This window comes from Pithys albifrons, chromosome 9 (assembly GCF_047495875.1).
Source record: "Pithys albifrons albifrons isolate INPA30051 chromosome 9, PitAlb_v1, whole genome shotgun sequence".
In the NCBI taxonomy this organism is placed as follows: domain Eukaryota; kingdom Metazoa; phylum Chordata; class Aves; order Passeriformes; family Thamnophilidae; genus Pithys; species Pithys albifrons.
Window position 1 is genome coordinate 28447101 of NC_092466.1, and position 1100068 is coordinate 29547168.

General features: G+C 39.1%; 8 protein-coding genes across 29 annotated transcripts; 3 read left to right on the forward strand and 5 right to left on the reverse strand.

Moving 5' to 3' along the window:
- Nucleotides 1–1871: 1871 nt before the first annotated feature.
- On the reverse strand, nt 1872–22376 carry SNCG (synuclein gamma). Of its 2 annotated transcripts, XM_071563737.1 has the most exons (6): nt 22332–22376; nt 17717–17871; nt 12637–12678; nt 11619–11746; nt 3344–3418; nt 1872–2237 (listed from the first exon to the last, which is right to left on the reverse strand). In XM_071563737.1, the coding sequence occupies exons 2-6, from the start codon at nt 17835–17837 to the stop codon at nt 2208–2210; spliced, it is 396 nt and encodes a 131-aa protein (XP_071419838.1). In that variant the 5' UTR covers nt 17838–17871; nt 22332–22376; the 3' UTR covers nt 1872–2207. The 2 variants fall into 2 exon arrangements, with proteins under 2 accessions (XP_071419838.1, XP_071419836.1); XM_071563735.1 differs by lacking the exon at nt 22332–22376 and having other exon boundaries at nt 17717–17985.
- Nucleotides 22377–25156: 2780 nt separating this feature from the next.
- MMRN2 (multimerin 2) lies at nt 25157–46707 on the forward strand. Of its 2 annotated transcripts, XM_071564206.1 has the most exons (7): nt 25157–25719; nt 36204–36326; nt 37057–37163; nt 38332–38397; nt 39638–39811; nt 40818–42722; nt 43709–46707. In XM_071564206.1, exons 1-7 carry the CDS (start codon nt 25439–25441, stop codon nt 44095–44097), a joined length of 3045 nt encoding a protein of 1014 aa, XP_071420307.1. In that variant the 5' UTR covers nt 25157–25438; the 3' UTR covers nt 44098–46707. The 2 variants fall into 2 exon arrangements, with proteins under 2 accessions (XP_071420307.1, XP_071420308.1); XM_071564207.1 differs by lacking the exon at nt 39638–39811.
- A 1900-nt stretch (nt 46708–48607) lies between these two features.
- On the reverse strand, nt 48608–120933 carry BMPR1A (bone morphogenetic protein receptor type 1A). The gene is made up of 13 exons (XM_071564208.1): nt 120758–120933; nt 83913–84034; nt 69735–69936; nt 62954–63113; nt 61030–61132; nt 59708–59807; nt 58824–58923; nt 57915–58059; nt 56625–56817; nt 56078–56375; nt 55090–55265; nt 54218–54348; nt 48608–53234 (listed from the first exon to the last, which is right to left on the reverse strand). Exons 3-13 carry the CDS (start codon nt 69799–69801, stop codon nt 53109–53111), a joined length of 1599 nt encoding a protein of 532 aa, XP_071420309.1. The 5' UTR covers nt 69802–69936; nt 83913–84034; nt 120758–120933; the 3' UTR covers nt 48608–53108.
- A 9202-nt stretch (nt 120934–130135) lies between these two features.
- LDB3 (LIM domain binding 3) lies at nt 130136–251547 on the reverse strand. 7 transcript variants are annotated; one of them, XM_071563394.1, is made up of 18 exons: nt 251460–251547; nt 245228–245353; nt 213148–213299; nt 199892–199967; nt 186352–186374; nt 182741–182944; nt 178098–178267; nt 177096–177132; nt 162644–162679; nt 157139–157300; nt 155445–155552; nt 150835–150882; nt 148066–148193; nt 142023–142323; nt 140655–140835; nt 138358–138478; nt 136925–137040; nt 130136–135031 (listed from the first exon to the last, which is right to left on the reverse strand). In XM_071563394.1, the coding sequence occupies exons 2-18, from the start codon at nt 245318–245320 to the stop codon at nt 134942–134944; spliced, it is 2046 nt and encodes a 681-aa protein (XP_071419495.1). In that variant the 5' UTR covers nt 245321–245353; nt 251460–251547; the 3' UTR covers nt 130136–134941. The 7 variants fall into 7 exon arrangements, with proteins under 7 accessions (XP_071419495.1, XP_071419491.1, XP_071419492.1 ...); XM_071563390.1 differs by lacking the exons at nt 182741–182944; nt 186352–186374 and adding an exon at nt 192272–192678; XM_071563391.1 differs by lacking the exons at nt 162644–162679; nt 182741–182944; nt 186352–186374 and adding an exon at nt 192272–192678.
- Nucleotides 251548–251985: 438 nt separating this feature from the next.
- WAPL (WAPL cohesin release factor) lies at nt 251986–394408 on the forward strand. 5 transcript variants are annotated; one of them, XM_071563907.1, is made up of 20 exons: nt 251986–252076; nt 260218–260345; nt 330458–330981; nt 344798–345844; nt 351626–351741; nt 366817–366912; nt 370086–370238; nt 370483–370619; nt 372609–372720; nt 377873–378100; nt 382534–382645; nt 383620–383717; nt 385261–385337; nt 386501–386676; nt 386962–387077; nt 387757–387918; nt 389038–389245; nt 390362–390450; nt 391489–391584; nt 391933–394408. In XM_071563907.1, the coding sequence occupies exons 3-20, from the start codon at nt 330480–330482 to the stop codon at nt 391996–391998; spliced, it is 3591 nt and encodes a 1196-aa protein (XP_071420008.1). In that variant the 5' UTR covers nt 251986–252076; nt 260218–260345; nt 330458–330479; the 3' UTR covers nt 391999–394408. The 5 variants fall into 5 exon arrangements, with proteins under 5 accessions (XP_071420008.1, XP_071420010.1, XP_071420012.1 ...); XM_071563909.1 differs by lacking the exons at nt 251986–252076; nt 260218–260345 and adding an exon at nt 326377–326395; XM_071563911.1 differs by lacking the exons at nt 251986–252076; nt 260218–260345 and adding an exon at nt 327041–327245.
- OPN4 (opsin 4) lies at nt 258836–307639 on the reverse strand. Of its 9 annotated transcripts, none has more exons than XM_071563912.1 (16): nt 307386–307639; nt 298540–298732; nt 289999–290116; nt 289257–289397; nt 288393–288801; nt 280846–280988; nt 278873–279006; nt 277460–277663; nt 275468–275639; nt 274483–274647; nt 271869–271976; nt 270868–271048; nt 267808–267960; nt 267233–267301; nt 266769–266804; nt 258836–265939 (listed from the first exon to the last, which is right to left on the reverse strand). In XM_071563912.1, the coding sequence occupies exons 5-16, from the start codon at nt 288417–288419 to the stop codon at nt 265754–265756; spliced, it is 1578 nt and encodes a 525-aa protein (XP_071420013.1). In that variant the 5' UTR covers nt 288420–288801; nt 289257–289397; nt 289999–290116; nt 298540–298732; nt 307386–307639; the 3' UTR covers nt 258836–265753. The 9 variants fall into 9 exon arrangements, with proteins under 9 accessions (XP_071420013.1, XP_071420015.1, XP_071420017.1 ...); XM_071563914.1 differs by lacking the exon at nt 307386–307639 and adding an exon at nt 303002–303106; XM_071563916.1 differs by lacking the exons at nt 289999–290116; nt 298540–298732 and having other exon boundaries at nt 288393–288515; nt 288600–288801.
- Nucleotides 326508–327497, reverse strand: LOC139675457 (proline-rich protein HaeIII subfamily 1-like). The gene has a single exon (XM_071563097.1). The coding sequence runs from the start codon at nt 327495–327497 to the stop codon at nt 326508–326510; it is 990 nt and encodes a 329-aa protein (XP_071419198.1).
- A 74563-nt stretch (nt 394409–468971) lies between the features above and the next one.
- GRID1 (glutamate ionotropic receptor delta type subunit 1) lies at nt 468972–961209 on the forward strand. 2 transcript variants are annotated; one of them, XM_071563483.1, is made up of 17 exons: nt 468972–469329; nt 471496–471651; nt 668706–668990; nt 741942–742147; nt 846098–846151; nt 858527–858700; nt 871813–871974; nt 873186–873305; nt 906759–906860; nt 908367–908564; nt 910509–910833; nt 912226–912364; nt 932984–933179; nt 941228–941394; nt 942719–942959; nt 943221–943307; nt 960228–961209. In XM_071563483.1, the coding sequence occupies exons 1-17, from the start codon at nt 469251–469253 to the stop codon at nt 960654–960656; spliced, it is 3120 nt and encodes a 1039-aa protein (XP_071419584.1). In that variant the 5' UTR covers nt 468972–469250; the 3' UTR covers nt 960657–961209. The 2 variants fall into 2 exon arrangements, with proteins under 2 accessions (XP_071419584.1, XP_071419583.1); XM_071563482.1 differs by lacking the exon at nt 943221–943307.
- Nucleotides 961210–1100068: the final 138859 nt, after the last annotated feature.

The following is a 1100068-nucleotide window of genomic DNA, read 5'->3' on the forward strand; positions in this document are numbered from 1 at the left end:
CAGCAAAGTTTAGTTGAATAATAATAGATAATCTTTTGTCTCTTTTATGACAGACCTTTCTGCTTCAGGAGCAAGTGTTCACCTTTCTTTTAGCTCTGACAAAGGTGGCTCAGACTGGCACTTCTGCTGTCCCTGGCTGGGTGACAGCTGGACTGGGGAAGGGAGGGGGAGGAAACAGAGGGTCACTGAGCCATTGCATGGGCACAGCACTACCCGGTCCCCTCTCACTGATGCAGTGCAGTCATGGGAGGAAACTGCATGTCCTGGGCTCTCTCTTCAAGACTTGTGGTTGTCTGAACAAGAAGCATAAACCCTCCTCTGGCTTCTGACTGCAACAGGACTAGATCAGACCTGTGCAGGGGCTACAGCAGGGCAGTGGTGAATGCCAGCCCAGCCCAGACATAGGGCAGTGCTCACTCACTCCCATCCAGGTACGTAGCTCAGTATGGCAGAGCAGTGTCCTGGCACTCTTAGCTCAGCAATTAGTGTTCTCTCCTGGTTTAAGCACAGGGAAGCAGGGGCAAAGCCAGCTTGGGAGAGAGACCTTTGTGGAGCAGCTTACTCGTCCTTTGAGCTACAGCCTGGTCCAGCTGCTACCAATCCTTGCCTTCCACACATGCTGCAGCTCGTGAAGGCATTCACCTCCTGTTTCCCTCTGCCTGGCAAAACACAATTCTTTTTGTATCCCCATAAAGCAAAGCTTTGGAGCAAAGGGCTTTATCTTTTTCTGTCTCTGATGAGCACTAAGAACAGACTCCAGCCTCCTGCTGCTGGGCGTGAATATCTCTTTATGCCCTCTTACCTTAGCCTCAGTTTTAGTTATTCTGTTTAACTGGCAGATGTTTTGCAGGACATCAGAAAAGAGCATATCAGATGCAATTTCCTTTGAGGGGCCCTTGTTACTGGGCCCTTGTTTGCTAGGGCTTTTCTACTCTCTTTCTGTGTTGAGATCAAACACCCACTCAGATGAAAATTCTGTGTTCTCTGCAAGGCAATGCTTTACATGCAATAATGCAGGAGAGAGGCTGCTAACACACTTGCTAGATCCTTCCACGCTACAGCAAGTCTCTCCTGTAGCCACCATCATAATGCAGCTTAATGAAGAATAATGATCTGATTCTGAAGCAGTTTAAATCTCAACAGTTTACACTGGCTTCTCCTGGATTCATGGGTGTTCTGTCTGCAGATAAATAAAAGAACACACCATTAGACCCATATCTACTGGCATGCTTTAAACTCATTTCCATTATTTACAGCAATGAGCTTTGTAGCAACACTCTCCTGTCTCTACATCTGCTGCTCTCACTCAGCAGCTTATCTGCAGCCCATACCAGCCCCATGTTCATAGTGCACCACTAAATTCTCCTTTGGCACCTGCTCTTGCACTCCTGCATTTCACAGCAAACCTGCCCCTGCCAACAATAATTCAGTTCTGCGCTAACATTTTGGGTGGTGCCCATCACATCTCTTTAGTTATATTCTAGCAGCTTGTTACATTCAGGTGTCAGGATAGAGTTTTCAAGCTTTGCAGTAAGCAGGATACACTGAACTCAACATCACTTTCACATTCCTTTAAAAGCTTCCTCTTGTCCAATATCCACCCTCCCTGTTCTGACTCTCTCTTAAACATGGGAAGTATTTAAACAGTGAAACACCTGTTTCGGAGCCCTGAAAGACAGGAAGTTGGCCTACCCTACTGTATTGACTTCAGAAATACAATTTTTTGTGATTCTCCATCTTTTACAGCACAACTTAGGGCCCTTATAGTTTTGAGATCCTTCTAGCTTGATATGGCACTTCTACAGGAAGAGTGCATCAGTTCAGAAGTATCCAGATCTAAAATGATGTAAATAAAACTGACAAAACAAAAACCTTGTTCTAACACTTTATTAGTTAAAAAAAATATTTCCACAATACCTAGAGATCCCAAGTGCCAGTGCAGATGGATGCAAGGTACAGAGCAGTGAGCCCAACCAAAAGATGCAAAGCAAGTAGGTCGGGAAGCCAGAAGGGAGATGGGAAAGGACACATCTTTACTTACAATCAGAGGAGTCTGACACACATATATTGTACAACTGTTTAGGAGACAAGTGAAAGACTACAGAGCTGAATGTAGTTAGTCTATGGACGATGTGATTTTCCTGTTGTAGTGTCAGCTAATATTTCCATGTATGCCCTTGGAATTGTCTCTTTTGAGCTAGAATTCCCTAACTTGATGGATTGGCTTCGATTTCACCCTGTGAGAGAAGACAGATAGGAAAACAGTTAAATATTTCCAGTGAAAAACATATATAAATAAAATTAAGAGAAAAATCAGTGCTGATAGTCACCACACAAAACCTAATAAACAGCTACAAAACAATGAGGACCATAATGTGCAGAAAATAAATATCCATTCTTTCTGGAAACCAGACACTCCCAGTGTAACTCAGACCTCCGGGGAAAATGAGGGTGTGAGTTCACAGATGGTGGAAGTCAAGCTAATTGGGGCCAGGCTGGCACTGGCAGGAGTGTCCTGCTTTTTGCTGCTGGGTCTGCTCCTGCTCCAGCCTGACATCAGCATTGGTGGAGCCATGGAGTCAGTTGGATTAGCAGGGCTCATTTCTGGGACTGGCAGCAGGAGGTGATGCCTGGCAGAGGGTGTAGGTGCAAGCTGAGGCTTTTGGGAGCTTCAGGCACCATGAAAACACTCTGAGCTTCAGAAAAGCTGAAAAATGTGGGGTTTGGGTGCATGCAGTACTTGTGGAGTGGGCAGACAAAGGCCTAGGGACTGAAATCATAAAGGAAATACCATGCAAGAAGCATTTGCCCATTTAAAGTATCCTTGTTGGACAATAAGTTATCCTTGGTCAAGAGCTGGAATTGGCCCAAAGATTGACATCTAACCCAGGGCTTCAAAAGGACACTGCAGGTAGAACAGATCAAAAACTGAAAGAACTAATTTAAATGTAGAAAAAGCTATATAAAAATCTAACTTGTTATCTAAAGCATGGCTGCAATCAGGAAAAACTTATCCCATGTGATGGCAAAACCAAAAAGCATTAAGTATTATATGTGCATCTACACCCTAAAATCAGCCCAAATCAGGCAGCAGTTTACACTCTGTCCAGTCTGTCTCTTATGGAAAATTGTTGGTCCCTAAAAAAGGAAGTGGCAAAAGCAAGAACTGATGAGCTCAGATTTTTGTCAAGTAACCCAGGGAGGTGGGAACACCGAAGGGTTTCACCTTGTGGCAGATCTGTAACCACAGGATGCAAAGGGGAGACTCTCCTGGGGTGGATCCAGTAACCCAGAACCCCCCCGAGTGGTCCCACGAGTCTGCGGGGCCCTGGCACACCCTTACCTCTGTGCCTGGCGCTGGGGCCCCCTCTCCGGCCACCCTGGGCTGCTCCGGTGGCTGCGGCACTGCCAGGTCCTCCTGCCAAGTCACAAGCAAGATGTTTGTCCTTGCTGCCACATGCAGAGTCATTGCCCTAATCTTAGACAGACTATTCGAGCAGACTGTGAGAGGAATTGAGCATTACACACCCTAATGAAATACCAGCTTTAATGTTGCTTGAAATCTATTTTTGTTGTGCAGCTTGTTAGAGCAGATACCTCTGTAAAAGCAATTCAATTTCTTACAGCCTGGTTTAGGGTCTTTTTCATATAGAAACTCAGGGTTTTTCCTGTAATTGAGACCAGAGTTTTGACTCTTTCAGTGTGAACAAATCTGGGAGGAAGAAATAAATTTACTTACAATAAGACTACTCCAAGCCTTTACCCACATTATCTTGCTTGCCCTAAGCATTCATTGCAGAGACTAAAACTAATTTAAGGTACAGTAGTACTGTGGTGGTGTTAATGTCATGCTTCAGATAAAATGTCATTATCAGAGGATTTGTGCTTGAGTCCAAGCATTTACATAAGCACTTTTGGCTCTTTTAGCTACCTGTCTGCATCTTTCAGCTTCCTTCATATCCCAAAAGGAAGAGAAAAGGTGGTATTACCAGGCAATTACTTTAAGCACAATTTGGCCACATGGGAAGGGAAGATAAAATCCTGACCATACTGGATGTGCACAGGAGATGGACAGAAAGCAGTAATGTGTGGATTCAGTCAGTGAGAGCAAGGGGAAGCAGAAATAGCAGGACCTCTATAGCCCAGCCCCAAATCACCAGGGAACTCAATTAAAATTACAAAGCTTCTCTGTTCCTTTTGAGCACACATGCCCAGCAGGTTCCCAGAATTACTCTCTTTTCCCGCATGAAGTCAGGGCCACCACAGAAGGAACTGGAGGTATATATATTATGTCAAGGCAAAGTCAATAATGCATGGAAGGCAGAGTTATCATTTGAATTTTAACATTTTGGAAACAAAAAGCCACCACTTTGCCCAGTGCTGCTGTTGATGCAGTGCAAATCAAATGTTCCTGCCAAACCTACTGTAAACAGGACTTCATGCTCCACTGTGTTTGGGTAACTCCACTCTTAATTTTGACGTGTCTTTACTTTCCTGTTCAGTCACAACCGTTCTTGTCAGTATGAGAACACCCCTGCTGCTTTTGGAACTGAATTAGGGAAGAAGATGTGATGTGAAATAAAAAGGCAAAAATAGACAGAGTTACATAGATACAAGGTAGAGTCCATGACAATTCAAGCAGGATATTGGACTTCAGGTCCATTTGTGACAGGAAGGGGAGCCTGGTGATAGAAGCACTGCAACCTGCTTGTCCTACCTATGGGCTTCCTGCTCTCCTGGCAGGCTACCATAAGATCAATCCACCAGACAGCTGCAGCCCAGTGCTGATGCCTGTCACAGCTGCAGGCATTCCCTTCACCTCCTTGCAGAGAGAGTTGATTAGTTTGTTTTTGGGGAGCACCATGCACTGGGGGTGTCTCCAGATGAGAAGCACAATGTCATGATCTTTTCCTGAGGAACATGCCCTTAATTTGCACTGCATTGTTGGCTGAAATGATTCTTGCTAGTACCAGCCTGAGCTGTGTTAAGTAAGCCCAGGTAAGCTCATTACAGCAAATTGTGCACATCATGAAAGCCAGTTTTGACCAGCACAGCAGGGACTGAGTCTGCTGGGGGAGGTCACTGCTCCGACGGAGCCACTCAGCCACAGCCTTTCCAAAATGAGTCAACTCTCCTGCTGTCAGCAAACAGCTCGCTACTCTCCATTCATGGAGACTCATTCAGCCTCAGGATCCAAGCTGAGGCTTTAAAAGACTTTACAAGCATGTAGGGCCATACAAAAAGGACTACACCTTATAACGCAACAGCGCACATTACACTAAAGCAAGTAAAAAGCCTCAAACTGGACTCTGAAGCTTTACAAGCAGGTTTTTTGCCTGTTAGGTGGAAAGGAAAAAAATCTGCAACACAAGCCACTGACAATAGGTGCAACAGAAGGTGTTTTGTCGGTGTTTTGCAGGTCGAGTTACCAGCTGCTGTGTGAAATCCTGAAGGTTAATCAAAGGTGATTGCCTAAGGTGCTGAGCTGTGGTGGGAAAACTGAGGGACAGCTCACAGAAACCCAAGGACAAGTGCAGGGTGAGCACCTACTCTTCCTGTGGGCAGGGAGCTTGGCTCTTGTAGATGTGGAAAGAGTCATGGGAAAGGATACCTTTCTCAGGACCACCCTCAGGACACTGTATCCAAGAGCAACGGATGGGCTGAAAAATCCCTGTTCAGCTATTGTGCTGCTTTTCATATCCCTTAAATCGTGCTCTCATGCCAAGACTGCTCCAGAAGGATAAAAATCAACACCTATTTTTAGAAAGGGAAGCAACCATGTTTCTGGAGACTGTTTCTAAACTTTGGTGGAGGAACCAGCACAATTGCAGGATGAAGAGGTGTCAGGCCGTGTTAGGGATGTCGCCTCACAGCCTTTTTCTCACGCGCTTCCCACCCTGTCCAGAATAGTGATCATGAGATGAGGAAGGGCTGCATTCTTCAGCTGGGTGTTAGCTGGCTGGGGATTGCAGTGACTGCTCAGGAAAACACAGGAGGAGCATGTGATGGAAGGGTCTTCACTTTGGATGAAGAATGGAGATCCCTGGGTAGGAGCTCCAGCTATAATGCTGACTCACAGCACAATGCTGGGCAAGAAAGTAAGGTTGAACATCCACCTTCCCTGGGCCACAGCAAGAGTTCTGCCATTCCTTTCAGTGTTCATCTCCTCATTAAAAGGGATAAGATTTTCTAAGGGAAAGGCATGCTGAAACCATGAAGCAATTAGTAATGGTCCTGCTCTTAAAGAGAAAGCAGATTTTGTCCCCTTAGAAATTAAGTATTGTCTTAGAAAAAGTATTTTAAATGAAAAGAAAAAAATTCCAGTTTTTGCTATGAGTTGTTTTCTTCTATTTTTGGGGGGAAGTTGAATTTTTTTTGTAGTGAAGAAAGAAAAATTAAGTACTTTATTGTAACAGTTAACTGAAATACAAGACCTTAGAATTTCTTCCAGGAGTACCACACAAGTTTTTAAATATTTTATATATATATAAATATTTTTTTATATAGAATGTATACACTACAGAAGATTTTTATCTATAAAACCAATATTTCACAAAGGTTATGATTAAGCTATCACTAATGAAAAACTCAACACACTAGGATCTGCCATTTATAAAAATATTCCAGCACAATGTTAAGAAATCTTAAGTAGACTGTAGTACATGCTTATGGTTTCAGATATTTTAATATGGTTCTTTTTTTGAACTGATTTGAAAAGCCCAGAAACATTGAAAAAATAATTATAATCCAATTTCTCAGATTTCTTTTTCCCCCAGATTTTATGAAATTCCCTTTTTCTGCTCAGCAATTGAGTTTTATGTTCTGCTGGCTGAGTCCATATATCAAATGGAATTTACACTTATATCTATATTATGTATAGGCCAGTGAGGCATTTTGCTGTCCCCAAAAATTTGGACAAAGACAACCTTCTTAGTATTATTTCCTTAGAGAAAGCAGTCCAAATATTGGATGCTAGAATATGACTCATCAAAATCTCCAAAAAATCAGTGGCAAGCAAGATTTCATCATTATTATTATTGTAGTTGTTGTTATTATTATTATTAAGGCTGTAAGGCCAGAGAAGTTCACTTGGCAGCCTCATCTGCTACAAATTTAACAGCCCTCAATGGGACATCAATTGCATAAGGTGGAGAGGTTCGGCCTCCTGTAGAACTCTTGACCCTGGGTCTTGGAGCAAACACAATGGAACTTGGCCATATCCCCAGACCACTCCCTTGTAAACCCTCAGGCAACCTGACAGCTCCTATGGACGGGCTGTCCTGTGTAGGTTTCAGGCTGAACGTGCTCAGAGTGAGGCTGACAGCTCTAAGAGGTCAACCCGCGACCAAAGTGAGTGGACCCACCAACACGACAGACAGACAGACATGCAGGATTCCTGTCTTACCCCTACAAATCCAGGTGGACTCTTGGGGTGGCTGTGTTTTCATCCAGCTCACAGGCAGACTTCTCTGAGAGTTTCTTGGGTCTCTTTATACAAATAATACAAATTTAACAACGTATCCTACAGGATTGCTGGGGCAAAGCCTTGAGCCATGAAGCATACACAGAGTCTTGTAGATTTTAAGGCTTCAGCAGGGCCACTAACTCAGCTATTTTTCATGGGAAAGTGTATGCCTGGATACACTAATGAGACTGAGAGCAAAGCAGAGAAGAAGTGCCTGTAGGCAGAATACCCTGTTCCACACTGCTTTTGCAGTATCCCCTGCTCCTTGAGAGCTGGAAGGATACCACTGGGTTGCACCACTGCATCAACAAAGTACAGAGAAGCTTAAATACAAAGGGGAAGACTTGCAACTATTTATTCTACTTAATTGTAAGGTTAGCTGCTGGTTTCCCTGCTCCTCCAGCTCAGCAGCTTTGACCTCACTGGCCTCTCAGACGCCCTTGGTTGCTCTTCCTAGTGGCATTGCCCAGCCCAAACTAACTTGAACAGGGAGGTCACTGAATTTCTGCTTCTAATTCCTTCAGTGCAACTGTCCTGGCCTCAGTGGTGTTGCAGGGTATAAGTGAACAGGAACAAGGCCACGAATGTCAGCTGTTCACATCCAGAATGTGCAGTGGTTATGAGAGCGATGAGCCACGGTTTGGGTGCGGCTCATGCAGGCGAGATCAGGCGCACAGGGAAACGCCAAGATCCAGCGAACGCGCCCAGTGGATGCACATAACTGACAACTGCTCCAGTAATTAATGGAGCAAAATAAAAAGAAGATCAAACCCAATTCAAAGTGACAGTCATGAGCTGACAACTAAATCATAAAAACTGACAGGACAAATAGATCTAAGAGAAAGATCTAGGTGGAGGGTGTGGGGAAGCATCAACTACTGGGAAAATTGTTCCAGTCCCTGAGGGACATTTTGTGAGCGTGTGTATGTACACGTGCTTGTTCCCAACCACATGGTGTCTGCATTGCAGCAAGCTCTGTGCTGTGTCATGCAGGCGAAGAATTAATCCTCTTCTAAGGCAAGGATACGTAGTGGGTGATTATTTCACTGAAATCTCTTAATGTCCACCCCAGGGACAGGGATGGGTGCAGAGCCACAGACAGAATACATTCCAGATGGGCTTCATTCTTTTGTGTACGAGAAAAATTGTGAAGGGTTTATAATTTCTTAATTTACATGTTTTTAGTTAATACTTAAAAACTCCCCCAAATCAGTCAATACTTTCCTGTACTCAGTGAACAGTGATCAGGCCAGAGCCAAAGCCCTATCCAGAAATGCCAACACCACTACTCAAGGTTGTTCTCATTTGGAGCTTGGCACCTCTCCATAGGTGGGGGGTTACTCCAGTCTCATTTCCTTCTGCATCGCATTGAGTGCTCCCACCAAGGCCAGCAAGGAGCAGCAAGTTGCTGACCACCCCATGGATGTCCACATTTCAGTGCCTACCATGATCCAAGAGAGGGCTGAATTCTTTTCCCTGGTCCAAGTCACCATGTGATACACCCACAGAACTCAACCAACGCACGCCTGCTGTCTTGAGCAAAACTTAAGTCAGGATCCTTAGAGTTCCCTCCTCCTGCCAGTGATGCCAGCTGTCAAACGCACAGATTAAATGTCAACAAGCTCTCTGTAATTGATATTAATACTGGGAACGCTCAGCTGGGGACATGCCTCCTAGGCCACTTGACTCCCCAGACTCAAGTCACCCCGCAGCACTGCTCAGTGCCAGGCATTCACACAGCTCCCCAGTGCTTTGAACAGCCCCTCCATAAAGTCAGCAGGACACAACACTGGAGATAGTTGAAAACTGAAGACGCTAGCAACTGCGAGGAGGACAGGATGGAGCACAAGCCAGTCTCAGGACTGGATGTAACAGCTCTCTCAAACTTCAGGGGCTGACAGGCTTGTGTATGGCTCCAGCATTGCAAGATTGTAACAATAGATATTCACTGTCAAGATGTCTGAAAGCTACAACTTATCACTCAGTGTATCTCCAGTGGGTCTCCCGCATGCATTACAGTGCCTGGTGCTGCTCTTGGCAGACTCCGGATATACTTCCATTAGCAAACTGCGCAGCACAATAAGAGCAGATCTGGAGAAAAAACAGCCAGCACAACCCCTTATACTCCTTTCAGAGCTCTCCCTCTGGAGCAGCTTTGGCTCCGTGGCAATTAACCATTAGCAGTTGGGATGCACTCACTGTACCCATGGAGCTCAATCTTCAATGTCTAGCTCAATGCTGAAGTATGGTGAGTGAGTATGAACAGAAGATTTGCAAGCCTAAGCTGAGCTAAACCAGTGGAACAGATGACCCTTCTTTCACAGAAACAAGTATTTTTCCTGAATTTCTCTCTCCAATAATTTTGTCTTGTTTTTCTCCTCCTGTTTTCATTCTGCTGCCCACCTCTGCTGTTTGGCATGACACCATGATGCTGTGTCCAAAGCAGTTTCCTGGCTCCATTTAGTCTGCTCTTGGCCTTGTGACACATCCTAATTTTTTATTTCTCGATCAATCTCCATGTTAACTCTATGCTGTCAGACATCAGTGGAAAATGCCAGAATGACAATTCAGATGCTCAATACTTTAATGCTTCAAAACCTCACAGCTCTGTATATTGCCTGCAGTCTGCATAACCCAGAACCCTAGGGTGAAGGAATCACTGACTTTCTAAGGGACCACTTTCACAAGGCTGGAAACAGAAAACATTGACTGGTTTGAACTCTGAAATAATCTGTAAACTGTAACTGTCAGCCTTTGAGGTGGGGCATTCCCTTAGGAGGAAAGGGGAAGTGGATTGCTGCTGTTCAGGCCTTTGTCAGCAAATTCCTCCTCTTCTGGATCAATCACACCATGCCCTGTCAGCCCAAATGTCCGAGGGGGTATTCTAGCCCCATGGAATTAGGAATCACTGTTTGCACTTCTGCAGCCTAACTGCTATTCCCTATGGGAATAGAGATTAACCTTATCCCAAGGGTTTAGCAGAACTCCTGTATCTGCCCTTTTCACATGCTTTCAGGAGGACATTCTGCGTCACTTGTAGCTGCTGTTCTCCTCTTTTGTTGGGCTATTCTCCCAGGATTTATATGCTATGTAGAAGTTTTGTTTCACATCACAATGTGTTTACGTGCAGGTCAGGAAATTAATCAGCAGACTATCTGAACAATCAAAACAATTTTGGCCAGCCTGGCTTTGCTTTGCTTTGATTCTGGGTTTGGGTTTGTTGTGACTCATCTAGCTCATGTGGCTACCCACAGCATTGATCACAGCTCTCTGAAAAGGAGAGCCAGGCTTACCAAGAGCCAGGCTTACCAAAGAGCTGCCAAATATTAGCCTCATGTGCTGTACAAATGGTTGCTGTTTGTTACCACTGGGCAAAGCATCTTCTCCAATGACCAACACTGCCTTCATCCCGGGAGCTGTTCTGCTCCTTCACGTGCCCCTTAATCCCCTCACTTGTAGCAGTCCAGTTTGCCAAATCAAGCTGGAGGACAGAAGATGCCTTGTTGTGAAAAGCAGCACGAAGCAGAGCAGCAGGGCCAGGCTTTCCGTCGGACCGGGCTGTGCCTGAATTGCTGCTGCCCTCTGCTGCCTCTGGAGCTGCCGGAGCCAAGGCTGTGTATCCCACCAGCAAGGCACAGGTGTGACGACAAGTGGTCACCCTGTGCATTCCCACAATGCTGCAGCCCAGCCACATTTCTGCTGAAGTCCCTGGGAAAAATGCTTTTCTACATTTGCAAGAAAATGAAAGGCCAGACTCTTGCCAGCAGTGCCCACTGATGGGACAGATCATGGGCACAAATCAATTAACATGTCCATCTAAACAGAAGAAAACACTCCTCTCTCTTCCTGTGAGGGTGGTCTAACACTGGCACAAGTTGTCCAGGGATATTGTGAAGATATTCAAAACTCAGCTCAGCACAGTCCTCTCTCATTGACCCTAAGGGGGTTGGACTAGATGATCTCAAGCAGTCCCTTCCAAACTAAATGATTCTGTGACTACGTTAGGCATTATAAGATAATAAGAAGTTTTATATAAAACCAAATATTGCTGAAAACCTTTCATTAAATAAGTAAAGCCATCAACTGCAGGTATTTTAAATGTAATCCAATGGCAACTCTTCTGTCCTCCACATCTCCAAAGAAATAAATATACCTTTTTTACAACTCCAGCAGTGGTTGCGATGGTCTCTGCTCCCTCTACAGTCTTGTTTGCCACTGTGTTCACGCTGGCTACTACGGCTTCTCCCACCACATTGGCCTGTTCTTTGGTCTTCTCAGCAACTGGGATTTCAACAAAAGCAGAAAGTCAGTGAGCTAGACACTGCCAAAAGGCTGCCAAATGCCCTGGGACAATAAAGTGATTGCATTGAGGTAAAAGAAGAAATTGGCCCTGGTACAATCCTTGTTTGGATTTTTTTAGATGAGGTCATGTCTGAATTTGGATCTTGTACGTGAGGGTTTTTGTCTGACTCAAAATGCTGTTCAGAGAGCAGCACTGCAGCCTGTCAGTCTTTGTGGGCAACTGCAGAATGAAAAATTCACTGACAGAATGAAAAATTCACTGTCAGATATTAAGAGACAAAAGTGCAAATAAGGTATTTTGCATTGCAGACTGCACAGGACCTCTTTCTGGGTACCTACTGTTTGATTTAAGACTCCTGAGTAGAAAAAAAGTAATAATTATGAAATTCTCCAGGGAAAGGATCCCTTTGTCTCCCTGCAAGGCAGTCCATATGGCTGCTCTGCCTTGGAGTTTGGGTCGTAGAAGGAACCCTTTGGGCCCCTGACTCTTTGACAGGAGTCTCCCAAAGACCACAGTTTTGGCCTGACAGGACCTGATGCAAGTAAATCCTTTCTGCATGCTGGGCAGCACACTTGACACTGTGAAATATATATCTTGCTGTGAGTCATCCCAGTCTGCCAAGTAACCTTTATTGGATTTTTTTTTACCTGCTCTACTGATTAAATATTTTCTCCCATCTGTCTCCACTGCAAATGCCAGACCCTGAACCATTGCTCCTGGCAAGCACCCTTCATTCATCAGCTGGAAGGTCACACAGATCAGCGGTGTGAGAGAGAGACACCTCCCATTTGGCAGGGGCAACAGCTTTAGCAAGAGGTCTAGCAAATCACCACAGATTTCCACATCTGTCCCAGCACTGTGCTCTTACCTGAGGTCACGCTTTGCACTACACCTTCCTTGGTTTTGGTGCCTGTGAAAGGAAACACAGTCCATCAGTGCTACCTGGCAAAGAATCCCCTGGCTTTCTGTTCTTACAGAGTGTAGTAGGGAGCTATCTTGCTCCTGGTACCTCCTGCTCAGACACAAGACAGCAAAAGGGACCAGCTTCCCTTCCCAATAAAGTCAGTAAATACCTTTGTGTTGAGAGTTGGAGAACTTCAACAGCAAATTCTCTGGAGGTGCCTAGACCTGAAAAATCTTGATTACACCATGCTGGAGTGTGAAAAATTGTCCCTGGAATATTTCCAAAATGAAAAGAACAGTTGAGCAGTGGTAAATCAATGTTAATTGTAAAAATGACTGTATATTAAGTCACCTGGTAAAATCTCACCTACTTCAATTTTACAAGACAAGGAGTCACATCCATGACTCTCTCTTGCATTTCAGCAGAGTAATTGGCAGCAGTCATTTCAAATCTCATTCTATACCACCAGTAAAGACTGGAGAAACTTGAGGCTGAATTTACAGAACAACCACTCACTTATTACATACCTACTTACTAGATTCCCATTTCAGTGCCTCAGCCTAGGCTGTAAGTGCCTGCTTGGAGCAATACACAGAATGCAGATGGTTTTATCTCAGATTATGAAAGTACACCATATTGTACACTTATATTGTAATTTATCTCGCTGTTCTCAAGGCAAAAAAGTTAACAGGATGTGAAGGCATTCAGCTTGCAACACAAATAGCCCTAAGGAATAACTAATCTCTGTGATTTTCCTCCACGCTTCAAGTGACTAGCTATATACCCCTTCTACATTTATACTGCAGCAGATAAGCTAAATCATATGGTAGATGGGCAGCCCTTGTAACTAGGTGCTTTACACATGTTAAAAATAAAGGATCAAATTTAAGTCTCTTACAATTTAAATAAACACATGCCAAAATGCTCCACTGGTCCCATTTTACAGTATTTTGTAAATTATGTGCACCTATACAGGTTCTCTTCAAATTTCCCATACTAATACAACAAAAGGATTTCTACAGCCAACTGTCAAAAATCTAGAAATAGAGAACCAGGCAGATCTTTGACTCCATGGTAGTGGAGCATCTATGGGTATGGTGGAAGAAACCAGCTACAAATCACCTCATTTTCATTAACAGCCTGAAAAGCAAAACAGGTGCAGTGCCCTGATAACAACAGAGCCAGCCCAGCTCTGCTGTGCCTGATGCATGTTATGTGTTATCAAATGTAATTCTTGATTGTTGATTTATTTTGGTGGTTGTGATTGTTGCCTGCAGCAGAACAAAACTGTTCTACTACAATATGCCTTCAATATTTCACTCCACCCTCCTCAACTGTGTTAAAACTGAAGAGATGAAATCTCTGTACTTTATTACACTTGTTACTGCTGTAAACTGCAGTTCCTAGAGATGCACGTGATACTTGTGCACTGCTGTGAACTGGATTTAATAATGATGCCCATGATACACAAATGTGTGCAGAAGCACAGCTGGGAGCAGAGCAGGTGCAAGTCTCAAGCCATGAATGTGAGCTGAGCGGGACAGACAGAGTTCAATTCAGACACCATCCTGCTTTGGTTTCCCTCTCAGTGCCACTCTAATCAGAGTGCCACAATATTGACTAGACACAAAAGATTGCCTCATATCAGACACAGATGTTCAGGCTCGGCCCTTTGCTGCTTTTTGGTCAAAGAGCAGTTGCAAGGTAAGCAAAGTAGATGATTTGCTGTAGTTGCCTTCCATGGGTTTCAGTGTTGCAGTAAACATACTTAGTGAGACTTCTGTCTCCTATACATATGTTTTTACCAGACTTCTAAGGTGACTAACTGGGATCAATTTTTGCAGAGGGAGGGGAGTGGGGCAGGGTGCTATATTTGCTGATGGAAAATAATTCCAGACAGGAAGGATGCAGATAGAAGAAAAACATCCGAATCCATTTCGTGACAGAAGCAAAGTCATTGGGAAGAGCAGCTGCTGCAGCCTGGGGAGAGCTCGCCTGATGCTCCCGGCCCAGCCACACCCGATGACTCAGGCTCATATCCATATGCACCGCAAGAAACCTGACCTTCCGGCGCACGCTCCTGCCAGCCACCCGCATCTGTTGAATCAGAAAGCAATCACCTGATGCTCAATCTCATTTCACTCATTAGTTCTCGCCTGCAGCTTCTGTACACAGAATTAAAAGTTCATGCATCTTGCCTCTTCTGAGTGCTCTGAGTCATCTGTAAGAGCTTTGGTATGGGAAGGGTGGGACTGAGGTGGTGGAGTGTTCTCAGTGGGAGAAAGTTTAGAGCAGAAAGGGATATTATGATGGGCATTAAGTCCCGCAGGAGTCATTTAGTTTAAGCAGTGCTTGGTGCGTTTGGGCTTTCTGTGACACACATGATGGAAAAGCATTCTGGGTGCACTCTTTGTTGAGGCTTTCTGAATTACAGCATTAAACAGTGCTAATGACCTTATACTCAATACTCTGATGCAGCTTTGCATTAAATTCATTAATTAACTTCAGCATCACTTATCTCCCTTTTTAAACCAACTACGAAAAGATAGTCCACTGAACCAACTGCTGGATCAACACTAACTGTGCAGGGGTCCCCTGCCACTTTGGTACACCCAGAGGCTGTTACAAGTTGGAGAGCACTGTGATTTCACCAAGTGCAAAGGTGACCCATGCTATAGGATTTCTCTCTCTTTTCAAGCCCCCTTTCTCTACCCTGCCCGTTCAGGAAGCCGCGTGGTGGGGCAGGAGCACCCCATGCACTGACTCCCCCAGCCATGGCATCACCTCAGGCTGTGAACCACCTCAGGCTGGCCTGGCTGTGAACCGCATTGCAGTGCCAGCACAGGGCAGAGGCATCTCTTTCCTGCCATGGGCTGTGGGAGCTGAACCTGCGTGGACCAGAGGAGAGGGATGAGCTGGCCACAGTGCCCCAGGGACACTGTTCAATCTGGGCAGATGCCTCTGAACAAGCATTATTTTCTTCTCATGGGCATCAGCAAGTGACTTGACAGATATGGTGGTTGTGCCCAGACACTTGGAATCCTCCTTGGAGAGTCAGCAAGAAGTTAACACAAACCTGAATAAAAGTAAGGGATCCACTCTATCCATCCTAGGCCACGGAGCTTTTCCTCCCTTTCCTGATGTTCTGAAAAGATCCTCCAGGTTTGATACAGTATTATTTTTGCCTAGCATCCAAAAATTCAATTTTGTCCCCTAATGCTCTGGATGAAGCTGCTGGGATAGGACTCTGCAAAGGAAAGTGCAGGGAAGGAACAGTTCAGGTCTCTGATTTACCCTTTATGTGGCACAGAGTGGTAAAAGGCAGCATGAACTACATAGTAATCATTCCAGTTTTAATCAATATACTGTGCCTCCACCTTTTTTGGTTATTAAAAAAACTAATTTTCTGAGCTAATCAGCCTCTGGCCTTTACTTTTCCTGCCTGTGAAAGACTGAATTTTCCCCAAAGGGTTGAGCTTCCCCCAAGTGTGCAACAGGAACTGAATCAGCCCAAGGCAAAGCACTGGGCAGTGCATGACAGGGCAGGAACTGGCAGTATACCAAGAAACCAAACCAAATCAATAAAAGGAGAGTGCACTTAATCTTCACCTTGATCCTTATCGTCATTCAGAGATTAAGGTTTTAAGGCTTTTTAGTTCTGGGCTTGTAGAAAACTTTATTGAAAGGTTAGAATCTCATAAAAAGACACTGCACCTCATGGCTGTACAACAAAGAAAACCAGGTCACAGTATGGAGGTGTGCAACGTGACTGAACAGAGACATGAGGAATTACATATAAAAATTCTGAACAACCCTGACATGACTCAAATCTGGAAGCAGGTGGAGCAGTAGTGATGCCACAATGTGACACCAATATGTGACATTTTGCAGGTTGGTGTTTCAGTTACTGTAGTTAGTTTAATTGCTCACAGGGATGCTGCTTACCTTTTTTTTATTGTGAGTCAGCTTCAAATTGAAATGTGAACTCTTACATCCATTCATTTCCAGCATGACAATAGTTAAGTATTTAAAAATTCCAGATGAAAACATTACCAGAACTGCCACATCCAAATTTTATATTAATTGATAATGTACAAATATATATTTATAGCCACTGTCAATATAGCTGTTCTAAATATAGTAGCTAAGTATAGCTGTGGATGTTGCAGTAGGAGAGCAGGAAGATCCTGCATGTAAACTTTCTTACTAAAAGAAACCCTGTCTTCCACATCTAGCAAAAATAAAAAAACCTGTGAAACACAGTAATCAGCAGCGAGGTCATCAGTCTTGGGAACCTAAGACTCTGTAGATTTTGTATTATCTGGAATATCTGACCATCCAGCCATATAATTGCATGTGCTAGATAGTGGAGATAGTGGGTTTCAAGGGTGACCTTGAAAGGAGAGCTTTCTGAAACAGTCCATGAACTGCGAGAGAGATCTTTAGACAGGACATCAGGCATGCAGTTTCCCAGATCCTATTCTTTGGGCAAAAGGAATTTGGGCGTCTCTTGTAAGGCAAGATTAATGTGTGCACAGGCAATGAAATAGGCTGGTGAACAAGAGAAGGATTTCAGGATAAAACAGTTTGTTTGTGGGGAAACAGATGCATCCTGCAATCCCCTCTTACTAACACTGCTGGCTCCTCTCAGGGACCTCCTCAGCATGTCTCGCAGTGTGAGGTGAGGCGGAGACCAGCAGTGCTCAGATGCTCTGAGAGTGTCTGACTCACCCTGCAAACAATCAGTGAATAATCTAACAGAGACCTTACACCTGAGCATCTACTCCTTAGCATTGCATTCCTTCTGCCTCCCCTGAAGTAGTGATCATTTCTACACCTAATTTACAGTTGGGGAAACTGAGGCAGGGGGAGGCTGTGCCACCCCAGGTTTACACAGCGACTCTGTGTAGAGCTGAGGATGTTATCCAGACTTCCTTGCTATTCACTCCCAAGCCCCAGGCACAAAATAGTTTCCCCAGACTTTCTCAGAGACAGTCTATGCAAGTCCATGCTCAAATGTAGATTCAAACTAGTTCTCTCTTACCTACATACATTACCCCTTCTTTAGTCTTCTCAGCAGCCTCCGTCACTCCCTGCTTGGTCTTTTCTGCAGCAGCCACCACACCTTCTTTAGCAATGGAGAAACCTTTCTTAAAGACATCCATTCTTGCTGCTTGTTAAGGTGTTATCTGGGATGATCTGAATGAGGGACAGCAATAAAAAGCACCTCAAGGCTGGGGCTGTGAGCTGCAGCCTTACCCTCGGCAGATACTCGGTTTCTCTGCCAGGCTCTGCCTTTGCTCTTGCTCCTCCGCTGGATGAAGGCAGTGTGGCAAACCTCACAGCCCTCGCTGGCTCTTATTGATGAAGTGTGCTGCAGTGTAGCCAATGCCTGTGTGCAGCCGATACTGAAATATTAATGATATGGATCTGCTTGGGAAGGTTTAAGAAGGGAGGGGGAGAGAAGGACAACAGCAGTAGGTAAGGGACTGACTGGAAAATTTCCAGACAGATAGAGCTTTTAAAATATGCTGCAATGCTCTCACTCAAGGATGCTCTCATGTGAAGAAGGAGACTTTTTATCTGGAGAGCTGAGTTCTTGAAAGGGCATCTTCCCGAGGCTGCAGCAGGAGCCAAACATCAGCTCTCCAGGGTTCCCAGAGGATGGAGAGCAGGTAAAGCTGCTAGCATTTGTAGCAAACAAATAGAGTCAAAGTTTTTTGGTCTGGCAGTTACCAGAACATACCCTGCACAAAATGGTAACAAGAACATTATTTCTACTAAATACTAAGAGAAAAAGTGAACCAGCTACAGGTTGGTGGTTCAGCTGAAGGGAGCTAGAGGTCCCATTGGCTGTGCTTGTCAAGTCTGAAGGCATTCAGGATAAGCTATGGGCTTTGCTTAGCTGTATATCCCATTACAATGGTCCATTTCTGAAAAATCAGATGCCTGTTGAGGGAAATCCTGTTTCCTATTTGTTTCTGCGAGTTGCTGTAGACAGAGCTCTGCTCTGCCACCACAGAGTGAGGTGTCATTTCTCACTGAGGCCATCACTCACTCAGAGGGCTGTGCTGCAGAGCACAGCAGGGCAGGAACTCACCCAGCACAAAACTGACTGGGAAATCTCACAGTTTGCAAGCAGGGTCCAGCCAGCCCCAGGGCCTTGCTAGGGAGAGATAAAAAACACAAATCACTATCCTACTGTGCTTGCAGTAAAACTCTAGCTAAACTGTTTTCTGAAGTAGATCCTGGGTGGCCCAAACCAGCTATTGCCCCACTAGCAAACTGAAATTCAGTGCTACCACATGTGAAAACAGTTGCTGGTGCAGCAAGGTGATTTTTAACTAATTTATTTTTAATAGTGCCATATGTGAAACTACAGAAGCCATGAATCATCAGCTATGAGCCCAAACCCTGACCAGCTTTGGTTGCTTTTCCTCACCAAGCAAACAGAATACAAAACTCAGAGGCTGAGCTACATTATGAGAGGGTAGCACACTGTAATGTCATGGAGTGCAGTGGTCTCTAAGCCACTGCTGCCACGAGGTTTCAGCCTGGAAGTTTCAAATGGGGAATGACTACACAGAAAAGTCTGAATGAAAAATGGCACATCTGTACATACGTGCAGACATGTACACAACGATGGTTCTTAACGTGGCACTAAGACTAGTTCTTCCATTTTTGGGAGTGTGTTTTTTTACCCCTTACTGAAATGACTGAAAAACTGTGGAGCTGGAAGATAACGCATAGAGTTCTTAATCTTTTTCTCACAAATAAGTCTCCTTATAAATGAAGAACAATTTTCCACTTGAATGTAGAGGAGCCAAAACTCTGACAGACTAATGAATTTATCAATTGTTAATTAAAAGAAGTGCAAGATCCAGAGAAAGGCCAGCACAGCATACCAATTATTGTGGGAGCTTACATAGTTGGAGATTGTTGCAGCAGAGAGTGAAGAAAAGACTTTTGTTACCTGATCTATCAAAATTCCCCTTAGGTGGCTGATGCTCTTTTCTGCTCCCAGGGTACTCACAAATTGAAAATATCTGCATCTTTTTTTGGGCCATACAACCAGTGGTTTAGATGAGCTGCACTTGGAGCAGTTGCTAAAATGCCATTGATTCCATCAAGCACAGGGCAGGAATCCTGCTTTAACTACATTTGTTAAAAAAAATGAGTTTACCCTCTTTGGGAATTGCTACAGGGCCTGTTTACTTTTTCACCAGACTTTCAAAGATTGTTAAAGCAGAGCTTTTTCCCAGGGTTATGGGTTTTACTGGTATTTTCAGGAGAATGCCAAGGCTGATAAGGTTCTGTGAGAAGTGCATTTTGATTTCGTTCAGCTATTGTTCTGTCATTGTGATTTGTATAATTGAATTCTACATATTTTGCACTGCTATAAAAGGTAACAAATACATGAAATATCAAGGCATCCTGGGATATGAAACATGAATCATCACCAGATTGAATTAGCCAATACTCAAGTGGGATACTCCTTTCCTGCCTTCTCCTCTGCCGATGACCTTCAGAAAGGGTTCACAGGAGGTGTTTAAATGCTGTTGGATCTCTCCCAAGGAAGCAGGCAGTTTGCACAGGCATTGTTTTACCTTGAAACCTTTTTAGGAAAGCTCTGGACTCAAGACAACATCATAGATGATCTATATAGGGCAAGCATCCACAGCAGCTCCTGAATGTTTGCCACCTCAAGGCAACTGCATAATCCTATTTATACTCTAAGCAGAGGATTCAGTCCCAGCTTGTTGTCAATCCTGCCTCAGGTAGATCTAACTACAGGACTTAATGTAAGCAACCTGGGCTTTAAGGTTTTGTTAGGTTCTCAACTTAGTGTCTGTAAGTTTTCCCTTTGTATTAGAATAATGTAATCAGCAGCTAAAGAGAAGATCCTCCAGCAGGCAATTCAGAGACTCTAAGTTCCTATCTCACCTGGCAGCTACCTCTTTTTGTCTGTTATCTGTGTTACAACACTGGGGAGAAGCCAGTTAAGTGATACATTAAGCTCCCTTTTTTATTACTATTAATTCATATCTCTGTAAATCAATTAATCTCTCAAAAAACATTTGGCTGATGTGCATAACACCAAAGGAAAGCCTCATCATGACTTGTGCAATGACAAACCATCCAACTGCTCTTCATTTAAAGTCTGAATTCTGACTGCTCAGGCTTGGCCATTGAGCCTCTTGCTGCATTACACCAGTTTCCTGAAGGTCTCTGCAAGGAGCAGTTCTCCACCTCTCACACATCCACACCTCTCAGGTGTCTGGAAAGCAGGTTTGTGCAACACCTGCCAGCAATTCTGGAATATGGGCAAGAGAATTCTAACTTGTCTACTTATTCTCAAAGCACTGATGCAAGGGAAAGAAAAGAATGCAAAGTAGAAATCAAGATTTCCTGCTCTCTACTATCTTTTTCTTTATGTCTACAATGAAGTAAACAGGATTTTACTTAATTTTTGTCTTTCCCTTCTTGAATTTTCCCAGTTGTAAGCTACTCTGCACACAAAACCTTAACCTTGTCCTTTAATGATGAACTTATGCTGGAGTCTTAACAGCTGACAAAGTCATTTTGCTGGATGAAAGGAGTGTGATTTGATCATATTTCCATTGAAGTATTTAAATGGTGTATGACGTTTGAAAGACAGGTAAGGAAAGACAGACTGCTTTTGTGGCTGGTAAATATCCTTTGTTCAGGAAGTTTTAGTAGGAAGAATATTAACATTAACAAACCTTGCTCTACATAAACAGAACTCCTTCCTCTCTCAATTTATAAAAACTTCAAAATGCAGAAAGAACTGTCTCAGATCATTCATTTTCATGCCCTAACGAAAACAAGCAATTGTCTGACGTGCTCTTGGCAAACATTTTAGGACTTGAATCTCTGCATGTACGTCTGCATAGTTAATGAGTTAATTTCCTCTGCCAGGGAATGAATAGGCCAGGGATGAGCCATTTTTCAGGCACACATACAGACTGCAGAAAGCTGCCTGTGCAGCAGTATTTCATGACTGATCTCTGCTGTTGAATACCACTGATAGCTTTTGAGCAAACTATTAAAAATATAGGCAACAAGAATTCATCTTCTTCCTCTGATGGATAGAGCAGTGAAAGGAATTGCTCCGTAGCCCAGCAGCCTCCCTCCCAACACTCCTCTCCCTTCCCCAGAGCAGCTGCACACGCACCAGCAGCAGGCAAGGAATGAGACAGCATTTTGCAGATCTAAAACCCAGTGCCTAATGAGAAGTTACCCCCTTGCTGTGCAGCTATCAACAAAAAATGTCCTACTCATCTTCCTAGACATAAATCCTTTCAGTTATTCAGTATGCTTCAGAGATTTGGAGCTGGGCTATAAGTACCTAAAGTAACACTTGCTGATTAAAATAATTCCATCTTTGCTTGGCTTTTTAAAACATTTCCCTCCCCTTCCCCCCCCCCCCCGCCCTTTCTTTTTGCTTCTAAATACACAGATTCAGAATTTAAGTCTACAATAAAGAGCATTACAGAGTAGGCAGTAAATCTGGAAAGACACAAAAGAAACAAACAAAATCATCTGAATGTATAAATTGAAAATTAAATTTCTAAGGGCTCTTTCTCCAGAGACACACTGACTGGAACAGCCAGTGAGTTTGCTTTCCAAGTACGTACCAGCCATTTATCGTAGGAGCCATTTATCAGCCGCATTGTTTGGCACCGTGTATTGTGTGGTCACCCACCTCCGATCCAGCTGGAGCTCCAGGGCTCCGACTCTGAACAAACAGAAAAGGGCCAACATGAGATTTTGTATCTTAAGCAGATTATCTGGAAGAGGGTGCTGGCATTTGACAACTTGATTCAGTGGAATTGCAAACAGGACATTGAACTCTTGGGGCAGACAACATCAGCAGGGGTTAAGAGCTATGTTTAATGGAAACAGCTTTAACTACCACACAAGGCAACAGCAATCCCTACCATTACCAGTAAGATCCCAAGGCATTCTGACCAATCTGCTGTAATTGGCAATATCAAGTCCTTAAAGATTAGTTTGAACACTTTGAGGAAGTACTTCCCAGAAATACTTGGGGGAAAAGTATTTTCATGAATAAGGACACATCAAAAAAAAAGCCACTAGTGCCTGGGGATCAAGAGTGGAGTGACAGTATCTTTTTGGATAACTGTTCTGGGAACTGCTAGAAACTTCTGAGGAATATCAGGGCAGCTCCAAATATCTCCACACCACTATGATTATCACTCCATCACTCACTGATAGGGCTTCAACTATACCTTTGGAGTAACACTTATTTCCAAATTATGTTTTAAATGTGATTTATCTCACCTATTTCTTTCATTCTAGCAGTAGTACCCAGCTGTGTAAGGTACACCAACACTAAACCAGGCAACTGAAAAGTGACTAGACATCTATTGATGTTAGTTGGTACAGGGTTGTCTTTCTCACCTAGGAAGTACCTCCTAGAAGAGACTGAACTCAGAAAGCAATGAGCAAATTGTTGCAGCAAAATGACCTTGTATGTCTGTTTTTTCTGGTTCCATGCTGAGGCACCAGCTGCAAAAAATTGAGGCAAAGTTGTGGTGTATCTCATTCCTGAGTAGGTACACTCCTCATACCTGTTGCTCTACAGATGTAAAAGAAAGAAAAGTTACAGCTCAGTCTGCCAACAAATCTAATGTTATGAGCCAACAGCATTACCTGAACATGATATTCAGATACCCTAAATCAGAAGAGCTATTAGACAAAAACCTGACCTAGTGTTCAGTAGGGAAGATCCTTTGAATAATTCACACCTTCCATGTGTTCATAGCAGCATCCTATGCTACTCCTATCACAAAGAAAGAGATGTCATCCTCTGACATGCTCCATATTTTAACTTCTTTCATAACTGCTACCAAAAACTCACCCTAAATTATTAACTTGTAAATCTGTGCCTGCTGCACCCATAAGGAAGCACCATTACAAAGGCACAGAGAACAGGTTCTTGCTCCTGAAGAAGCAGCAGGTGTTCTGAGCCAGGAGGACAGAGAAACATTGCCCCACCACTGAGAGGAGTCCTATCCATGGAAAGATATATATTGAAAGACAAGTCCAAAGGGTTTGGAATTAGGTCACAAATGGGAGAACTTCAATATCTGTGGCACAAACCCACTTCTTTGCAAGCCAGGATCTCACCCCAGCTCAGGTTATAAGACTGTTGCTTGTTTTGTCTCATGTTTGTTTCAGTTCCTTCCTGATAATGGTCTTATTACATAAACAAACATAAGGCTTAGGTCACATCCAGTTACTTATAAGAAAAGCACATTTGTATGTGAAACATGGCACATGAAATATTCACACACTGACAGGTATTATAGCAGGATGCACCCAATTCTGAAATAAAAGCAGCAGGAAGGAACACAGGGAAGTTGCTAAGTTCTTTCAGTCTTCAGTCCAGACCTTGTGATTTCATCTCCCTGGAGAAGTGACAGTAAGAGCAGGTTTTGTTATTACAATTATAAAAATCTCTCTCTACTTGGGCCCCTGTGCTTCTGTCACTGCCCTGATGCTCAACTGCTCTTACACAGCAGTGTGTGTCACAGGTCAGTAAGGGCGTTTCTGCCTTTCTCTGGGTTCTTCCATTAAGCATAAAATGGGGGTGATCAGAAAGAGAGAGTTGCAGACCCAGAGAGTGACAAAGAGATGCAAACTCACTGCCCTTAATAAGAAGGTCTTAAAAAATCCTGGAGAGATTTTATCCTCCAGTTTCATCTGGTATTGGAACAAATCCATAAAAGCTTTGCATTTCGTGCTCCATAGGACATACTGAACTTTGGGCTGTGCATCTCATCATTCAAACCAAGAGATGATCCAGCAGTAACTACATCCAACCTCTACAGCCCTCTTTTTTTTTTTTTTTAATTTATTACTAGGATGCGGTGACAGAGGTAGCTCTTGACAGCAGATCTTGGCAAGTGGGTTTTTTTGTAACACTAATCAAATACGCACAAAAAATTAGGCCTGAGATCCAGAGATGACAATCTAAACAGAAGTTCTCAAAAATGCCCAGTTCTCCTGACTTCTCTGAAGGACAACTTCATGAAAATCTTACACTTTGATGGGAACAGAGTATGGTTCACAGAGCTACCTTGCAAAGGTCACACAAGAATGTACATTTGTAAACTTTTCTTTACTGTGTATTTGCTCTGAGTCCCTCAATGTTCGTAATTTCTCATACACACCATGAATATTCTGCTGCTAAAGCCATGATATTTCAGTCTAAATATTGTAGAAAAAACCCCATGTGCAGCACTGGAGCAAGCAGGTCTGTAACATTTTCTGGCACTGTAATGAGAGCCTGTTACACCACTCAGTATTTTCTTTCCTTTCTTTTTCTCTTCCTTTCCTTTAAGCTAACATCCTTTTCCTGTGCCTGGGGGAGAAGGCAGTTGATAAAAGCCGAGTTCCTGTTCACAGATAAGTTTAGAAGGCAGCCGAGCTCAGAGGTTCCCTGAATAAGCCATATTCCTACCACCTTTTTTCCCCCCCTGTCAGAGACGCCCGAGCCCCACACAGGAACCAGGCTCACATTGTTCCACAGCCACGGACGTTTCCACAGTGCTGGGAGGGTCGAAAGCTCTTTCCGCTCTTTGTTACCATTTTTTTTTCCTTCCTTCTTCCAGCTTTCCAGTTAAAGAATATCGTCGGAGCATTTCTCAATTAATTCAGGCTAAGCTTCAGAGCAAAGAACAAGAGACAGGTGTAACTGGGTGGGAAAAACCCCAGGATGCTGGTGAGGCTTTTGCTGCTCTGTAATACAATAGCATTGGCCAAGCTGGTCGAGCGCCCAGACCATCAAGGATATCATGATGGTTCAGTGCACAGCTCAGAGCCACAAATTTATGAGACCTCTGCATACCCCCAGAGGACTCCTCTGTCACACCAAGGAGGTTACTGGCAGGCAGAAGGGCTCAAGGAGGATACTCAAGATTACCCTTCAAGTGTGATCTCTTCACATCAGGAAGAGAGAGGGGATTTTGAAGGTGCGAGCACACAGTCCCGAAATGGGTAAGTACCCCAATGTGTCTGTCTGTGCAATCCTCTGTGATACCTTTATATCCTGTTCATACAGGACCATTTTCAACAGAAGTTCCTCATTAAAATACATTACATTTTAGGGATCAATCTATATCCAAATGGGAGTGGTTTAAATGTTTTAGCTACACAAACAGAAAGCTGAATCACTTGTGGAGGATGAAACTATGGATAGGAACAGGCTCTTTGCTTACCCTGAGACAGCAGAATGGGGTGAAGGCTCTGGACACACCCAGCAGATGTGAAGCCTTCCAGCTCCACTGCAGCACCACAAAACAAAATGCTGCTTCTGGCAAAGCAGAACGAGAGGAAGTTAATTTACTGATTTCTTTCTTATCACAAACCAATGCTGATTATTTTTGCTGATCGTGGCAACCTTTGCCCATCAGCAGAATGTGCCTGCCTGCAGACTTGGGCCTTGGAAAAGGAGAGGGAAAGAGAATGGCAGGATGTAGCAAAATAAAAATAGTGAGGAGTAAATAGAATGAAGTAAGGAATAATAAATAAGCATGGAAATGACTACAATTTCCACCCCTCCTTCCCCACCAAAGGTTTTCATACCAGTGAAATTCTTATCATGGTAATCTGTAGCAGAAGAGTAGCCATCCTGAGTGTAAAAGGCACATATTTAATTAGAAACATCCCCAAACCTTATGATTTGTGTAAGGTTTTACAGGGCACCTAAGTAGGTCTCTAAATGTTTAAAACAGATGAAAACCAAGCAGGACAGTGAATGAATCTTTCATAACCCTGATGGATGGGTACTGCAGAGCCCTGTTTGGGAGAGCTGAAACAGCAGCACACTGAGTGCTGTTCACAGCTCAGTGCTTTATGATGCCCTGTATTTTTCCCTTTAAATGCTCTTGAGGAAAGGAACAAAGGGAGATGAAAAGAGACTATAAAACCTTGCCCATGTCATGCTTCCCTTTCAAGCAAACTAAACTCTGCAATCTTGTTTCTAATCTCATCTACATGTAAAATTAAGGTCTCCCTTCTGCATGTAACATGGTGAGTGTATTAAAACCCTGTCTTTCATACTACATCTTCCCACAAATCTGTACCTCCCACCAATAACCCTAACTCACTTTCTAAAGCCTGTAAGTGTTCACTTCCAGTTTCCTGATGGGTAGTGTTCGATAATGACCTGCTCTGTTAATTAACCATCTCCTGCTTAATGCATCTCAGACACTGTCAAAGGAAGGAAACAAAGCCTAAGTGGTACTCTGGGCTTCTAAGTTACACTGCAAGGTGGTGATCATTTGCTTGCTGGTTAAAATGCTGAAAGCATTTTGCAAACTCCACGTGCTATGAAAATTCAATGGTATAAAAGGTGTATCATAGGTCAGCAGGATGATATAATATACTGTCCTAATCAGGACTTCTTCCTTTGCTGTGTGGCTGTTCGGCACCACCTTGTCTAATCCAGTTCAACCCCAGCTATGACTCATCCTAATTTCCTCCTAAGGAGAGAAATACTTCCTTCTTTTATGGGGATGGTTGCCTTATGAGTCAAATCATAACATTCTTCCCAATTGTGAAGCTGTGTCCATGACTACAGGCAATCCAAATCCAGTCCAGCAGGACCTGCCAGGTATTTGTTCTTTTGCAGAGCTATCACACTTACAGCACACACGAGCCCAGGCAGCTGGTAGGTCTTATGAAAGAAATTCAAGGCTTTGCGAGGAATTATGTCCAAAAGTGAGGGGAAAGAGCATGAGTAAGAAGGGACAACACAGTTCTCCCTGTAAAGAGTCTAGATTCTAAAAGTCATTGCAAATGGTTGAAGCAATAGACCTTCAGAGTGTGAATTCTCAAGTGCAGGTCAGGTGCTGTGGCTGCACTACCCTGCTATGCACAGACAAGATGTTGTCATGAATCTGGTATTTCCTCCCTACAAGTGTGACACATTCCCTGGAAAAAAAACGTCGAGGAGCTCCAGGTGGAGAACAAGAAGAAAAGTATCAGGAGTTACACAGGAATTAAGAGATATAGGGAGATAAAGACATGCCAAAAAAAAAGCCCAGGATGGTGGAGAATAATTTTCTGCCATGATTATGTCTCACATCTAGTTTGCTTTTCAAATAAGAAAATACTTTCTTTTCAAAACTAGGAAAAAACCAAAACCTACAGTAACTTTGTGACAAAGTTTTGACTCTCATTATTTTTAAAAAACAAAAATGTGTTTGTTCAACCTCTTATTATTTTCCCTGCTTATTAGGAATAGTGGTTGTTAGAAAATATTCTTACCTATTAAAAAATGCATAGTATTGCTTTTCATATTGCAGTTATTTAAATAATTGAGACCATCACAACTAATCAGCCCAAGGTATCAGTCAGAGAGAGTCCTCTGGTTTATGTTGCAATATGTAAGATGAAATTACTTCAACAGATAACAGTCAAGGGCTTGGATATGTTATTTGCTAATTAATTCCTCTCAGAATAACAAGATTATTAATATAAGAGTTTTGAAATATAAAAATCAGTAAAGAAGTCACCAGCCTTTAGGTGACTTTTTTAGAGAAAGAAATGTGTGGCTAATAATCCTCTTATTTCAACTACTCTTTGGAGGAATGGCTATATAACAGTTTAGTATCTCAGCTGTTCCTGGTGTCTGAGCCAACAGGAGCTGCTCTACATGGACTAGTGCTTGTACGTGTTACAAAATCAAAGCTATAAAAAGAGGCCATTTTCCCCAAAGAAATCACCTTTTCATTCTGCTTTTCTCCCCAGCAGCGGTGTCTCATATGAGCTGATTGGTTTGACTTCAGATACTTTATTCTGTAGCTGAGGTAAATGGACCCACACACTCCCAAACTTTCAGCAGGATTAAAAAGGGAAATTAGATATGTACTCTGAAATTGCTGGACTCCATTAACATTTGCTTTAGCAATGTAAGGTGAAGAGTAAGAACAGAAAAAACAGGTTCTGAATTTCATAAATACTCAATACATAATAACCAAAATAGATAATAAGTATATTTTAATTCTTCATTTCTCTTACATAGATGCCTAAAGTAGAACTTCATAGGGACACTGCTGTTACTGGTGGCTTTCCTGTGTGTGGATACAGGCAGCTAAACTGAGGCTTGAAAAGCTGCCTGGGATATGACCAGATACGACGAAGTACTAAAAGTGACCCAGTAAATACCAAATAAGAGCTTGCATGAGCTCATCACCCACTCTCATTCCTACCATTAGGTGTAACCAATTCAACTGCTACCTGATCAGGTCATACTGAAAGGAATAGCAAAGTCACCAGTAAGAACACACCACTATTGTTATCCTGACAACTGTTATGTGGCTGACACACCTGACAGCTTGTGAACACTCACCACAAGCTGACAAGCCACCTTGGAGATCTTTCCTTCTCTAGAGCCACTGCCTTCAAATACTTGGTGATGACACCTGTCTGAGCTGACCTCAGGGGAACTGATGGTGAAGGGCAGGGTTACAGAAGTGTCCAGCTATGTGCCTTTCCTTAGGCTGTACTGTTCAGCCCTGGGCACACAAGTCCTTCTCCAGGTGGCCATATGTGGGCCCGGAATATGGTGACACAACCTTTGAAAGGAAAGGTTCCCTGACCCTGGGAAGAACATGCCATCTTATCTATGCCCTTGCCATAAACTTACCTCTTCTAATCAGAGATCCATGGGAAGACCCCCTATTGTAATTACCCTCAGAAGGGTTTGTTTTCTCTCCCTACAAACAGATTCGCAGATCAAGCAATGCTCCAAAGCACCATTAGTGCTCCTGGCTTTTCTCAACACTGAGCACAATCCTTCTAATCCACCTGCCTGCAACACCAAGAACAGTCAGGCTCACAACTCAGATTTCATGCACTTAGTGTTCCTATTTCATTAAAAACCCCAAGACAAATGAAGCATGTAAAAGGCACACACACCAGCTCCTGACAGCAAAGCCCAGAGCTGCCTGTACCCTCAGTTAACTTGACCTGCCTGTCAAGTAACACTGTAAACCAGATCACTTAAGTATTCCAGGTTAAAAATAATCTTAGGAAAAAGTAGAGGTTATTTTTAACCTTCCCCCTCTGCTGATGGAGCTGGTTCCCAAACAGCTGGCTCACCCAGTAAGAGAGAAATGGACCGTAGTGATAAAATGGGAAGGAGCAGAGCAACTACAGCTGTTTTCCCCACCTATGACAAAGTCTCACAGAACTTCTCTGTCTTCCCAAAAGTGTAATCATTACCAAGTGGCCCCTGTTTTGGATTTGCCCTGCATCTGGGTAGGTGGTTTATTTTTCCTTCTTTCTCTTTAATCCACAAATGCACACTCAATGTCATCTCCTGGGATTTTTCCTCAATATATGTGCAAAAATGGAAAAAAAAACAAAAGGAAAAAAACCCCAACCCCTACTACCTGATCTATTGGAAAGGCAGAAATCTTCATCTTAAGTAAATCCTTAATTGCATTGTCGTATTTTAAGTTTTGGACACACAATTCTGTGAAGTCACTCTTGATTAGAGGAAGGTTTCCTGATGTCAGTGAGGTGAATTTTCTCACCAAAACACTCATTTCTTCATGTAATTCAGCATCTAGAAGCCACAAAGAAGCAGGCCTCTTCTTGTGATTACCCAGTGTGTCAAAAATAGAACTATCCTCCCAAGTTCAGACAAGCAGAGAAAATCCAAAACAGTCTTATTCTAATGAAAGACAGAACAATGTTCAGTCTTAATAGCTTATTTTTGTCCATTTTTACAGGAAGAATCCATTGGTTTAATTAAGACCAGTATCACACTGACTTATCTACTTCAAAACAAGGCAGGGACTTTCATAGGAAGCTCATGGGATACTGGAATTTCCCACCAAAGGGGCAGAGAACATACACTTAAAATAAAACAGTTTGGATGAAATGCAGCTAAATGTATTCTTCAGCCCCTCACATCCTGCAAAGAAGTGTAACAGCCTTTGTTGAGTGCTCAACAATAGCTATCACAGTGCCAAGTACATCAACAGAAGCAATGGCTTCCTATCAAAGTTAGGCACTTGGCTCCTTTCAGGACTTCAGGGAATCTCCGATATTTGGCTGTCATTGAGCTGCCCAGTTCAGGTGGAATAGATCCCACTAGCCTGTTTGATGCCAACAACAGCTTCACTGCACACAGTACAGGAATTATCGAACCCTCTGTGCCCAAGGGATTGATTTATTTCACAGCTCATTACTCCAGGCTGCAGCAATTAATTTCTTCAGCAGATAGCAAGGGATCCCTTGTTTCAGCATCACCACAGAACCACCATCCACTATTACATGGATCCAACACTTTCCTTGTGCAGGTCAGTACCCCTTGAATGAGTATCCAGTGGCCAACCCTGAACCAAACTACACTCCTGCCCAAAACATGACCAGGGCAAACCTTGGCACACACTGTCTGCACCCGGAGCATGTGCCATCTGGGAACTGTCTTCCTGCACATTTTTTACTCACTGGCATCAGCACTGCCTGCAACTCCTGCTTCCAGACAAGGTCTGACAAAAGGAGGGATCAGGTTGCACTAGGGGTGAACTTCAGTTTGCAGGAACTGAAGGATGAAATCCAAGTGTGAACTGCCCTCCAAATGGGCTGCAGAGCTTCTCTTGCAGGGAGGATAATAGAAATGAGGTAATGGCTGTGGGTGCTTTTGAAGAGGAAAAGCCTCTTGCATTTACTTCTCTGAAATAGTTTGTACAAGAGTTGGATTTGGCTTAAAACCAGCTCCCAGCCAAGCCTGCTGTCTCTTGAACTCTTGCTCCCAGTGAGGCTCCAGGTTCAGGACTGAATTTGCTCTGAAAGCTGTCACTGCACTAAGTTCTCAGGACATTCTGCAGGACAAGACTATCCCAAGTGATAACAGACTATCTGGCACTACTGTTGGAGTGAAAGTTGCATTCAATCAGCAATACTCAGGGTTCTGGAAGATTTCCAGCACTGTATGGAAAGCCACGTGTTTGAAACTGCCGTTGACACTCTTTTGAGCCCCGTTTGTTAATGTGAACTGCAAATCAATCAGTCTGTTCTAACCCCAGTGAAAACAAGGGCGGTTCAAGATCCCAGACCCTACCTGAGAGGGAGCTCTACTCATCCTAAGGGAAACATGGAAAATTATGGGAGTTTCTCCTGCCTGATTCTAATACAGGGCTGCTGGCTGCTTGGAAAGAGCTGAAAAATTCACTGACAGACAACCAGCCATCACTTGCTCTCTGCTAATTAAAAACGCAGTGGCACACCGCGCTGCTTTGGAGAGCCAGCAGCTTTTCCAACAGCTGAACAACTTCTGCATTCCATGACAAATAAAAAGATACATCTATCTTAATACTGACATGCACAGTCATAGTTTAGACTAATGTAAATGTAGGACTTTACCTCTGTTTTACTGAGGCTGTTTTTATTTGTCAGTGAGAACTTTCAAATTCCACAGATAAAGCCTCATACTTTTATTCTACTTCAACTGCTATAAATTCAGAAGTCATCCTGCACAAGTCAAAGGAAAATCACATGTTTAAATTGAAATAACACAGTCCTCTACTGTCTTCTTGTAGCACATTTAAGCAGCAATAATTGCTTATCTGGTGCCTTTTGTGCTGTATAGGGAAGTGTTACCATCCTGCAAAGTTTTGCACACTGTCAGTGGCAGACACAGGAATGGCTAGACAGGAGTTTTCAAAGTAATTATAGAAACTGGTTTCCTTGAGAATAGAAAACTAGGGAAACTGATGTGTGAAGGACAACTCAGTTGTACTAGTACAGACAAAGGAATAACAAAACTTATAAAAAAATCCAACATCCTGAAGTCCTGAAGCTTTTGTTCAGGAAAAAATTCCACTGACCTAGGAAGGATCTAAAATTATGCATTGCAGTGCCAATCAAGAAAATATGTAACTAAGAAAAATAAAAGTATATAAGGATCTAGCTGAGCTGGAGAGCATTACTCATACTCACTAATGTGCTCCAATTGTCTGTGTATGAAGAAAAGAGACTACCCTGTATTCATCTGAGCAGAGCACTAATTACTGCAAAACAGCCATCTAACTTTATCTCCTGGCTCTGTGGGTTTTATTTTGTTTGCTATGATATAAGGTGGCCCAGCCTAATCCTAAAATCAAAGAAAGAACTACCAGCACTTTTCTGTTTCAGTAAAAGCAGTATTATCCAATGGAAAGAAAAAAAAATCATTTTAGTACTTTAAACATCTGAAAGTTTAAAATAAGAAGAGCTAACCTAAATTTGTTGAAACTTATTTCAAAACAGAATGCTTTGTCATCAGATATATTTAACTTCAGACGTGGGAATACAGTTGTTGCAAAATAAGGCAGAAGGGGATAGATGCATTTGAAGACTCTATTCAATAAGATTAATTCATAATTATAATGAAGCCTAGGAAAAAACCCACCTAGTCTAGCGAAGAAAATTATTCACAGACTGTTTTCCTGGTTTAAAAAAAGGGATTCATTTGCTTGGAATGTAAACCAGGAAAAGCTACTGAACAAATGAAACATCTGTAGCCCTGAATTTGTGAGGGCTCCCTCAAGTGTTGCTCTAACGTGCAGCATTGTGATAAACTTTACCAGACTGGAGAGAAAGCTCTTCTCACATGAGCAGCTTCTTTCTGTTCCTCTCTCTCCTTGGCAGCAGAAGCTTGCATCAAAAGGAACTGTATTAAAGAGAATAAAAACAGAGGGTGTTAAGGCAGTTATATATTCAGTGACTGAAGCAACATAGTTACAAAGAGGAGAAAAAACCACAGCAGCAGAACACAAAGCTGCTGTGTTCCAGAAACCAGCTGAAGAAAGAAAGTGCTATTTGTGAAGGAGCAGCTCTTTGAAACTCCATAGCCTGATTCAGAGCCTTTGGTGCCAGCAGAAGCCTTGCTAGCCTCCCTGAACTTTAGATCAAGCCCTTCTCAGTCTCTTACATTGTTGCATTTAACATTAAAGAATGACATATTTTCCCTGAAGGTTAATACAGGTAAGGAGTATTTTTAGTTACAGATAGCAAAGTTTCCTTTAAGGAAGTATGTGATAAGATGTGCAAAAAATACTGCAATAAAATTTTCATCTTTGGGCACGTGAATCTATATTGCAGCTCATTACAGGCCTTATCTACTTATTTGAGGAAAGAATAAATTTTGATAAGCTTTATGGAACTCAAAACCACTAGCACTTTTTGTTATTAAACCCAAAACATTGTATTATGCAGCCCTTCAGCTCCTTAAGCTTTTAAGATCAGATGAGAAAGAACTACTGAACAGATAGTAAAGAAAATTATAAAGAAACAATGACCAGCATTAAAAGAAGTTTTTATCCAGTCTATTGAATTTCCCTCTCCCCATTTTTTTTTTTCAATGCTATTCATTCTGCATATTGCTGCTAACTATCCAAAGCAGGCATCAAGTTGGGATCAACCACTGATTCAATTTCTGGTAGAACATATCCCCTTTCTACAAGGGAGAATTTCCAACACATCAACATGTTTTGAAAAGAAGTGCTTGTGTTTTGCGTTCCACGTGTGTGCACATCTGCATGTGCAATACAGCACAGGCAGTCCCAGTCCCACGGAGCCTCTTTCTTGCTCACACATGTTGATGCTTGTGAACAGCTGGCTTAGCTTTGTATGGCTCACATGACACAACGACCTGCTTGGGAGCTGCATATGGTGGGGAAAAAACCCAGCCCAGATGATTCATGGGGTGTGGATTGTTTTCACTGGGGCAGAATAAAACCCCTAAGCCAAAGAATCCTGTTTTAAAAAGAGATTTCCAAACTGAATGCAGACTCCTGTCTGGATCTGGCAGGCATTCTGCTGGCAGAGCCAGGAATCCTGCACCCAGCAACGATACCAAGGAGCTCCAGCAACAGTGCCTGGGCACTTTATTTCCCCAGGAAAAAAGCAGAGAGGATTTGAGGGGGAAAAGCCTCTCCCAGCTATGCCTGGCCAAACACATGAGAGAGGACAGCCCAAAACCAAGCACAAACCAGGTCTCTGTTACAGAGTTATTTAACATTAATCACCGAAAAGCACTACAGCCTTGCAAAGGCTGGTAAACTTAGGCACACCTTGGAGGCAGATGTTACCAGAACATGTGTGCAGTTCTGCTGGCTTTTACTGAGTGGCCCAGTGACATAAGCAAAGTGTTTGACTCTGGAAAAGTAATATTTTAATAAAAATTTGAGGATTTGTCTTCTGTCTCAGTCCCATAAGAACAGAGATCATAGGCACAACTCCTCCAGTCACATGCAAAGGCCTTAATGCTACAGCTCATCAAATAAGTTATTTTGGCTTGAAATCACCACAAAGGCAGCAGCCTTCTTTCTTTCCCCAGTGCTGCAGGCTTTGCCAGATTCCTACCCTTGCTTCTAAGGGAGGAAGTGTTTTGCTTGTGTCAGTGCTTGCTGGAATCTCAAATCACAATCTCCTTAAGAAACAGGGGAGCAAAACATGTCCCAGCAAACCTGGTGAACCGTTCCCAGCTAGCCTGGCTGTTTGCCCTTTCATCCTGATGTTTCCAGCTTCCTTGTAGCTTCCTCCCCTTCTCCTGGCCCTGTGGTCTCAGCTTCTGCTTTCACACAGGACTCGGTTCCCCATTGTTTCAGCAGGCAAACTTTTCCATATATGCTGATTGTCGGAGATTTGGTTCCTGTATTCCCACTTAAAAATACACTGCCTGAAGTTCAGCTGTTTCCATTATAGTTACTACTCCTCACTTCCTGTCCCTTCTGGTCTTGGATTTTAACCATCAAACTTCAGCCAACAGTACTCTTCCAAGTCTTGACTTTAAACGCTTTAAAGTGAAGAGGCTCACTTACACTCTGAGATTAATAGCTGCCTATATAATTCGGACTTGGAAAATTAACCAGACTATTAAAACTCACTTGTCCTGGGTAGAAGCATAAAACTAAACCCCAAGAAAACAAGCCTCTTTTTTCCAATATCATTTTCCTGCAGGTGATGGGAGAAATTATTTCAAAGCTAGCCTAATGAAAAAAATCCAATCACTTACTATATAATCTTGAAGAAGTAATACTTGGGAGGACATTATTAATGGAGTTTATGTCAGATTAAGTTTTCAGTCTGCCTCAGCCTGATGAGTCAGTCATTAGGCATCTGAAATGGCAACATGCCTAGAAAGGCAATTCGACATTTAAAGTGACATTAACCTGTAGGTTATCATGGGTTGGAAATTTCTCCTGCTAAATGAAAGGACTGGAAATGGAATTAATGCATCAAAGTTCAGACAATCAGCCTTTTCGTAACAAACTCAGATAAACATCTCAAATGAAAACACATGAACTGGGAGTGGAGGGAGAAACCAGGAAGCATTTTCCACTTTCCTCATCATGCAGCTGGGAAATATAAAAAAAAAAAATAGCAGGCCCTTCTGCATTTCATTCTTCCTTGGCACTGTTACAACTAGAGACTTAAAAAAATCTACTTCAAACTCTTTTCCCATGTCTTTCTTCCACCAGCAACTGGTGTTCCTTCATGCAGTCCCGGCTAGTAACGTACATAGAAGCCTGCATGAAGGAGAAGTACATTGTCAACTCCCAACAGCCCTGTCCAAATGGAACCCCAGACTGCCAGAAGATCATGTAAGTATCCTAAATAAAACCACTGCAGAAAACGGGATTTTCTCTGAAGTATGTAAGTGATGTTTACAATAGTATTGAATGGCGCATTTTAAGAAGAACTAAAGGATCAATGCAGTTTAACACCAAAGCGATGTAGGGTCTGATTTATGTACCTAAGGTGATCAGGCATTTCAGTAAGCCAGGAGAACAACTGCCTTTCCAAGCCACCAACTATGGGACTAGAAGGTCATTAAAATTTCACATCTTCCCACATGTTCAGAAAACATACAGAGCCCATACCTTTTCCATGATTCTCAGGTCATAAGGTACACGCATAACTTGAACCTCTCTGCCTGTGGCCATCAGTGAGACCATTTACATGGCAGGAGTCAGAGAACTGCAGTTGCCCAGATGCTCACTCTTCTTTCACAAGGACTGGCTGCCCAGAGTACCGGTGAAAGCCAGTACTGCATCTTAAGATACATTTTTAAAGCTGGGAACAGCAGTTCTATTGTGATTGCACGAAAGAATGTGCACACAACTCCTGTTGTAGACAGTAATCCTGAAAAACAATCTTATGTAAGGAAAAAATTGTTGTGGACTGCCTATGTGTTTTGCTAAGGAGCAGCAATACAGATTATGACACCTTTGTTAACTGCATTCTGCATTAGACACCTCTGACACGCTTGGCACCTGAGTGCCACCAGCTGACAATAACTTCCAGTCTAATGCCCAGATCTTTACTCCACAGGTACAGGACAGCTCTGAAGCCAGTCTACCAAGTGAAACAGAAGGTTCTGAAATCTCTGCAGTGGAAATGCTGCCCTGGATATATTGGCAAGGACTGTGAAGAGCGTGGTAAGGAAAGCTAAAGAACAAGTGTGAGAATGAATGACTATATGCCAGGCACAACGACAAGAACTAAGGGACTGTTCACAAGGGCATGTAGTGACAGGACAAGGGATAAGGGCTTTAAACTGAAATAGAGCAGGTTTAGATTAGGTATTAGGAAGAAATTCCTTATATGAGGGTGATGAGGCACTGGAACAGGTTGCCCAGAGAAGCTGTGGATATCCCATCCCTGGAAGTGTCCATGGCCAGGCTGGATGGGGCGTTGAGCAACGTGGTCCAGTGGAAGGTTCCCTGCTATGGTGAGAGAGTTGGAGCTGAATGGTCTTTAAGGTCTCTTCCAAATCAAACCATTCAATGACTCTATGATAGTGCAGTTGCTGAATAAAAGAGAAGTGAGACAGTGTGGTTCAAAAACTGAATGGTGGTTTAAAAATAGCATTGGCAGGATTTAGCAAATAATACTTGAAATGCAGAATTTAAATGGATTTAAGGATTTAAATGGAATTAAGGGAGTTTAAATGGATAAAAGTTAATTCCCCCTAGCAATTAAGACAACCATAACAAAAAAGGCAAACGTGAAAATTTTCAGTCTATGTCTAACTCACCTATAGACTCTGTAGGCTTTGCTTTTCTTCCCAGATAGCTTTTATTTATAGATTTATCCCTAGATGGTGCCCCAGATTGACCTTTATTTATAATGTTGGAAAGATATTACCAAATGCAGTGCTTCCAGTTTAGCTTATCTTTAGTTACATTCACTGACCACAACCAGCTCCTTCATCATCATCTGCTCGTTTATATGGCATCATTCACTGTTGGTGCCACCAGAATGGTCAGGTAACTGTGGAACAAGAAGGAGGAATTTGCAGACCTTTAGATGGCACTCCCAGAGAAGAAAAGAAAAAAAAGTATCTATTTGCAATTGACTCATTTGTTAGGAGCAATAACTTGGCATGAGTTAAAAAATCCCCATGCTACTGCACAGTGTTCCCATGTGTGCAATGCTGTATGTCAGTGCAAGGAAAGAACACTCTCCAGACAAGATGCTCTTCCCCAGGAAGCCTGTCTCTATGTCACTTATACTACACATGAAATTCCTCTGTATTGCCTTGTTAAACTGTAGTGGTTTCTGCATCTAAAACATTTTCACAGCTATATCACATCTCAATTGCAGATCCCAATTTTATTCTGGTGCCAGGAACTGAAACTCAAGGACGAGAGGAAGAATTCTCAAACCACAGTATGTGCTTGAAGTTATTTCGTCATCCTTTTACCTCTTAGTCACTTCTCAGAAAAAAAAAAAATTAATCATTTTAACATGATAAGCTCTGTACAGTCTCCCTAGTGAAAGCATAATTCATGAAAGATTTGAAACAATACATTTATTGGCATAAATGAGGGCTTTTGCTATAACACTACAGGGATGCTCACAACAAAGCAGCCAGAAGTTTCAAAGCTGTCTGCTGGCTGGTGATCAGTGATACCTACAGAGAATGCCAGCTGGTCCAGAGCTTTACACCTCTCAGTGCCAGGGATGTTAACCCTTTGCTCTGCTCACAGGAAAGCACACCATGCTTAAAAGTCTACCAGAAACACAATCCTCTTAAAATGCTGTTTTAGAACAGCCCCCCAGTAGCTTTGAGATTACTGTTATGGGGTACTGTAGATTTGTATCTCAGACACTCCATCCTACCAATCTGAGTACCAAGAAGGACTTTCCCTTACTGCCTGGGAAATGGTGTGGCTTGGAGCACTATTAAGTAACTTTTAGCAATCAGCTTCAGGGTAGTATTGCAGCTCAGAGTTGTCTACACATTATGCTCTCAGCACTGAATGAATAAGCCGTTGGCTTGCATAACTGAATGATATAAAATGAGAGATTTAGAGGTCAAAGGTAACCCTGGAGGGTAAGAGGCCCTTGGGATGGCACAGTTTGAATATACCAGTTTCAGCAGCTCTCAGTGTATACTTTGAAATCTAATCTACAGCTCAAATTCACAGGTATTTACTTAGAATAACATCAGTTCAAGGGCCCCTCCGTGAGTTAGCTCTGACAATTACACACTGTGCCTCTGATTCCTCAGTGGAATGCCTCAATCACTCTTTCATCCTCTCCTTTTATTCTGGGTTGTTAAACCTTGCTATCCTTTCAGTCAATGGCTTGAAAGGAGTTAGTATTCCAAAACACTTTTATGGCATGGGGAGGTTTCTAATTAAAGAGTATTTTATTGCCATCATGGCTATTATGGCTGAAGTTGTCTGCAAATATTTAAATATATTAGGTTTTTATCACTGTTGAAAAAATATCTTTGCAAAGAAGCAGTAATTTAAGGTGCCATACACCAAAAAACCTCCTAAATGTCAGTGCAAAATTTTTAGAGCAAAAAGTAGACAGGTGTTCTCAGAGGTCTTGTATGAATACCTGTCAGCTGGTCGCTGCACTCCGTTGCATGACTTTGTTTTTTCAATCTTGTGACTAGTGTCAACATCAGTGGATTCAAGAGAGTTGTTGGAAGTCATTCAAAATCATGAGGCTTTACTGGATGATCTTCAAAGTGATATTCATCAAGCAGTCAGCAACTTAGGTGACTTACAGAGACTATCTGAGAGCAACGGTACAAGCATGGTGTTAGAAGTGAACCAGAGCAATGCAGGTGAGAGGTCTGATGCAGAACTACCAGCCTGTGAGAGGCCCAGTGAAACCACACAGACCAGGCAGACAACATGGGAGCAAAGATACCCTGATATTCCTTGGTCTGCTGGTTGCTTCTAAAGAGAAAAAAACAGGTGCAATCCCCATGTAAATGAAGGAACCAAAGAAGAACTTGAAATGGGAAATGGGATGAAAGGCAAATTTCAGAATATGCCTTAAACATAGAATAAAGAGGTTGCCTATATTTAAAATTTTTTAAGCTTACTATTTTTCTGTGGCTTCTCTTCTAGGAGGATGCAGATTTGAGATTTGGCTTTTGTTCTTTTTCTGTACTCATGCTATATATTCTCATGTATGGAATACCAGACTAGTGTATGGGAAAAAGTAGAACACTTCACCCTTCTCAGGAACATTATTTCTGCAATATATAGGAGTGGAGAAAAAAAGAACTTCCCAATTTGACATGCTATTGTGAGCCACTGGCTTGCAGAAACATTTTTGAATGGTACAGACTATTGTATTCGGTGAACTTCAAGGCATTCAAGTTTGAATTTTAAAGTTAGAATCAAGCCTGTCACACCTAGTACAGATACTTCACAGATTTTTCAAGTTATTTACTCCTGGCCTGGAATATTCAGCTGTTAAGATGCTGTATAACTTTGTGAAGTAGAAAGCATCAGAAAAAGAAGAACATTATGACACAGTCAAAAAAGGAAGAGCTCACCAAATAAGAACTGTTGGGAAAATGGACAGTAACAGGCACTTGCAAAACTGCCTGTCTAGGGGTTTCAAAAAGCATAATTTTTAAGACTTAAATGGGGAAGTCAATACAAGTCTAAGTTATTGTCTGCAGACTCACAGACACCTTGTGCTTTATAGTAATCTTGATTCAAAACTAGACTGTTTTTGCCTTTGTCAAAATTGGTCATGAGGTCAGAAACTGGGGAGTGTGTTCCAAAAGCAGAATTTAAATCTAATTAAATTATTGTTTTCAATTGTGTTAACAGATCTACAGGAAAGGCTTCTGCAGCGAGTTTTGTTTCCCCATGTGGAGAACTTTCTCAGGGAACATTTCAAGCCAGTGTGGGCAAGCTTCAACAGAAGCTTACAGAACCTTTCCAACATAGTAAGAAACCTGTCCCATGATGTGGCAGCCAACAAAAAAAGCATAGAAAGATTCCAGGAGAGCGCTGTGCCCAAGAAGGAATTCCAGGAGCTGGGAACTAAATTTGAATCAAAAGTCCAGGAAAACATAGTGAGAGCTGATCAGGTGAAAAGAGATATAGAGAACCAACTGCACATGCAGCAGGCCAGTATTCACTATAATCTCAGCATGCTCAAGGCAGACACCGACACAAAGCTCAAGAAGCTTCATAAGACACAGCAGTCTCATTTCTTAGCTTTGAACAACAGCATAGCAAACATGAAACAAGAGCAAAATAATCTTGAAAATAAATTGGAGACTTTGGAAAAAAATTTAACAGAACTTTTTTCACATAATGGTCCCAAAGATGAAAATAGCCAGTTAACCATCAGACAAATAAATGACATTCTGTCAGGGCATGCAAAGCAGCTTAAAGAACTTTACATGGAGTCAGATGTGGCCTTTCAGAATATTGCAGTTTTAGAGAAGTGGTTTAAGGAGTTAAAAAAGAATATCTCAAAGTATAGGCCAGAAGATCTTACAATAACTTTAACTGAAAAATCAATTATAATGGAAGAAAACAATGCAGCAATGGAAAGGCAAATATCAGAGTTGAACTACACTCTCTCAAACCTTCAGGAAAACTATTCAGAACTATTGAGGTACATGGAGGAATGTAATTGCCAGAGAATATCTTCTGACACTGACATACTAGAGGAAGATGCAAAGAATATCACTTACTCCCTTGAAGACACCCAGTCAAATTTAAAGGATATGAAGCATTTAGAGTCAGTTTTCAGAGATCTCCTGAGGAATGAAATCGAAGAGCTCTCCTCAGCTATTTCATCTATCCATCTGTCTCTTAATCTCCGTCAAGAAGAAAACAGACAGCTTCAGTCACAAGTCACGGCTTTTTCAGAAGATATAGGCTTGATGAAGAAGAAAGATGAAGAGATTCATCGACACATCAAGTATCTCAACAGTTCTTTTGGCTCCCTTTTGGAAGACGCAATGCGGCATGAAGTAGCACTGGAGGCTTTACTGAAAGAAGAATTTATGGATGTCTTGTTTGAAGATGATTTTAGTGTTCTAATACCATCAGTATTTCAGCTGCAAGAATCTCTCAGACATATCTCAGATAAACTCCAAGAACAAAATGTGACTTTAGAGTCTCTTATAAGGAGCCTTCCTCTCTCAGAGAGAGGTCAACAGAACAATCATGATGCTCACACATCTTCAGAGCACCCCAAAGAAGAAACACAGACATCCTCTACTCTAGAAGTCAGTAGTCAGCGCAGCATCATAGAACACATGGAGCCTAACTACGAGGCTGCCAAGGATGACTCCTTGGAGAGCTCAGCTTATAACGATATCATGACTCTGAAGAATGATATCAAACACCTGAGCCTGGCAATCAAGAGTCATGAATCCAGAAGTGACACGAATCTCTGCTGCAATCAGACAATAGCAAATGTAATCGAGCCACTCAATAGCTCTGTGGGAATTCTCTCCGCAGAGTTAGCAACCCTCAAGCGGCACCTGCATGAACATCTGCGGATTTTTAAAAAGCTATTTGGAAGTAATGAAGAATTAGTTGCCTCCAAGATAAGTCTGGATGTTACAAAGATTCAGTCAATGCTGAACAGAAAAGACAGAAGGCAACAGAAAGGTCAAGACAAGCAAAGAGACAAGAAAAGGCCTGAGAAGCACAGAGAAAATACACAAATAAGTGGAAGAAACACAGTGCAGACAGAACTTATGGAAAAAGGTATGTTCTTTTACTTGCTCATGTGCAGGTCTGGCTTCTTCCTGGACCCTGCTGCAAATTCCACACACAGCATATTAGTTAAAAGACCTGTGAATTATCTTGTAGGATGCTGCAGGGAGAAATTTGGACATTAGTTATGTCCTCTGCCTCCATCAAAAAAAGTGGTTTGAGTAGAAAACTCAGTTGAGGCGAATAAAATTACACCCATTACAGTTGCTGGGAAATTGTCCTTGAACTAATTCAACTATAGATGTTTAGAACACAAATTTTGTTTGCAGATGCTCATGTTAACCCAGGAGCATCTTTGGAAGCTGATGTGGAGCGTCAGGCTTTCTGGTCTTGCTTCTTTTTCCTGTTATTTGGATCTGGAAGGAGTGTACTCAAAGCACCAAATCCTTCTCAAGGTGGACAGACTCATTAAATGAGCTGTTGTAACTTGCTCAAGTGGACAAGGCACACTAACCAGACAGCACTCACTCTCTCTTACTACTAAGCTTCAGAGACACGTTTTCAGCTTCTGCTTCACTGGGACTGGCCAGTTTCCTTTCCCTGTAAACATGTGACCATAAGCACCTGGTAATTACAACCACCACAGCTTTAGCATTGGCTTTTATGATTGTAACCCTTGTTATGGACAAAGAGCGAAACCATCCCCTTCAGGCATCTGTGCTGAAAAACTTTAGGTAAGACTGAATAACCAGAGAACATACTTTTAACTGATTTATTTTTAGGGCAGCAAAAAATGCTACTTTTTTTTTTACCCTGGGTGGTCTCAGTCTTACACTTTTTTCCAAGTGTGGTGGTTCAGGTATTGCCAGGGAACCATTTGATCTAATCCCAGGAACATACCATTTCAAGCACTTTGCTCTGCAAAGAGGCATGCAAAACTCAGGCCTAACAGGGCTTCACCTTATCTTGCATCCTGATGATCCTGGGGCAGAGAATGCTCGCTTGCTGCTTAAATCCTGCTCTTCTTTCTTTTTCAGACTCCTTAGTGGCATTCCATGTGGGATTCTCAGAAGGAAAGGATAAAGAAAAAACCGTGAGGTTTAACGAAACGTACTTCAATTATGGGAACAGCTATTTCCCTGAACACGGCCACTTCAAAGCGCCACATAAAGGTGTCTACCTGTTTGTCATCTCTGTGGAGTTCAGTTCAGGACCAGCACTGGGACAACTCTCCTTTAGCCGTGGGTACAAAAGAACTCTCTCAAGTAGTCAGAGGAAAACACCAAATGGAAACACTATGACTACTTTTGCTATGGCAGAAATGGAGAAGGGGGAGACAGTAAGCTTTGAACTGCTGCAGGGCTCTGTAGTGAAAAGAAGTCCACCTGGAACAACTCTGGGTGGATTCCTAATATCTAAAACTTGAATAGTGACATTTATGTTTAAGTGATCTCTTTCCATAGATGCAATGGATCCATTCACTGTTGCTTCATCTGTGATGTATTAAACCCTACTGCATGTGTTTAAACATAGCACTACCCTAGGTTTGTCTTCATGCTTCTTTTCTGGAAGTGTTTGGCTTTTGATCAGTTGCTTATGAGCAGCAATGGGATTTTCTTTCAAGGGAAAAGCTGATGGTTTGAACTCCAAATGTATTAGCACAAACATGCCCAAATCCTTCCACTGTGAGAATCGCACCTAAGCATTTTGTGGGACCTTCTTCACTTACAATACAAATAATTTCTCCTTTCCTTTGGCAAATAACCCCACTACAGGCAAGGAAAACATTTTAGGGAGGACTGAATAGAGCAACCCTTGTATCCTGTGAATGGTACCTCAAAATCCCAAGGCCAGGGCAATTTTACCTTTTAGTTCTCTGTGGACCACAGGTAGTCACAGACTATCCTGGAAACTTCTGCAACTCACTCCAGTATTTCAGTCTGTGCACAACAGGAACACTAGTAGAGATCAGTCAAAATCCAGTAAGATTCACTCCGTGTTAGTATTTTGCAAGCAAGAATCTCCTGAATGGCCCAGTCTTTGTTTCTGGACCTGGGTTGTATTTCAACTACACTGAAAAAATTTAATAGTAATATAACACTGTTAAGATGAATTACATCTACATTTAGAGACTAAGAAAATGTGAACAGTATTTTAAAACTACTGGTGAAAATGCAGCCCAGAGTTCTGCATTTAGTAAGCATTTTAAAACCAAGCAAATAAAAAGGAAAGGCAAAAAGGAAAAAGGAAAGGTAAGCTGATTGATCTGCTCTCATTGTTGAATATAATTTTATAATAAGTAAACCAATGGGGTAGAATTTTTTAATATTTGAAGTTGTTTGTTTTTTTTTTTAATTTCCAAAATTTCAAGATGACCATGTCTGGTAATGTCCTAAACTTTGCTTCTGACAAAGCATCCCAAAGACCTCCATTTTAAAGAAGTTCAAGTACTGTGGTATTTTTGTCTACTCCAATACCTTAAAAAAAATATTAAAACAATTAGGTTTGCCAAATTGAAATGCACTTTGAAATTCCCAACATTTTTTTGATGAAGAGGTAAATCCTTATGATGCAATTTGTGTCCTTTTAAGGTAGCATTTTCTAACAGAAATCTATACTACTGTTAAGGAGCTTTCTCCCCACCTACTTGCACCTAAGCAATCCTGAACTACAAAATTATTAAAAAAAGCCCCAACACATCCATACCAACACATATTGCACTTAAGGCAACAGTTCGACAAGCAGACAATATGTATCTTTTGAAACAAAGTTGCAAAACAGTTTCAGCTACTGACTTGGTGAGAAAATTGCTATTCTCCATCATGAAAAATCCAACAAAGCAAACAATGAAAAATGCTCCCTCATCTCCTTGAGGCCAATGCTGATTTCCATACCAGAGGAACAGGCCAAGTGCCCCTGTCCATCTGACACAGAGCCACATTGCACACAGCACAAACTACCTGCAAGCTCAGGCTCATCTTTCGTCCTACAGATTGCTCAAGGATCTCAGGGAAGGAAGTTAAAAATGGAAGAGGTGAAACACCACAAATTAAGAGCAGCATCAAAATGTATGATGGGGTTCTTTCAGTACAAAGCTACTACCCTGGAATGGCCCAGATGGTTTCTTACCAGTGCACCTCCAATTCCAGACTTGGTGGTGGCAGCCAGGCCAAGCGTGCTGCTGCGGTCAGGGAGATCACAGAACACCTACCTCCAGTGCCCATCAACGCTGCAGCCACCAGCTGTGCTCCACAGCCAAATACAGACAGGGGATATGTAGATATTTAAAACACTGCTTCAATAGAAAGTTTCATCTGAATGAAAACCACACCATAGCTACTTGGAAAAGGGCCTGGTAGATAGTAGACAGGACTTCCAAGGTTTGGTGTCCCTGTACATACCAGAGTTCACTTCTGTTGAAGAATACACCAGGCAAGTTCAGAGATCACTGACTCCAGAGTGAACAAAATGTTAATATAAAGATCTTTTCGTATTTGTATGCTTCAAATATGTGCTTAAGTTAGCCACCTGCATATAGAAAAAAAGATTCATTTTTAGACTCTGAAGCAAAAAATTAATGAAAGACAATCCATTGACAGGAAGCCAGGCAGCTTGACTTACTTCTCAGGCAACAAGATGATTAAGCTACTGTGCTGTGGTTGTGTTGTTGTTTTTTTTTTTTCAAAAAAATATACCAGCTTTTTCATAACCTCCATCTAAACCACTTCTTGTGGTTTTTTTTGGGGGGATGGTTGTGTTCTCAATCCAAGATAGATGTATTGTCAATCTGAGATTTGTATTTAAAAATGAAAGCTTCCAATTGCTCTTAATACCTCCTAGAAACCTGCCAGAAAACATTGCCAATACTTCAAGTTTCTGGATTTCCAGATCAAGCCACCAAGCTTTATAGTAAGATAGAAAGTTGTGCATCTTAATGCCTTAATGGAATTATTTTGTTACTGAAATTTTTGTTGCTTTATGAATGTCAGTATCTTACAGTACTTCACATTTTAAAATTAAAGTCTCCCAATGTTTTTTCTTTTGCATTACTAAGATGATCCTCTTACTTTACTCGAAATCCAAGTACCATTTTACTGTATATAAGCAGTTTTCCTTCCCACAGATCTAGCAATGCCTGAGTTCTGCAGTCAGAATGATGTGAACTTACTCAGATGTCCACATAGGCCAGTCTCTGAAGCCCATGGAGGCCATCCCTCCAGAACCAGACCCAGGAGGTGGGCAGCCCACAGCTGTGGTACTCTCAAAGCTCAGATTCACAGCTGGTATTGATTTACTGCATTAACATCAGGGACAGAGACCAAAGGGGTGTTTTGGGGAAAGGTGAAGATAAAACTGCAAAAGGGATTAAGGAAATTAATGGAATTAAATCTGATCCTTTATGAAATTAGTGATACTTCTGCAATTTATTTTATAGCCTGTGTGATTCAATTCACTCTGCTACTCTGCTTTTGGCTTGCACACAAAACATCCATGGGGGTGTTTAGACACGACACTGGATAGAGCTGTTTCAGTTCTTATATACCGATGAAAGCTCATCAGTAACATACTTTTATAGAGAGGTCAAACATACCTACACATAAAGGATAAACTTTGGTATTTATTATTAGCAGGCAATAGAACTTATTTCTACTTATCAGAACGCTTCAATTTTTTCCAAAGGCTCCTCCTGTCTTTAGGATACAGCACCACCCTGTGGTCGTTTCACGAAACAACACCAGGAAGGAAAAACTGCTCTATAAAACAAAACAGGTGCAGTTATTCCCCAGTGTTTTCATTATGTCCTCTTGTATCATGAATATAAAATCCCAGTTTTAAATCCAACCACGATCAGTGTAATCAGTGAAGACATTCCACAAGCTACGTAATTGCCACAACTATAGGAAAAAATTTACTTTGCCAAGATACTAATTGTAAGAAGACCAAATCTTCGTGCAGTCTCATTTCCTGGTATTATGCATTAGAGGAAAAAAAGGTTTGAAACTATATAGGCTAGTCTTCCACTGTGCTTTCCAGAACTCTATTGCAAGAATTTAACACTGGATTGTACAGGGGGAACAAATAAAGGTTTATAATTATCTTTATAATATATTGATACCAGTTTATATGATGTTCAGATATAAAAACTTCATAGCTACTGTAAAAAAATACATTTAAATCTAAGATTATTGCTGATTAAAGGCAAAAAGAGAACAGAAATTGATCTTAATTCTTCCTTCTCAAACTAAAAGTGAACTCTACAGATAGTAGAAGATGATACATTTCCATAATGAGAAAACAAATTCCATGACTTTATATAATTGTGTACTCACAGATGAGACATTCCCTTGACTGGTCTTCATTTGCTGAGTCATAAAAACCAGAGTAAATTTAACAGGCTATAAAGAGGCACCTGAATAATTCTGCAATGACCATTAAACTCAAATCTCTTAATTTGGATATTACTACACAAAAAAGAATGTTGTATGCAGAGGCAACAAAAGCAATTAAAAAATCCCCCACCCCTTTATTTTTTCTCTTTTTACTTGATGAGCTTGAGGCAAATTTATACGGATAAAACCAACACGTAGTGAACTTGCATATATGTTCAAATAAAAGTACCATTTAATCTTGACTTGCTTCTGGCTTTTCTGTAGAACAGGGATAAAAACCAGGAGAAGGAAACACTGGGTTTAGTGTTGTGCCCAAATTTAGTGCAAGGAATAACCAGCCTGAACTTAGAAAGCAGCAAATAATTCTGAACACCATGGACCAATAAAAGTGATCATTTGCATCTTATACAAAGACTGTGGGGTGAAAAAAACCAACCATAAACGAGGTGTTAAAAAGTAGGGAATTATTTAGTTACAATATTATGATTTCAAAGTCATTACATTTTAAGGCAAAATCTTATAGTAACAAAACACATTACTAATGTGTACTAAAATAAGGTTATTTACTTAAAAATGATACATTGGACATAATCTGTGTACAGAACAAGCAATTCATAGTAAACTCAATAAGGCACCTTCTAAAGCAGATGCTGTACAAAATACATTAGTGTGTTACATTTTTATAGTATTCTACACTTCTGGCATATAACACACAAGAGTGTGACCATTTGTCTCGTTCCACTCTTCTTTTATATTTTATTTACATCTTCTCTAGGTTAACTACAATGTTATTTATTCTTCTGTATACAATATAGTACATTTCATTTTGGGCATGTCATGTCAGAGCACAAATGTCACTACATGATGTGGACTTCTATGATTGCATTCAATGGTAAAATATTACAAAGCAACAATGACATTACATTTGTCAAAAAATCAGAAGTTCTGTGCACCCCACTTCTGCTGTACAACCAAGGCTAATGCACCACAGGTCCATAAAGCACCATATCGTGCAGCACTGCCAGCTATTCTCAGACATCACCCCTTCTTGGGATAAAAACTGTGGGCACAGGATAAAGGCTTTTGACTCAGAGGCACTGTCAGAAGGAGGAAGGGCTGAATCATTCCAGTAATTCACAGAAGATGTGCATGTGAGTTCCCTTTAAAAATATCTGCAATAGCAAAAGGTGTTTTTTAACTTTAGAGCTCTGCTTTTCAATTTTTAGACCATTAATATCCAGTCTGTGAAGGCAGAGTAGATTAAATGTATCCAAATGATTTGTATTATAAACACATTCAAGTGGTCACTTAGATCAAGATCTAAAATTTGATTGTAGACTACTATGGTAATGTAAAATATTGATTTTACAGTTTATTCAAGACCTCACAGAAGACCAATTAAGAAAATAATTAGGGAAAGGTGATGGATATTCGGAAAACTACGATTCTTGAGGAAAAATTACATTAAGTAAAACTCAGAATAAACTGAAAATGTAAGGCTACATTTTTCTGTAGGAATTTCATGTTTCTTGTGTTCATTTACAAGTCAACTAGGAACATAAAACGTTTCCTTTCAGTTACTGTAACAGTAGGAATTATATGAGTGATTCAAAACCTTTTCCATCTAACTCAAATTACATGGAGCGGGTTAAACAGACACACAAAATCCCTCCATTACGAGTGTTTAAGAACTTCCAAGGCACAGTCTTGATAGTCCTCAAGTATTTTCCACACACTTAATTTTTGCATTAAAAAAAGAAAGAAAACACAGCCAATTTTGGATGACATTCTTCAGGATGACAAATGCTTAAAATTCTGACCAACAAAGTAAGATTAATCACAGCGCAACAGAAGAATCCTGTTATCCTCCCTGACCTTAAAGGCTTCTAACTTTACAGCACTGCATAAAGCAACAATTTACCTTCAGAGTCTGCACTAAATGTGCTTAATTGTGTAAAAATTGTTGAGCAAGCTTTGAGCATATTTTTTTCCCCAATGATTTTTAAAATATCAGTATGGACACACTCAGGCTGCAATCAGTGACTGACTTTGCACAAACATAGATATGTTTCCAGTGCTTTATGCAACCACATACTTTAGTGATAACAGTTTGTTGGGTGTCAGGGAATCAAGGAAGCTCCTGTTCAGGACCATAAAAACTACATATGCACGATACATTCGAGTATGAACCTAGTAACTGAAGTGCTGAGAAATTGTGTTTAAGGCAAAAAGATTTTTTTTCTCTCAAAAATCATCTTTGCAAGCAGTTGGCTCACTGGAAATCAGTGTGTAAATCAATTTAGGTCCTAAGATGTCTAATCAAAGATAATCAGCCTTGCAAATGCCTAAACAACGGAAAAGAAAAGAAGAAAAAAATCACAAATTGTTGAAATTCATACTTCTAGCAGGGGTTTCCTGAAGACTTGGGAAAAATTAAGAAAAATATTCACAAAATAAGTTTACAGCTAATAATGATGTGGCAACTCCTAGAAGAAGTAACAAAATATTTTAAGTAGGAATGGGTTAAATTAAACAGACCTCCATACTTTGAAAGTTTAAGCTAGCAGGGTACCTACAGAAACATTTTTTCCTCCTCAGTGATAAAAATCCTAGAGAAGGAAAAAAAAGCTTATCCCTTACTTTTTTTGGCTTATACCAAACTTTTTTTAACTATCTGTGCAAAAATTACGCGTGAAGACATGATTCACAATTTCAAAATCATCCTGTATTTCTTGGCAGTGGACGGAGAACCTTTTTTTTTTATAAAAGCCCTTTATCATGAGGATTGTGGCACATTATCATGTATCTCTTGCTGTTTTCAAATAAGTTAAAACCGTAGTTGACACACTTATGAACTTCTCAGCCAGAATACATACTAATACTTAAAGGCATTACTAAACAAAAGTAATGACTTTATTTAAAAAAAAAGTCCCTCGAAATAGCTAGTTTTCTATAAAATACGTAGAACTGTTAAATAAAGTCTGTACATCACAATAGAAAATAAAAATACTGCAATCTTTTGCCTGACCATTTACATTATGGGAACTACAGAATTAAAACAAAAAAGTAACAAGTTAGAAGGTTGCAATTGTTCACAAATCACATCAGTTCTGCGTTACATTGTTTTCTAGAAGTTGTATTTTCAAGGGAAATTTAAACATAACAAAACAATCTCCATGTACATATTTAAAAAAAAATAATCTGGCATAAATCAATCTCAAGTTTTAACATTTTTTCATCAATTTCAGTATTATTCTTTGTCCGTTAAATCTCAACTATGGTGTGTGTGTGCATGTATCTAATTGTACACATGTACCTAGGACTAGGTGTTTGTTGGCTTTTCTTTTCTTACTAAAGCACAAAACACGCTGCATAACTTCCCTTTTTAAAGTCGTCAAGAACAAGACTTACAGTACAAAGTTCTAGGCACTTAAATTATCAAATAGATTCAATGGTTCCAATACTGTGTGTTCATTCTTCAGATGATTCAAGCTTCAGCATGAGTTATGGTATTACTTTCTAACTTCAAAGTAGAAGTGCCAAAAGAGTTACAAATCAGTAATTCTGCCTTACAGTGACCTCATGGAGGGTTCTGGCTTTTTAGCAACTTGTGTGAGTCAGTGATGAAAAGCAAGAAACTACAGTAGCTTCCTGTGCAGGCCAGAGAGTTGGCACAAGATGACCAAATTACACTTACTGTATCTTCATGAATTAATTTCAATGCCATTCCTCCCAAACGCGCTTAACCAGAACTTAAAACACCCACTGATTTAACTTGTCTCAAATCTTGAGTTTTGTAACTGTTCACTAAGTGGCCCATAGATGTGGCCTCCTCTGCGTTTACCTCAGGGCAACCCAGCTCAAACTTCTGCACGTTGTGGATCTTCAACCGTTCACATATTCAGTTCTCCTGGTCTTGATCTTTACTGTATTCTCTAACTTTATGAGCACCCAGTGCTTCCTGCCTTTCCTCTTTTGCGTCTGCAAAACTTGTTCACAAGCCTTTCAAAACTTATCTCCTGCCTTGTTTTGTCAATGAAAAAGCATGCTTGTCCAGCTGACAAATCCCCCCCTTTATGGAGGAGTTCAGAGTATGGCAGACACCTGTCAGTGAGTCCCAACAGAGCAGAAAAGCAAAAGACACCATCAGTGGTTTTTCTGCTACGGCAAAAATGCTGGTTGCATGTGGCATTTTGAAAAAAATGCCAAATTTCATAGTCATCCAATTAAGGAGCTCACTAGACTAAAAGTGAGATGACCAAGGCAGCCTCCTCCTCAAGAGAGATTGTTTCAAGCTCTTTACAGACTTAGGTAGGCATTCCTTAATTGATTGATGGTTCACATTTTTGCAGTTCTCCTTTTGTTTCTCCAAAACAAAAACAGAAATAAAACTGAGATTTCAGAGGATAACTCAATGGCAAAGATTCTGTAGCAAATCTCTGATTGTAGAGCCACAAAATGCATGGAGCCCTGATCACAGAACTTTGTTCATTTTTAAATGGTTTCTTATATATTCCAAATGACAGCAAAATAATCCTGGCACACACATGAAGGCATAAGGAACTGTTAAACTGAGTAGTATCACAAACAGATTCAGAACCTACAGGCTGTTTCACAAAAACTTGGTATGGACTGACTAGGGTTTATCAGGTAGAAGGCAAAAAAAAAAGCTTATATTCTCCATCTCTGTTGAATCCATATAGCTTGTTAGGCTTTCACAGAAAGCACTGTAATCTGAACATTCAATTCAGTACCCAGAGTTTTACTGGAGACTCACTAAGTATGACTGAAGTCCCAATGCAGCTCAAACCAAACCAAACCGTGTATTTTATCAAGGCTGTCCATGTACGTAGCATGTAGTGTATAGAGGCTCTCAGCATCCCAGTCCATGAAGTACTGAAAGATTTGATTAGCAGCCTGTAGAAGTGTGCTGAGAAAATACACTGAATCTCAGTTATTTCCTCTTTCCTATTTCTATCTTCCTCCCCCACGTTGGAGTGAGAAGATCTCGGAGTCCAGCTTTGCTCTCCAAAGCCAATTTCCTATGTCAAATCTTTACATCTTGTGATTCCACCATCTTGGCAAGTGTCTTCTTGATCCTCAAGGCAGTGAGCCTTGAGGCAGGATTATGAGCCCAGCATTCAGACATCAGCTTCAGTATTGCTCTTAAACACTGTAAAAAGAAAACCAAAAGAACTGTATTGTAACAACTGCTTGATCTGAGGTACACAATTTTGGTTCACTATCAAACCCAAATTATAGAACTCTTAAGTTCAAACGCACAACTGCCACATGTTCTGCAAAAATGTTGGTAGAAAACTATTATAGACAGATCTACTTAAAAAAACCCAAACCCAAGATCCACATCCCAATCCTTCTTTTCCCTCCCCTCGCAGCCCAGTATTACAGCAGCTGGAACTAACTGAATTGTTGATCTAATTTCCCAAAAATGCATTACCATAACTTCTCATTACAACTCAAAAACAGCGGTACAAAAATGACAGCAATGAACAGAAAAATCTCCACTTTTATGTTAGGAAAACTGTAGAGAATTTTTTCACTGAAAATGAACATGTGACAACAGTTCTTTCAGCAGTCAAAAAAAAAAAAGAACACTAAGAAATCAAGGACTTTGCCATTGCATATTGAACTTGCTACATGAAATAGTTATGTGTATGTTATGTGATGCCCTAGAACATAACAGTATAAAAGGAAGACAAAAAAAAAAAAGAAAAAGAAATAAAAAAAAAGAAAAACGGGATATCCCCAAAGGAATCGCTTCATATTCCATGGAATGCCTTATGCCACAAACCAATATGCTATATACATGGAGAATAATAAATTCATTTAAGTTTTAGTTCCAATCAAAACTCTGAATACATTCCACTATCTAAAAGAAGAGATCTCAAGCAGAGCAGTATTTCTACACTTGGATGCTGCTTAAGGGTACCTTCCCCTCAGATCACTGAAAAGATACATAAAAAATACCATATTTTGAATTAATTTCAAGCATGTCTTTCTCCTGTTGGTGCTCTGAGGTTTTCAAAATATCAGAATGTTTGAGTGCAGCCCTTATTTTACAATGCTATTTATTAAAATAAAATACCCCTGCACATTAATGAACAAACTGCAGTGGCTTTCCCTTTCAGCACTCACTTCATCGCTGTTCCATCTGTTGGACACGACCGGGCGCAGGCGCTTCACACACACCACTTCTCTCATGTCCTCGTAGGAGGGATCGTTTGGCACCATGTCGTAATATGGCAACTGATACTCTTCAACAATACCTGCAGATAATGGTGAAAGATCCAAAACCATTAAAATAAATCTATAATAAACCTACTCTCAAGTATCCTCAGCCTGGAGCAAAAATTAACTCAGCTTTATGCCAAGTCAAACCCACCACACTGTTTTGTTTTACTGGGATAAAAATCTGAAATTTTCACAACAATCAGACATTGACCATAAAAGCTCCAATATTATGTTTATTAACTTTAACAGATGCAATAATTCCTTGCAGTGCCTTCAATTTTGATACCCAGTATAGCATTTGGCTTCTAATGCCCTGCACACTACAAAGAAGCACAGAGAAAGTGTAAGTTGGAAGAAGAATACAGGTTAAGATGTCTAAGGATACAAAATAAGAGTGAAAACAAAAGCCAGAATGAGTCACAAAAGTACACGTAAGGAGAAAACTGAATGACACCAAAATGCAAGAAATAATTCTGTATTATCAATTACATTTTAGAAGTTTTACTAACAGCACAGGGGTGAAATACATCTGCATCCCAACATTTCTCCCAAATCAGACGCTCTGCTTTTTCAGCAAGGAAAAAACCTACTAAGATGTTTAACACTAACAACCAAAAAGGGTTAGTTCAGTGACTTGCAAGCCGTTCTCTGGACAGACCGTTACTACTGCGTTTAAAGAACACAAGCCTCATGATATAACAAGCCTGTGATATTATTTCCTGTTGAAGCATTGTGAAGGTGAGGCAAGATTTTATGCAGAATATTTCAAAGTTTACCTCCTGTGACACAGCGCCGAGCCATTTCCCAAATGATCAGCCCAAAACTGTAGATGTCAGCCATGATGTACGGCTGGAAATGGTTTTTATTCAGGCTTTCATCTAGGACTTCTGGAGCCATGTAACGTTTTGTTCCCACTCTTGTATTCAAGGGAACATCAACTTCATTTGTGTCACTGTATGGAAACATTAGGAAGTTAGTGAATTGTGGATTATTACAAGACAAGGTATGAAATCCTGTATAATGTAATCATCACTCTGCTAAGCTCCCATTTACAAATTAAATTCTTTCTTTCTTTCTCAATACTATACTTACAAGACATTGTACTTCCCTGGAAAAGGTTATCTACAAAAATCATAGCGACTATGGTAGTTGACAGTTTACTGTTTCTTTTGTAAGACATTGAAAACATATAGAAAAAAATCATTAAAAGCCGCTATAAAGATACATTATTTGGTAACAGCTCAGAAAATTATTTGCAAAGGGTTATGCCTTCTTTCAGGCTCTGTTGGAATAAAAGACAATTCTCTGGCTTCATAAAACTTAAAATTTGAAATACTTAAAAATACTATTATAATATCACTTCTTGAATTAAATTTCAACTCCCTTTACACTATATTACTATATTATTATACTATAATAATATTATAATAATAATATTATATAATATTATAATATTATACTATATTATTATATTAGATTAATATAAAAGGACAGTTTTGAATAACAAATTAAATGATCTCCTCTTCCTTCTCTCTACAAAACTTTCATTTTCCATAAGAAGAGTATTTTCAATGTTCTCTTAACAATCTATTTTCATCATGGTGTCTACCAGGATTCAAGAAACAACACTTCACTGTCAAAACAGAAAATAAAATTAAAGCATGCAAACAAATAATTTCCTCTTCATTTCAAACTGGGTATCTGGTGCATTAACTAAACAAGTGGCACAAAATTTTTCCCATTACAGAGGATTTGTCCATTTACCTGTTAAACTTGACTGCAAGACCCAAGTCTGCAATGCAGCAGGTTCCATTTTTCTTTATCAAGATGTTTTTGCTCTTCAGGTCCCTGTGTGCAATGGCAGGCTTGCCTTGTGTCCCATAAATTTCTGTGTGCAGATGGCACAGCCCACAGGCAGCAGAATAGGCCAGTTTGAGGAGAGCCCTGTTGTCCAGCGTTGTGCATTTCAGGAAATCATACAATGATCCATTTTCATGATAATCTGTAATCAAGTAGAGCTGTGTCCACGAGCCAGTGCCTTTAATATCTGCAGCTATGAAACCTATGAAATATGTAAACAAAATTACTATTTATTTGTACATAAACTTTCTATGCAGCAGATATACATGTTTCCAAACAAGAGCAGCAAGAATCTGCTCTTTTCGTACCTTTTTATTAGCACACCTTGAGGAATACCCAACTGGTTATTCTCCAGAAGCTGCCACAGACCCCTCAAGCAACCCACTACGAGCTCCTCCTCCTCCCTCCCTCACCCAAGCCCTCCAGTAGCCAAACAATGATACTTCCTTACCAAGGATGTTTTCGTGACGCATTAAAACAGTTTGGTAAATCTCTGTTTCTCGGAACCAACTGGCTTCTTCTGTGGTGAAAAACACTTTGACTGCCACTTTTTCACCCCTCCATTTGCCCATCCACACTTCACCATACCGCCCTTTTCCAACCTGCCTCACCATCTGAATTTGTTTGGCAATAGTGCGCTGAACCTAATGGAGATTAAAAAAATGACAGAAGAAAGAAGAGGGTATAAGGTGGAGGAGAGAAACCCAGCAGTGAACACAAAGTACCTGACCAAGCCAATTTTATAGCTTGGATTGCTTTGAATTTTGATACTATTACAAAATTTGTTCTATGCAATTTTCCACTATTCTGATTTTGTCCTCATTATTGCTGCCTCCAAAGTAGAATTGTATAACAAACCCTGCAAGATTTAAATCAGCTCGACTTTGAATTGACTTTTTGTATGTTCTCTTGTATTCTGTTTCCTTCTATTTTATTTATTTAGTTTCATTGGCTGGTTTTTATGTGGGTATTATATAGGAGAGTGAATCAAAAATTATGAACAACTATCACAAATTATTTGGGTTGGAAGGGATATTAAAGATCACTTTGTTCCAGCCTCCTGCCATGGGCAGGGACACCTTTCACTAGACCAGGTTGCTCAAAACCCCATCCAACCTGTCCTTGAACACTTAAAGGGATGGGGCATCACAACTTCTCTGAGCAATCTGTTCCAGTGCCTCACCACACTCATAGAGAACGAACTTCTTCCTAATAGCCAATCTAAACTACCCTTTTTTAGTTTAAAGCCATTTCCCCTTGTCCTATCACAACATGCCCTTGTAAAATGTTCCTCTTGGGGTTTCTTGTAGGTCTCTTTAGGTACTGAAAGGCTCCTATAAGATCTCTTTGAAGACTTCTATCAGCCAATAAAAAACAAATCTATTTTATTGGTCAGTGGACACTAATAAAATAAAATCTTTGAGTTTCCTCAATTTGATACTTGCATTAGCCATTCCTTGTATTTTTATCTTAATGTCTGTAGGCCTCAAGTTTCCTTTAAATTTTGCTGATGCCAACAGATTTCACAACCTATTATCTAATTCTGCACTTCATTTTAGTTAACTATGGGAAGATGGGCTTTAAACATGTTCAGTTTGTACTTCATCTTTGATAATAATTGCATATAAACCACTAACATTCTGTATGGATAAACTGCTTTGTTCTAGGCATTAGGTACAAACCAAACTCTGTATGTAATGGAGACAAATTCAGTGAAGAAAAATCTTAGTTTATGATTTACCAGCAATGGTAGTCCTGATCCACTCCCAGAACTCTGTGACTGGTCAATAAGGTCTTTTAATGACTCCCCAGCTGGAATAAATGCCTCATCTTGTTCCAGATCACGATTATAGCAGTGCCTTTTTGCCATCGACTTACAGTAATGCCTGCAAAAGTAACAGGAGTTACACTCTTCAAAATATGGAACAAATTGATCTGGGGAAGGAGCTACTCAAATGCAGAGGTTTCTTACAAGAGAAAAGTGATGATTAGATTTTGCTGTATGTTTTTTCCCCCTAAAATGTAACTTAAATAGCTTTTTCACATTAAGAAGTTGTTGCAATGCATGTACAGGTACATCACTTGACTATGAGTCAGGTGGAAAACCAGCACTGGAATACTCAGCTCACAGCCAGTGTTCCCAGCATAACATCCCTTGATTCTGGTTTAAACAGGCTGGATCTTGAATCACAGCAGATGAGGCTGACACATGAACCCTTTCTCTGAAACTGCTGGAACAATGAGCACCTCCAGCACAGGGCAGGAGCTGACAGAACCACCTGAATGAATTGCCATAGCTCAGCTGGTCAACTATTTTGTTTTGAAACAGCAGAAAAAGGAAAATCTCCAAAGTAGGTGGAATTTAACTGTCAAAAGTGGCTGAAGTTATGTGTAGCTTAGAATACTCTAAATACATTGGAGCCAGAAAAAAGGATCAAATTCACTTAAATTCTCTGCTGTAAACATTTTGCTTTACCCAGCAATCCAAACTGCCACACACAGAAATGTGAAATTAAATTACAATGGCTTCCAACCCACACATGAGAAAGTGATTCCATGAGAAACTGATTACTTTCACAAAATAACTGTTCTGTTAACACTGGATTTGCAAAATTAAAAACACTGCCAAAAAAGAAGGTGCTTTTCTTACTTGTAACAAAAGCAACTCAATAAAATGACCATGACAATTATGCAGACTGCCATAGAAATCAGCACTGCCATCCAACGAATGCTGCCATCGAAAAGTCCATCTATTGATAAAAAAGAGAGAAAGAAAAAAGAAAGGGAAAGTTTACAAAGTCTATAAATTAAACATATACTGTAAACAGTTTACATGGGTACATTTTCATATACTGTGTATTGAAGTAAGTATTCATAACAGAAAAGCAGAGAATTTCATTTGGATGACAACAGAAAGGAAAAAAAAGGATTTAACTTGAGATTTTGAGTTACTGGTTTTGGTTGACTCTTGTTAGTTTGTTCTTAGAAATACAAATGAAGGATTTCCAGCAGTAAGATTCTGAGAAGGTATAAAGCAATAGCTAAACTAAAGCAGCTTGCCAAGCAATGAATAAGTAAGCACATGAAAACAAACTATTTTCACCAGGAATAACAGAAAGAAGAGAATGAATTTACAGTAGAGAGCACTTAATAATGCCAGAACACTTTTTTATGATATATTCATAATGACAAAAGCACCGCAGAGATTAAGAAGAGCATTTTAAAAAAAGAACAGACTGTGGAAACAAAATAAAAACAGATCAAAATATGAGTACACTGAGGAAGAGAATACAAATACCATGAATGACTGATGAAGGAAAAGATTAACTTGAAAGGGGCAGAAAAGGCAAACTGACAATAGAGGATAAAATGTAGTACAGAACTTGATATAAAAACTACTTAGTTCAGAAAAAAGCAGAACTGTGCAATACTGTAATTACATTTTCTCCTTATCTTTAGCTGTTGATCAAGAAGAATAGAAACTGCATGGATACCATACATGAGCAGCAGTGTGAACATACAGGAGTTGTTTACCTGTACTATCAAGAGGTGGTAGCGTTGGCTGTAAATCCTGATTGCAGAAATCAGTACGACAGCACTCGATCGTCCGACGCGACTGTGCTTTGGGCGAGTCCTGCGGATGGAGAATTGAATAAACATTCAGATTCTGAAGCTAAAACAGGGACAGGTGATGCTACAGCTGCAACATAGCACAGACAAGAGTTGAAGCTATTTTATTTACAAACACTTCAACCACACCACTGCATGCATGAGGAACACTTTGCAGTGGCAGACAGGCTTCAGGTAATCTCTGAGTGGCACACATTCAATGTTACATTTTTTTATATTTCACGGAACTCTTTCTACTTGGTGAACAAAAAGAAATGGTTTCAACTTAAGTTGTTGTAAATTTTTTAAGCTTACTCAAGTCCCATTAACAATATGTTAAATAAATACTGCTCTAAATACAAATAAACCTCAACCACTTTAGAAACTTTTCTCTTGTACTCATCATACCAGCACTGTTTCCTTTAAAAACATATTCAGAACACCATTTAAAAATGCAGGGGCATGAAAATTAAATCAAAAGTAAGGTATTAATATAAAAAAACAAGAACAGTTTCAAGAGGTCATCATGACACTTCAGGTCTGATTTGCACTAACCCTAAGCACTCACAGCAATGACTGAAGCCAACAGTGCTGCTAAAAAGCAGTGCCAGTGACAGCTGTGGTACATAGAAACTCAGGTGCTGGGAATTTAACAGTGAGTACTTGAAACGGTGATAGCATTGAGGTGGGCAGGGGGAGTGGCTCAGTGAGCTCTGCTGCCAGCTCCATTAGTATCCTCAGGTGAATCCCACCTGGCCCCATCTCAATCCTTCTGGATTGCAGGGGCTCTCTTCTGCTCCACAGCCCTGGCTACCGGCTCAGGGGGCTGGTTGCCCTGAAGATACTGTTGACAACTGAAGGAAAAAAAGCATTAAGTACCTCAGCCTCTTCCTCATCCTTGGTTACAATGTTCCCCTCTGCATTTGATAAAGGATGGAGATTTTCCTAGGCCCTATTTTTATTGTTGATGTATTTATAAAAATACTTTTATTATCTTACAATGAGTTTCTCTTGCAGAGAACTCCAACAAGCTAAGATTCTATTCCCATCTTTGCTCAAACACCATCAAGTGTTCTTTTGCCACTACTCACTCATGACTGCTGGGTCTCATCCTTCTCAGCTGCAAATGGCAACATGTAAACTTCTACAGTTGCAGTGGTAACCCACATTAGCTTAAATTACTCATGCAGCTTCCCTACATGATCTCCACAGAGATCTTAAGTTCTAATGGCAACTCCCTTTTTTACCTTGCACTGGAAGTCTGAACCTTCATACTTCATGCAGCCAGAAGCAAGTGTGGGTTCTCCATGTTCATCTTCCTCAACGATAGCAAAGCAGTGCCCATTAGTTCTGAAATAAATATATCACTTGTGCTTTACCTGCATGTTTGCTGTTTAATATGCAGCATTTGTTGACCATGAAGCCATTAAGAACACTAGAATGAAAACATCTAGAAAAATTCTTTAACACAGTGGCTACCATCCAGTTTGAGAACAAAAGACCCACACAGGATTCTCAAACAGAACACAGAAGGATGCTTTCTCACAAATATTCTGTCTTCTACTTCCTCACTCCACTTCAAGACTGCTCATACCCAACCACAGACTCCCAGCTGTTTAGAAACAACCAAGGGGATGGAAAAGCAGACATCTAACTAAAAAAAGTTTACTGATACAGTTTTATAGGTGAAAAAAAATAAAAATCACTCGTGTCTGTTCATGAAATTGCAACAATAAACTCTCAAACAGAAGTGATAGAGTGTTTCAAGGTCTGAAGCTCACATAGCCTTTTCCCACATAAACTCTCTCAAATATTCAGCCTTTAGGGCAAAACAAACAAACCTCCAAACCCACTTTCTAAAATTGATTACATTTTTTTAAAGGGGCCTCCAAATTCCTCACTATCTGTTTATAAAATTGCTTTGATTCCTATACTACATGAAAATGTCAACAATATTTGTAAGGAATGCCAAATCAAATTGTAATGGTAGGCCTTTGATTTCAACACCTGTAAAACTAAGATTTTATTAAGAAAATCAAAACTGATTCATTTTCTCAGCACAGATACTAATGGAAACAAATCTAAGAATAATTTTGCTTACCCAAATCTATTTAAATGAATATAAAGAAATGCAAATTCGGGAAGCAAAATGCCATGAAATACCCTGCACATGGACACTGCATAAGTGTTATTAATTAACAGCTTTATCATCAGAATAATGGCCTATGTAGTCACTAGCTCAGACAAAAAATTAGCAAGGCCTATACTGACTGCACACACTAGGGGGCAATAAAAGCCAATAAAAATATCACAGGACTAGAAAGACAAAACCCTGGAACATTTTCTCAGTGCAAAACTGTGTTTGTAAGACACTACCTGTGCTTACGTTTAAAAAGACAGCAGTGTTTATTCTGTCTCCTTGTGTTCCATAAAAACTGCCTTATATACCAAGTGACAGCTTCAGAGAGACTGAACACTATGTGTTAAATGTGAAGACTCAAATTACCATAGAAAGTGGTATGTTTTCTACTATGTATATTAATTCTTATGGCAGAAAACAAAAGGCCCTCAAACATGAACTACAAATGAAAAGGAAAACCAAGGACATTTTATGACATGAAAAAACACCTTAAGAAAGCACAAAATCAGAACACGACTCTGTTAGGATTCTTACATCTACCAAAGATAAAAATCCCCTCCTGTCCATACATGTTCACAGACTTCTCTTTTTTCCCCCTGCCTTCCTTCCTAGTCTGTAACTAATGAATACTAAACAAGAATTCTCAGTGTGTGGCTATGTTGGTAACATCACCTTTTTGATTACTAGGTGAAGAAATAACCAAACAGGTGGTTGTATCAGAAGACTTGGATTTGGGTCACTTAATACTCAAATATGAAATTCTACAGGTTACTTAAAATCTCAGTCTTTGAAAGTAGTTTTTGGAGGTAAAGGGGTTGCAAATGGTTCTAAGTTATGATGAAAACCGTATTGTTTACATAGAAATGAGGACGGGTTTAGCACTTGGCTCTTCACAGAACCAGTGAGTGTCTAACCAGCTATGGCCAAATCACCCGACAGAACCTCCTCAGCACTGCACAGGGAACTCTGTTCTCTCAAAAGCCAAAATGAGCCTCTTCAAAGAGCCCTTCTAGCCTCAGTGCAATACTTACATGCATGTGTTATTAATAGCATCATCTGGACAATGTCCCGAGCAGTAGCACTTTAGAAAAGGTAAAGTGTCCTCTGGAGCGAGTGTTACTCCATTTCCTTGTTTCTTTGGATCAGAATTTGTCTTCATTCCTGTGCCATGAAGCATGTCTAGATTTTGACCTGGACAATAAAAAAAAAAAAATTGCATCTCTCTGGTAACTGTTCAAGAGCTTCACAGGCAAAACATGACAACAGAATAATTATATTAATAAATAATTGAACTATACAAGACATAACAACTTCCTCTCACAAGACTACAGAAAAAAATTTGAGTTAATCCTTTTATTCTAGAAATACCCAGTTCAAATATTTTTACCTTAACAGTAGATTTTCCAACCCTAATAAGTATAATCAGAAAGATATTTTCCCTTTCTAAGGTGGGGCAGAAAAGTAGTGATGTAACTGGTTAGAATTTTCTGAAGAAAGCCCCTTTCATTCATGTGTTTAGAAAACCAAAATGCTGACTGCTTGATAACCACAACAAGAATAATTTTATGCATGACTGAACATACTTAATATGCAATTTTCTAATTTACTGAACTGAAGTAATTTTTTATGGATTCACAGTCTCACAGAAGAGCAGTAATAACTCCAAAATCTCTTGGGTTTTTTTGATCTCTGTATGCATTAGTACTTCAAAACACAGCTAAAGTAAATCTGGTTGGCAAATTAAATTTTGGTAAATGACATGAACATCCTTACAAACGAGCTTTCACAGAATAGAAACAAGGCTACATTATGTTTCAAGCAGCCCTCAGCTTCTCAAGAGTAGGAGAGTTAAGCATCATTTGTTCTTGTTCATATAATTATTAAAGTGCTTTGGCAAATGCAGGCATTCAGAAGAAAACATCCACCTATTTTCTTCTTCATGAAGAAGATCCAGAAAAAAAATTTTGGAACATTATCTGCCTCATTTGGAATATGCTTTGTGATCACTGTATTAGATGAGGACATCTTTACCCATCTCCTCCAGCTTTACCATCCACAGTTTTACCAACAGAAAATCTCTTTCTGTCCTCACCTAACAGTACTGTTGGCTCTGAGGCCTCAGGGTATGAGTCAAATACAGCAAGAAGGGTTGTGAACAAACTACCACCACAGCAATGCAGTTTACAGCAAGTGTCTGTGCTAGGCTCCTGTGCAAAGAAAGACATCACCACTTAGCACCAACAGAAGCTTTTACAAATTAAGTTTTTAGCAAAATATTGAGGTACCTCAATACTTCTCAAAAATAATTTAGTCACAATGAAAATTTTGATTTATCTAAGGAAAAAGTAAGTGAAAGACGACAAATACAAAAGCCAAAGTATGCCTACAATTTGTTAGTTAACTTCATTCCCTCTTCCTCCACAAATCCAGTTGCAATGTGGCAGTTGCAAGTTGTTTGAGATCTTTCTGAATTCTTAATATAGATGTTGCCCACACAAATATTTCTGTTCCAGAGTACATTATCCTTAGGAGGGATTTATCCTAGCAGAACTACAGTGCTAGCGGCATTTCTTTGTAGCTATTCTGATCTACGCTTGTAAACTCCAATAAATTAATTATCTAATTAAGAAGCATTCCTATCAGAAGGCCACCTTCACCTGCCTTCCTGCTGGTGCCATCACTGCTGGCTGGGGCCAGCTCAGGGCTCACCCACACCGGGCTCTTCTCAAAGATGAAAGTTGCACCAACGCCCTTTATGTCAGATACACCTCCCTTATGAAAAAAGACATACCCTGACACTAATATGTTGTAGTTTTAAATTACTTTTTCTTGCTTTAGGATGCAGATACTGCAAAATTATCCACTCCATATTCTCCTTTCTGTCCATCACAACCTTCCATAATGATTTCATATGTTCTGGTATGTAAATTAAACCTCGATACAACTGGTACAGACTGAGGACAGAACTAGCACTTGCTCTTGGAAGATAAAATATTTTTGAAAAAAATCAGAAGAACTGTATGAGTGCAAAAAAGTATCTTAAATGCTTCTATGAGCTTTGTGTCTAGCATTTTAACCATAATTCTCCCTATAGTACTTTTTTTTTTATATATCAAGGCACTGATCTCCAAAGACGGGTGTGTTAGAGGTAGCTCCTCTAGCAGAACTGGTTCCTAAAAATCACAGCACATTCCCAGACTACTTGTTTAAAACCTCTCTCCTTCCCTCCAGCTCTCCCAGGAGCTACATCAGTGCTCAACACAGACAGGCAGCCCCTGCCTTACCTTCCCAACCAGCCATCTCCAGCCTTGGCTCCCACTTCCCTTCCCCAAAAAAGGAATTTCTGAAGACTACTCTGCTCTTACGCATTCAATATAAAAGCCAGAGACACAAAAATGTTGTGCTTTTTACGTTCTAATCTAAATTAGATGGACTTGTAAAGAATAAAGTTCCTTAAAACTAAACATGAAATTTTAATAAAGAAATAGATCAACTTTTAATAATCCCTTAGAAGAAACTTAATGAGACAAATGTTGGAGAACACATTTGCTGCCCATGTTTTAAAGGCAGACGCAGCCATTAATTGCGGAAATCGCCAGTAAACAGAACTGTACTGCCTTCAAGTGATGAATCACCTACTGACAACTTTAAGCTCCTTCTACAGATTTTGGAAGAATCTTTTATTTCAGATTAGTTTATATTTAAATTCAGTAACTATTTCACCTGAAATTGAGAAAGTGCATAAAGGTTTTAAAATGTAATATCCTTATCTAAACCAAATATTTGAATAGAAGATATTAGAGCAGTGAAATCAAACTTCAACAGATTTTTTTATTTCAGTCCTCTAATGAACAGTGGCAACTTTAAATCCATTTTAATATTTAATAGCAACACTAATTATTTTTAAATTTAACTTTTAATAAATCTTTCTACATATTGAATGCTATTAATGCATTTTTAGTCAACAAATTTATAAGGATTAAAACATGGGTCTTCTGTGGTGTCGCTGAAGAAGATGTGATGACCTACACATAAAGTCAACTGCCAGCAACAAAGTACAAAATTTCCGAGAACATGTTTGAGTTTACATTAAACACTTTACTACTCTTACATGTATTGATCAGATATGCTCATCAATGTACTGTAACAACCAAGAAAGGACTTTACTCAGAAGTAAAACTGGTTCTCAACAAACCCCTGCACTATGGGGAAGACAAGCCTGCTGCCTGCAGTGCTCAGCTGCAACTGACACTGTAACCTCTTGCCTTAGGTCAGAAAAAGGAGGTGGATGAAGATGTAGAGCAAGTCACAGATTTAAAGATACTGCAAAGGCCATTCACAGCAAGAAAGGAAATACAAAGTTGTAATTGAAAACGTTGCTACTAAATTCAACCATCTGCAAACCAGGCCTATTTTTGACCATTTCTAAACATAAGTGAAGTCCCACAAGCCATAAAGATAAAACACAAAGGGTAATCATTGGGTCCCCCTGCTCCATAGTACTGACCTGAGAAATTGCAGCTGTTCACCAATAATGTCATGGAATTGCCTCTGTTTTCTGCTGTTATTTTAAGAATATTTTCACATTAATCAACACATGCAGCCACTTGCTTTTTCAAGTTACTTGCTGAGGAATCTGGTATGTATAAATACATGCAGGTTTACAGACAAACTTGCTATTATTGTTCTCTCAGGTCTTGATAAGCCCTCAAATTCCCACCATTCTGAAGAAGCCTCCAAAAAAAGCAAGGGAGCAAAGCATTAAGCTGCATGCCAAACACACACTGGGTGTTTTTGCTTTCTTTGCTTTCCCTTCCTCTTCCTGTAAATCACACAAAATCTCTTCCAAGTTCATAATCAATCTTCTTCACCTCTGCTGGTTACTTGATGATGCATTTTTGTAACATCCTGCATACACTTTCCTCGTTGAAACTATTTTTTTCACTTTTTAATAGACTTTTCACTTTAGATTGTCTCTTTCCTATAAAAATTTAAAATACTTGATGACTTATCAACTTAATTCTTTCCTCTGTGAATCTAGGGACAAGCAGAGAGAGTTCACTGGTTTTTAATCACCATCCCTGGAAAACAAACATATTTTATGTTCGAAGAAAAGCCTTTAGGCAATTTGCAAAGAACCAACAACATTTCAGTAAGCTCAACTCTTCCAGAGCTTTCAGGACTCCTTCAGTATTGATTTCAAAGTCAGGCATATTTCTAAGATAAGACAATTCCTTCTTTAGAAGTTGAAAAAAACCTCTTCAGCCTTGAAGCTTAATTTAGCTATAACACTTACTAGAAGTTATTTATTGAACCATTATTAATCAACGTGGTCATGGAAGGAGTTAATGCAATTTAAATTTAAGTCACTAGAAGGCCTGTATATTTGTATTATTATTTCTATTTGTATTTAAAGAGGAAAAAATAATCTTTCAGTTGCTATTGCCTATGAGTAAAATGCTAAATATTGACTTCAGCAAAAAGAACAAAGTGTATCACTCCCAGCCTCCTCAAGGGAACAAGGGAAGAAGCTGCTTGAATACAAGTAGAACAAGCTCCACTGCAAAACACTGTCTGAGAGGCTTCAGAGTAGAAGAGACTTCTACAACTCAGCTGGTACCACCACCTAGTCAAAGCAGGACCAACTTCTATGCCAGACCATGTTGTTCAGTCATTCCAGTGAAGTTCTGACTATCTCTAAGGATGGATATTGCAAAACCTCTCCATGAAGCCTGTTCTAATACTTAAACACAACCACAGTGAAAATTTTTTTCCTAATTTCTCATCAAAATTTCCTTTATTTTAGATTGAGCCCATTACCACTCTAAGCACCTTAGAGCTATCTGCAAATATTTGTAAATCTGTACTACAAACTTGAACATGCCCAAACCCAGGTTAGTTCTGCCCAACAGCCATTTCTTGAAAATTAAAAACTTTATACCCACACCGGGAGGAGTGACAGGTCTTAAACACTTTCCTCTTCCAACTTAACTAACATGACAACGATGGAAGAAGCCTGGATTTACGTTTGTATTGTTGCTTTCAACCTTGGAATCTTGGCTGCAATGGCAAAGTATCACACTAAGGCCCATGCTTTTCCCCACTCCTGGAATACACGTGTGCATGTACACACACAGACTGAATCAAGCCAAACATCAGAGCTTAAAGCAAATGTCTAGAAGTTTGGGGACAAATTCTGAGCCCCTCTGGGTTAAGGAGATGAAAATGCTCAAGTAACTTGGCAATTACACAGAAACACCTGACAGTTTTGGAAGAAAAGTGTTTACAATTCCATAGGCTGTACTCAACTATACAGAGCCCTCAGTGTGCTTGTGGCTGCCTCGTGCACTAAACCTCACAGGAAACTTAGAAGGAAGAATGGCATTTTCAAATACTTTAAGTTAAAGTGCAATTCTGCACAGATCCAGAGAGGACATCTATTCCATAAAAGCTTGGCTGTGAATGTATGTGTGGTAGTACTTGAAAAGAGCTTAAAGATACCTGCTTTGAGATGCTATTCATTTAAATACGAGTACATGGGAAGAGGTGGGATCAAGTGGCTTGGAAGGGTCAGGTCCATTACATATTGGATGCAAGTCTGCTCTTCAAAACAGTTGTCAAGCTATGGATCAAGCAGAGTCTTGAAAGAGACAGCTCTGCTACATCCTTTAATCTAAAATTGCAGATACACCCCAGAAAGAGAACAGAAAAACTGTCATTTGGGTACTTACCAGGTGTCCTCCTCTCCCCATTTTAATGGGTTCATTGAATTGTTATTCTTGAAAGTAAATAGCACACATAGTATCACAAAATAAAATCAAGCACTAAGCAGCAATTGCTCTAAGTATGGAAAGACAACATGAAACCTTTCTATTCAAGTATTGAAATGGCAGTGCCAAAGTAGTCTTCTCTATTTCCCCGAAAACATATGGAAAGCTCTGTGTGCCATGATTGGTGCATCGCTGGGAGAACAAGTATTTTACACAGAGATTGATGAGGGGTGAGTGGACAGGCAGAGCACCACTGCTCAAGTGCCAGCCACAGGAATGCAGTACCACCACAGCTCAAATACCATTATGCCACTTCTCTAAACTACAAGCAATTACAGTATCAGATCTGCCAGGTACAGCTGCTCATAAGGAGTAAGGAAATAATCATAAAATGGAGTTTCTCATGAACTAGTTATAACCTTTATACTTAAGCTTCAATTCCTAATAGAGCACAAGACAGTAACACTGGTCTGTTCCATATACTTTTTTTTTTTTAATTCAAGCCAATTTGACACGGGATTTAAAGTTCTAATAACTGAATTTTCAAAGTTGTTGATGACTGGTGGTTGGAAAGACAACAGACATACAAATGAGCATCTTCACTAACTAAAAAGCAGACTATTTGCAAACACTCCATAGCCTCACCTTGGCCCACCAAGTAGGCACAACAACCTGATTTAGATTAGTTATGCCACACTATCTTGTGCCTGCTGGCAGCATCAGATGGAACCACACACTGCAATCTCTACAGTGGGTCACGTTTAAAGGTTTCAAGTACGCACACATAGAGAGAATTGAAATTCAGAAGTCAAACCTTCAATTCTGCTGGTCATATAACTTGCTTCACGGTGTACTATGCATTTTTGGTATTGTCTGTATTTAAGCATTTGCTGAAATAGATCTAATCTACCCTATAATACATGCCCACTAGAATGTCCTTCGTTTTAGGGAAGTGTCCATATGGCAAAAGAAACTACAAATTAAAAAAATCCCACTTCAACCACTGGAAAACACAAACTTATTTCAACTAGTACATATTTACCTTGAACATGGAGAATGATAAGCAGGTAGGCTCCAAGCAATTGCTCAGGAACTCTCAATCGAGTCATTGTTCACTTTTAATCCTTCCTGTGCAAGGCGACTGCCCCTTCTGCTTGACAATGTTAAGCTCAGTCTGTTCGGTGAAGCCTAAGAACTGGTGCTTGACTGCAAAGATGCTTTTGTAACTTTTCCACCTTTGTTTCCTGAAACAATACAATAAAACAAAGTGTTAAGAAACATCTTGTAGTTCATAAGAAAGAAAAAACACTCAAGATTTTTCATCACACTGATTATAATCATGTGGTTGAAAAAAAAGAAAAAAGGCACATGCTTATTAAGATTCATTAAGAAAACATTAGCCATGTTTACTATCTTAACTGAATAGCAGCATTCTTTTGAAATATACACTTTTGGTAACAATCCACCAGGATGTTTTTTACATTTCTACAAATAATATTAGACATGTCAACTCGGTAGTCATAGTTGTATAACTTTAGACTTGCATACAGCTATTACACATAGTATTCAACAGACTAACACAGATCAAATCTGTTTGAAAACTATTTTCTTTACAGAAATGAAAATGAAAACGAATTATCATTATTTTTCTTAGAAATGAAACTCAGTGGTGACTGTCCACAACACTGCAAGGGTAAAAACCAACACTGTCAGGCCACCAGTTGAAAAATGCTTGTAGAGAAACTTTATTGCAAAAAAAACCCAAACCAGCATCTCTACTGTATGAAAACTAAATTTGTATTAACAGTTAGTTTAGTTACCTAATATACTTACCATGTTACTTCTGTCTCATAAAATAGTACTACATATTTAACAACAACAAAAAGACAACAGTAACTCAAATCTAAAATTGTGACATCCTTCTGGATTCCCAAGTTGTGTGCAAATTAATCCCTCCTGAAAAATTACGCTACTATAGGCACATGTCATTTACTCCACAACTAAAATATAACTCTTTTATATACAGTGGATGAACACAGAGCTAAGACAGCCAAACTGAGTAAGAAGTTACTTTTTCACACTGCAAAAGCTGTGGTTACATTCTGCTTAAAGAACTTTTCAGTGGTGATTCACAAGGGAAGTGTAATTGGGCCTCAAAGGAGTTTGGAGCAGCTCAAACACCTCAACAGTTCATGGCGCCATCAGCGATGCTGCACAGGGATGAACAGAGGGCTGATTTTGCCTTGGCTCGGCCTCTTGTTTCGGTGGGGCTGACCCCCTGACCCCTGTCAGCCTGGCGCTGCTCACGAATGCCCAAACTGGCGTTCGCTCGGGGCCGGGCTGCAATTACTGTTGGTGGCCGCTTCCAGCATCAATAACTCAATCTGTCTGTCGGCGAGACCCAAGAACTTTTCATTTTAATTAGTCTTCGGAGGCATTTAACATGGAGGCAAATTAGCGGCTGAACCGGGAGGTGTCCGTCACTTCCAATTTGGATGGGGCACGGCAGCCGCCCCGACCCCTGCCCTACTTTTCACACGTCTCTGACTTCTCCCCAGCACAGCGACAAAGCGCCTCCGTGTCAGGGGGAGCAGGGACAAGCTCCAGCCACGGGCTGTGCTCCCTGAACTCCACGGCAGCCCCAGCCTTTGCCAGGATTACTGCCAGGTTACAGTGGGATGGACGTGAAACCACGGATTTGTAGGCACCTCGTAACTTCAAGTGGCCTTCCTGGACAGGCAGAGGTAATAGGTATGTGACAGCAAAATATTCACTCTTTAGTGCTCCCTATCCACAGGAAACAGGACCAATTCTGACAGCTGATAAGGAATATCCTTCTGGCTATAAAACATCAGGCCAGCAACTTAAGTCCGTAAGTATTACTGCTTTATTCTGTGTTTCAATGGCAATGAACTTCCAATCCCCAATAAAACATGTAGAAAGTGAAAACTGTCAACAGCTAGTATGTAGCAATGCAACAAAAGATTTACAGTACTACATCAAAAAACCACAACCCATAACAACCCGTTTAAAGTATATTTAAAAATACTTTCTGTCCCTCTTGTCCATGCCATGCAAGTTTCAGGAACGAACACAGATTCACACTCGTACATTGCAAGAGCAGAAATGTTTTAAACTTTCAGAAAATTGGGGATCTCAGTCTCCAGTTCAGTAAGGTCAGAAAGCACTCTGGCACAGGAACACAGATTTGCCACTGTGTCACAGAATACGTCACCAAAAAAATAAAAAAAAGGGGGGGGGGGAATAGAACATTTCTACATAACTCAGTTCAATTTCATGTTGATTTTTGTTCAGTGAGGCAATCTAAGGTAGTTCCAAAAATGCTGTTTAAGCTTATTCACAAAACAATACTCTCCACTTAGGACCAGTATTTTGCACTGAGTCTTCCTTCCATTAATATTTCTCTTTTCATACATATAAAAATTAAAATGTAAATATGTATAAAAACATATATGAAACCATATAATAAAATGAAACAGAGAACAAATGCTGCTCTAACTTCCCATTTTAAAAGCACTCCAATTTGAGAATGACTATCAGCATTTAAAAGAATACCTCAAACATGCAAAGAAATACTCCTATGCAGATACAACACCATCACTTGGACTTTCTGCTGCTGCTGCTACAGTCAGTGCCAAGTTCCCCCTTAGGCAGGAAATCCCCATTGCAGGTTGCAAGGCTTGGGCACACAAGCACTGCTGGGCATTGCTGCACCAATGGCAACACTTCACTGCAGGGCAGGTGAGATTAAGCCTCCAACAAAAAGCTAGAGATTTACAGCAGCATGTCCCAGAACTGTGTGGACCGCAGTGTAGACACACATCCTATTCTACTGCCCATAAAGCTGTGATGTGGATGGGTTGAGGCAGTTTTTCCAGTCACCACAGTAAAATTCCACAGAGCTTTTCTGACGAAGCTATCAGAAGAGATTTCAGGCATTTTGATCCATCCTTTGCCTCTTGTAGGTTTCTGAGCAAAACATGCTAAGACAACTAGTTCTCTAATAGTCTATGTTGCTCTTTTGGAGAAAGAAAACAGTTTGAAAACATTTCATTCCAAAACTCACCTGGCACTCAAATACAGCTATGTAGTTTAACAGCTTAAAAACCTGTAAGCAGACTAGTGTTTTAGTGCTTCTAACAAATGCCACACCCTGAAAAGACATAGTTATGACCTTCCTAGGAGAAAATCTTTCACTAAAACCAAAACAACTCACAACAACAACAGAAACATTTCTGGATTCCCATTAAAGAGGAAGCTGGCAGCCCTGCTAAGGCACACTATTTAAAGTGAGCAACAGCTGAATTTTTCCAAAACCTGTCTGATATAACAGTGTAGAATGACACAACTAAATAACCACTTCAAGTGTGTTAAAGCACCAATTAACACCTGGAATGCTACTCTGCCAACAGGTTCATGCTGAAGAAATTCAAACCCATAAGCCAATAAGTTGATTTTGAAGTTCTCAGGCTTTCTTTTTTACTGTTGTAGCCATGAAGAAGCATTCAACTATGATCCATTAAAACGGTAATATATTCATCAATTGTAACACCCAATTTGTCTGCATTATATTTTATCATTCTTCCTACGAACAGTTTATGGAAGAAAATCTTTTGTTATTAAAATAGTTTCTTTTTTTCTGAACTGGAACTTGGCAGTGAATTCACCGCACTATCATGGCAGTCTAGTCCTGTTCTCTGTATGACTCCAAATATATGAAGCTGAAGGGTGTAAGATCTGTCATATGGTCCAAAATGACTCTTAGTTCAGTGGTTACTGTTCTTTAGATGTGGCTATGTAATATTTTTAACAGCATGATCCCCAAACCAAATAAGCCGTGCCATTCCAAATTTTAATAAAGAATGATATTGCTGAATGCAACAACAAAGACAGTATTGTAAAAGGGGAACACATGGAAAAATGTCACACTCAGACTTCACAAGAATTAGAACATATAATCCATTTCAACAGAAAAAATATTTCAAAACATTTGCACCAGTACATATAATTCCAAGTTAATGTATTTGCCAAAACAAAACTAAAACATGTTAAATGTTTCTCCTGTGTGTAACTGGTGCAAGAATGACTGAAGTAACTGTAAGCATCTTACCTCAATCATAGGTACAGTTTAGAACAGAACTTTGAGTGGGAACACCATGTCAGAGATAAAATGGACTGTCAGTCTAAACTAGTGTGCAACAATTTTTCTGTTACATTATAGAAAAACCTGATAAGGTGCCACAAAGAAAATTACTGATTTGGATGAAGGAGAGAGGGATAGCAAGAACAGTAAAGAATTCACTACAGGAAACACAAGTATTTGCAAGACGAAAGATTAGTAGTCTAGTGTAAATGGCATTCAAGGACCTTGATTCTTGATTCAGTGTGATTGAAGAATACTCACCCTTTTCATTAATGAACTAGGCACAAAAAGCAAGCCTTTATGACAAACTTTGCTGACAAACATGAATTGCCAGTTCAGCTGAGTATTATTGTTATACAAGAAGATCTATATCACATGAAGAACTGAAGTAACAGAAATGGAATGAAGTACAACAGCATGAAATTGGTAAAATCATGCAAATTGGTAACTGAAGAACTTCTGCTTCACGTAGACTAGAAGCTCACACCTGGCAGCCAGCTATGCCCAAGGACTCAAGGACATTCACTGATTACAGGACATCAGACACATCCACGTGATGGTTCTGGGAGAAAGACATAAACACTATTCTAGTATTTCCTAGGAAAATTTTCCAGGGGAAACAGTAAGGCATGAATAACACAGAGACAAATATGATTGATGACTTCAACATAGGCCTAGAAGGATAGATACTACCTCAAGTACAGGAAATAAAGACATTTGGAGATGTATTTGGTTTCTGTGGCCAGGTTTTGGTAGTAAGGAGGCTGCAGGGGTGGCCTCTGTGAGAAGGTGCTGGAAGCTTCCCCCATGTCTGGCAGAGCCAATGCCAGTGGCTCCAGGGTGGATCTGCTGCTGGCCAATGCTGAGACAATCGAGAATGACAGCAACATCTCTGTCATATTTAAGAAGGAGAAAATGTTATTATGCAGATGAAAACTGTGGCCAGAGAAGAGCACAGTAGGAACATGTGAACAACTCTGCAGATACCAAGGTCAGTGGAGAAGGAGGTGCAGGAGATGCTCCAGGCACAGGAGCCAAGGTTCCCCTACAGCCCACAGTGCAGACCATGATGTGGTAGCTGTGCCCCTGCAGCCCATGGAGGACCATTGGATGCAGAGAGATCCACCTACAGCCTGGGGAAGAGCCCACATGGAGCAGGAGGCTGTGACCCAGTGGGAGGGCCATGCTGGAGCAGGGATCTGGCAGTACCTGCTGACCTGTGAAGTGAGGAGTCCACACTGGAGCAGGTTTTCCTGGTAGAACCTGTGGCCTTGTGGGGCACCCACATGGGAGCAGCCTGTGCCTGAAGGACTGAGACCCATGGAAAAGTGACCCATGTTGCAGCAGTTTGTGAAGAACTGTTACCCACTGGATGGGCTCATGGTGGAGAAGCTTGTGGAACACTGTCTCCCATGGAGGAACCTCACAGGGAGCAGGGGAAGGATTTCTCTCCCTCAGCAGCAACAAGAATAACTTGTGATAAACTGAACATAACCCCCACTCCCACTCCACTGTGCCACTGTGGGGAAGGAGGTAGAACCTGACAAGGAAGGAGGGGTGGGGAAAGGCGTTTTTAAGATTTACATAACTTCTCATTCTCCTGCTCTGATTCTGTTAATAATAAATTTAATTACTATCCCCACTTTGAGTCTATTTTGCCCATGATGGTGATTGGTTAAGTGATCCCTCCCAGTTCTTATCTCAACTCATGAACCCTTCATTCTATTTTCTCTCCTCTGTCCAGTTGCAGCAGGCAGTGAGGGAGCAGCTTTAGTGGGTGCCTGGCGTCCAGCCAGAGTCAACCCACTACAGGAGACAAAAGAAAAAAACATGATTAAGACAAAGTTGGTGGGGAAATTATTACACTTTGAAAATGTAACAGGAATTATCACAAGGAAAGACAAACAGCTATTTAACCTGAAGAAAATTACTGGTTCAACAACCACCAGGTATGGATCGGCCATTAAAATGTATTTAGATCAGAAATTAGAAGACAATTTCTAACCACTGGTTACAAGGTTTTAGGGCAGACTTTCAAACTAAATAGAGTTCAAAAAATTAATTAGTCTTTAGTTTACAAAGGCCACCACCTCATGTAGCTGCAGGTGACAGGATGGAAACAGGCTCTTACAACTTCATTTTTCTACTCACAATACAAAAAGAACTACAGTTAGCTTTAGTTTATCCAAAAATCACACAGTAAAATTTAACCAAGTCCATAACATGAAGAAAGTTTCAGATTCTGTACTGTATCATTCTGTCAAATACCTGCACAAGCCTACTTTTTAAATGTGTTACTATTATTCTGCTGCATGGCATGCCCACAGTGTCACACTGAAACACTCAAACTACCTATGCTTAAGTGCTGTCAAATATGTTAAATGAAAAACAACAAGGTAAACCCACCACCAAAATCTGCCAAGCCATCCTACAGCTGCTGGAAGAGACTGCTGGCTATTGCAAACTAATTGGCTTCCTGGTCATCAACAAAGCCCACTTCAAATAAGGCCCTATTTGTTTAGGCATTAATCTGTTCAAGCTCACAGAAATAATTCCATTAAACTATGGGGTGTATTAGAATTACTTAAAACTATTCCCAATTGCATAAATTTAAAAGCCAAGAGACTGTGTAAATTATATCAACATTTTTTCTCCCTCTACAAATGGCATCAATCTGAAATGTTAAACAAGCACATTTGTGTATGTGTGTACTAATATACTTCTCAAATAATTCTCTGAAATAAAAATTGTATCTCAGTTCTCTTTGTCGGACATTTAGAACCATGTGTTTAGAACACATGTACTGCAACATGTTTGGTCATTAAAAAGACAAGCCCTTAAAAAGTGCTTTCTGCAGCAAGAGAGTTCACAGTGCTAGAAAAGGGCTCCTCACTTCTGACAAGTGGGAAAAGTAACCAAAATTCACCTCGGATACTCAAATAGAAGTCTTTCGAAAGTGCTTGCAAATATCAAATGTGCCAAAGTACTAAATGATGACATATCTGTGTCTCATAAACAAAGTTGTTACCCGTGAAGAAATCAAAGCCCAGCCGCTTTTTACCATGCCCAGCACAATTAGGTAATTGGGGACGCCACTTATTGGACTCCTGAATACCCATCTTACTGTTACTCTGCTAACTAACTGCTACAAAGTTTCTGTCATTAAATTAACTGTAATGAAATTCTGCAAAATTGTTTTCCCAGTGCTCTCAGATATTCAGACATATCCTGGTCTGTTACAAACATGACACATTCTCCGATTTGAGAAAACAAAAAAGATTTTGCTACACAATTTTTATTCATCTTGATTAATTTCCTTTTTCATCACTTTGGTGATTAGGTGACTGAGACCTACCATTAAGACAATTTGCAAATGGACACCCATGCTCTTTCTATCATAAATGACATCAACTTCTACTATTCTACCCAGAAGCTATCACATACTGAAATGTTTTTATCTCTTTATCATATTTTTGCCAGTTACTTATTGTCATACCAGTCAATGTGAACAAGGAGAAAAGTCTCCACAAGTAATACATTCCATCTCTGTATTTAATAAATAAAAACAGAGAATCATAACTTAAGCCTTTGAAATGTCATGTGCAAACCCCCCAACACTTAAGAGGATGGCTTTTACTCACTAAACATAACCAGCAGGAGGAAAACTCATCAAAATTTCAGAAATTTTCCATGTCACTATTGAAAATATTATGGTAATACTATAGTGCCTACAAGACTTATCACACATGTTGTCTCTGAATTACAGCAATTTTATACAAACAATACAACTAGGCTGAGGAAGGGGAAAAGCTGGGCCTCAATCCTGAATCTAGTTACTTCTTTAGATGTGAAAAATGGACTCTAAAATCAGTGTCAGTGCCTTCAAAAGTGTGTTTTAATAGAAAGGGTTTCTAAAATGCAACATCTCTTTCAGCACTATAAAGACGACTAATGAATGTTTTCACAACCTTACAGTAATTTTTCTGTAATTTAAGGACAGTTTTTCATTAATCTATGTCAAAAAAAGTCCCAGACTGAAAAACTGACAGGGTAAGCATTTATTATACTCAGATCCCGTGATCTTGGCTTATTTTTGTTACACCTACAACCTCTGCACAATCTAGAAGAAATTCACAACTAGGTTTTGTCTCCAAAGCAAAGGCGCTCATGTGAATTCTGGAACTCATGAAGAGTTCTCCAGAAACTGGGGTTCTGTTTGTTAGAGAGCGTATTTTTTATTTCATGATGCCTAAGGAAAACAGCCTCTTTTTTTTTTTTTTGGTCACTCAATAACAAAGCATGGCAGACAAGCCCATGTTTTTCCCCCATGTCCCTGACATCAGTTTCTCCTACAAGAGGAGAGGGGACCACAAAACCACCCCTAGGAGAGCCTGCAGCTCCGGCTCGCACTCGCTTCCCAATCCCAGCACTTCACCCACAGGAGGGTAGTGCGAGCTCATTTCCGAGCAGGGGCACGTTGCTAAAACCTACATCTCTGACGCAGAACATACAGAAGTGGTTGATATTTAACAGACACATCACTTGAGTTCTAAGAAGAAAACAGCAGCGACAAAGCTGAGACGATCCAATACGGCTTTTCGGGTTTGCTTTTTTTTAACATAAAAAAAAAAGACTGCAGAAGACTTCTCTCGCTCTCCCTCTCAGTTCCCCGGTTAGTTTTTGCTTTGTAGGTAGGGCTGTTCCGAGGCGCTGGCGGGCGGCCAGCACAGCCCCGCGCAGGGAGCGCTGCCCGCGGCCCCTCCCGGCAGCCCAAGGCGCCCGGCCTGACATGCTTCTCTTCTCAAGGCGTGCGAGACTGCAGCGCAGACTTTCTGGCTCCACTTCCATTGTTTGCACGGCTGCTTTGCTCCTTATCCAGAGCGCGGATTAGCATAAGAATACTGTCTTCCCCCTCTGCAAGCCAGCTCCCCTCTAGAAGACCTCCACCCCTTAAGAATAAACATGCGGTTGGGTTTCTTTTTTTCTTTTTTTTTTCCCCTCGGATTTTCTCTTTAAATCCTCTTCTCCTATTCAGGACTTGTGGAAACCAATAAAATAAATAAAACGCTAAAGAAGTAAGGCTGACAGGGCTCAGAAAAACCTGATTGCAAAGATTGGTAATTATCAAGGTCAAAAGAGTCAACCTGATAATGCTGTTCCCGGAGCCCTCACTTCTCACACACACGTCGTGGGCATGAAAGTTACTAATAAAGGATACACTTTCCAAACAGAGATGAGAATAATTCAGGAAGGAATAACAGAAGGGAGACCTTAAAACCCCCCCTCCTTTTAAATTACACGTAGAAGATGGACTTTCAAATTATTGAGAACTGACAGGAAACGTAACTTATGAAGAAAATCCTCAGCCAAAAATACAAACCCCTCAAAACTGCGAGAGGTGACGCCTTACACAGGGGAGTCACTGCTGCCTACTTAGACATCTGCAAGCCCTTTCCCTTTGCTGTTGCTTTTAGAGCAAGTGACATGTGATCTAGTATTAAAAAAGGCCAACAGAAAAGCATTTCACAAGAAGCAAACTGTTTGCTCTCAGAACACTTAACACTGTCAACAAGGACATATTTTTTCGTTCTGCTAGCCAGAAGGTACCTGCTGTCCAAATAAATTTGTACATCATTTCATGAACAAGATAAAACCACACTCGCAAATGTTACTTCATAAGCAAGCCACATAATTTTTAAATCATCAGATTCAGCACTCTCCTTTGCAATGGGCAAGAGACAAGCTTTCTTTAACAGTATGTGCTCAATACAAACAGTGGAGACAAGAATGGCAAGTTCAACACCACGACGATTTGCCAATACAAAACGCTGCTTGGCAAGGTAAGCCTTAATCCGCCTTTTCCTCACCTGCTTGCCATTCCCACAGAAGCACTGCCCCTTGCTGAGAGGGGAAACTCCCTCTCTAGCTGTTCCCACAAACCACCGTAAGTAACACACAGATATTCTCAAAAGGGTGGTCTCCATCAGTCTTCCAAAGAAGCATTTTAATAGCTGGATAGGATAAATAAATGAAATAGTAGATGCTGCTCCTTTATACTCCTCTAAAACTTCAATGTGCAGGAGAAAAATACTCCACAAACTGAATTTTAGATAAATGTGATTTGCTTAACTCTTAAGTTTGTTCTTCATGTCTCTTATGTATATTGCCGTGACTATGAAACTTGTTTTCTTCAGAAGTTTGTATATGTAACACACAAATGCAGGCAGCAGATGTGTAATTTTTTTCCTATGCAACTTGTATAATCCAGATGATTATTCTTTTTTAATAGATGTTAAACACTATCCCACCCAAGTTTTCACTGACAGGTCAGAACTCAAGAGAACTATGTAATCAAGTATTTGGTCCTAAACAGGGTGTCTTTCTGATCTGTCCATTCCTAGAGTTGCAGAGGATGGGGACACTCATTTCATTACCTTCATGAATGCACTGCAAGTGCTAATAACGAGGTTATCAAGAACAGATGGGTATCACCCAGATTCCAGAAGGTTTCTGTTCAGATGACACAGTCTCATGTTTCTAAAACTTCATCCTAATGTTACCTTGCTATTCAGTTTTATTAGTAAATACAACTAAAACATTACTACTTTTTGGCATATAGCTGCCTAACCTGTCTTTTTTTGTTTCTTTTTCAAACCATTCCACTGTGAAATTAGCATATTCTTACTCTGCTTACTAATTTTCTAAGCAACTTCTCCTTATTTCCAACTATAAACAAGAAACTTACCAGCAGCCTAAGAAATGCTGCACACACTTTCAGACTTTTTGCACTTGCATACAGTGGTTTACATCTCTTCTTCCCTATACATACAAAGCACATCATTTTAATACTTGCATTATGTTAAAGAAATAGTTACTGCTACTATCACATCAAATCAGTTAATGACAAAGTGCATGGAAGAAAAAATCTGAAATTTAAATTAATTGTACTATCAAGAAGTTATGTTTCATTCTGTGTATTAATAGATTCCTCTTTTTTCCCCAAAGTGGCAAAATATTTAAATTTATTGTCATATGACTAACCAGTTAATTAAAATGTATTGCCTAATTATTTTTCACCACAGGTAGTTGCGCAAAGTAACAGAACTTAATATTTTAGTTTTAACAGATTCAAATTATTATTCAAGATCCTGAAATTCCTGTATTTGCTGTAAACTCAAAACATACATATTTTAAGGACATGATAAAAGTATTCCTTCTTTACCCAGACTTGGCTATGGTACACAGTTCATTCTAGTCAAGAATAATACATATCTGGTTTAGAAACAAAAAAAAAATAGCAAGTTCCTATTACACTGCTTTAATAAATACTAAGGATATTATAAAAGGACCCGTATTTAAATCAATCTTAGATTTTGGCAAGTTAACAAGTAGCTGTTTATTATTTTAAAATACATTTTAACTGGACCTCTAGATTTATTTTAATGAAATTCTGTATTAACTACAACACTTTAGAAACACTTCATCTAACATTTCATGAAACTTCTTATAACATCATAACCTTGGAACCTCTGGAGAAGGACATTCTTGACTTTTAACCCAGCTCAGAGTACTGAGTACTTAGGACTGCTTCAAAATTAGAAAAGCACATTTACCTGCTTTGCCTCAAGGGAAAAAATAGGGAAAGAAAAGGGGAAAGAATTCTTGAAGACAAAAATAATCCCAGTATTAATGTTTAGTAGAAAACCACATTTTACCATTCTTAATCTAAACACTAAATTAAAAAAAATAAGCAGAAAGGGGAAATCTGGTGTGTTTCTAATTACATATCCATGCTCCAAAAATCTGGTTGCAAAATACATTCCTATCAATAGAAACATTTCAGACTGTACTGTGAAGCAAGCAAAATCTGTTAGGAGATGCCAAAGTACGAGCAAAATGTGTGACAGCACCTTGCAGAGCAGAGCAGAGCAGAGCAGCTCCCGAGTGGAACCACTGGCACTTCTTGTTTTGATCAACTGATTCACAAGATGACATGGACTTCTGGTTAGTCCACTCCTGGAAAACGCTTTGAGCACACTGACCTGCATTTCCCATTTGTGGTTTGAGTCTGAAGTGGTTCAGCCTGTTTGTTATGGAATTAACTCCGAGCAAATAGTTTGCCACCAAGAAAATTCAATGGCAGCTAATCCAACCTTACACAATAATTGTTTCCTAACTGAACAAAGAAAATCTTAGGCAGTCTTGATGATTAATAAGAAAATCATTGCAGGAACACCACCTTGTCACTGGCACCCTTCATTCAGAAACACCTGGCACATGTTCCTGGCTACTGAATGAACAAGCTTCACCGGATGAGAAAAGATGGTCCTTCCACCACTGGCTTGGGAGGAGACAAAAATGACAACTCTATGTACACGAGAAGCTGAAAAGTAGTAAGTTATTCCTAAATTGTCAACTGATATCATTGGTTCAGCAGTTGTACATGAGAAGTCTTTATTCTCCTCCTAATTCTCACCTTGCTGCAGGCAAGTCAAACCAAGGGAGTATTTTACATTTTAATGGGTGGTGGTGGGAAGTCATCCAAATCCAGTTTACAGCTTCCCGAAGAAACAAAGTAATCATACAAGCAAACCCTTTATATTAAATAAAGTGACAATACTACACATAGGAGACACCAGGTGCAGGAGGGAATTAAGCCCTACTGATGAGGTACAATATACTAGTCTGAATTTCTCCAGTTACGTTGCACTAGAAATGCTTGCACAAATTCACATGTGCAATTAAAAGACAGACCTATTTACCCTACTAAGTAAGAGGTAAGAACATTTTAAACTATTTCAAAACATTGAGTAGAAATAGCAAAAGTACAATAAAGGGCTGTATTTCAGAGATTCCGTAATAAAAAAAAGATAAAATAAACCATCTTGGAACTATCAGAGAGACACATAATACTCTTTATTGAACCTTACGATGGAGAAGACAACCAAGAGATTTAATCCCAATTTCTGTCTGCAAACCAACTAGGAACTAACAAATTATCAAGCAGAAGTTTCAAATGCAAACAAAAGACATCTTTTGTACAGAACAAGTATTTAAAACTAAAACACTCACTTCCACTGTTTCTTGTGGGCGTCCAAAGTCACAAAAGGGCTTAAAGTTATATCTGAAAGCAGGTCAGGCTGTGAAATACAATACCGCTGATCTCTCACTCAGGGAGCACATAAAGTGTCTGATCAACACCTGGGACACTACTCCGTTCACATCTGGTATTCATAGCATGTTCTGCTTTTGGCCTTAATGATGTTATTTTTGGTCTTTTTGTCCCCTTTAAGTATAAAAGGTATGAAAACAAGAGGCAGTACATGAGAGCGGAAATAATTAGCAAAAGGACTAGTTTTTATTTGGTTTTGATAAGCTCCCTAGTTGCCATTTGTGTTGTTGACTTACAAGGCACAAAGAGAACAAGATAGGGAACTTCCATGATGGGAGTGGTTGTTGCCATTTTATTTTTTTGCCAGATCAGCTATTTACATACAGGGAAAGTGTAAAACAACCTCCCTTTCTCATCTGTTGCTAATGCCACTACTCTTCAAAAAGACAGTGGATCAGAAGGCAAAAAGAGTAACTTGTGAAGGTGGTTGGGTGTGTGTATTTTGTGTTTCCCTTCTTAAAATAGTATTGTCGTGGAGTTTTTAACCCAACTGCACATGCTCATGCCTTGCCACTTGCCACTGTAAAGCTTCTTCCCAGTCATACAGCAAAATAATAAACCAAAATAAACTAATAATCAACTACTAAAACATTAGTAATATTGATGAACAGGCAGATTGTACCAAATAAAATTTGTCTGATACTGTAACATGTTTCCAACGTGTGTTTGTACAACAGATGTCTCCGTAGTTGATGCTGCTTTGCCTTTATTTGTAACTGAGACATGGACAGAGATCAGATCAAACAGCTGTTGCAATAAAGGCTGTCAGTAGCATACAAAAACGTGGCTCAGAGGTTTTTTCTAAGAAAGATATGGTGGCTGCTTATCATATGGTTTTTATCCCTGAAATACTTGAAATAAAATTTTGCATGTGTTCACCTTACCTCACAATTAGGAAACTGAATGAAACTGTATTGTACTTCAAGCTTCCTCCAGACTGTTTTCATCTGTACTTCCACTTCATCAGTTCAAAGGTGATATTATGGAAATGCATATTTCTACTGATCTGCAAAATATGAAGAAAATTTGATTAAAAGAGATATCTGAAGAAATTGTGTTGACAGTTTATGGTATATGACATGAACTGCACATTGCAGATAGTTGTATCTGGAATTACAGAAGCATCTGCTGTTATGAGCTGCTCCCAGCTAAACAAAAACTTCTTAGGACTCAGGCATTGCCAAAAGTTGCACAGTTGCACTATATTTGTAAAATACTGACAAGACAAATAAGTTTCAAATAATTTTATTTATATTATTAGTCACTCATATATTAAAAAAACTCCAACCAAACCATTTCTATCCTTTAGATTAAATACATGTTTGTCTTAGACAAACAGAGACATCAGGGAGGAAGGGTGTTAAAAATCTCCATAGAAAGTTTTCCTGTGAAAATGAGCCTTTCCAGTCTCTCCTAATAACTCTCAGATTCATGTGGTCTATACCAACCAGATCTGAAAGACTCCAGGTATCAGGATCCCAGTTTTTATTTTTTCTTCTAAGAAGTCAGCGACCAGAGAGAGGACATATTGTTGGTGACACCAACAGAGAAAACAAACAATGCACAAGTCAATTAAACACAGAGAGTCTGTAACACTGCAGCTTCACACAAAAATCCACTGGTGTCACCCCATTAGTTCCAGTACACAAGAAACTGCAATATTCTGAGAAATAATCAAGAGGGTTATTGTAATTGCACACCAGCACGATCACTCCTGAGAAGAAAAAAGCAAGCCAAGAATTTGGACAGAAGTACTGGCCATGGGGTGGGTTTGATTTTTTGTTTGTGTCTTTGAACTGGTGGACATTCAGGCATCAGAGGAAAGCACAGCACAGGCTCTTACGCAGCACTCCAACAACTGTGAGCAAATCTGCTTCGTGTCAAGCCCCAGCACTTTCAGGCGCACTGTGGAGAGCTAAGAGGGACTTATATTTGTTAGTTTGATTCCACGATGAGCAGGTGCCACCTATTGCCAACTTTTCCCATTTTATCACTGCCACAATTTTTAAATGTTTCCTATAAGAATTTTATCATTTACAAGTCCCAGTCTCATGATTGTGATCTTAACCTCGAAAATAAAACAAAGGCTCAAACACCACTAATCTGGCTATACTGTTAAAAAACATGGACTCAATCTTGTGGTGTAGAGATGTAATGACTTATTTTTGAATACCAAAGCCAACAGTGTGGATACAGATGGACAAACCATCTGCCTGCATGACTGCCAGCAGAGGGAGAGTTTCAGTACCCACTCTTCTCCCCTTTTCCTTTCTAAGCAGCATAAAGACCTTTACCATTACAAGAAGGTCAGAATACTTCTGTCTCCATGTGCATTTATAAGCACTGTTCCTCACACACTGAGGTTTAATAGTCTTGGTAATAAATAATAAATTTGTGTTAAATGGTAACCTGAAACCATCCTGAATATCGGATAGCACCAATTCTTAAAGACAACTGTCTCCTCCAAGCAGACCAGCTGACACTTCACTTATTTATTCCATGGTAAACCTAAAAAAACATTCTGGCCACGAAATAGTGTTTGTAGGGATTGTTTTTCCTACTTTACAGTAAGTAAAGACTCTGCAAAATATATACAGCTTCTCCTCTCCTCAACAAGGAACTTGAGTTAATTTTCCGTTGGACTCCAAAAGAACAATAGAAAGAGGAAAAAGTTGGTGTGTTTCTGTTTTTACACCTCCAATCTCCCCATATCCAGTACCTGATTTATGCAAAGTCCACTCTGAATTATTTAAAGAGGCCACTTCACCAGACTAAGGACATTTCTAACAATGCTGCTCGGGTTTGTTTTGTTTTTAAAACCATGTCTGCCTAATATTTTTCCAAACTCCCAAACAGATGAAGCAACTGTTCAATTCTGTAAGCATTCTCTGCCTTTCCTGATCCCAATCCCACGTATAAGATACCCAAGCTCTCTTACCAAACAAAATTATTTTGGTGAACTTCCTGATATGCACGACTCTAGGTGTATCTACATTAGCATTTAATTCAAATCAGGACTGCACTTTGGAAGTCCATGTCCTAAACAACCCTATTGCTTTGTATTACATTGCAGCAGCCACGAGGTACATGAACCAGATTTCTTTTGAATACAATTAGATCACAGAATGAGCTTCAGGTGAACATTGCACACACTCCGACCACCAACAGGAATTCATTCAGCCACAGAATCGGACCAGACCAGGCTGAAACAGAACTCTCACCACCTGTGGGCACGGGTTCTCAGCACCTGACAGATCTGATCCCATTACACCACACTGCCTGGTAACGTGGACACAGACCCTTTTATGACTGACTGAATTTTTGTGTCAGTTCCAAACTCATCTCTCCCTTTTGTAAAAGGGAAACTATAAAACCTGTGTCAGAAATGGGACTAAAGTTAATGATAATTATTAAATTATGTGAGAGACCTCACTGTGTTACTATTTCTTCCACTTCTTCACTGGCTCGAAATGCTACTCGAGAACATACCTAATTTTATAAAAATCAGTTTACTTTAGTACTTATTTTCACACTGTTATCCGAACTGCTTAATTATTAACAGGTAAGTTTTTCAAAATGTTTAGTCCATTCTTGATGGCACTTTCCAGGCAAGCGCTATCAAGAACCAAATAAAACCGGTGAATAAATTATTTGCACAGCTCCACCTTCAATTTATCAGAACTTGGTATACTACGACAAGCATCAGAGGCACAAATTCAAAAGTACAGAGCTTAACAGTGCTTGTCAGTAGTGACATATTAAATCCAGACTTATCTAGACATTTTTCTAAGTGCTAAGATTAAATTTGAGATCTTCATATAACTATTAACTTAAAAATATCAGCTCTCAATCTGGGAAAAGAAAAATCTGAATTATATGAATATATAGCAACCCAAGTAACTCAGAAAATGTGGATTTTCTGCCATTGGCAGGTCCCAGGTAACAGCTGGAATACCTTAACTGAGTTGATTTAAACCTCATTCAGGGCAGGGACGGCTTGTGGGGGTAAGGGGTGGCTTGCCCTGCTAGCACAGATTGCAGGCACAAACAGCTCTAAGTAGGACAGAGACAGCAGGGACTCACAGTGGCAAAGCTCCAGTCAGACTGGCTTTGAAGAGCAAACTCTCCTTAGGCTGTGGATTCCTTTTTTCTTGTCTTACCACTTATCTGCAGCTCCTGCTCCCCTTCTCAGTAGTTCCAGTTTCTACAGTTTCAGGGCCACATTCAACTCATTCCTTCACCTGTCTCTGCTTTTGATGCCAAAACCTTTCCTGAAACGTGACTTTCCCTGCACTCTACTCGTCTGATTCACACCCACTTCACCCCAGCTGCCTCACCAGTTTTCAGCTGAATTACTTTACTGAAATTATCTCTTGCTCCTGGAAGGACCCTGTTACTTGTTAAATATAGTATGAACTTAAGGAATGTAAGTTTGGAATAAAGTAACGTAACAGTTAAAGTAATTCAATTGCAATTAAGTACCTGATCATACAAGGACTCACCAGTACACTCTGTGGGTTAAATACCTGACCATTCACTCCAGATTCCAGTTACTTCTTTCCTGCTCTTTCACTTCTTCCAGCCATCAGTACATCACTGCTGCAGGGTGGCTGTTCAGCTAATCATACCTTTACTTCAATTTATGAAACAGAACGTGTTTTACAGTTCAGAACATGGCAGAGACATGGCCTAGGCTGATATCAGACAAACAGTTCAAGGAAAAAACAAACCCCAGGGGCAATAACCTTCAGCATCTGAGATGGGGGGTGGGAGCAAAGGGGAAAGGGGGAAAAGCATGTGGTGTTCACAACATGTCTCTGTGTGCAGCGTCAGGAGTTTGAGGCAGCTGATGGCTCTGTTAACCAGAGACGGGAGAGGTTTCAGAAGCAGAGTTACTCCTTTTCAGGTAAACTATATCCTAAACAATAGGCTTTTTGTTAGAAATCTCTGCACAGTGAAAATACACTGCAGCTGCAGCCCCAAACCACAGCCTGGAGATGCCTCAGTTGGCATCTAATGAATTCCACCAGCAAACCTGGCCAAAGTTGGTGTAACCTCGAGAGACTCTGAGAAACTGTGAATATATTGCTTTTACAGGACTACTACAGCTGTGAAATATAAATAGACTTGTAAAGGGAAAGCAGCCATACCAAATTTCCAAATCCTACTTCAAAGTTCATGTCCGAAGATAGGAATTTATTAAGGAAACTGTTCAACAACTTCACATCTGAGAAACCCCCCCCAGCACACTGGGACATGCAAACATCACCCTGCCTGTGGCAACTGTGGGGCCAGGGGGGTTGTCTGTGGAACAGAAGGTGTATGAGCAAGAATATCCCACTGAACACACCCCCCTTCCAAACTCAATGAGACCAACAGTTGAAACAAAATGAACTGGCTAAAAAAGCACATCAATTTCTAGTTTCTGGACATCAAGTTTTCCATGTAGCAAGAGGGCAAATAAGAGTCTGAGATGTAGTTCAAGCACATTTGTCCAATCTCTCTGGCAAGGTGGCTCAAAATTGTTCAAAATCACTTACAAAAAATATACCTATATGAAAGCTAACTTTTAAAATTCATTTTATGACTGCATTCCCTCGTATTTTAATAAACAATAAGTTATTCTTGCAAGTTATTAAAATTGCCAAGAATGATGTAACATTCAAGCACTGCATGTCATAGTTATTCACCTCAGTATTACAGTGGTTTGGCATCCCTATACATGTGGTCAAAATTCTCCAGTTAGTTCAGGATACCACTGATCTTTCCAGCACTTCCAGGTTGTTCTTGGAAAGCCTAGATTTTGTTGTCTTTATTGATTAATGCATGGATCCTTGACGGCAAAAACAATTCTTAGTAATTTGTGAGGAAGTTTACAGAACTTCAGAAATATTACCTTGAAATAGTTTTAAGGAAACAAGACATCACACAGAAATGATACAGACTGAAACATCCACTAGTTAAATTCAGGACTAATCTAACCTGGCTGGTTGGGCTGTGTAGGCAGTAAAATAACAAATGAGTGATGTTCCAGTAATGGAAAAAACCCTTGATTAACCTTCCATTTCCAGTCTGATAGAAAATATAAGACAAATCTGTACAATTTTAAAAAAAACCCACCCAACAACCTAAAACCCTACAACTGCTTTGCTTTAAGTCAAGTCACCCTCTTTTTTTGAGGAAAAAATTTCTCTATCAGAGCCATACAATCTTCCTCTTAATGACACTGAATTTTTATTTCACAAACATTACTAGCTGGAAGTTAAATAAAAGGACTAGGCCAAGCACAGCAATATAATTTTTTTCAGAACAGAGACAGCTCCTCTTCCAGGTCCTTAAACAAGGTGTCTCCTCAAGAGGTATCAGAGGACTCTTCACATCATTTGGCCCTTTTACATAAGAAGGGAGAATCTGTGCCCTAGAACAACGTGAGCTTTCCCTGAACAGGTGGTATATGAAGGACCAGCACACTGTTTCACAGCTAAGCACTCTCCTTGCCTTGTTGCACATTTCTGTTTTCATCATCTTCAGTTTCCTGCTGTGATATAAAACAAAATGTTCTACACAATCAAGCTCCTGAAAAATCATTGCCCCAGGGCATATCTAGAAGTATTAGAGCACAAATAAATTCCTGAGTGAGGTGGGACTGTGCAGCCCCAGACAGACAGAATGCATTTTCCAGAATGACACAAGTCTGCATAAATCACAATGCACCTACTCTCCACAGCATCTAGTGACACAAGGAATTCATTACCGGGGCCATGAGAATCCAGGCATAAGCCTCAGCAGTAGGGCCAGAAAATTCCACCAGGCTTTTACTTTGCCCTAGCAGATACAATTTCCTATAGTCAAAAGAGGGTAAGCCTCCTGATTTCTTAGAGGGCATCTTCAGTATTTGATTTTGGCATGTGTAGCTGCATCATCTGAGCCACCCCCAGCACTCCACAGCCTGCTGGGCTGCAGGAGCAGACTCTGCACTCTGCCGAAGCCACAGCAATCCTCCCAGTCATCTTAAATGTTCTTCTCCCAGTGAGCTGAAAAATCAGCTCTCTCTCCAAACTTTGGAGCTAAAAGGGATCTGACAACAGCTGGCTGTTAGAAGAAAAGCAGTTATATAGCAGCCCACTCTCAAAAGAAAGCCCTCAGCCTGCAGCACTGGGGCAGAATCAAAGCCACCAGTTCATTCAGCTCAGAGTGGCTGAGTCAGAATTCGACTTGTCAAGGTTTGTCAAGTAACAACTGGGCTAAAGCCCTCGCTGCTCAACTCCTTCTTTCATCACATCCCACAGCTCTCCAAGTATCCAAAACAATTTCTCTAACAAATACCTTTGCTTTTCAAGACAGATGTGGGAGTCTGTTACAGACCGCCCAACCAGGATGATGAAGGAGATGAATTGTTCTACAAGCAGCTGGCAGATGTCTCAAAATCTCCAGCCCTTGTTCTTGGGGGTGATTTTAACCTGCCAGATATCTGCTGGGAGCTTCATACTGCAGAGAAGAGGCAGTCAAGGAGGTTCCTGGAGTGTATAGAGGACAATTTCCTTTCCACCATTAAAACCTCTACTTTGGACTTCCAGAGAGCAGATTTTGGCCTATTCACAAAACTGATTCAGAGCATACCCTGGGAAACAACCCTTAAAGGCAAGGGGGTCCAGGAGGGATGGACATGTTTTAAGAAGGAAATTCTGAGTGCACAGCAACAGGCTATACCAGTGTGCCGAAAGGCCAGCCGGAGGGGGAAGACGGCCAGCTTGGTTAAATAGGGATATTCTGAAAGAAATCAGGGATAAAAAGAAAGTTTACAGACTATGGAAAAAAGGGCTGGCTACTTACGAAGAATTTACAGATAGAGCTAGGACATGCAGGAAAAAATTAGGGAAAGAAAAGTGGAATTTGAAGTAAATTTGGCTATTTCAGTTAGGGATAACAAAAAGTCCTTTTATAAATACATTAATAACAAAAGGAGGGGCAAGGAAAACCTCCATTCTCTGTGGGACTTGGAGGGAAATATAGTTAAGGAAGATCCTCGAGGAGAAGGCTGAGGTACTTAACACCTACTTTGCCTCAGTTTTCACCAGTAAGACAGATGGCCCTCAAGACAACTGGCCTCGGGAGCTGGTAGACAGGGAGAGGGAGCTGAATAGCCCTCCTGTATTCCAGGAGCAAATAGTTACTGACTTACCGAGCCAGCTGGATCCTAACAAGTCTATGGGACCAGACGGGATCCATCCCAGGGTGATGAAGGAGCCGGCAGAAGAGCTTGCCAAGCCACTCTCCATCATCTTCCAACAGTCCTGGCTCTCTGGGGAGGTCCCAGATGATTGGAGGTTGGCCAATGTCACCCCAATCCACAAAAAGGGCTGCAAGCAGGACCCTGGCAACTACAGGCCTATCAGCCTGACTTCCATGCCTGGCAGGGTTATGGAGCAGTTCATCCTGAGTGCAATCACACAGCACCTTCAGGGTGGACAAGGGATTAGACCCAGCCAGCATGGGTTTAGGAGGGGCAGGTCCTGTCTGACCAACCTGATCTCTTTTTACGATCAGGTGACCCACCTGGTGGATGAGGGGAAGGCTGTGGATGTGGTCTATCTGGACTTCAGCAAGGCCTTTGACACTGTCTCCCACTGTCTTCCCTGGAAAAGCTGGTAGCCCATGGCCTGGACAAGTGTACCCTCTCCTGGATTAAGAGCTGGCTGGAGGGTCGGGCCCAGAGAGTGCTGGTGAACGGAGCTGCATCCAGCTGGCGGCCAGTCACCAGTGGTGTTCCCCAGGGGTCTGTGTTGGGTCCAGTCCTGTTTAACATCTTTATTGATGATTTAGATGAGGGGATTGAGTCCATCATCAGCAAATTTGCTGATGACACCAAGCTGGGAGGGAGTGTCGACCTGCTGGAAGACAGGAGGGCTCTGCAGAGGGATCTGGATAGACTTGAGAGATGGGCTGATTCCAATGGGATGAAGTTCAATAAGGCCAAGTGCCGGGTCCTGCACTTTGGCCACAACAACTCCCTGCAGCGCTACAGGCTGGGCACAGAGTGGCTGGAGAGCAGCCAGGCAGAAAGGGACCTTGGAGTACTAATTGACAGGAAGCTCAACATGAGCCAACAGTGTGCCCAGGGGGCCAAGAAAGCCAATGGAATCCTGTCCTGTATCAAAAATAGCATGACCAGCAGGACCAGGGAAGTGATCCTTCCCCTGTACTCTGCGTTGGTGAGGCCACACCTTGAGTACTGTGTTCAGTTCCGGGCCCCTCAGTTCAGAAAGGATATTGAGGTGCTGAAGAAGAGCAACAAGGCTGGTGAAGGGACTGGAGCACAAGCCCCATGGGGAGAGGCTGAGGGAGCTGGGGTTGTTTAGCCTGGCTCAGAGGTGACCTCATCACTGTCTACAACTACCTGAAGGGAAGTTATAGCCAGGTGGGGGCTGGTCTCTTCCCCCAGGCACTCAGCAATAGGACAAGGGGGCACGGGCTTAAGCTCTGCCAGGGGAAATTTAAGTTGGATATCAGAAAAAAATTCTTTCCAGAGAGTAATCAGGCATTGGAATGGGCTGCCCAGAGAGGTGGTGGATTCACCATCCCTAGAGATTTTTAAATGCAGATTGGACGTGGTGCTGAGTGCCATGATCTAGTAAATGGACTAGAGTTGGACCAAGGGTTGGACTCTATGATCTCTGAGGTCTTTTCCAACTCAATCGATTCTATGATAATTCAACTGGTTTAGCTCAACTTTAGAGGTACCCAACTCAAAGCTCCTCCAACCACAACCTTAGCTTCCTCTTGGGATGCTGGGACTGGCCCTACAATTAACAGTCTCCCGCTGCATTTGACATCCCTGAAAGCATAAGGCTACTTGTGATACCAATGACTACATAAGCCTTCCTCAGTTGGAAAAATTTATAAAAAAACCCCACACTTGTCTCTGTGCTGTTCAGCCATCAGGCAAATTTCACAGTCCCCTTTCCCAGCATGCTGCAGAGCCTCGCTGGGCCACACTTGCCACCTGGCTAACAGGTTGCCTCTCGTGGATGGAAGCAACAATAAAATTTGATCACTTGGCACACAGACTCCGAGGCGCGCATTCTTATCATAACACTGATCCTGGGAATGTTGCCCAGACTGCAATTTCTCTCTGACAAAAGAGCCAATGAAATTTAGCTTCTGCCTGTCCCGCAGGACATATTAGACCACATTCTGATAGGTGATCCTCTTCTCCCTCCCCCTAAGATTCCTGCAAAAGGTCAAGTATTTCTCCAATTTGTCTTTTTTACAGAGTAATTCAAATGGTGAGAAACATTTTCAGGAACGCTTTGATTAAAAAAACCCCAAACATTCTGCTAAAACTGAGATTGGCTGTGGCACTGAGTGCCATGATCTGGTAAAGGGACTGGAGTTGGACCAAGGGTTGTACTTGATGATCTCGGAGGTCTTTTCCAACCCAATCGATTTTATGAGTCTATGATTAACTTTAAAATCTCATGGTCTTGTGCATTATCAAAATACTACAGAGCAAACAATCTCAAAACCACACTAATTTTCTATTACGTTGCCTTACACCTCTATGTGTGTAGAATTAATATTTGTTTTCTTTCCTTTCTAAATTTAAATATTACATTAAAAAAATTTAAAATTTTTAATAGTGTGGTGGTGCCCACCCCCAAGCTGCTCTGTCACTGCCCTCCTCAGCTAAACAGGGGAAGGAAATATAAAAAAGACTTATGGGTTGAGATCAGGACAGGGAGACACCACTCACTGATTAATGTCAAAGGCAAAATAGACTCAACTGGGGAAAATCAGTTTACTGTGATACCAATCAAACTGGAGTAGGATAACAAGAAACAGAATCAAATCTTGAAAACACCTTGACTCTGCTCTCCCACTGCCCCTCTTCTTGGGCTCAACTTTACTCCCCAGCTCTTCACCTTCTCTTCTCCCTCCAAGTGGCACAGGGGACAGAATGGGGATTGCAGTCAGTTCATCAGGCACTGTCTCTCCCAATCCTTCACTCCACACTTCCCCTGCTCTAGTATGGGATTCCTCTCACAGGAAAATAGTTCCTCCATGTAGCTCCCCCCACCAAAACCTTGCTGTGCAAACCACACACACCCAGCCAGGCAGAATCACATCACACACAAGTTACAGGGCCACTAACTTCTGACAAGGAACACATAGGTGGGAATGAGAAAACTTTCCAAGGAGATCACTGCCTTCAGAGCCATCATTTCAACAGCTCTAAACATATGGAGGCATGACAGATTCTTTAAAGAAATCAGGAGCCATCTCAGACACCACTCCCCATCACCAAATGGTTAAAGGCCTAAACCATAAGCAGACCTATCAGGTAAATAAGTTTTCCTCCATGAAAGTACATGGACTACACTCTAACACTCAAGAGAGTAAAATAATACTCCTGGGGGAACCAACACAACATGTGCTGGAGCTAAAAGGACTACATTTTAATTCAAAAATGAAAGTATAAACTTATTGAGACATTTTTGGCAGTTTAAACAGACTTTAAGCACTAAGAGTCCTTATAATTAATATTCTTCTGAAAATGATAAAAACACTTCTTTATTAGCTCAAAAGTGTTTCTCTCCACAAGCAAAATAAAACACCTACGACTCTGTCCTAGCTTGGTCTTTCACAACATTACACTGAAAGTATGAATGCCTTCCCCTACTGGGTCTGACAGACAGGACACAGCTGAAAGTCATCATGCATTTTACCTGTCAGCAGTGAGAACTATTCCAAAAGAGTATGGACACCTTCAGATCCAGAAGTTAGCAGCTGGCACAGACACCAAGTTGAACATTTTTCCCCCAGAGTCATAGAAGCATATATATTCTATTAAATGGCCTCTACTGAAACCAAAATCCTACTGGCATTAAAAGCACAAAAGCACAGAATACTTGTCTCACTCAATAAAATCTGTTGAAGTTTTGCTGAAATATATAAACTGTAAAATTTGCATTTGTTTCCACCATTGTAAAATAAAATGAAAGAATCAGCTACCTATTATTAAACCTTAAAACTGGCAGTGACTGCAAAAGCAAAGAGGTACATTTAGAGGAAATCCATGCAATGTGCATCATATGAAGAATACAGTGTTTGTACTCATACACTAAACTGTAAATTGAGGCTCCTGTTGACATAATCCTTAGTGATAAAAATGACAGTGTATGTTTTATCTTCTGTAACTGATTAGTCATACTTTAACCAACACTAGAATTTTATTAAAGTGTACTCTGAAGTGTTTTCCTTCGGACTAGTTATAACTTATCAACACTACTTTGCCAGTCCAAGCCCAGGCACCACGGCCTCAGCACCTGGCCCAGCTGAGGGTTTGAGTCAGGCAATGCTGCATCATGTAGCAAGAAATACACATCGAGTAATTCAGTGTAGAGACTTAGGTGCTCAAAATCCTCAGCCATTTAACCTACTAAGTCTAAAAAATATTCATTTAGAGCACTAGAATGTTATACTGCCTGTAATTCTTTGGCCACCAAATCATGGACCCTTTCAACTTGACCTAAGATTTCTAAAGACGGATTCCTAAAATACTACATGGAGAATAGACCTGCAGGGCACAGATGAACAAAGGGCAGAGAAACTCAACACTAAGTTCTTGGGACATGCTGTACTCTTACCTAGTATCTAATCCAGCCTCTTGCACTTCCTACCAATTTATATATGCAGAAGAAATGGTAAACAATTCCAGTTCATCTCATCTCAAATTCTCTTATCCAAATGGACAGGAGTTCTGGTGCCCTCACCAAGGATTTGGAAGAAAACTAAGCTGTTTTTTTTTTCCTCCCCCCTAGCAAAGCCATAATAAAAAGCTCTGTGGTAAAAAGCAGTGACAGGCCACTTGCAGAGAACAATGCAGATCTCCTGCCTGGGAACAGGTTCCTTTCATACAGCAACACCACCTGCTATGAACAAATACTGAAAAACATGGGCTGTATCCTGAAAAAAAAAAAAAAAAAGGTCTCTACAAAGAACGGCTCCATTAAATCCATGGCTTCTTCAGTCAGGGAGAGGTTTTTATCAACAAAGCTCTACAGGCACCAAAGGTGTGCTACCACCCACCTGCCTGAGCTGAGAACTACGACACACCTGGTATTCTGCATAAACTTTACCTGCTCTAACAACACTGGCCCACAAACCTGAGAGCTGCTTCCCTCAGACACATTGCAATGCATTAATTTAGAAGTTAAGGCATCATCCTACAGGCTGTGGATGAACATCCCAAGAGGGACCTGGTGACTGATCATTCTCTGCTGCACTTGTCACTGCACAGAGATAAGCATGTGGAAGAAGGGGCAAAAGGGAGAAAAGAGGCACAATTTACTTTTTAGCCAATTAAACACACTTGGGGTTAAGACTCCTGCAATATGAGCAGGGTTTTAATACATGCTTTATAGCCAAGTACATTCCAAAGAAGTTGCCTTATTCTTGTGAGGTAGAGAAAGTAACTTTGCCTTCACTGTCTGTGTTCCAGACTGGCATGAAAAATAACATAAAAGCTTTTCCATCAACATCGAGAGACACCATCAGAGAACTATGAGCGAGCATTTGTAATAGTTATTGTTCAATAATGTTTTTGAAAAATTAACGTTTTAGTTCTGGAAAGCTTGCCCTGCTGCAAGAAACTTAGGATACTTGACAATGTTGCTTTAATGTGACTTCTAACAAAAAAAGAATGAAAACAGACCCAGAAAAAAACAAACCCCTCTGTCTTTAACAGCTTTTTCTATTTACTGAAGGCACAAGAGCCAGCAGCTGACATTTGAATCTCATCTAAATTCAAACAGGAAATACACTTTAAAGAGTTATCAGTTACAGGCTGATTCACCCACGATGCAGGGGACTGTCCATCCTGAGAAGATTTCTAAAGCCACAGTTCAGTGTATTTAGGCACAGTGGGCTGGGCATTTATGCGGGTTTCCTTTTGCCCTGAAGTCCGTGAATAGAAAACAATCCTAAGCAGAATTCATCAAACCTGAAAACAACACACACACCGCTCAGCCCAGTCAAGCAGAGCTCCCCACAGACACTTGGAAATTAGGGGAGACAAAGTTTCAGTGAAAATCTCTTATCTTTCAGTAACCTTCCCATTTTTGGCTAATTAAAAATAATTAAACTTTTTAAAAATACCTCTGAAAAAAGATGAAAGTAGAGCTATTTCAGATGTATAAATTATTACACCATGTAATATATATCTTTCAATAAAAGCTAAAACAAGTTTTACAGATACACTTTAAATTATTAATTACCCCAAGTAATTGCTGCTCCATTTTTTTCTAGCAGAAAGGAACACAGTCTATGTTCCCTTAACATAGCTATTTTCTACTCAAATAAGTGAATAAAATTACTATCTTCGCCAATTAAAAATGAAAAAAGGAGTTCAGGATGAAATGATCTTCCACTTTTTTTATAAGCAGCTCTGAAAATAACTAGACTTGACACAGAATTCCATAGCCATGCAGCAGCAGGCTCTGTTAACAGGAGTCTCTCCCACACTGCCCCATTGAAGCAAAGCTTTCCAAACCATCAGCCCAACCAACTCAGCCCAGCAGCAAAAATGGGCTACTCTCTGCATTAACAGTGGAAGAGTCTGCAAAAGGAAGAATGTACCTCAGGTATGTCCCTGCATTTCCCTCAAGTGATTTACTCAAGTATATGTGACTGCAAGTCAGGAAACAGCTTTCAAGCATACAAGGAAGTTTGGAAAGTCTGACTTGGTTCTGCTGTCTCTAGGAGAGTAACAAGATAAAACAGTAAGAGTTACTAAAGTGAGCAGAAATAAATGAATATGTTTATAGAGAAGTTCTGCTGAATAAATGCAGTACTCTTGCACATTCCTTCTAACATTAGTGTATTCTCAAAACTAAAATAGAACAAATATTTGAGTATATTTAAACAGAACCACACAACTCACAACAAGCTTACAGCTCTTTATATTTAAAAAGAAAACAGACCTTGAAAGATCTAAGCAACGCAACTAAATCTTGATCAAAGCAGCATGCAATCATATTCTGGCAGTCACTAGAGCAGATGCCTGCCATTAGTGTAATATAAGCATCTCCATAACCTAACTCATCCTTATTTAGAAAGAATCTCTGGGGTAAGAACAAAAAAAAAGTTTGGAATTACAGGAAACACAGGAAAGGGCAAGCTCAAGATGCTGTAATATATTTGCTTGTGCATGTATGTCTGGAAATCAGGTGAGACCCAGAAATTCTGAAGTTCTTTAAAATCCAGGATGTCTGTCTCTAATAAACCAGAATGTTACATAATAATTCAGTGACTTGATTAAGTGAATTTTAGACTGTCAAATTGCCAAAACCCCATGTAGATCAGACTATGTGGACCTTGACCTTTCCTAAAACCAGAGAAGGGAGTGAGGAACATTGGGAGGAAACAAGGATGACAGGGCACACAGATATGTACAACCCAAAACAAAAACTCCTAACAGTGTCCTTGGACAGGACTGCTCACTCTTGCCAAGGCTTGCAAAATGGCCTTGGGTTATTTTGTGTTTCCTGACCTAATCTAGGAGGGAGAGGGGGCAACTCTCCAATAGACATTCTTCAAAATACAGCTCAAAATTCAAGTATTCAAGAATTCACCTGATGAAGGAAGAGCCTCTGGGTTTTCCTTGTACACAGACTCCCTCAGGGGTAACGTTTATCTCTTTGTCAACAGACCCTGATGTTTTGCAATTTGTACAGTGACAGTATCATCAGTTCCATGCAGTGTCCAGCAAACTGGTTTGGCAGAGGTGGGGTCTTCCTGGCTGGCTGTGCGGGAGTGGGTGTTTCCTTCTGTTCAATAAGCTGAGAGCTGTTCATAGTTCCTTTGTTAGAAGCTGCAAAATACTTTAGGCTATCTCAAGAGCAGCATTCTTAGATACTGAAAAATAGCATCAGTTTGGGTATGTAATTCTCATCACACAACATGTAACATGATCCTAGAATTGACAAACTGAAAAAGCAGCTCCAGAATTCTGTATTTGCCTCCAGGAGGGGGAGGACAGTTTAAAAAGAAAAAAAAAAGGCATTTGATAACTTGAAAACTGCATGATGGAGACACTCTTAAAGATACAGACTGTGTTACACCAAATACAGAGAGAACAGCAGCAGGATGAAGTGAGACCCTTCTGGTCCAGCTGACAGATAAGACTTTCAAAGGTGTATCAGGAAGAGAAGGAAGAACATGAATTCACCCTCCATCAGCTTCAAAGGTCATGACAAAGGAAGGTTTATCAGCAATGTATATAGCAAGATGTCTTCCAAAAATTAAATACGAATATTTATAGTTTGAACCGGGTGAAGAGCAGGGAGATTGTTTAGGGTAATGAAAAGATATGGAGAAGGACCAACTTTTTTTTTGGCTACTGCTCCTCTCCAGACAGAAGTTAAACTACTCCAGAATTCAGCCTACCCTTCCAGCAAGGAGAGGGCTCATCCCTGGGCTCCTCAGCCCCACCATGGTGCTTCAGGCACACTGACCCCAAAGAGCAGCAACCCAAAACCCAAACCCTCTACTGCATGTGAGGTGATGCCAAACAATTTTTTCACTATTGCACAGTATTACTACATTATTTTCTTACATGTTTTTCAGCTCCTCAGTTATTTTTAGATGTATTTTCTACATTAGAAAAAAAATAAGTTTAGACTTTTACAATTTTTAAACTCCTTAGTCAACTGCAAATGATAGAAGTTTTCACAGCTTAAGCTCTAATTTTGGATCTAAAGTTTGATGTATTCTGATGAGCTATAAGGGCTTATTTTTTCTTAGAACTATGGCAGGATATGACCCTGAACAAGCAGACAAGCCCATTTAACACTTCAGACCGTTCTCATGTTATGTTTTTAGGACAAATAATTGTGTGAAACACCAATTATACAGCACTACTGGGAGACACAGCTACCACTGAAAAGCAGATAAAGAGCTTTCCAAGCCACTGTCAGCAAGTGGAACTAAAATAGTTTATGGAGAACCCAAGAAATGCTAAATTTCAGCTACTGCAGTACTAAGAAACACCACACAACAATTATAATGGGAAGTTGCCTACAACCTACTCTTATCTTTACTACATTTATCGTACTATCTTTATTTCATCCTCCTTAAAAAGGCTTCCTTGGATGCTACCAAAAAAATAAAAAAGCCACTTTTTATATGAGAAAATTTTCCAACACAGCTGTTACAAAGAATGTGTCAGTGGAGGAACAATTTTCATTTTTTCTTTAGCTAATTCTCTGCAAGATCACTGTTCTTTTCTGACAGTAACGATATGCAAATTGATCAAACTTGAATGGCACACAAAAACAAAACCAAAAGACATGGAAGAAAGACCAAAATTCCAAGGAAATGGACTGGTTTTTTAAAGCCCAAGTTAATGCATGAAAAACACAACAGCAAAAAAAAAATCTAGTGAAAATACACAGTTGTGTTCCCATGATATTTTCTAAAGTCTTTGCTAAAACTACAGCCATGTTTGAGAAAGGTTTCTAGTTCACAGATACATCCTGTTTCTCCTTGATGTTGCAGTAAATCCTAATTAAAAACAGTAACAAAAAGGAAGACATGAAACGTGCAGTTTTAAATAAAAGCCAAGAAACAGACTAAATGCTTAGATTTCCACCTTCTAATGACGTTTGGAAGTTAAAAAAACAAGCCTCAGAAAAGAAGTAACAGTTGCAAGACTGTAATGAATGCACAAGGTAAACAAAAAGAGGGACATGGGTACAAATGTTTTTGCAGGTCCCTACAGGGCAATGGGCAACAGTTTTAAACCAACAAAAGGGGTAGATTCGGACTAGATACAAGGAATAATTTGTTACACTGAGGCTGGTGAAACACTTGCCCAAAGTGGATGCCCCATTCCTGGAAACATTCCCGGTCAGGCTGGACATGGCTCTGAGCAGCCCGATCCAGTTGATGTCCCTGCTCATCCCAGGGGGCTGCACTAGATGAGCTTTGGAGGCCCCTTCCTACACAAAGCATTCTACAATTCCATGAATGTTCTGGTCTTGGGCTTAATTTAGTCACCACGAGCCTTGGAAGTTAGGACTATCCTCTGAAGTTATCTTCATACATTTATACGCATTTCAGTCACAACTGAAAGAAGGAGCAAAAACCAATAGGAAAAGAGACCTTAATGCCAGTACACAGCTGATACCTGAAAAAATACAAAGAACAGGGGAAAAAGAATCTTGCCTTTAGTATTTGGGGAATTTTCTCTTGTTTAGTATCTGCCTTAAGGCTTCTCCTCTACCAAGTTCCAACAATGTTTATTTAACAATTTGATTTTAAAAATTTAACACAATAGGGATTCTGTGGAGTTGAATGGTAACATTCACATTTGGTAACATAGCCAAGAAAAACACAATTGGAAAAATAACCTAATTATTTAGTTGTACAAGACTTGCAGTTAGCCAGAACACCAATACAAAACCTGTCAGAGGTTATTACATACTATTACAGAAATGATACCATTCTCTTCTCTTGAGTGTGAAAACTTGATATGCACAAACTTATGCTGAAAAAAATTACTGTCAGTTTATATCTACATTAAAATTTAACTGCTTACAGGCCAACAGTTCTATCTGTAGCCATTTCACATCCTACCTTGCAAAAGGAAAAAAGAACTTATAATCCACTTTGAAATAAGGTCCCCCTTTCCAAGTCCTACAATAGGATTTTAACACTTGCAGAAAACATCAGGGGACTCATGAGAAGCACGTTGAGAGTTACCCCTTTGCTGGCAAATTGTTTGTCATGTTTGCAAACCACTGCCAAACCTAACACTGACAGAAGAAACACTTCAAAACTTCAACATTTTTTAAAGTCTTTCCATTGTTTCAAATATGCTCTTCAAAACAAATAACATTTCACATCCAACCCATGATGTTATCTCTCCCAGGTCACAAACACCCTTAATTTTGTTGTACCACAAGACTGTACAGTTACTTTTGCTAATACCAATGCTAAGATTCAAAATAAAATAGGAGCCCAAATCTATTTAGACAACCAAGTGGTCAGAGTGAATAAAAAAGGAAATAAAATGCCAGGCATCCACCCAATAGTTCCCACTGACAAAATACTCAGATTGAGATTTTCAGAGAGCCTGTAGCTCTAAAACATTTGGCAGCTCTCCTGGCTCAGTTCTCTCTATATAGACAGACTTAGAAGACTATTACAAACAAGGGATAAACAGAAAAAAACAGTCTACAGTTTTTCATTCCCCAGCCTAGACCTTTAGAAAACAGAACACAGGCCATCTGACATAAACAACCTTAGTTACAAGTGACTAATTTTAGAAGTGAAGTAAAAAAAAAATTTAAGTCTCCTTCAAAAGAAAGACCTACTAGAAAAGTTCACCAATCTGACCCTAAAAAAGGGCCTGCACTCAGTGTTAAAGGTCTTCCCTCCCCTGAAGCAGAAGGAAGATGGTGGCACACTTGCAAACTACACACTCAAGTTCCAGTTTTCATTTTCATCCCCTGATATACAAATCAAAATTTAACCACTGTAGCCAGACAAACTAACATGGCTGGTGTTAAACAAGGTCAAGCAATTTTTGCTCCAGTACTTCATTCACTAACTTTAACCCTACTAGCCTAGGTTAGAAATCAAGTGTAAATACAATCTTTAGGAGCTCCAGAGAAAAACAAGTTGACTTCTTCACATGAATTGCCAGTCCCACAGACCCACGTTGCTATAAGACAGAACCATCAACTCTCAACAGGATGGAAGAGACTTCTAGAAGTTGCTTAGTCCAACCTCCTGCCCATCACAAAGCCAAATCCAATGATCTGTTAAGTTGCTCAGGACTTTGACAAGTAATATCTTAAACATGGCCAAGAGAGGCAGTTCTGCAGCCTCTCACAGCAACGTGTCCCAGTACCTCACCATTCTAATTATATTTTTTAATCCAGTCCGAAATTACTTTGCTGTAACTTGCAACCACTAATTTACCATCCTTTCAAGGTGCACTCCTAGGAAGACTCTAGCTCCACCTTCTCTAGAACACAACAAACATCATCCCTCAGCCTCCTGCAGGCTGAGCAAACACACCTGGTGCTGGGCAGCCCGCCCCTCTGCTGAAGGCCATCAATGCACCAGTCTCCCTGTGGTACTGGGGGACCCAGACCTGGAAGGCCGAGCCTGCACCCTGCTGGTTGTGATTTCTGTTCCACTGCAGCACAACAGTGAACTAACACCAAAAGGTTTGATGTTGATCCCATTACTATTCCCCTAGTTGGAGACTACAGCTATTACCCCACGTTACCAAAGGATGAGGTTCCTCAAATAACCAATGTGATGGGATTTATGTTATTTGGGTTTTTCTGGTTTTTGGCAGGGTTGGATTTCTAATATCAGGACAATGAAATTACTAAACCTGGTCACATCCTGCTAGATGAATAAAACAGAAGTGAAAGGCGCAGACCCATCCCTTATCTCACTGCTCTATCAGACAGGTGAACAAATAACAGCTTCACAGCAAGAACAACACTAGACATACACCATATCCTCCATTTGCCAGGCTGTTAGCTCAAATACCACATTATTTCAGTGCCAAAATAATTTTGTTGCTTGCCACAGCAGATTAAGGGAAGTGTTTTTATGAAGATCTATGCAAACATTTTGCAAGGTAAGCATGCGTGGGCAGGAGCAGCATAACTCAGATATGTGCCTTGCTCCCTCAGTGTCTCCAGCAGCTGAGCTCTCCTTCAGCTAAGGCAGACATTGGGGGATGCTGATAAACTTTTACCCAGAGCTGTGCATCTGATTTGCCCTGAATCTCAGCACAGGGGCTTCACCATCACAGACTGCCTGAAGTTTCTGAACTGGCAGGAGGACCCAAGTAAAATACATTATAAGTGCATTTATGGTTCTCTCATTTCCAAGGCACTGCACACACTGAGAAGTCAGTATGAAAATGATGAAACTCTATGAACTGCACTGAAAGCCATTACAGATGTACACACTGGAACAGAAACAAAAAGGTGTGACGATTTTTTATATCAATTACCTTTATATATTCAAAACAGTAGCTGCATCTACTGCATCCTGCTTTTTGTGAATCAACTCAATCTTACTAATAAGTTTATGTTCAGATTTTAAACTTGTGGTGTGGGCAGAATTCAGTCAAGACCAGACTTGTCACGTTCAGGCTGAGGAGAAGAAAAAATCTGCAACCTGTACCAGAGACACTTTTACTGGTGGTAGAGACACAAAAGACTCCTTGCAGTGAAACAAAAAGTCTCAGTTTAATCCTTTCAGTTTGGGGGAGCTCAGGGATGAAGCAGCAGCAACTCTCAAAGAATTTTCATCAGAACAAGATACTCTTTTTGAGTGTTTCACTGTAACTAAAACAACTGCAGAGCACTCCTCATTTCAGCGGGTGATTGCTTTTATTTGTGGGAGGAGGGAGGGGAATAAAAGGAATTCCTTTGACAAGAGAGCTGCATTGCTAACCACAACCAGGATCATTTTACCTCTTCTACTACAAAGAGGTTACATGCCATGAACAAAAATCCCATGATCTAACAGCTTTAAGTTATTTTACAAATAATTTGACTCCAACCAGTTGCCAGTGAAGATATTTTTGCAGCTGATTTGCTTTGTATTCATCATTTAAGCTCTGATGAATGTGGTATCTCATGCCCTTGCCGCACCTTCCCACAAACAAAGCTGTACATAGCTCTTGAACCAAATCTAGAGTCATTATTTATCTCATGTTAGTGATAACATACAGAAGGTAGAGGAAAAAAAGGTCAACAGTTACAGACACCTGATTGGCAGAACTATTTACAACCTGAATTAAAAGCAGGGGTAAGGACACAACATGTTCAGAGTTTCAAAATGAGACTTCTTTCTGAGGTATCTTTTACCTGAAAATCTTTATGCAGCCCCAAAGCAGCACACAAGATATGCTAATGGCCCTGCAGGAACAGCAGGTATAAGCTGATGTTGCTGTATCTTTGCCCTGTAACAACTACAATAAATATTACACAAAACATTCTGTTCCAAAGTCAACTTTAAATACTAACAGAGTTCTTTTATAAAAAGCCTTAATTATATTCTCTGGCAGGTTGAGGTTTTTTCACGGTGAAAGGCCTTAAGAAGTGTGCACTAAGTACACAACTATTGTTCCCCCATGAACAACTGAGTACTGTTGCAGTGCAAACATAACATGGAAATTACAAGATCTTTAAAACACATTACTTCATATCGCTATTTTGTATCCATGGGAAGAGAAGGGAAAACAAGCAAAATACTTAAACCTACATCACCACGAAAAAGTAGGTATTTACCTTTAATTTACATAGTACTGTAAATACAGGTAACAGCCTGAAAAATGAGAAGGCAATAAATGCATCAGACAATTAACTCTGCAGTTGTTAAGGAAATACTTGAAGCACAATAGTCCGTTTCCAGAAAGTCCTTATAACCACTGTTACAGCTAAGCAAAATTAAACAGAGCCACAAGGATTTCTGATCTCCAAAAACAGTTCAAAAGCAAGTTCTCTCCTTAATTCTGGTGCTGCTCGGAGTCTCCCCAGCCCCGCAGCGCTCCCGCAGCGCCGGGCGGAGCGGCCGCATCTGGCGCGGCCCCTTCCCGAGCGCTCCCGGCCGGGACGGCGCTGGAATGCGGAGCCGTAACCCGATCCCTGCCCCTCCTCCCGCTCCTCAGCGCTTGGAAAGGCATTTAACCTCAAAATGGCATCTCGGCACTGCCTCCCCGAGAACTGAGCTGCTCGGGCCTCTCCTGGAATAGGAAACAGCCATTTCTGCGGCGTGCGGCGCTCCCCCCGCGGGCAGAGCGTGCCCAGCCGTGCCCCCTCGCTCGGCAAGCCAAGGGGAACCCGCGCCGGGATCCACCGTGCCCGGATAGCCCCGCCGGGATCCACCCGTGCCCGGACAGCCCCGCCGGGATCCCCCTTCCCTCCTTCAGGCCGTCCCTGCCCGGACTCAGAACTCACCTGGACGGCACTTTCCCTAGAAACGAACCCCTCTTATTCACAAGCGAGCAATCAGTAAGAATAGCTCCTTTCCATCGAAAAGAACCAAAGCATTCAAGTACATCCAGTAAGACAGATTTCTAGAATGACACTTCCTAATACAGATGAAATGGACAACGTTGTTATGAATTCACTTAATTTTTCAAACTATAGGCACATAGTTTATGTAGGACACAAACCCACTACAATGTCTTGTAAGCTTTCAGGTCAGCTACACACACACACACACAGAAATTAACAGTCAAGTTACCCCTCAACAGAACATGATAATCTTACAGATAAACTGTTTCCATCTATTTTCTCTAAAGGCAAGTACTTCTGTACCATGAAAAGAGGCTGTTGCAATTTGGACTAAGTAAGCCTTTTGGTGTAAACAAAACAGACAAGATTTTTACCATTCTTAACATATTGAAATTACTAGGATGCCATTATACTACCAGATAAGAGACTGAGACCTGGGGAGAAAAAAAAAAAAAATCAATCATTCCAGTGACAGCACAGTGTAAGAAGAGAAATAATCTGAAAAACATTTTTTTCAGCAGTAGCAACTTTACTCATTAAACATGCTACCAAATATTATTCTATCAGAACAGAGAAAAAAAGCCCCTAAACTATCTCAAGAGGGTGCAAGGCTTTAGGCCATCAGTGTGGAACCAGGAGCTCACAGACTCTCTTGTATGACTTGCACAGGAGTGGTTTGTACTTTTGTTGGGTTAACTAAATTTGAGACTAAAAAACACTGGTGGGGGTAGTAATTCTTCTGCAATTCTACCAAGAGGAGACCTTTGGCCACTGTACACTGTTCATGTAAAAGAAAAATCTTACCAACCATAAAGGCTGCCAAAAACTCTTCACTGTCATCAAGTTTTGAGCCTGGATCTTTAGATAAACTTAGGAAGTCAAAACCAGAAATTCAGAGCTGAGGGACCTTTAGACACCTGATCCTTTCACTCACAGTTTCCCCTGTATTGGTTCACAGCTACAAAATCGGAACAAATTCTAAATGCCAAGAGATGCTGAACTGAGGCACTGCTTTCATGCTAAACCCCTAGAATCTATGTCAAATACTACTGCAATGGGAGCTTCCAAAAGACTTTTAATCTGAAAAAAAACCCAAAACCTCCAAAAACTGAGTAGGCAGGATGATGAAAATAATCACTTTTGTAGATAAATACACATGAAAAAACTTCCACTATGAACATTTCTTAACCTTGGTTATTTCAGGTCAAGGATCAGAAGTGATATCAACTGGCAACTTTACCTCTGTAATTCTATGCAAAGTAAGCACAGGACTCATTTTTTTTCTTTTTGTGATGTATCAGAATAAAAACCCTATTCAGATGCCTCTCTTATCTAGGGAATATGAGCACTTTAAACAACTTTTTATTTACTGCAAATACACTTAAATTTCCTATACTTCACTTTGGAGAAGGCAAAATATAGTCATTTTGCTTCTATGGATCATATATGATAATATTTTGTCTTTCAGATTACACAAAACTCAGACACTTAAATTTTCCCCCAAAGGAACCTCATTTATCTGTCTACAGAATTTTATTTCAAACTTGTAATCTGTGTCAAATAATCAAAATTTAAATCAAGTATTTTCTGTGTTACTCAGCCTTTGTCTATTAACTTTAAGGTAACAGAAACTGTCGGACATATTCCAGCAAACCTACAGCTATTTTTCTTTTAGAATATATTTAATAACGCTTAGTCATTGGAATAAAATTTATTCAAATTGTCATTTAGAAGTGGAAGAGCAAGTATGTTTATACATTAAAACTGAAGCTCAGAACACCATAACATGATTACCTGACAGCTATTAAATGGCCTGCAAGAAGTTATTAGTGTTGATTCTCCTTCAGAAGGCCAATGTAACAGTTCCACCCTTGGCATCCTCCCTATGGTTTTACTTTGTTGTGTCTTTTTTTAACATAAACTTCCCTGGTCACTCCCCCAGGTCGTGTTTTGGTCTCAAGACCTATTATTGGGATATTTCACACAACAACGACACACAAAGAAAATTAAGACAGTCCTAAAACTACAAAGTAATCCCAAAGGCTTTAACAGGAGTTAAACCCAGTGTGCTAAAAATAACAAGTTGTATACATATTTTACTGAGGATTGTTTTCCAAAAGAGCAGATAGAAGACATCACTGTAATGTTTTATAAGGACATTCACAATATCTTTAGTAGTTCAGCTCAGCACAAGTTTCACGCCAGCAAAGATTACAACCAGTCACAGTGGGGCAGAGGAAAGGCCAACAAAAAACCACAAACCAAAACCAACCCAAAAGTTCAACCACCCCAAACTCACATTGCTGTTACAAACTAATTTTAAGAAATGAAAAGCAGTGCCAGGAAATATACCTGCTTAGAACAATTTTAATGTTTTCACAATCACCAACTTGTTTGAAAACTACAGCCCGCATATCACAAAAACATACACATACAGCAAAACAATGATACAGAATTGACACAAAACAGATCACATAAAGTACTGCTAAAAACGAGTATTGAAATGGAAAATGTCTCCAACTTCTTATGTACTACTCTTGGGTATATGAGCAACACAGAGCCTGACAGGTGTCATTCCAAACAAACTGTGCTTTAGAACACACTTGATTTTCTATGAGAAATGTGACTGAACATCACTAACTGCTTTAGCAAGTGCCAGTTTAGACACTGATCACTGACATACCCCTGGATAAGCAGTCCCACCGAGCTGTGCCTCTGTTACTGCTTCCACAAGAGAATCTTCTGAAAGGTGTACCAAAATTACTGGTTATTTTTAATGTATACTTTTAGAAACCTGAAACCAAAATTAAAAACTCAACAGTATTGGCAAATTTCTTTGCACAACAATAAAGTATTTCCCAATACACCTTCCAAAAGCAGAGATTCTGGATGATAATACTTCCTTTTGAACAGAAAACCCAGTGCAGAAGACTAGCATTCATCAAGCCCAACATTTTCAAAAACAAGTGAATTTGCAACAAGCAGTTTGTACAGAATCTGATTTCTGTTACAGTGTAATGGGTTCAGTAGGTGGAAGGAGGAGTGTGGACTGCAAACACACTGGTGTACAAACATGTGACTGCATTGGGTACTCCTCTGAGCTGCTCAGGCATTTCAACACTGTATTTTTAGATTATTCTCTCATACCAACTGCACTGTTATGATGGCATTTAATTCCATTATGCCCATTGTCAAAAAGCTAATCTTCTGCTTCAGCTGCAGCAGTTCTTTGAAAAATACATTTTTAAAGGCTGTATTTAATTCTCAAACATACTTCCCCATTTATAGCCAGGAGCCAGTTTAGTGTAGTACAGAGAAAGGAGCATCCACATTTCACTTGCTGGATGCTTTGTCCCTTCATGCTCCTTTTGACCAACTGTAACAATCCTTGGATTTGGGAATAGCACACCTGTTGTTATATCTGTCCCTGCTATATAAAGATTTCTTTGTGCCTTCTCTGTTCCACTAAAGCCAAGGTTACATGAGGAAAACAGAAGGAAAAACTTGGCTGAATTGATCCCTTCTGCCCTGTCAGTGGTGCCAAACACACACCTATGGTATTTCTGGTTCTTAAAACTCAAGTGATTCTTTCATCTCAGAATTTCCTCTCCATTCAGGGTAAAAAAAGAAAGTCATTGCACATCAAACAAATTGCACTACGAGCAGCAGATGTAGGGAGGCCTCGTTTCCTACAGATTTATGTTCTATTTTGGTCTGTATTTTTCCCAATGTAATTGCCCTAGCTCACTCTATATATCCTGTATGATTTCACTCTCCCTGTCCTTAGCAATATATCCATTTCCCCACTCTCACACATATTCTTCTGACCACAGTTCTCTCTGCCTTTCCCTCCCACATCCTCTGCTGTCAAACATCATGTCTTGCTGGCTGGACAGCACATGCGTATTGACTTTCCCCTTATCAGGCATAACAAGTTTACTGAACACTTCTGATTCTAACATGGAAGGATGTTACCATCTGGGGACATGAACACAGTTCAAGACCTTTGAAACTGAAACAGTGTGACATCCACTCCATAATCTTAGCAGACATCTCATCTTCACACCTACTGATACATGAAGCTTGTCTTTGATGTTTTAGGTATTAGAAATGTGTCAACATCCAAAACTTTACCTACTACATCAGAACCACTTAATGAAACCATAAAACAAAGGACTCAACTGCAAAAGAAGAGCAAAGAGGAATGTGGGGATGAAAAAGCAAGGATTCTGACCAATTCATGTTTCCTTTGTGGTCAGAGGATATACATGATACACACTACAAAGTTACATGGGATCACCAACATTCAAGCCAATTAAAAAAAAAAAAGAGTTTCAAAACAGGTAACATTTCCAAACAGCAGCCTTACCCACTACACCACAACTAAGCTGAACCTGGAAGGGGCACTCTTGTCCTGCGTGCCAACACCAACACTTGGTCTGCCCCCACAACTGCAGCTACTCTTGCAAGAAGTGAAGCATAATGGGGAAAAAATGGCAAAAAAGGGTAACTGCCTCTCAGCCAGTTTCAATTCCTACAGCATCAGAGGAGTGCCAGTCAGTGCTGCTGCAAAGGAAACGACAGGGACGCACCAAGGTGGCGTGAACAAGGAGTAGAACTGGCCCTTCGAGTGCACCCGGCTGCTTGGCTGCTTATCTGTAGCACAGAACTGCCCTCTTCATCTGGCAGCTCATTATTCATCCAGCAGACATCAATGGAAGTCTACCTGGCTGTGCTGCTCCAGTCCTTAGGAAATTATATTATCAATCTTTCCACACTAAGTAAAATAAAGTACCTGAACAGAAAATGTTCAAGATAAGGCAGATACAAAAAAACATGTTACTTCACGTTTGATGGCAGCATCATTAAAGCAAACCCAATGAATGTGTCAACGAAGGCAGCTCGGTGCCAGTGCAATATTAAAAAAGAAAAGCTGTAGGCGTTACAGACACTACCAAATGCAACAGCAGAGGAGCTGACGTGCCTGGGTGCGTGTGGGTGTCATAAAAGGCCTATGAATTAACCTGCTGCACTGTGGCAGATGTCTAGCCAAGCACTCTGCTTGTGACACCACCTGCTATCAGACCAGTTGGGGAGGAAGGAGGAACAGAGTTCTCCCTTGCTCCATCCAGAAGCCTGTGTAGTTCCCGACCTACAGCCAGACCCAAGTGACTGTGCTATTGCCACCAGCACACACATCTGTCAGCAAATCTGGGTGCTCACAAATCTGCACAGGCCTTTCATCCCCAGCTACATATTCTGGCAGCGACTCTTAGACTGAAGTATTTGCTGTGAGGAAGGAAAGAAACGCCCCACTTTACACTCCTTGTAAACCTGCCATTCCCTTACACTGTGGAGGGAAAAAACCAGTGGTGAGAACCATTCATCAGTTTCTTAATTTCATTTAAGGTTTGATAGATTACTATCATCATTTCCCTCTCTGCTGTTTCTCCTTCCCTAACTGAAGAAGCCCAAGTTTATTTGGTGCTGCTGAGGGAAAAGAAAAATCAAACCAGAACAAAAAAATTACCTTCTAGTTTTAATGGGACTGTTGAAATTATGTTACCAGAAGGACATAACATACATGTCCATATATAATGAATGTGTACAGCTGCATAATCACATTTTAAAAAAACCTTACAATTACTTCATAGAATGCTGCTTCAAAATGGGCTTAAATTCACTTAAGCCTGTGCTGATTGCAAGAAGCGAAGTGCTGGCCCTCCTCCCTCCTTACTCCTCATAGGGTACTACAGTGAGCTGGAACTACTGAAAACCCCAGGGGATTTTTTTTAGGGTTAGTTTACAGCTAACTTAGCAAACATATCCAACCTCCTACATGGCCACAACTACAAAAGTGACAGTGGAAACACACAAGCAAAAAGATGAGAGATAAAAATAATTTCAATACCATAAGCAGATAGGTTCAATCTCAAGTCAGAGCTTCAAAGTAAAGAGCTGTTTGGAAAATTATTCAGGATATCTACAAGTGTTAATACCTAATTTAGAGCCTATTACTGTTTTTCCTCTGTTTGAATTAAATTACATTGCACTTACTGCACCTCATCCGGTATTTTATCATCTGGGCATTCAATACTGCTACAGCCAATTTACAATACCTGTATCAGCCACAACTTTCATCACCTCACAATCCACTCCCCCTTCCATACTATTTCCAAACACACAGAATAGAACATGCTTCGTTGACTTGCTTCCAGTAAGGCTGTCAGCACCTCTCTGCCACAGGGGTACCTGCTGAGCTTTTCCTGGCAGCCCAAAACTGGCCAGAGCCTTCTGGATGTGTCTTACTACTGCTGAACTGAAGGGCATCATCACCTTCCTCAGCCCGCCCACAATACCCATCCTAACACAGCCCAGGAGGCTCCTCCCCAGGTGCAGGGCTTTGCATTTCCCTTTGTTGGGCTTTATGAGATTCCTCTCTGCTCCCTCCAGTCCATCCAGGTCACTGTAAGGGGCTGCACAACCACCTGACCTGCCAAACACTCCTCCCAGTTCTGTACGGCCTTAGAGTGTAGTCTGTCCCCTCATCCAGGTCAGTTATGAAGATGTTGCACTGCACTGGAAACCCACCATGGACCCCTGGGGCACACTGATGGTGACTGGTCTCCAACTGCATTTCATGCTGCTGATCACAACTCTTTGAACATGGTAACCCATCCAGTTTTCAGTCTCTCTCACTGTCCATTTGTGTAGTCTGTCCTTTCATCAGTTGGCTGATGAGGATGTTACAAGCAGCATTGCCGCTACCCAAGATAAAAAATATCACTGCTCTGCACCGATTCACTGAGATGGTCATTCCACCACAAAACACCATCAGACACCCACCAACATCACCCATGTTGACCTGCTGCTAATCCTGACCCACAGCTTTCAACTGACTCCTCATTCACCCAAAAGGAAGAGCTTCATGGATTCCCCCTGTGCTCTCATAAAAAAAGGCAACACCCTGCATCTACCATCCCCCCAACCTGTCCTTCCTGGGGAGCCCAGAACCAGCCCCTGCAGCCCTCCAGCCATGCCAGCTGTCTCACCCCTCTGATTTCAACACAACTGCAGCCATGGCACTGCACACAGACCTCCGAGTTCTCCTGCTTGTGCCTAGCCTGCTCCACAACCTATGGAAAACAGAGTGAAATCCAAATAAGGTGTTTGATTTAGTCTGTTCAGATAGAACCTTTGCAATGGCTACACTTTAATAGCTTGAAACCTCATTTCACACCATGACAAAGTTACAGACACTGAAAGGAAAAACCAGCAGTGACAATGGAATAACAACTTACGGATGGATAGATATGCAAAGAGGTGCAATGCAGGTATATACAAACAGTTCTGTTGCTCCTATCCCAGGTAAGAAACCCTGTTAGAAGAGAGCTCTGGGCTCCTCTCCAGGACTCAAACCCAGCAAGCCTTTCTCACCATGCCACTGCTCCTCTACCCACATTCCCTGTTACCTGAGCCCCAGCCCCACTCCTGCTCTTTCAAATCCTCAGGAGACCCCATGATCTGTATTTATAGCCCGCTCGCAGCTTCTCTTCTCAGTGAAAGTAACCTGAAGGAGATTTATTTTCTTTTCAGTTGTTCTAAGCACACATAGTAAAAAAAATATGTTTCTGTAAACAATTACTTCTTCCAAAAGCAGAAACAGTTTGAAAACAATATACAAAATTTCTGAAAACCCTGACATTTATCTTACATAACCTCAAACTTTTTAATTTTGTCTAAAATTCTTTGAAGCAAAAGCCTTCTTGGTTCTTTCTACAGAGCAAGAAAACGTTTCATGCTCTTATATGAGCTAAATCACTCTTTACAATTCAAACTAACCCATTCTCAAAGACCTCCTTTAACATAGTAACTCTTAGTACTAAGTGGTAACTGATGAACACCAACATTGTCAAAACAGTAAAAAGAGGAAAAGAACATAAAGAAAATTTGCAATTACACATTTTTATAACCTGCTTAGTAGCTTACACTTTCTACCTGAAATGGTTTAATGTGCTGTGGATATCTACTTAAACATATTTCATGTGCACTGCAGTCCCAGGTAGCTCCTGGTGATTGGGATGCAGGAAGGAGCTTGCACAGAGCCCGGTAAACCCACAGCTCCCTGCTAGGCTGTCTCATCCATTCCTCTGGAGCAACACTGCTGGCCTTGGTTGGGAGCAAAACACTCGAAGCATTTGCAACAAACACTTCTCTCATCAGGGCATCCTCATTTCATATAGTTTTATTTGGTTATTTTTTGTGTAACCAACATCACTTCTGAAACTTAGTCAGTGGAAATTAAGATGCTTATAAAGAACAACCAAGAAAGAAAATCATAGATATTCTCTGTAGCAAACAAGGATACACATGATAGGTGCTTTAAGACAAAGAAATTCTTTTATCACCTCTTCCCTCCACTTCTATTCTCCCTGCTCCATCCCAGGCTAAGACTATTACTGACAGAATTAGAGAGATGCAAATATTATACAACAGCATTTGAAACTTTGAGAAAAACTCGAGTAATGCCATTTCTGCAGCGGAACCTCTGGCTGAGGAATGCACAGCTGCTGAGCAGATGTATAATTTCAGCATTTAGATTCCATTATTTCAAGGCAGTTTTTTTTTACTAGATGTTTTTAGATTTTCTATTTCCATCTGGTTTTTGACCTCCCTCAGTTTAGTCCCCTCTTCTCTGTTTTAGTTCATTACACCAAAATAATTTTGTAAATTAGAAACATCTTGACATTTAAAAACTTGTGAATTTGAAGATAGGTGGGGGAGTGAAACAGGGCCAGGGGCGGAACAAAAACAGACAGTTCAACAGAGGCTTGGGTTTGAATAAAAACTGTGTTGTCTGGGTTGGGTTTGATTTTGCAGTTCCTGGTTTAACCCAAATTGGCGAGTCCCTAACTGCATTCCTTCCATGAAATTTTACGAGCAGAAAACTGAAGAATATCAGCTATATGAGAATGTTTCTACACTTCGCCAGAGCCCTCAGCCATAAACTTCTGAGTAAAACAACATTCCAGGTTTTGATTCTTTTTAGACTCATAATAAATTAATGATCATTTAAGCTTAAAAAATCCCAACCCTCACCACGTACTAAGAGAACTTCACAAAACATACCAAGATTAGTGTAAATCAGTATCAGTGGCTGTCAAACCAATTCAGTAGAGAATTTATTAATGTAAAAGGAGTAAAATATTAAAAAAAAAATAAGGACTTTGCATTGATTAAAAAAATTTCCATTCATGTGACAGACTGGCCACAAAACCTACACGATTTTTAATTTCATTTTAGGCTCACAATAATAATTTGCCTGAGTGGGAAAGGGCATAATCCTCAATATTAATGAATGGCATACGAGTCAAAATACTACTATGGAAAATTTTCTATAGGACATTTTCACAAAAAAAAAAGGATGAAATGATTGTGAACTATAAACGTGGAAGATAAAATTAGAAAAATACATCTACACATTAAAACAAAAAAGACACATTTTTGTTCTGGGAGATTTATTGTTTGCTTTGTCTCCAAGAGAGGAGACATTCAAAACAAGTTTTAAAAAATTCTTTAAAGCAAAACTTCTCATGTCCTCTAACACCAGGGACATTTCTGTCCAACACTCAGTGCCACTACTGAATTTTTCATTACTGCTAAAATCCCTTCAATAATCTGGACAGAAGATAGTCCATGTTTTGGGCCCTGAGTCCAAGAAGGGCTGCACCTCCTAAACTGGCAGAGCCTTCCGGTGCCCTGTCCCAATCCAATCCCTCTTGAAATTAACTCTCAGTTGTCCAAACCAGTATCTGACAACTGCAAGGCCTGTTCCTCAGACAACACAGAGAGGGCTACAGGTGGGTTTCAGAAACCTTCTCCAAGGCACTCAGTAAAAGATTAATTTCCCTTCCACAAAGAAGGATATGCAGCCAGTAGGAGCACATTTTACACAGCTTTCTGGTTTTCTCATCACGTTTCTTGTCACTGAGGTTCATTCTGTCTTCTTCTGATAAATCACTCTTGTTCTCATACTACTCTCTAAGTTCTTTCATTCCCAAACATATGGGACAAGGAGATGACACAGTTTTTCATATTTCCAGTATCCATTTTTCCTGCTGAACAATTCCTCACAACTTGCCTGTTCATATTTCCTTTTTAAACCCTGTATACCCCTGCACAGAAACTGCACTGTGAATTTCCAACTGAACACTGAATAGCAAAAAGAATGATTAATATAGAAAATTATATTTGAGCTTATTCACCACTCCCATATCCTTAAAATTCTGACTCTGAGCACATAATGTACTAATTTGCACAACAAATCTTATGAGCAGAGTATTGATTCTCTGCATAAGTGAAATCTCTGATCACTTCAATCCTCCTAAGTCGTTTGAGCTCTGCCCACTGATTTCCAGTCAAGTTTGGGATCAGGCTCTCACAGAGGATGTATTAAGGCCTATAAATGGGTAAATGGTTTTATATGGTTTTTTTTTTCAAATAAAAAAACCCCAGTTCTTAGTAACTAACACTATGAAGACAAGAGAAAAGCAAATTGCTTCCATGAACCAGGTTTACATACCTTCTGAGGCTTTGATACTCCTCTAACTTATTGCTGCTATATATGCTTGTATTTTTATCAACCAAAACACGGGTAGACTGACAGTTTCCTCCTTAAGATGGCAAACTGAGGGAATACAGACTCTCAAAGAATTATTCGTTGCTTCCACACTTCATGCTAATAAAGTTGACTGAAGCCACCATGAAATGTAATGCAATTATCTGAGGACACACTGTGAAAACAAGGGATCTTAAATTTTTTAAAAAGCACTACTGCTGTTATAATAAATAATGTGAATTATGCTACAATACTGCAAAGCTGAATGCACAGATAACTCATCACATACTAAAACCTACTGTATTTTGGGAAATTCTACGTGGGGGAAAAAACGAGCATCATGCTTCAGGTATGCACCCTGTGAACTACTACACAGATTTTTGTCTTATCGAAACCTTTTGCAACATCTGAAGTTCACACCCTTCATGCTATTCGGGGCACTTTCCCCCCTCCCCAGTGAACAGGCACCCCTGAGTTTGGTACAGAACACAAGTACCAGCCCGGCTGGTGACTCACAGGAAAAGCTCCATCAGGCCAATCACTTTCACTGGAAAAACACGTGTCACTCACAGTCTGAAGTGGGGACACAACACCTGACCTTCAGTAACGACTCGTTGTGGCTTCTCCTTTCACAGTGCCCGTACAATCTGGAGATACCACCACAACCATGAACTAGAGGCTATTTGCCTACTCTAATACTTGTTCTGAATTTTGCTACCCAGACCATCATGAAACAGTAGTAAACATGACTGAAATGCTCAGAATTCAAATGAAATGGGGTAGCAACTCCAAGACACTCGTTAGAAAAACGGCAAGAAATCAAACTATCCGGATTATAAACCTGAAACAGAATGACCATATTCCTCACATCATTTGTGTACAGCTGAAACAACGGGGTGGTAACCAGAAACCCATGCACTTTATCACTACCACAATATAAAATTCTTCTCAATATATCAAATACACAACAACCTAAAGTGCTTCAGTGTCCTGAACCTACAACAATTAATTGAAAAATATATATTGAAGACTAGTAGAATAACTGCTGTGTTTTGCTTTGGGGGGGGGGAAATGGACATCAAATGCACCTAATACACTTTGTAAACATACCCAGCAAGGTGCTGGGAAGCCAATTCACAACAAAGGCCATCCTGACAAGTTGGCAGCTTGTCCCCCAGCTGATTGCCCAGTCAGTGGTGGGGCAGCTACTTGTTTCATCAAACTAAACCTCTTGGGGATTTACACACCCAGAGTACAACGTCCTGCACAAATGTTTCTGGACTGAATCCCTCACAAAATAGCTATTCCATAGATCTTCTCAAGAAGAATATTCAGAATGCTAAAATTATGTTTTCTCTACAATGAAGAAAAATGAGATGACTTTCAACTTTTTACCCAATTCCAAGGATCACCCAGCCTACTCTTCACACTACTGCTAAAGGACATAATACAGCCTGTTAAGGTTTACATTCATTGTCAGTTTTAAACACTTTCAGGTGTAAGTCAAACTACTTTTTGCTTGAGACTAGTGAGCCCTCCTCAACAGACTTCACAGCAACTCTTAAGGGATTGCAAAAAAAAACAAGCACCACAAAAACCAGACCAATCCTGTTTTCCTCTTAAAGCAATAACCATTGAGGAAGGCATGGAAGACATCATTGCAACTGGGAACCATCAGCACAAGTGTGGTGGGGAAACTGCAGAGGATTCTGCAGATCTTGCCCAAGAAAGAAAAAGCAGCAGTGAAACAACAAATTTGTTGTCAGGCACACTCTTTGCCCACCCCCAAGTCCCACATTTTGGGAACACCAGCAAATGAAACAAGGCTTCAAGTCCTCCATCTGTACCCACATACAACTGATACTTTAAAATTGCTGAGTTCCTCCAGTCATTTATTTACAGATGACAGTAAGATAACATATCTTACAGTAAGTTAAGTGAAGATAACAAACAGAAAATCAGTGAAGAAATCCCAGACACTCCACCTATGCCCTCTTTTTACTGAGGAACTAAGAAATACCTCATGCTTTCCCAGATTATCAGACAGATGTTCAACTGATGCTTGACATAAGCAGGGAGAAATAAACATAAAACTTTTCCTGCCACATACTGACTGGTCTCATTGGTCCATCTGTGCTTTTCAGCAATTTACCAGAGAAGTTCCTGCAGCTCCGTGTGTCAGACCTTCACCTACTCTTGGAAATTGACACTGTCCTCATCATAAAAGTTACCAGCCACAATGATCGACAAAAAAAAAAAGGAGGCACTCTTTTCGTTTTGTTTGTTTGTTTGTTTGCTTTTAAGGGCTTTGGGGAAGATGGGTTTGTTTCTCTTAGAAAGCCTGGTTATAGCAACATTAGTGCAAGCACCAATATCTGTTCTTAGCTCCCACCTGTGAAGGGAATGTGCTCAGATCCTCCTATCTACATGTTTATTCCCCTTCTCAGTTACACCGACTAGTTCACAATTTAGGAGAGATTCCAGTAATTAGGACATATTTAAGATCACTCTTTTTGTTTTTAAATACTTAGAGACATGGTTTAGTGATGGTCGAACTTGATAATCTTCAAGGTCTTTTCCAATACAAATGATTCTGTGATTCTATGAAAATAGCCTGGACTGATTTTTTGTTATAAAAAATATAAGTTAGTAAACATTTAGTAAGTCCTTCCCTACTTCTTTCACATTCCACAGCCACAGAGCAGCCAGCAGGGCAGTCTAAGGATTGGCAGTTGAATCTTGCAGGTACGTGAGAAGACCCTGCATAAAATTTCAAACCAGAACTCAAAGCCTACCAGGTTGTATGTCTCCATACAAATACATATAAAATACACAACTCCTCCTCCCAAAATGTGGTGCATCACCTAAGAAAAAGTTACAAAAGGAACAAAAGTACAAGAACAAAAGACAAATACATTGCCAGCAAGAGTTTTATCCAGACTGCTACAAATGCCACAATATGGGGCATTTCTGGCTATGGACTGGACAAAGTCTCTGAATGCAAATGGCTCTCATGCTTTTTATTCCATGACAAGATTCTACTACAAATCAGGCAAGTCTTCCTTATCGACAAAAGCAGCTTCTCTACCCCTGCAGGTAACAGGCAAGTTAGTGCACTAACTTGATAAAAGAGCTCAAAGATAATTAGCTATAGGCAGAGAACACAATGGGTAAATTCGGAGGGAATCAATTTACTGGGAAGAACCATCACACAACTTTTGTCACAAATTAAAAGGCAACTGCTGAAAGGAAATACCACAACTTACTACCATTCCCTGCTGCTGAATACACTCTTAATTTTACCAAAACAGCATCAGAGGGTCGTTGATTGAGAGGCAGTAAAAAGCTATTTATGCTTTAGAACCCCGCTCAATAGATTCTGTAATCAGTTATGAAAACAGCGTTGTTAATCGCTCCTCAACAGCACCATCTTTCACTACGAAGGCACAGGAGAAAATGTGGGGTTTTGATTTCTTCAGAAGGCTTTTTGTTGCGCGTCGCTATGCGGCAAAAACCGATTGGGAAAGCGGGCGCCCAGCTCCGCTCACGGCTCGCACAAAGGGGAGGCGAAAGCACCTCGTTCCTCATACCCTTCCCACGACGGCGGGCGCTGCCGCCCGGTCGGGCCGGGGCCGCTCGGCAGCGGGCCCGGGATTACAACACCGGGAAGGGAGGGAAGGATCGCCGGGCCGGGAGCGCTGCGCCGGCGCTGCCCACGCAGGACCCGCCGGGCCGAGCAGCCCCCGCGGCGCCCCCGGCCCGACCCCGGCAGCGGCCGCAGCGCCCCCAGCGCTTTGGCGGGGCAGGGCCGGCGGGCTGGGGCACCCACCGGACCCGGGGCAGCCAGGCCGGGCCGGCGGGACCGCCGCGGGGGGCCGCGATCGACCGCAGCCCCCGCCGGGCCCCGCCCGGGCAGGGGTAGGGGCAGGGGCAGCGCGGCGGCGGGAGCGCCCCCGGCCGGGACAGGCAGCGGCAGCGGGGCCGGCGCGGCGCTGCCCGGGGCGCCCCGGCGCTCCCGCACGGCCAAGGCCTCCGCGGCCCGGCCCGCACTCACCGGCCGTGGGGGCTCCTCATCCTCCGCACGGGCAGGGAAGGCGAAGGGGGGCCCGCTCCCCGCCGCGCTCCGCGGGCCGCTCCCGGGGCCCCGACGGCTGCGCTCGGACGGGGGCGAAGGCGGGTGCGTGTCGGGCGGGGGAGGGCGGGTCGGGACGGGACGGCGCGGGCTCGGCGCAGGCTCCGTGTCCCGGCGGGCGCTCCCGGCGCGTCCCCGCGGGGCGGGGCGGGAACGAGCCGGATTCCAATCACTGCAGCCGGGCGCGCGCGCGGCGGGGGCTCGCGGAGAGGCGGGAGCACGCGCGCGGCGGGGGCTCGCGGGGAGGCGGGAACGCGCGCGCCGCCCCCGCGCCAGTGTCCGTCAGCACGTGCTGGGGGCGGGCGGCGGGTCCCGGCCGGGAAAGGTGGCCCGGAGGAACCGGCCGGGCCTGCTCCTCCTCCCCCGCAGCCCCAGCGAGCCCGTCCTTATCCTGCCCCGCCGCCCAGCAGGGCTTTCCCGGGGAAGGAGCTCCTCTAGGAAAGGGCAGGAAGGTGTGAGAGTAGGAAGTGGCCAGGTCGGTGTCATGGAAGCACTGCTGGCCGAGAAGAGGGATCGAGACAGGAGAGGCGGCTGCGGCTGGGTTGGCTGCAGGGCCGGGAAGCTCCATCCAGATGCTGGTGGAGTTGGCGCCATGGAAAACGGAGGAGCTGCCAGGATTCGCAGAGTAGGTGGGATGGAGGATTAGCGGAGCAGCTTTGATGTGAATTCAAGGGGGCCTGTATGTGAGCTGGGGTGAGCGAGGAGCAGCCCAGGGAGACAGCAGAGTAGGGAAAACTGAGGGACTCCAGTGGGCCTTTTGGCTTCATGGAAAAGTAGTTCTGAGAAGGCTGACACTGCAGTGCCGCACGAGGGATACAGAGCCATGGCAAAGGACAGCATTGTTTGTTTGCTTTTTCCATTTCCTGTGGCCCTAAGTAAATAAGCCCAGTTAGTCAGAATGGAATACATTATAACTTCTGCAACGAGCTGCTCTACTTGCTGATAAGGATGCTGAAGGCCATGATTTGCATTGCAGTACCAAGCACCTTATCATTAGGACAAATGGGAAAAGTAATAATTTGTCTGTCTGTCTTCAAGTGAGGTCTCCCATCAGCAGTGCAGAAGGAACTTCAGTGACAGCATGTCATGTTGTCACATGAGACCACGCAGGTCCCACCTGGGCTGCTGGTTTCCATCCTGCATTCAACAAAGTGACAGCAGTTGTACTGGTGACATCGTGCCTGTCATTTGTCCCATCCCCTGGTTATTCTGCATCAAGAACTTTGCACACAAAGCCAACTGTAGGGGGAAAGGAAGATCATATGGATCATACAGACCTGCTCAGTTTCCCTTTGCTGCAGACCAAAACACTCTTCAGGCCTTCAGGACACACCAGCAATTGCTCATGTAGAGGTGCCTGCCCAGATAAACTGTTTCTAGAGAATAACCAGTTGGGAAGCAATTTGGCTTATCGGTGCCAAATGGCCACATGTGCATATATTGTGGGAACCACGGGCTTGCTTATTTTGTTGACCTCTCCAGTCTAGCTCCATTTTTGCATGCTAATATCAGATAGGACTTGTAAATGTTGTGTACTCCACTCCTGAGTTGTCCCCTCTGCATGTAAATGAAAGCACTGGTACTGCAGCCTGGTTCACATGAGTTGTACCCACAGACCGTTAGGGGAGTGCTGAGTTTGTGTACTGTCCTATACAGCAAAACAAAAGAGGAAGTATAATTTCAAACCTTTCAACTTTACAGACTCCTTTAAAATGCAGGCAGGTAAAGGCACACCTAGCAATTGTATGTGGCCAGATACTATGGTAATAAGCATTTAAAAATACAGCTCTTGCCTTACTAGACTTACAGAAAATTTTTTCCGATCACCATCATCCAGAAAAATCTCTCAGTGTCCAAAACAAAGCCAGCCTACAAGAGAGACAAAATCACAGCTTCCATGCCAAGCAATACAGAACTCCTATGCTTATGTTTATAATTTCAAAGGAAAATATGAGTCTGCTGTTCTTCCACTCTGCCTACTATCAGATTATAGCAGCAGAATAGACACTCAATATGGAAGAAGAATGCACCATGCGTGTGTGTGCTTCCAGCCAGAACCAAAGCTGTCAGTGCTAGCATCTCTTCAGTAATATTGCATGCTAATACAGCCCCATGCTTTTCAGATGTTAGATACTGATTTCAATCCAGTATGCTTGAATTTGGCAAAATCTACTAGCCTTGAAATGTATTTGATCCATTCTGTGAAATGGATCAACTCCATCCAATTCCTGGTGTGTAGATTTGCACATTGCAGAAATTGCCATCCCAGCTGGTACATTTCAAGGCTCTTGGGCACTGAAGATACCCACAACTGACAGTCCCTACCAGGTCAGGAACAGTGCTGCTGAGGATGGTTTGTATTGCTGTGGCAAATAATGCCCATCCCCTACATTAATGAGCGCTATGTACCTCTTCATCTTACTCACAAAGTCTGCAAAACTAAACTACATTATAATAATATTAGGGCTGCAGGAGAACAAACTGAATCTAAAATGCTGAGTCATAACCACCTTAAAAAGTATTTAGATTGTGATGGATGTCTGATGAAAGATCACACAGAAGGTACTGGTGTTTTTCTAAACAGCTGAGTACTTAAAATATGATTCCACTATCTCTACCAGGATAGGTGGAAATACCTGTTTAAACCAGAAAACGCTTTAGGTGATAGGCTCTGAGAGACACAGTGTTCCAGTGACCTTGTTATCATTAACAGATATCTGACCTAGTGAAGATTTTAGGAATCTGCAAAAACTCAGACAACCAGGTTTTGGTAACACCAAGTATTTATTTTGTTAATTGAGCAACACTCAAAAGACACTGAAGTCTGAAAATCTGAAAATAAACATACGTTCATTTGGCCAGCATGGGACGTGGAAGTCTAATATGAGATGCAGAAGTCACAGTTCAAGACTGACTGTCATGAGGAAGGGAGCTGTATTAAAAAAAATTAAAATCAAGAATTGGATAGTCATCCAGCTGCTTTCATTGTTATCTCCTCTCCAGGAATTTCTTATTAGTTCTTGGAATCACTTGGGAAGTACAGACTTGAATACCAAAAGAACAAAGAGGTATATATAGGGAGAAGGTCAGCCATGTGATAGGACCTTATCTTTGTAGATCCTTCTTCCCTTCACTCTCTGGAATTCATATGGCTTAAATCTGTGGTCCATATATATTTTCAAAAACTGTTAGCAATTAGATGAGTATTTCTCTGTTGCTGTTACCAAAATAAATATTCCATGTTACATATTAAATGAATATTGCCCTTCAGCCAGGGACACAATTATTTCACTTAAAATGACACGAATTTGGCTTAGTCTCTTTTTCAGTGTTATTTTTCTTGAAAGCATATTCTTTTAATTATAAATTTATTCAGCTGTTTGTTACTTAGAAATGTCATGGATTTTATTAAGTGCTTTAAATTTAAGCACAAATAATCAACAAGGCAGAATAAAATCTGTGAAGAAAGGTGGTGTTTTTTTACAAAATTCTGCTAGTGGAGTGCTGGTAGTAAAAAGTCAAGCCCCAGCCAAGCTTTGGTCAAAGCAGAGTGATGTAGAACTGAGCACAGCGCAGCACTGGGGAGGAACAGCTCAGTGTGCAGAGAACGGGTACCAGGAAACTCTGGAGGTGTTTTGGGTTTATTTGGGCTCCTGCAGAGCGGATTGTTCTTCAGTCTTGTGCAGGTGGCCGGGGAGGAAGGAGCAGAGAGTGGCTGTACCTGTCCCTGCAGAGCAGATTGTTCTTCAGCCTTGTGCAGGTGGCCGGGGAGGAAGGAGAAGAGAGTGGCTGTACCTGTCCCGTGCTGGCTGTCCCTGTCCCTGCCTCAGGCAGCCGCTGCAGGGTGAGAACTGATTCCTTACTGAGCTGTGCAGGTGGAACCCCACTGCATCCTGCAAAGGCCTGGAGTCATGGGACAACTTGCTCTAGGAGATACTTTGCTGGTCAAGAACCAAACCTCCTGTTGCTTTTTCTGATTCTTCTTCCTGAGCCTAGTTGAGCTGTTTTGTTTTTATGGATTCCCAGGTACAAACTCTATATTGCAGTCTTTTCATCAGACTGTAATAAACCCGGAGATAACTCTCCTTATAAGTACAAAGAAACATTTCAAATTATTTTGTTTTACTTAAAAGCACTGTCGGGTAGTAAGAACATTAAAAGTCTTATCACAGAAAATAAATATTTGTAGGCTCAGCAGAGGCTTCACCAGAGTACCTCCCTCACATCAGTTTGTTTGGAGAATTAGTAACATGTTTTCCCCTAGATGCATGCACACAAAATCCCAAAAGTCTTCACTTTCTTAGAGAAGATTAAGTATTTAGAGTTAGATTGTAGTGGTGATTTTAAAATTTATGTTCTGAATTATCAGTCAGCAGTGCCAAATGATCTACAAGGAAGTTTTAATTATACTCAGAGAGAAACTAATAACTCAGCTATGTTTGTGTTCCTCCACCTTTTATTTTAAGAGGTGTTTGTTAGTTTCTTTTATGAGTTTGAATAATCATTAGCTCCAAGCCCACATTGTATTAATAGTTCCTCTCTTGATGCTCAGGCTTTGTCCTGAAACTGAACCAATGCTGAAAGAAGAAAGATTTTTAAAATCTACTGTTACACAAGGCAAATTCTTTTCAATACAGAAAATTTCTGTCCTGATGTGTATGACAACTTTGTCTTCAAGAGGCACAGATTCAAGTGGTTGTTTTTCTGGCAGCTGTAGGAGTGGGTACTGTAGAGATTTACAAAGATGGACATTTATGAGACTGAAAATGCTATGTTCTTCCAATCTTGTTAGATTAAAAGAGATCTGAATCTTATGCAAAATGAATGAAATAATTTCATCACATCCTTATTTTTTTCTCAGTCTAAACATATCTTTAAGCATGAATACGTTGCTGTTAAATAAGAACAAATGCAGCAAAATACTCTCATTCTATTTTTTCATATTCTAGCAAAACAGATGATATTGGTCTACTAAATAATAAAAAGATATACTTGTATTTCAATCACAGCAGTCAGCTAAAATGCCTGAAAAATATATAATGAAGTTGAAGGCATAGCCATGAAGCTTTTCTCTCTTCGTCTGTGAGATACTTGAATATGTACTGAAATTGGGACTTGAACAAGTTAAAGAAACATATACAACTAAAAGCAAATCCTGAGAAACAGTCTATAATTCCCTTTTCTTCCAATGAGAAATTGGCCTGTGTCTGCAAATCTCTGCTTTTGGCAGCTGTACCTAATACAGTTTAAACTCTCACTACATCAGCAAAAAATTACCTGATTAGGGATGCAGGATTGGATCTAAGATAATAGCATATTAATAATCCACTATGCATTCAAAAGCTACTAATGGAAATTAAATCCCCTGAAAAAACCAGCTGAACAGTTTTCACTGCACATACTCAAAATGCTAAACAATAGTAGCTATTGCTTGTGTGACCATCAGGAAACACAGCTGGGCTTCTTTGTGTTGCAATTAATTACTTCCGTTGTATATAAAATTGAAAGTATTGGTACTCTGGGGCGGAAAAAGGATATCCTGATACACTGCTCCTATTTCCTTACCAAGGCTTATTACTGAATGTTTCACCATTAATTCAGTTACAATGAATTATCCTGAAGTGAATAAAGGAAGGATAGATGGGGTGGGTAATTGTTACACTAAAAGCTATTTTTTCCTTGCATTTTCACTCTCCTACATTTTTATCTCATTTTACTTACTTTCAAGTGTGCCCTCTTTGATAGTAATTATTCACTTTTAAGTAGTTGCACTTAATAATGTAAGTCTAAAATAAATATTTACTTAACTATTCTTTGACTTAAAGATTGTTCTATCAATATTTTTTATGTTACAAGATCAGAGCAAGCAAAAACTTCGTCACTGTCTTTTAAAGGAATGAATAAAATAGTCTTATGTATTTGTGGCCAGGTTCTCTGCAGCTGGCACAGAGAGATGTAATTTATACCTTTCTGTGCCAGTGAATTTCCCTAAGCTGGAGGGGAATGAGGATTCTTACCCAGAGTTAGGGAGGAGTAGTAACAGCTCTCTGTTATGCATTCTTTAATTTTTTTTTTTGTAAGAATTGCATAGCAGCAAAAACTGTTTGAGGTTGTACTAAATAGGCAAATATGGACCCTAAGGATATACACTACCCCAGACTTTAATATCTACTTTTTAATAACACTGACTCTTTCTTTTTAGAGAACTTCTGAACAGGGAGCAGCTTCTGTGACTGCTTAGGAGGTCAATGAAATCAACAACCACTAGCCAGGAAAGTCTGTAAAAGGTGGATAATGTGTTATGGATTGAGAATTTAATCTCTCAGGATGTGCCTCCTAAGCCAGAAGTCTGTGGTTGTGTGCATAGGTGTAATTACCACCACCAGACTGTTTCCAGTCCATTCTAGGATGTGTAACAAAGCTGGATAAGTGACACAAGGAAAATCCCAGAATCCCAGACTATTCTGAGTTGGAAGGGACCCACAAGGATCATCAAGTCCAACTCTTAAGTCAATGGCCCACACAGGGGATTGAACCCATGACCTTGGCATTATTACAGCCAATGTGGAGTCCTTCAATGTAAGAACAAGTAAATTCTGCCAAATGAACTGAAATCTGCAAGTTTGAATTCAGACTGGTCTCACAATGCAGTAACAGAAGAATGGCAGCTCAGAAGAGCTCACATTCCAAAAACTGGTTTGCATAATGCAGATGGCAGAATATCTCCATCCACAATACATTACAGCCCTGTTCTCCTTTTGCTGCAGCAGCTGGCACTAGGAATACAATCTCAAAGGAAAACTATGCTCTGTCATTATTCTGTAATAACACAGTTTAGATATAGGTATGCTCTATTTGGTGCCATAGCTAGAACCTGTATCTCTGGCTCGCGCTCTCACATTTCTTGCAAGGATTTTTTGGCCAGAAGTAGATGCCGTGCAGTGTACATGCAATAAAGCAGAAACTTTCAATTAGTGTCATATATATTGTGTATCCACAATAAATCTCAGTATGCCTGGTATTTGCAGGAGGCTGAATACACTCACACTGGCAGCTCAGCCCATTCTATTACTTTTTACCCCGCAGTTTACAAGCCTGTATAAGTAACAGTAACTCTGGTCAAGCTTCTGTCTGTGTGTTAATCACAATCTACAATGGCCACAGAATCACTACAGAGAAAAATCTGCAGGAAGAAAATGTGTCAAGGAATGTGCTGGTTACAACAGAAGAACATTTGGTTGTGAAAGAACATATCTGGTCTTTCTTCATAATTCAAAAATAAAAATTTTATTCCTGAATCCTTGTTTTTTATATGAAGGTAGATTTTGGAAAGTGTGCCCTTTTTTCTATTCCTACATCTCCTAAGGTATCAGAAGTTTAGAGATGTTACCTTGTAAAGCACAAATGCCTAACAGATAATAAAAACTAGGTCTGTAAGTGCACTCAGTTCCATGCATTATTCTTAAGTTATATCTAATAAATGGACTGTATGACAACAGTTTAGGCTCAAATACCACAGGTATGAAACAAATCCACTTAGAGGAAATCAGAGGCTCAGTTCTGAGTGTTTAATCCCCATATATGTTCCATACATGCATATAGGAATGCTTGCATTAATCAACATTGAAATTCCTTTAAATAAAACTAAACCTCAATCCCAACACTATTTTCCAGTCTACGTATGATTACATCTTACAATAATTTAAACTCTGCAAATAATTCTTTTATTCTGAAATGAGATCTTTAATTATGGTTATAGATATTTATTAAATTTCCTAAAAATCCCAAACGCCTTCTTTAATGCACCGTAAGAATAAAACAATCTAGAAGAACAGCAGGTTTCCTGGCTTTAGTGTAGCCAGCACTACTCATTTCACAAGCACCAGAAGAACCATCACCTTTTTTCAGTTCAAAGTTGTATTTTATCTGTATCTTCTAATTGAAAGAAAAATAAGTCATTAATTCAATTTCAGAAAGACCTTAACTCTTTTTCAGTAACACTGCACATAGTAAAACTAAATGGAAGCAGAAGAATTTCCACAACATCTTTGTCATTAATGAAAATAATCTGATTTCTGAAGTAGTAAGATTAGAAAACACTTCTGTAGTAGAGGAAAATTTATCAATAATACCTTATGCATACTAATTTATTATCCCCTAACCATTAAAATCCAGAAACTTTTAAAGGAAAAGTGTTCTGTTCAAAAAAATTCCTTCTGCTTGTCCTTACTGCATGAGAAGTCTTGTGACTCAACCTTGTCAGTCCTTATTAGTACAACATACATTTGTTACTGGGTTTTTTTATGTAATCTTCCTAAGAGGAGGAGGAACTGTATTTTAACAGCTATCCAAGGGCATGTTTTATAGGCACACAGCACAGAATTTATGCCTGAATTTAATCTGAATCTCATCCATAACTCTGATTTGGCTGGGAGAACAAAGCATTTCATTGTGTATTCCAAAAGTGGTTTCAGCAATCTTATTCACACATTCCTTCCTTTCTTAATCAACAGAAACTGGCTGAATTCAAGATGCGTGATTGGGGCGGGGGGAAGTGCCAAAGCCTATGGTTTTGAAATCACTGATTTTCTTCAGAGCCAATAAAAATCTCTCTTCTGTTAAGAATCTATTAACGCAACACTTGTTGGGCTATTTTGCACCATGTCCTTTCCTAACGAACTTTGCTCTGTTCCCTCTTTGCACCCTGTTCCCTGGTGTGGTGCTCTGCCTGTGCCTCTGCTGCTTCCACTTCCCGCAACTGAACTCTGCAGGGATCACAGTGCACAGTTTAGGAACCACTGTCTTGTGCAAAGGTTAAAGGTCTCAGCAGACAATCTGAAAACCAGCCATTTTGACCTGGCAAGATACTGCATACGATCTGGTCCTTCTTTTGAATTGTTTTTCCCTATGCATGTCGTAAACAGAAATTAGGGTTGTAAAAATTGAAGTGCACAAAGCTGTGATTCCTGATGCTGTACTTTGCAATGCCATCTAAAGCCAAGTCTGTCCATTTATGATCTAACTTCTTAATTACGTTTAAAACACCTACTTGTATCTCTAAAACGTGTGCATTCCTGAGCATGATTCAGGAATGCACAAAATGGCTCTTTTTATATAACACAGCGTTGTATGAAGATATCCTTTCATTTGGAAATATTTCTTGGCACTAGAGCTCACTGAGGTTCTTTAAAACAATTTATGTATTATTTAAAATAACTTTTGTAAAGCAATGGAAGGACACCTACCTGAACTTACGCAGTCAAACTTTGTTTGCAGCTGCATCACTGTAACTTAAGACAGAATTTGCCCATTCCTTGCAAAGTTACCGTAAACAGTGTTTGTTGACACAATAAGGTCTGGGATTGTACAGGTCTTGCTAAGTTACAACATGTACTGTTAGTACACTACATCTTTTAAGCATACTAATACTTGTTTGTTTAGAACAGCAGGATTTGGTTAATAAAGACTGATAAACAACAACGCTGTGACCAATGGTTTTATGTTTTATTTTCAGGTCTGAAATAGAGAGTACAAGCTTATATATGTGTGTTCTTATCAGTGTTAAATGGCTGAAAGCTGTCAGCTGTTCATATGCCATACTAATAAATATGCCCAAATCATAAAGCTTTAACTGTATTTGCACATTGTTTTTATTACTAGACTGTTACTCATCTTGGCATAGATAATCCATGCAAGGTAGTTACTCACACCTTATAAACCACACTACATTCTGTTCTGAAATAACTAGGAACTTAGGAAAAAATATATATCTAAAAGCAAGGGCACTTGTGGCATCAATATGTCAATATATTATAAAACCTAGACTTCTAATACATGATCACTGCAGGCAATAAATCACTCAGTTTCAAATTCTGATGTTTATAAATACTAAACATTAATATCTGCTACCAGGAGACAAGTATTGCAAACAAACATTAGTGTGCCCAGCATTAGACACTAATGAGTGTGTTCAGTGCTGTGGACATTCACATTATTAAACATAAATACAAATAATATTTAACAAAACATTTCACCCAAAATACTGACCACTGAAGGACCAAAGAAAAAGTATTTTTCCTTCTTTTGAATTGATTTTAGAATTGTGTAATGTGTGAATCCAGTACAGTACAAACTAACTTCTAAAAAAAGTCCTAAGACTCATTTTTTTCCCCAGATAAGAAAAACAGTCTTTTTTTGGAAACATTTAATTTACCATGTTCTGCAGAAAGAACACAAAAACCAGAGAAAAGTATTAAGATAATTTTTGAAGCCTTTGACTGAAAAGTTATTGAATATTTTTTAGTTAGATAAAAGACTGGCCTTTTTAATTGATCATTCAGAGGTACAGTATCTTTGCTTTATTAGGTAAAATCCCATGTTAATTAGAATGAAAAGAAATATTCAGAGGAACTTAGAACTTATCCCAGGAATCTATTACAAGACATAGAACATAAACAAGCACACATTATTAATCTTGCCTATTTTTGTACAATATTATGTTCAGTTATAATTGAAAGGCCATTATTTTGAATTTTAGATATATATATATTATATATATGCATTTCACACTCTCCATGTCACAAAGGTGACATGTGGCAGAAGAGTATCAGCAGTTATGTGGTATCCTACCCCTGCAAAAGTTAAAATGCTACATTAGTATTTGAAAATTTCTGGTTCAGATATGTGCAAAAACTATATCTTAATATAGGTATCAAGGGCAGGTACGTGGATTCCCTATTTTTGGACCACATTATGAAGCAGCACAAGTCATAACAGGAAATTTTTATTACATGGTAATCCTCAGGGTATCTCTGTTCTTCATTCAGAGATACTACTGCACCTCCTATAGTGATATGTAAACTAGCTTTAATCTCACTTGCTCAGATACCAGCTGGAGCCAGGGCATGTGCTACAGTGCAGGTTATCTGCCCAAGGAAATTTTCAAGACTCTCAAGTTAGTACAGCTCCCACTGAGAAGGAAATTTTCAGGACTCTCAAGCTTGGACACCTCTCACTGAGGTCTGTGCTGCTGCATTTTCACTGCTGCCACCCCACAAGCTCAGCTCAGCTCTGCGCTGGGTACGGATGGTGCGTTCACTCTTCTGCAGCACTGACTTCAGATTTGCTCGACTGGATCCTGCTCACCTCTTCTGTACATATTCACAGTATCTCCCTGGACTATTGTGAGCTACTTGTACTCTAATTTCTTACTTCAAGCCCTTCCCCTGACTGTAGTGAGTCATCCTGGCTATCCCCCCACCTCTGTTCCTGCTCTGCCCCACCCCAACTACCTAAGGTGTCAACTTGGCAAAACTGGCCTTACCTGGTTTTTCCGCCTCCTCCGATCCCACCTTCAGGAAGGGCTTCCCTTATATTTTTTTACACTCAAGCAGAGGTCCCCAGACCTCCTACATTCTGGCTGCCACAGGAGCTCTCCCTTCTCTGATCCAAGCCTCCCTCCCCCTGCCCACACTGAAAGCCCTGTTTCCCACATCCCTGGCCAAGCCAGGCTGCACTGTGTTGCTCCAGCACTGTGTTGCTCCAGCTCCCAGTCTGGGCTCCTTAGTGGACTTGAAGAAAGGGAAGTCTCAGCCATCCTGCATCTACCAACATCTCACGGTCTGCACCCCTGCCTAAGCTGTAGCCCTCCACCTCTGGCCATACCCTAGAATGCTTTATCCTTCACACTGTCAGGGAAGAGTGAGTTTTTGAGGACATTGAGGGGGAAGGTGGAGGGAGAATGAGACACACAGATATACAGACATGCACAGCAGAGGTGAAGGACCTCCTGAAACTCTCCTGTGGCTTCCATCACAAGCTCTACCATTTTGTGTCTTCCCATGGAGCCTGACTCCCTGTTTTGATATTGCAGTCAGTGGGTGACACAAAGTTGTCCAAAGAATGTCTTCAATGCAGTCTCAATGTATAGTATGCTGATATGAATTCTCTCAAATAACAGATAATAACATCATTTTGTTGAATGACACTGAAAAATGAAAAGGAAATCTAGAATTTTCTCACTGTTGTGAAAATGTATTTAATGAAATAAAATAGGAGTGGAAAAATATTTAACTTCCACATTTAGTTTCTTTCCTCTGGAGAATATTGTGAGCCAGATCTTTGGATTTTGTAATCTGTGGAACCATATTCATACCAGCCCAGCACCGACTGTTAACAGAAAATTTGCTTGCTTATAGAAAAAAAAAAGGCTTTGCATATAATGTACTAGTATTTTAGACTAATTCACACATACAAAAATCTGACCCTGGAGCACTCAGATCAAATCACTGCTGAGATCAATAAAAACTAAGATACCTACTGAATAAATACAAGTCATACATGTCAAAACTGCCACAGGCAGTTCAGGTTGTTATTTTTGTCCAAGATGCAAACTGCCTGCAGCTAACTTAACTCTCATATTAGAACTCCAAATTTCTTTTTTTTCTCTCCCACACTTTAGATAGTTTTTCATTCCTTAAAAGACATATAAATATCTTAAAATGGGCAGGACAAGGCAGATATTATGTAATTTTTGTTACTCAAAGCACAAGGCAAAATAGGTGCAGATGGCACCAGCAGGTGGCCCACAGAATGCATCCTCAGCCTCAGAAATACTAATTCCAAACTGTCAGTACTGCAAGCTGTCAACACACACATCATAATTCTCACTTAAACGAGTTAATAAAACTTGAATAGTGATCAGACTTTCCATCTTAACTCCATCAGACAGAACCGCTGTCTCCAATATAAAAGTAATTGCTATTTAAATATTAAAAAGTACTATCAGTACTACAAGTATTGCTCATTTGAAAAAAAAAGAAACAAGAAACCCCATTTTATAAATGACTGTTTGAACAACTTGAAAGTTGTTCTTAAAATATGAGATGAAAGACGACTGTGGTTCTTAGAAAAGATGACTATATGGTTATCCTGTCAGAACCTAGCTACTGCTCTACAATGGCAAATACAATTCATGATGTGTTGGATTTAAGCTAAGGAAAGTAATACAGAGTATGTGTCTGCTGCCTTTTGAATTTTCAATCAATGTTAATTTACTATAGGAAAAAAGATGTTTTTTTCCTAATTACGTGGGATAGTGTAGGGAATTTTTGCAAGCTTTCTTCCACTTTCTGGCTTTGCAGGATGGTTGTATTTTGTCTGTGTTCATCAGTGTGAAGGTCCAGATATAGATTCCTACCTCCCTGTGATATCAATGGGAATTAGAAACTACAGCAACTTTAATTTTTTTTTCCCACAAGAGGAAAGGAAAACTGACTTTGAATTAAAAGTTGGCCTTTCAAGCTACTTCCATTGGATTCAATGTAAGGGCAATTTGGAGAAAGCCAGTTGTACCTTTCCATTAGGATTTGAAAGTGAACTGATCTACTGTGCACATATAAGCCAAGTGCATTGGCAAGGCTGACCCAGCATGCTTTTCTCAATCTTACTGGGTTATGAAAGGCCTTATTCTGTTTCCACTTCATTTTCAAACTGTTACGGATTTTCATCTGGGTTTTCCAGTTACATATTAATTCAAGGCAGACCTCTTATTTGGAAAGAATCTAAAATATCTGATGCTATGAGGTAGCACCACAACATAAGGGAATAGCACTCACTTTCAGCTCTAATCTATTTATTTCCCTTTGAAAGCTATGGCCTTTGGTTCTACAGATGACTGTACATATGGCACTTACTCATTCTTGCTGTGAAAGAAAATGACTTACTACAAAAGGATTTTTTCAGTTGTTTTTAAACACCAGTGAGTGGTCTAAGCAGTAAAACTGCAACGGGTAGTTCATTTGAAACTGTATTTGCACATTACTTTTTGTATTAAGGTTTTTAGTTAATTTCAAGATTTCTCCCAACTGTTGCTCTAATAATGGACTAGTCCATTAAGTCATTTGGTGTTGACTGTTCATTCAGTAGGTTTCTGTATGAGCCTTGCAAAAAGCACGTTCTGCATTTACGAAAGAGGATAAAGTTAAACTTCTGAAGTACCAACTTCCTAGCTTTTACCAAGGGAAATGCTAGCCATGGTTATCAACTTTATGATTGCCCACTTAATCGTCTGTTTTACCCCAGCATTACTGACTACCAGCTCTTCTTTTAAACATTGATGGCATGGGCATGCTTCTTGCACAGTGGCTTATCCTTCTTGGAGTAGAATGGCTGACCTTCCAAATTCACATGGCATACCTAGAATTGATAATAAATACAATCAGGAATAATTAAGGGGGGGAAAAAAGAGTGAGAAAGATGTGACTATCCATTTCAACTGTATTTCTCTTCTGCCCATGCATTTCTTTGATAAAACTGCATCTGATTTCCTGGATCAAAGTTCACGCCTTGGTAGTTTTCTTCTACTCCATGCTGAGTCTGCATCAGCTCTTCTATCTGTACTTTCCTGATACCCTTGCCCACTAAGTTCACTGGTACATGATCACCTGGACAGCCTTGGCATATCCCAGCAGTGTTTGTGTCGACCAACATGATATTGGCACACTCAAGCACATGCTCTTACTCTTGAGATCTCGATTGTGATCCTTTAACATGGGACTTCACAAAGGCTCTGGTGGGACCAGGGCACCAGCCTCTCATAGGACCATTAGGTACTAATTTCTACTGCTGCTTTTTCTTGGTACAGGGCAGAGTCATTTAGGTAACTGGTAACACTGAATACTAATTACTTATTCTTCCCAGGTTACTCTTCAACCCACGAAGTTCTCTGCCTGGCTGCCTTAAGTGTCGGTGTTGACATAACAAAGCACGTGAGAATGCACAGCTGAGGCAGGGCAGCTCAGGTTTAGGTCAGCTTAAACTGCCCTGGAATTGCACAGGTACACACAGGGTAGTGCAACACCGCTTGCAAGGTCAGAGTTAACTAGAACCACTTAAGGAAGTCAACACATCAGAAATAAGAATAAACAGTGTGCCTAATGCTTATGGCACTCAAAGTCAGTGATGTGCTATTGCAAGTGGGAGGATATGAGGATAGCAACTTAGAAATCAAAAGAGTCATGTATTGATTTGCATTTGACTTAACTCACTGAAAGAAATGAAGTTGGTCCTTAAAAAACACCCACACTGTGAGATACAATAAAACTGTCACCTCCACAGAGAATTGGGTAGCTAAGGTAAATGAACAAGCAAAAAAGAACATGAAATCTTCAGAGAAAGTGTCTTTTAGAAGGGATGACTATTTATAAGTGAATAATAGCTGTCAGTTTGTTAAGTAAACTCTCTATGTTAAAATTTCCAAAAGACTTCAGTTTCCGCAAGACACTTTGTGTCACTCACATCCATGTGCCTTTGAGAGACCAGTAGCTGGTTTAGCTTTGGATATTTAAAAACATTTCTATACTTTCAACTCTTCAGCCTAAATTTCAGAGTTAAACAAACATTAGAAATTGTCAATGTAGGTTTGGCGTGGCCAATATACTATTTTTAGCTAATGAGAGGTTCTAGATATTATTACTTTAGGCATACTATGTTGTAGAGCTGCACAGTGGTATTAGAACCAGATGAAAGTCCTGTTTATCATATGGATTTTTCTGCTTTGTGTGCAGAGTGTGGGAATATGGCCACATTCTATAGCTGTGTGCACACCACAGATTGATGAGTTTGACCAACTTCTATGCTAGCTACTATTCATTCTCTCTAAACAGACTCCTTTCTGCAAGTTTCAACAAGCATTCTGCATGGAAATACAAACTTTGCTGCTTTGTGAGTAAGATTATGGTTATACTGCTCAGTATGGTGTTAATTTATTTTCAATCTTGCTCTATCTTTACTTGGTCAACACTGGAAAGAGTAAAAGCAGTAATGGTATGTGTTGCTGTATGTACTCTCTAAAATTGAGTGTTTTATTAGAAAACACTCACTTGTGATGGTCAAATTTTTAATTCTAGGAAAAGTTTATGGAGAAGAAGAGAAATTACTCCCACCCTTCTCCATCTGCAAGTGAAAAATGAAATTCTATCCCTCCACATCCTTAGGCATATGCTAGTCATTCCTGCTTTCAAGTTTTCTGATGTTACTACACAATTTAGGAGGATTAAGGAACAAGACAGTATTTGGTATAGAACCTACAGCACAAATGAAGCAGGTATCATGCCAAGTGTGTCCAAGAGCTTCAATGAATTTATCTCCAGCTTCAACAGGATAATCACAGCCATGGCATTTTGTGCTGAACAACGCAATATAATCTAAAACAAAACAAAAAGCAAATTTAGAACAAACTCTTAATGTAATTGTATTAAATCCAAGAGAAACAGAAAGTTTCCAGACAATAATTTTTTTTCCCTGTTTCCTACTGCATTCACTGAAACACTCACACTGAAATTTGCTTCTTTTCTTTCATTATTTAAATACAAACTCAGTTCAAAACACCACGTCAGAATGACATTTGTCACCACAAATGTAGAAGACAAAAAAATTAATGGAATTTGAAGTTATGTTTCTCACATTACTTTTAAATTACCTTTAATGTACATGGAATCTATTAATAAGGGCAAATACAGTGATACAAAAGAGTTTAATGGCCAGGGAATGTTACAAGTTTTCATCACTGGATTTATGCACTTTTTGCATTAAGAGAGAATATTATGGAAACCCCATAGTGGCTGATTAACACATCTTCACTTTTATTATCAATTGCAATTTGGAAAGGCCTGACATTGAAAAAAATTAGTGAAAATTCATGAGGGTCATTTGATGTGATGACAAAAACCTCGAGTTTTAAAGGGTAGGTACCCAGTCAGTTCAGTTGTATAGTTTTTACCCTTCCCTGGGAGTTACTCTGATTTGTAACATATGAATTGCATAACCATAAGGAAGGAGAACAGTAAGCCAGAAGCTCTTTAAATGGACAAGGGGCATACAGAGGGAATACCATTTAAACCTCAACGTCCTTCCTGACCATGTCAGGCAGGTCATTTGCTTGGCAAGTACCATTTATTAAACTGTGTTACCCTTTCCACAGTTTGGGAAAACATGGCCTTTTTCTTTCTTAGTTGGCAAGAAGCAGTTCATTTGTTGCAACAGCCAGAAAACAAAATCTGCACGTCTGTGCAGAGCTATCTTTGCATAGGTGTTGGTTGAACAGTTTTAGAGTGAGGCAGCAGCATCAAAGGCCATAACTCAAGCAACTCAGTAAAGAGATTGTGGGCAGTCCTAAGAGAGTGATTTTTTCACTTCTAGTGAGCAGACTCTACCAAGGAAGGTAGTGGGACAGGGGAAAAGTTGTAGGAAGAGAAATGCAAAGTAAGTATCATAATACCTAAGGGAGAGAAGGGAAGTAAAGCATTCCGGGACATTGAGACAAAGATCAGCTCTCTGCCATTCTATCATATAAACTGGAGAAAAATATGGAGACAGAAACACTTGTATATGTGGAGAGTGGAAACTAATCCAAGCTGGATGGGCAACTGATTTTATTATGTGCATCAGCTGCTTTATTCTTGTGTTTCTTCCACGATCATGAAACACATGATCACTGAGCAGAACTTTTCAGTTTGCCATACCTTTCTCACAGTAAGGTTCCCCATCCTCCATGTGAAACAGGCTATTCCCAAATGGCATCTTACAAGCAGCACAGACAAAGCAACTTGTGTGCCAAGTCTGTCTTAGGGCATGCATCACTTCCTGTAAAACAAACAAACAAAAATCTCCAGCAGAAGAGTGAACCCCACAACTACCTACTGGAGAAAAAACACACAGCAGAGATGCTCCTAATTATTTCCTTTTCCATCAGCCAATTCCTTTCCTCAAGAGAAAGAATTATGACAGAAATTGGGCTCTTTTTAGAAAGAAAGAGGAAATAGGACTGCAGACTTTCTAGAACAATGTATTTGCCAAAATGAAACAACATGGTTCAGCCAGCTGTTTGTATCAACATGCCCAGTCACTGTTGCTGGAGAAATTCTGCACAAAGATTCTGATTGTTTTCTCCTTTGTTTTGCCATGTCTAGTGTGAACTCTTCAGTGCAAGAGTATGATTTACTAAATAAATTTTAAAGAGTTATTTTCTCTGTAAGACCAAGAATAAGTGTTTTAAGTCTGTTGTTTCAAAACAATTTAGATTACATAGCAATTTTTTTATGCTTCTTACAAGTCATAAACTAATGTAAAAATCTAAAAAAAATAAAGTTCTTAGATTTTAACTTATGTAATTAGTAAAAATGAGTCTATGTCTGTTCCTAGGCCATGTGTTTAGCACAAAACTCCCTTATTCTGTGCAACTGATGTTCTCTTAAACTGAGCATCGAGATTTTATCAACTTCTTACTTCTGTATAGAGTAACCTTTATTAGTGCTTCATTCTTTCATCATGCAGAAGTCTTCCAAGTCCCAAAGCTGCTGTACTGAGCTCTGGTGCATGGTTACCTGCTAATTTGTCAACCTTACACTGCTGAACATCGTCCTGGGCACATGTATCTGTGTCAAACAGCCCAGATTTCAAAGGGCCAGCTGCATAACTGGTGTAAATTAACTTTGTTAACTTCAGTGAAACAGCACTGATTTATCCCAGCTGAGAATCTCAATCCTATTTTATGTTGCTTCCAATTATATACATAGACTCTGATTCTCTTTTAAAGATTATTTTTCATGTCAATTGATTATGACAAAATGGATTGAAGTCCTCTTCCATGCTTTCAATCCAGTGAATAGGCAAAATAGTCTAATTTAGGTTTGCCATATATCTTATTAGAGAATCACCATTTGAGATTCATTAACTTCTGTTACTGTCTGCAAAACAACTATAACTGATAAATAGGTTTGGATCCATTTATGAACCTCAGTGAAGTAAGTAGCAAAAAATAGCTTGAGAAATCTTATTAATATAAATAGAGGCAGCTGGCATCTTTGCTGTTTTCCTGATGAAAATCCATAATGGGGAACTGATTTGTGCCAGCATTCATTAGGTAAGTTAAGTCAGTACTCTGCTGTAAAATTACTCCTATTGCTGCAGTAGCAAACGAGACTTGGTTGGAGCCACGGCTTCACCATAGATGTCTGATGCTGCCATCCCTAATGGGCAATTGCAGAGAAGAGCATCTAGTCTGTCAATGCCAACATTTAGACAGATGTCAAAAGGTGACAGCTAAGGCAGAATAACCAGTGTAGTGCTCCTTGCTTCCTCATTTGAGAGGATCATGTTGTATATTCACTACAACGGCATGCATAAATACACAGCTAATTTATGTCATGGTAGTCCAAACTCATCACCATCTAACGTACATGGAGAGCAAATTTAACTGTACATTTACTGCATGAGCACTTTAATGCAAAAGTGCCATGTGTTTTTGCTTTTTTGGAATTCAATCTTTGTATTTATCTGTATTTTCTTAACTATAAGAAGTCAGCTGTGCTGCTAATTACTAGTGAGATGCAGCAAAAGCAACGGGCCTCTTCCTACCACCACTGACTTCTCCATTGGAATTCTGACTAAGTCCTATGTAAGAAATAAAATCCCAGTTCAAGCCTCTTGCTATAAATATAAGGAACAGAGAGACAAAAGAAATACAGTATCGGGCAGCAAAAAACTACCCGGAAATTGTTACTTATTTTACACTCAGTGAGCTGGTAACTGAATTACATATTTTATGCGTTGCATAAGATATAGAAATATCCAAGACTTTGGCTATATAAAAATTATTATAAAATAATATGTTTTTCATTCTGCAATAATCAGTGAGCTGGGAAATAATTCTTGAAAAGAAGGAAATAGTAAAATATCTACATTCTTTCTTACAGTCTAAACTCTTTGACTATTTCAGTGATCCATGCAGCTGTTGAAAGGGTTAACCTTGTTCTCTTACCCCCATGATCTTCGTGTGGCATCTGGCACAGGTTGGCGCAAAGAACTGCTCATAGCAGCGCTCACAGTACACACTGTTCTGCTCCTCCACAAAGCACATATCAGCCAAGGATGTCTTGCAGTAAGCACAATTGAATTCTTCTGGGTGCCAAGAGCGACCCATGGCTACCAGGAAAGGACCTCTGCAAACAATCATAATTATCTTACTTGTATTGCAGAAAGATTGAAGACCCTGAGTGCAAACCCATTTTGTGAGTCTAAGAAGCATTCTACTTGAACCATGAGGTGCATGTTAAACACATCCATAAGCCTAACCAGAAATGGTCTTTTTCCAGATCATTACTCAAATATACTGCTAAATTTCATTATTGTTTGGTCACATACACTGGATTTACAGACAACTGTTGGAAAAATCATCAGTTGTTTTCCCATTCTGCATAGCTATAACTGGTCTTTGTAAGCAGCTGCAAAGACAACATGAAAAGGCCAAGGACTGCAACACCAAAGATAATGCTACTATTTGAAAGCATCAAATAACAAGCAAATTTCCAGACCTAACACCCACACCTCACAGTAGCTCCTACAGTGTCCCGCCTTCTTTTCCTCTGACAGCACTGCACATAGCGTGTTCTAGAAATGTCAGACTGTCAGATGACAACTTGCTGTTTCATTATGAGGAAGACACATTAAACTCGTTTTGGTGATTGACTCATGATTGTTGTTAGATATAGAGATTATTATTTCCATTTCAGAATACATAAAGGGCAATAATCAGCAGTTCCACATTACCAAGCTAGCTCTTCTTAGTGGGGAAGAGTGTCATTAAACATGGATTACTAAAGTTGGATAGCAGTCCACAGGGTAACAGTGGGCACTGGTCCAGCAGAATGAATTGGGAGAGAAGGGAGAGGCAGGCTATGAATCACTGGTAATAGAGTGTGGGCATTATCTTTCTCCAGACACAAAAGCAACAAATGCATTTGGCTGTGGTTTCAAAATGATGCCTCATTCCTTTTTTCTCCACTATCCCCTCTCTCCACCCCAACCCCCCAACTCTCCCAATGAAGTTGCATGAACCTCCTTCAAAGGGTTACCTTAGGACCAGAAACTTCTTTAAAAAATAAACACTGCTTTGCCACAGCATCCAAGAGACAAACAACTATCATGTATAACTTTGCAGTGATAAAAAGCGAACCACACAATAACAAAATGAGCTCTGGAAATGTTAAATTAATGAAGCAGACAACAGACATCCCTGCTGGGTAATTTAACAGAGTCTTAGGCTCTGGTCCTGTATATTAATGTACAATAACCAGTCTCTCTGATTTTTTTTTCTGCTTCATGCCTCTTGAAACCCTCCTGACCTTACCGAATGATGCTGTTACAGTGGCCGCAGAGAGGAGTTCGGCTGCTGGCTGGGAAACGCTCAGCCCTCTGCACTGTTCCCCGTGCTATTGCAGGAGGCTGGGAAGAACTTGAAACTGGAGATGGGTAAGCAGGAGTTGAGGCAGGAGATGGCACTGGAGCACCCCTTGGTAGGATGTGCTTTGTGACAGTGGTGGTGGATTTTCCAGGTGCAAATTTCTGGGAAAAGGAGTCATCTGTTACCCAGGGAGGGCGACTTGCAGGCTCCGTGTTGGCAGGGGTGTAGGAATGAACTGGTGCTGGTGCTGTTTTAAGTATTCCAAGAAAAACCAAGAAGTATTTTAAAGTCTTTTTCTTCTGATGGCAACACAGCAACACTTACCAAAGGGTACTCCACAACACACAAAAAAATAAAAGCTTCAGATGATACTTAATTATGGCCTGTCCCTTTATTGCTCATTTATTCTTGACTGAAGCCCAGGATATCATGAAAATTGCTGACTTTTAATCCATGTGCATTGCAGGAGTCACTGCCTACTGGCTTTTACAGATTTTATGGAGACCATTTTCAAGGTCATCTCTTAATTTTCTAGTAGGAATGGATATGACAATTTCTAATTTCAAAGACTGCCATATAATCTAAGACAGGTTAAAACAGGCCAGATTATAAAATAAAGTTTTAGATGGAATTCCCTACAATTTCCATAAGTTGTGCTTAATTTTTGATCTCATAACAGCCATTCAGATGCAACATTTCCTACAGATACCACTGTTATCTATAATTTGTAGATTTATTCCAAGGTTTCTGAAGAAAAACAGGCTCACACAGCGAACAGAGAGATAAAGAGCACTGGAAGCAATGTTGAGGGAGCCAATTCAGCTCACATGACCAGAAAGACAAAGCCAACAGCACTTAGAGGAAGGCCAGACTAGTGGTTATGACTGATTTCAGTTCAGTTCTTGGCTCTGCCACAGACTTCCTGTATAACTTTGAGCAAAGCGTAGTATCTCTGTGCCTCAGTTCCTGTGTATAAAATAGAATATTACACTTTCTTTTTTCCACCCTTTGACTATCACATAAAATCTTCAGCGCAGACTCTGTGTTTCTGTGCACCACGCTCTGATCTTGGGTGGAGCTTCATCACATGAAAATAAACAGGAGCTACAGCCTGCACATGCTGACAAGTTTTCCCATTGCCCTGCTCAGTTCAAAATGCCAGATCTTGCATCATGTAGGACTGAAGTTACTGCCCAAGAAACAGCCTCACTTTGCCAAGTACAGGAGCACTAAAAACAGTTTTCCTTTGCAAGGAAAACAAAGTGAATGATTGAAAAGAAACTTGGAGAGTTGAAGTGTTTTGTCCAAATGAGAGAGCACAGATTTGGGAACAGAAGCCAGTTTTCCAGCAGTCTAGGCAAACATTCTGCATAGTAAATCCCAGCACCAATAAAATGATGACCAAATACAACATGTACAGTTTTAAGGGGCTTGCAGTTAGAAAGATGTTTGAAATGTGTCATGGATCTTTCTGAATAATTAAGTAGTGAGATTATGTTCTACTTAACACTCCTCCCTCAGCCCACACTCTGCCACACAGAATAACTTACACTGACTATTGGCAATTTGCAGGTGCTTAAATTGCATATATATCAATCCACTGTGATCACCCTTGTGATCTTCTTTTAATCGAGGTCAGAGTTCAATCTAATGCATTTTCTTGATAAAACTTTCCTATGCTACAGTATCAACAATGTGTCTGCTTCATAAAACTGTATCCCACCTTAGCTTGAGGCTTTTTTTTTTTTAAGCTGGAAATGGTAAACAGTGTTTAAAGATTTTAGAGCAGAGTAATGTGCAATCTTTTTAGATCCTGCGGCTGTTGCTATTTATGTATTATGGTATTAAGATAGGCAAAATTACAAGGTAATATTTCATCTCTAACTGGTGAGTTCAAAAGGCTCCCACCTATGAGACTCTCTAATGAAATGAGGTTGACTTCTAGCACACTTCACTGTGTGAAAGGGTTCTCCCTCCCTCCCCCAGGAGCCAGTCCTTGTTCATGCAGAGTGCAGCCCCCACAGAGGGCCCAAAAACATGGGCAGATACTCCAGCCCAGAGTTCCAGAAAGGAAGAACAAATGCAGTCCAGGTACCATTTTTAGCATGTCTTTTTTCATTATTGTCTTTACTAAATGCAGTTTACAGACTTTTTGTTTGTCATTTTGTCTTCCTTAATCTCACAATGTTGGTGTTCTTTTTTTCCAGTTTGTTAATTCCAACCAATATAGACCAAATATGATTTATCTGGGTTCAGATTAATCTAGATCCCTTTGAAGGATAAACACTGGGAAAGGCCTTTATCTTTCATTCTCTCTACCTTATATTTCTTTTTACTTTATCTTTTCTATTTGCTGCAGTAAAATAAAGCAACAAAACAGGACTTTTTCCTCAGCTACTGAAAGGACCAGAGGAATAATTGCAAAATGACAAATGCTGTGTGTTTGCAACTGCTCTTTCCCTTTTTAGCTCTTGTAATTTTACAGGCTTGATTTCTTACAATACATTTTCTCCCCATGAACAATCTGCAACTTCTACTGATTTGAAATAATGTCATTGCAATGCATTGGAAAGATTTCACTAACTTTGAGATTTTGGCAATTGTTATTAAGAAGGCATTATTATCTTATTATCTTGGAACTGTATCCCTAATCTTGTATGAACAACTCTTTTGTCTTAGTAGCTACTGCCATACACATTCACCTTGCATGTTTATGTATTTCAAAGTCTTCCAGCATACATGCAGCAGAGAAACAGGGGCTGTGTGCTGCTAAATAAGTACTAACATTCAGTATATCAGAGATTATATTCTCAAAATATCAGTATTGTATGAGCTGACCATTAATGGTTAAAAATTAATACTTTGAATAATTCAGTCACGTAACCTCTGTCACCTTGTTTCTCTCATCCCTCAGATTCTTAGAGAAGAAAAGAATGAATGGGATTATTTTTAAAAGAATGAATGGCAGGAGAAGATGTCTCTATTAACAGCAGTAGAAACAAGCCAATTCCTTGCTTTTGAGGAATTTGGAATTCTCCCCATGAGCTCTTCATTTATGGTCAATGGCTATTTTCCCTCCAGTCAAAAAGGTATGTTACCAAAGACTCATTTAGTGTGTGTGTGTGCTCAGCTTCGCGAACGAAGATTTGGGAAGGGCTCTCCCCACGTGGGTGTGCCCTTCCAGCCTGCGCAGTGGATTTTTCAGGTGAGGCTCAGCTTGCGCAGAACTGGCCCCACCATTTAAGTCCTGAGGTTCATCTGCCATGGCCGAGCGAGCTTGGACAGTGACATTGAAGTCCTCAGGACTAGAACCTACAGCACCCGGCATTTCCCAGGAGGTCTCCCATCCAAGTACTAATCCGGGGCTGACCCTGCTTAGCTTCCGAGATCTGATGTCAGGGAGGCATTTAACTGCCTTCTCATTTAGTAAAGACTTATATTGTCTCAAATGCTTTAGTCATAGACTAGCTCCCACTGGGAACACAATTCTTTTTTTTTTTCTTTGTTAGTAGGTAACATGAGTTATTCTCTATTATTTTCAGTAACAAATGAAATTCATAATCACAACTGATTTGGCTTGTTCAAATCTTAGTGGCCACATCCTTGAAGCTCAAAAGTTTTCCCATATACTGTTACAGTATATAGTACAGTAGATGACAGACAAAGCAGATGATGCCTTTGTAAGGAGACTCTATTCTTATTCAGAAGAATTAAAAATGAAAGGTGGTTTGTAGGCTGCTGTTTTAATAATGAAGGTGCTTAGTCTTCAATGTAAACGTCATAAGGTCTGTGGGAATCTCCCTACCAATTTCTAAAAGAGCAGATCGTGCCTTTCTGATTGACCACTTTTGCATACACGAGTAGCCCTGTTTGGACGCAGGGATTTCAAAGGCAAGATCTGCGTTCTTACATTTGGATATTAGGTTACTTCGCAGTACAACACTGGCGTTGGAGTTCCTTGGAATATGTGAAAGCTCTATCCCAGTGGGAGAGCCTATAGGAAAGGAATACACAGGGGTGTTCTGCCATCTAGCGGACCTTGTTCAGAAGAGACGTCTATGCTCCTTTTAAAAATGGGTTATAAAATTTAGGGCAAAGATTTCAGGGTTCACAGCTTTCCCTACAGGAAGAAACCAGATTTTTCACAGCAGAAAATCCCCACCAGATTTAAGTTAGTCAAAGTTGTAGACCTCCTGATTACTCCTATCGAGTCAGATACTCAACAAATCAGTTTCATTTGGAGATTTGTTTCAGTGCAAACAAGATTTAGCCCTTTTTTTCTTTGAGTTTTTGGTGTTTTGTTTTGGGGTGTTTTTTTTCCCAATCTGAGATAGATTAAAATATTCTTTTAAATCCTTTTAGTGATTAAATCAGGTTTCTTAATATATGGGAATATATGAGGCTGTTGGTGGGTGTTTTATTGGGGAAGTTGATGTCCCACATTTTTAAGGAAAGCTGCTCATGTCATTCCCATGGAACTCACTGCTGGCATAAACACATTCTGCTTCCAAATTCTACATTGAAAATTCTCCCAGCAACCTTCACTATTTCAGCCTTTCCACAAAATGGATTTACAAAAGTAGATGTCTAAGAAATTATTTGCTGAAGTGTGAGTGCAGTTACTGCAAAGATGATGCCCAACACAGGGGAAAAAAAGCCTTGCCTCTTATTTCAAGTTGATTACAGCCACCTCTTACTTTAACATACAGTTAATAATTGCAAATAGCTGCAGATTTATTTCTGTAGCAGGTTTGTACATCAAGGATCAGAGTTCAGACTTCCCCCAGATGATCATGGAGCTTAGTACAAATCAGTGGATTTAGGAGATATTTTGACTTGCTACAGTTTACTCTCTTCTGCATAATAGAAATAAATCCTCCATCTTCATCTTTCCTTTTACAAGTATAGAATAGTAACATTTGCCTTCAGTGAGAACTTGGTAGATGCTGACACACTTAACCAAAAGCAAATGAGGAGAAGCTGAATGTTTACTTACTCTGAGACCCTTAAACAGCTCTGACTTGGCTTTTTCCACCTTTATGCCTTAAATATAAGGATCAGTCAATTGATTTGTCTGCTTTATTCTAAGTAAAATTTCTACAATTGTTTAATTTCATGAGATCCGGAGATAGACCATTACAAAAGACAGAGTTTAAGACTGTTAAAATTCTTGGCTTTTTTATATTTATTTGACTGTCAGGATATAAATCACCTTTTTAATTCTATTGCTAAGATCAGAAAAACCTTAATTTGAAACAGAACTGCACTTAGTCTTATATCACTGCCTCATTTAATTTATTCATTTTGAATGTTCACATTTTGACCATCAATGGTTCTAGAAGTTCACTCCATTTGTAACACATTAATACAAAGGGAATTTAAATAATATCAAGGAGCATATTTTCCACATGAATGACTAACCAAATATATTCCTTCAGTTACTAAATATCTGGGAAATGAAGTCAGCATTATGAAGTGCATTAATACCACATTCTTTATTTCAAATATAAGCCTGAGTTTGAGAAGTTCAATATATGGCCTTATATATTTTGCAAATATATTCTACTCAACTAACTCCACTTATTTTATCTCATTCCCAAACTGTGCAGTCTTAAGCAATTCTATCAATTCTGTAGCATCACTGGGCTCCTAACTGGGCATGCTGTATTATTTTCTAAATGTATTTCTTCTGGCAAATCAGGCTACACATTTTTTATTACAGACTTTTCCCTTGCTTATACTCTTTTTCCTACATTTGTTCCACATTTTAACTCTGAAGCAGAATATAAATGCAACAAAATCCTCAATATTTAGATAATTTGAACCCAAACTAGCAACTGGAAGCATTTAGTTCCATGGGTATAAATGTTTTTTGATATGTCTATATCCTGTTGCAAAATATGCATTCTTTCCATTTTCTTTTTCTGAAAGAAACATGTGTGTGTTCATCTTTTTTCTGAACCCTTTCAGTACTTTGAAGGCACCTTACCTGGCTGGTAGACAGAGGGCTTTATGCTGGCAGTAGTAACAACTCTCATTTTTGAAGTACCAGAAGCAGCAGGACTTTCACCGTAGTTTCCAGAAACTGGCAGTGGTGTATATGACTGGCTTGTGTTTCTAAAAGTAAAATTGTAGGTGTGAACAACTTTATAAACAGTGAAAGTTACTGATAATGAAGTAACAGATCTGGCAGCTTCCAAAGCATTCCAAGAGGAACTGTCCGTGAGAGCTACAGAGAGAACATTGGGAGATTTATCAGTCTTTATCATTGCTAGGAAAGGCTGGGCCAATGCTCTGGAAAGAAAATAAAGCTGAGTAAGGATTTTAAGTAGTGCCAAGTTTGCTCTAGTTGTCACATAAAATAGCTTACTGAGAGAATATGAAAAATTTGGAACTCTCACAAGGGATCAGACTTCAGGAACCTGAACACCAAGCTTGTATTTTCTGTTTCTCTACAAACAAAAAGGCCTGGTCTTGTCTAAGGTGAGTCAATGAGAGATATCTTGACTTAAAAATATACTGGTTCAGCATAATTACTACTACTACTACTAGAAATGCTAACTACTGTTTATATGCATTGTAGTCTTTCCAAAAAAAAACCATCTCTAAAACTAACTCTTTTCCCCATTTAGACTGAAAGCACAATTTACGTTAATTTTCCTAATGTTCAGATTCAGCCTACCCAAAAACCACAATAGGCAATATTATGATGCGATTTCTGCATTCCTGGATTAAAAACATTGGTTCAGAATTCCAAAGATGAGTAAGAAACAGTTCTGCTCTATTTTGTGGCTTGGACGGTGATTCTCAGTTTGATTACAGTAACACATTGAAATATGTCCCTCTTCTGTTTGCCTGTTATTTGGGATGGTTCTGTTTGTAATATCTGAGCTTCACAGACCATTAAAAGAGCATCACAGTCAAAGCAAGAGAGAATAAAGTACAAGGCAGGGAAACAACAGATACTGTTGTATCTGTGTTACTAAGAAGAACCATTCACTACAGAACATCGTTCCGACTCACCCTGAAAACATACTTTTACCTTTTTTCCCTTCAGTCTCACACTCTGTGTGAACCACCTCCTGGTCCATTTGTGCTGACACTTTAGGAGTTATTTACATAGTGGCTTTGTCTATAGGAAAAAATTGGTCAGCACGTGAAGCGTCCAGCTTTGTCAGACTGTTGATCCATCTTGACTTTTACTTTTTTTATCGGTGGAAAAAGATGCTGGCTGGAGAAAACACCTTATAAATTTATGTGGCAAACCCAGCAAACTTCTTCCAGTACAGATAAGAAACACTCTGACAAATGGAAACTTCTGATTTTTAATTTTGAACAAAATAAACCTATGCTCATGATGTAGCTTTTTGCTGCTCTGAGAGAGTTTCTATTGTAGATCTAGTTTGCATAGCATTGCTGCCTCAGGCTAATTTATTTTGTCTATTTAGCAAGACCTACAAACTTAGCTATTGCTACAATGGCTACAGCTAATTATTTCTGTACCTACTCCAGGGCTTAGGCCTGGATTTAGGTCCACCATACCATGAGTGAACAGGACTCTCCAAGATAAACTATTTTAGTGGGTTTGTATTCACTGTAAATTCTGCTGTGAACTGCACTGTGATTTTGTAACAGCCAAAGCTGTTCTAAGCACAGTAAAACTTTTCATTTTTCGTTCTTACCATCTATTTCCTGTTGATACCTCCCCACTGTAGTGCCTAAGAAGACACAGTACTTGAGGTTAGTGGACAGAGGGTGATTGTTCCTACCATGGCACAGACAGGGAGATGTACACTGGTTGCACATATATCTTTCAAAATGCCATTAGCTAAACACACCATCTACCTTGTTTTAAAATCTACTATTCAAGGTAAACTAGACAGATCAGTGCCCAGTATTTACAATGTGGATTAAAAGATTCTAGATGATGTGTCATGCAGCCTTAATCTGAAAGTGTCATACGGTCAGGAAAGTCTATTCCCACATGCACAGGACCAGGGGTTGGAAAGACGCATTTGAATCTCTCTAATTGCACAAAATACATAAAGAAGTTCTGAGACAGATTCGTGATACTTTGACTGTCATGAAGAAAAGTGGTTACTCAAAATTCAAGTGTTTCCCAAATGTAATAGCATAGTGAAACCACACCACTGGATTTCCTTCTGTGGTCAGGGAAGTGAAGGTGCCAAAATCCCAAAACCACACACAAACCTCCACGCAATCACAGCACCAAAATCACAGCAAAATTAAAAGAAGAACTGAACTCTTTTACATGTTTATGATGCATATTAAATACAGTAAGGAAGATAAAAAGGCTTGTCAAAGAGAAATAAAGTGTTACACTACATCATTAAGGGTTTTAGTGAAGTTAAAAGATTTATCAGAATTTTTGCTGAAGAAAAAGAAATAGCGTGTGATTAAAAGAAAGGGAACACAGAAAATAGAAAGAAAGAAGGAAACTAAGAAAGAATAAAAAGATGTCCTAAGGATCAAAGGCGCTTTAATGGATAAGGAAGCACGGGCATCTCAAAAAGCAGTGAAAGCAACCTTACTGAATTTATCTGTAGCAGTCAATGGCATGTGACAGACAGCGAATTAAATACCGGCTCTGAAAACTATTAGTTGTCAGAAAAAGAGGAGTAAATATTCCTAAGCAGATCATTTTTATGTTAACGCTTTACTAGATGATTACTAGCAGCAATAAACTGGCTTGTTAAGTGCTTTTAAGGTAGAGTAGCTGCATAAAACATTTGTATACCTCTTCTGTGCCTGGTAGCTGATGGAGGTGGAAGAATGCCGGTTGAAACTAAAATGAGACAAAAGTTGTATTTGAAAAAATATACAAAAAAGGTTGGAGTATCTTGTCCTACCATAAATTTCCTATGAATAAGAGGTGCTCTTAAGTGCTAAAGTAAACAACATGTAAATATTTATATGAATAAGAGGTGCTGTTAAGTGCTAAAGAAACGAACATATACAAATTTATAATCATATGAGATCAGTATTACAGTAGATTTTGTTTTAAGGTAGGAATCACAGTGAAACCTGAATAATGGTAACATAAGTAAATGAGCTGAGTATATTGCTCCTCAAGTCACTCTCATCCAGGTTTGCTTGTTATTTGCTTATGGAGTTTCAATTCAGCCACTGTACTTTTAGTTTTGACATTCACCATTTATTTGTATTAGCACAAAAAAAAAAGTATGAGGGTTTTTTTGCCGGTGTCATAAGCTTAAATTGCCTCAAATCTTAAAAGCAAACCTTGAATGAATCCAAGGCCAAAGATCAGGGAGGTTTCCAACTTATGAGGTAGTTGGGACAATCCCATGGATGGGACAGGTGAGAGTACTTGAAGCAAAAACATCATGTTCAACTTTTCCCTTGCAGAACCATTCTACTGTTATAGTCTTGGGTAAACAGGTAAATTTTTTTTTCTTGGGGACCCAGCATCATTTCAGAACATAAATGAGACATGCAAATACAGGAAGTCCTTAAAAGCCTGCAGAATGTGTGGTCTAAGAAACAAGAGGATTCAAAATGAACACGGTTCTTGTGTAAGTACAGAGCAGTGCAGGGCTCATGGCATCAATCGCATCCCACAGGAGCACAGCCCACATTTGCCAGAATTACCAGAGGCCTTTCATATGCCAGTTATTTCCATAACTTCTGGAGAAGTTTTTCTTCCCTTTACCACAGACACAGTGCTTGGATTAAAATTCCAGGAGCAGAAGCTACATCTTCCTTTTAAAACCATAATCATAACTCCACTGTTTCTCCTGGTTTTGCATTCCCAGAGTGCTGTCTCACAGCGTGCCCTGCTTCTGCTCTCCAGATGGAACAACAGATGCATAAAGAGCTTCAAGTTTATTTAAAAGTCTCCTGCTATACTTTGTTCTTTGTAAGTAAGATCATAAGTGAAACAGTCAGGTAACATTTCAGATGAAAAAGTAACAGTAACACAGTCAGTTAAGGATTAATGACTTCAAACATTCCTCTTTAGGAGCATTAAAAAGATGTTACTCAGGTTAGGTGTTATGCATATGGCCTGGTTCACAGAAGCAAAATTACTATGGAACTGGATCTACCAAAGTTTTATTCAGATTAAAATAGTTAATGATATTTAGATATCAAGAAATCCTTCTGCATTTTCTTGGTGGATCTTTTTAAGCCATCTGGAAGTTAAAAACCAACCCAAACACTAGAATAATGGTGGCAAAATCTCAACCTTATCTACCTGAGAATGTTTTACAGGATGGGGACAGTGTTGTAACCAAAGTCATCCATATTTTATTCTGAAATAAAATTATATGAAATGCTCAGTGCTTCTCTGGTGTACGACAACCTGAAAGTGGATTTTTAAGGCTGTATTTTGGCATGCTAAAATGTTTCTTAATTTCTAAATGAAAACTATCAGATGCTCAAAAATTTGATTTATAATTTAGAAGCCAGTTTTGGTCCCTTATGTTTGAATACACCAGTTATAACATGCAACAGTTATTAAAACAAACATGGAAGTAGTGCACAAAGATAAAGAACCTATTTCAGCTGCAACACAGCCCTCCAAAACCAACCAATCAAACTAAATTTTCTTCTTGTACCTGATTATCAGAGAACCAAATTTTTACTGGCCCTACAAGTTCCTGATTTGCCTTTATGTCCCAAGGCTTGCTGAAGCTCAGACAGTAACATCTGTCTGTTGGTAACAGCTTAAAGTGTAAGTCAGCATCAAAGCTTGCGTCATCCATTGGCAGCATGTTTAGGGCAGCAGAAGCTAAAGCTGATGTGCTGTAGGGATTGAGTGTTTGACTTAAATTGTTGCGGGGTATGAGAAGAGGTTGTAGTGTCCATTTAATGCACTGCTTTTTCAAAAGGACAGCTGTTTTTCATAGATTCACAGAGTCTTCCAGGTTGGAAGAGACCTCAGAAAGAATCTTAACCTCCTGCTGAAAGCAACGCCAGATCCATGTTTTATCCAGTGATGTCCTGAAAACCTCCAAGAATGGAGACACAGCCTTCCCAGACAGTCTTTTTCCCTTCAGAGAGAAAGGGGAAAACAGTCCATGCCAATCTAATGCAGGAAATGTACTTCCAATTAAAATGTCTGAATATCGCAAGGTGACCTTTCTGTCCTCATTACTCATTAAAATTGTGTTTCACACTAATTAGTCCCTGTTGATACGTAACCACAAATTAATTTATAGTTTTCTGGCCTCACACATCTTCCCTTTTCCCCATTAAATGAATATGAAATTGAAGGAAAATAGGAAAAAGCTCAATAAAGAAATAGTATTACATTAGCTCTAAGATAGCCATGCAAGAACTGTCAGCAAATACCGGCTATCTTTATACTAATTTATTAACTGTTTACATATAAATTATATATAATTGTTTCCTAACTTGTACCTGCCCATAGCAAGGGTTTGGAACTAGATAATCTTTTAGGTGCCTCCCAGCCCAAACCATTCTCTGATTCTATGGTTTCCAAGACAGCAATGAAAACATAGCTCATATGGAAGATTTACAGAGGTCCGAAGATGCAGAGTGGTGAAACATGAATAGATGTGATCTGTCTGGCCATAGCAGTCACCAAAGTTTCTATTTAGTTTCATCTTCTGACTGATGGGCAGATTTCAGTCTTCAGCTAAAATCAAGTGTTTTCTGTAGCTCAGAAGAAATAATAGGTTTTGCATGCCATTTGAAGCTCAAATATGCATAGTTATTATTGCTTAGAAAGAGACTTTACCTGAGTATAAGAGGCTTTTAACTGCCTTCTACAACTATGTAGAACCCCTTTCTGACAGATATGTGATCATTTCAACTGACTAAAAGAGATTTGTTAGTAAAACAAACAGTGGATTAAATAGTACTGTTGAAATTTAAGAGTCTAATTGTCCTAAAATATTGAACAAAAAAGCAGTGCTATTACTTCTGAAAAGCAGAGCACTCTCCTTCAGGACAAGCAACATGACAAGAGCAAATGGCCTCAAGTTGGCCAGGGGAGGCTTAGTTTGCGTATTAGGACAAATTCCTTCACCAAAATATTGTCAAGCAGTGGAAGAGGCTGCCCAGGGAAGTGGTGGAATCATTGGCACTGGAGGTATTTAAAAGAGGTGTAGGTGGGGCACTTAGGGATGTGGTTTACTGGGGGATGGCAGTGCTGGGATAGCAGCTGGACTTGATCTTAGGGTTCTTAAACAATTCCATGATTCTCACAGTGTGAAAATTAGGTTCTTATAATTGATACCCAAAAGTAATGAATTCTCTAAATAACTCATGACTGGAATTTTGGAAGTTCATACATAAAACTAGAAGTCAATGGCAGTAAACACTCCTTCCTCTGTTTTTACCTTCTACTCCTGGTAACATTCTGGTGACATTCACCATCTTCTAGAAACTGTAGTCATGATTAGTTTATTTCCACTCAAATAAATAGAATTACATCAGCAGTTAATTTTATTTATGTTTTATTAGCTCCATACTGGAATTACTCCCCCTATGCAATTCGCATGGCTGTAACAGACACATCTACATTCTAAAACTGGAAACCCTTCTGATGTTCTGTTCTGTAGCTATTTCATTTTTGCCCTGGTTTCAGTGATGAGAAGCCAACCAAACCGCTTTCAAGTACGACCTATGCACAGCATTTAAATGCCATTTTCTGTGATTCTCCTGAGAAAGACTATTTTACTTCCTGATGTGAAGCCTTGAGCACTTTGTGCATTTCAAACATCACCTTTGGGTGACTCCTAACTACCTTTTTGTATAGAGATAAGAGGAACATGGATAATTACAGTCTCAAATGTACTGCTAGTTTTTTGCTATTTCGGAATACTGTTCAAGTCAATCTTAAAATCTTCTGCTTTCTCCTCTGTTAGTGTTGTCAAAGTGTTAATGAAAGCAGTGAAAAGGCTTAGAAGTGAGGCAGTATAGCAGCATTCTCTCTTTCTAGTGACAGAAACTACCTTACCCTATCACTGGTCTTTCACTAGTCATGATTAAGAGTACAATAAAAGGTTTGTGACTCCTGTGATCCCATATTTTCACCAAGAAAAAAAAAAACAAGCCCATCATTCTCACCCAGTGTCACTAGACAAATATTTTCATTTTAGGATGGCAAATGCATCACAAACCAAGCAACTGAAATACCTTTGTTCCAAAAGGACCTTTTGGTCACATATCCTACATCTAAAACTCAGCTGTTTCCTAGCTCAGTTTTCGTGTGAAAGATAAGGAAGAAAGCTATTCCTTTAAAAACATCATTTCCAACAGACTCTGCCAAGTCAATCTCTTAAGAAACTGAAAACTTTAAATCAGAGAGCATAACACAAAATCAAAACAAATTAGGTTAAGAGAGCTTTACAGATATACCTAGACTGAGATGAGATAGCAGATGAAATAGTGGAAGCTGCTAATGACATGTTCTTGGATCCAGGGAAGGGCTTAGGCTGTGAAAGAGAGCTGGGGGCTGCAAGAACTCTGCAGAAGACACAGTAAAAGCATGAAAGCATGAACAAAATGATTTGACAGGGACAAAACCCATGACATCAGAACCAAGCTCTGTCGGAGTTCAGAGGCAGGAGAACTGCTGCATAGTTCCCAGGAAGAGGTTTTCTGTAGCATACATCTGCAGACTTACAGAATAGCACAACCAAGCACATTCCTACAGAACACAAGACAAAATGCACACATTATGGAAAAATCTGAAAACCAAACCACTGATAAAGACAATATTACAGGACAGGACTTTGTCAATGATACATGCTTTTATCTGCAAGATCTGAAGATGTTTGAATCTGAGTACAAGTTAGAAATTTTAATGTGCAAACAGTACCAGACAGAAGATTCTCCTGTTTAAAACAGAAGTCATTGGAATGAATAGTTTTGTAGAGGAACTTTTTTGTTTGAAGCATATACTAGTTAATTCTTTTTTTTTTTTCATGTTAAAAGGGGTAAAAGTTACTTAAATCTTATCATTATTTCATATGAAAGTGCCTTAGAGCCCAGTTCTGAATTACAGCATAATACCTTATTCAAACCTCCTCTGCTGGCTGGCTGGTTGATTTTCTTGCACTGAAATAAAAATACTGAATTCTGGTAGGTCACAATTAGGTAAAAACTGACTAAAGTGAGAAACTAAGTAGTTGGTATGCATACGTAATGCAAGTTAACTAGCAAAAATGAATCAAGAAGTAGAACCAAGAGAACATTTCTAATTCCATTTACACACATCTAAGATGACTGCCTACAGCTGAGGTCTCGATTAAAGAAGTTTACATTACTCAGATTTACATTTCCTTGGATTTTTAAAGCATGCTAAAATGCACATCTTTTCAGAATATTCATGTAGCAAAAACCAAAGATAAAAGAGTAATATGCACCAAAGGAATTCACTTTTACTATCTCCAAAGTTACTGTAATGTAAGTGGCAGCTGTATAAATCCTACCCACATCCTCACATGATGTCTGACAGCTTTTAATATACAGGTGTAAATCCCACTATACTACACGTGTTACAAAGGTATGTCCTCTGAAACTCATTTTAGCTCTAAGGCTAAATCTCATTAGAGAAAAAAATGAAATAAATCTAATAGAAATTACTTACAGAGCAAGTCAGTCATCAAATGTCCACCATGTTTTACTGACATCTGCTATGACATGGTGAGCTCCATCACATGAGTAAATGACATATTTTAATTTTCCTTTTGATGTCCTACTGCAGAAACTCTGTTAAAAGGACTTTAATTCACACTATTAAAAGAACCTCCATTTACTGTAACTATTATGAAGAGTTGTTTCGGTTTTAGTACAAGTTGTCAAAAACCTTTTTTAGTTTTAACCCTGGACTTGCTTTCTGAAAACAAATGACATTTTTGGGGCAGTTTTATTTTGCTAATTCTTTGCAAACATGAACAACGTACCTCAAAATAATAAAAAAAAAACCCAGCAAAAAAATATAAAAGCATATAAACCAGGTTACAGCTTTTCACACCACATTCTTAAATGAAGAATGTGTGTGCAGCATTTCCAAAGCTGCTTGGGGGGCTAAAGCAATGAAGCATTACCTTTGGAAGGAGGACGAGAAGGACTCTTGCACTACTGAGGCGGTGGCTGGTGGTGTCATCAGGCTGGCTGGGCTGGGAGTAGCAGGAGCAGGCTGAGGTGCTGAAGCAGGTGGGGCAGGAGCAGCAGAACTGGTACACACCGGGGCATGCTCAACAGGGGTACTAATTAGAGTTAAATTAAATAAAACAAGAAGCATCTTAAGAAGGCGCACATTTAAATGTAGAACAAAAAACTACTATGTTTGAACCTGCAAACATAGTAGCAGGCTGGGTTACTGAGGGAAAAGCACAATTATGCAAAGGAAAAAAAGACATTTGTTCAGCATTTTCCATTGTGCAGGTAAGACTGTAATGCAGTTTTGGTCCTGCATGACTGACATTGACCCCAGATGTTACTCAGCACTTTAGTCCTGCTCCCACTGCACCAGTGGTAGGAAATGTGGCAAGCTGGACTTGAATGGTTGCAAAGAGCCTGTCACAAATATTTTGAGCTCAGATAAATTTCATCCAGTATTTACTCCTGGAACTGAAGATAATGTTAGAGTAAACTTTTTGATTAGATGAACAAAAGCAATTTAATAAATATTGTCATGGTCCTGTATCAGCAGGTTTCCTGCAAATTCTGATAGTCTAGAAATCCAGTCAGCACAGTTTTGTGTTGGGTTCAATCAGTTTCATGCGACACAGGTGATGAAAAGATGTTTAAAAGGAGACCCCCCTTCATCTCTGACTTAAACTCACCTTACATTACTCACTGGCCAACCCAAAACCAGTAAGATGTGCTTTGAAACACAGAACAATATACAAAATACAAGGGCAGGATGTAGCATAAAATTTTACTACACTAGTTTTAAAACCACTTGGGTGATGAGCCTGAGTTGTTATCCTTGTGGCTCTCTTGTACTATTGTGGCACAGATAATATGGAACAAAGGAATATTAATGTTTCATTCATTTTTTCTTTATTTGACTGCAAATAAATTAATTGAAATGAATAATGATAATCTGTGTCTATTGTATCCTGTGGCCATTTTAGTAACCTATTGAACTACCAGTGCCTTTCATCACTTATTAACATACTTTAGCCTGAATTCCTCATCTCTTACAGACACACAAATGGGGCAAAGTTATCAGACAGTTTTGCAACATAGTTTAGTGCAAGTCATCCACTGCTAAGAAAAGAACCAATCTTTTGGGAGGTTCAGTTTATTGTCTTCCATTAGCTCGTACATGAAATGTAAAAAACAATATAAAATCATTGAAAACACTCAAGTTCTTTGATTACTCTTTCAATGAAGTTAATATCAACTTTTTTTTTTAAATTAGAGTATTACTGTATGTAGTTGTCTTGCCCACGAGCAGTGGCCTAAGAACATAATGGATATATTTGTACTTCTTTAGATCTAACCCCTAAGTATATTGCCACATCTCTGTGTTCTTACAAATTACTCCTATCAGGGTGATGGAATTCTGTGCTTCTCTTACACAAGATACAAAGAACGCCCAAAATACTTCTACCTAAGCACAGAAAGTACCAAATAACAAAGGAAAGTTTACAGTTCCACAACCATCTCTCAGCCAACCTTGGCACTCAAACATTCTCTCAGCATATTTTCCTTAGCAGATTTACCATCCGTTGTGCAAATTTTCTCTGTTTCAGCCATTCTATCTCATAGTTTCTTTTCCTTCTCTCAGCAGCACTGACTTGGCCAGTTATACTCCTTGGGACCTACAGTGAGTGCTTGGTACCAGAATTTGAGATACTCCTTGTTCTTCAAGGGTCTGTCCCATTTCCCCACCCTTCTCCTCTTCTTGTATGGTGCAGTTGTCTAAATGATATTGTCTTAATTGTTTTCTGTTTGACTAGCTGAAATGGAAACATGGTTGTTATACCCACAAATTTCAGAGTTCAATGCAACCCCCCAACAAATGCAGAAAATCAGTATTTTCTCCCTTATGAATTTCATCTGCAACTATATACATAATAAGTGAGTTCCTGAAAATACCCAGTTTGCAATTCTGGGTTTCAAAGCATTACACCAAGTTGTCCATCATAATATGCATTTGAAATTCAGATCAGTTTTTCCATCTTGATGCATTTTATGATGTAAGTTCTTTTAATTAACAAACAGACTGTAAATTACAAAGCCTGTGCAGCAGAGCAGCCGTACATTACCCATCACAGCTCTGGGTTACAGGAGAGTGTTACTGAGTTTCAATCCTTGCAGGATTTTTTTTCCCCTGTCAAACAGTAGGTACTGGAATTATCACATTAAAAGGTGTGGAGTCACAATTTAGTACTTACATATCTTTAATTTGGCAAACAGGAAAGAAGTGAAACTATGCTGTACATAAAAACAAACTCTTAAAACCAAACACAGATTAGGATTCCACCTGTTTTGTCTATTTGCACTGATGTCAAAGGGCATTTGCTACAGATTTCAAAAGATTCAAGACTTTCTACCTTGACGAATACAGTGAACTTACTTAATTGTAACAATCTCCAAAACATTAACCAAAATTCATTCTCAGTGATATATATTGAAAAGAAAGCAAAATAACCCTAAAGGACCCTTACATATGGACATGGACCTGTGTGGAAACAGATTTGAATGGAACAACGTATGTAAATAAAATAAATGCAAATATGCTGAAATACCTTTTAAAGTGTAAAGGAAATACAAGAAAAATTTATCTTGCATAGTGTTTGTAATTTTTATGTGATTAAAATGTTAGAGGCTTGATTGCCTTCCTTCATGGTAGAATATATAAATTAACAAAACAAGGAATTAAATAAATAAAAATGAAGCAGAGATCTTAAAAATCAGGGTGATTTGGTTACATAAATTATACGCAGTTGGTAACATTCTCAATACAGTTTTATATAAAGATCTCAAGACTAACTTGACTGGTTTTAGTTTAACAACTATTTAAAATAATTTTATTTAGATAGTCAAATAAAATAACCTAAACTTTATTAACCCCCTCAAGATTGCCTATTTTCTAGATTTTCAGTCGGTTTTTTTTTTAGTTCTTCAAGTGCAGCAGAATTTTAAGAACTGATAAATGTAAGTGCTGCTTTATAAAAGAGATCAGCTGTTGCAATGCCTTCATTATTATATGTGTCAGAGATATTTTTGTTTGGTTTTTAAATGCAATAATTCTGCAGACTATAAATGTTCACAGTACTTTCTGTTTTAAGTAAAATCAAAGGAAATTGAAAAAAATCAAACATCTTCATATTTGTGATAACAAACATAAAAGTAAGTTAGCTGGATGAATACAAACACACATCTCAGCTGGTTTTCACTCATGAAAAGGAACACAGATCAGTAAAGGTTAAGAGGATAATAATGGTTAACACCCATAATGAGAAAACACAGCAACAAATGCACTCTTAGATTTAAAAAAAATAAGTGCAGATTATGCTTATTTCTCTCAATAAAGTCCCAAGGTATGAGACTTTCTGTCTAAATAACAATGAAGTGGATTATTGAAGCAGTACTTAGTCTCCTTTATGTAAGGTATGAAGGTTTTTTTGTTTCTGATCCTCCAATGTATCATTTGTAAAAAATTGAAAATATAGGAAACAAAAATTAAAAAGTATAGAGAAAAAACTACCTCTTGTAGTAGCATTTGTAGGAAAAAAGTGCCAGAAAATATGTTTAGAGAAAATCCTAACATGGAAGAGTTTGGCATTTGAATATGGGAATTTTTGTAGAAATACAGAGAAAATAGAGAAGTATCAGCTGCTGCTTGTCTGCTGACGATACTTAATGACTGTTGTCTCAATATTTTATGTGTGATCCTTAAGAGAGCCACTGAAAATATAAACACCCACATGAACTAGAAGTTGCTGGAATTTGTAGAACTTGGACACCTTCCTTTTAGGCACTTGGCATTTCCATCTGAAGGAGTTAGAGGTTGTTATTCCCAAACCATTCCAAAGCTCCAAACCAGGTCAGTTATGCAGTTCCACATCACAGTGTACCTTTGGTTACTGGATGAAGTAAGAGGGACTTTCTGGCCAGCAGTGGTGGAGCTGGCCTCCCTCTGACTTGTACCCGCTCCAAGCCTCACAGAGCCCCTGGAGGCCACTGGCTTGGCACTGTCAGTGTTGGCATCCCTGGTGGGTGGTTTAGGAGGATGCCAAATACTGGAGGTCACACACTGGGGCGCATGCGCAGTAGCCGTAGGCCTGGGTGACAAAGATCACAAGGGGGTTGTGAATGAGGCATTTCCTAGGGAATGAGGTATTTGAGGAGGAGATGGAATTCCAGCCACAGTAGAAGCTGGAGATTATCAGGGTATTGCAGATGAAGTAATGACAAATCTTGATAGTTCATTAGTTTATTATGCTTAAGACCAGGAAAGGCTTGAAGAATTAAAAAGGTACCTTGTGTTAAATCTGGATACCAAAATAAGGCACATAGCAAGGCTGTGCTGATAACGGAGTTGGAAAAAACTATGGTATGACAAATCACACAAGATTAAGGCAATGCAGTATGGCACTAACACCAGTCATATATCGGAAATTGCTCCTGGTAAAATATAATAATAATTAAAAGTAAAGGAGATATCAGTGGAGCAGCTGCATAGTCCTGTACATGACTTTACACAAGTGAAAGTGCTGGTGAAAAGCTAACATGTGTTGCTTGCTTTATACACTTTAATTTATATACAGGAGTCAAGGTGCTTATTTTCTTCTATATTCATAATTAATTCAAAAATAAAAATCAATTTCCCCTAGTATTTCAAGTGGCAGTTGCCATTGCTTGTATCACTAGTAAAAAATAATACTTGCACTCAGATTTTAACTCTGTGCAACCTTTGTTAAAACATGAGCAGTAAAAGAAAAAAATATAACAAGTAGTTGCACATTCTGAGGCAGGAATCAATCATACAGAAGAAAGCAGTAAAAGAGAATTCTTTTTTGTGACAAACTAGTAAGAGGCATTTCTTTGCTCCATGAAACTCTTGGTCAGATTCACTCAAGAAGTACCTGTGTATCAGTACTTGTGTGGATTAGTACATGAACTAATAGAAAAAACTACATCTCTATATGGAACTGCAAAATGTGCCATCCTTTGGGAGAAAACTATTTGACATGAAAAGACTTACTTAGAAAGAGACTATATTTTGAGAATCAATCAAGATATGCAAGAATCTGACATATAAATGTTCTTAAAATACCAACAAGATAATCTTATTTAGATTTTAAAAATATCTTGAACAACCTTGTCAAAGCTTAAAATGGAAATGGTTCTCGAAACTCCATCACAAATTGACAATACTCCGTTTAAGGAATATTTGATAAAAACTTATTATTTTTCAGGTTTGTAAGATCTGAGAAACATGAACCCCACCTGTCCAGTGTCACAGTATTTCTTGAAGTTAATCAACTCACTTAGCTGAAGCCTCCACACTCATCACCTGTTCAAATAGTAATATGGGAAATTTGGAAAAAACTCTTAGTAGGAAGTAAGTGAAACACAGCAAACGTTACCTGTTTTCTGATGCTGCTGCAACATTTTCCTTGTCTCTGTGAAAGGAGGGATACAGTATGAATGAAGTAAATGCAATTGCCAGCAGTGGCAAGAAAATCCACTCAAAAACAACCAGGGAGAAAGAAAATGGGTTGAGGAGAAATGTTTGGTTGCAAAAAGCATCCTAGAGTGGTTGCTTATTAATATAATTGCGAGAAGTCTCTTCAGCTTTTCAGGTGAAACCCACCAAATGTACGAGTTTACTGTATGCTTCTTATCAGTTGCACACAACTTTGTTTCAATGATAAAGTAAAAGGAAAATTAACAGTTACAAATTGACATTGTATGTGTATGTGTAATTTCAGGAGTAGTTTTGACTTTAGTAAGTTCCCTTAAAAAATCAATAATATTCCAGCAGAACATACTTTGATGCCAAATCCAAGCAGTAAAAATAATCAGACTTGGGCAATCCTCAAGGATCTGGCATTTTAAGTGATAAGTAGTTAAATGGGTAACAAAGGCACACAGAAGAAGGACTTCTTATGCTTGGTATGATCTACAAATTCTCAGTTCTATTCAAGTATTATTCTTCTCAATGCAAATCAGATCAGAACCAATTCCTTCACTGACAATTCCTTCAATTAGCAATCATTCCTTCACTGAGGTGAGCAGTACATCAGCTTCAATTTCTCTGAGAGAACAGGGCTGTTACTCTGTGCACACGCTTACAAAAGTAACTGGTCAGTTTAAGTGCAAGCAATTGTGTATCTGTAAGAAGTTAAGACAAGTATTTTCATAAGGAATAGAATCTATTAACCTTAAACTCCTAAGTTTGGAATCCAGTTAGTTAAATAATTGAGATAGTATCAATATTTAGCACCTTAGTGGGTGGTTGCACCCTTCCCATTTGATGAATTGTGCTGAAATTTCAACAGGTTTAAAGTTGAAATACACAAAATGAGGACGTTTTTCTTGACTGGGAACTAAAATTACAAAACACAAAGCAAATGTCCTCATTCACCCAACTGAACCTTCTTTGTGAAGCATCCTTTGAAAAAGAGAAAATAAATACATGTATTTATATGGATTTGCTGGGCACCAATCATTAACTTACATTATGTTTGGAAGGCTATTTTTAAAATTTTCCCAATTATTAGTAGTATTGTACATATTTCTCTGTATTTGTGTACTTACAGATACATATATATGTACAGTCACATACTCTTTCCTTAGGTCAGTTCCAATAAAGTTATAAAATTGAATCCAGTTTAGATCAGCAAAGGTTTGGGCATAGGTGCTCTCTACAGATTTTTAAAATCTCTAACTAAAATGTAACATCTAAAATATATGAATCGAAGGCAGATTTTCAAACCCAGAAGTGGATCTGAAATGCCCCTCAGAAATGACTGCCTAAAAATGTTCCTGTGGTCGATATGAAAGAGCCTCTCTTAAAACCAGGTACCCCAATGAGATCAACCAGCTCACCACTCTGAAGCAATGAGGAACCAAACACTGTCTTTATGTAACCAAGTTGAGAGTTCATTGCAACGTCAGGTATAGGAAAGCCAGGATGAAACAAGGTAGAGGAGGATGGATTAGAGACTGTGTGGGAAGTGTTAGTACACCCAGAGCCACAGTCATGCGAGAATGTTAAAAACCACAGTCACAGCCTGAGAGAAATAAAGCATTGTTAATTTCCAGCATTACCAAATACTCTACAAGAAGTTACAGCCAAGACCACAAGGCAGGCAGTTGGGGGCAGACTGAAGCAGCGTTAAGCCTCTGTTGTTATTATTAATATCATCCAACCTTTTCTGCTCCACTAGCTGTGGCCACATTGAAGAAGGGGAAAAAAAAGTGACTTGACTTTGAGGTCAGGATTTTACAAAAGTTTTTTCCCCAAGTGTACAAAATAGGATGATGTCACATGATGATGGCAGGGGAGTTGTGAAGGTGAAAAAGAGAGAGAGAAGTATAGTAAAATATTTCCAGAGAATAAAGCAAAGGAAAAGGCAGAGAGTAAAGGGAAAGATGAGTTCAGAGGCACACAGTACTTCATGGTTTTGCTTCCAGGAACTATTTCTCTTCCCAGTCAACAGGCATAATGCCCATTTGGTCAACAGTAAGAAAGGTTCAAGATCAGTTGCGCCTCTTATTGGCAATACTTGCATTTTGAGGAACAGGCTATTGGATTTCTGACCTTTATAATCAAATACTTTTTCTAACTAAATGCAGAAATAATTTTACTCAAGAGTCAATTATATCCCTGGGGCAGACTCAGAAAGGTCAATGCCTTTGCCACATGAAACAATTTTGCTCACAATATTATGAGCAGTTTGTATCTCTGTGGCTACACAATCTGCTCCAATAACTGACAGTAGTGGACAATAGTTTTGAGCTATCTGAGGGAGATTTAAAATTAATGTCTGGGGATTTTTTGGTTGTTTTTTGTTGTTGTTGTTGTTTTATTTTTGTTGGGGTTTTTTTTGTTTTTTTTTTTTTTTTTTTTTTAATCTGCAACCCTTTTATTCCCCACTGAAATGGCTTTTGACAGAAGGGCCTTAGTCAATGACTGCTCTGAGAAAACAGTGCAGCTCCCACAGATTTCCTTCAATGTTGGACATACATCTCAAGCAAGAATTATTTATGCAATATACTGTCTTCCCAGTTACATGGTATATTATATACAGTGGAAATCATGAAATGTTTCCTTCTCATAAAAACCTGCTACATGATATGGTCACAGAGACAGAGTGAATGACAATATAGAAGTAGAGTCTTTCCCCCCACACACCAGCAAAAACTGGTGTAACAGAACACAAAACTCTTTTGCAAGCCAAGCTTGTGTGTGCTGCTGTTGGATCCTAAAAAGAGCCTGGAAAAACTTTGAAGATTTTTCCAATGAGTATATTAAATCTGAACTGTATGAACTGGACATTGGAATACTTTCCCATTCTACTTTGTTTTTGGAAACCAAATATAAAAGATTCCCAAACACAAACATGTAACAAGCAAGCCAAAATATGGAGGTTGTGCACCCTTCCATCTGCCTTCTCTTTAGGTAGTACCAGATGTGTATGAGGACCTGATGACATAAGAAACATGAGGCATCCCAAGAACCACATGGTCCTTCAACTACTTTCTTTCAGTTCTGAAGCAGTAAGTGAATACTGTAATTGAGATTTTTCTCTGTAGTCTCATAGAGCAAGACTCTTTTTTCTCATTTTACAAATAAGAAATTAAACTTAATAAAATTGTTCATGGTCAAAAAGAAAGTCCACAGCAGGGCAAAGACCTGAATCCCAGCTGAGTATTTAAGATATCAGCTCACCCTCTTTAATGACAGATTAGAGATTTGTTAATAAATATGTCTATTGAGTTTATCAGTATTTTCCTGTATTGGTTATCCAGTAGTCTTCTATAGAGCCTGACAGATATATACTGGCCTTTTTTAAAAGGGGAAATCAATGTACAGATTCTTAGGGTCTATATCTATTGAAATTAAAAATTCTGTTTTTCTAGTAGTATGGTGTGGATTGGTAGGATTTAAACTTACCATAGCTTTCACCCTAACATGTAGTTATACTTACATAAGCATATTTGCCTACAAATAAAATTTCCTTTTAAGAAGTAGAAGTTACAAAATAACTTTAAAAGAAATTCTTATAGAGTGTCTGCGAGTAAAGTTGTGTGAAAGTTATTCTGTAATTGCCTTTCAAACTTTTTTTGGTCTTAAAGGCATGAGACACTGACACTGTTGAAAACTGCACACTGAGCTAGACTAACTGGTGTTCTGATTCAATGAGGCTACTTCTACCTTTCTGTGTTTGCAGGTGAGAACTTTTCCATGGTCAGAGGACCATGGAACTATTGAGGATGTTTATCTTTTCCCCTCCCTACTATATTTTTGTTATTTTAACACAGACACTGTAAGACACACAAAGAAATCATAGGCAGTTAACTGGAGAGAACAGAAGACAATTATCATGCTGGTTTAGTTAAAACTTTAGCTTAGGATCAGGAGAAAGGGATAGAAGAGCTAGTCTCTCTTTTTCAGCCACTGTAGTTAAGAATGTCAGCAGCCCACGCCAAAACAGTTGCAATATATCCTACTAGTGTGTCTGCTTTCCAAAACAGGGAAATACATTTCTCCCAGAAGGTATCCTGGCTTGTGCAGACAGTGCCACAGAATGGGAAAAGCATTATCATAGATTCAGTGGAAAACAACCAGCAGCTCATTCTCAACAAGTAGTATGGAACTCAGTCAAAGCAGCTTACTAAAGTCAAAGCAAAATGAATGCGTTTTAGTGGCAGCTGCAGGTTTGCTGTTAAATGTAACAGCCACATAATAAAGGCAGCTGGGCACACAGCAGCATCAGTGCTGGGGAAAGGTAAGAGAACACTTTTCCAACATTTGCAGAGTGGTATTTGGCATGCAAGCACACATACTCCCATTTTAAATTTGATCACCAACTACTGCAAAATTCTGAGCATGTGTAGCAATTTGAGCTGGGACTTAATGCACGTGATTATTCTCTATCTTGGCCTTAAGTGTGCAACTGGATTTAACTGAATGATTTGCTCTTGCTTTTTATAGCCCCACTGGCAAGGTGCAGGTATCTGCCACCAGGCACTTCAGCATGGGATCTGGACTTTCAGTCTGTGTTTGTGACCATTACAGACAAAACCAGTGCACAACAGGTTTAGGTTTTGTATGCCAGAAAACAATTCCCCTTTAACTGAAATGTTCTTTCTCATTATGACTTCACTTTTCTCCAGGGAAGCTGAGAATAGAACAGGAACCCAGAGATCTCAATTTCAGCTGGTAGTTCTTTTAGACCTACTCTTTAGTTTGTGTGCATAGATAAGAAAATTCATACTTCCTCTACATGACATTATGCTAAGTTTGAGGCTGCCTTTGAATTACAGCAATGTGCCTGTGCTGTTCTGTTCCTTAAGTAACTAACTGGTATGAATTAGAACAGTTGTCATTCTCTCAGAATGTGCATTACATTTCATCTCAAACTCTCAGGGATTTTCTTACCTTCCCTCTCTCTCATTTGTAATCATTTAACATTCTGGGTCGGCTACAACAAATGCTTACATGGAAATGAACTATTAGGAAGTTATTAGTACTTAGGGTAATTTTGCTGACATTAATGCAATTTAGAAGCAGAATAAAAGGAAGCAGTGCCACTGCTATGCACCAGCACACCCTAAACAAGGCTCTGTGAGCCAGGCTGAGGATCCACAGACCACAAGTGAGTGCCTCTGAGTTACAACACTTGTTGGAAAGCCTGCTGTGTGTTAAAACTGCTTCTCCCTTGTTGGACTGAAGGCAATGCAAGGGACTAATCAGAGAGAAAGGCAACACCATGCACTTGTGTCTTGGTTAAACACCTGCATCAGCTGCAGGAGGCATGTGAGAATTTTAGAGGTTGCACAGTAGGAATGAAAGTTAATGGTAATTCCTGCTCATGCAAAAGTTACGTGGAGGACAGGCACATGCAGGACACTGAGATGGTAAAGACAAGATGTTACATATAGGTCAGTACACCCACTCCCAAAATTGAATCTTGAGCTTTAACAAGCTCTGTTATCTCATGCATTACTTTCTCTATGAACTATTTTGAGAAAAGCTTCCTGTTATTTTCTAATTGCATTTTGAATCCTCACTCTTTCAATTTTAAGTGGGTACATTCAAGTGGATGCACTGTACCCTACAGCCTTTGATCAACTTGTTCTACAGGGAACTGTCTTGAAAACAAGAAATTTATGATCTCTAAATAACCTTTTTCCCCCACACAGAACCTCCAGAAGTATTTTGAGGAAGAAAGACTTTATATTTGACTAATTTTCCCTTCTGATTTCACTCAGAATTCCATGGAGACAATGGAATTATTTCACTATGTCTATGCTTTCATTGCTCTTTAGGTGCTGATAGGCAAGCAGGGATCAGAATGTGTTAAGTTGATGTGCTTATTATCCTTTATTGCAGTTATGTTCCTTACGTGAGAAATCTACCTAGAGAAGTCTGTATTTTATTGGCTGCTGGGGAAAGATAGGGTATGTCTTTCAAAAGGGTTTTGGTAATCTGAGAGGCATATAAATATGAGAGTTTTGGCAACTGGGAGGTCAGCAGTGCTAATCACTGGAAATTTTGGCCAACCAAGAAAGGGAATCAAGGTACCTGAGCTTGTCTTGGTGAAGTCAGATGGCTTTGATAAGCAGCAATAGAACAAAGGGCTTGAGAGCAAATTTTAGTCAATTAATTTTCATGTATACTGCAGAAAGCTGTTAACTAAAGGGAAATGGATTAAAGGAAGCGATTATCTGGCAATACCATGCAACAAAATTCTCATTTTTTAAACTTTGCAGACTAAGATTTGTGTAAGTATCCAGGCATTTTCTGGTACCCATAACGATAGTCCCAGTCACTGAAACTCAGGGCAGACACTGCTAAAGAAGTCATAAAATCAACTTAATTCCTGTGGGAACCTGACTGCACAAGTGAAAAATTGATGTCACCTCATCTACCCCTGAGGAAGGATTCAAAAAGGCTCTGTGATATGCAAGAGTTGGACTTTGCAAAAGTGATAAAGCAGTCCCTCAAGTACTTATTCCTTGCTATAGAAGATACACTCCATCCAGCTGTGGATGATGAGACAGAAAGTGCAATGAATTGACCTCTGTATTTATTGCTTAGCAAAAACATCCTGCCCTTCCTGTGCAGGCAGCATGAGAAGAGGGTGACAAGGGAAAGAGCCACAGAACCTTTCTCCTTTTGTCATTTTGCCATGCAGGAAAGGAAGACAGGTCAAGTTCTCATACAGACACTCCTAAAGTCACACTCTAGCCATGTTCCATCAGCACACACCACATGCAGTCAGTAGTTCTGCTGCAGATTAAGCACTGCAGGAAGTGAGCAAGGCAGGGCAGCAGGATTCAGGAAACAGATTAGTTTAGATCAAACAGTCTTGTACCACAGCAGAAAATGAGCATGTCCCTGTGCCATAACCAGACAAGCAGATTTACCTGGAAGGCGTTTTGGTTTTGATTTTCTACTGGCATCAGCTTTGCTGTATCTTCATTAAGTGCTTATAAGACTATGCTTCACTGGCACTATTGGGAAGGGCAGGGGGTGAATATCACTACCCACATCCTGCATTTTACTTTATTTTTGGCATGGAGGTTATTTATAAGACAATATTGTCACTGACCCTTGTCCTCTGCTCAGCACAGCACTCACAGATCAAAATATATTCAGCATGGGGCAGGTACACCTGCCTATCATCAGTTCTGTTTTAAAGAATTACAGGACTCATTGAGGCTTCAATCAGGAACCTATTTTAAGCCTCACTGTCATTAATTGTGAATAATCTTCCTAGGGAAAACAGCAGATTCCTGCAAATGGTCAGGAAACACTGCAAGATGGGGTTGGTCTGTCAGAAGGCACATACAGTGAGATAAGCCTGAACATACTAAAAATAGAGTAAAATCAGGCCAGACTTGATCTTTTGCTAGAACAAAGCTACTGTTTCTTCAAAGCTGTTAATGCTTTCTTATCAGACCTAAGTCTGTTACAGTCTTTAGCAATGGTATGTAGTGGAATGAAAAATCCAGTCCAATTCCTCGACTTTCCAAAGTCTGCCTCCTACTCGGGAAGCCAAACTGAGGCTTCTTCATAGCTACATGGAAAAAACTCCGTAACATTCACTTTATGTACTTGAAGATTGCCACGACAACATAAAGGAAGATATTTGAGGAGTAAGGGCTGAGTAATAACTAGTCCAAATATAAACAAGAAATGGCATATAGATATTTGACTCACAGTTAATACACTTGGAAGATTTTTTAAAAGGGGCTGGATTAAGCAGTAGAAATATACTGTAGTGAAAATCTTTCCAGAGGGATTAATGAAAACACCTTCACAAAAGGTCTTTAACATTGCATGTTTCAAAAGCCACCAAATCAAGATTTTTTTTTTCTTCTATTACTTTTTTCTGTGACTACATAAAGAATAGAAACTCTATAAGCTTGGAGAGTGTTTATATTCCTCTTTGTATACTCCAGAAAAGAGGATTAAACTATTTCTCTACATGATTACATGGTTTATAGGCACAAATTTTTATCATTAAATCCACTGAAACAGAGCTAAGGGGAAGGGGTTCCTTAACTACATTTCCATTAATTTCTGATCAAACTATTATTAAAAATACCTTTCAAAATACCATTAAGTGTAAGCATTGAGATATAATCTAGACTTTTTTTTCATTATAACACAAGGTACTATTTGAAACAAATAGTGTATGTACTATGTTCATAAAACATTAAGGATACACAATTCCTATTTAAGTGAAGAGATTGTGTTACTGCTCATTCAGAAAAAAACATCTAATTTGGCTGAAAATTAGAACAGGAAAATTTTTTTACTTAGGTACATTTAGTGTTTATGCAAAAACTGAACTGCCTATCGATAACCTTTAATTCTATTGAAATTTCCCATATATAAATAAAATTCACCACCACTTTGGTTCACCAAAGTTTGATCTTGGCAACATTCAAGGAAAGTTAAAATGTTGCTCTTATTTCATGCAGTGCTGTTGATTTTCCCCAGGCACAAGTATGATGGCATGATCAGAATCTGTCTGTGTTCCCTTAAGGAAAGTATAAACGTATGTTGTGTATTGAGTAGCATGTTTACTGAATTGCTATGGTACTTAGCTAAGAAAAGTAAAATGCTTTTCAAAAGGAACTAGTTCTCATGTACTCTTTAATAATACTCAAGAATTGCTTTTTTAAAAATATGTATGGTAGCCCTTTAAGTACTCCAATATTTGGTTGATTCATGCAAAATTCTCCATAAACAGTAGCTTTTCCTTACTTCTATAACACAGAAAAAACAATGGGAGCTTGAATGAACTTGGTTCCTGTATGGACTGCTGATACAGATTTGGAAGCAGTGAAAAGTGCAAGAGTTTCAATCTGATCTCATGCACTAATTAATCCCTTTGATCAGAACTACTGCTACCAGATAAAGGTATCTAATTTGCAGTTTATAGAAGTTAGTGAAAAAAATAATACTGAGGGCTGTCAGCAGGCCTGTGGCAGAGTCAGTCACTGCAGAGACCAAGCAATGTCTCAGCACAGAAACTTCTGCCTCAGTCAGTGCTAAGGACTCCTAACGCAGCCTGTGGAGGGATTACATCAAATGTTCCTATGGAAACCACAAAGTGTTTAATGTAGTTGCATTTTTTGTTTCATTTGATGATCAGAGTACAAACTAGAAAGGAAAGTGACATTGCTCTTGATGTACTTCAGAGGGAAAAGACTATTTGGGAGCCTTTGCTAGAGGTTCGCTATGTCTCAACTGACACAACTTGTAAAAGGAAAGAATTGTAATGTTGAAATAAAAAGATGTCATTCTAAGCACCAGCAATGTCTCAAGTGCCTTTGCTGTGAAGACGAAGTAATATTTACTGCCACAAAATGCTAATTATTTAAATGGAAATACTAAACAATATTATCAATAGGTTGCCTTCTAACATCTATATTCTGTTTACATTCAAACATAGTAAAATATTTTGTTCATTTCTGTTGTTATTTCAACTGCTGTGTCAGGCTTATTCTAATCTGTACAACTTAAAGGTCAATCATAATTAGAGCTAATAATGGAAAGCTTTTTAACCAAATTTTCTATGTGGGAACGAAAAGTTCTCCTTTCAATAATCAGCTGAAGCAGTTACTGTTTTAAAATAGAGTAAAATACTATGTAAAAGAGGCACATAATTATTTTAGTTTTAAAACCTTTTATTTCAGATAAAGCATGCTGCTATATACAGAAAAAATGTGGGTCAAAGCAAGAGCAATACAGAATGGACAACATACTCCTTAAAACTTAAAAGATGCTTTTAAAAGCTTCAGTGCACCAGTAGTATGATATATTCTTCTCACTCCTAAATCACCTCTAGCAAAATGTCATTTCCTTGGAGATCCTGAGCAATCCCAGCTATCTCTCACTTTTATATAATGATAAATTCAAGTTTCCAACACAAAACTTGGAGCAATGGTTTCAGCAAATGCCTTGTACCAGTATAATATATTGAAGAAATATAACTTCACATTGCTAATAATTTATTTCAAACAGTATCATTCAACTATGCAAACTAAGTATGTTGTACATTTAACAAAGTCTAGGCCAGTCAGTTTTCCTTTTCAACTTTCTTTCTCCTACTTCATTATCTTTACAACAGTAAAACTCCATAAAATTCTCATTCTTCTTCCTCCTAAAGAAATACTATCAGGAACTTTCCTCCATTTTCTTCTAGAATTAAAGCCAAAAGACTACAATAGTGATGTTTTCTTGTATACTGAAGGCTGAGATAGTAAAGGAATAAAGCTAAACTACCTTATAGCGAAGAATATGAACTGGGCTGTATCACTATTTTGAGTTGTGGCAACAGTGAATGGCTACCAGGCTAACAACAGAAACCTACAGAGTGAGGCCCAGCAGTGTGTGTGACACGCTCAGGCTCCAGCTCAGCACAGCAGTGAATGTTGGACTCTAACCCTGTCTGTGTTTGCCCACTGAGCTGGGCCTTTAACTTTTGACATTAAGGAGCTGCGCGGACAGGCCGTGATGCCAGTTGCGCAATTTGGCAAAGCGTGGGCTGTTACGTTCCGTTTCAAACCTCTCCCTGTGGCATGAAGAAAGTGAGAGAGAGAGAGAGAGAGACAGAGAAAGACAGAGAGAGACACACACAGAAGAAAGAAAGGAGGGAGAAATAAAGGGGTTAGGGACCATGGCTACCACTCCCCTGCCTTATAACTAGGGCAATGGCAATTTATTTGGATTTTCTCCTCCGCTTTCAAATCAGCACAGTGGGCTGGGTGATGCTTTTGGGACCATGTATGAAAGGTTTTGCAGTTGTTGAGTTCTGAGAAGTAACTTGATACAACTTCTTATTCTTTGACTTGTGCTTGGTATTACAGGGCTGCTTTTGCCAAAAATGCAGTGTAATCCCATTGTTTTCCTGCCAGCAGTTTCTCTTGGCTTGCCCCTCCCTCCCCACCAGCTGAGCAGTCAGTGGAAGTTAACTCATACAAGTGCAAAATGAATGCAGATATTTGCCATTCAGTAGCACCTATACATACATTACAGCCCATATACAACCTGCTGTCCTTCCTGCAAGGACCATCACCCTCAAATTTCAGCAATTTTTTCCACAGCTTTTCTCAGCATTAGTGAGTATTAGTGTTGACATTTGCATAGAAATTTCTGGTCTTTGGTGTTACAAAGCAGAATGACATGGCATTTTCAAAGCAGAGTCCTGTGAAATACTGGTCCCCTCCTGCCACCCCCAGCTACCTCTGACTGCACACTGAGGCTGTCAAGCCATGTTGAGCACCTCTCAGGTTTGAATCTCTTCTAGGCACTGTATTGTTTAAATTCAGGTTTTGTAAATAAAAAGGGGAAGAAGGAGGATGTGAGATGAGAGCACAGTCAAGGAGAAGTATATCAAACAGAATGGAAAATAAAACATTCTTGTTATTTGCAAAATGGATTTGAGTCATTGCAAACAAGGTAATTTTTTCCTCATTATTTACACTCAAAACACAAGATAATTAATTGTGTTTATGCAGTGGAACTTGAGAGTGAAACCAGCCAAACAGAAATGAGCAGACTGGGCTGGGTTTACTCCTCAGGCTGAAGAAAGCACTAAACAATAAACAGAGTAAATGCCAACAAATTCATTGATATTTCTAAGTGTTCTGTTCTTAATAACACAATGCCATGCAAGCAACACTACTAAAGGAGCCTTGATATATGACTTTTCAAACTATCTTTTATGCTTTTATGTAATTGAAAGATATAAAGTATTCTTAGCTGCAACTTCATGATGGCATGTTTTTTTTCAGTTACACCAGAGGGTACCAGCTACAGTGCTTCTGACATGTAATTTAAGAATTCCCTTACTGCTTTCAAGGAAAAGGGATTCAGAGACATGTGCTTGGCTTGAAATGGATTCCATCTTTCCAGAAAATATTCCACAACAATCATCACACCAGCAATGGAAAGTTTTCATAGCAAGTTATAATCACATGTGTGCCTTCAAAGTAGCAGCAACCTGAGCAAGGGACAGTCATGCAATGAACTCATTAATATTAACTGAAAGGAACAATCTGACACCCAAAAATGTCCATGGGTTCCTGTCAGAGGATAAGTCACAAAGTTAGAAGCAACAATCTAGAAGTGACTATTTTTATATAAAACAGTTCTGCCAAAAATAAGCTGCAAGTATCCCCCTCTCTGCCCCCCAGGTGTTTGGGAGAAACCTGATCACCATTTCATGCAGTTCTTGCTGACTACACTGAAGAGCTGACACAATGAGACAGGAGAAGGCACTGGAGAGAGATTGCTCACAGCATGCCCTGAGACCAAAATTTCATACCCTCCAAAATCTCTGGTAGTTTAATTTTTGGAATGTGAAGGATTTTTCCAGAACAGCAGTACAGCATGGGATTAATGCAACCCTGATCCTGGCAAGACTCAGGTTCCACAGTTCCATGGAAACCTTTTGCTTTCAGGAACCCAGGAAACCTTCCAGATGATCCCAAACTGTGGGCATGGAGGAAGGTGCAGTTGTACAGGCTGTCTGGAGTAGATACTGAAGTGGACTTTCTACTCCATTATTGTTCTGGAACAGCAAAGTTCAAGCATGGAGTCTGTGCATCTGGCACAGGTCCGTCCATTATTTACAAGGCCACAAGTGGCAGGAATCTTCCCCAGAGATGAAGCAGAAGGGGTCCAGTGGGCCCCAAAGAGCAGTGTATGATGGATGCATGCACAACCAGGGCTTTTGCTACCACATCTCCAGTGGGGTGTGTGCAATGTTTGAGGCAGGTACCAACACACCCACGTGGGGCAGGCACTGCCAGGGAGGTAGGAAGGAGACTCCATTTTATTCCTTGCACCGGAGCTCACACCAGTTGCACTGCACCATATAACTACCTAGTATGTGTTCCCTTCATCTCTTACCAATGAATGCCTTTAAGCTTGTTCAACTGTGCCTAAACACAGCCAGAACTGTTCTTGGGGAAAAAAGGGATAACACAGTGAAACCTCAGGACTGCAGAGAACATGCAAGGCCCAGTGTATATAGTCACATACTTCAAGAGAGAACGTTTAATTTACGTGTTAATGGGTTACTTACTAATAATTATTGTCAAAATATCTGATACCACCTAAAGTTTCCAGTATCTAGTATTTTCCAAAGCCACAGACTACACCTAGAAAGGTTATTTCTTTAAAACCATATATTACTGTCAGATGTGAATGGGGGACTCCTAAGTTCAGCACAATGCTTTAAATCCCATCATAGTACGGATTTGGATGTGTGCTATTACATCAAAACAGATAACGCACAATACATTTAATGAGAATTAGGCCTGCACATTTGAGGGAAGAAATAAATCCCTGACAAGCCTGATGTTTGGGCACTCAGCCATGAACTTGAGTGAACTGCAATGAAAGGTTTATAGCAGACATCAGCTGAAAGCACACTTGTATTCTCCTAGGGAAGATAGCAGATTTCTTTCTCACTGATTCCACATTTGTAACTTGCACTGTGATCAAAAGCTCAGAACCTTTAAAGAAGCCATATGGCAGTAAAAAGAAAAAAGGTAAGAAAAAGAAAAGGAGGTGGATTAGAGTAACTCATGTGAAACAGGGATTTGAAGTATGCAAACAGAATATAAGGCTTACATGCAGAATGCTCTAGATTCAACTGCAATTTTTAAGCTCAGCATAAGAATCTCTAATACATCTATTTCCTGGCTATGCAGGATGATGACAAATCTTTAATTCCATATTATGTCTCTGAACATATCCACTGTTTAAGTGGTTTTGATACAACACATGAAACAAATACATTTATCCGTTAGCAAAAGCAGTCCTGTGCTTCCATATTCTACAAATTTGGGTCATATTTATTAAAAAAACCATAAGCTAATGATTATGGGTATGGATGGAAACAACTCCCTTACTGTACCCTTTAAGGAGAATCAATTGTCAGTCAGAGGGTCATCCAAATAAATTGCTCACAAATTTCAGCGCTATCATGACACGTATTTTCATCCAGTTACACAATCAAGTAGTTACACAGAGCTGAGAATTCATCACATTCACACATCCAGAAAAGTACAGGAAAGTTGCATGAGCAGAGAGCCTTCAGATTTGAACACACACTCCAAGAATTTTGCACTGTCTTTACTAAAAACATGCTAATTTGTTATCCTTCTCATTCAAATGCCTCTCACTGATAGCATTTTAATATTAGTCATTTTAAAGTAAATGTATTAGAATATTTTAGGACTAAAATATCATAAAGAAGGTTGATATTAATGCCATTTCAAAGCATTATTAGGTTATCAGGAAGGATAAAGCCATATTTTTCACAGGAAGTTGCCTACCTTGACCTCCTCAGGGCTTCTTCATCTGGATCTTGCACTGTAGACAAAAAATGTTTCAGTTAAAGAAATAAAGAAAGCAAGCAACTGGCTTTATGATGAAATTATAAATTTCTTTAAAACATATTAAAAGCCTATCTAAGGTGCATTCACGCTGACTTTGCAGCAGTGGAATTTTTAAGAGCATCATGAGGAGGAGCAGTTCCCTGGAGATAGGAAGGAGGATGTCAGGAGGAAAATAGCTATTACAACTACTTGTCATTCATTTGTTAGCAGTGTTTCACAGCTGTAGGCAATGATTCTACAGAGACCTCCTGCTGTTTGGCAGGAAAGCATAAGAGGCATCAGCAGCAGATTCGCAGGAGGAGGAAATACTATTTTCCCCTGATGTGGGAAAGGGCCTTGAACTTCCTTATCTCTAGATCAGATCCAGCTGTGAGATTAGCACCAGGTGGTCAGAAAAACATTTCCATAGGCAACAAGCAACAAAATTCAAGATCCTGTGACCTTCATAGCAGATCTAGGTCTAGATAACAGGGCTGATAGAACCATAGAGTCAGTACAAATGGTGATCCATGATTTAATTTTTTTTGACCTCCAGAACTCACTTCTGTAAAAGACTGTTACAGGCAACATGACTTATTTTTTTCATTTTTTTCTAATAAATCTATAGCTTTGTATGTCCAGGCTGCTATAGAACAAAAAATGGCACTACAGAGATTTGATTTGTAAGTAGAAAGAACTATGGGGTCCCAAATGCTCTTTTACTGTACATACTGTGATACCCCAGGCAGAACAAAGAATTTTCTTCACAAAGCATGAAGTGAGACTGTACACTTTGATTTCCTAGTTGTCTTAAGTTACATCCAGGGTCTTATCCCTCACTGACAATTACATGAATCTGAACATGAGTCTTCCTTGAGTATCAGTGGCCAATACAGGGCCAATACACAAAGGCATGAATCTTCGATCAGGATGAGAAGGATGTTTTGTTATTCAACTTACTGTACTCGGTTCCAGTCATTTGGGCCAGGATGCGGAAGGACTTGGACTGCAGGTTGGCTGAGCGGCGACTCCAGTCCTCACTCTCATCTTCAGGCTTGTTCTGAGTTTTAAGCACAGCCTGATACACTGGGGAGGCACTGTCTACGTGAGGGTCTTTAAGAGGAAGGGTACTGCAATTCAGAAAGTGAAACGTTGTGAAACAGCACATGGTGCCTTTCCTCCCAACCTCCCTGGTCTCAGCTTATCCCCCAGAATAACAGCAATCCACAACAAGGCTTTGAAAGTACCACTTCTTAAAAAAACGCATAGATCAATTTTATGTTATGGCTCATTCTGTCTTTGAAATGGCCTGTTTATCATCCAATCTGCATATTCAAAACAGCATAAAAATGCTTGGAAATATCTGCTCATGATTCCTCAACCAGTGAAGCCACAAGCCTACAGTGGTTAGAATAACATGTGGTGATAAAGGAGAGTATGCCAGGCAAAAACATTTATTTCTCTGAGCATTCTTGTCCCATATTATTTCTTATAAAAATGACTGCATGTTGATACTGTTTTATGTTATGTCTTTAAATTACAGTGTTGGGACACTGTACTTTATGGTTGTAATTAGAAATAAAAACCATATTTCATTATAAAAGTAATGTGGTAGGCTTTTATAGCTTTTTCTAGAGATGATTATTTGTCAAACTCTGAATTAAATTTCCATCTTCCATAACTCTGAATTCACTGTCTACTAAACCTGCGAAGCAAAAGAAGTCTAGACTTGTACTTAAGACTTGCATATATATACTGTACCTGAAATCTTTAAAAACAGAATGTATCTCAGAGTCTTACAACATGTCTAATTATCTGGCAAAGTGATATATCCAGGAAAACACTTTCAATTGTGCACACCTAAAATCAATGTCCCAAGGGTCTGTAGCACAAGTGAGGTATCCTCTCTGATTTATGATGCAAGATAGAAACAGGCTTAGTAACTTAATAGTGCTTTTTCCCCCTGTGAAAATAACTTCTGCATAGCATACAGTTAAAACACTCTTAACTGAGCTGCAGAAATATACACTGAGGGAATGATGTGTGCTTGGAGTAACTTGGCTCCATGGCTTTTCTACATATAAGGTCTATTTTTGAAGCAAGTGATTTACTGTAACAGCTTTAACTTGCTATTACGTACAGAGCTTTGCAAGCAGCAAGCTCAACTTCAGGAAAACTGAGAAATGGTTCTGTTAAAATTAAGGGCCATTTGGTCCAACTAAGTCACTGCTATAAAGTTCCAGGAGTAGTCCCTTCCTATAAAAGTTTCTTCCTTGGTTCACGCTCAAAGTTTGAGTTCTCTAAGATACCATTGTGCAGAGAAACTCTACAGAGAAGTTGGGTCTGTGATTTGAAAGCCTGAGAGGAATAATGAAAAAGCCAAGAAGCATGTCTGACATTCTACATACAGCAATAACATACACTGGGATGAAAAATATTGCCAGGTAGTGCTTTAAATATCAGTATTTTCCTGCTGGCACAGTCCTCTTCTTCAACACTGTGTAAAAGACAGTTTCAATGGATTTGGACATAACGGCATGGGATGTGTTCCTCAGGTCAGACCACAAGGGGCTCAGAAACATGATGGGTGCTTATATGGAACCCAAACAGCCCATCTCTTTGGGAATTTTCTTTATTGGAGGAGTATTTATGTTCTTCATAACCCCCAATATAAGCAAACTTGCCACTTTCTTGAGGACCCAGCACAGTACAAACCCCAGTTAATTTATTTTGCCTGTGTTAGCACAATCATCAATGTGATGGAGCCCAGCTTGGAAAAAAGAGGAATTTAGAAAACACCTTGACTCTTCAGATCAAGCTCTGCCACAAAACATACAAGTTATGTAAAAAAGCTTCTCAGTGTGGAAGATGCTCTGTAGGAGGAAGCAGCATTTTCCAGCTTCTCTTTCAGCTCACATTTCCTAGGCCACTATCCTTACAATATCTAAACACCAGCAAGTACATCAAGCATAATGTAGACTTGTTTATTTAGGGAAGGGTGTGCCATCAGTGGCTTCCACTGGTGTTGCTCCTGTGTGCACCAATGGACATATTGGTGCCATAGAGAGAGCAGTATTCTTCCTCTTCTGGCCTATCACATGTGGCTGAAGGGCTTGCTGAGGCAGGGAAGGAAGCATGGGAGCAAGTTCTGCCTTCTGCTGCTCTCATGCAGGAATACCCTTTACCCAGAAAAGAGACTCCCTGTAATATCAACAGTAACTCAGCAACCTACTCAGGGCTGTTCTACTGCTGCCTCTGACACTTGGCTACACTGAAAAGTTCTGTCACTGTAAAAGGTCTTGTTAATGTTCCCCACAAGGTGACTGCATTTTCAAGTCCTCAGAGGTGCTTCACGGTGTTTTGCACCCAGGACCTTGCCCTGTATGACTGCTGTAGGTGACTGCCTGAACCGGGCCAACAGTTAACTTTATATTCCCAGACTGACTTTTTAATCTTGCTGAAGCTTCAAAACATGCTGCACATGACAGCAAATTTCCCACCTGCAGACTGTTGTAGAGTGGTTAGGAAACCTCAGCTGATTTCATCGGGGACCACTGTGGTAACAGCAGTGCACAAGTTCAATTCCTTTAAATCCTCTTGCTGCAATGCTTTGTTCTTGTATTATGACCGATATATAAAAAAGCAGTTTAAGGCTTTATGTATAGATATGCCATTAACTCAAGGGTAGTTAAAAAACTAGAGCTAAAGGCTGGACTACAATTTTCACAGTAGCAATGTGTGGCATTCATAAGACATATTAATATCCTTATGGTAGATGATTAAGGCAGGAAATGGAGCTTGGTGAATTAACCTTCCCTAGCAGAGTGAAACATGCTCATGTAAATTGAACTAAATTAATGCAATACATTGGAATATTTCCAATCCTGCCTTTAATTCAACAGGCCTTTTTTTTTTTTACAATCATAATTATATTGTAGATGAGTCACTAGGACATCTGAGCCACTCAGCATGGAAGTGTAAAATAGAGCGCATCACTGATTACGAGCATTTCATAAACCTAAATGTGACAGTTGATTCTTACAAACAGCCTAAGGATGCACATAACTATGTTAATACCTCTGTTATACCTCTCTGTAATTTAATTTCTTTCCATCTGGGTGTGGATGTGCAGAAATATCATACATCTTTAAGCATGTTACTTTAAATTGATGTTACTAAAAAAAAATTCTTCTCAAATGGGTTAGAGCTTTTGAGGGTTTTCGTACTACAGCCTAAGGTATTTCAGTAGGAGTCAATAAAAAATGATGCCCCTTTTTGAAATCATCATACTACTCTCACATTATTAACATTAAAACAAGCTTTAAAGAGAGTGAGACCACTTTGAATAAGTAGCTGTGGGGTATTTTTCTTGGAGACTTTATAATCCTCTGATCACTTAAATAGGCAATTTTAAAAAACATTACTATTTGCATCATATAACACTGCAGCATTTATTAGAAAATGCCAATATGTCATGAAACATCTCATATAATCCATGCCTATGAAAGATACGAACAATTATAAAGAACGCAGAATGAATGAACTTCTTTTTTTGTACTTGGCTAATTAGAAATATGAGTCTAATCAACACCTGTGTAGATTCACTGAGTTATGGTCAAAAACAACTAAAGGTATTGTTTGGGATCCATCATTAGGGAGAGTTGTGATGAACAATATTGATGCAAAAAGTTGGGGAGGAAGTAATATAAAAAAGAGAGGAAAAAATGGCTAGTAAAAGGGAGCACAAATGAATACATAAATCACCTTAATTTTGAATAAGCCTGGAGCTAACATATTGAGAAAAACTACGTTAAATTGTGTTACTATACATTTATTTTGGTGTCAGATGAAAAGAAGGCAAGTTCTATTTTGGGTAGAAAAACACCTTGTCAGACAAACCTGTCTATATTCACTGCACGTGTAATTTCAGTTAAGTTGTAACAACTCTGGATAAGTTAATCAGATAGATTCCCAGAAACATGCATTGGAAAAGCAGAGTTATTACAGATCAGTAGATTTCGCCATAGTCCAAAGGATATGTGTAAAACATATGTACTGTATGTAAAGTAGGGACAGAGAAAATACAGCAAACCATTCCATTCTTAAGAATAAAACAGTAGCCAGTACTAAATAAATATTTTGCATTCTTTATGTATCAATAAAAATTCCACACCCCTTTCCTGTTATTTCCAAGCTATGCATATAACACAGGGGTTATTAGAAAGCATTGTCATCAGAAATGAAAAGCCATCCAATAACATATACAGAGCACTAGATGTAATTTTGTGGGGTTTACCAGTTTTAGGAGGAATACCAAAAAGAAAGGCTAACTTAAAGTACACCTGACCAAGGCAGGGGATTGGAACTATATGATCCTTAATGTCCCTTCCAACACAAACCATGCTATGACTTTCTAGCTATCCACCCTTTTAACTTCAAAATATGGGAGTGCTTTCAAACATTTTCTAGTATTGATATGTATTCTTTATGTGTAATAGATCCCAGAAAAAAAGAGCCCAGGAAGAGCAACCGTGTCATGCAGGCAGGGACTGTTACACGTACCATGCAGAGAAAGAGCATTCCACACAAGGAAATGACCTTACCCAGCAAATTCTCCACCCTGGGCTTGTGCCTGGCCTGCAATTGCATCCATGATAGCATCCTGGGAATACATGCTGATCGGGGTGTTATACTGGGCGTGAATTATAGTGGCCTTGCCACCAAGGCCCTTCACCTCAATGGGTTTGTGTGTAGACAGGGCAGAGTCCTTCAGGACATTGGGGTTGAAACGCTCCGTGAACTCCGGACTGGGTTATGCAAGAGTGAGGTTCCACAGGGAAGGGAGGGGAAGAAAGGAGAGAGGCGTGAAAGTTAAGTGAGAGAAGCATCACCAGCAGAGGATCGTGCATGTCTGTCCATGGCATCTCACCACCAAAGCTTCTGATCAGAGAATAGGAGACAACCCAAGTGCCAAGCACAGGTAAAAGCTGGCTGTGCTAATGGATGACCTTTTTGTGTTGGCTCACAGATATATAAAGAGAAAAACAAAGGTGAAATAGCTGTATGTGTATTAAAATGTCATGACAAACCCCCAAGTATTTATGTGATACATATATGAAAATTCTGTTGTTACATGCATATCACTTATTTCTGTAAGAGCATACAAACCTACAGATACATGTACATGCCCATGGGATGTACATACATACTGCAGAGAATTCCCACTTTATTCACTGCATCCATTCATGCTCTCAGAAGGGTCTTACGAAGTGCTAGAAAATGCAGTGAGGTGAATAGACATCAGGTCCTCTATTATTTAGAAGGTTCCAGTACTTTCAGTCTGGATTATTAATCATAGTGAAATTTAGTACTTTCACCATTTAATCTTCAAAGCTTTCCTCACAAAGACTAAATCTTCCCAAAATTTGGTACAGCCAGCCCCAAGTGCTGCTACAGCATGATAAATGCTCAGCCTCAGATCGAAATATCCTACACTGTAACCAGTGGAACAACTGCATTTGGAAGAGTAGCTGCCATAGTTTTCAGTGGTTCCATTTATGAGGAAGGACTTTTATTTGAGAGACTGAGCCCCAGGCAAGTTAACTGAAGCTCCCATTACATCAGAATGAGCCAGTCTAATGTCAGGCTGCAGCCAAGGAGCATCTGACTTCCTTGTAGTTCCTAGTTGTGCATTTTACTAGTCCTAGAGCTAGGACTGAGCACTGCCCAGAGTTTCCATGAGCAAGCTAAACCTCAGCTGTCAGACACTGAAGTAGCTGCCCTTCTCTAACCTACAGAGATCAGATGAATCTCTAGTCTGCTCCTCATGCCCTGCCAGCAGCAGCGGGATGAGGGCATGATAGATTCTGTACGCTCACTAAACTGGACAAAACTGGAAATTCTGTCCTTTGGGAAATAATGGGTAATTCATAAATGTTTAATTTAGAACCAAATCCAAAAGCTGGAAATGGATGTATCTCCCCCTGTAAAAAAATTCTGAAAAACGTAATCCCATTTGATCGGAAAAAATTTCCTTTTTGGTTTAAGACATTACACTGTAAGTTTATTGGCTCATGTTAAGTTTTTCTCTTTACACACAAAATAATGTGCCTGTTTGCTATGGGTTAGGCCCAGAGGGGGAGAGCTAAAACTGAACCCTCAGCCCAAGGTGGAGGAAGAGGTAAAATCAAGTGAAGATGGCAGCCACTTGACTTAATCTTCCAGAGATTATCACAGGTGATGTGCCACCTCTGAACCCAGCCAGGTTCCACTATGTTTTCAGCCTTTTGTTTGGTGGGATGCCCTGACTGAAGATGGACAGAGAGATACAGTCACACAATTCCAAATACTTGGCAGAACATTGACAGCCACATGCTCAAGGAACAGAGACACATCAATGCACATGCTGCATCACAGCCCCAGCCTTTAGTTACACACACCAACATTTTAACGGAGGAAAACCAGGAAGCTGCATTATGCATTCAAAAAGTGAAAATCATCTTTTTACAAAGACATTTTCACATTTAAAATCTATGTCCATTAACTGTTCATCAACCATGACAATTTCATTATTATCTTTGAATGTGCAGAGACATGCAGGCTGCTATACAGAGCATGAGGATGCCTTACTTCAGCAACAACATCTCTTCTCTTTGTAATACCCTAAATGATCCCACGATAATTACAAACACACAGGTCCCTCAAGATCTTGATTTTAGTGTTCTCTTTCCTCCACGCTATTGGAAGTATTGAAGAGATTCTAAACCCAAGATCTGAGAAGATTGTGTGAATGAAAGGACAGAGGTTAGATACACCACCTTTAAAGATTAAAGCTCTAAGTAATTGGTTTCCACAACTATGGAAGTCAAAGCCAGTAATGTCAGAACAGCCTAAACTTCCTTAACAGTAACAGCAGGAGTGATTTGGACTTTCACTTGTGGTCTTTAAACAGTTTTAGTGATGCCTTTCAAGAGGTTTTAGACACATTACACAACAGCAAAACTTGAACTGAAGTTAACAGGATTCCCATAAAACTAACAGAAAAAGGGACAGAATTTCGACTGCAGAGTTTTCTTTTTAACTCTGGAGGTAAACAGAAGATTTTAGTGTGGGTGAGGGGTGCTGTGCTCTAGGACAAAGGGTCAGAGTTGAGGCTGCAGAGACAGCTAAAGCACCACTGCAAAATAAATGGGATCTTTCTCCTAAGCTGGAAAAGAATCAGGAAAAATAAATACCAAAGCAACTAAGATTTAAAACACCGATATAATGTGACTTTTGCTTTCTAAGACAATTATGCCAGAATAAGTATCATTGTAAATTGGCTAGAGCTTATCACGCCAGGGCAGTTACAGCATTTGCATGACATCCCACCCACACCTCATTAAAATCAACTGAGAATGCCAGATCAGTGTAAATTATGTGCATTAAATATTATTTCAACTCCATATATTCTACTCCTAACTTTGCATTGCTAGTTTCAATCTGGCATTTAACTATTAGAATTATTTGTTTATGCTGAATTTAATCCAGTCTCCAGAAATTTCTGGACAACACTCAGTTCAGGGACAGAAAGCAAGAGTCTAGAGACAATCTTTTGCCCTTAGAAAACTAAAGATCAAACCCAAGGACTCTGTGAACTTTCCTAAATAAAGCAGATTGATCACATTTTAAAATCAATAGTTATTTCTTGTTTGGGCAATACATTTACTAAGGTAAATGACTATGTAGATTTTTTCCATATCAGTATCTCACACCAACCTAAATTTGAATTTCAGCAGGGAGGGCATTTGGAAATTAATTTAGTGTTAAAGCTCAAAGTACATCACTAATAATACACTACCAAAAGCTCAGATAGTGCTCACCAAACTCTGAAGGCATGAAGACTACTTAAAGGTTTAAGAGGACTTAAATCTGGACTGTAGAAACAAAAACTTCTGAAAGCCTTAACAAGAACTGAGCAGTCTCAGGTGCCAACTCCATTCACAGCATTAGAGCATCACCAGGAAATGCCAACACAGGGTGTGCTCGGGAGGGAGCACTGCTGGACACCAGCGGCAGCACATGATGCTGGCCATACCAAGCAGGGAATTAGAAAAACACTTCCACTTGCAAGCAGGCACAGCAGGAACACAGGGGGTCATGCTACCCCAGAAAACACATCTTCACATACACAGCGAAACACAAACATTTGGCACTACATAGAAGTGATACTAACTTGGCAGCGGTGTTGGCTATGACCTAAAAGAAGAGAAAGAGAACAAACAACATCAAAACCAACCACACAGAAAAAGTCAATAGTTTTTAGAGTGCAAAGGGCAAAAAAGTATTTAGGAAAGCTTGCTACAGCTCTTTTCAGACCATTTACTAGTAAGAACAAAAATGTAAAAACCCCAGCATGATTAAGAAAGGAAAAAATGTAGGGATTATAGTTGATCCACTAGGATTTAGTGGGGTACTATGGCATTTTGGCTGACCCTTGAACATGATTTTATTGCTGTACATCCCTAAAAGTACTAGTACCAAAGTGTATGGGGGAGGGAGCAGAGGGAAGAAAAGGAAGATTTGCTGAGTATATTCTCATCTGAAAACAACGTATGAGTGATAGAAATTATATTTTTTCCCTCAGATACTAAATATTCAGGGATGAAATCCACTCTCCTCAGGTCACCCTCAGAGCTGGTTTTGCTGATTATTTTGTCTTTACATGCTGGAGAATAACCAGAAAGTATACTGGTAGATGTTTTAAATCTAAAACAAAGGAAAAAGCCTTTGTATTTAACAAAGCACTGGCCTAAATCTGACTGTACCTACCTTATGCCAACAGTGGTTTAAGCCTATTAACTTCAGAATAGTCATTCCTAATTTTATTCCGTGTGAGATGAAGCAAGCCGTGCATAATATGTTTTTTGGATATTAGTATCAGGATATTTTATTCCATCCAGTACATATACAGTGTGAAAAAAACATGTCCATGCTACATTCCTGCTTTGCTGCAAAACAAGTGACAGTGGATTGCACAGTAATTCTAAAGCAGCATAAACCAGGCCCAAGCAGGGAGTGGTGAACAGTGTGCTCAGACTGTACTGTGGTGTATTTGCTAATAACTCTTCCTGGTGGTTACACAAACAGCAGTAATGGGCTATGACATTTATTTTAACTTAGTTTTTTGAAAGCTTAAAATACCCACATTTTGCTCTTTTCTTGGTTGAAGACTAATCCATCATATTTTGTGCAAAATAAAGAGGAACAGATCCAGGATTACTTAATAAAAGTTTTCTTCTTACTTAGCTACAGAATGCTGTTGACAGAACTGATCACTGAACCTTCTGATTTGCCACTGTGACATTTCTGTATCTGGGACTGATACAAAATACTGGACAGCAAAGTTATGCTGATAGACTGACAATCCAAGTGGATTTGTCTCCTGATTTTGCCTTGCAAAACCTTTGATTTTAAGACTTCTTTCTACATACAGTCCTTTTTCCTTGGCTCATCCAACAGTCTTTTTCATGATCAAAAACATTCTAACAAGCCAAAGCTGCAGTAAAGGCTTTGCACTTCTGTATTTCCATGGTAAAGAAATCACAGATCACCTTCTGCAGCTACTGGTCAGACTCCTGGATAAAACCAGTACATTAAGCCAAATATATCAGTCTCTTACAGGAACAGTCAAGACAAGCTGTCTGGGTTTTCCCCCATTCCATTTTCTGACTGTGATCCGGTCCGGGTTTTCCCCTGTGCCAGTTTTCAGCAGAAATTAGGTCCAGGTTTTCCTTCATTCCAGTTTTTGGCCAAAATCCAGTCCGGCGTTTTCCTTCATTGCAGTTTTTGGCCAAAATCCAGTCCGGCTTTTCCCCCATTCCAGTTTTTGGCCAAAATCCAGTCCGGCTTTTCCCCCATTCCAGTTTTTGGCCAAAATCCAGTCCGGCTTTTCCCCCATTCCAGTTTTTGGCCAAAATCCAGTCCAAATTTCCCCCCATTCCAGTTTTTGGCCAAAATCCAGTCCAAATTTCCCCCCATTCCAGTTTTTGACTGAAATCCTATAAGCACATCAGTGATTCTGTATCAATTTTTGGTGTATACAGGACAGCTGGGCATTCATTTACAATGAAAAATAGTGTAATAGTTTCTAACCTAGGCCTCTATCTTACACAAAAAATATTATTTTAAAGGCAGAACTACCATCCCTAAAATACAACTTTATTAGAAGAACATGCTTCCACGTAAAAATACATTCAAAGATTAAAATAGTTTTGTGCACCCACTAAAAACAGCTCAACAGTCATATCTCAGTCAAGATTTTTGAGATGTGAAGAGGCTACTACAGCCTCCTTCAAAACCAGTAAAGGTTTGCTTCTCCTTATGTTTACAGAATCACAGAATCAACTGGGTTGGAAAGGACCTCGAAGATCATCAAGTCCAACCCTTGGTCCAAGTCCAGTCCCTTTACCAGATCATGGCACTCAGTGCCATATCCAATCTCAGTTCAAAAACCTCCAGGGATGCTGAATCCACCACCTCTCTGGGCAGGCCATTCCAATGCCTGATTACTCTCTCTGTGAAGAATTTTTTTCTGATAACCAACTTAAATGTCCCCTGGCAGAGCTTGAGCCCGTGTCCCCTTGTCCTATTGCTGAGTGCCTGGGAGAAGAGACCAACCCCCACCTGGCCAGAACTTCCCTTTAGTATACAATGAGAAAATTCCCCCCAGTTTAGAGCCACACATTACTTTAGTTTGATGCCAAATATGGATATGTATGAAAGACCCAAGTTGCTGCTCACAGAGGTCACAGGATAAGAAGCCAGTAACCCAAACCACCTGGCACTTACTTGTGGGTCAGGTATTTACTGCCCTTGACCTACAATGTGAAAAATAACTTATGCTGGAATGAAAAAGATCCATATGTTACAAACTATGACTCACTCTTCATATTTATTAAGACACTCCAGAGCTTCCAGCATATCACATTCCACGCTCTTAACAGGCCACCACTTTTTCACCCTGGGCCAAGGTGATAAAGCTTTGATGTGAAATGTATCAGAGACAGATGCTTCACAGATCAAGGAAATAATCTCAAAATTAATTTTAGCTGTTTGACAGAATTTTCTAAAGGGTTTAGCTAAACCTCTAGCAGCAATTCACACAAGTTTAAATTATTTGGTGAAAAGGACATGTGCTCTAGTTTGGCAGCCAAGACCAGTTTATCTCTGTATGGGTGTGACCAAAGTTGTGTATTCTCCACCCTCTACATCATTCCTCATGAACAGTTAACAATGGGCCATTTGCAGCAGCTGCCCAGGGCACACGTGACCCCTCAGGATGTGAGCTAGGTGTTAAAGAAGCCTGTGAGATAGAAGCTGTGATACCTCCCCTCCAGGGAGTCATTAGGGCCTTCACACCCAGCCTGAAGGAGCATGTCTGCTAATGGGCCAGCAACGATTCCAAGAACACCCCCTGACTCACAGAGTCAGATCACCCATTGTGGAACTCCCTGCCCTGGGGGAGGTACTGGGTGTTTCCACCTGAACCTGAGGGTATATAATTTGGGGTTTAGGGACTTCTGGGACCACTTGTTGGAATCAGAGGAGAACCAGAACCTCAACAGAAGGAGACCACCACTCTCGACCAGATTGTGACTGTCATCTGCACCGACATGGTTTTCACTTCCTTTTACTCTGAACTCGGAAGAACCACAGGGTGTCTCAGCACAGGGGCTGACAAACACCATTCTGTTTGTGTCCCAGGGTGCTGGGTTATACTTCTGGGATCTGTGGGTTAAAACCAATTTATTTTTGTATAATTGCATTTATTGTAATATGCTTCTTAAATTGTAACTGACTTATCTTGTTTGTGTTGGGTTCACTTCTTCTGCCAGTTAACCTTTAAACCAGCACAATGTGGAACTGAAATATGAAACATACGTTAAGATCACCCCCCACAACTGAATTTTTCTAATAGCTTTTACCATGCTAACCATGTGTTCATGAATTCACAATGAATTCAGAGTTTTGGAGCACCATAATATCACAATCTTTACACAGCACCTCCTGTTGTAGTATATGATAAGAATGTCCCCACAAAGTCCAGAACTGATCTTGCAGAGCTCACAGTGCTTTTCTTGTCCTTCTTTCCCATATATCCCCTATGAGACAGACTATGAATGATATCAAGTTCCAAGGCAATTACAGGTTCTTTGTGTTATTCTCCAGAGAGCAGAAGAGATGCCTCTTACTTCATGGGTAACAGTCAAGTGGGAGTGGGAAAGACAGCATGCTTGAGCTCTGAATTTCCTCTGCCTGTAAACAGAGATCTCAGAGAACAAACATTTATTTAGTGCCTCTGGGCTCTTTCATATTTTCAGAATGTTCCTGGGCTGCAGAATAGACTGATTTAAAAAAATTTCTTGTTTATTCATCAGTAATACAGATATTGCAGGCAGGTAAAGAGTAATTCTCTAAAATTTTGCTCAAACTGAAAAAAACCAAAACAAACCAAAACAGAAACCTCAGATGATTGTTCTAATGTACAACTTTGTCATTCAGGGCACTGCCACAGGCATGCACTAAAACGTGCAGATATCAAGGGACAAGCAGCAGAGTGAAGACAAGGAAGTGTTTCCACAAGAACACCTTTTTGTACCTGATAATCACTGTCATATCATACAGTCCTATTGCAGTGCCCTCTGGCATGAAGAGAAAGGCTCACATTGACTTTGGTGAGTGATGGATGCAGCTGTGTCGTAGTTCTACTGAGAAATAGGCACAATGCTGAGCCATCCAAAATACAACCACTTCACCCTCACCCTTGCAAATGTTAAGGATGGTTCTGAGGATGATGGGAAAAAGATACCAAGATATACTCCCATGAAACTTTGCATATTGAAATAAGATAAGGATTGGTATTCTTCAAGAAAACCATAAATTCAGAGAAAAGCATTCTGATATTTATTTTGCTGATCTTGCTAACTGAGATTATTTACTTTTAAACAGTAATTGCTTTTCTTAATTATCCTGTATGAAAAGGGAAGGTAGGATTTTTGCAGTTAGCTTAATTAGGACTGTTAATGCCGAGTCCTCAAGAGAGTTGCAATGAATCATTTAAACTGCCTGAATCATCTAGAACACGTATTTATGCTCTTTTATAAGGATAAAATATCCCTACTTTGCTACAACTTAAACCTCCTTGGTTTTACTCTTGCAAAGAGCTCCTGAAAAGGGATATAAAATAGTTGAAGATATGCATTTGCTATCAGACCTCGAGTGGATTGCCTGAATTTTCTGTTTTTTGTTATATAGCCAAGCCCCTAGTGTCAAAAATACACTTTCCCCCATATTCAGAGTAAGAAATTTATCCTCATAAAAAACCAAAACATAAATTACATCTGTTTGCCAAACAATACATGAAGGCAGAAAAATTAGAAAAACCTGTTTCTCATTACTCTTTCTCATGTATTATAGTCCAAGCTCCTCACTTCACAAACCTACTGACAGAGCAGTTGATCTGCAATAGTGCAATATGTAAAACCTTGATAGCAAAGGATCAAACTATCTGGGCAGCATCTAGAGATCATTTCTTGTTACATACAAGTTAACAGCAAAGCTAATGGATGCAAAACAGACAATATTCAAACCAGAGGATTCAAAATATTGCAATTTTGACTCATTTGCATAGGAAAGCCAATTCATTAAGGCAGGAATTACTGCAGGACACTCCAGTATCCAAGCATGTCAGATTTGTTGGTCAAATCCATTTCTCTTTAGCAAAGTACCAAAGATCAGATCTGGGTTTTGGCAGCTACTGTAATGGCTAACAGCAAAAGTGGGTTCTATAAGAGTAGAGGCGTTAGTTAAAACTGCTGAGTGCCAAAACCCCGAGATGATCACAGTTATCGCAGTCCTAGCGTTTCTCCTCATGCTCTGGTGACAATTGCCAAACCCTGTTGCACTTCAGATACCAAAGACCAAGAGTTGTTCTGTAACGATAATGGGGATATGTCTTGAGGACTACTGGAAAATTTCATGATTCTGCCAGACCCTAATCATGATTACCAGACAAATGCACAATAGAGTGGGTACTTTTACATTCATTTTTCAGCAAACTCAACACTTATTGAAATATTAAATATGTTACCTACCCTCTAGGAAGTCCACCTTCTGAAGCCCTTCGGTTGAGACCTAATTTATGCATCTCAGCCATTTCCCTGAGAGTCTGTGCTGAGTAAAGACCAATGGGGTTGTTATACTGCCTTGCAGGGCTCAGCTGGTGTGCAGGGCTACTGCCACCAGCCAGCACAGGGCTCAGTTTGGAACCTAGAGTGCCCTTTACAGGTGAAATGTCAGGAGTCACAGACTGAGAGGACATGGAAGATCTAACTGTGGTAGTCTTTGAGTAGGAAGAACTATTTGAGAAGCTGATCTCTTGCTGGTTGAGGTAGCCTGAAAACGTTCCATTTGTTGCTAAAACACTACCCACAGGCCCAGTCGCCGTGTTAGTTAGAGTGTTGAAGGTTGTTCTGTTGCCATTGATTTCCCAAGCAGGTTCCTGTAGTAGCAAACATGCAGGCCAAGAAAAGAAAAAAGAAAAGAGCAATCATAGAACACATGCAAAAATAACATCTGCAATTACTGCTTTAAACATAATGATAAACTTGCAATAAATAGACTGGGGCCAAAGCATTCAAAATTTCAGGAAATATTTTCAACAAAAAAATGCATTCTTTCCAAATAACAGGAGCAAAACATACTCAGGCATTTTATTACTGGGTTTTAGTTGAAATTAACAGATAAAGCTCAACATTAAAAGAGCATTTGCTACTAGTCAACCTCACAGTAAAAATTTTATATAAACACAACACTGTCCATTATTTTCTAGTATAATTAAAAATCTTTAAAATATCTTTATGTCAGAATCCTTTTATATAATATACAACCAAAAAGTCAATGCCATTATTTTAAATACATAATGATTCTAAAGCATACTGTTGTATTTCCCATGAGTCCACTTCAAGTTATGGAAGCTCACACACTGCACTACTTTCCTGGGCTCTGGTTCATGCTAATTAGGCCATGCAGCAGGGTTAGCAGACACACCAACAGGACTCGAGGGCAGGGATTGCCCCACAGAGAAGATCCCTCTGTGCGGATCATTCCTGCATAACTTCCACTTGAAGGAATGTGTGCATGAGTATGTAGCTGATGTGTGTAGGATCCTACAGTCATGTCCCAGATAATATTCCTAACCAGGACAGCAGGGTGCAAGTCACAGGAATGTCTCCTGCAGTAGCTATATCCACAGAAATCTGTGCTGGTGCCCAAATTAGAAACAATCTACCAAAAACTCATCCTGGAAAAATGCAGTCCTGCACTTTACTTTCATAAACAATTCACTACTAGTGCATCTTAGGGAAACCAAAATAAAAGCTAATATCAAAAAAGAAAAATCATGCTTTCTCAGCAGCAAAATGCAGGAGTTGAGGCACATTCCTGTAAAACTTCTGTGCTCATGTTGGCTAAAAACACACCTTATCACTGCTTCAGGCTCCTTCTGGTGCAGCACATGGGCCTGAAGGGTATTTGGCACCTTGCAGAAAGCACAGAGCACCACTGGGGTTAAACTGCCTCATTTCCTTCCAGCTTCTGGCAGCATGTAGTGACCACAGCTCTAGATTTCTGGAAGTCTGCCTACCTGCACTATGGGCAATTTGATTATAAAGAAACACAAAATTCACTTTCAGGTGGGCATTTTATACCTTTACTCTCAGTTTTCTTATTCCTTCTCTTCTAAAGGCTTGGTGACTGGAACACAAATAGCTGGATTCTGATATCATTTGTCTTTACTTATCTCTTTAATGTTTGCCTTTTTGTCAACCTGAATGCTGGAAATCATAGCACCTTTTAAAATAATGAATTATATAGCTTCAAAAACTGTTTTATTCTTCACTTCTCTTCCTCTGTAATTATGCACTTTGCATTAAAAATAAAGGTCCCTAGATGAGGTATCCAACAGTTTGAATGCTTGGCAATTTATAGGAGTTAGGATATTCTAGTTTATTTCAGAAGCTTCTGGATCCAGCTTAACTTGGGCTATTTCGCTTTTCTTACAGGAAAAGGATCGCTTCAGCCTCTCCCTCTGGACCTGGATATGCTGCAGCCATAAGAGGACCCAGATGCTCACAGTTGCGAGGCTCACCAGCAGTTCTGGCTACTGCAGCCCAGCTCAGGGGACAGGGACAGGCAGGGGACACTAACCCAAAGAGGAGAGGGAGCCCACAATCTGGCCTTAATGAAATCCAGTTCAAGCACAGGTGGTGGCTTGCAGGGACATTTTGCTTCATTTGGGCTGGCACTTATATTGCTGTCTTTAACATCTTACACTCACCTTCCTCACAGCCTGGCATAAAACATCAGCCTGAGAATAATTTGGCCTCTGATCTTATACATTTGCTAGTAATTTACTAATTTTGATACTAGAGTTCACTAGAAAAACATTTATATTGTTCTCTTGGATTTTTCTATATTGAATGTTTAGGGAGCATATATTTGAAAAAAAAATCAAGATAATATGGCCTGATTAATTAAAATTTATTGGAAAAAATCCCTAAATGTCTAAGGATATAATTAATCATAACATTAAACACATTTAAGACATTTTGAATCAAAAATGTAAGGCAGACAAAAGGAACCAAGATAATTTTTCTTTGTAATAAGCAGGAAGAGATTTTAGCTGGCATTAATAGCTGCCTGAGGCTGTAGAAACAGATAATCCTAAAAGCATTTTTCAGATTATGCCTTTTTAAATAAATACACTTGAAATACATACTTTGGTCACTATACACTGACACGCTCTCAGTGCCCTGTTGCAAACTTCCAGGTATAATTAAACAAACAGAAAACAGAGGCACTCTCTAAAAATGTGTTGAAAAAGGACAAATGCACAAGGCCATGTTCAAAAATTAAGTCACCACTTGTGCAAACAATTTTTACATGGCAACAGAGAGGGACAAAATAATTATTAAACAAAAAATAAATATAGACACAAGAAAGAAGAAAAAGGATATGCCAGAGTTATATTTGTTTGTTACACTGAAAACTCTGTTGCTTTTAGTTAACTGTGGGCTTCCTCCCTAAACCCCAGGGTAAAAAGGGCATGCCAGGAGAGCTGATCAAAAAGCATCACTTTCAACTGCTAATGAGAAATGCCAGACATTTGGTTTTTGTGGGTTTTTTCTTTTGTTAGTTTTTTAATTCTAATGCATTTTCAAAGGTTTGATGTTGCTCAACAGTAACAGTAGGCAAAGGGAAAATTATAGGACAGCCATAAGAAGGGATGGTTGACGATTTTCTCACCTTCATTACATGACCAGAGTTTGTGTTTCACTCCTCAAACAATTTCTAGCTGGAATACCAGCCTGCTGGTAACTCAGCACTAGAATTCCTAAGAACCCAGGCATGCCAGCTTAGCATTCTCCATTTTGAGTTGATATTCTTGGTAGTTTTAGGGTGGTGGTTTTCCCTTTTGGGCTGGGGGAAGGGGAGTGCTGGGAAAGGGATGAAAGAGGAAGTGTCTAAGAGAGCAGCTGTAGAACTTCTGAGGAATTACTGCCCAGTCACCAGCATATTTAGCTCTTTCATTTTGTGACTGACAAAGAGTCTCTACTTCAGTTTATTCCTATAGAATATTTTAGAATTTTTTTTTCTCCTCTTCAGTGGCACACCCACATCAATGCAGGCTTTCTGACACCATTTCTGTCAGCGAGGGGCAAATTTCTAATACTGAGCAGCAGCACAGCTTTCGGCATTGCATCACATGGATTGCAGCCAACAGCAACAAACGCTCCCCTGTTTCCGGTGGCTCATCCCATTCTGTCTCAGTGTCTGCGGCTGGAAAAGCAAGCTGGCATTTCCAGGCATGGGAGTCCTGCAGCCGACCAGAAGAGGAGGCTCTGACACAGCAATGGGCTTCCCTCGAGAACGATGCCGGGATCGGACAGCAATCCCTCACCGCAACAGGAAAACTGCGCTCTCATTTCCCAGCGTAATGTCAGCGAATGAGCTTAAACCTGATAAATGTAGAGGAATTTCATTCTGAAACATTATTTGTCTTTTCTTTATAAACATCCAGTTTTGTGAAAGGCAAGAGCTCCTTATGACTCAGAGAAGTGAGAAACAAATTTATATTGGAAGACAATACCAAGTTTGGCAGGTCCTCTTCCTTTGACATGTCATTTTCTATTTATCTACTGCTTTGACCCTACAGTTAATACTCACCTTTTGCACTTCTGGGAGAACAATTTTAACAGCATACTAATGAATTTGACTACATGCCCAAGAAGCAGTTGTTGCTTTTGAACGTTTTATAGAAAGCAGGTAATGGAGGCACCATGGCACTAAATGACTCTGTTCAAAGACATCCAACAAAGTGCTTTTGGCTAAGCCAGTTCTTCCATCCTATTTTTTTACTTAAAAAGACAATCCTCTCTTCATCTATTTTCTCTTAGCCACATAGGTTCCCAAATTTGGCAGAAACAAATCACAAGTATTACAAGATCCTCACTGGGACTCCAAAATAAGTGTGTTCAGTACTATTTCATAAACAGCACATCATGTAGTCACACTATTAAAACTAAAGAGGCTGTCAATACCTTCACACAAAGGGACAAGTGTTAAAACTATGTTTAACCTTAAAGCTCCAGCTTGAATGTTTCGAACTGCACTGAGCTGAATCTTCATCTGTGTTGTGCCATCCCTGAAGAGCTGCAGGACCTCACAGACTCATGATGGCTTAGTTTCAGTTCCTGGACTCAGGTTTATTCTTACAATTACTTGAATGCTTTCAACATTAGCTATGCCCTTTCTTCTATCTATGCCACACCTGTGCAGAAGACTCGACTAAATCTTTTGACTAAATCAGAAAGATTGGCTAAACTAAAGGAATATGGTTTACAATTTTAAATTAATGTCAGATAAGGATAGAGTGAAACTGCAAACCAATCAACCTTGTACTTCCAGTAACAGCCCTGCAGCTCAGTTGATGTCATACTTATGGCTGCAGAACCTCTATCATCCGTAACATTGACCAGCTCTGTGAAAGAATGACTGACCTTTGTGAAAGAAGGCATGCTTGTTTCCCTAAAAGACAAAGAAATCATGGCCATAGCAGTCAAAGAAGAAATGCATGCTTGAAAATTAGTGGAAGCTGCAATCAGATCAGCAATAATGTACAAGAGAATTTAGGGTTTAAACTAGACATTGAACTTGCACATGCAGATTGTTTAGCTAACACTGACATGCCTTAAACTTAACCAGAGAAGGGTGAGAAAAACTTCTCTTGATGTTTGAGGATGATGCTGTCACAACTGTCTTGTAATGCAGTTTTTTTGATGGTTTTTTTGAAATACAATCAAATTCACTTCATGTGAGCCATCAGTCTAAACACTATCAAGCAGTGATGTGAAGGTGACAGCTTCTGACTATGTGCCACAGAATTCTTCATTTCTACAGTGATACTGTTACTAGAAATAACAAAGGGACAGGCAAAGAAACCTTGATTTTTATTTACTGACCATACCTTACTGCAACATCACCATCCCACTGTTTATCAGGAAAGAATTTTTATTCTGTATTTTGAGACTTCTCTGATGGTGCAATGCCTTCATTCCCTTCCAAACTATCCTCAGAGAAGAGGAATTCTTCACTTAAAAATTACTCTAGTCTATTAATGTAGACTAGTGACAAATATCCCTCCTCTTGACCTGCAAAGGGTCCCCCACTCCAGCACACTGCCGCCTCTTCCCTCTGGGCCAAAGACACAACACCTACGATACTTCTGAATAGACTGCTAGATTCCCCGTTTCCCACCATACCTTCTCCTGGATGCCACCCTTTTCCTCCAGAAAGGTTCCAGTAGTTCTGTTTTTCAGCTCCAGTACTGCCTGCAGCCCATACAGAATAACCTGCCTCCAATGGCTTCTACAAACCTTTCTGAAGTACCGATGCACAGAATTCTCAAAATGTGAGACAGCAAGCTCCTGAAAATGGGTTGAGTGCTTTGATCCTCACCTCTCTGAAGGGTTAGAATAGGGCATGTAAAGTGTCTTTATAGCTTTTATGCCAAAGGCTCTTTTACAACCTTCAAGAAAACCCTACAGTGCAAAGAGTTAACTTTTCTGTACAGTAGGTAGTTAAGGGAGAAAAATGTTTTGTGTGGTAAACAGCTTCCAATATTTATGGCAGTAGTTTTAAAAATGACACTTGACAAGAAAGAAATGCATCTCATACAGAGTCATGAAAATCCAATATATTAAAGCTCAGTGTGCCTGGTGGAAGTAGAGAAAGGTTTCATACCTGTGCATGTGCTATAGAGAGTCCCAAAAGGTAGTTGCCTTGTGTTGGTAAATAACTCTGAAGAGACATATCTGCTTGCTGCCTTGAAAACTAACAGCAGTCTGTGTAATTCTTGAGGGAAAATAAGTACTCTCTCCCCTTCCTGTCCCTATTGCTTTGCTGGTGCAGTCAAACACCAGTCTAACTAAAAAAAAATGATCCATTGCTTTTGTTCTAGGAATTTCAAAGTACTGTTTGGTGGCTCTTCCAATAACTTTTTCCAAGATAACTTTTATAAAATCATGATATAAGCAGAAACAACTCTGAGCAAGATAAATTCCTAACTTCATCTTCTCTGCCAAAACATTTACAAAATCCAGTCTGAAATAACATTTTTGTCTCAATGGCCACTCATGTTAATTTAAAATTTCATAAAATAAAATTGAATCAAATGATTCTCCCCATGTGCATTCTCTTCTGTTAGTTTGAAGCTATTTGCAGCAGTTTCAGGGATGATGTTACCTTCTGTGCTCTGAATTTGGAAGCCATAGTGTTTATAAAAATTACTGAAAATCAATCTATGGACATCAGAACTGCCAAAACCAGTAGAACATAATCTAATTCCCCATGTGTTTTGATCTTCAGTGTTTCTAATTTTTACTGCATGCTAGGGATGGAACTGGCACTGACAGAAGGGATAAGCTGCAGCAGTGGGGACTGTTCCTACTCTCCATTTATCTAATGAAACGTGTCAGCAATACAAACATCTCACCCAGTGCCTGAGCCTAAGGATAAATACCATCTTTCAGGTACCCCTGCTCCTCAGTGCCTCCAAAGATACAGAAGATGAGTTGCCAGGTACAGTCAATGAATGCTGGTTATTCTAAAATGAACATTTATTTTATGAAAGATGATGAGCTCTGACAAGAGAAACCAAGCCATCCATTGCCTCATCACTTGCTGTTATTTATTAAATTGACATATCCTCATTTTTTAATCTCGTTTCTTCTGAATATGGTGACAAGAGTGCAATATGATGCAAGCTTTCAAAAGCCCTTATATCCTTTTTCCAAATCAAGAGTATTTTCAGTTGTAGTCAGGATTTGGATACACTGAGGTACAGTCTAATGGTTTTTTCCCAATAATCTACAAAAGCAAACGTATGTTTTGAGAAGCTTTAGTAGCCTCTTGTAGCCTAGATGAAAACAGGTGTTCAGAAGGGCTTAGACAAAAATCACACCAGAGGCTGGCTGGATGTGTTGGTCACGCTAATCAGAAATTAGCAAAATACAGATCCCTTACACATTGTGTTGCAGCAGTTTTGCTGACTGTGCATTCATTCAGTGTTTATTTGGAGCAGGCAGTAGTAGGTATTTACCTTCACCTCAATAGATAAAAATTGTACTAATTTTGGCTGAGAACGTGTCACTTACCTTCTGATGGGGAATTACTGCCCTGGGAGAGTCAATTCTGGGAGCTGTGGTTGAAACAGGCACTGGACGTTTAGATCTGGAGATCAAAAAAAAAAAAAGGGGAAAAAAAGATGAGCAATGTGGACTCCTGTTTTTCAGCTCTAATTTCTTGCCAAAATGCAGCTTCACCAGGAGTGAAACTTCAGCATGGCCTCAACTTTTTCTACCAATCATCGTGTTTTCTCTAACTTCTCATTTACAAAGATGTTATGTGAGAAAGTTTGAAAAAGTTTCTCTACGTGATGAAAACCCACCAGTTATGGAAGCAGCCTCTCACTGGGGAGATCATCTGTTTTCCAATACCTTGTGACAAACTGCATATTCAGAGATGAGAATCAGCCACAACTAGATAAATTCAGGTTTAGGCAGCACTCTAGGAAAGGGACTTAGTGGTGTCTTAAAATGCAGAGGCTAAACTTCAGTGCTGAGGTATCTCAAGATCAACTTCTCAAAACATTATTATTTAATAGTTTAAACTGTAAAGCAACTGCAATTATTTAAATCTCTGCAGGAAGAAATGGGCTTCATTTCAGACCATTTAGTTTCACAAGGAGCAGAATACTATTGAATTAGCTACCCCAAATGCCTGAATTTGACAAATATACTTGATCATTTAAAAAGCAAACCACACTAAAATGCTTTCAAAACACACAGTTTGCCCTTTCATTGGTAAACAAGCAAGAAAGCACAGTGATAAATGTTAACTGAAGCACTTCTGGGATGCTCAGGTAAGTGAACGTGTTTGTGGGGCGTGTTGTGGGAATTTGCATAGTGCTGAACATTCCACTGAAATCTTTGCAGTGCAAACAGTCACCAGAGAAAATTAAACAAACCCCACAAAAACAGTGAAAAGAATCAGAATTACACAAGTGATATCCCATTGCCTCCCATTGCCAACCTCCAGATCAGGACTATGCCTCAAATTCTAATCTTTAAAAAGTGCATTTCAAAATTAGGGCAGGTGCAAAAATGAAATAAAAATACTTCAAATCTTACACATCAAGTACAAGTGACTGAGACATTTGGAATTGTTTGCTTTAGACTGAAGATGAATAAGGAAAGACATGACAGAGGCTTAGAAAAGAATGAAAGGTAGAGGAAGGGAAATAAAGCTACACTCATGGACATTAAATTAAATTGAAAAGACAACACATATAAAATTGATAAAGGCAAACATCTTTTTCTAGAGCACTTGATTAACCTGAGGTGAAACTCATTGTTACAAGATATTACTGAGACTATCAGAACAGCAGGATATCAGAAAGGATGATATAGTTATACTTTCAACAAACCCCCCAAGAGCTGCTTTAGACTGGGTGTAATAAATAAACATACAGATTCTCATTTTTCAGGGCACAGCTTAAAAGCCTGAGAGGGAAAAACCTTCTGTGTCAGGTTCATTATTTCCTTCCTAAGGGCTATATTGCACTTTCCTCTGAAACACTTCCCAGTGGCACCTCTTGGGGAGGAAAAGCTGAGCTAGACTGGGCTCATCCACAGTGGCAATCCCTGCATCAGTACCGAGCTTTACACTGCGCTCGGGTTTAGCTTTCGTTGCCAGAGTTTTTCCATAAACAGCAGTAAACAAACAAAAGAAGACCACAGAGGAGAAAAGATCAACCCTTACAGAAACTAGATTTCCACACAGAAAGTATGGGAATTTTGCTACTTTGAGAGCTGAAAACAAAGCTGATGTAATAGATGCCTAACACACAACCAGCTACTGTGAAAATGAACAGTCTGAGGAGACAGCAAAAACTGGCATTTTGTTAAACAGTGTGTAATTAACCTGTGAAATTCACTGACAAAGTATTCCTGAAACAACAGGCTAGAAAATTGTTAAAGACACTAACATGCATACTCACAGTTGAAATATATCACAATATACTCCCTAAGACAATTATCTGAGAAAGATATACCTTCAAGTTCTAGGAACTAGAGCTAATCACCAACTGCCTCGAACAAACTTTCCTCAGGCAAATTACTGACTGCTCTTCCCTCAGGAATAAGCACTGTACCCTTCCTCCAGCCATTTCAGCTTAAAAAGAGAAACAATAAATCATATTCATGAGACATGCACTTGTATCATTAAAGACAGCAAAAAGAACAGAGGGAAAAAAACCCCAACTGCAATTCATAATACAAGAGTTGTTGAAGACTGACAGTGACAATTTACAAACAGATCAAGATTTAGGGAAAGATCCTGATCTTCTCTCCAATGGTGTCACTTCAAAGTACACCCAGTTATTTCTGTCAACTGCCCACCTGCTCTGGCCACTGATCATGAATTTTAGTGCTAGAGTTGCACAACACTAAATGTGGAGTGTCATGTACAGAGGTGGAGCAAACACCACCCCAATGCATGTTTGATGTGTAACTGGAAAATAGTTGTATTGCAGCAAAGGAATTTATTTACCAGGCTATTCCATCACTTCTGATGCTTACAGTATGTGTTAAAAAGCTGCTGATAAACATTATGGATAAACTACATCTGTCTTTCATAGTGCTATCCAACCAAGACTTTTATTTGACATCAACTTAGAGGTTTCAAGATATTACTTGAAAACAATGAGGTTCCTACATAACTCTGCCCTGGATGTTTATAGCTTTGATATTTAAAATCAGAATAATAAGGCTTGATAGATTTAGCAGAGGCTTTCACCAGAGAAAAGGGCAGAAGAGGTGAAATCAATTTGTGGAATGAAAGTGTATGCACTTACAGAATAAAGTGATTGTTTACATAAGAGTCATTACTCCTCTGGGAAAAACATTTGCAAGTTCAGTATATATTTTTCTTCCCTCTTTTGCTAGATGTATTGAATCTGCAGCAACAAAAGTTTGTTTTTCAAGTGATGATAGTGCTGTGGTAAACACATATGTCCAGGTTTACATTTTAACCCATGGATTGCAAAATTATTTTATTTCAACCACTTGAGGAGTGTTCCTGCTCAGTAGGGCTATGAGAAGGATGAAAGCCAATTTCAGAAATAACTGTCATAATTTTAGGTTTAATGTTGAAATTTTCCATCAAGATTCTTTTTCTTAGGCAATTAATTTGATGTCAACTTTTAGACATTTTCTTCTGTATTTTCCAAGTTAAAAGTGGAAGCAAAAACCTTATTTCAAAATGAAAACTCAGAACAGTTCTAATGATGAATAAATACGTCACTGGTATTTTTTTAACTTTTCTCCTTTCCTCAGATATACCTCTCCTCTCCCTCAACACTGGTTCTCTTTTTTAATGCGGTTCAAAACCAAGATGAACATACTTTTGCAAAGTGCTTCCATTTTGATAGCACTGCTGAAATGGCTGTCAAAATTTCTACTTGTTCCCACCTACCTAAATATATCTTTAATTGAAGAGTACTTGACTTCAATCCTGGTGCTTTTGCACTCACAACAAAGGTTCATTAGGAGTCAAGTGCACTGAGGAGCTGCCTGCCTAAGGAAGGGCTGCAAAGGAATTCTGTGATTCACTATCAGCTTAAATTGCATCCTCAGAGTAGCACAATATTGTACTTGCTGGGAGGTGACATGATCTAAGAGATAATAGCTCTTTTTCATCTTCATGGGGCTTTTTTCTATTATATCTTCACCAGTCAATGCCTACCTTTTCTAATTCTCAGGACAGCTAAAATGAAAATTTCTTCCTTACAGTAAGCTTTTGCTTTCATTTTATGACACAAGCACTTATTTATACCTTGCTGAGCATCTTAATAACTGAGCATTGCACAGTACTTCAAATATAACTGTGCCCACTTTGGGGCCAGGATGAGACCTGCTTTCCCTCCCTCAGCATATCATCTGTGCCTGCAGTAAAATTGAAAAATATTTCCATCAGTGGTTCTTCTCTCTATATATCAATGGCAAATGCAAATATTAGCATTTGGTGGATAACTGATTTGTTAATTATTGCCCTGCCTTATGCTGCGCTCGGGTTGCAAGCTGGGCAATTACACTCTCCAGATCTCCTGTTCACATCCACAGCAATGTATGGACAGAAACCTTCCATGCATAAATGGCATCAGCTAAAAAGGAAGCAGCTCTCCAGTAAAAAAAAGCCATTTGTAAGTATGTAGTACCCATTTTCCCTTAGAGGGGATGTGAGCCAGAGGAAACCCCAAACACTGTGGGATAGAACACAAAAGGGAAGAAGACTTGGAGGTTTTTGTGAATGGAAGGAAAGAACAGGAACTGAAGCCAGTATGTGTAAAGATGAGATTTTTTTCAAGGCTTCTCCTGGTCCCTCTTCGACCCTTTCTACTTCTGTGGCATCTGCACAGTGCCTGTTGCATCTTCCTAACTCCCACCCTCTCTCCTGCAAAATCCCTTCTTGCTTGAACTGCCCCACATTCTGTACTCCAGCCTGTCCTCTCCTGAACAGAGCAACTGGCTGTTAATGCCTCCCTCTCCTCTTAGTTAACTTGGTACCAGCTCTAAAATTCCTCCATCCCAGCAACAACTGTGGGCAAAAGGGGAGGCTCTGACAATATTCCTGCAGCTCTGCCCTTTGTGAGACAGTTTTCCATAGAGCACTAAGATGCCCAGCACATGCCTGGTACTCACCCAACACACACAGCAAGCTCCACATTTAACCTCCATGTAGCATGAAACACATTTATTCAGGCAAGTTATTTCTTTCTGTCTCTTTCTTGTCTTTGCATTATTTCTAAAGCATTTCCAAAAATGTCCTCTCTACATCACTACAAAAACCTCAGATAACCCATAAAGAAATGTGGATTAATTCTAAGGAAATTTCATTCAGTTACAGAACTTGTGCTTTTATGGATTGAATTTGTATGTAGACATGTATTGCCATCAACACTGTTGAAGAAATACATTAATTTATATAAAAAATGTAATTTTGTTTCTAACTAAGAATCAGATAATAAGAATTTGAAAGTGAGCTTGCTTTAGTCATGAGTTACCGAACAGATCACTCAGTCATACAGTGATAGCAACAGCCTTGTTGACATCAGAATACCATCACTCCAATCTCTCACAGAGCTAAAGTGCTACATTTTAAGCTCAAATAAGGTATTTTACTAGTTTTGCTTAGGCCATTCATCCATAGATTACCATCACAATGCTACTTACCTGAATTTTTTATGTTAACACAATGAAAATTCATGCTTAATTTGAGATTGCATTGCAGGACTTTTGCACAGCTTTTCTATTAATCCACATTTGAATAGCATGGGATTCACAAGTAAAATACACTTCAACTAGGCTGAAACAGGATTCTGTTGAAGGGAGGATATAAGTTCTTTCTACTTTTCTTTTGCATGTTTTCTATGGATATTACTGATCAGAGAAAAGCACTGAATGTTCCTCCCAAAGCTTGTTTTAGAATAACAGCAGAAACATTAAGATGAAGAGAAGGGGTACTTTCAGCCTAGCACGGGAAAACCCAGAAATACTCAGAAATATATAAATAGGTGTTGATTATAAATTGGAAGCCACTACTCTCACCTCAACAATAAATTGGCTAACTACAGAATTTCGATTGTCTAGCTAGAGAATGTCAGTTCAGAGTCAAAAACAAGAGGCTGAAATGTAATCAAATGTATGAGAGAGGGATCAAAGCTTATTGGTATATAACCTTCAGGTAGAGTGTGTCACTTGAAATCTTAAATTTTGACATAATTATTTATTATTAATGATTTAATTATTAGATGATTATTACTTAGAGATGCTAAAAATCTATTTAAAGTAAACATACAAATTATGAAAATATCAGAATAAACATTTAGGTTATGAAAAGATCTGGCAGCGTAAAGCAAAGAACTACCTATTATTAATAAGGAGCAGAAGAGGCACTGAATAAAGATTCAGTGCTTGGATGCAGCCCACCACACTCTGGACACAACTCTCTGTAATAAGCATAATACATGACAATTTTGAAGAATTGAATATCCAACATTTACGTAAGTTCCTTAGTTGAAAAATACCTGAAGTGAACCACAGTGACTTACTCTGTTTATTTTTCACCTCCCATGCAAATAGTGTATCTGAGACTTAGACTACTCCCCATTCCAGTACCATCAGGTTCCCCTGCAGTCCTGTAACTCATGGCTTCTTAACAGCTTCCTGAAGGTGAAAGTCATTCAGGTACAGGTTTCAGAGCAGCACTGGGGCCTGCTGCAGAGCATTAGCCAGAAGAGCCAGTACCAGAATGAGGAAATTGCAGCCAAACTTCAAAGATATGATGATTAACAAAATAATAACATAAGGCTTTGTAGCTGCCTTCTGTTCAGTCAGAGGAGTTCAAGTGTTGTCCAATTCCAAACAGTTTGCTAACACTACACAGGAAAAGTCCCCTTACCATTCAACATTTTCTAAAAACAAAAGCCTAACTGAATACTTCGGGCATCCTGACCACAAATTACTTTTGTTAGTCTCCTAAAGCTATTGTGAGGTGCATTTCCTTAGCTGATTTTCCTGTAATTCCTCTTTGTTGGATATGGACCTTAGAGTCTGCCTCATGGCATTTACAGCATTTCTAATTGACATATGTGGAAGAGAAAAATTAGTGAACATGGATAATTAGATCTTAACTACAGTCTGCCTCATTCAGGCCTTCACTTTCTCTGTTTCCAAGTTAAGACACTTCAGTAGCTTTCCATGAAGGGCTATATCTGAGAGGCTTTGACTGAAAACATAACTCTGTGTCTTCAGAATGCTAAGTCGAGAAGGGTAGCCAGGATTTGTCAAAAGAATTTGTTTCCTTTGGAGGTGTTTGAGTGCTGTTTGGAGCTATCATTACATTAATGCAGTAACACCCCAAGGAGAGCTGCAGCACCACCAGCAAGGGAGAGCGCAGACCCCAAGAGATGGCCAAGTGCCAGGCAAAATGGACCTGGTGTATCACTGCTCTTGTTTTAAGAAACAGCAGGTCACCAATGATTAAGACTTTGTGAAAACAGAATGAGGCCAGATAGCTTCTATAGTGGCTGGTGGTCAAGAAACAGCACCATAGAAAGGATTCCGACAGCCTCACATACACAAAGAATTGTATGACAAGATTGATCTAGTAAAGCCTTAGTATTTTACCTCATTGAACAATTCCGCATTCCATTTCTAAAAAATACTCTATCATCCATTCCAATTAGCTTCAAGTGTGTAATTTACATCTTTCCATGACCATGCTTAAACCAATCAACATTAATCAATAAGAAAAGGTCCCAGACTTCTTACACTGTGATATTTTAGCTAATGTATCTGCTTCCTCATTGTAGAATGCAACCAGTTTATCTGAAAGGGTGTATTTAGTAAGTTGTGTTAGCCCTTTGACTTCAGTGAGATATGCCCATGGTACCCATCTTGACCTTTCCATGGTGAGTGCAATATAATAAGTGAAAGAATTCACATGGAGATTATGTGAATATTTCTCAAAGAAAGAAAATAATGAATTTTAACCTTGTGTCTAAGGTGGTATTTGGGGGAAAAAAAAAGTGATGTGCACTCTGAGAACAGTTCTAATCCCTAAGCAGAATCTTGTTGCAATGAAAACTTCACTGCCCTTTTAAAGCCTTGGCATATATCCACAGTTTCCAGGCTCTTTTCTAAAACTAACAAGGACACTTCATGCAGTGGGTGTAAATAGCAGTCCACTCAATTAAACTGCTCATATAAGGAATATATTTGTATATATTTCAGTGACTGACACTGATATTTTATTTAATTTTCCGTGGAAGAAGTTGATCATTAATTTTAACAGCAGTAAATGTTACTGCTCAAAGACAGTACCTCACATCCCTGTCCAAATGATAGCTTGATATCCATAAACAATTCCCACTGTCCTCTCATACCTGCACACAGAGACAACTGGACTCACCCGTAAGTCAAAGGGAGTGAGGGAGAACCACCTCTCTCAACTCACAGTAATACCATGGAGTTTCCTTAATCCACTAGGAGGATATGCCAGTAATGCTTGAAGCAAACAGCATCACCAGAAGGAAGGGGGAAACCTTGGGCACTGGAGGCAGATGACACTCAAGAGTTCTGGAGGCTCATGTCTAAGCAAACTAACTAGTATCACACATCACATCCACCATTAGTGTTCCTCTCCTTTTTTGTACTAATCTCCTTAAAATTTTGAATAGTCCAAGTATGACTAGTTAAGACTATGCTTTGATCAATCTTGTTTATATAGTTCCAATTTACTCTCAAACCGGGAGAGACACCCTCTTCTAATTCTTCTGAGCATAAATGCAGCCTAAATCTGGTTCTGATTTAAACATGCCCATCAGCAGACCTAAAACATGCACAGAATTGGTTACTATTCAGAGCCTCAGACAAAAGAAAGCAGTTTACAATAACCACTGAATTCCCCTTGCTTGCAGTTTGCTGTCACCACATGCTTTATTTATAGTAGGCCTGAAATAAATACTGCAGGATCAGCCATCTTTTGGTGTTGCACAAAAAAGGAAAGCCATTAAATATTTACCGTAAGTCTCTCATGGCTTTGCCTCTGATACTTTCCCTTTCAGGAGAGAAAAGAATTATTTAGCTCATGTTTTTTTAGCGAAAGACAGTCAGTTGTGAATGTCTGGAAGTGAATGGCAGCATTGCTGGCATGCCCTGGGAAGGGGAGGTTCTGTCAGTGCCCACCAGGCAGAGAGGAGCTCCAGCTCCCCTGCTCCTCTCCAGAGCACCAAGTGACGCCAAAGCAAGAGTCTCAGAGTGACACAGGAATGTTTGTGCCAGCAGAATGAGCTGCACTCATGTTACAGCACTTTCTAAAACCAAGCCAGTACATTTGGTGAATCCTTTCCAAGGAGGCTGATCAGATTACTTAAGATCAAATGAATGTTGTGGATGCTCCAGTGTAACATGTTGACAAATAATACTGCTCTCTTGTGCATTGCAACTACTGTGCATTTAAAAGAGAAACCCTTTTGTATGAAATAAAAATAGATTTGATATGCATTTTGTTTTTCACCTGTGAACTGAATACTGCAGGACAAAAAGTTGTGGCCTAATATGTATCTGTGGGCCAGCCAGCCACTTAAAGATGAACTTTGACTGGCCTAGAATTAAAATGCCTGAGGGCAGCTGTGTAGCTCAAGTAACTGATTAGAAACTGATACTAAAAAATGACTGAGAACTAAACTCCAGGAGGTCACAAAATAACTAAAAGCAAGGCAATGTCTTTTTCCACCACGATCCAGGCCATTGTAGAGTATGATCCCAGCCTTCCATAGCATGTGCAGCAGAACTATCACCAATCCCCCTTCGGCACTCTTAGAACAATGCACGTGTTGAAGGAACAAGCTGCACCTTTATATCCAACACTTTAGAATATCAGTCTGGTTTGTCTGAATACTATCATGCCTCATGGAATTCTACTGGGCACACTGTGACAAAGACATTTCTTTCCTTCTCCCCTCTCTCTGTTCTCTTTTCTTCAGCAGAAAAGAATTTGCTCCCTAGATGTATTTTGTCCTCTAAACTGAAGGAAGCAGAGCTGCTCTGGAGGGTCCAATACATTCCCACATTACTGGATCACTGGTCTCTTTTTTCAGAAATGGTCCAAATACTGACACTTGCCTGTCTGCATCCTTTAACTTCCCAAAAGCAGCACAGAGAGGCAACTGCAGGCTCTGGAGAAACAGGCAACGAAACAACACCATGTTGCACTCAAACCACTAACAAGTTCAGGCTTCCTGATCAAACCTCCGGCATTGCCAGTGAGACTTCCGGTATAATTTTGTGGTTTCATGTGAAAGCATAGCATGGCTGAGGTGATAAGAACAAATTTAAGAGGGAGTTTAGGGAAGGAAGTTGTCAGTAAAGGCAGCCAAGTATGAATGGGCCCTCTTAACACTTTTCTTCTACATTTGATGTCTTGCAATTTGATGTCCTGCACAAGTGCTGACACCATGTACAGATTTTCTTGACAGCCAAATAAAAAAAATAAACAGTTCCACACCCTGAAAAAATCCTACAGGGAACTGAAGTGTGATAATAAAAGTGAGTAGCAGCAAACACTGTCTGAACTGTCAGGTTATAAACAATACTCATGAAACCTTCACGTCCAGGATCAATAAAAGGAAAGGCCACTGCTCTTGAGAGCCAAGAGACATTAGGAAAATAAAAAGCTTTCTATCTCAGATCATTTATGTCTAGATTTCACATTCCTCTGCTTCTTCCATGGATTAAGCAAGCCAGTTCACATCTACTTGCAGTAAAACCAAGCCATGGATTGCCTGGTAAGGCCTCCATGACCTTGAAGCGTATTCTGTAGAGCCATGCGACTATTTCACCTAATATCCAATATCACCACAGCTTAGGGCTTAAGATTTCCTATCACAACAGTCTGTTTCCTCATACACATATATGCCTTTTCTGTCTGAAAGGATTTTCAATGTTTCCAAATTGTATACAAATAGGCGAGCATTTCCATCTCTGTGCTCTTTATGGCAACTAGAGTTGTTTTTCCATAGTAGTAGAACACTCCACTCCAGTTTTGTCGCTGCAAGCTATGTCTAAAAATGTCAAAGTGATCTCTTAGCACGGTCATTTTCCTGGTAACCACGTCCCAGGAGAGTCTGCCTGTCTTCTCTTATGTTCTTATTTGGTTGGAAGTTACTGTCGCTTGTCATTGCTACCATATTTTTCATGTTAACTGTTATTCTTCTCGCTAATACAATATCTGTAAATATTTTTTTGTTGAAAAAATTGTATTGCATTGTAAATTTTAGGAAGATGACTAAACTGACAATCTTTTCACCTGTAGGTAAATTAACCCCTTTGTGTCCTGGAAAAAAAAAAGATTTTTCAAGGCAAGATTAATATAAGTTCATGAATATTGTGGAGATTGCCTTTTGTTCAAGACATTGGGATACTGGATTTTTAATAGGGTTCTATGCATATGTCAGTTTCCTGATATCACATACTGATAACATTTGTGTAAGTACTGAATTGTGAAAGCTTAATGCATCTAAGCACAATTCTTTTTGAATAGCCTCTAAACATGGTGAAAAAAATTACTTTTCTGTTCTTGTCACTGTTTTTTCCCATATAGCTCCAGTGAGGCTGAATGTGCCACCAAGGTGAATTAATACCTCATATCATAAAGCAGCTGAAGAGGAGATTCTATGAATTGTGCAAGTTCAGAGCAAAAGTATGATCTGTGAAAGTTCTCACTTGCTAAAAAAGCACATTTCTGACCCATTTGTGCTTCTTGGTATTTCATTTTCCTTTAGGCCATTTTTCTTCTTTTCAAAATGGATTTTTAGCTCACCTACATCTATTCTCTATGTAAGCATATCTCAGTCTGTGGAACGCTCTGTTACTGCTTTCTTTGGCCATTATCCCAATACTTGATTCTCTTAATTATATACTATTCTTTTGGAACCAAGAGACAGGACAAGACTTAAAAAACAAAGCACCAAACAATAAATAGAGCATGAAAACAATTAATAAAGGTACTTCTACTAGTTTTCTTGGGGTTTTTAGTCACAGTTTTGGAAACGCTTCTTCTGTGTGGAAGGAGAGCTGTTGGTTTGTAGTTTTAACTGCCAGGCCAATAGAGGCAGACACTGGATCACTTTTGAAGTCCAGTATTGAAGAAAATTAATTCCAAATGTACATCAACCGAAAGCACTATAAGAAATATTTTCTCTCAATGTAAAAACACAAGGATCCAACAGAAAATCAGACAGAAGCTCTAAAATAATCAGAAATTATTTTCCTTAACTTTCAAATACAAAATAATCTCAATGTACATATTTGTAAAAAAGTTATCATATGTATATTTATTTATAATAACACTAGCATGCATTAAAGTGGAGAAAAAGGAAGCTGGAATGTGATATAGCATCAAGATAATGCCCCATCTTCCCTCAACAGGTCTGGAAGACTATTTTCTTCTGACTTCTGATATAATGCCATTTCAGGATTAGGCCCCTGATTTCTCATCAATTCTGATTAAAAGTGTTGTCTAAGCACACTGGAGGCACATGTGCACACCATGTGAGGTGGCAGAAATTACTCCATGCATCTCCTTCTTGCCTCCCCTGCATTCAATGAAACAGGTAGGCCACACCGAGAAAAATCTCAAACCTGAAACATACAAAAGTCTCCAGTGCTTTAATTTAAACTCTTTTCCAGAAAATACACAAGTTCTAAATTTCCAGGAAATATACAAGTCTACACAGTATTTTCAAATATGCTAACACATATGCTGCAGTGTTGTTAGCATCTTTCTATGTTTTGTGCTGTTTTTATGCATTCTACCTGGAATACTCAAAGACAAACTTGAAAGTTAAAGTTATGAGGAAAATTCAGCCACACAGTTTGCTTTAGAATACCCTGTTCTGTCTTGGAAACTTCAGCTAAGTATCTTAATGCCTTAGGTATTAGCTCTACTGTACCTTCATGTATGAGATTTCTTGGTATATTCTCAGAAATTGTACATTACAACCTCATTACAACCTGGTTTCTGCACCAGACATAGCCCACCCTATGTAAAAATTATCTTCTTTACAATGCAGTAAAATTAGCAGCTACTTTGCCTTCTGTAATTATGGAGCTTTAAATATTAATGCATTTATTACAGAAATTTTCTGTGCAAGTTTACCTGACTTGAGAATAAGTTTCCTTGGAAGCAACATTAACCAGGAAAAGTTAAAAGACCTATTAACTGCTTTCTTAACAGCAAGACAACTTTTACCACATCTCTATGAGAAAACCTGCCCTCTCCATGTTCTACTGACTCCCTCTGCTGTGCTTGGGCTACACCTTTCTTGCTCTGCCAGATGCAAAGTGGACACTTTCAAACTCACAGGTGCCAGACTTTTAGCACAAATTCTCAGGCTGCTGTGACTATTCTTCCTGTGAGTGGCAGGTTCCCCCCATGCACTCAAAGCATTTGTTACACTGCTTATTTCTAAAACATTCATTTATAAATTGACCAAACAAAACTGTGTTGTCCGCTCTGGAATAAACACGAGAAACATCACTGTTGGATTTATTTAACATAAGCTTGAGTGGATGTGGGATTTCACCTGTACTCAATAGGCTAAATTCCACACAGATACACTCAACATAATGACCATCTAATTTGTACAAGAATCAAAGCAGATTTTGGCTTTCCGTCTCATATCTGTGCCATGAGCACTTCAAATAAATCCAACAGACAGAGATAAAACACACGACACAAGATTCATAGGATGCCCTTAGGAAAGAAAGGCTCACTTATACCAACATACTTCTGAAGAGTGAGGCTCAGGTTGTGGCTGGCTGACTTGATCTTGTTCTGGGCCTCGAGGTGGGTCATGCTGTCAGTGTTGACTCCATCAATGGCCACCACAAGGTCCCCCTGGTTCATCTGTGACTGTGCTGCCTTGCTGCCAGGGGTGATCTGTGTGGGCAAAGAAAAAAGGTCTTATCAGGATAAGTTATTCTGTAAACAGAACAGTTGGAGAACTCACCCAGAATTATAATACGGAATAGATAGAGCGATAAATACACTAACAGATACAACATGAGCTGTATTTACTATTGTACTGGTGAAACAAAAAAATTTGTGGCAAGCAAACAAATCAAAGTTAACTCATTTCTGCAAAGGTCCAGGACAACATCTACTTGTTATTACTTTCATTTTGAGAGGTTAAGCCCAATTTAATGGTTTCCTCACCACCTATTATCTCTTCCTCAAGGGGATAATTACCACTATTTGTATTACAGTAGTATACAAAGACATTACTCGCAAGCAGAAAACTAATGAACCACTATCTACTGAATGATTTTATTGTATTTTTCCTTCTAAAAGGCATTTTCCCCAAATTAATTCATTTTATTGAGCAGACAGAAAATGGATGTGTGATGGGCCTTGGGCATGCTTTGATTCTTTTGTTGCAAGCTTTATAGGATAACCTTACGTACATACAACCACAGCTCCATTACCAAGACAGATTTCTACATGCCCAAGATGATCTCAACCTGTTGGAGCTGACACTCCAAAGACAGACCAGCACTGGTAGACATTGGAAGCCACAATGCTTCAACTACAAGCACAATTACTGACACAGCAGTTCAGAGAATCTGGTCATTCCCTACAGCAACACATTTTGTTAATTCCAGGTCCCTTGTGAACTGCATCTGAACAGGCAGCACCCTGAACTCAGTTTCACACAACCCTCTCAGCTTCCATAAGGATGACACCAACACACCTTCTTATGAAACTTGACACCACTAGGGAACTCCAGCTAAAACTGAGGAGCCTTTACACACCGTCAGTCAGACAAATTTTAGTGAACACATCAGAGTTGTTCTCTGCTTTCAGCACTCAGTATTTAAAGCAAATGGACATAAGCTATATTTGCTCTCATTTTTAGACACTCGCTTCCTTACATTCCTTGCTTCTAAGGAAGCCCAAGGATAAGCTAAGTACTACAACAAAGGCTGCATTCAAAAATTCTGTTCCTTCAGTACAGTGGACATAAAAAATAACGTGTGATTATGAGCCAAAAATTCCCCTGTGGATTCAGCCAGGCTGAAACTGTGAAGTTAAATTCCTAGGGAAATCAAGACCCAACACAAATTCAAACACTTCTAAGTGTGAAGTGAAATTCCTTAACTCGCCTTTCCTAATATGACCTCAATACACTTATAAATATGTACATACTCGAAACAAAAAATTCTTTCCAAAACAATTCCCTAGACTGCTTACTTACGCTCTTCCCTGGCAAAGAAACATAAGCCAACAGAACGGGGGAAAAGCCAATCCTTTCGTAACATCACATTACAGGTGTGCAGTGCTGAGGTGGGCAGTCCAACTGACTGCGAAGTCTGACAACCAGAGCTGTGAATTCACCAGAACACAAGTTTGTTCTACCTTGTGTGCTAGAAACACAGCATCCTGGATACTCAGATATAACTCAAAAACAAAGATTACTTTTGAATTAGGCACTGTAAGAAATGTACCAGAACTGATCCGATTGCAAGAGACAAATTTTTATACCTTTTCATTATAGATAAAAGGAAAAGGAATTCTACGTGTTCTGAGAGAAAGACAGCCACAGATGTAATGTTCTCCTGCAAGTAGAATTCACTGATAATGGCAGCACCATTTCCTGATGCATTTTTCTGGTGTTAAGAAATTAAGGAGTGGGGAAAATACTTTGTGGTATTTTCAAAGATGGAGTTTTATTCTGCAGTCTAATGTCCCCTCATAGAAAGAGATTAATGGAAACAAGAGGTTCATGTTACAAGCATAGTTTTCCTAACCTATTATACAAACATTAACTTCTGTGCATTGTATTGACTTGCATTGGGCCAAGTACACAGAATCCAGGAGCATATAAAGAATACAGATTATTGGCATACACACATGTACTTGAACCTGCTAAGTCCCCCAAATATGTCAAGAAACAGAAACTGCAACAAAATAAGAGGTGAGGAAAGGGCAAAATATGAGCCATAGCCAAACTCAAGACAAACAAGTCAGTAAGACATGAATTCATCAAGTGGGACACTGCAGTCAGTTTATCTTTTTTCTCTATTAACATGAACCATTTGCCAGTCAGGCAGACACCAAGGCTTGAACCTGCTTGATAGAGGGTTTTTAATAAATTATTATACACATCACTTTTCTGCTTTTGACTTCCTCATGAAACATGCAAGTTCTTGCCACAAAACATTAGCTGTGTGATGCTGGTATTTCCAGTAGCCAGACAGCTGGTCTGAAATTCTGGGACACCCCTCCCCCCTAATTTTTTTTTCTCATCAAAACAAAGATGAGTTTTTGAACTTCAACCCAGTTACTGAAAGTCAAATGTCTGCCCTAACTTGGGAATTCTTACTTAACCCATGTATCTCCCCTTCCACTGCTCAGTGACAGTTCAAAGAAAATAAGCCCACAGAAACAGAGTTTCCACAGAAAGAATAAAGCAGGCTAGATCTGGGACTAGTTTAACATAACTGTAACACACTGACTTCCCTCTCACTTTAATGTTATATCTCAAAATAAAGATACAGCAGGTAATGACAATTGTCCTAGAATTACAGTCAATTCAGAGGGAGGGGATGGTTGTACCTAGTGACATATTTTATGCCTAACACTTTTAGAAAACACTACCAAAATGAAAAAATACATTCATCAGAAGAATTTCTCAAAGAAAAAAGTCCCGAGTAACTCTGAATTTGTGATTTACATGAATTTGTCACTATGGGCATTGCAACACCCTTTCTGAGGCAAAGAGCTCGGAGGGAATCATACTGGGAAAGACAAGGAAAGTCTCAGGCTTGGCTTTCCAGCCAGAGTTCCTTTATTTGAAAAGGAAATGAAAGGGATTTTCAGCCATCTCTCACACTAAGTATAACAGTAGTAAATTCTATGCTGGATCCCTCCCTGCAATTCTGGCTTTCCAATTCCCATTTCAGGGGCCTGCACTCCACTGATGTCACTTCACCTCTAAAATCCAGCTTATCCTAACTTCATAGACAGTAAGATTCACAAGTATAAAAGACGGATCTAATTCATTATATCTGTAATTCAGAAAAATATTAAGTATCAGGAAATAATTACTTCTTCCCCCAGTATCCCCACTGCTCCAAAGCATGCTAGGTTATTTGGCCCTGGAAAGCTTTATATAGAAGGCATTATTAAAGACTGGATGCAGAATCTGTATAAAACATTCAAACTGAAGTACAAAGTAATAACTATTTTAGTTAGAAGCTGAGAGGCATTTCTGTGAGAGTTTCAAATGAAGCTACAGCAGGCATTTACAGCAGACATTGAGAACAGTCAGTAATTGTTGGGGACAAAATACCAGTGTACAGATGGAGATATAGGGAAGCCAGATCTGAAGTGTCAAGGCACTTTCAAGACTATCTTGTTCCCATTTTTAAAGGCCCAGCTGAAAGGAATGGAATGCAAAGTGTTTATCTTTTATCTGTTGGCATTTTCTTCTGAAAATTCAGCTCTGATCTACTAAAAAATTTTCTAAATAAAATCACAAACAGAGAAGAACTCCGTGTCTTTGTGAGATCTTTAGGGAATATTTTCTATTCAAAAACAGTTTTTAAAAACATTTTTGAAGGACAAATGTTAATTAACCCTTGCAATTAGAATGCAAATCCAGATCTGTCTACATAGCAAGTTCTTGTTTGCTCTCATCTCAGCCTCTCTTCTATGAACAGAAGTGACAAACAAAGAAATACAGTACTGTCTGGGCCAAATACGCATTTTTCAATTGGACCATGACTTTTACTTCTTATAAAATCTAGACTATTTCAGAAAATCTTTGTAATAGTCTTAGCTCACTTGCTCTGGATTCCAAAGCAGCTTTCAGTTGCTAGGTGCTGCAAAAGCCTTTATTTAAGACTACAGTAACATGTTCACCAGAGATTCAAGGCACAGCTAGTTCTGTCAATTGATTTACAAAATCCAAGGTACCACTGACAGATCTAATTTTAAAAATATTTCTTTACTGCCTCAAGCTCAAGCACAGACTTCATCTTGGCAAGCCAAACATCTTTCACCCCTCTCAGAAAAGCAGAGGAACACGTGCTGCTTCAGAGCTGGAAATTTTCAGCCCTCACAAATTTCCTACAAGGCAGACATCTGACTTCCAATATCCCTGGCTTAAAGCAAGTGGGCAGGCTGGAAGTATCACATGTTACTCTCAATGCACTACAGAGAATTCTTACTACTCTCTGTTGTGAGCAGATCTGTATTCTGGGTGAATATACAGTACCGCAGTGACAGCTGGGTCCTAAAAAAATCTGTCTGCACTGGGTTCAGAGTAAATACTGCTTAGCAGGGGCTCTGGGAGGCAGTGTACAAAGTGCAGCTGCTGTGCCACCTTGAGATCTGCACATGTTCCCATCCAAGCCCTCTCAGCTCCACTCCAAAGGGGAGAGATAGGGATCAGGCAGCATTTGAGTGGATGAGTGTTAAAATACTAACGAGAATACTTGTATAAACAGATGGATGGACACAGCTTTCCTGCCTCCAAGGAACTCCTAATTTACAAGGCAGACAAAAATATATAGGAAAGCCTATACAACTGAGCTGGTGTCAATGTAGTAACCTGCAGCATTAGCCAGGGCCTCTTTTTTCAGCACTTCAGCTATGCCTGACCTCAATGCCCAAATCAACAAGTTACATTTTCTGCTTCTCATTTAAAAATTTTGTTTCAGAGAATCAAATAATCACTAGCACTAGAAATATACAAAAGCACACAGAATGACTATCCTCTCCTCTTCAAGGCCTCTGGAATAGAAGAGGCTATTAAAAGAAACTATTCCTTTCCATAATCAGAAAATCAGAGACAGGACATTAACTATCCATGACCAGAGTCTATATTATGCTCTTACATGAAAAGGATTGAACAGAGACTAAGAATGACCAGAAAATATAGAATGTTTCCTTCATAGAGAAAACAGCATTTAAATCTCTCTCCTTTATGCAAGTGTTTTTTTGCACAGATACTGCCAACAAACCTTCATAGACTTTCTAAGCTCTGAGGCTCTCAGTGCCTGGGAGTGGTTATTCCTTACTTTATACACAGGAACATGACCTCTTGAAAGGAGTGATTTGCTTTGAAACCCCACTTCAGAATAGTTGCTGAATGTCCATATGAATCCATAAGTTATATCTGGACTGGAGACATCAGTTCCCCCCCATTGTGAACAAGTCAATCGAAGAAATTTAGATTATTGTTTCCTAAATGAGTCACTTTCCATCCCTGTCACCACAACAAAGGTGTAACAGCTTTAAAGGGAAATCATGGATCTTCTCAGAAAATAGTCAGGTTTGGTCCAGAAAAAACAGCAAAGAAAATTAATAAAACCCACTGGGATAAGTCATCAGGCAGAAATTCATCGTTTCATTCAATGAACTGTCAGAAGGCATAAAACAGAAACAAGGAAAGAAACAGCCGAGATAAGCTACACCATAGAGCAAGCGATCCCCTATTTTTGATAATGGCTTTTATAGCATTCTGTGTTAGATGGGAGAACTGAGAAAGTCTGATTAAATTTAAAGACAGGACTGTAGAAACCTGAAACTGAAGTCTTTGCATGTATCACTAGCCAAACATAAAGAAGGTCCCGTTTTTGCAGCTACTATTTGCCAGAACAATATGTCTCATTTCTTAAAATTCACTCTTGAGCTTTACTGTTTTTTTCCTTTCTGGTTTTTTTCTTGTTGTTTATTTGTTTGTTTTAATGAGACAACAAAACCTGCCTTAAATGAACACTCCTGGAATCTGCAAAATATGCCCCTGACACCTTGAAGAGCTTCCATTTATACTAAACAGAGCTGAGCTGGCAAGCTGCAAAGACACTCTGAAGTGGCCTCTCAGGCACTGCTTCATCTGTAACTAGGAAGGGAGATTACAATACATGTGAGAATACCCAAAATAGCTCTAATCTTCCTCTCTTGGGTACCAGGAGCCACAGGGCCACAGCAGCACAGAGATTTTGTGGATGGCCAGTCAGGCACTTAAGATTCAGGACACCCTGTGCCAAAATCCACACTGCAACAGCAGAAGGGCCCTTGGCAGCCCATCTGCCCCAGCTTACCTCAGCCTCAGGTGTGCCAAGCCATGCTGGAATGATGCTGCCCTGATGAACAGAGACTTCCACATAATACCTTCACAAGGCTGCTTTTCATGCACAATATATAGGCTCTTCAAGGGAGGAGACAGGCAGATAGCTCTTCTTGCCAAGCTAACGAGACCCAGGTGATGAAAATAAGCCAAATGTAAAAGATTTTCAGCTGGGAAATGAAAGGAAGCATATGGGCAGTGCTTAGAGGATTGCCATAGGCAAGGCTTTGGGGGATTTTTTTGACAGTCGGTGTCAATATTCCTGTTCCTTGCTGGAAGATCATTTAACTCTCTGCCTCACCTCCACATTATCTGATTGACAAATTTTCAAACTTTTGTTAAAAAAAAAAAGGGAAATATTGTGGACTTCACAGATTAGCTTGTTAGAAACCTGAGTACTATATATACACCAACCATGTAGATGATAGTAAAAGTGTGGTTGTGGCTTTTTAATAGGCTGTGATAGTGTAACTAGATGGTTAAGCAGCTCTTTAAATTTTGCATGCTATGACTAATAGTAATATCTCTTCTCCCAATCTTTATCTAAATATAGCTGTTAAAAGTGTTCAGTCTGTTCTCACTCAGCATCACGTACTATGCCAAGGTAGTGTGTGCTGTGCATCTCGTAGAAATTAAATGGAAGCAGAGAGGTGAGTCATATAATAATAAATGTTGATTGTTTCATTATGACAGCAGGTTTTAAGGAACAAGTGACAAAGTTCTTACTTGGCATCAAAAAGTTTAATAACCTGAATGCAAATCAAAACTGAGAAAAAAACAGAGGCACTGATCCTTAGTATTCTGGCAGCCCCCATGTGTGTGAGCAACTCTGTCAACTTCCCCAGGACACCCCTGCAGCAAACAGACACTCACTTTCCCAGTGCTTGCTGCCACGTTTCTTCAAAGGTTCCCAATCCTCTTCCCTGTTTCTCTTTTTCAGATCTAATGCATTTCAAAGCAGTTGTATAAGGTGGGATGTTTCTTTGTGTTTCCAGCAGACAGATCTCAGTTAGCAATTCTAGCTCTTACATTTTCACAGTTATCAGCTTCTTGAATTCTACATTCTGTGCAGTTTTTTGACCTGCCCACAGAAACACAGTTTGTCTTGTCTCCCCCTACAAGGATTAGCAATAAACTGAGGGGTTTATGTCTTTTCCTATTGGCCACTATGGTAAGATTTTATTTTTTTTCAAGTTCATTCTGCTTAATGCATCTCATGGTATGTAACTAAGACCACAATGCTTTATAACTTTGAAGGGCTTTTGTTTGGTTCAGCTACAATAAGGCCTGACTAAAAGGACATTTGAGACAATACTGAGAGTTTCAGTTTGGCAGTTAGTGGCCTGCAGCCACTTCTGATATTAAGCAACTTAAAATACCTTTGACTTTGAGTAAGTCCTGAGGTTCCAATACAGATCTGACTGATGTATGAATAACTCTTCTGCTCCTGTGTGTGTGTAGGGTACTTATTACACTGATGCAGGTTTGCATTTAACTGTTCTCTAACTGTGAATTTGTTTGTGTTCTTGTTGTTTCTGACCACCAGAATACCAATGGAGTAATTCTTTCTCTAATCACTGAAATATGAGCTGCCAGTTTGACACAGCAAATAACAATCCTGTCTCTAAACCAGAAGTACTTAGCACTCAACTCTGTGTTTTGCCTACAGATGGTAGAACAGTGCAGTACACACAGAAAGGCATCTGCATGAAAGGAGATGAAATGGAGCAAATGCCCACAGCGACAGAGATGTTGGATCAGAACTGATATTGCAGGAACTGCACTTGGCATCGTGGCTTTACTTTTGCACCTGAGGTTTTAGGAGACTGTCTTGCCAAATGTGAATCTGTTCCAATTGGAAGGCCCAGCATTAACCTGCCAGCATATATCAGCAATTACTCATTAAACACTCTGTTTATCCACAAGAATAACTGTTCTGTACCTGTAGCATACATCCATGCTCTGTGAGAGAATAAACAAAAGCACAGGCTTCAAACTTCAGAGACTGAAGAATTCTTTTTAAGATCAAAGTGAATAAAAAATAATAGAAGAAAAGTCCTGCTGAGAAAGTGCAATGCCAATTTCTTCTGTAATATGCTGTATCACATTTAATGCATAACATGACATTCTGCCAAGTATCCCAGCAGGAACCTTGGGAATTTAAATTTGGTGCAAGTAAAATACAATCTTGATGGTACCTGCACTGCTGGATGTTTCAGGAAGCTGGGGAAGGTGTAGAGACTGAGGATAGTTCTTTTACCTGTTAAAAGGTAATGGCTTAAACTTTGTTTTCCTAGCTTTCCATTTTACCACAGAGAGGCTACTTCTGTTAGGATGCCACAGGAACCACACCTGGTCAAGAGGAAGTAATCTGAACATATTGATATAATCTCAAATCTAAAAGGGAAATCCTGTGATGTTGAAGATTATGTTGAAGCAGCACAACCTGAATTTTGAAAAAGGAAGGGTCTTTTTTTTAATTAAATCCTTTAAAAAGGAAAGCATCCCTGGGAAGGTTCTGAGGATTGAACTTCCTTGATAGTATGATGATGCCAATGTTGGTTTTGGGTGTTGCAACCCATCAAAGTAGTGGCTACAGCAACCTCCAAAGATTTCCCACTGAAAGCTTGCAGAGTATAACAACACACACACACACGTGATTTTACTTGATAAAGTACATGCCACATGGTTTTATCAAAGTAAAATCATCTCTCTAACCAAATTTTACATCCATTAGCTTTATAACCCCATATTGCATAAATGCAGTATCTTCCCACACATCTCTCAGTGGCTTCGAGGCATGCAGCAGTATTAAGCTGACAAGTTTTCAAAATGTGTGTGGGTTTTTTTGTTGTTTTTTTTTTTTTCAAATGCTGGAGTATTTTCAACAACTCTAAAATAACAAGTTTTTATATGACTTCAGAATGGCTTCCCATTTACAGACAAAATAAAATAGAAATGAAATGTTGTAGCATACTGGTAATACCTATAGCTAAAGGCTATTTCAGACTCAAAAAAAAAAAAAAAGGCCAAATTATTAAGATGGGAAAAGAATAATTTATTGAGAAATTTCTTCTTTAATTTCTGGTAAAAAAGAAGTCAGACCAGAGGGGTGTGCTGTACACAAAGGTAACCTGGACTAACAGTCTTCTTTCCCAATAGAGTCCTGCTTCATCAGCTCCCCTTCCCAACCTGCACCATTTCCTGGGGGGAATCTGAAGTAAAAATCTTTTGAAAAGAATTATGCCAAAGACAATGATATTATGTTCTGAAAATTTACAGGAAGTCTTCATTAAACATCACTCTTGTATATGAGCCAACACATCCTGAAAGTTACAATGGAAAATACTACTCAGTTAAGAAGGGTGTATTGAAATAAGGTTTTAACATGAATGCTCCATAAACTTGAGAAGCCAGAGGTAGATTTAGAAGGTTACTTAAAAAGGTTGTCAAGAAATGAAAGATCTCAGCCAGTTAATATTTGCCTGTGGTGAATGGCTTTTCATTTAGAATCCGTTTGAAGATCCAAACACCACTTACCTTCATTGCACCACATCTTCTACTTTGATGCAAAAGTTTGGGGCTGAAACTTGATTCAAAAATTCCCAGCAACTACAAGGAAAGCAGTTCTTGGGGAATTCTCATTCCAGACAAGGGCACAAGTCTGTCATCTTGGGATTCTTAATTCAGCAGAGCGCATAGTTTGAGCATCCTCAATTATCTTTGGATAAGCTACTGGGTTTTTATTTTTATTTTTTTGCAGTGTTGTTTCTACTGACATGTTTTGAATTCCACAAGGATTACCCAGCTCAGGTGTGTGTGGAGAGGGGTTTCAATATGCAAAGACTATGATGAGTATTAAGGCAGGAGGAGAAGCCTGGTCAGTATTTCCTAAGCAGCTGATGTGCTGCTTTTGCACCTTCTGTGCTGCCCACCCTGGTGATCAACAGGTAAGGGTTAGAGACCTTTCAGTTGCATGGGGAATGCTAAGATGTATCTCATCTTAATACATTCTTCAAATTTATTTTGTGCTACATTCCAGAGGCTTCAACCAAAAAACCTCCATTGTTTCAATTACAGAGGGTAAAGGGGGCACCAATGAATTGTGAATGAACAATTCCCAACAAATCAAAATGGCCCTACAAAACAGAGCCTGCAGACCTGCCTGATATTGCTGGTTAGTGATACTTTTACCTCCTAACTTGGGGAGCAATGCTTCCCCAATTCCTTTTTGGGAACTCTGCTTTCCTGTTTGATCTCATCTAGATTTGGTGTTCACTTTTTACTGGTATAAACAGCACCAAGAGAAAGGCAGGATTTTTCTTCCAGAGCATGCAGGTTTTAATGGAGTGCTTCAGATCAGGTTCCACAGTCTGCTGTCTACATGTACTCCTCCAACCCTCTCTACATTCCTACTTCTTTGAAGTGATTAACTATACTTGGAAATAGCAGCGAATCAAAGATTTCTACTGGTCTGGCATCATGCTCACTGGTTTAAGAACTGGGTGTGGATTTTTCACAATGGCCTAGACATTCATATCTAATAAACATTCTCAGGTAACAAAGGTTTGGTGCATAAATTTTGTGAAAATCATCATTAGCCTGCTTGTTGGCTAGGCTTTATAGGGCTGAATGTGGTTCTGATTCTTAGTTTAAAATACTTATTCATCCTCAGTTCAGAGCATTGCTCCTTATGGATCATCAGGCTGTGTAATTTATGAGGAAGTAACAGAATTAGTTTCAGGAAGTGCTTCACTTCCATTTCAGAGCTGTACTTTTATCTTTAATTTCTTGCCTATAACTGCAGACATTTTTCTCTGCACTGCAAGCAGAGGCTGTAATGAGCTACACATCAAAATTTGTTTCTAAACTCTGCATGTCCAAATTAGGAATTTTCCTCTTCTGATCCAGGGTAAATATGCTAATTATGATAATCTGGTTGCATATTTTGTTAAGGAATAAATATTCACAGGGCATCTATTTAAGTCCTTGGAAGGAATGCAATCAAGTTCCGAATTTGCGTTAACAGTGTTTTCCTTGGCTGCATTAGACAGTAAATTCAGCAATGGAGCATGTCAAAATAATTGGTTTGGAAGAGGCAGCAGGAAAGTTGTTGTTTGACCAAGAAAGAATGTCAGAAGGTCTAAGGTAGCCTGCCTTTCTGTGTCCAGTTTGTCTTTTTCCCTTCATCTGGCACTGAATGAATTGCTAAACAATGGATTGTATAGATGAGAAAATATGACAGTTACTTTAATAAGGATTCCTGCTGCTGCTGAAAACATTATTTGCCTGATACAAATGAGGAATGAAAGGAACACAGAAAAAAAGTTAACCCTCCACTTTGATCTCAAATGAGGACTTAGTTAAACTGCAGGACAATGAGTTTCATCACTGTATTTTGTGATCAAGGAAGTATCTGAATGGCTAAATTAAAGTGACATTTTGGACTGCATAAAGAAAAAATGTCTTTAAAGAAGATGGATATATTCCCTAATACCAGCATGCAAATCTCAGATCTAGCCAGAATTATGGCTGATGGAATTATTAAAGTTCTCTGTTCTAGGCAGTTATATTTACAGTGACATTTCTCAGAGCTGTACACCCACGTGCAAACAAAAATTGTAGACATTCTGGAATTTTAATATGTTGTCAAAGCTTGATCTTGGCCAAGTTTCTCTAAACCCTCTTCAATCAGGAGATTATAAAGTGGATGACTGGCTCCCACCCTCCCTAGGTTTATTTTTCATCTCTTTCCTTCTTCTTACATCCTTTCTCCTCTCACAGCATTGTTCAGTAACATTGCTTAATCTCATTAATCATGTTTGCAGAGAAAATATTTAAAACTGTCAGTAATGGAGCTTTGATGTGATCAATATCAACACTGTAACAACTACAATGGCAGCACCAAACATTTCTCAGAGTGAATACACACCTATTTACCAAACAGGAGGCTTTTACTTCAGATACCAGGAAGCGGAAATAAATGAAAATTAGGAATGTCTGGCTGATTATTTGGCAGCTGGTGAGATTCCTGGGGCAGAAAGAAGTGCCAAATGGAGCCATGTCAGTAATCTCTCTCTATCCTAGGATGGGTCTTCTATTTATAGAACTATGCAGCCCTTGAAAAGACTATAAGGTTGCACATGTGTATGATTTGGGAGCAGCATATGCATTTTACATGAAACAGCCTGATAAAATCCAAAGATGATCCCAAAATTTTAGTGGACCTGTTTTAAACAGTACCACATATTATGTCCATCTGGTTTGCTCAGCTGGTGACAGGCATTTTCTTCTGAATGACCTTCCCCTCTTGCCTTCCTGTTACGATTAAAAGAAATTCACCCTCTACCTTCTGCTTCCATTTCCTGTGTATCTCCTACTTAAAATCCTTAGAAAAAAAGCTCTTTCATAAATCCAGATCATACCAATGAGTCTTCTGGGTCATAGCCAGTCCAGTATACATTGTAAAAGTAATTTCTATTCCACACAGTGACATTAACCTCCTATTCTATATCTAGAAAGCAATTATTTCATAATGATGCTATTCTTCAACAGCTATCCAAAGTAAGAATTAGAAAAAGACCTATTACTCAGTCTTAACATTGAGTCCCTGCTGGAAATAACACTCTACCAGAAAAATTTTATTGTCAAATTGGAGACATTCACAAGGCTGCGGAGGAAAATATTAAGCATAAACAGTAGCTTATACTAAGGCTATATGAATCAATTACACAGAGAAAATGTGAAAGTTAGCCTTGATTCATCTAGCTATATGTCTTCTCTGATGAAGGGACACCAGAGATTTGAGGGATTCTCTGCTTTGAAACAGCAAGGCATCGAAGCCTCCTCCACACATGTCCAGTGCTGAGCATAACAGGGCTTAGACCCTCCCTGTCTCTGTACCTCAGGGTAATACAAGTATTACAAATAAAGAATCAGCTTGTTTCATAGTGACAAACAAGACACCAAGCAATATTTTGGTCAAATGACACAGAAGACTGGTATAAATAAGTCATCCAGGCATTAAAATGAGTTCCTAATGAAAAATACAAATAGAAGGGAAAAAAACCCACACACACAAAAAAGGAGAAACCGAGACATAAGAAAAAGAGAAAACTTATTTTACAAGTTTCTGGCTATGTCAAAACATCCAAAATCACCTCATCTCATCTCATCTGCTGCTCTGTGTGAATAACAAAGACAAACAGAGGTGACATGAAAGCATGGATTGCAAGCTCTATGCTACCTGCCCTTCAGTCTAGGCGGTAATTGCAGCATCTGCTGCAGCCTCTGTGAAGAGCTGTGCAGTGACAGTGCAGAGGTAAAAGCTCTACTGACAATAAGGTGTTGGACTCATCTCTTTGAAGGCCCCTTATCCTTTTTTATCATGCATGACCCTGTAAGAATGTGCAATGCAATCATCCAGAGGGAAAAAACCCACTAGGCTTTCAAGCTAAGCTTTTGCTGGCTGCAACTCAGATATGACACCAAGTCATGCCCATCTTATGTAAAAACTGATAAGAAGGCTGGAAACTGTTTATGGTATATCAACATGTAATTAGAAAGTCTTGTGCCTGTGTTAGTATGTACACTGATAATCAACTCTCAGAAAAAAACAAAACAAAACAAAACAACAAAGAGAAAGAGAATGGAGAAATGAATGTCTAAACATCAAAAGTGGTTAAATCCTTCTAAAAAAGCAATCACAAAGAACAGAACTGTTCTAAGACTAACAGCTTTTGAAACAGCATCATTACAAGTACCTTCCCCAAGTAAGGTGTGAATCAAGCTGTTAGTGACTGTAAGTTAGTGACTCAAGGATAATTCCATTGTACATATTCTTCCTGTGAGCCCAGCCTGTTTGCCTTGGAGAACCAGCAGACTTCTGTCTCCTGGGATTTTATTTTTCTGTCCTGTCAACATGTTAGAAATAAAGCTTCCGCACAGCAAAACTATTATGGTTCCTATTCCCCATTACTTTGCACAAGTTTATTCTCTTCAGTGCAAATGCAAGTGTTTCAGTTTCTCTTTTAACTGCTTTGTACCACAAATGCCTTCATAACTGCTTGGCAATGGTAAATCAGAGTTTTCATTTTCACCTCAGGCCAAACAGCTATGATTTCTTCTCAAATAAAATTCAGAAAACATACCTTTAATTTACAATAAGATTCTAAAAGCTCTTTTATTCTCTTTACAATTTTATGAGTATGGAAGTGAATTAAGAATGGCAGGCAGCCTGGTGATGTCCCAAAGAGCAACCTCCCTTCTCTTCCTATCAAAAGTAACAACTCATAAGTCCACGTCACCCTTACATTTGGGAAACCCTCTCCAATGACTGGGCCACAGAAAACGCTGCACAAAGGACAGTTGTCAGGACTCACATGTAACTTGCCATCTTGCAAAGCCAATGTGTAGCTCACCTTCCTCTTCATACCAGAGTCCTTTTTTGCTCCATTATGCAAACACCCAAAGCACACACCATTTTTGCAATCTTTTGAATGAGAAATAAGCTTAAATCACAGAAATTAAAGTTTGAAGATGCCTGTATTGGCAGAATGCAGATAACAAGCCCATGTTAGTGGGGAAAGAGAAGTCCAGGAAAGCCAGGAGAAGGTCCACAGAATCAATAGAATACATCTAAATTTAACTGTAGTTTAATCATCTACAAAGCATGCATATCCATTACAAAAACAAAAAAAGTACACATAATGGATTTAGGAAAGGCTGGATTTCAGAGTTGTACATTTATCTCAAAGGGCAGAAAGGATGATTATAGAAACTTCTGAGGTAAACACAAGTCAATAGTAAGAATAATTTTTCCCCCTGTTAAACATTTTTGTTTCCCTTTCTAGCTTTGTGTAAGAGATATAACAATCAATTGGGAAACACCATCCATGTGTAGGTAATGCACACTCTCAAATCCAGTCATTATACGTTTATACACCAAAGAGTTTTAGAGATCTGTATGGTTTTATGTTTTTGCATAAGCTATAGTCAAAGTATCAGTCCATGGCATAGTGGATAGCAATATTACAATATACCATTTTGTTAAACCATCATTTGAACGGTGTTAATATCAGTAAAGGAAAATTTTTTAATCTGTTTTAAACAGAAACATGTAACTTAAGTTATGATAGTATCTTCAGTATTTAGTAATACAGATCAATGTTGCTAAAGCTTGACTTAAGAGTATTCAGTGCAACAGCACTTGTCAACATATTGAGTTAATATGTTTTTAAAAGTGGAGATTATTTGTAGCAGAAATTGTTTTGCCATGCTAAAAATGCAAGTACTCCTCTAGGAGGCTTCTACTTTTATACAATGCACTGTTCATGAAGGGCACTAATCCATAGTATTACAAGGACTAAATGCCAATTAATTCTCCCTTATGAGTTGTGATAAATGATTATTTTAGGGTGAAGCTATACATTTTCCAAAGGGTCTTTATCACAACCATGTTGACAGGACTTTAAGTATGATGGTATGCTTAGTACTACCCTAAAGTAGCTGAAGTATGTGCCGCAGCAGGTGCCACAGGCAGCACATAGATTTGCCTTGACATTAGAACACAGGGTATAGAATGAGTGCAGGATTGTTTGATGGATTTAAAAAGAGCATATGTTGGGAATGGTTTGGAGAAGTGGAGCCTTCAGGGTACAGCATTAGAGTCAAAGCTAACTAACTTTGAGGAAATCCTGCCTCATCATGGCAACAGTTCTTTGAACTTCACAATCATCAGGTATCCGTCATTAAAGAAACATTTCAACACCTCTAAGGGAAAAGCTCACTGAAGTGTAACCTTTGGGGCAAAGTAAGACCAAACTATTAATACATGCTGTATGAGCCTTAAGGGATACATTTCTGCCAAAGAACTGTAAATATTATACTTGCATCTGTTTTACAAAATGTAAGCACAGTTTACAATTATTTAACATCCTTGACAATGCCCTCTTTGTAAAAACTTCAATTTTTGCACAGAAGGTGACAGCTTTTACAGGATCTCTCTGCATCTGTGAATTTGTGTGTCCAAGCTAGACTGACCAATTCTCTCTACCCAAGCAGGAGATGCAAAGCCTTGCTGGCCACAGCTGTGCTTCTCCTCCAGCACACACACACCTCTCTCACACACAATCATGCATGTGCACAGTCAGTGTGGTGGGGATCTCTGCAAGGATTTTCCTACAAATATTTCTTCACAGCCCTTAATGGTTCTGGCCTTTGCAATGCCATTCTACAAAGATGTTGATTATTCCTTTACCAATATCCCAGCGGTGGTAAACAGCATCAAGTTTTCATTTTCTTGATCCATCTGCAAAATCAATTTGTGCTTTCTCTGTTAATGAAAGTCATAGATAACTTGTCAAAATGAAGTGAAATATCTAACCAGTTCACTTGATAGTCAGTTTATGGACTTGAGGAGTGCCAAAAATGTAGCCAAAATTAAAGATCTGTGAAAAATAATGGAATCATCCCAAATGCCACTAGGAAAGCACCTAAGCAGTGTTCACCTTTTCTAGATTAGCCCTAAAATATTTACACAGCCAGAAACCCTCAACCTCATCTGCAATTAAAAATATAGAGCTACATTCTCTGATATTAGAAAAAGTACTACATTCTATGGTTATCAGTCTCCTTAATAGAGTTATACTGGTTTGTACCAGCTGAAAACATTACTCTTGTCTTAGGAAGAGTAGAGTTTTTCTTACAGAAGGAATTTTAATGTTACATGAAATAGTATTTTTTCCAAGCTCCTTTTATACACAAGTGATTGAGAACAGCAGCATTATCCTTCCACTCATAAGGCTCTCTTGACAAATATGTTTCCCCTGTAGCTTCATAGAACTAGTGGAATTATACCAGGAATAAATCTGTTCCAGTATCTTCAGTTACTCTATTTGGAAACTAGTCATTTGCCTGACCTTCAGTGCAATGCTAAAAACAGAGTTTGTCTGTCATCAAGAGCCAGTGAGATTTCAGATAAAACAGAAGTCATGGCTCCTGCAATGAAATTCCAGGAGTGTCCATCAAAGGCTTGCCAACAATAGCATCTCACTCAGTCAAGACTTTCATACTTTGATAAAACTGGGGGAAGGGGGGGGGAGAAGATGAGATTTGGCATTGGGAACTGGGCATGCCGCACAAATTAGTACTCAGCTGAAATATGCAAAACCAAAAGGATTACATTCTATCTAAACTTTTATGACTTGAATAGCTTTAGTTCTATACAGGTCCAATAATTTGTCAGAGAATTAGGAACTCATTTTCTACATTCATTGTGGGACTTTTTACCCCAACTGGGGAACATTCCTTCCAGCTGCCAGCACTAGAATGTATTTAACATACCATATAGATCAACACAAAATAAATTATATTTATTTTAAACACCAACATAAATATTGTGGACAAGCACTGGAGTGGAAGCAGGAGTATTTATTCTCCAACTTCCTTGTTTAAATTACAATAGAATAATCTTGTGTTCTTTTGAACAAGAGGATTGTTATAGAAGGACAATTGCCAGGCAAGACTTCAAACTTCTTCCCCATGGTCCCACGCCAGTGCTTTCCCTTCTGTCAGACCAGACCCTGGCCTTTCTCTTCACATTACTTAATCCAAACTTAAATCTCAAAATACCATTCCAATCCTAGCCGAATATTGTCAAATGATTTGATAGTGAGAGATGGTGATAGAAAAAATTACCAGTCATTTCCACATGCATCCCAGATAGCCAACCATACATACAATGCTTCCCAACAGCCTCGCTATCTTCAAATATAGTCTTACATTCCTGGGATTTGAGCAGTTTGTTCAGTCTTATAGCTACTTTGCTTTCTCCTGAGAGGACATAAGCAGTTATATAGATGCTGAGACTATGGGTAACAGTGGGTAGGGATGAGCCAACAAAAAGGATACTTTGTAACATGGTCTTCTCATATCACAAGGTAAACTCCTGTCCTGGTCTCTCTCATGAGCCTTTGCATTGAAAATTAACCATAAAAGGCAGATGATCAAGGTGTCAGAGGTAAGAATAAAAAGGAAAAAACCAGTACACTTCAAAACAATGTCACCGACTACAGGAAGTAAAAGATGAATTTTAAAGCTAAACAGAGGTTAAAATTCATATTATCAATTTTTAAGTGCAGCTTACAGGCAGCTCTCCTTAAACATGAGGCCATGGCACTCTCTCTGTTGTGTTATCTAATTAAATTGAGGACTGTCACAGTGCAAGCTACTTGCACCACAAAGTGATACAAGTCATCAGAGGAAAAGAGGAAAGTGTCAAGAGGCACAGCCAAACCAAAGGCTACTTGTCCCTGGTGTCCCAGGAGTGCCCACAGGTTGGAGATGCTGAGCCTGTTGGACAAGTTTTGCAAATTCATCAAAAAAAAAAAATATCACCAGCCATCAAAAGAGTTGCCCAAATAGGCAAGGCATGTGAAAACGGCAAAAAGAAACAAAGCACTGCAAGTGGGAGGAAAGTTCAAGTCTCCATGTCCTTGAATACTAAAGGAATGAAAAAAAATCTGGACAAAAAGTGAAAACATACCACCAAAAACCTTTAGATTTTACTTATTCTGGTACCAAAGCAAGATAAACTGGGCAAAATGCAAATCATGGTGTATCAAATGACAGCAAAAAGCTACATATATTATTATATACATATATATAATCAAGAGTACCTGTTCATCACAGATGTATTAAAAAATTTAAAAGCATGAGAGATTTTTCTATAGGCCATTTGTACCCAAAGATAAATGCACAGGTCACAGGCAGTGAGGGAAAATCTCACTAATGAGGGAAAATAGGGAGACCATTTCTTGTATTCCAAACAAAAATGTAAAATTAAGCTCAACTAAAAATGGATTAAGGACACTGCAAGTCACCACCTTTTTCATCAGTTCTCAGGATCTTATATCTTTGTAAAAAAAATGCTTTTAGTATTTTTTGTTACTGTTGCTAACAGAAATAAACATAGGGATTTGGAGCTTTTAATAGTGTAACTACTCAATAAATATATGAATATATTCAAGTAACTATTAAATAATTAGATGTTTCAAGTTCACCATTTCAAAGTGGTCTCATCACCAATTTTAGGCTGCTATAATTGAGCCACAAAAATGTTTTTTTTTCTTTTATGGCACATTGAGACATGGTATGTACCCTCCATTTTCAGAAAGATTTTGGCAATTTGGGGGCTTTTTTCTATAATTCCTGATCCATACTTTGCTATGGTAAAATTGGGTTGTCTGCAACGGAAAGGAAAAAGCTAATATTTTAGAGAGTACTTTCTAAATATCTTTTTATAGCATTAGTATATCCAAGGGCATTCTCACACTAATGTGGATGTGTGGCCAGATAGTCTCTCCTCAGACAGGAGGCAAGAGCCGATACTTTATGGGAAGATTAAAACTAAAGCCTTGTGGCATCCAGGCCAGAACATTCACTGTGGATGTTCTAAAATTAAGTGCCAACAAGAAAAGTTTATTCCTAAACTCCTTATTTACACATTGAAAAAAGAGGCTTAACAATCAACTACACAGCAAGAGCTCTTCCCTGGCCTCCTGAGCTTGGAGATGCATCTAATATTGGAACACAATCCCATCTCTGCCAGACCAGTGTAGGAGGATTGAGACTTAATGGAGACAAAAGAAGTAACGTTATTTACCAGTCCTCCTAGTGATGATTTCCTCAGATATAACTCATCAAACGTCCAGTTAATAAGGCAAATATGTGTTAAATTATAATAAAACTACTTTTGTTGTGTTGTTTTCTGGTCTATAAAGAGTTTTAATAAACCAAAAATGATAGAGACCAAATTAAGTGTTTGAACTAAATACTCAGAGTGGCAGAAGACATCTACCCATATCATCAAATGGCATGAAACTCAGATGCAGCTTAGAATTCTTTCCCCATGAGAAGGATCAGAATCTCACACTGTACTTATAAAATATAATACTGTACAAGAGAATGTCCTGCCTCCTTTCCAGGTTGCCTTTAGGACACATGAACTCCAGGGAATTGTGGGTGGAATGTACAAAAGATCTTATTGCAGCTGCTTGCACTGCATCTGTTCAAGGGATAAATAAAGCAGCTAAATTCTAGTTTTGGTTTCATTCGTTGCCAGTTCCTTGACATGCAAAGAAATTATATACCACCTCCTCATCCTGTCAATCATACTGCAAATATGTCTTCAATATTGTGGAAGTGATGATCACTTTTTTTTTAGGCCAGGAATGTTCCCACAAGCTGGGATAACCTCCATGACAAGTCACACACACTGGGGAAAAACCACAACTGCTTCATATTCTTCCAGAGAGCAACCCTGTTCATGTAAATCAGAAATCCTTACACTTCTTCCCATCCTTCCTAGAACAGGAATTAGAATTGGATTTAGATGAAACTGATTTTAAATTAAAACTGAATTAATTCACAAATTCTCTAGACCTTACAGAAGGTTTACTCTACCTTTTTTCCCCCCTCAACTTTTTTCACCTCTGATTCCCAATGCTAAAAACATAGAATCATGTTGTATAAAAGAAGGAATACAGGATCTATGCGAGTTGAAGGTCCAGACCCTTTTGATGTGAGTCACTGGGGCTCTCTCCATTACCATTTAGGACAGACATGCACATCTTCACAAGGCACATTTTCCACAAAAGCTTGTTGTGTCTGTTACTCTGCAGGACAGATTTTTTTTAACCCTTTCATCCACTTGCATATTTCTTTAGGTCATCTAAAGAATGTTTCCTAGTAATTTAATCAAGTAAGTGCTGTTAGCCTCAGAAGATACAACCTGGGCTTAGAAATGATGCACAGATTCCCACTTTTTGCCATGAAGAACTTATGGAAATGCTCACCATCACTATCCACTTTTTTTTTTAGAAGAAGAAGAAGAAGTAATATGTCTTACTATGTTAGCGTATTTTCTTCAGAGAAAAAGCTGGATATTACCTTCTAAAATTACAGTCTTCAGGGTGAGGAAGCAAAGCTCTGCAGAAATTTAAGTATAGATACATAGGGAAAGAGAATTGCTGATGTGCAGGAGAGAACCATCCTTTTGTGGACCATAGGATGTGTGATTGTAATGGGAAGAAAGTGTCTTTCAGGAATGCTCAGAGGAGATATACTGTATTGTCAACACAGAAGTTATATTGATATTAGTTGCAGCTTGAGTTCCTCAACACAGGCTAAAGAAGACTATTTAATACAGCAATACATGTAATTAGAGAATCAGGAAACTGCATAGCTTCAGATAGAGCAGTTGTGAACTTCCATGAGGTACCACATTTAGCCAGCCCCTTGCTGCACATGTACATCCTGCATATTCTTTCTTTCCCTTTACTGTTCTAAAAGAAATTTTAACACCCTGTGGAAGAGTCTATAACTTTCCCTTTCCAAATGCCTCCTTCATCTCTTTGCTCCTCCACTCCCAGAGCACTTAATCTGAACACCATCAAAAGGTGGGAGCAAAGAAAGGATAGCAGACTTTGATGAAGGAGGATGTGTGGGAGTAGCGCAAGGAAAGGCAGGCAGGGGAGGAAGGCCACATCCCAGGCATATGGAAGGAGGAGAGAGCAGAGAACCATCCCACATGGAGTGAGGATGAACGCCAAGAGCCAACATTAGAGGTCTTCCACGTGATCACAGCAGTATCAGTACTTGTCCTTGCAGCCGGCTGTGACAACCAAGGCACAAAGTTCTCAAGGGTGAGATAATGCCTCCCTGAAAAGAGAGGAGAGCTTTGCTTTGCCTCAGGGATAAAACAACCAAGCAATTCTGGCACCCCAATAATCTGCTCACTCTTTCTGCCAGGTATCAACAGTGTGCTACCCACAACTCTGCACACTCGCCCTGAGCTACTGACAACTAAGTGACAAAGCAGCACATACTGCATTTTCAGAGGTGTTACATTGAAAAGAAGCAGGGCCAAGCAGCAGGCAATAAAACTGAGAAGACATTGCTGTTCAAATAGGTTTGGTTTGTTGTTCACACAATCTATGATGCCTACAGACTGCTGACCACTTCTTGTCATCAAGAAAGCAAAGCACACATGTAATAGAGAGATCCTCACCCACCCCGCCCCATACAGTTGGCAAAAGGATTTAATCTTTAATAACTTCTTAGGTAATTTAAGCAAACAAGTGAGATAAGAATCTTTTATACAGGAAAGAAATTTTGACACCAGGTCAGTAAAGTACTTGTGTTTTGCAGCTCCTGTCAAAAAATTAGCAAAAAGACTGTCCATTTATTTCCTACAATCGCTAATCTTAGCCAGTGCTGATGAAAAAGAACATCTTGTTTTGGCTGCCCATTTCTTTTTGAAACACCTGCCGCAGTACCAACTGCCCTTGGCCATTTTTGAACCAGCCATGACTAGGTAAGGAGAGAATGCTGACATTCTCAAATAGAGCAGGAGGGTTGCAGTGACCCTCAGGATCAAGAAAAGGCAACCCAAATTCACCCTAATACCAGAGCATTCCGATTTGGCACTATGTACCAGAATCTGGGGTTACACGTAGTATTTTTGGCGTTTTGGATACGATGTCCCATTCCAGAAGCTTGAGGTAAATGTAGCATTGGTTCCAATTCAAAATAGCTTCCTAAGTTACAGGATGCTTTAAATATAGCATGAGAGTCCCACAGAGGCTTCTCAAGAGTGTGCATGGCACCCTAACCAGGTATAGTAAGTACTACAATGCATTACAAGTATTTTTATTCATCTCACAAAGACTAATTGTCCCTAATGCTGGTGTTAAACTGAGAACCCATGAGTTGTTTATAGCAAGTGTGTGCCCTTAAGCCTGTTACTTTTAATAAGAATACGGGTTTATATCTGTATTAACAAATATGGCAAGAGAGGCAAGGGGGCCAAAATAACCCAGCAGCTGGAATTTGGACTCTGAGCAAGGGAAAGGTGGGAATACAGTGGGAGCGTGTGAAAGGCTGTGTTCCTCATAATCCTCAGCTGCCATTGCTACAAATCAAGTGTATTTGGAAGTATTCTGGAGAAAGGTTAAAACCTATTTATGCAGTGTCCAGGCACTGAACACCTGTGGCACAGATGATCACAACACCAGCTACGCATGTGGGAGGTGCAGAAAGAAACTCTACCCTTCCCAGGGGATTTGCATGCCGAGAAGACATTTGACCCATTACATCTTCCTAAAAGAAGAGCAAGATCTCATTGACTTTTTGGGAAAATGGCTGCTAGCCACCACTAACAGAAAGAGGAGTCACCTTGTATGAAGCCCATTCAGGATGTCATCTGGAGCCATTTGTAAGCTGAAAATGAACTTTTCCAGGGTATTTAATTCCAGGTACTTCGTTCCACCTATTTATTGGGTTCTCTTTTTGCTGAAAATCTCTCAGAAAAACACAAACAGCTTTACATTTAGGGGAATTATTATACTCTTAATTGATCTGAAAAATGGAAGTATTTAGAACAGTTTCCAAAGGATTTCCAACAGTAAGGCTGAACCAAGCTTCAGGCCCAACTTCATATGGTTAAATTTTATTTCTTTTAGGACCTAAGGGTATAATAGCAGCTAGAGTAAAATAAACTTTTTTTATCATCATTTATGCAATACATTTTGACAGGTAATCCCTGTTTGCTTTTAAATATATAAGGTAAATTATGGGTCAACACAATGTGCCTGAACAGCAGGCGTTATCCTCACACCATTTCTTATATATCATGATATAATTTTATCAAATTGGGATTTAGGAATTTAGACAACTGTAACAAAAAGCCTATTCTGAGATTTTGTTCTCAGGTAAGCTTTTTATTAAGGCTTTAATTACACTAGAAAAGAAGAAACAGCCCTTTAATAACATGCTGCATATAAGCCACTTTTTTCAATTAGCGTTACTCATTTCAAAGCATACTACTGCTGACATTGCCAGACAATGTCTTAATTAATTTCTTTCCTCAAGGTTTGTAGTTGCAATTGAGTTTTACCATGTCCAGCAAAATTTCCCTCCTTCCTCTCCCCTTCTTGTGATCTTTCACTCAGGATTAATAATTTACCTGCACATTGATCATCTCGCCAATCTTGCAATAAAACAGTGAAAAAAAGAAGAGTAGTATCTCATATTGTACTGGACACTATTTAATGCTCTATTATACATTAAAATTGTGGCACTCAGGTACTCATGTACAGAAATTTCTAGTTACACACAATCAGCAGCATGAAATTGTGCTCTCAGCTACCTCCAGTCCACTATGAAATCTAGATTATAGTAAAGACCATTCCATTTTGTACAGCATTTTCATACTTTCACAGTGCTGCTCAAGGTTTGTGGTGTTATGTTGTTTTCAAATATCCAGATTTTAGATAGTTATAAAATCACAGACAGTTTATGCTACTAATTAGAGAACAAGAGTGATAAGGTGGGAACTGCTGCTGCTAGAACAGAAACTTAATGTTAATGTATTGGCAGAGCTAATTTCTCTTTGTGTTCCACTGGCTGGAGAACATTTGGCAATAATGTATTCAGAATGGAGCTAATGACAGTTATCTGCTATGTTATTAAGACAGTCATTTACTGAGTTCGGACATCGGACACTAATGAAAAGTTCTACCTGAAAAAAAGCTTATTGTGCATTTTAATTACAAAGCAGTAACAGTTCAGCAGCTTTAAATTCAGAATTTAATGGTTACCTCCTGATGTGTTTACTGGTTCTAAAGGATCGGCAAAATTATTAACTTTAATAATAATTATGAAAATCTGAAGACTTCCTGAAGTACTCCATGACCTATATTCTCAAATAAATAAACTCTAGGTCAAAGGCTCAGCAATTTATCAGAACAGATTATCCAGTTGCCAGGGAACACTCTTAAATATTAAAACAAGAGAAAAAGGAATATAACTCATTTGAGTGGATCTGTTTCCTTAGGTTAAGAAACCTCCTCCTCCTCCATAAAACCACAATAACTATTGTTACTCCCACTTATGAACTTCTCATTTTCTCCCCAGCCTTGGGCCCAAGTTTTGCACAGCTAACATTATATGCCTCCTGTGCAAGGGAAGGGTTATGTTCCCCCTCCTTTTGCAGGAAACAGAGCGGCAAAGTCACTTTATAACTGGCAGTTGCATAGTTGCCATTCATCCCAGTTATTTCATACACTGAGCTCTTTTCATGGATAATGCCACACGAGGATTGATGATTCAGATACAATCTCACCCCCCAAAAAAGAGCTGCATTTAGCAGGTGAAATAAAGGGCTCCAAACCCCCAGGTTATTGTGTCAGAGCAGTTGGAGCAGCAGGTTTGGTGATGAAACATCATTTAAGCCAGTACTTCAGTTACTACAGACCATTGCTCATATTAATCTGGTCTATATTCTAACAGGGCTAAATGTTTCTCCTGAAACTCAAAACGGATGCAACTGCAGAACACAACCTTAAACAGGTGATTTGTGCACAGATACTGTGCAGAGTACATAATACTCCTGATATACCCCTGACCTTCAGCAGTGGACTTAGTATTTAGTGATTACTTTAATCACACAAACAGATAAGAGGGGCTGCCTTTCTGTTCCAAGTACATACTAGATTTAAAAGAGAAATCATTTGACCAAGAGCTTTAGTTAGCTCCTGAAAGCCATTTGGTCGAGTACAATACATACATTTGAATCCCATTGCATTATGATGCTATGGTTTAAGCAAAAATTATAATAAAAGGACCATTCTAGAAAAAAATCCTGAATTTAAAGTTACAACAATAAACTGCATGGATTTTTCAGAATTTTTTCTGCAAGGGAAGAAAACAAAAGCTTCTTACTTATATTATGACTGTTTTCCCAAGAGGGAAAAAAAACCCATCATGTGCTGGAACTGCTTTGAATAACCAAATTGGATATTTGTTGAAGGCACATCGCCTCTTAAAAGTGTTACTGGCTCAGGTGAAACATCCATTGGGATTACTCCTCAGACATGATACAGTATTTTTGATCAAGATAGGAAACGTTGTCTACCTCAATAACTGATGCCTTACCTCTTGAAGGACCTGCACAGCATGTTTAAACCTCTGTTCTGTTTTATTCAGAGCAGAGACTTGAACTGACTCCCCAGTATCCAGGGATTTTGTGATGCCCATATGCTAGAAACCATTTCTTTCTCTGGTCCAACAAATATTATTTAAATGGAATGCCACTATAGAATTTGGTCCCTCTCTCCTTGTCTGACATACACATGACACTTGTGTTTGATGAGACATGCAACCTGAGCATACAAACGCCCTGTACACTGGACTGCCATTTATAGTACAGATGCTGACTACTGGAACATCTCAAATAAACAATACTAAATTGGGAGGTTGAGGAGTTACTTGTAGGGTTCAGGCTCACAGAAATACAATAATTTCTGACAAATGTAGCTGTAAACATGCCAGAATTGGCTTGTAAATTAGTTTGAAAGCAAACATACCACCTAAAGTAACTAGCATTTGCACATAATACTGACATTTACACATATAACAAATAGTTGGAGGTAAGAGAATTCAGAATGCTGTAACTTCAGATGGGGTGACTGCAGCTCAAGATGTGATCTACAGATTAAATAATTATCCCAAAGAAATTGTGATGCTCACAGAATACTTGTTTTATCAGAAATCAATAGGAAAGTTTTGGAGTGTTCTTAAAAGTTGGCTTGGAAGTACTGAATTTTCCTCTCACAAGGAACTATTTTGAGTTAAAGTGTAACAAGACTGGAAGAATGTGAAACTGTTCAGGCATAAGAAATTACTACTTATCTAGACATAAGACAGTCATTATATTAATAGCTCACTCCTTTCTCAGAAGTTGAGTCAGTCATTTGAACTTCGGAGAAAAAGGAAACATCTCTACTGCATAGTAGTTAAAGAGGAAGACTTTTAGAGGACATGAGACTTACCTGTTAGTTTAGTAGAATATGAACAATTACAAATAATAATCTGTGACTTTTGGTATTGTGAAGGACTTTCTCTTTGGAAGTGAAAAAAACACCTCTCAAAGTTGCAGTGGTAGCTGTAGGACAACTGCTCAGCAGTTCCATTCACCAGAGGTGGATGCTTAACAGGTGATGTGTTTCAGCATTTCAAGTGAACTTGTTAAACTGCTTCAGTTCAGTCAATAGAGATAAACTGCATCCTTCTGATTATAATTTATGTACAACACCACATGGTCATTCAAATGACAGTTACAGAATGCACAGAGCCTGACCCAGATCATTTGAGGTTTTCCTCCTTTCAAGGATAGAAAAAAAAAGTGAAGAGGGACTGCCTTCCCCCATCACTGGTAAGGCACTGATATGCAATGGCCCACAGGAAATGAGTACTCTCACACAGCTCCTCTAAAGCAAAGGAAGGCACTGCCAGAGGCTGACATATGCATGCTAGGGAGGGGAGGAGGGACAGGAAGCAATCAGGAAGAGATGCTGATTAAAAAAAAAAAAGAGCCAAACAACTGTGAGAAAAACCTTCCTGCTCCTGCAGAGACAGACTGCAAAATTCTTGACCAGCCTCAAAGAGCTGTTTCAGGCTGCTTGCATTAGAATAAGCATACAGATGAGCTATTTTAATTTTTTCATAGTAGTGTTAGCTGTTTGCCCTCACTGCACCTACATCCTTATATTTCAACTTTTCCCTCATTTAATCAAATAAAGAAAAACAGTTCTTGAGTGCTTTTGTTTTGTTGAAACTTTATCTCCTTCTGCTTCAGACTCTGGCTTTTGATTTGGAACCCAAGCAAGTAAAAATCCTCTCTATTAGGAAATACAAAACTGTATGGATAATCACAGAAAGAATATACCGGTCATGAGTTATCACAGTGTTCTAGATAATATTTCCACTACCTCAGATGATGATAGTTCCTGCACACCTTTCAGCTCATTGCATCCCCTGCAAGCCAGTCTGCCCCACTAGAAAAGTTTACTGTTCAGCAATAAACATTCAGAAATATATGAAGACGTTCTGCTACTGCGCCCAAACATGTACAATTGCACCATCTTAGGTAACATGGCAACAGAGCACTTAGATAATTAACCTAGTCCAAAAGCCTTCTTACAGAGGATTAAGTCTATAAAATTAATGAATTCTGCTTGCTTCCAGACAGTTCATGCAAGCAGTAGGAGAAAATAAACGGCTTTGCTGCCCACGTCAATTTGGAAAGACCAGATTTATGCATATGACCATGCCACTGATGACAGCCCTTAGCTTTGCCAATAACCTGCAAGTCTCATTCATTTCAGTAGGGCTGGCAGATGCTCAGCATTACTAAAAGTCTGTCAATACTGTTTTCTTATCCCTGCTACCTGCCCATGACATCTCATGACAGAATCTGAGACCTCAAGATAGATTTTTTCTAGAGTGTAGAATGGTATGTAGGGTGGGGACTGGAAAAATAGTTGTAAAATCTTCACAGATTATTTTCCAATGCTATTGTTGAAGGAGTGTGAAAGTTTCAGAATGACCTTAAATCTCCCATACTTGTTTTTGCCTCCTCTTTTCTTGTCCCCACCCTCTATGTTAGTCAGGCATTTATTTTTAGATAAAGAACAGATAAGCAGAACAATCCATTTCAGAGAAACACATCTTCACCTGTCACCCAGCTGACTGACTGTGACTCCTGTGTTTTATGCTGTTGACTATTCAGCAGTGAGCTGATCACCTGGATCTACCCGAAGGCAAGAAAATACAGGTCTCAGACACCATTTTAAAGATTCCTTTAAAAGTGAACTGTTGTGCCAAACAGTTCTGAGTAATTTCCTTCCTTGTCCACTGTTTTAAGAGCATGTTTCCTGAGCAGCAGTACTAGCAATGCCACGATCTTGTATAGTGCTTTTGCCACTAGGCTTCAAAGACCTTCAGGATTTCTCTCCTGCTCCTCAGGTAAAGTGCAAGATGGGTGGGAATCGTATAGACCTGGCTAACAGAGTGGAGGTCAACAGACAGCTAAGCCACAGCTCTACTTCCCAAGTCCACGGTGCCCACTTTGTCTATGCCTGGGCCAGTTTCACTGTGGCACAATATTAGCATCCTGTTTTGGGAAGGTCCTTGCAAACATGCAGGCACAATACAGTGGGTGGGATGAACAATGCCGGTGTGTTGCCATCATCTTTCTCAGGAGCTCAGGCTCAACTCCCTTGCAGCATGATAGAGAAGCACAGAGCCTTCATGAAAAAGGATGAATCTTTTTGTTCTCTGTGGCCCACCCACAGACAGTCTAATTGCTCAGGGGCAGATGGAGTATAATGAGGATGTCTGCATGCAAACCCTGTCTGCACGCAGGGAGGGACACTACACATACTTAGGCAAAAGGGCCATGGCACATCTGGCAGTAAAAGCAATTACAAGACACTTTCATTTGAAGTGTTTGGGGTTTAGGACTCATCTTGCTCATAGAAAACCTTATCTCAGGGCAGCTGTGGCTCAAAACCAGTCCATAGATAAATGTACAGCATCCACTGGCAACATTAAGAATTGTGTGCCTTTTCCTCCTTTATTCTTCCCCTGCACTGTCCTCCAATATCTTGAGAATTTAAGTACAGATTTCCTCTCCCCCTCATGACAAAATTGCAGTTATGGCTAAGTTTACAGCTCAACTCACTTATGACTGCAAATTTCTGATTAAGGAGAATATCTCATCTATTTGGAGATACATTTATGTGAAAGATACTACAGAAAAGAATACACTATTACCATCAAAAGCCATGTATTACAGTGTAATACAGTTAAAAACATCACAACCAGCAGGCATTACTATCCCAGTTCCCCCTGAAAGAGGCTGTGTTCATTCCCATGAACATGCTTTTCCCCTTGTAAGGCAGGATACAAAATCCAATCCCATCCCAAATCAATAGACCCAACTGAAAACTGGGCCTCTCTGGGAAAGAGTTCAAAACATTTAACAGTGCTTTCTGACACTGCTATTGCTGAAAAGGCAGTCAGCTGTGTGAAAAGGTAATTCCTCCACACCTCTGGGAATTCAGCCATTGCAGTTTAACTCCTGCTCCTCATATGCTTTCAAAAGCCCCATGAGAATCAGGCAGCCTTTGGGCATAGTGTTTACACTTTAATAAATTACACTGTGAGACAACTGGCTTTTCATTACTGATTGTGTCATACATAGTGCAAGTGCCACAGTCCTTGTCCTTGACTGAGAGCCTCCAGGTATGACTGAGTGACTTATAAAACAATCATCAAGACTGTACAGTGCAGGCTGCAAAGTGTCATGAAAATTCCTATGGAAATATGCTGACACCTCTCTGTACTTACCTTGGGTGGGATAAGAAAAGAAATACCAACACTATTTACAGAAGCGAAATTAATCTGAGTTTATGAAGTGAGGTTATTTTTGTGAGCAGGGGATATTTTAGGTTGTCCTTTACTTGTTTGCTTTTACCAATACTTACTGAACATCCTTCTTTGCAGTTACTGTACTGTTTCTCCACCAGGAGTTATGAAAAGTTCCTTTCATCATCACAGGGTAATTACTAAGGTAAATGCAGCTCTGTTTACCAAGAAAGGGCTAATGTGCATATGAACAAGGGAGATCAAATGATACAAAACTGCACAGGATGAATATGAAATAGTATAGTTAAGATTTCAGAATCTCGTTGATTGACTCTGAATCACAATTGTTGCAGAGGTATCAATTTTGTACCCACAACTTAACAGACTGTATTTTTTCACTACAAAAAAAACCCCAACACAGTTTTAAAAGTAGTGTAGGTGGCTTTTTTTTTTCTTTTTTCCCCAGTGGAGCAGACCTTTTGTTTGCATTCTACTTTTTTGTCTGATTAAATCATTCTGGCATTCCTTTTAAACACTGTTATGTAAGTAACATCTCTTGTCACTGTATTGCAAATAACCCTTCTGTAGGTGATTTGTGGAGGAACCAAGACTTCTCTAAAAAGCTCTGAACATTCTGGAGTAGATTTGCCACTGTCAGAAAGAAAAAGAGAAGGGAGCTACCAGAAGTTACAGAGAACTATCTGGTAAGAGAAGGGTAGGTAAGGGAAAATCAAGTTTCCTAAAAATATTCCAATGTTAAAGACTTAAGAAATGGAGCTAACTCAAATAATAATAGTGCTCAACTGCAACACTTTAAAATAATGCTTTAAGGGGAAGGGAAAAATAAAGCAGCTAGGAAATAAATGGAATCATCTGCAATCGACAGATACACCAGGTAATTAATTATTAAATCACATGCTGTTTGTCAGCTGCAAATGGAAGACTTCTGCATAATTTAAGACTGTATTTTAAGCACTATTGAGTCTTCTGCTCAACATGCCTAATTTTTATCCTGTTATTGCACCCCCTCAGAAGAGGGGATACATATCTCTGTCTTTGTCCATTTTCAACACCTGATTTCACATATTTACAAGCAGTCACATGTTTATTCTCTAGAATAAATTCTATATTCTCATTCACAGTTGTTCTGCTCCCCTCCCCTCAAACAGTCAACACCAGTGAGGCCCCTATCAGCAGCAGAAGAGAATACTGTACACAATAGAACGCAAAGCTCCTTTAAAAGAGACATTATCACCATTCATAAAAATATACAAGCCATAACACTCTTCCTGAGGCATTATCCATGTCAGATTGTACTTTGAACTAGTATATTTAAAGTGCATATTATATTCTCTTTTTTCACATCTAGGTGCAAAGGTCTTCTATTTTGCTAGTCAGAATGTGCATATGACTGCTATTTTCCAACCTAAACAAGCTCAACAAGGTTTTGTCACACACTTACTCTGGAGATGGTCAAGGGCATGTTGAAGTCCTTGCCCCCCTGCAGTCGGAAGCCCCACGGTCCAGGTCCATTCAGAGTCACGCTGTAAGCCATTGTGTCCCAGTCTCACCAGAACACAACAAGGCACTGCAGAACACAAGGACAGGGTAGACAGAGAAAAGTGTGAAAAAACAGAATGAGAGGAGGGAAGAGTTTTACATAACGAAAGCAATTCTCTTTCTGCCTTGCCTGTTAAGTCGTGCTCTGATACCACCTAAGAATAGATGGGAGCTATAATGCAGATGCTGATATCCCAGCTGAGCAGGGCCCATAAAAGGTTTGTAACCAGACACCTACTATGCAAAGACTTCATGACTCAGAGGTCTAATATAGTCCTCAGGGAAGGGGACAGATCTTTCTAGGCTACTCAAGCCCCTTGTCCTGCTCAGTTACTTTATGGACAAGACACATTTAATAAAACAAGAAAAAAAAATTGAATCGCAAACACCCAAATCTCTTCACTAACCTGTTAACAAGTACATAGCCATTTTTAAATTCTTCTTCAGAATGTATGTTTATTGCATTGTAACATATAATATACTATAAACAAGGTTTTTTACATAGCTCTTATCATATGTAGGAAGAAAGGCACCACATAGCTCTTATCATATGTAGGAAGAAAGGCACCAAAAAAGTGTTTGCCTTCTTCTGCAACGGTTAAACTCAAGAAACTTTTAGCATCACTGAAAGCCCCACAGCTTTGCGTTTGGCTCTTTGTTCCGCAGCTCTTGCTTTCTCAAGGGAAAATTAAAATTTATTCTCTCTGAATACAGAAAGATGTATCATGAGATACTTCTAATCAGCATTTAATTTCTGTGGCAAAAGCATAGTTTCACTATATACCTGTCTCGTCATTTCCATACAAGTCTTCTAAAGGCATGAGTCTTGAATGAAAGTCTAAGAATACAGTTACCCAACTACTTTCTTGATTTATTCCTTGATTTTTTCATAGTTTATATTCCAGTTCTGAGGCATTCCATAAAACCATAACCCTTGCTCAGTAATGCTAGATAACATTTCTGCCTTAGATTGGAAATTGCTAAAATACAGAGGACATGAGGGAAGGGGAGAGGCTGTTGCCAGAACTACAGATAAAAAGAAAAAAATTCTGTTCTCAGGGTAAAGCTATAAACACTAATTAATGCTCACCCCTTTCAAGTCATTAATATGTGCAGGACCTGTATCTCCACAGCATTTACCCTCTGGTTAGAAAAACATTGTCATTATGTTAAGGTAGGGAGGAAAATAATATAGAGGTTCTACTCTGATAACCAAAAAGACAACTAAAACCACACAATGCACTAGAGTGAGGCAGCTCAGTTTGAATGTTGATAACGGGTCACTCTGCCACTATGCCTGCCTTAAAACACAATAAATATCTGATGGCGAAATGGCCAGGAATTCAGTCTATCTGAGGTGATGGTCAATAATTTTCCAAAATCATTAAGCAGTAAAACTGTCTGTTTAGTATTCACAGTGTCAGAAAAGCAGCTTTTACAAGGGAATAATTAATCTCTGCATAAATTAAACCATATAACCATATCTTTTAGCCAGAGGTCCACATTAAACCACAACAATTCACACGGATTTCAATGAAAGTTACACTAAGCCAGTAGAACTGGCCCAAACTGAAATGAAAGCAAATAGCAAGACACAGCTTAAAAAGGAAATGGGTTTTGATGTCTCATACATACCTCTAAGGCACATTTACATTAAAATAATTTATAACCTATCCTCTATGAGTCCAGAACCAGTGACGTTTGGATGATGGCTTTGAGGAGAGACAGACAAAACTGACTTGTTGGACTTCATATTGCAAGAGTTTCCAGGCCTGCCAGTTTACCTAGTACTAAATTTATTAATTTTTTAGAGAGTCACATGCACAAACAAGTTTGAAGGTAAATTCTCATTGCACTATTACTTTCCTTTTCCTAGGAATTCACTGCTGGTTTAGTGCCCTTTCTTGGCTCCGTTTCGAAGGTTCAGGAGAACACAACTCCTTACCAGAAGTAAGATAAACATAGCAAGTCACGGCTTCACTAGTAAAGACAGTATCACATAAATAAATATTAGAAGAAAGGTTACAGTTTTATGGACTGTAAATTCTGTCCGTGTTACCTTTCAATACCTAAACCTTTAGTCATTTGTGTAAAAAAAAAAATAGAATGGGGGGACAACACTAAACCTGGAACAGAATAAAACTGTACAGCAAGCTGAACAGAGCTAAGCCTTAAAAAACAGACATGCTGTTTAATCAAACACTATGTGCTTCTGTCCTACTTTCACATCTCTAACATGCCATTCACTTATCAGCTGAGGGCATCTGAAAGGATCTGAGAGATCCTTCAGGCTGGGTGGTGTGCTAAGAAACTAGAGTGGGAATCTCATTAGGGGCTCTGTCATTTGAATGAAATGTTAAACTAAGGTCACTTGTTCCTACTCCTTTGGTTTCTGTCTTTGTCTCCATGAATGTTCAGCATAGCTTGCCACTTTCAAAAGGAAAGTGGAAGGAATATGCCAGAGTGCTGCCCAACATTCTCCTTCAATACAACAGGACCACAGCTCTTTTATGTGTCTGCACTATCACTACCAGGTGCAATTTGAAGAAAAAGAATATTCCACAGTTTTCTTTCTCCAGGTTTCCTTAAGTCCTTTTTCTCCAGTGTCTGTGTCTGTCCCCTCTGCCTGCCTGGGGAAAAACTCCATGCCTAATAATTAAGTTAGAACACTACAGAAGCTCATGCTGAAGTCACAGCTCCATTTGTTAGGGACACTCTTAGCACAGCTCTCATCTTCTACAGACTTTCAATACTATCAACCTCTAAATAAGAAAGCTGGTGGTCCACCAGATGGTTGTTTCAACCCCACCCTGTTCTCAAAGGTGCAGCAGGTACAGTGCCATCACAGCTACCAGCACAAACCTCAGCAAAACCTTCTGGGAAACCTGAGGTTGCAATAAACTGTGTGTACATAACAGACAATCTCCTTGTTTTTTAGAGGCTTGTGATGTTTAGATTAGGTTTTAGTTGCTTTACATGAGTGCCTGTTAGACTGTTGCAAAACTCATTTTTGTTTGCTCAGATAACAGTACTTTGTTTCTCTTGGTGTGCCTTCTGCCCTACCTTCTCCTGCTATGCCAAAATCTCTGATTTGCTTATAGCTCCCTTCCTGCAGAGAGGAGCTATGCTGAGTCAGATGAGGTCACTGATGTAAGGAGTGACATTTAAACAAAACACATATTCCAAGAGCAGGGTGACATTTTCTCTACACGTATCAAACCAGAGAATTGTCCAGAGCTCACCAGGTGCCCCTCCCGCCCTGAGCTATTCCCAGCTGACTGATGGGAACAGTTGGGAGGGAGCTGGATGGGTACCAGGCTCTATGGCAGAGGACAGTGCCACCACCTCCAGCAAATGCCTCTGAGCCTGAGCAGAGCTGTCCTTCCACAACGGCATCAGAGATGTTACACTAGCGGAAACAATCCCCACGTGCTGGGAGACTGTGCTGTACGTATTACAGTGGACTGACTTCAGCAAAGCTACGACTGCATGCTTGGGAGTGCATAGCCATGAAGTGAATGAAATAAAACCCATGAGTGTGAATGCTAAATAAAGGTGGGAGGAAACAAGTAATGGAAATTCCAGTTGTTAAAGTTGCTACTACTGGACGCATTACTCGTGGGTTATATTTTAGCTTCAGTGGTAGACCTGTACACAGAGGAGCCTTGAATTACTATTACTGCAACAATACAGTTGTATCTTTTGTATCATTAAGGATTTCAGAAGCAGGTTGCTAAAGAGTTTGACTTCTGGTCTGCAATAGACTATGCATCTCTGGCTCATAAAAAGATTCATACAAGGTCATGGTTTATGTTTTCCTTTACACAAGTGAAAGACTTGTGCCACACAGGAACAAACTATCATTTCCTCTTTGATAGAAAGATCTTCAACAAGCTGGATAGACATTCCTTTAGGGAAATAACAAAACCAAACCAAACCAAGACAACAAACAACCTGCCTCCCCATCCCTCACAAAAAACCTCAAACCAAAACAAACAACTCAAAAAACCAACCCAAAACCAAAACAACAACAACAGCAAAACAGACAGAAAGATTGTGTGCCTTTATTTCAGACTCCTTCACCTGACAGAGCTGCAGTATGAAAAGGCAGCATTCAGTTTTATAACAAACATGTCCTTTCTGTTCCATGGATGTCTGCACTATCCCCAGTATAACTATCTATAGTCTTTCAGAAAGGTGGAAAAGCAAAGAGAATAGAGCCTTTGAAGAAACTACTCACTAGACACACATATGAAGAAAATCCAAGCTTTGAACTGGTTGTCCAATACATGCAATAGTAGAGTTCCCCAAAATTTGTAATTAACTCAGTGTTAATTATATTTCATGTGGAATCAACAGCTGTAGTTGGGGAAAGATCTTCATTGTGATCCACAGGACAAAACAGCACATATTTACTATATATTGGCTAAGCAGTGCTAAAGAATTTGAAACTGACACTTTAGAAATGTAAAAAGATTTTAGCTCTGAATTCCTACCTTGCCAATGTCAAGCTGAATATAAAAGTAATTAGCAAGAGCAAAGATTTTTTCCCACAAGTTCAACACAAGTTCAATATTGCTTCCAAAGTACAACTATTCTACAATGCAAAAAGAGCTCATTGCAATCTCCTTTCCTTCACTGCTGAGCTCTGAACTAAGTTGAGCTAATCCTACTTTTACTTCCATGTACAGCTTTGTTTCACTTACTAAATCAAAATCCTTCAATTCTCACAGAAATTAGTATTTCTGAGTTCCCTTTAGTCCCTTTATCAAGTTATCCTAAGTCCTGTATTTTGATCTTTCTTAAGAAGCTAAATTTTCTATCACACTTTGCTTCATCACATTCTGCTTTCTCAAAACATTTCTAATAATGTGCTTTGAGGGTTCCAATGAAAGCCAGGACTGCTGGAGAGATATACTAGAGGAATATAATGACAGAATACTATCACCCTTCTCTGTAATACAATGCCTTCAGAAATGCAGCTCAAGAGTTTCCTCTTTGGCTGTTTGCTCCTGCCATTATCACTTTACCAGTTACTCAAATTTGCTATTTCCTCTCCATCTAGATCCTTCACCATGACTACTTTCACCTTTACAAAAACATTGTATTTCCCACATTTTCTCCTACTAAATGGACTTTTTTTCCTGCACCCACGTCTTTACCACAGAAGATTTGTATACAACCCAGTGTAGTCAGAATTATCTTCAAAAGTTTGGAAACATTTTTAGTAACTATGTTAAACTGGAAACCCGTGGAGAGCCACACTCCCAAGGGAAGTTAATAGGAAAATAACTGTCCAGACTGTTTGCAAAGACTTATGTGTTTGTTACTAAACTCACCTTACCAGCTTTTCAGTCACTGTTTATAAAGGCACTCACTACACCATGTAATACTGAACACTTCTGTGGCACCTACCTTCCCAAGATCATAACATTTCTCTCTTTTTTTTTAAGAAACACCTGTTGCTTTAACCATGCCCTGTTTCCACAGTGCTTAGGTTACTAATTTTTGGGACAAAATGAGTCAACAGCAGCAACTGGATTAAAATGCAGGGCTCAGTTTCCAATACAGATACTTGAAGCAGAAAAAAAGTAGTTTGCAAAATACATTGCCATTCAGTTTTCATTGTTTTTTTTCCAACTCTGGGCTGAAACCAAGAAAGTTTACAGCAATTCTGTGACTACTGTAATTTGTGCCTTGCTGCAGGGGATCCGAAATTTTTTCCCCTTGAAAGGGGAAAACAGCGAATGAAAAAAAACCAAATGACCCCCAACAGACCCAAGAACAGCTAAAGAAACTGTGTGCAGATCACACAGACCAAGGCCTGAGCTTTGACATTGAGGTGACAGCACCTCTGACAGCGCTGGCTCGTCTCCAGACAGCCGAGGTCTGGCACAGCGCAGAGAGCGTCCAGCAGGGCTTAGGAGAAGGATCCTGTGCCATCAGTGTCACTTGGCCACGGCAGATTCCTCAGGGATCACCACAGCACACTGATGTAGCGGTGTGCCCACGGGCACAGGAGTAGAGTGCGCGATAATCAGGCAGCGTCCCAACGCCTCGCCCGCGCACTTCTGCAAAGGCTCCGCGTGGCAACATTTTCCACCACAGAAACTCCGTAGTCGCGGCGCACCCACCTTGCCCACCTGCAGCGTCCCGAGCAACCAGCCGGTGCCTCCGGGCCGCCCCCCTCACCTCCGCCGACACCGCTGCCCGCGCCGCCGCCGCGCTGCGTGGGTCGGGGCCGGGACCCGCCCCCGCGGAGCTGCGGGGCCGCACCCACGGGCATCGCTCCCGCAGCCGCAGGGCGGCCCCGGCCGGGCAGAGGCACCGAGGGCGGCGGGACCGAGGGCAGCGGGACCGGGAGCAGCGGGACCGGGGGCAGCGGGACCGGGGGCAGCGGGACCGAGGGCAGCGGAACCGGGGGCAGAGGGACCGGGGGCAGAGGGACCGGGGGCAGCGGGACCGGGGGCAGCGGGACCGAGGGCAGCGCTGCCCTCTCCGGCCCCGGCGGGGCAGTGGAAGCGCCGGGTCCGCAGGGACCGCAGGCGGCGATGCCGCGGGGTGCCGCGAGGGGGCGCAACGGGCGGCTTGTGCCGCCGCGGGCGGGAGCGCGGGGGCCGCAGCGTGAAAGCGCTGCCGGCCGTGGGTAAATGTCCGTGTGCGAGCCCAGATCCGCTCGGGGCCGCGGTGGCGGAGCGGGAAGGTGACACAGAGCCGGGGGAGCGGCTCGGCCGGGCGGCCGGGGCAGCAGGTACCACCCCGGGGGTGGGCGGGCGTCCCGCGTCTGAGCGCCCTCGGGGGAGGATGCGAGGGATGAAATGGCGGCGGGAGCGGGGGGGCTGCGCCAGCGGGAGGGACCCGCAGCACTCGGCAAGGCGGCGCTGGGGGGCAGGAGGGGCTGCGGTTCTGCCCAACTTCAGCACAAGCTCTCCATCATGTTAGAGTTGTGCGGCCTTGGAGCCCGCAGCCTCCAGTCCCTTCGCTCAACGTCGGAACACGAGTGAAATCGGTGGTTTCCTTCATTGTCTCACAAGAAAAGTGTAAGTGAGATTGTTTTCCCCTACTGATTCACTGGTGTTGATAGGTGACGGTCACTTTAATCGAGTGGAAAAGTTAAAAACACTGCCCGAGAGGACACAAAGGGTTTGGCAGACAAAAAATATAGAACGAGCAACGTAATTGCCCATCAGGACATTGACACTGAGGTCATTTAAGATATTGAGCCTTGCGGTGCCCACACATGGCTGCTGAGTGCTGCCAAGGACCAGACATCCCACTCCACACATTGCTCTATTCAGCAGCGCTGTGTGGTGGTTTGTTTTTTTGTTTTTTTTTTTAATGTTACGCTTCCCAAAGTATGCTCCAGAAACTCAGCTGTTTTCTCAGTGCAACGACGGAGCCACTGCTTTATGACTTTGTTAAAAATGAAAAAAGGGAAAGACTGTTCTCAAGCGTCAAAGCACTGGAAACACGGGCGGTGCCCGCCTGAGCCACATGGAACGTGCACGGGAGCGAGAATTCTCCGGGCTGGGAAGCTCCTGGCGCAGTGGCACGGCCCTGGGCTCCGCCGGGAATGCCAGCTGGCCGCCCGGGAGCGGGCTGTGCCCGCGACGGGCTGTGCCGTGCCGGGCTTTGCTGTGCCGGGCTGTGCTGTGCTCTGCCGGGCTGTGCTGTGCTCTGCCGGGCTTTGCTGTGCCGGGCCGTGCCGGGCCGTGCCGTTCCGGGCTGTGCAGTGCCGGGCAATGCTGCGCTGTTTCGAGCTGTGCTGTTCAGGTCTGTGCAGTGCCGGGCTGTGCTGTTTCGGTCTGTGCCGTGCCGGGCTGTGCCCTGCCGGCTGTGCTGTGCCCGGCTGTGCTGGGCTGTTCCGGACTGTCCAGTGCCGGGCTGTGCTGTGCTGTGCCGTGCCGTGCCGGGCTGTGCTGCTCCGGTCAGCACCAGGGACAGGGCGGAGCCGTGCAGGGCCGGGCCCGCAGCGGCTCGAGCCCGAAAGCGCCTCACAGTCCGTAAATCCAGCAATGGCACCTCTGGAATACACAACTGTTCTGAGCACTTTCTCAGCTCCGGTCTCCTGAAAATAATTCAAGTTTAGTGTTTCTTGTCTTATGGAACCTAGAGTCTCTTTGCTCTTTAAGTACTGACTGGGGTACCTATTAAGTGGTCTCTTTTACACAGGGTGCACAGACCAGGCCAGGAAACATGGGAATCTGTATTTATATGTGGCCAAAATTCATATTTATATGGATTATAACTTAATGATAGTTGCAAAAATATTCCACTGACAAGCTGGCTTACAACCCCTAAAGAAAACATTTTGCCTCTTGTCAGATGCCTGAAGTTATTGCTTTCCATGGAGGATAAAGTTTCAGTAATTACCACAAGACAATGCAGTTTGTGTGAAGGCAACATGCAAATAGAGCAGATCAGTTTTACCACGGATTATGAAAGCAAAATCCTTGCAATTTACACACTCCCCCCCACCCCCAAAAATATGACAAAACAGAAATAATGGGATGGTTGCTGTGGAAGGAAGAAAAGCATCCCACAGCATTGTGGGCAGTCAGTTTTTTAGATCACTTACTTTTCAACAGCATATTAGATATCACTTTTTCCAAAATCTGTTCATAGCTAAAATTATACATTCCATTAAGAAAAAAAGTCATCGTCTAATAAATAAAGGAATTTAAAAATTGATTTTAAAATGGATGTTTGCAGCTACTGACACTTCAAGCCATGGAAATACCGAAATATTTTTTTAGAGTTGCTTGTTATTACAGTTGTCAAAATTTTTTAGAGTTGCTTCTTATTACAGTTGTCAAAACTATGAACCATTGCCTGTTAGATTAGTCTTGAGACACCAGTGAAACTGTATGTTAAAATAGAAGAAATCAATTTATTTAAACTTTGTGTCTCTTCATTCACAAATGATGATACTAATGACCTCCAATGATAATAGATATTTCTGTATCTACCAAGTAACCAATATAGTGAATATTTGCAGGGACTAACTGTGCAATGAGATGATTTTCAAGTAAGAGATTATTTGGTGTTGAAGTTGGTATAAAAAGAAGACCTAAATATCTTCTCGTCTGGTTAAAAGGTTTTGAACTTCAAGAGGTATTGTATTTTTAAGCTATGAGTAGTTTTTTTACTGTAATGTACACATTCCTTTTTGTGCAAGTTCAAACCCTGTTTGCATAAAGGCTGCTTGATTCTCTTTAGGAAGATTAGTTGGAAACAAATGTGATTTGACTTTCTATGGTACATGTCTACACACCCCTTCTGTGTGCTCTTGATAATTGCATCATATGCTGTATGCACATGCATTTAAAACTCTCCTCAGACACTCAGTAGGGTGTTTTAAGGGGTAGGAAATTTGATTGTCAGCGATTTTTTGCAGTGGGATTCAAGTTAGCAAACATGAGGATGAAAATACATAGAATCATAGAATCAGTTGGGTTGGAAGAGACCTCCGAGATCATCAAGTCCAACCCTTAATCCAACCCCACTTGGATTACTACATGCTTTCTTATCCTTAAAAAAGGAAGCAAAATTACTACAAATAGTTCTCCTGCAGGTGAGCAACCTTGTAAAGTAGCAGACTTGATGACTTAGGCTGGAGAACATGATCCAGATGGTGGGAAATTATTTTATGATCTGTTAGATTATTCCATTCTACATGTGCTAGAAAAAACAATCATACTTCTATTGTAGGGCTTATATCAGAATATTTCCAAGGTCTTCAGCAACCTGTTTTTCTGCTCTGTGGTAAATGCATGAGCAAGAATGACTGGAAATGGACCCACAATCCTGTTCTGATAAGCAGTAGATCAGTTTTGCTCAGAATTTGTTTTTGTTTGAAACAGGATGAAATACATAAGCATGTATTACTCATGAAGTCACTCAAAGCAAGGAAATTTGTATATATGGGAACTCTACCTGCTCATCACTCTCTAAGAGTCTGCAAACTTGTTTCCAGAAACTTGTGCCTCTCTGTTGAAGGGATAAAATCCTCTGTCCTATTTTTCTAGAAAGCACTAGTTACAGTATCAAAACTCGTATTTTAAATAATGCTTCTCCAATACATTGCTTATCTACCAATGGCCTTGGAATAGTTCAGTGAAACATCTCTTAGTAGGAAAAGCTGAAGTCTGAGACTACAGTGGCCAGGCCTGTGCAAACAGTCCTATTTGCTTTCTGGAAAGTAGCTTACTGAAGGTTTAGCTGTCCATGTTCCTCAGCGACTCACTCAGTGTGATTTGCTTCTGACCATGGGTTTCATTCCAGTCTGAGCAATTTCCTTTCTTGGGAAATTCATATGCTTCTGCCAAGTGCTAATTCTGGGGTTTCCATATGTGTTTCTCCTAGTTTTTTGTCCTTTCTTCTAATCACAGTCCGATATCTCCAGCTGTTCCATTAGCTGTCAGCCTCAGATCAGTCATAAAAACCAGTGGTTTCCTTCCAAATAAGCCCAAAAATTTTCATGAATTTCTGCAATAAGGTTATGAGGATTTTAGGAAGCTGCCTGCACAGTTTATTTGCAATATCTTTAAACTGAAGGAACAACCACCACAGGTGGAAACTTAAAAGAATGATTGCTGCCCAACATATTTGGCCTCCTTGGCTACCTAGGGGTTCCTCATCAGTGATGGTGTAAGGAAAATTAAGCATGTAAGTGGTACATCACTGCAGCACAGGGTATGGATGTGCTTTCTCCTGGGACAATGCTTTTGACATCTGATCTCACTCCCTGCCCAGCTGAAGGGGCTACAGTTCTGAGCTCAAAAATAAACTAGTGATGAGAGTGGCTTTCTGAGAGCTACTAAGTAAAAAGTAACCAGTAACACAATAATACCTTTGGTTTGGAAGGGCTGAGTAGGTGTTGTTTCTCTGTGGTGATGCTGATGTGACTGTTCAGACAAAAGTGCTGTCATTTAGAGGAGAGCAGATCTGGGCTGCATTTGCACTGGCATTTACCCAAACTGTAGCAGCTCTAGTAAATGAGACTATTCCAATTTTTGGCTCCTTTTGCCCAGCAGTTCTGATTTTCACAGCCCTTTACATGTGCTGTGAGAGGGGACAGGAGATTCAGGGTCTGTTCCTTCTGTCATTGGTGAATGAATGGGCAATTTGCAAAACAACTCACAATTTTCACTTCACTTCTGACAAAAGACTGGAAGAAATTTCTTTAAAACTAAGACTATAGATATATCCACTTAGCAGTCTGATTCACATGGGATTGTGTTCTGGCATTGGCAAAAAAGCTGCCAAAGGAATCTAATACTTTGGATCTCTGAAGTTATTTTCTTTTACAGAAAATCTTAGGAAATTGTAACAAGCACAGCTCAGATGAGAATCATATTTTTAGACTGAATACTTTAGTAATTTTACCCTTGAAATACAGAGATTTTCTGTTCCCGTTTTCAGTCTTAGTAGTTTTGCAGAGTTCCTAAATTTGCCCATATATGAGCAAACAAACATGCAAACAATCAAAACAGCAACACAGAGTTTGATAAAACATTGTGAATTGCAACTCTAGAGTGTTGCTCAAACATAAAAAAGAAGGCTGTCTGTGTGGTAAACTCCTTAGACTGTTTCTGTAACTTTCCTGGGTGTATTATTACCATAACATTCCCAGTACAGGGTGAAAACAGAGTTATGGCAGTAGGTAATTCAAGATGAACTGTCAACAGGATGAGCCCCAGCAATGCCACTTAACTTATAACCCTCGCTGCTTTCATGTTTGGGACCAGTCCAGCCTCAAAGTGCACCCATTTTATACAGAAGAAAAGCTGGAATTCTCTTAAAGTTTAGTATTTTCACTTAGTTTGTCTAAATAAATGTTAGCCTTTTAATTCCAGCTCACTGTTCAACTGTAAATATTTGGTTTAAGATGTTTGCTCTTAATCTGAAGGGAAAGGTGTATCTTTTCCCACCTGTTTCCCTTCATGTCACTCCGCATCTCTCAGCTGAAGGCTGACTAATCCATTATTACATCTTAGAACAGCACTGCTGATTTTCTGAGTGTGGAAAAAGGCTACAGGTTGCAACCTTGATGCAAAACTTTCCTAATTTTGCCTTGCAGCATTCCAAGAGTAAATGATATGCCCTTTTACAGAGAAACTTGGGCACTGCATGAAATTAGATTGCCAAGGTCACAGAGAGAGTCAATGCCATACTCTCGCTCAGAACTGACTATCTGATACTTACCACGAGCAATGTCCACTGAGTATCAGCCTTGTTCAGTTTGATTACTTGGTGCCTTGATCTGATGATTTGTTCAGGTGAGCCTATTGATCTACTGAAACAGTTTTAAATGTGACATCTGAAGACCAGGATAAACTTTGCTGAGAAAACTGTGAGCCCGTTGGCTCTTCCAAATAAGGGCTCAACTCAAGCACCACTTTTCCTTGAACACTAAAATACTGTGTGAGCATTAAAATATGCATTCATGGAATCTTTTAAAAGAGGTATTACAAAGGGATATATTTTTAGACTATCTAATGAAGAAGGATTGCCCACCTCACCCACTTAAACCAGAATTATTTTGCTCTGCTGATGATACATTCACTGCATCAAAGCAGTAAAGGAGGAGCAAAATGACCCACACTTTTCTAAGAACTTTTAATTTAGTTGTAAATACAACACCTCAACTTGCTCAGTGGAATTTTTCACAATGGCCTACAAGTTATATTTTGGTCCCTTTTTTGCTGCAGGTAAAGATAGTTATTTTAAAATTAACTTAGCAGCTGCTGGAGAATGACTTCTCAAAGGGTTGCGTCTTGGTGCCTCACCTTTCAACATCCCACAGAATTTTTTCTGCCTGTTCAAGCATAAAGTAGATTTGTTTAACACCACCACTTCAATAGATAACTAGAGTAAACTATTATTGTAGCAGTGTGTATGTTAAAAAGGAACTAGAACAAAGTAGACTAAAACCTAGCACAACAGTTTTCTTTTAGTACATTCATGCTATCATTCTGTCCTGCCAGTTACAGAAATCTACAGAAGAGAATATGCGCAAAAGCAAACATCTGCTACTCAACAGTAGTTAGGAGACAGTAGCCAAATGCTCCAACAAAATACAGTGTCAGAACTGCTTCAGATGAGGGCTTGGCTTTTTAACAATGATTTAACTATGGTCATCTTAGTTTCCATCCACACATTTCTTGCTGAAAATAAGCAAGGAACTGAACTCCAAGCAAGAAGGGCAGGATTAGCGAGTGTGCTGGCTGACTTCCCTTGATTCTCTCAAGTGGTATTTTTGTGCTCTTTGAAAGGTGTGAGGGAGAGTTGTTTCTCCATTGAGATAAAGGAAGATCAAAATGTCTTGATGATCAGGTGTGAAATGTACAAGTGGTAAGACAGGATTTGTACTTGTAAAATGTCTCCATGCAGGGAGAGGAATGAAGGACTAGTAGAGAAAGGCACACCACGTCAAAAAATGTTCTTGACCACCTCTGTTCAATCACAGCAAGTAAAATAAATTAATTTAATATGTAGCTTTATTGGCAATTTGAGTAATTAAAAGTTTGTTTAGGGTCAACCAAGCTTTCCAACTGAGTCTCAATGGCTTAGGGGAGGACAAGTGGGATACAAATTCAGGATCCTATTATATAAGTAACCCAATTCCCCCATCTTTTAAAGTAGTGCATGATGTAACAAGAACAGAGCTTCCAGACAAGAAAACAGGAATGTCTTATTCTTTATTCCACTCATTTTGTTACTCAGCCCTTTCCTTTACCTGCTGGGTATCAGTTGCAGAGGGAATGGAATAAAAGTTCCAATGATGAGCTTTTTTCTTTTTATGAGCTCTTTCAAATTAAGATCAAGTAAATTAGTAACAGTTAAATTATACTGAATTCAAATATTTCTACTGGAACTGAGCCACTGGCTTTTGGAAGGAGGAAGCACAGAAAGACAAGTGCCTACAAGTTAGTCACATGTAGAAATAGAAACATTATGGGATCTTCTTGACTTGTCAAGTCAATGAAGATTTTGAGTGTAATGTGGTGTAATTTGCACTGTAGATGTTAATAACTGGGAGTGTTGCATTAGTACTTAGGCTGGGTCTTCCAAAGATTTTCAGTTGCTGAAATTCAATTGAATGTCCTTTGCACTAGAAGAATCGCTTTTCAAAAACTTTCTCCAGTCCTGAGACATATTAAACTGCACAAGAAATACTAGTATTGTGAAAATCTTAAGCAAATAGTCACAAAGACACAAAGTGCTTTAATAAGCAATTGCCTTTGTGCTGTGACCCAGTAAAAATGGAGCAGGTTCAGCTGTGATGGGGACTTTATTTCAGGAAACAGCACAATGAAGGGAAACTGCAAAGAACAGCTCTCTAATGTGTGCTGTGGCCTCCTTAGCCCTGTCTCTCAAGTCACCATGACCTGGCTCCTGCACACGAAAAAAAAACAGGGATGGCTGAGTCAGTGAAAGGAGCAAGGAGAATTCTGACAGAAGGTGGTGACTCTGAGTGCCTTTTCTGGTAATGGCCCAAAATGAGAAAGAGAAGAGTCCTGTTTCATATGAAATCTCTGTGTTTTACAACAGTTTAGGGTTTCCTGGTTTATTTGGGGTCACTTCATTTTGATGCAGTGTTAATGGGTATCCCAAATTGCGTTTTCTTATTTGCTTCCTTTGCCTTTGGCCATACTTGACTGTGACAATTTGGGGTAAAGCAAGAATTAAAGTGAGTGTGATTTATTGCAATAGAGTTTAATATGATGTTTACATCATATTTTTACATGTTTTTAATTCCTTCAGGTCAAATAAATGGTATCTACAGTGCCCAAAGAGGGCAGTTTTTACTGTGTGAAACCTATTTCTCATCTAACTGAACATAATGATCCTGAACCTGAATGACTGGTGTGGCTTTTTCTTTTTCAGAGGAATGATTTTCAAAAGGAATCTACACAGTGACTGTGATGAACCACCGAGCTGCCTGATGCTACTACCTCAACTCTGTCCTTCATCAGATTACATTCTCTTCTTACTTTACTGAACAGCAGCAGAAAGTGAGTTTTAAAAAGCGCATCTGGAAAATAGCACTTCGAATAAGATCTATCAATACACATTAAGGGTTCTGCCATGTGTTTCTGTTAGTCAGACACTTGAGCTGAGGACAGCAGTAACTAAAGGATTCGTATTTTAAAATCATTGTTGGAGGGTATTATAAACCCAGAACCCATCTGTTCATAGGTTAAGGTGGCATTGTACATTCAAAGTCCAGGAGGGGGCTCTGTTTAATTAATGCTGGATTTGGTACCTGAGGGCATTGGGGACTGCTTGGAATAGGGTACTGGAATTGTGAACTAGTGAAAACTAAAAGATGGAGATACTGAAAGCAGGGCTGTCTCTGGGGCAAGTGCCAAGGAATGCTTGACTGCAGGACCTGCCTGATAGAAGAGAGCTGAGTCCTGGGCTTATGGGCACTCAGGAGATCAGGGTTTCTTAAGGGAAGTGGGGTGAGAAACAGCTATTCCACAGTAGGCCCATGGAAAGGGTAAGTGAAGGCCTGCCCTCTGGCCCTGTGTATTAACTGTGAAGAGTTGACTAGTCCCACATTCCTGGGAGTAGGGAAAATGAGAAGGAGCTGAGCAGGATTTCCACAGTCTGCACAACAGGATGAAGGTGAGCACTGATATTGGGAAGGGACTTCTAAATTCAGATTTGAAACTTTTGGTCAAAAAGAGAAAAATTACACACGATTAACATTGGGCATCTGAAAAACCTAATGAAAAGCAGTTATAACAATCCAAAGGGTGCAACTGGGTATGTGTAATACATTTCTGAAGTACTGGGGCTTATGAAGGAAATTGTGTTACATTACAGGTAGAGTCACTTTTTGTATCCCTTTGGGCATGGCACTGTGTGGAAGGGTATGGATTTTTCTTTCTATTTTTCCAGTCAGTGGAAAACATGGGAGTTGTAATTATGCCTGTAAGTGTCCCACAGCCTATTCAGGAAATGTCCTTTATGAAACTTTACATTAGGGAGCTCGTGCTGTGCAATGATGTAGTCTCAGATTTTTGTATCTGTTTCCAAACTATCTTCTTGTACATTTGGAGAAGTCACAGTGAAGTCTAAATGTTGAGGGAAACAAACACTGGCTTTGCCTTTACATTACAGGAAAAATATGCCCCTCAGGAGTTGTCCTTAGGAGGGAGGAAAAATTCAGTGTAAGAGGGGTGAATCCCTTTCCATTTTTCTCAGCCACTGGGGTGGTCCTACTATTTACCCTCAGTTTCAGGTGAATGTTAATCTTGAGAACCAATTTCATTGCCAGAAGTATTTGTAGGCAATATGTGAACCAACCACCAGGAGTCCATCTCTGCAGTCTAGTCTGAGATTCTGACACGTCTATACATAGTGAGGTGAGCATTCTCCTACACTGACATGACTTTTGCAGCATTTGCTTTGCCTTTGAGCCAGGTATATAGAATTCCTGTGCTGTGTCTCCAGCAGAGCTCTGCTACTGCCAGAACTGCTGGAACTAAAAGAAGTATTTTCCTACAGAAGAGAAAAACAATCTTATTATAGTTTGTGGTTTGTATCAGACTGTTAAGGCTGGATTTGCTGTGGAGAAAATTTTCTGGCTTTATTAAGATTACACTGATGATCTACTCAATCTGTCAGTAGAAGGGAAGTGAATAGATGAGCTTATAAATCTTGACAACTGTAAAGTTTGCATAAGGTTGAAAATTAATATTTAGGTTATAAATTCAATGGGGTAAGGTAATCATTTAGTGTACAGGATTGTGACCCGTGTTGCTAGGAATTACAGTATTAATAATTTATTTGTTTTTAGACTAGTCTTATATAAATCTATGTATAACATAGGACTCCTCACATTAACAACTGCAAGGCTACAAATACATGTTTGAACTGAGATACCTGTTGCTCAGCCACTGATACGCCATTGTCTGATACAAGCATTGTGTTGCAGATAAGGGCCCTCACCCAATAAAGCCCTGTGGAAATAGTGGTTTCAGCAGCAGAGACAGACAGGTGTCCACTCAGAGGTACTAAGGTGGCAATGTCAGAGTTACTGAGGAATCACAGAATGAGGCCCACATGGCAGCACTTCTTGGAATGGCCTGAGTAAAAAACGGTACCAGCCACACCGACAAAAAGAGGTACTCATGGGAATGGTGATTTACTCATGTTTTACCCTAGAGCTGTACACCCAAAAAGCATCAGAGGTGTCAGTTTAATTTCTGAATGTGAAGCTTGCTATTGGTTTTGCATATGACTTCAAGAAAAGTACTCTTTGCTACTCTTACCTGGGAATGTGTGAAATGTCAATACTCAATGTCACATGCTATGATGACACTTTTTAGTTCAGTGGTAGATGTAAAAAAGTTTCCACAAGTATGGAAAATGAGACTGTAAGCTGCAAAACCTATGGACTAGGATTCCTGGCTGTATGTGGAAGTTGGAAAGATTGGCACCTTGTGGCTGCTGCCTTATGCAGTCCTTCAGTCCTGACTTGGAGCAGTCATTTATTACACTGGCTTTTGGCACCTTCTTTGCAGACCTAGCAACAGTGACCAATTGCTCAGCAGTTCTGCAGAGCTGCTTGAATGGTCAGCCCAAACATTTTCTGTTGTGACCCAAGCCCGAGTTTGTGCCCCTTGGAGGGGCACTGCTCGCTGTGCCTTTGCCAGCAGGCTGCCCTGGGAACAACTGCTGTGGTACAAAAGGCCAAAGGGAAGAGCCTCAATTTTGACCTACTCCTGTCACACCTCCAAGTCACTGGAACATATCCAAGTGCATGGTAAACTACAGGCAGCCTCTCCACTGCAGAACAGGCTGTGCAGTTGACTGAAACGTGAATCATCTCAGTCCTAAATTATTTTAATCCAATCAGTCATCTGTGTTAAAGGGTGTAAAGAGACAGCAAAGCAAAGCAGAGTGGCTGCCAAGCAGAGGATACAGGACACAAATAAATCTGCTAAGATGAGATGAAATATGAACTAATAATGATTTATTCCAAATGCCGCAGGAGTTACAGTGTGAGCCACTTGTAGAGATATTCAGGTGAGATGAATTTTGTAGGCTTTCCCCTGGATGATTTTTATAGTCTCAGCAGAGGCAAAGGGAAGGCAAAGCTGGTAGTTACACAGGGAGTACACACAAGGGTTTTGAAGTGCTCACAAACAAATTCTCCCTAATTAATATATACTTTACAAGTCTCTTGTAAGTAGATGAGCACGAACAGCTGTAGTTCTTTTTATAGATACAAACTAATCTCTAATACATGTTGGAGTTGAAGGATGCAGAGAAAAACATGCTGTGGATTTATAAAGCTTTTCTAGCCATGGAAGTATTCTTTTTATACCCTCTAAAAGTGGAAGGGAATGTAGAGGAGTGCAGAGTATAGTCTTTAAGAATACTGCTTGGAACAAAATCATGACAGGAGCAAAGGATCTAACTATTAATGACACATACCATGCACTCCTTGTTAACACACGAAACAGCATGTGTGAGGTTTGACCTATTTTCTTGACAGGTTCAGGATTTTGTGACCCGTATGAAATAGGCAGCATTTGCTAATGTTTCTTCCCATTCTTCACTAGTGTCAAGGGCCTTCATGACAGGGGAAGAATTACATGCTTCATGTTTTTAAATAATTCTAAAAGCCTAAGCAATAAATCATAATAGAATTCCTTAGACTTGATGCATATCTTTGGACATACTTCCTGTTGGAAGATGTTTTTTCTCTTCTTTCTCCTTATTGCTGGCTGTGTGTATTATCAGTTTAATATTGTCCTCTGCTGGGAGACAATATCCGGTTGTGGTAGGTGAAGGGAGAAACTGTAATAGCTCCTTTCCATCTTTAATGCCTAGGATTTTATTTACCTAACATTGTGGATTTTGAACAGCACATTTCTTTTGGCAGTTTATTACCAGCCTGAACAGCCCACTTTTTCCTGATCTAACATTGGTCTGCTGCAGAAGTCATCTCCTTCATTTTTAGTTTTAATAACCTTTCTTTTAATATACCTCAGCTTGAAGTTAGTTTCCAAAAATATGCTTCAAAACAATGCCCCAAATCTTCTGGAACACACTGATTTACCATTTTTTCCCCTCAAAGTAATAAACTGGTTACATTTTTATTGTTACTATGGCTTTTTCTGAAGTGACATAACGAAGAATTGATTCACTTAGGACAAAATACCTTGCTGGGTTCCCTCCATTATTGCAACCTAAAGGAGAATTGCTGGAGGGCCTATGGGGAAGAACTATTTCAGCAACTCTGTGCACTGTTCTTTTGGACTCAGAAAGTCAATATCCCCACTTAGGACTGACTGTTTCTCATAGTTCTTGTGACATAGACTGCTATGAATTGTGAATGAATTTATTTTTATGGACTAGAAGAAACACCAGGAGAAAGCTGGAAACCACTGTTTGATAAAACTCTTTCCTTTCAGGGGAAATAAGTACAATCTCATGGATTCAGTCACTGTGGAAAAAAGCCCCTCAGCTATGTGAATGCTGCTGTTTAGAGAAGGGAAAAGTGAAACTGCCAAAGTGGGGATGGTGTGGATTCCACACATCTCTAGAACAACTATTTTTAGGGAACTAACCCTTCTTCTCTCCCAAGACTTACTTCAGAAAAGCACATCTAAACGTAAACCGCTTTGAAGTATCAGAAGGCAGATATCAGAGTCTCTGGGGAGATTAGCTAAGACTGGGTTAAACTGGTCTCTTAAGCTACTGTTGGAAAAAGAAGCCAAGGACAGAAAGGACCATTGCCTCATCCTCAGGTGTTATTCCTTTCTCTTTCCCCAGAGTCTCAAAAATTAAAATAAAGATGAGACTTCAAATTACCACTCAAGTGCATTGCCTTTCTGTTGGACTGTAGAAGAAAATCAGGTATGGGGTAAACATGTCATTAGCGAGAGAAGGGAGCACTTACTGTGTGATTAAGCTTTCATTTGGTTGAGAAACTTCAAAATAATGAGGAAAAAATCTTCAGGAAGTAATGTACAGTTTCCCCCAAATCTCTCAGCTTTACTTCTGTAATAGCTTTGAAGTTAAACTGCACTAAGTGAGCAAAGGTAAGCTTTTAACATTGTATTTCCCTTTCCTCTCAAGTTAATCCTAGGAGGCTTGTAGGTAAGGTCTGTGTAGTGGTGGAATATACCTGAGCAGAGTAAAATGCAAAGGAAAGAAATTGTTTCATGAGCTGCGTAGAGAAGAAATAATAAAATACAGTGTGACTCAAATCAAGATGTGAACCACTGGAGAGAGTTCTGATGCTGAAAAGATCATTCCTCATGCTTTTATCCATGCTTGTCTTGTGTTGTGTCTTTGTAGGGGCATTTCAGAACAATGTAGGAAAGTATTCTGGATTCAGCCAGTCCATAGCTGTCCCAGAGCTATGGGCTAGGTTGATATTCTGTCTTGCACCACTCAGTTAACTGTTGGACTTCTTGTTCTGCTGGTTGGTCTTAGGGTACAGCAACCCAGAGTTGTATCTAGAAGGCAGCTCTACTCCTTGGATGTTGCTGCATGTTATTGTAATGGTGGGTATCTGAGCTGCCAATGATCCATAGTGAGATTCTCCTTTCCTTTGTTGAATACTGTTCAGGCTCTCGCCTTCCTAAAGGATGCAAATATTTAAAAGAGATGGAAAGAACAAGGAGATCACATTGCATCATCTATGAAAAAGGGGCATATTAGATAAGCACTCTGCTGATCCCCATGACTACCTCAAAACCAACTTAAGTGATGGAGGAAGAAGTTAGACCTGAAAATTTATTTTTTTAAATTTCATTAATAACTTATAAGGAAAAACCTGTTAAGTTAATGTACTAAGATTTTGCATTTGCTACCTAAGAGTTAGTCTACTTTGAAGAAAGACCAGGCTCATGAAAGCACATTCAATTATGAACAAAAGTGCTAAGAATGTGCTCAGAGAGCCTATGAATTCAATCGAGTAAGGAGTTCCCCCACAAAGAGGGGCTGTTTAGGTTCACTGGAACAAGAGGCAATGTAAAGTGTAGTGATAACAGTATGGATAGTCTGAAGGGGGAAGCAAACTGTATAACAAGGTGAAAACAGGAATTGAGGGAAAAATTAATTAGCATTTTTTGACAATAAGCAGAGGTAGCTCTTGCTTGCACAGCACCAGGAAATCAGTTAGGATGAGGCTAGCAATAGTTCTTCAAGATCACTGCTAACAATAGAGAGATAATTTAAGATGATTGTATTACATTGGGGTCAATACTGCAGATAAAACTGCCATGTTATCACCTGTCAGCTCTTTGCTCTTACTTTCCTATCTGTTAAGAATTAAGGCAAGTTGGCTCCCTTATGATAGATGTCAAATTTTTTTACACATGTACCATAGCTGTGTTAGATGGAAGATGAAACAGACACTAGAACAATATCTTACTGAATAGATGACATGGCATGTTTCAAAAACTGACCTTGATTTCCTCCAAGTTGCATATTTTAGATGTTTTCTGCAACCCAAACCAAAAAAACATTAAATAGTTAACTTTGTACAGCAATACTTGCCACAGGACTATGGCTGTCTCAGACGTACAGCCATCAATATGGCTAACTCAGCTTAGTGTGCATATTATTCATAGAAAGGTGGCATGAAATAAATGCTTCTATGCTCCACCAAAGAAATCACAGACCCCATCAGAGCACTTACTAAGTGCAAGAAAATATTCAGATTCCTTCAAGAAGGATCCTGTAGTACATGTGCTCTGCTTAGTTTCAGCAATGATCTACCCTTTGTGGTGATGTTTTCTGCATTCTGCTGGAAGTATTTTGTGATATTCGCATCTCAAAAAATAGCTTAATTTGTGCTCAGGGACTGTCATTAGTTTTTATTCCCTCAGTTAGTTAGATGCATGCCAGATATTAAAATAATAGTTCTTACAGTAGGTGTAGCCATGTACTCTGTGACATTCAGTTCCACCATAAGTATGTCATCAGCATCTACTGCTATCTGAAAAATAAGCACAGGTAAGAAAGACATAAATGGCATATAGTTATGTCTCAATATTTTATATATGGAAAATTTAAAGTATAGGGGGAAAAGGAGAGCAGAAGTCTGACTGAAAATATGTTAAATAGCCTATTTTTATATCTTACTGTAAGTGCTCATTTGATTGCAAATAGTGAGACAACAGAAAGACTGGCCAAATAATTTGGACAGTGAAAGATCTATATTACTAAATACGCACTTAAAACCAAACACAAGCCAACACACCCATTCAGATGGTTCTATAACACAGCACCAGAAATGCAACAAAGACTGCTGAATAATGAACAAGGATGGGAATAAAAAGCTGATGACCTTTTACAACCTCTAAGTCATTATTTATTGTGGTAACTCATAGGTTATCAGCCTCTTCATGGCAGGAACCTTCATGATTAATTGTGGTACAATATGTAGATTTGTTAACTTACAGGTTGTCAGAGAATGTAGGTATTATGTAGGCAGCATATTACCTTGTCACAAATCCCAGAATCCTGGCTTTTCAGTTTGGGTTTGGCTCTTATGTCACTAATTTGAGTCACGTCTTTACCCGTTTCACAGGAAATCCGTCTGCCGGCGAGTCTGGAAACCATACTGGGGGTATCAGTTTCTGTTTCAGTACAGGCCTAAAATTAATACAGCAAAAACAATCACTCTGGGTTCCTTAGATTTTCCTCCAATTTGCCCCACCAGAGTCTGTGTTACCTAGACAGAAATCATAAAAGAGTCAGGCATTGCATAACAGATGTTTCACAAAAGTTCTGCCGTATATGACTTCATTAAATGTTTGGTTATAAGAAGTACAAACAAAACTATCAAGCCTGTTGTGTCTAAAATTGGGCTTACTTTTTTTTTCTCCACAGGATGCACTGCAAAATTTCAAAGAAAATAGTGTTTCATTACAATCTGTTGTTGAAAGTTCTCTGATGCATCTTGTAGCTCCAAGGACACAGTGTTGCCACCATAGCACCCAATTAGGAAGCACAGGTGTTTGGAGGAATTAGGACCAAAGTTCCAAAAGTGGCTTGAGTGGAAGCAGAAATAATTACAAGGAAAGGTCTCAGAACTGCAGAATCAGTTCTTTAGAAACAGTCTGTTTCATGAAAGAGCCCTGGTTTTATAAACTTTGTTCCAATTAATGGGAAAACAAAGAAATACAAGGACAAAAGCCCCAACCCACCAGAATTTCCTACAAGTCAAAACTTCTATTAATTTTCCTCACTTTGTCAGCCTTTTCACTACAGTGATCAAGAATCACAGAATTTCACAGATGATAATAAAACAATGAAACAGTTAATGGGAGTGGCGAGCAGACCATGGCATGCCAGTCTGTTTTCTGTTGGACAGTGCACTTTGCCTTAAAATGGGTGAACATAACAGTGTGATATAATTTCAATTTTTTCATTCCACAAAGGTTTTTTATAAGCAATCTATGTGCTTTGGCTATAGCTTCCGTGAGATGGGAGTATATGATTGCTTGAAAATACCCAAAGCAATTATTGATACTTTCAATATTGGATAATTTCAATTACTGATACTTTGATAAAATTTCCCCAGGGAAGAAAATAAAAATAAGATGTGTAGAAAAACATGAACTGTGATGGAACTGACTAAAGAGGCCTAAGGAGTTTGTTACTACAGAGAGCAAATCCAAATTGGTGATGCCATAGCAGAGTTTTAATACATAACAGATTGATTGCTCGGAGAAGGATCAGGACAATTTTTTTCTGTGTAACTGCAGGGAAGGATAAAGGAGACACAGAAGAAAGGGAAGGGAAAATTAATTGATTTGGAGCAGTGACAATCTAGATTGTATTTTCAGAAGCAGCTTTCTCACTATTGGGGAAGCAATGATGAAAATGAATTTACACACTGAAGTCTTTCCAGACTGAAATGTCTTCATGGAAGACTTTTTAGTAGAGTTTAGCAAACTATCCAGGAGGACAATCTAAATATATGTTTTCCTGCTGAAGCAGGAGAGGTTGGGCTAAACTATTTCCTAGAGTCCAACATTTTAAAAATTGTGTATTGTGCTTTCCATTCTATGTCTAAAAGCAAGCATAATTTATCAACTTTCAGTTTGATGATCAGCTTTGACATAAAACACATGGCAGCATATGTACTGCCTTGTGAGTGTATGTCTAGAAATTTTAGAACTTAATTGAGACACATATGGTGCAAAAAACCCCCCCAAAAATAATTATCAGTGAGCATTGAAGCAATATTGTTTGCTCAAACTTGAGCCCTTCTTTCTGCTCTGTACTTCAGCTAAGCTGATATTACTAATAAATTATTTTATGGCCAAATCAAATATTTAGGGGAACATACATTCTTGTCAGAAAATCTCATCTCTGTCATTGTTCCAAACAAGATTCAGACTTATTCGAGGCTTATAGAAAATTCCAGAGTGAAGCATGCCAATTGCTTGGAATTTTTTACTCTGGGGAATTTTTGTTCTCCATTCCATTGGTTTACTTCAAGTATTAAGAGTTGCTTTCCTGATCAAATTGAATTGTTTTTGTGGTTCCCCTTCCCCAGCACTGATGGTAGTACAAGAACACACAGTCTGACTGAAGGAGTGCATAATTTTTTATGAATCAGGATTCAGAGTTCAGGAGATGCAGTAAAAAAGAAAATTCCTTTTCTATTAGACAGCTTGAAAACTTTCCACCTGAATGGTGGCTACGAGGCAGAAGAATTTCATTTCAGTTGGACCAATAAGTCAAAAGAATAGAGAGTGCAAAGAAATTGAGATGTCACTGTTGGAAATAACTGTCAGAAATCAGCGCTTGTCTGGATGAGATACAATTATTATCTTGCTGTGAAAAAGAATCACAAAAAAATCATGTATTTGCATATATTTGGAAATTTTGTTTAAAACAGTTGCAATGAACTTATGAATGTGATTAGTTCCTTAGTAATGTAACTTTGGGTTGCAGGACAGAGCCTGGATGCCAAACACTTGCCCTGTTCTCAGCTGCTGTACAAAACATTTGGTTTCACTTACACTGGCAGCAGCAAACTGTTGAGGTCTGCTATGAGAAAGATTCTGTAATGGATTGACTGATTTGTCTCCATCTGATGATGAATATGTTTCCAAATATACTGCACTTTCAGAAAGCAGCATCTGTTTCATTACAACCTTGTTTTCACTAGAGAACTATCCAGTGAGTAGCAGTTTCTTTTTTGTGTGTCCCGTCTGCAAATCTGTGGTCAGACCAGCACAGCCTGGAACTGTGGTCAGGCTTTCAAGGTGCTCTGGCTCTAAGCTTGCCTCACTTTCTAAAATTCCTATTGTTCCATCTTTCCACTCTTCCTTCAGTGTCACCAACCATCAAGAAAACAGCGATCTACATTCTTTTACACTTCATCACACTGTCTTTTATTTCACTTTGTCCCTCCATTTTCTCTGGAGCTCTTGTAGTGAGCAGTGTGATGCATTTCATCTGGAGGATCTACCACTTAGAAGGACTCTATATGAAAATGAATTACTTTGAAGTTAAAAATGGGTGTATGGGAAGTGTGTCCCTTACTGATTCACTGTCAGAGAGAGAAGACGGTCTCCTTTTTCCTTTGTGCAGCCCACTTGTCTCAGAAGACTGGCTGGTGATGGTGGCTCGTCTGGAGGAGTAATAACTGCTGAAAGACCGCGAGTCTCTACGAGAAACTCTCAGTAGGGATCCAAGGCAAGGAACATGTGTTGCAATTGCTCTTCTAATGGATAAGAGGTAGAATCAGTCAGATTTTTTCTGTTAGCACAAAATTGCAGTCATCATAAACAATGCATTTATTCAGAAAGATGAACTAATGTTGCATGGATTGGAAAATTACTGGGTACAAAAAGAGTTTTCCAGATATCAGTTATTTTATCTACAATCACCCTGCAAGATCACTTATTCACAGTGTTCTCTTCTGCAGAACTCAAATTTATTGCTTGGCAGGGATAAGGGCATTAAAATATAGCTCTTGGAACTGAAGGAAGCTATTAAAATCATGTTTTATCTGCTTTCGGCTTAATCAGGGCAAAAAAATAAAATTCTGTGCCTTTAAACTGAACCTTGCAGAAGTACCACATAATGAATTATTTTAATCTTCCCCTAAGCAGCTATTCTAGTTTCCTCTTACACATCTGTTTACTGGCTATCTCTGGAGTTGTACAAAACATGTAGCTGTATTACAGTATTACTTTGCTCATATGCAGCGTAAGACGATTCTTGCCTACCTTTCCTCTTTCTGTCTGCCTCTCTCATGAAGACAGTTTAAAAATTTACAATGCTTTCCTTTGTAGTGGAATAAGTAAACACAGATCAGTATCCATAAACATCTCTTAACTCCCATCTGCATAGTAATTTGTTCCAAGTACAAATTCCACTACCATATATACGACATTGAGAAGTTTCCCTGGGGAGGGAGAGGCTATCCTGCAGAGTTAAGGTGAGCAGGTGAGGGAGAGACCAGGTACTAGTCCTAAAAGTGACAAAGTTACTCAGAGTTTCTTTGCTATATTCAACATAGCTTCTAAGCCTGAACTTACCTGTATTTGGGGTGAGTGATTGCATAAATGATGGGGTTATGGATGACGGAAGCTTTGGCAATTACGGCTGGTATGGAGTTCATAAAGGGTGTTAGGGCATGGGAATACCTAGAGTAATGCAAATACATTATATATTTAGTGTTGAGTTCTGTATTGTCTATGCAGTTATACATGGACAAGACAATGCTTTATTAATATTATAGAGAAAGTAAAAGGAGAGTTCTGTTCCCACACAGTAAGAGAACAAATTTCACCTCCTTTGCCTGTAAAGATCAACATCAGTCTAATTGCATTTCTGAGAAATATCATTTTCTTGGGGCTTCTCTTGCAGCACTTCACCACGGTGACTCAGGGTGATGGTAATTCCCATGTTATTTAGCCCAGGGACAATGTCAGCCTTCAAGAAGTGAATGTGCATTCATCAGCCTTGTATTCCTATAATGTTCCAAACTCAACAGATAAACTTGCTGAGCAATATGGTCACTAGAGAAGTGTGCAAATTGAGGCACTATAGGGAAAGATAACTGATAAATCTATTTCTAGAAAAATTCACTATTTGCCTGATAGTGAGCTAAAAAGGGAAGGGAAAATATTTTTCTGAACTAAAGAGTGAAAGGAAATGATTGCCAGGTGTCCTATGTTAACACTCATCTGTTACTGTGACCAGGCATATATACCTGTTATCTGAAGGATAACAGAATTATGATTGTTGTCTGTTGGCCATGCTGCTCTCAGCCACTTAATTTCTGAATATAGCTTGAGGTCATCCTTAAGTCTTGGTCAGATAAAAGTCAATAGAACAGCTCAGACCAAAACAACAGTAACATTTCATAGGCAGTTTCTACCAGGTAAATCCTTCATAGACCTTAGAGGCTATGAAAGCCTCTTCCTGCATTGGTAGAGTGAACTCTAAACGAAGAATATGTTGCATTGTCAGATGAGTTGTCTTTAGTCTGAGACTGAAGCCACAGACTCCATGTCTGCCTCCCAGATGCAGCCTGCAGTGATTTTATCTCAGTTTACTGTAATACAAGTTCACAGGAGGCATCCAGGCTCCATCTATTAACCTCTAAAAAATCCCAGAAGGATTGCCCAAGAGGCATAGTTAAGAAATAGAAAAAAAAAAGCTGGATGAAGCTATGTTGCTCCCTGGATATCTTCATGAGCAAAATTTGCAAGTGCTCATTTGTGACATGCTGAAGAGTTATAAAATTGTCCATTTGTTCAGATTTTTGTGAACAAAAATGGAACAGAAGTCAAGTTCAGCAGGCACTTGATCCCCTAAGGCAGATTTGATCCTCCTAAGATAGAAGCTGAATCATACAGGACAGCCTGACAGTTCTATGTAGCTAAAATTGTTAGCTTAAAGCATCTCCTAATTTATTTTTTTTAGGTCTCTTAGAGTCCTGCAAGGTATTTGTGCTGCATTTCTGGCTCCTTGCTCTTCCTCTGTGTCTCACTGGTCACATACCAGTAGTGGTGGATGCCCAGTACTTAAGTCCCTCTTTGACAGGAAATGGGACACTCAGACACATTTGCATTTCTGAGTGGATTTGCATTTCTAAGTGAGGAGCATGTTTACCTTCAGTTTGCTGCTGCTTGGAATTACCCTTCTGCATATAAAGGGAGAGAATCCTCTTCTCTCAGTATTTTTTCTTCTTAAGCATAAGATTTTAAGAAGATTTTAGAAGTGCTATGTTTAGAAAACCACCTTCCTAAGCTATTTTAGTCAATTTTAGGCAAACCTACTTTTTGTTTCTGACTCAAAAAATACAAAGAGAAGTGTTTGGTACTGTCATAGGAATCTTCCACTTGAGGTTTTGCAGGTGACAAGCTTTCCTAAAGCAGATAGTCACACACATTTTACAAAAGCTAAATTGAAGCATGGGAAAATTCACATGTTAACGTGGGAGAAATAACCACATAGAGCCAAGGCATCCAGATTCCCAATCTATTACTTGTGCCTGGATTATATCAACTATAGTCTGGTGTCAAGCTCTGTGCAGATACTGTTTAAATACTGTCATGTTTCTGTTGAAATTACTGCATAAAATGCTGACAATTAAATAGATGAAGAACATCCTTTGATGATGTATATTTAGGATCTTTTATATCCGACATCGAAAAGCTCCCAATGCAAGTATGTACTAATTTTGAACTTGCTTATACATGTAGGGTAGTTTGATGTAACATGAAAAAATAAATAAACTTTTGTAAGTAAAAGAGGTGGAGAAAGAAAAGAGAATAAATCCCTGGGTGCATCTTTTGGGGACCCTCTATTTAGCACTGTGGTGCTAAATAAAGTTCAAATAGTTCAAATATCCTAGTACAGAGAATCTGTATTCAGAAGTCTTCAGCATGGTAGTTTATGTTGCCAGTCATAATAGTACTTTTTTCTTTCTCTTTTTTTTTTAACTATTTTTAAAGTCAAACTAAGAAAAAAATCACAGTCAGCATGTGCCCCATTTGTTAAATATCACTCCTAAATATGTGAACATTTTGGACACACTTCAGAGATTAAACTTGACAAGTATCTTTGACTTTCATCTTTCTTTTACAACTCTATATCTTTTGATTTCACTGAATAGTCCTTTGCTGATACATTTATAATTACCCAGCAAAAGCTACCAGAGCAACAACAGAGTATGGTGACCAGGAAATGACAAAAAGTAAGATGACAATCAGTGCAATTTTGGCCATCTTCCACTCATTTTTCATCCTCTGATACTGTTTCTGGAACTCTTTATTTCCATGTTTGCATCCAAATGTCTGAACAGACCTAGAGGAAATAAACATATAACAGCAAAAAACAAAGGTAGGGAACTGAGCAAGTAGCTTCATAAAGTGGGACAACAATTACTCTTCTGCTGTTTTAGGATAAAACTCATGCACTTTTAATGCGTGCTAATGTATGTCACTAGTCCACAATTCAGTGCACTTCCATTGCACTAATCAGTGGCAGAATTCACCTGTGCTTCAGTGAAGAAAAGTCTGTACCAGAAGAATTTCCACATAAAACAGGTGTTCAGTTGAATAACGCTATGTTAAAGACAGAGCAGTCTCTGCTTCCCTGGGTCTGATTTTGCTCCTTGGCTGTCACTTTGTACTTCTGAGCTAAGTGACCAGATATGTTGGTGCAGATTCCTACAGGCTGCACAGGTAGTGCCTGCCTGGCCTTCATTTTTACAGCTCAAGTGTTTTTGTTTCAGAGATGTGATTAAATGTTGTATATCCTTGTCACCCTTTGTCAAGCATAGTTCAATTCCATCTGTTTTTCTATGAAATAGTTATTGATACACTGTTGTTAGGTGTCTCTCTTTTGTATTTCTTATGGTTAATTCATTTCTGTACCCTTTTGGGTATCATTAGATAACATACTGAACAGCTCTGGCTTAAATTCAGCAATAGCACTTCCAAAGATCATACTTCTTACCATGTTGACTATTGACAGAATTCCTGTTTGGTTTCCTGTCTCAGTTGTGCATACAAAACAAAAGTGAAAAACTTGCCATTTTAATTCTGTTCTTTCTTTGTTGTTTTAAGAAAATAAACCGTCACTTAAACAGAAGGACAGACATTGAAGACTGTTGGCTACTTACTTGTTGGCCTTCTTGATAGCCTCAAATATAAAGACATAGCTGCATATGATAGCAATCAATGGAATGAAAAAGACAAAGCAGAAAAGCAGCATCGTGTAGGCACGGACTGATGGTGTGAAAGTCATGTAGTCCCAGGAGCAGGAAGTCAGCAGACCCTCAGGAACATATGCACCTAGAAAGAAAGGCAGGAGAAAGCATAAACTGGGAAGTCCTTCTTATTCTGAGTGCTGAATTTAGAAAAAAATATTCAGAATATCATGGGATTTAGTCCTACTCTCTGAAAGGCAAAGAGAGTTTTAAAGAATGAACAATTCCTCATGTAAAGCACCTTTATATTTCCTTGTTCTCTGTTGTCCTATTGTATTCATGTTTAGCAGTCTAAGGCTCCCAAAAACTGAATAATTTTGCATCAGTTCTGGAATATTGTTTAAAGCTTACCATATTCAAAGGGCATCTCTCCAAGTACTTACTGGGCCAGACCTGTGTTTGTTTTCAACTAATCGCCATTTCCTGTCAAATTGCTGTTTTCCCAAGGAGTGGAATCAATTGCTCTATAGCTACCACTTTTTTAAGCTCATGCAAGTAGGAGAAATTTACTGAGCAAAGGAGGAAGATTTATTGTGTAGATCAAATGAATTTTGTCATGAAGTAAAGACAAGTACAAGTAAAAAAAAATCATACATACCTAATGTTCTGCATGAAATAAAATGCAATATATTTAAAAGAACTGCGTTGAACTGTTAAGTAAATAAATTGTCAATAGCCATACTCTTACCATTGAATTTTAATTTTCACGGTTTACACTGCTATTTTCTCTTCAACTCTTAAAAATATTGCACCAGATGTTCTCAAATGCATCTAATTACAGTGTGAGAGTTCATACTGTGGGCACTATTAGAATCTAATTAAAAGATAACAACACCTTTCAAGCAATTATTCCACCTTCTCCAGTTAAGAATCTAGCATCTAAGACTGTATTGTCACTTTGTTGTTCTAACAGCTCCTCACTCTGCTAAAGGCTCCTTCTGCCTGTACTGCAGTTTGCCTGCTTAAATACGCTTCATGTTTAGGGGGACAGAATGACAATAGTGTGACAATAAAATTCTGCTGAAATTCTGCTCAGTAACTGAGTTGGTTGCAAGATCCTTAGTAAAGTCACACATGCCTATGTTCTCATCTCATCTGAGAGACACATTTTCTTCTGGAAATAGGGAGCATAATAATGGACTGGGCTTTTGAATGATGAGTTCATTGCAATTTATGACTGTAACTGGTGACTCAGAGGAAATAAGTGGTAGTGAGGCAGGTTTAAATGAGGAAGAGTAACAAACTCTCTTCACTACTTGTTGCAAGGAGTAAGGTGCTGTATGAGTGTTCCAATTTGCAGGTGTAAAATTCAAATTTACAAAAGCATTTTAGTTATTACTAAATGCCATCCTTATTGGAAACCTTAGTGACAACACCAATCACTGAATGGAGAAGGTGGACAATACAGTGCAATTTGTCACTCTGGAACATAGTCAAGACTTACTAAAGATGTACTTGCACAAAATGCTCAGATTATATTCCTCTTTAATGTGAATAAAGAAAATTGGAATGAGACTACTGTCTTATGTAGCAACTTTGGGGAAAAAAGTAATCAGAAATTACATAAATACATTTATTTTACTTTTATATTGTTGACTTTAGTTCAGTGGAAGTAGGCATGGGCTAACAGGGAGGCACATTGCTCATAAATCTTGGCTGTGAATTTACCTGCTGTTCTTTATATGCCTGAGGGAAGGTGCTGTTGTCATATAATATGCTGTAATACACACTGGATTTATTTTCTTATTAGAGATCTTCAGTTTCAGCATGTATTTCATCAGGGTTTTTTCCAATTGATTTATTTAAGTCTAATATGCAAGCCACTAATTAACCCTCTTCTATAACTGTACCCAGTCATTAATCCAATACTATGAGGGCAAAAAAGTTTTATTCCATTTCACTTACTCCATCCAAAGAAGGGTGGGAGACTCCAAGCCAAAGAGTACAGCCAGACTCCTACCAGGATTAACAGGGCCTTCTTCTTAGATGTCACTCCAACAGAAGCCAGAGGTTTTGTGATGACAAAATATCTGTCCAAGGCAATCACCATCAAAGTGATCATAGATGTAATGCCAAAAAGAGCTCCGCAGAAGGCATACAGCTCACAGCCTTGCAATGAAGATGACAGAAGTAGCAGTGAAATTAATCTACCCACACTAATTAATTTCTGGGAGAGTTCAAGTCTGTGTTTCTTATGTACTAATGCCTTCTGGAATTTGTAAAGGAAGGAAACTTCAGTTTTCCTGCAGTTATAATGCTATTTCAAAGCTGCTGTCTGTCTTGCTAATTACTTTATCCATGGAGATAAACTTCAAAGATTTTGTTTGCTTTGATTGCTGGAGACAGTGATACTTAATATATTTTCACTCATGATTTCTGATGTTTCTAGTGGGATCATTTCAGCTATTGGCTAATATCTTGTTTAACTCCAGTTCTACTGCATCTCCCATAGAGACAACTGTTTTGCTCAACAATGGGTTATAGTTCCTTTTGTGTCATGGAACGATTCCTATCTCAAGGTCAGCATAACTGAAGTAAATATGCAGACTATGAATATATTAATGAATAATTTTGCTGAAGTAAATATTCAGACTATGAATATATTGAGTGAATTTAATCACTCAAACAACCTAATGATTAAAAGCAGTGGTTTAGACTGGGTTTTCATTTTAAAATGTATGCAAATGAACACTTAATGGAACAACAAAAATATGGTTTTGGTCATCAGAGATCAAAATAGTAATTTTGCTTCTCTGACTTCTCTTTCTGTCAGTACCTGTTCAAGAGGGAAAGACTAGAACTCCTCTAACAACAGTTACATAGGAAGAATGAAAGAACCTTCATTCCACATTTTATTACTACACAAGAAGTGTTTGTTTAATATTTCTATTGTGAAAACTCATATTTTTCTAGGCTTTTTTGCCTCATTTTGCCAGGTGCAAGTCCTAGAACAGGTTATTTAGAAGAGCTTTTAAGCTGGTGTGCTGAGGGGTGTTGCTTCTTTGTCATAGGACTCTGACTAAGTAACTAAGTCATGAGATGATTGGGAAGGAATGCTGACATGAAGACTAGTGTTGTGCCTCACACTGCCAGTGTTGCCTTTGTATCTGTCTTATGTATGTAATTTTCCTCTCCTGGTGGAAGTGTATTTATTAAACACAGACAAAATTGTTCAAAGAACTATTCATATCAACATTGAAACAATGGTGATAAGTGTTCTCAACACTGCAAGAGTACCTGAGGATAAGGAGGCAGTAGATTAACTGCCACAATAGTAAGAACATACATAGTGATATCTTAGAAAGAATAAATACAAACCTTTCTCACCAAAAATCCAGCGTTTGTGGAGGCTGTTGGTGAAAAAAACTGGAGACTGTGTGATGGACATCAGGAAGTCACTAATAGCTAGATTGATGATGAACACATTGGCTGGAGTCTGAAGGCTCCTAGTCCTGCAGAGATCAAAAGAAATGTTGGCAAACACTGCTGCACTGTTAATTATGCTGTTACTCTTTTCTGTGAGCTTTGGCATCTTCACAAATACCAAGAAACACCATACAGTAAGCTAGAGCAGAGTGTTTCTCATTTCCTTCATGAGAGAACACAAGCTAGGCTCAGTTTTACACCCTTATACTCATGTGCCCTTTAAAGGATTGTTTTGATAACCAGCTCAGCGATAGGGATAAATCGTATTGTTCTGCATGGCCATGATTAACAGGAAATTAAAGCTGATGTACAGTATGGATTTCTGGATCTGGGTCGTGTTCCGCAGAAAGGCAGCACATTTTCCACTGCTGATAAGCTCAACAGTGACTTCTGAATACAAGGATTAAGCAAATTCACTATGTACCACATCGTGCATTTAGTTTTACATTAGTTCTTCTCTGTGACACTCACTTCACTGGCCTCACTTCACTTTAAAGAGAGCAATAGCCAGCTTTTAGTGCATCCTGTGTATGTCATTCACAATATTTCAGCACAGTGTTTTAAAGAGTATGCATAAAAACTCAATGGAGACCTCCTCAGGTTGGGGCTCAATGTGACTTTTCAGCTTCTTTCTCAAATTTCTAGTCTTAGACACCACTGAATATGGCCCAAGTAAATGATGGTTCTTTGCACTAGTCCAGAATCAATCACTAGAACTACTGTCTCCTCTGCCAATTAAGGAGTAAGGAGATTATATTATTAGTAGGTGCCAATGGGCTCTGTATTTGTTCAGTATTCTGCAAAGTTACTGAATGTATTTTTGTTTCAGGCAGGTGTTTTACTATTTGCCATTACTTGAGACTGCTTTGTAAGCACCTGAATTACTTGTTACTTTGCTATCAATATTCCTTTCTGTCTTTATAACATCTTTAAATGAAGACAAGCTGAGTCCCCCAGTGAAACTGCAGCCGCTGTGACTACAATTCCTGTGTGGAACCAGCCAAAATGCTGGTCATGCATTTCCTCACACACCCGACCTTCAGGCCAACACCTTTCTTGTTCTTAAGGCCATTGTCATTCGCACTTAAGTGTTGGTAGGTACTTTGAATGCCCATGTTGAAACCTACTGTTTAATGCACCGCATAAATAGAGACTTGACACCCAGACTACTTTCCTCCACAGTCCAGTGATCTAAATTAACCCAGCCAAATTATCATATAATTGCTATTATTTTGGTTTATTATATTAGTGCCTCAAGACCAGTCACCCAGTAAAAGCTCACTGGCCTGGACATGAAGCCAATGCTCTGTCTCAGTACGACAAAGCAGACACAGGTGGACATATCACATTGTTGTTAGAGATCCAGTTGCCTTTAGATATGAGTTGGAATGTGGCTTTAGTTAAAAGGAAATGAGCCAAGTGTTAGAAAATGTGAAAAAATGAAACATGGCTACTAAGGGACAGAGAGAGAAAAGAAACCGAGTAGTAAGAAGCAGTAGGAAGGAAACATTAAAAATAGAGATTTGTGCTATACAGAGGTGCAAACCAGCCCATCAGTCCAGTGCAGACACAGTTCGGCCAGTAGAAAAAATGAAAATTTCTGCTTTGGCTGCTTTTCTATTGCTTGGCATATTTGGGTGATTCTTTGGAGTTTTGCTAACAGTTTTGCTATGGCTGTGGTTAATGGGAGGAAGTCAGAGGGAAATGGCAGGCTGCCACCCCTCTTCTTACAGCAATGTCTCTTGGTAGATTTTATGTGCCTACACAGTAGTCTGATAGTCTGTCTGCACTGAGTTTGCAGAGCACAAGCTACAGTTAGAGTTCTTATATTTGAATATTTAAAAAGACATTCAAAAGAAGAATACCTGCAGAAAGCATAGAAGACCAGGAAATTACCCAGAGTTCCTGTGATCCCCACTATAAGAATGACTACTCCAATGGTGTAATGGGCATGATCTGGGACATCCACTGTAGGAAAGGCACCAGGAACATCTCGCACTGTCATCTTCTATGGAGCAAACAAGAGGTCATAGGTATATTGCCAGACTTTCCAGAATGTGCTGGCATGTACTTCTCTAGAAGAGGAAGTGGTCAAGAATGCAAAAAGACAGCAAGCAAAAAAAAAAGTCAGAATAAGCTTATGGCTTTCAAAATACATGTCCTGTTGGTAATCTTCAGTGGATAAATATGCCATCATCCAGGTAAAGGACATTTTATAGGTTTACTGTTTATTTAGAATTTTGATGCAGAAAAGCAACCTGTTCTTTTCCAAAAGAAAGATAAGGATATAGAGGAGAAAAAAAGAGATAGGAAGGGACCCATTTCATTGCGTCTGACTTCAAGTAATGCAGTATTTAACAACAAGTAAGCTTTCCATAGTTTTCATTTCAGGGAGGTTTCTGTACCTGTGAAGTATGATTTCTGTTGTCCTCTGATGTTACTGGATAGGCTTCTCTAACTAAGTAGAAATGATCTATGGATAAATAAGCATTCAAACCTTTAGCAGTATGGCTATTTCATTTTTCGCACTGAATAAAATTGAATTGCAGGCTGCCCTCAAGAGCTGATTAGCAAAAGCCTGACAGTGATAAACAAAAGTCTTTTGGAAACTAAATTAAGGGTAACAAAAACTAAACCACAAATCCTGTATATCTCATGCCTGGTCTCCACACCTCTTCTGGTTTTGCTGTGCACTGAATCAAAGTATTTTGCACTCTATGAAGTATTTCATAAAACACTCTGATCAAAACATTTGTGTCTTAATCAATCAATAACTCAGAGTAATGTTCAGTAGCCAAGTCTGAAGACTACAGTATTTTAAATAATATTTTTTAAAACTTTTTTTAGTTAAGTATGAAGAGTCACAAAAACATTTTAGGCCAAGTTTCAAACAAATGAAGCAAATGATAAGGCTACACCCAAGAAGCAGGATCAAACCAGCTGTTCAAACCATCACTATTCTGCTGCCTTTTGACATAAGGTCAGGCAAAGAGACTTAAACACTCACCTCTCTGCAACTGCCAGTGTCCTAAATATCTTTTGGCATCAGCTCCAACCAGCTAATGGAGTCATGAAAAAACACCAGGTCACATCCCCATTCATCTGCATCTTCTTCATAGCCAGCTTTTCTCATCAAGAGTTGCCACTCACTCTGGAATGGCATTCCATGACCACTGCTCGCAGCGTAAGCCTGCAAGCTGCAGCCATGGCATCCCTCAGTTTCTGAGCTACCAGAATCACACCAGGGTTGTGAAAAGACCAGGAAATACTTTGAATCTTTTGTAGCCTACCTCCTGTGAATGCCATCAACTTGGCTGTGTGGCCTGGGGACCTAGGACGAGGGAATTGCCTGTACCAAGATCCATACCTGTAGCAAACTTCAGTAGTGCTGCGTGGCTGGGTATGTTCTTTCCAATCACAGCTACTGGCAGGTACAGCTGTAATATACAGTCATTCCTTTTCAGGAAAAGAAAGGTTGCTGGCAGGAAAGGAGGAAAGTGCACAGAGGTAGATATGAAGCTCAGCCTTTTATGCTACAGCTGTGTAGTAATTGACATTCACTGTTAAGAGTGAAACCCAGAAATGTCTTTGACAAAACCCCAGTTTTGAAAGAAAATGGGTATTTGTAGACAACAGATACAGACATTACTTTTGAATGAGTCTGTGAGGTTGGGCTGAGGTTATTAGAGACAGCGTGGTTTTAAAACCAATGTGCCAGTAGCAAGAAGTGAAGCCCAGGAGTGTCTGGAGTTCTGGAAGAAATTGTCTTTGCTTTGTGGGCCGAAGATTTGCCCGCAGCAATCCTCAACAACCAGAGTGCACTCCCTGGGTTCCTACATTAGCAGCAATGAAATGCTGGACAAGTACTCTGGTTTTAGAGAGAGAAAACACAGCTCTGGCTGTTATTGTAATTGGAGAAGAATATTAAGGTTAATACATGAACAGAATGACAGTATCAAGGCTTTTATTGTTCAGACTCCTGCAGCAAAGTGCAAGTTGGCATCACATCATCAACATCAATGGGCACCTTGCCTAGGCAGAAATTGTTGTGCTCAACACACTGCAGTAAACTAACAAAAACAATCCCATACCAATAGTAAGTGGATAGGGAGAGTCTGAGGTAAAACTGTTTTAAGTAAATGAGCCCAGGTGTTCTTTGTTTTGGGTTGGTTTAATTTCTCCCTAGCCTTGTGGCTAAAAAATGTTTAAACTGCTGTTCTACACAGAGTTAATTATGATTATTAATGGAATGGAAATTCCTGATTTTTTTTCCCATAGCTATCCATTTAATCAGAACTGGATGAATGTAACAAAAATGAAGCAACTAAAGGAGCTGGTTTTGGCTACAAAGAACAGATTAAAACAGCTTTAATTTGAATTCTATGTTGGAGGTCTGAGGACAAGGGAAAATTTAAAAGATGAATATAAATACACAGAAAAATCACAAGAGAGGCAAGGTTATTTAAGGGAAAGTAGCAGACTTTAAAATGTCAAGTATGAGAAAAATAAAAGAGTAATATTTATACCAGAGCAGTTATAGGACATAGACTACACTAAATATATGAGCAAAAAAAAGGTCTGTGGCAAAAAGAATAAATTAGCATTTTAGTGTGCTTGTAGACCTTGGATTTTTACCAGGGAGTACAACCCTGGCTGTTCTCTAAGAATTAAAAAACAATTGTTAAAAAATTAATTTCACTGTTTTTAATGGAAATACAGATGGGATTTTATGATTCTTTAAGTCAAAGAAAGGTACTATTTGACAAAGAAGGCATTAGATCAGGCCTAAGCACTACAAATTCATCACTAAATTGCATATCTACAGCTTCCTTACTAGAAGACAAAAACGTGCCTGTATCAAGTTAAGCTCTATAACTACTACTGGAATTGGATGTCAAAAAAAGGGCGGCAGAAAAAGATAATGCTTAAGAAAATCAGGTCAGAAGGATAATCAAGAAATCAGATAATTCACAAAGCTTTCCTCTATTCACTTTCTCCAGCACATTAGCCTTGTTTATTTTGTCTTCTGTTGTCATCCCACAGTATGAGTACCTGGCTGGAAGGGAAGAATAAAAATCCTGCTTTTGTAATACATATTGTTGCAATTGTCCTGTGAGAATTGTCAAGTGCAATGATAATACAGAGCATTGTTGCCTTGCATGTTTTTCTGTTCAGCTTTCTTCCTACAAACACCTCATAATGAAGATGACAGTACTGGGACCAGTGCTGTTTCATATCTTTTTCAGCAACTTGGACTGTGGGATCAGTGCAACCTCAGTAGGTTTGATGATGACACCAAGCTGTGTCATGTGCTTGATACACTGGAGGGAAGGGATGCCATCCAGAGGGACCTGGACAGGCTGGAAAGGTGGGCTGTGCAAAGCTCTTGTTCAACAAGGCCAAGACAAGGCCCTGAGTGTGGGTCAGGGCATTCGCAAGCACAAATACAGGCTGGGTGGAGAAGGGATTGAGAGCAGTCCTGAAGGTCTTGGGGGTGTTCATAGAATCACAGAATGGTTTAGGTTGGAAGGGACCTTAAAGAACATCCAGTTCCACCCCCTGCCATGGGCAGGGACACCTTCCACTAGACCAGATTGCTCAGCCCCATCCAGCCTGGACTTGAACACTTTCAGGGATGGACATCCACAGCTTCTCTGGGCAGCCTGTTTCAGTGCCTCATCACCCTCACAATAAGGAATTTCTTCTGAATGTCTAATCTAAATCTGGTCTCTCTCAGTTTGAAGCCATTGCTGCTTATTCTATCTCTATGTCCTTGTAAAAATTCCCTTCCAGCTTTCTTGTAGACCCTCTTTAGGTACTTAAAGGCTGCTCTAAGGTCTCCTCAAAGCCTTCTCTTCTCCAGATTCAACAAACACAACTCTCTCAACCTGTAGTCAAGGTCAAAAGCAGGTTCTGTGATTTTGTTTGGCTGTGTATTAAAACATACCTTTCACTAGAGCTGTGTAAGAATTTTTGTTTTTAATATCTGAAAGGCATGTAATTTATTATTTATTTAGACTATAGTCTTGCAGAATTAATAAATAATTTGGCTCTGGTTAACAGATTCAAACAAGCATTCCTGACAACACTAACCTGCCTTTAGCCATGACTGGGTGCTTCATAGGGATGCAAAACATGCAAAATGAACAGTGATGTGGGAATTTAATTTTAAGTAGAGTCTTAATAATTAGTTTGTACAGTAAAACAGGGTTATTAACCCTTTGAGAGGATAATCTTAGTGTAGGATATTTTTATCCTCCATATATGTGTGTAATCCTTTGTTGACTCCTACTCTATCATTTGCCTCAATAGATGCAGTGTCAAGAATAAAAAGCTGCTCTACATTAGTGTTTCCTTCCAGCAGGTTTAAGAGTGTCCTTGTGGAAACACCAGAGTAGAGGGAAACAGCTAGGTTTAATGCAGTTTGTCTTCCTAAAATGCTCACTGTTTTCCCTAAAGGAACATTTGTCTGCTGCCTGCAACAAAACAGCTGAAATGGAACTGTGTTTTCAGTTGTCTTTCAGTAAAATTGACTGAGACTTATAATACTGAAGTTCTTTGGGGGAGTTTGGAGAAAAACAAATGTGTTATAGATAAACATATCTAAATTCTTGCCGTTCTGGCCTTGTCTGTCGAGGCTGCAGCACAATATGGAGCCTCATTATTCTGTATTTATGGCCTGCTGCCACAGCTACTTATGAGGAAGGGAGAATTCTTCCTGGAGGGCCAATCTGAGGAGCCAGCCTCCTTTTCTAGGAAGAGAGCAGAACACAGGCCCTTCTGCTAAGGCTCAGTGCAAGGGATAAAAATGGATCACCCACAGGGCAGATTCACTAGGACACATAGGGCAGAACTTGTATTTCACCATGAAGTTTGTCAAGACCCTGCAAGACAATGGATAAAGGAATTCCTTTGCAGTCCAGGACAAAATCACGATTCCTAAGAGGTTTGTCCAGGTTACAAGAAGGTCTAGATCAAACATAAATCCCAGGAATATTTGATTCCTGCGTCTATTTTGTCTTGAGAATCTGTTTATTATACAAAGTTTCCTAAAGAGAGGGTCTTCTAGTTATTTCATAACTGATTAAAGAACCCCCACAAACCCACTAAACCAGCTCAGCTCTCAAATAAATGCTAGTAGAAGATGCACAGTTTTTGCATGTTCAACACCACCCCAATAGCACAAGATAAGTATTTTTTGTATAAGTCATAAAAAGACAACATGCAAAGAATACAGTTCAACTGTTACTGAAGAAACACATCTATTCTTTTACAAAGTAAGAAATAAAATATCACTTAATTACTGGTCACTTGGAGATATTTATTACTAAAGTCCTACCACAGCTAATAATGATGATGGCAGGAGCAAGACCATGCATGTAAATACTCATACTGAATATAAATCATATTTGATATAGCCCATTCCTCACATTCTCACAATGGCAAGAGTATAGGACAAGGTTTAGTTCTAGTTACAGGGAAAGAAGAAATCCTCATAAGATCATTCGGGCATTTGAACATATTTCAGTACTGATTCTGACTGACTGATTTGTTTGTGTAACATAGTTCCAAAGTCAGGAACAGAAAAGACTATGACAAGAACATTTTTTTAGCTACTTCTCCCTGAACATGGCAGATGGATTGTGTCTAATTAGGTGTAAAACAAGACAAGGGAAAAGCAAAAGGAAATAAGGACTGCTATGCCATTGCTTTTATGAATTCATCTGACTTCAAACTGTAGGCATTGCTTTTGCAGAACTATGTTTTAATAGAATAGAGCCCTGTTCCAAAACACTGCAAGTTTTGGCAGTCTGACATTGACTTTGGCACTATAACAGGTTCCTTTGTTCTTAATTTTCCTACAAATACAGGTAAGGAAGGCATTTATTTACACAGTATGAATTAAAAAAAACAATGTGTCAGGCCTCTTACCTTACAACAAATTATATAGTTTAGAAAAATTATCAGAACACAAATACTGTCATTTCCTGGGATTTCTTGTGTGGTGCTTGTACTCCCTACCTGCAAGAGGCCTCAAACAACTGAGAGCACTCATTTTTCTTTACAGGCCCTTGCTCTGATTTCTGAGCTTGCCTCTGTAGGCACTTGCTCTGTGATGACAGGCAGCACAGACAGGAGTGTAATCCCACCTCAATTACGGGTTCAGCAGGGTGACGCTCACTGCTAAGCCCTCGTTCCAGTGGACAGCAGGGCTTTCCCTAGATGATGTTTGTCCTGTTGAACAATTTGGATAGCAGATTTTGTATCCTATCTTCCAGATTTAATCTCAGCCACCAGCAGCACATACTGCTTTCAGTCCTGAAACTCTCAAACTGTTTTTCTGTCAAATTAAAATGCAAAAGTTTGGAAATACAGGCACTTGACCTAGGGAGAGGAAACAGACAACTAATTAGATCTTTCAGCAGAATAAGATCAATTTTTAATTTTCCAATGTAAATCCTCTGTCCCCAGAATCCTTTCCATTTTGCCATGTGCTCTCCAATCCCTTTTCTCACCCCCTGCTGTGTTCTGGTATCCTTTGCCATGTGTTATCCATCTAATTTAGTTTTAAAGTGCCTTGGCTCAGGACACTTCTCTGTTCATTTTTCCATAATGCACTGCACACATCCATGTTTTATTAAAAATAGATTTAAAAAACTTTTAAGATTAGGCTGGGTCACATTTTTGTGATATACTTTAAAACAGACTTTTGTGTAAACAGCAGGTGAAAAAACCTTTGTAGTCCTAATAGCATGCTGAGACAAAAACAGGCAGAGGACCTCTGAACTCCTCTTGTTCAGGCTTGTGGGGGTGGATGAAGAATGTTTTAAGCAAACCCAAAAAATTCCAACCTGAAGTGGCATCACAGCAGATTCTTACCTTCACAATTCCAAGGAAACTTTCTGTCTTTTTAGTGTTTAAAAACTGAGAAAGATTTTTGATAGGACTTACCTGGGAAAGCGTTCTGCACAACTTTCTTGGGTAACTGCACATAACTCTTTTAACATTTACATAAGCACTCCACTGCACTTACAGATTATTACAGAAATAATTGGGATTTCCATTCTGAATAATAACACAAGAGAGCATTGTGTTTGAACTGCTAAACAGCTGTTTAATGTATAAAGACATTTTGATAGTTTGCAATATATTTAATGCACTTTGCCATTAGCCATTCCTCTGTCTTCTACCCATGTAACTCTGCTGAAAAACATTGCTTGTACAGTCTTTTCTGCATTAAATAAATAGTTAAAGGAATAAAAAGAAGATTTTAAAGTTTTCATTATGTTGTTCATTATTGCATTACAGCACTAAATGGGCACATGTTCCTTAAATGCCCGTTTACAGTCCTATAAATACCACCCTTGCCAGAGATCTATATGCTGCAGCCCTAGTGACAGAAAACACTTACTGTTGGGGCTCTAACAGGCAGATCCATCCCTGTGTAGGCATTGGATTCCGAGTCATTCCATGCATTGAAGGCCTCCACAATTTTGGTGTTGTTGGCTTCCTCAGAGGGGCAAAAGATCCCCCTCTGAATAGGCTGATTATTCAGGTGAATGAAGTCTAAGCAAAAACCAAGAAGAGCTGTCCTCTGAATTTAAGTCAGCCAGTTTACCTTTGTGTGTGTGTGAAGCAGGTTGTTAGATTCTTTGGAACAGTGTGAGATCCAGCGCAGAGTTTCTCACTAGAGCTCCAGATGCCTTCAGTCCATCTCCAGCTTAGCAAAGGGCAGCAGCAGCGGCTCCATTTAAATACAGGAGAGGGCAGAGCCCGCACATGCCCAGTTTGATGCCTGTTCCATCCTGATTCCAGATGCCCTACAATGACAGTATAAAACTGATGCTCACTTAAAAGTGCTGTTATCTTTTGTTTCACCTTTGACATATTTATGTCTGAATTTTAATGTTATTTGCACATTATCTGTGTATGATAACATATAAGTTAAAAGGCTGAGGCCACTCTCTGTCTTAAATATTAGACCTTACAGTTCACTTTCACTGTATTGGTGAATTAGTTTTTTGCAGTCTGCTTTTAAAGAAGATATATGTGTACAATTCTGCTGAAATTGTCAGAACTCAAATACATTCTGATATTTAACGATGTGCTTGTGTGCACTTCTGTCTTGTAGAATTTAGGTCATGGTTGTTTGTTGGTCCACTTCTAAAAATAAACAAACCATAGGGATAAAACCCACTGACATCATCCTTTTCTGCTCTTTCCTTAAAAAAAAAAAAGAGGGGGACACATACCTTAGAAAACAAAAAATACCCACCTCTTTCAAGAGTTGCCTGTTCTCTTTTTCAGTTGTGTTTGGGTAGAGCATGCATGAGCAGATTCTTAGTCACACAAATCTTGCTTTACACTGCACTCTGCAGAGATACGAATTGCTGTAGCCCCAGCTGAAGGTCCATTGCTGTGGTAAAGTGAAATTTAATTGCAATAGGGAATTAGGTACAATGTGTGATAAAGCTCTTCTAGGAAATACTGCAGACTAAATACCACAGAGTTTAGGCCTTCCACCCACTGTTAAAATGACCCTGATGCAAACTATTAGCCTTATTGCAGCTGGTGATAAAAATAGATGGTATGAACTGTTACTGCAAAGCCTTTGTGAGAAGGCTGTGATAGAAATGGTGAGATCTGTATTCCCTCAGCTCTGCACACATTCCTCTTCTCATGTACCTTTCCTTAAATTAGCACTTGCAGTACCTGACCATAAATTGAAGGAAAAGAGATTGCATTTCTTTCTGTGAATGAGAACTGTACCACTAATGAAAGGCACTCACCTGTAGTGCTACAGACCCCCTTTCCTTGATAGTCATTTAAGGCAGTCAGTGATAACCTTGTGCCACCAGGCCTCTGAACATTAACCAGAGGAGGCATTTCTTAGACCTTAAAGGCTCACAAACTGCGAGACCTTAATAATAACTGTTGACAGGCCTGTTGTGAAAGGCAGAGATACTTCATGGAATATCCCTGTCCTGCAGCTTTGGTAGACACAACCAAGCCAGTACCTAAATCAGCTGCGGTAGAACTGCATCCAGAGGTGGCTATTGACAAAGTTATAACTTGTCAGTCCAATGTCTGCGACTCCACGGTCATTTTCTAGAGCATGCTCTTCCCCTCTTCTCTCTGTGTGACATCAGACATGTGAAAATCAAGGCAGTGGTGGATGTGACATTAATGGCATGAACTCCAAAAGACATTGCTGTGAACTCCAAATCCACGAGTCCGTGTTCCTGCATACATGGTGCTTTGCACACAGCAAGCTGTAAGTATGAGGCAGCAAAGAACGGTGTTGGACATTTTGAGAGACAGGATGTTTTGGGAAGACAATTTTCCATTTTACTCCTAAAGAGGCATAGGTGTCATTAGAGAAAGCCACAATGTCAAACTGCAAAAGGCTCATACTGTCTTCAAAGAAAGCTTACCAAGGGAGTGGAGCAGAAAGTACATTGAAATGATTGATGTGCAGAGAAAGGAGACAATGGGAGATCTCCCATTTTTGTGAACTTTATGGTCAAAGGAGTTGCATACAGTTACCTCCCGATCTTGTCAAACTGATAAGACAAAGTTTGAGTCATGCAATATTCAAGACAAGCATAACCAGTAGTTTAGATGTGATCTTTGACTCGACATTCTCATTTTCTTTGCTTAGATCCTCTTAGTCTTCTTCTTTATGTCTTAATTTTGGACAATGCCAATACTCAATCTGTTTACATACAGCTTGCACATGAAGTTTTCCTTATCCCTGAGTCACAAATGACATTTTTCTTCCTTATTTCTTCTCATCTTAACAAGAAGCCATTGTACTGAAAATACTTCCTTTCCAGTTAGCCTGGAATGCTAGTATTTTGGCATTTTTTGGGGACCTCATTTTGTTGGGCAGAGTAATCAAATCATGGAATAAATGTAGTCTTTTTAAATTAGACCTTATAGAAGCTATGTGTCTCCTTGCTTCATTAGATTTGGCATTGCTGTACATGCCTTTCCAGACAGATTAATTTGATTAGCTCAACAGCTCCTGAGAGTGTATGATGAAAGAATATGCAGTGTAAAGGAGAGAAAAAGTTTTATTGTAGCCATTTGCTAGAGGCAATTCAGCCGCCCCTCTGTACATGAGATGCCTCAACTTCTATGGAAGGAGAGGAGACATCCTAGAACTGCACAAGGTGTGCATTCTCTGTGCCTAGGGTTCAAGAAGTCAGAAAGATACAGAAAATCATTCCCAAAACCTTTTTCTCTCATGTTTGCTTTGTTTTATATGCAGTATTAAACCAGAGAGAACAGTTCAAAGTATTTCAATGAGGAATAATTGTTTTTCTTTATAAGTAAGGCTATTTCACTTAAAGTTATCAAACCATTAGACTTGTGGATCTGGAGGGAAATTTGGCCTCCCTCTCTCCCTTGTTTATTCTCTACCAAAAGCTTACCTCTCCTGTATTCCTGGGAAGCCTAATGGAGAAAACATTAGTTTGTGACTCCAGGTGCTTTCCAAAGTCATCTGGCTCATCCTAAAGCTTTCGAACATTCCTGCCACAGTTCTGTGTGTGAAACACACTGAAGTTCATCTTGTTTATGGCAAGGTCTGAACTGCCCTCCAGTCACTTCTGAAGAAAAGAAAACCTGTCCAGAAATAATCTGACAGAATTCTGTCACATTGAACTATGGTGAGAATGGCTTTCACCATTTTGGAGAGCTGACTTCAGCTGGACACCAGGTGCCCATCAAGCTACTCTACTGCTCCCCTTCACAGCATTGGCAGGGGGAAAGGAAAAATAAGATGGAAAAAAAATTGTGGCTCAAGATAAAGGCAGTTTAATAAAACAAAAACAAAGGCTATGTTCAGAAGCATAGGAAAGGAAAAGACTTATACTCTACTTCCCGTCAGCAGGTGATGCCCAGTCAGTTCCCAGGAAGCAGGGGTCCAGTAGGCATAGAGGTTATCCCAGAAGACAAACACTAATAACAAATGCTCCCTGCCTCCTCCTTTCTCTTAGCCTTTTTTGATAAGCAGACGTATGGAATATCTCTTTGGTCAGCTGGATCAGCTGTCCTGGCTGTGTGCCATCCCAAGATCATGCCCACCCCCAGCTGGCTGGTGAGAGGGGAGTGTTGGAGAGGCAGCCTTGGTGCTGCACCAACACTGCTCAGCTGTGGCCAAAACACCCTTGTGTGAGCAATACCTTTCTAGCTACCAGTGCAGCTCTGTGAGGGCTGTGATTGGGAGCATTAACTCCATCTCAGCCAGACCCGATGCAACCTCTTTCTGCTGTTAACTTACTTCTGTTCACAGTTCTTTCATAAATTACAGGCAAAAATAGCAGTAAGACCATGGATTCTGGGACCTTTCCATGAAACTGCGTAAACTGACTAATAGAAAAAGAGAAAGATAATGCCTGGATAAAATTTAATTAAAGACCAAATGAGCATAGGACTTGTTTCACAATGAGTGAAAAAGAACTCATTGTCCTCTTTGGCTGACAGCTCTGTGCAGAATTAGATTTTAGCTTATCTGCAGGAATACAGAGTGGACTGAAAGAACAGGTACTCTGCTGCTTAGAAGACAGACAAGCTGCTGCTGGGAAATGCCAGGAGAGTTAAAAGACATGGGGTATGGTCAGCTAGGCAGGAATGACCTTGAGACATCTTTACAAAGGCTCACCTGAGCTTCCCTAAATTTTCTGAAAGATCACCTAGGTTTCTAAGACCACCATGAGGAGAGAGGAATAGACTACTCAGAAATGGGAAAGGTCAAGTCCCACTCTTCTTTGAGTGCAAATATAGGTCCAGGGATTTGACTTGCCACAAATGAGGAATGCACAAAGCAAAGTTATCAGGTATTTCAAATAAGTTGAGTGATTTTATTTTTCCCCATTGTGATATGGAGAATGATAGTGATAATTCCTGAAAACATCTCAGAGAATACAATGCTATGCTCAAAATATGCTCTGCTTGTCTTCTAGACATGCCAGGCCTTTCTGTAAGTGATGGTGTACAGGGAGGAACTATTGATTTCTCACTTGAGAGCCTGTCCATTTGCAGTATCTGCCTTTAAAAAGACAATATCACACTAAAAAAAAAATCTGAGTCCATAGCAGCCTTCCTGACACAGTCCCTGCTGTACAAGGTGAGCCCTGGCTATCCAGTGTGGCGGTGCTTGTCAGTGGCTGCAACTGAAAACATATTTCTCTCGGAAGCGTTTTTGAGGCCATACTTTTGTACTGGTACCTGAAACAAACTTACCTGCTTAGATATGCAGGTGAAAACTGGTTGCTCATTTTATTTAAAAAAATTATTTCAACTATCTGTGTTCTTTTTGCCTTTTAACAGCCAAGATCTGTCAGGTGGGAGCTCTCCCACTTCTTAGCTGTTTGCAGACACTGTACTGCAATTTTGGCATCCCAAATAAAGCAGGGAGAGAGTTGTGTAATATATATATCTATCTTCTTGTGCTCTATTAATCATAGAAATTAAATTTAGTTCTTCATGCCAGGAGCAACTTGGCAAGGGGACATGGAGGTAAGGAGACCCTTTGTAAATAAAATTGTTAGACTGAGTACCAAGTTCTGTGTGGACTGTCATGGGACCATACTCCTGGGACTACTCAAAAATCAATAGACAAAATAGAAAACAGTAAATCAAGTCAGCATGGTTTCTGCTCTGCTGTAGAAGTGAATAATTCACCCCACGGGTAGTTCTCATTTTGTAGGGTAGCCAAGATCTATGGTGAACAACAAAAGCACAAACTGCAGGGTGCAGCCAGCAAACATTAACACTGGGCTGTTTAGCCCTACAGCAGGAAGGGGAGAATCCCAGGCCTGGACCAAATACAGAAGGGCCAGACCAGAAAGGATGGTTTAGGAAAGTCCTTTCAAACACAAGGGTTTTTTTATAAGACTTACTAAAAAAAAATCTTTGACACTGAGATGAAGAGATTATATTAGTGATCTCTCCAACACTTGGAATGTAACTCTGTAAATGGCATTAGGCTGCCACTCTATGGCAAGGCACAATCCAGCAGATGCTCTGCCTTAGTTTCCTCAGCTGTATTTCCAGCCTACTCTAGTGGCTTATGGCTTCAAGGGCAGGTAGGTCAAAAAGGTTAACCCACCTCTGTCCCTCTTGTCCATTCCCACAGAGTCTGAAGGCAAAGCAGTCACACAAAGAGCTCTTCAGACCCACCAAGTTGCATTGGGAGTGCCTCCAAAAAAAAGCCTCTTACCTTGATTTGTGGACTGAGCTTTCAGATTCATCCTTTCCTGTCTCCTATGCCTTAATTTCTGTGCAAAGCTTACCCTTCTCCAGGGAACCCTGGGTAGCCAAACTCCTTTCAAATAATTTCAGCTGGAAGCTTCCCTACTTCCAGTTCCCAAATAAGACTTCTTACCTTCTCACACATGTGAACTGATAGTGCTGGTGCAGTTTAGTGCCTACTTCAGGCAGGGACAAGTCATACTTTAAAAACGATTGAATTGTGTGTTTCCCTGCTGTGACAGGATTCCAGTAAGAGAAGGATTATTGGTAGAGAAGGGGTTAGAAGTAAAATTGCAGAGAAATTGTATTCAGCATTCCCTCCCCCCCCCGTCCCCAGTCAATTACTGACTGCCACTAGAGGCACACGCAGTAGCCACTGACAGGCAGCAGTGCCAGGTTTGGGGCAGCATTAATAGAGCACTTGTACTGCTTACAGGAAGAACTATTGGTACCATTTGGGTTTGATTGTTTGCTCTTTAATCTGATTGTGTAGTGGTTACTTCTGAAACAGAACAAACTCAGTGACTAGAACCTCTCATGGGAAGGGCTGCAGAAATATCTTACTAGGTAAGACAGAGGAAAGTAATAGAAAGAGCCTGATGAAAAGATTAAGCAAGAGGAATAATATGAAGCAATTTGTACCCACACACAGCAATCAAAATGAAAACCCTGACATATGAGAAATAATAGTTCATCATAACCAGAAGGTAAACAAAGGGAGGTGTCATTTCATGATAAAGAATGATCACCTTTCTCCTCAGATTCTAGGACTTATGTCCACAAATAATCCACAGAGACTACATCTACTGCCCTGATGGTTATATAATTACATTTCCTGGCACATACTGTCTTGTCTTACAACATCCTTGCGAAAAATCCTATTGTTTATAGAAATACCATCAGTGATTCTGTGGGGAGAAAAACCAAAACAAAACCTCAAACCCAACAAACCATGATTGTCAAGCCACTGGTGGGAGAAAATTTTGTTGCTGCAGTAATAGGGAGGCAGTTTTATAACTGACTGCAGCTTAAGTCTCAGCAACTCACAGTTATTGCAGGTGCTTTTTTGCTGTTCTAGACTACACTGTGCCCAGTGCTTTCAGAAATTTGAGCAGGATGAGGAGGAAGAAACAGACCACTCACTAACACTGAATTTTCAAGATCTTGTATTTTAATTTCTTCTGAAAACAGCCTGAAGAGTGAGTGGCAATTAAAAATGCTGTAGGATATTTTAACTGAGTCCATAAGATATGTCAGTGAAGAGTGTCCTACCCAAGGCAAAGGGGCCAGTCATTGAAGCAGAAGAAGGACTTGGTGCAGACTACAAGAACATTCAGGATTTGGGCAGGATTCTGTAATGACCACTGAGAACAAAGACATTATGAGGAGTTTGTCCCTGCTGCAACTTGAAATTCTTCCCACAAAGACCAAAATCAAACAGACCTAATGCTTGAGCAGAATCCATTGCCATTCTGTAATCAGAGCTTCTCACTGTGCAGAAGAGCAAAGCCATAGATGTATGTCATTTCTTTATAAACTCTTCTGCTCAGGTTATCATCCAGCCTGTTACCACCTTGGACTCTGATTTCCCAAGTGTTCACGTGAGGCCTCTAAATGAACAGATCCTTTTTTTGTTTAACTCTGCAGTGTGGCCTTTATTAATATCTACTCTGCTAAACGACTCCTCTGGATCCTCACTGACTTCTGTTTCAGTTGCTATGACATCCTTTTGCTCCAGCCTTAATTAATGGAATGCACAGGGCAATTACCACAAGGTTGCAGACAAGGATGCATGTGTGCCAGCAGGGCTATGTCCAGCTTAGTTTAAGCCCTTTTCATCTCAATCCTGTCCCCTCCCAGCCCATTTCTTTAACTGTAATTGCCCTGCATCCTTTTCTTTGACAACCCCCCATCATTCTTTTCTCTTAAATCAGATATATATTGCTGGTTTTCACTTCCCAAAGCCTAGATGGATTCTCTGTCTCCAGGTTACCTATCATCTTTCAGACAGCCTTGGCTTGCCATCTCTCCCATCCTGTCAGCCTGTGATGCTCATTTCCATCATTCACTGAGCAGTTTCCACCATGCATGGTTTGCTTGTCTCCAGGCAGTCCTGCACACTGGTGGCAGTGAGTGGCAACAGGGGACATTGGCAATAGCCAGGCTGCAGGCATACACAGCCTGCTGGCCCCATGGCAGCACTGAGCTATATTGTCTGACTTCACCTGATCCTTTCCTGCCTGTACACCTCCATTTCTCATCTCCCTGTACTTTGATAACAAGTTCTTTGGAGCAGAGACTGTGTTGCTACAATGCTTTGACTTGCCCAAGCATGACAGTACTGCAATCGTGGTGGGCTTCCCTTCTCTGCTAGTGCCATGAATTAGCTTAAAAAATACACTGGGCTTAATTTTTTTGGTGATGAATTGGCAAGTATTTCAGTATGACTACAACAAAAACTGGTTTGTTTTAATAAAAATGGGAACATCTGAAGACTGTTCTCAGTTTAAAAAGCAATACAGTAAGCCTTCTGAACAAACAAACATCTCAAAAGCAAACTTACATAAACTGAAGTGATAAAAATCACTGGCACTGATCCTCAAAGTCAAAATACTATTTCTCACTTCACTCTAGTTTTATAATTCTGCCCACTCCCTACAGAACTGGCATTGCTTTTCATGACTTGCAGATGATGTTGTAAACCATAAAAACATAGTTGGGTGGTGATTTTGCTGCACAGTGGATAAACCTAGACAAACATGCCATCTCTACTTACTGTAACAATTTTTCACTGGAAGAATACCCTGAAATTAATGTGTGAGATTGGTAGGGCTGGGAACTGCACTCTCTTTGCTCCTTGGAGATGGCTACGGATGTACTCCAAACACCAAAACACATTAACAACATGCATCCTCAAATACAGACTTAATTTCTGGGCCTGATTCCCCCCAAGGCACTAAAGCTATTCTGCACACCAGTTTCCTTCTTGTACAAACTGAAAGTTAAGAATGTCACCAGCAGGGAGTGACTCACCTCTCTCTGTGTAATAAACAAGTGGATCTCATGATAAGGAGCATCAGATTTAGACAGGCCTTATCACACTTGCAAGTGAATGATCCAGTTACTGCTTTTCCTAGTGAGAAAAATCAATCTGCCCTTTTCTAAGCAGAGTTTCAGTAATAAGACTTCAGACTGCAGAACACCTCAAAAATGGACAAACAAAATGGACATTTAGAAGCACATTCCCTGATTACAAAAATATTTTCTTTGTGTGTCTTTACCCTATTTTGGAGGTTCATTCACAAAATGTAATTTACTAACTATCCTCTGTTGTTCTCCCCAGCAAAACAAAACTCTATCCAGCCAAAAAGTTAAGCCTTTGCCCTTACTACATATTATTTAAATAATATCTTACTAAACAAATGCATTGCATGAGTTGAAAATGCTACATTTTTTTCTATGGTTATTTATAGTAACCGTTTGCCAGGGAGAAGTAGTAAAGAGAAATACAATCACTTCTGTCTTCACAAAAGTGAAGATAAGTTCAAAAAATCCTAACCATAAAAGTAGTAAAAACTATTACTATTGTAATAATAGTAATATACTTAATACTCTATTAAGTCTCTCTGTTTTCAAACTAATTGACTTGTGGCACAGTTTGGTTTTTTTCTAATTTCCCTTAGAGTGAGAGAACAGGCTGTTTATTTTGCAGTTGACAGGGAAATGTCCTTGGGCAGCAACTGGAGCTGGTTATCATCATCAGACAACTGCAGTGATCTCAGGGTGCTCCAGTAAGTCAACAATGATCATGGGTGGTTACCCCATCAGAAAAAAAACCCCAAAAACAACAAACAAAAAACCCCAAAACAAACAACCAAACAACAAACATAAACAAACAAAGAAAAAGAAGAATCTCATGGCTACAGCCTTAAGTTAGACACCAGAGAAACTCAAATCTACTTTCTCAGCACAAACATCTCACATTTAAGGAACAGTACACCTGTTAGGACTCTGCTTTAGAGCTGACCAAAATAGGTATTCCACAGAGCATAATAAGCTTCCAGGTCTAATCCCCCTTATGGTATTAAGCAGTTTTGTACTTTACCATGGATCTCCTCAGATGGTACAAGCCAGCATGACTGTACTGACTCAGCTCCTGCTGCTGGAGCATCCAGGCTCCCCACATCACAGCAACTGTAAAGCCAGTATAAATCACCCAAGGGGGATTCTGACACAGAAGGAGTTTCCAAGTGCTATACAAACACCAAAGCACGTTCCTTCCTAGCAACATCTCTTACCTGACAGGATCGAGTTTCTGGACAAGCCTTCCAGAGCTCCCTTACAGTGGGAAAGCAGTAGAGGTATTTTCCCATTCACTCTGCTGGGTTGATCACTACAAGATCTCATTCTCCAGAGGAAATTCTTAACAGTTTATCAAGTGACTTGGTTCTGCTGCAACTCCAGTGGAACAGAAAGAGTAGCATTTCTTCTCTGCTGGGGATTTTTTGAAAAGGTTTAACAGTCAGGTGTTTGAACACTAAAGTAGGCAAATTAATAATAAACAAAAGAAAGAATTTAAGAATAGGAGGCCAGCAGCTCTGTAGGGGCCAGGAAGACAATAATTCAGCAGGAGGGCAGAAGCCTCTGCAGCCAGGGCACTGTCCCACAGCACATGAGCGAGGTGACCCAAGAGCAGGGACAGTCTGGGCTAGCAGGCAAGTCCAAGCCAGCAAAGCAGGCCTGAGGCAAACCTGAGAGCAAAGGGCAGCAATTTGGAAGCAGTGACTGTACCAGGGCCAGATCAGCGAGACCCACAGCTGGGCAAGGCAGAGCTGAGACAGGCTCAGCAAGGCCTGAGCCCAAATGCAGCCCCAGCCCCAGGGCAGAGAGGGTTTGAAAGGGTTGTCAGGTGAGGCTGGCCAGGGCAATGAAGTCATTTTATTGCACTTGGGCTCCTGGCAGACCCTGAGTCTCAGATCCTTATTGAATTATCATTACTAAAGTCTTCCTGCTAAGTAATTTCTTAAATTCACACATTTTCTCAAATACAGAGACTTACTACCTTGCACAGTTGTGACCCTAAATACCTATCTACCACCTCAACATTTACTTAAGATCTTAAATTTGGATTTAGAATCTTGCAACATTTTGGAAGTTTAGAGTAAGAGATCTTGAGGAATTTTTTTTTTAATTTATTATTTTAAATATCCTGTTGTATTAGAGAAAGATGGTGGTATTTAACAAGTATTTCTAAGAATGCAGAATAGGAGAATGGCCATTCTGAGTCAGTTCAAGGATTTGTCTAATCCCACATCCAGTGACTAAAAGCAGCATGCCAGGAAAGAGTGCATGAACATGGTGAGATTTCTCTAAAATGCTCTTTCAGCTTCACAGAGTATGCAGCTCAGCAAGTCTGTGCCTCTCAAACCATATTTCAGTGATCTAAATCAAACATTCATGGGGCTTTTGTGGGTTTGTAAAAGGATTCAGGATGTAAGTAAGAATGTATTTTCAAGTTGTCATCCTAAAAGTCCGGGAAAAGAAAGGCCACAGTCTGAACCATGAAATTATTTTGGTCCAAGCCAAATTGCTCTTTAGCAGAAGCACAGAAACCTGAAAGCTAGCACAGCCTCTCTTGGAAAGCTTTGTATAATTTAAAACACAGTTATAGTACAAAAACCCAGTTCTCAGCTCCACTTAGCAATTCTCTTCATGATATGCAAGTGGCTTTTAAAAAGTTGCCAGAATGAACTGGCTGAGGCACCAGTTCCCTTTCCTTCTTTTCTCCTAATGATTGGAAGAGAAATTATTCCTCTTAAAATGAATTCTTGCTTCACTGATTGTAATGCAAAATCTTTTTTTAAAATATCCTAAATAGCCTTATTAAAAGTTCTGTTTTTCAAGGCTTGATAATCAAAACTCTGAGATTCCCATTCCACAGAAGTACCTGCAACTGAAGCACCAAGAATGACTAGCTGAAGATTTAGGAACATGGTTTTCATATAAGAATTAGACTTTAGAACTGAGAAGTTGAATAGAACTAGAAATGTAACACAGTAACACAGCATTAACAGTCACTGTGCTGGGAATAATTCATAATCACAGCTGTTTCTCAGGCTTTTCTTGTACTTTCATGGTGCTTCTGAATTTCTTACTTTTGCTTATGCAGTAAAAGGCTCTTCATGATTCACCGAGCATAGAAAAATAATGGAGAGACTTAAAAAGGAGTAACTATTTTTCATCCTCCAGCCATTCCACTGGGTCCAGGTTCTTAATTTTTCATAGCCAGTAGAGTTATGAATATATATGTTCCCAAACTGAAAGGTGTGTTGCAAGCTTTGCTTAATGAGAGGTTGTATTAGAGATCATTCTGCAAGAAACACTCAGGGAGATGAGTATTTCAGTCCTTTAAGGATCACCTGTGCACTTCGGAGCACTGGCTCTGGAACTGCACCTATATATTTATTGTGAGGTCACTTGGTGCACTTTTCTGAAAGTACATACATAGGAGTCAAAGGTACCAATAGCCTTTGGTGCAGGGTAATTATCTAACTAAACACTGAGGAACTATTGGAAATTTGGGGTTTTTTAATAATGTATGAGGTAGAGGACTGACATGGTTAAAATTCAGAATACAACTTCACACTGACTGATTTATTTATTGAATGAGAGAAACAAGTCATGTATTTAAATTAATTTCAATCCTTTCCTTCACAGGAAGGAAAACTTTTTTGAACTACCTTTCCCCACCTGAGGAACTTCCTGTTCCAGTGCTTCACTCTGTCTTCTTGAAGAAAAGTAATGGCTATTAGGTGACAGGTCTAACAGAAAAACACCACCCAGATACATGAAACCAGGTACATCTAAAACATCTATCCTGTAAAACTCTTCTTTCACAACCACTTGCACTAACTTTGATATAAAAGTCCCCAAATCCCTTAATTTACATAGCCATGTGGTCTTTGCATTTCTGTCCCACAGCTGATGGAGGCAGCGCATTCTCAGAAATAGGAATTAACTTGAGTGACTTAATCCAATGGACAGTTGATAACCTGGTATTGAGTAAGATTTCTCAAAAACACCTTTCAAGTACTTAAAAAAGGCTGACTTTGAAATATGGTGAAGATTATCAGTGCTGACAGCCTAATGTGAAGTGTAATTATTATAGATGCGAAATGGAAATAGTAAGAGACTTAGAAGTGCAGGTGATGAGTTATGTAGTGTATTAAAGAGCAAAACATCTGTGGTCTATAGGAACATAAGCCATCAGACAGCTGTAGAATAAGTTGCAGAAAACAACCAAAGATACATAACCTGTACTGAACAGAGGTGCTGATGACTAAAGGTTAAGTATTCAACATATAAACTAATTCAAAAATGCAGAACAGATGATAGCCTGAAGAACACATATAATGTAATAAGTTACTAGTTAAAAAGATAAAAGGAACTGACATTTTTAATCTTTGATTTCAAGAGATTGAAGAGCTGGATCTGGTTTTATGGGGCTTGGCCACAAACCCAAAGTGCACTGTGCTGCTTTGAATGAAACATGAGAAATCAGGCATTGAGTAATCCCACATAACTGGGCAGTGCAAAGAATGTGGAATTGGAAGTGGTGGGATGAGGAGCTGCTGCAATGACTGAGGAGCCTCCACAGTGCCAACAGCAGCAACAGCAGCCAGGGACAGAGCAGCTTGTGACCAGTGGCAGGGACAGGCTCTGGAAGGAGCACTGAACATGAAACACCACCTTGTTAACTTTGGAAAAACACTGCTGCATATGCATGAATTTTCCATTTCTGTACTATTTTATACTTCCCAAAGATCAGTGCAAATTCCTTACATAGAAGGTACATGGAAAGCATATAACATTTAACCAAGTATTAGGAAAACATAGTGAAGGAAACAACAGTACAATGTCCCAGGGAACAGACAGGAAACAGCAAGGAATTGACTAAAGCAAGCAGTAACACTCCATCCATCTAACAGAGGTGCCAATCCTTGACTCTCTAGGAACAGAAATAAACCTACTGACAGCATTAATCAGTAATGCTTGAAATCAATAATACATAACAGACTAATGGAACTGAAAAGTCATTAGTGGTGTGGGAAGCTTACTTACTAAAAGCAATCTGCATGAACATTGACACTAGTGCTAATCAGAGAATCCTGCCTGTGTGAAACCCAATATTATATCTTCAAGTGATATGAAAAGCATAAATTCTGATTTTTTGCATGAAAAGGACCATCAAGATAAGTCTCTTGACAGGACCCTTTCAGTATTTTTTTTTTTCATGAAGCATCTAAACTAAAAATATCTTCATTTCAAAAAGGTTGTGAAAGAATGCAGATATTCAGTTTTTTCGGGATTACATCAGTAAAAAATATCTAGTTGAACTGCCTTTTTCTAAGGACAACAATATAGAAAGTAAAAAATATCTAGTTGAAGCCTTTTTCTAAGGACAACAATATAGAAACTTTTTAGTAAAGCACTGACCAGAAATTAATGTGGGAAATAATGAAATACAGTGACTGTGCCATCTTGCTACTTTTCCCTTTAGCTTTAATACTTTTAAATACTTTCATCTGTTGTATCTAGACAACAAAGGAGTCTTCCATTATAGGAATGTTTTGTGGCAGATTTTTTCTTATTCTTTAGACAGAAGGAAGAAAGCTGCAAGGGTTGTGATAGGACTAATAAATCAAATCAAATGTATCTCTTACAAGGAATATCTATTGACAGAAAAAACGTTGTTCTTACTAATTGTTCTGGCATAACATTTGTGTGAGAGGATTACAAATTTGCAAAGCGAGTCTGTCACAGCAATCATCTCTTCAAAGAAGGGACTCCTCTGGAAGAGCAGCTGTTCTCAGACAAGAATGGCCTTTGAATGTCCAAAGCAGATGAAAAAGGTCTCTTCCAGGCCTTGCTCACCCTAAGACAGATATCCCTATTAATGCATAGCATACAAAGAGAATGTGAAGAGGTATCTTTCTCATTCCCACCACCCACAAAAGAGTAAAATCTTCTGGGATACTTTCCCGGAAAAAGTAAATTCTGCATCAAGTATTTTTAAACAACCAGCAGAGAGTTCCAGAAGTTAACACAAATGCTGATCATATTACTTCCCTCCCTCGTTCTGAAGATATAATAACTTCAGGGCCCATAAATAGTTTGTTTTCTTTTGTTTTATCCCTTTGGTTCCTTTCTTTTTGTGCCTGTAAGTTGTCATTTCCTTGAAAGGCAACTGAAAAGCTAAACTAACTGGAAATAGCAAATTAGGTTAAATTCACTGCTAATGCAAATTCTATTAAGAAAACTGGTTTCAAAAACTGGGCAAGTTTCCAGATATAGATAAAAAGGTGTAAAATAAGACTGCAGGAGGTCTGTAAGAACCTGTGTGATAACAATATAACTGGGATCACTTAACCTCTATCAAGCCTAATAAGGATATAAAGCTTATGGTAACTAAAACTAAAGCCTATGCTAAGTCCTATTGATTTTATTGGTGTTTATGAATGTGGTAGATTAAGGCATGGCTAGTTTAAACAGCCCCCTTGTTGGCTAGGAAGGTAAATATTGATATGCTCATTTCACTGCTGAATATAGATCCTTACTAAACAAGTGAATAATTAACAGCACTCCATCTCAAGAGATCTGGCTGCAGGCCACTGAGTTGGACTGAAGCAGACTCTGATAAAAGCAAAACTCCCAGGTGAGTCCTCAGTCCTAAGGGCTCCAGCCACCCTTGGACACACATAATGGCAGGCACTGGTGTGGGGCTGTGTTCTTTCAAGAGTTTGTATATGAAGAGAAGAATAACTTTAGAGAGAGAGTATTGTACACACTACTCTACTAGTGCAGAGGATGTGAGCCTAGGATCCTGCTGCAAAGAAATTGTGAGTATAATTGGAAGAAATTAACAGTAAGAGTGCCTCCTAATAACACACTTAGAACTATTTCAATAGCCTCGTTTGAAAGCTTAGGAGTTCAAACAGTAGTTTGTTTACCCAGCTTATGCTGTTCTTGTTGCACTATAAATATTGCCTTCATGATGAAGTAATTTCTTTTGTCATCCTTTTCACCTTACTCAGTTCTTTCTCACTCCAATTAACTTACTTTGCTTTTCCTCCCACCTTTCATTTCTTTCCATTTTCAAAGTTGTATCTCTCATTCCTTTCTCTTACTTTTGTCTTTTCAATATCTTTCAGTCTCTGATGAAGAATAAATAATTAGTTTTGTAGGAAAATGGAAAAGGCCAAAGTAAGTTATTTTCCTTCACAGGGAATTTGTGGATTATACCTACAGCAAAATAACCTGGGCGCCTAACAGTCATTCCTTGGAATAATTCAGAGTTTCAGGTCTGCCAGTCCCACTCTAATTTTGTGTTCAAGAACTCTGCACATTCAGCAAACCAACAAATACACAAGGCTTTTGAAAGCTTTCACAGCAATATTTGGTACAGACTTAAGGGGCTTTGTTTTTAGGCAATGAAGGAAGCCTCTGTGGAAAATGATGACACTACTTAATGATAAGATGAAAACAGGAAAGATGTTTTTTCCCCACAGAGTAAAATTACATTACTGCATGTTGCTGCATAAAATGCAGTAGTTTAATTAATATAATTTGGAAGGGCCTATGCTTATTCTGAAAAATAATCAACAGTTTAAAAAAAGTTCCATGCCCAGTGCTATAAGAATATCACTATATAGAAGATATTTCATAGATACGGCTGTTTTGTTAAATAGATGTTGACCTGGTTATTTGTAAATTAGGTCAAAACCAGCATCATGCTGGTTTCAGTAGCTAAAGGAGAATGGAGATATTTTCTTTAAACATATAGCATTAAGAGGAGATTTGTGAACAATTTAGTTAACTACTACAGAATCTGATTTACAATCCAATACAATCTATCGAACAATGAAACTAAGTTTTGTTCCTTCATTTGATTACACAGTTCCAGCAAATGCAATCACAATAAGATTAACTACCTTCTGAGATAAGACAGAGGCACCTGTTGAAGTTTTGTATCAATTAACTGTTTCCAAGTAAGCAGTACCTTAGACAGAAGAGCTGCTTGTTCTGCATGAAGATGGCAAGTTTTGATTTCTTTTAATCCAGTTTTATTTGAATAGCTATTTATTTTTATTTTGACACATTGACAGGCACAATACTTGCAGCCTATTTCATCATATGACAAAGCTACAGTGCCTTGTCTCCTTTTCTGCAGCAGGACATCCAGTATATATTTGTTATATTATAGAAACATCTTTTTTTAAGTGAAATAATAGCTCCAACTTAGAAAGACTTTCTGATTAGCACAGAAAAAAGTGTTTTAGCAAAGAGTCCAAGTCTTTAGAAAGACTTCTTTCTTAGCTATCAGCTGTGATGAAAGACATATAAGAGCCCTCTGCATCTATAGAAAAGTAATCTTTTCTGGTTACACTTGTCCTTTTCCTTAATGGAACCTATCCATGTTTCTCAAATTCCCTACCCTGGTTCTGCTTTGGAAGTAATGTTTGATATAATCTCGGTTCTGTACCAGTTTAGTCCTATGTTACTATCACTTGGTCTAGGCAATTCTCACTGCTTGAAAAGTAAGTTACACTTACACCATGACTTACCTACTATTCTTTAATATGATTATATTACCTGTCAGATTTTGATTAATCACTAAGTAGTCAATTTTAAGGAAAGCACATACTGTTTGTGTTACTTCAAGCCTCATGCTGTAGAATGACTGTATCTGGTACAACTATTAAAAAACAATGTCATATGATCACACATGCTTTTCTTAGCCAGTTTATCAATTTCATTACAGCAAGAGGGAAAAGCAGCAGCAGCAAAATAATTTCTTAATTGTTGGACAAAAGATTCACTATTCTGAAAGTACTGATCAGGATTGTTAGGACATAAAACATCTGAAACATGAACCACCAGCAACGAACTCTTGGTCTGTAAGGAAGTTTCTCAGCTGGGAGTTGCACTAAGGTTTGTGGCACCTTTATGGGCAGTCTGGTTCATCAGAGAAAGGCTGAGAACCACTGGTATAACCCACAGTAAGCATCAACTATTGTTTCTATTCCTGCTCATAATATGCTGCAATATTGCCCAATTTAATCTGTAAATTAGCAAAGAGGGCAGCAGTTTGTTTGTCAAGGATCCTGGGGCACTGCCACAAGACTAGAGCTACAGGAGAGTAATTCGTGAAAAATTAAGTTTGAACATGAACAGCCTTCCCTAAGCAAGGCTTCATTGCAAGGGCTCTCACTTCAGCTTAAACAGTAGAAGTACTTCTCAGTTGCAATTGCCAGAAGCAATTTTTAGGTGTAATAAATCAACACAGGATGACACACATCAGTGGTTCCTACTCCATATTTGTCACTTAAGATTATAAATTGTGAACAGTTGTACATACTTAGTGAGCCCTATTAACCTTCATCTGAACCCTGAAATTCAGGGTGTTTGACTAACTCAGAGAAAGCTTAGTTCTTCCAGTCTTGAAAAGTTTAAGGATCACAAGAGATGCTGAGAATTTTACTTTGGTGCATACCAGGAAGGATTTATTTATTTATTTATCACTTAATAGCTAACACCCTTGCTTTAAGCTATCACAGAATTAATACTTTATCCGTAGATAAAAGATTAACAACAATTTGAGTTGCATATAAGGATCACTGCAGTTTATACAACAGTGTTTCCTTATATAAATGAGAACTTCACAGATATAAATAGAAGAATGCTTTACTAATGTATTATTAACAGGATAGAGTACAAGGCTTTAAATGAAAACTGAGGTGGTATTTCCAACAAAGCTGACTGCAATAGTCTGAATTAGTCTTCAAAGGACCCTTAGAGAAAGAACCAAGCTCTTTTCACACAGAATGTTTTTACACATGGATCACCAGTGGAAGCATTATTGAATTAAATGCATTCATAGAAGTCTTATCAAGTTAGTACCACTCATTTACAAAAGTAAGAAGTACTTAAAGTATGATTTCCAGCAAATAAAACTGGTGGAAAAAAAAACTCTGCATCAAAAAACACCAAGAGCCAGCAGCTCCCTAAGGGGCTGGAAACCAGACCCAGCAGCACAACCAAGAGAACAGTGACCTGCACCAGTCAGGGCCCAGCCCCACTGTACCTGAGAAAGGAGCTGCCACATTGGGGACGAGCAGCTGGGAGCCCACATCTTCATTCATGCTCCTGAAGACAGCAAAGCAGAGCCAACATTAAGTTGAAAAGGCATGTTAAGAAATTGCTCAGGATAACAAGAGCAAGGCACCTTAAATAGTATGTCTAAAATCAAAGTAAAAAGCCAGAACTATGACCAGAAAGACACAGCAGGGCTGGAGCTGCAGTCCACAAAGTGCCTGCAGACAAAAAAAGAAGGGAGTATCGAGGCTGAGTTAAATAGAGCTCCTCGGCAGAAGGGGTGGGTGGAGGCAACAGGTGAGGCTGCTCAGGGGAATTAAGGCCTGTTAGTCTGCCTAAGGCTCTGATAGTTTTAAAGAAATCTTGCTTCTCCTGAGAGTAGCTGGTTTGCTCATATTTATATAGCTGTTCTTTTACCTTTTCTTGCCAGACTTGCCAAGGTAAAAAGTTGAAAAGAAAACATCTATTTCAAGATTACAACTTGATCACACAAGCTTAAATTACATGCCCAAGTATTTCTCTCCTTGCATTTAAATTCAATGTGGTTTCTCTTCAAGTTCCTGAGGCAAATGATACTTAACTGATTTTTAGTTTCTCTTTTATTCTCTATAACTTGGTCTTTAACAAGCTGTCAGATCAAATAGACATGAGGCTGTTGGTTCATGCATCCCCTTCATTTTATCAACAGAGCAAATGAGTACTCTGAATGAGGGAGAGAACAGAGAGCATGTCAACATCATACAATGAGCACCATGCAGGGATGCTAGTTTGGATTGAGGGAGCAGAATGGAGAGTTCAGTACAACACTTTTCCCCAGCTGGGTACTCCTGCTGAGCAGTCCTTTTCAGTTAATGTTAACTATTCTAATTGTAATGCTGTGCTAACTTCCTTCCATGACTTCTTGTACCACTTGTGTTTTGCACAGCAGAATAGAATATGGTATAGGCACACTGAAAATAAATTAAAAATAATAAAAAAGAAAAAGAAAATAGGTGGGGATAATAGTTGAGAAACTACACCACCTTGTGCTCTTGGATATCTCAGTGATGAATACACAAAGACCCCCAGCATGGGGAAGGTATACATGTAGCATGTTCTGCAAGGCACTTTAGGATATTATGTACAATAGAAGTTGGAGGGAAGGAGAACTGGTCACATTGATTCAAGGCACATACTGTGGGTCCTGCCATTTTCCAGACAGGAAACCAAATGGATTCCAGTGAGTTCAGGCAGAGAAAAGTGTTTTGAGCTGTCACAAGGCTGTGAGGAATGTGATCACATGCTGTGTAGGCATAAGTCATATGCAGTGCCAGCTGTGCCAATAATCATTAAAAAATTAAATTGTAAGAGTAATGGGGCCTGTGTAGTCCTGTGATGAGATGGTAGAATTCCTCAAAAATATTCTTGGTCTGTGCAAATACAGTGTTTGTGTAGCTGTGAATTCTCTGAAGAACTGTGTTGCATTCTTTTTCTGCTTGATAAATGAATTAAATGTATCACGCCTGAGTGAAAAGGCCTTAATGACCCTAATTGACCTCATCTGAGACCCTCCACCCACACACAAGTCCTATAGGCCCAGGAGTGCTACTTAAATTCAGGTCTGAGGCTCCTGTGCCTAAGCTCTACTGTAGAAGTGCTGATACTTAGCCTTGTGATAATCTTGTCTGCATATTGATTCTAGTCTTGATGTGTAAATTGCCTTAACAGCTTCATATCTGGTTTGTCTTGTCTTATCTCTGGGTGGTCAGCTAACTGCTTAATAAGCAATGTCTGACCCTGGCTGTTTTTATTGGACCAAACCTGATCTGTAGGTTGACTTTCCATTTTGACCTTGGACCTGCACTGTTGGCATAACTTGCTGGATAACCTGGGTAGCTGATCCAGTCTGTCTGCTCTCTTCAGGTCAGTCTGGTTTAGTTGCTGTGGGCACTGCTAACTCTGTTATTGTGCCTGGCTCCTTGTCCACTAAGGAACAGCACCCTGACAAAGCAAAGTTTGGGAGCTCTAGGACTGCTCTGTGTGGCTTTCAGGCATTTTTAGTGACTGCATTTCTATGTAATGAAAACTTTTTTCCTAATTCTACAGCTAGAAATGCTTTACAGCTGCAGAAATCTCTTTGCTTGTTCTATTCAATTGCCCTTCAGGCTGTTCCTACAATTTGTCCCTTATGTAAGGTATTATCATATTGCTTCTTAAAGGTATGGTCTTTCCTGTGCACTGAGCTAGTTCAGAGAATTGAATGTGAAATGCAGCAAAAGTGAATACAGAAAGCTGATGGGGGCTGAGCATGGGTGATGATACAGCTCTATTCTGGTTTCTTTAGATCTGCCTCTTGAATTGCTTGAAGATTTCTTTCTAGCTGTTCAGGAGTCAGAGTGGCTTTGGTTGCTTTTACTGCTTCAGAAAGCAATTACAGGGCAATTGTTTTAGCAAGCATTTCTACTTTGTTGATGTAGCCCCTGTTGTCAAATCCCAGGAGGATAATAATGACAGGACAATCCATGTGGTGCAGGATTACTGCAGGAGCATTCTAACTCTGTCTTATCTTAAAAATGTGAGAAAGTAAAGGTTTGTTATGGTGCACCATGGGCCAAACTACAATTCAAATGTGACCACCCCGGTCAAGTCCTACCACATTTTATGAGGGAGGCCTGCCATGCCAGATGCTGTTCTCATAAAGCAGGCTACTGAGGAAAGGGAAGTAATAACATTCCCTTTTCCCCAGTGCCACATTTCTCACCACAGAATGAGCTCTTTTTAGTAGGAAGTTATAAAAGACTGCAAGGGTTAGCAGGTTTGTATTCTAAGAGTGTCAAAAAAGGGGGTTTCCTTCCATCCAAAACCACACAGAAGAAAGACAAAAAAGGCAGGAAGGCAAAAGTAGTGTCTTCTTCTTGTAGCTCAGAAGTCAGACATGAATTAAGAGTTACGTTAAGCTATTCAGAAAGTCCCCAGAAAAAGCAGGCTGCCCGAGTCCAAGCATTAACTAGAGGGCCCCGTCTGTCCTTGCTTGCACAAAAGGCCATGTTATTCTAGGAAGAAATTTACTCTGCCTCATGGCCACTACTAAAGAGAAAGTCAGTAGTAAATTCTGTGTTTGTGGGTATGAATTGGCTGAAGGCAGAGCTGTAACTGCTGGTGTGTGGTGCAGTGGTTGTAGCAGGTACAGCCTTGTCAGGTGGGGACTATGGCACCAGAAGCTGCCTCAGCAGTATAATTATGCAAAGCAGACCAGATGCTTACGGTGTGTGGAAACTATTAGCAGTCAGAGATACTAATAATGATCATCATAGGTGTTGTTATAGAAAATATTGAAAGTGATTTAGTCAACCCTGTCTGACTATACCAGCTACTCCAGAAAAGACAAGGAAGGACAATTATATCCTCTTCTTGAGGGGGAAGAATCTTTTTTTCAGTCCTGTAGTCAGTTAGGATTTATGTATCAAGTATGTTTCTTTTGTATCACTATAGAGGAAGACCCTGCCACTAGGCATGAAAATCACTTTATTTTTTCCCCCCTCACTTCTGCAGCTTTCATGGCCTTAACATTTTTCTACCTTGCTCTTATAGGTTGTCTATAGTTTGTTGTTAAATCACTTTTGCCCCACAAGACACTGATTTTTTTTAACAGTGTTCTATATACTGTTCATATGATGTGTAATCTGTCAGGGAACCATGGTCATGGGAATTAATGCTCAACCTAAATCACTGCTTTTAGTAGTATGTCAGGCTAGTGTATCTCCAAGGATACTGCTTTGCACTTAGCCTTTATGCTCTTCTCTAGCTTCCTTAGAGACTGACTTTAACCATTGCAACCCTTTAAAGGCAAGAGCCTCAGGAGCATCAGTGGTCCTTGGCATTCCCCTTAGGGAGGCAGTGCCAAAGTCTGTAAATGATCTGCTTGCCTGGTCTCAAAAAGCTTTAAAGTACTTCTGCTTTGTGGGAAGTGCTTTTGTGGTCTCTTCTGCAACACTAACAGCCTCTGGCAGAGCAGAACCCTGCCTTCTCCTCTTATGCTTTCAGGCCCCAATAATGCTCTGTGTAAATTAATGTGTGTAGCTTTGTCATAAGTGTCAGAAACAACAGTCCTGCACTGACAGAGGAAAAGATCATGCATGGGAGAGATGAGACTTCTTTATCTTGGAGAACTTTAGCTTACAGATTGCCATGTTCAGGATTTTTCCCCAAGGAAAGGCGACAAAAATAGAAGATAATAAAATACCTGTGAAGGAATTACAAATGGGCTATTAGCTTTGGGTAGGAGCTTTTATTTCAAGTGTGTAGGAAAACCGAGGCCAAAAGCAAGTCTTGTTTGTTTTCATAGCTATTGTAATTTGGATTAAAAACATTTCTCTTTTGTGTGTAGAAAAACCTTTAGATTCATGTCCATCTTAAATGATCCTTAATGACTGATGCATTGTAAGCTATCAAGTAAATATTAAAAAGATGTAGGCTTTTATATAAGGACAGACACTTGCAAGCAGTGGAAGTGGTGATACTCTGGCACATCAAGGCTAGTGTAACTCTTAGGCACACTTATATAACAAGCAGAGCCATTCAAACCAGTAATTCACACCAATATTTGGAACTGTTATGGTTTTATGACAGGACCTACATGGACCTTTTTAAATTAACATAGAAATGTATTGTTGCAAAATTTATATATTTTTAAAGTGTAAAGTAACATTTGAGTAAGCTGTGGTCACCTGGTGATGAATGCCTTCCCTAAAGGCTGTTGGAAAGGTGTAAGCTTGATTTGATTTGCTGGCTTGTATGAAGTAAAGCCATCTGATGATGTGCATTGGGCTAGTCTTATGCTACTGGGCATTTGCCTGTGAGTAGGGAACAAAGCTCTTAGTTTAGTTTAGTTATTCACTGGTTTGTGTTTGTGTCTCTTTAGAGGAACTAAATTCCAGTGCTTTAGACAAACCCAAACTGGGCCTAGTGACTTGGACAAAGAGCAAAATTATATCGAGCTGGATGAAAGCTAAGTACAGTGATGGAGATGTTGCACAGCTGCATTGCTGTGCCATCCATTCTCCTCTTAAATGTGTCAGAAAAGCCACGACAGAAAATACAGGAGATTTAGGAAAGGGAGAGAAGGAATGTGGTAAGGAGAGACGGATGTGGATGTGAAATGCCAGAGGAATAGTGAGCAGATGAAACAGACTGAATGAGAAATGATGATGGGAATGACTGCATACTTTATGTAAGAGTAATGGAGAAGTGTCTGCTTTGCGAGTTTTCACCTCCTGTCTCCATGATAGTTACAGCCATGACTGTGCAGAAGGACTAATGTTTTACTAGATCCTGAATGACCTGCCTTCTATACCTGCAACTCAGTGAAAACAAGGATGCTTGGCTGACCTGGAAGCCTGTAGAAAGTGTCTGTAGTTGCTGTATTTGATAACTGATGCTCTTGAACCTGTGGAACTGCAGATGGACTTTGTCATGCAGTCTGAGGAATGTCTGTGTCAGCTGGACTCTGAAGTCTCAAGTAGGACCACCTAATATATTGAGTGGCAATCCTACTCCAGGGCAAGCACTGAGTCCCTGCTTACTAGGTGTAGTTTTTGTCTTTGTAGCAAGGGACTGGCTATTGGACAGCCAGGTCTGACATAAGGAACAATGCATCCCATGTTGTTAAAGAACAGCAAAACCAGAATGTTCTCAACAAGGCAAAATCTGGAGTATGCCTTCCACAGTTCATTGCAGAACTACATCACCTTTATGATAAAATTTTCAGAGTTTTGAAAAGACAAACCATTGCACATGAAAAGGTGAGCATAGGTGGAAAATGATCATGTACTGCTCTGGACTTGCTGCTTTTACCAATCTTTCTATATCTGGTAGTCTTTTTGCATGATGTGAGAGCTGCACATTAAGTGATGTCATGTTGGATTGGTGTATGGTGTGTTGGCAAACTCTGCGGTGAAGTGGGACCAACAGTGCGAGTGCAGCTATTCCCAGTGAAGTTCTATTTGCATTCCCTGTAAAGTGCTACTGCAGCCTTTGCAGGATTCAATTTCCTTTCTATTTTTATATCATTTTCCAAGTCTGTAGTTAATATTGACTGACAGGGCCAGCTGAGAATCTTGGGATTTCCTATTACAGATAATTAAGGAAAATACTAATTCATGAAGAGACAGATGCCTTGTTGTAAATTGCACGGCATGAATATCATTGCCTTCACTGCTAATTCTGTTTCCTACTGATTACTGAATCTGACTTCTCATATAAGGTGCCAGAGGTGTGCAGCAGATTTCCAGCCAGTAGATGTGTAAAGAAGGCTGCAGAGAAGGTTTATTTTCCTTTTTTTGTTCAAATGTTGCTTTTTATGGGCTGGTTGTCCTGAACCTGGAGTATATGAGAGCTTGCATTTTATACTTTCTTAGTGGAGCATGAAGAAGGACCTGGGAGAGGGAATTGCATTCATCAAGGACTTTTCCATTTCACCTTAATTATTGCCAAATTGGTTGTTGGTTTTATATTAGGTTAGATTTAACCTTCTTGCTTTATTTCAAAGAGAGATTGCCATGAGGGAGCAGCAAGCATGGGCTGCTCTGCAAGGTGGGCAAGCCAAGAGCTGGGCATGACAGCAAGGCAGGTATAGGAAATGAATAATCTCACAAAACTTCTGAGAAGGTCCAGTGGCAGGCCACAATCATCTCTAGGCAAGACCATAGCAATGACATGTGTCCAAGGTCTAGGAGGAAAGCTGGGTCCAGGTCCAGATCAGCAGGGCACATCATACATAGTAAGGCTTACCTACAACCTACTTCAGGATTGAGTGGTACAATTCAGACCTGCTCAGCCAAGCCAGCATGAGGGTCTGAACTAAAATAAAGTGTGAATTGCAATAGAGGAAGCCCTGATGTCTTGCAGGTGAGCCTGACCCAAGGTTGCAACTGCACTGTATTGAAGCTGCACTGTATTGAGGACAGGGCACTCAGATGTGGGGTTGGGAGGTTGCAGTGCCTGTTGGTGCTCTCCTGAATGTGTTGTAAGCTACTACACACTTGCCTTGTTCTTCAGCTGTTTCCTAGGCAGGATATTGCATTAAGGGGATGTGTAGTCTAATGTGGTGCAGCCATTGTTATGCTAACATATAAAATCTTTCTGGGTGCAGAATATTCTTAATTTGGACATAGAAGAACTGGACTTCAAAATTCAACTGAATGAACTGCCTCAGACTGAGCAGGTTTGAGTGCAATACTTCTGTAAAATTGAGTTTTCTTATTAGTTTTCAGCATAAACATATAACCAAGTATTTGAACAAGCAGGTAACTGTGATCAGAAGTACAAAGGTGTTTTCTTTAACATCTTGTGGAATAGATCTGTGTCCTGGGAGACTGGCTGTTTATCTTGTCAGTGAAAAGACCTGATAGTTTAATCCCTTTTCTCTAGGAAGGAATGTACTGAAGTCTCCTGACTCATAACTTACCAACAAGCCGAACAGTAAATGTTGTTTGTGAAGTGCAATGAAACCTGAGCAGAGAGGAAGGAGATCTGTGCTTGCCTTGCACCTTCTGACATGTCTCCTGTGGAGGGATACAAGAGCAGGTTTGCTGGAGTCACACCAGTTTGCTTTCATCCGCCCACACTGGGTGTCAGCAGCAGGGACACTGTGGCAGTTCTGGCTTTTCAGAGTCCTCCACCTGATGGTGAGCAGGTTTGAGTGTGCAAGCTCAGGCCACAGACACCTTGCTTTTGCAGTACAGGTGTGGCCACCAGCTAGGTCACAGTTGCTGCTTTGGGAGGGTAGAGGGAAGGACTTGCTGCTTTTAACAGATCAGACTTCATCTGGCATTGGGGAAACAGACAAGTATGGCCTGAAGCAAATAAAAGGTCACACTTCGAACCTGCTTAACCTGGGGCAGTTCATCCAGTCGGATTTTGAAGTCCTGGTCTTTTTTATGTCCAAGTTACCAATCTGAGGGCACTTTGGATGAATCAACGCTACTAGAAGGCATCGTGCTGTAGAGGAAAATACATATTAGATTTCTGGAGTTTAGCATGAAAGATGGGAAACTGGTATAAATAAACAGGACATAAATTTAATATAACATGAATGTACTCAGCTGAGTTTGCTGAGTGCCCATAAAAGCATGACTAAGCTTGGCAACTGGATTTTGACAGACTCCATTGCAAGAGCTTGCTTTTCTAGCTCTGTTGTGCCTCTACTTTTATCTAACTTTGTAAGTTCATATCTCAGCATGGCTAACTCTGATTATGGCCATTCTGATATCTACTCAATGAGCTGCTTTTTAAAACCAAGCTTTTCTTCCAAGACTTAAAACTCCCTAAATGCTAGGGTCTGCTAATAACTAGTGGAAAACAAAGGCAATCTGTGCACCTCCAAATTGCTATTAATTCTTTGTCGTCTCCCTTGGAATACTGCAAAAACATCTAACTATGCACACTTACTCTACTGAGTTGAATAACCCAGTGAAGGCTGAGACTTGTGCTTTCTATTCACACACTGCAGCCATCCTAACCTACAGCACTGATATTACAAAGAACAAGGTATGCTGTGGGCTCTAATTTAGGCTCTTAAAATCATAGAGAGTTGAAGTTAGTATATTTTAATGTATAGGTATTTGTGTGTGTGTGTATATGGGGTCTATTTCTACTAGCACATAGATCACTTGACACTTACTTGATATGTAGTTTTACACAGAATTGTAAAATAGTCCTGGTCAGAATGGATCTCAGGAGGTCTGTCATCTGACCTCCTGCTCAGAGCAGGGTCAGCTCTAAGGTCAGACCCAACTGCTCAGGGCTGTATCCAGTTAGGTTTGAAAACCTTCCAGGATTGCAACTACACAGCCTCTCTGGGCACCTTGTTCCCCTGGCTGCCTGAAAAGGTTTTTTGGTATCTGCAGCTGGAATTTCTCTTATTATTATTGCATTCATATTGTAAAACAAGTTTGTTGGATTGTAGTTCAGGAGTAATGTCAGATGCAGAACACAGTGATGAGAACCTAAGTGGGTGACAGGTGAAGTGCTGCTGACAGGGACAGAGGCCAAAGTCTGTAGAATCTGTTCCAGTATGGACACAGGGGCCCTACTCACATGGTATTTAATTGCACATGGACCTCAAGGTCTGTAACTCTCCCCAGAATATACGCTGTTAAAAAAGCAGTGCACCAGAAGTACTCTGAAGTAAGAGATGTATTTGTAAAAGTTGTATTCTTGATTAAATCTTCTAGACCTTGTTTTCCTACGGACTTTGAGACATCTTCCTTCCCTGCAATCTAGGCATGATTCATTTCTGCATCTCCTGCTCATATCTTTGTAGAGCAGCAAAACCAGCATGAAATTGATGTGACCTTCTTTCATTGCTGCCCAAAAGGTTCTGAATAGCAGCCCTGGAACAGAGTGGGCTTGTTGACTGCATTCTGCAGCTGCAGAAAAAATCTGTCTCTAAGCCTGCAGCTTCAAGAAGACAGTGCAGCATCTGTTCACATAAAAGATATCTTTGGGCTTGTCTTTTTTGAAATAGTGAGAAATTTAAACTACTGGTTTTAAATTGAAACTTATAAACAGGTTGTTTGGGCTTCCCTCCTTTGCCAAGAAAACCTTCCCATTAATCTTTGACTGGATGGATTTTTCTGCCATTTCATTTAAATATTTTTGCTCTACATGTGGAAAAATTACTATCTAATTTATGACAAGCATTAATCCTGGTTTAATAATTATATTCTATTATATGCATCTCTGATTAGTCGAGGTATGAATACAAACTCTCTTTGATATTTGTGGGCTTGTTCTTCCTATATGCACCTCTTTATTTGCATTTGTTTGTCACCTTGACGACTTCCAATCAGTTTGACTGACACTGCCCTTCACAGAAGTTGTGGTTAACCCAGGGCCTGAGTGCAGAGGGCCAGGGAGTAACAGCTGGGTATCTGATTTCCATGGGATTGTGCATAGTTCTGTGCTGATAAAGTTTAATGCATTAAAAACAAAGAATTATGTTCTCTGATTAGATGTTCAATCTGCAATTTCTCTAATACCTTCTTTTTCTAATTATGTACACAGGTTTGTGAAGTCATTATTATGGACATGTTTGTAAAAATCAATGTTGAACTATCGCTTAACAGATTTATAGCCTGACTTCTAAAAATGACTCTACGTTTCCTTTAAAAATTGTTTTCTTTATACTCTAATTTAGAAATTCTTTGTTATTGAGTACTGGAATCAGCATTTAATTGGAAAGTATTCTACCACGGAACTAAGCTGCCTTGCTCCTGTTTGTGGCTGCTCTCCAGTAACCTATAACAATATTCCTGCCTATGCAAATCTGGCTGATGTGTTCTGTCAGGAGTGATTTTTCTACTTAAAGTTTGGTACTCAAAAAGTCTGTGTGTTCTTTGCTCTGAGATGCCTGGACTGATCCTTTGGGATCTGTGCTGTTTGGTGGTGGATGCTCATTGCCCTGCTGCTTCACCTCCCCACACAGCGTTTTTCTTCGCTTGGGACAGTTTGCACTGGAGACTGGCAGACTTCACCAAAATAGGCTTTTGGACAGGAAGATTAAGTTCCTTGAAGGGAGGATTTGCAGGACAAAGAGATTAAAACTTTGTGGGTTTTTTTCAGCCATATATGAAACTATGACTGTGTTAGGGATGAAAATGAGACAACTCCAAGCCTGCCAGAGATAGTAAACGCAAGGTTTCCTGAAGCAGTGTGAGTGGCTAGACCTCCATCAGTGAGGGTTGTTGCCAACTCTTTGGCAAGACTGTGGTTTGAAAATCTTGCATGTGTTGTTTCCCTGTCAATCTCAAAAGAAATCCCTCAGTCACAGATTGTCTTAAATGGAAATGTTCATGCCCATACTCTGAACTAGTTTACATAGTGGTGCCTAATGTAGATCATAGAATCAGTTGGGTTGGAAGAGATCTCTGAGATCATCAAGTCCAACCCTTAATCCAACTTCACTTTGATTACCAGATCATGGCACTCAGTGCCACGTCCAGTCTCACCTTAAAAACCTCCAGGGTGGGAGAATCCACCACCTCCCTGGGCAGGCCATTCCAGTGGGGAGATGAGTGTGGCGCACAGAGCAGTAGCACTGCTTTTGCTAGTTCTGTTGCTTCTGCATGTTCCAGCTGGCAGCTGTGGTGTCTCTGAATGCACAGCATGCATATTGCATTCATTTTCTGTGGGTAAAGCCTTACAGCATGTGTTCTTTTCATTTTTTTTTCAAGAACTGTAGTGAATAATATTTTATTTTTCTAAAACAAAACAAAATTCCAGTGTCTAAGAGGAAATTGGTTACCCTTGGCTGCATTTTCTGATCAAATGGCATGTAGAAATGTGACAACTGTATTTCCAACATAGACAGAGCTGCTTGTTTCAATTTTTGCTAAAAGGCCACTGGAAATATCTTATTTGACTAATGACCCCCAACTGTCACTTAGGGAGTTTTTTAGTATTTATTCTTTTACAAGTGCTGGCTGAAGTTACATTCAGAAATATGTGTGGCCTACCAGGCTAACTCAGCTGTGACAAACCAGTTCAGCACTACAGACAGCAAGGATGTGTCGGAAGCAAAGCCATGAGCTCAGTCAGTTGTGCTACTGATGAGACCTCCATTTTTGGAATCCATGTAGAAAGGCATACAGTTGAAAGCAAATGGAGATGTATTAATTATTATTATTATTAATTATTTACTTTTTGACTATAGTTATATTAATGCAATTACCAGGAAAATCACTGGAAACATGTCCCACTGTAGTATAGTGAGCCAAAAATCCACTGGCACTGTTGTCGGTAATAAATGAAAATATCTTTACAGTTTCAAGGAGTTAATCTGATGGAGTCAAAATCCTGTTTTGAAAACTAAACTTTATTTCATTAACTCTAACACTCGATTGTAATACAGTTCATAGCCTGAGCTGCCAAAAAAATTTAACAGTGATCGTAGGGGCAGGTACATGAATTAACGCTGCTACATTCTCAACAAATGTTGGGTAACGTCTTTATTTACCAGTAGGTGTCACTGGAGCCCAGCAGAGCGCTATTTTTACTTTAAAACATCTTTTCTGCTTAATTGAACATTTATTTTGTAAACATTCAGTAGTTGTACATGCTGAGGTACATCCAGTAGAAATGAAGAAAAGTGATCAGTGCTCTTTCAAATATGCTTTCTCCCGTCTCAGCTACTGATGACTGTTGCTGGATAATTCAGTGGATTGAGAAAGAATTTGGCTTCTTTTTTTTTCTCTACAGCATGTCTGAATCTGGTCCAAGCTGATAATGACCAAAGTGATTATTTTATGCAAAGATGAAACCAGTTAAAAGTCCTGTATGATTCTCAGACCTCTCCCAAATCTTGCATTTGGTGGTGGAAAAGCAAGCCAAACAACCTGAATACTCTTTTCTTCTCCCCTTTTTTTTTTTTTTGGAAGGGGGGGCTATCTGTGTTGAAAATTAGTCTGGGAACTGAATGGAACAGGAAGGACCTGTTAGCTGCTGAGCAGCTTTCTGCAAGACAGACAAGCATTTAGGGAACAAAATTTCCTATATGTTGCATTAGAAGACACAGCGCTGTGCTGAAGAAGTCTGCCTAGGATTGACCTGAAGTAGCCCATGGAATATATTTGCTTTTTTAATGAACCGCTTTTCTTGTCTGCTGTGTTTGCTTAACAGGAGGTCGGCAAAGGTATTTTGATTGAAATGAGTTTTCAAGTATGCTGAAGTATTTACTATCTGAAAAACCCCAGAAAGCACCAAGTAGATACCTGTGGTTATTGCATATTTTTCAAGCCACTGAGTATCACACATCAGAACATAAAAGGGGTTAGGTTTTGTTTTCCTCCAGGTATGGTACAAGGTTTATGCTTTAGGAAAACCACTAAGGAGGCATTTTGAGTTTAGCTGAAGCATCTAAGTTTGAGCCTAAGCTCTTGCATCAATATGTTCTTCAAATTTCTTTCAATTGTTGACAAAAAAAAGAGTTGGCTGCATGGTAAACATTTATCTCAGCATGTCAAGGTCACAGATCCAGCAGAGAAGTATAACATAAGGAGGCTGCCTGCAGGCCAGTGTATTATTAGAATAATAATGTGTCTTTGGACAGTAAATGCACTGCCTGCTCTGTTGCCCTTAGATGTGGCTGGATCCAGTAATGAGTCATTTCTTTGATATGTCTAAAGAACCAGGCAGCGCACAGGTTGTTTTTAGCCTTTTGTTATCATCTTTAAATACATTTCTGAATGTACTCTGCCAGCACTTGTTAAGAGGCCCACTGTTGATGCTGCAGAGGGATCTTTGACTATTTAATGCGCCATGGTGACATTGTATGCAGTGAGCCTCAAGTGTGAACAGGTTTGCAGAACCAACACAATGCATGGCCCTGGATGCGCAAGAAGGATTGCTGCTTTTTCTCGTGGGGCTGCATTGTAATCTGAGTAAAGGTGAATGTAACTTGTTCAGGGCTGTATTCTAGGGGGAAAGTAGTGATGTCACTAACTGGTATTTTGTTGCCTCCTACATTCCCATGAGAATTTTTTTTCTTAAATTTTCATTTCATCAGTTTAATTTCCTAGATAACACATTAACTCTATCATGACATTCAGGGACATGTCTGTCCAGACCTCACTAGTCTCACAGGTTTTTATTCTCTGTGGATTTTCTTTTCTGGTTGTAGTTTGTCCCTGTTTTTTGTAGCATTGCACACAACCTGAATAGCCACACATACTGGTCTCTGTGCACTAACACAGGTGTTGATCTGCTGTTGCTGGGACTTAATGTTTTGTAACTGCTGTAGGAGTGTTTAGTTACTGAGCAAGTTCTACTCTTCCTAAAAAGTAGAAATGAGTATTTGAGAAATAGAAAGGTGAAAACAAAAATCTTGTAAATGAAAACTCAAAAGGTAATGTTGTAGGTTACAGAATCCACACCTAAGAGGACAAAGGAACATAAAATGTTGGTCACATACTTGCCCTTTTTAAGAGATGAAGGAAACAAAGTAAGTAACAGAAATGGCTGCTCCCCTATTGCTAGAGGAAGAATAGAACAGGACAATGACAGTTCCACCAATGACGTTGTAATAACAATTGAAAACACCGGTTTCTTGCTGTGTTGTCGTGTTCCTCTTTGCCCAACAAACACTATGTTGGTGCACTGTGGTAGTTTTCCTTAAGGGCTGCTGCTGTAAAGGGAGACAGAAATTCATTAAGAATGTAAAACAATAAGATCTTAAAAGGAGTCCAAAAAATTCAGAGATGGCAAAAAGGTGGTACTCAATCTGCTCCTCCTAGAAGACTGCAACAGATTTCAGGCATTTGAGAGAGTCAGCCCACTTCTATTCCTTAGGAAAACAATGGGAACTTATCTGTTCAAAGGACCCAAGGAACCCAGACTTTCCTTGAGGCTTTTTAAGATAGGCTGCATCCTTAGTACAAATGACTTTTTTTTTTCCTGAAACATGTTGGCACATTGTAAGAGCTTCAGTGGGAAAAAATGCACGTGGTTACTTTCTCAGCAGAGCTTGCTGGGATAAACTTCATGGCAGAATAAAGTTCTGACCTTGATGATTATAACAAGGTGAAGCTACTTTGTGCTTTTCCCACTAGTGTTTCACCACAGGTTTTTCCAGTAGACTTGTAGGCTGATGACCTAGGGGAAAAAACTGCACAGAAAACCACTGAGAATTTACCCGTAGGTGAATGACTACTGTTGGCTCATCGAGTAAAACTAGTCTTTCCAGAGGCTCTCACATTTCAGAGACGGTGCTGCCTCTTGTGATTGCAACACATGGGTGTGCAGGCCCCAGACAAGGAGTAGCACAACTTTTTCTGCTGGCTGCCTGGGCCTGGCTCAGTAATGTCATGAATCCAGGGGACTCTTTTCACTTAATTATTTATTGATCATTGAGAACTGGCCTTTTGCACTCATATAAGCACTCATTTGTTCTGTCCAGTAGTGCTTGTTTTAACCTTTCTGTTGCTAAAATTAATGCCTTGGCTTGACCACCTCATATGAGGAGATAGCTACATTATGATGCAAATACTGAAAAATTTGATCAAAACTGTATAAGGATCCCCTGTTTGAATGCCTTTCAGTCTTTTTTCTCAGGCTTCAGTGTCAGAAATAAGCAGTACAATGTACATTATTCCTGAGAGGAATAATGCTTTGCTGTACTCTAGGTTGTAGATCTCCCTCTCCTTTCCTGCCCCTGTACATTCTGCTTTATGTTGGCTGTGTTGGGTTTGTGTGGCAAGGTTTTAGTAGCAGGGGGGCCACAGGGGCAGCTTATATGAGAATTGCCACAAGCTTCCCTCGTGTCCAATAGGGCCAATGTCATCTGGCTCCACCACTGGCCAAAGCTGAGCCCATCAGCAACGGTGGCAGCATCACTGCAATGATGGATTTAAGAAGTGGAAGAAGAAAGCTACACAACTGCAGCTGGAGAGATTAGTGAGAACATGTGAGAGAGTGGAGGAGGTAGAGAAAATTGGGAGCAAAGTTAAGCCTGGGAAGAGGGGGATGTGGGAGGAAGGTGTTTTAAGCTTTAGTTTTATTTCTCATGATCCTACTCTGACTTGATTGGTAAGAAATTAAACTAATTTTTCCAAGTCAGTTTTGTTTTGCCTGTGCTAGGAATTGCTGAGTGATCTCTCCTTGCCCTTACATCAATGCATGAGGCTTTGGTTATATTTTCTCTCCTCTGTACAGCTGAGGAGTGCAGTGGCAGAGTGGCTTTGGTGGGCATTGGGTGGGTGTCCAGCCCAGGTGAACCCCCTACACCTGTGCTACTGCAGCAGCTGCAGCTCTCAGTGCAGCTGCTCCTGCCCAGTCCCTGGGGAGCTGCTGCGGGTGGTGTTGCTGCACTTCCTCCAGTGACTGTTAATAGTGATACTACCCGTAAATGACTATTTTTTGAGAAGTTGACTAAAGTATGGTAACTAGTTACTTAATGTGGCTCCTTGCCCTCCCTTCACCTTTGCTATGCAAATAGCAAGGGGGAAATTCTAGCCCCAGCGAATCAAAATGGTGAGGGCCTGTGTGCTCTCACCCCTCTGTGCCCTGTGACATTTGAAGGACAGGAACAGGAGATTGACATTTCACAAAGAAAAAGCAAAAAAACCACTATGTCTAGCATTTGAACTGGTCCTAGTTGGGACAGGAAAGCACTACAGCAGCTGGGAGTGCAGCGGGACATCCTCTTTGCCTCCATCCCTTTCACCTGGACAAGAGACAAGGAAGAAAGTACTAGAGGAAGATGGAGAGGACTTGGGAGACAAATAGTGACTAGGCTGAGACACAGAAGAACAGAGAAGAGGCAAAGGAGAAGATGATGAGTGGACTGAGAGGCTTTCACAGTTGTGAGGGGAGCAGTGTGGGCATGAGGGGTAACAGGGAGAGCCCTCCTGGTGGGAGCTGCTGTTCACTTCCTGGGCAGCACCTGGCAATGGCTTATTGAGCTTACTGTCTTTTTGTGGGAAAAGAGGCGGAGCAGGGATGTATTGTATTGTTAATTCATGGGCTTGATATGAAGGATACCTAGTGCTATGGTCTTTAAAGCCTTTAGCCTCAGTTACGCTGATATTCCTGTCAAATGGTAGGGTTTGTTCCTAGGGCAGCACTGAGAAACCTTCTTGACAGCTTCTGGAAGGACAGGACTGTCTTCATCTGCACCAAGGGTATCTGCTGCATGGGAAGCCTTCCATTTTCCTACTGCATTGCCTACTTTTTCTTTTGGAAGAAACTGAAACAATTTAAAATGTTTCAATGGCTGCCTCAAGACTGAATTATGTGAAAGGCTCTGTAGTAGATTACAGCTCATTTTGAAAAGTCTGTTTGGTTCTCTCCACAGAGAACTTGGCCTGGAATCTCAAAAAGAGAACTGGGATGGTTCTACAGTATTAAGATGTGATGTATCCTAATAACTGTTTGGTCCCTCTTATATGTTCCTTCTACTGTTATACTTTTATCTCATGTCTAGCTTTGATGTATTTGAGTGTTTTTCAGGGCTTTCTGACTTTATTATAAATAGCAGAGATGATAGTTTCTCTTGTTGTGGGGCAGTAATGGGAAGCTGTAGGACTTACTTACGGCTATCCCAGAAAGGTGTTAAGGTGGAAAAGCTGTTGTAAGATGGCTGCTTATCTCCCAGTGCTGTTCTTGTGGAGGCAAGTGCCAAACTGCAGTATTTCATGTCTTGTTTTATTTGTAAAAGGTTTTGTGTGGGTAAGTTTTGGTGAGGGGGGTTTTGTTTTGTTGTGGTTTTATTTGAGGTTTTTGTTTGGTTAAGTTTTGGGGGTTTTTGTGTTTGTGAAGGAAGATGGCAATTATCAGTAACAGAATTTCACAAAAAGCAAAAGATGCCTGTTAAATTCCACTGTCTCAGAATTAAACTTACCTACTGCCAAACACAGATGGGATTGGGCTTTTGTTTGCTCTGCCTTGGTACTTGCATATTTGAGGTAAGCCAGACAAAAATAGCAAAGCTGAACATGTTAACTGCCAAGGTGTGAAAATTTCAAAAGCATGTAAACTGTTAGGGACAGTAAAACTGGCCCCTTTCTGCTGTTCTTGAACACAGCAATGCTTTCCATCATGATCCTAGTAAAAGGCTTTATTAGACTTACAGACTTCTCCTGATAGCCAGGACATAAATGAGTTTAATTTATCCTCTGTTAGTCATGGGAAATTCCATCATGACCATGAATCCCCTGTGGTTTAGATTACTCTGTACAGGGAGTCTGCAAAGACTGGAAATACTGCTGAAAATATGCACCTATCCCAGGGGTATGAGGTGTGTGAGAGCTTTCAAATGGCATCCAATTACTAGCATTAGACTGCAAAATTCTCTAAATTAGAGTGAGTTAGGTAGCCCAGGTTTTACATTAGAAACAGATTTAATTTAATTCAAACTTTTAGCTTCATATCAAAATACAAACTATTTCCTAACAGTTTCTTGGTGCCATTTCCTCACTCTGACCATGTTCTTCACTTTTTGATTCTCAGGACAAACTTTTATGTCGTCAAGAACTTCACAGAGCCTCCAAGTGTTTTGAGCTCTCACAGTGTCCCTGGTTTTCTTTGTCCAACAGATCAGTTAGTCACCAAGTAAGACTATGCAAAACTCAAACTGGTTTAACTCTCCATTTTACTCTTCAGGTTTAAATATGCTCATTAGTAGCTCTGATCAAGAGTACTCACAGGAAAACAATGTTCTCACTTTTTGTATTCAAATTATGAATTTTAAAGTTTGTAACCTGTTTTCAGAGGCTCCTCAATAACTGAGTCAGGTGGTGAGATACAGATGAGCTTGTGAGCCTCCTCTGAAACACAACACAAACTCCAACCATTTTTCAGATGAAGCTTGTACATCTCCTCATTAGGCCCAGTCAGTTTGATTTTCACTTTCTCTGGCAGCACCCATTGTACACTGGCTTTAGAGAGCATATGTAGAGCGTGTTTTATCTTTAGAAGTAATACCTAAAAGGTGCCAACACATTGGTAGGTATCAAGTAAAGACCAGATTTACTCACAGGATCACTAAACAAATCCACAGTCTTGCATCTAATTGAAAGCCTATCATTTTTCCATTGAGTAAAGTAAATATAAAATTAAGAAACAAGTAATGTTTCTTAACTAGAAGTATTGAGACAACTCTAACCTCTTCTGTGCAGTGAAATCAGCCTCTTAGACTTTTTAATGTTTTACATTTGGGATCCAATGATGGATGGCTATTACGAGTACATGTTGTGAAGCCCTTTTAGGCCTCAGGTTGTAGAGGGGGTTTTGTTCCATTTTTTTTTCTTTTTGAGTTCCTCACCCCCCTGAAAAACTACCAAACTACATCTGCGAGTGTGATGTTCTTCTTTTAATATATTGCTTCTCTAGTCGCACATCCTCGGTTTTCTATTCCACAAGCATTTTGTGAAATGCTGCCTATGAAGTGATGGATTTGGGGGCTGTTTGATACTTGTATCTGCTGCTCGACACAACCTCCGTGGAGCGTCTTTTCCGTGCTGCACGGTGAGTACCACTAATTACAGCCTCAAAGGTGTGCATGTGTTTAAGGCACGTGGGTGGCGGCCCAGCCTGTGGCGGTGGGAGGTGCGGACCGGGCCGGGCCGGGGCTCCGCCGTTAAGTTCCGCGGGGTCTGCCCCGCCCGGCCGAAACACGGCAAACTTTAGCGAAGTCCGCGCAGGGCGGGCTCGCCGCCCTCCGCAGCTCCCGGGGAGGGCCCTGCCCTGGTTCCGGGCTGTGGATGCCCCGAGCCCCCCGAGCCCCGCCCGGGGTGGGGCTGCTCCGCGCTGCCTGCGGCGGGACGCCCTGACCCCTCCTCCAGCACGTTCGAGCGGAGGCGGTGGCGGGTGCTGCCGGGCCGTGCCCTTCTATGCGGCCCAGGCGCGGGCCGTCTGTGCCGCGGGACCCGCCCGGCGGCTGCGGGGCCGCGCTGGGGCCTGGCTGGGCCCGCGGCGCGCCGCGAACTACAGCTCCCGGCGTGCCCCGCGCGCGGGGGCGCAGGCGCGGAGGCGGCGCGGGCGGGCGGGCGAGGCGCTCGGCGATTGGCGGCGGCGCGGGCGGGCGGGGCGCGCGCGGTGACGGCAGGAAGGAGCGGGGGCAAATGGCGGAGAGATGGTCCCGGGGCCCGTCCCGAGCGCGGCGATAATCCCGGCACGGAGGAAGCGCCGCCGGAGGAGGCGGCGCCGGGCGCCCTGACGCCCGCGACACCCCGGGAGGGTCCCGCTGCCGGAGCGGCGGAGGCGCCCCGCCGGCCGAGCGCCTTTTCGCAGGCGGCACCTCGGCCGCCCGAACCCGCGGCCGGAGCCGCATCGGCCGGGCCCGTGCCCGGGCCCCGCCGCCACCGCTGACGCCGAGGTGGGTCCGAGCGCGGGGCGGGCGAGGCCCGTGTGCTTCCCCGCAGGCCGCAGCTGCGGCCGCTGTCCCGGCCGGAGGGGCGAGCGGGGCCGCCCCGGCCCGCGGGGAAGTTGCGGGGCGGGAGTTGAGCCGAGGCGGGGGCGGCCCCGCGTTTGTGCCCCCGGCCGGGCCGCGCTGCCCCGGGCACTTGTGTAATGGGGCCGGTGGAGCGGCGGGGCGGGGGAGGCGGCCGGGCGGGAAGGGAAATGACATCAGGGATCGGGGGGGTGACCCGGTTCCGCTCGCACCCCCCGCCGCAAGGGGAGGGAGGAAAAAAGAAACTGTCACCGTGGGATTTCATCAGCTCCTTCTGCCTTCGTGCATTTAACCTATTTTTCTTTCCTTTGATTATGTAAGAGGAGCGGTGTGGAGAGGAGCGATGAGGAGGGGCGGCTGATGGGCTTCCTGGGGAATTACCCGGGTTTTTGTGTCCAGCTGGCCCTCTGAGTTCACTCTGAGAAATGCGGGACAACTGCCCTTCGGGTTTTTCCATGTATTTACGTTGCTTGCCCTACTCCAAACGTTGCAGCATAATGCAGGAGAGGGTGGCAGGGAGTGGAAACAGAGTGCAGTTGGCCAAGTTTTTTTCTTTCACTCTGACTGAAAAGCAAGAGGAAATTGTAAGTAAATAGTAAAAATCCTGTTCTCTTGATAGTCTGATGTAAGGAGGCACCGATGTATTTCCTTATCTTTAATCCCAGTCTAAGATATGAGTTTATAGCATAGCATTTTTGTGTTTTCCTGATACTCATCTTTTAACCTGTTTACATCATATTGAATATTAGTTTGGGTCTTGATATTTTTATTCAAGCTTCTTAGAAGATGATCTTAATTTCAAAATTTATAAGTTACAAAATGTGGCTCTACTTTTTGAAAATGAAATCCTCTTAACTACAGGAATTTTCTATTTTTTACTCGTGGTTTGCAGTTATTAATTTTATTCTGTTATTGGTTTTGCATAAGCTGGAAATGTAGTGTTGAAACTACTTATTTAAGTACTTTTTATTATATTTGGATTTTGAGGGTTTAGAGGAGGAAAACGTGCTGATAGTGAGTGATTTGGTTTTTTTTCCTGGAGAGTTGTGTAGAAACTTACATACTAATAAATATTTCCCCTTAGCTTCTATAGCTCTAGAAGGTGGCCTTTCTGGTCTAAAATATTTTGGTAGCTGTTATAAATATTTTCAAGCATCAGGAAAATAAAACTGATGATTTACGTTTGTTTTGGTAATTGTTTTCTAAAGTATGGATGGATAGAAAATAGAAAACCAGAGCTACGTGTAGGGGAGAAAAAGAAGAAGTTTGGCAGTGATGTGTTTGGAGCAGCACTGAGTGGGCTGGTGACACTGTGGGGAAAAGGAAGAGATGGGGTTAAAGAGCACTCTGTGCTGGGAGCAGCCAGGAGCGCTCTGCTGAGTGGGGGTTCCCGGCAGAACTCTGATCCGTAGATAAGCACGTGCCTTTGCCAGCCCCCTGCTGAGCCGCTGGGCAGAGGAGCCTTTCCCAAAGGGGTTGTTCCCGTATCTCCTCGACATTGCAACACCGTCTACCTGGTGAACTTCTGAAGTTCAAATTTGATCTTTTTACTTGACTTTACATTTTCTCCCCATGAATTTTCTCCCTGGGAGTTGCTTGGTTTGTATAATAAGTGGTATTTGGCCTGGTCTGATAAAAGGAGACTCTTTATTAGTAAGACTGTTCAGCTGGAGTGAAGTGATAGAGGAACATTTCTGGAAACATTTTTGGCAGCAGCTGGACTGGCACTTTGGGGTGAGAAACTGCAAGTGTTAGGGCTGAATGCTGAAATATGGAAAAGAGACAGTGCACCACAGAAAGACAGTGTACCACAAGTTTATTCAAATATATCACAAGGAGTTATGCTGAACAAATAGATCACGTGATGAGTTTACTAATGCTTACTCTAAATGTTATTTTTCATATACTTTAATATACGAAGGTAGCTCACACTTTAGAAGTTGTACTACTTTGGTTCTGTGGCATAAATAGCTGCCTGCATTTCTTAACGGACTTTTTTTAATGTTATGGGGAAGATTTCAGAGAGAAAGATGGACTTGATTAGATTCAGACTGAGTATAAAAAATTGTAGTTTCCTATCCAAGTTTGGGCCAAAAAGAGAGAAATAGTGGTTTACAAACCAGATAGGGTAGTTTCGGGTTTATGTTATTTGTCCCGTAGTTCAAGTATATTCTTGGGGGGGGGGGCGGGGGGGAACAAAAACCTAGTGGCCTCTTTTTCTTCTTTAGTTAAACAAAAATAGAGATAGAACACACACAAGGAGCACTTCAATGTATTCCTCTTTCATCTGTTCATGCTTAAATGTGAATTGACTGCGGTTGCAAAAGCCAGTAAATAGTAATGCTTTATGCTGGTCTGCTTGGGGTGTTCTCCATGTTCTTAGAAAGGGATTGAGAAGTGTCTTTGTTCCTGTCCCTTCATCAGTCAGGTTTACTCGGGGGAAGAATAGAATGCTGCGTACCAGCCCTGACCAGGACTGGTGCTGGTGGCATAAACCACGTGGTATTACCCAGTAATGCACTTGCTAAATAAGTGTGAGCATGAGAGAAGAACACGGGATGGAGTTGTCATTGTTATTTCTGATTAATTAGTACTTAAAATATCTACAGCAATTCGAAATATTCTGTCAGTTTTTGTATTTAACTGTGAAGAGTTTTTTTAAGCTGAGCTGTACTATTGGGCTCTAGTGGGGAGCTGCATGTTCAGGTGTGGTGAAAATATTGTTCGGTTGTTTCATAATAGCAGTGCCTTTAATACTTGAAAATATAAAATTAGAGCAAAGCAGTAGCAAAAATAATGTCTTAGTAGCCTTTTCTTAAGGATCTGTTGTGCCATTGTTTTATAAATGTGCAAGCAACTGAATAGGGGTTGGGCTCATGACCCTGATGGGTCCCTTCCAGCTCAGCATATTCTGTGGTTCTTTGAATTTCGAGTTACTTTGGTAGAGACTTAAGCAGGAACTTTTGATAAAATGACATTCACATGTGAACAGGTGAGTCTGTAGAAAGAAGCAGATGATGTGTCTGCTCATGTGAAATGTCTGTGCCTGGTGCTTGTAGGCCCAGTAAAGGGTGGAAGTAACAATCAGTTGTACTAAAAGGTTGGTGAACTGATGTTTCTTCTTTCTTTTCCGTCAGAGAATATGAAACAAGAGCCAAAATGACATCCCGATTTGGAAAGACCTACAGCCGAAAAGGGGGAAATGGCAGTTCCAAGTTTGATGAAGTGTTTTCCAACAAACGGACCACCCTTAGTACAAAATGGGGAGAAACCACCTTCATGGCCAAATTAGGACAGAAGAGGCCCAGTGTCAAACCAGATATTTCCGAAGTTCCTAAAAAACCCAAAGCTGAAGACGAGGTAACAGAGGATCCATTTGGATTTGACAGCGATGAAGAATCTCTTCCTGTGTCTTCAAAGAATGTGTCACAGGCTAAAAACTCCTCCCAGCTGGAACCTGGTGAAGCTGCTCAGTCTGAGGACTTCACTCCTCTACTTGAACCCAACAGCAGAATTAATCAGCCAGACAGTGGAGAAAATGTTGCATCCAGCAAGTGCATACCCTTTGACAACACTGTTCCTCTCTTAAGAGAAAAGAGCACAAGCAAAAATGTCGAAGATGGAGAATGCAAGGGCAGCAGTGCTAAACTTGTAACTGCAGGTACGTTTGCTCAGCTGTCCAGGTACTTGTGTTTTCCTCTGATTTTTGCTGATCTACCTTTAGACTTGGTGTTTTTAGGGGATGGTTAAATACTCTGATAAAATTGTGGGACAATCAATTCCTAATTGTAAACAAATGGTAAAGGATACACTAAAAACAGGAGGAAGCATTCTGCATTTTGCACGTTGGTGTGAGATCCCTGGCACTCTGATCCTTGTGTCTGCAGATGGAGATACAGGGCTTTAGATTCAATGCGGTATGTCAGTCCACCTTGAAAAAAATGGAATAATTGTCTTCCTTTTTTAAAATTGACCAGTGCACTTGTAGTTTTTAAATATATATTTTGAAAAGGGATGAGTTGGTGGTAATAGAAGGATTTATTATTAAGTTGCTGGCTTGAATTTAGTACAGGTGCATGGTTACTACCAGGCAGGTACAGATTATAAGATGTCCTATTTCATTATTTGGATGGAAAAAGTAGTTTTCTAAACTTCAGTTGCACAAAGGGTGTTTGTTTGTAATTAACACATCTTTGTCAGTGGTGGGTAAAAAGCTTCCTGCCTATGGAACTGAATTCTTTCAGATGTCTTAGGGACTGTTTTTGGGCTGAGTGTTTGTAAGGTACCTTAATGCTTCTGAGAGGGAATTCACAAAGTCCATGGAGCTGAACATCTCTGTAATTTTATCAAAGTTGGTTTTGGAATGTCTCATGAGAGGTTTTTGTATAATGGGGTGATTAAAGCACCGCTTCTATAATTGGGCAGAAGATCCCATTAGCTGAACCTTGATGAAGATGACACCCACTGACTTGCTCTGGTTATCGAAACAACTTTAATGAGAAGGACTTATGTAACTTTGATTTCTCAGATATAGTTAACCCTAGGATCAGAAATCCGAGTGGACTTGTTCAGTTGTAGTAAATGTACGAGAAGGTACCGAACAGTAAAACATACACATGCTCAGCTATTTGCAATAAAATTCTATTAGTGACCTAATTGAAGAAAAGAAAAATGTTGTTTGAACTGTAGTTGCACAGACGTGTTGGTGGGATGTGTAACTGTCTTTTGATCGTGCCCTTATTTTTGCTGCTGAAGTATTTCTTATTTTCCTGTGGTTTTCAGCAGTTTATCTGTAAGTACGATTCACCTCTAGCCTGCAAATGAAATTTGTGGGGGGTTTAAGTTTGAATATAGTTTTCTTAAGTGATTAAATAAGTTCATCCCACAGTATTTACAAGAAGAAATAATAATGAGTTTCCTTGGTTGTTAATGAGCCATTGAGGCAGAACAGGTTTTGCAGTGAAATAGTTTCCTCATAGAAAAGCTTTGTTAGAACAGTATTTTTCAGGCTGGAAAAGAAAGCGAGAGACCAATGAGCAGAAAATGCTAATTGAGCTCTGAGCATTTACAGGTGCATGAGAGGCCAGGAGGAGCAGATTTCAGCAGTTGCAGTGGGGCTTCCTAGTTCCAGTCTTGTGGAAAACATTAAAATACAGTATTTAGCACAGAAAAACTTTCTAATTTGATGCTTATTTAAATTCTAGAACTCTGTGTTAGACAATATTATGTATGCTATAAATACACAGCTCTAAGTGGGAGGAAGCTGTCGAATCTTGCTGGGTAAGTTCATCAGTGGCTGCTGAGTGTGGTGGCAGCAGTCTGAATGCAGAGGGAGGTTACTCAACAATTTACTGAAGGAATTCTGTTCCTGCATGCTTTTCTGAAATATTTGTTAATGCCTGCAGTTCAGCCAGCAGTAGTGAAGAACGTGGTGGATCATGATCTGATGATTCTGTTCTTTCTGAACCTGTTGCGTTTTGTTGACACCTGGTCAAATGAAGAAAACCCATTTTATATCTACAGAAATGAAATTCAACTGAGAATTAATCTTTGCAGAACATCCTAGGAAGGTCTTTCATTTCCTTGCTCTTATTTGAAGGCTGTAGTCTTGGTGATAGTGTTTCTTTTTGACAGTCAGTGTAAATGAAACTTGGATGGTTTAAGCTGCCATTATGCTTGTGTGTAAACTGATCCAAAACAAATAAAAAATTTCTCTGCCGATGTTGTTCAGAACAAGGAGCAATTAGAGATAGTGGTACAGTCAGCCAGTCTAAAGGTAGGTACTTCAAAGGCTTCTTTGTTGTAGTGACTGGTAAGTTTGCTGGGGAGGCTCTTTCAGAATGGCAGAGTTAATTTGATTGTTTTGGGTTGGGGTTCTGGAGGAGGAGGGACCTTGGAGGAGTGTGCAGGTGTAGTGTATCTACTTCGATATGTCCTCACCCTCCCCATAATTATTTTCCCCTTCCTCATGACCTGCACCAAATTCAACCACGTGGGAGATGGGGAAAGCAAGCAGGAGGAAGAATATTAATATTCCAGTGTAAGAGACTGCAATGTGAGCTCAACCTTAACCCACATGCAGCAGGGTATCTCTGGGTGTGGGAAACTGGGCTATGGTGGTACTGATGTTCAAGAAAAGGCTTGCTAACTTTTTAAACTGCAGTCTGCTGGTCCTTGTCATCACACTGACTGGACAGTGCATGAACAGAGGTCTCCTGCCTTCCTGAGACCGCCTACCATCATTGTATCTTCATGCTTAACCTGCATGGAATAAGGTTAAGAATTAGGGTAAGTTGAAAACTGTGACCTAATGTGGCTGTGCCCAAACTGAGAGGTAGTTAATTCTCTTCCAGTTCAGCCTGCGTGTGCATTCCTTTGGACATTAAAATGAAGGTGATGCAATGTCAGTTAAATGTAACTAATGTTTGATAATGAAAAGCAGTTGATTTTAGAGGGTAGTTTTAGTAGTTTTGCAGCCATGTAACACAGTTGCAGGTTTCTGTCTTTATTTAAAATGCTAGAACTTACTGGTCTCTCTTTTTTTTTTAATAGCCTTCAGCTATGCTTGTAACAATCTCATTTTAAAGGCTTTGAGAAGCTCTTAATGTGGAAAGCTTCTCTTAATCTTACCCTAATGTTGCTTGATCAAGACTTAGTACTGTCTGAAGAAGGTCCATGAGTAATCCTGTACATAACAGGTAATTTACAGATGGGAGTCCAGGTAATGTGAACCAATGAAAGACTGTTTGGCATTAATAGCTACTGCTGGGGCATCTTTGTGAGGCCTGGAGGACTTGGTATGTAGAGAATAAATTGGAAAAAGACCACGCTGGTAATTAACGAGCAAAAATTTAGCAACTTAGAAAGTGAGGTTTTTATGAGAGTCTTAGAGCAGGATAAGGTGAAAACCTGCAAAGAAGACTTACTTGGAACTTTGGAACATTTTTTTAACTTTTGGAAATTGTAACTGTTAAGCTTGTTCTGTAAGGCATAAACCACATCGTATTCCTTGCTGCATTCACCTGCACACAAGCTTTGATATAAAAACACTTAGGTCCTGCAAAGCAAATTTTGAGGTCTTAGTTTTAAAAAAAATTTTGTGGCTTTTGCCTTTTAGAATGTTTGTTAGTTTGTATGTTGAAATTATTGTAGTACAGTTTTTTAGATGAAAATTTCTCACATCTCTTATCTTTACATACCTCGTATTCCTGTTTATGAACTATGAAATATATTCCTTTTTTACCTTATTCTAAGTGAAAATATTAGATATATAATCGGGCTGTTAACAGAGAAGTATTTTAATTGGACATGGATTAAGTCTGGTTTGTTTTAAAGCCTGTGAGTTTATTTCCTGAAAATGTGTTTGCTTGCTGTGGAGAAATAGAAAATAGAATGGCTCAAAATGTTTTTCCAGACTACAGAACAACATAGGAATAGTGTCCTTTCCTGCTGTGTTGGGATTCTAAGTACAGGTTTTATGATTGTTGTCTGGACAGTGCCCTTTGAGGGTTTTTAAGATTAAAAGAACAAATTATTGCATGTAATGTATTTGTGATAACCTCTGCCCCCCCAGCATTTAGAGTAATAATGAAGATCACTCTTCATCATCTTGTCATTTGTTGCTGGGTACTGGTATTCAAACAGGGCTTTGTTCTGGCAGTAGTTTTGCTCTTGGTGCTTTCAAGGAGACATTTGTCTGTTGTATTGGTTTCTTTTGTTTTTCTATGTAGTTCTTAATGGCCTCGGTTTTCACTTGGGGTCTGTGTGGGCGTTGGAATCAAATCAAAATGGCAAATGCAACCCTTGTTAATACCTTGTGCTTGTGCAGTGCAGGATGGGACTGTGCTGAGCTGCTCCCTGGCCCAGGATGAAGGATCTGGTTGTGCTGAGTTGCTGGAGGAGCAGAGAGCGAGCACAGAGTGATGTTGCTGTTGAGATGGAGGTGGTTTAAGTCATCTGGTCTGTTCCTGACAGACTGTCCTGATAGTACCTTGGTGACTGTGTGTGCAAAGCCTCTGCATCCTGATTGTGTGGGTGGGGAGCCCTATCTTTAGAGTGAAGTCTCAACTTCTCAGATGCAGGTTTCTTACATAATTGCATTTGACAACGAGATTGGCCAGGGTGTTCCTTCGAAATTGTTTCAGAGCTTCTGGGGTTTTTTAATGGTGATGTGGACATTTAAGATAATAGTTAGGTTGGAGTATATTGTCTTTCTTCCTCTGCAGAGTTGTTGAATGCCAGTTGTTATTGAAGAAGAATTTCAGTTTAGTCATTTTTCTGTCCAAAAATGGAACAAAAAGTTGGGGAAAACTGAATGAGGTCTGAGCATTTGGCTGTCCTAGGAGACAGCTGGCAGCAACCATGGTTAAAAAGAACTGCAGCTGTGCTGTGGCTGGGTCAAACTGATAGCATGAGAAGGGGAAAGGTCTGCCAGAAAATATGTATGCCCATAGAATTTCAGTGTTATGAAGTTTGTTTGGATGGCAGTAGTTATGATGGGTATGTAGATGGCTGTATCCACAAGTCCTCTCTTCTTTACTTGCCTGTTTTTATGTTTTCCCTTTTTGAAGATATTTGTTGTCCTTCTTTTGCACAGAATTGTTTTGCTGTGTCAGTAGCCCATGTTCAAACTGATGTGATAATTGTTCTCAAATTTTTTTTGTCTTACACCACTTTGATGGTGGCTTGCTAGCATTTTTTCTGGGGTGTTTTTCAGAAGTCTGAAATGACTGAAATTGTGTTTAAATCTCAATGTTTATACTGATTTGCTAAAATAACAATACAGAAAAAAAGACTCCTATATTTAGGAAAGATTCTGATATCCGCAACGTATTTTTCCTGTTGACAGGGAAAGTCATACTATGTATGTCCATGTACAGAGAACATGCAGCTTCTTTACCCTCTATCTGTACCTCCCCTTTCCCATAGAACAGTGAATTTTCCATTCCATACTTTTAAAATCATTCTTTCTTTATGGACTTGTGCAATGATCGGTGAGTTTTTAAAAGATGATACTTTTGACTGCAGCTTAACTTTCACGTTTAAAAAGTTTTAAAATAACTCTGTATTCAAAACAGTCATTCAGTGCTTATAGAAAAAACAAACCCCTGTTAACATGCATATGTCTTAAGTGGACCAAAGTGTGTAGGAGAGCAGAAAGCAGGCAAGGAAGCCATTTCAGGGTTGAATTGCCAAGATCTTATTACCTGTATGGAAAATGTTCTTCAAACTTAGCTCATATATTCTTTTAAGAAACTGCTCTTGTATTCACTAAAGGGTTTCAATGTATAAATATATTTCAACATATAAATATGTTGAATACTGTGTGAATTCAGACTGACTTAGCCTAAGTATACATTTGTTTTAATAGTTATTAGTGCTGTTATGTTATTATATATCCTTTTTTTTTCAGAGAGGCTCACTCTAGAAAAGTTGGTGAAAACAAAAGTTTTTGGCATGTGCTAGCCCCTTGTGTTCATGACACTTAGTTGTGGTTAACTTCCTGTGTCAGCTTCCTCCTGCTGCTCTGAACAACAGATACTCTTTTGAGCTCCCAGTGAGGAAAACGTGTCTGCTTCCTTGGGCTTCCAATCAGGGGTGCAGACATGAAACTGCTCCTTCAGGCCCTGACAACTCTTGTGCTACAAAGTGTAGCAGCTCTTCTGACCGTTGCACTTGAGGTTGTACCAATTCCCGTCTCTTCATGACCATTTTATTTCTAGATTTTTGACCAGATAGTCTTGCTGTGGTGATGTGGAGTTCTTCAAAGCCTAATTTTTTGCTGAAGGAGAAAAGTGTTTTTTCTGTGGAAAGGGGCCTTAGCATTGTTTGCTGAAACTGGAGTTTGTCTTTCATTTGAGGGAGTTGTGCACTTGGCCTGCAGGTTGGGGTGGGCATTGGTACCACACTGCATGTGTGTCTGTAGAGTCACATTATAATTTATATTCTATTGAATGTAGATGGATACAGAAGCAATGTTAAAAAAGTGATGTCTGGTAAGTATGTACTCACCAGAAGAAATACAGCCTTCAAATGAGATTTTCAGAGTGTTGCAGAAGAGTTTTAAGCAAGATTAGAGAGAAGAGTGAGGTAGGAGTGATAGTTGCTCCATCTGTGAAAGACAAGCTGTAAGACTACAGGTGCAACTTGGGAAAAAATACTTACTGGGAAAGCAAAAAGTTTCATTACTGTAAATACACCAGTGTGTCATCAGTCATGATAGGAGAACATGCCAGTTGGAGCTGTCTAAAAATTCTCTGAGGAACCTGTGAAGTTGTCCAGGCAAAAAGGTAAGTAGCTCTAGTATGACAAAACAGAGCAGCTCTGACAAGCTGTGTCACAAATCCTGGAGAAACACTTCTGGCTCCTGGGACCTCTTGTGCAACCTCTTGGGTTCCTGTCCTGGCCATGGGCCCCTGTTCTTGCCCTGTTATGTGCTTATTTTATGGAATAAAATTGTGGGGGAAAAAAAAGAAAAGGTAATTTTTTTCTTTTCACTCTGTCAGTTTCTGAAACCTTTGCAATTTTTAGACTTTTCACTCTCTCAACAAGTCTGTAACTATATGGTGTCTGTTATTATTATTGTGATCAAACTAAATACTCTGTGGGTGAGGAGATATTCCTTCCTTTTCTCATGTAATATACAGAAGAAATAGTAGTGTTTCTGAGGGCTATTTGGGAATGCTTTTTCAGGCATTTTTTCTTAAGGAAAACGTTTTTAAAAAAAGATGAGGTGTGTTACAGGTACTTAAAGGAAAAATGAAGTTGAAATGTGAGACATTTTAATGTCAGAATTGTCAGAGATGTCGAGCTGAAGGATGTAGGTGTCTTACCTCTAAAAAATGTAATTTCTCCTTTTTAAAAATGTTGGGTTTTTTTTAACTCTAGAATTGCATTCTTTTTTTTGTACATGATCTTAAAAATGAAAAGGAAGGAAGTGGTACCACTGTGGCTAATTTTGCTTGTTGCAAGGCATTTTACTGTTTTTGTTTGATGCATAGTATACCATTTGTTCCATCAAATAAGTGAGTGCTTATATTAAGTATGTGTTTTTTAAAAAAAGTTATGAACAGGATGTTATTTTTATAGCCTTTAGTCTGATACAGGTGTAGATACATATTTGTTAAATGTTTAAAGGTTTCTTATTGAAAAAGCAGTGAGATTTTGCCAGCTGTTGCATTCCTGCTGTTTGAATGTGTTCATATATCTAGAGGAATATAAACTCTATTACCTTAGTTGAATTGAATCTCTCGTGTTATCTGAACTTGAAATTTTGTCTCTAGTGGTCATTTTATAAAGGTTACTTGGAACAATAATTATAATCCCTTAACTATTGTTTGACATGTTTGGCAATGTGCATCTGTGTGAAAAAATCTCAGTGTGTTTGGTGGGAAAAAGTAGAAGCTTCACTTTTTTTTAATTTATCAGCAACACTAAAGACATCTGTCTTGTTAAGTGGCATAAACTAGAGCATAACATAAAGTGAGAGGTGTGTATACAGAGGTATGGGAGTGTTTATCAGCTCATGTTCCATTTAGACCTGCCAGTCATGTAGATTGGTTCTCTTATACTCTGGTAATTAAGTTTTAGAGGCTTAAACAGAAAACAAATCACGATTACCACAGAACATTGTTATGGTTCCTGGGGACATTGTGTTTGTACCTGGGCAGGGCTGTGGGGGTGGTGGAAGTTACACTATTGCTGAATTGAAATTACTTGGGAGACTTATTCTGGTATTTGAACCCCAAAAGAGCCTAATTACAATTAAAAATGGGAGGAGAAATTACATGCCTCTCTTGGACTACAGAATATCTTAATAATTCACAATTAGTTCATTTTTTTTCCTAAAGTCATATTAACTTCTGCTGTAATAGTTACTGCTAATAAAAACCATAACTTCTAAAATCAAGGTTATTGGAATTGCTGTTATTGCACACCTTTGGGCAATTATCAAGTAATTTGCAGTAATTTCTGGTATAGAAGCTTCAGTCTGACAGTTACTGACCCACTGATGAGATGAGAACACCGCCTTGACAAAGTATCCTTTGAGGGAGCATTCCTCTAAATGTCCTTGCTTAGTTTGCCACTAATGCATTATGGTGATCCAGTTTAAAAACCAAACTTTGTACCTGGTGTGCACTAAGTTACATATAGTGGTTATGTTTTCCACCAGCCATGCATAATATGGGAGGTGGGTAAACCTCCCTGGTGCAGTTAGTAAGACTTTTGAAGTACTGTGTGTTTAAAATTTTGTTCCCTCAAAATGAAGGGGGAGTTACTGCCACTTGTTTGCTGTTTCAGGGTAACTTGGTATGCTGTATTAAATTACTCACTGAAAGTGAAAAATGAGATGCATCACTTTGTTGGTACTTCTGGAGTCTTCTCAGACACCTCAAGATTCTAAGTTGCTTATGCACGGTGTGTACAAAGGCAACAAAGATGTGCTGCACACACAAAATGTTGCTAGTGGTGTTTGCCTTTTAAGATCATTTCTTGGGAGTGAGGCAGACCAAGCATTGGTAAGGCCATTTGACTGCGATAGAATGGATTTCTTATTTATTAGTCAGCTGAGCTGACCTGAGAAAGTGATCTCACTCACATTTCCAGATGAAGGGAAACAAGGAATTCCAGACTGGAAGCACCACATGTGAGGTGCTACACCTTTAACTCAGTCTGATCAGGTGTTACTGATTGTCAGGTGTACTAATGTCATGAAGTACCTCTGTATTTTTGGTGGTTCTCATAAAGGTGGTGGAGACTGGCATTGAGGAATTAACAACTGACAGAGAGCACTCTGGACTCTGAATCCCAACAACCTGAGTTCGAGTCTCAGTGGGGATTGTCCCCTGGCAGTTAAAGCCTCCCTGCCATCCCATCAGATCTCAGATGCTCAGTAGGGTCAGCCCTGGTCAGTACCGGGTGCTGTGACGGTCCGGAGGACTTCACTGTCCAAGCTCACGTGGCTGTGGCAAGTGGACCTTAGGACTGAAACAGTGGGGCCAGTTCTGTGCATGCTGTGCCTCACCTAAAACATCCACTGCACAGGCTGGAAGGGCATGTGGGGAGAGCCCTGCCCAGACCTTTGTTTGAAAAGTCTGGCCATACATACATACAGTTTCCTTGGGTTTGATTTTGAGTTGTTGCAAACAAGCATGAGAAGAAGGGCAGGTGGGTTGGGCAGGTGTGAAATTAGAGATGGGAATAGGAGCTACTCAGGGAAGAAAAAAAGTGACAACCTCAGTACAGTAAGTACAAAAAAAAAGCATAGTAAGTAGATGGGAAGTGGGATTGTTCTTGTCATGATGCGTCTCTCAGCTGATGTTTTAGTTTGTCCAAATGAGGCTGCTGCAATCAGAGTAGAATGTTTTGTTCCCTTAATAGGTCACAGACAGCTAGATGGGACTGTGTTGCTTGCTCAGACTCCTACAAATATTGGCTAATTTTAGCACCTTCTAAATTATTCTAGTACAATTTGTAGAATACTTTTTAATCAAAATTAACTAAAATTTTTAACTTTTTAATCAAAATTAACTAAAATTCACTCTTAATGAAAATATCTGTTTGACTTTATTATTCCATGGTGAAATATCTAATGCATGTTGGAAAAACGTTTTAAAATAAAAGCATCATCTTAGTTGATGTGTCACAAGAATCATGTTTCTTACAGCGGCCTAGTAGATGATGGCTTTAGCTCTTGGCTGTTGACAGAGGTAACTTCCTGGCAAGGGGATGAAAAAACAAAGTGGCTTCAACTGCTGAACATTGTCAGAACTGATGAATGGGCAGAAGAATTTAGGGAGTGTTTTAGATGAACTGGTCTAATGTGAAAGAGTTAAAGATGTACTACTCCCTGAATATCTTTTTTTTGCAAGATAAAAACCCTGGAGTTTTAAGAGAATATATGTGGAATTATTTATTGTGGGGTAATCATGATTTTTGTGATCTGTTAGCAGCAGAGTGTAAAAAAACCCCAATAAACTAAACTTCTTTAGAGTAGTTGATTAGTGTTTCTTTGGAGGCAGATTCCTTGATAATTTTTTCCATTAAATTTTTATCAATGCTACTGATATGTATCTGCTTTGACCTCTTCAGATGCTTTTCAAGGCTTGATGTGTTGATCATCTTTCCTGCTTGACAGAACAGACTGTAGCTGAGAGCATAAGGATTCAAACAAAGGCAATGTAGAATAAAATCCTTTTTTTTTCATCTCAAAACAGATTCCTGAGTTATTTGACCCTTGGGTTGTTGAATTGCATGTATGCACACATATATTCTATTCCTTTTCTGGGAAGATGAGATTTGATTCGGTACTGGTATGAAATGCAGCTGTTTTAAGATCCTGGACTTTCTTAGGATGGGAAAACTATTCCTTTTGCAGATGTGCATACTGGCACTGCTTCCTAACAATTCAGCATTGTTCAGTGAGCCAAGACAGCCAAATATTAAATATTCTTATGTTAATGTTGCTTAGACATTATTAACTCAAGTAAATATGCACTCAGATATGGAACAGTAATGGAACAGAGGCTGCAAAGTAGTGTATTTTAGCAAGAAAGTCTAAAATTACTTCAATTAGCTATTTTTCATGCCTGAGTGTTATGGTAGTCTTCAGCTGCACAGTAACATTAAACATATGGGGGAAAAGGTACACTGTCAAACTCACTCCTTGATTACAGAAATTCGTTTTGGTTGGACCTCTTGGATTATCAGAAGCATTGGGTTGAAGTGGAACTAACAGGTTTTCTTGTCTAACATACTGATACTGAAAAAAATTAACCAAGATTCCATCACTGAGATGACATGGGAGGATTTCCTTGTTCTTTGAGGAATTTAGTTTTGCATTTCATATATTCTGTAAGGAGCTTTTTTATCACTAGCTCAGCACGTGTACTTCTGTGACAGAGCTCAGCTGGACTCCAGAAAACTTAGATGCCATTTGTGAGATACTACTTGCCCTGGCTCCCTGAGGAAATTTATCTAGGATTAAACCAATTTCCTGCAAAACTGGATTTGGTAGTCATTTCTTTTACTAGAATTTTCAGCTTGTACTTTGAAGTTCTTCCATAAACTGTATTTGCAAGTATGGCATTTGGATGCTGCTGTTTTAATTTGAAAACAAATGAGCAAAAGTCAGTCCCTGGTACACTGCTGATACCTCACTTCCCTCTTCAGGCACTGCTGTGAAACTTCTGAGCCACTTGGGTGAGTGGAAGCTGATGCAGTTTAGTGCAGTCAGGACTAGTGCTAAAGGGATGCTCAAGCATTTGTGTTACTGGCGAGTTTAGGAAACATTTGCTGCCTACCTAATGTGAACCTTGGGTGGTCCCATGGTGTAATGGAGAGCACTCTGGACTCTGAACCCTGCCAGGGTCCTGAGTTCGAGTCTCAGTGGGGACTGTCCCTGGCAGTTAAAGCCTCCCTGCCATCCTGTCAGATCTCAGATGCTCAGCAGGGTCAGCCCTGGTCATACCGGGTTCTGTGACAGTCCCAAGGACTTCCCTATCACTGTCCAAGCTCGCTCGACTGTGGCAAATGGACCTTAGGACTTAAATGGTGGGGCCAGTTCTGTGCAAGCTGTGCCTTACCTAAAACATCCACTGTGCAGGCTCCCAGGTGGGGAGAGCCCTGTCCAAACCTTTGTTTGTGAAGTCTGGCCATACAATGTGAACCTTTGGGGTTGCATTCTGCCAGTGGAGCCTCTTTTACCGCTGTAGAATTCTGCACATGTGTAAGCATGTTTGCTTTTAGCCTCTTTGTGTTCACTTATCCCTGTCCCAGTTGTTTCTGTTTCTCCAGTTTATCATGTCACGTGCACCACAGTCTTCTGTATTCCAGTCAGACTTACCTTGCTTCTCCTGGCCCAGGCAGCCAACTCAGTGAGTACCAGTAGTAATGGCAGACAAGTTTGGCTCCAGCCAATTTCTGTCTCAGAAATTTCCAAGAAATTCTTATTTCCTGAAGAAACATACTTGTATTACTGGGTATCTTTGTGTATGTGTGAGGTCTACAACAGAGTATGGCAGGTGCAGTCATCCTGAAACTGTCACCAAATCCAGCCAAGCTTTTGTTATTCAGGGAAAACAAAGGGAATGACTTCTCTGCCAGTTTAGGGGGCAACAGGTGGAACATTTAGTACTGGCATTACTATTGCATGGATGCTGGTTGGCTGGAAACAAACTTTACACAGACTGCCTTCTTACAAAGGAATTTGTTCTTTTGGACAGTGTAAGGTTAGAGAGGTGCAAGACTAATTTTGGTAGCAGCTCTTCAGAGATGCAGAAATAAATTCAGAGTTGGTTGCATTTCAGAGTTGGAACAGTGTGAAATTGATGAGAATTGCATTTTCTGTATTTCATCTGAAAGTCCAAGTATTTTCATTTGAAGCAGCAAAATGAAGTAACAGTTGCTGAAATTGTGTGCCGTTGTATTCAGGATACAGGGATCAAAACTTAGGATACAGTTCGTACCAGGGACTGTAGCATTGTTGTACAGATATATTAGTGGATTACTTAGGTGTGTTTTAGCAGCTGTGCAGTTACTGTGTTTAGCAGGGAATTATTGGGTAATTTTCAGCAAATTTGTTTAACTTCATCTGTAGGTTCTGTGGCCCATGCTTTTCACTTCTTCCATTTCTTTCCATTTTCCTTTCTTTCCATTTCTTCCTCACTGCTTTCTAATTCTTGTGCCAGGAATATGTGAGGTAGCAGCTGTAAACTGCCTGTGCATTTCCTTTCCTGACTACAGTGGGCTACTCAAATGCTTCTCGTACTGTTAAAAATGAATATGCAGGTACAGCTAAGTCATTGATTGATAGATGTTTTTTGTCTGTAATGATATTACCTGTTTTTTCAAGTTCTGTGCAAAAGTTAAAAGCAGTTAAAGTACATCTGAAGTAAGTAGACACTAAAATCTATATATCACAAAACTTGCATTTGAAACAAGTGTAGCTGAAATAGTTTGTTGTAAATAAGGATTTTGGGGGAGTATGTTTACATAAGAATAAAATAAAATAGTCTTGTAACCTGTGTACAGGAAGGAAATAATTTTCTTATATGATTAGAAAATACTTTGTAGTTTCTTTATCTCTAGTTTTTCCCTGTAAGTCACTTATGTGTAAAACATTGGTAATTGTCTTCTCTGAAAATTTCACTGCAGACTTTCTCCTTTTTTGTGTAGCTGGCCTAGGTAAATAAGTGGTTGTGTTTAGGCTTTACCACTGTCTTTTTTATGATGTGTATGTTTTCAAAGTGATGCTTATTTTGAGTACTTGTTTGCTAGAACTTGTGAGAAAACTTTATTATAGCAAAAACTTTCAACTGGAGGGGTTAAAAGATATAAACCAGGTGGATAAAAACCTCCCAAATGTTTTTCTCATTGATCACTGAATATTTGTTCTTATACTGTGACTTTTCCAAGTTGCCCACAAGTGACTATTTCTTGATACTGCATTTTAGTAATAAGTTTATCTTTCCTTGTAGATAAAATCCAGAATTTGAATGAAGATAATGGGAACAGTCATTTCATCTATGCGAACACTGAAGACAGTAACAAAACCAACGCTGAGACTACAGACACGTCTGGATGCAGCGTTGAAGTCAAGGACTTTCCTGATTCTTGGGACTCCCACATCGGAAAAGCAACAGACTCTCCATCAGAAACATCTCAGACAAAGGGGCCATTAAGAACTCACTTGTATGAATGGGAGGATGAAACTGAAGACACCAGAACTGGAGAGTATATATTAGCTTTTGACAATGAACATCTCTCAGAGATGAAGAGCAAGGATGAGGAGGGTGATAAAGAAGATACTGAAAATCCAAAGGAAGCCATTAGCGAAGAACTTGTGCAAACTATTCCTAGGCCAAGCAACTGTAGGACATATTGTCGATCCAACAAAGCGAAACTGCAGGGGACAACAAATTTTGACAAGCTGATGGATGGCACTAGTCAGTCTTTATCCAAAGCAAACAATGAGTCTAATAATGATGGTCTGAACGCAGGAAAAAAAGTTTCTTTAAGTAGTGGGACCAGTTTTAGAGGGACGGTTGGACGGACTAGAGACTACACTGTTCTCCATCCATCTTGCTTGTCAGTTTGTAACGTCACAATACAGGACACCATGGAGCGCATCGATGAGTTCACCACGGCAGCCCCGACTGACCTGGGAGAAGCCGGGCGCCTACGGAAGAAAGCAGACATGGCTACCGCAAAAACCACAACCAGGTTCCGACCAAGCAATACCAAATCCAAAAAGGATGTCAAATTAGAGTTTTTTGGGTTTGATGATCAAGATGAGGGAGGGGGAGATGAAGGCGCCTCTAGAAGTTCTGGGAGTTCCAATTACAAAATCAAGTACTTTGGGTTTGATGACTTAAGTGAAAGCGAGGACGAAGATGAAGAGTGGCAGGTAGCGGAAAGGAAGGCTAACAAAAAAAGAAGTAGAACTGTCCCATCTTCTTCACTACAGTCAACCTCTGATGGCAATGAAAACTGTTCCCAGGACAGCCAGCTCAGTACTAATGCAGGTAAGTAGAACTGTTACAGAAGGCATATTTACCACTTAGTTTTAATTGACTGTAATATTTTGTTCTTTCTGCAGTATACCCAGGAGTTTGTTGAGCAGCACTGCTGATTTGGAAAGCTAACAGTTAAATTCACTTATTTCTGCTGTGGTCCTGTCTGCTCTTTCATATCTGTCTTGAAGTATACATTATACCCCTTGATCTCTTGCCAGAGGTAGAGGGCTTTTTCTTTTTGAACAGAAGGTTCTTACTTACTGGTGTCTTGAGCATACAGTGTCTGTGCCTGGAAGGCAAATATCATCCCAAAGAAGCTCCACATCAACCCGGAATTATGGAGCCAAGTGCAGAAATTTAAGTAGCTCTGAGGAGATGTGAAATGTGTCTGTGCATTTGTCTGTGTTGGTAAGCAGCTGGGATCTTTCTTGAGTTCCATCTTACCTGAAGATGCACAGCTTGGGAGAGGCTATGGGGACCCATAGAGAGTGCCAGTGAGATAACTGGCTTTGGGAGACCCTCTGCCTATTCATGTGTTTCTGCTCTTGTTTTCAGTTTCCAGGTATCTCCAAACTCTGCACATGTGGGGTGTGTGTGGGGGGGGTGGGATGTGTGTGAACTCACACACAGGAGTAAAATCGTGCACATGACATTTGCTGGGCAAGTTCTGGTGTTTGAGATACTTTGAAAAATTAGACTTGCTTGGTGGTTGGTTGGGTCCTGTGTAATGCCTTAGATCAAGGGTGAGGTATGTTGGTGAAGAACAGAAGGAATAACTTTGGTGAAAGATTGCTTTTAGCTTTTTCATTTTAAAGTCTAATGCCAACAAATCACACATGTTGGAATAAGTATTTCAAAATGCTGCCACTGTTCCATAGAACTTTTTGATTCTCCATTTTGGAGCATGAAGCATGAGAAGTTTCTATCCGTTCACTGAATGGTTACATTTTTAAGACTTTGGCAAGATGTATTTCATTGTGATGGGGAGAGGGGGGAACTCAAATCTCGCCTTGCAAATGTTGGAGAAGCTGGTTTTTCCCCCCCTTACAAATAGCTTCTGCTAATATAATCCAGAAATAAAATTTAATAGGAAAAAATGTTCATTTCTCTGTTCTTATTATAGCTGTTTCTAAAACCAGAATTCTTTGTAAGCCTTTTAATCAAAGGGTAAATGTCACTGCTAGGGTTTTTTTGTAGATTTGAAAAGAAGCAAATGGATACTGATGTTGTATGAGAAGATGGTGTTTTCAAACAAAAAAACCCTTGATTTGTTTTCATAAAATTTACTTATGATGAGGCACTTGTATTCCAGCCTCTTTGGAAAATGGGCTTAACTTACAGGACCTCTTAAGAAATACTCAGAGTCCCTGTCTCTGATGAGTCTTTCTTCAGCCATTTATTCCAAGGGGGGGAAATTGCTTGTACAGTTAATGCAGCTAAGATGCTGACCCATCAAATAATCCTTTCAGCTGCTGTCCTCAGGAGTCTCAAAATATCTACAGTTTGCTTTCAGCACTACATTCACCAAGCAGGCCTTTATACTCTGAGGTCTAGTAGATTATTTCTCTGAAATATTTTCCTAAAGGATTTCCATGACACAAATTGATGTAAATTTATGTTTTGTTAGTTCTTAATACATTTCTCCACTTCTCAGGTAAGAGCTGCCTTTCACTTCCTCTGCTGAGAGATGCTTCCCCTTTATTTTGCATCTCCTTTGCTCATTTGATTTCTGTTTTGTGCTGCCGTGAGATTTGACTTGCAGTTTTTCTTTTGAAATTTGAAAGGGTGATGTCCTGTAGTACAGGTTATAAAAGTAATGAGTCTGGTGCTGCCCTAAAATTTGCAGGACGTCTCAATAAAGTTCCTGCTGTCTTCTCTCAAACCTTTGCATATTTTGAGCATCGTGATCACTGGGTACAACCATGTTAAGGTCCTTAAATATTGTGATGCTGAGTCTGAGAATTCTGGACTTGTGGAACTAAACCTGAAGTTGCAGTAAAATGGTGACATTGCTCTGAGGTGTCACTTTTACATAATGAAGAAAGTGACTTCTTCATCCATGAAAAATGCCAGCTTGACTCCAAGCCTCAGAAGAAGCTTTTGGAACATCTTGTGCAATAAAACTCTTTATTGAACAAACAGTACTGAAAGTTTCTAATGTCACCTGAGTTCTGCATGTGCTGGTCATTTTTTGTACTAATGAACAAATCCACAGATAAAAATCCAGTATTCCCATTCCAGGTTGACAGGTGAGATGCCAAATTGCCTCTGAATTTCAGCCCTGGAAATTCCCAAGAGTGGCTTTGGTGTTCTGCCCATAAAGGATGTTATGTGGCATGATCAGCTGTGCAGCAAAACTTGTTGTTTTCGGTGCTCTCTGTTACAGCCCTGCTTTGCCATAACACTGGTTTGGTTACTTACTGTAATCCAGCTGTGTTGTTATGATCTGTATCTCAGAATCTTAGTTCCAAATATCTTACCAATACTTTTAATGAAACAGGAAGTGGACTATTCCTTCCAGTCTAGTAGTTCCCAGTTGAGGGAAAGTAAGTTTAACAAAACATATTTAACTGTTTCTACAAGTGAAATTTATGAAAGCACAAAGACTACAGGGGCAATATTGTTAGTGCATGAAAAATTATAAAATAGATAAATTCAATTTTGGTTACACTGGCTTTTGCTAAAATGTCTTTTCTGTTGTTCATTTGTGAAAGGCTTTCCTGCTCAAGTGGTTAAAAAATGCCAAAAAAGCCAAATAAATAAAACCCCCAACTCAAAAAAAAAGCTTCAGATTTTAAATTCCTAGATTCTGTTCACAAGCTTTTCTTTTTAATGAAAATATTTCATAACTTTATTAGCCTTAGATTTTTGCTGAAGCTTTGAGTTCTAGTTTGTTTACTTTTTATTTTGCTGTTGCAGCCTAAAATTCTCTCATTAGTCAGTGCAGCAGCCCTTGAAGCAAGGGCCCCTTTGACTCATGAGCTTCCCACCTATATTCTGCCAGAATACCAGGGGCTGAAAGTGCTGGTGAGACTTTCCTACATCGGAAACACCACCTGTCATCTCTGGAGCCAGAGCACGGGGTGACTATCGTGAAGAGAAGCCTTTAATACTGGAAGAAAATGACTGACTTGACTGTAGTAATCAATGGGGAGTTGTATCCCAGAGAAATCTGTACTGGAGCTTGTCTTTTGCTTTGTAAATCAGTTGTGATATACAGCTTAACCTTGGTGTCGTGCACTCATTGTTGCTTTCAGTGATCAAGATGAGTTTCCCATAATCTTTTTGTGTAATACAGCTTCTGTGCATCAGCATCTTGCACTCAGTTCACTTCTGGTTAGCCAACTTGCCCTGGTTTTCTGTTTTGTTTTTGGGGTTTATTTTAATTCCTTTGCATCTTCTCAAAAACTGAATCACTTTAATTGAGTAAATATTTTAAGGCAGTTAAAACTACATCAAAGGCCTCAAAGGCTGAGTCCTGTTTGGACTTCAAAACCTTCTGCAGAATTGCTCTGAGATACTAAAACAAAACTACCTGGTTGTTCCCCAGGAAATTTACTGTGGTTTGTTGCCTTCTAGTTGGTCTTTGAACATTTTTCCAATTCTTGCCAAGACAGGCAAATTATCTCAAAGATTATAAATGCCTTGAAAGTGGTTGTGTAGAGGAGCAAAGACCTTACTTGCTTCCATATTGAGAGAAAGGTCAATATGCCCAACTTGTCCATGAAGGGGCAAAAACCCCCCATATATGAGAGCCTGTGGAAGACAGGGGTTACTGCTTACCAAACTATTAGTGTTTGCCTCAGTTAATGTTAGCAAGAGACTTCTCTGCTAAACCCTTTTTAATTTAGATTTGAAAATCTGCTACAGTAATGAATGCAGAGTGCTTTTAGGGTGCCTAGAAGGCCTCCAAAGGTACTGCTCAAGTAAAAGCATTTGCAATAATCTTACAAGGTGTTTGATGTGCTAGCAACATCAGAAAATTCAGGATTATCCTATTGTAAGTAGGAGTTGAAATATTTTTATCAAGAAGTTTCTTTGAATTTAAAATTACATAATTTAAATGGGATAGTTCAGAATCATGTAAGAGTGGAATTCAAACAAAGAAACTTAGATGATTTTAAAATTTTGGCTTAGTTGATCCAGAGCACTGTTCATCATTATTGAAGACAATGCCAGCTGCAAGTCTTAGCACAGGGCACAGATTGCTGTGCTGATTTGGTGAAACACATCTTGCTTTTCTAGAGTGACTCGCATGTTTATAGTTGCTGTAGTCAAGTAGGTTACTTTTTAGCTTTTAATCTACACTTGGATGGTCTGGTTCTGTTGGTTTGGCTTTCTTTGGTAATTACATTCAGGGCCTGACTTCTTTAAAAGTATTAGAGGATTTGCAAGGATGTGTATTAAAGGAATTTCATTTTACTCCTTAAATTGGCAAGTTTCAGCAAGGACTAAGTTGGCTTTTTTTTTTCAAATACAGATTTGGAAGTAGTTCTGCTTTATTTAAGTTAATGAAAATTGGTCTGTAATGTTTTCCACTGTTAGACTAATTTTATCAAAACATCTTTTGAAGTCAGTCATTTTCAGAGGGACTTTTTCATTCTGTGTTTTCAAGCTCTTGTGCTCACATGACACAACTGAACTGGAAACCAGTGGGCTGGGATGCAAGAGGCTGGTTCCAGTAGGTGCCTTGCAGTCCTGCCTGCCCTGGTGCTGCCAGACCTGTTGATGTTTAGTACAATTTCAGAAAATTTTGGGCCTTATTTAAGACTTAATTTATGTCCTTTGGACAAGTATTGTATGCTCGAGAATGCCATTATGAATTTGCTTGCCTGATTTGCCTTTGCTTGCCCCCTTACCCAGACTTGGCCAGTCCGGTTTACTGGAGTGGGTGCACTTGGGATTAGAGTAGCTGATCCAACCTGCTTGGGCTTTTGATGGGCAGTTTTCAGATGCTCTCTGGAACAGATGGGTTTTTTAAACAGTTTATCAGATGGAACAGTGCCTCTCTGTGCCTGTCTTTGTTTCCATCTTGAAATTTATGGTAACCTGTGGTTTGTGCCAAGTAAACCCTTGTCCCTTGTGTCCAAGGGGTAATGCTTCAAATGCAACACCATTTTAAAGAAAAAATGAGGACAAGAATTTAATTAGAGGAGTGAACTGCAGATTCACAGTCCAAGACTGAGTACTGGAATTACTGGTAAGGCAAGTATTGAATGCATTGAAAGGCCATTTCAGCAATTCCTTCTAGCTGACTCCTTCCTGAGCTAATGACCATATTTTTTTCTGTTTACAGCAGAATAAGCAAATATAAACAGGCTGCCTTCATAAGAAGTGAAGTAAAATCAATTCTTCAGTCCTGTAATTGTAGCGTGAAGCATTCTCCTTCTAAATCTCTTAATCTCATACTTTTGATGAACCCAATCGACTGTTTTATTCATCTGCTGCTCAGAGTTTTATCAGTTAGCCCTAAGTCAGCACTTGTGAAAGGTAACCTGGGATTCACAGGAGTGTGGAATGGGAAGCAGTAGCTTGAAGCTTGGCCAGTGGACAAGGGGGGTGGTCGTGACTGTACCTTGTCATGTTTCTGTGTGTTACAGCGGTCCAGTCAGTAAACCTGAGCTCCACCCAGAGCTGTGTGTGGCTTTAAAGCAGGTTTTTTTTTATGAGGACTGACTGTTCATTATATAATTTCAGAAGCTGTGCGTGTGGAATTGTCAGATAGATGCAAAAAATGCTTTAGCAGTACAATAACTTTTGATATGGTTGTTTCATGTCTATGTTTAACAGATCTGGAGTTTTCAGAGGATGCATCTGGTGTGCTTGAAGGCAATAAGAAATCCACAAATAAACAAGGTGATAAATCTAAGGAAAACACCAGGAAGATTTTTAGTGGGCCAAAGCGGGTGAGTAATAATACTGAGTCCAAAACTAAGTCCTTATTTTAACAAGCTTTTCAGTATTGATGTGTCATCTTATATATGTAACAGGGCTTTTATCCCAGTTTGTATCTGCACTTGAGATAACTTGTTGACTTCTAATGTTATTTCTGGAAAAGTAAAACCTTCAAGTGCGAAATTTGTAAATGTATTACTGGAAGATTCACTTCTCAAGTTCACATTACCATTGCAGAACAGCAGACCTTGGACCTGCATGGAGATGATCATTGTGATGATTTGGGTGTAGATGATCTTGAAAGCAAAGCATTGGTAAATGCTGCGTGGTTTATTTTGTGGCTTGTTGGTGTTTGGGGGGAATTTTTCAGGTATCTTTGCTCTCCCAAGAAACATCTATCATATTATGGGATTGAACTTTTCTGGAAGCTTCAAATTGGACATTGGTATAGTCTTTATAAGGGCAAGTGCCTTTATAGCATGTGGAATATTGAGATTTTCTTCAAGTTAAAAAAAAGGTAACCCTTGATCCCACCCCAGTATTCCCAAATTATGTAGCATTGAGTGTGACTTTGCCCTTTCATACTGCAAAAAGAGCTTATTCATGCTGTTGATGCTGGCTGTGGTTTATCTTACTTGGTATTACAGGTTACTCGGTGCTTTGAGGCTTTTAAAAATGTGCATTGAGTGAAAATTGTGTTTACTGTCAGGTGAAAGTTTGCAATAGAGGGATCCAGGTAATCAACATTAAATGGAACTTCTATGGCCTGAATGTCCAGGACAGCCATTTCCAGTGTTTAAGAACTTTTCATGTGTTCTTCGTCTAACTTGTTACCTGGTGAGGGCAGTACCTGTGTCACCCTCCTGGCAATCCAGAATTGCTGCAGTAAGAGAAAGAGGGAAAGGAACTTGTGTATCCCCTTTCTCTTTGACTCCTCTAGGTTGTGGAAGACCCAACAGTTGCATGTTATTATAGAAACTCTCTTCTACATGTATTCAAATTTTGTTCGTCAGTCCTACAGTTCGAAGACAATTTTTTAAAATTATTTCCTTGTTATTTTTCCAAAAGAATTCTAATAAGTAAGTCACTCTACTATTTCTCATGAAGGTACCTAATTACTTGTATTATATGACAGTTTCACTGGAAGTAATTTTTCAAGGTGCTTTTTTTGGATCTTTCAGAACCAGAAGATTCGTTGTTGTCCCAGCTGTGTTGATACATAATGTTTTTTCATTTAAAAATGTGGTTTTATGGGTAGAGAAAGGATGACAAATTTGTTTCATTTCTCAAAACGTGCAAGGAAATACTGTCATATGGAGGATAAATGAGCAGTAAGTCCTGTCAGTTGTGATGCCCTTTGCACAGAAGTGGTTTTGCTTTTTAACTTTGGGCAGAATGGGAAGCTCTTGCCTCCAGAGCCAGATAAGTGAGGAGGGTCTTCTCAGAACTGAAATCACTTTCTTGAAGAATTCCTCAGCTTCTGTTGATTAAAGAATCAATTTTTAATAATAAGCTTATGAGAGAACATGTAACAGTAGACAGAAAAACAGAAGTACAGGAAGTATAAATTTAACTGAACCTTTTCATGCTGTATTTTTAACAGCATAAAACAGCTGTGGGTGTTCTGGTAAATGCAGAATATATTTTTAACATTTAAATATTTATATGCTTCAAATCTTACTCTATAATAGCATTTCATGTGTTTCTTGTTTAATTTTTATTCCCCAAATACTTGAGGGTTTATGTGAAAATATTTTTAATTAATTTTGAATGTATGTATCTGAAGTTATGGGAGGGGGAAAAGGAGTGTCATACTGTATAAGAGAAAATTATTTTAAATCTAGAAAATTCTCAGTTGGGAATAAACTTAATTCAAGTGGGAAAGGTGAGAATTAAACAGCCTTTTGACCCTGTAACGATATAATGGACCTAGAAGTAGAAATTACTGTAATTTGGGTTCAGATTTTAAACTTACTTGTTCTCTAATCATACAGCTGTTACATGGAGTTACTAAAAAAGCTTGTGAAGCTTGTTCTGATGGTAATTAGAGGTGCTATAATTATCTTCCTAAACTATAGATATAAACTCTTAATCTCAGTTGTATCTTAAGGGAATTTTCATTTGGGGAATGATGAAAAAAACCCTGAAAGTATCAGTCTGACCATAATAACTAAAAGATCTTAAAAAAAAAAATCTCTGGAACTTCTTTGCTGTCCCAGCACTATTTTTTTTCTTGTAGGAACCAGCAGATACAGCATTAGTTACTTTCTTCTGGGTGGTTTTGTTAGAGGTGTGACACTTTGCATCAGACTTGGCTGCCAAGTAAACAGCTCTGTTACTCAGGAAGCAACAAGGAGTATTGTTAAACTTCAGTAGGTGCAGAAAGCTCAACTATTTTTTCCATTTCATGGTCAGTAGGACTGTCACCAGTATTTTGTGCTTTTGAAACCTGACTGTTGTCCTCTAATGCAAAGTTCAGTTCTTGAAACTTGAAGCATCTGTGTAATGAAATATTACAGACATTATTGACTCAGTGAATAACAGTGTTTTCAGACCTTGCTTTTACCGTAAAGAGACTCACTGAAATCACTGACTGGTTGCAGAAGCCACACATTATGGTAGGTATGTAAAGCCTTAACCAGAGTCGTGCTTTTAAGTGAATTAAACCTCTTTATCCTGAGCCTGAGTTACAGGAGAGTGTTGGGTTCGATAGCAACATAATTATGTATTTACAGTACATAAATAGTGGCATTACTTGACTTGCAAATGATGGGTGGGAAGAATACATGAGTAACATCTGCAAAAGTTTGTTTGCAGCTGGTTACAATTTTAATTCAACTGGTTGGGTGACTCTTGCTCTGGCATGTAAGTTTGGGAGCTCTGGATACACCCACCTGCTGGCCCCTTGGAGCTTAGTTCCTCTTCTACAGATGAAACTAATTCTCTATTCAGGCAAAATTCTGTAAGGTAGTCAAGAAATTTTTTGTTGCTATGGTCCAAATCTACTTAGACTAAAGCCTTAAAAATGGAGACCATAGAAATGATGAGATTTCTTGCTCCTGCTCCTCTCACAGCAGATTTTAGCTAGAGTCAGGAAATGAGGACAGTCAGTTTTTGTAGCAATACTCTGAAGTGGTTTCCAGTGATCTTATACAAAATGCTGTCTCTAAATAGGAACCTGGAAAAACACAACTTTAAAAAAAGATAGAGAACTAGTCTATCACAAAACTTAATGTTTTGATGGATCAGCTCTAGAAACTGGTGATTGTACTTAGTGTTTTGTGTCAGTTCAGTGTGTGTGTGTTGTCCAGGGTGTCATTAAGGACCACCAAGTCCTCTGAACAGCAAATTTTCTGGGATGGCCTGTCTGCTGCTAAACTCACAGTGTATAATGAGTCACCTGCAGCTCTGTGCTCATCTTAGTTCTGCCTGGGGCTGTAGGAAGCCAACCTAGACATGGTGAATACTGATTACCCTGGAATATTTCAAGGTAAGAATTTAGATAGAGTTGCAAATCAGCGTTAAAAGGTGTGGGAACATTTTAGCCAGGGAAGGGAGGGAACTATAATCCTTCTGTTACTGCTCTTCAGGGCTGCTGAGGCAGATGGGAAGACTTACGGAGTTACATGGAGTGGGACAAAGGAGGTATAAGAGGAAGAAGAGCACTGATTCTCTCAAGTAGGCACAACCAGAAGCAGTCTTCTGTTTTCTCAAAGCAGCATGAAATTTTAATTAGATGAATACTGTGTCAGGATTTTTTCCCTATGCCTTAGAGCAGGTGAACTTTAGAAACTAGTCTTTTGGAATTAGATGTTGATTTATGTTTTTCACTGAATATGTCTCATGAACCTGCCATGGTGTTATTGACAGAATACAATTTAGCACCTATAAAATACCTGAATTTTTTTGAGAGTATGAAATATACTTTTTACAATTGGTTAATTGAAGAAGAAAGTGCTCACTGCATGGTCAGCCTACACTGTGATTGATGGACTACAGTTCAAAGTAAAAACTAACCTGAATGCTAATTCCTTGTTTAATGACTTCTGACTTCAGTTAAAATATGTGGATTTCCTGTAACTATTCACTTCTGGAATGAGAATTGAATGCTAATAAATGAATGTAAGCTAGCTTAAGGTTTTTTCTTAATCTCTTGTATTTCTATGCTTGGAGCAATTTTTCCTAAATTCCCTTGTTGAAGTCTTAGCTCTAGAAAACCTGTCTGGTTTGTGATTCTGTATTCCCACATGTACACAGTGAATGGGAATAATAGTGAGTGTGCTTTTTTTCTTCCTCTTGTGCACACATTGGGTTGTACAGGAAAAAGTACGGAAAAATCTCTTTGCTGCTAGCTTGATTATTATGGTGTTTTCTTTGGGCCCCTCAGGTTTCCTGTGTCCTGGTTTGAGCTGGGATGTAGTTAATTTTCTTCAGAGTAGCTGTTATGAGGATGTTTTGGATTTGTGCTGAAAGCAATATTGCTGAAAGCAGGGGTGTTTTTCTTACTGCTGAGCAGGACTTACACTCAGCCAAGGCCTTTTCTGCTCCTCACCCCATCCCACCAATGAGGAGATTGAGGGTGCAGAAGGAGTTGAGAGGGAACACAGCCAGAACAGCTGACCCCAACTGACCTAAGGGATGTTGCATACCATATGACAGCAATATAAAAAGCTGGGGAAGAAGAGGGGGGGACACGTTTGGAGTGATGATGTTTGTCTTCCCCAGTAACTGCCAGGTGTGACGTGGCCCTGCTTTCTTGGTGATGGCTGAACACCTGCCTGCCCCTGGGAAGTGGTGAATGAATTCCTTGTTTTGTTTTACGCGAGTTCACGGCTTTTGCTTTCCCCATTAAACTGCCTTTTATCTCATCCCATGAGTTTTCTCACTTTTACCCTTGCAATTCTCTCCCCATCCCACTGTGGGGGTGAGCAAGGGTAGGGCTTAGTCACTGGCTGAGGTTAAACCATGACAGTCCCTTTGGGCACCCAGCGCAGGGCTCGGAGTGTTTGAGATGATGCCAGGTTTTAGTGGGATATGCTAAATCAAATTTTTAGCCGTTACTGCTTGTTAGCTGTAAACTGACAGGTGTCTGTGCTTACCTTACTGTGTCAGAGCCCAGTGCTCCTTAGTGGCTGCTTTTTGCTTTTGCTACTTCATGTGGCTGTCTTACTCTGCTGTGCTTGAGAACATTTTGATAGCAGTTCTTTTAACAGCGACATTGCTTGAAAGTTACTCCACTAGTGTGGAATGCATTTGTCAGGAAAAGCTGAGATCTTGGATAATGCATTAAAAAGCAACCACCAAAAAAACCCACCAAACCTAACAAAACCCCACCCACTATAAGGGCTGGTTTTGCATGAAACAGAAAAAATAGTGACAGAAGCATTTGATGTTGCTGCTTTTGCTCTCCTTTTGCTCCACCTGCTTGTTTCTGTTTTCTTGCTCCTTCAGTTTCCCAACCTTGTTGTATTACTATAAAAATAACTCCCTAAAAAGGAAACATTTAACATAAATCTCAGTCCAGTTCACTGGGAGACTATAAATGATTGTGTCTACTCAGTTAAGGAACTCAAGAAGAGAGATTAAGTCGTCTTAACCTGGTTAAGTCAACATTGCAACTGAGAAATGCTCACTAAACACAGCCGGTGTTAGCAGGATTACATGCACTGCTTTGATCAAGTGACATTAGTAGAGTTAGTCATGACAGTAGTGTCGAATCCATGAATGAAATCAGTGCTGAATTGAGACATGGCTTAACCAACAAATGTTGCTGAACTCAGTATCCAGGATAAAAAGTTGATCTAGTAATAACTCCATAACTATGTATTGCTTTTCATGTTTTCTTCAAGTTTTAAGAATAATTTCTGTACTCAACGAAGTACAGAAATGTGTGCAAGATTTCCTAGTGCAGTTTTTGGGCAGGTCAGTTGGAAAGAAGTTTTAAATCACCACTCTATAAAGAGCACTTATTTCCAGTTACCAAGAAATGTGGGTTTTTTCTTAAGTCTGATCTGCAGCCAGTCCATAATTTGTTATTTAATTGCATCTTTCTTGTCCTATAGGCAGGGGTTTTTTCCATGAGTAGGTTATTTGCCTTCAGTTGCCATACTCCTGTTACAAATTTCAGGCACTGTGAGAAACTGTCAATACTTGAAAAGGATCACTTATATGTGATCCTGTTGTTCCTAATAGGATTTGCTGTATTGCAAATGTAACATGCAGTAATGCGTGTTTTAGGGTATAAACGAGATCTTTTATAGGTTGATGGAAACCTTTTCCACTGGTGTTTCATGCTGACTGGAAGGAGCTATAAATATCAGTCCCACTTAACTTGAACCACAGCATTTGTTTGGAAGTTCAAGATGAAATGCTTATACCTGATCTTTGAAGGTGTTTTGAAATTGGGCTGGATTGGCTGAGTAGTCTCAGGGCTGATGTGACACTGAGGTGTGTGTGGGAGGGCACAGAAACCCGGCTGAGCCCTGGTCTGTAGTTTTCCACTTAGCTTGTGTTACACTTTACAGGAGATGTTTATCAAAGACATCCTGCAAGTAACATTTCTTTTTGCTGGCCTGCAAATGAATCAGCATTTCCCTGAATTAAATTTTTAAAGGTTTTTCTTAATTTTTTTTTGTCTTTATAGATTTAAAGTATGTGAAGATTAATCTCTAAGTGCACAGCCCTATATAGTTTTGCTTAATAATTTTTCCATAGCTTATTTTAAGTGAGTAGTCCTGAAAAAACAGCAGTGGAATCATGATTCCGGAGTTTTGCTCTTATCAGTCAAAGCCCTGTCCAGACATTTAATGATGGGATCAGAGTAGACTGGCCAGAGCTAACTGGAGAAAGATCTGCTTGTCTTTATCTTGCATAACTTTTAGGAAAAGTGTCCCGCTGAAAGAATGAGCAGTTGTAATAAAGCATTCTTTTCAATGATACTAAACTGCTGATAACTAAGCTGCTATTTGCATCCTAATTTAGAAAGTCAAAATTGCATGTTTTTAATAGTAAAGGTTATTAGTTGGCATGTGCTGTTTTGACTATTGGGGAGCCAAGCTGAATGTTGACAGTGGAAATAATCTGTGGAATCTCTGGCTGGTGTCAGTTCAGCGCTGAGCCCGTGGTCGGTCTGTCAGCAGCTGACAAACAGTGCTGGGCAGAGCTGACAACCTGTGACTGCACGTTGTTGCTTCTGCAGTACATTCCTTTCACTTGCTGGTTGGTGCTTCTGGCAGATTGTTTGCCCAGAAGTGGGTTTTGTGGATTTTTTTGTACAAATACTGTTTCTTGGAGTGATGCACGAGAGATGAGCTGTTTTAAGTGCCAGCCAGTTAGAAACAACTTGTGTATTGTGAGCAACTTTTGTATTGCTGGAATAAAAATCAACTTTAAAAAATGATAAATTAAGACAAAAGTTATTAATAAATCTCTTTATTAAATAGTTTTATTTGTCGAAAAACACAACTTCATATTGATACTATTATTTCATTTAACCTTTGCAAAACCAAATTCTTCTGTAAGCATATTTATTTAGTACTGGCTTTTGAGTGCTTACCATTTAGGGATTTTTTTTTAATTAATGTAAGTAGACCAAAACCAATTCGTAATGTCTAAGCTAGTAAGCAGGATACTAATCAGGACTGGCAGGATTTTAGATCAGTCACCTGAATTGAAGAGTGAAGTGGCCACTGCAGTTTTACTGAATTCAGTTGCGATGTAACGAATGCCAGGAGTTGGTCTCTTAACTTCAAGATAGTCATTTGATTTATTCAGAATTACTTTCTTCCCACTCCTCTGTATTAAACTGTGGGAAGAGGGTGTGTTCTGGTAGATGCTGAGCTGAGATCCTTCGGCAAAAGGATCCTTCCTCCTGTGTCCTCCATATGCAACTGTTAGGCAGAACTGTGGTAGCAACGTTTTCAGAAGTGTCTTCTCCTCTGCAGTGCCAGCAGCAGCTTTGTCTGAGAAGGAGGGATGCAAAGTGCTGCAACACGGAGGTAACAGGCTTAGTCCTCACAGAGGCAAGAGGAATAAATGGAAAATAAGTGTGGAAATCCTTCTCTCTCTGTGCATAATTAGGCTTTTCAGGAAGTAGAAGAATCAAGTTGAATGAAAAATATTTAATGTCACAGTGGAAACTTGGCATCTTATACTTCCAGCTCCTACTGGTATTAGCTCTTAGGCAAGAAGCAAAGATACATTAAAATATTTTTGAAACTAGATTCTCTCTTGCATCCTCATATTCCCTGCGCTCACCCCCCCCCCCCCCCCCGAGTTTTGCAGTTCCCAGTAATTAACTCGGTGTTTTAGTAATTTGGCAGTGCAGGAAAACTGTGTAGGATAAATGTTACATTGCACAAGGCCCCACTAATGTAGGAAGTTCTAAAATGGGAAAAATGCTCTAAGAGATTAAAATATACCAATGTCATTTGCCAGTGGAAACTTAATTTATATGCAGATGAATATGCAAAATTGTCTTTGCAGCTCCCATGTATTGTATGAGCATGGTTGGTTCACTCAGCTCTGTGATTTGATGTACATTAGATAATTGCACAGTGCAACCTGAGCACATCTTGGGGTGAGGGCCCAGTGTCCTCATTACACACGCTGCAAAGTTTTTCCTTTGAGTTAGCTTTATTCTGAGCTGATTTAGGCAATGCCCAGTAACAGCTGGCATGAGGTAGGTGCTCTAAGGAGAAGATACAAAGTTTATTTGCATGGGATAGGAATCAGGTAAGTATGATGCAAACCCCAGTGTTGCAGCTGAGGACATCTGGGGGATTTATTTGGACAGTGTTCTACTGATCCAAATGGAAACGCTTCTGTGTGGGTGTACACACACACCAGCCACATGACCTCTGGAATTTCATTGCAGTTACAATTTTGGAGGGCTTTCCTCTTGGGAGAGTGATACACTTTGGGGAGGTTAGAATTATTGGGGCGGGGGAAACGTGTGGCTGTGTCTGTGGTGTCTCTGCCCTTAGCACCCAAGAGGGCAGGAATTTTGTCTGAATGATTTGTACTAGGATGTGTTTTTGCCAGTGCAGTTTCTTGCAGGTGGACATAGATTTTTTTTTTTTGTCTTGATGGAGTTGTGATGTTTCTGGTGTTGTGCTGATGTCCCTGAACTGTGGTAGCTTGTCCCTTTCAATTAGGCTTCACGTAGTTTTCAGGCCACGTTAGTGACTGTCACCACATGGCTTCTGCTTCCGAGCTGACCAGGTCTGAGTATATTCAGTGCAAGCAGCATACAGAACACCATCAACTATTTCTGTTAAAGAATTAATCTCATTTTTATCAAACCATCCTGTTTCTTCAAGTTCAGTTTTCATGTTTTACTTGGGTATTTAACCCACTGTCCTGTGACCTGTGGGCCTCCTTTTGAGCCTTGAGGGAAAAAAAAGTATTTTGCAGTTTATTCATAAGTTTGATGCAAGAAGAGCTGCACTGACATCTTTTCCACTGTTCATTGTGTTTGCTGCTGATACTCTTCAATCTTGTCAGACAACAGCTTGTAGTTGTTTGGCTATGTGTGTGCATAATGTGTTTTGTGTTTAAATGGTGTATCATCTCATAGTTAAATGACCCATGGCACCTAGAGGTGATTTATTTGCACTAATCTGCTACTGTGGTCCAAATAATGGAAATTTGGTTCACGTTTTCAGCTCTGGAAGAATTACTTGGTCCAGGTTTGCTTCTGGTTTTAAACTGCTGTTGGAAACCACTCTATTACTGGAATCCAACTTAACTTCTTTTTCTGTTCTAGACACATGGCTCAGCCTATGGTGGATTGATACTCCATCTTCCTGTTTTGAAGTGTACTTTCTCTTTCATTGCCCTGAATGATGTTCATTCCTTTTGCTTTCCAAAAGAAACAGCCCATTATGAATAGTTCTGTGCTGCATAACATGCTTGTTACCTTTTTCCTGTTAAAAGTGAGACATACAGAACAGAGTAGTACTCTTAAGGATTATGAATACTGAGTGGTAAATCATGTTTTCTTTATTGGTTTCTTTTGGAACTTGTAAATTTTGACAAGCATCTGGCATACAGTGTTACTGAACGCACTTCAGATACAAATACTGCATTCATCAGTATATCTGTTAAAAATGTTGTTGGGTTTTCTTTTGCCATTGTCTTCCACCTTGGAAAGCGTTCTTGCCTGCAAATAGATGCTGTCTTTCTTGTTTTGCTCGTATTATTTGTGTGACTCACATCCCTGGCTCTTTTCTGCTATTCTTACATCTATGAATGGCAGGCAGTGCTGCATCAGTATGTGCTGAGTGCCAGCTCTTGAAAATTTCAGCTTTGAGGCTTTCAAGGTTGATGCCATTTGCAGATGATCTTATAAAAGTGACAGCTCTGTGCATTTTGTGATATCCCTGGCATTAGTTCTGGTTTTGCATCTCCACTCACCCCCAGAGAACCACATGCAGAGTCCCACAGTGCCATATGCTTTATACCCTCCCTGCAATATTTGCACTCCTTCAGACGTGTATCTGTGTAAGCAGCTGTCAGTTCTACACATATGGAAAAAGGAAACGGTTCTGCTATTCAGCAGAAGCTCTTATAGTTGATTAATGTTGCAGAATTTATTTGCCTTAAGAACACAGAATTCAAAGGAGTGATGTACTTCCACTTGCATCTATTGTCAGTTAATCTTGAGAGAAAGAATTATTAAAGAAAAATCTGCATTATTTGAATAATTGCAAGGTTTTCTTGTCTTTAAGAGAAGTTAAGTCCATTTCTTAAATTACTGTGCTTAAATATCAGTGTTGCTTCTTCAGGGAAGCTTGTTATCACGAGCATTTGAGTGGCCTTAAAGAAAACCCACCACCACAACCAAACAAACCAACTTCTTTGCTTTTGCGATCAAGCACTTCTGAAAAGTCTTTCTTCACTGGCGTTCATACAATCTTTGATGCTTTTCTTGCCTTCAGTCCTGTCATACAGTAAACCAGAGCAAGTCTACACAGTGCTTACTGGGTGATCAGTATTGGCACAGCTTCTTTGCAATTGTTTGGGAAATTCATCGCGAATTTTGTGTTGCAAGGGAAAATTTGAAGGTTACTTTAAAAGGTGGTTGTAAAGGAGGGATATATTTGCCATGTCGAAGTCCATGTGAGTTGTAATAGAAGCTCCAAAGTCTCTGTATAACATCTGGGAACTGATTAGAACATCTCTTCAGAAGGCAGTGTTGGATTTGTGCAGGTGTGTTTGGTGGTAGAGCTGGGTGCTGTCAGTGTGAGGCTGACCAAATATCGGGAGGCAGAGATGCTGCAGAGCAGTGTCTCTGTCTCAGGAAATAGTACTGGGAAGACATGGAATCACAGGCCTAATCAATTTTTAGATCAATTCTGATCTAAAAATGGAAGATACTACAAGGGATGATGGCTACAACTAATCTTCCATAGGTATTTTATTATTAAAATTATTGCCATTACCAGATACTGTGATTCTGTTACAAGAGGAGTATTAAATGAAGATGTCCTTGTTTCTCAGAGCGGGCATTTTTTGGTGGCATTACTTGTTTTCTTACATAAACTGTAGCAATTTTTTCTGTACTGCATTATAATGCTGAAGCAAGCTGTAAAGTGCCATGTCACAAAACACTTTGAGATGCCCTAGCTTTTGATTTAGTAAGGGATTAAGGAAAATCAGGGAAGAAAAGCCCAGTTTTGAGTGTTAAATAAAAACGTATGCCATATTTGGAAGCCTCTGAGCCGTGAGTATTTAGAAAGAATTTGTTTTTATCTGTTTGCCCTCTTGAACTCTTCCCTACGCATCAGCTGTTGCTCTCTGCTGAAGAAAACACTGATGCTGTGTGGCCCTTTTGGTTATGCTGGCACAGCTGTTTGTGTGCTTTGTTCTTACTATGTACCAAAGCACTGAATTTGCTTTCTGTGGCTGTGCCTCCTCTCCATGTACACGTGTGCAGCAGAGGTGCTAGACTTAGAAATCTGAGACTGCAGGAGCTCCTGTTGCATGGTCAGCAAGGGCACAGCCCAGCCACTGCCTTGCTAAGACAAGCTCATGTGTGTCTGCTCTCCATGTGCCTGCCAGGGGCTGTGCTTGGCTCATCATGGAGCACAGGGCCTGAAGAACAGGGAATGTGCAGGTGGGGCACAAGCAGAGGCTTTGTGTCCCAAGCGTGGTGTGCTTTTCCCCAGAACTTCCATTTTGATGGGCATCTTGCAGCAGGGCAGGCCTGCGTGGGCCTGTGCCCCCATTGTTTCTGCACGGAGCTAAAAGAATCCCACAGCTGTAGGACCCCTTTGTGTGGGTCGCATCTCCCACTGCATCTTGCTGCTGGATGTGCTGAGCCTGACACTGCTGTTGCAGAAACCTGAAAAGCTTCTGTGCAGCATGGAGCTCCCAGACAAGAAATTCAGGAATATTAATATGTTAGTATCCTTTAAGCAGGGATGGAACACTATTTGAGACTATAACTGAGATTTGGGACTATTAATAAAGAATATCCTATGCTAACAGGACTTCTGGCAGCTGTAATGCAGTGCACTGCTGTCAGAATTTTAGTAGTTAAGCTTGCCTGCAAGATTAAGAATTATTATGCATCAGCTGAGACTGATATTAAATATACAGGCTGGATGGGAAATGGATTGAGAGCAGCCCTGAGAAGAACTTGGAAAGCTTGACATGAGCTGGCAATGTGCACTTGCAGCCCAGAAAGCCAGCTGTGTCCTGGCTGCATAATTGTGGCCAGCAGGTCAAAGAAGTTGCTTCTCCCCCTCCTCTCTGCTGTCATGACCCCAAGTGGAGTCCTGCATCCAGCTTCGCCCCCCCACCCAACATAAGAAGGATATGGATCTGTTGGAATGAGTCCAGAGGAGGCCACAAAGATGAAGAGAGGGCTGGGGTAGCTCAAGTATGAAGGTAGGCTAAGAGTGCTGTGGTTGTTGATCCTGGAGAACAGAAGACTCAAAGGAGACCTTAGAGCAGCTTTCCAGTAACTAAAGAAGACTGCAAGAAAAGTGGGGAGGGAATTTTTACAACCACATGCAGTAACTGGTCAGGGGGTAATGGCTTCAAACTGAAAAACAGCAGGTTTAGAATAGGTATTAGGAAGAAATTCTTTGTCAAGAGAGTGATGAGACACTGGAACAGGTTGCCCATAGAAATTGTGGATGCCCCATCTCTGGGAGTGTTCAAGGCCACTCTTTGAACATCTTTAAACGTTGAGACATCTTTGAGCCACCTGGTCTAGTGGAAGGTGTCTCTGCCCATGGCAGGGGAGTTGGAACTAGAGGATCTTTAAGGTCCCTTCCAACCTAAACTGGTCTGTGATTCTGTGATATGCTGAACTTCTTGCAGGTTACTTGACAGAGTGTGAGATTTACTTGAATTATCCCATATACCAGGATAGAGCACCCAGAAACTTACACCCTCTCTTCCCATGTTAAGTATGTACTGAGATAAATTGCAGAACAGTTGTGAATAATTCAAGAAAAAAAAAGTACCTAAAATACTGTGGTTTTTTCATTACAGACATCTGTGAAAGGTTGCATCTTTATTAAAAAAAATAAGTATTTGTTACTAAGTTGTCCTTCCTTTGTTCATTGCAGACCCCAAGTAAGATTCTGAGTAAAAATTTGCTGCCCTGAAACATATAGGAGAAAAGAGAGTTAACCATTTTTCATCAGTTAACTTTCTTCAAATAAGATCTATATGACATAGTCTTCATACTTTTGAGCCCAGGTGTCCTCTTGTAACTGTAGCAGTGTGAGGCTTCTCAGTTTGACTTTTTGAGCTGAACCTGTATTGTTTAAAAGAGCTTCCTTGGAAAAATGGATGGAACTTAAAATGATAACTACTGTAGCATGTTGCTGAATGGTACATGAGCACTGCTTTAAAAGTGTAATTTTACAATCCATCTAAGTGGTTTCTCATGACCATGTCAAAGCACACTGTAGGAGGGAAAGAGGATTTTCTCGTGTCTGGAAACTGGAATGACTGAGTGCTTGGCGGCTGTTTCAGGCCCTTAAAACTCATAGCAGTTTTCATTCTGCTTATATTCCTTGAAATTTTCTTAGTCAGGGCTTTCTCTTGTGAAGAATGAAAGGATGCAGCACAGTGGAGTTTTACTCTACAGTAATACAGACACCCATGACTTAGAAAATCTGCTTTCTAGGTTTTAACATGCCAAACCCTAGTTATGCTTCATGGAATGGCATTCAGTTCCTGGCGGGTGCTGCTGGGCTTGTCTCACGTAGCCCCTCTGGGGGCTGTGCTGGAGCTCTGTTTGGGCTAAATAGTTGAAACGTAGTATGTTGTCAGAAAAATATTTTAACTGCCCAACCTCTTCTTAAATTATTTTTTCATGATTAAAATGCTATATACATGCTGTGAAGATGCAGGTGATTATACAGTTTATTCCATACATGGCTTGTTGGGTTATTGTGAAAATTGTAGTGGTTTATTAGTCTGGAATATTATTATGCAAATAGATTGGTAAACTCAAATGCTAGAAATACAGCTCTGTCGTTGCTTTCTCTAACAATTATATTATGTTTAGCAGAAATTCAAGGACAGTAAATTTTGATGCATTTTGATTTGCCTTGACACATTTTTGAGCAAAAAGAAAAGGCTTCTTAATTTATTAATATAGATTAAAGCATTTCATTTGAGTGTTTCTATTCCTCAATGTATCAAAGTCTGTATCAGCTCTGCATTTTGATTCTAAACTAGTCATATTTCTACTGACACTGTTTGCTAACATGCTTTTTTCCCCTGAGAGCTGTCTGATTTTGTCTATAGGAAGGTTGCAGACCTTTTGCCTTTGAATAAATTTAAAAGATAGAACAACTGAAAAATTCTTTAAATATATACATATCATGTCTTCTGTCTTTTGAGTGGGTTTGTATGTCTTTAAAATCTCCAGATACTTCAAAGTCTGCCTGGTTTTCTGATATATATCATGTTGAGAACTTGTCTTTCTGGCAATACAGAAGGGGGAAAATTGAAGGTCATTTTTCTTGTTTGACTATATTATTGTTACAGTAGGTTATGAAATGTATAGTGGCTATCGGTAATTTACTTAAAAAATAACTTTTATTTTTATATTTTAGTCTCCCACCAAAGCTGTGTATAATGCTAGACACTGGAACCAGCCAGAATCAGAGGCTCTGCCAGCACCACCAGCTTTGAAAACTCCCAGTGTCCCAGTAAGTAGACTGTTGGTTTTTTATCAAGTTTACTGAATCTCCTTCTAAGATTCACTGATTTTTACTTTTTTAGAAGCAAATTCTTGCTATCTGGTAATGTCACAGTAATTCAGAAAGAAGTCCACTTTGTGATGTGAGCCATTGGGTATTTGATAGAAGAGAAATGTCATTTAAAATGCCATAGCGTGGAATCTTCCATATCACTTCAATATGCAGTTACAAAAAAATACTGCAAGTTATGTTCCCTCATCTGCCAAAGTTAAGCTTTAACCATGGAATCCATTTTGTCTCCTGAGAGAATCCTTAGCATTAACTTGCTAGTGACCACAGAAATCAGCAAAATGCAGATCAAAAAGTTAAAACTTAAAAAGAGATGGTTCATTTATTTTTGCCTTTCTAATGGAGTGGTGTCATTGCTGACTTGAGTCTTTAGATGCTGTGGAAGAAACAACATTTTTTGTGTAGTCAGAAATGCTGATAGGAACATACTGCATATAAACATGTGTACAAAAATAGATGAGAGGTGAAAACTGTTCTAGAAGTGCTTTGCTCAAAAGTCAGTGATTGTTTCAAGGCTCAAGGTAATTTTTTTTAATTCTTTTGAGACCTTGAGAATCCAGGTCTTGGGCTTGTGTGTGTAGAAGTTGTTACTGGTTATGCTAAGAGAGCACTGTACATTGTCAGTAACCTTCATTTCTTTTCATGCCTTGCTGACAGTACTTACCTGAGAACAGAATATCATACAGTCGATATTTTTGTAGGGATAATCCTTCAGCTTTTGTTATTGTCACCAGTTTGTGGAGGGTTTTTTTGTTTGTTTCTTTTGATGATTTTTTTTCTTTTTTTTTTAAATTCTGCCTCTCTGTGTGCTGTTCTGATACTACCTCTTTGATCTCTGGTGGGTTGAAGTTGCCTCTTCACAGTGCTCTGAACAGCCTTTCTTGGATGTTAAGCCTGGAAAATGCAGATGACCCATTTGAAAATAACCATTTCTAGTAGAGTTTGAGAGAGCAGAAATTCCAGCTCTGTATTTTTCTTAAACCCCTTTCTCAATTTAAATTACTTACATTTGAACTGAAGCTTTTGTTGCTTACTGATTTTTGTGAAGTACTTTGATAGCTGACTTAAAGGCAGATTTTGTCTGAGTCTTCTCAGACAGACTTTGCATATAACTTCTTCAGGCTAGGAAAATGACTGGATCATTCATTCATTCAGGCACTTTTTGTCTTCTCTCAGACTTCCACTTTGTAAATGGAACCATAAAAATATTAATTCAGGAATAGGGCAGAGGTTTGGCTGAACAAACCAGTCAGGGGAATTTGTATCTGCTCCTCATGTTAAGATGTATGTCTGGAGTTACTTCAGTCACTTTTTTTAACCTTGATTTACATGTATGTAAATTACATGTGTTAAAAATTACAAGGTAAATGAGCCTTATCCAAATGTTCAGTGATAATTCCTGTGCAGATGATCCTGCCTCTTTAATTTCTGTAGACATTTATTACCTGAAGATTGGGATAAATTTGTCTCAGGGTTATGGTGAGAAAAACACAGCATGCCAACTTCTTTTGCCAACTACTTTCCCTTATGGCCAATCCAAGCTTCCTGGGAGTTGACTTTGTAGGGGCAGCCATTAACCAAGACTTAGGTGAGATACTTCGGTGGATCTCCTGTGTTCACAGACTAAGATCAGAGTCCTCCAGTGTATGCTCCAAACAAGCTTTCCAGAGTGGTTTATTAGCATTTTGCCACTGGTGCTTAAGTGAGCCAATACTGAAATGTCACACAGTAATAGAGGCAGAACGTAAAGATTGTTCCACTAATATAGCAGCTTGATTGGGCTTACGTTTTAATTTTGACTCAGTGTACAAGAGGGCTTCCTCTCCAGCTGCCCCCTGGAGAGAGTAACACTTCATGCATCCTCTATGCCTGCATATTAATTCTATTTTTTCAGTCACATTTTAAAAATATTCTCATTTTCTATGTAAGGAAATTAAGGACATGATGTTACTGAGAGATTGAGGGTAAGTAAATGACCACTGGCATTGGCACGTGTACATTTAGAATTTGCCATTTGGAGGTCTTTTTCCTGTATGCCTCGTTTTCTGTAGCTTGTCTTCATATCTGAATTTGTGCACAAGAAGTAATTTGAAGATAAGCTGACACTTAAGCTTACAGTAGCCTCAAACTAATACAGCAAAGGAGGTTTAGGAGAAACCTGTAATACTTGCCTGAGATGTCTGGAAACCTGTCAGACCTTATTCTAGACCTAATCTCAAGTTCTTTCCTGCCTGTTACAGGTTTTGCTGTATTGTGTGCTATGATAGGTTGTTCCTAAAATATTTACCAGCACAAATAGGAGTAAGGCCTGTGTACAGAGAGTGCCATGAATTTACAAGGCCCTGCTGTACCTGTTTGAGGCTGGCACCGTGCCTCTCACTTCTTTGTGTGGCATTTTTGTTATGGTACTACCCAGGCTTGCAGGGCGGTCCCATGGCATAAAGGAGAGCACTCGACTCTGAATCCCAAGGACCTGAGTTTGAGTCTCAGTGGGGACTGTCCCCTGGCAGTTCAAGCCTCCCTGCCATCCCATCCTGTCAGATCTCAGATGCTCAGCAGGGTCAGCCCCGGTCAGTACCAGGTGCTGTGACAGTCCCAAGGACTTTCCTGTCACTGTCCAAGCTCGCTTGGCCGTGGCAAATGGACCTCAGGACTTAAACGGCGGGGCCAGTTCTGCGCACGCTGAGCCTCACCTAAAACATCCACTGTGCAGGCTGGAAGGGCACACCCATGTGGGGAGAGCCCTGCCCAAACCTTTGATCCGGAAATGTGGCCATACAAGCTTGAACTGTTTTTAAACACTGAATTTGTTTGTTTTACTTACCCTAAAGTTTAAGGAACCAGTATAAAAGACTTTTTTGGTTGTTGTCATTTTTGAGTTTCAGAATTCTGCTGGAGCTTTTGTGATGCTAAGAAATGTGTTTGGTTTATTTTTTATTTAAGCGTAGGTCCATTATCACACAGCTTAGGTACATCTTGGTAGTGTAAGGCAAGGACTAAACAGTTCCAAAATGTGAGTTTGACAATTGCACAGCTGTACTGTTTCCTGATGTATTTAGTGTATGTTTACATGCTCAAAACATCTGCCCATTTTAGCACTTTCTTATTAATAGGTAAGGCTATCTTCAAAGGAGGCAATTCATAAAGATGATGGAGTTTTTAAGGCTCCTGCACCACCTCCCAAAGTGATAAAAACTGTGACAATACCTACTCAGCCCTATCAAGAGATAGTAACTGCATTGAAATGTAGGAAAGAAGACAAAGAAGTAAGTATTCTTAACAAATTTTTAAGATAAAGAATTATCAGTAACCCTAAATACTGAAGGAACAGTGTCAAAATGAAATTTGGCTTTCCTATTAAAAATATTTTTATCTAAATAGTTGAATGGCCTTCATTAACTTCTTAATGCTTCCTTGCACTTAAAACTGAATAGATTTTTTAAACTGTTCTTAAGATTATAATCAATCCCAAGGGCAACTTACCTAGGTCAAAATATTTGTCTTTTCCAGTTATACACTGTTGTTCAGCATGTAAAGCACTTCAATGATGTAGTGGAATTTGGTGAAAATCAAGAGTTCACAGATGATATTGAGTACTTGCTAAGTGGATTGAAGAGCAATCAGCCCCTAAACACACGTTGCCTTAGGTAAGATATCTTAATATGAAACACTGGACTTGTATTTAAGTGATACTGAATTAAATATTCATCAGAGAAGAGACCATTCTTTAGAATGTCATTGCCATTTACCTGGCACTTCTGCTATGAAGAATAAAATTTGAAAATAACAATCCAGATGGTATCTTGTGAATAATCAAAAGCAATATGTATATGAAGATGGAATAGAAAATTGTACAATAAGAGATATCTTCAAGTCCCTTGTTATCCTTGCTATAAATGAACAAAATATTTTCTGATAACTTTTCTTTGTTTAGTGCAATCTTATGTGTGGTTTGTTCTGCTTTTAATGCAAAATTCTATTCTAAAATAAAATCCCTGGAAAATTTGCTGATTGATATTCTAGAACTAATGTAATACTGAGATGTTGTTTAAATCCAACTGTTTGATCTTTATCTTCTGGTGAGAAATAATGTGGCACCCACTGGAAGTACTGAGGCCTCAATGTAATTGGAAGCTTCCTTCAGTTGTCTTTGACTACTCATTGCACTCTTAATATTTAAGTTACACATTACTGTGAAGTTAGTATGAAAAATGTTAGTCTTGCTTTGAAAAAGTTTGTGAATTAATATTGGTGTCCATGCCCTGGACATAAAAATAGCTATGTTTAATATAATAACTATGTAATAATATTTTTGTGTACTTGTAAATTTCCCTCTCTGTTCAGTAAAACTGAAATAAGAGAAAAGGTACAATTTGAATCCATAGAGACAGGTGATGGGAATGCTTTATTTGTGGTTTGAGTGTGGCTGAGAAAAAGTTTTATATGCCTTTAAGAGAGTTATTTTTAAAATATATTCTTTGTTCTTCAGAAACTAGCACTGAATATTGTTTCTGCAGTATAAATACAAGAACTCTATTATCCAGTTTTTATATACATTATGATAAGACTGAATTACTAAATGAATTACTACTATAACGACAGTTTAGGGTGTTTTTTGTATTGAATGCTCTTAATTTCCTCATATGGCAGATTTATTAAGATCTTAAACTGAATTCTTTACTTTCCAAGTTTATATAGTGGAATGTGATTTATATAAACACAATAAAAATCTTTTCTTTCAGTTAACAAATTAAAAGAAAAGTGTTTTTCCAAAGGAAATCAGTGTGTAAGGATAGGAATAGAGGTAAACGAATCAGAAACTGGTAGGTAAGCTCTAACTGGTGCTGTTGTGATTGGAGGCAGAAAGGCCCCTTGTTTAAACACCTTACTGTATGAATCTCTTACAATCAGATTCTTCAGTAGTCATGGAAAACTCAATTGCAGAATCACTTCCACATTACTGCACATTTAGAAGCAGTATATTTTTAATAGCTAGTACATTGCACTGTGCTGGAAATAACAACTGGCTGATAAGGCCAGGGTAAGGGTTCCATTTCTAAATTGAACAGTTATGGTGGTCACTGATTAGACCAACATATTTGTCAGATTTTTTTTTGAGATCTATAGTGTTTCCATCAATTATAAATGCAGCAATAAAGAGAAAAAAAATTAATGTTAAATCAATATCAGGCATAAGCAGGACTAGTCAGTCAATTAGATAACCATCAGATGGCTGGGGAAGTTGACAGTTACAAGTGCTGATAATGTCCATAGTAAGCTCTCCCATCTCTCTAAATCAGAGCTTCCTGCTTAATCCATGAGTGGTTTACTTTCAGTTTAACTATTGGAAATTTTCAGCTTGTTTGTTTGTTTTTCATCTAAGAAGCAAGTTCGGGTGCCCTTTCAAATCCTGTTTTTATCCCAACTTAAAATAAAGCAGATGTCGTTTAGTGCTGGTGAGCATCTGTTAAGCCGAAACACTTCTCTGTTCACCAACTGCAAACTTGCCTTGTACAAATTTTAGAAGACAGAGTTTGTCAGGGCATATGGTCTGTCCTGTGTTGTGAACTTGTTTATTTGTCTTTTTTTGAGTGTGATCGTTTCAGTTGTTCTAATACAGAATTCACTTCCTGCAGTGTAATCAGCTTGGCGACAAAGTGCGCCATGCCCAGCTTCCGAATGCATCTGAGAGCACACGGGATGGTAGCCATGGTTTTCAAAACACTGGATGATTCCCAACACCACCAGGTATGGATACATTTCTTATTTCATGAGAGTTTGTTGATCCCACTCTGCTGTGTGTGGCTCTTGTGTACGTGTAGTTCAGGGCCAAGCATCCAGCATCGTGTGCATCTGGGATCAGTGGCTCCGTTTGAGAACGTCCCAGTGGAATGAAAAATTGCAGCATCTGTGTTCCAATGACACATTCCTCCCTTCTGCTGTTATGTACTTCTGGGTTTGGAAATTCATTGTTGTAAAGAAGCATTAAAAAAAACGTGACTGTGCTTTGGATTGCTATTTTATGTCATCTCTTAAACTTTTTTTCAAAGTTTTATTGGTTTTTTTTGTAATTTCTTTCAAATGCAATACATTTGAAAGGAATTCTTTCTCATATTTAAAGGTGGTTCTGAGTGCTCATCTTCAGACTTGCTTGTATGTGAATCATCACCTTTTCTGTAGCTGTTGTGTGGACATTTTAATGTCTTGTGCCTGTCTCCTTAAGCACTGCTGTAACTGCAGTTGTAGGGTGGCTTGAGTGTGTGCAGTGTCTACGTGAACTCTAGAAAGGTAAATTTTAACTACTTATGATGACATGACCTGAGAGTTAAACTGAAGCAATTGGGGTTTTTCTTCTTATCAGTGGGGTATTCCTTGAGATATTTTTACAAAAATTGGACATACGAGAGATGTTATTTGAAATGGGTAGTAGATCTGTATATCCAGTCAGGTTTATTATTTTCTATAGTAGCCCCCAAAGAACAGCATGCAATGCAGAATGAAACTTTACACCCACAGAAATAAACATTTCAGAAATGCTATTGGACATCTCACTGTACGTGGGGGGGAAAAGCTGTAGAGTCTTAAATAGACAATTTAGAATAATAGCTTATTTTCCATCTCACCCAAAAATTAGCAATAGCTAACTGTAAAACATAGGCACCAGGTTCAATGAATTCATTATTTCGTGAGCTGTCAAAATAGTGCCAAGTGATACTAGAAATAAATAAAGTGCAGTCAGGCTATTTAGGACAGTTGCCACCTCTGAGTTGCAGGAGATGGGCAGAGGACAGCTACAGTTCCTTGGAAAGTGTACAAGCTTGCTGGGTGTATTTTTGGCTGTCTTTTAACCGTTACCATTATTCCTCCATTTTCCAAAGAACTAGCACATACAGTTCAAAAGGAAATTGCATGCTATTATTAGTCTGCAGTAGCAAAAAGCATTGATTATATTCACTATTTCCAGTATATTTGATGAAATTCTCCCTTTTGACAAGGAAAAAAATGGTAGCTGATGTTTTAATTTAGTTACAGTGTGTTCTTGGTACAGATTTTACAGTATTATGAAAATACTGATTTATTAAACTGCTCTTGATAAATGCTAATATATATGCCCTAACTACTGACAGTATGTGCTTCAACATGATTTTCTCTGTATAATCACACTGTCTTTCTAGACTACCCTTTCATTCACTAATTATTTCACTAAAATTTTATATTTTTCAAAAGGAATAGAATTTCTCCACTAAATCTCAGTTCAAAGTAACACAAGAATAATAAATCACACCAGGCTTTGCAAACACAGCTCAAATCCATTGCAGTGAATAAGAACCAAGGGGAAAAACACAAAATTATTTGATTAATATTTCCTTCAAGTATTTTGGAGATGGGAAAACTGCCACAATGACATTGCTAATAGAAACAAATATGAACTTATACTGCATTCATTGTTTCTATACAATGGAATAGACTGAGGGTGGGGGGACTCTTTAACAGTTCCATAAGGAGTATAAAATAGCAGTTACATATTGGCAGTTGGCATTTCTTGAACCAGCAAGGAAAACAAAATAACCAGCTATTTTACTCAGCTATGCCCAAAAATAATCCCATGAAAATTACTTGTTCCTCCAAATTTTTCTTGTAAACTTGTGTTTAAGCTTAAGTTTTTATTAGACTTTGTCTCTTCAGTGTTGCTCTCTAAAGGTTTTGAAGTCTTACTAATTTTTTAAAATAAAAACTATATTTTCCTAATAGCTGTTAGTATTAAAAACCCACAGAAGTGTGGTTTTATAGTGTCTTCAGCATGTGAATTACTTAAAAAAAATAAAAGTGCATTAAATGTAGTGCTGAACCCTAGAAAATAACCATCTGTTCCCACAAGCTGGAGTATAAATAGAACAAGTAAGTGAAGACAAGGATGAGAGTGGGTGTAAATGGTCTGCTGTTTCTGGAGTGTATGTTCCAATAGGATGTTTTCCTGAGTTCTGTAGAAGTATGGAGTGCAAATCCATAGTTAGATATGCTATAAAGTTCCTGTCTGGAGCAAATACTATTCATTTTAATTTTTTTCTTCTCTCTACATTTATTTGGAAGCAGAATGTGTTTTAAGCATCTTGAGGAATAGAATGGGATGGGGGAAGCTCACCCGAAAAAACCACACTCTGCAATCTGTAAGGGAGGGATTTTGAGGGATTGATTGGATTCTTTGGCTGCTTTGTTTTCTTGGGATACTGCTCAAAAATGAGTTGTACTAACAATTTTACCCTCTTCCTCAGCTCAGAATTCTGTGTATTGTATCTTAGGGCATGAGATGGCTTTTAGGCAGGGTGGTAAATTTAATGTTTGCAGATCAGTGCAAAATGTGGGGGTGTTCTACTCAGCATGAAACCAACTTGCGTATTGGAACTAAGAGAAACCAGATTTGAAAAACCTGTATCATAGGAATGAAGCTAAAGCAGGTTTGTTCCATGTTATAAGCACCATCCACATCTGAAGTCCTTACTTTTACAACATCGCTCTTTTCCTGTTGCACCATCAGCATTTGGAGACCTATTTGCTTCAGTCCCTCCTGTACCTGTGCTGTGGCAGGAACCTGGTTCTTGTTCCATAGGGATACTCCTCTCCTTTTTGCTTTTCCAACAGTCCTGCAGCCCAACACCTTCTGCATCATGTCTTGGTCCCTTCTGATCACATTTAAGTGTTTCAAAACCTGGGTGACAGGTCTGGAGAAGTGTTGGCAGAGCTGATAGAGAGGGAGAGCGATTTCTCCCTGCATAATGCAAAGCTGGATGGGTTGAAAAGAAGGGATCCTAGGACAGGCAAGGGCTTGGTACAGAGCTTTACAAAATTAGTGGTTGCCCTTATTAGACTTTGGAGTATCTGTAAAGTATTTCTGAGTAGTGTTCTAAGAACAGTCTCTTGGCTTCTTGAAATGCCTGAATATTAGCACCCAGATTACAAATTTTCCCCCTGTTAACTGCTACATAGTTTCTAGTTGATAGGAACTCCTTTAGGAGGTTTGGGCTTTTTTTTTGTTAACAGGAAACTCAACTAGATAATGCTGGTAATTAGAAAATAATTCTTCATAGGTGCTGGTTCCTTATGTCCCACATTGGCTGGAGAATGGTTAGCAGAGTAACCTTTGGTTTCTCTGAAATGCATGTGTTCCTGTGTCCTGTTTAATCACTGTCATTCTGAAAGAACCAAATCTTGCAGAGTCTTCCAGAAACATGACGTTTCTTAGAGTATAAGCCAGCTACAACTAAATCACAGTAAACAGTTTCTGTAATTAAAATATAGAATTGCAAGGTTTATTGGAGGAAGTTAATAAGAACTAAAGGAGAACAATGTATCCCCTATCTATATAGACAAATTACATAGATTGCTTTCTGCCTTACATCTGGTAAGGCTGGAGTAGCAATAAAAGGCTGGAATAGTGATGTTCACAGCAACAACCCTGTCTCAAGGTTGTATTCATAAAAGGAGATGTAGATTTGGAAACTCATGCTTCATTCCTTCAGTACTTCAAATGTATCTTTGGTAGCTGATCAGATTAAAGTCTTTATTCACCTGAGGATTTCCTTGACTCAGACAGGAAGGAGTTTTAACATAGTTTTGATAGACTGTCATCTGCCTAATCCTATCTTGAAAATGCTGATACTGCTTAGTATGACCAAGTGTGATCATTTCTTCCTTCTAAAATAAACAGCAGTTAATGATTGCTTAGGTGGTTGGCTGAACTCTAAACAAGATATTAATCAGCTATGACACAGAAATTCTGCTCTTTCCTGTTGAGCTGTACAACACTCACATCCCAGAATTAGTTTGTTTCCATTTTTAATGTACCTTATTCAGAAACAATTGCAATGGATCAATGCAGCATCTTGACTCTTGAGAGCTGAACTCTGTGGGACACACATACCCCCAACACTCCCAGCTATCATCTCCTCCAGTTGTGGTCAAAGGATTCTAAAAGTTTTGTGCCCAGCACAACTGAGTTCCCTGGGACATTTCTCCTCTTTACTGTAACTTGGAGCTCAGTGCTCTTGTTGCAAGTGCTGTACTTACAACACTGGGGATGGATACCTTTTCTCTATTCTCTTCACTGTCTTCTGTGTCCCTTCCTCATAGTCAACTTCTGCCTTTGCTTTTCTGAATCCTCATGAAGATAAAATTTAATTCCTTCTTGCAGGAGGATTAAGTGTTCTTTAGCCAGTAAAAGCTCCCTCTGCACCAATTCTGTGTAAGGTAGAGATGGTCAGGATAACAACATTTACACATTAAGGACTGAGGGCAGCGGTGCAGGGGGGAAGCTGGTTTATGCTCTGCTACTTCCAAAAAGCAAAATTCCCCTGGAACTGAAATGTGTTTATGCTCTAAAGGTTTGGATAAACTCTTGACTGACAGACCTGTTTTGCAGAATTGTTAATTTATGGCACCAAGCTGTGGCCCCTGCTCCCTTCAGACACTGTCCCTGTGATCTGTGTATTTTCGGGTGCTGTCACCAGTTCATCCCCTCAAACCAGAATGTTCACCCAACTTGCTGTGTACCCTGTACTTTTCCACTTTGTTCCCCTGCCATCTGTCTCTTCTGTAATGCAGTTACTGGAGGTACTGTTTCTTATTCTGTCTGCAGCAATGAGTCCCTCAAAAGTAGAAACCTCTGCTTTTCTGTTAGAATTTTGTAAATATATTGAGTACTTTATGTCCCAATTTTATTTGTTAGGAGAAGGCATTAGTGACTTGGTTGAAGGAATCTCTGTACAGTGAGTGCTCGTGTAGATTGGGATTTGTCTGGCATTTTCTTTCTTAAATCTTCAGCTTGTTTATTAAAAATGGTAAAAGATCTGCTGAAAATGATTAGTAAAAACTAACTTTTTCTTTCTTTCTCTCCCACCCAAAGAATTTGTCCCTTTGTACAGCAGCTCTGATGTACATCCTGAGTAGAGATCGTTTGAACATGGATTTAGACAGAGCTAGTCTAGACCTGATGATACGACTTTTGGAATTGGAACAAGATGCTTCTTCTGCCAAGCTGCTGAATGAAAAAGACATGAATAAAATTAAGGAGAAAATACGGAGACTCTGTGAAACTGTTCACAACAAACATCTTGATCTCGAAAACATCACGGTGGGTAACATGCTTTTATTGGAAAGCCTTGACAGTTGTGGAATGCTTAATAAAATGGAACTTGTAAGCATCATCCTTAATTTCATATTCCCAGCAAAGTTGTTGTGACAGTTTGTCTGCCTTCGATGTATACATGACTGCACTGCAAGTATTTTCTTCTTGCAATTTGAAATTTCCTTTTTAAAAGGCTCTTAGTAGGATCAAGTTATGGTGTTCTTCAGCTGTCTGAGTGTCCACTGCCTCTGCTAAGGGCAGCGAGTCACAGGGAGCAACTACCAAGCAAGTAACACTTTAAATAACTATGTGTTTAAAGACCATGCTTAGATGATTTGATTTCATTTCTTTGCCTAAATTTTATATGTACTTTCACAAAAAAATAGGGGTTTGTGCATGGGAATAAGAGTGTTTCGTGTTAAATCAAAAATGTGGTGCAGGTTTTCCCATTTAAAAAAACTCCAACAGTCTGTCCTACAGAAACCGATTATTCTCTGCCCAAAGTGTAGTGGCTGCTCTGTTGATTACCATAGATGTGGATGAATATTTTTCTTCCCTTTCTCAAACATACTTGCTTTTTGTGAAAATACCTTCAGCTGCAGCAGAGTGAACTGTTTCTGTTTAAAATTAGATTTAGCTGTGGTTTGATCAAGCTAGCTTAGAAAATAAGGGGCAAGTTACAAGGCTTTTTAAAGGAGTATACTTAAAGAATTGATTGACAGATTGACGAGATGAGTGGTGATAAATGACAAAAATTAGTAATGTGTCTTGGTGTTCACCACATTTCAGTATAGTAGATACTGGTTTGATCTTAATGTACTACAGGATGATAAAAAATTCTTTTGATTTAAGAATCTTACTAGGTTTCTGCCATTTTTCATGTATGCTTACACCCAGCAGGGGAAGCTTCTGATTTATTGTTTATGAAGGGAGCTTTTTAGAGCTTTATCTCTGAAAGTAATGTTCCAACTCCTGCCAGTAATCTGCACTTAAGATGGTGTTTCATATTTGGTTGACTAAAGGATGATGTGCCTTGTTGAGCTGGCATTTTCTTTTGTAGCTGATGTGACTTTTGTGTCACTTTAGGAAGGGTTTACCTTGGGGGTTTTTGCTTCAAATTCTGGCTGTTCAACAGATAGCTGAGTTGGCATGACAAGTCAGTATTATATATCAATAGCAAGAGCTGAATTTGGGGTGAGGAAGATAATATTGATGACGTTATTCTTAATCTTGGTAATCAGTTTGTGATGACAATGCAGAATTATTTACAAGTTTCAGTTTGAGGCTTGTTTCAGGTAGGAGGCTCATTGATTTTCTGACCTTGGAAGTCTACTAAGGAAGAATGAATTTGAGATTATATTCTCCACTTTCAGCTTGGAGTCTGAAGCTATCACCACAGAATGAAATTTGTTCTCTAGTTGGTGATCAACTAGGAATTGGTATAATCAGAGTGTTATTTAGGGCTGTTTCGGCACTGAAGGGAGCTCACATAGCACACGGTTTGTCAGTGCCAGGATATCTCTTGCACTGTAAAATGTAAGGCAGCTCCCTTTATTAACATGGAACAGCTGGTACAGGTTCCTCATTGCTAAAGCATCCAGCCACAAAGACTACTGTCTCCTGCTTGAGCTTTTCTCATATTCATAATCTGATCTAGCCTCATGCTTTTTTATGAACTGTAGTTCTCTTCTTGTGTTTTCTTAGGCATGGGTTTTAAAGGGAGAGGGTTTATCAGAAAGGACTCTGTGTTATGAGGAAGCCGTTTATGAGTGAAGAGTAATAATATCCTGGCCCATCAGTTTCAGCTGTCTTGTGTGTTCGGGTTTGTTCTGAGGCAGCTCTATTTCTTAAATTTATTTCGAGCTGTTACTGTACATGCACTGAATACTGTAGGATGTCGCAGATGGAAACTGGTTTCCTCCCAGCTGCACCATCTAGAAGCAGAGACTGTATAGTGTTTAGAGAATATTTGCAAGCCAAATGAGATGATTAGGTTCTCTTCCAATTTAACATAGTAGCAGTGGTAAGTTGAGACAACAATGAACTTCATATGTAGAAGATCAAGCTGCTTTCATGCTCCGTCATGACATACAATAAGTCATCTCTATTCTTAACAGAAGACAGGCAGAAGATGCTGACAAAATTGCAAATCTTCTGGGGGTAAAGAGAAGATCTTTGCCTTTTCAGACTCAGACATACCCACTGAGAAACAGGAGAATTACAGCAGATGTACTCCAGTTTGTGCCTAACCAGTTACATCTTCACTTTTTCAAACCTCACACAGATCAAGCTAAGATGATCAGTACTGACTTTCTCCACAGAGCGTGTTGTTTGTGTGACTGACTGTCTGGAATAGGTTGGGCTAATTTTTAAGTACTCAAACAGTATTCAAACAGTTCTGCTCTTAAAATTAAAATCATAAACCCAGAAATTGAAAAGGAGTTTTCTGTGTGTTGAATTTGTTCCAGGTTTTTTGAGCTGTCTTACAGAAGATGATAAAACCTGAAGAACTGAGCCTTCATGTTAGGAAATGGCTCTTGCCTCAGTCAGCACAGCCTTCTGTAGCTCCTTCTTGTAGCCAACTCCTCCCTGTTGCACCATAACAAAAACCTTCAGAAGTGACTTCTCTTTCCAGATGATGAAAGAGCTTTTTCTGGTTTTCACTCTTAGCATGAGGCTGAAAGCTTAAGGAAACCATGTTTTGAACCTTTGGTGTTAAAATTTTGTGGTAATTGGCATAAAAATTGGATGTAATGGATTACTTTATTCAAAAGCAAAAGGTTTGCAAGGTTTCGTTGCTTTTATTAAAAAAAAAAAAGTTCTGCCCAGTAGTACAAATATCAGATTATATTCTCCGGGGGGTTTTTGAAAGTTTTACCACCCTTTGGCCGAAAGCTAATCACCATATTTCAAATACTGTGTGGCCTTTGAGCTTTTACAGTGAAGGTATTTAGGAAGCTAACTAAATCTTTTGTAGCTGTAAAGATTTCCAAGGAGACTTTTTAATCTGCTTCTATCAGTCAGGTTTAGATTATGCATGATTTCAGGTATCTGTGTTACAATGTTTTCAAGCTTAAGCTATAAAGTGAGGGGAATCACCTGAACTCAAGCCTGGTGAGTCCTGTTATTCCCAGGATGTGCTGAGGTTTGAACTGGTGTATCAGAACATGCTGCACAGCTCAGAGTAAGCCCAGCCCTCCTTCCAAGCACTGCAAATTTACCGTTCCATGAGGGAAGGTAACTTGAGAGTGGTGAAACTCAGCTGGTTTTAATGAGATCTTATGGCTTTTTGAGCTTTCATTGTTGTATTTATGTACCATATATGAATTTATTGAGCTTATACTCATTCACATTTGCCTGTGTGTTCTCCAGGTGTTACAGAAATCTCTACTAGTTGCTTTTGCATCACTGTAAATCTATATGTATACAAATGTTTTATTGTTAATATATGCCTTTTATTAGAGACCTTTGGAAAAACAAGTTATAGTCTTGCCTTAACAAATGGTGTTGGTTTTGGTTAAAGACATTGCAGGGGATTAATTAAGATAGTCATCTAAAATCTCTTCTGCTTCCTTTTGCAGGGAGTGAACTTATCTTTGCTATAGTTCAATTTCTATATGTGTTCCTCTTTTTAAAAGAAAAGTGAATCAGTAAATAGAATAAGATTTTCTTCAGTGTTTCAGTTTATTTGCTTTATTACTTGGGTTTAAAATGAAAACACTCAATACCTATGTTGGAAGCAAATGTGTTCTACAAGCAGCAGAGCCAGTGTATTTGGGAGACAGAGGAGCTGTGTTCACTCTGGCTTTTCTTGTGTTGTTTTTCCTGCCTGGATGATTTCTCTATTTCTTTCCTCCACAAAAGAAACATGGAGACTGCTTGGGTTTTCTAAGTTATTAATAAGGAAAATTTGAAAATGCAAAGTACCTTTTTTAAGTGCCATCTTTATTTTTAAGATACACTTATTTTTCAGTCTGTTCTTGCTCCCTCTGGTGGTTCTTCTACACAGAATCTATACTTCTGTTTTTTATGGTTTTTATATGACGTGTATTTGTATGCCCTTGGTAAAACCCTGACACCTGATCCTGTCAGATCTCGGAAGCTGAGCAAGGTCAGCCCTGGTCAGTACTTGGATAGGAGACCTCCTGGCAATACCAGGGGCTGTAGGCTCTAATCCTGAGGACTTCCCTGTCACTGTCCAAGCTCACTCGGCCATGGCAGATAAACCTCAGGAGTTAAAGGGTGGGGCCAGTTCTGCGCAGGCTGTGCCTCACCTAAAATCCACTGCGCAGGCTGGAAGGGCACACCCACGTGGGGAGAGCCCTGCCCAAAGCTTCCTTCCCGAAGTCTGGCCATCGTCATAATTTGTATGATTTGATGTATTGGCTACAGCTGCCTGTGATGATGTCACTAATTCCAGAACCTCCTCACTCTTTCAGACTGGGCATTTGGCAATGGAGACGTTACTGTCTCTCACCTCAAAGCGAGCTGGGGACTGGTTTAAAGAAGAACTGCGACTTCTGGGTGGTCTGGATCATATTGTAGATAAAGGTACATTGAAGATACTGCTTTGATGTTGTAAAAAAATAGTGAATCGTAATCAGATGTTTGCTTTCAGTAATGTTCATTTTCTGTGGTTAAAAGCAGAAAAATTCTTAGTTGTGTTAAACTGCACAATTCAATATCAAGCTATTGAGAAATATTAGTGATTTTAATCTGTTGCATGAGGAGTTAAAAGTAGTTTTAATGTTAAACAGCAGGTGTATAATGTTGCATGTAATGTGCGAGATTCAAAAGGGCTTAAACTTAGAACAGCAATTACTGTGCTACACATGTTTATTTGGCACACAAATACAGCACACTTATTCTAGAGTAGAATCTCCTTTCCAATCTTCTAGAATTATATTCAGACCTAGTATTTTTTAACTAAATATCCCAGAGGAAGTCAGCCCTTCAAGAAAAAATGGTGGAGGTTTTGCTTTCGTTATTTTTTCAAAGAGATGCCTCAGGTTTTATTGAGCATCTCACAGGAGGAAAAGGGACATTTCTAAAATGAATTCTTGAGCTGAATAAAGCTTGGTCTTAAGTAAGCAGAGGAAGAACATGACTGGAGGCATGAAGTAGTTCAACTTGCACACAATTTCAGGTTATGGCTTTAGATTGGTGAAGTGCGGGGAGTGTGTGTTTACTGTATCTTTTTGCTGAAAAACAGTCCATTACAGTTAAGGAATATACTCATGTGCTAGACAATCTTTTCCTTGTCAGGAGAAAATAAAATATAAAGTTAGGCAATTTGTAGCAACAATCACAAATTTGTAAAGCCAAAATTTTAAGGATCGTTTTTTAAATTTACTTGGAGAAATGAAAAATGCTGATCGTGTCTTCATGATTGTTTGCTGGCATTCATTGCAGGTGGTAAAGTGTAAAACAACGTTGATAGCAGCTCTGAATAGCTGGTTAGTTTGTATACTTGGCTTTTGCAGACCTCTTTCTGATAGTGGAAAACAACTTCTTTTTCTATTTAGTTAAAGAATGTGTGGATCACCTAAGCAGTGATGAAAATGAAGAGAAGTTGGTTGCTTCGTTGTGGGGTGCAGAAAGATGTTTACGGGTCTTAGAAAGTGTGAGTATGAGCAGATACATTGCATTTCTAAAAACCCTTAAACAGATCTTTTCAGTGTAACATTTAGTATATCATTGCATTATAACACTATAATGCTGGGTTTTTCACAGACTGTACTAACTTTCTGATGTTTATCAGTGTTTCTGGAATATTTGAAAATTTGTTTTACTATTCTATGTGTGTGTACTGCATTCCAAGTTTATTTTTGATAAGAATAACTAAATGTAACGTGGTGCTTTTTCTTAAGTTTCCACAAAAAGCTGCTGTTTATGGATGTTGCTCTCATGGCATGAGTTTGACTCTTCAGTGTGTGTTTAGTAATAGCTGATCGTTACAGAGACAGTGTTTTCTTAGAAGCAAGAAGTCAATGCATATTTTAAGAATTGCTACTTTGAACCATCTGTGCTGAAAGAGAAAACTGCCCTGAAAGGCAAAGTAGTCCTGTCTTCAGTTAAGCATGTAAATTATGATGGTAAAACTTCTTTGAGAACTTTGAACAGAATCAAAATACGTGATACTTTTGTAGAGTTTCACTGACAGGAATGGTGAGTGTGTGCCTCTCTGCAATGCCTTGTTCTGCTGAGTTTGGTGTTTGTTACTAGTGTTACTCTGTTTTTACTGGGATACTGTAAGCAAACAGAAGAGCATTATTATGTTCTAGAAACACATCTTCACATATCAGAAAGTGACATTTGGGATCAGAGTACAGGTCACTGGGTCTCACAACACCTTAAACCCAAGTTACAGGGCAAATAGCTGCAGGGGTAACTTCTTTTCTTCACTAAAATAAAAGGACAGACTCAAAGATAGTATAAATGGAAGCTAAAAACTGAGAAAGGCAAACAATTGTTGAAGGGTGTCTGCTTAAAATTTCTCATTACGTGCCTTCCTAAGGGAAGAACTTTCAGGTCCATTTTCTGCTTTTATATGTGATAGATGGAACTACCAAGCAATAGTAGAAGAGACTTGTTTAGTGATAGAATATTCAAATTTGAACTTAAGGATGGTTTGTGTTGTAGTAAGATCCTTAGAAACTTGGGAGAGATGACAAAAATCAAAACACACTAAACCATGCAAGTCTAAGAGAAGAACTTGTTGTTTCTGAAAATTGATTCTAAATTTCAGTCAAGGAAATCCAGGGCACTTGTGAGCTATGGTTGGATGCATGATAAGCTCATTTGATGTCAAGGCCTAAAAGTAATATCACATGTATAATTGTATTTTCTGTACACACCTGTGATACTGTAGTTCCAGGATGTAGATTCAAGGTTCTGCTGTGGCAAAACATTCTTTCCCATGGTTTCTGTACTTACTCTGTCGGGTAAGGGGGTTGTATCTTTAGTGCCACAATTTTGTGTGAGTAATTACTAAAGATGATCACTCCAAGGAAATACTGCACAATGAGAAGTTAAAGTTTACACTGGATAGTAACCAAGAAATGAGGAACTGAATAAAGTGTGATAGTAGTGAAAGGGAATGCTTCTCTTTCAGGGGGATAAAGGCCCCTCCTATTTTTAATATTACTTTCTCTTTCTCTTTTTAGGTAACTGTGCATAATCCAGAAAATCAGAGCTATCTGATAGCATACAAAGACTCGCAACTCATAGTCTCCTCAGCTAAGTAAGTCTAAAAAAAGAAAGAACAAATTGGCGCAACCTTTCATGTGATAGGGGAAAAAATAAATAAAAGGTTATGCCAGAAGATTCTAGGGGGGAATAACCCCACGATTTCCACTGTTGCTTTCCATTAAGTAATGCTGAACTTAATTAAGGTGAAGGTATCTGCAGACTACCAGTGTGTAGTGCTGCTGCTGTTGGTTCTGTAGAAGCTGTAAACTGTGGGTTCAGCTCCATCTGCACTAAGTCAGTAGGAACACAGGGCAGTTTGTGAAGCTGCATTTATTTACTGTGTTTTCATTATGCTTATATGTTTACTGAAGGGGAGCATAACAGAACTGACAGTGTAAGTAAAAACTGAAATACTGAAATTTTGTTCTTGGCTGTTCTACCTGGCAGAGATTCTTGTACAAACACCTCTAACCCATTTATGAATCTGGGTGAGGTCTCAGTTGGCTGGTGCAGACTGTCTGTCCCTTGTATTGCTCTTCATAACAGAACAAATGAAGCTGAAAATTTGACTTCCCAGACCTCATTGGAAAGATAATTTAATGGTTGTAGCTTAGATATCTGTAGTATTTTTTTGAATTCAAAACAAACAAACTTAAGTTTAGTATGCTATTTAGACCAGTATATATTTTTGACATTTCTAGTTTTATTTGTAATTGAAATCAGTGTGGGGGTTTAACATGAAACTAATGTCGTGCAGTAGAATCGTGCCTACTAGGAAGTCCTGTGTCATTTCTTACAGCATGGACATAGCTCTGAGAAGAGAACAAGAGAACATTTAGATAACACTGTCAGAATTATATTGTGCCTTGATGACCAGAGGATATGAGAGGCTGGGTTTGTAGGAAGAGAAGATATCTTTTGTTAGACCAAATGTTGAAGCTGGGAAGGAAAATTAACTGTTGCTCTTTGAAATACCAGGCTGATAAGGCTCAAAGCCACAAAGCTTTCCTGGTTTTTGTTTTCACAATTTCAGTTGAACTTATAGAAGATTTTATAGGGGATAAGTTCATTGTCTCTGTCTACAGACTGGGCATCTGGATATCAGAAAAACTCTACATAAACTCTGTTTGAGCTTTTTTCCTGCTGAAGCAAGTATTCAGGTGGAATGTTCTGTATGTTCTGAAGACAATTTTGTTTTGCATCTTCTCCCTGCAGAGCCCTGCAGCATTGTGAGGAGTTAATCCAGCGATATAATCGTGCTGAAGACAGTATCTGTTTGCCAGACAATAAGTCTCTGCCTCACCAGAATGTAACTAACCATGTGGGCAAAGCAGTGGAAGACTGTATGAGAGCCATCATTGGGGTCTTACTCAACCTGACAAATGATAATGGTAAAACAACAAATAAAACATTAATGTTAACTTTTTATTGTACTGATTAGGGTTTTTCCATGTACAGTGCAATTAAGCAGTTATGTATGGTAGCTGCTTGCTTAGAGCCACTAGTAATTTGTCTTTGCAAGCTGGGTGGGTAATTGCAGGTGTAGTGTTCGAGGTGTGTACTTAGGCTGAGAGAGGCTGGTTTGTCCTTAGAACCAAAAGGCTTTTATCAATCTGCTTACTATTATGAACATGAGTATTTTCAAAATTGACCTTCTGAACTCTCTTTGTTTACAGAATGGGGTAGTACAAAAACAGGTGAACAAGATGGTCTGATAGGCACAGCAATGAATTGTGTGCTTCAGGTTCCAAAGTTCCTACCTCAAGAACAGAGATTTGATATTCGGGTGCTGGTAAGTCATTGTGTTTGTTGCAGTAACAGGAAATGATTTGCTCCCCTCTTGTGCATTGAGCTACACTGATTCCAAATTAAGCAGTAGTTTCCTCTACAGTTTTCATTGACCATATATGTGTATGCTTCATGAGCTACTTAAAGTTTCTGCAAGGATTTGGTGGGTTTGAGGGTTTTTTCCTGTGTTTGATGGGGAAAAAAGTGCACTGCTTGGTGAACAACTACTTTTCAAACATCTTAATATCTTTTCAACTTTGGAAATATGATGTTATTGTTTAGATAAAGGTTTTGTCAGATTTACCTCACCTTACGTAAAATGGATCAGTGTGGCCTAAACAGCAACAGTGAAATTGTGTATGTGAAGGATCTCTTAAGAACATAATCGAAAGGCTGGATGCATGAAACCCTAACCTGTAAATGAATTTTCAGCTCCAAAGATGTTTTGATGTTCAGAATTGGAAAAACAGATGCCTGCATAAAAGTTCTCATGTACAGGCACCTCTGTTTTGCCAGATATTCCTTTAAATCCTGTTCCCTTCATTTCATAAGGGTGTGTTAGTAAGTTATGTATCCTCAGAAACATAAGGCCTAAAGAAGACATTTATCTGGTATGGGGTTTTTTTTGCTAAAATGTCTTTTTTCGACATGTGCAATCCTTTTTGACTCTCCAATTCTTGCAGGGCCTGGGTCTGTTGATCAATTTAGTGGAATACAGTGCCCGGAACAGGCACTGTCTGGTCAATATGGAGACATCGTGTTCTTTCGACTCCTTGTGCACAGGCGAAGGAGACGAGAGCCTGAAGATAACGGGGCAGATTGATGCTGTCCAGGCTTTAGTGCAGGTAAGAACTATTTGTCCTGTAATAGCTACAATTCTCAGTATCAGAGTGTCCAGGGGGAAAGGAGAACTCGGCAATGAAGATGTGTCAGGATTTTTGTTTAATATTGAGTAATACAGCACAGTGCTGCTTACAATTTTGACTTTAGCAGTGCTATTACAGAAACAGCTTTCCCAGTAAAAGACAGTGGTATCATTATTACAGATGTCCAAAGGCTGCTCTTATGTCCTTAAGCTTTTTTGTTCCTATACAATTTATTTCTAGTTTTATTGTTCCTAAATGGTTTAACTCAACTTTTGTTTCAAACCTGTAAGCTACTTTTCTCTTACATACAGATGTAATGACTGTGGATGTGAAACAGCGTTCTTAAATACTGAATTGACTAGCTTATTAAAGAGAAGAAATCCACCAATAATTTTGGTGAATGAGTTCCACTAAAATTAAAAACTTGAAAGGAAATTACAGACTTTTTATTTGAGTTAATTTTATGGATGCTGTTTAACAGTTTTATTTAACAATGTGGAATAACTGTCCAGCAGCAGACCAGAAAAATTAGCAATAAAAATAATAATATTAAATATCTTAATGTATAGAGCTCAGCAGTATTTGGAAGTGGTGGTTGTATGATTTGGAAAATAATTCACAAGATATAAATGCACAATATGAGATGATTGGTTCATTCACATTCTTGCCAAGTCCTTTTAAATTCTTTCTTCATATTCTTTCTTTTTACATACCAAGGTAAAAGCAAAGAAATACAAGACCATTGTAGCTAGCATGAAAAGAAAATGAAAATTGGTAGAGAACAAAGTTGGGCAGGAAATTATGGCAAATTTTATTCTTCAAGCCATGTCTCAAAGAAAGCCATTAATTTACAGAGCCCAAGAGAAGCCTGGCAACTGGCTCAGCACTGGGGAGGGAAGTCTTGCTGTGGAGCACAGCATTGGTGTTGGGACAAATTATATTTTCCTTTGAAGAAGAAAAGGCTATTGTAAAGAAAAGTATTGAAGACTTACTGTATTAAGGGGTGAATTGTGGAGGGGAAATAAACTTTCCAATATTCATTCAGCATGTTTAGGATATAATTTATAATGGAAATTATCCTGAAATTCTCTCCATTAGCTATTCCTGGAGTGTGAGCGGGCGGCACAGCTGGCCGAGAGCCAGACAGATGAGTTGATTAAAGAAGCTCCTACTGCTCAGCATGATAAGAGTGGGGAATGGCAGGAGACAAGTGGGGAGATACAGTGGGTCTCCACAGAAAAGCCAGATAGTACTGAAGAGAAGGATAAGAAGGAAGAAGATGACGAAGAACTTGATCTTAATAAAGGTACGTTGTCTGGCTGTGATGAGCTCAGAAAAGGCAAAGAACTGTGTGATTGCATGAAGTCCTACCTTGTCCTCTGCTTCCTATCTACACACAGTCTCTTGGGGTGAGATTTCCAGGTGAAACTGCTGCAGACTTCAGAGCTGAAGTACGAGAAGTGGCAGAAGTTATGCTACTTTTTTTTTTAATAGTACCTTTTATCAGTTTCTTAAAAAAATCCAAAATAAACAAAAACCCCAAAAAAATAAGAGACCCACAAAACCCAAAACCTTTTTAGGGACCTTGTCTTCTGAAACAGTCCTTGTAAGTTAGGTTTTTTTCCCAGGATTCTTGTTTCAAGCTACTTTCAGGGTTTGGGTTTTTTTCCCCTTCTCTCTCTATTTGCATGTGTGCCCCTCCTCTGTCCCCACCTTCTTTGTGTCCACATCCTCTCACTCCATCACTGGTATGTCAGGTATCTGTGTAATGCCTTGATGTGCTGCATCTGTGGTAGCTTGTTCCAGGAATTGAGTATCTCCAAGCTGTGATGTAGTTTGTCTCTGGAAAATGTGTCAGGTCTGAAAGACCAGTTCATGTTGAATCTTCTAATAGTAGTTGCAGTGTATTACTTTTAATAGTGTTTTAATTTTCTGTTCATAGGTGTGCTATATTATTTGCTCCAACCTTGCTTTCTATCCTTCATCCTTTTTGTAGCTCCAGTAACTGGTGTCTGCAGTTATTAGTAGTTTGCAAAAAAATGCTGTCATCAGCAAAAAAAGTGCTATGTCTGCTGTCCTTAACACTGTAAACTGTTTTGGGGGAATTCTTCCCGGCCTATAGTACCACGTGCAACATTTACATTGGTCGTTTGGTGTGTTCAGCATAAAGTTTGCACATTGAAATGGCCAATAATAAAATACTATCCAGCAGAATGAGTTGAACATTTTGTTTGTCGAGAATGTGCTGCTGAGTCAGTAAGTAGAGTCCTTCCCGATTCCTGCCTCTGAAATCTCAGTCCAAAAGCTCGTTTTGTTTGAGAAAAAAGATTTCTGGAAAGCGATAATGAAAGATTGTATTTGAAGCAGTAAAAGGCAGCAGCTGCTTAGAGAATACAATACACTCGGTTGTCTCTTTTTACAGCTCTTCAGCATGCTGGGAAGCACATGGAAGACTGCATTGTGGCCTCATACACAGCTCTGCTTCTAGGCTGTCTCTGTCAGGAGAGTCCAGTAAGGGAATAAATTGCTCTTAAATCTAGTATAACTTTTAGTGAAATAACAATTTGCTGTATTGAAAAGGGGGTTATTAAATTCGGCCTCGGTGTGAACAAGTACATTGATGAAGCTACACTGATGTGTGCAGCTTTGTGAAAAGTTGCCAGAGGTATTCTATCCAAAACAAATTTTCTGAACATCAGTGTGTTTCAAAAACAGTTGGAATTGAATATTTAACCTCTTTCACCTCTCTCTCCTTATTTGTAGCCAGAAAAGAATTTCAGAAAGGCAAAGGAAAATTGGCACGCCTGTGCTTTCTCAGTGGTTTTAATAACCAAGTTACCATCAGTCTTGTTTATTCTTTATCAGTCTGCTTTATTTTTTTCCTCCCTTGAAATTACATGAAATTGTGTGTCTCCATATTAGTTCAAGATGATTGCCTCAGATTGGAAATGCATATCAGAAAGCTGAAGTTGAAAATATGGAACTCTAATGACTGAGAACTTCATGAAGTCTCCTGTCAAATAAATGCTCAAATGAAAATGAGGTTCAGACCTGCCCTCCAGCCTTGTCTAAATGTACTGCGGTGGCAGAAATGGTCTTTAAGGTGCTTTCTGTGCCTTTGGACTGAGTAGTGTCCATACAATTTTAGTATTTGGAGTGAGATTGTCAATAAGTTCAGTAATTCTCAACTCTTAACAGTTGTAAATGGACAGTCTCTCCATGTCAGAGCAGTGATCTGGTTGCATTTTTAGTTCTTGATAATCTTGTGGGTCCTGGGGAGGCCTGATAGTCCATTATTTTTTCCTATTTTTTAAGGAAAAAAACCAAAACCAACAAATTAACAACAAAAATATTTTAGCAATTACTGTTTTCTAGAAACATAAAACTGTAAACATGAATAGTGCTTGAGAGACTTAAATCATAATGACAGGAAAAGCCATTTTAATAATTTTGTGAATATACTTGTCTTATTGCATGTCACATGCAGAGTACTATAGTTCTGTGTTGGAAAATATTTCCCCAGTGTAAAAAGATTCTTTTATTTCTTAGATCAATGTGACTACTGTGAGGGAGTACTTACCTGAAGGGGACTTCTCAATAATGACTGAAATGCTCAAAAAATTTCTCAGTTTTATGAACCTTACTGTAAGTAATATATATTTTAAAGTGATTTATATAGATATTTTTGTAATTGTGTTTTCTGTTAATATTTCATACATTTTTAGAAACATTAACATTTTTCAGTTTGTGTCTTCATAAGAGCACACGATAACTCTGTTTTTAAATACTCAAAACCCATTTGTCTGTCAGAATTTTCTGTCATTATATTGTGTTTTTTCAGGAAAATACTTTTGAATGTCTGCCTGAAACTAGTTCCTTTTACTGATACGTAAATTTAAATACGAAAATTCTGACATTAGAGTAGCACTCAAGTTTTTTAACAAGGTGTTACAAATGTGTGTTTGTTACTTCTGTTTTCTGTTCCATTTCCAGTGTGCTGTTGGAACTACAGGCCAGAAATCTATCTCTAGGGTGATTGAATACTTGGAACACTGCTAGATACTGAACTTCCGCTGCAGGCACTCTAATGCTGGAGCTACCCTTAGACAAAAGAAGAAGTCATGAAAGACGTCCTTGAAGGATATACCAAGAGCATTCATCTGTGTCATTCGTGTTCGGATTTTTAAGGCTACCTGGTCTCTTAACCACGCAGTCAGCATTTTCTAAAAGACAGTTACTACATCAATCTGCAACTATCAAAAATGAGGGGAAAAAGGTTCTGAGGAAAGTAAATAAAGAAACCTTGCTGTTTATGATGCAGTGCAGTATTTAAATATTTTCGGCAGGGTTTACCCTCCCTATCTTTTTTTCTTGCTTTGTTCGTGACAAGTTTCAAGGGGAAGAACTTGCTGCTGATAGTACAACTGCTGTTTACTGTTGAGCCACTGTTTCATGCCAGCCAGGTGCAAAGGCAGCTTAGCTACTGAGGTATCAAACAAATGTTCTAATAAAGAAGTTCTGGACAGCAGCACCGCTCCTATTTGAGTTTAATTTGCTCCTGCTTTTTTATTACTAGATAATTCCAAAATCATAAGATATAAATTTTTAAATACTTTTGTGATTTTAACTACTGTCTATATTTAAAATTTGTTGGAATCCAAAGAGGCGAGGATTGGATAGTTTATTTTTTATACTGTTTTGATTGAAATTAGGTCGTTGAACTATTTCTCAGTTCTAAAACTACCGTGGCCCATGTACTGTAACCTGCTAGACCATAATGCTTTGTAGTTCCAAGAAGCATGCAGCCCATAAACACACAAAGCCATTTGAGGGTATGTTATCCACAACAGAAATAGGAACTGTAAAAAGTTGTGCCCTGTTTAAAAATTAAATGAAATAAATAAAGAAAAAAAAATTTAAAAAAAGATACTTAATCCCAGGGTAGTTTACACTTCTAATAAGCAAAAACTTTTAAATGCTGATTTAATTTGTTTCAAGGAATAACTCAAGGTGTGTTTTATAATGTTCAATGCAAGGAATTTGGATGCTTTAGGGGGGAAGAATTTTAAAGAAGCTAAAACACCAATGGGGATTAATGTTTCCAGCTGACATAATCTTTCTATTTCATTCTTCTGTAGTATGACAAAGTTGAAATGCATACAACACAAAGCCTTAAACTGCTGATATAGCTAAGATTTTGTTCAGTCTGAGGTCTAGTTCACAGCAAAGCATTGTGTTTGAAGACTGAAGTGGAACAAAGAATCCCAGAAAATACATGACTTTTTTTAGCAATTTTTTTCTTGCACTCACTATTCAGACCAACAGAATTGGTAATTATTTTTATTAAGGTGGTCTTGAATATTTGCAGACTGTTCTGAGATCTGCTTCGCTGACATTTTTAAATACCTGTATAGGTAGTTACATCATGTTACTCCATTGAATTTGTAAAACTTGAAGCCATAAGAATATTAGTTCTGTGTATAATGAGGGGGAAATAACAGGAAATCTAACCTGCTTTTAGATCTTGTGTTATCTCCGTGTATAAAGTTAAGAACTTGTGCTTTTGTATCAGTGCCAGCTGTAAATTTTTTACATACAGTGGCTGCCTTCTATGTCTTCCTATTTTTGATAATGCAGATTGTTGAGAATTCTGTAAGGAAGTAACTGATTAGCGGCAAAAATCTTATATTGGTCATACTTTTTTGCATTTTCTCTCATCACCTTCTAAAACTTAGTGTATCAGTGTAACTTAGAAAAGTTTTTGAGGTTGTATTCCCCTTAGTGTAAAAAAAAACCCAAACCAACAAAAACAGTATTGAGAGAGAGGGAGAAGCTCTATATGAATTATATATATCAGGAGGAAATTATTAAATATTTTGCCCATCTAGTTTTCTGATGTTAGAGATTTTCACTTATAATGGGATTTCAATTTGGTTATATAGTTTTCCGTGGAGAGATGGTAAGAGAAAAGAAAAAAATCCAAATGTGATGATGGGGAAAGCAGGGACAACTACCTTTCTTTGTTACACTGGTAATTGTTTGGGAATTGATTTACCTCAGTGTTTAACAGTTTTTTTAAAATGTAACTAATTGTCAAGCACTGACAAATGCAGATACTTTTTTTTGAGGGTGGGGGGAGAAATCACCCTGTGAACTGCAGTGCATTTTTGTGTGTTAGACCCTCAAATAACTCTGCATTAAAGGGTACTTGAGGCCAACTTGCAAATTAAAGTTTTAAAGTAACTTTTTTCCATTGTAAATATTTGTGTAAATACTCTCAATTGGAAATTAGAACAGTAGAGTACTTTTCTGAATCCAATCCTATTTTTATTTTATACAGTATTTCTCAGCTGTGATCTTTGGAGCAAAAGCCAACGGCAGGAAAAATAGTTTGTACCAGTTTCATGAAGTATGTCTTTGGGTTTTTGTAAATAATTTTAACTCAAATAAAATTGCTACTTTCAATACATATCTTGTCTTTTAACATGCAATAAAACACTCGTCTGAGTGATTGCAGCAAGAAGGCAGTGTCAGGTAAATTCCTAAAAAGAAATAATAATAGTGGAGCATCCTGAACGTGGTGCTTTGCTTTTCACTTACGTGTTGGAACTACGAAATTCAGTGCCTGGACTTGAGGCTGTGGTCAGTCAAAGCAGCCAAGCGTGGAAATTGTCTGGAGATGGTGTGCTGTGTCTCTTGATGCATTTTGGAGTTTTCTACAGAAGTTGCCACTGATCTTTCAGTCACAACTCTCAGGAGCTGTAGTCAGAATAACAAAAATGTGGCAGAGCATGGGGGAAATGTGGTGTTTTTCACATTAAGGTGGATGTTAATGGCTTCTTTCTGCAGTGAAAAATGAGGAAATTACCATGAGTGTTGCTCTGTTTCTCAATTAATATGAATGATGCTTTAATTTCAGGATGGATTTTTTTTCCCATGGATTTTTCCTTAATTGGTACAACTAGATACGGGTACAATATGCAATAATTCATGAGCTGTAAAGTGAGTTGAATGTGATGTGTCCTCTCATTGCCACTTCAACAAGCTTCAGCATAATGTAACTATTTCTGTGCTGTAAAGGAATGTTACTGGAGTCTGAAATACGGAGCAGTATGTTGTTAGTATATGATTTGTGGTACTGTAAGAGGCAAATGCAGCTTTATGTAAGCAAATGTTTAAAAAAAAAGTCCAGCAAAAATATTTCCTCTTGGTTTTTTTTTTTGGTAGTTATGTAATGGAAGCATTGTGTGTGGATGCTTTGAGATGACATCAGCATGGTCAGATTAACAGGATAATTGTGGAGCTTCTTGGGAAGATTTGGGAGTAATAGCTTGTCACATAAATTATTTCCTTTTCGGACTGTCTTGAAAGACTGTCTTGAAATGCTTGATTTGCATTATAGCAAAGTGATCTGGCACAATGTGAGGGCACTGATTGATCAGGAGCTTAACACAAGAGCTGGTAGTAGTGCTGGAGGTGATTTCTTAAGCTGGCCTGATTGAGCTGGTTTTGTGCTGTCAGTAGAAGGTGTTCACAAAGGTTTAAAAGCTTCGTTCGTTCTTCCCTTCAGGCCAAGTATCCGTGCCAGGCACACAGCTGGAGTGGTGCAGTTCTGCAGGGGGCCGAGGATGCTGCACGGCCCCTTCTGGGTGGGCGGCAAGGGGACAATGGGATTCTCTTCCCGGCTCTGTATTCTGAGTTCACAGAGTTCACAGCTGAGCTAAGCTCAGTGCTCTGGGGTGTTAACGTTGTTTTAAGTGTTTCTGTTAAAGAATGTTCTAACAGGAGTTCTTTCCCTGAAATGTGTTTTTGGGCTCAAGTACTTCACTGAATTGATAAAGATGTTTTAGGTGTCAGATGCACTTCTGAGTGTTCTGTCTTCCCTCACTTGTCCTATCTGGAAGTCACTAATGCCTGCTTTGAGTAAGCAGAAGTCAAAGCATGCTTGTTTAGCTGGGGCTACTACTGAGCAAACCCATGTGGCTTTTCCAGTAAAGTTTCTTTTCATGAATATGGTACTTCTTTTGTTTAAAGGGTATGGAAAACAAAAATGTGTGTTAGAGTTGAAAAGGTAAAGAGGGCTTAGGTATCTGCATTAAGCCCATCTTTATAGGATGGCCCATTAATTGTGGTTTTCAAGATAATGAGATTGGAATTTGCCCTGAATTCTGCTAGCCACGTGCTTTCAAAAACAGGCCAGTGTAATTCTTGATACTGCTGCTTCCCTGCCTCTGTGTAGTATGTTAATTTGTCTTTGGGTAAAGGACACTACTGGATTCTTTTAGCTACATGGAACAGAAGCCTTTCATACGTATTCTTTTTTACTTGCCCTAAAGGTCCCCTGTCTAAGGGACTGTAATTTATTAAGATGTTTGCAGCATCACTAGGTTCAGATAGTCTTACTGTAAATAAAAGTGAAACCATTATAAATAATGCAACTGCCAGAAGTCCTTACCCAAGGATGGATTGGTTTACTTCATGCCACAGGATCTTTGTTCCAGCTGTGAAAACTGAACTTCACCTGCAGTTCAAGGTTAGGCCCTGGGTTGCCATACTTGGTGTGATACCTCTGGCCCTGACAACAGGCATTCTGGGGATGAGAGCATGGAGTAAGGAGCCCCTGGCAAAAGCGGTCCGTGTTGTGAGGGAAGTGACCTGCACTGGAGACAGCTGACATTTGAGACAGACATGTCACATCTATAACCTCCTGTCTTCAAAGTGTATCTCTGAGTCTCCTAACCCACAACTCGAACTTTGTGTCACCAGTTTGGAGAAGTAATGGCCAAGGAATTTATTTCTATGTGGAAAGTTAGACTGCTAAATAATGAAGAGTTGTGCAGACAGCAGTACCTATTTCCTTTTATGCCACCTTGTAGACTCAAAGGGGGATCAGAATTATTTAGAGGAAGGTTCACTGAATTTTTGCAGAGTAAAATTAGGTGATAAAGAAAAGAGGACTTTGCTTGGAGTAAAGGAAAGAATAATACAAGTTTTATTTTATTTAGATCTGCTGTTTTGTGTGGAAGTCCTTCTAAGTTTCCTGTATTATAAGAGAAGATATAGTTGTGTGTCTGCCTTTAGTTTTTTAAAAGTGGGGAGGAAGAATGTTAGACTGGAGTGTGAAGTGGATGATTTTTATTCCACCTCTAAAGCTGACCTTGTGATTGTGTCCTAGAACAACAGTTCTGCGTTGGTCAGATGAGTGAATAATAATAACTTATGTGTGTGTTTTTCTCTCCGCTGAACTTTCTAGCTGTGTCGTTTCATCCATTTAAGGTGAATAAGTGAATTCTCACCACTGAAAACATGGATGAGAGACACTGAAAAGAGAATGTTGTTCCAGGGGAAATATTGAAGTCAAAGGTGCACCAGAGTGTTAATGTTTAATTGGGGAGATGAATATTTACCACTTGGATAATTACTTCTGTTAAAGACCCAAACCAGACTCCTTCAATGGATTCTTAACTTGCATTGTTTTCTCCTTTAAATATTTAATCAGTAGGAACCAAAACCTGAGAAAAACTGCAAGGGCTACAATTTGAAGTTAAAAAAACAAACACACACACAGGTGCTGTAAATAATTTTACTTTTTCCCAGCCAGTAACTGACACGTATTGAAATGTGTTTTAAGTAACCTGTTAGATGGGAGAAAGGCTTGTGAATGTGGCTGTGGTGTGTCCTAGTGCAGTTCCTGCTGTTTGGTGTCCTCCTGCATTTCAGTGGTCACTGGGTGGGAAGGAAGCCTTGAGGGAGAAATGTGGGTATGTATGTTCGTGCACACGCACGCACATTATATTTAGTTATTTTGTTTCTCACTGTTACCAGTACATAAGGCATGAAAATCAAGGTGCAGGGCATTACTGCAGAGGTTTGAATGAGAAAGGAAAGGAAGTTTGTGTCAAATGACACCATTCAGGAGCCATGTACACACCTTAATGCCTCTGGGAATGATGCCAAAGATGTAGAACTATGGGATTTTAATCTTGGATGTGTTGTTGGCCTCTTATCCCAAACCTATGGCTGTCAAAAGCATTTTTGAGGCAATAAGTTTTAAAATATCCAGCCTAAGTTGTTTTCTGATACGCTGTTAAATTTATCGTCTGTTGGAAAAGAAAACTTGCAGTAAGATCAGTTTGTGTCAGAGCTTTACTCTGAGGCATGAATTTAGGTTCAAAGGGTTGATATTCAGGCTACTTAGCCTCAAAAAGTAGTCCAGTGATGTGTTATACAAACTGCTGTAAAACATCTGGTGTCATTTGGTTGGCTCATATTTTAAATTTTATCTTCATTTCACATGGAATCTCAAGGCAAACATTTGTTACTCAAAAATGTCTAGGTTAAAGTGCTGTAATGAAATTATACTTCAGCAGCAGAAATGGAGCATTTTAAATTAAACAGAACTGATGCAATTATTGTTTCTAGTTTCCTTTGCCCTAACTAGTTTTAAAACCTGGTGATAAATTTTTAGTAAGAAAACATTTAATCTTTCTAATGGAAAAATCCAGTTGGAATTTGTGTGCTGAGTACATTCATGCATTTCATGCATATCATACATCCAGTTTTAATATTAAGCTTCATCTTGCAAAACAATGTTTTTTGTTTGTGATGCCTTAGATCACAGTGAGAGTCTTAGTGAGGATTTTCCAAGAACAAGTTTGTAGCTGTTTGATCCTGAGTAATCATAAAGTTCCTTTCTCCTTGTGTAGTGTAGGTTATAATGGCTATTCAGTTATCATTTTAAATGTGAGACAAAAGCAGGCATACAGAACTTCAAGCCATTTCATGTGTTCTTGTACAACATGAGATTGTTGGGGCAAACCAGTGCTGTAGAATGATTTGTTAGTCTAGTATAAATCCAGTCAAGGACTGTAAGTAAAACTAAAATCATTGTGTTGAGAGAGCTAAATCAGTTTTGATCCTCCTCACAAGAAGACATGACTGTACAGCTGTCCTGGTGGTGTTGTGCAGTGTTAAGAGATTTATACAAAGACGAAATATATGCTAATTCTATGTAACACTGGTGATTAGCCTTCAGAAGTTCCAGGAGAACTGGTTTGTGCTGTTTGATTAACATACATAATGTAGCTTCAGCTTTTTTCAAACCTGAAAATCACTTGGAATGTGCTTTGTTTTTTGAACTTTGCTGCCTGGAACCAAGTGAAGTGGCTCCTTAACCACAGGTATCTTCATAATCCTACCCTTCTCTGTGCAGATTTTACCTGGAGACAGTTTTCAGAATGCTCAGCTCAAAAACTGATGTTGCCAGCTTTAGTCTGTCCTACGTGATGCTCCTGTTCTCTAATGCTGAGCTCATCGTGGGTACCTTTTCCTGGGAGAAACCTTCAGCAGATGCTACATGCTCAGCCAGACCCGCAGTACACTGGCCTCAGCCTGAGGATGAGGTCAGAGCTCGGGTAGCTTGGCCTGTGGCCAGACCTGTGTTCTTGGAATCCTCTGAGCAGGGGCTCGGGGCCAAACACATCTGAAGGAGCTGGCGCGGTCAGAAGGGGTTTGCTGAGGTCTCTGGACGTGTCTGTCTCAGGCTGTGGCTGTTCACAAAGGAGGAGTCTGAGGTGGAAGTGGGGGAGGGCACCTGCTCCGGCTTTTTGCACTAACTGCTGTCATATGTGAGATGCTGCCTAGTCTTGGTACGTGGCTTGACTTCCCAAACGAGTTGTATGCTTAGAGAGGTGGAGATTCTCTCTCTCTCTCTCTTTCAAACAGGATTTTAGGTATATGTGAGACAAGGATATCTGGAAGAGCAGGACTGTTCTGCACATTTTAGTCACTCTTAATTGATGAAGCTTCCTCAACACCAGTAAGTGTCAGATTATTTCAGAAGCATGTGGAATTGTTGATGTCCTGGAGATAAAATAAGAATTCTAGAGATTCAGACTTGTGAAAGAAAAGGATATTTCAACACTGCCATGCTAAAAACTTGTCATCTGCCTGTGGCCAACAGAGGGGATGGAGAATACCCTTCGTTAACAAGCTTTCCCTGGAGATGAAATCTGAGGCGAGGTCTGACAGGGCGAAGAGGAACCATCATCCAAGTTATGACATCAGAAGCCACATCAACCTCTGGGTCTGGCATGTGGTTTCACAGCACTTCCTGGTCTGAAGTGTCAAGTATTTCTTCAAAAGACAAGGTGCTACTTAAGGCTTTGAGGGTCTCCAAATGGGAGCAATTAGCCTGTGAGTGTCTCACTTCCCAAATGACATTCCAGGGGTACTGCTTGCTCTTTAGGATTAGGTTGCTGCCTCCCAACATACTGCAAAGCCTATCACCTGCAAGCCATTGCCATGGAGATTGCATTCACTCCTGCACCATAAGCAACTTGTTGCAACACTGAAAACTTGGCAAAATAAGCCTAAATTTGTGTTCTGTTCTAAGTTAGGTGGTGCAGTGTGTAACATCTGCAAACATGATGTCAGGCTCCAGGTCAACACTGGCACTAAGCTGCCAGGGGCTTTCCTTGGAAGCTGCTTTGCTTTCTTCCGCTGAATGCAGGTAAAAATTATAGTACATGGCTAAGCAATCTCTTTACATCATTGCCTACTAATCTTCCCGTATCTTACTTCAATAGCAGCACTGAAGTAAGGTTTTACAAGAGAGTAGTCCTTTGTAGGAGTACCTCAGAGTTGTTTAGCACCAGGAGGAAACATTCTAGAATTTCTCTTCTTGTCTGAGGGAGAGTGGGAAGGAAGGGGTGGAAATCATCCTGATCTACTGAAAAGACTGTTAAAATTACTAAGTTTCAGGATGTTGAGGTCTGTGTCCATCAGTCTAAAGTCCAGGCTGCTTAATAGCACCTGGTTTATTGCCCACCTTTCCAGGGCCAGTTCCACGGAAATGCTGAGAAGACATGAAATTATGAATCCTGAACTTTCACACCACAGGAAGGACCAGCACTGATTGCACAGTACCATGCAGTGGTAGTAGAAAATAAAAGGTGATTTACTCAGAACTGAACTCACCAGCCATGATGTGCAGTTGTAAGAAAAGATACTTCCTAAGTTATAACTCTAGTTGTTGGAGATGCCATGAAAAGTGTGAAATGCATAATCTCTTGCTGTCAGTGTTTCAGAATAACCATCATAAACATCAAACTGCAAGGAGCAAAAGAAAGGTTACATGTGTTTTGCTTTTTACTTGCATAGGGAGAAAACCTGTAGGTCCAGCAATATTAGCAACACAGTTTCAAATACATCTTGCTGAATCAAGAGCAACAAGTGTTCCTCTAGCATGTTTCATTCTGACTCTTTCATCCTTTTAGAAGCACAATAACTGTTGGATCCATGTTCTGCTGTCTCCTCTGACCACCCCCCTGCAGTTGGTAAGAGCCCCCAGGAATTATCTTGCTGGGTTCCTGTGGCTCTCAGTGCACTGGAAGGGCTGTTGAACTATGTCCTGTCTCTGCGATGCTCTGCCCCATTGCCCTGGGGGAGAGCTGAGCTCTGCCCTGCTGAGCATGTAAGGGCAGAGGAGGTGAGTGAGTGTATTCTTGCTTCCAGAATGCTTTATTTATGCAAGGAGCTCTGAATGCCCTGGAGCCCTTCCTGCGGATGCAGCACAGGGAGAGTGGAGGAGCTCATTGCTGCTCAAAGCTGTTGTACTGGTCTGTGCTGTTCTGGTCACACTGCCTGAGAACTCCTGTTACTGCATAACAGGTACCACAGTCTGGTCAGACTGCAGGAGTGTTCAAAGATCTGAACATATGGATTGTTGGAAGTAATGTGGGATTTGGGATGGGAACATGACGTTTTATGAATGGCAAAGTCTTAAATTGTGTCTTGCAGAGGGTTAAACAGATCATGAAATATGAGAAAAGCCACCACACTTGCTGGAGTTAACAAATGACTTTATGAAAAAGATGGTGCATGAATGTAGGGTGTGTGTGGTGCTTCCCTGCAGCACTGCTACTTAAACACTGGATTTACTAAGGAGACATCACCACCAGTGTCTGCCAGATGTGCAGTTCTCTATTCTCTTACTGTTTGTCACTATTTGCAGAGGATCTGAAGACAGAGAGCACATTGACTAAAAATAGACTTCTTGGAAACTTGGTGGAGGGAGAAGTGTCGATGAGGTGCCAGAGTCAAAGGAAGAACTGTGTAGATGTGAAAAGAGCTGACTGTCAATGACTGTCAGGCCCTGCTGGTGTGGACCAAGAGCCCTAAAGCAGCTCAGCAAGTGGCTGTGGTTTATTACATGTCACTTAGAGTTGGAACTAAAGGAGAGACTGTGACCACAAGCTTTCAAAAGGGCTTCAGAAATAGTCCTACTAACCACAGGCTTGCAAGTTTAGCTTCATTCCAAAAGAATTTGTTGAAAGTTATACAGTATAATAAAACAGAGGCAGCTGATTAAGTACTTGACTAAATGTTGGGGGAACAAGAGATTGCTCTTAAAAACACCAAAGGAACTTGTAAATAAGCACAGACGGGTGTGACACAGTTTAATGTAAAACTATGCAAGTGTTCGTTGAAAGAAACTCAGGAGATCATCTAGTCCACACTTGTGCTCGTTCAAGCTTCTTCAAAGCGTTTGTCTAGCCAAGTCTTGAAAACATCTAATGATGGAGATTTCACAGCCTCTGAGTAATACACACCAGGGCTGTGGCACTCTTCTAGTGGAAAAAAAAAAGCAAGAGTATACTTGTCAAGTTAAACAAATAATAAAAAATCAAGAGTTTTCACTAAAGCTTCCTACAGTCCCTAAGCTATGGACAGAGCAACAAGTACTCTGTTGGACTCATGACCTTCAATCCAAGGGCTTAGGAGAGCTGAGCAGAAATAGCAATCTCATCCCTGCAGGAAAGGAGGACGTGCTGAGTCCCCAAGGGCCATGGGCTGAGTGCTGTGCTGGTTTAGTGGTTCATGATTGACTTGATAAGAGGAGTGTGGTGGGTGGGAGGGGTGATGGACTGCAGGCCTTGGGGGTGTTTGGGTGTTCCTGAGAGTCAGATACAGCCTGATGAAAAGCTCAATGAAGCTTGTCACTGATAAACATGAAATAATGCACATGAGGAAAAATAGTTCTATACTTTCTGCAGGTTAAACTGCAAACTACCTGTTCCTTGGAGGATGGGAGTCTGACTATTCAATTTCATCAGAGGGCACAAAGACAATTGTCAAGTTAGGTGTTATTAGGAAACAAATAGAAGAAAATCTTTGTATCACAGGATGCATCCATGATGTTGCCTTGTTTTGACCTCAGCATGGATTTCAGGAAACAGCAAGACAGGCAGATACAAAGCTCAGCCTCTTTATCTTCCTTTCTTCTGCTTTATACCCTGAATAACCAGCAATGTAGAATAGCCAGAAGAGGTTAAATAGTCCTAAATTTTTCACCTTGAAGATGAAATAATGACTGAAGATACAGGACTGGCAACAGCAACAACAACAAGAAAAGTCAAACATGATTTGAAAAATGTAAACAGGAAGTGACTGTTTCTCCCAGAACTCCCCTTTGTTCTTATAACAGGGAGCCCAGTGCAATTGCCAGGTAACAGATTTTAAAATAAGCCAAACACTTTAACACTTGCTCCCCCACAATCCTGGGAACAATTCACTCTGAATTTTTGCTGCTCAACAGTAGCCTTTGCAAACCATACAGCTGAAATGCACAGCAATGATCTGTCTCCAAGAACTGGACTGTCCTTTCAAATCTTGCAGCAGCCCCCCCCATACACACACACTGTGCCCTTCATTGGTGGCAGCACATGTGCTCTCCAGGGTGCACATGCTGCAGGAGCAGCTTTACTGGGAGCCTAATTCCTCAGTTACCCAGAAGTGTCCCAGACACCACTATGGATTATCTGGGTTTAAAGGGTCATGTCCCTGTCTGACAGTCCTGGAGTGGCAGACTGGCCGGGTCCAGCCTCCCTCATGGAGCAGCGAGAGGATTTCCACCCCTACTGCCAAAGCACTCTGCGCCCTACAGAAGGATTTCCTTGCTACTGCTTGGGTAGCAGCATGGGTCTATTCCCATTTCTTCCATAGTTTTGCTATGTATTTTCCAGACCTCACTGTATATGCATTCATCCACTTTCTGGTTCTGTTCCATCTCTAATTTCTCCTCACCTCTCTGCTTTCTCCCAGCCTCCACATGCCTACCAACCCCTGTATAAATAATTTGTATTCTTTTCAAAAATAACCCAAGTCCCTTCTGTATAATCTGCTACACTCAGATTGCATTTCCAAAAATACTGAACAAATGCCACAGACATGCTGTGGCAGCAGATCTTGCTCCCACTTTGACCCGGGGTAGAGTTCCAGCTACTGCTGGCTGGAGATGGCTTCAATTCAGTGGTCACACATATACCCTTGAGCGCTTCGGGTCACATGAAACCAGGCTGGGGAGAAACCTCCTTATCCAGCCTTTGTGCTGCTCCCTGCTTGGTTCATCACACATGCTTTTCAGAGGAGCTCAGCTTTTTCTTTAATGCTGTTTTCCCTGCAGCTTCCTTGGAGTGACAGGGAGGGAGCTGGGAGATGCATGTCCAGCCACAGGAATCAGTGAGGGGGCAGCCAGAGCAGCTGGCACGCTGCCATTCCCACTGCCAAGTACGGGGCTTGGGGCAGTCAGTGCTGGGAACAGCATTTCAGAGCCCCATGAAGTGCCCACACTGAGCTCAACCCCTGCACTGCCACGTGCTGCTTGTTCTCAGCCTGTCCAAGGATGTGTGAGGCCTTCAGCATAGTTAGGAAAGCCGGGCTTTGAATGACACTCCCTAAATTTCATTGGATATGGAAGTGTCACAGATTCAAAGAGCTGCTCACAGAAATGTATACAGCTCTGGTGTGAGTCCAGCTCTGTGTTAATTATTAAAGAGTGGTGTTTTTAGTCAGTAGATTCCACCTGTCTGAAACCTTGTTCCTATGAAAGTTCATCACCATGTCAAGTATTTCATTAATTTTCACCTCTATTTTAAAGGTGTTGCTGCAATTGGTAGAAATGTTTCTAAAACCCTCCTTGATTCCTTTCCTGTCCCCTCCCCATGGCAAAGGCTGAAGAATGGTTGTGTGAGTTTTAGCCAAGCTTTCTAACATCACAGAGTGAGTGGCAAGTTTGCCCGGGATATAAATATAAATCCTTAGAAGGGGGAGGCAGGAACAGTTGGTTTACAAGAAGATGGAGATTCTCTCAAACAAATGTATAAATGTCTTAGGTACAACAGTAATCTGTTGTTCTGCCAGTGTATACTTTTAAAAACAAATTAAAAAATAATTGCAACACTTGCAATTTTTCCTACAAAATATATAAAAATCCTTAAACAGTTGGCAGCTCTTAGTATCATTACCACGACAACTTTTAAATCTTGCTAACTTCTCTTCTTACTACCTCGATTTTTTTTTTCCTTGCTATTCTTTCTCCAAGAAAAGTGACCTGTTGACTGGAATTCTATGTAGTCTGGAATTTTCTCCACACACAAGGACCTCCGTCATCCATTTCTAACTCTGAGTGCACTTTGGGCTGGACTGTGACAAAGTAGAGTGGGCTTAAAGCAGGTTACCCTCAAAATCTTGTTTATGAAGAAAGAGAAAACCAATCACATATACAAAGCCAAGAATTTATTGTTAATGTAGTTGAAATCTCAAGTTTAATCTAAGAATCATTGTTAACCCAGACTTAATTGTTATAGAAAAAAACCCCACTTCTATACACAAAGAATTGCAGTAATGATGAGAACACCAAAACAGCTGAAACTGTTATACTGACCCTGCCACTACTTCTCAGCGACCTGAGGTTGCTGCCTTTAGTGAGATGGTCGGGGTGCTATGGCTGGTCAGCAGCAAGTGGGGTCTCGTGGCTGGGAAGGATGTGATGATGGCTGCATCTTTCTCATTCCAGGATTCACTTGGGGTCTTTGTTATGTTTGCCAACAGGGTTTCCCACCTTGTTGCTTCCTCACTGGTTTGCAACCCACATTTAATCCACATTGACTATACATTATGTATCTTGCGTATGCGAGAAACTTTTTCTTCATTCTGCTACATGTGAAAAGGTGGTTTTGTCTAACTCTTGGCCTGTATTTTTTTAATGGAAAACAATTGTTTTGTTCACAGCCATGGGGTTTCCAGTGGCAAGCCTGTCCCCCATCTTTTGTCATCTTATGCCTGTGTTCCTCCTCACTGTATTGTGTCTCCACCTCTCAAGGCCTCTGCTGTCAGCCCAGGTCTGTGTTTCTCCATGCCACATCATTATGTTGGTTGTATCTTGTTCTGCAGAGAGCACAACTTGCTATTCCTGTCTGTACACAACTGTGGCGGTGCCATACAAGGATAAGCAAAGGTAAAAACAAATCACCCATGACCATGTGGTCAGAAGGAACAATGCAGGTACAGCTAAGCCAAGTTAAAAGCAAACTTGCAGGCAGGTCAGCAAATTCTCTGCCAAAGCAGGCAGGGCGTGACTCAGTGCTGAGGCCTTGCAAATTCAGTGCAGAGCATGTGGGCTGGCCCTGACAGTGGCAGTACCTGACCCAGGGCTGCAGGCAGGAACTGCAGCCTCAGCAGGATGCAGGGAGTGCTGCTGTAATGCTACTGTGTCACATTCCAGCTTCAATGGCAGCAGTGCCTGCCCTGCTGACAGAAACAAGGCTGTACAGGTGCAAGGCAGCAACATCTGAGATTTGATTAGTGCTTACAATAAAAGAACCCAGCCTGGCATTATGGTCTCGCTCCAAGTTGCCCGGGCAGATGCTTGAGTGGAAAAATAGCTTTCTGGTTAGATCAGCCTGTTCAACCCAGGGAATTGAGAAGAGCCCTCATTATTAAAATAGAAGGCAAAATGAGGCAATTCCTCTGTCTGTCAAATTACTGGGTAAATTTTCTCAGAGTCTTTGCTCCCTATACTTTTTTAGATTTTGTTACCTCTGTCCTGTGAGAGTAAAATATTCTTGGCAGAGGAAATGCTGTTTTTCACAAGAACCAAGTGCCAAGCTTTTAAAAATTAATACAATGTAGAAAACTTGCTTTGTTTTTGTAAAAAGGTTGTCAAAACAACCCTCATTTCAGATAGATTTTTTTAAAGTAATACTTGGCTTATTTTCAGAAGCTATGCCTGGTTTTCACTGGAAGCATCGAGAGGCTGGGAATTTCCCTGTGGCTACAGTCGGACTGTGAATCCAGGGGTGGGAAGCATAGTCCTGGTGTGCCTCCAGCCAGGAGGGGCTGGTGGCTCAGCTTGGCAAGTGGGAGATGGTGGTTTGTGCTTGGCCAGAGGCCTCTCAAGCAACTTGGACCAAGTGTCCTTTGACGTTCCCCACCCTGGGGCACTCCAGAAAGTCCATCTAAGTTAATGAAAGGCAAGTCTGCACCAGCTAGAACTTCATTAAACCTGCAGCACGGCTGCTAAGCCCATGCTTTAGTTAAATTCACAAATGGGATTGAGTTTACCAGCTCTCCCTGACCCCAATCCCCAAAGGCTTGCTGTGTTCGAGCTGTGAGCTTAAATGTCCCTGCAATCCTGCTTCTAGGCCAGGCTGGAAAACCAGGACACACACATTTCCCGTGGCAGTGGCTGGGCGCCTACAGGAGGCAAAAGCTGTTTGGGGTGGCAGTGAGTCTGTGTCCTGGATTCAGCTGGGATGGAGTTAATTTCTTCTCAGTAGCTGTTACAGTGCTGTGATTTGCATTCAGAATGAGAGCGGTGTTGATAACACACCGATGTTTTGGGTTTTGCTAAGCTGTATTTATCCCAAGTCAAGGCCTGTTTTTGTGTCTCATGCTCTGCCAGTGAGGAAACAGCAAAAGAAAACGGGAGGGGGCACAGCCAGGACAAGCGACTCCAGCTGGTCAGAGGAGTATTCCACAGTACAGAATGTCATGCACAGAGTGTAAACTGGGGGGTTACCCAGAAGGGAAAGATCTGGGTTTGGGAAGGGGGTCTGGCATTGGTCAGTGAGTGGTGAGCAATTTCACTGTGTATTACTTGTTTGGGTTTTCTTTCCTTTGCCTTTTAATTATCATTATTATTATTATCATTTACCATTATTACCATATTTTACTTTGTTTTAAGTTTTTAAAATGTTCTTATCTCAATGCACAAGTTTACTTTGATTCTCCCCCCATTCCACCAGGGTTGGACGAGGTGCTGTGCGGTGCTTCATTTCCCACCGGGCGTAAACCAGGACAGCCTTTTATGGCGGCCTGTGGGGCAGCCCTCATACCCCCGGGCATTCTGCCTTCCCCCAGCCTGGCAGCTGCTTTCTGTGGCCCATGGGGTGGGCAGAAGGTGCCCACGCTCTCCCTTCCCTCCCCTCATGCTGTGCCTCAGCAGTGAGCAGCTTCTCAGAGAGGAATGGAGCCGTCAGGGAGGGAGGAAGGGAAATGTGTGGAATACATTTGTTCACTTTAGGTTGGTTTCTGGCTGTTGCTGCCCTGGGTGGGCTCTGGAAGTTGGAGGTGGGATGTGACACCATAGCCTGAGGTGCCACCTGAGCCCTGGGGACTCCTCGCCAGCTGCTGCCATTTCTGGTCACAAGCCTTCCAGAAAGTTCCTCAGGCAGGTGACTGGACAGGGCACTCACCACGCTTGCAGGTGCTGGGCAGCGGTTTCTCCCCCTGGGTTTTAGGGAGAGGGGCAGCTCCCCACCAGCACACAAGGAGGAAGGATCCCTGCACTCTTGGGCTTGGCTGTTCCCCTGAAGAACGGCTTGCTAAGCTCATCCTGTGTGACCTCAAGAGCCTTAAAATCATCCAGGTGTTTCGCTACTTTTGCCTTCAGCAGCCACCAGAGGGTGACATGCTGAAATTTTAACTTCCGAAGTACAGAAGTGAGGCGTCTGATTCGTTAAAGGTCAGAACTCACGATAAAACTGCAGATAAAGAAGACGTTTTCTTTCATGAGCTATCCATGAACTTGTCTGCTGCCCTCTTGGGCTGTGTTTGGGGCAGACCAGCCACAACTAGCTGTGAATTTCCTGTGGAAATCTCTTCCCTTGTGGAAAAATAGTGATCTGTTAGAGATGAAACTGTGGGAAAATAATTGTGAATTCTGTGTTTCCTGATGTGAGGGGGAAAAAGAATTAGTTTGTATATAGTTGATATATCCAGTTTCACTAATATTTACAGAAATATATTTGTTTTACTTTTCTGTTTGGAAATTTGCATTCTCCTTTTTCTTTAAGAGACTAGACAAAAGGAGTAAAACATGTTTCTACATGTTAACATTGGCATTCTGAGGGTGTTTTGTGTTTCCTCCTCCCCAGAGCAAGACTGTGATCCCCCCCAAACTGCTCCTGCCTTTCCTTCCAGCCATGCCTGCTGAGCCATTATCCTCCCCCTCCCATGGCAGCAGTGTTTGCTGCCACACAGTCCACCTCTCCCCACCCTGCACTACACAGTTCTTTCATCCTGGTCCGTGTCCCTTGTGCTGGCTCATGATCTGCTTTCACTTCATGCAAAGCCTGAGGGTTATGTGTACACAGTATGTAGTAGCATCAGTATGACTGTGGAAAAGCTGAATGTGGGAAGTTAAGCATGAACAGTGCCAATGGTTTGCTGGAATTTATATATTTACAGGCGGTGCTGATGTGAAATGGGCCATATTTTGAGGGACTGATGCTGAAGACTCATATTTCTGTGGAGATAGAAGAGCTTATGTGGTAATTTTGGACCTTGTTTGCTACTGATCGTCATCATCATCATAGCAGACAGCTGCGAAAGCTACTTGGTGTCACACATTCCTTGGGAGCCTACCAACAAGTGGATCCATGCTTAATGACATGATCCATTCACTTCCATTTACTTCAAGTGAAACACTGTTGTTCCTGCAGGTGGGAATTCTGTGTGAAAGGACATAAGCGTCAAACTAAACATGAAATAGACCTTGGGCCCTAGGAATGCACCAGGGCTGAGGAAGGCATAGTCCTCACTTTGATGAAAAGGAAACAATAAAATGAAGGCTGAAATGTTACTATTTGGGCCTCTAAAGAGATTCTTCACCCTACATGTGCAAATAAAATGACGGGGTACACAAAAAACCCAGTTAGTTGCTTTGACTAGTGATCATGATGATTATGCTATTTAAGATCTTTACATAAAACAAAAAATGGCCTAATTTAATGCAGTGGGAGCTAAGGAGGTGATGGCTGGAGCTTAATAAATTAATAATTAAGAAGCAGGAGATAGAAGAGACTACTTGAGAAGACTACTTGTTATGTAATGTAGAAGGGAGAGCTGCAGTGCAGACACAGTGAAGATGGGGCTTGGATACTTTGGTTCTGGGCAGCACTTTGTCAAAATACAGTTGCATCACAGATTTAAGACTCCAGTGGAATATATAAATGAATAGAAAGGGATCACTCTTTTAACTGTACTCTTTACTCAGTTCTGGAAGCTTAGGATGTTTATTACTTCAGGAGTGTCACTCCCAAAATCTCTTTCTAATTTCCATGGTTAGAAAACAACTTCGAAGGAATATATACCTTGTTTTGAGTGAGTTTTTTCCTTCTCCTGTCCATTACACAAGGAATGAAAAGGGCTGTAAGCAGTTCCTTGCTAAAATCCAGACATGAACTTTCTATTTTAAAATTCAAGTTTTTGTTTTTGTGCTACAATATTGCTGACTTTGCTATAGCTATGCATAGTTCCTTGCCCTCTGTCCAACACATTTTTAACTCCCCTGTTCTGTTTTAAAGAGAACTGAATTGGAGAAACATGCTTCTAATTCAGCCTTTTTTAAATCTTCATTGAAGACGGAAATTGATGTTGTTCTTGAGGGAAGAGTAGTAGATGGACCAGAACTACTTAATGTCAGAGTCATAATTCATGCTGCTCACATCTTGTTATAGAAGTACAAACTGTACTGTTCTTGAAATGTCAGTGCTTTTTTTCCTCATTTAAACAGGAATTCAATCTCTTCATTTTGGAAAAAGAACTTGGTGTCTTCATTGATTTCACAGTGTAAAATCTTCATGCAGAGCCTAAGTTCTTAAAGGACTATGAGGTAAATATTAGCTAGACAGCAATAATTTAAGTAAGAAGTTTTGTTTCTGCTGAGTCACTTCTCTTTTATCCTAAATGTTTTTTGATAATAAAACTGTCACTAACTTGTCATATGTATTTACATGTATAGGAAGGTTTGTGAGCAGACTGCATTTGTGAAATTCAGCTGCAGCTGAGCCAGGTTCCTAATTATAACAATTTAATTGTTATAATCATGGCTCATCCCAGTAGCTGCATGAACTTTAGCTAGACCTTGCCCAGTGGCAGATCCTCAATAGTCTACTGATTTCAGTAGGAGTTTCTCTTCTAGTGAAAATTATGAATATGATGAAAAAGGAGGAGGTCATCCTCTTCTGTATCCATGTGTGCTAATTGTACTGGTTCCAACTGTTCATCATTGCTCCCTGGCTGTACTCTCTTGCCTTCACAGCTTGTTTTTCATTCATAGCCAACTGAGCAGTCCCTGTACAGCTCTAGTTTTGCTTCAGAAAAAAATATCAGAATCTCTGGGACCTCGACAAGGAGCGATTTCATCAGCTCTGTCCATCATAGCTAAGATCCTGTAGCCATGCTCTTCTCCCTGATTCTGACTGACATGATTGTGCTGTCAAAATGTGTAAATCAGGCTCCAGTGTGTTTGCAACACCAGTGCTAGCAAGACTGGTCTAACACTTCCTTCTAATTACAAGGTGCTTATTTGCAACAGTTGGCTGAGCTGCAGGAGGTGGTGAGAAGGATGAGTAACATCAGGGAGACTGGGAAGGAGTCAGAGAGCTGGTTCCAAGTGCAGTCTGCAGTGGACCCACAGCTAGACAAGAACCCTCCTACCAGACACACAGAAGGGAGGGAAGGAGGGAAAGAGGGCAAGTGAGACAGGCAGCTCGGAGTGGGTGAGTGCTGTGAGTTCTGGAATGGAAGGACAGGCAGTGAAAATGAGCAAGAGGGTTACCCTCTATGTCAATGACCAGCTGGAGTGCATGGAGCTTTGCCAGAGAATTGATGAGGAGCTGACCAAGAGCTTATGGATCAGGATTAAAGAGAGGGCAGGAGCACGTGAGATTATGGTGCTACAGGCCGTGCACCCAGGAAGACTGAATGGAAGAGGCCCTCTATAGAGAGATAGGAGTGATCTCATGTTCACAAACCCTGGTCCTCACATGATACTTCAACCATCCCAATGTCTGTTGGAGGGGCACCACACAGGGCATAAGAAATCCGAGAAGTTTCTGGAATGCAATGATGATCACATCCTTCTCTAAGTGACAGGAGAGGCACTGAAGAGAGGACCTTGCTCTCACCAACAAGAAGGGACTGGTGGGGAATGTAAAGTTCCAGGGCAGCCCTGGCTGCTATGACCATGAAATGGTGGAATTCAAGGTCCTTAGAGCAGTGAACAGGGCGCACAGTAAACTCACTACCCCAGACTTGAGGAGAGCAGACTTTGGCCTTATCAGGGATCTGCTTGGTAGAGTGCCATGGGATAAAGCCATAGAGGGAAGAGGGCCGCAAGAAAGCTGGTTAATATTCAAGGGTCACCTCCTTCCAGCTGATTTGACAGAACATGGAACCCTGTGACAGAGGCAGTGCAGTTTCTTAGCTGCTCTCTTACTTGGCTACAGAGATCCCACAGAAAACTAAAAAGGCCTCTAGAGCAGATTATATTAATGACTGTGTTCTGAGATCTGTACTTCAGCAGTACCTGAAAATTTGATGCAGTACAATACACAAAAAAACCACTTCATCTGACATAGCAGTCATCAAAGAGACTCTTTGGGAGTGGTAGTGAAGGGAAGATGTAAATACTTGCCCAGAGAAGCTTTACAATGTCTTTTGTCACATGTAGTGCACGGCAAAAACAGGAACCAGACATTTTTGTGTGATAACCATAGATTCTGAAATGAGAAACAGCAGACATGAAAATTCAGCCAATAAAAGATAGGTATATCTAGTTGCTCTAGCCTTTCAGAGCTATGTCTTCATAACTAAAGTGTTCTTTAGCAAAGACGTAACTCAAAGAGTTTTTCACTTTGATGACCCAGACTGATGTTTTGCAACAGGGAATGCTGGAGTAGGGAATACTGACTTTGATTCCTTTCTGCTTAGCTCTCGAAAATCTGCAAAAGTTTTATGTTGTTAAGTGACTCTCTAAATAGCAAGCCTCAGTATCAGATTCCACAGCAGACTTGTTTCTCCTTTCCTAAGACCCTCTGAATTTCCAGCATAATTGTTATAACTCCTATGTCTAGATCTTTATCAATGCTCAGTTGGGGAACTTGGCACATGGCCATTACCTGCACCTCTAAATGCTGTTGTTCTGTTGAAAAGAAATACCTCAGTTCTTCCCTCCCCATCCCACCCTCCCACCCTCAACCAAAAAATGCAATATACAGCTTTTATGGCGAATATAAATTACAATGTCCTTTTTTGGAGGTAAGTTGCTGAGAAGAAGCTGCAAATACACATTTCCTGTAGCATAAATGCTGTGTGGCCTACAAGTCCCAGAGCAGTGGGAGCTGCCTTTGTCTCCAGCTGAGGCCTGGACAGGTCCTTGTGAGCCCACTTGGCTTCTCACCTTCCCTGTACAGACCTGCTCCTTGGCAATTCAGGCAGATGTTCCCTAATAAGATCTATTGAAATAAGAATGGAGGTGATGCAGATGTATTTTTGTATGTCTGTTCCTCTCCTACCTTTCATCTCCTGTCTCTGAATTGCCAGCACCAGAGCTTAAAAACAAGTGATTGTAGAGAGAAAATGGGATACAGAAATGCTAAATGAGAAGCTCACTGGTAACCTGTTTCTTTGGAGCAGACTTTGCAGGACTAATTGTCAAAGAAGTATGAGCAGAACTGACTGGCAGGGTGTCCCACAATGCCCTGCACTGTACCCCTTTCTGCCTTGCTTGGAAGAAAACATGGTAACTCACATCCACAGCCTTGAAATTAATCCTATTAGACACCCTTTTGAAAAATACCAAGAGGCACACAGCTTTCCACTTTGATAAATCCGATGTGAATCTATTGTTAAGTCAACCCCTCCAATCATGCTTTGTATTTCCACATGGTCTCAAATAGAAATGAGCTCAAGACTGTCCCAGGCTTCAAGTGTTTCAGAAATCTGGGGAGATAGGAAGACAACGTGACAGCCAGGTCTGTTTTCCTTATTCAATTAACAGATCATACAGGGAATAGAAGAGTCATGAAAGATCAAAAAGCAGCTGTCACAGTTCCTGATGACACCTGATGGCTTTCAGGTTTTCATAAGAACAAGCCATCCACTTGTGTGGTGAGGAGGGACCGTTCTGTAACTGAAACATCACAGCTGCTCTTTCCAGGCCTGTCCTCTTCCTCAGACCCATCTTAAAGCATGTGGAGATTCATGGGGATCTCTTCTCAGGTACTGATCCCTCCAGGATGGACACCAGTCTTGCACTGATTTACTTCTCTTTTCTGCATTCAAACAGAAAAGCAAAGGGCGAAGAAAAAAGGTTTGATTCCACTCAGTGGACTGGGAAGGGGTGAAGCTTTTCTTAAAAAACTTCCTGGGATACTGGTTGGAGCTTGAGTAAGGGATGTGTGTGTTATTGCACTGAGCTATCTGTAAAAACCATAGGAGCTCATGGCTCAAAAAAGAGGTAAAATATCCCAATGGGTTGTTTCACAGAGGGAAATACTAACTGATTTCAGGTTGTCTGTATTCTCAATTTAGCAGGCAGCACAGCTTTAGTTCTGTGTTGGCAGTCCCTTCCTGTGGAGTTACCACAAGAAAAGATGGAGCTGTGGCTGCTCCAGCTAACACTGAGAATAGTGAGGGTGACCCCAGGTCCAAAGAGCACAAGATGTTGCTGATTCCAGTATTCTTGCTGTTTCTAACCGAGCAATAATCTGTTTTGAGCTACTTGATTTGAGAATCAGAAGTACCTTTACATTAGCCATGCTATCAACTTGTATGTCTTCCCTGGGTAACTCTCCAGCACTCAGAGCCTTTGGGAATTTCAGTCCATTTGTTTTCCCCAACTAATTTTGTCTATTATGTATGGCTGTTATGTAAGTGTTTGGTTAAAAATAATATGAGAATAACATGAGTGAAACAAGCACCTTTGAAACATACTTCTAAGTTTGAGAATGCCTTGCAACAGGAGAAAATACTAAAGACTAAGGAAAATAATGAGATTAGGAGGGGAAATGTTACTTCTACACTTCTGTACTGAATATTAGTAGTGAGAATTGCAGAATCCAATTGTAGCAAACTCACAGACAAACTCCGCATTTGCAAGAAAGTGAAAAGAAATTATTTCAGGTCAAGAAAATGGATCATAGCCCCTGCTATATCTGGTAGGTTTACTGGCAGCAGAAAAATGGTGGTTCTTTATGCGTGCAGCAGAAGTGATAAGAAGTGGGTGTATCTGCTGGATTTCAGTCCATCCTCATTAGCTCTGCTCCTTTTAGAGTCCCAGAAATGTAGGATTGCGGAGGCAGTGTTTGTGTTTCCTAATGCCCTCTACAGGGTCTAAGAAGTAATACACCAGCTTAAAAATACAGAAATATGTTGTATTAAACATTATGTAACAGTAATTTGCACATATAAGGAAAAAAGCTGAAAATAAGTTAGTAAGTGTCATTTAACTCTAAACAATATCCTGCCACCTTTCTGTGGCTAAGCTGGAAAATTGCACATGTAAGTAACTTACTGATTAAAACAGCCTTTAAACAACCACAAAACCCCACAGTGATCTCTACCACTTTCTGTTATCACTGGATGTGTTGCAAGCCCAGCAATACTCTATGTTTTGTGAGCCTGGAACAGGCTCAGATTGCTATTCCCCTCTCTCCCCTGGCCTGAAAACAGAATTCTTGTTTTTATAACACTGCTATTTAAATCTACACAGTTTTGGGGAAATCAGCATATTCCTATCTGTTAAACAGTGCTTTTTAGTGAGAATTTGGCTCCACTTCTGAAGAATCAATAAGATTTGAATGCATTCCAGTTTCCATTGTAATTCACTCTTAGGAGTTCAGCCAGGCTGGAAATCTGCAGAATAGTTTGGGTTACATGAAAACAAACATTGCAGAGCTGGACCCGAGGCCCTTGAAAGCAGTGGGAGACTTTTCCTATTGCCTGCCTGAGGTCTGGAGTCTGACCCTGATTTGCTCCCTCTTTGGACAAAGGTTTCAGGCAACTACTTGGACATTCCCATTTGTGTCATGTTCAATGAGTCTCTGCTGGGCAGTTACAAGGGTAGGACATGATTCAGCTCTGCCTCAGCATTCTTATAGGCTGGATCTTTCCCCCAATATACTGATATTACTTAGTATCACACCAGTTTCTGAGAGCATCTGTTTAGTGGTTTATAGCTCAAATAAGACATTCAGTCAAGATTTTTTCATACCAATGATATTTTTTTCCTGGAATAAAAACATAGATTTTCTTTTTATTATCATCTGGGTAGTAATCTCTTATTTTGGAACAGAGACTTACGATACAGTAAGAGTGATACTTCATATCAGGAAAAACCTTTTTACACTACACCAAACTTTGAAGGAAATTTCCATTATCAAAACACTGGAAATTTATATCTATTTTAGCAAAGACTGGATAGAGCTTAACAGGTAAAATTTCTCCCCACACTGAGACTTAGTTTGGAAAGTAGCTAATGAGCTGTAAATTTACACCTCCCATTTTTGTACTTATGCCCTATCTAATCAAGAGGTGACTCATATTGGTTATGAAAAGAGAGGTAAGAAAATAAAAATTAGAAAAATAAACAAATGGGAAGCTCTTGGCAATATGATGAAATGTGATGTGTCTGTGGGCACAGGGCATTTTCCTGCTAGGTATTGCTATAACATCAGAAGACCATTGAAAATCGATGCTGAAATTGGACCTGATGCCTACCTGTATGTTCTTTTATGTTTTGGACTTGACTGTTTTCAAAATGAAAATTGGTTGGTTGGTGGCTTGCTTAAGGCAGAGTTTTCTTTTCTCACAAAGATGAGTAATTAAATATGTATGTGCTTGTTTTTGAACCTCTCCGAGCAACTCTGTAATACTTCCTGTGTTTGTGGCAAAACTCTCTCTTAGCATATGGGCAAAAAGGAAAAGTGCCCTTCAAAATAACTATATCTATCACGTAGCATCATTAAGAGAACAGGCTGATAAAATGTGTCAGTCTTGTATGAGACAGCTATGTAGAGAAACTGCTCTTGACCTTCTATCCTTTTAGGAAAGTGGGTAGGTGCAATTTTTCTTTACAGAAATATTTAATGCTACAACAGGTAGGCAAAGTGTGAACCAGTTTGTTGCTATTTATTCCCTAACCAGTTTCAATCCTTAGGTCGCTCTGTATTGGCTTTGCTGTACCTGTTGCTGCCAGATGTTTATCACAGGATTTATTTTTCCCTTTCTGTTTGTGAAACTGTGATAATTTTACAACTTAAAGTCTTCAGAACACAAGTTTAGAATTTACAATTATTTAGTTCAGGTTAATTTTAGAAGAGTGATTAAATTTTTATTTTGGAAGACAGAATTATTGTGTATATTTTTCTTATAGTGTAATAAGCAAATGTGACACAAATCTTCATTTCCATGTCATAAATGTTGCGAGAGTGATATTGCAAATAGCATTTAAATCAAAGTAGTCTGTAATGCTAAAGTTCAAATCTTAGATGTCAGCTATGATGTCAAACTTTTACCTTTACCCTGTAGGCTGAATTCCTCAATCTACCCCAATTTCAGTGTGGCGCTTTTTTTTTTTTGTTTGACCTTTACTGGTGAAACGAGCTGCTAAATCGGTTTTTTCTATGGAATAAGTGACTCAGAAAGTTCTGTTACATTTTGTTCCTTTTATTGACACACTCCTTACTGCAGTTAGCATACAGTGAGAGCCATTCTCAGCTCCTGCCCTCACCTCTAATCAGGAAGATAATAAGATAGCTTTAAATTTAGTTCTTTACCCTTCTTCAAGATAAAAATGAATCAATAGAGAATTCTACATCAAGCTCAGCTGGTTTTGTAATTATAATGGCTACCAGTTGAATCAGGTAAACTTAATTCACTCCGATTGCTTATCTATTGTTATTTTTTACACAAAATGTCTCTTCACATGAACACATTTTAAAGCAAGTATCACAAAAGCATTTTGTAGCATATTATGGGTTCCTTTGGCACGTGGGTGACAGCTGAATGCCACAATGGAACATTCGGTAATTGCTCACAATTGGGGAAACCCTGGTGGTCCCTGTGGGATCAGTGCCGGAGTTCGGGGCATTGGCAGCTGAGCAGCTCAGTGGGTCGTTAATCAGGCAGGGCCGCTCATAATGGAAGAGCTCTGCCTCTTACGGAACACTCAGGGCATGGAGTGAGTCTTCTCCCACTTGAGTAGTTCCTCCATTAAACCTGCGACAGCTGTATTACCAATTAGACTTCTCTAAGCTTGTTTTCTCTTACATCAATATCAATTGGGTGCCCCTTGTCTTTTAACGACCTTACTAATGATGTATTCTCTCTTTGATCACGAGTAGCTGACCAGGGGCAAGGGCGGGAGTAGGGCGGGGGAATTCAGTTTTCCATTGCAGTCACGTACTTGTTGGGTTTGCTTGATGATAATTTCCTTAGATTTATTATTACTAATTTCCATTAAATTGTTTTAAATTAGGAGGTCAGAAGAAGAGTTGAGTGTCAATTTTTTACCAGTAATTAGAAAAAAGATGGTAAAAAGAAGAATCAAGTTGATCTCATACGAGTTGTAAAAGGTAATATACAAATTGTGACCCTAAAGTAAGACGCGTCGTGGGTTTTGTTTTTGTTTTGTTTTTGTTTGTTTGTTTTGTTGAGGTTTTTTGTTTGTTGCTTGTTTTCTTTTTGTTTTGGTTTGGGGTTTTTTTCAAAAAGATAGTCAGCACAAGTCGACATTTCAGACTTCATATTATTTTTGATGCTGCCATATGAAATTGTTTCCCAGACTATTCAGAGATGCTGAATTAATTCTGTTTAGCCTACAGAAAATTTAGGCTTTAAAAGAAAGTAACTGATTTGATCATCCAGTTATTCACTCCATAGGGCAGGTAATGATGTAGGTGTGCACTCCTGGTGATTCACTTTGTAATTATAGCCTCTCGAGACCCAGGTACTGGAATATTTTTTTTACCTGCAGTCTTTTGTCATCTGTGTTTCTTTCACCTACCCCACCTACAATTTTAACTGACTTAGGGCATAACAATTCTTTAATAAAAAACCTCTTAAAATCTTCCTCTTGAAAACTAGTTTACTTTAGGTTTGCATATTGTTCTATTGCCTAAAATATTATGGGCAAGGGTTACTGGCCATTGTTTGCAATAGCTGTATAGCTTGCTGAGTCAAGATTTTCTAGGCTCAAATAACTGTTGCTTCAGCAGGTCTATTTCTGTATTTCTTTTTTTCTTTTTCTTTTTTTTTTTTTTTTTTAATTTTAACCCTCTTGAGTTAAATTAATAATTTGGTCAGTTTGTTCTGTTTTTCTCAAAAAGTACTTTCAAACATTCACAAATGTACAGACTCTGCTAGAAGATGATATTTTGTTGGAGAAATACAGTCATGTCCCAAGAAGGGAAAAATTTTAACCTTTGTAGATCAAATCATGAACCTGAATATGGCAGTTGAATGGAGATCAGTGAGTCTGGGCTGAACTCTGTCAATCAACTTAATTTTTCAACTTGAGACACACAGGAATGAAAGGTTTCTTCATGTTCTACACTGAGCATGCTCTGCAGATGATCCAGCTGACATCTTTCAGGCTTTCGACCCCACCACACCTGGCCACTCTTTCACCTTGTGCACTGATGCCATTGATGCCTTGGTGAGCACTGTCATGTGGGAAAGCTGAAAGGTACGTACAATGATTTGATCTTTTATGATTCACCTTCTCCTGCCTCCTCTGTTTTATTATTCTGAAATGCCCAGTAGAGCTGAGGAATTCAGTATGTTCACTAGGGTAAATTTGATCCAAAATGCTGCCCTGATGCGGCAGGGAATAAGTTGAAAGTAGCTAATAGTCTGTTCCAAACAGTTTAGAGTTTCCTGAAGTGGAGATTTAAAACTACCCAATGAAACATTTCTCCTACACACCCTTGGCTTCTGCTGATCCCTCAGGGTCAGTCCCCTGAATTCAGGTGTACTTACATGTGAGCTGGGGCAGAATAGGACACATAAACATTGTGTTGTTGGGGTTGTGATTACCTTACAGGAGACAGGGAATTTTATGTGTGTTCTCTGGGATTCCCTACAATGTGCTGATCAGCAAATATGCATGGCCTGTAAGCCTGTTCAGTAGAACAATTTTGAAACAAAAACACAATAGAACACCAAGCAGACTTGTAGGACTGGGGTTTTAGGGTTTTCTAAAGCCTCTAGAGAATTTTGGAAAACAAATCCCATTGAGAGTTAAAGAGATTTGTAAAGTTAAATTCTTCAGCCACTTTGGAAAACCTTCTCATAAATGAATAAATACAGGGAAACTGTACAGCAAATCAGCGTATGCACTCCAAAAGGAAGAAAACAAGTTTAGGAAATATACAGACTTCATATGAAAGCAGGCAAAGCAACCTGAAAAATTATAGATGATATAAGAAATAAACCCTCCCAAATTTTATCTATTATATTTTTTAATATGTATTTTAGATGTTTGGATTTGCTTTAAGAATACTTACCATAACCAAAGGCTAAATGCTGGACTGAGCCAAAGTGTAACTGCTGTGACTTCAGAGGTTAAAATTTTACTCCCAGTATTCTAGGGAAACAGATTTGGAGCTGACTGGAGTATGTAATTCTGTGTTATTCTGCAGTGGGTGTGGTCTTCTTCACTGCTGCCTTTCATTTAAAGACTCTAATACACCGTGGTATACCCAGCACATCCATTTAAACTGCTTACTTGGGAAGATGATGTTTGCATAGGCTGTGTTTGCCTGCAATCTGCCAAGCAAAGTCTAACTTGGATCATTTGTAGTCTGATACAACTGGACCTTAAATCCAAGGGTGTGGGGTGGAGCCCTAAAGTCCAGCAGAAGCTCAGTGAGTGACAGGTGAGGACACAGCTGCTATATTTTTCAAAAGTGCTTTCTGTCGAGATAGAGTTTCTGTTCCTGTGCTCAGAGCTGAAGAACTGGGATGATCATCGTGGAGTTCAAATGCTGATGGTCATCCATCTTTTATATGTTGTTACCAAAGTGCTGGTAATTCTTCTGCAGTTCATATGGCTAAACCCATGGAAGCAGATTGTACATGTTCTTGGATAATTTTTAAAAGAAAACATTGATTTTTATTGCTTGTATTCCAAGAAAGTTCTGAAGCAAATCCGAACTTTACATATGTACCTTAGTTTTTCTTTCTGTGCTTTCTGAACGTGTGCAATGTGATTGCTTCATATGTTCAAATTTTGTCTCAAATGCAAGGGCTTTCATTTATTTTTAAATAAAGGGCAAGATTTCTAATGGATAAAGATCTAGAGAGAAAACAAAGGTAAGAAGATGAGAATTCAGGATAAACTTGCCATTCTCTCTGCACAGAAAAGAAATGTTTGGACTTATTTTCTTCCCTCAGCACAAACATTGCCCTTGTAGTTGTGGTAGTAAACCAGATGTTAGTTTGGTTGGAAGCAAGTCCATTCAAAATGATACTAAAAGTATACATGTCCTCAGAGTATTATCTTTTTTCATGGGGTATGATGTGGCAACATAGGAGATAAAAATAATTATTATCATGACAACTAAGTATTAGCAAAGTTTGAGAGGTATTTTATGCTCTTCCTTCCTCCTCACTGGTGTTTGAATTATTTCTGTCATCTTATTCTAGTATAAGGGACTGTTTAGTCTTGTACTCTGATACTTTCACAATTATTTAGATAATTTAACAGAAAAATAAAAGGAACACACCCCAACTTTAATTAAATTAGCCCCCTGCAGCAGTCCCTGAGTCCTAAATACCTACAGTACCAAGTGAAGAAATACTCTGAAACAGAAGACAGGTTATTCCAGTCCATAAGGTAGAAGGAGATATAGTGTATGGAAGAGACCACTCAACTTAACCAAAAATAAGAATAGTTTTTTATAAATTAAAAATATCTTATTCCTTACCTCCAGAATAAATAAACCCAGTAGCATTATTTCCAATATTGCCACATCTAGCAGTGTCCTGACTGGGGAGCTGTGACACTCTGCAGGCCTCCCATACTGCCAAACAAAGGAGGTGACAGTACCTTCCCAGGCATTTACTGCTGAGAAGGTTATTCACCACCTCTTTTGAATTTAAAGAGAGGATACCTGGCTGTAAAACATGAAATAAAATAGGACAGCTGCTGTCAAAGTCCAGTGATAATTGGGAGAAAGAAAACTTTTGAGAAAAAAGTGATGAAAGGAAAAGGGGAAGGCACTTTTAACTCTTGAAATCAGGATGTTATAATGAAATAGCGAAGTTAAGACTAGTTGTAGTTATGTCAGCCTGGACTTGAGATATTTTGTGGACTGGAGTTTATAAGAAGTCTGTAGGAATTGCAGGCAGCAATAAAAATGGAGGTTAAAAAAAGCAGAGATGAAAATGCACCACATTGCCTATCTGAGGACTAAAGCTGAGAAAAGAATATTTGAGTGAGAAAGACAGACTAGGACTGCAGAAGGATGTTTCAGTCTCTAGCTCAAAGGGCTAATTCACTCTGAGTGAAGGACCAGAGGGAGGAAATTGTGTCTGAGTGATTGGTTGTGAACTTTTAGGAAGTGAGGAGACAACAGGAACAGAAATAGTCTGTTGGGAAAAGAGCATCTGCCTTGAAGGTCTGTGAGCTTCATTTGTGACTTAAAGAAAGAATATAGAAGTTTCTGTGCCAAGTCAGAATACATGGAATTGGTAGTTTGGGAACAGTCAGAACTGGTCAGGGATGAAAGCCACAGGACTGAGCCACCTGAGTATCACAGAAGTATCTCTGCATGTGCTCCAAAATTTTCATTCTAACAGAATATAGCCTATGCAAGAAAAAAGTTTCTTTAGGATGTGCAGAAGTATAAATCTGTGAAGTCTCATTTTCCTACACTGAGACACTTACCAAGAGCAAGGAGACTAAGGGAAATCACCGATTTTTATGTTACTGGAGACAGATATGGCTGTGGAGCAAAATTCTGCATGTGGCTGCCTAACTCCATTGTAGGACAAATCTAGAATACAACTTTTCATTGAGGAGATGGAGAAGTTTGAATTTGCAAAAGGAAAAGGCTTAAAATGTGTTCTAGGTAATTAATTTGGGTGTCACTTTCTTGAAATGAGCTGTTTACTCACATGATAGAGACAACAAAGGCATTATCGGTACAAAGTACCCTGCCTGCATGTACCAGTATCCCCTTACATTACTGTAGAAAGTGAGAATTTTTCTGGAAGCATGAGAGCAGTGTCTTCAGTTGCCTCTGCCACTGGCAGCTTGTCTGAGACTGACAGAAAGTTCCAGACTAGTGCCAGCTGTTAGTTCTGAGAGGCTCTTCAGAGCAGGCACCCTACAGCCAACATAAGGGGACTGCTTTGTTTCCACAGCAGTAGTTCTTGATGTGTTTTCATTCATGTAGAGGGGGTAAAACTGCCTTAGTTATGCCAATTAAAAAGGGGGCAAGGAGTTATTTATTTAAAATTCAAGGGGAAGATTATCTGATAATGGAGGCACACAGAATTAAAGGTAGACACCTGTGTATGTCAGACCTTTGACTTTCTAATCCTGCCCAGTTGCTGCAGTCAGGATCATAAAGATTATATTTTTTGAGCTATTGCTCAGCAAAAGCAAAACAGATCAACCATAGTTTGTAGAATTACATCAGCCCTGTCCTGAGGCATCCAGCACAAAACACAAAGCTTCTGGCAAAAACAGAGAGAAATATAACCAGCTTGCCCTCCTTAAATCTAAGTGAGGAAAGTGCATCTGGTATAGCCATAAAATCAGAAGTGACTTGTTTTCAAAGGAAAAAAAAAGCATTAATTTGTCATTCTGGAGCTATGTCGGTTTTTTTTTTTTGCAGTGCAGAATTGCTGTAGGGATCAGAGCAGTTAGGGATAGAGAAAGACTATTAAATGAGTCCGCTCCCCTGCACTGATGGACATAATCCCTTGATGCAAATACATGGTTTATTAAGGTTGCAGTGTACTTATTATGGGAATCAGACCTCTAATAACATCATCCCTGGAGCTCTGGAGGAATAATGCTTCTTCTCTTTAGATGTGTGCTGTGGATGGTTTTGCACCAATGCTATACACTGGTAAAAGAAAAAACATTTGAAAGGAACTATGAATGTTCAGGTTATCTGCAGGCATTAATTTTTTTTCAGATAGGTCAGTATTTGGTGAGAAACTGAGATATGTTTTCTTGAGACATGCTTAAATTCTCCCAGCAGATGCTGAATTTCAGATTCTATTCTAGTAAACTTCAGCCTAGAAGGGAAAGTTCTGCTGGATGACACAGGAAGTCTGAAGAATATGTGTGAGACAAAGACTAAAAAACTCTGGTGCTCTTGGAGTCTCCACCAAATAACTAAATAAAAGACTGAAAGAAAAGTTCTAGCAAACCAGACTGAAGGCAGGGAAGAAACTTAAAGGACCAAGTAGCTTTGAATTTATTATGGCTCATATTTCAGGAAAGACTTTTGCTGAGTTCTCTGTCCTCCTTTCTCCCCTCTGTGGGATGTAGTTTTTGGTCTACATCTTAGCTGCCAGCAGCAGAGTTGGAAACACAGCCATGTTGTACAGATGTCTGTGGTTGTGTCTGGCCCAGAATTTCCTTCCTCCTCCTCCCCCTGGTCCAGGCTTTTGCAGCTGCTGGGATTGTCTCATTTATAGCAGACACACAATGGTAGGGGCACTGGGATACATCAAATGAAGGGTTTAAGCTGCAGTGTTTGTGTATTACAGTGCACATAGAGAGCCTAAGCTCCAAAACCTGGAAATAACACAATACCTAACTAGTAACAGCACAGTAAGCTTGTGCTACATCCTTCATTTTTGACCCAGATGATGGTTTTTTATCACAAGAGATTCAGTTCATTATAATAAAAGTAATTCATCCTTCACTTGCCTGCCAGATCCTTAGGCTGCTTCACTTTTTTCTATTGTGGGGCATGATGTTTTTGCAAAGACAAATGAAATGCTGCTGAGAATAGTAATTCTGTTTACTACCTGTTGCTTTACAAGCTCAGTGTAGCATAGAGCAATATAGAAGAGAAGCCCTGAAATTGAGACTACTGGTTTTCCTTGTATTTTGGTTGAAGTTTCTGCAAGTTATAATTCTTTCTGGGTTTCAGTTTGACTTGCTGCCAGGATCCATAATCCAGGGAAGAAAGCCCTAACCCTCAGAAAACAGTTGCTTGTGAGGGTATTAAGTTGGTAATTCAAAAATCAAGACATTCAATTGATCATTATTTTTTAAAATATCAATCTTGTTATGAAGCCTGCTGCTAATTGTTTACCCATGCACATACACACAGTTTTAGAAATTTTGGATCTGAAATAGCATCACTTCAAAGCTTTGATGTTCACCTTTTAGAAAACTAGTTAGAATAATTTTTCCCCTTCCTAAAATAAATGTGAGAGGAAACATCAAATTAATCATAGGTACAAAGACTGCCTGTAGTGAGGTAGCTTATTAGGCTTCCTTTTCCCGAGCTCCATGTTTCTTTCAGAATATTCATTTCCATAGTTTTTTTTTCCATTGGAGTGTGTGCAGTATTATGCAACAATGAAAAGCTTCACTGAGTCATTTATCATCCTTTGCCTTGAAGAAAGTCTGTATAATTATCTCTGTGCTTGAGTTAAACTCTAAAATTCAGAACCCAAATGTGTAGGTGTCTGCTGGCTTTTAGAATTTGTGCTGTGGAAGATGCACATTAGAGAAGATGCATTGCTGCTTCTGAAAGCCCATCCTTAGAAGGGACATAGTCACCACCCCTTACATGAGGTAAACTGTTTATTCTCCCATTGCTGTTCTCTGGCTTATAACAATACCTACAAGAGACTTTCCAACTACAGATACAGGCTGATATCTCACATTTTTGAGCACCCTCTTCCATGATGGAGCTGCAGGTACCCACCCTTCTGCAGCCTCCTGAGAGCATCAACCACTTCAGCAACAGCAACTTGCTGCTGGTAAGGAGACTGTGGTTCAGGGGTTTTCTCTGTCTCAGGAACCACTGAACTTGACCCATTTCTACTGGTCAGCATGGTCCCTGCCTCCCATTTATTCCTCAGATCTGGATTTTAATTACTGAGGGAGGAGGAGCCATGGAAGGGAGTCTTTGTTGGCACATAGGACAAACCATATGCCAAAACTTAGTATATTAGTGTGAAAGGCAATGATCAGGCCCAAGTATAGTCACTACGGGCAACCAAAAGCAACCTTACTGTTCCTTCATCAGGTGGAGCTTCATGCCAGACCGCTGGGGTTTTTTACTTCCAGCTCAAACCCTTGCCAGTTTTACAAGTTTGATTACTTAGGTTTTGTAAGAGTCAAATTAGTCATGATCTAACAGGGATACTGAGGGAACTGAGCTGCACACACCAAACATTAGTGAATTATTTCAGTGGCTGTAATGGCTTTGGTGAAGTTTTTTCTTGCCTATCTTTCTCAGGGCACAATATTCCTCATGTACTTTTATGGCACTATGTGCAGTTGAGGAGATATTTATCTGTAACCCTTCTGTCAGTTAATCCATTTCCCTAGTGTAGCTGACAACTTTTACTCTGATGGAGATTGTAAGGATACACTTTATTCTTTCACTTCTGTTAAAATAAAAAAGTATGTTATTTATGCTCACAAAAATAAAATGCACTTACCAATATGGATGCACTCTACAGCTATTGGAACAATTCTCACACTGCTATTGCAGCTGCTACAACAATACCAAGTGAAGGCTGTGCTCATACAGGTTCTTCTTGCTGTTGTTAAGCAGAAGAGGGAGGAGATTATTCTGTTCTACTTGAGGAAAATATTGTTTAAATTGTAAAACTTTCAGTATGCCCCTTAGTTAAAGCTATGTTTATGAATTTATCCAATCTGAGTGTTAATTATAGCTTGTTTGATGTACCTTCATCTAAGACTTCTTCCACAATATCTGTAATGCAAACCCATTTAAATTCTGCCTGGTTTGATTTGAGTAACAAGGCTGTGAGACAAAGAAAATGGCTGATGTGAATATTCCCAGTAAAGCATAGAGGGAAAAAAAAGAGAATTCTGAGCAAGAGAGCACATCATATTCCAACCTAAAAGGCACCACCAATTTCCCAAGTGTATTAATATTAGCAGTGGGTATCTCATCAAAAGGATTTTTCTGCTGGGAGTAAGCGTATGTCATCACACAGATCAACTTCCTTGTTGATCTAAGTTACTGACTCCTGCTGGTAAATTTTGGAAAGCGTATTGTTGAGCTGCAATTCTGAAGACACAGTTATTTTATTTCTCCTTCTTTCACTTATTTTTTGTTGTTGTTGTTGTTGTCAAATACTTTTGCATGGGGATGGGATTCAGTATTTGAGAATTTATAGGCTCCTGTTGCTTCACAACTACTGAGGTTATTATGGCATAGAATGTGGTTTCGGGTGGGGAGAATAAGTAACAGGAACAGAAGAAATGTCAAGTAATTATACAGGTTTCATATTAGCTACCATAAGAACAAAACAAAAAACCCAAACCTCCTTGTCTCAGCAAACAGACAAAGCTGTTTCTAAACTCAGAATACCTCAAAAGCTTTGCATAGCATGCCAGGTGCTCTTGGATTCTGTTAATTTGACAACCAGATTACCAACTGATAGACAAAGAAAGAATTGTTGAGTCGGGTATATGACAGGATTTTACCAAGCTTTTTATTATATGCTGCATGTAAGAGAGATGCAGATTTTTTGCAACATAGTAACTGATGACAACTCTGGTCCAATCATTTTAACAAAACATGTTACCTGATCAGTGCTTTAGATGTCTGTGGGAATAGCTGTAATAATTACTTAATTGCTTACCTTGATGTCATGCAGAAAAGAGGGAAGGCCAAATGATAGCAGATGTGGAAGCCTTGAAGGAGTACTTCAATTTTGGAGTTTAAGATGCTGGCCAAGCTTTTGCAGAGTCTCTGCTGGAGTCAGTCACATCAGGAGGAAGACTTGTGCTGCCCTTGCAAACATGACAGTTTGTATGAACAGAACATGTTTTTCAGGGAAGACACTCCTTTCCTCCCCCCTCTCCTTACTCATTTCAAGACAAGCAATGGAAGTACTACTCTGAGGCCTCGTTTAGCTCAGCATCTTCTTTGTCCAATTAGCAAATATCCTGCATCACTGATTTTTAAGAATTAGTGTGATCATAATTCTATAACCAGTTACAACCTACTGATTCCATCTTGAACAATATTAACTTCCAGTTATCAGGGAACAATATATGGAAGTGCTAACAAGAAAGCATTGCTTGCATTCTTAACCCACTGTTCTTTAAATCAGGGCTCTGTGCTGCAGGTTTTGCCCCCCCCCGTTCCCATCTTATTGCTGATATTGGTATACTTGTACTGCTAAAATGAATTGCTACATGTGCACTTTGTCTGCTCCCCACAGAGCTCCTGAGTTGGTTGCCTGGCATAAGTATGGGTACACAGACCTAAACACAACCTGCCTTTGTTTGCAGGTTAAGGAAATCAAGTTAACCTGGATCCTAACTCAGCCACCAAGCACCCCTGAGGGACTGATTTACTCTGCTCCACAGCTCAGTTTTCCCTCTGTGAAATGAGGGTAGAATAAATTCAGTCAGAAGCTAAAAATTGTAATAAATGCTTCAGCAGACAGGAACAGCATCCGCTGACACCTTCTTCCTTCACTTCCGTAATTCCCTGGGAATAGTTAAGCTTGCAGGGAAGGTGGCTTTCTGAATCTTATGTTTGTATCACTCCACTGACCTTATGCTACTTCCTATGAATCTTATGCTAAATCCACCCTTCAGCTGACTTTTTGTGTACTCTTTTAAAGCAACTCTATGTACCCATTACAAATACCCTCTCCTAATATTTCCTTTTTAAAGTTTTAAACTAGCAAAAGTTTAACCCATTAGGAACTCAAAGCAATATCCAACTTTACCATCTGATCCAACAGTCAGGATCAGACCACTGATCCTGATTTCGCAGCCCCCCTAAATATGTTGTGATGACTCAGCCCTTTTGTTTGCTGCAGCAGCAGGTAACCAGTGCTGGGTGTTTCACAGAATGTCATGTTCATTCCCATACTGATGCTTCAGTGATCCCAGCTGTAGGGTGAGCTCTTCAGTTCTACTGCTTTGATTCCTACCCTTGCACTATCACAGGATAGTGTTCCATGTTTAACTGTAGTAGCAGCAATCTCATAACCTTGCAGTTAAGACTTATTATCTTCCTATAACAGATAAAATGGCTTGGGTATTGGAGGCAAGAAAAGTTGTACCATAACTTTATTTTATTTCTTAATAAGTAGAAAGTGAAATAGAATGATCTCAGATGAGCTGAGCTGCCTTCAAGCTTTTCTAGGACTATGCTATTTGAAATGGAGAAATTATTTTATTTTTGTTGATTCTTGATTTCTAATTTTATCCACGCATTTGAAAAACTAGGGAGATTGTCTTTTTAAAGTATTCAGTATCTTCACTTTACATTTCAGGACATAGATCCTCCATTTTTTTCCTCTACTGGTTTATGCAGGTCATCTGCTAAATGTGTGATTAAATTACCTATTTAAAAATCATCCTCCAGTATATTTATATTCTTTTCCTTCCCTGAAATTATGGTCTTTTTGATTTATTTGTGTTACCTTCTTTCTCTGTAACCACAGTTGCTTTAATGTCTCAACATTGCTTTATAGTCAGACCTTTGTCAATCTGAGTACATTTACTCCTCCGATGGTGAGATCACTCACTAAATTAACTCCATACAAACCCATCAGATAAGCTACAGATAAAAATCCCTAGTATCAAGTATAGTGAAATGAACAAACCTGCCTACAGAGAGGCTATGGAAATTCTTGGACTGCTTGCTTTCCTGCAGAGAGCAATGTGGCTTGAAAAGTAATACATGTTTTACTATTTCTACTCTGCAGAGCATGTGTGGGATGCAGCCAAATCTGAGAATCACTGAACATATTCCCAGCTCTGTGTGCACAGGAAATCTGCAATGAGATCTGCTATCGTCATGCCATCAGGTTCTGTTCTGTGGTCACAGCTGACTCAAAGGGATAGTAAATGCTGGCTTTACAGCTGACTTCTCAATCACAAAAATACTGCTGTCCTTGCATCTAACTGTGCTCACATAATGCAGGCTCCCTCCTCCCAGAACTCAATTTCACTGCCACTGAAGCAGTGATAAAACCTGAGCACTGACAGCATGAACAATAGGCGTGCTTAAAGGTAAACATGAAGTCTTATCACTTGGCTGCTGCAGATTGCAATAGGGAGATGAGTGCTTGGTAGCGACAATTCAAGATGAGAGATTGCAACAAAGAGGGAAAGAAAAGTCTCTGTACTGATAATGAAACTACTTAATAGTTCTGACTTATACATAACTTTGAGCAAGTAATCTCCCAAACAAATTGCTGCAATTATTAACATTTCCAAACTGCTCAAACAACATAAAAACTAACAATATTTTTCAATTTTACCTTATGTTAGCTTGGATATTTTTACCTTATGGACATAAATTCAGTGAATTTGAAAAGGATAGGTAGGGACTCTAAATTATGCTGTATGAAGGGCTTTTGTTTAACTCTTCCAGCTGTTTCCTTTGCTTAGCAGGTCACAGGTTCTAACACTTACACATTTGAGTGTGAGTTCCCTTGCTTTCTAATGAAGTTGGCCCATCCTTTTCTCATGTTTTTTTGTTCATAGTTTCTCCTGCTCTAGAGAATATATAACACTGTTGATCAAGTTGAAGCACACTGGCAGTGCTAGCTGTGATATTAAGCATTTTTTCTCTAAGTATACTGTGGTCCAGGCACTTACCTTTGTGCCCACCATAGGCCTAATTATCTCAGGTGCAAACTCACTCCTGTACAGGTGTTTCTAATTTCACATTTACCTAATAAGGACTCCTCATTTCCCTTAACTGCCAAAACCTGTGCTCAGCTGGTGCCTAATCTGCTCCTCTTACATTTCAGTGCCATTGGCAGTTCTGGGCTGTGCCACACACAAACTGCAATGGAGTGTAGAGTTGAGGGGTCTCTGCTTCTCTAGCCTGACCAGCTGAACTGACAGCCATGCCTGAACTTGAGCCTGTTCGTCTGAAATGTTCAAGTCTGTCATATGAGTCAAAGCCAAGATGAGGAGCAGGGATATTCCCTTGTCTATGCAGGTGAGTGATATTTTAGCCTTTTGTGATTGGGATGACATATTCCTATTCTCTGGCCTATTGAACACTTTTGTGGGGTTGACCAGCTTATATATGAGAAATTGAGAACATGTATCTGTTCATGGCAAAGTAGAGTTTTAGGACATGGCAGGCCTGGGCTCAAAAAAAAAGGAGAAGAAACATTGTAATTCAAGTTCTGGTACTGAATGAGGATGAGTAACCTAATTTTAGTATTTCCTAGAGGTGAACACCGTAAACCCAGAAAAATATTTATTTTCTTACCCAACTCCTGTGCAGACACTGGTAAGTCATTTGGGGACTTGTGAATTCCTGTCAATCTATGGTTAATATAAACATTAATTTTTGTGTATTGTTGAATCTATGTTTGCTTAGTCTTTAACTTGTAAGGGAGGAGATAAAAAGAGAAGAGTAGGTGTGGATGCAAACACACGCAAAGCAGTAAAATAACCCCTCCCTAATGCACTGGGACTTCAAAATCTAGTTAGCTGGCAAGGTCCCCTCAAATGCTTATTGGCACTGGATTAATATCCTGCCCAGTGACTGGGCATAGAGATCACAGCTGTCTCCTAATAGGCTGCCACTCCCTTGGGGACCTGCAGTGGGCAACTCCATCAAAGAAGGCTTTGGAATTTCACTTGTCTTCTAGATGTTACATTATGAAGCTCTTTATCATGAAGAGAATTTATTTCTTGGCCAAGAAAGGGTCAGGTGGATAACTGATTTGACAGATGATACATGTCCAGGGCTTAAAAGTTTCTCTGTTAAATTGAGAAAAGGCAGAAAAGCTCCTTATGAGACAAGGGAGAGAATGGTAATCACAGTTACGTTTATCACTTCAGGAACATGAGTTGTTAGGGTGTCGCTAGCCAAGATAACCAACTACATCCCCATGTGGCATCCCAATTCTGCTTCTTGCATTTCTACAGTGTGTCCCTGAAGAAGGGTTTCTTTCTTAACCTGCTGTTTATATGAAAAAAAGCTAAAGGCAAGTAGAGTACTAAACCTGTTTCTTCTATTTTAATAAAATACCCATTTTCTGTCAAGGACAGTTGTGTCATTAGCACAGACTTGCTTTGCCATTGTTTGACACATCTGATGTCAGACCAAGCTCCATGTGGGATCCCTTAGAGCAGAGTTGCTGTACATGAGTCCATCGTAAGATATACCCAGAGAGTTCAGTCTTCCTTGGAAATGTCTCAGTATTCCATTTACTGTGAGTGGTTTCTGATGCTGTTAATTAAAGTGCTTTAAATCTCATTGTTTGACAAATAGAGATAGCTATTTGTGTGAAGAAGTGCAAAGAAGTCTTGCTGCAGGAATTAGAGGTTTTTTGCTTGTTGCTGCTGCTAGAGGGGAAAAGGACTTCTGACCTATAATCTTGAGAAAAGAAATAGATTGCTTGAAGTTGTGGAGACTCATTGAATGTTTGCCTTAAACCTATGCCAACCTCTGGTACCGGGGTCCCTGGATCTTACGTTGCAGAAAGTTTCACTTTGTCTATCACTAACCCACTTCAGGTGGGTTTTAGCTGCAAGCTTTTGTTAATTGTACTTAGTCTGGAAGGATGGAACAGTTGGGATTGCTGTTCAGAGCTGGAAATTTAAAGAAAAATTTCCTTATCTGTTCTGGAGAAAATCTGTAATGGTTTCTTATGTTGGAATGGGATCAAATGCACACAGGAACTCTGTGCTACTTCAGCTAAGTTCTTAAAAGACTTGTTTAGATTGATAAAGATATTTTTGAGGTAATAGCTGGCCAGCTTGTATCTGGAATATTGAGGCTTTAATTTTCTCTTTCTTTCTGCTCTTTTTGTCCCCTATATTAAAAAACCACTACGTTATACTGATATGAAATGAGCTTTGTGCTGCATGGATTACAAGGTGCTAAAGAGTGATTGCATTGTCCAGTTCTGCCCTTTTGAATGTTCTTTATGACAGCCTTCAAGTTCATAATTATGTTATATTAAATGACATTTTTTTGTTTGTTTAAAAGAATTTTGCTTTTAGGCACAGAGTGTACCATCAGAACAGACAATGAAAAAGGATAGACCTTTTTCACGTTCAGCTTTTTCATTATGTATTTGCGTGTCTATTTGTACAAGCTTAATAATGCCTTAATCTAGTTTTTTTTGCATTTACTATGAAATAAGGTTCATAGAGGGTTATGATTGCAACTTCTATTTTGAATCAGGGGGGAGGAAGGGGAAAACATACCTTGAAAATACTGCTTTAAGGCAGTCAAATGCTACATTCTTTCTAGTCATACAAACAAACTCCATTTAGCACTTTCCTGTGTGTGTAACTATATCAGCAAATATCAGCATATGAAGTAATCACTGACTATTTCAGATGCCTGACCAAACTAAAATAACTTCCAAGTTGCATTGTCACATTGTGAGCACAGTTGAAATGTTCCCTGTATATGGAAGGGAAAAGAGCCCTGGAATACAAGCCAAATTCAAAATTCTTTAGTAATGTATTTTTTTTACCTCAGGAATAAGTGGTCTAGTTAGAACTTCAGACATACACTGCACCTGAGTAAGGTAAAAATGTAGAACCTTCATAGGTGGCAGGTCTGCTTTTGTGAGAAATGATAAATATGGATGTTTCAGATCTGCAGCACAAACAGCAGCTGGAGAGCAAACAAGATTCTGCTTGGCTCTCTGCACAATCCAGGGTCCATATTCTGTGGTCCCATCACCAAAGCTTTGCCTGGACAATGGTATGTACTGTAATAAATTGCAGGGAGCCACATCTGCAGATAATCAACTATAATGAAGGAGTATAGCTTATTTTTTGAGACCTTGGGTTGAATTTTCAGGGCCAAGGCTGAGGAAAAAAGCTCTTCTTTGCTTATAAATCAGATGTACGTGGGCAGCGAAGCAGAGACTTTCATAGAATTTTGGAATAATTTGGGTTGGAAGGGACCTTTAAAGCTCATCTAGTCCTTAGGGACAACTTCAACTGGATCAGGCTCACTAGTGCATTGTTTATTTTGAATAATTCTGGAAGACACTCTAGCATTCTTGAATTGAAATGTTCTGCATGATGATACATTTAGTGTGAAATACTTGACATTTTAAAATTTGTTCAAAAAGAGAAGTGGATTAAAAAGTTAATTTGTTACAATGAGTTTCCATGATGAAAAATTCAAAAGGTCTCCTGCTCCCATTTTCAGGTCAGGAGAGATTTCAACTTTTACAAGTCAAAATAAAAGGAAATTCTACATAATGCATGAATGATGTATAACTTCAAAGGGAACTTTCCTGAAGCTAACTTTTGGTTGTCCTTTTCTAACTCTTCTTTACTGCAGGGGGTAGAAGATAAGGGAATAGGCACACCAGGTTGCTTGAAGGATTAGTAAAATAGTAGAGAGACTTTTACTTCCACAGTAGATATCAGTTTGAACCCTGCAGAAACCATCAGTACTGATCAGCTGTTTGGAGGTCTCTTCCAAGGGGATGATGACACTGCAGTAAATATCACCTTGAACTTCAGAGGAATTGAAAAACTTGTTTGTTTATAGAAGTCCTTTCTCTGAAGACCTAGTGAGTTTGATGACAGAATCTGAGGAAGGAAATATCTTTTTGGATTGAAAAGGCTGCTGAAATTCAGCAGCTGTGTAATATAGCCCTTGCAATAAACTGAGGCTCCATTTTGGAATGACTTGGGCTTGGTGTTTGCCTCTTTTGCTCTTGTTGGAAGGCTGCGTGCTCCAGGTTTCTGTAATGGCCTTCTTTGCAGTCTGCTCTGGGCTGACTTTCTTGCTCTAGGCCTAGGAGCATCCTTGTCCTGCAGGGCAGACTAGGGATACATGTACAACAGTTTGCCACACTGAATAGAGAATTCCAGCATCAGTAGAAAATGCTCTGGTCACTGAAAGACACTGAAGGGACTGTTGACCCTCTGTGCAGAAAAATAATCTATATGTGGCTCCAATAAGTGGAGTTATTTTCTGATTTAGAAAAGCAGGGAGGAACAAAGCCTCCGGTTTTATGTTTTATTTTGAAGACATCAAGCCTTTGTAATACGTGTGACTAAGGAATGAATTTTGAATTGTTGGACCTCTGTTTAAATTCAAAACTATAGTCTGGATATTGCTCAAAACAAAACCAACCACCAAAGAAAACCTTTAAGAAATCATTTGATGGATTTTAAATTTTATTTTTCTGCTTTGACAGCAATTGTGTTAGTGATCATTTCGGTTCTGTTTAAAAGAATTTTGGTTCTAAAGAAAGGTTCTAAAACAGCTCTGTGTTTCCCAGGAGCTGGGAATCATGTATGTAATTTCTCAAATTAATGACAAGACTTGGATGGAGTGTGTACTCTTAGAACAAAACTGTCTTGTTAAAAAGCACTGCGTTTAGACAGCTTGCAGCAACAGGAGATTAAATTGCTGGATTGGCCTTTTATATGGTTTGATTGATGAGGAAACTATGCTGCAGTATTCACTGTTTATCAAATGCCACTTGGCCAGCAGCACTCACAAAACCAAATATTTATTGGATACAAGATTAGAAACAGATATTGCAGAAATGTGTGACTAGTTTCTGTATCTCTGTAGGGGAAAAAAGTTGAGATGTGGTGGAACAGCAATGAGAGGCACTGTGCAATGTAACCAGGGAAACACTGCCTCCCTCATAGGAAAGATGTTCTTGTGATCTCTTAGTGAAGGCCAGGGCAGGAATAACCTGCACGAGTTTATAAAACCAAATGCTTTCTCTAACTGCCTTCTCTTCTCCCCCTACTTCTTTCAAAAGTAAAACCCTCAGCCTTGATGGATGTTCTTTTATTGTCACTCTGCACATGTATCTTGCTCTGTGAGGGATTATACCTACCTGTGCATCACAATTTATATCCACCCAGCTGCAGCACACGCTTATCCACATCAGCAGTGGGAGCTTGTCCACACAGTTGTCTGCCTTATACATCGAATATGTTGTTTTGGTTAGGGCAGTGCTGTGGACTGTGTTACTGCAATGAGTGAGTACCTAAAAGGTGGATTATCCCAATTTTAACCATTCAGGAAAAGTATACTTCTCATATGGTGACAGGTACATTATGGACATATTTGATATCTGTTTATTCTCCCTGTCTATAGAAGAAGATTGGCTCTTCAGGGTTTTTGTGTGTGTGCACAAGAACAGATTTGGAATTCCATTTCCTCTGTAATTGCACACCATGAATAATTATCAGTTATTACCTGTTTATTTGCAGAAGATCCTCTCTGTGTTTTTGTTTTTTCTCTCTCTTTCTTTTTTTTAAAAATTTCTTATCTAAATATGGTGTTTGTAAAAATGAGTCTCATATTAGCTGTAGGTTAATGTAATGTGAAAGATATGCTGGGCAAACATCGCCTAGCCAGACTGTCTGGAAACAGCTATGATCTGTGAAATGTTATCTTGGCTAGTTTATATCATTTCCCAGTGAGTCAGTTTGAACTTTGTTCTTTGATTGGTTTATTATTTTTGGAATGTAATTCTCAATACATTTGTATTCATGGCAATGGACAGTAAGTAATTTAACACCTGCTATCTACAATCTCTGTCAGCAAATGGTCTTCTCCTAGTGGGATTTATCGTTCCTTCATGTTTCAAAGGCGGAGAATTCAAATTCTGTCTAGTTTGCTTTGCTATCAGCAGTTATGTGCCTTCTTTCCCTTTGTCTTTTACTCTGGTCTTAAAGTAGCATTGCTTCTTTTATTCCAAAACAGAGAAAGAACCTGAACCTTGAAGGGCGTTTACAATTATTTCATCCTGTCAAGATATTTTTCCTCTCTGAAATAGGAAAAGGTAGGAGTGTGGGGAAGAAAGCTAAGCAATAATTAACCCTAGTCCCACCTTATTTACAGTGAATATTTGATAGGTTTGTTGTCTTAGTCTCTGCATTGTGTTCTCCTGTTGATTTTTGAGGCAGAGTCTGCCTAGGTGTGAGGCAGAGCTGAGGTGTGAAGCTCTAATCCCTAGAGGTGAGGGCTGTGTGTGTGTCTGCCTCGCTTCTGCTGGGATAGCTGACTTAAGGTCCCTTGCAATCTTTTTCTGCTCTGTTACAACTTCTGGTTGTTTCATTCAGACAGTGTAGAGAAAGTATAAAATGGGAGGGCAGAAAGAGATTTTAAGAGATAAAGGTATAACTTTTATACCTCTCATTTGAAACAAGGGAATGCAGTGTTTGTGACTAATATTTTTTGATTTTGCTTTTTTGTTGTTGTTGTTCTATTTTTGCACTCCCTAGGCTGTAGGAAGAGAGTATATGTTATATCCACCCTACTGCAAAACCCTATGTTTGGGAGATCATTCATATCAGCAGTTGTTGCTTTAGTGTTAATCAATGGAAATGAGCTAAACTCTCCTTCATGTTTTCAAAATGAGAGAACTGCCTTTAGGTTAAAAAAAGTAATCAGCATCACTTGATAATGGACAATTATTGCCTTTTCATAGCAAAATTCTGCACAGAAATATTCACTCCAGCTGTCTGAGAGGCCATTAAAACTAGATTGAGTTTGCTATAGAAGCTTGGCCCACATGATCAACAACCTCCTGATGATTTCAGTCTCTTGCTTAACAGGTTGAGTACTCAAGGTTAAGATTAATTTTATCTTTTCAGAGAAGAGGAAAATGTACCCCTCTTCTTCCTTCCCCAGGAGACTGTGATTATTTGCACTGCCTGTCAGCTTTTCAAAGCTGTGTATATGGAGTGTGTTATAAAGAAAACTCTACCTCTTCTGACTATGCATCCTGTTTCCTTTTTCAAGCTGTTGGACAGAGGAAATTGTGCTCTTTTTTAGCGTTTAAAGCAAGAGAGTCTTTGCAGTCTGATCCTAATTTCCATCCATTTCCCTAACCTGACTGCGTTGAGCTGAACTTTGCTCCTGTCTGCATGTCCCAAATTCAAGAGGGACATATTTTAGAAGCCAATGTCCAAGAGTATGCAAAATAGAACCATACCAGAAACACTTTGAAATGCAGGGAAGAAGGATGCTCTTTCAGACCAGGCTTTCTGCTTAAAAAGTACTTTGGAGAAGTGGAAGTTGGTCAATGCACATTCTCAGTATGAGAGAGGCTCAGAAGCTGCCTAAGGAGGAGCAGTTGGGCACAGTGCCTGGGTCAAACACTGCCCATACAGGAAGATGGCAATAGTTGGGCTGCTTCACACAGAGACTGTAGATAACCTTGGAGAATGAGGAAAGCAGCTGCTTCTGCAGGAGAAAGCCTGTAACCTCATAGAAACAAATGATGGAGCAGCTGAGGTGATTGGACTGAGCTGTGGAATCAGGTTGTGCATTGTTCTCAGGTCTAGTGAAAAAGAAGAGTTTAAAAGACCTCATAAAGAGATGCATCTCAGAGATATTATGCTGCCAGTCACTGAGTATGCTAGAAAACCTTGGTTTGGATACTGAAGTACCCTATCCTTTTTGACTGAGTTCCTTTGGTAAGTTGGTGTGTCAGGAAGCAAGTGTTACTTCTGTCCAGGTGAAGACTGTCCTGCATGCAGAAAGGACTCTGATTTGGGAGCATATCAGTCTAACACCTCTGCAGTGCTCTAAAGCACCTCCAAAAGATAAAAACAAGCCAACCTCAACCAGACAAATTATCAGATGATATATAAACTAAAGCACCAGGCCTGCTTTACCTTTGCAGAAGCAAATACAGTTTACGGTTGGTTAAGTAGGGGCTTTCTATTGCCATATGTTGAATCTTGCAGTTACTCAGTCCTGCTGCTCTTGCATCTGTAAGCCTCAGTAGCAGGATTGTTGCTTGGAAACTCAGTTGTCTTTTTGTGTTTACTGGTGGAAAAGAAGGCTCAATTTCAGTACCTCAATTATCACGACTTCTACATAGATCTAAAACTCCCTAGCAAAGGCAGCTTTTTAACTGGCAGGATAAATGCTCCAGATATACAAGAAGCATTTAACAGTGTTTCCAGCAGGAGTGGAGTTTTTCCAGAGTGTTGGTATTGCAACTGAGTGTTACAACCTGAGACACTGAGACATAAAATAAGTTGCATGAAAATGAGCCTATTATATATGTGGTATTTCTTCTTCTTTTTTTTTTTCCCTTGTGGAGTAACAAACCACTCATGAGAGTACAGGTTGCCGTCATCTGACTATGGGTAAATTTGGAGTTTCTTTGATTTTCTTTATATGTTAAATTTTACTTCTGCAGTGAGCGTACCCTGATTTTTTTTTTATGTCTACTGAAGAAGTCAAACTTACTAATACCTATAAACTTGTGGTAAAGAGTCAGTGACATTATTCTCTGGTGTTAGAAGATAACACAACAGAATATGGAATCTTTTTATAGATAAGCTTAACTCCAAAGAGTGTATCTGAAAGAAAAAAGTAAGTGTATTTTGTAACTCATATCTAATATCTTGTACAGATACACTACCTGGAGTTAAGTTTCTCTGAAAGAAGAGAGTAGGTGTGTTTTGTGACTCATTGTATCTCATATCTTGATTCAAATTGCTTAGGAAACAGGCACTTCCTCCTATTCCTTGAGATTTATATTCCTAAATCAAAAAAACCCTAATGTCAGGCAGGAGGTTCGCTCAAAAGTAATATGTCTGAGGCTGACAACTGCTTTTTTCCCCCCACACATGTTATTTTAAAAAGGTGTGTTCCTTGCTAAGCATTTGCCTTAAAGGACTCCTGTGGCACAAGAAGGACTCTTAAGTTGAGGAGAATTTAGGTAATGGTCATAAACAAAAAAGCCTGACATGCAGCTCTTCTTAATTTTCCAATTGGTCACTTTGACCCTCATATGTTTTTGGGGAAGCAAGTTCGTAGGAGAGATTCTGAATTGCTTCATAAAACTCCTGGTCAAATTAATTTTCTGTGTTCTGTTTGAATCTTATTTCTCCAGGCTCCTTGTTTATTCTCTCCTGTTCTTCAGTAGCTTCTTTGACGACTATGTTATGGACAGATATACACAGCTTGGCAAGAAGGACTTTTTGGGGATTTCAGGTTTGATGGGACACTTCATGAGTCTGGTTTCTTTGGGATTATTCATTGTGAGGGTTTGATTTGAAGGGAGGGAGGAGGAAACAGTGATTACTGTTGTGTTTTCTGGGTTGCTTTTTTTTGGTCCCTCTGTTGCCTGAAGTAACATGAATTTCACAAACCTTTCAGGATCAATAGTTAAACTGCATACTAATGTGTTTTGGAGAACTACAGAGAAGGTAGGAGTATAGAGAACATAAAATGACACTTTCTTTGTTCATAGTGTGGTTTGAGAGAAAAATAATAGCTGCAGTTGCCACCTTCAGTTATTCTTGGGAATACCAGCATCTGAGGCTATCTGATTTTACTGCCATGTGAGTTTAAATATTGGATCTTAGGCTGTGTTCTCTAAAGTCCTGGCAAAGGGTTATTTTTCACTCAGTTTCCAGGAGTTATCACAAGGACTGAAAATTGAGCTAAATGCCAGAGCAGGCTGTATGAAGTGTGAGATCAATACTTGAAATTGGCACATGTAATGACAGCTTTGGAACTGATGTGCATGTGAGTGTGATTGGTAATTGCATTGAGAGCCTTTTAAGAGAAGCATTTTGTTTAAAATGGAAGGAAAACACTGTCAATACAACACTATGTACTACACTTAATGGTAAGTGTTACAAATGAAGGCTTCAAAGAGTATTTAAGTGCTTTGTGCTATTTGTTGTCCACAAGAGTAATATTAAAATCAACATTCTAGGTTAGAGAGCTTGTGGGATGTGTTTTCCCTCAGGATAGAGAGGGATGATTCCCTTTGTGGTTTGGCTAGTTCTTGGATTCTTTCCCCCCCATCTGTGGGGATTTTTATTAGTAATCTGGATTTAGGAATCTGGAGTTAAGAAACATCTGCTTAATGTGGTACGAATATAGGACTTCATACATTTGTGATTTCTACTTTTAAAGACTGGATATGCTCTAGATAGTGTCACCATTTGACCAGTATTTCCACATTACATCGCTTGTAAATTTTGGTGACTTTTACTTTAGTCTGTGGACCACAGAGTGGTCTGTAAATATGGGGAGGTGTGGAGGTATTTAATCACCCCAGGTATTCCAGTGTAGTCAGAAGCCTGGGCAGTTTGCGCTCCTGGGCAAGGTTACTGTGTTCCATTTGTGGTTTGGGTGTTTTCAGTCAAGAAGAGGGCAACCTTCTTTCCCCCCCACCCCATCCCCAAGGATTTGGGAATCTTCAAGATTAGACCCTTAGGCTCTTTTACTACCATCTGAAGTTGTTTATTCTCAGGTAGGAGGTAGGACAATGATGGTTCTTGCAGAAGTCTCTCACTAGCCATTTTTTCTTAAATTTGACATGCTATAAAACACTTCAGACAGGGCATGTGTTCCCAAGCACTTTTCTGTTTGGAAACTCTTGCTCTAACTTCTCACTGGTCACTTGGAAACTAATTTTTATGACCTAGTGTTGTGTGTGTTGTCTATAGATCTTTTGTTCTTTTAAAAAATCACTGAAGTAGTGGGACAAAATTTTGCTTTGGCATAAGATAAAAATGAAGATGACTTACCCTTTTCTGACAAAGTTATTGCTGAAGTCATTAATCCAGCTGTGGTTTTAATGGCCCCTGTTTGAATCTGCTTGGCAGGCTGACTTCTTAATGTCTGAGCATGTAGCTGTGTTGAAATGGGCCTAAATGAGGTTAACTGGAAAGAAGAGAGCTGTTGTTGGCATGAAAGACTACAGAGAGGTGAGCAAGCAGAGGTTTAGAGCAAAACTCTACCTTGCTGAGAAGTGCAAGCAGCAAACTGTGAGGCATGTTAATTAAATGCTAGTAGTGAGCAGGTGGGAAGACTGTTTAACAAGACAGGGAATGGTGTAGAGTTTTATAGACAATCTAAACAAAACCTTGGGAAATAAATTCTTTTTTTGTTCATGTTTGTTCCTTTGCCCTGTTGTAATAAAATTTAAAATAAAATTAAAAAAATAACTTAAAGTTAAAATACTTTCTCCAATCCAGAAGGCTTTTATGCTCATGCAAAGTTGCCTAAATCTGAGGCAGCCTCTGATTCTGTTGTTGGCATAACATGGAGAATAACAGTGCTGCTGGGCAAGGCAGAATGGCCCTGATTGGAGGCCTGGCTGAGACATTGTATGCACAGGTGGAACTCTGTGATAGTACCTTTAGTGATACAAAACAAGGGTCCTTGCAAACATGATGACTTTCAGGATCTGTAAATATTTGCAGTTGGGGTCAACAGATGTATGTATCTATGGCCAAACTTCACGAACGAAGATTTGGGAAGGGCTGTCCCCACGTGGGTGTGCCCTTCCAGCCTGCGCAGTGGATTTCAGGTGAGGCTCAGCGTGCGCAGAACTGGCCCCACCGTTTCAGTCCTGAGGTTCATCTGCCATGGCCGAGCGAGCTTGGACAGTGACATTGAAGTCCTCAGGACTAGAATCTACAGCACCCGGCATTTCCCAGGAGGTCTCCCATCCAAGTACTAATCCGGGGCTGACCCTGCTTAGCTTCCGAGATCTGATGGGATCGGATGTCAGGGAGGCATTTAACTGCCCACTGGGGTCAACAGATACTAGAGTTGAAATGATGCAATATTATGGATTAACAAAAGGTTTAGGAAGCCAGCTTGGGAGAAGTGCATGTTTTTTTCCTACCTTTGTTATATCACAATTTTATGTCCAGAAAATCTGCAGTTAAATCCTTGACCTTTCATATGAAGTCTTGAAAGATCCCATGGAGATTGGTGTTTGGTAAGTGAATCTGAATTGGCTTATTCTGTGCTGCATTTTTGAAGTAAGAACTTTTCTGGGAAGGAATCTCTGGCTGCTATCATGATACAAGTACTTGAAGGTATGTATGGACCATAGAGAGGCACATGCCATACCCATAGGATGTTTTACTCTTCCTTCATGCTGGTTTTGTCTTGCCATCTTTTGAACGTGAAGCTTTCTGCCAGCAAGATTGCTTTAGCTCTGAAGGAAATGATACTCTTTGAGAACTGCCTTGAATTAGACCTTGTTCTACCCAGTGCAAAAATAAATGTATCTTATCCAGAATCAAATGAGTGTGAAAATGAATTGCCTGTGTAAAATTCATATGAAATGTTCCTTAGGAAATAATTTTCTTCACTTTTCAAGTAGCAGCAATGAATATATAGCAGGTAATCTGCTTGAAGAGGATCTGTATTTTACCTTCTTTGCTGAAACACTTCTACAGTTCCTAAGATGGTGGAGTTCTTTAGGATGTCTTTTTAAGTGGCATCATGCATATTAGTCTAACCACAGAAGGTACCAAAGAAGAATTTCCATGAACTTCGATCCAAATGTCACTTTTGTACCACTCCAGTTGTTTACGTTTCTGTTTGTAGGGAGTAGAAAAATGAGTTGCTTTGGAAAAATGGTTTCAAGTATCTTAACTGGACAGTGATAAAATTCTTCCATGCCTTTTCCAGCTTCTAGGATAATTGTTGTAGGGACCCCATGATTCACAATATTGAACTAAGAAATGTTTCATTTCCATGTAGGCCTATGTTTTGTATTATCTCCAACAAGGATGATGCTTAGGCTGCCTGTGGTCAGAACAGAAAAAGACCACCTGAAAGGGGTAAAAAATTTTATTCCATGTCTCAAGTAATGACATCTCTTTTGCTTTATAACCATCAAGGACATATATTCTGTAAAGGAACTCCACATGAAGAAGAAAGTATTGGAACTAACCAGACAATTCAGTTAATGTGTTGGAAATAGCTTGCTGTTTCTTAGGCCCAGGATATAGCTTGGGCTGCATCTTGTTCCTCAGTGTGATCCTATAACTTGGGCTGTGTAAGTCAATTTCTGGTATGTTAGGACCAAAATCTGTGTATTTTCTTAGTGGAAATTAAGCAAGGCTGCCTATAAATTCAGTCTAGGAGCAGGGGACTCGGGAGCATGGCATGAGGAAGCATGTCCTGGGAAATTTGATAGGAGGACTAAGAGTACATCTTTCAAGCTTAATCCTACTCCAAGATTGCATCTAAAACAGAGAGGGAGTTTTGTAAGACAGCATCTGTTCAAAGAATAGATGTCATTTCTCAAGTGAAATGAGCTTTTTTAACAGCACCACCTGGTGACTGCTGTAGCAATATTTCCTCATTAAAATATAACTGATGAACCTGCTTCTTTGGGATAGGTGTCATAGCTATTTCTCGGTTTGCCTGCAGTTGGGTTTTTTCTTATGTAATACTGCAGGAAGAGGTCACATCAATCTTCACAAGATGTACAGATGACCAGTTATGTCTAAGCTGAAGTTAACCCCTGTGTACTAACTGGCAAATTATTAACTGCAGAAGTTAGGTTTTGTTTTGCTTTGTGTCATGTGCTATGCCCCATGATTTCTTTTGTGGAAAGACTCTCAGTTAGTTTTGATCACAATAAGCTGTCCACAACAAAGTGGAACCTGACTTGCCCAGTGCAGGCTGAGATACTAGATAGCTATCAGATTCTGCTTCTAATATAGATAGGATTTTAATAAAATATTTCAGGCTTATGAAAATAAGAAATAAAATATTTCAGACAATGTGCCTGTCATTTTTATCATATCCCTCATGGAATCACTTTATGAGCTTTGAGCTCATACGAGCTGAAGATTGAAACTGGAAAATTAATAGCAAGCTGAACTTGGAATACTGGCTGATTATCTAGAAAATCATTTTAATACAAGGACCCATAAGCACAAAGAAGAAATCTGAGGGTTCTTAGAAGTATTCTAAGGAGAGCAGTGAATGAAGAATAAGGTTTCTTTACTGATTTTCCTTGTAGGCTTTTCTTCTGTTGCCCTGAAGAAAATGTGAAAAGATCATATGTGAGCTGGCTTGTCAGGGATGACCAGTCCCAGTGAAATCCCATCACTGGTCCCCAGAAGAATGGGCAATGTGGGTGTAGAAAAGCCAAGGGGGTAGGTCATTGACAAGTCGTTTATTCCTAATGAAGCAAAAGAATCACAGGGCAGCTGTGTAAGAACTGCAAAATCTGCAGTTATGCTGCAGCAGCAGTTTCCCCAGAGACCTATTGCAAAAGGCAATACTTTGGACTTCAGTGGTTTAAAAGGCTCTGATTCCCTGTACTTGTTCAGTGGTAGCCACCATAGCAAAGGTGATATTAAAAACACAACAAATCCATCTTGCAGCTGCTTTAAAGGTGGTGTTGAACCATGACTGAAGCAGGGTAAACTTCTAAAGTTGGTGATTTAACTTTTTTTTTTAAGTAGTTGTGTAGTAGCCTGTAGTAGAAGATCATGGCATGTAAGAGATAAAGACCTCCCTCTGTTTTGAAGGTAGGCCTGCTCCTGGCCTGCAGGACTGATTTAGTGTTATTCTGTAAGAAGAAGAGATTGGAGGAGATTGTGCAAATGGCTCTGACTTTACTTGCACTTAACTGAGATACGCTTAGGAAATAGGCACTATAGTGCAATGTACTAGTTGTGTGGGATGATTGTTTTGGGGGATTTTTTTGTTTGTTGGGAATTTTTTGGTAATTGGTTTGTTTGTTTGTTTGTCTGTTTTTCAGTCTCCCCAGAAGATATCACTTGTAGACAGCACTTAAGTTGTTCCTTACTTCTAGCAGAGAATGATCAGCTTGAATTTCTACTGCCAAGTGCAGGGAATTGGTAACTGTGCATAACTAATGACATGGTCAACTTGTTGCTTAATTTCAGATTCTTATTGTGTTTGTCCTGATGAGCTGGAAAGGATCAAAGTTAGCATCCAAAAGAGACAAAAAAAGAAAGGGTCAGAGTAAATGTGCTTTGCACATGCCCTTAGCCCATGGAAGCCCCTTTCAGAATCCTGTAAATGAAAAATACTAATTGAGTATGAAACAGCATCCAAAATTCTGCAGAGAAATTCCTTCAGGCACCTCTGACTGCTTACTCCCAAAATTCTTTGGACCCCTTCTTTGTGTTGCAATATTCCATTCTAATTCAGATTTTAAACTATGTTATGTTGAGCTATGGCGTGCTTTAGCTGCTACAGTGCTCAGGTAGGCATTTAATAATAAGTGCTTCTTGCTTCCAGTATAAACAGAAGTGGACATGCAAAGTAGTAGTATAAATGAACAGATTTTCTTTAGGGATGTCTACAAGTCTGGGAGTTTCCTCCTTTCTGCTCATTACAAAAAGATGCAAAATTCTTTCCTTCCCCTGGACTGCATGCTGGGTAACATGAAAACTGAGTTAAGTTTATAACTTGCAGAATCTTTTGCAATTTATTTGACACCAATTTGATGGCGCTAGCTGGAAAGAAACTTCTTTCAGAGCCTGGCTTGTACAGAGGATTTCCCCAGCAGCGTTTCCAGGATGCAGCGCACGCGGAGCTCATGTCGCTGTTCTCGGTAACCTCCCATGTCGATACGGCAGCACTGGGGGTGCATTTTAGTCCACATTTGTTCCGAGAGACAATGACTTTTGCAGACAGGGGATGGCACTGTTGCACTGTACCTCCTTAGCTTTCCATCCAAAATATCTCTATTTATAAAAAGGGCTTGCTATTTACCAGGAAAGGAGTGGACGAACCAGATGCATTACTGCAAGATTTGCTTGAAATAATTCTGAATAAAATACCTGATTTGGATTATTGGGAAGTTTATATGTTGATAAAACCCCCAAAAGAATGTGTTAACATGCACCTAAATTGGTTGTTAGTAGTGGACATGGTTTAAGGCACTCATTTACTTTAGATTTAAAATGAAACCAGCTAGCATTTAGGCTTTCTACCTTTCTTTTATTATGCAAAAACACAAACTTCCTTTCTCAGACACCTTAATACATCACTGTCTTCAGCAATTCACCCAGAAATTCTTTAGGGCAAGAGGGGCTAGTTCTGAAGGATGCCTGGTCTACACGGGCAGACTATGTGGTGGACATGGAAGCCACATTTAAATTGCTCGTCTTGGCTTGCCACAGTCATGGAAACATGGCAGATGGACCAAATTTTTTTGAAGAATGGATTTTTGCCATGGAAGGCAATGTAGACCTTGATCAGCACCTTCAACTTCAGCAGCTCGTTGAGTGCAGTCAGAGCTGTTACTTGTGCACTGACATCAGCACATGACAGTGAGGGATCTAACTCTGCTTCAGTCATTTGATGATCCTCAGATGGAGTTCCATCTGGGCTGTGTTGTTAACAGCCTCAGTCTGAAGGTGATGAAAGTGTAGGTAACAATGGCAAAGTCTGCATTCAAAATACAGATGGCAGGAAAAGCTGAGCATGCTGTTGCTGAAATTGGCTCGACAATTCGGTCCCTTTTCTTGGAGGAATGCAGCTACCTCTGTCTGTCTTCCACCAGTCCAGTGTTAGTTCCTTAGCTTTACCTGAAAGGTGGCTCTCATGATCACCTCCATCTTTGTTTCAGCAAGACATGGGCTGTGGTCCTAAGCTAAACTGTACAATTTGGATGAGGTATGGCTGCAAAGATGACATGAGTCAGTGTACAAGAAACGCTGGCTTTTGTGTTTTCTGCTTAGGCCCCTTGTCACTGATCAACTTCTACAAACTGGTGATGTGAAACCTCAAGAGGAAAAAAAAGCAACATGTCTGTGGCTATCAGCAGGAACATCCAAAGCAAAAAGAATGAAACCTTAGAAAAAAACCTCCACTTAAACTGCAACAAAATCTTTACCCCTGAAAATGTATGACTGACTTAACTGAAACAGTCTGTGTGATGTGATGTCATGCAGTATTTTTGGAGGGCAGAAGGAAAAGATATGGATAACTCTGGTGAGACCATTTCATTGGCACTGCACTTAGGGGGGAAAAAAGTTTCAACATGATATTTGGCTTCAAAAGTAAATTTAAAATGTTCACTATGCTTAATTTTGGGACAAAAAAAAATTATTCAGCTTGAACCCACATTTCCCCATTGTCATCCTTCCTGCTGGCTGTGGGAAGGACTGAGAGTGAGATGCTTCACTGGAGCTTCATTTCTCACTTGAAGGACAGCCCTATTGCTGCCTGCTGAGGTGTGTAGGTGACTCAACTCTAAGGCCTTCCTACTCTGAGGAAGTCAATTTTTTTTCTGGACAAGACAAATCAGATTAGAGATAACCTGTATCCTTCTGTGACAGTATCAAAGGCAGCAAATCAAGCTAATAATAGCAACATTATTACAAGACATCTGATTCTCATCCATCACTAGAAAGAGATAATTAGCTAAGAAGTCCTTTGACTTAATTCTAAGTCCATACCTACATTACAAGGGTCAAGTGTAAGGAAGGTATATACATATATATCTGCTAAAAGTGGTCTCACCATCTGCCTTAGAGAGGGGAGGTGGCATGTTGGTTGGTTATTTTGTGGTGCTCTGGTGATCAGTTGTGAAGTGTGCTTTGTTCTGAACTATATTCAACATGTCTTTCCTGGCTTGATGGTGGTCACTGCTGTCCAGGAGTTTGGTGGATGTCCTTAGGACTCCATTAGAAAGAGACTACATAGGTTCAGTGGAAAAGGTATTAAACTGTTTTTCTCCCCCCTAACACTCCTTGAATTTTAGTGGGTCAGTGGCAGGCTCAGGGACAGCAGGACAATTAGGAAGCTGACTCAGAGTATTTGTCTATCTGCTGGCCATGCAGTGCCACCAGAGTCATATTCATCATGTGTTAGCCTGGTAATAGCATGAATAGAAATACACTAAATGTGTCCTAGGTTTGTTTTGTTTGGGACCTTGCCTAGTAAAGGTAATAAATATTCTTTCAGGTGCTGTTCTGGACAGAGTTCTCTTTATTCTGCTTGTTGTTTTGGTTTAGTTTTTGAACTCAGAACAATGTTCCTCAAGAAATATGTTGGAGTAAAGTGAATTTTTCGTCTTTAATCTTCACCTGATCATGTGATGTGTGTTTGTGTGTGCAGTTATGTGATGACTTCTTCCTGGGCTGGAAATGAAAATGGAAAAAATGAACCTTCAAAGGCAGAAGTACCACTGGAAAATTATTTCACTTGAGGTAAATAGGTGGTCGTCAATTATGCTGGTTTAACTTGAAGTGGGGAAAGCTAGACTGAAAAAAATCATTAAAAATATATTGTTAACCTGCAGTAACACTGCAGTAATATAGTAGTAAGTGCAAGAATTCAGAGGAAAAATTAGTTATTTCTATTTGTAATGCCAGGAACTTTTTGGTAGGTGTTAACTTGATTAGAAATAAAAATATCATTATTCCCATTTCAGAAAGGGTAAAAAAATGCAGATGCTGAAAAACTAGTTGAAGTTTACTCACTGCATTCCTGTCAAGGCCAGGCCTCCTAAAAGTATTAGAACATAACATTACTTTAGGGAGTTAGAGAAGAACTAAACTTGTTCACTTTAAAAAAGTTAGTATCTTAGCCTTGGCCTTCAAACTCACCACATGCATTAGAAAACATTCTATGGAATGTCACACAAAACTCCAAGTGTTCTGCACTAAGAGCAAGCCCAGGTACATGATCATGGTGTTCCTCCTTAATTTTTTTTGCCTTTGGACAAAACTGAAATGTCTCTGGAACACCCTGTTTGAGCCTCAGCTGTCTTCAGCAAGGTTCTGCCTGTCATTCATGGTGAGGAATATCCGTGTGAAACTAATCTAGGATGTGTGGCACTTAGGCATCGAGTGCTGTTGAAATTGGTCGCTGTTAAAATGCTGATGACCCACCACACACTGAACTGAGGCTGAGGATGCATAAAGTGGTGAAAAGTTTATTCAATACTAAGCTGATGATGCATTATTTATTTTAAGACTGTTGAACTGGGTGATTCTGATGTTTTGAAAGGCAGCTATGAAATGTCCTTGTTGTACATCTGCCACAGCTAAAGATGAAGTGGAACACTGGAGGCAAATACTGCTGGATTCCAGTTGTTCAGTATCTAAACTTGGTTCTGGATTGCTATAGTCTGAACAGGTCTCTACATAGAGGCATGTAGAATACATAGAAAATTCCATTTCAAAGCACCCTGGTTTGGACTTCAAGATGTAGACACTCTCTTGGAAGACATTAGGTTTCTAAGTTCTGGGTCTGCGACTATTTTCATAGTTAGTTTAGGACTGCACAGAGTCTTTGGTGCAGAATTAATGTTTCCATGGGGAATGCAAGGGTTCCATGCTGGGCTTCTCTGGAGAAGTCCATTCCAGCCTTCTGCCTAATCCAGAACAGGGGGTAGGTAAAGCCATGCCTGTTTGTAAAGTATACGTTTGCCACACACACATCAGAAATCTGAAGATTTGGGATTTTTAAATCATGTTCTTTGAATAACAGAGTTTAAACAGTACTTCTAAAAGAGTTTAAAAGGCAAATGAAAATTACCATCACTGCATAAGAAGAAGCAGAGCCATTTTCCGATATGCCTTATGACTAGCAATAGTGATTTGAGACTATAACATACTTTTATTTTGCTATTGGGAAAGAATCTATTGGTTGCTCTCTTTTTTTTAATTAGGAGAGTTTTTGCATTGTCTTCTGAAGATTTTTTTTTTTTGCACTAGCTGCATAATATGATTTTTGGGGAATTAGTTTAGAAATTCTCTGATGTGCTTTGTGAACTGTTTCACAGTGAAGTCTGGTGCGGCCAAAGCCTACTTACTGTGTCTGGACCCAAGAGCCATATAAAAGGTTCTCTCTTGTTTCCTGGGATCAGTTTGTCCATTGTTGTGGAAATTGTGCTTCATAAGCAGTTAAACAATTTGTATTGGTGCCTAAAGTACCTAACAGCACAATGTATTTTAGTTGTTAAACTCTGCATTACAAATGAGAGATCTGTTTCAAGGAACTGATTGAGTGATCCTGTTTCCTTATCCCATTCAGTGACTTGGTATGCCATGTTATCTGAAGGTATCAACAGAAACAAATATCTCCCTATGCAACTGTGATTTAAACTTGTGAAAATGAAGTGTTACTGATGGCCATGTTAAAACTGGTTTTCAGGAAGGCTTTTTTAGTAAAACTATTAGCACTTTCAAACAAGTAAGGGCTTTCTTTTGGCCACTCTACCATGATCAGTCATAATTCAAAAATAAGAGATGCATTTTTCTCTTCTTATGATAGAAAATAACTGCTTTAATTATCTTTTCATTCACCTTAGTGTGTTTCATCTTCAATTAATATTGCTTACACTAAAAGAAGAGCAGGACTTGACTTCTGTGTTAAAGGTCATTGAGTTATAGACACCCGTAATGAAACTGTCTTTGGTGATGATTAAAGCTGCCCCAACAACAGTGACTGTCAGCACTGCTTGGGCTGTTCGATCTCTGCACATTTTCTCTTTAGAGCAGCAGATCAAAGGGGAAATTGGCAGCAGAGTCACGTTTCTCAAGACGAGAGGTCTAAGGGATGGCAGGTTCGAAAGTGGAATGTGCAGGGGCTGAGGGAAAAGGATGTGTGGGAAGCAAGTGTGTTAACCAGATGGCTCCACTTTACTGTTTTTGGGAGCCCTTGAAGAGAGTGAGGGGGAGATCAAGGCAGCAAGTTTCTGCCTGAGCAGAGTTTCAGCCAAAGGGAGCTCTGTGTGTGCTTTTCACCTCGCTGGTTCAACTCGAGAAGGCTCAAGGCACACTCTGTAAATAAACTCTCTTGTACTTTACTTTTCATCTTTGCAGGAACACTACTTTTGAATTGGACAATGTATGGTACTAATGCAGTTCCTCTTTCTTTCTGGAAATGTACAAGCCCTTGTTTGCCTTTCCATTCAGATAAATAAAAAAAAAATTCTAACACTCATAACTGTTTACTTACAGGGCTTCTGCTGATTAAGAGTTCCAGTTCTGTGGGAACCATTCAGTATTGGCTAATTGATGCCTGTGTGCACCTCGGTGACCTTTAGAAAAATTTAATTAAAATGATGCAAAATACCTCTGGAGACCTGTCTCTCCAGGCTAAGTGTGGATGTCATCATCCTCTAGGGTTCCATTTAGGGAATTCTGTGACTTTTAAAAGATAAAGCATATGGGGATTCTAGGCTACTGCAAAAGATAGGGATGCAAAAATGTTGCATAATCTGGAACATTGCTCTAACAACCCTACCACTAGTTACTACCAAAATACTCTGTGGTAAATGACATGTGAGCAGCCTTTAACCCAACAAATGAGAGGAGGGGAAAAAGAGAAAGATATTATTAGCAAGCATAAGATGAATCATGACTATATATTCTCCAAAGATGTGAAAATGATATCTATTTGTGTTCTATTTGAAAGAGATTTCAGCATGTGGGTACATTGATTATCTATTTGCTGCAACTAGAGATAACCCCCATTAATTTCAGTAAGTGTGAAGAAACTTTTTATAGTGCTATATAACTACATTACAGGCAATGTTTTTTTAATTTTCATTTTAGAATTATTTGTGGTATCACTGAGCGTTTTAGTCCCTCATCTCGGCTATTCTTAATATTATTCATTGTTCCTCATCTTATTATTGAATCACATTTCATGAACCAAGAGTGCTGTGATCTGTGCCGACATGGTTTACTGAATCACCTTGATCTGCTAAACTTGTCTGCCGTTAGTTAAAGAACCTCAGAGTTTTATAAGAATACCTCACTGACAGTAAATTGCCTAGAAAAAGAGTATGTTTCCTTCACATGACATCTATAGGACACAAACAGGAACTTCTCTATGCCCACCCCAAAAAGTACAGTCTATTTGCACTGAGTCTTGATCTCCTGGCCAAATTGCAGTGTTAATGTAAACTGTGTCTCTGAGAGAAAGGAGAACACTAGTTTGTTTTTGGATGCATCACTGAAAACATTGATATTGGAAGTTGTTTGGATTCCCTTTAATGGAACAGCTTTTGGTTGTTTGTGGTTTTGTCTGGGGTATTTCTGGTTGTTCTTGATGACTGAGTCCAGGCTAAAACCAGCACATGTTGCTCTTTGTGTATCAAAAAAACAAATGCAAAGTTATTGTCAAAAGTTTTCAATTTTCCTCAAATACTCACATCAACATGTCTTAAGCTTAACACAGTGACCTCATTTTTTGTAGAAATGCAGTGATTTCTACCATTTCTCTAACCTCTGAGAGGGAAGCAAATCCTGTGTTCTGGGGTGGAAGGCATTACAATCCTGTTGGTTCAGACATTAGGCTGCTTTGTCAAAGTGCTGTAGAGAAATAGCAAAGATGACAGCTCCTGTCCTGGGCAGCTGCTGCTCCCAGTTATCTGACAGACTGTGATGGAGCAACACAAAGAGGAACTGAGGCAAGGCAGGGGTGAACACTGAGGCAACAGCAGAGCCTGCAGTCAAGGTGAAAGCAATTGAAAGAGGGAACAGAAATTGTATGTTGATGTTCCTAAGAAACTGCCAAAGTATAAATTGTCTCTGACAGTGCTTGGCTATTTCTTCCTGAGTTTTCTTGACCTATAAGTAGCTCAGTGTTTCTGGTTCCTGTAGGAGTCAGGAGCCCTAATTAGAACTTTAGCCAGTGACAGAAACCCCCGTAACTTTCAGCTGATATGAATATACAGTGACCCATTTCAAAAAAATCAATCAGGGTTTCATTAATTGCATTAAAACCAGTAGTTTATGCTCAAAGGTAGCCTGAGCTCTGGGTATTGGGCCATTTGGTGACTTAATTAGGTATAGAAGTCAATGCCAGTCAAACTTACTAGAGCTCATACACTCCAATATTGAGTGCTTGATTTCATGGCTAATATGTAGGAAAAATGCAGCCTTTAGATATTGATGAATTTAATGCAGATATATATTATTCTGACTCTCTGTATTTTAAGAAAGATAATTTTTTTAAAAGCTTGTGGGTTTGTTTAATTTGTTAGAGAAAAAAAGGAGTTGCCATTTCTCCTGTAGCTGTTACAGATCTCTGGGATCTTCTCTTGGGACATCTCTTATGGAGATCAAAGCACAAAATCACTTCTATCACAGTTGTGAATCACTGCAATATATAATTTTGTGTCTGTTGTGCTATTTGAGTGACTGATCAAAATCAATTATATGAAAGTATAAATTGTTTTTTAAATAGACTAGAATGAGAATATGGAAGATACACTCTTCAGGATCCGTATCCAACCTACGTACTGGTGTTTAATGGCTCAAATTGTCATAACCAAAGTCTTTGGCATTACTTGTTATGGCACTATCAATACTGCTGAACTGCAGCTCCTGAAGTCAGAAATCCTATACATTAAAGAGAAACCAACAGATGGCATTTTAGAAGCCTCATGTTTCATTGTCCTATAAATAGAGATTATCAAATGCATAATGAGCACCCAGCAAGAATAATATTCTTTCTCAGTTAACTACTTTATTAATCATAAAGAAGCAACTAATATCTGTTTTGCTTCTTGCTGGTAGTTCTGTGTGCAATATATATGGTGTTACTATCATGAGTCTGTGCTCATCTGTGAGTTAACATTTCATGTGAGACACAGAAAGCACAAGTAGTACCCTTTCTTTTTTCCTTTTTTTTGTCTCCTGCAAATCATATTCCTTTAATGTGCATATACTGGTATTATGATTATATTGTAGTTTGCATTAAGGATGGATTTCAAATGGTTAGAAATCAGATTTTCTTTTTCTGGAAGGAAGGGTGGTAACTGGCAATTAGATATAACTGAAGTCTTAGTTAAAAGGAAGTAGAAGAGATTGCTTTTAAAATAATAATGCCAGGAAGACAGAGATTGCTTATGGATGGTGTAACCAGCTGTGCAGGAGAAATGTCAAAAGATGGTTATGGGAGCGTTTGGAATATAGAAAAATCAATCTGAAAGGGTGTTACATAAAAAAATGTACATTTTATTATGATGTTACCTTAAGACTCTTTTCATGTATCCTGTCATTATTAGGTTCTTTCTGTTGTAAAGCTACTCTACCTTCTCTCATATAACTCCTTAATGTTATTTATTGCCTTTTGTAGAAGGAAAACAATGTGCTGCTTTTAGTCATGTACGAAGTAATGAACTAAATGATCTTGTTAAAAGAAAATAGATCGGCAAATCAAAAGTGTGTTGTGGAACACAGAAAAGAACGCTCATTATTTTGTGCATCTTCTTTCCTTGTGTATTCAGAGTCTTGTTGGCTTATTTAAGGTCTTGGTGCTACATCCATGGAAAGGTTTTTGCTTTGCATCAGCAGTTCCTAATGATTTACTGGCAAAGGTTAACCTCTCCCCAGATAACAGATCATCTGAGATTTCCTCACCTCTCAAGAAGGGAGATGGTTCCTACCGGTATTTATTTTGGTTTGTGACACTCTGGGGTTGAATTTTACACATGGCAAGTCATACTTATTTGGGATGATCCTTTATTTTGTTCCGGAAAATATGTATTTTTGTAAGGAAAATATCTTGCAAACATACAAAGGGAAGTTTTGTTCTTTAATGAATTATTTTACACTGTTTGTCAGCAGATAATGTCATGAAAGGAGTAAAACTGTCTCTTTATCTTAATGAAGAGTGAGACCAGTAGCCTGACAACAATGTCATTAATAACTACTTGTCTGTAAGTAAAAATGCATAAAAGAATGATCATAGAACTGAGAATTGGACCTGTTGCCATCAATGGCTCTTTATAGGTGGAACCTGAGCTTAATCTATGTTTTGCTGGTGCAGCCACTGTGCTACCTGGGCTTCTCCAGGTCCCTCCCTAAAGCCAGAAGTTGTGCTGTGGCTCTTGGAGAATGTGCTTGTCCAGACAGGAGGGTGGGGATGCAAAAAATGGTCTAAAGCCTGAGCTTAAAGCTGTCCCTGTGACAAGCCCACAGACTCGGTTCTTGTGCAGTCAGAGTTTGTTGCCCTTGCCTATGAGGGCAATCATTAAATCATAAACAAGGTGTTGATTTTTATATTCCTGTTGTCTTTTTAGAGCAATGAAACATAGGGGGCTTGATTCTGTTCTAACTTATATATCACTATCAAAGTACTAAAGCTAGCCATACTTTTTGCAAGAGTATTCTTGATAAACTTTTCACTTGTGGAGAAAAAGAAATGGAGAGGTGAAAACTTGAGCTCCATAGCAATAACTAAGGATTCAGCCTGGAAAAATTTCATGCATTTCAAAGTGGCCAAGATTTTCTGGCTACTGTGTGAAAAGCAGGTATTAGAAGGGTGAGCTCTTAATTTTTATCTCTTGTTTCAAAGGGGAGACCCCTATATTTTATTTTTTCTGCCTAGCTTTGTAAAAGACAGGAAAGGCTTAGGTGATTCAAGTGTATAGGTGTGTTTCAGTCACTTTTCCACCTCTTGTTCAAGAATTTAAAATATCAAAAACTCAGCCCAAAACTAAGCTCCATGATAATGGATATTCAGTGAAAACAGGCCAAAAGGAATAATTCTGCTGGGTGAAGACTACACTGTAAGTTTATGGAACAGTCCTGCAAAGTTCTGTTGTGTAGAGAAGCACATTTGCATTTGTGGCCGTTACATCTAATTGCCAGAGACCATCTCAAAAAAATGTCATAAAAGGAAATGTAAACACATCAGTAAATGAGATTTTGAAACTAAGTAGTAAAGCTGGAAAGCTGCTAAAGGTCATAATTTGGTTACTGTAAAGGAAGAATTATCACTGTGCAGTAGTACACAGTAATGATGAAGGATAAGTGGGAATGACATCGCTGTGAAGTTTAGTGAGCAGAGCTTCACTGGGCAAGAACCAGGGGATACCACCCCAGTTAAGAAACTTCTCTTGACTCAAGTCTGAGGTCAGCCCCACTCTTGGCTGTTTGGCTTTATTTCCTTGTCTATACTTCATTGTCTCATGAAATCTGAAGCAGTCTACTGAGCTGTTACCTGTGCTCCTTAGCAGTGTTGCTCATGAACTGTGAAGAAGCTAGAGCTGGCTACGGCCTTGTGTTGAAAGGGAGTTTGTTCCCCCTTTAAAACTTCTCTCTAGCAGTAAACCCAAGCAATTAATTCTTTTTCCTGTGAGCTAGAAAGCATATTCTTCTTTTGAGCTGATTTGGTTATCAGTTGCTCTATTAATTTAGTGATCTGATTATTTTAATCTATTGATTTAATTGTAACTGTTCACTTAATTTTTTCATTGCATTATTCCATCTTTAGTAAAACTGTATATTGAATCAGCTTAGAACAACTCTAGTTATTTAAATGTTTTTTTCTTGTTCAGCATGGAAATGAAATCCATAATTGTACAATACAGATTTATTCCACTACATTGCAACAAGATGAGCTCAAGGTTACAGAAAGCAACAGATGAGAAATTTGCTTGCCTTTTGTTTTTGTTTCCATACCAGTGTTCAAGAGTTTCTTTTAGTATCAAACAGTATTGTGAATTTGTTTCCTCTCCATAAGCAATGTAAAGTCTGATTGTGTGCTAATGGAAAATCGTTTGAGCTGTTGTGTTGCCACCTTCATCAACAGAAGGGTGTTTTCATACTGTGCACACAGATTCACATGACTCACTCCTAACTGCAGATAGTGAGAGCTTCCGCTCCGGCATTCAGAGGTCTAAATAGAAGAAATCATTCACTGTGCTTTTAAAATGCATCCTCTCGGGTCACATTAGCTAAAGCACAATAAAATATGGTGGCAACCACTGACAGGATTGAGCAGGCAGTGCTACTGCCACAGAGGGAGCGCTGAGCTGTGCCTTTGTGCCTGTGTAGGTGCTTAGCAGGTGTGATGCAGGAAGCACTCATGCAGTTTGGCCTCTGCAGGGACCACGAGGGTTTGCACTTTCCATCCATTTCACACTGTTAGGCAAATTTATATGGTTAGTCTCCATGGCAGTTGGCCCTGTGGTTGGCCTGCACACCAGGGTGTGGAGCCACTAATGGAAACTTCTGTACTTGTGATTTTTGCTAGTAATGATCTAGATAAATATGAGTCCAGGACTGGTTGATTATCTGTGACTTTGAAAGACCTGATAGATTTTTATCTCTGCTTATGAGGTTTTATAATCAGGCAATGATGTGAATTGGACTCAATGATCCTTGTGGGTCCCTTCCAACTCGGCATATTATGTGAATCTGTAAGTGGTTGGGCAAAAAGAAAAGGAATGATGTTGCTGACAGAAGGCTTCAGCTTCTGGGGCCAAAATGCTGCTGCTGAAAGCAATACTGAGCCCAGACTATTATGCAGAGTTACTAATCTCACTCAGATTATTACACAAGATCCATGCACTCATAAGCATTTTCACTTCAAAGAGGGAAAAGGAAAGTTCCACATTACTAACATTTATCAGGCATTGTCAAAGATTTGTTCAACTGAGTACCTTGGGCACGCTGGGCTGAAACGAAAAACTGGAGGGAGAAAAGATGTTCCTCTTAAAGCACATACTGCACCCACTATTTGTCAGGTTTGAAGAAAAAAAGGTATGAGGTTTCTTTTCTCAAAAGGGGGAGAGGATATAACTGTGAATTGATGAAGTGCACCAAGAAGCAGTGTTTTGCAGGGATATGTCTTGTTATAATTGTTCCTTTCTATTGTAGCTCTCCATTGCAGAATTAGAGGGAGGTAGAAGTTCACTAAAAGGTGTCTGTAATGTATTTATAAAAGGCTTATTTTATGTGTATAGTGCAAAGGTAATCAGGAGGTAGTTTGCAGTAAGAGGAACTTTCGAGCTTTCAAAAGCAATCCCAGTAGGTGCCAACAGATCAGCAGGACCAAAGTGAGTGGCTGAAGGAAAACTGTCCGGCTGCTCTCCATGGCGTGGTGTGAAGCAATTGCATCCCTCTGGGTGGGTTGAGGCTCTGGATCCCATGGCAGTGAAACGAGGGAGCAGTGGAGAAGTGATAGTGTCACTATGGCAATATTAGGCCAGTCTGATTTTCTGCTCTTGGTGCATGGAAATCTTGGGTTTGCCACTTGCTGATGGGAGAGCAAGGCATTCTGTTCTGTGAACTTTCCTAGATCAAATGCAGAAGGTTTTTGGGATTCATGAGGGCTATGACATATGCTGCTGGTCCTCCTGAGCCCTCTTCTGTAAGTCCTGTTAATTCAGCTGACATAGATGAAGGTGGTGGAGCAGTTATGGCTTTTATTCATATCTTTGGACTGGTTTGCCCCTAAGAGTCATCCATGAACACAGGTTGGAAAAAGAGGCTTGGAGTAAACAATAGGATGGTAAATGCTGCTATGTCACCTATCTTTCCTAAAGTAATTTTGCTTGGTAAATTATAGGAACAATGAGAAATGATTGAATAATGAATGCATTTTCACTTGATGTTTCTACTGGATTTCTTTAGACCCTAATTGTAGATCTGTCTCTTGAGAGGGAAATCTATCTCTTAATAAGCCAAGTAGGTGGCAGAGTAAAAAATTTCTGAACAAACCACTGATAAAAGTAAAATAAAATTTGTCTCTAATCGTAAGTCCATCAAAACCATAAATGCCTAACAACAATTTAGTGATAATGTTCCAAACAAGACTCAGAAACAGAATTTTGCTTTATTGTAACACATGACACAAAGATCACAGTGTAACTGTGATTTCTGTATTCCTGGTGTTTGGAAGTCCTGAGTGAAACAAGAACTTGTGGTAAAAAGGTGAAGACTGGCTATTCTTAAGTTTTCACCAACTGCTGTGTGAGGGAAAGGATGTTCATCTCCTTGGGTAACAGGTGTTGTGGATCTGCAGATAGACCAGCCCAGCTAATGGCATTGATTCATTTTACAGTATTCCTGGCAGGAGGAAGACAGAAGTGGAAAAGTATGGTCCTTGTGCATTATTGCAAGAAATCCCCCTTGCAAACTGGGATTAAGCTAGCAAAGCAGTAAGATCTAGGAGGGCTTTACCAACTTCAAAAACAAAAGCACAATCTGCATAGGAATCTTGGACCGGTGTTTAATGGTTATTTTCGAAATGGAGCAAGCACTATCCCAGGGAAACTGGTCAAATAATGATGTGGTGATAAATCTGGAGGACTGTTTGGGAGAAGGAAACTTTAGGGTATAAAATTATTATAGACTTATGTCATTTAAAAATGTAGGTATAAGGATGTACTTTGGGTTTGAGGTTGCTTTTTTGTTGTTGTTGCTTGCCCTTTCCGCTTGCATAATACTTTTAATGTAAAGTGTTCTTCCAGGACTGCTTTGCTTACTTGCTTGTGGACTCTTGCATGACTCAGACTAGTAAGTGAAAAATCTTCTTGTGTTTCCAGGGAACAGAAATCCCTACCTAACTATGCTCTAAAAGGTCAAATTCAATTTAATAAATTTATCTCTCTGGAAAACAAGCATCTTTTTTAGCTACTGGAGCTAAAAATTTTTGTTACATTTAAAAAAAATCTAAAGTATATTATAGTTGTGTAAATTTGAAGTGCTAAAAGCTTCTATTACTGAAACCATACTGGTGTAAATCCTCAATACATATTGAAGTCAGTAGCATTACTCATAATTCTCTTATATGGTCTCTGTAAAAAAAGGAGAGCTGCTGGGAAATGCAATTCAAATTTGGTCTTAAAGTACTTATTCAAGGGCTGAATCCTGACAGCATTTTAAAAATAAGAGTTGTAATCAATGCCATTGCTTAAAAATCAATGTTGCCTGCTCTAGTCATGTGTGATAATACAGCACTGCAGCAAACAAAGCTATTCAACTGCAGGCTTACATTCAGCTGGATAGCATGCAGCTGTAGTAAAATATATTGCTGTATAATGCAGCACTGTGTGGACTGGGAGCACGATAAGAGTGTACTTAAAGATATTATGAAGACATTGGACAATGTGGGAACTTTGAAACCATTGTCTGGTGAAGTTTCATAAGGGCACTGTGACAGGGACTGTGACTCATGGAGTGCTCAATGCTTAAAGTGGCGCCTGGTTTTTATCCTCTCTGTCCTTTTCATAAACCCTTTGTCTCAATATCTCCAAGTTCTCAGAAAGCCAGAAAAAAAAAAAGTTTTGGCTTCTTTATGTTCTTGATATCAGAACTGTTGAGTCAGGTATGTAAAATAATAGTTTGAAGATAATTTCTAATAAGAATCAATAAAAAGAAGTCATTGTTTCCAGTGCTTTCAGGTGTTTTGTACCGGGAACCAAATTCTTTTGGAACTCTTAAACTAATTTTTTTTCAGTGGCTTAAACTTCTCTACTATGTCGATAATACCCAAATGGTGCTACATGGAATGCTGCAAAGCTGTGTGGTCCTGGGTGGCCACACTGTGAGGAGTACTGCAAATGTACCTCTGATACACTTAGGTTTTCAACTGAGGCCGTGTAAACAGGAAAGGATAAAGTGTTGAAGGGATGAGTCATCACTAAGACCTGGCTTACATGATTTAAACCATGGGAAAGATTGTGCATACCTGGGTGTTATCATAGGAAGGAGTGTTCATAGAAATAGCTGCTTTTCAGGGAGAGGCATAAAATGCCCACAGAAAATCAACCTGACATAAACAAACTTCTTGACTCAGGGAAAGCTGGGTTAGAAAGCTGCTACTCTGTTCGTGAGCACAGATGCCTTCTACAGCCTAAAAGTAGGAAGCAAGCAGCACGCTTTTCTTTTTCTCTTCTCTCCCCCTTTCTCACCAGGCCATATGGAAATATTTCAAGGCACTTGTACTTTTTTTTTAACTTCTTTTTCTCAAAAGAGGTGTCTTCCCCAGCTCCTTTTCCAACACCTCGTCATCAGGACATCCCTTTCTCAGGTGGAAGACCTAGTTCAGGTGCCTACTCTAGCAGAACTGAAGAAATGACTTGAATGTTATTAAGAGATGAGTATAACTTGTTTGTAGTTCTGTTGGGTTTGTCTCTAGAACTTGTCTTACCCATCTCCATCATTAGACAGCTGAAGTCCTGTTACTTGGGTCAGCAATGGAGCTTGGATACTGAAAGTTTGCATCTAGACTAAGCTACATGGAGTGGGTTGTTCCCAAGGACCACAAAAAGAGTTTTTTGTTTGAAATGATTTTTAATGTGGTAATATTTTCTAGTCTCTGTATGATATACAAACTTGAAATTACTTAAAACTACTTGTTGACCAGCCAAAAATAAACCTACCTTGCTTCCCCTATTCCTCCTAGAGAAGTAGGACAGCTGATCGAGTGCAGTAACTGAGGAAAGGAACTTGATGTTCTTGTTCACCCTTACATTGAGAACTGAATACAATGTTCATGCAACAGTCCACTCAATTAGTCATGAAATGAATCGGTGACTGTGGTGGGAATGGAGCCCAGGAATCATGGCCCCTCTGCTCCAATGGCTGGATTGCACTGCCTTTACAAAAATCTCCTTTTTTGAGTAGGAAATTGAAGACATACCATGGCAGTTTGCCATCCTGTTTTTGGGTTTTTTCTGTCTCTCTTTTGTTTGTTTTTTGTTGTTGTTTATTTTGAGGGGGTTTTGTTTCCTCTAAGAGACAAAAATTATAACAAGCAAAGGCTTTGAAAGGATAAATTTTGGAGTCAGGCATACAGTGAGAGTCAAGCTGATGGTTTTGGTATAAAATCTTCATTTCAACCCTTCCTGGAAACATGAGCATGAATTATGAACTCCATGACTGGGAACCTTTCCTGAAAGAGAACACAAATCCCTGGGAGAATATATTCTCTTCTGCTCTGTGTGTGTGACTGCCATTAATGCTAATGGAGTCACTGAAAAGGCAAATATGTCCTTGTTTGTTTGAATAACTGCAAAGTAGATGTTACAAAAACACACTGGGAAACAAACAAACAAACCCCACCCCAAACAACAGAAAACCCAACCCACCAAATCCATGACACAGCATTGCAAGTCAGAAAAGAGACCTTATCAGCTGGTAGAAGTGACCTATTGAGAGACAGTCACTAAAAATAATATAGTTTAGAATGGACTGTTGAGAAAGATCAGGGTTGTGGGGTTTTTGTTTGTTTTGTGTTTTTTTTTTTCAGAGGTTTTGGGGTTTTTTTTGTTTGGTTGGGGTTTTTTTTAAGGTAAAATTACTTTCCACTTAATGTACTTTACATTGTGAGGCTTTTAAAGGACTTGGTACACACAGACTGCATCAGATTTTACTGATGGCAAAGGATGGAATTAGTGTAATTGCAAATGTTCCTATTCTTTGCCTGAGATGAGGCAAAGGGCAGTGTTCAAGTTTCTGGCTAGTGGCAAAATCTTTCTGCTTACATCACTCCTTGGTGAAGTTTGCAGTGAAGTAGGAACAAATACATCATCATTCACTGTGGCTTGGCTGGAGGGCAGAACTTTTTGAATGAACATGTTCAGCCGTTTCTCATTATGGGTTTCACCATGAAGCAGCTTCTACTTTGCTGGGGCTTTTTTACTGTCTGGATGGGTAAAGTGACAAGTAGCAAGAATGTGACTTTTCTGGAGTCCTCATCCAACTGAGGTGAACTGCAAGTTAAATGAATTGTAGTAACTTCCTTTCTCCTCTGGCTAGCATACCCACCCTGCAGTTTCAACCCATTCTAATAAGCCAAGGATATATTTTTATGGTCAAATGTTGGTGAATTTTATAATAGTGGAAGTAGAAATGTATTCCCAGTGAAGTATTTTTAAAACATAAGTGTCATTCTTGGCCTATTACTGCCCATGAAACGATGAGTAGGTCAGTATGTATTTATGGTGGCTACACGAGGAATTATATCTGTTTTTTCTTGTTATGGTTTTACTTTTGGGATGTGCCTGTCTCTTTGGGTTGCTGTGATGGCAGAGGACAGCTGTCCTAGCAATGCCTCATCATCTGTAATAGGCAGCTCATTGAACAGCTCCTGAGACTGGACTGTGTGTACAAAGTGGATGGATCGATGAGGCATGCAAGATGTTTTTGAATGGAGTTCCCCTGGAGAGGCTTTATCTGTTTGGTGGACAATCTTGTAGATTGTTTTCCTCCCCCTCAGATGAATGCTAGTGAAGTTAGTGCAGAGATAATCTCGATATGGCTACTATTAAATCAGGAACAATTGACCATCACTTTTACTTGGAGAGCCTGCATTCTTATGCAACTGTAATGTAACAACAATGACCATACCTACTTTGCTCCCATTTTTCTTTTTTTAAAGGAAGGATCTCTACTCAGGAAAACAAGCTTACAGATTTTAGGCTGTTTCCAGATATAATGACAAGGAGCTTGCTTAGAAATGAAGGAGAAAGGGGCTTTCCTGTAACTATGAGTTCCACTCTGAGTTCCCATACCGTAATAAGAAAGGATTCTTTGGCCACCTGTGTGTTAGAGTTCTCAATAGATTACATATTAGTGGTATTACAATGTTGTGAATAAGGAGGTGGGGTTTTTTTAGTTTCTTCTGAATCATAGTGTTTATTAAATACAAATGCAAAGATAGAGATTATACTTACCAATACCAATAAAAGTTGCCTTGGACTACATTAGAAGTGCACTTATTCAACTATGAAACTGTGGGAGGCTGGAAAATCCTATATAGGCCCTAACCTATGGTAAAGAAGATGTCTGATAAAGTAAATAAGGTGTGAAAAGACATAGCTGGAAGACAAGGAGTAGGGAAGTAAATACAAATCTTATCAAGATGCAACAGATATTGAACTGATGAAATTAAGCAAACATAAGTATGAATTAAATCCAATCTAGTCTGTGTGTACTCTGCTGAATTAAATCAGGTAAAAATGTGGAAATAGTAGTGCTTTGCCTTCTGCATGACATCTTAAAAGGCATGTCAATCCGAAGTGTTGACAGTAGCAAAGTTTCAGGTTGTTAGTAGGCACACAACAAATTAATCAAGAATGTTGACTGTCCCACAAAGAACTCTGTAATTCAGCAGCCTCTTCTTGCAGACTTTCATCCATTTACTCTTGGAGGATTATCATACTATGCTATCAACCATGAAGAGAGAAGGTGAATTCAATAATCTAAAGAAAGCCTCAATAAAACAACTGAAACTTTGAGTTATCACCACAAGAGAATGACAATTAAAAATGAATTTTTAAACATAAGCATCTATAAAGTTAGGAACATATAGTTTGAGGTTTTGCATTATTATTTCAAAAGTGAAGCACAGCTGTTAAATTTCATTGCATTTTAGAATGAGAAATTTGATTGTGTGTGTGTGTTAACAACAGACATCTTGGCTATTGGGGAAGGAGTGAGATTGTTACCATGTTGTGTATTATAATGTTTTTGTTTGTATTTTCATTCTTCCAACTCCAGAGATTGAGCAGCTAACAATTGGAAGCATTTGCTGCATCTTTGTACCCCTGTAACTTATATAGGGAGAAGGAGTTTCATTTGCTTTCCGAAGGAACTATTGCTATGTGTACACACAGAGATATATACACATATGTTTTCATGTGCGAAAGCCTCAGCTTAGCTGTGGTAAATGGGTGGAACTTAGGAGAAGACAGGAGAAATGTTGAATATTAAAGCGCTACATTTTTTCTGAACATAGGCTACAATATGATAAAAGTCTCAGTGTTATGGTCTTGCAGTGTTCCTGTTCATGAAGCAGCTTTTTAAATGCTCAGTAAACATGAGGGGCTTTACAGATCTAGACATATCCTGCAGCCATAGTTTTGATGATGTCTTTCAAAATGTGCTTTATTCTTGACATTGTAGCACAGAAGGGCAGAGCCCTGGGCACAAGGCTCTGAGTCTGGCACAGCACAAGACTTTCAGTTCGCCTTTCTAGGACACTCTAGGTTTCTAATTGCAATATAGTTTTTGGAGCATTACTCAGACGATTCTCTTGTGGTAGCAAAACCATTTGGTACAGGTTTTATACTGAATTCATTCAGATAATACAAGTAAGCACAGTAATAACTTGTGATAGGTTAGCTGAAAATCACTACAGTGGTTTGCAAAGGTAATACAGTTGTCTGAGATCTGCACAGAATTGCATCTGTTACCACAGAGTTGAACTTTGAATAGTGCCTGTCACTTGAGTTGGTATTTACCTTGCATGTTCCTAACAAGATGTCATTCTCCCATTGACACTGTAAATCCAGTGGTAGTTTGTATGATCATGTGTCATGAGTCCCCTGCACAATGATGATGGACTATCACAGCAACTTATAACATTCTTAATATGCAAAATGTTGGCAAATGGAATAGCCTTTTAGAGTAGATTGCTGCATCTAAACAGTGTCCACTCACTACAAAATGTCAGCACTCCTGATGGCAAACAATGAAGGGCAGAAATGAAATGAGCAGTCTCATTTATACTGGGCTTAGAAATGTTTTTTTGGGAAGGAGGGAAATCATAAGGGAATCAGTTAGTGTTATGGAAGACATAGTCCTAGTCAAAGTTGCCCAGCTTTTTTGTTGTTGTTAAAAGAGTAGAGGGAGAGGAGAAAGAAAAAAAATAATGCAAATAATGGGAAAGAAAAGGTAATGCAGCCTGACTACTGCAACTCTTCATCTTGCAGAGATGCTACTGAAGCTGTGGTTCTTCTCTTTTTACTGTGGTGGATCCTTTTAGGTTGCATTGTACTTTGCATGTTGCAAATCAGATTTTATGGCATTTGAGATTTCTTCTAAGCATTTTTCTTGTTTGTTGTCCTCTAACTGTAACCTTCTGCCTGTTTTGGGGGGCCTGTTTCAGTTGGTCTGTTTTACAGTATTCTGGGCTCTTGTCTTTCCCCCATTCCTCCTTTGGATGGGACTGGCTCCTTTTCTTCAAGCAGAGTCATGGATTTCACAGGAAATTTTCTAACTTGTCCTATTCACTGGGTTTAGATTTTAAAATATTTTATGTTATTATTTTATTATTACTAAAGTAGCAGTCCCAGGCATCCAAGCTGAGGTCAGGACCTCACTGTGCAAACTACAGAAGGAGAGGAGCCTCCTCCCAAGTGCTTGGAGTGCAACTGAGGGGTGTTCAGGTGCCTGCATGAATCATGAGGTTAATAGCTGCATATTTCTACAGGTTTTAGGCTAGGATGCCAAAGCACTAGTCAAACACAAATTTAGCCTCCTTTAGTCTATGAAAGTCAGAGACGGGTTCTGCAGTAACACTTTCCTCCTCTCCAATTCCCACACATGTACTTGTTACTGACATATATATGACTCTGGTCAATATAGGTGCTTAACTTTTTAAAGAGCCTATGTAAGTCACTAAGTGCATATTGATTTGAAGCAAATGTAAATTAGAATTAATTTTGACTTGCTAACGTAGTCAAATAAGGAACATTTCTATTGATCTCTGTCCCAGAAGCCAATTATCTGGATTAAGTGTTTTTATTACATGAAATGAAGAGTATAGTATATATCATTCTGCATTGATCAGTGTGAAATTGCATATTTAAGACAAGGACTTGTAAGTAAGAGTAGTTAACAAGTGATTTATTTTTAAAAAGCATATCTTGTTTTATTTACCCACTGTTCTTCCCTGTTCAAAAGCTGTGCTTGTAACTACCACTGAATAGGAGGCTGTTGATGCATGTGGATCAACAGGGATTCTTGTTCATATCACTTCCATTTCAGCTTCCTTCCCTTTCACTCTGCTCTATCTATACCGTGCGTTCCCTTCCCTTTCTGCTTCCCCATCTACTGTTAAGCTTGTCTAGATTTCCTACTCCTTAGCATTGAGCAGTTCTTGCCATATACTGTGCTCTGCATGGAGAAAAATGTTTTCTGTATTGAATAAATACATTGCAGCAATCGCTCCTGCAAGCAAGCAATGCTAAGTATCTGGAGAATTTACTAGAGCATATACAGGTAATGGTTATTAAAAGTGTGCTGAATAGACGTGACAGGGATACTATAGTGAGTGACAGGGCTACGGGGGACACTGGTCCCTCCGTGACCAGCCTCCTGGAGCTCAGCGGGCGTCGGGGGCCCGGTCCTTGCCCGCCGAGCCCTCGGGCTCTGTCGTTCCCTTCCCGGGAGCAGGATGGGGCCACAGCGCGCTTGTACCAGGATTGCGCTTGCAAGAATCCGACCTCCAGGAATCGCTCTGCCTCCCGTTTATCCAAAGGCTGACATTATCTGTATGTATCGCTACAGCGGTCCGTGCTTCAGACCTACAGCAACTTAATAATCTTGGTAACATCCTGCACTCAACTCATTTTCTTGGCAGTAGTTTTAATTACGTTTCGGGCTCCTGAATGAATTTGTTTTCTCTGGATCCTCGGTATATTGAGACGCTTGTCACGTTTGGGTGCCTGCAATCACTGATGCGTTTGTTTTAGGGGATGAATTAGTCTTCTGAGCCCGAGCATGTCCAATTTATGAATTAGATTTCATTGAAACCTAGAACAAAGCAAAACAAGAAAAGGTTATGCTGTAACACTTTTCTTCCCCACCCCCTTGCCTCCAGGGTGGGGGTAAAAACCTCGCATTTTCATTTCCCTCCTCAAACGCGGATCATCATGTCACGGGTCCGAGCGTCTGGAAGAAGGGAAGGGGGATTCCCTCCACCCTCCTCTCGGCGCGGTGCCCCGAAGTTGTAGGAGCAGTAGCAGGCGCAGACCCGCGCCCTTACCTGCGGGGACGTCCCGCGGAGCCGAGCCGGGCCGGGCGGGGACTGCGGGAGGCCACGCAACACTGGGCTCGCTTCGGGCAGCGGCTGCGGCCCCGCAGACCAGCCCGCGCCCTGCAACGGGGGGCTGCCCACCCGCCTCGCCTCCCTGCGCTTGGAGCATCGGTCCCCTGCCCCTTTCCTCGGGGAGATGTACATTATATATAAATATATATATGTATCTAATTCTGTGTGTATCCAGCTCTCCCAGGTTCCGCCAATGCCCCGCTCCGCGCGGCGGTTCCCGCGGCTCGCCCCGCTGCCCGCGCCCCGCGCCGTGCCCCGGCGGCACCGCGCGCCGAGGCTCCGCAGTCACGTGGCGCGGGGGGCGGGCGGCGGCGGCGGGGGGGCCGCTCCGCAGTTCGCGGTCTGCCGGCGCCCCGGCACACACCGAGCGCTGGAGGCTCCGCCGCGCCGCCTGCCAACCCGGGATCTACCTCCGTGATTTTTTTTTTAGCCCCGGCTTCTTGTTTTTTCTCTTTTTTTTCCTTTCCCCCTCCCTTTTCTGTACCCATCGCCCGTTTTGCTCAATTTTGGGAAATTCTTGGAGCGCTGGGGGAATTCGGGATTTTTTTCTAAGAGGGGGGGTGTCTGGGCATCTACCCCCGCGCCCGCTGCCGTGCTTCACCTGCCCTTGCGCCTTTTTTCTTCTTTTTCCCTGTCTGTCTCTCCCACCAAACCCGGGCTGATGTGCTGTGCGAGAGGCTGGAAATGGAAGTGTTGATGCTCTGGCTTTTCCCCTGGATATTTCAGTGCGTTTCGGTGCGGGCGGACTCCATCATCCACATTGGTAAGAAGGGAGCGGTGTGTGTGTGTGTGTATGTGTGTGTAAATAAATAAATAAATATATAAAGGGAGCGTCTCCTTTAGCCGCGATAATGTCACAGGCAGTGGTTGAACCCAGCTCCGTGGAGAGACGGGAGCAGGAATGGGAGAAAGGCAGCTGAATTCCCCACCCCGCTCTCCCCGATTGTAAAGTTAAGGGCGAAATGCCGGCTGTTTGCCGGGCCAGGAGCGGGCATGGGGTCCGCCGAGGCCGCCGCTGCGGTCTCCCATGTGCCTGGGGAGTCTGTGCTTGGACCTGTTTGCGTGGCAAGGCTTTCTTCCCCCTCAGCCCCCCGCCTCCTTGCCACCGAAAACAAACAACCGCCCCCCTCACCCGAGAGGAGAGAGACATAATCTGAACGTGCTCACAGGGAAAACTTTCGGGGAGATAATCCCCTGGTTTACATCCCCTGTTGAAGCAGGTGTCATCCGAGCGGGACTGCGGGGGGCGGGGAGGGAACTTGGCTGGGAAAGGGTTAGAAAGGCGAGCTTTGCAGCGGCTCTGTGTGTGTGCGTGTGTGTGTCTATGCGCGCAACTGTTGTGGTTTGAATAAGATCTCATTAAAACCCCTGGGCAGCAAGAAGGCTGGATCAGCAGTGGGAGGAAGAGAGGGATGAATAACAGGCAAAGGAAAGGCTGATGTGAACTTTTATGGCTTCTGGGAGCAAGGCATGGTGATGTCCGCGGGAAGCCTCTGGCAAGCAAAAGCGAGGCTCTGCAGTCACCTTTTGGCTGGTGTTGAAAGGTACCAGCAGGACAGAAAATGAGGATGTTTAGGGTCGGAGAGGGGGGAGAGAATCACTTGTGGAGGATGATAGAGGAGGAGACGGGAGTACGGCTGGGAAATGAAAAGCCGTTAATTTCCACCAGCCTTTCGGCGGGGGAGTATGGAGATATTAAAAAAAGGAGGGGGCCGGGGTAGGAACCGTCGGGGCGAGGAGAGGCCCCACGGAGACGGGAGGAAACTCTCGTGTCGACCCAGGGCGGGGAAATGGAGAGGGGGAATCAACCCTGTAACAAGTTTCCCGGCACGGACAGCTCCGGGGCCGGTGGAGAAGGCTCCGGTCGTCGCCGCTCGCCTCCGGAGCCTGGGGGCGCAGCCAAGGCAGGCAGCATTGCGGAGCCATTAAGGAGACGGGGTCAGCCCTGACCGCAGCGGGGCACTCCGGCCCAGGGGCACTCCGGCCCAGGGGCACCCCCCCCCCCCCCCCCCCCCCGGTGGCACCGGGGCCGGCCCCATGGGGAGGCAGAGGGGCGGCCTTGGGGAAGTACCCTGCCCGGGGGCGAGGGGATTCCTCTTGGCCCGTCTTCTCTTTCGCGGGGAAGGTGTCACCTCGGCTTCTCCCCGCACGAACTTCAGCCCGAGTGGTGTTTGCTAAGTGCTGGTAGAAATAGCGGTCCGGTGGGCTGGAGCGAGGAGCTACTGTGTGCGGAGCTCTGATTTCAGATGGGCAGTACCCAGAGGCTCCAGCCATAGGGTTGCACTGTGTGAATCAGCAGGACTTTTTCAGGCTGGGGAATACTGTTTTTTTGCTTGCTTTGTTGCCAGCTCTGAAGATCTCTCACCGCCGCGCAGAGCAGGGCAGTAAGCCTGGCGTGGGCACACACACGCTCCGTAGAGAGGGATTTTATGTAACACACATCGCCAGATGTTTTCACGTTAACTGCATAAACAGGACAGTGAAATTACAGCTTCCAGGTTACTGGACACAAATCCTGGCTTCACGTTCGGGCGTGCTCGTAAGCCTCAATAAAACCGCGGCCTGAAAGGCAGCATACCAGGAGCGGCGAAGCAGCGAGCAAAAAGTTGGTGGAGTTCCCAAGCCCGCTCCCTTTCTCCTCACTGGCGAAGCGAGTCCCTCACGCCGGCGTGGCTGCGGTTGGGGACTCCGTAAATGCCGGTGGAGCAAGAGTGGTCGAGAGGAATGCTGAGCTTTCCCGTGCCCGGGACGAGACCGCGCAGCCCACGACGGCCTCCCACGCGTGTGTCCCGGTTCCGGTGCCCCTGGGACTGCCCTGGCACCGTGCGCACCGGCACAGAGGGGACCGGGGGCTCCGGGGCGGCGGGCGGGTCGAGCCGCTGACGAGCGGCCAAACCCTCCTCACCCTCTGCCACCTTCCTCCCCTCAGGTGCCATTTTTGAAGGCAATGCTGCCAAGGACGACGAGGTGTTCAAGCAGGCGGTATCGGATCTGAACCTCAATGACGACATCCTACAGAGTGAGAAAATCACTTACTCCATTAAGCTCATAGAGGCCAACAACCCTTTCCATGCAGTGCAGGAAGGTGAGCGCCTCGGGTGGTACCCGCGGCACGGGTGGGCTGGATGCGGGAACGAGATGGGGATGAGGGAGGACCGTCCCGTCCCGGTGGCGGGAGGGGAGGGGGCGTCAGCGCCGGGAACAGCCCGAACCTGTTCTGGCGTTCGGCTGGAAACTTTTCTTCGGTCGGGGGTCGGCGCTGTCTTACAAGGAAAGGGGAGGGACGGCGCGGTGCGGCGGCGCCGTGCCCAGCCCAGCACAGCCGTGCCTGGCCGTGCGGAGCAGGGCAGCCCGGGCTGGGGCGGCAGCCGCGCTGCAGAGAGAGGGCAGGGCATGGGAGGCTCCGCATCGTCCCCGGATTCGCAAACGTGTCCTCTCTTCGCCGCGGAGGGGCGGCCGGGCCCCGGTCCCCCATCAGGACCAGCCATGGATGCTGCGGGGCAGGGCAGGCGAGGGGGTCCCACCCGGAGGGAGAGGGTTGTGCAGCACCGAAAGGGCCGGGCGGAGGCACCCGGCGCTTGCGGGAGCGGCCGCGGGAGGTGGCGAGGCACACGCTGGCATCTTCCCCCGAGTGTCCGCCCCCCCGAGGGGCGGCAGAGCCGGGTCAGCGCGGAGCTCCCTCCCGGGGTGCCGGGGACCAGGCAAGGGAGCCGCCTGAAAACCTTCCCCGAGTTTACGAGATCTGACAAGTACCTACGTGGGTAAATAATTTCAATTAGATCTTTTGCAAAAGGAAAACGTTTAAATTAATCAGCTTGCCTTTACAAATAAGACTTTAAAAAGATATTGTTTGTGATTTAATGAAGCAAAGATTAATTATGGCCTAGATTATTTCAGAAGCTGCGATTTTCAGTAGTAATTATTCTAGAAACAGAGAGCTATTTATATATCCAGACTAGAATATTTAAAAAAAGTGATTCATCACCAGCCTTACCCTTAGTTTTACTGTGAATCTTTCCCTGTATGAAAATTTGCATTAATCCATATGTATTTATGTCTAAGTTGTGTACATGGAAATTATGGCTACAAAATTGCACCAAATGTTAATTTTCATGAACTCTGAACAATTTCTTCTGCTATATCTGTTTTCTTCAGAGTAGATGCTAGTTAATATCATGCACATTCAGGAGAAATAGTAATATATATATATATTCAAGGGCCTCATCCCATTGACAGTAGGGTTCTTCCTGCTGCTCTGAAAGGTGGTATAAAAAGTCTTTATGAAACTGGGAAGAAGGGCACTTTAAAACAAAACTCCACCCACATATTCAGGCACTAGAGGAAAACAAAAATCTCTAAATAATGTCGGGTTGATTTATTGGCAAAGAATAACTGAACAATTGAATCTTCTTACGTTTGCAAAAAGCTCAGTGTCCTATATTGGAGCTTATTCATATTCATGGAAGTGACAGTAGTTGGCTGGCTGAACAATTGCTTTCAACAATGTCTCTTCTCAGAAGTTAAAGTTTATGAAGCAATTTTGAATGCCCAGGGATCTGATCTGGCAGTTTGGTGGATGGGGTCCTTAGCTCAGTTTTGTTGAAAGCAAAAAAGTGTGACCCACTGGAGTATTCTTCTTGATCTAGTAATACTTTTCTTTTTTAAATTGGATTATTTGCTAAGCTTGAAGATTAGTATTGCATTTATAAAGACTACTTTGAAAATAAAATTTCTCTGTTGAAACTTAATGCTGCATCCACTTAAAAGACTGGTCAGATTTTCAACCTTTTTAGTATAGTATCTTTGTGCTACCTGAATATATGTAAATTAAGATATTTTCTACTGTCCCTTCCAAGATGCTCTTTCAGGGCTCATGTATCCATCGCAGTTAGAATTGCTCTTTGATGAACTGATACCGAGCTGGAAAATCAAGAAAGTGGTTGATGAATGTTCACAATTCATAAAGAACTTGTTCTCTATCACTACTTCATTAAGTCATATCAAGGTGTCTCCTTTTTGGAGGGCCATGAAATGATCTGCAAGTAAAAGCTTGGTCCAATGAGAGACCTAAGAAAAGAATATCAGCCTTTGCTCAATTTCCTGGCTAGCTTTATTGGTTTAGTTTTTTTTTTTATTTTTTATTTTTTTTGGAGTATGTGTGGTTGGTTTTGTTGTTGTTGTTTTTTTTTTTTTTTAATTTAACCTGTGATTTCCTACTTGTGAAGTCGTTATGCAACATGCTGACAGAATGATTCACGGGATGTAGAAGCTGCTGTTCTACTGAGCAGAGTCTCACTGCCCAGTGTTACTTGGTGTTATTTTAACTATTCAAAATCTCGTGTCTCACTATGCGAGTGTCCTGTTTATCTCAGTAAAATATTGCACATAGTAGTCAAAATAACCTGGAGCAAATCCACTGCCCAAACTGCTCCCAGAATCTTGCTGCCGCTACGTAAATTGCCTTGACATCCACATTATTCTTCTGCAGTGTCTTTCCAAGCAGCGCCATAGAAATCAATGTTGCAAGCCTTAGTTTCACAGGGATGGAACTTTTATTCCAAATTGGTTTTTACTATAAAAAGTAGGCTATTGTGATACTATCACTGGAATAGTCCACATGAACAAACTGGTCACAAATATTGTGTTTATTTGAGTTGTCTTTTGCGTAGTCTTGTGGAATGATGTAAATTATTCCTTAAGTCCTTTTAAAAGAGTGCTACTAGCAAGGACCTTAATTTCAGTGATTTTGTGCTGGTAAAATTACAGAGAGTCATCAGTCCATCTAACGAGATCTACGACACAATGACAAGCCTTTAGTTACTGATGGAGGTAGTTTTTAACATGTATTTGACCTGGCATTTATTGTGCAGTTGGAGAACTTCTGCCTGGGTAGGAAGCATGGAACAGTAGTTCAGCACTACCTGTATGGTTTTCTCAGTGCATACCTTTCTTTGCATGCAGAGTTGTTTTCAGTGCTGGGTGGTTCTAAGAAGTGTTGCAAGATTTTGAAAAAAAATAAATCAAACAACCCCCCCCTAAAAAAAAACAACATTAGGGACTGTGTTTTAGACAGAGAAGAGCCCTATTGTGGTAGCCTCTGATGACTGAACACAGTAAATAAAATCCAGATGCTTTTTCTTCAAAGTATTAGTGGACACTCATGTTAACAATTTTGTCAGGTGTAAGCAAATAGTAATTAACAAAAGGTGTAAATTGTGTTTCATTCTTTGTCTTTAATTTTAATATATGTTGCTTAAACAGAATCCTGTTGTGGTGATAAGTAATGAGATTGTTTTTGGCCCCATCAAAGTAAGTTATAACAAAGTGTGGCAAATGGGTTGAAGGAACTCCATTGGCCCAGGGCATAACAGCAAAGACAGTAACAGTAAACAGACCCTGGTGTATGCATAAAATAGGATTTTGTGGTCTGCCCTTGCAAGCAATCATTGCATTTTGTAGAATATTGCAATTGCTTGAGGGAAAAATTGTTTTCTCCCTGACTGTCATAGGAGGTAATATACATGGGGAATCATTCTTTTCATATGATTGAGAGAAATGAGCTCAAATTACAAACATGAAGTTAAACCATATCCTTGCTTCTGAAAGAGCTACTTGCTCAGTTTCAGTTAAGTGACCACAATGTGAGGTAAGAAGTGCTTATTTCTGTGTGCTGTGTATTTAGGCTAGTACTGTGGTAACCTTTTTGTGATTTAAGGATTCAAATAAGCTCAAAGGTATGAGAAATTTTTAAGCTTTCAATTCAGTTTGGGATTTTTGAGCCTGACATTGGTGTTGAGAAGAGACTGTGTGTATGACAAATGGGTGGCAAACAGGTTTCCAGTTGGGCTTGAAAATGCGATGGCACGTTTAAACTAAAAAAACCAAACGCAACTAACATGTAAGTTTTTCAAATGTTGCTTTTGAAGGGAGTGTAGTTAACTGCAGGTCAAAACTGGAGCATAAGAAACCTAATACTTAGCATTGGTAGTGCCCTTAGGAGAGGGGGCACAAAGGAGACTGTTACTCAGAAAGTGAAAACTTTCAAACCCTTACATATCTGTGTAAGACGCTTACATATCTGTGGAGCTTTCCTGGAGCTGAAACTTGCTGTTCTCTCTGCCTAACAATTTCAAATGAATTGTTTCTAGTTTGGGCAGCCTTGTATGTGTGCCTGATGATGTTAAAATGCTGTCAGTCCAGGAAACCAGAACAAATTTGGAAAATCAGAATGTGATTTTAGACAAGAATGGTGCTCTGTAAATGGGTTTATTGTCAGTCCCATACACACTGCTGTGGTTTCAGACCAATTCAGAGCTGATCATTTTTTGGGTATCTGTGTTGTATACCACTGAGTGAATCCCATCTATTGTCACAGTCTGCAGCACTTGGTACTGATGCACGTTTGACATAGAATAGAATAGATAGGATGGACTATTTCAGTTGGAAGTGAAGTACCATGATCATCTAGTCCAGCTGCCTCAGTAATTCAGGGCTGACCAAAAGTTTAAGCATGTTAAGAGCAATGTTCAAATTCCTCTTAAAAGAGTGAGAGGCTTGAGGCATTGAGCACCTCTATAGAAAGGTTGTTCCAGTGTTTGACCACCCTCTCAGTAAGGAAATGTTTCCTCATTTCCAGTCTAAACTTTTCCTGGTGGAGCTTTGAACCATTCCAGCATATCCTATCACTGGATCTCAGGGAGGAGAGATCAGCACATGGTTGTTGATCTATCTTGCCTCAGTGTACATATTTTCACGTTACTACCACTGTTACTTTCTGAAAGTTTTATTTATTGAGCTGTAAGCTGATCAATGCATAGATAACTAAGATGGAATACAGACCTGAAGAATGGGATTCAGCAGCTTTGTTGCTATTTACATTTGTTTGTGAAATATTACATATAAAACTTAATAGTATTTAAAAAAAACCAACAGAAAACAAACAACCCACAGAAGATTTTATTGATTTGACTGCACTGGATTGGGGGACTTGCTGCGTAAATAAATATCATAGACTGTATCTAGATTTTTAAAGGAAAACATAAAAAAAATTCTCATCTGCCAGAATTGCAAAGGGTTGGTTTATATTGATGTACCATCAGCTTTTCTGCAGTGTTTTCTCTTGAGTCTTTCACTGTCAAGTAACCGTATGTGCTCTTCTCCCATGGTTTACTTGAGCACAGGTTTCACAAGAGAGTGTGAGGTCTTGTTTGGAAGTTTTTGACAGGTGCACTTTGAACTCTCTGGAAAACACATAGTTAGGTATTTCCTACCCCCCCCCCACTCATCCTCTCTAGATTTAATGTCACCTTTCAACACTTTTTAAAAACCAACCAGAAAGAGTGGAGATAGGGGTTCCCTCCCATGGTCAGAGAGGCCTTGCTGTGCAACTACATGTTTTTCTCTACTAGTTTGCTACATTTAAAAGCTGTTGCTCAGTGGGGTGAATGGGCTTAACAGTTTTACCTCCTTGTGCCCTCTGAAATCAGACCACAACTTGTTAAGGACTGCCACAGTGAAGACATCTGTGACACTGTCAGCTCATTGTGCTTGTGTTTTTATGCTTTGTAATTGTATGTTTCAGTGTATTATGAACTAGAGTGTTTTGCTGAGCTAAAGAAAACAGCAAATTAGAACGTCCATTTCTTCCCATTCTTGTGTTTTTGTTATGTTGAAAGCAGAGACCTGCAGTGGGAAGGACAGGAGTTGATAGGCCATGAAGGAGTCCTTTGGGCGCTGCGGATGAATGCAATGTACAGATTACGGGCAGACATGCAAATACACTTTTGTTTTGTTGTTTGATCCCCACTTGTGTTCTGTTACTGTGTAGCCAACAGCTATTAAGCTTTTGGTCACAGGTTAACCGCAGGTGCTAAATACTTAGTTCTTTGGGGAGGAATTCCCACTCTAACACATCTGCAGTACAGCTTGGTTGATTTTAGGGGCTGTACCGAGGCTAGTTCCACTCCAGCCATGTGCTCTGCTTTTGCAGAGGCTCCTATCACTTCAGGAGGGGGCTGAGCTGCCCAAGGCTCAGTGTGGGACACTGTCTCACATTGGGTGCAGCAGTCAGGGGAAGGATGTGCTGCTGTGGGGTCCCAGCTCAGCATCCCGAGGTAGTGCGAGTGTGGATGGGACCCGATTGCAGCACAGAGTCCTGCCCCAGCTTGGTGGAGGCTCGTGGTGACCAAGTGGTCATGGGAGGTATCTCTGCCCTGCTTGCTCTGGGGTGTCACAGTATCCCTTGTTATTTTCATGCTTTGCAGTTAAAAGACTTTTATTTAGTCTGGAAGGCCTTCTTTTTCTTTTTTTTTTCTTTTTTTTTTTTTTTTCTCCTGACTTCCTTCATCTGCATCACAGCTTAAGCTCATTTCTTCTCTCTCTTGTAATTGCAGACACCTTTATTTCCATGTTGTGTGTGGGTTACCCATCTGTTTTAAGGGCCTCATATACAAGAGCAGTTGCAGGTTGGGCTACAATTCTTTTGTAGTACTTAATGGACTTTCCCACTTAATGGACTTTTCCTGCTCATTTACCAAGGAGGTGTAGTTGGTTTTTTTATTCTGGGATTTCATTATAGAAAATATGCTACATCATTAACTGGTGTTCTAGAAATTATCCCAAAAGATCCAAAAGAAGTAGAGTGCTTAAAAGTGTTAGTGAATGTGTTTTAGGGTTAAAGATTTTCTTGATGGTTCTCTTACATATTTATTTATTTTTTAAAGGAAAAAAAAATCTGTTTGTCTGTGGCAGCTGTTCTCAGTCATTAATGTGGAGGAGGATCTGTAAAGTGAAATGAGTATACAAAACCGCCTCAGCCTGGTCTAGTTAAAATGATGGGTCAAGATAAGGATCCTGAGCTGTGAAGCAAATCTGTATATATGCATATACATGCCTGCCCATGTAGCCTGTACAAATAATTTAATTGCTAGACTTACTATAATGTGTCCAGCAGGGAATATGCCTGGAGCCTTTCTCTGTTCAGAATCTTCCAGCTACAGATGATTAGGGGATTGACTATCTAAGTATTACATTTTAAATTACATCTTCATACTTGCTGAATGAGAGGAATTTAATATTTTGATGTGATTTATCATGCTAAAGTTGAGTCACACAGTGAAAGGAGTTAAAGCTACACATTCCTTGAACAGAGGGTATATCATCATGTTTATTAAATGTTCACGATATAGTTATTTACTGGGTGGAAAACAAAACAAAGCCTCAAAGCCTAGTTATACAGCTATACTAATGCCTGACTGTAAGACTACAGCACACAAAGACTGTGGCTGAAAATGTTATTTCAGATTTAACTTTTCATTTCAGAGCAACCATAGTCAAAGTGATTTTTTAGGCAAAGATCAAAATGTTTTTCATACTTTGATTCATAATAAATTTCCTCCGAGGGGAATTCCTGCTGTGTCTTTATTTGTCTCTGTCATCACAAGCTTAGAGGTGTTTTTTTCAATTTGCCCCTCAGAAAAAAAAAATCTACTTAGATTGTATTGTTGGAATCATGCTGCTGTGGGAGCCTTGTAATTATAGGAAATTAAACTTTTTTAAACCTGAAAATATCTGTGTTTATCTGAAAGTATCCTGTTAGAATGAAAATGGTCCACACAGATCTTGTTTTTCTTTTTTTTTCCCCCATAAGTTTCAGTTATTTGAGTTGATGATTTTCCAAAATGGTCTACATGTTCAATTTCCCCTTTTTACAAGTGTGGGGTTTTTTAATTTGTTTTATTTTATGTAATAGTCCCTGCAATTGGTTTTTTACACTGGAAATGCTCTGTGGTCCTTTCTATTTGGAAACCTGTTGAAACTGGCCAGATTTTAGACCGAGGAATGAAACATTTTATGCACAGGACTCATACAAGTTATGCAGAACACCTTATGGAAAAATGTGACAACTCTGAGGCTGAAATCCTGAGTGTCATCTTGAGAAGCCTTTCCCTTTCACTCTTCACCAAGGAAAGGGAGAAACTGCTCCTGATCCTTAGTGTAGCTCTTTTGCTATTGTGATTCTTGTTGATGAGAAAATTGAAGTGAGACTGTCAAACAGCATGCAACATTTTGAGAATCTCATTTTATACCATATGTAGATCTGTAATCATTTCAAAGGCAGATAATAACGATATGCTAATATGCGAAGTTTTCTTTCATTTACATAACTTTAAGGCAATAAATATCTGAAATGGGAGCTACGTTAAAAGGTTTTCTTTTATGTTTTTCCTAATAGCTTGCATTTAATTATAATTTGGAGACTTGATTGCTGTGTTTGAAGCAGTGTTCAGGTCTGTGGGTTTGGAGAGCTTTTTATAGCCTGAAAGGTTTGTGTGATGAGGAAGAGGCTGTCTATACTCCACAGTTTTTGTGAAATTCCGTTCCTTTGACCCTGTTGTGGCATCTTGGTGCCTGTCTGTGTTTTCCCTTTTGCCTCTTACATATTCAGTTATGCAGTAAGAATACTGGAAAGTGCTGACAGCCAGTCCTTAAAGGTAGAAAGAACCAAGAGGCATTAATTTCAAGTGCTGTTTGGCTGCATTAAAACACACAGCAGGGTTTCTACTGCTTGACCTTACTGAGAACTATTCCCTTAGCAACCTTTCACAGAGGGAGTAAAAGGACAGTACGAAAACAATCCCCTCCCCATATTCAAGAGAATATTATCTAAGAAATTAATTTCTTTTCTTACAAACACACCAGTCTCAAACCAAAAAACTCCCAGTGGGCCCAAACTTTCATTAAGTGTCTTATTCTCTGTCCAGTCATTTAATCCTCTGCTTTTTAACTTACTTATCTAAGTCTTAGAGGTTTTAACTAGTAACATTGCTGATAGAAGGCTTTCCATGTCCTCAGAATCCCATTGGCAATTTGGTTTGTTCTTAGTTAGAAACAGAATAAAAGGATTTTCAATAAAAGTGAATGTTTGTGAAGTTAATGAGAATTATCTTTGTCAGTGGGTAAATAACCCTACTTTATACCATTACTTGCTGTTTAGGAAACACCAATTATTTGCTGTTTAATAGTACTTTCAGTAGAGATACTGCATTTCTGCAGCCCTTTGTCTTTCATCTTCTCTGCTCCTGAATAAAGGTAAAACTAGGGATGGTGGAAGGAGGAACTGGTTAAGGGGAGACAGAGCCTCTCAGTGCCTTTGTGTGTTTGCAAACCCTTGACTTAATATTACATTTAGTTGAAAAATGCTTTAGAATATCAAGGTATAAATTGAGTGTTACCTTGAGTGAAATATTAGCTGCATTTTAGTATAAAGGACTGATGATTTGCCTGTTTTCTATCTTACTTGAGAATGTTTTTGGGATGAGAACAGTTATCTGACTTGCTCGGAGAAAAACTTAGGATGTGTTGTCAGCCAGGGTTAAACCGCAGAGCACTAGGGTGTTGAAGTGCACAAAAATATAAAAGGGAGCAACCCAATTATCTGCTTTATTTTTACTGAAACTTTATTTTTCTTCTATTTCTTTTCAGCTTGCTTTTGCCCCAAAGTTGCTCAGTTACTGTGGACATAACACTGTTTTTGATATAGGTAGGATTTAGTGACCCAAACAGAAAAAGTTTGCTCTTCCTCTGGTCTGAGCGAGAGGCTTGCACAGTATGGGTCTGGATTTTTAAAGAGACTGAAGAAGGGCAGGGGTGCCACAGTGTTAGTCAAGAAACCATTTTGCAAATAGTCAGCTCGTGGCAGGCATTTCACTTCCAAGAGAAGAAAAGGAATTTCCAAAGTGTGCTCAGAGGACAAGATGGGAAGAGATATAGTCTAGCAGAAGTTGAGGTTGACTAAACTTCAGCTTGTAGAAAGCCACTTGCCCACGACACCTTGAAATGAGAGTGGCTATATCTGGATTCAAGTGTTCACATGAAAAGTAATTTCACGTTTCAGCACTACCTAATTTTTTTTTTCTTTAAAAAGCCCCCAACACATTGTAAGGGATCTGATGGAGTGTGTGTGGTAACTCTTAGAATATTTAGAAGGCAGTCTTGCAGCAAGGCTTCTAGACCAGCAGCATCCCCAGCTGTGTTCCCCTTCTTTGGCAGCTGGTGGAGGCTTCCCTTGCCTCTGGATGGGTGCTCATGCAGTCAGCAGCACAGGCAAGCAGAAGTGCTGTTGTCAAGCATGATTACAGAGAGCCTCCTTAAAGCAGGTGGCTGGAGGCATCTTTCCCTCCCTTTTCTGCCCATGGCAGGCAGAATGTGCCAAGCTTGGTTCACAAATGGGTTTCTAAAGGCTTAATGCATTGCCATGTGTTGCGGGCAGTTTGTTTTTGTGACCATGGTGTGTCCTCTTTGCTTGTACTCTTGCTTAAGAATATAATGTCATGTCAGCTAAAACTCAGAGTTGCCTGGGCAATGCGATGACTAGTGATACCTGATTCTTCCAGAATCAAATCTACAGTCCTAGTTCTCAAGAGGCATTTCACTGTCTTTCATTAAATTTTTTTGCAGTAATCTTTGTCTCAGGAAGGGTTTCCTTCTGTTATCCATTTGGTTTGTTCTTAGTGTCCTCTTACCAAGTCAGGGACTGTGCAGTTGTAGCTGGTTGTGCCTGCTGTGCTTAACCAAAATTCCACTTTCTCAAAGGCCTGTAGCTGGGACACACATACTTTTCTGGCTGTCATTCTGATTTTCAGAGCCACCTCATCTGTTCTAGTGATGCCCTGTTGTGTATGGACAGCAGCAGGTCCATCATTCTACTTCCTGGTGAGGTTTGTAAATGTAAATTATTTCTCCAAATTCTGATATTTTTTTTATGTGCCTTCTCCTGTTGGGCAATATGGGTGTTCCCCCTATAGTTCCTTCTTCCCTGCCACTGCTCAATGCAATAGATTTTATGAACAGGCTTTTTGTGATTTGCTGGATTATTCTGTATCCACTGCATTTTAATCATTGTGATGACAACATCTGTTGGGAGCAGTACACAGATGTTTTTTCAGAGTATGTGCTAAGGTTTGTAAATGCTTACTATAGCTGCATGAGAAAAGTAAGGTTTTGTCTTTTTCATTTACATTAAAAGAAGTGAAATTGCATTATAGAAATGAAAAGTGCTTTCTACTTTACAGTGATCACCAGGTGAAACCTTTAAGTTTCATGTAGCTTCCTCTGTACTACCTGCTGCAGTGAGCCTTGTATGACAGAATTAAGTCTCTCATACTGCTTTCTCTGGTGGGTAATCTTCCCTCTTTTTAAAAATAAATTTTATTTTAGATTTTAAGCTTTAAAACTGTATATCGCTGACATTATAAGGACGTGGAGAACACCCATAGAACACCCATGGACAAGAAACCAGAGGGCTTCTTGAGGCGATCACAGTAGCCCTAAAGAGTGGCAAAATATCAGGAATGTAAAAAAAAAAAAACCAACAGTGGTCACTTATATTTGCTATAGGGCTTTCTGGCAAGGGTAGCAGTTAAATGCATTCAGACTGACGTGTTTAAAAACCACTTCATAAAATGCCCATGAACTAGAAGGCAGATAATGTATTGTCATAATTTTAATGTAGTTTTATATTTTTTCTCGTGTTAATTATCTTCAAAGAGATGTTGTCCCTTAGGCAGCTCAACATGCAGAAAAGTGCCTGGTGGGTGTGCAAAAATTTCTTGATCAAAAACTGGAGTTCATGTCCTGCACCTATGGTGGCAATGGGGCTCTAAGCTGGATTTTGGTAATTCTGATAAGTTTTCTTTATTGTTGCTGGGCTGCAGGGAGACTATACATGGTCTGGAATCTTCTCTCTTGCCTTGAGAAGCAATGGATGGTTGTGTTGAGTCAGTGGAAGCGGCACATCTCCTAAGGGGTGCTGTATGTTTGCTTCTGAAATATATTTTCTCAGAAAAATAAATGAATAAACTGTAACATGGCTAATTAACAGGGAAACAAATTATTTTGGATCCCCTTTGTTTGTAAAAAGAGAAAATGTGCTTTAAAATGTTGCTGTTCTTTTGTGCTTGCAGGCAAGAAAAGCTTACAGTCTGTAACTTACCTATGACAGACTCACAATATAGAAAGTTGGGGTTTTTTTGGTTTTTTTTTTTTGGTTTTTTTTTTTTTTTTTTTTTTTTACTTTCTCCCTCCAGAAATAACACTGCTAAATTGCCCAGGGGTGTAGTTTACCTCTGTACAGAACCTGTACATGAAATGGAAGTTAACTGTAAAATTCGTACGCTGTAAAATGCAGCACATGAGACCAGAGAACTACTGTACAAGGCCCTAGAGAAAAAATATCTGTCATACATACACACAACATTTTACCTGGCTAAATTCAAGTTCAACTCAGTCTGAAGATGATCAAGGGACAGGCAGTTATGCTGGACTGCTCAGTTCACTTTCTGTGACAATTCAGTGAATTAATAAGGTAAAGTCATTCTCTCTGAGATTAAAAAAAAATAGGAGGAGCTCCTTGGAGTGCAGAACAGCACAGGGACAGTTGGAAAGGCTCTGCTGGCTCCAGTGCCCCTGAAAAGTTTCCTATGGAAAACTGAAGTCCTGCATCAACTTGCCATTTAAATCTGTTCCAAACTACTTTCTTGGTGAGATGCATCAGACTTAGGAAATGTGGATAAATATACAGATTTAGAAAGTTCTGCCATATCTCCATCTCCTCGGGGTTACTTTAAATGTACAATTTGCATATATCTTGTCAGATTACCAGATTAACTAGGAAATAGTCATAGATCCCAGGGCCTCTGGAAAATGCACTTTGAAGTTGAGAATTTTAAGTAATGTCTTCAAGATGTAGTATATTATTACAATGATAATAAATAGTTTGAGAACTGATAGAAAAAAGATAATTTTGATAACATGCAAACAAGCTGAGGAAGCTACTCTTAAAGCTCAAGTAGACATACACGAGGGAAAATGAAATCACTTCTCAAAAACAGTCTCAAAAAAGCACTTTGCAATTATTTTTAATATTTATGGTAATTTTTTATTGATTAAAAGAAATCAAATTATTTTAGCTTTTGGTCAGAAACTTTTCTAACCGATATGACATTCTCTTTTATGAAACCATAGAGACATACAAAGGCAGATGTAGTTTATCTTGGTCTCATAAATCTAACTTTACTAAGTTCTGTGAGTTACTTGATGAGAAGTTGCTAAGAAGTAGTGTGTCTGTGTTCTTTCTAAAGCATTACTAGTTATGTTTTTTTTCCAGAGTGTCCATATATGCAAATAATGGTCCATGTGGGAGAAGTGGCACCATCAATGTAACAGTGCTCACAATACTTTAAAAAAATTGTGCCTACAATGCATTCACCTAGAATAATATTGAGATTTAAGTTGAAGATGGGAAATACTTGCTGACAGGCCTGCCCTCAAGGCATTCTTTTTCCTTCTTAAATGCTGATAAAATTGCTTGAAATGTTCTAAAGTATATTGATGGTTGTCTCAAGATGGATATATTGGTTTAAAAAAGGATTATTCCATTCTCCCAGTAATTATATTCCATTTTTGATGGGATTTCATAGGAAACTAACTTTATCTCTTTTTCTATAGAAAAGTATTAATATAGAAAGTAAACTTGTTGGGAGTATTACTTATCTTGATACAGAGAAAGGTCAATTGATTTTCTGGATGCTGGTCCTGGATTAAGTTTTAAATTGTGTAAGTCTGACTCTAACTATGGTTGCTGGTGAATGAAAATTGCCAGGTGAAAAGAAACGGGAGTCCCACTGCTGTTTCTCATATGTTTTCCAAGCTCTGACCTGTATAACACAGAAAGAAAGACAAAACTTTGTGACCTCTGTTTGTGTCCTTGGGATTGGAGTTCCACTTCCCAGTGCCACGTAGTGTTATCACATAGTTCATGCCTTCTGCTCACCAAGAAGGGATATTCCTCTTGAAACACAGCTTAATGTGCATGGTGGTCTTTAGTTTCATCCCTTGATTTCTTTCCCTGTCTTCTTATCTCTGACATCCTTTGGCCACCCAAAGTACCAGACAGGTCGGAGGAAGCATTGGGGTGATTGGTGTATTAGCCTGGTACACCTCTTGGTTAATTCTGTCATCATACAACTGTACTCACTTGAAGCAGAAGTGGGTTAAACAAGATGTGGACTTGGGAACAAATTTTTCTTCCTGGTGAGATAAGTGAGGAACTGCTACTAATTTAATTTTTACTCTCTGTGCTGTGTGGGTTGTGATCCATTTCTCAGGATTTTCTGAATTATGTGATATAATGTGTCTCTTGGTATTGTTGGTGTCAGCGTGTCAGCCTTAACTTCCTCTGCTCTTGTCCCGAGTTGTGTTGTAGTTCTGGTCTTTGGGATGGATGTACACCGTTTGTTTTCAAGCTTTTTTATTTCTGTACCTCTGGAAAAGTTCTTGATGGGGATGATAACTAAATGTACTGAAAACAGATATGTTTTTTAATTGCCTAGATTGGTCAATGAGCCGCTCATTGAAACCAGTGGTAGATGTTTTAGGAAATAATCCTTGGTGCCCCCAGGACTGATGTATTCCTGACTCCTTGGTTGTATTTTCCTTTCATTGCAGAGAATTGGAGTTAGTAACCCCAGTGCTCCCTGGTGTGGAGCATAAGTACAGAATTGTGGAATCATTTAGGTTGGAAAAGACCTTTAAGATCATTGACTCTAACCACGAAATGTCAATATGCTCATTATCATTAACCTCATCCTTATGTTTATTTTCCTTAATATGGTTTATTAAGTCTTTATTTGTAGTACTGGGTGTTCCTTTTATCACCAACTAACTACAAGGAACAGAAAAATTGACTGACGTTCTTGAATGGTAAGCCATTATCTAAATGCTGACAAGGAAAGGAGCAACCCCCTTGAGTCTGACAGTCTCAGTTGTTTTCTGTAGGGAAGTGCAAAGAGAAGGAGAACCCTCTTTTGTCTTTGGAGGTATAAGCCTTAGAGATATAAAATAAAGGTAAGATTTCTAGATGTCTGACAACCATAAGCTTGGATACTGGCCTGTTTGCCAAGCATGACTGTTCCTCTATCATGGTGGAGACTGGAAGTCTTTAGTAGCCGTACTTTAATGCTTGTAAACTAGCAAGTGATTATTTCATCTTCTGTTTGTACCATTCATCACAGCTGGGCTGGGATGACAAGGCCTTGAAAATTCTCAAGTGTTTGATGCTGTTAATGCAGTGTGCTGCAGTGGGACCTCTCTTGTACGGTGATGTTTCTGAGTGCCTCTAACACCACAGTCTCTATTGGCACTAATTCTCTGAATCGCAGAGGTCGCATATTCCTACCCATCTGCCTCATTAAACTGAGTGCAGCAAATTCCTTGCAAGTTCTTCCTTCTGTGACTTGCGGGTGAACTTTTGAAATTGATTGTATTTATTGCATCGAGAGCAAACAGTGGTTGGTTGATGATTTTGTAAAACTCAGACCATTTACTTAAAATAAAAAATAAAGAACTAATTCTGTATTTTGAGGAACTTAACTTTTAACAGAAATATGAATAAGTCTCTTGAAGAAATCACTGTAGAAGACAATGTTTTATGGCTCTAATTTATTAAATTTATTAGAAGCTTCTGCAGCTTTCTTCAATTCATAGAAGCTTAGTGTGAAGACCACAACTTGCTTTCTTTTTGCTCATAGAGATCTGAAAGCATAACTTTATAACCATCAATACCCACATGAACTTTTCCCTGGCTTGATCCTCAGCCAAGTTACAGATGAGGTTCTAGACCACATGTAACCCCATGACAACTCTTTTTAAATAGTGAAAATCAGGCTCAGACTTTGTGCATAAAAAAAACTTTCCATGTGCATGTGCATTTAGACCCGACCTGGGATGAATAGTGTAAGTACTGTGAATATGAACAAGATCCAGTCCTAGGGTTATCTGTAAGTACCATCCTAGGGTTACTTCTACCCTGCCATGGGTAGCACAGCTTGACACGCTCTTGGGAATTCCCTTTGGGATGCATTTCTTCTTTCCTTCCAAGCTAGCTTGGCTCCTCAGCCTCAGTGAGTGAGCCTCTTACACAACAAAAAAAATATCAAGTGGTTTGTTGCTTATGCTTATTGCAGTCACTTGAAATCTTTTGCAGCTATTTCTGAAGTACAATACCTGATCCTTCCACAGGCAGATCCTGCACACTTCTCACACATATAGGATTAAAAGCAGGATGGCTCAAGGCATAGGCAAAGCAGGCAGCTCTGGGGCAAAGAGAAGGTGACTGTAAGTGCAGCAACAGCTTTAGTTCTAGTGAATGAATTTGCCTGCTCTGTGAGGCTTGCCAGCATTCTGGTTGCCCCATGAGAAGGGTTGAGATTTGGGAAAGAAGCACCCTGCCTCATATTTTCCATGTTCTCCCAACAGACATCAGGAACAATAGGATCTGATCACCACAGTGCACCACTGAGACTTCACCTGAGGTTTGTCCCTTCCTATTTATTTCCTGTGGCAGAAGCAGCAGCAGTTGCCCAGAAATAATTTCTTATCCTTGTGACATCACAATTCAGTTCTGCTCAGACTTGACCTGTGTGGGAATTGAGTCCATATTTCTGAAAGGTGCAGCCAATGGGAAAATAATTTCAAGGACAGAGCTGCACTATGAACGAAGTTGAGAGTATTAAGTATTCTCGAAATTACCTCCTTTAGCTCAGGTGATGGCACTCCCAGCTGCTGGCTAAAGACAACCAGGGCTCTGACACTGGAGTAACTGCTTCCAGCTAAGTCAAGAGTCTTGGTAAACTTGGCTGATCTGTAAAGACATGAGGTGGTTCGTTTCTAAGAGAAAGAACTGCAGTCTGATAAATGCTATTCAGTATAGGCACAGAAATAAAGACTATACTGGGAGAAGTTATTGTTGAAAATTGTTCACTCACCTCTAGAAGAAATAGGCAATAAATCTGCTTGACTCTCTTCATTAAACCCCAAAACATCTGTTGCAACACTTCTTATGGTAACTGAAGTAGGTATTAAGTCTGACTGTAAAAGTTATAGAAAACATAGCTTTAAAAATTTATTGCCTGTTTTACTAGTCATTGACAAATAATTCCTAAAAAGAAGCTTTAAAGGGTCTGGTCTGTGAGTTCAGAGATACCGGTGTGAGAGTGTCTGGCTCTTTCACAGAGACTGTTTGCAGATTTATGGTTGGTACTGAATGTTTTTCCAAGCTTGTAGCTGACTATAACTAAAGAGTAGGCAAGACCTAGCCAAGAGTGAACAATGGGAGAATGAGAACAGAAAATTCCCTGCAAGGGTCTCCCAGGCCTTAGTGTTATCAGCCATGCAGATAAAGCTTGGTATCCCTTCTTAGGAATATCCTTGAACTGTAACGAGAAAGGTTTGACTTATCCAAACTGCCACACCGTATTTACTAATTTACTGAAGCTTCAGTAAGTGATTCTAGGTATGGATATGGCAAGAGATATGGTACAGGTGCAGCTGCTGTTACTGGATACAGCTGTGCTGGATGTTGCTGTACTGAGCAGTACAAATCATACAGAGATAAGGAGTTCTGAGGCCATGATTTTTTAATACACAAACATGGTTACATGTAGCACAGAATGTATTCCATGGTGGATTAGAGATCCATCATTAGTTTTCGAGCACTTTCAGTAGCAAAATATAGCAAAGGTTCTTTGAAAAGGCATGTAGGCATTTTTCTCTTTTATCACACTTCTGAGAAAATGTAAAACAGAAAATGCAAACAAAATTAACCCCCTAACTGTTTTTTAAAAATTCATACAGTGAGATTTGTGAAAGAGTGGTAGGAAAGATCCTTTACTTCATCTTTATGTCTTTGAAAGCTGAATAGAGTGAAGTTCTGTTGCAGACTTCTTATAAAAAAATTATTCCTACCTCAGAATGTGTAATTTTTGGTGACAGTGATGTTTTCTGTTACCTCTCCTCACTCTCCCAAGTAAAATCCAAGGAAGCCCTTGCTGTCAGTGTAGATTCTTCCTGTGGCAAGGAATATTTTTGGTCTGAAAACTAAATAGCTGATTGGGCTTGGGCAGTGTCAGCAGATAGACAGAACCACTGCCTTTTTTTACCCTTTATGATTCCTTTTGTTTCATATCTAGAAACTATTTTGAAGAAACCCCAAAGCAAATTTCCACAGGACTGTTAACTCTTTTAGTGTAACTGAATATCTGACAACAAAGCCTTATTGTAATTTAGAAGACTTGGAAGCTTTGGTGGCCTTTGCCATCCTGATGGTCAGTGCTTGCTGGTGCCAGGGCTCCCTAAGGCACAGGTAGTGCTGTCCCACTGGCCCAGGACTGCTGTCCCCTGGTTGCTTCCCCCCTTCTGTGCAGGCCCCTCTCCAGGCAGGGAGGCAGGAGAAGAGGGAAGGGGCTGGGTCTGCTGCCTGGGCAGCCAGCCAGGGGCTACTGAGGCTTCCAGACAGGCAACCTCCAGAGATCTCTGCTTTGACTGTAGGACAGTCAAAAAAGGAGCCTAACAAACTGTCCCTGGGGAACAATTTTGTCTCATGAGGAAGCAGGATATTTTGGATTGCTCATGACTGATTGGTCTCTCTGTCAAAAATTGTTACTGAAGTCTGTGTATGTGGACACAATTCCCTTTTATTTTCAGTGAAGAAGCTACAAACTGTGGCAGCAAGTTTCAAAAGCTGGAACTTGAACCAATCAATTGGCCTGTATTTCTCCTACTGCTATGAAATTCATCTATATGTGTGTGTGTGTATATATGTCTAAAATAACTGCTCACCATTAAGTAGATAATGTATATATTAGGGAACACTTTCTTTCTGGATGGCTTTTTCTGCTGTTACTTTGTTATGATAGTCAGTTCTTATTTTCTGTTGTCTCTTCTGGATTTAAACTTGTTGCTTTCATGCAATTGTCTCCTTTTTTCTTTTTTTTTTTTTTTCAGTAAAAGTTTCCTGTAAGATATGTCTTGTTTTGTGCCAAACTCAGTAGTTACAGGAATTTTTTCATGAAATCCTTGCAGTTAGGATGGTTAGGACTTTAATCCATGAAGAATTGCTATGATGCCTAACAACGTATGTCTTGTAATTTGCTGTAAAGGCAATTCCTGGTGATTTGGTGCAACAGAAAGAAAGCATATTCCCATTGAAAGTACATTTATTCTTTCCATTTGTTCAGCCAAATGCTTCAGAAATAGTTGTGGTGCTGAAGTTTACCTCTGCAAGCCTGAGCTTTTTGATACTGAGAATTTTCTGTTCAGAAATGACTAATTAGCCAGAGGCTCAGAATAAAAAAAGAAGGTGTCAAATATGGTAAGAATATTTCGGGAGGTTGCTGTGTGCCTGCCCTGTGTGTTTGATTAGGGAATACTTCTAAAGCATAGGAAAGAGAGAAGCTGTCATTCTTGCCTCTAATGGGAGGCCTCAGAGATGGAGCTGTTAACTGCTCCAGAGACAGCGCTGTGGATTTCCCTTTTGAAAGAGTCTTGAGAGATAATTCTCCTTCCCCAGATCCCTGGTGACATGAAGAGCTCAGGAGTGTGTGTCTGACTTACAGCCCCTCAAAGCCTTCTTATCCAGTGGAAATCTTCCCAGGAGTCTCCATAAAGATACTTGAAAAGAACAGGAGATCACTGCTTGCACAGGGCCATAAGATCTCATAAAAAGGAAAAGCTTTGCACAGTAGAGGATTTTTCTTTTTCTTCATGTACCCCCTAATGACTGAAATCAGTTAAAAAAAATCTCCAAACTATAGCCTATCACACAGCAAAGGAAAGGACTTGGGTTAGACAAAGTTTTTAGCTTGGCATAAACCTTTTTTGTCTTTTGTATAATAGCTGTGTGTTACTGTGAAGGACTCCGAAAGGGCTCTTATCAAGAGGGATTTAGATGAACACTGAAAGACAAGGTGATGCTAGTACTGACTTGTTTCCCATGTAGTCTTTGTCATATTAGCAATGTCAAAATTTCTTATAGCCTAGATGTTTCAGAAAGGCAGATGGGTGCATGTAAATGCATTGATTGCCCAGGATGCTTATAAGTTTTGGGCTTGTCAGGCAGAGGTTAAAAGTTTCAGTCTTTATTTGAAAAAAAAAGCAACCATTTTCCAGTAAATCTATATCTTCTTAAACAGAAATATTTTAGTTATTCTAAACCACTTATTGCCTATCACTGCATAGATACTGATATGGTTGCTTTGCAATAATATTATCTTTCTGCTCTACCTGCTTGTGGGGAGTGTTGTGGGAATTAATTAACAAGACCTGATAAGAATATTCAGCAGACTCTTAATTGTTTTATTCAGAGAGATCTTTCCTTCACTGTGAGAACTTGAAGTGTCTTTCTTTTCTCCGTATGTATTAAAATAAAAGACCATGAAACAGCATTGCAGTGCTTGACATGAGGGATATGTGTTCAGGTGGTGGGGTGGGAGCTGACTGCTGCACCGCTTATGGGGGAGAATCTCTGAAACTGGTGTTTTTATTGCCTTTTGATGGGTTTGCACTGAAAGTTTTCTGAGCTTAATTGTCCCTTTGTGTCCAGCTTTGAAGCTGAAAGAGAAGTTGATAGCATGTCTTGTGAGAAAACTGGCAACCACCTGGTTGTGTAATGGTACCTGTTTGGGGCATATTTGTCTGAGGTTTTATGAAGAGCAATCAGTAATACTTATTTAGGTAATCAGAAAAAGTAACAGGACTTTAGTGCATATGGATCACTTCTATTTAAAATACCTCTCGGCTTTCCTAGTAATTATTCTTGGGTTTTTTTCCCCCTAGCTCTTCTTCAGTTACCAGTGATCAGCTACAGTGTTTAGGAGGTCATTGGAAAACTTAGTGACAGAAGTGGCAGGTTCTTGCACGGAAAGAATTTATATGATACCAATAAGAGTCTGTTATTTTGTACGTCTTGAGAGTGGCAGTATTCTGTAATTTGATGAAAACTCCTTGACCAAGTCTATAAGGCCTTTCAGTTCTTTTCTACAACCTTTTCCAGTCCTTCCTGTTGTCCCTTCCGTTTGCATTTGTCCTCAGAGAGCTATGTCAAGGCATGGTTTCATCTTGGTATCTGCCTGTAATTTTTTTAAAGGAAAATAAATGAAGACTGCACCATTTCTGTTTACTGTTTAGACTGATCTTCATTTGCTACATATCTTTGATAGCTGCCAGAATGCATTTCCAGCTTCCTCGAAGGTTGAATTTATCTCCCTTCAGATCTCATTATGTTCTGCAACTTTACTGCCTTAGGAAGTAAATATATATACTTCTTCACCATGTTATTATTTTTTCCCCTTTACAAACATCATTGCTTCTGTTTTCTCCCATTTCTGCATGTGTGGATAACAGCAGTTTTCCAGAACACTTGTGTTTTATTCTGTAAATCACTGCAACACAAACTAGTTCCCTTTTTGGATGTATTGACATCTCTTTGGTCCCTCTTAGTTTTGTCATCCCACATTCTTGCATCATGTAGTGTTTTCTTTAGGCTCACCTCTTTCCTTCCCTGTTACTCCAGAGTTCGCTGATTTCCCCCCCCCACCCCCCGCTTATCTGTCCCCTTTTTTCTTGTCTGCCATTACTTTTGGACCTCCCTTCTCTCCTGTTTCTCCTACCAGTGCAGCCACAGCCACCAGATGTTTGGCATGTAGGATGTCTGTTACCTCAGTACTTTCAGAAAACTTATGTGAAAAGGACAGAAACCCACACATTGCCTAGAGATAAGGGAAGCTGATGTGCAAGGGCTCCTTGCTCCAGACGAAAATCCTTGTGTTCTTCACTCAGGAGAAATGTGAGGACTTCACTGGGGAAAAACAATTCCCCCACACCTTTGTATTTTGTCTGTGTTTCTCTCAGACTGGGTGCACATAAATGCATAGAGTTAAAGCAGGAGCCATTTAAACTGTCCCAGACCATGCAGGTTTCAAAATCATCACATGTGCATCTTTATTACAGCAATCATACTTTCAGATTTTATATACCCTGGTATCTATATTTTCTCCCTCTCTATCTAGGCTGTATTTCCTATTTAAAGTGAAAGAACTGATACATTCCATTCTTTAAGATTCTCCCCCCCCCCCCCCCCCCCCCCCCCCCCCCCAATTTGTGCATCAGCACAACTGGAATTCTAAAGGATACACTTCAAATAAGTGCTGAATTCTTATATTGTTTGCAGCAACAAACATTACAGTCACAGAATCACTTCCATCATAGGCTCTATCTTGGCTCTTGCCTCCCACCGAGCACCATGGATTCTCCTTTCATTTACGCTCTTCATCTAAAGAGCATATCTTGTCTGCAGACACAATGAGGAGACAAGCTCTTTAGAACTGTGTGTAATAATAATCATCCATTCTGCAGGTTATGCAGCATGAGGTGGTGAGTACTTTGGGATCTTTCTTTTTGTAGGAAAATAGTGGCATTTCAAATGAGCTTTATTTTAGAGAAGTAAGGTGAGGCAGTGTTCATTTTCTGAAACAGTGAGGAAGGTACTTCATATTAACTTTGCTGAGTGAATTTTATCAGTAAACATGAAATGCTCAATTATTCTCCTGGATTGAGGTGACTTGAATCTAGTATGTTGAATCAGAAGTGATGACAAGTGTTTGTTTTTGTCTGGGGTGTACAGTACTGAGTGTCAACCCAGCACAGTGCTCTGTGGGTTCAAAATCTGTCAGTCTCGCTTGCTCATGAACATGGCACTTGGGCAGGGTAGAGAGAGGTGGAATTATGATCTTCCTCATATGAGTGGCCCTCTTTAGCAAGGGTGGGAATTTGATACACTGTGGAAGGTGCATTTTGAATACAATGACCAGTAAGTGAAAGGAACTTCTATTGTAGGGAAAGGAAGAAAGCTTTAGTTTACTTTTTGTTTAGCTTAGATTTGTCTGTGAGCATTTTGTTAAGTAGAATGAGTTCCCTTAGATCAGGGACCAAAGTAGGCAGAAATGCTCTTTTCTTAACTGTGTACTTGGCAGTTGCTTGTTGGTGAATTAACTATGCAGTGTGGATGTTCACAGGGGGCTCTGGTTCAACTTTCCAAACCCAAAGGCTTTAGTTCTCTGCATACTTGAAACAAGTTTCCAGCTTTATATATTCCAAAGGCTTCAAGACAGCTAGTCTGAAGTCTGTGTTAGTCAAAATGCATATTTAAAGGCATTGTGCATCTGCAGGATAGTGTTCTTAGTTTAGTTGAGTCTCTGGAGTCAGTTTGTTACTATAAGATGAGGCTTGTTTGCACGGTCTGGAAAACAACAAGACCAGACCAAAGCAGTCATTGTCATAGAGCTGCATTTTGTGAAATTTATAGTGTGCTTTCCAGTTTTCTGAAGATTTGTGTTGTTTCTGCAGAAAACAGCTTATAGAATCCAGTAGATATAAAAGATCTGTGAGAAGTCAGAGTCACTGGGGGAGCATTTGTTTCCCCTTCCTCTGGTTTGATTCTCCCTGTTTTTTTGTCTGGAAGGGAGAAAATGTGTACGACATTGTCATTACTATAAAATAATTCCTGCTGCTAAATGTGCAAGTTTGATGTGAAACAGTATTGGGAGGATTATGATCTATATTATACTGTCCCTGAGCGTGCTTTTTTGTGTGTGGGATTTGTTTGGCTTTGTTTTATGAATTTGTGTCTTTTGTTTCTAGCCTTTCTATTAAACAAGCAAAAAATTTCTGTATTTTAATGAAGACAGAGATAGGAAGGATATAATGAAAGTTTGTTTTCAAACACTTTTAATAAGCAGTGATTTCTATGTTTTTCTTTTTTTTACTATTTAACTGAAATTTAAGATTTCTGAAATAATATTAAAAAAGTCTTCATGGCATTAGTAGTAAGAAGGATAATCAAACAGGCATCTCCCTTAACCCAGGCCGTTCTATTGAGCACTGACTTTGGAGACCAAAACAGAATGGCATCTTTTGACATTATGACCTTTGGAAACATGGTCTTTAACTGTGCTCTCAAAGTTTTGGGTTTTTTGAGGTATGCAGAAGATCCAAAGTCCTGAATGTATCTATTAAATTTTATTTTCTTCCACTGTTCAAAATATGGAAAGGCATTAAATAATACACAGAACATCAGAATACGTGGCTATGGAAAACCAGCTTGTGCTCTTCACGTGAACTCTTAGATCTTGACAGATTTTATACTTGGCAAAAACTGGAGTTTCATGGTGGAAGGAGAAAATAGACAAGTTTATGGTGAAATGCAAGAAATTTTTCACAGAAAGAAATGGTTTAAAATATCCTGCTACATTTTTTGCAGCATCCTCACATAAAATATTTTGACTTTTTTGCTTTTGGAAATGGTGAGTTCAGGAATGAAACATAACTGTTGTTTATGTAAAACTGTGGTTGGGAAGTTTCCATACCTTTGTCAACTTTCTTATATCTCTAGGTGTAACCAACCAATCTATCCCAATTTTTGTCTCTAAGAATTCCCTAAACTAAAAGAAAATATTGTTGAAAGAATAAAAATGTCAAAGATGCTTTGCATTAAACATTCACTCTTAAAGAATGTTTCCTTGAAGTATTTTTTTCTCATTTTCGCCAGTGTTTTGGTCCTGTAGTGGATTTGTTATTTTTTTGGGAAGCCTCACTCCAGCTGTAATTCTAAGAGCAGTAACTGGTAAATAATCCCAGGTAAATGAAATATCTCTGCATATTTCTGTACATGCAGACAGCCTGGCATTCTGATATTCCCTTCAGGGAGGAAATGCATTGTGAGAAATCGAGTCTGCAAATTATCTGTCATAAAAATGCATTATTTCTGGCAAAGCTACAAATGGGGTGTCTGTGTTGATGCATGCCCACAGTGTCATTAACCATGTTCCCTAATAACCATTAATTAGCTACACTGGGGCTCTGATAGTCCGGATTAATTGCAGTGGGAGGGCCAAGGAGAACTAGGACGCTCCTTTATTTCACTGCTGCTGAGAGTTGACTGCCTTTATGGACTGGAGGCTGCCTCTGGTCATCTGTAACTGAGCATTGCTATTTCCTGGCTTCTTTTTACCTGTCATGACTGAAATAGCACCTATTAACAGTATCCAAAATTGAGAAGAAGAACGCTCTCCTCTTCCTTTGTGTGCAGTTTTTGGGACAGAGCACAGGTGCTGTGCAGGGAGCATTCTGGGATTTTCCTTAATCCACGTCTTTTTACATCCCATACCCTTTGTTTCAAGCTTTGCAAAAAAAATGGGAGTAGAAAAGCAATATGCTATTGGCTAATGCCCCATTGAACACAAACCGGGGATTTTAACAGGACAAGTGCTAAGAATTTCTTCCTTGGTTCTTTGACAAGTTTATTTTTCCTTGGATAATAAAAGAGCTCCAATTACACATCAATCTGCTCAAGAATCACTGTTTTGATATTTTCTGGAACTGAATCTTCTTTACCAGTTTTAAAAGCTAGAAACTTGTGGGTTTTTTTACAGTTCTTCAATGACTGTATCACAGGATCAGTTCTGTTGACCCAACACCAGGTGGATTAGCCATAACTACTGTTTATAGGCAGCTTGGGTTGGGAAACTTCAGTGTTTTCTCAAACTTCGCCTATTTCCAGCAGTCCAAGCAGTCTCTTGTATAGGAATTAGCCATGTTTTTTGTTAAGCCATATTTTAGTTACTGCTGAAAACCTGTACTTTTCTCTCATGTAAGAGTATTTAATTCTTCTTATCCATTTCTGAATGGTTATTTCTAATATTTTTGTTCTCCAAATTCCTTCTAGTAGAAGAAGTAGTAGGGAAGGGTTACCTGTTGTGCAGTCCCTGATGTCTCCCAACATAAATGGTGTGAGTAACTGGAAGAGGATATCACATTACCTCAGCAGAAGAGAAGGATTTACCTGTGATTCTTTAATTTTCCAAAATACATTTTTTTATTTTCATGCTGTAGTTGAACTTTGGATAAAATACAGTTTAGGCTCTTTTACTTCATCTCCCTATGAACTATTTGCATTCTTTATCTGAACAAATATTTCCATGACCATTGTCTCTTCATCAAACACTCTGTTGTTGATATACACTGATGTGTTTTAAACAGATATTTATTAATTACTGCTTGTTTTATTAATTCTAGTTCTGATTTTCACTCATGCAGTAGAATTAATTTGTCAAGAACAAAACAGTCACAGCTTGTCTTATTAATTTTTTAATGTTAAAATGCTTGTACAGTTTTTAATTGTAACTTCCACATCAATATCACTGCCTTATAAAGTTCAATGACCTGTTTTATTATCTGTTATGTATAGGCTTTTTTTGGAGGGGGAGGTGTTGGGGGGGGCTGTTGGGTTGGGGTTTTTTTTCTCCTTTGTTTTAATTTGGAAGGGATAGAGCAGAACTGTTTGATATGGTCATCTTGTAATTCATGCAGTAATACTGGAACTCAGTTACTAATGTAAGCCTAAAACTATCAGGTAAATCAGTTTAAAAAAGGATTTAGCATTTAATCTTAGGCTACTGGAGATAAGAAGGAAACACTGTTGCATTCAGGTTGCTCCCTAATTAGGAAGTGGGTTGGTTGGACTTGGAGAGAATTGTGGGCTTCCAGCTGTTGGGAGGTGCTAAAAAGCTTTTAACCCAGTGATTTGTAATCCAGATTTTTATACCACTCACAATTCATATGTTTGAAGAATTTTTGAGCTGTTATTAAGAAGACTAAATAAACGAAACTTGAAGAACTCCAGAGGGAATAGGAACTCCAGAACTGAAACAGTCTGTTTTTAATGGCATTTGCTGGTTGCCTTTGGAAATCTTTGCTGTTTTCAGTGGTGTTTTGTTCTTCACAGCTTTCATGTAATGACTGATCTTTACACAGGCAACCTGCTGGGAAGTGAAAAACTGCCTTTTTAATGTATTGACTGAGATCTTTGGAGGTGGTTCGGAGCGGAAGCAGAGAAGTGAAGGGGATTTGGAGTGTGTTAATAAAATCAACTGCATTTATATTTCTTCAGAATATGTCCTACCTAGACAGGAAGAATTAAAGGATACCAGCTGCCTGTGACAGAGGGATATGTTACCTCCTAAAGGCAATGGCCTTATTCATTGGGTTTTTCTGGATAGCTGAAGTTGATCCCACATAGGGAGCTAGAAAATGATCAACCATGGTCATCGTTAGAAAGATGACTGTCCTTGGCAGCAACACAGTAGTATTTGTAATGTTTCTGTATTTAACTTGAAGGGTTCTTCTGTCTGTATAGAGACAACAGTAAACAGAAGAATAGTTATCTCTTCACATTATTTTTTTTCTAACTGTATTAGAAAAGTGTGCATCTTTTGTTTCAATGCACATCACTGATCATATTTGCTTTATTTTTTTGTCATGAAATAAGGCAGATAATACTGTATTCTTATAAATTGGATTAAAATTTTTATTCTCTTCAAATCAATTACTTCTGTGAGGAACAGAACTCACTTTGTAAGGTGAGACTTAGAGTACAAGCTTCATTTATATGTGATTTACTCTTTCTGGATTTTAAAGATACAGAATAGAACCAGGTGGTGGCATTTTTTATTATACACTTGTTCTTGCTTTTTTTTTTCTTTCTTTGTTTTTTATATTTTTTTACCCTGAAGGAGTGGCACAGAGTATCAGTCTAAACATGTCTTGCAGCTGGATTTTGTAAACTAGATGGGAGTGAGTGGTCTTTGTTAGGACTGCAGTCTCTGTCTGTGTGGACCTGAACCCAGCTTAAAACTGGTCTTATTTCTGAATAGTCACTCTGTGATTTAAAAAATCAGAGTTGAGAAGATATTTTTTCATGAAAAAGCTATGAAGCTATCTGTTTAATCCATGCATTCATGCTGCCTTATGCTTCCATGAAGTAAAATAAACAAAGAAAAGTTTGGACTCAGTTTCCCTTTATTTACAAGGAAGAGATATCACAGTGTCTTAGTAGCAGATTGTCTTGACATTGAAGATTCAGAGCCATTTTACTGCACCTTTTAGCTCAGATAGGATAAGACCTATTTTGTTCTCTTTAGATTTATAATCCCAGAATTACTTCCAGCAGAGATCGCTTAATGGAACAAAATTATGCCAACATTAGATAATAGAGTTGATTTTTACCAAATTGAAGATGTGACTATGACCAAACTTGAATACATATCACTCAGAGCCTTTTAAATTATCAAGTAACTCTTGGCTTCAGTAACATAAAACGGATATTAAAATGCAGTGTAGTGATTAATCCTTGTGCTTTTTTCTGTTCTTAGACAAGGTTTTTTAGTAAAGTTGCAGTCCTAATTCTTTGAACAAAAACATTGTACATCTGTTGGTCATAGTAGGCAGGATATTGAAATAGCAAATAGATAAATTTCTTCAGCCTTTTGGTCCTACAGTGATGATGTAAATACTTACTACCTTGTTTTATGAGGTATTCTTTATGATATTGCAGTTTCCTGAAATACTGATACATACTTGGAAACTACAGGGTTAATTTAGTCTTGGATGTGTTTTCCAAATACAGTGATGTTTTAGAGGACAGTTTTCTACATAAAGATTTGTGTTTCTTAGTCTGTGTCACTGTGTCTTGTTGTGGCAGGTCAGCATTAAAAAGGAGGAACAGGCAAAGGTGAAAGTCGTCTATGTGGAAGTACAATTGTATGGTGTCCTTGTCTCATTCTATGTGTTATTCTGTGCAACTGTTATGAAGGGAGATCCTTTGGAGTATGCTAATGTGGAAAAAACCTAGTTTTTGCTCCAATAGCACATACTGTCTCTAGTATGTCATTTAATCCCAACTGTTCCCAGTTTGTATTTCAGTTATGGCCATGATTGGTGGAGAAAAAGCTACTTAGCATATGGTGGTCTTACTGGGCAGCAAAAATATGCAACCAATTGAAAGAACAGCTTGCAGATGTATTGCTGTAAGAAAATAGAATTGCTTCATGGCAATAAAAAAGGATAAGTATATGTCTATTTGGGCTGTGCTTCAGTGTGGTGCATGAAACCATGTTACTTTGTCACTTGGAGGCTGAGTCTCAGTGAGAGAACAGATGAAATTCAATATGTGCTGGCTTTTAACCAAATTTTAAAATACGATAGGAGGTTGTAATTGAAACATTTTATTTTACTTAATGTAGGAGAACTTAGTCTTTGTAGTCTTGCTAGTTCACTGATACATGTTGTGTAGCTGACACCAACTTGATCCCAAGACATACCAATGATGTCTACAGAGGTCTTATGGAATATCTAATCTGATCCTCCAAGCCATGTGTAATGTAACACTTAAAGCTGATGGTGAGGTAGTGGTTGGTTTTTTATGCTGATCAATGTGGTATAGATTTTCTTATTGTAGGAGGTGAGGTTTTTATCTGATCTAGGATATTACTGCAAGATGCAATGTGGATTTGGTGATGAGGTGCATTAATGACTTGCTGTGCACTTTAAGTTTAGTGTTGCCTATATGTTACAAGACTGCTGAAACAACACTTAGGTTTAGTGTTGTTGGCACTATGTGCAAGTCCACAGGCATCATTTTGCAAACAGATTCCTCCACACTGGGACTATTTGTGCTGTGGTCAGACTTCACATGTTCTTGTTGAAGGTAAGTGGTATTAAAATAAATTAAAAGAAGAGTTTGTTTTCTCCAAAATTATATGGGTGTAGTGATTTTTAAAATGGGGAACAACATCCTGGAATGTTTCTCATTTTGCAGCCTTTGTGTGAAATATTTGACATCTTCCTTGAATTATTTGCACTGGTGAAAATCCTGTCACAACCAAAGGATGCAGCCAGATAAGGAGTGAGAGTGGCTGGCACTGTTCAGATTCTTGGATGTTTGTGGTATTACTCTTTTTAGACTTGTCATAGGCCAAACTGTTTTGTCTGGTACTGTTTAGATATGTCCAAATCACTTTGCAGAATGTGGTATCTGAAGAATATTTAACCTTTGCTCATTTATACTGTTCACAGGAGTATACGTGCTAGAAGATCTCATGTGAATGTGATGTAAAGCTTTATGACTGTAGTTCTACTGTGATTACTTTTATAAAAGAGGAATTATAAGCCTCTAAGTTCTATGAATTCCCTTATTAACAGCCCCCATATAGTAGAAAGCTTATTATACCCAAGGGAAAGCTAATATAAATGATATTGTAGTATGCCATTAACAGGAGGGTGACAGTTTTACTTGCACTATTAGTTTCAGGTTAAAATCATGGAGAGCAAAATATTTTATGTGCAATTGGCTATAATTAACCCCTTATGCCTTTTCCCCAGTAGTCACATTGTTGAACAAAGCTCCGTTTGCAGTGGGTCAGTAACACAGCATGTGCTCCTCCTACCTGTGCAAAGAGCATTTCAGTGACTGCCTTCTGCTCATACCACAGGGCAACTTGCAGAATTAATTAGTCACTCTCTGAATGTCTTACTAGTGTTGGAAATTTTGAACACTAAGATAGTAGGCAATTCTGCATTCCCAGAGTCTGTTAGTACCTTCAGTTCTGTTTTTATGTTAATACTTATTGCTGGTTACTTGGTTTGTTATAACATGGGCACATATAGGACAGTACATGCAGTTTTTCAGGAGAAAAAGTGAGTGCTGATAAAGTTGGATGAAACTGAGCATTGATGATATAGTTGGCACAGAGTTTGTGCACTGTTTATATCTTATGTCCACAGCTTTTAGCTGCACCATCACACTGTGTCCTGCAGCTGTCTGAAGCTGGGGAGGAGGGAATGTGCCTTCATCCTTCACTCAGCTTGAGCAATGTGCTGGTGATGGGCTACAGAAAGGGAACCCTGCAAGGTGGTCCTGTCAGCACCAGTGCTTGGAAGAGGCATGTGATTGGATGCTCTGCTAACAAAGCTGTGGTTTTGACCTTGTACAACACAGATCCAGGAAGGATCTAATATGTCATTCTCTTGATACTGTTAGCCAGAAGAGTTCGAAATCTGGAACTGTAACTATTGTCACTGGTAAGGGAGAGTTAGGGTGTGTGACTCAGCACCCTGAAGCTTGTGTTGTTGGAAGGGAAATTGCTTGAATAATCTTTTAACTGCAGATCAATTGCTTAGCTCAAATGATGATTACCTGCATGGTGGTTCAGTATTAGCAAGTGTGTTCTAAGTCTGGGTGCCTTGTAAAATACGCTAGACATGTTGCAAGTCAAAGTCAGAGTTAAGAGACCTAAGATCATTGAGTTGCAGGAGGGGGACAAAGGGAAAAAAAGTGAATTGGATAAATAAGAAGCAAGTTTTACTGTAATTTCCAGCTTCATAGAAACATAAACTGCATAATTGTATTGCCATGTGCAGTGGTAAGATAATACTCTTCTTAGTGCTCCATTTGCATGTTTTTCTTTCATGTAGTGTACCATCCTGTAGATTAGATATGTACATAATTTTTTATTTATTATTTGTATGTGCTATAAACTGGTAAATGACTATTTGCTGAATTGGATCTGTACTAGAAATTGATTAATGAAAGAGCAAGACTGCAAGACCAACACAAAAATCCCAATGATGTTTTGAGAAATTAATCTATGTTTTTCCTCAGTGTTGGAAACTTGCACAAGTCACATGCATTTATACTGGAAAGTGAAAGTATTACTTCAGGGTTGGATTAGAAAAAGCAAGGAAGTAACAGGGCATAGTAAGTATAGTTCAAATTTGAGATTTTTTATTATTACTGAGAAACCATATCCACTATGAAAACTAGTTGCATCTATATGGGTTTTTTCCTATTGATTTTAATATTAGTATGGAAGGAACTATTTAATTTTGAAATTACGGAAAATGACCAAAGTAAACATACTATAAAACGTATATAGAAGTATTAAACCAAAATATTGGCGGTATCAGTGAGGGAGCTGGAAAAGTAGAGCTGTACAGTGGAACCGTATTAAGTTGTTTGCTGTTTGGATTCTTCTGGTCTTCAGGGCCTTGGCAAAAATCTAAAACTATGCTGTCACTAGTTTGTCTAGACCAAATGAACCACGTTTTTGGTCATCCCCTCCCTGAAGGGTGATTACATCCCACAAACACTGAAGACTTGTAAATACTATGCTCTGGTGACTTATTCAGGCCTTGTATGTGAAAAGCCTGATGTCTTCTTGCCTGTGCAGCATTTTTTTCATGAAAATAGATTTGCCTTTTAAAAAAAATTTGCTAATGCTGTAGAGGAGGTGGTGTTGGTTAAAGCTTGGACTCAATGATCTCAGAGATCTTTTCCAACCTTATTTATTCTGTGATTCTGTGACCTCTGAGTTAGAATAAACATTTAAAAGTGCATAAAAAAATCAGGACAACACCAACTTGTGAAATAGATGTTCTTTTTGTATGCAGTGAACTCCTGCTTGGTGGATGGTGTTGTAAGGAGACAGAGATGTGAGATGGGACTTCCCTGTTTTGCTGGTGATGTGTCCTTGTGCATTACATTGCTGTATTTTTATTGCATTTGTGCTCCTATTTTGTTTTAAGTAACATGATGTTCACTTTTCTCAAGTTCTTTGAAAAAAACTAGGTAGTTGGTCTTGGAATAAAATTTAGAGACTCTGAAATCAAAATTAGAATTAATATCTTGCAACTGGAAAGGAGTGATAAAAATATAATTATCCCTTTCTGGGTGGTCACTAAACACAGAGGAGTTTGTAACAAAATCAGATTTCTGTTAAATGCAAATTAACATTTCTGCACAGTTTTAATGCCACAAGGTACCTTTTCCTTCTCCAGTATTTAATACAAAAATGTTTACGTTTATTTGTTGTTTGATTTCAATACAGTAAGTTCTAGCTTATATGTAATTGAATAAGCAGACTTGCCCATTTTGCATCATTTTAATTTTGTGTACCTTTCTAATTTCTCAGTTCTTTAAATGTACTCTCTGTATTTTCTCTCTAGAAAGCAGTGGTACTTAGTTTTCTTTTTGTATTTCTATATCTAGTGCTTGGCATCACCATCTTGGAAACTTGACTCTGAGTACCTGTAATCACCTGCATGAAAAAGATGAAATGTTTAAGACTGGAATAAAATCAAATTTGGCCTATAAATTGTTCACATGAGTCACAAACCTAGTGGTGATTCTAGTGCTCTCCAGATTACTCATAGGGAAGTGAGCAATGTTTCTACTCCTGCTGCTTCCTGATCCCTCAGTGTCTGTCTCTGCTTCCATTGCCATAGTGGGGGGACAGTTTCAGGGAAAACCCTGGCCAGCCAAACCTGTGTGAGGATGTGGGTGTTCACTTTCGGGTGAATTTCTTTCTTTTGGTTGTTTTATGCAAAATTACAGAAGATTAGTTTACCTTGGTTTGGTTGCTATCCAAGGTATACAGTATGTTGGAGGAATCCAGGAGTGTGGTATGTTCATAAAACATGTAAAAGGATTTTTGTACTCTTGTGGTTAACAAGTCTGACAGGTGCAGTATGGTCTAATCGCTCTAATTTGAGTTTCTTTCTTGTTTTATCACTCTCGGATGTTGGATTCTAAATGCATTTATGCATCTAGGGATAATTAACCATGAAATTATAAATATTTGTTTTTTATATGTATCCATGTCTGGGCACGTGCATATGGAGTATGTTCATCACATTAGCTTTGATTGCAATAAAACTTCAGGACAGCCAAGTACTGTCTTTTCATTTGTGAACTGGATGCGTTATGTGATTTAACAGCATTGCATATGTGCAAAACATGTTTATTTTTGCTGACATGGTATATACTGTGAAAGTTTGAAATATTTATTCCTCTCTCTTTTTTTCCTCTCAACATTTTTTTTTTGAATAATCTAAAAATAAATCATTGCAGGGCTTATTTTAGCCTTTACAGATATTGAAACATTATTAGATACATTGAAGTGACTGATACAGCTTTAATTTCTGCCAAGCTAATAGTTTTTCATCAGCACTGTCCATTTTCTTCTGCACAGAGGGATATCTGGATTGCAGAAGAATTATCAAGCACTCATAAAAAGTGGGAAGGGCTGCCTGTGACAACATTAGGTGCTGTAATGAAAAGCAGACAGGATTTTACTGACATTTGATTGTTCAGTTACAATAATAGCTTTCATGTCTGCAGCAGTACAGTGCCAAGTCTTGTAGAAGATATGCATTGAAAGTGTTTTCTTTGATAGACTGAATCAACTCTCAGAATCCATACTCCCTAAGTCAGGATTCCATGAAAGGAAATATGCAATTTATTCAGTTACGTTCTTTCTGCTTTGGAGAGTCAGAAGACAAGAAAAAAAATCTGGTAAGATTGCTATTGTTGACTGACATGGAGGTAGATGGAGTCCTTCGGAATGAACTCGGAGTTCTTTGGAACAGCACATTGTTAATGATCAAAACTGTATAAGATTAAGGCTGCAAAAGGTCGACTTTACGTAATAAAAAGGTGTCAAACTCCTTAACTGGAGCTAGGAGAATTAAATTAATTAAAGGCAGTGAAATCGGGTCTCCAGTGAGTACACGCATCCACTGATCAATACAGCATGTTAGAAAGTACTGGGGAAGGATCCGTTTGGAATGCTAATGGCTCCCAGCCCGCTCCAAACAACAATAGCCAGCTGGAGAGCCGGGCGTGTGTCCCCGTGTGCCCGGGGCGTGTCGGGGCCGCGGAGCCGGGGGTGGCCGAGCCCCTTGAACTGCTGTGGAACTGCGGGCAGCGCATGGCACAGTGAGGGGAGGGAGATGGGGAGTGCTGGCTCTGAGCTCCTGTTTTCAGTAAGACCTTTTTCCAAGTGGGAAAATGCCTTTGGCTAATTGAGACTTGGAGAATATTATCAGTGTGGTTTCAGTCAAAGACCAACTGCCTTGAGTGGTCAGCTATTGCTGCCAGCCCAAGGAACAAGACTTATACCAGGACTTCTGCAGTTTTAATTTATAAAAGCTTTCAGGTATAATTGACTAAAAAAACCTAAAAGTCTTAGTCTAGGACTGCCTGAAGCCTGATAGCCTGTGCCACAGGGAGGTATGTGTGACAGTTGAATTATGGAGCAGATGATTTACTCCTGTTTTCATACAGTGAAGTAGAATCTGATTATTAAAGTGTTTATGCAAAATGCTGCTGAGCAGCCCCTTGCAGTGACAATTGTGAAAGGATTTCCCAATTTATCATGTGAATCAGAATCCTTGAAAGGGACATGGAGTAAACTAATGGAATGATCTTGTAGAAAGTTCATGCCTTAAAAAGATCTGCTGTAGCCATGAGCCTTGCACCAAGTCTGTCAGCTGTATTACAGAGGTCTAAAACTAGAGACAACAATGTTAATAGTGAAAATTAGAGACAACAGGAGTTATACAGTTTTTTACTGTCCATGTAATGAACAGCCTTAGAGGCTTCAGTATCATCACAAAGCTTTACATGTCAATGAGTTGCTTAATTATAATGATTTTAAGTAAACTAACAAATACAATGACAATGGAACTGAGAATACACCTGAAAGTTCCAGCAGAGATAAGCAACAGGATTTTGTACTTGCCTTTTTTTTTTCTTTTTTTTAATGTTGGAGTAACTGTTAAGCTATTTGGGTTTTTCTCCCCAAGGTAGGTGGGAGGGGGAACAAGATGTTTTTGTCTGCATGGTGACTTCTCTGATTCTTAAAAGGCCTGAGGTTCACATTGGAGCATGTCAGTTCAATTGTTCTGAACAAATATGAATTAAAGAATTATCTTCACTGTATTTGTGTAGTTCTTGTAGCTAGGGATGAGTACAACAGTCTCTCTTTTAGATCAGTCAGCTGTACAGAATGCTGCTTGTTTTAAATTGCTCAAGTTCAGGAACTCTTCAGAAGTGTTTAGGTACTTGTTCTCTAAATATTTCAACATTTTTCATTTTGTACTTACATGTGAAGCTATTTTTAAAGAACTTGCCAGTGTCTTTTCAAGGAGCAATAGGAAAAATAATAGTGAAGAATTACTAGAAGCATCATTCAAATGCAGGTCTAGCAGGCAGAAACTTGTGACATTTAAACTCAGTACTAAAACAAATCCTTCTGTGGCATTTGCTTCTCCTAGGGTTCTCCTAATATTATTACAAAAAATATTTTTATTACTAACTGTCAGTCACCAATGTTTGGGCTTTAGCAGTTAATCTCCATGCCTCATTGGACAGACAGGGGTGCTGCTTTTCTTCATTCCAACACAAACATGTTGTGATTGCTGTGGCCTGGGTTCCTGAAAACGCCCTAAAGTCTTCAGTCCATTGTGTTTATGACATGAGCTAGACACATGCACACACTAACTGGAACTGTGTGCGTGTGTTTTGGTAAGGATTATTTGGGAGGAAAATGGAAGATGTTAAATCCAACTTACTTTAATTTTGGTGCCAACCAAATACTAGTTCTAGTATCTCCTCACAGTTATCAACAAGGGTTATCCCAGATTTATGCTTTTAAAACTGTCTGTGAGGTTAAATGACGAATTGATTCAAGAGACTGGTTGCTTTTATCAGACTATTCCTCAGGAATGGACTGTTGAGATAAATGCTGTTAATTAAATACAAATCCTTTTCTCTGTTGTGCAGAAACAGCCTTGCTACTGGTCCCTCTCCTAATCTTTTTATACAGTCCCCTGGTAGGTCTCATTAGATTGTCTTGTTAGCTGATATAAAGTCTATTTTGCAGCAGAACAGGCAGAAAAGTTAATGAGTTGTAATGTACCCCAACTACTGTTTTTTTTCTCTTACTTTATTCACTTTTGTCCACTCCCATCATCCAGTTCTTTTGGCTCTGTTGCCCAAACAAAAGACACGTGTGAAAACAGTCATTTATGTGCTTTGATTAGTTTTTATTTAATCTGTCATGGTTTATTGAATTTAATTATTTTAAAATCATTAACTTAAACTGAACAACGTGAGGAGGAGAGAAAAGCCCTGGATGTCTCGTACAGTGTGAATGGGGCATGCCATGATCTAGTCCTTAGTTTGACATATTAAACAAAGTTCTTCAGACATAGTTTGAATTGGGGATATCCTTTATGTTGCAGGAGAATTTATGGAAATATTGTCACCTCTAATTGCATGTGTGGGATCTTCTCCGTTTCTTTCTCTGACTTTCTCAGAAAGTCACCTGCAGAGCTGACTTGCAGTTACTTGAGAGATCCAGAAGACCAAGGCCTCTTGAAAAATGACTGTTTGTAAGAAAGAACACTTTTATAAAGTAATTTAAGTATTTGGAGTTGCCCATGATTATGCTAATTGAGTTCACAAGATGGTGTGTGGAAGGTGGATTTAGGTCAAAGTGACATGTTTTGTATGGTAGTTTTCTTAACAAGAGATTTATGAATTGCTAACCATCAATATTTCAGTTAGTTGCTCTGGCACCTATCAAACAGTTCTGCTGAGCTGTTACTTTCATAGTGCTATTCATGTGTGATGTTTCTTTAAAGAGGAGCAGCTGGCCATTGAAACTTTAAATGTAGCACATGAGGTGCAAAATCAGAGAAGAAATTAGTAAAACTACTGGAAAAGCCATGCTATTGACTGAATACAGTCATCTGGAATTGCTTGCTTCATTTTCCCACCTCTTTCTTACAGTGATTGCATCATGTGAATTATCTTCGTATGAGCAAGGTTTTCTTATGTTATATCATGATTTAAATAATTATTTTTTATTTCAGAATGAGATATATAGCATGTGGAAAAAAAGGGTTTTGCTGTATATTTCCAAATACTTTGTTTCTTTAGTCTATTTTATTAAAAAAAGTTTGGAGGGGAATGATAAACAGAATACTTTTGTTAGAGTTTAACAATATATTCTACTACTGATTTGATTATATATATATTTGTTGTTGTTTAGGCCCTTGATTGTTGAAATTGAGGCCTTATTGCAAATGCTCACCTTCACTTGTTGTGAAGGACATCTGGTATATTGTCCATTTACTGGAGACCAATAGTTTTTGTGACTTTGCAGAATGATTCCAGCATCCTTCAGATAATAAGGACCTCACGTTTTCCTGTTTCTCAAAAATAACAATAATAGTGGTACTTGTCAGGGCGGAGCTCTTCTCTCTCTGGTACTCACTCTCTGCTTTTCCTTCTTCCAACAGACCTGTTTGCTTTTGAGCCTTAACTTTGTTAAAAATGCTGAGGAGTTAGAGACTGAAGATTTTTCTCTTCCTTCTTAGAAATCTTTCAGTGAAGTGAAAGATGAAGAAGCTGATGTCAGCTAAATTGATATCCTCCACCAAAGACAGCAATGTGGAGTGCAACATTAGTTGCACAACCCATCAGTCCTGGCTCCCAAATCGCCTTTTTCAAATGTAATTTTATTCTCCTGTCTTTTTTGCTCCATGTAATGTACCTAACAAATCCCCAGCTAGAACTGGCTCTCTGAGGAGGAATATAGATGGAAAAAAGGATGGTAGTCTCTAGGCAACACTGCATGTTTACATTTATTATTCACTCTTGCATGGGCATGGTTTTATTCCATTTGGAGCTGCTGCTCTAAGCTTTCTACTACAGCATTTGTAAATACTTCCGTGACACTGGCTCACTGTTCCAAGAGGGAAGGATGAGAGTATCCTCGGAGAACAGCACTGTGAGACTTTGCCAAATTGCTGTAAGATTTAAGGGGCGATGGATGATTGCTTGGCAGATGAAAAGTGAGTTGATTCAAATGTGGGTGCTGGCATGAAAGAAGAAATGAAGCTGAGAATAAGTACTGGAAACAAGTGTGCAGGTAGGAGAGACAAGGGAACTGTTTACTCAGCACCCTAATAGCTCTTTCAGCTCTGGCAGAACAGAATCACAGTGATCTGGGTGATTTTTGCTTAACTGGTCAAGCACCACAAGTTTACTGCCTAAGCCTTTTTAAAAATTTACATCTGTATGGGTGTGGTGAAACTTGAGACATGTTTAAAAACATATCTGGCTAAAGTGGAGCAAGTGGTGGATTTTAGTGTGAATTATCATGTACAGTTTAATTTGAATTAAGAATCTTATACAAGTTTTTATGGGTATGAATATTCTTACTTCTGTTAAATCTGAGTTCAGATAAGGCCTAAATATCATCTAACTTCCAGAATGTGTGGTTAGGGTTTGATCTTATAACTCGTTTTTTTATGTATAAAGCCTGTATTGTTTGTTTGTTTGTTTGAACTTTGTGTGTGGATACAAGGAATGGTAAATTCTTCATTGAAGCAAACACATTGTCTCTTTTTAGCACATCCAGTTTTGAGAGATCCAAATTCAGTAATACTCTGTACAAGAGAGCACTTGATGAAACGTGCTTGAAATACAAAGCTAGTAAAGCTGCTTTTTTGTGTGTAGTGTGATAAGAACAAAAGGCGTGACTGATTACTTATGTTTTGTCCCAGAAGAAGTAAAGTCTGTCACTCTTCAAAGATATCAGGATACACTTGAACAACAGTCATTCCAGGTTCTGACTTGTGTAATGGGGGTACTATGGGCTTGCAGTATGAAAATTGCTCCTATTTCTTTGGTGAGCAGAGCCCTGTGGATATTCTCTCTATGAGCATATGATGAATTATTCTATGGGAAAAAAACAAATGTTTTCCTCCAGCCCATACTGGATTTTTAACATGCATCTGTTACTTTACCAACAGCCTCCCATATGCTGCCATGAAATCATAACTTGCACATTTTGGTCTTGGAAGCAAATGTTACCTATAGGTCTTGGCTTCTGCCTCAAAGTCCCAAAGAATAGTTATGAAATAACACTATAATTAATTTTTTATGGGATACAGCTTCTGTTTTTTTAAATGATACTGAGTGTAATAATATCCAGGTGTCTTAAGCTCCTACCAATGCTTACAATGGAGAATTCACAAGTATTATAGGCTGAATCCTCCAGAAAAGACTGCAGGATCAGACACCTGCAGGAATATAGTGAGCAGCCCCTGCTGCTACTGAAATGCCTTGCATGAAGACTGAGCATCTGACCACCTGTAATTCCTGAGACCTGGAGAGTGTTTGGCATCTCTAGTAGACACAGACTGGAAAAAATCCTTCCTCTCACCTTGCTAAAGTTCAGTCATTAAATCAAATGGTACTTTCACAGTTAGCTAAGCCCCCATAAAATGTGAGTGTCTAAGGTTTTAAAAAACAGCTCTTGCAGTTTTTAAGACCTGTAGGTTAGGAACAGAATAGAGCCAGAGGTTTAGGAGCTGTGTTACCCAAATTTTAAACAAGAAACTCTTGCAAATCTATGTCCCTTTGCTTGCCATAGTCTGTGCATCACCTTGTCCATATAACTGACAATGTCAGCAGTGAAAGCAGAGACAAAACCTGTTTATGTTTTCCAGTCACTGCCAAAGAGACATTAGAGAGCAATCTCAAATTTCTTTTGCAAGCCACTGATCACAGTGGCAAAGCACTAAATGATCCAGTGCAGAGCTGCACCTTTCTGTGGCTTCTAGACCAGATTCTCTCAGCCTGACCTCACTCTGTCACAATGGAGTGACTCCTAATGTCCTGATTTCATCAGCATTTTCTGTGTGATTTACCTCAAAAGTATTATTGCCAGTTACAGGAGGAGTAGCTTTAAGCTCTTGGTGTCTGCTGCGTGAAGCCAAGGAACTACATTTACCTCCACAGTTATCCAGAACCAAAATGATTATAGCAAGTGTAGGAGACTGGGGGGTACAATCTGCAATGCAGTAGAAGAGGATGAAATATAATGGCTAAAGGAGAAGTGTGTTGGTTCTTCAGATATCAGTGATGAATGAACCCAGGGACTTGTACTGCCTGGTTAATAGAAATGCTTCCGTTTTGGGAAGGAGAGGGTTCATATTCTAAATGCTTTTAATCTCCAGGCTAATAAGTTGTTTAATTTGCTCCCATTCTTGTAATAGAGGGTTTTTTACTATATCAGTTTCCTTTTCTTTCTTTTTTTTTTTTAGTTTATTACTCATGCACTTGTTTAAATTATTTTTCTTGTGATTTTATTTTTTCTTTTATTCCTGTAAATTTTAATTTATGTTGTTGCAATTACATAATGAGAATAATTACATCTAATTATATATCATCTCTCCATTGAAACTTATAATTAACAGAGATCTGATGTGAAATATTAAATTTAGAGGGGGAAAATATAAAGGAAGACCATAGCAATTTTAATTTAAAAATGAAATTATATTGATATAAAACCACCCACCACCGCAAACAGAAGTAATTGAATGCAACCGGTTGAATTGTTACTATTTGGATGAGTTCCAATTTCAATAGTATTCCTTTTTTTTTTTTTAATGTGGGGAAAATCTCAGTTTCTTTTTCAGTTCACGTTTTACTTTCTCAGATTCAGAAACTAAATTTTAGGATTTTTCCCTGGCCAATAGTTATGCATTGTTTTGTCTAAGCATTTCACTTATGATGTGCAATTAGGTTAAACCAGAGAACTAAAAACCTGCACACTATTTGAGGAGTACAGAAATAGCTACAGATTAAAGGACATCTTTTGTATCTTAAAATCTTCTACATTTTAAGAAGAAGTAGGGCTTTAGCAGTAGTAAATATTTAATCAACAACCCCAAACTTCTCTTAAAACCCAGAAATTACGGCCTTTATTATCCAGGTGGAAGAAGGTTGTAATCAAAGGTACAGATCATACTTTTAGAAGCTGATTTTTAGTGTTGCAAATGCATCATTAATTTTTTAACTGAGAACCCACTGAAAGGTTAAAAATTTTCAGGTCCTGCTGAAGAAGGGGTAGCAACTAGATGGACAGATGTTTAGCAGCTGTGGGCCTTGACAGAGATTTTTGTCTATAGTTCTTTGTTTCCAGGCACTGTGTGATTTTCCTCTCAAGAAGGTGAAGGACAGATCTGACTCACTGAGTTACTTTGTGCTGAAGGCTGAATGTCCCTTAGCTGGTTCACAGACTTGAGGGCATCACAGGGATTCTGAAGCACTTGGGTAGCAGCAGAGGCCTTCAGGAGGCCACCAGGCCAAATGTCACAGCCATCCCTCTCTGGAGCGCCCAGAATGTACATTGCTTTGGGGGTTGGTGCAGGACTTCAAATAAACTTAGTAAAGGAACTCTGCAAATTCTGGTTAGCAGTCAATGAGGAGGACTGAGTTAGCCTTTTCCACTTCATCTAGTGCATGCCCTGAATGCTTAATGGTGATCCCTTAATTATTCTGGTGACTCATATTTATATTATTCTAATTGGTTTATTCTCAGTGTGAGATTCAGACCTTTTTCTAATAGAAAATATTCAAAGCAGGCTTTTGTGAGGTCTTGAGAACAAAGTGCAGTAGGCAAGAGGTGGAAAAATCCTCACTTTTGGCACATCAGGGTGAATGTCCCCGAGGGTTCTAACTGTCCTGTGTGGGTACTTAATCCTCTCAGAAAGCAGCAACAGTTGCTTGCAGTCTTCTAAAAGGAAGCTGATCTGGCCCAATTCCATTTTCAAACAACTCCTCTTCTATTGCCTCCTGAGAGCCTCTTTTGCCTCATCAGTGCAAGGTCAATGTTTGACCTTGCAGTGAGTTATCTTGTGACAGATAATTCTGTTCACAGTCCATTCTTTCTGCAGTATAGCCTTGTCAATGGCCTCCTCTCTGAACAAATATTCTAGGGATTCATTTTGAAACCACCATTCCCTTTGTAAATGGGCTTTTCCAGGCAGATGATGGCTGAGCTGAATTCCACCACAGTCAGGGCTCATCACTTGTAACATGAAAGGGACTTTCCTCAATAGCCTGGATTTCTGGGCTTATTTAGTAAAACACAAGACTAAATGCTGTACTCCACTCCCACTCGCAACTTCTTTATGCCCTTCCCTTCTTCTCCACTTTGGTCACTCACCGTAGCAGATCCCTCTCCATAGCTAATGGCAGGACGTTTTCCAACTGTACAAATTAAATGGAAACCACTGAGCATAGCTGAATCAGAGGCATGATTTAACGTGTTACAAACTACTAGAAATAAGAGGAACATACAAGGAAGCCATCATATATCATAGTGTATGTGGGGGGAAAGAATTTGTCAACTTACTCTGTGTGTCATAAATTGGTTCTTACCTACGTGTGCATGTGTACAGCTGTTCAGTCTCAGTTGCTTTGTGAATAGCTGGAAGAAGACCTAAATGCCTGTGAAGACCTCTCAAGCTATTGCTCTGAAGTTAGCAAACACTTGGCTCAAAGTAGTTTTCTTGCAAATGAAGTTTGAAAGCTGTTTATGTTTGACTGAAATACCATAATGGAGAACAAATGAATGACACACTTAATTACATCTGTGGGATTAAATAAAACACACTGCTAGAACATATGCATAAGGGTTGCAGCAGTTTTATTTTCTGAGAAATTAATTGTTTTACTTATTATTCATGAAGTAAAAGCATACAAAATAATATTTGATGTATCTGGGATTTTTGTATTTAGCATATTTTCACTTTGTCTGAAACAAGATTTGTTGAAAGTATTTTTATCTGTTGATGTTTTCATGAGATACTTTCTGAGAAGCCCTTAAGTATTTGATAGTGGCTCTTAGTTTTCCACTTTTTTAGGGTTCTACCACTGAGTACATGTATGCACAATTAAAATGTCTGCTTTGGAGTACCTGTGTACTAGCCCATTGTAAGCATGGGATCTGGGATTGGTTTCCTTAGCTCCAGCTGAAAACACTGAGTAGAGTATGACAGGAAAGCCAAAGTAGCAAGACAACAATTTATTTTTTGTGGTGTTTTTCCTATGCAGTGACCCATGCAACAAAGTTAAGCTTGAGCAGTTGATTCTGCCTTGGTGCTCTCTTAAGCCAAGTCAGTGAGGGGTAGAAGATATCCCTCTCCTAAGGGGTATTTGGGATTTTCTCTTGCTGGCTGTTAGTTCCTGCACTCCATGTGGATATATACACTTTTTGCCAGAACTGAGCCTCTGCTGTTTCATTGCAGATGACTTTAGTCATCTTGGTGTGGGCAAGGATATAAACTATGATGTTTACACTCAGTGATAAGTAGGTGGGGGACCAGGCTATACTGCTGATATAAATTGAATTTAGGTGGGCTGTTAATTGAGAAACGATAACTTGAACATAGTGAAATTCTAGTAAGAAAAGACCTAAAGGCAATTCTGGGGAAAAAAGCAGACAGAAAGGCAAACATAATGGCTTCTGTGAGTACCAAGAAAAGAAGAAGGAAAGACCCTTTGGAAGAATAGAAAAAAGGATGAGGTTGCACCAACTTGTATTACTTTTCAAATCCAGCTGCATGAAGAGTTCCAGCTGTGACTGAGAGCCACTGAGAACTAAGCAGACTTGAACAGAACTGCCAGAGATCTGCCAGAGTAGAGGAAAAGCCTTAAGGCCTTCTTAAGACCTCCTGCTTCCCTTACTCAGTAGGAGCTATCACAGGGAACTGTGGTCTTGGAGAGTCACAAAGAAAGATCTGTGTTGACTGCAGGGATACAAATGATGTTTTCTGTTCTTTTACTTTCAAAGTCACATATCTGAGGAAAGAGGAAAGCACCAAGCCTTTCTCCTGTCTTCTTTTCTTACCCTCTCCTCCTGTAACCCACTGTATCCCAGCAGCCAGACTACAGGGAAAACAAGGGAGTCTGCACTCCAGAGGGAGCAGAAAGAAGTGGCTGTTTAAATACCAGGGATGTGTTCTGGTTAGGAATGCTTAGCTAGGTGGTAGTAACAATATCAGCAGGTCAGCTGTTGATGATTTGGTGTTAGCCATCACTGCCGATGGCAGTTTTAGGACAAAGCATCTCAGCCATTGTCTACAAGTGAAAAAGCAAAGAAATATTTTTGAACCTGTGTTTTCAGTTCCATTATGAACTCATTCTAAATAATGTTAATAAAACTCATTCTTTTATAATTCTCAATATATGGGAAAATCAGCTTTAATAATTTTTCTTGTATGATTAAACAAGGCTTTTCTGCAAATGCTTAGCATAACGAAGTTTTTTCTCAGATGACTATGAAAAATATTTGACATGAAAAATCTCAACATAGTGCTGAAGCTATCTAGGAGAAAATCCAAGGTACATTGAAGCTGATGGAGTTTTCAGTATGGTCACTGACTGTGAGAGCTTGACAGAGATATTTTCTTTGTGTGGATTTGAGAAATAGTTGATTAATGTCAATAATGCAATTTTATTTTACTTGTGATGCCTTTGAATGAAAACTGGTCTGAAATTTGACAGGAGGGAACTATCATAAATTAGTTACAGAAAGACTGACAACCAGTAAAAATGGAACGTCCAGTACACAGTTCATGTGGTTGATAAAAAGGCAATTACAAAATCTATGGACAGACAGGGAACTGAAAACACAAGCTGATACAGGAGGAATGGACAGAAATATTGGTGAGACCAGATGGAAATTTTTCATGCATCTCTGTGAATTTAAAGTAAGCATGAATGCTTTTGCAATAAAATCTTATGTTTTCTGTACTAGTTGCACAAAAAAGTGACAATTTAAATGTTAGGTCTAGAGCAAGGAACTCTTTTCTTTATCTGGCATATGACCACTGTTACCTGTTCCATTTTTAGTGACAACTTTGTGCAAAAAGGATGGCTTATTCCTGTGGTTATTTTGCCAGAGAATAATTATTTATATGGAAACAAACCAAGGAACATTTTGAATTCTTTAAGCAAAAGTCTCTAAATACATATGATCCATTTTAAAAATCAATTTTCTTTCATTCCAGGTTTCTTGCACTCTAGACAATTGCTTTTTTGGTCAAGATGGCTCAGGGTGACTTCAGGCTAACAAATCTTTCAAAATGACAAGGTGCACTTGGTGCTCTGAGGACATAAAATGGGTTCTGTCTATCACGGTCTTTAGAGAATTATACATATGGTGGAAGTTATGTCAGAATTTATCTCAGTCAAAGCTAATATTAAAATCACTGTCAGTTTCCAGGCGCCTCTACTATCTTGGAAAGTGTTGCAATTGGTTAACATAGTCGTGTTTACTGATGTCAACTTGTGATGGATTGTGTGAGTAAACGGCCTAAGAAAAATATTTAGTATCTATTGTACCAAACATCCACATTTCAGTGAACTGTGGAAAGGCACCTATGGGCAAAGCGTGTTATCTCTTACAGTGCTGCTAGTTACAGCACACTTTATATGAAATATAAATGTTCTTTTGCATCGTAATTCTTGAGGTGAATTTCCCTGGAGGCAAAAATAACTGTATAGCCATAAACCAGAAAATAGTTTTCTTGTGTGATAGATGTACCAGGTTCCATTTGGTAACAAAGATGAGCAGATGTGAATAGCAAAGTTTCTTGATCCATGCCTGTTCAGCATACATTTCATGTAGCCACAGTTATCAGAGAAGTCACCTCATGTGTTACCCCATTTAATTTCTGTAGAGTGAGGCCCCCTGAATTCAGTCCCAGTCTGACTTGTACGCTGATGCCAGTAAGAGTCTAAGAAGTTATGGAAAACAGGTGCTTGAAGGACATTTACAAAAGGCAGAATGAGACTCAGAGGTCTGTTTCATGGAAACACGGAAGTTGCTTCTCAGCTTGTTAAAGGGAATGAATGAATTTCATTTTTCAGCGTGCATAAAAAAAGTAGTTTCAACACGAGAATCTCTTACACATGCACAAGTATTGCTCTGGGAGCTCATGCATCCATGTGGCTATGGGTGTAATATCTGCATTTACATTTCTTTCTTTATGCTGTTCTTACTTATGTCAACTGGCTAAACCTATTATATGCTAGCAAGGAAGAGACTTAGATTATCATATATAGTGCATTGTTTCGGAGAGCGCTTTTATTTTTTTTTTGTACATTAAAGCAAATTAAAGTCATATGAAAGTTAGAGTTCATATTCACAGCAATTGCATTCTCAACATCAATTATGTCCATAAACACTGAATTAAGATCAGTTAGAGAAGAAATGCATTTCCAGCAATACCTGAAGCCAAGAGTATATAGGAGGATGGTGCATTTGGAAGATGTGATTTGATCTCAACATAGGGATTAACTAAAGGGACATCAAGGCAGTAAGAATGTGTTTTTACTGTGCAAGGTTTCACTGTATTTACCCCCACTGATTTATTGTGGTGCCCATAGAACACTGGCAGAAGTTTGAGGCTGTTGTGACTGTTGCATGACAAACTGATTTTCAACAAACAGGAGTCTTTGAAACAGCCTATCAGAGCTGGGAATGGCACAGTGAATGTCCAACACCCATGTTGAAAAGAGAGAACAGTATTCACTGCAGTAAAGAGTAGCCAGGGGGTTGTACCAGTGAGATCCTCCAAAACATGTACCTCTGGTCACCACACAGGAGCACAGGCCCTCATCTAGGTAATGTCAAACTTTGGAGAGATTTTGAGAATAGCAAACAATACATATATGAAGAATTCTTTTCTACTCTACTACAGTGAGAGTAACTCTGAGCAAAACTGGCAGTGTGGTGGACACGTGAACAGCAGTGTTGTATTTTGTGGACAGGACATACAAGGCTTCTGAGAATACTGTCTGTGCTGTGTTTTAACATGTCTGCTATAAAAAGCCATCATGATCCAATGTTTATAATGAGTTAATTGCTAATAATTGCTAGTAAAAAACCTCAAAAGTCTGACAATTACCCTGTAGTAAGAAGTCTGAACTAAGAACAGAATTACCATTCTTGCTTATCTCCATCATTCACTTATTCAACTTGGAAAGGATGGCACTCTCTTTCGTGGAACAAGTGTCCTGTTTTTCATGGGGAGGTACATTAACAAGATCCATCATAAAGAGAGACACTTTCCAGGTGAGTATGTGCAGTTTTGCTGTTTTATAAATATAATTTGTTTTATAAATATTGAAGCATATATTGCCTTAAATTAGTGTGAAATTGATCTGAATGGTAAGGAAGAAAAATAAACGAACACACAAATATATCACCAGTGAACTCTGCAGTCTTAATTGGTAAACAATAGAGCTGTAACTATTTTGTTTTGATTATATTCACTAACGGAGTAATTATCATTTTAATTGATATGTATGAACAGGTGCTTACACTGAAAGCAGTTTCAAACTGGGATGCATTATGGTTGAAAAGTAGCCTGGGTGATTGTTCTCATTAGCCAAACAGATGGCTGGACGTTTGCTTGCCATTTTATGGAGAGAGTTATAATCTGACAATATTTTACATAGTATGAAGTATTTATAAATCAATAAAAGATTAAATTTATGCTCAGTATTAGTGTAGAGTAAACTAACTCACATGCTGGGGAATGAAATCTCCATGATAAATATCAAGCTACTGTTCTAATTACCTCTTTTGGAGGGTTTACTTTCAGGTGTAATGAGCCCAGATCATTGGCGTGCTCAGGAGTATGTGGTAACAGACCTTATTTTAAATGATGGATTTTAGTGCCCTTCTCTGGACACATCTGATTCATTCTCTTCTATTGTCTGGTTTTAAAAAAATTGAGGGATTCTTAGGAGAAGTCTTGCTATTCATCTCTGAATGTTAATAGGGGAAAATCAGAGTATCGGCTTCTGTATTTTAGGCTTGTTGCAAATGAGGTTGTGTGGGGATTCCAAAACATTTAATCTGAAATTACTTTTACTTTTTTATCCTCTCCAATTATCCTCTGTAAACTGTGGGATACTGCTCTGTAATATGTGGAGTGGTTGTAATAGATATATTTTGCTCCCTTCTCTGGATAATAATGTCATTTTTGTAGTGTTCACTACAGTGCAATTTGAACTTCCTCTGAATTTGCTGCTGGTTTTGGCCCTGAAAAATATTCTGATTTTGAAAAATTCTATTTTATGTCAAAATGAATGTTTGTGTAGGACTTTTGCTCCAAAAATTTGAGAAAGAATATGCGCTCTTTAAAAAAAAGTGAACGCAATCATTTCCAGTTTTGGAGTGACAGAACAGAAACATTAGCATTGTCTTTCCATATTCCTATGAGTTACATAGACACTGAACTAATAAATGTTCTTTTGTGTACACCTTTTTTAGTCTTGATTCTGGATCTGAAAGTCCATTTCCAGTGAGAATCACTGACCTGTGTCTGGCTTTCAACCAAAGCCAATCAGCACCTAAAAAAATAAATCCTAGAAATCTGTATCAGAGACTTGTTAATGGAGTTTGCTTGGTACTTTTCAGTTTTACAGTAACAGGGCATTTTAGGTACAGATGGTTTGGTGATGGCCAAGCACCTGTTAAGTCTTTCAGGTATCATCTCCTGCTATGAAAAGCTGCAAGAGAATAAATCTTCTTTACTTGGCCCTGTAATAGTTGACAGAATGTTGACTGCAGTACCTGAAAGAGAAAAACAGATGACCAGCTTGAGGGATCAGCAATAGCTCTTCACAAACTTCAGAGTTCATGATGATTGCATTGCTTTAATATGGTGTTCCTGTTAATAAACATCAAAGAAGAAAGAACTATGATACTGGAGCATAAATATAAAACTTAGAAAAAGTAACTCTTATTGTACAAAATATTCTGAAGTCCTAGTAGCATTTTTTAAACATTCAAATATCATAAAAGCTCACATATTAAATATCCAGTTATGGCTGTATATCTGGAAAAAATGTGAGGGAGGTAAGGAAGGTTTTGCTTTGCAAAGCTATAGCCACTTCTTTTTACCTCCTCTTTCTTTTCATACCTCCATGGCCACATGATGAGCCTTTTTGCCTTAGACTTTATCTCAGCCTTGACATCCAGACGAAAGTGCAGCCACACACGGCCTTGCTGACACAGGGGCTCAGAGTGCAGTGGACTGGGTGGAACGTTTGGGACTAGAGGAAAGGAGAACTACTCTTAGTAACAGAAATTGCTTTTGCTGCCTTAAAATATTTAAATTCCTGCTGTTCCTGGACTCCTCTGAGTACCAGGCTTGGTAGAGCCCCAGCTGGGGCACTTCTCTGCAACACACACTACCTGATCACACTGCTGTGCTGCAGTGTGCTGGCCCTCTGCACCAGGGGCTACTCTGTCAAATGAGCAGCTGTGAATTTCAGATGATATTTAGTTGAATAAAAATGATTTAGCATTTCCTTGTTTTCCCTCCTGTATGGGATAATGTCCCAATCGTACAGCTTCCAATGATTATCCGTAGCTGAACTTGTACACTCTCTATTTTGGCTAAGCACTTGAAGATGCAGAGTCTTTCACTGCAGACAGACTGTCATGTACAATGCATCTAAAATAAATTGTCTCCTCCTTGGTCCTGTGGAGCCAAGTGATAAGGCATTTCATGCTAACCACTGAAGACATTTTTGGTGCTGAACAGCAGACCTCTTCATTTGTTAGTGCCAGGGGCTTCAGAACAGTAAATAACATCAACAGATTTTCTCATGTTTTAGCCATATTGTTCTGCAAGCCAAAGACAAGGCAAAAGGCAAAACTAAAAATGAGTTGTTTCAGTCAAATTATGATGAACGCTACACTTTTCTGTAACTCAGTTACAAATCATTCTGTCAACAAACTGAAATCAGTTGGCCTTCCAAAGGGGTGGTCACCATGGTAACAAAAGATACCAGATACGTTGCTTTTCCCAAACCTTTCTTCATGTCATAAATGGAGTGGGGGCTCATCCTTCTTTTACTGAGAGAACAGGAGAGATATTTTCATTGGTGCTTGTTATCTGCTGCAAAACCCTCATAGACTTGCACATGGCTGGGAAAGGTTTGCTAGAACAGGTGCTCTTGCAGAGTGTCTGAATGCAGAGCTTTCACCTGAGTGTGAGCCGAGACCCAGCTCGGTAAAGTATTGAAATGGTCCATAATGGCTCATGAATTGCCAGGGGAGGTGAGAGGGAGAAGGGAATATTTGGTACTGCTTGCATGAGTGCTGGAAGAGAAAAGCAAGCTTGCTCCAAAGCTAGTTATCTTTATTTCCCGTGGTGAATTTATCATATTTCAAGGGCCCAGAGCTCATAAACACACACCTGGCTCTTGAGTTGCAATTTGTGTATCGAAGCTTCTTGTTGTGAGGTTCCTGTACCGGCATAGGCAAAGTTATTTTACTCTTATTGTACATGCAGTCAGTTCATTCCTAATTTAATTTCATAAGCATCACACATATTTTGTCTGCAGCTTTGGTAGGCCATCTGGATCAGTCTTGTTTTCCTTCTTTTACCTGTATTAACTCCACACTGAATCATAGCCCTTCACTTCATAGTTCAATTATATTGGAGAATACAAGAAACAGAATGAGTCAGTTCAAACTGAAAAGGGATCTTGAGCAAAGTTCCACACTCATGACTATACCTCAGGAAAATGAACAGGTCTGAGTGTTGATTTTACTTGCAATGCTTCAGGAGGGTTTTTCATTGCAGTAGGCACAAGGTTGGAGTAAAACTTGATGAAAAAATCAACTGCCTCTTTTTTTCTTCCATTTCTTCTCCATTATTTTTTCCTGTTACTGCTTCATGAAGAAACTTTTCTCAGATCGGTTTTGCAAAGATGTTCTTTGTCCCAAGCAATAGCTGGAAACAGTTCCTGATGGATTTACTTTATCATGATTTGTATATGTACCTTTGGGTACTATTGTGATGCCAGAAGACTTTGATTAGGAGAACAAGATTTTTAAAAGCCACCAGTTGATCTTCCCTCTGACTGTACCTTTAACTAACTGTTGCCTTTAAGGAGAGAGCCTATTGTTTAGGCTCAGAAATTTGTATAAGCAAGTGTTTTAATTTCTAGATTCAGAGATGGTTTTGAAAAACAGCATTGTTTCAAAGTTAGTTTTGGGGGTCCCCCCAATCCATCATATATGCAATTTTTTGACTGAAAACAATAGGTTTACTACAAAAATACACTTGAGGTCCTGTTTTATAATGTGATCTTCATTATAGATCCTGTTTTTATTTATCATAGTGAGATGTAGTGGGATTTTTTCTCTGTTCTTTGTGTCCTTTTTTACATAATTCTATGATGAAACATTGATATTGAGGTTTCTTGTTCAAAGTCCTGCATTACGATTTAGACTTTAAATTAACAGTATGGTATTTCAAGTTAAAAACAAAAATAAGGATGTAGGTACAGTCTCACCTGGAAATTGGCACCTGTTTTTAAATGAGAAACTAAATGTTAACCAGGAGAAACTTCCGTCAACCCATAGGAAAACACTGGCATGATAAACTTAATCACTTAAGAAGGAAGGTTAGGTAATTCCATTCCAATATTCAGCTGGACCACAGAACTCAAAGTCTGGAATTTATTAGGTGGAAAAGTGTCCCAACTCTTGTCTGTCATTCCTCTGCTTTGCCATCCCTAGTGATTGCTGCTTTCACTTAAGAAGCTGCTTGTTTGAGTTGCTGCTATGGGCATTTGGGATGCTTTCAACTCCATGCTTTATTCCTGTAGTCTGTTTTGCATATCCAACAAGTAGGCCCTGATGACAATCTTCAGAATTATAAAAAGAACTCATTTTTGGCCATATAAGTCAGTCATAATGAGAACAGCTTTCATGTCCTTAATCTTTAAACTTTTCAGAGTGCACTGGAATAGTTCCTGCATGTATGTTAATATCTAGTGAAGACATTTTTAGGCCTATCTACCAAATTAATTTCAATTTACTTTCTGTTTCTAGATAGTATTAATTCAGATACAGCATCCTCAAACTCATTATTTGAACAATCAAGAAAAGTCCCTGGTGAATGTTGTTTTCTTTTTGTATTCTGAAATGGTGCTGTCATGATTATTTTCATTTGAAGAAGTGCTTTCTGCTAATGAGATAATATGTCTTGTAGAATTGCCATTTTAATTTATTAAGATCCCAGCTATTTGTTTTCTACAATGTATCTTTCTAGTTAAAAGTAAACTCTACTAAATCTTTGTGGAAAATATACAATGAAATTTGCATGTGTTTAGAATAGTTTAGGAAAATATTTTTTCACTCTGTTGCTGTTAACAGGTGATAGCATTTAATGTGTATGTTAGTGGGGCTGTGATGTGTAGTCCAGTGTAGCACCATGAGCACAACCCAAAGCAGTGTGGCAGAACTTTCAGCACACTGTGATGCAGTTGTTGTCACTGTGTCATTGTTCCTCCCCTCCTTTACAATGTAAGTAGTCATTAAGGCTCTTGCTCCAGCTGGAGAAAGAATAGAGCAAATGTCTGGCCATACACAATGAATTTTGAACTATAGAATTCTTGAAGTTGATGGAAATCTGAATTTTCATCAAACAAAACTTTAGTACCTGTAAAATTACTGGCCAAATAGACTGGGCAGGTCTGTGGGTGTGAAGACTGGGACATGATATCGAGCACTTGATTGAAGAGATTTCAGTGTTTTGTGTGATTGTGAAGGATGGGAAGGAGAGGATGTTTAATGCATTATTAGATATCACCAAGGCAATTTTTGCTTTTTAAACACACACTGATTTAGGCACTGGGCAAGGATGTTGTGGGATCTTTGCTGACTGGCTTAGGGAAATAGCTTTAAACAAAAGTTAGAGGAGAACATGAGCAAAATGCCAATAACTTCAACAATTATATAAAGATCAAAAATAATAATGTCACAATGCAAGGAGAAAAGCTTTTCATTTTGACAGTTTATAAAAGATGATGAAATCAGGAAGCTGATGAGATGGTTTTCAATAAAAGATTTTATATTGACACAGAATTCAAGATTAGGTAGATTGTGAGGTTTAAATAAAGGGGCAATATGGGGGCAAAAGTAAGGTTGCCTAATTGAAAAGTATTTGTTACTGATCTGTTGTTGATAGAGTGGGAATTATTCAAACAGCCTTCAATCTGATCCAGAAAAATCTAATGCTGATGAAGTTAGGTTGGGTAAGAACTGCTAGGGGGACAGAGAAAAAAGGGGGTTTAAGAAGGCAGATGCATAAAACTTCAAGATCTCCTGGGGGACAGTCCAAGGAAAACAGAAAGTGAGGTGACCTGCTTTTAGACAGATGACATTAACAGCATAATTCGAAATTATCCATGTGTGGAAGGACAGCAGAGGAAGATTATTAAAGACTAACTTGACTAAATTATGAACTCCCCACTGGTTTTATGTAGAAAAGAAAATTAGTTAGTTTACTAAGAACAGCTATAAAGAAGCAACAATGATTTATAGAGAGGCACTTAGAAAACCGAGGCTCAGAATTAGATGCCTTTAGCAGGAAACATTAAGGATGACAAGAAATACTTCTGTAATCACTTCAGCAGCAAAAAGATAAACTTTGGTCTTCTGTATCAACAGAAGGGAGATTTCTCAGGAGATGATGTTAAGAAGGCCATTATTCTTCAGGTCTTTTGAAAGAGATCAGATATAAACAAGAATAACTAAATTAATGCTAACAATGAAAGGAAGAGATAAGTTCCAGCTTGAGAAAGAACTTTCCATTTAGCACTTTGATAGTTAAAAGTGTTTTCGCATCAGCCCAGTATAACTTTAAGATACAATTTTTAAAAGCTCCTTGTATGAACCTCAGGACCAGGAGTAGTTATCCTTTGGGAGCTTGTGGAATGTGGCTAAAGTTGAAAGAAGTCACAGGTTTCTTCATCTTTAAAAGGGGCCACGGAGAAGGAGAAGAAGAAGAAAAGTAATATTAATTTGGGTCATTCAGTTCCTACACACGTTTCTACAACACATAAGCTATTTGCAAACACCTGCGATTTGAGGAGACTAAGTAGCTGCAAATCAGGTCAAACAAGTCTGATTTTCCTCTGTGCTCGGAAAGTAAGGCATTGTATATAGGTGAGAAAGAGTGATGTTCTCTAGCTTGGATTTATTAAAAGTTTTGTCACAGTCTTGTATGCTCCATACCCTTGTAAGCTGGTGAAATAGTCTTGGTAGAGGTCCTGAGGCGTGACTGCAAATATCAGAAAACTAAAACAAAGAATTAACCAGCAAATACTGTACATGTATATTGGTTAATTTCTCATACCTCCAATGTCTGTATTTTCCCTGAAGGAGGAAACCAACACAAATACCCCTTCTGATTTCATGTTTCTGATCAAGTGAGGGGTGTTCAAAAAAAATTTCTCTGTATGGCACACCCAAATAGAACTATGATAATGGGGAGATATTTGTGAAATGCAAGCTTCACTGGTAACTTTGAGGTTTACAGAATTTTGGCTTACCCAATTTATAGTCAGTTGCACTATAGTCACTTGAGTTACTTTTTTGTTGTTGTTACAGTTATTTTATCTATTTTTTCATTATTTGAACAGAACTGGAACATGTTTCTTTATGTTGGAAAAAATTGTAACTGAAATGGTTACTTGGGTGGATGATATTTGTCACTAAAATGCTTTTGAAGAATCTTTATGGTAAAGCTGGTGATTTGAAACAACTCCACATAAGAAGCAAATTTTAAATATAAAGTCTTTATTTTTTATCCATTTGCATCATATAAAGATGTCAGTACTAGCCTATTATGTGAAATAGTGGCAAAGTTTTGAAATAAAAATTAGAAATACATTTTTTGACAAATTCGTGACCTTAATCTTGCTAAACTTCAGAAATAAACAGAATTAGTTCAAATCAGAAGGGAAAGAGAAACTTGCCTTTGGCAGTGAAATGGTACCTCTGTTAGGTCTATGCAGCAATGGTGTGTGCATTAGATATTTACATGCATAATATAACATTCATCTTTCCATATTTACTCAATTTTTATAGTTTCTTTTTTCTTTGGTGTTATTTTACATTTAAATAGCTCTCACCAGCTAAATCTTTCTGTTGTGTCTTAAGGGGGCAAAATCATGTCTGGAGGACTTCAGAGGAATTTTTTAGAAAGGTGCTGTGCTCATTTTGCCATCCCTTCTCCTGCTGCATCACTTTGTCAGGATTCTTGTTTAGCAGCTCTTGCCTGGTTTCGGATTGTGTCTTACTGAAGCAAACAAATAATCCTGTGTTCCTTTTCTCTGTGGTTTTATATTGTTGTTTAAACCCAGCCAGAAACTGAACACCACCCAGGTGCTCTCTCCCTCTGCCCTGGTGGGATGAGGGAGACAATCAGAACCATAAAAGTGAGAAAATGTGAGGATTGACCTAAAGACAGTTTAATAGGCAAAGGAAAAGCCATGTACACAAGCAAAGCAGAAAAAGGAATTCATTCCCCACTTTCCATGGACAGGCAGGTGTTCAGCCATCCCTGGCAGAGCAGGGCTCCATCACATCACTCTGAACATCCCTTCCTTCTTTCTTCCTCCTGTGTATGGGATATTCCTTGGGTCAGGTGGGGTCAGCTGTCCTGGTTGTGTCCCCTCACAACTCCTTGTGCACTCCCAGCTGGTGGGGTGGGATGAGAAGCAGAAAAGGTCTTGGCTCTATGTAAGTTCTTCTCAGCAGTAATGAAAATATCTTGGTATCATCAACACTGTTTTCATCACAAATTCAAAACACAGCCTCATACCAGCTATGAAGAAAATTATCTCTCTCCCAGCCAAAACTAGCACACATATCTTACTGGGAATTATACACTATTCATTGTGGTGCCTGTCCCTCAAAAAATATGTTATTTGATGAGAAACATCTTTTGTGTCACACCTCAGATAAACCCGGTCCTTTGATTTCTGTCAGAATTCTGTCTATCTTTGGATCTATTGATGGGAATAGTTGACAACAACCAAGCAATAACCAAACATATTTACAAAGAGGACTCAGAAACTCTCGTTTTGTTGATGTTACTGTTTGCCATCTAACCTAGGACCAGTAAACAAGTATGTCAATAGTCTTAAGGAGTACTTACCTTCAGCTCGATAAAGGAGGTAATAAATATTAGCCCATGGGTCTGTGGGGTTTTGTTTGTTTTGATTGGTTGGGTTTTTTAAGCACTGTAACACAGAGTCCTTAAAATAAAGGTTAGTTTTCTTTTAACAGTCGGAAGAAATTATTGATTTGATAGAATCAAAAGGACCGCTGACTCTGAACTAAAGGTCATTGTTTTACTTTAAGAAATTACCAAGAGTAAACCAACAAGAAATAGAGGTCTCAAAATGGCCCTTGCAAAATCTGATGACAACTGAGAACTTGATAGGGTGAAATACTTTTGGCTGATTGATTTATTATATTTTTGTTTTCTTTTTGCTCTCCATTGTCCATGAAAATATAGAGAAATGATCTTGAAGCACTTAGAAATTACTTTTCTGTGAAATGAGTGCAAAGCTCTGTTGTGCCTGTGCTTCGTGTGTGGATGAGAGAGGACACTGCTGAATTTTTCATGGTCAAAGTGGGTATAACAACTGCAATCTATAGGAAATGGTGTTGATTGATGCTGTACCCTAGAGGAGGTGGGACACCCCACATATACTCTATATGCAATGCCTTTTATAACAATGAACTCCATCAAATTCTCTATCAGCCCCAATATCTCTACTTCAGAATCCTCTGAGATTCAGAGAGAAAAGCACCCTTTTGTCTTTCTCCTTAATTCTGTTCTGATTGTGTTATAAACTTAGGTCATAGCCTTGTGTTGCATAGAAAATAGTAGGTGATGTGACCATGAATGTTCTCAGCAGGGTACTTGACCTATGAGGCCATGGCGAGGTCCGTGTAGCCCGTATATCTCTATTCTGTTTCCTCAGGATTTTTGTAATGACTCAGGGAAGAGAGAATTGTTCAAAAAAGCCCCTTTTGTACTCTGTTTCCTGAGGTCTCCTGGAGCCTTGTGAGTGGAAGCATCATGTGTGTTTTATGGCCAAAATACAGGTGTCTCTTTTGAGACCAAATGCGCATTTTGTCACAAAGTAGGTAAATCTGCTGTCACATGTTGAGCAGCAGGTGAAATTGAATGATAGGTTCAAGTGATGCTCAGTGAATGGGGATATGGTATGGAGAAGACAGTCCGATATAAAATAAGGTTGATTTTAGATTCAGTTATGCTCAAACCCAGCTAAGCCTGCTAGTATGTTGTCTGGATCCATCCTCTAGAATTTTCTGTCAGCTCATGCTTCATTTTAGGCCATGCAAGCCCAGATCTTAGATCCTTCTTGGGAAAATGAGGAAACAATTATGCAGAATAAAAATGTCTTTTTAGAGGTTATTTTTAATGATAATTTCTATAAAAATTCAGCAGTCAGCACTAAAACACTGCCAGATTTATGTTTTGGTGACATTCATTTAGACGGTTGTTAGACTTTTACATGACAAGATTGAGTTCTAGTTTTTTCATGCTATCCATGCTCCCTTCTATGCACAGTGGGAGGCGTGGATGGTTGGTTGATAGTAACATTTGAACTTAGTTACTTCTATTTCAGGAAATAGAAAAGTCAAGTTACAAGTATTTCAAACATAACATAACTGTTAGTCAATGTTAACTTTTTAATACTGACAATAAATGGAGTATAGTTAGACACCATTAAATTTAACTGCATAGGTGTGTAAAACTAGGTATTTAATTTGAATTTAATAGTAATCACTTGCAAAATAAATCAGTTGGGAACAAATATATTATAGACATATATTAACCATAGCATGAGAATTAAAGGTTTTATGGCTGTTTAATATGTTTAATATTTATATATCATTAACATACTGTGATTAACATACTATTAAATCCTAAAGGATAACACACTGAACCACTTAAGCTGCACTCCCTTTCTTCCCCTTCATTACTGCAGCCTTACACTGTAACTGGTTAGCATTCATTATTTATACAGTAGATGTTGCTAGCCTTTTTTCTCACGTGGTATCTCTGCTCTTTCCTCTCTGTGGCCTTGCTTTTCACTGCAGATACAATCTTAGGCCACAAAAAGTGGTTTTGCAAATGCCTGTTAAACGTTGTCTGCTTGTGCAAACTCTTACTGCTGATTACTGAATGTATTCACTACATATTTGCAGTTTTGTATTGGACTTGCCAATAAATTGGCATTACTGACTTCACAGGTCGTAGCAGGAGTGCCTGTTGGAATATATCCTCTTAGAGTGCTAGTAATTAAAAGTACAGTAAGGGATAAAAAAAAGAGAGGTGGAGATTAACCTATAAGGCTGTATTTGTTAGATCAATAGGATTTCGGAATCTTTTTATTCTCCCAGAGGTAAGAACCTGCTGCCAGAAGCTAATTGGCTTTATCTTATTGCAGTAGAAGGTACCATTCCCTGCCCCTCCTGACTCAGGATCTCGGGGAGCTGGGAGCTCAACTGGCTCTGTCATGGTAAGGCACAGCCATATGAGCAATGGGACCCTGCTGATGTGACAGGTAGAGCAGGAGACACGTCGGCTGTGTCTTCTCTGACGCCTCCGGGTCAGTATGGGGCCTCTGCTGCATTGTGCTTCTCGCTTGTGCTTCCTTCTTGTGCTTTTCACTTCTTGTGCTTCCCTCTTGTGCTTCTCACTTGTGCTTGCCACTGCTGCCCTGGCAGTGCAGTGGCAGATGAGCAGGGCACCCCTGGAAGCAGTGCTGACAGCCACAGCCCCTGAGCAGCAGCCCATATGTTGTGCTGGTGGGCTGCAGCCCCCCCTGCCTGGGGGCTCTGTGGCACCTACTGTGTGACAGCTATTGGAACAGGGACTGGCTCAGACTGGTGTGACGTGGGTAAAACAGCCCCTTAGAGAGTGTGGTGAGAGCCACCCCCTGTGCATGCGGCCAGTTTGCTCTGGAGACATTGACTTGTTTGTAGTCAGATCCAGGTTAGGAAATGAAGTAATTGGAAGAATGGGAAGACAGTGATGACTGATGCCTCAAGAAATTGCCTACTCCAGATGGCAATCTGGGTGGTGGGAAGAGGTGTAGAGATGGAGCCTTCAGTCACTGTAAAGAGGAAAATGAGAGAGTTGAGGAAGAGGTTAGTGAGACCTTCCTCCCAGGCAGAGCGAGCAGGAGGAAGCCCAGCTGCTCTTGGGGGCTTGTGGGAGTTCTGTGTCCCAAGGATGGGTGTCGTGATGGGGCGCTGCATGTCACCCCACCCGAGGTTCTGCTCAGGGCTTGTGTTACAATGTATCACATACCTGGATGATACATAGTCTTGTCCTTTCCATTATCACCCACTTTGCACAGTTTTGACACTTGGTTTGTTCTTCCTACCCCCTATTGCCCCAAAACATGAATAGATAATTTTGTTTCTCTAACCACTGTTAGTAGTGGGTGATCTTCAATTTTATTTCCTGTCTTTCATTGTCATCATCCAGCTACAAGAAATCTATTTCCTATCTTTTCCTTTGCATTCTTCTATGAAAACAAATGCATCATAGTGGACTTGCAAAATTTCATAGTATATGTATTTAACTTTTCTATACTCAGACAATAAAAGGGGCTAGTGTTAACATTCTTCAGTAGTCATGCTAGAAGTGTAGTTGAATTCAGAATTACATTTTAGATTATCACATTTGTCATATCACCAAAGAGGCTAATTACCTGTTCTCGAGTTACAGGAACACAAATACTAATTGGTGTGCTTTGCATTTGGGCTGAAGAGGGAAAGTTCTCTTCATTCTTCTGCCAAGGCAGGATAGCTGCTGGCTTGAGGGCTTGGCAAATTACCTTCGTTTTCACAGGCACAGGAGCATCCATTTTCCCTATTTTATTGGGCATCCAAAAATGGTTATTCTAAGGGGATGGGAAAGTAATTTTCATTGTTAATACTGTAGTGTAAGAAACATAACAGGCATTTAACTTCCCATTATCTATTTGGTTGGTAAATCTTTTGTTGTTAAGCTGGTATTTCTAATTGGTTTTGTCTAACTAAAGAAATGGTGATTTCATGCCAATGCATTTTAAAAAATGGATAGAACAAGGCATGATCCTTTAGACTGAAATGTAAAGTTTGAGCTATGGCTTAAGGAAAATCAAGTTTCTATTTTTTGAGTTTAATGTTACCAACAGCAAAGTTTTTATATTCTTTTGAAACAGAAGTTCTGACATGAAAAATAACTGCGCAAACAAGCTTTTATTAACTCAGCATAGGGTTGACTTTTCTCTTGTCTCTTTGATTTCTGAAATTGTTGGCTGTCAGTTTGTCTTATCTAGGACATTTTTCTGATTTATAGGAGTGAATGTTTTCTTTCTCTCTTAGAATCAGAAACTTTTACCTGCTGGACTGGTACTGCCAACAGAATTAATGTGTTTAAGACATGAAACTTCTAATTTCTTTGGAGAGAAAGACAGAGCTTCAGTATGCTTTAGAGTATATTGCAAGTTTTATAGAAAAACAGTAACAGAAGATCTGCAACCAGAAATGGTTTGTGGTGTAATGAATAAAGTTGTCTCAAATGTGACTTACCTTCTTGCCAGAATCTTAGGTAATTCCTGTTCGTAGAGAGGTGACAGCAGTATTCACAGAGGCAGAGGAATGACATCTGTTTTATAGATGCTGGAATAAATATGCCACAGAGGATTAAAACAGTCTTTGCCCAAGGTCATGAAATAATTTAGTGAAACAAGTTGTGTGTAAATATGATATCTACTACTCAAGTGTTGAAATGTGACAAACCACTTCCTGTTTTCTTACATTCAATATTATTAAGCCTTTCTTCTGTCACTTCGAATTGTTTCTCTATTCTTATGGTTTTTTTCCTTTAGGCTATTTTTCTTATGACAGTTTTATATTCACATTTTTCTGTATACATTTGTTACTGTGGTGTCTGAACATCAAATATACAGATAAATAGAGTTGATCCGGAAAACCACAATGAGATAACCCAATATTTGTGAAATTCTAGGAATTTATTTAAGTTAATTAAGAATAACTGTGAAAAGAAATTAATAATATTGTTTAAGAAAACTGAAATATACACTCCAGATTTCTTTGCTGTCACTTAAAAATATCTACAATAAATTATAACAAAAAATATTACAATTAAACTTTTTATTTAGAAATTAGAAACTAGCTCTCCCTTAAAACTTTCAGATTTTAGTTGCTCAGCAATCTCAAATGAAAAAAATGCTTGAGAATATGCAGAACATAAACTGTCATTCTCCTTGACCCTTCCTTTAGGCTGTGTTGATGTGCTTTGTTATAGCAATAGTGCCAAAGTGTGGAAGAAAGAAACTTGTCCTTCAGGAGGGTAGAGGTTGTTGGACCCTCGATGTATAACAGGTAGTAACAAGTTCCTGTAAAATGGGCCTCTGTTCCTGCTGTATCACTGTCCTTTCTTTTTTTCTTTCACTCTATTGAATAAATTATGATTTTTGGTAGTCTGAGAGAACCAAGTGTCTCTTCTTTTGTACTGTTTTTTGAAGGGTTTTGTTGTATCACTTTCTTCTTTGTTATGCTCTCTGCACTGACAATCCTATTTTTGCTTCTTGACTTCTCTACCTGCATTTTATTGTTGTTGACTGGGTATTTTTTGGAAATCTGTTGAAGTCATTGCGTTTGTCCTTGTTCTGGGATAGTTTTCTGGGACAAGATCATTGTTTGCATATGAAATACAATTTTTGCTCAGCAGCATGTTTTGATAGCATGGACATCCAGAGGCTGTGTTGACTTTTATGCTTTGCAAAGGTTGTATGCTGTTTTATTTTCAAGTTAGATTTGCAGTGTAGAAAAATAAAACTTTGTTAATGCACCATCTGATGTGTCTTTGGTCACAGGGCTTTTTGTTTGGTTGGTTTTGTTTTGTTTTGGTTTATTTTCTTTTAATTTCCCTTTATTTAGGGTTTTGATAAGAAACTGTGCTCCTTTTCTGTAATGAAATGTTAAAGATTGATTTTTCTCTTTTCAATATTGGTTTTGTGCTATTTTATCCATGTGGAAAAAATCTTTCAGTCTCAGCAGTTTTTATTTGTTTAATGATCAATCTACAAACTATAGTTAAATGAAGGAGTTCAGTTCTCTTGGGAATGACCTTGAAATTTAAGTTCATATATTTGCATTTAAGGCAATATAAAAATGGAGTTTTCAGTTGGTACTGGAGGCCTGAACTGCATTTTGTCATGTCTCAAGTGTCTGTAACATCTTCAAATGACACGATCCTTATTACACCTTCAGCACTGAGAAAAATTACTAAATTTGGAGGTGTTTTTTGGGTTCTTCTTCTGAATTTGTTGGTACTTTCAGAGGCTTTTTGGAAAGCTTGCTGGTTCAGCCAATGTCTTAACAAACCCTTCTGTAAACCATTGGAATAAGCCTCCTTATTTCTACACAGGAGAGGAGAGGACAAGACTCATTCTCTCGTTTACTGAGGATAATTTTACTGAACTAAAAAGCAACATTGGCAATAGGTGAGTCAATTTTTAAGCAAAATGTTCCAAGCATTTATGTAGGCTTAGGCCTCTTCTTGCCAAATTCCCAGTGAAATATAAGGGAACCAGCTGTCTCCCAGATAGAAAAGGGAGGGTACTTCTCTTTCCAGTTCTTCAGTGTGCAACAGCTCTGCTGGGTCTGGAACGGCTGTGTGACAGTGGCAGATCCGAGTTTGTGTTGTACACCTACAGCATCAGGTGAGAAGTTGGGTTTGAGACAAACCCACATATGCTTTTTTCCGCAAAACACATGGCCTATAGGCACGGCAGGGACAGTTGCAGTGCTCTGACTGTGCCAAAACACCTACGAGAGTGTAGGTGAAGTTGGGACTGCAGCAAGGCCAGCAAGGTTACAGCGTTGCTCGTTGTGCTTTCTTGCGATACCGAGTGGCTTCTCACAGCTTGATAGCTAAAAAGCAATGAGGGCAGTCTGTATTGTGGCAATACCAATCTCTTGGTTTTGTTTTTTTTTGAAAGTAGATAAGAGGGAGAAATGTAATGGAGGAAATATATTTTAGTTTTATTTGCTGATAGAGCCAAGTGGTCAGCAACATAATATGTTGATCTCATAGTATGAGCTCCTATGGGTAGCAAAAGCATGTGGCAGGTCAGCTCCTGGCCACAGACATCAACAGAAATGCCTGTTTGCTGCTTTGTTGATTAGAAGGAAATTCCATACTGTGTTACACCTGGGTAAGTTGCATTCTGGTGTGATGCTCTTGGTGAAGTCAAAGAACATATTTATGCTCCAGAAAGTAATTTAGTGATTCTGAGAGATGCAGGGGTCGTGTGGCAGCATAATTTATGGTTGTCTTTTAGAGAAGACTTTTCTCAGAGATGATTACTCCTTCCATCTTCTGTTAAATTTCTTTGTAGTTAGAAGTTCTCAAAGGTGTATGTGTATTTGAGATTCAAAACATCAGACATCATAGTAAGATCTTGAATAAATATGTCTACAAGTACTTGTTTGAGAAGCATTTATAGTGAAGCAACAAAATTTCTTTTTATTTCCTTGTACACTTGAAACTTTTCTTGGCAGCAATTGTTTCCAAAGAGAAGAGCAATATTTTTCTATATAATAACAGAAGAGCTAAACAGTACCAAGGATAGTGCACCTTTCCCCCCTTTCTCAGCTACTTACCTTACAGGGATTAGTTTAACACTGTACATAAAATTGTATTTGCAGAGAAACTGGGAGTCCTGTAAAAAATGACTGTGAAATATACTCCTTCCAGTTTTCTTTCTTCATACCTCTCCTGCCATGTTGAGTCACCTTAAGTTTGAACTGTGGTGTTGGGAAAATATTGTAACAAAGATAAGAAATACATTTTGCCCCATAATATACTGCTTATCTTCACAGTTAATGTGGAAACTCTCCATGGCATGACATGAACATTTTTGTGTTGACTTTTTGCTTTTTTGAAGTATTGTACATTTATGCAACTTAGGAAATAGTGATGTGGGGATGACAGCTGTGAAGACTGGCAGGACTGCTAATGTGTTGCTCACTTATGAGGGATGCATTGCGAGAAGTTGGTTTTACATGATTCTGCCACAACTGCAGAATCCCAAAGCTTTTCCAGAAATGTGTTTAGTTTTTAGCAAATCAGTAATTTCTCAGGCAAATGCAGCAGATGATGTGCCTTTGACAGACCCATGGTAGTTAGGTTACAGTTTTGAGCTCTCTTGTTCTGTCTTGGGCATTATGTCCAGCAGTTTTGCCCAGTGCTGCTGTGCAGTACCAGTTCTGTTCTGGCATGGCAGCCCTTTGGGTCATACCTTTGTGCTGGAGGGGAGTCTAATGATTATGCATCATTACTTGGACTTGTATTGTTCCAGCTCTTCAACTACTCTTATGGGTAGTAAAGAAAATAGTACCAGTTACTTTAGAGTATTAAAAATCTCATAACACACAGTGAGAGCACCGGTGGTTACCACTTACTTTTTAGTGCAATTTCCCCATTTGCAAGGCTATTTCCTCATCTTTCAGTGTTTTCATTATAAGGAATGAGTTAGAATACAATTAGATGAGGGGTTTTTTTTAATGATTATGATAGGTCTCATTTCCTGTCCTACAATTGCTGTAATTAAATAGCTTATCAGCGTCTCAGAACTGGCTGCAAATCAGACTGGGGATGTGATTGCCAGTCTCTCCATGACAGTGGTGTGACAGCATTTTGAGGTGCCAATGCCCTTGTATGTCCACAGTTAAATGTAGACATTGGCTAAGTCTTCTGCTAGGGAGAAAAATCTTACACTCAGCTAAGAAAACTGAACTTATTAAATTCTCTGCTGTTATTATTTCCCCATTGGCCTGAGAGACAGGAGTTTTGAAGGTCACAAACCTGCCCCTCAGTGCTTTGCAACATGGATTCATATACAGATGGTTGTACTTTAGTGTCACTCTTGGCTAAAAATCCACAGAGACGGGAAAAGAATAGAATAAAGTAATTGTTCTGTCAAGGTTAATAATCTTCATTAAAATCTGATCTGTTTAGTTGCTATTTGTCAGTTTTTTAAAAGGGTCTTAGAAATCAGATTATCAATAAATAGTGAGTTACACAAGTCTTTTATTAATGCTGTCAGTTCATCTTTTCGTGGGAAACTGTGTAACAGATTGGCTATTTCTTAATCTTTTGACTGATTAGTGCTATTTTGCAATAGAAAGGCAAATACTTTGAAGAAATTGCAGTTCCATGCATTACCTTGAAATCACTGTTTTTATGTTGATCAGTTAATTTTTTTCTTTGGTCTGATTAACATGTGGTTTGATGATGAGAATTTTGAATTGCTTTCTTGCCCTAAGTTTGATTTATTTATTCTGAAGGAGGAAACCCAGCAGTCAACCCTGAGACAGTATAATATAATATGAAATCTATATTACATTCACTACAACCAGACTAATTCTTGGAACGATTCTTCTGATTCCTTTTGTCAAACTTGACCATCCTTAATATGGTCAATACATGGAATGTTCCTGAGAGAAAATCTTAATAAGGCAGTACAAGAAGGTGAGTTTGCAATGTGAAAGGAACTATCAGTTTGTCAGATTCTGAGAATTTCTTCCTTTCAATGATACTGAAGACAAGAGCTCACAGTAGTTGAACAGTCCCAGAGCTGTACACAATAAACAGTCAATCTATGAATGACAGGTTAACCTAGTCCTGTTTTGGAGTTTTGTGTGTTGTATAGCAAATATTTTAGAAGGGAAAAAAAGAGTCAGATGCTGATTTCCATTTCTCTTAGCACCTGAAATTGTTCAAAGACATGATTGGTTAGGACTGGCTTGTCAGAATCTGCCTGTTGATTTTCTGCCCCTTTTTGTTTGTATGTAGTTTTGGTGGTTTACTTCAAATTCAAGAGACCTGTGTCCTCATGTAGCAAACCTCTGTACAACAGAATTAGCTTGAACTGAGAAGAACTGATTTTTGCTGTTTCCATGAATACATGGAACACTTTGTAGCTTCCTGCCGAGCTTGGCATGTCTGTACAACAGAGGTGGATGTTTCCCCAGCCAGGAGCTGAGACTTGTCATGATATTTGGGTCATGTTGGCTTACTCTGTGTTTGGAACCATTCCCCTTATGCCTGGGATGAAAGAATAAGCTGTCATGGCAGAGTATAGTAAAATTCTAGTAAAACCATAGGGTATTTTTAATTGAAAGTTTAGCTCATCTGATGTATGCAGCCAGGTGGTACATGTTTAAATCAGTAATGATGCATGTTACCAGCCAGGGCCTTTATTGTTATTTGAATGACAGTTACCTTTGAGAATATCGCCTCTTCCTCCATGGGAAGCCCTCGCCATTCCTGCAAATAACTGGCAGCCTAAACTGGATAGAGCAGCAAATGTGGAATATCCAGGCCTGAGCTAGTCACAAAAACTGTACAATAAGAATTTGACTTAATAACGTACCTTATTTTAAATAAAGAGGTGCACGTATTTTATCTAACCAAAAATAATCAACAAAATATTAACACAAAAATGATTACACTAAGATCTCTTTGTTGTATAGTTTTTGCTATTGAGAGTTACCCACCAGTTCTTCAGCTATTCTGCTATTCATTCTTTTTCACTTCCCTCCTGAAGATAAAGTGTGCAGTTTCTGCATGTCCTGGAGGTCATCTGTTGCAACAGGGAGATGAAACAAGTTTTGGGACTTACAGAAAAATTTAGCAACACAAACTTGATACTCCTCCAAGCAGTATTCCTATTTAAGAATTAGTGATCCTGGCTACAGGTGTTTGTTTTTTTTTTCCTAAGCCTCATGGGAGTACACAGGTTTTCAGGATATTAGGGGCTCTCACTTATAACTCCTTATTTAGGTGCACAGATGTTCTGAGTCCAGATATTTTTATTACAACTGTCTCTTTAAAAGACAACAATTAAAAAAAATCTATAGAAAGAATATACAGGACTTTTTACAGGGACTTTCAGGGGAAGTTCCTGTTCCAGTTTATTGCTTCTTCAGTTGAAAATTGTGTTAGAATGAGATTTGTTTTGGAGGATGATGGAAATATGGTTAAATAAAGGCTTGTTTGAACATGAATTCCCTCCTTAAATTCAAATGAAAATGGAATTTCCGTCCTGATCAAGTTTGGAACATCCACTAACTTTCACCATGTTATTCTGTTTTCTAAATATAGAACTCAGAGAAGATATTTTGGTCAAATAGATGCACACACTCTGCAGAGCTCCTCTGACAGAACGCCAGTGCAAGGCTGTGCAGATGCTTGATTAACATTTAGCATCCTTTCAGCTAAGTGGGGTTGGTTTGGTTTTTTTTTCCAGTAATTGAAGGTTTTATCACCATGTCTGCAGCTCTCTGTGTTTATCAAGCTCTCAGATCCAGTGCTTCCCTCCCCATTCCCTCCCAGCTCTGGGCTCTTTTCTGACACCCTCTCTTCCTTTCTCCCTGTGCTGCTGCTCAGAGCACAGAGCTGTACCGATTTCCAGTGGGGTGCAGCTCCCTCAGCCCAGGACTGTCCTGCCTGATGTGTCTGTGCTGTGCCATCTGTGTAATTGCACGCAATAACAACACAGCAGCTTGCCTCTGATGATATTTTCTGCACCTGAAAAACACAATAAATGAATATTTGACCTTATCTCCTAGTGCAGGAATTTGAAGTGTTAAGATACATTTACTGGGTTTGTGGTCGCCTGTAAATTATTTCTGTTCATTTCAATATAATTAATGTACTTTTGACCTATTAGGGCATCCGTAGCTGCAGAGCTGATTAACTAGGAAATTATTTTTGTATGCATACAGGTGCACCCATTTAAATGTCACTGATTTAATTTAATAACACACTGTGAATTTAGACATGCTGCCAATTCAATGGAGTTGTTTGTTTCTTCTTTAATTTATACTTAGTAAGATTCTTTGCCTCTTTTTTGAGTCTCTGAGCAGCTGAGATGATGAGTAATTTTCTTCATTTATGAAAAAATATTTTGTTGGGGGTTTGTTTGTTTGTTTTTTAGTTGGGCATAGACATTTTAAAATAGGAACTATTATTTAGAAAAAAAATCAGTTTCAGTATTCGGACAAGAGGAAGACAAAGAGAACTGAATTTTTCTCAGGACCAGCAATTTACAGAGAAAATGTTTGCTTTTCAGAATGTCTTAATAAAGACTTAATAGGTGTTGGTAAGTGAGTTAACATTTCTTGGAAGTATCTATATAAATATCTTACATGTTTAAGGAATGCTTTTTTCCTGTTTTTTCGGAGGAAGTCATTCATTGTACTGATGGGAAAATAACATTGCAATGTATTACATATCTAGATGTGTCACCTAGAACCTGATCTTGAGGCAAAGCATTCTCTGTCATTGCTTCCCTGTCCCAGCACAGTTCCACAGGTCAGAACAATTGCTTGGAAGGTGTGTAAAATAATGATTGCTGGAATGAGTCCCACTGGGTTTGCTGCAGGGCTCAAGGACCCAGAGGTTGGGTTTTATTCCTGTCCTAAAGAAATCAAACCTCACTCACTGGAAAGGAAGAAAAAAATACTTCTTGTTTTGGGTGCCTAAATCTGACATTACAAAATACAAACCACCTCTGCGATAACATTTTAAGACAAAAATACAGTCAGAGTTCTGCATGTATATATGTGGTTATTTATGAATTTTTACCAATATTGTTGGTAGCTTTCTTACAAGTCAGTTCTGGAGGGTTTAGAGCTTTTAAATTGTTCAGAGGATTAATGCAATGCTCTTAACATCTGAACTAAACACAGTTCAGTTAAGCCAGTAATTTGTACAGGAAGATAAAGTGCTTCTCCTTCCAATCAAATTGCACTGAGCTGAATTTCTAGTTGTCTTTCTTAGCAGAGGATTTTATTGCTTACCCTCTTCACAGGAGAGCACAAGCTTTGTTACAATGCGATCTTCGCTGCCTTAAGTTTCCAAGCTCACACACTGTAAGACATACCAGGCAGAGCACTGACACTCATTCATATGAGAGAACAGTCCTTGATATTAGCAGGGAAGAAAATCTGAGGTGTGCAGGGAAGAAAGTCTTGCTGAAGACCTTTCTCACATTAACAGAAGACTGAGCTTTTACAAAAAATACTTCAACAATACTGTCTAAGAATCAAAGTGGTTTTTTTTCTGTCTTGAGTGGTATTTAAAGTGCAAATCTGGATAAAATATGTTCAGTTTTATAGTTCAAATGTGCTATCTTTGCAATGTCTTCTTGAAAGAAAGTCTTTCAATTTCCTCAGTATCTGCTTGTTCAAATCTATATCTGTAATATCTACTGAAAATAGGCAGGAATTATTCAATTAAGGCACAAGTCTTGTCTCTTGTACAGAGCCTGGGTGGCCAAGAGGTGCTAATGCAACTTAAATGGGCCTGGCAGGAGGGTGGCTGAAACTGGGAATTCCTGCCTTGTTCTGGACTGCCAAATGTCATTACAGCTCTTCAATATTAACTTAGGATTCACAGCTCAAATATCTGAACAGCACCAACTCTCATCATTCTAATCATTAGGGAAGAGCCACGAAACGAAGTAACTAACCCAAAGCTATTCCCAGAGGGACAGCTTATTCCAAATTCCATTGGCATTTCCTACTATCATAGTGCTTGGCAAGCTCAGAACCTCTCTATTTCTTCCCAGTGATCCTTGGACTCTCTTAGCACAGCCATTTTCCCCAAGTTTCTTCTTTCCAGTGCCATTGAAGTTGGGAATTATTTCCCTGATTAATTGATTGTTTTCTTTTCCCAGATGTCATCTTTTTGCAGTTATTTTGTATCTGTTTGTTTTGTTTTAAATACTTTCCTACCTTCCTCACTCCTGTTTATTGCACATCCCCATTTACCAATTAATGTCCTTAATCTTTTTTATTGAATCTGATATCAAATCTTAAGTGACAAGATCTAAAGCAAGTTATTCTATTATCCCACATGCTTTCCTCCTATTTATTTTTTCTATGTTTTGAAATGTTTTTTATTAATGTCTTTTATTAATTTTGAACACAAGTGAGAAAAGTCCCCCTCCATAAGAAGAAATTTATGTAAATATGTGACTAAGATCAGAATGAAAATTCTTCCTGAACAAGTATTTCAGTAAAAAGCAAAATTCTAGGAGAGAATGTACCAAGTTATTGCTGTCAAATGATACACATATTTTATGTTCTTTTTATCGTAACATCTATCAGGTGTTACATGATCCTGCTTTATGGGCATCTGCTACTCACCAATTTCAGTCTCATTGTAATCTCAGCTGAAACTTTTCCTTAGTAGTTGTTCTGTTCTTTTAACCATAATGACCATATAGATTGCCTTTGTTTAATATTCTGAACATTTACTGAGCATTTATTCCTGCATGTTTCATTTATATGATATTTTTACCATTACTTAAAATAATAGCAGGAATCACAAAATCACGAACTTCTTTTCTACATTCTGTAAAACCCTATAACGTACATTCATTCAATTTAGAAACACTAATACTTTCCAAGAACTTCTGATAAGCTCTTCATCAATGGCAATTTCTAGAGTCCTTGTCAGACAGCTAACTTGCCATTTTTCATTATATCAGGTATATGCAAGGTTATAAAATTATATGTATGGTTATTTACTATGAAGTGTCACACAATTTATTATGATTAAACTCTGATGAACTTAAGAAATGAAAAATGAGTTTATAAAGTATTTGATGAAGTGACTTCATAGCTTATGATTTCTATAATTCAATATTCATAGTAATTGAAAACAGTATCCATGAAACTTTTGCTTTCTTGTTGTCTTGCATTTTAGATTTACACATAACACTGTGTCATCTTTCTCCCCACCCTTTCATGTGACTTTGCACTGTGGAAACAAGCAGGAATTTCATCTGTGAAAACAGGCAGGACCTTAATATGCCCACCTGCTATCAACTTCATGTTTAGGTGTGGTTTGTTTCAGTCTAACCATGTGGCTGCCAGGGAATGGTGTGCAAAGCCTCCTCCTCGCTCTGGCAGTTTTCAGTGTTGTTCAGGAGGCTGGACTGTGATTTTTGTACTGAGGCATGTTGCTTTTAACCCCAGATTAGGTAACAAAAGAGTTAAGTCCTCATAATGGAGTTTCTCTTCAAGAGACTTCCATTTTTCCATTTTTCATTATCGCAGTAAATAATGACTTCTTTAAGTAAATAATGACTTCTTTAAGTGTGTTGAAACCCCTCAAAGCATCTGAAATTAGTTAATAAAGTTTAGGAGGGGATAAAAACACTGTCAAAAAGTTTACTGTGTGTAATCTGACAGCTTGTTTCATATTGGCATTTGAAAATATAAATGCCATTTGAAAACTGAATTGAGAAAATGAAATTCCAGATGAAGGAAAAGAAAACCTACCTGGGAGTTTTACATAGTGGTGTAGGCTTCCAGTGGTGGTAACAACCCCATCACTCCTGTTTTAAAATCTGAGGGGACACAAGTGTCAAATTCTTTACAAGAATTGGCTTATGTTGGCTTTGTAATACACAGCCCATTCTGAAATATCTTTTCAGGCTGATGCAATTTTTAATGTGGTTTTATATATGGATGTGAATCAATAGGATAAGTACTTAATAAATATTATCTAATAAATATATCTGTAGGGGCTGGTAGTCAGACTTGATGCTTTATAGTTTTATTATGTCAGGCAGAGGGCAAAGTACTAACAAAAAAATGGTGCTCAAATAAGTGATGTGTACTTCCTGACAACTGATGTCTTCTAAATTACTTATTAGTTGAGTGTCTGCTTCCTTTTGGAACATCTCGACTTATGTAATAAATGAAAGTGTTTGTAGACGAGCTCTGAAGAACAGGTTATATTTTTGCCCATATCTCTCATTGGTTATTCAAGGTTTTGGAAAAGTTCTTATTGATGAAGAGATTCTTGAAGGAAAACAAAGTGAAAGTTACCTTTATGTAAATAAAAAGTGAAAGCTCAAAAATCATCTCTTGATACACTTAAACTTATGTTGCCCCACCACCAATGTTGTCCATCACTGATGAGTTTTTTGATATCTCTAAGGCAACTCTGCTGATGTTACCTGGAGTCCTCAGATCTCCTTTACCCTTTTCAGACTGGCTAAGGCCTCCCTCTGTATGCTGAATGCTATTCAGGTTCTCATGTTTTTACTGATTTCTTCTGGTTAATGTACTAATGTCAGGTGTCTGTATTGATTATTTAAGCCTTTTAGCAATCTGAAATGTTCAAGAATATTTTGGGCCTATTTAGGAACTTGTCTGGATATTTGGACTTATGCTTGAGTAGCTCCATTTCTTTTTTCTTCTCAGGGAAGAATTCCTGAGTGTGGTGCCAGGCAGTTTTATTACTCACAGGGAGCTTTGTGGTCTCAAGTGCCACAGGCATGTGGCATCACCCTTCTTGCTCAGATCCATTCATGTTTGACATCACCAGGGGCTACCATGCAATATTTTGAACAGCATTCAGGAACTTCAAGAACTTTAAAGGGTTTGAAGATAAACTGTTTCCTGTAGTGACAGTTCTAAGGCAGTGGAATACCACATGTTGTACTTTATGTGAGAAAGTTTGTTCAGAAGTCAGCTGCATATATAGCTTTTTAAAGGAAGATATTTCGTGATCTAAACGTTATCTCTAAACATTGCATTGCCAATTTCAGTATTTGAAAGCAAAGGTCTGTCTCTCAATAATTGTACCTTGCTGACAGTCATCCATAACCAATTACAGTCAAGCAGTATTTTTGCCTTTATGTCAGGAATTCGGTGCCACAGGGAAGTAATTGGTCTGTTTTAAAAGAAGCAAATGTTAGAGCTTACTTTCTCTAATGCAAGAGTGTCTGAATTCCCCATGGTTCAAAGTGGGCCACTTGAACCATTAGTGATGACAGTTACTGAAAGAGAACACACACAGTGTATTTTTGTGGTGTTGGGACTATAAATGCTTGTTCTGTCATTTCTGAAAAGCTTCAGGGTGGTGGTTAGATTTTTGCCCTGTTGTGCTTCTTGTAAAACACCCTCAATAATGATGTACCCCTCAAGGAAATTTTTATGACCCTCTAACCTTTGGCTAGTCTGACAACCACTTTCTTTTCTTCCATCAGTGCATTTGTTGCTGAGGACTCAGCAGCACTGGCCTGAGTCAGCTGCTGTACAGGCAATTTCAGGTGATGCTCTCTCTCTAATCTTCCCCTCCAAGTTGTGCTTGTGTGTCTCAGGCTTGTGTACAACTCTGGCAGTCACTCTGCATGAGACCATGACTTCAGCAGAAACTGGGAATCATGTCACATCAGGTGACACTATTGTGAAATGCTGTCCCTTCATTCAATCATTTCAGAGCTTGGATTTGTTCCCCAGGGAAAGAAAAGCCCTCAGTATGTCACTTCATCGAGGTACTAAATGAGTCCATGCAGTTGCATAGTGAAACTCTACTGATCTGGTTTAGAAGACACAGGTTGTTGAAAGCCTCACCTCTGGCTAGTCTAACATACTTTCTTTTGGAGCATTCAAAACAAATTAGAAATAACTTCAAAAAGGGAAATGCTAATAATGAGTCACTTTAATTCAATAGCCTCTGCTGCCAGGAAATTATGGAAGTGTCTTAGTTCTTTGCATAGTCAGGGTGCTTTAATTGTCAGTTGTGAGGTTGTGTCCAAGGGCAAGCTCTGTGAACATTTACAGAAAGATTTCATAGGCATTTCATGCCTACCACAACTAATTTTAATTATCTTGTTTTAAAGAAATAGTTTATCTTGCAATAAATGCCATGCCTGTACGAATACTAATGTTTTATAATTTAGTTCTTAAAATGTAGTACAGAATACAGATAAGACATATAGACTGAGGGCCTGAGAAGCCCAATTCCTGCTCTAAAATTACTTCATCTTCTTTTCTGTTTTCCCCTTTTCCTTGCCCCCTTCTTCTGCCTGAAAATCAAACTAAAGAGACCACCTTTATTTGGAAGATGACAAGTGACTTCACCTGGTATTTGTTTCAAATTCTAGGGGAGATACTGGTCTATGGTATAGTCCATGTGTACACCTGCTTTGTTGCATTTGGAACAGCACTGGTGTGCTATTATGAAAAGCCACATCCCAGTATACACATATGCAGTTAGAATGCAGTGAACTCTGTAGAGTTGACCACATTCTCTGTTGTGTTTGATTTATTGAAATTTATTCATATTATAGGCTGCATTTTTATTTTATTTATTTAAAAGAAACCCTAACCACTAATTATTGTAAGCTATTTAATATATAACATGTGTTTAACACAAGCTGTGACTCTCCCCTTGCTTTTGAGAGCTCAGTGCTAATGCAATGCTATTTCTGACTCTGGTTGACATGCAGTTCTATAAATGGAGATAATTTGTTTTGCCTATTGAGACACTAAGTTGTCTGAGCTAGGACTGTCTCCTACTATAAACAGTACTTAAAATGAGGTGGCTCTAACCTCAGCTAGTGTTTCTGGGTACTGTTGCATACTAATGCATGCAATACACAACTGCCAAAAATGAAGGATTTTCTTTTGCTTTAAGGTCCCTTGCTGTCTAATTTTCTCTCCTCTGCCTTTGTGTATTCCCAAGGCATTTGTGATTTCACCTCCTTTCTTCTCATGATTTTGAAAGTTTGGACCTAATTGATTCAGTAGTAAAAAGCCCAAGGCAGCAGTGTTGCATAGGCAATCAAATATTCATGCTTTTTTTCAAATATTTATTTGTATAGTGCTAATAAATTAGAAAACAGGAATGTGACCTTTTCCTCCTTGTGAGTGAGGATAGCTATCTGACATAGCAGCACCTCTAACAGGTTTTAGAAGTGTAATTACATGGATCTAACACTGTTATTAATTTCTTTCTTGGTGGTCCTTCTAGTAGAGGGCTCTGAGGTTTTTAAACAAAACTCACATACCAGGATTTATTGTGAGGATTTTGAGAATTTGGGTTTTAGGTGAGCTTCTAACTTTTAGACAATGCACTATAAATTTTAAAATTCAGGAATTAAATTTTTTATTTGCCATATGCATTTTTATCTTGGATCTTGTCAAAAGATTATTTTTCATGTTTAAATCTCTACTGCTAGAGATGCTGCTGTTGCATACTTGATTTGTGAAGGCAGAGACTGATTTGATAATTTAGGGTTGCTTGTAGGATTGTAGGAAGAAATCCAGCAACTCACAGGCACATTCAGATGTGAAGAAAAGTTTGGATATGTAAAATATCTTGGCTCAAAGAGCAACAGGAGTATTTTGTTTTCAAACCTGTAAGGTAATTACTGCCCGCTGGAGCAGTTGAGGTGAGTACAGAACCTGAGGACTTTAGCTGGAGATTCATTCAGGAGGGGAAAGAAGGATGCTGGGGTTGAAACCTGCTGTGGTCACAGGTATTTAGTAAGTGTAGGCTTTGTGCTGAACATAAAGCACAACAAAGTTCCTTCTGGTTCTCCATGGAGTATTTGTGTGGTATCATAGTTCTTGCAAACAGATTATTCCAATAGAAAGACAATGTTTTTTCAAAGAACTTTAGTTAGTTTAAAATATACAAAATCAGGTTATTGTAACAGCAAAAAGCAAACAACCCCCCACTTGCCAAAAACACCCCAATTGAGTCTTCTGAGTTACCTGAAGAGTTTGTTACAGAAGTAGTTTCTAATACTTGTAAGTTTAATGAGATGTGGCTGTAGAAATCAACTGAATTCCTGGATTCAGATTGTTTGCTCATTCCTTAAGCTTATTATGCTCAGTTGTTTCTAGTATTTATGTTCCTCTTCCAAATAAGAGAAGTGGGAATTTCAATTTGATGCTCTTGGGAGCTCTGGCTGCACATATGAATGTCTTCCTTAGCATAGAGTATAACCTTAAGGACCTCAAGATGTTTTCAAATTACTTTTTTTCATTTCATCAAGGATTTCAGTTTAATGAGGCCTTATTGGATATTGTGGAAATTAGAGAATTATGCATGAGTGGAGCAAGGATTCAGTGATCTTTAGGGGCTTTTCCTAACACCATTAAGTGTATAGAGTCATAAATACTAATTATTCTAACATGTTCATTATTTAGATGCTGAGCCTAAAAATCTGTATTAATCCAAAAAGTCAGAATACTTAGAGTTTTGTGACTTTTTGAGAGGAAACAGTTGAAGGTATACAGGGATTAGGTTTTGCTCTCTCTTCATTTTGAATTAATTTTCTCTGCAAGACTGAAACAGGGGCATACAAGGGGCAGAGAATGGGGTATACAAGCAATAATTCCTTCTTCCTTCCTCTACCCTGTTGAATTTGGGGTGAATTTTCTCAGATGTCAAGTTTTTGGAGTATGCTGTCAAATTTTGGAGAGATGGCTTATATATCCAGCACCCTGCAGGTGAGATAGGTGGGGACTGATAAGTGTTCTTCACTGAAAGTTTTGGTGGCATTGCTGTTTTCCTGTAAAAGATTCTGATTCAGTTAAATTAGCTTTTTTTTTTTTTTTTTAGCAAAAAGTTTTCAGTTTTGCTCCCTTCCCCCACCTCATCCCTGTGTTTGCCTGGTTTGTTTTCTGAGTACCAGTGTATTAGGCAAGTGTATTTTCAAAGCAGCTTTTCACAATTGACTTACGCTTTCCTTTTTCATGTGAACACTCCTTAGCATGGCTGAAACTTCAGGGTTATGTCAAGGCTGGTTCACTGTCGGTGAACAAACCTCGGGGCAGCCCTGCCAAACACGATTTGCCTTGCTGCAGCCTCACTATGTTTCCAAGGTATTATTGTTTTGACAGTGTCTCAGAGGATATGTTTTTGTTGTAAGGATTATGACCAGGTAGTCCCAATTTACCTCCAGACGGTCATATGTCTGCCCTCCATATTAAATTTTTACTGACATACACATTTGCATGTGTGCCTTCAAGTAAGGGGTAAATGTCTGTGTGATGGAAGGACAGGCTAACTTGTCAAAGGAACTGTTTGTAGGGCAATACGGAATTCAGAGTAAGGACATTAAAATACTTCTAAAAATATTTGAGATATATTCAGCTCTTTAAAACTATCAAATGTGTCTAGCAAATCATTTGCCTTTAGAAAGCAGATAGTATATTCGTGCTGATTGAAGATAAATATTTGGATATCATTTTTCCAGGCATCCTTGTAAAGGGTTTAGTGTGATAAGAAAAAATTCATGTGCATGTGGTGTTTTCTCTTGTTTTGTGTCTGTGTGTGTTTTAAACAGTATTTTACTGTTTTGTAACAATATCACGACTTTTTTCCTTTCCCTCAAGTGTGTCATTGGTGTCTTATAAAATGAAGCATTGTATACACAGTAGAAAAATGCAAATTTATGCAGTCACACTGCTTTAAAAACCCAAAGTAACAGTAGCTTTTCTGGAGCAGAGAGAATTCCCCATTCCTTCAGGATTGCTCAGGGGTGCTATATTCCCATGCTTACGGCAAACATCAGACTTGCTGGCTGACTGGTGAAATCCTGCTAACAAACAATTATTTTACATAGCAGTAAAAGATCTCCTTGCTGTTTGCCACTACCAGCAGTCTCGAGGTTGTTCCTCTTCATCTGTCCCCCATTCCATTATGTGAAGAGTGCCTTTTTATCCCTCTTTTTTATAAAGAAGAGATAAATGTTGCATCTTCATAAAAGATGAGGTTTAACATGGTTCGGTATATATTTCTTCTCCCGATTGGAGCAGACATCTGCTCTGTGTGTAGGTTGTTGTCCTGGAAAAGAGGTGAGGTTTGAGCAGAGCTCTGGCGGCAGTGCTGCCTCTGCTCGGGCTCCAAAGCGCAGCCTCTGCCTGTGGGCAGAGTGACCAGCAGTGCCCTCCCGAGCGCCCTCCTGTCAGCCGGGGAGCGCCTGCTCTGAGCACAGCACTGATCTCTTGGCATTTTACATACTTTCATACCTAAAGTAGGAACTGACCTACATTTGGCTTTGATTTAAACCTATTCCTTTCCCCAACAACTCTTTTTCTTTTATCGCTACTTACTATAAATTCATCTGGCAAATCACAGCAGATGTAATCCCAACTCTTTATCTTTCTTTGGATTGCATCTGTGTTCTACTGATTCTGGTAATTTGCACTGAAATCTAAGCTTTATTTTCATATATTACATTTTTTTTTCTTTCTTTGTTCTTGCAGAATTGTTGACAAGGAGAAAAACAAACCAAAAGAATGACCTAAAATTCATAGAATGTATTAGAAAATGCTAAAGCTTTTAGCAAGAGTGAGTATAATGTAAGTTTATAGCATTAATGTCTTGCATATGTCCTCTAAAATGATACCCTTGTTTTTGTCAAGAATGTGCTAAGATTAAAAATAACTTCAGAGAACATGTAAGATTCTGCAGAAAAATTCATACTACACTTTAAAAGATGATCATCCAAACCTTTCTTCCTCTTTCCTCAATCACATTTTTAATAGACAAACTCACCCCTGACCACACTGGCTGTCAGTAATGAGATACCATCCTTGGAAATGGAAGACGCAGATCAAAAGGTGGATTTCATCTCTGTGTGTGTGTATGTGTGTTCTGAGAAAATGAAGGAGGATGTAGAGCTTCCTGTGACCCAACAAAATGCTCTGATCAATATGTGGTTTGGAAAAAAAAGGCATCTCTATTTCTAGATGTCTCAGAAACCATCTAAATCACCAAAATATTTTTCAAGACAAAGGTATTAGATGAGTTTCTCAATTTGGTTTTTTGTTGTTGTTGTTTGGTTTATTGTTTGGTTTTTGTTTTGTTTTGGTGTTTGTTTCTTTTCTGAATAGAAAGTTATTCAACAACCCCCCCAGGAAACAGCTCTTCCAACCTTCTGAATTGAAGGCATATCATTCACAGACATGTGCAGTATGTACATATGCAAAATTGTAGTTTCAGAAAGCAAGTTTCTGGTGAACAGTTTATAGCCACAACGTTGCAAGCATTTTATTTAGGATCTTGAATAGGGAAAGTTTTTGCCATTGTTTTTGTTACTAAATTTTTGTATTTGTTTCTAAGTTTTATGAGCAAGATTTACAAACTTAACATGGTAGAAATGTGGTTCTGTCATAAAAAGAAAACACCGTCTCTCTGATAATACTTTCTTGATTCAAATGAGAAATCAATTTGTGCCTGAGAATCTTATATTTAAACTTGAGTTTTACGGTAATAAATAAAATTTTGATATGTATTTAAATATGCAGTAATGAAAGTAATTCAGTATCTTGTCACCACTGAGCAAGTTGCTCTTAGGAATTTCACTGGCATTTGATTTTCTACTGACAATCTACCCAAAAATTAATAGCAGAAGCTTTGCTCCACTCAATCCATGCTAATTTACTTTTGAAAAAATAGGTTGTGTGAGAATGAAGTTGATAATAAGGAAAGAAATAGATGAAAGATCAACAGATTAGCCTAGTTTGTGTTTCTGATTTTAAGAATGGGGAATTAACTCTCCTGGTTTTCCAGAGCAAGGGCAAGGAATGATGTGCTTTCTGTTATGCCTGGCTCCTTTAGCCCCAGCATGTTCCCAGGCCTTCCTGTGAGCTGCCCTGCAGTGATCCTGTCCAACCCCACAGCACAAACTGTGTTCAAGGCTTAAATAACACATCCTGAGAGGGCGAAGAGACTACTGAAATGTTGCAAATTGCAGACACAGCGAAAAGACTTTGATTTATAGGCTTGTTGTTCTTCCAGAGGAGACATGAATGCTTCATTTTGAGTTCTGCTTGAGATTATGCAAACTGGGAGCGAGATAATTGGTTAAAGGGATGAGGCATTGAAGTTTCATTCTCCAGGTTTCCATTTCAGATTCTGAATGAGTCAGAACAATTGTGAAACCTTGTTACCAGACTGTTGTTTGTCCAGGAGTCCAGTTTCCTCTGTGTTTTTTATCCATGTTACTGGCTTGTCTCTATTAATATGCAGATTAATACTTTCAGCAATGACAAAAGTCAGTGTAAATATGGAATCTACTTTTTCAAAAATAAAAATACCTTCCTAAGTTGACAGCAGTGCAAAATTGGCACTGCAAGAAGCCTGTGCTTCTGCTGTCTTCTGAGCACAAGAGTTTGTTACCCAGAGTTGTTAGGCTCGAATCTTGTTGGTTTCTTGCAGTAAATAATTGGTGAAATCTTGAGCATGTGAAATTGGATGAATTTATGTTAGTCTCTTAGTTTCTATTTTCTTTACTGCTTTAAAACCATTGTCTTGACCCATTGCAGTTCTCAAAGGGATACATGATCGCATTCTCCCTCTCATAGCTGAAGAATATTTGAATTGACTTCTAGCAAAGCCTACATAAAAAACCCTTTCATGGTAAGAATAGGCCAACTCTCAATGCTCTGGATTCCTCTAAAGTGACCATGTTTGGTTTTGTGTGTAGAAAAGATTAAAAGAAAGGTGATTCAGAGAGTGAGATGCTTTCTTACTAAAGATGTCCCTTTAGAAGTTTCTGTCATGGTAATGTGAGATGTGGAGACGCAGCAAGTCCAGGCTGTACCAGATGGAACACTTTGCTAATTGGTTAATTCTGCTTTAGTGCCTGGCCACCACTTGGCACCGTGGCACAGAGAATTTTACATAGATTCAGCAGGGAAGCTTCTCCTTTTTATTATCCTGAAATACAGAATTGGCTTTGATGAAATAAACTGGGTTTTTAGATTTTCTTAAATTTTAGTATGTTTTAAGATTCCCCCTCTTTAACCCTACATATGTATCCTGTTATTGAAGTTGAAATTAAAACTGGGTCCTTGTTTTTTTTCAGTAGGCCCTAGGTTTCTTCTAATAGTTTTCAGGTCATGACTAGTGATTCTGCAGGTGAAAAACTGCATTTCAGTAAATGTGCTAATAATAGATTTTTGCTTATGGCCTGTCATAACTACTGACTAATGGATCTGTGGACAGGATGAGTGCCCTCAATTCTCCTAATTCAATAAAGCAAGCACCCTTCTGAATAGTGGGATAAATTTATTCTTGGATTTATTCCATACACTTAAATGCACTTACAACTGAGCTGAATTTGCACCCTAAGGGCCTATTTGAAGAACAATATTCATAATTCCTTTGGTTATATTCACAAAGTACAGAGGCATCTTTTTATTTTTATCATTGCATTTAAAGGCATTGAGAAGTTCATAGTAACCTAAAAATCCCAAGCTCTACAGATCCTGCAATGGGAAATATATAGTGGAAAAGAGGGGAGTATCCTCTTCCTGCAGATGCTAACTTGCAGCACACAGTTTTTAGGTAGAGTTGAGAGTTATTTAGTTGTTTCCTTCACTTGGCCATTCCTTCTGAGATTTGGGAACATATGTTTTAATTATCTAAAATGAAGTTACACACTTCACAAAGGCTTTATTATTTGTATTTATTATTCATAATTATTTGTCTTTTATGTTATATTTCAGTGAGTATTGCTAGAAAACAAAAATTCCTTCTATTTCAATGCCATTTGCAAGATGGCATTCAACAATTACAGAATCATAAAACAGTTTGGATTGGGAGAGACCTCCAAAGCTTATCTAGTCCAACCCCCCTGCAATGAGCAGGTGTATCTTCAGCTAAATCATGTGGTTCAGAGTCCTGTCCAACCTGATGTTGAATGTTTCCAGGGTTTGGAGCATTTCCACCCCTCTGGACAGCCTGTGACAGCATTTCTGTGCCCTCATTGTAAAAAATGTCTTCCTTATATCTAGTGTAAATCTACCCTCTTTTAGTTTAAAACTACTATTCCTTGACCCATTGCAACAGGATGTACTAAAAAATTATGTCCTCCTTTTCTTGTAAGCCTCCTTAAAGTATAGGAAAGTTGCTCTAAGGTCTTCCTGAAGCTTTCTTTTCTGCAGGCTGAGCAACCCCAACCCTCTCAGTCTGTCCTCACAGGAGAGATACTCCATTCCTTTCATCATTTTTGTGACCTCCTCTGGACTTGCTCCAACAGGCCCGTATTTCTTCCTGTGCTGAGGATTCCAGAGCTGGATGCAGCATTCCAGGTGGAGTCTCACCAGGGCAGAGCAGAGGGGCAGAATCACCTTCCTTGACCTGCTGCCCACATTGACTTTATGCAGCCCAGGATGCCATTGGCTTTCTGGGCTGTGAGGGCACATTGCTGGTCCCATCCATCTTTTCATCCACCAACATCCCTCAATATCTTCTTTACTTTAGCTGCAACCAAAGGGATATTACAGATCTCTCCCTCCAAGAACTTTTACTATGAGGAAAACTAAAGAAGACTTAAACCCTTAGTATGCCGAAGTATGTAGTGTGCTGGAGATAATTTTAAAAGGGTTATCATCAAACATCAAATATTCATAGTCTTTTTCTAGACGAGCACTTCTTACATTTCTCATTAGGTGTGTTTTTTCCCCTTCAGGCATGCCAGTTGCCACACTAGTAGATGATTCCACTTGCAGTGTATTTATGTTTTCTAAAGGCGCTCCCGTTCCTGGTCTCTTGCAAATATTTTTCTGTTTTAGTGGTGGTGAGATGAAGCAAAGAACCTATAGCACTGTGGTGAAGTCACTTTAAAGATTTAACTAGCAAATTCAAAACAGAAATGAGATGCTTAAAGCAACCTTTCAATAAGAATGACTTTCTGCAGGAAGATATATTTGTGTTTGTGTAGGCATATATATGCACACATTTATACCTTATTTATATTAGAGATCATAAATAAAAAAGTATACATCAAATATTAAGGGCCGACTTAGGCTTGTGCTTTCAGAAATTTCAAAGTGTTCCACATCACCATGTTAGCTCAGCCAAATCCTGTCTACTTACTGTTTGGCTGATAACTGGCTGAGAGCTTTATTTGTTTGGGAATCCACTTTGAGGATCTTCTTGCCAAAGTGGGCACCATAATGCTCATTGGAAAAAGGTCATGGAACATGTATTAAGATAACAGGACTAATGCTTTGGCCTAATACAAGCTGGGTTCTAATCAGCGCTATAGTAGGAAAGGAAAGTCCATTTTCCCAACTCAGTCTGCCAGTTTATCTGTTTATCTAGTGGAAAGTTGTGCTTATGTTATCTAGAAACATTTGATTTTTAATTAGTTTTGTTTTGCCAGCTGGTGAAATAAAATAGTATCTTGTCTTCTCTCCATGACACTAGTACTTTTTGAATCAATTTAATTGAATTTGGAGGACCTCAGTGTAAAAAAGCAACAGCTGCTACAGAATATGATAAAAGCCTACAGAATCTTGACTGACATAGAGAGGGAGCAACTGCTCACTGTTTCTTCTAATGCAAGCACGATCATTCCCCAGGTGAAACTAGTAGGTGGTAAGTTTGAAGCACATAAGAGGGTGTGGCTAATAGAGATGTCATGGAGGTAAAATTTTACAGCATTACAGGATATCCAGAAAAGTTCATGAGAAAGAAAAGTACTGAGAATAGTTAAATGCATAGAAACTATATCCAGGTCATAGTCTGAAATCTCTTGGCTTTCTGAGCTCTGACTGTTAGGCTGAGGCAAGGAACAAGTGTGCTCTGCTCTTACTCTCTTCTGTAGGGATCCCTTCATGACTCTGGTGTGGAGAAGAGCAGACAATTGAGATAGTAAGGGTATAGGTAGCACAAAAAGTGTAATTTCTACCTGGAAGAATGATCAGCTTGTTCATGACCAAAGTGGTGATGAAAAGAACAGATTTATTGACCATATGATTCGGAAGATATTTATTAACTTCAGCCAGTCAAGAATTTAAATATTTCTCAGAAAACAGTGAAATCAAAAAAACCAAGAAAGTCGCTTGTCTGTAACCTGTGATTTTTTTTTTTCAATTCTGCAGCTCTTTGACATAATAGACCCACATTTTCATTCATTCAGGATACAGAGCATGCCTTTGCCAATCAGCTATTTAATGCTTTGCTCTCTATATCTTCTATATCCGTTTTAGTAGGAAAAGTAATGGTAGATTGAATTAGCTGAAAAATGCCACAAAGCAAATGGTGTTTTAAAGTGTTTAGGCCAAAGCGTTGCCAAACTGGAGGAGGATTTTAGTTTACTGGTGTTGGTGAGAGGGTGAACATCTGATTACTTCAGAAGAGAGCTTTAGAACGGATTGTGTTGGTATATGAGTTAGGATGTGTATTTGGCTAATCATTTGGACTTACAAGCATATATTTCAATAGCTGAGATATATAACAGTGCTCAGGAAAAGTGCAGTAGAGAACACAGGTCTCTCTATTTTTAGTTTATATTTTGGTTTCAAGTATTATTTCGAAGTGAAGGAAAGCACAAATACAAACAGACAATTTACATTCATGTTTCTTCCAGTTGTAGCACTCTGCAGCCTCTTGGAATGATGTCCAGGCTGAGCTTGCCTCCCAGACAGCTGCTGCTTCTTATGCTGTTACCTTATTTGCAAAAATGTGCTATCCCATTCTCATATTTTTTTTTATTTTGTCCTTCCTTTTGTAACTTAAGGAATCTTAAAAGACATCTGGGGGGCTTTTCCATGCTCAGTAAAGAATGAGGAAGGACTTTGATGCAAGAAATTAAATTGCTGGTGCAGAAGGTAATTGAACACTGCAAGGTGCTGTGCAGAGCCTGAAGAAGTAGTACAAAACAAACATGCCCTGAGTAGGACCCTGTCAAAGTGCTTGTCTACTGTAAGGCTGTGAAAGAACTCAAATACCAGGGGGAAGCAATCTTTGAGGAGTAGTTGTTTATCACACATGCTTCTCCCTGCTCCTATTTAGAGGTGCTTGCAGCCACTCTCTGTTCAAGCAATGCAAGGCACATACGGAAGCAGATTGCTTACAGGCTGGGAGTATCACACTTTTTTCAGCACAGAGAGCACTGCATTAGCTCCCTTTTAATGCTGTGCATGTCAGTACCTTGCCCAGCTAATACTGCCAACACGTTTTCCCTGGAAAGCTTTAAACAATATGAAAAAGCACTTTGGGAAAGCTTGTAAAATTCAGTCAATTTGTCATCATGTTTTATCGTTTTATCACCTTGGTCAGTGGAGACTGCCTGCTGCATGTCAACTCCAAAAAGAACAAGCCGGAACTATCGCTGCTTTTACAGGTTCTAAATAGTGTCTGACATTGCAATGCCATGTTAAAGGGCTGCCTAATATTGAATGTGGTAGTAGACTCATCAAAGACTCCATGGCTGATAGGCCACCTGAGCAGCAAAGTAAGTATCTGGAGGTGATTGTTTTTATTTTCCCTTGTTTTTGCTAGCTGAGATCATTATTGCTTAGATGAATCTCTCTAACTTCTTTTAAAGGTGAGCAAAACAAGTAAAGTAAAACAAAAGCTGCTATAGATTCCTTTAAATGTATGCAAAACCAAATAAGGTGAGATAATGTAACATTAAGCAAATTATTTTGATAACATGAAAATTGTATAAATTGGTACTTTTGATTTTAATACTAGTTGTTTGGCACACAGGCTCCTGTAGATAAGAAGGATGGGGAATATGAGATTGCTCATTATAAGAGCTTCTAGTTTTTTTTTTAAGATGAATGTGGTATGTGTGTCTTTATGCAAGAGCAGTATCACTTTGATAGCCTAACAAAGCTACAGACATGAATCAAGTGCCAGGGTAATTCTCATTTAGAAGAGACAGTCTTGAGGGGACACTGTCTGGATGTTTTTTCATATTCTGAAACCACATTCTCAAGGAGTATAAGGTTTTATCTGAGTCTAAAATGGGCTGGCCTTCCTCACGTTCCCAACACCCATAAGACCGGAGTGGGAAGTGACTCTTACTGAAAGTCAAGAAGATAGGAAGGTGTTATTTTGTGACTTGATTTGGATGAAACAGCAAGATGAAGCAATGCCCAGAGGCAACCCTGAGTGTGTAATACTTTTTTTTTCTGGAAAACATCATGCCGCCTTTCTCTTAGCTGTTCAGAAAACACCCCAAACAATTTTTCCATTATTTTCTTCTAGTAATGCTAATTTTGTAGTAATGTATTGCATCAGATAATCACAGTATGTTGACTCAAATTTTGCCACCATTCTGGAGCAGCTGCTCTCCTACAGTAGTCTTCCTGTGTTCTGACATTCTTTTGCTGTAGTTGTTCCAGCATACCTGTTTTCACTTCTTTCCTTGTTTTTGGACAGGCAACTGTTCCAAGACATTCTGCCCTTCCTTGCCCTTGGCACAGTGCCATGTCAGGCTTAGTTTTTAGGCACTGCTTGGGCTGTTGCCTTTGCTCTGCAGCTGGTATATTCCACTTGCTGTTGCAGCACTTGGTACCCTCCCCTGTCTGCTTTGAAGTGGGAAAGCTGCACCTCTGTATTTTCACCATTCTCTAATCCTTTCCAGCTTCACACAGAAAGTGAAATTCTGTTTCAAGGCCTCAGATGTCTGCACATATGGTAGAACAGTGCAAAGAGGGGCTCATGCCCACAGGGCAGTCTGGTCCTGCTCCCCAGTGGGCTGCAGAAACTTTAAGAAATATGGTTGTCAATCAGTAATTGATTTGCTGATTAATGTTTTTACAAATGACAATGCATTTCCTTTTGTTATTTTGTCACACTTTAGTTGCTAACATGATCTGAAAGTCAAAAGCGGGATTCAGCACAAAAAAGACAAATCCTGAGGATGGGGAAGGATGAAGCAATACAGAAATTTAATACTAATTTTAATGGTGACAGGGCTGCTTCGCTTCAAATGGTTCCTGTACTTTATGTTGAATTTATTGTCTGTGTAGCAATTGTCATGGAGAGAAGAAAACAGAATGGAGTGACAATGGTTACAGGGGCTTTAATAATTTTTTCCATCTGATTATTGATGTTGTTTACAAAACAAAAATTAACAGCTCTAAAAGAAATAATTGATAGGCACTGTCAGTGTAATGATATTATGGTTGGAAGCTCTTTTTGGAATGTCTTGAACTGAATCAGGAATTGGAGACGAATGTGTCAATAGGAGAAAAAAATAGTAATTGAATGTGAATTACTAAGTTAAATATTTCCTAACATTATAATCCACATGCAGAATGAAAATGCAAGGGTACCAAATCTGAACACTTGCCACATTTCAGCATATTTTAAGTATAATAATTACTGTAGTTATTTAGCATAATGACTGAAATAGTTGCCCAAAGTACTTTATTTATAGCAACATTTGTAATTAGGTGCTTGAACATTTGTTATTTCAGAGAGGAATGTCCTGTAGAGCTAACCCATGTGAGATGAGCTCTCCAATTAGTGAATTTACATATCATCCTTTTTATATGAAAAGTAAAATAATTTTCTTGGCAATTTTGGTTACCATTAAATTTTTTTTAGGAAACAATATATCTATCTTTTGACATATTTACTTGTTCAACTCAGCTATAGTATCCTCAGTGAATGAATATCACAATTATTTTCCAGTTAGAACTCCCCAAACATTATTTCATACTTGACACACTTAGGGTCATGAAGATGCTTTTTATTCTTGTAGCTTTCCCCTTCCTCCCTCCCACAAAAACAAGAAACCCCCAACAATACCCAGCATAAAACCCCCTATGAAATATTCCTCAAAATGAATTAAGTTCCTTTCTTTGCAAATTAAATATTACCAAGCCCCTTAGTAAGTTTTCTCTTTCTTTAAGCAATGTTAAAATTAATGTCAATCAGAAATTAAATTTAAAGATGTTTGTGCCTGGTGCACCAAGCACAGTATGATGAAGGTTATTCAAATGCAGCAGTCTAGAGGCTGGTAAAGATGTTCACAGAACATAAAAGCTGTGCCTAAACCCTTGATTTAAGGTTGAGGAAAGCTCCTTTGCCACCATTTTGAGTACTAAATACAAGAAGTGAATTAAATATTTAGATGACATGAAGGTTCTCATGAGCTCTACTGAAGCAGCTGGTCACTCTGTGGCGGGGCTGAAATTTTTGTGTGCAGAGTTCCTCTCAGTCCAAATTTCTGCCCCTGTTCATGCACAAGACATTGTCTCAGAGGACAGGAAACTTGTGATCAAACGTTGGTTCCTCTGCCTGGTTTGGCCCAGGCTGCTGAACTGAGGTTCCACACTTCCCGAGGCCCATTGGGATCACTGATCCATTCAGGTAAAGGGATTATTCCTGGCCTCCTTTCCACTCTTCTGTGAGACCCAGTTGGGATCCTCTGTAGATGCAGTTTGTACCTGTTCTCTCTGGAAGCACCACAGCTTTTATGCTTGGCATTTGTGGATACTCAAGCTCCTCTTGCCCAGCCTGAGCAATCTGGGTGCTGACCAAGGTGCTCTGGGTTCCTCTTGGGGAAGGGACAAGTTTGACACTGGGGGCTGTGTCCCTGGGGGAAGATTGCTCCATTTTAGTAGGAGGGCTTGGTTCACCCTTGGTATAACAGAGTATTTGATTTGAAAATGGTATATCGTGGGTGGGAAATGCTTTGCTGATTTAAAAGTCATTCTGTTCAGACAAGGCAGACTGCCAAGGAAGAGTGCCTACTCCTTCAGGCTTTCCTTTCAATCTCCGATACACCTCAAGAGAAACAGCAGTTTTGAAACCAAGTTCAGCCAAAAATGAAGGGACACAGAATTTGGCATGTGACAGATAAGGAGTAACTGATTCTGGGTTGTGATCTGTTGGACTGACTACTGTGTTAAGCTAGTGAAAGACTGGGGGTGTTCTACTTGCAATAGATTAGGTTTAGTAGATTAGTATATTTTTAGTAATAACGATAACAACGCTTCAGTGTCCTTTATGTCAGTCTGTATGCCTTTATTTAAGGGTGGTATTGATCCAAGCCATATTGGAAAAGAAAATAGTATCTGGTTAAGCTTAAGTATTAATGATTTACTACTATGAAACCAAATCATTCAAGCCCATTAGCACTGATGCTACATTACAAAGAGGTGTGTTTGACAGTCTGTTTTCTTAACTGTCAAGTACTGTTAAGTATTTTTCAGTTTCCAAAGATACCTTATTTCTTTGTAAGAAGAAATTCTTGTTACTCTTACTTTTTCTGAAGAAGAGAAAATATGGTTTCCTACAGAAGTTCCTACTTTATGGGAAGGAGGAAAATGTATGTCTTCTGCTCAAGCAGCTGAAGTGTTTCTATAGCCCCTCAAAAACATGGGTGAAAGAATTCCTTTTGATCAGAAAATACCAATTTGTTAAATTGGTACCATCAAGAAGAGTTACCCAGGTTCATAATAGAATTTCTGTAGAAGGAGACTGATTCTGATTTCAGACAAATAGCCTGCTAGTTGTGTCTAACCATCAGAGGCACCTAGGATTACTTTGTTTGCTGTTTTACTTAACAGGGGATTTGAAGTCAGGCAATTTAAGGCTGAGTATTGAACTGTCCCTTGGCCAGGGCACTGGCTGGGATAGGAGACCCTGGTGCTCTCAATTGGTCAGAATAAAGCTAATACGTAGGTGGGGTTTGAATCCTGTGGTCAGCAGACTGATCTCTGCATGCCTCTCTGTCTTGTAGAGCATGAAAGCTTTTCCCCTAAAGAACAAAATTCCAGAAGTGCTTGGAACATAAGGTAGAGGTTTCTTATCCAGACTTATTGATGTATGAAAGGCTAAAGGCCTATGGCTATTTCTTCATGATAATCTGACATCACTCATGTTTGGACCTTTTGGTGACACACCAGGGGCAGAGTCATGGTAAGGGGAATATGGGAACAATATAGAGTCCTTTTTATTTATTTTTTTAATCTCCAGAGTCTATATTAAAGGCTGCATTTTGTAGAAGGAACACTATCTATAATGAAATGTTCTAGTAGGCATTTCATATGTGAAGTGCAAACTCTGTGAAATACTGTTTTTTTCTGTGACCTTTTTAATGTACCTGAAAGTTAATCTAGAACATACACTCATATTTCTAAAGAAATGCATTTATTAAACATTATTTCACATTTCTAAGAAACGTAATTTTTTTAGAGTACAGGTTAACACAGCGTGATCGCTTTTGAAACATTATAACACGGCACAAATGTGGTTCCAGCACTGTGACTAATTCAGCACAGCCTGATGTGTAATTAATGTAATACTTCACAATATGAATACCTTTTAGAAGGAATAAAAATGCAAGTGCCATTTTGCAAGATAATTGACAAGTAAAATGACCTGAAAGAGATGTCATTTAGCTGTTACTCAGGAGCAAAGACTGGCTGTTCAAGGGTTGGTTATGCACATCTCACATAGTTCCAGACTCTGCAGTGGATGCTGTTGGTAAGGGTAGTGAAGGAATTGATTGCAAAACTGAAAAAAAGGATGATAAATTTCCTTAGTTTGAAAATGGCAGTTGGTAATTGTTTGAAGATAACAAAAATTTGCTGGAATTAGTTATTTGTAAGTAAGTGGCTCTGGCGTGCTGAGATTTATTTGGAATGTCAGGTAATTAGAAATCTATTTATGCTTTCACCCAGTCCTTGAGATTCAGCACATGATTTTGAGAACTATTTTGTAAAAAGTAAAAAAACCCACCTACTTGACTTTTATACAGGGAGAAAAAGGAGTCCATGTTCTGAATATAGTGTCTTGTTAGCTATATACTGTTAATTGTGTTCAGTCTTCTGGTAAAAGGGAGTATGTAAATTCTCAATATGAAATTTGGCAGTTCACTTAAAAAATTCCAAGATCAAAAAAAATCTCCTGAAATTCAGCTTCCCCAAAAGAGATGAAGATCAGAGCATCCCAGGAGAAGAACTGAGTGGTGAGGACAGTTTGGAGAGAGATATTATGTACAGTTCCTGGGCATGACAAAAACTCTGCTCAGACTGGACATGCTTTACTTCTACCTTACAGTCATTATATATCATGTGAAACATGGATGAGACTTGGAAAGGCCTCTGGAAGATAAAATGCTCATGGTCTTTCTCAAGCCCTGCAGGCCTTGCCTGGAAGAAGCTGCTCAGCTCCTTTCAGCAGTGCTGACCTAATGGACTCTGCATCTGGGACTAATGTGGGAAGAACAGAATCAGGGCTGTGCACTAGACTAATACAGCAGTAACACTGTATGCTTCACTTCAGGCTTGAGAAGTGTTTCTGTCCTTAACCTTGACATGCAAATGTAATTCTCAGTCATGGCCTAATACCATAAAGCAGCTGCTTTCAGGGCAGACTTCTCTTCTCATGCATTACTTCTCCAAATACTGATAGATACAAGTGTCACATGAAGAACTGAATAGCTGGTATGTCAGAGTACAGATCAAACTGTTTAGAAGCAGAATACCAACCAAGGTAACTTCTGTACATCTAGCAGCCTAAAAATGCACTTAAACAAGACTTACCTTGTAATAGTGTCAGGAGAATGCTTTTAAGTGTTCAAGGGAATTCTAAGAAAAGGTTGCCTTCTCTATTTTAAACGCAGACATTCCAGGTGTGTGAGAAAGTGGGTAATGCCTAGAACTGCACAAATGGTAGCAAATTTAAACATGGAGTGTTGCATAGCAGGTAGTTGTGCTAATATAGCCAAACAAAGCCTGTGATGGGAGGACTATTCTCACCATGGCTGATTCAAAGACTATGGCCAGCTAATTAGCATTTAGCAATTTGTTATTCAAGCATATCAAAAATGCTGGTCTCTAGAGCCAACACAGGATAAGCAGGGATTCTGCTCCCTTTCCTAGGAATGCCTGTCTTATTTCTCTTTGGCAATCAAGCAGCTACAGTCTCTAGCAAACAAATTTCTCCTCTGCGGCAGGCGTGAGGTCAACAAAGCCCAGAGTTCAGCTGAAATTAGGAGGGCTTAAAGATACAAAGAAATGAAATGTTCCCCTGACTTTTGCCATGGTGCATTTTAATCCTTTGCATTTTCTATATGCCACATTCCTGTTTCATGTGCTACACGTGTTTCTTTCTCTGAGTGCACCTGTGCCCCTGCAGGGTCCTGCTGTGCTGTCCTCACTCCTATTGCCCTGCTGCCTGGAAGAATGGGGCTCCAGATATGGTGGGCTCTTGTTACAGGTGCCCAAGTGGCTTATTTTACTCTGCAGCTGGCAGAAGACACAAGTGTTTTGGGAAGCCAGGAGTGCATGGCTATGTAATAGCACTTGGCTGGACAGCAGCTACATAAATAGTAACATAAAAGAAGGATTCATAGGATGATCCTCTTCAAGGCTTTGTGGTCCCATATCTCACCAAGGGTTCTCCTTGACATGCAGCCCCAGGTGCTTTCCAGCTGAAAAAGTCCATATGGTTGTTGTCTGCTTTTTGTTCTGTGAATTAATTAACAAGCACAGCTACTTACACGCTTATTCTGGCATCTTTGATACATGAATGTGCAGGCTGAGATTTTGTGTGCATATGTACTGAGAAGAAAAATAGCTCTAAAGTGAGAGAGATGTTATTTTGATGAAACATCTGTCTTATTATATTAGCATTTATACTGAAGAGCAAACCTTAGAAAATCGTTTAACTACCTTTAATGCTGTATTCTTATAGTTAGCAAAGGATACATCTGATTTTTGCTTTGTACTGTTCAGTCCTCCTGTGTCTTGTGTAGAATTTAAATGCACCTCATTACTGTTCTCAGTTATTTTCTGGAATGTCTTAATTTAATTCCCATTCGTTCTCCCCTGTGGCCTCCAAAGGAAAGAAAATAGGTGGGGCAGACAAATTGGAAAGCAGGAAAATACTCTGTGTCAGCTTTTCTGATTGTGTCAGGTGCACTGCAGAAAAAATAATCTACTTCATTATCTCCTCCTTCAAGTGGAATACTAATCAATATCAAGGACTCAAAGAACAGTGTTTGACAAATACAGGATGTTACTGACAGTTCGCTTTTTAAAGTGATGATTTTTTTTTAACAGCAACTTGCAGTTTTGTTCTAAATATTTTTAAAATGTTTAAGTCCTGAAGAGAGCTGTATTATGACTTATGCCCTTGAAAAGGAAATGTCACTGAACTGTCCTTTTACTGTCTTTTACTCCATCTCCAAAAGAAAAAAAAAAGTGTTACATCTTTTCAGGATCAGCATTTCTCACATAATTTTGCATTTAGAGAGCAATCATAAGTTCTCTTATTCTAAAGGTTCTAATTCCATATGCTATGTTTTCCTTTCTGGATGAAGTTTTTCCCATGTTTGTATTCATTAATACATGGTATGTAGAGAATGCAGTAGTATTAAAACAAGTAATATTGGATGGATCAGGCAACCTTAAAACCAAAAGACAGTGCAAATATCACAGGGAGTATTTTCAGCTTAAGATAGTGTTTTATTCTTTGAAGAGCATTTATACTCACTCTGGCCTAAAATTGGTAGAAATCTCCATCTATAAAATTTTTTGATACATTCAGAGCTAAATGTGAGCTCAAGAGATGTGTCTTTCCCATTTGTCTCTTCTTTTTTCATCAGCAGTGTGATGATAGGAGTAGTCTTGGCTGAATTAGATTTAGGCAGGTGACAATCCACCTTCTTAGACATGTTCTAATTGTAAATTTGGTGTCTTGCTTACAGTACACAAGGATGAGGATTTGTGACATTCCACTTCCCCCTTTAAGAAGGCATGGTGCTGAGAATCAGTGTTTTCAGAGAGCTTAGTGTCCAGCCTCTGAGACTCGAACTCAGTTTTAAAAATGCTGATCACACTGTTTCTGTGGTTGGTATCCTGTGGGGGTTAAATGGAGCACCTGTAAATTTTCCTTGAGCCAGTGACATGTAATTGAATTTTGTAGATTAATATATCTTTTGTGATGGACAATGACTGCCTCTGAATAGCTTCTCTGGCCAGCAAACAGAGTAAAAGACATGCAGGTGTAGACACTTAATATCAGATGTCATTCTGATGCTCAGAACTAAAACATTTGTCTTTTTGCACGGAGGTTTACATCCCTCCCCAGCTGGCACCCCTGCGAAGGCCATCAGGAGGCAATAGTGGTGTTTGGTCTTAATCACCTCTTCATGGATCTGTTTGCTCAGCTGTAGAAGTTCTGTGTGTTCCAGAACAACTTTAGAAATGGGGGAAAAGATTTGAGCCGTGCCCTTGCTGTGTGTTTGTGTGTCTGTCCCTGCCTGCTTTGCACTGCAAGGAGTGGGCAGGCAGCTGTGGATGCCCCAGCCCAGGACGCTCTGCTGGGGCCCCTCTGGGGACACGCAGCTCCGGCTCCAGAGTCCACGTGCTCTCAGTAGTGCCACAGGGACCGAGCTGGAGCTGCCGCTTCTTGTTTGGGAATGGGAGTTAAGACAGAGCCCCGTGTTTCATGGATGAAGGTTCCAGCTGACCCAGGGAAACATGAGGCTGTGTTTCCAGCCTTTAATGTGCCTAATTACTTTTCTTGAAGGAGGGAGTGGGTTAGGAGAAAGTGGAGAGCTTCAAGCTCTCCTGTTTTATCTGTTCAATTGCACTTCACACTGCTTTATGCTCTTCACCAAAAAAAGGAGTTATTAAAAAAGCAGTCAGCGGACTGTCTGGATTTACCACACGTCACTAGAAAGTAGTATAAAATCCATATTTAAATCACGTGCTTACTGCTCTACAGATGATGACAACGATGTTACTTTATTACATAATGTCCCTGTTTTGTGGGCCAAAATCCCATTCTGTCCATGCTTTAAAAATTGACTAAAATTTGTCTCCTGCATTTTGTCTAGTATACAAGTTGCAGCCGTGGAGGTAAAGCTCTTCAGGTCTCTTCCTGAACTCTTGGAGAGCTCTTTATACAAGATCACACTTGAAGAAACAAATATTTCTTTCTCAGGAAATACTCCTCCCTGTATGTGCCCTAGAAGAAAAGATGTCTCCCTCCTTATTCTCAAAGTATACTTTGACACAGTAAGAGGTGTTTACTTTCTCTACTTTAATACCAGCTTCACATGGCTTAATCCTCACTAATGACTGCAGCTTGGCTCTGTGCCATGAATTCACCTATGTCTGTAGACTTAAGAAGAAAAAAAAACAACCCAAAACTGTGAAGAATATTGGAAATCTAGCCAGAAAAACCCTCTTTAACTCCTTTGGCAGAGTGCCTGGAAAGGAAGAGAGAACACAGAATCCAAATAAATTACAGGATTCAGAAGTGCATTAAATTAGCCCTAAGAAATTGCTTTCTACTTGTATTAGTGACTAGTGGTAATTTGAAGCACTTCAGCCCTGGTCACTTTGTTATTTTAAAAGAAATGGAAATAGAGATGTAAGATAAGAAATCGGAATGGTTGCATTTTAAAGTGGTAACTTCAATTGAAATGCTTTGGTTAAGAGGAGGCAACCTAGCGAAGAGTTGATTCTAAGAGATGTGAGAGGAATCATAGGATATGTTAGTTTTGAAGAAATATCTGGAGATCCTCTTGTCAATCCCCTTACGCAGACCCAGGCCAGTGAAGATAAGGTTGCTCAAGACCTTGTGAAATTAAATTTTGAGTATTTTCAAGGCTGTAATTCCACAACTCAAGTAAGTTTTAAAGGGTGAGGTGCACATAGCACAGATCAGAGAGAGGAAAGTTTTGAATCACAGGTTGCGTGCACTCCTTGTATTTGTCTTCCGCACAGGTTTTATGACAGGAGTGCATTTTGGCTTTGTTTTGTTTTGGTTTTCCCCCAGTTATTAAACAGTCTAGGTCTGTCTCTGTGAAGATAGAGGAGTTCAAATTGCAGATGTTCCTTGTTTAAATCAATATTGTCTGGCCATTGTGCAAATGGTCCTACCGTGTTATTTGCCTGCTTTGAGGATTAGGAATCCCCTCCGATATGTTATGTAGGTTCAGTGTAATGCAATCACTAATAGTCAGTGTATGTGAACTGACTTAGCCATGCAAATCTCATCAGGTTATTCAGCTGCTCTGCTCATCATCTTCAAAAAGAATTACAGCTCAGAGTTTGAAGGTTCCCTAATACAAGAACACAGAGCTGTTACAGAGCTCTTCTGGCTGCAAAGATCTTTTCACCAGGTTAAAGAACAACTTCATTTTACTGTGATTTTTTCTCTTGTTCCCAAGAAGTTGACTGTACTTATGAAAAATAATTCATTAAGGACAGTAATTTCTCTAGTTTTTTCCATGCCTCAGTGGGGAAAAAACACTGTATTAACATTAAAAAGTCTTCTATGGAGTATGCAGGGCAAAGATGATCTCCCCGTTTCCTGTAGGTGAAGATAATCCTGTGTTTATGGTGCAAATGTATAATCCCAAAGGTAAGGATTTGTTGCAGAAAGGGAAATATTCACCTCAAAGCAATAATAATAAATGGAAAAATAAATGAAATGAAATTATGGAAATGAAATGAAATGAAAAAAATGAAATAGTAATAAAAGAAAAAATCTTCACTCCTCAGGTTTTATACAGTCATTAGTCTCAGATTTGTTTATAAGCACCAGAATCAACTTCTTTCTGTTTGTGCTTTTCTTGTCAGTAAATGCTTAAATGAAAACCATTTCTAAGCATGTACCATAAAGGCTTTATAGATGTAATATTAAAGCTTTTGTCCCATTGGAATGTTCTAAAGTCCAAGGGGAACAGATTTGAAAAGGACATTCTTTTGCTCATCTGCCATATTGAATTTCTGAATTATTTTTTATTAACTTGTTTATTTATTGATTGATTTATTTATTGTGTCCTATATATATTTCACCAGCTGTGATAACAGAAACATCCTTCAGGATTTGTTTTCTGATATCTTTGTCTTTCTTGATGGCTTTATTGTAAGGGATGGAAGAGACAGTCTGTTTTCCAGAAGTTGTCTGGATCGGCATCCAGTTGTCTTAGAATGTCGAGATGTGCTGCATAATGAATGCAGTGGCATCAGGAAAGAGACACATGAGGGGAAGTTATAACTTTTTGGGGTAAAAAGAAATAGTGTAGACATGCCTGTTATTACTTGGAGAGAGAAATGAGTCTCCAGAGAGTCATTCAAAGGAAGTCTTTGGAAAGGAAAGGTGGGCACGTTCCCCTGTAGTTCATAGGAAGCAAAAAGAACATAATCAGTACTCTGTCACATCAGAGAGGGCAAGTAAGTGTCCAGATCTTACTACAGGAAGGTCAAGGAGATCCCTGGTTATTTATCAGGGGGATCACCTTGGTGCAACTGTGAATTAGAATTATTATAGAACAGTAGTTCTACCCTATTTTTTTTCTTTCAATAATCCATATTTATTTTGGTTTGATTTTTGGGGGTTGGTTTGCTGAGAATGTTGCTGGCAATCTCAGGAGCTTGCTAGTCTTTTTAACTAAGTGTTAACATATACCAATGTAACCTACAAATAAGTAACTTGAGGGAAGGAAGGGTTTTGAGTTTGTTTATATGAAAAATGAATGAGATATTAGGCACAAAGAGAGATCCAACAGAAGTTTAATTGAATATTTTTACATTTAGAATGCAAGACGTTAATGAGAGTACATTTAAGAATTTAATGTGTGGTGGTAAGTTGTCTTTCAGTGAGAATAACAGGTTGGGGAAACTTCTGGAAAAACAAAATCTACAAGTATGTTTTGCAGTGTTTCTCTGGGATGCCCACAGTGCTTGCCAAATTTTTATGATCATCTATGTCAGTTTGCCTCTGGTGCAGAAAAGAGCTATCCTTAGCAAAAAAGTCCTCTCCTCAGCAGAAATGTATTCTTAAAGTTAGGGAACTGAAAACACAAGCTAGACTGTGGCCTTCCTAAGGTGCAGGAAGATACGTGGAACAGCAGAAAGTGGCAACTCAGTTTCCCATGGGCCAGACTCCCAAATTTATCTGTATTTGAGATTGCAGTAGAACCTGGTTGGTTGGGTTTAAACAAACTGGCTTAGACACTGGTAGTAATTTCTGTGGCAGAATGAATTCTAGTGCAGTCCAGATTACTCTGCCTCTCCTCTCTGTAGGTTATATCCTGTACCAGCTTTATGAAAAGCTGGTTACACATTGCTCGTCTAACTGTGCCAAGGTAGTTTTAGGGTCTACTCACTGCACTATAATGTGTTGTATAAACATACCTTATGGTATAAAGGTACCACATTCCATAGAGCCAGAAAACATGCTTTTGTACTCTAAGTGTCCTAAATTTATCAAGTTCAGGGACTTGATAGTTTGACACAGATTCATGGGTGTGTAACATTGGTCAGGATATTTACTCTCTGTGCCCTGCAGTTCTTCTGCTGTCAACCAAAGGCAGTGTGTCCTTGCCCTGGACAGAGCCACAATTCATGTCTGTTAAATGCCCAAAACCAGGGAAAGACAGTCAGAAAAACACATTAAGTACCTCAGACCACTGAGCCTTTGCAGGCTGGTAACATCCTAGAATGTTTATTGCTGTTAAATAAGGAATGGATATTGTACAGTGTCTATATCCTGTCCATGTCTAGAAATGCAGTTCTGGGAGAGAGAAGGGAAGGATAAAAGCTTGCTGTTTCTCTTGTTTATTGTTTTGAAACAGAAAAATAAGTTAGTTGCTATTACTTCAAAAGTAATCTCTATTACTGACTTCCAGAGGAAAGTTGCATTATGCCTGTCACGGTTGTAATTTTGCAGGGGTCAAAAATAGTGTTGTCAAAGAAATTTATTGATGAGTTTTCTACCTTTCATTAAATCTTGATCATTACCCTTTGTATTCTTTGTTCTGCTGCCATAGCAGAAGCCACAGAAGTTTTGTGAGAGTGTGAGATGGCCCGAAGGCCATGTGCATGCATAGACAGCATACAGGCAGACAGATACAGAAGTGTCCAAGGAACAGAGATTGAACTCCAGAGCCAGGAGCTAAGGTTGTGTGAGCTTTAATGCCTCTGTGACTTGGAATACCTTGCAGATCTCTTGTTTTAGAACAGAGTAAACAATCATTTTAAAGGATTAGAGAATGGACAGATTTTCCTCCCCTTAAGTGATGTTATGGATAATCTTTCTGGAGTCCAGAAGCCCTACAGAAGTGATGGAAAAATTATCTGTGACTGTATGGCTGAAGTGATTGATGACAATATAGGATATTTGATGTTTCTGTCGTTTTTTTAGACCAGAGCATGTAAAAGGGTTGTGCTTTGACTGTTGCTGAGCAGTCTGTGCAAAATAAAAGTGCATGTTTTACAAAACCTAAAACCCTTGTGAAAAGTTTAATTATATTTTAGATCTATGTAGTAATACAAATATTTATTGTAACAGCAACAAATGAGGGTAACTGCTAAGGCTAGACTTCTAGAATTACAAAATACTAGTCTGAAATTGGAAAGGAACTACTAGTGTATATCTTCTGAAATGCTTGCAAAATTTCTAGCAACAAAGACTTAATAAAATAACTTGGAGAATAATTACAAATATGGCACATCTTCTGAAGTTGTATGAGGAATTATTTTCTCCCTCTCCCAAGAGATTGAGTTAGTTCATTCAGGAAGCTTTTTCATGCATCATCAACAGATCTGTGACATTCATTTTGTTATCAGCTTTCTGTTTTTCTAAGCTTCACTGACAAAGAGAATGTTACATCTGAAACCTCATCATCGTTTATTACAATTTTTCTCCATTATCGTATGCAAGATGTTCATTAACACGTAATACAAGATGCAAATTAATCTAATAAACTAGCCCATTGCAGAGCACAAAAGTTACAGCTCCATCTTATAAGCCCAATGTTTGTATATTCTGCCAGCATAGGCACTCAAATCAGACTCCTGTGCTGAGAGTTGTCATGAATTTTCAAGTACTTGTATAATTAAGCAGAGTCAGCAGTAAAGTTTTGATCATGGTTTATTGGCTTTTTTATGTTTTCTAAATAACTACAATCAGAATGAAAAAAAACCTTGCAAGTGAAGGTATTATGTTTTGCCCTACAGGTGTTCGTTAAAACTGCCCATTATTTGTTTTTTCCATATGTTTCCTTGCTGACCATGGGTGCTATGGAGTTATAGTTTAAGATGCTTCCTCAGAAACTCTGCTTGAAGTGATCTGGGTTTTTCTTGCCCCTTGACTGCTACTGGGGAATTTTAAATCTTGAACTGTTACGAAATCAAAAAACATATTTCTTATTTTGCATTTCTACCTCTCTTGCACTGACGCCACTGTTTGAAAGCAAGGAAAAGCTTTATTAGCTGAATAGTTTTGAGAATGAAAAAGTGCCCCCAAACAGATGTCTGAACCGGAGTTGAAAACCCTCTAATTACCCGGGCAAGAGCAAAAATTATGTTTCATGAATCATTCAGAACAAGCATGCTTATAATCTGCTTCTTGATTATATTTTTTAGTTGATATGCTGGAAACACCCTTCTTCCTCAGATCATTTTGTTGGTGATGAGTTTCTCCCTGTCAGAACCAGAGCTGAGCTACTTCTTTTTTCCTGTCTCTGAAAGGTTCATCGTTTTTAGTTTGATTCTCTAATCATGGCAAATCTGCAGTTTTTTAATGGAAAGGAAACATGTCATCTTCAATGTTAAAGTGATGCATGATTATATCACTATTGATTTTCAGTGAACAAACCCTTTAATTTAGCATATTTATATTTGTATGAAGTGCAGTTGAACTTTTGCTGTACTTAATTTGGTGGTGGCCTAATTATACAGTTCAATACAATCTAATAATCCAGCCTGAAGTACAGGACAGTAGAAGATTTTTCTTTGTGATTTAGTTGGCAGCAAACACTAATCTTTGTGGCTGTTATCAGAGAAAGACATCTGAATCTATAGCAGTATTTGTCTTTCCCTGGCACTCAATTCCTGCCTTCTCCATGTCAGAGTTTATCGTTTCCGGTTGTTCTGGACCCAAACATTCATCTTCATTTCTGTGGTTTTTTCTTTCCCTTTGTGACTCACAGCAATAAGTTATTTTCCTCTTAGGATGGTAAACAACATAGTGATGTGTATTCTGGATCCGATGGAGGATGTTTTTGTTAGATCAGAAGCAGTGACTCAGCTTTCTTCAGCCAGCAAAGGCCAGTTGCTGATTCACTTTGAGAAATGTCTGGTTTATGGTGAACACTGACAAATTTGACAGTATTTAAGGAACTCCTGAGTAAAATTACTGCTCCTTTTATATTCCTTAAAGGCTGATACAGGCACAACTGAAGGCAGAAAAAGTCTGTTTAAAGAATGACCTTGATCATTTAAAAAAGTACATTCTGTGATATAAAAGAAATTTGGATGCTATTCCAGTATGAGAAGATACCTATAAACTGAATTCATTCTTGGCATAGCTGCTGACTAGGTAAATCAGTAATACAATTATCTCACTTTGCTTTATTACTATACTTCATATATTTATATAAAAAGTTATGGAGAAATTCCTCACTTATTTTGCATATTTTCTTGATTAGTAATACAGGATGTTCTTTTAGACTGCACAAAACCAGCCTTTACTAATAAAGCTGGACTTCTAATTACTACAATACAATCTTCCACCATTCCTCCTCATTTCTTTGTCTAGTGATTAAAATGTGATGAATCCAAGTCATCACTAGCAGAACCCTGTTACTGTATCACTTTATATTTCTGTTCTGCTGTTTTCTGCTGCTAGCTTTAGAGGAAGGCCTTCGTAACAGCAGAAATTAAAATAAGGTGAGTCACGGTGGCTTTTAGAGACAGACGGTGTGAATTTATTTCCTGGTTCCCCCTCACTTGCTTTCTTAACCAGGGAGACAATAATCTTTAGCAGAATAGAATCTTGCCTGTCACTGATACACAGAGAGGCTGGTCTTAAAGGCCTGTGTATTTTGAGATTACAAATAGGATAATGCTGTAAGTATACAACCTTAAGTCGTGAAGATGGACAGGACTAATCAGATAAGAACAAATGGGTTTCTATGCATCTAAAATTTCCACTTGCTTTTCTGCATTTTTATTTTTTTTTTTTTTTACTGCAGGTAAATGCTATTATCAACTTAAAATGATTTGGTTATAGTTAGATGTTTTAGTAAAGGAAACCTGCTAGTGATGACAGATAGAGGAAGGACTACTTTTTCATGGAAAAATAGTGTTTTTATTAAAAAAGAATCTTATGCTTGGATGCAGGATAAAAGAACAGGTAGAATCAATGTAACTAAAGTAAGCCAAAGTTGTGCCATGAGCCTGGCTTTTTCCTAATTATTTTTTCTTCTCTGTTAAACAAAGTACCATTTCTTAAAAGGGAAATGCAAATTTATACCTGGATATGATACTAAATCTGTAGCTATATTATTTGTTTTGCTATACCAAGTATTTGGTCTTTCTTTCCTTGCAAATGGGTACTGGAAGTGCCATCATCTAATGCTGGAACATGCAGCAGTCTTCACTGACATCTATTTCTCTTGGAAAAGCTTTTTGTTCAAAGCAAAAAGGTCATCTGATCTCATCCTTTCAACAACTGTGTTGAAAAGCACTTCAGGAAAACTTTGGTGTGTCACACAATGACTGAAGCCTTGTAGCCCTCCTGAATTACTGTTCATGCCTGAAAGATTTGCCATTCATACTTGTCACATGTTTACTTTTCTGGCTAACTTAGTAGCTGCTTTCTTCATTTTCATATGTCTACAATGACACCACTGCTGGACAAAATTTAAAATAATTGAAGAAGTGGATAAAATAGTTTAAAGAAAAAAAGGTGAATTGATTAAGCACATCTGTTAGAGTAAGTAAATACAGCAAAGGATCACCAAATAAACTACAAAGTACCTCTAGAATAGCTGAACTTTCATGGAACATCTTATGATGTCCTTTTCTGAAGTATATATCTGTGGAATCCCAAACCCAGTAAACTATCATAGGATATATGCTGTATCCTGTTGCAATGAGACACTACTCATTGGACTACAAGAAACTGGTGAATCTCAGGAAACATAAATATTTAGATTTAGATTTTCATAACCTATAACTTTTCTGACTACACATTTTACTTATTCTTAATCCCGTAAAATGAATGAATATATTAAATAAAACCAGCATCACTTCACTGATGGTGAATATCTGTATTTTGGGGAAGTTAAAAAGCAGTAACCAATTGTGTTTAAAATAGTTACATGGATAGTCTATAATTTACCTCTTGGTTTCCTTCCACCTTTCTTTTTGTTTGTCTCAAACCATTGCTTCATCTCATCTTTCTTGTATTTCATTGGCTGTTACATCTTGTGAATTTACCAGGAAATGCTGTTTATTTTATGTCTGTACAGGGCCAAGCACAAACAGGACCCAACCTTGTCAAATCCCTGGATGCAAACAGTAACATTAATAATTAAAAATGGCACAGGAAAATTGGATTGAGACTGGAGTTTGTATAAAACATATTATTGAATGTCATATAAATGGGTTTCAGAAGATACAGTGTAATCAAATTCAACTGCATTTTTTAGTACTTTTCATGTCATGTCTCCCAAGGTGCTTTCCAGCACAATAATCGTGATTAACTGTGGATTTAATCAGTGAACTAGTGCAGTAATCCACAAAGGGGAACAGTGAGTCAGAAGAGCTTGCTGTTGGTGGGGACCCCAGTGGCCACACTATAATTCATGAGGAGATGGCAGCGCGACCATCCGGCCTGGGGTGTGACAAAGAACGTGGGCAGGCAATTCTGTGCTGCAGACAACCAGGCAGCACAGAGTCCAACAGCATTTCTGGATAGCACAGTAGTGTCAGGAGGGGAGCTTTGGGGGTGTGCTTTGGGTTAGGGGATACTGTCAAATCAGACGAGGAATTTATAGCACCTGCTCCGGTTTGCTTCAGTTTTGCTTTTGTAAATGTTTGTGAGTGCAAATATCTCTCAAATGTGAACTCTGTGAATTGCTAGTACTGGTTTCTTGGCAACCACATCAGGACTTTGCTATTTGCAGCTAGAAAAGAGGGTGCATTTTAAAACAGTCTGCAAATTTAGAAGGTTTGATGGCATTCATGGTAACAGAGCTCTTAAGACTTGTGTTTTAATTTTTTTCAATCTTGCATTCTCAGTCCTCGTAACCCCGAGCACAATCCACAATCCATATAGTGAGTGCCAAAGTCAACTTGAATTACCTAAGTTTTTCCTGCTTATTAGAAGACTATTTTTGAAATACAAACCTTCTTTTAAAGGGTGTTTCATACCAGATGCATTAAATAAACTACTTTGATAGTGTGTTTCAGCTGGATAATGAGGGGCACTCACTCTCCATGTCTCTGAGAGATAATGATGGTAGGAGCTGAGGAGACAGTGTTCCCGTACATGCCTTGGGAGAGGGGAAGGAGCTTGTTCAGGTATAAAAGCGAAGAGCACGGGAGGGGCAAAGGGTATTTGATGCAGTGATATGACCCAAAAAATTTCAAATATAGTTTTCCTCTTCTTTCTACCTTTCTCTTTCATCTTACTGCCTTAAATCTAAGGAAGGTATTCACTGTCTTGGATCTCTGTGGAGTGCAGATACTGATGACAGAGGAGGCAGTAATCCAGTTGCTTGGGTCCAGATGCCTGATACTCAAGCACTAAAATTTCAATTCCTAAATATCTTTTTCTTTGCCATTCTCTATGGTTTACATAAATGGTTATTAAATGTAATAGTGTGGATGAAGAACTCATTTTAAGTGTTTATTATGGTGAACAATTAGAATGATTTATTTTAAGATTTTATTTCTGTCTGAGCAATGAAATCTGTGGTTATGAGAATTGGTTCTGATTTTATAAGATATTTATAAGAAATGTCAGTGAAAGGAGAAAAGTGAGTTATTTTACTTCTCTTTTTGTGGATGTTGATGCAGGCTCTAGAATACAAGTTCTAATTGTGTGTTGGATCAAGGTTTTAGACTGTGGGGCTTTTAGGATTGGAGAGAGTTTTTAAATTATAGAATGAGGGATTTATACTCTGCTTTGGATAAATATTTTGTTGTACTAATAAAGCAGCATAATTGTCCTGACTGCATCAAAGTTCTTTATAAAGCTTCTTATTTTGTGGCACTGCAATATAGAAGTCCCAGCACACTTAACAAATGTCCATGAATTGACCTTCCCACACCTTCAGAGAGCAGAGAAGTTTCCTACAGAGAAGGAACTCCAAAGAGAAGTTTCTGAAGGGGTTGCCAGGCTTACTGTGGAGTCACAGATAGGAGCCAGGTTTCATTCTTCATTGCCCTGACCAACCTTTCTTTGCTCTACCCACTTTTGCTCTCCTTTAGGTCTTTTTATTTGAGTTAGGCCTTTTGAAACATGTCTATTATTTTTATGTCAGTGGTTTGTCTTTCTGGTTTTTGTTTTGTTTTTTTTCTTTTTTTAATCTGAATACACTTTTTGTGAAATGATGAGAGCAGTTCTTATATAACTTTTAAGGGTGTCAGTAGTGCTGGTTGTTTCAAAGATGCAGAACTTCTTGACTTAGAGAACTGGAGCTACTGTATCTACATAGTGAAGAAGAAATTAATACTCCCTTCATACCTGGAATTAATGTCTTCCTGGACTGCTGATGGATGCAGCCAATGCATCATTTCTTTCTGAAGCTCACTTTGCATAAAGCAAACTTCTACCCATAAATTTATTATTTATTAAATGAAACTTTTTTTATTTTTGATATTTTCAGAGTCTCTTGACACATTACTTATGGGTATGTTAGTTTGTGCAGATAAGAAGACAGCACAATATGGGTTTCAGTTTTTAGAATTAAGAGTGAAATCTGGCTGCATATGAAGAACAGTATATCCAGATAAAGTATCTATTGTGCTAAAGCAAATGGTGTTACTTTTTACTACTTCCCCTTGGAAAAGGGCCATATTTTTGAGATGAAATCCAGCATCTCAAATGAATTTTTTATATTACTTGCATGTAACAGGATTCATTTTCTCCATTATCTAATGGATCATGTTTATGGAATCTGACAAACTCAAGAATCTGAGCTTTCAAATGTGGAGGGCAAACAATTGCCTGTGTTTGTTTGGCATCATCGATTTATCAAGAATTTCATCGTGTTCAGATGCTTTTCTATGTTGAGTTTCCATTCCTTTGTGAAAGTTCCATTATCTACCTTAAGTCTCTAAAAACTGGCATTGAGGAAAAAATATGTTTAGGAAAACCACCAGAAATATTTTACAGAAATTTTATAGAAATGCTATAGAATAAATGAGTGGTTACTGTCTTTCTGTTCATTATTTTGATTCAGTGACTAAACAGAATATGACTTCTTGAAGGAAAAAATAGTCTTAATCCTGCTTTAGCAAGGTCAGTAACAAAACTTCTGCAGCTCTGCCTCTCCTAAAGACATGTATATTCAGCTGTTTGGAATAAAGATGATTTCTGCTGTTGAGAAGAGCTTTTTGCATTGGCAGCAGTTTTCTGGTTGAACTGTCTGTCTGGTAGTGTAAAGACTGATTGCTCCCATCTCTGTGGGATGGAAACCTGCCTCTTTTCTCCTGGCACTCTCCTTTTTGAACACCATGGAATATTGCAGCTCCCAGCAGGAAAACTGACCTTCTTGCACTGAAATCAACAGGGAGAGTTACCACTGCCTCCAACAGTAGTAGGGTCAAGCCCAGAAGTTAAATTCTTTTCGTTGATGCCTTGAATCCACTGCTGGGCTGTGGCAGGATTTTGGCAGCTTTGCACATGGCTTAGCTGTGCAGGGTAGTCAGAGAGTGGACTTGGGTCAGCAGAGACTCCAGGTGGGGAGCAGGTGTGGCTACAGCAGCGGTAAGTGGAGGCAGCTGTGACCAGCACGGGCAAGGCAATTGGCAACACCTGGGGTGGGAGTGGCCGTGCTGGGAGCAGGGAACTGAACGGGTGGGAGAGGGTTGGAGGTCTGCCTGCCTGCTTGCCTTTCTGTGAGCAACAGCTCTCCGTGCGGATTTCTGCGTGTTAGAAGCTGACCACTGCTCAATTAAACAGGTAACAAATGGTTTATTTTGCATCACTTTTGATTGTTGTGAGCTTACACGTTTGTACATGTTTGAAACTTGGTTTATATTTGTGAGCTAGGTGAAGCATAATCCTCTCTGGGACTATCTTCGACTGAGAAGACCAGTGTTAGAAAGTATATGGAGTGCAAAAAGTCAAGCATAAGTTAGAAGACTGACTGCCAAAAGTCTATCCATGTTTCAGACTTAACAACCCCTTTGGTCAGGGAGCTCCTGGATTGCTGCTTATCTGGTCTTTAGCGGGTGTCTGTTAGTCATGGACAGATAAGTCTTGTGACTGCAAAAAGGCATTTCTATTGCATGTCTGGTTATTACATGTAATACTTTTAAGGTATATTTCAATAGATTTGCATATTGATTGTTTTAGTGTAGCTTGGCTTTTGGATTAGCTCTTAATTGTTAGTAAACTAGAGTAAGATGAACGGTTTTGTGTAATTAGGTTATGGAATTCAAATGGATGGTACATATTGTGAAGTATGTATACTAGGAATTACTTTGGATTTGTTTGCATGATTTTGTGTTGGGTGGCAGAGATTGCACCCTGTACTCTGTGGATCCATTTTCTCCTGCTTGTTTTCTGAAACAAGTTGCACCTGTGAAAAGGGGGTTTAAAAGGCAGGCAGCAAAATCTAACTCTTAATGGTGCTATATATGTAAGAAACAATTCAATTTACAAGACAATAAATTGATGTGGTAACAATATCCCCTTTAGAAAACTAGAGGATATATAGTTAGGAGTTTGTTTGGAGAAGTTTGGCTTTGCAATTGCTAAGCTTTAGTATTAAGAAACTAAGGTCGAATATTTTCAAGCAGCAGCTGAATCTTAGTGTGGTTTATAATTAGGTGCAGCTCTCTTGCATTTTAACAGACACTTCATTTTTATTCTGCCTCTCCTAGAGACCTTATTCATATAAATTACAAGAGTTTGAGATGAAACAAACTTTGCAGTGGGACCTTAATTGCTGTTAGTAAACAAAAGTTTTTTGCATTAACATTTTGCCATGGCTTCTGAGTAACTGGTTGGTTAATCAAGTTTGCTTTTGTTTGGGGTGATTATTTCACCTTTTGCTAATGGTGCCCTATGAATTACGAGGATTTATTTCAGTGGCAGTAAGAACTGTAAGACAGCTACCAGCTGAAATGGGCCTCAATGTTCTTAAACCTCTAGGATGTGAAAGCAGCACCTGGGTTGTACCTGCCTTTGGGCCAGCTGGGACTGAGCCTCTCCTTTGTACTTCTCAGTATAGCTGAGAGCTGTGAGAATATTTTGTTTCTTTTCCTAATGCAGATAGAGATACTACACACATTTTCCTGGGTGACCTTCACTAAAAACCCAGAAATCACAACAGGGAGTGTGCAGATGTGAGTTTGAATCCCTGAGTTAATTTTGAAACTGGTTCCTGCTCCAGTTAGCACCTTTTGGTTTGTGTCCTGAAGCAATTTCAGACTTCACAAACCAGGCTTTTTCAGATTAAATTCAACGGGAAGATGCTCTCCAGGAGGATGCCCAAAGCTGATAAGGGGCAGTTAACCCACAGCACTGGATCAAGTAAAACCCTGTAATCCTATTCTGGGAGTACTTGGTGATCAGCACCAGCTGGTTCACTGCTTACAGTGCGAGGTCTCCTCACATTGTGTTAAGTTACTTGCTGATACAGATTAAACATGGGAATTTTTCCCCTCCCCTCCCCCCAAGAGGAGGACATTACTTGGGGCTGAAGTTGAGGGATAGAGAAGTGTGAAGTATTTATTGAGATGAACTGAAAGGATTTGAAAAAAAAGCTATTTATACTTGGAGCTTTATTATTTTAATAAGGATAAATGTAAATCTTGCCTTTCTCCATTCACAAGGGACAAGGGATGATTATGACAGGACTACTCCATCAGAGAGTAGTCAGTGAAACATGCAGGGCACTTTCCTGAGATGTGGGAGAAACATCTTTTAATCTCTTTTTTGATGAAACTTAAGCATCCCTCAGCTCTTTCAGAAGCAAGGTAAATGCCAGCTGCCTAAATGTTTATGGAGGGTTTATTTTGCTTTCAGTATTTCCCATGTAGGGGTTCCACTTTGCATGCAGTATGTTGGTTAGATTAAAACCAACAGGAGTGAAGGAGAATCACTCCAGACCCTGATAATCAGGTCCCAGTCTCTGCTCCAGTCTTATGGTGCAAAATGGGGCAGCTTGAGCAATTTGTGTTGCATGTGTCATGTTGTTAATAATGAAGACAAATCTGAGTGCCAGTTTTAGAACTGTGTTTAAAAGAATATTTAAAAGAAGCATTAGTTTGAATTCCAGAAGATTAAGTAAATGCAGATGCGAGGGGTGTGTGTAGTGGGGGAGGGCAAGGCAAGGCCCCAGCTCAGTAATTAAGGTTGTGTGAATGTATCACTTTCATCTTCCCTTCTACTGTTCCAATTTTACTCTTCATCACATTTCATGGATTCTTTTTAATCTGTCTCCTGGGTGATATATTTTTTCCTGAGAGCTTGTTGTGCCATTGTGACTGTGGGGGATCGTATGCCATTTCTCCTTTCCTGCCACTATTTATTCACAAAGATGAATTGTGATTTTTCTGTGCTGTTCCTAGTTTGAGAGCATGCCAAAGCTTTTTAGGATTTGACATGCCTGGTGTCCTTTTGCTGTGGGGCTGGGCTATACCTTTTGCAGTGATGAAGAACTATTTGCTGTAGGGGAGCCAGGAAGCCAGCATACTGGAAAAATCACTTATGCTCATGATATTAGCATTTTTTGTAGGTCTTCTGTAAGAGCTTTGGTATCTTAAAGTAACATGAAAACTGCAAAGGGAGCATTAGATGAAAGCACTGTCAATCAAAATGTAAAACTATGCATTCTCACTAGAAGTTACAATAAAGTATTTCCATGAATGATGCAGAAGTCTCTTTTATTTTTTTTTCTCATAACACAGGATGTTGCCAATTATTAAAGAAATAAAACAGGGAGTAGTGATTCCTGGGCAACATTATTCGATCTCAGTTCCTTTCTTTAAAGGGGTTCCTTTTTTCTTTTTTTTTCCTCCTGATGTGATATTTTTCTTGCGTGAGATGACTGGAAAACTCAAAGTATTTTCAGGCTTATGTATTTTCAAAGGTAAATAATACTGAGTAGTCAAACGCAGGAATAGTGTAACTCATTTTGGCTTTCATATGTGCATATAATCAGGAACCTTTATGTTTGAATATGCACATACAGTTGTTTATGTAAGTGTGAAGTTTCAGACAATTTTGAGAACTTGTAGCATACACAACATAGTGTAATTAAAAATCAAAAACATATACTATGATTTATGCTAATTCTAGCTAAGAGAAACTCTTCATATTACTTTTACAATTTTATCTTGTTTTTCAAAAGAAATTTTTGCTTACATGTGTATTTCCCTTGAAGTCAGGTTTAAATTCAGCTGAAATGGGCAGGAGGGCAAACTCAAAGAAGAGATGACTGATTTGGGGAGGTCCATTAGTATTCCCTGCTGGGAAGGAGGCCCCATGCCTGGAGCAGGTGCTGCCTTGTTTTTTACCACCAGAGAAATTCTAGGCAGGTGGAAGGTCTTATCTGCTTCTTGGCCATGGAATTCATTGTATTTGCTGAACCAGTTAATGCTATAGGTTACAGCATTGGCTCCTGTCAGGACACAAATCCATTGGAAATGACTCGTGACTAGTTCTGCTGCTTAAAGAATTACTTGTTTTACTCCAGCCCCGTTCACCTCCCCTCTCCCCTTGAAACCACCACAGAACAGTGGAGATCTACACTTGTTTGCACAAAAGAGAGCTTTAGGAATTGTGTTTTGTTGGTAGTAGTTGGTACATTGCAACATCTGATTCATACAGACAGAATAACTTGAGTTATTTAAGTTTTTTGGATAATAATTTTGCTAAATAATTCAGAACAACATTTCTTAAAGCCATAAAAGCAAAGGTGCTAAATCTTGCTCTACTTTAGAAGTGTTTTCTAGGATACTTCAAAGTTGTGTGTTGTTGATAGCTTTTTATAGGTCTTCTGTATTTTTGTGTGGCAGTTTGCATGGAACTAGATGGAGGGGACGGATGCCTTTTCTGGTATTTGCTATTGAACAACATGAGGAAGGACTTCTTTATGTTGAGGGTGGCAGAGTGCTGGAAAGGGATGCCCAGGGAGGTTTTGGAGTCTTCCTCTCTGGAGATGTTCAAAACTTACCTGGATGTGTTTTTGTGCGACCTGCTCTGGGTGACCCTGCCTTGCTGGTGGGTTGGACTGCATGATCTCCACAGGTTCCTTGTAACCCTAACAATTCTGTGATTCTGTGACATTAGTTAAACCATTACCAAAAGGGATTTGTTCTTTGGAAGGGATTTGTCGATGGAAAAACAGTCTGCATTATAATAAAGATGATTTACTACTGTTTTGTAGTGGACTGGGTTGAAGAGAAGGAAGTTTTTAACTTTTTTGGAAGCAACTCAAGGAATATGCATTTCAGCAGTGCTGATGTATTTTTCAAGCCAGGGAAAGGCTAACACTCTCATAAAGCAGTAGGAGAGATATTGAGCTGCTTATCGTTTCCTGGAACAATATATGAAGCAGATTACAAATGTTTTGGAGTGCTCGACTCTTGGATGCTGAATTGTTTGATAAAGTACTCCTGAGTTTAACAGAGCCTTGAATGTAAAACATCCAGCTGTTACACCCTGTGAACTGACACATTCCAGGTACTTGTAAGCTGTATTTAGAGTTAGTGCTTTATGTGCCACACCTTGAGTCTTGGATACAATATTGGAAGCTGAACTGTAGTGCACTGCATGACTCCTGGGCTCTTGGGGAGTGAATACTGACAAATAGATAATTACAGTTTTTTCAGCTATGACAGTTCTCTGAAAAGAATTGTGGAAAGAAGTAAACACAGTACTAAATATCTGGTCAATCTGGTCTGAAGGAGCAGAGGGTTTTTTTTTGGGTGCTACTACACTTGAGTGTTTATTTATGTGGTCCCTGAGCAGCTGCCATGGAAGGTGCTGGCTTTGCAAAGAGTTAAGCACTTAGACTGCTGTTCTGAACAATGTTATTGATGCTTCAAGCAGAACACACTGATACCTGACTGTGTGATCATATACAACTATATTATTATGTTTTGGTAAGGCAGTGAATAACCTGTAACATGTGATTGTCATCTTTGTTCAAGGAATGTAAATAATGCAAATTTAATTGGGCCTTTTGGGTAATGAATTTACAGGGTTATGTGCTTAAAACCTGTTTCTAATTTTTAAACTGAAGGAGAGATGTTTTAGTTGTAAACCTCCTGCACAGTGCCTTCCATGATAGTCCATGTGGTATTTGTCCAGTCACTGAGCAGGCATGCAAGTCATGACCTTGTGTGAAGTCAAGAGGAGCCACTTGTCTTTGAGCATAATGTTGTGTAGCTATTTTGAAACTTTACTGAGAAGAGATGGGTAGAAGGATGATAAAGGAGGAAGAGGAAATGAGCAAGTGCTATTGGAGTTTTGTATTAAAAAAAGAAATTTTGGACTTTGCTCCAAACTTAAAAGTTAGCTCTGTCTTTCTCTCCCCTTTCTCTTTTGAATCTGCTCCTAATATGAACTGAAGAGGGAAGAGCTACAGTCTTTTTTAGAGCCAAAAGCTATGGAGATTGGCTTGAGATAGCTTTGCCAGGCTAATGTGTTACTTTGGTTGCACCATGGATTAATGAAACTGAGACAGAGAAGACATGTTTGGAAAACAACCCTAGAATTTCTGAATAAAATTGTCACTGTCATCTGTTCTATGTCTTCTCTTTACTGCCAGTTTCCATGAGAGTGGAGAGCAGAGTACCTTGCAAATATTTGGTCTTTGCCGATTATTCTTTCAACATAGTTTTTGCTTACCTAAGTGTGCCAGAACCTTTGTATGATTTCTTGGTTGTTTTTTATTTTGTTTTGTTTTTAAGGTAATAACTACAGTGAGTGTTCCTTCACTTATTTGAAAACAAGATGCCTTTAGGTCCTTATACTTGTTGAGCTGTTCTTTTAAAAGTTAGAAATGACTGCTGTACAAAATAGAGGTGAATACTGTCTTGGTAAAATAAGGTAGCAAAGATTTTAAAAATCAAGCAAGCTAATAAGATAAAAGCATAATTTTCAACTACAGAGATATGTTCTTCAAGATAAGTATCTTAAAATGATCTAGAGACTACAAGTTATTAATAGTAAGATATTTATTAAAAATTTGTAAAGCCCTCTGAGGAAAGTGTATGATTAAGTCAGAGATCCTTATCTATCAGTGTAGCTTAGAGCTGGTTTGACCAAAGTTGAATCTCAGTAGTTGCACTTTATTCTTATTAAGCTGTATAAAGTATATTTATTTGTAGTTCTTTATTGGTATTTGTCCTCTCTTCCCCATAAACAACCTTAGACACTTAGTTCAAGTATTTTAAATAGCAAATAAAGAGGAGAATGAGAAAACCTGTTCTAAGTATTGGAACAAAAGTGTTTTAGGTTTGTGCGTGAGGGTTTTTTTTCACTAAGTACAAAGTTTCTTCTGCATTACAGCAAAAGTGAGCAGTTTATGGCATTAAAATTATTTATAATGTTAGAGGTTTAACTTTTTTGTTAAATGTCTAATTCTCCATAAATTTTTGCTTACCAGTTAAAACCTACTTGGTAACCCAAATGTTTGTTGTGAAGTTGGGGTTCTTTGAACTACATGCTTAAAATTAATTACAATGTGCAATGTCATATTGTGTAACACAGGTTTCACATGGATTCAGAAGTGTCCAAATGTATCTTGAAGGACTAAACACTGTGTCATACCAAATCATACCCAAAATCAGCCTCTTCTGTAGAATGTAGGAGCTGAAGTATTCTGCAGATTTTTTTTTCCTGTTTGTTTTTAAATCTAATAATTTTCTTTTTCCCTACTACCTAAAAAGCCTCTCTCTTCATTAATAACTGGACTCCAAGGGAGGGGAAAATGAAAACTTATAAATTTTAAAACATCTCATAAAAGCCGTGTAAACCAACCTTATGATCTATAAAAATGTTACAGATTGTAAATCATGTATCTGGGGACTTTCCAGAGCTAGATGCAAGCCTTGCTGCTTATTGGGCAGTTCCCATTTCTAATTGCATTGGGTTTTATGGTGCTGTAACCTGGAAACGGAGCAAGACTGAATGTCTTTTTTTTTTTTTTTTTTTACCTGAGAACAGTTTTTATTTATTTTCAGTCCTAGTGTTGGAGCAGTGGACACAAATGTAATGTTAGGGTAAACAAACATTGTAAAAATCTGTGAGTCTTTTCAGGGATTAGAATTGGTAGAGATGTTAGTATGAATATTGCCTCTATTGGATCTCGTATTCAAAAATGAGAATTAACAGAAGCTTAAACATTTCAGCTTCATCAGACTTGGGATTCCTGCCCTTTGAATACTTATGTTTGTTTAATAGGAACTCCTGTTCCACTTGTAGCAATAAAATCTGATGTGTTCTTTGTGATTATTAGGTCTGCTGGCCCTATTTCCTTTCACTTACAAGATGTTACTTGTTAATTTTTTGCTTTATTAGTTTTTATTGCATTAACTTTTGGCTTACATGAAAAGGTCTTGATTAACGAAAGGGAAAATTGCAACCCGTGAAGTGGATATAGGTTGTAATCTCAAAGGTTTGTCCGTGAGCTGCCTCAGTCCTTGGGGAATTTCTGCAGGGGAGACGAGGTCATTTACTTGCTGGAATCTTTAGCTTCTCTGTGGAGAGCTGGATACAAAGGTGACAATTATAATAAGGGTGTTTTTCTAAGGTGTCTGTCCTCAGATCAGTGAAATGCCATCACCCACCCTGTTCCAGACATGTCACAGTAGGTGCTAGAGATTAAAGTTGGTGAGATTCTGCTGTCAGAGTTGAGGTCATTCAGCCCCCTCAAGATCAGGCATCAGATAACAACCTTTGTGCAGTGTTGACTTGGACAAAATTCAAGGGAGTGACCTATTGAAAAAACCCCAAGTTTTTCTTTTTTTTTCTTTTTTAATGTAGTATCTGTACTGCAAAGGGGTTTGGGGGGTTTCTTGTGGGTTTTTTTTTTTTAAACTTGGCAGTCCTGCTGTCACTAGTTGTTTTGGCACTGTGGGCACTGCATCGATCTTCCCCTCATGTGTGTGATGCAGGAAGGGAGCAAGGCATGAAAGATCAGTGGCTGTGCTCTCCAGGACAGCATCACTGTCTGTTTGGACAGGAATAGTAAAACTAAAGATGACTAGAGATTACATGCAACTTAAATCAGCCGAGTCTTTCTAAGTGTGAAAAGCTCTTGTATTTTTCAGAAGTCTTTATCTGTGTAAATTGATAGGGATTCCTGATCATTCGTCAATGGAGATTATATGGTGATGGAGAATAAATTTTCATTTGACAGGCTTTGATATGGCAATTTGAAAAAGATTGTCACTCTGGGGAGTGGTGGGGGAAGTGGGTGGGAGTGAAAGAGGAAGGAGTCTGGAGTATGTGGAATTCTATGGTTCTCATCACTGCGTGCACTTCACAATGTCATTGTTATCTAAGATAAAAAGGATACTAAAGAAAAAAGGACTCTTCTCTGTTGTGAGCTCTGAAAACACCCATAGGAGGTTCTACTTCCCTCTCAATACAATAGGAATAGAGTTTAAGATCATTTAGACAAGTGAGTTTCAGTTCAGTTGTTAGAAGATTTTTAGTCCTTGCTTGTTAGGGGATTCGAGGGCTATGCAGAATTCACAGGTCTTGCTTTGACTTTCTTTTCCAAAGAAACTGTTTCTTTGCTAGGAAGTTCTTGACTTTAACTCACAACTGCTAATTGTCCCAACTTTACTGTCCTGTTCCTTTGGCTAAATTTCCGTGGGATCACTTTTCCTTTTTCTTTTATTTTTAGTTAGAACAAGTGTTGGCCATATATAAGTAGTTTCTAATGAAAGGAGTCTTCTGTTGACATCATGGGAAAATGGTAGTAATCTAAAAGGAGTTTACACAGCATTGCATTTTGAGATTGTGCTCAGAAAAAAATGCAGAATTTTCTTGGGGTCTTTTTGTTTTATTTTTTTTCCTCCTTCTTTTATGAGTTAAAAAATAGTGGCCTCACTTGGTTTTTGTTGTAAGCCTGTTCCTGAATGATAAGTCTTCATCAGATTTCCACCCAAAACTCTCTTTTGGTGATCTAACCTATTCCTGTAGTGATTCAGCCAGTTATGACTGATTCAGATTTAAAAAATCGGGAGACTGGTTGGATAAGACACTGAGCTCTTCATTTCCAAAGGTGATGTTACCTCATATAGAGGATATTGGGTCAAAAATGGCTATTGCAGAACAGTTTTCAATTATATGCACCTGCACCAGTTACTGCAATGTGACACAAAAGTAAAGAATTCATTTTTTAATGTTTTTTTTTCCTTTTGGAAATAGACTCTGTTCTCACATCCATGCTGGTGGTGGTTCAGAAGAGGAATATGCTTTATTTTCATCTCCTGGAGAACAGTGAAGAGCACTGAGCTGATGAAAGTACCAGTATCTGTATTAGATATTTTCCATTGATGTGGCAAAGCTGCATGCCCAGTTGCAATCACAGGGAGACAGATAAGCCAAAAAGGTTAATTACTTCTCATTTTCTTACCCTTATGTTTATTTCAAATGCTCATCTCTTTTAGTGCCTGAAGGTGGCCAGTTAATCTTATGTACTTTTGTTTCTACCAAAAGAATTGTTATGGTGCGTCTGGCTGTTCTTTATAAAGGTGTGAAAAGTTCTCTGGTGAGGAACAATACCAAAAAGAATAGAAAACCCTTTTGCTTTCAGAAGCCTTTTTGAGGATCTGTTTAAAGCTGAAACTTGTAGTGAACTTACTGTGAAGGTTCTTCCATTACAAGATTGTGAGTTATGCTTGGAGAGAAAATGGTCTCTACGTTTCTTCAGAGCAGAATCATTTCATTGCCTGCAAGTTGTATTCAGAGGTAAAGGTTTCAAACAGAAGTCCAACACCAGGGGGCCAAGCCACCTCCTTTAGTACATTGTACTTCCCATTGTCTCCATTGTGAAGTGATTTGCATTGCAGTGGGTTTGTCACTGCATGCACTGACTCTTCCCTGGCTTCATGGAACAGGTGATGGAGCTCTGCTTGCCATTGCACTTTTTGGGTTCATAGCTCCATAAAAGTAGGGTAAATCAGTGTGAGTTTCTCCTGTGGTGCCCTTCAATCTAAAGGAAGACATTTTTTTTCTTTTATGCTTATTGTCTTCTTTTGTATTTTGTCATCTGAAAATATTTTCTTTGAGAACCTATATGGAGAATACAATTGTCTGAGCAATTCTTCCTGACTTCTGGAGTCATAGTTAACTTCTATTTAATGTCTGCTACACAAGAAACAAAAATAACTTATTAAAAAAGATGTAAGAAAAGCTTTCTTCTTTTTTTTTTTTTTTGAGTGTTGCTTAATATTCAGTTTTACTCTCTGAAAGTTACCTCTTAGCTGGCAAAGAATCAGTAATATATCATAAAATTTGTGGTGAAAAGATGTCAGCATGAAGTCACCATGCAGAACATAGAATCAGAAGTCCAGGAAGTTTAATTATTAGAAATGGTGTCTGGCAGATAAAGGCAGAGTACTATAGAGGTGGACTTAAAGACTCATGCAAAGGAATCTCTCTGTGATTTTCATCATAAAATAATCAGATATTAAAATATTTGAAGAAGTCTTTTTTTTTAATAGGAAACCTCCTTATTCCTGTTACATTTTTTCCTTTGGTGTTCAGAAGTATAATTCAGAGCAAGCAATGATATGCCCTTTAGGACGTATCCATGTCCTAAAAGGCATAGCTGTAACAATACTTCACAGTGCTGTGCCACTGGTGTGCTATTGAAAAGAAAGAAGCAAGCCAGGCAAAATAGTAAAATGAGTTTTTGATGCAGCTGCATTGCCCTTAACAAGTAACCTCAGCAGTCCTCTCAGTGTAGCTTAGAGTTTATTTTAAATTCATTTAAGGGAACTGGTTACTCCTAGAAAGTATTTTTGGCTAGTGATGAAATTTTGGGAAAACAGACATTTTGTGAAGCTCTGAGTGACTCTAGTGAAGCCTCCTTGGGTTGAGACACCCATTCCTAAATCTGCCAGTTGACATTTTGTTGTTGACTTTCTCACTGGGAAGGAGTGATTTGGGTGAGGGAGTGTTGAATTGCTAATATACAAGTACATGGAAGATGTGTCTTTTCTTTTGCAAAGATGGAAGGCTTTATCTCCAAAATCGAGAAACACGCTGTATGACTACTCACCTCACAGGCTGGAGGATATATTTTGTAGTTTTTTTGTGACATTTATCCTGGAGGAAGGATGTGGTGATAGTGTGACTGCATGGGACAAAGGGGGTTTTCAGGAGTTCTCAAATAAGCAGCATCCTGGTAGGTTAAGGGCTCTGGAAGGGTTTCTGTGAAATATTTGTGATCTAAAAGGATATTTATTTTCAAGATATAACCTGGAGAAAGGGGGAATATTTCCAGAGACATTTTTGCTATCCTTTGCTTCTTGCATCCCTTTTGGAAAGCATTTGTTTGTCTCATGCTGTGATGCAGTATATCATGCAACAGCAGAGTTGGAAAAGAGTATGTCTTCTATTTGTTTGATATGTATTTGTCCTTTGTTATTGGACTCTGACAGTTAAATCTCTACAGGCCTTCCACTAAAAATATACCACTTATTAGAGTTACAATATTACTGTAGTGAGAAGTGGTTTAGCAAGTGGAATGGCGGTCACGTCTTCAAGATCTTCAGCGTTGCTTCTTCTTCTTTCACTCTCCAGGGCATGTCCAGTTTGCTTTGCATTGCTAAGTCACTTTCTCTTCAGAACAGGGTTGTTAATACTGTTTTAAACTGCTTGCAGATCTGTTTAAATATCTCATACAATGAGAGATTGTTTCCCCCCTTTTCAAGTTGTGGTTCAGTGGCTCTTTCTGTTGTTGTTTTAATAAAAACAAAGATGACAAAACAAAAACACCACGTGGAGCTCTTACAGCTGTTTTGATTGCTTTCCTTTTCCAGCTAGGTAATTTTCCTGGGCTTGAATTTGGTTTGTGGCCTAGAAGTAACCTGAATAAGCCATATTAGGAGTTAATGATTCCTCTACTTAGCAAGTTGTGATGAGTGCCCTTCTGTACAAGGCTTGAAAATACCTGATATTAAAAATAGTTCTTCTCAAGTATTTTGTAGTCATTCTGCAGTAGAGGTTTGAAAAGCAAGGCTTGTCATAGCCTTATTCCCACAGACCTCTGGTTGATGAAGTACAGAGCTGGACAGGATTTAGGTTGGATGTAATGAAGCTGAGGATGGGTGGTGAAAGGCTGCTGTTCTAAATAGGAGTGGCAAGAGCATTGATGGGATTTAGGATATCATCAAACTCACTAGTAAAGGAGATGGCCAGTCGAATGAAGAATGGGAACTGTATCAAATCTTGCAAATGAAGTTTGTGTAAAAGAGGAGTGATAGTTTATTAAAGGCTCCTAAAGTTGAAAAGATGCACATTTTCATTTTAAGCCTGTTACAGTTGTGCATGACTTAGCATGAAGAAGTCAGTACATGTTTATTGTAATGCTCTTCAGCTTTGGTACTTTTTAAAATACTGTTTAACACACAATAATAATTGTATTAAGTTTTAATTAAGTACATGTACATTAGAAGCATAATTTACACATTTTTCATTGTAATGATTCCCAGCTTATTTTTCTGGGCATTTAAAATGCTTGTTGAAAATAAAATTCCGTGTAATAATTTTGCTTTGCATAAGAACTGATTCTAGTCTAGCTCTCTTGACCCATCACTCCTTTCTGTATTCCCTACCATACACTAGGATTTTTAAGTCTGGAAAACCAAGATTGAATTGCTAAGTTCTGCTGCTTTGAAACCCTGCCAGCCTGTACTCAGTAATCTCAGAAGAATTAAGAAAAAAAGTGAATGGACTCTGTCACATTATTTCACATCATCTTAGCTTGTCATCAGGTCACAGGCTAAAGGGAAGGATTGCATAACTGCTACGGCAGAGACATGGGCATTGTCATTAAGGAGCTGTGACTCAAACAGGTTGCTCAGTTGTGCTTGTGTGCAGCCCTTGGGATGATGCTATTCACTGACAGCTCTGGATGCTAAAGGTGTTACACTGTGGAATCTCTGCTCACCGAAGTCACCATGATGCCATGTTAATTATTCTTTTTACAAATGCTGCTTCTGGGAAGTCAGAAGGAAAATCCTGGAGTATAAACATTGATGTGAGTGTCTTCAGCAGCACTGTATAGGTTACAAATGTACTTTGCAGTAAGGAAACCCTCTTACTGTTGAAGACCCTCTTATTATGTCTGCACTTACTGTACATACCAAGACCTACATACTGCAACTTACCAAGACCTGAGCCTGCATCCTCATCTGGAAGAGCTCAGTCAGGTACACGGCTGCTTTTGCTGGTGAGTTTGGTCTTGCACTTGTGAAGTTTCATGTACCTTCTGGCCATGGTGATGAGCAGACAAGAAGCCACTCAAAGCAATGATGCAAGCTCTGTGCTCGAGGTCGATCAGCTGTGCACTCGTAATGGGGTGGCAGGAGGGCTGAGCTGGAAGCTCTAGGGGCAAAAATGCCAGACAAGTCTTGGATTGCTTTTTGGGAGGGTTGTCCTTGCTTGTGCTCATTCACAAGCTTTTGGATGTCTGGCTGAATTAGGAGAAACAAATCTGGGCAGATCTTGTGGGAGAAAGGGAAGGGATTCTCATTGCAACTCTGAACTCTAATTATTTGCATCTATGCTACTGTGAACTTCCAGATGGTACGTGGTTCTGTTATTTTCCAGTGCAATGCACCCTTTGGGGAATTTTCCTGAGGAACAATGAAACATATTTGAATCTGCATTCCATCCTGGTACCCTGCAAATGCCTTGTAAGCAAGACTCCCTTGTCTGGCAAAAAGCGTCTGTGAATTATGAGCAAGTTGGGTTAGGAGTCCACCTGCCAAATTAACTTAGTTTCGTTCCACAGCCCCAACAGATTTTATTTAGCAGGCAGTCTGTTCCACATTTGGATGATCCGCTGACATCACGTGCTTCCTTCCTCTAAATCATCCAGGATGGAAACTGGGATTTTATGATGCAGGACACAGACACATTTTTCCCCTCTAACATGCTAATGTGAGATGGATCTCACTTATTTTAGCTAAACCAGCTCTTGACATGTATACATCATAAATATTGCTTTGAAGAGGCCAAGACATAGAACATACACCAGCATTCATACTTACATATCTTCAGGCTGTTATTGCAAAATATTATATGTTACAGAACAAGTATCCTGCTATTTCAGATATTTTCAGTTGTGATTTCTTTGTTTAAAATTCCTTTCTTCCACTTCCTGCTTTAATTTTTCTTTCGTTAAGCTTTCCATATTGTGCCTATTTTCCCATGTAAAGTCATAATCACAAAGTAACAAGTAATAGTGAAATAGTGTAAGGAAAGTAACAGGGATCTTATAAATGTTTTTTTTAATAGAAAAGAAGAAAATCGAATTTTAGTAACAAATAGAATGGAATGCCCAGGGAGGTTGTAGAGTCACTATTTCTGGAGGTGCTTAAGGAAAGACTGGATTTGGCATCTAATGCCATGGCTCTAGTTGACAGAGTGATCTTAGGTCATAGGTTGGACTTGATGATCTCAGAGGTCTTTTCCAACCTAATTGATTCTGTGAATAGCCTGTTTTCATCTGTCATGTATTAAAAGTAAAGAGAAAAGTATGGGAAATAGTGGCAGGTTTTACCTGCAGACATCTCTTCACTGGTTGCTTTTTGGTTTATGATTTGAAATCAGGCTCTATGGGAATTTCCATCTCAAGAAGACTATACATACAGCATCTACATTCTGTAGATGAAATCCTGAATCTCCAGGTAAAGCTAATTTTTCTACTATAGTAGAGTTGCTTCCCTAGCCATAAGTGCACTCATTTGAGCAACTAAGATTGGTATAGGTGTTCTGCCTCTTTCTCAGATGTACTCTCCTCTCTGCTTACATACTTGGTAGAATATTTGGGGGAATAATATATTTTGTGCCAGCATAGATTTTAGTTTCCTTTACTGGAGTTGGTACCCTGCTTTAAAAGGACCAGAGATCAATATCTTTGTTTCATAACAATACTTGAAGGAAGGAATTCAGTTTCTTGTGAGAGAAGATTTCTAACTCATGTAGTGTCTGGGCAATTAAATTTCAAAACTGAAATTACTTTCTGACTAGCAAATGGATAAGTCCAATTTAAAATAGGGGATTTATGCTTGTCCAGCTGTGCATCTACTTTAGGACTGCCAGCATCCTGTCAAGTAGCAGGATTCTTAATGATTTGAAAGATGTTTTCATGGTAGGAATTACACTGTAACTGTCCTATTTTTCAATATGTACAAACAGCTAACCATTAATGTATTTATTTCCACAATGAGATAACTTGCATTTAAAACATACAAACCCTTCATTGCTTTTCAAAGTAAGGTCTTGTCATAGAGGTGAAACCCTCTCTGTTAGTGTGAAGTTACTTTGAATCATGTTGGAATGGAATTATAAGAATTCTTGTGTTCAGTCAGTCCCCTTGAGTTTTAAAGCCGTACAATACCCTCAAAAATGAGGCCAGCCTTGGTAGTTTAGGACCAGCTCCTGGGTGATCGAACTTATTAGAGCAAAATCTAATGCTCATATGTCATTTGAATCACATAGACTGTAATGTAGGAGCTGCAGGTAAGAGGTTGAAGTTCAGTTTTCTTTTCAAATAGCAATTCCAGAGAACTTTTTTATTTCTGTGCTGGTAAGGAGCAGAAAAAATGTACTGTATAAGCAGCAGGAGAGAGTGTGAAACATCCTCATTACTGTTGAGGTGGACATAGTGTACCAGTGGGGATGAATAATAAAATGCTTGCATGTAGGATGCAGTAGGAACACAAAGATTAGTTTGTTTTTTTTCTTCTGCAAGTGTCTGCTGACAAATACATGTGGAAGTAGAAAAAAGATCAAATGCTGTTCTATCTCATCTTCCTCTGTTTTTTTACAGGAAGTCTGAACAGCCATTCCTTTGGGAAAGGGGTAATGTTACCACAGCTGTGGTGTACTGGGCATGTGGCTTTATTTATTTATCACACCTAGGTCTGTCCTGCTGTTCTGATCTCCCTTAGGGAAGGAATAGCAAAGTCTTTGTAGGTCAGGAAGTTGAAACTGTGTAGTAGCTGTTGCTTCATACATAGATGTAGACTAGAGAAAAAGGGACAAATATGTTGTCCTTACTGTTTCCATCACCGGCTCTCCCCTCCTCCCTTCTGCACTCACCATCCACCTGCTGCATTTTTTTATTTTTTTTTTTTTAAGTCAGAGACAGTTGAACTCTGGCCTCCTGGCAGTGGATAATGAATAAAATGAAACCCCTCAAATGTCTTTGCTCTTACACTGGTGAAGGTTGGCTGATGCTTTGCTCTCTGTGTGATTTATGTTGGTGCCCAGGAGGTTTGATCTGGTTAGCTTGACTGTATTTTATATGGTTTTGTCTGTGAGTTTTGTAACCAACTGTTGAATATTAAAGGAAACCTTATAACCACCAATGTTATGAGATTACATGTAAAAATACACTTATAGTATATTGTATGCATATTTTTCAAAGGTATAATTGAAATGGAGAATGATCAGAATATCTTCTGCCAAAAAATTTTCTTATTAGTTCCTTATGCACTGAACTGTGGTAGCAGTGAAAGAACCTGGAGAACTTGAAAGCCTCACTTGATCAACAGTGGGCAGACACACCACTGAGGTGTGGACAGCTGTTTTCTTCAGTCCTGGCTCGACTCAGCGTCAGTCCATGGTGGATTCAGGAGCAGTGAACGTTTCTCCCTGACTGGCAGCAGTCATAGCAATGTACTGTAAAAACGAATTTTGTTTCTGACCCATTAGCATCTGATGGTGATGCATTTTTCCTTTCACACAAAATTGTGTGCCACTCTTTTGGGGATAAACATTTCTGGCTTTGAGATCCTTTGTGGGAATGAGTAAACCATGCAGTTTTCATTTGCTGTAGATTATAGAAGCCAGACTTGCAGGTGTGTTTCCAGACTTCGGAGACAAAGCAGCAGGTACTCACTCCCTCAGTGTCTGCATCGAGACTTTCTGCTCTGTCTGTGAAGCACCAAGGACACCTGTGGCATTGCAGACAGAATAAATGCAGCACAGAACCACTTTGTAAATGAAATTGTGTGCCTCTCCCATTGCTTGTACTAAGGGGGAATAAGGGATAGCTAACTAGCAAAGAAAAATTGTTCCTTGTTGTATTTGCATGCCGTGCTAAGCGAGGTTCTGCATATAAACAAGCATTACTGCATAATTACAAGGTAAAATGCATGGAGGCTTTGAAAATATATAATGCTGTTCTTTATTGCATCAAACTATTTGGGATTTTTTTACTAGGCACGTTACTTTTGCTATCACTCATATGGAACACTTCAATTAATTTTCATTAAGTTTTATATGTAGTCCAGGGAAGGTCTGCTTGAAAACTGTCTGCAGTTATCAATACTCACGCATTTTATTTAGGCCGTGGTGAATAATGCTTTTGCTTATTTGTCTATACAGTGCTTAAGGGAAGGCCACAGTTTTAAACAAGATTCTGAGTCTTATCTTAATATACATAATGCAGTAATTATTAAAATTATTTCCTTCCTACCTCATCTGTTACTGTAATTCACACTTAATAATTTGAGCTGTCGAGGGCTGTTGGCAGAAAGTCAGAGTTTATATGTGTTAATTTACTGGTTTATTACTTGTCTGTGAATTGCAGTAGTCAGTTCTGCCCCTTCTATCATGAATTTATAATCAAAATATAAAAATTAATACCCAATTATAGGCATAGATAGTCAAGAAATCAATACGATCATATAAATAGTAGTCTTAGGATACCAACTGACTGGATAAGCCAACCAGAGTTAAGTTCCCCAGTCATTCAGATTATGAGGTGCAAACAATTTAAACAGTTAAAATTTCTGTTAGCATTCCAGTTGTCTTCTCTGAAGTTAGCTAAAGGTTAGAGAGAAGAAACTAATTTATGTCCTGTTAATTAGCAGCACAAGAATGATAGTCAATGCTTCTTTGAGGTCTGAATCTTATAAAAGCTGCAGAATTAGTCAAAACTCAGGAGAGTATCTTTCCAGGCATAATATTTCCCTGGGATTGTGGTAAAATACATGACTTGGGGTAGTTCAGATTGTCGTGACTGGTTGACATTCAGTTGTTGTGCTGTTTTTGGAGGGTGGGCATGGACAGATAGCAATGCTTATACTGGAAGGGTTTTTTTTGTTTAAATAATGTGAAGTAAAGCTCTTCTATTTCCATCTATGTTTTCAAAATCAGACTGTGAAATGTGCTTTAAGCATCTATATTTTAAAAAGGATCTCCTGGGTAAAAAAAGAATAAAAGCTGTTCGGTTACCATAGAGATCCAGTCCATTGTGCTCAGTTTGCTCCATACCCTGAGGCGTGTGCAACTTAGGACTGGACTACTCTTGCAAAGCAACAGGTTTTGATTCCCTTTGTGCTTGCAGTCCTCAGATTGCAGCAGCAATGCAGTTGCTCTGAGATGGAGCATTCCTTTTCCTTCCATCCATCCACAGTGTTTATCTTTTATGCCCAGGGACTATTGCTTCCTCTGAGAACTGAGCTTAAAGCATTAAGGTCAAGTGCTACTGTGGCAATAGGTAAATCTATTAGAATGCAGAGAAGGGACTTAGCATTGAACTATAAGCTGGTGCAGTGTGTGGAGGCTTGTTTGGTTCTTGAATATATCATAATACAAGCAAAAGTCATGGCATCATCTTGTGTTGTCTCCCTTTGTCACGCTGTTTATCAACCAGTATGATGCCAGCGCCTTAACTAATGGAGGTTTACAATAAGGCAAGAAGAATGTGGTTTCATCCAGTTCAAGTATCAATGATAGCTGATGAAAGGAAAAACTTATTTGGCACAGTAAGACATACTTGCCTGGGAAAGCTTTTAGAGTGACAGATTTTTGCTGTACTGTGTGGTGTGCCTTGGACCCCTCTTGAGTAGACCTGTTGCAAGTGCGTCAGTATTTGTTCCAAAAAATGTTCACGCAAGAGTTACCAATTTTTTTTCTTCATTTCTTTGATAGTTTGCTTTAATTGCTTTTCTGTAGTTCATTCTAATTTCAGGTTAATTGTATACAATTTGATGACAATCTGCTGTGTCTACCAAATGCAAATTCTCCAAAGGCTTCAAGCAGCATTTCATCTTAATGAAAATGCCATTTGGATGGGAGATCCATAGTATTAAAACAGAGGTCAATTTTGGCAGCTAATGAGTCAGTGTAAATGAAAAGAAATGGCTTGCTGAGGGATTTTTTTTTTTTTTAAACAGAAATCATTTTTTTTCTCAGTGAGCTCTTGTAGTGACTTAGGAAAGCAAAATGACCTTCTTATGATAATTTCTGAGAAAGTGGACTTTGGCAAGACTTCATGAACATGGCCTGTTTCTGTTGCAGATGTTAAGTGCCCCTTTTTTCTTGTAGCCAAGTGTCTTGTTGGCCAGAGCTGTGGATATTGAGGGTGTGAGGATGGAAGCAGCAGAGTAAGCAGAATGGAAGCTTATGTGAGTGCTTTGAATAATCCATGGGGACTGAGTAATTATGTATGGCTTTTAATGAGATGAAGATGGTGATGTAGGTAATGGGATTTTTCTGAAGCAAAAAGAAAACTGATGCTCAACAGACTAAGAAAATGTAATGCGGAACTCTAGTTCAGTGCTAGGTTTTAAAAAACCTACAGTGTCAAGCTGAAAACATTTAAGGCATCCACTTGTCAAGAAAAAATAGTACCAACTGAAAGGGTGATGATTTGCAATTTATCTGTGGGAAATGACCTTGCTGCATGCTTTCCCCTCTTAAAAGGGAAGATAAATCCCTTTTATTCTGCATGGTCCTTCATCCTGTGCAGTTTGTTTGTTATTTACCAGGAAGCAGATAGGATTTGAACATTGTCTCAGCCTGGACATAGGGAAAAGTGGTTTTTAATTACCCAAATGGAATGGAAAAGTTTGTATCCCATTAACAATCCTCAAAGACTAAAGCACCATAAAGTGTAATCACTTAATGTGTGCCTATAGTATTAAGAGTATTTGAATGAATGCCAATGAATGACTTCTAAATGTAACCAGTTATGAAAGTCATTGGGCATATCTAAAGTGTTTGTTTTAAATTTCAGAAACAAACATCAAATTAAACCCAGGGAAAATGGATTTATACGGTTAGTCTTTTCTTCTCTCAGATGGAAAGTAATTTCTTCTTTTGAAGGAAATTCTTGTGCCATAAGCAGCATATCCAGTGAATATCAATGACATTTAATTGGTAGACTTGCTTAGGGAGTTGTTTTTTTTTGTGAAAAAATATTTCATAAGAGCATTTGGTCCAATGCCCTTTATCTAGTTGAAACCGTGGCATTTGTTAGCAGGAATGTGAGCATCAGAATAGGGAATTTTTTTTTTTAAAGGAAACCTTTGGCAAATGACTGAGCTGTGACAGGGAGATGCCAAATGAGAATTAAGTGCCCAGTTCTCACTGACTTTGAGCATCTTTACTGCCATTTGTGCTTGTGTTAATCTCTCCTTTTGATCCAAAGTAATTGGTTTCTGCCTGTGTATCTTTATCTCCTTCTGTGAGGCCTGTGTGAAGGGGAACGTGTTGTGGGGAGATTCAGAGTGACCATCACAAAAGAGCATCATCTGTGTGCTGGCAGTTACTTGGATGTGACAGAAGCTGAATGTGGTTTGCAGACCTGCAGTGTGGAAGAGGGTGAGAACAGGATTCACCTTCTGGTGACCTTATTATGCCAGCAACCAAAATGAGTGCTCAAATATGTACTAACTAGTTAGTGGCTGGATTCCGTGGATTCAGTGCAAGCTCTGTATTGACTGCCAAGGCATGGCTGCTCTGGCTGATAACCTCCAGCACTATCACGCTCCTGGTATCAACATGCTGCTTGACTTAGATCCAAGATAAGAGATCCCAATTTTGTTGATATTTCAAAGCTTAAAAAAGATCTTTGCTACTTCAGAATGGATTTAAAAAAACCCAACAAATGACCTAAAAAAACTCTTTTCCTCAAAAAAGGTAAAACCCCCAAACTAACCAAAACAATAACCAAAAAACCAACCAAACAAAAAAAGACCCCAAACCTCTCAAACAAGAAAACAAAATGAAAAAAAACAAACAAAAACAAACACCAAAACAGAAAGATCTTTGAAGTGCCTTTGAGTTTGAATGGGGGAATATTTTGTGTTGCAGTTTCAGAAGAACAAACCTTTTGTGATGCCACTTTAGTGCATTTGTTGCAAAACTCCAGCATACTGTTAAGTAAATCCCCTAAGCCAAACTTTTTCCAGGCTCTTACTTTTGTCTGACTTGTTCTGATGCCTTAGTTTGTGCTGCAAAGCTCTTGATCATTAACAGGTGTCAGAACCATGGCTGGGAGCTGAGCTGGGCTATGCTATAGATAGTACTGAGAACCACTGTGTTACCAATTCTTTGTATGTTTGTGTGTGCAGCATCCCCTGTGCAGGGTGGGTGCAATGAGGGAAATAATTTTATTAAGCATCTAAATATGAGGAAAAAGACCAATAGAAAAATCCTGGTAGGAAATGAACATCTGTTTTAGAAGGTAAAACTGAAAAACAGGAGCTAGGCATAGACAACATTTTTCTTTGTTATTCAGTCTGCTTAGTGACTGAGTTCCATTTCTCTTCAGTGCATTGGATGGCATGGGAAGCCTCATGGGGGGCAAGTAAGATCATATAATTAACAGTTGTATAACAATGCAAACAAGGTTGAACGAAGTCTAGCTAGGAAATCTGTGCTGTGTAAGTAACTTTTTGTTGTAGGGGTGTTTGTGGAGATGTGTGTAATTCTATTGCAAAGCAAAACCAGTGGGTAGTTTGTAAACATTAATTAAAACATGTGGTGATTTTATAAGTGAATAGTTTGATTGCAAGGAATCAATTACACATGACTTTTTCCAAAGGGCATTTAGTGACACAGGGTAAGTCAGAACATAGAAAAACTCCCTCAATTCTTGACTCGGAGCCATCATTCCCAAGACAGTAATTCTAAACAGTAACCAAGTAGTCTTCCTCTATTTTAGGTGATGATCATTGTAAAAGCTTTCCGTGTAATTTCTAGATGATATTTTTTTGAGTACTGTATTTTATGGTTTTCTATAATATAATTGTACAATCAACTTAATATTATATATTGAATATGTGCATTAAGCTATACAAGTTATGCAATAATCTGTATACTTTAAAATTTTATAGAGTTTTATATAATTATGTTAAGCTCAAAGTACTTTATGTTGAAAGTGGAATTTTAACTTATTGATATCATTGATGATAAAAAACTGGCATAGGGTGCCCATAGACCTATAGGGATATCACAATATGTGGAATGAATCCATTTACCAGCTGGCTAGGTCTGTCACATGGGATTTGTACTTCTATCAAGCACACAAACAAAAACCCCAGCTACACTGTTTTAGAAAGCTGGAAAATTATGTAGAAATCTCTCCATACAAAATCATGTTGATGTACAGAATTTATGAATATTGCACTGTTTTTAAGATTATTTTAGCTAACTTTAGCAATTCTGAAGAAAGAAATCACTTTGGGTTGACAAAACATGAAAATATTTAGTGATTTTGAACAGCAGAAGTATTTAGAATTGAATGAAATATTTTGCTTCACCCAAATAATAGTTTCTTTATATTGATGTATTAAATCTATGTCAACAAATGTAATTCATTGTAAAGAAACCTTTTATTGCTTTAAAATCAGTGAAATGTAGGGCTACAAATAAATGAAAGGGCTAAAAAAAAGACCAATATAAAGGGCTAAAAACCAATTTAAAATCATATGCTTTTCTAGGACACGTTTTACCCTAAAAAAGTGCAGACAACTTGTTTTTATGAAGACAAATATTAAAAACTTCTTCATCACCATATTATGAAATCCTGATGTTACTCATGTTCTTTTTCTGAGTCGAGAGGAAAATCTGGACTGAAAGATTTCAGCCAGCCTCAGCTATGTATTCTCTTGAAGTAAGCATCTATTGTGGAAGGGGAAAAAAAAGCTTTTCTGAATCTTAAAAGTTCCAGAGGCTCTACTTCTGCCTTTGATAAAACAGTGTGAGGGTTGCTAGGCCATTGGCAGCTCCATACATGTGCTCGCCAGCCTTTGCCCTTCAGCAGCTTGTGCTTGATTTACTGTTTGGAAGTGCAAGTTGTTTTCAGGTCGCGCCTTGCCCGCACCTTACCTACTGCACAGCTCCACCCTCTGCTTGGCTCACTTGGCTGCCTTAGATTTGGAGAGGCTGAGAGTAAAGTAACAAAGGCATCCCCCCACAGCACAGGGGGAAGGCAGCTCAGAGCTTGTCCAGGAGCTTGGCGCTCTGCTCTTTGCTCATGCTTCGAACAGCCACTTGACTATCATCTTCAGAAAATCCTTTAGCTGCTGATCTCCTGAGATACTGTACACTCTAATGAGTTATGTACTGTGCCCAAGAAATAACTGCCTCATAAAGTATATCTCTGCTTTTGGAAGCACCGGAAAAGTGACTGTGGGTAAAGTGTCCAGTATTGCCAAGAGGATAACTACGATTTAGAGAGAAAGGTAAAACATGCAGTAGAAGTAAAGTACTTGACTCCATTGCACAAAAGAGACTTTGAAGCTTTTTAGCTTCTTGACTAAGGGTTCTGTTTCGGTATCTGATGTGTTGTAATGGCTGAACGTCAGCTCCTACAAAATACTGTCAGAATGAAGCTCCCTTTGCTCAGATCTGGGACAGGAAGCTCCTGCTGCGCAGGAGCCACAATGAGGAGAGTCTGTTGCTAGTGAGGAGAAAGCTGAGCAGGAACCCACTTAACCCAGACTGAGGAATTACTGCTCTGCTGAACTGGATCCAGGCAAAAGTGTTTGTACCTATAAATTGCTTGAGAGTTCTTGTATTTCTGAGGGGGGAAAACCCCTCTGGTGTGGGCTTTGCTATTTGGAATAGAATGTGCTTCTCTGATGCTACAAGAGTAGCCTGAAAGTCTCAGTCTAACCTATTCTGATAATTTTCATTTTGATTTAATGCCTTTCTTGCTCCTGAGTTGTCTGCCATTCCCTCTGGGGATTCTTGCATCTGAAACAGACGCAAGAGAGTATATACTGACTTGTGAAGGGCTTTAGGCATGAAAGTAGCGAGAAAAAGAAATTAGGACAAAAACTGCTTTAAGCTTCTATTACTTTGTGGATTATCTTCAGCTTGAAAATTTCAGTTAATCAGTACTCTGTAGGGGAAGGGGGAAGAAGAAATTTTCTTGACCTAGGAAACACTTTAGAACTGGAAGACAACTGCTGTAAAAACTCAGCAACTGTTTGCAAATCAGGCCCTTGATCCTAAAGCCTCTAATGCTGGTGAGTAAATTTACTGTAATTACTTCAGAAAGGGATAGACAAACTTTTGTCAAGTAAAGGGGTTTCAGGATTAGATCTGTGCTGTGTGGCTCATGTCTGCTCAAAATTACCCCTTTAAAACTACTTGCATGTTTTATCAGAACCAAAATTGGTAAAGTAAAAATCCTATGTGAGAACTCAATTGCCAAACTTTACATTAATTTTCCCATCTGTTACTTCCCAAAATAGTTCTACCGTGGGACAGTGGGGTAAAACATCCCTGTACCCCCCATCATTACAGGATTCTACTGACAGGCCAGGATGGTCTCTGAGTGCTCAGAGAGAGACCTGCCACAACTCTATTCCTGGGCTTCTGATGCCAGCTCAGTCAGCTGTGCGTGTCATGGCTGGTGGGTTATTGGCTTATGGTTAAGAGTGACTCTGTGGCCAGTTTCCCAATGTCCCTGCCCTAATCTGAGCCTTCTAATATCATATTAACAGATAAATATGACTCCTGACCTATTTATTTTCGGAACGATTTGGAAAGGGCTGAGGGTTGCGTGATGTACAAATCTAAGATTTAGAGGATTACTGGAGAATATTAAATTGTTGTGACTGGATCAAATTCAGTCTAAGAATAAAGATAGTTTTTCTGAAAGTTGATACATAAAGTAATTTTATTCTTAGTCATCACAAGCTCCCGTTTTTTAAAAATATCTGGCTTCTTTGCATAAGCCAATAAGCTACTGAAAATTTCAGCTTAAAATTCGAAAGTCCAAGGGTTCATGAAAATCTAATTCTTACTGAAGACCAAGATTTTTGTTCTGTCTGGTGAGTATTATTAGGTTCTGCATCACTCAAATGGAGAGAGGTGCATGGGAATAGCTTTTTAGTATGGCACAGTTTGTTCCACTGTTTTCATAAGTCCACTGGAGAAGGGGGCATGTACCCATTATATTAATGCAAGTAGCAGCTGGAAGCCTAGTTATGCTGAGACTTTTACTCTGAGTAACTACTGAGCTTAATCATGTTAGCAAAGTAAACATTTCCCCAGCATAGACAGCATCTGTGTCTTTCAAGTGAGTAAGGTTTGATGCATAGTGGATAACAAAGCCATCCAAATAATGCCTCCCTTTCTAGGTCAGTGCTTTCTTCACAGTGCACTTCTCTTCTGAAAGGCAATTGCTATGAACGGTCTGTTGGGCTCTGTATTACGTTAGTGTCACGTTTTCACTTATTATATATGTTCTAGTGTTGTGTGTGATGTTGAATCTGCAAAAGCTGTGCTACAAAAGTTGTCAGGCTTCAGCTAACAAAGTGTGTGCTCTTCCCTCAGGAGATATCACTCTAATTTTAGACATTGGAAAATGGGATATAACAGAAGTAAAGATGGGGAGGAAAAAAGGTGAGAACTGGATGTATTAGATCAGTAAACATTCTGAATTTACTCAGTAAAAGTGGAGCACATAGAAGGAAAAGTACATAAAAGAATGAATGACCTTTGTTAGCTCATCATTACAGCTGTCAGCATAAAAGCAGATCTGGAGATGTGAATCAGGAGAGAGAGCAGATGGGTATGTTGAGGGTGTACTGTAGCTGAGGAGTGAAACTGGGAACAAGAAGTAGAAGGAGTTTTTTATGGGAGAAACAGGTGCTCTATAGAGTCTGATGTGCCAAATCCACAGTCCCTGAATATTTGATCATGTTTACCTATGGATCTGGGTGAGAGAGTGAAAATGTACTTAAATATACAGAGAAGCCAAGAAGGTTAAGGGTAAAAAAATAAAGTTTCTCCTGTGTGAAGAAAAGATAATTAGTACAGAGACTTTAGATTAGTGAAAGAACAGAGGAAACACAACTCTTAGCAACTTTGTTTTTTGTTTTTTGGGTTTTTTTGAGGGGGTGGGGAGGATGAGGGGAGTCTGTCCTTGTGTCTTGGGTGCACAAAATGAGACAGTTTTGCTAGTCAAGTGTGTGTGATGGGGGCCTGGATGAGAGTTTTAACTGTCAGAGCTGAAAGAAGAGGTCACTTCCTAGACACTGCGGTCTTTGTCCTTTTAGTTTTTCTCTTAGGGAAAGCTCTAAATGAGGTAGTACAGGATGAATATGTGGCCCACGATGGGTTTACAGTGGAGAACAAACTGTATTAAATTAAAATATGCATAAAAAACTAAATTAGACTAGCTTATAAAGTGGAGTTGAAGCCAATTATGGAAATTAAGCATGATGTAATAGTTAATGAAACCAGTGTAGCAAGCACAGTGAAGCTGTGCTGATTGCCAAGAACATCTTGCTTTTACAGTACTTATGTAACTGTCAGGAAAGGCCTCTGAGTGTTTTTAATAACAATAAGCCTTTTAATAATTTTTTGGTGCTTTTTACTTTTTCTTTGTTTTCCTGTGACATTTTGTGCTACAGGTGGGAGTGTGTGTGTGTTTAAAAAAAATCATTTGCAGTTTTCCTAAGTAGTATTCCAGATTATTCATGTATTTTTATTGTCATTTGAACTTCTGTGAATTGCATCCGTGTACTTAATGAACAAGGAAAACTCCAGCTCCTGAGGATTTTTATTGCCCTTACTTGCTAAATGGGAGATTTGTGTGGTTGATTGTCTTGATTTGCTTCTGTATGCTTCTGTCTAAATTTAATTCCATTAGAGGAAAGAAATACCCAATGAAACGCAAAGCCGCGCAATGTTGTGTTGATTCTGTGACAGCAGCTGTTCTCCAAACTTTTATGCTCTTTAAAAATGGCACAATGTGGATTTGAGCATTACAGACCTTGATTTGTCACTTCTGAGGCTTATTGCCTCAATAGAAAAACTAGATTTCACTTCACAAATCCTTGTCTGACTAAAGTAATAATAAAATAAGTCTAATGGATGGGAATCTTATTTTTCAAACAGAGATTTCTTCTGGTAGAGGCCGATAATAGAAGCCTACTGTCTACATATGGCCTATTCTTCAGGTTTTAAATTTATTCTGTGCTTTACAGATATGTGGGAGAAGCTAACCATGTGACTGACTTGCTGGACTGGAGGTTGAGAGATCATTTTTTCATGAGCTGCTTCTAAGATATTGGGTAATTTAGGTTACATGTACCTCACGTTACATTGTACCAGACAAACATTAAACCCAGAGAAGTTAGAAGGTTTAAACGTGTTTTTGAATTATCAAAGCCTTGTAGAAATAGCAGCATTTGACAAATTTTTGCCTGAGAAGAGCAACAGTAGAGTAGGACATGCACTCAAGTATAGGAAAGTGAAGTGCTGAGCTCTCCTCCCCCTAAACCTTATTACTGGTATCAGAAGGGGGCATTACTGTCATTTTTAATCACAATTAAATGACTTTTCAGAATACCCAAAGAGTCCATGGCCACGTTTTTTAATGTTTAGCTTTTTTTGTTTGTGTTTTTTTCCCCTTTCATACTTGTAATTAAGATCCTCTGGTTGTTTCTTTCCATCACTATCTGGAGATTGTTTTTGTGGCTATTCCTTCTGCTCGCCTGATTTGGGAAGGCTAAAGGAGAACATACTCCTCCTCTCGTGTCTTGTCATTGCTTGTAATTTCTCCCACAGCCTAATTTTGATGGGTGTTAGTGGCTGGAAAATAGATCATCAGAACTGAATTACTGTGTGGAGCAGTGGACTTTGCAGGTAGAAGGGAAATTATATTTAAATAGTGCATAACACTTGTTTGCCTCAACAGGCACCATGCCCTCAGTGGTAATGTTTGTGCCATGAGAGAATCTATCTCCTTTGTGAATTAAAGAAAACTGGCTATGTTAGCCTTAACCTGAAAAGTTTGATTCAAAGCTCCTATTGGTGAATTTCCAGCAAATTTCTGAGTAATACATGGTGGATAAAATAAAAACTGTTGCCTAAGTCCCTGTTGTTAATTGGGAAAGTATGATTTCTTAGTTGGACAATGACCTGAAATATTGAAAAACTAACAGGAGCGGAACATGGTCCTTAGAGCTGTCTCAGTATCTGTTCTCCTGGGCATCTGTGCTTGGCTTGTACACATATTACTTTCAGGTTGCAGAGAAGAATGTCTAAAGAGGGTTGTTAAGTTTTGCTTTGTTAAACAGGCTTAATTTGTGTTAATATTGTGCAATAAAGAAAAACTGTTAGTAAATGCTTAAAAATTGCTCTCTGAAACTCATGCACATGGTAACAAGGCATGCCAACTAACAAGTATTTCTGTCATGCTAAGATAAATATATTGAGATGGAATCAAAGCCTGCATTACCAGTGTTTAAGTGAAGCAGTGTAAGTAGAAAATAATCAGCATAAAATTGATGGATCAGGCTGTGCTTCAAAGAAGTCCAAGCTTGTAAAAGTGAAATCATAGTTGATTCTCAGTTAGAAGTCCTGGACTTTGTTAGCAGGTTTTTGATAATGGTACTACTGCGTTTGTGATCCCAGACCAGCTTAATTAATTTTTAAGAAATAAGTTAGATAATGGTTCTGGCTTTCTACTCCCTCTCCCTTAGAGAGTTGACAAAATAAGTTTGATTATCTTGCAAATAATTTCTGAGCTTGAGAGAAGTGACTCTATTATACATGAAATACTGAAAGCGATGCAGCAGCTCATTGCATTGTATGTGTATTTCTCCCTTGTCATCCATTCTGCCTCATAAATCAAACATCCCAAACAAAGAGTAAAAAAAAGCATAAAAGGAGAGCGAGACAAAAATAGGAGAGGAAGGAGAAAGCAAATTCATATTTTTCTTCTATTAAAAAAAAATATGAGACCCAGATTTCTAGAACACGTAGTATAACTTTCTTTCCCATCTTGGCCAAACACAATAATACTTTGTATCAGCACAGTATCATCACCTACTTCATGTTTCTTGGTCTTATAGCTACAGTAAATATAATTACTAAATTGCAGAGTACATTGCAACTTCAGGTAACTAATGACTTTTTTTTTAACTGTCTACGGCAAAATGCTCATTTTGATTTCAACACGAGTTATACCGTTTTCCATCTTAGTTAAGTACTTTGTCATGAAACTTATCTCTGCAAAGCCTGGGATTCTGTCTACGAACATATTACAAATGTTATTGCTGCTTATTTTTTGTAAGCAAGAAATATTGTGTGTGTGTGTCCATTTATTTCTGCTTGCTACATACCACTGCAAATCCAGCATGAAATCTCTGCAGAGATAATTCATACTATTCTCCAATTCTTGCGTTAAACCAGAGACACTTCAGAGACTATAATATTATCTCTGGAATTACAAACTGTGCAAATACAGACTTGCCATGCAGGGTTATGCTAGATGTGTAATTTTCTGAACAACAAAAAAGAAACCTGGTAAAGACTGTTTGTTTTTCTTTTGTCCATTAGAACCAGTTTTTCAGTGAACTGCCTCATAATTATTCTGTGGGAGGAAAGAGACATTTTTCTCTTTTAGGAGAGATTCTTGATGAAAAATTATAAAATGGAAAGGACAATTCAGGCTGAACAGACCTTTTAGTTGTGAAGTCTGAAGCATTAAAGGGATATGCATAAGAAAGGAGGGGTTTTTTCTGAACCTGTGAATGACATAGTGACAGAAAATAGGTATCTGGGTCTATCCTAAAAATGTGAAAATTAGCCTAGAAAACTGTACAACCTTGGATGTTTGCTCATAAGAGTTCTGCTATATTTTTGCAGCACTAAAATCAAGAAATTAACTTTCATCCTTTGTTTGTCAGGAGACATAGGCTCAAATTAGCATCAGAAGTTTTCAAGGTAATACGTGAATTAAGATTTCATTTCCTGGACTGAAACATGCACAAGAAGCAAAACTAACCTGTTGAAGGATGTTGTTTTTATTCGTTCTAAACTTCTTGGCTTTGATTATATTTTGCGCTGTGCAACACAGAGAATTTGGGAAAACATATATACAAAAAGCAATAAAAAACCTTTGCTAATCTACAGAAAGTTTTCTGGACTACAAAATGCTGAGAGAGAGTAAAGTCTACCACTTTGACCCTTCAGAAGAGCCAGCTGACCTTGGTGAACTTGTTTCTTGTATACATGGAATGCAACTCCAAATGTTTGCTTTGCATGTATGTATGTGTACATGTATGCATTGAAAAAATCCCCAAAACCAAAAAAACCCAACACCTTTGTATGTGGTTATATGTGTATCTCTTTAGTGTTCATACAGTAAATCAGAAGAAAATGTTTTTATTCTAGTAGAGACTTACTGTTGTTGACTGTCTTGAATGGACGTTCTGGTTTTGATATTCAGTGAGTTGGTTAAGGACTGCATTTCTCCTGTAAATTAAACTGTCCAAAGACACAAGTTGATTGGCCTGGCAGTTGAGATTTTAGTCCATGACCATCTTGTCCATGTCAGTATTTATACTTGTCAGGTATTTGCCATTTTTGGTGCATTTTTCATCTAACAGATTTAGAAACGTGTGAAATTACTGGGCCCTAACTGGGCCAGTATGGAGCATGGTCTAAACTACTGAAAATGAGCGGAGTGACAACGGTGATGAATGGCCTGACCTGACCATGGCCAGCTTTCCTTCCCATGTGCTACACTGTATTGTGACCAATAGTCACAAATCTGCATCCTGTGCATTTTATAGCTGGAAGACAGGAGCGTTCCAGGACAGTATTTCTCAGGCAGAACCTGACAGTGGTTGCTTGAGACTTTCAGGATGGAGTTACTGCTGAATGTGGCTTAGCAGTTCCCTGTCAATTTACTATTTTTCTGTAGCTGACAGCTGGCTAACATGAGTGCAGCTATGCCAACAAGGTCCTGATGCTGATTGCGAGATTTACTCTAGCATAAATAAGAGCAAGTGCATGACCATCTCTTGCATTGCGTGGTAAGAAAATGCAAGAAAATTGCAGGGTTGAAGCAATCAACAGGCAGGGATTGCTTGCATTTTGTCTGTAGTTCTTTGGGCATCAAAAGGCGTAGAAGCAAGTTGACAGATTGTTAATTTCTTTTCTTACACATAGCACCCGTTATAAAAATAGAAAAGGAAGGAGGAGGTTTGGGCTTATTCCAGGCAGGATCCCAGTTCCCTCCATTTGGTACATGGGTGGTGTTTCCTCTTCTGGCACTTAGGGATTTGATTGTTTACACAGGTTTGCTTAGCGGGTGTGCAATTTAAAAAATGATTTGACAGGAAAGCAGACTTGCCTGCATGCACATGGAGATTTATATGTTGTTGTAAGAATGCCTGGTGTGGACAAGAAAACCATGTTCCTTTTGGCAGCACAGCAGTTGGGCATGATGCAGACATCCCCACATCTTGCCTCATGCTCAGCCCTTCTCCAGCAGTGCCCCAGTGTGTGGCTCCCTCGCTCCCAGCTCCTGTGGGCTGGGTTGAGCAGGGAGGTGGCTGTGGCTGGAAGAGGAGACACACAATGAAGTTATTCTTCAGGATTGACAAGAATTATAAATTCTTACTGTGTAGGTACTTGGTGTTTGGGGCACTGAAAGCCTAAATGGGGTAAAAAGGAAGACAAAGTGGAATGGGCAATGGTGTCTCACTGGGGCTTACTCAGCTGTATTATGCATTTATTTTACATGGTAGCAAAAGTGATTTATGTCTATATTGCACATAATGCAGTAGCTGTATTGGCTGTGGTTTTATTGTTGGTTGCAATGTAGATAGTTTAGAAAAAAACTTAGAAAGACAGAACAGTGAGTTAAAAATATTTGGATATTATGTGTGTGCTTAATAAGTTATTTCATTAAGTTCATCGGGACGCTCAATATTGCCCTTGCATGATAATCTGTCATCTCTTCAGGTTTTGTTGAATACATAAACGATATGATTTATTGTATTTGCATTATTTTTATGACAGTTCTATGTGAAATGTGAAACAAGAGAAGCTGAATTTGTCTTATATTCGCATAGTTCATCTTATGGTTGTTTGGCTTGTGTTTGTTTCTTCAAAAGCCAACGTGCCAATTTTCCATTTCAATTTTAAGACATTGTGCAGTAAGAGAACTGAGTACAGTATAAAAGTTGTAATTGAGTATTTTTAAAGCCTATATAGTCTAATGTCATTAACATTAATTACCACTTATATAGCAAATGGTAAAATCTTAAGTGTCACCTGTGCTGCTCTTTTAAACTTAGTTGGTTGTCCTGTGTAGTCAACCTGTTGTGTTGTGTGAACTGAGTGAAAGAAAGGAAGCTATCAAAGTATTCCATGACAGCTTCTTCAGTGATTTCAAATGAACCAGGTTAGTGCTTTCAGCTGTCTTTTTCTCAATTCTTATTACTCCTTGGCAACACTAATAAAGAAGAATATAAAGACGAATTGAAAGACAAAATGATAATTGTACAAAAACTCTGAACAATTTTTTCCTATGTCTCAGTCCAGTGGGAGCCAATATTGTGCTCATATCATTTTGCATTACATGGATGTGGTCATCAGGTTAATTGAAAGTAGTGGAGGTTTTATCAGCAATAGGGAAGCAGAGAATGTTGTTTTCCATGGGTGATCACCTTCATGATTTATATTCTGCTTCAACAAAGGTGGGCCAGACGCACTTGTTAATGTTTGTACCCACTGTGCTTTAACTTTGCTCCAGCCATGTGTTTCCTCCCCAGTGGATGCTTTCTATACCTCTCTCTCATACCTTCCAGATTTCTTTCCATATCTCTGCCTTTCCGTCCTCTACTTACTGCCACTAATGAGGACTCTTCTGGAAGTTACAGTGCTAGAGATTCCCAAATCTGATCCGTGTTGATTGTGCAGCCAACAGACAAGGGCAGAGCCAGAGCTGTTCCCAAGCCCTGGTGTCAGCATTGTCTGGCAGTGTTGTAGCAGCTGAGAACTGGTTGGTTACAGTGGAATGTTTTTCTCTTCAGTTTTTTAGAACTGAAAAATATTTCTGTGCAACCTGAAAAAGTCTTTTTTTTTTCTCCTTTTTTTTCTTTCCTTTTTTTTGGTCATTTTTATTGATACAGTTGAATCAGTAGAACTTTCTTCAAGACTGAACTGAACAATGTGATTAGATTGCAATTTACATGATCTGGTTTAGCTGCTGGAAAACACCCTTTCAGCTGACAAAAGCCCCTTGAAATAATGCTGTTTCACTCTATCAAATAATAGGATAAATCTTGGGCAAACACATCATGGCAAAGTTCTTTCAGATTTCTGAGACAGGCAAAAAACTGTTTTATACGAGGGTGTCATTTTTGTGTTGTAGGAATGACAAGTGACAACTGGTGATTAGGATATGCTTTTGTAGAGTTGTTAGAGGCATTTAATAAATAAGAAAAGTGGTTTAAAAATGCCAGTGTACACTGAGGGTATAGTTTTAGAAGGGGTGATAGCTTTTTCTGTGACCGATAACCTATCTAGTGTTGAAAATTTATTTGAAATCCAAAGTATAGGACAGGTCAAATCACCCAACCATAGCATATCTGAAAAAATGTATGGCTTATTACAAAATGTAAAATGATAAAAGAATAATTATATCTTCATATTGAGCTAGCTCAAGCATTTCTTTGATTGGAATGCATGTTGGGCTGTGTTGTGGAGGCAGTTTGGTCCAGCTGAGTAAAACTGGCTTTGAAATCATAGCCATTTCCTGAGTTGGCTGCTCAATAATGCTTCCACCAAGCTGTGCTCCCTGTTATTGCTGGCCCTTCTCCTGGGAGCTCTGCTTCCCGTACTTAATTAGAAGAGAAAAGGGATGAGCTGTTCCTCTTCTCTGTCCTTTCAGGTTCATGTCTGGATGGTCCTGATTCCAGTGCTCAGTCGCACAGCTCACTGAGCTGGCTGCTGACCTCAGAGCCCACCTACAGTGAGAGGATCTGTTTTGATTTCTCAGCTTGAGATGGGAGTAAATTCCAACTAAATTTCTCCAGCATAACTGTGGTTTGGGGAAAGAGGAAGTGGAAAGTCTCCCCCAATGCCTTTGTCATGTTGGGTATTTTCATAGCTTTGATTTAAAATCATCTTTTCGTGCTCTGAGTTACATCAATAAGCAGAAAAAGATATCATATTCTGTAATTAATGGCTAAATGAGTCCTGGCAAATACAGTCCTCCATGTACCAAGCAGCCAGAAATGGTTTAAATGTTCCAATACGAGGTGATGTCATGCTTGCCTGGGAAAGCCAGCTCTTGTAGAAGCTAAGCTGGATCAGCGGAGTTCTTGGCTTCTCTAAAATGATGTCTAAAGGGTACTAATTAGTAGCATCTTGGCAGGCCGACATTTAAGAACCTTCAGTAAAACTCCAGTGATGACATTCATTAGTAACTGTAACACCCATCTTGTCACTGAGGATTAAGGTAAGTAAGGTTCAAATAACAGAGGTTGTAAGTAGGTGATGTTAAACGGGTCAGCCTTCCACCCCTCACAGCTGGGAGATGGGAATAGAATGTAAAACACTTGCGGTGGCCACTGTTTATCTATGTGTAGTTTTGCTTTTTCCATTGTAGCAGAATGATCTCACATTGAAAGCCTATCAACATGCACACATATGAACAATTAGTAGCAGTAGATAATTATTTGTTTTTGTTTAGAAAAATGCATATGTAAGGATAGCTTACCTTTCTAAAAAGAATGCATTGAACAGCTCATTGCAAGCAGTGAGAACAGGACCATGTATTTTTATACGTTGCTTTTGAATTTAGGAAAATACTGAGGGAGAGTGGGAGGGAATCTACCTCATTTGTTATGATTTTTAAAACCTTTAACTGTTCCCAAGAGGTTGCAGTCAGTGCTCAACTAGAGGACTAGGACAAAGTTCCGTCATTCCGGTGTCAGAAAGGTCAGATGCTGGAATCCGGAAACATTATTCACCTCATATGCCAAATGCAGATTTTCTGAAAATAGCCATATGCCAGTTTGTTATGGTGATGTGCACATGCTTGAGCTAGTATGTTGCTTTTGATGCCAAATGTCTGCCTCAATGAGATGAGTAAAGCAGAGTGTCGGTGCAGCGAGTGTAATCCATTCTAATATTAGAATGTGGGGCCGGATCCTGCGAGCCAGCCTGCCCTGACAGCCAAGCCAGGGCAGCTGCAGCGCAGGGTGCTCAGCACCTCTGTGATCTCTGCAAACACCATGTGCTGCTTCTAACTATTTTATTGCTTTTCCTAACCAGTATGAGCAAAAGACTGCTAATTCCCTCAAAAAAAAATATAGTTGCAATGGAAAACACAGTCTAGGGCACAAGTACCATGTTGTTTTTTGTCTGTCTCTGTCAATGTACTTCTGTCTTGATGGACAAACCTATCCATAGCCATCCTATCTAGAAAGCGAGTTTGCAAGTGATGAAAGTAATGCCATTAAACAAACAAACAAAACCAACCCCCAGACTCCAGCTTTAACTTATCTGGCCATGTGTGAATTTGAAGGCCAAGGTCCAGGACTTCAGGGAGTGATGTTGTATGAAGAAGTAGCAGTGTTGAAGAGTTGGGGGATAGGTGGGTAGTTATGTGATTGGTGGGTGTATTACTTGTCAGGCTCTAGGTTGCTTTGTTATTAGCAAGGGAGTTTGCCTCCATAACTGGCAGTCAGATATCTGTATCTCGCCCAAATCCTTTGGGAAAACCAAGCCCCCACCCCCAGTCTTGACTTCAAAATGGCAAACTGGGTAACTGGTGAACTCTTCAGAGCTGATTGCTGCCACCTTTAGGCCAGCTGGAAATCACCTCCCCATGCTATCAGGTATGTCTTCCTGACACCCAGCTACAAACAGAGTTCCCAGTTCCCTCAGCCTCTAGAGATTTTGAGCATTATTCTAGTCCTAAACTCCCATTCATTGCAGGCCCATGTACTGAATTTGAACTTAAAACCAAAATCTCACCTATGCCATAATAAGTATTTGTAATAAAATTTAGAACATGCAATTGTAAAGAACATGAGTGCTCATTTTAGTCAGTATTAAAATCTGCTGTCTTCTGCCTGTGTTTTACTTCAGTTGATATTAACTGTAATAAATAAATCAGTGTTTATGTTTAATTCAGTAGTATATTTGCTTATTATTCACTTATTAAAAGATTAGAAAATACTTGGGGAATCTTTGTCTTTGCTACTCCTTTCTATTCAGCACTTCTACCTGTCAAATCTGTCTATTTGAATGCTTTTTATACTTTGGTTGGTTTTAAAAACCTTACAGGAAGATAAAGATAGTTCTGTAGTTCATTACAAGAGGACAGTTCTGAACATAATTGAAAAATAAAAGTACATTGCCAAAAATGTTTGCTGCTGTCTCTGACTATGGTACTTATAGGAAACCCATCACCATAGTAACTAAGCCTCTGCTAAATAATTGCCAACAGATTTGTTCTTTTTTGTCTTCTAACTTGTATAACATGTCTAGCCTTGACTTTACTTTTAAGTGTAAGAATTGTGTGTGCATACATGTTTGTACACTGAATTTGGGAGATAAGCTGAAGACCTCATCATATAGAATCCTGATCCCTGCAGAAGTGATTTCTAAGTGTCCATGGCTGCTGTTTTCCCACAAATTAAATAACAGTGCAGAACAGGTTTAATGAAGGTCATTTAAAAAGCCAAATATCAGGAAAAAAGCCTTTTCCAAAAAACTAAAGCAATTTCTTGAAAGACATTAGATTTGCGTTTAATAAGTAGCTACCTCAAATAGAGCAAAGTTCCCTGACTTGATTGTTCCTCCTACTCCATCAGCAACACTTGGGTAGTGCCTTACTCAGCAGCAGATCAGTGATGTTGCCTTTCACTTGCCTGTTTTCTGTTGTTCACTGTACTGCATAAAGCAAGTGCACTGCCTTGGTTTGGAGGATTTGCTGTCCTGCAGGCTGTCTAACCTGTGTGAATGATGAGCAGAGAAGCCAGCGGCAGAATAATGGGTTTCAGCCTCTGCGTTCACTTTCTGAGTTGCTGATGGTGTTTTCTCTGTAATCTCCTTCTCATTCAGAGTCACTTCCTGTTTGCTTCAGGAGCCTTTTTGAAGAATGCTTAAGTGATTCACAAAATCTGGCTCCTTATGGGGGAAGTGGCCTGCCTCTTCTTTGTGCATTCCCCAAAAGTGCTCTCTCATGGACATATTTCTTTTGTAACCCTACTCTCTTTGGAGGAATCTGCTCACCTTTCATGCTACTCTTGGCAGTGAAATAAACTCAGTTCTTAAGCTCATCTTGAACAGTCTGAAGAGATGTAGTGAAGCTGCCATGCCTTGAACATGGTCTTGCAAAGCACTGCATTCAGTTGAATTCATATGAAGTCTTTGTGCTGAGCTCCGTTTCATCTTGTTGGGGGATCAAATGGGTTTATTTGCTTTGGCAGCCAATGCAGCTTGGTGCTTCCAATTGCTGACAACAAAATCATCTCCGACTTTTAGTTTCATGTTTTGGGATTTTTTTTGTTGTTCTTTTGGGTTTTTTTCGGTTTTTCTTTTTTTTTTGGGGGGGTGGAGGGGGGGTGGGGGGGGTGGAGGGGGGGTGGGGGGGCGGGGAGAGCTGCGCAGGATGGTGGTTTTTTGTTTGTCAGTTGTTAAACAGGACCTTAACTATTTAGGACCAGACTTCTGAAGCCAGTGAATGAGTTGATATGGGTGCCTGTGCTCACAACAACTGAGTTGACACACAGATAAATCCAAGTTTGTAACTTGATTCTTCACTTTTGGTTCTTTGCATTGAAATTCACCTCTTTCTCTCCTGGTGGGAATAGCATCCAGATATCTGTCCAGTGCAAACATTCATCTTGTCTTTTTTTTTCTTTTTTGTCTTTTTTTTTAATGGGTGAGAGAAAGACAGGGGAAGAAGAAAAAAAAAATCAAGTGCCAAGATTGTTCTTGACTTTGTTCTGAAATTCTGGCGTGAATCCTACAGGTTGTGTGGTTAGAATCATCTTGTAGAGGTTAGATTTTTTTGTTGGTTTGGTTTTTTTATTAACACTACTATGTGAGCTGGAGCGAGTCTACAGGCCATGAAATATTCATGTTTTGAGGTACAGACCTGAGGTCTCGAAAGACAGGAGCCGCACTATATGATCTTAAGCAGAATGTGGGTTACCCTAGAAACAGTAACAGGACCAGTAGCACAGAGGAGCTTGTCATGTAGTATTTTGAAATCACCCCAAGTAACAACAGTAATTTTGGACCTGTACTATGAAAGTAATTTGTTGCCATAAACCATGCATTTAAAATTGGGTTTTTCTAAATATACTCTTTATTACAGTTGTGTAATTGTTCAAACATATGTGTGGGCTGGGTTAGGGGTGCAAAAGAGAGTTCAGAGCAGTTTTTCTGTTTCTGTAATTATCAACATATAGGAGCTATGTACAGACATAATATTTCAAATTTGAACTGAATCAGTGAGATGGGCCTAATGAAGCAAAGTCATGCCAAGTAATCAAACTAGCAATTTTCATCACTACCATTTCTTTGAAATTGATAAATATGTTCTTGAACTAGATGTGGAACATCTCAGCAAATAAGAAGGTAAGTCCACTCAATGTGTTACGAAATTTGTTAAAATTTGGTTCATCAAGGCATAAAATGTCCATACCTACATTTCATTAGCTCAGCCCATGTTACTTATATCTGTGATAATTACTATCTCAATGCATTATTGAACAATAATCTTCTAAAAGGAAGTATGTTCAAATTCTAAATATCTTTAGTAGTGCAATAAGTGAAAAGAGCTTCCCTTCCCTGCAGATGATTCATTTTGGGAAATGTCCTTGAAAAAAGTCTCCTTGTATCCTTGCTGAGGACATGCATATTAAGTCTAATCTGCAGTTTTAAATTCTGCTGGAGATGAAGATTTATGATCAAGGTTAGATTAAACCATGGCAATATTGTCTTGGTTAGTATAACAGCAAAGTATGCAAGTGAATTTTGAGCTAAAGAAAGTACAATTTCTTGTTCATAGTATGTTTTCCATTTAATCTGTATCAGAGAAGTCATGGTTATAACATCTCAATCATTATTGCTCTTAACAGACAATTACTCTTCTACTGACTCATGTGCCCTGACATACGGTTTGCTGCTTCTCCAGCCACTTCCAGACTGTTAAATAGCCACATGTCCCTTTTGAGCTAAAGACTTTGAGTTGTAACTCCTATTCAAGCAGTTGACTTTTTTTGTTCTTGTCTCCCATTACTTATTTTGACTTGCATACCTGAGTAGCTTTTCTTCTACTGTCCAGCAGTGGCTCCATGGAATGTGATCCAAATTGTTTTGGGGATCTGATTATTAAAATAAACCCATTTGCTATTGCATGATGAGAAATGTTGAATTATATTTCCGAAAATTAAATCTTGCTCAACAACCGTTCTCTGTTAGTAGTCGCTAAATAGCAGGAAGTAGTTTGAGAAAATAATTTTTCCAGTTTCGTCTTTAATGTTTTGTTTTAATGTGTTTAGTTGGTAATTTGATTTTATATTTGGGAACTTGGATAAAATTATTGAATATAATCCTGTCTATCATAACTGAGAGAGATTTTCATTTATAACATTATTCCATGTATGTTCCACCAAGAGAGAAAATTAGTGTAGAGTCTTTCAACTGCCTCTTTGACTTCTGCACAGTGTAAAACATGAGGTACATAAGGATTAACTAGGTCTGGTTTGCTCTGAAAATGGAATTATGCCATGTATGCTAAATGATTAGGAAAACCTAATCAATCTGGATTTTGGCATATGTTGTGCAACAATTAGTGCCAGTGAACAGCTATTGAGAAATGTGCTTTTTAATAAAAATACGCTGTAATTTTTTTTATAATAATGTACAGTAGTCTAAGAATTTAGTGGGAATGAAAGCAGTAACATAGACTTTGCAGAGGAAATTCTGTACTGTAGAATTATATGAAGTGGTTGGGTTTTTTATTTTTTTTCCCCCCAAACTTGAGGCCCTCTATCCTGAAGAGCAATTTTCATGACAGTATCTCTGGGAAATATGTTCTACTCTAATAGTCCTGAGCAATTTGCTATTGTTGACCCTGCTTGAGTGTGTGTGGGAGTGGACTCAATGCTCTCACCTTCCAACCCCAGCCACTGTGTCCTCTCTGAAATTAACTGGAGTTTGCCCCAAGAGATAACTTGAGAGGAATAGGTTTTGCCCATAATCTTTCTTTTACAGCTAAAAGAAGTGAATTGATCTGCCTTCTGTTCAGGGTGGCCATGAAATTTTGTGGAGTCAAATTTGTCCTTTGGTTAACAGCACGAATTTAATAGAGGCAACTTGTTTGCTTCTGTGCTTTGAATTGGCATTAGAGGAATCTTTGTGCTTGAGAGGATGTGCCTGGGAACTCTGAAATGAGTAGCACAACTTCTTGAATTCTGAATGCTTAGAAAATAAAACTGCATATGAAAACCAAAATTCATATAGTTAACTGAATTCGGTGGTTTGCATAGTTTAAAGTTTCTGGAAAATGCTTTTTGGGGTGTTTGAATCAGTTTGCACAATGTGAGGATTTCTAGTAGATTTGTAAAGGGAAGATTTCAGAAATATAGCTCAAAAACCTTCAGCCTTTTCCTTATGAGCATCTTTACATTTTAAAAGTTGAGATGGGTTTGCTATTGAACACTGAGTGCCTTAAGGGACCTTTATTTGACATTTTCAGATTATCAGCCCTTTTTTGTGACAGTCTTTATTATCATAAGAAACTGGTCAAAATTTTTTAAAATGGGTCCTTTGTTTGTGAGCTTGCAGTGAGTTCTAAAGTTTCCCTGTATTTGCATGAAAATAATAGGATTTATTATGTCTCAAATTTTACTACTTATTGCCTGACCAAATTCATGTGTATATCAGGGTGATCTATGTGCCTATTCTGTACCAGCTATTCAGTACAAAAGCACTAGAATGTATATTGGTTTAAATTATGGGAGAGATGAATGTCATGGCAGAACACAACGAACCTTTTGGTTGCCATTTGAAACTTAGTCTAAATCTGAATTTTGACTTCCTTTACATGGTTATTAAAACCATGAATTTCAATTGTTTATCTGAACCTCTTATTCTGAGTGTTCAGTTATTCCTTCACCTTGTTTTGTATAAATCTTCTTTCCTCTATCCATATTATTGTTATTTTTCAAGAGGTACAGGGAAAACAATGTGTTTTCTCCTGTTGAAATAGATAACATGAAAAAGATTCAGAAACTAATGCCATGGGTATTTCCAAGGGCATAACAGTGCTAATGTAACAAAGAACAAATAATAAAATCCTCTACAGAGGGATTTCAAGTCTATAAAACAAATAACTTGTATGAATATGATAATGGAGCAATTGGGTACAGAAGTGATTTGCATTGGTTGAGCTACAGGTCTGTTTTGAAAAATGTAGCTGAATGTTGATTTGAATATTTTCATGATCTGAAAGCATCACTGTCAACTTCTTTCTACTCAGAAATTCTTATGCAGCAATTGCAAGAGAGCTGTGCTCATACAGATACGTTAGAAATAAAGCTGAATATAAAGTTCTGAAAGGTGGAAAGTAAATTACTATTTTTCATTCTAACATTCAAAAAATTTAACAGGAGAGTTTAAGCACAACATTGAGTTTTGCCATAGGCTGGCCTTTCCTGGGAGGCTTGTGTTGAGTCTTGTACAATTTTTCTGTTAGTAAAGGGCAGGTGGATGTAAAGCATGAACCCTCGGAATGGTTGTCTCTTGCTGTGCTGCCACGTGGACCAGCTTAACAAGCAGCATGCAGGGGCTACAACGCCAGAGCCTCAGGATGGCCTCACATACACTGGGATGAAATGTGCTGATGCACAGCCCCTCCCTTGGCCGTGCTTTCACTTTGCAGTAAGAGACCAGGCATGCAGGCCATTGTGTCGGACATCCCTCTGCTAGAGAGGGATATCCTTACTGCTGCAGCAGGAGCTGGAGAGTCCTGGAGCCCCCGTGTCCTACCCTTGTAGCAACAGCAGTGCAAGCTGTCCCATCGGTGATGAGACATGAGCACATTATGCCTGTAACAGTGTGTGTGTATTTGTTATATTTATACACGTTTTAAAACATGAGTGTAATTCTTTTTACCCCGGTGAGGTTGTTACTGATTTGTGCTTGTATCAATGAGAGCAGATGACAGCCTCCTTTCTGCCTGTGTGCCTGTGGCTAGATCAGGTTATGTGCCTGCAGTGTATCTCCATGGAGCTGGGTGTTTTTTCTGCTTGTGTAGTCACTTAGTGAAGGCATGTGATGTTTGTGTATGTATTACATTAGATTTATGAAATGAGATTTCAACCCGGTTAAAGCAGGCACAAAATAATTAAACTTGTTTTTCATGGGTGAATTCAATCTATAATAGAACAAATTCAACAAAAACAATAGAGAAATATTAATAAGAGTAATCATCCCAAGGGGAAAAAAACAATTCAGGCCTTGAAGTCGGCCTGAATCATATGTGCTTTAAAACAAATACTTAAAACAAAGAAAATAATTATTCTTCCATTTTAATTAATTTTGCGACTTGAAAACAAGTCTGTATCCTAAAGATACGGGTTCAATATTTGGTTGTGTTACTTGTTTCTAAAGAGTCTTAAGCTAGTTACTTAATCTATAATTTACAGCTTTTAATCAGTAAAATATGTTGACAACATGCTTTTCTCTTACATTGTGTCATGCTTGTTTTTAGGTACAACTGCTTTGAAATCTACTAATTTAGACCTATTTCAGGCTAACTGAATTCTTACTTCCCATTATGAGATTCAGTTACTTCAAAAAATATATTTCTATCATATGGAACAATTCAGCAATTGAGCTAACACCTCATTCACACCTTGAAGAATTTAAACACTGACTTAAGGGAATTAAGTGCTGAATTTGAATGCAATCTTCTAGCACCATGTGTTTGGAAACTTGTAGATAAAAGATTAGTTTAATAGAATTGTGGCTCCTCTTGTCTCATATCTAGCAGAAGACAGATGCAGATCATAGTGTCTATTCAGTGTGATACAGCTGTGCAAAACCACAGAGGACAAACGCAGTAGGAAAAAACACCTTTGAGGGACTAGACCAGCTGTGTAGTATCCAATCATGAGCAAAATCAGATCTGAAAGGTAACTGAGAAGGTCACTTACTAGACCACTTCAGCAGTGTAATATCAATGTAAAGTAGCTGGAAGGTGCCTTTATTTTATGAACGTTGTGTATGTGTCTGATCTGACTGTTGTGGTATTTTCTGTGTTGATTCAGGGAGCTTCTGGCAAAGAAAGATGTGAGAGGACTTTAAAAAATATAATAGCAACTATTTTATTGACTTTGAATTGCATTGTCACTTTACTGACACAAGTGACTTTTACAGCACTTTTGCTTCTCATGCTAAAACTGTATTTGATGTCTACGATTTTACAGGTCTTCTAGGGGAGAAATAGTATGGCAGAGTAAACTTATGTCTCTGAATTTAGAAGACAGTAGTCTACAGAATTGATAGTGACCCTAATCCCACACATGGAGGATTACACACTTGGGGTTAGTCTGCCTAGCCTGACCTAAGCATGGGACAAATCTGCTGGGCATGTTGTTGTATTGTTTGCTTTTAATGAGGTATTTGATACAGAATCTGGTCACAACTGCTGATATGTAGCAGATTATAAATCTAAAACCTCTTTGCCTTGTTAAGAGTCATAGTTGGCTGCAGACCAGTGATCAAATCCCTGAGCGGGCAAGGAGTACAGTCTGCTCATGAAGAAAGAAGACATTTCTGTGTGTAGCTGTGCAAGCCTAACAGAGCCGCTAAAGAGAGCTTGGAGATGCAGCTGATGAATATAAAGACAAAGTAAACCTGGTTCTCCCAGGATAGTTTTGCAGTGGGGTATAGCTTAGGAATGATAAGCAGGGAAAGCAACTCCTCTTTAAGAAAACTGGCTGAGGAACTGAACGTTTTTAGACCGTCATTGGCAGTTCAGATATTTAGAGGACTGAGGGAGATTACTTTTTGGTGAATCAGTTATTTAACTCCACCTCCAGGACAGTCTGGCAGAGCAAGTGACACAAGACAGTGTCTGTCATGGACATATTAGTTGTGCCTTACCATGAACAATGGGTGAATTCTGCAATGTTCCCAGGACTTATAGAAGGTCTCTGAAAATACATCAGCTCTCACACAGTGAGTTCTTTACCTCTAGGTGAAAAGAATGCAGGTACCAGTGTTCAGTGTGTGCTGGGAAGCAGAGTGAAATGGAGTACCCATGAACACAGCATTAAGGGCAGGGAAGCTGTAAGCAGTGCAGTTATCTGCCAGGCAGCCACAGGTACCAGCCAGTGCTGCCAGGCTCAGCGTTATCTCTTTGCAGTTTACAGGTGCTAACCTAGTAAAAGCACGACATGGGATGGTGGTGATGTTGGTTGTGTAGTTTTTGAGATCCCTGAAGTGTCCTAAAACTCTATCCAAAATGAAGAGCGAAGCAGTAGCAGTGCACTGGTCATGACAAATCCCAGCATCTATTAGAGGGTTAGCAATCACTAAAGGTATGGCTAATGGTATTGTTTTATTGAAAGAGGCTGTGTTGGCTGGTACATAATGATTAATTCCCTCTGTGCGTTTTTAAAGGAGTCCTAGGGTCCTTAATTTCTCTTTAAAAGTCACTAGAAGTAAGCAAAAGAGACCTTGTAAGTACTTACCTGAAAGGCAGCACTTCTACGCTGTGCAACTTTCCCATGCTGTGCAGTGCACCAGCAGGAGTACTTTAAGTGCAGGTTTTTGTGAGGATTTCCACATATCGTTACCATCTAGTTCAGCCAGGCTTCTGACACCTCTGAGCTGATGTTGTTGATTAACTGCTTAATACATTCTGTATCCTCACTGCTGGTGCTGCTGGGTTCCTCATCTTGAAGAATTGTGGCTTGAAAGATGCTCTTTCTCTGACCAACTTCTTTGGAGCATCCATGCAGTTTCTTTGGATCAGAGTACTTGCAGGCTTCAATTGCAGTTCCTTCTGCCAATACAGTGCTCAGAATATGGCACTGAAAGAGAGTTCACTCTGAATTAGCAACAGCAAAACACCAAAATCTTTATGTAAGAGAAATGGCAGCATACTGTGGGGTTTAAAACCCTCTTGGTTTTGCACAAAGGACGTTTAAGGCAGAGATGTGTGTTTTCAGAACACAAAGGGTTGAATGCAGAATGACCAAATTGTGCTTTTGGAAAATGCTGTATCTAATGGAGAGTGTGTGCAACAGCAAACTCATCTGCTTGTTAGGTATTTCGATCAGGCAGTGGGTAGTGGAATCTAAATCGGTAAAGTTGCATTGCTTTGAATCGAGATGTTGTTTTATATTAGAGATGTTTTGCTAGGAAATTTGCACGGGCCTGATAATGACTTGGTTACTTCTGAAAGCAAAGATTGAAAACAGTTGGGCTGAGTGCTTTTTGAATGACACCTCGTTAAGAAACTTCCATGGTTTGACACTATTATTAATGTCTTCTATGTTCTTAGACCCTTCAAGGTGAAGAAAAAAAAGTTCTCACTTATAACTCTTCCCAGTGGACCACTAAATCTAGAAAACTAGTTAAACAAGAGGTATTTAAAGAAATTGGCTCATGATTCAGTAATTACTGATCACTTTATCAATTGGTTGCATGTATTTGCATTTTAGTCTGAGTAGCAGCTTAAAGAGACCTTGAAGCCTTGGTTTAGTGTTAATACTGGAAAGAACTTTCCTTGAGACAGCAGTGGGTATCGGACCTTGATATTACATATAAATACTCTAAGGAAGATGTATCACTGAAGGTGATTTTGTGCTCAAATACTCGAGGCTTATGTTCTGAAAGTACGTGTTAGCATTCTGAAGCTCTGGTCTGTCCAGGACCTGTGCTTTTCTGGATCAATGTATTCTGAGAAATAGTTCCTAAGTACTTTTTCATTTTACAAGGAAAAAAAAATCTTTTAATGCAAATCCCCTTAGTAACAACTATCCAGCAAATAACAGCTCCTCATATTTACTGTTAAACTCTGTCTGTAAAGGAGAACTTGCAATCCAGCAGCAGTAACAACAGAGCTCCTTACTTGAATAAGAAAATGAAACTTTCAGCCTACTAATGCTCTTTGTCCTGCTCAGTGGGTACTTATTATCTCAGTGCCTGAAATTTATGGTAAAGATAGCCTACTTTTCTTTATTGTGAGCTCTACTGAGTGCTTTGCTTCCTTTCATCCAGCAGAACTCAAGGGATAAAATGGTGTCCCACTACGGTATGCTGGGCAGCTGGCAGTGGGCTTGAGAGAGTTGTGTAAAATACAGTCTAATCAGGAAATGGATGTATAAGGTGAGAAAAAGCTTTCATTCTTAAAAGAATTTAGGGACTCATTTTCTTGCTAGTGAGTACAATCCCATCTTCTGCATTGCAGAAACCTGATAACTCAGTTTGGAAGAGGGACTGGAAAGTGAACTTGAAGATTTTTATGCCTTTTCTTAAGCTGCAAAAAAAATGCATTCTACTTTTGAGAAAAGAAAAAAGTGCTGGGGGGCTGTGAGGAGTGTGGTTAGTCAAGCCAAGTCAGTTTTATAGCCTTATAGAATAGGCCAGACTATGAGCTCAATGTAGTTGTTGTTTGCAGTATAATTTCCACATGTGCAAATGCTTCTTAACATGATGTGAAGAAAACTGTCTCATTTTACTTGTTGATTTAATGTTAAACTTATTTCTTTGCCATAGCTCTTACAGAGACCTTAGCTTCCAGTCCAGGAACAAACAATTGGAGAACTTGTGAAGATATGCACTGACTTAACTTGCTCCGGTGACTCTGCTACCCTTCTGCTATTGTGTAAGACAGAGTCCAATTCCTTGCTCCATTTAGCTTTACAGAATTACTATAAAAGAAAAGGTGACAGTTTACTGTCACTGAATTCTAGTGGGTGTCAATGCCAGGTAGGTAAGTCCTTAGTACTTTCTTTTTCACCCTGGATAGTCCCCGGAAAGAAGCAGAACATAGGAAAGCAGAATTGAAATAGCAAAGCCTACATGCACAGAAAAATACAAGGATGGCATCTGAAACTAGGAGGATAGTTTTTACTTTCTGGATGACGTGGTAAGAGCTTTCTTGAGCAAAGAGAGCTGTGCTACAGTGTTTTCAACTCCCTTCTGCCGTTCTGAAAGTGTAGCAACTTACCAAGATGACTTCATCAGGCAATTTCAATGGTGGAGACAAGAAGGAAATAAAGTCTTGATAAGACTTCTAGCAAAAGCTGTGGACAGGGAGGAGATGAATTTTGGCAACTTTTCCAGTGCTGTTCCATCAGTAGTGATGGTTACTTATGTTCAGCACCCCTTTTTGCTGGGAACGGCAAAGCATTGCTTTTACTTGTGGCATCTCTGACAGATCTGACCAGCTGGCAACAGAAATTCTTCTTAATGGATTGAATGACCCTGTTCCCTTGGAGACTGAATGTGGATGCTGCATCCACTGACCAAGGAAACGAGGGGCATTCTGACTCTCCTCTCAGGCCTGCATTTTGCCTGGCTGGAGCAGTGGGAAGGCTCGCCACACCATTACACACCACCCTTTGCCAAGAGTGGTTTTGTCAAATCTTTCTTTGAAGTCTAATAAACTCGGGGTGCTGTGGAATGGGGGAATGTGGGTAGTGAAAGGTCATATCCCTGGGCCTAGACTGTACTTATATCAAAGGATACTTTTAAAGTTGTTGATAATCTGTCAGGTCCCTTGATGAGATGCAGAGTAAACCAGAATCTCTTTGATTTCTTCACTGGTAAGGTTATCTGTATGCATGTAGGTCTTGTTTTTCTGTTCTTAGCCTTGGGCTTTATATGGCTATTGATTTTTTTTGCTGGTTGTTACAACATTAATGCTTATTCAGGTAAAGATATTTGTTATTTTCCCAAGACAGCCTCACAATTCATTAAGAATGTGACGGGCTCCTGTGTGCTGGTAATGACTGCTTTAATTCCAGCAAACAGGGTGCCTTACAAACAGCAGGTTAGATATTCACAGCTAGTTCCATGCTCCATTACAGCAATTGCTTTTCTTCTTCACTGCAGCTTGCATTAGTATTCAAAAGCTGAAAGCATGTTGGTCGAAAGCTACCTAAATATTTATGGACTATTGCTAGGGTCAGAGTTACAAGGACAGCAAATGAAATTAAAGATTTACACTGTGAAACAAAGTGACTTATCAATCACTCTTTGCCAAATTGCTTTTGCTGTTTAAAGAAGGTATTTTCTCACAGGATTTTTTAAAAAATGAATTTCAGCATGAAATTTTGATCTGTAGTTTCACTTTAATGCCTGTATTATTTCTTCCAAAAAGATGAGCTGGTGAAGACATCACACTACTGACAAAGCTGGCTGTTGCATAACTTGTTTCCAAACAGTATTCAGTGTCTTTTATCTGAGTATATCAAAGTCTCTTCCAAACTTTAGGTCATAAATACCCCTGAGTGAGGAAATCAATGAGAGGAGAAACTGAGATGCAGCAACCTCAGAAAATTTGTATGCCAAGTCAGACTTAAGAATAGAAACCAGGACTTGGGCAGCCTTTTCATGTGAACTTTGCAGTGAGACCTCAGGCTGGACAAGGAGCTTGCTGTGCTGAGCAATGGGCAAGCTGAGGTTGTTTCATGTTTTTCTGGAGGGGTGTAAAAACCTCTAACTTGGCATCTGCATTAAATGAGAAGTGACACTCTCTTGTTTTGTGGAAGCATGACAGAACATATATTTGAAATGGAAATTGCCTTGCTTATTCAAATGAAAACCTCTGAGCACAGAAGTCCTGCTTTCATTATTTTGATTAGAAACAAAGTATTTTGCAATACTGAGCAGGTAGGAAAAAAGCCAAATTTGAGGGAAGGAAATACTTTTTTTTTCCTTCAAAATATGACTTTTTTGGTGCTTTGGGACAAACATGGATGTATATTCGCAGAACCAAAGGAAAACATGAATTTTTATTTTCTTTTTTTTTTCTGAGATAAATATAAGTGATGATCTAGCAAGGTCTCCATAAGGTGACAGCGCAATGTGAATAAAGATGTATATCACCTAGAGAAAATAAACTGAACTGTAAGTGGCTTTAATAAGCAGCACGACAGCTTTTTCCTTTGGATTTTAGCTAGGGATTGTATAAAAGAGAGCCTCAAGAACTATTTATCATTAATGAGTTTTCTGGTTTTCCCTCAAGGTTGTGTTCAATACTTAAATGAATTGAGTCTGGCTATTTTATTACAGTACAATAATGACAATGAAAAGATACATTTGTGTAAAAAGTGCATGCATGAGTGCAGGGTATCTTTTGCTTTATCTGGGGAAATTCTAAGGCAGATCAGAACCTGTAAGAACAGGCATGTAATCTTTTCAGTGAAATATTGAAAGAGCATTTATTTGCCCTAAGTAGTACACATGTGAATCAATGTCAGTTTAGAATCAGCATTTGCCTTTTGCAAATGAAACTGGTCTCTTTTGATGACTCACTACAGTGAAGTTGTGTTGATAAGCACCCAAAAGGGATTTTGGATACCCTTGGAGAAGATACATCCTTGTTTGTACTAGTGGAGCCCCTGCATGTTAGCATTTGCAAATATTTTGGTTTGCCAGTAATTGGCGGATCTTTTGCTTTCCAGGGAAATAAGATCTTAATGAAGGTGAAGGAAAAAAGAAACCTAAGCCATACACAAAGTAATTTTCATTCTTATTATAGAAGGCCAAAGGATTCACAGAGAGGATCTGAAATTTGTGTCTCTGGAAGGTTGCTGGTGTGTGCTCTGTCGCATCATCCCCCTTCCCTGAGGAGCCAGATATCTGTAACTTTACTGAAATCCACATCAGCTTTAGGCTCATCATGTCCCAAAAATCGCATCAGTGATGAGGGCTCTAATTCAGAAAAGGAACTTTGTGTATTTTCCAGTATTGCTAACTGCACCGTGATTTAAATGGTAGTATTTTGCTTGGACCCACAACAATTCAGGTCCTGGGTATATCAATCACATACAGGCCACCGAAATAAAAGAATATTTTTAGAGATTCAAGTTCTGCTGATCCTTAGCCTGAAAAGAATCTTTACCTGAAGAATAGTTTTATTGTCTAATTATTAAAGAAAGCTCCGATACGTAGGCACTCCACTCTCTTTATTCTGGCTCACTAATACTGGGCTGATGCTGTGTATGCTGTACGGCCAGTGTGGCAATTCCAAGAACATTACCAGCCTCAGAACATCTCCCCTTATTTAGCATTCATAGACATGCCTGGCTAAACATAGAGTCTTTCTTCTGTATTTTACTTAAACAGTATAATCTTCTCCCCAGCGAGAGGGAAGGTGCTCACAGCACAGATGCCCCAGTGAAATATTCCTCTTGCTGCCCTGTGAGAGATTCTGAAAAGTCTTTATCACTTAAGAATTTTAGATGAAGATATTTACCACTAAGGATCATCAATAATAAATGTTCATGATTTTTTTATTAAAGGTTGAACTCATGACATTTCCTCAACTTTTGAAATTTGTGCAATACCTAATTGAAAATGTCTTTATTTCTCCCACCCAAGATGAAAGAAATTTAACATTTCACACCTTTTTATCTTGGCTGGAGGAATTTGTTTTTCCTGTGAAATGGATGCTTCCTCCAGAGCTTGTCTTTCCCTCACTCTCCATTTAGCAGCTCCAATACTGCATGTCCATCTCAGCCAAGGTGTGCTGACAGCATCAGTGGAATGTCTTAATGCACAGAACAAGGTAACCAGCAGCTTTAACTGGGTCTGCTGGCTGCAGGGACTCAGACTGTATGGCCTTGTGGCACTGGCCACCCTGAGACATCTAAGGCACATTGCAGAAGGTTGAGGTTTTATGCATTCAGGTACTTCATTCAGGACCCTGATTACAGAATATTGGTTTAAACAATAATTCCTGATGATGATGGGGGAGTTAGATATGTTGTAGCTCTACGGCAGCAAATAGTGATTCTGAATATTGGTCTGTCTATAAAGATGTATGTGGTTGTGGAGTAGATTTTCCCGGCTTCATTTTTCAATTCCAAGAGTAAATGCACTCTAGAATACAGTGTTTCAGGTATTTATAGATGTATGTGTATTGTCTGTTTGGTTGTTTCCTGCAATGTGGGCCGTAGGACAAGCTGTACTTTACACACATTAGTCAGTCATTTGGACAAACTCTTTTCCTGTGAAAGACTCTTGAGGTTTTTTCCTGCTATTGTACCAGCATTCCTAGGTCTTATAAATCATGTTTGAGGTGAAAGAGGAGGCCTAACAGTAGATTCCCAGTACTGGGAAATAGTGTGTTGTACACTTACACCTTGATGTTTGTATTAGCTGTTAGAAGAAATACTTTACCAAGATGTACATAACAAATCTTGTCTACATGGAAAGCTGTATCTATGTATCATTTATTTTAAAAAACAGTCTAGCAAGAATTCCATTTGCTTCCATGTAAGATAAACTAAATACAATTTGGTTCCATTCCCATCCTCAGGTTTCATTTATTGTGAAAACATGTCTGATTTTCCTGAGCTGGAAGATTTGAGGGAGAGAGAAAATGAAGATATATTGAATATACTGATATGGCACTTGCAAGTATACAATTTTTCTCTGCCAGCATGACTTCAGTTTCTTTTTTGTATCTATATTTTTCTTAGCTTCCCAACAGAGAAGTAGTCAGTCACCAGACAAAATGTTTTTTGGATTGAAGTGCAACTCTTGCATGCTGCTGTCTCCAAAGAGTAGTTCTAAGTGGCAGGTGAGCAAAGTGCTTTCTGCTATTTGCACTAAGATATCTCTCATAATTTCCAGGCTTGGTGAGGATTTTCTCATGGAGAACGGCAGTTTAGATAGGGCCTCGGAGTATGGATCTCTTTCCCCTAAAGCTGAAGGCAGTGAAATATGTGTAAGACTAGACTAGCTCATCAAGTTGTCTTTTGTTTGCCAGCAGTGCAGCCTATCAGGTGGGAGGGCAGCAGCAGGATGGATGGCTTCCTGCCTGCCAACAGGGAGCCTGTCGGGAAGCTGTGTCTCCAGGAACTCTTCAGGAGTTGCCCCTTGCAGAGGCATTTGGGCAGCTCAGCCCCAGGAGGTGCACAGTTGCCCTGGTCTCTGTGCTGCTTTATTGCTGTAGTTGATTTCCATACTGACTTATTGAAAGAGGAGCAGCTAGAGGCATCATCTCCTGGGGTTGTGATTTGCATTCTGTGCTTAATTAAAGCATGCCAGTTCATGCCAGAGGATGTTAAAATGGGAAATGAAACTCTTTTTTGCCAAATAGTGGGATTTTATAGAGACTTGGAAACTCATTAGTAGAGAATTTTATTCATATGTTGCAACTTGTTTTGCAGGGCCCATTGAGTCTGTCTTTGTTTTCTTCTGGATTTCTTCCTGAGTTGTTATTTCAGCCATACATAATATTGATGGAAATACCCTACTCAGTGACAAAACTATTTGAGAAACCAAAATGTTTTCCTAGTAAGGAGGTGCTCCAGGGGACTGTTAATGAGAGGGAGAACCTGCTCCACACACTGGGTCATAGGTTTCAATTTGATCACACCAGTCCAATTTTAACCATCTGATAAAGCTGTTAGGTAGCCTGTTATAAAGGTGGTAGGTATTTTATACTGCTTATTAGCTTTTTACAGGACATCTGTACAAACCTTGTGACCCTGACAACCTGAATGGTAGTGTCAGAAGAGAAATCAAGTATTGAATAGGACCAGTCGTGAGTAACTGTGGGTAACTACTGTGTACAATAGGTCAACAATTCATAGCAAGACACAAATATTTATCACCTCACTTTGTGAATGAGGTCACAAACTTACCACTTTGAAATCAGCTATTAGCAAATGAATTCACCACCCCAAGCTTATGTCAGTTTGGATTAAGGATGAAAAGCAATTTTATTTTTACAAATGCTTAAAATGTCAGGTGACCTGAACTTTAATCTAATTGTGGTCTTTTACAAAGTTTTACTGGGAGTAAACCTGATAGAATTTATCCTTCTCTTAATTATAAGGCAAGTTCACCAAGCTGAGGGTCACTGTGGCCATTTTCCTGGTTGTGCTGTAAGAAATGGCTAACCAGACTTCAGCAATGTACTGCAGGGCTGCTCTTTGGAGACAGGCATGGTTGGTCAGGCAGCCCTGTCCGTGAGTTATTCATGTGTACATTCAGAGTTGTTAGAATTATTCAAAATCCTGTTCTTTCATCAAAAATTGAGCTGTAAACCAAGGAAAGAAAAGACACTTTCATGTGCGTGAATTCAATGTCTAAAAGTCCTTTTTTGATGTCAGAAAACCTGCACAAATCCAGAGAAAGCAACAGAATTTGCTGTTGAGGGTGAGAAATTTGCTATTCAGGAGCTGGGGCTGAGGGTCAGAGACCAGGAAACTTAGTGAAGCATTTGTGTGATGGACTTCTGTTGTGATTACCCACAGACACCAAAACATTACTTGCTTTGCAAGGCTTTGTTGTTTTATTCAGATGACCCTAGGTTGTGTGTGTAATTATGGTAATACTGCTCTCTTCTGCCTACCTACCTAATGATGCTGAAGGGCTTACCTGGGAGCCAGAGAATGGAGACAAGTCCCCATTCTGCAGATTGTTTGGATTAGAGTAATTTATACCAGAGTCCATGCAATCCTAAGACATGGAATGCTGGCAATTAGAACAGCCTGGACCATTTTAAGCTCCAGTTTGCCTTCAGGTAATTAGTGGTGGAGCCCAGTGTGAGATTCATCCTTGAGTTCTTGAACCAAGGATGTTTAACAATCCCTAGTATGGTCTTCTTTTCCTACGTATGTATTTGGAATTCATAATTTTCAGTCTTTTCAGTTTAACATTATAATTGTAACTATTTGATGCGGCTTGTTTTGCTGCACCAGAGGTAAGACCTCCTAAACATGCCCTTCAAGGTGACATTTCTCTAAAGCACCAGGAGAAGCTGGATTGGACCTGCTTACAGAACAGAGGAGGAGGTCACAGAGGGAAAGGCTGCTGATGTTAACGTGTTCCCTTGTACTTTTTCCTTAGCTATAAATACAGAGGAATTGTACAGTAAATGATGCGTTTTGAGTGAATATTTTCAGTGCTGTCTGACATGTCTCCCTGATGTTTTGGTAGCACATACATTCAGGTCTAAGTGTCGGCTGTGCTATTCATCTTCCTCTGGAAGAAGTCAGTGGTTCTGCACTTCATGAGGATTTGCAACTCTGGGCTTTGGTAACTTTCTCCTATATGTGTAGCCTCTATTTGGAGACTGTGATTTCAGAAGGCCTTGGGAAATAATAGGTATGGTCATGGGCTGGGTTTTGATGTTTCCACTCCTTGTGCAGGCTCATTCCTTCCTTGTCCTTTCAATTCCAAGTCTCTTCCCAAGCCTCAGCAGAGCACGGGCAAAGCCCCTGTTCCCCCTCTCTGGGTCTGTGTTCCTGTCTGGCAGTTTCCATTCTGGAGTTTTCTAAACTGAAGCAGGGACTGCAAAGCATGTAGTTAAAGCCTAATTTCTGATGACTTATTTAATACAAAAGAGTCAGAATAGGCCTTGCAGATGCTTTAACAGAAAGCTGACATGTCCCATCATGGAGAATTTTATTCTACTCTTGAATACAGATGATTAATGTTAAGTTGAATGCGGAATTGTGTTTATTTTTTGACCTAAGGCCTGAAATGAGGAAAGTTATGTCTTTACCTACCATAACCAGCAAATATTCATGCTTTTAAGTGAATTTCAGATTGTACCAAGGTAATTTCCTTTGTAATTAATAACACCAATATAGGTTATTTCCTATTTCTTTGCTATACCAGAATTGTCATCCAGTAAATTATATACCAGACTGTGATTTCCTGTTGATGCTGAAATATTGTCATGTAATGGCCTACTATGCTCATTCATGGATATCCAGAAATAAATAAATCAAAGGAAACAGTCTGTTAAAGTGCAGTTTCAGCATAATTACTAACACTTTGTATGAACTACTCTTTGTGCTATTTCTTATATTTAGAAGATATGAAAATGTGGATTTTAATCGGTTTCTGTGGGAGATGCTTATTAAAAAAGATCTTCAGGGATTAAAGCAGTAGAGCAGAAGAGATTATGGTTGTGTTAGTGAAGCATTTTTTTAAAAAAACAGTTCTTATTTTTATCAAAGATATTGTAACTTATGGACACATGATGACAGAATAAACATCTTCCAGAGAATATCCATTGCACTACTGTATACCGATAAGACCTTCATTTTTTGTGTTGCATCTGGTTATGTTACTTATGACTGTGTTATATCAGTCTATTACATAACCTAATGCCCCAACAGTGAGAAAGGGGGTGGGGAACTGAGCAGAAGTGTCTGTAATCTAGCAGAAATATGACTGAAAGAATTGAGCCGCAGAAATATTTTTGTATGTAGCTGCAAATGACCAGAAAAGCAAGGAGATTTACCAGCTTTTGCAGCTGCAGGACTAGAAATTTTCAATGATGGAGCAGAATTGCAAATGAGATATATAGAAAATTGTTATATGGGCTTTTTAATAGACAATACTCATAGCATGTATTCAACCAAATTTGAATATAGAAAATAAAATTATGTTCAGATTGTAGTTAGTATTTTTCCGAAATTGCATTTTGAAACCATAGATTCTGTACTACAGCTGTTTTTTTTCAGAATCAGTGGAATTCCTATGATAATTTTTTTCTAAATTGCCTTTTTAAAATAATGTAGTTTTGTACTTCTGGTTCATCATTTAAAATCTGGCTGCCATATTTATTTAAATGGTTAGGTAAGTATGGGTCAAATACTGCTCACAAAAATGACTCTGGGGTCTGATCCTGTGGTTGTGAACTGCCACCATATGTGCTCTCCATCTCCATTGAAAAAGCATAACTGCTGTAAGACAAATGGATAGAAGCAGAGCTTTGACCTGGCCAAGGACCGCTTGCCATCCCCAAGTTTGGTGTGTGTGGTTACTTGATGTGTGCTTGCTGTTTTATTGTGCCATGTAGGTGATAGTAGTTCAGTGTGAATGAATACTAAACAGTGCTTAGTATTAATTGCTGTATTAAAAAATGATGTTTGAGTGTCTTCTGTGTTGGGCACTGCCGAGGTGTTCTTGTTTACATTGCTACTACTTTCACTGACAAATTTTTCATAATCACTGCAAATGCCTTACAAACCTTTTTCTTTAAATCTTTTATGAAATCTGTATTCTGGCTAGCGACTCATTCACATCTGCAAGAGGTGTTGAATTCAAAACTGTGTACCAGCTTTGCTCCAGAGGCTTGCTGTGTGACTTGAGGTCCAGAGCAATCTAATTAAATACCATGAGACAGAGAAGCTCTGAAAACTTTTTAGTTTCTTTTCTTAACTGGAAATCCACTTGGTTTGTTTGGTGTTATCAGAACTTGGAGAACGATTTGGGTCATCTTCTGTGGTCTGTTATGCTTCAGTCTATGTGAGGGAAGCCAGAAGAGGCCCTTAGTGAGTCATGAAGCAACCTTTTCTGATTTTAGTTCAGGAGTCATTTATTGAAGAACTGTAGACTCCTCTGTATAAAACAACATCATTGGAGTATATGGAGAGAGTCCATGAAGAACAGACAGGAAGCTGCTACTGACCTCATGGCTCTCCAATTGGGTTGATTTGATCACGAGTGAAAAAAGTCTCTAAAGAGAGCCTAAAATGCTGCTTTGCATTGAGACTTTTCTCAGAAATGCCTGTTTTGCAATAACCAGAAAGAAGTGTAAAAATGGAATTCTGCAACTTAGTAAAAAAAAAGAGTTTTCATATAAAGTAAATGTCTTTTGAGAAGCATTTTATTTTGTTTTCAGTTATGGAGAAAGATTTGTGGACAGGCTTCCAGTATACCTTGTTCAAATCAGCAGCCAGGTAATAGAGGAGGTAGGTGGGAAGCTGTGGGTTAGAATTTCTTGCCACGGAATATTTTTAAATAGCACACTAAGGACTGTAAAAGGGGAGGATTAAAACATAAGCTCCAGAAAAAGAAAAAAAAAATCAGTGTTGGTACATGCAGAGCCCAATTAGGTTAAGTGTGTCATGAAAAAGTTGAGTTTAGCCAAGGTGAAGGCCACTCATCTCACATGTCTGTGACTGTAGAGCTATGGGCATATTAGACTACCCTGAAATCTGGAGAGTATTTCAGAGCTTTTCAAAACTGTACAGTGCCTTTCTGCCTGCAAAACTGGGTGGAAGATAAATGCCGTTTTGGTAAAAATCCATACTGGGAATGTGTGTATTTTGATGAAAAAGTCCTTTAATTTTGGTTCTGATAATAGCAAATTTTTTGATTAACGTTACACTCTTTTCCTTATTTTTATTACAACATGTGCTTTTTTGAAACTAATTTAGGTAATATTTCATGTTTGAGATTTTATTTTTTTTACACTACCATTGTGTAATGCTGTGAAACAAATGTGATTTAGCAGCATTACACTTTTAGTCTTTTGTACTGATATAGAAAAGATGATCTGCAATGTCAGGATTTCATATAAAATACAACATTTATTTGTAATCTTGTTATTTCCAATTTGCTTGTACCTGCAAAACAGGGGAGGATCTTGAGGAGAAATGGAATTCCAGTGGAAGTCAGTCTGTCTAGAATTTCTTAAAGTTTTAATTTGAACTCTTATTGAAGTCTTATGTGATTGCTAATTGCTTTGTGGCATGTTTCTCTGAGGGAAAAGATCATTTCATATTACTCCATGGGAAGGTAGAGCAAAATAACATTTTTGAGGAGAGGGGAAAAAAAGTGAGGATCTAGCCAGCTGGAATGAGTTAAGGAGCAAATGAAGGAGACATAGGGTGAAAAGTAAAGGTGACCAAAAATCCAGGTTACAGAGGTAAAGACATAGGAGGATGATGAGGAAGTGGAAAAATGAGTGGGAATGTCTTTGATGTGGAGTGTTGCCCAGTGTGCTTTGGAAGGACCTATTTGCTTGGTTTCTAACTGCCTTACCAGGTACGATGGTACCAGTCTCCTATGTCTATGCCCACTCCTGAGCAACGTTTGGATGTGCATGAATCTCTCCATTAGCTGTACACACAGCCCTCTGCAAGGGGAAATGCCCCATATTCTCCAAGCAGATGAGCAGTGCCTTCCATGGTGCTGGGGAAAAGTGGCAGTGGTGACTCTGTCTCTTGGAGTTGTTGGCATGGTGTTGGAGGCACAAGGGGCTGTGTCAGGTTCTGGAAACTGCCCGTGGAAAGGACATGGTGTCATTGGGCTCTGCTTGGGCTAAAAAGGGCCATGGAATGGCCACTGGGGAGTATTTTTGTGAGAAACCATATGTAATAATTCAGATGTCTGAACAAGGTCTGCAACATTACAGTCAGTATGAAAGCTCGTGTTGAGACAACTGATTGTGTCATTTCTGCTTCCAGAACAGAATACCTGCCAGTTTCTTAATTTCTTACTGTTTATTGTCTCATTAACTTTTGTCTCAAGGGTGTGTAATATTTTGTTACCTGCTTTTCCAATACTTGTTATAAACACCTACTGAAGCTTTATATTAAAGTAGTCTCACTCCTGGCATTCCAGACTAGAGTTCTCAATTCAGATTAGCCATAAAATGCAGCCTGTGTGATAATTATGTTAGAGAAAACTGCACTCTGCAAAATGCTTTAAAAGCTGGAGTAAAATTAATTATAAAGTGACCTCTTAAAGAGAGTAGATTTATTTCTTTCACGTGAATTAATTTCCTGATAGAGATTTTGGATTGCCATCAAAACAGAATTGAATCTGTCAGTGTCTGTGTCACTATTACTACATCCAGCAGTATTTACCAACTTTGATGTGATGGGAACTATTCTGGGGGAAAAAGGGCTGCTTAGGAGCCAAAGCTTTTCAACCCTTAACTTCCTTTCAGAATGTCACAGTAGTGCTGATAGCTATTGATGTGTCTACTATAATTTACTAGAAACTGTAATGAGATCAACAGCTCCATTCACAGAAATGGCTGTGTGCCAGTGAGGAGGTGTTAGGCCGGTTCAGTCCAACTTGTACCAAACTGTGATTAAGACTGAGATGATGGAGGTTTGCTACTGCGCTGCTGGAGACCACAGCATTGATCAGCATCCTGTTGTTTTTGTCTTTTTAACTATCTGTGCTGTATCTCTGCAGGAAATGCAAGTCCTTCAATGGATAAACCTTGTTTTCCCTTGGTTCACTCTTTAAAATACAGCTTTTGTGTATAAGTTAGCTAGACAACGGTTCATTTTGGATCACCTCTGTTTTTCTCTGTAGCCACTGATGGTTTTGACTTATGCTACATTCATCTCGTCCTTGCTTGAGTACTGAACCTTTCAAAAGTGCTTGGCAATAGCCATCTGATGTGAATTGCCCTGTGCAGAGGCTGATGCTAAAGCTTTTGAAAATAATAGTTGTTTTGAGTATACATTTAATAAGGGTTCTCATCATAATTTAAACTGTATTCATTATAAATCCCTTAATTGTAATATTACTAATCTGGCTGAATACAACTAGTCCATCATTTTTATTTTTTTTCTCTCCATGACTGGCAGTATGTTTACAAAGATTTTCTGCTCCTTGATTTACCTCTCTAGTCAACCCAGATACCAATGCCACATATGTGAAATACATTTTGTTGTTTTCTTCCTTCATCATATGTACTTTGAAAACCTAAAGGTATTGTTGGTGAGTGTTTTAAAAACAGAGAAATGGAATTGTATCCTTGAGGCAGGTCTGAGTGTTTGTAGTTTTGAAAAGGGTTTTGGAGGTCTAATATAGTAGTAGTCATTTAAAGCTCCTTCTAAATGCCATGAGCAAGGTACTTTGTGCTGCACCCTGGTGTGGTGGGTGGCACAGAGGGTAATGTGCAGTGTGTTGACCCTGTCAGAGAAAAAGGCTGACAGTGATATCAGATTCAGCCTGTTGCTCCAAGGACTAAGGAAGCCTGGAATCATGATTTGGAGTCTGCCACATGTGCTCAAGTCGGGTAGGATCTGACTGCAGGGACGCTTGTACTTGGCACACTGCACTGTCCAGGATTCCTCAACCAGAATGAACAGGAGTGGCAGCACTTCTTACGTGGGAATGTTGCAGGACGAGGCTCTGCCCCAGTCACACAACCAAGCGTGCCCTGAAGGGTGGCTCACCTCCTTCTGTGTCAGAGTGGCAGTGGCTCTTCAGAGAGGACAAATGACTCCTACCAAGCAGCAGGGCAAAAGGAATTGCCACCAAAGGATTCACAACAGTAAAGGCAAAAGAAAATGCCACATTAGGATGTTATCGTGGTCTGGTTGTGTTTTATTTTGAGCAAGGCTTGTTGTCCATGATTTAGGAGGAACCTGTGCTGAATTCAAGGTGAATAAACATGTTACTTGTTTTCATTTTTTGCAAATCTAATTGTGTTGCAGAGAGCAGCTGATACATCACAGTGTATTTTGTGTATCTTTTGATGTGAACATTTCATGAGGGAATGGTGTCCCACTGGTGGATCTGGGGTGATTCTTTCACTAAAAGCATGTAAATATAGAGATCAAAGAAAGCATTTAGAGCAGAACGGGACAGAGAACCCAGAGTGCTATAGACAAAGAGGGAACTTATAGATAAATTTGCTTTTTTATTTTTATTGAAAAGCATGGCATGAAGAGCCAGTACTTTGTAATCTGCCCATCCATCCCATCTGGAAATCTGCCTCACTTAGTAGGACTTGAAGCCCAGCTTGGTTTGCTCATATAGAGAATGTTGGTTGTTTTCAGGAAGCAAATACCCTTGGCTTGCATTCTCTATGCAACTACTCTGTATTATTTTAAAATCAGGTAATCTATGGTGGTGTTATCGAGAAGTGGGGAATACACTGATGAAAGTCCTGTGTAGCAGCAGCCAGGCTGTGCCTTGGTCCAGTGGTTGGAGTCTGTTGCTTTTACAGTGCAGAACACATACTGAAAGTAAGCCTGTGTATTTCTATATTTGAATGAATGCGTGCAGGAGCCTCCAGGTGCAAGCTGAGGGAGGGTGATTCCCTAGGCATCATAACATGCATTTCAGAGCCAAGAATGAGAGAAGCCAGCAGATGAGAACAGCCATCCATAATTTGTCTTGCTTCCACAGTTTTCACAGCTTGACCTCAGAAGCAGCCATGATATCTGGCTTTGGAAGGAAAAAAAAAGTAGCTTCTTTGTTGATTAAAGGACATGTTTATTGTCAGAATGAACAGGATACAGAGCCAAGTGGGTATTGATGGTGATTGCATACAACTCTGTGATTTGGATTTCAGCGCCATATATGATTGTACAAATTGTATCAAAGACATTTTTAATCACCTTAGATTTGTGTATGTGCTGAATCATAATGAGAGGTCACTTTTCCTATGTGGCAGATGAGATTTAAGCAAGTTCAACCTGTTGTCCCGTGGTAAAGTTTGCTCAACATCCAAAACCTCAGAACTATTTCTGGTCAGCTTTGTGTGTACAGTGGTTCTGCATTTTGTGAGTACAGTGTGGATGAATGTGTTTTGGCTAGAAAATGGGAAAGTTAAAAGTACCATGTGAAAGGCATATTGGACTTGATTACCTTTCTGATAGAATTACAGATCTGGTGAATGAAGGGCATGCAGTAAATGTAATGGATTTGGACTTAAGTAAAGCATTTGATAATCTGCATCATGAAATCTTGAAAAAATTTATTTAAATTGACTGTGATGGAGATGCTGCCATAGGATCTAAGAGTTGGCAGGGTGACTGCAAATGAAGAATATCTTAAATGGATGAGGCTGGAGCTTTTGAGAAAGCCTAACAGGGGGATAATGCCATATGTTTTGTAATGTTTAAATATCTTCCTTAATAGCACAGAAAACGAAGAATATAAGTTATGTGGAGGTACTGAACCATGAATATCTTCAGTATAGAGAAAAACAGTTAAATAATGCAAAAGAGTGTTGAGAATTATTAGAAATGTGGATGAAAAATAGGAAGATGGATGTTGAAAAACATAACCCTTATCATGGCTGAAGGGAAGAATAATGCATAACAGAACAGTCAGAACAAAATAATGAAACTCAGGAAATAGATTTTTCCTTTTCTAATTAACTCAAATTAATTGAAAATTGAAAAAGCTTTTCTTTGGGGCTTCTCTGTGGTAGGCATGAAGACAATCAAATCTAAAAAACTCCACACCCAACACCACTAGAATACATTGCCTAGGAGAGGTGTAGTTATATTCTCCAAAGAGCTTGCCCAAGAGTTTTTAAAAGAGTTATCACTTATCTAGGCTACCTTTTGGAAGAAACTTAATATTATTCATGAAAGTAGGACTTCAAAGACTAAAATGCTATTTGTAAAACTTATTTTTTTTAAATCCCCTAAACCAGTTTGTCATTATGAAGCCTGTGAGTAAGAAAAATAAAAACGTGGAAACTGTTATTAAAATAAAACAAAACCCTCCATAACCACAAAAAAGAAAAAAAAGCCCCGAACACACCCAAAGGGAGAAACTAATGGATTCAGCCTTCCAATATCATTATTAATGTTTTGATGTTCCCATTTTATAAAGGCAACTTACCTTTCAATACATGGTGGCCCATCCCTAAATCATTACCTGGCCTGGGCATCAACCAGTGGTGAAATGTCTCCTCCAAGAGGGTTATGGGGGACCTGCTTGTTGTCTGAGAGAGCTGGGTTGTGCAGCTGACTGAGCAGGGGATGCCACAGAAAGACCCCAGAGCTCTGTGTTTGGAATCCTGGAGTGCTCCCAAGGGCTTGAGTGAGTTTGACGGCCCTGCCCTGAAACCCCAGGAACACAAACTGTGCCAGGAAGTTTCAGGCAGCCCAGACACAGGAGGCTGCTCTGTAGTTGCTATGAAGGATAAAGGTGCAAGGGCTTCTGTACACTTGGAATTCTTTAATGTTATGGTTGCAAAACATTGATAAATATAGAGTCAGTAGGACACTGAAGTAATAAAATAAAAAAAACAAGAGGAAAACCCCACCTGTGCCTTTTTTAACATGCAAGTTAACTTTTAAGTGTTCTGTCTGAATAGATGTATCTTGGGGTTGATACTTGTTCTACAAGAGATGTTTGACAAAAATGGATATGAATAACATGCAGCCCATGGAGTCTTCCTCTGGCAGTGTACGTGTAATCAAATCAAAGAAAATGGCAAGGTCACTGTGTATTAATTCTCTGGGTATTTTATGAAGTTGACCTTTTCCTGCATTGTATCCTAATTAGTGTAGGCAGACCTGCTGAGTTGTGGCTACATATTTAAGGAACACATAACGTTACCTCTGAGGTTTTGGAGGTCTTTGGTCATCGTATAAATTAGAATTTCTATTCACATCCCTTCTGAACTATGGGCAAAGTGAGTTTGGCACTTCTCTCGCTCTCCATAGTTTCCCTCTAGCTATTGGATGCTGGTGTTACCCAAAGATGAAGCAAACCTGTGTTTGATGTCTGCATATATCCAGACAGAGTGGGAAAAGGGTGACTTGTGTTTTCAATAATTCAGGTGCCTACCTGTACCTAACACCCTTCTTAGGATTTTTATCTTGAGAGAGTATCAATCAACTGCAGCCTCTTTGAACATGAATAATTTTTAGTATCAGACTAAAGAGGAGGATTAATCATTAAAGAGTGAAAAAAGTTTTTTTTTTTCAGGTAAAATACATGGGAAATTTTTACAAATCTGCTAGCTAGATGAGTTGTAACTTGGGCTGATATTTAGCTATGTTTTAGTGTAACCGCAGAGAGTGCTTCTGTCCTGCAATCATGTTAAGTGCTGTGACCTCATGTATATTGGAAGGTGGGACATGGTACTTGCATAACAGAGTGTATTGTGATTTAGTAAACAATATGGGTCATTCCCTTCTGTGACTTCTAAATTCAAGCTTTTAAAGATGCATAGCAGCCATGAGAGCAGAATATTGAGTAATAGCAGTAGTACTACTATGTTACTGTCATCATCATGGCCAGGCTTCGCGAACGAAGATTTGAGAAGGGCACTACCCACGCTTGCTGCAAGTGTGCTGGTGGCTAAAAAGGCCGATACGGGATAGGCAGGTCCGGTCACAAAAGGCACAGCAGAACGTCTCCCTAGGTGATATTGGCAAAGAATGGTTCTATGTTACTATGTTACTGTAAGCAGTCTTAAAACACATTGTGTCTCCGTTGTGTAGGCCTTCCAGAGGTTATGGCACGTCACTGTGTTGAGTAAAGAAATACGAGGCTGATCTCACACCTGTTTCTGTTGCTCTAAGAACTGAAAAAAGGTTTACTTAGTTCAGAAAAGTTTGAGAATCTTTCTGTAGTGGGTTTGAGACACTATTTCTGATAGTAAGTTGCTCCATACTCTTGTAGAAAGAGCCTTACAAAACAGAGAAATGGAAGGTAGTAAAAATTGAGGCTGGAACAAAAGACACTTTCTGAAATAGTAAGTGTGATAAAATGTTGTATCAGTGAAGTTGAGCATGTGATGAATCCAAGAAGCTCTAGACTCGATGTGAGAGTCATTTGATAACATTTCATTGCAATATGGTGCAGAAGCTCAGACTAAATGGCTATAATGATACCTTCTGGCCTTCAAAATATGAAACTTTATTGTAGTAATTTCTAGCTAGTGAAATGAAGATGTCAGGTTTTTAAAGAGTGAAGTATTATTATAATTTTTTTTGTATTATTATTGTCTCTATTAGGTTTTTCCGAGTGATCAGTGACAACTGCTGTATTGCATGGTGGTAAATTTAATGTAGCTTATTTGGGGATATAATAAATGTTACTGAGTTCAAGATTCTTATTGTGGAGTCTGGAAGGATGTACAATGATCTTTGTGTTATAATATCATCAAAGTCTCCTCTGACCATCTGCATAAATTAGCCAGAAATTCTTTCCCCCCCAATAAGTGTATTTTTAAAAAAAGTTTTTGTCAGCTATTTTATATTTTAAAGACTGGGTAGGATGGTGTGTGCCTTTCCCCCAGATCCACTCAAATTACCACAGATAACCTTTTATCTTTGGATGGAAAGGGGGAGGCGGGCAGAACTGTGCTGCCCTTGTGGACTGCAGGAAGAGTTGTGGGCTTGTGCCACCTCTGCCCTGCTAACAGCCCTGTCTAGCCCTGGGGTTGCACATGGTGGGCTGGGGTAGCTTCTGCTGCCTGGAGGATTCCTTTGGGGACATCTATGAGCTGCAGTGAGCTGGGAGGATCTCCAGAGCCTTTTGGTGCACCTGCCCGTTAGGCTGTCACTTTCACTTTAAGTGGAAAAATCTCATTTTAAAAATGTGAAGTTGACCTCCTGCCTGAATATCAGCTGCTTTTGATGGTGACTCTAATTGCACTCCTACAAATTTCTGGAAATGTTGCTCTTGTATTTGTACAGGTATTCATTTATGGATTTGATCATAAGGTGATTTTTGCTCTGCTATAGGCAGTGGAATGTTGCAGCTGAAATGTCTGAGAATCAAGATGAGTGATTCCACAAGCCATGACATCCCTATTTTAGTATTTTGGTTTTAAATGTGCTGGTGTGCCCACCAGCAGGAGGATGATGACTTTTTTTGTAGGAGGGGAGAAAAACAAACATGCCCTCAACTTTATTACACATATTTTAAAGCCATATTTTTAATATAATAAATGTCAGTGTTATTATAAATTGCTCATGATGCATAATCATGAAAAAATCATTAAAATATGTTTAAAATATTGTTCATGTAAGACTTATTCCAGATATTACCAACTTTTTGAATACTGAGATGATAGATTTTCAAGCCGAACTAGTTTAAGCTGGTTTTCAAAGTGTTTCTTGTAATTCTATTCTAATGTATTTTATAATTTTACTCTTGTTCATTGTAGGCCATTTAACAGTGCATTCAGCTTGTAATTGTTGCTGTCACTTCCATACCGTTTCCCCGAATTATAAAAAAAAGACTTGTGTCATTAATTTTTAGTCAAGTGTCCCCAGTGTTGGGGGGCCCCGAGGGACTGCTGAGCCTTTCAGAAAAGGTGGAGAAATGAGGTAATGACATTTGCTGTGCTGCCATCTGTGCAATTTCCAGTGTCCTGGCCCTCCACTGGAAAACCTTTCTTGCAAAAATGACTTAAAAATGAATGATTTTATGGATAAACCTTCTAAATATTGAAATGAGACAGATTGCTACATATGTCCAAAGACACGTACTCAATTAGTTAAAAATGTAGCCGTGTGTTTTCTTGACTGAGGCACTGCACAGCTGCCAGCGAGTGTGTTTTACTGCACAGCATCTGGAACCTGTGTGAGCCCCTGTGTCCTTTGGGCATCACCTATGCAGTCTTCCTCCCTCCATGGGTGGGAGCCATCATTCAGCCTGTCTCTATCTACCTACTGCTCCTCCAGGTCCTGCTTTTTCTTGCAGTTGCATCTGTAACCCCATGAGCAATAGTTATAAAGCCTCAGCCTGTTGTTGATATCTCTGACAAATGAAGCCCCTGAAAGACAAAGGCTGTTTTCATTCTGCTTGCCATCTTATCCTTTTTGAAATAGTGTTGAAGTAAATAGAGATATAATCAGTTTGTGATATAAATTGGGCTGACCCCTGATGGGCAAGTGAGTTGAGCCTAATGCTGTTAAGATGATATTTCAATAAGGAAAAATAAACATATGTATTTATATATATCTCAGAGTAAGAATTTGGCTCTCCTGAACTTTTAAAGCAGAATAATTCAGGCTTCTGAAACAAATGTATAGGTGTTTCAGAAATTAAAGTATCTTAACCTCCTTGAAGTTGGGGTGGTCCATGGTTAAGGATAAAATGTTGGCTGGAGATACTTTTTATCTGCCAGGCCTACAGCTATGATTGTTATTAGTGTATGAATTTTGTACTGCTTGGAAGGTGCACAAAAGAGACGTAGGGGAGTGTGAGAAGTTATGGAAAAAAGCCTGAAATTTTCTATTCCTAAATTTAAGTTGCTTTTTTCCATTATCTGTTTACAGCACAAGACACTTCTTCTGATAGTATCTGCTTTGAGGATTAAATTAACTCCTTGGCATTTTTTGAATTAGGGAGCTTATAAAGGCCATTTAATAGAAGTTGTTCAATTGATGAGCAAAATTGAAGACAGCAAGATTACATGTAGCCCATTCTTTAGATCCTGTTTGGACTGTGCATCTTTCTGATGTTAAGAACAGACTGTTGTTTGCTGCTGCAGTGTAATTTTTCATGTATTTGAAACAACATGAAGCATCTCACTATTCTTTTTTGTCCTTTAAACTGACTGTGGAGAATGGAGGGTTTTGTCCTGCATGTTTAGATTACAAAATGGTTTAAGAAAATATTTCTCCCAAAATGATTAGGACTAAGATAAGCTGTCTTGCAGAATGAGTATTACTTTTGTCAGTGAGTAGTTCTCATTGAGCACTCAAGTTCAGCAGTTCCCATCTGTGCTTGTGCCGTTCCTTTCTACCATTTGCTCTGGCATTGCCAAGTGCTTTGCTGGAGCAAGTCTTGAGGAGAGATAATGTAAAAAGAAATCACTTTTCATTTGTGCAAATAATTTGCAGTGGCAACTATGTAAAATTGAATAAAGTAGCCAAACAGGATGATAGATGCTTAGAAGATGGAATTGCTGACTGGAAAACAAAGAAGTTATTGCAGCAGATGAGCAGGCCAGTACAAAGGAGCTGGTGATGTAGCAGTGCTCAATTGGGTGCAAATGAAAAAGCACCCAGACAATCAGAAAACACAGATAGAAAAACAGGCAAGAAAATAACTTCTGGTGCTTCATAATATGCTCTTTGATTTAACTGAAGCAGGTAAAGATGTTCACAATGTTTTTCTGAAAAATGTGAATTTAAATGTAGCACAGAAAGACTTTTCTAGGGGAAAATAGTTGTATTTATTTGCAGTTACTAGAGTTTGAAAGAATTTAATTCTGCATTCCTACAGAATATATTTTCTGTGTCCTAACAAACACATTCATGTGTGCTCTCTCTGGTGTATCTGTTGAGGGGATGTTATTGGGTGTGTTCATCCCTGTTGTCATGTGTGTTCTACAGTTATTATCATGAGTACAGAGTGATGTATATAAGTGGGAAGATGGCAGAAAACAATTCTGTGTTCTGGATGCGAAGCCTCCAGTGTGACAAGGATTTGTGCACACACACGTCCTGCCGTGTACTGTGCTGGCCAGGTCTGCACAACAACTTTCCCTCAGCTGCTCCTTACACTGCCCTGGAAGGACCTGAACATCAAAAATCTCTTCTGCTACATACAGTAGAAGTGATCACTGGGTACCGTGGATCACGCTGTACATTAATCCTGCAATGCCTATGCTGTGTAGGCTTCATAACAGCTGACAAAGCAACTTAGCTCTGAGCTGAGGTGCTGTTTCTGTTTGAGCTGTCTGAGAGCAGGGACAGACTCCTGGCTACGTGACAACCACCTGCAACACACGTGTTGTGTGCTGGGAAGAGCATTTGATAGTTAGCTGCCTATTAGCTGATGAGGACACAACTGTGTTTGGCTTCATTTTGTCACTGTCCAAATGCCAAGTGTGTGTTTCTACACTTTAGACTCTACACTTTTATAGATAATAATTTCTGGGGTAATGGGCATAGCGATGCTAAATGCATATAGTTCAGTAGTTATTTTGGTCTGATATGGCAGATTGTTTCTTTCCTGGGCATTTTGTTTTCTTAGCATTGTGGGGCTGTCAAGAAACGTTCTCTGCTGCAATATGCTACGTGTGTGTTTTTTTGCACAGTTATATATATGTGTTTATGTACATAATCATAAATTTGAGAAGTGTTATTACCATTGAGGAAACAGATCTTGCACCTGTTGTGGGTATTTCTCAAAAACCACTACTTGAATGCTTGGTGTCAGTAAGAAAAAGCAAGTAAATCTTAGGGACTTGTAGGGAATGGAGAACAAATCAACCTCATTCTTCAAGTGTACTACTGTATCTCAAATTCTGTGTGCAGATCTGATGATCCTGTCTCTCAAAGGTCACAGTCAAACAGATAAAATCTAGAAGAGGGACAGGAGGAATGGTGAAAATTGTTGAGCTACCTGTGCAGGAGGAGAAACACAATAGATTAGGATTGCTGCATGAAAAGATATGATAATAGTGTAATGGTACATAAAAGTGTAGATGGTACAAAAATAAGAGTAGGGAATAAGAATTGTATGTTGTAATATGGTATTGAAGAAGTGTCCAATAAAAATGGAAGTTTTTAAATAAGTACTTTTTCATGGAAAGTATAATTAAATTGTGGAGCTTGTTACTACATGGCATGAAGGAAAACAAATTATAAAGGACTTAAAATTCAAGAATTTTTATCAAGAGTAATTCTCTTGTAGGCTATATCCAGTCCAAGAAAGTGGGTTGGAAGCCAGCTGTAACTCAGGTTATTCTGTTAAGCTGCTGGAACCACTGTCAGTAGAGACAGGAAGGTCACACAACACTTGCTCTGCTTCATAGGGCCTTGTTGTAAGTATCAGCTGCCACATGTTTCTTATTTACAAAGGGAAAAAAAAGGAAGGTGGTATTGGTTTAGGTATCGTCTTATTCTCTGCCATTGTAGCCATTTCTCTGTTCACTCAATGTGGCTCTTGTGTAATGCATGTTTCTTAGTCTTTAGCCATAAGACCTAAAAGGCAGATATTGCTTTATTTTATAATGTAAAAATAGTGTAAAAATGGTGCTGTTTGGCTGTGATATTTCCTCCCTGTCAAAGAGGGAGTAGCATTGGAGTTAGTTTAGTTGCTTTGTCTGTAATTGTTGACAGTGTCACTGTTTCTCTTGGATGTTTGTAGCTGGATTGTGGCTGAGTGCACGGCCCACATAGTAAGTCAATTATTAAAGGTCATAGAAGAGCATTTTCTAAATCACTTGGTTTTGAAATGTGCATATATACACACACATATATAAATATTTTAATAGTAATAATTTCATGTTTTTATTCCAGTCTAATATCTCTTATTCCAGCTTTGAATAGTAGATCTGTCTTCACTGCTCTAAGATAAATTAGGCCTGAATTTCTATTCAGTATTCTTAGAGGTTCTAAAGTGGAGAGGGCATTATGTCAGTCCAACAAAGATATTGCAAACAGAAGAGTGTTTTGCCAAGGTAAGTGAATACTTTCGTAAAAGCTGTAACTGTTAGATCAAACAGAGCAAAACCAGCTCTGTACTCTGAGGTGCTTCTCTTCAAAGGAACACTTGATGCTGCAACAAGGCTCTGTTTCCATTGTTTGCTTGTTTTATCTGATGGTGTACATGAGACCGGTGATTTTAATTGATGGTTATGGAGATAGTAAATGAAAATTCTGGCCTTAATTCTGCTCTTTGGTTCAGAAAAAAAAACAACAAAAAAAACATTTGGGTTTTTTTATTTTGTTTTTAATCTCCTTGAAGTTTATTCTAAAAAGTGCAGTTTAAGTAGTTAGTATTTTTCAGTAGTGCATTGGGGTAAAATACTGAGGTATGTGATGTGCATATATCTGCACATGTTTTAATAACTACGACAAATACTCTAAATTAAAAGCAGTACAGTCATGATCCAAGTGAAATATAAGATAAAGCTTCCTCCAAAACCAGTAGCAGTGCTGTAAAAGTTTGTGATGGTATAATAAATCACTCACTGTGTTAAAAGGGTTTTCTGTACATCCTAAATTTAATTTCCATTTGCAGTGTCTAAGGAGGGCAAAAGAAATGAGACATAAGGATTGTGTTGACACTAAGCAACAATGTGGTAGTTTCTTGCATGTGAGCCATGAGAAGGAACCCCCATTTCCACTTTTAAGTGGTAAATCGTATGTGACTTGAATAGGGATTGTTCCATTTCAGCCATGTAATGGGGTGAAAACCTTGCTGTAAAGTTCTGTACAGAATTTTGAATATTTTAATGGCAATTTAGCCCATGTGTTTAGCCCATGAGTTCAAGAGCAAGAGTAACAGCAAACTAGTTCTAGTTCAACACGAAATTATTCCTTTTGGTGATATCTTTTTCTCCAGAAATGATGTAGACTTTTAGGGTAGGTTCTGTATCTCTGAATCTTGAATTCCATCATATTTTGCAAGATCTGTTGATGGAGGAAACCATTGTAGTATAACTACAGCATCAACTGTGTCAGAAACATGTGAGACTTAACCAGTGCACCAGATCTTCTGCCCTACTTTGCATTGGTGAGATGTGCCATTTATGAGCTTGTCTGCACTGCTCAGTGCACTGTAGCACAGAAAAACCTTCTGTGTGACTTCAAAATGACCTAGCTCACGTACCAGAAGCTGGTGCAGCTGGAAACTGCAGGGTGTAGACAAAATGTAAAGTCTGTTTGTAGGTTTATGTTGACTTTGCTTTTCATGTCTTTCCAGAGATGGCAAAATTTGGTAGTACTAAATCCTGGCAAAAGTAGGGGTAGCTTTATAATGGACTCACTAGTTTTTTTTTGTTTTGTTCATTTTTTTCAAGGAACTGGAGCGAGATGTATGAGATGTTTTGCTTCAACACTGCAGGTGTAATTTTATTAAAATGGGACTGCTACAATTCCTTTGAGATCCTGTGGAACAGCTTGTGGCTTTCGCTGAAGCTGCAACAGTTTCTCAAAGCAGTGCCCAGTTAAACTCGTGGTGATAAGACACTGTCCTCTTCATCCAAGATGGAAACGCTCACTCTAAGATACCTTTTCAGAATGTTCAGGCAATACTTTTATAGGTCAATGGGTTACCATATGGAAAAAACACACTCTGGCAAATGTTCACAGAAACCAGCAGTGTATCCAAGCAGTTCTGGAAAAGGGGAGAATGGGGGTGACAATATGTTGTAATTCTGGAGCTGGCTATAAAAATATATGAACATGAATGGTTAGCACAGCAAAAGCTTAATGCTGAGAACCCACATGTTCTGTACTATAAATAGCTTTTAATGTTTTCATCTCTAATCTGGCATTGGATGACACACATCCAGACTAGAGCAGGCAGGAACAGTGACTCTAACAAGAGTAGGGGAATGAGGAGTGTAATGGCAGGTGAAACTCTGCTGGGACTTGCAAAGTTGTGCTCATGGGAAAATAATGACTTTCACAGCTGTATTGCTGTTCATGGAAGAAAGGACCAAATCACTGCAGAGTTCAATGTAAATGTCTTAGGAACATCATGTTTTTCCTTTTTCCTTCCTAGTGACAGTGTTTTGTGAAGATGTATGCGACACAGACTTGAGCATTCAAAGGGAAGTGAAGGCTGATTAAAGCTGTGGAAAAGAGTGGAATCTTTGAGGTGCTATTAAAAAAATAATTTAAAAAATCAGTTGAGGAAAGGAAAGTGGTGAGGGAAATAATGAGCAAGAGGGATTTTATTTCAACCCCCCAGGAGCGGAGTTAAGGCTTAAAAACAGTAAGAACTTTCTGAACTCACAAAGTCAGCATATTGAATGCATAGGATCTTAGTAGGATTTTTTAATTTTTAGGGGTTTTTTTGGGGGGGGGGGGCGGGAATTGACTCTATGCAGATAATTAGAAAATGCACAAGTATATTTGATAGGATTATGAAATTATGAAGAGTTTAAATCCTCATGCTTCAGCACAAAAGGCAATGAATATGACAATATTCTGAAGTATATTAAGAGTTTGGGTTTGTATATGTCTGCAAAAGATTTTACAAGCTTAAGTGAGACTGATGTGGGATTGGTGACAGGTATGGAAAAGACACTGGTCTACACAAACCAAGCTATCTGAGAGATTCAATATTGTATTTACCTTTAGTGGAGATTTTTCTTTTCACAATGAGTACAAAATTGAACCCTGGCTGAGGAACAATTGGGGGATGATAAATGTTCACAAAATGTCCCCAAAAGTTTTGTCTAAAAACCCCTTCATCCTTAGCCTGTCTTTCACTGGAGCTGTGACAGTTGACCACAAAAACATTGTGTCATGCTTTGTAATAGATTAGGGCTGATCTGGGATGGCATAACAGATACATAGACAGTTATTTACATTAAAAATAGTTTATACCAATTCAGATTTTTGGTAATTTGCTTTTTATAGCATCTGCACTGTTTTGCTTTGAGTAGCCAAAGATAATTTAACATGTGATTCTGCTGTGTAGGGCCTGAAATGACATGACAAGTATGGATTTCTCTTCATGCTGTATTAACCACTCAAACAGAATGCAATTGCATGCTTCATGCAAGTACTTCAGGAAGAGCACAAACAAAAGAAATAAACAAATGACTACACAAATGATATTAGAACTTGCCATCATTCCATTATCTGTATAAATAATTCACGTAACTCCTTTTTTCCTGTCAAATTTGCAGAGATCGGATATAAAGTTTCCCAGCTTAAATCCAAGTGACCCTATAGAAAACAAAAGTTTAGTCTTTCCTGATTTGTGTAAGTGGCATAAAGTGTTGTTCTTATTGTGGCAGTCACTGCACTCTAAGCAAACATTGGCATTCTTGGTGAAGTAGAGAGCCAGTCCCTTTTGGATGGAGTTTCTGAGTGATGGAAGCTGGGAATTGTGTTCAGCAGAGTCTGTCACCATCTTAGCTGGCATGTGCCCAAGGGGTAGAGGAGAGCCAGGCAGTGCTTTATGCTGGAGGCTTTGTATAACTTGCCCTTGAGATCTCAGACTTTTCATAGCAAAGAACTGAAGCAAGAAGTTGCCAGCTGATGCTCACCCCAAATGAAGCTTACAGAGGCCAATCAATTGCCAAGTTTTTTTGCTTTCACACCCTTGAGAAAAGTGACTGTTTTGGATGAAGTTGCACATGGACTGTATGAAGTGTCAGGTGAGGGCACTGGTAATTTAACTGCAGCTGAGACCTGTAGGATCTCTTGGCTGCTCAGCGGTGTTTTTAAGTGTGGGTCAGAACCAGAGGGCTCAATCTGAGCCTGTCTTGAGTATGAAGTGTGGAGGGATGAATGGGAGAGCTCTGTGGTGACAGGAGTGGGACCAGAAGTCTTGGTGAACTTACCAAGCAACTTGATGAGGATTGTCAGGGCCTGCAGTGGCCCCTGGCTGACAGTCAAGAACCTGTGACCCTGTCAGTGGCACCCCAGAGACATGGTCAACCTGAACACCAGCCCACAGGGAACATGGGATTTGTGGCAGAACTTACTCTACTCTGTTGGCATGTTAAAAATTGACCCACGAGGAAGTTACCTTGTAACTGCCTCAACAGATGCTATAGATATCTGTTAGAAAAGTTGGTTTATCAGCTACCATAGTGTTGTGCCAAACACATCCATGAGCAAGCTTGCAAGTGAGTTTGAGAGGCATTCAGCAATACTGATTTACTCTGCAAACACTGGAAGTGTGTTATGATGTATCCGTATGCAGTTAGTGCTGCAAATCAACATCATGTTGGCACAAACTCTGTTCCTTGAGGCTTTCAGAGAGAACCTGAGTCACTGAACCAGTGTTACTTTTTGTTTGTGCTGGCCACTGGTATGTCATGGGAATGGACTGCTGGGATGGGCAGGTACCACAGAGCTTTCAGATGTAGCATAACATTAACCAGCTGAGAGCACAAGTTTTGGCTGGTGCATCATACTTCAGCTGGGCCCTGCTGGTTTTGAGTTTCAGAATCAAAAGTAAATTATGCATTTATGTTTTAGATTTTTCCAAGTATTTACACTGTGAAATTAAAAAAGGGAAAAAAAAGGCAGCATTACCTGGCCTGAAATGTCAATATTAGATTTAAAATAAACATTCTTTAATCTTTGTTTTAAAAAAGTTTCATATGTTCTTCATTGTGGTTGATCTTTTGCTTTGTAGAGCTTTATATTTATATGACTTTAGTCGGGGTCAATGGGCAAGAAACTTGTCACTACAAAGTACTTACTCTTTTTGGATCATATTTGCTTTCCAATGAATAACTCCCTGAGGGGCACAAAGAGATCTTTTAGCTGCCTTTCTCATATGGGATTCTCTGTGCACCCCAGGTCCCTGTTTAGAAGTCTCTGTTGGGCTTGGTGCAGTTCATCTGGTTGGATTCTGAGCATCTTGTGTTGAATAATGAAAAGGGTATATTCACACAATGAGAGTTACCTTCTAGTTAATGCAAAACAGAGGCAAGAGTAGCTGAGAGCACTGGTAGAAAACACTGCCATTATTTTCATTATGCGTTTCTGTATGTTCTAATATTAGTCCATAAATTGAACATTGCCTACATGAATGGGTTATCAGTTGTCAATGTGGCCGAAGTATGATTCTAACAATATGTTAATCACAGAATGGATTGAAGGGACCAGAGTGGGTCATCTGGTCCTGCTTGAGGAGGGATGTTGAGTCTTTTTCATTCGGAGTGCATCTTTTCAGGGGAAAGATGGATATGATGCAAGTTGCATGTGATTTTCCATATCACAAGTGATCTCATTGGTCAGTTGAAAATAATTGTTGGGGGTTTTTTTGACAGCCTAATTCATATGCTACCAAATTCCTAATCTGCTGCCAAACTGAGCATAAAAAATGATCAACATGTTAAAATGTTTTGTCCATAGTATGATCCAGTTGTCATTCTCAAGAGGAAGCTAATGAAGACTCTATTAGGACTCTATACATCCTGCTGTCTAATGTTTCCAGTCTTTGTCTTGTAGTCTTTCTGGCAGTTTAGCTGATATATTTAGTCATTGCTCACAAAAATGTTTTCATCCAGCTTTGATGTTTGAAGACACTCAAGTCCTAAGAGTTACCTGAGTAGTTGTGGTCAGTGCAGTTAATCAAGTATATCATTAATCTGAGAAAAAAAATGATGGGCACTTCTCCAGTTAAGAACTCCTTTTTTCCACCATAAACAAGTGCACAATGCAGTCTTCTGCATGTGCAGAGGACCAAGGAAGTTGGGAAAATCTGTAGTGAGAAAAGGGAATGTTGCTTTTTGTTATGTTCCACAGAAATGTATTTTAGTCTGGAAGGGACTTGGAGTGGAAGTGAGGAAAAATGTTTTGCCCTAATTGCCCAGGTTCTGTGCAATGAAGTGGGCCTGAGGGTATACACGACAATCACCCTCCTGCTTGTCAGGGTCTGGTCATGCAGCTCACTTCTAACATCAGCTGTGCTTTGCTGTAGCTCAGGGAACAGAGGAAGCAATGAGTCCTATAGTGGCTGTTGACCTTAGTCTCCAGAGTGTCCAGGCTGTGTCTGGTGTGTGGCAGGCCCCCTGCACCAGGAGAGGGCTGTGAGGAAGGAGTGTCTAATATATGGCTCCGTTGCACCTCGATGTAATGTGTAAAGTGTACAATTAGGAGCCAAATTTCCCCCAGACATCAGGCTGGGGCTTCATTAATGCCTTCCATTGGTGCTGTGGCCAAGGATAATGTATTATGCCTTGGGCTCTATGGCTAAGGAACTCTGTTATTGTAGAAAAAAAAATCATTGTTCTGTTTTAGAACTGAGAAATAGTTGTCAGCCTAAATATATATGAAAAATAAGAGTGGTCTCCATGGAGTTTCGAAGAGTAATAAATGTGCAAGGTCGTTGTCTGTCAGACAGACAGTCTCAAGATGTAGATTTGGACTATATCAAAATATTACTATGTGAAAATGGAGAGTCTCTGTGGCAAAAAGTCCCCCTGAGAAATCAGCTGACATGTCTATCCAGGAGGTAGTTTTCCTTGTTGTACAAAATAATTTCAGTCTGTGAGGAAATACATTCATTTGATTTCAAAGAAGTTACTTATGAGGATGAATCAGGTTCAAAATATTCAGTGTGTGTAATAAATTTCTGTAGAAAATGCTCAAGATCTCTATCGAACTCACCTTAGGTTATGTGGGGAGGGGTGAGTGAGCATGTGTGTTCTAAATCTGGTATTCATTTAGGCTGTTAGACATACTTGAATGAAAAATTATCCCTTGACCTGATGGTCATGCCATTGGATCTTTATGAAGAGGGTTATTTAAAGTGAACGGGGAAGCTTGGAGAGCTCATAGTGACCACTGAGTCTGCAGAACCACACTACAACTCTAGAGCTCTCAGACATGACATGTCTAGAGAGTTGACCTCAGAAGGCAATGCCTCACTTTTGGAGATATTTGGGAAGCTTTGAAAGCCCACAATTGTGTAGGTTATTAGGAGTCTGACAAGTGAGATTCTAGAGGAGAATGTACTGTCTGGTCTGGATATTGATTCCCCTCAGCTTCCCACCTTGCAGTCAGGTTAGTTCATGAAAAAATTCAGAGAAGAATAGATGGTATAAAGAATGTGACAAGTTCAGTGGTGTATATAGCCTATGCTCTGGATGAGGCAGTGATTTGATAAAGATGATGTGCGATAAGAAGAAAAGAAATTGGAGTGTAATAATCATACAATGACAAGTGAAGAAAGCCCACCATAGCCAAGCAGGGAATATGCCATAGTCATTGTCAGTACATCCAGGCTCTGGAGCTGACACTGTGCTGTCTGGAGTACCCTGTTGTAACTTGGTTTTGATCAGTCCTGGAATTTGAATGTTCCCCACAGTAGCATTCCCTAGTGCTTGAGACAGTGTAAGAATCACAAGAAGACTGTAGGTGCTGTGGCTTTCTAACATTTGACTTCTGAAATTTTTACTTGATTTATGCCTTAAGCATATGACTATAATGCATATTCTCAGAAAATCTGTATGATCCAATAATGAATGCCTTTAGTGAGAAGTTGGTGACCTATGAATAAACAAACAAACAAGCAACCCCCCCCTCCATTTATACTGATACTTCTGATTAGAAATTCACTTTTCTAGTAAATCACTATTTTTTAACTGTTAGAAAAGAATTTGTATTTGAAAGCAGCATCCTGCTCTTTATGCTTCTATATTTGAGGTGCATCTCTTCCTTTCCTTAAACCAATCTGTGCGCCTAGCTTGGAATTAGGCACTAACTTGTTTGGTATGAGGCCTATCTTATCAGTTTTAGCATTTTTCTTCCATTTGCCTTTAATTCTCTGTGCAAGCAGTGGTGACTGGTGTTACAATGCCCTGTAGAAACAGATTCAGGAAGGTGCAATATTGAATTCCTTGCCTAGCACTGCTGGTCCCATCGCATGTGATAATGCCTTGATAACTGCCTCTGACCACAGCTCTAGTAGCTCTCTTGGTCTTCTATAGGATTCATTCAAATTCAGTGATAAGAGGACAAGGATAAAAAATATTTTAGCTTTAGTCTGTGACTAAAGAAAGTTACCTGGAGGTTTTATATAATGAGATTTTAGGAACGCAACATAAAACATAACAGCCAGTTAAGCTTGTTACTAATTAAGCATAATTATTCTGCTTTTGTGCTGGTATGAGATGAGCCTGGTTGTTACCAGCATAATACCTGTATTCCCATAGATGGAGGTTGAGATGGTTAACAAAAAAAAAAAGTTTGTGGTCCAAAATGGGAACAACTTTCAAGCGGTCAGGTCTCATTTAAGTGTCAAAAGAAGAGGCCTGGTCTTGAAGCAGCCTCTGGTAAAGAGGTGTGTAAATGTTGAGACTTTTTGAAAATCTGCCCTCAGGTTCACAGTGGGAACTATCAGGTGTTAAACACATTTGAACTGGCTGATTTCATGTATTCAGATGAAAACTCCTGACAGTTTGTGAGTTTTGGTGTTTTCTCCTCATTTGTCTCATGCAGAGCTAAAGGAAAGAGAGAAATTCAGAGTAATACTCCAGTAATTTAAAGTTACTCTGTGGAAATTTGAAAGGAGAATGCAGATTTGCAGTATTTTAATGCCACCCAGTCTTGTAGCCCTGGATGGTCACAGGGTTTAGAAGTCTCCAAACAAAGTAGGTTTTGTGTCAGGAATATTAGTGCTGAGTGAGGACAGGAACTTTTTCTTACTGTTGAGTGAAAATGGTTTTGGCATTCATTATGTCTTTCATGAGTGAGGAAAAGAGAAAGTGTTCCTTTTAAAGTTGATTTTAGAAAATGACAGAGAAGCTTTAGACTGTTGCTAGGCTGGGATTTTTGCATAATTCTTGAATGCAATTGTGAGTGTGTGATACATTGCAGAGATGTTTCAATAGACCAACCCCTAAAGCTTGTCAATAAATACATGCTATAAATATGTACTGAGTCACAACTAGATTCATAAACACTGCAAGTCTTTCAGCAGTTGGCATAAATAAGTGAATGTTATTTAGATAAATTGGCTCCTTCGCCATGGGTGGGCTTCCCTGACTATGTGAATCATTTCTGGTGTCTCGTCTGCATCATGTAATACTGCTGTCCACTTTGATGGTAGAAATAATAGCTGTTGGAGGGGCAAACTCCTAGGTGGGACTATAAGGACTATAAGGCTCTGCTTTTCTGGAACTGATTGTTGGAATATGGAACTTGCTGACAATAGTAGCTTTTATGAATTTACCTTGAGCCTTGTAACACTTTGCTTCTTATAACACAGTGGCCCTGATAGCATTATGTATACTCCAGAGTCATCCTTTAAGTCTGAGGACATGAAATGCTGCTTTGGAGAGATGTTCGCAGTTATTTGACTTTGTTGTTTTCAAGTAGGCGTTTTCCTGAGCACAATGGCAGATTGGTTATTGAAAAGAGATCATGCGTCAGCGTTTAGGTTTGCTTAAAATGTCTCGGGGAGTGGGAGTGTGCAGGAGTGGCACGTGCTGGGGAAACTACAGAGCCGAGAAATCTTTTGTAGTTAGTTCAGGAGCAGTGTGGTGATGGTTAGGCTGAGGATCATCCCTCCTGCTTTCTAAGGCATGACACAAAGCAGAGGAACTGAAGCCTTCCCCCCAAACGGAAGTCTGTCTTGGCACTTTTTGTGCCTCTGTATCGTTATTGCTAATTAGACAGGCAGGCAGGGCTAACGTGTTCCTTGGTTGTCAATACTGCTCAGAATTCAAACGAGTTACTCAGTAACAAATAGCTGGGAGGTTGTATCAGCTTGTCTAGAGTTGCTGTGTTTGAGTGCTTTTTGTAAATGGTAGAGGAGTGTTTCCCTTTGTTGCGTGCCCGAGCCAAGCCTCAGCCGCTCTGACGTTACAGGAACACTCAGAATGTGCAAGTGAAATAGTCCCAGAGGAGGCGGCAAAGTCAAGCAGCCCTGCAGAATGCAAATGAAGGTGTCCAAAATACTTCTGTATCATTATTTGTCCTGAAAGGCAGGTAAAAGAAGCAAAGGGTGAGAAAGTGCAGTTTATTCTGTGTTGAAGGGCAAAAGAAAACATAATTTTTGAAGAACTGGATAAGGACAGAGTTCAAATATGAGGTGTTCAGAAAAGCAGTTATGTGCCTTGAATAATTGAGTTGGTTTGCAGTTAATTCTGCCTCAGAACTAGTGTTGAAGGGGGAAAAGAAAAAAAAAGTCAAAGCTGATTCAATTCCACCTAAGGCCTTAAAATAGTATCGATGCCATTGTGATTAATGTGTAGTTCTGTATAACCATGCACTATTCAAAATTACCAGAAATGCTTATTCACATTTCCAGACATCATGCCAAGCTATGATTCTGGGAGAAAATCTTTACTAATGGAATTACATTTTGTTGAGAAAACAGAAATACACTTATTCTGCAGAATTTCTGTACCATCAAAGATTTATTTAGCTGCTTTAAGGATCTTTTTATTATTAACTCAGAAAAACTAGAAAAGGGTTTCAGTTCCAGCATGTTTCATATCCTTAGTCACTCACATTGCTCAATTGTTCTCAAAGAATTTTTTAAATAATTTTTAATACCTACATTATGCAGTCTCTCCTGATGTGGTCTTCTAAATCCACCCAACTGCAAAGCTAATAGCAAAACCCAGCTCTAAAGCAGTTGCAAAGCTGTTTGTGCTCTCAGCGACTTTTCCCTTCTTAGGATGAGCTAAAGAGCTGTATCAGAGCTGTCCTTTGGAAAAACAAGGCCATTTCTTATCTGTCACTAGTGCTCTCAATTAATGCACTTTTATCAGTGGAACATGCCTTGTGCTGATTTCATGGTGGTAGCTCTTCCATGCAAAATGCAGCACGTTCAATGAGGATTAACCCAAAAACCTTACTTGGAAAACTACTGGTGCACTTGTTGACCACTTGATGGCATCACTCAGTTGTATGGAAACTAAACTGTGTTGCCAGTAGAGCACTTGTGCTTGGTGTGGGAGGCCTTTCATATTTTACTTTTGACCATCAAAGAGTGAAGGGAGTTATTAATACACTCCCATAAATTAAATTAAATCTACAACTCTAATTTTTATCACTGTTTTCCTTCTCTGTGGTGCATTACTTACCATTTTGGAGTAATTTCTTTATCTGCACAAAAACAAAGAGAAGAGTGGTCTAGACTGCTCCTGGTTAACTTTTAAAGGATGGCAGCTAGTGGCTTAGAATGTTGTCATGTGCTGAGTTGTCTATTTGTTTTCCCTTTCCAGAGATATGGCTTTAAACCTCAAATTATTGCAGTCAATGTGCATTCTAGGGAAAGGATTTATGCAATTTTGGGTGTTCACTAGTGTTCACTATAGGTCCTATGAAATAAAAGCATTTTGCAGCCTTCATACCACAAGTAATCTGTATCCGTTCAAGGCAACAGTGACAGTGTACTGAAAATGTTGAGTGAAAGGGGTAATGGAGAAAACAAGGCACAGTGACTATTATTTAGATGTAAAGGATGGCTCTGGTAATGTCAGGGAAGCTCCGAGAGTTTATACATGCTGGGAATTGGCCCACAAGACATCAGGTCATACAGCATATGGTTGAAAGGAAGCTGGAGATCTAAATACTATTTCCCCTAAGCAGGCAGTGTCATTGAGCAGTAACGAGGCACCCTGTTGGTGCCCTGAGCAGTGACCCGAAGGAGATGGAGCCAGCAGCTGACCCCAGAAGAGGTTAACAGGCAGTGAGGGCAAAGCAGCACAAGGAAGGCAGTATCACCAGCGTGACTTTGTTCTGCGAGCATGTTTCTGGAGGGAAAAATGGCAGGAAAACTGCGTAGAAAAACCCATTCCTTTTCCTCTTTTTTTAAAAATTCCCCTATTCCTCCTCCTTGTTTAGCTGCACAATGGAAAACCTATAAAAAGGTAGTCCAAAAATTAAGGAAAGGTCTTTAATATAAATTTTTCCAATTTTATTTTATTGTTTTTTGGTAATAATTTCAAAATGTCATGCTTTCCTTAGTTTTTGAGGTGTTTCTTGGTGCTACTTTTTCAGGGATATTCTGGCATGCTGATTATAGGAACTCGTAATGTGCACAGTAATATATGTATGCGCCTGTTTCCTGGAATCTTTTCCTCATACTAATAGCCTGCTGAAATAATAATCATTATCTTTGAGAATGTAAGTGATGATGCATATCTAGTTTTTGGATCATGAAATGCTTTGAGTTGGCCTGATGAGGATTTTACTAAATTTGTAGTCTAAAGAGCCTAGCTACAGACTTTACTTTTTAAGTTTTTCTGAAAAAAAAAAAAAAAAGAATGTGTTTATCAACTGACTTGGCAGTCTTATTTCAGTTGCTAAGATTCAGTTGCTAAGAAAAAACACCTAAGTTTTCCTTATCTTGGTTTTCTAAGAGAGAAACATAATGAAGGATGGAAAAAGAATTCAGAAACAGAAATTGTAATTATTAAGTTTCTCAATATATATTTTCTAGCATAATGGTTTTGGTTGGTAGTTATTAGGAGACAAGTAGCAAAAGAACCCCATGATGGGCTTATAATGACAACTCCACTGTTGACTAATGCTGCATTTCCTCCATAGTTGCACTAAAAGGAAAAATTTGAGTCTGCTTCAGGTCAGCAGTGAACTTCTCTAATTATCATGGAATTGCTGCTTGTCTGTGCCTTGCTGACAGCATCTTGTTCGTTAAGATCCTGTACAGGTTGACTTGCACATATTTTGGCTTTGGTGCTCTAAGTCTGTGATTTTAGGAACTGTGGACCTGGGTTGCACTGCTGTTGCCAGTCACTTGCTAAGGACTTTACAGCACACATATTTGCACAAGGGAAAGCATCTCTCTTTTGCTGAGAGATGCTCTGGCAATATTGTGTGTGTTGAATTTTGAGGCTGCTCTTGAGCTTGCAAACTGGCGGGGAAAGGTGCTCTTGACATGTTCAAACTGCTGTGAGTCCTGCAGTGATTATTGTGAACTCTTCCCAGTGTGGCCTTCATGGCTTCAGAAAAAGGACACATAAAGGGAGGTTTCTTTGATGGGAGACTTGTGAAAATGGGGATTTTGAGGAGGCAAACATTAGTTTACTTTGTGTTGGGTACATGGTTCCTTATATCATCTTTTGGTGAAGTCCAGCTAGAATGTTATCTGCATGAGAAACCCTGACATGTTCTAGCCTTTTTGATATTCAGACTGGTTATCTATCTATCAATTTATTTATTTGTATTTATTGCAAGAGTGCAATATTCATGATTGAATTTGTAATTTGAATGCTGTGGTAGTGACACGCTCTCCAAGGCCCTTTCCCTGATGCATTATTGTACACAGGGGGTGTTTTCATGATGTGAAATTCCCTTTTGGGTGAAGGCTTGGCCTGGCATTTGAACTCTGAATGCAGGGAAGCAGGGGAACACAACTGCAATCAGAAGCTGTGCTGAGGCACTGTCAGACTTTCCTGTGGCTTCCAAAATAATCACAGCAAGGACTGAAGGCTCTAAGAACGCCTGTATCCTGATCCCAGATACAGAAGAAGGATTGCTTAAATAAAAGTGAGCAGTACTTATTGTTCTGAGATATTATATCCAAAAAATAATACATCTAAGTTGAGGAACTTAGGGGTTTGGTTTGCTTGACTTTTTTTTCTTTCTTTTTTTTTTTAATTTGCATGTAAACCACAGAGGACTAATTCTCTAATTGTGAATTTTTTTTCCTTATTTTAAGATGCATTTTGTTTTCATAATGGAGTAAGAAATATTTATCTTCACCACAGATAAGGAGATACAGCAATGAAATTTCTACATAAAAGATTTTTGCTGTCTGTTATTTTTTCTCTGTATTATCAGTTACTATGTGACAAGTAACTATAGCTTTGTGTAGGGTTTTCATAATAAAAATAATAATTTTTTCGTTATTTGTAGAAATATCATGAAAGTACAGAACATAAAGGTAAGTAAAAGCCTCCAGAAATGAAACAAAGAAAAATATATTTATTGCCAAGTATCTAAAGGAGGAATAACTGCATAGTATTAAGTGTAAATGATACAAATTCAGTATGAATTGCTTTTCTCAGTTAATGAAAAAAGATGAAGAATAAGAGACAGCTGTAGAGCAAGGAATAAAACCTTCTACAAGAAATCCCATTTAGGTTTAGTGAGTGCTTAGAATACTAATTTTGATGTTGTTCTTAATACACCAATGATAGGAGTGAATCTTTCTAGAGATCAATATTTTAATAGAAGTACTTTCAGAGTTATTAATGAGATTATTCTATAATTTTTTCTGCCTCATCTACTGGTTTTGCACAAAAGCATTTAAATGCCTTTTGAGGCACAACGAGTAAAAATGTAGGTGTCTAGTAGTCTTTTTTCATTTTTCTGTGTGACTGAATTAGCTGTGGGTTTGTGTTCTGACTCCATGGAAGTTTCTTGTGTATTACAGCAGAGATATTTAGGTTTTGTTTAGATGAGTGAAAATGGTTAATTCTCTGGTTTGTTTTATTTTGACTTTACCTAAAAGAATTGTATCTTTGTCCTCTTGATTTGAAAATATTCCTTGGTGGTTGCAGTCTTTCCCCTTGCATCATTGTCCTTCCTATCTCATTTCAGTGCTCCAACAACCTCCTAGAAGGACTTTTTCCATTTAACTTGAGAAGGTCTCTATGGGTGGGTTTCCCACAGACCTTACATCTTGACTCAAGATACAGTTTTGTCAGTTTTCTGAACTGATATATTTTTATCATGTAACTCTTTGCTCTTCTAGTATTTTATCCCAAAATTTTATATGCATCTGTTTAAATATACTTTAGATAACGAACAAAATTGCTGATTAATTTTTGTACACATGAATAGTATGATAGTTAATTTGTAGATAGCACATGATATTTTGCAACCACTTACTAGTTCAGCTGGTAGATCTACAAACTGTGCCCTTTCAGCAGAAAATATTACAGGCCTTGATAATCTCACGGAATAGTAGGATTTAGGTTCCCAAAAGTAGTTTGATTTTTTTCCTTCTCAGAATTTGCTGTGTACTCTGGACTTTGATGTTTTAATGATAAAATTTTTTCCCTACTGGTTTTCAAAGATAAATAATGTGGAAAATTACTTTTCTGTCAGAGTGACTGGGACACTAGTACTGAGGCAAGCATGAAGTCCCTCGTCTCAGCAGGAAGGTGGCTTTCAAACCTAATTACAGACACTTAAGTGCCAACTTTGTTAATCACTTCATTGCAGAATATTACAGCAGACCTGAAGTTATCTTCCTTCATTTGAAAATCTTTCCAAGCAGAAAGGCAGCAACCTCTCAGTTTTCAAGCAGTGACATTTTTTAAAATGCAAGTTATTTGTGATTAGAATTATTCTCTCTTTGCAGTGCAGTAAAGAGCTCCTAAGAAGGGTTAATAAAACAGAAAAAGAAGAAAAAAAATCACCTGAAAATTTGAAGAGGATTTTTTAAAAATCAGGTGGTGTCTGGAGTGGGCAGGGCCAGCTGTGGTGATGCCCAGAAGTGAGAGACAGGATGATACTGAAGTTTGGAGGCAGTGTGAATGCCAGTGGGTGACTATATGGTTGGATCTGAAATGACACTGCCAGCTTCTTGTTTGATAATGGAGGAAAACAAAGGAGCAAGTTTCTACCCTTCTCTGAATAATGGAAACCACTGAAAGGGAGGCAGAGATGGTCATATTGTCATGTTGCCAGGAGCAAGATAACAGTTTCTCTTGGAGTATTTTAATTCCCTGAGGTTTGGAGAGAGAGGGATTTAATTACAGAGAGATCTGAGCTAAAGCTCTTAATGCAAATATCCCTGTGAAGATGGTGCCAAATCAGGCCTTTGCCATCTGCACCTGCCTTCAGAAATAGGATGACAGGACACAAAACAGTGGTAGGAAAGCAAGATCTCAAGCAACAAAGTAAGATTATTGCATCATCTCATGTGCCATGGGGAGTCCCACTGATGGAAAAGGTCATATGGATAAGGGGCAGTCTAAGAATTAATAGCTGTTCTTCCAAGCCTAAGTGTGGCTTAATGGGATGTGACTGGATTTAGAGATGTGGGTCACAGAATGAGAGCAAAGTTTAGTATGTATTGCTATGATGTAAGAGTCAAGTTAGACAAGTGGAAGTTAGAATACACCCAGAATATATTAACCTCAGTTACTTCTGCCAGAATGACAGAGATGAGACAGAGAAGTTAAATGGGAAAACCCCAACCCAACCCAATGGATGGAGAAGAAAGCAGACAGGGTCTTGTGAAACAATGTGATGGAAATAACAGTTCAGGATACCAACTGTAAAGCAGATGTGAAAAGGGAAGTTTCTGAACAGATTTCAAAAGAGTAGGTAGGAGAGATACTTCAACAACTAAGAATTGGCTTAGTCAATAATATGGAAGATTTCCATGAAATCCAAGAATCGAGACTGAGTGATTGTCTGTTGATGGAGACCAGCATTGAACGAGCCCTATGATATGATTTAACTTGCTCAAAAGGATTAGTGCAGATTTATTTTCAGGTGTGATGATGCTGATGTTTTCATCATGTTAGAACGCACACTTCTTAACTGTATGGGTGGAGTTACAAGATAAATAAATATGAAAGCATTTTATTTATAACAATAATAAATTCTTATAAGCATCATTTTAGTAGTTAAAAATCACTAAAGTTCTCAGGGTGTTTTGATTCCCCTTTGCCTTGTGTTAGTAGGTTGACATGGACCAAAACATTTCAAATCTCTGTATTTAAGCTTTAAGAAAATCAAGATCAGGATTATAAGATTTGCATGCAAAAATTCAGGGTTCTTTTGAGTGCTTATGAAGCTGCAACTGATACACAGACTTAGTGATTTATTCAGTTACATAGTCAAGGATGTTTGATTGTTGCTACATTTCAATAGCTAGGTGAAATTAAACAGAAAATTGCATATATTTTTGTTAGTTTTCTCTGCAAGAATGTGCAGGACTGGGGGGCACTCCTAAAAGGAGAATTTTGGGGTGTCTTAATGAGTTTCTTAATGGAGTCTTTTATGCGGCTGCTCCCCATTGTATTAATCATGTAAAAAGTAATACTTCATGTGCTCAAAGCTAATTCTCACCCTTTGGTACAATAAGTGTGGAGAGGTTGAACTTCTTGGAATCCATTGCATTTTTATATAATGAAAGTCTTCTATTAGACATGACACATTCTGTATTACATTCTGTAATTTGACTAAAGAAAGCAATTCAGAAAACATGAAACCTTTTTTCCTTAGTCATTCCAGTTTTTATTGCCTGCTACCTTAAAACAGTGAGGCAAGTGGAGAAAACACTATGTAGCATATGCTTTCAGGCAGAACATAATCAATTGTCAAAATATCAGAGTGTGGAAGCATATTGACTAATTTTTCATTTTTAACCCATGGACACAAACAACAAAACACTGGGAAAATGCCTCAACTGAAATGGTGTCTGCTGAGATATTTCAGCTGTGTTTGGTGGACTGTGGTGGGAGATAAGGGGGCTCATTTGCCATGATCTGTCATCTCTCTGGTCTTTTTGCTACTAATAAGCAAGTGGCCTTTGATTAGTGTCAACCATTGAATGAAGGTTTTTCTTGTTAAACAACTGGTGATCAACTATATTGCACATATAAGTGACTCTGAATGCAGCCTCCCATCGGAAAGGGCTTTGTTTTTTGTCTCCTTCTGTCTGCTTTGCAAGTAGATTGTTCTTGCTGCAAACCCGTGTGGCTTGCTTCTCTCACCCTTGGTGACAGCAAAGCTTGCTGGCTGGTGATCTCTGCAGGGGTTTCTGGCTCAGCTCTGCTGTTCTCTCCCTCTGTTCCCACTTCTCTGTTCCCTCCCCTACTGTGACTAAATAAATTACCTGTATGACATGTTCAGTTTTCTCTGGCAAGAAGCCTGGGAAATCAAATCTGTTCCCGAACCTGGGTCTCCCATTTGGCAAATATAATGCCTCCCTGCTGTTAAATCAGGTCAGCTCTCAGGAAAAACAAAGAACAATTTCATATAACTATAATCAACACAGAGTAAATTTAGATAATTCAGCTGACATATGCTTATTGTAAAGACCATCAAGGAAATAATTTTAAAAGCTCTTCATCTTTCTCTCTTGCATCCGGATACATGTTGAAGATTCTGTGCACAGAGAAGATCAAACATTTTCCTTCTGCTATACCATATCAAAGGGAAATACATCTATTTTCTGTCTGATCTAAGAAGATACTTGGTGAAGCAGTTCATTGGTTGTGTTAGTAACAGTTTTATGTATTTAATTATTGAGGCTTTATATAATTAATTGATACTTAACTGTTAATTACTATTAATTATTCATAACCTGTCCAGTTCCTTTGCCATTCTGGCCTCTGAAAGTGGAGATACACTTAAAAGTGTTCAGAGGAGGAAAAATGAATCCTTTTAATAGATTGTGCTCTCTTTCCTACCTTTCAACTCAACCCATTTCCACCAGAGATCAGAGGCGGTGGGTCAGTAGCAGTATGGCAGCAGGTTACCTGCTGCCACCAGATGTGCCACAGGCACTGGCAGTCCTGCTGCATGTGTGGGCAGCCTTCTCACTCATGTGCCAAGGCTGTCACCTCAGAGTGGGGAAACACCGGTGTGGACAGCCTCCCCTTTGCAGCTGGAAGCTGAATTTCCTGCTCAGCATTGTGTGTGTCCAGAAGGGGCTCTGAATTACACCCCAGAGGCTGTTCCATTTACCCACTGTTAGCAAGACTGTGCACACTGCAGCAGGACCTGGAGCATCTCCAGTCACCTTCTGTCTGGCTTTCTTACAGCAGGACCACTGTGATGGTAGAGCAGAGTAGGGGTTTCCTTTGTGAAGGCTGTGCTTGGGCACGTAGTTATTGGGTATTGAGACAGCTACTGAAACCCTGAGCTTGCCTCCAGCCCTCTTCAAAGGCAGAGGGGGAGTAGACAGTTCCAAGTGCCCCTGGGGGACCCTCAGAGCTGGCACCTCACTAACCCATGAGTACTTGCTGTGTTCCCAGGGCAAATTTTGCTGCCACTTACTCAAGAGGTTTAGTAAAAACTGGCATTGCTGGCTGCTTTATAGTCTTATACAGTCTTAGCATCACCATTGACTAAATAGCTGCTGAGTTATACCTGCAGGCCTTGGCTGGAAACCTTTTCCAACTGCACCTGAAATCAGGTTGTCTTCCCTGGAGGAGTCCTTGGGAAGAACAAGCCATGTGGGATGTCCTGAGCAGCAGAGCTGTCTGCCCAGTGCTCTGCCCAGCCTACGTGGCCTGTGTTTCAAGCTCACCTAATGCTTCATTCTCAAAAGCAGATGTATATGCTGTTTTTAAAGGATACGTGCTTTTCCAGATCTTTATAAGGACAGTTACGGTGTTGTTAATAATTGTTTAGTCATTCGTGATTTGCCTACGTGCCTTTGTTGTTTGTTCATTTCTCTGAGACTCACAGTGAATGACTTTTCATCAATTTCAAAATCCTTAAAAAACTGCTGCATAACACAAATCTTTGAAATGTAAATTTCTCTTTATTGTCCAAAATCTTCATCCAATATACCTAATGAAGATTAAGGGGTTAAAGCAGTGAAGTGAGTTTCAAAAGATGGGAGTTCAGTTTCTGCTTCCACTAGCAATGACCTGAAGCAAGGACCATAATCTCCATCCGCATCTGCTGCTGTCTAAGAACTGACAGTAGCTGCATTTTCTGTCCTGAGCCTTGACATATCTGTACAGCTTCCAGATACGGTCTCCCACTGTAAAGGTGCAGGACCTAACTCTGAAAGGCTTTGGCTGATACTGTAATATAAATCATTTCAGCTCTGTGTTAATGGCAGGGGTAAAGCTTGTCTTGCTCTCTCCTTAGCATCCAGGTTGTCAAGGGCATTGCTGACTTACTCAAACCCTGCTTTATTTCTTGTCTTCTCCAGCCTGTGACCTGATGACCCTGGGGATCTTAGCCTTAGTGACGTCCACTGGTTGTGCCTCGGCCAACGCGCTGCAGTCCCTGACGGATGCCATGCACATCCCTCACCTCTTTGTGCAGCGCAACACGGGCGGGTCCCCGCGCACGGCGTGTCAGCTGAACCCCAGCCTGGAGGAGGAGGAGTACACGCTGGCCGCGCGCCCGCCCGTGCGCCTCAACGACGTCATGCTCAAACTGGTCACCGAGCTGCGCTGGCAGAAGTTCATCGTGTTCTATGACAGTGACTATGGTAAGTGAAGGAGAGGATTTCAGACATATTCAAGTAATTTCTTTTTAACTGGGAGGTGGAGAGGAAAATGTAAGCGGAATGGTGGGAAACAACTTGTTGGGTTTTTCATTGATAAAGGAGAAAGTGGACACAGGTCTTTGGCTTGAAGGAAAGGTTGCTATGAAAACTAGTTCCCAGACAAGGAGTAAAGTTGCTTAGCAACACCTACCAAGACAGATGAAGTTTGAATCATCTCACACTTTTTCAGTAAAATATTAATAAAGTGTTAACATTGATCGGCAGGGATCACATAGGTATGCAAGGAAGTTCAGCATGGCCTCTACCCATCCCAGAAAACAGTTTCTATCAAAGCTGAGAACTGTTCTCTTTAAAAATTAATTTTCACAATAACTATTACTATTTCTTTTTTCACATGCTTCCTCACACTATTCTGCATTTGGACTAAATTTCACAGGGATATACTTCCTGGCATTAAACTGACAGGTAGAGTTAGCATTTTCACTATATCTGATGCATTTTCTTCAGCAAAACTTTTACTTGGAGCTGAAACTTGAGGAAGAGTAATCTCTACCCAAGCAAGTTTGGTACCTCATGATGGATGTAAAGAATAATGAAAAACCAAATCTCTCATTGTGCCAGGCTTTCAGAGTGAAAGGGAACTTTGTGCATGTTTTTGTTTATATTCCCCCTGTCTCCCTCTCAAATGGTATGGACACTGTTCCATATATTGAACTCATGGTGTTTTCATCACTCGAGTTAGGATATTCGGTCTGTAATGGGGAAAATAAATGGAAAGTGGAGAAAATAAATATTCTGTGGTATGTTTTAAACCCCTGCAAATACTTTGAAATGTAATGCATGATCTTTTGATGTGGTGACTTACTAAGAAAAGAATACAAAGAAAGGAAACTTAAGGTTAAATCACAGTAGGAAAAATAATCTTATGTGTGTCTGTGCATATAGTTTAGATTTTATACATGGTCTTCCATAACTGCAAAATAAATCTTTATTTGCATTCTCTCTATATACTATCAAATCTTCAGTGGTGTATCAGAGAGAAATAACACCTTTTGTTTTGAAGTTGGGCTAGTCCTGATTTAAAAAAGGCCAAAAAACAAACACGCAAAAATGAAGGTGGTTTTAAGCGGGAAATCAACTGAGGCTGTAACATCATTTTAATGATAGTGAATTACTTTAAGCTTGAGAAGACTGCCATGGTGCTTTTAGGCTTAATCTGTAGACTGAAAAATCTAGCAACCCACAAGTAAACTGCCATGTAATTACTGTCCTCTGTGATGCTTGAACAGTGAATGCTTTGAAAGCCAAAGCTACAAGGTATGTTGTAGGTGTTCTTTTGGTGGACTTCTGGTAGTGACGAGAAAGTTGCTCTTTACATGGAATTGGATTTAAAGAGTCAAAATTATTGTAACAGTTATTTCAAAAATGAAGGAAAAAAATCTTAAAAGGATGTCTTACAAACACCCCAGATGCTCTGTGTACAAACTGCTATTGCCAATTTTGTTACTGAACGCTGGTGTCACTTATTCCAGTAATACATTTGTGTTTCTTTTCCTTTTGTTTTGTTTGGCAAATCTTAATTTCTCAGTACCAAATCTTGCAGCCCTTAATTCACATACACTGTAAATTCAGTTATGATCAAATTTATCTTTCTATTTAGCACAGACTGTATCAGTGAGAGAGTAAGATTATGAAAAATTGCTACAGGCATTCTGCTCCTTCCACTGGAGAGTGTGGTGCACATTTGCAGCTGCTCCTGTGGTGTTCCCTCTCCTCTTCCTCTTGGATGTGACATCCCTCTTACCCTAACTCCACTAGAAGAATTTTTTTCATAAGAATCTGGTGGGAGGGGTTCCCATAAAGCCAGCTGAACCTTGCCGGCTCTGCCCAGGCATTGGTGAATGGAGGATGAATGACCCAGTTGCAAGGATATGGCATGCTGAGCCCAGGAACAGAGTGCCCCTTGCCCTCAGCCGTGAGCTCCCACACAGGCAGTCCCTGCAGCCCCAGCTACACTTCCATGCTCAACAGGCAGGAGTTGATTGCTGGCTGTGAGGAGGGAGGTCACATATTTAGGTTTCCAGAGTATTCCAGTGCTGGGCTTTTGTGGTTTTCTGTAAAAAATGGCCTCATCTCTGAAAGTTATAGTATTCCTCAGATTAGTGTTTTAGTTTGTCCATTTGCTGCTCCCTAATAGCCAACCAATCCCTCAGTGTCTTCCCTGTGGAAACAGATCTTCTGAAGATAAAACAGCATTGCACAATTTAAAGAAGTCCCCTATTTATAGTAATGTTGTGCTATATTGGAGCTGAAAATTATTTACTTAGTTGATTACTTGTCTCTTATCGGAAATACATTTTGGATTATAATTTCTGCACTAGCTAAATTAAGGAAAAGTAACAGATTTGAAGATTAGACATACAGAGTGGTCACTGAACAGCCTAACAAGCCCTTTAATATTGTTGTGCTTACTATAAAATATGCCTTGTTTTACACTGAAGTGACAGACAAAAATCTGTATGCTCAACTACAGTGAAAAACTATGGTCCTTTCCAATAAAATGCCTTAAGGTCTGTGACAAGAAATGGAGAAACTTCAGGAAAAATATGGAAGCTGTAATGAGAAGTTCACTAAATGGAAGGGGAAGAAGCAGGGTGCAAATTGTGGCATTCCACCCAATGTGAAGCCAGCTTTTAGATTTTTGTCTCTCATGCTGAAGAAACAGATAACAGAAAGCAATAGGTAATGGCTTGTTTCTGGACAAGTGACCTTTCAGAGACCTCAAAAGTGATAGTTGCAGCACTGAAATTCTCCTCACTGGTACACTGTTCTCCTACCGAGCAGTAGCAACAGGGCAAAGGGTGCTTGATATGTTATCCATACAGTTCTCCTGTACATATGTAAGAAAATATAAGAGTTCATGTAGGTACGCATCTTCATGACTTAGACCTTGTTTTTCCACTTTTTTCATTTATAGTTTGTGTGTTATTTGAGGAGATGCACAGAAATCTACTCCCCATTGATCACAGTGGGAGACTTCTGAGTCTGCTGCCTGATATGATATGAAAATGATGGCTTGGCACTACAGCAATTCAATAAGTCGTAGCTCAGATAAGACTACTCTCCTCTCTTGCCGATGTGTTGTAGCACTGTTGGAGCTCAAGGTCAGAATAACAAAGTCTGAGCTTTCTCTTTGTTCCTGTTAGTCTTTGCCATGTCATCTTGAGAAGGTTTTCTATCCGCTGTATTCTTCCCTTTCCTGTCTGTGAAATGGAAAGAAAAAACCTCCTTCTGGTGTGACTGAACTAGTGTTTGAGATTTCTTCAAAGTTCTTTAGGAAACAGAATTAAGTGGCACAGTCTGGAGTAAGGCAGTTCCAGTAAGACCCCAAGGGACCAGGGTCATGTTAAATGCCTCATTTTACTTTAAATGGTTTTATGAAGATGCCATGCTAAATCATGATATTTGACTTTCATTTTCCATGGGAAAAAAAATGAGTTTACCCTAAGTTTGTCAGTGCCTGTCAGATGCTACTCTCCGTTGAACTATGTCCACCCACCTGTTAAAGAACCTGCAACAGAATTTAGATCTGTTGCATTATCCTAAAAAGCTTCAGCTGTGCTGATGTGTTTTGAATTGCTTTTTGCTCTATAGAAGCAACTTTTTGTGCCTCTACATGTATTGCAACAGTGTGTAAATGCCTGCTGGGAAGTTTAATGTTTTATTTTGCTGACCTTCTGGATGTAGAAGCATCAGTAATCAAATTTTCTGACAGAAAAATTGGTAGCGTGGCAAGTTTCCTAAAGAATTGTACCGAGTTGTAAAATGACTAAGTTAAAAGTAGTGTGTTCTGCCCGCAGTAAGATGAGGTTGGGTAATAAACAGTTGAAACTGTGCTTCTAGGGTGAGCAAATAAACAAATGTATGGTTAGAGTGTGGATTTGAGAAGAGTTTTGGAAGCTGGATGTGAAAATGAAAACAATGAGGAATACTAAGTCATATTTCTGAAGAGAAATGTGAGTAATAGCTATGTTTTCACCAGCTTAATCTTACTGTTGAAAAACACTTTGTCTCTGTACTTACATTAAATATCTCTGCTTTTCTACATATCAATATTACGAAATGTAAGACAAAATTTGTTTGTTTGTTTTTTTTTAATGAATAAGCTTTGTCAATGAAAAGGGTATTAGACCTGTGAGAATAGCTGTATTTTATTCTCAGTGTTTGGTGTTGAGAAGTGAAAGTCATCTGTTGAAGAAAAGTGTTGTAGAAAAGTTTTGCAGAGGAAACCATTGAAGATTTTTTGACCTTCCAAATCTATGGAGCTTTGTTCCCACAGGGGAAAAATACCCCCAAACCACAATTTATTGATGTCTATATTATTTTTATCTATATCTATATCATCTATATCTATCTATATATCTATATGCATATTAGGATTAGAGTTTGGCTTTTTTCATTGATGTGGCATTAACTTGGAACACTTCTTAGTCAAAGTTTCTAGGTAGGAAGAACTTATCAATATGACTAGTTTTTTGGGAAGCTGTGTTTCCTACAGCAATTATGTGGTGGGTTTATTGCTGAGTCGTGCCTTTCAAGGGCCTCACCCTTGATTATAAGTTATAGAAATGATGCTTTTAATAACTTTACAACTTGTTATTGATCCTGGAATGGTCTCTCCTTTGTCAAGGTCCCTTTGTGCAGGTCACTACTTTTGCTATTATTTAATTTGCAAAGCAATATTGTAATGAAATTTGAGAAGTGCATGCATTTACACAGTCCAGATATAACGCTGCAAATCACTTGTGATATGAAGCATTGACTGTCACAGGAAAAAAAAGGGCAATGTAGAGCATTTGCAGATAAGCTACTTTCACCTTACCTGCTCTACTTAATTTTCCTTTGATACTTGTCTGTTTAATGTAAGTTACCTTCTGTTTTCTGTGTCATGATTTCAGCTGTCAGTAAACCACTTCTGCATCGCTAGGGCTGCCCTGTTTCTCAACAGGCTTTTCCAGACCATGCCTTGTTTAATGTAAATATAGGGAATCTGGCACTTGAAGTATAGAACCAACTGCACATGTATTGATAGGTGCCTGTATAGCAAAGCTTACACTACCAGAAAGTGTTAGACTTTTTCAATATGTGCCCTGTGGTTGAATTTGCAGATGTCATTAAAAATACCTGCATTTTAAAATGGCTTGAATAGAGGTTGCAGTGTTTGAATAGTAAAATATATAGAATGTAAGGAACCAGCTGCAGAGAAATATAATTTCTTTATGATCAACAATCTGCAACAACAGTCACTTAGGGAGGGAATTCTTGCACTTCTCTGTCATTGGTGCTGCTGTATAAGATGATGAAGGGAAGGAATAGACTGGGCCTAAAAACCTTTTCACCCAAGAGGGAACAGAATCCTCTGATTATTTATTCTGTGAATATTCTTCACTACCCAGTTCATGCATAACTGCATACTGGATGTCTAGTCTCCAGACTAATATAAAATGTACCTGGAAAAATTAAGACTTTCCTGTAGAAAGTTTGTCTCCTAACTTAATGTATCGTCATCATTGTAGCTGCAGAGAATGCCAAGAGAGAGAATTCAGCCAAGTTCTCCAAGTCTAACAGGGAGTTTGTGATGCCATGGGGTAGTGGAAAAAAATTGACCTTTTGACTTGTACATTGAATTTGATCTGGAAGCTATTGAAGAAATAGTATTGTGTGTTCCCATACTTATCCTTGAATCACTTTTCTGACTGTAGCAGCACTTAAAATAATTGGTCTACTTAAATTAAGCATGGATTTTTGTCATTTCTGATGGTATTTTCTTTATTTAGTAATGCATCACAGTGTATAACACCAAATGTAATTAAAGAAAGTCAATTTCACTTCAAATTATTACTTATACATTAGTTTTAGTACTTTGATTTGTATGGTATATGGGTAATAGCAGCAGTAAGGTTTCCCCCTCTCCAGTCCCCCATCATTCCTAGCTAGATATGGGAGCAGTGGTCAGAGGTTGTTTCCCATAAAATCTTTCAGGACACTGCCTAATTGGATATAGAAATGATCTTGCAGTTATGGTAAAGCCTTTATTCTGAATGTGGACTATCAGAACTGACCTGGATGTTCAGTTATACCAAAAACCAGTCAGAGATCTCTGGACAAAGAGCTTGGGCAGTTTCAGGCATCTTGTCTCACTCATAAATTCAAGGATAGTTAAGGAAATAGTTTTGACCTTTCTAATGGTTTGAAAAATGTTTCGCAAAGGGAAGATGCAAATTCTTTTGAAAAATTCCATTTGCCATGGACTGATGCTTTCAAAACAGAAGGCTTGCACTCTCTATTCAAAACTGTTATTTTTAAAATCAGTTTGTATTTTAAACAACTCAGAAGTATATATCTGGGGGGATGTTCATGAAAAATTTAAATGGAAGGCTTTATTTGAAGCAATTTTCCACAGGTTTTTCAGCTCAGTCCTCTAGTCAAAAGTGATTATTAATCCAGTCCTGAAAGCCTTCATTGTGCATTCTTCACTGTCTCTTTTTCTACTCATTGTATCATTTTAGAGAACTGTCTCCAGGCACAACTTTGCAACAACTAGTGGCTATTGGTGATTCTCTTTTCCCCCCCTTTGTATTCTGAAACAGAGAAATATTTCATTATGCAGCACACACTGTCCAAACAAAGTGTGGAGTTCAGCAGCCTGGAACCAGAGAGCGCAAATTAACTCATTTTGAACCGAGAGGTCTTTGAAAATTGTAGATGTCATTTGCAGTTCCTCAGTTCTTGACTTTCTTTCCTCGACTGAAGGTGGCTTGAGTCTCTTGACTTTTCAAGCCATGGCACAAAACTAAAATTTGTTCAGGCATGTAAAAAAAGGAGAAATTTAAGGGGAATTTGGAGTACTTGAGCAGGGAATCTGAGGAACTAATTCCAGAAGGGAGTCTCTTCAGTTCCTGTTTATTAGGGACTGAATGTTTATACATCTGTTTAGAAATTGTTCGATAAATGTATAGCTGGAAATTGAACAGAGGGACAGAGATTTGTCCTGGAGAGTGTATGCTGGGCTTCAGGCAGTGACATCATTTTGAGGAAATATATTCACATGTCTCAATTTGCAATGAGCCTTGAATAAGTTCCCAGTTTCTCTTGCCTTTTGTGAAAGCGGTAGGAAGATAATTCATCTCTGTATGTACATATATAAGCACACACACATATATATGTATATAAATAATACATTTATGAATGGATTTCAAGGAGAGTGGTAAAGGAGTGTGTATATTTATATCTATGGATGTGTATATACTTGTGTGTATATGTAAACATGAGTTTGTATATAGAGTCAAGAAACCATATTTCCTCTGCTCCTTTCCTGCCCTTACCCAGTTCCCCACATTAGTTCTGATGCCACTATGGGCAGGACTTCCTTGGCTTCCTTCCTGGTCAGAGATAGTTTGTTGTTTGTTTTACCGTTTAAGAGCTGACATGGCTTCTCATCACTGCTTTGTGTTTTCCTTATTGAGACAGACATCTTGCTCCTCCTCCTTCTTGCATTTCTTGTATTGTGATACTGTGCTTATTTATTTATTTTTCTTATGGCTACACATTTTTTGTGGGTTTGCTGGCTTTCTTCAGCACCCTGCCCAAATTGTTTTTAATATCTAACTAGCTGTCCACAGGTTCAAAAGTTTCCCCTGCCAACCAGAAATGTGAAAAGGTGGCAGTTTTGCTCTTAAGAGAGTTGTGCTGTGCAGGCCTTTTGTGCCTTCTGCATTTGCCTTTTGTTGTATTTAATGTTTAGATCTGTTGCTTTGGGAGTTATTTTAAGAGTTACTTTAATCATTCTAGGACAAAATGCATCATTAGACTTTAAAAATGAAACAAAAATAAGTAGAAAAAAGGCTTTAAAGTTTGGATTGTTCAGAGTCAGAGCCCAATAGCAATGTAATCTGGATGTCTGAGTTCTACTGGAGAGTGACTTAATATTCATCATGTTGTTATTCCATTTGTTTAAATGGAAATAATGTATTATTTTTTGTTTACAAATTGAGTAAATAGGATTAGTCTCACTACTGGGGAACATTGAGTCCTACAGAGATCCTTTTTAATTCTGGATGTTTTGTTTTCGTCTCTTTCTTTAGTAATCAAGTCTCAAATAGACTGTTTCTAACAAAATCATATGGGAGAATTGCAGGGGGCTTCAAGAGAGGGACAAAAATTGGATGGGGACATCCCTCACAATAATTTCATTGCCTATTCCCTGTGATGGGAGAGCACAAAATGCAAACATGGCTGCTGTAATGCTAGTTGGGAGGCAGTAGTTGAGTTCATCAATTTGGAAGACCTTATGGAGTCAGGAGCTATTGACAGTCCCCACTCCAATGAATCACTTAGATTGGAAAAGACCTTTAAGATCATAAAGTCCAAACATTAACCCAGCAATGCCAAGTCCACCACTAAACCATGTTCCTAAGTGGCACGTGAACGGATCTTTTAAATACCTCCAGGGGTAGTGCCTCCACGGACTCCAGCACTTCCGTGGGCAGCTTGTTCCAGGGACTGACAACCCTTTTGGTGAACAGGTTTCCCCCAATATCCAATCTAAACCTGATGAAACTTGAGGTCATTTCCTGCATGCACTGCATCTTGGCGCTCAAAATAGTCTGCTCCATAGCCTTGCCTGGCCCTTTCCCAGCACCTTATTTCATCTATCAGCAAGAATGTAACCTTTGGGTGGATAAATCCTTGGCTGTCCCATAGCAGACAAGGGAGGGAATTCAGGAGAGTAATTCAGTGCTAGTATGTATTATGGCTGGCTTGAATTTAGTTTTCGATGTCACCGTGACTTTCTGTGGTTTTCCTCTGGCCGCCATTTGCTCCTCTCAGCAGCAAAGTATCTTTCTCACAAACCACCCATGCAGAGTCAGGAAAATACAGAAACTATGACATGGAAGAATGGTTTTATGTTTATATCTAAAGACCAAGAAATATCTGGTCTCCGAAGGACAAAATGCTTTCCTTGCGTAACAGGCCATAACCCAGAAATCTCATTTTTCCTAGTGCAGCTCCTCAGTGATTTTGAAAGTCATTTTGTCTTGACCCACTGGCATTAATATTTGACATTGCCATTAACAGAAATTAAGACGTATCTTGTCTTCCAAAAGCCATATAATAACATCCAGGGAACTATATTAAGAAAGGAATAATAATCCATTAACTAGAACCAACATTTCTTTGTTGCCACTTTTATCCTTCAAATGCCAGAAACTTTACAGGAAGAACGTGTCTTTCATTTATTTTTGTCACAGGCATATTAATCCCTCCTTCAGTGGAAGAATAATTAAAGGTCAAATTCTGGCATTGTATTTGTGAGTCAGCACAGCCTGAGCACCAACACCTAACTGGATACCCCACCAGGCACTTGTGGTGCAACAGAAATCTTGCTGGCTGGAGGAACAGCACTGGGCTTTAATTTTCAGTGAAGATCTTCCCTGTTGCTCTGCATTAATGATGCTTTTTTATGATTACTTTGTATGGAAGCATATATGAGAGCATCAAATTTTTAAAAAAAGAAATAGTTTGGACAGCCTGAAGTGAGCTCTCCCTATCTAGGAAGGAATATTTGGGGACATACCCTGTCTCTGTTGTATAAGGCTTTATCTGTGGGAGTCTTTATAATGCTTTATATCTTTTATTCTCTCCCATCTTGTGCAGCCACATAAGTCTGGACAAGCTGCAATTAAGTGAAACAATATATGACTGTTTCAAAATGGGGATAACAAGGGCAGCCTTGCAGCGGGAAGGGTGGGAGTCAAAGAAAGAGGGACGTTTTAAATGTTACATTATTGACCAATTAGTGGGGATGACTGAATACTGATGATAAGTGTTTTTGAGTTTTCTTTCTCTCAAATCCTAATTGCATTATTATAAAGGAAGAAAATTGCAAATCATGGTAAGAGAAGGGCCTGGAACCTGAGAGACAAGTGAGTTTGGCAAATTCAGTAACCACAGTCTGGCTTCAGGGAGACATTGGTATGATGGCAGTGATGTGACTAGGGATGCAAGTGTTTTTGGGGGGAGTCTCAGCCCCTTTTCTTCCTGTTTGGATTCCGCTAATTTAGCCAATTCCCTTTGGATATGATTTAGACAGAAAATTATTAAATGAGTGACAACAGAAATATAGAATATTTTTTGGTTATATGAGAACAATTAGACATTTAAGGTCTCTTCAGACAGATGCATCAGGAAAGCATTTGTTGGTGCACATGATGTGCCTGAAAAAAAACACCGAACGCTTAGTAGACTTCAGTGGCAAGATAAAAAACAACAAAGTTAGTAGTGAGATTTATCTGCTTTTCTTTATGGGTTTAGCTCATGTAGTAAAGGTGATAGAAGGTCTTAATTTCACTAACCCAGCACTTCATTTAAAAAATCCAACAATGTAAAAATTAGCTAAAAGCTTTGCTTTTTGGGTGAAGGAGAGAAGAAAGTTTGGTTTTAAGACTGAGATCTATTTTCTTGTTCAAGTTTAAAGAGTCTGGATTGGGTTGGTTTCAATAATAAAGATGAAAAATGTATTACCTTCTTTTTCTCTAATTATGCAAGGGCGGGTGTACCACTATAACTTGAAATGAATGAGTGGTCTCCTTGAAATCCAGATATAAATGGATAATCACAGGTAGGGAATTAGAGGATTTATAGTCTGTCTAGAATACTCAGAATGACTCTTGAGTTTCAATCCTGTTGCAGAAACCTCTGTCTGATGTGAGAAAGCACTATGAGGCACTTTTAAGCCACAGAGCTTGAGACTATCCATGCCAGGAAGCCCATGAGACAGTACCTGCCCTGTCCTGCAAAACACATGTACTAAGTGCTCCATCTCCAGAATGAGTAGGACTGTAAAGACTATAACCTCAAACTGAAACTCTTTGCAGAATGGCCTCTCTGCATGTATGCAATAACTGGATTGTTCAGTTTGTGATGGGTTTTGCTTGGTTGAAGGAATATGGCATCTGTGGTTGCACTCTGTGTGAGATCATCTGTCAGGTCTGCTTGGGTTCTGAATAATGCTCATCTTGTTGACCAATTTCAAATCCATCTACTATGACAGAGGCCTCGAGCTTTTTCTATACCTATAGAAAACAGGTAATCAATGTAAGAGAGAGCTCCAGATTCTTGATGGGCAAAAGGTTGCACTGTGAACTCGATTGCAAACTATTAGACAGCCAAGAATCAACCCAGCAGCAGCAGGTGCTTGCTAAGGTTTGACATTAGGGAGTTCCAAAAGAAAAAGGGCTTGTAGAATATCCAAAGGTACTAAAACATTTAGTCAGACATTGGTAAACACGAGGTAATCCAAACATCAGACACAAAGTCACAGGACTAGTGACTGCTGTTGCTCACAAAAGGCTTTGTTCCTAATGTTCCAGTGTTTAATGCCTTTTGTGTGCTAATTAACCTTCTGTGTTTCAGTTTCCTCAGCTGATGTCAGGAAGAGTCATTGTTATTCTTATATTGTATAATGGATTAGAATGGAGTAAACTATGTCTAAAAGAGTTCTAATAACCTGGCTCTGTAGTAGTTATTGTGCTGTCTTAGGGTCTGCCAAAAATATTTGAATTTAATCGTGTTTATCTTCCAGTCTACCTTTCTCTTGTTCACATTTTCAGATTCCTCTGAAGGTAGACTTTTTCTCTGCTTAGGGCTGCATGAAATTTATTCTGTTGTGCTCTCTGGCCATTAATCACTTTATAGTAAAGCCAGACAAATTCGAGACCCTTCTGCTGCAGAGTGGCTGGCAGTGCCACCTGAGGGAAAGGAAAATTCTTACAAAACCAATAATCACCTCGGGCAGGGGGAGTATTTGAGGAGCTCTGACCCTTTACAGGAGACAATTGCATTTTCATAGCAGGTTTTTAATATTAATGTATGAAGAAATATTGCCCTTGCTATCTAGCAAAACAATAGTTAATTAGATATTTGTTTCTTAATAATGATGAAAGTTAAAGTGTTAGAACATCAGGACAACCATCCGGGGATTCTGAATGATTGCTTACAAAACAAAAAGCCTAGTTGAATTTCCACTAATTTATGGCCAATGCTGTTTTTCAAGTATTGCTTCAGCAGAATCTATAGGAACATTTTTTTGTCATGGACTTATTAGAAAATGAGGAGGTAAGAATACCTGTGCTTTTTGCATGCAAGTGTGAGTGGTTTTGGAGATGTTTATATTAACATGTTTTGGGATATTCTTTTATATGTTACTCATCTAACTGAAAAAGAAAAAATGCCTGTGGTTGAAATACTGCTATGAGGAGTCAGTATTGATTTGAGTGTTCTCTTTAGCAGAACACACTAACAAAAATTTGCAGCTAAATGTTTTTTTTTCCTTAATAATGTTTTAAAGACTGAAAATTGGCAAGCAAAAGGAGACCTGTGGGGATATATGCAAATAGCTTTGTTTTCCCATATGTCTTGGGTGGGAGGATGGCTGCTTTCTATTTAGCTAATTCTTTATGTGTTAAAGAGATATTGTGTTAGGGGAAAAGATCTTTATTTATTTATTTATTTTAAAGAGAAAGGAAATAAACTGATAATGATCTGAAAGAAGTATTTTAAGCATTTCATGTTTATTGCTGTTAATTACTGTGGTAATTGTATAGAAGTGGTAATGTGCCATGTTAATGCCCACTTTATTTATTTGAGACATGTAAATGCATCTATAAGTACATTTTTCTTTAGAAGATCTTGTGTAGGATGTAGCTGTGTTGTCAGACACCAGACTCTGCCTGGAGCCTGTCTCATGGTGGGGTGTCTCTTACAGAACTTGACCTATTCTATGTTATATGTTTAAAATAAAATGAAGCCAAAATATTCCTTAAAGACCATAGAAGCTGGAAAGATGCTGCTTCTCTGTGCGTTGAACTTCAATTCCCAAGGAGAAGAATTGGGAGTTTCAATGGCAAGAAGATGACCAAGTTTCATTGGCTTTTCATGTCATCTCAGCGCTTGGTCCGTTGATAATTTTGCCTTTTTATGAAGACCTTTTAAAAAATATGACATAACTTAATTTTAGTGAAATTTAAAGGAATCTTCCATATATCAGTTTAATGTCTCAGGAGACTGCAGGCCCTCATGGCGAAGGATTTATAAATACTCCTGTGACCAATAGTTGTGTATACATGTTCTCATCAGTCATAATAAGCTTGATCTCATGAGTCAGGCTTTAATGCACCATGTTCTTATCAATTGGAATAATTTGCTCTTGTCCTTCATCAGTCAGGTTTACATGCACAGCCCATAACCTTCTGGTGACCACAAGGATTGCAGCAGCCCTAAATCTAAGACCAAGCAGTGCTCACATCCCTCTTGCCTTTCTACAGATTTTCTGTCACTCTCAGGTGTTCAGGTCACATGTTTGTGTGCTTTAGATTTGTCTTCTTTTTTAAAAGTGGTAAATGTTTTTTTCACAAAGGAAGTTGGTAGTGAGACTTGAGCTGAAGTCCAGTCCCTAATGTTTCTTATTAAAATGTCAATAGCAGAAGCTGACCTAAGATCTAGTTGTCCATACATTTCAAACAATGTGTGAATTCTTAATTTTACAGAAAAGGTGGTGTGCCCAACTTTATGCTCAGTTTTGAAAAGAAAGTCTTATTACTTCATAATAGGAGTTGTATTTGTTAGCATTCCTGTTGGGAGAAGGGTGTTCCTTCTCTCTTTGATACCTTGACTCAAATTGCTTAATGAGGCAAAGGATTATTGAACCAATGTTTTTTTGTTTGTTTTTTTTTTTTTTCCCAAACTACAAGCTTTAGGAGGTGCCTCACTGTACTCACTGGCAGTTTTGTTCTCCTTGTATTAACGGTGAGGGAGTTAGATTAGTATTTATTAAGTTTGAAGTGACTTCTGTGTTCATTTATGGTTCATCTGACAGGCCTGCACTAGGCAGTCAGTGTTTCTATTTAAGGTACAGGCTTTGTCTCTCAACTTGCTTCACACAGCAATGGGGAAATGGAGCCACCCATATCAGAAATAATTGGTAAGAAGCTGTAACTGCTGCCATGCTATGCAGTGAGGCTTATATCTCACTTTAGTTGCTAAGGCTGTGTGTCAGAGTCTTCAAAATGCTGTGCCTTTCTCCCTTTGTGATCACACCTTGCTTGCGAGGCTTCACCGAAATGCAAGTCTTGTGGACCGTGTTACAATTCTGTCCTTCAGCTTGTGATCTTTCCCTTGCAGTGTGGGAAGCTGCAGAGTCATTTGGGCACCATTAATCAGGGGCTAATCAGGAGCTGGTTGTCCTCCTTTCCCTGCAGTCCTCACAATTAGGGATGTGGTGCCTGCCTGTGCTGTGGCACAGCAGCTGACAAAGCAGAGCCAGCTTTTGGAGAGAGAGCTGTTTACTTTGCAAGTCTGTCCTCACAGCGAGACACCTGTTGCTGAGACTAATTGGCAGTGTTTGAGGGCCAGTCAGGGACAGGAGAAAATTGGGCTAAACCTTCATGCAATCTACACCCCTGAACATACGTGCTTAGATTATTTCAGGGATGCACTTTTTGTTTGTATTTATGTCTTTCTGCTGCATAAGCATGCCATAAATATATTTGTTGCCTATTGCTCTGTATATGTGTGCTCCTAGATGCTTACAAATGTGTGCGCCTATGTGTAAAGGAAAAGACAGTTTGTGCTTATATTGATCCATGTCAGTTATCCAGAATTTTAATTAGAAATTAAGCTTTAAGTACAGAAGTAGCATAAATACAAAAAACTTGTAGGAATAGGAGTTTGGTTTGGTATCATTTAGACACATGAAAAAATCTGATTCTTCTAGGGGGTAAAAAAAGTAAATTTCTTGGTGTGTTTTTTTTTGATTGTTTTGTTCTTGGTTTTTTGTTGTTTGTTTTTTGTTGTTTGGGATTTTTTTTTGGTTTGATTTTTATTTTTTGCAAATCTGCCTTTTCAGGCTCCCAAATAAATCAGTTTTGTGAAGTTAGAGGGGTAGGAACTACTGGAAGTTACATGTATCATCTTTGCAAGTGCACGTGTTAAACTAGACACAGAACCCCCTGGTACTGAGTAGTGCCTGTTGTTAGAGCTATAAAGGTTTTCAAGTCACAACTTTGTTTCCAGGTAGCCTTGGTAGCTTCCTTTACTCTTTTGCTTTTCAGCTTTAATTTGTTTTGTTTGACCTGTCCTGAAGGATGACTTGTTTTGGCAGGGTCAGGCTATGTGATACTGATTTGTGAACATAAAGTATTTGGCCAACCTGGAAGAGTTTGCATGTTTATCTACTGTGAGTTGACTACCTCATAGTGTTTTCTTCTGTTCTTGCTTTTCCTTCTCTTTCTCTGCTATATCAAATGGAAAATCTAAGATTTCCATCATGCAACAGTGTATGCCAAACACTCTGTTGTCAGGGGTTCCTGAGGTAAGACAACCCTGGCAATGCACTGGGCGTACAAAGTGTCTTCCCCCTGATGTCTCCTTGTTCAGTCAACACTTGATTATTAGCAGATGACATAAAATGGGAAGTACAAGGAAGTCCATGTTACTTTAGTTAGCCTTCACACTTAGTCTTTGCTGAGAGCTTCTGAGAACTTAGCCTGGTAGATGTGATATTGGAAGTTAACTCCATGCTAATTATAATTAAAGTCAGACAAGCTGATAAATATTGGAAGTGGTTGGCTGTAAATCCTGATGATAGTCAAGGTAAAATATGTTGTAACTGGCATGATACTGAAGTAAAATTACCTGAAAGACTTCTTTTAAAAGATTTACATGTCTTCTATGCTAAATTAAAAGATAGGAATTAAATGTGGTGTTAAGATATTTGAACTTGTGAAGTAGTAGAATACTTTAGTATGAATTTAATTACACATTGAAGGACTTCCACCTGAATGTCTATATATTAGAAGAACAAGTGCTTAGGTGATCATGAAGAGACATTGCTTTGCTGTGCCAGTATTTGTGTTTAAATAGTTCTGTTCTCTTTTGGAAGTTTAAAACAAATGGTAGTGAAGCCCTCCACAATCTTCTTTCTGTCATGTGTAGTGTTTGATATCACTATTAAGGTGGTTGACAAAAGGTATACTGGCCTGAAGAGATGTGTAATACAGCAGAGTGAAGCTTTCTATGTTAGTTCCCACTCCCTGAGACATTTTGATAATGTGTTTCTGCTATCCAATGTGTATTGAAAAGGGCAATAATTGCAGAATCTTGGGCCTATTACACCGTATTAATATTGAGTTCCTGTTCTATTGGTCTTTCTTTTATTGTACTCAGATGCTTATATGGCAAACATTATGACTGGAAGGTAATTCTGCCTTAGATAATACTCTTTTTCTCTAGTGTCCTTGTATATTGATGATTGAAAGTTTCATATATTTACATAGAGAGGTTTCCTGCATAAAAGTGATCATGTTTTCTTTTGAGAGTCGGACATGTATAGATAGCAAATGTTTAATAATCTTCCTATTTTCTTCTTTTGATTGAAGACTTTTTTTTTTAATGGAAGACATCTCTCAGTGAAAGGGAGGAAAAAGGGACAGCAGAACAGGGTTATTTTTGTGTCTGTGCATTTGAAGAGTATATCAGGGTAGGAATTGTTTCGTTGCACTCTGAGGGAGTTTAGTAGAATCTTCTGAACAACATTATGTCTGAACGTTGGGGGATTCATTTGCCCCTTAGGAATGAAAGGTGGATTGCCACTGCTGACAGCACTTTGCTTCACGCTGCCAGGGTTTGGCATTGGGACAGGCTTGGTTTGGGGCAGTATTGGAAGGCTCTAGGAGGAGTGCTGGGAGACCAAAGTGGTAGCAACCATGGAGAAATTTCTCTAGATCTTGGTAAAAAATGGTCTGTTTCCCACAGTTCTTCTCTCCAGTCACAGATCATTATGAATTACAGCTCAAATGGATATGGTCTGACCTCCAGTTTTACAGTGGTAACTAGCTGTGGCTGGGTTTGGGTGTTTGTGTGGGACAGGTCTCTACGTCCAGTAACAGTTTCTTTCAAGTTAGGGCTGATGAGGAAACAGCTACCCTGTATTGCAGAATGATTGAGAACTGTATCCTTGCTAAGCTGCAAAATGTCCCAAACACTGCTAATATATTTCTTTCACAGAAGTGAGAAATAGTTTTTAATATATTTCTTTCACAAAAGTGAGAAATAGTATTTTGTAGTAATTCCTGTCCACCAGAAATACAGACATTAGCAAGAAGATGAAACTCCAGAAGTGCTAGTGTTGTTGTGATGAGATAGACCAGCTGCTGATAAACACTTAGATCAGTTGGGTCTGTTTGGTCCATAGAAGAAAATATTTTAATACCTCGATCATGAGTTCAAAATATAAAACTGCTTTTATTTTATTTACTTTTTAATTTATTTTCAGCATTTTGAATTAGTTTTTTCAGTGTATTCAATGAAGTGTTTCAATAGATGTAGTTTTCCATCTTAAGAGGTAAATATTATCCTCTTGCATATGTCTCTTTCTGAAAACACTTATGAGAAAAGGGCCAAATATACTTAATATGTAGATGCCTTTTTTTTTTTTGATGTTGACCTTCCCAGAACAGCAGTAATGGTTAGTGGTGTTTTGCAGGCAATCATCTCGTTGTATCTCTGGGGCTATTTTGTGTTTTTAAATATTTTAAATTGAAACCTAAATGGAAAATGTTTACTTCTATCTCTGGAATTATTTCTCCCTTGTTTTCTGTTTGTTGACAGGCAGGAACTCTGTATTTCATTACTGCAGAACTTCAGTCAGCACATTGATCTTTATATTAAACAGGCACTTAGTGCAAACTTTACCAACATTTGACATATTTTTCCTAGCTTGTTTCCTTTTAACCCTTGTATTTATTGAAGAGCCCTTTCAATATATCAAGCCTTACAGCCTTATTATGTTTTGCATGTTCTATGCTACTAATAAAATGGAAAAAATCTCCAGCCATAGAAACACAACACAGTTGATAATATTTTTAGAGGGCTTGGTTCAGTGAGATTTCTACATCAAGAGCGCTTTTTTTTTTAATCTTCTTTTTAATGAGAATATTACTCTTCAAGTTGCTACAAAGAAATATAACATGAAGTATTTCTAAGTGATGGTGTTACACCTAGGTACTCTTCTCTTTCCACAGATCCACAGATTTGTCTGTATTTCTGACCAGTTTGCAACACTTGCTATTTAAAAAAAAAAAAATACTTTGTGTGATTTCAAGTTTTCGTTTCCATTTTGCACATTTCATTGTCTGAATCAGGAATTAGTATTGACTAAACATTAGCAAAAAGTATTGACTACAAAGATTGTTTATTTTATGTCTTTTGTTTTCCAATTTTTAGAAAGCATTTTAAAATAGCTTTTGTTTCCAGTTGTTACTTATCTTTATAGAAGCAACTCTTTTGATATTCACTGTTTTGGTTAGTTTTAAGTTCGATTGAGGTTTGGTAGCCACGTAGTTGTCTTCTGTAAGTGTTTGAGCAACGTTTGATTATTTTATGTGAAAATGCATATATATGCATGTGAATGCATTTATAAGGAGCATGATTTGACATGTATGTTAAACTTTCTCATATTTTTCTAATTATCAGAAACTATAGATCTTTATAGACTGTCAGGAAAAGCTTGGATAGTATCTGATTTCTCTGTAGTAGTTTTCTTGATCTTATGGAAAGCAACAATGACTCTGAATAAGAGCAGCTTCAAAAGTGTTGTGAAGGGTTGGGCATGATTTAACTATCCATATCTTCAGTACAGAATCCAGAGTTTTGGACTGAGTCTTTGGAAGTTTTATTCATGTGCTTATGCCTGTAACAGAGCACTTGATCAAGGCTCCCAGCCATCTGCCCATCAGTCTTTGCTGTTAACTTGTTGTCAATGAGAACATTCAGCAATGGGTTCCTTGACAGTTCTTAAATTATAGTGTAGAGAGGCATAACATATTGCCAGAGAGGAAATGAAAGATCACCCAATATTTTCTCTCCCTGGGGGGTCCCTTCTAGAGGGTCAGTGTGCTGCTGCCTTTCCTTTGGAAACCAATTCATTCGTCTCTTGTGTCTCGTCTGCCACATCAGCTCAGCTTTGTGCGGTTGTTTTTCACCACGTCAGCTTGCACCATGTTCTGCATCAAGCTGACATTATGTAGCATTATGGGACTTAACGTGACCTGACATAACAGAAATTCAAAGTGAGTTAGAGACAGCCTGTGTGGGGTCTATGGTGCCATTCAACAGGCTGATGAGCTTTTAGCTTTGTGGGCTGGTCTGCATATAAAACTGTTTGTCAGGCTGGAAAACAGATACTCTTGTTTCTGGTTTCAACATCGGCAAATAATCCTCTGTCCAAATACAGTTGGACACCTGCTCAACTTGAAAATGATTGGAAACTTTCTCCAGTTACCTCTGTGAAAGTAATCAAATATAATCAGCAAAAGCTCAGTATTGGTATATTAAGCTGCAGTAATACCTAATTCCTCTGATGTGATCACCTCAGTATTAAAAGCAAACAAAATCCCCAAACATGGTAAGCACAGAGAATGTAGTAGAGTAAGTGTATAAGAGTATTGGAACCAGCCAAAGACCTGCCTGTGGATGTTGCTTGCACTCTGAGATTGAATCGTCATATCAATAGGACTATGTTTTTTAAAGTCTATAGTTCCTTAAAACTGGAACTGAGTTCTCTGCTAAATTTCTAGGTAGCAAAGGGAAGCCTTGGATAAAAAAAACAAAATAGATAACACTAATGGGAGAATTTAGTCAATAGAATAAAATGTTGTAGGAATCCTTGTAATGGATTGGCTTTTGGCTGTGCCGCCTCTCACATCATCTACCATGTGCTTGTCCCACTTTTTGAGCACTGACACACTGTCAGAACTAGTCTGCCAGTACTGTAAAAAAATGAATCAAATCAGAGTTGATTTCTAGTAATAATGGAGTACAAATACTTTTAATAATTCTGTGGAGCCTCTACATGTGTTGCGACTCCTGCACTGAGGTAGTGAGGTGCTTTATGAGTCACACTAAGAGAAGCCCCAGGAAATCCAAGTCTTTCATTTTGTATGTGTATATTTATTTATTTTCAAATAAGACTCTGGACCTGAATGTGGAGATGCAATGCTGAAATGATATTGTTTTGGAGTGATATGACACCAGTAGCATCCTTTAACCTGCGCTCAGTTTGAAGCCATTCTCCCTGGTGCTGTCACTCTATGTTCTTGTAAATAGTCTCTCTACATGCAAGAGAACTTGCAGTTAAGAAGTGAAACCCAACCATTTTTTCCTAAAGAATATTTTGACTGATTTTCCTCTACAAAAGGTGTGATTTCTTATGTTCAGTCTGATAGAACTTGGCATTACTGAAATGTCTTGATCTTTCACATTAGAGTCCAGAGTGAGGGGTGGAAAGGAGGAAAGGTCCTCAAGAAAATATAAAAAAATAAGCTTGAATGTCTTTCCTGTGTAGGAGAAAATGGAGTAAACTTGGGGGTTTATAAAAAAATTATTTTTGGACAGCCCATAGTCCAAAAATCTTTTATTGGAAGATGTGTGTTTTTTTAGCATGGTAGTCACCAATCATTTGCTGAGGCTGATTTTACTGTAAAGGAGCAGTCTAAAGGCCCAAGGAGAAATAAATGACTCGGAAGGAAAAAGCTGTCATCCACCCATGCAATCACCAGAAATAGAGAAAATTTTTACACAATAACAGGTACAATTGTGGGTTAAGGAACCAGAAGCCAAGGAACTGTCAGCCTGAAAGGCAGCAGCAGGGCATGCTATGAGGATCTGCTCCTGAAAAATCAGTCTCTGTCTCCATATTAATAAAGCCATGGGTCAGCTGAAGACCCCTGCAGAAATGAGTCTGAGCATTAAAATCAGTTGATATTCAGATAATTTTAATTTTTTGATATGTGTGTATATATATATGTATAAACCCACTAGATGTGCTAGTTTGATTTGCTAAGTCAGTTGTAATGCAGTCTTTTGAATGGCCGGAAAAGGCTCTATGTTTCTAGGAACACATACTGGAGTAGGTGTTTTTTGTACCACAGTTTTTGAAGGCATGTGCAATTTTTTATGTTATTGGCTTAGATACCGACAACAAAAAGCTTGTGTGGTCTGAGTGCATTGTTTCTTTAGGGCATGGTTTTCTTAGGCTGGTCTGTCTTGGTCAAAACATAATCGTTATTTTTTATCACTTGAAAGTTGATTTACATATGACTTTACATACAGCCCCACCGTGAGCTGCAGTGCAGGCAAACTAAGATATAATCACTACAGATCCAGCTGCTTGTTGTAATTCACTATCACACAGCATTCCTGTAAGGGGAAAATAGATCTGCTAAATTTGTTTAAGCAACTTTGAAGCTACCAGAATTGCTTTCTGTCACTTGCTTTAATAGTGTGAGAAAGAAACTTCTCGACTATGTTCTCTCTGAGTAACTTCAGGAGTTCCAACCAATATCCAGAAAATACTTGAAATGTAGGAGAGAGGAGTTGGTGCTGTGTGTGAATATTTACTTGTGAAAGCAAAGTTCAAGGCACAGAACTTTCTCATACTTGAAGATATTGCTCAGAATAAAACTTTAAATCTTACAGCTGCTAAATAAGATGGTGTCTAAAGGAGAAGTTTGGGAAGAGAGTTGAGCAGTACCATGATCATCTTCTCAGTGGATGAACTTCAGCTTCCATGGTTTATAAGTTAAGAAAGCAGCCTTAAAGGTTTCAGTGGAAAACATTATTCCTGAAGTTAGTGTGAGATGTTTTTCTTAATGCTTGATAGGTGGGTTTTATTCCAATTGGCATCATTAGTTGAGGAAAACAAGCCATTTACATCAATTCTTAGAAAACCCCGGTTAAGAACTAGAATTTAAATTGGTGTGTTAGTGTAAGACTGTGATTCAATCCCACATTATGTGATGGAAGCAGCTCTTTGCCTAAGTCATTTCAAGAAATGATAGGGAAAAAAGAGACTCAATTTAGATTTTATGTATATATAATTCTTAAAAATTGGCTTGAGTTTGAATATGGCAGCTCTGAGTAGCCATCCGCTAAGACAACTGATACAAATAATTAAATTCTCCTTTCAGAGATGTGAGATTAAATTGATTCCTAATAGCAGCAAAGGTTTCAGGATAGAACGGACCTATTTTCTGTTTCTCAGGGCTCTCATTGCTCATTTTTTAAACTTTAGTTCCTAAACTTGTCAGGTTGAGGAGAATGGCTCATGTTGCAGGGAGCTTCAGGCATTATCAAAACAGTCAAGAATGTGCCAGTCTTGTTACTAGAGTCAGTAAGGACAAACAACATCCACTGTCTGTGTCTACAGGGGTTAGATATGCTCCAGTACAGGAAGGGGCCATTCTAGGAGCCTCTGTTCTTGACTGTGGGGAGTGCCTACATTCATAGTCACTTAAAATACTTTCACAGACCAAGAAGGGAAGGGAGTCAATCAAATGTTAGGGGAAAGGGGTTTGTGATAGAAGGATGATGCTCAGAGATTAATGCTCAGGAAAGAACATGGGCATCTTTTTTGTGGTGTTTTTTTTTTTTTTTAATTTAAATTTTTACCTTTGTTGACTTGAAAGAAAAGAAAGGTACTGCCTTTTGTTTGGTTTCTATAGAATCTATAAGAGTAGAAGGACAATAACCCTTTCCCAGCAGCCTGTTTGAGATATCTCTGTGTTTTGGTTCTTAGTTTCATCTTGCTTGTCCATTCAGTTTTGGTTTTTTGTTGCCTTTTTTTCCTTTTGTTTTTGTTTGCTTGTAGAAGTCAGGAATGAGAGCCCCTTTCAATGTAACAGCTGTTTGGCTGGTGAAGTCTTGCAAGTTCAAGTCCTGGAATGTTTTCTGGTTTTACTTTTCAGGAAAACTGAATAAAATGTATGGTTAACCATGTCCTCTCCAGAAAACTTTGGAATGCTACAAGCCCCATGTACCTTCCATTGTGAAGGCCACATAACTTGTTCTGAGTTTTCCTTTTAACTGTCACATTAAAAGAGATCATTGGCTACATTTATTGCATACTTCTATCCACAGAAATTTAGATCTGTATTTTCAGCTTCGAAGGTTAAGTGCCAGGGTTTACAGTTGGGTTAACTTGGATAGAATGCTAATCAGCAGCTCTAGAAGCTCCATGAAGGGTTTCTTATAGTCCACTGGAGGATTTCTCATTATCAATAGCTTTCTCTTGAAAATATTAATATTATGAGGGAAGCATTTTCTACTTTGTTACAATCACCTCCCACTTTCTAGTGAGAACACAGACAATTTCAGAGTTTCTTTGTAGCACACATGGCATAGAAATATTGGCACTGATCTGGGCTTCCAAGTGAGGCACTTGTAGTGGATTACACTCTAATAGCAATGAAAGTTCTTGGTATTAAAAAGAGTTCTTTCAGCCAAAGATCTCACAAGTGTCCACACTCATGGATTAATATGGCTGTGACTTCCAACTCTTGAAAAAGTGAGCCTTGTCCAGACAGAAAGCCACAGTGTTACTTCGGACATCACATTTCCTACCATGTTCTTTTCTTGTGCTCTTCCTCCTCTCTTTTCCAAAACGTGTTTAAATGTAGCTTGTCCAAACTGTTTTCGTTCATGTGCTGTGTGAATCTACCTGATTCCTAAATACCAACCCAAGGTGCTATTTTATTGTCCACTCTGTTCATACAGTGGGAGCAGCTTTCTATATTCAGCCAACCAGAGTCACTTCTCAGGTGAATGTGGAAATGCGACTTCTGTGAGAATTCGTGAGGATTTTGCTGACTTGCAATATCTCTAGCTGAAGTGTTTTTCTTTAAAAAAACAAACAAAAACAACCTCCCCCAACTTTCAGATCAGTCCTTTCTGACAGTGCCTATTGTTCTCTCTATGGAAGACTATTATTTGCTTTTACAAATACAGGATTCTCTACTATAGTAATTTCCACTGATAACTTCTGAAGCCATTGGCAATCTAATCAAGACACAGTTGGAAAGACAAACCATGAAGAAACTGGATGGAGTGACTTTCAGTGCATTGCATGAGAAAAAAATAAGGCAGGTTAACTTTAATATGTACACTACAAGCTATGGACACTCCTTAATATGACTAGGATAGACACACACACACACACACACCCCACCACTCTCGAAAGACTCATTATTTCACTGCCTTCAGCAAAACTCTGGATCTGTTAACCAGTTTAAGAAGCTGCAAAGACTAAGTTTTCTGGGTTTAGTTATTTATTTATTTACTTTGTAACCAACTGGTGGGTATCACAGATCGTCCTTGAAGTGTCCTTGGGAAGATTAACATTGACTTTCCACTGAATGGATAATTATCCTACAGTATCACATCTGAATTCATGTAGAGTGGGTGGGCTTTTAGGTGTCTGTGACAAAGAGCTAATGTAATAGCTTCAGGCAGAATGCTCTGTAATTGAATGCAAGAGAGTTCAAATGTACTGCAGACCATTAATATGTGTCCAACTTCTCTGCTATCTCTCCTGGGTAATGAGGTGGAAATTAAGAGGGATCATTCTGAAAAGTCAGTTGCAAAGCCATCCTTGTTTATTGAAGACTTTCTTTCAACTGTTGCTTGTTTTCTCTTCTTTCTTTTTTGTTTGTTTAGTTTGTTTTGTTTTGCATGACAGAGATTGTAAAGTTCTAAGAGTGGCTTCTGTTTCTTTTCTCTTTCCCCATCTGTTCTTCCTTTCTTTAATTGCTGACATGATTTAGAAGTAGTTGGTTCTTTTCTTTATTTGTAAAGAGATGTCTTAAATAACAATGATTTTTTTAGGCACCATTTATGAGAGAAAGAGTTAAAAGGACTGTGCAGGTAGAAGATCAAATACCAATTGCACTGCTGTAAAAAGGAACATGTCAGACACAGATAGACTCGTGTACCTGTTTTCTTCATGTTGCTGTCATATTTCTGCCTACATGGCGAGAAACAGTGTTTTGACCCAAGTGCACTGAAAGAAAGGGACAGAGTGCATGAGGCAGGACAGAATGTATAGAGCAGCTGGCTCAATTAATTCCGAAGATGATGGGTATTTTTTTGGTGGCGTCCTTCCTACTATTCTGCAAATGAATGGAAATGTTTTTGTGCTGTGACTTTCTGAGCAAAGCAAGCTCTTATACTGTTTTGCTTTTCAGGAGTGTTAAAACAAATGCTCAGAGTCTTTTCAATATTCTGTTGCTTTAAATTCCAGTTGGGAATATGGTGTTGATACTGTAATGGGGTTCGGCATCTCTGACCTCCTGCTACAGACGATACTTCAAGGGAAGGAGAAGTGTTTGATTTGTGGGCAAAGGGAAAGTCCAGTGATCTGGCTTATGAAAAATTCCATACAGAAAGCAAGGAGAGAGTTTTCTGGACAGTCATGACAGATGCATTGTCGTTCATTTTCTTTCTCAAATCATTAATCTTCTCTAAGCACAGCTTCAGCAAAGAATCAGATCTGTTGTCTCCTGGTGAGAGGATGTGCACCTAGCTAACAAACTGATTTTAATTTGCCACTGTCAGAAAGCAAAACAGCCCTGCTGACATAATTTAAAGAGACCCACAAAACCCTGAAACAAACCACAAAACCAACCACCAGAACAATAACAAATTATTGCTATCTCATACTGCTCCTTTCCTGCTTTGTGTCTTAAGACCCCATGACACTGTTTCACTGCTTTCCTTCTGAAGAAAGTGATTTCATCTCAGTTTTTATCACTTTTCTTTAGAAACAAAAGGGAGACAGGCAGTTAAATAGCCTATTTGCTGATGACAACCTGATCTCTTCAAGTTCTGCCATGAATGTGCATAATGGATGAAATGCTACTGAACTCAGCATTTTTAGCATTCAGGAGCTTTCATCACAAGGAGTTAGATAAGACTTCTCACTATCTATAATAGTATCAAAGTAGTTAATTTTTATTTTTTAAATTTCTAACTTCAGCTTGGCCAGATAGCTCTCTGCTAGTTTTTAACCCATATACCAAGCAAGTGTCTTCCACTAACGGACAAAGAGAGAAAACAATGGTACAAATCTTCAAAGTGTGTTGCATTAAGATATTCTTAATCTGAATTTAAAAATTATTAGTTATTAAGTCTTAGTCTTCAAGCGAGAATAGAACTGCTGTCTTCCAAACCCCTTGAGGCACTCCAAAGGAGAGTCTGTAGCCCTGTAAAATTTGGAAACAAATGGAAAAATATGTTTTCCTTTGCTGTTGCTTAAATATGAAGACCAGATTGAAGGAGTGCTATTGGAAGACAAACTAAGCAGCACAGCAGAGCTGTTGTGCAAAGAAAGAAAGAAAGGTCTTGTCAATAAAAGTCTGTGCAGTGAGTAAGTCTTTGCTTCCTTTTTGGTGCATACCTGGGGAAGTCCTAAAGGAGTATGATAGAGAAGTTTGCAAATATATACTAAGATCAGCTTTCATGGGAATGGGAATAACCTTTAAGAATTCTGTAGATCTAACTGGTTTTTAAAAAAAAAGTTTTAATATAAGGTGAAGTAGTAATTCAGTCTTTCCAGAATATATTTATTTGTTTCTTCAGTGTTTGGGGTGTTTAGCTTGGAAATGACCTTTGAGTTGAGTGTGCTGTTTCAGCAGTTAAAGCATTATGCTTGCTTTTAGGAACATAGATGGTAAATGTCTATTGTCCCTGAGCTTAGGGTGATGGAAAAGGGCAAATGATTATCTTTCTTTTCATAAACTTTACTCCTATATCTTAGTGTCTAAATAAACTATTATGCAAGTTTTCTCTTTCTGATTTTTGCAGTGGTTTACTTACCTGTATTTTGCCTTTTTTACAAACGTATATGACGGGGTTGATGGAGAAGAGAGACTCTTTTACTGCACATAAGGAGAGTTCATGGACTAATTTTTTACTATGGTTTTTAAAGCCAAGGGTTAATTTAACTATTGCCCCAAAATGATGGGATGGTGGCCTAAGTGCAAAATCATCAGAAAGCACAGGGGCAAGTAACTGGAGCAGGAAACCATCCTCAGGGCTGTCAGCATCTGGTTTAAAAAATTGACAACCACAACTTCAGAGCCAAAAGAGCCAAGTAGTTTGCATTCTGTCTTGCAAGATACATTGCCACAAATAGAAAACTAGGCTTGAGTGTCATTGGCATAACTGTGATACAATTACAGTGATAAAATACAGACATGCAAAATCCCTGAGAAATGCCAAGGAGTTTAAGTTACCTTTTTTAATGCCTGTAATTTTTTTCAGCCTCAGTGATTACTAACATAGATTACAGTATAATATAATTTGGAGTATATTGCACATTTTCAAAATGTGTTAACAATGAATTCAGCGTTTATTGAAGTTAAGAACTAATGCTTGAACAGAAGTCTTTTTTTCTTGTATGTTAACATAAGCTAATCTCGTATTTTAGCCTTAGGATTCTTTGAAATTCAGCAAGGAGGGTGCTTTTGTAACACAGAAACATGGAACAGATGAAACCCACCCTGTTCCTTTCTACTTCCAATATAAATTAAAATTTGCATCAATTTCTTTGGGGATGGATGACTACAGATGCTGGTAGCCATTCCTTTATCTCTCTAGCCTTTGTTGTCATTAAGACTCCCTCCTTCACCACTTTTAACACTTTCCTCCTCCTTCCTGACTGTTTAGTAAAGATACTTTAACACAAACCTTTGAAGGGTGGTATGTCCAAGTGAATATAATATCCTTTCATGGGTGGATTTGCAGACATGGCACTGCAAATATTTGTAGGGCTTTTTCCCTCTCCTCTTCCACTGTGGTTAACCACAATTCAAGGAAAATCTTGCATATGACACGTATTTTTCTCTTTCATTAGAAAAGAAACTAGAATTACTGTTTTGTAATACTGCATTCATAAGACATCAGGTTAAAAATATTTTTCTGGAAATAAAGCTAATTTAATAAAGCAATGGTTTAAGGTTTTATTCTTGGATCTTCTCTGGGCCTGTTGCTGGCCTTTCTCTGTCTTGTAATGCTTTTACTTTTCTGCCTACCAACTGGGACTTTATTTTTCTGTCAGGTATTCTGTGGTCTGTTGAGCAGAAGCTTGATGTCAGTGTTTGGGAAATAAAAGTCTTTTATAATCAGTTAATTTGCATTTTGTGTTTCAGATCTCTGTTGCTTTCATGTTGTTTATTTAAAAGGAAAATAAATATACAAGTTGAAAACAGATCAAATACTTCAGTATCCAAGGCCTGCCTTTTTCTGACTTACTTCCTCATCTGAAAAAAGTCAGTTTTTCAATATGGGTGTTCTGCCAGAGTGTGGAAATAGTAGCTGTTTTTATTTGCTTGAATGCACGTGATTGAGATACCTGGGCTTTAGTGACAGTAGCAGCTTGAAAATCAAATCATTTGCCACCTATATTGTGATAGAATACAACAAAGGCTTTTGGTCTGCCAAGACTGAATTCTTGTCCAGATTGCACAATTCCTTTATGACAATATTAGGGAAGATGAATCCCTAATAGATTAAAAAAAAGTAGACAAACAAAATCAACCTTCCTCCAAATATTACTCTAACTTGGTTTTTTTTGTGGTTATGAGGGAAGAGCTTGAGTACATATATTCAGTATTTCTTCACACTACACTGCCAGCATCAGGTGGTGTAGATAATTTTCATAATAAAGTAGAAGTTGACTTTCTAAGGTTTCTTACTTCTCTCAGATGTTTATAACTTCCTTTGATCAGTTTTTGGAGAGCATATTATTCATAATAAAGTAAAGGGTGATTCAGTATCTATTTGAACAGAGTGGGATTTTCTACATAAACATGAAAATATTTATGAAGTGTTTCAGTAACCCTCTGCCCCCTGGCCTATAATTCAATTAAAGCAGGATAAAACTGCTCTGTGTGCTTAGTATGAGTGCTTGCATGGGCAGGTATATGGAGCAAAAGACATGTCCTTGTGGGCTCCATATTTTAGTAAACTGGAGTGGCAGTAACGAGCCCTGGTCAGCTCAGCAGAGCAAGTGTGAAGCTGGAAATCAGAGGTGATCAGCAAACCAGAATTTCAGTGTGTGGCATTGTGCTGTTGGAGATGTTGCATGAATTGAGTGCGTCACGCTGGCTCTTCATCTTTTCAGCTTGATCTTACACTTTGTGAAGGGCACTCAGCATTTTGCTGACTGCCTGAGATGTCATTAGTATCTGCTATGTGTATTGGATGGACTTTTAAATGTAATATTGCTTATTTCCTGGCCCATGAACTGTGTTTTGAACAAAGCCTTAGAAAAACCATGTTACTGGGGATTTTCTCCTCACTTTTTTTGCTGTGTGTGAAAGGAGCACACCTTCAAGGACTGAGAATAAAATCTTAGGGTGAAGTTACCACATTACTAGTAGTACTTGTACTTTTAATCATTTTGTCAGTATTCTTTCTTTTATGAGTCTACTTTGCTCCATTTCCCACAATTCCTTTATGCATGTTTGCTTAACCTTTTTTTCCTGTGTCTTCAAGTAAATGATTTTTTTCTCTGGCAACATGAAAAGAATAGTCAGTACTGATATATTGAAAGGAGTATCTTAGCAGTGAAAAGAGAACTGGATGCTCAGGTAGCTGTGTCTGTGAACAGTGCAGGGAGGGACTTTAAAGGCAGTGAGTTGGCATTGAATCCCCATCAATGCCTGGTTTGTTTGTAACTTTACTTTGATGATGCAAATTAAATTCATGCCTTCTTTTACCTCAGTCAGCACAGCAGAGAGCTGACCTAACCCAAGCAGAGTGAAAAATGCCCTAGGCTTGAATCTTTTGCCTCAGAGTGAGTATTTGCAGTGAAATCTGGCATGGTTATTTTTTGTCATGCTAAGATTCTAACTGATCTGATGAGGCTTTCACCAAATAAGTTTTAGCTTCTGGTTTTCACTTATGTAGTGGCTGCTGCAATGATATGACCTTATCCAGAGAACTCGCTTGCATAATCACTCTATTCAATTATTAGGGCTTCATGTGGGGAGGAACATTATTAGTTATAGCTGGTTTCTGTGTGGGAACACAAGAAGGTAGTTAGAGAATCTTAATAAGTGTTCTGTCTAATGCCTGCTTTCTGTTGCAGTCTGCTTCCTTAGAGCAGAATCTGGTTTCTAAATTGCCAAGCAGTAGTTGGCAATATTTGGAACTGTTCAGACAGTCTGAGATTTTGAGCAGCTTTTGAAACCTGGTGGCTACAGCCTGCCTTGAGACAGTCACCATCTTCTGAGTACTCAGGTTCTTACGTCCAATTCTGGCTGATGCCACGGTGTTGGTCAAGCTCAAGCTGCTTTCTTGGCAATTCTCACCTGTGTGATGGGACTGAGGCAAAGGGTTCTTATACAGAACAGAGCCATGAGTACACTCAGGTGGGGCTTCTGCAAGGGTCTGTGAATTTGCTGATAAGGCAGATTCTAAACCTCTATTTCATGATGCATGTCATTTCAGAGATATTATTTATTGAGCTAATGTTTTTCTTGTATGCTGCTTTTGTCATTATGGTAAATCTTTAGAAAATTACTGTATTTCAATTTGGTGCTACTTCCTTCACCACCATTTTGCTGTACTAGCAGAATCTTTTGAGAGAAAGTGCTTTGGTATTGGGGTTTTGCTTAGTGGACATACTGTCTTAGACTCCAAGTCATATTTTCCTTAAATTCTTTACTAAGTTTTTGAACAATTTCACACTGTGGCCATGAAATCTAATGAAGAACAGTTTTCTTTATGAATAAGGAGATTCAAGTCTTAAAATGTTGTTTCATTGCTTATTGCCTAGTTTTCAGCATGCTTATGTTGGGCTAAGGAGTTCTGAATACAAATAGCAGTGGTAACATGTGGAATAACACCCATGGCTGTCTTGGGAGTTCTCTGTGTTGAAATGAACTCAAATGATACAGTCGTCCATTTAAAATGCAAGACTATTATTGCATGCGAGCCGCTTTGTTCCATGGCTTTTTCCTTTTTCTTGCATTGGAGAACTGGGCATTGTGCATCTAACTAAATGTGCATTTTTTCATATCTCAGTTGCACATTCAGTGTTTGTATATTTATGTTTGTATATTCCATCTTTTTGCTATTCTGTGTGCTTGAAGTTTCTGCCACTGAGTTGTGTCTTTGCATCTTAAATATGGGGTGTGCAATGGACTCTCAGTTAAAATTGCTCTCTAGTTGCAAACTTGGACTGGAAAAATCCACTGTCACAAGAATACCTGCTAACATTGAATATACAGAAGGTCTAAATCTGTCTTCTGGAAACTTGTGTTTGATTAAAGTTGTTTGTGCTGTCTACAGAAGAAAGAATATTCTTGAGCTTTAGATAGTGATTAATTGTAAATAGGAAATGGTTAGAAAGCTTTGAAACTTTCCAGGTACTCTTTAATAAATTACAGAATAACTTCTTTCAAAGGTGCATCATACGTTTTTACTTTTTCTTTTGTTTTACTTAAAACAATAGAGATAACTGTATTTATTCAAGGTCTTGGGAAGAAAATACTGTTGGAGAGTACATGTTGATCTGAGAATGAGGCATTTAAAATTCTTAGTATGGTTACAAAATTCTTAGTATGGTTCAACATTTGTTTTGAAGCTTGAAAACAATGAGAATTTCTTTTTTACTCTCTTTGAAATATGTTACATCATTCTCTAAGTTTTGCCCTTTCTATTCTGTAACCTTTGCTCACTTTTTCCTTATCTAAACCTTTTATAAATTCATGTATTTTAAGGCCAGAGAGGATTATCTGGATTGATCTATGTGGAATATCACTTAGGTAGCAGACTGATTGAGTTAGAGGAGATTGCTTGGAGAGCTGTTCACCTTGGACAAAGGATCTCAGTTGAAGGAGGAGCTGCCATTTGCCTCAGGTAGATGGTTCTCTTGGTGTCACTAGTCAGATTCTCACTCCCTTTTTCTGTCTTGCCTTTTTACGCTTTGCACTTGGTCTTCTCTTGAAAAGGAGAAAAACAACCAAACCAAAACAAAGAAATCTTCTTTCTCACCAATTTAATTTCTCCCTTCTGCCTTTTTCTGTTAACCCCTCTACACGTCTTTCATCTTTACTTGAATACATCTCTTAGCTTCCTTGTTCCAATAAGGAAGAGGAATTTGTAGATATTCCTTATTTTTGAACCTTTCCTTTGTGATCTGCCCTTCTTTGATACTTGGGTCCATGAGTGTTGGCCAAGTCATGGCAGCTGCATGTTTTTCAAAGTTTCTGGGAAGGCATTGTTGAAAATAGTGTTTTCATTGAATTTTTTCTGTGTTCATCTGTTTTCATCTGAATGTCGGAGCACAGCCCAAGGAGAAACAGGCCACTATATGGCAGGATCTTAATGAAATGAAAGGGATGTTGTCAGAAACATTTTTGTAAAACTCATCACAATGTGACAGGCTTCAAAAATGAGTTAGAAATGTTCTATGAGAACCACTAATTGTGGGTCTTGTACTGCATGTAGAAGGAATCATGCCAAGGTCACAAAAGAACACTTTTGGTTCTCATGCTTATTGCTGACATTATTGCTAAAAATCCACAGAGTTGTCTTCGGTGTGGTCTGGAATTTGTATGCGATGACGAATCATTCTTTTCAGATGGTTGTCCTGTGTTATACACTGTTCCTTTTATGGTCCTTTTACAGTGACATAAATTCTCCTATGAAACTAAGGAAATGTCCTTTCCTGTGTTGCACAAACTATACTGAGAGATGATTTTGTGCACAAAGATTTATTAGCAGGGTCTGTAGCTGATGCCCTGCCTTTATTGTAATAAAGATTACTTTTGGGGAAAAAAAAGAACAAAAGCAATGTGTTAGGAAAGGGTGTTGGATGGCTGAATTTGTAAATGTTTAGCAAATGTTCCAATAAAGGTCCACTAGAAGGGATTCAAGTATAAAATGTATAAAATATACAAAATGTATAAAATATACAAAATGTAAGCAGTGAGTTAGTGTTAAGCCTTAGCATGCCAAAATTAAATGACTTTTACTGCATGGGAAAAAAAGAAAACTTGGTGAGATATTTTCCTGTCCTTTTTTATATGATCTTTAACATTTGTGTTTCTCTGTTACTGGGGCCTTTTATTTGTTGTTTTTGGTTGTGGTTTTTTTTTTTTTAATTTTTTAATATTATTTGTTTGGTTTGGAGTGTTTTTTGGTGTTTATTTTGTTTTTCCTTTTTCTGTCTCGATTTTGCTTTTCTCTTCTCCTGCATCAGGTCAGATACAGCAGCTGCTTAGGGATTGCAGCAGAAGTGACAGTTGTGCACACAAGTGCTGTACTGTAGGGATTGCTCCAGCTAGTTTTCATCTGGCTTCTTATATAAAATGTTTTATTCTCTCAGTAGTGCTACTTCCACTGCTACTCACCCTTTCTGGTCTCCCAGAGCACTGTGTGTAGAAGACTGGTCATCAAGAGATCTGCTGGTTGTATGTGTGTGATCTTCTGAGGAAGTGATGCAGTGTTACTTCTTGAGAACAAAAGTACAAGCTAGGATATCAGTTTCCAAGTCTGGCAGGGATAATGAAGTTGCTTTTTCACTAAACATGTTATTTTTCAAAGGTGTCTTGGTCTAGACAGTCCTGTAAAATGCACACTGCAATGCCACAATTACATTCTCATTCCAACTGACTGCTACATCAGATCTGCTGTTAGAGTTTTTCCTGTGAAAGCATTTCACTTTGTAGCAGTAATGTTCCTAGAATTGGGCAAATGGTCTTTTATGTCCTGAGGCCTCCTTCAAATTATTTAGTTTCAACTTTGAAAGTCTTCCTAGCTTGCTAAGAGGAGTACAGGTAGAGAAATGATGCTTTTGCACTCTGCATGCTGGAAAATATGAGCAAAGTAGAAAATGTGTGGGCTAAATTGTGAGCACCTCTGTGAAATATGATCATCATGTCGATGCCTGATAACTGTCAGTGTTGATCTCCAGGCTGCTGATGTACTGATCTAGCTGAGATCAAGGTAAGTGTTGTACTCGTGAGTTATGTTGCTGTGCACTGAACTGCACAGAATGAAGGAACTGTGCCTTTGAAAGGATAAATGGCTATTACTCTATTTCTAAGTATCTTATCACTTATGTCTGCACAAGGTAAAGCATGAGTCAAGAATAGTTTGGATGGATATTAAGCATTTCCCTGTCATGTCCAGGTATTGCTTTTTCAGAAAGTGTTTGTTTGCTTCAATTTTTAGAGTGTGAATGGGGATTAGATTATGGTCTTTCACTTGTAGCTTTGAATACAGACTTATGCAGGTAGCAGGACTTTCTTGATGCTTTCTTAATTAGTTATTTCAGAATAATTTGATAGTAATTTCATACCTTAGAGAAGTAGAAAATCTAAAAAAAATGTTTGTTTGGAAGTAAATATGATACAAGTTATAATAGAAGCACTACATTTATTCTCACAGAGGGTAAGGGGAGGAGTTTTTTCTCTTCCTCCCGTTTGAGAATTGTCTGATTTGTCAGTTGATGCTTTCAGTGAACACCCTAAAAACCCTCTGGTCCTTTTTGTTGAGTGGAAGTCAGTGAAACATTAGTTTATCTAATACGAAATGTTTCTTTATAACCTTGCTTATTATATAGCATGAATAGAAAATGTAGATTTGTTCTGAAAGCATTTTGTTGCAGAGCCACAGTAACAAGAAGTAGTTCCCTGAATTTTTCTCAAGAAGGACAAAGAAAAAAATACTCTAAGTGCAGTATTTTGGTGTCTTAAAATATGCAACTGCATATAATCAAAGCATCCAAGAAAGAAATGAAAACTGGCCTTGACTGTGTGTTGATTCAGCACAAAAGTTTTGTTTGAAGCAAGACTGAAGTCATCACTGCCCCAAGATTACTGGAAGGAAATGAAAGCCTGAGATTTCCTGTTCTAGTGCAGAAATGGAGGTGATCCTTGTGCTGAGCATCCCTCCCAGCCTATTGTGCTAATTGTGTTAGTCCCTTTACGCAGTTTGCTAGTGACCAGTGACAGAAGAGGAGCCAGCTGCACCTTCCCGAGAATAGCAGCACTATTTCTGGAGGGGCTGACTGAAGCCCAGGGCACAGATTTAACTGGTGATTGGCCCTGTGCCCAGAGCTTACACAATGTGGTACAGTCGCCAATCTTCCCCTGAAGTTTTCTCTGATCTTCACATTTCCTTATTTTAAAGCAAGACACAGTCTTGGTCTCCTGTCTGTTCATATTTTTCACTTCTTCTTTACTGTATCAAGATCAAGAAGGTAGAGCATTTGGATCTCTGAGGTCCATCAAAACTGAGAGACAACAGTAGTTTCAACCATATGGGGTGTTTTATCCCAAGAAAGATGACATTACTTGCATGTACGGAGTCAACAAAATACTACTCAGATTTTTTTCCCAGTAATAGTAAATATATTACTGAGGTATTAGATAAAGAGAAAAGCTTAAACAGTGAGAGAAAAGATCAACTTATTTAAAATTAAGTGGAAACACAAAAAATTATCTCTTCCTGAAGCTCCTTATTTCAGAAGGTGAAATTCTGAGAAAGTAAAGGAGGTAAGTCTCAAATACTGCTGAACTCAATAGATCAACAATTTCAACTTTGAGGAAGTATGAAAATTCTTTAAAGCAACAACTCACTCTCTCCCCCCACCCCTTTACCTGAATGAATGATCACCTTGGGAAAAAGCAAAACAGGAAAAGATAGTGACTGTTTTCCGTCTTAGAGACCAAGCATTTTAGAGCCAAAAGAGAATTGGCAAATTCAAGCGGAGTTAATTCATATAAACAAAAGGTTCTCTGGGCAAATGAAAGGAAGATAATGATAAATCTGAAAAAGAAAAGGAGATGATCTAGCAAAGCTCACAAAGTTGAGTAAATAAGTTTGTGTTTGGATTTCAGTAAGATTGATGACTATTGACTATTCTGGCAAAATAAGAATGGCTAAACAGTGGACAGCAGCCCAGTGGACAGCAGCCCAGGCAAAGCTGCAATACAGTCTGAGCAGTGCGGTATGTGGTACACAAGGGATCTGCTAAGCTCTCAGCTGGGGTTTGTAAAGAACTAGCTTAGGGCAATACAGAAGTACATTTCTGATGAGTGTGCCACTTATTAGTGTGTGATTGGTGAGCATCAACCACAGTAGTCTATGTGAGAGTTATACTTTAGAAGTTCCTGTTTTAGAGGAGCAGAGGAGAGAGGTAGTCATCCAGAGAACAACAAACTTTCTAAGTCTACCTTAGAAAGAGAGTAAAAATTTAGACAAGTGGGAGGGTATTTTTGAGTTGATTTTTTGAATGGATTTGCATGCATTTATATACATACATGTTTACATACATAGAGAATGGAATAAAACCTGATTACATTTCTGAAGGCAACATATGATAAACTAATGTGGGATCCTTCCTTGGTAAGCCCACTACTTGCTTAGGTATGATAAAAGCAGTGGGTCTTAGATGTCTAGGTTTTGACAAAGTTTTCCATGCCATGTCATGTGGAAAATTGCTGGTTTCAGTGGGGGCTGATGTAAGAATGCCAGCAGAGGCTCAAGAGGAAGGGGTGTAACCTGTTGTCCTGAAAGTGGTATGAATAGGTCAGAGAGCTAGCCAGTCCTACTTTCATTACTGACTTTGTTATGAGAGGTGTCACAGATGCAGAGTTGTGTGGGTTAGTGGATATCTGAAAGGGTCTCAGGGTTTTGTCTGTCTGTTTAATCAGTGTGTCTTTGTGCACTTCCTGGTGTTTGCGTGTTCTGCTGCTGTGGCAGATCCCAGTGTGGCAGGGCCATGCCAACATGCTGTCAGTGAGCTGAGTCACTTTGCAGTACTCACTCCTGCCCCAAAATCCAGGCTGAGGCACCTGCTCAGCCCCTGAGACAGGCAACTGGCCTCCTTCAGGGGTCTCTGGAGCTTCCTGTTGCTCTGAGTCACTTGGAATTGATGGTGATCTTTGCCATTGCTCTCTCCAGAAGAGCCGAATGGGAGCCAGGACGGCAAACAGGAAACTGACATTTCTAACAAAAGTGCATGTGAAGATTTTGATGAATTTTTTTCATCACCTGTTTTGTGAGATGTCTAGAAAGAATAATAGTCCTTCCATATTTCTCCTGTGTTGGGATGTGTGTATTATAGAGTAAGGAAGTACTCAAATACATTTTGAAAACAGGGCTATTAATCTCTAATCTTCCTGAAAGGGATGTGTAACAGCTGGTATGCTGATGACAATGGAAAGATAAAAATAAACGGGCTTCATTACAAAAAAAATAATGCTGACTGACTTTTCTTTTGAGAGGTTGTATCTAACTAGTAAGTTTTTCTTTTTTACATGGGAGAATTGTTGCAGGTGCTGCTTGCAAAAAACCTGACAGCTATTATTAGAGTAAAAGAGTACTTTCATGTGGTAGAGTTCATAAAGAATGTAGATTGATGACATCTTTCTCTCAGGAAATTTATAATCAAAAGTGTAATCCCAACCCACGGGATTTTTCTTTCTCTGTACTGCTGATAAGCTCCTGTCTTGAAGATGTTATCATGGGAGATTTAGATGACTGCTCTGTGCTTTACAAGTAGAGGAATGGGCAGCAAGACATTATTGCAATAAATTTTAATACATTTTAAAAAGCAGCCATTTGGGATGCACTGTTGAGGATTCAGTAAAATTCAGGTTGTTATCATCAGAGGAATTGTTATGGTCTTTTCCAAGTCCCTTGTCTTGTCAGCGTTGTATTGTCAAGTTCTGTGAATTCATCAAGACTATTGTGCTCTTTGGTTTTTTTCTCTTTCTACCCCAGCTCTAGGAGTAATAACAGAATGCGATTGTTGTAACTCTTATTTGCCTATTTGTTTATTTAACATGAGTATCTCCTGTGCCTGATTTTTAGGGAGCGTCAAAACTTCAATGCTAGAAAATTTGACTGTAAGATAAACTAAAAGTAAAAATAATTTTGCATATATCCTAGATATCTGCATTTTTCAAGTAAACATTACTTGTTTTGGAATCCTTATTTTTGGATGGTTGAGACTAGCAATACAGACTTTACAAATGATGGAATGTAAAAAAGCCCCATGGAGTTTCTGGTATTTCCATGCAGTTTCTGGTGCTTGTCATTTGTTTATGGCTCATGTTAGCCCAGCCTGTGCATAGGAACCTGCAGGTAAAGCCAGTGATGCATCTTGCTACAAGGCAGGAGTTCATACCTTGGCTAATTAAGTACATGTTAAGTCCAGGTTCCTTTTAGAAGGCATCAAAATGAATTAGCACTGAGATGCTGACTGTTAGTAAGGGGTAACACCACCCTGTGATCACTATATGCCTTTGCAGATTCCTCCAAGAACATCAGCTGTACTGGAAATTGCCTGTTGTTAAGGCTGTCATGTATTTCATTTGTAGTACTCGGTGGAAATGCACATGATTAACCCATCCCTTCCTCCCCAGTTCCTGTGGCAAGGTCTAGCAATGATTCCTCACCATTACATCAAAGTGATTTTATCAGTTCTGTGGCTGCTCAGCTGTTAATGTTAATTTTACAGTTCCGTTCATAATCTGCTCAATTGATGCCATTGATTGGCACTGAAACTGCGTCATCTATGAGATGACTGTGAGATGTGGAATAGACTCAGCAATACTTGAAATTATTCAAGTAGTAGTCAGCTCTGAGTGGTGAGTATGAACTGATTGTGGGTAGACAATTTCAAAGTGGTAAACTTAGGATAAATTGTTGTCAAAACAGTCTGGACTGTGGCTCCCTCACTGGTGATTTTTGAAGCAGACTCTAAAAACTTGGAACAAATGATGTATCTACTCTGAGATTTATTTTTTTTCCCAGTTTTTACAGTAGAGAAAGAAATTGTAACAACTGTGTGTTCGTGAATGGTGGTTACACAGGCAGAGATGATTCTAATGTTAGTTTTTATAGAAACAATTCTTGTAATGTGCTTTAAGTCTATGAAGTATAAAACTTTCATGAAAAGCCACAGCCAGCCTTTTTATGTCTTCTCTGTAGAGAGAGGGATTGTCTACTCTAAAATGTCCTTTTGTGTTGAAGATATGGCAAGAATGGTGGGGTATGGTTTTTGATATTTTCCTACATCGATTTGCTTATGGGTTCACCATTTCTGAAAAATCTCTGCTTGATTATGCCTCTGTTTTCCTATATGGGGGACTAATGCTACAGAAATTGCTCCCTTATTTCTCTTTGTGGAATGGTTGCAATGTGGGTTACAACATAGCTGAAGTTGGGTTTTTTTTAGCTTCAAGGGACTTGTGTGGTAAAACTGAGTGAAGCTGAGCACCATCAGTGCAAGTATGAGCAGTTTATGGAAACAAGCTGTAATCGCCACCTGTGTTTTCAGTTCACATGTCACAGCCCATGCTAATATCCCCAACAGCACAACTAAGCCACCATGACAGAGGAGGAGCTGCATGCCATGTGCAAGACCAGATTAGGTGAGCTTGTGGTGAAAATGCAGTATTTAACTATACACTGGTGCAACCTGAAACAGGCATTCCAAGTGATAACAGGCTTGTGAATGCCCAGAGGCACATGAGAGCCTGCTGCACCTCCTGTGATCATTTGATTTCTTGCTTGCCTGGGCTCTGAGAGTCTGCAGACATTTCATAAAGTCATAGTAAAACCGCTGAATTCATTAAGGATGAGAAGAGAGTTCTCCGTATATATCAATGAAACTAAATGCAGGAAAGGGTGTTTAAAAAGTGATAATAGATTTAAACAGTGCCATAATCTGGTGGGAGGCACAGAGCATGGCACTAATGCACAGCAAGACCACTGACTTTTTTTTGTTGTATGTTCAGATTATTCCTGTACTTAACTGCAATTGGTTTCCTTCATGCTTCATTTGCTTTAAAGAGCTATATGTTTTTGGAAGTGAACTCTAATTGTTGTCCTGAAATTTCATGGAGCAGACATTCCTGATCACAGTGCACCATGGACTGCTTTCTCCAGAAGTGTCCTTTCTTATTTCTGGAATATTGTGCTTCTAACATGCTTCACAGCACTCATAGATTCCTTAAGGAAATTAGTTTAATACAAAGAAGGTAGGTGGGTATATTTTTCTTGCAAGCTCACTTTTTTTTTTTTATTATTACCTGGCTAAACACCTTAGCTAGACTGTTTCTGTACATTATGTATTCTTCTTCTCTGCTTAATTAAGTATCTCTTGATTGAAAAAGCAGCTGCTTCAACCGAACACCCTGTACAACCTTTCTGTCTTCTCTAGGAAGAACTGACATTCGTAAACCTCCAGTTAAGCTCGTAACAGAGACAATGAAGAGGATAAATAAGGTTCCAGTTTAAATTCCAGTGGTTTTTGAGTATTTTTAAAGCTTGAGTAGAAACCTCTTGACAGGATGGAGTCAACATGGCATAATAGTTGCTGTATCAGGAATACACACTGAAAGCTCCCTATGTTTCTACCAGTTTGCCAGGCACACAATGCTCCCTTTCTGCGCATGCCCAGAGCCTTCCTGTCTCTACAGAACTGGGCATCTCAGACCCATGTCAATATAGGCTTGTTTTGGGATCCCAACCCAAAGCTTTCTGGAAGGCACAGCCTCACTGTTGCCTTGCTCACAGTGCCAGCCAGTGCAGCAACCTCGGGCACTGCAACATTCCGGACCTTCCAAAGGAACTGGGCATACCTGTGACTGCAGACCTGTGGCTTGTCTCCTGCCCTGGCAAGGAGGAAACTGAGTGGGTTTTGTACTTTTAACCACTTGTCCTTTTTCTCAGAATAGAGCTTTGCCTCCTAATGGGCTAAAATTACTGTTTGTGCTTTGTCCCTTCGAATCGATGTATCCTGCCTACTTTTCACTGCAGTAGAACAGCTTTTGCAGAGGGGACAAGGAAGGAGTGGACCCAAAGCAATAAAAATGAAGCTTGACAGAGGTGCAAGCAGGCTGAGAAGGCTGTTAGTTCCTTCCCTCATGCTGAGATGTGTAGATGTCTTAGTGACTGTACAATGAATGGACAAACTTACTAATTCTGTAAAGAAGTGGTCACTGCCCTTTGCAGAAAGCATACAGAAAATAGGACTTGTGCTCAAAAATCTAATTACTTAAAAGCCTAATCTGACACCTGTTGAGGGAAATAAGAGGTTTTCAGGTAAAATAGGTGAGAAGAGGAAGCATGTAGCTTCATCAGCATTGTGCAGTAATGAGGTGGATTAAAGGGATGAGATTGGGCAGGTATTAAATTTAGATGCATACAAAAAATGATACAGCTTTTAGTTTTCCTGGCTGATGGTAATGTGGACTTCAGCTTCTTTTAGTGTTTGTCTCAGGAAGAATTACACGAATGAGTGCACCCTCTACCTGAGCACTGCAGAGCACTGGCCTGTGGGTGGTGTGGCAGCTGAGTTGCTCTGGTTCCCTCCTTTCCTGCCTGCGCCCTGGGCTGCAATGAATTGTACTTACCTGTGCACCAAAGAGGGCACCGTTTGCCACCTTAATAATTTATTATTTCCATGACAACTAGCAACCCGTATTGCTTTCAGCATATTTCCCCAGTATAAACTTCGTGTTTCAAATACCACCTGAATCAGACTGAGGGAAAGAAACTTGTCTGTTAAAGAAATATAGTTGGATTCCTATTAGACTGTGATATATCGTGTTGAAATCAGTGAAAGGCTTTCTCCAGTTTGTGCATGGATTACTGGGTTCAATTATTTTATCTGACAGTGACATTTATACTGTAAAGGTCAGAAAAAAAAAGAAATCAATGCATTTTAAAGGATAAAAAATCAGTGGTAAAAAATATCCCACTGAATTTAAACTCATGCTTTAAGAAGCAGGTGTTGCTATTACTGTGTTTGCTGAAAAGTTCCTACCAGTTTTGAAGGGCAGAGTTCTTTTCATTAGAGGGAAAGGAATTTCTTTAGTGAGGTGTATGGAGAGAAAATCCAGCTGTGTATTGACTTTGAAGACAAATGAATGGAACAAGGTTGTGAATTTTAAACAGTACAAGAAGATGTGTTGCCATTTTAAAAAAATATTTTAGTCTGCATGATTTGATTTGTGATAATATATTTTATATATTCAAAATGTATACTATCTTCATGCTGTTTCAGCTTCAGTTGCCCTGCCAGTGCCCCCTGCAGGTCTTCTGTAAAATAGTGACATCATTGTCAATTGACATTTTTCATCTATCCCAAATTGGCTTAAAATTTATGTGAAAGTCACCCCAAGAGAATTAGGAGCCTGGGATTCCAGAATTCTTAGGGTCAGAATTAGAGTATTTTGGCAATATTAGAGTTATGGAATCATTTATGTAAAAGATCCTTAAGGTGATCAAGCCCAGCCATGAGGAGGACCTCTCTGTGGTGTGCTGCCCTTAGACAGTTCTGACACTGCCACACAGCACAGCTCCACGTTTAGCCTGGCAGCAATTCATCTCGTATTATCCACGGATTTTGGGAGCTGACACATGACTTGTCTTGTGGAATGAATATAGAGAATTACGTATTTCTTGTTCTGCAAACAATTTCAGGAGACAAAGTTTAGCTGATTAGATTAGAAAAATGACCCAGCTGAAAATAGTAAAACATGAATAATGCCAAATTGTCAGTGTATTTGAATTACTGTAAAGTAGCTGCTCAGACTATCAAAAAGCTTGATGGGACAGGTACTTTTTTGCTGTCTGACTACCAGGATTAAACCACCACACTCAGAGCTAGGCACAGTTTTTTTCATATATTTACTGCCCTTGTTTTTGTGCATATATGCAGATGAAGATGTTACAGTTATCTTTCTGCCAGAAATGAGTGCTACAGAGGTACCAGAAGGAAGTAAACAGAACAACAGTTGCTCTTTTTAAGTCAGCTTTGGATCATTAAGAAATTAGTTGTCAAAGTGTACAAATGAAAAATTACTTTGCTGGGGGCAAAACCCCTTAATTTTTGGTTATAAGAAGCTGTTATCAATGAAATAAAAAGATTAGCAAAGGACTGCAGCTAGTGATGAATTAGGTTCTGAATGTTCAGACTCTGGGAAGTCACAATATGTGTACAGCTTCAAGACAATTTAGCATTTCTTTTTCTATGTGTTAGTTGTGTCATAGTCCTATCTAGAATGTGCTTCTTTCCTCTTCTTCACTGAACAAGAACATGTTCTTTGTTTAGGAAGAAATACGCCTTTAGGTCTACACCATATAGTGAGAAAACTAGAGGAAAGATGAATCTCTACAGATGGAAACTGATATACGGTAGTTATCCCACTTGAACTGGTTTTCCAACTTCTTTACCTTTCAATATTTTTTCTGCTATTAAAGAGCAATGAATCTTAGAATGGCAACTTTGCTATACTTCCCTCTGTCACGGGTACGATTTTTTCTGTTTGGGAATGTAATGAAACCCTCAAAGTTTGAACTTTGGAGAAATTTTGTCTTTTCCAGTGAGGGGGCAAGTGGGGATTGAGTCTTTGTGAGAGGAATTTTGCATAAAGTTGGTTCGTTTTGAGATCAAAACAAGTAAATTCATACATTCCCAGTAAACTATTTTCTGAGTACACTTAGAAAAGCATTATGATATTCTTTAAGTAATTGGAGAACACTAGCTATCCCTTCCCTTCATAACTGATGACAGTGTGTTTTCTCTGTCACCATCTTAATTTGGATTTCCATGTACCCTTAAATTAGAGAGTACTTCGAGTGCATGATTAATACCACCGTTTAATCAAGCTGTGACATGTAGACTGGAGTTTTGGCATTTACGGATCTGTGAACTGAGGTTCTCTTGAATCATTATATGGTTTTGCATAACCTATGAAAATATGAAGGCAGTTGGTCTGTACATAGAAATAGCTGGTTAGTGCTACAGGGGTTTGTGGTATCTACAGGAGGGCATCTATAGCATCTTCCGTTAGGCCACTGTAAAACACACAGGGATCACTTGCAGAGACCCTATGTTGTATCTCAAATGTCATGAGATACCTATTTGCAGATGTTTGAATTGCTCCTGAAGGGTCTGACAACCAAAAGCTTTGGTTTAAAGATGGGTGGCAGATGGGCATATTAATTAGGTTTTATTTTATTCTTTCTCTTTTTTTTTTTTTGGTGGACATTAGTTTCTGTAGTCTCTAAAATTAATGAGATGCACAAGTGAAAAATCCCAAGTAATAACCTTACTTGGTTCTTAGATGAGATACAACTGTATAATTTCTTTGTTCTTTGAGGTTCTCTGGATTTTTCCAGAACTTTTATACAAATGTCCAAGTATCTGCAGAATATGATTTAAATTGTGGACTCAACAACTCCAGAATTTGTTGTCATTACTCCTGAAAAAGTTGCAGGTTATGTTTCAAAGAAGAAGGTGCGAGCCATGAGTTTTTCTGTCCCTCTTCAGGTGATGGCTATGCAAGTGAAAATTCACTATTCTTTGGCAGTGCTAAAGAAAAAATCCTGACATTGCGTGCAGTAGAACTTGATTTATGGGAAAGACTAATGACCACAGCCCTAAGTGAGTTATTTTAAATGTACAGCTAATGATACTTTTGTTTTCACTCTCAGCCATTGTGACAGAGTACCCTGTGAGCTTTAGGTCCTGTATCAAAAGCTTTGTGAAGGATCCTACACCACAGAAATCAAGGTACCTAGCCCAAAAATAACTGTGACAGTAGCTTGCATTGTATTTGTTTTAAGGTAATATAAATGTCTGTATCAGTTTTTATTATGATACGGCTTTAGTTTGGCTTTGTTACTAAGTTGGATCCTATGCAAACACGGTAAAAATTATTGCATGATTTGAAAGAAAAGAAGCCAGAGTATATCGTATTCATATTGAGAAATATAATCTGGTGCAAACCTTTCTCTGTAGAACTTTGTGTGGCTCTTAATGCTGTACACCCTTAGTAAATAGGAAAGAGGGTGGAATTTCTGTAGGTCCAGCCACAGCATTAGGGCACATAAACCAGTTTGAGGGGGTAAGTGTAAGCAAATTATGCCAGTTGTCAAAGGAACTTTTGCTGTGGAAATCTGATTGCATTGATCATAAAGAGGAGCAGCAGAAAATAGGAGGATTCTTTCAAACAAGGGACAAACATCAACTATTTCCAGCTAAATAACAAATGGTTTCTTATAGTATTCAGCTTTGAAAATAGTAAAGAAGTCAGACATCTCATTAGCTTTTCTTTTTTTCTTCTTACTTGTTTTTCTGTCTTGTTCTTTAGGAGAATTCTGTAACCTTGAACTGATTTGTGTTCTGTTCAGAGCACACAGTGCATAGGGATGCTGGCTGGTTCACTACCTTGTTCAGTAGCAGGGAAAGAAATATAAAGAAAACACCCTTCCAAGTCCTACTTGGTCATCATGCCAAAAAGCAGAGACATGTTTGGAAATAACAGTTCAAAGTAAAATAGAATACAAAATAGAACATTGGCGTCTGAAATTTTTCCAGCTTAATGATTTGCTACCCAGTCAGTCATCTTACAGATCACTTGAACACCATAACCCATTTAAATAACAATTGTGTCCAACTGCTAGAAACAAAGGAATTAATCTTGACTGTCCACTACTGTGTATTTGCTGGTGTGATTTTGACTGAGGTTGAACAGGTATCTTGTAAAAATCTGGAGGGGAATAAAAGCCAGTGAAAATGTTATCCTCAGGCAAGGAGATTTTATTGCAGGATTTTTATAATACAGCCCAATAAACTTTTATTTTTATTTGAAATTCTTCTTGTAAACAACATTGTAATGTATTAAACAAGGAAAGAAGAGATAATATCCCCAAATACTGCTTTTCTAATAATCATAGCAGAAGGAGAAAATGTGCAGGTAAAAAAATAAGCTGTTAGTGGCATATTAAAAAAAAAAAACCAAAACCCAAACCAACAAGTTTTTTTGTCACTTGTTAAGTTAAAAAAGGGGTGTGATAGAAATGTATGGTCAGTATTATTCTGTGTGTCCTTTAGTAGTGAGGATAGACTATGTTATAACCTTCTGTTGTCATCATGACACTTGCAGTAATGTCATGTGTGTAAATTAGACATGGGTGTAAATAATTGCAGTGGAAAGTAGCATATGCTTGCCTAGTTGGCAAGAGAAGGGACCATTTTGCTCTTTGCAAGGTTACATTTCCTCAAGTGAAGACATATTAAAGGCAAAGGCCTTTGGTGGTGTTTCTTTACTGCGCATGTCGGAATATTTGGTGCTACACTGCCCAGAGTAAGGCAGGTTGGAGTGTGAGTTCCATGTACACTTCCTACAGTACAACTGAGTCTTCCTTGATGCTCTTTTCCCTTGACTGGTTAACTTCGTTAAGAACTATAAGCTGAAACCCACCCACCCACTGTTTTCCAAAGCTCTGGGGTGTCTTCAGATAGTTCAGTAGTTTGTGGAGGAAGGGAGTGTTAGATGAAGAGATCTGTGCCCGTTCTCTGCCTTTGAGGCTGAATGGATCAGACAAGAAGTGAATTTCACTTACAGGCCCCCTATAGATGCTTCCAAATTCAGGTGTCCCATGCAGATATAGAGCCGTGTTTTCTGCCAGGCCCTGGTCATTAGGGAAATAATTTTAAAAATTCTTATTGCACCTATTAAACCAGATATCCAATTATGACACCTCTAAAGAATGGAGCAGTGGGTATTTCTCAAGTATTTGAGTCTGACTGCATTTTGAACTGCTCTATCCCAGATCTATCACTAGGAACTTCTGTGATTGAAAAACTGGAAAGTGGAAGTCCTACCTCAGCAAGCCACTACCACCTGTTCTGTTTGGAACACTCTAAGTATTTGCTGTGGTATCTAAACAGGGAAGAGAAGTGTGCTGTGGAGCAAGATTAGTTTGGTAAAATTGCTTTTAGTTTTATGTGCATATTTTTATGACCACTGCAGAGATTTTCACACTGTCAGTCCTGTCGCCGTCTCGGTGCTTGCTGTTTCCTCGGCAGTGTGAAGCCTGATGCAGACAGATGTCTAGCTCTGACATCTGTCTTGTTTGCCTCTAAGGCACCATGCACACCTGGGGGATGATCTGAGTAATAAATAATGGTAATAAATGTGATTAGAAGCAGTGGTTATGAAATCACAAACCTACTGCGTATAACACAAACTTCCATTAAGCATTTGCGTACACATGTGCAGAAATGTGTGTGCAAACACAAATAATGTAATTGATGTCTAATTGGTAGAGTATGGAGAGGAATACATTGGTTTTAATAAAGAAAAACAAAATTTATGACCAGTAATGTTTGTTTAAGCTCTCCAGACATGTTTCACATGTGCTAAATATTTATATACTGCTTGCCTTAATACTAAAATATGGGGTCATAAAAACTGTGTAGAGATGTAATCTGATGTGCAATGGATTCATCTAGTCAGGAAGAAGTTGTTTCATATTGTGAGATGGTTACATAGAATTTTATTTGTTTGGTTCTTTTCTTGTTTAGCTGTGGGTTTAGATCTCACAGGTGAACCAAAATTCTCACCACTAGTTTGACTTTGAAGGAATTAAACTGAACAAACCAATAGCACAGAGGGGTCTACAGCATGATGCAGGCTGTGCAAGTAATGCAATAAAGTCTTACTATATTTTGCTGGCATCTAAGAAGTTAAAACCCTTTCAATTTACTTCCAGTGCTGTTTAGTTTTAATATGAAAAGTACCTGAGGGTCTGTACAGTTGCTTGAGTTTTTGCTGCTGCTGATTTCTAAGTGGTTTTTTGATTATTTTTACTTCCTTTTCCTGTTTTCATTGAGTTTTCTCATTTGCCTTCAACTTGTTAATTAATACTGGTTGACTGCACTATGAAAACCTTGGGTTAAGCGTTTATCTCTGATTCATACAAATAATGTACAGGAATGTTCTGATTATTGAGCCAGTTCATAACAGGTTATATATTTGTTTATAACAGTTTTTACCACTATGATGGATTGCTGGCTCTGCTAACTCTGACCCCTTTAAATGACTGGTGTGAAACAGAAAATTCCATATTCTTCAAATTCTCCAAGTATCTGGTCTGAGTATCTATGTTATTTTAGAAATCAGATCCAAACTTTTAGATGTGTGAATGCTTTTAAATTTTTATTTGCAGGCACTGAGCATTCTGTTATGAATTGACAAGCTTCTTGTCCTTACATGGCTGTGGTAAACACTAATATTTGAAGTACATGACACAGGTTTAATTATGCATATGAGTTTGCCTGTAGAAAAAACCCTCATAATAGAAATTAACCTGAACTAAGTATATGTTGGACCCTTAACTGAGCTGAATAAATGAACTTTGTGCCAAATGGGTCAAAACATGCATGGAGAACAGCAATGCAGCAGCTTATGTTAAGCTTTTTATACTGTACTTATTCAGAGAGTAAGTGGAAATATTTATTCTTTAAATGCTGTCATTTTGATTTTTCCTAGCTGAGATTTGAGGACCAATGATGGAAGTTGTGACTTTTAACAGAGTTACTTGAAACTCAGTACTTTCCTCTGACCTTGCACTTCAGCGAGCACAGTGCAACAGTCCCACTTGGGCACAGTGGGTTAATATGAAACTCAGGATCAAGATCAAGAATAAGCATTAAAAATGTTGAGATGTGAAAGAAAATAATTTCTCTAACCCTCTTCCAAAGTTTTGTGCTGATATAATGAGTGGCTGCTGTTATATATTCCTCACCTAAAGTCATAGATGTCAGTGGCATCATTGGTTAGAGCTAAAATAATGACTGTGTCAGAATACAGGAGTGTAACTACAGGGGAGGGAATCATCAACAGCAGAGGATTGCATCTTGCCTCTTAAATCAAATAAAATTGTTTTGCAAATGTCCTTTGCAATATTAATAATTTAAGAGCCAAACTGTGGTTAACTGCTTGGGGAATGCTAGGAATCTTAAATATCATTTTAGGGTAAATTGTTTGTTATTTATGTCTCCCTTCAATTGTCAGTAGTCTCTACTATATGTATGCTAGTTTGTATCCCAGCCTGCCAAGCAGCAGATGCATTTTGATAAGCTCAGTGAGGATTTGGTCCTTTGAACTGGAGGAGGATGCTATGTAATGGAGTTGATGGATTTTGTCTTTGAAGGGGAGAGTTTTGGCTCATTCGTGCTGCAGCCCTTCAGAATGGACAGGCTAGACAGTCAAATGCCATTTCTTGTTAAACACCCACTCAATCACAGCCTGCCCAGCCTCCAAGCTGGGGGGGAGCTGCATCTGCTAACAGAGACTTCTATTTTGTAAAGTGCAAAAAGGATTTTTCAGTTTTTGCTTTAATCCAAGTACACATGGAAATTCCACGGCTTTGTGTGCTCGGGGAAGTGGGTGACCCGTGTAACCTTATAGACAGTGTACTTTGAATGCAGTTGTGAAGATGTTTTATACAAGACAGCATATACACACAGTCTTGTCAAAACACAGGAGCTTTTCCTCTGCTTGCCTCGAGTGTATTCTTCTTCTTCTAGGGGGCCGTCTGTTGACTTCAAAAGAGAATTGGCACATATGCATGAAAACAGATCAGGGCAGAGCTTACAAAACTGTGCCTGTCATTTGTAGCTGTCAAATGGTACATGCTTGTCTCCTCCTTCTGTTTGAAGTTAGCATTGTTCTTCCATCTGCCCTGTCCAAATTCTGAATACTGTCATAGACTCACGGAATATTCAGACTTGGAAGGGACACACAAAGATCATTAACTCTGAACAATTAAAAATTTAACTTAATATTAATATATGAAATATATATTAATATGAAATAAGATGGGCTACCTACTAAACCTACAAAATTAAACCTGATATGATTTATCATTCTAACATGACCAGTGGTTTTCCTTGAGAAGCAAGTTCATTTTACACTGAGATAATAGTACCAATCTGAGCTCTCTATTTCAGCTTGAGAGTCTCAATGGGCTGTAGGACAGAGGTGATTTGGAATGTGAGAGTGGAAATACAAGTTGGAGCAGGTCCAGGGGGCAATACGCTGTGGAAGGATGGGAATCAAGACAAGGATAGGACTCACTAAAGAGAGCAAGGACTGTGCTGGTGGGGGCCAGAGATGGCTCCAGAAACTGAAGTCCACAAGGTGAAATGGTGTTTGGCTTTGTGGTTCAGTCTTTATCCACAGATTTTTATGCTGCTTCATCACTTACAAAGAGCAACTTGACCTATATTTTTGTAGCCAGCATTCCTGCTCCAAGACAGGATGATATGAGCACTTAAAGAGTTAAGTAAAAAATTCCAAGTACTTTTTTTTGTGCTCTGGTGTATGTATTCTCTGCCTCCCTCTGAGTGATCATCTTCAAGGTTCTCCACCCACCTGTTTGGCAGTTTGCTCAGGAGCTGACCCCTGGGCTTCTGACATGAACTGTTCTATGTGCAAGATTTGCTACAAGAGACTTCTTCCCTGCCAGGGAAGGTCCACCACATGGTGTGCTACTTCTAGGGATGAGGTTTTGCTAGTTTGGTTCTTCTGTCAGTACTCTGTGCTACAAGTCCCATTGGATGTTATTGAGTATCTTGCTTAACCATAGGCATAATTAGTGTGTACACAATAAACCAGAACAAACTGTATTTAAGCAAGCTAGGAAATTGGAAGGGTTGTTCTGTATCTGGAGCCAAGCTCCTCAAATCAAGTTTATTTCCAACATCCTATATTATGCACATATCCTCCATAATTTCTTTTTTTTAAATTCATAGCTTCTCTCTTACAGGGAGTGGGTGCTCAGCTGAAAAGGTGCATTTTGGACTTGCTGTGTGCATTTTCTACCATGGCATTTGAAAGAGCAATCTGGAAGCAAGTGTTAGGCAGAGTTTAGAAGCAGAGGTCAGACTGACCTTTCCCTGTGTCTGAGAGCTATCCTTGCTCCAATGTACTATTAGAGCAGTAATTGAATGGATCTCACAGTGAATAATAGGAAATGAATCATGCTTTTTTAATTTTTTTTTTAAACTCTCCACCAGTCTAAAATGAAATTAATCTGGCAGAAGTTGCATGTATTGCCTCTTTCCCTTTCTCTTGGATTCCTGCCTTCCATGATTACCATGACAAGGCATAAAAATAATGAAGATGAAGGAATCTTTCTGAGCTCCTGCTCTGCACTTTGGAAGCTTGGCCGTCTCACACAGGAAAGTGAAGTGCATCAAGTGAGCAGTGTGTGCGTGTAGTCATGCACGTAGGTGTGCTGGGACAGGTGACTATATAATGCTGTTTCCCTGTTCTTGAAATGATATTGTCCATTCCAAGGCACTGCAAAGTAATTCAGCACTGTGGATAGTGAAAAACGGGTATTTTCCTATTAGGTCTGACCTCATTTTGGAGAAAGAGACAGAGAGAAAAAGGAGATTGATTTAGTCTCTGTGTGTCTGCCATATGCTGAGGGAGCATTAGTCTGCACCTGTGAGGTGGCACAGGTTGAAGGATGTTGAAGCCTGAGCTGGTGGAATGACGGGGAGGAAAGGATGGAGGCGGTAAAACAATTTGTTTAGGAAGCCCATGCAACTTGTCGCACTGAGGGATTAATACAATTTTACCCATGTTTCTGTTTACTGAATTCTTTACTGTGATCCTATTCCACTTTAGGACCATATTCTTTGAAGGATGTGTTTCCAGCACTATTGAGAAGTGATTACATGCTTAAGGGCTGTTTCACAGCCAGCAGTTAGAACTGATGTCATCAAGACATGTGATGTTAGCCTCGAATTTCCAAACCTCTGCCTACATTTTTAAATGTACAAATCAGTGAAAACTGTAGAGCAAAGTGTTTGCAAGCTAGTATTGAAATCTTCAGAATCAGATGCTTTAGTCAGCCAAAAGAGTTTGCTTCATGAATGCTGGACCAGCAGGCTTGAAATAACCAAACAGGAAGGAATCATCGAATAGAGTGTGCTGGATACCATGGTGACAAGGATGGCATAAATCTTTTAGTTCAAATCATTAGCTAGTTGCAGAATGCCATGAGTGTGCAAGGCTTTTCCATATAAATAAGGCTTTTAAGGATAAATAGTTTAAGGGCCCTTATTAAAAGAGCTCCTATCAGTGGTGAGGTTTGTATATTAACTTGTACATTTGTTCTTAAATACTTAAGTGTATAAATGAGATACAGAGCAGGGTGTGTCAGCAGCAACCTTCCTGGGCTAGGATTGCTGAGAGATTTGCATTTGATTCTGAAAGAAGGGAGTTTGTTACTTGGTGAGATCGTGGTGGACTGTGGCTGCCCATGGAATAACCCAAGAATCAGAGCACTGTGGTGTTAGTTATGTCTCACTGATTATTCTGCTGTTGGGGTGAGATTTCCTTACAGGAGCTTGTCAATGTAGGGCCATGTTCAAGAACAATCCACTAGAAAATGCACACTAAGACCAACTCAGCAAGGTAGTAAGCAGATAATAGTTAAGTCTTTCAAGTGGTACTTTTCTTGTTCCATCAAAAATGGAAAAGACAATAAAGGAATCATGACATCTGACTGAGGGGAGATTAAAGGTCTTGAGGTTTTTTTTTTTTTCTTAGCAGAGAGGTGTCTTTTTGATTCTGTACTTATGTTCTCCAACACTGTACAGCGTAGTTTTCAAAATGCAGACTTTATTGTTCATATTGCTGAGTTTTTTTCCAATGGTATTTTCCAAAATGGGTCCATAAAAGTTTTGAAAAACTAGGATCTTACAGAATCCCTTCTTTTGGTGGTTTTAATGTAACTTGGATTAGTTTAATAAGCTTTGTACTACCTTCCTACAAACTTCTCTGAGTAGCAGAGTTGGATACACTCTTAGGTGCATCTTTACTGGGTTACACCTTGCTGAGGGAAGGTTTAAACACCGTGGTGCAAAACCATTGTGAGCTTTGAACTGCAAGAATGGCAGAAGCTGAGATGTGTTCACTGGGCTGTATCCAAGGTAGTTCAAGTACCTTTCTATTTAGTGCTACAGGTAGGATGGGAAATGGTACCCATTGATAACAGCTGAAATCTGACTTATTATGCAGTAGGTGTGACATGAGCTTTTGTTCATCTCAAACTTCTACTGAGTTGCTAGACATTAAGTAGCTGTTGTCAGCCTCTCTTTTGAACTTTTTAAAGTTACTTTTTAAAGTAATATAAAAATCTGTTGAGAGAATGCCTGTGTGTGTATAGATGTGTATAAGTGAAATGCATGGGTATCTATTAATTTTCTTGTGCATCTGTGTCTGTCATTAATGATGATATTTCTCATGGCTTTTGCAGTGGATGTCGGATTCCATAAAGTCCTATTAATATTAATGCTTATTGTGTGCAGTAATTGGAGACAGAGTTGAAATGGCATTTAGCTTTTTTATTTTGTTTTATCTGTGTATTTTGTCTTTTCTCAAATGTCTCATTTTGCATTAGAAAAGGAAGAGGTAAAATGACCTTTATGCAGACAGAGGGTTTGTAATTTCTTTCTACCTTAAAATATAGTAGTGCCCCTCAGTGATATTTATTTCTACCTTTCAATGTAGTAATGCCCCTCACTTGGAATTTGAAGACAGAAAATGTAGAACAACGAGGTTGACACTATAATTATCACCGAACTATGGTTTATGAAGGAAAGCAAACCTGAAACTGGAATTTTAAAACTAAGTTAAGGACTTTGATACTTTACTCTGCCCAGTGACCTACTGCCAAATAAATACACAATTGAATATTTTTTTTTATTCTAGGTTACAAGATTTGAAATGCAATAATCATAATTTACTTCTAGCTGAATTTTAGTGCTAGTTCTGAAGGGAAGAACTAATTTTAAATGCTTTCCTGGATATTCATTTCCTTTAAACTGGAAATTGCTATAATTAAAGTGAAAACCCTTGACAGTGAATTTAAATCTTCATCTTCAGTTTCTCGCCATAACTTTGTTTAATAGACATCTACAATTTACTGGAGAAAAGCCATTCTAATTCCTCACAGGAAATTATACCAATTTCTGTATTGAAATTTCAGCCAGTGTGGTGAATGAAGGCTACACTACATACTCCTTTGAAATGGAGCTTCATGATTTGTTTCTCACAATTTATTGCAGGAAGTAGAAGGCCTCAAATAGATTGCATGAACTATATGAGCACACGGTGAAAATTTCTTCTGATTATTGAATTTAGATTTATTTTTTTAAAAGTGCATTTATAAAATCATCTATCCTGGCAAAGTCTTTGCATAAGGTATTTGACTAAAGCACCTTGTCCTTGGTAGCTCTTCAACACAGCATTTAGGACTGTCAGAATGCCTCTGGGAGCAAGATACTTGGTTGTAGATATACAAATGCTTAATCAAAAGTCTGTCTGAAATAGCCTCGCAAATTACCTAATACAATGTTACACATTTTTTTGGACATACATAGTGAGATTTTCTTTTGCTGTAGTCTTATCTTAGACTTAAATTGTATTATAGACTGGACTTGGTCTGAGTTTTTTAATTGACTTCTTGCTCATAAATATAAGTTGCCTGGAGTGGATCTTTCTCACAAGTTGAAAAACAGGCAAATATCTTGGTTCCTGTATAAATTCCATTCCCAGAGCCTTCGCTTTCTGAGGCTCCTACCAAACAGCCACCAACTATATTCTTGTAGTTGGTCATTTTTTTCTCCTTGAATAACTCTTTCACAGCTTAAACTTCTTCCAAGGTCCTTTACCTCCTCTGATAGAATGGTATAAAACATCTCCTTTGAGCAAGCTTTTAATTTCCAGTGTGTAAGTAATCACGCTCTCCCATACACCTCAGGCAATGCCGCTTCGCTTCAGCTGCATCTCTGTGGTGGTTTTCTGTCTTTTTTAGTTTGTTTACTTTAATTAGTTGTTGTATAAGGTTTTATTAATCCTCTGCATTTGCTCTCAACTTTTTGTTTGCCGTTTACTAACTCATTCTCTCGTGTGTAATCTGAAGTGCATGTACTGAACATGGCAGCGCCGTTCCCACCACTTGCTCTCCAATGATTGATTGTAACCATTGACTCATAGCTTTGATTTATTGTAAGTCTGGGCAGTGACTGTGGGTGATGGATCATGACGGTCATGATATTTCAGAAGTAAAGTTCAAATTATATTTTAAAAGAATTTTCCCCTCCTTTGAAGCATCGCATTTGTAATCTTCCCATAGAGTTTATGGCAGCAGATGATTATAGTGATTGATTCTTCCAGGATCCTATTAGCCTAGCTTTATTTTGCCAATATGGCTTTTTAATTAGTGGGGTTTTTTGACATTATCAGCAAGAATTGATTTTTGAAAAGAATCACTGGTAATATTTCTAATAAGTCACTATAGAGACCAAGTTCCCTCATGCTGGCAGTAAACAATGTAAGGAAATAGATTTTTGTCACAGAGTGCAAATGATTTTAATCTATTCAGTCCCTGGATGTTAAAGATTTTTATATTCTTAATTTTTTCTTAATAACTGAAATCTAGCTACTATTTAATTTTAAAAGTTACTTGTTTAGGCTTCTTGATTCTCTCTTAGCACTGAGGGGCTTAAAAATCCATCCTTGGGTAAAATTTTGGGACTATTCTAAGGCGGGATAGTGAGGGAAACAGCAACAAGTGTCTGACTAGGATGGAGTTAGGTTCCTTCATAGCAGTCCATAGAGTGCTTTGCAGGAGCTTAACACTTGATGTTCCAGGGCAGATCTGAAATGAGGAACTTCAGGTAAAGGAAAAAGACTTCTTTCAGTTAATTTTAAAATATCCCGGAGTACAGCACATTGCTGTAGTCCAAGAATAGCATAGGTACAGCTGAATTTTTTTTTGTAAATGTAATTGTGGTACAAAAGGAGAAACATATCCAACTTTGAACTGAGCTGTGGTGAGATATCGTTGGTGGATAAGGCAGAGAAGACAAAAATATATATGGATATGCCTCTCCCCTTGCATGGCTGACTTCTAATAGAATCATTACGGTTGGAAAAGACATCTAAGATTGAGTCCAACCATTAACCAAACTCTGCCAGGTCCACAGATGCTTGGAAGTTAATGAAGACAAAATGTAAGGAATTTCGAGCCTTTGGATGTGTTTCTTAATGATCTATTTAAAGTAAGTGAATATTGCTGCTCTTAATGTAGAATCTGGATAATTTACTCACTTTAAAGCACTTGGTCCTTGCAATAACCATATAAAATAATAGTCTTAATGATTTAGAGGGGGAGTGGAGGCACAGACACCTGGAATTAAATTTTTGTTTTTCTTTTAGAATAGTGCTAAAAGTTTCTAGCTGTTTAACAGTTTTATGGGGGAGTAGACTTTAATGCTCTGAAATTGTCACAAGGCATCTCTTTGCAACATCAGACCTCTAAGTAAGTTGATGAATATGAACCTTTGAGACTTGCCAGCAGCCATAGATGAATAGCTTAAGTGTAGGAAGAATCTAAGATCTCTGGTTTTCTTCTGGTGCAACCCTAAAGAGTAAATAATCTGACTCTAATTTTTGCTTTTCTCACTTTTCCTGTTTGGCTATGTAATTTCTCAGAGAAGGAATCATGTCTCCTGAAGTGCTTTCACTGGGTAGATGGCATGGAAGTGAGGCCTCTGTGTGCCTGTTCCACAAAGAAGTGAATTTAGGATGATTTGATATGAAAATAACCCCATGAAGAGCATTGGCAAGTCACTTATTATAATGTGCCTTGGACACTAGGGATGTTTTTTTAGATGAAAATAAATGTTAGAATGTTGGAAAGGTTTAATTTTTCCTCCAGCAGTAGCTGGGAATTGCATATCTAAATCCTAGTTAGAGATATCATTACTTTGTATAACTTAGGCATTTTTTAAAGTAAAAATGGAGTCTGGAAGTCTTCCTTCTTGTTTTCTGGCTCATGCCCTTCAGGACTTAAAAAAAAAATAATACATACCCACTTTCATTGGTAATAAATATACAGAATTTAGCCTTCTAATGTTACAGTTATTAAAACTAATAACTACCAGTGATATAAATCACATTTTAATGCAGGTCATATTTTTGCATTGCCAGGCATGCTGTGACTGGTGGCCAAAAAGCTCACCTGTACCTGTGCTCCACCTGTATGTTATGAATAAATCGTGTTCCAAGGACTTAAATTATGGGTGTATTCCTTTGAGCAGCCCAATGTTTTCAAAGTTTCTGCCTAGACTTTTTTTTTTCTCCTTCACTGTAGCCCAAACCCTTGGTTAAGGACAATATCAGAACTTGAATATTATATGTATGATAATTACATAGATGAGTAATAAAAATGTGTGTATTCATCCAATGTATCAGATTTAATAAGCATTTTCATGATCAAAATCTGCTAGTACCAAAAGGTTTTATGCCATTGCTTTCTTAATATTATTGCCTTTTCAAAGTAGTTGGATGATGTTTGCTGGAATGACCACCTGCAGAGAAGGGCATGTCAGCCTGATGAGCACAGACTGATGAACACAGTTGGCTACAGATTATTCAGGATCAAGACAGCAGGGAGCCATGAAAAAAAAATCCTCTGCTCCTGTGTGGAGAACTGGCATTTCTCTCCCTGTAAGCTGGCCATCCCACCTCTATCCAAATGGACTGGCCTGCCTATTTCTCTCTCCATCTGGAAATGGTAGACCAAGCTGTCTTTTCTGACCTTAGCCTTTGCAGGCAAATGGAGAGGAAGCAGAGGGGAATACTGTGCAAAGAACTCGCACACACTGAGCCTTGGCACCCACGTGAGAGGGAGGTACCATGCCAGTTAAGTGTGACAGGGGGAATTTGGAGGTGTGCTATAGAACGTCACCTTCCTAACTCTGCAACAGTTTATTTAAAACAACAAAGAAACAAACCAAAACCTGTTCATTCTAAAGAAGTTTTTTCCCAAGTTTAATTCCTTCTTTTAGGGAATAATCCTGGCCTGATTATAATGAGTTCTTAACCCTAGTGTGAGTTTACTGCTGCTGAAGTGGCACACTGGACCTTCAGGAAATACTGTTTGCTTTCTGAGTTACAGCCAGGTCCTACCCTACAAGGCAGTGGTTCTCCAGTCCTGGTGTTGCCTCTGCAGAATAAACCACGCTGGTTGCTCTCCTTCCCTGCCCTCACAGCTCTTTTCCCTTCTCCCACATCGTGTTGCAGCAGCTCTGGGAGGTGTGGGAAAAGCAGTGCTCATGTGGAGTTGCCAGGAACTGCAGAGGGGCATCTTCAAGGACACAGAAAGGGTCCTGGCATCACTGTTAATGATGTTACAGAGTGGCATGTAGCATGGGTATTTTGGGGAAAAGCTGGTCTGCAAGAGAACATAGGAATTAGGAAGGGCTATAGGGGCTCTCCAGCTCCTTGCCTGGCCACAGGACAGTGGCCATCCTGGCTGACTTGCAGTGCTTGGGAGGAGCATGCTCTGTTTTAGAGGCATTTTATGATGGAGAGCAGAGTTTTTTTGGGGGAAAAAGGGATAAGGTCATAGACCATTAATGGTTTCATGGGAGGAGTGACCAGGAGGTGATGGTAGTCTGGTCTAGAGGTGAGCAGATAGGGAGAATTGAATCTGGAGAATTCCACAAAAAAAAGTGACATTCAAATTTGATAACTGCTGCCATAAAAAACCCACAACCCTCTAATTTTATTAAATTTCTCTTAGGTGTATGTGCAAGTTGATAGCAAAAATACAATGTTTCTACCTAGTACAATGCCTAAAAATTGTCAGATACATTTTATGAACCTATAAGATACAATAATTTTAACTTTCATTCTAACTTAATTTTCAGCTAATTTTACTTAGAGCTAAAACGAAATTGGGCAACTTTAAGTGGAACTTGACCTTTATGTTTGTAACAGTAATCAGATAATATGAAATATATAATTAGGGCACTAATAATAAACATTCAAATTAGTTGAAGTGCGGGCTGTAACAAAAATAGATATTGGACATCTAATGAGTCTGAGACATCAGACATTTCAGTTTGTATACAGACCTTTGGAAGGCCTTTAAAAAAGAGTCAGTACTAGTATTTGTCTAATAACAGAATGATTTTCAACCTTGAGTTTTAAATCTCCGTAGCATAACTTGTTCTTTTAATTCTCCAGTCCTATTATTTATGTAGAAACTGCAACAAACAGCTTCTTGTATCTTTAAAGGCTGTATTTGCACCTTATTTTAATCTTTCCACTGACAGTATCACACTAAAATTGTAAACACGATTAGAAATTTGAAAAACTAAGTTCAAACCCTTGTTTTACAAAAACCCTTACAAAATATGAACTTTCATTTGTTTTTTATTAATTATTTTATGTGTGTGTGTATTTATATATAATCCTGTTCAGTTGTCTGAAGGGAATTGTAAATCAAAGTGACTATTTATTGCAATGGGAATAAGGGATAAGTTGGATAAAAAAGGAAGAATAGAAATTAAGGTACAAAGAAGCAAAGGTAGTGTCAGATAAACATCACAAAAATAATTTGCTATAGTGAATTACAAAATCAGAAATAAGGAAAAGTTTTTGAACAGTTCATTTGGACTATTTTCAATTGGTTTTTGTTTGTGGGAGGTTTGGGGTTTTTTTTGTTTTTTTTCCGAGTCAGGTCAAAAATGTAAATAAGTAGCAGGCTTGAGGATACACTTGTGTTTGTGTTGGTTTTTTTCGTTCTGTTCTTTAGTAGCTGCTAGAAGAATTTGTCTCAATATTCCCATGGCGCTCTTCAGTGTCCAGTTCTTTCATTTTCACAGTCAACCTTGCTATCTCTCTTCACATCTTTTTAGCACAGGGGACTATGCACTTCACTAAATCCACTGCAAGTTTCAGATGGTTCATTCTCTTTCTTTCTAAGTAGGTTTTTTACTCACTGTCTCTTCAAATTGTCATCAGCATCCTGCAAAGTTCAAGAAGTCTTCTCCCCCCCCCCCCCCCCCCACTGGCATGTTTATCCTCAGTTAACTAGTCTACATTCATTCTAATGTTTCTCTTTCAGCTTCTGTACTTTAATTATACCATGGTTGCTCAAGGGAAATATTTTTATTGCTCTTGCACCTCTCTGTCTCTCACTCTACAAAGATTTAAATAGATACTCATGGTTTTGGTCAAACTTTTCCTACTGGGCTTGAGAAGGCATGCTTACATTTATATTTATGTTTATATCTATATTTCTCTACACACACACACTCACATACGTAAACCTCACAACATTGTGGAATTGATAGATGGACCATTGATCACTTCAGATAAAGATGGATGAGTACTCTGTAAGAGGAGAGTAAGGGCTTATTCCACTCATTAAAAGTCAATTAAAATTGCATGTTTCAATCATTGAAATATAACACAGAAAAGATGATATAAATTCAGAAAGCACAGGAAAATGTCTTTTTTTTAACTTGTAATACTTGGTTACAGAGGGTGAAAGAAAACATAAATCAGGATACTATTATAATCAGACACTTATATTTTTAGCATTTATCTCTTTCTACATAAAAAATGAGGGGAAAAAAATTGGTTCTACTATATAAAGAATGTAATCAGTGAGCTCCTAAATCTCAAGAGCGTAACTTCCAGCTCTCTCTTTTTCCGGTGTTAAAGCACATTTTGCTCATCATTCATTCCACTCTTTTGAGCAAAAGAGCTCTGTTCATACAAACACTGAGTACTTGTTTCCAGGGGAAAAAAAATTGTTTCTTTTTCCTGGAAACAGTAGCTAGTGTAATAAAGCCTGGGAGGTGGCTGGGTGTGTGGTTTCAGATACTCTCAGTGGATAGCACAGCGCCGTTTCTGGGGACATGTCAGAAGAAATGAAGTGTGAAACTGTATCTGCAACCTCTTGCTAGAAGGTTTGGAAGTAAGGGTGTTCCCAGCAGTTTACATGGCTGTTCATTCCCTGAAGTTTACAGCTGTATTGGCTGTGCTGCTGTAGAAGTCAGTGTAGTTACATGCAAGCAAATGCATCTAAATAAATGCTTAGGGAAGGAAGAAGGTGCCGATTTCATCTGTTAATGTACTTGGTGACCAAGAAAAACCTCTTGATAGTGAGAGAAATGATTATATGAGTGAGTGAAGAGGTTTGAAGAAACACCTGAACTGGAATGAACCTCATTTTTGCTCAAATGCACATCAGAAAATAACAAGGAAATCTAAGATAAAGAAAAACACAGTGCTATTTTGCCTTCCAACGATTTCCAGCTGGCATTCTTAAGTGGCCTTTGAGATCTAGGTCACATTGTCCTCACAAGAAGTGTCTCACCCTGCTTCCCTCCCTGCCCCAAATTATTAATTATATTAACCAAATATATTTCAGAAGTGTTTGAACACAATATGTAGCATCAAAGCACTATGATTATCATGATGAATAAACACAAACCTTAAGATAACTACTGTGTTACCTATAGTTGGTGCATAAATAAACTAATAGAGTGAGAAATGATAGTTCTCCTCTGATCCTTTTAGGATTAATTACAGTATGTGGAAGAGTTACCTTAAAGCTATAAAGATGCAGAGCTTGATGTGTTGTGTCCCAGGAATAAAAACCCAGGATTGATTCTGCCTGGAGTGAAGAGCAGAATAAAAGTTAGAAATAAAAATAATAATAATAAAACCCCCTATGTATAGTTCATCTAGCGTTCAAATAGACTTTCCATACCTTTATACTAAAACATCACATAGTTGAATTGTTCTTGTGAACTCAGCAAAATTAGATTTTTGTTTTCCTCAGAAACTGGAATATGTGAAAGTAATGTGAATTTATTAGGTTTATTTTTTAATATTTTTTATTTACCTTTCACTACATTGTAACAGTTGAAAGCTTTTCTTAAGGGGGAGATTTCTATTTTTCATTCTCCAGTTACTCCACAAGAAGAGAAAAATGAGAAGGCAGTAATTATGTTAGTCTTGTCTTTACCTGATGGATGGATTTTTAGATGCCTGGCTGTAACATATTATCCTATCCCTTTTGGTATGACATCTTCTCCTTTTCCAAGCCATTGCTTTATTTAAAGTAACTAAAATTAGCACAGTGTCTGCTTCTGTGCACTATGTTAAGATCTGTGGATTGGCCATCACCCACTACCTGCATGGAGCTGCTCAGCCAGCGATGTCCTTCACAGCCTTTTCCAATGATAAGATTTTTCCTGGTGACTTTTGGAGTTGTCTAATTCCTTTCCAGTAAATTAGAAGACATTAGCTAAGGAATTAAGTTAATTAGGGTGGAAAAAAGTAAGACCTCTTGAAATATTAACCTTAGGGTAGATTGGACTTCTTAAATGGCCTTCAGATTAATGACTGTGATCAGCTGATAAAAGCTTGTCAGATTTTAGGGAGTTGCTGTCTCTCTGAGTTCTACAATCAAATTTAAATGTACTGAGGCATATAGATCTCCTGTTTCATTTACTCATAAATATACATGCAGGAGATGCTATAGGAAGCCCCAATTTTATAAACATGCAAATAAACCCCCTGCTGTCGCTGAGGTAAACTGAGAACCCCAAAGACTTCTTGCTTTTGAATGTGGAGGGTTTTTTTTTTTTCTCCCTTGTCTTCTTGGGTTTCTTAAGTGCAGATCTCAAAAATAACTTTCTAGCTAGTTGTGGAGTTTTTTTGACATTTACTCAGCTGCCAACCTGGAGATGGTTTTGACTAGTAAACAGAGGATACTTGCAATATTTGCTTTTATTCAAATAAGGCTATATTAATTAAATTTGCAGGGGACAGACTAATGGAATCAGAATAGTCTTTGTAGCATTATGCCCCCATTTTCCCATTTATCCTTTTCTACACCTGAGTATTTAATGTGTAGACACTTTTCCTGTAAATATTTCTCTTTGCTGTTGCTCTATAGTACAGTACAGAGAAGAATAAAAAATATTGTTACATATGGTTGTTAATTTTTTAATGGAGTGTCTCAGTGAAAACTGGATATTTGCTCTTGTGTCTTGGCACTTATAAAATCATGGAGTCCTTAAGGCTGGAAGAAACCTCCAAGATCATCCAGTCCAACCTTTGAGTGGACAACACCGTGACAACTAAACCATATTACTAAGTGCCATATCCAGTTATTTCTTGAACACTTTCTGGCATGGTGACTCTACCACCTTCCTGGGCCTCCTGTTCCTATCTCTAACCAGCCTTTCAGAGATAATATTTTTCCTGATGTCCAATCCGAACCTCCCCTGGTACAGCTTGAAGCCATTTCCTCTTGTTCTGCCTTTAGTTGCATGGGAGTAGAGGCTGATGCTCACCTTGCTACAAGCCCCCTTCAGGTAGATGTGGAGAGATAAACATCTCCCCTAAGCCTCCTTTTCTCCAGACTAAACAACCCCAGCTCCCTCAACCACTCCTCATCAGATTTACTCTCTAGATCTAAATCCACCCAATGAAACAATCTTAGGTGTGCCTGACAAGAGCAAATTTACAGCGCCTTCACAAAGGCCATGTATTCCATCATGGACATAAACTGTTAAACTATCAGGGTTGGAGTTTGGAGAGGAGGGTTGCACAGGAACATTGGTTGAAAAGCTGGGAAGCTTTTTTGGCTTTGTTTTATTGGTGTTTTGAGAAAGAAGGACTTCACATCTGGGAAGGTGTAAGTTTTATGCACTGAAAGTGTTTGTCCTGATTATCCTCACAGGACTAAACTGCACTGATTCATGTGTTGAGAGATTTGTACGTGGGAGGAGACTTGGCACTCAGTTTCCTCACATAAAGCAAAATACACACTTGAATGTTTGTAGAACTAAGGTCTGGAACATCTAATTTTTTGGCCTGTTAAAATATATTACTGTTGTTTACAATAAGATGAGTAGAGAATCTTTTGGCACTAGTGTGTGTACAATGTAGCACCTCCGAGTTACCAGTTGTCTTTTCAGTCATCATTACTCCTTAGGTTCCAAAAGCATGGAACTAAGACAGGGATGCCTGAGGAGGTTTTAGTTGATGACAAAATACAAGCAGATTTATGTTTTTGTTTTCTGGCCTGTTGGTTTAGTGTTTTTTTTCCCCTCTACGCTCGGGATCTGAGTTCTGTTGTTAGAGAATGGAGTATTCATATTTGCCATTGTACTGAAGTAGTTGTCATAATGTGAGTGAATAATTGGCAATTGATTTTTCCTTTTTTTTTCTGTTTCTCTGTGATTGGCATATTCTTACAAGAGGGAGAAGTTGGCGGTCATTATACGTGACATAGTTTTTATTTTCAATATTCTCCTACTCCTGCCAAGAGGTTTGTTATCTCAGTAGGGATCCTTCTCATCTTGCTTTTATCAGACAATACTGGAAAACAGAGGAGTCTATAACTGATTTTTGTATCCCTTTCAATTTTTGTGCAGAGTTTTATGGAGGTTATATTGAAAAAATAATCTTTAAAAATAAGTAGGAAATTAAAGAAAGACGCATAAATTTTTTTTATAATTTTCAAATTTAATGTCTATATTACAATGCACTTTGTAAGTCAAACTGCTAAGCAAGGAAATTAAACGTCCAGTACTACCATCCTCATTACAGCCTGGTGAACTTCAGTTAAATAAAATAAAGATTGGCGAAAGGGTTATTCTTCCTGAGTTCTGAGCTAAAAATGTGCACACTGTTGTCCTTACCTTGCCGGCAGGTGAGCAGGTATCGGCCAAGTAGTTGAGGATGGGTTTGCCAGGGCAAGTGAGCTCTGTGTAGCTCAGGCTCCACGTGAGCAGGTGTCCATATGGTGCCTGTGGTGTGGGGACACAGAGCCTTAGTCAGAACTGCTGCCAGTGCTGACCCAGGCAGAGAGCACTGCACTGGGGGCCATCACTGCCCCTGTGCCACTTCGTGCCGAATGCTCTGGAGAGTGAGCAAAGGAGGGAAACTGTGGCATCTGCCAATGTGTGCAGTGCAGGAGATTGGAGACAGTACAAAATTAACAGTGGTAAGGAATTGGTTGTGAAAAGTCTGAGACTGATTGAGAAATAGTAACCTCGAAGAGAATTTGTGTTTCCTTAGTGAAGACTTCATCCCTGGAGGGTGCCAATGTTTGAACTGGCAGCTCTGATGGCCCTTCTGCTGTTTGTGTGCCCAGAGGAACTGACTTTTACTTGAACCTACAAAAATGAGAGAACTTTTCTTCAATAGAGAGTTGAATTATTATTTGTTGGCATGTGGTTAAGTAGGTATAAGAGCAACTGGCTTCTGTAATGTGTATTTATAGAGTATATATTTTTATACTCTACAGGTGTTTATAAAGTACAGTGAGTTTCTTAACTGGACGAATGTTGTATGAATGCAAGCAGTAATTACTGTCACATATGTGAAAGATTCAGGTCTTCCTACCAGTAGCCTTTCCTCAAGGGGAAATTTGATTTCTTTATCTGCAGTAATTTTATTGCTGTCTCTCTTGAGATTGGAATGTGCAGTATTTAAAGCTGATTTAAGCAAGAGGGAGATGTGCTCTGCAGTACATTAAATCCAAGGGAACATGCTTCTAACCTTGACTTTGCTGGACACTTAGCTATACACACAGAGCAGTAATATTTCTCAAATTCTGAGGTGATTTCTGGTTTTCTCTGAATGAGAAGAGATAACCTTTGCCCCTCTTTTAAGGCATGCCCTTTGCACATTTGATTTGTTTCAGGATGCTTTGCATTTGCTTATCTCTACTTTGGGGTTACTGGTTTTGTTTATGAAGGGTGTTCTTCAGATGTGAGAGTACAGTAACCAAAGTTACCATGCAGTAACAGCTTCCTAACATAATAGATATGTTTGTATGAAAGCAGACAGACTTACAGTCCCAACATCTTCAATGGGCACCATTAATTCAGACCTTTATGTGGAATAATATGACCTCACGAAGGTGCATCTCAGCCTTCGAGGAGAAGGAAGATATTTTCATATGACACTGGTAGGTGGATGTTCAGATTTGCTGGTACTCAGTCACAGTAAATATTAAATTCAGTAATTCAAGGCAATAATTAAAATTAATTTAAGTGAAAGGAATATTTTATTTAAACTGGAGCTATACATCAGGAAAAGCATATTTTCTGTCAATACAGCTGGTTTAGGTCTTATAAGAAGCTACAGCAGTTACACTGTGTAGTGTCTTTAAAAGTATTTTGATACATAAACAGCAGTAGTGAGATGAGAAGCTATTACAGCTCATTTCAGTGGTTTACCGTTGGGCAAACAGTTGGCAATTATTGTACTTGGAAGAATTGAATGAATGATTTGAATGGAAATGCTGGTTCTTCAGTGAATTCCCTTTTTACATCAAGTGTAACATATGTCCACGTTTTTTGCAACAGTACTGAATTTCCTGAGGTGGTTTCCTTTGTACATTTGAATGCTACGTGTTAACATCCATCAGGAGAGACCTGTAGTTGACCTTTCATGCTGAATGTGAAAGGGCTGTTGTAGCCTTTAAAAGGATTTTGTGCTTCTGGGCCTCCTGGGAAGCTCCACTTACCTTCAGATTGGATCAGCTGTTCCAGGTATGAAACATCAGTTTGCAGAGCAACTTCTAAATATGGTTAATAGTGGTATCTGCCTTCTATGGTAAGTCAGGTCTGAAAACATCTGTTTGTGCTACAACACATCTGACTTTTCTATGGTGCACTCTGACCCTTTCCCATCTGTTGAGGAGTGAAAATAACCAACGTGTGTGATTTGACTCTTTTCAAAGTACTTTTTATATTAGAAAGCCTGAAAATAATATCTATGTAGGCAGTATAACTGCCCAACAGGAAATTTTTGCAGCCATTATACAATCTTCAACCTTTGATATCACAGGGAGTTCTGAGTAGACCTTAGCATCTGGTTAATCCTGACACTTGCATCAAAACACACATGGTGAGACTTTGAGTTTCTGTGGAGGGGTGGTCAAGTGTCAGCCTGTGGTCTAGATTGAAATGGTGAATCAATATTCTGTCATTTTCCAAAAATTAATTTTCTAATATCCTACTTTATTTTTTGCAGAAATATCTGATTTCTTGCATTGCTCTCATCTCTTTGAGAAGGGACTAGGTCTGGCTGGTCAGGCAGTGCAGGTGCTGGCATGTTGCTTTGTGTCTGATCTATGTTAGTGGAACTGTCCAGGAGAGAAAGGTGAAATTGGGAAATGGGAGAGTCCAGGAGGATCCTGGAAATTCCCAGGTTGTTACGCTGGTTGTGAACTGATTTGGATGCTCATAGTTTATCTGAACTTAAGGGGAAACTGTTGCTGTTCTATGCAGCAGAAAGCTATTGAGGGTTACTTTGAGTTTTAGTGCATAGAAATACATAGAAACCCCACCTGCCTGAGGAATCCCCTGCACTGCAAACTGAGTTGACAGGGGAATATTAAATGGGGATATCCATGATTTACTCCTGGTTTACACTTTTTATCAGGTACAGGTTATGGAGCTCAGCACAACTCACCTGGTCACATCTGGTACAGCTGTTCTTATCTAAGCTGAATACCAAAATATCCAATTTAATTAATGGATTTATTGTATATGATATCTAACTGCTGTAATAATTACTGCCTTGTAATTCAATTCTTTATTAAAAAAAGGAAAAGAAAACGGAATACAATTGCATAGTGTTACTGTGAGCTCTGGGATATCTAAAAGCATGCAACAATGATACGATATATATAATATAATTTCACATTTGCACTGGGATCCAATAAGCAGTTATATTCTAAAATTAATGGAGTCATATCTATTGTAATGGACTTTGTTATAGTTTCTGGACTAATCAATGTATTTGAACAGTTAAAATCATTTTATGAGTATTACAGATTGAAAGTTTCAGAGCTTGCAGAAAATCTAATTCTTCTAGATGATTTGAACAAAATAATTCCTTTTTGGAAGCGTAAATAAAAGTTTTCTTTCTGTTGTTTGAAGAAAGAGAATTTTTTTACTTATTAACAGAAGAATAAGAGCCACTTCTGAAGTATGTCCACTTTTAGTTTTCTAAATACTGGAATATATTCAAATCCCTCAAGTAGGTTATTATCTGCAGCAAGGACAAAAAGATGGTATTCAGAATAATTTATTCAGAAAGCTGACAATGCAGCAGGAGTCTAATCATCAGGATATGTGTCTCTGTTTCTAACACCAGTCATATTATCCCTTATTTCTAATGCAAACAATTTTCAGTTGCAAAAATTAGAGAGAACAGCCAGTGTGAGATAAAAAGAATGAAACCTGTGAAACTGAAGTGGTTTAGGAAACTTGTTTCCGAGTGCTTATGGCTTATCTTCCAAATCAGTGAATTCTGGAGTGTGGATTTTAATTCTGTCTCAAGAAATGAAATAATAAGTGGGCTGTATTCTGTCCAATTTGACGTCTAGAGAGATAAAACTACTATAAAGCAGAGGATCTTTGTATGAAAGATAAGCTCCAAGAGAAGAAAAAAGTCACTATTTCTTAAGTATAAGGAACAACATCTTGAATAGCCTTTCTAAAATTTTGGAAAAGGTATATGTATTTTTATAAGTGTATAAAAGCTAAAACAATGAAACTATCCAATTATCCTTGACACTCTTCTCTCTACTTTAAGTATCATCAAAATAATGCTCCAATAAAACTGACACTGCAGAAAAAAAGTGTGAAGTGTAGAGCCTACAATCTGCAAATGAGAACTCAAACCCTCACTGTTGCCTGATCTCATTGTTTTTCACACTTATTTACTTTTCCCTCTTACATATGTACAAATGTTAGGATTGGCATAGGATATTTGAAAACAGAACTTGGTGATGACAGTCCACCCAGAATTTACTTGGATAAGAAAGGCAGGGTGTGAAATCATATCTTGCTGTTCTTTAGGCTTGCTTTCAGTTCCAGCTTGGTACTTCAGTTTGCTTCCAGCTGTTTTCTACCCAAAGTAAAAGGTTTCCTGGCCATGTGCTGTCTCTATTTCTGTCAAGTGGGGTTAGGAACTGGTGTTGAAAAGACGATATAGTGCTCTTTACCTCCTGGAAATTTCTTTCTGCAATGAGCCATCCTAAAAGGCCAGCTGTGCCCAGCCACACAGCTGTTTCAGGCAAAAATAATAGCTTAAAGCTGCTTTTGTCAAGGCTAAGAATCAGAAACTGTAAATTTATGAAAGAAGAGTGCTATGGTAGACTCTGTGAGCATTTGTGTATAAACAAGATTATAAATAATGTAATAAAAATTAATTACTTTATAGGTGATAATAAGCTTTACAGATAGCTAATGCCATATTCAGTACTGTTCTTTTATGTTTGTGTCCCAATCAGCCAGAGCAGTAACCAACTTAGCTTCCAGCAGGAAATTATATGTCCCATTATTCCTTATAGTACAATAAAGCCCTTTATTTATGGCAAGCATTAGTTTTGTAGTCACAGTGACAGAACTCATATCTTAGCAGTGCATCAAGACTTTCCTTCCCTCCTTGTAGTAGTTATCCCTAAAATTGTCCTGTTCCTCTGTTGTCAGCCCTGGAAATACTGTATATATCTCAGCATTAGGAAGAAGGCCCTCGGCCACAGATTCTTTCTCCAGTCAGTTGCAACAGAAGAGGCACAAAGTTAATAAGAAATTTGCTTTTCTTCTTAAGCTCTAGTGAGTTACTCTAATTCCAAGCTGCTGATTCCACATGATTGTGGTTGACACTAGAGTATTGTAAACACATCCAATTATCATACAGTTTCACAGATCACTTTTATGAGAGGTGCTCACCTGAGTGCATATTCTATAGTGCAGTTTTCCTTCTGAAGTGTATGTGTTTCATCATCTTTAAGAAACTCATGTTCTCTAAAGAGTGGTTTTCAGATGTTGTCTCTGAAGCTCTGCATGTTGAGCATGCACAACTCAGGTTGGCAATTAGGCAATTAAAATATGACTATGTGATTTTAATGTTGAGTGTAGGCTACAACCTGAGCAAAAGGAAGTAATTGTAAAATCGAATGCAGAGATAGCTGTAGGTTGTGTACTCAAAGCAAACTAGTCTGAAGTGAGAGTTTAGATTGCTGTACTCTCCCTAGAAAACACGTAATAAATGAGCACAAGAAATTACTTCCTTCAGTAATGGTCCAGATACCTCTAACATATACTGGAATCTGAACTCAGTAAAAAAATCACTGTTAGGACTATAAGACACAATAAACAATTGCATTTTAACAGACAGAAGCATTTGCAGAACCCTGTATTTTTCTGAGATTCTATGTGAATTTTTTAAAACTCCTTTTAATTTTGAAGGAAATAAAGGCTGAACTGTCCTAGATTATGAGAAGTGAAAAGAAATTCATAACTAGATCTGTGAGTATTTCTATTTCAGTGCTATGGAACAAAATTCAGTTTTTGTTTAATGTCGCATGGACTTGTGATCTACTAAACAGAGAAAAAAATGAGGGCACTCATTTCCTTGTGTGATATGTCAGATAAAATAAAACTGAGCCTAATTTATTATGTCTTTTAAACAGATGCTCCTGCATATGGGCATGTGTTTGTGTATTTGTGTACTGATACGTTTTAAGAAATGATTGCCCTCTTGGTAATGGTTGCATAGAATTACTTGAGAAAAAAATCCCATTATGAAGGCACCTAAAATTGTTAGTCATCCCCTAAAACACTTCTCTTCAGCAGTTCCCACTTCCACCTCTGAATTCCCACCAAACCTTCTCCTTCTCCTCAGTGTCATGTAGGAGCAGGCATGTCAGCTTTCAGGAAGATAACATCACACAGTTCTTTTTAATTGCTGACACTGAATAAATTCACATTCACTTATATCTGTGAAAAACTCACAGATTGTGCTTGCACAGTTGAGCTTGGACAGTCTCTTCCATCTCAGATTTTGAAGCTGGAAAAAATGGGAATGTTTTTCATTTTTCAAACTGGAAAATAACCTGTTTTCCTTGGGGGAAGGATTTGTAAGGGAGTATAAAATGCACTGCAAAGTCCAAATAGTCTTACCATATGCATCAAGTATTTTGCACTGGTCTACAGGAATATTTCTAACCAGTAGTTCAGCAGGTCAGCTGAAAACATAAGGCAAAAAGAAACCCCTAGAGCAATATCAGCACAGTTAATCTTTTGTAAACAGCTTTCCTTTGCTCAGTGAAAACTTTAGAGGGTTGCACAAAAAGACAAGTTGTTACCAAGCCATGAAAAAGGGAATTTTCTTGCTGCTTGACAAGCACTGCAGTAATTTTGAAGGGCTAAACATCATTAAAAGAAAAATCTTTGTGTTTCGTGTATTGCATATCCAAAAAGTGTGCATAGGTATAGTAATGAATGATAGTTTACTGAATTTAAATTAACAAAATCCCAACTTTGACAACTTCAGTGAAATACTTTAACCTGTAAATGATAGGCGTTTGTCACTGTCATTATTTCAGCACACGTGCAATACTTAGCAATTATACAAGTGCTGAAGTCTTCTGATGATTTCCAGAAATGCCTGCATACAAATAAACTCCTTCATTTCCTCACTGACTCAGGATTTTGGGCAGTAAGCAAGTCTAGCGGGTATTAGACAATAAAAGCTGCTACAGACTCAGCTGGCTCAGTCAAACAGCAAAAGACCAGCAAAACCCTCCTGAGTTCACCTTTCTTGGCTGGAGGGATGATCATGTCAACTAAAGCAGAGTTAAAAAGGCAGTGGGGAGTCTACTGTGGCTGGACAATCCTTGCTTAGTTTCTATTATTTCTGATGTGTACTTGTAATTCAGCTCATTTCTGAAGCTGAATTAATCACATTAACAAGCATTCCCATGCTTGGGCAGAAGTGTGAAGGGCAAATTCCAATGTTTTTCTTCTGGATCTGATATTTTTCTGCTTGACCCTAATACATTGAACTTGTTCATGAGCTAAATTCTTTAACTGGTCTATCCTCACAAGATGTAACCTATGTCAGATTTCATAAGCCATTTTCCGAGGAGATAAAAAAGGTGTTCACATGTATATTCTGTGGCCATGAAACACCAAGGTTGGTGGATGGTAGAAGAGCCCACTCAGGTGGGGCAACAGGGAGTGCTACTGATTTCCGTTGGAATTGTGTTCAGCTCTCTGACTTTAGCAGTGTCAGAAGATGGTTATTTCCATGACTAAAAAAAAAAAAAAGCAAACCACCTGGTGTTATGATGTGGTTTACAGAGATTGTTAGAGTTATAGCAAAGTTTTCTGAAGAGCGGCTTTTATTATGAGATCAATAAAAGTGCTCTAACTTAAGCCATTTGGTTTCACTCAGGAGCTGAAGTTTAATGATGAAAGTGTGAGAAATGAATGTGAGAAAAGATGCTTCAGTACTTTCTTATTCAGGACAAGTTTTACATGTTTCCCATAAAATTAAGGGCTCCTAAATGACATGGTACAGCTGTGATCAAGTCACTGTTAATTTTGAGAGCAATCTGGTGCAGTATAAACTTTCACCTTTGGCTTGTTCTAAATTTCACTACAAAATAAAAGTTCCTATATTTATTACAGAAAAAATTCAGAGTCAGGAAGACAGAGCACAGTTTGAACAAGCAGTTTTCAGTGTGAATATAATATGAAATGCATTCCTCCATGTTGATGCCCTAAAATGTGGTTAAGGAAATACATTTTTTCAGTCATCTGAAGTTGAGACATAAAATGCAAAGAAACATGTTTTGAATGGGCTTGTTTGCCTGAATTTACTTAAAGAGACTGGGGCTTTATATGCCTTTTCATGGGCTTACAGGTAAATGATAAACCTCTAGTTAGACAAGTTATTTATAGTACAGGGAGAAAAAGGGGAAGTCAGAAGGAGGGTGGTGTATGCTCTGGATATTGTCATTTTTTCTTGAAAAAGCAGGCATGTGAGGTTGTGGTAAGAAAGAAGTTCAGGGGTGAGTGATTTATCCACTGCTTATTTATCTGCTCCTGGTTTTCTGCATTTGAACTGTCATGTTGTTGGGGTGGGACTGACTTTTTGTTTGTGCAGTGTTAAATTCTGTGGCCTGGGGCTTCTGGGGAGGTTTGCACAGCCACCCAAGTGCATGAACTGGCTCTTGCTAAAAGGCATTCACAGATGTCTGGGTAAAGGTAGTTGATTGAGTTTCCCTGATGGAGTTTCCCTGTCAGGCATTGACTATGAAAGGATGCTGTGGAAGATGACTGTGTGGGAAAACTGTTTGTTTGATAGCACTGCAGGAAAAAAAGTAAAAAAGTCTTTTCCCCCTAATTAGTGATGCCTGCCTGACTGGTGAAGGTTGATGCAGTGGCTTTTTTCTTTTCTCTTTTTTTTCTTTTCCTCCCCTCCTCCTGTGTTACAGATATCCGTGGGCTGCAGGGATTTCTCGATCAGGCCTCAAGGCTGGGACTTGATGTATCATTACAAAAAGTGGACAGGAACATCAGCAGAGTATTCTCCAACCTTTTCACCACCATGAAAACAGAGGAGCTGAACCGCTATCGGGACACGCTGCGAAGGGCGATCCTACTGCTGAGCCCACGCGGAGCCCAGACTTTCATTAATGAGGTCAGTGCACTGTTGTTTTATCATTGATGTTTTGGAAACATGTCTTATGACTTATCCCTTGCTGTGTTTGGCCGTTTTGACAGTGCTGTTTGTTAAATGTCAGATAGGATTGTGAGGCTCTGGTGCCAGAGGATTGAAATATCACCTGCTCCATGGAATGCATATTTTGTGGTGAATGCAGATGGGCACTTTCGATACAATATACAGCTCTGTGCAGTAATTATTATTTTTTTCCTGGTTGTTTTCTGTTTCAATACTTTTGTCCTGGATTTCGGCCACTGTTGACAAGTGACCAGAAAATCTACAATAGTCTGAGAAATGAAATATATTGTGCTCAGAGAGCTGGGAATCTCCAAAATCATGCTGAAAGGGCACATTATTGAAGTTTGAAAGTTGAATCAAGGAGTATTTTTTATCAAATATGAGGTAGGAATTATGTGTTTGTCTTTTTTTCTTAGCAGTTTCTTGAAATCAATGAGGCTAATTGGGACAGGGAAGTAGCTGTTGGGCAAACTTTAATTAATGTTGTGCTGTGGGCTAATTTTTGACATTAATTAGTTTTATCCAGCTTTCTTAATATTAAATAATGAATTATTTTACAGTACTTTGTATGTCAGAGTTGAGAGTGAGAGTTGGAGCCTCAGTATAAGTTTGTGTATTCATTAGCTAAGAATTTGGCAATGAAGTAGGGGGTTTTAATTCTTTTTTAACTAATCAGGAATAAGATTGAACCCAGAAATTAAAGTGTGGGTGAGTCCTGTTTCCAATTATCAGTTTTGCTACATCAAAGCCTGCTAAATTAAAAAAAAAATCAACTCAAATTAGCTCATTAAGGTTTTTTTTACCATAACAGCATTAGCAAATTATCCACATTTGTGTTCATCTGTGATTTTTAAAGTAATAGAGTAAATTTTATCAGAAATAAATGAGGCAAGTAGGTAGCTTGGAAAAGACTAAGCACAGAGTTAAATTCTACAAGTGTTTGTGCATACATAGGGATTTCCAAGGGCAGAATGAGGGAGCATATGCCCTCAAAGGATACTAAGCTCTACACAGCTCAGACAGTTATTTGCTTCCTAGCAGACCTCCAGCAGAAATACACATTGCTGAGTTTGCCAGCGAGTCCTAATGAAGTATCCAAAACAGGTATTTTAAAGAAATCAACATTGTGCTTTGTTCAGACACAAGCTGGGTGGAAAGGAGAGAGCTTATTACTCTCTACAACTACCTGAAAGGATGTTTTAGCCAGGTGGGAATTGGACTCTTCTCTCAGGCAACCAACAGTAGGACAAGAGGGCAAGGGCTTAAGCTCTGTCAGGGGAGGTTTAGGTTGGATATCAGGAAGAAGCTCTTTACAGAGAGAGTGGTCAGGCGTTGGAATGGCCTGCCCAGGCAGGTGGTGTATTCTCCAACCCTGGAGGTTTTTAAGGTGAGACTGAAGGTGGCACTGAGTGCCGTGATCCAGCAATCAAAGTGGGGTTGGATTAAGGGTTGGACTTGATCTCGGAGGTCTCTACCAACCCAACTGATTGTATGAAAGTGTGTCCCCCTTCAGTGCTCAAGGCTCCAGAACTGTTAGGAGTTAGGTGAGTGCACTGTCAGGACCCTGAGGTGTCTGGAGTGTAGAGGCTCATGTATTAAATGGCTTTACTACTCACTTCACCTTAAAGCTCTGTGTATTACAGGCATTACGACTAATGACCCTGATATATTTCCAGCTCCCTGCAGGAGTTTAACAGTGGGCAGAAATGAAAAGTAATTTATTTGGCAATCTTCCTATATTGAACCTTGATTGATTCAGAAAAGCTTTATAAAAGAAAATTTAAATCTTAGAGAGAAACTCTCAAAAGGCTTGAGGTGGGAGGTGTACGGTGCAGGGGAGAAGGGTTCTATGGCAGAGGCTGGGCTTGCCTTTTGTGGAGTTAACAAATAACTACAATTCTTCAATATCTCAGTCAATAAGTGCTACTAATTATCTGCAGCCCAATTTCAGGGAGTCTAAAATAACAACTTTCAGCTTAAATGAAATATGCATTTTTATGTAATTTACAGAAATGCATCATTCAGAATGTGTGGCAGTAAGTGCCTTTGATGGATTTACTAATTTCTGCACTTAGTATTTCATGCTATAGGTAATATATTCCTCTATGCTGACTAGTATTGTTACCAGTCTGGCTCTGCACCTTGAAAGCTGTTTGAGGTTCTGAAACAATTTCTCTTTCTGGTTTGGGGGAAAAAAAAAATTAGCTCTATAAAAAAATATAAGTAGTAAAATTAGACAAAAATGCAAAGATTTTATTTTTATATTTTCTCCATATTTATTTTCATATTTTTGTTTTTTTAACTCATTAGAAATAAAAACTGAAAAACAAAGAGAAGAAATTGGATTTAAAGCTTTGTTTCCATAATTTTTTTCACATGGAAAATTTCATGTGAAAAAGAGGTTCCTTGTTAAGATTTTCAGTTTTGGTGAGTTGGTATTTTGTAATAGGGGAAAAATGCCTGAAAAACTTCACCTACATTTTGTGAAGGTATTGGCTAATAGCATATCTTCATAAAACCCAGGTGTTGCATACAGACCCTCCTGTGAAATGCAGAACAAAAATAAGAACAGTGTTTGGATTATGAACCATGACATGAATAGTTTTAACAAATTTTTCTTAGCACAAGTGGTAGACATCAGCCATTGGAAGCTGGTACAAGATTTATTTTGATGGTTTCAAATTGCAAATGATACATTTTTGCTGCTAAAAATATGGATCCAGGTTTCAGCCTCGCTTATCATCTCTTGGGTGGGCAAGAGAAATCTCCTCTGATTTTGGGTGCACAAAGTTAGGGGATTCTGCCATGTCATATGTGAAAAACTATTGAATCCTAGAAGCACTTAATTTTAGGAGTATTTCTTTAATTTTCATTTAGACATAATTTTCATTTAACTGTTTTAACATCTCAGTGCCTGGTTCTGTCACGTATCAAAGTTACTGCAGCAGGAACCACTGACATTTCCTAAGTTTTCAAGGTTTACTATTTTGCTATAAAACTGCTTTGACTGTAAGAATAGGGAGAGGGAGAAAGGAAAAGTGTCTTTTCAGTGGTATAGATTTAAACATGGAAACACCTGTTATTCAGAAAAGAGAAGGTAAATAAATTTATAAAATGTTAGCTACATTAGATTTTGCATTAAAAGGTTGCTTTGGGACTAAAGCAAATCTAATATAAAGAGTATTCCTCCTTAATCAGTTGACATAAATATTCCATTCTCCACCTACAAAAGTCCTGGCTGTCTTTGTCTCAGTTGTAACAGGTGTACATGTACCTGCAAGAGCAATGTTATAATTTGAAGACCATGTGATCCTCTTGCAAGGCAATGTGGGGGGGGGGGGGGGGAGATGAAAAAGTAATAATTAAAAAAATGGGAAGATTTACCACTTTCCTCTGTTCTGATTGTTTCTTTGGCCCAGACACAGGAATCTGAGATTCAAAATACTCCCTCTTTGTGGCATCCAGGTTTCACCTCTCTCTTTCACTTACCAATCGATACGTTTTTTGGTTGCAAGTAGAGGTATATTTATATGGATTGCTTTTATCATTAAGGGCTGTACAGTGAAATGAATAAATGGAAAAAAGTTCAAAGAGGTGACAAAAATGGTAAAAGGGTGGGAGAGCATGACCTATGAAGAGAGGTCTCAGGAACACACTATATACAGCCTGCCTAGGGGAATACAACTGACAAATACTTGAGAAGAAACATGAGAGGAGGAGGAATTATTTAAGGTGATCATGGGTTGTCTAACAGGAAGTAATGACCCAAAGCTAAACAGGGAATGCTTTCTAGCAGGGAAGTCAATCGGACAATGGGAGTGCTTGGCAAGAGAGTTCAGTGAGGTGTCATTGCTCAGGGTGTTTGGGGGTTCACTAGATAGAAACACTAAATCAGGCTAGCAGGCTTTCCTGAACTTCTGAAGGATGTTCTGCATGACCCAGGAGTCCTTCTGAAGACTTACCAGGAACCATTTGTTGCGTAAGTTTAGACTTTTCACTATTTTAGGCACAATGTACCTGAAGAGGAGGAAAAGGTCTCATAGGTTAGTGCTTCTCAAGTGTCCTGTGGCAGGGGTGCAGTACCTGACAGCTGTGGTTGGTTTTTAACTCTTCACAGAACACATATGGTTTGTTTGGGATATGTATTTTAATGAGATTTGTCTTTATAACTGTAGGTGATATCAATTCCCTTGCTTTGATCTTCCTTATTTTCATTATGTATATATAACCTTTAGTTTTGAGAACCAATAAAATGGAGGCTGTAACCCAGTTACATGTAATTATTGACTCATGAAGAGAAGGCATTATTGGCTTTACAAAACCTTTAACTCAGCATTACTTGTATTTTTGGCATCTTCACTGAAGTGAAAAATGCTACTGTTGAGGAGGATCTTTGAAAATGCTGTAGAGACTTGTGAGGCTGCCCTGCCTCTAAGGCTCCCTCCAGGAAGGTTCCTTGTGTACATGCATGTCCCTGCAGCAAAACTGCCCAAAGCAGAACTCTTTGCATGCCCCAGGCAGTAAATAAGTTTAAAACAAAAGTAGAAAAAAAAAAAGAGCAGATCAATTGCTTTAAAAATTAATCCAAACCACCTGTACCAGTGCAGCAGGTTTATGTGAATCACTGCAATCCCAGTTAGAGCTGAAGCTAAAAACTTCCAGCCTAAGTGGATTGAACAGCTGTAATTTATTTCTGCCCTCTTCACATAGTTGCCTCTGTGTCCTCACTGCAAAGCAAAGACTGCTCTCTGTTTCTCTTTTACTTTAGTTCATATTAAATGTTCTGCCTGATTCTTTAGAATAAGTACAGATATCCTGCTTTCGATTTCAGTTTTTGGGATCATTTTCCAGTGATTTCTGAGTACCTTAGTCCCAGAGCACTGTCAGTTGGCACTTGGTAGTGAACAGTGCTCCAGACTTCTCTTTTTCCCTTCTGCAGCTGGTGACATGTTATTACTTGACTGGAGCTGAATGAATTATTTATGGCATCTTGAACAGTTGCACTCACAAGCAATTGTTTGAAATCTTTTTTTCTCAGAAAGCAGAGACTTTTACTTTTCAGAATTTAACAGCAAAAAAATTCAATAATAATTCTCTGGCACTTAGCATTTCATATTGGCATACATCTCTCTCTTTTTTATTTTTTATGTTGCAAACATTCAGCATATTAGTCCATATCTCTGTTTTATATGCAGCATATAAACATCTTGAAATATTGGCAAATAATTTTGGAAAAAAATATTATGCCTCTTCTGTTTTTAGAAGGCAATTTCTATGTTTAAGGAGCTGGTAGTGATTTGTGAGTGCTGGTAACAGAACTGTAGAAGTAATACATTCTTCTTTCAATAGTTTGTTAAATTATGCCTGCCTTATTTCTTCTCAATCCTCCTGTGGTATTCTATTTCTTTCTTAAAGCAAAAATCTTGCCTTCTATTGTTGACATTTTCAATATGCTGAAACTCTTTGTGCTTAAAAAGAACAATAAGTATAATTAAACCCAAGCAAACCCACAGAACTGCTAAAACTTAAGTTAAAACAAAGCCCTCCCATTCTAGGATAAATTGGCCTTGAAGCAAGTTTATTTCCATTGGGCAAACCCCCCCCTCAAAAAAAAACCAAACCATAAACCCTCCTACATTTTGTTTCATTGTGATTAATCAAAGGGACAGGATTATTTTCACTGGAACCCCAATCTGTGGGATCCCTGTGTATGTTTGGAAGGATCAGTTACATGGGTTTGTAGATGTTGTGAAGGTGGGGAAAAAATGGTGAATAAATGACTTTATGAATTGCTTACATAACTTCATTTAAATGACATTCCTTTTTAAATTGATGGTATGTTTGTGACAATTTTAAATTAGTTTTTTCACTCTACTAGAATGTTATATGAGCTTTTGAACCTGAATGTTGAAATGATGAGAAACTTGAGGCTTGCATCTAATTTTGTGCATCTCTAACAATAACTGATAGTGGTTTTGTGGGTCAGTTGAGGGAAAAAAACAACTGGCAAGAGGTACACAAAGTCGTTATGAGTCTAAAACCTGCTTTACTAGCAGGTCTTACTAAGTCTCTTGGTGTCAGTCATGATATGTCTGGTCTGAAGGAACCAGATTTCTCAGCTCATATTCTGAATCTGATGACTGGGCACATATGCATAGGTGATCATGTATTTTTAACTGTCATTAAATCTGTATGTACAGCAACCAGGCCTTGCTCTTGCTCCAAATCCTTAATCTTCAGGGTACTTTGGGATCCTTGTTTTATTGCAGGTGCTCTGTTGCTAAAATGTGATTCATTTCAAAATGTTACTGTTGTCCATCTATAAGGATGTCAGATCTAAAGGAAACTATCCTAAATATCTGGCTGACAAATCTGTTAAAATATCATAAATTATCTTTTATTTGTCTTGTGAACTTCATTATTTATTTTTTTTAACCAACCAATCTTTTCAGCTTTTTTTTTTTGTTATTTTCTTATTTTTTATTTGTTAACCCAGATCTCTGAATAGATTTAACCTAAAGATGGGGGGGGATTGCAGCCCTCAGGAGAGGCTGCATTTCTGGTTTGGGTTTCTTTTTAAGGAACAGGAGCTATTAATGACTTGGAAACAAACAAGTATTGTATTGAGCCACAGGCAATCCTTCTTCAGTACTGTCTTAGTGCTGGCTTTTGCAAGAGCTGAGACAGAACAAGTGTAGTGGGCACTGGAAAAACAGGGCTACTAAAAACTAACTCCACTTCAACCTATCGCTTCAGGGCTCTGTTTTCCAAATAATTTTACTTCAAGTTGTTTGACTGACTCCTTGAATACTGTGCAATTTAAAGATAAAGATTTTATTTATATATATATTTTATACATATATATATTTTTAAGGAAGTGAAAAGTGAGATTGAATACTCTGACATATCTGTGGTCATTATAGTACATGACTATATGGAAAACATTTCTCTGAAATACTGCAACTCTGTAGATGACTTTATCATTCCCAGCAAGGATAATTTTCTGCAATTTAGGTATAATTTACCAGAAAGGAGAGATTACTAATTAATTATGGATGATTAATTTTAAAATATGTTCCTGCATTTGCATTTAATCATTATACCAGTGTTTGCTTATTGTAAGGCACTGACAGAAGCAGTACAGGTACATGAGAAAATGTATTTGCTTTAAAAAAATCAGAAAAAAGTAATGGCCATAAAAAAAGCTATTTACCATCTTCTGGTTTTACTTTTTCATGTAAATTTAGTGAATTCTTCAGCTGACTCTTCTAGAGAAGCTTGCTTTTTGAGGATGATAAAATACATATTGTAATTATTCTGTAGTAAATTTTGGAACCTACAACATCAGTGTGTGCACACCACAGCCACAGGGTTGACTTTTTCCATGTCTCTAAGCACAGGGATTGGCTTGGAGTACAGGGCTCTGCACAGCCACCTCTCCCCAGAAATACACTTTTAGGCCTGGTGTGCTAGATGGAGAAAAACGCTGATTCCTTTTGTTAGTTGTTCCAGAGGTTACAGAAGAAGGCCATTTTCCTTTGGAGGGATGAGTAATTATTGCTGATAATAATTTGCACCTGCTTTGAAAACCAACTTCTTTTCACCGAATATTTTTAATCACTTTCAGTAGGTGAAATAAAATTATATTTCCCCAAGAGGTTTTTAGTTTCAAAATAATTTGAAAAATTACTTAAGCCTTTACTAATTGCTTGTAGCACACTGGGTAGTGCTGTCTGTGTATGAGATAAAAGCTTGGGTGAGATTTACCTTGGTTTGAGATTAATCCCAATCAGGGTGTCCTAGGACTGGTGCTCTGTTTCTCTTAAAGTTATTTTGTGTCTGGCAGGCAGCACAGGTGCGAGGGCTGGTGCTGTTGATGCAGCACTGCCCAGGGTGTAGGAGACAACATTGAATGTTATCCCTGTTTGTTCATAGTTCAAAATTTAGAGTTGCTAAAAGATCAAAAATCCAGGGTCAAGGGAGCTCTCTGGAAATGCAAGGGAAGAAATACTTGGGAACCTTGCTCATCAAGGACGAGCACTTGGATCTGATTAAATTAAGCTTATAACTTGAGACAGTGTGGTAACTGTGCAAGAAGATTGTCTTTTCCTCAGGCAAAGAGTGTTCTGTGTCAGAGGAATAGAGCAGTGTATCATCAGCATAAAGCGCAATGTGTCAGTTCATTTACCTTCGTACCTTGGAGGATGGCAAATACCATGAAATTAGCCAAGGTTTGAGAGTTGTTTTAGAAAGAGAGTGTAGTCCTATGCTAATAATTATTTTCCCTACTGCTACTGTTAGTACTGTTGGTGCTGTTATAACTAGTATGCTTGTTGTACTTGAGTGGCTCGTTATGAATTGGGATGTTGTTTTTCTGGGTGCTGTATTTGTGTTCCTAAAGAATTTACAGCATTCAAGAGGTGACAGATAAAGACATCTAGGGGCTAAAAGAGACTCATGATGAATGTTGTTTTATGACACAAAATAGTGTCTTCATTCCAGGATCTTAGAAATTAGCATTTAAAAAAAAAGTAAAATAAAATGAAATATAAAATAAATAATAAAATAAAATAAAGATTTTAAGATATTTGTAGAAATGTTTTCATAAATAATAAGGATAGGTGAAGAGGGTTGAAACCAAAGCCAGAATCTTCATGATGAATTAGAGGCAACCTGAAAGATTGGAATAAAATACAGTATTGAAAGTGAAGATTGTTAGCATATCTTTGATGTGGCAGGTAACAAGGGAGCTATTGAAGCAGTGTGGAGAGATGGGTGAAATGATCAAAGCAAGAGGCTAGAGATGCTCTTTGTAGCAGAAGTTTTTGTGAGATATGAGAGGAACTTGTGATTCTTAAGGTCAGAAAGATGAACTTGGAAGTAATCAATATGTAATATCATCAGAGCTGGGAAAGGAATTTTAGCATTACATATGGATAAAAAGACCTGTTTATTAGAAAGATTATGTCTGAGCAATCTGGGAGATTTTGGGCTTATCCTGGATGAGAAGCTTTGAAAGAAGTGAGAGTCAAAGATGACACTTGTGTTGTAGTCCAAATTGGCAGGTCTGATATTCTGGCTGTCTATTTTGACTGAGAAAAAGGATTTTCTTTCCCTGAAGAGAGAGGGTTGAGAAATCTCATTATCCACATGAAGCTTGTGAGGATATCTAGAAAGCAGGGTAGCAATTTAGACTGAACAGAATATGAAAAATGTGCCACAGAGAAGTAGATCAAGACTCATCAGCATGTGAATGACCAAGGATTTTTTTGCCAGTTTCCTCACTGGGATGAAGTAAATGTAAAGAAGATTCCAGAGTGACTAGACATGGGACCCTCCTTGGGAACTTGGAGAATATAACAGAAAGTATCCTATGGAAAGACTCTGCTGGAGTGTCACAGGAGGAAATCCATGACAGAAGGTGCTGGGACAAGAAAGTTTATCAAGAAGAAATGTGATCAGCGTGGTTAAAAATATCTGGCAGGTCAAACAGGAGATAGTAACAATTTTAGAGTGTGACTAAGAAAAGTGAATGACAGTGAGAATAATTTCAGGTCAGTGAACCATGTCTTAAGGTCTGCAAGTAGAAGGGAGAGGAAGAATGGGGTGACAGGTATAGAGCCACAAAGGGAGTAAGAAAGGAGAGTCTAAAACACTTTATAGCCTCAGGGAAGAGAAACAGGATAAGAAGAAACCACCTTAAAGGTATGTGATGAGGTCTTCTATAATTTTCATAATGGCAACTGTGTGGATGGTGTCTTCAAAGGCTCCACGGTCTGGATGGCATTGCATATATGGACTGAAGAGACAGGCTGGCAGTGGGAGCACTTTGTGTGGGCTGGGCACTGCATCCTCCTTTTGGCTGGGCAGTTGTGGTCTCCAGACCACAGATTAGGAGTCATCTTTTTCCTTGTCTTTGCAGTTCTTACCAGATGTGCAGTTGCTTTGGTACTTGGTACTGTCCTCCAGTCATTGGAAAGCTGTATATTGGTAGAAGTAGAGATTATACTCCCTGGTTTTGTTGCTGGTTGTTCTGCTACAAACAGAATTCCTTCATATTAGTCTTATTGGGAAAGTTTTTCAGGATTTGGATCATTTCCTTTGCTAAGGAAATAAAAACAGCTCTGACAGTATCCTCTGTGGAAAAACACAAAACTTTATGCCCTAAGGACATTTTCTAATGGAATTTTAGTTTTCAGTAATGTCTTTTTACTGGAGAAATCTTCATGCTGAAATTTTCATGGAAGGAAATAGAATCAGGTTTCTACACATAGATTTGCTGGTTTTGCCATTGTTTGTGTTCACTGCATGTTTAGGGTTTTGTTAAGGTACATTTTCGTAGCTTTTATTCAAAGATTAGCTTTCAAGGTTGATCACTTCCTGTTGAGATAGGTACCTAATGATTATCCTCACAGAACATAAAACGTGGAGTGAAAGGGTTAATAATCTCTTTTTTTACCAGCTGGGGCATTGGAGTTACAAAGAAAGTAGGCAATTACTGAGTTCACCTCAAACAGGGACTGAAGTTCTAAATGTCAAACCAAGAAGCTGCCCAAAAGGTCATCGTTTCATTTGATACTGCCAGGTATGTCTTTGCCACCACTGACCCCTGGTTGTTTCATTTGACAGAACTGATTGTCCTGTCGCTCCAGCCATCCTTTTGTGAGATGTGCAGCCTTTAACCCATACTTGCTGTGTCAAATATTAAAACTCTCTTTGAATAGTGCATGTTGGCTTTAGTTTAAGATAAATAATGCTGCCTGCACATGCAGGCCTACAGAGCATGTAGAGATGTTCAGGTAACTTTAAAGATCTGTATTTTATTTATTGAATTGAGTCCTTTCACTGTAATGTAGTTATAGTTTGCTATAGACTGTGCACTGTGAGAGAGATCAATTTGTTTGGCACTGACCCATCCATTCAACTTGAAGCAATCAGATTTAAAAGCTTTGCACTTTATTAACGTGTGTGCAAATAGCAACTGAGTTCCAAGGACACTCTTTAGGAAAGCACCTTGAGTGATTGGTCATGATATATAATTCATATTTAGCTTCCAGCTTTCCAAAGGAAAAATCATGTTAAAATTATTTTTAGATAATATTGAAAGGGGAAAAAGTTCAAGCCTTAAAGTATGATAATAACTTTGTGTGTGTAATGGAAGTATATTGACTCAAAAATATTACAAGTTCACCAACATGTTTTTTGATAAAATTATTAAAGAGTATAGAGAATATTTTGAGATGTACATCAGCACATTAAAATAACCCCACCAAACAAAACCCCATTACACCATAGTGTTCATTTTCTAAACTGTGCTAGCATACAAGTTATTATAAAAATCAATGTCAGTTCTGAATGCATTTTGATTGAAAGAACAACCTAGCAAACAGAGCACTTGAGCCAGGATACAGTTATGAATACTTAATAAAAGTACACAGTTCAAGAAAGACTCATTCCTGATGCCTCCCATAACCAAGAGACACCCTAACACTGGAAATGCTGATGGTTAAATAAGATGGTTACAGCATCCAGGGCAAACAAGCAGTGGAAGTGTCCAATTTGCTAAATCTGTGGCATGCAGAAGTGCTAAAATTAATACCAAGGAGACAAACTGGTAATAGAAGGACAACCATAAAAATACATGAAAACAAATAATTAGTAGACAGTTAATAACTTATATAAGTAATGACAACCATGTTTGAGTAAAATATATATGCTTATGTATAATACATATTATATAATATAGACTATATCTATCTACTATATATATTATATACACACACACACCCTTATGTTTTATACCATGCTCAGCTCAGTCACTTGAGGGGGAAGTTGTGTGTGTGTAAATATGAAAGAACAGATTTTAAATGTTTGTGTTCTGTGCAGCTGGAAAAGAAAAATAAAGATATTGGAGCAGAAATGAACCAAAGAGAACTCTTTGGAGTTGAGCTGTTTCAGCTCATTAAGAACATTCACATTTCTGATGTGCTCTACTGATACTTGCTAATAGTGTTGACATCTTTCAGTGTAAACTAGGTGAAGAACTGTATCTTTAAAAGCCTGTGGGAATTGGGTTTTATTTCACGCAGAGGACTTGCAACGCTGACCAAATGGAACAGAAACAGTGTAGAAAAACTACTTCACTGAGGCTCATTGGCTCTGAGATTTCTGTGAATGGTGAAGACACAAGAAGTAAAATGAAAGGTCAAAGCCTGAATATGACTGAGCAGGGAGAATCTGTTACAGTGCTGGTTTCCTCACAAAGCACACAGGTCTCTTAGGGGATGTGAGTGACAACATCAAGCAGGCATCAGTCCCAAAACACTCCATGGTTTGATGGTGACTTGTGCAGAAACTGTTTGTGATTTCTAAACAAAATTTATGGAATGTTGCGGTCACAGATGAAAAGAAAACCAATTCTGAATGAAATGGTTGAGTGGAAGTGTTGCAACATCAACAAATTTGTAAATAACCTGAGACTGAAGATTCAGTTTTGCCATTTTGAGGCTCATCCTCCTGGCATCTGAAGGACAAAGGCCTGGTTGGCCACTTGTAATAAGTAGTTACTGAGAATGTAAGAGGGAGTGTTGAGCTCTAAGTTCTTTGAAGCAGAAAAATCTGTGAGTGTGTTTGTATCAACCTGGCTATACTGGACAGCTTGATATAGCAGCCACATTGATGTGGCCACAACATGGTGTATGTAATATTTATATCTGGTCTGGTTTTGGCTATTTCGAAAAATTAAATTCAGCTTTTCTGGACAGAGAATTTATGTATTTCCCTTGTTCTCTTTATTTTACTCTCCTTTCCAATATTTCTCTCTGTGATAAATTTAACTCACCACTCATGATAAATAAAGTTTCAGAGATTCTTAGAGTAAATAATAGTGCTACTGATGTTCAAATAATCTACATAGGCACTTAATGAGATATGTTTCCACTGTTGCAATTGCTAATCTAAAATTAGAATTAAGAGTACATATAAGTCTTTGTAGAGAAGTAATGACCCAGTTAACCAATTGCCATATCCAGGACCTTTGCTTATGTATTAAGCTCAAATAAATTATTGTCACCTTGAAAAAAGTTTATCAAAAAAGCCACGCAAGCCCAAAACCACACAAACCCACAAGACCTCCCTAAACTACTGAAGTTTTCACGTTGATTGCTGTAATTAGAAGTGAACACTTAGGCCCTACCTGTTCTACCACAGCACTGGAGCTTTGAATGCTGTCAGTGGGCAAGCAGTTAAATCAAGAGGCTGGTGGGCCCCTCTAGAGTATAAAGCACCCTTTAATTTCCCACTCAGCTCATGGGTATTGATTTGTAAATGAATACACTTGTTTGTTTATTGGAATCATCATTACTTCAGCCGAGTGTTCCAGGCAAGATGCAGCAGCTCTCCAAGGACTCTGAATTTCATTGTTTATCACTGTCACTTGCTTGTGGAAGGATAGGTGACCTAGCCATGGGGACGTGTACTCACAAAACAACCACCTGACCAAAGAAACAGCAAAAAAGTGTGAGCTAGAAAAGTATTTTGGTTCTCAGGTTTTTAATACAAGTAAGTGAAGTTTAATGAATAAGAATGCAGTGATGTTTCAGCTGCTTTAATAAAGACAATGTAGTGTGGGATATTGTAGCATGTATGCCACTGCTTTTGCTAGTGTTCATTATTTACTTGTTAATATAAGCAGTCCTAAAACAGTTGCAAATCTTCTAGATCAAGACTAGAGATATAGAGACTCTATCTGCAGTAGATATATAACTACATGAGTATTTCAGGGAAAACTTCTTCCTATCACAGGAAAAGTGTGCAAATAAAATCCAGCAATGCTTCTAAGATACTAGAGAGCAAAGTAAAGAGAATAACAGGCTAAGTGAATGGGTAGTTTAGATGACTGGGCAAATCAGGTGTTTGTTGGAAGTCATGTCTGTTTCTTGGGTTTGAACTATCCATACAATGAGTGTCTGAGAATACTTTGAAAACCCTTTTTTGTTAATCAGCAAATTGTTCAGCTGTCAAGAATGGCCAGTTCCCATACAGTGTGTTAATGTTAGGAGGAAAATTAATGAATCTGAAGCACTATCCTTGTCCTGAACCTGCCTATTGATTGTGTATATTGTCCCTTAGTCTTGTGTTATTCTTCTTTGTTCCTGTACAAGAATGAAGGCCAAGTTTTATCTTTTGAAAAGCTAGGCAAACATTGTCTGCATGAGACAAGAGCAAGAGAGAATGGCATAGCAGAATGCTGCATTTGTCTTGCCCTCATTCCCGCTGATCAGCTAAATCTCCTAAAGAACAGAAAAATATTTTTTAATAAAATCCCATGGAAACTCTGACAAACCCTTTGATGCTCTTGACAAGAGTACATGAAGTTCTCCTATGTGCAAGGGAACTGTATCAGAATGTCTGGTTTTGTTCATTTCCTGCTGCTTTTTATTGATAGGGTGACTTCTGGAAAGGTTAGGGTGTCTTCATCTGGAATTCTGGCAGCAAAGGTAGTCAGAGGTTTGGTGCCAGTCACCTCACTTGAGTTTGACCTTACTTTCCTGTTGGTGCTCTCTGCATACTCTGTCTCTGTAAAACTCCTCTGTTCTAACACTAGAAATGTTCTTGGTTAGAATCCTGGCTTCAGCTGAGTTTGTGCTGAGAACTCAACCATCAGTGCAATTCTGTGCTTTACCTTTTGAGATTATATAATACTGGAGGAGAAATAAATTATTTCTTTCTTCCCCTGTGGTAGGGTCCTAGAATGGGTCATGTTCCAGGCCAGAATTGTGCTTTTGTTTTCAAATAGATAGAATTCGTAAGTTATCTAAAGAATAACCTATTGTGCTGTCTTGACCACAAGCAGTGACTAGCTCATGATAAGATTTAGATGAATCCACTTTGTTTTCTCTGCCCAGTCTCAAAAGCCATTTATTGTGAATATGCAAAAGGGTAACACAAACTACCACTATTGCACTGCATTAATCCAAAAGGCAAAACAAGTTGCAGATTTTCTGTGGAAATCTGGAACAGCTTCAGTTGTTCCTCTGATTTTTGAGTGATGTCATAATGGCATAAACCATTAATAGATTTAAATAAGGATATTTTACACTTTTGACACAATGCAGCCTAATCTACGGAGTTGAGGCAATGAGCAATGTTAGGTCCCCCATATTGTAGCTACACAGTATACAATGAAATCCTGTCATAAGTTGTCATAGGGGAAATCCTTCTTTTGATACTGTTTCATTTCATGTTGAATGATCACAGACTTCAGATCTATTTTGCCTAGAGAAAGCTTTTACGTGTCAGTGTGGCTCAGCCAGATTACCACTGAGCAGTGTTTCCACTGCGTTCTGTAATATCCTTTGCCTTCATTGAAGAAGCTCTTATAAAAGGTATGAACTCTTGCTTTCACTGAATTGCTTCAAATAATGTGCTTCCACAGCTGATCCTGGGTGGCCAATACAAGCACAAGACTCCAACACATTGACATTGGCTTTTGAGATTGCTTTTGGAAAGCAAATTTTAGTTGGGTTGTTTATAGCAATATTCTGTTGCTAATAACAGAGCCATGTTCTGGTATTTCCAACTTTTGTAGTCATATGGGTGGTGTGTGTGTGTACATATATTAAAAAATATATGAAATCGTTATTATTTAATTCTTTTGAATGAAAATGGTGATCTGGTGCTGACCTGACAATGGACAATTCCACTACTGCCTGTTCACTGAATTGCAAGCCATTTTCAGTCTCTGGAAGTGCCTTTGCCCACTGTTCATCCCTTGGGTTGCTTTGTTAGTACTCAGGCTACATGTTCCTCTGTTCAACACCTTCCACTAAGTACAGGAGCCCACAGGGTACAAGGTTCAGTCATCCCAGGTTCCTAAACAGCAGAAGCAATTCCTATACTAATCTGCCCCAAAAAGAGCTTTCAATTTTAGAGTTGTATTTTTTTAAAGATGTATTTTGGGATTAAGATGAATATAAGCACCAGTTTAAAAAACAAACAAAACAAAACAAAAAACCAAACCAAAACCAAGTGAAACAGAAAACCACTCATCTGACCTCTTTTAAATAAGGAACTTGAGATGTTTCCAAACTTAGATAAAGCTGATACTTTAGCACTGTGGCCATGCTTAGTGTCTGGCAGTATGTGCACGTTCAGCAAATCTCCACCAGAGCATGTCAGCAGGCTCCTGGTTTCAAGGACCACAGGCAAGGCTGCACAAGGCATAGAATGGCAGCAAATGTCTCAGTGTACCCATGGAAAGTGGAAATTGCTGCTTTTCTACCTTGTCTGTGTTAGGCTTTTGAAATGTTCTCTGTTGCTCGTTTTCCTGAGTGCAGCCCTGGTACTGGATGCCAAACCAAGAGCTCTGTAGACTGGGGCACAGGTGAGGGCTGTCTCAGGCTTTTCCTTCTAAAACTGGAAGAATGTCTTGTCAAAGGGAGCTCTTAGGCATCTATGCAGAGAGCTGACTGGTTATGTATTTATTACATTTTTCTTCAAAATAAGAGCAGCTTTTTTTCTGAGAGCAAAAAAGGAGCTATTTTTTCCTCTTATTCTCTTGAAACTGTTCCAGATCATTTGGGAGAAAATATTTGATAAAAATTGACTGTGCATCAAAGACAAAATCAGACCCCATGGGACAGTAGCAAAAGAGAAAGGATAGAGATTTCAGAATGTGCTGCTGTAGGGGCTTGATGGTGCTTGAAGAATAGTTTGAAAACAGGCAAAGAGCATCAAGAAGGGCTGCAGGGTCACGATTTTGTTCAATTTCAGGGAAATGCCTTTGGGGATCAGGAAATGCCATCTGCAGATTCATGATGTTAATATTCATGTTATATTTCTGTTCAAGAGGCCAGCAGGATTAAATGGGAGGCTAACTGACTAAAAAAAGGATAAATTTTACCCTTCGGTCCTCAGAGATCAATAGGAATCCTAAATTGTTGAGACTAGAAATTGAGGGCTCCTTATTTTGTGTGGGAGACAGTAACACTAATACAGATAAATGAATATTTGGAGACATGCATTGATGTCTAAGAACAAGAGTGTCGTGGAGGGAGAGGGTTCAACAATCATCTTGAATTTTCCTAGCTTCTGCTTGTCTCATAATTTGAATGTTTCTTGCACTGTTGTTTGGCTACTATATATACAATTTTTTATACAGATATATATATATATTATATAATGCTAAAGCATTGAGAAGGCAAAGTTATGATGAAAAGCAAATACTAAGTTTGAAGAGAGCATGCAGGGACTTGTATTTGTGTTTTGGGAGTCTTTTTGGTTTGCCTTGCAAGAATCCTGTTTGTATTTAATTTAAATATTTATAAGCAAATAGTGAATTTTAAATGTAATTCAGTGAGAAGGGTTTGCATTAGCTGCTTATTCTGCCAGTAAATAGTAAATTCATTTTAAGATTACCAAACAAAGTATGATATAAGCTATTAAAAATACTACCAATAGAAATCTGGTTCATTAGCTGTGTTGCTAAGGTTATAAATGAGTTTCTTCAAATTCATAAGCAAGTTTTATCTACATGTTTGTGTAGACCTGAATGTCTACTTTTGTGTATTTGCTATGCCTAGATATGGTGAAATTAATGTATATTGACTTAATTGTGGTTAAATGGCATGAGTTTAGTTTTATAGTATGAATTTATATGCCTGGACTATACTATGTATGTATTTTGAACATATAATTACAACTGGACTCATAATTAAGTGTTGAACATATAACTACCCTCTTAGTATCTGAATCCTTTATTATGCATTTAGACAGTTTATTAGTGTTGATAGAAAGTTGTACAAACTGCCCTGTATACAGTTTTCAGTGCAATTTGAAAGAAAATATCTGTGTTTGACTTTTGGGTAAAATGTTTCCTATCCTCAAACAAGCAACATTTCCAGACATATTCAGTGTGTGACATCTTGCATGTCCAACCAAAAAGGCAAAAGCTCCCCTTAATGTGGGCTAAAATCTGGGATTGCAAGGGGTGAGCTAAAAGAGGAGAGTACTGGCTGAGGAAGGGAAAGGCTTTACTGCAGGATTTACCTGGGTGTGTATCTGTTATGACACATCTCAGGTGATTCCAGATTTCCTTGGGCTTTGTCTGGAGACACTTTTACTCGTTTTCTTGATTTAATTTTCTTTGCATTACCTAACCTGGAGAGTTCCCAAGCCCATCTCTCTTTGCTTGTGCTATTTTAGTGAAATTTGATTTTTCCATGCAACCACATAGTTTTGAGAAAATCTTTTAATTTAGTGATTTGATAGAGAAATCAATAAATGCAGCCAGTGAAGTGCCCTTACCAATAAAATATATGAGTTTTGGTAAGGGCCTGGTTTATTTTCCTCTGAAATCTGGGCTATACTTTCCCTTTTTTAGTCTACAGTTATACCCTCTCTGAAGTGATTCCAGTTTTCGTCCTCGTTTCCCAGACTCTGCAGTTCTTGATAGCTCTTGCTTTGGAATAATACGTTAAAATAGTATAGCACAGATTTCATGTTTTCTTTATCTGACTGGACCTCAAAATCGGTTGGATGATCCTTATTTTTAGGATCAAAAATGGTTTTAGCCATGTAAATGTGCCTTTTGGGATAAGTAGACAATTGAAAAATACTAGGAGTTCTACTCAATGGCATTGTTTTTCTTAAAGAAAATCGATTATAAGAATTCAATTTGATATTGATTTATTAATCATTTCAGTCATACTTAGGATCAAATCACACTTTCTGCCATTATATGTCAAAACCCCCAAGCAGCCAACACAAATTTATCATATCTACAGAATGTGTGCAGAGAATGCCAGAGGCATTTGACAGATTTTATTTTACTGTCTTAATTCAGTGTTTTATCACAGAGTGTTTTTTCCTAATGAGAAAGTTGATAGCTAGATTATACTAAACTAAACCAGTCTCTGATTTAACCTTGTGGCTTGTTATTTCAACTTCTTCATGAGTCATTAATTGTCCTGCCTTCCCGCAAGAGCTTGGCTGGTCTCAGGAGAAGCAGATCAATAGAAAATACTTAAACGCACAGTTATTTACAGATGCAGCTGTCTCACATACATGCAGTTTTGACCATTAGTGTCTTTCAGACCCTTCTATCACTTGCTTGATTTGTAGTAGGGCTATCATTATTTCATGGTCTTTTAAAAATAGAGTACGATTCAGATGCTTTATCTCTTTGTCAGTGAGTATCACAGTCTTTGCACTGTTTTTATTGTTGCTCCTAAGAAATCAGAGAGCTGGACTCTTGACTTAAGTCAAGTAGCAATGGATTTGTTTTGTGATGCAAACTTATGTGTTTTGTAAGAGAAATCAGGTGAAATGGAGCCCAATATTAATAAAGCAGAAGACTATAATTCAGTTACTTCACTTTACCTTGTGCTGAAATCTGCTTTAGTGCATTCTAGTATAAGCCTATGTCATATATCAATTTGAAGGTTGTTTATAGCTGACTCCGTGGCACTTAAAATCAACTGAGTTTGTCAATCAAAGATAAATGCCATTAGAATGAAACTTAAGGAAGTCTTAGAAAAGGGGAAATTCAGATGCCAGAATGACACTGGGATCTTGTATAGCAGAGCAAAATCACAAAGACCTTCTTACTTTAATGTGTAGAAAAGTAATGGTTATGAGGATGTGTGTGGATGAACTCGTAGCACTTCGGAGAGGAACGCGTTCTTAAGTGGCACTACTAATTTCTGTGCTAAACAAAGCTTTTCCTCTGCTGATACCAATGTATCTAGGGCTGCAGGTTCTAAAAATGTATGTTCAGAAAAGCCCCAGGAGAATTCCTGGTGCCAGTTTACTTTTCCAGGCTGACTGCAGGCTCAGGGGAGTGCTGTAACATCTCTTACCCTCAGCTCACATACTGAAAGCTTGGGTTTTGTCACAACTTTTAGAACTAAAAATTTGCCTCAACTCTAACACAGGGTTGGATTCCTTTGGCCTCCAGACTCTGAACACTTGAAGATTTAGGGTTTTCTGCTTCTATCAGGCTTATAGAGAATTCTCCTCCTTGAATCTCAGGTCTGTATCTTCACATCTATGTGAGCTCAGATTTGAGACAGACACCTCATCTTTGGCTGTGTCAGACTGCATTAATTTCCCAAGGCTAAGTTTTCATTCCTAAAATAGTTCAGCTTAGAGGTCATGAAAATCCTCCTCTCAGCTTTTTCCTTCTGATGATTGCTCCTAGACTTCCTTGCTAGTGGTCTCAGTTCCCTCAGAAAGCAAATTCCCAGCAGATGGGGGCAGTGTTCCTTTCCTAACAGTGGGCAAATAAGGAAATCACTTTTTATCACTTGCCAGACTGCAGCAAATAAGTTGGTATTGACCAAAGGTAATTACCTCCTGAGAGATGTTCAGTGTGGCAGCTTGTACATCTGAAATCACCCTTGTGTTCCCTGCAGTGCATACAACAATTACTAAGACCCAATAAATGAATCATGATGATCTCAGTCATCCTTTCCTGATGGTTTCAGATGTCCTGCGGTGGGTGCATTGACACTTTGGCTCTGAAGTGATTGCAGTGTGGCAATGGCCTGGCCACACCAGATCTCAGAGATGTCTTACATGAAATGAGCCTCTGTTGGTGCCCAGCACTGCATAGGCTGGAGGAAATAATGAGAACTCTGGCACAGGTAAACTCACATGCTAAAGTTACCGATACTCTTTGAGAGAGGACCTGTAACATTAGATTTGCGATCAGTTCCAAAATATTCATTATAATTAATTTTATTAATTCTACATATATTTGTATGTTTGCTTTAGGGTCGGTTATTTTTAAAGCTCACTAAATTTGTGTTCTTGGTGATTTCTGTAATAAAATTTTAGTTTATTTAATGTGAGAAAAATGTTCTATTATTTTACTCTGAGGCAAGCAAAGCAGCTCCAAGGCCAATTTCTCTACATACTTTGTTACTCAGAGTATTTCTATTACATCCTGCTTTATCAATCATCTTGATGAATATAATTCCACCATTTAAATTATTCTTGCTACTAGTTTTCTTTGAGTTTTGAGAATTCTTCTCACTTTCGGCTCTTCAATTTCTTTTACCTGACATAGAAGTAGTATGGCTTTGTCTGTGTTGTTCTGCAAACTGCCTCCACCAGTGAGGTAGAAAAGCCATTTCTTTTAAAATATACCAAGAAATTGAATAAAGGGAGGATAAAGTATGTCTGCAACTTATCTATTCATAAGATGATGAAACAAAGTAAGAACAATGCAAAAGAATACTACTGGATGAAAATTACCAGATGAAAAGTGGTGCAGCACAGAAGTGACCTCAGATAACGTTCTTAAGCTCTTCTCTGATTTGAACTGGGAAGAGCCTGCATTAACAAACCAATGACAAATTCAAACTTTAAAATACTGTGACTCTGTTTTAAATAACTCTGTAAAGACTGATGGGCTCATTCAGATGTACTATTTGTCTTTGGGCCTTCTATCAATGAATCAATGTCCTTTATTTGACTGGCTGACATGTATTTAATTTGTTGTAATATATGATACATGGAAAATGCCTTTCAGTTTGAAACATTAATGACTGATAGTTGCCATCATTCAAGTTCTGCCTGTTACAATTTTTTTTTTCTGTACTCATCAAGTTTACTAATAATGATTAAAGATTTTCTTAGTTACATTGTCTTTGACAACATTAATGATTAAAGACATGGGCAACTTGTAGTATGGAACAGTTCAGTTCGTCATTGATCTTCCTTTCCATACTATCTGCCAGTTTAGACCTAAGCAGAAGTATAGAAAAGTAAGGTTATTCAGCACATTTGAGTGAGTTATTGATGAGAAGAAATCAGTTAACCCAATAAAATATGTATTTCAAAACCTGTAATCAAGGGAAGGCTATTCCATGCTTATGAGAATATTGGCATTACATTGGAAATTAAATACTTGCAATTAAGATAAATAATGTATTACATTGTAATATAAAATACAATGGTAGTACATGGGTTTCAAATAATTAAATCCTACACTTATGTGAAATTTAAGATTTTTTTTGTGAATTCTCTATCTGCTTACATAGAGATACCACCTTTTAATATGTTTGGGGGGCAAGTAGGGAAGAAATGCTACTGTTTCTCAAATATAAAGACTTGAAAAATAAAGTCAGTACATAAGCAAAACCCGCAGATGTTGACCATGGCACACATGACAGATCTGGAGTTTTATTTCAGCACTGTATGCCCTTGATAAGCATTTCTGAGTGTAGATGATGGGTGCATGACTACATTGAGATGTCTTGATTTCAGTTCCCAGCTGTCTCCTGCTTGCTGGTGACCTTGGACCTTGGCAAGCCATTACTGTGCTGCCTGCCTTAGTCTCCACTTGGTAAGAATGAGCTTAATGATACTGACCTCCTCCTTAAAAAGTATTCAAGATCAGACATATTCCTATGGACAATCATAAGCAATGGTTGGTCTTTGCACCTCTATTTAAAAGAAGACTTATCCGATTTATCTTCACATGGGAAGAGCTTTCTGGTCGGTCACAGACTGAGAGAGCAGCGCTTTCTGTTCCAGGCTGTGACAGAAGGTTTAACTTCAGGAAATTACTTTATCTTGCTTCTCTTTCTTCTTTTCCCATCTGTCAAACAGGGATCATCACCTTCTTTTTAAAGTGGTTTTGAACCTATAGGAAAAAAATGCTCTACAAGTGACACAATTCACTTGCGCTATGTTTTAAACTTTATGCCCTACATGGCCTAAGGATACCAATATTTGGGGAGACTTCTTTAAGGGTTTCAGTTGTAAAGGATTAAATTGGGTACATATTAAACACTGATGTGTAAATGAGGTTCTACACTACTTTATCCTTTTTTTCTTTTTGCCAGTCTCTAATGATAACTTTCAAAATCCTTCACCAGTTATACTTCTAATCCATCATTAATACTTCTAGTTCAATAGTTTTAGAGTGAGAAGTGTGGGTTTCTGCTTAATGATTTATATCTGGTTTCATGTCTGAAAAACCTATCTTTTTTTGTAAATATGCTTTCTAGCAAAATTGAATAATAAATCAGAATAGGATTATTATTTATCTTAACTGATAATGCGTTTAATGTATCATCCATCATTTTCTTACAGATATTTTAGCACTATTTTTGATATGTATTTATGTTCTATGATATATGTATATGAAAAATATATTAATTTTTGAATGTAGTATTTTCATATTAAATATACATACTGAACATATTAAACATTCTGTAGTATATTTTGTACTTAAATAATGTGTATATACTTACTGAACAATATAAAACAATGCATTTAGAAGAGGCCTAACCACACACACTTTAGGTTCTTGTGAAGGAAACAGGTAAAGATTAGCAAACATATCTATGTGTGATTGCTTTGGGCATACATAGCAATCTTTGTTCCTTCTGTTTAAATTGACTGTAATTTGACAGAGTGAGCTCTGAAGTCATCATGCAAGGACGAGTGAATTCTGTACATGAATATATTTATTAGACAAGCTTATCTTCTGGATCAGGTTGTAGAAGTGTTCTCTTTGCCTTGAGATCTTCAAGATTGAATGCAGAAATTCACTGGCCACGTCCTAAAGATTCACCAGATCTTACTGAATTGTATGGAGTATATTCTGCTGGCTTCATTTTCTCTCACTGTTATCTGGTCCCTCAATCTTGTGTACACGTGTGTGTGTGTGTCTGTCTATCACACAAGGCCAAATGCAAATGGGTTTGTTTGCAGAATGTCCGTCTCTTGAGTAGCTAAGAGTAGGCTGCCCCTTGCATTAAGTGTTGGCTTGCAATGCTCCAGCTGCAGTTCTGGCCTTGACTATGTGGTGCTCTGTAGGATATGTAGGTATTTCATCTGTTTTGTAAACCTGTGGAATCATGCTTGGTTTAAAGTTTGCTCCTTGCAATCTGACTGCAATGAAGTAGCCCCAATGCCCAGTTATTCTTCCTTTAGTTTTCCTTTAGCTGCAGTCCTGCACACAGTTTGTCACAGCCCTGGATACTCAGGTAGAAGAGTGCTGCTTTAGCAGAAAACATGATCTTTACATGGAAGAGGTAAAATGGTTCTTGAATGTAAGACAGAAAACCAAAATTAAGCTGAAATGTTTGCTGTTAAAAAAAAAAAAAGGTATTTTTTAAAATTGGAAAGTTTTACTACAAGTGAGGAGAAAAGCTGGAGTCACTGATCAGATTGGTGTAAAATAAATTACTGAGCTCAAATATGTGTTAAGTTTCCTGCTGGGTCATACCAACATTCCCAGCATTCTACGACTGATGGTGGCAGCAGGAGATGTTAGGGGGGCAGTAGGCAAGACTGGCCACCCCGTACTGCTCAGTATCTCCTCAGCATCCATGTATTCGACTAAAAATATTAAAGAGAAAATGCAAGGATGCTCTTTCTTTTCTTTTCCTCCCTACCCCTCCCCGCCCTTGTTTATTAATTTGAACCTATTAGAAATGTTTGCTTCCACAGACTCCTGTAGCAACAAATTCCAGTTTATGACTCAAGACATAAAGTTTCTATGAATAAGAAAGATATATTAGAAGTGTAGGGGTATGTGATCTTAGCTGTCTGATCCGGATGGCATAACACTCAGCAGAAGGATCTCAGTCAGTGGTTTTGGACAGAAATGAAGCAGAAATACTAAAGGGAGTGTTACCCTGCAGGGTCAAAGTTGTTTGGGTTTTAGGAATAAATGGCTTCAGAAGACGAAAGCCCCAGCACAAGTTAATGATGCACAAATAATATGGATTTCAGCAATATTCTGCCAAACATTGAATAAGGGCATGTTCAGCTGTGAAAATTAAATGAGTTTGCCTCTAATTGGTAATAAATCTCACTATGTGCTTTGTGAAGACCGTGTCACATGCTGCTGTTTGTCTGTGCTCAGCTACTGCTTTTAAAAGTGTATGGTCAACACCAGATGATGAAAGATAGGCTGATGGATGAAACAAGGGTTTGGCCTTTGAGATTTTGGTATCTGGGGGAAGGTTTTGGAATGCCAACTTTTTTTTTGCTGAATGGAGCTGCAAGTTGTTATCCCTATCTAACACAATTAACAAAACTTCAGGAAAACAGTGCTCTCCTCTTGATCACTGGTTACTTGGCCAAAACATCTGTGCATTGATTTATAGGTTGAAACTATATTTCCCAGAAAATAAAATATAAAAGTATCCTTATTGTACAGTTCAGCCTCCTGCTGTGAGCAAACTGTACAACATTGCTGCTTTAATCCTTGATTTGTCTTTACTAACCTTTTCATGGTGGTCTTTCTGTGTGTTTAGTTCTTTGTTGTTACAGTTCTTTCAGTTGTTGATGCTTTTGAGGCATGTAATTTTTGAAAAATGGGACGATGCATGTCAGTTAATTAGACTAGCAAAACCCTTGTGAGATAAGAAAGGAGAACAAAGGGAGTGTAGCGGGAGACTCCTTTCATTGCTGTTAACAGGCTTTGAGGAAAACAGATGTTCATTTGAAGATTTTAGAAGAAAAACACAAATGTTTTCAATTCACCTTTAAACTGGGAATAGTACTTGACCAAATTAATATGAAGTGATAAAGAACAAATTTATCTTTTGAAACTAGGGAAATAATTTGATTGTATTAAAGTGCACCTCCCTACACCAGTGATGCATTTACACAATTTTTTCCAATTGCCACTCCTGCTCATACCCAATGCCTAGAAGTAAGAAATGTGGTGGTTGGGGTTTTTTTATTCCAAATCCACTTCCTTATGAGTTCATATTCTTTCCAGAAAAATTTGTGAAATGAGAACAATGAAGTCAACAGTGGTTAATAACTTTCTCACTTTTTGCAGATAAACACTTGTCAGGATTGGGACCTGGCTGGTCCCAGCTGTGTTTCAGCTGTAGCTGCTTGTCTGCCAGCGTTTGACTTGTTGAACTATAAAGTGTTTTTAGATAACTAAAGTAGGACTGGCTGTTTGTAAAAGAAGAACTTCCGTCTGTTTATCCTTTGTCTAAATAATGGAAAAAGATGTTTACTCTGTTGGGCTATTTCTAAGTGTTGTGCTGTAGTAAAGATGAGGTGCAGAGGTATGATTACATGCTGTAATAATTAAATGGAATTAAGTGCTTTCTTCTATTCCCCTGGTTACTTCTGTTTTGTGTTGTCAGAACCATTTTTAGCTGCACCTGGAAAAGGGTCAGCTGAGTTTTTTGGGGGGATAAAAAATGAAAGTGTTACCGAATGTCATGTATGTGTATAAAAATATATAAGTATGTATGCTGATATTTTAGGTGATCATGATCAATACTTCCCTCCTGATTAAGTCTTTTGGAAGAACAGCCTCACAATGACCATGTTCTAGTTTTCCAAGCTAAGCTTTTCTTCCTTGGTGATGTGTTTCTGCTCCAGAATGGAGGTTTTACTTTGTCTGGAAGCATGTGAGGGTAAGTGCTGTTCAAAAGCCACAGGAACTTATGGGTAGACACAGGCACGTTTCTCAAACTGTCATTATTAGCTTTATTTCCTCTGTTCTAGGGAAATTAGAGGAGAGCACACTGAGCTGCCCAAAACTGTTTGCTTGATCAGTGGCAGAGTTGCAGAATCGGTTCTAAACTGTTTCATCTCAGCCCAATGCAGTAACTGCTAGATTGCCTTGCCTTGTCAAAGAAACCTTTGCTAATTGCATTAGAGCTCTTGGCAGACTTCAGGGATTTGACAAAAAGGATTTGTTTACTCTTTCCTAGAAGGTTACCATGGCTTTCATTGGGTATGTTTCTTTTGCTGACAGGTCATGAAAGCTGCTACTGAGATAATATTCTGCAGGCACCAATATATGTTCTTTTAAGTCCTATTTTTGATGCTGATAATCATCTATGTTATAACTATCCTCTGAAAAAGTCTCTAGTTCCCACAGGACTCTTGTCAATGGGAATTGTATGTTCTCCTAATGGAAAAGAAAACAAAACATACATGCAGGAGTGACAGATATGGAAATCTAGAAAATGTTAAATACCTCAGTCATTTCGGATCATTTAAGATTGAAGTTTGTGTGCTAGGGAAAACTCCAGTAGTTTAATAATATGCTTTTCTACAGGCTCTGCACAGGTGGAGGAACTTCTGTGGTGTTTAACTGTGACAGGGCACTGTCTTACCATGCAGTTTGTGTGTGGGTGTCTTTGTTACGGAAACTCACTTGTTTATGTTAGTTTTTGGCTTTATTGAAAGGCTTAAGGTGTCATGGAGTTTGCTGAAAGAATGAAATGAGTAAATGGGGAAAACAGTAAATATAGTTCAGTTTTTGCAATGTAAAACTTGCCCCAGGGATTCGGCGCTATGTCCTTTACTCCAGCAATATTTGATGCGTGGGTCGTTGCTTTTTACATTGATTGTTTGTTTGATGCACACTGGGTTTTGAGAGACTGCCTTTGATGTTCATTGGTAGCTGTATCTGGTGTGCCCCTTGATGCTTCTTCATTGAAAAAAGATGGATAAAATCCCATTTAAGCTCATTATGTTTCTATTGAATTTGATGTTGTACTTTTGCAAGTGGTCATTTGTCTTATGAGAATAACAACACGAGAAAGTTGAACATATTTGCATTTCTTTCTTCCTTTTGTTAACTCTTGACTCTTTCACCTTGCTTTAGTCTCTTCTAAACAGCCAGCAGCATCTTTGTGGGGTTTCTTCAACTGATATTAATAAACTGTCTTGAAAGGTTTGGCGACATCACAGATTTTAAGAATTGATTTTTGTATCATTGAAGTAAGTTTGCATTTTGTATTGACCTTGGTAGATGAATATTCCCAGCTGAAGACAGCAATGTTTGTGACACAGCATAAAGCCCTCCATGAGGAAATGGAAATTCCATCCATTTGCCTTGCTATTAGATTAATATTTTTAAATTAAGCTATAAATTAAACATTTTCCAGTGTTAAAGTTTTCTGGGTAATAAATCCGTGTCGAAGCATGTTGAACAATGCTGACACTGTTGCCAGATGTTGTACAAAAGCAGCATTACAAATAGTTGCAATTTCAGCCTTGTAATGAGGTAGCCACAAGCAGTAAAATCCCTCCCTCCTTTCCCCCTAAATACTCATTCCATTTCAATATGTCCTTGTAAAAATTATTTTCTCATAATACAGGCCAAACTGCCAACTTTCAAAGCTCAGCATGAGTGTAATTGAAAAGGGTACATAGTTTCAGTGATTGTACCTGTAATTGCCTCCCATCCTTTCAGAACAATAGTGGGGGAAATAAAATTAGCTGCAAATAACACATCCAGAGAATCTGAATGGGGGAAGGAAGAAAAAAGAAGATAAAAAGCAGTTTCATGGCATTTAATTAATATCATGGATTTGTAAGCAGAACAGCAGAAACTAGCCAGTGGACCACAGGGTATGAATCCTCTGATACATTTAAAAGTTGACAGCCCCATCTTGCAGCATGCATGATTTGTATGTTGGAAAGTTGAAAATAGAGAATAAACATCATAACTTCAGATCTGGACATGTTTAGGAGCTCAGACAGTACCTGATAGAGTTTATCAGGAACAAGACATTGGACAAACAGCTGTTGAGTTCATTTAAAGCCTCCTTGCAGTTTCCTCAAACTGGTGGTTTAGTTGAGTTTGCTGATCTTTGCAAGCTTTTACAATTAATGCCCATCAGTGCAAAGGCTGGGTTACTTCAGGTTTAATTAAAGGTATTATTTTAATGGCCAGTTTATTATCTTCATTTTTGAAAAAATATATATTTCTTTCAAATCTTTAAAAATTTTTTTCTTCCTCTTATGTTGAGTTGATGTTTATTGTTTTGAGCCACGTTAGTCGTAATCAGTTATGTGGAAACTGACTCGCTCCATTGCTCAAGGTGTACTTTAATAAGCAATTAGTCTGCAGAAAACCCCTATACACTGCAAATTTCCATATTTATTTGGATGGATCTTCACCAGGGAGAACTCAGGTACTGTCAGCTGTATTCCACAGATGTCAATGGGACGGAAAGTAGACTTGTTGGACTGGCATGTCTGGTATATTATATGAGATCTCCCATGTGGCATTTTCTACAAATGTTAAGACTTCAGACAAGAATACATTGGCTAAAATCTAGTTAGGAACCTGTCAGCCCTAGCACTAACACTTCTATAGTGTTAATTTGAGTCTGTTTCTATCAGACTTCTCTCTACACCAATTGTTCAGTTGCATACAGGTCTCCAGGAATACAAAAGCTCCAGACAATATGAGTTCACAGGAATGAATTGTTACACTGGTCTTTGCCAGTACTCCTGTTCCAGAGAAGGGGCTGTCACAGTGTCCTGTGTTGCTCAGTTGCCAATTATGCCTGGGCTGGCCCATGTGTTCACCAGCGCAGACAGAAGGAAAGACCAGACACTAGAGCAGGGGAGGTGGCCTGAAAATTGCATGGCATGGCATAGCTGAGATGCCCAAAAGGGCTAAATGTCTTCATAAAGGAGATTTCACATCCAGGCAAGGCTCTCTGCTCCCAAAGCCTCAAAATTTTTAACCTGATACTTGAAAAATATCACCTCAGGGTTTCACACAGTCCTCTAGACAAGCAATCTCAGGGCATGGGTGATGGACTTTCAGAGAGGTCTGGTAGAGGGTTGTAGGGCAAACAGTGTACCTATTAGGAAATAGTTAAGACTCCTTGATTGTCTGGAATTGTTTTTATCTTCCATTGTAAGATACAGTTAGTATAAGAGCTTTTGGTAGAGTAGCAGAGTGCATGTGGTCTCCACAGATGATGTTTTTACCTTGGGAAGAAGCAGTAGAAATATGTGACTAGTGGCAAGAAGCAATTTTAAATATAGTTTGAACAATGAGCTAAAACCAACACCCCCTCTGCAAAACAAAAAGCAAATGAAAGGAGGATGCATAGTGAACGCAGACAAAATGAAGTGGAAGAAGAAGCCACCTGTAAAATAATGTCCTAGGGGACAAAGGACAGGCTCATTGCAACTGTGAACTGTCTAGAGAAATTCAGCTCATCTACCTGTTTAGTCTGAGCTCAGTACAGGGCAAAAATATAAGGTGAACACAAGATATGAATCTCAACAAAGGATCTGAAAATCTGAAGGATTTAAAGACATCACTGCTACCTTTCTTCATGTGGCTCAGTTAGTTCAGATATCTTTAATCGAGTGCAGAGACTGTCTGCAGTCAGGATGCACTTGAATTGAATACCCTCCAGCATACACACAGCCTGTTCTGGGACAGAAATATCTCTACATAGAACAAATATTTTTATATGCATTTTAAGGTTTTCCTAATTGGGACACTGAGAGTTAAGAGCTCTACTAGAGGACTGAATTCAGTGAGAAAAAAAGACAAAAAAGTAGATGTGTTGAAAAGGCAATAAATGTTTCCAGGGCAGTGTGGTAGCATGTAGTTTTAGGAAGTCCCCAGTTGAGTACAGAGCTTAGTAACTGTTGGCTTTTTTTTGAAAGTGAGGCTCTGTGATGTTTTCTTACTGCTCTTTCTGAAGGGCTCATGCCATATTTATTGTAATCATAGTGGGGTGAAAAGGTTACACGTACTCTGTTACGCAACTGATTTTGCATTCACTGAACTGAATTTGAGTGCATGGAAATGTGTGTGTTTACATTTGTACTTGAAGCTTACCTTGGACATACTCTTTTCAGAAAACAAAATATCCTGAAAATGACATTTGTTTTTTCACATTAATTGGAAAGAAACTTGTGTATAACATGATGCCAGATGCTCACTACCATCACAAATCACTCCAGAAATAAAAAATGAAGGCATAATTATCGAAGGAAATAATGAGGCTAGAAGTTTGGGGGAGTAATTTGTCAGGTAAATGAATCTCAACTTGAACTGTGTGAGCATGGACTGACACCTTATTTATCAGAAAGCTGTTACCTATTGAGGAGGACAACTGCTTCATTGCTCTTTTTTTCTTTGCCTTTTTCTTGCATTTCTCTTATGCTCTTCCTTACCCAAAACACACATCTAGGAGTAGATAGTACATCTCTAGATATCCACAGTAACAGGTGTGAAAAACTCTGGATGTCACTGAAATAAATTCTGAAGAAAAATGAAACTCAGGCCCTTATAGCATTACAAAGACTGCTTATAACTGTTGAAGAGGATGATGCAGCCAAAGCATATTGCTAATATTTTCTGATTCTTGCTGAAATCTTACTCATTAGTAGATTTTTAAAAATGCCAAACCTCACCTAAAAATCAATTGTTTGCAGCTTTATTTCAAGTTCAACCTCTAGTTGAATATCTGACAGGGGAATTCTCCATCTGAACCCTGAAAGTCAGATACAGATTCACTTCAAAGCTTTTTTTTTTCTTCTGAAAGAAAAAAATCAGTCCAAACAAATAACTGTGGTTTGCCCAAAATAACATGTTCTTATCTAAGGTAACTCTACCCTTCTATTTAACATTTTAAACAGTACCACCACCCCTCAACAGCACCATCTTCCCCTCCGCCTCTCCCCCAGCTTTTTAAAATACTGAACAATCAGAAGGAAGTGAGACTATATGATGAAAGAATGTGGGACTTATCAGTCTAGAAAGTTGTACTTGTTGACCTGTTTTAACCAGATTTGAAGTGGAAGTAGAAACATCAGAGTTGCTCCTTTTTGAACATGTCGTCTGGGAGGGAGAAGGGAGCAGGGCCATAGTAGTGTTTCTAGATCTGGCGCTGAACTTCCAAACTTAAAGCCAGAACAAATGTATCACTTAAAAAATATTATTTACTTTTTAGAATAAATGAACAAATCAATCCAATACTGAGGCTACAGAAACCTAATGTACTTCCTCTAAATAGAACACTGAATACAATTAATCAAATCTTCATCTTGGATGAATTAAATTACGTTGGCTTAAAAATATAAATTGTTCATTTGTGTCAACCTCCTGTTTTCCAGGAATTCAGTCTCTGGGAACAGCATCAACATGTCAGTTAAGCTGCTCAGAAACATATTTGAGTTTTAAGTGCCTTCCTGACTTTTACCTCTTATGTAAGTTATTATGTAAATAGAAAAAGGTTATTTTAATGTACTCATGAAGTATGATGTTCATGTCTGTGCATGTGCACATGAGTCATGTTCTTCAGTCCAGTTGCCTTGAATGCTGGTTTTGGCCCTTCTTAGGAAGGGTGTTGCTGCTTTTAAGATCTGGTTGGGCTTTTCACACTTAGGCTGTGTTGTCTTAGTGTTCAGTCTTGGTCAGTTCCTTTCAAGTAAAGTGAAGGTTGTCTATGTTGTTTTCCTAACTGTAGGCGCTGCTGCTGCTGCTCTGCTTGTTTCCCAAATAATAGAATGACTGGATATGCTTTTGCAAGGAGAAAATATGGATTTGGAATAAAATGAATTGGAATGAATATTTGGATCTGTGGGTCCAAATATTTTGTAAGTAAAAAAGATAAATAACACCATTTCTTTCTTTCACCAAACCTCAGAAGTCATCCTAGCAAGTCTTAGGGAACAGTGGCAGGTGTGAATATAAGTGGAGCAGAAATGGTGTGTGGGGACAGAGGTGCAGCACCAGTTCTTTTGGAGATTGCCAAGATTAGATTTTTGCAAAAAAGAAAAATGTAATTTTGAGAAATAAAAGTGTAATGGAAGGTATTTTGTATTCTGTGCTATCTGTTACTGGAAGCAATGTTTCCAGTTGTTCTTTTCAACTTCCATAAACTTATTTGCTAAGATCAGTTGTCAGTATTGAACAGCAGCTGGAGAAAAATGATGCATGCAGTGGTATTTATAGTATATTTATTACCTGTTAAATACAATATTGATGGTAGGATATTCTCAATTTCTGATGGCATGAGACATGATGTTGGGTGTAACTTCTTTTGACAGAACACAGACAGTCATCATGGAGGTAAAAAATGAGTCAGAGAAGAATCATAATTGGGAAAAGAGAACAAAAGTACTCAGAATGAATATAGTTAATTAGCTTTAGTACAATGAGGATGGGAATGAGATCATAATTTACTTCAAAAAAAGAAAAGGGATGAAGCTTCAGCAAAAGAAAAAAAGTTGGGATGAACTCACCTGGGATCCAAATATTTTGAAACTTAAAAGGATTTCTTTTCTTTTGAGGTTCACTCAAAACAGTCTCCAGTGCATTTTAAAACCACATTGCTAATTGTTTCTCCCACAATGCCTGACAGTCAGAGAGACTTTTAAATACTTCTTCCAATTACTGCCACAAACCTCTTTGTATTGCATCAGTAGAATGAAACAGTTTTACTGCAGTACAATGAATCAGTTTTACTGCACCTTGCTCTGATGTAGCAAATGACGTTTACTGCATTTTCTATTGTCGTGTGTTCTGCCATCCAGAGACCCTCTGTCAGTTACTGAAAGAATATTTCATATAAGCCAAGAACCAGCCTTGCGATCAGTGGGTGACTTGTGGAGACACAGCCCTGCAGAGGCTCTAGGATGCCAAGATAGCTGCAGTCGCTCAGGAATAAGGGGGAAAGGATTGGCAAATCTTTATGTACTCTCTGCTCTCCTCTCATGTGCAAGTGTGAGTATTTTGGGTACAGTGTAGGTCTGATAGTCAGCCATTACAGCTGCTCTCGTTGCATCAGTTCTTTTGAAGTGGAACTTTCCCTTTATAAATGTTTTGGGAAATGGCTGGCTTGGCATCTCTGGGGCAGCTCCCCACGGTGTGGAGGGTTAGAGCTGCTGCAGGGAGCAATAAGGGAGCAAGGACCCAACAGGGCAAGTACAGTCAAAAGATCTAAAGCAATCCCTGTTTTACATCTTGCTTAATTTGGTATTTCGACAATGTGACGAAGACCTCAAATTTGAAGAAAGAAATTAATGATGGTATAATAAAATAATTAAGCCTTATTTGTTTTGTGTATTCCCAGGGGGAGATCATGAAGCTACTGGTCAACAGTGAAATCTAGTATGTTCTCTGTCCTCTGATGATTTCAGGGAAGCCTAGGAATTGGTGTTCATGGAGAATATTGATTAGATTTTGATTTAGCTTTCTCTTTACTCTTCTGTTGGACAGGGAGGGCAAGAGCAGCTGTCAGTTCAGACTTCCTATCTCACCGTATCATCAATTTATTGCAAAAGCATCTGACACTTAGCTCTGGGTATTTTTCTTTCCCCCACCCCCCCCCCCAGGTTTCAGTATATATTCAAGAAATGATTCAAATATAGGATTAAATGAGGTACAGAGCACTCTGGAGTGGGTGCTTTGAATGATAGAGACACTTGTGTGTTGGCGTACAAAAGCAATTGGAGTCTCTTCTGTGCTTCCCAAGAAAGGTGGGAGGGAAAAATGACCATTTTGAGGCTAAAAATGCATGTGAGGACAGAAAATATGAAATGCTTAAGATGATACAGTATGCTCTAAATAATTTTAAAACATTTAAAGCTGGTTCCTTGAACATAGACCCTTCTCTAACACATTATATTAGCAAGCACTATTTTTATCTGATAAAAATATAATCCAATGAAATAATGTGCAAGATGTCATGCAAGGGATAACTGTTGTTGCCTAGTACATGTTAACATCTGTTTATCCCATATGGGAAGTTTTAGAGCAGTCTATATAGAAACGATTTTGGTAACTGAACATATTTTGTTTCTCCTGACTCATTATTTATTTTAAGAACTCCTGTTTGGTACAGCAGCTCCTTCTTTCTCAAGAGCCTCTTCCCTTATTATAGTTAATATTTATCTATACTTTGCTTTCATTTGTGAGCTATTCTTGTTCCTGCAAAAGTTTACCTGTGATGTACTGGAGAATGGCAGCTTCAGGTGAGAAGCAAGGAATGGGAAGAGTTGCGAATCTGTTGGTGTGAATGGCTAGTGGCATGGGGCCATTCCAAGGGGTGGATTGAAAGCAGAACATGCAGGGGACATAAAAGCTGTTGTGGAAACTGATTTTCGTTTACTCTAAATCACATATCTCAGCACTGTCCTTGGCTGTGATGGCAATAAGCGTGTTATAAAACTTGTTTGTTCTGCTCGACCTCGCACGTGAAAAATTTTCACCCCTAACAAGGTCTTACATTTAAAGCAGTAGAAGGATCATAACACAGGGTGAGTTTCATTCCAAGCCTGACAGTGTTTTGTGTTAGACATTTGTCTATATAGAGTAAACAGACCAAAAAGCCTAACAGAAGTGCCAGGAAGCAGGTCCCTGGCCCCTCTGCTCTGCTCAGGCACGTGCCACCCCATTTGCTGTGCCTCGAGCCATCTGCTGTGTGTGCTGTGCCTGCTGCCAGCCCAGGCCCACAGCCCGTGGCAGCAGCTCCTCGCTCTGCAGGCACAGGGTTGTACCAGGCCAGGGCTCCTCACAGGCCGTGCCCAGGGCACTACAGGTGTCCTGGGAGCATGGGTGTTGTCACCAGGGAGGCTCCTGCCTTCACTACTTCGCTGCTGAGAGAAGGGTGGTTCACGTTTGTGAAGCAGAATTTCTTCCTCCATTCAACTCTGGCACTTCATTTTTCATGTCTTGACACATAGAAACATAGAATCATGGAATCATAGAATCCATTGGGTTGGAAAAGACCTTCAAGATCATCAAGTCCAACCCTTGGTCCAAATCCAGTCCGTTTACCAGATCATGGCACTCAGTGCCACATCTACTCTCAGTTAAAAAACCTCCAGGGATGGTGAATCCACCATCTCTCTGGGCAGGCCATTCCAATACCTGATTACTCTCTCTGGAAAGAATTTTTTTCTGATATCCAACTAAAATTTCCCCTGGCAGAGCTTGAGCCCGTGCCCCCTTGTCCTATAGCTGACTGCCGTGGTCCTCCTGCGGTAATTTTCCATGCGCTCATCCAGCTGAATGCTCATATTTATCATTTATAGGTGCTTAATCAAGATCCCTCTCTGTACATTTTCATTCAGAAGCAAACTGTAAACTAGAAATTCTATGACTCCATTGAATGTCTTATTCATTTATTAAAAAAAACAAACGACTACAAACTAAAGAGAAAATACATTTCCCTTTGGAAAGCCAACTTTTGTCTCCTGTTGCCTCTCCATTATAACATGCAGCTTGAAATTACGTACAGATGATCCCCATGTAATCTCAAATCATTTTGCATAAATATTGGAAAATGCTGACCTTGAAGTGGTGACTGCTGTATTTACAAATGGGAAAAAAGATTGTGTCTATAAAAATTTGAGAAGATCCTTTTTCGTGAATTGTTGGTGTAAAGAAAAAAAAAAGAAAAGAAAAAGTTACCTCAGCAATACTCCATAAAAATGCAAATACGGTTCTTTCAAGGAATAAATTAATTTGCTGGGTTAAAAAACATAACTGGAAAAAATATATTAAATACAAAATATTTCATGTGAAAGGTAGATTTTCTATAATGAAGAGCCAGTTGAAGCTTTTTTACCAGTGTTTTATTTTGTTTATATTTTAATTAAGTTGCTCCCTAATAGAATATACTTTTTGTAAGAACACTTGAAGATGTAAAAAGCCGTATCTTAAAACTTCTAGCTGAGGAATTATGTACATTTTAATTTTAGCTCTGGGGAAGTTTTAAGACTGCTCTTTGGTAAATACTTTCTTTGCTAATTGCTGACTGGAAATGTTAGTGTGTCAACAACAAAACAATACAAAACTAAAGAAAACAAGAAATTCCAGCACTTCTGAAAAAGAATTTTTTAATTGAAGTGAACTTGTATCAATTCTTTGTAATATAAATGGGAATTACTTTTGTGCAAGTGGGAAGACACTGCAAAGAATTAATAGGAGAACTGTAGTTTTGTGTGACTTAAGCAGGGGAATGAACTCAGAGGATATTTGTAGCAGAGGTGCACACTTAGTGTATTTCACATTGTTGCTATAATTTTTATCATTCTGCTATTGACAAATAATCAGGAGGCTCTAAAAAGTTCCCTAAACAGTGTGGGACCAAACTTTGACATTTTTGCCCAGTGTTTGTTATGTTATACTCATAGTATGCTTACATTCTGGAATTCATTGAAGTATTTGAAGTACTGTTTATCAAATGTTTGAGGCACAATTTGTTCAAGGTCGTTATTGGAGTGTTGGATTTTGGTATTTAGTAAAATTTAAATCAGCCCTCAAGAATTTTAGTAGATTACTTTTGTAATTCTAATATTTGTCTCCCCAGCTTGTCTATTAAACTCTGATTTTAGTGAGGATTATGCCATCTAACTTGTATTGCCCACCCTATGAAAAGCATCCTTTAGAAAAGCTGAGGATAAAAATCCATCTGCCTTGTTGCCCATGTCTGCATTCTTTTCTCTCATAATTTCACCTGTGAGCTTGCTCCCTTAGTCTGACACCTTGCTGCAGGACCTAATTTATCTGTCTATGACTGCTAGTTTTGAAGGTTGCACTGATTAATTCTATAATATCGGAGAATGTTCTTAGCACCTCTGGAAGAGTATTTTGCTTTGGGAAAGTAGAACATCAGCCCAGGGAAATCAGGTAACCCACCTTAAAGCAGAGTTTGAACATCTTTGCATTTATGTGTGGATCACAGACTTTTTTTATTGTGGCAGCAAGTAATGTTCTTCACTGGCTCTACTTTAGGTAATGCCATAGGTGGAAGACAGAAGACATGGAACAAACGTGCAACTGTTCACATGCAGGTCTAGCTTTGAGGGATTTGTCTGGTGCAGGACTGGCCTGGGGGACAGAGCCCTTTGTGGGTAGCACAGTGAAGGGGACAATCCATAGTCCATAGTGTGTAGGAGTGATTTAAGTGTGAAAGGGGGTGCACAGAGCCCTTGTAGAAGAATAAAAGTGACTGCAGGGTCACTGAATATCCTGAGTTGGAAGGGACCCACAAGGATCATCAAAGTCCAGTTCCTGGCCCTGCACAGGACAGACCTAAGGATCACACCATGTGCCTGAGAGCATTGTCCAAGAGCTCCTTGAATGCAGACGGGTTTGGTGGTGTGACCACTTTCCTGGAGAGCCAGTTACAGTGCCCAACCACCCTCTGGGTGAAGAACCTTTACCTAATATCCAGCATAACACTCCCCTGACACAGCTTCATGTGTTCCCTCAGGTCCTGTGACTGGTCACCAGACAGAAGGGATCAGTGTCTGCCTCTCTGCTTCCCATTCTGAGGAAATTGTAGACTTCAGTGAGGTCTCCCCTCAGTCTCCTCCAGGCTGAAATAACCAAGTGACCTGAGCTGCTCCTCATACAGCTTTTCCTCTAGATCCTTCACCATCTTTTAGGCCTCCTTTGGATTCTCTCTAATAGCTTTATTTCTTTTTTTTATATTGTGGTGCCCAAAACTGCACCCAGTACTGGAGGTAAGGCCTCACCAGTTCAGAGCAGAGTGGGACAATAAGTCCTTTGACTGGCTGGGGATGCTTTGCTTGATGCACCACAGGACAGGGTTGGCCCTCCCGGATGCCAGGGCACACTGAGATTGACAAGGTCTGGGAGGGAAGGGGTGGCACAAGAAAGATGTGCATACATGTAGAAACCCGTCGAAGGGGGAGTGAGGCATCATTAGATGACTGAGAAGGGAGAACGTCAAGGTCACACAAGATCCTGTAAAATTTGAGAGGACGTGTCACAGCAGGTCCTGCTGAGGGATATTTAAAGAAATCTTTTTTGAGGGAAGGTTGACTGATAGCAGTGAGAGCTGAAGGGTCTGTGCAGGACCTGTGATTAGAGGGACAATGAAAAACAAAGGTCACACACAGTTTGGACTTACTTTCTGGAGGGTGATCCCCACCAGGGAAGAGGCAGGCAAGCAGGGGGACAGTGGTGGGGGAATCCATGATGTGTAACAGATCTGGTCTTTGGCACAAAGTGTGAGTTCATGTTTCTTTATTGTGTTTCCCTGGTTCTCTCGCTTCATGTGTCCCTCCATATTTCCCAATACTTGCTCTGTCCTGCAGATTGACCTTGCACATTTGGCTGCTGGTGGCCTCCTTAACTCTGTCTCCAGAAGGTCCCTTGTTCTTCTGCTTCTTTGTAAAATGTGTCCACCTGTCACAGGGCAGCACAGCAGAGACTGGCCTGGAAGGTCAGTGTTAAATGCTCTCTCCAATAAAGCTGTAGGTGGGTGAGGTAGCTCTGTTTTTCCCATCTCTCAGTTTGGCCTCAAAGACTTGCTATCTAATTACTGAGAACCTTGTGCAGTGAACCATACAACTGGCCTTTTCAGTGAGCTTGTAATTCAGTCACCGAATCATACTGACCCTCCTTTTTATCCTCTTTCTGATGTATTTATAAACTTGCTACCTGTGCCTGAGACAGCAAAAGTTATTTTATAATCTGAACTTCAAAGAAGATGAGAAAATTCAATTCGCAATGATTTTCTTGTGTTCTCCGCAAAAATAAATCTCATCTACAATTCTGCTTTGTTCTACTGCATCACAATAGTGTTGGATATGAACTGAGAGGAGGACGAAACCTGCTTAATAGTCTCCTGATTTAAAACAGAGCTAAAGTTTAAAACTTGCTATTTATGCAAAGATACGAGAAAATGCTTTATACAGGAAAGTGGTGTAGCAAAGCAGCACCTGTCAGCATTTATCTGGCAGGTGTACGTGCCAGCTTTCAGTGTCAGGCACTGCAATGTGAGATCCACGAGCTCAGCAGTGGAAGTGCTAAACTCAGAAGCACCAGATAAAATGCTTGGTTTCAGGACACTACTTTTACTCAATGTTGCCTAAATATATGACATCTCCTCATTGTAGGTGCTAACTGTATAAGTAATTTCCCCCTGCATATTAAGGCTTGAGATTGTTCATTCCCAATTCCCCTTCTCTGTCTCTTTGCCTGTCACTGAGGAAGCTCATGGGAAATGGAAAAGTTCTGTGTATTTGGAAGGTTTTTCCATATAATTACAAGCACAAAAAGCTTAAAAATCTATTTACTCAACCCAGCATTCAAAGATGTGGAGCTTGTCAAAACAAAGACCATTAGGAGTGTACTTAAACTGCAGTTACGATGTTCTGCTCAGCTGTTGCTACTGACCTTCACCTTCTAATGGGAGCAGACTGAAAACTGCCCAGAACAGGAATTACCTTTTTTTTTCTGTACTACCTTGCTCCCCTACTAAGCCATTAAAAAATACTTCCTATTTACTTCTTTTTATGTGTTTTCCCTGTTAGATGATAAAGTATGTTTTTGTGCTCTAGTGACTAGAGTGGTATGTATTGTAAAAGCACCCAGTATTGTCAGCCTTTCAGTTACAGTATAGGTTTTTAATTATGTGGAAACAAAGCAGATTAAAACAAAGATTCTGAAGTTTTCTTGTACACATGATATGGGTGTTCCTGTGTTTCAGAAGATCTCACAACATAGGCATCCTTGAGGTGAGAGGAAGGGAAGAATTCTCTAAAACTAAGGGGCTGCTTCTCTATTCACAGGTAGTTTGAAAATGTAAAATTGTATTCTTGGAAAAATATTAAGAAATGTATAGAAAACAACTATCGGTCCAAAAAGTTCCCTTGATTTATTATTTATGATTATTGTTTTCTTTCTAACAATGGTTTTCTCATCATTTGTATTTCCTTCTTCAGTCCCATTATTAGCCTTTGTTTAAATTCATTGTACTCTTCCTTGAGAACTGATGAAAAATGCTCTCAACAAAGTATTCAGCAGTGCAAGTTCAGACATTTCATTATTTTTTCTCTAGTGGTTGATGAGAAAGGATGGTTTGCTTTTTTAAAAGAAAAACTAAGAACTTCAAATATTTTAAAGTGCATGTACTCCAACATGAGATGCATAACAATATTATGCTAATGGCATCTGCTGTGGGCTGGACCCTTCAGGACAACAATGAGGGAAAGTTGCTTACAATGCCACATCAGATGATACTCTCCACCCTTTTATCACAGCATCCATCCTTTCTCCAATATGCATCTGCTACTCCCACCTACACAGTGTTTTCCCTTTTAGGGAACAGGCACCTCAGTCTGTTCTGGCCTAGAAGATACATGATGCTGATGTGTTTGTAGTTCAAGTGTTAGGAGTTGCATGTACTTATTGCTTTTAGGCAAAGTCTTGGTCTTCCTTGGCTGTCTTAAGCATTTCTACATGGCACACTCTGTGTAAAAACATCCTTTACAGATGATCCTTCTCCCTTCCTGGTCATCTTATTGTCATCTTATTCATCTCTTGTAGACCTCACAGCTTTCTCTGATATGTTTTCCGACCTTTGGGGGAAATGTGTGTGTTTCAGTGCACACTGCAATCACTGCTGTTTATCACTGACTGCTGGATATCTGCCATAGGATAAAAGGAAAGGCTTTCTTGGTGTTAGCTGTTAACTGCGAGGATTGTAAACTTGGGATTTTTTTGTAGTTTACAATGATAGTTCAAGACTATTTGGCAAGGAGTCAGAATATCTCCCACAGTCATTAAGACCTAAGAGCACGAACTAGTTTGACTTTTCCATGAACAGAGATCCATGGTAATAGTATCTATTTGCCCTTCTGATTTCTGGACATAGAAGCAGGAGCCAAGATGTTACTACCTTTGTCAGTGCATTTCCTGCCTGTTGGTGGCTTCAAAGGGTTGGCATAACAGGCAGGGGAGGAGCTGCAGACTGGACAGGGTCACAGTTTAGGTGGGGTAGGTGCTGTACTGGGGTTTGAAAGCTGTCTAAGAGGTGCTTGGAAGGAAACTGAACTGCATCTATATGAAGCAATAGGTAGGTCTTCATAGTCCTCTCTGGATTTAAATTTTTTAATTTTATTTTCCTTGACCTCTTTAGGCAGTTTTTTTGTTTGGTTGGAGTATTTTTGTTTGTTTTTATGGCAGAATTGAAGCTTTTTCTGTCTCGAGTTCTGCCATTGTCCTGTGGAATGTGTTGATCCCAATAAAAACATCTGGAGGCAGGTGTTTGGTAGCCAGGCGCTCTTGTAGCAATACCCAAAGAGTAGAAGGAATAGTGAAGTGTGGGTCCTGGTTCCCACAAGGACGTGACATGGCTGGGCAGAAGCACACCAGATGCTTACAAGGTTGAGGTGCACACCAGTTTTTGGGAGGAAATGGGAGGACTAATCTCATAGCAGGTGAGGTGCTGGTCTCTGTCCACATAGACACAAGTGTTTGGGTTTGTATGAAGAGGTTTGTGAGCGTGAAGAGTCCATAATAATCACACCTGGTGGTTTCAGTGTTTCTGGATCTGAGATGGTGTAGCAAAAGAAATGTTTTATCATTATAGTGAAAACTGTGAGTGATGCAGGATGTGACCTGCTGTCTGTACAGTAATTTTACTGACAGATTTATATCAAACTTTTTCTTAATAAAATATTCTCCACAATATAATGAAAATACATTGAATGCCTTGAAGGCATAAAATAGTTTTTATTTCTAAGGTTTATAGTATGAATCACTTCTTTGATTTACATCCTCATAATCTGATTTATACCCATTTGTTGTTTACTTCTGTTTATATATAATCTGTTGTCTGATCCTGGTTATCTTCTTTTGGGGCTAAGAGAGGATAATAAAGTTGTGATGCAAAACAACACAAATGCTTAATTCTTCAAAGTCACCATTTTTCATGCATTGAAATGGATATAATAGATTAAACTAAAGCAATAAATTATGAGAGCCCAAATAGTTGTAATTCTTCACTTTTCATTTAATCATAAAAATTACAATATTCTTAGTTTATTTAATATTATCCTTTAAAATGAAGATTTTCCCCATGAAGCAGTACTAGACTCTTTGAAAAGGAACCACTAATAATACCCTTGAAGTGATCAATTAATAATATTCACAGTTTTAAGACTTTTAATATCAGTTATTCCTCACATTTCTTCTGGGTGATGTGTGGCTAAATATATTATGCAATTATTATGAAATGCCATTAATTGGAGCTGCATAAATGAAAAAAAGGTTTCAGATTTTCTTGTAATTGGTTTTATATGTAAAAGATGAAATTCAGTCCTAACTATGGTTTACAAACTAGATTTTAAACAAATTTTTTTCAGTTTTGTGTCATGCAATTTTGAAGTCATTACAAATGAGGTAAAATATCAGATCACCAGTCTGCTGATCAAGGGAGGACAGTGCTGATCCAAGTGGACATGTTGACGTAGCATATTAAGTTATTTTGTGTAAAGATCTACCTAGACATCTCTGTATCTACATTAAATATTTTCTGCCTTATTTTTATGAATTTGGTTTTTTTAAAAAAAACAGTGTTGTCACATATAGAAAGGGTTTACATTCTGCCTGAACAAGTAATTGGGGTCTGATAAAATATGTTTTTCCACCACTCTGCTAGAATCTTCATGTAAGCATAACAGAAAAATGAAAAGAGAGGCTCACATCTCAGTTCACAGAAACCTTTCCTTGCAGTACAGTGTGAAATCTGGCTTGGAAAACTTAGGTTTGGTCTAAGATGCATCAAACTCTCAGCACAAACTGTATTGTATCAGACAAGGTGCTAAGGACCATTTGCTTGGCAAATTACAGTGTCCTGACTTTGAGTTCTGAAAGAAGAATTCAGTTAATGTAATCTTAATAATCCAAGTGTACATTTTCCGTGTATTCTCAAAAATTTGTTGGAAATGCTGAGTCCTGGGAATTGTGTACCCAGTTGTGTAGATACCAAATATTTTCTGAGTTCCATCTTTCCACCTTTAGAGTTTATCCTTTTCTTTAAACTGGACAAGTTGATTGACCAAATCTTTGGGAGAACATTGGAAGAAGGTTATAATGGCCTGCGTGCCATTCATGGCCTAGGAATGTCCACCTTCATGTACTATTACTGTCAGGGTGTTAAGGTTTTTGTGCTTTTGTGTTTTCAGCTTTGTTTTTTTATTACTAAGATAAAGCAGTTGAGAAGAAAGAAGGACTGTGGCAGGGCGTAAGGAGGAGCAAAACTGTGTAAGCAGTAAGAGTAGTTAATGAGGTAACAGGACATAACAGGGATCCACCTGGGCCTTTGAGAACCCTTGCTCTCTACAGTCACTTTGGTTCCATGAAGCCAGAAGGCTCTCTCTTAATTGTAAAATCAGAGCTAAGGGAACAAACCCTTTTACTGTCTTCCTTAATGACTGGTTGCAGAAGCACCCTCTTTAAATAAAGAAAAATAAAAAAGTCATTCTTGGGAAGAATCTCTAAGGAGCTGAGTTGTTTATCTTTGAGAGGGGGCAGGCCCCAGGTACAGTTGTTCTCCACAGTGCCAAGGTGGCTGTCATGCCTTTCAAGCTACATTGGATTTTTCCCTTTGCCACTTCTCATGTGTATATTTGCACGTATTGCTGACCAGGTGACACCAAGCTGGAAATAAATGCCTTTTTATCTTTCTGTAGAGGAAGGAAATTGGTTTTATAGGAGATTTTCTGATAAAGTTAAGTGTATAGACATGAAATTGATTTTTAATAAAATAGAGTGGAGTCCTTGGAATAGGATATTTCAGCTCTCCTGAGACTTGAAAAATTAACCTCCGAGAGTCTTCATGCAACCGATAGCAAATCAGCTGCTGTACCTCACTTTGATCCTTGTGGCTGAGTCCTTTAGGATGGAGAAGCATCCTTTTTCAATGACAGGTTCAGCAGAAAGCCCAAGTGAGGAATTGTCAGTTGTCCTGAACTGTCTTCCCACTCTGAGAAAAGGCTGTGCATTATCATGGAATATATGTGGAAGAATACTGAGAGGGAAATAAAAAGGGAAGAAGGAGAGAGAAAAGTGAGAGGAGAGGTTTTGTATTAGTGTTATCATTGGAACTATAAAATCACTTAGGGTATTGACAGTTCTTTCATTTACATTACCTTTACAAATACTAAATTCACTTTAAGTGACATGAGTGTTCCCTCACTGAGCCTTTATATGCTGAGTTTCTTTCCAGATTTCTGTAATTGTCATAGGTCCTTAATAAAAAAGCTTCTGCAAGTAATGTCAAAGATTTAACTACAACTTCATGAATAAAGTTGTGTAGGAAAATGTATTGAATAGAAAGCCAGTGCTATGAAGCTTGTGTTGTGTAGAGTAATTTCCCAATATTCCTACATTAAGAAAATAATTAAAAATTGGTGCCTCATAAAAAAAATGGTGGAGTATGTGGTCTGCTGGACAGCTGGAAGCCAAGGTGCGTTTGTGATAAATATATTCCACTCAGCACCCATAATCCATATTGTTCATAAGCTTTAGCAACAGCCGTGTCCTGCTTAGGATTCGGTTCACACTCCTCTGCCACATTCTGCAGCCATCGCATCATCTGCAGAGGCAGGAGCGACTGCACAACAGTACCAGAATGGAGCAGCCCAGTGAGTGACCTGGGAGACAACAGCTGTTTGCTGAATTGATTAAAAGAAAAAGGTGCTCACAGCTACCCAGACATCTCCCCAAGAAATATATAAAGTTTGTGTCCCCTTCTACAGAAAATTGTCACTCCAAATCAAGAAGAGAGGAAAGTGTGGGGAGATGGTGTGTTGCATTGTTTGTCTTTCTGGTCTTGCACTCTTTGGCATGTAAGTGAATGTGCTCCTTATGTTTCAAAAGTGTAATGAGCAGAGATTTTCTATATAGGGGTGGCATAAAAGGTGGTTTTGATCAGATCCATTCGCATAGTTGACAATTGCTAACTCTTTTTCATGATTAACACAGGGTGACTACTGTTTTAATTATTAATGCTATGTCTGATTTGCTGAGTTCCACTTTATTGATTTTATTTTGATTGGCGTAAGACTGAGTGCCACCTTGGAAAACAAAGTTGTCCTTGAATGACACTATTAAAGTATTACATTCCCCTAAACATTCATTAAGTCTCATGCTTTAATTAAACCTAAGTATTACCAGTAAGTGTTGGAGGTGCAAAAACAGAATCGCCAGTAACTGGACAAATCTGGGGGCCTTTTTTCCCACCTCTCACTAGAAAATGTTGAAATTGCTGTGAAAGAAAACAAAAGCAGCCAGTGAAGGTTTTGAAGGGTTTTTTTGAGAGAGCAACGATGTTTAAATGTGACTTTTTCCCTATGTGTTTGTTCTTCATGGTTCATGGAACACTTTTTACTACTTAGAGGGAAAACATGGTTTATGTATGTATTCCATGTCTTTTGATTTTATGTTCTTTTAATGACTCTGTGAAAGCTAATGAGCTTTTGGGAAAAGAAGGAAGCCAGTCTAGGTTCGCAAGGTGTAGGCTCTGGTTTCTTCCTTGCAGTTTTTACAGGCCTCTGCATTTGTTTTGCATGTTACCTTTTTTTAACTTCTCTAGTGGTTTTGCCATGTCCCACATCCCTCTGTCAGTCACTGAAGTGCCATTTCTCACTCATCAGTGAAGATCCTCTTCTCTTGGCTCTGCCACATTGCTGTCAACCAGTGCTCTGCTCACGTGCAGAACGAGCTAAAAAATATTGTTTTGATTTTTTGGCCTGTGTGTGTAGAACTTCTTAGTCTGTGGATCTGGAGCTGTCTCTGTCTCTAGATCTGGAGTTCCTATCTCTATCTCCCAGTGTCCTTACAGTGGTGTAGAGAACATGGGCTGACTTCCCAGAGTCACACAGCCAAATTAACAGCAGAACAAAATGCTAGAAGCAATCATGTTGCCTGTCCTGCTTATGAGAAAGTCTGATACAGGCAGGTACCTTGATGTTCAACACAGCTCACGTTTGCCAGTATAAACAAGGCTATTTAATAAGAATGCATTTACGTCTGTCTTTGCACTTATATCGTAATCGTAAAGTATTTTGCTAATATTTTCTGTGTGACACATCTGTGCCTACTTAGAAATTTATCCATTCTACAGCAAAATAGCTACTGTTGAGTCAGCAGTTTCCTAATACGATGTAATAATAAAGAATGTAGGAGATTTTGGCAAAAGAATTTGCTTAGTGTATGCTGTTTTATGATTAGAGGTGGCACTTGGGCTTTCAGGTAAAGTACTTGAAGTATTTAGATAATAAAATATTGTATTTTGTGCACTTTTGCCTCCTAAAAAGTGACATGTACTTGTTAGAAATAAAATAGAGAACTTAAACAACTACATATTAGCTGTGATCCAGTGAACTCTGGAAAAAGTAGAGAGATTCTGTCTGTTGCCTTTTATTGCTTATCATTGCTCACTCAGGTGAGCAGACTCAAACACCACACTTTTGGCATTTAATTTACCTACGTTGCTATCTGTAGAAAATGTAACAATATACATAATGAGACAGACATAATCAGAATTTGCTAAGGTTTATTAATACCTTATCAGGACTTTGGAAGGCTGAGGACATGTGCTTTCTTCATTTGCTTTATCTCATTTCATGGAATCTGAAAACAACCAAAGCTAAGGTGTTCTCCATGGCTCAGTAGCTCCTCAGAGCTTTGACAGAGAGGCATTGGTCAGATAAATCAACAACGTGTAATGTGAAAAAAAAAATGGTTTTAATTGTGTGACTGAAGGCAGGGATGAGTTTAAAAGCAGTGTCATGGCTGCAGAGGCAATCCATGTTTATAAAATTATCACTGTGTAATGACAATTACTGTATGTACCTAAAATTCCAGGTATTGTTCTGTAATAATAGTTGAAACTGAATGTTATGCTAACCACTGTTTAAATCTGTTTTTTAAAATACATCAGCAGACATAGCATAGTATATCTGAAAATAGTTATGGTGGTAACAGGTAAATTCCCATGTAATTTATTACAGTTTGTATTGGTAGAAGTATTCTGATACATACAGAAAAAATCAGATTAATTAAGGCCATTAGACAGTATTATCTTATGTTACTTTCCTGGGCTATTCTAGGTAAGTGTTATTCTAATGGGAATCTCCATATCCCAGAAAGTGAGCATGGCCTTTGACTGTCACAGACTGTGAAATATTGGGGGTAAGCAGATCACTTGGGCCTGATCAGTTCTAATGTTTCATTTTCAGATTAAATCCCAATCCAGACTGAGCCTGCTCTCTCCTGCTGTCATACCTACATTTGTGGGGAATTTAATGTCTCTGGTACATTTAAGCATTTTTGGACATATAATCTAGTCTCTCCAGCTTGACCTGGGAGGAAGCCATGGAGTGTGCTTAGTGTAAAGGACTGTACATGGCCTCAAGTGGCACTGCAGTTGCACCCTCCAGCTGGGATTTTTCTCACGTTACTGAGCTGGAGTTTCTGTGTTAGCTGGAGGTCTCTGCCCTGCTGTCCACTGTGCAGCATAGGCTTGCCCTTGATTCCCTATCTGCAAGGTAGGATTATCAGTATTAAAGCTCATCATTCAGAATTTAAACACGTCATAGAAACTTCCTAATGATTTTCATCTACTACAAAAGATCAATTCAGTCAATTTGTCCTAATACAAGGGTTCCTTATTTTAATAGTTTCCTCTAATGCCTACCCCTACCTCACCGTCACTGGCCAGAGCTGCTGGCAATTTTAATATTACCTTTTATGTTACCTTTTAATAGTACCCCCTGCTCGTCCCCAAACACTGCTGGCTGCTCAGCAATCTAAGTTCAACCTTCTTAGGAAAATGGATTAGCTGATATTGCCCAGAAACCAGGATCAGCCCGATGCTGTTTTGTCATAAAGGGTTCATTTTTCAGGAAGTGTGATAGCATTGTGGATACTATGACTTTCTGGTTCTCCTTCCTATCAAAGAAACCTGAGGCTTTAGTTCAAGCCATACAGTGTGTACTTTCCGGGTGAATAGCAGAATTTTGGAGGCCTGACAGTAGATTCAGCAGTGCATTAAACCTAAGGCTAAGAAAAGATATTTACCTGATTTGAATGCTACATTGACAGCTTAGCATATCTGTGGCCAGTCTTGAGAGAGGAATTTCAATACAAATGAGTTTGATTATCAAACCAGTGGGAAGGGATTAAGTCAGTAATTTTGAAGTATTAATATTAACTACAGTCACTGATAATCAAATCATATTTGCTCTCTGCCTTCCAGTTTTGTAGCTTTTTATTTCAAAGTATACCATAGTTTTCAAAATTCATGTTTTGAGAGTGAAGTGAAACTTGGCATTAAATTTACTAAAGTACTACATTGACTTTGCAGGACTAAATAGAGTTCAAGCTCCATAGGTCTGCACAGCTCCATGGCTGCCACAGTGCTGGGTGGCACAGAACACCTTGGGTGCTTCACAGAGCACACAGTCCACACAAATATCATAGATTTCATCTTTCTTTCAGATGTGTTGCTTCACATCTGTAATGGTATCTTTCCTAATCAGGTAACCCAAATTCCACATATGCCTTTTCCTTGTAATTCCTGACCTGTTCTAACTTTAAGAGTGTCTTGGTCTCCGTTGACCTGCAGATAGTTATTGTATGGGTTGACTTTTCAGCCTGATGCCCGCCATAGTCCAAAGGTCCCTGTCAGGAGAGGTACTACCCAGCCAGTTGTGGCCTGTGCCACTGTGTGAAGGACCTTGCACTTTCCTTTTACCTTGTTCTGCCAGGCATCATGTCAGGTTCTGCTTTTATTTTGGTGGAACCTGCAAGTCTGCTGAGGGTGCTGCTGTGTCATCATCTGGGCTGATGACCTTTCCAGCCTGTCCCACCCCCTGTTCATCCAGGCTGTGCCTCTCCACCTGTCGAAAGAGCCTGCTGGGTGAGACAGGCCCAGAGACCTGGTGGACATAAGACTCAGGTTCAAAATTGTGCAAGCTTAAACTTTTTTAAGAACTTCCAGAACATTAGAGTGCCATTGCATAAATATTATTTTTTTTGTGAACTTAAACTATTTTAATGAAGTACTATATCAAAAACATCTCTTCCTGAAATTTTTAGATGGATAGTCTAAATTATACGAGAAAGTGTGGGCAATGGAACCTAATAAATTTTAACTAATCATCAAAGTTGGAACATTTCATTCTTACACTTACATAACCCAACACAACTAAATGTGAATATTTTCCTCTATGAGTTAATACATTTTAGTCCTAAAATCTGTTTAAAGGATTGCACAATTTCATGCTCCTAAAAGTTTTTAATCTATCTTTTCAAAATCTGTCAGTCATAAAATGTTGTCAGTGGAAATGATTGCTGAGGAATAATCTGTTACTTCTCCAGCTCTAGAAGAATCTGAACTAAAGAAATTAAATTAATTTGCATTGTTTAGATTGAATTTCACTAATCAAAACTCAAGTATTACATACATAGTTTGAATAGTACCTTCCAGTTAGGTAACATTTGGAGAGGATTTCAAGGATATTTGACAGACCTGACTGAGCAAGAGTGAATCAAATCAACTTAATCATCATTTACATAATGGAAGAACTAATTCTGAAATTTGGTAGGGATGGATTGGCTTCCACTTGGAATCATTGAAGTGTATTCCTTTCTGATAGCTGGAGGAGAATAACTACCTCTCTCTTTGACCATCTCTTGATGAACTCTCACCTGATCTGGTGTGCAACTTCAGTGTAGCGTCAGAGGGAAGATTCAAAGTAGCATGTGCCACTATAAAGCCCAAGGCTGTGTGCATTTCATCATGCTTGTGTTGTATAAAGAAACCCATGTCAACTGGATGTGCTCCCCTCTCATTATTGATGGCTTGGAACTTGGCCTGTTCATCATTCTATAATCTTTTGGGAATTGCTGTGAATTGGGTATTTGGTGAATTCTCTTCTATTTATTTTTGCTCTCCCATTACTGTTAAATTAATGATAAATAGTTCTGACAGGAAAAGAATGAAATAACATGAGTTTTGTCTTCCATTCCCTATTCTTCCTTCATCTGAAATAAACCCAAAATTTTCCATGCTTTGATGATTGTAGGTAACTGAATGGATTTTCTACAAACTTGTAAACCAAATTTCACTTATAAGCAATCGAAGTAACCAAGCAAAAAGATATCCAGCATAAATTTTGTCTAGAGACTGCAGCAGCGTAATAAGCTTACTTTCCAATAGTTAGCCTAATGCTATGGTAAACTTTGAGGAGTTCACTAAACTTTGAAGTTTTTGACTGGGTTTTGGGATTTTTCTTTAACATGGTTACTTAATGCTTTGATCTTTAAAATAGTCTTTTGTTTATTACTGCTTTTACACATTGGTATGTATGCTTATGTCTTACAAAAAAAGAGGTGATTTAGCTTGTTAATAATTCAAATTCAGATGTTGTTCGTGTGCATTTAACATCATTCAGAAAATGTAAAACACCTGGTATCCTGTGGAAATAGTTTTGAAAAAGACAGAGGTGAGAAGTTTCTGTGATGTTCTCAGCTTTGAGCGTTTTCCTCTGCCTTCTCCCACACTGAGCTGAGGTGTTTCCCAAGACAAGCTTTGGTGCTGAGCCTTCGTTCTCTGCACTGTCTTTAAAGACACTGAGGCAGTGGTTGAATGTAGCGCTGCCATTCACAAATAACAATTGATTCAACCTTCCTTTTTATGACTCTGAGTGGTGCAAATATGTAATCTTTAACTTATTGCTCATATAAATTCCTCAGTGCTCTAGGCTAAGCATATAACAACTTGATGGTTAATGTGACTGTCTGCATAGATCACAAGTTGTTATTAAATAAGTAAATATTTTGTATGGGAAATGATTCTGTATTAATACAGAAGATGTCTCTTTTTCTTACTACACTGAGCTTGTAGAATTATTTTTATTCACTTATATATACTGCACACTGTTGAATTTGAAATGCAATGTAGAATTTTTTTTCCCTGAGACTTACCACAGCATTTGTGTTTGGTAGATAGAAGAAAAGGTAAAAGGAAAGCCTTTGAAGAATGAGAAATAGCAGACTATAAAATAAAAAGTTAAGACTATTAGGCTGAAAAATAAATTATGGAAGTCATGGCAGGAAGAGTGGAAAAACCACTGTCAAAGGGAAAATTAAGAATCCTTCCAAGTCTTTTCTACCTAATTTTCATAACGTTGTTAAGTTTTGGGTGTTTGAAGATTTGAGAGGATTGGTTTAAGGTGGTTAAAAGACTTTAAATGAAAACCATGGTTAATTAATGTGGGTTAGTCAATTTATTAATTGGAATTTACTTTATAACAATGGAAATACTGGAAAATTAGTGAGACTAAGAATGGTGTTTAGAAACATAATGAAACCGTTCGCTAAGAGTCTTAATTAAGCACCAGGCTGTGTGTAATGCCCTTTAGTAGCAAGTCTTTTTAACTTCATTCTTCTAAAGAAGTAATTGCATCGTTTCTCAGGGCTGCTGCAATACTGTAGCAAAGGGCCAAAATAATTAATCACAATAATGCAGCATAAGTGATTTCAGGCTTGTGTTTTAATGATCTGGGCTCAGCTCACTGAATACAACCCTTTCGGTTCCCCTCTCCCTGTGTGTTTGGATATGAAGGTACGTGCACATTAATTTAGATTTGCTACCTGTGATGTGCCGAGGTGCAGGATGGCAGGAGCCATTTCCAGAACTCTGTACAGAGCAATGTCTTTATCCACACCCAGGAAATTATTTAATTGATAAACCAATTTGTGTGTTTCTGCTCCAACAGAAAATGTTCCTGCCTTTTGCACAAAGCTAAGTTGAGAACAAATAGCTGCAGTCCATCATTGGTTGTGAAGTTGAAAGATTTGGATTCGAAATCTAAGTAAGAGTGGCTGATGGTACACCCAGAGTGTTACTCACAGCTCTGCTATTCAGTCCAAATTTCAGAACATTTGTGGCTAATTTGTTTTCAGGCAAATATTTACACTGTTTTTCCAGAAACAGGAAATGAAGCTCCAAACACTCTCAGAGAAGCTTGTGTAAAGACAGTAGATGTTTTTACACTAACTTGTTTATGATTATCCATATCTAAAACTATATTAAAAATGTTAATTAAACAGCCTGTTGAATCAAAGCACATGAGCAAAAGCAATTTGAGTGTTGTACAGATTCCCTGCCTGCAATGTGTTTATGAAGTCTGAAATGCAGTTGCTGTGTATTTTTACCATTATAGCTTCCTCTAATGTCTTATTTTCTTCATTCACATCTGCTGCTAAACTTTCAATATTGATTAAATGGTAATGCTCTTTTTGCTGTAATCAAATTATTCAGTAGGTCCTGTTGAAATGAATTTTAAAAAATTAAAATTAAAAGCCGAAATAATTTTTTAAATAAAAATGAATAAATGAATAATCAAATTGCTTATAGCCTGGTTTTGTGTGAACACTATTTATCTGTGCATAAGTGTGAAACAGAACTTGCAAAATTGCAGTCCAGTATTTTGTATGTATTTATAAATGTGGATAAGAATATTCTGTGCAACTGCTCAAGGAGATACAGATATTATTTTATTTGTTGTATCATTTTTATCCTCCTTGATAGCCAGTGACTCTAAGCAGATTGTAATCTCTGCCAAAGAAGCATTGTTCTCTTTTATAAAACAAACCAAAACAGAAGTTAAATCATTTTTCCTGGTGTTTTTTATGAAATCTCTTGTACTGGTGGAATTAAGCAAATTCATTACTGTCGTTAGAAGTAAAAAATGGATTTCACTGTGCAAGGCTAAACACAGCAGCATTTTTCTCTTTATCTACTTGAACTTCATCTGTGCTGATGAATTGCTCTTTAATAATGCAGTATTTTTTTTATTTTTTTTTTTTTATTTTCCCCAACTAGCTCTGTTCCATTACCTCATTTTTTGCACATCTGAAGGTGTTTTGTGCCAGGATGTTAATGCAATTTTTAAATGTAAGTGCATACAGACCTATGTTGAGGTCAGAGAACTAGTCCTGTAGGAAAAAAACAAGCAAGGGAGAAATTTAACTGTGTGGTAAAAGGCCCTCTATGGCAGAAATATATTAGGTTGTGAAAGTGCCATCTTAGGAAAATGTTAGAAAATCATTCACTTGAGACTTGTAACTGGAATTGACAAAACACTAGAAAATGGTCTGTAGAGTGAAAGTTGGACAGTGCAGAGCACTGGATGAAATAGGAAAATGGAGCTTTTCAATCTTGAAATTCAATGATGTGGGGATAGCGAGACGAATCACATCTGTGGTATATACTTCAGGCTTCATGTGTTATCAACACTATCTAAAAATTGACCCATTTAGACACTGAATATCTAACTTGCTATTCTTGTTCTCCCTTGATAGCTGACTTGAAAGAAATAGTTTGGGTAATGGTAGCCCACTCCATTTGCAATATGTGATGGTGCATTAAAGAAAGATTTGTGACAAGTACCCTTGAAACAGTCCTGGTATTGACAGGCTTCTGGGTTTTGTTGTGAGGCTTTTTGAGTGGGTGGGGGTTTTTGCTTTTTACAGTACTGTTAAAATGTCTGTTGCAGTTCTCTTTTTTTTTCCTTTTCCTTTTTTTTTTTTCCCAAGTAGACAAATATATTATTTTTTACTAGCTGGAATGACTCAATGAACTACAGACTTTTTCATAGTTGTATTTCCCTTACTATTTCAAGGTACACCATGATTGTTGACATTCCCTAACAACTATTTTGCAGCAGAATTTTCTATATTGGTTTCATCCACAGAAAAACATATGATCCCAGACACTGATAAAAAAGAATTAAAAAAAATTACTTAAAAAGTTATTCAAATTATTTCTGTGATGTTAGGTGTTGGCTTTTTGTGTGCCTGTTAAAAAAACAAAACAAACAAAAAACAAAAAAGAAGAAATTGGGATAGTTTAGAAACTCACAGTTTTTCAACTCTCTTTAGAGCCACTGCAGCAGTGATCAAAAGTCATTACCATCTGCAGGAATTTGATAGGTTTGTTGCTAAATTTACACAAAAATTTTTGGAAATTTTTGTAGAGGTTGAGAAGTTTCCTTAAGCTCAGGTTTGACATATAAATGCTTTTAAGGCATTTAAAGCAATCTGGACATGTAATATAAACATAATTCATCTTTAAAAGCTTTTAAAATGAGCATCCTGAAAGATGTTCTGATTAGTTGTGCTTTAGTGTTTAAGGTCACTTTAATGAAAACCTAATTTAGAATATTTTTGTGCTATTGCTATTTTAGTACAAAAGCCATGGAATTTTGCCTTAAGTTAAAAAATACAAAAAAGGACTCATTTGACTATTTGCTCTACTTATATTTTCTTTTGATCCCTACAGACTTTTCTTGTGCAGAACTTTGATTTGCTGCATTTGGTTTTATCTGATTAAGATATGGGGTCAAGTTCTGACACTGCAAATCCAGAGATCCTACTAAAGTCCAAGCTAATGTTGTTCTGCCGATACTTGGATAATTTAGTAAACTTGAAACCTGAAAGTGCTTCTCAATTAAAAGTCATGGGATTTCAACTGCTAGAAGTGCTGGTTGAATCAGAACTGAATGGATTTTGTCTAAATTCCCAATGTGTTACTCTGAGATATACACCTTCATATTGGAAAATTAGATGTTTTCAGAATCAGACTTATTTTATGTGTTGGATCACAAATTAAATCAGGGATGAAGTCTGGATTTGCAGTCCTAAGTGGTGGTAGAAATCCCACAATGCTGGGAGGTTTCCTGCTTAAGATCATGGAAGTTGCATGTGAATGCAGTCTGGGAAACAAAATTGTTTTGCTGTGGTTGTGCAGTGAAGGTGGATTGAATTTAATATTTGGGAATGGTTTTCCAAACCTACAGAGATTTTGAAGAAACCTCACTTTGACATGTTTACATGTCTATGTTAAAGCTTCCCAAAGGGGCTGTAACCAGGAATGATCTGTTAAGTCAAGGTGGTTTTCCCTCTCCTATCCATGCTTTGGAAATTTTTCATGTTTTATTATGTAATAGAATTTAAATGAGAACTTGAATTTCTCTGTAAAAAAATCAATAATTTGCATGAACAGAAATTCCCAAGAAGGCCCAAAGTTCAGTCAAAAGTTTCCAAAAAAGCTCAATGCTGATAATTTTCAATGTTGGAAAGGCAAAACAGTATTTTGACAACTGAACTGTTATTTACTCTTTCCCACCACTGTAATGTCTGTGCTTTGTATGAATTTCCATGAGCTGTTGCTACCACTGTACCAACTTTTGTGTGCTCAAATCTCTCCTTAACATTCTGCAGTATTCCTTTATCTGCTTCCCAAGTTTTGGACATGGTGATTCTGGGCTAACACCAACAAAATCCTGCATTGTATTGCATATTGCCTCTTTTGTTTATTTTAGGAGTGCTTATTGTAGGAAAATATTCTCTCAAAGCGAAATATTGTAGGTACTGTTTCTCAAATGTCACTGCATAATACTGTGAATTACCTCATCTGTTACTGACTAATTATAAAATTACAATTTTTTACTTGCATTCAGGTATTAAAGGGTATTAAAAATATTATTTTTTTCCTGAACAATGTGCTGCACTAATTGCACCTTGTGAGCTTTGTGCTTAATGGGAGATAATTGGTGAAAGGACTGCACTCCTGTCGTCACATTAGTGGTTTCTGTGTAATGGGGGGGGGTGGGGGTGTGCTTAAGCAAGTTGTGACAATTTGGAACTTCATATTGTTCTTTTCACCATCAGAAACTCTAAATCTTACAGTTATAATGCAAAATTGATGGCTTTGAAAGTTAGGCTGTCAGATATAAATGTTTCAAATATTGCACTTGCCTCAATGACACCCAGAACGTTTCTCCAGAAATCATTCTGCTGCAGGAGATTTTGAAATTGCGAGATTTTTCTCCTGTTATAGTGCTTGTGCTGTTCCACAGAGTTAAGATGACTCTAGCAAACTAGTGAAACAGAGAGATACCTTTTAGATTTCTGTATAGTTTATTTTCTTCACAATTTGCCTTTAAGCACATTCATGAATAATGTAGTTGATATCAAACTTGTGGAAGCTGAAAACTTTAAGACTTATTTAGTCAGTTATGTAATGCTCTGCTAGATATCAGTAACTTTTGAAAACACGCATCCTGTTGATAAAAAGTTCAATATTTGTAGATTTGGACAGCAGAATTGATGCTGCACTGGCAGCACTTTGCATCTGTTCCCAACTTTTGAAAGCAGCATTTTGAAACGTGCCATCTGTAATCACCAACTGCTTAAAAACCAGAGAGTGTCTGTTTGCTATTCGCTATTAACATGGATTAAGACATTCAAAGTTCTTGTAAGGCAAGCTGTGTGAAATTTCTTCAAGTAATACTCCAGTCTTTACTGGGAATGTGCTGTAGGTACCAACTGCATCACCGTTCTAAAATAGAGTATTTGTTTTGTTTTGGATGGATTAAGTAGTTCCCATTCTCTTTTTGGTGGGCTGTATTTTTGGTTTGGGGTTGGGTTTTTGCCTTTTTGTTTGTTGCTGTTATTTGTTTGTTTTTGTTACCTTCCCCTGCATTTCTTCCTGGTCTCTGTTTATTCTTGTGGTGGCATCACCCAAGGCATTTGTGTGACTGGTGCTTGTTTGAGCTCTTCTCTGATCACTGAGTAGCCCTTCTCTCCTTCTGTCTTTGAATGTACCTGCTGCTGGCAGTGTGAAATTGCTGCAGTTTTTGTACAGTGGGAAACAGGCCAAAACAATTTCTCTGTACTAGAAAATAAGGCTAATAATCTGAAAAAAATATGGTCCATAGCTAGGAGCTTCTCTGGAGGCTTAAATTTCCATCTTCTGTAATCAGGGAAGTTCTCTTGAGTTTTTTTGGAGGCAGAGATTTGTGAACATCAGTTTACTAGACATGAGACCTCAGTAGCTAAAGGTGTGTTTAGGTTTCCAAGTCACATTCATGGATTCAGCACTAGATACTTAATTTCTGCAGAATAAACAAATGTGAAAAATCAGCAGCTTCCCACTGGGGTATGCAAGAGCTTTTTCTAATAAAATATTTTATTTCCTGCATTTTAATGAAAGTATGTACTATGATGGAGAGTTTAAAAATTAGCAAACTGTTAAATTGTTGGTGCAGTTGCAATAGCAGTGGAAAATTATCCTTTTGGCCTAACAGAGGTAGGATACCTGTTAAATTCCACTGCCACATATAAGACTGTATCTTCAAAAAATCATTTATATGCAATTATTTTGGAAAGTGATGCACACATGGCTTATCTGTGGCAAAATGCATGTGAATCTTGTGGCCAATATATTTTTTTCCATAATTCTAATTGTCACAGGAATTCCTAATAGGTTAGGGAAGAAATAAACTCAAGCTGAAAGCTGAAGTCTTGCATGACAGGGAGGCTAAAGTCAGAGGAGTTTATTAGAAAAGACTTTAGGGAGGTCAATATTTACATAGTTTCTATTAAAATCTGCAAAAATAACTCTCACGCAGGAAAATTTGACTCACACGTGGAGATTTGTATCGCACAAATATTAAGGCTTAAAAATAAATGCCTAAAACTAGTTTATGCTTCCAGGTAGTGTCTGCAGGTATTTGGCTGATGCATGATTGCACAGTGTGTGTATGGGAAGTGCTTTTTCCTATAGATTAATTCCAATTATTTAGAACACAACTGTGGATCTAAATGGGTTGCCTTGACTGAAATTTAAAGTGCAGCACAGTAATGCCTGCAGCGTGGCAGTCAGTAAGAGATGCACTATATGTATGTAAACAAAGCTGGATTTATACACCAAGAGATAAAGGGGAAAAGTTATGCTATAAAGAAATAAGGGAAATTTTAAAGATAATTTTGAAAAAAGCACCAGAGTAATATTATGAGGCTTTTAAATGAGTGGGAGAAGTCTGGAAAAACAGTTTTGATAGCCAGTAAATTTCCTGGACTTTTCACTGAGAGCCTGAGCAGCATAATGCAGTGCTGTGATTGCCCGTCTCTTCATTTTGTATTCCTTTTGGTTTAGGGTTTCTTTGGGGGGAGTGGGGATTATTAATAACAAAAAAGTCCTGGAGAAAATCAACTTTGTTGTAAATATCTAGAGGAGTGTGGTTTTCAGTGACTGCTGAGGGAACATGCATCAGATGAGCAAGTATATATTAAAAATCTGGCATGTTCCACCTGGCTATTTTTAACACACTGCAGAAAATGTGCCTGATTCCCCTCTCTGCTCACACTTTTCTCTTTGAGCACGGGCTGTCATATTCCTGTCACATGCACCACACTTTTCAAGAGGTTATCTCCTTTTCACTCTATGCCTCCTCTTATTACTCCTTATGAAGATTCTAAATATATGAATTTGATCTCAAAATGGAATTACCCACTCCTATTAACTCTGCTGACTAAGAGAGGCATGTAAAGCTCTTTATTTTCATGTTGTAATCTTGAATTTGATCCCATATTTGTAATTGTGGGGCTTGTTTTAGTTTTGGTTGTTTGAGGTTGTTCAACTGTTGTTTTGCATTGATTTCATATAAGACTAGTTCTGACTCTGAACATTTTCTGATGAAAAATATTGACAATCACAGAAGTAAACTGGTTTGACTTGTGTTCTTCCTTTTCTTTTGGAAGAAAATATTTCCAGGTTTTTTAGACTAACTCGGAGACCTAGTCTTTAGCTTATGGACAGTGTTTTGGTTTCTTTGTGGTATTTGTTTTTTTGGTTTTTGGTTTTGTTTTTTTTTCCCACAGAAATATTTTGGCAAACCATTTATAAAATAGGCATTTGCCCAAGTAACCACCATTGTCATATAGAAAAGTTATATGGATTCTGTTTATTGTGAGTTGTGGAAAATAGAAAATGTTTGCTTATGTTGCAAGTAATAAGTTGAAATGCCTATTGGATAGCTTTTTATATTTACACAAAAACATATTTAATAGCTTCATTCATCATCATATGTGGAATGAAAATAATATCTGTGCTTTTTCAATTCCATCTCAATATTTATAAAACTCAAAGCATTTGTTTTTTTCCAGACTCGTTTTATTTTTTAATAAATGGTAGCACAAGGACTGTTTCTCCTTAGGTAGACTTGGCTCTTTCCTCTATCCTAATTAGCTGCTATTGATTAGTACAACATACTGAAAATATATAATGTGTCAAAATCTGAGCAAGTCTCATTTATCTATACAAACATTGCTATTTCTTTAATTTTCATCAGAGTTCAGTTTCACTCAAGAAACATTATTATCTGGCTTGAGCTCTGATGGGCTATATCTGCAAATATTTTAAAGCATGGGATAACAAACTCATTAATGTCCATGGAATGGACTTTTCTGTTGGCTTTAACAAGATTTAGTTCAGGTACAGAATATACTGAAACTACTGAAAAATAACTCATTATACCAAAGATCCTGAACTAAGTTGTGACCTGATTGTGTTTTGAAGCTACAGAAATGCTTCTCTGTGTGGAATGGAGGGCCACTGCAGCAGGGAGGCTGATTCCAAGCCAGGGAGCATCTCCCTGTCCAAGGCTGTGGGCAGGCAAGGGCAGTGGCTGCTCTCCAGCCTGTGGCAGCAACAGGAGCCCCTTTATGGCTATTCATGTATGGACCACTCTTAGAACTGCAGTTTTAAAATGAGATTTTATCTTTAAATAATTAGTAATACCATAACAATAGTTACAAAAATCTCTGAAGTGTTTCTTTTACCTTCTATTTTTTTCTATTATTCACTAGTAGAGAATTAAAAGCATTGCTCACTAAAGAGAGCACTTGGTAACAACTTTGTCTTGGATGAATGTTTTACAGTCAAAAAGAGTTTACAGTAGCAGTGTTCTGAGTTATTATTGACCACTGCTCTTCACTGGGGAAGGCAGAATCCATAGAAAAGAACCTTTATAATGCTTGTGATGTTATGAAACACTTTTTAAATAAGCATAATCTATAAAAGAGTAGAGAGCATTAGAATTATTGTGTGTGTCAGCAATTCTTTAAAATTATTTGAAGTAAGAGTACTATACAGCCACCAGCTGAAGTAAGCAGGGGCCCCTATTAGTTTAAGGTGTATCAGCAACTCAGAAATATTTAGTAATTTTAGCAAATCTGATTTGAAGCCAATCATATTCTGGCCAGCAATGCATCCTGAATCAGAATAATGTATTACATACTTTTAATTTGAATTCAGTTGACAATGATGATTTCACACAATGAAGATTGAAGTGGAATCATCCAGTGGAATTAAGATGGTTATGTTTGAGTGAAATCTGTAACTAAGTGTTTGAGTGGCTTGGGCAGCTTTGATGTTCTCAGCTAAAACATTCAGAATACTCTGTTCTTGCAGCTGCTGCCCAGCACCAGCCCAGCCAGCACACAGCACCACTGCACCAGCAGAAAGGTCTCTGCTTTCTGCTTCCAGATACTTCCCAGACTGGTCTCTGGGCATATCCCAGAGATGTAATTCAGGCAGACAGACTTGGACCATCCTGGGTCAGTTCTCAAGTGTGGACAGCAGGAGACATATGTCCTCTTTCTTCCATCCCCATTATTCAGGTTTGGGTGATGACAGGGGGTGTTGAGGTGCTGTCTGAGGCAGAGTGAGCAAACTGGTCACTGGCCTTAAGCTCTTAATGTGTCTGCAGTTGATGATCACCATGGATGTGCGAGGAGCAAGGCTGGGTGTGCCCTACCTTGAAGAGCCATGGCAAGAGGGATACAGAGAGAGGGCAGTGGGGTTTGCAGTTTGCATGGCAGCAGGGTGGGGTTGGCTTCTTTGGGAGCAGTCTCATGGGGTAGTTTGTAGGTGACTGAGGAGGCTGAGAAGATTGTAACTTCCTGTATATTTCCCCCTAAAATTTTAAGGCTAAGAAACACTCAAGAAAATTGCAAATTATGTTGATAGTCTGAAGATTTCTTAGGATAACGGCAACTCTGAAAACACATTATTTTCCCCACAGCTGCATATTTTCTGACAGTCAACCTGCTGAGTGGAGAGACAATACCTATCATGACATATTTACGTCAGAACCTGAAAGAGAAGTATGTTTTGGCAAGGTTATAAAAGAAAAACAATAATAAAATTCTTATTTCTCAGGGATGCAAAACTAGAGAGTTAATCTTTCATTTCAGTACGTGTGGCAGATAGATTAAAAGTATTCATATCTTGAATTGAGGTACTCATCATGAAGAAATAGCCTTTTAGTTGCTCAGTTAGTTCTTGCTGTAAATGACTCTGAATATGTGATATATTTCAACAAATGCTTTTGTTATGTATGTTTCCCTATTGTGCAGAATGTGTTATTGTTAAATGAATATTGCCTCCAAATATTGGTTGATTCTCCTTACTCTTTAAACCCATTTTAATGAGTATTTTATAACATTTTGAATTTTCGGGAAATCGCTAAGCTCAACACAACTCCAGTGAGGGCAGGGTGTGTGTGTGTGTAATCTAATTATTGCATGGTAGCAAAAAGGAAAATGTGGTCAAGGGGTTAGGAAGATAGAGATCTAGGGTGTATTTGTCTTACAGAAATTCCTGAGGCCACTTGGCTTCTGTGGAGAAAAGAAATCCACATGGATTTCAGTCCTGGTCAGACATGTTTTTGCCAACAGAGAGTTGGTGTGAGTAAAAGCTCTGGGGTTCCTGATGCAGAGACAGGAGTTGAGAAAAATGGGAGTGATAATTCAGAAGGAAAAAAAAAAGATCTTGACAGAGTTGAGGTAACTTCTGTGATATTAAGATAAATATAATTTTTTCTTTTGAATTCTTTCTTTATATTTATTTGAAGATGCTTCTACCAACACCATCTCTTTATTGCTCACATGCTGTCCCAGGCAACTCATATTAGGGATTATAAAATGCGGTTTAGCTATTAGGACAGAGACTGATTTATCCCTTTTCTTTCAGAAATCCTGTAGTTTGATGGGGATGTTAAATTTTCTTTGTGCATGTTGTTTTCGGGAACGTCTTTATTCTTAGCTCTAGGAGAATAAATGCATAAATAAAAATCCACTGTTCGTCTGCTGCTCTGCTGCCATTTTAATCCCTATTTATCTCACTCTAGGATGCCAGAGAGGAAATTTAATGTTGAGTATTGGTTCAATAAATGTCAGGGAGGGCAGGCAGTTTATATCCTCTTTTGCAATAAACATTTAGTTCTCCTGACAAAGACAGCATTAGAATATCAGGAGGGACAAGCTGCTCCAGTGGCCTCTGGTTCTTTCTGCAGCTGAAGATGTGGAGTGGTACCAGTGACCAAGCACACAAACCTCAATCTGCACAAGTGGTAGATCTGCTGTTGTGGATTCAGATGTTTTCCTGATCAAAGTAAACATTCCTGTTTAAGAAGTTGATCTGCATGAGAGTTGATCTTGCAAAATGTCAGTGCAGTTTTCCTCTCATTTGTAACTGTTTTGCAGGGATAAACTTCTCGTGAATGTAGTCTCTGCACGTTATGTTTTTGTGCTTGGTTTATATTAAAATAAAAGACAAGTCCATCTCTTACCACTCACATTAACAAATGGCATGAGACTTATTAAGCTAAATTTGTTTGCATTATAATCCAAGGTGGTTGTTAGGGAAAGGCAGAAGTACACATTTAGAATATAACATCATGCAATTTATCTAAGTGTTGTTACCATGTCAGTTGAGTTAAAATGACAGGTTAAAGAATTTACTCTACAATTATTTGTTTTATGCATAGTTAATCTATGTTCTGTGTATTTTACAGTGAGGAAAATACGGCAAAATGGAAATGAGGGAAATTTGTCTAAAATTAAATACCTATCAGTTAGGAGTACTAAAGTTACATTGCTTGAGAATGAGATAATTACCACACCTATCATGATAGTCCTTTCATTCTGCATTCATCAGGAGGCGTTGGAGTAACTAAGCTTATTTTCTGAGGGTACTTCACTAAGGTGGTGAAGTCGTGTCATGAACTGACATAAAGACTCTGAACATCATCTGTGATAGTTGGAGAAATGTAAAAATGACAAGTTTATAATATTTTTTTTAGAAACAGGCATTATATCCCATGCATAAAAACATAAAATAGCTGATGTATAATATTATATATATGGGCATTAAATATGCATTGTGTGTATATGATTTCCTATCCATATGTACACTGATTCATTGTTTTATGTTCTTTGATAATACCAGAGATCCTTACCAATGAGCTCTTCAAATACATTTAATTAAAAATTCTGCTCAGTCTTCAAATTTAATATTTCTCATCTTCACATATCCCCAAGACTGATATATTTAAGAGTCTTTCTATTTCTTTCAGAGCTTTTCTTATGACATTTCTGCTTTTACTTGAAGCTTATGTTTAAAAACAGGAGAAAAACTTGCTGCTTGCTAATCAAATTAAAAATTACTTAGGAAGTAAGAATTTCAGTCCTTTTCTCCTTGATAAAATGCACAAGGGTAAGTAGGTGGCTGACATGACTAAAACTATTGACAAAACATAACTTTCAGGCTAAATGCAATCCCTGAACATAAGTTTATTCGTTTGAATTTGCTAAACATCAAAGCACAAGAGAGCTGACAACTGGGGTATGTAGGACTGTATGTCTCAATCAGCTTGTGCCTGGATTTCAGAAGTGGTCAGTGGGAAGGGCTCTGTTGCTCACAGGTGATGCAAACTGAAACCTGCCATTGCAAGAGCAGCAGGTGTTAGGCTGGGAATTATGGACAAATACTCATCCCCTCTGTGCTGCTCAGCACTGGTGACACCTCAGCTGAAGGACTGCACGGCCTTGAGTGGAGCAGCAAGAGTGGGCTCAGCTGGAGCACACCACCTTGGAAGGACAGACTGATCCAGTTATCATCCTGGACACAGAAGGTCTGGAGGTGTAGCTGGACTAGGGTATAGCGTTTGAGCACTTGAATGCCTCTTGCAGAGAGGAGGTGCTGGATAAAAGGAGGGGAAGGGTGTCACCAGGCACTCACATGAAGTCAGGTACGGCCATGATGCTGGCTGGAGACTCCTTGGGCTGTGTTAAGCAGGCTCTGGCAGACTTACACAGCCAAGCAACTGGTTCCAGGACCTGGATTTAGCTGGGACAGGAATGGCACATCAAAAATGTCCTGAACAGATGCAAAATTTCCAAGTATGGAGAATCATAATGGCTGTGGAGTGCGGCTACTGAGCGTCCTGGGCTGCCACATTGCTGGAGTGAGGCTGCAGCAGGGCTGTGCCTGCAGAATGTGGGGTCTGTCTTCTCTTTCTGCAGTGCTCTGTATTCACTGGGCATTCTTGGATCCAGCGCCAAGCTTTCAGCTGATAGGAGCCATATTCTGGAAGTAACGATCCTGTTAAGTAACTATCATGTAAGCATGTCATTCAGGCTGTCAAGAACAAGGAGCCCAAGCGTGATCATTTCTTTTCCCCTTCCTCTTTCCCAATTAGAGAGCTTGTTACATCTTTCTGATAGTTTAATCATTGAAAATTGTGGCCATGAATGTTGATGAGATACAAATGAGGGATGCCATCTGTTGATCAGTGCCGTGTGCTCTCCAGACTCAGTGCTGAGTGGTGAGCTGGTGCTGGGTGGCCTTGCTCTATTTCCCTTGCACATGGGAGTGGTCACAGAGGGAGTATGATTCAGAAGCTTGGAAAGGGTGATCCTCTCATCACCCTCATAAAGAGTTTATTTAAAGCAGCAGAAGGACAAGTTTCCTTAAAGCCTCTATAGGACAGCCAGGGAGTTGGACTCAGCATGGGTTTAGAAAGCCAGGGCCTACTTGACCAATCTGATCTCCTTCCATGACACAGTGACTGGCTTAGTTGATGGCGGAATTGCTGTAGATGTTGTCTACATAGACTTTAATACGGCCTTTGGCATTGTTTTTCACAATATGCTCGTGGAGAAACTGGCTGCTCATGGCTTGAACAGGTAACTTTTTGCTGATTAAAAAACTGTATGGCTGAGCCCAAAGAGTGGTTGTGAATGGAGTGACATCCAGTTGGTGGCCAGTCCTGTGTTCCCCATGGCTCAGGACTGGGGGCAGCACTGTTTTTAATCTCTTTATCAATGACCTGGACAAAGGAATCAAGTGCACCCTCAGTCAGTTCACATATCACAAGTTGTGTGGGAGTGTTGATCTGCTGGAGGGCAGAAAGCTCTGCAGAGGAATCTGAACAGGCTGGATCAATGGGCCAATGCTGGTTGGATGAGGTAATCAGGTAAAAAGTGACAGAAAGGGAGGAAATGGCCTCAGGTTGCACCAGGGGAGTCCTAGATTAGATATTAGGAAAAATCTATTCACCAGAAGCATTCTCAAGTATTGGAAGAGGCTGTCTAGGGAAGTGAAGACAGTACCAGTCCTGTGCTTAAGATGTGCCACTTAAGCACATGGTTTAGCTGAGGAATTGGCAGTGTTGGGTTAATGGTTGGACTCAATGATCCAAAAGGTCTTTTCCAACCTAAACAATTCTATGATTGTCTCATAGTCTGAATTAAAATACGTCTGTCAAATTACTGTCTGTTCTTCACTCTTGTAAATAATTCAGCTGAAGGTACTCCCTCTGACTGCTTTCCACTATCCTGCCCAGTCCATCACACAGGTATCCTTGCAAAGGGAGGTGGATACTTTAACTATAAATTTAGTAGATGCTACCCTGAGTCAGAACAGTGGCCCATCTAGAGGCTGTGTAAAAGCAGCCAGCAATAGATGGTTGGCAGCACAGTCTGTGGGCATGGGAAGAGGTGCCCTCTCAGTACCTGCTGTTTTGCAATTTCAAAACTCCTGGAGCCAGGATCTGTATGAGAGGTGGAGGTAACCTTTGTGAATGTGCCTCTTCCTGTCTTGGAAGCAGATCTTTTGATTTCTACTCATTCTTTGGAGGTGAGTTACTACTTTAATGTGCTTTGTGTGAAGTGCTTTTTTTTTTTTTTTTTTTAAACTACAGGCTGATAACATCATTTGGCTCTGTCTGGTTCTTGAATTGTGAATAATCATTTCCTATTCACCTTTTCCAGGCTGTTTGAATTTTTAAAGTGGTTATTCTACATCCCCTCAGTCACATCTTTTTCCAGCTGAAAAGCTGCAGTCTATTTAGCCTCTTCTCATGTGGAGGAGCCATTTGACTGACACGGCTGACTTGTTTCAACTTTCTTCACTGAAAACTCATTGTACTGCAACCATTTTAGGTCATTAGGAAATTTAGGAAGTATCATGTTTTATTTGAAATTGCTTAAAATATTGTACTGTACTACCAAAAATGTTGCAGAAATGGTATGAAATCCTCAAGTGCTGCTTTCCCCCTGCCTTGATAGCCCCAAAACCCCCAAACTCAGGCCCGTGGATAGTAATTCAAAAGGAAGTTTTATATATAGTAATTTCCTGTGAGGATGTCTATTCAATCAGTTCTGTTTCTTCCTTCCTTCTGACAGATTCATATAACACTAATTGACATTTAGCAGAAGTTGTTGCTGCAGGTTGAAGCAGAACAGAACACCCCAATTTCATAGTAAATTGTTTTTGACTGAAGCAATGTTAATGTTCTCTGTAGTCTACCAGAACAGGAGCACTAAAATATCAATTATCTATTATGCGATGATGATGTTTTAGTGGTGTTCTTGAGGTCCAATCCCAGGCTCAGAGCAGGCTTGACTTTGAAGTCAGCTCTGAACTGGAATGATGGATCTGCTTTGTCATGACACTGGCACACCAGTATATTGGCTGTCTTTTATTTGGGGTTGTATTTGCTCGCCCCCCAACCCCTGTTTTAAAGGTCCAAAAAAGAAAATTGTTTTTTCTTGGTTGAATAATAGCATTTTTACAGTCTGTGGTCTTTGATGTGCATTTATGTACACCAGTGCACAAAGAGGTACTTTAGATTTAATTCCTAAATGTTTTAAAACTTTAAATAAGCTTCTTATTTTAATAGTTAGACTCCTCACAACCATTAATTTAAATCTTGAGAGCAGCAACACAGTTGTCACATCTGAGCTTATAGGGGCCCTCGGGATTTATTTTATGAGTGTTATCAACACAGACCTTTCAGGTGGGTTCTTTTTTGCTCTGCTGTTACTGCCTACCTTGGAGAGAGTTTTTAGCCATCTTTTAGGGTGTAGAAACCACACAGCTCCCATTTTCTGCATTTTCTTCTGATAATAAAGTGAAGTAAAGAAAACCCAGCTGTACTGTTTCTCTTGGGCTAAAGCAGAATCAGCAGAAGCTGATTCCTTGTGTCTCCAGGAAAATTTGTTTTGAATTTTCAGAGCAATAAACCTACTGTGTGTACTAGGATGCATTTTTGGTTTGGTGTGTCCTCTTTTTTGATCCCCTGGAGAATGTGTTTCTCTTTTGCTTGCATGATGCTGGTGAGATACCATGTCAAATAGTTTCCTGTCTGGGCTGAGAACTGAGCAGAAGGAATTAAGTTTATTGCCAAGCACGCTTTGGTTTTTTAGAAGCTGGATTTTCACAGTATTCCATGTGGAAAAAGTCCCTAGACCTGTGTTTATTACAGTAGACATGAGGTCCAAAGTGCAGATTCTACTGACAAAACAGTTCTGTGAGGACGGAGTTGTCCTTTGCTACTGTTCTTCAGTTAAACTATATACTGTTCTCTTACAGTGTAAAATATGATGAACTGAGATATAATTTAAATTGCTAATTGTAAAAGCACTAAATTGAGCATGGTTTCTGGTTAGTACCTTTTTACAGTCTGGTCTCACATAGCTCGTAAGTGTCGTGTAAAACAGGATTTCTATGCGGAATGCCTGTGTTTCTTTGGAAGCTGTAATTCTACTAATACTAAATGCACATTGTTAATAATGACTTCTAAAGATGCCAGAACTGTAGTAGCAAAAGAACCAGCTGTATTTGAAACACTCAGACTAAGTGATACTTAGGAGCTTACATAATCTACTGTTTCTTTTTCTCCTATTTTGATAAATTGGCTTTGCTGTCAGTTCAACTGTGAAAACTTGGACAAGGGAGTTTCTTGAAGTCATTAACTTAAAAAAATTAGTATTTTTTTTAAGAATTAAAGTTAGTTTATAGAACAGAAGTCCCCTGCAAAACAACAGATGCAAATGACAAAGCATCTGAGATGCTTTTAATGGACATTTTGGTGGGCTTTTTGTCCCATATGTACTGGGATAGTCTGGACATATATGAGACAGATTGACTGATGAGACAGACATTATAGCTGTTTTGCCTTGAAATTTCATACCAGAAGATTATTTTCCCCTCAGTTAACAATAAATTCATGACAGGGGAGTTAAGGTGATGTAAAAGTTGAACTCAATAAGCATCTTAAAGTTTGGGTGTTTATCTAGATCTCTTTGGTTTGTTTTTCTTGGATGAATACAAATATTTTCCTTTAATTAAAATATAGTGTTCTAGTTCATTATTCTGGCATTGTTCCCCTTTTAGCCTTCTGCTTAACTTAGTTGTTTGCTTAAAAAAAGACATATATTACTTTTCCTAAGGTAGTTTCATTCTGCATGCATTACATCTTCCATCAATTAATTTTTTCACTCTTAAGTTGTGCCATGAATGGCGATGTGCTGGCACACTTCTGAAACTGCAGAGACAGTCAGTTGTTTGGTATTTAACTGTGTAGAACACAAAATAGACAAATGCTAGAGGTTTTGATTATGCACAGCTTACACAGAATATCCAGCTAAGCACATTGCCAGGTGCTTGAAGGTATTTTTTTAATGGCGTGAAGGTAAGATACGACCTGCCACCGTTACAGTGCTAAAGAATAAGTAGGCTTCTTTTCATTCAGTGTGATATTATTCCCCAGATAATTGTGTTTCTGTAAATGCACGATATACTTTGTTTACTAATAAAGCTGGAGACAATCATAACAACATATCAAGATGGGGCTGACAGTATATGCTTTGGACAGCTCAAAGTTTTTGAAAAAAAGCAAGGGGGAAGAAATGTTCTGTGCTTTTTTTTTTTTTTTTTGGTTAATTTTAAATTGAAACAGTTTGTTTTAAAACAAATCAATATCCCTGAATTCTTTGTCATCCAGCACAACATTAGAGAAAACCAAACAGAACATAAACATGTCTCATATGATTCATTTTCTTTGTCAGATACAAGAACATGATACAAGGTAAACTAACAGTAGTTCATAGAATGGCATTTATTTCTTCACAGTGTGACTTTTAAATGTCACTATTCTTTTAAATTCACTTGAAATAAAAGAACCAAATTAAGTTTTTTATTATTATTATTTTTGCATTAGGCTGTGAGAATTCACAGCTTGTTTATTCTCTTGGTCGCCTCAATTCTTCAGTCTCTGAATTACATTAGAGCTGTTGAGGTTGTAGAATGTTCCAGGCAGACACAGTTTTCTTTGTATGCCACATACAATGCATTTTCTGTATTTCTCCTTATTCTTGCTGTAATTACCAGAAAAATTTCCATGAAATGGGATTTTATTTTATAAGAATTTAACCCACTTGTGCTACTAAATCCCATTATAGTGAAAGCATAAATGTCAAAGGGATAAGTAGCAGGAGGAGATGAAATCTTACGAAGAAAGTGTTCCATTGAAAATGAACCTAATATATGTCCGACAGGTTTGTAAATTATCTACACAGGTGAAATATTGTAGCCTTACATCTAAAAAGTTTTCAGTTTCCTTCAGAATTATTCACAACAAGGAGGTTTTATTCTCTTTTATTAACACACTTTATGAGGAAACAGAATGTTCAGAAAATGGTTATTGCAATATTAGAAAGAACCCATTAATTCTTATCTTTATTTGTTCAGTATCTAATTTCCACAGAAAACTATTTTATTAAAATTGATATGAGCTCCAAGTGTATTTATACCTCCCATTGCTTCTAAGGTTGCAAGTCACCATTGTATTGTGACTGTAGGATTAAAAAAAATGAAAAAAAGGAAATTCTCTGGCTAATTAACATGTGCACTTTTTAGGTCCCTTTATGAATTACATCTTTGTCCATAAAGAACTCTAAATTTTGTCTGTCATGTATTTTCCTACAAGTGTGAGGATATTCTTATGCAAATATAACACTGCCAGTTTTGGCTGATGGACAGATAACTTCCTGGTTAACTTCAAACCATGTTTCTACATAATGGCTATGAAGTCAGTAGATTAGGACTGTTTATGCAGAGTCTCAGAATGCCTTTAAATGCTTTTTTAGAAAACTCGTTGTCAGAAGTTGAGAGAAAAATGACATTTATATAACATTAGCACCTGCTTAGTCTTTGGGTATAGTGTAGAGTTATAAAAGACTGAGGTAAAGATGGGGATGTGTTGATCTTGTTCACTTAAATAAAAACTTGGAGGTTGTTAGAAATCAACAGTAAGAACATTTTACTGATCCAGAGCATTGGTCTCTAGGTTGTTATTTTTATTATATATTACGTTTATTGTTGTATTCTGGTTTTCCCTTCCTCATTTTTAACTTTGTAAATCTGAAGAATGCAAAAGGGTTTGGAATTTTTTCCAGAAAACTCTAAAGCAGTAGACATAAACAAATACTGAGGTCAGAGACTTTAGTCTTTAATGTGTCACCTATCTTATAATTAAGGTTGCCTATTACAAGTAGTTACATGCTCCAATTAAGATGCCTGGTTGCCATGGCTCTCTCCCTGCTCTTCTATAGCATCCCCGGTGTTGCCTGTGGAAGGCTGTCAGCTCCTTGCTGAGATCCAACTTCCCATTGCTCAGAGGGACTCAAAGGTTGTCCTGTGGGGGTGTTTTGCAAAAACCAGAGTTACTTAACCAGCACAGTGAGAGCATTGTTTGTACCTTTAAAAGAGGAGGTTGTGCACAGTGGAAGAGGCTTAGAAATAAACAGCACAGAATGTATTATTGCCAAAGAATTCTATATTCTCTGCTTAAATTGTCTGTCCATTCAGATAATTCTGTGCACCCTCTCCTCCTCCACTGTCTGCCCTGCCTCTCCCACCTTCCTGGCAGAGGGTCTAAGTTCCTAACAACTTTCAGTGTCCTAAAGTTCAGTGCCTGACAGAGATTCCTCCCCTCTTCAGTGCGGAATTAGGAGACAGAGACAGCAAATGATGCGGGTGAAGCGAATCATGTAGAGCACAGCTGTAGTCTATGGGTTTGGACTGCCTTTTCAATCCCAGACCAGCATTTTTTCCCAGGACAGAGAGGCTTGTGGTCACTATAAACAGGATTTTCACAGGACTGCCATATGCTGTAGAGTTCTTCCTGCACTGAAGTGCTCAAAATCTTCAGAACTGAGTATGCTTATAAAATCATTAATATATTTAGAGACTCCTATGCTATTTATGTTGCATCTGAGAAGTGGTAGACAGAGATATTGCTATTTCTGGTTTTAGAGTACTTTTAGTGAGCTTACACTAAAAGGTCCGTCACCTGCATATTCCTGTGGTGCCTTGTGCCAAGGAATGGGGTCTCTAGGCACTAGCATGAAAACAAATAGTATTTCCTAATTATAACAGAAACCAAGGATTGTTGGAGGTGGGATATGAGTCACAAGTCTCCAAAGTACAGTAGATGTTACTTAACATTTGCTTTGCAAAAGCACTTAGAAGCATTAATAAGATGCTCCTCTTCACTAGAATACACACTTTGGAGAATTTGAGTGAATAACTGTCCTATAAACTCAATGAAAAAAACCAGTCTACGCCTTCTGCACCACATAGGTCCATTATATTTCCACTTATCAAGGACATGTTTGCATCCTATTTGTAGCCATTTTCTTTACTGAAAGTGTTCTAACAGTGTTAGGGTAGTTTTCAGTGGTAGCTGTGAGAATGTGGTGTGGCTGACATGTTTGTCCATGTTTCAGATACTATGCTAGCAGGGATATCAGCCAGGCAGCTTTTTAATAATCTCATCTGTAGCTGCAATATTAGCATATAGTGTTGAAGAATGAGTCCCATTCTAGCAGGAAATGGCTTCTTCTTCAGTTTACTCTTTAAACCACTAGATCCCTACAGTGCCATTTTTTCTCTGTGTTTTTTAATTTGTTACGCTTATGCTTGTTGTATGTATTTGTAGCATGATGGTGTTCAACTGGACTCAAGTCTCACTACTCTGAAATTACTCTAAGTTGTTTAGTCATAAAAGAATCTCAAATTAGTATGGAGGTGGGGTGGGGAAAGAATTAGTAGGTGGTGGTGTTGATTTGTATTCCCTGGGGATGCAATTCACACTAATTTGTTACATGATGCTGTTCCTGACATTGTGAATTCCTCCATTTCAAATGTTGCTCTTTAGAGTCAAGTGCAAAAATATGAACTTTCTCAGGCAGACATTTTATTTTTCCCCCACTCTCCTTGCAGTCCAGAAAGGTGTGTGTAACTAAAAACATTCCAGACATCATGTGCACATATAGGTGATGTGCAGACTAAATAACCCCCTTTCAAAAAAGCCCCCTTTTTTATTTTTTTATCCTGATTTGAGAAATCAGAATTGTCTTACTGTGAGCTGTACCTGTTGTTAGAATGAGCTCAGGAGATCATCTGGTTTTTTTTATTTGTGAATGTGATGTTTCTCACAGTAATGAGTAAGAAATGAAACCTCATCTGACAGGAAAGGAAATACTTCCTCATGAGGAGGTTTATTGCTATTACTAATGCAATGCTTTAATCTTTCCAGACTGGATAAGAATATATATTCTTTATTTTTGTTATTTGTTCTGTTTGTGTGGGATTTGGTAGTTACCACTTTAGTGATGAGGATAGATTACACTCTCACTGTGTGGTTAAGTTGAATTACATCCATTTGGGTGAGAGCAGCAGCACAGTGAAATGCTCTCACCCTTCTAGTAGTGCCTACCTTTGTACCCAAGACCCTGAGATCAGCTCTGTTGGTTAGAGCCTGGTGCTAATAACACCAAGGCTAGGAGTTCAATCCCTGTATGTACCATTAACTTAAGGGCTGGACTCAAAGATCCTTTTGGGTCACTTCCAACTTGGAACATTCTATGATATTCTGTGATCTAATTTAGGTTATGATATTCTGTGATCTAATTTGGGCTGTGACAGTTAAGTCTGGAGTTAACAGTTTTCTTCTGAAGAAGTGGCATGAAGCAGCTTCTGGTGCTTAAGGCTTTTCCTTACCACAGGAACTGCTCCTGGCTACTCAGCACTTACATGAACAGCGTTTCATAGGGTTTGGAATGAATCAGACAATTTGAGTGTCTATTTGTACTTATTAGAATTAGGGGCCTACAGATCTGCATGAATCTTGTGCTTGTTACATGTATATGTGTGTCTTGGGGGAGAGGGGGGTCCCTGATCTGCACTTGTGTGCCTGTATTTGCACACTTGCCGAGCTCATCCCATACCGTGTTCAAAATGATGTACTTCGCACTTACTCTGAGGTTTTCAACAGAACATCTCAAAGCATTAAAATAGTTTCAAGAGGAACAACCTACTAGGAATTAGCAGCACTATGTGCAACACTAGAGATGTATGACAATATTCTGATATCAGCTTTTTCATCTACTTGTGTCATTAAATTAAAGCTGAAAATCTTGACCAGGGTCTTTTTTTAAGACTGTTATAGTGGCAAAATAATCAAACACACAGTTTTAACATTTGCTGAGTCAAACCTCTTGTTTAAAATTAGTTGATTTAGAAACAATTTTTTTGAGAAAATGTTTATTTTATAAAAATAACATTTTTACAAGTTCAGAAAGAGGGGAGGGGAAAGTTGAAATTAAATTTTCATGTGAGATAATAAAGTAATTTAATCAAGGCATATCACCAAGGGAGGTAATTAAAGAGATGAGGAGTAGGAATACAATGTACCCCCAACAAAAGCTTTCTTCCAACACCTATAACTTTCTCTTTATTAGTTTAATTTTTGGGTAGCCCTCTCATAAGTAAATTATTGTTAATTTGTTTGACCATATATATTTGGGAAAGAGCTAATTCCTTGTGATTTAAAAATAATGTCTGGAATGCATATTTTTTAAACAGAAATATTTTTTTATTGTCTTATAAGAAAAAATGTATTTTGTCATTTTCTGATCTGGTGGTTAAGCAGAAAGTTACAAATTCAAACCTGTGCAGTTTGATGCATATTATGCACAGTAAAATCCTTCATAACACACCCTCTTAAAAATTACTCAATGAATAATGTCAATTCCCTTCACTTATTTTATATTTCCTGCAGTAAAGTAGTAAAGCATTAAGACATATCATTCAGCTATGTGAAGGATAATTTTAGATAAATAAAACTTTTTGAACATTTGGTGGGAAATATGGGTAGTAAAATTTTGCTGACGGTTTTATATCGGTAGGAATCGTTGCTTGCAAGAATTTGCTAAAGATCTTGACAACTAATAGAGACCCTTCAGCAGTAAAGCAGTAAATCAGAACTTCCATAGTAAAGGTTAGCTTGAAGTTAGAAAGCACATCTTCTTTTCCTGTCAGTGCCCTACACGAGGTTTATAGAACAAGTTATCCTTTTTAATTATACTTCATGTTGATAAGCTTAAGAGAGCATCCTAAAACTCAACAGATTTTAACAAATCTTCGCCTTTCTCTTTTCTTATATCCTTATGCTTTTTCTCCGGCTTACTTTCTCCAGCTCTTCTCTTGGCTATTGTATCTTTGAGCAAATAAATCCGAAGCACATTCTGAACCTCCTAAATGTTAATAATCATTGTTTTTATGTAATGTGAAGGCTTTTGGTCCACATGGACATGAAAAGTAGCACTGCCTGTTCTGAGATTAATAAAGTCTGGGCAGGAAAGGAAAACTTCCAGTGCTGCTGTGTTTGAGCTTCCTCAATTGTCAGAACGAAGCTGGTGATCCATCACCTGAAGGAAAAGAAGATATCAAAGTAAATAATTTTTGTAACATACATTATAAATTCATAGCTTCAGCTTCAGTCATGAATTTATGTACATTTTTTGAGGCTCACATTTGAGGTGCAATAAAAGTGCTAAATATTAATTTTAAATCTGGATATGTTAATAGATACCACAAAATCCTTCTTCCTGTCCTTGACAAACAAGGGCTTTTGTTCATTGCCAGGTAAATGTGATATTTTCTTTTTAGAAGACCTACATTTTAAAAGGTTGGACTTTGTTACTTATGTGCTTGTGTCAGAATGTGTACTGACCCTTGGGAAGGGAAATGTTTCACAGCAGTTTAAAGCCTCATTTGAAGAAAAAAAATAACAGGTCTGATCATTTTTGTAGTGGGGGTGTTCTTGAAGTTCTCAGATTACAAACAAAGTGGTATTGGGTAGTGAAACTTCATCTCTAGAAATTATTAAAGCAAGAGCACTAGCGCAATAAAAGGCAAAGTTGTCAGAGAGCAAATACTTGGTGTTACCTATCAAGAGTTATTCTAGGGTTCTTAAATGGAACCCAGCAGGTGAGAACACCTTATGTGGAGTTTAAAAATTTTGCATTATATTATACTATCATTAAGAAGTTCTATAGGAATAATGATCTAGAGAAGTAATACAGAGAAAATTCTCATATGCTTTTCCCCAAAAGAAGCACTGACTTCTACTACAGAGCCAGCAGTAGAAAAACCTATTCTTTCGTCTCTCTAGGATCATTAATGATATATTATTAGTTTTCAGTCATAAATATGAGTCAAAAAACTGTGGGTTTTTTATCTTGCAATTTGTTTTTTTCTCCTTGAAGTTCTTACAGCCTAATGAGGCATCAGCACTGGAAATTCAAATCTGACAAGAGATCCTAAATAAACAAATACACAAATGACAAGGAAAGATGAAAAAGAGGACATTTAAAATAGTAAAATTTTGGCTTAACTCTTTTGAAGTTAAATCTTTTATTCATAAAGAAAAGAAAATTAATAGTAGTTCATGCCCAAGTGAATGACTGGAATACCATCGCAAACCCCCCAGAGGATACAGGTGTGAAATCCTCACCCAGTTCAAGTGTTTTATGGAAGTTTTACTGTCCTTCTTTAAAGTGGTGTGACCTGGCCAAGCCTTGTCATCTAGTTCTTCTTTCTTCAGTTACCACACTTCTATTTTTCAGCCTCTTGAATGAGCATTGATGCAATTATGCAGTTTATATTGACTCGAGAATTTGTTCCAGAAGATTTCTGTTGATTCATCTTTACCTCAATTAATCAATAGATGAAACTCAGTACAAGATATTTTCCAAATGCTTTTCTTGCAGTATCTAATGAAACTGTATATTAAGCCTTGAACCATCCTTGCTGCTTCACTGTGTCTGACTCAGGCAGCCTCCTGAACTCCACTAGTGCTCTGTGCTTTGTGAAGTGATCCATGATAGAGCCTAACCAGTGGTTACAAAATTCACAACATATCCAGCATATTGAGTAAAGATGGTCAGCCCAGTAACAGGCATCAATTAAAAGCACCTGCAGAGAGAAGTCTGCCTGCTGCCTACTGCACTCAGGAAAGTCACTTTGTCTTATTTTGATCAGTGCCCTAAAAATGTTACTTCTATCAGTGTTTTTCAGCTGTGGCAAAAAAAAGATGTATTTCTGGGGATAAAATCCCTGGAGTTAACTGACAGAATTTTGACAAAAACTTCCTGGGAGTTACCAGAAGCCACTTCAGTGGACTCCAGTAAAGAAATGGGGAATACAAACTGGGGAATGAGATGCTGTAAAGCAGTGCCATGGAAAGGGATCTGGAGGTCCTGGTGGATGGCAAGTTGAACATGAGTGAGCAGTGCCCTGGCAGCCAGGAGGGCCAGTCGTGTCCTGGGGGCATCAGGCACAGCATCGCCAGCTGGTCAAGGGAAGGGATCGTCCCCCTCTGCTCTAGACTGAGGTGGTCTCACCTGCAATATTGTGGGCAGTTTTGGGCACTGCAGTGTAAGAAAGATATTAAGCTGTTAGAGATTGTCCAAACAAGGGCATCGAGGGTGGTGATGGGCCTTGAGGGGAAGTTGTGTGAGGAGAGGCTGAAGACTTTGGGTGTGTTCAGCCTGGAGGAGACAGAGGGGAGACCTCACTGCAGTTACAACTTTCTCCTGAGGGGAAGAGAAGGGGCAGGCACTGGTCACTTCTCTGTGGTGACCAGTGACAGGACCCAAGGAAATAGCCTGAAGTTGTATCAGAGAAGGTTTGGGTTGGATGTTAGGAAAAGGTTCTTGACCCAGAGGAGGTTTGGGTGCTGGAACCAATCCTGCCAGAGTTCAAGAAGCATTTAGACAATGCTTTCGGGTACGTGGTGTGATTCTTGGGGCTGTCCTGTGCAGGGCCAGGAGCTGAACTTTGATGATCTCTGTGGGTCCCTTCCAACTCAGGATATTCTATGATTCTTTACAATTACTATAATTTCTCCCCTCTTTTCTAATGGAGTACATACACTAACATTAAGCTATGGCTAAGTTCAGCAAAAGCATGGGAAAGGAATGGAAGGCATTTATCTCACTTTCCAAAGCCCTGTTTTAAGCTGCTTGGTGGACTTCTATTGTGATTTTAATTTATGCATTTTTTGTGTAAGTCAATAAATGCATAATGTATTGAAGCACCACCTCCAACTGTTTTCCAGTCTCTCCCTCCGTGTATAACACAGGCATTATTGGTCATTTCAGAATAAAATGTATTTCAGAGACAAGAAAATGTTTTCATGTTTTCTAAATGCAGTGTTTTGACTTCTCTCTTATTTCAAAAGAGTATTTTGTTAAACAGAGAAAACCAGCAACATTTTAGGACATGGACAAAAGCTCTTGGTTTGAATGACTTTGGTCATTTGACCTAAAATGGAATTTCTTATTATTTTTAAAAAGTTTTTGTCAGAAAAACTGTTTGTAAGAAAAGACTGTTTTAATTAAGTTGAAACTGGTTTATGCATTTATTGAACTTGTCTTCCAAACAAGCAAAAAAACCCCCACTGTTAATTAATTGAGCTCTAAGCAAAGGGATTTAGACACAAGAAATTATAACAACATATAACTTGCCTTGCATATAAGGCTTATATGTTCACATATAAAAACAGATTTTGTATCAATCACAAAAAAGTTTGTTTTCATGAAAAGACAAAGCATTTTCGAGTGTCACATAAATAAAATATTTGATGCTCCTAATCATATATATCTCAACCCCCTCTCTGTCCTCCTCAGCAAAATCTTTTCTGAAAAGAAAGGTGATGTTTAATTAGTCTGAAGGAAGAATTCTACTGTTAAATTATACCAGTAAGAAATGGGGTAGGTTTTTCTTCTTTCATAATTACTCTTGAAATAAATGAACAAGCAAAAACCTCCTGAGTTTTCACAGGAGAGATTTATTACTCCTTAAAATTTCTTCTGTAACACTGTCCTGGAGTTAAGACATCAATATATTCAGTTGATGTATTAACCAATTATTTTATGTTCATATTACATGAGAAAACTATTGTAATAAAGATATGTCACAAGTTGTGGTCAAAGTTGCTATCTCAAAATTTTAACATTGTGCTTATGAAATCCTCAAATATTTAGTTTCTTGCTGGCAGGAAGAGATAATCCAGCAAGCTGTTAATGGTATGAGAGAAACCACACTGTCATATACATCTCTAATCCAGTTTTGCAAGATGGTATTTTCTTTTGAGGCTTACATGGCATTGTATTCTCAGGTAGCCTCTAAGTGTTAATAGCACCATTACCTATGCATATGATTCACTTTTATTTGTTCTGTAATAGGATTTTAAAAAATAGCACTGTAATCCAAACGGACTCTTGGAAACATCTATTTTGAAATTTTTCTGCCTTTACAGGTTGGTCAAGGATAGGAGAGAAACTGCAGGAAGGCTGTAGCATGGAAGGGAAGGACATGTCTTGAGGGACACAAAAGGAGATAAAGTTTCACTTCATAACCCTTCTTGTGTCACCCCGTTTAGTGGAATTTTAATGGTGAAGCCTTTTTTTTAAGGCTCCTTATTTTTAGCCTTTGAGCACTAAAATCTTTATTCCTTAGTTTTCATTACTATCTCTTTGTGTTATTTGCAACAATATTATTTATTTCTTTTCCGCTAGACTGTTGCATTTTTTATTGGTGCTTAATGTTGTATTCTTAAGTGGATGTATTTTAAGTTAGCAAATATATAGCCTTTAAATTATACAATGTGGCACTTTTAAATTCAAATCAGTACTTAACAGGGAATTTACATTTTTCAATGATCATAATTCAGGTCTTCATATTAAATTTTTTTTGTGTTTTCTGCTGTACTAACACCTAAGTATATAAACTCAGGAATTTCATTTAAAGAGCATATTCTAGTTCAGGAAAGTACCTAAGTGTTCATTTAGCTGAAAATGAAGGGAGGTATCTTCAGAAACAGAACTGAGAGATAAGTAACTCAGAATTAATCATGATTTATTAAGAGCTTTTCTGCATCAAGGGCATGGCTGGCAGTGGTGCTGTGGTTCAGGCAGGGATACATTTCCTCTGTATGTTTGTAGTGCAGTTGCAAGAAATGAGTTACAGTGAGATTTCCATTGTGTGACTCATCCCACAGTTGTTTCTTAATAGCGTGATTCACAGCCATGAAAACACTGGGTAATGAAAAGCTGTCCACTTTGTGAAATCACAAATTGGACAGCCTTTTTGTTTGATTTATTTCTTTCTTTTTGATTGTATCTTCACTTCAACAACCACCTCTCAGTATCTGAAGACTGCTGACAGATTTTTCTACTGTGTACTGCATAAATTTGCAAATATCTGTTATAAATGGTCTCCACATTTTGTTTCTGATTTTGAGAGACCCTTTGGCCTGTTAATTACAAGTTCCTCTAAAATGTCTCTTGTGCTTGGCTTTTGCTCACCCTCTGTTAGGCCTGCTCCCTTGGTCTTTACTGGGTCTGTAGCTTAAGGGCTTGGGGTGCAGAGCCAGAGGCTCTGTCATTAAAAGCAGAAAAAGAAAAGAGCCATAATGGAAAGAGTTTGGGAGAACTATGCTTGTTGCTTTTACTGCCATCGGAAAAGCTGAAAGGGTAGTTGCAGCTGCTGTTTCTGAGAGTAGCATATTTTCCAAGTCTGTCCCTGACAACAGTGACACAGGCAAAGCAGGCTTTGGCATCACAGCCACTTACTTCACTACTTTGGGTAGTCTGCTGCTCTCCTCACCCATCCTCATGGATGTGGCTGAGGAGCTGAACTCCCTGCACCACTCCACAGGTTAGTTACTGGACTGGTCATGGCTTGCTGACTTGACAATCTTAAGTGTATTGCTGTTAATTTATTTGTTCTCCCTTTTCTTATCTGAAGGAGAATTGTATTCAGTAAGACGCAAATTTTTCTGCCAAAGATATGGACAGAGAATTTTTTTTTTGTTAATGGTAAAGGTGGCAAATATTAACCTTTTGTAAGGTATTCAAAAGTTGCAGACCCACAAGTCTAAGTGGTTACTTTAACAGAGAAGGTGTTATGTATTTTTTATCCTCTTCCAGATGATTCATACAAACAAAAAAGTTTTGCAGGTTTTCAGCACTATTTTGTTTTAGACCTTTCCCAAAATTGAGCTGTTAGTGATCCTAGTGAGTTCTGCCATTATGTACTGTATCAAAACTTCCTGCTCACCCTGTCACTTTTAGATATCAGACATTACCTTTGTGTACATAGTTAATTGTGGGATACACGATTTTCCTTTGAAGCTCATTGGCAAGGGCTGGAGGGAATGCAAGCTTTGGATCAGCTCTGGAGTCATTCAAGTGTGAATTGGCTATGCTGCCAAGTCTGCAGGGGAACACAAAAGGTCTGTTTTCATTTCCTGCCATGAGTAAATTCTCAGGGAATTTGTGCATTGCTATTGGCAAAGAAAGACTTGTTCAGATTGTATTTCAATATGTGAAAGTCCACCTCCAGAAGATTTTTCAGGTGCCTTTCTTTTCAGTAACCTTCTCATGAGAATGATATTTTAGCACTGGATTTGTGGTTTTGAAAGATCTTTTACTACACATATCAGCTCTTATTCTGGAAATATCTTTGCACATATATAGCTTTTAATGAATGCTCTTGAAGGAGCTGCTTTTGGAACATCCAGAGCAGAAAACACACAAACCCCACTGAAAAAAATACTGCAAATTAATTTCCGAATACAAACCTGTTAGCTGAGGAAGCTCACAAGAAGAGTTCATACTGAAAATCTGCTCCATAATTAAGCCATCTTCCAAGTGAAGTATTTGGACTTCATGAACTGAAGGGCCTTTACCACCTTTAATGATTGATTCTACAGCAGTTGGGTAAATGGTGAGGAGTACTTTGGAAGCGGGGAAAGAAACAATACTTCCATCCCTCAACAGGTTTTTTCACTTGTTGTTTCTATTTGTTACAAATGCCATGGGTTGAATTGGTTAGTTGTTAAAAGCAAGCTATTTTATTAAACATAATGGATTTGACCAAGATGTTATTAGGAATGTGCTTTAGGTGCAGGATGGAAGTTCTGATCAGACACAGGCAGAGCAATTCGCTGCTTCAGGTTAAAGCTGGTAGTTTTTAGAGGTAAGGCAAAAGACGCACTTGTCTTTCTGTTGGTTGTTTTGTGGTGCTGGAGATAAATTCTTCATAAAATAAGAGACATTTCAATTTCTTTCAGTGGGAAATGGAAGCAAACTCTGAGGTGTATATTTGGGAGGAGTTGTTTTACAACAATTCCAGGAGTGTTTGTTGCTTTTCATCCTCAGGGTGTGTCTAGGTGGTGATGACCAGTTTGGACAGCATTTACCACACAGTGTTGTCTGTATGTCCAAGGAGGTGGGAAGCAAAGGCAAACCATACTGCTGCTTGGAAATTCACACCCTGCAGTTAACATCCATCTCCCCGTATAGCTTAGTCATAGTCTGAGTTATACCAACGTCCAGATTCACTGGTATTCAGGCAGTGCCTGAATTTTGCAGGAAAATTTAAACCATTAACCCCCAAAATAATAAATGGGTTTCTAAATATATTATATTTTACCCATTAGAAATCGTATGCAACTGTCTATGAAGGATCTGTGTCCACAAGCAGCTGAGTTTCATATATTTTCATGGTTTGTGATCCTCTTTTCTTCAGTTCAGTCTTGCTTTTTGTTGTGGTGAGCCTGCTGCTCAGCAAGGACCTTGGCTCTTCTGTAGTTTTTCAGTCTTCTGTGTCTCATGATTCTTGTGATCGGCCTTCAGATGCTGAGATACAAATATAGAGAGCATTTATAAGGCAAATAATAGCAGGAGTTAGATATTTTTAACTTATGTAAATACAAATTTCCAGACTGCTTCAGTTGTTAAAACTGAAGATTTATCCTGTTATCCCAAACACTGGGAGAAGAGAAAAGCCAAACAGAAGGAGGAGGAGCTACATACGGCAATGCACCAGAAATCTCAGATTGTCTTAGTCAGGTTTGGGGAAGAGAGGGATGAGAAATGTCCAAGGGGCTTCTCAAATTTTTGCTTGAATATCACCACCATGTGTGTGCAATGAGAGTAGATGAATACTCACGTGGTGGCTTTTGCCTTTCTCTAGCCCCCGGATGTAGTGAAGGATCACTGTGTTAACTGCTGCATTAGAAACCATTCTTTCCCTCAAGGGATCTAAAGGCTTGACAAATTAGTGTGAAAATATGGAGTATATGAGGGGGAACAAAACAAATATTAGAGTTCGTTAGAAACTTTTTGAAAATGCTCAATGGTTCACATAAACAATAGAGGTTTTTCTTTTTTTTTTTTTTTTGAGTTAAAAACACAGTCCTGACAGTTGTGGCTCTTGCACATGCTTTGCTCCCTGCTTCTACTCGCTCCTGGGTTTTTTTTAGGGCAGAGGTGAGGAAAGAATGTTAAAGCAAACTGAGAAAAGTATTTTTCTGCCGTGAAAGGAAACACAAGAATGCAAGGGATTGGAGTTACAATTTCAACCTTTTGTAGAATTTTGGAGATAAACAATATTTTTGGACAAAAATATGAGCTATATTGTGCCATTTAAGATAAAACCATATTTATTTCAATTCTAATGCACACTGATACATACATTTGTAAAGGAGGAGTAAGCAAAATAAATGTCAATGTCCGTGTTACTGGTTTGCTGTCGGAAGTTTGTCATTGGTATTATGACAGAAGAGGTAGAAGGGATTTGAAGGATTATAAGATCTTGGTTTTACCTTTACAAAATATATGTGTGTCATACATTTATATGGAAATGAGAAAATTCTGCTGTGTGACAAAAGGAGAAAATTGTGTTAGTGCTTTCTGTTTTGAAGAGGCATTTGATTTATCATATTTACTGCAGTATATTGTTTCAGCTAATACCATACCTACTTAAAAAGGTATAAAGTCCTTTCAAATTTCTTTACAATGCTTGTGGTCAGCCTTGCATGAAATGGCCATTTGTTCTTCCCATATTAAAGCTTGTGCTTTCATGTAGTTCTGAGAATTTCCTATTACTGTAAATTAATTTCACTTCATTAAGTGGTTGGGTCACAGGCAAAGGAATAATAGCAGTCAGAGACACAGGAGATTACTAGTTTGAATAATCGTAAATTGGCACCCACCGCTTTCTCTCTGATGCTGGAAAAAAGCTGCTGGCTGTCAAAGCCATTTGATTAATCAAAAACGCCTATGAATGTGAACTTTAAAGTTAGACAAGATAAAATTATTATCTATGCGAACAATTTTTTGCTGTGTGGAACAATGGATTGTAGTCCCTGTGGGAGACAGTGACACAATGGTAAAGATCCAGTTTGCTCTGTTGCTTTGTTATTATTTCAGGTCATTGTGATTATTCAAAGTCATCCACTCAACAGTTGTACATTATGCACAGAGGGTTCAGTTGTGAAGGGGTGACTCCAGAGCATGGAGAGTTTATTATTTAGATATTAATTTGCCCTCTCATGTAAATCACTATTTCTTCTGCCAGGATGATTATGATAAAGTCTAATAAAAAGAGAAAACTGTTACTTTTTCACATTCTTTTTTTCTAAGTCTAGCCCAATGCTTATTAAAAACTGAAAAAAGACCTACTAATTTCAGTAGATTTCTGATTAAAGCACTAATATCTAAAGAAAGCTGAAGGGAATAATTTTTTCCAGGCTCCACCTCACCTTATACTGAAGAGAAAGAATGATGTAGCATTGAAAAACATCCTCTGTGCAGGTGTTTCAGAAAGGGCTGCAAAATTGCCCTTTGAGGAGAAAACTGGAACCTACATGGGCAGAGAGGCTGCATGTAGGGTACAGCAACTACAGGGAGCTGCAAACAAGTTAGCCAGGCCCTTCAGAGCTGCTGCAATGATGGCGGACATTTCTTCAGCATTTCCTCTGAAGTCTTATACAGGACATTGAGGAGCATTTCTGCTGCTTTCTTCTTAGCCATCTTCACTGCCCCCTCTCTGTTTAAACAAGGGTGAAAATTTTGATTATTGCTTTTCTGCATCAAACGCGACTCCTGATCCCAAGTCTGTCTCCTCAGCCAGGAGCTGTATGTGGCACAAAGAATTTCAGCATTGCAGTCCTGTCTGAGAGAGAGAGAGGGAAGATGTATTGCTGTGATGGCTCTTCTGGAAGCACTCTGCTGGTGGCCACATGTTGTCAGCTCTGTCAGAAGGGAAGGTGGAGGTTGAGGAGAAGCTGGCAGGTCTGTCTTTGCTCTGAAAATACCACATGGTATTCTCTGTGTGCCTTTGACACACTCAGATGGAAGGAGTGGTGATGCTTTGTTCTGATTTTCTCCTTGTACTCATGCTTGTTATTAGATTACTCAGTATGAAAAGCTTGTTGTAAAGATTGATCAGTAATTTATCATTGTTTTTATCTTATTCAGACCGTCCATGATGTGTATCATGTAACTAAGGGTGGCATAATTACTTAGATAAAGGGTAATTCTACAAACATTTATGTATGTAAATTCAAGAGGGAAATTTGTATCAGCCCAATTAGTCATACATTTTAAATCCTATTGATTCAAAAAAGTATGGTACTGAAAATTTAAAGCCATTTTTGGTTTGCTGTCACCTTACTTAGAACATTGAAGGAACTTTGATTTTTGCATTAAACAGATGTTTGTAACATCTTTTTCTTTTTCCTAGGCTACTCATTTTCTGTTGTAGTAATTTAAGCAGTGATTAAAGCAAGACATCCCAGTTTATTTCTGTTATTATCACAATTATTCATTTGAGACAAGTTTTGAGCCTTCCCTGGCAACTGGATGGAATAGCAAAGCTTAAGTTGTATATGGTGGTTTCCCAAGCTGCACAGGAATGTAGCTCAAAACTAGGACTTGAGAAACAATTTTTATATTAAACATTTAATAATCAGTTACTGAATGAATGAGAAAGTTCAAGTTTTGTTAATTAATAATGCTCAGTTATCTCTAAGAAGGATTCAGGCCCATCTGAAGCCTGGGAAAGCTTTATTATGTCCTAGTTGTTTTGAAATTACAGAAATAAATGTCTCAAATCCATCCTGAGATTAGGTTTTTTGGCTGCTCTTAATCCACCACAGGTTATTGCAGCAGACTTTCAAATGAGAACAGTGTAAGAATGCCAGATAGTAGTTTTGGTTATTTTTTGTTCTTACTGTTTTGATTTTTTTGAACAAGCATAATTTTTCAGAGCAATCAATGGCACTTGACTTGGATTAAAGGTGTGCCCTGTGGCAGAGGGTATTTGGAAGAGTGTGTGTGCATAAGTGCATGGCTTTTATACAAAGAAGTATTTGTAGTTATGCTAAATGAGAATTGAGGATTGCAATGGCTATTTATTCCTGTTTACTGGGGCCAAGAAGAGAAATGTCCCCCGCATTTTTTAACTGTACAGGTAGATGGGGTATAAAATAATTTCGTTTGGTTTTTGGAAGCTGATGATGGCTTGTTCTGCTTCTTCATTTCTCACAATGCAGTTTCAGATGGTGTAAAGTCACATCTCTGAACACAAGAGAAGGTGAGAACTGGTGAATCTGGTCAGTGGCTCCATTCCAAACATAGAGACAGAGGTCTCTGAGCAAGAAGGCTCACATAGGAGAAGAACAGGTGTTGGAGTAACCAAAACTGAATAAATAAAACTTTATGTTGGGAGTTAATCTGTCTGAGGATACCCTGCAAAGCCTAATATACCTTGTTTAGCCAATACCCAAAAAACAAACACATGGCTCAAAATTCCAGGTTGTCTTTCATTTTAAAAAGAGCAGGAGAACCAATGGTGGAGGGTTTTCACACAGCTAGAGGACACTCTTCAATCTGTCTGGGGAGACAAGGGAATAAAGGTGGTATAGAGGGAGAGGAAGATTTTTATGTTTGTGTAGGTTTATCTATGGCTGCGTGCAAACAGTTCCATCTGTCTCTGGGTTTGGAACAGAGTAAATAGCTGGTGAGGGTTCCAGAATAAAGACTGGCTGTGTACTTGTAATTAATTTGAGAAATAAATCTTTCTCTGGAATAGGGAGTACGGAGTAGCAAAGGGAAAGCAAAATAATAGTATAGGAGTGTGCTGCAGTCTTCTTGCTTGACAGATAGTTTTTCTGTTTCAGCTGTGCAGAGTAATGTCTTGTGCTTGTTGAGAGGGACAGGAAGGAGTCAGCTGACAGAGAGACAGCCAAGACACAGGTTTTAGAGAGAATTGCTGAATAGACTTAATGAAAAGAAACAGGGAACAATGGGAGGTGAAGGAAGGTGATGTTTGAGCATGGTTGGAGGCTGCTGTGAGAAGCAATTTGCACAGAGCTCAGCCATGTGCTATCTCATCTGACACAGCTACCTGAAATGGTGAAATGTGCTCTCAAAGGCAAGGCAGTAGTAAATCTAGCAAGGGAAATAGCTTCTTGCCACTCGTCCCAGAAGTGCTGCTCTGGATGGGAAAGGCCATAAGGCAACAGATGATGACAGAAAAATGTGTGTATTTAAACAGTTTTCAAAGGGCCTTCCTCCTCTGATTTCTTTTTCCTAAGGCCACAGGAGTGAATGCATGACATATAGGTACAGCAGAAACAAGCTGTGTGCTCTAATAATTTACATTGGATTTCCAGGTAAATACATACTTTGACCAATAAATCTTAGATGTAGCCAAAGTTTAAAATCAATGGCCAAAACATGTGCAAACATTTTTGACTTGTTAGCTAAACTACTAATACAGTCCTGCTGTTCTATATGATGCAGATCCTTAAACAGTTGCAAGAGTGGTTTGCCTACCAGTGTCAGTCCTAGATTTGCAACATTTTTTATTCATGAATGTGTATGTATCCATCAAAATGCACATGTATACTGTGGAGTTACTTATGTTACTTATTCCTGTATATCAAACTTGAGAAAATGTGCTCGTATTTTCCCAGGAATATTATGATAAATCCAGGAGTCATCTCAGTGTGGTGAGAACTCATCTTTGTTTAAAATACCTTTTGTTCTTGGAGCATACCCTTTATGCTTTGGATGTTGCTTCTTCTCTTCATTTTCCTTTTTTTCTGTCCTTTGTTCCTGTCCCCAGACAACTGTGTGGGAGGATGTGTGTGTATATGTGTATATATATATATTTGTGGGAGTATATCCTCACAAATGTGCACAGAAACAAACACATGTATCTACACAGGAAAGGAGTAGATATGGACTATGGATTGACAGTTTTGGCTGTGAGCTTCAGATTCATGAAGGAGAAATCCTTCTGCCACCTTCCAGCATGCGGTTAATAAACAGTCAAACCACAGGCTTTTAGGAGTAGCTGCAGGCGTGATGCAGTAGGGTAGAATTTGTAAGTGCAAATTTGCAGTCATACTCTTTTTAGCTAAGGTTTTCTTTTCAGTTTGAATGTTGTAAGGGTGAAAGCGATAAAAGACACATATTTAAGGCATAGTAGGAGTGCTTTCCAAGTGGAGAAACCAAAAGAGGCAATGGTAAGAATGGTGCGAGCCTCTGGGACACCCGGAGTGTATCTCCCAAGTGTGTGCTGCCTTTTCCCTTCTCTGGAGCAGAAAGCAGCAGGTTCAGCATATCCTTTGCTGTGATGAACCCTTCTACTGAAGGTGAAAAAAAATTCCATATTTTTAAAGCAAGGATACTTTTGAAGGTCTTGAACAGGACTTGATCTTGTTCTATCAGGTGGTGTGGGTGATGCTTGTCATGCACTTGATCTCTCTGCCTCAATTTCTGATGGTGAAAAAAGGTCTCATCATACTGTATTTTTTTTTCTGTTCCCTTCTATTGAAAACTCTATATCATCTTGATTTTCACCAGTGGAAGTGGTAGCAGCCTGATTTGAGTGGTAGCAGCCCCTCCCCAGAGCTCTGTCAGAATTAATTTCAACAAGAAAGTAGAGCCTCAGATTTCTTTGCTTGACTTTGTGTATTTGTTTGTAATAGATAGTCTTTTTAAAGGAACTATTAACTGAGTTACTTTACTAAAACATATGGACAAACTGGCTCTTAACAGTCTTCTAAATCCATCAGTTTAGTAGGATTTGAAGCAATATTTTAGAGACAAAAGACTCCTGAGGATGAAATCTTGTACTCCTTGACTTAAATGGAGCTAATATTCATGCCATATTATTTTATTAAGTCTTGAATCATATTTATTTTTGTGCAAGTTCTTCAGAGCTGAAGTAATCAGTCTTCCTTTTTTATCCCCAAATTCAGAATATAGCAATTCAGCTACATAAATAAACAGACTTTGAAGAATGAGTTCCTTTTCTTTGGCAGTCAAGCTTTAGTAAATAATAAAGATTATGGTAGACAATCCTTATCACAATGGTAAAGGATTACTGCTTTTGTACTTAATGCTTTAAAAAATTAGAACACCTTAATCTTTTAAAAACAATTTGGGTTTGAAAAAACAAATTGCATTTAAGCTGACAAGATGCTTGCCAAGTTCCAGGAGATGCAATTTGCAACATCTGAGATATTAAACCTTGAATGCCTGAGTTCCTAATAGAAATGGAGTCTCAATATTAACTCTTTCAGCTCTGCTGTGGTCTCTAACATATCAAGTGCATATTATTGTGCCTTTCTCATAAAGTTGCTGCTGGCTTTCTGTATCCTGTTGGGGTACAAGATAAGAACTGGATTCCTGGGTTGCTCGTTGCTGTCCTTTGAAAACAGAGACCATCATAATGAATAAATACCTATTGTATAAAAACTTTCTTAAATGTTTTTTAATGTGTGCTCCTCAAATGGAACTGTATATATTTTGGCCTGCCACTACTGTTGTGAGGTGAATACAGAATGTCCCCATAATACTTAGAAACATTTCTATTCTTGGCCAGAATATATCTGTGGTCCTACTAGTACCCACATGTGTTTGTGCCAGCATGGCCATGTGAGTTTAGCAGCTGGGATGTCTTCTTACCCTTCTGAGGGACTCAATATAGTACTTGAAATACAGCAAGCATATTGTCTAATGGTTCTGCTACTGAACTATTCAAACTTAAACTCTACTGTCAACCTGCTGGTGCCTACAGGAATCTCCCTCTCTTGTTGGTATTCATACATAATGACAACATTTCAAGTGACAGGTATATACATATATATGTGTATATATATATATGCATATATATGTGTGTGTTAATATACATGCATACATATATATGCATATATATATGTATATTAGGGTCTACTTGTTCATGGATGTACAATGAACCTGTAATAACACTTGTAGTGTTTTTGAAATTGATGATGTTTAAAATAATAGATTTTTTTGGGGGGGGTGGGGTGTGTATTATCTGAATGCAGGACCTTATATTTCATAGTAGTGAATTTCAGCATAATTATCTGGTTTCAGAATTCATCTTCTTTTTAAATGCTCTCTAAATACCCCTATATTTGTCATCTTTCCTAGCTTTCTATCATAGTTACTTCTTTTAATAGTATTTGTCAGATTCATTGCTGATAAGAATAAATAAACAATAAAGCTCTCAGGTTCCAAAGGGAGTAACTGCTGAGAAAACAGTATAGTTGAAAAGCTCAACATCTAAGCATGGCAGAGGAAATTTGGAATTTCTTTAAGGTCCTCTGTTGTGAAGCTGTGAACCTTGACTCTACTTAGCTTCATTTAACTGATGGATGCACTTTCTTATATGATCTATTTTTATTATTTTTTTTTTTTGCTCTGGCTTTGAGATTTTAAAATTTATTAAATGCACACCAGCCCTGCAGAACTTTTTAATAGGTAAGGGTTATTCTATATTCGGTGTTGACTGTAGGGCTGCTATCCCAAGAAGTATTTCTTTCCTTTGTTGTACTTCCCTCACATTATGGAGATTCAGTCTGTTTTACCATGATGTCCCTGTTTAATTCTTTGTTGTCTGTTATGCTACTATGTAAGTATCATCCCCTTTCTGACTGTAATGTCATCATATTTGTATTCTTCTTATTGCTGCTTTTACATCTTGCACTCTCTGGACATAGCTGTTAGTATATCCTCATTAAAAAATTTTTATAGTCTCACAAATTAAAAGTAGCTTTAGAGACTGTGAGCCCTGTGTGCTCTTTAATATTTAATTTTCTTTTAGTCGTTCCAGACTCTCTCAAGGCCAGCAATGAAAGTCTTATCTGAAATAATCACCAAAGAAATGTTCATTTTAATGAAAATACTTTTTAGTGGTTACAATTACTGACCATTTCTTTTTACCCCAAGTTTTTTATCCGTCTGTTCCTCTTCATTAGCTACATCCTACTTTAATTTGCACTGTACATCTGTCTCACCTATATATAAATATTACTTTATCCAGAAGTTACTTTACAATGACACCTCACCTAAGTGAGGAAAGAGAGGTTTTTATTTCATTCTTTATTATTTCCTTTCTGCCTCAAGGCCATATTTCTTGTCCTAGCTTGCTGACCTCTTCCTTCTGTGCTCTCTGATGACAGACCAGTCAGTTTGTCCCTCATTCAATTGAACAGTTCCTGGGATTGTGTGAATCTCCAATCTTCTCAATTTTATTTTTCTTCATGTGGTTTGTAGTTATATCCTACCTCCCCTGTCCCCTTTTCCATCTCCTACATTTATGTTTTTTAATCTTCTTTGTGGTGTCCTCATCACCCATAGGTCTTAGCCCTTGGATTTTACCTTCCTTTGTCCTTACTGAGTTCTGGTCTCTTTATTTGCCTGTCTCTTTGCTCTGTGCAGCATCTCTGTTTCTCATTGCAGCTGTCCTGCCCTGTTAACCCTTTCTCTTGTAATATTTGATCCCTCTTGGCTCTATTCCTACATGCTTCAGGACTTTGCAAATATTTACAACTCACGTTATGTCAAATTAATATTTTTATTATTTTCCCCCGTGTGTTCTCTAAAAATCTGATTTTCTCCCATGTCTCCAGATGTAACTCTAGTCCTTAGTTCTTTTCCTCCATGCTTTCTATCAGGTGATAGCATTAAATTTCCATCAAGTATTGATATGGGGATTTGGTTTAATTCAGCTAGTAACATTTCTTGTCAGTTTTTTTTAGTTTTCTGTAAAAACAGATATAACACTGATTTAAAAATACAGTCTATTCCAATGTCCTGGTTTTTTCCTCCTTTCTTTATCATTACATTTTCACAAACATTACACTTCTCAAACTTCCATTTTGATACCCTCTGCTTATTGGCTTCCCAAGACACTGTATTCTTACATTTTTTTCTTAGGTAAACCTTTTTTTTTTCTTTAGTTTTGCATTTAACTGCTGCTCAGTCATAGCCAAATATACCTGTATTATGTGCTCAAATGCACAACCTTTGTCTCACTCGAAAGCTCAGTGTGCCTAAGCAGATTCTGCAAACTGGGAAACTTCACCACACCACAGAGTTTATGAATAAAGCTACCATCAATTAATAGATTTGCTTGTTGTTTCCATCTCCCATAGATTTTCCCTCAAGGAAGATGGATTTCATGCCAAATTCCATGTTATGCACTGTTTGTTGTATTGTTACACAACAGGTTGCTGTCACTTTATCTTCAGGAAAAGAAATTAACACTTGATGGATGCTTTTATGTATTAGCTTGAAATTTGAATCCATTATAATGGGATAAACATTAAAACAATTTTTGTTTATAGTGAGAGTTTGTCACAAACTTAACTTTTACATTAAAGCAGTCTTCATTCCATAATATTTGGGGGATGTTTTTCTCCTCTAAGCAGATCATTAGACTTTTAAAATGTGGATTCATGGTCCTCCATATGATTATCCTGTATAAATGATACACCGTATAGTGTGTTTTATTTTTTGTCAGTGAGGTGTAAGCTAATTTGATTAGACATGATAGAAATTTCCTTGCTAATCCTTTCATACCTACATGGATGGAATGACATAAATCAGTGCCAAGGGTAGTACATCACCAGCCAAATGAGCTCAGAGTTTAAAATTGAAAGCCTGTTTAGTTTCCCAGTTTTTTTTACTCTAGATTTGTAGGGAAATTCAAGTGCATGAAAATTCTAACACAGATCTGTGTTTTCTCTAAATCCTACCTCAGAAACAATGGGGGAAAAAAATCACAGAATTTCAAACACTAAAAATTACTTAGTTTCAAGAACAGAATCCAGACGTAGTCCGTAATGAATGCAGGCACAAGATAAGCTGTTCCTCCAGACAGTGTAGAAAGGTTCATTCTCAAAAATCTGTTTGTCTAAATCTACAAACACTGTGTGAGCTTGTGTTGGTTAGAAGAAGTAAAAAATGTTTTAAAGGATCAAATATGTTTGTGGTTTGTTGTTTTTTTTTTTGTTTTGTTTTTTAATTAGTAACTTGCCATACTCTTCTGAATAACTGAGTGCAAGCCTTTGGGAAAAAAATAGGTATATTTTCCCATCAAATCTTCTTCTTCCCCATTACTATGATATTTTTAATATTTTTAATATCATTCTTGCTGCCAAAGGTAAAGCTGATACAGACTGACAGTATTGAGATCACCGTGGGGGTTCCAGTGCAGATCTGCAAGCTTTGAGAAAGCAGAGGTGCAAACCATCATGAGATTGAACCCAAATGGTGAATATTCCAACATCTGCTTGAAAGAAAAATCCGTGAACAAGAAGTAAATTTGTTTGTGCCTGCTCCCCCTTGGCATGAGCTGTGCACATGCACTGTGCTGGGTGCTGTTGCCTCTGCACAGCCCTCATTAGCTGCAAGACTTTGCACAAAGTTGTTAAAACTGTAGACATACTGAGGAAGGGGTAGCTCTTCCATTACCACCCCTGCTGCTCTCCATGGATTTCCTTCCTCCTAGAGCAGCCAGAAAGAGTGGCAAATACACAACTGCCAAGTATGCACTGTAAAGAACAGCAAATACTCTTTTCTCTTGGCAAAACTGGTCAGACTTGTGGTTTAAGATGGTCAAGGTGATCTTTAAGGTGTTCCTTAGCCCTCATACAGCCTGTGACACTATTTGTGCATGTAAAGTGCCCTGTGACTGACAAGAAGGTCCTCAGACCTGCAAGGATTTTGCTTTATTAATGTCTTCATTTTGCAATTTAAAATAAAAGAGTTCAGTAGGAAGAAAGGGACTGATTTGAAAGGTGTTACGTTTCAGGCTGACTAGTGTCATCTTTCCTTTAAAACTAGACATAATCTTTAAAAACTTTAAGAGAAGAGATAGCATGTATGTGAATGGATGAAAAGAGGGATATTGGATAGGGTGACCTTTGATGTTGATACACCTTTCCAGGTTCACAGAGTTTAAAAAATTCTAAATTACGTAAAATAGCAGTCTTGAAGTGAGATTGGCAACTTTGTGCTAGAGGCAATGAATCAGTATTAACACCGTGAGTTCCTCAAAAGCAGTGTGGTCTCCTCACCCTGCTGCTGGTTCTTTAGTTCAGTTTGTGACAGATGATTCTGGGAGCTTCAGCGATCATGCTGTCAAGGCAAAGCATATGTCTTTTGATACTGGAAATTAGGAATGTGTAAGTTGTGTTCATGATGGAAAGATAAGTTTGTATCTTTCTTTTATGATATAGTTACCATCTACTGTGTATATATCTACAAAATAATCAGACTTTGGAAAACTCTGTGCAAACTCCATAAAGGTATCTTGAACTTGCATTGCAAGCCAAAGTTGGAGCTTAAGCTATTGCTCTGAGTAGAGCTGAGATTGTCCAGTGTGTGAGACTGGTGGAATAAACTGGAACATGTTATATCCTGACTGTGGAAAGGCTGCTTATGATGAGAATAGAAAGCAATGGTCCATCCTGAAAATAAGTTTATCTACCCAGGGTTTATGCCTGGAAAAGCATGTGCAACGTTCAGACCAGTGTCCTGTCAACCTCCTGTAGGCATTACAAACAGAACACTTAAACTGCTAAATTGTTTCAGTGGCAATTCTCTTAATAAGAGACAGGAGGAGAACCAAAGCCAACTAACCAAAAAAACTCAAGCCCTCAAATGCTGGCCAGTTCTGATGAATTTTAATTTATTCTCTGGAGTTTGGCTCTTTCACGTGTACATTTCTTAACAAAGCATTACAAAACTGTGTCTAAAAAGCTGAGGCTTTTTAATAGAACATAGATGTAGAAACCTGTTATTTTCACAAATTCAGTGTTGGAGAGAGCAAAATTTAGTTGTTCCTTTCAAAGATTTCATTGGATCTTCAAATTCAACTCAGTATGTGGCTGTGGTAAAATTTTAAGTACCACACTTCTGAGAGGTTTTGTTCTTCAGTTAACATTAGATTTATGTCTTTACAGGAATGCTGCTTTCTGACAGCTGTGCAATTATCCAGTGTCACCACTGTGCCATGTAGTTAAATGGTCAGCAGTTACCATGTTTATAAACAGTGTGTGACATTTGAGCTTTGAAAAGCAAATTCTTTCCGAAAGGTTTTGGAAGAGTTCCATATACGGCATTTTTATGCCTCATTCAGTGGAATATGCACTAAATGGAATGGCAACAGAGATTGACTGTAATAAGCATTACTTGTAAAATGGGAATCAGATTAAACTGAAATCCCAATGCATTACATTGAAATGATTAAGTCTAGAACAATAGGCAATGCCACATACATTGGAGTAGTTACTCAAGAACATTACAGCTGTGTAGCCAAGAGAAGTTGCAGTGTATAGTTCCTCTTCTCCCAGTCTTCCTTGTACTTTTCTTCATCTCCAGTATTTCTCTTGATTAACAATAATCATTTATGCAGGTTTTCTTTAGTGTAGTTTTTTTCTGATTATGACCTGAGGAACAGGGAACTAGTACAGTGTAAGCTTCAAAAGGGATTATTAGTAATTTTTGTTTGAGTTCTTATCAAATCACATTGTGCAAAAAGTCAGGGACAGATAATTAACATTCATCAACTGTAGGGTTCTGTGCTAAAAGCTGCTGAAGATTCGGGTCATATTTACTACTATTTACGTGAACTGTCTTGTTAGCAACCAAAAATGGAACTCAATTATTGATGATATTTGGGAATGCATTTTCCTCCCCTTGCACCCTTTTTTTTCTTTTTTCCCCCACCTCTCCCCCACCCCTCCTGGTTTTTTTTTTCCCTTCCCCACCCCTCCCCACATTAGATTGAGTTATTCAGCTTGTGGAGGAACTGAAACAGAGGTCAGGAAAGGACTATCTCATATCATTTAGTCAGAGACCGTAATGAAATATTACAGAGTTGACAGGGAACAAGAACCCTGGATAGCTCTCTCAGACTAATGACCAGACACCTGAAGAGGAGAGTATAGAGATCTATATGCCCAATCTGGCCTATCTTTTGTGGGACATTCAAGCTGAGTATGTCAGGTTTATAGGCTTATATTAATGGAGAAGTCTCAAATAGTTAGAATACCATCCAGTCTCATGACACCCTTTCAGTTATTACTTGTGCTTTGTCAGTACCATGGAGAGAAGAACTTTTCTCAGCAATGTAGTTCTGCAGAAGAGTAAGAAGGAAATATCAGCTTCATGTTTTAATGTAACAGTGCAAAACTTGAAACAACATCCCCACTGAGTGAGGGCTTTTAGTACTATGTTTCCAGAGTGTAGAGCAGGAATGAAGTAGTATGTGTAGCAAATTATCAAAAAAATGTAGGTGTTAAAAGCGCATTATGCTTGTGGTTCATTAAGTATTTGTACAGAGCTAAAGAGTACCAAGTTTTGGAATTGGCAGCTTCTATTGTAAGAGTAGGGAAATTAAGTGTATTACTGACGTAAGGTGTAGTGGTCAGTGAAAGAGAGGGACTTGGTGAACCTGCAAAGTGCTTTTTAAAAAACATATACATGCATATTTCTATGAATATGTTCAGAAGAGGAAGAGTAGAGATTTTCTGGCAATACTTTTTACATTAAAAGTTCAAATTCTGCATGGAAAATTATGATCAGTAAGAAAAAGACAGTTTCAGTGGATTTTCTGATCTTAAAATGTGTCATGGAAACTCTTTATATTCCTTTTTTTTTCCATTTAGATAAGGGAATGACATTTGAAATGACATTTAGGAATTTTAATTAACCTATATTAAATAAGAAAAGGAAACTCACAGACCTGATCCAGTTTACTGCACCTGAATTTTTTTCTCCTCAAGATTATTAGTCCAAAATACCATAGTTTTATGACTTTTCATGTAGAGTTGGGACGTTGTACTGAAAAATTTTGTTTAATCTCTGTTTTAATGGTACCATAACCAATTAAGCTTTAGCAACAGTATCTGTTTTGAGTGTTCTTTAGAATGCTATAAGAATTATAGTATTTATTTAAGTTATTTATTTATTGTGGCTAGTAATGCTTACTTTATTTTTACTCTAATGAAGCTCCTCTGGAGATACTGAGCCAAGAAGTATTTATTTAAAATGCAGAGCAAAGAGAGTTCTGGGGAAGTATAAGAATTGCAGTTACTGCTACAGAAAAACTGTTTTTCTGTGAAGTGCTATTACCTATGCAAGTCACACCTGGGCAAGGATTGCACTATTTTAATTGAAGAAATTTCTAAAAATAAATTGGATATCTAGGGGATATAGAGTGAACCCATCTGTTCTACCAAAATTGACTTTTTCATATCTGCTATCTTAACTTATTTGTACCCAAGACATAGACAAAGCTTCTCAGATAAACAGGTGCACTTCAGTATTATCCAATTAATTACTGTCAGATATATTGTATTGGACACTTGGTCCGTAGCTCTTCTTTGGGATCAAAATTAGTTCCCTGATTCCTAGGATGCTTTCCTGGATATTTAAGTCGAGAGCAAAGCCAGTTTTAAAAATACAAGTCCATCTCCTGCACTGAAACAGCAGCTGGACCTAGGTTTGACTCAGGGTTACAAAATGTTATAAAGAAGATAGTGATTTTTTTGTATTGCCTACTGCAGTGTTTCTATAGTAGGTTTCAAAATTGTTCCAAAGATTTTTTTCTCATGTTTTTGGAGATAAGGGAAGAAAAGACAGTAAGTAAGTAATTTCTGCAGAGATATGAAGGGAAAAAAGAAAGGAAAAAAAACAAGCTGCTTTTGTAAGCAGGTGATTAGCTGCAACCTTATTGGGGATAAGGGTTGGAAAGAATTGTATTTTAAAACCTGTTCAGTGGCAAATGTAAAGTGAGCAGGTAATGAATTGTAAGGGCTGAGACTGATCCCTTATTAAAGATTTGCAAAGAGCTGGGATTTAGACAGGATTACTTCTCCAAGCCCTCCTTTACTTACACCTTCATTACGAATAATAGGAAAAAAAAGTTAAAAAAAAAAAAAGGAAAGAAAGGAATAAAATGGGTTTATCTGTCATTGTCATACTGGTTGCGCAAGGTGACAATTCCCTCAGCAGAACCAGAGTTGTGTTATTTGCCTACGATGATGTTATGAAGACTTAGTTTTGTTTTTTTTTTTGCTGATTTTGTAGTACTAAAGCTGACCCTGGGTATTTTCTAACTTGATCCCCCACTGTCCTGGTCTCTAAAAAGAACTTGGGTCTTTTGTAGGCTGTTTCTTCAGACTCTCACTGGCCAGAATGTTCTGTGCCTGGTTTTCTGCTGTAAGTGTTGAGGAACACACTCAGTGCAGGGAGCTCGGTGTGCAGCTGCAGTGAGAGCTCCACACTGAGTTCTGAGCGGGACAAGAGGACACGAACTGCCAACCCTTTGCATGACAAAGGTCCCAGCGATGTGTGGCACAGCCACATGAGAGACATGGAGGGATGGGGTCCGAGCTGATGACCCCCAGACTGTCCTGCGCTTACACTGTTCCTATGTTTGAGGTCCCTCCTCAAAGGCACCAGCTTAGCTCTTATTTACTGCACTAAAATTAAACTCCTTTAAGACTCAGAACATCTGACACTCTGCTATGGGAAACCTGGGCTTGAGCTGGCAAGGAAACCTCAGTGTGTGGGTGTGGAGGGTGTAGCTGCACAGGGCCCTCAGTGATTCAGGTGGTCGCTCAGGAGGTGCAAGTGTGAGTCCAAAAGTGGGTCCTGCATGGTCAGGGAAGTTTCCTTAACATGAACATCCTGGGGCTGGTCATGGTCTGTCTGTCTGGTTGGCAGGGATCTGCAGTGAGGTTGCAAGAGGCATACAGCTGTGTAGGAGGAGCTTAGTAACAGGGCCTACTTCCTGAAACCGTGCTCTGGAGATCATCTGGTGTGTCTGCCAGTGCCATGGAACACTCACCGCATTGCAGGTGTATCTGCTCTCTGGTGACAGCTGTAATTAGTCATCTCCTGCTGTCCTGGTTGCAGCTGGGATAGAGTTAATTTTTCTTCCTGGTAGCTGTACCGTGTTTTGCATTCTGTATGAGAATAATGTTGATAACACAGTGATGTAGTTGTTGCTAAGTCGTGCTTACTCAAGGACTTTTCAGTCTCCCATGCTTTGCCAGAGGTGCACAAGGAGCCAGGAGGGAGCATGGCAAGACAGCTGACCCAAACTAGCCAAAGGCATAGTTCATACCACAGAGCATCATGCCCAGTATATAAACTGGGGGGAGTTGGTTGGGAGACACCAATCACTGCCTGGGCCTGGGCTGGGCAATGGACAGAGTGGTGAGAAGCTGTATTGGGAACCACTTGACTTTCTGAGGTTTTACTTTTCTCTTTTTGTTGTCTCCTTTTTAATGACAGTTATTTTTAAATTATTATATTTTATTTCCATTTTTAAACTCTTCTTATCTCAACCTAGATGTTTTACCTCTTTTTTCTGATTTTTCTCTCATCCCATGGGGAGAGGTGAGAGTGGTGAGCTGACTGGCTAGTTTCCATTTTCTAACTGTGAACTCCCCAGTTTACTGTTTCATTTTTATTTTTCACTTTGGAAAGCTATGATGCTCCTTTTGTTTATCATTCATGTAAAGGATGTGTATGCAGAAATCTTTACTACTTTGATACTCTCCTAGGAAAAGAGCTGGTGGTTCTTTTATATAATGGATTTCAGGGTGGCAACCCTTGTTTCCAAAAATTGAGATACAACAGGAGCCTTGCGTTTGCCACCTGCAAGACATTTCCTTCTAGGATCCCAGGGCTGGTTATGGGCCTTCCAGACATTCCTACTGCCTGTTCCCCTGGGTACATAGTAAGGAGACAACAGGTTTGCAACTAATGGATGTAATTCTAAACTCTCCAGCACATCCTGCTATCACTCCAGCAGTCTGCCTATGTTTGTTTGAACATCCACCAGCATCTCTCTCAGTTGTATCCAGGCACTCATCCCTGCATTGCTTTTCGGCAGCCTGTTTTTGCTGTTAACAGCAAGGTCTTGACCCTGGCAAAGGAGCCAGGCATTGTGGGAAAGAGCCTTCCCTATTACTAGCCAGTCATTATGTCCTCGAAGAGGTTTTCAGTTTCAGATTTTTTGAGAAGGTCAGGAAAGGATTTTTTTCTGTTCCTTTTCTTTTTCTTTTTTCCCTGCAGAATTATTTCTGAACATAGCAGTATTTATTGCTTACTTTCCTAACTTCTCCTTTTAATCCTGCAACTGCCATTACATAAAATAATGAACCAAGTTACTTATTCATAAAGGCAATGGAAATATTTGTTCTCCTCTGTGTTCCAATAGAATAATGTTGTCATGGGTTATTGGCAGTAAATTATTTTAAGTTATATATTTAAAAAACAAAGCTATATACATGAAACTATCTGATTTTTCATGAAGCATTTTTTTTCTTTGTTGCTATGAGATCTGAAGTCTTAATGCCTGTATTTTGATTTTCAGTGTCTTCTTATTTCATTTCTATTGAAATGATTTCTACTGAGAAATTGTAAAGTTTTCTGCATTCACTGTTCCTCTTCCTATTTTCCAATTCAGGCCCAATTTTGCAAATTTCATGTTTATATTGTCACTAATAGAGGTCAACTGAGTGTACTACAGTTGTCTTGCTTGGGTTCTTCATTTTGCATTTGCCTCTTGAAACATAGTTGGGGAGGAAGAAGGGAATACAATTTCAAATAAACCTTTTCAAAATTTGTAGAAGCTATTTGCTATTCTAAGGAAAGATGGATGGTCTTTAATTTCCAGTGTGCTGTTAATCTCAAAAGCAGATTTTCTATTTGATATTCTATTTGATCTATTTGATTTTCTGTTGTGAGTCATTACTCCCAAGTGCCAACTAGACCCTATGTTCATATAAAGTATAGAAAGAGCTAGGACATTTTACACCTCTATTAATAATTTTTTCATGAAAACCCCCATTACCTATTTTAACATGTGAATCCTGCCCCAATAGATGGCAGCACTTTTCCTCAGCCACAGAAATCTCACAAATTCCTAGTGTACTTTCTTTCTATAGAGTACTATGAAATAGATCCTTCAATGGTGCTTCCTGAGCAATTCTTTTCTTTTTGAATGGAAGAACACAAACATAAACGAATGGCAAGGTTTTGAACAGCTTGAATAATTAAAAATGAGTGACAATAATCTGATACATTTTTCCTTTTTAAAGTAAAATAAACTCCATAACTTACTAAAATGTAAATTCTTTCTTATTTTGAGAATTGTCAATGATTTTTCCTATGATATCAGAGGTCTCCAGGGCCTTGCTCTTTCATGAGCCTCCGGCAATACACCGGTGCTATCAGAAAGTTGAAACCTCTGGTTTTGCAGTAGATTATTTTAGGCTTTTCTAAGACAGCCAGTCTGTAAATATGGTACAAAATCTGAAGCACAGTATGCATGATGTTTCTGCTCCCTCTCAGCACGTTTAGGTTTCGAGTAATGGTTCATGCAATGTGTTGTGGTTCTGCACAGAAGACATTTAGAGCTATTTAAATGTAGCTATCTACAGAGATGTTTCTAAATACATTTCAATCTATTAGAATGCAGAGCCACTGACTCTGTAGGAGGAGCACTGAATGGTCTAGCACTCTGATGACTAAAGAGAAACTCTTAGCGGCCTAAATTTAGGCACCTCATTTGAAAAAATTTGGCCCAGATATGTGAACCCAGAAGAATGAGTTATGATACTTCATTTCAAATTCCCTGGCTCTTTCAGCTCCCCAGACTTAGCATTTATTCATACAAATTGCTCACTGTTGCAGATAAATCACAAAATGTAGCCAGTGCAATAACTCTGCACCTGAGCATTATTTAATTCTGCTTTGCTAATGCTGGCAGTACTTTACTTTTTTTCTCTATATGTTACAGCACTTGGCTATTTTGGCTTTGGCGGAACATGTTTGGGGGTGAATAGGAAGAAAATGTACAAGTTTTTGCCCTCCTGTTCATCACTGCTAGTTTTCCAAAGATCTGGTGTTCCTCAGTTATGTGGTCAGTTTAATTTTCCTGCCAGCTTAAAATAAATGCAAAGGAGACAATTGCCAAGGGGGAAATTTTTTCGCTGTGTGGTTAAGAGAGTATTATTTTGTCAGAAGTGTTGTCTCTAGTGGTTCTCCTCTGCTTTGACACCTGCTTTCATTATTTTCCCATAATGCTGTTTATGGTGATGAAGATAATTACTGTTCCCTGTCCGTGTTGATTTTTTTCTTTTGACAAGTTTGCAGTTTCTCTTTTGGTATTTTTATCTCTTTAGAGGAGTACTTCACCTTGTGAATAGATGGAGGTATGTGTGTTGCCCACAAGTTTCCTTATGTTTGTGTGGGCTACACAAATGAGTAAAATTTCAAAACACACTAATTGGAAAAAGTAATTTATACCTTTTTAGGAAAACGAAAACACAGTATAAGCTAAGATTAATGTTAGAAGTGCTGGTGTTGGCTACTTAGTGAAGTTTTGCTTTGTGTTTTTTCTGGGATCGGGTAACAGTATTCCCTTAGCCTGGATTATGGATGGATCTCCTGTCATTTCACTGCAGCCTTAGAAGTTGTGGGCGTTCATTCTAAACCAGTCATCTGTAGTCAGTGTCGTAAGAGAAGGTGATTCATCCCATCTATCACTAAATATCTGAGAGGCTTATTATGCAAATCTGTTCTGAAGAGGAAGGTGGTTGATGATGTTCCTGCTCAGCCCAGTGCCACAGTCTGCAGAGCCTCTGTACCAGTGCAAGTGTTTTTAAATCAAGTGTGGAAATTAGCCAGGTTAAAAAACTTTGGCTGGAAGTATTTTGTTGATCTGTATTTAGTTTTTAACAGTGTTTATTTCAGTGATTCATAGGGCCATTTATAACAGGGCAATATCTGTTCAATAAATGGGGTCATACTGGCACAGAAGAAAGAAGTGATTGAAGGCAGGATCATTCAAAACTTTGTGTAATGAACTGCCTGCTGAAATACATTTGTGCACTGGGACTGTCCTGTTTTATTAGGTGAGGTGAATACCCAATAGTAGTTGTTTAACCATGTATTAAGCAGGACATTAGCAATATCACCAGCAGTGCAGTGTACACCCCTTGATGCTTGCTATAGCTTTATGAGACTATTAAGTATCTTGAAATGAGTTTATCTATGTCAAACAAAAGAACAGTTAGAAACTTGCATGTATATTGCCAAATGCTTCCACTGAGGTCCTGGTACTTGCATTACTGTTTGTCCTAGCATTTTTTCCCAGTTTTAGCTTCCTAGTGAACCAGGAGGGTTACATGTATATGGATAAGTATGCTAACTGCTGAGATGGGCTGTTTCTTTATGTATAGTGATTATCCAAGTCCATACCAGGAAGCCAGAAAAAGTGACTATGCAAATCATAACTTCATTTTGAGTCTTCTGTAAATACGAAAAGAGGATGACTCGTATGAACTTCACTTGAGTGTCTCAGAGTGGTGTTTTCATTAAGTAGGTTGACTAACAGTTAAACTATTAGACTTGTAATGAGGTAGACAGTGTATTTGGGAAGCATATTGAAAGAAAATCCAGCCTAGTAGGATGCATTAGATACATCACACAGAAGTGAAATCTTATGAACTGCATATTTGGTGTGCAGTTGTTCATCACAAGAGCTCTTTTGCTGATGTACCCTGCTCCAATATGTTTTTTTGGCACATATATACATGGTCAGGGTACTTTGTTTTAGGAACTGAGGTCAGGGAAAGGTGACTACCACCAATAAGATCCTGTCCCATGAAGCAGCGGGGAAGAGATGAAAAGAACTATACTGAAGCAATGCCAATAACAATGAAAACAATCAAAATGAGCTTTATAGTACATTTTTATATGAGTTCATATGCAATATATTTCACATGTTTTATTTATTTTTATTATTATGTTTCTTTTTATTTTTGTAGGCTGTGGAAACCAACCTTGCATCAAAGGATAGTCACTGGGTCTATGTAAATGAGGTAAGAAAGTCAAAAGAGAAAACACAGCTGGCTACATTCATTCATCACCATTTTCTGTTTCATATGTTTTGACACACCAAACTGAGCATACACACAGCATTTTTGCTTTTTGAATGACACAAGATGCAAACTCTGTAGTGTCATTGCTTGTCTGTCTTAGTTGAATTGGCAGAGGTTCAATACCAGAGGTCAAGATAAAACTTCCAATATACCTCGTAGCAGCTGGGAGACTTTATTTTTACCTTCATGCTGATGCTATTTCATTAGCAAATTAGGAAGCAGAGAGTATCAAAAGAAATCTCAGATACAGGCATCTCTGCCAGGAGCTCACCCTTCACTGCTATGAAAGCCTTCATGTGGATGCCAGGACAGGAAAGAGCATTGAGGCTGGTTGCAAGCTTAGCCCATTCAAATTTACATGATATACAGGTTTTCTCTAGTGTAGAACTGTGTTGGTGTATTGGCTAAGATCCAGAACAGCATAGATTCAAAATGTGGTTACCTCTCTGCAGCGAATTGTGTCCTGTCCTGCTGTTATGATTATTCATTTTACCTCAGTACCATGATGCCTTTTGGGAATCCATTCAGATTCATATTTAAAAAGCAATGAAATATCATATCATATATAATAATTTATAAATCACTAATAAATGGCAGTATTTTATATTTGTGGTTTTAATAATGATTCATTAAAAGATAGCAAAATATCTAAGTTATAAAGAATGGTGTTCACTGTCTTATTTTTATATTTTAAGTCCATAGCCTTTAATTTAATAATGAATTCCTTTGTTAATTTCTCATTCTTTTCTTTGCATCAAGTTAATAATTTTGGGGAGGCAACTTTTAATAGTAACTATAAATTGAATTGTGTGGCTCTGTAATTAAATAGAGGTTAGGGAAAGCAAGTGAAATCCCATCTGTAAAGTCTTTATAAATTCTTTCTAGTCCTTGTTATATTTAAGTACCTCCTGGTTTGTCAGCTGCAGTAATGACCCACTACAAAACATCAGCAAGATGCCCAGAGAGTCAGTGTTTATATTCACATAAAGATAATACAGTGCATATTTCCCTAAACATTTATAGAGAGGGAGTGTGTGAATTTTTTTATTGCTGCCATTATTGTTCAGATGTTAAAATTCACTTCATGAGGCCTGAATCTGTAGCATCACAATAAAAGCCTTCAGCACTCATGCACTAACATGTGCATGCACACACATGGGCAAACACATCACATGGGGTGTCAATTCTTCCTCTCTTCTGGGAGCTTATATTCCTTCCCTTTTATGGCTAAAGCCTGGGTAGGGAAGCTATGATAGCATTGTGTAAATCTAAAGTATAACTTTCTAGTGAAAAAATATTAGTGCTCGTAATTATCAATGTCGTAAAATGAAATTAAATTCGAACAGCTAATTACAGAAGCTTTTTAGACTCATGAGACTTTGGAAAATTCTTTGCAGGTAAAAAGAGCAGAAAATATCTTGACTATCCTCTCTTTAACAGAATATTGTTTTATTACTTAAAGCTATGGGGAGAAGGCGGCCCATCAAGCATCCACATGGATGTGTCTATAGAAGGATGGACTTTCCTTAGGGCTTGCTTCTTATTTCAGTGTACACACCCCCATGCAATCAAGAAGACAGACTGATCATGCTTTCCATGTAAAAGTGCCCAGCTGGTAGGAGTGAGAACTGCATGAGCACTTGATGGAAAATATAATGCCGATTGTTGCTGTGATTTGCAGAATGGAATTAACTTTTAATTCCCCACAGTCAAATCAGCTCTTTTTGATGTAATTCCACAACAGTAGCAGTCCATTATGTAAATGAAACAAAAACTCAAGACATTTTTTCTCCCAGGCAGACTGAAAATCCTAGACTTTCCTGTTCACCCTGTGTTCTGTGTGACCTAATGATCCCCTGCAAGGAGAGAGAGGTAGGGCTGACTGACCCAAAGGGGCAGTAGCTGGAAAAGGACACAATGACATTTTTTCCCATTGAGGTTCCTTGTATGACAAGCATTGGATTATAAACAGTCTCTTTAGGCTTTTCTCACTTGACAAAGAATTTCAGGGCTTTGTACAGCTTAGGCTGCTGAGGTCTACTGATCTGGAACACCTTTTATGTGCCCTGTCTTCCACCTCTCATCAAGTCAGGATCTGAAACATGGACTTTGCTGTAGTAAGAATGAATCCATAGCATGGTATTATTTCAATGAGAGATATCATTATTCTCTTACTTAAATCTGCTTTACTCTGTGTACTGACAATCTAATAAGCATTTGTCATTTTTGTTCCTTGTGCACCTTCTCATACAATCAGATAGGACTTACGTTTTGCAGTCAGAACTTATTTTATCACTTAAATTTTGTTAGGTGAGTAACACCACCAAGCTTGGGATGAACTAACTTAAATCTGTCTGGCTGGTAAGCTGATTATACAGCAAATGGACAAATGTGGAATATGAGAGTTGTTACCAAATTACAGAGCTGTAGTGTCAGAATCCTGTTGGTTAGTTTTCAATAACCCAGGTCTGTGTGCTGGATACTTCAGTTTGGATACCATTGCTGGTGCAGAAGGAGTCAGGCAACTCAGTGAATTGGGAGTTGAATTTACTGTATGGGGTTGGAAGGGTGAAACATTACATGGCAAGTTTTCTAGGATAAGTGAATACATAGGGATAGGTCATTGCAGGCAATATCATGTCCTCATATGTCCTCTGAAGCCAAGTCATAAAAAACTTTACTGCTTTAAAAATATATATTCTTACGTGTGTCTACTTTTCCGATTTCAGACTGTTATGTTATCAAAATTGCAGAACTGTCAAAAGTACTGGAGATCAGAGGAGGAAAAAAATGTTTTTCTAGCTACCCACCCACTTTTAGATTTATATTTCATTATCTGCACTCTTATTTTTATTCATCTGGAAATACTAAATCATCCCTTATATTCGTTTAGGAAGCAATTCTACCTGAATTCTGGGTTAAATATGTCCAGTAGCTTTTTAAAAGCAAGAATACTTGTGATTTCTGTGTAAATCCTTTCAAAAAGACAACTCGTTGTAGCAATGACATGCTTAGCTGTGTCTCCAGAAAAATCCAAAACATTTTATTACCTGGCTGTGGTGGGAGTTGCCAGTAACTACCAGTTTGTACCCTATGGAAGATCTGTTAAACCATATCTAGTGTTGTGCCTGTATCTTATTATGGCTAAGGAAGAATGGGCTGACGAAGCCTGAAGATAATTGGTGGGAAAGTGATCATCACTGTTTGGAGAAGGGCAAGGGTTGAGGAAAGGACAATAGAGATAATGGACATCAATAAAGATTTGTCCAACTTCACAACTTTAGGAAACTAGTAGCCCTTTTGGAAAAATAATACAAAATGTAAAGGATGGCAAAAGAACTGAGGAATTCTGTGAAGGTGAAGGCATAACAAGGTATTGTGCTTCCAATGGGTTAACTTTAGAGAACTTGAAATCCTAGATGAAGAAAAAGTGTTGAAAAGAAAAAGAGCTAGGGAGGAGTGTAAAGGTGTAAAGAAGTAAGTGATTGTAAAATGAGGTTGTGGTGCAAAATGACTCATACCAGGTATCATAAAAAGCAACCAGAAAAACTTTAGACATAACAGAAGATAAAGGAAGGTATAAGCCAATTACTTGTTGGGAAAATGAGATTTTAATGTTTTTTACTGCATTCCTTGATGTCGACTTTATAGAAACTATTAATTATAACCAGATTATTAAAATATATTGTAGTAGATCCAGTTTATTTAGATAAATCTGAGGCAATGCACCAGATGAGAGTCAATATAGAGAAGTGCTGAGTATTTTTTCTATGGCTACAAAATGAGGTATAGCTGGTGACCATCTGCAGGAGCAGCTTAGAATCATTGTGGATAAAAACCAGAATGGCAATCGATGCTGTTGTGGTCTCGCTAAGCAAGCAAATGTAGTTGTGAGATTACTAAAAACATCTTCTGTAAGATAAGGAAGGCAGTTATTTTACTCTGGCCTTGTTGGAACAATGCTGACAGTTTTGGGTAAGACACTTCAAAATAAAGCAAGAGAATGCAGAACAATACTGAAAATCCAGAGGAAAGCACGTACTATGATGAAAACTTGGTAGAATATGACCCATATGGAAAGGCTGAAAAATTTAGGGTTGATTCCTGTGAAACTCATAAGATGGAGCAAGGATATAGCAGTACAAACAAAACAAAAATCTGATCAAATGTTCACTTTAGACAAATAAAGGAAATGCAATTTAGTCTTCTGCTGTAAAAATGGGATATAGTATTGGAAAATGGTTTATGATATAAATACGATAGTGTATAGGAAAAAGTTCCTTGGTTACCTTCTTTCATCTCTCATCATCTGTCTCTTCACACCTAGTTCTGCTATTGTTTTTTATTCTTTGTTTTTCAACATCCTACTCACATTATGTAAGTCTGCTAAATAGTTTCACATGTCAGTATGGAAGGACAAATACAACTGTGTTTTGAATGCCACTGGGTATTTTCTGATCTGCACCTTCTGTTCTAGGTCTTTTCACATATCTTTTTTTTCAATATGGTTTATGACAGTGACAGTTTATACAAAAAGTCACAGCATATACTTCTTATCGAATCACTTATTCAATACTTTTGGTGGCAAACATAAGTGTATGGGAACTGTGACTCATATTTGATTTCCAGTCCTCATGGACTCCATCCTTCTTTGTCTACTACTGAGTAAGCTGGAACGATTGTGTTTGATTAGATTCTGTCAGCCAAATCCACCCTTGGGGCTGCCTCAGTGATTTGACTTAGCCAGGGATGAACCTAGCATCATATGTCTTGATACCAGTCATTTGTAATGGGAAATTATATTGCAACTGTAGGTAGTTTTGATAGAAGAATGCCTAGTAATGGATTGCTAGCACTTTCAGTGCTTTAAAAAACAGTTTTAATTGTAAGGTGTAAAAAATAAGTCTGAAAACTGAAGATTAGAGCTTCTACTTGACTGATTCAGATCAATCCACACAAATCAGATACAAAGGAGTTTTTGTTACTAACACAAAATAGCTTCTTTTTTAGTCTTAAAATCGCCGTGTTCTGTGCCATATGGATTAACAAATGCTGAAATTCAATTAATATTCCCTTCTAAATTCTCAAACCTGAACCAAGGCAATAGAGGGGAGAACTAGTAGAAATTTCTTTACATTAGTTCCTTGCTGTCTAAATGATCAGGTACTCTCTAGAAAGGAATGTACTTTGGAGTAAAGAAGTCCTCATTGTAGGCTATGTATCAAGCCCCGTGGGTTGACTGTGTTTCTGAATCTTGCAGTTTAGCAGACAGTTTAATGCTGTACAGAATAACTTGACTCTAAGGCTGAATAGGGGCTCATTTCTTTGTCACTTAGAAAAACTTGTACTGTCGTTTGTCCCATTTAAAAGCAAGCAAACAAAAATCAACCAAATGGTCTACACTGCGAAAATTGTGGGGTGCATTGCAGAAAGGTAAGTTGTATTTGTAATGGCCCTTGCAAATTCAAAGTTGTTTCTTGTTTATAGATTGAATGTGGTAAACCAGCTGATCTTCTTGTACTAACCTGAGCTTAATAACTAGGGCTTTTAAAAAATCATCAATAGCTTTTACAGTGCTAACCATAAATACAGTTTAAAAAAAAAAAGTCAGAGACCCGTTTGTCATTGGTGAAGATCTGTTTTCAGTAAGAAATCTGAAACAGCTATCACAAGGCTGTAGAAATGGAGTACTATGCAGATTCAGAATTCATAGGAAAGGAAAGTATTCAGTAGTTAGAAGAAAACTGAAATTATTAAAAGCTTTAATTGAAAAATAAACTAAGCTTGCATTAACACCCAGAAAAGGATGCTTTTGAATATTTTCTCTTTTAAATTGACAGAAAAGATCCTGATGTGGAAAAGTTGAAGTCAGTAAGCACAGAGAAACTACTATAGCCATTGCATCTGTAAGGTATTTGATTAAATTCATCCCAGTTATGATGATACTTGTCAGAAAAGCCCTCAGAGTTGAGAAAGAAGGGAGAAGTGAAGTAGAAAGAAAAGTTCTTGCGATTTTTTTTTGCAGGAAAAGTAATAAAAAGATTTGAAAACATAAGAAAAGTACATGTTTATTCAGTGGTGAGAAGCCTTAGACAGAAAGTTAGAGTGCTAAGGGACTTGGGAAAATCTGGGCCATGGTGAGATGATATTGTCCTCATCACTGGAATGCAAATCAGAAATTTTAGATGGCAGTTGACCTTATTCTTCCTTTTTGGGTAGAGTACACTGTTCAAAGGATACTGGTTTTGTTGCTAGCAGTTCAATTTGTATCTCTTCAGCTGACTGATCAAGCTTTCCCTAACTCAGCCTAAATGATGAGTCAGAACATGGTGCAGAAAAACGGCTATTGATGCTTCTTCCTTCCTCCTTTCAGGACATTTTCTCAAAGCAGGTTTCTGTTCATGCTTCTCTGGGCTCAAGCTCAATTCTCTTATTTCTGCTGTTTCCATAGGTCTCTCTTCACCACTGTTTCACTGTCTGTAGGAGGCAGTTTGCTATATGCAGGACAAGAAAATATCCCATCATCTCTTCCCTGACATGACATACTTCTTACTTTCCATTTCTCTCCTGCAGCTTTATTGCTTCTGCCAATATTTGTTTTCTTTCCTTTTACCACATCAGACATGACCAGTGTGTCCCATCCTCTTGATCTGAGAATCTGGTGCTTCTCAGCTGTCATCTGGGCACTTCTTTATTATTTTCCTCTATTAAATATTTTTTTAAAAGTTGAAAGAAATGAGCAGAAAATAGAATAGTAATTATCAGATAAAGTCTATCTCAGCAAGCTACTTTTTTCCCCAGGGGTAGCATGTAGGAAGGTGTTAGATAATGAATGATGAGCAGAGTTTTCCTAGCACATGGCTTGTAGAGCAACATTGGGGGAACTGACTTTGGAAGAAAAATCCCTTATGAATACAGTGTTTGTTCTTCACTTTTGCTTCGATATTTTGTTGGGATTTTTTGTCGTTTTTTAATTTTTTTCTTGAAATTTCTCTTTTATATGTATTTTGGGTAATGAGCAGTAAGATCCTGTGCAAATTTGCTTCTGGAAATTGTTATGGCCTAATTTTTACTAGGGTAGAGCCAGGACTGTCTGATAGACTGGAATTTTTTCTTAGTATTCCTCTTCAAGTGGAAGTGCCTAAGATTATTTTTTTTTGTTTCACTTTGAAGCATCAATCTGTGTAATGATATTTATGTTCACTTTGATAACCAGAACTTAGTAAATCTGTAACACTTCCCCATGTCTTACTTTTGCTTGAAAAAACCCAGACTTTTTAATGATCATTTGTTAATGCATGCAGGGCAAGCATTCTAAGACATTTAATACAAAAATGAACAGGGTAAAAAAGTAAAAAAAGTTGAATAGACATACAAGCAACACACTGTGAAAATTTCTTAAGATTTAGAAAATAACACAATTCAGTGCAAAATTTAGTAATTTACTATTGAAATTTATTCCCATTGTATTCCAGGTACTCTGTTACTTTAAGGAAATCTTATTTCTCTCCTTTTGTCCACTATCTTTTAAACTGTACAATTTATATCTTACTTATTTTCATTAAACAATCCATGTGGTTTTGACTTTTCTTTTTTACTTATATGTGTTTGAAAGATATACAAATACATGAAACTGTACTGCATGTATATGTGCATCCTGCACAAAGAAATTAGGGTTTATATTTGACCTGAAAAGTGTCTTTGTCAGCTAGGAGCGAAGTTATAGAAAAGTTTTGATGAGTTGTTTATCAGTGAATTCTCCTCTAAAATAATTATTAGTTGTTTTGTCCAGCTTTTACTAACTATGCTATTTTCTTTTTTACTTTTTCCCTGAGAGAATGACTTTTGAGTATGTAATAATTTTCTGTTAATTTTCTGCTATGATCTGAGAAAGACATCTGGACACCCAGTGCAGAACCCTTATATCTAGAAATAGAGCTAATTCAATTAAATTATAAATACATCCCTGTAGAGATTTTTAGGAGCTTTGGGTAAAAAGAAGAGAAGTGAGGTAATGTTGGATGTGTGGGAGGACAATGAGGATGGGAGTTGGCCAGGTGGTCATGCAGACTTGTATTACAATGCTTTCTGTGCTATGAAAAATGGATGTGCCCTTTCCTTAAAGGATTCATCTTTATGGATGCGTCTGTGTGTGTCTGTTCATGTGGGATGCAGAGAAGCCAGAATAATGTCAAAGTTGGATAAATCTATGTGCAGGGTAAGCTGTGGTGAACATTCTAAAAAAAAATAACTAATTGAATGATGTTTTCTGGATTTTCAACAAGTGTCCCTTGTAAATAGTAAATAGTGCATTGAGGGGAGTTAGAATAACCCAACAAACAGTATTGATACTGATATTGAAATAAATCAATGTATAAATCTGTACCTTGTCTCAACGAGCATTCCTGTCCTCATTGCCATTCAGTTTAATCCTCCAGTTTTCTCAAGGATATGCTTTCTGGAAATATACTTTGGTTCTTTAAATTATTAATGTCATTAAAATTTATAATTTTCTGTCATTACCTCTAGGAAAATAGAGACTGTAATGTGAAACATAATTGTCTCATTTTGCGATTTGTGTTATGATAGTTGAGCACAACTAGAGCGGATTTAAATATTCCCCTGAGCAATAGGACTAGATATTGCACACTAACTGAACTTCTTTGTGTGTAGATAAATAAATAAATGAATTAATTTCCCAAATAACCAATACTTATGTGCAAATAAATAGATAATGCCAGAAAAATTTGCCATTATTACACAGCATGAACAAAAATACAGTGTATAAAGGAATACCTTTTAAGCATTGAGTCAGGTGGTGAGAACTACTGTTAGCCTGGGTGAATAGTCAGTCTGACTACCAGAATATTTAAGTGCTCTCTGCTATATTGGGAACAGCCAGAGTCTTTCCCTTACTAAAGGAAAAAATGAGGATAAGAAAGATATGAGAACATCTTTTGTCCCCAGGTAAAGTGTTGTCCCTTCACCTTCATTCAAGAAATTCAGTATTTAAAAGCTTTAGGGCAAACTACTGTTACAGGTGCAATAAGAGGTTGGGCTCTTTAACCTGGAACAAAACATGTCCCTGAAACAAGCAGAACCCACCATAAAGTAAAACTTTACCCTGTAATGCAGGAGCGAAGTGATGAGATCATGAAAGCCAAAAAGTAGGCATTTGATATCAGATTTTTTCAAGGAGTTCTTGCTGAGCCCAACCAGCTGATAAACTCTACTTGGAATAAATGGTAATCTACTGTGTACTGGGTAATGATCCAAGAACAAAATTGGAAATTTGGGATGCATTTATTTGGGGGGGAAAAACCCTCTAGGGCCAAATTAAATAATTTGCTCACAGTGTAAAGAAATTTTTTGTATCATGTGCAGGAAGAAAACATATTACTTTTTAAACAAACAAGTAGATGAATAGACTTTAATTGTAAGACCAGTGTGAAATCTGTTTTCCGTTGTGACTCTGAGTCTTAGAAGTACCTTTTGGATATATGTTGTTATTCTGTTGGGTGTAAAAGTAAGAATGAACTTCACATGTATTTCTTTTTCCTATTTTGGCTTGCTTTTATTTAATTATTCCCCCCCCCCCCCCCCCCCCCCCCCAATTTATCTCATTTGGAACACAGGTGGCCTTTCTGCATGTGACCTTTAAGGTCTCATGTGCTCCTAAACCAGGACTCTTAAGTTTCCTGGAAACAAGTTTGCAGGGCTTTTCTGTGCAAGGCAAGAGAAAGGGGTGCTCGTTTCCCCTTGTGGGAATCCACAGCCAGGCCTGGGATGGCTGTGACCTGCTCTTCTCTGCATCAAGCACCTGGCCATGCTTTCCTGCTCCTAGACCTGCTCAGGTGCCCTGGAATGCTGCCTGTGGCTGTACCACCCTGGGAACTGGCTTGGAAAGGCCCATAGTTACCGTCAGTGTTTAGAGCACCAGTTCAAAAATGCAGACATATAGACCTTTTGTTCCCAGTACTTTCAACAGCACCGTTTTTCCCCTGTGCTTTTACATTTCTAAAAAGGAACCCAATTTCTAAAAGGAATGGATCATTTGCCGATATAAATATCCATCCCCTGAAAAAAAAAAACCAGGAGCTTTGTTCCCCTTGGCAATATGTCCTGAACTGAGGCATTGAAGGATTTAGCTGCTGTCAGGTGGTTGCACAGAAAAAGGTGGCACTTTCAGGGTCAGATTTAGCCACATTTACATTCTGAAATTCCCTCCAGAGGCTCCCATTTTCCTTTGGCTGTATAGAAACATGGCTTTTACATTCAAGACTCACTGGGTGCCTATAGCAAGTGGGAAGAAGCTGGTTTAATGTGCCTATCATAGCTGATTTCTTTTACTACCTTTCTTCTGAAAATCCCATGGAGGAAGCAGTTCTGATCTGCTACAGATAGGCTTAAAAGTCTCAGGTGAAGCATTTTGACACATTTTTTCACAGGTTATGAGACATCTTTGAAAGGCTGTGTATCATTTGGAGAGGACACAAAATGTGTGTGGTGTGATCTGAACTGAAGGTTTGGATGATTTGTGATTCTTTTTCTGTTTCCAGCCCCTCAGCCTGAGTGTTCCTGCCAAGGGCTGCAGCCTAGGAGGTTATGAGTTAAAGCTCTGCTGTAAAATTGCCTCTCCCTCAGACTGTAGCTTAGCCACAGTGGGTGGTTCTAACACCCCCAGCCCCACAGAAGAGAAATCCAAGGCAGCAGCCTGGAGGAATCCATAGAGTTTGTGGGTCTGCCTCAGTATCTCACTGCAAGGCTACACGTGCTGCCCAGCATTTTCTATGAAGCTTCAACATTTTTTCTTTTATAAGAACAGATTTATTTTCCGATTTACTGTTTTCATGCCACACCAGTCGGTCTGTCGTTAATGCAAAGAATTTCACCTTCTGCAGTTAAAAATTCATATTCCTAAGAAATGATGGGAAATTGGCAAAGAACTCAGACTAACCTGAGCCAAAGCTACAGTACTAGTCAACCATAACAAGTAATTATAATAACCCCATGGTCATTTCAGTCACAGCTTGACAGAGAAAATGGCAAGAAAACAAAACAATTTTTTTCTTGAATGTAAGATGCCCAGGGCCAGGTTCCCTTCTGATAATGACACATCACAAGTTGTGGGCCCTGTTGACTGAGGAAATACTGCCACGAGAATCATTTGCAGTCCCCCTGCCCTTCAAGGGTTTGAGACAGCCCTGTGCAGGTTGTGCAGCTGGGACTACCCATCCCTGCTAGAGATGGGCTGGTGTGACCTCCAGGTGCTGCTGGTGGCTGTAGCGAGCAGTTGGGATGTAAAGAGGGTGTCTGGGGGATAAGTGCATATGGCAATGCCACTGCCTGTGTTTCCTCGTGATGTGCTCATGCTAAACTCCTGCCAGGAAGAAAACATCACAAGCCGCACCTTTGCTATGATTTCAGGATCTGCTGAGCCTGTGATTTTCGATTTGTTTTTCCTAGGGTAAAAAAAAGAAAAGAAAAGAGGGTTTGGGTTTGTATCTTTCTTTAAATACAGAGTATGTAAAACATATAGTTGAGTTGGCTTCAGTCACATTCCAAAGCAGGTAGATGCAGGCTCTGTCCCAGCATCGATTAAGAGGTTGGTGCATGGGAAGGTCTGCAAAGAAGCTTTAGAAAGTGCAAACCCGGGAAAAGAAGAGCGGCCTGTCCTTGAGATCTCCTTATATCTTGTCCCAAATTATTCTGTGTCAGAAACTGGTGTTCCTAAATGTTTCAAACCTTTCCATGAAGTTTCTTCTTTTTTTTTTTCCTAGTACAGATAACCTCAAAAGACTTCCTTGAGTCATTATCAAGATTAGTCTGTGGAAATGATCTACTGTTTTTATGGGAAAAGTGCTTACTTGTAATGTTGTTCATGGTGTAAGGGCCATATTTCCTGAAGACTGTTACGTTTTTCAATTGTTATTTTGTCTTGAAGATATAGTGAGGTTGAAGTCTGTTAAACAAAAATTCTTTCTATATAAATTTGGTTTCAAGGCTCTTGTTTTTTTTTTTCCTATTTAGAAACCTGTCAAGACTATCTTGGTGCTTTTCTATGAAGAACTATATATGCAGAATTTTAGTATTGCAATATAGATGGCACTTTTTTAGGCTGTTCGCTTTTGTTTCAGATGATGTGTAAAAAAATAGCATTATTGTTATTAAACCAAAAATAATAGCATTTGGCCTAGACTAAGTATGTTTGTTTTTCTACTGTTGTCTTTTTTAAACATTTATCCAGTAATGAAAGGAGTGTATAAAGTGTCTGAACAAATACATGTTTTTAAAAGACTGTGTCTCCATTCACAGGAAATCACTGATAATGAAATATTAGAGTTGGTACATAGTGCTCTGGGGAGGATGACAGTGATCCGGCAAATTTTCCCTCTCTCAAGGGACAACAACCAGAGATGCATGAGGAACAATCACCGAATATCCTCGCTGCTGTGCGACCCCCAGGAAGGCTACCTCCAAATGCTGCAGGTCAGTAGCTGTCCCCAGCAGGAGAATCTGGCTCAGGAGTCTGACATAGGGTAGATTTTGTGACTCTATTAACTCAGAGGAAGAATACTATGAATACAGATAAGTTTGAGGATGTAAACTTTGGTCCACTTTTTTGGACTTAACTGTTTATTTTATTTCTAAGGACTGTTTTAGGTGTGATGTTATGCTCATGAAATACCAGCAGGTGGTTGCACTAACTCAGAGCTGATTTTGAATATTTCATTCCATTAAGAATCTTTTTCTATTTGAAAAATATTGTGCCATGATAGTCTTGTGGTATTACTGCCCTGCTTGTTGTATTTATACTTATTAGACATCTGTTGAGAAAGAGTTAATCTGTGAGGATAACAGAACTCTGATAGGTATTGAGCTGTGGAGTATTTCTGATTTAGTTAAATGGACTGAGTCCAGCTGATGTATTCAATCTGTCCCATTTCAATAGTCTCAGAAGTCTCCAGCAGCTGATAACTGACTGAGCATGTGAAATATGCACTACTAGTTCAAGTTCCAGATTTTGGTAACAGATTTGAGTCTGGTGTAAGCAACATCTTGAGATTCCTTCGCAATTTATCCCAGATATCAGAATTTTTCTTGCCATAATATAAATAAAATTTCAAGTGATATTTCCAAGGATAGTACAATAATTTAGAAGGGCTGGCCTTGGACTTTCAATGGGCTCCATGTGCTTTGGTTTACTTGAGACACAGTTAAGAATCTCATTTGTGTCACTGTTGAAGGTGTTGGATAAAACTATAAACTTCATTGAAAAGTTAGTCTTAAGCTGAGAGGAATCTAATGAGGACACAGTGGTTGAGCCTAAGGGTCAGTGAGTTGTGGGTATTGTGTGGTAGAGTCTAAAGGGGCTTGTTTTGGCTGTGGGGAGGGAGCTGTTGGCACTCTGGGCTGCTGCAGCCTGGTCAGGAAGGTGGTGGGGAGTGAGAGGTCCTTAAAGAGAGAACTCATATCCTGGCTTGAAAAAGACTGTGAAGAGCAAGGTGTGGGGCTTATAGAAAACCAGGAGAGACGGGAGATTGTCGGGAAGGGAAGTGGGTCAAGATTTCCCAAGGAACATGGATAGGGATGTTCATTTTACTTATTTGTGTCCTACTAAAAATTTGCAGCTGCAGAGACTGAAATCCTTTACAAGAATTATATGGAGGTTTCCTCCTTGAAGAGAACCTCTTCTGGCTCAGGTTCAGTCTCAGCCATGGCAAAGTTTGGGAAATGCCAGTTGCACATCCTGTACTTCTGAGCACTGGTGTGTTCTCTCTGCACAGGCCAAAGCCTATGCCTATCTTGGCTCAGAAAGAAAAGACGTTTTTGATCTTTGTTAGTAACTCTGAGGTATACTGTAATGAGAACAAGAGCTGCGCATTTCAGATCAAAGCAATTTCCAGTATGATGAAAAAACTATCTATGCTGCACCAACAAATCACTCATTGGGAAACAATCTTCCATTACAACAGGATTTTGACTATTGCTGCCTGTGCTGGTTTGTGCATAATCTAATTTGGAGACTCATTTGAAGGGCTCTGACAGGTGTCTGAGCAAGTTCTTGTTTGGTAAAACAGGAGCTGATTTGATAGCAGTAACAGCTTCATGTCCTATTACTGAATTCCTTTGATAGAGACCCTTTGAAAGGGACCCTCTTCCTGCTGATTCCAAAATGTGGGTTTTGAGAAGCAAAACCTTCTGTTTGTGTCTTTTGGAAATGTAATACCACCTTAGAAACTGTCTTTAAGGGGATGATATGTGTGGCAGTTTTGGCTTTTGTTTCAGCTAGGCCTTAGCTAGGCCTCAACTCAGCAGACCCTAAGGATGTGACATAGATTAGAAGGGACAAGCATCACCTGATTTAAGCAGCCAAAAAGGTATTTCATATCATTTGACATCATCAAGAAGTGTCAAGAAGTATAAAAAGAGAGGGAGGTGGAGCATCTGTCTCTTTTGGGTTTTGCCTTAGTGCCAGGAAGATGCACTGCCCTGTCCTACCGAGATTAGGCCTTGCTGCCATCTGCGCTGTGTTATCCAGGGAGGTGAACATTTTCTTGTTAATTTTTCTCCTCTCTTGCTGGGAGTTTTCTCTGGAAGAGTTTTTGGGAGGTTTTGTGGGGTTTAGGAGGTTGGAATCTGTATTATTTGCATAGGGACTTGGTAGCTATTGTTGGTAGTTTGTTTTTTTCCTCACGTTTGTGTGTATATATATATATATATATATGTATTATATCATATTCTGGTTTTAATTGTCTTTCTTTTGTGTAATATAAGAAGCTTGATCCTTTGAGTTTTAGGGATTTTCCCCCTCCTCTCCCTCCTTTTCCCTTGGTTGAGGGGGATCCTTTCTCTCTGAGTTGGACAGTTGGCATTTTGCCAAGACAATATGGTGATGTTATGCTTTGCCCATTAGCTCCTTCTCTATGAACCTAGAAAAAAAGAAAGATACAAGGAAGTGCAGAGGTAAACTGACTGCCTTTAGGAAGTGCTTCCAGAACAGTCATGTCCAGTCACACTGGCATGAAAGATGAAGGGCACATGTGAGAACTCTCAAATTGGCTACCCCGGTATATCTTGTGTTACCTATTGAATACAGGAGGCTTCTATCATGTTCAGTTATATCTGAAGTGCTCCACAGCTGCATTTTTTTCATAAGCTTTGCCAAAATATCTTACGTAACACCTCGTGGACATACGGCTCCTATTAATTTCTGAGTATGAATGACATATTATTAATGGTCCTGTAATTCAGGTACTGCCAATTTTCTGTTTCCTTTTTTCTTGCTTAAAAAATAGTTTTGACCTTTTGCTGTACAGAAGCACATCACTAAATTACCCCTATTGCCAGAGGCTGCAGTAGCTCCAAGCTCCATGTCAGGCTGCATGAATCCACCGGAGGCAGCGAGCGCTGCCAGCACCAAGCCTTTGTGTTGCTTTGAAGAAGTTTGATTAAGGCCAGAGTTTGGAAATCCCTGGCTCATTCTCCCTTGGGCAGTCTCATATTAGTAATTGTTTGTTGTCAAGGTAATTTACCAGCTATTGGCAGTTAATTATTTATTTAATGACTTTGAAGAAGAAGAACCCAATCTCTGTCAGCCTCTAGCTGTAATATTTTTATAGGGGAGAGTTTAGCATTTTTAACAAGCTAGTAAAGAAAGAAACATTTATGTCATGGATTATTAACTTTGTTCTGGCTAATTTAATGAAAATCCTTTTGCAACAATTTTGTTCTATATGTCTTTAGTACCATATCCTGGAAAGTTGTTTTTCAGTGGGTGATCATCCTGGTTTGGCATTCTGACAAGGCTTTTAAAGATCAGGCTGTTCTGCAAGCTCATCCAAAAACTCATCTGTTCTGAATGCTTTGTGGAAATCCAATCTTATTCTATCAACCCGCTTGTCAAAATTTTGCTCTTGCCCTTATTTCTTGCACATATAATATACTCAGCTGGGTTTCTGCTTCAGCTGGAGAAAAAGCTTTATAGAGTTTCTTGTCTTGGTCATTTTATTTGACTTCAGAAGGCTGCATTTCTCTCTTTCTTAGCCTTCATATAGGATTTTTTGTGTCTGTGTCTCTTTGTAAATGGGAAGGAGACAGTTTAGAACTTGCTGGCTTCCACTGGCCACGATTATCCTGTGGTTTGGGACATCGGTGTTGTCAGTACTGCCTCATCTGGAGAGAGAATACTGAAGCACTTCAGGATTTATAGTTGAACCTGGTTAGTCCTAGACAGACCTAGTGTGTATCCCTGCTCAGTATTTGAATGGTGTATAGTGGTATAACTGCTATCAAACTGTTTAGATTATTTCAGGCATGTTCTTACAGAGTCAGTTGGAAGAAATTTTGCTCTACAACCTGATTCTTTCCAAAATCCTTCTCTTTAGATATTAGTTTTTACAGCTCTTTACAAACTTGATTTTTGATGAAGATGTTTTTTTATTTCATTGGGCTAGTCACAATGTGTTCATAAGCTCAAAATCAGGGTTTTTTTTCTGGTTTTTGTTTTTGAAGAAAGATTTCTCTTTAGAAATGTATTTCCTATTATTTTGGGGTTTTTTTTACCATGTTTACTATTTATACAGTTAATGAGTTCAATCTATGTGAGATTCTAAATATATTAAAATGTATTACAGGGTCACAGTGTATCTGAATTTATTTAGCATGGTCCAAAATACTTATAGTAAGATTAAAAAGGCAAAAAGAAAACCCCAGCATACTGTGTCACAAAATTTATGAGGTTATTCCTGACAGGATTGAGGGTCCAGCATCTCTGCTCAAGAACTATTCCAGGCTTTGCTTTCACATATTTGAAGAGAAGATGTTGCAAAGTGTGGGAGAGTATTCATTGAAAGAGCTACTCTTCTCCTTATGTAAAAATTTCATTCTTCAAGGACGTGTCCACCAGATATCTTTGTAGGCATCTCTTAGCAGTTGCTCCTACAGAGCTGTGTTTTTATTTCTGAACTATCTTTTTTTTCAGAAGTCACTGCAATTTAACTACTGCAAGTGAAGTTATTTTTGAAGATGTGTTTGGCTGCCTAAACTTAAGGGCCTGATCTTGCAGTGCTGTCCACCTAAATGGCCTTATTCTCATTTGACCTGTTTACACTTCTGTTATTACACAGCTGTAAGTGTTACTGGGGGCAGTAAATATTGATTAAGTCCTATTAAAGCAGTCCCTTTCTCCCATAAAGGATCAATGAGCCACGTTTTTCTTTTTCTTTCATTATAAACCTATATTTACATGTCTCTTTAGTGAAGTTTAATTTGGAATTTTTTCGGTATGTTCGGTCACAGGAAAATTGTTTTTGAGTACTACAGGACTGTAAAGTATTCTTGAACTGACTTTACTGCCCCTTGCATGACATAATCTCTCCCTGAAGCCCAATGGCATGTGCTTTATATAAGGTGTGTTAGCAGAAGAATTTGTTAAAAACCCCAAACACTGTGGGTTTGCTGTGGCCATGGAGGATTTTGTGAGCACTCTGGAGGCTGGAACCCCAGGGACACTCTGGAGTGAGCTTTTCTCTTCTGCTCACACTGCCTCTTTTGACTGGTACATTTCTCTATTTGCATAATGGTTTCATTGAATTTTTGTTCAGTGCTCTCCCAGGGAACAGACAACAGTGACTAGGAGGAAGGGTTAGTACCTCCATTTTTCATTTGTTAATGCCTCTGAAACCTAAATTGTACCCATATTTATTTAGAAATGAGGTGGTATAAAATAATAATCTTATACTCTGTTTTCAATTCCAACATTAGCTCTTGTACTCCTGTCTGACTCTTAATGTTCAGTTTTCTTTATCAAATGTTTCCTACTAGACTTTCCCTCGATGGTTGGTGTTAGCTGTGCCAAATTCTTGAGATGTTAAGTGAGTGAAGCCAATGCCTCCAGCAAAGAAACTTGAGCATTACAGGGTAATCCAGGCCTTGTATTATTGTTAACATGTTGTTATGAAATGTACTGGGGAAGAAAACACTCATAATTATGTTAAATACTCGAATAGCTGAAAGACAGCGAACATTCAGAGAATAGAAACTGTAGGTAAAGAAAAGTGTTGTGAAATATGTGATTCAGTGAAAACAGGAGAAAACGAAAAAGCAAAGAAGAGCTGCTTATCAGTTAAAAAGAGATTCTGAGAGTGCAATTTTCCATACCAAATCTTTGGAAAGCCCATTTTTGGGATATTTAAAACCAGAATGGTCAAAGCACTAAATAATACACAAGTTAGATTCCTTACTGTAAGAAGGCTTGAGTAATAGTCCTGTCTTTCTGTGGGTTTAGGAGAATTGTATTAATTTGATTTCACTTGCCTCAGTAATAATAAATAAATAGCCCTTTGGAAGTTTGAAGCTGACATTTGAGTCTTTAATGAATGTTTGTTTTTTGACTCTGCTTTTCTCGTGAATGCCATGCTGCTGGCTGTGATTTTGTTCTCTCTGAGCAGCAAAGCCTGTATTTATAACATAGGCACTCATGCCCAGTGTCATAATGGGCTGAGGAGGCCTGGGCAGGGCCAGGGGTAAGGGGAACCAGCCCACACTGGCCCAAAGGCAGCCCTGGGGAGCAGTGGCGACCGGGACCTAGTGTGGCAGTTTGTGTAGCCATTCATGTGGGAGGGCACTCAGGGAAGATGCCTCCCTGGTGGAGGAGCATTCCTTTAGCTGAGTGGAGACACTCCAGGTCCACATAACCCAGCCCCTGGGCAGTTCTCTGACCACCTGCACAGGTCAAGGGCACTCCCTCAAAGCATATGGTGGGCATTCATCTGAGGGCAGAGGCTGCACCTCTGGCTCAGGGGTTTGCACCACATACCGAAGCGGAGGCTGATGCCTCCACCCAGATGGAGCTGCTGAAGGGAGAGGATAAAATGTAGACCTCAGACTTCCAGAAGAACTTGGGCCTATCTCCTGGTGCGGGGAAAGGGAGCAGACCTGCCTGCAAGAGGTGTGTCCAGACAGAGTACCTCCAAAAGCAGGTGGGTGGCTGAGCTGCAGGAGGTGAATAATATCAGGGAGGCTAGGAAGGCATTAAGAGCTGGTTCCAATTGCAGTCTGCAGTTGACCCACAGCCAAATAGACAAGTCCCCAACAGCACACACAGAAGGGAGGGAAGGAGGGAAGAAAAGGGGCAAGTGATGCAGGATAGTGAAAGCTGGCAACAGCAAGGGTCTACAGGAGGAAGAGACTTCCCCCAAAACCTGAAGTGCCCTTGCACAACCACCTCAACTGCTTTTCAGGCTGAAAAGAACCTTCAGATCAGAGGAGAGGCTGGAGCTGAGTAAGGCAACTCCATCTGCTCCTTGTGTAACAACCGGTACAAGTAAGAAAAGACAACAGGTGAGACCAGCAGATAACTCTTTTGAGAGACATGGAGACACTCATGTGCTGACGGGACCTCTCTAGAGGGATGGGCTGCCTGCTAGGGGTCATATCAGGGATGTCACTCAGAGACTACCAAGCCTCCTGCAGTCCACTGACTATTATCTGTTGCAGTTGATTCATGTGGGCACCAGTGATACAGCCAGGAACAGTCTGAGTACCCAGAAGGATTAAAGAGCTCTGGGAGTGGCACCAAGAGACTCTGGAGCACAAGTAGTTTTTTCACCAGTTCTTCTGGCTGAAGGGAAGGGGCTTGAAAGCACCAGTCAAATCTGACAAACCAACAAATGGTTACAGGATTAGTGCCACAGCCAGAGGTTTAGCTGCTTGGACCATGGGCCTCTCTTTGGAAACCTGGTCTGCTGGAGGCTGATGGGCTACATCTGTCACAGAAGGGGAAGAGCATCCTCAGTCATGGACTTGCCAAGCTGGTGATGAGGGCTTTAAACTGAAGTTTCCATGGGAGGGGGACCTCAGTCCATTGCATTCCTACCAGATGAACTGAGCACCAGCAAGAGATGTCCAGTGACTGTGAAATGGTGGAGTTCAAAATCCTTAGGGCAGTAAGGAGGGTGCACAGCAAGCTCATTACCCTGGACTTTAGAGGAGCAAAGACAAAGTCAAAAATGCTGGGAGGCTTGCGTGGGTGAACAAGTGGCTCCTGCACAAACTCAAACACTAAAAGGAACCCTACAGAGAGTGGAAGCAAGGACAGGAAGCCTGAGAGAAATACAAAGAAATTGTCTGAGCACTCAGGGATCAGGTTAGGAAGGCTAAAGCCCTGATAGAATGAAATCTGGCCAGAGTGACCAAGGGCAAAAATAAAATCTTCTGTAGGTATAGTTGGTGATAAATGGAAGAGTAGGGAAATAGTGAACCCTCTCTGAATGGAAATAGGAGACCTGGTTACCCAAGATAAGGAGGAGGCTAAGGTACTCTGGGATTTATTTGCCTCAGACTTCACTGGCAAGTGTAGTAGTGAGAGAGAAGTCGTGGATGCCCTACCCCTGTCAGTGTCCAAGGCTAGGATGGATGGGGCTTTGAGCAACCTGCTCATTGTAGTGAACCTGCCTTTCTAGTGAGTGGCATCTTTGCCCGTGGCAGGGGTGTTGTGATTAGATGATGTTTAAGGTCCTTTCCAACCCAAGACATTCTATGATTCTATAAAACTTATTTTAGAGAATAAAACAGGTAAAATTTTCCGTCTCTCCCCTCCAACAATGTCTCTGTAAGCACACCATCATACCGTGAGTAAATCATCCATCTTTACTGCTCCTAATGAGACACATTTTGTCATTAGAGGCTCAAGTGTAGAACTGCACCTGGCAGCACTTGAACTTTGAAAGTTGAAACACAGTGTTAGGGCATGCCGATGTGTGCATATGTAGTCACCATGATATCACTCCCCAGGCAGCCAGTGTTTCTACTGCTGGCAGGCTACACTTGATCTGAGCTCCTTTTCCATCTGCTTCATCCTTGGAGCTACCTGCTGTGGCCACTCACAGAGCAATTTTGGCAGCAGTGAGGTACAGATGCCCAGCCTGGGAATGAGTTTTTGAAGTAGTGGCATCTCAGTGTCAGCTTGCCTTCCCAGCTGATCTTTTCAGCATTCTTTTCTGGCTGGACTCCTGGTTCTCCTGGCCACTCTGAAGCTGGGGTCAGTCTTTGTGGCTTGCTGGCCCTCCCAGAAGAGCATTTGTCTCTGATTAGTCCCTCTGAAGGAGCTAAAAGCTATCTTCCTATGTAAATTTAAAAGTAAAATCACTCTGGAAAATCTCATGAAATTCACATAGAAAACTTTATGAAATGACATTTAGTAATGTGATAGATTTCCATTCTTGTTGAAAATATCTGCTGTGCTCTACTAGTGTATGGTGGATTTATTTCTTTAATAAAAAAAGAGAGTTTCATAAAGTCTGGAATAATTTCCAGAAGATAAACCGGAACATGCCTAAAATTACTCATGTACAGGAGTAATCTTTAACATATTGGTGAAGTAGTCACCATCATTCTTACAGCAGAGATTAAAAAGCATTTCAGTACCTCCTGCTCTTACACTGTCAGCAATGGAGTGAACAAAGAACTAAAAAATACTATCTCTTCCTGCAAACATGACTGAAATGAAACACTTTGTTCTAGTCTAGGAATTTTTATTCTATTAAGGGGAATCTCTTTAGGCAGATATATGTCCTTCCCTCCTCCCTTCCCCTGTGAATATACAAATAGGGGAAATAAAAAATACTCCAGAGCTTTGAAAGCCTAAAGTAGCCAAGTACAATGTCTTGTTTTTCTTCTTTCTTGCTTTGCTACAAATTCTGAACACTACCTGATGGCTAATTTTTCAGTTTACTACTTTTTCATTCCTCTGACAGTACTGGTACAGTCTGAGTATATCTGTACCATGGGTGTCTCACACATTCCTTTTCAGTGGTCATGTTTGTACTTACAGAGAGTTTAATAGTTCACTGGAAATTAAAATATGGGTGCAGTTGCAGTTTCAAGAGGATACAGGCTATGTCTGCTGAATCCTTTTTGTTTTCACATCATCGCTGTTCTGGAGGTTATAGCAAACTCATTTTGCAAATATGATCTAGAACATCTTCAAAGATTTTGCTATTTTCTGTGTTAAAGTGTAATAAAGGAAATTGTTATATCCCTGGATTCACTGTGATGTCAAGGCCAGGATTGCTGTATCTTAAGTAACTTTTGCTACAAGAGAATACATGCATAGTAATGAAAGTGAATGTTATATTGAGAAGAGAAGCATATTTGAGGCATTTAAATATTTTTACTTGTCTACCTCAGAAAGAAATTTTGAATAAAAGTAGATAAAAATGTACTTTACCTTAATTTAAGAATATATCTTACTGTAGGTATTGAAAGAATCAACTGTTCAGCTACACTCACACACTACTCAGGCATGAGATTAGACCTGATTGAATAATTCTGTTTTCTAGCATAAAGTAGTTCCCATTTGGAATTAGGCAAAGACACTCAGTTTATACTACTGTGAGTGGTCAGAAGCTGGGTCTGCTCTGCCCACTGGGTAGTATCAAAAGGACATTATTTGCTAAGTTACTGTGATATTTTTGTTCTTAATTATGTTTTGCACTTCAAAGAGACTTTTGACCCTGAGGACTACAAAAACAGTAGTATCATGTGAACATCTTGTCTTTAAACATGGATTTTTGATAGCTGTGTTAAAACCAAGTTTCTTGACTATAAGTTTTAAAGACTTCTACCCTTAATGGAGGAGAGTTATATATTTTGTGTTAATTTATGGCTTAACTAGTAGACTGGACAAAGGAAATAATAAAAAAAGATAATTTGTTTTCTTAATGTTACACATCCAGCCTTAGTTGTGGAAGTTTTGATGCTGGTCTTTTTCTTAGCTTGCATATTTTCTGTCCTAAAAAAAGAAGTGTTGATTGTGTGAATAAGATTCAACTTACTCTTCCGTACAGTATTGACTCTTCAGTGAGTAATGAGTAAAATGTAGTTATGTATGCATGTTATCATTACTGGAATAGATAGACTAATATTTATGTGAAGAAAGGAATTTTGATGACTAAAACCCACCTCATACTCATGTTTTGGATGAGGCTTTCAGAAGACGAGAACTGGAGTGGCAAAATACCAGTGGATAAGACTGTACAACAGGACAGACAGAATATTCTTTCCAAGGCAAAAAGTAACTTGTATTCTCTGCAACATTTTCTTCTGCCTTGGTGTGTATCTACAGATGTATGTTAGAAGGGTATAAGTAGTGGGAGACTCCTCTTGTGCAGACCCTTTCTTGCTCTCACTCAGTTTATATAATTCTTTCAAAGGAAATTAATGGAACAGTAGTGATACAAGTCCATTATAGGTCTAGAACTACGAGGATTAGGTTGGTAAACACAGGCTTGTTTTTTTTGCTCTGCAGCATAAGGTAGTTTGGGTAATAGGCATGGTCATGTGGGCTAAGATCCTCAACACAATTCTCCCAAGCTCTCAATCAGTTATACCTGCAGAACTGGGGCGTCTTCTCCAAGAGCAGAAAAAGTAGAAAGAGGAAACAGCATACCCAGGGGCATCCTGTGTTTCTCCCTAGAGTTCTCTGCTAGCACACCAAGAACACTGTTTTGGGGAACGAGGCTCCAGTTTTCCAGAACTGCTAAAAAACAATGACAAAGGGGGAAAAGACAAAGCATTTCTGATTTGTGGCAGTTCCACAGCAACAGACAATTAGCTGTCAGTTAAAAGTGAGGGTGCAAACTAAAACTTAATGAGGAGCAAAGAGGATCATAGTGGAGCATAAGAAATGGTATTTTTCCTTATGCATGGAAAACCTATTTCCAAGCAAGTGGATTTTGTGGTGTGTAGTTTGGGGTGGTTTATCTTGTGGGATCTGAGATTTGTCTTGTTTTGTTATTTTGTTTTTGTTTGGTTTTTTTTTCTGTGAAGAGTGGTAACCAAAGGAAGAAAAGTTCTGTGTTGAATAATAAGGATCCAACTGGTTGCTTTATGTGAAAGTTCGTTGGAAAGTATCTGCAGAATAGGAAAACAAATGCAGTTGAGCAGAAGAAAAGGTGGTTGTTGGGACTCTTGTTAACTCTTTAACTGCTTACTCTTCTTAAAAAGAGAGGAAATCTGGAAAGTAGCTATTTTGGAAACTATTTTGAATGGAAAATGATTAACTGGATAAAATAGCAAATATAGGCAGTGTAGAATGTTTGTTCAGCAAGGCTAGAAAGGAAAAAGGGAAAAAAATATGTCGATGGGAGATATTTTTACTGATAGTATCTCAAAGGTTCTGCATTATTTTCATAGCCTTTTTGTTTAGTCACTTAAATAAGCAGATATTCTCAACCTCTTTTTTGTATTTTGACTCTTTCAAAATGAATTTTTTTATATGTCTGTTGTTCAGATTTTCTTCTGCTAGAAGATTTTTCAAAATGTTTCAAGTTCTCAATTCATTTCAAGCTCCAGATTATGGCACATGAAACATTTTTGTTTCTGAAGATTAGCATCTTAGGGATATCAGGAGTTTACTTGGAGCCAGTGATGCAACAGTAAAATATGTTTAAGCTTTCATAGAGTGACACTTTTATTGAGACACTTGAAGAGTGATGTTTTTATAGGAAGTATAGAGCTGCATCAACTTCCACATCTAGGCCTTTTCCTGGTCTCTTGACATCACTTTCTAAGGTGAATTAGAAAAAATACAGGAAATAAATGGCACATTTGTGGATCACCCTGATCAAAGCCTTCAGCTAGGAAAATATCTCTTTAATAATAATAAAAAAATGCTGCATTTGGCAAATTATGTGAACTGGAGGTTTGAGTTTAGTAAAGAGTAAATCAAAACTCCTGTGCATAGGTTTGAAGAAGAGGGCACGTGAACTCTAAAAATAGAGGTGAATAATATACAATTATTTTTGAGAAATCACTTATCAGCAAACTCCCACTACTAAAGTTTTAGCACTTGTGGTGGATACTACTGCTTATCAAAGATCTGATCCTGTATTGCTGGCCATGTCTTGGAGTGACAAATGAAATATATAGTTCAGCATTACTGTTGTGGTGTTCTGTTTTTACTGGGGCTTTTGTCCTTGATTATTTTTCTTGTTATCTCTCATGTAAATTGAAGAATAAGGAGACTAAAATCAATAGTTCCAGAGAAAGTAGAATAGTAACTAGTCTTCTGTATGTTTGGTGGAGAGAAATAGTAAGACCAAAATAATACTGTAAATTCTCCTCCCTCTGTTCTAAACACTTGCCTTGGTTTGCATTCATGCACCACGCTGTTTTTGCTGTACCAGTAATTACCAAGGAGATTGCTCAAATGACTAAAACCCCCAACAACTTAATTCCATTCTATCTTTCTCTCCATGCTGAAAGGACTGACAAAGTAGCAATCCTTGTCTTTCATTGATAGATAGCTGTACTCCCTCTGTAACTTGAGTTTATATGTGAAATGTGATCTCTTACTCCTTTACAGCACTGCATTGCAGTGGTGTAGGTTATGCTTGAGGAATACAAGTGTGCCAGAGTCCCTCGGACAGAGGGACCCAGGATTGCTGATATTTGCTTCAAACACCCTGACTACTGAATGTGTCAAACATACCCAGCTTTTAGTTTTTACTTATGCCTTCTTTTGTTTGACGGTTTTCACAGTTTCTTTGAAAGGTGCTAAAATAAACAAAGAGGCTCATTCTTATTATTGCTTGCAGGTTTCCAACCTGTACCTGTATGACAGTGTGCTCATGCTGGCCAATGCTTTCCACAGAAAACTGGAGGACAGGAAATGGCACAGCATGGCAAGTCTGAACTGCATGAGGAAATCCACCAAACCTTGGAATGGAGGAAGATCCATGCTAGAGACTATTAAGAAGGTGAGAAAAGACCAACCACAGTTGTGTGCACAATTGAAAAAATTGCTTCATTTCTACTTGATCATTTAAAGAGGCTTTCAATTTCCGTTCAACTTCTTTGAATTATTACAAGCAAGTGATTTACAACTACCAGGAATGATCCACTGCTATTAAACAAGTGAATGATTTATGATAAACAAGTTACACAAATTGCAGTGTTGCTGCAGTAGTGTGTGTTCTCACAGCTACTTTCTGTGGGGGTAGTATGCTTAGGAGCAGTCACAGAAATTTATACATACATTTTATCAAGGGAACAACCTAAGGAGCTTGGGGGACCAACCAGTGATAAAGTTTAAGACTTATATTTCTTTACTACAGCTCAAGTAGCTTTGCATATTAGCTGAGCATTTGTAAGTGTGTATTTGTGTACTGTATCCCAGAGCAAATAGGATCTGATTTAGCTAAGTTGTCACTGACAGTTACACTATCTTGCTCCAGGCTGAATTACTCAGGTATGGACAGTCCTATGGCCTGGCCAATGAATGGCAACTTCTTGTATGAAAGTTACTTGATTACAAGCACTAGTGAAAAATAATACTTATTTTTCCTATGCTAACTCTAGCAATTATTCAGAAGAATCCCCCTGTTTCCCAATCTATGTCGATGAATAATTTTCCTCTTGTAAAAAGGAGCAATTTGATTGTTCTGATGAGTCCTAATGACACTATTCTTTGTTGCTAAGTTAATTCAATCTTTGGTGTCACTTCATGCTTCTTTGCTGCAAACCCAAAATCAAACTGTGATACTTTCACAGTGACACTTGCAATTTTATCTTTTCTTCCTGTCTCTGTTGGGAGCACAGTAGGGATATTCTATCTGTTGGGCTGGGAATTAATGCCTTGTATTCAACCCTAGAAGTGAACTTGCTGCCCTCAGTTACACTGTCTCCTAGTCCACTAAGGTCCTTCTCCTTTTCTTTGGAGTCTGTTTCTGGGAACAGTGATGACCTGGTGGCCATGCACAGTGAATGTGTTAGTGCTAAAGTTGTTTTCTAACCAAAATAAAATAGTATTTTGTCTGGTGCTGGGTGTGAGCTACTGAAGAACATGTAATTGCCACATTTAAATTCACTGTAAGCATTTTCAAAGCAAATTTGGCATACCTTTAATGAGAGGAATGTTAATAAAGGTGAATTTGTTCTATTCTAAAATTTCTGAAACTTATTTCCTTAGGGCCACATAACTGGGCTTACTGGTGTAATGGAGTTCAGAGAAGATGGTGCCAACCCCTACGTGCAGTTTGAAATCCTGGGCACCAGCTACAGTGAAACCTTTGGCAAAGATGTGCGGAGGGTAAAGTCGTGCTGCTTCTTTCTTATCTTCTCCTCTAAATGCACATTCTGCTTCACAGGAGAAAATGTTATTCTTTAAGAGTGAATTAGCACCACACTACAGAAGAAATTTACTCTTAGAGAAATATTTTCTAATTTATCACACACTTAAATCTTGAAAACTAATTTTATATTGGTAGGCAGGAATCCTACAAGTTGTTTCCCATGTACAGTAATGATAAAGTGCTATAACAATCCTGTGAACATAATAGTGAAGACTGTACAATTCTGCTTGTGTATTTTATTGTTAATTAAGATATGATCTATGAAATGTAAATATGAAAGATACAACACAATTGGCACTTGTCTTACTAAGGAAGATAACTGAGAACATAAATTACCTAAACACAAAAAGAGATGTTTTAAGTATAGATGCTATGAGAAATTGAGATAAAAAATTTTTAAAAATCTAGAGAAGATAATTTCCAGAATGAATGATGTATATCATGAAAAGTAAAGGATGACTTATCACTGGTAGTTTGTGGAATAAGGACTGATGAGGATTGCAAGGCAGTTAAAATGGTTCCAAGGGGCTACTAACATAAATGGTCATGGGCTGAAAATGCTGGCTTGGACATGTTCAAGCAGGAGGGGTGCTCCAAAAATATATGAAACTCTCAACTGAGATTGGAACCCAGGCTACAAGTGGTTTCTAAACTGGTGAACTGGTTGAAATACAAATATTACCACTGTGTGTTCAATGGATCTTGCATTAACCAGAGCTGAAAAAAAGAGGATTCAGTGAATAATTAAAATATATGACATTTTTGGTTTTCATTTGACCATTGGTTTCTGTGATTTGTTTTGATTCATATGAATTACAGAAGTCTAAGTGGAAAAAAAAGCAAAGAACTTGTGTTTACAATATCATTTTATCTGCTAAACATGAGATTCTTTCAGAGTCTAATTTGGCACAAGGATTCTGGACATGGAGCCAAAGGCATGTGATACCTATTAGAAATTCAACAGAAGGGAGATAAGTATTGCAAATGCATAAAAGTCCAGGAGATATAATTGAAAATTTTCTGTTGCCAAAAAATATCTCTGAACCAGAGTGGCTAGGCACCCTCCTATATTCTGCTGACCATAAAAGGCTATTTCTTGGTCTGCTTTCATTTCTAGAAGATGAAAAGGAGGAAGTCTTAATTTTCAAACACCACCTGAATTGTAAAAGGTTACCCTATTGTCTAAATTTTGGAAACAGTGTTGCCTCTTTAATAAAATAAAGTTGGCTTTGGAGGTCTAGGAATCAGTTCTGTTTCCTAGTCAGAAGTATCTGGTGCCGTGTGAGATGCTGTGGATTGTATTTCCAGCTTCCACTACAGAAAAGCAGGAGAGTGCTGTGTTATCCCTGGCATATGGATGCCATGGGGTGTTTGAGTCTGATTCCATTTTGTTACAGAATTCCCAAGTGACTTTACACAAGTCACATATTTGCTTGATGCTTTGATTTACCTTTCAGTAAAATTGGCATGAGCACCACTCAGCACAGGTTTGAGCCTTACAGGCAAAGTATGATGTGTGAGTATACATCAGTTTTTTTTTTCTATTGTGCATTTCAAATATGGTAACACAGATACAAAAATCTCTCACTTGAGTATGTGTAGCACACTGACCAAATTGACATATATTCCAGAGGTGTGAAATGGAGATACCTAAAACATCACTCAAAAGGGACCACAAGGTAAATGAGACAATTACTAAAATGGCTTACCTGATACACCACTGATCACTTTTGATCCCTAATGCGCTACTTTGGGATTAGGTGTTTAATATAGGAAGGCTTAACTCTTTGGATGTTAAATACAGAACACTATACAGTTCCCAAAAATGAAAGGGAATATAATTCTGTATGGGTAAAAAGCTAGTGGCTGTGGAATACTGCTCTGAGCTTAAATGAAATTCCAGAAATTATACTCTTAGTCTAACAGAGAGTAAAAAGCATAATGCTAGAGAAGTCTGTAGCAGAACTTGGACGAGATGATACCTCTTAGAGCATAACTACCATGGAACTACTAGAATTGAGTTATTTAGGCAACCTAACTTTGTATTAGTGCATTATGTTCCAGCTTAGAAGTGCCTTTAACAACTCAGAAAGTCATGCTTGTCTTGTTTATAATACTTGAGTGAGAGACCAGTTCTGATTTATTGTCAGTTGTTTCCATTTCAGCCTTTGCTCAGGTTTAGCTCTGGAGGCACATGTTTTTGATAGAAAACAGAGGGTTCTTCTGCATGGCTTTCTTTTCCTGTGCATGAATAGCATCTGCATTTGTTCATCCCTGTCCAGACCCTACAAAAATTATTTGCACTTAGGACCTGTGACAGGGTAGGGCAAAGACTGTGGTGTTGAGTGTTTAACCTTAGGTGGAATCCAGTCAAAAGCTAGTGGGGGGACTTTTAACACTCAACATCCCTTACAAAGTATCTTGGGGGTCATTTTCACCAGAAAGGCCCCAAGTAGGGTGTCTAAGACAGTAACTAAAATTTAGCAGGAATTTTCAGAGCTATTTTGTAGAGGTATCTTGACTTTCCTGATGTCTGTCCTGAGATCTGGTGTTTCTGCAGACCATTGTTCCTTCCACTAGTTGTGATTTAGGTATGAATGCAAGTAAATATATGTATTTGCTCTCTTAATATGCCTTCTGCTTTCTTCAATAAGTCACTTACTACATCTCCTTTATACACAAGTCTAACACCACGTGGTTTTGGTAAAGGCTGATAATGCTTTTGTGTGTATCATTTATTTTTCCTTTGGGTGTACTTTAGTGAGAGGAAACTTCAGAAAATGCTCTAATTTCTTGGTTTAACCATAAAAGAATGGAGTGCGTCCCTTAAGGTATATCACCTTGTTTTACAAAAGGCTCAGGTAATTACCTTCTATTCACCATGTGTATGTGGAGGTTTAGAGAGCATGGTGTATTTGTGCTTAAAAAAGACATTAGCATGGTGACTTATCAGGGCATTCGAAAGGTAAAGATTGTTAGGCAAACTGAAAAGGCTTAATGCCTAGTGCTCAATAATTACCACTATTACTTATGTTCCTAGTGTCTGTAAACACCTTTAGAAATAGCCACCATAGTATCTGTGTATTTTTCAAAATATAATTAAAATAATTGAATACAAATTTATATGGGAACTGAATAAATCAAAAAGTTAAAAATAAGGATATTGCCGATGTCCTGCTTCCATAGTAAAAACAAACATTAAGAGGCAAGGCAAGTAAGTACTACGTTAGTTCACTCTGTAGTGACCATCTCTATTATTAGTTCTTATTGATGAAAGCCTTGATGTAACTTTCTGAACATCTGAGCTAGTTCATACTTCTCATGTTTCTGCAGCTGGATGTGTTTCACACAATACAACAGTTTGATGATCCAGGTGTGAAAGCAAAAGTTGGGGAGTTGGTACTCCAGGATAGTATTCCTGGCAAGTCACTACTTCACAGCGAGCTCTTGAGGTTCCAGCATATTTGTTCTTGTTTGACCATTTATGCAGAGAGTACCACAGCAACTACCTGTCCTTGTAGGGATGTCATTAGGCTTAGTTAGATGGTGCCTCTAAGGAGCTTTATGATAATCTTCATCCTTTCTCTAAGTGTGAAATAATGTGGTTATTTAGTTTATTTTGTGACAGGGATCATATTTTTTCTAATGCGATCAGCATTTCTTTCCCAAGCTGGCTGTAATGAAGGCAGAATTAATGGTTTGCACACATTCAGTATTTCATAAGAAACATTCTGTTCAAAATGATAATGTTTATGATTGGTTATTCATTTCTGTTAGTGAGTATGTTTTATTTTTTTATATTAGATTTTCCTTAAATATCATCTGCTTCATAAACTGTTACAGTTGTTTGCTAGAGCAGTTCTGAGGCAAATTGGAGAAGTCACTCTGAGTAGTTTTGTGATGTTTCACAGTTGTTGAGTCCCCATCTTTGAATTCTGATACTGTGGTTTAATTGGGATTGTTACTTTGAGACAAAATCTCATCATTATAATAAGAAATCCTGTACTTTTTATTCATTGCAAAAGGGAATGGTATTTTTTGCAGTATCAGGTGCTTTCATCTGTAATAGTAATGCAAAGTCCTATCATATGCCGCTAAAAGATACATATCCACCAAAAGAATTATCTTAGGATTTTCCTACTATAATTGAATCAGTTTTACTTATATGGAAAACTATATAACTAAATTGCCTGAGTGTAGCTGTAAAACAGATACCGGCCTCCTGTTTGAGCACTTCATAAACACACACACTGCAGTTTAACCAGTGTGGCCAAAGTGCTCTTCAGCAGAAATGTAAGACTGAAGTCTTGGCTTCTTTTGATCACTAAAGACTCCCTGTTACTTTGCAAAGGGAATAGCTAATACTCCTTTCATTCTGGGTAAAATACAATCACCACATATTTACATTTGGTTAAACTTTCTCTTTTTGCTTGAGTTGATGAAGTGTCATGGAGGAATAATTAGGAAAAAGAGTGTTGTAATTCACTCTATAAATGTGTTGTGTCAAACTGAAGACAGAACTGAAGTATTTTGCTCAATAAACCTCCTTAAATTTTTGGTTGCAATTTTCTATACAAGATGGAGGTGAGGAGTAAAAGTAAATGCATACCTTGCAAATTCTGTGCATTGAATTATTCATGCTGAAAAATACAGCTGAGCATTTAGTAAATGGCAATGATCAACTAGAGAGGAATACTAAAGAAGCGACATGATGGGCATGAGGATTTTTTTCTGAAATGTAGTGGGGTCACTGTATTCCCAAGTTCTGAAAATTGGGCCTTTTTAAAAAAAACAATAAATTCAAAACCTTTATGTTCTGCATGCTTTCACTGTACAGTTCTAGCTGAATTATTACACTCACTGAAAAGTTGGTAAGCAATGTTAAAAGTGTATTTTCTGTTGCAGATATCTGATACTTAATTCTAGTTATTTTATTTTTTTATGTTTTTGGAAACATTGCCAAAGGGACCCATGCTTGTGTATAAACTTACTTGTATTTGCAAATACAAAATACTGTATATATTTGCAAATTATACTAGTGTCAACTCTGAGTAAGAGGAATGTCTTGCAAACTGGAGTTGGAATTTCTCCAAGCATGAGATCATGCTGGTCTTCTCCTTTGGAAGACTGTTGAGCTGTTTATATGACATTTTCACAGTGTGAAGCTCAAGACTAAATTATAAAAAGCAGCCATATCTGAGTTCCTAGTGGGGCCAGGATACCCACAGCAATTAGGAGGCAGCTGAAGCTTCCACAGCCCACATACACCACTGCCTGCATGTTCAGAACTTCTGTTTAATTTCTAAGTCACATACTATATCATACCTACCAGACTGAATTGTGGATGTACCATTGTTCTTTTTTAATGCATTATGCAATATTGCATAAATTTGGGCTACTAGAAGGGTTAAAATCAGCCTTGTAAAAACACATCTTTAATTATGGAATTTTCACCAAAGCTCCTGTAATTTATTGATGCATCCTAGAAAAGAATTCAGAATGGGATGACAAAAAAGCCCCTTTCTGTAGCTCGGCTCATGAAGAATCTGTGCTGAAATGTGGACACTATGAAGAAAATTGTATTTCCATACAGAAAGAGGTCAGGATTTTCTAAACGTAACACACACACAAAAAAAAAGGTATTAAAAAAAAAAAAAAGAACCTGACTAAATAATTTTACAATTTTGGAAATGCAAAGCCAAAGATTATTTGCTATTTTCTCTTTCACAGCACCAATTGTGAACAAAGGCAATAAGCTCACTTCTCCAGAAAAGAGGGACAGTCCATCTCTCTTAATTTCCTGCCCTAAGAAATATCTCTGATACATGGTTGTTGTTCAAAATTCACACCAAATCCAGAACTTTCTGTTCAGTGTCAGAATTGCTTTTTTTTTTTTTTAGGGTAATGTCTGTTTAGTGAAATCACTTTGAAAGAAAATAATGATAATGCCAAAATACAGTTATTATAGCTGTCAACAGGAGTCATCTTCGTTTTCATAAGTGCATAAACTAAGGAGATCTAACTTCATTTGTAGCATGATTTATTTCGGTGTCAGGGAGACTTGCAAGGACTGTATGTTGAGGGAAACCATGCAGAGTTTCTTTCCTGTAGTATTTGAAAAATGCATTTAATTCTTCTGATCGTTGCTGCCTTGTATCATTTGGTAAGCTGCAAATAGATTAAAGGCCAAATATCATTAATTTAAGCAATAATTTTAAAATGCAGGGAAACTTCATGTATATATTGCTCTGATATATTCAGTATGTCAAAAAATGCATGTTTAAATACAGGTAGTTAAGTTATTTGGTCATGCTACCATCATGGTTTTAAGAAAAATAAAAGGATTTTATGGTTTCTATTTAGTCTTATTAAAATAAACAATGTATATAGAAGTAATTTAAAATTTCCTTTCTATTTGTGGTTTTATTTCTGCTATTTCATGTCAAATTATATTATTTTATATGAGTAAATACTTTCACATGCAGCTTTGCAAAAGCCAGGTTTAATGACAAAATCATAGTGGTCAGCCTGTGTGGGACATGTGGAACTTCTGTGTCACAAAGTATCACAAACTATCTGGCTTGCTTTGGCTTGGTTTTTTAATTTCATTGTACTTTAAAAAGAATAACCTTAATTCCTCCACTTACTTTTTTGGAAAGATACATTCAAAAGGGCATCAGAGTTCTGATTAAACTTCTTTGTCTGTATTTGCTAATTCACTGCAATTAACAGTACTTGGCAGAGATTGGCCACTACTGTTCCAGTTCCTGACAGAACTGCTGTTAAATTGAGGACTTTGTGTTTTCAGACTAACAAAAAATCACTCAGTTTTACCTTAAAATAGGTACAATCTGTAATGGATGTGAGCTTGTGACAAGGAAAGAATTCCAAAATATGCCTGGTCCTGTACCACAATATCTCTTGCAGAACAAATGTATATATTTTGCTGGTGTCTCTGTACAGGAGGATTTTTGGTAGGTCCTTTGAGTATTGATACTGGATTTTGAAGATAAGCTTCTCTGTTTTCTCACCCTTTATGAAGGAAAGAAAAAGAGTCAGCAGGATCTCCTGGAGGGACAGAAAGAATTGGAACAGCAAGGATCTCTTGAGCTGCCTTTCCTCCTGTGTCTCCCAACTCAGCCTGCCCACATTAATATTCCTCATCACTCCATGGCAGTTAGTCAGGCTGCAGCACAGATTAAATATCCTTCCCTGTAGCTGAATTAACTTTCTTAGATGTAGGTGGTATAAAATAGGTACATCAATGTACCTACTGCCTCTCTGGTTTTAATTCTTTCAGAATTCTGTCTGTTCTAAATTCATACCTAACTATGAGTATTTCCAAGACTTCAAAGTTTAGGTATCAGAGTAGCAGCAAGACTCTGTAGAGGCAGACTTTCCAGATGAAGTGAATTGTTTGGATTCTGATTTTGAAACACCCACTTCTCTAGCTCTGGCTTGCTTCAGTAGGTATTGCATGGTCCAGTCCGGAAAGACAGTGTATGGATTAGTGCTGCTCCACATCAATGAGAAAAGGGTGTGATTGTTTTCTTTTCTCCTTCTGCATTAGAAATTAACACACCTTAAACCCAAAGCCGTTCCTGTGTTTGTGTACAGCCGTGATTGTGCCTCATTTCTTGAAGTCCTTCAATGTTTCCCTGTCAATGCTTTCCTGTCACCAAAAATAAGCCTTAGCAATGTGTTCAGGATAGAAATTGGGATGTGTCTTAGTTTGATTTATCTTAGTTCCAGAATTTCTTAGTTTTCTGTAGGCATTTCAACATTCCTGATGACAAATTAAATGGGGCATAGACCCAGGCAGCAGCAGGGCACTCTGTGAGGGAATGCACCAAGAGCACAGGCAGCTAATTTGAGTAATCCCAGAAAGATGGGGATGCAGTGATCGATGAGGAAGGAATCTCCAGATGGCCTGTAACTTAAGCAAGCTGACAAAATCTGTTGAATTAAATACTGGTTTGATTGACAGCATCTCAACTGAAATCCACATCAGGACTAGTTCTATTGCCTCTCTGATGTATATTTATGCTGAAGTGTGCCTGGTCTTGGCTATCTCAGACATTTTTATGTCACAATGTGCTCAATTGTAAATACAAATGTTCTTCCTTTTTTGTTGCTGTAAACCATTTGCATAAAAATGCTGAGTCTCTAAATTGTGGGAAGGACTATAAAATATGCAAACTCTATACATGTATACATGAATATATAGGTTTCACTGTATCTTAATTTTCTCTGTGGCATATTAGAATCTGCTTTTCTTGCCAGTCACTTAAAAAAATACAAATCAACAAAAATGAATTCCTCTGGGAGTATTTTGAAGGCTTTATATGGACACATTTAAAGATGAAAAAAGCACAGCAGTAAGATTCATGATTTTACTTTGGTGTGCTGACTAATGCTGTCAAAAATACATTGTTGAGAAACAAGACATGCCCAGTGGAAATACAGGAGTGTGAGAAAAACAGAAAGATTTTATGGATAATGTCATCAATAAACCTGACAGACAATATCAGTACTTCCTTTAGCTTATTACAAGCTAGAAATGCAGCTATGCTTTCCAGATGGTACATTTGAACTTATATTAATACTACTGTGAGGAAGAGCCCTTCCTTATTCTCTCTGCATCAAATGGTACTTTTTTAAAATAATAAAAGTTTTTTCATAGACTAAGAGATCATATTCTAGGTCAGATTTCTCTACATTTTCAGAAAGTTAAGGAATATTTTGGCTATCAGTTTTATCATTGTGATTTTCAGTTTCAGGCCCTAATTCCACATAGGGAACTTTTTGTATGTATCTATATATGTACATTAGCTCCTTTCGTGGAAAAGATAAAGCTTTCATGTAAAAGCCTAACTAAATGTTACCCTGGTTTCTCCAATAATAAGCAATTATTCTTTCCCCTGCAACTGGCAGGCAGTGAGTACAACCAGTCTAAGTGGGGTTTCTGTCTGCAGAGAGGCACAACATGTGAGGTAATGTAGATAAACACGCACAACATGAAGTGGTTCTCTAGCTTGTTTTTCTCTGCCTGTTGTTTCTCTTTGCATCCATTCTAAACACCTTTCATTGGCTGTGTGTCATTACCAGGCATATATATGCCTCAGTTGAGAGATTATTAAAACCTGGTATTTTTTATTCATGAATCATGTCTCTGATTCTAATTTATAAAGTCTCCTTTATTAAAACTTAGTCTCACTTGGCATTTCTTTTAATTATCTGAGAGACAATGCACAAACTTTTTCTTTCCTTTTCATTTTTCTTTTGTAAAGACTAAAATATTGATTTCTAGCTGGCTTGATTTTGTTGTCTCTCTTGCTGCTGCTGTCTTTTGTCTCTGTAGAAATACTGTCTCCCTAATGTTACCTTAACATGAAGACCTTTATACATCTGCTGATCTTTATTTTCCTTAGGAGGAAATGAGGCTGCCTTGGAAACGGGTTTTGAATGGACTTTTAAATTCTCTGATGGTCAAAGAAAATCGTTTAATTTGTAACAAAAAGAGGAATAACTAAGGAGAAGTGTTTCATACAGAGCTTTTTCTTAACTATTATGACCTTTTTGTCACAGCACATACGATAAGGTTCCACAATGCTACTTGCAGCCAGTCACAAGTTTTTGGAAAGGATGCATGTGAAGGTTGTTAGTGCAGATCTCTTGAACAGTGGGAGAATAGTCTGCTTAGCCAATAAAGTTATTGCCTGTGTGCAGTGTTGTGGTGCTGCACAGGCAGCAGCATCCAAGTGAGTGGGGCAGGATGTTTCTCCATGTTCAAAGGCAGTCAGAGGCTGTGACCCAGCTCTGGTATCTATCAGCTGTAGGGCACTGCCAGTGACTAACTGGATCGAGGCTGCAGAAAAACAAAAAGCAGTTATGTCCAATTGTTCAAACAGAATTCATTAATAATACAAAGAGGTTAATTTTCTGAACCAGCCTTGTATATAGTGTAAATATGAACTTTTTTCCTGAAGACCAAGTTGGAGAACAAAGTGCATAGTCATACTGATCTCAGATGTGCTTCAGGACCCAAACCACTCAAGCTGCCTCCAAATGGTAATAAGTGTTTGGCATAACTACATTCTGTATCAATTAATCACTTAAAAAAAAACAAACACCCAACCCTCTTACTGTTTTGTAGTGATCTGCTTAAAAAAAAATCTGTTTATTTGCAATGAAAGAAGGTGCAATCTACCTGAACATCTCCCAGGTAGGTAATTTGTAACTCTCTTAATAGATGTGCTTGGAAGATAGTGACTTACATAGAATCATGGATTACCTGAAGTTGTAAGGGACTCACTTATTTAACTCAAATTATTAATTAAATATAGGGGACCAGGATACAGGTGTATAGAAACTACCTTATTTATCAAAATAATTCTGACCAGCATCAGTGGTGTATGCTGGTTTTGTGTGCATGTTTTAAGGGGAGCATCTGGGGTGTGGGGAAAAGGACATCCAAGAAGAGCAGCTGCCTGGCTTCTCATGAAAGTCAGGTGCCTTTAAGGTGACCAAAGTTAAATGAGTGAAGTCCAAAATAATTTAGATCTGATAACAGTGTGGTTGACCCTGGGGGTCTGTCTTTTGTACCCAGCGTGGTGTGTGGCACCAGAGGAAAATGCCAGGTTACTGTCTTGTTAAAATATTGGACCTGTCCCACGCTGAGTGCTCACACTGCTGTGCTCCATGCACACACCCTCTGAGGCATTGGCTTATCCTGTCTGCACTGTCCCTTTCCTATCCTAGCTTATGTTTCCTTTACATGTATAATGTTGGCCATAATCTTTTGCTTACCTTTCTTGCTTGCACAACAGTGCAAATTAGCCCATTTGTGTCTAGGTGCTTTCTCCTAGAAGTTTATTTTCAGCTGTGTTGTTTCCCCATGTTTGAAGCAGATTCTTTGCTATATTAGTCAATATGTGATGCAAACTGCCTTGCATTGAGATAACTAGAAGCTGCAAGTATCCATCCCCCTGAAAACTCCCTGGACTTTCTCCTCTCCTCCAACTGTTGTTTACTTTGAAATAATTTACCTGGCATGTCTCAAGCTGTTGATGTTGTGAAGCAGTTATTACATTTCACCACAAAATTGACTGAATACATGTGCAAAAAGATGAAAGGTCCTTTAGAATTAAAATCTCTATTCTACAATGAATATTCTGACTGATCAAATTCTCAACCGCATGTGGTTCTTTTTTCTTCTAAACAAGAAAAAATAGAAAACATTAAAACTTTCAGATATGTTATGAACTTCTAATGTCATTTTTTTAAATAAAAGAACAGAGATCTACCTCAATAAGGTTTTAAACAATCTTTCAACTTCAGGACTTTGTTACATTATGCCCTTGGGAACCTATTCTTATTATAATTATGACCCAGAGGAAATATTCTTGAGCAGTAAGACTTTTTCATGGTAATAACACAGTAGATGTTATGCTGAATTGATGATTGTTTAAAAGCTTTTTGCCAGTATGAGGTAGAATGATCCAGCATGTTTGAAGCAAGATACTAACTTTGGGTTGAATCAAGAACTGTAATAAAGGAGAAATAAGTTCTTAGGAAACATGTTGAAAATTAGTAGGTTGAAGATGAAAAGACTGGAATTATTAATAAGAGTGTTTCTTTCATTGCACAAGAACAGCTGCCATTTGTGCTGTTGGAAGTTTTGTGGTTAAAATCAAAGGCTCTGTGTTCTCTCACTGCTGTTCTGCCACCTGTTGCTGTCAGAGGGTCAGCTTCATAACCAGTAAATGCATAGTATTTGGGTAACATTCAGGATAGCTTGATTATTATTATCAACACCACAGCCATGATAATTATTCTGTATGCTGTAATTTATAATGGAGCCCAGAACAGTGACTTTTCCAAATTTGTGAAGACAAGATGGTATGAGTTAGGAGGGTAGTTCTGCTGTATGTGACTACTGGGGGGTTGAGTATTGTCAAAAAGAAAATTGTCAGAACTACAAAGTACATTTGTAGTCTTCTCTCTGTGTAGAGAAGAGTCAAAGCAGCTGCAGGTATGTTCCATGCTACCAAGCTAACTTTGTGTTCTTTTATTTTCCTGTTTCCATACTTTAAAATTCTCTTCGGGGCAGGAAACTAAAATCAAAAGGTACAGAAATCAAATGTTGCTGGTTATGTTTTTCAGAAAGTATTGTAAAACCTAGCAGAACATTTTCATCTTGTTTACTCTGGGGACTAATTTTGAAAGTGATTTGGATAACTTTAATCTGGTTAGTATCCTGTTTGATATCAGAAGTGTCTCTTTTGGGGATTTTGTGTATTTCTGACTAAAATGAGGAGAATCCTATAAAGCAAATTTATAAGCCCCAAACCTCTTTTAGATTTTGCTTGTTCTGTTTGGGTTTTGTTTGTGTGTGTTTGTGTGTTTTTCTCCATTTTTAAAGAGGAGCCAAGTGTATGAGTCTCCTCTTTAGTTTTTCCATATAGGAATAACCAAGAGTTGAATAAACTCTTTACAGAGATGGAGTTTCCATGAGTTCATTTATGAGGTGAAAGTTAGATGTCTGAGAGACATTATATTATTTTAATTGAGACTACAGACCTAACTGTTTCTCTTCAAGCCTTATAGTACATGAATCCAAAATGGAGTAGTCATAGTGACCTCTTCTAGCCTTAAAACCAAGTCTAGTACATCCAAAATCTGATAATGGAATTGGCTTTTATAACTGGTCTCCGTCATGGGGAAAACCCCCAATGTTTTGAATTTCAGCTGCCTCTGATTCACCTTGTTTGAGATTCTTATTTTTTATCTGAAAGTCATGTTCAAAACTAGCAGTACAGGGAAATATCCCTTAATATCCATATGGATTTATTTGTCTGATCTTTTTCACCATACTAAAAGTAAAGCCTTGTTTCCAAATGAGTGTGTATTCTTTGTCCTAATGTGAGAGTGAAAACACTTGGAGCTTGGCTTTAGTAGAAATGTTGCTTAAAATTTTGAGTTTAATTCAGAATTTTTGAGTCTATTCAGTTCACTTTTTCCCCTTTTCATTGGGACAGAAAAATCTGAAGCAAAATAGTGACAGTGCCTAATATCTGTACATAAGTTATAAAACAGAGGATAAGTGGCAAATACTTGTATTTTCATCAAAATGTGGCCATTGTTACTATCCACAATGATAGTTAATTGAAGCAGTAGCTAAAAAACACATTAACCTGGAGAAATGAAGAAGATGCTAAACATAGGGGTAAAATTACTGGGATAGCCCTCTGATAGACAGGTCTAAAATTAGTTTCTCTCATTTATTTAGGTGGTAATAGAATGTTTGTCCCATTTCTGCTATTACAGATTAGAAGACATTATTGACTCTTCTCCCACAAGAAAACTGATAGCAGCAATTGCCAGCGAGGGGAAGTTAGGCTGCTTTAAACCAGATGATTAACCTTGTCATATTCCTGCTGGTATAGTGGATAACACTATCAGATATTTTGGATGCTTTTTCTGTATTCAACATATTTTAATTAATTGAGGAGAGAAAGGAGATCAGTGTAGAATAGAAAAGAAAAAGGGAAAGTAACATTCTTATTTTCCTGTGAGTCTACAGTCTGGAGCAATATACTAAGCTGAGTAAACATTACATTGAAGTCCGTATTTGTAAAAATTCTTTTCCCTTTTGTATACAAACCTTTGGAAAAATGTCTCGTTTTGTGAAGTTAAACATAGATTTATTTTTTAACTATAGTTTCAAATTGTAGTTTTCCTATAAGTGGAATGGTATGGCATGCTGACGACTTTCATTACATTAAAACAATTCAAGATTTCTACTGTAATTTAGGAGGTGTAAAGAGACTGGTTTGCCATTCATTTGTATTAGTGGTAAGTTAAGAATGACCAAATGAGGCTAAAAAAAAAGCCTTCAAAAACACAAAGCTGTAAATAAGAAAATCCATCTCTAAGATACCACTTTGACAGGGATTTCACTGTGATTGTTTGGTGATATTATCTATGACATGGTTGTCCAGAATATTATAGCAATAATTAAAGAGCAAGTGTACTGGAGTATATGTTCCTGAAATGTTCCTGTTAACACAGACAGAAAATCACTAGGAGCACTTAGCTAAGCTATCACTGGTAAAGAGTCAGCAGGAACCTCAGTTTTCATACAGTCCTATAAGAGCAGTGAAGTCAAGGGATATTGATCAGATTTTGCCAATTAAGGATCTTGCCTAGAATATTTTTCTATTTGCTCTGCAGGGTTTGTAATAACAGTTCACCTAACCATATCCAACCTAACTTTAAATTAGTTAAGGTATTGCTGGCTTTATTTCCATAGCACCATGAAATTCATACAAAACTGTAAACCTCACTTAGACTTACGCTAAAAAACTAGCAAGTACAGTCATGTGGATGCAGTAAATGCAATGCAATTATTGTGAACAGGATTGCTATATTAACTACTTACATTAATGAAATTTTAGGTTACATTTGCTAATAAATGGGGGTGAAGTAGGAAAATATCAATATTCTAAAATATTTCATTGTCTAACCACCTTATCTTCCCTCTGAAAACTTGTCTTTTACCACATCATGGAGGGGTGGGATTTGTCTGCCTTACATGTGTCATGATAAATTCAAGATTGTGGGGGCTTAGAAGACTAGACTTCTGATCTGGCATTATTTTAGGCCTCTTATGTTCACATTTTACCTCAATCATGGTCACAGTTAGAAAGCATAGAGTGTAGTGGCATACTCAATTCAAAGTGGAGGTTGTTTTTCCCAATCATTTCATATTGCTCACAAGATTCAGACTACCCAAACTCCGGTTTATATTGTGGTTTTTGTTCTTGTCAGATTTCTCTAAACAGCAGAGGAATTATCTAGACAGCTCATGAAAAAGGCTAATAATCATGTTTATTTGTTATGATGTTCAAAACTTCCTGATGCAGCAAGTCTTTTAACCCAAATCTAATCCAGAAATTCAGGGTGACTGTTGACATGTTTAAATTCTTTGCTGAATAGGGACTGAAACTGTGGCCATTGTTAATGTCCCCAGTTATTGCTGACTGCAGGGAGAGCTTCGTGCTTGTGTCCAAGGGCAGATGGCTGGTAATGCATAAATTCCAGTCCATAGGGAACATCTGGAGAGAGTGTGATGACTGTATCAATCTAAAATGTTGTAATTATCTTGCAAGCTTTCTTTATCATGTATTGGCATTTCTTGATATCAAAAGATAATAGTGGTTGTCTATGAACATGAGAAAATCTACTGAACCTGTTTATTGCACCATGGATTAAATTATAATGTCAGTGCTACTGTTATAGGAGCCTTATATTACTCTGGCATCTAGAGAACTTTCAGAACTTTTAATCAGTCTTGCTGGCAACACTGCAGCTGGTTTTCACAAACTAATTCATAAACCAGCTAACCTTAAACATGATGCATGAGCAGAATGACTACCAGTGCTTCTCTTTTATTTTGCTAAAAGACTTCAGTCTATAAAAAAAGAATTTATATGCTTTCTGAACAAATTCTTGTTCTACCTATCAGGTGGCAGAAGTGTGAAATACATATTTTCTCAGGCTTTGCCCAAAATGTGTTCTGCCACGCCGTTTGATTCAGTTTCAATATCACATTATTGACTGCTGATCATCCTAACAGTGAAGTTTTCCTGGAATCTCGCCTCCAGAACTGTGGCCAGCACCCTTGGTTACACAGGTGAACCTTTACTGACTGTGGAAAGGACTGAGCCTTGATAGTTGAGAGAATCTAACTAGTCAAGAAGACTAAAAGAGAGCATTTTAACATGGTGTTTAGGAAAATCAGATCATTCATAATAGCTGGTTGACAGTTTTCATTGAAGTGATTTTCTGGTGGGTAAAGTTGTGCAGAAAAGCATTTATTTTGGTTTAAAAAATTATTAAATTGAAATATAGAATTTTTAACTGGCCCAAAGGGTTTAATTTTGACAAGATAATAAAAAAAGTCCCACAATATTGACCTGTTTTAATATCTTCTGCCTTGTGTTGTGGGTCAGGTTCTCTCATGTATTTCCTGTACATGGTGATCCTGAGGGTCTGGAGTGCAACTGTAGGAATTTATACAGTGTGATATTTATAGTATGCTTAACAACTGGTCCATAGAAAGAACTTGAGAACTAGGATTGCAGTGAATACAAAACAGGGAAATAGATTTTAAAACTCAAATGGCTGAGATCTGCAAAGGATTTTTCCAAGGATTCCATTTTGTCAAAACATTTTACTCAATTAAAAATACCTAAACAGAATGTTTTGACACTGCCCAACTTAGATTTCCCTCTGTGGAAGGCTCAGTTCTATATCTCATCTCGAGAGGAAATCAAAGTGCCTGGTTTCTCCTATGGTAGCATTTCTAGCTTTTTCTCAAGTCTAATCATCATACCTCCTTTAAATATAGACTTAGGTTAGTTTCAGATGGGAGGATTTCTTGGGCTGCTTCTGGAAAGGCAAACATTCTCCTAGGGGAAGGATGCTACTTTAATTCCTTTCCAGGGGAAGGAACTGGCTCCTGAAAGGGTTCTAGAGCATCCATGTTTTGAGAAGGAGGCAGGAGAAGGCATGGAAGTGCATCAGTTAAGAATTCCTGCTGGGTTTCTTCCCCATCTGAGTGGTCCTGTGCAGCACAGGTAAATTGTTCTGCCAGGAGTGTCCTAATTCAGAAGCATTTTACTGGTGAGCTGCTCTAACAAAGGAAGGCTATATTAAAGTATGCATTTGGGATTTTGGTTATTATAAATTACATTCTTTGAAATCTCATTTAGAACCAGAAACTAAAATGATGTTGGAAGGCTCAAAGGATTAATTCTTTCTGAACAATAGACTGTCACTGATCACTCTGTAAAGTAATTATGCCAAATTTAATTATAATACAAGCACATTGTATGATAGTCATAGTGTGCCCAAAAGAGAGCTTGAAAAGGTGTCTCACAAGCTTTGGGACTAGCTCTGGGAGCAGAGTGGCAAATTACAGATGTTGTAATTGAGTACAACTTAATATCAGGCTTTCTTAATTAAAGGTTTGGGGCTGTGTGGGGTAGGTTCTGTCTGGCACACTTTGCTTTTCAATATCTTCATGGAACATGACTCTTCCCTTCTCATTTTATAGATTCTGCCAAAAGCCCTTATGACTTTCAGTGGCATTAATGTGTTTAAATCAATTCCAGTATCACTGCAGTGGAGAAACCTGAAGTAATCAAATTGTTATGGAAGTAGAAAAATAACTGATATTGCAGGAACTGCACTATCATGTGTTGCTGGTATTTCTTAATAATCTGCTCATGCAAACCTAAGACTCCTACTTCACCCTGTCAGTCTTCCCTCCTCAGTTCTCCATCCATCTTCATGTTAGATTTGGACTAGTTATAAAGATATGCTCTTTCAAATTCCAACCCTGTGTCAGGCTGGTGTCTAAGGAAGCCACCTGGCTTAACAGAGTCAGTCCAAATTTAGAGTGGTTTTAGGAGGCGTAGCCAGAACCTTTTCTTGGGAACAACAAAAGTTGTGTGAGCCAGACATAAATGAAATGAGTGCCAATGCTTGGAAAAGCAGTGCCACACCTGGAATGGCATGGTGCAGTTAGCCTGACATGAAGTCATGTTATGTTAGGGTAAATACCCTGGGAGAAAGCTAATGACATCTAGAGATTGGGTGTCAGGGAAATGAGGCAGGAATAGTGGCAATGAGAGGTAGATACCTCTGGTTTGTCTTGCAACATGAGGTGTTTACCATAAAGCAACAAAAAAGGGTTAGGGCCACAGGTCAGCACAAACATAATGAGTGCATTTCTGCTGAGTTTCCTGGGTTGGTATTCACATCAGGCTTCAATTTAGCTTTGCATCTCAGTGGAAAATGCAGAATATCTGTGAAAAGGAGGAAAGTCAGTCAAATCCAATGTGCTTTCTTTTTTCCTTCTTTTACCTTATTTCTTTCATGTGCTACTGCTTTGTTACATAGGAAATCTGGTCAAAATATGAGTCTGGTGTTAGTCTTATATCTATCACAGAGGCTTCTGTCACACTGAGTTGCAGGTGCAACTTCTGGTTATGCAGAGGACAGTACCAGAACATGCCCTTCCCTTTGCTTTCCCCATTCTCCCCTGTCCCAAAATGCCTCTGTTCAAAATTGTTGCTCAACAGAAGTAGTGAAACTCTTTAAACAAGCAAAAAAAAAGTAGATAAAAGTGTTTTCTCTGCTTTCTTCCAGTGTAGAACATTTTCTTTTCCAGGTTGTCTTTACAGTAGTATTGTATTTTTCAGTAAAAATGTAAAAAGAATTAAAAACTCATATGCATTTTGGTTATTTGGCCTAACAGTGTGAACACAATAGCCAGTCTGCTGTAGTAATTTACATCATTGAAATGTTTATCAGATCCTAAGCCATGTCTGCCAGAGATGGGAAGAGTGTCAGATTGTTTTCTTGAGGAATATTGGATGTGAAATATTGCGTGAGCTGTAATGTCAGCACTTTGCCCAGCGTCCACTAAGTGACCTTTAATGGGCCTGTGAAGAAATCAGTGTTGATATGGTGGGCTGCTATGAGGATAGCAATGATGTGCTGGTGACTGTCATTGTTTGATGGGATGGCTGGTCTTTTAGTCTTAACCAATAGTTTCTGATGTATTCAGATGCAGCCCATTATACAAATTAGCCTTAGTTCTCCTTGGTTTTCTCTGTGCACATGCAGCCTCTGTGATATTGCCAGACTAATACAAACCAAAGCCCTGATGAAAGTCATTGCCATGAGATTTATTCATACTAACAGCCAGCTCCTGCTTACTGAGAGTGCCAATATTCTTCCTCTTTAACCAATGTGGTACTACTTCAAGACTACGAAACACAGCATAAGGAGAGAGAACCATCCCAAAAGAAGAAGTAACTAGGTTAAAAAAAACCTATGAAAATTAGTTTGGAATATTGGGATTTTTTTTTCATTTCTGTAAGATTTTTAAATTGTAGCTCTCTATAGTGACTCTGACATTTAGTACTGAAAGGCAATTTAAACTCAGCCAGTTTCTTATGAGGGATAACTGCACAGACTTCTTTATGCATACATATATATCTGTCTACACATATCATGTATATCATATATATATATTTAATGACAGCTGTATGTTTCTTAAAGAAGAGATGAAGAAATGCCATTTTTATGACAGCCCTAGGTGAGTGTGGGAAGGGATTTATTTTTACAAGAGTACATTTTAGCTAGTGCAGTCATGATCTTAGATTTAGTCTGGGGTAAATCCTTCGCTGGAGGAGCTGTCTCTAATCACAATCTGCCTTTTGAAGGACCACCTGTAGAGTTGCATTTTGCTACTCTTGGGATGCAGGGCCTGTGACCTGGGTACCCAACCCATCTGGTTATCCAGGCCTTTCAATATGGTTTGAATGAGAAACATTCAAATGTTTTTCCTCTCCTGGATTTCCAAAAGTGAGTGTGTGCTTGTGCTGGTACCAGACTGACAGCCCAGTGTAGGAGGCCTTCTGCTTCTGAGCAGTGAACAGACACAGCTTTCATGGGCTGAGCTGCCAGTTCTAAAAGGACCTCAGCTATTGGAGTTTCTTCCCTGTCCTTGACTGGGTCAGTTATGTGTGTCCATCAAGGCACGGACTCTCAGCTACCTGTGACCTTGGGAGTACCATTTAGAAGTATTTTTAAGAGCATCTCCTGGGCTGGTGTGATATTTGGCACCTATTTGTTCATCCCTCCCTGTAGCTGCTGCAGTTTGAAGTGAAGCTGATTGTTAATCTCTAATGCAGGCCCTTGTAGTTCAGTAATGGGGAAGTTTTCACTCGAATATCACGAGCTTCTAAGCTGATGGACAGCAACCATCAGTTCTTGCCCTAAGTCTGCTCCAAGAGCTGGGAATATTTTGCCATGGAGATGTGTAGAAAACCCCAGACTTATTAACACACTGTTAATTTTGTTTTTTTTAATCAATTTGATTGGTGAGCAAAGTCTGTAGCCATCAGACATTCTGGGACCTATAAGGCAATTGCGTGAATTACAACAAATTCCTATTGGATGCAACACTTGTAGAGGCCTGATGTGCTTTATGGAAACAGAAATAGTGGAAGTTCAGAAACTGATGTAAATTCCCCTTAGCCTCATGAAGAGTTGTGGACAGCCATTACCAATAAATTATTAATTTTAATGTAGAACTAGTGAGAGGAGAGAGATTATTGCTACCTCATAGCTTTTTGTTTTGTATAGACCGCTCTCTACTTATGCAAGGGAGGGGATTTAGGCGGAGTTGCCAACAAATACAATGGAGGGTGTTACATTTTTTTTTCTAATAGATGAAAGTTGTTTTTTTCCAAGAAACATGAAATAATTCTACATCTTACTGTGCATATAGTGGGTAAATATTTATTTTCCATTTTGTACGTATATATTATCTAAATATATTCAATTTCTTTTAGTGACATTTGCTTTCTCTTGTTTATCTGTTTCTGCATTTTAATGCTGAAATGTGGTGTTGAAGGTTTTTAAGGCAACTCTTTTAAGATCATTTTAAAATAAAGGTTTAATACTTACACCAGAAAGTTGACTTTCTTAAGGTCAGATTTTGAACTTTCCAGGGGCTTATTTTTGGCCTGTCTCTATCATTTGAACTGGGTTGCATTTTTATTTCCATCCCCCTCTTCAAAAAAAATATATGGAATAACTAGAAAAGATAAGAGGAAAAATGGTGACTGGAGATATCAGATTGCTTCTATATAAACAGAGTATACAGGCCACTATTTTTCAGCTCAGTAAGCAAGCAAAAGAAGGGAGCGTGACCAGGTGCTTAGGAACCACAGAGATGAGAAGACAAAATGGGAACAATTACTCATTTTTTCTCATAGCTGAAATCTAGATGATACTTAATAAAATGAACTGATTGCCAGCTTACAACCTGTAAGAGAAAGTACATTTTCAGAGACTGCATGCTTATATTTTGAAATTCATTGCCACTGAATATGTGGAAGAGAGAGGTTTAAATGGACTCAGAAGACCTTAGGAAAATGAATGCCTGATGGGTCCACTGAGGAAATAGTCTTTATATTGCATTAAGGAGATATTTCTCATACTTGGAATTTCATGAGAAAGAATACTGATTTTTTCTTTAAATGTATAAATGGCTGGATAACAATCACCATGGCAACAAAAAGAATATTGGGTTAAAGCAGTAAGAAAGGGATTTAATGGCTATAACATGTGTGGGTTTTTTCCTTCTCAGATATGTTTGTAGTAATTCTTTGCCGTATTTCTGCATCCATATTTCTTTGAGGGCATTGTGCATTTTAGTCCGAATGCTACATACAAATGCTCTGCTTTTTATTGTTGAAGGACTACCTGCCCCGCAGTGACCAAGAGCCATTTACACTGTAGAAATAAATCTTGTAATGTTTTAAGGTAGGGTGATCTTAGAATGAGATCTGACCACTGGGTCAGTCCAGAGAGCTGCTGCCTTTCCCCAGCAGAGGCTCTGCTGCTTATCTTCGGCCCTCCATGGGCAGAAAGTTTGTCTCCTCCCACTGAGAAGTTTGGACCATGCATAAGTCATGTGCTATTTTCTAATTTTATCAGGCTTGACCTTTCTAGAAGCTTTATCAAGACTTTGAAACAGCAACACACCTGATGCAATGTTAAATGTGCTTTGTAGTAATTACATTAACTTAGTAAATCAGTGAATCCTCCTAAACATGATGTAGGGTGATCTCATAGAGTTCTTGGAGATCAGTATTCATGTTTAAAGCTATGGAAAGGTGAGCCTTGAAGCATTACACGTAGTACAATCTGTATTTCTTACCTGCTTTTATTTCTTACCTTTGACTGCGTTGCTGAAATTGCCACATCCTTTCTAGTGATGGAGTTTCAAGGGTATGTGTCAGTTTGTGGAGCTTGGGAAAAGTATTTATTACTGTAATTTTTCTTATATACCCTATGTGCACTGTCTATCACTGTAAAATTGCTCAGAAGTTCTGAACTTCCAGTATTTTTTTAAAAAAGCTAAAAATTCTCCTCAATGTTGATTTGCAGCAGGTGAAAATGAAGCAGGGCAATAGGTTGTAAGCAAAAGATTAGTAAATAGTGAGATGGAAAAATATTTTTCATGCTTACCACGGTTGCTTTATGAAGGCCATTCAAAGATTAGCTAAGTGTATTGTTATATTCCTGGTGAATACTTAGCAACTGGCATATAGTTTATATAAATGATAATATCTATGGACATAATGTTTGTATATTCTCTGCTAATTGGCTTCGTGAGCAAGATGATTTTATTTGCCTTTCAAAACCTGCTCTATGTATATAACAAAGCCCAAGGGATAAATATATTTTTGAAAGCTGTTTCAATATAGCTTATTGTTAATTAAAACCATTAAATGCCTATCATTACAAAGAAGGAAACTCATGTTTTCATTAATACTCTTTTCTGTTCTCCTGTTTCTTGGAGAGGTAATTGTCCGTTACCAAACACCAAGTTATGAGGTTTTGACTCAGTTGTTTTCTTTGTTGCAGAGGAGAAAAACATCTGCAAATTGTTGAAGTTATTTTGTGTCATTGCTATGAGAAGCAAGGATAAAGACAAAGTCATATTGTAAAGATCAAAATAAGGGAAAGTTCAGTAAAAACAGAACTTTGAAATTTATGACATGAATTTTCAGTGTTCCATAAATGTGGGTGTAGATGCCAGTGCTGATAGCCAGAGCTGGTCAAAATTCACTTAAAATCTCTAGCAGTGGAACTTTGGCATTTAGGGTTGTTACTGATGTCAAGAGAGAATATTAACTTATCTTGACAGCAATTCTGATAAAATATTATTTTTTAACAGTAATTTTAAAATACCAACATTTTATCTAAGACTTTGACCTCTTTGTGTTAAAGTTTTGAATTTGTTTTATAAATGACAGTTTTAAATCCACACCTTTTGAACTAAAATGCAAAGAGGATATTTTTTCCTCTAGAACATTGTCCTTATTGTTAGATGAGGGCCAAGAAAATATCTTGAGGTAATTAGATAATAGCAATGGTAGGAAAATGGAATAAAACAACAGATATATACAAATGTCATGGGAAACATAAGGAGGTAATCTCAAAGCTTTGCAAATGAAATTTTTAGACAGAATTTTATTTTTAATTAAGTTTCTACAAAATATTACTCTTGAAGTTGTGAACTTTTTCAAAAGTGTCTGGAGTATGAGAGAAGCACATTTTTCCACACAGAATGGAGAGCTGGCTCAATACATGATACCAAAGAGTGGGTTGAATTTGGCTTTCACTCTGAAATAACTCAGTGCCATGACCCAGAATCAGAAAATGAATTAATGATGGCCAGTCTTCAGGAGGTCTGGCGAAATCACACCAGTCTGTTTCTCGTGGGCCAGGCTATGAAAAGTTCAGTTGTTAGAATTGCAGAAATACGTGTGGGTTTCTTGAACATGTAATGAGACATCAAAGTCATTGAGCTCAGATAATTTCCAAGAAAGCCAGTAAGGAATTGTAAAAAAGAGCAGTTAGGGGTTTTTTTTTGACATAGCCAGTTGTAGTAGTGTACCAGTTAATTCAAAAGTGCAGAGCTCTCGTGTAGAGCAGCTGGAAAAGATGGGAAGTCCTGACAGCTGTCCATTTGCACAAACCTCTCCTGCTCTCCCTCCCCAGTAAAATTATTAAAACATCACTACATGTAGGTCTTGTTACTGCACTGCATGGAGCAGGATAAGAATGCATAGGAAGTCAACAGGAATTTGGTTTTTTTGATTCAACTTTTTGATGACTTTTTTCTTTACAAGGCAGTCTGTTGAGTTCACTATTGCAGAGATAACAAGGGTAGTTCTCTCAAAAGCACCTAATTGCCCACCAAAAAGCATTTGGAAGCTTGCAAAAAAATCTGTTCTCTGTGTGAACCAGATTTGTTGCCATTTTACCCACACATAATGAGTAATGGTGTGGGGAATTGGTCCAGTTTTGTCCACAAGCAGCTACTTTTGAGCTACCTGATCTTCTGTATTCAGCACTCAGCATATCCTTGGAGTCCAGCCCCTGTTACCTCTTCCTGAGCAATGACTTTGGTTTTTAAATGGTAAAAGAAAGATGAGCGGCTTGTTTGGCTTTCACACAGGTAACTCAGTGGCAAGGAGCTCATGCTGTAAGGTTTTTTCTTTGGGAACTTGTGACATCTGTTGAGGATTTTATATCTGGATTTGTCTAACTTTTATGATTACTTAACAGTTTTAATTTTATGCTTAGAGACTGGTTATCCATATCAAAGGGTAATTTACAATGCCCCTGGTAAATGCCTGATTCAGCAGGATCTTGGGTACTCACAGTTAATTCGTTTGACCCTTAAAACAATTGTGGTGCTGCACATACATCTTTTGCTATATCAGTGCTGCCAATCTGATTCAGCAGCATTTCTACACTATAGACATGTTCATAGCTTAAAGCCTTGAAAAGTGGCAAAAAGTGAGAAAACTTCAGATGGAGAGGGGTACAGGTTTTCTGTCTTGCTTTTCAAGAGAGAAGCCTGTGAGATTCTAGGAGAAAATACCTCCAATTTATTTTCAACACCTTTTTCCACTGCATTGTGATTTTGTGTTAGGGAAATTAAACACAAGAAAATTGGAGACAGAGCAGTACTCTCCTGCACTTTATAAAGAAGCCATCAGAGGATAATATTCTTGTTCATATTGTTTTCATCACTCTTATGATCGCTTCATTTAGTGCTACATCTTTTTCAGTGCCTGTGTTGCTGCACTAATAACATCAGCATGTTGCAGTCACTGCTCCTTCAAAGACTAGTATTAATTGAAGCAATTTATTCTACCAGAGCTGAAGATGGCCTATTTATACTTTTATATAATGAATATTAACAGGTTACATTTATCTTGCCATGTCCTTTCGGCTCCCTTTTGTGCTAGGTGTGGATTTGCTGCCTCAGGCAGCTTTGCCCAGGCTCAGCACAGCAGAACATGGATGTTTCTCTGTATTGTATGAGGGGTCAGAGATGCTCACTAGCTATCACAGTATGGAAAGAGAAGCAGCCCTGAATTGGTATCATTGTTCCTTCATTACTTGCTAGCAAAATAATGCCTCATTCTGCCAAATAGTGGAGCAGCATCTTATTTCAACAAACATGATATTCATAATTTATGTCCTTTAACATAATATTAAATTATGTCTATGCAGTATAAAGTATATGGTGCTGACCCATTCCCAAGGGGTATAAGTCTTACACTGTGTCAACAACACCTGTAGGGTTACAGGAAACTACTGCGTCAATTTTGCACGGAATTCCTCAGTCAGGTACTACAGAAAGCAATATACATAAATGCATGTATGAGAATGTCTTTACTTCCTTAGTATTAGTAAGATAGGAGATAATGTGTCTAATCTCCATTTATGGGTAGAGGTCTATTATATGTAACATAGTTTTTAATAGTATGGTCATTACATTTAATTGAATTGATCTTTGGCTCACGGTAAACATGAGGGAAAACAGATCCTCTCATATCAAAATATTGGATAGTCTGCAATGAAGAACCATAAAAGTTGGGGAGCAAGATATTGCTGAGTTAGGATAAGTAGGGTCAAAATTGTTAATTGCAATGATCAGCAGAATTTGTAGAGCAAGAGCTGAGTAAATGCACAGGCTTTTAGAGAATAAGAATATTAATGCTGAAATACCTCTACCAAAGCCTGTGCTTTTAGTCCTCTGTCCTCCTAAACTATCCCTGCAGTTCTGGACTAGCTATTGTTTTTTCCTGTCTAAGTGTTCCCTATGTATTAATGTAGGATTTATTGTGACACAGAGAGAGAGAGACTCTATGTCCTAGACTCTAGTTACTCTCTGGATGATGATGGTTAAATACTGTAATTGGTCTTACATGACAATTTTTTTTCTGATAATAATTTGTATTTTTGTTTAAGGCAATGTAATTTTTATTATTTTTCTTTGGGTTTGAGCTGTTCAAGTTATTTTGAAATTTTTATTCCAATTTGTACAAATTTTCTGCTTGTTACTATGGAGCTTCTTGCTGATGTACATTTTGTTTGCACAATTGGAGATTTGTTTTCTTAAATTTTAAATCAGAATTTCGTGGGACTATGTGGTAGTGACTCAGTTACTGCTGCTCTTCTCTCTTAATTGTGAGCCAGTTCCCTTAGAAGATTTGAAGGACATTATGCTGCTTCAAGGGCAGACTTTATGTGGCATCTTAATCCTAGACATTTGCCATTTATCTCTCTGGTTTCTCAGGCGAGCAGTGGTGTATATCTGTTTCCTTAGATATGTCAGTTCAGGTCAATTGCGCTTTCCTACTCAAATCCCTCCTTCAGCATTCTTGAACTTTCTTTATTTTCTATTCTAGGTCTATGCTCAATTAATTTTATATAAGTGTAACTCTCAGGATTCAGTGGTATTACGTAGGCTTCCTAAGTTAACGATTGTAGGCTGGGACCTTAAATTGCTCCTGTGCACTTTCTACATAATTTCTCCCTGGATGAATTCTAGGAATGACTTCATTTCAGCAGTGGGGAATGGATTGTTCATTGGAGATGAAAGTACCTGAGGTTTTCAAGTATTCAGAGATTATGACATTCTTCAAAAAGACTACACCAATACCTTTCACCTTTTTGAATAACTATACTAGCCTTAAAGATGGTGATTAACCCACTCACCTGAGAAATGGTAAACTGATGAGATCACAGGTTAAACCTTGAACTTTGTGACTTGAAGTTGTTTCACATAGGACAAAAGTATCCTGACCGCCTTTGACTGGTGAAACACTGGTTCAGATCTGATATGTCTGGTGAATTCAGGAACCACCAGTGTTCTTTGATTTCCTTTATATAGACAATTCCTCATATCCTGGATAGGCCAAGCCTTTCCCGTGAAAAATGGTTGTGTTTAGAAGTGCTGAAAAAATCACCTCCCTTTTATCTATTTGTCATCTCAGAGTCTGCACTGAGAATGAATAAATGTTTCTAGGAAATGGTTTGTATTTGAAGTGAAAGTGTCTCTGTAGATTACTAGAAGCTTAACAGCAGTAGTTCTCTTGCCTTATATCTAGTTTTGTTTCTAATTTTCCCATTTTTTCGTCATTATTATCATAAATATTCACAGTTGCATCTTTTATTGTTTTTGTACAAACTGAATCCTCTATCCCAGTAGTATTTGTCCTGTTCTCCCTTGGTTTTCTTCCAACATGACTAAATCTTGTTCAGACAGATGCTAAACCCAGTATTAAGACTGTATATTCTTCTCAGCTGTGTTCTGACTGCTCTCTGTGCAGCTTATGCCGTGAGACATTTGGAGTCCCGAACCACACTGGTACTTCTGTAGCCACCCTTTTTTACAGGCTCACCATCATTTGCAGCTCACCCTGCACCATTTTTGAACATTAATTTCTGTTTCCAGTTGAAGTATCTATTTCCCATTTTTCTGTTCCATCAGTGGTTGCTTCTAGTTATGCAAGATGCATATTATTGTTTCATGTCTGAATTCTTATAACTTCCATTTATTTTTCTCACTGTGCTCACCAGACTTATTTTCAGCACTCTTTCAGTTTTAAGATATCTTTGTATCATAGGTATTTTCATTTTAGTAATTTCCTATTTTCTATTCCAAAACATTAAAAAAACTGTTAAGTAAAGAAAATATTAATATTGACTTGTTCTAAGCTACCTCAGTTTACTCCTCGTCTTGATACATCATTCTTCATTGTTGCTTAGAAGCTAGTTAGTAAATCATGTGATATCATGGCAACAAAATCAGATTTTCCTCTGTGAGGTTTCACAAGACCCTGTGTGACCTAAAAGTAAAATTCAGATACAAGCATATTGTGCTCTTCTCTTCAGCTACCTATTAATTCTGCAGTACTATTGAAAAAGCAGTCAAGTTTTTTCCAGAATGACCTGTTAATTTTTAGGTCTTACTGCCTCATGCTCATCTTCCTGTGGTTCTCTGGAGAAATTTTACTATCACTGATATAGCACCATAAATTTGTAAAAAAGTTAAATTTCCACTAAAATTGGAATAAATGGCATTCTTCTCTCTGAAGAGCTCACATTCTTAAAGGCATATTCAAGCATCAACAGTCACACCTTTGTCCTTCACTGTCCTGCAGAGAAAAGCAGGGTCCTCCTGTAGAAGCACCAATGGCACAGCAGTCCCAGGGGAGGCAGCTCTTCCCTGTCCTCCACTTTTTTAACTTCATGTTGGTAAGTCATTGCCTTTAAAGAGCTTACTGTCCCAGGAGGTGGATGATGCAGACTGTTTGCTGAAGTATTAGGAATGGGAGATAGCAGCTTTCCATGACCTCCCTGCTCTCCTCTGAACTTTTGCCATGGAGATGCAATCCTTTTGTGGGCCCTTAATGGCAAAGAGAGCATCTTGAGCATGGAACAGGGCGGAATAAAATTTTCACCCAAAAGACTGAGAGTTTATGGACCATTTGAAACTCGGTTCACAGTGCTCTGCTCTGTAAGTTTATTATGTTTCGGAGTTCTCAGTGGCTCTGTGGCTGTGGGTACATAGGTATTCCAATCACACTTTGCATGTTTGGAAGCAAGATACATCTTTTATATAAACAAATGCAGAATATCAGTGTAGAATAAATATCTGAAGAGATAACAGCAAGATGAATTGCTGTTATTTCACTGCAAACAAGGTCAAGTCATGCTGGATGATAGCTTAAATGAGTTCATCTAGTGATCTTTTCCACTATCTTATCCCTAATAATAACTGTAAGATTATGCTTTGAAGTAGAAATGTTAGAATATTTCTAATAGTTACGTAGCTGTGATGAAAATAAATTGTGTCAATGTTTGGATTTGCTTGCAAGTATGAGAATTGATACCTTTTTATTTTCTAATCATGTTTTATGTTACTGGGGATTACAGAAAAGCAGAGTCCAGAATGCTTTTTAAATTTGTATTAATTATGATTCCATATTTTAAATGAAAATATTTTAATGCCTTCCAGGCAAATCCATTCATAAAAATGGAAATGCTGTTTCGGGGATCCTATCAGTTCTTTAACAATGACACATAATTCAAAGTGAGAGTCCTGCTAATACCTTGTTGTGAAGGACAGCAAATTCTGTAGATTACTGTTATATTGCTTTTAAAAAGGAATAGTGGACTTAAATGTTTTCAGTAGGCATGAATTTGCTTTAGTATTTGAATGAATTTCATTTTACCTCAGAGAACTGCAACAGAGGAGTGTCCAATTTGCTCCATTTATTTAGTGGGCCACTGCCTTCTTTCATATTTCCTTTCTACAAACATTAATTTGCTTATGTTTTGATTATTTGGGTTATTTTTTCTTATCATGTTCACTGAAAATCTGCTTTCAAATTATAAATCTTTCAGTAAGTGTTTAGCTGTATTGCAAGACTGGCAAAGGGAGTGAGGCATCAATGGTACAAGAACACCATACTTGATATACACTGTGTTGACTTCAAGGTTAAAAAGCAGGTTGTCACTGAAGTGAAATCTGTTTCAGTTCAACTTTAATCTAAAAGCATTATTAGATTGGCATATATTAATATATTTAACAGCTTTCATATTCACAGAAAATGTGCTCCGGTCTGTCTGGGTGCCTCTGGCTCATAGCATGAGAACTGCCTGCCTTGCAGTCTCTTTCCTCTCCCTTACAAGTTTTTCAAGTGTCAAGGCAGGGGTTTCCAATTTAATGTCTTTGCATAGTGCAACCTTCACTCCATAGGAGTTGCCAGACAGAAGTTTCCAGGTTTTGGTAAAAGAGAAGACTTATGCTCTGAATAGGTTGTAACCATTTCAGACATTACTTTACATCTGCTGATAATTATAATTTTTTATTTCTTATAGAAATCACATTTTCCCTGAAAAGTAAATCATGTTTAGTTAGCATGGTGTCATGCTTAAAATGGTGTTAGATAGCAGTGAGATGCATTATTTGGGCAGTAGCTACTGTGTCATAAACTAGAATAGCTTAGTTGATCACATTCAATACTGTGATACAAACATTAAATACTTCTTTGCTAATGTCCATTTTCAACTGTATTTACTAGTACTTTGGAAAAATTTTCATCTCAGTTTGTTTGGGCCTGAGACAGACATTTGCCACAGACGAATAGTGTGAGTGTTCACAGCAGAGTTAGAAAATCTGAATTCAAATTCCTGATTCAACAAATCTGTAATTATTATGTAAGTGAGTAGCATGAACATGCAGACTTTGCAGACAAAGAGATGTGTAACAAATAACTGAGTTTATAATTGGTTTCATCTCCTAAAGGAAGTGGCACACAGGCTCTCAACCTAATTGATCAGGTTCACAGGAGGTAGTGAATCTTGCACATCAGAGTTTAATTCATGCAGCCTTGATTTATTTGAGCAGGATTGTCTGTCTCATTATGCTGATGAGGGTTCTCACACTTCCATGGAGTTGTTTCTGATATTCTCTGGTGTGAGTTTACCATGACATCTCAATATGATTGCCCCTGGGGATCTAATCAGTCAAGTAAATGTTGGGCAGCCAACAGCTACATAATTAACAAAGTCATGAAACAGCTTTGTAGAATTTGACTTCTGGTTTATCAAAGAAAATTCGGGAACCCTAATAAGTTTTCTGTAGAGGTCCTGACAGATATCAGTGTCTTACAGGCAAAGTCCTGAACAGCAGGTCCTTTATCATTTGACGTTCCTAGATTGTCTAATCATGTAATTGTTTTGCTTGTATTTTGAGAAAGTGTGTTCATTTCATCCTGAATTGCTTCTGGAGGGTGAAAACAGTGTTAAAATTGTGACTTTCTCTTCAAGCCTTTCCTCACAGTTCTGGCTGAAAATGCAGTAAATATTGATAAAGATCAGAAGCATGTCTTGAATCAGAATTTTCCAACAAATTAGCTTGTTGTTTGAATGTCACATTTGTTTCCTCTAGTTAGTCTTTATTGGATGATTTAACTTCTGATATATGGCTGGAACTCTTGGGATTCTGAGCAACAAGGCTGTTTCAGAAAGAGAAACTAGGAAGGTTTAAGGTGAAAATCTTTCATAAAATAGCTGATTTCAAAACTTAAACTCACATAACCAAGTAACTTCAGATTCAGAAAACTCGCAGCCAGACTGCCATTAAATACATGTTCCAGAGACCATTGATTTTTTTTAAACACATTCTGCAAGTGCTGATTCTGCAGGTAGTTGTTTTTCGTAATCAGATCTAAAAGCCCTTTATCTCCTATCAGATGATGGCTGTGCTGTAACCTTTGGCTTCAGACTTCTGGTAGGAATTGGGTACATCTTTCTCCAAAGAATGAAACTCTAATGACTGTAACGGCAGTACTCACTGTGTGTAACAGTGCTGGAAATTAGTTTCTCAGGCACTGATCTTGACAGGTCAGCTGTCACAAATTGATAGACATATCAGTAAATACATCAGTTCTATAAACAAAATTCAGTCAGCAAGAAGTAGAGGTCAAAATTGGCACAATTCTGAACAAGTAAAATGTTCAAGGCACAGGAAAAATCCTTTCTAGAAGTGTTTTTTCTTATGTTCCATTTATTAATTTTACTTGCATAGTTTGCTTTTTAGAGACTGAAAAGTTTGTGCCTCTATAGAGAACACTATAGAGTTCTGTTCTGAAGCGATATATGCTCCTTCTCCTTGCGTTTACCCCTGCTGCAAGAAAGAGGAATCTTTGCCTTGCTCCCTTTGAGTAAAAGGGATAAATTTATGGTTTTGCACTGGCATGTCTCCAGTATTTTTTGAAATTCCTGGAGTTAGTGCAGAATGTGAAACATAGGGTATTCAAGTCTAAGGCCATGATAGTTTTTGAAAGGTGAATGTGTGGGAGAAGGAATTAATATGTCAGTCCATGAGAAGTAATAATTTCAATGTGTTACATTTCCCTTATTTTTATTAAATACTAAATCTTAAGCTGAGATACTTTAACCTTCAGGTGTGTCATCAGAAAGCTGAATACTATTCATTCATTCTCCTCCTCCATCCTCCAGGTCATCTGGATAAAAGGAGGTGTACTTTAATTCTTTCCTCGCCGGTGTCTCAGCTTTCCAGATTTAGTGACTATAGAATAATTTTTATCAGTTGTGATAGTTGCTGAATATTCACTGAATGTCCTGCTCTTTTCTGGGTCCCTGTTTATCAGTTTAGTGAAAGAAAACAAAAATAAAACTACAGATCTCTTCCATCACATTTTATTTGTTGATTTGATTTGTGAGGCTTTAGGATAAAACTGAAGTCACAGAAATAAATCATGTAAGACATCTAGCCATAGGCATTTTCAGTGAAATAAGTTCTTTCCAAGAAGGTTTTGACTTGTTACATGAAAATTAGCTTCTGGCAGGAGGAATCCATATTTCACAGATCTTGGACTGTGTTTAATTTCTACAGGGCATGCCTTCAGCTAACAACACAGCTACCACATATGTGAGCACAGTATTGGTGCTTAAGAGTAGAAGTGAAAGAAAAGAAGGAAACAGTTCCTACTTGATACTATTTATGACTCTTCCGAACCAAATGACACTGTGGATTCTGTTTGAAGGCAAAAAGAGTGTCTTGACAGCTGCTGTTGCTCAAGAGCATGTTTAGTTTCAACAATCCAAAGGTCACTTAATATTGACTTTTCTGTTTTACCTGTTTTATGAAGTTAGACTGCATTTCTCTTCAGCAAATGCAGTAAAATTGATTTTTAAATGATATATTTAATTGAAAAATGAAATATTTAGATGTAGTGTTCCAGAGAGATACCCTGAAAATATACATCCAGGTGCATCTAGCAGATGCATGAAGTAGTGGTGGGTATGAGATACTTGTTCATCAGAGTCTGGGACCTCAACAGGCTGTTACTGTTTTAGAGATGAGGTAGAAGTAGGGCAAGAAAATAAGGTTTAAGATAGGATCTGTAGAAAGTCTGAGAGAGGAGACAGTTTGACACTACAGAACTTGTGTCAAGAATTTATGACTATCAATGAGCAAAAATGTTGTGTGGCAGGAAGAAAAGGTTGGCCTTTGATTAACGGTAGGGAATTATTTGAAAATAGGCAGGAATCTGAGCAGAGAGGGAAATCTGGGATAGCAAACCCACAGATAATCCTGAGGACTGTCACGCAATATAAACTTACTGAAGAGAAATGTCATATCAGAGTGATCTAAGTGAACTAATATGACAAATACCGCAGATAACAGAGCAGTTACATTGCATGCATCAATGAAAATACATTCAGGCAAGGTGCTTGTTTATGTCTCTCCTCTGAATCTCACCAATTCTGATTCTGCATTAAAAAAAAGCCACACATCTCTCAACTTCTCTATATCTGCTCTGGATTTGGTCAAGCTACCATTAAATATTGATGTAAATGCCGAAAGATTTCTGCCTACAAGTCCTTCAGGCTCACTGTCCTTTCTCTTCTAGCTGGCGACGTGGGACTCTGAGAAAGGACTGAACGGCAGCCTCCAAGAGCGGCGTCTGGGCAATGACTTACAAGGAGTGACACTCAAAGTGGTGACTGTCTTGGTACGATCCTCTTTGAAGGATCTTTCTTTGAGGAAACAAAATGCTCAAAATAGAAAGGCTTTGACTGAATATTTTGGGCACTTCCCGCAGTCTTCTTGCCTATCATGTTCAGTTCTGTATTTTTGGATGATCAGTTACATAAGCGTGGAAGATGGATGATGGCCTTTTATTATTTTGTGTGAAGCTGTGCACTGTCAGAGAGACAGAGCATTTGTTTGTTTGCTTATGCTGGTTTTCTGCATTATAATTCCCACCAGGCACAGAACCAGCACAGGGCCTGAGTGCACAGGGTTGCATTCCAGACACTGTGCTTTAACTTGGATAGGCAATTTCCAGTATTTCATGGATTTTAAGATCAGATGGACCACTTATGATAATCTAATCTTGGCTCATGTACGCTGCAGGCTGTAAAATTTAATCAAGTGTTTCCTCCATCAAGCTCATAAATTTCCACTGAGATAAACTATATCTTTTAGAAAGGTGTCATCTTTCCCAAAAAAAATCATTATGCTTTTGGGACTACTGTCCCTTAGATTCTGAGTGGTAAAAGAGGTCCTGTAAGCCAACTGCTACATTAGGGGCAAATTAGGGCTTAAATGCATTCCTGTCTGAAATATTGTAGTCTGCAGATTGCAGAATGTGATTTTTTTTGTGGTTTTTAATTATCTTTTTCTGAATTATGGTAGCAATAGTGAGTACCACATAAGATCATTTAGACACTCCTTCCAGCCCCCAGTTTACTCTTCTCTATTTATGCTGTAGCTGATGTGAGAGGTTGAGCAGATCCATGACAGTGTGAGTACCAGGGTACAACTGTGGTGGCTGTGCCATGGACATCCCTGGCATTCTCCTGCAGGAGAGCAGGACATTCCAACCCAACAGAAAGCATACCACAAACTGCTGCATTTCCTTGGCTCCAAAACATATTTTACATTAAAATACTCCAAAAAGCAGTACCTATGAAGGTTATTCTTTGAATTATCAAAATTTTAAGTGTTTGCTAAATGCAGTGTTTTTAGCTCATTTCAGTGTGTCTCCTGGATAAAAGATGAAGAATTGTATGTAAAAGATGGTGTCCTAAATCTGATATAGTCTGAGATGCATGGATAGTCGTAATCTTCCTATCTAGGACTCGTGCTTAACTTAGTATCTGTTTTCTAGACAGCTGCTTAGGACACCAAGTTAGGTCCCTGTGCCCCCTTTATTATCAGTGAGAAGAGGCAGATATTTCGGAGACAAGGTAGTCCTGTGGGCACCAGAAAGCTGCTAGAGGAGGTTGAGCTGTCTTCTGTGCCTCTTCTCGAGAACTATGGAAAACCCGAGGCTCAGGTGCTGAGGAGGTGGTGTCCAGATGGGATGCTTCACAGTTTTTGTCTCAGAAGGTTATGAGCATCTCAAAATCTGTGCCATCTTGTCCCTAATTAACTCAGGAAACATCATTTTGCTATGAGATGCAAACTTGCAAGCTTGTTTCAAGTATCAGTTAAGATATTGTTTTGTTCTCAGGAAGAACCTTTTGTGATGGTGGCGGAGAACATACTTGGGCAGCCAAAACGGTATAAAGGATTTTCCATTGATGTTCTGGATGCACTTGCCAAGAATTTAGGCTTCAAGTATGAAATATATCAAGCTCCTGATGGGAAATATGGACAGCAACTCCAAAACAGCTCGTGGAATGGCATGATTGGAGAACTCATTAACAAGGTACACAGAGAAGAAGCTGCCTACAAGAGGAGAAAAAAAAACCATAACAAAACACCAAAATTATGACCTTTGGAGTACGATGTCAAAGCTTTATAAGGGTGTCTCTCCTTTCCCCATTCCAAATTGCAGGAGATGGAATTACGATGAAAGCATCAGTGCAGAATTCTTCTGAGCTATGGAGGGTTTGAGTGTGATATAAACTGCAGTTTAAGACCCTTTATACAGGGTAGGAAGTACAGGGTCTCTTGTTTTATTTTCTCACAACTGCTTTCAATTAAATATTATATCAGTGCAAATCTGTGTGTTTACATAGCTGTAAGAAGAGAGAGCATGCATTTGTGTGAAGGAATAACTATAGAAAATAGAGAAAAAATAATGTATTCTGCTTAAAATATTAATTACTATTATTTTAATATTTATCATTAAGTCTTTGCTACTTGTTTGTACACGGGACTTTATTTCTGCCATATTGTGACAATGTTTTTGATAATGATCAATTGTTTGACTCCAAAACAGGAAAAGTGGCCCTAGTAATAGGGAAATAGAATTTAAACTGATTTCAGGATTATGTATTCATTTAAAACAGAGAGGACCAAATTTCTTTTCTTAATTACAGTCTTGCAAATCCAGGAGTAAGTTAACTGAATGCCATTTAAGTAAATGGGGAAAGTCTGTAGCTTAGAATCTCTCAGGAAATGAAATTAGAGTATATTTTGTTAATGGTCCTGCTATCTGACATGGGATAAATGTTAATCAAGAATAAGTATCAAAGGAATCAATATTTATGTTGCTGCTCTTCGTAGAAAATGTTGCTCTTCTGCAGTGGAGTGATTACTGAAAATGAAAACTTTCTCCTTGTCTAGTAAATAGGCAGCTCAGTATCTGGTAAGTAGATGTTTAAGAAGAAATAGAAGCAATTAAAGCAATAGCCAACTGTGTGTGATAAGGGGGCGTTCTTGGTTGGTGCTGGGAAACATAAAGGATTTTTACCTTATTTTGCATTGACATAAGCTGTTTGAATTTCATTGATTTAAAAATAAGGTAAAGAATCCTTTTAAATTTCTTTGGCAATTGCTTTCTTTGAAGCAATAAAGTATCTATTATAGTATATTTCAAAAGTTGTTTCTGCTACCAATTGTTTCACTGACTCCAAAGGATTTTAAAGCAGACCTCCCTCATCTAATATTTGGTTTACTTTCCCAGCAAAATTAGAGATAAGGAACAGAATGCATATTCTGTTTTTTGAAAAGAACTCTTTTTATTAAGATAGAAGAATATTGAAAATCTAACTGCAGTTCTTCAAAAGCTTTGGGAATCTTATTTATTAACTTCTATTTTATTCTTCATCAAGTTTGCATACTCTTTAAGGACTGTCTACATGTAAAACCTACTTATTTTAAGTGTTCATGTCCAAGCAGTTTCAGGAACTAAGTTGCCTTTGGTGCATTCTTCCTGCTACTAGTTTTTGCAATCACTTTATTCATTTTAAAAGACAAACAAAATCTTCTCCCCAGTTGTCATAGAAAGTCTCCTCATGAATATGGAAAGTTGGCGATTCTGCAGAGAGAAAAACAAACATTAGCTTTTTGCACCTTGCTACCAAACACACAAGCTAAATAAATGGTGCACCAGGTGAATATGGTTTGGAGTTTTAGGCCTCCTCTGGAAAACAAGTGAGGGATAAAGGTTAAATAAGTTGCACTCTTCCCAGAGAGGACTCAGGGGGATGCTTTCTGTTCCAGAGTACCTTGATGGCTTATGTTTCGCTGCTCTGCTCTAGACCAGTGCAATTAACTAATGCTGAAATTGTGAAACTGATTCTGTTTTTATTTTTAGACAATTTTCATGAGTTCTAGAAAGAAATACAAAGTTTTTCCTTAAGGTTTACATTGACCAAAATCATGGTGAAATGAAGAGATCTGACCTGTTGTGTTTGCCTCGCAGCGGGCAGACCTGGCCATCTCAGCCATCACTATAACACCTGAACGAGAGAGTGTCGTGGACTTCAGCAAGCGCTACATGGACTATTCCGTAGGGATCTTGATCAGAAAGCCTGAAGAGAAAATCAACATCTTCTCTCTCTTTGCTCCGTTCGACTTCGCGGTGTGGGCCTGCATCGCCGCTGCCATCCCCATCGTCGGTGTCTTGATCTTTGTGCTGAACCGCATCCAGGCAGTGAGGGCACAGAGCGCTGCCCAGCCCAGCCCATCTGTGTCCTCCACCCTCCACAGTGCCATCTGGGTGGTGTATGGAGCCTTTGTGCAGCAAGGTACTTACCCATCCCCCTGTACACACCACTGACAGGCCGTCAGAGATGATGTGCCTTGGGGAAGCAGGGCAGGGCAGCACATGTCAGCCTTGGTCAGAGAGTTTAAAAATTAAAGAGAAGGCTTGTATGGGGAGCTAATATGTTTTATTACCCTAGCTGATGGAAAGTGGGAAGAGGTAGGTTAGTCTGGGGGGCTTATTTCTTTCTTTTATGGCTTTTCTGTCTCTCAGTAAGTCCAGAAAAAGCACTAGCAGGCTTTTTGTCTTTGGTAAAATTGTTACAGTAGAAATAAAGTACAGAGCTGCTAGGTGCAGAATTGCAACACTTCTCCAGCTCTGAAACTAGCACCTTTTCTGATTGTTTATTTTTAATTTATAAATATAGGTAGAAATTTGTATGCTTTTGAACTCAGGTGAGGCAGTTCGTCTCTTGGCTCTTTGACCAGAATATGAAAATTATTTGTGGTCTTGTAACTAACTTTATACTCAAGAATCTCTGGGCATAGGAATAATACCGAATTCAGTAGGACTGGTACCATTAACAAAGCTACTTTTTTAACTGTTTGCAAAATCTGCCCACACAGTTTTTGTACCATACCTATAATGTTAGTTCTGTTCTTAGAAGGCAGATTGAATGCTGACATGTGGGTAAGTTGTTAACTTTTTTCTACACTTTTTGTCTGTGTGATTGCAAGCTTATAAAGCTTGGGCTGGAAAATCCTTTCTATTGCTATGAAACTTGGTCCCTCATCTCATTAGGGTGGCATCCCTGATGAGTGTAAGTGCAGTAAGATATAATCATCACAAGTGTATATTGAAGTGACTAGCACCAGCTCTGTGGTAAAGTTTAGTCTCCCACAATGTTCAGGCATGGCTGTGCTGGAAAGAAATCTTTGTGTTATGTGAAATCTTGTGAAGAGTAACACGTAATGACACTAATGCTTCGGTCTGTGCAGATTTAAATACAACAAAGATAGCACACAAACCACTGGACAGCTCTGGGGGTTTTTTCCCAGTTCTAAAATAATAATTGAAAACAGAACATTCCTATATTCTGAGCACTGTAATTATTTAATTCCTGTGTATTAGTTGTGCCTCGCCATTCAACTTTCTTTATTTAGAACATTCTTCATGTTCTTTAGAGTTGATAATAATTCTCAAGGGAAATATTTTGAAAGATGATTTTCTACAACACTGTCTAGAGCAAGAGGTTGACTGGAGAAAATACTTTTAAATTGTCAATCTTAACAGCAATGCTTTTTCCTCAGTGAAAGGGTGGACTGGAGGGTGAAGAGAGAGGGACCTCCAACAAAGTTTAACATAACAGGGCACACGGAGGGGGATTGTAAATGGAAGCTGCTGAGAGACCCTTATTTTCTCTGTTTCTTTGTAGGGGGTGAATCTACTGTCAATTCTGTGGCAATGCGCATTGTAATGGGAAGCTGGTGGCTCTTCACCCTTATCGTGTGCTCTTCTTACACAGCGAATTTAGCAGCATTTCTCACAGTATCGAGAATGGATAATCCCATCAGGTAAGAGCCTCTTCTTAGCATGAAGCTGGAAACCTGGATTTCACAGGATGGTATTATCCATTTGAGCACTCACTCTTGTAGGAAAGAGTGAACTCTCTAATAAAATACTCTGCTTATTTGCAGTGTCTGTTTTTCTCTCCTCTCCCCCTCTCTGCCTTCACTCCAACAGCCCCCAAGCACTTTTGACAAGTGCATAGAGAGGACAATGGCACTTAATTATGTATTTTTCCACAAGAGAGGTCTTTCACGTGCTCCTGGTTGTTTAGTGGCAATTTCTGACTTTGTATTTATGTAACTTGAGGGGTTTTTTCCAGCAAATTTAAAGGCTAAAGAATGTTTTCATTTTTTTCTCACAAAACATGGACAAACTTCCCAGCTTCACACTGGCATGGGATACTGGAAGGGCCATTGGTGTTTCACACTTGGTACTGACAGGGTAAGAGACTGATAACTCAAGTTTGATGTGATAGCAGTGGAGTGAAGGGGTGGCAGTGCAGCACAGACTCTCCTAGAAAATTCTGAGCCAAGGGTTTCAGGTGCTAGAGAGTGACACAGTTAAGCTGTTGGTCTCCTTTAGGATTGCTTTGGAAAGACTGGGACTGAATGTTTGTGCTCACTTCCTGAAACAGAACCATTGTCACTGGAGTGAGGCTGGTACTTAAAAGCTGCTTTTGCCTTTTCTGTGGTATCTGCACAGAAGGACATGCCTAAGTGCATTTCTCATAAACATGAGTTTAACAGAATTTTCAATTTTTAGCTTTTCAGTGTGTACTTGCAGATGATGTAACACTTTCTATGGATATAGTCTTACAATAATAATAAAACCTGCCCAAAACCAGAGCAAGCTTTATTTTTAAATTAATTTTCTGTTGGTTTGGCCAAAACAAGTGGTTCTTAACAATCATAGAAATACGTACTTCATTAATTTCTGAAAATAACATGAGAAACTATATAAAATAAAACTGTGTGTGAGGCCTGGTTGTACTTGGGAAAAGGTTAAGCTCAATGAATAAATTACTCTTGTAAACCAAGACACAAATAGCTATCCAGAAAGCTTGAATAATGACATTCTTCAAAAATTATGAAAGTTCTATTTCTTTCACTGCAGAAGAAATTTTCTGTTTGGGCTAATTAGCACTTCCCAAAACTCAGCAAAGTTCAGAGGAGGACAAAATTGGAGTGTAATTACATGAGGAATCTCCAATGAAAAGACAGAGGTTTAAGAGCAGAACTATGAATTTTTATAGGAGGCCTTTGAGACTGAGCTGTTACAACATTTACAAGGAGTTTTGATTTCCTTTCTTCTTAAAATGAAAGGACATTTCTAAGAATCTTGAGGAGGAGAGGAGTTATTTGGGTAAAGGAACTGCTCGGTGTTGTTTCATGAGCAAAGAAACCAGGTACCCTCCTACTGTTAGAGGTGGCAGCTGCGAGTTCCTGTTATCCCCTTGTACAAAGTGAGGATACAGAAGGAAGAAAGCACTCTATTGTGATTTGAAAACATCAGCAAAGTCATTCAGGTGCTAAAACAAAAATGCCAAAAGTAATTTAAGGTGCCATAAGGTTCACTGCTTGTGCTCCAGCTACTTAGCTATAAGGTCAGGGGTCTCTGTCAGGTGTTGTCAGCCACAATATGGATTGTTCATATTGCCTGAGACGTCAAAAGTGGTCCTGGATGGTGTGGCTGGGGTACCCAAATCATTCCTGAGGTACTCTGAAATGGAGCTCTCAGAAAGCTGTTTTAGTTGATCATGGGTTGGCACAACTGATACAGTTAGGAGGCTGGCTTGGCTTGCCTAGTGCTATTTTACAAAGTTTGCATAATCTCCCCAAGGTGCTGCTGTTCTGAAAGAGACCTGGACTAACCCTTTTCAGACGAAAACTGTGATTGCCTTAGGAAAGAGGAGATGGGGTAAAGAAACAGGATCTCTCTTCATTCATCTCTAAACTATGATGAAGATATTTTCATGTCCCTACTCTTCAGGAGAAACATCTTACAAAATGTTTTGTCATATTTAGAGCACATTATTTTCCTGAGAAAGTAAGTTACTGCCCTACCTGCATTCATCATGGCCTTGTGTCTTGGCTCTCAGTACTAACTGGCTTCAGCATCATATGACATGAAGTGGCTATTTTTGCCTCTTTAACGTTGCCCTCAGCTTGTCCACCTTATAGCTTTCCTGAATCCAGAAAGGAATACTTATGTGAAATCTGTTTTTCCAACCCAAAGAGGCACAATGAGTTACAGCTGAAAACTTGCCTACCAACTGAGAGCAACCATATCCATCTGTGTACACTTTCATTGTTAAGAAAAAACAACCCCCATCCTTTCAGTAAATGTGTGCTGTTATCTCTCTCTCCATAGAGAAGTCCTCTGGTGTTCAGTACTGCTACTGCTAAATTGCCAGCAGGAGAGAAATAAGTATTATGGTGCTGCAGTAGCTGCTACATAGTTAAGATTTTCATTACAAGACTGATTTTCTTCCCAAGGCCTCTACAAAATGCTTAACAGAAGTAGTTTCAGCATCAAATTTGGCATGTGTGGCCTGTGACTAGCAGAATAGAAGTACGTTTGATTGAATAACTAGGTGTCAATCAACCCAGTGATCATTCCTCTACAATTTCACTGCAAAACAAGTGTGTCATAGAAATCATAAATGATATTTATTAGAAGGGCCTTGGTGAGACATTCACTGAAACAAAGTTGAACTGTTGGAAGGCAGATTTTTAGAATCACAATATCAGATGAAAGCCTGCTCACAGGTGAATATTTTTTTGTTTTAAATCTGGTATGTTAAGTCTCACAAGAGTATTCTGCCCTTCCATGAGTTTTAGAGGCTGCCTGTGGCTCACAGAAAGATGACGTATCCAGAGCAGGAGGCATGACAGAAAGCTGCTTTGATATGTCACCTGTATTTTTCTGTTTCCTGACAGACACTTCCTAAATCCCAAGCAGGTTCCCAAGTGCTGTGGAATCCAGGTGCTCAAATCCCGTGTAAGATATGTGCCTATCTTGAAAAGAACAAATATCTTTCTTCTTGGGTTTTCCCAAAGCCTCAAGGGCCTCATCACAAGCGAGTGAACAGGAGGAGGCACTGGCTTTCTGGTTTGGCATGGCAGCACATGCTATCTTGCTCCTTACATGTCCTGTGTGCCCATCACTCATCCTGGTGTGACAAGGTGGTGGGGAGGGTCTTAATGTGGAGTTTGAGGCCCACACCAAAACTTCTGCCCCTTCAGGAGGTCAAGACTGGCAGAAAATATTGTGAACCTTCCCTTGCAGTTCTCCATTTTTGGTTGCTCACAGCTGGTACTTCTGCTCCCCTTTTAATGCTGCTTCTCTAATCCCTCTGTCCAAATTACCTCCTGTACTTCTCATCTTCTCTCTGCCCCAATTTTACAACAATGGAACAAAGGCAGTGTCGTGGTTATCTAAGAGTTTCTGTGTTCTTGGAGATTCACAGGCAGGACAGGGGAAGACGAAGCAGATTTCCTGGCCACAAAGGGGCAGAGGAGTGAGATACAGTTCAACAAAACAAAACAAAACAAAACCAAAAAAACCAAACAAACAAAAACGGGAAGGCTATTTCTGCAAATGTGCTGGTGGCAACTGCTGTGGAGTTCACGCTAGGAAGCTGTGATCTATGTTCTAAATTGTAAATGAATAGTTCTCAATTTCTGTTTTGAAATAGAAATCTAGATACTCATCTCAACCCAAATAATTTGCATTTATTATTCTAATATTTGCCTTCAGTACTGTATGCAGCTGAGGAGTCTTCTAATGGGTCAGTCTGCCAAGTATGGCAGAATTATTACGTGTGAATTGGCTCTTTTTTTGTCTTACTACATTTTCAAACAGCTCTTGGATCTGCCGTCTGACCTTGCTTTTGTAATTATGAGTTTAATTACCAGTGACTTACATTCCAGCTTCATTTCTTGTTAACAAGCAGACTACATGCAGTTCAATAGCTGCACAGATATTCTGAAACTCGGGTTTTGGAGAGCTCATCTGACAAGAGGTTAACAATCATGCACAAAAAATAGGACATAGAGAAGTATTCTGTTTGCAGATTCAAAAGAGTTTAAATTTAAGATTTTATCAAATTGATCCTTAACATTTGCACATGCTATGGATGTTTTGACAGGCATCTGTACATAAGCATTCATGGACTGTATCAAAAATAGCATGGCCAGCAGGACCAGGGCAGTGATCCTTCCCCTGCACTCTGCGTTGGTGAGGCCACACCTTGAGTGTTGTGTTCAGTTCTGGGCCCCTCAGTTCAGGAAAGACATTGAGGGGCTGGAGCAGGGCCAGAGAAGAGCAACAAGGCTGGTGAAGGGACTGGAGCACAAGTGCTGTGGGGAGAGGCTGAGAGAGCTGGGGGTGTTTAGCCTGCAGAAGAGGAGGCTCAGAGGTGACCTCATCACTGTTTATAACTACCTGAAGGGAAGTTCTGGCCAGGTGGGGGTTGGTCTCTTCTCCCAGGCACTCAGCAATAGGACAAGGGGGCACAGGCTCAAGCTTTGCCAGGGGAAATTGAAGTTGGAGAGCAGAAAAAAATTCTTTCCAGAGAGAGTAATCAGGCATTGGAATGGGCTGCCCAGAGAGGTGGTGGATTCCCCATCCCTGGAGGTTTTTAAAGTGAGATTGGACAGGGCACTGAGTGCCATGATCTGGTAAAGGGACTGGAGTTGGACGAAGGGTTGGACTTGATGATCTTGGAGGTCTTTTCCAACCCAACTGATTGTATGACTGCATACAAATGCATCCTTTGTCTCCCTTTAAGTTTGCAGCTGTTTCATGATTTGGGATTTCCTCATTTGCATCTTAATCCCCAAATTTCTTGTGTTTTGGTGACAGGTGAAGGTTTCCTGCAGCTTAGTTGGGGTGATAGTCTGGCACTTGGAAGACATGGGTGCAAATTCTTTTTCTAGCACAAACTTTGTTTGATCATGGCAAGCTTAACCTTCCCTCTTTCAGTTCTCTTTCAGCATAACAGAGTAATAATATTTTCTTATCTTATATGGCATATTGTCAGTTCAGCTGCTTTAAAGATGATGGCCAGAAATGACCATATTATAGTTGCACTGCAGGTATCAAAAACGATAGATTTTCTGTGTTGCATACAAAACATAAACAATCTCATAATACTTTAAAAGAAAATGAAAAAAAGTACTTGGAAGATGCCAACTAGAGGGATGTTAACAAAGGTTTCATCTGCTATAGTTAAGTGAATTTGATAGGGTTGTTAGCAAGAACCTTGCAGGAATCGCTCTGTATTTTCAGCAATTTTGTCATGAAATCCCTTGTATTTGAAATCAGCCTTTCTGTTCATATCATACATGGATTTTTAAATATTTCATTGGATTATCTTTTGTTATGTTCAATTTCTGCTGTTTTGTGGTGTCTGTGCAGCACCTCAGGCACGTTGGCAGGAGGGATGTATGAATGAGCATGATAAAAAATAATTATTAGGATTATTATTTAAAGCCTGTGAGCAAAAGCTTCAATCATTAAATAACTAGATTAAGTTCATCCATTAAAAAAAGGCTAAAAAGGAATGTAAGAAAGATTCAAGTGAATGAGCAAGGACAAAATCTCAAAACTTTTTTCCTTTCCAGAACATTCCCTGTTTAGAGCACATGGCTGAAGTTTCCTGGGCAATGTTCTGCAGCCTGTGCTCAGGGGCAGAGCTTGCCAGCCCTCTGCCTTCAGGCACTGTTCAGGACAAGGAGCTGTGCTGCTGCCAGTGCTAGGACCCCCATTGTCTGTCTTTTCATTTCACTTCTGTTGATGGTGATGCCCAGTGGTGCTTCACAGAGTCTGGTGCCTTTTAAAAAGCTTTCTGAATGTTGGCATATGCCACTCAACCACAGCTCAAAATGGATCCTAATTGCTCCTGGAACTGAACAAGCAGGCAAGCATCTAAGCACAAATATTTCCCAAGGATGTTTTTCAGAGAAAAATGAGAATGCACAGCTAAAAACCAAGCTTGCATTCCATCTCTCCAGTTGCCCTTAAAAAATGTGACTTATATTGGAGATCAATGGCAAACCAAGAGATTTGTGATTCCATACCTCTCCAACTTGACTTTTATGACACCTATATCATAGCATCTCTTCATTTGTTCATGTTGTGGAGAAATTCTGTGACTTAGGTGCATTGAAGCATTAAAATTCAGATGCATGCACAGTTTAGAGAAGAAAATTATTTGGATATAACATTAGCAAAATCTGCCATCTGTGCAGGTAATAAAATCTTTTTATTATTTTTTTTCTTTTGCTTTGAAAGGATGAATATCTAGTAAGAGTAACATCCCTCATGACAGCCCATCAAAATGTACAGGAAGGGTTTTAAATCTGCTGTTTGATACTCAGTCTCGTCTCAGCTCAGATTGAGTCACCTTTTGGGGCAGATTGTCTCATATTAATATCGGTTATTCAGTGGCTGCCCATAGAGTGGCTGTATGTTTTCTGCATACATTAAACCACACTGGCCTGTGACTTAAATCTTCTTTGTTGTAACATGAGGCTTCTTTTTATTACAAGGATAGTACCTATGGCTTATTTTGTTGGGTTATATTTTCTACTTGACTCCTAAGGGATAAACAGTGCAAAACGCAGTAATAGAAGATTTTTGCTCAATAGGATATTTATATTTCTATTGTTTCTCTCTGCAGTAGCAGATTTAATGTCTTATATGAACTGATAATACAATATAATACAGAGGGATATTAAAAAAGCAAAATAATTACTACTATAGCAAATCAAATAGAAACAGCCTTAAAGCTTCAGACATCTCTTAACTGCTCAATCCATCACCTCTAAAGACTAAAGCAAGAGTAAGAAGAAAAATTTCATGGTGAATTCTGTTTTGGAAATGATTCTGAGTGAAGAACAACCATTAAAGACGTTGGCCAGTATGCTCATCTATTTGAATTTCACTCCTGCGAAAGCATTAATAATTCTTTTCCACTGCAACAGGCATATATTTCCTGACCTACAGTGGAAAACTTCTTTTTCCATGTTAATATACTTTTTCATGTGTTTGCCTACTTGCTATGTTTGCTCTTTTGAAAAAACACAGACTATCATGTGCCCCTGTGGTATATATCTTTGTCAAAAGAATATTTTAAAAAACCCACTCTTAAAGCCAGGTAGAACCTGAAAATGTGTAAATATCTTCATGACATTTGTCAATGAAGCAGCTGCCTGGAAAAAAAACCAAAACCAACCCCTTGCAAAATAACTTGTATTTTATATCATTTATCTGTGCTGGCCAGAGTCATTAGTGTAACAGTGGGCTTTATTATAAAAGTCCTGTGGGTTGTTCTGTTACAGGTCAATGTAATGCATAGGTTTTCAATTTATCCAGAGTCAGAAGGTCTCTCTCAGAGCATCCCTGAAGCCAGAAAAAGCAAATAAATTGAGTTCACACAACTACCTATAATTAGTAAAGACTTAATCACATTAAGTTCATTCCTGAAACCATGAGCTGAAGCTGAAAGTCCATGTACTGACTGGTAAGAAGGGAAAGTTGTACCTTTTTTTACTTGCTGTCAGCTCAGACAATACATATACATGGGCTTCCAGCTTTGCTAATCTGCAATATGTTGGGAAAAGCTTCATTTGCTCATGTAAAAAGGTTTCTTCTCACCTTGCACAATTCCTCACCAACATCCCACATGAGCAGTGGCTCTGTCATTCTTGCACCGTGATTGTTCAGCATTGGATTTTCTCATCCACCTGACAGCAAAAGTAATTTTCCCACCTTCTGTTCATTGCCATGTATTTGATGTTCAGCAGGCTGACTGTGAGTATGAGGAACATGCACTGAATTGTTTATTTCTTTAGATTATTTTGGATAGAGGGAGGAGCAGGAAAAGAAAGGAAGTTTCCAGATGGGGCAGAGGAAGGATGCTTGCCCAGCTGTCCTCCCAGAGCCATGGCTGGTTGATTGACATTGAGCAGTGTCACTATGCTGTGCCTGGCACTATTCTCCACTTAGGTGGACCATCTTTCACATTCCAAGATTTGCATTGACAGCCTGCTATAAAAATGAAGTAGAGATCATACCTTCTATAGCCTAAAAGTTCAGTTTCATGCAAGCAATTCAAAAGGTGATCTCTTGGAAAAACATTCAGCAACTGTTCTTTGTGAGAATAAAGGCTGAACATGCCTGTGCTGTAGGTTGTGAAGGTAGGAGTTTCAGTTTTGGTGAGTTCAGTTTACAGTCATCTGTTTCATGTTGTGCTGATGAAATTAGCCATAAATTAAGAAATCAAAGTTTGTATGGGATAGCTGGGGTACAGGTATGTATCTTTTTGCCAGCTCTTCTCTGGACACTGGAACTTCAGTCAGAGGGTGACATAAATGGCTTTCTGGAGTGACACCTTTAATCATACAAGCTAAATTCATTGGTGTTGTGAGGAGGATTTGTTTTTCACTCTCTGGCCTTTTCTCTCGTGTGCATTTGTACAGTTCTCATGCCTTCGTAATGTGAATGCATATTTAGGCTAATGGTGGCACTACTCTTTAAAATCTCTCAAGAAAAAGAATGTCTTTGGTTTTGTAGGTCCTGAAAGAGTTTTTGCTGGCAGTATAATTTCTTAATGATTTCTGCCTTCTTCCACCTTCTTTTTATACTCCCTCATGTTAAGATAATTTGCATATGTGTCTTTGATATGGTTTCTTTCAGGATTTGTCAGCCCTTTTGTAGCCCTTTGTCTTTTAAAGCAATACCCCAAGAGATTTTTTTACTCCAGTTCTTGAAGTTTGTTGAGTCTGTCCTTTTGAAATGTATTATATTAATATTTTTGTTTGGGTTTGTTTTGCCTCAGGTTAGTGAGCTCCATCATCTTGCAAACACTTTTAATCTCGTTGCTTTTCTCATGACATTTCCATTCAAATCTACCAAATCTAAAAGAGCCACCCCTTTTATAAATGTATTCATGATAGTAGATCATTCATTCTCTCACCTTACACTCTTAACACCTTAACTGATAAATAGGATGGTATTTCATCTGCTGAAATACAAGTTGTGCTAATACATTCTAAAATGGTTATAGATGCCTTGACATCAGGTGAAAATCTATAAACTTGCCATTTAAAGAAAAGGCTTTAAAAATTAAATATCTTTATAAGGAGATTTAGAAACTATTCCTGTGTATGGGAAAAAAAAACGAAACCAAACCAAAACAAAAAAATCACTAAATGAAACAACCACAAACCCTCAGTAAAGCATTTTTAATTGATGCAGGTTATGAGTGTTAGGGGAGAAAGGAGCTGGAAATATAGTAACCCTGGGAACTAAGATACTACTTTTTTTTTCTACCATGAGTGTTTTCCTACTAGTTCTTAGTTCTTGTATTGCAAAAGATTTTCTAGAAAGAAAGAAAACTTTTCTGGAAATAGTACTGTGTTGCTATAGAGAAGAGTTGCATATGTGCTTTCCATTTCCTGGGTTCATCTGCCTTACTGAGCAATATTCTCTTCTTCTGCACATGTGCCCCCTTTGTAATGTAACACCGGAATGTTTCTGGACTCATCTGAACATGATGGAGAGAATAGTTTTGCCTTAGAAAAGCTATTTTGGTACAGCTGACAAAGTTTGTTACATTAAAAGAAATGTAATCACATGCACTAAAGTTGTTTGCCTTCTAAGCCATTAAAACCAGCCTAAGAGAATATGCCACTGATTTAATTTAATTGATTTATGAATAGTCATAGCTATCTCGAAAAGAATAGAAAACCATTAATTAGAATGGGGTGGATGTTAACTGTTGTATTCCTCACATATGGCAGTAATGCAATTTCCAAGCTCATATTTCAAGGTATGTAGTTAGGCTACCCAATAAACTAATAAATCTCAATATCAAGAAGAGCTAGTTGGGTTTGATGCAGTGCTTTCGGCATTTCTAGTATGAGGTCAGTATTCAGGCAAGGCTTGTGCTCAAAGTGAGGAGAGGAAGAGGCCAAAGGGGAAGATTTCTTCTCCTGTTCCCCACTTCTGTCCATCAGGGTGCAGTGGGAAGCACACCGTGTGCCATGTGCTTCAGTCCTCTGAGAAACAAGCTAGTGAGCCTCCAGACTTTAAAATATGCATGTGTGATGTGTGCACTTTCGACATCAATAATAACTGATGAATGCTATATGTGCTTTCACTATTAATGAAGAGCCCTATATTTTGATTTCCCAGGAGTATGCAGCACACGCTCTAACAATCATGATGTCTCTTCAGAGCCTTTCTGTTTTCTTCTCTTCTTTGTCAACATCGATAGCTTCTGCTTTACTCCCTGTGGGAAGGGAAGGGTGTGAAGCTTTTTTCCAGCATCACTTTGTACCTTTGACAGATAGGAATTCACCCAGCCCCTCTACCCGAGCTGTGAGGCTGCTGGCATGCAACAGCTGCTGATAAATCAAAACTTAATAAAGAGTTGAGTAGGACCTCATCCCACACAGGGATTTCATGGACTTTTATTGGAACTACTTCCAGGATAATGATATCCTAACAGTCATTGTACAAAGTACCACTAACCCCAAGTAAAGACTTTATAAGCCAGCACCAAGATGCCAGGCTTATCCGTTCCCCATTCTATTTAATTAAAAAGCTACTCTTTGTCATCTGAGTGCAAAACAGAATGTCAGTGCTATCAGTACTTATAACACCAGTCGAAAAGGAAGAAAGCAATTTCTTCCCTCTCGATCTTAATCATTAATCTTCATTAGGATTTTTAGCTTCCAAGTGTGAGTGGTAAAAGACATCAGTGCAGCAAACAATTTAAACTGCATCTGCATATGTAATACAGGTAGTTTGTTACTTTCATTGTAGGTAAAAGCATGTGTCAGTTGCCAGATGTGTTTGATTCAGACAATATGATTTTCATGCGAAATTTATGATATGTTTGATTTAGGTGAAGTGACTAAAACCTACTGTTGGGACTGAGTTGCTGTTAGACACCAGCTGCAGTTTTTATTTTAATTAATAATTTAAGGAGTAGAATACCTTGTTTTAATTAACATGTTAACCCTTTTAGCTACTCAGAGAAAGACCACAGTAGCAAAGTGGTTTAAAAGTAAAGCAAGAAAGCATTCAAAGGTAGTCCAAACAGGAGTATTTCTTTCCTCCAAACTTGCTACAAACTCTTGAGTTTTTTTCACCTTTTCTTTGCATTTTTATATCCTCCTCACTGTTGAATGGAATATGGAGTATGGGTAAAGAATCCAGGCTAATCCAGATTTTTTTAGCAGGACTGATTATTCTGGATTTGGAGGATGAGCAACAACTGCTCATAGCTACTCTGAACCCCTTTCCAGACTTTAAACTGAATCTACCAATGCCTTACGGATGTGCTGTTGTGCCAAGATTTTCCTTGATCTGTTCTGAAAATCTGCCCAGTCATGTAGTAGTTTAAATGTGGATCTGAGCATACAAATTAAAGCTCCTGATTTAAAAAACCTGAGCCTGCATCTTAAAAGAAACTGAAATGTTGAACAGTCTGTGTGTCTCTTTGTCAGTCTGATATTTTCCATTATTAAATACCAAACATGATGTGCAAACTGGGTAATAATATCTCAAGGTTATGAAATTTTTAGAAATATGGAAAATGGGGTTGTGCAAAGGGATCCTGGAAATGGCCTTGTAAATATAAAGGAAAGACTGCCTTCTGACTTCACTCCTCAGTGAGGCATCAGAGGAATTCATGTGAAATTATAAATGGCCAGGCATGAGAGAAACTCCATCCAGAAATCACAAACTATGGGCACCAGTGGATCCAGCTTTGAGATGAGAATGCTCAGAAAGCACCTTCCATTGCTACCACTATTAGTCGAATTATTTATTATGCTGGTTTTTGGTTTTGAAAACATTTCAAGCCAAGTAATCATTACTTCTGCTATAAGGACCATCATGGTTTCTTTACAATATGATAACAATTCAGAAAATATAGGATATTCAGAAAGAAATAATTTACAAATAAGCACTAAAATAAAAATAAAAAACACAAACACCCAACAGCCCTAGTTAATGGAAAAAAATCAGCAATCTGAGTGACTTTTATTGCCTGGAGGAGGTTTGGAGAAGAGGTGGGTTGGAAGTATAGTTACAAACACTGGACTGGCAATCAGGAGATGTTTAGCTGATTTCTAGCTGTTTAACAGATTTCTTTATGTGCAGTGCTGGAGCAGAGCCAGTGTCAGCTCTGGGCAAAATGAACTTGTATGATCCAGAGACAAGTCAAGTCACACTTGTACAGATCACTGCAGATGACTGGAGTTGCCGAGGTGGTCCTGAGGGCATCATTTAGAAATAGCAATGGATAGGAATACCCAGAGGTCTAATTTTGTTTACAGAAGAACCTGTTTTACTGATTATGATGAGAATCCACTTTGATTTTTGGATCCAAATTTGAGCCTCACAGCCAGAAATACTGTTAAGTCTTTTTTGAAAATGGGCATGTTTCCTAAATAAACTGCTGGAAGATATTAAGAAGTTCTGTGAGCAATGGGCCACAGCCTACTTGTATAGGGTTTGTCCTACATTCTCCACACTTTGGCTTTAGCAAAAATGCTGCAGATTTTTCTGAGATCGCTAAAGAGAGAGTGAGATTTGAAGTGCTGGTAATAGAACGTATTTCTGCTGCATCTCAGACTCTACACAAACCCTACAAATGTTTTGCCAATACAATGTGTGTAGCTAGTAATTAATTACTATACAAATCATAAACATGACAGTGCATAATTTAATAATGGCTTGATTGTCTTTGCATTTCACTGGTTATACCTACTGTTTTTTCCCTTCTTTTAAAACTTAGTCATGCTGTAGCTCTGCTGGAACAGAGTCCCAGTGAAAACAAGGAAATCATCTGTATGAGGAGTTAATAAGACAGTTTATTTTATTTTAGTTTACTTGACCGGTAGGAACTGAGGCTAGTGGAAGTCTTTGAATCAGTTTGAAAGCTCTGCAAGGTCTGTCTTTCTACTACTTTGTGTACATATTATTTGTCTGTTTTGTTTTTTGGTCTTCTTTCTCTTTATATTTTTGTCTCCAGTCCTGGAAACCCTGATGAATAGATCTCAGCGGTATTAGCATATCTGTTAAATCTTCTAGGTAGCCTACAAAGGAAATATCTTTGGGCAGCAGGAGAGAGAGGATCCTGATCCTACACTGGATAAGTGACAGAATTGTTTCCATCACACACGACACACAGAATGTAGCAAATCCCCTCCTCCTGTGGTAGAAATAAAGCTGGCTTGAACTTCCTTTCCCCAGGAAATCCAAAACTGAACGTTGCATTTTTCTTTTGGTTTCACCTCATGCAGGGCATTGTAGTCCCAGTCCAGACAAGGTATCACAAGGTTGCACCACACTGGCAGCATTGACCATTATTATCATGAAAGCAGCTACTGCAGTGCCATTACCTGCTGAGGAGTTTAATCACAGTTTGGTTTTGCTGTAGTAAAAGTATGTAGTTGACATGGCAATGTGTTGTGTGACACTTGTCAATTGATTGGTTTTTGCACTGGAAGAAATCCTGCTTGTTTGAAATCCTGTGTAGCAGCTGTTCCTGCCCCACAGATGATGACAAGAGTAGACATGGCCTTAACTGTCTGCTCTGTTTGTCTCCCCCTGTGATTTGGAAAGGCGCAGTCCTGGTGTGAAGGGCTGCAGCTCCAGGGATTCAGTGGAGTTTATTCTGTCAATACTGATGGCTTCCCCTGTAGAAACTCCCATAAGGCTTTTTCTGTTAAGGATTTGTGTAAAGTGGATGGTATTGTTCATGGAGAGCTGATAAAATGAGTTTTATACGGACTATAAAACAGTATATATTTGCAGGTGAAGGACTTGATCCAGCAAAATGTATACTAGTCATGCAAGTACTGCTTGCTGATTTCTACTGGACTTATCTCTGTTGGTAAATTTAAGAATTTATTTAGTATATTTGCTGAAAAAACCTGTTGGTCTGCACGTCACTGCACAGAGACAGAATTAAGAGCATTTAAAGTGATTTGATTTTCAGTGAAATGGAACAATGCTGAATTGGATCATGTCTCTATAGAGAAGCTGGCAATTTAACAATTGCTTTAAGAGCTCAGCTTGATTATTCAGTATTTCAAAAGAAGTCAGAGATGCACAAATTACAACTATGGGCTCAATTCTTCTGGAGTCTAAGGTTACTAGGTGTGGAGATAAACTAGCTTCCATTTTAGTATTCTCTGTACTAAGGCTACTGCCATTCTAACATTACCTTGAAGAGTTTTATTTGCCTCACAATCTTCAAAATAGTCCATATTTTAGTTTATGTATGTCCAGTTTAACACACACTAGTAACATTCCTCTGTAACAAATGTGGGAAAGATATACAAATATGGAAATATGTCATAATATGTTTTCTTTTTCTTTTAAGGAAATTTACTTTTTAGACTTGTAGGTGCTAAAGGTAGGTCAATTCTAATGCTACTTCATTGTTCAGCTAATATAACAGTCTTTCTCATAAAATTGAAGGCTTATGAAGTATCAGTTGTGCTACAGCTTACAGACACTAACTGCTATTCTGTCTTCCATTTTTAAGTGAGCCTATGCTTTTGTAACTTGGATTCAGCAGGACAGTGAAGCTTTTCATGCAAGTTCCTCAGTGTGAGTGTCATCCCCTAGTGGCAGTTTGTATCCACAACAGAGGGATTTTTGTTTTTTTTCCCAGCATTTCAACCAGTTAAACTATTCAACTCAGGGAGTCTAGCTCTAGGGAATGTCTTTAGGGGAAAGTTTGAACTCTGTTTCAGATGTTCTAATACATGCTTTACCTACTCATAAATTTTACTTAAAACTGGAGATCCAAAGTCCAAAGGTTGTTCATTTGGAATGATGGACTAAGGTTCAGATCCTTTTCCATGTAATTTTGGGTTATAAAAACTAATCATTACTCAAACCAAGACTGAGGTTCTGAATGGCAGAATCTTCTGCTCATGTAGACATTATCTGTACCATCACAGTACCACTTCAACCTTGATCCAGCTTTGCAGATGATTTTCTCACTGGAGATATCTACAAATGAGAAGCATATCTGGCAAAGCTTGCTTGGCTTTCAAATTCATCTCTCAGTAGGTGAATTGACATGGTCGACAACTAATGCCATTTCCTCATTTTTCCTCATTGTCATGGAAAATTCATCCATGGAGGGATGAGCAACTTTATGTCTCAAAATTCTGCACTTTTCTGCAGTTCACAGTAGGCAGAATTCTCTTTCAATTTCTTGCTTTTTACTGGTGATGACTTTATCAAATAAATCTTCTTTCAGACAGGTTTTTATATTCTAGGTTTCAGTTCATAAGTAGTTCTTGGCCTTACACTGCTGGTGTAAGGTTGTCAAATCAATTCAGATACTTTTCTTAGAAGTTTAGTGGTTTACTGTTCTTCCAGTGAATAAAGCAGGTATTTCCCTCTCATATGTCCTGCAGAGAAAACAGTTCTACTTAGGAACTGCACTTATATTTATTTCTGTAGATTTAATGGATTCTTAACTTTTGGAGGAAAAAAAGAGCTTAAAAGAAAATAAAGTAGCTTCAAGGTATTTAAAAATGGAAATTTAGGACTTGTGCTGTACCTTTTTCGCATGCATTTTTAAGGCTTCATTTAGGCAGAGCAGCTTAAAAAGTCTCATCATCTCTGGGACACTTTATCTTGATGGCAGCCGTCACCTAAAATATTATGCTGCATTGAGCAAAAATCTCAGGGTAGTGGCTTCTGAAGGTAAAAGAAGAACAGAGCTTGTTCACCACATTTGGAAAAATCAGTAAATTTATTTTGCTGTCTGTGTATGGCTTAGGGATTAATATTCATTAAGAAAATTAATTTTGGTTGAGAGGAATTATATATATCTTGTTGTCTGACAATTATAGTGCTGTGAAATGTACTTACAACAAAGCAGAACAAGGACAGGAGCTAAGCATGAAAAATTCTGCATAATTTTAGAATAATACTGTGGATTCAGAAATGTTTAAATATTTTTCTGTAAGTAATAGCAGACTGTAAATATCCCCAGTTTTACAGAGTCAGAACGTGGGCAGTTGTGAAAGCTCAGGAGAAACTACCTCTAAATCAATAATCTGTCAGGATTTTCCCATGTTGGTTTTTCTGAAGTCAAGATAAAATGCTGCATTTGTTATTGTGGTGTAAAAGACCACTCCTACATGACACCGTGGTGTCAGGCACTGGCCTGTTTACAGTAGTAGACCTTACACACAGGAGTTCTGATGTGCTGCTTGCTACAAACTTTATAAAAAAATGAACAGTAAGGATAAGGAAAAGCTCAATAAGCAAGTGTTTTTTGCCTTTTCCTCTTGTTCCTTTGTTTAGTAGACCTTATTTTAATAATAATAATTTTAAAAAAAATCTTGTTTTTAGAATTGACAGGAACCTGGTGGTTTTTTGAAAAATACTTTGATCATATCTGAGGGTCCTGATGACTCCAGTTGAGTTAATTAATCAGCAGTTACCTCAAAGCACCTGGTGTCAAGTTTAGTCTGTCACTTACTATTCATCCAGAAATCTTGGGCTTAAAGCAGTAGCAGAGTAAAATAACCTCCTATTGGCAGCATATTTTTAGTCTATACATTTACAGCTACATGAGGCTTTTAGTAGTAAGAAAACATCTCTGAACACTGTAACTTAACCAGTATTGCTATTCTGGCAATTATTTCTGGTGGTTTATTATAAATGCTGGTACAGCTATTGCCTGGCTGTGTCTTCTGCAGCATATGTTTTATGTCAGTATGTTCCTAAAAAACAAAACGAGCAGAGCACCCAGTTTTTGGTTGACTGTGCATGAAGTAATTGCTATTCCACTGGGAAGTACATATCAGTTGTTGCATTCATCTAGCAGACATAACTACAGGCATTAAATATTTTGGCTTGTAATACACTTTTAAGAGACACCATTTTGCTCCGGATTGACCACAGATACATTTACTTAAATCAATTGGTTTACATGTACTCGTCAATTATAGCAATCACACAGTGGATGTATTTATCTACAAATTGAAGTTGGGCTCCTGTAACTGTGGAACATTGGCTTTTTCTGCTTTACTAGCTTTATCTTTAATCACACTTACAGAGAGCCTTTAATGGGTTGTGAGATCCAATAATTGAGGTGGTAAGGTTAATGGGGCATCTTGTTATGCTACAGGTTTTTGTTGCAAATAATTTTATATGTTAAATGCATGAAGTCTTTGTGACAGGAAAGTGGAACAAGAATTTAAGTGGCTAAAGGAGAGGCATCCAGCTAGCAGCTGGTTGCAGAAAGAAACCTTAAGAACAATGACAGTAGCTGCCTTTAGAGAATGGCACAATTGTATGAGACAGACAGTATCTGAAATGTAGTGAATGATTTGGTCTGGCAATGACAAATCTGAGGGAGTTGAAATAATAGGGAGTTAAACCCCACACTTGTGGTTATCTTACTTCACCCTGTAAAAGGTAGGAGATTCTCATCTCTATTCAGTATCTTTCAGGTATGTGACTGTACTGACCAAAGCCAAATTTTTTGATCACTTCTCTGATCATGGAGATACTGAGCATCACCTACACTTTCAGTGCAGAAGTTCAGCAGAGACATATTTTTGTACAGAGTGAAGGACTGTGGTCTAGACCACTCTCTGTCAGGATGATTTCTGAGAGGTTTTTGGTAAAGGCATAAGGTTATTTTCTCACTTAGTCTCTATCCTTCTGAATTTATGCCACAGGAATCACTTGCAAGGTTAGTTATCAATTGTGCCTCTCACTGTATCCTTTGGTGACCATCTGTGTCTCTCACAGATATTTCCAGTGGTGGGAGAATTTCCTTTGTCATTGGCTGTTCTTATAATACATCAAACAGGGCAGTGTGAGAAAGGTACCCATAATCCTTAAGACACACAGTACTCCACATTTCCCCTTCCAAGGAAATGCTGCCAGCTAATTGGGTAGGTCAGCTTATTCCCCACATCCAGGCAAAGCTGGGCTTCCCTCCCTGCCTCCTGAACTGATAGTCTGTTGATTGCAAAGCACTTGATTTAAACCCAAATTTGCTCACTCTGCCTTGTGATGCTTACAGAACTGAAGAAACTGTGCTGCTCATAAATCAGCTGTGTTTTTGTACAGTACTGATTGTCAATAAAATATAATTTATCTAAAACAAAAACACCAATTGCCAGTGAAGTGCAATTTAGCTAAAACAAAAGGCACATTTCTGAGTAAAAGCTTCTGCAGCCTTAGAGGCAGTAGAAGTGATACAGAAAATAGTGACAATATTAAAATTGCAGGTTAATTTTTTTTTAAATACCCAAACTCTTGTGTTCAAACTTTCAAACAGAATAGCAGTACGAGCAGTAGGCATTTGTAAAGTTCATACCAGCTGAAAGATGTGTTAAAGAATATTAGCTAAATATTTTTCTGCTACTGTGCTTCTCCCAAACATGGTTTTACACATGCCAAAGTCTGTATGCTAAACCTGATGTGAAAAGGTTGCCACAGAAACCCTCCTGTGTGTATTGGATACCTTTCTTTGTCCTTTGTACATAAAATAAACAGAAATGTGTGTTTTTTAATGAGCACATCATCCATTCCCAGGATGTAAGCAACTGTATAGGATGTGATGAAACCTACTTTAAAAAAATAAGGACAGAATGATACAGCACATAATCATTTAGATAAAGACTGGAGGAAAACCGATCCTGTTCAGTGGAATGTACCTGTAGATTTAGGAGGCCAGAACAGACCTTTCAGGATTGTTAAAAAGAGAGAAGTTGACACAAATTGTCTCATTTTTTTCATTAGAATTTTGAATTTCCAACAAGCCCAAAGAAGTTTGTTTTGTACTTTATCAAAGTGCCATATAGAGACCTGAGGAAATAGTAGGTTTGGGGTTTGATGGAACTCCGAGAGTGTGCAATGTATATAGAGAAAAACTGTTCACACAATTTAAGAACTTGAAGCTGCTTAAGAGCTTAAAATGATAAAAAGTCCTTAACACAATTTAAGAACTTAAACCACTTAAACTGTTTGAAGCAGCTTGTGAGTTTGAAGCGTTTGGGAGGGCAGTGGTGGTGAGAGGCATCCCTGCTGAACTGCAGGCCTGGGCACAGAGCTGGCAGCACCCACATGGTGGGTCCCAGCAAAGGGGCCCTTTGGCAACTAAACTTGGGATGCCTGGAGCATATGTGAGGGAGAATAGAGAAGAGCTTGCTACATAATTTTGTATGTTATCTCTATTTGCCCAGATTGCTTTGCTTCAACTAGTGTTGCAGGGAATCTTACAGGAATGTGAGGTGTTGGCAGTGGCATCTCCCCAGAGAAACAGAGAGGAGGGTGGCAGAACAATATTGTCTGAGACAAGCCTTCAGCTGTGGCAAACAGCTTTGGCTCCTGGGCTCAAGGGAGGCTCCCCAGGGGCATTGTGGGGAAATCTGCATGAGCTGCAAGGCAAAATATGATGGTTTTATGGCTCCAGAAGGTGGAGGCAGGGATTGAGGTGGCATGAGTGGACCTTTGAGAAGTTTTGAGGAGGGATTTTTGATTCTGAAAGATTGTTTTTAGGGAAAAAGAATTGTGGGGGAGAGGGAGAGGCAGGAGAGTTGGTTTAATTTGACTGGTCTCAAGCAGTGTTAGTTGGTCATATCAGAAGCAGGTTGTTAGTATATGAAGTCACATGTTTATAAAACAGAAAATAACCCGTTATTTTTGAGATCCAGCTTGATCCCTGCTGCCATGTGTAGTGGTCAGTGGTGTGTTTGTGTGTGTGCTCAGATGAAAAAAAACATGGTGGGACTGCACCGAAGTGACACTTGAGGGCAAAGGAAGAAGGCACAGGAATGGGAATGAACATCTGAAGGGGAAACCAGCTAGGATACTGCTTAAATGTTTTGAAACCTGGGCTGGTTTTCATTGATGCAGGCAGTGGTTTACACCTTTTGGTGCAGGAAAGACTGTAAAACAGGAGTGAATTACATTCTGTACAATTTGAAAATAAATTGTGCATGCACAGCCACTCAGGGTAAGGCCTGTTTACACTTCCAGAGTGGTATATGATGAAAGTTAGTCCTGTGTGCGAATGAAAAATCCCTGTTTTACCAGAGGTTGTGAAAAGAGAGAGCAAGAGAGACTTAGTGGAAATTGGAAGCGAGACTTTTATTTGTTTGTTTAAAATAGTGATATTGATTTGGAGTCAGAGAGAGCATTGGTGTAACTGCAAACTAATTCCACTGAATTTTGGAAGGCATTTCTGGTGATGCTGATGGGGCTGGAAGTTTATGTTTATAATATGAGTTTTTACTCTGTTCAGGTAAGTCTTTATCACATCATATTCTGTGTGATCTTGGTGGCATAATATTTAACACAAATGTTGTCTGTCCAAAAACAGTGTTCACTGGGGAGAAACAGGGCTTGGGTATAGATAAGATCATATGAACTCAATACAATTAAATAAATCGTTGATTTTCTTTTATGATAAGGAAAGGATATGCAAGTGTTACTTGGTGAGGGTAAGTGCTTTCTGACTAATGACAGACATAGAAAGAAACCATTTAGTTAGTGAAATCTTGCTGTTGTGCACTTAATACTAATATCTCAATATTACTTAATTTCAGAACGTTTCAGGATCTGTCCAAACAGATGGATATATCTTATGGTACAGTCAGGGATTCAGCAGTGTATGAATACTTTAAAGCAAAAGGGACAAACCCTTTGGAGCAGGATAACACATTTGCTGAACTGTGGAGGACTATCAGTAAGAATAATGGGGCAGATAATTGCGTATCGAACCCTTCTGAAGGCATCAGAAAGGTAAGACTGGATCACAGGAGTTTTCTTTTAATTCTTGTATCACTGTTGTTTCTATGGAGTTAATGTTAAGTTTTGGGAAAGAAATTATAGTCAAATAAGAAAACCCTAAATTCATATCCAAAGTTCCATTTAGTATCTTGATGGCAGATAAGAACCATATTTTGGGGTCATGTATTTCAATTTAAGTACCTTAGCTCTGCCTAAGTCTTCAGTGTGTAATTCCTTCTTTGGATCTGGTCATAAGGTTTCTCAGTTACTTGGAAGTTTTGATAGTGCATTTTTGAGTGTCCTTCTTACATTATCCAGGTACTGACTCTTATCCTTTGCTCATTTGAGTTTGTGAGGGTTTTTTTCTTTGTTCATGAATTGAACTTATTGGAAACAAGAGTAAGAATCAAGGGATTCACAGAACATACACTCACTTCTCTCAAAACAGAAATTTAATGCAACATTTTTCTTTGTCTATTCCAAACTTTGAAAATGCATTCACCTGACACCGTGCTCTTGCATTTTATTTCTCTCTAATAAGACTATACTTCTTTTTTTGTTGTTTGTTGGTTTGGTTTGTTTGTTTTGGGTTTTTGTTTTTTTGTTCGTTTGTTTGTTTTGGTTTTGGTTTGTTTGAGGTTTTTTTGCTTTGTTTTGTTTGGTTTTTTTTGAAACTGAGCATTGATGTGAGTTTCAAGAACTGATGCACAACAGCTTGGGATCCTACATCTTTGTGCCAGGCCCTGTGATAAACAGCACTGGTTCAGATCAGACCATTACAAATGTCCACACTCTCTCATAGGTTGCCTCTCCCCTCTACTTCCCATCCTGAAGCTCAGCAAAGACAGATCATACCTTACATCAAATCACGTGTCCAGGAGATGAAGGGATGTAGACATGTTGTACACTTAAAGTGTTGCTCCTTTAGTGAAAAGTGTCCTCTTTATCTGTCAGTTGATTTTTTTTTTTAAACAAGCTAAAAGTCATTATTAACATAGTGAATATTTGATCAGAGGTACTCTTGTCAGTGAAACACTGGTTCTGAATTAATACATATTACTAGTTCTTTATACTTTTTTAAGTGGGAAATAATAATATCGTTGGGGTTTGTTTCTTTTTTTTACTTTGAATTCTTTTAAATCTTTTCTGAACAGTCAGGGGGAAAGTATTCAAAATCTCATGTTTTTTACAGTGCTTCAAAGAGGGTGAACACAGTAATGTGAGCCAACCCATTTCCCAATTCGATGTCCTTTAGCAAAATATCCCCAACTGTTTGCATGACTTTTGGACAAAATCTTTGTGCAAACACTGCTGTGTCTTCTCAGCACATGAGTATTTAGTGAAAAGTTTTGGTTCACCCTGCCTTTTCTCCCATCTCTCAGCTGAGCTTCCCTAAAGCCCTCTGCCCTCTGTTCCAGTGGCCTTTCTTCCCTGGTACAATGTAGAGCCCTAGCAATAGCAAAGTCTGCAGCATGTTCATTTATTTATTTGCTTATTTTTTTATTTATTTTATCTGCTCAGCATTTCATGAAAATGAGGCCTCTATTTTGAGAGATTTTGGTAGCATTTAAAGGAGAAATAGAGACGTTAAGTACTTCTCTATGTACTGTAGCATCTAAGCCAATAATAAAACAGTTTACCTTAGAAAAATGTAGAGTGTGTCACTTTTCTTTTTTCTCTTATACTGTTCTTATGGCAGTGGGTGCTCTTTATCCATGAAATTGTAAATACACTTATTCTGTAAGGCTGCTGCATGCTGCCATTTATGATAGGTAGATTTGCCTAAGCCGGAAATGTAAGTGTAGATTGGCAGGCTGCTGAGAATACCAATTGTATTGTCTGTATGGAACTGGCAGCTCCATCCTATCTATGTGATAATAACTTCTCATGTGAAGTTTGATTTCAATATTGTAGAGTGATTTTTTATATGACTAGATCAGCTCATTCAATTACTGTCAACAACCAAATTTTACTTCAGTCCCCAAAGATGACCGAGGCTGCTATTTGATTAGACACCTACATAAATTGGGATTAATATTTAATAACATTGTCAACTAAACTGTTGTGTTTATAGTTTAAGTGTCACTTTTCCTAGCTCATTGAGCTCTTTCAATAAACAGACAAGTTTTCTAAGTCAAGTATTACTGCTAGAAATTCTGCTTTTTTCTAAAGGAGAATTGATGTCAGCCAAGGAAGTGAGTTTCCATCCATAAACACGTATTCCTGTATGAAAGAGATGTAAGTGTGCCTTAGAAAGATATTTTATAGGAAATGGGAAATCTAAATCTCTCTAGCATAAAAAGATCTATAAAACATTTTTCTGAACGACGACTTGCCTGACACGATGGAAAAAAAAAATCTCTACTATCCTTTCTTCCCTTCTCCGTTTCATTTTCTTCAGACAGTATCACAGTTCAGCTGTGGTTACAAACAGAGCAGTGTCACTTCAATGCACTCAAGGGGAGTGCTGGTTGTTTATGCTCCTGGCAGGTATTTTGGGAGTTTTTCTCTATTCCATCTCTCTCTATTTCACAGAGGTTTTCCTACTCCCTTTGACTGTCTGAAAACAAAAGGATGGTAAGTGGAGGAAAGTCCTGAGAGTTTTTGAGGTGTTTGGTTGCCAGGGCAGAGGTCTGTCTTCAGACTCTGCACAGTCCCTGTAGTCACAGTGACCATCTCCCACTGGCAAGGCACAGCTTTTACAACAGTGGGAGAGCCACAGAAAAGGCACTGACACAGTTCAGTGTCACATAAGTGACAGGAGGATGTTTCAGAGATGGGTAGGGCAGAGAAGCTGCTTTTGTTGCACTCCCAAGGTAGCTGAAAGTGGTCACTGGAGATGGAAAATGTCCTCCTGTTCACCAGTGTCTCTGCATAACATACAAGGTTACCAAACAAGTCACAACTCCATATAAAATGCTATTTTGCCACTTGAGCTTTCTGGTGCTATAACAGATGAGGATTGACTAATGCTGTCATAGGAAAGGTTCCTTCTGGGTCAAGCTGCAGCCAGGATGCCCAGGAAGCGTGCAGAGGGTACTCCTGCCATCTTATCCCAGGTGGGCATTTGTACTGGAATCACAAGCATTTCTAAGGCATTTGTAAATCTCAGCAATCCTTTTGCATAATACCCAGTAGCAATCAGTTTTCAGGGTAATTATTAATTACACTGACATGCACAATAACCTGTGGGTTTTTTCATTGTGGGAACCCATTTTTGCATTGAAAGAATGAAGTAATATGTACCCCATGTAATGCCATTATCTGTTACATATTCACATAAGAGAATTAAACTTTTGTTGCATTTTATAAAGCCCTGCTTTGCTTGAGACTGTTTGTTCCCCTGTTCAATCAATTTGGTGCCAAAATTTCTTTGTATCCTTTCCTTTCTTATGCTGTATCACTTCTGATCAAAAGTGATCAAAACTAAATAAAGCACAAAGTGAGAATGCATCATTGATTCAGGCAATAGCACAGTAAGAATTTATTCCTTTCCTTTTTTTCTCCCTTCAAAAAGTCCCTCTCTCTTAATGAACAGCAAACATTAAATCAGACCAATCTTGTTGAACAGTCACCTCTATCCATTCTCATTTTGAGAGTAAAAGTAATTTAAAACTTCAATTAATATGATTTTTTAAAAACCATTTTTCCAATAATTTATTGTCCACAGTGAATTTTATATTGTGAATTGTGGTTGTTCATCCCTCTGCTTTCACAGACCCTCATAAATTTCTCCATTTCTTGACCCATCAGCCTTTGAAGTAAAAGAAAATTCTTCCTTAAACCTGAATCTGTTGCATCCTATAATGTTTCCTTAATTATTTTAATGTTGGAAACATTTCAACAGGATTAAATAGCATGCCTTTCTTTTTATTAGAACTGTTTTACTTCTCTTAAAGTGCTTTTTTGTAGATAATAAATGTTATCCAAGCATATTTTTGAACTACTCCACTAATGCCAATGTAAAGGTCATTTTTTGATATTTCTGTGGTACCGGCCATATAATGGGATCAGCTACAGTGACACTCTGTTCTGGCAGTAAATTAATGATGAATTTTGCATTAATCTGACACTTCTGTCTTTATAATTATGGCTTCTTTATAATTTAATCTGGAATTAATCTTTTTTTTTCCTATTATTACCATTTCTTACTATGCTTTCTTTGAAAAAACATCATTTAACCATCAATAAGCCAAGACCCTTTAAACAATATTCTTCTGTCTCCCTCCACATTGAAGAGGAGGTTGCTTACTGCTTTTCTGGAGTATTATATTTTTTTTGTGTGGTCTTTCTTATGCCTAGGAAGCAATCTTCTTTGGCCTTTTAATTTTTTTATGATTGTGAAGAAGAAGTATTTTTTAATATAAGCTTTGCCCTGGAGTTCCTTTTTATTAAATCTGCTTTCTTACATCTCTTAAGCCAAAGATAAATCTGGTGTCTTTGGTGGGAGTCAAAGTAGTTGTGCTACCTGTGTGGAATAAATTGAGTGCTGCTTTGGCTGGCTTTCAGATAAAGAGGATGTGGAAAGTTTAACCAAGTGGTTTTTGCCTGTATGCTGACAGTCACAATAAGGCCATAGCAAAGGAAAAAACTGTGAAAGGCAATTAGATGTCCAAAGTACAAATTTTAGCTTATTAATCTGTGTTTAATTTCAGTAATATTTTATTCAAGCCACCTTACCTATTCTTAGCTGGTGTTTGCCACAGGCCCTTTTCCAGCCTTCTCTCTATTCTGTCTTTGCAATGATGTCTGATCACTAGAACCTTTTTATGGGCCCTAAAAACATACAATTGAGGCTTTAGATGGCTGAGTTGTGAATGCAGGAGCCTGAGGATATGATATTGGCGTGTTTTGATCAGAACTTGCTTACATGGGTAGGTACATCTGTGTCATATGCATCTAGGGAGCTTGATGTGTTTCTTGCCCATCTCATGGGGCAGTGCTAGGTCTTCCTGCCTCCAGTACCCCTATGGCCTGGCAGCCAAGGGGCATGCTCATGTGCACACATGCATTCTTTCATGCAAAAAGAAATGAAAAATTTAAACAGCCTTTAAAAATTTGGTGTTGATTCTTCATTGAAAATAAGTGTCAATTTGATTTTATTTGGCTCTTACCACTTGCCTAGTGAAGGTATATAAAAAGGAAACATACTTCAAACACACATGTATGTATGTCTTGTACATATGGTTTTTTGTAGTTTGACAGCTTTTCTTTAAATTGAGCAAATGATGCTGTTTAGCTGTCACAACAGATATTAATAGGGAAGGGAAGGATGCTGTATTTAGAGAGCAACTAAACATTTTGTTATAAGAAAACTTTCCACATAATGAACACTCTAAGTCTCCACTCCTCAGAGAAGAAAATTTTGCAAGTGGAAGAAGTTTTGAAAGAAACACATCTTCCCTTAGAGAAGAGGGATCTCTGGAGAGTCTGGTTTTGGTATCAGAGAGGGGGAGCAGTCTTACACCCAGTATTTCTGGTAGATGAGATGTACAAGCAACTAAGAGTCTAAGACTCGGATTCCTGTTTATGCTAAAAAGATCAGGCTGTTTGAGAAATAGTGCTCTGCAGTTTTGATGACATTGGATAGAATGATTTCTGTGAGAAAAATAGAATGCAGAATAGATATAGAGAGCCGTGGTAGACTTTGGTCACTGATGACTTATACTTGTTGGACATAATTTGGAGTAGCAACACTGCAAACGCAAGATAAGCAGAAGTTTACAAAAGCTCTGCTGTCCGTCATTGAAAGTCAGTGAACAAAACTCTTCTCTATATAAAATAAAATACAGAAAACCAGGGCTTGAAAAGTAGCATCAATAACATGATTTTCCTGTAGTCATTGCATTATAATGGAAATTGAATATTTGAGGAAGATTGTGTTCCTCAAGTATTCCTAAGAAATAGATGAGGAATGTATTATACATTGTCATTGTTCTTTTTTTTCTGAACCATAAATTTGAAAAAGTGATTTACAGACCAATTCTGAAAGAACAAAAGGTAGATACAGCTCTTTAATCCAAACAAACATACAAAACAGAAACCAAAAAGCAATGAGAGAATCTGAGAGAACAACCAACCAACCAAAAAAAAAAAAACCCAAAAAAACAAAAACAACAAAAAAAACCCTAGAGAAATGCAAGACACATTTTATCACAGTGACGTAGGCCAAATCTTTTCTGGGTGTCCTGTTTCTGTATATACATCAGGCAAGATTTTGATCTCTGATACCATAGATTTTGAATAATTCTGTGTACAGTATCAAGAGCTGTTGCCTTTGTTTCCACGAGTGCTTATTTTTAATGCACTTAAACTGGAACAGTTTTATGTCATAGGTATCAGAAGCCTATGTACTATTTTCCAAAGAACATAACCTGTCTGAGTTGTGCAAAACCAGGGTCTTAGATGGTCCTTCCCTGCCAGGATCACTAGCAGGACTGATGGTCATTGTCTGTGGTCCTTCACCAGGTAGGAGGTGTATCAGCACCATCACAGGTTTCAAAGTGTAAAATGGGAATAATTGAAGCCTATCACAGGAAGGTCAGGGAGGAAGATGCAGAGATTTGCAGTTAGTTATATGTGATTATTCAGAAAATGCCTTTGAAGAGTGTCTTTTAGGCTTCCAAGAACAGCGGTTGCTGGCAGAATTCAGGCTAGATACCTGTACAGGCTACATACCTTGTACAAAACCCTGTATTGGTAGGTTATGAAGCCTTTTCTGGTGGTCACTTATAGTGAAGAGTAATTTGTCCTTTTCTCCTGTGTGCCACTATTGCCAGATTAGGTAAATAGCCAGGTGGAGTATCCCAATGCAGATGTGGAAGTCTTGCTCTGATCTGATTTCATAGTGATAATAAAGTGCAAGATATTTTTATGAATATGCTGGTTTAATAAGTTGTGTCAGCTAAATTAATGTATGATGGTAACAGTAGATGTGGCTCCTGTACGATTAACTCCTATTATAGCTCCCTCGTTTGCATTGATCTGACCTAAAGATCTGCCATGATCTAGTAATCAGAGTGGAGCTGGATCTAGGGTTGGACTTGATGGACTCAGAGGTCTCTTCCAACTCAGTTCATTCTGTGATTCTAAAGAAGGATCTGAAATCACTCAAAGTTTATTTTAAAAAAATAAAAATCTGCATTCATGACTGGTCATGTATTTACCTTGGATGTTCCAGCCCATCTGTTCTGTTGTCCACTAGAGACTTAAATACTTACTTCTAAAATATATTAGGAAACTGATTACTTTAATGAACTTTTGTTTTGTTTTTGGGTTGTTTTTTTTATTTGCTTTATTCAATCCCTAACCAGATGTTTCTTCCTTCTTGTGTTAAGGTGATTTACATTCACAGTATGCACTGTGTGCAGCCATTGGTTTCAGTCCCAATTAACTCTGATGTTTAAGGACATCTGCATGAGTGTGTGTTAAAATAAAACAGTATTTATCCCAAAACTGAGATAATAGGAGATTCTTGTGAAACTTCTTAACCTGTGAAGAAGAGAGGGAACTCTTTAAACTCAGAGCGTGCCTTTTGTTGAAGGACTAACATAGCTCTTAGAAGGCTTTTGTTTATTCAAAAGGGAAATCTCTTTATTTACATGTTTATATCAGCAAATCTTCAAAGTTACAATTTTGGTGACTGTGATGACAAAGGAACACAACTTAGTGCTCATGCTGTACTTATCTTGTTACATGAATGTATGGAATCAGCACATTCCATGTCTCCTAGAAAACATGCATAAAATTCTGTAATTTAAAGAAATATCTTTAATTTATAATTAATAACCCGTTACATAAACTTTACCTATACTTACAGTGTGATATTTCATCCTATTAAAAAAGGAAGATATTTAAGCAAGACTTGAAGCAGATGAGGTGCTGCTGGGAGGGAGGAGTGTTGTGTATTAAGATGTTGGAAGTCTACAGATAAATTGTGACCTAATGAGATACCACCAAAGAATAATTACAAGATCTGGAATTTTTTGTTGGCTTGGGTTTTGTCTTACCTTGAAATGCATTTTAGTTTAGATTGTGTTGGTTTTGTGCTGTATTTACAGGCAAAGAAAGGAAATTATGCTTTCCTGTGGGATGTGACAGTGGTGGAATATGCTGCGCTGACAGATGATGAATGCTCTGTGACAGTCATTGGAAACAGCATCAGCAGCAAAGGATATGGGATAGCACTCCAGCATGGAAGTCCCTACAGAGATCTTTTCTCCCAGAGGTAAACTGAAAGCTCATTTTATAGGATTCCTCTCTACAGCCAGTTGTTCACATTAATGTTGGCATTTAATTGATAATAGTCAATGAATACACAACAGCAGAGAGGTAACGAGTTCAGGCTCAAACAAAGCTGATACTTCTGCTCCATCTGCATGTGGTTTGGGAGGAAGGGACTGGAGGTGATGTGTGGCCTCACACACTCAAGCAGCACTCCCTCTGGCACAAAGGACTGGTGTCCTCAGAGCTTTGTGTGAGATAGAGGAGAGCTTGAAGAGAGATCTTGTTTTCATGCTATGTTTTGTAGACTCTGGAGCAATGTGTTGCTCCCTGCCGTAAGTAGGTAGTAACGCCCTGGCTTATCCTTTAGGATGGAGAGACAGGTCAAAGACTCACAATGGCACAGGGAGACAAGAATTGCCAAGTATTGCATGGGACTGCCAATACAAGGAGAGTATAAAACTATGCTATTTAGTGATCTCTGAGCTATCAGCTAGGAATATGCTTTTCATGTGAATTTGTACACTGAAATGAAGACATGCAGTTGTGCAGGCATGTGTGGCCTTAGCAGAAGGTGAGCTGGTGCTCCACTCCAGGCAGGGCACTGAAGCAAGATTTTCTCATCTTGCTCCTTCTCTATAAAAAGGAGCAAAACTCCAGCTGCATAACTAGAGACAAAGCTGTCTCAAGAGAACAGATTGTTAGTAAACAGCTAAAACAGCTATCAAACCAAATCCAAAATGAATCATTCATGCAGAGAAGGGACACTTCACAAGAGACAAAACAATGATTAATTAGCAACTGTTAACACAGTAATTCAAGCATTAAGTAACAGCACTGAAGTAAAATCCTTTTGAATAAACTACATTTGCTGAAGTAAATGAGTTGGTTGCTGCTTAAACATATTTGTATTAACTGGTGCACAAACAGTAGCACGTTTAGCCTCACATGGTTTTGAAATTATTGTGGGAGAGCAGCAGTAGAGTGGGTTGAGCATTTCACTAGTGGGACCAGCTGTTGCTGCTGAATGTAGCCAGACCGGGCATGACTAACTGGTGATTTCCCTTGGAAATGCTATTTACATTGCAGTGGAATTTTTGACAGTATTTTTCTCTGAAGTTACCCGGTGGAGTTTACCTGCTGCTGTGAGTAGAAAGAAATCTTGGTATAGCAGAGTGTCAGATGAGAAATAAATCACTGTGGGGTGTGTGTGGGGGAGTTTTGAACTGTGGGGTGATAGATTTAAGAGTTGTGCAGCATAAGGAAAACACCCAAATCTGTGAAAAAGTATAATTGAAAATAATACTTGTCTTTTGTAATTTCTGCAGGATCCTAGAGTTGCAGGAAAGTGGAGATTTGGATGTTCTTAAACAGAAATGGTGGCCACGGATGGGACGTTGTGACCTGAATAGCCATACCAATGCACAGACAGATGGGAAGGCACTCAAGCTTCACAGTTTTGCAGGCGTTTTCTGCATTTTAGCAATAGGCCTTCTTCTTGCTTGCTTGGTGGCAGCATTGGAGTTGTGGTGGAACAGCAACCGTTGTCATCAAGAAACACCGAAAGAGGTCCATAACTTTTATTCTTATCACAATTAAAAGTAGAAAGCACAAAAGAAAGAGAGAGCAAGTGAAAGTTGTGGGATTTTAGGTGCTCTCATGCAATAAATTTGATTTATTTTGATTTGCCATACTAAGCTTTGCATATAACTTTTTGGGTGGTTGTTTCTAAGCAAATAAAAAAAACAAACAAACGTGTCTTTTGTGCACATGGAAGGTGCCAAACTGACAGCCCTGGAGACTAAAGTCCTCTATTTATTTATAGAGCAGATACAGCATGGGCAGCAGCAGTGCAAACTTCCCCTCATTGCCCCACCAATGTGCCTCAACCCTGACCTGGAGAGACCACCTTTAGGGGTAAGAGAGTAGTTCAGAATCACGCCCTTGACCACTCTGCTGTGAGTGACGGGGAGGCCAGTCATGAGCACCCAGTTGTGCCATCTCTGGTAATGTTTCCTCTGATCTGAGCCCCCACCCACTGGCTGTGAGAACCACGTCTGTCCTGCGCAGGCCGTGCAGCTGCCAGCCATCTGGTAGCTGCTTTCCTTCATGGCTGACCTCGGCTGAGTCTGAAGAGGTACATGAGCAATTAAAAATAAACCAGCTGGTTAATAATTGATTATGCGATATTGTCATGACACTGTTTAAATGCTTCCTTTCTTTTGAAGTCAGTTTTATTTCTAAAAGTAGTAGCCTCTGACAGAACTGACCTTCATATAACTTGTTTTGCCTAGAAAAATGCATCTGAGAATTTCTTGGGTTTGAAGGTTCCATGCACAGCAGTAATAGTTATCAATGCTATGATAGAATACTCAGTCCATACTCAGATCTGTCCTGCATGAAGCCTGTATTTGTTTGCAGAGATTAAATGTTTAACAAACTAACCTCTTGTAATTTTGGAGACACTGAAGCATTTGTAGGTGATTTCATCTTGGAACAGATGTTTGTTACAAGCAAATAATAGCAGTGAGCTGCACTACAGCTGGAAAGTAGTATGTAGCCCATCAATTCCAATCTATATTTCTCAAGTTGCAGTAGTACTAGACTAATGGGCATAGCTATCACCCGTAAGCAATTTTGGTAAATTGGCAACCTGGTCTAGTGGATGGCATCCCTTCCCATGGCAGAGGGGTTAGAACCAGAGGATCTTCAAGGTCCCTTCCAACCCAAACTGTCCTATAATTCTATGATTTTGCCCTGTTGCCTTGTAGAAGTCACTCCTGCTGTAACCCCAAAGGTCCCCCCACCTCAGCATTGCCAAGGCCTAAAGCCCAGTGGTGAGTGGTTCACCATGAAAGCTTGGCAAAGCAAGGAGCAGGGGTGTTGTCTGAAGTGTCATGTTGTGTGTGCACAAGCATTCATCTGGCCAGACTATGTAGTGAGTTCCCCTCCCTATGCTCTGGGACTCACCTTTGTGTATCTTTGTAGAGTGAGATGAGAATATGACTCAATGGCAGTTTTATATAGCTAAGGTGAAATAATTCACTCTTTCATTGCAAGTACTCATTTTCCATTGCTGAAAAAGAATCTGCCTTCCCAAGTTTAAATATATTCTTTTTTCCTGTCCCCTTCATTTCTGTTTTTGTAACTGTAGGAAGGAGTACTACATATCCCTGCCCTATCCCATCCAGTCTTTCTCCCTTTCTCATCCTTGTCCTCCTTCCTTTTCCCTCCAGTGCACTCTTGATCAGGGTTGTTCTGTGCATCCGTACTGCTCTTTTGCAGTTTATGGGACAAACAATATAATACTTTTAAGCTTCTGTGTTCTAAAGTCTGCTGTTGTTACCCACATGGTACAGCTGTGCTTGGGAAGATCACTGTGTGTGGGGCTGGGTCTGCCCTTGGAGCACAACCAGGCTGGGTTAAGGAGGCAGATTAAACTCAGGGACAGTGCAGGGACAGGTTCTGGAAAGACCAGTGATTTGGGTGCTACTGAAAGAGAGGGAACAGAGTCAGTGGGAGCCCTGGCACATATAGGTGTTAAGGTTGAATGAGAAAGTGCGTGTTCCCAATGACAGGGCGTGGGGTTGAGCCAAGTTGGCCAGGAGGAAGACACATGGAAGGTGTGCCAGGCAGGCAGGATGGGGTGGAATGAGAGGTCCCTGAAAGGAGCAGCTGGAGGCAACGGAAGGCAAGCAGCTAGAGGTGCCTTTGGATCCTTAGGGACCCTATGCCTAGGTGTAAGACAGCCACACTGCTGTTGCAGTCTAAGCTCTGATCCCACCGCACACCAGGGTTTGGGGCTTCTGGTCTCAGTGACCACAACATCCACTGAACTAAATTAGCAAACAAATGTAGCAGATATTTCCTGGCAGATTAAGAGTCAGAGATATTTTATTTATGTGCGACCAGTGAGGAGGTGTTGAAATGGGATTGCTGATGGCTACTACAATTAAGAGAGGAAACTAAGTTTCAGAAGAGATGGTGTACATGGGTTGAAGGTTTTTGACATGTTTAGAGGAACTAAGTTTCAAAACTTTGGGAAGAACAGGATCCACGGCTGAGGGGACTGTGGAGTCTGGGTACTCCTCTGCGTAAGCCAGAAGAAGTGGCTGAGCATGGTGTAGGGGACCAAAAGCAAAAGGAGGATTTGATCTCCAGGAGGAGCATGTCAGAATATCTCATTTTAACCACTGTGTATTTCTGGCATTTCTACAGCAAGAGGCATAGTGACAGAGCTGCAGCACTTGAGGCATGCACAGAACATTAAAAACCACCTCTTAGCTGCATCTGGTACTCCAGCCAAGTCATTAGTTCAGTAACAACTGCAAACTCAAGTCATGCTGCCAATTTTCTTTTGCTTTTGAGAAGGCTTTGGCAAAACATTAGTGTTGTGATATCACTTAGAAATTGTGGGAATGAGGTTTTCTCCCAAGCATTTGCTTTGTGAAGTGCAGAGCTTGTGAAGGGTCACAGAAGAGGCTGATTCTATGATTAGACTTTCATGTCACCTATGAGGCAAAGGAGAAGGTGGCAACATTTGGTTTCTGTGACCCTTAGCCTGTTAGGAGCTTTATAAATCCATTGTACAAAATTATAGTGGAATCAGAGCTGAATGAGGAGTTGTCATGACTCGCAGAGCTCTTATGTTACATTCTTGGTTTGGCATAGCCCACTCAGTGTGCTGTATCATGTCAACAGCTGCCAACTCAAAGAGAAAAAAAAGAGATGTTGGGAAGATGGATATACAACCACTATACCAGATTTATGACAGGGTTGGATGGTGTGCAGCTTGCTGGAGAGAGAGTGTAAGCATTTTTTGGAGGCTCTTATTTTGTATGTTAAGGGTCTGGGAAGTCCAGGATTAGAAGAATGCACAGCCTTCATTAGCATTGGAGAAATGTTTTCAGGTGACATTAAGGTATTGGGTTTTGCCAGTTTCCACTTTGTACTCCTTAGGCTTTTATGAAGGTTAGCCTGAGACAATACATTGATGTTCAAGGACTCAGAGTCTACATGGTATAAATCACAGCTCTTAATTACAGAGAGTGAGAACAATGTAGTGTTAACTGTGTGCCTGGGTGGAACAGGAAGCCTGTCTTTTCAAACCTGACAACAGAACTTGGACTTTAACATTAACCTGGTTTACTTTTGTAGAGACTTTATAGGAAGACTTGTGTAAGGTGAAGACTGCTTCCAGTTGGAATATTTTTTTACATTATCACATATGAAGAAACTCTGACCCACAAAATTAAGAAAAACATAGTATTGCTTCTACCCATTAAGTCAATTCATTAAGATAAACATCCAGGGAAAGAAAAATTTCCCTTATTTTCCCAAAGACACGATTGTCATTGATTCACAATTGTATCATCCAAAGAATAGTGAAATTTCTTGTTAGAAAAGTGATCTTATTTTTCAGGATATTGATACAAGACATTTTTATTCTATTTGAAACAAATTTGTAAAAAATATTTCTAATGATTTCTGCTTTACAAATCTTAACATTATCCCTATTAATTCTTCATTTAATCCTTATCTGATCAGATTAACAAAAGAAATATTAGTTCCAACATCAGGGGAAAAATGTATAGCTGCAACACCATGCCACATCTTCTATAAGGGCTCAAGTTTGTAATTTCAGAGTTGAAAAGGTAGCTGGTAGAGTTAAAATGCCCTTATTAATTTCTAATTCAGAAAAACTTACATTTGATCATCTTTTTCAAAAGAGATTTTCTGGAATTTATAATCACCCTCTGCTAATTTTTAATACCCAGCCATCCTATACCTACAGTGAAATTTAGCCAGCTCGTATGTCTGTCTCTGTGTGTTAAAAACTTGAATGTACACAGCTGCCACTCAGCCAGCAATACTAATACTTAATCCTCTGACTCTGAGAAGCTGTAGAAAACTGGAGAGTTGTAAACAAATTAATATTTATTCTGGAATCTCTGTTCAGTCACTCTGTGTCCCTTTTAAATAACTGAGCTATCAGATAAAGTTATTAAAACCTAGTACCATGTAAATGTTGAGCTTTTAATAATTATCTTTGGATTTCTATATCTTTTTGTATGAGTCCTATGCATTTATTTCACAATATCTGTAAGCCATAATGTCATTTGGATCATTTAACTGCCAAGGGCTTTGCCACATCATCAGCTTGCTGGTATCTTTTATTCCATTTGACAGAATGAAAGACAGTTTTCACATCTCCATTGTCATTATGATCCAGTGTAGCTGCTACTGCAGTGAGTCCCCAGCACCCTCTGTGCTTTATCAGATATGTCCTAGTGTGAGGTACTGTTCCTCTTGAAGATTATTACTTCTGAGATCTCTTCAGAACTATTAAGAAAGCATTCCTAGTTCATCCACAAACAGTGGAAACTTGAAGCAAAGATAAAATACCTTCCTATTCCTGAAAAGAAAGTTGAATTCCTATATTTTTCACTGTGCATGAGGTGTATTCACTAAAAAAGAGATTAACAGGCAACCCCATGTTAAACGAAATTAATCACTTATTCAGGATGATGTGGTTTTGGGGGAACAGTACTTATTGCATCTCTCATAAAAGGTGGTATTTATTCACCTATAGTTAACATAGCTCTTGAAAGGCAGTGTTAGAATGACCTCAAAAAATTCCTGGTTTGGTTCTTTTTTTGCTCAGAGAATTTGTATAATAAATCTACTTTTTCCAAACTAGCTGTGCTATTCCTAGCAATGTAAGTTTCTCAGAAACTGTATGCAGCGTGTTTGTGATTCTGTAGTGCAAGAAGGTTTTGGGGGTTTACTGGTTAAGGAATAGCATAGTTTTCGACCTTCTGAGTTGCTACTAGTCATTGTCTCATAACTTGTATCATATTTATAATTTACTAACAATCACAGTCCTCAAAACTTATTTTTCAGTTTCTTAACCTCCTTATGCTTCTGCAAAATCATTTTATTCAATAGACTCTTTTCACTTTTCTTTTCTTAGTTTTTATTTTTAAATTATTATAAGAGGACAGCAATTCAGATACTGTTCAGAGTGGGAACCCACTCATGTACTAGTAACAACATCTTATAATTCCTGTTTCCTGCTACTCCCAGCTTAAAATCTCAAAATGCCTAGACTCTGCAAGCTCTATAAGATAGTGGGAGGTAGCAAAATGACTCTAAAAATTATCACAAATACCTTGGGCAGTTTGCAGGATGAAAGAAAACCTTTATCTCTGGCCAGGGCAGCCTTGTGTGATCTGCCTTAAGTCCCCTTATTACCACGTCCAGTGATGTGCAAATTCCAGCCTACCTCAAAAATCCATACTTGTAGCTTTAGCAGTCATGAAGGTTACCCACTAAGACTCTCCTCTGCTATTAGAAGAGCCTGAAACCCAGTGTACCTTAGAAATGGAAATATGAGCTGGCAGACACGAGTCTAATGGATCAGAAGTTGTCACTGCTAAGAATTGTGGTTTGCACTGTATTCATCTCACTTAAGTTCTCCAGCTAGATACTATTCCATGGCAACTGAGGCTTCTGTACCTTCAGCATGGTGTCAGCAGCGTTGTTTTTGATTATTAAAGAGTCTCTTGCTTTCACCATTATTTTCACTTTCCTTGTCTTTTTCTTTGTCACTTCATTTACCTTGTCTCCTTTGTGGTGTTATCTTTTTATCTGACAATTTGATTCCCTCCAGGATGGTTCCTTTTGAAAGTGAAAGGAAACATGAGATCATCAAACTGATATTTTATTTTCCCTTCATTGCATGTTCTCTATATTTTATCTTATTTTAAGTTATTCTTTTCTGTATTTTAATGACATGTCTGAAATCTTTGTACATTTTTTGCTCAGTTGCATATAAATTATCATTTGTTTGTACCACTGTATTGTATTTTACTTTTCTAAGAATAAATAAAGTTTTTTGGGGAAAATAAATCATGCAAACCCTGGCAAAATAATGCATTTTAATGCCATCTAGAAATTCAGTTTCAAACTAGCTTTGAATATATAAGCTGAGAAACTTCATTTAACTAGCATTTTTAAATCAGCAAAGCGGTGTTAGGAATCAGTCATCCCAGAATGCAAAGTTTAATGTTGTTTGATGATAAAGTATAAACTGGAAGAATCAGTTAAAGAAAAAACAAAAGGAATACATAATATATAAATTGCCTTGCATAGAAACTGATAATAGCTGAAAGGCCATCTTAACTAACTCCATGCTGGCTTTTCCCATGAGTAAAGAAACAAGATTTTCTCCTTGAAGGAGCCTAGTAGTGAAGCAGATACTCTCCAATATCTGGTCACAGGCAGTGTGCACATCCAGAATCCAATGAAATCAGTCAGCTCTTTCTATTGATCACCATGGATTTCAGTCAAGGCTGTAATGGATTTAAAATGGACATGTCAGCTCCGTGATTTATGACAGTGCTACCCAAAGCAGTGTTGAAGCCATTCAGTTTGGTACCAGCATATTTCCCTAACTGCAAGGAAAGGATTTTTGTGTTTGGTTTAACTTTTCTCTCAGTCATGTAAGAAAACCCTGTCAATGGAATTCTTAGGGATATAATCTGGATTTACTTGGCATGAATCTTAGGGTGGGGGGAAACATTCAACAGAAATAAGCTTAAAAAATGAATGTTGCCATGCAGGGAAATCTAAAAGAAATAACCTGTTTAAAGTTTCAGTTTGTTAATGAGTGTAAGTACTTGCTTAATTTGCATTACATTGCCTGTCCCAGAGAACTTCTGAGGCTACTCATGTGCTGCATGAGCTTAAGTGTTTGACTGAATTGGAGCCTTAATGTATCAGATTCTTTTAGACTCTTCACATAATGTTTATAGAGCTAATTTTTGTATGTGTTATCTCAGCCTACAGCACTATTTTAAAGTTAACTTTTTGAAGGGGGTGTAAAATAACAAAATCAGTAAAAGTTTAAAATAAAAAACATAAAATGTGGCCTTTTTCTCAAATTTCTTTTATATTTTTTGTGGTTTGTAAAATGCCTTAGGTGTTGATCTAAGTATTTAAACATGTACATAAAATTAAGTAACAGTTGTATCCTGATCTCACTCAGATCACCAAAACACTTCCATTCCTTTTAGTGATGTAGGATTAAACTTTAATTGCTTTGAAAACAACATGTATAAAGCAGAAACTGAAAGTTACATGTGCATTAAAGTTCTTTGCTGAAGATTGACCTTACCATGCAATAATGGTAACATGCAATTTATAAATCTATTTATCTGTTGAATTTAAATAATTTTCTAATACTTGAAATAAACTTTGGTCAATATTCGCAAAATATTAATTATTACAGTTACCAATACTGTAGAAAAATATGTAATTTTTTAAAAAATAACCCATGCTTTGGTTATGATTTTCCATCAATTCAGAATCATATTTATAAGCCCAGATGTAGAAAAGAGCTACTCAAACTCATTCAACGTAACAAGTACTCTTTCCTCAGAATTATTCAATATGCAAGACTTCCCTTTTTGGAAACTGATGTCCAGATTTTTATTATACTAAGTATTTTAACGGTTTGGCTGATCATGTCTTTTCTTCTGTTAAAATAGGAGCTTGGGCAGTTTCCAAAATATAGCCATGAATAGGGGTGCAGAAACCTTTTCAAAATTCAGTTTTTAATTGAAAAAATTGTGGCTAATTGTCAGGAGTAAGAGTTTTGTAAGGCTTTCACATCGCTGTAGTGGAGAGGGGAGGCTTTATAAGGCGACAATCACTGGGCATCAAACAGGTTGTAGAAGCAATTCTTTGTCTCCTGTGCCAACTCTCTCTTCTACTCCTGCCATAATAAGAAAAAAAATGGGAACTTTTGAGATTTGGATTTGACTAGACTGGAATGATGAAGAAGGAGGGTGTACAGCAATCTGTCATGCCTAATGCTCCAGTAGAGGAAATCAGACTGTTAAGGGGTAGCATTGCTTTGGGCTCACTAGAGTGAAAAATTACATCCCTTATGGACTAGATAATAATTTAGGATTAAAAAGCTGTGTAAAGCAATGTAAAGAATCCATTAATTTTTAGTGAATTTTAGAACAGAACCTTCATGAATTGAATTTTTACTTCATAAAAGAGTAATCTGTCACCACACAGGGTAATTTTAGATGTAGTCAGATTCTGAAAACACCACTCTCTTGAGGGCCATCCTCTTTTGTCGCAAATGCTATTTCAGACCAGAAGTATAAGAAATATGAAGTATATGTTTGCTGAAAAGAGTGAAATATTAATTACCTTATTAGCCTCACTTTCTTGATAATTCTTTTCTTTCCTCCCCACGTCTTCTTTTCCCTTTCCATCTGGAGATGGCAAATGATGTGAGGCTGGGCCTCAGAAGCATGGTGAGAATTTATAATAAAGATACAGATACTTGGTTTCTTGTTAAAAATGCCTGCACAGATGAATCCCTGTTAACCTTCTCCTCATCTTCACCTCTCTCTGGAACTCCCCTTGAACCTAACCTTTGTGTTTTTGGAAATGCTTGTAACTACAATATGTATGGTGTGTACACAGTAAAGGTTTCTCTGGTTGCAAGTTCTTTCTCCTACGAGTTCCTTTGCAGAGACCTGGGCATGCTCATCCACCAGCACTCATTCTGTCCTGCATTTTGCTGCTTGTGTTGAAAAATGTTTCTTTGCATTCGTTTACTGTCTTGTTTATTTTTAACCTCATGAAAACTGTGGAAACATCTCTATAATGTGCACCAGTCACTCATTTTCTTTGTAGCTGAGTTACCAGCTTGTGAACCAAGGTTGGTAAGGATTTTAAAGCAGAATATCTCAGTCTGAGGCTGAATGTCCCTTTTTGTATTGAGTAACAAATGAAAAGACTTTCACAGCCTCTTACCTTACAGGTTTGAGTTTGCTGTGAGGACTAGGCAGTGTTTCTTTGTGATTGCACTTTGTTAATGGATTGTGATGAATGTGGGAGCAGATCACCACAGGAGACTGTGGGGCTACCTGCTCCCACCTCACGTGTGATGTTCTCCCATTAGTACTGAGTCCTGCATATTGTTTCTCACAGTGCCATGGCCTGGGGATTCACTTGAAGAGGGCAAGGAAAACAGAGAGAGGTTTAGCTGGTTTAAGTTGGTGAGGATTGTCAGCTGTAATGGCTGGCTGGGGAGCTCACTGTCCAGTGCACTTCTGGACAAGGCTCCGGGCAGGAACCATGGGACAGTTACAGCTGCCTTAAGAGTTAATCCCTGGTTAGCTATGATTTCAAGTTAGATAAACCCAACCAGGGAAAGGGGGGCAAGGCCAGTGTGGAAAGATATGAACTACTTCAGGAATGTCCTTGCTACTTGTAGCAATTCTGTAGCAAGTCACTGATCTGTAGGCTTTTGGTAATGTCTTAGTTTCACCGATTTTCTGTGTGTCAGTGGAAATAAACTTTGGCAATGTATTTGTAACAATTTGCTATCCCATTAACATCATCTTTGCAGTATTCTATTATTTCTCACTTTTTATTCAGGTTTACTTAGAAGGGAAAAGAATATTACTGTCTCTTCATAAAGGAATCTCTGCTCTCTGGTGGAGGAGAGCATCACCTAGTGAATAAGGTGGCCTTGGGTACATAATTTTTATGAAGTTTCATTTCTTTGAAGATGATTACACATTGAATGTAATTAACATAGTGCAAAACTTTCATTTCTTTTATTCTTTCAATTAGATAACAGCCAACTGGACCTCAACTGATGTCAGTCTCAGTGCATTCTTCTAACATCTGTTTTATGGATGATAACTTACTTAATTGCTAATTAAAATACATACTATAGTTTTCACTTAGAAGAGCAGAAGCTTGATTGCAGGATTGGGCCTATTTATGAAAGTGGTTTTTCAAGTAGACAAGGTGTGTCTTTGCATATTTCTGCATATTGGATACTGTTATGGTCAAACTGGTGTCTAGCAGAGTACCCTGAGAAACCACTCAGTGAATTTTATGTAACATTAAGTGCTATTTGACTAGGTCAGTTGCCTGTGTAAAATTAATGACAGCAAACATACATCATTGCTGCATCTGTTTACAAGTCTGTCTGCATTTCATTGCATTGTTGACTGCAGAATCTCTAGAATAATGAGTGTGGCAAACTGAGTCATATTAAAAAGGGGTTATTTGTATTAATATAACACCATACTGTGTTGTCATTGTTTTGCAGCACGTCTATTACATATATCATCACTGCTTTTTGTTCCTGAGTAAGGCAATTATGCCTGGTTTTGCCAGTCTGTCAGAGCCTCCTGGAATAAATTAAAATTATAGCTTTGCATATGCAGTAGCTGTAGCTGAAAGTAATGATAATGACCCTGGGTGAATACAGGATTCCAGAATAATCTGAAGCAAATGTACATATGGAGACCTGCTGCTGCTTTGTTTCTCCTTAACAAGCTGAATGTTTGAGTCCATGATGGTTGGAACCCCCTGGACAGGAGCTGGTAGCTGGGTGGAGCTGTGGCTTTTAATGCTGAGCTAAGAAAAGAATAGCCTGTGTGTACCTGAACATGGAAACTTCACTGTTTCAGTTTTATTTCTCTGCTTTTCTTTTCAATTATGTGATATGTCTGTCTGTGCATGGGAGTGCCTCAGAATATGCCCTCCATCACCTGTGTCTGATACCTCTGATACCTGTATTTTTAAACATACGTGTATGAGGCAAGAGGATTTTCATATGGATGGGAGAGAGACTGGCATGTATACTGGTCAAAGTCAGAAGAGGAAATGTCTGTCTGAGGTTGGGATTTGGCTCAAATTTTGAACCTCAGTCCTAATCACAATATACCTTATTTTTAAAGTAGTTGTTTCGTAGAATGAAAATCTAATGTTAGAATTTATGTCTTGGTGTCATTCTTTCACCAAAAGACAATCTTTCGTATTGTCACCCAAGACACAAACAAACGAACCAATTAGAAATGTGCCATGATTGATGATTGACTATATTACTTTAAAAGCATTATTTTCTGCATATCTCCTGAGGCTTATTAAGAACTACATTAACAAGCTTTTAAGTCTTGCCACAGTTATCAGCACCTGACTGACACACTCGTGATAGTCCCTCCCTGTATGAGCCTGCCTGCTCCTATTGGCTGCATTTCTGAAATTCTAGTCTTTTTAGGATAAGAGCCATCAGTCAATCTTTTCTTCTCTAATCTCGTGTGCTTTTATTTGCATGTGTGGGATGCAGATGCAACTTAGTTTTGTCATAGTTTTAAATCAAATTCCTACAGATATTCAACCTTTTGAGGGGGCAATTGTCTTCCTTTTTTGCCTTACTGGAACTGCTTCATCAGCTTGTACCATTTTTATGTCTTTTAGTGGCTTCTGTTGAACTGTGCTATAAGCTCAGTGAAATCACAAGCAGGAACAAGAGGCCACAAAGGTGTCTTTAATAAAAATATTTTTCTCAAAAATCTTTGCTTTGCAAAATCCCAAGCATTGCAAGCCTGCCAGCTGAGCAGTATTACCTTTTAATTAGTTGTGTTTAGAGTGATGTAGGCAATTTCTGGAAAACAGCAGCCAGCAGCTCCTTTCCAACCCTCAGTGAGATGTCTCTTGAATTTGATCATGTTAACTGACTCCAAACCTCCAGAGTAGTTTCATATTCTTTCAATATGACTGTTTATGGGTTTTTATTAGAAGCCACTGTCAAAAGTCACAGAAAATAAGCTAGGGAAAAAATATTGATTAGTCTGTTAATCATCTTGTCTGCATTTATATCTTGTCATAATTTCTCTCTGCTTGATAAGGCCATACTTAGTTGGTCCTGAAAGGGAGTTGTAGTTTCTTGCAGGTGTGGTCACACAGGTTTAGTCATACCCATATCATTCTGGTGTGCATCATTCAAATCCACTCCAACAGTTGCCAGGGTGTGCTCCTGCTGTCAGTCATAGGCCATTGAACCTGTCACTCACCATCAAGGGCTTGGAATGTATCAGGAACATGCCCTTCAATCACCCTTCCAGCACTCAAACTCATTGGGGAAGAATGACATTTCAATTGGTATTTATGAATAAGATAATTTCCTGACCAGGAGCAATGTTTGGTTAGCTGTCTTCCTTAAGCCTGCAGAGGATAAGCCTGTGTGTATAATTCATTTTCCTTACACGTTTCTTCCCTTCACTGATTAATTTCTTCAACTGATCTATTTGGAGTACAACATTAATATTGAAAATAGAATTATGAAGCTAGCAAAGGAAAAATATTTTATCTGCTGGCAACACAAACATATACATTTATCCAATGTAACCACAGATGAAAAGTGAAGTTGAATTGGCATGAAACATCTGAGGTGTGACATATTTATATTAACTAAATTTTGTATATTAAGTGCAAAAAAGAGAAGCAACCTTTGGTGACGTCTGTCACAGACACTGAGGTGTTAACTCTAGAACTCATTCATCCATTCAGCTCTTGAAGTGCCCTCACTGAGTCTCAGTGGAGCAGAAGCCAGAAGGTTTTGTGAGGAGTAGCAGTAGGGCTGCCCCAAGGGGCTCTCCTTGGCTAAGGGAGGACTCTGTGCTACCAAACTGGCTCACCAGAGCCTGGTTTTCATCCAGCTGCCGGGTCTGGCACCTCTGCCATTCCCAAGCTCCAGCCCTCAATGTTTTAATTTGTAGTAATTTATTCATTTTAATTCATTAATTATATTATAGAATAAATAAAAAAATAGAGAACCATTACAGCATCAGAAAGCTTGAAAATCTTTTGCAATGCTACATTGCCATTTCACAATGAAGGTGACAAAGCCTCGGGGAATTTAAAAAAAAAACAACAAAAAACCAACAAAACAAAACAACCCAGCAATCTAAGTTCTGAAAACAATATTAAAAATTACCCCTATTTGAGGAGAATTATAGAATAAAAAATAAAACAAAACCCACTAAGCTGATAAAGGAGGAAAACACCATAATTTTAAGGATTTTTTTTTTCTGGCTTTGTTGCCATTTAATCCTTTTTCCATTTAGCTTGTTAGTTTTCAGTAGCATATCCTTTGTTACTGAGTTTTCCAGAAGAGTAATAAAGGAAAAAAATATTTGGTTTACAGAATTTACAAATTCTGAAAGGTTGACTTGTCACATAAAGCTACCCCAAAACCTTCACTTCTGGAAATCTTGGTATTCAAAGCAGTTTTATAGTATGCAATGACAAACTAATCTTTTCAAGGATTTCTGACTTTTACCTTAGGGTTTTTTAAAGTATTTGAAAAATAATTCATTCAACATTAAGATAGTATCATACAAAGCTTGACATTTAGTTATTTAGCTGCTCTTCATCTAATAAGACAAAGGGAAGAACCTTTAAAAATGTGGTTTTATTATTCCTTAGAGACAAGTTGTTTTCCATAACCTTTACAAACATTTTATTTTGACAATGAAAAGAAGGAATAAAGTGAATTCTTGGGCTGTTGAAAGCCTTTAAAATGTTTTTTTTCTGATCTTAATAAGGCCAGAAAGTTGTCCTTAATGCTGAAGAAAGAGAAGTAGGGAAATGAAATCCTCACCCCTACCTCTTAAAAACATCCCAAGCATTTACTTCTCTATGACTGCATGAAGTGTTCCGGTGCAGATAGGATGGGATGTCTGTATGCAGGAATTGTTGTTTTTGTTTTGCTGGGTTTTGTTTGTTTGTTTGTTTTTAATGAAAACTTTAGCATGAGTTTGCCTTGTGAAACATAAGCAACTGCAAATCCACCATTTCCTGAGGAATGCTGTCTCAGGACTGGACTGTGCACGGTGGAAGAAGAGACTGATTAGGCCAGCAGAGGGGAGCATTCCCAATGGGGTGGTCCTGAATAATCCTTGTGTTCTAGACAGGGAAGTGTCTGTTAAGAGCATCCCATCTGTGCCTCTTCGTGTTTACATCTTGAAAGGGCTAAGCTAAATTTATAGCCAGAATTAATTCATGCCTTGAATTTTTTTATGACCCTTTGGGCATAGATGCCTCAAGTGAAGAGTCTGCTTCATTCACAAATTTATTTTTACTCTGCAGTTAATGACTACATGTTGCAATTACTGAAACCTTACCTGTCCCTCTGGCTTGGCTTTATCCATGTCACATTATTTTTGTTTCCATAGCAAAGCAGGATGGAATGCACTGAGGATGTATTTGAAATCAAAAAAATCAAGTACAAATAAAATGTTGACATGTATTTTCCCTTGAAATGATCTGAAGAAGGTATTAGTATTTGGCAAAAGCTTGGACAAATGTAAATGAGTCATGAGCATTTCTCCAAAGTCTCATTTAGGAAAATTTGTGCTAGTATTTACTCAGTTCTAACCCAAGGGTTTGTTTGGGGTTTTTTTCCCCTTGTTTTCTAGTAGGTGCTTGACAAGAATATGCATCCCAGGTAACTAGAATACCAGCCTAGGAGTCTAAATCAAAGCTAGCAAGATTATTTAGAAAAGAAATAGCACAAGGTACATAAAGAAACATGTAATAGGTTTCTGGGAGTTAGCTGAGGTTTGTGGACAAGCAGAACTTTGCAGTAAGCTTTTGTTGGCAGAGAGATGAGGAAAACTCAGCAATGAGTAGCTGGACATCTCTGCAAAAAGAACTTACCTGTGGAGGTTGAGCCCTTACACTTATTCAGGAATGATATAAGAACTTTTCTCATACTTGCCCCCAGTACACAATTTTACTTCAAGAAGAAGAAACAAAGGAAATTCTGAATTAAATCTGTGTAATCCTCTGGCTACTGTACCACAAATCCTTAATATTCCCAGCTACAGAGTTCATGAAAGAGCCTCTGTGTTATGGGCAGCTTAGTGCATTGTCTAATGTATTGAATGAAGAGCCTGACAGGTCAGGTATGGTTGTTGGCAAGAAGGACTTATTGCAGCTGCATGGGTAATCTAAACAAGTGTTGTGTGATCCCTTTATGTCAAAAGATTATTTTTTATTTATTATCCATTGATTTTCCCTAACTCAAAGTTATCTGATTAGAGTATTTGGCTGAAAAAGCAGGATTTTAAAAAAAATTAGTTTGTTTCATTGGTGAGGAAAATTATATCCCCTGGGTTTGTGGCATCTTCACTGGGATTTTGGTGGATTTGTGATGTAAATTAAATAGGAATTAATTTTTCACTGATTAGCAAAGTAGTTGTAACATGCAGCTCAGCCCTGTAATTGTGGAGCAATTGTGCTCCAACTGAAATCAATATGTATTTAGTCTAAGTTAAGGACACAGGTTTGGGCTTAGCATCATGTAACACTAATTCATTTCCACATCCATGCAAAGAACAGCAAATTCAACGGCTCTTGAGTAATGTAGAAATGGTGTTAAATCCCAAGGTTAGAATTGAATTGGTAGCTGACATTGATGGAAATCAAGGACTTTGGATTTCACTTTTCAATTTACAGGTGAAAGCAAAGTTGCATACCAGATACTACTGGAATAATACTGCAATTCTCTCTTTTCCACCTGAACACCAGTGGCAAAAGATCATGAGGAGTGAATGGCAGAGACACTTCTCTGTTCCCAGAGCCTGGGTTTTGGTATGAATCAATACAAGTGCTGGTGTTGGGTTTAAGCAACATTTAAACACATGTTGACAGTGGGCAGTCAGAGATTACTGGAACACAAAATTTTCAGGTAGTCCTACTTCCTAGGCTGGAGTCTTGCTGGCTGCCTAATGTAATTACAGGTTTCTGTCAGAGCAGGGAATTTCTCCAGTTCCAGGGTTGTTGGGCTTTTATAGATGCTTTGCTGCTATTCTGCTGTATGTTACACTTCCATCAAATAACTACAACTGCAGATCATAGCTGTGCTTTATGAAATGTAGAGAAATTATATAATACAATACCTTTTATTTGCAATACAATGCTAGCTGTTAAAATTCAGTCATACAGCATCCCAGGTGGTTGACTTTACACTGCCAGTTTTGTTGCTTTCCAATTTGAGCATCCTGAATGCTGCACAGAGGTGATAAACAGCCCATTGCAGGTCTTTGCTGCTTTGGGTTTTAAAGACAACCTTTTTTTTTCTGTATTTCCTCATGGAAGCTAAAGCGTGTTGAGTGAGTGGTCCTGAAAGTCTTTTGAAGAGATCAATCTGGAACCTTAGGCAACACCTTCTCAGGAGATGGTGATGCATTTTCTAAAGACCAGCATTGTTTTCCCAAGCTCTCACCACACACAAGGTGACAGACAGCTTATCGTTGGTCACACAATTGTTTAGAACACAAATGCATGGACCCCTCCGGAGGATTCCCAGAGCAGGTTTCTCTCAGTGCTCTTCCAGTAGGTCTATATTCTGTGCCACGTGGGTTGACCCAGGGCTTCCTGATGGGATGGGAGAAATTCTTCATCAGTGCAACCCCTTGCCAGTAGACTGTCACATGAAGCAACTACCCTAAAGTCAGGGGGTTTTTTACTGACATGTTTTACTGATGTGCTCTTTAGAAAATGCCCTGCATATCAAGACAGTAGTGAACTGTCACATGGTTACAAGTTTGTGAGCTGCCTACTGGAATTTGGAGTCCCAGCTTGCTTGTTTGTCTGCCATATGCCTTTTCTGGGCTTGTGCAAGGAGAGCTAAGGGCTTGAGGGATGTGCTGGTCAGTGGTGCCAGATCCTGTTAGCTGAACCACAGTCACCTGTTTACCTCCAAAGAGGATGAGATTGACAACATCAGGGGTTTCTTCAGGCTGAAACTGAGCTGGTGTTTTTTCTTCAGCATGTTTTGCATAGGAGATGTTGGGCAGATCTTGAGGTTTTGCACTGGCACACATGAAAACAAAGTGATGCAATAAGTGATCAGCCACTCCAGTCACACACTGGAATTGAAGGGGGGCCAGACAGGATCAGAGATTGCATTTGGACTGATTGTTCTGGTTTCTTCCTCACTAGGACAAAGAAGTGAATCTGGAGCAGGTCCACAGACGCATGAACAGTTTGATTGATGAAGACATAGCCCACAAGCAAATCTCTCCAGCGTCCATTGAAATCTCAGCCCTGGAGATCGGTGGCATGCAGCCAGCCCAGACCCTGGAGCCTGTGCGCGAATACCAGAACACACAACTGTCTGTCACCACCTTTTTACCAGAACAGACAACTCATGGTGCCAGCAGGACACTCACAGCTGCCTCTGGCAGCAACCTGCCGCTGCCCCTGAGCAGCTCAGCCACCATGCCCTCCATACAGTGCAAACACAGGTCACCAAATGGAGGACTATTTCGGCAGAGTCCCGTGAAAACCCCCATCCCAATGTCATTCCAGTCTGTGCCAGGGGGAGTCATTCCAGAAGCAATGGAGCCCTCGCATGGAACATCCATATGATGAAAACAAACAGTAAAACAACCAGCAGAGCTTTTTAATACAAAAATTTAAAACAAACAAACAAACAAAAACAACAAAAGAAAAACAAAAAAAAAGAAAACAAACTCTTACATTTTTCTTGTATATACTTGTAAATAATGAAAGAATGAAGTGGGGTAAAAGTGTATTTTGAATATTCCCAATTTTCGAAGTAAGTAAAAAACAAAACAAAAAACAAACAAAAATGTATGAATGACTTTGTAAATTTTGTTCTATATGAATAAAAAGGCAAACTACTTGTGGTCGTTCTCAAGTGCCAAAGAAGACCTGTTACTGGGACTGAGGGCCATACTTTTCTTTTTTTCCATGGATTTCAACACTTATTCCCTTACAGGTTTAGTTTTTTTCAGAGCAAAAAAATCATCTGTTTCTTGCTAGACAAATCCACCATGTGCAGATCTCTCCTTTCCCCAGAACCCTATTTTATAGTCAAGATGACAATTCACTGGGAGAACTTAACAGCTGGTATTAGTATAGCAGTAGCAAATGTTTTAAAGGTGAATTATAACTAAAATCAAACAAACAATAAACATAAGAAAATGTTTTCCTTCTAACAAGGATTTAAACTTCCACAGTTTCTAAGTTTAAGCACAGGATAAGCGGATTGTGTTTTTATGTGTCTGCTGTGCTGTGTGGCTCTTTTTATTTAACTTTCTGTGTCTTGTTATACATATATATAATATATATTATATATATTATTACATATATATGTATAAACAGTTTGACGAACAACAGGTTTTAGGTTAAGGGGAAAGCTTTTAAGAAAAACTGCTCAGCTCTTTTTTGTTTCTTGTGTACTCAACTGAAAATGGGGAGGAACCAATGGAATGAGGCAAGGAAGAACTGTAAAAGCAGGAGACAGTGGCACTGCAGTGACTGTGCCCTCTGGTGCCATCTCTTTAAGATTTCAATGAATTTATTGCATAATGGATGCAATGCTCTCTGTCGAAGTCATATCCCTGAATGACAAGGCTAAGCTCATGACTATAAGCACAGCTCTGCTTTTTTTTCCCACTGATTTTGTAAAGAGAAACATTTTAATAACCATATCTATAATTGTGGTAGAAATGGCTGTAAAAAACCCTTTTTTTTCTTGTCTATGAAACAGAGTACAAAGATAGAGCAACACATAAAGCAAATTTAATGTCTTGTTCTGCAAGTATTACCAGTGCAATTTCATATGATAGAAAAAAATCAAAACAAAACACATTGTTTCCTTCCCAAGTAGTAGTTTGAATGCCAAATATAATGAATTCCTGGCCCCCCACCTATTCTTAATAGACCATCACTCTTTCAAAATGGGGATAATTTAGTGTCTTCTCAAATGTACACCTAAAACTAGGTTGTAATTTCCCTTCCTAGCTGGATTTCTTCACTTTATTAGAACACAACTATTTGGAAAAGGTTGTAGAACCTGGTGCAGCAAAATCACTATCTACATTAAGGTGGAATATTCTGTTTGAACAGAGGTAAAAATGCATTCACATCCCAAGAAAGTCAGCAGGCAATCTGGGTCAGGTTTCTGGATAAATAAACATTCCATTGACTGCTCCTAATTTGATTTGCATAATTACACAACAGGTATATTTATGGGGTGATTAAAGTCCCCAAATTTTTACATTTCTAGTTTAAGCAGTAAGGAGGAAAAGTCAAATTGTGACATAAAAACCATCCAAATGGAAAAGCATACTCAGCATACTACTTTTTAAATGAGAAATATTGATGGTGAGCTTACAAAAGGAGTACTCCTACAGGATTTAATTTGTCTCTGTTGTCAAGCTGGTTCTTTGTGTGATTTTGCAGCTTGGCACAAATTGCACTATTTGCTTCAAACTAATTAAAAATGAATAATGCTGTAGTCAGCTGACTAGATTTATCCTATTTAGAGCCTTGGCCCACACAAACTTAGGATATTATTTTTTCTTTTTTTGTCATACTTTTTCTTATTGCTATCTTAACAAACCTGTGGCCACAGGAAAAAAATCTTTGGTGAATACTCCAATTAGTTATGGCAGAAATAGCTGCACTAAGAGACTGTGCACACACAGGAATCTGTAAAGATTTGTGGGTTAAATTGTGAACACAGCGTATTTTGGGGATTCTTCATATCCAGTGTTCTCCTGGCTTAGTCTTGCCACATGCTGTAAAGTTTGGAAATGTGGTTTAACTTACAGGCAGTGTTAGATCTCACTTATGGATAGAATGTGACTTGCCTGTTTGAGTGCTCTGTAGGATTGCATCTAAAATGATCAGGATCTTAAGAATCAAGCCATGCAGCCCTCTTTCAGAAAAGTATTTAAGCATGTGTGTAAGCCCTCTAGAAAGCAGCTGCTTTATGCACATGCTGAAGTGCTTCACTGATTAATGATGGAGTTAAAATGCATGTCTCATATGAAATATGTGCCTAATTTTAAGCAGGTGAGTGAGCTTGCCAAACTCACTGGGACTATTCAGTTGTTTTAAGTTAACTATCTTAAGTGCTTTGCTGCACCAGGGTCTATACTGTGAAGGCAGGAATCTACAATGGATCTGTCACTAGTTATGTGTTTATATAAAAGTTAGCAAGTCAGAGCTTGAGCCTGTCAGCCTTGACAGGAAGCTGTTAAATCCTTCATGTGACAGTGGTTTGGTTTTAGATTATTTAAGCAAATCACCAGGTTCTTCTTGAACATAAACAATGTTTCTTTCCCCATAACTTTCAGTTTTCAAAGTAAACGCAGAATGTATGATTTTCATATCCCGTCTCCTGTTTTATATTTGTATCTTCCTTTTGACAGATCAAAGCATTCACTTTCTATATAATATATATTCACCACACACATGCATATATATATATATATATATACATATATATATGTGCAGTTACTCACAGAAGTGAGAAATCTAATTTCCATGTGATGTAAATGAGCATAAGCTGAAAGCCCTCACAGAGCTGTGTTTATTTACACCACCTGCAGATTTGACCCCTCACTTTTAATATCTGGCAAGTTGAAATAGAAAAACTACAGAAACTTCAAAAAACTTGGAAGACCAAACTGTGCCCTTGATTTTCAAATGGAACTTCCCCTGATTGTACTTTAAGAAGGGAATAATGTATGATCCCAAATATTCCAGCTCCTCTGGGATGTTTACATTGCAAAGGTGATTGTACATGAAGATGTACCATCCTTCTATTGTGCTCTTTTGATGATGAACTTTCACAAAAGTGACATCTGTGGCACAGCACTTGTAGTGTGTCTTGTTCTATTGATCCATTAGTTTAGAAATTACTTTATTTTCTTACAAAAATGTGACTCAGTTTCTTCTATTTGCTTGCAATCCATGGGCAATCTGCTTTCAATCTGAAGAATGCATTGCTCTTATTTCTTAGTATGTCATGTTTTTCTATTGTAATGGAAAAAAAATAGTAATTGTGCTTTCTAATTTCAGAGTTGAAACTTGATAGAGCGTTTTTATGCTGAGTTACAACTACATGTGTGCAATACTTGTCTTGCAAAGTAAAATTCCCAATATCTGCCTTGCTTTGATAACCATTGCTGCACTGTAGATGAAGTCTCAGCAAAACAGCTCACTTTTTCTCAGTCTGCTGATAGAATAAAACACTTAAACCTGGGTTCTCACCTGTGTAAATCAGCATCCCTCCAGTGAATGGGTTAAGCACACTGAGTTTCAGCAGGTGAAGGTTTGGCTCTTAATATTGGGCTTGAGAGCACTGCTTCCCATAAACTTGTATTCAGTGAGAGTTCTGAAAAGGAAAATATTCTGAGAGTCTCAAAAATGAACAAGAAAGAGGAACATTTATCAAATGTTGAGTATGTTACATGGATTACATGTATGCTGAAATTGCTTAGGAAAAATTTCTTAAAATCTTTTCCAATTTAGGTGTAGTTCTCCTCTAAGACAGGCTTAAAGCTGTTGAGTTGGTGACAAGTGGAGCATTCAGAGAAAACCATGTTAGTGGGACAGTACAGCAACTACAGTGCTCAGACCCTGTTATTTTCTTTTATTTTGCTTTACTGACTTTAACTTACATTGTGAGCAGCTAAAGAATGACATAAATCTAAACCCAACACATTTGGGGGAGCCTGTTGGAATTTTTTCAAAGAATCCACATCCTTTGACAATCCTGGGAAAAGCAAGGAGAAAGTCAGAAGAAAACTCTGAAGAGAAGCAAAATTAAAGGTAAAAATAAACATAATGGTGAAGGGGGAGGGAGAAAAGGGTGGTTGCAACTCATGTTTAGCCAAGCTGTATTACTTGTATGAGAAGCCTCAGTTCCATCATAGAAGCAGTTGCCTCAGTTAATTATTATTTTCCTTCATTTTTAGGAAACTAATAAAATCAGCATTTGTTCTACCAGAAACAGTTGTTATATTATTTAAGAGCTGGAACTATTTCTTTGGTGATGCCTGTTTTTTGGCTTGATTGTCACTCAGCTGGGGACAATCAGCTTCAATTAGTGATTTGCACCCAAACCAGCTGTGGGCAGTTTGCTCGGAGACACTCCCAAGGGCTCCACAGCTGGCAAAAATCAGCCTCAATCAGCTTCCCATAACCTCCCACTTCTCTGGCTTTGGGGGAGAGTCAGAGCTTAGCAGTGTCTGTGGACAAAGACGCTGTTTTTCCAGCGTTCATATTAGAGGGAAGCAGAACAGAAATGTGGCTTCCTCGTGCTTGCAAAGTATTCAAGAACAGAAGTAAGTAATGTGTAAGGCTTCAGGTTTTACTGTGTTTTGTTTCCTCCTAAATCTACGGTCAGCCTTATTAGAGGGGGTTTAGTTTTGTTTTTTGTTTGTTTTCTTTTTTTAACGGTACACTTACAGGATATTATTTAACTGATACTCTTTAATGCCCACGTAAATTGATACTAGATAGCTTTCTTAGAAATCAATTAATGTTGCTGGCAACTTAATGTCATGTTGTAATGGAAATAGAGCACCACCATGAGAAAGTTCTTTTTTTTTATTATTTTTTTTAACTCTTTGGAAGATGTCTTATCTTTTAGTAACTAGTTCTCTTGTTGCAATTATAAAGCTCTGTAGTTTGGAGGGTGTTCGAGTTTCTCTTTTGTTGCCTATCATATAGGGTGGGTGTAAGTGTTCATTATCATACAGACACACAGACAAGGAAAATAGTAAGCTCAGGATAAAACTTGAACAAAAAAATATATTTCTGCACATCTTGCCAAAGTTTTGAGTGCTTGGATGACTGGCTGGGACAGAATCTGATTTCTGAGTAATATGCTACGTGTGACTGTACTGTAGGTATCACCTGAAACAGTTTTAGGTGGAAACCACAAATCACAGCTCAATATGCCTGCAATTGTTTCCAAGATTTTTTTAATTATTGTTTTGTTTCGATATCATAACTGAAGCTGTGTGGGACAGGATATGGAACCTGAGACTTTATAACAGTAGCAGGTAATTATCAGACTGCTTTTAGACTCTGATTCTAAAAGTCACTAATTAAAGGAAGTATCTTCAAGATATTTCTGTATTTCAGTAGTTATTTTCTTCCTGTCTTGTAAAGTGTATGTATTTGTTTTCTGGTGGAATTATTTTCAAAGTGGTTAAGTAGAGCCCAGCACTGCAGGTGAGAATTGCAGCTAAAAGAACAAAAGAGTGTGCAACCATGACAATGAACTTCGAAGGAGAGAGATCCCAGATTTATGTAGCTTTTTGTGTGTATCAGCAGAAAAAAATTGACTTTAATGTGGTTTTTCATATGATTTGTATTGGATCCATCCTGTCAAATTAAATACTTACTAAAAGCAAAATATTCCAACTCACCAAAGTGCTGAAATGCATATTTGCAAATAAATTTAAGCAGACACTGAAGTGTTTCCCTGTCTTATATAGAAAGCATCGTTTTAGTCTGCTGAAATGGGTGTACTTAACAGGTTAAAGATATAAAGAACTTGAGCGTGTAGTGGCGCTGTTCTGCACCCAGGCTCAGCGTGCCCATGTGCTGTAGAGTCCCGCAGTCACACAGGGAAGTGGACATGAAATCAGGTTTGGGAGCTACTGCTTCAGCCTGAGACAGAGGCTCTGGTTTGACTGTAGCTGAACAACCTTTATTTGCAGTTGTGGACCTCTTTTCATTTGGGGGCATTAATAAGGATTTGACAGGAGTAAGTTCGATCGTTTGCTGCCCCTTGCCCCCAGAAGCAGCGACCGGAGTGTCCTGCTCTGGGTGAAGGAGTGCAGTGTCTCTGTGTGCTGTGGTTGTGCCTGTCTGTCAGGGTTCTGCTTTCCAGTGTTGGCTCTGTTGCTGCTGCTGGGCAGATAATATGCCAGAGGAAACTCCTGAGTAGTGCCAGATGTAGGTAGTTCCCGCATTCCAGCTGCCATTTAAGAGCTGGGCAGGAGAGGATATTGCGATGTTTCGCTTGATTCTAAAGGCAGCTTGAATGATGGTGAGAACCGGGTTTGGTGTGGATGCTTTGGTCATGAAAGCTTTCAGCTTGCACTATAGCAAACACTAACGTGGCAGTAGAGCTACAGCTCAGCGTACACCCTGCGGGCACCCGGAGATGGTGGCAAAGTGAGTGCGAAGTGGCATTGGTGGCGTTTGCTGCGAGCTTCCTAGAGAGCTCCTGCTGCTGCTGTGGGAGCAGAAGGCAGGTGGAGCCCAGAGCAGCACCGGGAGGGGGAGCTGCCGGGGGAGGGGAATTTGAGGCAACCCTGGAGAGCAGGACGAGTAGCTGCAAGGCTGCAGATCTCCAGCGAGGAGTGCCGATGGTGTAGGCGAGGTGGGAATTACCCATCAACAAAGGTTCATGAGGCCTGGAAATAAAGTGGGGAAAATGCTGTATTGAAGTATGAATGCACCCTGGGGTATGGATTGTGGTACATGGAGGTTGCGGGGTGCTGCTGTCATTATTTACATAAAGTTTTCCTAAATTTCGTATGATACTAAATGGGAAATCTTGGGTCAGACTGGTCCTGGCACTTGGAGAGAACAGTGATTTTTATCGGGCTCTGCAGATCGTACTGAGCCTTGAATGTCTGTTTTAAGTCCACACTGTTTGATTTCCTCTCCTGTTCTATGTCTGTAGATCGGCTCACACATCTTTCTGGGCTGTGATTAGTTGTGCAACATTTACCCAGCTCTTTGACAAGGGGAATGCGCTTTTGCAACACAAGAGCAGTTTCTTGTGCATTTGCATTCCTAGCTTTGTCTTGTCATTCGTGTCAAAATGTCAGGCAGAGAAACATATGCTTTCAAATGGAGTTTCTGCAAACCATTTGGATCAATAAGGACTCTGTCTGTCTGCATAGTTGTAACATCTGCCACAGAGGAATATGAAGCTCTATCAGTTCATTGGCTTAGTATACAATATTTTACTCCTGTAGTACAGACTGTAGGTTGTTTACATTCAGTGGCAGAAAAAGTCGCTGCTGTGGGCACTGCAGAAGTCTATTGTAAGGCAAGTCCTGCTTTTTGGAAAGTAGATGTCTCATCTGCACACAGCAAATACATGCTATGCTGACAGGCTGGGGCATTAATCCATAGACTGTCACTCTTGGCTCCTGCCAACTTAGTGCAGCTGCTGATCATCCCTGGGCTGCTCTGAAGGCCAGCGCAGCAATTAATGTCAGTTATTCTGAGATAACATCTGAAAAACTGCCAGGGTTTCAGAAGGAGATACCACCTGCCTGGGGATACTGAAGGGGGTTTGGAGTGGACTGTGGGACTGCTGAAGGTGAAGGCTCCCCTGTGCCATGCCTGGTGGGATTTGGATGTTACGGTACATCTCTAAGGGCTGAAATGTCACAGCCAGAAAATGTTGCTGGAAGGCAGTGAGTGATAGGAGAAGGGCCTCAAAAATAGGGAGAGCCAGCACCAAAATGTGGGGCAGGTTAACAGCTCACTTGGCCCTAGGGCAAGGGACCTGACAGGGTGTAGGTATTTTGCTGTGTAAAGCCATGAGGTTGTAAAAGTAGCATCCAACAGAGCCAGCCTGGATATTAAGCAGTTGGGCAAGTCTCAGACCTTTAGTTATAAAGCTGCTTAGTTCCACAGTATTAAGTGCCATGAAAAGTGTATTAAACCTTTTATTAAGAACTTGAAGAGCATACAGTGAAAGCATGCAAAATGTAAAGTGTTAAATTAGACTGTCAATTTAATTATTCTTTATCACTTAATCCCTTTACCTGTGTGGCTTGTTAAAGACAAACCCTTCCCTGCTGTTTGGGGAAGAGTTGTGGAAAACTGCAGCAGTCCTCTGGCAAAGAGAGGAGGAGGGGAATTGAGCAAAGCCCTCACACAGAGGTGGAGACAGACCTGAGCTTGAGCAGGGAGTGAGAGAGATGGCCATGATGGAGGAGACAAACTTGGTCTGCACTGCCCCTGCCTTTCCCATTCCATGTGGGTGGAGTAAGGTGTGAGGTACAGTGCCAGCAACCAGGAGTTGCACCACTCTTGAACTGGGATCTTGGGGTTTACATTTGCCTGAAGTTTGGGAATGGAAAGTAGTTCTCCTCTGACACTCAGTTTGTGTCGGCAATGCCTCTGGTGCTTTTGGTAGGAACAGGCTCAACACCAGCCGGACTGGGATGGGCAGTGGGTTTACTTCAGTGATTGAGCCTTTTTTTCTGGCTTGACGTCAAACTGTTATAGAAAGAAATGTTAAGAGAAGACAGATTTAAACAAAAATAATAGAATTCATAAACCCTAAGGAAAAAATTTACCTTTTTCCTCACCAATAAAGTGCTTATCTTCTCAAAGACCAAAGCTTCTATATATCTGAGATTTGATAAAGAGATATCATTGTATTAAGGAAAAAAACAACAAAACAAACAAAAACAAGTCTTCCTCGGCAGTTTCTGTGGTTCTGGAGTCTTTTTATATTGGAATATATTAATAGAAATTTTCTTGAGTTGAATTTTGAGCAAAGCTTACATTGAAACTGAGGGTCGGTAATTCGTCTAGATGGGAAATGCATAGGATTTTGGTTTTAAATTATCTGGTTACTTTTATGCAAATAGCAAAAGTAGGAAAGACTACTCTGTGAGTTGCAAATCAAAGGCATTTATAGTTGACAAAGAAACACTAAAATTTCATTTTGCTTTTGTTTTTAAAAGAACCAGATAATTGGAAACAATTAGCATTAAATTACTCACCTGGCTTTAGTTATGATGGGTTTATTAAGTCATTGTTGAGAGATTGAATGGTGGCACATGTTGATTGTGTTTAGTTGTCACTTGTCTTTGTTTTTCTCAAGGAGTAGAAAGAAATAGCTCAAATCTTCTGACAGCAAAAAAGAGAAAAGTGAAAATTGATGTTATGATGGAGTCTAAGACATTTAAAGTTTCCAAACTATTAAATTTCAATGGGACTAATAAGCTTAACTCTTCAGAGCTGCTTTGATAGACCCTTATTAAAGTAGAAGTCAGCTCACCATATTTTGTATGTATCATGTCAGATGCATGTAATGAGATCTACCCATAAACTAATATTTGGGGAAGGTGGTTTGTTTGTTTTGAGGATAACTTTCACTAGTTTTGAAACTTTCATTATTTTGAATATGTTTTCATATTGGAAAAGTTCAGACAAGTTTTGCATCCTTCTACCAGGAGAGAGTACAGAGAAGAGGACTTTAAATCAAAGTTATAACCAAGACACCTGAAGTACTTGTCACTTTGTTCTCTCTCTGGGCAGAGCCATGTGCCATGGAGTCTTTGGTCAGTCCCACAAAATATCCAACTTTTCAAAAGTAAAAGCAAAACAAATGCCTTTTGACGCTATAAACAGCTATTACTTCATTTCTAATGTTGTATAGGGAGAAAGTGCCTTTCAAGGAGTATTAATGCAGAGGCCATTAAACAAACTGCAGTAAATATTACTTCTATTTATGCTAATGTTGTTTGCATTTTTCAGTCTTCCCTGGTTAATTTAGTTCAGCAATTCATGCAGCTTCTGATATTGCATACATATTTTTTCAGTATTTCTTAGCATGCAAACACAGGCGATGTTACTTCTTGTAATGGGAGTAGGAAGGAATATTTATTTTTGTCTGTATTTGCTGTATTGCAGCAATCATTCAAAGTGCAATAATTTAAAGAGCACAAAGAATTATTTTGTGTAAGTGAATCGATCTGGCAGAAAAAGTGAAAGTGAAAGCACTTTTAAGGAATGGGATGAAAAATAGGGTCCTTCTGCCTGTCTGAAAATCTTGAAATTAAATTATTTTGTTATTATCTTTAGGTAGATTTTTAATTTTGCTGTAAAGTGTTTGAAACGTCTTTTTTTTTTTATCTTGGAAGAGGAGAAACAAAATTTGCAATGTGTCATTGGCTTTCTTTTGTATGTTTATCTTTAAGGTTGCTGTGATATCTGTGGCATATGAAGATTTGATGGGGGTAACTTTGTGTGGTTGGATTTTTTGTTGCTTGCTTGTGGGTTGTTTAGGTTTTCTTGTTCTTTTGATGATGCATAATCTCCCAAGGTCTCAGCCTTAACTCCAGGGAATTTTGTGTCTAGCAGGGCCTGTCATCTTTGTGACTCCATCATAATCTGTTCTTTTTCAACTTCCCAGAGAACTAAAAACTTTGCTGTATTGCTATGGCTGGTGTAAACGAGGATAATTTGCTATGAAATGTGTTCTATCACGTTGTGCCTAATTATGTCACCTCGACACTTGACCCCTCTGCACTATGACAGGCACAGCTAGCAATTCTCTCACATTCTCCATGAAGCAAAAGGAAAGCATTGGAAAAGAGAAGCATTCCCTTCATCTGAGTGCAAGGATGTTCTGTATGCCTACACACCAGGCATCACTCTCTGCTGGGGCTGCAGGTGATTAATGGCTTATTTGTAAGCAAGATTTGCTGAAGCTCAAGGTCTGTCTTACTGCCCAAGGAAGATGAGATTTCTCACTGGTAGTTTTCTTTTGTCCTTTCCATTGTTGTACATCAACAGTCCCAACTGCAGTTATCCAGGGGAGCTTATCCATGCTTTCTAATTGCTCCTTGCTTTTCCTTTTCGGACTTGCCTGCATGAAAATCCTTTCCTTCCTGAGGGAATGCTCCACTCTATATTTGACATGGCCCACATAAATGATACTTCTTTCACTGAAGTCACTTATCTTTTCACTTATTTTTTTTTCACTTGGGAACTTAGAAATACCTGTTTTCTTGCTGGTTGGTGTGCAGCTGAGAGAGTAGAAAAATGAGAGGGGAGGGAGGGTAAGGGGAAATTCAGCAGAAATCCTTTTAAAATCTGACTTTTTATGTCCTGGGATAATTCTGTTTAGCCAGTAAAGATTCACAGCTTGGTTCCTTGAATATGATGTATTAAGAGTTTTGCATTTAAATAATCATCAGTGTGAGCAAGAAGTTGTCTCATCTTGGGCTATGATTATACTTGATGTTGGTTTTGTACCAAGCAGCTGTACTGGCTCTCCTTTCTGTACTGCCCTGGCATCGCTCGCCAGAGCCACTCCAGCAGCGGAAAGTGGATTTGCCTGTGGGGTCAGTGCTGAATGAAGTGGTAAACTAAGTAAGTTGTCATGTTTCGACACAAAGCAATTGCTGCTTTCTTTTTTTTTTTTTTTCCTTTTCTCCCTTGCTCTTAGTAAGCTTTCTTCTCAGCCATCACACAGTACCCTTTATTCTAAACACCACTACCGGCTGGAAACTTGTTGGGGATGCCTGGGCAGAGGCTTTGCCCTCCCTGGGACTCTGCATGGGTGACTGGTGTTTTAGTGCTTCTCCCTCGCTGCCCCAGACCAGCACTCTCCTCTCTACCCCTGGGGAAGAAGCATTGGGGCGTCTGAATTCTACCAAGCTTTTGTGTTCCCTGTTCCTTGCAGCATCTCTTTCAGACACTTAGAACCTGTCTTTGTCCCTGCAGACCTAGAAGAGGTTACAACTGAGCTGGGGCGTCCAGAATAGATCCCAACTGTGAATGCTTTAGTGTTCAGGCTGTTACAGGGGACAATCAACTTCTGACAGCTTCTGACATAACCCAACTCCTCTAATCCTGTTAGATATTTTTTCTGCTTTTTGAGTTTTATTGTAGGTAACTGTAAGGCATGGACAAAGTCACAGCCTGGGTACGTCTTTAGCTCTTTTTTCCACTTACATGTGCAGTGTAACTGAGTCTTGCTTGCCTTTGTGGATTTATTTTTTTACTGAGTTGTTAAATTTGCATGTGTGAAATGTCGAAGTTTAGTTGTGTGACCTTTTTAATTGTTTGGCTTTTACATGTAAATTGGTTCTGTGTCAGCCAAATACTACCTTAATTAGAAAACAAAATACGCAGCCTGGCACCTAATGTTTCCATTAGCTTGTTTAAATAGCCTGCAAATTTGGATTTGCGCCAGACTGTTTATTCAGAGTGTATTTTAATTGGATTATTGGTACGTAATAATTGATATATCAGTGATCCATTATTAAAATATAGATGCGTTTGGAAGTGTTCTGACACATCCCAGTGGAGTTTAATTAAAGTATTTACTCTTATACTGCAATTCCTTCTTTCAGTGGTAAATAATAAAAAAAAGCAAATTATTTGATGGTATATTAAATAAATCCCATCTTTGTCAGAAATGGTTTTATCTTTTACTGCTATTTAAGATGTACTTTGAGCTTTTTTTTTTGTATAGAGAGAAAGCCATTGTTTTTCTCTAGACCTTCAGAATGGATATCCTCATTTTTGAAATATGAAACTGGAACAAGGCCTATTTTTGGTTAGAAAGCTAGAAAGTACTTTTTATTGGAATGCACTTCCTTTGAAAACCAATTGCTTTCACTTTCTTTTTTTAATCTTTTAGTCATGAGTAAAGAGATAAGTTGCTAAAAGATAAATCCACTCTTAATCCAAGAAAAGATCTTTTGCTGTCTCTTAACAACTGAGTTACACTAAGAAGCACTTTCGAGAAACAGCTTCAAATCCTTTTTTTGAAAATGTACCATTGTTATGTCAACTGCCTCATCTTTTGTGACCCTTTCAAAAGGACACTAGATTTAAGAAGCCTGCCCTTTTCCCTCTGAAGAGATTGAGGGGTGAGTGCGAGAGGTTTTGTGTGCCTTACTGCCCACCAGCCCCCTGTACAAACCTACTGCATGGGCTGAGTTGTAATTTGGGAGGAGGGGACTAGAAAAAGAGCCTTGTCACTCAGAGCTGCTCTGTATTTTGGAGAGAGTAATGACATTTCACCACACTTCTCGAGTAATGCATTGAATAATTTTTTTTCCATGTAAATTTCATGATAAAGCTAAAACTGTTTCAGGCAGACATTGGTTTCCAGTAACTGTTATTTGTCCAGCCAGAATCAGATGAATTTGTGGTGGTATCAGTGCTTTTATTTCAAACAACAGTTCAAAAGTGCCAGCTTAGTTAAAGCCCTTACAGCAGACTTTGTAAGCTGCTCTTCCCAAGAGATGAATGTGTGCTGAAGCCCAGGGGGTCACCTGTATTTCATGTTCTCCCCAGTACAGTATTTAAACCCCAAACTGAAGTCTGAAAGTTTAGGTTGCACAACTTTGAGCTAAGATCAGCCTGTGCAACTGGGGAGAAAATGAATTTGTTTCACGTGGCTTCAGTGACTGTTACATTGATGGCTACTTGTGTGCTTTCAAAACCAAAGTGTGGTGGGGTGGATTGTAGTGGTGAGGAACACGCTGTTTTACTGCTAGATGGAGGTCCCCCTCAGGGCTGTGCAAAGGTAATGATCCTTCCCTGTCCCTGTGAGTTTCCAGCTGGAATCCAACCCGCAGCTCAGGTTGGGCTGCTGAGTCAAGAGTGACCAAGGGTACTGAGGCAGAGAAAATGGCAAGCAGCTCATCTGTCCCTTGATGGTCATCTTGTGGAAGGGTTTTTTGTCAGATTCTGATGAAAAGCTAAGACGGGTAGAAAGTGTTTTTGTTGTTCTTACAGGTTGCTTAGGTTTGTTTCCCTTCCTACCTTGCTATCTTTTTAGCTATTGTCACCAAATATACATCTAGATCCTTTTGATGTTTACTTTGTTAAACTGAAATCTCAAATGATTTGTGGGTTTAGGGTAAACCCTTTGTTTCCAGTTTCTAGGCAATGCATTTGTATTTGTACAAGTAGTGAATCTGGGGAATGAAGCCTATTGCTGAAGATGCCCTGCCCTGGTCTACAAAGCAGTGATTCTGATGGAAGGAAGGTGAAACACTTTTGGTCAAATGTAATGGCAAATTCATTCATTATTCTCTGTGGTATTGCCTCTGTTGCCTACCAAAGTCACCTAATTCCTTTAGTTTGAGGTATCTCTACAAGGCCTATGCTGCTATAAAGGTTAATTATAGGGGACCTGGATCTGGGAACCATCTCCTAGTTGGAATGAAAAACCAAAATACCACCTTCATAGCTTGTTAACTGCTGTAACCTCCCTGTCCTTGCCAGGATAAAAAGTCATTGCCCCATCTGTCACTTGGTTTGGCTCAGGCTTTCTTCAACCAGAAAATAGTGGTTGCTTTTTGTATCCCAGTGCAGCTCTCTATGGTAAAGGTGGCCCTTTTGGTCACTGTGGAAGCTGGTTTTTAATGGAGACAGATGTATAATAATATACATGTATATGTTTTTCCAGAATGATCTTGTTGAAAGGATTTCCATGTTGGCTGTGAAATCTGACCTTTTATAGGATTCAGAGCCACATCTGGGCTTACTTCTACAGGCTAGGAACTAAGAAAATAGAGCCATTCTGAGCATACAGACAATTCAGTATTATGAGTTATCATGCTTCTTAAACATGAAAAAAACAATTTCAGGGTAGAATGAGGAAAAATGCCCTTGAGGATTATACAAATAGAGGTTTCAGCTCTTGCCTCAAAAGGTGAAAGAGTGAAACTATACCTGAGGCAACTTGTATTCACATATGGCATGGATCACTTATTCTTTTACCTGTAGTACTGTCAATGGTCAGCTGAATCTCAGGTCATTTAAGAGCAGGCAAAGTCTTCGCACCAGCATGTCTAAGTCAGCCTTGTATTTCTGAAAGGTACTTTCTTTTTGCAATAAACTGATTTCTTGGAGAAGGGAACAATTAATCCCTAATACCCTGCTTATATTCCCAGATACTAATATTAGTATAATTAGTATTACATGCATGAGTAATTTAAGATTAGAAAAATAACATCACATCAGGTTAATGCAGACTATGAGTGGAGCATTTAGGGAGACAAATAGGGACCTGTTGAGTCAGTGGAGCTGTGGCTGTGAAGGGGTTTCAGTGTCAGCAGTGACAGTCCCTGATATTGGGGGGGTGACTGCCAGGGACTCTCAGGAATGGTCAGACTGGGAAGTGTCCTTAATGTATTGGTGACCCAGGTGAGACCCTGTGCCTCTACCTTTGGAGCCTGCCTTCTCCAAACATCTGACTGCTGGCAGCTGGTAAGTTCACTTGGGAACTTTGGTGTAGGGAGGAGCCAAAGAATCAGCAGTAAAATTCTTTGAGCAGATTCTGTATTCAACTCTCTCCATTGGTGTAACATTTTCTGTCTGTCTTTATCAATCAATTATTTCCTCTGGGAAAAAAAAAACCTCCCAACAATCTCTCTTGAAGTCCTTATGCCTCTTCTTCAGCCAGGATTTACAGTCTTTGTTAGATTCCCAGCACCAGTGTGCTGTTTCTTAAATGAATCTTAAAGGGCTCATTTCCTTAGTTATATTCCCATTTTATTTAATTACACTTCCTGAAGAGAAGCCATTCTATTTTATGTTTAACACTTTTGTATGCATGGGAAGTGAGAGGTATATAGAGCTGGGAAAAGTCTATTTCAATTAAGCTTTTTGTGACAGTAATGAAGCTGTGACCATACCACCATGATATCTGGAAAATAGGTTTCCCTAACATTGTTTTATTTGGTTTTGTTCTTTGAAAGTGTTTTACAAAAAATATTTATTTAAATAGTTTTAGAAAGTAATGGGGGTTTTTTGGGTTTTTTTTTGGTTTTTTTTTTGTTTTTTTTTTTTTTCCCGAGGCTTTACTTGGTGCAAAATTTCCTTTGGATATAACTCCTCTGTCTGAAAAGCTTGAAATTACTTAGCTGAAACAAATCTTTTGTGAATCCAGAGGGGAATGTAGTGTTTCCTCTGAGTGACTGTTTTTAACCTTTTATTGCAAGCAAGCAGGCCAGTTAAAGGGGAGACAGCTGATCTTTGAGGTGCAGCAGCTCCAGATTCCCAGGATACAGTTCCCTCTATAGGAATGGGTGGTGGAAGCAGTAGTTTTTCTTGGCATCTCTTAAATGCCCCCTGTGGCTTCTGCAGCTTTCTGTGCCCCTTTCTCTAAGGTGGTAGCTTAGCCTGCTCTGTGCAAGATAGGAGTATTGCTGCTTCCCTGGTTTCTTGAGTGTCTCAGCTGAGATCCAAAGCCAAGCTTAGTGCAATAAACCTGTCAGACTTTCATGTTTTTAGACAGGTAAAAATATATGTACAAGTGCTTGGAAACTACAGGTAAAAAGGTGAAATTGGTTGTATAGCTGTAGCAGTTAATATCAAAGAGTAAAAGACACAAGAAATGGCAAAACTGTGGTCTTTACCAGCCTGATAGCTTTTGCAGCCTCCTCAGCAGTGCATGCTCTTACTTAATCTCAGCCTTAACAGATATCGATCAGCAAAATTACTTTTCAAGGTCATCGCTGTGGACAGAGCCCTGCACCAGAGATAAGCAGGACCTGCATGGAGGGAGGAGCGATGCCCAAGATAGCCCCTGAGCAGTGCAGCTCCAGCAGCCCCGGGGCTGCCACCTGCCTTGGCAGTGCTGGAGGCTCCTGAGCAGGGAGCAGGGCACTTCACTCCTGTGGCTTTGGTAATTGGAGCTGCATGGAGTAACAAAAGAATTATCTGAATTTAAAGGGACCGTACTGAGTTTTTTGTGAAGTTGTGGGTTTGCTTTTTTTTTAAGCAGTTTTTATTTTTAAAGTAAGGTTCCGAGGATTTTTTTTTTTTGCAGGTGTTGGTTGGTTGGTGTTTGGGTCTTCTTTTGGTGTGTTTTTGTCTTTACATGAACTACTTGATAATTTATGATCAAAAAAATTTCTTTTTAACATTTTCCAGGTTCCATAAAGAATTTTTAAAATGAAAGGTGCCTATGTGAAGTTTGGGGTTAAGTTGAGTGAGTTTAATCACTACTGGAAGTCTTTCTAATAGTTCAAGTGATGAGAAAATCCAATTTTCTTAGAATGTAAAGTATTGGGAGAATTATACCAAAGATGTTAGTTTATACTTGTACTGAAAGTTAAAAATAGGACTGAAATAAAAGAAACATGGGTGGGATATTTTCTGTCCAGTAAAATCTTCTTTCCTTCTGACTAACCACCTCTTCCTCACTGAGGACAGCTGAACTATGTGGGAAAAGACAGTGGAGCATTTTTTGGCTGCAGAAGATTGAATACCTGCTTCCTAGTAAATGGAAAAGATACTTGGATAATGGTAGCAAACACCTCAGAATTTAGTCACTAAAGCTTATGGTTTGGGAGTCACCCAAGCACACCCTTTTTGGGTGCTGTAAAACTTGGAGCTTAAACTATTTTCTGGTTTTCTTGAAAAAATGCAATGATGTCGCCAACCTTTGCATGGAAAACATTTTTAAATGAGTCCAACCTTAAGTTCTCTTCTCTTGGGTGAGATGGATGTATAATGACTAACCTGAGGTTTTCATTAGAAAGGAAAAGAACTAGGCAGTCACCTGATGGACAGCATCTGTTGGAAACTCTGATTATTTCACTTTGCAGTGAGAGACCAACTGCCTGATAAACAGCAAAGAGATCCTTCAGTGTTAACCGTGTTATTTTTTATAAAAAGTAACGGCAAAAAATGAAGGTGCACCAAGCTCAGCTTCTTTCAGAAACTGTCTCATTAGGGTTTTGGGTTGGATTAGTGTGTTACTGGTGTGTTAAGCCATTTGTTGGCCCTAACTCTGGACAGTAATCTGTTTTCTGGGGCAAGCTGGTGCATCTCTAATGTGCTGTAATTATTATTCACCTGTTCTGGGCATTAGTGTCTGCAGTAGTAAATAGAGTTCTGGGACCTCCCCAGCATCCCCAAACCAGCCTATTTCCTTCTGTATGCCTGCCCTGTGAACATCAGGTCTAGAGCTGGCAGGCTTGAGTAGTTTTTATAAGCACACTCCCACTTACATGTCACAGAAATAAGATGGCACATAATTAATTTATTTCTCTGGTGAGAAGAAATAATAGGTTGCAACTGGTTACCATTTTCTAATGATCTCTGAGCATTGAAAGAGTCATCAGCTTTGTTCCATGTAACTGCATTCTTTTAATGTGGCTATTTGTGGTAGATTATAACTTGCAACTACAAATGCCTTTGAGTGGACAGCAGATGAAGTCCATTGGTTCTCCTTTCAGCTTTGTTGCTTTTAGTGTGGTGGCAGCTGGTTTACCTCTGTTACAGAAGGTAAACAATGTCTGAGGTGAACTTCAATTCCACAAAATATATCCTGTTTTCTTGGCCCAATTCTTCTGTTTCTGGAGTTATATAACTACAGAAACTTCAGTTTCCACTGCTGTGAAATACTCCTTAGAAAACTGCAGAAATAGCAAGGAACTCCATGCAAAACATTTAAGCATCCTTTCATTGTGTTGCATAATTTATGCAACATTTAAAATAAAACACAGCAAAAAAAACCAGAAAAAAGTCAGAGGTCCTGTATTGTAGCCCCTCATAGTTGGGGAAGGTCTTCACTATAGGCTGTATCATGCTAAAGTCAATACTGATCCTATTTTCAGTGCATTGAGTAACTTATGAACCCAAAGAGCGGAAGCTGCTATATTTAACCTTTAGTTCTTATGCAGGAATATAGGCTAGTTACCTATTTTTTCCAATGTATTATAAGACTTGAGTGGTAATTCAGTCTTCATGTTATCTCAGTCTTCAGCTCGGTGACTGCCAATTATGCACAGAAACACAGTGATGCTGTTTTAGCAATTATCTCATTGTCAACAAGAAATGAGCAGTGACCACTCTAGCTTCAAGGTGCCCAGGCCTGAGATCAGTAGAAGTCAATTCCAAACACTGGTCTTACTTCACTGACAACCATACCCATCAATCTTTCCCAAACTCTTAAGGGCCATACAACTCTACAGAACTACTTTTCCAACTCTTGTTAATACTCTTGCTCACTCCCTCACCAGTGGCATTGGGGAGAGAATTGGAGGGGTTGTAATGGTTGCTCAACAAGACAAACACCATCACTCCAAATGCTCTCTCCCTTTCTCCTTGTCAACTCCTCTTCCTCTTCCTTCCTCTCCCTTTGCTTCCCTTCCCCTCCTTTATACACTGAACATGAGGTCATATGGTATGGAATATCCCTTTGGTCAGCTGAACAGCAGAAAAGGCCTTGGGTCTATGCAAGCACTTCTCAAACATGACAAAAAGGTCTGTATTATAATCACTGTGTGCAGCACAAATCCAAAATATAGCCCTGTACTAGCCACTCTGAAGAAAATTAAGTCTACTCCAGAAAGCCAAAACCAGCACAAACACAGTAAGTGATGGGTAGCAGGATTTTTCTCACGTGCTGCTGGGTTAACTAGTAGTTACATTTCCTTACCCAGTAACAGCACTGGGTAACTATGGACTCCAGAACATGTCCCCACCCGCATCCCTGCACAGGAAAAGACAATTAATGTGCCTCACTTGAAACTATCTTGCATAGAGGAAAGTGGAATAGGGCATCTGTTGCCTTATAGAAAAATGTTCCTTTTTTGTCCTCACTAAAAAGTAGAGGAGATGTCAAATGAAATCCCCGTTTGTTTACTTTCACATGCCAAGGGGTGTTGACTCCCTGTAAACAGGCATCTCTCCACACATTCTGTCTCCTTTCTTGATTAGAAATGACCTTGGCTTACAGCCAGGAGACTTGCCTTTCCTCTGAAAGGGAGGCTAATTTTCTAAAGCTCTCAAGTTCCTCTGAAAATCATCCCTGTTTTTTTGTGCAGGAGCGATTGTATCTCTGAAGGGCAAGCTACTTGAGAGGAAACTCTACCAGTTTTATCAAAAAGGAGGAAGTAAGTGACTACCTTAATGGGGAATGGGGGAACCCCTAAAATAGGCTTCTCTGAGGCTGTGCTCAGTAGCACACCATGCATGATCCTAGCCCTTGGGTGCCACAAATCCTGCCTCTTAAAACTGCAGGCCCTGGCTTTGTATCCCAGCTCCAATTTGCTGCCAGTGGATACAAACTTAGGTAGCAAAAGCTGTTTGTTTTTCAGTGGTTGTGCTAGTAGGTTGCATGGAAAAGGTTCCACTTGGAGCATGTGTAGGTAATATAGGGACTCCTGCAGTGAAATTCTGTTAGCAGATGGCAAGGAGTATTATGAGTTGCACAAAGTCCAGGTGCAGTAGCTAAGCAACTGCTTTACAGGCTTCTTGCCCTTTGGAGAGGTGACTAGTCTGAGGGGGCAAAGCAACAGCTTGCATTGGTGTTGAAGCTAATTCGACTGACTGACCCATCCAGTTCCTTCCCTTCTTTTACCCTGTTGCAGGTACCATTGTTTTACCTTTCCCAGATTCTTGTGGCTGTTCAGAAATAATTCTCTCATGCCTGGATGCTGTCCAGGGCAACACCATGTTGTCCAGGCCATTGTGTGTGCCTGTGGTGCTCATGGCTGTACCCTGTTCTCCCACCCCTCCCTGCGCAGTGATGTCCATGCTTGTGCAGGGGAACTTGTCTTGGTGGTTCCTTTTCTTTATAATTCAACCCATCTCAGATGAAGTTATAGCAAGGAAAAAGCCAGTGAAATAATTTTTCTTCCTGCCTCTTGATTTCCTAATCCTCCCTAAACTCCAGTGTGCTGAACTGCCTGGATTTGGGTTTCCTGTTTGATGAGAAGGATGTAGGTGCTTTTGAGGAACTTGACTTTAGCACGTTGTTAACAAGCATTCAGTGACAAGTGACATGGTGAGTGGTCTGTCTGTGTCCTGTCCATCCGCCAAGCCTTTCAAAAGTGCTGCTGTGGTCATTTCTGTGAGGCAGACAGTAGCCTGAGGTGAACAAATTAAATTCTTGTGGGTCAGACCTGAAGGTCCTTGGAAGAAATTTCTAGGCTGTCCATCTAGTGGTTTTGAAAGACAGCAGAGGAGCAGGAAATGTGATAAAATAATGGTGTAGTGGGAAATCTTATTTACTGACTTTGTATCAGTCCAACGATGCTCAGCCCAGCCATGCCCACATGCCCCTCTCTTGGCAGTGCTCCTTAAGCAGGCTTTGCCTATGCCCCTTTCCTATCTTGGCTCTGCTGTGGGCCAGCTATGGCTCACTGCTATAGCACTGGTAGCAAATTCTGTTATTGCCCTTTTCTACTCAGAAAAGAGGTTCAGAACAACTAAAGTCTATTAAAAGTAAAATGCAGAAGTGAGAGAGCAGATACTTGTGGCAGCTGGGAAGAGAGAAAGGAGGGAAGGAAACGGGAGGTGGCAGAAGTGTTTTATTTCCTCAAAGCCTCAGTGTCACCATACCTCTTTTTGCCCTTCCACTCTTCCCCCCCCCACCTTTCTCTAATCACTGTTGTTTTCCCTGGGCATTGCTCATTTAGTTGAAGGTAGGTTGTCCAGTCAGGAACAAAGGCCTTGATATCAGACTGTATGGCACCAGTTGCACAGTTGGTGTGCTGGAAATCACCATTAGAAGGATTATCTACTTTGGAAGCTTCCTGAAATACCATGAATATTATGTCAACTCCTAGTTTTGAATGGCGTGCTGTGTCAGGATCTTTGTGTCTGACAAGACAGGTATTCCTTATGGGTTGTTATTCAGTCATAGTCTTGTGGTAGTGAAGTGTGGTGGTGGTGGTTTAGTGTTTAGAAGAATTTAGAGGATTGTCATGGTTTTCGTAGAAAAAAATAAGCCCAAAAAATTATTTCCTTGAGAAAATAGAACATACATGGACAGCCAGCATCTTGGAAAATGTACAGCAAACCTTACAGAGGGAATTTAGTGAAGTCTTTTCTCTAAAAATATCCATGGTAAATCGTGTTGTGTGTCTATCAAATTTGACACCATTCATTTATAGTAACTGGATGAAGAAATACAATTAACCTAGTTTGTAAAATTTAAAATTAGTAGGACCAAAAAGACTACTAAGAATTGTCCCAAAAGCATACATATAGCAGAAATTAATTTCAAAATGAAGCCATCTGTTCCCATGCAAGTTATCCTGTAATTTTACAATATTAATTTCTTGGCGAAAAGGAAAGAAAGATTGGTGACATTTCTAGTTCATGTTAAGCATCGCTATTTCTTTACATACTGTTAAATGCTGACCATAAATACTGCATATTGCTTCTAATTTTTCATGTTTCACATCAGTTTCAAAATCAGTGAAACTGCTCTCATGTATAATTAAAGAAGAAAGGCTACAGAGTCCCAGGAAGGTACCTCACACAGCTGCTGCCTGCCTTGTCTAGAAGTATGAAGAAGGAGGCAGCTCCTGACAGACAGGAGCGTATCAAGATAGATTACCAAACATTTACAAAATAGATCAAGCAGAACAAGAACTACAAAATAGATCAAGCAGAACAAGAACTTTATTTGAGAAATGTTATATTAATGCTTCACTAGACAAGCTTAACTACTGTAGAATTTCAATAAAAGAGGCATTATTTGTTACATAAATGGTGGGTCGGTATGGATGTGTGTGTCCATATCTATATATATTTTTTATAGAAGATAAACCCCTCTAGCTTTCAGAACAGGGTTTCTTTCTAATTTACTACTGCCACCTGTCATAGTAATATCAATCCAAATACTATCAGATGCTTAACTGAGCTATGTATTAACATTGTACTGGATTGCAACAAAACTTGACAAGTTCTTCAATTAAAAAAAATGCCAACAAAATAACAAATCAAAAAACCCACCCAAAACCAAGGGAAAAAAATCAATTTGGTTTGAAGTGCTGGTAGCAGCCTCTGGTGTCTCCTCTCCATGCCGTGGTTTGGGGCATGGATCAGTCAATTGCCAGGTGTTTGCACAGGGCTTTTCAATCCTGTGTCTTCCAGACAGCAAAAACTTGATGCAGACAACTTCTGTAAGCTTTCCCAAATTGAGTGTGCCTCTGGTGTTTTGGAGGGCTAACGGGAGTAACTTAACATGTTCAAGGCATCACTTGGAAGAGATTCACATTCTGAAATTGGTTCGTCAGCTACAGCACAGAACTGTGGCTGATTTTGTGAATCTATTCATAGGAGTGCACTGTTTCCAATATTTTCCTTTCGGCAAGGAGGGAGAAGGGGCAAATATCAAAACCTTTTTTACATATATCTTTGACATTTCATAGAGTGTGCATTTGTTCACCAAGTGGATGTGATTTGTAGGTACTGTGCATCAGGGATGCAATGCCCTCACTCTGTGTGAGGGATTGTCTGAAACGTTGGCAGTAGCAGAGAAGGCTGTGGCTAATCCTGGTAATCTCTCTGCCTTGTTTATGCTGTACATATTTATCTGTTGTAAATGTATGTTTGATAGGCCAGGAGTTCAGTAAAAGAGATTTCGTGTCTAACCTTGTAATTCCATAGCTGCTGTCAAAGCAGTTCTCGGGTGCAGAGGTCTCTGCAGCCTGGGAGTGCTGCTCGCCAGCCCTACTAGTGTTGAAATGAGCCTTCTTGTGAACAACTGCTCTGTACTGAACACAGAGTAAATCGTTGGTGGTTACGAATTGACAGTGAAGCTGAGGAGATGGTGTGTACCTTGGCATGGTGGCTCAGTGTTACATACAGCCTCAGCTCAGCCTGTATCCTGGGCTATCAGCAACTCTGTATTATCTGAGTTGGCTCAGGCCACCTTTATACCTATTACAGAGATTTACAGCAAACCTGTGTTTCCCAGAGCCAAGCGGGGTTTTATCAGAGATTTTGTGAGTTCCTGTTCACCACAATAAGGATATTATTGCTGCCAACCCCGTTATCATCAGATGAATTACATGTCGTTCCCTATGCTGCAGTCTGTGCCTGCAGCTGTGCACGGGCAGGGCTGGCTGGAGGGGCCCAGAATCCTTTGTGGGAGGCAGAGAAATGACAGAGGTTTGGGGCTGGACTTGGCTTGGAAACAAACTTTCCCTGAACTTTTCAACACTTTTTCGTTTGACTTCTCTGAAATTAAAACTAGGCATGTTAATGTTCAGAGGCTTGAGGGAGGTCTCCAGAAAGAGCACAGGAATCTAGAGCATCCCACAGACAGAAATGGCACATTCCTAACAGGTGCATTTTTGGCAAACAGGTTGGGGTTTAAGTCATATTCTACTCAGTTGTATGTCCTGACTATTTTCTTCAGGGGTCTCCATTTAGAATGCTGTCTTTAGAAATACTTTGTTCTCCAGCTGATATTTTCTAACAGAAACTTTCTGCTTCAATAAATCCTCAGATCGAAAAGGGAAAGAACAGCAACTTTTTTTTGGATTTTTGTAGAAGGTTTCTGACCTGCTGTATTTTAAAGGAAGTGCTGCTGTGAATGTTTGGAGAGCACAGAAGTAAAGCTCCCCCTATTGCTTCTCTATGGAGATCCTAAATCCTTGAGCACTTGAGAAGTGAATCAAAGCTCAGTTGAAGTGGGAGTCTGAGGCTCTTGCTACTGTGGGATGTGATGTTTCCAAGGCACCTCACTGTACGTGGGGAAGCCACAGGTAAGCTGTGATGGCTGGAATTAAAGGCCTTTGCCAAAGCACAGTGACTTCAATAGGTCCTCAATTAGCCCTTATGGTGTGCTTTTCTCTTGGTGGGGAGCCCGCAAGAAGGTCATAAATAAACTTGGCTCAGCCTTAGAGGGCTGCTTTAGATTTGGTTCATGTATGGATGAGTGCTTTCTCTCCCCCAGCTGCTTTTTTTCCTCATAACGTACATAGGGTGACAAAAATCTGAGTGCTACATTTATGAAAGGGCACTGCTGATGATCTCTTGTGGACAGGTTGGTAAGTCCAGCTCCATGTGTGATCTATTCAGTGAGCTGCAGATCCTTTTATTCATTATCTGCAGCTCCCTGGAAGAGGAGAATTTATGTACAAGTTACAGTGAAATTAAAACTGGAGAAACAAGTTGGCTAAGAAAACTGGATCAGGGAATGGTCATCGAGCTTGGAAAAGCAGGAAAGCCACTGTACAGTGGTCATAGTTATTGAGGGATTGAGCACATTTCAGTAGGTTGATGCAGAAAGGTGACAAGCATCAGAAACCCCCTGTGGGACTGGAGCTGCTCAGCACCTCTGGGGTTTGATTGCAACACATGTGATTTTATCTGCATGATCTGCACCAAGTGTGACTCTGCTGCTTCGTTATTTACCTGTAAAGTGCTGTAATGCAGCATAAGCTTTGACTTGCACTGAATTCCCTGTGCTCTCACAGGAGGTAAAAAAATCGTGATGGTACAATTTGCCTGCATACAGAATTGCTATCTGGAAAAAGACCCATCTGCTGAAATAAGTGTCAGAAATATATCTGGGTTTTTTTAGGCTTTTGGTTAGTGTTTCTGTAGTGTTCAGTAATAATAGAAAGATGGTGCTTTGGAGCTAGGGTAGGTGCTTACCTTTGCTACCTGCGAGATAAAACAAAAAATCCTCATTCAATGGTTGCTGGTTTAGGTGAGAAAATAGTCAACATGACATTAATTTGCCACTGGAGCAGAAATGTCAGAAAGGATTGCAAAAATGCACTGATGGTAGCAATTATATTGATAACCTACCACTCCCAGAAGTGCAGAAATCAATCTTGCACTGACAGGATTCTGACAAATTTCTATGAAAATCAAAAAGGAATCAATATTAACTGTGGGATAGAAACAGTTCTGAGAGCTTTGTTATTTTGCATGGTTTTCACCTTTCCTTGTTTTTCATATTCCTCCAAACAACATGGTTGAAAACACTATAAATGAGAGAAGTAAGAGAAATATTAAACAGTGTCATTAGATATGTAGAGTGGCCACCTGACTAACCTGGCTTTCTTTATACTTACCTGTATGTAGTATTTTAATAGCTTTGACATTTAGGAGTGCTCTCTGGGAGTCCCTTGTTCTGTGCTGGAAAGTGTGGAGGGGTTACATTACTGAGTTTTACACCTTTTTCCACTCTGACAGCTCTACATCAGAGGATTAGAAACAATTTACCTTTTGTCCTGCCATTAGTTAACTAGATGAGTTCATTTCCCTGTTAAAGGGACACAGTCCTACAGCTTCACCTCCCTGGCTGATCCTTTACTTACAGCTGTGTGCCAGGAAATCATTTTATTTGGTAGTAGATGAAAAGTCCTGATACTACACAAAATTATCTTGCCTACCCTTCTTTTTAGCAATTTTAAAAAACTTCTCAAATTCTTGTTTCCAGCCCTTCGGTGTGTCACCAGCCATACACTTTGCACTGCATTTCATTTTGCTTTTCACACTGTAGTGGATTTAATTTTAGTTGTAACACATATGGAAAGGGAGATTTTGGACCTCATGAGAGCTTTCCAGTTTGAAATATAAGTGAATTTGTGATTGGGAAACTGAAATAAAAACAGAGGGGTTTGAACACACTAAATGTGTGGGTTTTCCCTTCAGATTTTCAGTTTGCTCCTTTCAAACGTTTTGTTTCTTTTTTTTTATACCCAGTTTGAAGTGGCAAGAACTGTAGAAGTGTTCTGGCACCTGTGAGCTGAAGTGGGTCATGCAATCTTACAGTGATGGAGGTAAGGGAATGAAGTTGCCTGTCCCATCTGCATTCTGCCTCTGGCTTGTTACTCTCTATGCTGAGAACACAGTTTTGGGAAAAAGAGGTAGAGTTAACATCAAGCCATCTGAATTCTGGCAGATTAGAAATGACTGCAAAAGATATGAAGGAGATGGTTAAAATTCCATGAGCTGAAACTGAATTGTATACCATTTATTGAGAAGCTGTCACTATCAGCAATATGAGCAAGAAAACCAGAGGCTTTGGAATATATTAGATTGGGAGCATTAAGTTTAACTAGAAACTGCTAAATTAAATGTTTAATAAAACCACAGTTAGAAAAGAAAGAACACTCCATTCCTCAAAGGTGTATCTCCTAGGAAATGTGCATGCACCCAGCTGTCTGGGCACAGCACTGACCATGTATCACAAATCTGTGTGGTGGAGATATGAGACTCTCAACTGCTGCAGAGCCAAACCTACAGAGGTCCAGGAAGGGCCAATTTATTCTTGCTGTGAGTAAGAACCAGGCTGGAGACAGTACTGTGCAAAATGCTGCATTTCTCCAAAGAGCAGTGAGTGCTAGAGGGTGAGAGGAAAGCTTTTTCATAATGAGGAAATGATGTAAATGTAGGTAATCATAAAGACCAACAAAGGTGTTTGAGAAACATGTAGGGAGTAACACTACCTGCTCCCTTGCTCACTGTGCCCTTGTGAGATGGTATTTACAAGGGCAGTGAAAGGCCCAGACTGAGCTTTTTCAGGCCTCTCTCAGAGCCTGCAAGCCCAAGGACCAAACTGGGGCAAGAGTAGAAGGATGTGGGTGGGAGGAAAGTGTTCTGTCATCTCAGGATCATCCTGACTTCAAAGGGTTCCTGTAATGGGTCCAGTAGCTTGCTTTTTGCAGGAACAGGATTGTTTAAAATAACCCTGTTATCCAGTATCTACCACCCTCTCCAATTCTTCTTTCTTTGTTTGTCTACTGGTTGGAATTTTAAATAATCTTGACATGGTGCAGTGTGAGTGTACTGCCAAGAAGTGTGGATGGCCAACCCAGCTTTGTTCTACAGTAAGTGGATTTAAAGAACATGTAGTGATGTAATTAGAATATTGCAACAGCCTTTGCAAATCTTAATTAGCACCACCAGATTAGCAACTCAAAGAAAATTGTAAGGCCAGCACCTAACAAGCTTCTTGAGTGAAAGAAAGTTAATCCTGAATTACTCACAAGTGACTCTCTCATCATGAACATAGAGCAGGGACTCTTAAAAACCCAAATAATTCTCCCATTGGAAATGGGATGAAATGAATTTAGTTTGCCATGCAGAAACTTGTGTATCAGAATTGCTTCTCAAGTTCACAGACTGGCCTGGCTCTGCAAAGTTTTGGACAGAACTGGTCATTGAAATGAATCCTTTAACACAAAGAATTTTTGAAATGAGAAGCTTTTAGTTCTGGATCTCAGATTAGCGTGAACAGTTTGTCTTTCAAGTATTCAGGAGTTCAAAATGCCCAACAGTCATGTAAATCAAGTTCATTTACAGCACTTAGTTTCTAGGGCTTTTTAACTTTAAATTGACACATCTTCTGAACCAAAAGCAATGTTCTCCTTCATCAAAAGGAATTGTATTTAGTAGGGTCATAATATTCCACACTTTCAACTTAAATATTTTAAAAAATCCAACAAACAAAACATGGTGTGACTGTCTTTCCACAAGAGGCTGAGCTTTAACAAGTTGTTGTTTTCTGGTAGAGAAATGTCTCTGTAAAATTCCCAAGAGTTTCCACATCAAATGATGTTCTGTAGAAACTAATGCATTTTGGTTTGTCATCCCAGTGCATTTTAAATACTTTCAGTGAAGCAAAAGGTGTGTTCAATCAGTCATGTCTGGAGTATTCTGTGTCATGTGAATGTTCCTCTTGTGTACAACCATAACTTTTTTGTTTTTCATTTTGTAGCTATTTTTACATCTTTTGGCACTCTTTCTTTCTTGTTGAGTGCATGCCAAAACATAATTTTTTGTAACTTGAAGTTCAGACACTGAGGTGTTTCTGTCTTTCTTCCAAAGTAGGCCAGTGTTGCAGTCTATAGCAGTGAAGATTATCTGGCAGCTGATGGTGCCTCGGTACAGCACTGGAAATAAGAGAGCAGCAAAGTTAGTTTACTTGCTAGAAAAGGCTCTAAACTTAAGGACTATTGAATGGCCAAGCAGGTTGCAAACCTTTCTTATACAAGTCTTTGGCTCCAGCAAAAAAATTACAGATATATTTTCAGAGTCTCCAAGAAATGTGTGTATTTCAGTACGCAGAACATCTTCAGATACTGAAATGGGTCTTTGGATTTCCTCTGTGCAGTGGGATTCTTTGCATTGTTTAATGCTTTGTTCCTTTGTGCAACTCTCTAGTCTGGATTTTTTTGCGCTCTTTTTTTTTTTTTTTTAACTAGGATTGTTTAAATTCTGAGAAAGAAGCCCTTAAAATTGGCAGCACCAACTCCTGCCATAGGTAGCCAACTGAGTATAGTATATGTGAAGAACATCTTTTATTCTATGTCCATATAAAAACGTAGCCCTGGATTTTTTGAGAATAAAATTTATTCTACTATTACTACAAAAAAATCATAATCTATTTTATACTATTTTTTCCTAAATATGGACAGTAAAGTTCGATGATGCCCATGCTCATCAAATTGTTAAATGAGTTTGCCTATTTAATATATTGAGCCTTATTTTCCAAGACAGATGGTGCATTGTACTCTGTAGGTCTATTGCAGTATCTCTTAAAGACAAGTTTGGCCTTCCTTGACTTTCAATACAGAGTAAGTAATCAAAATAGCGTTGAAAAAACATAAGGGGTTTTCCCTTACTTTTTTTTTTTTTAAAACCTTGGCTTGCTTACTTTGTTCTTGTGCACGAAAGTTCTGAAATTCTTTACTGAAGACTAGAAGGTTGTCAAATACAGAGAGAGAAAGCTCTAGATTGAGGCTGAGGATATCAGAGGAGGCTGTCATCTTTTTTCTTTCTTTTGCTTTTGCTAAACTCTTTTGCTGCTTGGCAACAAAAGATGTTTGACTTTGGTTAAATTTCCATCAAAGAAGTTTTTTGTTTGTGCTTTTGCTGAAGCACTGTTTTAGCATATAATGGACAGCATTTGAACTCTGGAAAAAAAAAGGAAACAAATAAAGAAGAGAATTTGTAACCCACTATCTAATCCAACCTCTTGCAAATTTAAATCTGAGTTACCAACATCACTCCACTCAAACTGAAATTTCTCCAGGCTTTTGGGACAGACCTTGGTCCCCTCTTTAATATTAAGAACCCTCCTTTTTGCTAGAGCACCTCTGTCTAACTTGTGGAGTGCAGGAATGAAAGTCTCTTGACAAACACTTGCCTGCCTGTTTACTCTGACCCTTCTGTGCTTGTGCATTATGGTCAGAGTACCAGCACTCTTTGAGAAGCCACAGCATGTGATTGCCCAAGCTTTAATTTTCCACATTTTGTGCATTTTTGAATAGCCTTATGATGAAATCTCCCTGCCCAGATCTGGACTAAAGGTTCTTAAATATCTCTTGTTTCCATTTCAAGAAATGGTCATTTACTTTTCTTTCTGAAATGGCCTTTGGAAAAGTCAACCATATGCCTCATTGCTTATAAGAATAATAAATACCTCTGGGCTTTGGCAAATCCTTAGCTAAATGACTTCAGGGTCAATTTTCTCTAATAGACTTAGTCACTTGGTGAATGCTAATTTCTGACGGAAAAAGAACAAAGGAGATTTCTGAAGAAAAAAGCATAATGAAGAGTAACTCTATAGTGGTTTTCATCAGTGTGGAACACTTCCCTGTAAATGCAGGGAAGGTACTCTGAGTCCTGTTTGACCTGCCTTCACCCCTGTTAAAAACACCTCCTGGAGCAAATGGAGAATTAAACAGAAGTGGACACTAACCATACTGCTCTCTTTTGGTGAGTGGGAGCCAAGCACCCACCAAAGGCTGTTACCAAGTCTATCAGGTTTTTAATGTGGGTGTTGAGAAAAATCAGACCAAGATCACCACAGCTGCCTCACCTATACCTGAGAGCAGGGTCTGAGCTCAATGTTGCACTTTCCTGTCCCACTCCTGCCTTAGGAGGTCACTGAGCCTTGCCCTTACCCTTTGGCCATGGCAAATAAATGTGCCATTTCCACTCTGTCTCCGTTATTCCTGCTTTTCTGACCTGATTAACCCAGTTAAGCCTCACACTTTTACTTGCGCTTCCAATTTCTCTTTGAAAGCAAAGGGCAAAAGCAAAATGGCTACTGTTTTGGCTGATTCTAAGGAGGGCAGTGACAAATGGCTGTGTTTACTGGGAAAGCTTTCATATGTTGCATTTGATGGTGCTGTTAGAGGTTTTTTTTAGGGACAACTTAGAGTTTCAAAGGTGCTCTTGGCACTGGTGGTCAGCAATTGTCAAGTAAAATAGAACAGTGAGTGAGGCAGTGCTTTAAAGGGGTCTTGGGCACAGAGAGATGAGACTCCAGTTGAGGTGCTCCAGAGGTCCTTCGCTCTGACCTCGTGAGATAATTAGTGATAAAGATTCCTTTGTGTTCAAAGTTTTGTTTCTCTATCTAAAGGGATACTTATAGCGAACAGAAACCTAAAACAAGGAGAAGCACTGGTACTTGAAGGAAATTTTCAGAATGTCTATGCAGGGACTGGAAATACTTCCTTGATGTTTTTGTTTTTGAAGAAGCACTCCAGAGGTAACAGGTCCTCAGAGGTCAGTGACAGTGGGTCAGTGCTTCTGAGTGTCATTGGATTAGACCCAGTACAGAATCTTCCTGTGCAACAGTGCTATGTCAGTGTCTGCAGATTCTTTGAGATATAATTGTCCCAAGGGAACTATTTTGATTGCTGAGACTGGCAAAGTTATCTTTGGTCCCTTACCAGTTTGCCTTTCTGTGCAAGACTCCAAGTTTATGATCTTGAAGATACCAGCTTCAAGACTTCCAAATCAGCTGTCTGTCTGCGTCCTCTTACTCCACCAGTAGACAGGGGTAGACAAAAATCTAAAAACTCCAAAAAACAGTATGTCTGAGACTTGGCTCCTGGATCCTTGGAGGTTCCCAATATTTCCAAATTGGAATGAAGCAAAATACTTAAACTCCAGAACTCTCTGGGAATTATAATTCTCTGCACAGCTCCCAGATATATTTAGAAAATTAATTTCAGGCTCTTTTGGTTTCAGCTTTTGATTCTTTTTTCTTTAGAAGTCCCCAGAGCTAAATTAACTTCCAGCATCTTCAGTGTGAATTCAGCTGCTACTGCTGCTGTAACCACCAGCTGAGCACAGAGTGAAACCAACCCCTGGTCTCGCACGGGTCCTCTCCCAGCAATAGTCATTGTCTCACCTGATGCTGATTGGCTGTTTCAGCTGAAGTCTCATTAAAGAAATACGAATAATGAAAGAGCCTGGGAGATGAATTGTTCTTCCTCTTTGTTATGGGATAAGGCCAGGTAGGAACTGAATGTCTTCAGTAGGGCAGCAAGACCTGCTCTCTAGATAAATAAATTATTTCAGCTCTGAGAATTGTCACACCAGAACTTAGGACCAGTGCAGAATTCAAACAGACCCTTAGCACAGGTGCAGGTGTGAAATAAACTGAGGGGTAATGGTGTTAAGCAGTGCAAAAAACATGAGGAAGCTGCGTTCTCACGCTATGGTCTGTGCTGAGCAAAACACTTCTTCCTCTTCCTCCCATCTCTGACCTGGAGCCAACAATGCTATATCTTAGAATAGTATTGTAAAGCAAGATTTGCTCAGTTGTGGAGTAGTAGGGGAGAATTTTAAAATACGTAAGAAATTTTAACACTAGATACAGCATCTGGGAATTTGTTGGTTTTAATAAAGGGCAGTATCTTATTTATATGGAGCTTCTGGCAGGGCTAGTCGCATTAGAAGTAGGAGGTGTATTCTACTGCTTGGCAGTAACATGTCACATGTAAGCGAAGAGCATTCTCCTGAGGGCTTTTTGGAGGGAAGACACTGACATGACGACTTTAGGTGAAATCAAAAAATATGTGAGTTTATTTTGTCAGCATTGAACTGCGGTGCCCTGAATAGTCTCTGTGTTTCCTGCATCCCTCCACTGGCTACACAGGAAACTTAAGCATCTAGTTTTGAAACTACACAGAATGTTGCCTCTGACAAAGGGAAGAAACCCTAAGCTACACTGTATCAGTATTGGCGAGGTATATGATGGACTGATTTTGGTCACTCTTTTCTATTAAAGTCCTGCTGTCAGAGAGGTAGAATGGATCTGTGGTTATTTCCTGTTATTAACAGTGAATCATGTGCTACTTTATTTCTTTCTCAGCTATCCCCAGTCGTAAACAGGCAGAAGCAAAGGACTGCAGTGTCTAGGGAGAGGGAGCAGATGAAATTGCTTTGGTGAACCTCCTACTCAGGGAAAACTTTTCCTTTTTTCATTTTTTATTTGTTTTTTCCCATTTTAACATGTTGTTGAGGAATCTGAGTTTTGCCTTGTAAGTCTTCACTGGTCATAAAAATTATGGAGAAGATTGAGGGGATAAGGAAAATGTTTAACGAGTGCTTTGAACTGCAAGTTGACGTTTTGGGGTGTAGGGTAAGGAAAAGTGAAGAAAAAAAATGACGACAGCTACCCAGTTTGTATAGAAATATCTCAAATCTAAATAAAAGTGTAGAAGAGGTAATAATTTTCTTAAACTGTTCAAAAAAAAAGGTAAAGAAACCAGTAAAATTCAATGATTAAAGCTAAACCAAAGATTTCTCAAATTAAAGGCTAGGTCTTTTACAGTCAAGAAAAACACTGCATACTCAAAAGACATGCTTATAAAAGGACGTAGAGCAAACCTAGACATACTATACAAAATAATCACTAAAAGTCTCACCAATAGTAGTAATAATTGGAGCAGCTTCATACAAAGGAAGCAAAAAGCTGGAAAGTTAAAGCTCAGCTTGAACTGCTAAAATAAAGGGGGGAAGAAATCAATTTATAGGAAAGTACAAGGCAAACCAAGGACAATTACGTTTGCTGAACTTGACAAAGAGCATGTTAGTAACTGGTGTGGTGCAATGTGATGCTGAGGCACCCTGGCACTGGCCAGAGCAGGGATGGTAGCTTGGGGCTGGGCAGTGGTGCCAGGGCACAGCACAGTCCCTTTACATGGACTGCATCCAGCAGAGACATAGTGCAAGAATTTAAAAATTACCTAAAGGATAAGCAGGAATATTTCTGTGAGAATGGCAGGTGGTGAGTTTCATGCCAGGGTAGATAGAATTCTGCTGTGATTGTGAGATGTGTGGACAACCCTCCAATCTACCCAGGAAGCTGCTTGGACTGGATGTGAGCCAATACTTACACCCTTGACCAAGGTGGGATCAGCTGGAGCTACCACTCATCCAGAATCTAAGAAAATAAACACATATTTGCCTTGAGAGCAGGAAAACATGCTCCCCTTCCTGACTCTGCTCCAAAATTAATAGGGCCAAATGGCTCCAGATGTTGCCGATACTGGAAAGAACTTTGATGTTCCTTGATCCATTTTAGGAAAGCAAGGCATCATGTTGGCAGTTAATATCAACAGTGAAGTTTCTCAGCCTCTTAGGCTACATCGTGTACAGAATGTTGCTCATGTCTTGGCTAATAGATGAGTGTTTCTCAAGCATCATAATGCTGGGGGGCACCTGCAGCAGAGGAACAAAATTTTTCCTCATTACTGTGTATATGGCAAGGCACTGGAAGTGTGTGTGTAAAGGGGGATTTCTTTCTTTCTTGTTTGAACAGGCTGTTATTTCCTGATTGCATTTAATTTTTATAAGGTTTTGAAACTCATTGTGGGCTGTATTTCCTTCTTCTTGACAAGATGCCCGAGGCTACATTATTCCTTGTGATAAGTACATTGCTCACCAGGACTGGAACAGCGTGTTTGGATTGCCTGCTTTGCGCAGATGTTCTGCCCTCCCTTGCACAGGCAGCAGGGTGAACTGGGGCAGGGGGGCTTCTGCTTAGCCCAGACACCCAGGCATCTTCAGGACCTGTGGGGGGAAGAAAAGGAAAAGTCTGTGGGGATGGGAGGCACACGGTGCAGAGCTCCATGGTTTAGTTTTCAGTGCAGGTCCTTTCAATGAGGAGGAGAGGGCAGCCGGGACATTGGCTTCAGAGGTGATGGCAGAGCTTTATTAGGGTCCAAAGTGCACTGTACTGTGTCTAGTGATTCAGAAAGTTATTGAGCAAATAAAACCATGTAATGAATCTGCCTGAAAAGACAAAGCAGGTGGGAGGACATCTGGTCAAGGTTTTAGTGGTCTTTTTCTCTCTTCTATAATCTACCTTACTTTGAGTTGTATATATGTCAGAAGTTAATAATTTTAGCTTTTTTTTTTGCGAAGCTCAACAAAAGATGTTTATAATTCTATCCATTGCATACTTTCAACCAACTCAGGGCTGTGATAAATACATGCATTACTAAAAGCGTCACCCTTTCCAGATGCCCTAAAAGTTTATTTGGAGCTAACTATAGTTATGTAGCTATGACAATGCTCAACATTGCATGACTTCTAGAAATTTAGACTAAAGTGAGATGAAATAAGAAACATGCCAAGGAGTAATACCAAGCAGAACAATATGTGAAGAAATCAATATTTCCCACTTGTGCAGCTCCCATATAGGGAAGGAATGTCAGTGATTTTCTCAGTTATTGTGAAAAGCATAAAAAAATAATAGTTGCTATAGTAAAGAACATATTTAAAAGAAGTCATGGGGAAATATGCAGTGATGGAAAAAAGGCAGGCTTCAGGTTGCTCATTTCAGCTCAGCAGGTGATCTGTAGTTGGAATATGTAGGAAAAAAGATTGCCATGATACTTGTTCATCTTGCAGGACCACAGCTTGGTTCCCCAACTGAGTCCAAGATCAGTTGTTTCTTATGATTACATGGTCAAAGCATAAACCACTCTTGCAAGTTTAATGTAGTAATAACAGAATATTTACCACCACAGAGAGTAAGTACCCTGCATTCCCAGTGAATGTCAGGGATGTTGGTATGAGGGACAGTCCAACAGTTAAAAACCAAGGGATTTTTGGGCTTTGCTAAATTGTATACATTTCCCCCTGGATTCCAGTAATAAGTTAGGAGAATATGGAATCTGTATCATTAAGAACTTCTAAGAAAGCACTCGGCACAAAAGTGTTCTTGTAAAAGTAGTAGTAGAGCAGCTTTGAAGAAATCACTGTAAGGGTTTCAGTACAATGGATGATCACAGACAGCAGATGAGCTGCAATCAGAAGATGGCAAATAATCCTGCAATCTTTGCAAGCAAGTACATCTTAGAACATGCATATGAGACAGATGGTAATATGCTTTTCCATGATGCCTGGCTTAGATCCTTTACATTATGGAAAGCTGCAAGAAGCATGGGCATCCAGGTTGTCTTTGATAAATCTCTGCTTTTGTTCAAATACAGCAGGAGGATGAGCAGTCAGTATAAATCACCTCATTCATAGCTTGTTGATCACATGGTGAAAATATTTGGTGATAGATGTGTGAATGCAACCTGGGGGCAGAGGAAGTATTGCCCTAGAAAAATGCTGCAAGAACAAATATTAAACTTCCATAGCTTGTTCTCTTTTGCATTTCTGTTTGAAACATAGGCAAGTTCCAATAGTTTGAACTTTACTTACTCCATAAATTCTGGAAGATGCTCACTGGGTCATGTAAATCCTGAGATAAAGATTGCCTAGGTGAAGGTTTCCTAAGGTTTGTTCAGAGAATGAAGAAAAAAAACATGAGTTGTAGAGAGTATTTTGTCCCTGCCATGCTACTTTTGGCTTTTGAAGATTTCAGAGCATATAGGAACCATCTGCAAGGACTGTAGTAAACAATATGCCATTTTTGCAGTATAAGATTTTGTGTTGGATTAGAAGTTAACATCTTGCTTTAGTCACCTTTGCAACATGAAAGCCTTTACTAAGGTGTATACTTTCCCAGAAGATCTGGAAACTATTCAGGCTGAATTTTGAGTTTTAAAAAGTAAAAAATGGAATATGCTTGTAATGAAAATTAGTTTATTTTTTTGCCTCTGCTCCAAGAAGGGCTGTTTGAAAGCACAGAAATCTTGCACCAGCATTTGGAGTGGAGATAGGAGTGGTTAAAGAAATATAGTTCTCATGTCCTTAAATATTACTGAAGTAATACTGTTAGTCTGCATGAATGAATGATTCTTCTAAAAGTCTTACTGACAAAAAAGAATAAAAAAGATGCTTAACTTCATTTACATAAGAACTTACTGCTTTTATATCAAATGGGAGTGTGGAGAAAGGGATACTCTGAGCAGAAAGGAGAGAAGGAATCCTATTGCAGTGAAGGACAGTTGTCTACTTACCCTTGCAGGCGTCTCTTGTCATGTGCTTCCAAAGACCCTGGCTAGGAGTGGGACTGCTGCCCACAGCACTGCCGTCTGCTCTTACACTCACCACAGAACTGGTGCCAGAGATAAATGGTACCGTTTATTTTCCTTTAAATGGATCTATGTCTTTTTGTGCCTTTTGCAAGGAAGTGAAGTATGCAGACTCTTACTGGCTTTGTTGAGTACTGAAATGCTGTGTTGATCTCGGGCTCTTGCTCAGGGTTGTTTATGCACAGTGACAAGCTTCAGTAATCCCAGCACTGGGCTAACTTCTGCCAAAATTAAGGCAATCTGATCATGTACAAAATGAAGCCAAATTAGGTCCACCGTGATTTTCTGCATCCAGAAAGTTGTGTTGTGATTTTGTAGTTTTCCTTTTTTGTTGTTGTTTTTATTTCTTTTTTTTTGTTTGTTTGTTTTTGGTCAGCTGTGTGCCAGTATCTAATTTCTGGAAAAGTGCTATTAGTGTAAAACCAACCACTTTGATGTAATTGCAGAAGATGCACTGGTTACCATTGCATCCCCCAAAGTAATAAATGGGAAAATTAACAAGTGCAACCACAGAAAGGAACTGTGGGGAAGGACTTTAGCCTGGGAACATGACTCTGAGGCACTTTATAAGCTTGGAGGACTTTGGCTGGCAACCATTTTCCCTCTTCTGCTGTTTGGTTAAATGTTGACACCACCCAAGAGGGTGTTTCAGTTATGTCTGCAAATCATGGGCTCCTAATGCTCAGGAAAGGGGTCACACTGAGACCTGGCCTCAGCCTGAGTAGTGGGAGTGCTGCCAGAGAGAGTCCCTGGTGGATGTCCCCATGTTTGTGTCTGGCCTTTTTGCTCTCAACACTGTGGTGTCACAGTTGTGCTATTAGAGATTAAAGATGAATTGTCCCAAGACTTGCAAAAATATGTGGCAAGAAAGAGCCTCCTGAAAAACTTGATTCTAAACAAGAAAGACTGGTCAACAGTAAGAAAGAACATGAAGAGACAAAGCCTTGCAAAAGATCTCACAGCAGGGTTGGTGGCAGAGCTGGCAGTACAAGCTGGTCAGAAAAGTCAATCTCTCTCCCTCTGAATGTTCTCCGTAAAGGCAAATGAATTTATAAGAGCTTTCAAGGTGTTTGCTGGAAGTTAAACTGCCTGACACTTTGCCTTCTCATCTCTCTGTGGTCTCTGGGCTTCTAGGAGGTATCCAAACGTTGATTAGAAACAAAACATCCCAGTCTGTTGCTTAAAACTGTGGCAAAAAGCCTATGGCAGGAACACTTAGAGCATCGATATTTATCAGGTGAATCTCTTCACAGACGTTAAGAGAGCGCTCACTGAATACTCAGTGTATTGACTGCTGTGTTTAGCAAATCATATATTGGCTGGCTAAATGCATATTTTTATAGATGAGGAAGTCTGTCAGTTTGCTAGGAACTGACTGGCTCCAAGAGTGACATTCCATTGGAAGGTGTTTGTGTTGAAGATCTGCAAATTACCACTGGCCAGAAATGTAAGAAGCGAGATAGCAACATACAGTGACACCAGAGCCAAGGGTTTCTCTATTTCACATTTATTAATTGAAGAGTTATAAGAAGAAAAGCAGTCATGGAGAAAGAAATGCAGTAAAATCCAGGAAATGTGCCTTCATTGGCTCCTTTTGTGCCTCCTTTTCTCCTACCTGGAGGAGACCTTATTGTTCTCTACAACTATCCGAGGTCGGTCTGTCTCTTCTGAAAAAAGCAACAGGATGAGACAAAATTACCTCAAATTATGCCAGAGGAGATTTAGATTGAATAATAGAGCAAACTTATTCCCTGAAAGGGTGATCAAGTATTGGAACAGGCTGCCAGGGAAGTGGTGGAATCACTATCCTTGAAAATGTTCAAAAGGCAGGTGGATTGGCACTAGGGTGTAGTGGTGAACATGTCTGTGTCTGGTTAACAGTTGGACTTGCTGATCTCAGAGTTCTTTTCCAACCTCAAAGATCCCATGACTCCATATTAGGTGAGCAGATTTCATCCATGCAAGTGTGTCAGCCTGGGACTTTTGGCCTGGGGTTCTTCCCATGGTTGTACCTGCCTAAGGACATTGCTAGCTATGCTTAACTCCTGAGGTTGAGAGAACCCTGCTGTGTGTGCGCTACTCTCCTGCTCCCACTGCTTCCAGTGTTTCTGCCACCCTACCCCAGCTGAAATTATCCCTTCTGAAGTCATCAGACCTGCAGGAAGGCTTTTTGTAGGTGTTCTTGCCTTACGTCTCCGCTTCGGGCAGCCTTGCTGCATCCCACCACTGCTTTGGAACCACAGAGCTCGTCCAGCCACCTGCCCCACCTGTAGCTACCCAGGAGCCAGCACTTTTTCCAGTGTATTGCTGTCAATTCCTGCCTCCCAGCCCACAGGAACACCTCCTGCAGCCCTGCCTGCTGCTGTGCCTCTGTGTGTTTACCAATCAGTTGAAATCCCCACTGCACACTTACGGTGCTCCTGGATGGAGTTTGTCACTTATTCTTGGTTTTCCAAAGCTGTTGCCGTAGATGCCTTCCCTTCTGCACAGAGACTCCATCCTTTGGAGTTCTCAGGAGGTGCTGTTCTCTGCATGTTAACAAAGGCATGAACTGACTTAGCCAGGTCTGCCTATGTTAAACATTGATTTAACTTTATATTTTTCTCCAGCATACAGAAACATAATCCTGTAAAATGTACAGTACTTCTGTGATAGACATATTTCAGCTTTTTATCTTCTTTCATCTTTCTTTTTGTCTGTTGAGAAGGTGATTCAAAATCCAATAGTTCTGCTTTAAATGTAATCTTTTAAATGTGTCTAGATTTGTTGATACAATGTTTGATAAAAGATATTTCTGCTGAGGAAGTCAGTGAAAATATTTTTCAGGGTGATTCCTTATGTTGCACCTTATGCCGGACTGTAAGGTAATTTTGAATCATAATCATATTCCTGAGTGGAATGAAAGTGGTGTTATTAATTTTTTTTTTTGCTTGCCTTTTCTCTTGAACACACTTTGCAATGTCTGTTCACCACTTGGGTAATTTCATAAAACTGTACTGACCACTTTTCAAGAAGTATCTGTTGGAATGCAGGAGAAATTTACTGCTATCTAGTTTTTAGAAGATCAAGCAGTAACTTACTCTTTTGCTGAGGAAGAAGTCCCTGGGAATTTTATTTTCTTTCTGGTGCTCATCCTTATTTCTCAGAGCGTTTCATGGACAGCTGTTCTCAGCCATCTGTTGCACAGTCTGGGATGCTGCTTGAGCACATATGGATTAAGATATGGTAGTTGGAATTCAGGGGTTTGAGTGCCAGTCTGGTGCTGAGCTCATGAGAGCTGCCCCCAGCTCAGCCGTAAGGGGACGGCTGGGGGTGAAGGATCAGTGGATGCAGCTTTGGATGCAGCAGGCCTGTGTCTGGTTTCCATAAGCTATTGAAGATAATGTGCCTTATCTGGAATAACTTAATGGCCTTTCTAGACTTGAGGCAAACCCTTGACTTCACCAAGATTAGTTTCTACCGTATGTACGTATATGTGCTCTGTCACAAACAAACCGCCTCGGGGTGGCATGGCCGAGTGTTGCTAGGTCTGGATTTCCAGGGAGAGATTTGCATTCAGTTTGGACGAATGAATAAACTGCCCCAGATTTAGAGCAGTGGCAAGCAGAGGCTGGTTGCTCATCTGAAGAAACGTCAGGCAGAGCTGCTGCCTACCATGCCTGTGTCAGCCCCAGGGGCTGGAAGAACCTTGGTGTAGTCTAAAACTGTTGCCCTAGACAGGGAATGCATCACGGGTATTTTCAGTACTTGTCTCCTTTCAGTCTCCTTTAAGGATGATTTGCATTTCCCTGAGTTGCTCATGTTTTGACAAGGAATGCCAAGATCTCTGAAGAAGGACTGTTGCCTAAAACACTACCAATGCTTAAGGCTGACCACAGACTATGATCGCAAGATGAGTCAGATTTATCTGGCTGATATTGATTCTCTTTTCTTCTTAAAACTTTTATTTTTGTTACTAAAGTCCCGGTCCCTCAGTAGGTTGCCCTGACAAGCAAAGTAGTGGCTGCCATGCTGACAGACAGGACTTCCTGGGATTTTAGAAAAGTTCAGGGAAGTGATAAGCTATGAAGAATTATCTTAAAAATCAGTGAGCCAAGCAGAATTATTGGAATAAATATAGTCAGTGTTTACAGCCACATCTATATGTAGAAGTTATTTTGGGTCACTGTGGTATAAATAACAATGGCATATCTAAAATTCTGTGTTCTCCAACTCATTTTACATCTTGATGGCTACTTGTCAGATCAGGGCAAGTAAAACTGTAAGGGAAAATCAGACAACAGCACTTTAAGGCTGAGAAACACAGTGTGAATGCCTAGTGTGCAGGCTACAGTGGAGCTTAGCTTAGAACTTTGAGCCCAGAATAAATTAGCTGGTGTGGAGCTTCCCACTTTGGTGTCTTGAGTACTGCTCAGTTTTGCACCAGATCTGCTGAGTGAGGCTGGGCAGAACTAAACCATTTTGCAGGTGGGACCAGATCTAAACAGCAACACAGGTGACAGCAGGAATGGTGGGGCTGCAGAACAAAGTCAGTATACAAGAGAAGGAAGGTGTCTGTCATTTCAGCTTCTTGCTCCAGCACACCTCAATTTAAATAACAGCAATTCAGCCTTGGGAACATGAACGTATTAATGGGGCCAGGCCAAATACTGCACCTTTTGAGCTGGAATGGAAAGGTGTGCTCTTTACGCCCATCCTCCAAGGTTGCTTGGGGACTTTAATACTCAGCTAACAGTAAGATCCTGAGTTACTGGATGGGCTATGTTTTATTGTAATTATTGAAGAGGCTATTAAAACTAGACAGATAGCCGTGTCCATCCTGGATATGATATCTTTAAATTACCTTTGCAAATCTGTTGACCTGGGGGTAGCTAGAGGCCAGTCTTACCTTCTGCAGGTATTAGAGCAACCCTTGGTTGCCCCACATCCTGCCTGGTGCATTCAGGTCTCCTTTGCTGCTTGAGTGCTAGTCCAGCCTTCCCCACTATCCTGAGAGAGGCGTTGCTTGCATTTCTTTTATCTGCATTACTGAAATGAGTGGGCTTAGGAGCTAGAGAGCAGGACACCATTCCAAATATCAATAGGGCTTTGGAGATAATGTCTAATGTTTAGGATGGCTGGATATTCTTAAGCCACATCACATGGTTCTGGTTTTTTCAAGCTTAGTTTGTTGTTGTGTTGACTTCTCTGTTTTGTTTTTTTTTTTGCTGTTGTTTTTGTTTGGTTTGCTTTTTACTTTTGGTGGTGGTGTGCACTTTAAAAACAAACATTTTTGATTTGTTTCCCAGCTAGTGTCAATGTTCTTTTCCACAGTTCTCCAATTCCCTACTGTTCTTCCCTTCCCACTAACAATTTTTGTACGTCCTGCTTTAACTTCTCCTAAAACCCTGTAACTCAGATATGTTTCATTCTGCTTTCCTTCCCCTTTTCCCAAGGAGTTTAGATATAAGTACCTAAACTGTAGATGATAAGAGCTTGCTGTGACAGATGCTTGAAGGAACCCTCTTCCCAAGTGTTTCCAGCTTTTGCAGTTCAGCACCATCGGCACTCTGTACTGCTCCCTTGTTGTGCAGTTCCCTGTCATTTCACTTTAACTGGAAAAAAAAAAATTCCTAAAGCAGTCAATGAACTTGCTTGTGGGGTGAAGTGAGGCCATCTCAACTGACACGTGATAGAGATCAAGAGGCAAAGCACAGGTTAAGAGATGGCAGGTTGGAAGAAAAGACCCAAGATTAGAGAACACATTTTCATATAAGTCTGGGGAAATAGCCATTATGAAAATAAACCGAATTGCTCCACATGGCCACAGCTTGGATGCTGTGTCGCTCTGGTGTGTTAATCCTGAACTGTCTCCTATTGCTAACATAAAGGACATGCACTGGATTTAAATGATGGTCAGCCAAGAATCAGCAGTGTATGAATGACTGTCCAGTAGGTTTCAATCCATGCCAGTGTGGCACAAGAGTACAGCCACATTAGTTCTTCATAGCACAGTAAATCCTACTGTAAAATGTCCCCCTCTTATTTTTACCTGCTGTTTTGTGCTATGAACTGAGCATTTCCCCTCTGTGTTGAAAGAGAATGTCACCACTGCCTCTTTAGTCAGCAGCCCAATTTTTCTAGGGCTTAATTGCTTGGCTGGTTGGACAGGTTGTCCAAGTGACAGCCTGGGCAGAGGGAGTGTTTTACCAGGGCTTTTATTTATTTAGTTGTTGCATACATTGTGCTCTTCTTTTATTACCTGTCACATCTTGCCCTTTCTTACTTTATGAGGAGCCTGTTCCACAGCAGGATTCTGGGATCTCTGGCAGGAAGATGGAGGTTTTGCTCCATACAGCAGTCAGGAGAACAGTAGGAGCATGGCACATGTTTGGCATTTCTCTTCTTTCCCCCAATGTCTGCATGTATTATATTTTGAAAATCCCTGGGCAGGAACACAAGAACCCAGTTTAACATCTCAGAGTTTGAAAGGTAGCAAGACAAGAGTACTGATAGCTTAAGTGAATTGTGCCTGTAAACTCCTTGGGAAAGAATTGCACTGGGGACACAGAATTAGCAGTTGCTGAGGTGTGCTGATGCCTACATTCGTGCTCTATTTATTTGTGGGTATTTTGGCAGCAGTGGCAAATCACTTCAGGCAAGCAGAGGTTTTACAAGATAAAACAGAATTTCAACTGATAATTGAAAAAAAAAGTCACTGAGAAATTTCTTTATCTAGCAAGTATGTCAAAATGTGGTGAACATTGCAGACCCATCAGCAGAAAGAGCCTGGCTATTGACTAAGTGCTAGTCTTGCTAAAAAGAAAATCATGGACAAATTAAATGCTGACATGCACTCTGCAGTCACTGACCTCACAGAGTCTCAATTAATAATGTTAACAAGTTTAAAAGGTCTTTGATGACTAATTTTACATGTGTGTAAGTGGCTGTAGTATAGAACAAACTTGTGGAGAAGTTGGCAGCCAACAATAGACTCTGTGGGTTGGATTCATCTCTACCTGCCTGCAAATACCAAGTGGGCAGGTGGAGAACTGTGGAGAGAGTCTCTGCTGCCATGGGAAAGACAGCACTTCCACAGCTCAAACTGTTAATTTCAGACTAGTCTATTTTGGGTGCTGATAAAGTTCTTTTATTCCTTACCAAAGAAAAAAAACATGTTGATAAGCCATTCAGATGGAGAAACTGATATTTATCTATATTTATATTCAGTTATACCATATGCCCAGAGCTCCCTGAAAACAATGCCAATTACCAGCTACCAGGGATATGAGCCTCTGTTGAATATTACAGTGAGGAAAAAAACAAAAACAAAATAAACCTGTGAGCATTTAACTCTGAGAAGAATGCTGAACAGGCTCATGTATCAAGAAACATCTTTGGTAGCACAACTTGGTTAACTAAAACTGGACGGCTTTCTAAATCTGAAAAAGACAATGTGTGTGTGCAGACTTATCCTTCTTGTCTGTTGTCCCGTAGTTGTGAGGCAGATGATAATGAAGCAAGGATATCCTCTTTGGCACTGTCCTTGACTCCTCCTTGTGGGATTGGATTTTTTTAAGTGTCCCCAGAACATTAGTATTTTTCTGATAAAGCTGGTTTAACTGTAACATGTCCCTCTTATTCTTTTGAATTTTCCCCCTCCACTAGAAAATTGTAACGATTAATGTTGAGAGTATCCCATATTTGGATTTTTGATAAACATAAGATTTCTTACTATATGACCATCCATAATTGTACCTAGTTGTTTTTCACCTTTGGGAAAGGGAAAGCTATGATTTTCCAGCAACTTTCTTCAAGTTCTGGTGGGGTGTGAATTCTGAGAAAGTAAAAGCTACAGCAGCAATATTAATGTTTTAAATTTTCGGTACATGGGAGCACAGTGCAGCATGGCTCATTTTAATTAAAGTCTGGTTTGCAGTTGCAAGGATTGAAGAAATGGTCCCCATAAAAAATTTTAAGACTCTCTAAAAAGTGTCTTATACAGAGTTTTTCCCTTCCTGTAAAAAAAGTTGCATATGTAGAATATACAGCAATCCCATATAAAAAAGGTTTTATTGGCACTTGTAGTAATGACTTTCCTAAGTTATTCATGAGTTCACTGCTCATGAGTAATTTGGTCATAGCGGAATACAGGCCAATAAAACCTTTATACCATGCTGTCATGTGTTCTCCACTTGAGGTGGGAAGACAGAGGCACACCAGAAACATTTTGTAAATCCTTTCAGGGAAGAATTAAAATAGAAGCTGAGTTCAGCTGTGATTAAAAGAAAATTGATTAGACGAAGGGGAGCTGGTGAAACCACCAAGACCAAAGCAAATGTATTCTGGTTTTGACCTGATGCAATTAATAACACTTTTTAAAGTGTCTAAGGTACTATCTACTTAGGCATCTACTTAGGTGCTTGTTACTTTTACTGCATAAACTTGCAGATCTTACCTCGTTTTCTCTGTGGGTTTTGCATTTTCAGTGTTGTTTTGTTTGAGGTTTTTGTTTGTTTGGTTTTGTTTGTGTTTTTTTAGTCAAGCAAGTGACAGTTGGGCAATTGTATCACTAGAGTTGGATTACACTGGACTTTTTTATTACCGCTGAAGATGTTCAGGAGGGAACACTTCCATGCAGTTGGAGCATAGATCAGATGTAAATCTAAAATCAGGCTGTCTGCACACAGAGAAAGTGATCTCTTATAAATCTAGTTTGACACAATTCCCTATTTTTAGCTCTCTGGTGCAGTATCATATGAGTAAGTGCCCCAAGGGCATCTGCTGCTCCCATGACAGAGGAGGACTCCCACCTCCAGAAGGCAGGCTCATATCTACTGTGCTACTCAAGAAATATAATGAGTTCCTGACTAACCTGACATTTAATAACCAAGAGAACTTTTAAGTACCTGAGCTTGGAAGTAACACATAAATTACCACTTATTCCATTTCTCCACCACTTTAAACCAGCAGTATGAAATTTATCATCTTTGAGCCTGTTTCTCTAGCTTTTCTTTTTTAAAAAAAATCATATCCTGTACATATTCTCCAACCCAGAGCACTATGGGTGTCTCCCTTACCTGCCACTCCTTTCCATTTCTTACGCAGAGATTATTCTTTTGACATGGAGAGCACAACTGTGCACCAGATACATTTGTAATAAGAATTCTGTTCCATTTAGAGCTTGGCAAAATAACACAATACAGCCAGGGGAGTGTGGTACTGCTGACTACCAAGGTTAGAAAAGGGTGCAAAGGGGAAGGTCCTGCTTTGGCAGAACTGGCATAAAGAAGGCTGGTTGCACATGTACTTTTGCAGAGTGGGAAGGTCTTCCTTCCTCAGTAAAAAAAGGAAAATTTTCAGCCTGAATAAAGGGAGAATATCTTTATTTAATGAGCTGAATGGCACTGTGTCTTATTTGCTATTGAGCAAAACTGACCCGAAGCCATTCTCTTGTAGTGACTGATATTCACCATCCTGGTATGCTGGATGCAAGGCCAGGCTATAGAGGGACTAAAAGAGAGTGGAGTGAGGGTATGAAAATGTGTAAATGTAAGGACCTAATACAGTAAGTGAGACTGGTTCACAGATTTTCTGGTAATTATGGAAAGAGAATAGTTGTAGAGTCATCTAGACTAACACTACTGCAGTTTTTGAGTGAAGACAAACCTTGTAGCGAATATGTCCTTCGTTAAAAAAAAAAGATATTTGCCACCTCAAACACTTTAATGCTACTTTAGAAACCCCAGAGGTTCACAGAAAATATCTGACTCAATAGAGCAGGGGCGTAAGCCTTTGTAAAGCTCTCCCAGTCTTCAGACCAGCAGTTCCAGCTCATAATACAGTGCTGTCCATCAAGCCCAGAGTGCACATGTGATAGTTGGAGAGACTGGTAAGTTTAAGGCTGTTTTCTTGGTATGCTGGGTATTGAGAATGCTGTCTGGTATTTACAGTCTTGTTAAAGTGGGCTTATTTTATTCAACCGATTTTTCAGCACAGGAGACCTTGTCATCCATGGTTCCTTGAATTATTATACAAATATACACACGTCTGCTGTTCCTATTATTTTTCTTTTTACTCAGAGATCTATCATTAACCTTTGTAATTTGCAGTGGTTCTAGCAGAAGCTGTGTACATCATGTCCCAATTTTACTGCAATCTGAAGCATATAAAATTGTGTGCCAGACAGTTTGTAAATGTATACACACCACCACATCCTATGAGCTAAAACACAGAGATATGAGTATTATGTTAACTATTCCTTAAGGTAGTATTTTAAAGGACTGTTTAATTTATGTTATTTACTTTTGATTCTCTCTGCTAAGGAAATATGTATATCCCTCATGCCTGTGTGTAGTTCTAGCTGGTGCCACTGCACTTAACAAGGTAGGAGGCCCCATTAATTATATTTTTCAATGCATCCACATGAATGCTGCAACACTCAAAGACTCTTACACCCTGCTGATAGCATGGGAAGTTGATTGTCAGTCCTTCAACTGTACAAGTGTCATTTGCAGGTTAAACTGACTGTAAATTAATTATGTCTTTCTGGAAGATGGGGGAAGTGGATAAAATTTCCTAGGTTGCATAACTTGTGACAGCTCTCTGCTGTGTGCAAGAAGGGTTATGAATTTTCACTTCCTTGCCTTTCCTCCCTACCTCTTCTAGAGGTCAGTAATGAGACTACTACTTACAGTAGCAAAGTGTTGTCCTGTTCACTTTGTTGCATATGTGGGATTTTTACTTTGCTCTTCTGAATGTTTGAAATGGTTGAGGGAAATATCACGTGATAGTCTTGTGAATTGTGGCTCTCTAGGAATGGGGGGGGTGGTGTGTGTGAGTTTTCCTGGAACCTCCTGCTGGTGTCCTGGGTAGAGACCATACACAAGTTTACTTCCAAGAAAACCTCATCCTTTGTTCCCCACTGCTTTGTCTTCCTTACTGGCAACAAAACATTTCTCTAAATAATATAAAGATAAGATTTATAGGGAGATGTCTTGTCTCTGCTGGCTTCCTAGGTAACAGTCTAACACATCAATAAACCATAATTTGTTCCTCTGCATCTAACTCTGGACTACATTTAATTGTGTTACTAATCATGCTTCTCTTAGAAAACTCCCTTGTTATAGGCAGTTTTTCTTCAAAGTATGCCTAGAAGAACCCTACAGGCAAGGCAGCCGGAACCTAAGAACTATCAGGATCTACAAACCCCTCAAAAGTCCTTATTTCACCTTCAGTTCCTGCTCTGAGAAATCCCAAACGATATTTACAAGACTGGATCCTGTATGAAAAGATGGGCTTCACTGTAGTGGCTCATGTGAGGCACAGAGCTGTGAGCGCCCTCCTTTGTGAGGGGCAATCTGGGCTGCTGCTTCCCTGCCCATGTGTGAACTCTGTAAAAATGTGCCCTGAAGCCTGCCCAAATTTGTCTCTTGAGTCTGTGGTGTTTTGTGTGATGGCTGTGGATATCATGTGTGTTGAGCACATGGAAGTGTGGACATTACTGAATAGATTAGTACTTTTGTGAGTGCATTCAAAGAGCGGTTCATCTGCTGGTGGGATATGTAGGGGGGGATATTTCAACATCTACAAATGCTTAATGCTCAGTGAATATTGGTATTGTTAAATTGCTTTTCAAAAAAAAAATTAGCTCAGTTCACCTAATCCTTTCTGAAAATCAGGCCTAGCTCACTAATTCATTGCTGAAAAGGAGTACTTGCTTTTAAAACAGGATTTCATGAAAAAAATGCCCCAAGGCATATTGAGATACTGGACAAAATTATCTAGATAATTTTTATTGTCACTCTTAGTAAGTTAGTAAGCATATTTCAGTGGTGTAAGGAGACTATTCTTTCAGTGTTTGATGTAAACCATATTTATTTAATATCAATCACATCTGTGATGATAACTGTCCCCTTTCATTACACACATGGCTATATTTGGCTGTAGTCTGCACACTCTGAAACATGGATGTAGTAAAGCTTATCATCAAAAACTCCTTATGGAATTCACTTTTCTCTTCCAGAAATATTGCAAATTTCTGCACATTCTTCTGCTGTTACAAATCCTTCTTGGCTGGTGTTTAAATCATTAATAAAAGTGACTACTGGAAAATGTGGAACTTTCTGTAAAAACTTCAGCTGAAAATATTTATTGTTTTCAGCTGCAAATCAAAACCTGACATATTACAGTAGCGAATGAAAAAATATTTTAATTCTGAATTGTCACTGTTTTCTCTGGAGAGATGATTTAGGTATCTTGTTTTTGTCTGTGCCAGTCTTGGGTTCTATCTTTAATAATGCATCATGATTTTTCTCTTGTGATGGGACTTAGTGGAGTGTGGTGCTAGATGCATGAATGTAATTTAATGGCAGATAAAGAAGAGAAAGGAGGAAAAGACACATTCATTTTCTGTGAAGTATTGATGTTTTTTTCACATGGAGATATTTTATTTGTTATTTTGATAAGAAAGTGAACTATACCAAAGCAAGTAACATCTTATCATAAAAAAAAACAAACAAAAAAAGTGTTCAGGTAAAAACTCACTATAAAAAATGTTGACCTACCATAGCTCTGAGCTGTATCACTTTAACACTGAGCTGTATCACTCCTGTCAGTATGCAGAACACATCTTTTGGCCATAATGCATATGTATGAGAAAATTATCCTGTGAGAGGCATACAGTGAGGAAATCTTGATTGCTTTCTGGTGTTATTTATATATTTAAATTAGAATTTTAAAATTAGTATATGCAGAAAACAAAGGGGTTATTTAGGACATACCAAATGTTACGATAATACTCCTATTACTAATAATTAGTGTGCTGCAAATGTGATACAACTTGATAAAAGTCACTTGATTTACACCAGTAGGAAAAAGTTGAGAAACAGATCTTTAAAATATTATTTTACCACATTTGGTGTAATGAAGAGATTGCCTCCTAAGTTGCATCGGCTTGGCTAAAAATGCTGTTACAGTAGGCTGAAAAAAAGATTTTTGATCTGCTGTCAATCTATATCGTTGGCTCCAACATATTGAACAGGGAGAAGCCATTCTGTGCTGAATACCTTTGCAATTAATAGCAAGAAAACCTATGAGTGCAATGGGGGTTAGAGGTTGATCCAAAATGTGCCCTGTCTCCAGGCCAAGAGTCCTTCCCAGAAAGACAAATTGTGAAAAAGTGGATATGTATGGAGAAAACGTCTGCTTTGTCAGAATCCCAACAGGAAATCCTTTATTGTCCTTATTTATTACAGAGCAGTAGCTACAATGCTGTGATACTTTCTGCTACTTTAACTCTTTCTTAGGCTGCACTTTATCATCTCACTTAGATGGATTTAGTCATCTGAGGAGGGTTTCTTTTGAAATCTTTAATCATAATTAAGTGAATTGATTTATACATAGCACTTGTAATCATAGTCAAGAGGATGCAAGAAGGTCTTGGAAAGGACATTCAAAGTGCCTGTTAGTGGCAGGCTACAGACACTGGATGATGACTGTTAGGCACTGCTTGAATAAATCTGTCTGTGACACTATAAAATCAATTTTGCTTCATGTTGTTCATCAAACAATTAATATAAAGAATCTGATTTCAAAATTATAAAATCAATTTTGGCTCATGTTGTTTCATAACGTGCCTAATACAAATGATATGACTTCAAAGGTCTGCTGTCACTTGAGCTGCTGCATCATTAGCCTTAAAAATGCCAACAAGCCTCTTGACATCTTGAACTGAGTTGCCAGGTGAGGTGGCACAAGAGATGGTGTTTTAGTTATTGACGTCCTAACAGGAGAATGAGAAGTCACAATCAAAGAGAGCTGCATCACTTCTGCTCCACTTGTCCCCACCAAGCTGGGGCTGTCCCCCCACAGAGGGCGATGTGTCTGCAGCAATGCCAACACCCACAGCTCTCCAGCCTCAGAGCTGAAGCTTTACCCAACAGACTCTGTAGCTTGCAGCCCTCCTTGGAGATTGAGTGAATAGTTTCTTATTTCTTTACAGCCTGGACACTGTTCAAATAGTTTCTTGAGGCCAAGTTAGCAGAGGTAATATTTGAGGAAAGACAGTATCCTTGCTTCAGGAGAATTAAACAGACACAAATCAGGAAAAGGAATTTAGAAGAATGTGTGTGGGCAGAATAGAAATGTTCACATAAGGCTAAGATGGTGGTAAATAAAAAGAATGAATTATTTAATTTTCAGACAGATCTAATTTTGTCTTTCTCAGTCATAGTGATGACCCATTAAAAGACACTTTCTAAAGGAGGGTACCAGGAAGTCTGTGTATCTAACAGACTGTAAAGGGGAAATTCACGGAGACAGAGGGCTGAGTGAAAGTTTTTACACAAAACCTTTCTATGAAATACACAAATTTGACAACAGTAAAATGTTTTGCTAATACTTGCTGACATCAGTAATTTCATTTTTCCGTTTCTGAAATATTCAAATCTCTAGTTTCAACATTTAATGTATTGACTTATAGGTTATATATGACTTGATATTAGAGAATATTTTTAGTAATATTTTAAAATATGTGAAGTAAAAGAAAAATAGAACAGAAAAATTAATATTATATGTTATCATATTTCATGCAATTTTTGGCACAGCTATAAACCCCATTTTTTTTTTACTGTGGGCTAGTTAGTTTCACATTTGATAGGCACCTACAGACTCTGCCATGTTGTATTTGTTACCCTAGAAACTAATGTAATAGTAATAACCAATCATAAAAATGGAAGAAAAAAGTCTCCCTGGAAAATGTTGAAAGGAGACCACTTCCATGCCTGAGATTGTGTGGTATGTGTTGATACCATGTCAAAAATCTCCTCAGGAGCAGAAGTTGCCGGTAAGGGGTTGTGTGTCCTGGTCATGGTCCTTGAGTGCTGCAGATGTCACTGCTGGTTCTGGTGATCAGCAGAGGAGCAGGGACTGCCCAGGATGGCAGGAGAAGTTAGAAAGTGTTTTGCCTGCTAACTTTGCCTGGAGCAATTACATTAATGTTGATTTTCCAAGCATTTCATGTGGTGTCAGTAAGTCTGTGCTCACTGCCTTGCAGCTCATTGGGGGTACCCAGGAGCTGCTGTCTTTCTAACAGACTCTTCATTCCTTTAGTTCCCCTGGAGAAAGAAAAAAAAAGGCGATAAAACAGATTTGCCACCAAAAGCACGGAGCACGCTCCAAAGGCTTTTAAGGCATCATGACAGATGTGGCAATGTGTTCTCACAGTCTATGGAAAATCCTTGGACACTGCTGTGGGCTTGCTGAGGCTGCTTTCACTTGCTCTTAGTCAGGAAATGGGGAGATCACCAGCTAGAAAAAAAGAAGGGGAAAAAGCTTCCCAAAGTAGAGCTTGCTTCATCAAGCAGAGCTGACACCATAGAATCATAGAATAGAATCATAGAATTGATTTGGTTGGAAAAGACCTCCAAGATCATCGAGTCCAACCCTTTGTCCAACTCCAGTTCATTTACCAGATCATGGCACTCAGTGCCGTGTCCAATCTGCCTTTAAAAATCTCCAGGGATGGTGAATCCAGCACCTCTCTGGGCAACCCATTCCAATGCCTGATTACTCTCTCTGTAAAGAATTTTTTCCTGATCTCCACCTTAAATTTCCCCTGGCAGAGCTTAAGCCCGTGCCCCCTTGTCCTATTGCTGAGTGCCTGGAAGAAGAGACCAGCCCCCACCTGGCCAGAACTTCCCTTCAGGTAGTTATAAACAGTGATGAGGTCACCTCTGAGCCTCCTCTTCTCTAGGCTAAACACCCCCAGCTCCCTCAGCCTCTCCCCATAGGACCTATGCTCTAGTCCCTTCACCAGCCTTGTGGCTCTTCTCTGGACCTGCTCCAGCACCTCAATATCCTTTCTGAACTGAGGGGCCCAGAACTGAACACAGTACTCAAGGTGTGGCCTCACCAATGCAGAGTACAGGGGAAGGATCGCCTCCCTGGTCCTGCTGGCCATGCTATTTTTGATACAGGACAGGATCCCATTGGCTTTCTTGGCCACCTGGGCACACTGTTGGCTCATGTTGATCTTCCTGTCCCTGAGCCCTCCCAGGTCCCTTTCTGCCTGGCTGCTCTCCAGCCACTCTGTGCCCAGCCAGCAGGTCAGTGCATTGGCTGGTCAAAACCATAGGCAACACAGATTTGCTGCTTTCTTGTATTTAGGGAAATAACATATTTCTACTTATCCACATCTAGCTTATCCACATCTGATTTGGGGATTCATGGCATGATCTGCCATTGACTGCTGCTCTGGGCATATTTATAGTACAAATTTCACAGTAAAATATAAATTAATTATCATTTATATTACAATATTATCCTTGATCCCCCATGGCTGCTGGTTCTGCACAAATTTATAATGTAAAATACTGCTTGATTCTCAAAGAGGTTGCTATCAGTATATGCAATTCTATAAGACAAAGAATGTTTAAAGAGGCATTATCATCTCTATTATTTTCTCTTGTTTCAGATAGGAAACCTGAACTAGTCTTATTTTTTTCCATAGGTCTAGAACAATTTCATACAGGAGACTGGGAATTTAGCCAAAAATGCCTCGGATTTCAGATCATGTCCATAAACAGTCAGGTTTGCTAACAGTTTGTATAGGTATTAATACTGAGTGTCTGTAAATATATATATAAATAGCAATTAAGCACTTCAGTAACTCATTCTGGAGAATAGGGATTAGAGTGTTTTAATTTGCAAGTCTAGAATTTAAAGTGTGCTTTCTGCCATTTTACAATTATTAAAGTTCAAGTTAAAAGTTCAGGTTGTCTTTCCTGGGTGGAGGTCTATGCTCATGAATATGTGCTACCTGAAGCTACAACCTGAGCTCTGCAGAAATAATTACATTCCTTAATTTGGCAGTCTTTCATACTGTAGATATATATGCACAGTATATAGATTAACCTGAAAGCATTTGCAAAGATAACAGCTGGTGATATGCTAAATTTTGTTTTCAGGTACTGTTGTCATTTTTACTAATTATCATTAAATGCATTAGAGATCCTGTCTTCAGGATAGCCTTTTGTCTTGAAGAGGGACTGTAACACTGTTGCAGGGGGGCAGGGGACTCCCTTTCTGGAGCATTTCACCCAGCAATGAGACGGGTCCCAGGGGGATGTCCTCTGCTTCCAGCAGGCTTTGGACTGTGGCATCCCTGGGGTGTGATGGGAGGCCTCCCTGCATGGCTCAGGTCATGGCTGGCTCTAGAAAGCTGCATGGGACAGGGTGGGAAGGTCTGGTTACCTTAGAATTTCGTTAAAGATAAATAATAATACTTTTCCTAGCTACTTTCAGTAGCCACAGGAAATTTGAAAGCCTTAGGTTGCAGTCTAATCAGAACAATATCTGCAAAAAGTGGGGACAGGCTGTGCTATGGAAAACTTGTGTCTCAGTCTGTTTTGTATATCACAAATGAGCGTCTGGCTTATAGCTGAGCTGATTAAACATTACCCAGTCATTTTAATAGATCCTCAGTAATACTTTCAGTGAAATCAGCATTAGTAATATATGTCAGAAATGACTCAGGTGGAGGTGTGCGTGTTTCTTTGGGAAAAGGCAAGCAAACTTCTGGCCTAACGTTTTTCTTAAAGGGATTTCAAATGTGGACTGTTTATTTTGTTGGCAGGGCAAGGCTGTTAAAAACCTGCTCCAGGTTTCGGTTAATGAATTCCTGATTGAAGAAATTCTTGGCATGTTGCAAAATGAGAGATGCAGTAAAGCCCTCTGTTGTAGTTTTTAGCATCTTGGCAAGATTTAATTTCAAATTATACCTTCTATTTCATGCTTATGCAGTAGTTATCTTTTTACTTTGGAGTTTTCCCCAAGTAACTTACGAAGGAAATTATTATTACAATGAGATCTCTGTTAAGAGGAGTTAGGATTTGCAGAGAAATACATTGTATCAATCAATTATCACATTTCTGTGGACTGAAAGAAACCTCTCAAGTCCCTAATGCTGGGTAGAAAATAGCTGATGTCATAAATCCTACAGACCTGCTGAAATACTTGTTTTACCTAATTTTCCCAACCATAGTTCTAAATCTGGCTTTAACATAATCCATCTGACTAGTGAGGAGGTTCTAACTTTGAAAAATTGTTACTGAGAAAAAGAGGAACCACCAGGAAGGCGATTGGTAGTGTTAAGTCACATTTACTGAAAACTGAATATTTTGAAGCCCTCAGAGCCTTCCCGACTCTGACCTGCTGGTGCTGGGGAACCAATGTCGTGAACGTGCTGAAATTCAAATATAGCCCTGTGTGTGTGCTGGACTGCAGACAGACAGCAGCTGCTGGGCAGGAGGTCTCTTGTGCTGCCTTCCACCCCTTTAGGAAGACCTGCCATCCTCAGTGTTAGAGACCCAGGGCTAATTTTAGGAGTTTGATGAACCATGGTTTTCCTTTCATTTGCTCATAGGGGTTGTAAATTGCTAATGATCCTCAGCAAAAATTAATTATTCCTAATTATTCCCTTTCAGCCACAGCTCAAATCTTCTTTTAGCACAGTGTGTGGATCAGGTTAAATGAAGTCCAAATCCTGTTCCCTCTTCTGTCCTTGAAATTAAACAGCAGATCCTGCTCATTCTTTGCATCCAGGTTGGCCTATGCAGGAATGCATGGGAGGGATATTCCTCTTGTTTTCAGGGACAGAGAGGAGGCCTGTACGGAAAGCCTAAAATGAGATTAAGACCTTTCTTTTGTCACAGTTTCACTCTTTCTTCTAGGGCTTTAAGTAGGACAAGGGGAGACTGATACCTCTTCCAAATACTTGTACTGAGGGAGATTCTATTTATGAGAAGAACAGTGCATCTGACTTCATATCAGTGAAGGTCACAATAATACTCCACATATGCTGCGCAAAATGATGTGGTTTTCTATGCAGTCTGTGTGGAAACAATTATGCTATTATTAAAAAGTATATCTTTCAAAATTTAAAAGACAGAAATTAATTATATAAATTGACTCCAGGATAACTAATGTTGAACTGGTAAGGCAAACTAAATGAAACGACAATCCGTGGTTACCTTGCCCAAGTGGACATGTGGCTTTAATCAACACAGAGGATGCACTGCAACCATGTATTACTGCCTCTCTCAGGTGGATCTGGAGATGCATAGGGAAACACGAAAATACCTACCAGCAAACCACAGAATTTTCAGGGGACTTTGAGCAGCCAAAGTGAGAGTTTTTCCCCACCCTGTCACAAAATTATTGCCACTTGTGTTGTAGTGAACCATGTTCAATGTGCTTGCTGGCAGGGTGATACCCTCCCATGTCTCACCTTGGAAACACGTAATCTCTAAAGGTACATATGACGTTTGCTGGCAGAAGAGCAAGTGCCTCAATTTCTGCATTTCATCACATGCATAATTGCCTGAATATTGAGCTACACAGTCGTATGCAGTGACAGAGCCCTCTCAGCAGTGAAGGTGGCACTTTCTGGGGCAGGCCAGGCCAGCACAACATGCCCTCATTGTACAAAGCAGCCCCTAAGCTTCTCTTCCTGCAGTTAATAGTCCAGAGTTTAAAGGACTCCTGGAATTTTCAAAGAAGATTTGAATCTCATCCCTGACTCAGAGCTGTGATTGCAGGTAAAATAAGGCAATGATCTTTGGGAAAGGAAGAGTTCAGGTGGTTTTCTTAGTCCATGGTAGAAGCAGTATGTGATTCAGTGAGAATTTCTGCAGGGGAAACCTGGGGCCACCAAAAGCCCTGATTTTAGGTGTTATCATTTTGAGACAAAACCCCTGGTGAATGTAGTCTCCTTTTGACTTTAAGCCATCAAATGAGCTTCTGCTTCTTTCACCTGTACCTGCCCTGTCCTCACACAACTCATGTGATGTCATCCATTTGCTGGTGGGAATTGTGATAATTTTGTCTGCTATTGCATTTGAAGTTGATGGTTAAAAAATCATGTCTCCAGAAAATCTCATCCTTTTGACATAAACTGCATAGCTAGAATATTCATTTACAGAAAGGAACAGCATTATTATCTGAACAGTGACACTGAGTGCTGTTAATTCCCCTATGCTGCTTAATGACACAAATCCATTCTAAAGAGCAGTTATGTTTCTGTGGAGCCAACTCTTCTTCACCTCGCCATGTTTCTCTATTATAAAACACACAGAAAATGGAGCATGCATTGGTCCTCAGCATCATCTCTTGCAGTGTGGGAAGTATAAGCATCAATCTGTTCATCAGAGTGTTGCTGGGGAGAGTAGTGGGATTTCCACTGCCCCATACCAAAGCAGGTAAGATCACTTAGGGTGGTGTTAATTAGACATATGCTGGACATCTCCTCTTCTTCCAGCACCTGCCACTTCTCCATAAGGAACCTGAACTTCTCTGAGATGAGCTGAAGAGAGACAGTGTATATAGCCATGTACCTTGAGAGCTCATCTGCAGACTTTATTACAACAATTACTAAGGTTCATTTGACTGTAAATGCTGGCTCTCTCTTGCTATGAATCAATGTCATTAACCTTAGCAGTATCGACATGTTCTTCCTATGCATTTCAAGCAGTTTAATAAACAAGAGAAGAGTTAAGTGCCTGTTCTGTGTGCTGTGATATATTCCTGCCTTACTGGATCTGGATAAACACAGTGACACTTCATTGTACTCTGAGATTTATGAAGGAACTACAGCGTGGGAGAGAAGGGGAAAGAGAGGCTTTTGCTGAGATGTGCTGATAAAGAAACAGAGCTTGACAGAGAAATGGGAGCAGCTTGCACACATGTGCTCAGCTGAAGAGCAGGCAGCTGACAATGACCTGACACCTGCTAGGTAGGAATTGCTTCCAATTCCTTCTGTCACGTCACTGGCATTCTCAATGACTTTGAATCATTCTGAGAACAATAGATATCAGTATGTTCAAGTGATAGAAGGAAAGGAAGAAAGAAAAAACGGAAAGCACATGCATGAAAGTAGCACTTTTTGACATGTTTTTTGATGACTATACATAAGAGTATATGTTTGTGTCTGCAAAAATATAATTCTGTGTATTATGAGGTCCCCTGACTATTTTACTACACTCTTTAATAACAAAGAAGCCCAACAGAAACAACTGAAGAAGTAATGGAGTCATCCAGAAATCCAATTTCTGATAGTGTATAAAATGACTTGGAGGTTTCTTTTTCTGCCCCCTGCATAATCTTGAAAATCTTTTATTTTAATTATTTCTTGGTCAGCAGTCCCCATCCAGTGGTACTGCCCAAAGTGATGCCCATGAGGCTGTTACCATTATCTGTAATGGAATGCCTGTGAACAGTCCAAGTTGAAGAAATTATGTTATATGCAGAGCTTTCATTGCTCAAGGTTTCTCCTTGCAACAGGAAGGGTTGGAGATCCCTACCTCAGGGCATCGCAGCCCAGCTGGCAGGTGTCGTGAGTCACTGGGAGCAGAGGAAGAACTGGACATTGTGGGTCAGTGCCACTCACCACCTGACACTCACAGCAATGCCAGGACCTCATCAGGCGTCAGAGTACTGTAATGTCAGCCAGGAATCTGTGAGGACTGAGAACAGTCTGCTTTATATTACCTGGTGACTTCTGGATAAAAAAGTAAGCAGATGTGACAAGCACAGCAGATGACACTGGGCACCTCCACTCTGCAGCTGGCAGTAGGTGCAGCCAAACTTTCCAGCTCTAATCGCTGGAGAACAGGCAGCAGCTTTGGAGCTGTCTAAGACAGGAGGTCTGGAAAATAATGTCCTTCACAGGAAAACAAAACACTTCACTGAGCCTCCTGCCTAAGTGGTAGGATCCAGCTCTGCAAGTCTCCAACCTGGAGCAGCCTCTGTGAATGGACTACCTCCACTGAGTAGCCATGGAGAGGGGTGCCCAGATGACATCTGGAAAACTTGCCTGTTTCAGTGCCTGTGCATGAGGCATGCTGGAGCTTGACAAGTCACCAAAGGGTTCAGCAGCTTCAGGTTTCCTAATTCCCAACATATGTAGAACTTCAGCTTTGACACAGACAATTTAAGCCATTAGAGAGAGCTGGATCCAGGCCTTTGCAGAGCTGAATTGCCTGTGTTTTGTGTTTTAGGAGTGTAATGTAGCCATCTGCTTCTGAATGGGGGATACAAGGGAATAATCTGCCTTTGGGTGTACCTGCTCAGCCAGCTTTAAGCAGACCTTTTGCAGGGTGAGATACCCCGCATATTCAGGGCTCTCAGTTCACATGGGGACACTCAGGAGTCTGCTCAGGAGTCAGAACTTTGCGGGCACAAGCCCTGAAAAATTTCAGATAGGGAGGTATTTCCAAGCAGACTAGTCTGAAGCACATTCCTTTGTCTCCTTTATCTTTATTCACCTTTTAAGGGTGTTCATTCAGGTCCCACGCAAAGACCTTATGAGTGACCTCCTGTTACCATCTCTTTCATGAATATGCACAAAGTTTTGCACATTCAGCTTCATAAAAACATGGCCTTTAAAATCAGCAACTGGGGGCTGGAAGCTTTAAACAACTTTGACATATGCTAAAGAATTTCAGTTCACTTTTAAGTTCTCAAATAATATACTTTATATTCTAAATTAATAGATATAAATAATTTTTGAGGTATATTCTCTTAAGGTATAGATCTTCTAGCCAGTTTTATTTTACTATCTCAGACTATGTAAATATATATATATTAGATATATTTATAGAATAAGTAGCTGTTACACCTGAGTATTTAAATAAAAAATGAGTAATTTATACATATTTTCTACTTTATACTTCATTAGAACATCAGAATTTTCTTTATCAATTCAGTGTCTTGTATTGCTTTTATGGAGCTATACAGATTGATTTGGAGAAAAAAAGGAAAGAAAAAACCAACAAAACCCCTCAGTGAGTATCTCAATTTTTAGTCAGTCTATACTGATTAGTTGTGTTTGGTCAGATGTGTAAGATGACATTGTTCTTCTGCTGTGACTGGATGAATGCACAGATAATCATGATATGAATCATTACATTTGCAAAGCAAAATCCGTTTTCTATCATAATGCTCCCATGAGCATTTTTGATAGAGATGAATTGCTGAAAGGCACTATTTTTGAATATGTTGGCCATTTTTTAGTGTTTCTCTTGAACAGCTTTAGAAATTATTTGCACCTGATTTTAAAAGGAGCAAAGGAGCTAGGGCAGGCAATAGGTATTGCTTGTTGATGGAATTGAAGGTGATTAGGTCAGAGGAGGGGGCCAACCTGCCCCATCCCATCCCCTCCTACAGCCTGGGCCCTGATGGTCTCCAGAGGGGCTCCCCAAAGTGTGTGGGGAAGGCTGGAGGTGTCGCTGAGCTGGGTCTGTGGTGTGCCCCGTTGCTGCAGAGGCTGACGCTGCACATGCCACAGAGCAGCAGGGCCAGGGGAAGCACTGCTCCCCCACAGCTCCTGGACATGACTTCTGGGATGGCTGTGCAATGTGTGTCTGATGGAGGGCTCGTGGCTGCTCTTCTGGCCTGCACTGAAACACTTGTGCTTCTGTGGTTTTGCAAATGCTTGCCCTTCTGTAAGCAGAAGTACAGTTTAATAGGTGATTTGATTGGGGGGATGTTGGGAGTGAATATTCCTATTTATTCAGTGCTTTCTGCCTGAATTGTCTTCAACTTGAGGCCTTTTGTCATGGTTTTTGGAATGTTTTCCCCTCTAGGTTTACCTCAGTGAACGACCAAACTCACAGCCTGAGCAAGTGAACCTTGAACAAGTTTGCACATGGAGAAGAAGCAGGAATTGGAGGGGTAGATGGACTCTTAGTTATTGCAGCTCATGAGGATCAAGCCCATTTCAGATGCTGTCTTTGGTTTCTTGTGTTACTCCAGGCACACTGGGGATTAGAGCTTCCTTCCTCTCAGACTGCTCAGTCTGTCTGTCTGGGTTGTCATGTGTGCTGTGATAGGAATTATTGAGGTAGTGCAACTGGGACCCAATATCACATGGTGTCATTAGTCAGCATGAATGGCAAAAACAAAGCACAGGTTAATGCAGAGACAGAAAGATGTGCATAAAATTACAGTGCTGATGGCCCTATGCTGGTAAATATTAATATCTCATAGACCTCCTTGAAAGCAGAGAGTAATTCTAGCTCTTGTAAATTATCTGTAATTACAACAGCATCATATAGCTTTTTTAAAAAAAAAATATATATACAATTAGATGATGTATAATATATAATAGATGATAACTTTGAGATTTCATGGTGCCTGGAGGAAAGAGATGTGAAAGTGTTTGTCTGAGAGTACACACAGCAGCGAAGTTGTCACATTGTGGTACAGCCTGAAGAACAACTTCAGGAAACCAAGCACTTGAATTAATACCACAGAGGTGGGATAAGGCTTTGAAGATCTCAAAGACAGTTAGAAGCCTTAACCACATATGGGTTCAATGCCAAGTAAAGTACTTGCAGGTTTGAAAAAAAATTCTTTCTCTTATCAGGAAGCCAGAGATGGTGCAGTGAGAGCTCTCAGCACCCCAAGCTGTGCAAAAACCTAATGGTGAGAACAGCAGGAAAGTTTCTCTAGATGGAGAAAGTTCTAGCTGAGAACAGACCAGCACGAAGAGTTCAAGGTGCTGATTAGAAGGCTCCTACTCTGGCTTTAATGAAGAACAATGAAAGAAGAAAATAATTTAAAACCCTCAAGAACTAGAGGAAGCAGATTAAATTACTGTTTGAAAAGAATAATCGCTAGTAGAAGTGTGAAGTGTTGATCTTATGTATTTTTTGCACATTGTAAAAATCCTTAAAGGCTGTCAGCATTTTAATTAAATATGACAGCTTGACAAAAGGAGCAGCTAGGTGTGAAATGCATATACCGCTGGAGGGAGGCTTTCTGCGCAACACTGACCTGGAATCGGGAAGTCGCTGACTGTGACCTTCGCTGTGCTTTGAGGAGCAGCCAGAGCTGCAGGCGGAGTTGTCAACTGTGCAGTCCCCAAAACTGACACACCACATTCATTACTGCATGAGTCAGGCATGGTGAGAGCACGGCCACTGCCACTTGCTGCTGTTCATGCTTGCTGCGCTCCAGTAGAGAAAAGAGCTGACCCTTCCCCTTGATGTGCAAGCCTAGTTTCATAGTGGTGTAATGGACCAACCCAAAAAAAATTGTGAGAAACTGCATTCTTCCAACTTTCTTTTGGGTGGGGGTGGGGTGGGGGGGAAATCAGTCTTAGTTGTAGGATTCTGACACTTAATCTTATTATTGTCAAAGACCAGTGATAAGTGTAGCCTATAACCAAGTTCTTTCTACCATTACATGGCTTTTCCATTAACTACTTCCTCCAGTGAAAGGCTTCCTAGCTCAGTAACACTTTGCTGCATTTCAGGCATCTCTATTATTAATCAATTTGCTATTCACTGTAATAAATCCCATCACAATTAATTTATTTAGCACAATATGAATGTTTCATGTCTTCTGATTATACTTCCTTGAGAGTTTCTATGGCAGGATTTCCTTGCTGTCAGGACCGAACACCCTGTGACATCCTGACACAGCAGATCCTGACCTGTATTCTATCAGCATCATCTCCCTGTAAGGAACTTGAAACTCACTCTAGAAATGGAACCAATAATGCGTACAAATTTTCAGGCCCATTTCAGCTTTTGGAGGGCTTGGATATTTGACAGTGTTCAAGATGAAGGTGAATTCTTTCTTTTTTTTTCTTTGAGGGCCAAGTCTCTGTTTTGAGAGCAGCCCTGTGGAGGACTTGGAGCTACTAATGGCCAAAAAGCTGGACATGAACCACGTGTGCTCACAACCCAGACAGTTAACTGCATCCTGGGCTGCATTAAAAGAAGCAGACAGAGGGAGGGGATTCTCCTCCTCTACTCTGCTTGTGAGACCCCACCTGCGTCCAGCTCTGGGTACTTCAGTACAGGAAAGACCTGTTGGAGCAGGTCCACAGGATGCAACAGGGCAGGGATGTAATGATTTAAAACTAAAAGAAGGTAAATTCAGACTAGATATAAAGAAGATGGTTTTTATGTTGAGGGTGGTAAAACAGTAGAACAAGTTCCCTTAAATTTGCTGGATGCCCCATCATTGGAAAAATTCAAGGTCAGACTGGAAAGGGCTCTGAGCAACCAGTTCTAGGGAAAGATATCCCTGTTCATTGCAGAAGTGTTGGACTAGATGAGATTTAGTGGTCCCTTCCAACCTAAAGTGTTTTATGATTATGTGTGACTCTTGGGAAGTTGCAAAAAACACATCCTGGCAGACCTTGCCAGAGCTTTGTACTCTGCTTCGTGAAACCGCTGTACTATCTGGTGCTCAGATCCTAAGAGACACTGATGTAACTTTCATGATCAGTACATTAAATCTACTTCCATGATATCTGACATTGTAGAAATGTTATCTACCATGTAATTTATGAACTAAAACTGGTTTTAAATTCAGAAAAAATCTGGATTGCTCCAGAGTAGTAGGCTGTACATTAACTTGTAGCTCAGCTTGGTCAGTTCTCTGAAAACTATTTTAGCTAAGAACATCTATTCAGAGAGGACTGCAAATTCATTAGATCCTGAAAATGAATGATAGGGAAATTCTATACAGGAAAACTTAATAGTCATTGTACTTAGGTGAATTGTAAATTGAAGTCTTGTCTTTGTTTGAGCTGGCAAAATGCCAACTGCGTAACACAGAGTGTTAGAGCCTCTCTCACATCCTGGTGCACGCCTCAAAGTAGTTGAAGAGTTCATCAGATTCCTCAAAACCATGTTATAATTGGTCATTTGTTATTATCCCAGTGCATTTCTAGCACTCATTCTTTTGTAATTTGTCCCACTCTGTTGTTACAGTAAAATCAAAAGTGAGCAATTCAGATCTACAGAAAGCTCTGTGAGACTCAGCTATCAGCCAGAAGCAGCAAAGAGCTCAGGTGCTGCTGGCTGATAGGGAGGAGGTTACTCCCCAAGAGTTCACATCGTAGGAATTCACAGGACTGCAGGTGCACGAAATCAGCCAGGATGAAATAACATAAACATGGGACTTGTGAGAGATAGGCTTTAACCCATTAAAGTATCTGGCATGGTGGTGTGTTAACTCTTTTAGCCAATAAGCTGCAGTCCTAACCCTATATCAACTGTGTGCTTTCTGCAATAAAAGGTCTTCACTATAAACTTCATAAGCTTGTTGGTGAAGTCCTTTCTCTCCGCCGAAAATTGTTTACTTTACCACTCCTATCCTCAAGCATAAAGAGTTGTAAAAGACTTGAAACAAACATCCTTTGAAAGGAGCAAATTAAACATTATGTGTCACTAACACTGTGATTCAGTGATACTTATTACGGAGTAATAAGTATGTTGTTTTGTTCCTCTACATCAACATAGAAACAGGGTGATTAATGACAAAATCAAATGTTCCCATTCATGCCCTAATACTCATACCTACAGCAGCATGTGGTTTGTTCCTGAAACTCAAAAAACTGTGCAACAGAGACTGAAACTTGACATGTAACTTTCAACTTCTAAAGGTCATTTCTGTCCATTCCTGCAGTGAAAGACAGTTGAGCCTTTTGGAATACTGTTTTAATAATAAAACATTGTTACTGGAACAGTAGTATTTGAAAATAAACACTATCCACTTTATCAGAAATCAAGAAAACTTCTAAAAAGATTGACATGTACATGTAGACATCTGTAAATACTATGCTTCAGTTTTGTGCTGTCTTCTTAGATAAAATTAAATGGTGGAAAGAAACCCAGTTTGACGTTTACAAAAGGAAAAGTATTATATTTCCTTTGATGTATTTAAAAGCTACTGTGGTGGCATTTTTTTAACTGTTGCTTCCGATCCAGAACACAACATATAAAACAAATGGAAAAGCTGTAATACCTGCCAGTCTTTACCCCAGAATTTTTTCCAATAACTCATCCTTCACCTTCAAAACCTCTCCAATATAGATTTTCATTTAAGTGGAAAGTCTATAAAACACATTTCTAGATGAGCCCTAGCAGACAGGAAAGACATATGATCACTTTTTTTGAGTATAGAAAGCATTTTAAAGCAATGGCTGAACCAGAATTTGCATCACTTGTAAACTGCTTCATACTGCTCAAGATGATAATTTTCTTTTTGTTTGGAAAAATAAAAGTATATTTTTCCCCAATATTCAGAGAGTGAGAGTGTGTTAAATTCAAGAAAAATTTGATCAGAAAAGTTTGGGTTATTTTTTTTTAAGTTCCCGTTTCACTAAAGTAAGCCCAAACTGACTTATACCATCCATTCGTTGGTCTAATTAATTCTGGGGAGTTTAATACTTACAGCGTATTTGCTTCCTTTCCTATGTTTTCCTGAGCCACAATTTACCTTCCCAAACCACCCCATCTTCCATTGCTCTGAAGTTAAATCATTAAATAAAGATCATAAAGAATAAAAATTACTCCCTGGATTCCCTCATTAACAGTGTCCTCTGGCTTCCCCAAATCACTAGGTACGTGAAACAAGGAGTGAGATAGCACTACAGCTCTCTCTTTCCCAAAACCCTGAGGAGGCATATGGTGAAGGCAACCCATGTCTGGCATCACATACAAGCTGCTTTTTGGACCTTCACCTCGTGGCTCAGCAGGAAGGATGAACGTGCAAGTGAAAAAGCACAGCATGTGGTTAGAAGCAGCGATGATCACTCTCTCAGCCATGGTGAGTCTTCAGAGAGCACAGCACCAACTTCTTACTTGTTGCTGCTGCTGCTCTGGGCCCTGGAATTCAGCCAGGAAAACATCATCTGGAAGTGATTTGCAAACCCTGATAGAGTGCTACTTGGAGAAAAACTGCTGGCTTCCATCCTGACCTTGCATGAAGCCTCTGTATCTAGCAGGGTACGAGCAAGATATTTTCAGGAGGCTGAGCAAGGACTAATTTTCAAGGCCACCGAGGGAAAAATAACAGATCTGTCTGCTCTTGATGGGTGAATCCAACTTTATGTGCTTTGAATTTGAATTCTCTCTTGAAGAGGCTAGAAGTGATGTTCTTTTAAAATATCAGCTGGAGATCCTATGGAAACCCTCAAGGAATGATGGGTCTCAGATTCCACCTCCATCCTTGGCCCCTGAGCCTTGAGGAGAGTACCTGTGTTGTAGCACACATGCTCCTGACCTTGATCTCCTGATCTTGAATGCAAGCCCTGGACACCCTTCTTTATGGAAACTCCACCTGGGGACAGCTTCTGTTTTGTCCCTTGGTGATAAGCTTCTATGAAAACTGGGGTGATAAACTTGTGTGATACCCCTCTCAGCTGCACTGCTGCAAACACACTCCTCAGCCTGGCTTGGTTTGTCACTGAGGGAGCCTGCCTGCAGCATCCTCTCCATGCACAGAGGGAAGTTTGGGGATTTATCTGTGTAGTGTCTTCATGTCTCATTGTTCTTCCCACGTAAAGCTGAATAATGACAACCTTGTACAAAACCCGAACAGACCAGGCTTTTGTCCTTATCGCTTCCTGCCTCCCTGTTGTTTCTCCTTTTATTCAAATGTGTTTGAAACAGAGTTCCCCTTAAACATTTTGAAAAATTTCCCCATCTCGTCTCCTCATTTTTTTTGTTAAACAATATTTTAAAAGAATCTCCACAAGTAGATTTTTTTCCCCCAGAAAGACATCCAGATTTGAAAAAGAGGTCCATTTTGAAGAAAGACAAAAAAGAGAAAGCCTCAAGTGTTTGAAATTTCTTTTCAGATCTGCTTTTGTTGCCTGCAGTGCTCTCCTAAGAGTCAGGGCAACACTCCTGAGGCAGCAATTAAGGATGGAAACTTTAAGTGGAATTAAACATATTTCCCAGGGAAAGTCTGACTCTCGTCTTTGAGTAATTCCCCATAATCTCGGACAAGTGATTTCACAAATACTGTTATTCTGGATCTTTTTTTCACAGTAGTGTATGACTTTTTGCTAAACTCACCACAGTATTGCTCATTCAACATTCATTAGGCCTTTTTTTTTCCTCTGTGAGAAACAGTTCTCTCTCACTGTCAAACACGTAGTCATCACAGTGAGTGAGCTGGGGAATTTTTACTGAGTGCTGTGCAAAGCAGTTTACAAGCCTGTCTCCAGAAAGCACCTTTCCAGCAGATGATCTGAAACACTTCTGGTATCTCAGTCATTTTATAGAATAGAAGAATAAAAGTCCACTATTGTTGTGGTTTAATCCCAGCTGACAACTAAGTAGCATGTAGCATTGGCTCACACATCCTTCCCCTAAATGTGTCACCAGTTGTCAGGCACCGCTTACTTCAGAGCAGAGGCAGCCTCGTCCCAATGTGTATTTTGTTTGGTTCCCCAAAAGCCCTATGGTATTTGGGATTTAATGCCCACAGATGTCAGAGAAGGGGAAAAAGCCAAAGAACAAAAAAGAAAAAAAAAATCCCTCTTGCATAAATTGTAAGATCCCACCAAGGACTTTGTGTAATGGCACTAATTCCGTGCACATGCTCAGGTGTAGGCAAGAAGAGGCTGTTGGGAACATGATGCAGGTCTCAGTGTCTGCACTGTTTCTATGCTTTGTGTGTAGATTCAGACAGCCCCATTTTCATTTATTTCAGCCACAGTCGAGACAATTACATAGTTTGTAACACCGATTTTTCCCCCACAGACTCCAGAATAATTTTCAAATTATTTTCCTAATTTCTGGTCTAGCATTCCTCACCCCTTAATGTATTCCTAGTTTAGGCTTAGTCTAAAATGATGAGGATAGAGTTTTTATGAAGAACACTGCAGTTCTGAATTTTGTTTTGTTCCTGTTCATCACTGCTCTTGTTTAAATTGCATGTGCACTAAATAGAAATGTCATCTTCTTGTAAGCTTCAAGAAGAGACAAAGCTCTAGAGCAGTATATTTGGACTTGCTTTCAGTTGAGTGGGTTAAGTAAAAAGGAATCAGCATTTATATCTGACTACTGCTTCAAACTAATGCAAGCCTTTTAGGGGCTTCAGAGCTGTTTGGGGGAAGCCAAGAGGTGTCCTGTGTCCTCAGGTTCTGCAAACATCTCAGTTTTCTGAAATGAAAATATCAAAAGAGCAAGTCTTTCCTCACAGGAATTCTGACCTGTCTAAAATCAGCAGCCTGTTACTCAACTGCTGGGCAGCTTGTGATACAGTTTGTACCTGCACATGCATCTCTCTGCTTCCCAGAGAAAAGGAAGCTGGGTGAGCTCCATAACTATCCAGGGTTTTAGATGTTTGTCTGAAAAAAAGCCTTTGAAATTCATCAGCAGCTATTTGGGATGGTACAGAGACTCCTGCTCTGTAAACTATGAGGCCAGACATTCAGACTTAAAAGCTTTTTAAAAAATAAAATGCTAGGAACTTAGAAACTCCATGAGGAAAAAAGGAAACCTGTGTGGAAGTATATTTTACATCTTTAATTGCATACCCTGCAAGAATCTATTCTCATAATTAAAGGGCATATGATAATTAGCATGAAGAGGCAAACTGCAAGTGAAAAGTCAATGGAGTTGTGTTAAAGAGGCATATAAGTTTTCTTTATATTCAGTTGGAAAGTCTTTTTTTGAAGCATTTATTGCAGAGTTGTAAAAAATAATCCATAAAAGAAAGTAATTTTGCCAGGAAAATGATGCCTTCAAAGCTGTTTCCCATTTTACAGTGCAATGCTTGTCTTTTGTCATGATAAAAATTTTCAGCCTTTTTTGGGGTCCATTCTTATTTATCCCTTCCTCTAGTCAGGAAATGTCAACAGTGCTCAGAAGGAGATGGAAATGTCAGCAGATCCATTCTTAGCAGGGATTACACATCTCAATAAGTAATAATTTTTGATATCTCATCAGAGAGACAAACTGGTATCTGAACTCTTGCAAACAACCTGGGGCAGGTTTTTACAATGCCAAAATTCATGCGCACAAAGACTTCTCAATTTTTGACCACTTATTAGAATTCAAGCCAGTCTTTGCCTTTTCTCCAAACAGATGGGGAAATATCAAAATGTTAAGTAGCTTCATTTTCACCACAGGGCTCTTTCAAAGGCTTTAAACTTGTGGATTGCAGCCAGATTTTCAGTTGGGTTTTTCTCCTTGTGTTTAGTCCCTACAGCTCTGAAGGCACAAGAAAGGAGTAACATGCAACTCCTTTTAGCGTGCCCTGCTTGCTTTCTCTGCTGCTCAGTTAGCAAACTTTACTCAAAGTAGGTTAATGTTCCAAAGCACAGCAGGCTCCAAAACTAAAGCTTGGTTTTTACTTTTTTTTCTTTTTTAAGGCTGTCAGCACTTGTTCATCCAAGGGCCTATCTCTGTTTACCTACAACAGGACGTTTTAAAATCAAAGTCTCGAGGACCCAGGTACTATATTTAGAATTCAGAGAGGTTACTTTAATCAGCCATTTTGTTTTCCTGCAGTGACAATTGTGATTTATCTTATAGCTAAATAAGGCTTTGCTTGTGAGAATTTGCATGGGGAGTCATCCAAGAAAAACAGGAGGCAGTGGGACTTGCATCAGAAGGCAGGTGTATTTTTGGGTATTTCTTCTTTAGCATCTCGCCCTCACCATTACACTTGTCTAAACTTTTCAGGCTCTGAAGACTTTGGACTGGGCCAGGGATCAAGTTTGCAGTGATGGAGATGAAGGCAGGCATGGGGCTGTTTATGGCAAAAACAGAGGGGACATGGTGTGAAGGATGCAGTCAGTGCCTGTATATAGGATGTGTATGCATTTCTGTATCTATATATAAGGGTGTACATATATATATATATGCCCTTTTTCTCTTGCCTTTGAAGTCAGAAATATTTAATGTCCATTTTCCTTTCCCTATATAAAAGTGATTCAATGCAGGCAGGTTTCCTGGCACCCTGGTGCCAAGGGATGCAATGTCTGTAAATGGAATCCTGGAGTCAGGGAACAGCTTGGGTTCAAAGTAACCTTAAAGATCATCTAATATGTTTCGTTTCATGTGCTTTCTGTTACTTGCCAAACCTACCTGTATCCTCAGCAAGTGCTTGTGGTGTTTAGTGTTCTTCAGGAGCTACATATGGAAATTAATAACTGGATTTTGGGAGGACAGAACTATGTCTCAAACTTATCCTAAAGAGGTGGGCTCATTTGTCAAAAAAGGGAGGAAATATCCAGGGCAAAGTGTTCTCTACAGTGTGTCAGGAGCTAGAAATGGAAAACTATTAGTGTAAGTATGTGGCCAGGAGGAATAAATATATTATATGATCTCATAAAGGATGATTTTAACTTTAACTTTTAACTTGGAAGGGGGAGAAGGGAGTTTATATTGCTTACGTTGCTTTGAGGTATTTGCCTGACAATGATAAGTTATTCTGTGTCACTGTAGTGAAGAATCACAGGAAGTTTCTTCATCTGGGATAGGAAGAGACTTGATGCTTCACATTTTAATATCTCTGCACTCATGAAATATGTTACAACTTGGATGCTTCTCAAGAGAAGCTCTAGAAAGCATCAGAAATGGTTTCAAAGGCAGGAGGAGAGGTAAAAGTACCACTGTTAAAATAGCAATCTGTGTAAACTGTTTTACAGCTTCAGAGTTCTGCAAAGCCATAACTTACCTTGGCCTCCTGCCCCAGATTGTGTGTCTGTAAAGCACTGCAGCCCTGCCTTGACACATTTTATGATGTACTTCAGCTCGCAGGGAAATAAACTACTTGTTAAAAGGCTTCTGCAAGTCCCACGGTCCATCCCATCAGCCTGTGGACAAGTGGACCCTTGAGACATTCCTGTGTGAATGCAGATGAGAAGTCTTGGGGTTTTACGTGCTTGGTGTTCTTTGTACTATGAGTAAGGGGCACTTTCTGTTCCCCATTCTGATGATGTATAGCTGTACAGTAACTGTGTTCCCCACTACCTGCCATGTAGTTGCCCAGGTAATTGTATGTAACTGATATTACACAGCTTGATGGAATTACTGCACTGCCTGGTCTGTATTCTAATCATAAGTAGCAATAGTTGTATCATAATAATAGCATCTTCAGCTTAGAAGGAGTGTTTGTGTCAGATGAGATCATCAGCTTCTAAAACGGTAAAAATGGGATCTAAATTGCAATTCATATGAATAATAATGAATAATTGACGTTCCACATGCTGTGCAGTTTGACTTAATTTGGAGCCTACAGAACTCACTCAGTGCTTGTACACATTTGTAGTTTTGTGCATACAAAAACCTTACAAGATAATCCAGTGGGTACAGAACCCTGAAGCTGTGGCAGGAGACAGGCAACAAACTGGGCACAGTGTGATCATGTGCAGGCACTTCCCAAAATCACACTGGAGACATGTCCTGTCTGCTGTCCCCAGGGGTCTGCAGGTGGCAACCTCCCACAGCACTTATGCACTTTTACATCTGATCCCAGATGGATCCCACATTACACGAGGAGGAGGGAAAATGGAAAGTTAATGCACAGAGGATCTCAAGAGCAAACTGCTTTTTATCTATAAAGGGTTTGATCTGCATTGCACTGACAAGTTTCTTGTGCAAATGAGGAACTCATGTGTGAATTAGAGCAATTTATGCACATTTAAGGAACTTTATGATTCTGTAATTAGATGGGCATCTCTAAAGAAAATACATGTCAGCAGCTTAAATAGAAGAGATGAGAAAACTGTTATTATGAGTTGTTCTCTCTGTGTCTGCTTTATATCCAGTGCACTGTCCAGCTAAATATTTCTCTAGATTTTGTCCCTATAAGACGTTCTTAATGCAACAGCATCCTATCAAGAGAGTATTTTTATTATTATTTTGAGGTGTTTGTGTGCACTGGAATAATGCCCCTCTATAAATAGAATGCTTTTATTTTTGTTTTTTAAAATAATTTTATGATTTTAATGAAATAGTTTTTTAAATAGTTTTCTGCTTCGAAAGAGCAAAATACAGCTGCTACTGGCATCTGATTAATGCTTGTTATTTCATGATAACTGTAATTAAATTCAGCTAATTCTCCACTGCAATATTTATGGAAAACAAGAAACAAAAGCTGTAGTTCAACATTTATACTGCAGTGGATAGGGGTACTGGAACTTTCTGAACTGTGTAAAGCTGTAGGGCAGGATGGTGATCCCTGGGGTGACCTGAAGGGAGCCTGGACTTCCTTTGCATCCTCCTGGGTAATGTGGAGCCAGTACACGCACACTCTTCCTCATAACATCCCCTTCTTTCTTCCACTTCTTTTCTGCTTCTATGAAGGATGTGTCAGCAGAGAATCTGTCTTGGGGCTGTGTTACGGAAGGGATTGCTTCAAACTGTGCCCCAGTCTTCACTGTTGTGGAGATGTCCCTCTGACTGGACAGCCATCAGGGGGATTTGCAGTCACCTTGGTCTGCTTTCAGTTTAAGATTTAAGGAAAGAATAGGGAAACATAATTTTCCTGGAAATTCCTCTTTGGTGACAGCTTCTGAAACACCCAAACTCTGACAGATGGATGTGGTGGCAGTTCATGGATATGTTAGTGGTTAGAGCAGTGCCATTGCTCTCTGCTCATCACACAGACCTGAAGCAATGGGGTTTTTTGGTTAGTTGGGGATTTTTTCCCATGTAGCTGTGCCTGTCCAAACTGATCATAGAAATTGCTGCAATGAGCTTTCCAAATCATGACCTAACCCTCACACACTCAGTGGACAACTGCTCTGCTAAAAACAAGTTTTCACTTTATACGCTCCCCCAAATGGTGGCATGATCTGTACAATGTCAGACAGGTAGTCATCCACAGTTAATGTGGCCAGAAGAACATAGCTTGGGGAGGCTCACTGCAGGCAGATGGTCAAAAGTGCTTGTACACCACAACTGAGTCACCTTGGGTTTACTAATGTGTTTGTTGAACTGAACATCAAGTACACGTAACAACACTGTGTATCTTGAGTACAAAGTCTACTGCTTGGAGAACAACTATTGCAATAGACTATTAGAACAGGAAAATAGAGCTTTAACTTTGCAAACCCCAATGGGATAAATTTAAATAGTACCCTCTCCCCTCTGCTGTACTTTAACACTACTGATGCGTTTCCAAAGCTCAGAGCTCCAGGGTGGGATTTGTGGGCACTTTGGCCTGGTCTCTCCCGAAATACAAGTTTTGTCTGTTGTACGAAGGATGAAGTGGGAGAGCTCATACTGCTTGAGGCAAATGCCAGAGAGCTGCTTGTCCTATGATCCAGAGTGTGCTCATAAGCATTCAGAGGAACACATCCTTTTGGTTACACACTAGGATTAACTTCTAGTTAAACTTAACTACTCCTGTGCAGCAGAAGAGATGTCAGGGTGTGGTTCCTGTGTTTCAGGAAAAGAGAATAGAGGATATGTAGTGTAAGATTGTCACTCTATTGTCACTGTCTTCAAGATACCAATTCTTTCTCAGTGCTTCATTGACTGTTTAGTGGTTTAAATGCAACTTCAGCCTTGGGACATCTTGGTTAAATTTCAGCCTTGCACTAGATTTGTGGGTACCAGTTGCCCTGGTTGGTGACTGTGGGGTTTAAATATTAAAATCATTTTACAAAACTATTTCCTCATTGACAAAAAAATCTCTTCTAGAGGAGAAAAACATAACCCCACCACCAAATATTTTTTTGTAAACCTGACAGGATTAGAATGGAGTATTTCAAATTTAGTTTCAGTACAAGATTCTTTTTTTTCAGTGTCCTACTTTCTCAGCCTTTTTTTCTAATATTATTTTGTGTGGCTAAGAGAGAAGAGCTCGCTTGTCTTCCTCAAGTTATTTAGAGCTTCTCATTGACTAATGCCTTTTGTCACAAGTGACAGTGAAGGACCTGTTTGGTAATAGAGATCAATGGAGACAAAGGTGACATTTCAGAGCAGTGTTTTAAACTAATGCATTGCTATTTATCTGACCAGGGCACTCAGGAACACTGGCTCTTAGTCTAAGAGCCTCACAACACTCACTGTAGCTTCCTCCTCCTACAAATGCACATCTCCTTTTACTGTCACTCTCCTCCAACCCAGTACTTTTCGAATTTCTCCTTGCCTCTTTTGGAAAACTCTGTCAGTTTCTGGTCCTATGAAACTTTTATCAGCAGACTTCTCACTCTGTCAGCAGGGTTAAGGCTGAAGTGGGGCTTAATCAGCAACTGATGGATGATTTGCTTCCCCTGGGTAACTGCACCCTGTGGTTGTGGCAGGGACAGGGCCTTCAGTGCTGGGGAGGTCCAAGGGCATGAAGCGTGTTACTTCCTTCTTATTCTGTACTGAGAAAAGTGTGGTGTTGGCACTGAGCAAGTTAAGGATGTGTGACTGCATGCTTCAGCTCTCTCTCCAGTTTCAAATGCACTAAAGATACTTGTGAAAAGTGCTAAAGTGATAGACAGTGAAGAACATAAAGCCACTTTTTGCTTGGGGAAGAGGAACACTAGAAGCTAAAGGTCATCCTACATTATATACTGAAGGGATCAGCTTTGTGTAAACAGTATAGTTCAATTACCAAACACATTTAGAGTTTAATCTGCATCATCTTTGCTGAGAAACTCAGGAAAGGTAACAGCTTTCAACTCTGTAGTTGTCTGAGACCACCATACACTCAAATAAGGTTCAAAGCAGTGGCCAAATTAAAGCCCTACCGATGTTGACTGGCTTTGAGTAAATACTTACTACTTTGTTTCCAGTTACTCCTCTCTCCGTACACATAAGCTATGCCATCTGTGTCCAGAAGTACTGACTTTCATGTTCTGTCTTCTTGACATGCTCCACACTTAATTTTAGGATGAGAAGGTCAGTTCGGATAAAACATGATGCAATTAAATATAAAAGAATATCTCAGTAACTTCTGTACAGAAATGAAATGAAAACATATTGATAACCCACTGTACGTGCTGCCCAGCTGTCTCATGCTGTGCCATGGCAATGCATTTAGTACAGACCAGGCAACAGGAAGACAGATTGCTTTCCCAGAATTCACTTGGTTAATGGAGAAAAATCCACCCTGATCTAAGCTGGTTCCAGCAGTTTCTCAGAAATATTAATGTCTCAAGCTCTCATGGCTTTAATAAAGTAAAATATAACGTATTTCAATGGAAAACAGATTTCCCATTTCTTCTCTTCTGGCACTTGGTGCAGTTGATAGCTACAGTACTAGTTTCAAGCACAGCATGCTGAGCTAATTATATTTCTTCTAAACATTGTTGATTTCTTGATTGCTAATGTGGTATTTGAGAGTCAGTGATTCTTAAATGTCAGCTGAAGAATCCATCTTTACCAATCTGAAACCCCTAAATGCAGATCTTGTTTTACCAATATTCCCAGTAAAGAATTACTCTCTCTGCTGCTTGTCTGGCAAGTGAGACAAATAACAATTTCCAAAGGCTGTATTTTTTTTCTGCACCACATTTAATTAGCAGGAGCATGGAGACTCAGAAACATTTTCATTAATGCTTTATTATTAATCAGTAAAAGATGGATGCAGCACTTGAGGGAAGCTCTGAATGGTGAATTCCCTAAACAATTTACTGTAACTTCCTTGCCCTATTAGTGTAAATGTTGCAACAGCACGATGTGAATGAGCTCCCCCCTTTAATGTGCTGTTTATGGAAAGGGTAAAAAACTCCTGTAACTGGATAAATCTACACTGTTTGGTAAACAAATGTAAATGGTATTATTTTTCTTACTTTTGCTAGGGTTCTGTGGGCACAACATTCATATAGTTTTTGGATGATGAGTTACATAAATATTACCTTCATACTTTTTGTAAGTTTTTATTTTTTTATTTTACTTGTATAATTTTTTTCATCTTACATACTGGAACATAACAGTAATTAAACCCGAGTTTCAATTTACATACACACATGTCCTGCAGTGAGGGTCTACTGTCATGAATGCCCCTCAGAGGAGGAGAGCCTTCCTGGCTGCTGCTCACTAAAACAGTGGCTGTCATTTCTAAACGTGCACTGGGGAGGCAGCTGAGCAGCATGCAAGGTCTGCAGCATTCCATAGGAAGGTGCAAAGCCATCTTTGTGTGGGAAAAGGGAAGGAAGTGAAAATGAGTCCACTTGCTGGCATGAAAGTGCATGAAAAAAGTTTTGAAAAGAAATCTGGATGCCCAAATTCTTATCTGGTTCTTGCTATAAATCTGCCTGTTTGGGAATCTATAGGTCGTGGAAACAATATGTGAATTCAGTTGTTCTTCTAAGCAGAACTCTTGATTTTTAGAAACTTTTCAGAAAATACTTCTACACTGCTATCAGCACCATGGCCTTCTTTTTTTACTGCCTTTGTTGCATTGACACCTCTAGGCAATAACAAACTGATGGGATGTGATGGTTGGAGCTGTCATAAAACACTGAACCATGGGGGTGTTACTCCTTGGGGTGCCCCTGCTCTGCCCTCAGTTAACCAGATGGCAGTGTAGCTCTGCAGTCTGGGATCAGTCATGGTCTACTGGGACCAGGAAGACTGAGCTCTGCATTTTTAGTGGGTCATGGCCTGAGTTACGTTTCTCCTGGAGTCACAAGTGACGGCGATGACCAAAGCAGGTCTCCAACATCTGTTGCATATTACTGGATGCTGAACACAGAAGAACCTACTCTCCAGTCCCAGTTATTGCCATCTGGTTTCCTGAAACCTTTGACTTGTCTCCTGGTTGAGCTAAATGTCTCAAACACTGTCCTCCTGATGTGCTTGGTGCTGCATCTCCTTTTCTTGTGCATCTCTGGTTGGGTTCTGCCTGATTTGCTCTGTTTCTTCTCAGCTGATGCTTGTAAGCTAATTGGTTTCCTTGAGAGCAATTGTTCATACTGAGATTTGACATGGGGGAAATATCCTTTTACTCTATTCCTCAGTCAAGTAATATTCAGGCATGAAATGCAAACATCTGCAGACTTGTAACCATTTTTATGCCCTTGGATGAAAATATTTGGGAGCAGAGAAACTGAGGAATGTAATTAAATTGAATATACATCACAGTATATTCTCATCCAACATAGAATAACATTGACTGGATGAAGAGAAAATAGCATATTTTTTGCCTAGTTTTCCTCTCATAGGATTACTTTCTCAGCAAAGCAAAGCAAATGAGATACATCCATGATACTATTTACTGCTTTCAACTCAAATTGGAAGGGTAGGAGGTAAGAATGAGTATATTTATTTTCTGTTTAACTCTCAGGAGCAAGTCACAAACCTGGGACCTATCATGACTGACAAAGCAAGTCATTAGATAATTACACGGAAATCCCTTTTATTGAAACATCTGTGTTAAAATGTGTATGCTAAACAGAATTCTAATAGGCTGCGAGTCTAAGTCCCTAAGCTTTAATTTGGTAGCAGAGAAACTTGACACATTTTCAGCATTATTTCAAAAACAGTTTAAACAGATCCCATTATAGGGTAAGAGTTTTTGGAGAGAAATGATATTTTGTTTTGGCATCAAAGCAAATGTTTGATAAAATGCTTATTATGATATAAAACATAAGCACATTTTCAAGGTACAGCGTCTTGAGTTCTCTTTTGGTTTGGCCTTACCCTTCAGTTCCCTATTCACCTTCCTGGCAGGTCACCAGCTCTTTCCTTTCACCTCAGTTCCTCTACTATAGTTGATTCTTTTCCACTGGCTGAAGAGGATCAAGACTCTATTTGGATGCTTCACCAGAAAATATCCTTCTAAGTTTCTTAGTTAGCAAGGTCCCAGACTACAGATCTTGGGTTTCCTCCCATATTCTCTGGGTATTCTGGGAAGTCCTGCTCTCTGGGACTATGCTGAAGTCAGCAAATGAGTGTAGCTCAAAGGAACAGATCTGAAGAGGGTAGGGGTTGGCATGCTGGAATCCACCCTGTACACATTTTAGGACATTTTGCTTTGGGCGAGTTCTGGCCTGGTCCTGTGGGAACCAACTGGAGCAAGCCTTTCAGTTTAACTTCATCTGAAAGGGGGCCAGTTTGTGTGGTCTGAGTCTGCCTGATGATGGAAACCAAACCATGGAGATTTGCAGAGGCAGAAGGGCAGTACTAACTAAAGCGCTAACATAGGTTGCACCTCCCTCTTTCCTGGCTTTCTCTGTAATTTCCATTATGGCTTTGTCTGCTCAAGGGGAACTTTTGCTATTTCCCAGGACCCATTTGCACTTAATGAGTGTCCCTCTGCCTGCTATGAACTTTTCTGCTTACCCTCCCCTTCTTGCTGCTCAAATTCCAGCAGGAAGATGCTCTTCCATCTTGACTCTAGCCAGGAAAGTCCCCTTGACTCACCTCCAGAGCACTTGGCAGCACACAAACAATATCTCCTATGAAGAAGTCTAGGCCCAGAACTGTATTTTTATTTCTTCTTCAAAATCATAGTGTTTCAAATCTATTGATAAAATAGTTATTTAAAAAATTGTTGTAAGAAGTAAAATTGTTTCTTTATTCTTAAATTTAGCCTGATTTTTAAAAATATTTTTCTTCAATTTAGCCGAAATAAGGAAATGTTAATCTTTGTCTCTAGGAGTTCAGCCGTAGTATGAGCCTTGAATGTACAATCCTACAATAGGAAATAGCAGAGTTCCCTACATTTAGGTTTCACTATTTTTTTCTTGTGATGCTGCACCCTAGGAATTCTCCACATGGCATATCTCTAGAGCTTCAGTTGATCATATTTTTATTAATATTTCTGCAGAAATATAAGTATATGTGTTTGTTCTTTTTTTTTTTTAGCAGGTCAACATATACAACCTTCTCCCTGTTGTAAATCTGTCAAAAGTCCTTGGGAGACCTAGATTCACAAGGCTCCAAATCTAAGGTGCTTATAGTAAAAGCTTCTTCATGAATAATGCTTAATGAGTAACTCTGTTGATGCCTGTGAAATTACTTGTACAAAGGACAATATTGGAAAGGTCTCATGCATTGATAATTGTTGCAGGTATGAAGCAGCCTTATCTATGAACATCCCTTTCTTGACTTCTTTTTCTTTCTGTTTTGTTTCCAAGATGAAATGTTGCCTCTGTTAGTGTTTGCTAGTGTGTACTCTAGTGGGCAAAACTTCCTATGAGAGCATTCTTCTAGCCAGGATCCAAATAGATTTTTTTACACGTAAAAAGTCTCAAAGTATCCCATGATATCAATCTTTTTTTTTTTTTAATTTTCGATGTGAACAGCAAGACATGAAAATGGTAATAGCTACATGAAAGTAGGGAAAAGATATAAAACATGTGCAAGAAGAATCAAGAATCTCTGGAAATTGCATCTTATGTGAAAGTTACAGCAGCATCATTCTTTGTCCACGATAGTCATATTATTTTGCTTTTTGAACAACTGTTGACATCTTTTGATATATGCCATGTAACAATTTTCTTTATATTTCTTGGACTTTAGTTTCCTGACCACTTACTGTACACCCATGAAAAAAGCTCTCAAAGAGCCTTAAAAGATGTTTCCTTTTCTTTTGATTCTGCTTGTGGGAATCAAAGGTTTATATGCATTGAACTTGGTATGAAACAGACTTCGTATAAAATACATAAAGTGGCATCCCTATGTCAAACCTGTAGGTATCCTTTTAATGGCCTTGCCAATATCTAAAGAAAATAATAAGCAAAAACCTTTAGATGGAATCTACATCTACAGATAATAACCTTTCCATGAAGAAGAATTTTCTGAACCATCACTTTCAGACAGATGTGCAGCCATGAGGTGCTACAGACCCACAGGTTAAATAGTTTCTTGCTCCCTATGTAAAGCAGACACTAATTAGAAATATTGCCACTTATCAGGCCTATATTAGTCATGAGACAATGGCAATGAAGAAAGTCATAGCCAAGAAAAATCAAGCACATTGTCTTATTAATGCTACCTGGGCTGAGTTACCTTTCCCACTGTCCCTTCCACTGCCCTCACCTTGCTGGTTTCAGCATCTCACACAACAATCTCTAGAAAGGAAGTGCCAAGTCTGCTCTACTGCTGCTTGGGCACTGGCTGTGGAAACATTTCGGTTTCATAGAGGCCAGGCTCATCTGAAACCAAAACCCTTCTGTTGCCTAATGCCTCAGTGCCTTTTCTTTTTTCAACAAAGCCTTGAAAACACAAAATCTCTGCTAATTATCCCCAATATGCTTTTCCATTATAAATGCTGCCAGGACAAAAATTGTGCCTTTTTGATTTACTCTAGTGAAGCTTTTATCTAAAACTATTAGGAATATGTGGAATGATTTTGGAAAGATGCAGTGGTCTAAGCTGTTCACTCCCTTGGTATCCCTGTTGGGCCCAGGCTCCCTCTCCACGAATGTTTTCCTCTGAGCATTCATACAGTATAAAATCAAGCAGGACTTGGGTCTAAAGTACCTTTATTAGTGTTAAATTGGATCACTTAAACAGTTAGCCTAACATACTTAATTTGGCATTTGTGTTTTCCTAAGAGCATGAGTTTGGTTTAATTAGTTTCATTTCATCCTGTACCCAGCTGTCTGTAATTTTACTATCAATTTCTATACTTTTATGGTGACTTAGACAAATATTACTAAATTATGTAGATTTTTCTAAAAGCCAAACAGGTAATGTCATTAACCTCAGCCAGTCTAAAATAATCCCATTAAATTTCCAGTCAAATTGCCTCACGAGGAATGTGCAGTCAAACTCACAAAAATTAACCATTTCACTGCAGATTAGTAAATCATGTACTGAATAATTTTCTTCATCCATTGCTATAATAGCATATTACCATGGAGCTGTCAGCAATCAGTGGATAGCAATAAAAATACCTTCTGGTCTGAGATCCGCCTTGAGGACACTGCTGGTTTTTACAAAAAATGTGTAGATACACAGTCACATTTGCACTGCTTGTCTCTGGCCATAGAAATGGCTTTTCGAAGGCCTTGAATGCCAATGAAATACTATTTTTTCTGCTCTTTTACTAATCTCAATGTACAATTGTTTTCCTACACTTTGCATCTTTTCTGTTCTGAAAAACACCAGATTTAGATTGATAAATCTATACTTGCTCTTCTGAAGACTCTAGTAAAGCTGTTGGATTAGGAAATTGAATCAGTACAAAGAATTTCCACATGGAGATTCCTATTAATAGCTTTGCATTTTTATTAAAGCAGGATAACTCTTAAAGCCTCAGAGATATTGATGAGCTGAAAAACTGAAAGAGGAGTTGATTGGTCATTTCTGCTTTGTAGGGCTTTTCTTGGGGCCCAGCCCTGGCTGAGTAATCCTGGAGCACTGTCTGCTGGCTGGATCCAACTGCCACCTGTCAGAGCCTCTGAATGATACAATCCCCTACAATTATGGGAAGTTTTGTTTCTTGAGGGGTCTCTTAAGGCTTAGCCTTTCTTAGCATAATTGGGAAGAATCACAGCTGATATTCATAATGCGGCAATTGTCATTCAAAGCCCTCAAACCCCTTGATAAATGCATCAAGTGACCTTCATCTCTGGACGAAAAATGTGAAATAATTACCCTGAACAGCAGCATGTCTGGAAAATGTTCAAAATGCTCCAAATTCCAGAACTGGGCAACTACTACCTTGTTTTACGAGGAGCCCACTCCTGGGTGGTTCACAATTTATGTCTGTGAAAAGCTCTTGGATCCAGGTCTGGACCTCAGTGCGGGCTTCTCATATCCTTCCCCCTTGCCCAGTGAATTCTCCACTCCTCTTTGCCCCAGGGCACACTCCTGCAGAAACAGCTGATTTGGACAGTGAGAGGCTGAGATTTCAGGCAGCTGTTCCTGAAAAAAAAAAAAAGGGAGAAATTTGAAGCACATTCTGAAGAAGGTTAAGAGCCACGAAGGAATTTTTTATTACATTACTAAGGGAATACAGCAGAAAAATACACATGGGAGATACTGACTCAAGACTCTCTCCTCCCTTAAGCTGTTTATGACATGGATAATCAATGCCCAGATTTTTTCTTTCAATCTTTTCTAGTAAACATTTTTTTCTTTTGTCTGAATGATACCTCTCTCCTATATGTCTCCTACTGTTATTAATCTATTGGTACATACTGTTGGTTGAAGACACTGCTATGCTTTCATTTAGTGTTATTTTTGCCTTCCTCTGATTCCTATTCAATACACCAAAGAGTAGTTGCTTCTACAAGTGAAGAAATGTGGCATTTAGTTAACTGTTAGCAGTAAAGCAGCACAATCTGCTTGACAGTTGTGCATGCAGAATGAACACACAAGGCCTCTAAAACCCCTCTCTAGGATGGGAGCTACAAGGAAGAGAGCACAGTTTCAATCTATTTAAGTAGACGAGGATAGCACTTTCAAGGTACAACATTCTATCCATTTGATGTGTACCAACCAGCCTGTTAAATAAATCCTTTCTTTTAATATACAGAGACAAATGTACAAAACTCCGCAAAGACTTCTCTGTTCACAACCTGAAAATCATGTGCAATACCTTTGCATTGTATTCCATCATGCCCACGGTGTATTTGGAACCCAGCCTCCATGCAATCATTATCTAGCATCCACCTTATCTTTCACCTGCTGGAAAAAAACCCCATGCACTTAAATTCAGAAATTATTTTACCCATAGAGAAAAGAGTACCTCCAAGAAATCTCACCACTTACAGAATTTTTTCATGTACTCAATGCATGCTTTTCTTTGTTTTTGAAAGACGTGGATAAAATACTTCTTTTCCTTACAGCAGATATGAGTCAAAAATAAACCTAGATGTGCTGTGTCAGTTCAGCTGGGAAAAACTCTGGTATTCAGGGTAAGGTGCACGTACTCCCTGAGGTCACCTTTTGTCTCCATCCTTTACTGATTCATTTTGAAGCCCACACCCTGGTGTGCTGCGTGGCTGTTCCTGGTTGCCAGGGTACAGAGCTCTCCTGGACTACCCAGCAGCAGCAAACCTGCTGAGAGCATTCCCTTGGTGCATATTCCCAAAGGTCTGTCCTGAGCCTGTATGTCCCTGGGCACTTGGCTTTATGATAACCCACATTCCCATCTGACAATGTGGACCAGTGTTGTCTGCCTTTCACTGAACTTGTCTGCCTGTTGCCTTAATTTTCAAAAAGGCAATTTCACTGTAGAATTCTGCGTGGTGCCCCTAAATGGTATTTCAAAAATCTCTAATTTTGGGCCATATATTTCTGCTTGGGATTACCTATATTTTGTTTTTTCTCTTATTCTATGTATGGCATATGGTGAATGAAATGGGGAAGTATACATTAAATCTGTTAGTATCTTATCTAGACCATAGAGATTTATATTCTGTTGAACCCTTGCCAAAAATTACAGGATACATAAACCTGACTGAATAAGGAACTGATGGACATCTGCAACTCAGAAATAGGCTTGTTCATAACATGCAAAAATGATTGGGAGGAGACACGAGCAGGTTCTTAAGGTGCTAAACTGCCAGCAGCAAAAATCCCGCTAATGTCACACCCTTCTGATTTTCATAAAAGTCCAGAATCTTACTTTTGAGTTTATTTCAGAATGATTTAAGCGTTTTGGTTTACTTCTTTTTCTGTTTCAGTAAATTTAACCTAAACAAACTTTTTTACCATTGCAAGTTGCTCTTATACATAGAATGTGTGTACTTACTCATCACAGATTTATGAGTACTTCGAAACTCACATATTTAAACAAGAGAATAAAATCTCTGACTAATAAAATATCTGACTAATGTCATGGGAACTGTCAGTGTGTTAATTAAATATTAGTGGTACTGTTGCAACTGTGGAAAAGCATAAGCACCTGATTTCCTGTAGGAGCTCTCCACTGACTCAGGGGAAGTGCTCAGCATCAGAAAGGAATAGCATAACTGGAGCTGGGACTGAGTTCATTTATTGCTGGCTTTATGTGCTGTTGGTTTTGCTTTTGCTATAGCTTTCAGTGTCCCTGCCTGACTTCAGGCTTCCCCCTTGCTCCAAGCCCCAAGGAAACCTCCAGGCATACGTGCCTAATCTAAAGGGACAAGGTTGGGAAGAATTGCTACTACACTGAGTTGGAAATACAAGGCAAAGGAAAGTAAATCTGCTGTTTAAGGTATTATTTGATTCTTGCTTTTACCTGAGGTGATACATGAAGTCTAGGGCAGAGAAGAGAGATGAACCTTAACCTTCCATTTGAGTGCATTTAACCATAAAACTGTCATTTGTCACAGCATGCATGATGAATGCACAAATACAACTGCTTTCCACATTGCCCCTCGCGGAGGATTTTACAGTCATGACACTGTACAGGAATCAACTGGCTTGATTTAGTTCCCTACATCTGCTGCACAGCCTCCTCAACACTGTGAGGAACCAGCCCTCAAGGCTGACATGCCTCTTCTGAGGCATCATAAAAATGCCCATATTTGTGTTTGGAAAGCTTTGTGGTGGGAGGATGCCAGGGCCAGTGAGATAGAGATGTTTAAACAGCTTTGTGAAAGCTGCTCCTGCAAAGTCTGTCTTTGCAGTATTCAAAAGCTTTCTTAAAAAGTTATATAGTCAACAGTGGCTGAAATTAAGAAACTAAATTAAAGCATATGCAATGCTAAAAAAGCAAAACCCCAATACAAAATAGATGCCTAAAAAAGGACCTATGCCTCTAAGATTTGTGTCTCTCAGGTAGACTGCATTCCATACACCCCAAATGTTTCATAATACTTGGAGTTTCAAGGGATCAGTAGCTATGCCATACTATTCCTGCAAACTACATCCTTTTTGCCTTTATCCTAATACCAATGTGACATTCTGAGAGTCCAGTAGATGAATTCCTGATGCATATCCTCACTTGTCTTACATATCTCTGGTTTAGACGGAGGAAGCTCCACAATAGGTTCCTTTCAGGATCCTTCCTGCCCACCCCATGAAACTGAGCCCTTGCAGAGTCCCTCCTTGTTGCTGCCTGCACTTGCTGTCAAATGAGTAGAAAGATACATCACCTCAGTCTACTCTTCCCATTAGACTGGTACCACATGGCCATTTTTGATTTAATTCTGCTGTTTTTTTCTAGCGCCCTATTGCTTCTATATTCAACAGTATTTTCTTTCAGATGCTATAGTATAAAACCTTACCACTTCACATTGTGTGGTATTCAAAGCTTTTTACATTATCTCATTGTAACTTCAAAAAAAGGAAATTATTCAGTATGTCAAAGAAAATAGCTTCCATCCACTGCATTCTTGGGCTGAAAGCAAAGGTTTGTATTCTGTCCTCTCAACTTTATTAAGAAACATAAGGCATCAGCCTTCATGTAGCTCAAATACATTTCCTTACACGATGACATACCATGTCTGATAGCGTAGAATGAACTTGATATGAATTTCTAGTCCATGCACTCAGCATACTGAATACTATTTAATTCTCCAGTGCTGTGTGATTGAACGCACTGATCATGGAAACAGAATGCTTGCTGAGCCTTGCACTACTCTGCTTTTCTCTCTCCAGTTTTTGGTGGGGTTTTTTGGTTGTTTTTTTTTTTTTTTTTGGTTTGGTTTGGTTTGGGGTTTTTTGTTTTGTTTTTTGTTTGTTTGGTTGGTTTTTGGTTTTTTTGTGGTGATGTTTTTGCTTTACCATTGAGAATTGAACACTTCCTTCCCATGACCAAGAATTCAAGTCTCAAGCCTGCCCTTGGTTTCATCTATTGCCCCTCAGGGGTGTATAACTTCCTAGTGTTGATATCATTAAGATTTTGATATTAAATAAACACATAGGGCCAGCAAGTTGGGACCCATGTGCCTAGAGTTCAGAACAGATATTCAAAAATTAGGAAAATCTAATTATTTTATATAATTAGGACAGAAGCTGCTATTGAGGTTAATAAGGGAAGGAGTATTTTCTGTTCAAGCTCAAAGTCCTTGTTTCTCAAACTAATCCAAGCTCTGTTTTCTGCAGAAAATATCCAACTATGGACTTTTATTTCTAAGCCACTACCAGTGCCTGGCATTGGCTTTAGCAGTTACTGCTGGCCCAGAGGAATGTGGGAAATGGGCAATTTACAGGGTATCAGTGCTTGTCTCTCTTTCAGGTGCTGTGATTGGAAAGTTATTTTATGTTACAGAGGATAAAATGTCTGCAGAGGATAAAATTTCTGCATTCTCTGTCATGTCTTGCACAGATTAAAGGAAAGATAACCAGTCCAATCACCATTATACGCTCAAAAGCATAGATAGAAAAATCCATGCGTATCAATTCTGTAAGTCTCAAGAAAATTTGCACAGGAAATAAATGACCCAGAGTGAAAAGGGATAATACTTTACAAAATTGGTACCTGGGAGCCATGTGGCTATACTAACAGTAAAAATGACCCATTCTTTTCAACATGAAATTAGTTCTCTGCTGAAGTATAGGAAAGATATTTTTATGCTGTTTTACCACCTGCTCCTCATCCCTTGGATCTGTGTATTCACTTTTGATTTATGAGGGAAAGTGGGGGGAATCAGGTGAACTTTAAATGGCATGTCTCAAGATCACAGTGGTTTATTATTATTTTTTATTCCAGGTTATATATTTTTCTAATTCTATTTTTGTAAAATAGCAAAATTTTTACTGCTTGTAGAGCCAGAGAATTTTTGGTTACTTCTCTTCCAATATTTTATCACTGCTCCTCTGCCAAGGAACTATTTTGACGATGAGTAAAGCAAGTTATTTGATATGTGGTGGGTCTAGCCAGCAAATAATTTGACCAAGGGTCAGATCAACAGTAACTTTTTCTTATTTATGTTAATGACTTGCATGTAAGTGTACAACTGTGCCCATGGGTGTATTTAATAATCTCTGAAAATGCCGATTTAACTGTTCTGGCTTCAGACATGCTGTGCAGCAGTGGAGTAATTTTAGCTATTTTTGAATAATTTTACTGTGAAACAGAGTATGCTGGACAGACTAAAAGGTCATTCAGATATAGAAATAAATATTTTGGCAAGTAAAAAAAAAAAAAAGAAAAGGAAGGATAAATAGTCTCACTCATGGAAAGCCAGGAAACTGTATGCAATTTGCCCTCAAAACTTCACTCTGGGTAGGTCAGTGAATTGCACACTTCAGTCACTGTGGACCAATGGCATCAAAGTCTATTTGTCAGTGCCCACTAGGAGAAAAAATATAGGAGGAGTTTGGAGTCAAAGTATTCCAAGTGAAGTCCAATTTGTCCATACAGGAAAAAAAAAAGCAGAGTTATGTGTACTGTGAGTATACTTACCCCTTTTTAGGTAAGAAATTACATGTACACTTTTTACTCTTTCTGGATTCAAGCACCTACTGTTGCTGGTTAAGAGGGATAAAAATGGAGATGAAAAAGGCAATAGAAATAAATAGAAAACCCTCTTTCTATAAATAAACATAATTAAATTATCTGACATCAAGTGATACAACTGATATTTTTAGATAATCTGAGAAATTGGGATATACTTGATACCAGAAACCAGTCGGTGATAAACACTATTGGTCTTTGAAGATAAAATTACGGACGGCTTCTTTACAGAATGCTATGAGAAAAAATACTACTGAAAATCCAGCTAAAATATTTTATTTCTCCTATAGCTTTTTCTCTCTATTTAATACTAAACCTTTCTTGCTCTGTGATCTTAATTTGAAGCTTATATTTTCAATTTTCAACTCAAATTGTCAGGGTAAATATCATTCTTTGGGACTTGTGAACAGAGATGTCTAATGAATTGGAAGAAGAGACTCATAAATCCCTAGTTTTAAATACAGTATCACTGTAATTTATCCCAACCCCTAGTTTTTTATCACAATAATGTTGTTTTCAATTTTCTCATTAAAACATCCTGATGACTAAAAATTACTAACCCAATCAAGAGATCAGGGAACTGAGAGAGAAGAAAGAAGAGCTCCTGCCCTAGAGATGCCTCTGTAGTCATTAAATATGTAGCAGTCTTTTGGGGTATTTTGTGACAAATACCTGCTTTTGAACCTTCATATTGAAATATCTTGTCAAACTACAAACTAAATGCTATTTAAAACTATAACAAAGAAGTTACTTTCAAGAAATGTTGCTTTACCCTTCATCCTTCCAAGAGAATGGCAACTTCATGACAGAAGTGAAAGTCCAGGGTGAAGAAATATATAAAATTTATAGAAATGTCTTTTCTGGAGAATAATGCCTTTTTTGTTACTCTTTTTTTTTTTTGTTTATGAAAATTGTGATATAAATGAACTGTTTAAACAGCTGTCCTTGCTAGAGAGTATTTATATCATGGACTTTTACCTTTAAAATAGAAAAGCCTTAAAATAATCCAATTCTAAAATTCTATCTTTGAGCAAGTTTAGAATTACATCTGTCCTAGTCTTCTCTCTTTTTACTTTTTTTTCTATATGTGACACCTATATATATGCTATTCTTCCAATCTCTCTACAATAAATATATGATATTTTTCACACTTATCATAAAGCAGAATCATTATGGAGACTGACCTTTGTACTGTTCCTCATATACATCTGAGTCTGAAATTACTGTTAATTAATTACTGTGAAGAGAGAGATTTTACTTGAAAAATTGCTAAATACCAGAACATTAACCTATATTAAAAAAGAATTAATTCTATTTAGTCTGTTTGTTTAGACAGTTACGCTTCTGGATGGATACTTAGCACGGGCAGGGGATTTACCAAGGCACGAGTTACTGCCAAAGAGGTGTGAATTTTGGTCTGGATATGCTCCAAATGTTAGTGTTTCATAAGGGAAATGAGCTATTACTTTTAAGGGATAGCTAAGTGTAGAGAAGTTTCAGGATTAATAAAAGATTCATGGATTTCAGGGGTCCTTGAATAATATTTGAAAGAAATAAATGGGTTTATCCAACAAAACAGAGCAATTTGGATTTTCACAGTTATAGCAAAGGGCTCTTCTCTAGTCTTCTAACTAGTGCTTGTAGTCCTGGCAGAGCCCTGTTTGTTTGTTTGCAAACATTGCCCTTGTGGAGCTCATTTCACAGAATAACATTTCTTTTGGATGGTTCTGGTCTCACAGTCCCTGTGGTTCATCTGATTTCTGTTTTCTCAGAGGATACAGCGTTCATGTTTTCCTGTGTAGTAGTTTTGTGGCTACAGAAACAGGGCAATACTTGCAGCTGGTGCCCTTGGTTTGACTTGGAGATTCTTGGTCACACGAACAGGCTGTTCCAGCTTCCTCAGACTAATATGGACTTAGCTAAAAAAGAACCAAGCCCCCCAGATTCATTTCAGGACCTAATTCAAATCTAATTTACTCCTTTATTGATCTATATTTGGTATAGTTATCTTTAAGAGTCAGGTTCCTATTTTAGATATAAAAACCTCATCCTTCATAGTTTTTCCATCTTTGCTTCTCCTTCTTTATCACCATTTATCTTCATCAGTTTCTATGGCATTATGTCCAGAGCAGTGCACAACAGAGGAACACATCCAGTCTGAGATGAGCAAGTGAACATGATCACACATGGATGCATAAAATTACAACAAAATTTGTTCACTCACAGAAGTTCTCATTTTTAATGTTATATTTTTGAAGCTATTGTTAAATCTTTATTCTGGCCTTCAGAATAGTGTTTTCTCTAATAAGGTGAATGGAATTCCTTTTTTTTACAAGACATCATGTACAAGATCCCTACCATTTATATACTCATCAGTGCAGTGCTTTTTTGTTGTTGTGGTTTGTTTGTTTCTTTGTTTTTTTATAATGTAAACTATATTGGATATCAAAATACTCACCAGAATGAGAAGAATGATAATGTACACAGAAGGATTTATCATTCTAAAAAAGGATGTCTGTTTGTTCTGTCTAATTACCATGAACGTTATGGTATGTTTTAAGTGCTATTGAATAAGAATTGAGTTTCTAATTGTGATGACACTTTGTGAAAAGAACAAGTAAATAGTGAATATAAAAGGAAAAAAAAAACAATTGAGATGCAATGTTACATTGCCCCTGAAGTCTCCTAATGGTACTGATTACTACTATTATTAGGCATGTTATTTAGTCATCATCATCTATCTGGCCACATATTTTCTTTTCCTCAAATGAAAGAAAACTACTTCCTTCAATACATGAAAAAAAGACTTCTACGGCACCATGAATGTGTAAATGTAAATGACAGACAAGACTCAGCATTTTACAGAGCCTGGGTACTATCAACAGATACACTTTCTCAAATAAGTAATATGACTGGATTAACTCACTTCAGGATGGCCTTTGCTAATTCCTGTATTTCCATAAGGCCTAAATTCAGTTTCCCACTACTTAACTATGCAGTTATTTCCTCTTAAATCTTTGTATGAACTACATGAGTTAAGATTCTTTGCAATTAGCATGCACAGGGCATCAGGGATGCACTTTTAACATACAGGGTTAAAGAAAGTGCCAGGAATTTGGAGGAATATTACGAAGTCATCATATTGCTTAACTACCAACTTGGTATGACTGGGAGGCTTTAAATTCATTGCTTGTAACACATGTAGGAAACTTGGAAGCCACTGTGGGAAATCAGAACTAGGAGGGTGAAAGCAAGAGATTTGTACACTTTTGCTTTTGGGCATCTCAGTGCCACTCCTAATGCTCTTTATGTGAGGCAAAACCAGCTAAATGTATCTTCTGTGCCACCCTGTGCTTTAGGCTGGGCTTCAGCCAGCTCCAGCTGATGATCAGTGTAGAATAAAGCCCTTTCAATAGCTGACAAGCTTAGATGTTAATCTGCAGATCTTGAAGAAAAATTGTGTCTTCTAAGTGTCTAGTACTGAAGTCCTGCAAAAGACCTATCAGGACTTCTCATTTTTGGCTGTCTTGCTTTTTTTTCCTTGGAAAATTGTTGGGGGGTTTAGTGGGGGGTTTTTGGTGGAGGGATATTTTCCCTAGGCCTTTTGGATCTCGCTTCAGTCATGAGCACAGCCTGCAGCAGAACACGAGGCATGATCACATTTCCCTTTTTATCCAGATCATGCACTGAATAAATCTACACCAAACCCAGTAACATGAGGAGAAAGAAACACAGTTTAGCAGAAACATATGCATGATCATTTTCAATAAAAATCCAGGACAGTCAAGTAGAACTGAAATTGAATTTTAGAGTATCCAGAAATTAGGTGCCTTGACTTTTTACTATTAATAGATCTATCAGACTTTGAAACATTCAGATCAAGCACCAGTGCTAATTGATAGCTCTGTGCTGAAAGAATAAGCATTTATTCCAGCTCCTCCACTACAGACATTAGCAGTCTTTGAGAGGAACAGGGGAAGTTTTATTTTAAGGGCAGGATTTTGATGGAAGTGGTGTTAGTACAACACAGAGGGATCAGGGCTGTGTAAGGCTGACAATAAGCTGGGACAAAGGTTCAAGCAAGAAGCTTGGGAACGGCTCAGGCTGCATTCCTGGGGAGTAAGACTAAGACAGAAGCAATAGATTGGGTAGCGGTTTGGGCAGCAGATATCTATGTTAACTGTCAGGGCAGGCAAACAGGCTTGATGCTGGGTCTATGAGGGCAGGCCTTAGAGTATGGAGTTATACACAGAGCTCAGGACAAAGCAGCATCACTACTTTATGATAACATGTGGTGTCAGATCTTAAGCTGCTGTTCAGGAGCACAGTAACAAACCCACTGGCACAGCACAACCCTGTGTTTGCAGCTGCACTCACTTGTTAGGCTTGGAACTTCTAATCAACAGCCAAAGGTCCCAAGAGAAAAATAACATCGCTATAATGTACATTAGCCAGCAGATTCCTTGAACAACCTTCTTTGCTACAGCTGAGAGGATAGAAGCATGGATTTCAAGAGTGTTTATTGGACATCTTCACGCTTTCTACTCCTAGAGAAACAATATTGTTAGAAAAATTCAGCTGATAATTTTACACACTGAAAGGGCTTTTTGGTACAAAGCAGTCATGTGGGTATGGACTAAGCATTCAAATTTTTTTTTTCTATGCAGTTTAAGCTGAAAGTCAAATATTTAAGACACAGAATGTTGTGCTTGTAATTATACAACCCAACTAGGTGTTTCTACTATCACAGCACACTGGTTAACAAAACCTCGTATGAAGAGACATACAGATGTGAGAATGAATTACTGCCTGAGTTCACTGAGCTGATACCTGCCATAAATGCTGCTGTGCTGTATTTTACCTGTGTAAAAGGTGTTATCTGTCATTTTTGGGAAATCAGGTCTTGAGAGCAGAAGCTCAAAGTTCATCTTGTATTGGCATTTGCCTGCTGAAGGGTATTGAAAAAGGCCACGAGGGAAAAAATCCCCTCCTTTTATTCATGAAGGGTCCATGAAATTGAAAGAGTTAGTGGCTGGGTCTAATGTCCTTGGAATTACTGGAACAATTCATTGGTGATCCAAGTGAGTCCCTATAGGACTTATAGGAGAATGGGGCCAGTATTGCCTTAAACTGTTCTTGCACTACTTCATCTGCATCACTGTTGTGTTAAAGGGACAGTTAATTTCTTACCAAATCACCCTATTCACAGCTTGCTTGCAACCACCCCTGGCACTCCTGCTTCCCTTAGTTTGCTGCCATATGCTGCAAATCTAACAACTTACAACATTAAAAATTACAACCTCCATGTAGCACATTGCTGATGCCATTATATCAATCTAATCACCAATACATATTTTATGAAAAATTGACAAATACATCAGGTTATTGAGGTGTGTTTAGCTTTGGCTATGCATGATTTAATATATAAAGAAAACAGGTTAGGAAAAGCTTTGAATATGTATTTTCTAGGGGGAACAAAAAAAAGTTTTTTTTCTCACCTCCTCTCACTGTTTCTCAGTCATCGAGAGAGAGAGAAATGATGAAAATGACACATGAGCTGCTGCAAAGCCAAAAATAAGACAGCTTTTATTTTATATTTGGAAAGGGAAATTAGTTTTCTCTGTGGCTATTTTTCTCTATTTTTCCTTTTTTTTTCTTTTTAAAATCTTTAAACAAGGTGGAATTTAAAGCAGACATTCAAATTTATTGCATTTTCTTGCTGGGGAGGTGGATAATGGGAAAAGAAGTGAAAAGCGAGGGAGAGGGTGGGAAGTGGGGGCACTTACAGGGAAATGCATTTGTGTGGGTTGGGTTTAGCAGTTAGAGACAGGGAAGTACTTAGACAAATAGCTTCACATTTACACTCATAAACAAGGAATAGCCTTTCTCTTAAAAGAAATTACATATGAACCATTCTTGAAGCTGGTATTAGGTAGGCGGGACTGAGGATGCTTCTGGCAAGAGACTAAATGTGTAAGTGCTAACTGTGCCTAGACCAACACTGTAACCTTCCAGTTCAGTAAATATAGGGGTCTTGAGGTTCAAAAAGAAGGACAACTGACTGTTTGTTAAAGGAGTTTATTTTTTTTCTAACCTAAAAAAAATTTGTCCCACTCCTTACAAAGAGTTTTGACATTGGCCGAGACACAAACTGCAGAAGTAAAAAAATAAAAGCCATCGAGTTCATGCTTTGAAGTTCACTAGGATTAACCACACAAGAGCAAATTCCAGGAAGAGAAGGTAATCAAAATGCAGGCAAGCAATTAGATCTGCATATTAAGTATGAAAATACACAGTGCTGGGTTGCATATTAAGCTAGTGCTGTAACCTTGTGCCTCTGGAGCTGCTTGGTGAGGTTGCTGTGCAGAAGAGCTCAAAGGACTCACCTTCTGAGGGGAAAATTGCTTTTCTTTGGCTATAACCATGGATATGGTGCTGTAAAAGTGCTTTGTGCTTGATCCTTGTTGGGAGGGGGCTGGGGACAGCGGGCAGTAGTGAACCATGCTGAGGCTGGGCAAGCCCAGCCAGCTGTGGTGGGATCAGGTGGGCATTGGGCAGGGCTGTGGAAATCACATGGGATGAGTGGCCACCCTTGGGGTGCTCTCCAAGAGCCAGGGTGGATGTGAGATACCTGAGTGAGGGGCTAGGGGAAGTTTGGAGTGCAGGAGTTCACACCATGCTTGACTGACAACTCTGCTCTGAGCAGCAGCCTTGGAAGTTTTTAAAATTTTTATTATTATAATGAGCTTTTGTTACAGTAGAAGGAGCCTATTCTAATTTTGCAAACCACTGCTTTCTGAACAAACTGCATTTTATTTGCAATTATTATTATTAGCTTTTTTTCTTCTCTCTTTAAAGCTGAGGACTGACATTTTCACATACCTGTGCAGCTGCACTGGGTTCTCCCTGCTCTCTGCTCTTTCTCACTAGCAGTGAACATACAGCTGGGAAAAGGTCTGACCAGCCAGGCATCCAGACAAGTGTTTGCTGTTCAGCAGTGCCAGCACAATTCATGGGTTTCTGAGCTTCAAGTTGCCTTAATTACAAAGTTTTAGCATAGAGCTGCTACCCTCTGCTAAATCCTGTCCCTGATTGTCTGTACACGCTCAGTAAAAGCCAAATGATGATCAACCCCTTATTAGAGGCTTAGACACATTTTCTCTTCCAGGTTCCTAAATGCTTCCTTTGGTTAAGACTCAAAAGCAAGCCATGAACTCCTAGCTTGTTGGTTGAGTAATTGCTTTCTAAATTCCTGTGTACTTCCAAGGGAGATTTATCCTCACCTTCTCAAGAAAGATCATTGGCCTTTAGTGAGAAACATGAGTGCAGCACAAGTTTGAGGTCATCTGACAGTTTTTGTGACATTGCACATATGAAATAAAATAAATGCCACTCTGCCTTCCTGTGCTTCCCTTAATTTCACTCTGCATCTCTAATCCTTCCATTTATAAAAGTCTTTTGAAGAAGAGGTACTGACTCACTCAAAGTTTTTTTTCTTTAAGGAGCTTGATATTGTGGCAGGGAAAGAAAGCAATAAGCAAAGGCTGGGAAGAATGATTACCTCTAAGGCAAGCCACTTACTATTTCAGGAGCCAGGCAAAATCATTTTGGATGAGCATCAAACATACAGCACAGCCAAAATGTTTTATTGTTCTCCTTTTCCCTCTCTAAAATAGCATGTTTGACAGAGCTGTCCCTTTAAATCTACTCTTAACCGTCTCACTTCACCAAGTTTAAATTTGCTGTATTTATCAGCCCTGTGTGTCGGTGTGGGTGTCAGAAATATGCAGGTGATGTCATTTTTCCCTTCACTAACCCAGTGTTTAATTGACAATATCATTCCACACCCCTCCTCCCACCCTTCTTCCACCTCTTCACTTTAAACTTTGTTCTCTGAGGCCTTTTGGGTCAACACACTTCAAAAATGTGTTACCTTCATAATATAAAGTTTTCTCTAAGAAATGGAAATTTCATGACTTCATTTTCACATTCCTGTTTATATGGAGATGAAAGATTTGCCCAGTATGAATTTACTTTTGTAATCCTATTTAGTTTTAATTTCTCTGCCACACAAAATGAAGTGGTAGCACATGATTGATGGTGCAGAGCAATCTGGCCATTAGTATACTTTGAATTACCAAGATTTGTTGCCTTCATTTTATCATATATCTAATTTAAAAAAAAAAAAAAAAGAAAAAAGAAATGCCCTCTCAATTATCTCTTCTGCATTGAATTTGGTGTTGGAATATCTATTTTCATATAACCATATTAAATAAATCATGATAATAAAGCTATTGGGCAAAGTATTTTGTCCTAACTTTAATTCATTCAGAAAAGATTCCAGGGTAAACAGTAAAAATTTTCTGTCTTTTTCCCTTCAGTGGAATGTATCATTACTAAGGAACTGGAAGTTTAGAGAAGTGGTTAGGAGACATATAAAAGAAAAAAACAAGAACTTAATTGCATTGAGAGAAAAAAAGGCCTCAGTAGTCTGGCTCCTCTCCTTTCAAAGGATCTTCCTGCTCCTAGCATCCTAGGGGCTCTTCTGAAAAAGGAAATCAAAAGCCCTTAGCCCAGCAATGATACACAGACTGCAGCACAGAAAAGTGTCTTTGTGGGTCTGTCCTGGGAACCAAAAGTTAAGCTGTGAGAAGCTCTTCTGCCTTGTCTTCACCCAAGGGAATGGGAATGTGTGATTTATTCAGCTCTTGTTTCTTGTCCCCAGCTTCATCTGACTCATAAATGTAGACACAAACAAAACCACCTCCTCATTTCAGTGGAGCTCTGACTGCTGTGCTGGCTGGGAGGTTATGGGTAACATCTGAGTCACTGGAGTAACTCAGGACCACAGGCCAGCCCTTTCGAAAGCCAGGCTTTCTTATCTCTGAAATTGTTAGGCAAAGCCACAGCCCAACCTGTAGTCTTATAGCTCAGTACCTCCCTCCTTATGGTTACAGGACAGAGTGGTCTGTGATTACTTACAGAGTCAATTAATGAGACAAAATAAAAGTGCACGCGAGAGCATATTGGGTAATTCAAAGGCTGAAAGGCTACATTCAAACACATCTGGTCATAATTAAGTGTAACTGTACAATTTCATCTGGCCCAACAAAATTACTTGCAGCTAAATGTATGTCAGTGTAGCTGACTGACATATATACTATATATAGCCATCAAAAGCAAAGTCATAGGTTTAGGTCAATTGCAGAAAAAATTAAATGCTTGCTTACAGAGATGGAGTGGGACAAAGAAGTCAAGTAAAAGAAAATATTGTTAACAACTAACTTCACAGAGTTTAAGATCCATTTTTTTAAAAAAAGAAGGTATGGCCCAACCTAGAACAAGGCTTTCTTTTACTTTCTTCTGGACTGTCTCTTCTTTCTGGTTAAATGCAGGTGTAATGCCTCCCTTACGCCTGATCCCGTCAGATCTTGGAAGCTCAGCAGGGTCAGCCCCGGTTAGTACTTGGATGGGAGACCTCCTGGGAATACCGGGGGCTGCAGGTTCTAGTCCTGAGGACTTCACTGTCACCGTCCAAGCTCACTCAGCCGTGGCAAATGGACCTCAGGACTAAAACGGTGGGGCCAGTTCTGTGCACGCTGTGCCTCATGAGCCTAAAAAATCCACTACACAGGCTGGAAGGGCCCACCCACGTGGAGAGAGCCCTGCCCAAATCTTCATTTGCAAAGCCTGGCCATACACATAGTTACAGTGATTATGGTTTTGTCCTTTAGTGTTGTCAGCTAATGCTAAGAATGGAAAGAGTTACTAAAAAGAGGAAAGAAAATAGTGGGCTTAATGTGTACATAACAGGAATCAGTATAAGTGACTGATGGAATCCACAGGAAATTGTGATTTGCCAGTGTTAAAACAATGCTGAAGCTGATTTATTTTGTCTAGGAGTGGTACTCATGTGTCCTGCTGCATAAGACAAACAGTCTCCAAACAACAAAAAAACTTCTTGAAATTGGATTCTAATAATGTTTGTAACCACTACTGCTTTCATAGTTTTATCTCTCCATGTATTGAACTATTAGTCCAATAAGTGTTGTAGTTGTGCAGCCCTGTGTTTGTGGGTATCAGGCAAAAGGAAACTCAAAGACTTGTTCCAGAATTCATCAGGAGTTGGAGAAAGGACATTTTTGACTGAAAATTGCTTTTCACTACATTTTTTGCCTTGTCAGGAAAGGCTGACTTCCCACAGGTGCCATAATTCACCGTGGGCTCTACAAGGAAGCCAGTTTTACTGAAAATTCAATCTCTTTACTACAATAGAAGCCCAGTTGAGCTGCCATCCACAGCAGCACTCAACTAACCCAATGCCAATACTGTGTGATTCATTGATTGTTATCAAATGAACTTGCACTCCTAACTTTGAAAAAAATTAGACAGAGATGCGACTCACTGTAAGGGCAGCTGAGCAGACTCAGTTGTAATATTGAAAAGGAACAATTAGAACTCTAAGTTGCACCAAGAAATATGTGGACCTATGTGGTTTTTACTTAAATATTATTTAGACTTTTGCAATTTTGTTTGCAACATATCTGAACATAAGGTGCCATATGGTAGTAGAAGAGTGGGTGCTAATAAGAGCACATGTGAGACAATTGTTTCTCTGTGTACCCCTTTCCCAGTCATCCAAGGAGCACTCCCAGTGGAGGCTTTAGCCTGGAGAAAACTGAGGTTTGTTGAAGGCTTTTCCCAGTATCAACTCAGGTGTTTGCGTGAGCATCTGACTCATTAATAAATTAATGAACATGATGACTATTCCCAGCCTCTGTCTTTAAAGAAGATTTATCACTAGGATTCTTTGTTACACTGTTTGTTACTACAGAGGACTTGGAGGTTTTGGATCTCAGACTGTCACTGCAGGTAATGATGCAGGTCTAACTGCACTCAGCTCCTCATCCACATTTTAATCACACAGACAATGTGTTGTGGTGAGAGTGGGCTGCTATCTGGAACTGCACCCTGGACAGGCCAGCTGAACACAGACAGGGGTGGGGCACTCTGTCCCCATCCCTTCCTGCAGCACAGGAATACCTGGGCTGACACTGCCAGCACTGGACTTTGTGTCATTTCCCAGTTTATGCCCCTTGCTTACTGGCTGTGCCCCACGACTCTGCTGGGGACTGTGCTAAAGCACAGCCTTTCTTACTCTTGTTCCTCAGGGCCTTCCAGGTTCATTGCCCAGGTATTGTACATGTGTGTATCTGAGATATTCCACACATCAGTCTCAGAAAGGCAATCTCTGTGGTCTCTGTTTGCCATGACTTGAAAGCATCATTTAACAATGTTGATCCAGTTGGAAGCTTTACGGGGTGTATTCCACACATACAAATGCTGAAAATATTTCATAATTTTTCAAGAAGGGAAAAGTTTAAAATGGAGATAAATCAATACCCAATGAAATGGATATTGATTCATTTCCTCACCTTTGGAATTTATACATTCTCCTCAGCAAAAAGCTATGAAGGGGAAGCCATTGTTCATCTGAAACAAGCAAGGCTCCATAAATCTTAATCTTGCTAAAAGATAGTTCTGAAAGAGCCCAGACATATACAGTTTAGCATTCCTGCAAGCAAACATGACAGTACTTTTCTCTTTTACTGTTAGGTCTACCACTTGGGCTGTATTTTTAATGTAAAATTGTTTATATGTAGAATTAAATTCTCATTTTAATAGCAAAACTCTCTTCATATTCTTCCAATTTGTTCTGCTTACTCAAGGGAATTCCATATTGCTGTGATCATCTGACTATAACCTTTCACAGTACATATCATTTTTGCCAAGACTGACCCTGAGTGTAAGAGCTTCCAGCAGAATATCTCTATGAGTCTGGAACAGAGGTCCAAATTATCTGGTACAGTTGCATTCTATAAGATATGGAACAAGCATATGGATACTTGTTCCTCAAAGCATCTTAATTCTGTTTGTTCTGTCTCATCTCAGACTCCTCCAAACTTCTTAAGACTACTGAGAGCAGACACAAACTGTTTAATATTAAATGCAAACCAAAGTTAAAAAAAAACCCAAAAAACAAAACATGGAGAATGGAAAGTATATTTGAAATTTTAAGTTTGGTGGATCTCATTAAACTCAGAAAAAAACCCAGATGACACTCAGATGGATTTGTCTCTGTGCTTACCTAGTCTCCTGCAGGGCAGGCTTGTGTCTCAGCTGGGCTGAGAACAGCTGCTCTCAGACATGGCTGCACATCCATGGCTTTGGTCAGAGAGAGCCACTGAGCTCTGGCAGCCCAGGGAGCCTCCAGGATGGTGTGCTGGGAGAGGAGGCATTGGGGGCTGCATTGCTGCTGTTGCCTCAGCCCTACAGAGGGCACTGGGACATGGCTGCACATCCATGGCTTTGGTCAGAGAGAGCCACTGAGCTCTGGCAGCCCAGGGAGCCTCCAGGACGGTGTGCTGGGAGAGGGGGCATTGGGGGCTGCATTGCTGCTGTTGCCTCAGCCCTACAGAGGGCACTGGGACCCCAGTTTCTCCAGTGCTGCTAGTGTCTTACCCTGCAAAGCAGCAGTGCAGCAGGTCAGCAGATCAGCTGCACAGACATGGAAATAACAAGCCCCCTTCCATGTTTCAGCTCAGCTCTGATGACCAAGTTCCTGAGCCTTATTCATGCATCTGAACTGCTGAAGGCATTCCTGAGAACCTGAGGAGTTCAATTTGGGTGCAACCAGGTGCTTAAAGCAGAGGAAATCTGTCAATAACTTCTAGACCTGGGCCCCTACTTTGTACTAGACATACGTCCTCTGAATATTTCACAACCCTTTTAAAATGCATGCATTTTGCACAAATAACTTTTGTATTTGCTTCCCATGAATATTTATGCAGCTGACTTCTGCTGTGTAAAATCTGCATGGAAGGTGTTTTAAATTACTCTCTGGGCTAGTCACACTGGCACTAGAGTTGCATGTTCCCTTTACGTCCAAAATAGTAGCAGGCGCCTTGTGGGATCAGCTGCAGCTCACTGTGGAGCCGGGAGCCTTCTCATGTAGCAGAAATTTCTTCTCAAAGGCACTTAACTCTGTTCTTAACACCTCCACATCCCCAGGCAGATTGCACAGTTTGCCTTTCCACTCCAGCATCAGCAGATACAATGGCAAAGAAATGACATTCAGAACTATTGCAATTGGTCATATCTTGGGGTTTGGGGTTGGCTGTGTTAGCAGCTGCCTAAAAAAGGCCCTTTTCTGAAGTTTCCTTCTGTAATTGCTTTAAGACATTATCAATCTAAGTTGTGTATTAGGTCAACACAGGGAAAAATCTGTGTCCAGTATTACACAGTACTTTCTGTCTACTTCTACTCAGTCTTTGTTATTTAGACAACCTCCTTCCTAGTGGACAATTATGGAATGACCTCTATGGTCATAATGGTCAATCAGTAAACTCACAGAGTATGACAAAATTTCTTCTGTACACACTGCATTTTTCTGTAGATATGCATATATATATGTACATAGGCAAGATTGGTGTATTTTATAAATAATTAAGAATAATTAATAACATGCTCTATTTGTGTGTATATTTATTTTAAATATATGAATTTTAGACATATAATTCCGCATCTACAGTCTATAAAAGTATATTTACTCATATAATTTAAACTTCTGTAGAGCTTACTTGATTATATCTTATATACCTAGGGATTTTCTTCTCACCCACCTAGACTTGCTTGTATTTTCTCCTGTGTATTTGTTAGTGGTGACTCTATGTGACCAAAAAGAAATTTGGGATTGATATTTAAGTCTCTGTTTGATTAATTTTTTTCATATATATACACATACATGTAACATATTGTACACATTATGCGTAATGTATTATAATGTATATATACACTCTACAATACATCACAATATAATATTGCAATAAAATTTAATGTATGGTTTAATAGAAAATATTAGAATATTTTATTTAATATGTGGAAGTTAATATAACAACATTTGTAATAGATAACAATCTGTAAATTGCTATATTATGTAATATGACATGCAATACATGCATGTAACATGTTTCATATAATGTGTAACATGTAATATAACATACAATGTATTATATATTATGTGTATATATATTAATATATTATATATAATGTATGATATTTTGCAAGCTTAACAATTGCTGTCACCAACCATAATTAAATCATGGGTGTTTTTTTTTCTAAATCTCATTAAAAATACCTCTCTGAAACAAGTATACATTAATTACTTTGTCTAACAGGAGCATGTTCTGTCTGATTTATCTCCTCTACGGTAAACAGGTACTGTCATTTCACATGCTCCCCCACGAAAGCTTTTCTGTGAAACCAATCATTTTATCTCCATTCTCTGAAGACCTCTTTCTGCTCTTGATATTTCTGAGATGCAGCCAGCAGAACCCACTATTCAGGGTAAAGGAGCACTGATTTCTGCACTTTTCCCATTAATCTGTATTCCTTTTTTAGCTGTGTTATTGCTCTAGTTGCCATCCCACTACCCTTGTACATTGAGCAAAATTGTTTATGACTTCAAGTGTCCTTCTTCAGTGATCACAGTTAATTCATATCCAAACAGGAGATGGCTGCATAAGTGTTTCCTGGCTGGTGTTGCTCAGTATCAAGAACTGAATATCTGATTGCCCAATACACTGGGGTTGTACTTTTTTACAGTTCATTTCAGTCTGCTTAAAGTGGTGATTTTTTTTAAAGCTGCATATTTCAGGATTTTTGTGGGATTTACTGTTTTCTAACTTGATCAAATAACAGTAGCTTTTGAAAGAGACTCCTGTCTCTGGATTCTTCAACAGGCTTTAGGTGTAAGAAATGCTCTTCCATGCTACAGCATCAGGTTGTTCCTCCAGTACAATGAGGTGCCAAGACAGATAAAGTCCCTGACATGGGAGGGACAGACCGTGTGTGTCTCTGGCATGGTGGCACTGGAAGGTTTCTATCAGCAGCTCCCAGGCAGAGACCAAGAGACACCACAGCACTTGGATTTCCTCTTAATGGCACACTGAGTAACAAGAAAGCAATGACAATAGGTCCAAATCTGTATTTTCCAACCACAATGACAAAATGAAGAAAATACTTCCTAGTGAAGTTAGTACTGCAATAACAGTATCATATTGATTCAAGAAATGGACCACAGTGTTGATTGCCCCTGCAATAGATGCCAAAACCCACTTATCTGTGTTTAGCAGTGCCAGGGACAGGCTTTATCCATCCAATTTCTGATAATAGACTGCAGGACTGATACTGTGTTTTCATAAAAACAAGCTGCTCACATGGTTAAGTTGTCCACTTTAGTCTCACAGCATCTTGTTTAGCTGTGTGACTCAAAGATTCATCCCTCTGTGTTATGGAGGATATTTCTGTGCAAAAGGGGTGTTAATGTATATCTAAGTCTATAGTCTGTGAAAGGAGAAAAAAGTTCAAGTAATGGTTAAAAAGGCAAAAACAAGGGAAAAGCTCCTTCAAGCAAAAGCTGTTCTAGACTCATTTACACACCTTAGTGATGCATGGCAGGGAAGTTGTGTGTGGTCTGAATCTAACAGCTCTTTCAAAAAGGGCTTTTTAGGCATAGCAAACGTTTTGACATTCAGTGCTGAACAGAAGTTAAGCTACATTTTCCAGCCAGGGTAAGTATCCCAAAAGACCCTTGGCCTCCTTAGGCAGCTCAATCCAAGGTTTAGATCACCTGTGGAGGGAACACCGGTGGAGAAAAATAAACTTCCATTTTCTGTACTTCAGGCTTGCAGACATTTTGTTATTGTTCATTTTAGAGAGGGCTTTTCTTTTTTGTGGGATTTTTTTGTTTTGTTTTTCTTTTTGCAGAGCGTACATTGCTGTCAGTTGGAATACTAATGGACATCAACATAAACATCATCTCCAGGGCTGTTCAATGAAACTATCTAAGGCGGATTGTCTTGAAATTAGCTTGACTCATATCTGAAAATTGCCAGTGATTAGCTGATTATGGTTTGAATTGAACTCAGATTGCTACAAAAAGCTACAAAAAGTCATCCTCAGATATATTCTAGTAAATGATGCCTCCGATGCCTCAGTTGCTGCCAGCACTTGCATTAGGGATGAAGGTCTATTACCACATCACATAGATGGTAGTCATTTTAAAATATATATTCTGCTTGGGGAGAATCTGTCTCCTGGGGAAAATTCTGGATTTTTACTTTTTTTACCCTACTCACTAGGAGGAAAAAATTAAATTGAGACGTCACAAACAGCAGAACAAATTAAAATATTCTCCCTATAAGCAAAACCTGTTCCTCCTCTGTAAATACAATTAGTATAATTACAGAGTGATTCAATCCTGTTGTCTTACAAGGAATCATCCCTTCTCTTCTGACAGTATGTGATATTTAAAATAATCGAAGGCCAAGTGCTAGCAGTGCTGGTAGGTGTCAGGTTTAATAAGGAAAAAAAAGTATTACTTTGTCATAATTATAAAGTTTTGTGTATACTTATGGTTTTATTAAGTCCTGTGGATTTTAGACTTTGATACAAAAAAAAGACCTTATCAATTTCTCTGTCCAAAACTAAAACGATATACATTTGTCACATGTCCACCTGCATTTCTCAGGGTTGAAATAAGTACAGTTCAACTTCATGAAAATAAGCAGACCCTTGTTTTAAACTGGTCTCTTTTCAGCAGTGTCTCCACATAGTTTACATATTACCGTGCTCTCAGGTGCCTCATTTTTCTTTCTCTCCACAGAGAAAATTCTCTTACAGTCTTTACATATGAAAACATTGAGCTCCAGCCTTTCTTGCATTACCAAGCATATTGCACAAGGAAATATTCAAATGATGTCAACAAGTCAGGAGTCATATTTTATTCACATAAAAGTGGGCAATGGGATACTGCCATGCTACTTCTTACAGGTGTCTGATCTAGAACACTCACAATTGGTACTCTTTTCTTTTTAGTGCATATTTGACTTACCACGAAAAAAATAGTTCTAAAAATAAATTTTGTCTTGGTATCTGTGGTGATGTGAGAGGATGCTAGTGAGAATCCTGCACTAGAAACACTATTTGAGATAAGCTTTAAGGAAATAGCAAAGACACTGTCACACCTGTTAGTGGTAGAAGTCACTATGGTACCAACAGATGAACACTAATTGCTGGGACCAGGTGGCAGTCCCAGTCCCATAGACTCCCCAGTTAGAAGGGACCTCAAACCCCTGCTCTGTGACAGGCACCAATGGTGATAGAGCAGGTTGCTGAGTGGCTGTCACTCATTGCAGGGGTGGGGGGGTCTGCACACCTGACTGCCATGTGCAATAACACTGCCCCGGAAACAGAAACTGGAAAATGGTAAGCTTCAAGTCAGTCTGAATTTTTACCTTTTCCAGGGAAGGTCCTGAAGAACAGGGTCAAGTATGACATGTGAATATCATTTTCTATGGAAGAGATGAGACCCGCAGGGGAGGTTTCAGGAGACAGTGTAGACATACGCTGCTGTAAGTGACTCAAAAAGTGGCTGAACAGGGAGGGGATGACATCTGCTCACGACAGTAAATGCACTTCTCAAAGTAGAGGGGCACATGTTCAGCACCACAGAGAGAACTACTGAGACTCACCAACACTCAAATGATTAAAAGAAATATTTTTAAGGGAAAAAAAAAAAAACCAAACCAGGGGAATTCAGTGACAGAAATTAACAAGAGAGACCCTTATAGCTCCACACCCCCCAGCAGCTTTGCATATGAAATGATCACTTCTGTATCATCTCTAATGACCCAGGCAAGCCATACTTACCAGTTAGCACTACGGCAGCATCAGCACAGTGCTAACAGTCAAACAACAACAGAATAAAGGAAAACTATTGGGAATCTTATGCCAGGTACAGAACACAAAGAATGTCCATCATTAGGCATAATATAAATCTCTGGTTTGCCTACAACATGCTTATTGCTTTCAGTGCTGTTTTCCTCCCTCTTCTCCATATCATAAACAGGTGTAGAGAAACAAAAGGTGGTACTAAGGAGGACTGGATATCAATCAGCTTCTTCTAGATGGACTAAGTAAATAAGACCACTCCAAAGTGTAAGGAGGCTAAGAATGACTTTGTAGCAGATGATAAAATCTGGGCAATGGGCAAGGATGTGTCAGGAATAGTCATAGCTGTGTCTAAGGCAATGACTAGAAACAATAGAAGGAACTAAGCAGATGGTTGCTAGTTTCAAAACAAACAAACCCCATGTATCTACCTATGAATTCACAGTAAGGAAAAGCTCTGCTTTTTAATGGCTGCAGTTAAAAAGCTGCAGAGAATCAAGAGCAAACAAGACAACAGCGAGGACACAGAAATTAAAAGATGGCATGTGTATCTCAGAAATTAGCTGCCATTTACGGGTGGCAGAATACTGTGGGGACATCAGTCTGCACTTGCTTTGTTCCTAAACTCATACCCAGGTGTGTCGTGAGGGACACCTTCAGCTAATTAAGCCTCCCCAGTCTCATGTTCTTCAGACCCTGTGGCACATCCAGCAAATGATAGGGCTTAAAAATATTCTGGTTGCCATAACTATTAAATTCTGCTAGTATGGAATCTATGCATGATGATATAAGACATGAGAAGAAATATGTGGTGATGTCTGTACTGTTAAAAGCACAAGGTGGACCTCTTAATAGATGCATTTTATAAATGTGTTCATGCTATTTAACACCTAAAATTGAGTTCTAACCTAAGTTATGCTGTATATATTCCTTGTCTGTCCCCTTGCAAGCTATAGTGACTATTTATTTAGGCTTTATGAATAATTTAAATTAACATTAGACTCTCTTGCGTTATATTCAAGAAAATGTGACTGTCTCCTAGTCTTCATATTTAAGCAATTATTTTTACAATCTTTGCTGGTTTTTGTTTTTTTTTTTTTTTGCATGCCCTCAAAAGTTTTAAAATGCATGCAAAAAAATGCAGAAGCAGAAAACCTGTAGCTGGAATTTAAACATGTGCCTTTTAAAAAACTCTAAACATTTGTTGTGCTAATTAATGTCTCAACAAAAGGCTTTCAACAAAAATGAATCTGACATTCCCAGACCTTTCCGTTTAGCACCATGGTGGGAATAAACTGCTATTTTATTTTATTGCTTCTCAAAAGTTTTAAAATGCATGCAAAAAAAAATGCAGAAGCAGAAAATCTGTAGCTGGAATTTAAACATGTGCCTTTTAAAAAATTCTAAACATTTGTTGTGCTAATTAATGTCTCAACAAAAGGCTTTCAACAAAAATGAATCTGACATTCCCAGACCTTTCCGTTTAGCACCATGGTGGGAATAAACTGCTATTTTATTTTATTACTTCTTCACTTCAAATTTAAGTTCTTGGGTACAGGCTAACCTGAATGCCTTCAGACTTTGAAATGATTGACACAAAAACATATTCATTTTTGGATACTCAGATGACCTCAAAGTCTGACACCCTTTCCATCACTAAGGGTGATGGTGTCATGAGTAGGACTAATGCTTCATCTCACGGACCTGGGAAAACTTTGCAGTTAGTACTCTAGAGCCCCATCTCCTGCACCTGGTGGGTTCACTGAAATTCCCTAAAAACAGCTCTGGGGCACCAGTAGCCAGGCCACTCATCCTGGACTCACCCAGGGTGGGAAGTGCTTTAGCCCTTAAAAGGGGGATAATACCCCAATTAGTGCACATGTGCATGGGGTGCTCCTCTGTGGTGCAGGAAGCCAACCTGAGCTTTCAGAGGTCACAGCTGGTTCCAGAAACTCCTCTGCTCTGCTTCAACAATGCAAACAAATCTTCATGGAAGTGTCTTACCCGTGCAATGCTGGGGTGCTGAACTGGTCCTCACAGTGGTGGTGGCAGTGCAAAGGAAAAATGTAAGATCCCTCCAAAACCGGCATCCAACTCCAGTTCTGTCAGTACCAATCATCTTACTTTAACAACTAAACCAGGATGGCAGCCATTTAGAAAGCTTAAATATTTAATTTTGGAACAATAGTAGGTCATTTAAATAATTAAACTCAAAAGAACACTAGGACAACTCACAGTACCAGAACAGTTTCATTTTGTCTGACATCAATGAATGCATTACCTACACAAGCACCTGCAGTTGTTAGCTAGAGTCACTTTCTCCCCTCAAATACAGACAGACAAATACAGTCAGACCAGAGAGCTGTGTGGTGCTCCATCCTTTTCTTTGTCCATAGTACAAGAGAAAATTAAGAAAGAAGGAAAAAAAAGAAGCAGGTTACTGCTGTTGCTGTGACAGCTGCACTTGGAGAACCATCCCTTATCTTGGCCCTGGGATGCCTCAGTTAACTAGAGAAGTGGATGCAACACTTAGTGCTGTAAGTCACCATCAGGCTGCAGGTAAAGACAAAGGGAGCCCAGCCTGGGCACTGCTTGCTGAAGTGGGAGAACCACCTTGGCTGCTGCTGCCCCTATGGCTTCTCATACTGCAGTGCTGAAAGGGAGGATGGCTCTGCTGCCAGTGGCTTCTTGGAAACCAGTATTGAAAAGTCTTGAAAATATGATGAGGGGCTCAAGTATGCAAACTCAAAAAAAAAGAAAGTGGGTTTTGTCATTTTTTTATTTTTTAATCCAAACTGAATTAAATAGTAACAAACAAAAGAGTTTGATGTGCACATTGTTGATGTCAGCTACAAAATATTACATTAACATAAACTAATTATATATATGTTAACTATTTCAATGTGACTAATTACTGTTTTTTAAATAACTATTTTGTTACAGGTGAGTAATATTTAGGAACATGTTCCCTTAGCTATGAATTTAGACACACACACACATCAGACTTTACTGGCTGTGCAAAGTTCTGTATCACTAGTGTGAGGCTTGGACATGGACAGGGAGCTGAAACATTAGCTCCCTACAGGCCAGAAGGCAGGAGTTTGTGCCCTCATTTGAAATACTAGATTTTGGATCAAATGGCAGCATGGCACAGCTGCAAACTGCAAGTCTCCTACCAGCAACTAATTACCTGCTAAGCTAAAGGCTAATGAACACCAAAAAGGGGACCTTTTTGCCTGATGGCAGTAGCTAAGCAGCCTGCTGCACAGGGAGATACCAGTCTGCTCACATCACGTACAACCACCAGGCCATGCAGGCACAAGGACAAGCTTAGCCATTGCTGTTGTGCCCTGATGAGTTTTCCAGGCACCAGTCTGGGCAACCCCCACTCTACTGAGTCACTGACCTACCTGGTGCCAACCTTGCTACACATGGGTGACAATCAGTGATCCTGCTTTGTCACAGCCTCATGGTGCCTTGGGAGTCACTGCTCAGTGTCTGCCTTCACCCGTCACTCCCTCAATGCATTCTGCAGGCGCCTCTTTAACTGCTATAAATGGATGATGAGTCAATACAAAATTTCTCAATCAGGATCTCTCATTTGGGAAGGGCCAAAAATGAAACCTGTTCAGCTGTTTATGTTGCAGAGACAGTAAATTTCAGTAAGATCAGGACACAGATTATACTCTTGTTAGCTGTCATAACAAAAGTCCAACAGCAAGGTAAAACCCTGGCCTCCGCAGCTGAGATATCTAATGCACAGAGAGATATTGCAATTTTGATGAAATCCTACATTAAATATAAATTTCAACTTTGATAAAATCCTACATTAAATATAACATACTTACATAAACTTAATTTTATATGCTAAATAGACTAGTTTTCAATAGTCAAAAGAGTGTTGTTGATAATCCCACTCATGTGTACCTTACTTGCATCTGTTTGATTAGGGAAGTAGACCTCCAGCATCTCTGCTGGGTTTTATATTTCTCACTTTGATGTAACGTTGTCAGAATTCACAGGTGGCCTGTCTGGGACTCCTCTGGGAGTCCTTCTGATGGAGCTTTCTGGGACATTCCTTATATGTCTACCAAGCATGGCAGTTTTAATGCCTAACGAAGGCTGTTGATTTGGAGAACCTCCTGGTATCAGCCTTGTGCTCCCTTTTCCAGTGCAATCAGATTTTCTGCTCCTGGATAGATGAAGATTATAAGTCAATGGAAAAGGGAAGGAGACTGCTTATTGCCCTACCACTACTGACAGCTCAAGCAGCAGCCCTCTCCCCAGACACTTGACAAAGCTGCCTTTAGAATTATTTCTGTTCTCTTTCCATTAGAAAAAACCCTTTTTTCTATCAACCTATTAGCAACTGTATATTTTACTGTACATTCAATTATGTTCTTAGAAAAAGAACAAGTTATGAAAGTACCTTTTGGACTAACATCAAATGTATTTCTTGATGAATTGCAAACTTGTAAACTACTTGGAAGCTTTTGAAATGTAAAATCTATCAAGCCTTTACAGAAAGTAATGCTGTAATGTACTGTCCTTTTTTTTTTGTCCAAGGATGGCAAATGTAATGGAAGACCTGCTACTGCCTGGAGTTTGTGCTTGTCAGTGGGTGTTTTTATTTTCAATTTCATTTTTCATGGGATCAAACCCCTCAACTAATAATGAAGAACCATCAATGTGATGAATCCTATTCAAGTAGTCCCAATTAGCCACCAGAGCAAACAGAATCTTTGTGCCATTGCAGGGGCTTAAATGCAGCATGGTGGTCTTGGTTTTGAACCCAGCTCACCAAACCCTTCAGTCCCCATCTAAGAAACTGATAGCAAACAGTTGTCTCTTTAAGCTGAGCAAATAGAACCATTTTCTGGGCTCCCTCAAAAGAGGCCACTCATCATGCAGGACATTCCTTAATGTAAGTTAGCTGACATCTTCCAGAAACCAGTCTCTGCCCTGGCTTAAACTCTGGTGCAGATCCTGAACTATAAATACTTACTAAAGGTGAAATATTGTTGACTATCAGCCTTGAATACCAATGAGAAAATATGCTTTAGGCCTGGTTTAGCTGGAAGATGTGACCTTAGCAAGACCAAATGGCTATCAAAAAATTATGAGCAATTTTCTGCAATAGATGGAGAAATTAAACTTTGTCGGTTTCCAGCTTCTGTTGTGAATACAACCTTCCTTAACATTAAACCTGATATAGAGAGAAACAGGCAAGGGACTAGAACTCAGATAAAACAAATTATCCCTAAAGGATAATGGCAAGTGCCCTTAACCTTACTCAACAAGGTCTTTACGCATAACTAGAAGATTTCTTTTTCCAAAGCACCTACAAAATTAACCATATCCTGGTGTTGGTTCTCCAGCATGAAGTGAAAGAATCCCCCAAACCATAATTTCTGAGATTCCCTGCAGAGCCTGTGACTTTATCAGAGGATACTGCAACAGCTAGGAAATGACTGAAATGGGAAAAGATATCAAATTCCTTGCAACATGCTTCTGAAACTGCTTTCCTAAAAGATCTTTTTTATCATGCAAAACCACAGAAATACATTTGAAAATTATTTTCTTATTTACTGTGTTCTCAGAAGGTTTTGGAGACAGCGTTTCAAAACTTTTAATCCAATGTTCTTAAAAAAACCCCAAACTGCATTAACACAGAAACTGATAAGCTCTTCCTAGCAGAAGCATTGCCCACTGAGTTGTAGAGCTCTCTTATGTTTTCCATGGACCACATTATCAGAGTTAGTTTGGCCCTTCAGAAAAATATGAATCAAGACAAACTTCAGTCATAATCTTTTCTCACAGACTTGGCTGCTTTCAGGATTGTTGCCCAAGCATTAATCTTTTCAGATAGCATCCCATTTTCCCCAGATGTGTGGCTGGACTAATGAATTTTCTGCAGTAACAAGCTGAGTAAAGAATACTTCAAGTGTGCCCCTAAAACTGCTGGGTTTTAAGGAGATGAAGTTTCCAAGCATCATGTGTTGCAGGCTTAGAAACCAACAGTAATAGTCATCCTTATGCACAGGAAGCTGCATGAGGAGTTTGCTATACAGTTAATCAAAACTTTCTTCTGCACAGGTTAAATCCATTCAATTCCCATTTGAAACCCCATGTCCAGTGGCTCCAAACTGCAATGGCCATAAATTATGAAAAAAGCATAATGTAGCCAGGTTTATAGGTCACTGAAGAAGTTCACCCAACACATTACTGCACAAAGGAAAAAAAAAGTCAATTATATACATTTGGGGTAAACCTCAAACAATAGAAGATAGAAGGTCATAAAATTAAACCATTTTGCAAGTAATTATGCAACAATAATCCCCAAGAGAATGGTGTTCTGAAAGCAGTTGCTTTGTGGTCAACATTAGTGTCATCTAATAGCATTCTAATTTTTATTCTGTTTTTATACTCCAAGAGTAAAGAAAAAAATGGTAGAAAAATCACAGTGTTTTTAAAATTGCTGTGGTTTTGCCTGTGTAGGTGTATAATCATTTATTTTTGTCTTCAAAGTACTCAAAGCATCATTCACCATGAGCTGTAGAGAGGATACACATCTAAAGACACTAAGTAGAATCAAGAGATTAAATCACTAGAAGACCCTTTCTTTGAAGTGGCTGAGTTGGGATCCCCTGGAGACTCCAGACAGATGGTTTTTAGCTCAAAGAAGCACAGAATGTCATGATGTCATTTTTGCAATACTAGATCTAAAGTGTCCTAGATCAACAAGACAGTTATGGGAGGATTAAACAGGCAACCAAACAAAACCTGCAAAAATCCTACAATTCAGATGCTACAATTCAGGACAAACCAATTAAGAGCTTCTGAAAGCCATTTCAGTTTACACCAATAAAACCTGTCGAGTCCACAAGATCAGAGAATGCAAGGAAGCTTCAGAGGAGGGCACCATTATAATTTTATTGATGACTAGGGAAAAAAGGGGAGGAATATTCTACAGAAGTGTACTAGGAAACAGATGAAAGTAAAAATACAGATAAAGTTTATTTGCATAAATTTTTTACTCATCAGTCTTTCAAATGACGCTCTGAGTTGCCTCTAGAGCTCCAGCTGTAAAGTAATATCAAACAAAAAAGGGGAAGATCATGGAAAAGATGCAACTGTAAAGCAGTAGACACCTTTTTACCTATTTGCCACTTACTTGCTTTCTTCAAAAGAATATTTTTACACAGAAACAACTTCGTGGTGAAATTCAGCTATTTACTGAAACCTCAAGGCAACACACAGGCAGTACAAATAAACTCTGGAGAGAATTTCCTCCTTAACATGTAAGGAGCAGAAATCAATACAGCTGGGTTAGATAGCAGAGCCTGAGAATCTCTCTTTCATAAAATGAGGAAGACAAGCCTTTCTGATTGCAGTTCTCTATTCAGGCCATTGTGCTATTGGCTTTTTGGGTCCACTAATAAAAAATTGGGTATAACCTTACATAAGTTGTGGGAGATGGGTAAGAAGTAAGTGGAAGATAAAAGTATCAACTCAGAAGTTTATGGAATTGGATAGAGAACTGGCATTAAAGGCTATTTCATTATTACAGTACCTTCCATTATTTATAATTATTTACTTTTTTCTTGCCGTAAGTACTGCTGTTGATGCTTTGTTCTCTCATGCACTAGGTTTTCTCCTGGTTTCACTAGACACTGAAGAAATCCATCCAGGTAAACACACCCTGAATTACATTCTGCTAGCATCAAAACCAGAGCTTCAGCTGAGATCATTTAAAATTGTTAAGTATGGCCACATCAAACAGAACTTGCTTGTGCTTTCAGCTTTTGCAAAAATAATTCCTCATTAGGTCTGTGCGTATTATGCTCAAGCCCAAAACTTAGTCTAACCCCCAGTTAAAATAACAACTATAATCAGGAATTAAATCATGTCTTAATCTCTGCCTGTGTATGATGGGAATATTGAAATAGTTATGGCTGTACTTGAGCACTGATACAAACTGCCTATAGTGGGCATAAACTCAGATGCACGCTGTGTGCAACAAAATAACTTGAAAAGTGACAGAAATCAGAATGACAGGAGGAACAACTCCCAGAGATCCTTAACCTTTTTTCCTAGCAAGAAAAAAAGACTGGAATGAAGATCCAGCAGATCCCCACTATGTCACATGTGGCATCATGACACCCAGAGACCTTTCATTGTGGAAAACATTTTCACTGTAAAGTTAATTTGCAATATTGTGTTATTTTAAAGGTACAGATCACATTTATGTAAAAATAAATAAAATAGTATGAGATGTTTTATAAGAGCAGCCACAATACCCCCCAAGTTTCCAGCTCCTGCAGCCATACGGGAAAAAACACTCTGGTTTAAATCAAACACCACATTTTTTGGATGCAAACTCACATTATCAGTGTTGAGACTTAAATCAATATGAGTAATGGAAAGTCATTATTATTGTACACTATAGGAATGATGTGGAAATTTTATGCAAGAATTTTACATCAGCTCTTAATTACCAGTTTTATCAATATAGAAATGAAATTCTCCTAGTGTTTCAGAAAAGTGGAATGTGAAATAATAAGAATATACAAGAAAGCTGCTGCCAGCTGGCTCTAGCTGTACTGTAAGAGCACTTGACAGAAGATATTGTTTTAGATATTGCATAGAAAAACCAAATTTTTGAAAAGATGGTATGATCTACTTGTTTAATCTGCTGCCTTCTGATAAACTTTGAAAAGAGGAGGAGAAAGAAGCATTGGTGTCTGGAGTCACAGAACCTGATAGGGCTCAGGGAGGCTCCTGCATTGTGGGTAATATCACCTGAAAAACACTTAAAAGGAGGAGAAGAACTTGCCAGCATTGGAGTTACTTTTAGAGCCAGCTGCAGAGACATGGTGGAAAAGCAGAAACTTTTGGAAAGGCTTGAGTGTATGCTGGAAGGTCCTCTAAATGTGCCAGAGTTTAATAAACAGGGGAAGAAGAGCTCTTGACTGTGCAGTGAGAATTCTTCATGCAGTGGTCAGAAGGGGACTGGTTTTCAGGCATTCTATTTGTTTCATCTCAGCCATGAATCCAGTTTAGAGAGTGGTGTTATTCTAATTTGTTCTATGATCTTATCAAAACTATAGCTCTAAAAATCTGAAAGTGCTGGATGATGGGCCTATCACAATCCTAGTCTTCAACTGAGCTTGAATTTCTGTAGTGTCGACCGCTGACAATTATAAATTATTTTGTAGGAACTGATCATTAAAAGGGAACACTTTAAAAACCAATTTATTTTAGAGGTTAAAGCGTGACCGATTGTTTTAATTTGATTGGTGGTCTTCAAAGATGCAACATTTTAATTTAAGGGTCAACTTATTCTGAAAGGCTAACCAGTCATGTAATCTAGATAAGTTTCAGTCTAAATAGGATAAAGATAGCTATGCATAATTAAAATATTCAAAGGCACCTTTGTCAGTTCGCTGCAAGCTTTTGGAATGCCTTGAACCATACTAAAGGCACAGTCATTGAAGCAAATAGTTTGAGAGATCTATCATATTAGTGTGGGTAGTGAATTCTACTTTATACTGAAAAGTAATTTTGATATAATCATCCTTATGTGATGAGAATTTGTATAATAGATTAGCAAGGTTTGATTATCTCTACTTCAGAAAACTTGAAATGTTCCATGTTAAATTTGCAACTTTACCTTCTTATAACTCTTTTACTTTTTCTTCCCATAGTTCCTTTTCTACTAATGTGACTTAATAAAGCATAACAGTTCACATAGTTCTGCATTTAACTAAACACCAAGAAATCTAGTATGGTACTGATGAATGTTTTATAAGTTATTTTTCATTTTCTTTTCGTGACAAAGTCTTCTTAGGTACTTTGCACAAAAATGCCCTACTGTAATGCAATTTTTTTCCTTGTTATTTCTTACTCAAAAAGCAAGAAAAAAAAACCCCAAAATATAGACATTATAATCTTGAGGGTCCCCAAACCAGATGTGTTTTTACCTCTTCCCACCTATAAGCTATTGTTGGCAGCACACCTATCAACCTAAGGGATCATATGATCCCTTTTGTTTTCCTGCCCATCTATAACTTTTGAGTCAACCTGTTTCATATGCAATGTGCCTCATTTCTGGAGGAAGTGAAGGAATACTTTCTATTTTCAGAAACTAATTAAGAAACTTGGTTCCAGCCCTCTGGCTGGAAGTAGAAGAAAAAATAAACATATGCAATGAACACTTGCTGGCTGTACAATTACATCAGTTTGAATCAGACCTCTTGACCAATTAATTTAAGTCCTGAAGCCTCAAAAACTAATCCCAAATCTGCCTTTCTGTCATGAACAAAGCAGCAAAGCTGTTTGCCAATCCTGGACCAAATGACTGGTGTGATAGCTAGAGCAGGATCTGTTTGAAGCCATGAAAGAAACTGGTGATCTAAGAGGGATGGAAGGTTTATTTCTGTGCTGTAAAACACAAGTAAAATACCAGAAGGAAGACACAGCTAGCAAAGCAATAACCTGAAGATTACCTGAAGTCTTTCCTGTAATTCCCTGGTTTTTTGTTTTCAGGAGACATGCTTTACATTTGTGGTTAGTCCTAGCAAGCTCATTTTGGAGCCCTGCTAAGACAAACTACCAACACACCACCCCTGATCTCCCAGGGTGGTTCTCAGGCTTCCTCCATGCACAGAGAAAACTTTCACTTCTCTCATGAGGCAGTGTAGAAATAAAGAAAGCTTTCCATAAATCAGAATAATGTTCTGCATTTACACATAATGCTGACAAACAATTTAGGACCAGAGACACTTAAACTAAACAACTGAGCACTGTGGCTCCTTGCCTCTTCTTGATAGTCTGGCTTGATGGCCAGGAGAGAGAGAGAGGGTCATGTTTGAAATTAAAACTTTGGTAGTGCAGGCAGAATAAACATGGTCCCTATGAAGTACTGACCAGACAGCTGCTCAAGCCTAAACTTATGTTTAAGCAATGAATTTAACTGTATGAACACAATCTTACATGGAAGCCAGGTTCATACTGGGAGGTGGTAGCTCTCATTAGGCCAACTCTCATAACTCAAAAGCATAGAGGCAGTTGTAGAAGTCCTTCTTCATATCTGAAACCTCTTTTCCAGCTGAGCTGAAACCAGGTTGTGAGTCCAATGTGATTGTGTTTTATATGGTTTCCTGTCAAATATGTGACTTAATGGTGAGCCTAATTACTGGTCCATCTAATCTGGTCCTTTGTCGGTTTAAGGTACAATTAGATTTTAAGTTAACAGACACAAATTAAATCCTGTAATAATACCAACTTTCCCTAGTGGTCATTTTGGGGACCTCCATATGCTGGGGATACAGTTGACAGAGCAAAATCTGTTACAGGGAAGGGTTCATGTTAATTAAGGTCATTGATATAAAAATAACTACCATCGTATAACTGAGCTCTTTATGTTACTAAGATTTATAGTGAGAATTATTAAGTATAACAGGTATTTTATCTAAAGCAATGTCCATGAAATAGGATGACCTTTTATCTATTACCTGTTGGGTTTACAGCACCTATGAGTTCCAGATTGATGAGTTTCATACTCGGGCCAATTTCATTACATATTCTATTTATAACACCTGTTTTTTTCTTGAATGATAAGGAGAAAAAAACCCAAACTGAACAAAACCCCACAAACAAAAAATGCTACCTGAACCCAGACATGTTTATGGCATGACAATTTGATCAGCTAACTACAGTGGTTATCAAATGCACAGTGACTCTGGGCCCTTGGACAGAGGAGATAAAGCTCTGAACCTGGAAACCCAACAGGTTAACAGTGTTAAATATTGCATTATTTGTCATAACACATTCATTTAATGCATGAGGAAGTAAGGCTCCAGTGGTAGGAACTAAAGACATCACAGGGATGCTTGTAGGCTTTGTAAAGACTGAAATTCATAGAAAAAACTTTATAGCCGGGGAAAATAAACTCAACAAGTATGGAAAACATTCAAAGCACTTCCTGACTTTCAAGGATATCCCTTCCTAGGCTGCCCCATGGCAGTCTTCATCAAAGCAAAGACCATCCCTTATTTTGGACCTTAAGAAGCAGCTGGAGTTCCAAAATGCTCAGCACCAGGCAGATCCAAAAGGTACCATAATCACATGGCAGTCTGGCTAAATGATGCCGAGCCAGATAGAGAGCAAATAACAAGAAAGTGTTGCTTTACAACGCACGATGAGGTGGCTGTTAGAACATACAGAGAAACTGTAACCACTTTACCAGATTCTCCCCTCAGAATATTGCTCAAGTGCGTTTAAATGTGGTCTCACACCACCTCTGAAAGTCCAAATAAATTATAGAATACAGTAGTCTTACTGTGGTTGAATGACTTTAAATAAAATTGACTATTAGGATGATCCAGTCCCTCTATTTCTCCTAGAATATCTTACTTCCCCTCTGAGATCTACAAATCACATATCCCCCTGCTTTCCTCTCAGGCTTTCTACTGAAGTACAAAAATCATCAATTGGAGTATTATTTGATTCTTTATAGCCCCAAAGTTAACTTTTGTTGACTGGCCTCTTAAAATGCTCAAATCACAGAAACATTTCTAGATGTCTCCATGAAATAATTAATAGTGCCAAAATTTGCACCATCATCATTAAACATTGAGACTAACAGCAAGATGAGATAACTGAGGGGGTTTGTATTTTTTCTAGATTAATGACTTTATAATTTCTGAGGGAGAAGACACATCAGGCTGAATCACTTTGCAGGTACAGAAGCAGATTCATGATAATCACAACTAGAATTTCTTTTCCTTCTTCATAATTCTATGTTAAACAGTGAAAAATTACAAAAAAAATCCCAAAAACCAAACAACCAACAAACCAAACAAACCACTCAACCAAACATAGAGAAAAGCCCAAGAAAAACACAAAAAGTCAAATGTTTCTAGAGAGTTTAAGTAGAATACAATCCATGGCATATAGAGAATTCTGAGGTACTCCACGACTTTTTTGCCTCAGTCTTCACCAGAATGTGCTCCAGCCACAGAGAAGTTGTGGATGCCCCATCCCTGAAGTGCTCAAGGCCAGGTTGAATGGAGCTCTGAGCTCCTCAGTCTAGTGGAAGGTGTCCCTGCCCATGGCAGGGGGATTTGATCTAGATGGTCTGACCAAAACCATCCTATGAATCTCTGAAGAAATTTGTGAATTATATCATCCCTGTGAGGCCTCCTGCTCTGAATGTTACACCTTCTTACAGTTTCTCCTCTTTGTAATAATACTACTATCAAGAAAACTGTCTATTGTATACTCTGCAACAATACCATCTGGCAATTCTAACCCCAGTGATTGGGTTTAATATTATTATTATTTTCAGGTAAAACACCCCGGTGTGGCTTTAGCCTATTGTTTCACACACACCTGTATTTAGTCTTGTATGTCTTTATTTAAGTGCTTAATTAACAGGCTTCATATTCAAAAGTTCTGATTACATAGCAGCAGCTCGTGCTGGCTTTTAACTGACTTTTAACTTTGTGAAGGCTTTAATTTCTAATTTTTACCATCCACACTAGTGGTTATGATTTTATGCACTGATGATAGCCTGCTTTGTTTTAAACCATACCACTGCTCTGTTGAGTATAAAACCACAGAACTTTGGGGATAACTGATTACTTCTCATAAAGGGCATCACAGCTTCAAAGATTTCTCTCTTGCTAGGAGATGAGTAGAAGCTGAATAATTTGTGCTTCATGACAAAACAACAGCTCAGTCTGAATTAGCAGTGTTATACTCTGATGCGTGTCAGCAATGGCAGAGCAGTGCTGGCTGGTTATTTAACAAAGATAAATTAATTTGTAGCTGTCAGTCATGTTTGCCAGATTTGCTTAGATTCTGAAATTTATTGACAAGCTATAATAACTGACATTTAAATTGTCTGTTCTTGTAGAAGCAAACATGAAGCATGGACCTAAAATATGACATTTAGTTCTAATCTCTGTTGCAAATAGAGAAGAGAGGAGATCACTTGCTATTTCTGTGATTCTTCTTTTTAAAATGGATATTCTCAAATGGTCTAGTATCCTTTTAAAGTAGCGTTTGAAGATCTTAGATTTACCTCTTTGTGAAATATTTATATCTATTTCTCAAATTCCTTGAATGCAGTTGATTTTATCCTGGCAGACAAGTGCAAAAGGGTACATTCATCCCTCTCTGTTCCTATACTCATTCAAATCGTAATTAGCAGGCAGCATGATGGTGATTGAAAGGACCTGGCTGCATCATCTTTGTTGCTGCCACATGGGAATCAGACTTTCAGTTTCTTGGGTTTCCCTTTCCCTCTCTGCATGACTGCCCTGATGCTCACACGTTCACAGTGCTGGGAAGGTAAGGCTCACAAACTGCAGCTTCCTCCCCTCCTCCAGTGAGGTACTGGAGGGCAGAGAGCACACGCCTTGAGGCAGCTTCATCCCACAGCACAGCCAATCATAGCACAGCCCTGAGGATGCACCAAGGACAACTGCACTTATTAAACAATAATGCTGTAAGATATTATACAGCCAAACATTAACAGACAGAAACCTCCACACGTGTTGCAAACCTTTCTCCTTTTTATTGATGCCAATTGCTCCCCTTCAGAAGAACAGATTGATGAGCTGTCCACTGTCTTGTGTGAAAACCTCAGGTCATTGCCTGCTTTCAGAAATGTTATAACCAAAGGGGAACAATATGTTTCTTTGCTATTTTAAAAGAAATGCTTCACTGCTAAACAGACCGATAATCCATGTGGAAATCCATCCTTCCATACTGACTATACTAAAATAATCCAACTTGAACATACATAACAGGTAGTATTACCAGTCTGAAGAGTTTGTCATTGATATTTGGCTCAGACAGACTCAGAAGCTCATTTGCACAACTGAACTTGAACCCCTGAACAACATACTCTGACATGGCTGTGAAAGAAAATGAAAAAATTCACAGGAATGGAATGTTCTGCCTGGATTTTGAACATTTGGGTTTTATCAGAACCTCAGACTGTTCACACAAAACAAAGGGAAATAGTCAGACTAAATTGCCCAGGAAAAAAACCCCTATCTGAAATTAGAACTGGGGGATGGAGGGAGGCTGTTGCCTTACCTGCTCAATGCCACCCCTCCACCTGAAGAGCTTTTCTGATGGCTCATTCTTTCAATCCCTCTGATTGCAACTGCCAGCACGTAAAATCAGCCACTTGTACAGATCACTTTTGCCTGATTATTCTTAAGAGTCTCCACTTCAAATAAGGGGTTAAATCCTCTTTCTGTTACATGATAATGTTTTTCTTCAAGAGGTTTGATTGGTCTGGTGCTCACGCATTCACTCTGTGGAGAAGGACTAGGGCAGTGATTGCAAAAATGACACCCAGCACAGCTCCATTAAATCTGCTATTGTGTCAGAACACAAAGAACAAAACTAGCTCCTGGTTGCCTTAAAACCTAGAAGTAATATTTTCTTTCTTTTATTAGTGGTCACATTTTTGAAAAGCAACAACAGCTGATGCTTTAGGTCTTTCACTGGTCCCCTAATGATGACTGACCAGAAAAGTAGAGCATCCTTGGCTTCCCTTCAGGCCTTTTAACTACTCCAGCTGGTCACTAACTGCTCTGTAAAAAGACCTCTGTGTGACACATTTGTACACAATATGGATCCTGCAGGTTTCCTATCCCCTTGGTTGTAGTCAGGCAACTGTTCCCTTCATATATTGGCTATGTCCTGCCTTACAGGCATGTATCTATATATTTTCCCCTTTTTGCCAGCTTCTCTGATTTCTATTTTTAATATTCAGTTAACTTTGTAGAAAGTAATTATATTCTGCTCATTCTACACCAGCTGGTATTTACTTCATCCTCCATCAGGCATCAACAGAGCATGGGGCTGCAAGACAGAAACATTACTCTGGCAAGCATAAATATTTCATTTTTCACACCACAAATGCGTTGATGATTTATTAATTAGCCTAAAGGCCTGCTGCTTCTGCATAGCTGAGTAGCAAAATAACTCAGCTACAACGACTGAGAAAGTCTGTGGCTCACATCCCATTGGAAAGCTTTGACCAGCAGCATGTCTGAAGGCTAAAAAACATTTCCAATGGGCCAAGACCAAAATTACCAAGATAAATCTTGGACATCACAACCTTTGGACCAGCTTTGGACGCCTCATGGAATGTGAAGCAGCAGCAGCTCAAATAGCAGCCCCATACTGGTTCTGCTGAGGGAACCTGTCTGGCTGCTGTCAAACACATTCTCAGCAGAACTGATACTCTATAGCAGCCATAACAGTCAAGCATGCCAATAAAAGCAGGAAACTGAGCAATAGTGTACTATTATTCCTTGCTGTTCATAATTACAGATCCAGGCTGGCACAAAAAAAAAATAAAAAAAATCCTGAAACACTCCCTTAAAAACTCAAACGGTCATTCTTATGTCTTAATTTTACTCCCTGAACAGCCAAGACAGTGTCTAGTTAATTTTGTTTAAAAATTCAATAATTTAGAAGTTGATTCTAGCAATCTCTGAATTTTAAATGAAAAGCAGAGAAAGATGAATACATTAAAGTAACTTCCACGATTTTTAAAGCAACTTACACCATTTTTAAAGCATGCTGAAACACCATTCCAGTTTAGAAAAACATGCCATTGCTCCCATTTTCATTATGTATGCCTTCACTTTAAATATATTTTAAAAATAATTATTATAACCACTATAATGATTAACTCTCCTTAGGCATAGGTAAAAATCTGAAGTGGACTGTTGTGTTTGAATGGCCAATGGCTCAAGCCAGTGGCTAGTTATGAGTGGCATCCTTAAGAATCAGTACTGGGCTACCTCCACCAGGGACCAAATAATTGGAAAAAAACACATCTTTGGCATATTTGCAGACACACCACATTGCAGTGCACAGATGATCTATTGGAGGGCAGGGCTACAGGTCAGAGAACTTGGCAGGCTGCAAGGATGGACCAAGTGGAGCCTCAAGGAGCTCAGCAAAGGCAAATCCAAGCCACCTACTCTCATCCTGGGCAGCATTAGCAAGAGAGCATCCAGCAGGCTGGAACTAATTTCCTACCACTGGGAGTCTGAATGGCCACATCACATGCACAGTGGCCCAAACACTGTTCCTCACTAGGAGAAAAATACCAGTACCCCCGCGGAGGAGGATGGATCACAGAGCTCAGAGGGGCCCAGGGATCTCGGCTGGCTCAGCCTCAAGATGAGAAGCAGAAAGGGAGACCTGCTGCAGGCTGCAACCACCTCGAAAGGGGTCCAGGGAAGATGGAACCTGACCCTTCGCAGCAATGGTCAGTAAAACAATGAAGAATTGTTCATAAATCACTGTTGGGTATAAGGTCAGGAGATAAAGCACCAAATAAAACAGCATAAAAAGGTTAAGCACTGCAATGGTTGTCCAAAATGCCGGTGGAGCCTCCATCACAAAGGTGTTCAGTGCCAATTGCTCTTTGAAGAGCCCTGCTTTTAGTAGGCTGGACTGTTTAACCCTCGGAGTGGCCCCTTCTAACCTAAATTATTCAATGATTTAATGAGACAAAGAACTTAGTGGTAATTGCTATTTGTACAGCCTACTTAATAATTGATTTTATTTGATGTTTATATCATAAAGTTTTGACCCTATTCCAAAAAGACTTCTGTTTTCTTTCCCTGCAAGGAAATATCTTTTGCACTCTGAAAAATGATCTGACATACCCAAAACTGGAAGCATTTTAGTCTAAGATTCTGAAAATGCAGCCTTTGTCCAGTTTTGGTTGAAAACACATTTCAAACGATCAGAAGTTTCCACGGGGTTAAGTTCTCCCTGGCAGCTGCAGTGCATTAACACACATCTCTTTAACTTTTGCTAAAATAAAGTCTGTGCTTTTCCCTATCTACTCCTTTTCCATCTTATTAAGGCTTTTTAGTAGGGTGTTTTGGAAAAAAAAAAAAAGAGTGATAGGTCCTATTAGCAATTTCCCATTAGTTTTGTTATTTACCTTTTGCATGTAACCAGAGATCCTAGAAGAGACTTAGTAGGTGGCATAAAATTGTGCAGCAAAGAGAAAAAAAAAATCGATGCCCAAGAGGGGTGGTGTATGACATGCCAGATACATCGTGAAAGGTTTGGAAAGGGATAAAGAGAGGTACCAAAAACATCAGAGCTGGGAATACAGTCTCTGTCTCTGAGTCTCAGTACAGTACTATCTGGTAGAAAAAAAAGCTGGTATGAGGGGGAAAAAAATCATTTTGAAGTCTTTAGCTGACACAGTCTGCCTGAGGTTAAAGACAGAACAAAGCCAATGTTAGACTTCCTCCCAAGAGTTGTTTTTAAGGTTACTCCTGCTCACTAGATGAGCATCACAAGCTGGCACAACAGGAAAAGTAAGGGAGACAGTGATGTCTGCTTCATTCCTGTGCTGGCAGCGGGAGACAGCTCGTGGCCAGGACAAGGGGGAGCAGCAGCACTGTCACCCCTGGTGAGTCGTGGTGGCCACCACCTGCCTGGCCTCCCTGTCAGGGAGAGGTGCCAGCCCAGCACCACCCCATCTGGCAGAGTTGACAATCACCTCAGCACAAGCACCAGGCAGCCAAAAAAAGGGCTGAGAGTTTAAACATGGAAATAAAGTGATGCATGGATTCAGCAAATGTGAAAAAAAATCAGATATAAATCCCTCTTTTTACAGGATTTCCTAAGTGGGTTATGCCCTCCAGGGAAATTACTACTGCCAGAAAATCTAACAACCACCAAGACGGCTCTGGACACTCAACTCTTGTCCAAGTCTTGGCCAGCTCTTGCCATTCTGTTCCCAGTGCTCCTGTGCAGGCAGCACATCACAGAGCATGCCCAGCTGAGCACTGGGGGGTTGGAGGCCTGTGCTACAGTTCCATTAATCCTGTGAGATCAGGATCTTTACACTAAGACCATGATTATTTCTTACTTCTATAGTCCACATTCTGAGGTTAAAAAGAAAAAAAAAGTCATTTTGGACAACATATTTTGTTTGGGGTTAGCATTAATACTTATCTAGAAAGACCCATGACAACTGTATTTTAACACAACAAGAAGTGATTTATAACTGGACCCATTTCTTTTTGACACTTTCTGGCACCTTCTGTCAAATACTACTTTATATGTTTATATTATTTCACTTTATTGAACATTAATAATGTATGCTTTGTTATTATCTACATTAATATTCAGAGAATAAATGTAGCTTTACTAAATTTTTGATTAGTGGTACAAGTGTACATGTTAATATATCTGTGATTGCAATTGCTTTTTAGATGGACAGTTGTCCTAGTGGAGAGAAGTTAATGCTTTTGAAATGAGTGGTAGCACCATCTCCTTAACTCACACAGAAAGACACAAAAGATTCAATTCCCAAGACAGAAGTTTTGATTTTCCTTTTTACTTTTTTTTAAATAATCTTGGCAGTTTTATGCACAATAAAGACACAGAATAGAAGTTGTTATTATAAGAAAAGAGGTAACGGAAAATTTCTCTTTTTTTTCCTCCCTGAAAAATTTCAGCCTTTTCATTTCAAGTTATTGCACAAACCATCTGAGATCTCACACATTTAAGACATCATCACTCATTCTGCCAATTTTATACTCATGAAGGAAACCAGCATAAGACATAGTCTTGTTTATTTACTTGTAACTAAACATCAATAAAATATGGTAATCTATATCTGAGAAATCTCTCTGCTGCACACATTCAATATTTTACTCACTTCTAGGCAAATCCCTCATCCTGTAATATATTTTCAGGTAGGAATGGGAATTATCTCCTAAGCATCTTTGCCATTCCTGTCAATGCTTTGGTTGCCTTATGCCCTCAAAAAGTTTTGCTTAAGTAAAGAATTCCAAGTTATTAATTGCCAATGTGCTGACTTTTGGGGCTGCCTTGAACATATGTCACTTATTACAATATATAAAGTATTGTAGCTGTGAAATGGAGCACCATAGCAACAAGGGCACGTAGGAGAGGAGGTTCAAACCAGAGACGTAGGTGTGACAGAAGGCCTGGGGTTTGTCAATAATTCATAATTTATGGCAAGAAGAAATTGATAAAAAGCACTTTAAAGGAGTTAAATCTATTCTATTTCTGTGATCACGTAATACATCTTTCATCAAGATGTGAACTAACACCTCTAATGAAAGGTAAAGGACTGACAATTCAGTAGCTGATCACTTCGATCTCCATTTCCTTGCTGTTCCACACAAATCAAAATTAAATGCTGTCCTTAAAGGCAAGACACTATAAGTAGCTTCCCAGAAAAAGAAGGGACAAAAGCCAAAACGATGGGGACAAAAACATTCAGTGCTCTTGGTCTGACTCCTCCTGGCTGTTCCAGTGCTGCCTCAGAATTCATGGAAATTTTGGTCTCACAGAAGCCAAGCTGAAGGGCCTTGGAGTGCAACAGCAATGGCAACAGTACCTAAAACCCCAAACCCTTCATCTCTGGCATGGTATGACCTTAAGCCACAGTACTCTAAATTTGGATCAGAGAGAATTAAAAAAGTTTTATGGAAGAAGGAAAGGCCTTGATGCACTTTCCCTATGTTGCATGTACTTGTTGAAATTCTAGGATGTGTAAGTGGTGTTTCTCTGCTCTGAGAGAGAAAAATTTCTAAGCCTTCCTCTATCCTGAAAGGATTAAAAACAGTCTCTGTGATACTGATGTCATCAGTACTCAGGACAAAACATGGTTGTTCTGCCCATTGGCTTTTGTGGGAGCAAAGGCATCTAATGTTTCCTAACATGCAGTACATGAGTTTATTGTGGCTGAAAGATTTGCAGTCTTGTAGAAATGAATGAATGAGCAGTAGTGCTCCTGAAACGAATGGAAATATTTAGGTACACAAATACTTTCATAGGAAGAATAAGGCTTAGTTTAATAGCAAATAATGAAAACCAGCAAAATTATTGTCAGAAAAAAAATAGTGGTTAATTGCCAGGAGAATTTTGCCATCAAAATATAGGGGCAAAAGCTCCTTTTCTGGACACCAGATTCATTGCTTTTCATTACAATGTTGAAAGGAAAGTTTAGATGAGAAAAAAAAATAAATAAGAAAGGAGTTATTTAAGAACTTGGGAAAAAAGTAATTTGCATTTTTGTTTAGAACAATGTAGGTGTCCAGCAAAATCTCAAAGTTTTTCTCAGGTGATATTGCCAGTGCTGACCTTTAGAAGATTTTCATAAACACTTTAAGTCAACTTAAAATTAGTTGATTTGCTCAAGTGTATCCAAATGAGACTATGGTGTGAAAACAAACATATGTTCATCTTTCAATGCATCACTATCTAAAACATTCAAGACTTGAAACTTAAGACAAAGAATATGAACAACTCATATAAACTAAAAGAATCTTACTCAAATGTATCACTAATTCTCTTAGCTAGAACTCCCTTTTGCTTTGATACTTATTCTGCTTTAAAATCTTTGGTGCATCTTCTGAATAATTTTACAAGTGATAAAAGCCAAAACTTTTATTATAAGTCACTTTTAAAATATTAAATTATTCTAATCTACTGTTCCAATCTAAAATAAAAATAATTTATGTCTTTATTATAACCTGCATGGTCAAGCAGCTCTTTAATCTCAGCACTGTTCCCAGCTGACATTGAAACTGCCCAACTATGACCATGTATAAGAAAAGGACCAAAACCCAACCTGAAATGCAATTGAATGGGAATAAATATTTCTTTATCAAGAGTTTAGATGGCTAGAACTTTCACCCTCCAAAATTAATACTGCTGTATGGAAAAACTCCAAAATCAAGCATGGTTTGTTCCCTCACATGGAGGTTAAATATGTTTGCACAGGTGTCATCAAAGCTTCTAGAAAATGGCTCTTGAAGCATCCTATTATTCCAGGTTATTAATAATTTCAAGCAATATTTGGAAATTGAGAAAGACTCACTTTAAGGTCTGTAAGAGAGAAAAACGTGTGCTGACCTGGCTGTAGGCCATAGTAGAACAGACAGGGGTTCTGCACAGGCTCCCCAAGTTTATTTCTGAGACACAGCTCACGTGGTACACAAGACATTCAAGGATACATCCAACTGCAAGTCCTCACACAAGTACTTGCCATCCATGCAGTAAGAAAAAGGCAACAGGCTTTGATGGTACAGGAACTAAACAATGATGCTACATCAATATTTTTGCCTTAGATTGATTTAGTGACTGAATATTCCCATATTTCCTGCCTCTCAAAGATCTGGAATTTCTTGGGAATGTTATAGAAATAGGGAGTTAAGGAATGAAAGCTGGCAGTTTACAAAATCCAAATAATGGTCAATGCAGCTATTTGTTTTCTGCAGGTGAATCCTGGCAAATCCTCAGTGTGGGGAAAACAGGACAGGCTTTAGATGGGGGGGAGAGGGGGGGGAAAGAAAGGCAGAGAAATAATTTTTGGTATGTATGGAGTCAGCAAAATACTCTACCTGTAACTGAGTTTAAAAGGAATTGACCCAAGTGATAGAAGTCTTGAAGAAGAAGTTTCATTAGCTGTGCTTATTCAGTAGAACCCTTTGGGACCAAGGGAGACCTGTTCAGCTGCCATTACACAGGGTCTCTACCAGCATGAAGGTGAACAGTAGGGCAATCCCCTGCAGCCCCGTTACGCCTGTATGAGCACAGAGAAGGACACGGCTTTAACACAGAAAGCCTTTGCAGGCTTGCTTTTAAGGTTCTGAATGAAGTTACATTTAGATAACTGCTCTTCGGCATTTGCTGAGATTGAACATCTCTCCCTCCTTAACCCCATTCTATATTTCCCTTTCCAGCAGCCACAAAAACTGACTGCAAGTGTATCCATCAGTGATTTCTTCAAAATTGGTCAAATGCATTTTCACAGAAGGCTTCCATCAGCTTTTTGCATAATTGTACCATGTTATCCTTATGCAATCTGAAAGACATGGTAACAAAATCCCTAAGTGGAAGAGATTGATATGGCTGACACTGAGATTGCTACAAAGAGTGCTGCACAATGAGAGCTCCCTCTCTGAGCAGGATGGGCACAAGCCAGCCAGACTGACTGCACACCAGAGTCAGACAGACTTTTAGAAGCAGCTTGCTAAAACAGCCTATGCTGCTGAAAAGCTACCTGTTGCCTCAGGTATGTTATTATGGCCTTTCTTTGCTCTTTTGAAGAAGATCTGAATGGTAAATATACTTTTCCCTAACATAATAGCCAAGAAGTTCTACTGACAAGGCTTTTGAGAAAGCCTGAAGTCGCAGACACTCCTGAGAGGACTAAACCATGTTTTATTCTTGGTTTTTATTGTTTACTGTTTTAAAAGCTACAGAAAATTACCTTGAAAGCCTTTCCTTAAGAATCAAGAGAGCTTATTATATAATATTCTGACAGAATGGAGTACAATTGTCTCCTCCTTTGCCATTTTTTTTTCAAAATAAACACATTTTTCTTCCATTTATCTTCCTGCATGCATTTATAATATTGTTCCATAGTATTTCATGTTCAGCAAGACCACTAACTTTGGACCTATTTCTTGTGGTTCCCTCTTATTCACTCACAAATTTACATTTAGATTATATATTTTTACTTTTTTATTGGCAGTAAAAGCACATTTGATAAAGTGTTTACATCCAAATATAAATAAGCATCAGTAACTGGTCATGAATTTCTCAAGCCCTACAGTAAGAAAATAAAATGCTGGATTGTGCCACCTACCTAGGTCTATAGTGGGAAGCAAATGGAGGTAGATGTACAAACCTGTGATGCTGGGGTAGTGCATTTGCAAAAATCGTAGGGATCTGGGAGCTCCACTTCATCCCCCAGTATTGTCCTGTCTTTGGAGAAGCCAACCATTCCTTAGCAACCTTAACGTTTCCTACAAAATCAAACATTGCCAACTTCATCCTTGTCACAGGTAGTCACAGAGTTTTTGGAAGAGTTGAAATACTCTGTTCATGAGTGGGTAATGTGTGGTGGGCACATTAGACTCTTATTCAGCAAGGCAAGAGGAATTATCCTCCACACTGGGTAAAATGCCAGCTCTGGAACATGAGAATCCATCTTCTTTTCAATAGTTTCTTTATACACCCTACCCTCACTTCCCCACCAGAAAGTTCCACAGCAGAGAGTTTAAAAACCTAAACCTTAAAAGTTTTCACTGCATGTAATAGAATCAGTCATTCTTTTTTCTTTCTTTTTTTTTTCTTCTTTACTTTAGAAAAGGACAACTGAAACACAGTAACTTTCCAAAAGCTGAAAAAGATCTCTTTGGCTGAGTGTCCTCTTTGCTCCAGAAAGGGAGAAGGGTTAGAAAAACTGCAATATACCAACAGAGGAAGAAAATTGGTAAGCAGATAAAAATAACCAATGAGGAAGAAAGGATATTACTTCTGCACAAAACATCAAAGTAGAAAATATGTATGTTTGTGCCTATGCATTCCCAAGGTTTGCTGGGAGGAATGCATTCAATATTGAAGCACCTCAAGATATAATTTATTTCAAATATTATGTTGAGTAAACCACACACACACAAAAAAAAGGGAGAAAACACACTCAAAGATAAACACAAGAATTGTCTAATTCAAGTGCCTCAAAATGGTAACAGCCTCAAGCATCTGAGAGAAAGATGAGCAGGGAAGAAAAGTGTTATCACTTCTTGAAGTTGCTGAGGGTGTGTCTGTTATTTCCAGCTGCCGAGGCAAAGACAACTGGTTTGTCTTCTCTTCCAAAATCAGGGATGGCAATGAGCACAACTCTACCCAGCTGTACATTCACATGCAGCACTACCATGCACGCTGCTTCAGGTGCCACCTGACAAATAACCAAATATTAGTTCCACGGGCCAGAGAGGGTCTGGCTGTGTCAGGGCAGGCACAAGGTGAGGAGTCAAGCTGTCAGATCGTGTCCCATAGAGCAGTCACAGCTTGTGCCAGGCCGAGCCAGCCCACACTGTCCTCGCAGGGAGCACGGGGAAGCGACTGCCACACGAGCAATGTTGAACACCCCACAGATCCTGGCTTAAGCAGTGGCAGAGCAAAAGGAGAATCCCCGAGGGTGCCCAGAGGGAACAGGCACAGAACAAGAAGCTGTGCACAGTTATATGTGTTAATACAGACACGTTTATGACAGCAGCTTATTTGGAGGTTTAGCTCCTGCCATTTAGTGTTGAGCCACCAGCAAAGTGGGTACAAAAGAACAGATGACACTGAATTATCTGAGCTATTAACTGTGTCCTACATGGGCTCTGAGGGCTCTGCCAACAGCTGGCTGGATACACAGCTTCCTGCCATTGAGTCTCCAACATCGAGGTGAGCAAATCCTAATTTTGACACACTTTGAGGTGTCTTATTCTCTATTTTCCCAGACCTCACTGCTCTAGAAGGAAAGGATTTAAACCATTAATTAAAAAGGAGAAGAGAATAATATTTTCTAGCAATAGTAGGGTGAATAAACTGCCTTTTCACTGCAGTTGATCCTGGACAGGTCTATTAACTTTGTTGAAGACACAGATGTTTAAAATGACAGCCCAGCAGGTTTTCTGTCTGTTCTTCTCCATCAGCAGTGCAAATTTCCCTCAATGCTTCACCTTACAGAGCTCTGGATGCAAGATGGTCCTAAGGTAATGAGTTTTAGCTTGGGAATTTGGAAATACTATCCTACTCCATGAAGGTTAAAAAAAAAAAGAAAAAAAGGAGAAGGAAAAATAATGCCAGGTTGACATAAGGGAATAGGCAAATTGCACAAAACAGTTTATAAATTTCAAATGTAAATCCCATTCAATGAGACAAGAACTCAAATAAAAATATACTGTAGAACATATTCTTTGCTCTTTTCAAGAGAAGGAAAGAGAGTATATTAGATCCAGTTGAACAATCTGTAATGAATAACCTAGCTGACATAACATACCTGTACAGGCTTTCTGTGTATCACCAATGTACACCAGGTTTCTTAACTGCTTGTCCGTAATTCAGAAAACATTTGCCAAATGATTCACATACACATTCAGCTCTCAAATAGGAAATATACATTCAATATGACTACATGCTTATAATTTTGGAAAGATATTGGGCAATGCAGGTATCTTTCATGACATCCACAAGTTCCTCAAAGCAAAACTCATATAGGAAAGTACCATGGTTTGTCCCAAGCTGTTTTTGGTGAATAAGGTGGCCAAGACCTGCCTGCTCAGGAGAGCAAATGAAGTACAGTTTGGAGGAAGCCGGGCACCAGCCAGCCAGGCCCTGAGCTCTCAGGTCTCAGGCCACTGTTCATGAGTGCAAGGAGACTTCACACATCTTTACAGTCAACCTCATAGTTAAAAAAACCAAAAAAAACCCAAAACAAAACAAAAACCCCAAACAAACAAAACCCAAAAAACTGGCTTGAGCTCCACGTATCCACAGATCTGCAGGGCTTTTTTCCAAGAATATCAGATAAAGTACCTCTTATAGACACCACACTATTTTTCATAATTTCATCCACCTTTCTGACCTTGAGTGAGTAAATTACTTATTTTCTCCCCACTATGGCATTTCAAGTCCAAGCACACTACACAGCTAACACATTTACACAAACAATTCCTGAGCTGGAACCTCTTCAGTCTTATATTGACTCCAGTTGGGCTTCGAATAACTCACAGCACACAACACATAAGTGCCCAGACCGTAATGGACTGGGCAATCAGACCCATTCCTACAGCCAAGGAAGATGGAACATGGGGGTTAGGTGCAAGGGTATTCATTTCAAGGACACTAGGTTGTGTCTGCAGGGTACAAGAAGAGATATGGCCCAACGAGGCTGGATTTCCTACACAAGTAAGGCTGCCACCTCCAAGAAACTGATTTGGCCTCTGACCAACAAATTCCTGCTATTTTGTTCAGTCAGTTGCCACTCCCTTGCTCAAAGACCCATCCAACCTGGCCTCGAACCTGTCCAGGGATGGGGTATCCACAACTTCACTGGTAGTGCAAAGGCAGTACAACAGCAGCGGAGGGGTTCATTCTGTTCATTTTGTTCCCAATCCAAGCCTGCCCCGACCTTCAAGGTTTCATTTGTTCTAGACCAACTTGATTTTCTAGAGGAAATATCTTGAAACTCAGTGATTTAATTCAGTTTGACAAAAAAAAAATTGCACTTAGAAGGAAAAGCTTTGTTGGATGAAAAAGATTAATGTCAGCACCAGACTGTATCAGTAAAACTGCTGGGATGCATGGGAAAATTGGCTCAAATGCATGTTTCATTCAGTCCCTGATTTATTGCTGTTTGTCTTCATTTCTTCAGCAACTCAAAATACACTTGAGTAGAAATCACATTTAAGAAGATTTGCTCCACTTTTTACTACAGCAGGCTTTCAGAAGACATGGGTATTACTTTAAGTCAATTATTTTTTGCTTGTTTCTCTTGTCTTTAGCTGGGCTGGACTTCTCTGCTCACTCAATGGAAGCTGTTGTGCAGCTGACAAGAAATTTTCCAGCTGAAATATACAGAGTGCCAAGCTAAACTTCCTGAGCCTTATTTCATCGGTCAGCCACTGTGCCTCTTTACAGTATCAATGATAGACTAGGCATGAGGTATCCAAGAGGCCCATAGTTGCAAACTTTGTCTGCTCTTAAGGCATCTTGCCCTAAATACCAACTATCATTCAAGAGGCCCTTTGAAATTAACTCTCTTTTCTGGGTTGTTGAAGCATGAAATATTTTCTGAAATATTTTCCTGTTTCTTCTTCAAAGCACATATAAAACTTTCTACTTTTGATCTTAGACTGGATAAGGGGCTGTGAAGACGTCTGAGTGTCCTGCTTCCATTGAAGCCGTGCGATATGTTCTGATAGCACGTAGCATTTCCCAGGGTTAGGTTGCCAGCTCGTGCTGAAAGCCTGGGAAACATTTTAGCCTGCTCTCACAAGTGCATGGCTCTGAAATGTCTGTCCTACTCAAGTGGGCTCTGCTTGTGTGTGTGAGAGCAAACTTTTTGTACTGCAGTATCAGTAGGCAGTGCTTTTTTGGTAGCAGATAGCTTTGTAGTTTGGGTTAGGGTTGAGCAGCTCAGGGAAAATGATGAAAATATTTAAGCTTTATTTCTTAAAGACACTGTGAAGGGGCATCCCTCAGTCAGAAATCTGGCCTTGTATGAGTGGCTGCTTGCTGTCCCCACCCAACCCTTCTGGGAAAATTTGTGCATCATTTGAGATGTGGCCATGCAGACTTTGTTTGAAAGAGAAAACTCTTGTTTAGTTTATTTCAACTGTGTTGGACAACCACAAGGGCTACCATGCAATTCCTTCTGGGCCCAAGCACCAGCTTAGCCATCACTATGTCACTCAGACTCCTTGTTTTTACAGCAGCCTCTTTATGTTCCTCTCTCTCATGTTCCTGAGTTGCTCATGTTCACTGACCTGGCTTAGCACTAAGGCTGGGGTAAGCAAAGCCAGATTTACTTGGCTGTTTAAGTTTTCCAGGAAAGTGCATATGAACCAAAGACTACTATTAAGCCTGAATCAATTCCATCTAAAGCAGTGGTTGGCATAGCCTGATCAGAAACCCAGTGTCTACTGCTTGTTGCTGTGCCTTTAGCTCACAAGCATCACAGGTGTGCAAAACACACACTGCAGAGAGGTCAGGGCACTGCAGATGAGTGTCAGAGTCACTGTGAGTTCAGAAGGAAGGCAGCAATGCCGATGCCGGGGCAGCATTTGGATGTCAGGCCTTGGTCTCTGGCACATTCCACTTTGTGTCACATTCATTGCTGCACCTGCCAATTCTGTAAGGCATGAACTTTGTCCAGGGAGAGTTTCACATGGTTTCTTGCTGTTTTGTGAAGATTTGGGGTTTTTTAGAAAAACAAATTACATTATTTTAATTTGCAAGGTTGTAAAAAGAAAAAGAATATAGTTAATGGAGGATGTAAAGTTAGATCTTGAACTCAGAAATAAATGTATGCTAATTGTACATTATCTTCAATTACATTGGAATACTTTTGTATAATATTGTCCTTGGAGTTCAAAAAAGGAAGGTGCCCTTTATGTGCAGGATAAAGCTATCCTTGGCTGTTACCATTTATTTAGCCCTCAAGTAAAAAAATGTAAGAAGAGGAAAGGAGCAGAAGTCAATGACATTTAGCAGAGCGGAACGATTAATCCTGAATTATGTGGCTTAGGCATGGATATACGTGGTGAGTGTTTCAGCTGAAGGAGAGGAGAAAAGCTAACCTGGTATAAACTGCACAGGAGAAGCAGTAGAATATACAGTGAAGGGATATTTCAGCCAGGAGGCATAAAACAGCATTGGGGTCGAAGGTGAAAGCAGAACAGGATTCTGGAAAACCAACTGGTAAAACAAAGGGCTTACCCCTGGAAAAAACCCACCATGTGATCATGATCTTCCCTGTTTCTTGAAACTTCAAATGAAGTATATTTAGTTCCTGCAACTGTCTGGGTGAAGGTGGGATGTTTGTCATATGTTCCCCGCCCAAGTTTGCAGACGAGGTAAGTGCACGTTTCCATGAATATGGATGATTGCCTGAGCTGTAGCAAACTTTAGACTCTTTTGAGGCTGATACATGTGTTAGGTCTGGGACGCCCTGAGATGTTCATCTCCTTGACATTTCACTTCAGTAACAGAAGTCTTTGGATTAGACAATGCTCATGATTTATAGTCACATACCTTCATTACAAGAATATATAATATTCATCAATACTAAAGAGTTAGAATACCTATCGAAGACCACAACTGTGAGCTGGGAAGAAGCCTCTAATGTTGACATGGGTAGTTAGGAAAGATGCTGTTGGGATTTGTGTATTTTAAGCCTCAATACACAACTTTTATGTTCTTTGAACCACTCTTGGCACATACTTTTAGGGAAAACATGCAATGATGACATGCAACTCGCTTGAACAATAATCAAATGTTTTTAGTGACAGGAATAATGACAGGCAGCTCAGCCTCAGAGCAGGGCACCCACCATCACATGATCCTACCACCCAACACTTCTGTTTGGAGTGCAGCAGTACAACCGTTCTTTCCAGTCAGAAGGCTGGTATTCTGAGGAAAGGGGTAGAGCACACACTCATGGTTCATTCAAGTTTGTTTATAGGTTAATTATTAAAATGAAACCCTGTCAACAGTGTCACCTCTAAGTGTTGGACAACCAACATTTTGTTTGCTTAAATAGCGGTTCTCTCCTAATATCAGTCAAAATGATGAGAAGGCCTGGACGCAGCTGAAAGAAGGCTCCTCAGAGGGGCACGGCTGCCAAGGCAAAGAAAACACTTTGTTTTACAGAGTGGAGAATGCAGCACAAAATCTGATTCTCAGTGGTTGAGGGGCCATTTCATCCCTGGCAGGGTGTTATCCATCCACAGCCATCTCTGCACAGAAGCAGCAGTAGCTGTTGTTGCTGACAAACACGTCCCTGCTCTGAGGGCGGAGCCCTCCTACACCCTCTGGCTCCCTGGGATTGAAAGGTGGGGTAATGCCACAGGGCACAGCAGGTTGGTGAGAAATATATGACAGTCCCACATAAGATAAAAGGATATTCTGGATTGCAACAGAATGGGAAATACATAATTGCAGGAAAGTGCAGATGTTACTGAGATGCACTTCCAAAATGTGCAGGTCAGCATGAGACACAGTGTTCCTCACCTGGGTGGATTAAACAGCTTAAAGACAGGGTCTAAGATTAGAGTGATATAGGGGAAAAAGAAAGGCAAGGAAGAAAACAACCTTTCTTTGGCATGCAGAAAATAGTCTTAAGTCACTATCGTGTTCAGAGTGTGCTGTAAACACAAGGATCTTGTCAGTTCTGGTGACAGCAGCCACCTGGCTATAGAAAGGTGATACACTGACATCAGGTTTCCAGTACTTTTGATTTGAATCACTGTCTTCGTTCTTGATAGATCAGGTCTGGTTTTGTAAGGGCCATAAACTTATGTTAAGGTGGAAACTTTTTTCCCTGCAGTGGGACTGTTGGCAGATGTGTGTGGCATTTTACATTCAGAGCTGTAGAGGACTTTGCAGCTCCTTTTGGACTCTGCCTTCAAAAGGCAAGTCAGTGCCACGGTTTTGTTAATTTACGTGCACATGAGATCATTCTATCTGAGCTTAGACAAATTTGATCCAGAAACTGAACTGTATTATAGTACCATTAGTGTTCTGAAGATGGGTTTTGAATGATTTTGTGTTTATCAACTTAAGCCATGATTTATTGCACAAACTTTCCTGTCAATGTCTGTTTTCTGGGAACAAGAGTTCTGAAAAATGAAGAGGTAAGAAAAATCTACATTTATCACAGCATTTTTGACAGTTCATAGAGTTCTGAAACATCTAAAAGTTTTCCTCACTTTTGGTTCCAAACAGCCCTAGAAGACCTCAGGCAGTAGCTTTCTATGGAAACATTGAGAAGTGTAGTAATCTCTGTTTTAACTCAAACCCACAAACACATAGAATATTTAATTAGGTTTAGCTATTGATATGAGGAAGTAAATAAAGGTTACCATGAGAAAGGTCTCTGAAAGAGCAATCTGAGTATCCCTCCTTTTATCAAGCCACAGTTTAAATGAGCATTTATCAAGCTGCCTCCAGCTGAAGTGTGCTATTGCTGCTGTATGGGGGATTAAATAAAGTTAAAAAAACCAAAACAAACCAACTGACCTACACCTGTGACTTACAACATTTACATATACAGGGCTTTCTCTTTCTTTTCAGTGTAGTTTGTTTGTCAGTTTGCTAGCTGCTGATGGGAGAAGTTTTGTTAGTTTTGTCTTGTTAGATTAATGTTCCTTGTATTCTTTGAATTTCATCTGAAGTGAGAAACTCAAAGCAAATGAAGACTTACAGAAAACATCACTTCTAGACTGTATTTAGTGATTGCTATAAAAAAAGGTAATTGTGGAAATAACAAGATGATATTGATGCTGATGTTTGAGTCTTTGTCCAGCATGCCTCAAGAGACTAAATTCTCTGCTTACATTATATCAGAAGAGATGCAGTAATTATTTAATAGTATTTAGAAATTAAGCTGAAGATATTTCATAGATTTAGTTGGTTTAAAGTTAATGCTATTTGAAGATTATTATTGTTGTCTTAATTAAATGCAATTACTACTGCAGATTAAGCTAGAACATCCAAATACATCCTTTTGCATCACAGCTCTTTATTTTTAAACCATGTCCCTTATTCTCCATAACATTTAAATGGTAGGAGTATAATCTCCTCTGCTTCTGCATTTGCACCAGCTGAAAGGTACAGATCAGTGTTACAACAGCAACATGGAAAATCCCATCAGTCTCCTCTGTGTATTCTCTGCAGAGCCTCCTGATGTGAGAAGAGGAGAGGAACATTCATATATAGCAACATGTGGGAGTTTTCCCTGAGCTGGGCCAGGACAGGTTCTACAAAGGTGGTTGTTTTCACAGCAGTGCTGGGCTGTTTCCAGATTTACCAGGTTAAGTGCAGGTCTGGAGTGAGTGTTAATCTCTGTATTATCTCTTGTGCCCAGCTGGCCCTCCTGGAGCCCAATAGGAAGCTGAGGTGTCCCTTACCTGCTCCACAACATGCATGTCACTACATATACCTGAGCTAAGGTCTTGCAGCTTCATTTAGCTCAGCACAAGGAGCCTTCAGTCCCAGCTTGTTCCTCACAACAGTCCACCATTCACCTCCCATCTGGCTCTATGTAGCATATAAATACGCTGACTTGTTATTTTAACAGATTTTCTCCCAGATGTGATCATCCCAAAGGCAGGATTTGACCCTTAGGATTACATCTTTACTGTTTTTACATCTGATGTGTTGTTAAAATACTAGTCTGCTCTGGGGATGTGTGAGAAATATCTAAAGGTGCTTTCAGTAATGTAGATTTCATTTTCAGTGCCTGGTGAGTTGGTTGTGGTGAGAACAGAAGCAGGTAAGATTGTTAGTGCAGAGTGACTTCAGCTACTCCAGAGCTAAGTCAGCTCTTTCATGTAGCCAGTGGGAGGGTTACATTTAAAACTCATGAAGATAACCCTGAAAAGACTAGATTAGTTCTGATGTGTTATTCCAGTCTTCACCAATTATACAAGCAGCAGATGGTTCATCATGTTATATTTTATTGACCTACAGGAAGTGATAGAAGAGGTGTTTTTGTCACTCCTACTTGCTACAAAGCCTATAAAAGTTGCTTTCAGCTGTTAACCAGTGACTTTAAATTGGGTATCTGTCTTGTTTAATGAGGAGAGGAAAAGAGTAAAAAAAAATCAATGAAAGTAGGGTTTGTAAATATGTTATCTGTGTCCCCTGGGCTTATTAGGTAGGATAGTCTTGTAGACAGCAAGATCTATATGGAAATCCTTGAAGTAATTTCATGCAGTGTTGTTCCACAGTTGTAATTCTTTGGCTGTGCAGATGATTTCCTATCTGACCGGACTAAGTAAGTCGGGTGAGTCACCCATTAAGAGGATTAAGTGCTTCTGGCTAGAAGAAAGCAGAGACCAAGCTTTCATGTGTGGCATGGAATCAAGCTAGTATGATAAAAGAAATGTAAAAAAAAACCAATCTAATTTTCTTTCCTGACATGCTTAGATAACAGAAGAATTTGAAGCTGCTCTATTTTAAATGGGAAACATAAATGGCTTACAAAGGACCATTCAGGGGTAAATCAAGTTTAGAATATAAACTAGATACCTAAAAGCAACGTTTGTAAATTTTCTGTGAGTTGTTCTCCAGAAACAAACGTAGTCTGGAGCTGTCAGTCTCATGAATGTTTTATAGCCTTAAAAAGTTACGTCAAAAATGTGAAATTTGACAAAATTGTAACCTTAGGGCATAAGAACTCCACTTTTTATGCTTGTATAGAGAAGTGGTTCTGTTTGAGCCAAATTCAGACAAATGGAGACTGGAAAATAGAACTGCCATTTCTGTAAGTGTTGACAAAACCAATCAGACGTGCAAGGGGTGTAGTTCTGTAAAATCTACAGATCAGCCATCAATCTGGAAGGAATTTATGGATATAAAATATTACGTTCAATCAGCAGGGCACAGGTAGCATTTACACGTGAAGGACTGAGACAGCAAGGATGAACAGATAGAAAAGCAGACTCTAAAACCTGGTAACAATCCTGTTTCATATCCAGCTTTGATCTGTTTGGCCACCCTGAAACTTCAGTGGAAAGTTGCATGTATTTAAATAGTTTCTGAATGATGGAGACTCATAGGGGTGGCTCTACTCTGTAAATTGCTTTGCAGGTTATATCCCCAAGGAAAATTTTCAAAGGCAAAGAGCTCTGGGGTATTTAATTACCCTGGAGTGGGTTTTGAGAGCCTAACTTGTAGCAAATGGCTATCCAACTTTACTGTTTCTCCATGTGTACCTTGAATAGGTCATCACAGAGTGCTTGAAGCTTCTAATCTTACAGTTTACAGGATTCCTGGTGACGACTTTTGTTTTTTACTCTGTTAAACAAGCAGTGCCCCCATTCCACGCACACACAC

Excerpts from the sequence above, each read along its gene's own strand:
- LDB3 (XM_071563390.1), bottom strand. The coding sequence starts at position 245,320 with ATGGCTTACAGCGTGACTCTGAATGGACCTGGACCGTGGGGCTTCCGA. Across the intron at positions 140,836-142,022 it reads CACTGTAACAGCATCATTCG|AGGTCCTTTCCTGGTAGCCA; the intron begins GTAAGGTCAGGA and ends GATTGTTTGCAG. Across the intron at positions 138,479-140,654 it reads GCCACACGAAGATCATGGGG|GAAGTGATGCATGCCCTAAG; the intron begins GTAAGAGAACAA and ends TTTGTTTTACAG.
- LOC139675457 (XM_071563097.1), bottom strand. The coding sequence starts at position 327,497 with ATGTCATTTCCCTTCCCGCCCGGCCGCCTCCCCCGCCCCGCCGCTCCA.
- WAPL (XM_071563907.1), top strand. The coding sequence starts at position 330,480 with ATGACATCCCGATTTGGAAAGACCTACAGCCGAAAAGGGGGAAATGGC. Across the intron at positions 330,982-344,797 it reads TGCTAAACTTGTAACTGCAG|ATAAAATCCAGAATTTGAAT; the intron begins GTACGTTTGCTC and ends CTTTCCTTGTAG. Across the intron at positions 351,742-366,816 it reads TTTTTAGTGGGCCAAAGCGG|TCTCCCACCAAAGCTGTGTA; the intron begins GTGAGTAATAAT and ends TTTATATTTTAG.
- GRID1 (XM_071563483.1), top strand. The coding sequence starts at position 469,251 with ATGGAAGTGTTGATGCTCTGGCTTTTCCCCTGGATATTTCAGTGCGTT. Across the intron at positions 871,975-873,185 it reads TGCTAGAGACTATTAAGAAG|GGCCACATAACTGGGCTTAC; the intron begins GTGAGAAAAGAC and ends TTATTTCCTTAG. Across the intron at positions 912,365-932,983 it reads AGAATGGATAATCCCATCAG|AACGTTTCAGGATCTGTCCA; the intron begins GTAAGAGCCTCT and ends ACTTAATTTCAG.
- OPN4 (XM_071563916.1), bottom strand. The coding sequence starts at position 288,419 with ATGGATCTGCCTGTTAGAGCCCCAACA. Across the intron at positions 280,989-288,392 it reads TGCCTGTTAGAGCCCCAACA|AAGATGACAGTGCGAGATGT; the intron begins GTAAGTGTTTTC and ends TTTGCTCCATAG. Across the intron at positions 265,940-266,768 it reads GCAACTTGGAGGAAATCAAG|GAAGGCGAGAGCCTGAACAG; the intron begins GTCAGTTTTTGA and ends TGCATCCTTTAG.
- SNCG (XM_071563737.1), bottom strand. The coding sequence starts at position 17,837 with ATGGATGTCTTTAAGAAAGGTTTCTCCATTGCTAAAGAAGGTGTGGTG. Across the intron at positions 3,419-11,618 it reads CTGCTGGAGTTGTAAAAAAG|GAGGACCTGGCAGTGCCGCA; the intron begins GTATATTTATTT and ends GTGACTTGGCAG. Across the intron at positions 2,238-3,343 it reads CCCCAGCGCCAGGCACAGAG|GGTGAAATCGAAGCCAATCC; the intron begins GTAAGGGTGTGC and ends CTTCTCTCACAG.
- MMRN2 (XM_071564206.1), top strand. The coding sequence starts at position 25,439 with ATGCTGGTGAGGCTTTTGCTGCTCTGTAATACAATAGCATTGGCCAAG. Across the intron at positions 37,164-38,331 it reads CAAGGACTGTGAAGAGCGTG|ATCCCAATTTTATTCTGGTG; the intron begins GTAAGGAAAGCT and ends TCTCAATTGCAG. Across the intron at positions 42,723-43,708 it reads GACAGAACTTATGGAAAAAG|ACTCCTTAGTGGCATTCCAT; the intron begins GTATGTTCTTTT and ends TTTCTTTTTCAG.
- BMPR1A (XM_071564208.1), bottom strand. The coding sequence starts at position 69,801 with ATGACTCGATTGAGAGTTCCTGAGCAATTGCTTGGAGCCTACCTGCTT. Across the intron at positions 63,114-69,734 it reads TATCATTCTCCATGTTCAAG|GTCAAAATCTAGACATGCTT; the intron begins GTAAATATGTAC and ends TTTATTGTCCAG. Across the intron at positions 61,133-62,953 it reads GCTATTAATAACACATGCAT|AACTAATGGGCACTGCTTTG; the intron begins GTAAGTATTGCA and ends TATTTATTTCAG.